A 1,153,433-nucleotide genomic window follows, 5' to 3' on the forward strand; every position below is an offset into this window, starting at 1 on the left:
GCTTGCTACTTCAGACCTGTAGTTTTCCTTTTCATCCACCCTCATGGTTCTATGGCTTCCGGTGTGCCCTTCTATCCTTGTCTGTGTTCTGACTACATGACTAGGCTGTGAATGTGGGGCTCTTGAGATACTATTTCTATGGATGTCTGTATGGACTGGTACACACAAGATGAGATTTTATCATATAGCTTGACTGCTGGAACCAGATTGCAGAAGAAGATTTATTTTCCAGCTGAATTCTTGTATTATGCACAGTTACAGTAAGTAAAAAAGACAATTCTGAACCAGAGCTGCATAAAGATGATGCTTAGCCAAAGTTGTCTGACATACACTGACATGGGAGGAAGAAGGGAGGGTTATTTACATCAGAGCTGGGGTACAGGGAGAGAGACAAGACAAACTTCTAAAACGCAAACTGATAACAAAGCAGTGACACATAAACAATACAATCACAATACAATACAGTATGATTTCCAGACAGGATTGTCGCGGTCCTTACTGTTCCATGTTCCTTGCATCCTGCTTCACTTATGCTCTGGGCCACTGTGTTATCCCTCACTGCAGCTTCATGAACTTACTATACCAGGTGAGAATAACACTGGGTATAGACATGTCAACTGCAGACAATAAATAACCAAATCCTCTTGCAGGGCCGGCGTCAGCACTCGGCATACCCGGGCAAATGCCGGGACCCTGGAGAGTCGGGGGGGCCCACTCTGCCCCGTCAGTTCTGCTGCCCCCGGGCCGGGCCCACTCGCCTTCAGTTCTGCTGCCCTCGGGCCGAGTTCCGGGGACTGCAGTCCTCGTCAGGAAACTGTAGCTGCCGTCCCTTTAAGGCACGCAGACCACAGCGGTCGCTGCATCCTCCTGGTTGAACTTCATCTGTGGGCGGAGCTACCGCTCGGCATCCTGCTTAGTCCCACAGATGAAGGAGGTGCAGTGCCATCCAGCGACCCCCAGCATAGCGCTTCTCCCCGTCGCTGTTTGGGCCCCATCTCCTTGACCGAGCAGTATGTGCTACACCCCCCGATCTGTTTGTGCCCTGTCTGCCCCCCGATTTATGGGCCCCGGTGAGCTGTATAGGCTTCTCCCCCGCCCCGAGATGTATGCCCTGACACCCCCCTCCCCCCCAAAGCCGCGTGTGTGGGCCCCGCAGAGCCGCGTGTGTGGGCCCCGCAGAGCCGCGTGTGTGGGCCCCGCAGAGCCGCGTGTGTGTGTATCTGTCTGTATGTATAGAGCAGTGTGTGTGTCTGTCTGTATGCAGCAGAGCAGTATGTGTATGTATGCAGCAGAGCAGTGTGTGTGTCTGCATGTATGTGTATCCAGCAGTGTGTGTGATTGTCTGTATGTATACAGCAGAGCAGTATGTGTCTGTATGTATGCAGCAGAGATGAGTGTGTATGTATATATGTGTATCCAGCAGAGCAGTGTGTGTGTGTCTGTCTGTATGTATACAGCAGAGCAGTATGTGTCTGTCTGTATGTATACAGCAGAGGAGTTTGTGTCTGTCTGTATGTATACAGCAGAGATGTGTGTGTATGTATGTATGCAGCAGAGCTGTGTGTGTCTGTATGCATGCAGCAGAGCTGTGTGTCTGTATGCATGCAGCAGAGCTGTGTGTGTCTGTCTGTATGTATGCAGCAGAGCTTTGTGTGTCTGTCTGTATGCAGCAGAGCTGTGTGTGTCTGAATGTATGCAGCAGTGCTGTGTGTATGTCTGTATGTATGCAGCAAAGCTTTGTGTGTCTGTCTGTATGTATGCAGCAGTGCTGTGTGTCTGTCTATGTATGCAGCAGTGCTGTGTGTGTCTGTCTGTATGCAGCAGAGCTGTGCGTGTCTGTCTGTATGTATGCAGCAGAGCTGTGTGTATCTATATGTATGCAGCATAGCTATGTGTGTCTGTCTATATGTATCCAGCAGAGCTGTGTGTGTCTGTATGCATGTATGATGTGTATCTATGTATGTCAGTGTATATGACTGTATAGATTTGTCTGTTTATATGTATTTTTGCGAGTTTGTCTTTAAATATGTATATGCATGTGTACGTATCTGTGTATGTGTGTGTCTGCGTGTGGATGGGGCCCACTGGGACTCTTCCGTCCGGGGCCCACAAAAACCTGGAGCTGGCCCTGTCCGCTTGCATGCACTCTAACCAGTGGTCCTTTGACGGCCTATTTAGACCCACCAACCACAATTCTATGCACATAGAATGATCATTAATACAATCGTTCTGTGCTCATAGAATAACATTCTTACCGTTGCTGTAACAAAAAAAGTGACACAGAGCCTCCTAGCGCAATAAACCCCATATGAGGTGAAGATATAGGTGGATTGGTAGGGGATATGCTCAACTTCATGGGTTGTGCAAATGCAGGAACAAACATGGTAAAGACTTGTTGACTTGTGGTATGTCAGCTGCTGCTCCTTCCTGAGTGATGATGGACAACCAACACTACAGGATACACTATAATATAGAAGAAAATACCGGACACGGGTGTGCCGCCCCAGCAGCAGTCGAACTGTTCGGATCCGGGGTTGCTGTGGATCGAGGGTCTATAGACCCGGGGGCTTGCGGCCACTTCAAATGTAAGGGGATATTTACAGGGGATGAATGTTCGTGACGCCACCTGCCGGTTGCGGTAAAAGGGAGTACCGCCGCTGCCGATGAGAATACCGGGGCAGATGGTGTGGGGCAGCCAGGTGTCAGTCCCTCCGCCGGTAGGGAAGGCCCTGGATAGTGGGGACTTGGTGAACGGGTAGCTTGCTTGACCTTGGGAAGCAGGGTGCAGGGGTTAGATTACTCACTGCGGTAGTCGTGGTGCTGGATCAGGTGTATTAAGCAGACACTCACACAGATGGTAAACCAGAGTCTCTAGGCACCGCAGTCTCTACGGGGGGAGCATGTCCAGGTCCCGCTCCCACCAGTGTCACTTGGTAAGTCCGTAGCCCTGCCTCCATGCACAAATTGTTTTACAGTTTTGGCCCCTTGGCTTGAAGCTTTCGAGGCCCCACTACCCGTGTGTATCGCAACTGTGCTCTTGGTGGCTGGCACTTAGGATTTCAGTAGGTTGTGTATTTTGGAGGACCCTATCCCCCGCGTTGTGCTGATGCCTCCAATCTCTGAGCTCTTGGGGAAAGTTCATAAAGAGACTATCCTCCACAGGTTAATTATCAGGTTGCTTGAAGCTACTCCCCGATCTAGGGTCCTGTACCCCTCCGTGCTCGGGACCGGTAAGGTGGCTGAGCTTTCTGGTGCCAACAATCTTCCTAGACTGCGTCTGTTACACTCCTGTCCAGTGTACCTAATACTGGTCCCCGACTCCTGTGGTCCCGGACCACCGTTTACAACCCAACCTGTCACCTCCCTGGGAGCTCACACTCCCCTGCTCCTCACTCTCTGAGGGCTAACTCTCGACTGTCCTCCTTCAGCTCCTCAGGAGCTACCACTCTACCACTGTTCTGACTCAGTCCCTCCCACCAGTCTGCCTGACCCCTAGATGGGTGGTCGTGCTCCAACTTGACCAACCCACTGGTGTGTCTCTTCAGCCCTTGTGTGAGGTGTGGTTGGGATTTGTAGTGCGGATGTCAGTGACACTGTTGATGGGAACCTGGAACCACAGGGGGTAGGCCCTGCACCCTGAAGTACAGGATGCAGTTCCCTGTAGCACCCTGATATAGTCAGGGGCGCTACACGGGCACTGATGATAATAATTGTCCAAGAAGAGAGAATGTAATGATGGTCCCTTTACTGGTAAGAGATAAAGGTTACACGGTTCAATACTAAGTTGTTTCTTCATCAGGCCAAATACAGCAAAAGTGCATATTAATTGTGGTATAAATAGTAAAAATGGCTCCAAATAGTCATGTTTTCTTAATCAGCATAACATAATTAGCCAATAAATACAATATGTACCATAGGGTGTGGAGCAAACAAATATTTAGGAGGAAATGGGTATTTGTCCAAGGGGATGAATTCATGTCTTGGACTAGAGCATGATGTGACAGTGGATGTCATCTGAATGCGGTCTGATATCTTCACGGAACCATTGACGATTTTGATCCGACCCTTGGAGCAAAATTGGATATGACTCCTTGAATTTCCGGGGACGTACATGTGAACAGCCCCATAGATTGTCACCGGTACTAGTGCTATCTGCAAAAACCATGTACCGTATAAGCATTGGTATATTAAAATCGGACAAGTGAATGAACCCTAAAACAAAGTTAGATATTTGTTTTTTTTGTTGATATTTTTCAGGTTTTGTTGCGATAGATACCTAAAGCATAACTGAGCTTCAGATACTTTTCAATGGTAATGTAATAAACCAAAATATCTAAACATCCGTCACCACATAGGTCTCCGATGTCTGGTGCAAGTCATTTTACAGAACTCTGAAAATCTAGATACGTATAGACTGGTTTAGAAACGTGTCCTCCTGCTGCGAGAGTCGTCATTCTAGGGCAACAGAATGTACATGTTCATCTGTTTCATAATATATTACTAAACCTCTCAACATGTAAATTTATTATTACCAACCTACTGCCAATATTTCCACATATTTTTCATACTCCCCTACTTTACATTTAATCAAACCCTCCTCTTTTCAGCCCTCTTTTTAATTATGACAGCAGTTGTATATTGATTACTAACAGCATAAATATTGCATGTAGCATTTATACATCTGGATAACGTTTCCTATAATTAGGCAGTAACCAGTTGCAGACAGGTTTTGAAAAATCCTACAAACGACTAATAAAGCAAAAAATAAAATAAATAAATGTATCGATCTAACTGCCAACCTAATCCTTACACCTAGCTCTAGCTATATTTGAACCCCTCCACATTATGTGAAATGTCAATGTTATCCTCAATACATTATATTACTTTATTCCTCCTCAATTTATACACTGTACCCCAAATTGATAAAGTGGTACCAGGTTTGTAGAAAATTCTGCAATTCCCAAAATAAACAAATAAATATCACATTTATGCAAAAAGTTAGACCTTTTTGTAGCATCTTTTCTACCACCTTTCAGCACTAAAGCTGTACACGGAAAAAATAGCTTTTATTCTTTTTGGGATTAGAGATGAGCAAGTCGATTCATAGTAAAGAAAATTATTTATGAATTTCCCAAAAATCTGGACACATAAAAATCCCAATTTTTCAGGATTAAAGCTGCATGAATCCAACAAAATGGCATCTTTTTGGGTGCAGCCTTCACCTGCCTTTCCCCCTCCTGGTCCTTCACTCAGTTCAGATCAGTCTTCGATTTGGATCTTCTGACTAGGACCTACATGGGGCGGGTGCGTCTCATTGATGTAACCCCCAAAGTGACCAAGTGAGGCCTTGCTGGTGCTGGAAGGTCTCAACTGAAGAACGTTTCAAAGTGAACCATGGATCGCATTGGGAGCTGCTGTGTGACGATAGGTGCAGGACAGATTTAGGACTGGTGATTATAATAATTTTTTAACCTCTTTAATCTCTTCCCAGATATTATACTTTGAGGTTCTGACAGACCTTCAGAACGTAATAAATGTCTTTTTGGGTCAGATTCAGTTAGGACCAAATTTTGTTGGAATGGAATCTGCAGACTCATTCAGGATTATCTGCCAGAAACAGATTTCTGGAGATTTTCTACTCTCTGTTTTGGTTGCATTGATAAATTTAGCAAGCCCAAAGAGCGTGGACATTTACCATGCCATCATAGGAATGCATATTCCTTATATGTGTTGCATTAGGGATATGCAACATGTGACTCCAAAGCTGTTGTGAAATTAAGGCTATGTTCATATGTTGCTTTTTTGGTGCTATTTTTTTCTACAGACAAAACCTGCCCTCATGTCTGTAAAGAAACTGCTTACAAAAAGCAGATTTTGCTGCGTTTTTTTGGTGCAGATTAATTAAATGTGTCATTTTTAGGGATGATCGAATATCACAAATATTCGGCAATATTCGCTTCGGGAATATTCGACGAATAGGTCGCCGCTATGCGAATATTCAATGCGCAATGTAAGTCTATGGGAAGCCCGAATAGTTGCTATTCGGCAACTATTCGGGTTTCTCTTAGGCTTACATTGCGCATCGACTATTTGCAAATAATCGAATAGCGGCGACCTATTCGTCGATTATGGGCGTAGCCGAAAATTTGAGGTATTTGATCATCCCTAGTCATTTTTCAACAGTACATGTTTAACAAAGTTAGTTTTATTCACTAAAAAAGCAGCAAATGTTTGTCAATGTTAAAAGGTGTCCTGTAGCATCCTACTCCACTCTCCTCTTAGCGTAAACGAGTACGCTCCGGTTGAGCATGCATGTATTTGGGGTAGTTCGGAGGAATAGATGACCATAAATATGCATGAAGGTAACAGCTTTGGTCTCAACTCTTACTACTATTCAGATCTGTACATTTGAGCCAACATGATAATGTCATAATGCAGATGTTCCTGCACCCCATAGAAGGAGTAACAATATAATACAGCATGACATTCTCAGTTCTAATGTTTTTAACTATTATTATCCCATGGTTTAACATCGGCTTTTCTGCCCTATTCCTGGTCACCGTTCATTGCTGCTCCTTCATTTACCTGGAGCTTGATTATTCTGCTTATCCTAAGGCAAAAGCTGCCATTTAAAGAAAGGAATCAATCCAGTGCAATCTAAGTATCAGAAAACTAAAATAATATTCTTATGTTGAGTGGAGAGACAACAGATTGCCTCACTATTTATTACTTAAAGGAGATTTAAAACCATTAGAATATATTCACTTTTGAAACCATGAATTTTTATTGTACTTGTGACGACCCTTACTCTATCAGGGTGTGACAGGGAACTGCACCCCTTTCTCTTGGTGCAGAACTCACTCTCCATGGTTCTGGGTTCCTACACGGTGGTATTGCTTCCATCAGCACTCAAATCCTAAACACACCTCACACCACACCCTGTCAGGCACACCAGTGGGTGGTCTAGCTGGAAAAGGGCCACCTGCCTAGGGGTCAGGCAGACTGGTGGGAGGGAGGAAGTCAGTTCAGTAGTAGCCCTCAGAGAGTGATGAGCTGAGGGAGTTGTAGCTCCCTATGTGACCTTGGTTGGGTCGCAGATGGTGGTCTGGGACCAGAGGAGTCGGAGACCCGGTCGCAGGGTATTGGAAAAGGGTGTACTGACTTAGTTTTGGAGAAAGGTCGGCACCGGAAACTCCAGTAACCGGACCGGTACCGAGCATGGCGGAGTACAGGACCCTAGATCAGGACGTAGCTTCACGCAACCTGATAATTCACCTGTGGAGGACAGTCTCTTTATGAACGTTCCCCAAGAGCTCAGAGATCGAAGGCACCAACACAACGAGGGGATAGGGCTTTCCAGCTTATGTGGCTTACAGAAATCCCAAGTGTCAGCCATCAAGAGCACAGCTCCACTATTTCAACATAGGGGGCGGGACCCTGACATCATCAGGCCTAAGGGTCACTTAGGAAAATCTACATAATTGTGCATGGAGCACTAAGCAGTACCAGTGGGGACGGATACCCGGACGAGCTCCCCCAAGTGGCAGCGGCACCCAGAGACTTGGTTTACTTCTGTGTCAGAGTCTGCTTAATGAATGTTCCACATCCACACAGCCTGAGTGAGTACACTGCACACCCTGCATCCTGCCTGTCCGCATAGCCTGCACAATGCTATCCGTCACTTACATCCAGAGTCCTGGGGTCTCCCCTACCCGTGGAGGGATCACCATCTGGCTGCCCCACTCCATCTCACCCGGGTACTCCCATCGGCAGCGGCGGTACTCCCCTTACCGCGAACCACGGGTGGCGTCACGAACTATCCCTTGTAAATAACCACCCTTTTACATTTGATGTGGCCGCAAGCCCCTGGGTCCGGAGACCCTCGAGCCACAGCAACCCCGGATCCGACCAGTTCGACTGCTGCAGGGGTGGCACATACTGGTTAGAGTACGTAGCTCTTTTACAGACCTACGTGTTTCCATGGTTACAAAGTACAAACAAGTTGGGTGTGTACTCTTATCCTGCAATCATTGGTGTGAGCAAAATACACTCCTTCTATGAACTCCAAATCAATAAGATTTGTGATCAATACAGCATACACGCTAATATGGTGTACTGGAGACTTCTGCTTTATTACATCATGTGACCAGTTTATATAGTATCCCAAACAAAGAAATAACTATGCACCAATAAGAGCCGCAGGGGTGTGTGTAGAAATGTGAAACTTCCCCGCCCATCAGTTTTAGCTGAGCCCTATGTCATCATTCAGTTATAAGACAAGATGGCTTTATAAGAACAAAACGGATTATATTCTCTTACATTGGTTTATTCGCCTCTCTCTGCCCTTCTTCATTATTTACTGAAAGTATAGAGGGAGGGGATAGACAGTACAGGACTATGAGATCTATTACACATTGGGTTTTTTCATAGATGCCAGACGTGCAGCTAGGAGTTCAGCTCAGGTGGTGAGGGAGAGGTCAAAACATGGGTTGCTAAACAGGTACCATGTTTTCAACTTCAGTGGTGCCCCCTAATTATGGGTATAGGGGAACCTCAGCTGATGACTACTCTGTTATGGAAAACAAATCACTACACAAAGACCGGCACTGATATTACCGCCATATGGTGACCATATAGTGGTAGATACCAGAAAGGTTACAGTAGAGTTACAGATAATGACTTACAGCTGACGTTCTTTCTGATGGAGTTAGTCACATTTTCTGTCTTTTTTATCTTGCTAAGACCAACACGACAGCTTCCTCCAGCCACAAATCGTTTGCAGTGATTACAACACAGACACATTTGACTTTTCACATTTCCAGACCATCTATCCCTAATCTGCACAAACTCCTCATCCTACTGATACCCCAATACATACTGTATGTGTTCCTGTTATTAGCTCTGCTGTGTGGCACAAACAGTGCTCCTCCTAGTGCCCCACATAATGCCACCACTGAGCCCTCACGATGCTGAAGTTGGTTTCTTATTCGTCCAGTTTCTTATTCGGGGCTGAAGTTGGTTTCTTATTCGGCAATTTAGTTTTTTCAGTTTTCTATGCATTTATCAACAAAAATAACACATCACAATAATAAAATACAATGCACAGGTGTGCCCTAATATAAATACACTCAAAACCAGCTGCGAAAATTATAAAACTGGCAAAAAAATGGGCATCAAAGTGGGCACCAAAGTATGTTAGTGAAAGGGTTTAATGGCTTTGGGCCACTGATCTAACACCACAATTGCATATTTAGTGATGCCCCTAATCAAACACAAGTGACTCCAGCCTGGCCCAAAGGGGTTCTGGGCATCAAAACTGGCATCAAAGTGGGCACACAGCCAATTTTCACAGATTTGAATAAGTAACTGGTATTTTTGAGGGGTTAAATGGCTCTGGGCCACTGATCTCACACCACATTTACATACCTAGTGATGCCACACATCAAATTCAGATCACTCCAGCCTGGCCCAAACAGGTTCTGGGCATCAGAACTGGCAGCAAAGTAGGCAAAACCCTAGTTTTCACAGATTTGAATAAGTAACTGGTGTTTTTGAGGGGTTAAATGGCTTTGGGCCACTGATCTCACACCACATTTACATACCTAGTGATGCCACACATCAAATTCAGATCACTCCAGCCTGGCCCAAACAGGTTCTGGGCATCAGAACTGGCATCAAAGTAGGCAAAACCCCAGTTTTCACAGATTTGAATAAGTAACTGGTGTTTTTGAGGGGTTAAATGGCTTTGGGCCACTGATCTCACACCACATTTACATACCTAGTGATGCCACACATCAAATTCAGATCACTCCAGCCTGGCCCAAACAGGTTCTGGGCATCAGAACTGGCAGCAAAGTAGGCAAAACCCTAGTTTTCACACATTTGAATAAGTAACTGGTGTTTTTGAGGGGTTAAATGGCTTTGGGCCACTGATCTCACACCACATTTACATACCTAGTGATGCCGCACATCAAATTCAGATCACTCCAACCTGGCCCAAACAGGTTCTGGGCATCAGAACTGGCATCAAAGTGAGCAAAACCCCAGTTTTCACAGAATTTAATAAGTAACTGGTGTTTTTGAGGGGTTAAATGGCTTTGGGCCACTGATCTCACACCACATTTACATACCTAGTGATGTCCCACATCAAATTAAGATCACTCCAGCCTGGCCCAAACAGGTTCTGGGCATCAGAACTGGCATCAAATTGGGCAAATGGCCAGTTTTCACAGATTTGAATAAGTAACTGGTGTTTTTGAGGGGTTAAATGGCTTTGGGCCACTGATCTCACACCACATTTACATACCTAGTGATGCCACACTTCAAATTAAGATCACTCCAGCCTGGCCCAAACAGGTTCTGGGCATCAGAACTGGCATCAAATTGGGCAAATGGCCAGTTTTCACAGATTTGAATAAGTAACTGGTGTTTTTGAGGGGTTAAATGGCTTTGGGCCACTAATCTCACACCACATTTACATACCATGTGATGCCACACATCAAACTCAGATCACTCCATTCTGGCCCAAACAGGTTCTGGGCATGAGAACTGGCATCAAATTGGGCAAAACCCCTGTTTGGGCCAGGCTGGCGTGATCTGAATTTGATGTGCGGCATCACTAGGTATGTAAGTGTCGTGTGAGATTCGTGGTCCAAAGCCATTTAACCCCTCAAAAACACCAGTTACTTATTCAAATCTGTGATAACTGGGATTTTGCCCACTTTGATGCCAGTTCTGATGCCCAGAACCTGTTTGGGCCAGGCTGGAGTGATCTGAATTTGATGTGTGGCATCACTAGGTATGTAAATGTGGTGTGAGATCAGTGGCCCAAAGCCATTTAACCCTTCAAAAACACCAGTTACTTATTCAAATCTGTGAAAATTGGCTGTGTGCCCACTTTGATGCCAGTTTTGATGCCCAGAACCCCTTTGGGCCAGGCTGGAGTCACTTGAGTTTGATTAGGGGTATCACTAGATATGCAATTGTGGTGTTAGATCAGTGGCCCAAAGCCATTTAACCCTTTCACTACCATACTTTGATGCCCATTTTTTTGCCAGTTTTATAATTTTCGCAGCTGGTTTTGAGTGTACTTATATTAGGGCACATCAGTGCATTGTATTTTATTATCGTGATGTGTTATTTTTGTTGATAAATGCATAAAAAAACTGAAAAAACTAAATTGCCCAATAAGAAACTGACGAATAAGAAACCAACTTCAGCATCGTTGAGCCCTCTACAAAGTAAAATGCCTCCTCTTTGCCCACTAGATCAGGGGTGCCTTTTTCTGCCGCCTCCGGGCAGATTCCCGATGGCCGCAGGGCTCGGGCAGACGCTCCTCTTGTCGGCTACCGGCACTTTAAATCTCTATATGCGTTGCAAGCATGGCCGGCCATAGCTTCGTGCGAGCTGTGCAGTCACACAGGGCCGGCCGGCAGACAGCACTGGGGGATTTCCCCCTGTTTCTGACTCCTGCACGCTCCCCTGTCAGATTGCAGTTAGAAGGAGAGTGATGGGGGAGGGGCCTGCACGGCACTGGGGAGGCTGCATAGTCCCATGTGCTCAGCCTCTCAGCCTCCCGTCCTGTGCACTCAGGGCTGTTCAGCTCTAGCACCGCAGAGGAGATGAGATAGAAGCCAGTGCTGATTAGCCACACATTAACCAGTCAGTGCCCAGCTGCTTTCTGCTGTGGTCCTTGAGCTCAGCTGCCGCATCCTGCATCTTACATGAAGAGCGAGCGTAAGTCAGGAACTTGTGCTGCCCCTTATCTTACAGGGGCAACTAAGCAGCAGGTACTTCTATCTGAGCTAAGTGTGATTATATGTAATATATACCACCATATATCTAATATATTAGTGACTTCAATGTTCAGTGTATGTATGCTGCATATGTCCAGTGTGTGAGTGCTGTATATGTGGTGTGAGGGCTGTATATGGGGTGTGAGTGCTGTATACAGGGTGTGAGTGCTGTATACAGGGCGTGAATGCTGTATACAGGGTGTGAGTGCTGTGTACAGGGAGTGAGTGCTGTATATCACGTCTGTGAGTGTTGTATATGGGGTATGAGTGCTGTGTACGGCATGTGTGAGTGCTGTGTACGGCATGTGTGAGTGCTGTGTACGGCATGCATGAGTGCTGAGTACAGTATACATGTGTACTGTATATGGCCAGTGTGTGTTGTGTGCGGTATATAATATGACCAGTGTGTCAAGGCTGTGTGCAGTTTATAGCCAGTGTGTCAATATTGTGTGCAGTATATGGCCAGTGTGTCAATTTTGTGTGCAGTATACTGCCAGTGTGTTGGGGCTGTGTGCTGTATACAGCTAGTGTGCCGGGGCTATGTGGTGTATATGACCAGTGTGTCGGGGCTGTGTGCGGTATACGGCTAGTGTGTCAGAGCTGTGTGCGGTATATGGCCATTGTGTCAGAGCTGTGTGCAGTATACGGCCAGTGTATCATGGGTGTGTGCGGTATACGGCCAGTGTGTCATGGTTGTGTGCGGTATACGGCCAGTGTGTCAGAGCTGTGTGCAGTATACAGCAATGTGTCAGAGCTGTGTGTGTATGTACAGCGTCTGCTTTCGTTCTGGCGCCAGTCCAGCGCTGTCGTTAACCACTGCTCAGGGCCCACGTGTGGTTGTGACATCACGGGAGCCCTGCATCCAATCACCACCAGCTCCTCTTTCCCTGCCTTTAGATCAAATGATTATGTGAGCAAGGATGGTTGACCCTAGGGAGATCAACATCCACCACTGCGGAGATACCATCACGTGTTTCTCAACGCAGTGATTCTAGAGCAATGCCCCCTGGGAAACATGTGATGGTGTCTCCGCAGGCCTTCTTGCTTTGGATCAAATGAGGTAGTCAAAAGGATGTTACGCTGCGGCTGACACTCACTTCCTGTTGATTGCTCAATTGGTCTAATGGCGAGGCACGAGGAAGTGGTGGTGATTGGATGCGGGGTTCCCGTAATGTCACGTGAGCCCCGAACTGAGGTTACAGACAGCGCTGGAACGGTGCCAGAACAGGAGGTGAGTACAGGGTTTTTTATTTTAACTGGTGGAAACAAGTGGAATCAGAAGGGGATGTCCTAGTAGTGGACAATCCCTTTAAAGCAAATACAGCTACACACTGAAATACTATACTAACACTGAAAATAAGAAATTTAGAACTGCATTAATGCCATAGAAACTAGGTTAAAAATGAGGTACATGCAACAGAATTTGGCCAATTTGTGATAAGCCCAACAGCCAGCAACATGGTGTTCCCCGTTGTTGGATCCTAACCTGGGCTAAAAGCATACAATTTGTAGGGCAGGTAGGACTTGTGGATTTAGATTGGACAGCCTTTTTAATGTAAACCTGAAATGTGGCAAGCAGATTACCTTTTCCACTGGTATAGCCTTATGGTATTAAACTAGTAACAGTGCTCAGCATAAATAAGTACACCCCTTATGAAAAGGAAGATTTTAATCAATCACTGAACACAACAATTTTGACAAGACAGAGTTTTATAGAACATTTTTTTAACCCATAACATGAAAGTAAAGTTAATAATATAACTTTCATTATAAAATCTTCCATTTTACTAGTTGATACATTAGTTGATACAAAAATGAATACAACCCACATCAAAAACATCTAGTATTTTTTATGATGTCCATGATTTTTAAGGGCAGCACCAAGTCTTCTATGCATGGAATAAACAAGATGGCGACATATTACAACATCTATCTTTTTCATTCTTCAAGAAAGACCTGTTTAGAGCCTGGATGCTGGATGGAGAGTGATGATCAACTTGTGTCTTCAGAATTCCCCATAAGTGTCTAATCGGGTTAATTTTAGGAACCATACTTGCCCACTAAATCACTTTCACACTGTTTTTCTTCAGAAATGAATCACTGCCCTTAGATGTGTGTTTTGGATCAATGTCATGTTGGAAAAATGCACATCTACCAAGCGCACAGAGTGATGGGAGCATCATTTTTGTTATAGAGCAGCATGTCTGTGAACTCATGATACTATCAATGAAGTGTAGCCCCCAAGACCAGCAGTATTCATGCAGACCCACCTAAGGACACTTCCATCATCATGTTTCACTGTACGCACCATGCATTATTATTTGTTCTTCTCACCTTTGCAACCTTTGGCAAATTGTAAATGGGCTTTTTTGTGCATGGGCTGTATTGTTTCACACCAAAACCCTTACCCCAGTTTGGCTTTCTATTTTTTAGCTAAATGCAGTGAACATTGCATGTCAGCTTTCTCCTCATCAGCAGACACTCCTGTTTAGATGTTAACTTCTGTGGTTTGCCTGGACGTCTCTGGGAGATGGTTCCAGTTCCATCTGTGTTCAATTTTTGTATCACATTTGCTACAGTATTATGACTGATAAGTAAAGCTTTGCTGATCTTCTTGTCACCTCTCCATCCTTGTGTAAAGAAGTTATTTTCTTTCTCAGGTCTTGTAACATTTCTCTTCCATGTGGTGCCATTGCTGACAGCATGAAATATGAAGGGGATTTCTTAAAGTAATGCCCTTTTATAGTCAACTGTCTACTAGGCATCTGTTTAATTAATAATTACACTTACCTGTGGTTAAATTCTTGTTAATTAAAATTGTGTAGTCTAAACTTTAGCTTTGCTCCTAAAGGCCACGTCTCACTAAGCAACATCGCTAGCAACATCGCTGCTGAGGCACGACTTTTGTGACGCAACAGCGATGATGCTAGCGAAGTTGCTGTGTGTGACATCCAGCAACAACCTGGCCCCTGCTGTGAGGTCGCCGGTTGTTGCTGAATGTCCTGGACCATTTTTTAGTTGTTGCTCTCCCGCTGTGAAGTGCACATCGCTGTGTGTGACAGCGAGACAGCAACAACTAAATGTGCAGGCAGCAGGAGCCGGCTTCTGCGGACGTTGGTAACCAATGTAAATATCGGGTAACCAAGAAGCTCTTTCCTTGGTTACCCGATATTTACCTTCGTTACCAGCGTCCGCTGCTCTCACGCTGTCAGTGCCGGCTCCAAAGTCCAAATAAATCACGTCATCTGTATTACCAATATCCAGATTTGCACTTACCCCGTCATAGAACGCCAACAGGTTGGTTAGACACGACTTATCTTTCATTAAGCCATGCTGTCTGTCAGTTATATATTATTTTCTCGAATATATTGTTGCATGTCATCTTTTATAATGCCCTCAAAAACTTTGCACACCACTGATGTCAGGCTTACTGGACGGTAGTTGCCTGGATCTACCCTCTTACCTTTATTAAATATCAGTACCACATCAGCAATCCTCCAATTCTGAGGCACCAACCCTGTTACAAGAGAGTCTAAGAAGATGAGATACAGCAGTCTATATACTATTACATTAGTATTTTCTTAAAAAACTATAATTGTACTTTGGGGATACACTGATCAATATGGGACTTGTGAAAGGGAATCAGGGAGTGGGAATGGTCCATGTGTTTGGGGGGATAAATTACTTGCCTTGCTCCAGGTACTGCCAAGCCACGCCATGACACTGAGCTTTGCTACTAGTCAATTGCCTCCCTTCCCTCCAGCCCTGACACTAATTAATAGGGAATGGGGGGGGGGGGGTGTTTCCCATGATTGACACTTTAGTGTGAACCAACTGCGAGCATTTCCAGAAATTAAGTTATCTTTCAATTAAAGTATTTTCCAATTTTCATACCACAAATAATACACTGATCACATAGACTTATATGTAATCATAATGTCCTCAGAGTATCTGTATAGACATTTGAGGTTAGACATTCATACAGTGCAATTCTCAAAGCAGTTTGCAAAAAACAATGAGTGTAATTCAAGTATTTTAAATATTATCTGAGACCCAAAGACCTTCTTGAACATGAGATAATCCTTCTCCTGTTTTATGGGGGTTATTTTTTCCACTGATTAATGATATCCACACAATGAGTGTAGATCTGAACTAGTATATACACATTATGTTAAAAAAAAATAAATTCTCAGCCTGGTCCTTCCAGCATATATTGCAAATCCTCGAGTAGGACAGAGTTAACAAGAGAAGGGGCCTCCTCCATGGCCTGGTGCAGAGATCCATAAAAACAAAAAGTTTATTCCTCCTTTCACCCTCCTTTTCCTCACCACTAGCTCCTAACAATGAGGTTTCCCTCCTCTCGCCCCTCCTTCTCTTCTCCCCATTATCATGTGTATTTGAAAAAAGATCAGTCACTCTTCTTCATTATAAACATGCGCGCACAAGGTTGAATCATTGTGGCAGTAAAGCAGTTAATTAATTGAGCAATGAAGAGTGCAATGCCCGCCAATCTTGGTCTGGTCATTCCAAGATTAATGTCCAATTGGATCACACAGTAGTGGACAACATTTTTTTTTTAACATTTTGCCTCTTTGGTCCCAACACTTGGTCACCTTTGTCCCTCCCACACTGATTGTGTGATCTTTGAGAACGACCAAACACATTGATGTTCCTTTCACTGCATTTTTTTATTAAATGGATCTTTATTAGATCTAGTTTTAAAGTTTTTGTTTGTTTTATTATACAGTGCTGGCCAAAAGTATTGGCACCCCTGCAATTCTGTCAGATAATACTCAGTTTCTTCTTGAAAATCATTGCAATCACAAATTCTTTGGTATTATTATCTTCATTTAATTTGTCTTCAATGGAAAAAAATAAAAAAAATTGTCAAAGCCAAATTGGATATAATTCCACACCAAACATAAAGGGGGTGGACAAAAGTATTGGCGCTGTTTGAAAAATCATGTGATGCTTCTCTAATTTGTGTAATTAACAGCACCTGTAACTTACCTGTGGCACCTAACAGGTGTTGGCAATAACTAAATCCCACTTGCAGCCAGTTGACATGGGTTAAAGTTGACTCAACCTCTGTCCTGTGTCGTTGTGTGTACCACATTGAGCATGGAGAAAAGAAAGAAGACCAAAGAACTGTCTGAGGACTTGAGAATCCAAATTGTGAGGAAGCATGAGCAATCTCAAGGCTACAAGTCCATCTCCAAAGACCTGAAAGTTCCTGTGTCTACGGTGCGCAGTGTCATCAAGAAGTTTAAAGCCCATGGCACTGTGGCTAACCTCCCTAGATGTGGAAGGAAAAGAAAAATTGACGAAAGATTTCAACGCAAGATTGTGCGGATGGTGGATAAAGAACCTCGACTAACATCCTAACAAGTTCAAGCTGCCCTGCAGTTCGAGGATACAACAGTGTCAACCCGTACTATCCGTCGGCGTCTGAATGACAAGGGACTGTATGGTAGGATAGCCAGGAAGACACCACTTCTTACCCCGAGACATAAAAAAGCCAGGCTGGAGTTTGCCAAAACTTACCTGAGAAAGCCTAAAACGTTTTGGAAGAATGTTCTCTGGTCAGATGAGACAAAAGTAGAGCTTTTTGGGAAAAGCCATCAACATAGAGTTTACAGGAAAAAAAAAGAGGCATTCAAAGAAAAGAACACGGTCCCTACAGTCAAACATGGCGGAGGTTCCCTGATGTTTTGGGGTTGCTTTGCTGCCTCTGGCACTGGACTACTTGACCGTGTGCATGGCATTATGAAGTCTAAAGACTACCAATAAATTTTGCAGCATAATGTAGGGCCCAGTGTGAGAAAGCTTGGTCTCCCTCAGAGGTCATGGGTCTTCCAGCAGAACAATGACCCAAAACACACTTCAAAAAGCACTAGAAAATGGTTTGAGAGAAAGCACTGGCGTCTACTAAAGTGGCCAGCAATGAGTCCAGACCTGAATCCCATAGAACACCTGTGGAGAGATCTCAAAATGGCAGTTTGGAGAAGGCACCCTTCAAATCTCAGGGACCTGGAGCAGTTTGCCAAAGAAGAATGGTCTAAAATTCGAGCGGAGCATTGTAAGAAACTCATTGATGGTTACCGGAAGCGTTTGTTCGCAGTTATTTTGGCTAAAGGTTATGCAACCAATTATTAGGCTAAGGGTGCCAATACTTTTGTCTGGCCCATTTTTGGAGTTTTGTTTGAAATGATCAATGATTTGATTTTTGTTTCAATCTCTTTTGTGTTTTTTCATTGCAAACAAAATAAATGAAGATAATAATACCAAAGAATTTGTGATTGCAATCTTTTTCAAGAAGAAACTAAGTATTATCTGACAGAATTGTAGGGGTGCCAATACTTTCACTGTGCGGCTAGTTCCACTTTCACTACAGTTATCATTTATAAGTATATAATATGGTCATATTCCCAATTGGGATTTCCACGTTTTTAAGGCATTGAGTACAATTTTTTATATAAAAAAAATAAATAAAAATGTAGCCATCTACATTGACTGAAACTGGATGTATCAGAAAACCAGTCAGAAACTATTTTAATTTTTTTTATGACATTGGTAAGAAGAGAGTGCTATCGAATGTAGTGTGCACCCCCCAAAAAAATGGAAAATGCTCTTCCACCCTCCCCTGGAAGAGTTCTGTTTATTGCTGGCTGTATCTGGATTTACAGGGCCGGCGTCACCACCCGGTGCACCCGGGCAAGTGGTGGGGCCCTAAACAAACAGGGGGGCCCACTCGCTGTCAGGGACACAGTCAGCGCTGTTTGCCCAATGGTGGCCCTAGTCCTTTATGATGTATGGTGCTCGCCGCCCAGATTACTGTCTCCTCCCGTGCGCTGTCTCTCTGCCAGTACTATGTGATGCGCGTAGTGTCCTGACTGCTCCTGGCTTATGAACACTAATAAGCCAGAAGCAGAGACCAGTGATGTCACCTGACACCTGCGGTCAGCAGCACTGATCTCCTGCATCACTGGGACACTGCGTCGCAGTAAGGATGTGGCGCTCATCACAAAGCGTAGGAGAGAAGAGACCACACAGGGGGAGAAGAGACTGCACAGGTGGAGGGGCCGCACAATGGGAAGAGAGAGCATGGGGGAGAGCCCACACAGGGGGAGAAGAGAGAGTGCACGGGTGGGAATGACAGCGCACAAGGGGGGATTATATTTACGGGAATTGTATTATTTATATTATATATATATATATATATATTGTGAGACTGTGACCGGGGTTATCTATGACGGCCGGTATGTCTCGCCCAGGTTGTGCTCACTCCATGATAGAAAGTAAATCCACTATAGGGTTAATGCTGTTTCCCTACAGGCTTAAGGAAGGGTTAAAAGGAAACAGGAACGAGGGCAGGTGTGCCGGGTGTGGGGGAAGTGACCAGAACTTCCTGAGCCCTCTGCTGGAGAGGCACATGTATTTTGTTATGGACTTTTTGTTTGGACATTAAACACCGTGTGCTGTGAACCTTGATGCCTGGATCCCGTGTCTTCTGCTGCGCAGCCGACCGCGCTACCTCACATATGGTGGAGAATCGGCGGGCATGACAGCCGGTGAGGTGTAGCATCCATCCCTGGTGACCCAGCTGCGCATGTCCTGGATTCGAGCGGCTATACTACAGCCCAAACCCGGCGACGCCATGGAGGACATACTAAAGCATTTGGCTCAGGCTAATGCACAGCAGCAACAGGCTAATGCACAGCAGCTACAAACCAATGCACACCTGCTCCAATCCTTGCAAGTGCAGGAAAAAAAACTCCAAGAACAGTTGGATCAGGCCAATGCATGTCAGCAGCAATCCTTGCAAGTGCAGGTCAAAATGCACCAAGAACAGATGGAGCAGGCCAATGCACGTCAGCAGCAATCCTTGCAAGTGCAGGACAAAAGGCACCAAGAACAGATGGAGCAGGCCAATGCACGTCAGCAGCAAGCCTTACAATTGCAGGAAAAAAGGCACCAAGAACAGATGGTTCTCCTGGCCAAGTCGATCCGTGCCGGACCGGCAGCAACAACCCCGGGACCGGGTGACGACGGCAGCGTCCGGAAAGCGGTGAGACAAGCGTTGCAAAAGATGACCCCGGGTGATGATGTGGAAGCGTTCCTGGCGGTGTTTGAGCGGGTGGCCGAGCGGGAAAAGCTGCCGACCCCGCAGTGGGCTGAGGTATTGTCGCCCTATCTGATGGGGGAACCCCAAAAAGCGTACCTGGACCTCGGTACCGAGGACGCCATTGACTATGTGACCCTGAAAGCCGAAATACTGGCTCGGTTGGGGGTGAATACCTATGTACGGGCTCAGCGGGTAAATCAGTGGTTCTATGAGGAAGCCAAACCCGTACGCTCCCAGGCCTATGACTTATTACATCTTGTAAAAAAGTGGTTGCAGCCTGACACTCTGAGCCCGGCGCAAATGGTGGAAAGGGTAGTAGTGGATCGTTTTGTGCGCACTTTACCCGTCACCGTTCAACGGTGGGTAGGACAGGGTGACCCGAGTACCCTGGACCAATTAGTGTCCCTGGTAGAGCGGCATGTGGCTACGCAGGACTTGATACGGGACACTGAGACTTTGCGTACCGCCCGTCGGTCCGGCCCCTCCAAGCCTAGGGCCAAGGACCCACCGCCGACACCGGTACAGGAGTCCGCTACCATCCTGGCTGAGGCCGCGCCCGCCGTTCCTGAGGTCCGGAAGGCCATGTACCCTAAACGACAACTTGTCAAGGGGGTTTCCTTCCCTATTAGATGTTGGCGGTGCCAGCGGGTGGGACATATGGAAGCCCAGTGTCCACTCACCACGGAGCCCATGGATTGTGGGGTTACCCGGCGGGGTTCAATGTATGCTCAGGTGGTGTGTACCGCTGACCTGGTCTCCCCAGAGACAGAGCCCCACTTGTGCCAAATACAGGTGAATGGATGTCCGGTTACAGGATTGTTGGATTCCGGAAGCTTAGTGACCCTTGTGCGATCCACCTTGAGAGCTAAAGTAAAGGCCACAGGACGCACTGTGGGGGTGGTTTGCATACATGGGGACCGCCACGACTATCCCACGGGGATTGTCACCATCACAGCACCTTGCGGTCAGGTGCAACATGAGGTGGGACTTCTTAACACTCTTCCTTATGACGTGATCCTAGGAAGGGATCTGCCCTATTTTTGGACTTTATGGAGGGGACCCCCTAAGTCCCCTCAGATATTGGTCGGTCCGGGACCTGAGCCCTACAATCCTGAATCCGGGACACCTGCCGTAGGGGTCACGATGATAGGGACAGAGTGTGAACCCGATAGGTCACCCCTAGAGGTATTGGCAGGAGAGGCTGAGACGGTCGAGCCCATCCCGGAGTTGGAGGCGTCCCCGGATACGTTTGGGACAGCCCAACTCCAGGACCCTACGTTAATACATGCCCGGAGTCGGGTGACAGTAGTTGACGGGGTGGCACAGCTGCCCAGTGCCCAGGTAAGGTACCCCCATTTCGCTCTTAAGCAGGATTTACTCTACCGGGTAGATGAAATACGGGGCGTAGGGGTAGAACAGTTGGTGGTGCCCCAGCCGCATCGCCGGCGGGTCCTCGACTTGGCTCATAAACACCTGATGAGTGGCCACCTAGGGGTCAAGAAAACGCAGGAGCGAATATTGCAAAGGTTCTATTGGCCCGGGGTCTTTGGGGAGGTAAAACGGTTCTGCGAAACCTGCCCGGAGTGTCAGCTTACTGCACCCCTGACCCATTTTCGCAGTCCGTTGGTACCGTTACCCATTATAGAAGTCCCTTTTGAACGGATAGGGATGGATCTGGTGGGGCCCCTCGTAAAGTCCGCTCGAGGGCACCAACACATCCTAGTGATCGTTGACTATGCCACCCGGTATCCCGAGGCGATACCTCTCAGACATACTGCAGCAAAGCTTATAGCTCGGGAGTTGTTTGCTGTGTTCTGCCGGGTGGGATTGCCCAAGGAGATCCTTACGGATCAGGGGACCCCATTCATGTCTAAAGTGACCAAAGAGCTATGCCGGCTACTCCAGATCAAGCAGTTGCGTACGTCTGTGTATCATCCGCAAACGGACGGTTTAGTCGAGCGTTTCAATAAAACCCTGAAAACCATGCTAAGAAGGGTGATTTCAAAAGACGGGAAAGACTGGGATATGATGCTTCCCTATTTGATGTTTGCCATACGAGAGGTGCCACAGGCATCCACGGGGTTTTCGCCTTTTGAATTGTTATACGGGCGACATCCCCGGGGATTGTTGGACCTGGCAAAGGAAACATGGGAACAAGAGCCCACCCCCCATAAAAGTGTGATTGAACACATTTTGGGTATGCAGAACCGCATAAGCGCGGTCATGCCAATTGTGAAGGAGCACTTACAGGAGGCTCAGGCCGCGCAAAGCGGCCGCTACAATAGACAAGCCACCGTGCGGACCTTTAAACCCGGGGATCGGGTGTTGGTATTGATCCCCACGGCGGAGAGCAAATTCCTGGCTCAGTGGCAAGGCCCCTACGAGATAAAGGAAAGAGTAGGGGTGGTTAACTATAAAGTATTGCAGCCCGGTAGGCGGAAACCTGAACAAATATACCATGTCAACCTATTAAAACCTTGGCAGGAACGGGAAAGCCTGATGGCTGTTTTTTCCCCACCTCCCTCCTCTTCGGGTCGTTCACATCCGGCTCCAGCGACCTCCGGAGAGGACGAACCGGAAGTAAGGATTGGAGAAGCCCTCACCAAGCAACAGAGGCGAGAGGCCAGACGGTTGGTTCAGCAGAACCCCGATGTCTTCTCCGAGCTGCCCGGTAGGACCAGTCTGATACGACATGATATTGTCACCGAGCCCCACCTGAAGGTACGCCTGAAGTCATACCGGGTGCCGGAGGCTCGACGACAAGCCATATCGGAGGAAGTAAAGACAATGTTACGCCTGGGGGTCATCGAAAAATCCCGGAGTGAATGGGCTAGTCCGATTGTCCTAATACCAAAACCCGATGGCTCCTTAAGGTTCTGCAATGACTTTAGGAGATTGAACGAAATATCCAAGTTCGATCTCTACCCCATGCCCCGGGTCGATGAGCTGATTGATAGGCTGGGACAGGCGCGATATTTTACCACGCTCGACCTGACCAAAGGGTACTGGCAGGTGCCACTAACGGAGTCCGCCAAGGAGAAAACAGCTTTTGTTACGCCGGAGGGTCTCTTCCACTATGTTGTCTTGCCTTTTGGGTTACATGGCGCTCCGGCCACGTTCCAGAGGTTGATGGACTTAGTGCTGGAACCCCACCAGGCGTATGCATCAGCGTACCTGGATGACATCATTATTTACAGCTCCGATTGGCAGACCCACTTGGAACAGGTACAAGCGGTGGTGGACGCGCTTCGAACAGCCGGATTGACAGCCAATCCCAAGAAATGTGCATTGGGACTCACGGAAGCCCGCTACTTGGGCTACGTGATAGGCCAAGGAGTGATTAAGCCCCAAATTAACAAGGTTGCGGCGATCCAGAAGTGGCCTAGACCCCTGACCACGAAGCAGGTTAGGGCCTTCCTGGGTATCGTGGGGTACTACAGGAGGTTTGTAAAGGATTTTGCGGGACTATCAGCCCCCTTGACGGACCTTCTCAAAGGCAAGAAGTCCGTCATGGTGCGGTGGACTCCGCAGGCCGAGGACTCCTTCCGGGCCCTGAAGGGGGTCCTGTGCGGACAGCCCGTTCTGGTCAACCCTGATTTCCGGAAGGAGTTCATAGTACAGACTGACGCCTCGGAGGTCGGCCTGGGGGCAGTGCTGTCTCAGGTGGTTCAGGGGGAGGAACACCCCGTCACCTTCTTGAGTAGGAAGCTCACCCCTCCCGAGCGGAATTATAGCGTAGTGGAGAAGGAGTGCCTGGCGATCAAGTGGGCCTTGGAGTCCCTACGCTATTACCTGCTGGGACGGCAGTTTCGCTTGGTGACGGATCACTCTCCACTGGTCTGGATGAGGTCCGCCAAGGAACGGAATGCCCGGGTTACCCGGTGGTTCCTTTCTCTGCAGAACTTCCGGTTTACGGTTGAACACCGGGCCGGTAGGTTGCAGGGCAACGCCGATGCCTTGTCCCGCGGCCCGTGCTTGATGGCTGGAGTTCAACCCCGCACGCTTGAACTGAGGGGGGGGGTATGTGAGACTGTGACCGGGGTTATCTATGACGGCCGGTATGTCTCGCCCAGGTTGTGCTCACTCCATGATAGAAAGTAAATCCACTATAGGGTTAATGCTGTTTCCCTACAGGCTTAAGGAAGGGTTAAAAGGAAACAGGAACGAGGGCAGGTGTGCCGGGTGTGGGGGAAGTGACCAGAACTTCCTGAGCCCTCTGCTGGAGAGGCACATGTATTTTGTTATGGACTTTTTGTTTGGACATTAAACACCGTGTGCTGTGAACCTTGATGCCTGGATCCCGTGTCTTCTGCTGCGCAGCCGACCGCGCTACCTCACAATATATATACACACACACACACATACATATATATATTATATATATACATATATATTATATATATATATATATATATATATATATATATACAGTCAGGGCCAGAAATATTTGGACAGTGACACAAGTTTTGTTATTTTTGCTGTTTACAAAAACATGTTCAGAAATACAATTATATATATAATATGGGCTGAAAGTGCACACTCCCAGCTGCAATATGAGAGTTTTCACATCCAAATCGGAGAAAGGGTTTAGGAATCATAGCTCTGTAATGCATTGCCTCCTCTTTTTCAAGGGACCAAAAGTAATTGGACAAGGGACTCTAAGGGCTGCAATTAACTCTGAAGGCGTCTCCCTCGTTAACCTGTAATCAATGAAGTAGTTAAAAGGTCTGGGGTTGATTACAGGTGTGTGGTTTTGCATTTGGAAGTTGTTGCTGTGACCAGACAACATGCGGTCTAAGGAACTCTCAATTGAGGTGAAGCAGAACATCCTGAGGCTGAAAAAACAGAAAAAATCCATCAGAGAGATAGCAGACATGCTTGGAGTAGCAAAATCAACAGTCGGGTACATTCTGAGAAAAAAGGAATTGACTGGCGAGCTTGGGAACTCAAAAAGGCCTGGGCGTCCACGGATGACAACAGTGGTGGATGATCGCCGCATACTTTCTTTGGTGAAGAAGAACCCGTTCACAACATCAACTGAAGTCCAGAACACTCTCAGTGAAGTAGGTGTATCTGTCTCTAAGTCAACAGTAAAGAGAAGACTCCATGAAAGTAAATACAAAGGGTTCACATCTAGATGCAAACCATTCATCAATTCCAAAAATAGACAGGCCAGAGTTAAATTTGCTGAAAAACACCTCATGAAGCCAGCTCAGTTCTGGAAAAGTATTCAATGGACAGATGAGACAAAGATCAACCTGTACCAGAATGATGGGAAGAAAAAAGTTTGGAGAAGAAAGGGAACGGCACATGATCCAAGGCACACCACATCCTCTGTAAAACATGGTGGAGGCAACGTGATGGCATGGGCATGCATGGCTTTCAATGGCACTGGGTCACTTGTGTTTATTGATGACATAACAGCAGACAAGAGTAGCCGGATGAATTCTGAAGTGTACCGGGATATACTTTCAGCCCAGATTCAGCCAAATGCCGCAAAGTTGATCGGACGGCGCTTCATAGTACAGATGGACAATGACCCCAAGCATACAGCCAAAGCTACCCAGGAGTTCATGAGTGCAAAAAAGTGGAACATTCTGCAATGGCCAAGTCAATCACCAGATCTTAACCCAATTGAGCATGCATTTCACTTGCTCAAATCCAGACTTAAGACGGAAAGACCCACAAACAAGCAAGACCTGAAGGCTGCGGCTGTAAAGGCCTGGCAAAGCATTAAGAAGGAGGAAACCCAGCGTTTGGTGATGTCCATGGGTTCCAGACTTAAGGCAGTGATTGCCTCCAAAGGATTCGCAACAAAATATTGAAAATAAAAATATTTTGTTTGGGTTTGGTTTATTTGTCCAATTACTTTTGACCTCCTAAAATGTGGAGTGTTTGTAAAGAAATGTGTACAATTCCTACAATTTCTATCAGATATTTTTGTTCAAACCTTCAAATTAAACGTTACAATCTGCACTTGAATTCTGTTGTAGAGGTTTCATTTCAAATCCAATGTGGTGGCATGCAGAGCCCAACTCGCGAAAATTGTGTCACTGTCCAAATATTTCTGGACCTAACTGTATATAGCCCTGCAACCTCTATATTCTAATAATGAATCGTGGTATGTGTTAGAGGAGCCCACTAGGACTCTTTCGCCCAGGGCCCACAGAAACCTGGGGCCGGCCCTGTGGACAGAGACCCGAACTTCCCAATCAGTTACTTCCTCTGGAGTTCAGGTCAAGTCCGGGTCTAGAACCAAACTTTATCTAAAGTCCGGTTGAACCTGCTGAACCAAATTTCAATGGGTCTGCTCATCTCTACTCACAATCTAAATTCCCTATCAGTATGTCATTGGAGTGTGGGAGGAAAGTGGAGTAAAGAGGTTTTCACATCTCCAAGATCCTATCCCAATATTTTGTGGGTGTAATAATCATAATATTAGCAAATACCTCCAATTAGAAATGTAGTATAGTTCTCCTGATATAGCCATGTATTTTACCTCATGTGCAGGGCATTGCAGCTAAGGTATTCCTCATTACAGCTAGTTAGTGGCTTATGGTCATAACCATAACCACCTAAGCTACTGCAATGCCCTGCACATGAGGTAAGTGATAGCTAATCAGGAGAACTATAATACATTTCTAAATTCAGGTATTTGCTAATATTATTATTATCATTCCACCTACTATATATTGGGATAGGATCTTGGGGATGGGAATACCCCTTTAAAGGAAACCAATGCAAATACAGGGAGCACATACAAACTCTATGTCAGTACGAAGTGGAACATCACAGGTCAATGATTATTTCCTATTATGTTTGGTGTTGTCCTGCCATTAATAGTGGAAACATGAACCACAACCAATAAATGAAATACTCCGAGTAGAGACAGCCCTTATGTGCCGCTTATATAGTCATGAGCGCCCTAAAACCTTGATGAAGGTTATCCGAATAGTTCAATCTGCAGGAGTTCATTTTAATGAGTGGACACACATAGTACAAGAGGCTTCTGATACGTGGTTTGTAACCACACAATATTTAAGGCACATTTTACAAATCTCACTGAGTGATCAGCATAACTGGGCTAATGTATTGCTCATTGGGGCATGACCAGCGAATTGCAAATGAGCTGATCCATGTAAAATTGCACTAAATGAGACTTGGTGTGCCAAGCTATTCTTCTGTGCTATTTAAATTGCTCCTTTTGTTCCTTCCACTGTTGTTCTTGGTTCACTTTTAGTCTGTGTTTATTTTTTTGTATTAAATAAGTCCCAAACTGTATGTTCCTATATAAAGAATGACTTTTGACAATATTTTGCACTATAGGTTAGTAAAGTTTAACTTTTAATTTAATTGAAAGCTGATTTTAATGCGCAATTTTTAAATGTAACCATTTGTCATAGTAGTTTCCTCATTTAGTTTTGCCTGTCGTGATATATCTAATTTAAAAGCACTAAGACGAATAGGTGCTGCCGGTATGATGCCATGTAAAGAAGCCTTTCACCCTCAAATCTGGTCATTCATGGTTATATTAGAGATGAGTAGATCGTTCCCTGTAGGATCAAGTTCTAGTTGAATTTCACAAAATTCATGGTTTCACACGAATTAGACAATTTTGAGATTTGATTCGCAAAACTGTTTTGCCCAGCACCATCTCACACACTGTTAAAGCATCAGAGAGTGGGCTGACATTATTTTGCATTGACATGTGGTCTTCCCCATTATGCTCTACAGCTATGATATCTTATGGATTACCAAATCTTATGCAATGGTGGTCAGTACCTAAACCATCAGAGATCTGCGGTTCCGGGCAGAGTTTGTATAGCAGAGTCGTTCTCCATCTCCAGTCACTGGGTAAGTCTCTCTTCTGCACAGTGTAAGTTCTTATGGTCAGCGGGATTCTTGCGCTCTCACCCTCTCTCCTATGCAGTGTAAGTTCTCATGCGCCGCAGAGTCCTCTCGCTTTTTTTCTTCTGTAGAGTGTAAGTTCATATGATCAGCTGGGTCCTCTCTCTCCTGTCAAGTGTAAGCGCTTATAATCTGCAGATTCCTCTCTAGCTTTCTCTTCTGTAGAGTGTAAGCTCTTATGGTCAGCAGGGTTCTCACTCTCTCCTGTAGAGTGTAAGCTCTTATGGTCAGCAGGGTTCTCGCTCTCTCCTGTAGAGTGTAAGCTCTTATGGTCAGCAGGGTTCTCGCTCTCTCCTGTAGAGTGTAAGCTCTTGTGGTCAGATGGATCCTCTCTCTCCTGTAGAGTGTAAGCTTTTATGGTCAGAGGGATCCTCTTTCTCCTGTAGAGTGTAAGCTCTGATGATCAGCAGGGTCTTCTCTCTTTCTTTCTTTGTAGAATGGAGTGCAAGCTCTTCTGATCCTTCCTATAAAAAAGGGATGTCAAGCTCAAATACACAAATGGCCAAAATTAAAAACTTGGACAAAGTCACAGGCCAACCAAGGCACGCCCTCCACATAGTCCTCCATGCAGAATAATGAGCTTCACATAGTCCTCCATACAGAATAATGGACCCCACATAGCCTTCCATATAGAATGGACCCCATATAGCCCCCTATACAGAATAATGGGCCTCACATGGTCCTTCATATAGAATAATGGGCCACACATAGCCCACCATACAGAAGTATGAGCCCCACATGGTCCGCCATACAAAATAATAGGCCCGCATAGTTAACCATACAGAATAATGGGCCCCACATAGCCCTCCATACCGAATAATGGGCCCCACATAGTCCTCCATACAGAATAATGAGCCCCACATAGTCCTCCATACAGAATAATGATCCCCACATAGTTCTCCATACAGAATAATGTGTCCCACGTAGTTCTCCATACAGAATAATGGGCCCCACATAATCGACCATACAGAATAATGAGCCCCACATAGTCCTCCATACAGAATAATGATCCCCACATAGTTCTCCATACAGAATAATGTGTCCCGCATAGTTCTCCATACAGAATAATGGGCCCCACATAGCCCTCCATAGAGTATTAGGGGCCCCACATTAAAAAGATAACAAATACTTCTCTTTATCCCGCTGCTCCAAGTTTTGGCATTGAGTGCTCTGAAGTTCTTCACTGCACAGGACAGTGGGCACAAAGTGGTGACGTCGCACCCTCTGGGCTGAGATGTCAGATGCAGAATGATGGGGGAGGTAGCAGACAGCTCTTCTTTTCCATCATCGCTTTCAACTGTGCCGGGATCCACACCCGGCATCGAGGGCCAAATAATGTCAGCCTGCAGGCCAGATTTGGCCCGCTGGTCAGAGTTTGACATATGTGCTATAGAGTGTATAGCAAGGACCACTCTCTCTTGTAGAGTGTAAGCTGTTATGGTCAGCAGTTTCCTCTCTCTCACTCTCCTCCCCAAGTGTATTTTCTGACCAATAAGCTCTCCAGAATTGAGATTTGTGTAAACTAATTGGCTGTGAATGAAATTTTGGGGGGAAAATTTGGCAAAGGCTATGAAATTGAATTTCATAAGATCTGCTCACCTCTAGTCAATATACAAGACAACGAATTGAACGTGCAAGTATTGAGCACTTTCATATATGAAAAGATTCTCATGATTATCCGTTCCTTCCATTCTCAGTTATACCATAAAATATCTGTACATGCATTATCTCTATAGGGAATGCCTAAAAAGAAAATAGCGACAATGTTCAATAAGTTCCAATACAGCATTTTATCACCAAAGAGATAGCCTGAAGACTTTATCACCTTTGGAATAGACTGGTCCTTCACCAACCACCTTTCTTGATAACTTTGCAGTCATCTGTTTTATCCAGAATATGTGAAGAAGGTGACACAAATGTGTGTTACTGTCATAAATGTCTTTATAATTACGCCACAAACAATAATCCAGCAATAATATGGACCCCTTCCCTTGTAAACCAACAGATTACACTTTTTATAGAACAAGCTACCTTATAGTTCTAGGGCATATTTTCTCCAAGTTTATTGTATATATCTAAAAATAATCTGATGATAGATCGTAGATCGAGAGACAGACAGGTGGGAGATTCATGGCAGGGTTCTTGCTGGCTGCACTATTGCATGCAAGCCTTACATCACAAAGCACAATGCCAAGTGTTAGGTGGAGTAGTGAAAACCCACCACCACTGAACCCTGGAGCAGTGGGAACCTGCTTTGTAGCATGATGAATTGCACTTCTTTATAAACAATCTGATTAAGCAATCTGGGTTTGACAAATGACAGGACAACATTTCCCGCTTGACCTCATTGTGGCCAACTGTAAATTTTGATGGAGGAGGCATAATTTTTGGGTTTATTTTTTCAAGGATTGGTCTAGGCCTCTTAGTTCCAGTGAAGGAAACTCATAATGCTGTAGCATGCCATAATTTTTGGACAATCGTAGCTTTCAGCTTTGTGGAAATAGTTTGGGGCAGGATCTTTTCTGTTCAAGGCCGCCAGTGCCCCAGTGCTCAAAGCAAAGTCCGAAAAGGCATAGTTGGATGGGTTTGGTGTGGACACCACTATTTTTGTAGATACCACTATTTTTATGAAATAGAATGGACATTATGAGACTGGCTCTCTCGTCCAACATTGATGTCCGACCTTACAAATGCTATTCTAGGTGAATGGGAAACCATTTCTACAGACATAATCCAAACTGTTTTAGAAAGCCTTCCTAGAAGAGAGGCAGCTGTTATAGCTGCAAAATGAGGGCAACCCCATACATATTAATGCCTATGAACTTAGAATGAGTGGTCATAAATACTCCTGTAAGTGTAATATATAGGTGCCTGAATACTTTGTCCATATGTGTACAAGCAGATGGTGAGACACAGATGCGTAACTACAATAGGTGCAGGGGTTGCATTCGCACCTGGACCCTTCAGCCTAGGAGGCTAAAAAGTCCCTTTGGTCTATATGATAAGACCAGTCCTATTAAAAACTTGCAATAACTGGGGGCCCCTATAGAGCTTTTGCATTGGGGCCCATAAGCTTCAAGATACGCCATTTTTTAGACAAACAATGGAATCCAGATGATGGATCAGCAATGGACAATCAAACAAAGTCTTAAAATGAAACTGAAAAAACGTCAAGGTAGGACAGGTCAAAATCTAAGCTTAAAAGTAGAGATGAGCAAACCTGTGGAAGATCGGTTCAGAGGGTTCAGCTGGACTTTTGATAAAGTTCAGTTTGGGACTTGGACTGGACCTGAACCCTAATGGAAGTCACTAATTGGGCAGTTCGGGTCTCTGCCCACATGGAGGCAGCCATAAACAGAGCACATGCAAGGGAGGGTGGGCAGGATTTTTCCATTTTTTTTGTTTGCTGCACACTCCATCCAATCATAATGTTGTTACCCCCAGTGTGAGCCGTTCAAACCCTGCAGGAAGCTCGCACTGGGCTGACGACCAAGCGTACCTGAAAACTGCGATGCTTGGTGAGTGGTTTGCACACGTAAAGCACCAGAACTACGAACCTGATCACTGTTTATTGTAAAGTTTGTGTTTGATACGAACACCGAACCTCTGGTTCTCTCATATCTACTTATGAGTCAAATGCAAAGAGCAGAGTTAATAAGAACAAGGAACAGTGACACAGTATCTGGCTGCATATAGGGGCAAGACTAGGAGGAATCTGGTAGAAGCAGCTCTGGATTGGACAGATTGGTAGGATACAATATACTATGGAAGAGCTGCCAGGCTACTTAAATGTCAGTGCCTTTTGTGCAAAAAATCTGGTTTGGCAGACATTGTGACCAGGCACGCTGTAAGTCTCTATACTGTGATTTATATCCCTCTTCCCTTCATCTTAATATGTCATTTTTCTATTTAAAAATCTGTGTTTGTATGTAAGTCTTTTCCTCCCTGCCTCCTTTGTCATTGCCTTGTAGCAACCAATCATTTTCATATTTCTTTCACGGTGCAAAGACATGACTGATAAATATATGTCCCTAATTGTACAGCAGGAAAAGGTGGCGGCTAATCACTACTCAGGTAGCATTACACTATCATGATGGAGCAAAGATGTCGGTCCTGGGACCTGCTGCGGGACCTGTATTCTGCTCACTCCAGGGAAGGCTTCATTCACTCATTTCAGAGATCATTTTCCTTCTTCAACTTTCCATCTTTAGTTTGAGTATCTTACACCACAAGTTGCAGCTTTAATGGCATTAGAAACAGGCAGACCTCCAACAGGCTAAAAAAGGCAGCTGCAACTTCCATCATGAAGAACACTACATTTTTGGAGAAAATTAAACAAAACAATAATTACATTCATGTACACATAATTGATTAGGCATCTTAAAAATGTGAAAGGTACAACTCATCCAGCACTCTGGATCCTAATCCAAGTACTCAATGCAATGAATCAGTCATGGGAAAATGAGGAAACTGTACCCTTTGGGATTTCTGCGCTATCCTCAGCTAACCCAGTAGTCCTTGCTATACCAGATACTGTGCCTGTCCAACCTGGCCATTCCTCCATCTTCAGCCAGCCTGCTCCTGTATCCACCCTTGCCCTGGGGGTCAGCTGCCACAGTCCCGGTCACTGCCCTGAGAGTGGCACCTGGCGTCTGCCTCACGGTGGGCGCTTACTCAAGCCCCTCCCACTAAAGAGTAAGCCCGAGGTCCTCCTGGGTTCCAGTGGTTCCATATGGCACTGTATATTGAGGATCTTTTATGACCATAATGAATCCAAGTCCCATAGTCATAGTATGGGTACCGTCACACTTTAGCGACGCAGCAGCGATCCCACCAGCGATCTGACCTGGTCAGGATCGCTGCTGCGTCGCTACATGGTCACTGGTGAGCTGTCAATCAGGCAGATCTCACCAGCGACCAGTGACCAGCCCCCAGCCAGCAGCGACGTGCAAGCGACGCTGCGCTTGCACGGACCCGGCGTCTGGAAGCTGCGGACACTGGTAACTAAGGTAAACATCGGGTATGGTTACCCGATGTTTACCTTAGTTTCCAGCGCACACCACTTAGCGTGTGCAGGGAGCAGGAGTCGGCACTGGCAGCGTGAGAGCTGCGGAGGCTGGTAACGAAGGTAAATATCGGGTAACCACCTTGGTTACCCGATGTTTACCTTGGTTACAGCTTACCGCAGGCTGTCAGACGCCGGCTCCTGCTCCCTGCACATTCAGGATTGTTGCTCTCTCGCTGTCACACACAGCGATGTGTGCTTATCAGCGGGAGAGCAACAATAAAAAAACGAACCAGGGCTGTGTGTAACGAGCAGCGATCTCACAGCAGGGGCCAGATCGCTGCTCAGTGTCACACACAGCGAGATCGCTAATGAGGTCACTGCTGCGTCACAAAAAACGTGACTCAGCAGCGATCTCAGCAGCGATCTCGCTGTGTGTGAAGTACCCCTAAGGCTGGTCAAATACATGAGATTACTTCTATGGTGTATAGTTACCTCTGTGATAGGAATGCATGCTTAATAGAGTGCATGTACTCTCTATAGAGATAGGTGACTATGCAGCTGCCAGACATCTCTGGCAACAACTTACAATATCTCCCCCTGAAGTTAAACTGCTTCCCCCTTACAAGGGTTGTACATTACTTGACTAACCCCTTTTAATGCTACATGTTTGCCCCATTAAAATAAAAAAGCTTACCTCCTGTGCTGGTGCTGGTCCAGTGGTGTTGGTACTTGGTTTCCTGGGGCTCACGTGAGGTTGTAAAGTTACACGAGCCCCATGCCCAATCAGCGCCAGCTTCTCTCTCCCCACAGGAAATGAGTGGCAACCGCAGCTCTCACTTCCTGTTGATCTTTTATATATCTGAAGGCAGGGAGAGAGAAGCCAGCTCTGATTGGGCATTGGGCTCCGAGAGAGCGAGTGCCAACACCGCTGGAACAGCACCGGTATGGGAGATGAGTAAAAGCTTGTTTATTTTATTGGGTGCAAACATTGGGAATGAGAAGGGGTTGTCCTAGTGATGGACAACCCCTTTAAGCAATAGAGAGTTGACTGCTCACAACAATATATTGAGTTTCGGCAATATTAATTAATGAATTTAATGTGTATCATCAATCTAAGTATTTATTGTTATACTGAACATAGGAGTCAAAAGATGAATTGTGATGGATTTTTTTTTTGGCTTGAATCTCAAGCTTTGATAGCTGAAGACCGGATAAGACTTAAGCCCTCATACACACTAGATTATTGATGGGTTCAATTGGCAGCCTAATGTGCATGGTAACCACAGACAGATGATTGTTGAGGAATTTAAAGGGAACCTGTCAGGTCCTGTATGCTCCTAGAACCAAGAGCGGTTCTGGGTGCAAATTTCTATTCCCTGCCTAGCAGTCCCAGCCCCAGCCTATTGTAGCATAGATAAAGGGATCTTTAGAAAATGTATTTCTAAAGATCCCTTATGATATGCTAATGAGGCCAGGGACTAGTCGCAATTGCGTTAGTTCCCTTGGCTAGTCGGCTCCCTTAGCATGTACTCATGCCTCTAGGGGCGTCCTAACATGCTAATGAATGTACAGAATCAGAGGCATAGTCACCTCACCTCTGGTCGCTCTCACCTCCCTGCTGTCACCATGGCCGAAGTTGGTTTTCATCTCAGTGCGTATGATCAGAAGTCCCTGGACTTCTGGTCATGCGCATTATGAAGTCAGGTGTATGCGTCCTGGCTTCAAACTGGTGTAGTGCGCATAACCAGAAGTCCAGAGACTTCTGATCATATGCACTGAGCCAAAAACCAGCTTTGGCCACGGTGATAGCAGAGAAGTGAGAGTGACCATGCCTCTGACCCTATGCATTCATTAGCAAGTTAGAACGCCCATAGGGGCCTGTTTATATGCCGAGGGGGCCGACTAGCCAAGGGAAGTAACACCTTTGTCACTAGTCCCTGGCCTCATTAGCATATCATAAAGAATCTTTAGAAACTTCTTTCGAGAGATCCCTTTATCTATGCTACAATTGGCTGGGACTGCTAGGCAGGGATTACCAATATGCACCTAGAACAGCTCTTGGTTCTGAGTGGATACAAGACCTGACAGGTTCCCTTTAAGGAACCATTATGTCCAATTTCATAACATCGGCTATATCATTGAGAACACAGAAGAACTCAGATGAGCCTGGGTGAGTTTGTATAGAGTGACCGCCATTGTTCATCCAACAGCCATCTGAAGTGTATGGGGGCTTTGGGTTTATAGAATCCTTACTTCTTTTTGACTCACTTCAATGGTAATTCATACCTGATGCAACACAGACTAGTCGTCATGTGCTGTAGGAGTGTGCTATTTGACAACTCCATAATAAAACCTGTTGGGTTTTCTGTCCTCAGCAACTTTTTCAGGCAGATACCACCCAGCTGAAAAAGCTCTCAATAAAATAAAAATAATGAACATGTGCACAGCGATGTCAAATCAACTTGCTGTGCATATATTCCATCTTTTTACCTTTTTAACCACTTCAGGCTTTGAAAGCCGTGTTGCTGCTGAAAGAGCTGACCTGACCATTCCTCAGGCGGGTTCTGCTTGGAAGCTGCGACTATTTTATATATAAAATAATAAAAAAAGTTGTTAAAAATAACTTCAAAGAAGATGCTTCAGGAAAAGCACTGTCAATGACTCCTAAAGCATCTTCTAATTCAAAAACTGTGCTCGTACGATGGCATCGAAAAAAATCGTGTGCACCTGCACTTACAGTCATAGCTGTTAGTGGTATTGAGTCACAGGCTTAACTTTGCCCTGATTTGCATTTTGCTATCAATAAAGTAGTAATAAGGTTGCCATGCTATGGCACTAATCATCTCAGTTTACATTAATAAAATGTTTATCAAGTTTGTCTTGATTACTGCAAACACTAAGCCAGACCCCTTCTATTCTGGATTACTACAATAGCTAACCCAAACCCCTTCTATTCTGGATTACTGCAATAGCTAAACCAGACCCCTTTTATTCTGGATAACTGCAATACCTAAGCCAGCTTGCTTCTGTTCTTGATTACTGCAATAGCTAAACCAGACCCTTCTATTATGGATTATTACAATAGCTAATCCAGCCTCCTTCTATTCTGGATTACTGCAATAGCTAAAGAAGACCACTTCTATTCTGGATTACTGCAATAGATCAGCCAGCCCCCTTCAATTCTGGATTATTGCAATAGCTAAACCAGCTTGCTTCTATTCTGGATTAATGCAAGAACTGAACCAGCCCCCTTCTATTCTGGATTACTGCAATAGCGAATCCAGCCCCCTTCTATTCTGGATTACTGCAATAGATCAGCCAGCACCCTTCAACTCTGGATTACTGCAATAGATCAGCCAGTCCCCGTCTATTCTGTATTACTGCAATAGTTAAGCCAGACCCCTTCTATTCTGTATTACTGTAATAGATCAGCCAGCCCCCTTCTATTTTGGATTACTGTAATAGCTAAGCCAAACCCCTTCTATTCTGGATTACTGCAATAGATCAGCCAGCCCCCTTCTATTCTGGATTACTGTAATAGCTAAGACAGACCCCCTCCTATTCTGGATTACTGCAATAGATGAGACAGACCCCTTCTATTCTGGATTCCTGCAATAGCTAAACAAGCCCTCTTCTATTCTGGATTCCTGCAATAGATGAGCCAGACCCCTTCTATTCTAAACTACTGCAATAGCTAAGCCAGCCCCCTTCTATTTTGGATAACTGCAATAGATCCGCCAGCCCCCTTCTATTTTGGATAACTGCAATAGATCCGCCAGTCCCCTTCTATTTTGGATAACTGTAATAGATCCGCCAGCCCCCTTCTATTTTGGATAACTGCAATAGATCCGCCAGCCCCCTTCTATTTTGGATAACTGCAATAGATCCGCCAGCCCCCTTCTATTTTGGATAACTGCAATAGATCCGCCAGCCCCCTTCTATTTTGGATTACTGTAATAGCTAAGCCAAACCCCTTCTATTCTGGATTACTGCAATAGATCAGCCAGCCCCCTTCTATTTTGGATTACTGCAATAGATCAGCTAGCCCCCTTCTATTCTGGATTACTGTAATAGCTAAAACAGACCCCCTCCTATTCTGGATTACTGCAATAGATGAGCCAGACCCCTTCTATTCTGGATTCCTGCAATAGCCAAACCAGCCCTCTTCTATTCTTGATTAGTACAATAGCTAAGCCAGACCCCTTCTCTGTTACAGCTGATGCACAGAAATCGCTGAAGATGGAGGCAATGTGGATAACTGCAATATGTTTGTAATATCGATAAGTCACTATATTCAGCAGTTCTAAATCTTTATTTTAAGTGGACAACTCCTTTAAGTATTTTTTGTTCAATATATTTAGTTAGAGAATCTTTTTAATGTGTTTCATACTGTTTAGTTTGTTTTATTAGCACTTGAGTAACACATAATAAGTAAAAAGGAAAATCCTCCATTAGACTTTACCCAGAGGGCTTTAAGTTTTTGGACTTTTCTCTTTATTACCATGCATCACGCATTGAGAATTTGCGATGGTTAATGGAGCTATTTTCTTGTTAATAGTATTTTCTTGTTCAATCTACAATAATTGTGTCTTCATCTTGTAAACTCCAGAGTCTAAGTTTGAAGTCAAGGGTGAGAATGGAGTATTGTTGATGGACTTGCGGAAAGTACAGGTACTTTTTAATGTAGAAATGACCTACAAATTGAAATTGTTGAACAAATTGCACTTCTGCCCAAATTGTGTGGTTTTAGTATCATTGCACCTTCAGTTTGCGGTTTGTGACTGGTTAAGAAAAGCAGGGCACTGTTTTTGTGACGACTTTGCAAGAACACACAGTACATGACTTTACAATCACTGGTTTAATGAGGCAGTAAAATTGAATACATGTAGACAGGACCTTGCACATTTAGCTCACAAATGGGTTTTTAGGCTTTGGAGAAATGTATGCACATTGTAAGCAGCTATATCATACCGTTCAATTGTCCAGATTTCCATAGGGCGCTCATAAATTCCATTAGGCAAAGAAGAGTTGACTTTTCCTGATAAAGGTGCGGAAGGTCAAGTCTGTGTGCTGATCCACGATAGGAGGGTTCATCTCAAATTAAAAATCATTTAATCTTATTTTAATCACATTTTTTTTATCAGGATAGGAAAATGAACATTAATATTAGTTTTAGTCGTTAGCATTCGGCTACTCAAAACTATTTGTCCTAAGCTTGTCGATCCACTTCTGCTACTTTAAGACCCTACACCTCGATCATTCTTGTTCATTTCTAGGACTCTAAGAAGCCTGTACTGTGATATCATGTATATGGTTTATTTTATATATATATATATATATATATATATATATATATATATATATATATATATATATATATATATATATATATAGTAGCTAAATATTGTATATTTCTATATTTGATGCATATTAGTCATCTATTCTGCATATGTGTGTTTAAATAGGACGCGTTCATTTTGTATACCATGGGCATTTTTGGAGATTACGTAAAAGCCCAATATAGATTTGAGGCAAAATACATGACCTTTTGATTGAAATTAGGTTCTGGTCATAAAAAATCCCTTAGGCTCTTACGAAGGGGATCAGCAGCTGAACCTGACCCCCCCCCCCTCCATGATTTGATCTGCAGATGTAAATAATAATTTATGGGAGCAACAAATATGGTGCAGTGCAGCCCCGGCCCCGGGCTGGAGCAGCTAAAGGGATGGGAATTAATAGAAAGCAGCACCAGGGGCCAGGAGCTATTAGCAGGCGCTATTCTTCACAGCTCCCATCAGGATTAATCATTGAGAGTTAATTTGAAGCTCAGACAAGTTGCTGTTAATTTAGTGCGGGGAGGACGGGATGGGGAGAGCCCAAACCCCCCGAGTCCCATTAATCAGCAGCCTCAGACGGCCCTGCCTTGATTACAATTTGCAAAAAAATTCATTAGCGCCTGGGCCAGTGACAATTTTTCTCTTTGCCTGTGATGTGACTCATTAGGCAGCCAAATGAAAGCTGTGATGATGGCTGCAATCAAACCCCTCCACTTGTTTATCTTCTCCCTGCCTCGCCAGTGCAGGATCAAGGCCCTCTCCAGCACCCACTCTTCTTACCCTGCCCCCTCTCCAGGCTAGCTCTCTCTATATCACCTACTTCCATAGACTGGCTTTTCCATAACTTCTCTCCTCGTAGCCCCAGCTCAGGCTGTTAGCACTTTTTACAGTACACAGTCAAACTAAAACCATCCTTTTCCACAGGTTACCCTCTGTAGAGTGAATTATTAGATACTTTCGTCCATCTCACTATTAGATGTTCAAGGTTACTCGCCCCTTTACCTAATAGTACTCACTTTTATATGGCATCTCTTGGTTAACTCTAATATACTTTAAAGAGTCTAGTACTGTTCATTAACTTTTATTTCTAAGCATAGGTCACAACTTGTAGGTCATTTCTGTGACAAACGTTGGTGAGTTATCCATTATTGTAAATTATTCTTCTTGTTTTGGCTTCATTTTGATTCGTTTGTTATATAGTTTTTCGTAATCTTATGGCTTTAGCCAAGTACTTGTGTTGCCTTCATTGATTCATTCATTCATTCATTCATTCATTCAAGGTGTATGACTCAAACCTGGGCTTGAATACGGGCCACTATATACAATATTAGAGAAAATATTCTAGATTTTACACAATTCTATATAAATGTCCATCGGACTAACTATAATGCCGATTTACAAGTTTTATGAAAATCATGCCATCATTTCCTACCTTGTTCTACAGTTCTATTCCGTGATTATATTGCATTTCTTTAGTATATTTGTTATATTGCTGTTGCCTCTTCCTTGCGGGAAAACCTGTATTTAAAAGATATGTTTCAATTATTTATACCCAATGATTTATACATTGGGATTTATGAAGCAAGTTCCATGTAAAACGAACAGTCAAAAAAGTACGGTACTATTTATATAGAATTCTTGTGTATTCTTACGAAATGTTGTTAACATTATCAAATATAATCCGGGTTGTTTTATTATAAGTTGCCTCTGTTCATTTTGCCATAGTTGGGTGTCTATTTGTTTGTAGGCTTAGTACTTACAACAATCTATATGACCTTGACGCATTACTTACGTAAGATTCCAATGTTGTCGCCACAATATATATAAGTGATTGGGTAATTTTGTCAAAACTATCGTTGATTAATCTAACACAATGGTAATTACCAAAAACATGGTATGTTACTGCTTTTTTTTTTTCTTTTCAATTGGAATAATCTTGTACTCAATAAAGTTGTACAACAGGTTGACCGTTTCAAATAAGTGAACTTTCCAGATGCCCGGGTTGCCTTGCGGAATCAAACTTGTTTGTTTATATATGGGAAATTGAAATTTTTCATATTAAATAAAGGACACATTTAGTATTTGCTTCTATTACATTAGAATTCCAGGCCCATTCCACGCAAAAGGGCATCTACTATTCTTGCCACAGTCTAATAACAAACACATAGTACAGTAATATCGCACATCAGATGTTGCTTTACTTACTGATCAAGGAGGTTTTTTTATGCAAAATCAATTTAAATAAAAAATAGGTATAGCCTAAAGCCATTTTTATATCTGTTATTTGTGGAAAACTTGTGTCTAGTCCAATTGAGAATGTTAGGCGATAACTGGTATGGGATATGTGAAATGTTATATTGATGGTCCTGATATGGCTTCCATACACATAAGTCTACAAATTTTAGCAGTGAGGATACATATATGTATATGGCAACATATGTGTCTTTGATTGGTAAAATCGTTAGGAGACCCAAAGTGTATACCACATGATAACTTCAATACTTTTTTTCCAAAACTTTGAAATTTAATAGGAAATTAAGTTTGCGATGTATAAAATGTAATATGATATACTTGGAGATACTTTACCATTTGTTGGAAGTTTGCGATATATAAAATGGAGCATGATATACTATGAGATACTTTACCATTTCTTGGAAACACTAACACATATTAAATAAAATAAAATAATAATATTAATAATAATAATGTATTTTCTAGGGTTTTCCAAATTGTTGATTACATACATTTCTACCAGCTATTTTTTTAATTGAAGTTGGGACACTTTCGTTTGTAAAACAATAAATAAATGTAATGAATTACATTTATATTATCCACACACACCAGAATAATCTAATACCTGATATCTATCTTGCACATTGTCTAAATTGTAGGTATTAGCTATAACAGAATTTCGAAAATTCGCCTTCGAACATTAGAACATCTACAAAATAGAGCTAAGGGCTATACATATAATAATAATTAATATTTTGACATTTATGGTAACCTATTATTGTAGCTGTATAAATCATTTGCTATATTGTGTACATACCTACACATGTACTTATCTAGTATCTAATTATATAGCATTGTGTGTATGATTTCCCATGTGAATAATACATATTTAGCACATAGTATAGTAAAATTGCACATCAGATATTGCTTTACTTACTGATCATAGAGATCTTTCTATCTAAAATCAATATGCATAAAAAATAGGTGTAACCTAAAGCCATTTTTATATAACTGGCAAATATATTTCTGGAAGACTTCTATCTACTCAAATTAAGCATGTTAGGCGAAAACTGGTATAGGATATGCGAAATATTATATTGATGGACTCGATATGGCTTACATAGACATAAGTCTATAAATGTTAGCAGTGAGGATATATATATATATATATATATATATATATATATATATATATATATATATATAGCAACATATGTGTTTTTGATTGGTAAAATCAGTAGGGGACCCAATATGTATACCACTGCTATTGATAACTTCAATATTTAACTGGTATGCGATATGTGAAATGTTATATTGATAGTATCGATATGGCTTACATATACATAAGCCCACACATTTTAGCATATATGTATATGGCAATATATATGTTTTAAATTGGTAAAATCTTTAGAAGACCCAATGTGTAATGCCAAAACTTTGTCATTTAATTAGAAATTAAGTTTTGTGATGTATGAAATGTAATAAGATACACTATGAAATTCTTTTACATTTCTTAGAAACACTAACACATATTAAATAAAATTAAATTAAAATATATAAAATAATAATAATAATAATAATAATGTATTTTCAAGGGATTTCCTTACAAATTGTTTGTTACATCCATTCTTAAAAATTACCAGCTATTTTCAATTGAAGTTGGGCCACTTTCGTTTGTAAACAAATAAATAAATAAATGTAATGAATCACATTTGTATTATTCGCAAGCACCAGAATAATTTAATACCTGAAATCTATCGTTAACATTGTCTAAATTTTAGGCATTAGCTATAACATAATTTCTAAAATTTGCCTTGGAACACTAGAACATCTACGAAATAGAGCTAAGGGCTGTACATATAGTAATTAATATTTTGACATTGATGGTAACCTATTATTATAGCTGTATAAATCATTTGCTGTAATGTGTACATACCTACACATGTACTTATCTAGTATCTAATTATATAGCATTGTGTGTATGATTTCCCATGTGAATAATTTATATTAAGTGGGTGTTAACAGCCTTGGTCCTCTCCATATTTCCAATCGTTGAGACTACATGTACTTGTTTTATACATGTATCGATGCATGTATTTGTACAAAGCGATTGTGTGGATATGATTTAATCCATAACTTCATAATTCACATGTCTGGAACAAACACCATATTTTTGGCGATACACTGATATATAAGTAAATATACACACACACACATATACATATATATATATATATATATATATATATATATATATATATATATATATATATATCTCCGCACACACACTCAAGCTTCTAAATTGTATAGATTTCTAGATTTGTATAATTTTGCTTCCATTCCTGGTATTTTAATTTTTTTAAATATTTTTTTTTAAATGAAACCCAATGAATGAAGGAATACCTGCAGAATTGGCATATGATGAGAAGAGAATCACCCTTACAACATATTAATAAAACAGAGTTGAATGTGTCCTGCCTTTATCTGCCATACAGCTGGTTTCCAGCACATCCAAGCACTGGCATGAAGTGACACAGAAGAGCTGACCCTTCCTGCTTCTTGCTGGGATCCCACCTCACTTTGTACGGTTGCCACAAATAACCTGATAGATCCCAGGCATCAACATCCAAAGAACCGCTCATGGTCTGATCTGCCAGTCACTTTGTGACAATTCTGAATCTGCCTCAGAATCGAAATCGTCTTCTCCCTGCCTTCTTCCAGCCACATAAACCGGATTCCTGGAAACTTGCCCTAATTGTGGTCCCACCACCCCCTACCCAGACACATTTAATACACAGATGATGACACATCCAACCTTCTGCAATTAAATAATCTCTGAGAAAAAAATGTACATTCATTTATTTCTTGTCCAACAGACCCCACATGTCCTTCTCTATTAAATCCCACACAGACCCCCACCCCCTCCACATCATCACACAGATCAGATTTGACAAAATGAGTCTCAGAGGGGATTAGCCAGGACCTATATGAAATGACCCCACATCTCCCAGACTGCATGGCCGGAGTGGGATTATTTATTAGTGACATTTTAGGATTCACAAGACTTTTTTTTTGTTGAAATTCATCATAACTTAAAGAGAAGTATGAGACACTGAATAAATTAATCACAACATAATCTGAAGCTCAAGGGAGCTAAACCAGAATGTCAGTTTATCCAAACAGGGACTCAAGTCCCTCTAAAAAACACAGGGGCCAGAGAAGTTTTGTCCCAAATGGCCTGGACTTGGCTAAATGTCCAAGATCAGGAAACCTGACCCAGTCATGAGGTCCACACAGTTCTCCTGCTCTCATCATAATAAATAGTGGTTGGCATGTCAGGATACAGTGAGTTATGGGAACCACCACCAACCTGCTGCAGTCTATGTTCTGTTGGTAGACTGGACCTCACAGTTCATGGTCTAGCCTGCTCCAGCTGCTGGTGTTGGCTTCTTATGGCGAACCTGCTGACATGAACTGGGATGGGTACCACGATTTTGGGGTTTCTGGAGGGCTCCCCAGTTTTGGAATTTGCATTCCCAGCCTTGACTCTCTTCCACTTGGCTCTGCGGTTCTGGAACCATATTTTCACTTGGACCTCGCTGAGTTTGAGGGCATGGGCGATCTGGGAGCGCTCAGTGAGGGACAGGTACTTCTTACAGTGGAACTCCTTCTCCAACTCCAGGAGTTGTTCGCTTGTGAAGGCCGTTCTTCTTCGTCTGTTCTTGCCGGTAGACGTGCTGTTACTGGAGGGGTTGGGATTTTGGGGACTTTCCTCAGGGGTGTCTTCTTCTTTGTGGGTCGTCTGGCAAGAAATGTTATCATCTGAACTGTAGTCCAGGTCACTGTCCATCAAGTAGGAGTCTTCCTTCCCTTTCACCTCCTCATCCTTTGCAGAGTCTTCCTTCCCCTGACCTCGGACAGCACCTGCTGAAAGTACATAAAGATCATATTACACATCTAAACAGCAACAATCACAGACTAACAGATCAAAACTTTTCTAGAATTAGCATTAACAATGATTCTATGTAACACACTATCTATCTATCTGTCTGCGGTATCTACCTAATAATGGTATCTATCTATCTATCTATCTATCTATCTATCTATCTATCTATCTATCTATCTAGCTATCATACTGCATTTATCTATCCATCTGTCTATTTATATGTCTATCTATATATCTATCTATGTTTCTATTTATTATATATTTGGAACATGTCCCATCTATCTATCTATCTATCTATCATCTTCATCAATTTAATGTCTATTTACTAATCTGTACATTTCACCTATTAATATACTATACCTATTGTGTGTATGTTGGTGTTTATAATGTCTATGTATATACTATCTATCTATCTTTACCATATTTGTTATGCAAATATGTATCCATTCATCTGGTTTACTGTTACACACATATAAACTCTACCAAGCTGTTAAATAACTGGTCCAGATTAGATCAGTGTCCCTATCCCTCTATCTATCTATCTATCTATCTATCTATCTATCTATTATTCTATCTATCTATTATTCTATCTATCTATCTATAATTAAACTAACAATAGTAGAGAAATCATGTAAGGGAAATAACAGATCGATCATGTTTCTTTCCGGCACGTTATTTCCATATTTCTCCTGCACTTTACTCCTGAGATCGTGGATTTCGTTCACGCTAATATTATCTGTATTTCACATAAGGATAGGAGTACAATAATTGCTCTTTGCGGCACGTTTTCTCCTGGACAAGACAGAACAAGGGATTCTTGTAGCAATCGATCTAATATCAGGGAATTACACTGATGTTTTGGGTAAATTAAGCCTATGGCAATTATTTGGTAAATGTTTATTGTGAATTATTGCTGTTTCAATTTCATTCACAATTCACTTTGATGAAAAAAGGTCTTAGGCAGTTCTTAATTAAACACAATCTAATTTTTTTGTTGTGAATTTTACCATCTAATATAATCACAGATGTAGCATTTTCCACTGATCTCTATTTAATAAATCATATTATAAATATTGTAGATTAATGTTCCCTTTCAAATTTCAAGTTGTTCCAGAGGTTCCATTGTTTGTTTTCAAAATTCAACCTTCAAATTAAATTTTGAGGAGTATTATTATGCAATTAACATGTATACATGATAGTAACAGTATAAACAGAAATTAATTAATTAAGACAATTGCTAATTATTCAATACGTATGTACCTGTCTGCATAAGATATATATACAAAATGGAATGTAAAACTTTCTGGCATTAGTCTATTGTGACATCCAAATATTTGACTCTAAATAACTGCTAAGACCTAGGGGTAGGCACTTACCTAAAGCGCTTTCTGAAGCGGTGAACGGCAGTAATGTCCCATCTTTGGTGACATAGGTTTTGCTAGTGTCTTCTCCGTCTGACTGGCTCCCATCATTTTTGTCGAATCCTCCTTGCAGATTTTGAGCTCCAAACTTCCTAGCTGCCTCTTGGTGCTGGGCCGAGGCGGAGAAACTGCCTGGCAAAGTTGCCATCAGTGTGGAAGTTAGGGCCATGCCCTGAGCTAGACTGGAACAGAATCCACTGGGCAGACTGGGTATCTGGTGATGAGGGTGGGTAGAGGGAAGAGTTGGCTGCAGACTGGCCTGGGATAGTGTTGGAGGTGGAGGGGGTGGTGGTGGCAGCACTACAGGCCTGTATGGCATGAACATTGGATATCCAGTATAGACAAAGTGCCCAGGACTGGGCTGTGGTGGGCTCCCTATCAATGAGTCTATACTGAAAGCTGTACTGCTGCCCAGGGGACGCTGCATCATCATGAGAGGAGGCTGGAAAGCTGCACTCATATAAGCTACTGGAAGTCAATCGAAGGCTAGAAAAGAACTGGTATATACCCTAAATAAAGGGCACAGATGTGATTTAGTGTCTTGGCAGAGATTAACTCAGCCTCTCATTGCTTCCAACAAAGAATCCTCAAAGTTCTAGTAGGAGCAGAGTCTTGGAGGACCCTACAGGAGGACACAGCTCCTAGGCTTTGGTCATCAGCTTAGGTTCTTGTCCTGTAGGACCCTATGGGAAGAAGGCTATTGTCATCAGTTAAGGTTCTTGTCCGGAAGGACCCTACAGGAGGCTATGATCATCAGCTCAGGTTCTTGTGTTGTACAGGTGACACTTCTTGATGCTATGTGGGTGAAGCCTCTTGTCTGTGACACCGGGTGCTTTCTATAGGTTTCCTCTCCTTGTGGTCTCTTCTTTTCCTTTTATTCAGTGCCCTTTCCTTGTATAACTCTGTTTTTTGCTCTCCCTTCTTTTAGGTGGAGTCTTCTCTTTGTCTTCTGATACTTCTATCCTCCTTAGGTCCGATGTTCTCCTCTTCTTGGATGTCAGGTGTATAGAGTTGAGTTCACAATGGTTCCCTGAGTGAATTGGATCCCCCTCCTCCTGTGGAGTCTTCTCTCTGTGTGTTGTGTGTAGAGATGATGTCCACCTCTGTATAATGGAGCCCCCTGGTCTTCAGGGTGTCAAATCTCTAGGTGACCTGTCTGCTGTGTAGTCTCCTCTCCCTCTCCGGTCTCAGCAGATACAAACTGTGCTCCTATTTTCCATTCACATTTTAGAACCTTCCCTTAGTCACATGTGCCTGTTCTTGAACTGTGATTTGCTGGCAGTGTCCCCAGACCTAACCCATCTCACACCCCTAACAGAGTGTCAGGATGAAGTGCAATCACAGATATGTCCCCGTGTGAGGGGCACAGCGCAGTCACCACAGCCCCATGTCCTATGTGTCCAGAGCAAGGAGAAACAATGTGTATCATATAGGAAATAAATCCAGCTGAACAGTCTGCTCCATTATGTGTGATGTGTGCATTGTACACTGGAGAATCTGCTTGGTATCCGTGAGTGAATGCTTTGTGCTTAGGTCTTCTCTTATTATAGATGATCATTCTATTTACTATATGTCATATTGATTTTATTTTACCTTGATCAGATAGAATCTATGTGATGCACTAATACGAGTAACAAAATATAATAATATCCGGTATTGATCACACTAGAATGTATGGAGGTGTGTGCTGCAAAGGAATCCCACATCGTGCACACATTTACTATCATCTATCTATCTATTTATCTATCTATCTAATTATATAACAATAAATTAATAAGAATAATTAAACTAACGATAGTAGGGAAATCCTTTAAAAAAATATAACAGATTGATCGTGTTTATTGCTGATACGTTATTTCCATATTTTTCTTGCACTTTACTCCTGAGATCGTGGATTTCGTTCACGCTAATATTATCTGTATTTCACATAAGTAGAGGAGTACAAATAATTGTTCTTTGCGGCACGTTTCATCCTGGACAACACAGAACAAGGGATTCTGTTTGTACCTCTGTAAATTAAGCCCATTGTAATTATTTGGTATTTGTTTATTGTGAATTATTGCTGTTAATTTCGTTAGCACTTCACTTTGTAAAAAAAAAAAAATAGTTTTTAGAAAGCTCTAAATTTAACATGATTTAATACTTTTTTATTGTGCATTTTATAATCTAATATAATCATAGATGTAGCATTTTTCCATTGATTTCTTTTTAATAAATATTGAAGATTAACATTCACATTCAAATTTCAAATCATCCAAGTGTTTCCATTGTTTTTTGTTCAAGGGTGTACGACTAGATTTTATTTCGATACAGGTAAGATTTGTTGTGCACACATTGTACATTTTGGATATTGATCTGTATATTGCTTTACTGTGACGGTGGGGAATCTAGTGTTACATATATCTATTTCTATATTATGATAGTTTCTTTGCTATGTGAACTATTTGTATTGTTGTATTTGTAGAGCATGATTGTATAACAAATCTTCTGTACTTATTATTATTTTTTTCTTAAACTGTTTATATTGACTTTTCATACATAACAGCAAGATAAATAACAATAATAGCACCATATACAGTATGATTTCCCCCCCTCCACCCCACCTCCAGTCTCTTCTGTGCTTATTATTAATGATCTACGTGCTGAATTATCCCTTATAGTATAAGAATGGACTTCATCTTCATTAGTCTCAAGCATAAAAGAACACACCTGTTCCGAGCGGATGGTAGGCGATTATATGTTAGTAGCTTATAGAACCTATTTTATTTAAAATATTATTGTTTCTATCTATTTATCAATCTATCTATCTCTCTATCTGTCTCCTATCTATCTATGTATCTATCTATGTATCTCCTATCTATCTGTCTATGTATGTATGTATGTATGTATGTATGTATGTATGTATGTATGTATATTTCTTATCTATCTATCATCTATCTATCTATCTATCTATCTATCTATCTATCCCTCTATCTATCTTTGTTTCTATCTATCTATCTATCTATCCCTCTATCTATCTATCTATCTATCTATCTATCTATCTATCTATCTTTGTTTCTATCTATCTATCCATCTATCTATCCACTGTATCTGTCTGTCTATTTATCTGTCCATCTATCTTTTATCTATTTCAGCATCACAACTGTATGTATGTCCACATGCATCCATGTATGTGTGTGTATGTATGTGTGTATATATATATCCATCTTTCAATCTATTATAAAATAGTATATAATGCAAGACTAAGATTTTTTTTTTTTTCCCTATAGTGACTAGATCCATTTTCCACTTTGTAATTTATTACTTTTTACCTTTTTATTTTCTGTACTATTATTTTTTCATTACATAAGGTAAAATAAGACAGGTGTCATGAGAGTTTTGTTTGTTATTGAACTGTTTGTAGATCTACTTGCAGTCTATGGAAGACCATAGATAATATAAGCTAAGAGAATGATGTGCTACATTCAGCTATTCTCCATACTGTGTCCAGTGTTGGGGATCCTGATAAATGGACGGTGCTCAGAAGAACAGACGTTATCACATGTAGCAGACGTTATCACATATTATCATGTGTGTCATCCTGGCTTCTGCTGTCAGAAGGTGATTGCCGCCTGTCACTCCAGCTGATGGCTTCTGTGTGCAGTGAGTGTATGGGGTATGTTTTTGTATAAGGGGCTCCCAGGGGTAGTTGAGTCTCCATTAGATAATTCAGTCCATTCCCAACTCATTACAAGCTGTCCTACTTTCCGCAGCCCAAGCCCCACAGATCAGCCCGACCACTCTGTGCTTTTGTCCCCACTCCATGTAAGGAGGACTGGGGCTGCAAGTCCCCTCCTTCTTCTATTTATTTACGGCTATTTATTCTGTTTCCTCGCTCGGTCCTACCATTGCCAAACGTTGGGGAAGTGTCCCGAGTGAGGTGGGGTGAGAGCCTCCCTCCCTTCTTCCTTGGGGATAACAAAGGGAGTTTGTGTCCTTTCCCCATCTGGACACAGCAATTTGCAACTTGCAAAACATGAAAGCTCCATCTTTTTGCTTGGGAGTATTCATCCTCCTTTATACAGGGCTGAAAGCCCCCAATAGACTTCTGGAGGAGAAGGGGGATCCATGTGATTGTGGCTTTGAAACTCTCCTGCAATTATGTAAAGTAACTATTGACTCTCCCGCAGGAATCAAAAGCCCCCCAGCCCTGTCCCCTTTCATTGCCTAACTCTCATGTTTGGCTTTTCAAAGCATCCCCAACACGGATTCTTTCTACAGGACAAAGGGGAGGACAAAACAGTCCCCAAACTTGTAAATTGGATGTCAAAAGACTAGGAACAATTTGAAGGCCAATAAATAATGAGCAGAATTGAGCAATAGGAGAGATCAAGTACTTGTAAATGACTCTCCACAGGATAAGTAACATTATAGAAACTGTGCATCACATAGAGGTTTGAGACCTTCATGGACACCCTAGACGTGCCAGGATCAGTTACCAACACTGCAACCACCTATTGATGGAGGATCCAATGTCATATCTTACGATGAAAAGTTGCGGTCAACTTCCCAGTATATGCATGAGTAAGACACATACTGAGTTTAATGCAACACTAAACCTTAGATACAAGGTTTGGAAAAAAGATCTGAAAATATCCTTTACACATAAGTCAATATTCTAGAAGTCACCAGAACTGGATGTTCTTGTAGGTATCAATATATTACTTTGTTTAGTTGCATTTTAGGATTTTCTGTTATTTTGGGGACATGCTGTTGTACTCCACTTGGAAAAATAGAACTGAAAAGTCCTAATTCTGAAGACTATGAGAGTGAGTGTTCTGCATGAAGTTTTCATTAGAATATTCTATATATTTTGTTTCTCTAGAGTGTTATTATTTGTTCTCTTGGTTGCCTACTGTTAACCCTCTACACCCCTAGAACCTGGACAATATCCGGTGGGCTATGAATAGACCGGCGATAAACTGCTTCTGTGACACAGCCCTGGGTTAATCGATATGTTCCGGGCTCAGCTTCCCATGTCACTTGTCCCAGTGCTAATAGCAGGGGTGGGAGCATGGTGAATAATTGAGCTAGAGATGCCCACCTTACTGTCTCTCTAAATAGATGGAGTGGGAGGGGGAACAGTCCAGCCCAGTCCTTTACTCTGAATAACAACCAGTGTGGACTAATATTATTATTCCTGGCACACTTGAAAACCAACTTCATCATTGATATAATATTAGTAACAAGATGTGGTACAAGAGTGAAGTTCCCTATGCAGCATTGGTCAATTCCTGTTTGACATTTCTTACGTGATTTATACAATTCTGTAATGATGCATTCTAAGGGTTAATACTCTTATAGCAGTTTTGTTGCAGAATTTTTTGTGACTATCCTATTTATCTAAATGGAGGTTGGAGAAATCCTTGAGGTTGCCTCCAGAAGAATCCCATCCAGAAGAATGTAACTCATTTTCAGAAATTCCCGATACAAATCTGCGGTGTGTGACACAAAGTTTTCAAGAAGATTTCAAAGTGGATTCCGCTCCAAAATCCACATGAAAAACAGCTTCAAATTCTTTTTGAATCCTATTTTTAAGTTTTTGTTGTAATTCTAAATGCTCAAAACAACATATGGAAAAACAACATGTGCTTATAGTGTATATAAACATGAATGTTTTCCCAATAAAACCACTAAAAAAATTCAGAGTAATTAAAGTGTTTCTAAGTGTAATTTTGTGTAGAATATTCTTCAAAATCCTTGTCAAAAAGTAACAAAGCCACTGTTTCCGAATGAGAAATTGTATTTTTACATTGGTCATATTAGGTTAAGACAAGTTTTTATTTGGATTGATTTGAATGCCATTTTGAACCACCGAAAATAATCCTTGTATATATATGTGTACAGTTATTCTGGAAATGCACCTTCCTAACTGTATAATAAAAAACCATTCTAATATACTTTGTTTTTCAAATACACATAATTTTCAGGAACTCTGCATGCTACTTGGGAATAGGACCATCCACGGTTTATAATATTTATTAATTTATATATCGCTATTGATTCCACAGCACTTTACATACATTGGCAACACTGTCCCGATTGGGGCTCACAATCTAAATTATCTATCTGTATGTTTTTGGAGCATGGGAGGAAACCAGAGACCCCGGAGGAAACCCATGCAAACAGTGGGAAAACATACAAACTTCTTGCAGATGTTGTCCTTGGTGGGATTTGAACCCAGGACCCCAGCGCTGCAAGACTGCAGTGCTAACCACTGAGCCACCGTATGGTTTGAATTTACATACTTAATACTTCTTACAGCTCAGCCTGGGTTTTCATATATGAGTTGTTATTGACCAGTTGATTTGTGCCAAAATTGGGTACAACTGATGACTAGTTGTGCACTTTGTATATTGATTGGTAGGTAGCATAGCTGGATCAAAAATTGCTGCATTCAACTGCTTTTTAGAACTTGTTTTAGGACACGTCCAGTGCAGCATGTCATGTGCCAGATGGCTGTGAACAACCCCATAGAAATCTATGGCTTTAGTTTCCTACCAGAGTTATAGTGAATCACTAACCGCCTGCATTAATGGAAAGCAATAATATAAGAACAGCCGCAGAACTCTTTAGTTGTAGTGAAGATTCATCTGTATTACAATGTTGAGGCTAAAGCCTCTGCACGGAGTGTCCACCATGCTGCATCTAACAGGCCGTGATTATGAGATGGGAGGACCAAAACGTTGGACATCCCCTGAACATGACATGCTGACAGATCAATAAACCATACTTTCTTTACTACAAGTAAGAAATGTCATCCCACCACTGAGCACCACCATCGGGAATGCTAACCAAAACATTTCTGCATAAATGGAAACCAGGCCTTAGGGGCACTTTGCACACTACGACATCGCAATCCGATGCTGCGATGCCGGGCGCTATAGTCCCCGCCCCCGTCGCAGCTGCGATACCATGGTGATAGCTGCCGTAGCGAACATTATCGCTACGGCAGCTTCACATGCACTCACCTTCCCTGCGACGTCGCTCTGACCGGCGAACCACCTCCTTCCTAAGGGGGCGGGTTGTGCGGCGTCACAGTGACGTCACACGGCAGGTGGCCAATAGAAGCGGAGGGGCGGAGATGAGCGGGACGTAAACATCCCGCCCACCTCTTTCCTTCCGCATAGCCGGCCGGGACGCAGGTTGGAGATGTTCCTCGCTCCTGCGGCTTCACACACAGCGATGTGTGCTGCCGCAGGAATGAGGAACAACATCGTAACATCGGTCTTTCCAAATTCATGGAAATGACCGACGCTACATCGATGATACGATTACGATGCTTTTGTGCTCGTTAATCGTATCAAAAATGGTTTATACACTACGATGTCGAGAGCGACGCCGGAAGTGCGTCACTTTCGATTTGACCCCACCGACATCGCACCTGCGATGTCGTAGTGTGCAAAGTGCCCCTTAGAGTTTGTTACATCTGTATCCAGTATAGACAATCTTAAGGCTGCTTTACATGCTTCCATTTCTCGTGCGATCGCATTTGCGATCGCACCCGCTCCCATCGTTTGTGCGATATGGGCAATTTGTTGCCCGTGTCGCACAAAGTTGTAAACCCCCGTCACACGTACTTACCTTCCAAACGACCTCGCTGTGGGCGGCGAACATCCTCTTCCTGAAGGGGGACGGACGTTCGGCGTCACAGCGACGTCACACACCGGCCGGCCAATAGTAGCGGAGGGGCGGAGATGAGCGGGACGTAAACATCCCGCCCACCTCCTTCCTTCCGCATTGCCAGTGGGACGCAGGTAAGCTGCAGTTCAGCGTTCCCGGGGTGTCACACGGAGCAATGTGTGCTGCCCCGAGAACGATGAACAACCGGCGCAGAGAAGGACGTGCGATTTTTAGAAAATGAGCGACGTGTCAACGAGCAATGATAACGTGAATATGTTTGCTCGTTAACAGACGCTTGTAGCTATCACACGCTACGATATGTCAAACGGCGCCGGATGTGCGTCACTTACGACGTGACCCCAACGACATATCGTTTGATATATCGTAGCGTGTAAAGCCCGCTTTACATTATCAAATTGCACAATCCTAGGGCATTGCTAGGGTCTTTGTCAATCAATCCATGCTGCCTAAACCTGAAATCAGAGCTTGGCTGAATGATTGCAGTCAGGTATGTTTTTTTTTCTGAAATGTAGTCACTTGCAAGGCTGTGGTTCAAGTTGACTGTGGTTTGGGCAGCATGAATCAACTAAGAGATTCCCTTTAAAACATCAGGTACACAAGCCCTAAGAGGTACTCTATATCTCCAAATAGGCCCCTGCCACATAAAAATCTACATATATATTACATAACACTGTGGTAACTATACCTAGAATATAATCTAAATACTGTTACAAAGAAAATACACTATAAAAATACTGTTATTACCAATAATACCACACCAGATACTAGTATCAAATAATACCGCCACTCCATGACTAGTATCACGACCACTACATATAAGTAATTTTACCATACTATACCATTTTGCTATTCAAAACACACCGTACAAAGATATCATGGGGTGTGAGGGGATAACAGGGGACTGGGGCTCCTAGACTGGCCCTCAGGCTAGGGGGCTTAGCTGTCTTTACTCCAAGAAATATGTCTAATGGTGACAATGTCTGGGCCGCCTTCATTTCCATGCTCATGGTCAGCCCTAACCTACTACCCCCTCTCCCCCACCCCAAGGGAGTTGCTGGGAGAGGAGTGGTTGAACCCACAGATATGGACAAACGGGAAGCCAAAACTATCACGCAGCACGCTCACAAAGTTATCAGACAACAAATGATAAGGAGAAAATAAAGAACAGAGAGGAAATAACCAGACGACAGGAGGAATTCCATGGCACACTGGAACACAACAGCACATGGAGCGGATCAGCACAAAGTTATAGTTGGCATGAGAAGACAGGTTCCTCCATCTTAAAAAACGGGCAGTAACTGTGATAGGTCTACCGCAACATGTGATTCAAAAGGTAACCAGCAGGCCAGCAGAAATTAACTCCTGTTAGTCTGATGACTAATGAGAACACAGCTGGTCGACGCCCAAGCCTGAGTTTGCAACTCGGAAGCATCAAAGAAAGCATAGTTTGGAGTATCAAAGTCTGAAGTCTAAACAGCGAGTTAAGAGCCAAACTCTATGTGGCAAAGACCAAAATTACCAATTATACAAATATCACTACAGAGACTGAATTGCAGAACCCAACTATTACTTAAAAAAAAACCAACATGCTATAAAGGTCACTAATATTACCACCATACAGTGACCATACAGAGGTAGATGTCAGTTCTGCAGACTACATAAGTGACTACAATTACAAGTGGCTCTATTAATTTACAATTGACATTCTTTCTGATTGGAGTGATCCCTTTTCCCATTGGGCCCTGACTGCCAGGAAGACTTCTTCCAGCCAAGACTGGTATCTGCAGAGTTTGCAACTTAGACACCTTTACATTTATACAACACTAAAGGCCCAGTCACACTAAACAACTTACCAGCGATCCCAACAACGATCAAACCTGATAGGGATCGCTGGTAAGTTGCTAGGAGGTTGCTGGTGAGAGGTCACACTGCGACGCTCCAGCGATCCCACCAGCAACCTGACCTGGCAGGGATCGCTGGAGCGTGGCTACACGAGTTGCTGGTGAGCTCACCAGCAACCAGTGACCAGCCCCCAGCAGGCAGCGCCGCGTGGAAGATGCTGCGCTTGGTAACTAAGGTAAATATCGGGTAACCAACCCGATATTTACCTTGGTTACCAGTGCACGCAGCTACACGTGCAAAGAGCAGGGAGCAGCGCACACTGCTTAGCGCTGGCTCCCTGCTCTCCTAGTTACAGCACACATCGGGTTAATTAACCTGATGTGTCCTGCAGCTACATGTGCACAGAGCAGGAGCCGGCACTGACAGTGAGAGCGGCGGAGGCTGGTAACAAAGGTAAATATCGGGTAACCAAGGACAGGGCTTCTTGGTTACCCGATGTTTACATTGGTTACCAGCCTCCGCAGAAGCTGGCTCCTGCTGCCTACACATTTAGTTGTTGCTGTCTCGCTGTCACACACAGCGATCTGTGCTTCACAGCAGGACAGCAACAACTAAAAAATGGCCCAGGACATTCAGCAACAACCAACGACCTCACAGCAGGGGCCAGGTTGTTGCTGGATGTCACACACAGCAACATCGCTAGCAACGTCACAAAAGTTGTTCGTTAGCAGCGATGTTGCTAGCGATGTTGCTTAGTGTGACGGGGCCTTAACACTGGCGTTATCTTTTCTCAGTCTACACAAACTCCCATCCAATTCTGTGCATGTCGCTGCCCCATTTCCTCTATCACTGTTTGGCACAATAATCCCACTACTTCCAAAACTGTGCTATTTCTGTGGTTATCCTACAAAAAGCATGCTACACAGATTGTGCCTCTGAAAACAATAATGCCATATGGATAATGCTCCAAGGAGTGTGCTATTACTCCCCACAGTAATAGTGGCCCTCCCAATTCGTCTAAACAGTGATAGTGCTCTCCTTTTCCACTGTGCTCCTGTGCTGACAGTTTGCTGGTATTACTGACTCTACGAAAGACCTCATAGCGCAGTTGTGATGCAGTTTAGATGAATCCAAAACTGAATGGAGCTGGATACACATTGGATTAGCATCAGTGGAAATCGCCAATACCAATATTCTAACATGTTTAGCGGCTCCTGACTGTCATCAGACAGGTGATGTCAGGGGACATAAGTATCCGGCATATGAAATTTTGATATCACCCGAGGAGTCTGGCAGGGGCTCTTTCGTAGAGAACAGAGGAGTAGAGATGAGTGATCCCAATCTTCAATGACCCCACCACCTTGCGGAGCTGCTGCCCCACCACCGTGCGGAGCTGCCGCCCCACTACCTTGCGGAGCTGCCTCCCCACCACCCTGCGGAGCCACCGCCCCACCACCGTGCGGAGCTGCCGGCCTACCTACACCCCACCAACTGTCTCCCCCCCAAAACCCTTTAGAATGTAAGCCCGCAAGAGCAGGGCCCTCTTCCCTCTGTACTAGTCTGTCTACTGTAACTTGTATATGTATTCTGTATGTAACCCCTTCTTATGTACAGCACCATGGAATCAATGGTGCTCTATAAATAATAATAATAATAATAATAATAATCCCGTGGAAGTTTGGTTCAGCCGGACTTTAGATAAAATTCGGTTTGGGACCCGGACTTGACTTGAACCCCAATGAAAGTCATTAATTGGGCAGTTTGTGTCTTGGCCCACATAAAGCCAACCATAAACAGATCACTTCCAGGGGACGGTGAGCGGGGTTTTCCCATTTCTTTTCTGTTTAGTGCACACTACATTCGATCACACTGTTGTTACCCCCAGTATGAGCCGTTCAAACACTGCAGGCGGCTCGCACTGGTGGGATGAGCAACGATTGTAACCGAGCACAGTGATGCTCGTGCGTGTGGTTTGCATACGCAAAGCAACCCAACTCCGAACTCTGTTTTTTTGTAAAGTCTGTTTGGTACAAACACTGAACCTCGGGTTCACTCATCTCTACACAGTAGCACTCAGATGAATGAGCGTTTTCTGTATGGAGGGGTTGGGGAGAGCGCTGTCAGCCAAATGACCATCCAAACCAGCGACTGACATCTATCTATTGTGTATAGGGTTCCTAAGTTGTTGGCCAATATTTACAGAAATGAAAGAGAACTGAAGTACCTGAATAAACTTTATAAAACTTTCAGGGTAGTATTGATTTTTCAGTGTATGCCTATCCAATTCTAAGACACTAATTTTGTCTCACACATTCTCTATATTCTCCCGATCATTACTCTGTGCAGACGTACGTTAGCATATGTTGCCATTAGTGAACTTTAGTTATGCAGTGCTAATTCACAGTCACAGCACACATTATGAATTCATGTTGTTGATATTACATTTATATGCAGTGTTACACAGATTAACGTAATATAAATTTCACATCATGTCACTCACAGGACACTGTAATCATCAGAGCCATCCAAATGTTTGTCTGCTTGTTTGTAATTGCAGGGAGCCCTGCCAAAGCTTATTGTTCCTGCACTGCTAGTGATAGTGTGGTCCTAAGCAGATAATCTCTTACAGTAGGAGGTCTGAGGTGAGAAGGTGAATATTTGATCCCTATCATTTGATCTGCCCCTAATTAGGCCTTCAAAGGCAAGAGAAAATAAACTGTCTTTATTTAGGGCAAGGGAGGAGGTTGGATTGTTAGGGAGATTGGAGATATGGAAATCCCAGCTACCTGTAGAGGGATACAGGGTGAAAGGGTGAACATGGGCAGTCTAATATGGGAGACATCCCTTTTTTTTTCTTTTTTTAAATATATGCTGCAGGCAACAATTAGGCAAATTGAGCTTTTCCCTTTAACTCATCAAAGTAAATGGTAAGTGTAAGATAAAGAAATTAGAGCTGGTGTCTGGGTGCCTAAAGTTGGCCATATACATTGGATGGTTATAGCAGCCCAGCAATGCTTTATAATGTGTTTGATCCTTTGTTCCAGAGGGATATAAGTGCTGGCACAGATGTCTGACTTTATCTCATCACCCTATTACTAATAAAAACTCATGCAGGCTTGTTTGATTACATTATGCAGCTATATGGATAAGGGAGGTGGAGAAGAGAACTTCTTGGCCACACACATTTGGATGATGAATTATACTGTATATAATATAATCAGTTTGAAGGAATTGTCCACTACTTGGAGAAAGCCTTCTCATTCCCCATATTTCGCCCCATAAAATAAAAACACATATACTCATCATCTCCCATGGTGGTGCTGTTCCAGAGGTGTCGGCACTCGCTCTCCTGGGGCTCAAGTGAGGTTGTGACGTGACGCGAGCCCTGCGCTCAATCACCACCGTCTTCCCTGTCCCTTCCTCTGGACATATGAATCATCATTAGGGAATGAGCGCCAGCCACAGCCATGACTTCTGTGACGCCCTGGCCTATCAGGTCGTCACAGGGTATTGTGCAATCTGCCCTTCAGCATAGTATCCACCCTCCTTGGTTATGGGTCCTGGTCCTTTGGTGTTGCTAACAGCTGAGCCAATCAAAACCCTAGGAACACTTTATACTGTACCCACCAGACACACCATTGGGGGGCCTGAAGGGAATAGGGCCGCCCACATGGGGGGTTGGTAGGGGAGAGTAAGAAAGTGAGAGGAGAAGTGTAGTGGTAGGAGAAGGAGGTGAAGTGACTCTCGTGAGGAGAGGTCACAGGTGGAGCAGTGCTTCTACGTGGCAGACGTTGGTCTGCGCCTGGTAGGAGCTGGAACCCCGGTCGCAGGGGATAGTGTCAGGGGGCATGGACTGCCGAGGAGGGCGGCCGCCGGCCTTGAGCTATCACCGGGCAGGGGCCAGGGCACAATGGGGTATGTGGACCCTAGGCCGGGAAGTAGCTTTATGCGTAATTTACCCGACAGGGGTGAAGACTTCAAGTGTCATCCCCAACCCGCTCCAAAATCAGGGTACTAGCGCACTGATGGGATAGGAATTTCCCAATACAGTCCAAAGAAATCCTACACGTGAGCCCTGAGAGCAAGCTCACTCCGTTAGCCATATGGGTGAGCGGGACCCGAAAAGCTTCAGACTTGAGGGTCCAAGGAAGAAAACACAGGTACCAAAGAAAGGGTCATAGACTAACCGCAACACCAAGGACACGGACCCAAGCATGCTCCCTCCCAGCTGCAGTGGTGCTCAGAACTCTGGTTTACAAGCTGTCGGTGTGGTTATTTCTGGACTGAGTGAGTACACTGAAAAACCCTTCTCTTACCCCCAACGGCACCCCTACATCACCCTCACCGGGCTCCCGGGGGAAAAAAATCCTACCCACGGAGGGGTTAAAACACCTTGCTGCCATACCACCCCCACCGGGCATCCCCAACAGCAGCGGTGGTACCCTATCTTACCACGCACCGTGGGTGGCGTCACGAACTTTCCTAATCCCGTGTATATACTCCCCCACTTCTTTTTAATTCGAGTGTCTGTGTAAACCCCCCGGGTCCGGAGACCCCTCGAGCCACCGCGGCTCCGGATCCGAGCGGCTCGGCTGCTGCTACGGGGGCGGTACAACTTCCACTTAATACATCAGATTGGTGACCATTATTTATAGCTGTGAATAAGAGTCACCAACCCAAAACATGTAACCTTATAGATCCTGATCTTTTTTAATTTATTTTGCATTCTTTCATTTCTTTTTTAAATTTATTCTAAAAGTTATGTTTTAAACTTTTCCTTTTTGTGCTGTAGTCTATCGGACCTCTTCATCCACATGATCATGTTTGTACAGGTCGTCAAACCAGTGAGTGGACTGGCAAAGTTCCTCAAAGGAGACTTTGAGCAGTTCTTTGTGTCAGGCCAGTATTTAGGAGGTCTAGTCTGAGGTTTGTAGTTGCTTTGTGGGTCTATATTCATTCAGGAGTCTGTATTCTAACAGTTTAATCTGTGGTCTACATTTTTACACATTTTTGCATATATATTTAAGTTTTATTTTAAGTTTTTTACATGTATTTAGTTAGGGGGTCCAGATTAAATTAGGGGTCTGGTCCAGGCTGTGAAATTGTTTAGGAAGCCTGTATTTATTTAGAGGATCTGGTATGGGGTCTATAATTATTTAGGGAATTTAGGCGTGAAGATAGTTTTGTGGTCTGCGTTTTGGTTCAGATCTGGGATCTACATTCATGCTTAGCTATGAATTAAAGGGAACCTGTCACCAGATTTTTCCCCTATGAGCTGCGGCCACCAGCAGTGAGCCCTTATATACAGCATTGTAGAATAATGTATTTAAGAGCCCATGTCGATCTGTATAATGTAAAAAACACCTTTATGATACTCACCTAGAGGGGGTTGTCCAGTCCAATGGGTGTCGCTGCTCTCAGTCCTGCACCTCCTCTATTTTCTGCCATCGCCGTCCTCCTGCCCAGCCCCATGTGCATGACGTATCCTACGTCATTTACACAGGGGCCGCCATTGCACTCCTACGAATGTGCAAGTTGATCGGCTGGCTGACCTTTCATCGTGCCTGCGCAGGAGCGCAATGGCGGCCTCTGTGTGAATGACGCAGAACGCGTCACGCACATGGAGCTGGGCAGGAGGATGACGATCCTAGAAGATGGAGGATGAGCCGGACTGAGAGCAGTGGCACCCGTCAGACCGGACCGCCCTCTAGGTTAGTATTATAAAGGTGCATTTTACATTATACAGTGTGGCCTGGGCTCTTCTATACAGTATTCTAGAATGCTGTATATAAGAGATCACTGGTGGTGGCCGCAGCTTATAGGGCAAAAACCTGGTGAAAGGTTCCCTTTAAGCATTTTATATCCTAGGGTAGAGGTCTCTGTTTATTTTGGGATCTGTTTTATTTGTGGGCTGTAGTTATTCAGGAGCCCATATCCTGGGGTTTGATATGAGGTATTTATTTATTCTAGTGTCTCTATTTATTGGCTCTGGGCATTGTATTACTTTTGAGGTATCTATTTGCCTAGCAACCTGTTCTGATATTTGTATTTACAATACGTGCACCAACCTATTGGGAAACACTTCAAAATAATTGAATTCAGGTTTTTCATTCAGTCCGATTACCATAGGTATATAAAATCCAGCCCCTGCCGTTACTAACATCTGTGAAAAAATGGCTCGCTCTCAAGAGCTCACAGAATTTGAGTGTGATGATGTACTAGGATGTCACTGTAAACAGGGGAACAGGGGGCGCTGTAGTCGTGGTCTGTGTCGTGTCTAAGGGGCCCTTTGCACACTACGGCATCGCAAGCCGATGCTGCGATGCCGAGTGCGATAGTCCCCACCCCCGTCGCAGCTGCGATATCATGGTGATAGCTGCCGTAGCGAACATTATCGCTACGGCAGCTTCACATGCACTCACTTGCCCTGCGATGTCGCTCTGGCCGGCGAACAGCCTCCTTCCTAAGGGGGCGGGTCGTGCGGCGTCATAGCGACGTCACACGGCAGGCGGCCAATAGAAGCGGAGGGGCGGAGATGAGCGGGACATAAACATCCCGCCCACCTCCTTCCTTCCGCATAGCCGGCCGGGACGCAGGTTGGAGATGTTCCTCGCTCCTGCGGCTTCACACACAGCGATGTGTGCTGCCGCAGGAACGAGGAACAACATCGTAACTTCGGTCTTTTCCAATTCATGGAAATGACCGACGCTACACCGATGATACGATTACGACGCTTTTGTGCTCGTTAATCGTATCAAAAATGCTTTACACACTACGATGTCGAGAGCGACGCCGGAAGTGCGTCACTTTCGATTTGACCCCACCGACATCGCACTTGCAATGTCATAGTGTGCAAAGAGCCCCTAAGTGCAGCCTCCTGGCCCTGCTACATGCAGGTTGTATGGCCAATGGACGTCTGGGGTTGGTACACTAAAGGCCCCTTTACACACTTAGACTTTCTAGCGATCCCACCAGCGATGTCGACCTGGCCGGGATCGCTGGAAAATCTCCAAAGGGTGCTTTACACGCTGCGACATCGCTAACGATATATCGTCGGGGTCACGTCGTTAGTGACGCACATCCGGCGCCGTTAGCGACATCGCAGCGTGTGACACCAAGGAGCGACGATCAACGATCGTAAAAACGTCAAAAATCGTTGATCATTGACACGTCACTCCTTTTCATTATATCGTTGCTGCTGCAGGTACGATGTTGTTCGTCATTCCTGCGGCGTCACACATCGCTATGTGTGACGCCGCTGGAACGACGAACATCTCCTTACTTGCGCCCTCCGGCAATGAGGAAGGAAGGAGGTGGGCGGCATGTTCCGGCCGCTCATCTCCTCCCCTCCTCTGCTATTGGGCGACCGCTTAGTGACGCCACAGTGACATCGCTATGACGCCGAACGCATCTCCCCCTTGAAGGAGGGATTGTTCGGCGGTCACAGCGACGTTGCTGAAAAGGTATGTGCGTGTGACGCTGCTGTAGCGATAATGTTCGCTACGGCAGCAATCAACAAATGTCGCACGAACGACGGGGGTGGGTGCTATCGCGCACGACATCGCTAGCTATCGCTGGTGATGTCGCAGCGTGTAAAGCACGCTTAACAGTCGCTGGTGAGTTGTCAAACAGGCAGATCTGGCCAACGACACAGCAGCGATACGGACCTGCAGAACGACCTCGCTGGAAAGGGAATGCTAGCACGCCTATTGGCTGTGTCGCTAATAATGTTGTTGTAACGGTGTCAAACACACCGATACATGCTGCGCAGTGGGAAACAAAGGACCAAAGAATGGTCCTGAACGACTTGTAGCGATCAGCGACCTCACAGCGGGGGCCAGGTCGCTGATGCGTGTCACACATTGCAATGTCGCTAGGGAGGTTGCTATTACGTCACAAAACCGGTGACGTTACACTGATATCGCTAGCGATGTTGCAGTGTGTAAAGGGGTCTTTACTTGCCAATGTATGTAAAGCGCTGTGGAATTAATAGCGCTATATAAATGAATAAAATTATAATTATTATTATTACTTGCCACTAGGGATACTTCGGTTACTTCTCTTGTCTCGGGTTAGATTCAAGCAAGGAGACGACAACAATCAGGGTTTCTTTTCTTAAACACAACTTTACTTGTTCTTCAGCAGGGTTTTCTCATACAGGAGATGTGTCACCCACCTGTAGCGGTCGCCTCAGGGACATCACTCCACCTTCGGGACGCCACAGGGGCTCCACTTGATTACCGCTGACAACAGGTATGTCGGGTTTATTTACATGGGAGTAGTGACACCACTAACGGTTTGCGGTCAGGGTGATGTGTGACCACCACTACAGGTTTAACGAGCGTCTGGGGCTGATGGAGTCTGCAGTCTGGTGGTGCTTCCTCCTGTGAGTGAGGCTGGTCCCAGGGGCTTGGGTGTCTGGAACAACAGGTCGCAGAATAACTCAGTCGCAGTCCAGAAAGTCTTTCAACTTGTTTACTCACTTTCAAGTGTTTTTGTGAGGTAACCCGGGTGATGCTGAGATAGACCAGGTGGAACCAGGTATCCGTCAGGCTGGTCTAAGGGTAACCGCTAACTTGTCTTCCTAGCACTTCTTGTTTCGGACAACCCCTGACTTAAAGTACTGTGGGATTCATCCAGGGAAGTCGCAACTGCCTTCTCTCCCCTTTCTGGCCCGTTTGCTGGCAGCGTGGACCAAGGAAGATGGCTCCAGGCTCGATCCTCCTTATGGGTCCCATCGTTGCTGCTGATGCTCGGACTCTGTTTTGGTTGGTGTGGGACTTGTGGTCCTCACCACCGGCAAGTTTAGCAGACCACTAAATGGATGTCTGGCTCTAGGGACCTGTTCCCCGTGCGTGCCTAGCCACCAGAGGTCTCTGTACATGACCAGCTGACTTCCTCAGCGTCTTTCTGTCCAACTACTGGTGACCGTTCTCCCCCGCTAATGGCTACTTCACGGGCAGGGTCTGATTAGCGTGTCCGCGCGCCTGCTCGCTCCTTCTCCCTGCACTCTCCGCTTCAGACTGGCTTGCTCCTCTCCTACTCCTTTTTCTGACTGCCACTACCACCTTAGCTTCCAGCCCCTCCCCAGCACCCCTAGCTGAGATGTGGAGGAACGCCCCCTCTTGGGTCTGCCCAAGGGTCCCCTCTAGTGTGTGGGAGACCTGGTTGCTATGTGTCTGTGCGTACAGACCCAATTTCAGCCTTTGGATTTTACCTGGAAGCACTGCCCCATCATGGGTGCAGTACTCTGTGGTGCCTGACCAGGTCAGGGGCGCCACAGGTACATTCACTTTAATTCCTTCCTCTCTACTTCTTCATTTCTCTATTCCTTTCTGTCTGTTCCTTTCTTTCTCTGTGCACTTCTGCACTATACTGAGTTTCTTCTGTACTCTAATGCTGTCTCTTCTCATGGCTGCATTCTCTCCCAGTAGACTGGTCCAACCCTGACCATTATCTAAGGTCCTAGCTCTGCTCTTTTTCATTTTCTGAGGATCCTGCGTACATCTATGTTTGCCAAGCAGGCCTGCCGACAATGGAACCTGCTCATAGGGGGACCGGTCCGACCCTGGCACAACTCACATCCTGCTCCTCAGGCAGCCATCTTCTTTTCCTTGTACTTTTTCCTGTCCCAGGCACTGAGTTCCCAAGCTCCTAACAGGGGCCAAACCTTTTCCTTAACCCGTGGTGCACTTGCTGTGAAATACGGCCGAGCTCACCCGGCTATTGCATTTTACCAGCCTATCCGTTTACTACCACTGTCTCAATATCTACTTGCTGAACCTGAATCTAACATTGCTAACACAGGTGGAGCAGGCCCCGGGGATGATGATGAGGGGAGTAGTGATGGCGTTTCAGAGTCAGTAGCTGCGGTTCTAGGTGTCTTTACTCACTCTTTGTGCTGTGCCGCTCGCCCGGATAGTACTGGTCATCCGCTGTGATGGGCTCCGTCGACCCCGGGCAAGTTAGAAGAAGTCACCTTTGTTTGAAAGAAGAAGAAAGTCCTTTTTCAGAGTTGCCCTTTCAGCCGTCAGGGACCTGGCTGAGCGCTCCGCTCCAAGCCGCAGGCTGCGTCCAGAGGAGAGAAGAAAGTGATGAAGGTGTCATGGTGTCCCGGGTAGACTGACTAGTGATTGTGTGTGTTTGCTCCTCTTCCACCCCAAGTGGAACCCACCCCCCAGCTAGTTGTCCTAGTGACCAGGGAATTCCCATGCTTCATGATGGCCAACCCCCTGCTACCCTAGCACAGCTCCCCAGAGAGAAGGCTCCTAAGCTATATGTAAAGTGTGAATGTGGAACACCAGTGATTAACCCCTTTTTACCTTGAGGCAAATACTGCAACTTAAATAAGCTGCAATACTATGTGGCAACTGAAGCCTCAGGGGCGCCATAGTGGCATAATGCTACGAGTTTAAAGGGAACCTGTCAGGTCAAAAAAGCATTATAACCTACAAGCAGGAGCATGTGTGAGCTAGTAACCCCTTCCTACCTATCCCTGTGTTGTAATAATGTGTAATATGAAAGTAATAAAATAATGTTTTATTACTTACATATTCCCTATGTAAATGAGCAGGTCTCTAGCCCCATGGGCGTTTGCATATTTTCCATGGTATCATGCTTCTGTGGTTGTGATACCATGGATTTGTGGCGCCCTGGACAAGCCAGTGGCCACAGAGAATAACACCAACACACCCCACACTCCCGGTCAGGCACACCTAAGTCAGACAAAACCCTTGTTGCCTTCCTCCAGGGGCTGATGTTCACACCAGGGGGTGGGCCAGGCGGTTGGCCCCGCCCACTGAGGAGTTCACAGTCCTGGAGGCAGGAAAAGCAGACAGTTCAGTTTTGGAGGTGAAAGTGGAAGGAGGGAAGTAGCAGTTGAGCAGACATAAAGTGGTCCGGGTGTGTGGCCCGGACGGATCAGCAAGGTTGGCAGACGGTGGTGTCCGTCTGCAGGAGTGGCCTATTGGAGCTTACCGTAAAGACCGTGGACGGGCGGTGGCCCGGCGGTACCGGACCGGTACGCAAAGAGAAGCCAGCACCATCCGGCAGGGGCTTACAGACCCCGGCAAGGCTAGGAGTCGCCGTGTATTTGCCAAATTCGTTAGCGAAGGGAACCTCCTGGGTTTCCCAGCAGCCAAGTCCCGACAGAAGGCAACAGTCCAACCGAGAGAGGGAAACACAGTCACCGCCAAGGCTAAAGTTCCCAGGGCCAGAGCCTGCGGGCAAAAGGGGCTCCTCCAGCCCATATCCAAGCTGGGGAGCGGGTTACCGGTGGGAACCCATTGGAACCGTTTACAGTACACAGGTGCAGGGAAAGGCAGTCACCATCAACCTGCCGGGAGAAACAACACCGCAGCCGTCTGTGGGACCCGTCCATCCAGCCGTGTGTTTTACCGAGAACTGTGTCCTCATCATTGGCTGAGTGAGTACCACCGTGCCGTGCGGCACAGCGCTGCCCCCGCGACCCTGCACCTCACCAGGCCCTGTAACCCGCCTGTCATCCATCCCTACCCCATCATCGGGCCCCGGGACAACCAACCCCCTACCCACAGAGGGGAGAACTAACAACAAAGCTGCTCCCTGTCACCGCTCCCGGGATTCCCGTCTAGAGCGGTGGTGTCACTAATATCACCACAACCGTGGGTGGCGTCACGGACAATAACCAAATCCCCACAATCAAATCCCCTTTTCACTCACGGGCGAGGAGCGCCGCTCGAGTCCCCGGGATCCGGCCCACCGCTCGAGCCACCACCGAGCAGCAGCAGCGGCCGGACCCGAGCAGTGGGAGAGTGCAGCGTCCCCTCCTCCGCCCGCGACAGATTTATATCAGCGACGTCATATCTGCTCCTTCAGAATCCCACGTGTGTGCATTTACCCTTCTCATCCTGGTATTTGCTTATCGGCTTCAGACGTGCACTGTGCATGCTCAAAAGACTCCTGCGGCTCCGGTCATGCGCAGCGCGCGTCTGAACCCAGCAAGTAAACACGAGGTTGAGAAGGTGGCGAGATTGGTAAGTGCGGACGTGCGGGATTCTGAAGGAGCAGACGTGTCGTCACTAATGTAAATCCATGGTATCACGCCCACAGGGGCATGATACCATGGAAAGCATGCAAACGCCCACAGGGCGATGCGACGCCCATGGGGCTAGAAACCTGCTCATTTAGATAGGGAATATGTAAGTAATAAAACATTATTTAATTACACATTATTACAACACAGGGATGGGTAGGAAGGGGTTACTAGGCCACACAGCTGATATCTGTACATAGTGTACCATATACAGTATCAGAGGTGGATCTAGGTTTTCCTGCCCATGGGGTAAGAGTTCAGTTTGGCGCCCCCTCCTATACACAGCTTATGCAGTTTGAGTAGTCGTCATGTGACCTCTCATGCCATTTTCTCACTTAGCCACGTGCCAATGAACTGCTGTTCATAATTCTCTCAATATTTAGTGAAATACTACAGCCCATAAAGAGATGCAGGAAGAGAACCTAATTGTGACTGGAAGTATGAAAATGACCTGCAAGTGGTCATGTGACCACTTCTGGAATTGGCAAGCAGAGCTGAATCCTTACATTGAGTATATTACAAGTTGTTAGGATTGGGCATGCTACGAAGCTTAATTTTATTAGTAAAGGGGTTGTCCAGGTCCACAAATGAAAATTTGTAGTTATTCTACATGACTGCAGACTTCTGAATTCTCACAACTTGCAGACTTCACGCTGTCATGATTTTCCCATGCCATGAGCAAGTCGTCACGGGACTGCAAGTTTGTGATTTGTCTACCTCCTTCAAATTAGACATGTGCAGCCTCATTCAATATAAGTGAATTGTGATTATACTTGTGGTTATATGCCCTCAAGCTCTCACTGCTGGCATTCGAGAGTTCTGACAGTGTGCACACTGAGGATTAAGACGTCTGCAGTCACAGAGACTTTCATCACATACTTGGACAACCCCTTTAATGCTACTAACATAAATACTAAAGTAGAAACCCTTGTGGCCATGTAATTTTACTAATTATGGATTGCTACATGTGCACAGGATCAAAACCAGTAAAAGGTATGTAAATACATCACCAGAACCACCAGCAGTACCAAAATATATCACTAGCACCCACATCAGTAAAGGAATATATCACCAGAACGACCAATAAATGACTACAGCACCAAGTTTACTACCAGGGCCGCCATCAGGGCATTACCACTATGACTGGTGTACCGGGCCTGGTGAAGAGAGGGGGCCTGGCCAGGTCCGGGGTAATTACTTAGCTTTATTTAGCCCCCGGCAGGGCATGCCCCTCCTCTTCACCAGGCCCTAGTCACAGCAGCAGCAGAGGGACCCTGCACTGTTGCTTCACTACCATACATGACTAATTTGCATCTGAAGGGGCGAAGCATGCAAATTAGCCATGTGTTGTAGTGGAGGCAGGGTCAGTGTAGCAGAGCAGGGCACCGGCGCATCATCGCTGGGCTGTGCAGCAGGGTGGTGAGGTTGTCACTCTGAGACCTCATTATATTCCTGTGTGTCACCCTGGGCAAGCCAGGGGACACAGGTCACACACCACCACACTCTACATCCCAGGTAGGAACACCAAAGCTAACCAAAAATCCTTGTTGCCTTCCTCCAGAGACTGATGATTCACACCAGGGGGTGGGCCAGGCGGTTGGCTCCGCCCACCGAGGAGTTCACAGTTCTGGAGGCGGGAGAAACCAGGCAGATTAGCCCAGGCAGGGCTTGAGAGCAGTCAGCTCAGGGACGAGCTTGAGTAAACAACTAAGAGGAGTTAAGGAAGTGAAAGTAGAAGTGAGGTGAAGTGGTAAAGGAGGAAAGCAAGAGTGGTGACAGAACAGAAAGAGCGTGCAAAAGCCTGAAGTAGTCCAGCTGTGTGCAGGACAGGTCAGCAAGGTCAGCAACGGCGGTGACTGTCTGGAGGGGGACCGTTTGGAAGTTCCTGGAAGGACCCCGTAGGCTGTGTGCCCGGCGGTCTGGAGCAGAGTTCCGAAGGACAGTCAGCACCAGGGCAGGGGCCTCTCGGACCCCGGCAAGGCTTGGAGTCGCCATAATTTGCCGAATCCGTCAGTGAAGGGGACGTAGATCCCCCAACAACCAAGTCCCGATTGAAGGCAACAGCCCAGCCAGTGTAAAAGAGACACCGCCACCGCCAAGGCACCAGTTTCTTAGGGCCAGCGCCTGCGGGCAAAGAGTAGAGCTCCCCCGGTCCAGCTTGAAGCCGGGGAGCGGGTTAGCGGTGGGGACCCATCGCAACCAACAAGTACACAAAGGTGCTAGGAAAAGGGACATCACCGTCACCTACCGGGAGAGCAAGTGCAGCCGTCCGTGGGACCGTCTTACCAGCCGTTTGGTTTACCGTAAAAACTGTGTCAACGTCTCAGGCTGAGTGAGTACCACAGTGCCGCAAGGCACAGCGCTGCCCCCGCGTCTCTGCGCCCACCAGGCCCTGCGCCTCCCAAACCATCACCGGGCCCCGGGATCACCAACCCCTACCCACGGAGGGGCAACACAATACCTGGCTGCTCCGCATCACCATCCCCGGGACCCCCGTATTGAGCAGCGGTGGTGAAATCACCACAACCGTGGGTGGCGTCACGGACAATAACCAATTCCCACACCCAACCAACCCCTTTCACTCATGGGCGAGGAGTGCCGCTCGAGAACCCCCGGGATCCGGCCTACAGCTCGAGCCACCACTGAGCAGCGGCCGCCGGACCCGACCAGAAGGGGGCGAGCGTAGTGTGCTGACACCCTCCTCCCCGCCCACGACAACTTGGCGTCACGAACAGGATCTTACCGCTCTGCCGTCTGGTAGAGGTGCGCCTTGTTACCGCCGGAGGTATCCGGCAGAAAAATTTCAGAAGCCGCCATCTTTGGCACGAAAAGTTCCCGCTCGAGCGTCTTCTCGAGTAGTAGAGGCGCGAAGGCCGAAACCCCGCCCCGAGAGAGGAGGGGCTGGAAAGAGCTAAGGGGGATGCGATGGCGGCTGGACGCATGTAGCTGTAGCTATAAAAGCAGGGACGCCAGGACTCTGCGAAGATACCGTTCCTGGAAGTAGAGAAGAAGCCACCATGTGGATGCCGTCCCGCGACACCGTAGCCCCCGCGCCTGGAACCGCGGCGTGGGTGGAAATCCGAACCGCGCAGCTCTACCAAAGGCTGCAGGTCAAGATGCAGCTCCTCATGGAGGAGTGGGAGGCCGACATGGCGGACGTAATAGCCACCGTGCGGAGACGCGAGGAGGAAGCGGAGAAAGGGAGGGTGAGTGACCCACGTCCCGATGCCCTTGAAGGGCCGGTCATCGCGGCTGTGGGGCCCGGTCCAAGCCCTCTCCCCCCGTTGCCTCCCTCGCCACCCGTCCCGGAGGCCGTGACCCCGCCACTAGGCCTGCTACCACCGCAACCGGTAGCAGTACCCAGCGTCCCCGCCCAGGCGGGCCGACCTGTAGCCGGAGCCCGCGGCACACCGGAGGTGTTACCGTGGAAGACTCCGAAAGGGAAACCGGAGGCATCCCCTGAGAAGTTCCCCGAGCCGGAGCCGATGACCCGCTCCGAGCCGAAGGCCCAGCAGCGGAAAGCCCCTATGCCCATCCCCCACACCTCGGCTGAGGTAGCGCCGGGTTGTTGTTGCAAGGCAGCGCCCAAGGCCAAGACACCGCGGGACATGCCGCCCAGAGTCCTGACAGTGGGCAACGTCCTGGATGTCCCGCGGGGCCCGACCCGTGCGCCGGCGCTGGCGGCAGCGCCGTATTGGGATAGGGAGCCGGTACCGCTGGGCCTGGAGATCGCCAAGAGGGAGCGGAAGAAGGCCGAGCTGGTGGCCCGAGCTATCCGGGAGAAAGAAAGTCTCCGCCAGGCCACGTTCCGTGTCCGGGGCCCGTTGTACGAGGGGCAGGTCAGGCGGTTTGATGTCCGCCGGGGCTACGGGTTCATATACGAGCCGGGCCTGGAGGCCGAGGTGTTTGTAGCCCGGCGGGATGTGAATGCCCACCTGCTGGAGGAGCATCCCGGCCGCAACCTAATGCCGGGGGACCTTGTTCGGTACACCCGACACTGCGGAGAGAGGGGGTGGTTTGCCCTGGATGTGAAGCTGCGGGGCAGCCAGGAGAGCAGAGTGAGTCCTGCACCCCCTCCCTCGGATGAAGCTGAAGGCCTGGAGTAGGGCAGCGGAGCACCGTTGTCCAGTCCCCGTTGGGACCACCATTTTGTTGTTTGTTTGAAAAGTTTGAAAAATGATAAGAAAATGATGACCGAGTACATTACCTGATTTACCGTGATTTGCTTTGTGATTTGCAACCGGCTGGAGCCGGCACCGTTGTCCCCGTGGGGACCGTTTAAAAAGTTTTGCATGAGGAACTGCTCATGGACAAGCCCGTGAACTTGCAGGGCACCACAAACGTTAAGTGGCTTGTAAATATGTTGTTTACCGTTACCGTTTTCCGCAATGCCGCTTCCGGAGAGGCAGGTTGGAGGGAGGGCCCTGAGCAGAGCAGGCTGGGGCCCAGCCACCAAAGGAACCGGTGGCTACCCTATGGAGGGAAGGACAGATCCCGCTCGGGTGACTTGTGCTGGACTGTGGGTCAAGGGGTGCTGCCTGGGCTTTAGGGGCAGCATCAGGGCCAGGTTGCTTGGGTGGAAGAGAGCGGAAACCGTAACCGTAAACCGTTATGCAACGTTTAAGAGATGTGCCTCCCGTCTTGGGAAGAGTTATTATTAAAAATGTAAATATGTTATTATTATGTTATCTTTTACAGAAAATAAAACCGGTGTTGGACGGCAGCCCGCGGACGGTCTGCATTTTGCTAAGGGGGAATGTGTCGCCCTGGGCAAGCCAGGGGACACAGGTCACACACCACCACACTCTACATCCCAGGTAGGAACACCAAAGTTAACCAAAAATCCTTGTTGCCTTCCTCCAGAGACTGATGATTCACACCAGGGGGTGGGCCAGGCGGTTGGCTCCGCCCACCGAGGAGTTCACAGTTCTGGAGGCGGGAGAAACCAGGCAGATTAGCCCAGGCAGGGCTTGAGAGCAGTCAGCTCAGGGACGAGCTTGAGTAAACAACTAAGAGGAGTTAAGGAAGGGAAAGTAGAAGTGAGGTGAAGTGGTAAAGGAGGAAAGCAAGAGTGGTGACAGAACAGAAAGAGCGTGCAAAAGCCTGAAGTAGTCCAGCTGTGTGCAGGACAGGTCAGCAAGGTCAGCAACGGCGGTGACTGTCTGGAGGGGGACCGTTTGGAAGTTCCTGGAAGGACCCCGTAGGCTGTGTGCCCGGCGGTCTGGAGCAGAGTTCCGAAGGACAGTCAGCACCAGGGCAGGGGCCTCTCGGACCCCGGCAAGGCTTGGAGTCGCCATAATTTGCCGAATCCGTCAGTGAAGGGGACGTAGATCCCCCAACAACCAAGTCCCGATTGAAGGCAACAGCCCAGCCAGTGTAAAAGAGACACCGCCACCGCCAAGGCACCAGTTTCTTAGGGCCAGCGCCTGCGGGCAAAGAGTAGAGCTCCCCCGGTCCAGCTTGAAGCCGGGGAGCGGGTTAGCGGTGGGGACCCATCGCAACCAACAAGTACACAAAGGTGCTAGGAAAAGGGACATCACCGTCACCTACCGGGAGAGCAAGTGCAGCCGTCCGTGGGACCGTCTTACCAGCCGTTTGGTTTACCGTAAAAACTGTGTCAACGTCTCAGGCTGAGTGAGTACCACAGTGCCGCAAGGCACAGCGCTGCCCCCGCGTCCCTGCGCCCACCAGGCCCTGCGCCTCCCAAACCATCACCGGGCCCCGGGATCACCAACCCCTACCCACGGAGGGGCAACACAATACCTGGCTGCTCCGCATCACCATCCCCGGGACCCCCGTATTGAGCAGCGGTGGTGAAATCACCACAACCGTGGGTGGCGTCACGGACAATAACCAATTCCCACACCCAACCAACCCCTTTCACTCACGGGCGAGGAGTGCCGCTCGAGAACCCCCGGGATCCGGCCTACAGCTCGAGCCACCACTGAGCAGCGGCCGCCGGACCCGAGCAGAAAGGGGCGAGCGTAGTGTGCTGACACCCTCCTCCCCGCCCGCGACACCTGCAACAGCGGCTAAGGTGGCGAGGATGCGGAAGCCAGCAGGTACAGGTAAGCGCTCTGAGCTAAAGACGATCGCCGGGGGGTGGTGGGGTGGCACGCCCGCTGATCGCAGCCTGCGGGGGCCAGCTCATCTCAGTCCGGGGCCTCCAGCTGAACACAGCACCCCAGCCCCTGCCTTGCTTCAGATTTTCATCTGGCTGAAATGCATCGCGGTTCTCTACTCAGAAAAGATGACGTGCGACATGGGAAGCGGGGAGGGTGAGTAAAATGTTTTTGTTTTCTTTTTGCAGCACACAAATATGCCAGGAGGCCCCCAGGATGGGACATATATACCAGGAGGAGGTCATATTCACCAGGAAGGGGCATAAATCAGGCTGGGAATATATATACCCACATGTGACAAGGAGAGGGATATATATATACCAGAAGGCCCCCAGGATGAGACATATATACCATGTGGAGGACACATTCACCAGGAAGGGTCACAAACCAGGCTGGGAACATATATACCCGCATGTGCCAAGGAGAGGGCTATATATACATATATATATATATATATATATACATATACATATACACACAGTACAGGCATGCCGCTGCAAGATGCTGTGGTAGGCATGCTGGTTCTGTATGCCTTCAATTTTGAATAAATCCCTAACAGTGTCACCAGCAAAGCACCCCCACACCAACACACCTCCTCCTCCATGCTTCACAGTGGGAACCAGCCATGTAGAGTCCATCCGTTCACCTTTTCTACAAAGACACGGTGGTTGGATCCAAAGATCTCAAATTTGGACTCATCAGACCAAAGCACAGATTTCCACTGGTCTAATGTCCATTCCTTGTGTTCTTTTGCCCAAACAAGTCTCTTCTGCTTGTTGCCTGTCCTTAGCAGTGGTTTCCTAGCAGCTATTTTACCATGAAGGCCTGCTGCACAAAATCTCCTCTTAATAGTTTTTCTAGAGATGAGGTGTGTCCAAACATTTGGTTAAATTAAAAAATTAAGAGACCACTGCAAAATTTTCAGTTTTTCTGATTTTCCTCTTTATATTTTCGAGTGAAATGTAAATTGTTCTTTTATTCTATAAACTACTGACAACATGTCTCCGAATTTCCAAGCAATTTATATATATTTATATATATAGATATATATATATATCTATATATATATATATATATATATATATATATATACATATATATATATATATATATACTGTATATTTATTCATTTATTTATTTATATATAAAGCTGAATATACAGTATGTATGTGTGTATGTTTGTGTAAGTCCACAGAAGGAACCTGTACCTTCGCATTTACAATCGCGAAATTTTACACAGTCACCTCATTTGGCTCATGGACCGTCACAGACTATGTTTTGAGTGGAAAATTTGACTCCGTGCTTTACAGTTATTCACCCAAAGGAAAACACTTACTTACTGTTTGGATGTGTGAAGTAATATATTGGCTGTTTTGACAGTAAAGGTGGCTTTACACGCTACGAGATCGCTAAAGCGATGTCGTTGGGGTCACGGAATTTGTGACGTACATCCGGCCGCTTTAGCGATGCCGTTGCATGTGACACCAATGAGCGATTTTGCATCTTCGCAAAAATGTTCAAAATCGCTCATTGGTGACATGGCCCCCTCTTCCCAAATATCATTGCTGCTGCAGTAACGATGTTGTTTGTCGTTCCTGCGGCAGCACACATCGCTATGTGTGACGCCGCTGGAACGACAAACATCTCCTTACCAGCATCCACCGGAAAAGGAGGAAGGAAGGAGGTGGGTGGCATGTTCCGGCCGCTCATCTCCGCCCCTCCTTTTCTATTGGGCGGCGGTTCAGTGACGCTGCTGTGATGTCGTTGTGACGCTGAATGAACCGCCCCCTTAGAAAGGAGGCGGTTCACCGGTCACAGCGACGTCGCTGCACAGGTATGTGCGTGTGAAGCTGCCGTAGCGATAATGTTCCCTACGGCAGCGATCACTACATATCGTTACAACGACGGGGGCGGGTGCTATCGCGCTCGACATCGCTAGCAATTGCTAGCGATGTCGCAGCGTGTAAAGCAGCCTTTAGCCTGGATATTTATCAGGTGGCCTATAGCAACCAATCCCAGCTCTGCTTCTATTTTGCTACAGGTCATTAATAGGAGCTCTGATTGGTTGCTATAGGCAACAATGGACATTATTAGGATAAGACAGGTTATGTATCAGTTAATATGATTTCGGTGGAGAGATGGCTAGAGAGAGACAGACAGACAGAGAGAGAGACAGACACAGAGAGAGAGATAGACAGAGAGAGACAGACACAGACAGAGAGCGAGAGATAGACACAGAGACAGACAGACACAGAGAGACATAGACACAGAGAGAGAGAAAGACAGACAGAGAGACAGACACAGGGAGAGAAAGAGAGACAGACACAGAGAGAGACAGAGAGACAGGAAGACAGAGACAGACAGAGACACAGAGAGAGAGAAAGACAGAGAGACAGAGAGAGACAGAGAGATAGACACAGAGAGAGAAAGACAGACAGAGAGACAGACACAGAGAGAGACAGAGAGATAGACACAGAGAGAGACAGGCAGAGACAGACAGAGAGAGACACAGAGAGAGAGAAAGACAGAGAGAGACAGAAAGATATTCACAGAGAGAGAAAGACAGACAGAGAGACAGACACAGGGAGAGAAAGAGAGACAGACACAGAGAGAGACAGAGAGACAGGCAGAGAGAGACAGACACAGAGAGACACAGAGAAAGACAGAGAGACAGAGAGAGCCAGAGAGATAGACACAGAGAGAGAAAGACAGACAGAGAGACAGACACAGAGAGAGACAGAGAGATAGACACAGAGAGAGAGAGACAGAGAGAAAGACAGAGAGAGACAGAGAGAGAGAGAGACAGAGAGAGAGATAGACACAGAGAGAGACAGAGAGACAGACACAGAGAGAGAAAGACAGACAGAGAGAGAGAGACAGAGAGAGAGACAGAGAGAGATAGACACAGAGAGAGAAAGACAGAGAGAGACAGAGAGACAGACACAGAGAGAGACAGAGAGACAGACACAGAGAGAGAAAGACAGACAGAGAGAGAGAGACAGAGAGAGAGACAGAGAGAGATAGACACAGAGAGAGAAAGACAGAGAGAGAGAGAGACACAGAGAGAGACAGAGAGACAGACAGAGAAAGACACAGAGAGAGAGATAGACACAGAGAGAGAAAGACAGACAGACACAGAGAGAGAGACAGAGAGAGACACAGAGAGAGAGAAAGATTGACAGAGAGACAGAGACAGACAGAGAGACGGACACAGAGAGAGACAGAGAGAGACACAGACAGCGAGAGACAGAACAATAAGGAGACAGAGAGGTAGAGAGAGAAACACACTTAGTTACTATTCCCGGCAACATCGGGCACTACAGCTAGCATATAAATAAAGGCAAACAACAGATATGTATTTGTTATTACACCTGATCTATACTTGTGCACTGGCATTAATGAAGTGTATTTGCTAACAACAGTGGCGAAAAGTGGTATTGCAAAAAATAAGATACGTTGACGTTGAAGGAACAGCATTTGATGAATCTCAGCTTTGTTTAATTTCCAATATATTACTGGAGCACCAGAGAGTTCTCCTTATATGTAAATGTGTTCTATAGAATCGAGCTACATAGGGCAAGGGGCATTTCTTGCTGTTGGGGCAAAGTTTAAAGTAGTTAAATGGTGGAATGTTTCCCCGCATACCGTCCCCATTTACTCTGTACATATGGGCAAACATATCAGTATTAGGTGACCTGTATGTGGCCCACTGTATTGAGATGCCCGTCACATGTTTCCTTCAATGTGTGCTGTGCATATATTTCACCCCGCTGACACTTTTGCTCACTAGCCTTCATGGGCTTCTTTGAAGCATCTTACAGGACTTAACAGATTGCTGCCATATTATACTCATGTCTGAACGCTGTTTATTCCATTAATCCCATTATACAATGCACATTTATTTAGCAGTTAAATAGGCCCGGCTTTTCTATCTCTCACATGGTTTGCGATTCCCATTTATTTTGGTAAGATAGGCAGTTATATTTCATTCTGCTCTGACGGTCAATCACCCGACTATCATTTGTCATAGTGCGTTCTGTCTGGAAGGTCTATTATACAGAAATGCATTAAAAGAGTCAGGTTAGTGACTGACAGTCTGAATGCTGCCAGGTCTTCTAGAAAAGGTTTGCTTTTCTGCTTTATTTCAGAGATAGGAGGCGATTATTGTTATAGATTTTAGAATAAGTCTTACAAGATGTATTTAATTGGCGGTTCCATGCTTTCACACCTGCTTACAACTCTTTAACGTTGGATGGAGTTTATCTCGCTGACATTGGGCTTGTAGTCTTTATTTTTGCCCAATCTTCCACCCCAGAAATAGTTCATCTTCAAAAAGGAATGTGTCAGAAAATGTTTAAATCTGATTTTTCTATTAAATTATATTGTTTTTATTTATTTTATTTAATCACAAGCTGTTGAAAACGTGAAAGCCTGCAATTTTTAACATTAGCCACTGGGACTATTATATTATTAACTAGCTATTGTACCCGGCGTTGCCTGGGATAGTAACTAAGTGTCTCTCTGTGTCTCTCCCACTCTCCCTCTCTCACATTCTCCCTCTCTCTCTGTCTGTCTCTCTCTCATTGCCTGTCTCTCTCTTTCTCTGTCTCTCTGTCTACCTGTCTCTGTCTCTCTCTCTGTCTCTCTGTCTCTTTCTCTGTCTCTCTCTATCTCTCTGCCTGTCTCTCTTTCTCTTTCTCTCTGTCTGTCTGTTTCTCTCCGTCTGCCTCTCTCTGTATGTCTCTCTGTCTCTGTCTGTTTTTCTACTTGTCTGCCTCTCTCTATCTCTTTATCTGTCTCTGTTTCTCTCTCTCTCTGTCTGTCTCTATCTCTTTGTCTGTCTCTCTGTTTTATCTGTCTCTCTATCCATCTCTCTCTGTCTCTCTTGCTCTTTCACTCTGTCTCTGTCTGTCTCTATCTGTCTGTTTCTGTCACTCCCTGTCTGCCTCTCTCTCTGTCTGTCTGTATTTCTCAATCTCTCTGTCTGCCTCTCTGTGTCTCTCTCTGTCTGTCTCTGTCTGTCTCTCTCTGTCTGTGTCTGCCTTTTCTGTCGTTCCCTGTCTGCCTCTCTCTCTGTCTGTCTGCCTCTCTCTGTCTGCCTCTCTGTGTCTCTCTCTGTCTGTTTCTGCCTGTTCTGTCATTTCCTGTCTGCCTCTCTCTCTGCCTGTCTTTCTCTATCTCTCTGCCTGCCTCTCTGTTTCTCTCTCTGTCTTTCTGTCTATCTCTCTGTTTTTCTCTCTATAATTCTTTCCACTAAAATCATATTACCTCACACATAAGCTACTTTATACTATGAATATCCTTTGTTCCTATAGCAACCAATCACAGCTCCTCTTAATGACCTGTAGCTCCCAGCTCCATTGAATTTAATATAAGCAAGTTTTTTGGAGAATAACTGTAAAGCGCGGGGTTAAATTTCCCCATCAAAACATAGTCTATGAAGTTCCCTGAGTCTAATGAGGCGGCTGTGCAAAATTTTGTGATTATAAATGAGATGGTGCAGATTTCTTTAGCAGACATAGACAGATACAGACATCTTTATATATTAGATTACGCTTGTTTATATAGCATAATCATATTCCACAGCACTTTACAGACATTATCACTGTCCTCATTGGGGCTCACAATCTAAATTGCCTATGTGAACCAATTTAAATTCAGTATGTCTTTGTGATGTGGATGGAAACCGGAAAACCCGGTAAACCCATGCAATCACAGGGAGAAAATACAAAATCCTTGTAGATGTTGTCATTGGTGGGATTAGAACCCAAGATCCCTGCACTTCCCTTACTTTACAAAAACTTTTCAGATGTTTCATTATCATCACAGACAAGGTTACAACGAAAAATGAAATGTAACACCTCTATATATAGTGGATAACACAGGATCTATCCTTCACAATTGGTAATGTCTCAGCTGACCCTGCTCCCCCAACCTTCACCGTGACATATGCACACACTCATTAGATGCTTTAATACAAAGATAGGGGCTGATTCTATCTATTGCTGCTAATGTACATGGAAATTACTTGAAACAACAGGAAGTATATGTATAAAATAGTGTGAAAATAGAATTTTTTTTCATTGCAAATCATGATATGAAAAAAAAAAAACAGATTACCCTAATTACCCATATTTTGAAAACATGCATGTAGCATTAAAACCTGATTTAAACAGTAGGTATGTAAAGCGCTGCAGAATATGTTAGCGCTATATAAAAATAAAGATTTATTTTATTTATTTTTTATATTAGGTCATTTCCCGATGACATATTTCCTTTACCTAAATACTCTAAATCTCTTGTTGTGGATACCTGAATTTTTAGAGGAATAAAAAAACATTCAGCGCCTTGGGAATTGAAGCAATTGTCAATGCAATACACTTTGGGTCATCTAACTAATTGAAGGTTGACAGTCTCTTATCAGATTCATTTGCATTCCAGCTAATGATAGCCTGTAATTGAGCAAAGAAAACAAAACAATGTTTACATATGACAGCAAATTAGAGCACACTGTCATCTCGGCATCCCTCTATAGGGGATCAGTGCAGAATATTATTATTTGCCTAATATTACAGACAGACAGACACACGCATGCACACACTCACACACACACACACACACACACACACACACACTCACACACACACACACACACACACACACACTCACACACACACACACACACACACACACACACTCACTCACTCACACACACTCACACACACACACACACACACACACACTCACACACACACACACACACACACACACACACACTCACACACACACACACACACACACACACACACACACACACACACTCACACACACACACACTCACACACACACACACTCACACACACTCACACACACACACACACACACACACACACACACTCACACACACTCACACACACTCACACACACACACACACACACACACTGACACTCACACACACACACACACACACACTCACACACACACACACACACACACACTCACACACACACACACTCACACACACACACACTCACACACACTCACACACACACACACACACACACACACACACGTTAGAGAATTAGAGGATGTTATTGTATGCTGTGATGATCTTTGGGAGTGATATATTTGTAGATTTCTTATCAGTAAGTCAAAGGATACTGCAGTCAGCCTCTCCACAGCCTGAATAACAGATACCAGAGAACAATAACTTGCATTCACCTGCACCAATAAACTCTGTGTAGTTTGATCCTGCAGTCATATAGCCATCCATCTGTACCCTACTTCTTGATAACCGACCAAATCCAAGGGTCATTTTACGTGTGCAGATACATTGTCCTTAATGATAAACAAGAATTTAGCCATATTAAATATAAACCCCATGGAAACACTCAGTAGTGGCCCATAGGGGAATGCCTACTCCGAGGAATATGCAAGACCGGAGGAATTGGAGAATGAGGCAACAGACATATGCAAAAATTATCATTTTATTCATTAAAATACATACAAATTGACATAAAGATTATATTGCATGGGTGGAGGAAGTCAACCCAGCAGTGAGACATAAAAGTAGGGGTAAGAAGAGAAAAGGGAGGGGGGAAAATGGTGGGGCAACCTGCCGACCAGGACCAACCAAGTTGTGGTTAAAGAATGTTATAGTGCCACCACTCACAAAATTGTCATGTGGTGAATTATGACAAGGAGAGCAGACCAGGCAGTATGATGGAATTCAAAAATAATCTGCAGAGTGCATGTACCTGTGTTAATGTATTCCCAAGGGACACGCCGCAGTCCTAGGGAGGTCAACTGGGTCGCCGCACGGAACCACAGGCGAGGATAACCAAAATGAGGTTGTGTCAACAACAATATATGTATATTAATAAATCCAAGCCTGGTGCACCGCGCTATCGACGCAGTATGGAGGGAACAAGGGCTCCTATAGTAAGAGTGCGGCAATGTGATACTGGGAGGACTGCAGAACCATGCACCTGTATATATGCATCATCAGTATACAAGGTGATGTAATTAATCCAAATGCCCATCAGGACTGGTCAACAAAAATGTGGCATATGTGCTGACAGCGTGAAGCTACAGGGAGCCGCAGAGCAGACAGTGAAGATCAATATAGGTAAGATCACTGTGCAGCAACCCGGAGCAGCACGCAGCCAGACAGTGCCTTTCCCATGGTGGAATAATGAAAATAAAAATACCTGTTGGTTGGTACTGGGGGCAGGGAAAACAGCCTCCTGACAGCTGTTTCGCAGCGTTGCTTTTTCGGAAGGAGGTAGGGATGTAAAGTGTATGCAAGACTTTATAGGAAATAAATAAGGTGTGTGGAATTAAACACTGATCGCGATCATGCGTCTGCGCATGCGCCGGCGTCCGAGTACGGAAAGCGAGGGAGAGCAAAAACACCGCTGTGTGTGGCGCACGCGCGGGGCCATGGGACGCGTCACCAAGGTACCCGCGCGTGCGCACCAACGGGCCCGCTCTCCGTCGCCACCCGCAGTCAGAACGCCGGAGGACGCGCGTGACCGCTCAAGGGTGAGTGACAGGAAGTGGATAATAATACAACACGTGACAATGTACATGAAAATACACATGAGAGACGAGCAGGGAGTTGCTGTACAAAGGACCACACGTTCAGCGAAGAGATTCATAAAAAACTTGTGTAATCAATAGATAATATGTACAAGACCTATAAGAATAGAAAAAAAGGGAGGATAAAAACAATTATTAAAATGATGTAAAGCATACAAAAAATAATAAGAGCCCCACAAGAACACCCCATATGACAAATAATATAATATCAGTAATATATGTATCAATAGCAAAACATTATTAGCATAGCGACCCGAAAGGAAGAGGAGGAGGGGACGCTATGCTAATAATGCTCGTCTCTCATCGTCGATAGCGCGGTGCACCAGGCTTGGATTTATTAATATACATATATTGTTGTTGACACAACCTCATTTTGGTTATCCTCGCCTGTGGTTCCGTGCGGCGACCCAGTTGACCTCCCTAGGACTGCGGCGTGTCCCTTGGGAATACATTAACACAGGTACATGCACTCTGCAGATTATTTTTGAATTCCATCATACTGCCTGGTCTGCTCTCCTTGTCATAATTCACCACATGACAATTTTGTGAGTGGTGGCACTATAACATTCTTTAACCACAACTTGGTTGGTCCTGGTCGGCAGGTTGCCCCACCATTTTCCCCCCTCCCTTTTCTCTTCTTACCCCTACTTTTATGTCTCACTGCTGGGTTGACTTCCTCCACCCATGCAATATAATCTTTATGTCAATTTGTATGTATTTTAATGAATAAAATGATAATTTTTGCATATGTCTGTTGCCTCATTCTCCAATTCCTCCGGTCTTGCATTGTCCTTAATGAGCCCCAATGATATAGTAAATTAATTGTAACGCCCTGGAAAACCAGGTAGATGTACACATAGGCCTCTGCATAACACCTATCCCACAAAGGGTTAAATTAGCCGACCTGAAACCCTAGTCACCCCCCCCCAGGGATGGACAGACACACAAGTGGGCGGGACCAGGCAGTTAGGAAACACCCACCTAGGGGTCTGGAGAGCCTGGGGCGGGAAAACAGTCAGTTGAGTTAACGTTTAAGTTCAAGTTGGAGTGGAGGTGCCAAGTTGACAGGTGCCAGGGTCGGAGCCTTGACACCTTGGCTAGTTGGCAGACGGTAGCCAGAGTCTGCAGGAGACGGAAAGACGGCTGTCAGGGATCCGAAGTGGACCAGAACAGGGTTGGAGCCCGCCGGTACCGACACCGGAGAACCAACCCGGAAACCGTGTGCACAGAGGGGGTACTTGGACCCTGATGCCAGGAACAGCATCGACGGCCTAGCTAATTAACCAATTGAGGGTAGGATTTTAGGTCCTGTCCCAACCTAAGTCCCGAAAAGTAGAGAACCACCCACCGAGAGGGATAGGGCAACCGCCAGGGCCTGTAGATCCCAAGGGTCAGCGTCAGACGGGCACCGATCCCAACCAAAGGACCGGGAGCGGACTCCCGTGTTTCAAACCGGGAAGTCCTACCTACAACACACTGAGTGCAGAGGGGAGAGACTTTGACTACCAGCCCGGGTGTAGGATCAGATACACCCATCTGCGGCAGCCGGTCACCATCACCTTGGTTTACCACAAGACTTGTGTGCTTTATTCGACCGTGAGTAACATCCCGGCCTGGACAGGTGCGCCGGCCGCTGCAATCAACATTCTCAGCATAGAGATACTGGGCTCCGGGACATCCATCCCTACCCACGGAGGGGTTAACATCCGTCCCCGGGAGCCCCGCATCGGCAGCGGTGGTGCTGCATCTCACCACACACCGTGGTGTGGTGATGGTGGCGTCACAGACATTTTACAACCAATCCCTTATAAATACGTCCCCCTTTATTGGGAGTGTCCGCGCGACCCCGGGTCCGGAGAACCCCTCGAGCCGTACCGTAGATCCGTATCCGAGCAGCACCGGCTGCTGGCACGGGGGCGGCACATAATCAGTGCACCATCATATTCCGTAGCGCTGTACAGAGATCATTATCATTACTCTCGCCATTGGGGCTCACAATAAAGGTCCCTATCAGTATGTCTTTATATTAGAATTAGAGGCAGTATGACTTCACGATCAGATCACAGAGCGTTTTTGGAGTCTGTGACCACGGATATGCATAGATTAGATAAGAACTGTAAATAAAAAACAGAAGTTTCATAAATTGGTTAAGTCGCAGTGTTGCAAATGTTACTTCATTAAGTGGAATTAAGGAACTTTTGGTAACAGACAAAAGTAAAAAAGAAACTTATATAACACAATATTCCATTTTTCTCTTTAGGGTGCACAGTATACTTTTTATTAAAGACCCAGTATTCTGTGATATGTTTGTGCTGAAGCTGTGCTAACCACTTAGAAGAGACCTGTCACAATTCATGCAGCCTGAACCATGAGCAGCATGAATCAAGGCCTGTTCCTTCCATTAAGGGCTTGTGCAGACGACCATAGATTCTCTCATTGGAGACAATCAGGTGAATTATGCAAATAATAGTCAGATCAAACTGTGATTTGAATTGGATTAGAGTGTCAGCATAGTTTGATCGGATTCTCGCTTCTTCATTCTTTCAGCTCACAGAAATCTGACTGTACAGTCCAATGGTTTCCCTAGACTCAGTAACTTGCATGGCCAACCATGATCTAACTCGGACATCCTGTGATATTTTCCTCAAACAAGATAGAGTTGTTAAAAATTCTCATTTCAAGATTATCTTGCCAATTACTTGGTGAACGAGAAATCATTGGTTGAAATGATCTTTTGTGCAGTATGAAAGATCAACTTTCTCGGCAGTGCATCGTCCTGTGTAAATAGCAGTCGTACTGCTGTAGGCCTCTTTCACATGTACGTGCCTCCGGTACGTGTCTGGTGCGTTTCCTCACATACCGGAGACACGTACGCATATAGACCTATGTTTTCAAATGGAGTTGGACACACGTATCTATTTACGCACGGAACGTGTGTTCATTCCGTACATATGTCGCGGGCAGGGAGGACGCTGCTGCGCTGCGCTCACTAACGCTCGGGTCCGGCGCTGCTGCGATGGCTGCTCGGTGGCTCGAGCGGTGGGCCGGATTTGGGGGCTCGAGCGGTGCTCCTCGCCCGTGAGTGAAAGGGGGTAGTTTGGTTTGGGGATTTGGTCCGTGACGCCACCCACGGGTTGTGGTGAGGTTGGACACCACCGCTGATGGTGACGGGGATCCCGGGAGCGATGGTAGGGAGCAGCTGGAATGTTGTTCCCCCCTCCGTGGGTACGGGGTTGGTGGTCCCGGGGCCCGGTGAGGTGATGGAGAGGCAGGGTTGGCAAGGTGCAGGGTCGCCTGGACTGCGCAGCGCGGTGCCGGACGGCACGGTTGTACTCCCTCAGCCACAAATGTACGCAAAGTCTCTGGTAAACCAAACGGCTGGATGGACGGGTCCCGCAGCCGGCTGCTGTGACTTCTCCCGGACGGTTGGTGGTGGCTGCCTTTCTCTGCACCTTTGTGTATGTTCGGTCCCGATGGATTCCCACCGGTAACCCGCTCCCCAGCGTGTATATGTGCCGGAGGAGCCCTTTTGCCCGCAGGCTCTGGCCCTTGGAACTCTAGCTGTGGCGGTAGCTAAATTTCCTTTTGCTGATCAGACGGTTGCCTTCAATCGGGTCTTGGCTGTTAGGAAACCCCTGGGGTTCTGGTCACTGACGGATTTGACCTCTAATGGCGACTGCAAGCCTGGTCGGGGTCCGTAGGCCCTGCCTGTGTGTGCTGGCTTCACTTCGCTCCCTGATTCGGTATCGGCGGGCCACCGCCCGTCCCCGGTCCTACGGTTCCACGTTGATCTGCCTCTCCTGCAGACGGCCACCACCGTCTGCCAACCTTGCTCTTGGTGCCCGGGCCACACACACGGACACGGTCAGTTTACTCCTCACTTCTCATTCCTCTCTCTTCCACTTCCTTAACTGTTCTTCACTGACTTCCTTTTCCCACCTCCGTGAACTCCTCAGTGGGTGGGGCCAACCGCCTGGCTCCACCCCACCTGGTGTGGACATCAGCCCCTGGAGGGAGGCAACAAGGATTTTGTGTCTGGCTGATGTGCCTGTCTCAGGGTGGGGGTGTGTGTTGCAGTACCTGTGACGGCCTGGCTAGTCCAGGGCGCCACACATACATGTATCCATGTGTTTCTCACGGCAACATGTCTGTTTTCTCTCCGGCATCACGGGTGTCACACGGAACGCAAACGGGTCACACGTAACACAAACGGACCACACGGATGTGTTCCGTGTGACACGCACCGGAGAAAAGACATGTGTCTGCGAAACCCCCCCCCCAAAACTTTACTCACCTTCTCCAGCCCTGCAGTCTCTGCCGCTGCTGTCACTTGCTGCCGACCGCCACTCATTATGCTAATTGAATATTCACTTCACTGTGGCCGGAAGCAGCAGCGGGGAGTCGGCAGGACCGGAGACTGAAGATCAGCACCACGGACAGCAAAGCCAGGGACAGGTGAGCAGAAAGTTCCCGTTCTCCGTGTGTTATCACGGATAACACACGGAGAACACATGTAGGCAATAAACACGAGTCACGGAGGGCAAAACGCACTTCTGACACGTCCGTGAAAAACGTGCATGGTTTTTCACGAATGTGTGAAAGAGGCCTAAAACAATTGCAGTCTGAGCACTAAGCAATATACAAGTGTATCTCAATAAATTAGAATATCATCAAAAAGTTAATTTATTTCAGTAATTGAATACAAAAGTGAAACACATACATTATATAGAGTCATTACACACAGAGGGATCTACTTCAAGTGTTTTTTTCTGTTAATGTTGATGATTATGGCTTGCAGCCAATGAAAACCCAAAAGTCATTATCTCGGAAAATTAGAATATTATGTAAGACTAACTGAAAAAATTATAATAAACTCAGAAATGTGGGCTTACTGAAAAGTCTGTACAGTAAATGCCTCAATACTTGGCCGGCGCTCCTTTTGCATGAATTACTGCATCATGCTGTGTGGCATGGAGGTGATCAGACTGTGACACTGCTGAGGTGTTATGGAAGCCCAGGTTGCTTTGATAGCAGCCTTCAGCTCATCTGCATTGTTGAGTCTGGTGTCTCTCATCTTTCTCTTGACAATACCCCATAGTGTTGTGAATGTCAGTTATGCTTTGGCTGCTGTGAGGCTCCCTCTTGTGGCCAGGAATGGTTTGGACAGAGACCAGGTGTGATGAGCAATGGGCGTTTCCATTGCTAACACTCTGCCTATTTAAACCCTGGTCTGCTGGCAGGCTATGCTGGATGTCAGTTGTTCTTTGTTCACCAGCCTGCTTCATCCTGCTCCAGACCACATCTACCCCAGATAAGTGCTTTATATGCGTTTCCCTTTTTGTATTGAATTACTGAAATAAATTAATTTTTTGATGATATTCTAATTTATTGAGATGCACTTGTATATACGCTCATGTGAGCAAGTCCTGATAGAAGACATGTCACCTTGTGATTAGAAAACTCTTCTGAAACAGGAGATATAATTCAATCAATACTTTGTTCAATGAATCCCATGATGTTGTAAATATTGTTTTGTAAATTAATCATATACGTGCATGTGTATTATTTGTCCATGTCACTGTAAGGTTGGTGTCACACATTTGTGAAAAAAAAATTGTTCTCATATCACAATACTGGATCAGGCTCCAGTCTCCTGATCTGAGATTGTAAGGCAGTTACCGTAGTTCAGGCCAGGAGACCCGGCGGTTGGACTGATTGTTCCAATGTGAGCACGGTCCATGTTTCACGGATATGTGAAACCAAGCAGATCATGGTCACCACATTTTATTTATTATTAGTGATGAGTGAGTACTAGGTTTGATACTCAAAACGAGTAGTTGGACGCTTGGACAAGTGTGACTCGTGTACCAAGTATAATGGAATTCAATGGGAAACTGGAGAATTTTTCCAGACCTTCCTGAAAAATGCTCGAGTTTCCCATTCCATTTTGGTGGGTACTTGAGTTGTGTCCGTCCGATCTGCTTGTTTTGAGTACCGAGCACCCGAGTATGTTAGTGCTGAGTCATCACTATTTATTATGCATTGCTTATACAGCACCAACATATCCCACAACGCTTTACAGACATCATCTTCACTGTTCCCACAATCTAAATTCCCTATCAGTATGTGTATGGAGTGCGGGAAGAAACCGGAGAACCCAGAGGAAACCCACACAAACACAAGGATAACACGGAGAACCCGGAGGAAACCCACACAAACACAAGGATAACATGGAGAACCCGGAGGAAACCCACGGAGAACCCGGAGGAAACCCACACAAACACAAGGAGAACATGGAGAACCCGGAGGAAACCCACGGAGAACCCGGAGGAAACCCACACAAACATAAGGAGAACACGGAGAACCTGGAGGAAACCCACACAAACACAAGGATAACATGGAGAACCCGGAGGAAACCCACACAAACACACGGAGAACCCAGAGGAAACCCACACAAACACAAGGAGAACACGAAGAACCCAGAGGAAACCCACACAAACACAAGGATAACATGGAGAACCCGGAGGAAACCCACACAAACACACGGAGAACCCGGAGGAAACCCACACAAACACAAGGAGAACACGGAGGAAACCCACGCAAACATGAGGAGAACATACAAACTCCTTGCATATGTTGTCATTGGTGGGATTTGGACCCAGGACTCCAGTGCTACAATGCAACAGTGCTCACCACTGAGCCACCGTGCTGCTCTTTATTGTTGAGATATGCTGCGCTACAAAACATTGTATCATATCACACAGAGTGTCTATGGCTCCATAATACAGAGCTACATCCTCTGCCATGTGTATAAAGCCTTGGGCCACTTTCACAAGCATAATAAAGGCCATAATGACGTATTTTGGGCGATCATGCCAACAGTTGTTCCAGGATTTGCACCAGTAGCATGCTCGGGTAAAATTGGCCAATTGGTGATGACAATATCTACCTAATGTCGATGGTCAATTTACTCCAGTTTGCAATATTTGGTAAATATTCCAGCTTTTAAAATAATAATCAATGAAACGTGGAATCCCTTGTTGACAGCTCTCCGCACATTGACCATCCTATTGTTCCCTAATATATGGTCTATATTTGAGCAGGAAATACACCACTCACAAACAAACAGAGACACAGCTGCCGCACCACAATTTCAACAGTAGGACAATGATAAAATAAATAGAATTTCTCCGTTAGTCAGGAAACCCCTCCTGTCACCGAAGCTCTCATGTCCTATTTACTGTTTACTTCAGTTACTAAGCCTGACATACTAATCCCCTATTAGAGGACTGGATAGGTTTGCAGGGGTCAAATGGTCATAGATAACTACCTGCAATTATCCTAACAGGACCTTCTTCACCTTCTGTCTCTGAGCAGTTTGTCTTGTTTGGCCACCAATTTTTACATTCTTGATTGTCCTCACCCAGCATCAATGGATCATGATTTATGAGTGCGTGATAGTCATTTACAGAAAGATGAAGACCTGCTCTTTTCAGATACTTGATGCTAATGAAAAGAATTAACTTTTCTAGACAAAAAAATATTTTAGACCTGAGTATAACATTAAACGCAGTTATATTTGTTAGCTCTTTGTACGCTTATCGCTCTCATTTAGAATTATGGAAACATCGTTTGTGAGGGTGAAAAAGAGGAGATTCTTCCATCCAGTTTAGACTAATTTCCTGCAATATTGACCTGGAGGAAAGCAGAAAAACTCCACGAAGCAGAAACCAAGTTTCTTTCATCTTAGGGGATGATAACACAGAATTATTTTTTTATGTGGATTTTGAAGTGGATCTGCTTTCAATCCACACAGATAAGCTCATTGTGATCATATCCTCAGGATACATCCACACATGATGTAATTGCAGCATTTTTGTTACGTACTTTATGTGACTTGTTTGGTGCCTAATTATGCAGAATTTTACATGTGTATATGTCCCCTATCCAGGCACTTCATGGTATATAGTACAGACCAAATGTTTGGACACACCTTCTCATTCAAAGAGTTTTCTTTATTTTCATGACTCTAAAAATTGTAGATTCACATTGAAGACATCAAAACTATGAATGAAAACATGTGGAATGAAATACTTAAAAAAGTATGAAACAACTGAAAATATGTCTTATATTCTAGGTTCTTCAAAGTAGCCACCTTTTGCTTTGATTACTGCTTTGCACACTCTCAGCATTCTCTTGATGAGCTTCAAGAGGTAGTCACCGGAAATGGTTTTCCAACAGTTTTGAAGGCGTTCCCAGAAATGCTTAGCACTTGTTGGCCCTTTTGCCTTCACTCTTCGGTCCAGCTTACCCCAAACCATCTCGATTGGGTTCAGGTCTGGTGACTGTGGAGGCCAGGTCATCTGGCGTAGCACTCCATCATTCTCCTTCTTAGTCAAATAGCCCTTACACAGCCTGGAGGTGTGTTTGGGGTCATTGTCCTGTTGAAAAATAAATAATGGTCCAACTAAACGCAAACGGAATAGCACGCCGCTACAAGATGCTGTGGTAGCCATACTGGTTTAGTATGCCTTCAATTTTGACTAAATCCCCAACAGTGTCACCAGCAAAGCACCCCCACACCATCACATCTCCTCCTTCATGCTTCATGGTGGGAACCAGCCATGTAGAATCCATCCGTTCACCTTTTCTACAAAGACACAGTGGTTGGATCCAAAGATCTCAAATTTGTACTCATCAGACCAAAGCACAGATTTCCACTGGTCTAATGTCCATTCCTTGTGTTCTTTAGCCCAAACAAGTCTCTTCTGCTTGTTGCCTGTCCTTAGCAGTGGTTTCCTAGCAGCTATTTTACCATGAAGGCCTGCTGCACAAAGTCTCGTCTTAATAGTTATTCTAGAGATGTGAAGGTGTGTCCAAACTTTTAGGCGGGCTTTGCACACTACGACATCGCAGGTCAAATTGAAAATGACGTACTTCCGGCATCGCATGCCACATCGTAGTGTGTAAAGGCTCGATGATACGATTAACGAGCGCAAAAGCGTCGTAATCGTATCATCGGTGCAGCGTCGGCGTAATCCATGATTACGCTGACGCGACGGTCCGATGTTATTCCTCGTTCCTGCGGCAGCACACATCGCTGTGTGTGAAGCCGCAGGAGCGAGGAACATCTCCTACCGGCATCACTGCGGCTTCCGTAGGATATGCGGAAGGAAGGAGGTGGGCGAGATGTTTACATCCCGCTCATCTCCGCCCCTCCGCTCCTATTGGCCGCCTGCCGTGTGACGTCGCAGTGACGCCATATGACCCGCCCCCTTAATAAGGAGGCGGGTCGCTGGCCAGAGCGACGGTCGCAGGACAGGTGAGTCCATGTGAAGCTGCCGTAGCGATAATGTTCGCTACGGCAGTTATCACAAGGATATCGCCGCTGCGACGGGGGCGGTGACTATCGCGCTCGGCATCGCAGCATCGGCCTGCGATGTTGCAGCGTGCAAAGTGCCCCTTAGTCTGTACTGTATATGACCCCTATCCTGGGCCCTTCATGGTATACAGTATATGTCCCCTTCCTAGGCCCCTTCCTGGCATATATGTCCTCCGTTCTGCAGCTGCTCTTTAACGCCATGTGGCATCCTCTTCTATAGTAGGCAAAGGGGTCCGCAGCTTACATCAGTGTGCACTCCATGGCACATGATGTCACTGCCATGTGATTCCAGTCATGGGCATGCTGATGTCAGCTGCTGGCTTCTGATTGGCTGGCTGTGTGTGTTGCATGCAGGGACCTGACAGGTGTCTGTTCTACACTACATTTGAGCTGAAGCACTTCCAGCAAAAGTAGGTGCTGCAGTAGGCAGGCCCCTCTGCAGCACAGGCCTGCTCATGGATACAATCTCTGTGACTACGGTCGTTATGCCACTGACTGTACAGTTGGTGAACATCATGGTGTCATTATCCTCCACTTGCAGGTGGAGCCAGAAGGTGCTACTTTGTGCCCTCTTGGCAAATGTTACAAAAATATATATCTGTATATATCTGAAGTTATAATGTACTTGATAGTGTCAGCCACTTACTATTTGTCACAAGTACGCTACTTAATAGTGCTATCCCATGAGTATTGATGCACTTCTATGTATGCCATGGGTTCATGGATAGACATCTCCTCAATACACTACCTAAGTTATTCGCACATGCGATACACTGACACAAACTATATCAAATTGTGTCAGTGCAGAAATTTGGGATTTGTAGTCAATAGTCCCTATGTCAAGTAAGACCTTGTATCACCTCCTACTGGTCAGTATTAGAACTGCGCCCTATATTTAAGAAGTGGGTTAAAGAAGAGTATCAGTATCTGTCACCAGTTGAAATGAATGTTTCTATATGATTGGCTTACTGTAAAAAATATTAAGCTCCTGTCCTTCTGGTATAAGGCTTCATCTGTCCTGCACAACATATGGCAACTGTGTCACATATATGGTGGGAGTGTGCCAAGATTGCTGCTTGTGGGCATCTCATTAATGGTTGTACAACTAGGTTTGTGACTCTCACATGAGACGGACATTGGATGTGCCGTCCTTTCCATGTTCTGAGATCCATTTTCCAACTGCTTTTTTTGTTCAAGTTGCTCGTCAGCTTGTGCAAAGACAATAGATGTCTATTGTGACCCCCCACAGTCAGTGAATGGCTGGAAATATTATTTTTTATTGTAAAAAGGGCAATTTATTTATTCTAAAAAGGGTGATTTTGTGTGTGTGTTTTTTTGTTTTTTTAAGTATTCATCTTTGTTTGCAAGAGGACTTGAATGTCTGGTTTAATGTATAGTATTGTACATAACAGTCAGTTATAATGCCCTATGCCCTATATAATTATAATGTCAGTTATAATGCCCTATAATGCTGCCTATGGCAACTCATCAGCAATCTGTGATCATGCCACAAAGGAGACAATGGGATGACAGAGGGAGCTTTCTACCTCTGCCAAACGTCTTAGGGGCACTTTGCACACTACAACATCGCAGGTGCGATGTCGGTGGGGTCAAATTGAAAGTGACGCACATCCGGCATCGCATGCGACATCGCAGTGTGTAAAGCCTAGATGATACGATTAACGAGCGCAAAAGCGTCGTAATCGTATCATCGGTACAGCGTCGGCGTAATTCATAATTACGCTGACGCAATGGTCCGATGTTGTTTCTCGCTCCTGCGGCAGCACACATCGCTGTGTGTGAAGCCGCAGGAGCGAGGAACATCTCCTACCAGCGTCACTGCGGCTTCCGTAGGATATGCGGAAGGAAGGAGGTGGGCAGGATGTTTACATCCTGCTCATCTCCGCCCCTCCGCTCCGATTGGCCGCCTGCCGTGTGACGTCACAGTGACGCCGCACGACCCGCCCCCTTAACAAGGATAACTTTCGCTACGCCAGCTATCACCACATATCGCTGCTGCGACGGGGGCGGGGACTATCGCACTCGGCATCGCAGCATCGGCCTGCGATGTCGTAGTGTGCAAAGCCCGCCTTAGAGTAGAGTAAGATGCTAAACAGCAGGCATTGCACATAGCTGCAATCCTGGACATTGTATGTAAGGGCGGCTTTGCACACTACGACATCGCAGGTGCAATGTCGGTGGGGTCAAATCGAAAGTGACGCACATCCGGCGTCACTTGCGATGTCGTAGTGTGTAAATCCTAGATGATACGATGAATGAGCGCAAAAGCGTCGTTATCGTATCATCGGTGCAGGCTCCGACATTTCCATAATGCCGGTGCCGCGACAGGTACGATGTAGATCCTTGTTCCTGCGGCAGCACACATCGCTGTGTGTGAAGCCGCAGGAACGAGGAACATCACCTTACCTGCCGCCGGCGGCTATACGGAAGGAAGGAGGTGGGCGGGATGTTTACATCCTGCTCATCTCCGCCCCTCCGCCGCTATTGGCCGCCTGCCGTGTGACGTCGCTGTGACGCCGCACGACCCGCCCCCTTAGGAAGGAGGCGGTTCGCTGGCCAGAGCGACGGTCGCAGGGCAGGTGAGTGCATGTGAAGCTGGCGTAACGATAATTATCGCTACGCCAGCTATCACAAGATATCGTACCTGGGACAGGGGCGGGGACTATCGCGTGCGACATCGCAGCATCGGCTTGCGATGTCACAACGTGCAAAGCCCGCCTAACTGTTAACCCACATTGCAGATCACAAGCAATTCAGGTTCCGGACTCACTCCTTCCCCATAACATACGTGTATGTCACCCTTGGCATTTTTAGTGTTTTTTACTACCTCCCAACGTGGAATTTCACAGGTTTTTTTTAGAGTTTGCACCATTTCATGTAAAGAACATGTCTACAACTATGAACATTTGTTTTTCTTTTTATTGTGAAGAAAACAACAAATAGGACAAAATAATTGATAACCTCAGGGTGCATAACTATTCAACCCCAATGAAATCAGTACTTTGTAGAGTCTCTTTTGTGGCAATTACAGCTGCTAGTTGCATTGGATAAGTGTCATGGTTGTTACAGCAAAGTATGGCGCACGATGCGACATACAACACAAGGCGTACTCCGGGGACACTTTAACAACAGGGGGCCCTAACGCTAGTGAGGGGGAAGATGGGACACCTTCTTCATTCACCTGCAGCTGTACCCTACATTCCTAGCTAGTCCCTATACAGGTTCCGCACCTGTCACCAAACGGGATACCTGACCTTGTAATAGCCCTGGCTAGTGAGCTGGCAGGTGAGTGACACTAGCGCCACTGCTGTATTACTAACACACCAGGAGAAGGAAAGACAAACGGGAAAAACAACAACAGACATCTGCAGTCAGCAACAGGACTGAAACCTACACAGTAACTTGCAGAGTGGGCTCCACCAGCTCCTTCCACCTCTAGGCCAAGCATCCAAATTAATGTGAATAATTGGTAACCTCTACTGGGAGCTGAGGGTATATATAAGGACTAGGAATGGTCCAAACCGGAAACATATGTGAAGGTTAAGAGAATGCTTGCTGGAAAGATAATGACATTAACCCTCTCCTCCCAAAAGGAAAGGGAATACATTTAATCTGCAGAGTCTCAAGCGCAAAAGAGACTGAGGCCCAGAATCTGTCACTAGTCTCTTACAATAGAGAGACGACCATGACAATAAATCTCTATGAGCATTCCATATCTTGCCCACAAATCCCCAAAGAATGATGCTGCCACCACCATGTTTCACTGTGGGGACGGTGTTGTTGGGGTGATGAGCTGTGTTGGTTTGGTGTAAGACTTAAGGGGGCTTTACACGCAGCGATATCGCTAGCAATATCTCTGGTGAAAGCCCCTGCCCCCGTCGTTTGTGCGTCACGGGCAAATCGTTGGCCGTGGCGCACAAAATCGTTAGGAGCCGTCACACGGGACTTACCTGCCTAGCAACATTGCTGTTGTCGGCGAACCGCCTCCTTTCTAAGGGGGCAGTTCATGCGGCATCACAGCGGCGTCACTAAGCGGCCGCCCAATAGAAGCGGAGGGGCGGAGATAAGGGGCCTTTAGGGTTTGCCTTGGTGTCCAAAAAGTTCAAAATTGATCTCATCTGATCACAGTACCTTCCTCAACACATTTGGCGAGACTCACACAAGTCTTTTGCAAAAGTCAAAAGGAGCCTTCAAATTTTTGCCTTTAAGTAAAGGCTTTTTTCTGAGAACTCTTCCATATAGGCCAGTTCTATGGAGTGTACGGTTTATTGTGGTTGTATGGACAGATACTCCAGTCTCTGCTTAGGAACTCTGCAGCTCCTACAGGGTTACCTTTGGCCTCTGTTCTGGTTCTTTGCCCTTGCCCATGCTGAGAGTTTTGGTGGACGGCTGTCTCTTGGCAGGTTTGTTGTGGTACCATGTTCTTTCCTTTAGATGATAATGGATTTGATGGTGCTTTGGGGATCATCAGAATTATGGATATTTTTTTTAGAACCCAACCCTAAAAAAACCTTTCTCTTCATTGATGTAAACATACACTTGGCTGATATAAATATGACATTTATGGAGAATTTGGAAGAAAAACCTGTCTTCTGTGTAGGTGTAAAGTAACTGAAGAAAAATTGATGAATCATGTGCAATAAATGTTCCAACCGTTAGATCTATATTGAGCAGTTTTTCACAAAAATATGCCAAACTTTTTAAAATAAAATGTTTAATTAGTTGCAATGATGGTCATTGCCATTTATATTTAGACCATCAGCAGTAACTAAAGGGTGCTTTACACGCTGCGACATCGCTAACCATATATCGTCGGGGTCACGGTGTTTGTGACTCACATCCAGTGTCATTAGCGACATCGCAGCGTGTGACACCTAGGAGCGACGATCAACGATCACAAAAGAGTTAAAAATCGTTGGTCTGTGACACGTCGTTCATTTACCAAAAATCGTTGTCTGGTCAGTAGCGAGGTTGTTCGTTGATCCTGTGGCACCACACATCGCTGTGTGTGACAACGCAGGACCGACGAACATCTCCTTACCTGCGTCCACCGGCAATGAGGAAGGAAGGAGGTTGGCGGCATGTTCCGGGCGCTCAACATCCGCCCCTCCTCTGCTATTGGGCGTCCGCGTAGTGACGCCGCAATGACACCGAACGCACCTCCCCCTTAAAGGACGGATTGTTTGGAGGTCACAGCGATGTTGCTGAGCAGGTATGTGCTTGTGACGCTGCCGTAGCGATAATGTTCGCTACGGCAGCGATCACCAAATATCACACGAACGACGGGGGCGGGTGCTATCGCGCTCAACATCGCTAGCTATCGCTAGTGATGTCGGAGCGTGTAAAGCACCCTTTAGACTCAAATCCAAGGGAAGCACATTTTCTGACATGATGCAATTTATTGGCCTACAACCTTAGTTTCCTATAAGATTGCCGTCTCCATACTCCAGCTGTGGCAATGTGCAGCCATGTGTGCACTCTTTTGTATGACTTGTGCAGCCTGTCAGCTGAAAGACTGCCTTCAATGTTAGCTGATAGGCAGAAATGGTCCAAGTTATATTTAATCGTTTCCGGAATTTATGAAACTATTGTAGATTTATTAATTTACGCACAACAAAATTGGGGAAATTTTCTAAAACACATTAGATGGAGTGATAGACAAAGAGGATTCCTGTTTAATTGATTGAATCTTGCTCAACTTATTACGTTCAGTATTCTTCTAAGTATATGTAGCTTTATAAACCTCCTTAGTATATAGTCATTAAACAACTTGTGAGAATCATTCAATATATAAATCTAAAAAATACAGCGTGGCAACGTTCCCAAACTGCGACAGAAAACGATAACTTAACTTTTATGAAACCTTTACACTGTGTGCAGAATTATTAGGTAAGTTGTATTTTAGAAGATTTTTTTTATTATTGATCAACAACTATGTTCTCAATCAATCAAAAAGACTCATAAATATCAAAGCTTAATATTTTTGGAGTGGGGTTTCTTTAGATTTGGCTATCTTAAGCCTGCTTTACACACTTCAATAGATCTTTCAATCCGTCGTCGGGGTCAAGTTGTAAGTGACGCACATCCTGCATCGTTCGTGACGTATTTGCGTGTGAAACCTACATGCGATCGATATTGAACGAAAATACGGTGATCGCATACACGTCGTTTATTCCTCATACATTGGACGTTTTGTTGTATGAACCTAGTGAATTGTAACGTGTGACATCCCTCATACGATTTTGATGTCTGAGGCTATGTGCGCAGGTGTGCGCTCTGCACCGCAGCTTAAAAAAGGTCCGCTTCAGAGCGCAGCTGAAAAGCTGCGTTCTGAAGCGCCTCACAATGTCTGTCATGCACTAATCTCTGTCAGTCCGTCACTATCTCTGTCCCTCTCTCTCTGTCCATGTCAGTCTATCCCTTTTACCCCCCCTCTCATACTCACCGATCCCCGATCCCCGGCGCTGCTCTGCACGGCGTTCACACTGCTCTGGCGGCTTTTACTGTTTTGAAAAAGCCGGCCGCCCATTAAACAATCTCGTATTCCCTGCTTACCCCGCCCACCGGCGCCTATGATTGGTTACAGTGAGACACGCCCCCCACGCTGAGTGACAGGTGTCACACTGCACCCAATCACAGCAGCCGGTGGGCGTGTCTATACTGTGTAGTGAAATAAATAATTAAATAATTAAAAAAAACGGCGTGCGGTCCCCCCCAATTTTAAAACCAGCCAGATAAAGCCATACGGCTGAAGGCTGGTATTCTCAGGATGGGGTGCTCCACGTTATGGGGAGCCCTCCACCCTAACAATATCAGCCAACAGCCGCCCAGAATTGCCGCATACATTATATGCGACAGTTCTGGGACAGTACCCGGCTCTTCCCGATTTACCCTGGTGCGTTGGCAAATCGGGGTAATAAGGAGTTATTGGCAGCCCATAGCTGCCAATAAGTCCTAGATTAATCATGTCAGGCGTCTATGAGACACCTTCCATGATTAATCTGTAAGTTACAGTAAAAAAACACACACACCCGAAAAAATCCTTTATTAGAAATAAAAAACACACACATTCCCTGGTTCACCACTTTAATCAGCCCCAAAAAGCCCTCCTTGTCCGGCGTACTCCAGGATGGTCCAGCGTCGCATCCAGCGCTGCTGCATGGAGGTGACCGGAGCTGCAGCAGACACAGCCGCTCCGGTCACCTCCACGCAGCTAATGAAGACAGCCGTGCGATCAGCTGATCTGTCACTGAGGTTACCCGCTGTCACTGGATCCAGCGGTCAGTTGCTTGATCTGTTTAAGATCAAAATTGCGTGCAGCAGCCACCACTACCTCCAGACACTGTTCCGAGAGGTGTACTGCTTTCCCTCCCTGTGGATCTTACATTTTATGAGGGACCACAGGTTCTCTATGGGGTTCAGATCAGATGAACAAGGGGGCAATGTCATTATTTTTTCATCTTTTAGAGCTTTACTGGCCAGCCACGCTGTGGAGTAGTTGGATGCATGTAATAGAGCATTGTCCTGCATGAAAATCATGTTTTTCTTGAACGATACCGACTTCTTCCTGTACCACTGCTTGAAGAAATAGTCTTCCAGAAACTGGCAGTAGGTCTGGGAGTTGAGCTTCAGTCCATCCTCAACCCGAAAAGGTCTCACAAGGTCTCTTTGATGATACCAGCCCATACCAGTACCCACCTCCACCTTGCTGGTGTCTGAGTCAGAGTGAAGCTCTCTGCCCTTTACTGATCCAGCCTCTGGCCCATCCATCTGGCTCATCAAGAGTCACTCTCATTTCATCAGTCCATAAAACCTTTGAAAAATCAGTCTTAAGATATTTCTTGACTCAGTCTTGACGGTTTATCTTATGTTTCTTGTTCAAAGGTGGTCGTTTTGCAGTCTTCCTTACTTTGGCCATGTCCCTGAGTATTGCACACCTTGTGCTTTTTGATACTCCAGTAACGTTGCAGCTCTGAAATATGGCCAAACTTGTGGCAAATGGCATCTTGGCAGCTTCACTCTTGCTTTTCCTCAATTCATGGGCATTTTTTTTGCGCCTTTTTTCCCAACACGCTTCTTGCGACCCTGTTGGCTATTTGCCATGAAATGCTTGATTGTTCAGTGATCACGCTTCAAAAGTTTGGCAATTTCAAGACTCCTGCATCCCTCTGTAAGACATGTCACAATTTTGGACTTTTCAGAGCCCGTCAAATCTCTCTTCTGACCCATTTTGCCAAAGGAAAGGAAGTTGCCTAATAATTAAGCACACCTTATATAGGGTGTTGATGTCATTACACCGCACCCCTCCTCATTACAGAGATGCACATCACCTGATTTACTTAATTGGTAGTTGGCTCTCAAGCCTAGACAGCTTGGAGTATTACAACATGTATAAAAAGTATCATGAGATCAAAATACTTATTTGCCTAATAATTCTGCACACAGTGTATATGGAGACAAGAGGCAATGTTTCTTACCAATGGAGGGTTCAGTAGAAAATACAATTGAGCATAAATTGATATGTAATGTTTGGCGTGATTGATGCTGATTTTGCCACATTCTTGACAAAAGAAGATGTTCATTTGTTAAGCAAGTTTAGTCTTCTGAAATTGGTGGATCACTTTGGCTCCAATTCATCATTTGCATTTTTTTTTAAGTGACTTTTCTTTTTTTGTCTTGAATTATTTGTTGTTGTTTTTGTACTAAATCCTTTACAATCACAGGAGGACGACGTTTGCACAAGATAGAGGAGGTGCCCGACTGAGAGCAGCACTATAAATATATAAAAAGACTGACACACACATCCAACAGGTGTGAACAGGTGCTAGCCGAAAACACAATATAATTACAAAACATAGACAGCTGCACACTAAAATGCTAACAATGGATAAGGGAACTCTGGTACTGCATTACTGCTATAGGAATATTTGAAAAAAGAGATATCTAGCTTATGTATTGGCCAATGCATGTGAGCTTTTGCAAATACATATGCTAAATATGTTTCAGTGGCTTTGTTTCAGTGAGCGAGCAGAAGCTGTGGGTGTGACCATAACCTCTGTCCCCTGATGACGCTTCATTTGAGTATCCCAGCATGCATTGGGATTCTCAAAGTAAGCATTATCAAAAAGGAAGTAGTGAAAAATATAGAACAACAGTTTTTGTAGTTAGGAAAGGATATAGAATTTTTAATGCCAGAAACTCTTGGAAAGTGTAAATGTCCCTAAAAGGCACTACATAAATAGAAGAAAAAGTGAGTACACCTGTCACATTTTTGTAAATATTTTATTATATCTTTTCATGGGAGCACACTGAAGATATGACACTTTGATATAATGTAAAGTAGTCAGTGTAAAGGCTGCTTTACACTCAGCGACATCGCTAGCGATGTCGCTCGTGAAAGGACCCGCCTCCGTCGTTTGTGTGTCACAGGCAAATCGCTGTCCGTGGCGCACAATATCACTAGGACGCGTAACACGTACTTACCTTCCTAGCGACGTCACTGTGGGCGGCAAACATCCTCTTTTTTAAGGGGGAGGTTTGTGCGCCGTCACAGCGACATCACACAGCCAATAGAAGCAGAGGGGCGGAGACCAGCTGCATTAACGACACGCCCACCTTGCTGCCGGAGGACGCAGGAACGCTGATGTTCGTCAATCCTGGAGTGTCACACGTAGCAATGTGTGCTGCCTCAGGAACGACAAACAACCTGCGTCCAGCAACAGCAATGATTTATTGAAAATGAACGACGTGTCAACGATCAATGATTAGGTGAGTATTTTTGATTGTTAACACTCGCTCATAGGTGTCACACGCAACGACATCGCTAACGACGCCGGATGTGCGTCACAAATTCCGTGACCCCGACGACATATCGTTAGAGATATCGTTGCGTGTAAAGCCCCCTTAAAGCTTGTATAACAGTGTAAATTTGCTGTGCCCTATCAATAACTCAACACACAGCCATTAATGTCCAAACCACTGGCAACAAAAGTGAGTACACACCTAAGTAAAAATGTCTAAATTGTAACCAATTAACTATTTTTCTTTCCCTGTGCCATGTAACTCATTAGTGTTTCTAGATGTCAGGTGTGAATAGGAACCATGTCCTGTGGTAAGATGAAACCACGATAAACCTATTTGGTTCAGATGATATCAAGCGTGTGTGGAGACAACAAGGTGAGGAGAACAAAGACAAGTTTGTCCTGCCTACAGTCAAGCATGGTGGTGGAAGTGTCATGGTTTGGGTTTGCAAGAGTGCTGCCAGCTGTGGGAAGCTACAGTGCATTGAGGAAACCATGAATGCCTACATGTACTGTGACATACTGAAGCAGAGCATGATCCTCTCCTTTCAGAAACTGAGTCATAGGGCAGTACTCCAGCATCATAACAACCCCAAACACACCTCCAAGATGACCACTGCCTTGCTAAAGAAACTGAGGGTAAAGATGCTGGATTGGCAAGCGTCTCCAGACCTAAACCCTATTGAGCATCTGTGACTGCAGACTTATGAATCCTCCCAGCGCACACATTGTGCGCGGCAAGGATTTGACAGTTTCTGAGCCGGGAACGGTGGTCAAGTGACCGCAATTGTGCGATATGCATGTTCCCATCTAGAACCCGACTACTGGGCATGGCATTGGTCAATACAAGTTTATGGAGAGGCCTAGTAGATGCGGCCGTCTAGTGAGTGAGGTCTTGCCCAATAGACTTATATTCTAGTTGGATTTTGGACGAGAACATGCATATCACATAATTGAGGTCATGTGACCGCCATTTCGGTTCAGAAACCGGCGAATGTTTGCCGTGCAGACTGTGCACTGGGATGATTCATAAGTCTGCAGTCACATAGTGTGAGACATAGAGTGACTGCAGACTTATCATTATAGACTGAACAACCCTTTTAAAGCTACTAAGAAGGGGCACATTTTTCCAGAAAACTTTTGAAATCAGAGCCTCACTTGGCTTTGGTATAGTGTAGTTTCGGCGACCCCCCTTTTCCATCTCTTTACATAACCCCCTTTCAGCCTAAACAACTATGAAATAACTACGGACACAAAGTTGGATGAAATGGCCACAGCAGCCTTTATTTATTATATATACAAAGAATAAACATTAATAGGGTCCTCGAAGCCCATAAATCTGGTGATTGACAAGTAACCCAATAAACATTACCTTCCCCCTAAACCACACTTACTCCCAGCCGCAACCACTATCTTGGGAGCAACAATGTAAAAAGGCGAGGGGGAAGGATTAAAATACCAAACATGGGACCCGACAATTCATTGCCGGGGGTTCCCCCAAAATCACCAGACCACCAACCCAAACCAGGAAATTAAAGGGATCCACATCTCCCTGGACCCCCAATACAATTTACACCAACAACTTCAAGGACCCATCCCAACTCCCAACTGCCACTATGACCCTGCTAACCATCAACAAGGGAGGGTGGGCAGGACAATCCCCAGGGAACCGCAGGCCAAAGAGGTCCTCCCCCTCAAAACTGCCCTATATATACACCCTAACGGTCCCCCTGGTACCACTCCTCCCCCCAACCAAAGTCATGCCGTCCTCCACCTACATTGGGGGTGGGGGTTCTGGCTGTATACTTTACCCTCAACCCACCTCCTCTGCCGCACTCTCCTCAGCAGGTTGCACACACTTGGGCGCCACTTCTCCACATCCTGGTTTCTATCCGGGTGAGTAGAAAATGAGTACTGCCTATTTATGTTCACTTTTGCGGTGATGTCTTCAGCTTGACTGCAGACCCTCATTACACCCCTATCACTCGGCACTAGCCGGCTCTGCAATCAGGTATCGCTTCACCACGCAGCACACTCTTATTCAGTCTTGCAGGTATTAGCTCCTTGGTGCCATTATGGACATGGACATCATACTCTCACGTCTCTGTACAGCTCAGGACAGCACACAGGAAACTCTCACTCATGGGACATTTTGGCACCCCCTTGTTTCTACCTAGCCCTGGAATGGTGCACCAGTTGGCAAATGCTACCTTTAATCACTTTGCTATGGTGTAGGCTTAACTACTACAGCCACACAGATTCTTCTCATCATTTGCGCCCGACCATCACCTGTCGAATATCCCTTCAGACATGTGCTAAAGCTAGCCTAATGCTGCTTCCTAACTCAGTTCATCATATGCAGCTCATACTGCTTTACCCACTGAACACCAGAACTCCAGTCACTCTAATGGGCACCGCTTCAGACCTAAAACTCTATCAGGCAGTCTTACCAGGTAGTTTTAAAGACACAATGGCCGGACATATACAGTTAGCATAAGTAACAGTTAAACAGTTAACTAAAATATTGTGATTGCATAAGTTTGGACACCCTGTTGTAATTGGGGATGTGGCTGTGTTTAGAATTAGCCAATCACACTTAATTTTATGATAAACAGCAGTCACTATACAGCTGCCAAAATTTGATGTGATTCTGATTCACATCATATAAAACTTAGCTGTTCTAGTAGAGGTTTCTTAGTTGCATTTTACAGCAGAAGCCATGGTCCATAAACAGCTTACAAGACAGCAAAGGGATCTCACTGCGGAAAGCTATCAGTCTGGAGAAGAGTGAAAGAATTTCCAAGGCATTATATATACCATGAAACACTTGATGAAGTAGCTTAAATATGGAACAACAGTGACATTACCTAGTGTTGGAAGTACCTTAAAATTTTATCAAGAAACAAGTGTCATACCATGCCTAATGAAGAGACCTGAGTAGTCTTGAAAGCTTGCAATTATTACCATCTTTTCAGTTAGCCATTAAAAGGTATCAACCACTGAGGACTTCAGTTCTTTTAAACTATTTTTTTTATCAAGAAACAATAAGATTGATCCTGAAGACAGCTAAGAGGCTACAGCAACATTAAAGGAGCTGCAGGAATTTCTGGAAAGTACTGGTTGTTTACTGCATGTAACAACAATCTCAAGAAGTCTTCACATGCCTGGCCTGTAGAATAGGGTAGCAAGATAGAAGCCTTTTATTCCAAAGAAAAACATCCAAGCTGAGCTATTTTTTTGCCAAAACCCACAATGTCTGCCAAAAACCTGTGGGAAAATTTGTTATGGATTGCTGAGATCGAGGTTGAACTTTTTTGGCCATGAGCCCATGATACTATCTTTGTTCTCTATTTTTCTTTTTCCAAATGAAAACAATTCAAATTATTTTTCAATTGTATTGTACAGGTTAGGATAAAATTAAATGGAATTTGTCAACAGGTTTTTGCTATGTAACAGCAGCATGATATAGGAACAAAGACCCTGATTCTAGCAATAGATCCCTTAGTTTATGATCGAATCACAGTTTTCTCTGCTAAAGATCTACCAGAGTTCAGTAGTTGAAGTGTATGTAACCCTGCCCATTCCACTGATTGCTGTGTAGTAACAGAAAGCTGCTAATGACTGCTGGATCGGGGTTGAACCAGACGGCATAAGGCCAGTTGTCCTGTAGTGATAATCTCCTTCTGATAAAACACTGATTGTGTTGAAACAGCAAAACGCAGCCCAGTAAGTGACACATCACTGTAATCTGGTTCTCTGCTCCTACATTATGCTGTTCTCAGATTACATAGCAAAAACCTGGTAACAGATTCTCTTTCATGGTAGAAAAAGTTCTGAAATGATTCTTCTTGATATGATTTTTTTTCCATGACAAAAACCTGGCATTTTTACAGAGGGTGTGTAGACTATCTGTATCTACTGTATATCTTCACACACTGTATACCTTACACAGTAGCATACATATTATATTCTGACATAACACAATAAAGGGTGGTCTCTCCGAAACAATAGTGCCAGTTTCAATTCAAGTTTGAACAGGGTGGTCCAAGTTGGCAAACTTTATGTGGTCAGTGCTTTACAACCCCCTTACAGCTACTGATGTTTGTAACAGACGTTTATAGATTAATTACAATGAATTATCACTGGAGAAGGACATCATGGTGTCATGGGTGTGTCAGGGGTGACAGACAGCCATGTGGTTTCTGTCAGTAGAAGGTCACAGCGTTTGGCTGCGCAGAATGCTCCTGATTTTCTATTGTTCCTGCTGTCAGTATTCATTGTAATAGGTATCTTTCCTGCTTAATTTTCATCTCTCCTCCTTTAGGACCCTGGGGAGCTCAACTTTTGTCCAGCTGCTGATTATCAGTATTCCCTTTGTGCTTAATTACTCCCATCTTCCCTGGACTTATGCTGGTGATATTAATCAGCTCATTCTAGCTCTGGTTGCAAGCAGGTGGCTTGCTCTCATCTGTAGTATCCTTCCTGAACTTCTGCCTGAGTCATCTGTGGATAAGTAGCTCATGCTTTTCCCCTGTGTGTCCTTCTTGTGTCTTCCTTTAACGTTTAGTGGGGTTGACAAAGAGCTCATCCCACCCATTGCCTATTTAGGGTCCAGCACTTGGGATAGTTAGGGTCAGGTATCCGGCTCGTCGCATAGGTGCGGAACCTATCTAGGGTGATGAGGGACCTCAGGGACCAAAGTTAGGTTTGGTCAGGGGTCACCATATCCCTCTTCCCTAGATACAGGGGTCCCCTTCCCTTCCCATTCGCTGCTCGCCTGTAACTTCCCCATACCTAGCGTGGCATATGGTCGGAAGAATAGAAGGAACAAGGTGATGAAGAAGAACAGCAACCTGATGGCTTAACACTATCAAGAAAACAGCGGAGAAGACCCTTTTGGACCTATCTAGGCTTGCGCAAGATTGATCTTCATATAGAGCGTTCATCCATCAAGTCACCATGGATTGAGACCGAGCTAGATGCAACTAATTAATATATGTTTATAATGGACTATATAATGTAATGCCATGCTATTATTTGCAGGATGATCTACAGTGCCTACAAATAGTCTTCAACCCCCTGCAGATTTAGCAGGTTTGATAAGATGCAAATAAGTTAGAGCCTGCAAACTTCAAACAAGAGCAGGATTTATTAACAGATGCATAAATCTTACAAACCAACAAGTTATGTTGCTCAGTTAAATTTTAATACATTTTCAACATAAAAGTATGGGTCAATTATTATTCAACCCCTAGGTTTAATATTTTGTGGAATAACCCTTGTTTGCAATTACAGCTAATAATCGTCTTTACTAAGACCTGATCAGGCCGGCACAGGTCTCTGGAGTTATCTTGGCCCACTCCTCCATGCAGATCTTCTCCAAGTTATCTAGGTTCTTTGGGTGTCTCATGTGGACTTTAATCTTGAGCTCCTTCCACAAGTTTTCTATTGGGTTAAGGTCAGGAGACTGACTAGGCCACTGCAACACCTTGATTTTTTCCCTCTTGAACCAGGCCTTGGTTTTCTTGGCTGTGTGCTTTGGGTCGTTGTCTTGTTGGAAGATGAAATGACGACCCATCTTAAGATCCTTGATGGAGGAGCGGAGGTTCTTGGCCAAAATCTCCAGGTAGGCCGTGCTATCCATCTTCCCATGGATGCGGACCAGATGGCCAGGCCCCTTGGCTGAGAAACAGCCCCACAGCATGATGCTGCCACCACCATGCTTGACTGTAGGGCTGGTATTCTTGGGGTCGTATGCAGTGCCATCCAGTCTCCAAACGTCACGTGTGTGGTTGGCACCAAAGATGTCGATCTTGGTCTCATCAGACCAGAGAACCTTGAACCAGTCTGTCTCAGAGTCCTCCAAGTGATCATGAGCAAACTGTAGACGAGCCTTTACATGACGCTTTGAAAGTAAAGGTACCTTACGGGCTCGTCTGGAACGGAGACCATTGCGGTGGAGTACGATACTTATGGTATTGACTGAAACCAATGTCCCCACTGCCATGAGATCTTCCCGGAGCTCCTTCCTTGTTGTCCTTGGGTTAGCCTTGACTCTTCGGACAAGCCTGGCCTCGGCACGGTTGGAAACTTTCAAAGGCTGTCCAGGCCGTGGAAGGCTAACAGTAGTTCCATAAGCCTTCCACTTCCGGATGATGCTCCCAACAGTGGAGACAGGTAGGCCCAACTCCTTGGAAAGGGTTTTGTACCCCTTGCCAGCCTTGTGACCCTCCACGATCTTGTCTCTGATGGCCTTGGAATGCTCCTTTGTCTTTCCCATGTTGACCAAGTATGAGTGCTGTTCACAAGTTTGGGGAGGGTCTTAATTAGTCAGAAAAGGCTGGAAAAAGAGATAATTAATCCAAACATGTGAAGCTCATTGTTCTTTGTGCCTGAAATACTTCTTAATACTTTAGGGGAACCAAACAGAATTCTTGTGGTTTGAGGGGTTGAATAATAAATGACCCTCTGAATAAACTTTTCACAATTTTAAAAAAAAAACAAAAAACAAACAAATAACATTCTTTTTTGCTGCAGTGCATTTCACACTTCCAGGCTGATCTACAGTCCAAATGTCACAATGCCAAGTTAATTCCGAATGTGTAAACCTGCTAAATCTGCAGGGGGTTAAATACTACTTGTAGGCACTGTATATATGAACTACAATTGCGTTTTCCTTAATATGGGGAAATCTTTTTGGCCCTATTGTTTCTAGTCATTATTTGCCCCATTCACAGCCACATGCATTGGACTAGCTTCTCCATAAGCATTGCATCTATATCAGCGTAATAACGTAGTGACAGACACTATCACAAATCCATATCAGTCCAGTGATAACGTAATGTAAGAATATTTATGGCTTGTAAATGTGACGTTGTATGATTTTATAGCAGCTAGCGCCACTAATATCGCCCGTATCCGGTGTCACTCCGTATGATTGCTTACACATCTGCATCACAATATGTCAATGTATTTATGCTTGTTTTACACAGTCACTTGCTATTGCCATAAAGTACTATGCCACCCCACGTCTGACAGTTTGTCATTGAGTAACAATGAGCCAGTGAGTATGGAAGTGTTCTGCAGCGTCTCTGCTTATCTACATGACAGTGTCTGCTTATGTCAATGTGTTCTTTTCTATGACCATTGAGGAAGGATTCTCCAGTCGTGCTGTATGTGTGTTACCCACCAATACCATCTGTAAATAATACACGAACTGCATGTGACTTGGTTTAAAATTGGCCACAGCAGCCTTTATTACCTATTATTTACATACTAACACAAGGGGGCGCCGTCCAACGGGCGACCCCAACAAATAACAATAGGTAACACAGTAACCAATGCAGTAAATATACAACCCTGAGTAGGCCCAGTCCAGGAACCACTTCTCACCCCAGTATCCCTGGCCGCAACACACCGACCCAGAGATGAGGTATTAATCACCTACGGATTAACCCTCCAACTTTGCAGAACCCCGTGCCTGCAACATCCCGGAACCTGGAGCCACCATACCAAGATGGTGTCTCTCTGTCCAGTTACCATTGCCTTCAACCGCCTCTGGACCAGACCTACCCCCCGCTGCTGTGACAAAGAAACAACCCAGACAAAATTCCCCTCGGTATTAAACACAAGGGAGGGTGGGCGGGGATCGTTCCATATCCGGAAGTCAAGAGAGAGGGGGTAAGTCAAAGTCCTTTACTTACACCCCTCAACTGTCCCACCTCTTCCTCCAGGGAACTCCTCCTACCCACCAATCCCTTTTATTCTGCCTTATAAACAAACCATTCCTGTTTCCATTAACCCCATCACTCCTTCCCTTCCCTCTAGTCATGTCGCCCCTCCACCCTATGGGTTCCATGGCTTTCTTGACCATTGAGGAAGGATTCTCCAGTCGTGCTGTATGTGTGTTACCCACCAATACCATCTGTAAATAATACACGAACTGCATGTGACTTGGTTTAAAATTGGCCACAGCAGCCTTTATTACCTATTATTTACATACTAACACAAGGGGGCGCCGTCCAACGGGCGACCCCAACAAATAACAATAGGTAACACAGTAACCAATGCAGTAAATATACAACCCTGAGTAGGCCCAGTCCAGGAACCACTTCTCACCCCAGTATCCCTGGCCGCAACACACCGACCCAGAGATGAGGTATTAATCACCTACGGATTAACCCTCCAACTTTGCAGAACCCCGTGCCTGCAACATCCCGGAACCTGGAGCCACCATACCAAGATGGTGTCTCTCTGTCCAGTTACCATTGCCTTCAACCGCCTCTGGACCAGACCTACCCCCCGCCACAGGACAGGGCACGTGACTCCTTACGTGGCCTGGACCCGCCACACACCAAAAGCTTGTACCACACCTCCACGCAATCCCAGCGTCCACAAACAGCACCAAGAACGTTAAGATGCACCCTCATCGCATCACCAAAACCACCAGTTCAGCGCCACCAACTTTAGGCGCCGCCCCCCAATAAAGGCTTGATTGATACTGCCTACCGCACAAGCCACACGCCATTCCAAACCGGTCACACTATCAAAAACTACCCCACGATTAAGCCCGGGTATGTCTTCCACAATGCAACAAACCAACAATTTTTTTTTTTTTTTTTTTTTTTTCTTTTAAAACATTCATAAATAACTTCTCGAGATACCTAATCGCTGCCTCCCACTCACTGGACCAGTACCATCGACCCGTCCAGACCCCACTGGCAAAATTTGGGCGAGCCTCAGACCGTCGAGGCCCCGAGAACCAACGAATGCCCAAATATCCAAATGAGGCACACCCTCACCACAAAACCCAGAGGTTATAAACCCACAGATAACACCAACCTGTTACGCCAACCCATTCCACTCCCAAAAGACTCAAACGCCCCCATTGGCCTTAACCCGATAACAACTGAGGCCAACGTAACACCGAAACAAGAGGACTCCCACCTCCCAATACTTCTCACCACCCCTTTTCTGAGCCCACCGAGGGGCCTCCGTGGAAGCCCAATCCAGAAGGAAGACGACCCGTAGTATTCCGGGCGCCCACCCCCGCCACCTGCAATCCAGTCTGCAGCGCTGCCACAAAATGGTACCTTAACAAACACGACACAATAATGATCCTGGGCGTCCTCACAACATAAATTCCGCACCCGGGACCGCGTATAACAACACCAACCTTCACCACCCGCCTAATCTGATTCGGTGAGCGACAAAGCCGGCGCTCAACCCACTGCACCACCTCGGACACATCCTCCAACATCCAACCTCCGCTCCTAACCGTAGATGGGCTGACCAACCCCACAATCTCAAAGCCTCCCAAAAGGCTAACACAAACCGTTTTGGACAAGGGAAACAAAACCTGCTCGTGCTCAGATGAACATAGCCACCACAAACCACTCACCAAACGCTGCCACAAAACAACGGAGACGGACCCTTGTATCCCGCTGCCTCACACCCTTACGACCAAACCCTTCAAGGCCTGCCGCGCACTAAGATCCTGCGAAAAAACATCTCTCCACATCTAATCCTCAACAAGACAGCCACAGCCGCCACCCTCTGCTCCACTGCTGACGCCGGCCTAGCAGCCTGAAAACCGTTAATCACCACTGCCAACGCCCCCACCAAATACTCCACCGGGCCTTCCTCACACATTGTCCCAAACAACGTTATCCGCGCCACCCACACTTCTGGATATCAGCCCCAAATAACCTCAGTCACTGGGCACCGAGCCGCTCCCCAACACAGCCACACCAGACTCCACAAGCCCTCAGGACACACCGTGCCCACCTCGTCTGTTACGCGGCCTCAACTCCCGAGACCTGCAGAACTGGAAGGAAACAAAGCAGCTGCTATTCCCTTGGCGAACCCCAGTACTGGTTGCGCCACGCATACCATTTTTTTTTTTTTTTTTTTTTTAAACGCATACAATTGCGAAACCAACTGTCGCAAGTATGCCACCCTTGGCCCCAGGATTAGCAAACCAACTATTAATCGAATTCTCCACCAACTGATAGTCAGAATGACAGCACACCTTCCTCTTGGAAAAACTGCCAACCTCCCCAACCCGACTACTACCACCGATTGGAAGCGCTACCCCACAATGCCCAACCAGAAAACCAACTGGACCCGCTGCATCCGAGTACCGCAGCTACGTTCCATCAGGCACCACCTTACCCAGCCACAATCCGCGGCCACTAAGTCGCCGTAAGAAAAAACCTCCTACACCATCAGATCGTCATTGATCTCCTTCGTGACCACACACAAATGATCCGATGGCTGCACCCTTGGCGCAGCCATCGCCAGCCGTCCAGCAGACACGCCCCCCAGCGGCGTAACTCTGCACCCGTGGTTCGACCGCCCCTGCAAAGACTGCACCGCCTGAAACCGCACCGTCTTAGCTGACCTAACTGCCTCTATCGCAGCCCATAGGACCACACCATTACCTTCGAATCCTACCTCTCTGACCATAACATCAAACTTTATCCCCCACAAACTGTATCACTGGCGTTGGACCCTCAGTCTTCGCCTGCGCCAACAGGCCCAAAAGAGTATCCACCACCATCTGCAATGAAACAAACAACCTCAACGAATCATCAACCCGCCAACCCGATGTAAAGAGAATCAACCTATAATGAATAAGAGGTGTAAGCTGGGACACACCACGCACAAACCACTCCACAAAGAAATAACCGCCCCCAACGGAACATAAAATGGGACAAAACCCATTAGCCCCCACTGATCAACATAATAATAACTCCCCTCCCCACCGCAGCACCAGAACTGCTAGCTAGCAGGGTGGACCAGTAACAACCTAAATGCCGCCTCCAAATCCACCTTTGCCATCAATGCTCCACGGCTCACCGCCTTTACCAAATCCCACCCTCTGTCCAACGACACATAATAAACCGCCGACAATTCTGGAGCCAAGCAGGCATACACCGATGACTCCTCCAGATAAGATACGTTTTGAACAAGCCGAAATATATACATCTATATACAGCTCATTTCCGGCACTACCCACCAACAGAGAAACCCAATCATGACAAGGAGGGCCCCGAATGGCCCACCCATCCTGCCCAAAGCCACGTCCTGACCCCTCTTTCCACTGACAACCACCAGGTGTCCCCTAGCCCAGCACAAACTTCCAATAAGGAGGCAAAGATCCACCAATATAAATAGAAAGACGCAGAATTACTATGTTCCTTACCACAACCCAACACGTATGCTTAAGACAACCGTCCGCGCCAAATCTGCACCACCCATCATTCTATTCCCCCCAAAAAACCCTCATCGACCGTGTCGCCGGGGTTCCACGCCCCGAACAGCCAACTACCCCCCAAAAGGGGGGGGCTGACTAGGAGCCGCCATCCACTGCAGCCATAAGGATGTGCCCGTATGCTCCTACCGCATACTGGCACGCAACACCTTCCCTTGCTGAAATTACACGGCGTACTGAAGCCAGACTAAACCGCCATATGACCTAAACAAGCCACCCCAAATGGATCCATATAACCGAACCATGCCGAACCAATTACCCAATTCCTTTTCCCGATACCCTTGCCAAAAACGCAAATGCCCGCAGCCACGTTGCAAATGTACGAGGGGTGAGCCTCCACCGGCGCTCCCCTCCCTCTACTTATCCTTCCTGGAATCACTTGGCTTAACCTAATCCAGGTGAAACTGTTCCAGGGGGAGCAGCGAAACTATTGCTACACGTTCCCCCATTCAAATCTTATCCCTCACATCCTCCAGCAAGTGAGCCCCCCCCAGCGGGCCTTTGAAGCACCCATAACTCTCACACTTGACCACTGTCAGCCCAATGCACCACCTCATCCCCCTCTTCGCTCCTCACCACTCACTCTGTCACAGCCCTTGCCGCCTCTGCCCGAAAATGCTCCCCTGCCGCCTCATGCGCCCTCACTCTGCCTGCCGCACCTGCGCCTACTAACCACCGATCCCGTCCATGCCGCCGGCGGTGCATGCGCACCCTCCACAACCGTATACACCACTGCAGTAAACCCCATACCTTGTCAAAACACAAACCCACTCGGCGCTGCCGTGTCCGCAGCCGCCCCCCCCCACCAACTGCGCCCCAACCCTGCCGAATCCACGGCCGTCTCACCCGACCGCGACCCGGCGTATCCTGGAATAAAAGTCACGCCATCCAGACGTCTGATTGTTCCGTCGCTGCTTCCTCCTCCTCCTCGCTGGAGCCGACCGCCTCTGGCTCATGTAATGCAGACGCCGCCGAAGCGCTGCCACCACCACGGCCGTCCTCCTGGTACGCCGCGTGGGCACCATCCTCCAAGCTCCATCTTCTGTCCCGCAGCGACAACCCCGGAAACCGTCCCGACCCACGGGCTGCCACCGCGGGCCTCATCTTCTGGCCCGACCCCCCCCTGCTGCCTGCAAGGACAGGGGGTACCTGTGGCCCGACCCGCTGCCAGCAGACTCCCATCCAGAGCCGCCAGCCTCCTGCCCACCTGGGCCCAGAAGGCATCCGTCCGCCGGGTCCTCGCCCCCCTGGGGGGGACCGCCGCTGCCGGGATCTGCACGCCTGCTCTGGGTGACCAGGCGGGGACCGCAGGGTCCCCGCCGTCACCCCCACGTACCGACGCCTCCCGGGCATCCGTCGCACCAGGCTCGCCTGCCCTGGTGCCGGACCCCTTGCTGGCTGCAGCCCCCCGGCCACCCCCCCCTCCACCCACGGGGGAAGGGGGGTAACGCTGGCCTCTGTCCTCGCCGGGCGCTCTCCTGGCCAGGAGCCGTCGCATCCAGCCCTCCTGGGCCCCATGAAAGCCTCTGTCCGCTGGGCCCTCCCCCTCCTGGGGGAGACCGCCGCGGCCGGGAGCTGCAACCTGATCTGGGTGACCAAGCAGAAACCGCAGGGCCCCTGCCGTCACCCCCACTCACCGACGCCTCCTGGGCACCCGTCGCCCCAGGCCCGCCTGCCCTGGTGCCGGACCCACCACTGGCTGCAGCTCCGCGGCCCCCCCCCACCGTCCGCGAGGGGTAAAGCTGGCCTCTGTCACCGCCGGGCGCTCTCCCCGTCCGGGAGCCGCCGCATCCAGCAATCCAGGCCGCGGCTCGGACCGGAAATAGGCCGCAGACAAGCCACGCCCCCCTCCCGGCTGCCGTGGCCCGGACGGAGATTCCTCCCGCGGCCGGAGCAGCAGCTGAGTACTGCCCTGCCCACGTCCTACCGCGGAGGGTCCCCGAAGGGGCTCTCACATCTCCTCCTCGCTCCCCCCGCACACGGCAAGTACCTGAGATATGAGGGAGGGGGGACGCCGCCCGCAGCTGACAGGGGAGCGAGGGGAAAGTGCCAACGGGTTAACCCCCAGCAGCCAAGGCGTGGGACCGCGCTGCCAGGGGCCCGTGCACTGCCATGATGAATCCGCTGGTCCCGGGTAGCAGCCACCCTGTCGCACGTCCGGATCGTTCCATATCCGGAAGTCTGGTGATGTGAGGGGCTGGGGAACCTCCATTATGACGTCCTTGTACAGATCTTTGTGTCCTTCTAAATACTCCCACTCCTCCATGGAGAAATAGAAGGTGACGTCCTGACACCTTATAGGAACCTCTCCAGTCAGATCGTTCCATATCCGGAAGTCAAGAGAGAGGGGGTAAGTCAAAGTCCTTTACTTACACCCCTCAACTGTCCCACCTCTTCCTCCAGGGAACTCCTCCTACCCACCAATCCCTTTTATTCTGCCTTATAAACAAACCATTCCTGTTTCCATTAACCCCATCACTCCTTCCCTTCCCTCTAGTCATGTCGCCCCTCCACCCTATGGGTTCCATGGCTTTCTGATCTGCCAGTCTGGATGTGTCACATGCAGATCCCTGTTATGACAGACTGTCAGTATCTGCCTGCATCTATGTATATGACAGTGGGTGTCTGTATCTGTAGGTCAGTGACAGTAGTCATTGTGTATGTAGCTGAAAGAGGTTGGTGTCTGTCTTTTTCACTTACAGCATTATCAAGCATATCTTTTGTTACCATGCCATAGAAGAACTCCATTGCCTTTCTTTTGTTATTGCATATATATTATTTTTGAAATGCGATGATTATAAAGCATGCAACAATATCAGTATAATCGTGGTCATTTGGAGCAAATCTCTCATCCTATCTTATTTACAATATATTTGCATTTATTCTATTTGTTGAATATTTTACAATATTATGAATTTGTGTAAATATTTACCCTTTTATGTTTGGGCAAAGATTACAATGCTACATAATATTTATTGTTGATACTAATAATAATAAACATTCTATTTATTGAATATGTTACAATATTATGAGTTCTTGTAAATATTTGCCCTTTTATTTTATTTTTTTTTGGGGGGGAATTACACTGCTACTTAATACTTATTGTAGATACTAATAATAAAATATTTGTTTAATATTTTACAATATTACGAGTTTATGTAAATATTTACCCTTTTATTTTATTTTGTTTGGGGGGGGGATTACACTGCTACTTAATACTTATTGTAGATACTAATAATAAAATATTTATTTGTTTAATATTTTACAATATTACGAGTTTATGCAAATATTTACCCTTTTATTTTATTTATTTATTTTATTTTTTTGGGGGGGAGATTACACTGCTACTTAATACTTATTGTAGATACTAATAATAATATATTTATTTGTTTAATATTTTACAATATTACAAGTTTATGTAAATATTTACCCTTTTTTTTTTTTTGGGGGGGGTGGAGATTACACTGCTACTTAATACTTACTGTAAATACTAATAATAAAATATTTATTTGTTTAATATTTTACAATATTATGAGTTTATGTAAATATTTATCCTTTTTTATTTTTTTTTGAGGGGGGAGGATTACACTGCTCCTTAATACTTATTATTGATACTAATAATAAAAGTTCTATTTGTTGAATATTTTATAATATTATGAGTTCTTCTAAATATTTACCCTTTTATTATTTTTTTTGGGGAGAGATTACAGTGCTACTTAATACTTATTGTTGATATTAATAGTAAAAGGTCTATTTGTTGAATATTTTACAATATTATGAATTTATGTAAAGATTTTCCCTTTTATTTTTTTTTTTTTTATTTTTTGGGGGGGATTACAGTGCTACTTAATATTTATTGTTGATACTAATAATAAAAGTTCTATTTGTTGAATATTTTACAATATTATGAGTTCTTTTAAATATTTACCCTTTTATTTATTTATTTATTTTGGGGGGGTGATTACAGTGCTACTTAATACTTATTATTGATTCTAATAATAAAAGTTTTATTTGTTAAATATTTTATAATATTATTAGTTCTTGTAAAAATGTACTCATTTATTTATATATATATATATATTTTTTTTTTTTGGCGGGGAGATTACACGGCTACTTAATACTTATTGTTGATACTAATAATAAACATTCTATTTGGTCAATATTATGATTTTTTTTGTAAATATTTATCCTTTTATTTTTTAGCGGTGGGGGAAAGATTACAGTGCTACTTAATATTTATTGTTGAAAATAATAATAAAAAATAATCATAATAAAAAAAATTAACACAGTGAAATATTTTACTGCCTACTGCATGTATGACTTGACCGTGAGTAGATTAGTTGAATGTTTTATCATTCGCCTCACAGTACTATACGCGTCCCTCTCTCCATAGGGAAGCTGACATATCATTTAAAAGGAGACTTTGGACCAACTAATGGGGCCATGCCGTTACAGAATGTCCTCTCTTTTTTTTTCGCAGCTCAGTCAGGTCACAGGGACAGAGTCTTATTACAGTCAGCGGTGCCCGTCCTGCAATTCAGACATTAAAGTGCAGTATTTTTCAATTAGAGCTGACGAATTCAATCAAAATTCCATAGATTAGGATGAAATGAGGCATGGGTCATTTACACGGGATTTAATTGCAGGGCTATTAGACAAATAGTATATCTGCCACTCTCACATGATCTATCATTTCAAACATCAATATCTGAGGCGCATCTAGCCTAATATCACCTCCCTCTGATCACCCCAGACCTCCCCCCTCCCAGCTCAGCTGTGCTGCTCTTTTGATGAGGACCGGATTCATTTAAACCAGTGGGTGTCAAAGATTAATGTGAGGTGGGGTGGGGTGTGTTTCTGAGTGTACAGCACTCGTTACTTGTTTTTCAGTGGTATTATGTATATTGCATTGTGTTATGGTAGGAGTAGATGGAAAGATAACCCCGGATCAGACAATATTCAGAATTTGTGCAATAATGCAAAGACCATGGTCCTCAAAGACTATCCTGCCAAACGTTGGAAAGGTCAACGCATACTTGGTCACTTTCACTGACTATATTGTTATGTTTCATCAATGTCAATTTTAATTCCAAATTTTTTAATTCCACCGCCCTACAGAAGAGCATGAATGTCTATCCAAACTGCACTAAAACACCCAAGATGCCCAACTTTGAGGCTATCCTTAAGGAGCAAGCATTAAGGGATAAATTGTCTCTCGACCAAGACACCCAACTTTGAGGCTATTCTTAAGTAACAAGCATTAATGGCTATATTGTTTCTCAACCAAGACACCGAACTTTGAGGTTATCCCTAAGGAACAAGCATTAAGGGTTAAATTGTCCCTTGACCAAGACGCCCAACTTTGAGGCTATGCCTAAGGAACAAGCATTAAGGGTTACATTGTCTCTCGACCAAGGCACCCAACTTTGAGGCTATCCCTAAGTAACAAGCATTATGGGCTAAGTTGTGTCTCGACCACGACGCCCAACTTTCAGGCTATCCCTAAGTAACAAGCATTAAGGGTTAAGTTGTCTCTTGACCAAAATGCCCAACTTTGAGGCTATCCATAAGTAACAACCATTAAGGGCTAAATTGTCTCTCGACCAAGATGCCCACCTTTAAGGCTATCCCTAAGTAACAACCATTAAGGGCTAAATTGTCTCTTGACCAAGACGACCAACTTTGAGGCTATCCTTAAGGAACAAGCATTAAAGGGTAAATTGTCTCTTGACCAAGATGCCCCAACTTTGAGGCTATCTCTAAGGAACAAGCATTAAGGAGTAAATTGTCCCTCGACCAAGATGCCCAACTTTGAAGCTATCCCAAAGAAACAAGCATTAAGGACTAAATTGTCTCTTGACCAAGACACCCAACTTTGAGGCTATCCCTAAGTAACAAGCATTAAGGGCTAAGTTGTCTTTTGACCAAGACACCCAACTTTGAGGCTATCCATAAGTAAAAACCATTAAGGGCTAAATTGTCTCTCGAACAAGACGCCCAACTTTGAGGCTATCCCTAAGTAACAAGCATTAAGGGCTATGTTGTCTCTTGACCAAGATGCCCAACTTTTAGGCTATCCCTAAGTAACAACCATTAAGGGCTAAATTGTCTCTTGTCCAAGACGACCAATTTTGAGGCTATCCTTAAGGAACAAGCATTAAGGGGTAAATTGTCTCTTGACCAAGACGCACAATTTTGAGGCTATCACTAAGGGACAAGCATTAAGGGGTAAATTGTCCCTCGACCAAGATGCCCAACTTTGAGGCTATCTCTAAAGAACAAGAATTAAGGGGTAAATTTTCTCTTGAGTATTTGATTATATCAAGAGCATCTCCTAATGAGAAGATAGAGACTATACAGATATGTATGTTGAGGGGGAGTCATATGTTTTGTGTTCAGGTAATAGGGGGGCTTATATCTATTTGTATTGTACTAGTCTGAGAGGTTTTCAATCTATTCCTATAATGACATATCTCAAATATCCTCCTATGGAGAGATTAAGAGACTTGGATTTAATGACAGTACACACGGAATAAGGGGTCCAGGATCTATAATGAGAAATTGAGGGGTCTTGTGTCTGCTCTTATACCTATAAGAAAGACGGGGGTGTCAGCTTTAATGTTCTGATAAAACAAACCACACATCATTTCCCCAAGCGAGGGTCTCTCTATTGTGGGTACAAAGTGTGAGTTTGAGACATTTCAGGGAGATTCATTATAGAGAAGGGGGGGTGGGGGCTCCATCCTCCCCAGTAACGTACTGGACGTGTTTTCATTGCTGCCTGTGCTGCCTCAGTAATTTAATTGGAAGTAAATGTGCAAGATAGTGGATGTCATTGAGGAGAGTCCATGCCTCACTTGCCAGGAATCTCATTGTGTTAACCAGGAACCCACTGTGCTCCTTTTAGAAGCTCTAATCACATTTTTATGTGGTTCTGTATTACCGGTTAATGGGTCTGCCCCCCACCCCCCCTCACCGCTCGCTGATACACAGTAATTGTTTCAAGACAATCACAAAAGGCAGATTGCATTGGGGGAAAAAAACAAGAAAAGAACAATTATTCTTTCTAAATGTTGTTCTAACTCTAAAACTTCATCAGTGAAACTAGAAGATGCATTCTTTAAAAGTGTGACTTCATGTATCTATATGTAATCTATTATCTCCTTATCTAATGTATATACATATATGTTTGAACCATTATATACACAGATGGAGATAGATAAATTAATATAGATATAAAACATATTTACATAAGCACAAAAAAAGCATACACACACATACATAAGCACATGCATACACACATACGCGCACACACACAGACACATAAAAGTGTGACTTCATGTATCTATATCTAATCTATTATCTCTTTATCTAATATATGTATACATATATATTTTATTAACGCATACACATGCATGCAATCACACATATGCACACATACATACACACACATACACATGCACACACATACCACATACATACATATATACATACACACATGCACATATATGCCATGCACATACACACACATAAACAAACATGCACACACACATACACTCATGCATACACACGCACACAAGCACACATACATGCAAACATACACACACATACACATACATTCACACACACACACACACACACACACACACATACACATACATATACACGCATACCACATACACACATATACATACACACATGCAGACACATACACACATGCCATGCACATACACACACAAAAACAAACATGCACACACACACATACACACACATACCACAAACACACACATAAATCCACATACACACATGCACACACATACACACATGCCATACACATACACACACACATAAACAAACATGCACATACACATACACACACGCACACATATACACATACCACACACACATATACACATACCACACACACACATGCACACATACCCACGCACACATATACATATCCACATACCACACACACACACACACTTACACATACATGCCCATATACACAAACACACGCACACATACACACAAACATACACACACGTATAATTTTCTCAGAAAATATCTGATGATATATGCAGATGCGGTCACATGTAATCTGTGATTGCGCTACTTACTGCATACACTACTGCACAACTGAAGTGCTGGAGCAGGGCTGGAAGTTTCAATCAATATCTAAAACTGATTTTTTTTTATGATTTAATCAAGTACAGGAGCCTGTGCAGAATATAACAGCTATTTAATTTCAGATAATTACAGTACACAGATTGTACACCAGGACTGGATAAATCACAATGATCAAATCAATAATGATCATCAGCCTATCAATACAGTGACTTCACAGCGCTTATGCTGAATGAGCATTAGCAGAGGCAGTATATATAGTATATATAGTATTGTGCACATATAGAACGCACACTGCCCCTCACTCATTATAACTAACACTTGCACTTTCATGGCAGGTGTAAGTGAATGGGACTCTTCTAATCTCACTCACAGAGAAAAAGTGGCTAAAATCCCCAAAAGCTTCATCTATCATGAACATTTTTTGTAAATGAGGGTTTCAGTGGATCTGGCTGCAAATTCTTCATGTATGTGGAGTCTGACTTTATACTGTCCGTGGTGCTGTCACCTGTCTTTTCAGAAAGCGAGAACAGCAGAGAAGTTTGCATTATGATCATCTCAGATCTCCATGTACCGTAGCTTCCCATTCTCCAATTTTTGTGACTTTTCAAAATGACACAAATCTGGATATCCTAAACTAAACGCATAATGGCTAACATAAAAAACAGACTTAAAAAAGGGTGCAAATGGAAAGATAGATATAGTGCAAGAAAACAAAAAACTCAACAGAAAAACAGGCAAAAATGCAATAATGAATCTGAACCTAGATGTTTGGCAACCAGAGATGGTAGAATTGATTTACCCGGTTCATAATTTGTAATAAGTCAGGCGCTGCTTATCTCTGGGAAAACAAAGGATAGGACATTAAAGATCCATTAGACATTAGATGGTTGGTAGATTCTATGAGAATCATCAGCATTTGCTTGCAAAAATCTAATTCCTAGGCTAGTTTTAATGTAATATATTTTTTTAGGTCACATTTGTAAAGAAAGCCATTAGATCCTATAGTGAGGGACAGTCATAGACTGCTGGGAGTTGTAGTCCTGCAATAACTGGGGAGCACATATTGGTGACGATTGCATTTAGTAGACACAGAAGTTTAAAAATATATCAAATGTATATGTGTGGATATTTATATGTGTGGATGCCTTTATATTCACTCACTTTATATCCATTTTTGGTATCGAGAGCTGTGAAGATTTTTTGTTAAAAGGAATCTGTCAGCAGTTTTTTGATACCTAATTTGTAAGCAGCATAATGTAGGCAAAGAGATTCTGAATCCAATGATGTATCACTTAGATTACTGGGTGCAGCCGTTATGACACAATCAGAAATCTTAGATTTAGTCATGTTACAGAGCTGAGAGTGCTGCCCCTGCCCATACCAGGATCTTTATAGAGAATGAGCATAGATAGTGAGGTGTCAGTCAGAGGAGGGGTGTCAGAGTGCTGTGCGTGAGCCATTGTAGTCCAAGCAATGAAAAGTCCTGCTGGTTAAACAAACAAAAATCAGACCTTGACAAGACAGACATTCCTAAATTCTATGTTTTAACCCTTGCAGCATGTTGTTTTCAGATTACATAGCAAAAACCTGCTGACAGATTCCCTTTAAAGTGTGTATAGCTGATTCAGATGCCCTATATAGCATTGCATACAGTCACAGCATAACATATGCACAGTGCCAGAAAAAGAGCAAATGTAAGATGTAAGTCTTTATGAAAATATAAAATCTTTGTATTTGTATAGGTGTTTACTGGAACTCATTTTTTATGTAATTATATGATATCCTCTTGAGTCTATCAAAGTATCACATTTTTCTGCTAATAAGGTAGACACTGAAAAAGTAAAAGCAAATAGAAGAGAAAAAAGACAATGGTTATATTTATTAAAGTAAATGCTCACCTTAGAATAGCAAAGGTAACTGGTAAATACCAGGGATAAATAACTAAATAATCTGTGCTGATATGTTTCCATCAGTGTTTTTTCTTCCCAGATACTAAACTCCACGTACCCAGCATGGCCATATATTTAAATGGAATATGTCAGCAGGTTTTTGTTACCTCATCTGAGTACAGCATAATGTAGGCAAAGAGACAATGAATCCAATAATGTATCACTTATTACTGGGTGACTACTGGGTGAAGCCATTCTGACACAATCATATTTTTTAGATTTAGTCATGTAGCAGAGCTGAGAGTCCTGTCCTGCCCACACCAGGCTCTCTATTCAGATTGTACATTGACAGTGAGGTGTCATTTAAAGGAGAAGGAGTGCTGGAATGCCCTGGGTGTGACTTTGTAGTCCTGCATTGATAAGGGTCCTGCTGCTTCAACAAACATAATAAATAAACAACAGGTTGGACTGTGATAAGACAGGAAGCCCTGAATTTTCTGTAATAACCCTTGCAGCATGCTGGCTTCAGCTTACATAGCAAAAACCTGCTAACAGGTTCCCTTTAAATCTATTATATTCTGGCTTCCTCTAACTACCACTAGAAGGTGCTGAAGAGCTTCTTGTATACTGTTTATAGATTGAACTGCTAGTTAAAATAACATGAAAAAGCTCCCCCTAGTGGTGACTAGGAAGTCAGAATTTGATCATCTAGTTATATGCAGAGCTATAGAACTTGGTATCCATGCACAAAGCTCCAGCTGCTAAAGCACATAATAATAATAATATTTATTCATTTATATAGCGCTATTGATTCCACAGCGCTTTACATACATTGTAAACACAGTCCCCATTGGGGCTCACAATCTAAATTCCGTATCAGTATGTCTTTGGAGTGTGAGAGGAAACCCACGCAAACACAGGGGGAACATACAAACTCCTTACAGATGTTGTCCTTGGTGGGATTTGAATCCAGGACCCCAGCGCTGCAAGACTGCAGTGCTAACCACTGAGCCACCGTGCCATATATTATCAAGTTAATCTACAAAAATGTGCTAATAAAATGCAAGCATTGCACTTATGGCTCATATCAGCAGAATATAAGGTATAGCTTGTAGTTTAGGTAGAAAAACATATTTATAAATTTACCTTATAACCTCCTGTTATTTGTATAGTGCTGACATCATGGTGGGAAGAAGAGAAGGAACAAGTGAAGTGTAAAACCAGCAATTTGATGGCTTAAAACAATCAAGACAACGGTGAAGACCCTGGTGGACCTATCTAGTCTGCATAAGATCGACCTTCCTACAAAGCGTTCATCCATCAAGTTACCATGGATTGAGATCGAGTTGAAGGACGTTAAAAAATAATAATAAAATAATAAGGACATATTCGGCAGCGCTGTACACACTGCTGTATAGGAATTACTCTGTGGAGGTGGAATTCTCAGTCCAGTTTTCCCTTTAGGCTTGTGTTCACATGCAGCGGTCATTCTGAGATTTTAAACCGCAGCTGCCCGTAAACTTTCAATTGCATCTTTGCACACTTAATCTTGCAAGAAACAGCCGTCACACCTGCAGGGCCGCACATGGCCACGCTGGTTTGCAGGTGAAACAGCTTTTTCCCTGCAAGACTGAGTGATTGTGCTAGGAAAAAGCAGTCAGACAGCAGCAGCAGAAGACTTCTGCTGTATAAAAGGAGACAGTTGCACTCTGTAGTGCTACGATATGTAGAAAAATGAATATGGGAATATAGATATGCATTAATGATATGAAAAACATGTAAACATTGAGATACTTAGCACAAAAAATGGCCAGTTTTATGTGAGCCCAACAGCCAGCGGCAAGGCAACCTATTTTTGTTGGGTCCCTGCCTACTCTAATGTCTCTCTTTGGGTTATAAAAACCTACAATTTATGGGTGGATAGGAACCTGAAAATGAAGAATTAAAATCACCTGAGGCTGAGGAGCAGAGTGCTCAATCAGAAGGTGTGACCCTGTATCTAAGAAAAAGACTGATGATACATCCTACCTTTCTAATGTGAATATGTGCAAACTGAACATGAAACATAGTAACAAAAAGCAGACAGTAGGCAGAGACCCAACAAAAAGAGGTCATCTTGCCGTTGGCTGTTGGGCTCACATAAAACTGGCCATTTTTGTGTGCTACATATCTCAATTTTTACATGTTTTTCATAGCAGTAATGCATGTCTATTTTTATACTCCTGAAAAATACTTAAAGGGTTAAATAATAAATTGGAAAGTACTTTGGGTAAGACTGCTTTCACACTTAGCAGACATGTTATGGCTTTAAACCGCAGAATCTAAGAAAAAGACTGATGACACTTCCTACCTTTCTAACGTGAACAGGTGCAAACTGAACATGAAACATAGTAACAAAAAGGAGACAGTAGGCAGGGACCCAACAAAAATAGATCGCCTTGCCGCTGGCTGTTGGGCTCACATAAAACTGGCCATTTTTGTGTGCTAAGTATCTCAATTTGTACATATTTTCCATAGCAGTATGCATGTCTATATTCCCATATTCATTGTTCCACATATCTTAGAACTATAGAGTACAACTGTCTCCATTTTATAACTCTGTATCATGGTCAGTTTGCACCTGTTGATGGCACATCCTATCTTTGTAATGTGAGTAGGTGCAAACTGAACATGAAACAACATAGTAACAAAAAGGACACAGTTGCACCCTGCAGTGCAAAGACATATGGAACAATGAATATGGGAATATAGACATGCATTACTGCTATGGAAAGCATGTAAAAATTGAGATACTTAGCACACAAAAATGGCCATTTTTATGTGAGCCCAACAGCCAGTGGCAAGGCAACTTCTTATTGTTGAATCCATGCCTACTGTCTCCATTTTGTTACTATGTTTCATGTTGCGTTTGCACCTGTTCACATTAGAAAGGTAGGCTGTGCCATTAGTCTTTTTCTTAGATTCTGCGGTTTAAACATGACCACTAAGTGTGAAAGCAGTCTTACCCAAAGAAATTTCCAATTTATTATTTAACCCTTTAAGTATTTTTCATGAGTATAAAAGGAAATCAATCCTAAGGATCTCTATGTGACAACACACACACTGTCTGTTCTGGCGTGAAAAGGCTTCTGCATTCTGAAAGGCTGTTATATAGATAAGACTATTAGACTTGGGATAGATAATGACCATTGCAGTTGCAGAATTGATGCACACCTGATTGTACATAGTTATATGGCGCTTCTTTGTCAAAGTAGTTTTTTAGCATTTATTTTAATAGGTTTAGATTATACTTTAAAAATAAGCACATTTATAAAACCCAAGCAATTAGATAACATTTAATTGGTCATTTTTGCACGGTTTTATTTTGTGAGCAGGCTCCAGATGTGAAATGGTTACTGTCCGTCGGAGAGTTTAGACTAGTGTAAAACAATTCATCCTGTGCAGAGCTAGAGAATTTGCTATATATAGCAGGGAGGTGAGGGGCCTCTAGGCTCTGGTTAATCAATATTTTAATTAGTACAATTCCTGTGTGTGATTAGAGCCTAAACAGGTCTCTATGGAGTTTCTGCTATGCATGCACTGCCACCTACTGGACAGTTTGGAAAAAACTGACCGCTTCATAAATGAGAGTTTTGGAGTTGAGATTCTCGGAGCATCATTATTGTAAGTAACAGGAATTACACAGGTGCTCTCTATGGCATATCCTCAAATCATGGTCTGTTAGGGTACTTGAGGAAGGGATTTAGGAAGCACTGATCTAGTTGGCCACATGTGGCGGCACTGTGCAAATTTTCTCTGCGGAACCTAGAGTTTATCCTCGGTGTTTAAATTAAAGCTCCATAGGACACTGCTACTTACTGTACGTAGATCGAGGTACCATGCAATGAGATTGCTAGCTTCAAGGGAAAATGTCGTGATTTTACAGAATGCATGGGGTCTAACAGATCCTTATGCAGATTTCATGTAGTCAAATGGGACATTTTGTCATCATAGGACACCTAGAATTGTGATCTGCATGTTTACATTTTCTGTATAGGTAATTTCTAAATTAGCAGCAGGACCTGTCTTCTAGTAATCGCTAAGGCTTCAACTAATTAAGTCTAAATAAGTATACCGTATTTTTCGTTTTATAAGACGCACTGGATTATAAGACGTACCCCAAATTTAGAGGAGGAAAATAGGAAAAAATAATTTTTAATGTTAAAATGAGGGTCTGTTTTACAATCCTAGTGTGTCTTAATCCTAATGCTCACCGGGGGAGCGGCGGTGGTGGAGCGGCTCAGGAAGGTCACAGGAGGCAGGGCAATGTAGCGGGCTCAAAGGAGGGGGTGTTGCGGCTCAGGAAGGTCGGCGATACTGAAGGATCGGGGGTGTAGTGGTGGGAGCATCCAGTTATCTCAGGTGGTCCCATAGACAGAGAAAAGAGGGATGGCGCCCAGGACCAATCACCATCATTCTAAAGGGCATTTCAAGCTTCATTCTTGGGATTGGTGGAGGTCTCAGTTGTTAGCCCCCAATGATCTGAAAGTTTTAAGCTATCTTGTAGATAGGTGAATAATATGCCAAATTGGAATTGACCGCTTAATTACTGTATTTTCTGTATTGTGAGACGCACTTTTTTTCACCCAAAACTGGGGGTAATATGGGGGTGCATTTTACAAAACGGATATGGTTTACCGGGGCGGCAGTGGAGGAGCGGGGTCATAGGAGACAGGGTCACAGGACACCGTTCGGGGGTTTTGTGGCGGGCGCCATTAATCTGTGGGCGGGCTGCGAGGGTGTCACAGGATGGGGTGTCTTGGCAGCAAGTGCATTGAGTTGACTACTGGCTCCATTGAATTGCCTGCGATTGATGCAATGAACTTCAAGAAAATGGCCATGAAGTCCTATCTGCGCACGCACCACCTCCATGGCCATTTTCTTGAAGTCTATCTCGTCAACCGCGTGTGATTCAATGAAGCCTGCAGTCAGCTCAATGCACCTGCCTCTGAGACACCCCGTCCTGTGACACCCCCACTGCCCGATTGCCCACAGATCAATGGCACCCGCCGCAACCGACACTCCTGAGCATGTCCTGTGACCCTGCCTCCTATGACGCCACCACCGTCGCACCGGTAAGCCATATCTGGGGGATTCAATGACGCCCACCAGTCCCAGCAATTAGCAATTAGCATGTTATCACTTGAAAAGTTGAAAGCTAATAATGTTAACAATGTTCCCAGGCCTAATATGGCTAGAGATGAGATTTTGACATTTTGCGACCTGTCCCATGTTGACAACATCATCATTAAACCTACTGACAAGGGTGATACTGTCATCATTATGTATACAGTGTCTTACATTGCCAAAATTTAAAGACAATTATCAAACACGGGCGGCTGTCTATCACCTACTTGACACCGATCCAAAATTTGTTTTTTTTAAACAGTTTAGAATTCTTGTTGATGAAACAAGAAAGGGTGAGGTTGTAGAAGAAGGCATTCATGAATATCTTTAGGTAGAAATACTTTCTACTCTTGTTCTATACACATTACCAAATATGCATACACTGACGAGAAAAAGGATAACAATGGTTTTAACTTTTGACTTTCAGGCTCCATATCTCACCATCCACTACAGCTTTGATGCTGAGACCACCCTCATTTTATAGACAATCATCTTGGCTATCTCATATATAAATTTGACTTGCAACTATTTAACATATGATTAGTTATGCAGATTCTTGTCATGTTGCTGCATTGTTACGATTTTGCTCCTGGTGGTGGAAAAATCTTTTTCTCCCTGTACACTGCAAATTACAGCCTGATTTCACATTCCCTAATAGCTCAGTGTTTTATTAAGAAGTTGATTCCCAAGTAAAAGATCACTGGTTTAAATCGAGGAGCAGCCATGAAGAAGATTTCCCAAGAAAAGAGAAACAGCATCATGCAACACGTCTATAGCGGTCTCTCGGCCAAGAAAATTGCCATACTGCATCATGTGATGCCATGACAGTTGGAAGAATACGAAAGTAAGTCTGTCTATCCATTCTAAAGCCAAGAGGTGGATGTCCAGGCAAAATATCGCAATCAACAAGTCGGGCTCATCACAAGTTCTGGTGAGACAAACACGGCAATGGAGGCTGCTTGTATCCTTCATAATAGTGAGTTCACAGACGTCCTTGCAAGCACCATGCAACACACATTATACAAATATGGAATGGTAGTCTGAAAAAAGCTAAAGAAGCCTTAACTTCTATATCGTTATAAGGCTCGAGTTTGCAAAAAGTACGAAATATGGACAGTAGAAGATTGGAAACAGGTGATTTGGAGTGATGAGACAAAAGTCAATAAACTAAGCTCTGATGGGTGGAAATGGGTCTATAAGAAACAAAGTAAAAAGGGGCTAACAGATTGAGAAATTGAAGGAACTGTCAAGTTTGGTGGAGAAAGCCTGATGATATTGGGGTCTTTCACAGCCAAAGGTATTGGATACTTGATCAGGATCGATGTTGGTCTCAATGTTGAGCTATATGAGTATCCTAAATTACTTTGTACATTCAAGTACTATGGGTATAAAAAGGACGACATAGTGTTCCAGTAGGAGAACGACCAGAAGCATACATCGAGATTGGCAAACAAATGGTTCAATGACAATGAAGTAGAGGTGCTAGATTGGTTTCCACAGTCCCCAGACTTCAGAGTTGAAGAAAAAGCTGTACACATACCCAAGTGAGTCGACCAGTATACACCAACATTGGGAACATGTAGAAGAGTCTTGGGATTGGATTTCGGTCTAAACATGCTTGAATCTGAGTATGGCCATAAGGAGTCAGGCAGTGTTGAAAGCAAAAGTTGATTTACAAAACTGTAACAGAATAATAAAAAAATAAAATTTAGATTTTTAGAAGCAAAACAGTGACAATGCAGTGACATGACAAAAATCTGCATAACTAATCATATGCTAAATAGTTGCAAATCATATTTAAGTATGAGATAGCCAAGATGATTGTCTATAAAATGAAGGTAGTCTCATGGTCGAAGCTGTAGTGGATGGTGAGATATGGAACCTGAAATTCAAAACTTTAAAACATTGTTACTCTTTTGATCATCGTCGTAAATCCCTACTGAATCCACCAGGACGTCCAATGGTATGATGCTTTGGTTCTATTTTTATCTACATAGATATTTTTGGGGGAACTGGATATTAAACCCCCCTTGTCATGGACACCTTTTGATCTTCTTGGAGACTTCTAACTTTTTATTTAAATTCGATGAGGCTAATCTTTCCACTAACACTGTATTAGTATTCTTTTATGTTATGTCTCTCTATTCATTAATTGATCATAATAGAAGCCTCACTGTGATTAGGAATAAAAGGATGCTTTCTACCTATAGGGATGAGACCATTGAATTGATCACTGAACTTTTGGAATTTATGTTTATTAAAAACTTAAATTACCTTTTAGTAGATAATTATTATGAACAATTATGAGGCTGCTATTGGCATCAATTTATTATTATTATTTATTATTATAGCGCCATTAATTCCATGGCGCTTTACAAGTGAAAAAGGGTATACATAAAAACTAGTACAACAATCATTAACATTAGAAAACAGACTGGTACAGGAGGAGAGAGGACCCTGCCCGCGAGGGCTCACAGTCTACAGGGAATGGGTGAGGGTATAACAGGTGAGGACAGAGCCGGTTGCGCAGTGGTGTACTGGACTGAGGGTTATTGTAGGTTGTAGGTTTGTTGGAAGAGGTGGGTCTTCAGGTTCCTCTTGAAGTTTTTCATGGTAGGAGAGAGTCTGATTTGCTGGGGTAGAGCGTTCCAGAGTATGGGGGACACACGGGAGAAATCTTGTATGCGATTGTGGGAAGAGGAGATAAGAGAGGAGTAGAGAAGGAGATCTTGTGAGGATCTGAGGTTGCGTGGCGGTAGGTACCGGGAAACTAGGTCACAGATGTAAGGAGGAGACAGGTTGTGGATGGCTTTGTAGGTCATGGTTAATGATTTGAACTGGAGTCTTTGGGCAATGGAAAGCCAGTAAAGGGATTGGAAGAGTGGTGAGGCTGGGCAATAGCGAGGGGAGAGGTGGTTTAAGCGGGCTGCAGAGTTTAGGATAGATTGGAAGGGAGGCCACAGAGCAGGAGGTTGCAGTAGTCGAGGCGGGAGATGAGGGCATGTACTAATGTTTTTGCTGATTCTTGGTTAAGGAAGGCACGGAGCCGTGAGCATCTGCTTATGCAAACCTAATGATTACAGACAAGCGGTAAAAGAGGAAAAAACATCAGGCACTCACCAGTTGTTGCTTGTGCAAGTTTTGTTGTTTTATTCGTGCAGGTTACAAGTGCATGGAGTGGAGGGGAGGGAGCGGACGCTACACACGTCCAAAGTCTTTGGACGTGTGTAGCGTCCGCTCCCTCCCCTCCACTCCATGCACTTGTAACCTGCACGAATAAAACAACAAAACTTGCACAAGCAACAACTGGTGAGTGCCTGATGTTTTTTCCTCTTTTACCGCTCTGATGTTCATATGTTTATTCACATCAATGGCACCGCAGAGCATGTGCACCTTTTTCGGCTCAGTATAGGATGTTCTGAAAGTTTTTTGGTGTTAAAAGGGGCAGTGCCCTGAACTTTTCTCCTTTTTCGTATGAATAACTAATGATTACAGACATAGCAGGTGATCTGATTTATATATCTCAACACTTTGTACATATATTGAGGTGGTGGCAGTATATAGATGACATCTTTCTCCTATTTGCAGGTAGAGAACAAGAATTATTTGATTTTCATGAGTTTTTGAATTCACTAGACCCAACCTAAAGTTTACCTTGGACAGTTCGGTTACCAGTATTCAGCTCTTGGATAATAAACTGAATAATACTACACTATATGCGAATCCCATTGATTAAAACAATCTACTCCATTAATATACTGTAGGAATCATCTTAGGAAAATGCTTTCTTCACTACCATACAGTGTCCTCTTTAAAGGCCCTTGACTCATGACTTAGGACAAGAAGCCAAACCAGAAATTCCATTTGCAAATCGTGTTTTTGGGGTGTTTGCTCCTCATTAGTGTAAAGTAAGAGATAAGGTATTGTTGGGTGAGAGGCTTTGACAAGGGATCTAAGGCTAGGTTCGCACGCTGCGTCTTTTTGACGCTGCGTTTTTGGCCGCTAAAAACGCACAAAAACGAACCTGCGTCGAAAAAACACATCAAAAAATGCATGCGTTTTTGCCGCGATTTGGTGCGGTTTTGGCTGCGCTTTGCTGCGTTTTTGATCTCTGCGTTTTCCTGCGTTTTTCAAATGCATTGCATGGGCGGAAAACGCAGAAAAACGCAGGAAAGAACTGACATGTCCATTTTTTTTTTAACTCAAAAACGCAGGTAAAAAAAACAGATGTGTGCGGACAGCAAAAATGAAAACTCATAGACTTTGCTGGGGAAGCAAAGTTCTGCAGTTTTGAGGCCAAAAACGCACCCGAAAAACGCGCAAAAACGCCGCGAAAAACGCACTGTGCGCACATAGCCTAAGGGGATAAAGTTTCAACTTGTGGATGTGATTTATAGGCCATGCAGTGCTAATCTGGGAGTTTTAATATGCAAATAGCCTCTTTGGAGACAAAGAAGACTGAAACTATAAGGCCTAAGCCACACGGCGAGAAAATCGGTGCGAGTGGAGTTCGATAAAACATCGCATTCCCCTCGGACCAAATCTAGACTTTGTGAGAGCGCACATGAGCGATTATTTTCTCAGCCCTAATTGGACCGAGAAAACAATCGCAGCATGCTGTGATTGTAAGGTGAGTCCCTTTTCTCTCGCACCCATTCAAGTGAATGGGGCGAGAGAAAAATCGCACTGCACTCGCGATACTCCGGTGTACCGTGCGTGCAGGGCGAGAATCACAATAGCCGGCTACGGAGGAGAGAGGGAGTGAAATCCCTCCCCCGTCCGCTCGCAGGGTCGGACCTCAGACGCAGGCACGCTCGCATGACACTCGGCTCCTGCTGTGCTGCCAGCATGAGCCGAGTCTCATGCGAGCATTGCAGCCCAGCCTAAGGCCTAAGCCACACGGCATGAAAATCGGTGCGAGTGGAGTGCGATAAAAAATCGCATTCCACTCGGACCAATATTACTCTATGTGTCAGCACACATGAGCGATTAATTTCTCAGCCCTAATCGGACCCAGAAAACAATCGCAGCATGCTGCGACTGTAATGCGATCCTGTTTTCTCTCGCACCTATTCAAGTCTATGGGCCGAGAGAAAAATCGCACTGCACTCGCGGTACACCAGTGTACCGCGAGTGCAGTGCGAGAATGGCAATAGCCGGCTACGGAGGAGAGATAAATCCCTCCCTCCCCTCCTCAGTGCCGGCCCGCCCCCGTAGCTGAGGTCCGCTCGCACAGTCCGACCTCAGTCGCAGGGACACTCGAATTACACTCGGCTCCGCTGTACTGCCAGCGTGAGCCGAGTGTCATGCGAGGGGATCGCAGTAATCCCCGTGTGGCCCCAGCCTTGTGCCAGCAATACTTAAAAGTCAATATTGACCCTTCAGAGTTTTTTGCCACTTCACTTAGGAAAAGAAAACAAACCAGAAGCTCCATTTGCAACATTCTGAAACATGTGTCTGCAAATGGTGTTTCTGGTTTGGCTTGTTATCCTAAGTGATCTGGCACAACCCTTTTTAGGGTCGATATTAACTTTCATAGTTGGAACTTTCATTATGTGGCACAAGCATTCCATGTCCTCTTCCGCTATGAAAAACTATTCACATATCTAAATTCCCAGAAGAATACTGTATTGTATATATACGTTTCTGCAGACGGACACCCGAACGTAGGTGGACTACATTCGGGTGTCTGTCTGCAGAAACGTATATGTGCACAAAATGGCACAAAACAGAGCACACGCTAACGCAGTGCGCTCCATAACAGTGAATGGCCCTGCCGGGCGCATGCGTCTGGAACACGCTTGGCAGAGTGGGGGAGGGGCGGTTCGGACGGATGCTCCGACGGGACCTGTGAGCGGAAGGTAAAACGTAATGTGAAAGGAGCCTAACAGTGTAAATTTGGTGTGGCCTCTAAATAACTCAAGACAGCCATTAATGTCTAAATCGCCAGCAACAAAAATGAGTACACCCCTAAGTGAAAATGGCCAAATTGTGTGCCCCAGTGTCATGTGACTCATTAGTATTACAAAGTCTCAGGTGTGAATGGGGAGCGGGTAGGTTACATTTGGTGTTATCCCTCACACACCCTCTCATACTGGTCGCTGGAAGTTCATCATGGCTCCACATGGCAAAGAATTCTCTGAGGATCTGAAAAAAAGGAATTGTTGCTCTACATAAAGATGCAAACCAACAAAAAATGGAGTGTAGGCCAAAACAAACTAAGCTTTATTAATCAAATACCTAAAATAATTTTAAAAGAGGAGACATACAAAAAAAAGTATTCAGCGGAAAAAGGCCCCATAAAAATGACTGGTTGAACACTAGGTCGAATAAAGAATGATAGTGAGTTGATAGCTTCTTCCAAGGGGGTGAAGTAACGTAAAACACGTGGTGCGGTGCTTCATTTCTATTAACCGCATTGATAAATATATATACTGTATCAATGCAAAATACCGTATGCATTTTTTTCTGTGAGAATACTTGACATTTTGTTGTCCAAATTTCCTCTGGATTTAATTGACCTGCTCCTATTCTATTGCACCTAAACTGTGCAATATATAAGGAACTTACAATGATACTGTTTCTAAGATTTACATTGAGACATCAAAGAGCTTGGCATGCTATTAAGAGGAGTCTGTCACCAGGTTTTTGCTTCCCCATTTGAGAGCAGCATAATATAGAGACAGAGACCCTGATTCCAGTGATGTGTCACTTACTGAGCTGTTTGTTGTCATTTTGATAAAATCAATGTTTTCTCTGTTGTAGATCTATCAGTTATACAGAGCTCAGGAATATGCTGGACTACCTGGCAGCACACCAAGTAGTCCTGTAATGATAATCTACTGCTGATCAAACAGTGATTTTATCAAAACTACACTAAGCAGCCCAATAAGTGACACATTGCTGAAATCAGGGTCTCTGTCTCTACATTATGCTGATCTCGATTAGGTGGCAAAAACCTGCTGACAGATTCCCTTTAAGATTATTTAAATTAAATGTATTGGTCATGCAAAACCTCAACTATTTACATGTTACATGTATTATCTATTTAGATATGTGGGGAAAAAAGGAGGAGATAATACAATGACAAGGTGAATTTTATTGTGCAAAAAATTGCAAAATCTGTTGCATAAAAAAGTCTAGATGTTTAAAGCACCACACGAGCATTTTCTTTTATTGCACCATCAGAGTGGTATCATTAATGCATGTTCCTGCCCCTAGAAATATACTCAATAATATTCGTCTTTTCCGACACAGCTCCGGTCCTGCTCCGTCATCTTGTGACCACAGCTCTTGAATGACCTCAATGACCAGAACATTGACAATATGTGAAGAAATACATTTCAAGGTTGTTGCACACACAGGATAGGCAACATCCAAGTCACTTTAGTGATTCAGAGCAGGCAGCCGCTCTGTTCCGTGGCGAGCAGAAGATAGTCTTTAATAACTGTAGGGACTGGTAGTAAAGGAATGAAAAGGTGACACTGACTACCAAAATGTTTGCGGAGTGAAAATCTGCACAAGTGCTGCAGGGATCGCACTCCTCCGGAGTCACCGAACAGTGTTGTGTAGAAGGAATGATGAGCCTAGAGGGGGAAAAAAAATAATATGGGACAGTCAAAAAGTAATGAGAGGCTCAAAGTGGTTATTCATATACCGAAACATGGCGATTTTACACATTGCGATGGAACCAGTTTTAATTTTCGCTAACAGATTGGGCACACAAAGAATAAAAGAGAAGAAAAAGAAAAAAAATGATGCTATAAAACTTGTTTTGTTTATTATATGTAAAGAGGCATGTGACTCGAAAATCCCGTCTAATGTTTCGGCCCTACAATGGGTCTTTTTGAAGGACATACAACCTATTTAATAGAAAAACATAAAACAAAAAATGGGAATTAAAAATTCACAGTCATGGGATATAATTTCCATTCATTTTTTGTTTTATGTTTTTCTATGAAATAGATTGTATGTCCTTGAAACAGACCCATTGTGGGGTCGAAACGTCAGACAGAACTTCCGAGTCACATGCCTGTGTACATATAATAAACAAAACAAGTTTTTGAGCATCATTTTTCCTTTTTCTTTTCTTTTATTCTTCATGTGCCGAAGCTTCTATTTGAATGTCTGTACTGTTTAGCTTCTGAGCATTGACCTTGCAAATAGTTGAGGTTTTAGGCTATGTGCCCACGCTGCGGATTTTGCGCGGATTTTGCCGCGGATTTGCCGCGGATTTCCCGAAAATCTGCAGCAGCGGCACTTCCAAGCCATTTCAATGGCATTTTGGAAATGCTGTGTCCATGCTGCGGATTTTTCCGCTGCGGATTTGCCGCGTATTTTGATCCGGAAAAATCTGCAGCATGTCAATTGTTTGGTGCAGATTTGGTGCGGATTTTTGGTTTTGAATGGGGAAAAAAAAAAAAAATCCGCATCAAAATCCGCGGCAAATCCGCGGTAAATCCGCGGCAAATCCGCGGCAAATCCGCGGGTGCAGATTTGCCGCGAAAGTCGCAGATTTTAAGGCAGAAAAATCCGCAGGTACATTCTACCGTGGACACATAGCCTAATTCTACTGTTGTAGTCTTAACAGATTGACCACAATGATATGGTATAATTTACAAGCATTTGATGGCATAGAGGGCTATGGCTCTGTTTATAGAGCCATAGGAGTCTGTGTACCACTATAAAGGCCCCTTGCATAAGCCTGGTGGGTACATGAGACCCAACCTGGGCACTTCAATCAACACACAAGAACTTAGTGAGAGAATGGCACTAACGGCATCAAAGGAGGTATTCAATCCAGTATTTCAAAGGGGTTATCCAATCCCCCACTGATCAATATTAGAACAATGGGGGACCAACCATCAGCACCTTCTCTGGTTATCAGTAGGAATGAGTGGGTAAAGTCTGGTAAAGTTTGGGGCTTGAACTTGAACACAAACTTTTTAAAAAAGTCTGTGTCCGCGCTCAGTGTTCAGGTGCTGTTCTTATCCTAATAAAGTTTTTTGAAAGGCTGCAGCGTAGCCAATCAACAAGCTTTATTGCTTTAGGAAGATGCTGGTACGCTGCTTTGAACAATAAAAAAGAAAAAATGAAGTGGGCTCCCACCTATTTTTGATAACCAGCCCAGGCAAAGCAGACAACTGCAGGCTGCAACCCTCAGCTGCCTACTTTACCTTTGCTGGTTTTCAAAAATAGAGGGGAACCCACTCCATTTCTTTGAAATTATTTAGTTAAATAATTTAAAAAAGTTTATTTGAATAGAGATTCCCCCACACTCCCTCATTCACCAATTTATTAGCAAAAGAAATCCTGGAAGTTCTGATGTAATCCAATGGTCTTACAACACCCATTGATTTCTTTAGAGCTTTGTTCTCAGAACGAGGCTTCATAGGTCTCTCCAGGTCAGTGGTAGTCATGGAATTTCTTATGAGTGTGAGAAATTCTGTACCTACCGTTGACCGGGAGTGACCTATGGAGCAGCATTCTGAGAATGTTTTCAGAACAAAGCTCCATGGAAATTGATGATAGTCATGGGACTTTACACCATTGGATTATGTCGGAACTTCCAGGATTTCTTTTGCTAATAAATTGGTGAACTTTTTTAAAATTATTTAAATGAATAATTTCAAAGAAATGGAGTGGGTTCCCCTCTATTTTTGATAGCCAACAAAGGTAAAAGAGGCAGCTGAGGGTTGCAGCCTTCAATTGTCTGCTTTGTCTGGGTTGGTTACCAAAAGTAGGTGGGAGCCCACTTCATTTTTTCTTTTGGTGAATGAGGGATTGTGGGGAAGTCTGTAATCCCCAATTGGATTACGTTGGAACTTCAAGGATTTTTTTAAATTAAAAGATTGGTGAATGAGGGAGTATGGGGAAGTGTTTACTCAAATAAAACTTTTTTTTTTCCTGTTTGTTTTTTAACTCTAGACTTGCTGAGGTTTGTAAAGGGGATGTCTGATAAATGCCTCTCCATTACTAACCCCTGGGCTTCATGCCAGCTGTCAATTCACAACTGAGATCAACCCTGATTGCCACCACACCAGGACAATTGGAAGAGCCAGGCAAAGTACCAATATTGGTTATTAGCTGTTTGAAGAAGTAGTTATGCTGCAACCTCTCCAATGTGTTTATTAGATTGCAGACTGGTTATTACTTTCTTGTTGTGTTTCAAAGCGGTGATGGAAGGTATTGCAGCGTTGTCCTATTCATTTCCCAGGAATTATGCTGTAATATCTTACATGGCCTTAAAAATATGGCACATGAAAGTATTGATGGGCCCGCAAGCTAATGTAGACACTCAAGAAGCTGCTGGAGACTAAACAGCTGATCAGAAGGGTGCCATAGTAAGACCCCACAAATCAAATATTGATGACATACTCTGAAGATAAACCATCAATTCTCGAAGGCTGCATAACCCCTTTAAGATTACATCCTGCTACAAATGGGATCAACAGTTTTACCAAATCATTCTGACCTGAAACACATTGTGTGGGATGTCTTGTCTCCATTTGCTGCAGACTTGAAGGTTTAGATATGAGTTGTAAAGCATTGCAATCACTTCAGGAAGAGCAGAACAGCAGCGCAGAACCTGCACAGATAACACATAGATATGTAACATACATATATTTGCTAGATTTTTGTATATTTGTTTAATTACTAAAAAAAAAATCAAGTTCCTTGGTAAACCAATAAAATTGCATGAAGTTTCTCATCAGCTATTTTTTTACACTAACTTTACTCAGAGGAGTCTCAACATCTGCATTCATAGGTCCCCTTCACAGATCCATGATTCCCCGTAGCACTGATGTCACACGGCCCGCACACTGATGTGATCTGTGTGATATCAGTGTGACACGTATCGAAGAAAACATGTGACTTTGAAATAAAATTATTTTCTAAACTCACCTTTCTCCAGTGCTTCTGTCTTCAGTGCTTCTGTCACTTGCTTCCAGGCCCGCTCATTATGCTCATGAATATTCACTGCACAGCGGACCCGTAAGCAGCAGCGGCAGAGACATCAACACTGGGGACGGCAGCGCAGGAGATATCAGCACCAGGGACTGCTGCACAGGAGATATCAGTGTGGCGCCCCTGACCTGGTCAGGCACCACTGAGTACTGCACCCATGCTGGGGGCAGTACAATACAGGTAACCCAGGAGGCTGACCTAGGTGTGACTACACAGGCGCATAGTAATCAGGTCTCACACATGTACCTTTGGGAGGACTCCTGAGAGCTTCCAGGAGGGGGCGTGGCCTCCATGTCCACTCAAGGGGTGCGGTAGAAAGCCTGGTTGCTAGATGGCGTAGGCAGGCACGAGTGGGAAAAGGAAGAAAAGAGGAGTGAGCTGAGTCAGTCAGTGATTGAGTGTCAAGGGAGGAGGCAGTTAGTGAGAGGACAGCGGAGAGAGCAGATGTGCAGGTCCCATGAGTGAGCCGGTTTAGTGTGCAGCTCAGGGAGAGCAGAAGCAGAGAAGCAGACCCTGGAGCTGTGGCAGTCTAACAACATCCGTGCAGTGACCACTGACGGGGGAGACCGGTCACCTGGTAGTGCCGCCCGAAATCCACCCAAAGCTAGAGAGAGCAACGGGGTGGCAAAGTAAGGGGACTGCCAGGGAGTAACCAGGCCCAAACGGGTAACAGGTCCCAGTGCAGAGATAGATCCACCTTTCTTCTGCCAAACCTGCCTGAGGGGGCACTTCAAACCCCCAAGACAACACCACAGAGTTCGCAGCCACGTAGCAGAGTGAGGGCCCATAGCTCACAGGAGGCAAGCAGCCGGAGTGACCTGGTCCAGGCTACAAGCCAGCAGGCCGAAACGAGGGGAGCAATAACTTCCCTGGGTGACCCCCGTAGGGACTGCAAGTCGGGGTTACCACAAACCACCAAAGGGCTAAGGAAGGCGAGTCAGTGGCCACCCTCATCAGTCAGCCGGAAGGACACCTGGTTCCAGCCTGGTTCATCCCAGCTACGCCCGGGTTACTCACCCTGCCATCAACAGTGAGTAAAACCCCTGAAAGACATTCTGCTTGTGTTGAGCTATTCTGCGACCTGTGGTCCCACACACCTACACAGGGCCCTGGGGCTTGCCTCACTCTCGGGAGGCCACTACAACTGACTGCACCCACCCACCATCAGCCCCAGGCACCCCTTAAACTGCAGTGGCGGTCCCCACTGACCGCAATACCAAGAGTGGCGTCACGAAAATCCTAAAAGAAGTTTCCCTACCTGTGACCAGACTGTTCCATCCACGTGGAGTCCCTGAAGGTAATGCACCGCTACACCGCACCTGTGGGGCTTCACATCTGGCGTCAGGAACAGGATAAGAACTAGACCTGCAAAGACAGGTGACCATGTGCCTGGGCAGTCCGCTTAAAAAGTTTGAAGCGCCGCCATATTGCCACCATGAAAAGCGCGCTGAAAAACAACAGAAGCCCGCGCTGGAAGAAGTAACCGCCCACGAAGAGGTGTGGCGAGGAGAGCAGAGAGAACCCCTGCAGCGTACTGACCTCGGGTGTGATGGAAGGAGCTCTGAACTTACCCGGAGGCGAAGTACAAGGCTGGTGGAAGAAAAAGGAGAAAGCAAAAGTCTGCTATTGAGAGAAAAGCTACAGGAAGAAGCAGAGGAGATGGCGTCTGAACGCAGAGACCCAGAGCCAGGCTCCGCTGCCTGGTGGTATCGGGAGCTTGCCCAGTTCTGCGACCGACTGGAGGCCAGGATCGTACGGTAGATCAGAGAGGGACACACGGAGCTTCTGGAGATGACTGCAGCGGTTCGGGCCTACGAGGAGGGAACCGCACGACGAGTGCCACACCGGGCGGCGACGACTCAGACCCCGATGATGCTACTGATGGGTGAGTCCTGTGTTGCCCCTGCCCGCTGGAGTGCCCCGACCCCCGCTGCCATGCTCGCGGTCCCTGGAGAGATGCCCGGCGCGGCGACGCTGAACCAGGCAGCAGCCACGCCAGGTGCGGCCCACCAAGCCCAGACCGCCGCAGCATCGATGCCCAGCCCGGCCCGTCCAGCTCAGGTCGCAGCAGCGATGCCCCGCTCAGCCAAGCAAGATCCCGCCGCAGCCGCGACGTCGATCTACGCCGCAGGAGCGACTCCAAACCAGGCCGCAGCCATGCCAGGTGCGGCCCGCCAAGAACCGGCTGTTGCAGCGATACGCTGCCCGGCCCGCCGAGAGTCAGTCACAGCAGCGACTCCAATCCAGGCCGCCGCCATGCTGGGCGCGGCCCGCCAAGACCAGGCCGCCGCCATGCTGGGCGCGGCCCGCCAAGAACAGACCGCCGCCATGCCAGGCACGGCCCGCCAAGACCAGGCCGCCGCTATACTGGGCGCGGCCCGCCAAGACCAGGCCGCCGCCATGCCAGGCGCGGCCCGCCAAGACAAGGCCGCACCGCTATCTACCCCAGCCTGTAAGGCCAGAGCAGACACCGCTCCCCAGTCTAAGGAACCGGGTCCCACGTCCCTGCCGGAAAGAGCAGGTCCAGAGTACCTGAAGTTCAAAGTGGACTTGGAGGCGCGGTTCCCCAAAAAGATGGTGGACCGCTATCTGCTCCCCTGGCGCTCACCCCGAGTGTCCTCAGTGATGTCTGCGGCAAAGAGTCCACCGCCCTGGCCTGCTGACAAAAATCCGTCCCCAGCGCTGCTGCCAGAGGAGTGCTCAGAAGAACTAAGGGGGAGGGGAAGCCAGGAAGCTGAGGAGCTGACCCAAGAGCCAGAGATGCTGCCGTATTCTCGCTGGGAGGAGAGCCCAACACCCTCAGAAGAAGAACCTCTAGCCATCACCATACCAAGTATGTACGTGACCTGAGAGCCTGCGGTAAAGAGGAGCCCCACAACTAGAGCCCAGCGCCGCGCCCGCGCAAAACTGGCCACAACGGAGGAATCCATGTAAGCAAAGCAAGAAAGTACAGCAAGTTACTGTTTTTGACCAGTTTGCAACGTTCACAAGTTTAAGCATGTGCCCACATGAACTTATGTGAGAAATTGCCACTTTGCATCAGGCTTTGTGCACTTTAATCTATGAACCTTAAGGCTATGAACTGGATACACACCGATCGCAAATGCAATCGCACGATTAATTGTAACGTGTAAAGCAGGCTTTAGTATGATATCTACGATAGAAACTGTCTTCTACAGGATCTTTAAGCTGGAACTGCTACAAATTCCAGCATGTGCACTTTATGTTATATTGATCTTTACAGACTCCTGGAATCATGTTAGTTCTTGTTTTATGAGAAAAGGGACACTAAGCTCAGTATTACATCACATCTCATGTTTTAACGATTAGTTGGGTCCTATACCCACATAGATGACATTTTCTGACATATATTATTGATTTGTTAGAAGATGATAATAATAGTAATACTATTAGTGATAATAATAACAATAACAACAACAATCCTCATTTATATAGCACCATCATATTTCACATCATGGTACAATTTAGTACAGATCTGTGTAAGCTATCATTATGAGGAACGGTATGGACTATGTTGCATTTTTGGGTATTGGGCACTAGGCTGTGAACCTTGGCAGCTATAGAGTTGTGTCGTTTTGTTAGTGATAAGACGGCCCAGGAATTATTTTTGCACTTTGATGTAAAGAGTAGAGATGGGAGAATAGTGAAATTTCCGGTTTGGATTACTACTATTCTAGTATTTGTCATGAATAATGAATCTAATGCAAGTCAATGGGAAACTGAGCATTTTTCTGGGAAATAATCATGAAAAATGCTCGGACTCCCGATTGACTTGTATTAGATTTGTTATTCATGAAAAATACTGGAATAGTACTTGGTATTCGGATAGCATAATCTGAAACCAAATATTTCACTATTCGCCCATCTCTAGTTAAGAGTTTGGCTGGTTATAAAGATCACTGGAGGACACAGACAGAAAAAGTGCAAAAACAATTTATGGGTCCTGTGTATCCCAAGAGCTCATCGAAATGTACAGTTCCTCCTGATTTGGAGGTAGAAATGGCCCGCTGTACTCTCGGAGTAGCCCTGGCGGCCGCACAGGCTGCACCAATGATATATCCACCCCTGATAAAGATAAAGCTGATTGTGGACACTTTTGAGCCTAATGCACTGTGCGGGAAAAAAAATAATTCATGCTTCAACCATCTATTCCAGAAAAAAGAAACCCCAAATGCTCATTAACCCATTAGTTTTAACAATCTATTTAATTATTTTTGTACCTTCCCAAAAGCCTCAGGACACACACTGCGGGCTCCATGGTTTAGTAGTGTGCGTACAGCAAGATGAGGTCTCTTGTCTTCATACAGCTCAGCGTTTTGTAATACACAGCTCAGTGGCAGGACTCCATTATAATCAGTAGCATTGACATCTGCATTATATTTAAAGAGCAATTCCACCACATGGTGCTCAGCTTTTCTGCAGGCGTGGTGTAGAGGTCGTCTTTCTTGCTGGTCTTGGGCTTCTGGGTCTGCTCCTTTCTCTAGGAGAAGACTACATATTTGCAGACAAATTTCCTTGTCATCACAATTTCCTCCACAAGCTGAAATCAGAGGAGTCTCACCATCAGCATTCTTAGCATCGATGTTTGCTCCATAGTGTAGGTACAACCCTACATGACCCAAGAGTCCTAAGCGTGCTGCAATGTGGAGTGGAGTATCCTGCATTACCTCCGTGGGTTGATTCACAAGGGCTCCATGCTGTAGAAGGACCTCAGCACATCTACGGAAAAATATGGTTAATGACAAATTGAACTTCTTGTGCTTCAAATGGTTGAAGGTCTGGTTGACAGAATTAGATAATTTGATAGAAGTAATGATCAATACACCTAAAGGACCATTAAAAATTAAATTAAAAGGAAATCTTCTCTCTGGTGCTATAGCAGCTAAAAAAAACACAATCACTGCTCTGTCTGGAAAAGAAGACTAGTAAAGCTACACTCCGATTATTGAAGGACTTAAAGGGATAGTTCACTACTCTGCAATAATGGCCACATCCCTTTAAAACTGGTAGGGAAGGCTTTTGTCAAATACCTTGTTCAGCCAATTCTGCCTCTGAGTGGTGCTATTGCGGTCCACTCATCCCCATGAAGTGACGCATCCCCGGGCACCGTAACCTCTGATATCCGGTGATGTCACGTCAAGTTCCAGTTGTCCTGACATCACCGCGGCCGTCCCCAGTCTTCCTGAGTGACTGGGCCGTGGGCAGCATTTCACCACTCGTCACAGCCCAATGTCACAGCGCAGCATCTCGCACATGCCCTCTCCTTCGATGCAGAGCACCATATGCAGGAGCGATGCTGGGCTGTGCTGAGCGTTGAAACTCCACCCATAGCCCAATCACTAAGGAAGACTGGGGCCAGCCGCGATGATGTCAGGTCAACTGGAAGTTGACATGACATCACCGGATCTCAGAGGACACTTCATGGGGATGAGCGGAGCACAATAGTGCCGCTCAGAGGCAAAATTGGCTGAACAAGGTATTTAGAAAAAGCCTTCCCTATCAGTTTTACATTTTACAGAGATGTGGCCATTATTGTAGAGTAGTGAACCATCCCCTTAAAGGAGTTATTCGATGAAAACAAGTTATCACCTATCCACAGGATATTTGGTAACTAACTGATCTGTTCTGTGGGGTCCAATCGTTTGCACCTGCAATGATCAGCAGAAAGGGAAACTTTTATTCCTGATTGGGCACTTTTAGCAGCAGGTTGGATACCCAACTGCCACTTTGTTCATTCTCTATGGGTATGGCAAAAAAAAAAAGAGAGCATTGCTCAGCAGCGACATGAAAATGAATGAAGTGGAGGTTGAACATGAGCACTGCTGAATAAAGGTTTCCCATTCTGCCGATTGGTGCAGTTCGTAATGGTTGTACTCCAGTTCCCAGTGGCTAGACCCCCACCTGTCAAAGAGACAAACCCTTCAATTGTTCCCTACCAGCCATTACTAAACCTAAATATAGAAGGTCAAAATTATGTGTTTGCATTCTGTATATTTTGTTCTCTTTAATTTCTAGGTTTTCTGTTATGATGTGACTGGAGGATAGTGAGGGACAGGGGGCTCCTATAGTGTCCCTCCCGCCAGGCTATCCTAGGCTATCCCTGAACTCTGGATTACCCTTGGAGTAGGAGAAGCAGGAGTCCCGTACCTTACTATTTTCCTAACCAGATCTAATCTGTTCCCCCCTTTCCCTCAGATTCCCACAGATTAAGACAGACAGGGGAAACCAAAACTCAGACCAGTATGGGTAAACTGTAGCTAGCATTAATGGAATAGTCCATCCAGCATATATAGGAGGGGAGTGAATGTGATTGGCTCCGCCATAGCATGTGATCAAAGAGACTAACAAGCAGCCAGCAGAGATTAACTCTTGCTAGCCTGCCTAGTTCTGTATAGGAAATTGAATAAAGATAGCTAAAGGGAGGGACTGGGTTCTCAGACAGAAAAAACTGCATACCAATCAAAAAGACTGCTGGAACATCATTGTATATATATATACACACATATATATAGCCACATATATATAGCCAGGTCCCTTGCTTCCCATACACAAGCAGGTTTAAACCGAACATAGAGGTAACTTTTGGTTAGGGACCCATACACACAAGCAGGTTTTAACCGCATATAGAGGTACCATTTGGTTAGGGACCCAATAAATAAGAGATTACCGTGAAGTGGTTTGGGGCAGTAATGAATTGATCAATACATTAGCTAAATATCTCTTTTTTTTCAAATAATCCTCAGCAGTTATGCAATGTCACATTTCAGTTTTTCAAATTTTTCATATGGCTAATTGTATTTTTCATTCCTTATGTATTATAAAGCAGTTATGCTTGTTCATATTTCTCTGAATTTGGTGTGCAGCTTTCACTTTATATAGATATATGTGCATATTTTGGCTAGCACCCTGTTCACATTTACAATGTCTTTTTGATTATTTTCTCACCAAAGACATCTGACAATAGAAAATATAGGGGCCTTGTACTGTTAAAGACTGATTGCATTAAAATACAAGTGCATCACAATAAATTAGAATATCCTCAAAAAGTTAATTTATTTCAGTAATTGAATACAAAAAGGGGAAAATATATATTATATAGAGTCACTACACACAAAGTGATCTATTTCAAGTGTTTATTTATGTTAATGATGATGATTATGGCTTACAGCCAATGAAAACCCAAAAGCTGTTACTCAGAAAATTAGACTAATTACCACAAAACACCTGCAAAGGCTTCCTAAGCATTTAGAATGGTGCCTTAGACTGGTTCAGTAGGTTACACAATCATGGGGAACACTTCTGACTTGACAGATGTCCAGAAGGCAGTCATTGACACACTCCACTCCACAGTCCATGAAAACCGAATATCATACTGATGTCATCAGAGTGTAGTCTGATTTTTTTATCACCAGCCCATAGACTTGAATGCTTGAGTGCCACTTGATTGTCAGAGGCATGTCGTGCATGCCGAAAACTTTTTTCCGTGGATCACTTGGTCCAAGGAAAAATTGGTAATGTGCATTGCCTCAATGAATAACAATTCTTCAAGTGCGATGTTATGAAGACAGAAGTGTATATATTACTCAAGGGAATAAATTAGAAGTGCAAAGGTATAAAGCTAAGGAAAACTTCTAAAATACAATACTTTATTATTAATAAGTTAAAAAAGGGGGAAACCCCAACATTTCAATAACAAAATTACAAAGTGCACAAATGAAAAAAGCAAAAAAGCACAGGAGGGGCCTGGCCCTTAGGTAGCCCTCGATCTCCCCCTACCTTGCTGCGGAGGTCGGCACCCTAAGGCCTACGCAGTTTAGCGCCCCCGCTCACCGAAGACTTTCCCTCCGGGCCCTAATCTGGCCCTGACGGTCCGGGAGGTGAAAATCTACTAGCGGAAAGAGTTTTTTCAAATTGAACCAACAATAGATTTAAAAGATGTAGATCAAATACACTATGACCAATATAATGAAACTGGAAACATAGTAGGGTACAATCACCCAATGAGGAATCACCCGTCAAAACCTGATGATTCCAACCAGAAACACCCAACGCGTTTCCCCTCATATATTTGAGGTTCTTCAGGGGTAAATACAGTAGTAGTTAGTTCAAAAGACATATAGATATACAAAATGCTGGTGGTCCCAAACAGCACTGCAAGTGAGTAGACCCCCACTACCCCCCACACACGGGTAACAAGTCCCAACAGAACTCCGTGTTACACTCAACACCCAAAATGGTCCCGGGACTAGGCTCCCACAGGGTAACCAGCTTCAGTCAGGGTGTCTTATACAATTAGGGGGCAGATCCCGTTTGTTCAAAATAGCGGGTATTGACTACTTATCTTAAACCGCAGTGCTCAGCGATAAAGGGACATGCTTCACCGGACTCCCTGGATGTGGCGTGAGTCAAAGCCCCCCTACATCAAGATATACGCTCCTTAGTTCACCATCCTCCCATCTAGAGGTGGCCAAAGTGTTTGCATGCAGAAAACAAGGGCAAGGAGGTCCTCCTTGCCCCTGTATTCTGCATGCAAACACTTTGTCCACCTCTAGATGGGAGGATGGTGAACTAAGGAGCGTATATCTTGATGTAGGGGGGCTTTGACTCACGCCACATCCAGGGAGTCCGGTGAAGCATGTCCCTTTATCGCTGAGCACTGCGGTTTAAGATAAGTAGTCAATACCCGCTATTTTGAACAAACGGGATCTGCCCCCTAATTGTATAAGACACCCTGACTGAAGCTGGTTACCCTGTGGGAGCCTAGTCCCGGGACCATTTTGGGTGTTGAGTGTAACACGGAGTTCTGTTGGGACTTGTTACCCGTGTGTGGGGGGTAGTGGGGGTCTACTCACTTGCAGTGCTGTTTGGGACCACCAGCATTTTGTATATCTATATGTCTTTTGAACTAACTACTACTGTATTTACCCCTGAAGAACCTCAAATATATGAGGGGAAACGCGTTGGGTGTTTCTGGTTGGAATCATCAGGTTTTGACGGGTGATTCCTCATTGGTTGATTGTACCCTACTATGTTTCCAGTTTCATTATATTGGTCATAGTGTATTTGATCTACATCTTTTAAATCTATTGTTTGTTCAATTTGAAAAAACTCTTTCCGCTAGTAGATTTTCACCTCCCGGACCGTCAGGGCCAGATTAGGGCCCGGAGGGAAAGTCTTCGGTGAGCGGGGGCGCCAAACTGCGTAGGCCTTAGGGTGCCGACCTCCGCAGCAAGGTAGGGGGAGATCGAGGGCTACCTAAGGGCCAGGCCCCTCCTGTGCTTTTTTGCTTTTTTCATTTGTGCACTTTGTAATTTTGTTATTGAAATGTTGGGGTTTCCCCCTTTTTTAACTTATTAATAATAAAGTATTGTATTTTAGAAGTTTTCCTTAGCTTGAAGACAGAAGTGTAGTTTGAAACTTAAGGGAACGTAATTTGAACTGTTCTTACCTTAAAGAGTTTTTCACTTTACAGAAGTGAAGTGGAGTAAGACCATCATCACTGCGGTGATTAGGCGTGGCTCCGTGTTCTAGCAGTAGTTGGACGCAAGTATCATGACCTCCCGCGCAGGCTTCATGCAGTGGAGAGCGCCCTCCAGGTGCAGCATTGGGATCTGCACGGCGATGCAGTAAATATCGGACACAGTCTGTATAACCATGGGAAGCGGTTATGCATAAGGGTGAGGTTAACTCTTGTGTATAATCCAGCGTCCACAATCCTGAGATAATTACAAAATGATGAAATGGGGATTGATCAATTGGTGTCACAAAAGTAAGCAAAATGGAGAATACTAATATTAAAGGGGTTTTTCACTTTCAAGAAAGTGCACTCCAAACATCGTAAAATACCCTGTTTCTCCTAAAATAAGATCTACCCCGAAAATAAGCGCTAGTGAGATTTTTTTTTTTTTTTTGGAGTATGCTTAAATTATAAGCTCTTCTCCAAAAATAAGCCCTAGTTGTGGTTCCATAAGGAAGTGTCCAAGCAGCTTAAAAGTTAAAGAATACAGCAGGACTCTTCATCAAAGAAAGCAGACCCCAAATGAAAGCACACACCACCAAAAGAAAGCAGAAAAAAATGACACACACCAGATTCCATACAATTACAGTTGGTAAGTGCTGATGGTGGATGGGCTCTCACATAGAGATCTTTCTCACTGTCAGGTCCCTCACCTTTCCATATACATTGCATTGCAGCTCTCACAAAAAGTTGGGTACCAGTATCACTCCTATACTGCTTCAAGTCACCAGGGGCAGCCAACCTCTGTAGAGCACAGGGGGACCTGACAGCGATGCAGATTTGTACATGAGAGCCAATTCACTTGCCAACTCTAAATGTTTGAGGTCTGGTAAGTGCAATTCTTTTAGGGGTTGTCTGCTTTATTTAGGGGGTAAACTTAGCAGTACATAGAGAATAATAAATTTAAGCAGGTAATGTAAACCTGTGTAAATATGGTGTGCACCCACCACTATAGGACTGGTTCTGCACCATGAGAATAGCAGATCAAATAAGAAAATGTGCATCTGAACCAGTAATAGGATTAACACAAAATGTTGATGTTCCAGAATGCAATATGATTATATTTGAATAAATGTTGATTTTTTTTGTTCAAAAATAAATGTGGATTGTTGTACATTGGAAAATATAAGACATCCCCTGAAAATAAGCCCTAGCGCATCTTTTGACACAAAAAATAATATAAGGTCTTGCCTTATTTTCGGAGAAATATGGTACCTAAAATAACAAGCACAGCAGGTCTCATTCATCCTTGGTCCAGCGCTGGCTCCCTGCTGATGCTGAAATTTTTAGGCAGTCTGTCACCCCCGAAATGGGATTTAAATTAGTTTTACAATCTTATAAAGGACTTAGTCCCTGTAAATCTCACACCTGCAGGGCAGATTTTCTTTTTTTTTTTTATTGTTTTGTTGGTTACTTTTTCTTGTCAAGAGGATTGGCTCCCACTGCTGTCTATAAGCGGTGGCGGAACACCAGTATTTTTCATCTCTAGGTTGTGGTTGTTCCATACAAACTGCAGACAGGGTAACGGATCCCTATCATAACATCCTCTTAACTGGCTACTGAAAAAAACCCCACAGTCACTTCACAAGTAAAGGCAGTCTGTCATTCCCGGAAAGTAACTTCATTTTTAGTTGGAGAGAAAACTGTTTTTACTTCATATGCCAATAAGGGCTCATCAGTGCACCCTGCTAAGGCCAAGTGATCAGTACACCATTCTGCACCCCTCATCCAAATGGGGTCGCGCACTTCTCCTTAGCTTGAATGACAGTGCTTACTGAGCACTGCTTGAAATTAATTCCTGGTCCTGCATGTAGACATTGACACTCCGGGAGCCGAATGCATAAACACAGTGTCAGAGTGGCCACCGTGTGGTCATGTGTGTAGCCAGTGGGCGCTGCAGATGTAGAGGAGGCAAAGGGACAAGTGACAAGCAGTATTCAATAACAGTACAGGAGGTGAGGGTGCAGAAACAAGGAAACAGATATATTATCGGACAGGAAATATATATATATACTAGAAGGTGGCCCGATTCTACGCATCGGGTATTCTAGAATCTACGTATTGTGTAGTTAATGTATGATTTCTGTTATATATATAGATGTTGTTGTGTGTAGTTACCAAGTGTTTGTGTAGGGCGCTGTACATGTTCTGGGTGTTGTCTGGGTGTGACGGGGGGTGAGAGCGGTGTTGTATGTGTGTTGCGTGTGTTGCGTTGTTTGTGGAGCGCTGTGTGTCTGTAGCGTTGTGTGTGTGTGTGTTGCGCGGTTTGTGTGTGTGTGGTGTGTTTTGGGGGGAGGTATGTTTTGTGCAATGTGTGTGTTGTGTGGTATGTGCGTATATTTGTGTGTGCCGCGGTGTTTGTGTGTTGGGTGTTGTGTGTGTGCAGCGTTGTCTGTGTGTGTGGGTGTCTGTGTAGGGCAGTTGTTTGTGGTTCCCAGTGTGTGTGTGGTGTGTTGTGCAGTGCGTGCGCGTGTGTGTGTGTGTGTGTGTGTTGGGGGGAGGTGTGCACTTCCCATCGTGCTCCATCTCCCATGCTGCGCACCCCCCATCGTGCTCCATCTCCCATGCTGCGCACCCCCCATCGTGCTCCATCTCCCATGCTGCGCACTCCCAAACGTGCTCCATCCGCCATGCTGCGCACTCCCAAACGTGCTCCATCCACCATGCTGCGCACTCCCAAACGTGCGCCATCCGCCATGCTGCGCACTCCCAAACGTGCTCCATCCGCCATACTCCGCACTCCCCATCGTGCTCCATCCCCCATGCAGCGCACTCCCCATCGTGCTCCATCCCCTATGCTGCGCACTCCCAAACGTGCTCCATCTCCCATGCTGCGCACTCCCAAACGTGCTCCATCCGCCATGCTGCGCACTCCCAAACGTGCTCCATCCGCCATGCTGCGCACTCCCAAACGTGCTCCATCCGCCATACTCCGCACTCCCAAACGTGCTCCATCCGCCATGCTGCGCACTCCCAAACGTGCTCCATCCGCCATGCTGCGCACTCCCAAACGTGCTCCATCCGCCATGCTGCGCACTCCCAAACGTGCTCCATCCGCCATGCTGCGCACTCCCAAATGTGGTCCATCCGCCATGCTGCGCACTCCCAAACGTGCTCCATCCGCCATGCTGCGCACTCCCAAACGTGCTCCATCCGGCATGCTGCGCACTCCCAAACGTGGTCCATCCGCCATGCTGCGCACTCCCAAACGTGCTCCATCCGCCATGCTGCGCACTCCCAAACGTGCTCCATCCGCCATGCAGCGCACTCCCAAACGTGCTCCATTCGCCATGCTGCGCACTCCCAAACGTGCTCCATCCCCCATGCTGCGCACCCCCCATCGTGCTCCATCCCCCATGCTGCACCAGCATCAGCCTCTCTGCCCGCAGCATCAGCCTCTCTCCTCCCAGCATCAGCCTCTCTACCCGCAGCATCAGCCTCTCTCCTCCCAGCATCAGCCTCTCTGTCCCCAGCATCAGCCTCTCTGTCCCCAGCATCAGCCTCTCTCCTACCAACATCAGCCTTTTCTGTCCCCAGCATCAGCCTCTCTCCTCCCAGCCTCCCTATCCCAGCCTTCCCCAGGATCAGCCTCTCTCCTCCCAGCCTCCTCCAGCACGCCGTGCTCCTCTGCCGACACTCACAGATCCGATCGCATACACTCACACACTCACGCACACCCGATCGCATACACTCACGCACACCCGATCGCATACACTCACACACACCCGATCGCATACACTCACACACACCCGATCGCATACCCTCACACACACCCGATCGCATACACTCACACACACCCACACACCCACACACACATTGATGATATTGCACATACGCGCTCCCACTCACAACATCCGGCGATACCACATGCTTCTTGCCATGTGATCCTCCGGCAGGTCCTGGAAGCTCACAGCACAGTATCGCCGCCGAGAAGCAAGCGATATCCCAGGATGTTGTGAGTGTGTGGATGCGATGTGATGTGTGTGTGAGGTGTGTGTGAGAGTGAGTGTGATCTGATGTGTGTGTGTGCTGTTATGTGTGTGCGTGTGTGTATGTTCCGCCGCTGCAGGACCTTGATGCGCTGGTAACTATGCTAGCATGGTATCCCGTCCCCCGCTCGAACGGGAGCCCACACCAGCATACGCCGGCCAGCCCCAGCAATGCGAGGGTATGTGTCGGCTGGTTTGGCGGCGTACGCTGATGTGGGCTCCCGGGGGTACAGTACTCACCTGTGAGTCGTGGCTCCGTGACCGTGTCGGTTCGGGGAATGCGTGGGGGGCGGGGCCAGAGCTAGCGTGCATTGTGTGAGGGGGCGGGCCGTGGCCGAGTTGCCAATGCCTGCAGGGTGCCGGGGCGAGAGGCCAATCTGTGGGGGGCGGAGCCTGGGTGAGCGGCCGGCCAATCTGTGTGGGGGCGCAGCCTGGGCGAGTGGCCAATCCGTGCGGGGGGGCGGGGCCATGGCGAGCCCAGCGGCCAATCAGCTTTGTGTCACCGTAAGGACTCAATTTTGGAGCAAGACAGACAGACAGAATAAGGCAATTATATATATATATATATATACAGTCATATGAAACAGTTTGGGCACCCCTATTAATGTTAACCTTTTTTCTTTATAACAATTTGGGTTTTTGCAACAGCTATTTCAGTTTCATATATCTAATAACGGATGGACTCAGTAATATTTCTGGATTGAAATGAGGTTTATTGTACTAACAGAAAATGTGCAATCCGCATTTAAACAAAATTTGACCGGTGCAAAAGTATGGGCACCCTTATCAATTTCTTGATTTGAACACTCCTAACTACTTTTTACTGACTTACTAAACCACTAAATTGGTTTTGTTATCTCATTGAGCTTTGAACTTCATAGGCAGGTGTATCCAATCATGAGAAAAAGGTTTTTAAGGTGGCCACTTGCAAGTTGTTCTCCTATTTGAATCTCCTACGAAGAGTGGCATCATGGGCCCCTCAAAACAACTCTCAAATGATCTGAAAACAAAGATTATTCAACATAGTTGTTCAGGGGAAGGATACAAAAAGTTGTCTCAGAGATTTAAAATGTCAGTTTCCACTGTGAGGAACATAGTAAGGAAATAGAAGAACACAGGTACAGTTCTTGTTAAGCCCAGAAGTGGCAGGCCAAGAAAAATATCAGAAAGGCAGAGAAGAAGAATGGTGAGAACAGTCAAGGACAATCCACAGACCACCTCCAAAGACCTGCAGCATCATCTTGCTGCAGATGGTGTCAATGTGCACCTTCTTTCTTTATAACAATTTGGGTTTTTGCAACAGCTATTTCAGTTTCATATATCTAATAACTGATGGACTCAGTAATATTTCTGGATTGAAATGAGGTTTATTGTACTAACAGAAAATGTGCAATCCGCATTTAAACAAAATTTGACCGGTGCAAAAGTATGGGCACCTCAACATAAAAGTGACATTAATATTTTGTAGATCCTCCTTTTGCAAAAATCACAGCCTCTAGTCACTTCCTGTAGCTTTTAATGAGTTCCTGGATCCTGGATGAAGGTATATTTGACCATTCCTGTTTACAAAACAATTCCAGTTCAGTTAAGTTTGATGGTCGCCGAGCATGGACAGCACGCTTCAAATCATCCCACAGATGTTTAATGCTATTCAGGTCTGGGGACTGGGATGGCTATTCCAGAACATTGTAATTGTTCCTCTGCATGAATGCCTGAGTAGATTTGGAGCTGTGTTTTGGATCATTGTCTTGCTGAAATATCCATCCCCTGCGTAACTTCAACTTCGTCACTGATTCTTGCACATTATTGTCAAGAATCTGCTGATACTGAGTTGAATCCATGCGACCCTCAACTTTAGGACTGCTTCTCACTTGCGAGTTTCTCGCAGTAGAGCAATGCGAAAAAATCTCGCATTGGAATCGGACACATGTTAGTGAATGATTCAGCTCTCATCTGCGATTTTTTTCTCAGTCCAAATCGGACTGAGAAAAAAATCGCAGCATGCTGCTTTTTTGCGAGTTTCTACTGCGAGTATCTCCAATGCAAGTCTATGGGAGCGTGTAAAAAATGAGATGTCACGGGACGGCACTCACACCATCCTAGTGTCATCCGATTTTCTAAATACATTTCTCGCATGTTTCCTAAAACACTGGAAACGAGTGATGTCTCACAATGTCTGTCAATCACTATTCTCTGTCAGTCGGTCTCTCCCTCTCGGTCTCTATTCTCTCTCTGTGTCGGTCACTATCTCTGTCCCTCTCTCACAGTCTGTCGGTCTATCCCTCTCCCCCCCTCTCTCATACTCACCGATCCCCGATCACCAGCGCGGCGCTGCACGGCGTTCACACTGCTCCGGTGGCTTCTCCTCTTTTGAAAAAGCCGGCCGCTCATTAAACAATCTCATATTCCCTGCTTTCCCTGCCCACCAGCGCCTATGATTGGTTGCAGTCAGACATGCCCCCACGCTGAGTGACAGCTGCTGTGCAGTAAAATAAATAAATAATTTAAAAAAATGGCGTGTGGTCCCCCCCAATTTTAATACCAGCCAGATAAAGCCATACAGCTGACGGCTGGTATTCTCAGGATGGGGAGCTCCACGTTATGGGGAGCCCCCCAGCCTAACAATATCAGTCAGCAGCCGCCCAGAATTGCCGCATACATTAGATGCGACAGTTCTGGGACTGTACCCGGCTCTTCCCGATTTGCCCTGGTGCGTTGGCAAGTCGGGGTAATAAGGAGTTAATGGCAGCCCATAGCTGCCACTAAATCCTAGATTAATGAGAATACCAGCCTTCAGCCGTATGGCTTTATCTGGCTGGTATTAAAATTGGGGGAGACCGCACGCCGTATTTTTTAATTATTTAATTATTTATTTCACTGCACAGTATAGACACGCCCACCGGCTGCTGTGATTGGTGGGTGCAGTGAGACACCTGTCACTCAGCGTGGGGGCATGTCTCCCTGAAACCAATCATAGGCGCCTGTGGGCGGGGAAAGCAGGGAATACGAGATTGTTTTAATGAGCGGCCGGCTTTTTCAAAATAGTAAAAGCCGCCGGAGCAGTGTGAATGCCGTGCAGCGCCGCGCTGGGGATCGGTGAGTATGAGAGAGGGCTGCTAACTTCAGTCACTCAGGGGATTAGCGGTCACCGGTGAGCCCTTCACAGGTGACCGCTAATCAGGATGCGACACAGACAGAGCCGCAGCATGACAATGAAGTCGGGTGAAGTTCACCCGAGTTCATTCTGATCGTGCGGCTCTGTCTGTGTCTGCAGTCATCTGCCATTCAGCTCTGCTACATGGCTGTCTTTGTCTGCTGTCAGCGGCCATGTAGCAGAGCTGAATGGCAGATGACATAGTAAAAAATACGCATTACACACGCTAGTAAAATCATTAATTTATTCAGAAAAAGCATCGCGCTTGCGTTGCACTCAGACCTAACGTGAACTAAAATCAGCCGAGTTTTTTTCAGCCCAGTCGGACCGATTTTACTCGCATAGATGTGTTTCCAGCCTTAACAAGATTCCCGCTGCCAGCATTGGCCACACAGCCCCAAAGCATGATGGAACCTCCACCAAATTTTACTGTGGGCAGCAAGTGTTTTTCTTGGAATGCCGTGTTTTTTTGCCTCCATGCATAACGCCTTTTTGTATGACCAAAGAACTCAATCTTTGTTTCATCAGTCCACAGGACCTTCTTCCAAAATGTAACTGGCTTGTCCAAATGTGCTTTTGCATACCTCAGGCAACTCTGTTTGTGGCGTGCTTGCAGAAACGGCTTCTTTCGCATCACTCTCCCATACAGCTTCTCCTTGTGCAAAGTGCACTGTATTGTTGACCGATGCACATTGACACCATCTGCAGCAAGATGATGCTGCAGGTCTTTGGAGGTGGTCTGTGGATTGTCCTTGACTGTTCTCACCATTCTTCTGCTCTGCCTTTCTGATATTTTTCTTGGCCTGCCACTTCTGGGCTTAACAAGAACTGTACCTGTGTTCTTCCATTTCCTTACTATGTTCCTCACAGTGGAAACTGACATTTTAAATCTCTGAGACAACTTTTTGTATCCTTCCCCTGAACAACTATGTTGAATAATCTTTGTTTTCAGATCATTTGAGAGTTGTTTTGAGGAGCCCATGATGCCACTCTTCATAGGAGATTCAAATAGGAAAACAACTTGCAAGTGGCCACCTTAAAAACCTTTTCTCATGATTGGATACACCTGCCTATGAAGTTCAAAGCTCAATGAGATAACAAAACCAATTTAGTGGTTTAGTAAGTCAGTAAAAAGTAGTTAGGAGTGTTCAAATCAAGAAATTGATAAGGGTGCCCATACTTTTGCACCGGTCCATCAGTTATTAGATATTTGAAACTGAAATAGCTGCTGCAAAAACCCAACGTTATAAAGAAAATAGTTTAACATTAATAGGGGTGCCCAAACTTTTTCATATGACTGTTTATATATATAAGTCAACGATGGAAAATGGTATGGCAGCAGCATGGTTGCTAAGTACTGCAGTTTCTAGTTGGGCCGCACAAACACTGCTTCCCCCCAGCTATTACAGGTATCAAAACAAGAAACTTTACCAAACTGTTTAGCTTACGGCTACACTACGATAAAAATCGAACAGGTCTCCGCTAGTTAGACGGCGCTCTAACTACTGAGGCCTACACTAGCCCCAATTGAGTGTGCACATCTAAAAAGAACTCACGGTACCATTTGTGCACGTCCACTCTTTGGGAGCTCGATGCTGTGATGCTTGCGTGGTTCATTGGTGTGCACTATTCTTTCAGGGCAGGGTGGAACTTCTCTTCCGCAGACCTGAGGTTTGTTGACTCTTCTGGATGTAGTCTCTTCTTGTCTTTGGGAACCCTGACCTCAGGAGCTTTCCACTCCAGTACTGACTCGACGGATACTAGGGCTCTGCCATGGTCAGGCTCGCAGTCTCTCTCTTATCCCGACACTGGGCTTCTCCCCAACTACCATCCTCTGAAAGTCTCTCACTGGTAGCGTCTTCTCTTTGTTTACTTAGGTAACTCGACTTTTCCTATTCTCGTCCTAAACTTTTCTCTCGCTCTTTCTCCTCCTCACACACTTTTTGGGGAGGTTTAATCCAACTACATAGTTCAAAGGGGAGCACCAACTCTTCCGACCAGTCCACAAAACACAAAACATAAGGGGAGCACTGTCTCTTAAAGTCATAGCATACTTATCCATGCGTAGGACTGACACCTCTACACAGACAGGAGAAAGGGAGACGATCATGCTTGCACTGACTTGGTCATATTTGTGTGTTTTGCTTTTGCAGTGACAGCTCGGATGTGCAGGGCTTGGGATTCAATTCAGGCAGCGCTCATTGAGCATTTTCAATCAATCTAATGGGAAGTGTGCGCCTTGCTGATTGGGCGAGGTGTTCAGAACAGTACACTGAGCCCTTGGCCGTGGGGTGCACTGCAGGCCCTCATTTGCATATGGAATAAAAACATTTTTTGTCCAACTAAAGCAGTGAATCAATTATGTAAGTACAAGTTTTAAAATGGCTAATTCTAATGTAGGACAGAATTAGTAGCCTAAATCACTTTTTGGGGAAGACAGTCTGCCTTAAATTGTGAAGTGACTGTTTTTTCTCATTAGCCAGTTTGGAAGATGCTATAGTAGAGATACGGTACCTGATTCTCAGACTATATAGATAGCAACCAGAACCTAGCACCAAAGTGCTGAATAGTACTAATGTTGTCAGAATGACTCTGGGATAGTGGGGAACTGGGGCCCCTAAACTGTCCCTCAAACTTGGGGGCCCTATGCTATCCTTATTATCAGGGATACCCCTAATGGTGGGGAAGTCTGAGTCTCCTTCCTGCCCCTGCTCCTGACCAGTTCTGATCTGCTTCTCCTCCCCCTAGGGAGCAAAGGGACAGGACTGTAATGAAAGTCACAGATATAGACAGACAAGGGAAAAAAAACAAACTCAGTCACACAGCGCGCACACACATAGGTAAAGAAAACAAAAAAATCAGGAGGAAACACAAGAGGAGGAAGGAAGCTACAAAACAACAGGGGAAAACTCCACAACCACACCAAGCAAATAGCTCAATTTTCACCAGAGAGTCTGGGACATCACACCTCACAGACCAATGTAACTATAGCTGGCATGGGTAGAAGATTTGATCAAGCATAAATAGAAGAGGAGCATATGTGATTGGCCTCCCCACCACATGTGATCAAAGGAACCTAACAAGCAGACTAGCAGAGATTAACTATTGCTAGCCTGTCTATGAATCAGCACACGCTCGAGTCTGCCTGTGTTGATACCAGACACCAGAGAAACCATTGGGCGGAGTGTCAGAATCTGCAATGCGAACAGAACCAGTCGGCGAAGCTTGTGCAAAATTCCATATGACAGCTCTTTGGCTGCTGCTTCTAGACAGCAGTGGGGCCTAGAACTCTTGACAACAACAAGTAAACAACAAATTCAAAAAGTGAAACTATCTAGAGAACAAAGCTAAATTTCAATTACGAGTACATTGCAAACTTACCCTTTTTTTACAAGTACTTTGCAATTTTACCCATCTAAAAATATGCAAAGACCCCTTATATAACATTCATATATACTATTCAAACGCAAACATTAAGCCATCCTACCTGCCAGGCCAAACCTTGCAGGGGTCTGTGCCTGATACCCCATTTCCTCCCCTCTGATATTTAGCACACAGTCTGCGTGCCTGGATCCCAGAAGTTGGACAAGGTTAAGGTTTCCAGTCTCTAAAGCTGCAAGGAAAATGTTCTCTGGGGCCGGATGCTGCTGATGGCCCATTTCAGATATAACCTGCAGCTTGTGCAGAACTCTGCTCCTCACGTCGTCCATCCCAAAACACCAGCACTGTATTGTCACAATCTGCTGAGTATTTATAGGGCTAGGTTTGTGTATGCGAGGCATGGGATAGATAAATCTAACAAAGTGCCCAGGTCACATGCAGACAACACAGAGCTACTTGTGATTATTTTATCGGCCTTGTGCCCAGACTCACATTCTTTGTCAGCTACATTATAAATATACATAAACATACACTACACACAAACAGCGGGCAGTGATGACAGACACATACAACATGATGTAGTTCAGGAAATATGCCTCATCTATCTCAGCTGCTCGGCATCAATGCAAAACCTACCTTGGTACTGCTACTAAAATGTTATTTTAATAATATTAATGCACAATACCACTATATGCTACAAAAGGATCTCAAAAGCATTGTGTGAAACGTTTAGGAATTGCAACAATTTTTATACAACTCCTCCTCATTTCAGGGTCTCAAAAGTAATTGGACAAATTAACTTTACCTTAAATAAAATGTTAATTGTTAATACTTTGTAAAGAATACTCTGCAGGTAATGACTGCCTGAAGTCTGGGCGCTATGGACGTCACCAAACGCAGTGTTTCATCCTTTGTGATGCTTTGTTGGCCTTTCCTGCAACTGACTTCATCAACCTTGCTGCATTTGGGTGAATGTGAGCAAAACGTATAGTCCTGTACACTTCAGAATTTATCCGGCTGCTTCTGTCTTCAGTCACATCATCAATAAACACTAATAACCCTGATCCTTTTGAAGCCATGAATGTCATCACATTACTTCCACCATGTGTTACAGTGGATGTGGTGTGCTTTGGATCATGAACCATTCCAAGCCTTCTCTATACTTTCTTCTTCCAATCAATCTGGTACTTAGTTTAATATGTCCAAACCCTGCTATTCCAGAACTGAACGTTTTTCATAGATGTTTTGGCAAAGTCTAATCTGGCATTTGTATTTTTAAAGCTGATTAATGGTTTGCATCTTGTGGTGAACCCTCTGTATTTGCTCTCATGAACTCTTCTTTTTATGGTAGACTTAGATACTGAGACATCTACTTTCAGGAGAGTGTTCTTCACTTGGGTGGACGTTGTGAAGGAGTTTTTCTTCACCATGGAAAGGATTCTGTGATCATCCACCACTGTTGTCTTCAATGGACTTCAAGTTTAAGTTCAAGGTCTTTTGAGTTCCCAAGCTCACCAATGTGCTCTTTTTATTCAGAATGTACCAAAATATTGATTTGGCCATTCCTAAAAGTTTTGCTATCTCTCTGATGGATTTTCTACTTTTTTCAGACTAATGATGGTCTGTTTCTCTGTCATTGAGAGTTGTTTTGGCCGCATGTTGTGTGTTAACAGCAACAGCTTCCAAATGCAAATAGCACACCTGGAATCAGCTCCAGACCTTTTACCTGATTTGTTGATCATAGCTTAATGAGGGAATAGCCTATGCAGCCCATTAAAGAGCTTTTGAGATAACTATCCAATTACTTTTGGTGCCTTGCAAATAAGTCAGCTAGATACTGTATGAAAGATCTGTTAATTCCAAAACCCTTACTCCAATTAGGATGTAAATACTGTCAAATTAAAGCTGAAAGTCTGCATTGTAAGCTCATATTGGATATATATAACTGCATCTTGAATATGTTTTGGTAAACAGGTAAAACTCCAAAAACCTTTGTCAGTGGCCAAATATTTCTGGACTTAACTGTACATTTTAGGAAAGATGTGCCTCTGTTTAAATTGTTTAAATGGACCTGGCAGATATTCTATTTCCTAATTTTCATGCCACGATATTCACAAAAGGCTCAAAGTAGAAAAGTTTTGACAATTTGTTGTCATCTATAGTTATTCACTCAGCTACTGTATCTCCTAGCAGTCCTATAGACACTGAATGGACAGGCAGTGACCACTTCTCCATTAAAAATCCTCCTGATGGGTGGTCAGGACCATGGTTCTAGTAATTGGTGAGGTTCTATGTCACCAAAACTGTAGTTTGATGGTAAATGATAGTTGTGGGACAAACCCAATACAAAAAGGAAAGGTTTTTAAATATAAAAGGAGTAGCTACAACATTTGAAATCTTTGACATGATTACATCTCACTAAGATAGGGATTGTCCACCTCTGGATACAATTTTTTCCTTAGGGTACTGTCTCACTTAACGACGTACCAGCGATTCTGACCACGATACTACCTGGTCAGGATCGCTGGTGCGTCGCTACATGGTCGCTGGTGAGCTGTCAATCAGGCACCAGCGACCAGCCACCAGCCACCAGCTACTCCTGTGACGATGCTGCGCTTGGTAACCAGGGTAACTAAGCAAAGCACTTTGCTTGGTTACCTGATACTTTCCCTGGGTACCAGCGTACACCGCTTAGCGCTGGCTCCCTGCACACGTAGCCAGGGTACACATCGGGTTACTAAGCAAAGCGCTTTGCTTAGTTACCCGATATTTACCCTGGCTACATGTGCAGGAAGCCAGCACTAAGCGGTATACGCTGGTAACCAGGGTATATATCGGGTAACCAAGCAAAACGCTTTGCTTAGTTACCCGATATTTACCCTGGTTACCAGCGTACGCTGCTTACACAGAGTTGGTGCTCGTAGGTCTCCCACCGTCAAACACGCCGATGTGTGCTGCCCTGCAGGAGTCCAACAAGCAAAAAATGAACCAGAACAGTGTGTACCGATCAGCGATTTCACAGCAGGGGCCAGGTCGCTGCTTAAGGCCCCTTTACACTAAACAACTTACCAGCGATCCCAACAACGATACAACCTGATAGGGATCGCTGGTAAGTTGCTAGGAGGTTGCTGGTGAGAGGTCACACAGTCAGACGCTCCAGCGATCCCACCAGCAACCTGACCTGGCAGGGATCGCTGGAGCATCGCTACAGGGGTTGCTGGTGAGCTGTCACCAGCAACCAGTGACCAGCCCCTAGCCAGCAGCGGCGCACTGAAGCGATGCTGCGCTTGGTAACTAAGGTAAATATCGGGTAACCAACCCGATATTTACCTTGGTTACCAGCGCACGCAGCTACACGTGCAGAGAGCAGGGAGCAGCGCACACTGCTTAACGCTGGCTCCCTGCTCTCCTAGCTACAGTACACATCGGGTTAATTACCCGATGTGTGCTGCAGCTACATGTGCACAGAGCAGGAGCCGCGCACACTGCTTAGCACTGGCTCCCTGCTCTCCTAGCTACAGTACACATCGGGTTAATTACCCGATGTGTGCTGTAGCTACACGTGCAGAGAGCAGGGAGCAGCGCACACTGCTTAGTGCTGGCTCCCTGCTCTCCTAGTTACAGCACACATCGGGTTAATTACCCGATGTGTACTCTGCTACATGTGCAAGGAGCAGGAGCCGGCACTGACAGTGAGAGCGGCGGAGGCTGGTAACGAAGGTAAATATCGGGTAACCAAGGACAGGGCTTCTTGGTTACCCGATGTTTACCGTGGTTATCAGTGTCCGCAGAAGCCGGCTCCTGCTGCCTGCACATTTAAGTCCCCTTTAACAACTGAGACTTTCTAGCGATCATGCTGCACAGCGGGAAACAAAGGACCAAAGAATGGTCCTGAACGATTTGTAGCGATCAGCAACTTCACAGCGGGGGCAGGTCGCTGATGCGTGTCACACACTGCAATGTCGCTGGGGAGGTCGCTATTACGTCACAAAACCGGTGACGTTACAGCGATGTCGTTTGCGATGTTGCAGTGTGTAAAGGGGCCTTTAGTGTCACACACAGTCAGATCGCTGATGAGGTCACTGGTACATCACAAAACCTGTGACTCAGCAGCGATCTCACTAGCGATCTCGCTATGTGAGAAGTACCCCTTCCTTATATGCAGTCAATTGGGGCTGAAAATCATTGGGGTTAGATTAACAGTTTGCCTTCTATAGCCGCTGTATTACACTTTTTATTGCTTGCTATAGAATCAGCTAATGGGGTTGTCCACATTATTTTTATTTTACCCTATGTTTAAGTACATTATTTTGTGTATACTTACTATTATATAAGTATTACAGTTTTTTTCTGGCACCTCTAAGAGCAGCTTTGCTCATAGACTGCACAGTTCTCATGTCCATACAGTGACTGCTGGAGGAGGCACAAGTGACTAGACCGGTCCGTCAGCCTCTTCCAATATAAAAACACTTCACATGTGAAAGCTACTTTCCTATTGGAGGAGGCTGATGGACAGGTCTGGTCACATGTTCCTCAATTAGCAGCCATTGTATGTAACACTCATCTGACGCTGATCCCTGCACTCCCTAATGTCCCTAGACGGGTCCTTCCCCCATGCACAGTCACATGCCAAGGACCTTGCTGGCCCTGATCTCACCCTGATTCGTGCCAATGAGACTCGCCAAAACAATAAAACAACACAAGGAATGTAAGACAAACAGAAGAAAGACACAACAAATAGTTTTCCACATCTACTCATGTAGGAAGCTTCTTAGCTGCAACAGTAGCAATACCTTCTCCAGAGCCAGGCTCCTTCAAAGTGGTCAGTTACAGAATGAGCTATAGCCAGCATAGGAGAGAGTAAGGAGTGAGTTTATATAAGAAAAACTTTTTTCCAGCACATACGGTGTATAAACTTCTTTTATTAGAAAAAGAGAGTGGTTATGATTAACAGTCGCACGCCTCGAAACGAGTAAATTGGTGTTTCTGGGGCCACTTTGCTGTTTTTTCAACTACCATCCGTGCGTGTTTTTTACTATATTTTTCTAATGAAAGCAGTTTATAATCCATATGCGCTGGAAAAAAGTTTTTCTTGGCTTGACTTGGACAGATGCCGTGCACTTGGAGGAACAGGTGAGCTGGATACCTTTTGAACTTTCTTGCATTAGTGAGTTTATATAGTAGAAGGACATGGTTGAACCTGAGGTTAAACAGCTACAATTCAATCTCAGCATGATAGAAAAGAGACTTTAACCCCTTCAGCACCAAATGGAATTAAATACGCTTCTACTCAGGATAAGCGATGAGTGGATTCTAAATCGGATCTGCGATCAACCAAATATCTGAGACCTTATCATCCCCGATTCCCCCGAGGTCTCAGCATAGGGCAACATACTCGTGACACTTTCATACAACTTCTAGCCATCTCATTGCTAAATCTGCTGCTCTGGCTATTACATCACTGGTCACCAGACAAAGTAAGTTTCAGCTCAACTGTATCAACCAATTAATAGCACGTACCGTGGCTCCTGCAGCTCCATCTCATCTCTTCTGCCTCGATAACCAGGGTATGATTTACAATCTCAAGACATTCTCTGAACAGCATGACGATCCCATCCAAATCACCCTCACAGAAGCAGCGTAGAATATGCCCATCGTCCCAGGAGTGGCTCCTAAACATTGTCTCTTCTCTGCGCACAGACTGCGACTCCTGATACCAGCTGAGCCCAGGACTGGATATGGCAGTCTAGGGTAACCTCCTCAGCTGGAGAGCTTTTGTATTTTAATCCATATAGGTTGTAATTTCTTTTTTTAACATCTAAGGCTAAGCATGATAAAGTAAGTGAGATGTAATGTATTAGAGGAAGGATTAACGCAATACATGGTGTCCTGAAATAATGGCAAATGGAAGGACGAGCCTAACAAAAATAGAAAACGCCAGTACAAAACGTAAGTGTCTCCTGACAATGGGACTGTATTCTGTGGTGCATAAATTGCTATCATACTTGAAATTATGTCATTTTTTAAAAATTATTAATAACAAATGTGGTGAATTTAATACATCAAATAATGGCAGAAGTTGTGCAAAGGAGACGTGGAGCAATTATCCACAGCATCCAGCTCTCATTTTTCAGAAGCTCTTTAGTTTATATCTTTATCTGTATTAATACATCTTCTTTACTCATTCTGGCTTGTTTTTGGAGCTTTAATGAGCATTGTCCAGCATCATTAGATTTTCTTTATTTTTTGTCAAAATGTAAATTTAATAAAACTTAGTTATGCACCGTAATTCTAAATACTACAAAACTGGGCCAATTTTGGACCCCCTGACTCGTGGTCCCCGAATCTCCACTTCTACTCTTAAGGCCCTGTCACACACAGAGATAAATCTGTGGCAGATCTGTGGTAGATCTGTGGTTGCAGTGAAATTGTGGACAATCAGTGCCAGGTTTGTGGCTGTGTACAAATGGAACAATATGTCCATGATTTCACTGCAACCACAGATCTGCCAAAGATTTATCTCTGTGTGTGACGGGGCCTTTAGGCTATGTTCGCACTTGCGTTGTTTTGCATCAGTCACAATTCGTCGCCTTGAGGAATAACGGTATCCTGCAAAATATTTTGCAGGAATCCGTTTTTTCCCCATAGACTTCTATCAGTGACAGATTGTGACTGATGGCTCTGTGTTGCATCCGCCGCCTAACGAACGTTTACTGACTGACCATCAGCAGCAACGCTGAACGTAACATTTTTTTGTGCAGCGGATCTTTTTTTACTGTGAGCATGCGCACAGTAAAAAACCATTATCCACTGTAAATGCAGTTCCAGCTGCCTGAACAATCAGCTGATCACTCGAGCACCGGCTTTTGTGAGCAATCAGCTGATCGCCTGGCGGCTGGCTTTTCTGAGTGCTGATTGCTCATAAAAGCTGGCCGCCGGGCGATCAGCTGATTGCCCGGGTGTCGGCTTTTGTGAGCAATCAGCTGATCATTCAGAAAAGCCTCCGGTGAAACTGTAAAAATAATAAAAAAAAAACAAAAACGGATCTTTGCTTTGCAGCATCAGTCACATCAGTTGTGCCACTATCTGCAACACCTCCGTTGCATCAGTCACACAAATGATTGTGACTGATGCAAAATTACAGAAATGTGAACATAGCCTTAAGGCCACTCTACACACAGCGACATCGCTAACGAGATATCGTTGGGGTCACTGAATTCGTGACGCACATCTGGCCTCGTTAGCGGCGGTGTTGCGTGTGAAACGCACAAATGACCGTTAACGATCAAAATTACTTACCTCATCGTTGATCGTTGACACGCCGTTCATTTACCAAATATCGTTGCTGTTGCAGGACGCAGGTTGTTCGTCGTTCCTGCGGCAGCACACATCGCTACGTGTGACACCGCAGGAACGAGGAACATCACCGTACCTGCGGCCGCCCGCAATGAGGAAAGAAAGAGGTGGGCGGGATGTTTGGCCCGCTCATCTCCACCCCTCCACTTCTATTGGGCGGCCGCTTAGTGACGTCACTGTCACGCTGAACGAACCGCCCCCTTAGAAAGGAGGCGGTTCGCCGGCCACAGCGTCATCGCAGGACAGGTAAGTATGTGTGACGGGTGTAAGCGATGTTGTGCGCCACGGGCAGCGATTTGCCTGCGATGCACAACCGACAGGGGCGGCTACGCTCGCTAGCGATATCGATAGCGGTATCGAAGCGTGTAAAGCACCCTTTAATCTGACAGACCTAATCAGAGGTAGATAGTTGCTATACAGAAATGTGTTGACACTTGTGACCCTTTCCTTTTACTTGTAACTAGAGATGAGCGATGTTCGAAACCAACCGTTTGCCAATTTCAAATTCGAGTGGTTTTGGGCGGTGCTCGAGTCATTCGACGAACTCGAACGATTTGCTTCATGTTCGACCGTTCGAGTTACCGTTCGATAACGGTTCGATCACCAAAAGCATAGCTAGTTACTAGCTAGCTTTTCACTGTAATACTGTCAGTCACTGTTACTAATGATATTATCAAAAGTAAGCATATAGTGTGCGGGGGGGACGGGTTTTAGATCAGTGCTGCTGAGTGCTGAAAGAATGGCGGCAGCCATTTTTTTTTCCCTAACCGCACGTACAGTGGGGCGGGCCAGGCTGTCAGCCAATCACAGACACACACACAGCAAAGTGGATTTTTGCCAAACAAGCAAGGGCATGTGTCATTGGCTGTGCATGTTACATGTCCTTGCCCTATAAGACCCGGCCATTTTCCCCATCGCCACCATTATCTCTCTGCTGCGGGTGTGTGACAGTGATCGCTCCCGCTGCTGCGTGCGCTATAGACTTATATAGGGCAATCTACACATCAGTTTAGGGATTAGGGACTACTTGTAATTTCAGCCCTTTTCAGAGCTACATTAGAGCAGTTCATAGCCATTTTTGCTAGGCAGGTCTGTGCCAGCGCTGTGCAAGAGTTTATCACAGCGTCTGTCTAAATCAGCTCAGGCAGTTCCTTGGGGTATAGTTTCATTGTCTGGGATAGTCAGTGAGGGTTCCTCTGCTGACAAGAAAGCTAGACCACCTCTGCATTCTACACCACCTCTCCATTTTTGCTACGCAATTTTAAGTGCAAAAAGTGCAGGCAGTTTTAGTGGCATAGTTTCATTGTCTGGGATAGTCAGTGAGGGTGTCTCTGCTGACAAGAAAGCTACACCACCTCTGCATTCTACACCACCTCTTCATTTCTGCTATGCAATTTTAAGTGCAACAAACAGTGTCCAATTTGTTCACAAACAAAATGAGTGGCAAAAGGACAGATGCTTGTGGAAAGGGGAACAGGCGTGTTGAAAAGGGAAAAAAAGTTTGTGTTCGTGGGATAAGTGGTAAAGCAACAGTAACATCTGCTGAAGAAAGGCCATCTTCCAGCAAAAGTAAGATGTCTACTACTTTCCGTGGACAATCTGATATGATTACTTTGTTACGGAAACAACCATTTCTACCAAAGGTAGATGATGCACAAAACAGCAGATGCTTGAATGGATATCAAGTGCTCCATCAAGTGGCCTCTCCTCCACCTCAACTTCAACATCCCAAAGACTCCAGTCCTCTGAGTTGTCACCCCAATTGCACTTGCTTTCTACCAGCTCTCAAGTCTCCACCTGCCCTGCAGAGTATGGGGTAACAGAGATGGTTGAGTCTGGGAATCAGAGGTCTGCTCCAAAGCTACTGTGAGTCCAGACAAGGAAATGATCTGCAGTGATGCCCAGAAGCTTTGTGAGTCAGATTGTGAGTCAGATTCAGGTCCAGATGAAGAAGGTTCTGAGCATAATGTAGACCCTCATTCCCAAACTGTAACTCCTCTTGGTGAAGACAATGATGAACATGCTGATGACGATAAAACTCAGATACCTGATTGGAATGACAACTTAACTATTCGGTCAGGGCAGGAAAAGGTTGGCTCTGAGGACAAGGGGAGTGCAAACACACAGGGTGATGATGAGATCCCACTTACTGTCAATCCACAGTCAGGCACTCGATGAGGTCAGCAGAGGTGGAGGAGGAGGATGCGACTGACGATGAGGTTAGCTTGCGCCTTCCTGGACACAGACGGAGTACTGGAAGCACGTCAACAACTGCATCCTCAGCCACAACTCTGCCTCTGAGCACAAGTTGGGGTGGCTCTGCAGGTCGCATGGGTTCTAAGCCTTGCCTAGCCTGGTCCTTTTTTGACATCACAAAGGATCTCCCAACTCATGTCATCTGTAAGATTTGTCGCCAATCTCTAAGTAGAGGCCAAACCTCACTAGTTTGACTACTTCGTCCATGAACCGTCACATGGATATGAAGCATAAGTCGCAGTGGGAAGCTCACTGTGCTACAATGCAGCCTAGTGGAGCGGGCCAACCACCGTCTGCCCCTTCAAGTGCATCCGCGCGCTCTTCATCCTCTATGACTGTGAGGATAGCAGTCACACATGATTTTCGACGCAGACCTTCCACCTCTTTAACCACCGCAACAGGCAGTGTGATTGGCAGGTCGTCAGTTGTTTTGGAAGTGGAAACAGCTGCTGGTGTTGAGCTCTCTCAGACATCGAGAGCACCACCTTTGGATGAAGGCAACATTATGTCTCCGCCTGCACTTTCCTCACAGACCAGCAGTTTTCCAGGGACACCCTACTCAACACTGTCTCAGCACAGCAGCCAGCCATCGGTCTTTCAGATGTGGACAACTAAAAGACCATTTCCTCCTAGCCATGACAAAGCTAAGAGGTTGACTTTCACCATCTGCAAGCTGTTGGCTACAGAAATGCTGCCTTTCCGCCTGGTGGACACAGAGGATTTTCGAGACCTTATGTCCGTCGCAGTGCCCCAGTACCAGATGCCCAGTCACCACTACTTCTCCAAGAATTGTGTGCCTGCGCTACACCAGCATGTCGCACACAACATCACGGCTTCCTTGAGAAACTCTGTGTGTGACAGGGTGCATTTCACCACAGATACTTGGACCAGTAAGCATGGACAGGGGCATTACATGTCGCTGACTGTGCACTGGGTAACTATGGTGAGAGATGGAGAAGGGTCTGCTGTACAAGTCTTGCCGTCCTCAAGAGTTGTGCGTCAATCCTCTGTATGTAGAAGTTCCTCAACTGCTTCTGCCTTTTCCACCTCGTCTAGGTCCTCCACCTCCGCCCAAAGCCTGTCTGGTCAGGCCACACGCGTTGTAACTGCGCACAAGGAATCCCGCACACCTCCTTACTATGCTGGCAGCAGAGCTCAACAGCATCAGGCGGTCTTTACGTTGAAATGTCTGGGAAATGTGAGTCACATAGCTGCCCAGTTGTGGTCAGCTCTGGAGACCGAGTTTCATCAATAGTTGTCTCCACTCAACCTACAGCCAGGGAAGGCCGTATGCGACAATGCTGCAAACCTGGGTGCGGCCCTTTGCCGGGGCAAGGTGACTCACGTGCCTTGTATGGCTCACGTGTTGAACCTTGTTGTCCAGCAATTTTTAACCCACTATCCCGGCCTAGATGGGCTTCTGCACAGGGCACGGTCACTATGTGCTCACTGCCGCCATTCACACGATGCAGCTGAACGACTTGCATCGCTCCAGAAGTCTTTCGGCCTGCCGGTTTACCACCTGAAATGCAATGTGTTGACACGCTAGAATTCGACTCTCCACATGTTGCAGCGACTATGGCAGCACCGCCGAGCTCTGGTGCAATACGTTATGACGTATAGCTTGGGCCAACGAGATCCAGAGGTGGGGAAGATCACGCTGCTGGAGTGGTCTCAGATCAAGGACCTATGCACCCTTCTGCACAGTTTCGATATGGCGACGAAGATGTTTAGCTCTGACAATGTCATTATCAGCATGACAATTCCAGTCATTTACATGCTGGAGTACACTCTAAACAGTATTCGGAGTCAGGTGGTGGGACAAGAGGAAGGGGAGGAAGTACAGGAGGAATCATATGCGGAAGGGATACCAAGATCTACAAGGTCCAGACGTTCAGCATCACCAAGGCGGCAGGCATGGGACGGTGGGGGAGAGGGATTAACAAGGGCGCATGGTAGCAGCCAAACTGTTGAGGAAGGTGCAGGAGCCCAGGAAGAAATGGAGCACGAACTGGCGATGGGCATGGAAGACTCAGCAGAGGAGGGAGACCTTGATCACATTTCTGTTGTTCGAGGTTGGGGGGAGAGGTCAGAGGAAGGAAGCATGATTCTCACCTCGCCGCCACCAACACAGCAAGGACTTGGTCCTCCTGGATGCGCAAGACACATGAGCGCCTTCTTGCTGCACTACCTACAACATGACCCTCGGATTGTCAGAATTAGAAATAATGCTGACAACTGGGTTGCCACACTCTTAGATCCCCGGTATAAGTCAAAATTTGGCAAAATAATTCCAGCCATAGAAAGGGACGCACGTATGCAGGAGTATCAGCAGAAGCTGTTACGCAATCTTAACTCGGCTTTTCCACTAAACACCAGTGGTGCACAGAGTGAATCTCACAGTTCTAACTTGCCAACCATGGGATTGTCGAGTCATCATCACTCAAACTGTACCAGCAACACCGTATCTGGTGGAAACAGCAATTTTATGGAATCGTTTCATGAATTTTTTAGACCATCCTTTGCAAGGCCACAAGACACAAGAAGTCCGACACATAGTCAACGCCTGGAGAGGATGATACAGTAGTATCTCCAAGTGAATATTGATGCCATGACTCTGCAACTGGAGCCTTGCTCATTTTGGGCTTACAACCTGGAAAAATGGCCTGAGCTTGCCACTTATGCCTTGGAGATCTTGCCGTGTCCCGCAGCCAGCGTTCTCTCACAATGTGGACAGGCTAACGTTCATCAAGATGAACAAGTCATGGATCCGCAAGGACTTTTCTACCCCTGTGTCATCCTTGCGAGAGTAAAGGCTTGTGGATTTTGATTGTGCTTCATGCAAATCAACATGTCAAGTTTGCAACTGGGGGAGAATTGATGCCACTTAAGTGGTGTCTGTGGCCCAATTTTTGGAAAAAAGGGAGACTCTGGTTTGAGTCCCCTTGCTATGTTTTAGATGATTGTTCATCAAGATGAACAAGTCATTGATCAGCAAGGACTTTTCTACCCCTGTGTCATCCTTGCGAGAGTAAAGGCTTGTGGATTTTGATTGTGCTTCATGCAAATCAACATGTCAAGTTTGCAACTGGGGGACAATTGATGCCACTTAAGTGGTGTCTGTGGCCCAATTTTTGGAAAAAAGGGAGACTCTGGTTGGAGTCCCCTTGCTATGTTTTAGATGATCGTTCATCAAGATGAACAAGTCATTGATCAGCAAGGACTTTTCTACCCCTGTGTCATCCTGGGGAGAGTAAAGGCTTGTGGATTTTGATTGTGCTTCAAGCAAATCAACATGTCAAGTTTGCAACTGGGGGACAATTGATGCCACTTAAGTGGTGTCTGTGGCCCAATTTTAGGAAATAATGGAGACTCTGGTTGGAGGCCACTTGCTGTGTTTTACATGATGTTAGAAGGGCATGACATGCCTCTATCTGTGTCTCCTCCTCCTTTTACTCGTCCAGCTCTTTTGTTTTCGCATGAGTATATGTACTTGTCACTTTTCCATGTGTTTGTGGTGTCTTGTCAGTTGTTTGTCACCTTTTGGACACCTTAGAAGGTGTTTTCTATGTGTTTGATGTGTTTGCCTGCCATTGTTTTCAATGGGGTTCGAAGGTGTTCGTCGAACATTTGTTGAACATTCGCCGAACACACCCGCCGTTCGACGAACCGAAACAAACTCAAACACTAGGGGGTGGCTCATCTCTACTTGTAACACATTACTTTTCCTTGTGACTGGCTGGTCTCTGTGTCTGTGTACAGTACCTCCTTGCAGTACATACAGTATCACAGCCCTTCTCATGGTCACCTCTTCTCCTAGCAGTGCCCTGCAGTTGATTTGCTTGGCAATGTCTGCACTTTTGCAGCCTACTCAGTCCTTATCATGACACATGAGAGAACCAGTCTAGGCATCTCTGGTGTGGCAGTTTTCTTCACACAAGGGACTACTGAATACTCTGGTGCGGCAATCCCTACAGTCATGAATAAACCTTAATGCTCGCTTCTGATATTTCAAATCCTCACCCTTATGATGGCAAATCTTCACTCTAGATTCACTATTCACTTACAGGAATAAGCATTTATGCTCTATTCTGTAGCTGCAATCCTTGCCCTCCCTTACACAGTAATAGCATTATACTCATGTAAGTGGGCTGACATTCTCATCCTGGGAAAGCCTACACCGGCAGGCAGCACAGGATGCATAGTTTCACATACTGCTTTTGTGACATTCTCTAAAGTGCTTGGACACCTACTCACCCTCACTTGCTAGCTATCTAAGGCCGCGATTACATCAGCGGTATTTTGCCGCAAAACTGGATACGTCACAAATGCGTTTCAGTTCCATTCATTTGCAATGGAATCGCGGCAAGATGCGGTCACACATGGTTGTGTATGACGCATGCAACCACATCTTGCCGCGATTCCATTGGATATTAATGTAAGTGAAACGCATTTGTGACGGATCTGGGTTTGCGGCAAAATATCACTGATGTGATTGCGGCCTTAGATACAGACCTTACTACTGTTTTCCCAGCTGTTTTCTTATATTTCCTCATGCCTCCTTCTCTGTGCGCATGTGTGACGCCCTGGGCAAGCCAGGGGTCACAGGTCACAGCACCACCACACACCCCACATTCCCTGCAGGAACACCAAGGTCAAAACACAAATCCTTGTTGCCTTCCTCCAGGGGCTGATGTCCACACCAGGGGGTGGGCCAGGCGGTTGGCTCCGCCCACCGAGGAGGTCACAGCCCTGGAGGCGGGAAAACCAGGCAGAAGAGAGAGGGAAGTGAAGGAGTAAAGAGTGAAGTGGTAGAGGAGCAAGAGAGAGGAGTAAAAGTGACAGAGAAAGTGACAGTTGAAAGCCTGAAGTTGGTCCGGGTGTGTGCCCCGGACTGAGAACAGCAAGGTTGGCAGACGGCGGTGACTGTCTGCAGAAGAGGCTGCTTGGAGGTTGCCGAAAGGACCGTGGACGGGTGGTGGCCCGGCAGTACCGGAGCGGTATACGAAGAGCAGTCAGCACCATTGGCAGGGGCCTTTCGGATCCCGGCAAGGCTAGGAGTCGCCATAATTTGCCAAATCCGTCAGTGAAGGGGACCTCTGGGTCTCCCAACAAACAAGTCCCGATTGAAGGCAACAGTCCGACCGTGAAGGGGAGACACCGCCACCGCCAGGGCACCAGTTTCCCAGGGCCAGCGCCTGCGGGCAAGAGAGGGGCTCCCCCGGCTCATATCCAAGCTGGGGAGCGGGTTACCGGTGGGAATCCATCGCTACCAAAGAACCGTACTTAGGTGCAGGGAAATGACCGTCACCGCTAACTGCAGGGAACATCAGCACCGTAGCCGTCCGAGGGACCCGTCCAACCAGCCGTTTGTTTACCGTGAACTGTGTCATCTTCCTTGGGCTGAGTGAGTACCTCCGTGCCGTGCGGCACAGCGCTACCCCTGCGTCCCTGCACCTCCACAGGCCCCATAACCCGCCTGTCCACCATCCTGACCCCCCCATCATCGGGCCCCGGGACTACCCAAAAATCCCCTACCCACGGAGGGGCAAATCAACATCTAGCTGCTCCATACCATCACTCCCGGGACCCCCAGACAGAGCAGCGGTGGTGTCCACACAATCACCACAGCCGTGGGTGGCGTCACGGACAATAAACAATCCCAAAAACCAATCCCTTTTCACTCACGGGCGAGGAGCGCCGCTCGAGTCCCCGGGATCCGGCCCATCGCTTGAGCCACCGAGCAGCAGCAGGCCGCAGCCGCAGCGGCAGCCGGACCCGAGCAGTGGGAGAGCGCAGCGTCCCCTCCTCCGCCCGCGACACATGTATCTGACTGGATAAAACAGTAATATTTTATGCACTTAGCACACTTCCACTCACTTATTGCCCACCCTATGCTGACCCAACTATGACTCACTCATGTCACCAGCAATTCAGTGCATTAAAGTGCACAAATCTCCAGGATTTTCCTATATAAACTAAAGGCAGTGCTATACTGGCACTATCATACTGATTCTATACATACCTTTAGTTGTGAGATCGGATGTATAGTTTTTGAAATACAGGTAAGTAAAGTTACAGAAATGTAATGTTTTGATGAGCAGCAGCTGCCAAATAGCTAGTATTTGGGTTGGGTTATGTTATCTATTCCTGCCCCTGTCTGCCTTCCTGGTCTCTGTAGATGCTAGTCTGTATGGGCTGCATTTCTAACACGCCCCTATCACATGACAGAAATGACTCATACCTGAAAGGAGCCCATACAGTCTAACATCTACAGACGCCAGGCAGCAGACAGGGGCGGGAATACAGTATATAGCAAAACCCAGACCAACATATTAGCTATTCGGCAGCTGCTGCCAATCAAAAAGCTGTAGATTACTGTAAATTTATTTGCCTATATTTCAGAAACTATACATCCAATCTGACAACTAGTGGCATGTTTAAAATCAGCATGATAGCGCCAGTATAGCACTGGCTTTAGTTTATATAGGAAAATCCTGGTGATTGGTTCCCTTTAATTCTTAAGGACAATCTGCTTCTAATGAGAGGCATGGAAGGCCTACCACTACTGAGTGAGTGACATCCTGCTCAGACATTATTGGACCTGGGAAAAAAAAGACACAGCTCTATTGAGTACAACCTAAAAAAAGATCGGGTGCAGCAGGTATAAAAAATGACAAATAATGTGCCATATAATGACATAGACATAACATTTGCAAGGCAACTTATGTAACCAGGTTGTATCTCCACAAAGGGGTCAACAATAACCCATAACAACTAGCAAAGAATATATCAATTTTAGGTACTCTATGATATAACAATTGGTTGTAGTTGGCCTTAATTTTTGCAAGAAGGTGATAGACAAAATTTTAACCTTCATGCAGTTTCTGATTCACTCTCAGTGTAGTGTAAGGAGTTGGACACGTTGTCACTTTTCCTCCTGAAGACACCAATCGTACAGTATTTATGTAATGCTTATATCTCTGTGATAGTTGCCTATTGTTAAAACATGTTTTATCCGTCTAGGCTGCAGGTCCTGTTAGACAGAACAGGGTTAACTGTAGGGCTAGCCCAGAGTGGGGAAGAATGTTAGGGACCAGTGATGGAGGCTTAAGTAGGACACCTGAACTGGAAAAGGCAGTTTAAATTGGACACCTGAAGTGAGTAGGACAGTTTTGCGTATGTGACAAGAATAAGGGAGCAAGTCTAGCAAGGAACCTTTAGTGGCAACAGAGTTCTACCATAAAGGCAAGTGGGTAATGCCTGCTAGAAAGAGACTTTTTAGAAGTGAGTCCAGTGTTGGCCAGTCATGGAGGACCTTAGGAAGGAAAAGGACTTGCCCGATTTAGGACATATGAAGAGGGTATCAGCTTTAGGAGCCGCCCTTGTAAGGGATCACGGTAAGTAGTCTAAGTACAGGGTTCAGAGCATAACACATTGACCCATGTAGCTCCGATTCTGGCAGATGGAGGTCAAACCTATCTGTTCTGCCTGTGTAACATTTCACCAAAGTAAAGTACCGTCTTCTGAAACCACTATGTATGTTCCTCCGTGTTGCGCAAAAGACAACTTCAAGTGTACTTACTGCTACCATTTGTATCTAAGCTTATTTTAAGGGGTACTTTACACGCTGCGACATCGCTAGCCGATGTTAGCGATGTCCAGCGCGATAGCACTCGCCCCCGTCGCACATGCGATATGTGGTGATTGCTCCCGTAGCGAACATTATCGCTAGGGCAGCTTTACACGCACATACCTGGTCGGCGATATCGCTGTGACTGCCGAACAATCCTTCCTTCAAGGGGGAGCTGCGTTCAGCGTCATAGTGATGTCACTGCGGCGTCACTAATCGGCCAGCCAATAGAAGCGGAGGGGTGGAGATGAGCGGGACATAACATCCCGCCCACCTTCTCCCTTCCGCATTGCCATCGGGACGCAGGTAAGGAGATGTTTGTCGCTCCTGCGGGTTTACACACAGCTATGTGTGGAGCTGCAGGAACGACAAACAACATCATACCTGCGGTCGAATTGACATTATGGAAATGAACAACGTTACATAGATCAGCGATATTGTACGCTTCTGTGCTCATTCATTGTTCCACCTAGGATTTACATGTTGCGATGTCGCTACCGGCGCCGGATGTGCGTTACTAACGACATGACGATATAGTGGTAGCGATGTTGCAACGTGTAAAGTACCCCTTAGTAAAGATAATTCTATACTAATTTGTCTGGCTTCCTCATCCTGGGAACAAAGGGGTCTGATGCTGTACAGAGAGCGACCAGCCTGAATATGAAGGTTTTCACAGCAGCCACAGTACCACCCCACACACACCTGTGACGCCCTGGGCAAGCCAGGGGTCACAGGTAATGACATCACCACACCCTACACCCCGGTTAGGTACACCTAAGCTAGACCTGAAACCCTTGTTGCCTTCCTCCAGGGGCTGATGTCCACACCAGGGGGTGGGCCAGGCGGTTTGGCTCCGCCCACTGAGGAGTTCACAGTCTTGGAGGCGGGAAAACCAGGCAGTGAAGTTAGTTAGAGTTAAGCTAAGGAAGTGGAAGGAGGGAAAGGAGTGAAGTGGGAGAGAGATAGAGTGAAGGAGGGAAAGATAGGAGTTGAGTGGTAGAGGAGCAAGTGGAAGGAGAAAAAATGACAGTTTGAGAGCCTGAAGCTAGTCCGGGTGTGTGCCCCGGACAGAGACAGCAAGGTTAGCAGACGGCGGTGACCGTCTGCAGTGGAGGCTGATCGGAGTTACCGTAAGGACCGCGGATGGGTGGTGGCCCGGCGGTACCGGACCGGTACACAAGGAGAAGCGAGCACCATTGGCAGGGGCCTTTCGGATCCCGGCAAGGCTAGGAGTCGCCGTGAATTTGCCAAATCCGTCAGTGAAGGGGACCTCCGGGTCTCCAAACAACTAAGTCCCGATTGAAGGCAACAGTCCAACCGTATAAGAGAGAGACACCGCCACCGCCAAGGCACCAGTTTCTCAGGGCCAGCGCCTGCGGGCAAAGAGGGGCTCCTCCGGCCCATATCCAAGTTGGGGAGCGGGTAACCGGTGGGAATCCATCGCTACCAACACTGAACTTAGGTGCAGGAAAAGAGACAGTCACCGTTAACTACCGGGGAAAAGCAACAGCAGCCATCCGTGGGAACCGTCTTTCCAGCCATGTGTTTTACCGAGAACTGTGTCACCATCTCAGGCTGAGTGAGTACCACCATGCCGTGAGGCACAGCGCTGCCCCCGCGACCCTGCACCTCACCAGGCCCTGCACCTGGCCTGTCATCCCTCATCCTCCACCCCATCACTGGGCCCCGGGACAACCAACCCCTACCCACGGAGGGGGAACTAACAACTCTGCTGCTGCCTGTCACCGCTCCCGGGATCCCCATACAGAGCAGCGGTGGTGTTACCAAAAATCACCACAACCGTGGGTGGCGTCACGGACAATAAATCCCCAAAACCAAACCCCTTTTCACTCACGGGCGAGGAGTGCCGCTCGAGTCCCCGGGATCCGGCCCATCGCTCGAGCCACCGAGCAGCAGCGGCCGCAGCAGCAGCGGCAGCCGGACCCGAGCAGCGGGAGAGCGCAGCGTCCCCTCCTCAGCCCGCGACACACCCAATTACCAGTATTCTATAATGTATTGGGGGGAGTGTTAATAAAGCATAATTCACCCATGGCTACTGCCCTGAGCCACATTAAATTAGCACAACATCCTATTTCTCATCTGTATCTTTGCAGCAATGCACTGCTGTCACTTCTCCAGCATTCTTGCAGCCTTCTCTACCACTAACGTGTATCAGTCCATCACACACACAGATATGTTTTCTACCATCTCTTTGTAAGAGGGTTGAAAATACAGTGACAAGCAAAAGGGTAACAATGTTTTGAACTGTTGACTTTCAAGTGCCATATCTCACTACATCTTTGAGCCTGAGACTGCCTTCATTTTATAGTCAATCATCTTGGCTATCTCATACATACATTTGACTTGCAACTCTTTAGCATATTATTAGTTATACAGATTCTTCTCATGTCACTTTATTGTTACTGTTTTGCTCCTAAAAATCTAAATTTTATGTATTATTATTTTGTTCGTATTTTGTAAATTCACCTTTGGTGTTCAACACTGACTGAATCCTTTTGGACTTGCTCTGTCTTGATCAGATTCAAGCATGTCTCGACAGAAATCTGAACCCAGGTCTCTTCTACACCTTCCCAGTGTTGGTGCATACTGTCTGACTCACTTGGGTAAGTATACAGCTTTTTCTTCAACTCTGCCCACAAGTGTTAAATTGAGGTCTGGGGATTGTGGAGACCAATCCAGCACCTCTACTTCATTGTCACTGACCCATTTCTTCACAAATCTCTACATATGCTTCGGGTTGTTGTCCTGCTGGGACACTGTCATCCTTTTCATACCCATAGTACTCGAGTATAGAAAGTAACTTGTCTTGTAGAATACTCACATATAGCTCAGCATAGAGACCTGCATCGATTCTGATCAAGTATCCAATGCCTTTGGCTGTGAAACACCGCCATTTCATCAGGTTTCCTTCAAATTCTTTATTCGATAGCCCCCTTTTCCCTTGTTTCTTCCAGACCCATTTGCACCCATCAGAGCCTAGTCTATTGACGTTTGTCTGATTGCTCCAAATCACTTTTTAGTACTTTTTTGCAAACTCGATCTGACGCTTCTTATGACCATATTGAAGTTGAGGCTTCTTCACTTTTATTCGGGCCACCATTTCAGACTTGTGTAACATGCGTCACACTGTGCTTGCATGGACGTCTGTGATCTAAATAATATGAATCATACTAGTCACCTCTATTGATGTGTTTGTTGCACCAGAACTGATAGATCTTGTGATGAGCCAACTTGTTGACTCGGATATTTTACCTGGACGTCGCCTCTTGGCCTTTGAGTGGATGATGAACTTCATTTCATATTCTTTCAACTGTTATAGCACTAGCAACATACAGTTTGGCAATCAATTTTCATGGCCTACAGACCACTATCAATAGGTTGGATGATGCTGTTTCTCTTTTCCTGGGAAATCTTCATGACTGCTCCTCAATTTGAACCTGTGACCTTTCGCTTGGGAATAAACCTAATAAAACACTGAGCTATTAAGGAATGTGAGAACAGATTGTAATTTGTAGTATACAGGAAGAAAAATATTTTTCAAACACATGGAGCAAAACAGTAACAATGCAGTGACATGACAAGAATCTGCATAACTAATCATATACTAAATAGCTGCAAGTCAAATTTATGTATGAGATAGCCAAGATGGTTGCCTATAAAATGAAGGTAGTCTTAGCCTCAAAGCTGTAGTGGATGGTGAGATGATGGCTTCCCCATATTAAAAATATCTAATGTGCATGCATGATGTGTATATATATGTGTATCAGTGTATATGACTGTGTATATATTTATGTCTATTTATATGTATTTTCTTGTCTTTAAATATGTATTGTATGTGTACCTGTATGTGTACATGTTTGTGTATGTCCGTGTCTCTTGTGCATTGGGTCCACTGAGACTATTTTGCCTGGGGCCCATGAAAACCTAGAGCCGGCCCTGCTATTCGCTCAGATTCTTCATGTAGAGCTTCACTGAAAATCACATAGTTACATAGATAATACTATTGACAAAACACAAATCTCTATCAAGTTCAACCGAGAGATGGGAAAGGGTAATAGGAAGGATTATATGTACAGCCACATATCACAAATGTAATGATAAGCATTAATATAACATTATAGTGCATACCTGACTGATGATGTCTGAGACCTAATTGGCGCTGGAATCTTCAGTGTCGAGGATGATGTGTGGCAGGCTACACTGAAAAAAAGAGGCTGTAGTGTGTGGCGAACTGGGCAGTGGGTGGCAAGGAAATTTTTATTGGATGCTGTTATTACACTTTGGGGCTTGGAGAGATCCGAGAGAACAAAGGAATATTTAATGGACTATTTGGATCTCATCCATCCACAATACATTATTCCAATATCCTTCTAGCTTGTCCAGGTCATCTTTATAAACACTAGACAAGCAGCAGCTAGTGTTGTTTAATGTTCTCCTGATGGACTCATGGAAAGTAACATTTTCTAATGTTAGAGAAGCCTTTAGTTGCTTAGAGGTTACCTTGAGTTCCTTTGTGATTTTAATAATGGACTTAAATTTCTTCTATTTGTATGCAATCAATCTGATTGACGATAGGTGGAGTCTAAACTTTTTAGAGATGGTTTTGTGCCATCATATACTTACACAAACATGTTGTAAAGATCAGACTTTGATAGATCAATGTTCTTTAAAAAAAACAGGTCACTAACTCACATCTGATTGTCATCCCAATGATTGAAAACATCACTCTCTAATTTCACCTTCAAATTCTGCTATTCCTAACTTTTTTACAAACTTCTGTCACTCAAACACAAATTAGAATCATTTTCCTATTTTTTTTTTTTTAAAGGTCTAATATTTTTAACTGTATTTTATTTTGTTTTATCTCATAGTTTAGGTCAAACTTATACAGAAATATGGAAAATTAGGAAGGGTTCACAAACTTTCAAGCACCACTGTATTTGACTTATCTTATTTGACTTTGTATAGTACAATATTTTATGCATTGTATATAGGTTAGTGCAAATTGCAAATGATTTTATTGTTTAGACATATAGTTTTCACTTTGTAGACTTGAATTTGTAAGTCTTCACATTGTTTAATATTACACAAGGAGCTACATAAACATGTATGAATGTAAATGACATATAATATTAATATTGCTGTAAAAAGTTGAGACTGATAAGTAATGCAGAGGCTGGCACACTATTATAATGGGTTTTGTACTATTACCAGGAATTGTATGATCCTTGTAATCAGTGGAAACAGTGAGCTCATGCCAGACTTTAACCAGATGCTGCAGTATACAGCCTGGGATAATAATAGCTCAGAAGTATCTTACTGTTAATCTATTTATAAAGCTATTCTTTAGCCAGAATACTGTACATATACTGATTAGCTTACACAAGTTCTACATTCTCACTGTTTAGCTTTCTACATTAAAGGGAACCTGTCACCATATTTGTCCCCTAGAAGTTGTGGCCACCACCAATGAGTTCTTATATGCAGTGTTCTAGAATACTGTATATACCGTATTTTTTGTTTTATAATAAGCTGAATTATAAGGCATACCACCAATTTAGAGAAAAAGGTAAAAAAAAGGGGTACGTCTTATAATCCGGTGCTGTGTTACTTGGGGGGGTTGCAGCGATGGAGCATGGGCAGTGGTGGAGTAGGGCGATGCTGCGGGTGGTGCGGCGCGTGTCCCAGATGCTCGGTGTGGGCGGTGGCACTGTGAGGCAAAGAAAACATCCAGAAACTGTCGGCGGTGTTGGCTTCAAAGAAATGGTGTCCGGAGCCGACATGTGTGCAGATTGAGTTCTATTATAGGCTCAAAGAGAAGTCGAGATCTCATCTGCACATGTGCCACCTCTTGGCGCCATTTTCCTTAAGTCCGCTGATGGGACATCAATGGGCAGGAGGCGGCACGTGCACAGATGAGATCTTGAGCCGAGAGCTCCATCTGCACAGGTGCTGACTCCGGGCGCCATTATTTGAAGCCCACACCGCTGACATCTTCAGGATGGCCCCTGCCTCACTGCCTTCTGCGAACACCAGTACATAGCAGCTACAGCACAGTGCACAGCCCGAGGCATTGTCCTTGCCTCCTGTGTCCTCCATTCTCCACTATCCCTCAGTAAGCTACATTCGGATTATAAGATACACCCCTCATTTTTCTCCCTAAGTTTTGGGAGGAAAAGTGTATCTTATAATCCGAAAAATACGGTAAGATCCCAGGCCGCTTTGTATAACATAAAAAAACACCTTTTATTATACTCACCTGTTGGGCAGTTGGGTCCGAAGAGCGTCGCTGGTCTCAGTTCACTGTCTCCTCTCTTCATTCCATCGCCGTCATCCACACAGAAGGCTCTTTGACCTTTCCCAGCGCCTGCGCTTTACAGTACATTGCTCTGTCCACAGCAGGGCAGAGAGGAGTGTGCGTGTGCAGGAGAGCAAGGGAAAACTCTGTGTAGATGATGTAGTACGCATCATCCACATGGAACAGGAAAGGAGGATGGCGATAGCAAGAAGAGAGGAGGTGCCGGAGCGAGACCAGCGACGCCCATCGGACCGGGCCGCTCTGCAGGGGAGTATAATAAAAGCTGTTTTTTACATTCTACAGAGTGGCCTGGGCTCTTATATACAGTATTCTAGAATACTGTATATAAGAGCTCACTGGTGGTGGCCGCAGCTTATAGGGGCCAAATCTGGGGACAGGTTTCCTTTAAAATTGTTTGTAAAACGGGTTGTCCCATGTTAACTAATCGCAGTAAGTTTATCTTACACCCTCCATGAGCAGCTGTGTTTTTAATAACGCTCATTCACGATTATGTTACAGTATAAATACTATGTTCCCATGGTAAGCGTTTAGTGAGTTTTTGATGTTGCAGATTTTCTGAACCATTTTTGTACCTACCAGGTGGATTAAACTATTGTTCGGAGTATAAGATGCACTTTTTCCCCAAATTTGGGAGGAAATGGGAGTGCGTCTTATAGTCCGAATGCACTTGAGTCACTGTGGTGGCGGTGGAGTGGAGCGGTGTCACAGGAGGCAGGAGACAGGTCATCGCTGCAGGAAGCAGACAGCTGCAGGAGCAGTGAATATTCATTTCCCTTTAAAGGGAAATTAATTTTCATTGCTCCCCACGATTATAATCTTGCCCATCTCTCTCCCCCAAGCTCAGTGTTAGTAAATGACTGAATTTTACTGTCACTGATGCTGGGTGGAATTATGGGCATGGGAAGCAGTGAATATTTATTTTACTTCAATGGGAAATGAATATAATAATAATAATAATAATTTTATTCATTTATATAGCGCTATTAATTCCATAGCACTTTACATACATTGGCATATATACTGGCAATATACACTGCTCCTACCATTGCCAGCCTTCAGAGCACTTGTGCCTGGGGGTTCATGAGAGTGACTTCATGCACTGCCCATCACTTATACGTTAAAGTCAGTTGCCGACATCAGAAGAGGATGTGTACCGCCCCGCGGGCTCGGCTGCGACCGCCGAGCCGCTCGGATCCATGCTTGTACGGTGAGTGGTGGCTCGAGCCTTTCACGGACCCGGGGGTCACGTCGCTCTGCAAGGGGGTTGGCGCTACACGCAGGAACTTGACAGGGAGTTCCACGGCCGGGGCCGCGGTGGTTTGGTATGTAAGTTTGTGACGCCACCCACGGGTTGTGGTGAATAGACGGACACCACCGCTGCCGTTAACTAGGCCTCCCGGGGACGGTGTTGCGCAGCTTGATGTCGACCCCTTCGTGGGTATGGAATGATGGTCCCGGGGGCCCGGGGGAGGTGCTGAGGCGGGGGAGCGGGTGCGTGCTGGGTGCTGATGCTGTGTTGCGCGGTGTGCGGCCCGAAGGCACTGGTGTACTCACTATGACACAATACGCTGGAGTCTCTGGTAAACCAAACGGGGTGATGAACGGGGCCCGCAGCCGGCTGCACCTTCTTCCAGAATAGGTTGGTGGTTTCCGCCTTTCTCCTGCACCTCCTTGTATGAATGTTTTGACTCCTATGCCTAAGCAACGGTAGTCCGCTCCCCGACTTGTATATGCCGTAGGAGCCCGTTTGCCCACAGACTCTGGCCCTTTGGGTCTCTATGCCTTGGCGATGGCTTTACCCTGTATGGTTGGGCTGTTGTCTTCTAACGGGTCTTGTGTGGGATAGGTCCTTAAGTCCAGTCCTCAATCAGTTGATTTGACTCGGCCCTATCGGTTCAGGGCTTTGTACTGGGTCTGTGTACCCCTCTTGGTGCTCCAGTTTCCAATCGGTTCCCTGGTTCGGTACCGACGGGCCACCGCCCGACCCCGGTCCCTACGGTTCCACCGGCTGTAATCCCAGCTCCTGCAGGCGGCCACCACCGTCTGCCTCCTTGCCAAAGGTGATTGGGCTCCGACACAGCCACCGGAGTAGACTGTTGGCAGGCCTGGACACCGGTCTGCCCTTGAACTTGACTTCTCTCTACTCTGCACTACAACTTGTGTCTCTGTTTTCCCGCCTCCAGGCCTGTGAACTCCTCGGTGGGCGGAGCCAACCACCTGGCTCCGTCCCCCTGGTGTGGACATCAAACCTGGAGGGTGGTGACAAGGGTTTCTAGGTTGGCTGCTGTCACCTACTCGGGAAGGGAGGGTGTGTGTGTGACTACGTGGGATGACCTGACTAGTCCAGGGCGTCACAGATGCAGGGCTTGGGGAGTGGAGGGAAAGTGAGTAGAAGTATTTATTTTTTTGTGTGTTCCGCATAATGGGTGGCATATGAGTGGCTGCTGATAAGTCTTTGGCTTTGCCCAGAAAGAAACGAGATATGATGATGAAACTTTAAATTTATTCCATTCCACATACTCTCCACTGATGTCAACATACTTCTTACATCGGTATTCCACGTTCTGTAAGCCTAGCAAAAAGAAGGATTTTAGTTGTGCCTCAAACCAGGCATCCGTAGCATCCGTAGCAGCCATGGTATCAGAAATGGTGTGAAATTTGGTACCCTTGATGTGTTTCCTCAAGTTTGGAAAAAGATGATAGTTGGAGGGAGCTAGATCTGGTGAATTAGCTGGGTGGTCAACCAGCTGGAAGCCCAGCTCTGCCAGTTTTGCTGTGGTCGCTTGTGCAGTGTGAGCGGAGGCATAGTCTTGCAGGAACAAGATTCCTTTGGACATCTTGCCGCGCCATTTGGCCTTCAGAGCTGCCTTCAATTGGTACAAAAGTTCAATATAATACCTTGCATTGATGGTGGAACCATTTTGAAGGTAGTCCACTAGCAGCACACCCTCCTTATCTCAGAACACAGGCGTCATCACCTTAGTGGCTGATTTTTGCACCCTGAACTTCTTTGGACGAGGAGAACCACTGTGCCTCTACTCTTTTGACTGCTCCTTGTGTCGCGCCCAGGGACATGGGGTACTTGGTTCCGGGCAGTGCGTGTCTTGGTAATGTCACTGGGGTGACCGTTGCCTGGTTCCGTGTCCTTGGCCCTTTTTATAATGTGTATTTATAGGGGATTAGAGTAATCTTCATACGTGATGCCACTTGCGGTGTTGCGGATATATATATGGAGCCGCCGCTGCAGAATGTCACTACTGGGGCTGGTGTTAATTGCAGCCTGGATGGCAGGCCCTCCGCAAGCAGGGCCAGTCCTCAGAGAATTGGTGATGTGACGGGCGTCTGAAGAAGGTAGTCCACACAGAGGGTTTAGTGCAACTGGTTTTTACTCACTGCTGGTTGATGGTAACAGGTTACCTAAGGTCGGATGGTTTCACCTCCAGGTCCCCTTTGTCCCAGTGCCAGTTTAGTACTCTGGCACCTTCTTCCCCTGCACCTGTCTCTGGTAAATGGGTCCCCGTGGCATAGAGCAACTGTCTGGTGGTTTGTCCACTTCTGTCTGCCTGACGGTAGCGTGAACCCTGTGGATTCCCTGTGAACCCTGTAGATTCACATTGAAGGCATCAAAACTATGAATTAACACATGTGGAATTAAATACTTAACAAAAAAGTGTGAAACAACTGACAATATGTCTTATATTCTAGGTTCTCTGGTCCTGTCCTCGGTTCTCCCTTTGCTACTGAGTCTTCGGATTCTTAGGGTCAGCGAGGTCCTTGATGGTCCCCTCGCTGTGCAGGTGTTAACAGGTTGGCTTGGAGCTCTTTCCTGTCCTAGGGTCCTGTACCCCGTCGGTGCGTAGTTCCGGGAGTACTCCACCGTACTCCACTGGCAACTACTCTCCTGGGTATTAGGTTGGGAACGCAGAACCATGGGGGGTTGAGTCCTGCACTAAGAGATAAAGAGCGTGCAGTACCCTGTGACGCTCTGACTAGTCCAGGGGCGTATGCTGTAGAGTATACCCGGCGTCTAAAAACAAAGACGATTGGGTGGAATAACTAATCATGATTAAAGCCAAAATGTAACCATTATGGTCCTGGTCAGCATTTCATAAAAAAACACAATTAAAACAAGCAGAGATGACAAAACACAAGTGCGCATGGTTGCCGCACACGGATGAGCATGTATCGCCCAGATAGCTTTACTGTGAAATTTGATTCCATACAATCGGCACCCCGCTAACAAACATCTTAATAACAAGGTATCCCAATAGTGCCATAAAAGCAATTGGAGAGGGGAGCCAAAATCACGAGAATTTAATCTGGTCAAATTTAATTCATCAAAGATCTTGAACGAATGTTTTGTGACATTGTCAATGGTGAGGTTATGCCCCTCAGGGGCCAACGTCCCCAATTTGAAGATCCAGTAGCTCTCTTTTTTTATTAAACTATTAAACCGATCGGGGTCAGTATCAGTTACCCTATCTATAACAATGAGTTTCATCAATTTAGGGTCTCTACCATGGAATTGCTATAATGTTTGGACAGGCTATGAAGCTGGTAGCCTGTCCGAATATTATGCCTATGTTTATTGAGTCGGGCGTGCATTGTCTGCACTGTGCGGCCCACATATTGAAGGCCGCACGTGTACTCTAATAGGTAGTTTACATACATGGATTGACAACTCAACTTATGGTTGATGGAGTAAGTCATGCCTGTTGTGTGGGAGGAAAAGGATTTTTCACCCTTAGTGATGACATCACAGCAGAGGCACTTCGGCACGCCGCAATTGGTAGCAGCCCAAACTGTCTCTGTCACGATTGCAATCGTCAGGGATAGTTTTAGCCCCTTCTTTATTGTAAATATTACTTCTTGTTATGTTGCTAGGGGCTAACATGTTACGTAAATGTCGCGGGCGGGGAGGGGGGCCGCTGTGCTCTCACCACCACGCTCGGGTCCGGCTCAGGTCTGCTTCGCTTGCTGCTCGGTGGCTCGAGCGGTGAGCCGGATCCAGGGACTCGAGCGGCACTCCTCGGCCGTGAGTGAAAAGGGGAATGGTTTTGGGGATTTATTGTCCGTGACGCCACCCACGGTTGTGGTGAGGTTGTGACACCACCGCTGCTCTGGACGGGGGATCCCGGGAGCGATGACGGGGAGCAGCTTGGATGTTGTTTCTCCCCTCCGTGGGTAGGGGGGTGGGGCCCGATAAGGGAGAGATGACAGGTGGGTTACGGGACCTGGGGAGGTGCAGGGTCGCGGGGGCAGCGCGGTGCCGCACGGCACAGGGGTACTCACTCAGCCAATGATGAATGCAAAGTCTCCGGTAAAACAAGCGGCTGGATGGATGGGTCCCCCAGACGGCTGCGGTGTTTTTCCTCCCGGTAGGTTGGCGGTGACTGCCTTTCCCTGCACCTGTGTTGTGTTCTCGGTTCCAATGGCTTCCCACCGGTAACCCGCTCCCCAACTTGGATGGATGCTGAGGGAGCCCCTTTTGCCCGCAGGCTCTGGCCCTGGGAACTGTAGCCTTGGCGGTGACTGTGTTTCCCTTCACGGTTTGAGCGGTTGCCTTCAATCGGGACTTGATTGCTGGGAAACCCCGGAGGTTCCCTTCGCTGACGGATTTGACCGGTTTTACGGCGACTCCAAGCCTGGTCGGGGTCCGTAAGCCCTGCCGAATGGTGCTGGCTTCTCTTTGCTCCCGGGTTTAGTACCGGTGGGCCACCGCCCAACCCCGGCCCTACGGTTCTGCGTCGATAGGCCTCTCCTGCAGACGGTCACCACCGTCTGCCAACCTTGCTGTATGTGCCCGGGCCACGTACCCGGACACGGTCAGTTTGCTCCTTTACCACTTCACTCCTCTCCTTTCACTTTCCCTCGCAGAACTCTCTGTCTCCTTTTCCCGCCTCCAAGAATGTGTACTCCTCGGCGGGCGGGGCCAACCGCCTGGCTCCACCCCCTGGTGTGGACATCAGCCCCTGGAGGGAGGCAACAAGGATTCCTGTCTGACTTCCATGTGCCTAGCCGGGGTGTGGGGTGTGTTGTTGCAGTATTTGTGACGTCCTGGCTTGTCCAGGGTGCCACATAAACATTTATTCTTTCTAAAGATGATCAGGGGTTTATCTGGTAAACTTTTCGAGAGTATGGGGTCACCTCTCAAAATGAACCAGAATTTGTTTAATAATTCTTGGATGACTTTCCTGGGGCGGCAAAATGTTTTTGCCTTGTATTTTGTCATCTCTGCTTGTTTTAATTGTGTTTTTTTATGAAATGCTGACTAGGACCTTAATGGTTAAATTTTGGGTTTAATCATGATTAGTTATACCACCCAATCGTCTTTGTTTTTTAGCTATATGTTACCCCCATAGTCTATTCCCCCAAACACCTGATGAAGACAGCAAAATAGCTATCGAAGCGCGTTGTCGCCATTAGAGCGTATTTTAGTTCAATAAAAAGTTTTTTATTTCAAAAAAACTTTTTTGTCATCCCTGATTCCTGCCTCCTAGCGCTCCTAATTTGATAATTAGGTTTATTAACAGATATCTCCAGCGGCATCCAGCGTTTTTTGGACTGGTTTTACGCCATATTCCGTGACCCGTAGCGTTCTCATTTTTCGGGATCTATGGCTCAGTGACAGCTTATTTTTTGCGTGTCAAGCTGACGTTTTTAACAGTACCATTCTTGCGCAGATGCTAAGTTTTGATCGCCTCTTATTGCATTTTGTGCAAAAAGTTGTGGCGACAAAAAAATGTCATTTTGGCGTTTGGAATTTTTTTGCCGCTACGCCGTATACTGATCAGATTAATTGATTTTATATTTTGATAGATCGGGCGTTTCTGAACACGACGATACCATATGTGTGTATATTTTTTATTTTTTTAACCCTTTAATTTTCAATGGGGCGAATGGGGGGTGATTTGAACTTTCAGGTTCTTTTGTTTTTTTTAAATTTTTGAAAACTTTTTTTTTTATTTTACTAGTCCCCCTAGGGGGCTATTGCGATCAGCAGTCCGATCGCTCTGCACTATCTGCTGATCACAGCTACATAGCTGTAAACAGATACGCTCACTTTCTTTTTCACTGGGCCGCGGGTACAGCGAAAGTGAAAGCAATTCATGTGTAGTACAGGAGTCATCACATGACCCTGTGCTACTATGACAACTACCGGAAGTCACGTGATCGCGTCACGTGACTTCCGGTATCGGGCGGTATGTAAAAGTTTACCGCGATCGCGCTTATAATGGCGCTGTCACAAATTGACAGCGCCATTTAAGGGGTAAAACGGCACGAGCAGATAACGATTCTGCTCGTGCCTAGCAGGCACACATCTCAGCTGTGAAAATCAGCTGAGATGTGCGCTGATCGCGGCATGCTGCCACCGGCAGACCGCGGGCAGTAACGTTATGACCGCTAGGACGTAATTTTACGGCCCGCGGTCGTTAAGGGGTTAATATCCCCCCAAGCTGCCACTCACATTAATATACACCCATGCTGCCAGTCTCAATAATATACCCTTCCCACACTGCCTCTGCACTACTCCTCAGATACACAACACACTGGGAGCGGATTTCTCCCGGGTTAATCAACACAAGAGAAACACAAAGTGCAGGAGGAAAGTGACACCGATCACCTGCCCGGGTGTGGGACCAGAGTATACCCGGCCGCGGCGGCCGGCCACCAACACCTTGGTTTACCAGGACTTGTGTGGTTTATTCAACCGTGAGTAACCAAACAACCCCCCGGTCTGACCGGGCGTGCCAGCCCCTGCAATCACCATCTCCGGCATAGAGACACTGGAGCCCTGGGCATCCATCCCTACCCACGGAGGGGTTAACATCCAGCTGCCATCCCATCACCCCAGGGTGTCCCATAACAGCAGCGGTGGTGCCATCCTTCACCACACACCGTGGGTGGCGTCACAGACTTTTAACAGTAAATCCCGTACAAATACGTCCCCTTTTTATTCAAAGTATTCGCGCGACCCCCGGGGCCGGTAGAGTCCCTCGAGTCACACTGCGGATCCGGATCCGAGCAGCACCGGCTGCTGGCATGGGGGCGGCACATATATGTATAGAAAGTTACCGTAATACATTTAGTAAGTAAATATAGATTATATACGAATAAATTTGAGTGCAAATGAAAAAGTTGTTCCAGCAATTGGAGGGTAGTAGGGAGCTAAATCGCCTCTTAATGGGAAGCTGTCAAAGTTCTGGTGGGACTTGTTATAGCTACCATTTGAGGATACATCTTAGAAAATGCAGAATTGGTTAAGATAACTTAAAAAAAAAAATAGTAGACTTGACTTAAAGAAAACCAACTAGTTACCTAATAACACCTGAAGAGGTATGGGTGCATCTGGCTCCTTCATCCAGTCATCGTTGGAGAGCTCGATGATGGCATCAACATGTTTGACTTGATTTTTTAGCAGATCAATAATGGCTTCTTCTTTCCCTTTAGCCACTAATAACTTAAGGCGACTAACAATTACTGATTGTGCTGAATGGTCTGGAGTACAAATTTGGGAGGGAGTTTTACTTCTCCTGGTCCTGGCAGACATTATGGATTCTCTATCAGTGATTTTTAGTAATAGGTAGTAAACTGATGTATGAGATTTGTGGTTGTCAGTCTGTGTAGAGGAGGCTATGTGTTTTCCGTTCTATTTGGTGTCATTGGCTCATGCTGGGTTTCTATAGATAGAACTAACCATGTGATTTATCAGTACTGAACTGTCCACAGCAAAGCAAAGCTGACTGCCGCAGCCAAAAACAATACATTGCCGTCTCCACTTTGCACGCAAATGTTTACTCCCATCTATATACCAAAGGGGGAAAAGGGAAAAAGAGAGAAGGCGTACCCGGGGTGCAGACTTTCCTCTCTACAGTATATGTGATATTCTGCCTCCACCTCCTCCTTCTGATCCTATCTTTCTTTCTCTTCCCCCTCTCTGGGGTCTTGTTGTCAAGACAGATTATTTCTTTTACAGTAAATAGAAAAGATCCAGCATCGCCAGGTTACATAAAAATTACATGTACTCAAAAAATTCTCTTTAAAAAGACACACATATTAAAAAGTCTTTTTATTGAGTTGCATGGATATTATGCGTTTCAGACCCAAGTTAGTCCTTAATAATCATAGGTAGCAGGACACAACAAAGCATATATACATATGTCGGAAATTTAGAGCAAACATAGAGAGTGGAGATCCACCAAGCTTTCAAAACCTCCCCCCAATTAAGGAACACCTATAAATTAAGTATAAGTGATAAATTAAATGTATGTAAATAATTAACTGAATGCAAAGCATAAACTGAAAATATACAAAAATAAACATTTTAAAAAAAAATGTTCATTAAATCGTTATGAAAAATGAAACTATTTGAAATGCGGGCATTGAAAGTGAGGATCCATAGCGCTTCCCTTGATAACAGTAGTTCTGTCCTGTCTCCCCCTGTCACGGTTGTCTCCCTTGGAGATTAGTGACAGGCAAAGCTTTGTAGTCTCTGATATACCATCTGAGACTATATACATTAAATGTGTTTTTTCCTTTTGGCATGCACGGGGTCAGTGTCAGTTGTCTTGCTACCAGCAAGCTCATTACCCCTGCTCAGGTGTTTCTGATGACAACCACTCACAAATTGGATAAATATCCTCTTCTCCCAGCAGAGGGTGCCAGTTATTCAGATTTCATTTTGGAGCTTGGTCTGGAGCGGGAAGGAGGTGTTTGCTGCTGCTGCTGCTGCTGCTGCTGCTGTTGTTGTCTTCTGTTGCTTGGTGTGGAACTAACCCTGTAGTTTAATTACATTCTCCTTACCCTATTTACCTCCTGGCAACCTTTTGTTATCCCCCCTGGTGTCTGCTTTTATGTGCGTGAGTTTTGTTGTCCCCCTGTCTATGTTGTTTGTTGGTGGGGTTTTGTTACTACTGTCCTGGCCGACCCTTGGGTGGAGGGTGTTACATTAGGGTCTTGACTGGTGGTAAATAGCGAATACACCACTCTGTCATGCAGAAAAAAAAGATTCGGATGGAGATCAAAGTGATTTTATTTTCAACGCGTTTCAGCAAAACCTCTCGCCTTCAACAGGAAAAAAAATCACATATATACAGCAATAGACATAGGAAGGATATACATACACACGAGTGATTTTTATCCTGATGAAGACGAGAGGTTTTGCTGAAACGTGTTGAAAATAAAAATCACTTTGATCTCCATCCGGATCTTTTTTCTGCATGGCAGCGTGGCGTAGGCCCCATTCACCACCAGCCTTTTACATCGTCCAGGGGTGCTGCAGCAGCGGGTTGATGCTTAACAAGTAGCTGTGGCTCACACAACTACCGCAGTTGAGCAGGTTATCTTTCCTTCATATCTCTCTTCAACACAGATAAGACCCTATTGCACTCCTGTTTCTTTCCAGATTAACGCCTCTCACATCAGGGTCTTGGACAGGATATAGGGACACGCCGGGGGCTCAGACCGCACTACCATCGAGTGTACCTCTGGGTTGAGGGTCAGCTCAGGGTGCTGACTAGTCTGAGGGCCAGCTTTGGGGTCCCTATCTAGTCACATCCCAGTCACCAGTGTGACACCCCCCCTGCAAGGCTTATTAACTTTTTCAATGCTAATGATCTTTATTAACTATAGGTCTCCACCATGTTGTTCCAAGAAATGCTTTGATAAACCGTATGTCGCTTTGTTCACATTTGTGCAGAAAGGAAATTTCAACAACAGATTCAGTTTGGTGATTTTCATTTGCACTGTTGTCCATGAAAAAATGCTTTTTAACAGTTAAAAGGCGCGTAAATTTATTACATCTTTAATTGTTTCAAATAAATTGACTTTGATAGTGGGAATGAATTTAGTGTCTTTACTATGTGCACATAATTGTGACATGAATCTAAAGCTGGGTTTACACACTGCAACATCGCAAACGACATCGCTGTAACGTCACCGGTTTTGTGACGTTACAGCGACCTCCCCAGCGACATTGCAGTGTGTGAAACCTATCAGCGACCTGGCCCCTGCTGTGAAGTTGTAATCGCTACAAATCGTTCAGGACCATTCCTAGGTCCTTTGTTTCCCGCTGTGCAGCATGCATCGCTAGAAAGTTTCAGTGTGTGAAAGACTTTGCAGCGACTTTGTTAGCAACTTCCCTTTCAAAAAGCTGCTTATCAACGTCCCCAACAACCAGCTAGGTCGCTCTGCAGGTCCAGATCGCTGTTGCGTTGTTGGCCAGGTTTGCCTGTTTGACAGCTCACCAGAGACTCAGCAGAGACTTAGGGAGGTCGCTGTTACGTCACAAAACCAGTGACGTTACAGCGATGTCCTTTGCGATGTTGCAGTGTGTAAACCCAGCTTAACTTTTGCAGAGAGATTTACAACTGCAACCTCAACATTAAAGGGGTGGTTCACTACTCTACAATAGTGGCCACATGCCTGTAAAACTGATAGGGAAGGCTTTTTCTAAATACCTAGTTCAGCCTATTCTGCCTCTGAGTGGTGCTATTGCGGTTCGCTCATCCCTGCTTTCTGCAGGCGGACATCCGGACATAGTCTGCTAAGTCCATGTTTCCACCTACAGAAAGTGTATATGACTGAAAAAGGTGCAAGACAGCACACGCTGATTCTGTCTGCTCCATTATAGTCAATGGCCCCGTCGGCGCATGCGTCTGAAACACGTTTTTCAGGGGTGTTCAGACTGAAGCTCAGATGGGACCACTGAACGTAGGATAAAACAAAATGTGAAAGCGGCCTAAGGAAATTTGACGTGTGAGATGACGTCACATGTATAAGGAATCCCTATCCATCTGCATGTTCAGCAGTATGTTAAATTTTGGCATCGGGGCATTGAAATATAGAACTGGGACCTTGATTGGTCTAAATACAAGTTGTTGGTTTTTATGTGCCCTTAACATTTAATGCCAAACTTGAAAGGTAATGGCATAGAACATCTGGCCTAGTTTGAGGCAATAGCAAATGTTATTTCTGTTCTGCAAATAAAAGGCCTAAACACGTCCTATACGGCCACCGGCCTATTTCCAGTTCTTCTTTCGGCCAGTTTATGAATGGCACATAAGGGATCTGATATGATATATCTGTCCTATGTTTCAGTTAGTTGTAGTATAGCCTTGGTCCAGGGTTCTTGAACTGATCACCTTTTCTCGGGGTCAAGAAGGATTTTTTTCCCTGTGGCACAAATTGGCTGAATGTGTCCAGGATTTTTGTCTTCTTCTGGATCAATGGCTTTAGATATAAGGAGAGACTGTATTCAATAAAGTGTTCAAAAATGAATGATCTGTCTCATTTCTTTATATTACATAACACGAGGTATTTGCATACATTAGTTCTCAATTTAAGCAGTTATAGCTGCTGCAATAAATCAAACCAAAATACAAGGGGTGTTAACTATGTCTGATGGATCGATGGCCATGTATGCACAAATGGTTCAGCTTCTTCTGTACCTTCAATAAGAGTAAATTGGACACCCGTGGCCACCTATTCTCTACCTGATTGGTTTGGTGTGTGTCCTAAATATGGGAACTTCCATTACTTAGACATTTATTTCATATTAGTAGATAGCCCGTCCCAGTCCTGTGACTGTAATATAAGATGTATCCACTTGAGGGCAGAGTTCTTGTCCCAAGACAACAATCACAATCTATACATGAATATCCATGTTCATGAATATTACTTAGCGGAATATGGAAATAATAGTTGTGATTCAAAGATGTCATGGGGGCACCATGACAGAGAGTGGTCTCCTCTATTTCAAGTGTCAGGAGGCACAACTTTACTTGTGAACATTCTTTTAGTCAGGCAAGTTAAATTAGCCTTCCCACTCTATGGCACCGGAACCCACTGGTCAATATGTTTTGCTGAGTATCCTGCACCCACAGGCAGTGATCCCTTATGAGGGCTGCTCATAGAGCCACATCACTCTTCCTTGTGTTCTCAGCTTGGCAGCTCCCTCACTTCACTGGCCCCCCACCTCTGGAATACACTGGACCCACTACATTCTTGGCTTCTTTCCCACAAGTCTCCTCCAGCTTGCCTACCAATGTGACCACTATCGCTCCAACACCAGGTTTTTGCCTTATAAGCTGTGGCCAGCACCAGTAAGCCCTTATATTCAGCATTCTAGAATATAAGTGCCCAGACCGCACTGTATAACGTAAACAAACCCTTTATTATCATCACCTAGGGAGTTGTTGGATCCAATGGGTGTCGCTGCTCTCGGGTCCTGCACCTCCTTCATCTTGTGTAGTCGCTGTCCTACTTCCCAGCCCCATGTGGATGAGGTGTCCTATGTCATCGATACAGAGGCCAACATAGCACTTTTGCGCATGCACACTTTAATCTGCCCTACTGAGGGCAGATCAAAATGTTGTAGTGCACATGCATGGGTGGTCTCTGACCTTTCCTCACGCTTGCACATTACTGTACTTCTTTCTGCCCTCTGCAGGGCAGATCAAGGTGCACATGCACAGGAGCACAATGGCAGCCTCTCTGTGGATGACGTAGGATGCGTCATGCACATGGGGGCTGGGCAGAAGGACGACAACTGCACAAGATAGAGGAGGTGCCGGACCTGAGAACAGCAACACCTACTGGACCCAACCACCCTGCAGGTGAGTATAATAAAGGTCTTTTGTACTTTTTACAGAGTGGCCTGGGCTCTTATATACAGTATTCTGGAATGCTGTATGTGACGCCCTGGCAAAACCAGTTAGTCACAAAAGAGTTAATCCTCCTTGTTACCACCTGAACCTACACTGGTACAATCCAACAGACACCCCTCCTAGAACAGTAGGAACGCCTATTCAGGGGATATGAAGTGTCTGGGGAGAAAACAAGCAGTTGGAAGTGGAGAGCAGAGCAGACAGGGGTTGGAGCTCCTGGGCTGCTGTGGAAACGTGCAGTGTGAGCCAACTTCTGGGAGCTGACGTGAGGAGTAAGCTCAGGGAACTGAAGTGGAAAGTGAGCTCTGGGACTTTGGAACAAGTTGCTGTAGGAAGGAACCCGAAGTGGACCGGGGCAGAGTAGTGGCCCGCTGGTATTGTGAGCGGGAATCCGTACTAGTACAGGGAAGTGGACTTCCCCCGTTCCAAGCAGAGGAGTTAAAGTGACTTTCAACTGTGTGCAGGAGAGAGGGCTCTGCTTCATTGTACTGGGTGTGGGATCTGAGCACCACCCACCAAAGGCCCACGGACACCGACAATTTCTGGTTTACCTTATGGGTTTGTGTGAAGTTACTGCGTCATCCTCAGAGTGAGTACACCAGTCCCCTCCGGTCCAATCCTGCAGGCGGCATTCCGCTGTGCTATCCCTGCCACCACCACAACTCCCAACTGGGCCCCGGGACTACACCTCCCCTACCCATAGAGGGGATCCCATCTTGCTGCCCCCTGCTCCATCAGCCCCGGGCGCCCCATCAACAGGCAGTGGAGGTGTCAACATCCCTCACCTCAACCCACGGGTGGCGTCCCCTCTAAATACCCCCTTTTCACTCGTGGGCGACAGACGGCTGCGCGAGCCACAGCCACCGCCCGGATCCAAGTGCCTCGAGCGGCCCCCCGGTTGTGATCTGTCCCCCGCCCATGACAAATTGGCATCACGAACAGGATTCTTACCCAATCCGTGACCTGGGTAACGTGCGCCTACTTTTGACCCGTTACAAAATTTTGGACTGCCGCCATCTTGCCCGACATCTTTGGCGCCAAAACAACAACGCCATCATCTTTTTCCCCGAAAAAGGCGTGAAGTCGAAGCCCCACCCCCTGGGAACGTGGGCGGAAACCTGTGACTCCCAAGACAGGAAGCGCAAAGGACAGTGGGTCCCGCGAGACAGCTGTCGAAAAACCAAGGGGGAGGAGAGGACAGAGCAGCATGTAACCAGAACTGTAAACTGCAGGGACGCCAGGACTCTGCAAAATTCCATTCCTGGACACAAGAGCGGCAAGATGTCACAGCAGGCCGCAAACCCGATGGGCCCCGGGACTACACCTCCCCTACCCGTGGAGGGGATCCCATCCTGCTGCCCCTCTGCTCCATCAGCCCTGGGCGCCCCATCAACAGGCAACGGCAGTGTCAACATCCCTCACCGCAACCCACGGGTGGCGTCAGACAACTCTCCTGTAAATACCCCCTTTTCACTCGTGGGTGACGGACGGCTGCGCGAACCCCGGATCCGGCTGCCACTTGAGCCACAGCCACAGCCCAGATCCGAGTGCCTCGAGCGGCCCCCCGGTTGTGATCTGTCCCCCGCCCGCGACACTGTACATAAGAGCTCACTGGTGGCGGCCGCAGCTCATAAGGGAAAAACCTGGTGACTGGTTCCCTTTAACGGTTTCTTGCTGCTTCTGTGCTATTTGTTTCACATCACACCAGCTTCACTAGAACAACTCCTTCCTTCACCAGTACTCTCAACACACTGACCCCTGAACCAGGAACTTCCTCTCCTCCTGACTCTAACGCTCCTCCCTCTCCCTCGCTGGGTAGGAGTTAACCCTCACATCCCTGAACACAGGATCCTGCAGCCCACAGAGAAATCTAACATAACAGGGAGACAGTGACCTCTTGTGGCTGAGGATTAAAACATGGTGTAATCACTCAGAACCATATAAGACTAATAAGACATGTACCAACATTTGTATTAAAACAATTGATGTCTTCAGGGGGCACACAACCATATTCTACCCTCTTACATGGCTACATGCACACTTACACTGGTTGAATCTGCTTTCCTTTCCAGTTAGCTGTGCAGACTTTCCTTTTTTTCCAGTGCTGCAAGGGTTAAGCAGTTCTTTTGATCTTCTTTGGCTTTCTGTCCTGAATTATTTCAGTTCTGATTTTTTCACTCCCCCCTGGGTGGGATTCAAATTTTTAACAACAGGTTATCTGTAAACCCCGCCCATTTGAAAACCACACCCATTCTGTAACCACACCCATTTTGTTAACCACACCCATTTTCACGCACTTTCCTCAACCAAAAAATACAAGTAATTTAAAGTAAAATCTCCTTCCCCTTCCTCTCCTGTCCAGCACCAGTTGTTCCCGTCACTGTCAGTCGTATTGTATTAAATGTTTTTTCTACAGTTTTTATAAATTATTACTAAAGGAGCCCTGCTAAAATTGGAATGGACAACCTTCCCCATACAGATCTCATCCCTTGTGGCTCCTTTCCCCCTACAGATCCCATCCCATTATGGCTTCTTTCCGTTTCAGATCCCATCCCATGTGGTCTCTTTCCCCATACAGATCCCATCCCATTATGGCCTCTTTCCCCTGCAGATCCCATCACATTATGGCCTCTTTCCCCCTACAGATCCCATCCCATTATGGCCTCTTTCCCCCTACAGATCCCATCCCATTATGGCCTCTTTCCCCCTACAGATCCCATCCCATTATGGCCTCTTTCCCCTGCAGATCCCATCCCATTATGGCCTCTTTCCCCAGCAGATCCCATCCCATTATGGCCTCTTCCCCTGCAGATCCCATCCCATTATGGCCCCTTTCCCCCTGCAGATCCCATCCCATTATGGCCCCTTTCCCCCTGCAGATACCATCCCATTATGGCCCCTTTCCCCCTGCAGATACCATCCTATTATGGCCTCTTTCCCCTGCAGATCTCATCCCATGTGCTCCTTTTCCCCTACAGATCCTGTCCCATTTGGCTCCTTTTCTCATATAGCTCCCATCTTATGTGGCCCCTCTCCTCATATAGCTCCCATCTTATGTGGCCCCTCTCCTCATATAGCTCCCATCTTATGTGGCCCCTCTCCCCATATAGCTCCCATCTTATGTGGCCTCTCCCCATAGAGCTGCCATCTTATGCTGCTCCTCTCCCTGCTCTCTGCCTCTTTGGCTCTATGAGCGCTTACCTGCTCCAAGCAGGTGTCTTCCTTCCTCCGCGGCACTCTGCACACTGACGCTGACAGACGGCAGGAGGAGGAGCTACCTCCCCACGCTGCCACGACCTCTCTGCAGCGTCAGCACGTCGCTGCATGCCGGGTCATGGTGCAGACAGGCTCCACTGAGGCTCCACTGAACCCGGAAGTGCAGCGGCGAGGTATGGGGATTCATTTGTGTTAGAGTCTAACTAACACAAATGAATATAGGGAACTGAATCGCCGGAGCTGTTTCTTGCCGGTTCGGGGAACCGGCTGCTATTTTAGCAACCGATTCTGACGAACCGGACAGAACCGGCTGAATCCCACCCCTGGCTATAAGTACCCATGTGTCAGCTTGGATAGTTGCGAGTGATAGCCTGCTATATCTTGGTCCTGGCTTTGAAGTGTGAACTAGTGACAAAGAAGTCGTTCAATGAGCCATATCTGGAGATTGCTGCTTGGTAATCTGTTTAGTGTCTTCCCATCCTTTTTTCCCCATCTTGTTTTGCTTCACTAATCATTTCCTTAACTCCTGCCTGTAGTCTGGTATGCATTGTACGATTGTGGTTTCTTTACCCTTGGTCTGTCTTTCCCTTTTTTGTCTTTATCCTAGAGTGGGACTAGTGTTTCTGCTACTCTGCTCACTAATCAGTGTTATGCTCAGAGAAAGACATGAATAAGAATGTGATCGCTGCACGAGGCGAAAGAACTCAAGTAAAAATGTCAGGGAGCTGAGGTTTGTTCAGGGAAAGTGTCAGGGGTTATCCATCCCAATTCTTCTCTAGTGGCAGTATATCTCTTCCTCTTGTCACGTCTCATGCCAAACAGCCCCTTGGTGGAGAGCATCAACCAGGAGCTTCCCCAAAATGGTACCTGGTGCCTATTGTCAGCTAAGTCCAGCCTCACCATCCGAGGCTCTGGTGAAGACTGCGTAGGCACTTAGTCATGTCCCTCCAGAGAAAGCCTGGGACATGACTAAGTTCAGCTACCTGTCTCCCCTCTCTACATTCCTCGCTCCCCTCCATTTTGTAGTGTGATAAAAGACATCAGCTAGTTTGAATACAAAAAATGCCCAGGAGAAAGCAGCTCTAACAGTTCTACTCAGAATATGGCGGCAACTACCATAGGATTTCTTGGCTGTCTGTGTAACCTCGCCTAGTTTCATCACAGAAAAGCAGGTGAGAAGAGGATCAAACATGGTCTTGAAGAAACGTTTGTTAAGCAGATCTCTCTGCCCATCTAATCTGACTCCTCTTTGATCTATGTCGTCTTCCACCATCTGTGAGTCAGCTGACCTCATTCAAAAGGAGTCTCAGCCCTTATACCATAAAGTCCTGATCTGTTGTGTGCCAACAACAGTTGCCACCGCTACCTCCACATTGTAATATACAGTAATTATGGCAGGAGCCTCTCTTTGCTGGTCTCGTACTGCGCACATCCCGCTCTACCGTACTCAACTTCCACCCTTGTGCTTGGTCAGCAGGATCCACTTGGCACAGGAACAGCTTACAGGAGCCGATAAGCTAGACCTCCATGTGCTTGCTAGCGCTCAAATCTAGCTGTACATTTCTTTAAAGAGCTTCATCATGTGTGTTGAATGTGTGATGCCCTGGGCAAGCCAGGGGTCACAGGTCACAACATCACATGCACCCCACATTCCCTGCAGGTACACCAAGGCTAATCCAAAATCCTGGTTGCCTTCCTCCAGGGGCTGATGTCCACACCAGGGGGTGGGCCAGGCGGTTGGCTCCGCCCACCGAGGAGTACACAGCCCTGGAGGCGGGAGAACCAGGCAGTTGAGCTCAGGCAGAGCTTGAGTGAGAAGCAAGAACAGTTAAGGAAGTGAAAGTAGAAGGAAGTGAAGTAGTAGTGGAGCTAAGGAGAAAAGCTGGTGACAGAAAAGTGAGAGTAGTAAAGCCTGAAGTCGGTCCGGGTGTGTGCCCCGGACTGTGACAGCAAGGTCAGCAGACGGCGGTGATAGTCTGCAGGGGGACTGCTTGGAGTTGCTGGAAGGACTGCGGACGGGTGGTGACCCGGCGGTACCGGAGCAGTATACGAAGAACAGTCAGCACCAGGGCAGGGGCCTTTCGGATCCCGGCAAGGCTAGGAGTCGCCATAATTTGCCAAATCCGTCAGTGAAGGGGACCTCTGTCTCCTAACAACCAAGTCCCGATTGAAGGCAACAGTCCGACCGTTAAGGGGAGACACCGCCACCGCCAAGGCACCAGTTTCCCAGGGCCAGCGCCTGCGGGCAAAGTAGGGCTCCTTCGGCCCAGATTGAAGCCGAGGAGTGGGTAACCGGTGGGAACCCTTCGCTACCAAAAGACTTTACATAGGTGCAGGGAAGAGACCGTCACCGCTAACTGCAGGGAACCGCAGCACCGTAACCGTCCGAGGGACCCGTTCAACCAGCCGTTTGTTTACCGAGAACTGTGTCGTGTTTACTGGCTGAGTGAGTACCTCCGTGCCGTGCGGCACAGCGCTGCCCCTGCGCCCCTGCACCTCCACAGGCCCCATACCCGCCTGTCCACCATTCCAACCCCATCACTGGGCCCCGGGAGCACCAAACCCCCTACCCACGGAGGGGCAAATCAACAACTGGCTGCTCCATACCATCACTCCCGGGCTCCCCAGACAGAGCAGCGGTGGTGTCCACTTAATCACCATAACCGTGGGTGGCGTCACGGACAATAAACTATCCCAAAACCCAATCCCCTTTCACTCACGGGCGAGGAGCGCCGCTCGAGTCCCCGGGATCCGGCCCATCGCTCGAGCCACCGAGCAGCAGCAGCAGCAGGCCGCAGCAGCCGCAGCGGCAGCCGGACCCGAGCAGTGGGAGAGCGCGGCGTCCCCTCCTCCGCCCGCGACAACTTGGCGTCACGAACAGGATCTTACCGCTCTGCCATTGGGTAGAGGTGCGCCTTGTGACCACCGGAGGTATCCGGCTGAAAAATTTCAGAAGTCACCATCTTTGGCGCGAAAAGTTCCCGCTCGAGCGTCTTCTCGAGTAGCAGAGGCGCGAAGGCCAAAACCCCGCCCAGATAGAGGAGGGGCCGGAAAGATGCTAAGGGGGACGAAATGGCGGCTGGACGCATGTAGCCGCGGTTATAAAAGCAGGGACGCCAGGACTCTGCAAACATCTTGTTCCTGGGAGAAGCCGCCAGCAGCATGTGGATGCCGTCCCGCAGCACCGTAGCCCCCGCGCCTGGAACTGCGGCGTGGGTGGAGATCCGGACCGCGCAGCTCTACCAAAGGCTGCAGGTCAAGATGCAGCTCCTCATGGAGGAGTGGGAGACCGACATGGCGGACGTTATAGCAACCGTGCGGAGATGCGAGGAGGAGGCGGAGGAAGGGAGGGTGAGTGACCCACGCCCCTATGTCCCCGAGGGACCGGCCGCTGCAGCTGAGGGACCCGGTCCAAGCCCTCTCCCCCCGCTGCCTCCCTCGCCACCCGTCTCGGAAGCCGTGACCCCGCCATTAGGCCCGCTACCACTGCAACCGGTAGCGATACCCAGCATGCCCGCCCAGGCGGACCGACCTGTAGCCGGAGCTCGCAGCCGACCGGAGGTGTTGCCCTAGAAAGCCCCGAAAGCCGAACCGGAAGCGCCCCCCGAGAAAGTCCCCGACCCGGAGCCGATGACCCGCTCCGTGCCGAAGGCCCAACTGCGGAAAGCCCCTGTGCCCATCCCCCACACCTCGGCTGAGGTTGCTCCGGGTTGCCGATGCAAGGCAGCGTCTAAGGCCACGTCACCGCAGGACCTGACGCCCAGAGTACCAGCGGTGGGCAATGTCAAACAGGTCTTGCGGGGCCCGACCCGTGCGCCGGAGATCGCAGCAGCGCCGTATTGGGACAGGGAGCCGGTACCGTTGGGTCCGGAGATCGGTGAGAGAGAGAGGAAGAAAGCGGAGCTGGTGGCCCGTGCAATCCGGGAAAAGGAGAACCTCCGTCAAGCAACGTTCCGTGTCCGGGGCCCGCTGTACGAAGGGCAGGTGAGGCGGTTTGATGTCCGCCGGGGCTATGGGTTCATCTATGAACCGGGCCTGGAGGCCGAAGTGTTTATAGCCCGGCGGGATGTGAATGCCCACCTGCCTGAGGAGCATCCCGGTCGTAACTTGATGCCGGGCGACATCGTGCAGTACACCCGGCACTGTGGGGAGAGGGGGTGGTTTGCGCTGGACGCTAAGGGGCAGCCAGGAGTCCCGTGTGAGCGCCGCGCCCCCTCCCTCAGGTGATGTTGAGGACTCGGAATAAGGGCAGCGGAGCACCGTTGCACCGTCCCCATTGGGACCAACAAGTGTGTTTGTTTGAAAGTTTGAAAAATGAAAAATGATTACCGAAAAGTCATCTGATTCTACCGTGATTGGAAACCGGCCGTTGCCGGCACCGTTGTCCCCGTGGGGACCGTTTGAAAAGTTATGCATGAGGAACTGCTCATGGACAAGCCTGTGAACTTGCAGGGCAACCACAAACGTTAAGTGGCTTGTAAATAAATTGAGTTACCGGTACCGTTTCCGCAATTACCGCCTCTGGAGAGGCAGGTTGGAGGGAGGGCCCACAGCAGAGCAGGCTGGGGCCCAGCCACCACAGGAACCGGTGGCTACCCTCTGGAGGGGAAAGACAGATCCCGCTCGGGTAACTGGTTCAGGACTGGGGTCAAGGGGTGCTGCCTGGATTTTAGGGGCAGCATCAGGGCCAGGTTACTTGGGTGGGAGAGAGCGGAGACCGTAACCGTTAACCATTTTAAAGTTTGCAACGTTTAAGAACTGAACCTCCCGCTGTGGGATGATGCCATAAATTGTATATATGTTACCGTTTTTTCTATTTTACAGAAAAACAAAAGGAAAATAAAACCGGTGTTGGACGGGCAGCCCGAGGACGGTCTGCGTTTTGCTAAGGGGGGATGTGACACCCTGGGCAAGCCAGGGGTCACAGGTCACAACATCACATGCACCCCACTTTCCCTGCAGGTACACCAAGGCTAACCCAAAATCCTTGTTGCCTTCCTCCAGGGGCTGATGTCCACACCAGGGGGTGGGCCAGGCGGTAGGCTCCGCCCACCGAGGAGTACACAGCCCTGGAGGCGGGAGAACCAGGCAGTTGAGCTCAGGCAGAGCTTGAGTGAGAAGCAAGAGCAGTTAAGGAAGTGAAAGTAGAAGGAAGTGAAGTAGTAGTGGAGCTAAGGAGAAAAGCTGAAGTGACAGAAAAGTGAGAGTAGTAAAGCCTGAAGTCGGTCCGGGTGTGTGCCCCGGACTGTGACAGCAAGGTCAGCAGACGGCGGTGATAGTCTGCAGGGGGACTGCTTGGAGCTTGCTGGAAGGACTGCGGACGGGTGGTGACCCGGCGGTACCGAAGCAGTATACGAAGAACAGTCAGCACCAGGGCAGGGGCCTTTCGGATCCCGGCAAGGCTAGGAGTCGCCATAATTTGCCAAATCCGTCAGTGAAGGGGACCTCTGTCTCCTAACAACCAAGTCCCGATTGAAGGCAACAGTCCGACCGTTAAGGGGAGACACCGCCACCGCCAAGGCACCAGTTTCCCAGGGCCAGCGCCTGCGGGCAAAGTAGGGCTCCTTCGGCCCAGATTGAAGCCGAGGAGTGGGTAACCGGTGGGAACCCATCGCTACCAAAAGACTTTACATAGGTGCAGGGAAGAGACCGTCACCGCTAACTGCAGGGAACCGCAACACCGTAACCGTCCGAGGGACCCGTCCAACCAGCCGTTTGTTTACCGAGAACTGTGTCGTGTTTACTGGCTGAGTGAGTACCTCCGTGCCGTGCGGCACAGCGCTGCCCCTGCACCTCCACAGGCCCCATTCCCGCCTGTCCACCATTCCAACCCCATCACTGGGCCCCGGGAGCACCAAAACCCCTACCCACGGAGGGGCAAATCAACAACTGGCTGCTCCATACCATCACTCCCGGGATCCCCACACAGAGCAGCGGTGGTGTCCACTTAATCACCACAACCGTGGGTGGCGTCACGGACAATAAACTATCCCAAAACCCAATCCCCTTTCACTCATGGGCGAGGAGCGACGCTCGAGTCCCCGGGATCCGGCCCATCGCTCGAGCCACCGAGCAGCAGCAGCAGCAGGCCGCAGCAGCTGCAGCGGCAGCCGGACCCGAGCAGTGGGAGAGCGCGGCGTCCCCTCCTCCGCCCGCGACAAATGCAGAAGGAACCGATGTGCTAAGAAGATCGTGAGCTCCACCGTCCTTGGTTTGGTTATCACTAGGGATGATCGAATACCTCAAATATTCGGCTTCGCGAATATTTGCCGAATAGATCGCCGCTATTCGACTATTCGCGAATATTCGAAGCGCAATGTAAGTCTACGGGAAACCCGAATAACAACTATTCGGAACTATTCGGGCTTCCCATAGACTTACATTGCGCATCGAATATTCGCATAGTGGCAACCTATTTGTTGGATATTCGGGAAGCTGAATATTTGCGTCACGGCAAATCGCTACTCGTGGCGCACAACATCGTTAACACCCATCACACATGCTTACCTGCCTAGCGATGTCGCTGTGGCCGGCGAACCGCCTCCTTTCTAAGGGGGCGGTTTGTTCGGCGTCACAGCGGCTCACTAAGCAGCCGCCCAATAGAAGCGGAGAGGTGGAGATGGGCGGGCCGAACATCTTGCCCATCTCCTTCCTTCCTCATTGCGGGCGGCCGCAAGTACGATGATGTTCCTCGTTCCTGCGGTGTCACACATAGCGATATGTGCTGCCGCAGGAACGACGAACAACCTGCGTCCTGCATCAGCAACGATAATATGGATTAGAACGACCTGTCAACAATCAATGATTAGGTGAGTAATTTTCATCGTTAACGGTCGTTCGTGCGTTTCACACGCAACGACGTCGCTAGCGAGGCCAGATGTGCGTCACAAATTCCGTGACCCCAACGACATCTCGTTAGCGATGTCGTTGCGTGTAAAGCCCGCTTAACTATTCTTGTTCAGATTATATGTAACGAATCCCAAAGTATTATTCCGGTATTTTTCACGAATAACGAACCAAATGCAAGTCATTGGGGAACCCGAGTATTTTTATTGCCGTTACAAATACTGGAATAGCATGTAAAGAAAAAAGCGGCGGAGGGCACTAATTTCCTGAACGGGATCACACCGGCACTATGAACATTGTTATCCTTTCGAATACTGGAATAGCACTTGGTATTCGGTAAGCATTTTCCAAACACAAATAGTTACTATTCGGCCATCTCTACATATTCTATGAATTACTCCTCCAGTCATACAAAAGAGGTGAGCAGATTGCAATGTTATCCTTTTGGTTGCTACCTTTTAACACATACTCCAGGATCATTGCCTCCTCAGCATGAAGTCCTCAAAGTTTTCATGTAGAGGATGAATTGCAGTGAAAGAACAAAGCTGTAATTTATCTAGCCTTGTTATCTAATTGGAAATGTGTGTAATTAGCCTTTCTCATCCTTCATTTTACATCTATCTATTGCTTGAGGTGTCCCTTTAACTTTACAAAGATAAGTATGTGATCTTTGAGGCTAGAAAGACTCAATATACAGTAGTGCTAGTGAATAGATCTGATATCACAAGTGAACTGTAATAATAGGAAAATATCATGCAACAGTCGGCCTGATGGATTTCAGAAAGTAAAAGTCTGTTCTTATTTCTGAGAATGAATACGGTTAATCTCTTGATTTCATTGCAATGTTTAAAGTATGTTGAGATAATTTATTAGAAATCATTGGAAGATAAGATTCACAGATTTACAGTGCAGGCACATTGGTGTAAATATATGGTCATTAACCATGGAGTTCATGGAAACTACTTCTTCTTCTTCCCTTTCTTTGCTCCTTTCTTCTTCCCTTTATCTTTCCCTTTCTCTTCCTCTGCCCCAGGCATCGCTTTGCTTCTCTTCTTTCCCAGTGGTGTCTTCGAGTACCAAGTCTGTTACAGGGTCAGACAAGAAAGTCCAGTTATTCCTTAGTTCTTTTAAAGATACTGGGTCATTATTAATATTTGACTAGAAGGGGGGATGACATACATTTTACATCATTTTCTAGTAACACTGAAACAAATGAACAAACCAATGTCTGTAATGTTAAACTGCGTCATGAAACAAAGTAACCACAAAGCCAAGTTAAATGGACTGTATCATCAGAGAACAATGGATCATTTTAAAGGAAATGTGACAGCAGTTTTTTTTTCTATGTAATCTGAGAGCAGCAAGATGTAGGGGCTGAGAACCGTATTCCAGTGATATTTCACATACTGGGCTGTGCGTTGCTGTTTCAATAAAATCAGTGTTTTACCAGAAGATTATCACTACAGGACTAAAGCGGGCTTTACACGATGCGATATCGGTACCGATATCGCTAGCGTAATACCCGACCCCATCGTTTGTGCGACACGGGCATATCACTACCCGTCACACATACTTACCTGCATAGCGACGTCGCTGTCACCGGCGTACCGCCTCCTTTCTAAGGGGTTCGTTTGGCATGACAGCAACGTCACTAAGCGGCCGCCCAATCAAAGCGGAGGGGCAGAGATGAGCGGGACGAACATCCCGCCCACCTCCTTCCTTCCTCATTCCTGGCGGGACTCAGGTAGGGTGAGGTTCCTCGTTCCTGCGGTGTCACATGGAGCGATGTGTGCTGCCGCAGGAACGACGAACTACATTGCCCAAATATCAGCAACGATAATTGGGAGGAGGGGGGCATGTCACCGATGAGCGATTTTGAACATTTTTGCGACGATTCAAAATCGCTCATAGGAGTCACACACAACGAGATCGCTACAGCGGCGGATGTGCGTCACAAATTCCGTGACCCCAACGACATCGCCGTAGCAAAATCGTAGCATGTAAAGCGGCCTTAAATGTCTTGCGCCTCCTATTCCAACCCACGCCCTAACCACTGAATAGCAACTTTTCATCAATGTACAGTGTACACAGAAACCTGTGTGGGCAGGGTTAAACAAGGCTCAGCATTCTGAGCACTGCTAGATCTGCAGCAGAGAAAATAGTGTTTGTATCAAAATAACATCATGCAGGCCAGCAAATAAACCATTGCTGAATTGGGGACTCAGCCCTTCCGTCATGATGCTCTCAGATTACATCGCAAAAATCTGGTGACAGGTTCCCTTTAGCAAGGTTTGTATATGTATATATGTTTTAATTCATATTTATTTATTTTTTTATCTATTTAAAGGGTTCCTAATATTCTCTAGATTTCACATTTATCACTAGGTATATTCAATAGGCTGACAAATTATTTTTTCTACAGCTCCATTGTTAACTTTACTGTGTAGACTGTGACAGGTTCAGCAGTAAACCTGTTTAATGATACAAAAGAGCTGCAGTCCATTATTTCCTGGAAACTGGATTATTGCTACTTTTCTGTGCATTAACTCACAGTCATTACAACAGCCATAAAGTTACACAAACTGCTGTACTGTGTATACTGACAATTAAGGAAATATTTGTGTTTCTCCAATATAGCTGCCACCTGAAAACTATATATATTTTGAAAAATCTGAAATTAAATAAATGAATCGTTTCATTTATTGAGCTATTTTACCCATCCTTTAAAGAGGACCAGCCACCAGTATTTTTCTATATAAACTAAAGCCAGTGCTATACTGGTGCTATCATACTGATTCTATACACACCTTTAGTTGTGAGATTGGATGTATACTTTCTGAAATACAGGCAAGTAAAGTTTGTGAAAAGTACTGTTATTTGATAGCAGTTACAGAATATGTAATAGGTGGGTTGTGTTTTTCTAGTTATTCCCGTTCCTGTCTGCCTGCCTGTCCTTCCTCCCCATCCTTCCTCCCTCCCTCCTCCCCCTGCCTCTATTATTTCAGGACAGGCAGGCAGATGCTATCAATCAAGTAACAGGGCATTTCACAAACTTTACTTGCCTATATTTCAAAAAGTATACATCCGATCTCACAACTAAAGGTATGTATAGAATCAGCATGATAGTGCCAGTATAGCACTGGCTTTAGGTTATATATGAAAATCCTGGTGGTTGGTCCTCTTTAACATCACCCTGCATAATCTGTAGCAGGATTTGGTGTCAAGTCTGTGATTTGAATGTTATCTGCCCTTGAGTCTAGTGACCAGAATTCATAATCTCATTTTGGGTTTTGTCTTTTTCATTACCAATACAGAAGCATTAAACTAAGGCTCACATGTACATGAGGCTAATGTTATCCAAATCCATCAATATCGGCAGGTTCAGCTAAATTTCCTCGACAGATCATATTAGGGCAAATAATGATGGTGCTGCCTGACTTTTCTGTCTTGTAGAGAACACAGAAGCTCCCTTGTATATAGAGGAGAGGTAGGAGCTGCCCAAACTATCGGCCAAAGCATGGTGTGGCTGACATCTATCTATTGTGTATGGGGCCCCTGGGGTACACTGACCTTAAAAGCCTCCTCCTCTTCTTTGTACACGGGCTCTTGCCTGGACAATGAACCCAGAAATTCTGTTGCTGCCAATGGTTTTTGAGAAAGCAACCTTATTCTTCTTTCATTGAGCACGGTGTCCACTGCTTGCACCATATGACCAGGGGTAAATCCATCTGTGATCTTAGCCAAAGCGCTGTAATTCAGAGATGTTGTGCTGTCTACTCGGAGAGAGATCAGTTGCTTCCAAAGAACTGGAGGGAATGCATATGACACAAATGATATGCTATAAAGCGTGTTCAGGGACTAACTGGGAGAATCATCATAAATATGTTTATATAGGATTGGTAAGGGTTAATTTAATACTTTATCACATTTTGTTTCATGGCTAAAGTCTAGATTTTGCAGCTTAGGCCCAAACAGACAGGACTGGCACAGGGGCAATAGAAATGTTGTAGCTTTTGGGCACTCAAGCAAACTGGGTGCACTAACTTATCTACTTAATAATCTGCTTTGCCCTTGATATCACCAGTTGTTGCCTGAGCATCATGAGGTTTATTTAAAATGAGACCCATAAGTGTAAATGCATAGGCCTCAATTAATATGTAACTCCTCCCCTGAGGACCCATCAAATAATGGATTATACTGTACATAGAGACCATATGATTTCTCGCCATTCCAAAATTAGTGATTCACTGCAATTAAGGTGTTCCAGTGTACCAGGATTCAATGTATGTAATAAGGCAAAACATCAAAGTTATTGGATGTAATTGGCAGCTCAGGGGCCCCGATCACTTGCTCATATGGGGCCCAACTAATTCTGTTGGTAGCCCTATGTGTAACCATAGCGTTCCATCTCACCTAGGCGTGCTGCATAGTCTGGCCGTGGCACCAGAACAATTTTCTTGTACACTTTGCTCAGAGGTTTCACTTCGGCATCAAATGGTCGCTGACTGGTTCCTACAACAAGGATTCTATCTTCTGATTTAATAGATTTTAGGAGTTTAGGGAGATCCTTTTTCAAACGTTTGGGATCTAACTGTTATTGACAAAAGACAAGGATGGCTGCGGTTAAACGATTAAAACATTTACGGTATTTTTATTTTATTTATTTTACTCACTTGTATACAGTATACACTTGTATACATTTTTGTAAATAATTTATTAGATCTTTTCATGGGACAACACTGAATATCTGAAACTTTGATACAATGTACAATATCAGTGTACAGCTTGTGTAAAGGGCGCTTTACATGCAGCAACATCGCTAGTTATGTCGCTGGTGAAAGCACCCGCCCCTGTCGGTTGTGCGTCACGGGCAAATAGCTGCCCGTGGCGCACAACATCACTTACACCCATCACACATACCTGCCTAGCGACGTCACTGTGGCCGGCAAACCGCCTCCTTTCTAAGGGGGTGGTTCGTTCGGTGTCACAGCGGCATCACTAAGCGGCCGCCCAATAGAAGCGGAGGGGCGGAGATAAGCGGGCCGAACATCCTGCCCACCTCCTTCCTTCCTCATTGCAAGCGGCCGCAGGTATGATGATGTTCTTCGTTCCTGCGGTGTCACACATAGCGATGTGTGCTGCCGCAGGAACGACAAACAACCTGCGTCCTGCAACAGCAACGATAATCGGGAAAGGAGCGATGTGTCAACGATCAACGATTAGGTAAGTAATTTTGATTGTTAACAGTCGTTCCTGCGTTTCACACGCAACGACATCGCTAACGAGGCCGGATGTGCATCACGAATTTTGTGACCCCAATGACATCTCGTTAGCGATGTCGCTGCATGTGAAGCCCGCTTAAGGCTATGTTCACACATGGCATCTTTTTTCTGAGTGCATCGTGAGTGCATCTTTTTCTTGTGGTCCCAGAAAATGCAGCTTGTTGCCCAAAAAACACATGACGTTTTTCCGCGTTTTTACCACGTTTTTGTTAACGCATTTTTTAAAGGTAATGATAGGATATACACATAGCAACAAAAAGAGGAAAATATCCTCCAAAAATTAAGTATTACTTACAGCAAGATGGGCTGCAGTGTGTACATCGTCCAGGCCAAAAAGTAATGCTCTACCAGGATACAGCTAAACCCCTACTAAAGTGGAAGCATCACAGGTGCAGGAGGAGCAAATCACACACACACCTCCATGGAATGGAGGGGGGAGATTGCTACATGATAAAACTGCACATAAGTGGCTTGCATAGAGCGCTGTTCACACATGCAGATAACACAGTCACAAACCCGCAGCCTATTAGGTGACGCCCATACTATTAGATCAGGCGGGCTGCCAAGCCGAACCCCACCTGTGTATCATGCACGGACAGACACTCTACAATGCAAGGCCCAACAGAAAGGGGCCTGACTGTATCCTGTACAAAATAATATGAGGTTTTTGTTGGTATTTATGGCCATAAAACGTAAGCCTACAACCCTCGTCACGGGACCTCATGCTTGTAGGTCCCTACACTAAATATAAACATAGCAACAAAAAGAGGAAAATATCCTCCAAAAATTAAGTATTACTTACAGCAAGATGGGCTGCAGTGTGTACATCGCCCTGGCCAAAAGCTAATGCTCTACCAGGATACAGCTGTCTGTCCGTGCATAATACACAGGTGGGGTATGGCTTGGCAGCCCGCCTGATCTAATAGGATGTGCGTCACCTAATAGGCTGCCGGTTTCTGACTGTGTTATCTGCATGTGTGAACAGGGCTCTATGCAAGCCACTAGTGTGCAGTTTTATCATCTAGCAATCTCCCCCCTCCATTCCATGGAGGTGTGTGTATGATTTTCTCCTCCTGCACCTGTGATGCTTCCACTTTAGTGGGGGTTTAGCTGTATTCTGGTAGAGTAATAGTTTTTGGCCTGGGCGATGTACACACTGCAGCCCATCTTACTGTAAGCAATGATAGGATAGGATAATTGATAGATAGATAGAATAGATAGAGAATAGATATAATAGATAGAGAATAGATAGATAATAGAAATAACATACAGAATAGATAAGAAAGAACAGATTGAATAGATAGAAAGAAATAACAAAATTGCTTAATAGAGGGGTAGCCAGCTGTTTTTTTTTTATTTTTTTTTGTTAAAAAAATGATGTAGGGTCCCCCCAATTTTTCATATCCAGCAGAGGAACAGCAGTAGCTGCAGGCTGGAACCCTCAGCTGTGTGCTGTATCTTGGCTGGTTATGAAAAAAATGATGTGGGTCCCCCCATTTTTCTAAAACCAGCCAAGGTGCAGGAGATGACTTGGGACTGATATTATTATGGTAATCCAAAAGAGAGAAAAAAATCCAGCACGCGTTTCGACAGCACGTCTTTGTCATGTAATGAGAACATGAGTAAGACGTGCTGTCGAAACGCGTAGTTTTGAGACGCTGTATTTTACTAAGCTGTATGTCTCCAGTATCTTTGAAAATTTTATACACCTCGGAGGATCATGCTGGATTTTTTCTCTCTTTTGGATTGCCATTATATTGGCTTCCGTGCACAGTCCAGGGAACGAGGAGGAAACATACAGCAGTTGGTGAGCTGAAAGTTCTTAATTTATTGAAGCTGATATTATTAGGGTGGGAAGGGCCATCATTATTTGGCTCTTTCCAGCCTAACAATAGCAGCCCAAAGCCGCCTCAGAAGTGGTGCATCCATTAGATGCGCCAATTCTGGCACTGGGCCTGGCTCGTCCCGTTACCCTGGTGCAGTGGCAATCGGGGTAATAAGGGGTTAATAACAGCCCACAGCTGCTACTAAGTCCTACTTTAGTGATGGCAGGTATCTATGAGACATGCTCCATCACTAATCTGTAAGTGAAATGAAGTAAACACAAACACCCAAAAAATCCTTTATTTTAAATAAAGGACAAAAAGCATCCTTTTTCTCACTTTTATTAACCCCCAAACACATCTCCAGGTCCAACGTAATCCACATGAGATCACATGAAGCTTCCAGCTCTGCTATATATCTGTAGCTCACAGCAAGCGCCATAGAACAAGACTGCCCGCTGTGAACTCCACGGAGCAACTGAAGTGAGCCACGCGATAAGCAGTGATGTAACTCAGGTTACCCACGGCTACAGATGGAGTCCTCCACCTGTGACAGCAAATCACCAGAGTGACTGAAGTGAGCTGCGCAATCAGCAGGATATTACTCAGGTGATTTGCTGTCACAGGTGGAGGCAGTGGCCATGCTGTAGCTAATTAGAGTGATGACACCGTTGAGTGCGCGGCTCACATGAGTTGCGACCTGAACTTCACAGCAGGCAATCATGTTCTATGGCACTCGCTGTGAGCTTTAGATATGTAGCAGTTCTGGAAGCGTCGTGGGACCATGTGTGGATTACGTTGGACCTGGAGGGTTGTGTTGGGGGTAATAAAGTGGCGAAAGAGGGTGCTTTTTTGTCTTTTATTCCAAATAAAGCATTATTTTGGTGTTTGTGTTTATTTTATTTCACTTACAGATTAGTGATGGGGGGGTGTTTCGGGTAGCAGCCTGCCATTACTAATCTAGGATTTAGTGGCAGCTATGGGCTGCCATTAACTCCTTATGACACCGATTGCTACTGCATCATGGCAATCTGGATGAGCCGGGTAAAGTCCCAGGACTGTCGCATCTAATCTATTCCGGGTGGCTGCTGGCTGATATTTTTAGGCTGGGGCACCCAATAATGTGGGTCCCCCCAGCCTGAGAATACCAGCCCTCAGCTGTGAGGCTTTATCTTGGTTGGGTATCAAAATTGGGGGCAACTGCGCGCCAGTTTTTTTTTAATTATTTATGTATATATTGCACTGTATGCTATAGACTCATTCACCAGCGGCTGTGATTGGTTGCAATCAAACAGCTTTCACTCAGCATGGGGTCACGTCTGACTGCAACCAATCACAGCCACCGGTGGGCAGGGGAAGCAGTGAATATTTAATGAAAGAAATGAGCAGCCTGAGAAGTGAATGACCGGCCATGGAAGCAGTGTGACAGCTGCGCCAGTGATTCGATAAGTATGAAGCACTTGCTGCTACCCCTTTGCACCAGATTCTGGTCCCTATTAACTTTATGGAAACTGGCATCCACCCAGATACCAGGGATCAATCCCCCATCGACCCTAAGTCAGCAGGGGATTGATCTGCCAGTCCTCCAAAATGCAGGGACAAAACGCAAAAAGAATTGACATTCTGCATCTTGGCTGTGTCTTCAAAAACGCAGCCAAGATGCAGCCAAAAAAAGATGCTCTGTGTGGACAGCAAAATAGAACTCTCATAGACTTTGCTGGGAGAAGGAAACGCATGCATTTAGGTGCATCTTTTTGACATCAAAAATGCACCAAAAACGCAGTAAAAGATGCAGCATGTGAATATACTGTAGCCTAAGGCTATGTGCCCACACTGCGGAAAATTTGCGGAATTTGCCGCGATTTTTTTCTGCTCAGGCGTGGGTTTAACCATGGTCTACACTTGCACTTGTATATATATGTCTATTTGATGTACGAAATTGAAAGATAAGAACACTACACATGTTCTTTTTTAATATTTATTAATAAAATATATTTTTATGAGAGTAGTTCTAGTGGTGGTACATGGCTCTTCATGGCAAAGAATTCTCTGAGCATCTGAAAATAAAGAACTGTTGCTCTACATAAAGATGACCTAGGCTAAAGGAAGAATGCCACCCCCCTGAGACTGAGCTGCGGCACGGTGGCCAAAACCATACAGTGGTTTAACAAGACAGGTTCCACTCAGAACAGGCCTCACCATGGCCAACCAAAGAAATTGAGTGCATGTGCTCAGCGTCATATCATATCCAGAGGTTGTCATTTCAAAATAGACATATGAGTACTGTCAACATTGCTGCAGAGGTTAAATGGGGAGGGGGGTGTCAGCCTGTCAGTGGTTAGACCATATGCTGCACACTGCATTAAATTGGTCTGCATGGTTATCGTTCCAGAAGGAAGCCTCTTCTAAAGATAATGCACAAGAAAGCCCACAAACAGTTTGCTGAAGACAAGCAGACTAAGGACATTTATTACTGGAACCATGTCCTGTGGTCTAATGACACCAAGATAAACTTATTTGGTTCAGATTGTGATAAGCTTGTGTGGCGGCAACAAGTGAGAAGTACAAATGTAGCTCCCCATGGGACCTGCAGGGCTACTCATCACCAGGCCAGTGGTGTTTGGGGTTGCTGTGAATGGCCTGACATCAAAGAGGGTGCAAGGTGACGTGTATTAAGGGATGGGGGTTTGCTTTTCAGCGCCACCCATGGTGCGTGGGCAGGGATTAGCCGCCGCTGCGAGATGTCGCTCTCTTCCGGGGCTGATGTTACCGCAGCTCAGATAGTCCAGCTCCCCACAGGTGGAGTGAGCTCCTGGGAGGACGGTGGTGATGGGGGAAAGTGCTGTTGGCGCCGAAGCACGAGTCGGCGGCTCCGGCAAATCAGAGTCTCACACAGGGGCTGCGGTTCCAGGTGTTTTACTCATAGTTCATGTGCTGCGCCCGCAGAGTACCGGTCATCGCTGTGATGGGCCCCAGCTGATCCCAGATGAATCAGAGGTGTTGTGAAGCGTGTGCGACCTCCATCCTTGCAACTTGTAGTGTGGATCCCCATGGTGTGAAGCTATTTGGGGACCCCAGTGTCCTTGGCTTTAGTTGCCCTCCCGTATGCAGACAGCGCAAAACTTGTTATGGACCTGACCGTGGCTCCTGTTTCTATATGCTGCTGGTGCCCCGGGACTTTTGGTGGTGGACAATGGGATGTGAAATCCCCCTTCCCTGCAAATTCTGGTAGTCCATCGTGAAGTATGTTCTACTCTAGGGCTTCTGCACCCTGTGTGGTGCCGGTCCCGAAGTGACAGTTGGAGCTCACCCGCCGGCTACCGTATGAACTTCTCTGTCTCACAGCTCCACCCGGTAGTCTTATGCTTCTCTCTCAGTCTGCCCGGCACCCGGTCGGTCCCTCTGAGAGGAGCCGTTCAGCATCCTCCCAGAGGCCTTGCTCTTCTCTGTCTCAAGCTGTTCTCTCTCCTGCTCCAAACTCTTCTGAGGTAAAACTGTTCTAAAGTGAAACTAAGTGTGTTCACTCACTTCCCAGGCAGCCCCCACCTTTTTGATGACTCACTAGTGCTGGGAAAATACCCGTTGCTATAGTGCCCACCTGTGTTGTGTAACTGCTGGATGGCTAGAAACCACCTAAGTGTATTGTGTAAGTGAAAACCAGTGGTTAACCTCTTCCTTACCTGGGATGAGCATTGCATCTTAAGTCAGATACAATACTCTGTGGCGACTGAAGCCTCAGGGGCGCCACTCAAATACAAGTGTGTCCTGCCTACAGTCAAGCATGGTGGTGGGAGTGCCATGGTTAGGGGCTGCATGAGTGCTTCAGGGCTGTGGGGAGCTACAGTTCATTGAGGGAACCATGTTACCAACATGTACTGTGACATCAGGGCTGTATTTTGCCTTCGTGCTGCCCTAGGCACTTTAAGTGGTCGCGCCCCTTAGTGACAACGTAACACTGAGTTTTCGCACACGACATCTGTTTAAGGCAGATCTACTCTGTAAAACACTTTAAAAAGTATCAATAAGAAACTAACCCCCCCTCCCCCCAATGGGAATCACCACAGGCACATCAAAACATAGCATGAGTATAAAATATTCCCACCACACCGTCCCCACTTATATACTGTGACTGTGACACTGCCCCTAATAAACACCACTCTGCCCTCCCTTATAAACTACTGTATATCCACCACACCTTCCTCGATTATGAAATATGATCTGTACATTGTGAGGAGGGAGCAGCATGATGTGAGGACAATGCCCCATGCATGCTGCCCCCTCCTCACAATGTCCCATGCATGCTGCCCCCTCCTCACAATGTCCCATGCATGCTGCCCCCTCCTCACAATGTCCCATGCATGCTGCCCCCTCCTCACAATGTCCCATGCATGCTGCCCCCTCCTCACAATGTAACATGCATGCTGCCCCCTCCTCACAATGTCCCATGCATGCTGCCCCCTCCTCACAATGTCCCATGCATGCTGCTCCCTCCTCACAATGTTCCATGCATGCTGCCCCCTCTTCACAATGTCCCATGCATGCTGCTCCCTCCTCACAATGTCCCATGCATACTGCCCCCTCCTCACAATGTCCCATGCATGCTGCCCCCTCCTCACAATGTCCCATGCATGCTGCTCCCTCCTCACAATGTCTCATGCATGCTGCTCCCGCCTCACAATGTCCCATGCATGCTGCCCCCTCCTCACAATGTCCCTTGCATGCTGCCCCCTCCTCACAATGTCCCATGCATGCTTCTCTCTCCTCACAATGTCCCATGCATGCTGCCCCCTCTTTACAATGTCCCATGCATGCTGCCCCCTCTTCACAATGTCCCATGCATGCTGCTCCCTCCTCACAATGTCCCATGCATGCTGCCTTCTCCTCACAATGTCCCATGCATGCTGCTCTCTCCTCACAATGTCCCACGCATGCTGCCCCCTCTTCACAATGTCCCATGCATGCTGCTCCCTCCTCACAATGTCCCATGCATGCTGCTCCCTCCTCACAATGTCTCATGCATGCTGCTCCCTCCTCACAATGTCTCATGTATGCTGCTCCCGCCTCACAATGTCCCATGCATGCTGCTCCCTCCTCACAGTGCCCCATGCATGCTGCCCCCTCCTCACAGTGTCCCATGCATGCTGCCCCCTCCTCACAGTGTCCCATGCATGCTGCCCCCTCCTCAGTGTCCCATGCATGCTGCCCCCTTCTCACAATGTCCCATGCATGCTGTCCCTCTCCATGAGCTCCTAATGCTGCCTTCCTCTTTTCCATAATGAGACCTTCATGTTGCCCCACTCATGCTAAGACCACCACACTAACGCTTATGCTGAGACCCCCCCACACACACTACCCCACTCTTGATATTGACTCCCCTACATTGCTCCACTCCATACTGATCCCACACATGCTGGCCCTTCTTCACAATGAGCTCCCAATGCTGCCCCCTCTTATTCTGTGTCCTTACACTCCCCCCACCCAATCGATTTTGTCATTGCACTATCCCTCATCCCTTGTCCTCTGTCTCTAGCATTAGCCCCTCTCTCCCACTCCCCCAGCATCAGCCTCTCTCCCCCAGCATCAGCCTCTATCTTCCCTCAGCATCAGCCTCTCTCCCCGTCTCAGCCTTTGCCTCCCCCCAGCCTCAGCCTCCCTCCAGCCTCCCTCCAGTCTCAGCCTCAGCCTCCCTCAAGTCTCAGCCTCAGCCTCCCTCCAGTCTCAGCCTCAGCCTCCCTACAGCCTCCCCCCAGTCTCGGCCTCAGTCTCCCTCCAGCCTCCCCCCAGTCTCAGCCTCCCTCCAGTCTCAGCTTCTGCCTCCCTCCAGCCTCCCCCCAGTCTCTGCCTCCCTCCAGCCTCCCCCCAGTCTCTGCCTCTGCCTCCCTCCAACCTCCCCCCAGTCTCAGCCTCTGCCTCTCTCCAGCCTCCCCCCAGTCTTAGCCTCTGCCTCCCTCCAGCCTCCCCCCAGTCTCTGCCTCTGCCTCCCTCCAGCCTCCCCCCAGTCTCTGCCTCCCTCCAGCCTCCCCCAGTCTCAGCCTCTGCCTCCCTCCAGCCTCCCCACAGTCTCAGCCTCTGCCTCCCTCCAGTCTCAGCCTCTGCCTCCCTCCAGCCTCTCTCCAGTCTCAGCCTCTGCCTCTGCCTCTCTCCAGTCTCAGCCTCTGCCTCCCTACAGCCTCCCCCCAGTCTCAGCCTCTGCCTCCCCCCAGTCTCAGCCTCTGCCTCCCTCCAGCCTCCCCCCAGTCTCAGCCTCTGCCTCCCTCCAGCCTCCCCCCAGTCTCAGCCTCTGCCTCCCTCCAGTCTCAGCCTCTGCCTCCCTCCAGCCTCCCCCCAGTCTCAGCCTCTGCCTCCCTCCAGCCTCCCCCCAGTCTCAGCCTCCCTCCAGTCTCAGCTTCAGCCTCCCTCCAGCCTCCCCCCAGTCTCAGCCTCCCTCCAGCCTCCCCTCAGTCCCAGCCTCTGCCTCCCTCCAGCCTCCCCCAAGTCTCAGCCTCTGCCTCCCTCCAGACTCCCCCCAGTCTCTGCCTCTGCCTCCCTCCAGCCTCCCCCCAGTCTCTGCCTCTGCCTCCCTCCAGCCTCCCCCCAGTCTCTGCCTCTGCCTCCTTCCAGCCTCCCCCCAGTCTCTGCCTCTTCCTCCCTCCAGCCTCCCCCCAGTCTCTGCCTCTGCCTCCCTCCAGCCTCCCCCCAGTCTCTGCCTCTGCCTCCCTCCAGCCTCCCCCCAGTCTCTGCCTCTGCCTCCCTCCAGCCTCCCCCCAGTCTCTGCCTCTGCCTCCCTCCAGCCTCCCCCCAGTCTCTGCCTCTGCCTCCCTCCAGCCTCCCCCCAGTCTCTGCCTCTGCCTCCCTCCAGCCTCCCCCCAGTCTCTGCCTCTGCCTCCCTCCAGCCTCCCCCCAGTCTCTGCCTCTGCCTCCCTCCAGCCTTCCCCCAGTCTCTGCCTCTGCCTTCCTCCAGCCTCCCCCAGTCTCTGCCTCTGCCTCCCTCCAGCCTCCCCCAGTCTCAGCCTCTGCCTCCCTCCAGCCTCCCCCCAGTCTCAGCCTCTGCCTCCCTCCAGCCTCCCCCCAGTCTCAGCCTCTGCCTCCCTCCAGACTCCCCCCAGTCTCTGCCTCTGCCTCCCTCCAGCCTCCCCCCAGTCTCTGCCTCTGCCTCCCTCCAGCCTCCCCCCAGTCTCTGCCTCTGCCTCCTTCCAGCCTCCCCCCAGTCTCTGCCTCTTCCTCCCTCCAGCCTCCCCCCAGTCTCTGCCTCTGCCTCCCTCCAGCCTCCCCCCAGTCTCTGCCTCTGCCTCCCTCCAGCCTCCCCCCAGTCTCTGCCTCTGCCTCCCTCCAGCCTCCCCCCAGTCTCTGCCTCTGCCTCCCTCCAGCCTCCCCCCAGTCTCTGCCTCTGCCTCCCTCCAGCCTCCCCCCAGTCTCTGCCTCTGCCTCCCTCCAGCCTCCCCCCAGTCTCTGCCTCTGCCTCCCTCCAGCCTCCCCCCCAGTCTCTGCCTCTGCCTCCCTCCAGCCTTCCCCCAGTCTCTGCCTCTGCCTTCCTCCAGCCTCCCCCAGTCTCTGCCTCTGCCTCCCTCCAGCCTCCCCCCAGTCTCAGCCTCTGCCTCCCTCCAGCCTCCCCCCAGTCTCTGCCTCTGCCTCCCTCCAGCCTCCCCCCAGTCTCTGCCTCTGCCTCCCTCCAGCCTCCCCCCAGTCTCTGCCTCTGCCTCCTTCCAGCCTCCCCCCAGTCTCTGCCTCTTCCTCCCTCCAGCCTCCCCCCAGTCTCTGCCTCTGCCTCCCTCCAGCCTCCCCCCAGTCTCTGCCTCTGCCTCCCTCCAGCCTCCCCCCAGTCTCTGCCTCTGCCTCCCTCCAGCCTCCCCCCAGTCTCTGCCTCTGCCTCCCTCCAGCCTCCCCCCAGTCTCTGCCTCTGCCTCCCTCCAGCCTCCCCCCAGTCTCTGCCTCTGCCTCCCTCCAGCCTCCCCCCAGTCTCTGCCTCTGCCTCCCTCCAGCCTCCCCCCCAGTCTCTGCCTCTGCCTCCCTCCAGCCTTCCCCCAGTCTCTGCCTCTGCCTTCCTCCAGCCTCCCCCAGTCTCTGCCTCTGCCTCCCTCCAGCCTCCCCCCAGTCTCAGCCTCTGCCTCCCTCCAGCCTCCCCCCAGTCTCAGCCTCTGCCTCCCTCCAGCCTCCCCCCAGTCTCAGCCTCTGCCTCCCTCCAGACTCCCCCCAGTCTCTGCCTCTGCCTCCCTCCAGCCTCCCCCCAGTCTCTGCCTCTGCCTCCCTCCAGCCTCCCCCCAGTCTCTGCCTCTGCCTCCTTCCAGCCTCCCCCCAGTCTCTGCCTCTTCCTCCCTCCAGCCTCCCCCCAGTCTCTGCCTCTGCCTCCCTCCAGCCTCCCCCCAGTCTCTGCCTCTGCCTCCCTCCAGCCTCCCCCCAGTCTCTGCCTCTGCCTCCCTCCAGCCTCCCCCCAGTCTCTGCCTCTGCCTCCCTCCAGCCTCCCCCCAGTCTCTGCCTCTGCCTCCCTCCAGCCTCCCCCCAGTCTCTGCCTCTGCCTCCCTCCAGCCTCCCCCCAGTCTCTGCCTCTGCCTCCCTCCAGCCTCCCCCCCAGTCTCTGCCTCTGCCTCCCTCCAGCCTTCCCCCAGTCTCTGCCTCTGCCTTCCTCCAGCCTCCCCCAGTCTCTGCCTCTGCCTCCCTCCAGCCTCCCCCCAGTCTCAGCCTCTGCCTCCCTCCAGCCTCCCCCCAGTCTCAGCCTCTGCCTCCCTCCAGCCTCCCCCCAGTCTCAGCCTCTGCCTCCCTCCAGCCTCCCCCCAGTCTCAGCCTCTGCCTCCCTCCAGCCTCCCCCCAGTCTCTGCCTCTGCCTCCCTCCAGCCTCCCCCCAGTCTCAGCCTCTGCCTCTCTCCAGCCTCCCCCCAGTCTCAGCCTCTGCCTCCCTCCAGCCTCCCCCCAGTCTCTGCCTCTGCCTCCCTCCAGCCTCCCCCCAGTCTCTGCCTCTGCCTCCCTCCAGCCTCCTCCCAGTCTCAGCCTCTGCCTCCCTCCAGTCTCCCCCCAGTCTCAGCCTCTGCCTCTCTCCAGTCTCAGCCTCTGCCTCCCTCCAGCCTCCCCCCAGTCTCAGCCTCTGCCTCCCTCCAGTCTCAGCCTCTGCCTCCCTCCAGCCTCCCCCCAGTCTCAGCCTCTGCCTCCCTCCAGCCTCCCCCCAGTCTCAGCCTCTGCCTCTCTCCAGTCTCAGCCTCTGCCTCCCTCCAGCCTCCCCCAGTCTCAGCCTCTGCCTCCCTCCAGTCTCAGCCTCTGCCTCCCTCCAGCCTCCCCCCAGTCTCAGCCTCTGCCTCCCTCCAGCCTCCCCCCAGTCTCAGCCTCTGCCTCCCTCCAGCCTCCCCCCAGTCTCAGCCTCTGCCTCCCTCCAGCCTCCCCCCAGTCTCAGCCTCTGCCTCCCTCCAGCCTACCCCCAGTCTCAGCCTCTGCCTCCCTCCAGTATCAGCCTTTGCCGCCTCCCCCCCCCCCCCGCATGCGCAGATCTCTGGTCTGCATTAGAGACACTCCCACGCTCCTTATGAATCCACTTACCTGCTCCAGTGCCCGCCACCATCTTCCTGTCTCACGTGAGTATCCTCTTCTGACACCAGCTTCCATCACGGCGTCATCCGCGGCGTCCTGCTGTGAGCTCTGCATGTGACGTCCACACAGCAGTGGACGCAGCACAGAGGAAGGAGCTGATTGGCGCGCGCCTGTGACCCCGGAAGTGCAGGCGCCGGCAGTTCCGGGGTCAATCAGCTCCCTGTGCTCGGCAGCCACAAAAAAAAAATGTAAAAAAAAAAAAAAAAAAAAAAAAAAAAAATTTTTTTTTTTTTTTTTTGCTGCCAGAAGGTGCCGCCCCTCACAATCTGCCGCCCTAGGCACCGGACCACGGGTGCCTAATGGTAAATACGGCCCTGTGTGACATACTGAAGCATAGCATGATATCACCTACCTTCAGGAACTGGGCCGCAGGGTAGTATTTCAACATGATAACGACCCCAAACACACCTCCAAGATGACCACTGCCTTGCTAAAGAGGTAAAGGTGCTGGACTGGCCAAACATGTCTCTAGACTTAAACTATATTGAGCATCTGTGGGGATCCTCAAAACAGAAGGTGAAGGAGCACAAAGTCCCTAATATCCACCAGCTCCGTGATGTCGTCATGGAGGATGGAAGACGATCCAGCGACTCTTGTAAGTGAACTCCATAACAAAGAGAGTGAAGGCTGTGCTTGAAAATAGTGGTGGGCAAACAAGATATTGACACTTTGGGCACAATTTAGCCATTTTCACTTGGGGGTGTACTCACTTTTGTTGCCAGCGGTTTAGACATCAATGGCTGTGTGTTGATGTGTTATGCAAACTGCACGCTGACTACTTTACATTGTATCAAAGGGTCATATCTTCAGTGTTGTCCAATAAAAGATATAATAAAATATTAGAAAAATGTGAAGCGTGTACTCACTTTTGTGACATAATGTTGATCTAGTAACACCACAGCGCTTTACAGACATGATCATACAAACTTCTTGGGATAGAACATAACCATATGCACTACATATACTAACATAGTTGTTATATATATATATATATATATATATATATACATACACACAGTATATATATATATATATATATATATATATATAGTGCCTTGCAAAAGTATTCGGCCCCCTTGAATTTTTCAACCTTTTCCCACATTTCAGGCTTCAAACATAAAGATAAAAATTTTAATGTTATGGTGAAGAATCAACAACAAGTGGGACACAATTGTGAAGCTGAACAAAATTTATTGCTTATTTTAAACTTTTGTAAAAAAGAATAAACTGAAAATTGGGGTGTGCAATATTATTCGGCCCCTTTACTTTCAGTGCAGCAAACTCACTCCAGAAGTTCATTGAGGATCTCTGAATGATCCAATATTGTCCGAAATGACAGATAATGATACATATAAGCCACCTGTGTATAATCTAGTCTCTGTATAAAAGCACCTGCTCTGTGATAGTCTCAGTGTTCTGTTTAAAGCACAGATAGCATCATGAAGACCAAGGAACACAACAGGCAGGTCCCGTGATACTGTTGTGAAGATGATTAAAGCCGGATTTGGTTACAAAAAGATTTCTTCAACTTTAAACATTCCAAGAAGCACTGTGCAAGCGATCATATTGAAATGGAAGGAGTATCATACCACTACAAATCTACCAAGACCTGACTGTCCATCCAAACTTTCATCTCAAACAAGGAGAAGGCTGATCAGAGATGCAGCCAAGAAGCCCATGACCACTCTGGATGGACTGCAGAGATCTACAGCTGAGGTGGGAGAGTCTGTCCATAGGACAACAATCAGTCGTACACTTCACAAATCTGGCCTTTATGGAAGAGTGGCAAGAAGAAAGCCATTTCTCGAAGATATCCATAAAAAGTGTTGTTTAAAGTTTGGCACAAGCCACCTGGGAGACACACCAAACATGTGGAAAAAGGTGCTCTGGTCAGATGAAACCAAAATCGAACTATTTGGGCACAATGCCAAACGATATGTTTGGCGTAAAAGCAACACAGCTCATCACCCTGAACACACCATCCCCACTGTCAAACATGGTAGTGGCAGCATCATGGTTTGGGCCTGCTTTTCTTCAGCAGGAACAGGGAAGATGGTTAAAATTGATGGGAAGATGGATGGAGCCAAATACAGGACCATTCTTGAAGAAAACCTGTTGGAGTCTGCAAAAGACCTGAGGACGGAGATTTGTCTTCCAACAAGACAATGATGCCAAACATAAAGCAAAATCTACAATGGAATGGTTCACAAATAAACGTATCCAGGTGTTGGAATGACAAAGTCAAAGTCCAGACCTGAATCCAATCGAAAACTGTGGAAAAAGCTGAAAACTGCTGTTCACAAACGCCCTCCATCCAACCTCACTCAGCTCGAGCTGTTTGCAAAGGAAGAATGGACAAGAATTTCAGTCTCTTGATGTGCAAAACTGATAGAGACATACCCCAAGCGACTTGCAGCTGTAATCGCAGCAAAAGGTGGCGCTACAAAGTATTAACTTAAAGGGGACAAATAATATTGCACGACCCAATTTTCATTTATTTATTTTTTATAAAAGTTTAAAATAAGCAATAAATTTAGATCAAGTTCACAATTTTGTCCCACTTGTTGATTCTTCACCATATTTTTTTTTTTTATCTGTATGTTTGAAGCCTGAAATGTGGGAAAAGGTTGAAAAATTTAAAGGGGCCGAATACTTTTGCAAGGCACTGTATTTATATATATATATATATATATATATATATATATAAAAGAAATAAAATAGATAAATCATAATGATACAGCATGTTTTCTAGTAGTAATGCTTTTATGGATCTCTTATTGGACTAGGATCATTTCTTACCATTTAATCATATAGGATGGAGGATGCAGGCGTGGTATAGTATTAATAATGGACACCAGGTGGCAGTAAATCAATGAAGCATAACCACTATAGTGAAAATGTACAGGACAAAGATGCTGTATTTCATTCTCTCTTCAAGTGCTGATAGTAGTGGTGTTAATTTATATCCCTGATTCTAGTATGTATAACAGTCCAGCATGAAAAAAAATAAAAGTCACTGGAACTTCATTAAAAATACTGAAATAAATGGAAATGACGTAACCCACGATGTTCAGTTTCTCATCAGTACATATCTATCGCAATGATTAATACTACATTTGCATTTAGTAAAGATCACTCACCTGTTTCTCTGTCTTCGGCACTTTCTTATAAAACATTTTCTCGGCATCTTCGATCCAGATGATTGACGGCTGCAGCTGACGGGCCACCTATAATGAATCCTTTCTTAGCATCTTATTCTAATGTTTGCATTTGCTGTAATTTTGGATTAGTCTGATTCATGCACTGGAAATAAATTCATATATTGCGGTCTCATATAAATAAACATATATATATATATCAATTCCTTTTTAAGTTTTCCCTTATGTAATTCCTTACTATCACCACTAGAGGATGTCCTTTTATCGCCACTACACAGATCCACGTGTCTTATTTCCAGCACCTGCACAGTGTGAATGCACATTATAGAATAACCTATATTTCCGACATATATATTAGTGCACCTAGCATTGCACAAATGTTGACATTATGCTTTAAAATTTATTGTCCATGATTTATAGTATTTTCTTAAGCTAATAGTTGTTCAACAATACACTTGTAAGTTCATATCCTGCAACATCATAGCAATAGTTCAGCAAGAAAAGTGTCCCCTTCCATTATGTTCAGTGTTGCTCCTTTGGAATAGCTGTAATAGATACATTACTTATAGGAAGTATTCAGCCACCTTGGACTTTTTCGTGTTTGCACAGCAGTGATAGATCACAATGAGTCTGATTAGATGTTTTTTTAAACACATCAGCCAATTAAGACCTGAGTTTCATGAATTTCAAGAGTTATTCTTTGCGATTTTTCCAAGAGTTTTGGTGGCTGTAAGTTGTTGAATATGTAATGTGCTTTTTTTGTATTATTTTTCATGTACTGTATAACACCTAAGGGACAGCATCAGAAATGATGCCCAAGCCACAGAAAACTGAAAGAAAAATGCATTATCAGGACTTGTTCACATGCTCTGTTTTTGCCCCTTTTTACTGCACAAAGTGAGATATCTGAAATCACATGCAGCTTACTTTTTCCTTGAAGAGTTTATACCTTTTTGAAGCTACTTGTCCATGATGAGCTTTTAGTGAATTTTTGATGTTGCACCATTTCTGCACCTATTATGTAAATTAGGTTATTTGCATTTATTTACATGTGTTTTTATTGTATTTTTGATGAGCAGCATCCTCTGGAAACAGTTTTGGGAGAGTTGATCTAGGAAGGAGAGCTTAGATTAGAGCAAGCATAGGCAGGGCTGACGTCAGCATCCAGCGCACCCGGCAAATGCCAGGGCCTTGGACAGATATGGGGCCCCACTCATCAGAGGTGGTGATCTATTTGGCGGCCCCAGGTCATGGCTGCCAGCCCTTTAAACCCGCACTTGCACACATAGTTCACTGCTGAATGCTACATGCACGTGCATTGAAGTTCATCTGTGGGCAGGCCTAGGGCGTGATGCACTATTGTCCCATAGATGAAGACAGGAGCCAGCGTCACCCACTGCTGTGTGTGCCCCCCAGTAATGTGTATGCCCCCCTGAGCTGTATGCTTCTCAGTCCCAAGTGCTCTATGCCCACCAGTAATGTGTATGCCCCCCAGAGCTGTATTTCTCCCAATGATGTATGCCCACCAATAATGTGAATGCCCCCCAGCACTGTATGCCCCCCCTAAGATGTATAACCTCCCACTGCTGGATGCCCAATACAATAACATGTATGCCCCCAGTGCTGTATGCCCCCCACCCCTGTAACATGTTTGCCCCCCAGTAACGTGTATACCCCGCAGAGATGTATGCCCTCCCACCCCAGTAACATGTATTTCCCCAGAGCTTTATGTCCCAACACCAGTAACATTTATGCCCCCAAGGCTGTATGCCCCCCAGTAATGTGCATCCCCGCAGTAATGTGTATGCCCCCCTTTTATTGTATATGCCCCCCCAGTGATTTCTATGCCCCCAGTGATGTCTATGCCTCCCCAGTAATGTGTATGCCCCCCAGTAATGTGGATAGCCCCAGCCTGCCCTGTGATGTTTATACAGCAGTTTCATTATGCACTGTGTGGCCTTGCCTGCGTGACGGCCACCAATCAGCGCGCCCTGCACAGTCACATGCCCTGGAGAAGCAGGAAGGGAGACAAGCCGGTTTCCCATATTGAGAATATCTCTAATGTGTCTGTGTGTGCATGTATGATGGGTATATCTATGTATGTCAGTGTATATGACTGTCTATAGATCTATGTCTGTTTATATGTATTTTTGTCATTTTTTCTTCAAATATGTATATGTACGTATGTCTGTTTGTGTACGTATCTGTGTAAGTGCGTGTCTGCGTATACATGGGACCCATGCAGACTGTTTCGCCTGTGGCTCACGAAAACCTGTAGCTGGCCCTATATATAAGCAGTGTTTACTTGCTATTGCAGTACATTGTATATCATACATCTGCACCCTTTTATGTGGCACTAAAGGGTTTTTATAACCTTGTTTAACCTAATCAGTAAATAAATCATTTTAAAAAAACAGCGTGGGTTTTTTGATAACTAGCCAAGGTAACGCAGACAACTGCAAGCTGATATTATCAATCTGGAAAGGCCCACGGTTATTTAGCTCTTCTCAGCCTAAATATCACATTAGATGTGACCAATTCTGATGCTTTGCCCAGCTCTTCCCCACTACCCTAGTAGGCTGATAATCAGTCTTGAAGTGACTTATAAAATAATGAAGTACTATGCTGTCTCTGCTATGCTCGGGGGCCCTATGCTAGCCATAATCTCAGGGATATGCCTAACGAATGGTGTCCTGGCCCTGCTCCTGATCGGACCAAGTCTGATTTCCCCCATCCCCCTCCCACCAGGGAAGGATGGGGCAGGAGTGTGATGTTAAAAACAGATGAAGACAGACAAGGGAACAACAAAACTCTGACACACTGCACACACACACACACACACACACACACACACACACACGCTATAGCTGGCATAGGTAACAGGATCCAACCAGTATATATAGGCAAGGAGCAGATGTGGTAGGCTCCCTCACAACAGGTGACCAAAGAGAGCAGTAACAGCAGTAAATTATAGCTATTAACAGGTTATGGGTAGTGACGACAACTTTCATCAGAGTCGCCAGCTGACCGCAGAGACCCAGCGGCCCTGATGAGTGTTGTCGTCAGTACCCAGCACCTATAACTAGCTGTACTTTACTGCTATTCACAGTCACTGGAGCTGAATTTGGACAACGTGGACTATGACAGAGTATCTTCGTTGGAACATTTTTGATAATAAACTGTTGATAGTGTCGCACCAGAGCAATCGCTAAGAGCTGGGCAATGAGCCAGAATAGGTGCATCTAATATGATGCCTCGATTCTGGGCTGGTATTTTTAGGCTGGTAAGGGGCCAAATAACCACTAACCTTACCAGCCTTATAATATCAGCCCCCAACTGTCTGCTTTACTTGGGCTGGTTTTCAAAAATATGGGGAACACCAAGTCATTTTTTTGACCTAGGAGTTACAGATGCATCCAGGCATCTCACCCATGCTGTTGCCATTTGAGTGCTGTTTCCATCTATTTCAGCAGTTTTCCTGCTTTCCCAGAACTCCTATTAGAGTCTCGCGGAAAACTGCTTGCGTTTCCCATTGACTTCCATTATACTCGTTACTTGAGTTGAGCCTGTCCGAGAGTCCGAACTGCTCGATTCGAGTACCAAGCACTAGAACATTTTAGTGCTCGCTCATCACTAGTAGAGATGTATTTATTAAGGTGCTTGCAACAGACCAAATAGTAATTGTTAATGTTGGGACGTTTGTGATCTACTCTGCTGGGATTTATCTATGTACTTCCTTCATTCCTTTCCTCCCTTGTGTTTCTTCTACTGGGCATTTTGCACAGAGTTGCGATCATTTTTTCACGACAACTCTTGTTATTATATCTACCAATGTACTCATGCCTTGGATAAGTGAAATATATAATGCCTGATTTGCTTCTTGGGTATTTTCTATATTGGCGTAATATCATGACTTGTATTGTGAAGATTTTGTGTTTCCTTGTCCATTCCTTTATTTCTTACATTGAACTAAGTGCTTTGCTTTTGACTGATTTATGTATATATTATTGTTGTAGTACTGATGAAGGTCCTCTTTGTCCAAAGTAGAGGAGAGGGAAGCCTGCACTGATTGGCTGCAGGAATTGCATGACATTACAATGTCACATGAGCCCCGGGAGGCTCCAGCACTGACGATACTTGAACATTGGTGAGTATAAGTGTTACTATTTTATGAGGGGGAAACATAGTAATTGAGAAGGGGTTGTCCGAGTAGTGGACAACCCCTTCAAGTTGCCATGTTCTCATCTTTTAGTGGATGGGATGAGACAAAGTGGATGGGATTTAATGAAACCTCATGCCCATTGTGCTTTTTTTATTTCTTTTTTTTACGCTGTGTAAACTTACCTATGGTGTGTATTTCAAATCTGCAACCTGACAATTTCTCTTGCAGGTACACTGAGTTTTATGCCTGGATTTTTCCCTAGAATTGCATTAAATGTGGAAAACTTGAATTTTTAGGGTAAGCACACACGGCAAGTAATACGGAGTGAGTGGAATGCGATAAATAAAACGTATTCCACTCAGACCAATGTTAATCTATGGGGCAGATCCCATGAGTGATTTTTTTCTCAGCCCTAATCGGACCGAGAAAACAATCGCAGCATGCTGTGGGTGCAATGAGATCCTGTATCACTCGCACCCATTCAAGTCTATGGGTACGAGAGAAACATAGCATTGCACTCGCATTACATTGGAGTGTAATGCAATTCTCGCATCAGCCAGCAACGGAGATAGAGAGATAAATCCCTCCCTCTCCTCCGCAGTGCTGGCCCTCCCCTCCGCAGCTGTGGTCTGATCGCAGGATCGGACCACAGTCGCATGACACTCGGCTCCCGCTTTGCTGCGAGCGTGAGCCGTGTGTCATGCGTGCACTCGCACTAATCCCCGTTTGGCCCCAGCCTTAGTGCCTTACTGCTGTAGAAATGCACCTAAAATGCTTGTGAAGCAGATGTGACTGTATCAATATAGTTTTGTCAAAGCCAAATACCAGGAAGTATAAAAAAAGCAGCTTTATTTAAAACATGGCACACCTAAAAGACAAAAACCTGCAAAGTCAAAAACGCATGTAAAATAACGCAAGTAAATTAATTTGCCTACTTGGTGCAGAAAATGTGCAACATTAAAAATTCAACCAAAAATACTCCTTGAAAATCAAATCTCAAACTGTTTAAATTTGCGAGATCCTGTGAATTTGAGGAAATTTGACTTGAAGTCGATCTGTAACAGATTAATCAGCTCTTCTCTAATTATATATCTTGTACATAGATAACTTCTTTGTAGTGCAGAACCCCCTTAAATTGAGGTGTGGATTCAGAAACTTGTAGGAAATCCAGCTTGTGTAGTATATAATAGACATACAAAGTTTTCAAAAATCTGCTATGGAATGTCAAAGTAAAACGCATGAATACTGTAATTGTGGGTTTAGTGTTTCTTGTAATTAAATTTCCTTCCCTGTACACATAAAGGCAGCATAATCAGATTTACCCCAAGGAATGGAGCAGCGATAAGCTGCTTTTTGTAATCATTGTAGCCAAGTGTATGAGACCAGTAACAATAGGTGACAGGTACATAATACAAGTCATACTGTGGATTTTTAAATTTTTAATTTTGTTTAAAATAGTTTTCAGTTTTACTCAGCATACATTTGACTAATAGAGAAGCTCGAAATGTTGAATATAAAGGATATTATAGGCTTCTAGCACAGTGTTGTGGAGGTTATCTAACTAAGGGACATTCAGAAGTCTGATTTTTCCACGCACGAGACAAATGGATATATTTTTTGGATCAAAGTTTGATCAGAGTTTGCTCAGAGTGTATCAGTTTTTCTCATTCGTAGAGAAAAAAAAAGAAAAATGTGTCCACACCTTCTCTTCTGTGACAGTCCGTGAAAATCATCCGAGTGCTGTACGATGTCATCCAATATTGGATATGAGCACAACCCAAATAGTATCCTCCTGTTCACTTGTAGCACCCCTGTTTTAACCACTTTCCAATTATGGTGCGCTCACCCCCCCTTTCCCCCAATATTGGATAAGTCTCCGTGATTTTCCGTGGACATCTCAGTCTGCGTAAATCACAGACGTGAATGGCCCCATATAATATCACAGGTGTATGAGTGCTATCCATGAAATCCACAGATAGTACATGTATGGAAAAATCGCATGTCTGAATGAGCCCTAAGAGTAAGGGTACCTTCACACTTAGCGATGCAGCAGCGATCCGACCAGCGATCTGACCTGGTCAGGATCGCTGCTGCATCGCTACATGGTCGCTAGTGAGCTGTCAAACAGGCAGATCTCACCAGCGACCAGTGAACAGCCCCCAGCCAGCAGCGACGTGCAAGCGACGCTGCGCTTGCACGGAGCCGCCGTCTGGAAGATGCGGAGACTGGTAACTAAGGTAAACATCGGGTATGGTTACCCGATGTTTACATTAGTTACCAGCGCACACCGCTTAGCTGTGTGTGCAGGGAGCAGGGAGCCGCGCACACTGAGCGCTGGCTCCTTGCTCTCCTAGCTACAGTACACATCGGGTTAATTAACCCGATGTGTAATGCAGCTACATGTGCAGAGAGCAGGGAGCCGCGCACACTGCTTAGCGCTGGCTCCTTGCTCTCCTAGCTGCTGTACACATCGGGTTAATTAACCCGATGTGTACAGCAGCTACATGTGCAGAGAGCCGGAGCCGGCAGCACAGGCAGCGTGAGAGCTGCAGAGGCTGGTAACTAAGGTAAATATCGGGTAACCACCTTGGTTACCCGATGTTTATCTTGGTTACAAGCTTACCTCAGCTGTCAGATGCCGGCTCCTGCTCCCTGCTCGCTTCATTTGTCGCTCTCTCGCTGTCACACACAGCGATCTGTGTGTCACAGCGGGAGAGCGCCTTTGAAGAAAACGAACCAGGGCTGTGTGTAACGAGCAGCGATCTCGCAGCAGGGGCCAGATCGCTGCTCATTGTCACACACAGCGAGATCGCTAATGAGGTCACTGCTGCGTCACAAAAAGCGTGACTCAGCAGCGATCTCGGCAGTGAGCTCGCTGTGTGTGAAGCACCCCTAAAAGACACCTAGAGCTTGTAATAATAAAAGGGACCTTTCATATTAGAGACTGATGGGTGCCAACTTAGGGACATTTCAGTCATTCTTAAAAAAAACTTGGGTGTTGAAAGATGCAGGGTTCTCTTTGTTAGGCCTCATTCACACATCCACGTCTCTGGTATGTGTGACGTCTGTTTTCACACGTCCTGGAGACACGGACTCACGTAGACACATTAAAATCAATGGGCTTGGTCACACATCCATGTTTTTACACAGGCCATATGTCCGTATGCAGAACACGAGTGTGCTCCACACGTCAACATGTCTGTTTTCTGCCGGCAGCACGGGTGTCACACATACCTGACACTAATGTGATCCGTGTGACATGTACTGGAGAAAACACAGGTGACATAAAAATAAAGAATTTTTATCCTTACCTGTCTCCGGCGCTGCTGTCTCTGCCTCTGCTGTTGCTTCTGGGTTCACTCATTATGCTCATGCATATTCACTGCACTCACCACGGACCTGGAAGTAACAGCAGCGCTGGAGCAAAGCTTAGGCAGGTAAGTATACAACTTTGTGCTGTCTGTGTACTATCCGGATGTCACATGGACAGCACAGGGACAGCACACTTAACACACACATGGACACGTGCACACATATACGCACCTTCATCACGGACCATACATTTAAATATTTGTGTTTTGCACGGATGTGGGAAGGATGCCTTAAGGGCGCTTTACACGCTACAATATATCTTACGATGTGTCGGCGGGGTCACGTCGTAAGTGACACACATCCAGCATCGTAAGGTACATTGTAGCATGTAACAGCTACATGCGATTGCGATTGAACGGTAAAACGTTCATCGCACGCACGTCGTTCAATTCCTAAATATTGAATGTGAGGTTGTTCATCGTACCCGGGGTAGCACACATCGCCGTGTGTGACACCCCGGGAATGATGAACAGATCTTACTTGCGTCCAGCGGCTCCCGGCCGGCAATGCGGAAGGAAGGAGGTGGGCGGGATGTTTACGTCCCGCTCATCTCCGCCCCTCCGCTTCTATTGGCCGGCTGCCACGTGACGTCGATGTGACGCCGAACGTCCCTCCCACTCCAGGAAGTGGATGTTCGCCGCCCACATCGAGGTCGTATGGACAGGGAAGTACGTGTGACGGGGGTTACTCGTTTGTGCGACACGTTCAACAAATTGAACGTGCCGCACATACGATGGGGGTGGGTATGATCGCATACGATATCGTATGCTGGATCGTATGGTGTAAAGCAGGCTTTAGGTAGTAGGCGAAGTACTGAATGCTGAAATTAATTTTAAGCCAGACAACCCCAGTTTAGAAAGCAGTGAAGGCTCCATTTATACATTCATGTTTTTCATGGACAGAACGCGCACCCATAATAGTCTTTGGTCATGTTCACTTCTCTGCTTTCTTTTTCCGGGCAACTGTACACATAAAAAAAACAGAGACATGTCTGCTTTTTATCCAATTTGTGAATCAAATACGCCCAATTCAAGTGCATGAGTCAGTGAATAAAAAGAGGAAAGAAACTAATCTCATCCATATGTTATTCAAATAATGTGCTTTTTTAATGTTTAATGTGTAGGAGAAGCATTTTTTCAGCATAAAAGAAAAACACGTGACACCCTGTTGGTTACACATGGACAAAATATGTATGAAATTTGGATCCGGTACACTGATGAAAAATCATTTTTTTTTTTAAAACACAAAAAAGAAACAAAAAATGGACCCCTGTATGAGACCTTACTGTACAGGAATGGCTGAGTAAGTTACTATACAGTAGATGGGGAGGTGGAAAGAGATGAATATTTTGTGAGTTTTTGATGTTTCAGATTTTCTGCAGCATTTGTGCACCTATTAACCTAAGTAAGGTCTCATGCGCACGTAACTGTGGAATATTCTGCAGCGATTTGACAGCACATGTGCGCTTCAAATAGTAATGGTTGCAGTTTTTTTGTAGAAAAAAGCCGATTTCATGCGCTCTGGCTGCTGCCCTCACCATAGACATAGTAGGAGCTGCAACCAGAACGCAGAAATAAATGGACATGCTCATTTTATCAGCGCACGGATTTGGGTCAAAATTTTAGCACCCAAATCGCTGCATTCATAAAAGCATGGTGCGCACGTATCATGCACAATCTTCATAGATTGTGCAGTGGACGCAGGACACATGCATCTACGCTGCAGTGCAATACGCAGCGTAAATACATGCAATTACGCAACATGCGCATGAGCCTTTAGGTTACTTGTGTTTTTTCATTGCTTCTTTGAGCTTGTTTTTTTTAACATACATTTTTAGTGCATTTCCACAGCAGAAATACACTAAAAACAGATACCGTATTTTTCGGACTATAAGACGCACCGGACTATAAGACGCACCCTGGTTTTAGAGGAGGAAAATAGGAAAATAAAACTTTAAGCAAAAAAATATGATCATGACACACTGTTATGGGACGAAGATCTGCTGCTGACACTGTTATGGGGGGTAATGTCCCCAAATTCTCTACTAAGGTACCCCATCCTGGTAATGATCTTCCTGCCTTGTGTATATGATCCTGCTCATATACCCCCATCCTGCTCATATACCCCCATCCTGCTCATATACCCCTATCCTGTTCATATACCCCCATCCTATTGATATACCCTCCATCCATCCTGCTCATATTCCCCCATCCTGCTCATATACCCCCATCCTGTTCATATACCCCCATCCTGTTCATATACCCCCATCCTGTTCATATACCCCCATCCTGCTCATATACTCCCATCCTGCTCATATACTCCCATCCTGTTCATATACCCCATCCTGTTCATATACCCCCATCCTGTTCATATACCCCCCATCCTGTTCATATACCCCCCATCTATCCTGCTCATATACTCCCATCCTGTTCATTTACCCCCATCCTGTTCATATACCCCCCATCCTGTTCATATACCCCCCATCCTGTTCATATACCCCCCATCCTGTTCATATACCCCCCATCCTGTTCATATACCCCCCATCCATCCTGCTCATATACTCCCATCCTGCTATATGCCCCCATCGTGCTCATATACCATCCTGGTATATGGCCTGTATCCTATAGCACAGAGAAAAAAAAACAAACGTTTATACTCACCTTTTCCTCACTCCCTGCAGCCGATCATCTTCCTCTCTGCACCACTGACCTGTGTGGAGCCGTTCCCCTGCAGCACGCGATGTCTTCCTGTCTGTGCCAGTCAGCTGATCAGCACAGATCAGCTGACCAGCACAGACAGGAAGACATCGCGTGCTGCAGGGGGACAGCTCCACACACGGGGACGGGTGAGTGTACTTATTCACTGCACCCCGCGCTGATGATGACGCGCGGGGAGCAGTGAATACAGCCGCACATGATCACTCCAGGCTGTTGTTGCCAGGGTTGATCATGTGGACCGGCTCTTTACTATGCGCGTGTCCCCGCTCGTCCTCCCGCCCACCTGTTAGCGCCGGCTTCTGCGCTGAGAGATGGGCGGGAGGATGGGCGTGCATATGTAATGAACGGGCCCACGTGGTCGGTCACAGCAGGCTGCTACAGCCTGCTCGTGCCCCCGATGACCCGCTCCACCGCAGCACCTCATTCCCTGCAGCCACAGTCAGACCATAAGACGCACCCCCAACTTTCCCCCAACATTTGGGGGAAAAAAAGTGCGTCTTATGGTCTGAAAAATACGGTAAGTGTTTTTACCTGTCCTGTGACGTTTCCTCATTTAGGGTATGCGCCCACACTGCAGATTTGGTGCAGAAATTTTCTTCATGAATTCTGTACCTTCTGGCAGAAAAATGCACCAAAAGACGCACCTAAAAACACATTAACATTTGGTGCGTTTTTGTGCCATGTGCTTTTTTTAATTAAGTCAATGGGTGGAAGGGCTAAAAAATGCTGGAAAAAATGCACCACCAATTGACATGGTGCAGAGTTTTTCTACAACAAAATCTGCAAGGAAAGAAAAAGCAACGTTTGTACAACATTATGGCTGTGTGCGCACGTTGCGTTTTTTCATGCGTTTCTGCAGCGTTTTCAACGGCAGCGTTTTAATGCAAAAATGCATGCGTTTTGATTTCTAGGCAACGTCTATGGGAAATAGGGCTTTCTTGTGCGCACGATGCTTTTAAAAACGCAGCGTTTTAGTTGCTTAAAATTTGTCAAAATCTCTGCGTTTGAAGAAGCAACATGTCAATTGTTTTTGCCATTTTGGCAGCGTTTTGCTCTCATTAAACTCAATGATAATGATCAAAACGCATCCTAAATCAAATTCATAGCGTTTTACATGCTTTTTTGACATTATAGTGAGGTCATGACGTCTCCTTTTTCACACACACACATATAGTCCGACTATAAAAAAAGTGAAAAACAATAATTTAACGTTATTTTATACATAAATATTAAATCACATTAATCTTTTTAGTAAAATTATATATTTTGTGTATGATTTAAAGCATGATATTTGTTTTAATTTCTTTCCATTTTTTCATAGTGTTTGAATTTTTAAACTTTATTTAGTAGTGTATTTGTATTGAAAATGCATCTGTCTTTAAGCACAGAAAATGCATGTAAAATGCGGCAAAAACGCAGGAAAAACGCATGCGTATTTCCTGCGTTTATGTGATCAAAACCAAATTTGACAATGACATTCTGCCAGAGGATGCGTTCATTTCTGCAAGGTACTGGACGCAATGTGCGCACATGGCCTAAAAAAAAATCTCATAAAGTTTGCTGGCTTCAGGATAAGCATGCAGATTTTGGTGCAGATTTGTAAAAAAAAAACCCCATAAAAAACTGCATAATAAAACTCACTGTGTGCAAATAACCTTAATGTAATTCTATGGGGAAAATCTGCAGATAAAACTCTGTACTCACAAGAGAAATTGACATGTTACAGGTTTCAAAAACACTTAAAAGGTCAATTTACACAGTGTAACATCGCTAGCGATATCGCTGTTCTGTCACCGGTTTTGTGACGTAATAGCGACCTCCCCAGCGACATTGCAGTGTGTGACACGCATCAGCGACCTGGCCCCCGCGGTGAGGTCGCTGATCGCTACAAATCTTTCAGGACCATTTTTTGGTCCTTTGTTTCCCGCTACGCAGCATGCATCGGTGTGTTTGACACCATTACAACGACATCGTTAGCAACTTTACAACCCAGCACGTAGGGGTGCTATAGCGTTCCCTTTCCCTTGTTGTCTGACAAGTCCCCAACGACCAGCGATGTCGTTCTGCAGGTCCGTATCGCTGCTGCGTCGTTGGCCAGATCTGCCTGTTTGACAGCTCACTAGCGACTTTCCAGCGATCCCGGCCAGGTCGGGATCGCTGGTGGGATCGCTAGAAAGTCTCAATGTGTAAAGGGGCCTTAAAAAAAGCACAGTGGATGTGGCCCCCTGGACAAGCCAGGGGCCACAGAGAACAACACCTACACACCCCACGCTCCCGGTCAGGCACACCAAAGTCAGACAAAAACCCTTGTTGCCTTCCTCCAGGGGCTGATGTTCACACCAGGGGGGTGGGCCAGGCGGTTGGCCCCACCCACCGAGGAGTTCACAGTCCTGGAGGCGGGAAAAGCAGACAGTTCAGTGAGGGAAGTGAAAGTGGAAGGAAGGAAAGTAGTAGTAGAGCAGACTGAAGCTGGTCCGGGTGTGTTGTCCGGACGGATCAGCAAGGTTGGCAGACGGTGGTGACCGTCTGCAAGAGTGGCCTATTGGAGCTAACCGTGGGGACCGTGGACGGGCGGTGGCCTGGCGGTACCGGACCGGTACGCAAAGAGAAGCCAGCACCATCCGGCAGGGGCTTACGGACCCCGGCAAGGCTAGGAGTCGCCGTGAATTTGCCAAATCCGTTAGCGAGGGGAGCCTCCTGGGTTTCCCAGCAGCAAAGTCCCGACAGAAGGCAACAGTCCAACCGAGAGAGGGAAACACAGTCACCGCCAAGGCTAAAGTTCCCAGGGCCAGAGCCTGCGGGCAAAAGGGGCTCCTTCAGCACCCATCCAAGCTGGGGAGCGGGTTACCGGTGGGAACCCATTGGAACTGTTACACTACATAGGTGCAGGGAAAGGCAGTCACCATCAACCTGCCGGGAGAAACAACACCGCAGCCGTCTGTGGGACCCGTCCATCCAGCCGTGTGTTTTACCAAGAACTGTGTCCTCATCATTGGCTGAGTGAGTACCACCGTGCCGTGCGGCACAGCGCTGCCCCCGCGACCCTGCACCTCGCCAGGCCCCGTAACCCGCCTGCCATCCATCCCTACCCCATCAACAGGCCCTGGGACAACCAACCCCCTACCCACGGAGGGAAGAACTAACATCCAGGCTGCTCCCTGTCATCGCTCCCGGGATCCCCGTCCAGAGCAGCGGTGGTGTCACCAATATCACCACAACCGTGGGTGGCATCACGGACAATAAATCCCCAAAACCAAACCCCTTTTCACTCACGGGCGAGGAGCGCCGCTCGAGTCCTCGGGATCCGGCCCACTGCTCGAGCCACCACCGAGCAGCAGCAGCAGCAGCCGGACCCGAGCAGTGGGAGAGCGCAGCGTCCCCTCCTCCGCCCGTGACAACTTGGCATCACGAACAGGATCCTACCGCTCTGCCGTCTGGTAGAGGTGCGCCTTGTTACCGCCGGAGGTGTCCGGCCGGAAAATTTGAGAAGCCGCCATCTTGGGTGCGAAGAATTCCCGCTCGAGCGTCTCCTCGAGTAGTGGAGGCGCGAAGGCCAAAACCCCGCCCCTGTAGAGGAGGAGCCGGAAAGAGACTAAGGGGGACTGATGGCGTCTGGCCGAATGTAGCCCGCGGCTATAAAAGCAGGGACGCCAGGACCCTGCGGCCATCTTGTTGCTGGTTCCTGGAAAAGGCCACCAGAAAGATGTTCATGCCAACCCGTAGCACCGTAGCCCCCGCACCTGGAACCGCGGCGTGGGTGGAGATCCGGACCGCGCAGCTCCAACAACGGCTGCAGGTCAAGATGCAGCTCCTCTTGGAGGAGTGGGAGGCCGACATGGTGGAGGTTGTAGTGACCGTGCGGAGACGTGAGGAAGAGGGAGCTTCGAAAGGGAGGGTGAGTGACCCACGCCCCTGTACCCCTAGTGGGTCGGTCATCGCGGCCGAGGGACCCGGTCCACGCCCGCTCGCCCTGCTACCTCCCCCGCTACCCGTACTGGCCGCCGCAGCCCCGCCACTAGGCCCGCTACCCCCGCAACCGGTAGCGGTACCCTGCATGTCCGCCAAGGCGAATCGACCTGTAGCCGGAGCCCGTGACCGACCGGAAGTGCTACCTTGGAAGGTGCAGAAGCCTGAGCCGGAGGCATCCCCCGAAAAACTTCCCGAGCCGGAGCCGACAGGCCGCTCCGTGCAGGAGGCCCGGCGGAAGAGGACCCCTGTGCCCATCCCCCACACCTCGGCTGAGGTTGCGCCGAGTTGCCGTTGCAAGGCAGCACCCCAGGCCAAGTCACCGCGGGACCTTCCACCCCGATCACCAGTGGTGGGTAGTGTCCAGAAGGTCTCGCGGGGCCCGACCCATGCGCCGGAGCTCGCAGCAGCTCCGTATTGGGACAGGGAACCGACACCGCTGGGCCCAGAGATTGCCGAGAGAGAGAGGAGGAAGGCGGAGTTTGTGGCCCGTACGATCCGGGAGAAAGAGAGCCTCCGTCAAGCGACCTTTCGTGTCCGGGGCCCCCTGTATGAAGGGCAGGTGAGGCGGTTTGATGTCCGCCGGGGCTATGGTTTCATCTATGAACCGGGCCTGGAGGCCGAAGTCTTTATAGCCTGGCGGGATGTTAATGCCCACCTGCCGGAGGAGCATCCCAGCCGCAATCTGATGCCCGGAGATTTGGTGCAGTATACCCGGCACTGTGGGGAGAGGGGGTGGTTCGCATTGGATACGAAGCTGAGGGGCAGCCAGGAGGCCCGAGTGTCCACCGCACCTCCTCCCCCAGCCGACTCAGAGGAATCAGAGTGATGGCAGCGGAGTCCCATTGCAATTGTCCCCCGTTGGGACCATATGTGTTATAAAGTACTGTTTAACTGTTTTGAAAGAATGATAAGTAAATGATTAACCGAAGATTTACCTGATTGACTAGCCGTGATTGAGACCGGTCGTTGCCGGCACCTTTGTCCCCGTGGGGACTGCTTACAAGTTTTGCATAAGGGACTCCTTATGGACAAGCCTGAGAACTAGCAAGGCAACCATGAACTTGTGGCTTGTAAATAATTATGCTTGTGGCTAAACCGTTACCGCCTACGGAGAGGCAGATTGGAGGAAGGGCCCGCAGTGGAGCAGGCTGGGGCCCAGCCACCACTGGAACTGGTGGCGATCCTCTGGGGGTTTCAGGGTTCCCCATGGACGTAAGTCCCCTGAAAAGGACAGAACACGCTCGGGTAACTTGTGCTGGACTGGGGTCAAGGGGTGCTGCCTGTTTGCTTAGGGGCAGCATCAGGGCCAGCTTACTTGGGTGGGAGAGAGCGGAAGCCAACATCGTTAGTAACGTTTAAGTAAGAGTACCTCCCGATGTGGGAAGATGTTATTATGCTTGTAATATGTTACCGTTTTATCTTTTCCAGTTTGTGAAAATAAAACCGGTGATGGACGGGCAGCCCGCAGACGGTCTGCATTTTACTAAGGGGGAATGTGGCACCCTGGACAAGCCAGGGACCAGAGAGAACAACACCTACACACCCCACACTCCCGGTCAGGCACACCAAAGTCAGACAAAAACCCTTGTTGCCTTCCTCCAGGGGCTGATGTTCACACCAGGGGGGTGGGCCAGGTGGTTGGCCCCGCTCACCGAGGAGTTCACAGTCCTGGAGGCGGGAAAAGCAGACAGTTCAGTGAGGGAAGTGAAAGTGGAAGGAAGGAAAGTAGTAGTAGAGCAGACTGAAGTTGGTCCGGTTGTGTGGCCCAGACGGATCAGCAAGGTTGGCAGACGGTGGTGACCGTCTGCAGGAGTAGCCTATTGGAGCTAACCATGGGGACCGTGGACGGGCGGTGGCTCGGCGGTACCGGACCGGTACGCAAAGAGAAGCCAGCACCATCCGACAGGGGCTTACGGACCCCGGCAAGGCTAGGAGTCGCCGTGAATTTGCCAAATCCGTTAGCGAGGGGAGCCTTCTGGGTTTCCCAGCAGCCAAGTCCCGACAGAAGGCAACAGTCCAACCGAGAGAGGGAAACACAGTCACCGCCAAGGCTAAAGTTCCCAGGGCCAGAGCCTGCGGGCAAAGGGGGCTCCTTCAGCACCCATCCAAGCTGGGGAGCGGGTTACTGGTGGGAATCCATTGGAACCGTTACACTACATAGGTGCAGGGAAAGGCAGTCACCATCAACCTGCCGGGAGAAACAACACCGCAGCTGTCTGTGGGACCCGTCCATCCAGCTGTGTGTTTTACCGAGAACTGTGTCCTCATCATTGGCTGAGTGAGTACCACCGTGCCGTGCGGCACAGCGCTGCCCCCGCGACCCTGCACCTCGCCAGGCCCCGTAACCCGCCTGCCATCCATCCCTACCCCATCAACGGGCCCCGGGACAACCAACCCCCTACCCACGGAGGGGAGAACTAACATCCAGGCTGCTCCCTGTCATCGCTCCCGGGATCCCCGTCCAGAGCAGCGGTGGTGTCACCAATATCACCACAACCGTGGGTGGCGTCACGGACAATAAATCCCCAAAACCAAACCCCTTTTCACTCACAGGCGAGGAGCGCCGCTCGAGTCCCCGGGATCCGGCCCACCACTCGAGCCACCACCGAGCAGCAGCAGCAGCAGCCGGACCCGAGCAGTGGGAGAGCGCAGCGTCCTCTCCTCCGCCCGCGACATGGACATGAGATTTCCATAAATCTCATGCACTTTGCTGGGACCGTAGGACCATGTTCACACGTTGAGTATTTTGTGAGTTTTTTATTTCAATATTTGGAAGCCAAAACCAGGAGTGGAACAATCAGAGCTAAAGTATAATAGACACACGGGCACCTCTTCTGTATTTATTACCCACTCCAAATTTTGTCTTAGAAATACTGAGGTAAAAACCTCATCGAATACTCAACATGTGCACGGGGCCTCAGGCAAAAATGCACAGTGTCAAAAACTCATCATGGGAACTTAACCTTATTTGCTCAGAAAGAGAATTCAAACATTCACGGTCTATAATAATATTGTTCATGCCACAAAAAAATGTTTCTATTATATTTTATGTCAGTGTCTTTATCTGTTATTCTTTAACGTCTGAGTTGTTAGGTGTTTCCCCACTGAAAAATGTGATATGTTGTATTTCACATGTTCACTATTTCCATTTTCTCCAAACTTTACTTTCTTCCTTTACGAACAGTGTGTGCACTTTTTACTTTTAGAAAAATATTGTTTTCTCTGCCACCAGCCATAAACCTGTGAAGTCACCATATCCCTGATTGCAGATCTTTGCTCCGAAATCCAGTTCCCTGCTGGCAGATTATAAGTCAGGAATAGTATTGCTGATGATGAAGAGCACAGCTGTTCTGGGTCTACGATTGGTCAATTAATTATCCAAAAATGTTAAAGTTGGCAAAACTCGGCCTTGGATAAATATCTCCCTCACACTCTGGAATCTTCCCTGAAATAACTTCACTATGTCACACCATCTTCCTCCTACTCATGAACATTACTGACTGTTTATGACACGCTGCTGATTGACAATAATCCTGTTGGATGATAATATATGAATGCAGGGGGCATAAAGGGCCCAACTGATTACATTGGAAAAAAAATAGGATAAATTGCAAAAGATTAGAGGGAACCTGTCACCAACTTTGTCCCCTATAAGCTGCAGCCACCACTACTGAGCTCTTATATATAAAGTATTCTGGAATACTGTATAAGAGCCCAGGCCACTGTGTAGAATGTAAAAAACACTTTTATAATACTCACCTTGTAGGTGCGGGCCGGGCCAATGGGTGTCGCTGTTCTCCGGTCTGGTGCCTCCTCTCTACGTCATGCACACTAGCGGCATTGAGGTCCTGCACTGTACTTTGATCTGTCCTGCTCAGGGCAGAGGTAAGTATTGTAGTGCGCATGTGCAGGCGGCCTGTAACCTTTCCTTGCCCTTGCGCATTATGGTACTTTGATCTGCTCTCAGCAGGGCAGATCAAAGTGCGCCTGCGCAGGACCACAATGTCAGCCTGTGTAGATGATGTACCGTAGATGCATCATCCACACTGGGCTGGGTAGAAGGAGGATGGAGATCTCAGCAGGGGGGAGGAGCCGGAACACAGAGAGGAGGCGTCAGACAGGGGAGCAGCGACACCCATCAGGCCGGACCATCCCCCTAGGTGAGTATTATAAAAGTGATTTTTACATTATACAGCACGATCTGGGCTCATATATACAGCATTCTGGAATACTACTCCTAATCAGCTTGTTATCGGTGCACAGGTCAAAAGCGTGGATCTCTGTTGGTTGGTGCTGTATTTGACCCTATGTCATAAGCAACTTATACATGAAAGGCACCATCACTTCTGAGCATTTTATAGAAGTTTTAAAACAACATCTGCTCTGTCCAGTCAACATCTATTTCAGAGAAGGCCTTGCATATTTCAGAAACACAATACTAAACCACACACTACAGCCATCAGAACAATATGGCTTCACAAAAGATTTCAGGTGATGAACCTGCCGCCTGCAGTCCAGACCTTTCACTAATAGAAAATATTTGACACATTATAAAACAAAAAATTTGGCAAAGATTCAAACTTTACATCAGATAAGAATTGGACACCACTTCTCCTCCAAAACTAGAGCAATTGGTCTCATTACTTCCCACACACATACTGTTGTAAGAAGAGAGGATGCTACACAATGGCAGACATGGACCTGTCCCAACTGTTTTGAGATGTGTTGCTTCCATCAATTTCTAAATCAATTCATTTTTTTCAAATGAAGTGGCTTAATGTCTAACTTTCAACTTCTGATTTGTGTTTTCTGATCTACTTTGAATAAAATATGGCTATAAGGGAACTCCAAATAACTGCATTGTTGTTGTCTGTACATTTTACACAGCCCCCCAACTTTTTGGGAATTGGCGTTTTAGTATGGTCACTTTTGTGGGACTTCCACCAATCACAAGAAAGAGGGTGCTGCCTTCTCCATTTCACTGATGAGATATTTACATCTTTGCTCTAGTGCTCGATTCAATGTCTATTGCACTGGTGGAGATAGCTAAGTAGAGCACTTACTTATCACTCTCAAGATATACAGTACATATTAGATATCTGACTGCCAAACTACTTTCCTAACTTTTCCGAATCCCCCAAACACAGGAACTCTCTACTTAGTTGAGTGTTCCATGGTTCTGTATGGCAAAGTCGCTGCAGGAATCTATTTGTCAATCTTCTACAAAAGGATCGAACCATTGAAATTCATAACTCCATTTTGTTTCCTGACATCATTTCATGGGAGGATGGAGTGTCCTACTTACATATTAGATGATTGGTCCATGCCACCGAAATCAGTTGGCTTGGCCAACTTTTCTCTAATGTGTATAGCGTAGGGGGCTTTAGTCCTACATTGAATACTCCTTTTCATTATTACCTTGTCTCTCTTCATTGCTATAAACTTCTAAAAAATGGCTGATAAGAAAGTTTCCTTTTTCACCAAAATATATTAAAACATTTCTTATATTATCTTGAACCCTTGATTCATGATTCATGCAAAATTGGTTAACGCTACAGTCACCAAACTCTGTTATTGCATCTTTTATGTGCAATACAACCGGTCTATCGTTGAGTACTTACTTTAAGCACCATATGTAGCATCATCTGCAGTCCACTTTTGCCTGGATATTTCCCAGAAATGTTAGATGGCGATAGGTTAAAAAGGTTTGCTCCAGTTTCATTGCAGATCGCATTCACCAACATCTTTTTGCCCACCCCAGCTGGTCCTGCCAGAAGAAGGGCTTTTATCAGTGGAGCCTTCTCATGGACGGATTCACATCCTATATAAATAAAATGAAAAGTTACAATGATTTCTTCATCTTCATCAACTCTTGTAAAATCACTATTTATATCTCCGAGAATCTTCATAGAATCCAAAATAGCAACTACATAATAAATGGTGGAATATTTGTCTTCACAAGTTCCAGGAGAGATGCAGTGGTGACCTACACAGGTGTATTGCTTCAATAAGGGGCTTTTTAGTTTATAATGTTGGATGGACAAACATTGTGCTAACATATCCATAACAGTTTAATGTGGTTAGAAGACTGCATACAGTAACCTGCCCTATTTCAATTATTTCCAATAGACAATATCAACCAGATTTGCAACAAACAGTCTTACGTTGTATAATGATGTCACAAGGTTACAGACCTGATAACTAAATCCTTATGGACATTTCAAACAATAATCTCCTAATATCTTGATTTCTACTAGACAATCACTAAACTCCAAGTAATAAGTTCTACACTGATGTGCAAAAGGGTAATAAGGGTTTTCACTTTCAGACTCCTTATAACACCGTGAAATTACCTAAATTTTATAGACAATCATCTTGGCTATCTCATACATAAATTTGACTTGTAACTATTTAGCATATGATTAGTTATGCAGATTGTCATGTCACTGTATTGTTATTGTTTTGCTCCTAAAAACCTAAATTTTATTTTTAATATATTGCTAGCATTTTGTAAATCCACCTTTTTGCTTTCATCACTGCCTGAATCCTTCTGGGCATGCTTTCAATCAGATTCAAGCATGTCTCGATCCAAATCTGATCCCAGGTCTCATATTCAATGCTGGTGCATATTGGTCAACTCACTTGGGTATGTATACAGCTTTTTCTTCAACTCTACCCACAAGCGTTGGATTGGGTTGAGGTCTGGAGACTTTGGGGCCAATCCAGCACCTGTACTTCATTGCCATTGAACCAATTCTTCACCAATCTCGATGTATGCTTCTGGTCGTTGTCCTGCTTGAACACTGTCGTCCTTTTCATACCCATAGTACTCGAGTGTACGAGGTATCTCATCTTGTAGGATACTCATATAGCTCAGTATTGAGACTACCATCAATCCTGGTTAAGTATCCAATACCTTTGTCTGTGAAACAACCTCATATCATCAGGCTTCATTCACTGACCTTGACAGTTTCTTCAATTTCTCGATTCATTAGCCCCCTTTAACCTTGCTTTTTCCAGACCCCATTTTATTAATCAGAGCTTATTCTATTGACTTTCATCTCATTGCTCCAAATCATCTGTTTCCAATCTTCTACTGTCCATTTTCGTACTTATTTGCAAACTCGAGCCGACGTTTCTTATGATGACATTTGAAGTTGAGACTTTTTCACCTTTGTTTAGGCCACCATTCCAGACTTGTGTAACATGTGTCGCACTGTGCTTACATGGATGTCTGTCATCTCACTATTATGAAGTAAAAAATTGTTTAAAAGAACTGAGAGTCCTCAGTGGTTGATACCTTTTAATGGCTAACTGAAAAGATGGTAATAATTGCAAGCTTTCGAGACTACTCAGGTCTCTTCATCACGCATGGTATAACACAAAATCTGAAGAGTCACATATTTATACACAACAGGACATAGAAAAGTGCAGTAAAAAAAAACAAAAAAAAAAACAAGTTATATGAAACAGAACTATCACTATGGCAGGGGGGCAAACTGTTGTGGCCATAAATTTTGCTGCAGTTCAGTGTGAAAGTTTTCTGAACTGCAGCAAAATTTATGGCCACAACAGTTTGCCCCCCTGCCATAGTGATAGTTCTGTTTCATATAACTTGTTTTTTTTTTTGTTTTTTTTTACTGCACTTTTCTATGTCCTGTTGTGTATAAATATGTGACTCTTCAGATTTTGTGTTATACCATGCCTGATGAAGAGACCTGAGTAGTCTCGAAAGCTTGCAATTATTACCATCTTTTCAGTTAGCCATTAAAAGGTATCAACCACTGAGGACTCTCAGTTCTTTTAAACAATTTTTTTTATCTCTACTGGCTAACACGGTACAAAGATATATTTTACTTGTATTATGAAGTAGACGAGCAGCCTCCACTGCTGTGTTAATCACGCCAGAACTTATAGACCTTGTGATGAGCCGACTTGTTGACTAGGATATCTCGTATTGAGGTCCACCTCTTGGCTTTCACTTGGGAATCAACCTAATAACACACTGAGCTATTAGGGAATGTGTGAACAAATTGTAGTTTGTACTATACAGGAAGAAAAATATTTTTTCCATCACCAGGAGGAAAACAGTAACAATGCAGTGAAATGACAAGAATCTGCATAACTAATCATATGCTACATAATTGCAAGTCAAATTTATGTATGAGATAGCCAAGATGATTGTCTATAAAATGAAGGTTATTTTCGAAGCTGTAGTGGATGGTGAAATATGGAGCTGAAAGTTAAAAGTTCAAAACATTGTTAACCTTTTGCTTGTGATTGTAGACCTGTTCTGATTAACAGTGCCCTCACTGAACCAGTGCTACATCTTTTAAGGCTGTGTTCATGCGTTGCAGCCGCGTTGCATTATTTACCTCAATATTCCAAAATTGCAAGAATAACATTATAGTTCTATCACATTGTGGCAAAAAAAAACCCTGCACAAATTACAATATTATGCAACTTTTAGACAGGACAGTTATTGAGGAGGAAGCTTATCCAAAGATCGTTCATTCTCGACTATCAGGCCAACTAAACTAGCTGGCAATTATCTCATGAACAAGCAAAACACTCATCTATCGGGTTTGATGATTTTTAAGCTTGCTAATAAATAATTGTTCTCGGCAACACATCATCTGCTGTGAATGGGACAATGATATTCTATCCACACAGAACAAGTGTGTTAGCGATTACTATGTGCACATTGAAGTGCAGTCCGTCAGTCTAAACAGGCTATTTAATGACCACCAAACAGCTATCCTGAAGTCTATCCATAGTCATTCAATGATCGTGGTGAATTGCGGTACTTAGCAAACAAGGTGATCAACTCCCACAATGTTCAGCCTTCATTTGCATTTGGCTTGTTATGTCTGATAATCATTAATGAGGCGTACCAAGCGGGAGTGGTACCAGTTCTCAGTATAGACCCTTTCATGATGAGCTTCTACAGTACATCACTATCTTCTGGTGACTCTATGACAAGATAGCTAAGGAACATCTGCCTCTAGTTATATAGAAACATCCTTGTTCTACAGCTGGAATCACATCATCAAGTCCTGCTCCATGAGAAAAGATAATATTCACCAAGATCTGACCTGCCCTTCACTATCCTCCCCACACGTCTTGCACCAAGAAGGGAGTGACTGAGAGCAGCCATGTGTTTGCCATGAGAGTCGATTCCCTCCCTACATGCTTATTCTGTGATTAAAACTTGGACCATTTTGTACAAAATAATTTAGCATTATTTGATCTTTTTTTTAATGCTGTTCCAATCAGATTAATTTTAAGCGCAACATGAGAAAATGCTATAGATCAGATAATCACATGCACTGGCAATGATGTTGGACAGTTAACGTTGACGACCTTTATTTCTGAATATATTTATTTTCTGGAGATATATAGCTATGTGTTAGAAAAAATATTCTAAAATGCATATGAAGTATATATATATATATATATATATATGTATATATATATATATATATATATATATATATATATATATAGCCCTGGCAGGAATTTTTGGCTTTTTTGGAGAGTGCCTTAAAATCAGCTCTAGTTAGGGATTAGATAGTTAGGGAGAATTGTAGGGGTTTGTATAATAAAGTGATTAGGGGGTAAGGATAGATAGAACATACATTTTAGGTGTTGGACCACCCCTTTTAGATAACAAGCCAAACCAGACACTGCATTGGCAACCATATATGTTTAGGGGTGTTTGCCAAATCAGACCTCCTGCTTTGCATTGATGAGACACAGAGAGAAAAGTCTCTGACAAGGTGTCCAAGGGATAACATTTCTCTTTTTGGACACTGCCAAGCTGGTAAGGAGAATTATAGGCATGTAGCAAGGCTTGTTAAAGGGCAATAGTTTAGGATTGCTACCCCCAATAGGAGGCACTAGAGTTCTATGCACAGTCTCTCTGAAGACAATGAATGGAGTGGCATAGATGTGCTGTTCTACATTATTCCACTTGTTCTGACGATCAGTGGGGATCTCAACAATGAGACCCATACTAATCTAACAATATCACTGGCCTACAAAATCGTACTTTTTTGTGTTAAATGCATGAAATAGGCTGTTTCTCATAGTAATTTGTCCCCTGATTCCGTATCTGCTTTCAAACGTTTTCTATTCGGTAAGGATTTTAAGTAACACACGGTTACATTTTACAGTACATTAGGTTTCTTTTAATTATTTAAAACATTTGTTCAGTTTTCTGGAATATTTATCTGCAGGTGCATCCCTTTTACTTCCCATCAGTAGACTACAAGCATTTTTGAGCTCCATTTCACATAACAGACTTCAAGTAGCGCAATGTCCTGATGGAATCACTCCCTGTGCTCATCACTGACGTTTCCACTGTTAATGGAGGAAAAATCTAAATGAGAGTCCAGGAAATGTATCTTGAGAGACATGTTGCATTCCAATTCATGAGCTCTCTATAGTTTGATGCTTTATGATTGCCAAGGAAGTTCACCACTACATTTTTTAACGACTCCTATGAGGGTGCCTCAGTCTCGCTTAGGTTTGTGTCAAAATCTGTGTCTTTCATAATTATCTTATTTTTAGCCCCATGAAAATTCCTTCCTTGATCTTGGCCTCACTGATTTGTGGAAACTTGTTTCTAAGGAATGCAAAACCATCACGATTCGTCGCCTTGATAAAGTTCTTCGTCAACCCATGTTTTATGTGGCGTGGTAGAAGGAAAACTTTTTCTGGAGATACCAAAGGCTGATGCAGGACTTTCTTCCGAAATTCAAACTGTTTCCTGGTGGCCTCTATTTTTTTTTTAAATGGTTTTGCGGTCTTCGCAGAGAAACGTTAAAACTTTGCTCCTGTTGCCTATGGCGGAAAGAACATATTTTGGTCCTCTGCTTCAGCAAGTGCCAGCCTTTGAGCCTTGAAGCCAAAAGCTCCACCTGACTTTGTGATAGGTTCAGATCACGAACAAAATTATTTAGATCAACCAGTTTGTGAGGCTCCCCAGACTCATGGCCTACAAAATCAGGATCTTCTCGATCAGCTTCAGGATCTTCTTCAGCTAAATCAGCATCTGAATCTTCTTCCGGATCCAAGGTACAAGATGTTGGGAGAGTGGGGACTGGCAGCTCTGAGCTAAGTGATACAGAAATAGCAATCTGTAGATTGGTCTCTTGGCTCCCTCATACCACCAAAACAACAAATGCCATGTGCCGTAGTTTACCATTGAGCCAACTTGTGAGAAGTGTAACACAAGATGAGCAACAAATAACGGAGGTCTAAAGTTTGCATTGATCTCCAATTTTGCACTGAAAATACAGGAAATAACTTTTCTTCACCAACAGTGTTATGCTTCTTCTCTGTGATTTCACAGTCACTTTGCCACAAATATAGCAAAATTGTTGGGGTGTTTTATACAACGACAGGACAGGCTTAACAGAACGTTCTACAGCACAAGAACAGCAACAGAAATAAAATTAAATTTATTATAATAAAAGTTTAAAGCAAAAGAAAACTTAGTGATAAAAAGACAATTGATATTCACAAAGCACAGTGATATAATGAAGCTTTTTGGTATGTAACCATTAAACCCCAAAGAGCGGAAATCTCTAAGATTAGTCAAACATGGAAAATACATGGAGCTTTATTTGTTGCCAAGGTGCGAAAACAAACCGACTTCATAAGAACTGTGCAATTAAAGCAATCCCAGCACCTAAAAGGTAAAGTATTTATGAAGAAGCTATGTAGGCTAAATTTATTAGATAAAATGCTTTAAGAACAATTAACAGAACTCATTTACCAAAATCTTTGTTGATCAATGATACTCTGTAGAGTGGACAGGTGATGATTTTTGAAGAATAGAATACCTCTTTAAAGGGAACCTGTCACCAGGTTTTACCCTTATGAGCTGCAGTCACCACCAGTGAGCCCTTATATAAAGTATTCCAGAATACTGTATATAAGAGCCCAGGCCACTCTGTATAATGTAAAAAGCACTTTCAAAATACTCACCTAGGGGGTTGGCCGGTCCGATGGGTGTCACTGCTCTCTGTTCAGCGCCTTCTCCATCTTGTGCGATCGCCGCTCTCCTTCCCAGCACCGTGTGGATAATGCGTCCTGCATCAGTCACACAGAGGCCTCCATTACAGTCCTGCACATGCGCACTTTCATCTGCCATGCTCAAGGCAGAGCAAAGTACTGTAATGCGCAAGCGTAAGAAAAGGTCAAAGAACGCCTGGACATGTGCACTACAATATTTTGATCTGCCCTGCACGGGGCTAGAGGATACGATCACTCAAGATTGAGGAGGCACCGGACCGAGAACAGCGACATCCATCGGACCGGACCGCCCCCCCTAGGTGAGTATTATAAAGGTGTATATATGTTATACAGAGTGGCCTGGGCACTTACGGTATGTACAGCATTCTGGCATACTGTATATAAGGGCTCACTGGTGGTGGCCACAACTCATAAGGGAAAAACCTGGTGACAATTTCCCTTTAATGTAGGTCTCAGGCTGATTAGGAGGAAGGAAAACATTGATTTTTTTGAACATTGAAGTTAAAATAGTTAAAACACTCTTCAAAGACTACACTCCTCCTAAGACCTGGCAAATAGTGTTGTTGCCAACCATTGTATTGTGCTTGCGCACATCTGCATAGAAATCTATTATTAAAAATATGGTACGATAAAACATCACTGAAGATTTATGAACACAAAGAGCACAACAGCTGAGAGTTTAGAAACTCCTGCTGCAGACTCCGAATGTTAAAACAATTACTCAGTATGGGAATAACAGTAAATACATTTCTAACATTATACCTTGTGGTATCCTACCTCCCGGGCTGGAATAATATTCTTGGTATATGATGTATGTTTTATAGTTCTTTGTACACATTGGGGAAAATGTATCAAGCTACATTTGCCAAAAAATAAAAACATCTTTCATGACTTGAAGCATATTTATTATGTGTTTTAGACACTTTCTGAAAAGGAGTGTGACTTAAGTGAGCGTTGCCTGATGTGCCACACCATGTGCTAAAAATTAGGCAAAGTTTTGAAGCAAATGTCTGGCAGAAAGTATGCCAACTAATATAGACTGTCCAATCTTAAAAAGGTTTTCCACTTCTAATGTGACTCTCTTTCATTTGTCCTAACCATTCCTAACTAACACTTTCCTAATATACTTCTGCTGCCTTCCCTGCTCTCATAAGCCAATCTTTCTGCGGCTCCTACTGTAAGTGCAGTGTGATGTTTCACTCGCAGCTATAGACTTGTATGGATGCGAGTGAACATGGATCGGATTCCACTCGCAGCATTCTCTGACTATTTTCTCAGTCCGATTAGGGCTGAGTAAAAAAACGCAGATGGGAATGCCCCCCATAGAATAACATTGGTCCGAGTGGAATGTGATTTTTTTATACCACTCTGCCCGTTTTACTCGCTGTGTGTCCTAGGCCTAACATCATAACTGTGTTTCATCAGATGTGAAATCACTGCTTTATTTAAGGCCTCTGCCACACTTCCGCAAAAAACACGTGCGTGTCTCACGTTCTGTTTTTCGGGTCCGTGTTCCGTTTTTTATGTCCGTTTCGCCGGTACGTGTCACATCCGTGTGATGGCGTATGCTCGCTGTGTGTGAGTGTGGAATGTCCGTGTATGTGTGAGATACGTATGTGTAATGTCCGTGTGCTGTCCGTTTGAAATGATCCGTGTGTGAGGCAAAATGTCGTTGCTACATACCTGCTGACAGCAGACACAGACAGAGTCGCGTGATGAGAATGAACTCGAATGAACTTCACCCGACTTCATTGTCATACCACGGCTCTGTCTGTGTGTGGCCTCCTGATTAGCGGACACCCATGAAGGACTCACCGGTGACCGCTAATCCCCTGAGTGACTGAAGTTAGCGGCGTGTTTAGCGCTGCCGTCACTCAAGCTACCCGCGGCTAGCTGGAGTCCTCCACCTGAGTCCGCAACTCACCTGTGACTTCATTGCAGATCGCGCAGCTCACTTCAGTCACTTGGGCGACTTGCTGTCTCAGTTGGAGGATTCAGCAGTGGCCGCGAGTAACCTGAGTGATACCATCGCTGATCGCGCGGCTCACCTCATTTGCTGCGTGGAGCTGACAGGGAGCGGTCATGGTCTGTGGCCGCTCCTGTCAGCTTCATGTAGCAAAGCTGAGAGCGTTGTGGGACCTCCGTGGATTACGCCGGACCTGGATGGGTATTTTGGGCTTAATAAATTGGTGAAAGAGGGTGTTTGTTTTTGTGTATTATTCCAAATAAAGGATTTTTTGGATGTGTGTGTTTATTTTCTTTAACTTACAGGTTAATCATGGAAGGTATCTCGGGGAGACGCCTGTCATGATTAACCCCTTATTATCTCGATTGCCACTGCACCAGGGCAATTCGGGATGAGCTGGGTATAGTCCCGGAACTGTTGCATCTAATGGATGCGGCAATTCTGGGCGGATGCTGGCTGATATTGTTAGGCTGGGTGGCTCCCCATAACGTGGAGCCCCCCCATCCTGAGAATACCAGCCTTCAGCCGTGTGGCTTTACCCTGGCTGGTATCAAAATTGGGGAAGACCGCACATCGTTTTTGTTTATTTATTTTACTGCATGATATAGACCCGCCCACCGGTGTCTGTGATTGGTTGCAGTGAGACAGCTGTCACTCAACATGGGGGCGTGTCTGACTACAACCAATCATAGGCGCCGAAGGGCGGGGAAAGGAGTGAATACGAGATGGAATAATGAGCGGCCAGCATTTTCAAAACCAGGAGAAGCCGCCAGAGGAGTGTGACAGCTGTGCAGCGCCGCGCCAGTGATCGGTGAGTATGAGAGAGGGGTTGAGAGGGGGGAGAGAGACCAGGAGTGAATTTAAATGATTTCGTTCGTTCTGCTGGACATGCTGAGCATGCGCAATAGAACGTTATGGAATCCGTCAGTGGATTCCGCCGCTTAGTGCATTGCGGCAGAATCCGCCCCCATAGACAATCATTAGACACCTTGGCGGATTCTAATGGAATCCAGCAAAGTGCGTCATTTTAACGACCCAAAAAACGCTACATGCAGCGTTCCCTCCGCCCGACGCTGCGTCAAAATAACGTCCAGCAGATGCAACGTATACAGTTAGGTCCAGAAATATTTGGACAGTGACACAAGTTTTGTTATTTTAGCTGTTTACAAAAACATGTTCAGAAATACAATTATATATATAATATGGGCTGAAAGTGCACACTCCCAGCTGCAATATGGGAGTTTTCACATCCAAATCGGAGAAAGGGTTTAGGAATCATAGCTCTGTAATGCATAGCCTCCTCTTTTTCAAGGGACCAAAAGTAATTGGACAAGGGACTCTAAGGGCTGCAATTAACTCTGAAGGCGTCTCCCTCGTTAACCTGTAATCAATGAAGTAGTTAAAAGGTCTGGGGTTGATTACAGGTGTGTGGTTTTGCATTTGGAAGCTGTTGCTGTGACCAGACAACATGCGGTCTAAGGAACTCTCAATTGAGGTGAAGCAGAACATCCTGAGGCTGAAAAAAAAGAAAAAATCCATCAGAGAGATAGCAGACATGCTTGGAGTAGCAAAATCAACAGTCGGGTACATGCTGAGAAAAAAGGAATTGACTGGTGAGCTTGGGAACTCAAAAAGGCCTGGGCGTCCACGGATGACAACAGTGGTGGATGATCGCCGCATACTTTCTTTGGTGAAGAAGAACCCGTTCACAACATCAACTGAAGTCCAGAACACTCTCAGTGAAGTAGGTGTATCTGTCTCTAAGTCAACAGTAAAGAGAAGACTCCATGAAAGTAAATACAAAGGGTTCACATCTGGATGCAAACCATTCATCAATTCCAAAAATAGACAGGCCAGAGTTAAATTTGCTGAAAAACACCTCATGAAGCCAGCTCAGTTCTGGAAAAGTATTCGATGGACAGATGAGACCAAGATCAACCTGTACCAGAATGATGGGAAGAAAAAAGTTTGGAGAAGAAAGGAAACGGCACATGATCCAAGGCACACCACATCCTCTGTAAAACATGGTGGAGGCAACGTGATGGCATGGGCATGCATGGCTTTCAATGGCACTGGGTCACTTGTGTTTATTGATGACATAACAGCAGACAAGATTAGCCGGATGAATTCTGAAGTGTACCGGGATATACTTTCAGCCCAGATTCAGCCAAATGCCGCCAAGTTGATCGGACGGCGCTTCATAGTACAGATGGACAATGACCCCAAGCATACAGCCAAAGCTACCCAGGAGTTCATGAGTGCAAAAAAGTGGAACCTTCTGCAATGGCCAAGTCAATCACCAGATCTTAACCCAATTGAGCATGCATTTCACTTGCTCAAATCCAGACTTAAGACGGAAAGACCCACAAACAAGCAAGACCTGAAAGCTGCGGCTATAAAGGCCTGGCAAAGCATTAAGAAGGAGGAAACCCAGCGTTTGGTGATGTCCATGGGTTCCAGACTTAAGGCAGTGATTGCCTCCAAAGGATTCGCAACAAAATATTGAAAATAAAAATATTTTGTTTGGGTTTGGTTTATTTGTCCAATTACTTTTGACCTCCTAAAATGTGGAGTGTTTGTAAAGAAATGTGTACAATTCCTACAATTTCTATCAGATATTTTTGTTCAAACCTTCAAATTAAACGTTACAATCTGCATTTGAATTCTGTTGTAGAGGTTTCATTTCAAATCCAATGTGGTGGCATGCAGAGCCCAACTCGCGAAAATTGTGTCACTGTCCAAATATTTCTGGACCTAACTGTACACTTGCGTTACGGTGCGTCGTCAATACAAGTCTATGGAAAATAGCGCAGTGCGTTAACAGACTGCGCAATTCTCCATAGCGGCACATTGCGCTGAACGCAAGTGTGAAAGCAGCCTAATACATCACAATGAATTTCAGATAGATATGATCAAGGGTGGACATAATTTAGCAGCTTGAAATCATGAACCCAAATACAGTTCTTGCACAATGGCCCTTTATTACTATGGTCTCCCCGTTCGGGCACACAGGTTGCACCAATGATATGTCCTAAGCATGGTTTTTGGGCCTATACTGTTCTGTACATAACATTCCAAACATACCAAAAAATGATTTTACTCATAAATTCACATGGAAGCAAAGAGGAAATAAAGTCATGGTATGTCACATTATGCAAGTTTTGTCCCCTGCAAGCTTTGCTTTTACTGCAGAATGCCATGCCTCATGTAGCAGCTATGGGTCAAATGTAACCTAATAAAGAACTGTAGTAGATCTGAATGTTTCTGCTTTTTAGTGCTTGTAAATTCTGCACAATGTTTTCCAAAGGATGTGTCTACATTGTGCAGCTTTGCATTTATAAATGCCTATTCCTATACCTACAGGAATATCTCCAGCCTCTAAAGGCTCGAGTTCGGTTCGGTTCATCGAACCGAGGCTGCGTTCGAGTTCGGCGAACCTTTCGACGAACCTCTCGAACCCCATTGAAAACAATGGGAGACAAACACAAACACATAAAAACACATTATAAATGTACACATACAGTTAATAAACATTGCCATATCACTTACAGGTCCCCGCGATGCGTCCTGCACTCTGTCTCCCGCCGCTTTTCCTTCCGATAATCGCTGCATCCTCCCGGTAACCAGCACTGATGAAAGGACATTCCGTGATGTCAAAAAAAGCATGTGACCAGTCATGTGTCTATTATCTCATTGGCTACAGACTGGTCACATGGTTATGACGTCATGCTAGGTCCTGTCATTGCACTCTCCGGTACGCGGTGATCGTTCCAGCATCTCCGTATACCGGCGAAATGCTCTGGCACATGGTCGACTCCCCGCTCTGCTTCCCAGTTCCGTTATTCACCGTCTGCCACAGCCGGTCAATAACGGAGATCACCGTTGCTATAGCAACCCGCCTGCCAGCGGTGACGTCACCGCTTACAGCCTGCAGCCTCTGCTCACTGACTGAGTGAATAGACTGGAGTGCACGAGGAGCAGCAGCGTCTTTCCTCCCATGCAGCGCTGTCTGATGTAGCAGAGCTGCATGGGTTGAAGGAGAAAGAAGACAGAAGGCCATGGATCGAGGAGGGATGAGAGGGATTAAAAAACATGGAGTCGCTAATGTGTCTGTGTATTTATTTCTATTAAAGTATTTTTTCTCTGTGTGGTGTCTTTTTTTAACCCTTTATTGGAGATTCTTAATGGCCGGGTCAAACTTGCCTGACATTAAGAATCTCTGACTTAATACTAGCTAGTAAAACAAAGCTAGTAATAACTCATTATTACCCAGCAAGCCACCCGTCACCAGGGCAGCTGGAAGAGTTGGATACAGCGCCAGATGATGACGCTTCTATGAAAGCGCCATTTTCTGGGGCGGCTGCGGACTGCAATTCGCAGCAGAGGGGCCCAGAAAGCTCGGGCTAACCTGTGCTGAAAATTCCAATCCCCAGCTGCCTAGTTGTACCTGGCTGGACATGAAATTTATGAAATAATTAAAAAAAGGGCTTCCCTATTTTTTTTTGTTCCCAGCCGAGTACAAATAGGCATCTGGGGGTTGGGGGCAGCCGTACCTGCCTGCTGTACCTGGCTAGCATACAAAAATATGGCGAAGCCCACGTGATTTTTTTGGTGGGCAAAAAACTCCTGCATACAGTCCTGGATGGAGTATGCTGAGCCTTGTAGTTCTGCAGCTGCTGTCTGCTCTCCTGCATACACTAGTGAATGGAGCATGCTGAGCCTTGTAGTTCTGCAGCTGCTGTCTGCTCTCCTTCATACAGACAGACAGCAGCTGCAGAACTACAAGGCTCAGCATAATCCATCCAGGACTGTATGCAGGAGTTTTTTGCCCCCCAAAAAAATTACGTGGGCTTCTCCATGTTTTTGTATGCTAGCCAGGTACAGCAGGCAGCTACGGGCTGCCACAACCCCCAGCTGCCTATTTGTACCCGGCTGGGAACCAAAAATATAGGGAAGCCGTTCTTTTTAATTATTTCATGAATTTCATGAAATAATTTAAAAAAAAAAAAATGACGTGGGCTTCGCCCAATTTTTGTGTCCAGCCAGGTACAACTAGGCAGCTGGGGATTGGAATCCGCAGCTCAGGGTGCCCAAGCTTTCTGGTCACCCTACTGCGAATTGCAGCCCGCAGCCGCCCCAGAAAATGGCGCTTTCATATAAGCGCCATCTTCTGGCACTGTATCCAACTCTTCCACCTGCCCTGGTGATGTGTGGCTCGCTGGGTAATAATGGGGTTAGGGCTAGCTGTATATTATCAACTGGCCCTAAGCCCGAAATTCATGGTGTCACGCCAATATTAGACATAGCCACCATGAATTTATAGTACAGATTAAAAAAAACACAACACACAGAAAAATATTATTATTAGAAATAAAACACAACACAATTAGTGACTCCATCTCTATTGAAATAAAGAACCACCCTCCGCAGTAATCCTGGGTCAAGGGTTCCGCGCCGTCAAATCCGGATCTAATATCATCTGATCAGTTTGCTGGAAGGCAAAGCAATCAGATGATGTGTCAGGTTCAAGGGCTTGAATCACATGACACAGCAGCTGATTGTATCAATGGCTTTTATACAATCAGATGATGCATCAGTGCAAAAACCCCCCAACAAACTACATACTTCTGTGCAGACTCCTGTCCGACAGCATCAGCTGATAGTTTAGCCGGCCGGGCGGTAAAAAGCCGGCCTCACCGCTCGACTTATAGTGTCAGCTGATTCCGTTAGGTGACCGCATCAGCTGATCATTGCCAGGTCTGAGAGAGAGAGAAAGAAGAGAGAAAGAAGAGAGAGAAAAGAGAGAGAGAAAAAAAGAGAGAGAAAAGAGAGAGAAAGGAGACAGAAAAGAGACAGAAAAGAGACAGAAAAGAGACAGAAAAGAGAGAGAAAAGAGAGAGAAAAGAGAAGGGAGGGAGAGAGAGAGAGAGAGAAGAGGAGAGAAGAGAGAGGGAGAGAGAGAAGAGAGAGAGAAGAGAGAGAGGAGAGAGAGAAAAGAGAGAGAAAGAAGAGAGAGAAAAGAGAGAGAAAAAAGAGAGAGAAAAGAGAGCGAAAAGAGACAGAAAAGAGACAGAAAAGAGAAGAGAGGGAGAGAGAGGGAAGAGGAGAGAAGAGAGAGGGAGAGAGAGACGAGAGACAGGAGAGAGGGAGACAAGAGAGAGGAGAGAGAGAAGAGAGAGAGGAGAGAGAGAAGAGAGAGGGGAGAGAAGGGGAGAGAAGAGGAGAGAAGAGGAGAGAGAGAAGAGAGGAGAGAGAGAGACTGACTGACTGAGACTGACTGACTTTACTGAGCCTGACTGACTGACTGGCTGAGACTGACTGACTGACTGAGACAGGCTGACTGAGACAGACTGACTAACTGACTGAGACTGACTGACTGAGACTGAATGACTGACTGACTGAGACTGACTGACTGACTGAGACTGACTGACTGAGACAGACTGACTGACTGACTGAAACTGACTGACTGACTGACTGAGACTGACTGACTGACTGACTGAAAGAAAGAGATAGAGCAATGCAGCCTCATTCCGTGAACTGCTCTGATTTATAGGTGTGGCTCACAGCTGATGTCCGGCTCCTCCCCTCAGTGCATAATTAAATTAAATTAGAATTATATATAAATAATTCTAATTTAAAATTAAAAATAAATTATATTTTTTACCGGGACGGCCGGGAGGGCTAGAACTCGTGAACTAATGCTTCTGAGTCGAGCGCTCAAACCATTTTGCTACTGGCTCTAATGAAAAAGATGGGCAGATTTGGTAATCTTGACTTCTGCATTGCAGACTGAAGTCTCAGATTACAGCGCGATTCTCTTCATGTGCTACGTGGAGAGGACACAGACGGTCCCTGTCATCTTCATGTAGCAGAGCTGACAGTGTTGTGTGGATTACTTCGGACCTGGATTGTTCTTTTGGGATTAATAAAAAGGTGAAAGAGGATTTTTTTTGTCTTTTATTCCAAATAAAGGATTTTTCGTTGTGTGTGCTTCTTTACTTTCACTTACAGTTTAACCATGGAAGGTGTCTCGGGGAGACGCCTGGCATGATTAAACTCATTATTACCCCGATTGCCATCGCACCAGGGCAATTCGGGATGAGCTGGGTGGAGTCTCGGGACTGTCGCATCTAATGGATGCGGCAATTCTGGGCGGCTGCTGGGTGATATTGTTAGGGTGGTGGGCTCCCCATAATGTGGTGCTCTCCATCCTGACAATACCAGCCTCCAGCTGTGCGGCTTTATCCTGGTTGGTATCAAATATGGGGGGAACCGCATTTTTTTTTTTTATTATTATTTATTTTACTGCACGATATAGACCCGCCCGCCGGCGGCTGTGATTGGTTGCAGTGAGACAGCTGTCACTCATCGTGGGGGTGTGTCTGACTGCAACCAATCATGGGCGCCGGTGGGCAGGTAAAGCACGGAATACCTGATTGAATAATGAAGCGGCATCCATTTTCTAAAGAGGAAAACACGCCTCAGATTTCTGACAGCCGTGCAGCGCCGGGCCCGTGATCGGTGACTAGGAAAGAGAGAGGGATTGTGTTGGGGACGCAGGACGCATGCAGATAGCAACATGTGCACATAGCCTTACTGTGAAAAGCCACGTTTTTGTTGATCGAACCGTTCTCGCACCTAACTCGAACTGTCGAGCTTTTAGCAAAAAGCTTGAGTTCGAGCTCGAACACGCCCCAAAATCACTCGAACATGAAATTGGCAAACCTCGAACATCGCTCATCTCTAATCTACATGACTTTATTTTATCTTTATCTTGTATGTACAGTATATGTTGTATTTATCTTTATGTGCTCTATGTTTAGTATTTTTTTATATACGGTATATAAGATGCAACCAGTAAACAAAACGTCGACTATCACCTCTAAGTCAAATAGTACACTTAAAGGGAATCTGTCACCAGGTTTTTGCTCCTTCATCTGAGAGCAGCATAATGTAGGGACAGAGACCCTGATTCCAGCGATGTATCACTTACTGAGCTGTTTGCTGTCAATTTGATAAAATCCCTGTTTTCTCTACAGCAGATCTAGCAGTTATACAAAGCTCATGAATATGCTGGACTACCTGCAGCACGCCAAGTAGTCTTTTAATGATAATCTCCTGATGATTAAACAGTGATTTTATCAAAACTACACTGAGCAGCCCAGTAAGTGGCACATCGCTGGAATCAGGATATCTGCCCTTACAGTATGCTGCTCTCAGGTTAGGTGGCAAAAACCTGGTGACAGATTCCCTTTAAAGACGTTATTCATTAATTTAACTCATTTCATTTTTTATTCATCGATTGTGCTATTATGTGCCACTAAATGCATCCATACTCTTATTATAGTAATATAAACCTTTTATCATGTAGGTAGCATCAATTGGTTTCTACAGCTGCAGCTCTGATGTTTATATCCATCACTTCTCCTTCCCTAGCTTACTGTGCTCTATCACTACAAGTTCAATCATGCATTGCAGTGGCCTGTGAGAGAGCATTTAGCACACCAATGCTAGCATATTAAGCAAGGCTGTGCCCATCTAGTATGATTCTGGCTGGGTGTATATAAATCACATACTCACACGTGACCACTGTTCCCATTCCTAACACCAGCGAATCCTCACAGCGCACAGTGTGTGCAATATGAAGATTGACAAGTCACAAAGAGTGACTGCAGACTTATGGATTTAGTCTGGACAACCCCTTTAAATCATTGATTAATTGTAACATTAATGTATCAATAAAAGAAATTGGCTTCTTCAGATTCATGGAATCTATAAAACAAGAATTATAGAAGATTCTAAATAATTAAACAATGCCTATTGGGTCTTAAATACCAAGGAATTAAGAAACAGTCTAGATTCAGAAATAAAAAAAAAATGTTCAAGTAATTTTCTGATTAAAGTAATGTAATGTGTTACAACTGTAGAAAAAAAAGACACTTAGGGCATGTCGGCACACTGCGTTCTTGATTTGACAAAAAAATGCACCCTCTGGTAGACTTGACAACTGTAAACACTGTGTTTGACAAAAAAATTGGTAAAAACGCAGGCGTTTTCGATGCATTTTTGATGCGTTTTTGTCAGTTAATTTTTTAAAGGAGAAATAATATATGATAGGATAGATTGATAGCTAGCTAGAATAGATAGAAGAAACACATAGAAAGAATACATAGAAAGAACATATAGAATAGATAATAAGAAAGAACATATAGAATCGATAGAAAGAAATAACAGAACAGCTTGATAGAGCAATAGCTATTTTTGAAATTTTTTTGGTAAAAAAAAGTACCTGGGGTCTCCCCTATTTTTCATATCCAGCACAAGAACAGCAGCTGCTGGTTGCAACCCTCAGCTGGTTATGAAAAATATAGGGGATCCCACACTTTTTTTATTTGATTTATTAAAAAAAAAATGACGGGTGGTCCCCCCATTTTTCTAAAACCAGCCAAGGTGCAGCAGACAACTGGGGGCTAATATTATTAGGATGGGAAGGCCCATTGTTATTTGGCCCTTTACAGACTAACAATAGCAACCCACAGCCGCCCCAGAAGTGGCGCATCCATAAGAGCCTTGGTAAAATCCCGGGACTGTAGCATCTAATGGATGCAGCAATTCCAGGCGGCTGCTGGCTGATATTTTTAGGCTGGGGAGCTTTCAATAACATGGGTCTCTCCAGTCTAAGAATACCATCCCTCAGCTATGAGGCTTTATCTTGGCTGGGTATCAAAATTGAGGGGGACCACATGCCATTTTTATTAAATTATTTATTGTACTGTACGATATAAGCCTACCCACCGGCGGCTGTGATTAGTTGCAATCTGTCAGCTGTCACTGAGCATGGGGTTGTGTCTGACTGCAACCAATCATAGGCACCGGTGGGCGAGGGAAGCAGTGAATATGAGATGAGCCTCATGAGCGAGTGAAGTGAATATGAGATGAGCCTAGTGAGCGGCCTGCACTTTCAAAAGCAGGAGATGACACGGGAACAGTGTGACAGCCGCGCCGGTGAGCGATGAGTATTAAGCGGACAGAGACAGAGAGCGAGTGAGAGAGAATGGAGAAAAGTTGGTGACCTGCATTTTTGTTGACAAAAATGCATCCAAAACGCAACCAAAAGGCAGTGCAAACACACAGCTAACATTTTGGTTGCGTTTTGACACACCTCATTCATTTCAATGGGTGGAAAATGTTCACAAAATGCAATGAAGAAGTGACATGCTGCTTTTTCTAGGCAACGATTTTGACAAATATTTGTCAAACAAAACGCTGCTGAAAAAAAAATCAACGTGCGCATGGAATTTCTGATTTATCATAGACTTTGCTGGGGAAGCAAAACGCATGCATTTTGTAAATGACACAGTGCAGTTTAAAACGCAACCAAAATGCAAGAAAAAAACACAACGTGCGCACATGGCCTTAGGGGCACTTTGCACACGACATCGCAGGGGCGATGTCGGTAGGGTCAAATCGAAAGTGACGCACATCCGGCGTCGCAGGCGATATCGTAGTGTGTAAAGTCTTTTTGATACGATTAACGAGTACAAAATCGTCGTAATCGTATCATCGATGTAGTGTCTGTCATTTCCATAATTTGGAAATGACCGATGTTACGATGTTGTTCCTCGTTCCTGCGGCAGCACACATCGCTGTGTGTGAAGCCGCAGGAGCGAGGAACATCTCCTACCTGCGGCTCACGCCAGCTATGCGGAAGGAAGGAGGTGGGCGGGATGTTTACTTCCCACTCATCTCCGCCCCTCCGCTTCTATTGGCCACCTGCCGTGTGACGTCATTATGACGCCGCACGACCCACCCCCTTAATAAGGAGGCGGGTGTGGCGCCCCTGACCTGGTCAGGCACCACTGAGTACTGCACCCATGCTGGGAACAGTACAATACAGGTAATCCAGAAGGCTGACCGGGGTGTGGAACACAGGCGCATAGTGATCAGGTCTCACACATGTACCCATGAGAGGACCCCTGGGGATCCCAGGAGGGGGAAAAGCCTTGACCTTCACTGGAATAGTGGAGGGGGCCAAAAGCCTCCATCTCCTCTCAAGGGGTGTGGTAAGAGAGTCTGGTTGCTAGGTGGCGTAGGCAAGAACAGGAGAGGAGGGGCAGTGAGTCAGTTAGAAGAGAACTCCATAGGGCTCAGTGAGGAGCAGACCTGTGGGGTTGATGCTGTCTAACAACGCCCGCGCAGTGGCTACTGACGGGGGAGAACGGTCAACTAGGAGTGCTACCTGAAAGCCAGCTTCAGCTAGAGAGAAAGCACGGAGTGGGAAGTAAGGAGACTGCTAGAGAGCACCAGGCCCAACCGGGCGGCAGATCCCGAAGCGAAGATAGATCTAGCTTTCTTCTGCTAAACCTGCTGGTGTGGGGCTCTCAAAGCCCACACCACAACACCACAAAAGCCGCAGCCACGTAACCGCAGTGAGGGCCCATAGGTCACAGGAGGCAAGCAGCTGGAGTGGCCTGGTCCGGGGAACAAGCAAACGGCAAACAAAAGGGGGAGAGAGGCTGCAGCATCTTCCCTGGGTGACCCCCATAGGGACTCAAAGTCGGGGTCACCCCAAACCACCAAGGGCTAAGGAAGGCGAGTCAGTAGTCACCCTCATAAAGTCAGCCTGAAGGATACCTGGTTCCCACCTGGTTCATCTCAGCTACGCCCGGGCTACTCACTCTGCCATCAAATGTGAGTAAAGCCCTTGAAAGACAGTTCTGCCTGTGTGAGTCATTCTGCGACTTGTGGTACTACAAACCTACACAGGGCCCTGGGGCTTGCCTCACTCTCAGGAGGCTACTACATCCGACTGCACCCACCATCAGCCCCAGGCGTCCCCTAACCTGCAGTGGCGGTCCCCACTGACCGCAATACTGAGAGTGGCGTCACGATCAAAACCGAAGATTCCCTACCTGTGACCAGCACCAGCTACGTGGAGTCCCTGAAGGTATGCACCGATACAACACCCGAGGGGCTTCACATCTGGCGTCACGAACAGGATAAGGACTAGACCTGTTCAGACAGGTGACCATGTGCCTGGGCGGTCCGCTTGAAAAATTGGAAGCGCCGCCATATTGCCACCATGAAAAGCGCGCTGAAAAACAACAGCAGCCCGCGCTGGAAGAAGTTACCGCCCACGAAGAGGCGTGGCTACCCAGAGATCCTCTGCAGAGTTCTGACCTTGCCAGCTATGAGAGTGGAAGCGTCCAGAGACGGCGGAAAGGAAAGGGAGCCACAAGCCTGCTGCTGGGAGAGGAGCTGCTGAAAGAGGCAGAGCAGAAACTGAACAGCTTGCTATCAGAGGCAACGGCGAGTCCACAGCTGGAGAGTCGTGCAGAAGAGGGCGCAGAGGAAATGGCGTCTGACCGCAGAAATCCAGAACCGGGCTCCGCTGCCTGGTGGTATCGGGAGCTGGCCCAGTTCTGCGACCGACTGGAGACCCGGGTTGTGGAGCAGATCCGGGAAGAACGAATGGAAATGCTGGAGATGACCGCGGCGGTTCGGGCCTATGAAAGGAGAGCCGCGCGCCGAGTGCCAGACAGGACGGCGATGACGCAGACCCCGATGCTGCCACCGGTGGGTGAGTCAAGTGATGCCCCGGCCAGCGCAAGTGCCCCGACCCCTGCTGCCACGCCCGCGGTCCCCGAAGAGGCGTCCGGTGCGGCGACGCTGAAGCAGGCTGCAGCCACGCCAGGTGCGGCCTTCCAAGCCCCAGCGGCCGCAGCGATGCCCTGCTCGGCCCACCAAGACCCGGTCCCTGCAGCAACGCCCAGTCCGGCCCGCAAAGAACCGGCTGCCACCGCGACCCTCATCCGTGTCGCAGGCGTAACGCTGACCCAGGCCGCCGCCCTGCTAGGCCCGGCCCGCCGAGACCCCACCGCCGTAGCAACGCTCGTCCGCGCCGCAAGTGAGGTGCTGAACCAGGCCGCAGCCACGCCAGGCGCGGCCCGCCAAGCCCCGGCCGCCGCAGCGATGCCCTGCTCGGCCCACCAAGACCCGGTCCCTGCAGCGACGCCCAGCCCAGCCTGCACCGATTCCATCGCGACAGCAATGCCAATCCAGGCCGCCGCCAAACAGGGCGCGGCCCGCCAAGACCAGGCCGCCGCCATACAGGGCGCGGCCCGCAAAGAGATTGCATCACCGTTTATCCCGGCCTGCAAGGCCAGAGCAGACACCGCTCCCCAGTCCAAAGAGGTCCCTGCTAGGAAGTCCCTGATAGGAGAGGACCCCGAATACTGGAAGCTGAAGGCTGACCTAGAGGCCCAGTTCCCACAAGAGATGGTGGATCGGTATCTGCTCCCTCCGCATACCCCCAAGGAGATTCAGGCAACCCCTGCAGCCGCGCCAGAGAGTCCACCGCCCAGACCAGCTGAAGAAAGCCCATCCCCAGCACTGCCACCAAAGGAGTGCCAAGAAGAACTAAGGGGGAGAGGAGGCCAGGAAGCTGAGGAGCTGACTCCGGAGCCACCAGCAGTGGATCTATACTCAGAGCCGGAGATGTTGCCCTATTCCCGTTGGGATGAGGAAGACCTGACACCGTCCGCTGACGAAGATCTGCCTAAAAGTCTCACCTGGGAGTTTGCAAGCTGTACCACGCAGAGTTCAGGCCGCAAGACAAGGCGTCGCAATAGAACAACGCTGTCCCCTGCACCACAGTCTCCAGAGCAGAGAGAAGTCACGGCCAGAGACCTACAGGAGAAAAGGTTACTGAGAAGGTCCAAAGCCCAGGTCAGAGGACCCCTTTGCAGAGGAGTAGTGGAGGATTTCAACTTGAAAAGCGGATACGGCTTTATTGTAGCCCCTGGTATCAAAGAAGGGATATTTGTCAACAGAAGAGATGTGAGCGCTCATCTGCCTAGAGGACACCCTGGCAGAAACCTAAAGATGGGGGATTCAGTACAATTCACTATGCATGAAGGCGAAAGAGGACTGTACGCGCTTGACGTAGCACTATGCACCAGCAAACCTTACAGCCACCCCATGCTACAAGAAAGAAAAGACAGAGATAAAGACACAGATGAAGATCAAGAAAGAAAAGACAAGGAACCTACAGATGAAACTACCACAGACGACGACAAAGAGCAAGAAAGCAACAGGTGCCGCAGCCCAACAGGCCCAAGCCCTGGTATGGAGGAGTAGAGAAAAGTAAAGTAAGAAGAGAAGTTACTGTTTTGACCAGTTTGAAAGTTTGTTTTGCAATGTTTAAGCATGTGCCCACAAAAACTATTGTGAGAAAACCATAAACCTTAAGGCTATGAACTGGCTATAGCCACAAACTCTCGCAGTGTAAATAGTTACACCAAAGGGCACCACCGCCACCAGAGTCAGCCTGTTTAGGGGCTTGGCTCGTCTGCAACCAGGAGGAGCCCGTCCGTATATAGGGCCTTGGCTCACCTGCAACCAGAGAGCACGCCTGTTTATGGGGCCTTGGCTCACCACCACAAAGAGGGTACCTGGTCAGCACCAACTGTGGAGGCCGCCTCTGCATCCTGCCAGAAGAGGCTGAAGGCGCGGATCCACCAGGCCAGGTATACCCTGAAACCACCAGCCCATGTAAGCCGCCTCTACATCCTGCCAGAAGTGGCTGAAGCCGCGGCCAACGTGAAAGGGTTTTGGGTGGGTTAACGGACTTGTGGGTGGAGGGTGGTGATGTATGGTACCTGGTGCTTTTAAAAATGTTTTACATGTTTTAATGTTTTATGCATTTTAAAATGTTGTCTTGCAGCCCGAGGACGTGCTGGTGATAACTAAGGGGGAATGTGGCGCCCCTGACCTGGTCAGGCACCACTGAGTACTGCACCCATGCTGGGAACAGTACAATACAGGTAATCCAGAAGGCTGACCGGGGTGTGGAACACAGGCGCATAGTGATCAGGTCTCACACATGTACCCATGAGAGGACCCCTGGGGATCCCAGGAGGGGGAAAAGCCTTGACCTTCACTGGAATAGTGGAGGGGGCCAAAAGCCTCCATCTCCTCTCAAGGGGTGTGGTAAGAGAGTCTGGTTGCTAGGTGGCGTAGGCAAGAACAGGAGAGGAGGGGCAGTGAGTCAGTTAGAAGAGAACTCCATAGGGCTCAGTGAGGAGCAGACCTGTGGGGTTGATGCTGTCTAACAACGCCCGCGCAGTGGCTACTGACGGGGGAGAACGGTCAACTAGGAGTGCTACCTGAAAGCCAGCTTCAGCTAGAGAGAAAGCACGGAGTGGGAAGTAAGGAGACTGCTAGAGAGCACCAGGCCCAACCGGGCGGCAGATCCCGAAGCGAAGATAGATCTAGCTTTCTTCTGCTAAACCTGCCGGTGTGGGGCTCTCAAAGCCCACACCACAACACCACAAAAGCCGCAGCCACGTAACCGCAGTGAGGGCCCATAGGTCACAGGAGGCAAGCAGCTGGAGTGGCCTGGTCCGGGGAACAAGCAAACGGCAAACAAAAGGGGGAGAGAGGCTGCAGCATCTTCCCTGGGTGACCCCCATAGGGACTCAAAGTCGGGGTCACCCCAAACCACCAAGGGCTAAGGAAGGCGAGTCAGTAGTCACCCTCATAAAGTCAGCCTGAAGGATACCTGGTTCCCACCTGGTTCATCTCAGCTACGCCCGGGCTACTCACTCTGCCATCAAATGTGAGTAAAGCCCTTGAAAGACAGTTCTGCCTGTGTGAGTCATTCTGCGACTTGTGGTACTACAAACCTACACAGGGCCCTGGGGCTTGCCTCACTCTCAGGAGGCTACTACATCCGACTGCACCCACCATCAGCCCCAGGCGTCCCCTAACCTGCAGTGGCGGTCCCCACTGACCGCAATACTGAGAGTGGCGTCACGATCAAAACCGAAGATTCCCTACCTGTGACCAGCACCAGCTACGTGGAGTCCCTGAAGGTATGCACCGATACAACACCCGAGGGGCTTCACACGGGTCGCCGGCCAGAGCAACGTCGCAGGGCAGGTGAGTGCATGTGAAGCTGCCGTAGCGATAATGTTCGCTACGCCAGCTATCACCATGATATCGCAGCTGCGACGGGTGCGGGGACCATCACGCTCAGCATCGCAAACATCAGCTTGCGATGTCGTAGTGTGCAAAGTGCCCCTTAGAGTGTCATGCTGTGATGTGACTGTGGGCTTCATATACTGTAGTCTGATCAGAATGTTAACTCAGAATCTTATGTTCAGTATTGGAAATTTTGCCTAGCTGCAAGACATCAGTGTATGATTTTTGGATGGGCAGTCCATGTTTATTTTTATACTTTTGTACCTAAAATATTGAAGCCTAAAATAGTATAAGAAACGTTCACTGAGGCCACAATTGCTCACCTAATGGTAAGACTCCATACAGGACGAGAAGCTGTTTGACATCGCTAAGAGATGGCATTGGTTCTATGTCAGCCTGGCGCAGAGTAGTGCCTAAATAACTATATTCACCTGGAAAAAATACAAATGCACGCAGTTATTAACACAGTATATGTCATAATAAATACAGCAAATACTCACTTTGTTTACTATTACAAAGCTCTAGATCCCACACCCTAGTCCTCAATGTTGATATACTGTACAATCCTCCACAGTTCCAGAAATAAAACCTTTGCAAATATCCGTCTTTCAATTTCGGAGCCCAGCAGATACTTCTTTTATCATTTGCTCCTCTAGCTGATAGATCTTGTTCTCATTGCTTTGCGCTAATAGGTGAAAGAAGGAGCAGGAGCATAGGCTAAAAGAGGGCAAAGGCCAGCGTTACTGGGAGGAGTAAGGAAACTTTTCATGTCAGTCACTGAAAAAGGAGTGCAGTATTTAAACAAGGCTTGGCTATAAGGGCACGCTCACACGAGTGTATGACTAGGATGAGTATAAGGCGAGAACATTTCGCAATGCACTTGGACCAATGTTATTCAATGAGGGAGAGCAGATGTTCAGCTTTTTTCTCATCCAGATTCTGGATGAGCGAAAAGTCGCAGCATGCTGCGATTGTCAGCGAGAGAGACGTGTCACTTGCACCCATACAAGTCTTTGGGTGCGAGTGAAACATCTGACTGCACTCGGATGATATCCAGTGTGATAATCACATCAGGTGAAAATGGAGGAGATGGGAGATTAATCCCGCCCTCTCCTCTGCAGCTGAGATCAGATCATATCATACACTGGGAGATGAGGGTCCTAGCATATTGCATCCGATGCAATCGCATCAGATGCCATACGATCATGTGAATCCAGCCTAAGGAAAATGTTACTATGTCTTGTTACCTGGACCTTGGGTAATACTCTTGTGATAAGACAGCAGTGCTATACACAGTTATGGCACAAGACGTTCTGATGGCTCCAACACTGCCCCTTACCAATAAAATCTGACAATGTCACAGGCTTTGGTTTGATGAGAAGACCTTCTGTGACGAGCTCCTCATACAAAGAGTCAATGGTCCTGTAGATAAAATGATACATTATACAATGGATGTGAATACTTATGATAGAGCATTCCAAGTGGAAAAAGAATAATAATAATACTTTTATTCATTTATATAGCGCTATTAATTCCACAGCGCTTTACATACATTGGCAACACAGCCCATTGGGGGTCATGATCTAGGGTCCCTATCTGTATGTCTTTGGAGTGTAGGAGGAAACCCACGCAAGCACAGGGAGAACATACAAACTCCTTGCAGATGATGTCCTTGGTGGGATTTGAACCAAGGACCCCAGCGCTGCAAGACTGCAGTTCTAACCACTGAGCCACCGTGCAGCCCTAAAGAATCTGCCGCTTATATAAAACATTCTTGATACCATATCAGGAGCTGACATTTTAGTTTAAAGCTGTTCTGTCACCAGGTTTAACAAAACAAACTGTATAATTTTAAATAGGTCCCCTACACCTGGTGAGTCTGGTGTACTTATTTTGAAAAAAAATGTTAACATTCCATATTAAATATTAAAATGTGTGTCACACGCGATTCGACAGATTTGTACATGTTGAGCTCTACATGCCTGGGGGTCTTATGTGATATTTTTTGTCTTAGGCTATGTGCGCACGTTGCGTCCAGTACCTTGAAGAAATGAACGCATCCTCTGGCAGAATTTGTCATTGTGAAATTTGTTTTTGACCACATAAACGCAAGAAATACGCATGCGTTTTTGCCGTGTTTTTGCTGCGTTTTACATGCTTTTTCAGTGCTTAAATTGAGATGCGTTTTCAATACAAATACACAACTAAATAAAGTTTGAACATTCAAACAGTAGGAAAAAAAGGAAAAAGAAATAAATAAAGACCTTTAAATCATACACTACAATGATAATTAACCGAAAATGATTAATGAAATTTAATAATTATGTTCAAAATAAAGTAATAGTATTGTTTGACTCATTTTTTTAAAGTTGGAATGGATGTGAGGGCAAATGGAAACCTCTTGACCTCACTATAATGCCAAAAACGCATGCTTTGATTTTGACAAAAAAAGCATGCGTTCTGCATCAAAAAAGCATGTAAAACGCTAGAAATTTCTTATAGGCTGCGTTTTGATAATTCTCATTGACTTCAATGTTACCAAAACACTGCCAAAACGCTCAAAACAATTGACATGTTGCTTCTTCAAACACAAGGATTTTGACAAATTTTTGTCATAAAAAACGCATCGTTTTTGGACGCAGAGTGCGCACACAATATGCCTATTTCCCATAGACTTTGCTTGGAAATCAAAATGCATGCATTTTTGCATTAAAACACTGCAGTTCAAAACGCTGCGGAAACGCATGAAAAAACGCAACGTACGCACATGGCCTTAAGGTAAAATATAATTAGCCACCTACCTGTCTGGTGTTAAGTCCTTTTCCTTCTTTTTCTTTCTCTTTCCACTTTTCTTTCCCTTTTTCTTTTTCTATAGTTAGACATAGGTAGTGTAAAGATAAAGGTATAACTTATGCATTTACACAATATTCATAAAGAATGCTGCCGTTTTAGCATTCTGTGCATAAAACTGTTTTTTTATAGCCATGATACGGCCAAAGTTTAGGATTCAGACAGTTTTACTGAACTAATCTTAGATCTCTAGAACCTTTGTAACTGCCATCAACAATATTGCATAGCAATTAAAGGGGTGGTTCACCCGTTTTCATTACTGGCCATGTTGAGAAACAAGGATTCTCTCATATAGCTTGTGTTGCCAATAGTGCCTGTGAGCAGCGCTATTGCGGTCCACTCACCCCCTTCGCATTACCCCCGGGCTCTGTGACCTCTGATGTCCGGTGATATCACGTCAACTGAGGTGGGCCACAGTCTTCCTGAGTGACTGGGCTGTGGGCGACGTTTCACCGCTCGTCACAGCCCAGCATTTCCCTGCCCCCTCCTCCTCCACTGCAGAGTGCACAAGCAGGAGTGATGCTGGTCTGTGACGAGTGGTGAATTGCCACCTACAGCCCAGTGACTAACAGAGACTGGGGCCGGCCGCGGTAATACCAGGTCAACAGGAAGTTGTTGTGACGTCACTGTTCATCAGAGGTCACGGAACCCAGGGGTCACGCGATGGGAATGAATAGACTGCAATAGTGCCGTTCACAGACACTATTGGCAACACAAGGTATTTGAGAGAAACATTGTTTCTCAACACAATGCTGATGTGGCCAGTAATGAAAATGGGCGAACCACCCCTTTAAAGTGCACCAATCACCAAGATTTTCCTATAACCTAAAGCCAGTGCTATACCAGAAGGGGCGGGGCCTCAGCTAACAGAAAAATGATGTTGCTTCCTGGTATCAGCTATGTTGGCTGAGGTCTCGCCCCTTCAGGTCACATGGGTATGACATCAGCACAGGTCCTTCTAGTCACTAAGTAAAACGATAAATAATAGAATTAGCATAAATAACAGGGGGGGGGGGAGGAGGACAGGCAGGGGGTAGAAAATCACTATGAATACCCACTCCAGTTATCAGCTGATCAGCAGCTGCTGCCACTCAAAATCTGCTCATTTTAAAAACTTTACTTGCTTTTGTTTCAAAACCTATACATCCTAGCACTGGCTTTAGGTTATATAGGAAACTCCTGATGATTGGTGTGCTTTAATTTAATCATATAAACTACAGGTGAAGCTCAACAGTTAAAATCAATCTGGACTGGTTAGCCGTTAGCTTTTGCTGATGGATTTTATTATAGTTTTATTTGTATAATCCTGCAGATTTGTGTTCTGGTATATAGACTGCTACCTATAACTTAATTTTTAGCCGCTGTCATCATTTTGTAATTATTTCTAATTTTCATCATATGAACTACTCAGGAAGAATCTGTCTTCAAAAGATTAAGACAAGCACTTACTAAAATTTTCAGTGACCATGGCAATGTGGATTTGTATACCAAGTAAACATAATCCTTATTAATCTACATTGTGCTCTGTGGAAGGCAATTAAACTTTTCTTTATACGTTTAATGATTCAAATGTCTCTGGTCCATAATCCTTTTACTTACCTTTCCTCCTTTCTTCCCTTTTTTCTTTTTGTTTTTATCTCTATCCACGGCCAGTTTCAAGTTTTGGAGTTCTTGTCTCATCAGTTCATCCACCTTAATAAAAAATGATTTAATTAATGTAATTTATTTTTTAATAATTTTCTTTCTTTTATCAATTGCAGAAATGTCAAACTGCAATCTGTTGCTATCTGTGGGATATAGATGTGTTCCTGTCATAGCAGTGGCGGACACAGACAGAAAAGTACACTGTACATGGGCCCTTTGCAGTTCAATAGGTCATCAAAATGCACAATTTCACCTACTTTAGAGGTTGAAATGGCCCCCCTCATCTCTTGGGCCACTTTGCAGCTGCAGAGGTTGCACCAATGATATCTCCGCCCCTGTATCATAGTGATTCCATAATGGGAAAGCTCAAGAGGGCTATCAGCAACAGACAAAAAGCCAGCTCACCTGTGCCTGGGCCTCCACTCTTTGGAGCATGGAAAACACCTTGTCCGAAGTGAACATTAATGGAAAAAGGGCTATGGTCATCTTAGGGCCATTCAAGAGGGCTATGGTCATCTTAGGAGAAGTTTGCCAAAATAAAATGTCGGATTAATGTGAGCCAAATCAGTCAATTTTGGTGGCTTCATCAGGCCAGTTACTGTTCATGGTGGTTTCCCAAGTCTCCTCTGAGAGCCAACCACAGCCGTTCCTTGGTCAGAACAGATGCTGAACTCAGCACACATGTGTATTGGTGTGTATGGAGGATTGTAAAAAATGACCCCTATCTACATTAGACTTAAGTATCAGGCAGCCTACAGTCTAATGTGTATGGGGGCCTTCTGACTTCCTGCCCAAAAAAGTATGTCGGCAAAATGAACATCCGGCCTGGTGGATTTCAATGGCCGATCCCTTTTTTTCTCCTAGAGATGCCACTGCAAGTGGAGTTTTCTCTCATGGAGAACACAGGAGCGACAGCCAAGCTGTGTGTTCCTCTGTACAGGGGAGTCAGGAGAGATAGCTCTCGGACAATTATTCGGCCTACAGCTATCCAAAGAATCTGAAGGCCTTTAGATGATACAACAGCCAAACCTGTATTCTAATCTCTTCTTCTACTTCCTTCCTCTTATCTTCTTTGATGAGCTCTGAATCGTGGGTCTGAAATAGATTCCAAGACTCTTTCCGATTTAGCCAAACACCTGCAAGTGAAGCAGACATTGAAAAGTGAAAAAAAAGGATAAAATGACCTCTGCGTTTTATCTATTATATGTGTTTGAGCTGCAATAAAACTTGGAAATCCCTGCCCTCTATTATCATCTGAATCAGATCCAAGATGTATAATGGAGGCCTGTACATCTGCTGGCTGTTGTACTTTTCACTTTTCATTAATAGCCTCACCTTCATAAGTGTCATTTGCAGACGATACGTCAGGAAGAAATTGGCTTGGCTTCATTTTCCAACCTGGCTCTTCCTCCTAATTGGATTAAGAATAAATGTAACATCGACAGTATAATATATACTCATGTATTACTTTGTTAGTTACTTGTGACCACAAATGAATCCACACAATAGTCATGTAGTATATGTATTTTTACTATGGCAGGTAAATCTCCTCTATTTAAGGGCTTTCTCCACTTTGGATATTCTTCTTTGTTTGAAGGCTTCTGTGACAATAACCGTGTTAGGCCCCTTTCATAAGTCCATGATTCCGATACGTGTGATGTCCAATTTCATACGTATCGGAGACTTGGACACATGCAGACCCGTTAATATAAATGGGTCTGCGCACACATCCGTGTTTTTTTGCGGACGTATAGCGCACACACGTGTCTGTGTGTTCCACATGGAGACAAGTCAGTTTTTTTCCGGTAGCACTAATGTCACACGGATTATACACTGATGCGATCCATGTGACATGTACTGGAGAAAACATGTTTTTGAAATAAAATAATTTTCTATACTCACCTGTCTCCAGCGCTGTTGTCTTCGACGCTGCTGTCACTTGCTTCTGGGCCTGCTCATTATGCTCATGAATATTAACAGCACCACGGACCCTGAAGTAGCAGCGCCAGAGACAGCAGCATCGGGGACAGGTGAGTAAAAAGTTCCTGAACACACGTGTGCCAAAGTGACGGTACACGGATGGCCATATGCACCTTCAATATGAACTGGGAAAACTTGCGCTTTTATCACGGACATGTGAAGGGGGCCTCACAGGGTGTCCTGCAGTTGGGACCACTAGCAAATTATTTTAATAATTGAGAAGTATCAAGGATTAGTGACAAGAATCAAGTCAATTTAGTGAGGCCACTCACGTCTAGTCGGAATGTTGCTGAGAGTATGTGCAACATATACTTGTGGTCACATGGCTGCCCAATCTCACCGCTGGTGAAAGTATTTACCCCCTTGGCATTTTTCGTGTTTTGCTACCTCACAACCTGGAATTTCACTGTTTTTTCTTTAGAGGGTTTGCATCAGATCATGTACAGATCATCCCTAAAACTGTGAACTGTTTTCTTTTTATTGTGCAGCAACAAATAAGAAAAAAATAACTTAAAACTTCAGTGTGCATAACTATTCACCCCTCTAAAGTCAGTACTTTGTAGAGCCTCCTTTTGTGGCAATTACATCTGTAAGTCACTTTGGGTAAATCTCTGAGCTTTCCACATCTTGCCACTGGAATTTTTGCCCATTCCTCAAGGAAAAACTGCTCCAGTTCCTTCAATTTAGATGGTGTGAGACTCATGTGGGATTAGTGGATGAGGGCAGGTATATCTCACCCCGGTATCGGTCCTATGTGACTTAGCCTGGCCAGGATCACCTGGCTACTAATGGATTAATGGGAGGTGAAGGACGGAGGTAAAAGGAATCTGGGAAGTTGGGGGAGGGTCTCCATCTGGGAACACAGTAAGCCTGTCTGTGTAGGAGACACTTGTGAGGAGCAGTGCCTGGTGTTTGTAAGGTTTAGCTGGAAGGGAGAAGCCCTCCAGTTGGTAGTTAGGATAACACCGTGTATAGTTAGTGCCGGACAGGCAAGGATTTATTTTGTTGGTGTTTTTTTTTCTTTTGTTTATGCTTCACTGCAATAAACCTGACCAAGCGTCAGTTACACCTTGAATTCGGCTGTCTGCCTGAGGTGAATACGTGCCCTTTGAACCCAGCAAAGGCGATCCCGGAGCGTGTTATCACATTGTGGTGGAGAACGCGGGCAGCACGTTACAGCGCATCATAATGGATGACGTGGTGAAAGCGCTGGTACAATCCGCAGCTGTGCAGCAGGAGGCTAATCGTTTGATGTCGGCACAGTTGAAGGAACTGGTGGAATCGACGGTTAGAGACCGCCAACTTTTGCAGCAGGTGGCGCAGCGTCTGGCGACCGTACCTGAGAGTAATGCGGAGGCTGACCAGAGGGTGATTCATGTGAGTCGGTGCTGGCAGAAATTAACCACAGAGGACGATGTGGAAGCTTACCTGACCACGTTTGAACGGACGGCGGAGCGGGAAAAGTGGCCAAAGGAGCGATGGGCCGACTTGCTTGCACCGTTCCTAGCAGGTGAGGCCCAAAAAGCCTACTTTGATCTTGAGCCTGAAGCAGCGCATGACTTTGATAAACTAAAAGCCGAGATCCTTGCTCGGCTGGGAGTGACGACGGCCGTGCGAGCACAGAGAGTTCATCAATGGACTTATCAGCCCGATAAACCACCGCGGTCACAGATGTTTGACCTCATTCACTTGACCAAGAAATGGCTACAGTCCGAGGTTTTGACGGCGCCAGAGATGGTACAAAGAATCGTTCTTGATAAATACCTAAGAGCTCTACCGCCATCTCTGAGAAAGTGGGTAAGCCATGGAAACCCCACGACAGCGGATCAGCTAGTGGATCTAGTGGAGCGTTATTCCTTGGCAGAAGGACTTATGGACGATGCTACACATCCTCGCTCTTCCCCTTCTCGACGAGGATCTGGTAAGACTGTTCCAGGGTCATGGGGAGGAGGAAAATATCCTAAGGCAGTGGAGGAGGAAAACAGGACTGCTGGCCCTGTGAGGGCTAAGGTGCCAAACTATGGTCTTAGCAAGGGGCCCGTGAGGTGTTTCCGCTGCCAGGAGGTGGGCCACATTGCTGCAAACTGTCCAGTAACTGCAGAACCGATGCAGTGCGATGTCACGGACTTTGAAAAACGCAGGGCTATGGTTGCACGGGTAGTGTGTGTTGCTGCATGTCAAGGCGATATGAGAAAACACCTGTGTGAAGTGTCCATTGATGGCAATACTGTTGTTGCACTATTAGACTCGGGAAGTGTGGTGACTCTGGTAAAAGCCAGTCTGGTAGCAGTCCCGATGGGACAGTCAGATAAATTTTCTGTGACATGTGTGCATGGAGACACCTGCTCGTACCTCACAACGGTCTCCTGCATTACTACGCCCTATGGGTCTGTGCATCATAAGGTGGGACTAGTACCAGCATTATTGCATGATATCATTTTGGGCAGGGATTTTCCCCACTTCTGGCAGTTGTGGGAGAACCAGTTAGTACCCCAGGGTAGCCGCACGGATGATCCTTCTCCCACACCTTGTGTGGGCCCGGAGCCACTAGAGGATGCCCCACAAGAGGGTTCAGAGGAGGAATCCGCTGAAAACAACCCCCAGTTCCCCTTTTCAGTTCTCGAGGGTGATTCCGATGAACCCGGGGCAGAGGCGGACACGGGTGGCTGTCCCCCTTCCTCTTGGCTGAATTCGGAAGTCCAGAAAGATGACTTCCAAAGTGAGCAAATGAGAGATCCTACCCTTTCTCAGGCTATAAAAAATGTTAAAATGATAAACGGGGTGCAGGTGGATGCAGGTACTAGGCTGTCTTACCCCTACATGGCACACGGACACATGATGGGGGGACACCTGGGGGTCCAGAAAACTACCGAAAGGATATTACACTGTTTTGTTTGGCCAGGCATGCATCACGATATTCGCACCTATTGCGAGTCTTGTCCCGACTGCCAAATCTCTGCGCCTAGGCCCCGTTTCTGTAGCCCCTTAGTACCTCTGCCTATCATCGAGATCCCATTTGAGAGAATTGGGATGGATTTAGTTGGACCCCTCCCCAAGTCTGCACGAGGACACCAGCACATCCTTGTCATCTTGGATTATGCCACTCGTTACCCCGAGGCCATCCCTTTGCGTAACACGGCCACCAAGACCATTGCCAAGGAGCTGGTGCATGTGTTTAGTCGGGTTGGTGTCCCAAAACAAATACTCACAGACCAAGGAACCCCCTTTATGTCTAAAGTAATGAAAGAACTCTGCAGGCTGTTACAAATAGCACAGTTACGCACCTCCGTGTATCACCCTCAAACGGACGGACTGGTCGAGCGGTTTAACAAAACTTTGAAACAGATGCTCCGTAAGGCGATAGACAAGGACGGGAAGAACTGGGACTACTTACTCCCGTATTTGCTTTTTGCCATCCGGGAGGTGCCCCAGTCTTCCACCGGGTTCTCTCCTTTCGAGCTTCTGTACGCCCGACGTCCCCGTGGACTGTTAGATGTCGCTAAAGAAACCTGGGAGGGACAGGTCACCCCGTTCAAAAGCGTAATAGACCATGTAACCCAAATGCAGGACCGTATTGCGGCTGTGATGCCCATCGTTAAAGAGCATATGATACATGCTCAAGGAGCACAGAAAAGGATTTATGATAGGGGGGCCAAGATCCGTACTTTTGCACCCGGAGATAGGGTGTTGATCCTGGTCCCCACGGCAGAAAGCAAATTTCTGGCAAAGTGGCAAGGCCCATTTGAAATTAAGGAACGGGTGGGTGAGGTAAACTACAAAGTGTACCAGGCTGGTAAAAGAAAGCCTGAACAGATTTATCACGTGAATCTGATAAAACCCTGGAAGGACCGTCCAGCTCTGTCAGCAGGTCTGGCCCTTCCGGTCTGCAAGCAGACCATACCGGAGGTAGGGACTGCGGAGACTCTGTCGGAGCGGCAAAAGACCGACGTCAAGCAGTTTGTAATCAACAATCACGAGTTTTTCTCGGAAAAGCCCGGGCAGACCACTCTCATTAAACATGACATCATAACAGAGCCTGGGGTAACAGTTCAGGTAAAGCCCTACCGAATACCGGAAGCTCGGCGAGAAGCTGTCTCCCGAGAAGTGAAGACCATGTTAGAGTTAGGTGTAATCGAGGAATCGCATAGCGCCTGGTCGAGTCCGATTGTGTTAATACCGACCAGACGGCTCCATTAGATTCTGCAATGACTTCAGGAGATTAAATGCAGTCTCCAAATTTGATGCATACCCTATGCCACGGGTCGATGAATTAATAGATCGGCTTGGAAAAGCCCGGTATATCACGACCCTAGACTTAACGAAGGGCTATTGGCAGATCCCGCTAACAGAGGCCGCTAAAGAGAAAACTGCGTTTTCTACACCGGAAGGTTTATACCAGTATGTGTATATGCCGTTTGGACTACATGGGGCACCGGCAACCTTTCAAAGGTTGATGGACCGAGTCCTGAGGCCCCATAGGCAGTATGCTTCTGCGTATTTGGATGACATAGTCATTTACAGCCTGGACTGGGAGACGCACCTCCAGAAACTAGAGGCCGTGATTGAGGACCTGCGGGAGGCGGGTCTAACAGCAAACCCCAAGAAATGTCATATCGGGCTGGAAGAAGCCCGGTATTTGGGATACGTAATTGGGAGGGGAATTGTTAAACCCCAGAATGACAAGATACAAGCCATTCAGAACTGGCCGCAACCAGTCAACAAGAAGCAGGTGAGAGCGTTTTTGGGAATAGCCGGCTACTACCGACGGTTCATTCCCAATTTTGCGGCTACCGCTGTTCCCCTGACGGACCTTACCAAAGGGAAAGACTCTGTCATGATCAAATGGACCTCGGCAGCCGAAGAAGCCTTCCATAACTTAAAACTAGCTCTTTGCTCTCAACCTGTGCTAATGACACCTGACTTCCGCAGCGAGTTCGTGGTCCAAACGGACGCTTCTGATGCCGGTATAGGGGCTGTATTGTCACAACTGCAGGACGGAGAGGAACATCCGGTCCTTTATCTTAGTCGGAAACTTAATAAGCATGAACGCAACTATGCCATAGTGGAAAAAGAATGCTTAGCCATTAAGTGGGCTCTAGAGTCCCTTAAATATTACTTGATTGGAAGGAAGTTCCGGATGATCACTGACCATGCCCCTCTCAAGTGGATGCACTTGAATAGGGAACGGAATGGCCGAGTGACCCGGTGGTTCCTTGCACTTCAGGCCTACCGTTTTACAGTGGAGCACCGCCCGGGGGTGCGGATGGGGAATGCTGACGCCCTGTCTCGTGTGCACTGTTTTGTGGGTGCTGTTGCTCAGCTGCAGTGGTCTGAGCAGAGGGGGGGGATATGTGAGACTCATGTGGGATTAGTGGATGAGGGCAGGTATATCTCACCCCGGTATCGGTCCTATGTGACTTAGCCTGGCCAGGATCACCTGGCTACTAATGGATTAATGGGAGGTGAAGGACGGAGGTAAAAGGAATCTGGGAAGTTGGGGGAGGGTCTCCATCTGGGAACACAGTAAGCCTGTCTGTGTAGGAGACACTTGTGAGGAGCAGTGCCTGGTGTTTGTAAGGTTTAGCTGGAAGGGAGAAGCCCTCCAGTTGGTAGTTAGGATAACACCGTGTATAGTTAGTGCCGGACAGGCAAGGATTTATTTTGTTGGTGTTTTTTTTTCTTTTGTTTATGCTTCACTGCAATAAACCTGACCAAGCGTCAGTTACACCTTGAATTCGGCTGTCTGCCTGAGGTGAATACGTGCCCTTTGAACCCAGCAAAGGCGATCCCGGAGCGTGTTATCACATTGGTTTTCGATGATGAACAGCAATCTTCAAGTCTGACCACAGATTCTCAGTTGGATTGGCTGGGCTTTGACTAGGCCACTTCAATACATTTACACATTTCCCCTAAAACCACTCGAGTGTTGCTTTAGCAGTAGCTTTGGGTCGTTGAAAAGTGAACCTTCGTATAGTTTTAAATCACTACCAGACTGAAACAGGTTTTACTCAAGAATATCCCTTTATTTCGCATGATCCATCTTTCCCTCAACTTGGACCATTTTCCCTGTCCCTTCTACCGAAAAAAATATCAACAGTATGATGCTTCCACGACCATATTTAACTGTGGGGATGGTGTTCTTGGGGTGATGAGCTGTGTTGGTTTGGTGCCTGACATAGCATTTACCTTTGTGGCCAAAAAGTTTAATTGTGGTCTCATCTGACCATAGCACCTTCCTCCATACTCTTCCTCAGTCTCCCAAATGTCTTTTGGCAAAATCCAAACAAGCCTTCCAATCTTTGGCGGTAAGTAAAAGCTGTTTTCTGGCCAGCTCTATGGAGTGTACAGATTATTGTGGTCATATGGACAAGCACTATAGCTTATGCAGCTCTTTCAGGGTTACCTTTGGTCTCTCTGCCTCACTGATTAATGCCCTCCTTGCCCAGGCTCAGAGTTTTGGTGGGCCTCTCTCTTGGCAGGTTTGTTGTGGTGTCATGTTCTTTCCATTTGATGATAATGGATTTGAAGGTGCTCCAGGGAATTTAAGGAGTACCATCAGTCAGAGCACCAAGAATTTGAAAGATCCCCCCCCGAAGACATCGACCAAGATGTTTTAGTAGATTTTAGGCTAGTATTTTATATGGATATTATTAATATCTCCTTGGTCTTCATGGTGTTGTTTGGTTACTGGTGCCTTTTGCTTAATGGTGTTGCAGCCTCTGTGGCCTTTTAGTAAGGGTGTGTATATACTGACAGACTACGGGACACTTAGATTGCACACAGGTGGACTTCCCTTCACTAGGTCTTTTCATCAGGCTCAGTATAAGGCTAGGATCACACACTGCGTTTTTGTGCGTTTTTTTGCGGCAAAAACTGCACAAAAACGCACCTGCGTCAAAAAAACGCGGCAAAAAACGCACGCATTTTGCCGCGATTTGGTGCGTTTTTTTGCTGCGTTTTGCTGCGTTTTTGCTCACTGCGTCTTTATGCCTTTTTTATCAGTGAACAAAAAAAAAAAGGTCTGATGTCATTTCCTTCTTCAATGTGTTCTTCATTCTCCACTAGTGTATGCAGAAGAGCAGACAGCTGCAGAACTACAAGGCTCAGCATGCTCCATCCAATAGTGTATGCAGGAGAGCAGACAGCAGCTGCAGAACTACAAGGCTCAGCATGCTCCATCCAGGACTGTATGCTTGAGGGAGAGTCAGGGGGAGCAGACCTACAAGGCTCAGCATCCTCCATCCAATAGTGTATGCAGGAGAGCAGACAGCAGCTGTCGAACTACAAGGCTCAGCATCCTCCTTCCAGGACTGTATGCAGGATTTCTTTGCCCCCCCCAAACAAAAAAAATGACGTGGGCTTCGCCATATTTTTGTATGCTAGCCGGGTACAGCCCCCAACCCCCAGCTGCCTATTTGTACCCGGCTGGGAACCAAAAATATAGGGAAGCCCTTTTTTGAATTTCATGAAATAATTAAAAAAAAAAATGACGTGAGCTTCGCCTAATTTTTGAGTCCAGCCGGGTACAACTAGGCAGCTGGGGATTGGAATCCACAGTGCAGGGTGCCCATGCTTTCTGGGCACCCCCGCTGTGAATTGCAGTCCCGCAGCCACCCCAGAAAATGGCGCTTTCATAGAGGCGCCATCTTCTGGCGCTGTATCCAACTCTTCCAGCTGCCCTGATGCCGGGTGGCTCGCTGGGTAATATTGGGGTTAGGGCTAGCTGTATAGCTGGCCCTAAGCCCGAAATTCATGGTGTCACGCCAATATTAGACATGGCCACCATGAATTTCTAGTAAAGATAAAAAAAAAACACAACACACAGAAAAATATTTTTATTAGAAATAAAACACAACACAATTAGTGACTCCATCTTTATTGAAATAAAGAACCCCCCTCCGCAGTAATCCTGGGTCAAGGGTCCCGCGCCGTCCAATCCGGATCCAATATCATCTGATCGGTTTGCTGGAAGGCAAAGCGATCAGATGATGTGTCAGGTTCTAGGGGCTGAAGTACATCACACATCAGCTGATTGTATAAAAGCCGTTTATACAATCAGATGATGCATCGGTGCAAAAAAAAAAAAAAATACTCACTTATGTGCTGATTACCGGCAGCTCCTGCAGCGGAGTCTGATCCCGTCCGATCGCTGCAGCAGCTGCCGGTAATCAGGGATGAAGTCTCCTGACGCATCCGCTGATAGGTGAAGCCGGCCGGCCGCTGGCGTCAGCCCGAGACTTACGATCACCTGATGCATCAGGTGACTGCATCAGGTGATCCATCGCCAGGTCCTGCATCTATCGTACTGCCCGGGGAGACTGCACACACCCGGAGCGGCGATACCGTGAGAGGAGCTGGGAGCGGGCATGGCACCGGGATGCTGCAGACAGGTGAGTATAACTTTTTTTTTTTTTTCTACTGTTCACTTTTGATTTTGCAGCCGCTTCCACCTCCCGCCCAGACATGACGCCACACGGCAGCATACACGCCCAGGACGGGAGGTGGAAGCGGCGGTGACGGTACCGGGAGGATTCACGCTTCTGTGTTTACTGACAGAAGGAATCCTCTTCCTGTACACGTCACTTTACTACCCACCTCCTGCGTTTATAGCTGCGTTTTTGGTCTTAGAAACGCACCAAAACGCACCAAAACGCAGCTATTTGCGTTTCTCATTGCGTCTTTCAACATCCCATTGCACTCAATGGATGAAAAGCGCAGTGAAAAACGCGGGAATAATTGACATGCTGCGTTTTTGTGGCACCACAAAAACGCAGCTGAATAAAAACGCTGTGTGCAGACAGCAAAAATGAAAACTCATAGACTTTGCTGGGGAAGCAAAGTCATGCAGTTTTCTGAGCAAAAACGCACCCGAAAACTGTGCAAAAACGCCGCGAAAAACGCACTGTGTGAACTTACCCTAATACAATCTGAAGAGTCACATATTTATACACAACAGGACATAGAATGGGGCAGTAAATAAGACAACTTATGTGAAGAAGAACTATCAGTATGGCAAGGGGACAAACTGTTGTGGCAGTAAATATTGCAGCCAAAAGGGGTGAATACATATGACATGACAAATTATATGTATTGTCTCCCATAAATTAAATTTTTGCCCATATTTTTCTCATTTCACTTCCCCAACTTAGATTATTTAGTGCTGATGCATCACATACAAATCAGATTGCAAGAATATTTAAACACAGGTTGTAATGTAACAAAATAGGTAAAGAGCCAAGGTGGTGAATACTTTCACAAGGCATTGTATACAGGGTGTTCACCCATATCCTGTCCACCGCCATTAACTTGAGAATGGCGGCAGCTATAGGCATAGAAGTGGTGTCTAGGTATAGTAAAGTATCCATGCACTGCGCAATGAAAGCACCTATAGCGCCACCTGGTGGAAAACAATGGCGTTAGCATTTTTATCTCAAAAACGGAACGAGATAGAGAAAAAAAGTGAATTACAAAGTTGTAGGGCATCATCAATTCAATACGAACCAACACCTTGCATACAGAAATGCTTTGCTTAGAACGTGTAAAACTCACAAGGCTGCGGACGTGAAGCGATACCTCATGGAGACCTTCCTAAAAGTCATTGGGTCTGGTGGCTGCATGGAGTGGCCTCCACGCTCACCTGACCTGACCCCAATGGACTTCTTTCTGTGAGGTCACATCAAACAGCAGCTGTATGCGACCCCTCTACCAACATTGCAGGACCTACGACGACGTATCACAGATGCTTATGCAAACGTGTCACCTACCACATTGCACAACGTGCAGCAAGATACAGTATGCTGTCTAGAGTCTAGATGTGCATTGCAGCTGATGGTGGCCACTTGGAGCATCAAAGTTAAATGAGCTCCATATGTGTGACCAGCATTCAATGTTTTGAGGGGGTCATGGGTTTCATATCATAGCATTTCTGTATACAAGGTGTCGATTCGTATTGAATTGATGATGCCCTACAATTTTTAATTCACTTTTTTTCTCTATCTCGTTCCGTTTTCGAGATAAAAATGCTAACTCCATTGTTTTCCACCAAGTGGTGCTGTAGGTGGTTTCATTGCGTAGCGCATGGCTACTTTACTATACCTAGACACCACTTCTATGCCTATAGCTGCTGCTGTTCTCAAGTTATTGGCGGTGGACAGGATATGGGTGGACACACTGTATATTGGACAGAAAATAAAACAGGGGAGATAAATGTAACTTAAGCAGTTTGTCCAATCTTCATTCTTCAGGAGCGCAATGATCCTGTGTCTCTCAGCTTCCTGTTTACGCTCCAGTTCTGGCCAACAGCATGGCCCAAGCAGAGGCAGATTGACATCGGCAGCAGAGACACTGAAGCTGGCTAGATCCAGCAATATATACCGAGTGTCAGAGAAGGGATTATATCAGCTCTATAGCGCAAAGTTTGCCCCTGGGTGACAGGCCACTGCTGACAGAGAGCAGAGGTGGCCGATATCCTAAACAATGACCTGATAACAATAGAATTAAAAATAGTTTTGTTCTTGAACACAAAGGAGACATTTAATAAAGGGCAAAGTTGTTTGTTTTTACAAGCTCTGCAATTTTATCCATTTTAAGAAGATGAGACAATCCTTTAAAATGTGTCAGACTAGAATGTAGTGAAGTCATTAGTATGGAATCACTGAGCAGGTTCATTATGAATGTTATTTCTATGGAGTCACATAGCAGTGATATGTCTAGTACTGGCTAAACACTAAACAATATCCTGATTTTTTTCTCCCGCATATTACTGATATAATGGAGAAAACATGTCTGATGGGGTGACAGGCCTAATTCTCTCAAGTCGATAAGTGGAAAGTAATAAGGGTTCATAAGTTCATGCTTAGAAAGCACGGATGATTGGAAAGATAGCTATCACGTGTGATTTTATAGATATATGGTTCATGTGCAGTTCTTCATACATTTAATTACGGCGCGGATTATTTTAGTGTGGCAGAGTTTTCAATTATCCATATGTGCACGGAATTATCTCATCAACTAAAGGTTAATAATCTGTTTTCAAAAAGGGAAAATAGCCGGTGATATCCTTCGTATTGTCTTAGTATTCTTTGTATTTATTAGTACAGAATAAAAGAAATTAATATATTTTATAATTTAATTTGTTTTAAAAAAATATATAACAATATATACAGTAAAATATAATATAATAAAAAAAAATTATGATGTAATTTAAACCAGGTTTTTTTTTTTGCTTTTATTTGAAAGCCGTATTCATGCCATGCCTACATTTCCATGTTTCCTTTATTACTCATTATTTATATAGCACCAATATTTTCCGCAGAGGTGTTATGCAATATATTCATTAAATCAGGAAAATCCTGATTCTTTTTAGGGTATGACCGCACTTTGCGTTTTTACCTGCGTTTCTGCAGCGTTTTGAGCTGCAGCGTTTTCATGCCAAAAGGCATGCTTTTCCAAAATAGTCTATGGAAAATGGTGATTTCTAGTCCGGACTTTGCGTTTTAAAACGCTGCGTTTAATTTGCATATTTTGTGGCAAAAACCATGCGTTCAAAGAAGCAGCATGTCAATTGTTTTTGCCATTTTGGGTGCGTTTTGCTAACATTGAAGTCAATGAGAAATGGCAAAAACCAAGAAACTTCAAAGTTCCTGCGTTTTACCTGCTTTTTAGGTGCAGAAAACGTGTTTTGGACTTCAAAAACGCATGCTTTTCTGACATTAAAATAATGGAATAATATGTCCCTTTACACACACACACACACACACACACACACATAGTCCGACAATTAAATTAATGAAAATTATGATTTTATTGCTATTTTAGCATTAAATATTATAAAACCGCTATAATTTCATGCAATATAACTTTTTTCTTTATTAATTCGCAAATTATAAATGTATTGGGTTTTTTTTCATTCTGTTTGACTGTGTAAACTTTATTTAGCAGTGTCTTGATGTTCAAAACGCATCTGTCAAAACGCAGGTGAAAAAGCATGTAAAAAGCGCTGAAAACGCATTTAAAACGCGGTAAATATGCATGCGTTTTAAGCGCTAAATTTCTGGAAAAAATAATAGCTATTTATATGGTGTTTAAATTTTATACTGCATACCTGGACTTTTAAGTGCAATTTGATCCCTTAGGCCATTCGAGGGCAGTCTGATTTTTTTTTAGAAACCCATAGACTTGAATGGGCTAGTGCCATCTGATTTTCATATGCAGTGTTTTTTGTGTATTTTGTTTTTACACACCGAATCAGTCAGTGCAAAATCATTCATATGCACTGCCTCTTTGAATAACATTGGTCCAAGCATGATCCGTTTTTTAATAGCACTCGGACCGAAAATACGATAGTGTGCACGAGCCTAAAGGGACACACTGTTAATCTTTGGTAAGACATTTATTAATATCACACCTTGACGTATTGCTCTATCCAGTCTTGGATGATTTGCTGTCACAGCGCAGTCAGATATCAGCTACTATATAAGTGCTGTAGTGAAGGTTTATGGAAATTGGGCAACAGACCAGCTTCCAATTTGTTTAATATTAAATAGCACTGTTGGAAAACACATTTATGTGTCAGGAAAGATTTGTGGCAACAAAGTCTCAATATTAATCCTTTAATAATCCCTGTCCTTCAAGGAGGATGCATGGAGCCGATTTTTTGTTATTTCTGGGGCCGGGGAAAGGGCGGATGGTGAGAAGACTACAGTTACACACTGATTAAATGCATATTTTCAGAGATTGCCATCAAATTGTAACCACATCTTTCCTCTCTGACCTATAGGGCGCACTTGGCTTTCTTGGAAATTTGGCGGCAATTCCCTCCACTCCCCTGAGCCCACAATCCCTCTGATGCCAGTTTGTGTCATTTAACAAAATACACAATCTTTGACTTTCTTCAATATTAAGCCAAGTGTCACTTTTGTTCAAGCACAATCTAATATATCACCACCTAAGGCATATTAGAAATATTATCTTTATGATATTAAAGTACAAAGGAAATTCATATTGTAGGAATGTCGGTATTATTTCAGATCTGTGTTATCATTTTCTCTCCATATTTTACAGAAAGATATTTCAGCACTGAAAGTTAGAAAAACACAGACAGCAGGGATCCCCAGCAGTTTAGATTCTTATTGGAATAAATTACAAGCTGGTCTCTTCAGTGGAAAGGTAAACAGGTAGTATTCTCCTTTTAGAGAATAAATACATGGACATTTACATAGAAAATATGATACATTCCAGGAGGGTGAAGCTGAGAAGGCTGGATTTCAATTTATTGATGGGTTTTGAGGACCTGTGCAAAACGCCTGTCTCCAACCATGGAGTGTGGAGAAACACCCCAAGACTACAAAGTCTAAGAGGTTTCGCAATAGAAGTATCATGAGTGTATGTTACTCGGGGGACATGCGGGGTCAATCTGATGTCAGAAGGTCGCTGGTAGGTTTACTACTGTTATTTGATAACATCTCCTTGCTTCTGGTGCTGTAAGGGTTAAGCATCCTTTCTTGCCTGGCTTCTGGCTGTAGCTTCCTATCTCAGGTGCGCCTCTTTGGGATCACTCCCCTTCCCTATTTATGTCATGTGATCTGATTACGTAATGCCTGTGATAGAAACTGAATCCCTCATTTGTATGTGGTTTACTTTGGAAGGAGTTTGCTCTGGAAGAAGTTAGTCTTGTTGTGTGCAGCTATGGTGTTTGCTGCACTGAAGTCGCTTGGAGTGTTTTTCTTTTGCATGTCTATTTTCCCTGTCTGTTTTTCTACCCTCATGTTTCTGTATTGTATTGGCGAGTCTAGTGATCTCATCAGCCTGCTCACTAGCTAGGGTGAATGTAGGGCTAGCTGAGGGCCTAAGGTATCTGGTTCAGAGACAGGTTGCAAGAACCAATATAGGAACACTAGGGAACTCAGGAATCAGCTTAAGGTGAGTTCAGGAGGCATCCCCTTACCCCTCTCCCTAGCGGCAGGGACCTTTGTTGTATCATGACCCTGGGTGTGGTTTCATCTTCTGGGGGTTTACCAGGTACCGGGTAAACCCTGCTAGTCACATGCATGACAAGAAGAAGTCTAGAGTAGAGGATCCCCTTTAGAAGGAGGTTTCCACCACTTTGATATTAGTTACTTTTCCTTAGGATAGGTCATCAATATCAGATCATTGGGAGTCCAACATCTGGTTGTGTTCTTCTCCACAAACTGTTTGTATTTGAGGTGGGAGAAAACTTTTATGATGTCCAGATGTGTTATCAGGCCACGTGGAAAAGGTTATCTGAATAGGACAATAGTTTGGCACTGAATTGGCACTGAATTGGCAGTTTCTGAATTGGCACTGTGCTGTAGTATCTAATATAACAGCCATAACCGCCTTGACAGTCACTGGACCACTATAATTGTTACTGCCCCAGGTCTATATTTATTTTGCATATCAGTATCTTTTGTTTTGTTTTTAAGTGGCCAAAATGTTGCTGGAGTGAAGAATCTAAAGATTCCCCATATGTTTCAGATAGTCAGCTATCTTTCCACACTCCCCGAGCATTTATCAGGGGAGAGGAAAAAAAAACATCTCTGTCTGCGGCTTATCAAAATAATCGGGAAATCAAATTCCAACTGCTGAATCCTTTTCTCCCCTGATATTGAAGGAAGGTGCTGGCCATGGACTGCAGCGGTACCGCAGTCATTCGCCAAGGAGACTCTGTGTGCATATGTGCCTTCGAGTGGGATGCATGAGACTTACTGGTTTCTTCAGGCTGGTGTCCATCAACCCACTGGCAGTTACCATCATAGACAGTCAGTAACACACGCAACATCAGAGTTCCCTTAGGAAATCAGAATTGTTCACTTTTATTCTTCATACCATTATGACAGAACACCTTCCATTCCTTCCTCTCCATGTGGGGTACTGCACCTCGACCTGTTCCCATCGCTAACTTGGATCTCATCCACAAGCTCTGTGGTCTGTGTCTCCTTGCCCCTAACTCTGTTCACCTTCGTCAGATTCTGGGCCTTGACAGCTCTCTAGATGGACAATTCTCTAAGCCCGATGGGGTGAGTAATAGGCTCCGGACCTCTCGAGGTTACTTCAGGGTTCCCTGACGGACCCTTGCACCAAGACCACGTCTTCTCACCCTTGAACCCTATTCTCTACTAGTACTCTCTTGAGCCTTCCCTCCTGTTCTTTTTTCCCCGTCTTCTGCCACTCCTGCCTTCCACTACCTTAACCCTATCTAACATCTAATCAAAAACTGACTTGCCACTAGACAGCAGACAGACAGTGTTGCTTTTACGCCTTAACATATTGTTTGGCATTGTGCCCAAAAAGTTTGATTTTGGTTTCATCTGACCAGAGCACCTTCTTCCACATGTTTGGTGTCTCCCAGGTGGCTTGTGGAAAACTTTAAATGACACTTTTTATGGATATCTTTGAGAAATGGCTTTCTCCTTGCCACCCTTCCATAAAGGCCAGATTTGTGCAGTGTACGACTGATTGTTGTCCTATGGACAGACTCTCCCACCTCAGCTGTAGATCTCTGCAGTTCATCCAGAGTGATCATGGGCCTCTTGGCTGCATCTCTGATCAGTCTTCTCTTTGTTTGAGATGAAAGTTTGGATGGACGGCCGGATCTTAGTAGATTTGCAGTGGTATGATACTCCTTCCATTTCAATATGATCGCTTGCACAATGCTCCTTGGGATGTTTAAAGTTTTGGAAATCTTTTTGTAACCAAATCCGGTTTTAGGCCCTGTGCGCACTTACCGGATTTTGCCGCGGATTTTCTGCGGATTTGCTCCATGTTTCGCTGCAGAAAATGTTCATAACATCTCTGCAGTGAATCACCAGCAAAACCTAAGGAAAAAAAAATTCCTGTGCGCACTAGGCGGATTTTGACAGCTGCATGTTTTGCTGCGGGATTCCCGCAGCAAAAACAATTGCATGTCAATTCTTTTCCGCACATTGCTGCGGGATTTCACTCCATTGACTCCAATGTAATCAAGAAATCCCGCAGGGAATAACGCAGGCAGCTAATTCTATGCGGTTCACTGCGGTTCACTGCGTTATTTCCTGCGGTATTTCGCGGTTTACCTCCGGTAATGTACATCGCTGCCTGCGGTTTTGCAGGGAAGTGATGTCATTACAGGAAGAGGAAGCGGAGCAGAGAGTAAACACACACAGATCACAGACACACACAGACATCACAGACATCACAGATATAGAACACAGACACAGACATATAGAACACACATAGAAAGCAAACGGAAATATAGAAAACAAAACACGTGGGCTCCGCTGTATATTTACCGTCCAGCCAAGGTAAGCACACAGCGGCGGCCCGGTATTCTCAGGCTGGGGAGGGAGAGGGGCAGGGTTAATGTCCCCCACCTCACTCCCACCTCCCGCAGCCGAGAATATCAGCCACAGCTGCCCCGGGACTGTCGCATGCATTATGCGGCAGTACCGGAGTGTCCCCAGCTCTTCCTGCTGCCGTGTAGCAGTGGCAGTCAGGGTAATACAAGGAGTTAATGGTGGCGGATCACCGCCATTAACTCCAGGCTTGATCATGGCAGCGTCTATGAGACAGCTGACATGATCAACCCGTAAGTAAAGTAAAAAAACACACAGAAAAATCCTTTATTTTAAATAAAACACAAATAAGCCTCGTTCACCCTTTTATTAACCCCTCCCGAAACAAAGCTCCGACGTAATCCACAGCTCCGGCGTCCTGCGATGCCGCGACTGACACAGACACTGCTGAATGCAGCCTCGCAGCGAGACAGCAGAGGTAACTCCAGGGCATTTCCCACGGCCGGTAATGTGAACACACTGCCGACCGTGAGAAATGCAGAGTGTGCTCACAGGGACTCTATCTATCCCTCTATCTATCCTTCTATCTATCCCTCTGTCTGTCTATCTATCTATTCTTCTATCTATTCTTCTGTCTATTTCTCTATCGCAGAATGAAATGACTTTTTTTTTTTTTTTTTACTCAATGTGCTTTATTGCATTGAATGCAATAAAGCACATACCAACCCGCACGTGGCAAAACCGCGAACAATACCGCGGTAAAACCGCAGCAAACCGCGGCAAACCGCATGCGGTTTTCAAGTGCAGTTTGCCGCGTTTTTTTACCGCGGATGCGGTAGTCTTTGAATACCTGCGGAATTTTCTTGAGAAAATTCCATTTTCCAGTGCGCACAGGGCCTTAAACTTCTCCACAACAGTATCACGGACCTGCCTGTTGTGTTCCTTTGTCTTCATGATGCTATCTGCGCTTTAAACAGAACACTGAGACTATCACAGAGCAGGTGCATTTATACAGAAACTTCATTACACACAGGTGTCTAATACTTATCATCATCAGTCATTTAGGACAACATTGGATCATTCAGAGATCCTCAATGAACTTTGGAGTGAGTCTGCTGCACTGAAAGTAAAGGGGATGAATAATATTGCATGCCCCACTTTTCAGTTATTTTTTTTTTTTAAAAAGTTTAAAATAAGCAATAAATTTTGTTCAACTTCACAATTGTGTCCCACTTGTTGTTGATTCTTCACCATAATATTAACATTTTTATCTTTATGTTTGAAATCTGAAATGTGGGTAAAGGTTGAAAAATTCAAGGGGGCCGAATACTTTTCCAAGGCACTGTACATCTTATAATATTCGACAGTCTATAAAACATACTACATGTCCTGTATATGGTGGGGCGTAACCCCCCTTCTACAATATCTTCTTGGAAAAATTAGGAAGCAGCCATATACATCAGATGGTCGTCCCGTCCCGCCGACAACTTTTATCTAAAATGTGTATGAGAAAACCTTAGTTTGCTTGCTTTAGATCCCTACAATATATAATGATATATAGTAGAGTAAAAAAACCTACAGTGCAGAGGAGAAACTAGAGCAGTGCTGAAAAGTTTAGCTTGGACCATATATTATATTTTGAGATTGCCAGCTGAAGTAACAAGGATGTCAAATTATTTAGAAAAAAAAATTTACTATAGCAAGAAATACCAAAAGAAATAATTATATTGAATGTTTGATGACGAATATTGACTTATTTAGCATTTTTCACTAATAACATAGCATGCCTTAGTTTTTATAAAAGCTCCGGCTGTAGAACATGGCTTTCGTTAGCCTGACACTAAACACTAATGCCACATGAATTTAGGCTTTAATGGAAATATGTGATATTTTTGACACATAACATATGGACTAGATTAGACTTTTGTTACTTGCTAATATATTTTGATAGTGTAATATAATGATCTTGTCCCCTATGGCACTGTTTCTAAAATTATTACCCTCACTGAATCCTTCTATGTGAACCATAGGAAGTTGTATAAGGACCACCTTATCCGTTCACATTTGAGCCTTCCATTGTGAAAAGGCAAAATCAAAATTAGTTTGGGAAATGGGGATAATAATAATAGTAGGCCTCTCTGAATTTAGTTTATGGAGTACATACACCTTCGGCACCCAGAATTGAAAGCTAGGAGGAAATTATTCATAATATGCCAGTAGTTCAGTTTTCTTCATTTGTTTTCATGAACTAAACTTGCATATAGCTGAATCAGACTTGTTAGCCTATGCCGATGCAACATAGGGAAACCGAGACTCTAAATAAGTAAGTCTTAATAGTTCCTAATCCAGAATGCGACAAGGTAATAAGGGTTAAAAGGAACCAAACGGCTGCTGTATTGTAGACTAATCATTTCAAACTTTCCTTAGCATGTATGTCGCCTTTATGAGTAACAGTGTTTGTTGCTTTTCTAGCTCCTGCATACCCAGCTTGTCACAATGAATAGTTCTGGATGTAGTCTTTAACTGCCCTATTGTCACGCTCCCCGGCTCCCCTGTCACGCTCTCCGGCTCCCCTGCCACGCTCCCCGGCTCCCCTGCCACGCTCCCCGGCTCCCCTGCCTCGCTCCCCGTCCTCTGCCAGGCGTCCCCCGCTCCACAGCCTCCATGCCCCATCACCTGCGGTCCCCAGGCAGCCCGGTCCCCGCTCCCGGCGCCCGTCGGCAACTCTGCTCCAGCCCGGCTCTCCTGCCTCCTGTTCACCGCTCCCTGCTCTGGCTTCTGGCACCCGGGCCTCGCGCATGCGCATTAGGGCGCGCGCGCGGTCATTGACCCTCTCTTAAAGGGCCAGTGTCCTCAAACAGGATATTGAAGAATCAGGTACAGGGTATATAGGGATATCCTTTCCAAGTGGGCGGGGCCTGTTCTTCGTGTTTTGCTAAGCTAGGAGTCAGGTCTCCTTGTGTCTTGTGGTATACTTACCTATCTCTCTCCTAGAGCCGCTCCTGCCTCGCCAACCGGTCCTGACGATACCCGAACCCCGAACGCTGACGGTCTGCCATCCCGTCAGTTCATACCATCTCCGATCCCTGTGGTGACCCGTCTTCTCGCTCCGTCGGTTCCGGACTCTGCCTGACGTCATCTCGGCCTCCGAACCTGAGCTCCGTCACCCGGACTACCTTCAGTGACTCCGTGGTCCCAGGGACTTCTACACTCCACACCTCTGAACGGACTGTCCTGCTACCCGTAGTGCTCCGGCTACCGGGCACCTTGCCTTCGGTGAGGTGTTCAGCCCAGTGGATCCACCTCCTGGGTCTGCCCGTCCACCTGGCCCTAACAGTAAGAACAGGCCATGGATCCCGCCGACGCACTAGCGACCCAGCTGGGCACCTTGCAGCAGGAACTCGTACGACAGCGCGAGACCCAGTCCCGCATGCTGGCCTTCATGTCCTCAGTGGATACCCGCCTGCACACGCTGCAAGCATCTGCCACGTCCCTGGCATCTCAGGTTACTACTGCACAGTCCACGGCCACGGTTCCCGTGGCGGCTACCTCGGAAGCTTCTAAACTCCGCTTGGCCTCTCCACCCCGATATGCCGGAGATCCCAAGACCTGCAGAGGATTCTTAAACCAGTGCTCCCTCCATTTCAAGCTGCTTCCGCACCTGTTTGCCTCCGACCAAGCCAAGGTGGCGTTTGTGATGTCCCATCTAGAGGGTGAGGCACTGGCCTGGATGAACCCCTTGTGGGAGAAGGAGGACCCTGTGACCACTAACATCCAGGACTTCCTGCAAGCGTTTAGAACCACCTTTGACGAACCCGGACGTGCCGCCGCATCCGCCTCATCACTCCTCAGGCTACGTCAGGGGACCATGACGGTGGGGCAGTATGCCATCCGCTTCCGCACTTTGGCCTCAGAATTGGGGTGGAACAATGAAGCCCTCACTGCCGCCTTCTGGGAAGGACTCTCCAGCCGTATTAAGGACGAGCTGGCAGGCCGCGATGTTCCTTCCACCCTGGATGCCCTGATCGCACTAGCCACCCGCGTGGACCTCAGATTCCAGGAATGATCCAAAGAGGTGTCCCGTGAGAGACGTCCGATACGGCATTCCTCTCCTCCGCAGAAGCCCGCCGTCCTTCAGTCAGCATCGTCTGGTGTCTCTGTCCACGAGCCCATGCAGATTGACCGTTTGCGGCAGTCCGAACAACGTCGAGCAGAATGGCTCGCCAAGGGCCTCTGCTTCTACTGCGGAGAGGGCACACACCTGCTACGTTCCTGTCCAGAGAGGCCGGGAAACTCCAAAGCCTAGGGTTGGTAGGAGAGGCCACCCTAGGTGCTGGGACTCTCTCAGACCCGGTTACGTGGACTGTTCAAGTAACAACGGGAGAGACGCGGTTCACGGCCGAGGCGTACCTCGATTCCGGGGCAGCAGGCAATTTCATCCAGCAGGCCACGGTGGACAAGTACCAGGTGCCTGTTACTCCACTCGACAAACCCCTCGTGATTGCCTCTGTGGATGGGAGACCCCTCTCTGACACCATCTCGTGGATCACCAAGCCGGTGGAACTACGTATCGGTGCCCTGCACACCAAGAACATCGCTCTCTACGTCCTCCCACACATGTCTCATCAAATCCTGCTGGGACTCCCCTGGTTACGGACACACGAACTGTCAGTCAGCTGGTGTACTGGTGAAATCACCCGATGGGGCTCCTCTTGCCACGAGAACTGTCTGAAGACTATACAGCCCATCCAACGACCTCCGGTTCCGGAGTCCCTACCGGGACTGCCCTCGGCCTATTGGTCCTTCGCGGACGTCTTTGATAAAAAGGAGTCAGAGGTACTGCCGCCACATCGTCCTTATGACTGTGCCATCGACCTACTCCCGGGAACTACACCACCTCGAGGACGGATATATCCTCTGTCTCCTGCTGAAACAAGGGCCATGTCTGCCTACATCATGGAGAACCTGGCAAGGGGATTCATTCGGAGATCCTCCTCTCCTGCTGGAGCAGGCTTCTTCTTCGTTAAGAAGAAAGAGGGCGACCTACGCCCATGCATTGACTACCGGGGATTGAACCAAATCACCGTGAAAAATAAATACCCCCTACCGCTCATCCCCGAATTGTTTGATCGGCTTAGAGGAGCTCGTGTGTTTACCAAGTTGGATCTTCGGGGTGCCTACAACCTGGTCCGCATCCGCTCTGGGGACGAATGGAAGACCGCATTCAATACTCGCGATGGGCACTATGAATACTGTGTGATGCCCTTCGGCCTGTGTAACGCACCAGCAGTCTTTCAGGAATTGGTGAACGACGTGTTCCGGGACCTTCTCTACGTCTGTGTGGTGGTGTATCTTGATGATATCCTGGTCTTCTCTCCGGACCCACAGAGAGAACGTGCAGCTGGTACTACAAAGACTGAGAGAGAATCGGCTGTACGCCAAGTACGAGAAGTGTGTCTTCGAGCAGTTTTCTCTTCCCTTCCTGGGTTACGTAATCTCCGATACCGGTCTGCAGATGGACCCGGAGAAGGTCTCTTCCATTCTCAACTGGCCCCCTCCTTCCGGACTGAAGGCAATCCAACGCTTTCTTGGATTCGCAAACTATTACCGTCAGTTCATCCCTCACTTCTCTGCCCTGACTGCACCTCTCTCCGCCTTGACCAAGAAGGGGGCTAATCCAAAGGACTGGTCACCTGCGGCCGACGCCGTGTTTGGCTCCCTGAAACAGGCATTTGCTTCTTCCCCTGTGCTCCACCGTCCTGAGTTAAACCGACAGTTCACCTTGGAGGTGGATGCCTCCTCCTCAGCACCGGAGCAGTGCTCATGCAGAAGTCCTCCTCCGGGAAGATGGTTACTTGCGGTTTCTACTCCAAGGGCTTCTCAGCGCCTGAACGCAACTACACTATCGGTGACCGAGAGCTATTAGCAGTCAAACTGGCTCTGGAGGAATGGCGCTACCTTCTGGAGGGAGCAGTGTACCCCGTGATCATTTACACGGACCACAAGAACCTGGAATACCTGCGGTCCGCTCAGCGACTGAACCCACGGCAAGCCAGGTGGTCCTTGTTCTTTGCCAGGTTCGATTTTCAGCTCCATTTTCGACCCGCGGACAAGAATGTGCGAGCAGATGCCTTGTCCGGGTCATTCATGCCCATGGAACAGGAGGAGGAGACATCCCAGCCCATCATCTGCCCAAGTAAAATCATTCCGGTGGCCCCTGTCACCCTGGCCCAGATACCGCCCGGGAAGACCTATGTCTCTGAGACTGACAGGCAAAAAGTGTTGCACTGGGGCCATGCCTTGAAAATAGCCGGCCATGCTGGTCAGAAGAAAACATGGAGTACAATTGTACGTCACTACTGGTGGCCATCCCTTCGCACGGACGTTGCTTCTTTTGTCTCAGCCTGCTCCTCTTGTGCCAGGAACAAGACGCCCAAACACCTGCCATATGGTCGTCTTCTGCCTCTGCCTATACCCTCCGTTCCGTGGCAACACATTGCAATGGACTTTATTACAGAGTTGCCCCTGTCCTCCGGACACACAGTCATATGGGTCGTGGTGGATCGGTTCTCCAAAATGGCTCATTTCGTCCCTATGGCTGGACTGCCCTCTGCCCAGGAACTCGCTGACGCCTAAATACAGCACATCTTCCGGTTGCATGGCTTTCCATCACACATTGTGTCCGACAGAGGAACTCAGTTTACCTCCCGCTTCTGGAGGGCCCTCTGCAAACATCTGGGAGTGGCTCTGGACTTTTCTTCAGCCTACCATCCTCAGTCGAATGGCCAAGTGGAACGAGTCAATCAGATCTTGACCTCCTCCTTACGTCACTACGTTAACGCCCATCACGACGACTGGTCCACGCTTCTTCCTTGGGCAGAATTCTCCCATAACCACCACGTCAGTGAGTCCTCCTCCAGCTCTCCCTTCCATGTCATTTACGGACTTCAGCCTTCCGTCCCTTTACCTGTATCCTCTTCCTCGGATGTCCCTGCTGCTGATGCTGTAGTCCGTGACTTTACAACAATTTGGGACTCTGTCAAGACGTCCCTTGGACGTGCTTCCCTGCGGATGAAGAGACACGCAGATAAGAGGCGTCTGGATCCTCCATGTTTCTCTCCAGGAGATCTGGTCTGGCTTGCTTCCAAGTACGTCCGATTGAAGCTACCATCATACAAGCTGGGTCCTCGCTACATCGGGCCGTTTAAAGTCCTCAGCAAAATAAATTAGGTCTCCTACAAGCTGCAGCTCCCGGCCACGATGAGAATACCCAACTCCTTCCACGTCTCCCTGCTCAAGCCGGTTGTCCTTGGTCCCTTCTCCGCTGCTGCCAGTTCTGCTCCTCCTCCTATTGCTGATGATGACATCTATGCGGTAAGGGATATCGTGGCCATGAAAACCGTACGGGGCCGACAGTTCTTCCTGGTGGACTGGGCAGGGTATGGTCCTGAGGATAGGTCCTGGGAACCCCGGGAGAATGTGGGTACTCCCCTGATACGTGCCTTCCTGTCCCGGTTGCGGGGAGGGGGGCGTGGGGGAGGGGGTACTGTCATGCTCCTCGGCTCCCCTGTCACGCTCTCCGGCTCCCCTGCCACGCTCCCCGGCTCCCCTGCCACGCTCCCCGGCTCCCCTGCCTCGCTCCCTGGCTCCTCTGCCAGGCGTCCCCCGCTCCACAGCCTCCATGTCCCATCACCTGCGGTCCCCAGGCAGCCCGGTCCCCGCTCCCGGCGCCCATCGGCAACTCTGCTCCAGCCCGGCTCTCCTGCCTCCTGTTCACCGCTCCCTGCTCTGGCTTCTGGCACCCGGGCCTCGCGCATGCGCATTAGGGCGCACGCGCGGTCATTGACCCTCTCTTAAAGGGCCAGTGTCCTCAAACAGGATATTGAAGAATCAGGTACAGGGTATATAGGGAGATCCTTTCCAAGTGGGCGGGGCCTGTTCTTCGTGTTTTGCTAAGCTAGGAGTCAGGTCTCCTTGTGTCTTGTGGTATACTTACCTATCTCTCTCCTAGAGCTGCTCCTGCCTCGCCAACCGGTCCTGACGATACCCGAACCCCGAACGGTGACGGTCTGCCATCCCGTCAGTTCATACCATCTCCGATCCCTGTGGTGACCCGTCTTCTCGCTCCGTCGGTTCCGGACTCTGCCTGACGTCATCTCGGCCTCCGAACCTGAGCTCCGTCACCCGGACTACCTTCAGTGACTCCGTGGTCCCAGGGACTTCTACACTCCACACCTCTGAACGGACTGTCCTGCTACCCGTAGTGCTCCGGCTACCGGGCACCTTGCCTTCGGTGAGGTGTTCAGCCCAGTGGATCCACCTCCTGGGTCTGCCCGTCCACCTGGCCCTAACACCTATGTGGTAGACACACATTCCAACAAGAACTGGTTTGCATGTTGGTGTCATGAGTGTGCCACAGCCTGCTGTGTTCTTGGGGGATCTGGGATCAGAAAGTCACAGCTTGTTGATTGATACTCTTTAGTGCCCACTTGTCATTTACCCTGAGTTGAAGAGTATTTAATTTGTTCCAGTAATGAAAGAGTTAAGGTTCATTTCTATCCAGCAATGATCTAAACGGTAGTTGTAATCTCAGCTGCTGCAGCCACTCCCTTGTGCTATAAGTATCTACTTCTCACTCCTTGCTATATTTGCTATAGCTCATACCTATGCTGTCCACTTGGAAAGAGCCAGTCTCTGGAGAAAGCTGAGGTGTTGCTTCAGTTGCAGCTGAGAAATTCTTGGTGGAGTGTTATTTGTTGAGTCTTTCCCCACCTGTTTGTCTTCCCTACCTTGCGTTGTCTTATTGCAGTAATGAGACTAGCGTCTCACTGGCCTTCACTAGTCAGGGTGAGTTCAGGGCCAGTGAGGGCCTAGGCAAATGATGGCGTATGGGGGAAAACCCCATTTGGGGATGTTAGGGATTACAATGTTCAGCCTCCGGTGAGTGTTAGGACGTGACCCCGCTCCCCTCTCCCTAGCACCAGGGTCTTCTGTTCTATTGTTGCTCTGGTGTTCTCCCTGTATTATGCTGTTCACCGGGTGTATTATCAGACCTGGCACAACAGGTGAAGTCACATTGTGACAGTTGCTTCCAAACTGTTTATTGAGATGGAGATATAGGTGTCCTTATGGGATGTTGTGACCTCATGGTCACTGGTTCTGTAAACTACAGGTGTAACTGTCCTAATGGCTCACAGTGTTTTCACTCTTTCTTCTTTAGAACCCCAAAGACAAAATTCAGGGATCTACAAGGACACTTGTGTTCACTATGCTTGTCCAATGCGAATGCTGCAATTAAAGGACAATGACCTGCTGGCTTACATTTACATTTATGGATAACTACAGTTCTCTTGTCAGGGACACCTGCATTTCTATACTTTTAAGCCAAATATGCAGCAGTTTGGGAACCAGAAATGTATCAATGTACAACAAGACAGATTTGTCAATCAGGATTTTGTAAATAGTGAGAGCCTTCCCATCTGTGAGCGCTCATTGTCATCTAACTTTTGTTGAAAAAATATATATATATTATGTACCTGCAGAACTATGTGCATAGAGTCTGTACAGAAACATTTGGTGTCCCTACACTTTCTATGCCACCGTGAAACCATACTGGAACCTAAGGCTATGTGCCCACGGGCGCTCGTACCTGCGGATGTATCCGCAGGTACGAGTACATGTTTCCCGCAGCTGCTTGCCGGCGTCCGCAGCTATTTTTAGCTGCTAGATTACAGCGGAATAGTTGCAGGAAACATGCAGACATTTATGCGGCTTACCTGCAGACGTCCCGGCCTCTATCTCCATAGCGGAGGGTCGGGACATCTGCAGGTAATTCCGCATGAATAATTGACATGCAATTATACCTGCGGATGCGGAAATCCGCAGCATGTTCGGCAGCCGCACTTTCCGCAGCGTGGACACAGCACTTCCCATGTCCGATAGGATAATATGGGGAGTGACTGTACATGCTAAAACCTGCGGATTTACCTGGAAAATCCAGAAAAGTTTTTCCGCGGCAAAATCCGCAGATGCAAGCTCCCGTGGGCACATAGCCTAACTGTCTCCGTAAGAAATAAAATATCTCCATAACATGGTACCCATTAGAATATGTACTACATTACAGAAAATATCTCACTAATATGGCATCAGTCCTACAGTATTATCCAATGAAGTCAACTCAGAGCTCTTATGGCTATGTGCCTGACTGAGACCTTAAAAATGTAACAGTCTGACAAGTATAATTCAGGACATATATATATAAATATATATATGTAGGTATAAGAAGCTTATATATCTATATATGAACTTTTTATATCCTAATAATAACACAGTTCTTGGACAGTATCATATATATATATATATATATATATATATAATTTTATTCATTTATATAGCGCCATTAATTCCACAGCACTTTACATACATTGGCAACACTGTCCCCATTGGGGCTCGCAATCTACAGTCCCTATCTGTATGTCTTTGGAGTGTGGGGGGAAACCGGAGAACCCGGAGGAAACCCACGCAAACACGGGGAGAACATACAAACTCCTTGCAGATAGTTTCCTTGGTTGGATTTGAACCCAGGACCCCAGCGCTGCAAGACTCCAGTGCTAACCACTGAGCCACCATGCCATGTATAATATATAATATATATATATAATACTGTACAAGAACTGTGTAATTATTAGGATATAAAAAGTTCATATATATATCTATCTATCTATATATGTGTGTGTGTGTGTGTGTGTGTGTGTGTGTGTGTGTGTGTGTGTGTGTGTATGTGTGTATATATATATATATATATATATATATATATATACAGAGAGAGAGAGAGAGAGAGAGAGAGGGTTAAAAAGAGTATGTCCTGAATTATACACAGTGTTATATATACCGTATAGATATATATATATATATATATATATATATATATATATACTGTCCAAGAACTGTGTTATTGTTGGGGTGTGAAAAAAAAGTTCATCAATTATTTTCTTATCAGTAACTTTGAATAAATCAGAATAAAAGATTATATTTATGATGGCTATCAACAAGAATAGCATGTAATACAATCTATTATCTGATAGTAGTGTTAAAAAAATATTTCAGCAGGTTTTTTCTACCTCATCTCAGAGCAGCATGATGTAGGCAAAGAGATCCTGAATCCCACCATGTATCACGTAGTTTACTGGCTGCAGCGGTTCTGAGACAATCACAGTATTTAAATATAGCATGTGGCAGAGCTGAGAAATGCACCCCCCCCACACTAAGCTTTCTCTGTACAATGTCTATAAACAGGTGTGTTAATGACAGTAGGGGTGAGCTAAAATAGCTACCCTCTACTTGACCCAGTCCAACAATGATAATCTCCTGAAGCTAAAACAAACATTACAGGTAAACAACTGCATGGACCTCGATAAGAGACGCATCACTGAAATCTGTGTTTTAACCCCTACAGCATGCTGTCTTCATATTGCGTAGCAAACACCTGCTGACAGAGTACTTTTATTACTTTTGGCCTGGTAAAGTGGAAATGGTAGTAGTAAAATATTTGTTATATATACTGTATTAGTATATATTACATCTTAGTCATTTAGTAATCATATAAGAAAAAAAACTAATGACACTATGACTTTTTACCTCCTCCTTGCCTTTGCCCTTTTTTCCTTTGGCCTTATCTTTTTCTTTTTTCCCTTTCTTTTTTTTCTCTTTTTTACCCTTTTCCTTCTTCTTTTTATCTTTGGCTTCTTCTTTAGCTGCTAGCTCCGCAGCAACCTAAAACAAAAGAAACATTAAGAGAAAGACAAAAAGTGGTCATTTTTATTTTGAATTGCAAGTTTTTAATGCTGCACCTCACACACTATTTATTCACGTCAGCACTTTTCCAAAAATGTCCCTTTTTGTTAGAATTTAAGAATCTTTTGATAAGAGTTATTGGAAGCATTATTCACTAATATGTACAGTGGTACTTGAAAGTTTTTCTACCCTTTAAAATTTTTAATATTTCTGCAGAAATTTGACCTAAAACTACATACAGTAATATTGTCACATACAGTAAAGGCCCAGTCACACACAACGACTTACCAGCGATCCCAAAAATGATACGACCTGATAGGGATCGCTGGTAAGTCGCTATGTGATCTCGTTATGTGTGACGGTACCTTAAGTCTTAAAAGTAGATAATGAGAATCAAATCAAACAAATCAGTCAATATTCCCGCAATAAAAAAAAATGACAAAATATAATAGTTTTAACTCATTAGTTGCATTTGGTCCTCTTTTTCTATTTTTAGGACTTGTGTGGAAATCTGTAGCAGTTTTTGGCCAAATTAATTCAGAAATATGGAAAATTTGGAAGAGTTCACAAACTTTCAATCACCACTGTATTTTAATATCTCAGTATCTCTGAAGTATTGATAAAAAGTCATGATTCCTAAGCAATGCACTACAGTCAGTCACTGGACCTCACTGTCCCTTAGTCGGGTGTGTTGGGTTTGGTTACGGTTGTTGTGTTGATGAGGAGAATATGACTGCCTTTTGTCCTCTTCTTCCTGTTTTATATGGCGGACTCTATGACAACTTAGATGAGAACAGGGCCTAAATCCATGCACTATGGATCATATACAGGTGCATCTCAATAAATTAGAATATCCTCAAAAAGTTAATTTATTTCAGCAATTCAATACAAAAAGGGAAACACATATATTATATAGAGTCAGTACAAACAGAGTGATCTATTTCAAGTGTTTATTTCAGTTAATGTTGATGGCTTACAGTCAATGAAAACCCAAAAGTCATTATCTCTGAAAATTAGAATAATTACCAAAAAACACCTGCAAAGGCTTCCTAAGCATTTAAAATGGTCCCTTAGTCTGGATCAGTAGGCTACACAATCACGGGGAAAACTGTTGACTTGACAGATGTCCAGAAGGCAGTCATTGACAGACTCCACAAGTAGGGTAAGCCACAAAAGGTCATTGCTAAAGACGCTGGCTGTTCAGAGTGCTGTATCCAAGCATATTAATGGAAAGTTGAGTAAAGGAAAAAAATGTGGTAGAAAAAGTGCACAAGCAACCGGGATAACCGCAGCCTTAATAGAATTGTTAAGAAAGGCCATTAAAAAATTTGGGGGAGATTCACAAGGAGTGGACTGCGGCTGGAGTCAGTGCTTCAAGAGCCACCACACACAGACGTATCCAGGACAGGGGCTTCAAGTGTCGCATTCCTGGTGTCAAGATAATCATGACCAATAGACAACCCCAGAAGGATCTTACCTGGGCCAAGGAGAAAAAGAACTGGACTGTTGCTCAGTGGTCTCTGTGGTCTCTGTATTGTTTTCAGATGAAAGTAAATTTTGCATTTTATTTGGAAATCGCGGTCCCAGAATCTGGAGGAAGAGTGAAGAGGCCACAATCCAAACTGCTTGAGGTCTAGTGTGAGGTTTCCATTGAAATAGGGGAATCACTGTGTCTGTGATGAAGATAGGAGTCACTGTGTCTGTGATGAAGATTGGAGAGTCACTGTGTCTGTGTTGAAGATAAGAGAGTAACTGTGTCTGTGATGAAGATAGGAGAGTCACTGCGTCTGTGATGAAAATAGGAGAGTCACTGTGCCTGTGATGAAGGGCGAAGGAGGACACATACAGTCATAGGAAAAAGTTTGGGCCCCCCTATTAATGTTAACCTTTTTTCTTTATAACAATTTGGGTTTTTGCAACAGCTATTTCAGTTTCATATATCTAATAACTGATGGACTGAGTAATATTTCTGGATTGAAATGAGGTTTATTGTACTAACAAAAAATGTGCAATCCGCATTTCAACAAAATTTGACCGGTGCAAAAGTATGGGCATCTCAACATAAAAGTGACATTAATATTTTGTAGATCCTCCTTTTGCAAAAATAACAGCCTCTAGTCGCTTCCGGTAGCTTGTAATGAGTTCCTGGATGAATGTATATTTGACTATTCCTGTTTACAAAACAATTCCAGTTCAGTTAAGTTTGATGGTCGCCGAGCATGGACAGCATGCTTCAAATTATCCCACAGATTTTCAATGATATTCAGGTCTGGGGACTGGGATGGCCATTCCAGAACATTGTAATTGTTCCTCTGCATGAATGCCTGAGTAGATTTGGAGCAGTGTTTTGGATCATTGTCTTACTGAAATATCCATCCCCTGCGTAACTTCAACTTCGTCACTGATTCTTGCACATTATTGTCAAGAATCTGCTGATACTGAGTTGAATCCATGCGACCCTCAACTTTAACAAGATTCCCGGTGCTGGCATTGGCCACACAGCCCCAAAGTATGATGGAACCTCCACCAAATTTTTCTGTGGGTAGCAAGTGCTTTTCTTGGAATGACGTATTTTTTTGCCTCTATGCATAACGCCTTTTTGTATGACCAAACAACTCAATCTTTGTTTCATCAGTCCACAGGACCTTCTTCCAAAATGTAACTGGCTTGTCCAAATGTGCTTTTGCATACCTCAGATGACTCTGTTTGTGGCGTGCTTGCAGAAACGGCTTCTTTCACATCACTCTCCCATACAGCTTCTCCTTGTGCAACGTGCGCTGTATTGTTGACTGATGCACATTCACACCATCTGCAGCAAGATGATGCTGCAGGTCTTTGGAGGTGGTCTGTGGTTTGTCCTTGACTGTTCTCACCATTCTTCTTCTCTGGCTTTCTGATATTTTTCTTGGCCTGCCACTTCTGGGCTTAACAAGAACTGTACCTGTGTTCTTCCATTTCCTTACTATGTTCCTCACAGTGGAAACTGACAGTTTAAATCTCTGAGACAATTTTTTGTATCCTTCCCCTGAACAACTATGTTGAATAATCTTTGTTTTCAGATCATTTTAGAGTTGTTTTGAGGAGCCCATGATGCCACTCTTCATAGGAGATTCAAATAGGAGAACAACTTGCAAGTGGCCACCTTAAAAACCTTTTCTCATGATTGGATACACCTGCCTATGAAGTTCAAAGCTCAATGAGGTTACAAAACCAATTTAGTGCTTTAGTAAGTCAGTAAAAAGTAGTTAGGAGTGTTCAAATCAAGAAATTGATAAGGGTGCCCATACTTTTGCACCGGTCAAATTTTGTTTAAATGCGGATTGCACATTTTCTGTTAGGCTACTTTCATACATCCGGTTTTTGCTCTGCGGCACAATACGGCGCTCTGCAGAAAAACCGCAACCGTTTTTTTTGCCACCGGTTGCGTTTTTTTTTTGCATAGACTTACATTAGTGCCGTATTGTGCCACATGGGCTTGCGTTCGGTCCGGTTTTTGCGGCATGCGGCAGATTTAGCCGATGCCGCGGCCGGATGGAACGTTGCCTGCAACGTTTTTTGCTCCGGCAAAAAAAACGCATCCGGCTGCTGCGGCGCATTTTTCAATGCATGCCTATGGACGCCAGATGCGGTGCGATGCGGAGTTTCTTCCACTGCGCATGCTCAGTAGCGTGCCGCAACCGGAAAAAAACGGACCGGCCGCATGTAAAAACTTATGCAAAGGATGCGGTGTTTTCGCCGCATCCGTTGCATAGGTTTCACAGCCGGATTGAGCCGCACTGCTCAAACCGGATGTGTGAAAGTAGCCTTAGTACAATAAACCTTATTTCAATCCAGAAATATTACTGAGTCCATCAGTTATTAGATATATGAAACTGAAATAGCTGTTGCAAAAACCCAAATTGTTATAAAGAAAAAAGGTTAACATTAATAGGGGTGCCCAAACTTTTTCATATGACTGTAGTTGACTGCTGCTGCTTTATTTATCAGCGTGGTTAAAGTGTTGCAGAAAATCAATCACACATATATGTCTTTTGGGAGCAATTGAAGGCTTTGGATTTGTGGTGAATCGATTCATTGCAAATCAATTTTCTTGGCAAAACACGGCAATTCTGATGAATTTGATCGTCAAAAGATTTGCTGGTAGCTAATCACTGCCCCCTGTGGTCTTATTCTGTATACTGCTGTAACCAGTGAGTGGCTGCAGCGTTCACATGTGATATGTAGGTTGTGATTACTGCAGCCAGGTAACCACCAGCATTGAGAAATGAGGACAAGGCTCTGGAACAGCAAGGATTTAATGAATGAGTATATATTTTTAGTAAATGTGTACTGGTGGCTGGGGCTGATTTTATTTTAGCAACTTGGAAAAGCTCTTGAAGCCAAAGACGTAATCCTTTAATAATCCTTATTACTTAATATAGTACATTACTACTGTATATTACTTATGTAATACAAGATTCAGTTTTATCCCCATCTTTGGCAGTTTAGTTCCTTGTGTCCAGATTTCCTGATTTGGAACAGAAATGCTGCAATTTTTTAGTCTCTGGCAGAAGGTAAAATTTTAGGTCTCCTCAGGCTGGATCCCATTCTTCTGTGCTGCCCCTATTACGTTCACATCCTCCAGACTGTCAAGAGACTATATTGACAGCAGGACACAGACAGGTTGTTATTAGCGTGCTGCTTAACATGGGTGTTTTGGAACATGATAGTCCTTTTTATTGGCCAAAAGAACGGACATATAACATCTGCCAGACTTGTAACAATTTATTTAATAAAGATATTGAAATCTGGAAAGAATCTGAATTTTCCTTGAAGGTTCTTGGCTTTATGTGAACAGACCCTGACATAGTAGCAAGATCTCAACTGGTCTTGGTAGGTATTCGGTGTCATGTGCTAACATTTAATACTTGTTATCGCTCCAGGGATCAAAGGCAGGAGCCAAAGTACAAAGCTTAGGCAGAAGCAAGGCACTAACATGCACAAGGGAGATTAGGATCCTATTCCACCAGGCTGCAGATCTAGGGACAGGGATAAAACTGGAAAAAAGGAATGGCTACAGCAGCCAGAGATGAAAATGTTACATTACGTCTGGCTTCATTTACAATCTTTTATTGTTCGGAGATAGAAAGTGACAGCTGACAGCCGGCATAAGGTAAAAGGCATCAGTCTCTTATGAACAGACTTTTGTCCCTGACCAGTGCCTCCTCCACCTTGAACTGATTCAACAATAGCTGACTTAGTGGCCAAGACACAATTACTTGACATATACCATCGGATGCCAGGATATTTAGTTGTGATACCTCTTCAGGAGTCTTCTGAGCAAAGATCGCCTTCGATCCACCGTCTTCTTCATCTGGGAAATCAGGGAATTTTCCGGTAGCATGCCTGTAATAATGGAATGTACATTTTTAGTACATGTACATTAACATTCCGGTTGTAATTAATTTTAATAACCTTATAGATAATTAACAATGTCTAGAAAGTACACCATATTCTCTTTTTTACGAAAACTAATACAGTAGTTCAAATCCGACTTTCATTGATCTTAGTCTATAGGTCACAGTATCCACAATGTAACTGGAAAATGTACAAACAGCTTCTGCTAAGTAATAAATATAGCTGTGATCTCCTCTTACACTAGATTTCAATATTTTACATCTATACTAATATTTTCCATTAAGATCTCTGCAAATAATTTTTTATAAACACATTCTGTTGTAAAGGTAAGTTCATACATTGCGAATTTACTGCAATCCGCAAGTATCCGCAGGGAAGTCTTCAACAGCAGATGTGCGCAATATCGTTCGAATCTGCCCGATTCGAGCAACATATATAATAGAAGTCTATGGGAAATTCAGGCATTTTTCCAGTAGACCCCACTAGAGGGCTGGGAAGGTCAGAAAAATGCATGAGGAAGATGCCTGGACGCATCTCTGACTCCCAGGTAGCTGCTGGGAAGTAAAAAATGAAATCATTTAAATAAAAAAAGCATGGGGGGACAACCAGCCAAGGTTACTTTTAGGCTGAAAAGGGCCAAGTTACCCTGGACCTTCACAGCCTGATAATACAAACTCCCAGCTGTCTACTTTACCTTGGTTGGTTATCAAAAATATAGGGTAACCAACACCAACACCATTTTTTTAATTTATATATAAATAAATAACATAAATAAATAAATAATTTTAAAAAACTGGTGTGGGATCCTGCTAATTTCTGATAACCAGCCAAGGTAAAGTAGACAGCTGAGGACTGGTATTATTATGCTGTGAAGGTCCATGGTAACTTGGCCCTTCTCAACCTGAAAATAGCAGCCCACAACCACCCCAGAATTTGAGCATTCATTAGATGCTCCAATTCTGGTGTTTTGCCCGGCTCTTCCCGATCAAGCCCAGTGGTTAGTAATGAATGAGGTTGGTGAATGAGGGATAGTGTGGAGGAGTCTGTATTCAAATAAACTATTTTTTCTGTGTGTGTATTTTTTTAACTTTACACTTACAGAGTTAGTAATGGGAGTGTGTGATAGACCCCTCTTCATTACTTTCATTACTAACCCCTGGGTTTGATGCCAGCTGACAAGTCACAGCTGACATCAACCCCAAAAAATATGATCCAGATTGCCACCACACCAGGGCATCCGGGAAGAGCCAGGCCGAAGTGCCAGAATTGGCGCATTTAATGTGAAGCACCAAATCTGGGGTGACTGCGGGCTGCTATTTTTAGGCTGTGAAGGGCCAAATAACCATGGAACTTTCCAGCCTGGCAATACCAGCCCGCTGCTGTCTCCTTTACCTTGGTTGGTTATTAAAATTGGGGGGAACCTACGCCGCTTTTAAAAATTATTTATTTATGAAAATAAACCAGGCTAAAAACAGCCTTTAGAGCCACCTGAAAAGCACTAAAGGGTTCAAGTGTAAAATCCTGCCTTTATGCCTGATCTAATCTAAGCTGTCCCTCCTACATAACCTCTCCCTGAATTGCAGTGTGCCAAGCATTACACCCACGGATCTCATATAAGGCCTGATGAACCGATATGGCAATGATAAAAGAAAAAGGTTTTGGTACCGTGTTAGCCAGTTGAAAAATGATTGATTGCCCTCAGTGAGAGAAACAAAATTAAAATTTTGTAGTTGTGATACCTTTTAATGGCTAACTAAGATAAAAATAAAAATATTTATATTTAAAAATTTTATTTTTATTTTAGTTAGCCATTAAAAGGTATCACAACTACAAAATTTTAATTTTGTTTCTCTCACTGAGAGCAATCAATCATGGCAATGATAGTAATGCCAGTAGCCAACATGGTTACGGCACTACTATGATTGGCAAGCAATCCCCATGGAAAATAGTTGCGAAACATGCGATGAAGGAACTCGAGCACAACGCTTGAGCACTTCATTTACTCGATCGAGAAGCAAGCGTGCTCAAGCACCCCGATGCTCAGTTGAGTATCAAGCAGTGCCAAGCATGCTCACTCATCACTCGTGACAACCAAGGGTTGAAAAATAGGGAGAGGTGCCTCTCTATTGAAAAAGAGGTTCTTCAGCAGCTGTAGCTTGTATTATGCTCTGTGTATATATATATTTTTTTTTTTGTGAGCGCATTCAGCATGTATTTCAGACGGTGCATACAGTTAGGTCCAGAAATATTTGGACAGTGACACAATTTTCGCGAGTTGGGCTCTGCATGCCACCACATTGGATTTGAAATGAAACCTCTACTACAGAATTCAAGTGCAGATTGTAACGTTTAATTTGAAGGTTTGAACAAAAATATCTGATAGAAATTGTAGGAATTGTACACATTTCTTTACAAACACTCCACATTTTAGGAGGTCAAAAGTAATTGGACAAATAAACCAAACAGAAACAAAATATTTTTATTTTCAATATTTTGTTGCGAATCCTTTGGAGGCAATCACTGCCTTAAGTCTGGAACCCATGGATATCACCAAACGCTGGGTTTCCTCCTTCTTAATGCTGTGCCAGGCCTTTACAGCCGCAGCCTTCAGGTCTTGCTTATTTGTGGGTCTTTCTGTCTTAAGTCTGGATTTGAGCAAGTGAAATGCATGCTCAATTGGGTTAAGATCTGGTGATTGACTTGGCCATTGCAGAATGTTCCACTTTTTTGCACTCATGAACTCCTGGGTAGCTTTGGCTGTATGCTTGGGGTCATTGTCCATCTGTACTATGAAGCGCCGTCCGATCAACTTTGCGGCATTTGGCTGAATCTGGGCTGAAAGTATATCCCGGTACACTTCAGAATTCATCCGGCTACTCTTGTCTGCTGTTATGTCATCAATAAACACAAGTGACCCAGTGCCATTGAAAGCCATGCATGCCCATGCCATCACGTTGCCTCCACCATGTTTTACAGAGGATGTGGTGTGCCTTGGATCATGTGCCATTCCCTTTCTTCTCCAAACTTTTTTCTTCCCATCATTCTGGTACAGGTTGATCTTGGTCTCATCTGTCCATAGAATACTTTTCCAGAACTGAGCTGGCTTCATGAGGTGTTTTTCAGCAAATTGAACTCTGGCCTGTCTATTTTTGGAATTGATGAATGGTTTGCATCTAGATGTGAACCCTTTGTATTTACTTTCATGGAGTCTTCTCTTTACTGTTGACTTAGAGACAGATACACCTACTTCACTGAGAGTGTTCTGGACTTCAGTTGATGTTGTGAACGGGTTCTTCTTCACCAAAGAAAGTATGCGGCGATCATCCACCACTGTTGTCATCCGTGGACGCCCAGGCCTTTTTGAGTTCCCAAGCTCACCAGTCAATTCCTTTTTTCTCAGAATGTACCCGACTGTTGATTTTGCTACTCCAAGCATGTCTGCTATCTCTCTGATGGATTTTTTCTTTTTTTTTCAGCCTCAGGATGTTCTGCTTCACCTCAATTGAGAGTTCCTTAGACCGCATGTTGTCTGGTCACAGCAACAGCTTCCAAATGCAAAACCACACACCTGTAATCAACCCCAGACCTTTTAACTACTTCATTGATTACAGGTTAACGAGGGAGACGCCTTCAGAGTTAATTGCAGCCCTTAGAGTCCCTTGTCCAATTACTTTTGGTCCCTTTAAAAAGAGGAGGCTATGCATTACAGAGCTATGATTCCTAAACCCTCTCTCCGATTTGGATGTGAAAACTCTCATATTGCAGCTGGGAGTGTGCACTTTCAGCCCATATTATATATATAATTGTATTTCTGAACATGTTTTTGTAAACAGCTAAAATAACAAAACTTGTGTCACTGTCCAAATATTTCTGTACCTAACTGTATGATATATATTCACTATGCCCCTATATGTAGAAATACTTCAGTGTCGTTTTGTCAGGTTTATTGGCATACCTTCTTTAACAGTAGCCTGCAATGCATTCTTACCCAGATGGATTCAGCTAAACATATATATTGCACGGTATAGCTCTTTTTGTAATGGTAATCAAAGTGATGAATACCTCTGATGGATGAAAAAAACGAACATGTACAGAACCCTATATAATTGTGTATGAGCTGCTGAAGAACAATCAATTAGATACCATTGGCTATTACACACCATGGGGTATTTCGTATTAGCCTATGTTTATACAAAGCAGTGATGTGCAGTACAACTAAAATGCATTTCACAATGAAATGTAATTTTTATGTTTATCTGTAAAGATGGTAAAAAGCCTGTGGTTTTCAAAGAATCAATCAATAGTGCACAGGAAGCTTCCATTACTCTTTTAAAAGAGGTCATGTATCAGCAGGGGTTGGTGCTAAAAGAAAGGCCTACTGTATCCTAATTAGAATTCCTAAAGAATATTAGAAGGATAAATGTACTCAGCTCTAATCTAAGCTGTCATCCCAGAAAAACCTGGTCTTAAAAGGAAACTGTCATCAGCTTTTTGCTACCTAATCTGAGAGCAGCATGATGTATAGACAGAGATCCTGATTCCAGAGATGTGTCACTCACTTGGCTGACTGCTGCAGTTTTCATAAATATACGGTGGTTCAGTGGTTATCACTGTAGCTTTTCAGCGCTGGGATCCTGCGTTCAAAGCCCACCAAAAACAACATCTGAAAGGAGTTTGTATCTTTTCCCTGTGTTTGTGTGGGTTTACTCCCACACCTTAAAGACATGCTGATAGGGAATCTACATTGTGAGCCCCAGTGTGGACAGTGATGATGTTGTCTGTGGAATATACAGTATATATATACACGTGTGTGTGTGTGTGTGTGTGTGTGTGTGTGTGTGTGTGTGTGTGTATATATATATATATATATATATATATATATATATTTATTTATTTTTTTTTAATAGGTAATAAAGACAAGTGAGATAAAAAAACAGTGTTTTATCACCAGGAGATTATCACTAGAAGACTAGTAAACCTGCTGCCATGTAGTCCTCCTTACTTACGAGCTGTATAACCCGTCACACTGTGATTTTACAGCTTTCTCCCTTTGTACAATGTACACATTTCTGCCAATGAGGGCTGGGGGCTGGGTTATACAGAGCTCAGCATTCAGAGAACTCCAGAATTTGTAGGAGAGAAAACAGTGATTTTACCAAAATGACAGCAAGCAGCCTAGTAAGTGATACATGGCTGGAATCAGGATTTCCAACCCTACATCATGCTGGTCTCAGATATTGTAGCAAAAAATGTAGTGACAGATTCCCTTTAAGGTGTTAGCTGGTGAAATACATCATGGTTCCAACTTACATAAGGATAACATTGCATAGAATGGCAATGATACAGTAAAAAAATTAATAACAACATGCATATACTTTTCAAATTGGTTGTTAAGGGTTGTACCATTATAAAATCATGACCATATTAATATTTATTATATGATTTTACAGGTAAAAAAAGTCTTAGCGCAAAAGTCCTCAGTCAATAACAAAGAATTTTAAAACCCCACTAGATTGCATGGCAGATGGACTGTCGTCAGCAGTGGGACCATATTTTGTGAACCTACTGATATGGAGGGAGGTTTTAACTGTAGATTGGGTATTCATTCATTATTATGTTTATGGAACGAATGAGCCCATAGCAAAAATCAGTAAATCATGAAAAAAGAAATGGTGGAAATTTGGTAAGTATCTTTTCCAGTAAATGTTTTTCCATTCTTTCTCATAATTTTTCATTTCTAACTTCTATATGATGCATTATTATTACTTTTTTAACTACTTAGATAAACTAATATTAACATCCCATTAACACCTTTTTGGAACACTACACACTACTAACCACTAGTTATAGTTATATCAATTAGAATGCATTTGTTTTGGGTAAAACATGAGTAATTTTTATTGAAAAGTCAAAAGTCACATTTATTAAACAGAATAGTTTCAGCTTTAACACACTGAATACATCACCCAATCAACACATTTCTAGGTGTATTTAATAGACATCACAAAGTAACACTTTTTCTTTTGTTTTTAGAAAGAAGTAGTTGTGTAGTCATATAGAAGAAAATGCCTACTCTGTGGCAAAGACAATGAGAGAAATGCTGCAAAAGCAGGGGTGTTATGATATCGGTCGCAGAGAATCCATGCTGCGGGGGGCCGCCGAGCCCAGTGCCGGCTTCAGCTGAATGTGCATCCCAGGTTGAGGGACATATATATCAGGATGAGGGACATATATACTAGGATGGGCCCAGGATGGGGGACATAAATACCAGGATAGAGAACATATATACCAATAATGGGGTACATATATATCAGGATAGGGGACATATGTACCAGGATGGGAGACATATATACCAGAATGGACCCAGGTTTGGGGACATATATTGCAAAATGGGACCAGGATGGGGGACATAAATACCAGGATAGAGAACATATATACCAGGATGGGGTACATATATACCAGGATAGGGGACATATGTACCAGGATGGGAGACATATATACCAGAATGGGCCCAGGATGGTGGATATAAATACCGGGCTAGAGAACATATACAGTACAGACCAAACGTTTGGACACACCTTCTCATTCAAAGAGTTTTCTTTATTTTCATGACTCTGAAAATTGTAGATTCACATTGAAGGCATCAAAACTATGAATTAACACATGTGGAATGAAATACCTAACAAAAAATGTGAAACAGCTGAAAATATGTCTTATATTCTAGGTTCTTCAAAGTAGCTGCCTTTTGCTTTGATTACTGCTTTGCACACTCTTGGCATTCACTTGATGAGCTTCAAGAGGTAGTCACCGGAAATGGTCTTTCAACAGTCTTGAAGGAGTTCCCAGACATGCTTAGCACTTGTTGTCCCTCTTGCCTTCACTCTGCGGTCCAGCCCACCCCAAACCATCTCGATTGGGTTCAGGTCTGGTGACTGTGGAGGCCAGGTCATTTGGCGTAGTACCCCATCACTCTCCTTATTAGTCAAATAACCCTTACAGAGCCTGGAGGTGTGTTTGGGTTCATTGTCCTGTTGAAAAATAAATGATGGTCCAACTAAACGCAAACCGGATGGAATAGCATGCCGCTGCAAGATGCTGTGGTAGCCATGCTGGTTCAGGATGCCTTCAATTGTGAATAAATCCCCAACAGTGTCAGCAGCAAAGCACCCCCACACCATCACACCTCCTCCTCCATGCTTCACGATGGGTACCAGCCATGTAGAGTCCATCTGTTCACATTTTCTGCGTCGCACAAAAACACGGTGGTTGGATCTAAAATCTGGACTCATCAGACCAAAGCACAGTTTCCACTAGTCTAATGTCCATTCCTTGTATTCTTTAGCCCAAACAAGTCTCTTCTGCTTGTTGGCTGTCCTTAGCAGTGGATACCTAGTAGCTCTTTTACCATGAAGGCCTGCTGCACAAAGTTTACTCTTAACAGTTGTTCTAGAGAAGTGTCTGCTGCTAGAACTCTGTGTAGCATTGACCTGGTCTCTAATCTGAGCTGCTGTTAATCAGCGATTTCTGAGGCTGGTGACTCGGATAAACTTATCCTCCGCAGCAGAGGTGACTCTTGGTCTTCCTTTCCTGGGGCGATCCTCATGTGAGCCAGTTTCTTTGTAGCGTTTGATGGTTTTTGCCACTGCACTTGGGGACACTTTCAAAGTTTTCCCAATTTTTCGGACTGACTGACCTTCATTTCTTAAAGTAATGATGGCCACACGTTTTTCTTTACTTAGCTGCTTTTTTCTTGCCATAATACAAATTTTAACAGTCTATTCAGTAGGTGTTACGGGGGCTGTCGGATAATAAGGGAATGGAAGGCTATCCGACAGTCAGGGTCCACCGTGCAGAGCTCTGCTGCAGAGTATGGCAGAGGATAGGGGAAACCTGTACCACCAAAGCGGTACGGACACTGTTGCGTCACAGTGTCACCAAGACCAATAGCGGCGTATACTGTTTAAGTCACAGCGACTACCTTATTAGAATAACATAGGAGTGGAAATGCAAAAGAGTGAGGAATACAACATAAAAGTGCATAGAAGTCTCACAGTCTGTGAGCGTGAAAGCACCTGTCTCAGTTAACAGTCACAGAGACTAGGTGTAGTGTGTGCAATATGGCACCTACCTATGTCCGCTCCACTTGTGGTACAAGGATACGGACAGCAGCAAGGCTGCTAGCTTGAAACTCCTGCCTATGACCGCTCCCCTAGTGTGCGAGGATACGGACTGCGGCAGGAGGCAGCGTAGTGGAGCGTTACCCTAGAAGGCAACGACCACCTAACCTACCTATGTCCGCTCCACTAAGGTGCGAGGACATGGACAACAGTACGGCTGAAAGGTACAGGAGCGCTACCCTACCGATAGCGCTCACCTCAGAGTAGAACCACAAGGCCCAGTCAGACGATGTGCAGCAAGCACCTGCCTATGTCCGCTCCACTAAGGTGTGAGGATACGGACCACAGCATAAGCTGCAAGGTACAAGAGTGTTACCCTACCGATAACGCTCATCTAGATAGAATAGGTGCCGCAAGGGACATGCACAGAGTGTCTACTCCTATGCAGGAACCAAGAGGACTGAGCGCCGGGCGGCGTGCGTCAGGGTCTTATATAGACTCTGTGCCTCATCCAAGATGGAGGACACCAGAGCTAATCCGCTGCCAGAATGACAGCAATGACGTCACGCTGGCCTATCACCGAGCAAAGCGTCACAAGCACATGACCTGCGACCAATCGGCATAGAAGGTGTCAGAGACATGTGACCTTGTGTCAGCGATGATGTCACCCGCACATGTGCAAAGGCTCCAAGATAGGACTTAGTCTCCAGCGCTTGCACATGTATAGTAGCAAGAAATCCGAACATAGTCTCCAGTGCTCGCACATGTGCAGTAGCAAGAAATCCGAACATAGTCTCCAGTGCCACAGCAACCGTAACAGTAGGACTATCAGCTGTGTATCAAACATACTTTTGCACAACACAACTGATGGTCCCAACCCCATTTTTAAGGCAAGAAATCCCACTTATTAAACCTGACAGTGCACACCTGTGAAGTGAAAACCATTTCCAGTGACTACCTCTTGAAGCTCATCAAGAGAATGCCAAGAGTATGCAAAGCAATAATCAAAGCAAAAGGTGGCTACTTTGAAGAACCTAGAATATAAGACATTTTCAGTTGTTTCACACTTTTTTGTTAAGTATTTCATTCCACATGTGTTAATTCATAGTTTTGATGTGCAGTAGCAAGAAATCCGAACATAGTCTCCAGTGCTCGCACATGTGCAGTAGCAAGAAATCCGAACATAGTCTCCAGTGCCACAGCAACCGTAACAGTACCTCCCCCTCAAGGCCCCCCTCCCGGCGGCGCAGGTAATCAGCAACTAAGTTGGGAGCATGGACAGCCTCCTCAGGCTCCCAAGAGCGATGTTCCGGGCCATAGTCCTCCCAATCTATCAAGAAGAATCTGCTGCCTCGAACCATCTTAGAACCAACTATGGCTCGTACCTCATAGCTAGAGCGAGAGGAATCAGAGGCAGGAGAGTGCACTTCACGAGCGTGAGGTAAAATAGCCGGCTTTAACAGTGAAACATGGAATTTGTCATGGATCCTAAGGTGGACGAGTAACTTCAATTGGTAGACTACAGGATTTACCTGTCGAAGAACCTCATAAGGACCCAGGAAGTGAGGAGCAAATTTGACAGAGCTCACTCTAAGTTTCACGTTTTTTGCAGAGAGCCACACAAAGTCCCCAGGAGAAAAGACAGGGGCCGGGCGACGAAACCGATCGGACACCGTCTTGATACGGTCCTTAGCTGCTTGGATCGACTCCTGAGTCCGATCCCAGACCTCTCTGGCATTAGTCGCCCAGTCGGCCACAAGAGGAGGAGGTGCAGCAGCGGGAAACGGTACCGGTACCCTAGGGTGTTGCCCATTGTTGAGTACGAACGGTGTCTGCCCAGTGGCCTCAGCCAGAGAATTGTTAAGGGCAAACTCTGCCCAGGGTAGGAGGGAGGACCAGTTATCGTGGTTCTCAGCAACAAAGTGTCGAAGGTATATAATCATGGATTGATTGGTACGCTCAACCAAATCATTGGTCTCCGGATGGTATGCCGAAGAGAGATTCAACTCAATTTGCAGAAGGCTACAAAGATCTCGCCAGAAACGGGAAGCAAATTGTGGACCTCTATCACAAATGATACGATCTGGCATCCCGTGAAGCCTAAAGACATGCTTGAGGAATAGTTTGGCTAGTACCCTGGAAGATGGGATTCTTGCTAACGGTACAAGATGAACCATCTGGGAGAAATGGTCCGTAATGACCCACACAAATCGATGTCCCTGTGAACACGGAAGATCACCCACAAAGTCCATGCCTACCACCTCCCATGGTCTATCTGGCACTGGCAAAAGATGCAAGAGCCCAGCCGATCTCTGCCGTAATGGACGGTTGCGAGCACATGAGTAGCAGGAACCGACATATCTTTTGACATGGCTGGCTAAGTGTGGCCACCAATACCACCTCTCGAGTAACTCTCGTGTCCGTCTAATACCAAAATGCCCACCCACCTTTGAGGTGTGGGCCCACGACAATATATCATTTTGTCGATTAGGCGGAACAAAGGTCTTGCCCGGTGGGATTTGGTCTAACGTTACAGGAGAGAGTGTGTGAAAAACCCTAGATGGAAGAATGAGACGAGGGTCTTCATTCTCTTCATGAGATGATTCCATAGAGCGAGAGAGTGCGTCGGCCTTATTATTCTTACTCCCGGTAAGATAATTAATGGAGAAGTTAAACCGAGAGAAAAACAAGGACCAACGAGCTTGCCGAGGATTCAAACGTTGTGCAGTTTGTAAATATGTCAGGTTCTTATGGTCTGTAAAGACTTGAAAGGGCTGCCTGGCTCCCTCGAGCAAGTGACGCCACTCTTCCAATGCTAATTTTAGGGCAAGTAGTTCCCTGTCACCAATAGTGTAGTTCCTCTCAGCAGGAGAGAACGTCTTTGCAAAGAAAAAACACGGTCTTTTTCTACCTGAGCTGTTCTTTTGATATAGAACTGCTCCAGCTCCTACAGAAGACGCGTCCACCTCCATGAGAAAGGGCTTATTCTCGTCAGGTCTTTGGAGGACAGGAGCAGATGAAAAGTGTTCTTTAACTGCCTTGAAAGCCTGGGATGTCTCAGTAGACCAGACCTTAGGATTGGCGCCCTTTTTAGTCCAAGCCACTAACGGAGCTACCAAGGTAGAAAAGTGTGGTATAAATTGCCGGTAATAATTTATGAATCCCAGGAAGCGTTGTACTGCTTTCAAGGAATGAGGTTCAGCCCATTCCATAACTGCAGAAAGCTTTGCAGGATCCATTGCCAATCCCTCATGAGAAATGATATAACCTAAGAATGGTAGAGAGGCTTGCTCAAATATACATTTCTCGAGTTTGGCAAACAGAGAGTGCTCCCTTAGACATGACAGAACCCTGATCACATCCAACCGATGTGTCTCCAGGTCGGGAGACAAAATTAGTATATCATCCAGGTATACCACCACCGATGATAACAGTAAATCCCTACACACGTCATTTACGAAGTCCTGGAACACTGCAGGTGCATTACACAGACCGAAAGGCATGATGAGGTATTCATAGTGACCGTCTCTGGTGTTAAAAGCGGTCTTCCATTCGTCACCCTCTCGAATTCGCACTAAGTTATAAGCACCTCGCAGATCCAATTTCGTAAATATCTTAGCTCCCCATAGTCTGTCAAAGAGTTCAGAAATTAGGGGCAAGGGGTATCTATTCTTTACAGTAATGGCGTTAAGACCCCTGTAGTCTATGCAGGGACGCAGATCACCCTCTTTTTTCCGCACAAAGAAAAAACCAGCCCCTGCAGGTGAGACAGACTTGCGGATGAAGCCCCTCTCCAGACTATCCTTTATATAGGCCGACATAGCCTCGGATTCTGGGATAGACAAGGGATAGACCCTGCCCTTTGGTGGAACAGAACCTGGCAGGAGGTCTATAGCACAGTCATAAGGCCTATGAGGTGGAAGAGTCTCAGCACCCTGCTTGGAAAACACATCAGCGAAATCCACATAGGGTGTAGGTAAGGGAGAGAGATCAGTTGATGCAACCGCAACGACCTTAGGTGGTAAGGGAAGACATCGAGACTGACATTTCGAACCCCAACTAATAATGCTGTCGGACTCCCAGTCAATTAGAGGAGCATGAGTCCGAAGCCATGGGAGACCCAGAAGTACGTTGTCTATACCCTCAGGCAAAACAAGAAAAGAAATCTCCTCTATGTGACCATGAGACAGGGAAAGGCGCAAGGGAACTGTCCTCAATGTAATGGAGTCAGAAAACATAGTCACATTAACAACCCGGATAGGAATAGGCGCCTCTAACATGATAGAGGGAATATTGTGTCTCTTAACAAATCCAGAGGACACAAAAGTCCCGTCAGCTCCGGAATCCACAAAAGCCATAATAGGCCATGTATTCTCAGAGAATGAGAGCTGACCTGGGACACTACACTTAGAGGGTGCAGAAGGCGTCTCTAGTAACCACCCTCTAATGGTTACTAGGCCTGGGAGTTTCCCTGATGGCTAGGACACTTGTTGGCATAGTGCCCAGCTTGACGACATATGTAACAGATAGGAGAGCCCGCCTTACGAGGTCGGGAAGTAGTATAACCCAACTCCATAGAAGATGTCTCAGATGCTGAGGAAGATGGAGAAGGAACCACAGCATCTGAACCAACTCGACGCTTGGGACGTGACAAGGTAACCTCGAGTCTACGTTCCTTATGGCATACATCGATCCTAGTTGCTACCGTAATTAAGTCCTCCAAAGAAGAAGGAATTTCCCGAATAGCAAGAGTATCTTTGACATAGCCTGCAAGACCCCTCCAGAAGATAGGTATTAACACCTTCCCAGGCCAGTCTAACTCTGCTACCAAGGTACGAAAAGCAATGGCATAAGAGCTGGTAGATAACGAACCTTGAGACAGATCTAGCAGTCTCAAAGCCGCATCATGGGTAACCTGCGGTCCCATGAACACCGCTTTAAGAGCATCAAGGAAGTCTTGATGTCTCTGAGTAACCAAATCAGAGCGCTCCCATAAGGGAGTAGCCCACTCTAAAGCCTGCTTTACACGGTACGACCGATTGTGCGATTTCACAATCGATCGTACCCGCCCCCGTCCTTTTTGCGTCACGGGCAAATCGCTGCCCGTGTCACACAAAGTTAGTAACCCCCGTCACACATACTTACCTCTCGTGCGACCTCGCTGTGGGCGGCGAACGTCCACTTCCTGGAGTGGGAGGGACGTTCGGCGTCACAGCGACGTCACACGGCCGCCGGCCAATAGAAGCGGAGGGACGGAGATGAGTGGGACGTAAACATCCCGCCCACCTCCTTCCTTCCACATAGAGCCGGTGGCGGCCGCGGGAGGCAGGTGAGCTGCTCATCGTTCCCGTGGTGTCACACGGAGCGGCGTGTGCTACCACGGAAACGATGGTCAACTAAATTAAACGATATTATGGAACCTAGCGAGCAGTACCCGACTCACGATTTGTGAGCGATACTGCGTCACTAGGAGGTGTCACACAGGCCGGCATCGCCAGCGATGCCGGATGTGCGTCACAAAATCCGTGACCCCGACGATCTATCGCACGATAGATTGTCTGGTGTAAAGCAGCCTTAAGGCTTTATCCTGAAGCAGGGATATAATAAAGCCTACTTTGGACCTCTCCGTAGAGAAGTGAGAGGAATTAACCTCAAGGTGAATCTGACACTGGCTTATGAACCCACGACAAAACCTGGCATCGCCAGAGTATCTGTTGGGTAGAGCAAGTCGTGGGTCATGTAGTGAAGACACCAAAGTTTGAGGTTTATCCTCTACAGTCTTGAGCCTTGCTTCAAGAACCTGTATATACTGATGTAATTGTTGATACTCTGCCATCTCTGCCAGACGCTTGGCTCAGTCCTAATGTTACGGGGGCTGTCGGATAATAAGGGAATGGAAGGCTATCCGACAGTCAGGGTCCACCGTGCAGAGCTCTGCTGCAGAGTATGGCAGAGGATAGGGGAAACCTGTACCACCAAAGCGGTACGGACACTGTTGCATCACAGTGTCACCAAGACCAATAGCGGCGTATACTGTTTAAGTCACAGCGACTACCTTATTAGAATAACATAGGAGTGGAAATGCAAAAGAGTGAGGAATACAACATAAAGTGCATAGAAGTCTCACAGTCTGTGAGCATGAAAGCACCTGTCTCAGTTAACAGTCACAGAGACTAGGTGTAGTGTGTGCAATATGGCACCTACCTATGTCCGCTCCACTTGTGGTACAAGGATACGGACAGCAGCAAGGCTGCTAGCTTGAAACTCCTGCCTATGACCGCTCCCCTAGTGTGCGAGGATACGGACTGCTGCAGGAGGCAGCGTAGTGGAGCGTTACCCTAGAAGGCAACGACCACCTAACCTACCCATGTCCGCTCCACTAAGGTGTGAGGACACGAACAACAGTACGGCTGAAAGGTACAGGAGCGCTACCCTACCGATAGCGCTCACCTCAGAGTAGAACCACAAGGCCCAGTCAGACCATGTGCAGCAAGCACCTGCCTATGTCCGCTCCACTAAGGTGTGAGGATACGGACCACCGCATAAGCTGCAAGGTACAAGAGCGTTACCCTACCGATAACGCTCACCTAGATAGAATAGGTGCCGCAAGGGACATGCACAGAGCGTCTACTCCTATGCAGGAACCAAGAGGACTGAGCACCGGGTGGCGTGCGTCAGGGTCTTATATAGACTCTGTGCGTCATCCAAGATGGAGGACACCAGAGCCAATCCGCTGCCAGAATGACAGCAATGACATCACGCTGGCCTATCACCAAGCAAAGCGTCACAAGCACATGACCTGCGACCAATCGGCATAGAAGGTGTCAGAGACATATGACCTTGTGTCAGCGATGATGTCACCCGCACATGTGCAATGGCTCCAAGATAGGACTTAGTCTCCAGCGCTTGCACATGTATAGTAGCAAGAAATCCGAACATAGTCTCCAGTGCTCGCACATGTGCAGTAGCAAGAAATCCGAACATAGTCTCCAGTGCCACAGCAACCGTAACAGTAGGACTATCAGCTGTGTATCAAACAGACTTTTGCACAACACAACTGATGGTCCCAACCCCATTTTTAAGGCAAGAAATCCCACTTATTAAACCTGACAGTGCACACCTGTGAAGTGAAAACTATTTCCAGTGACTACCTCTTGAAGCTCATCAAGAGAATGCCAAGAGTATGCAAAGCAATAATCAAAGCAAAAGGTGGCTACTTTGAAGAACCTAGAATATAAGACATTTTCAGTTGTTTCACACTTTTTTGTTAAGTATTTCATTCCACATGTGTTAATTCATAGTTTTGATGCCTTCAATGTGAATCTACAATTTTCAGTCATGAAAATAAAGAAAACTCTTTGAATGAGAAGGTGTGTCCAAACTTTTGGTCTGTACTGTATACCAGGATGGGGGGACATATATACCAGGTCCAAATCTTACACTGAGGTTAAGTCCTATTGGACTCTAATTACATCATTGTGCAAAAGTAATTGAATAGTTGCTCTGAGCAATCAATTCCTTTGCACCCTTAATTTTATGAGTTTCTGCACATGAAATGTAAAATATAATTGGTTGTTATGGACATTTTCTACAATTCTCACATGTCCAAATTTTGATAAAGGTCTCTCAATGTGTACTATTGTATTATTGTGCATTTTATTTTGTGACAATTCTGCTTACCGACCTTCCTGAACATTGAAACTGCAACACCAAGCAGGTAAAGTCGTTAAATTATAACAATGACAAGATCGATAAACATCTTAATTATATAAAAGTGATGAAAAATTGGAAACAAAATTTTCAAAACAACTTGATTTGCTCAGTATCAAGTATGAGCGCCATGTGCAGAAATCCCGGTACTTCCACGTCTTGGCTGCTATCAGTGAGGTTATTAATGGTTGTCTGAGGAATGTTCTGCTACATTTATTAAACAGAATAGATGCAGCTTTAAAACACTGAATACATCGCCCAATTAACACATTTCTAAGTGGATGTAAAATACTTCTCAAAGTAACAGTCTATTTTCTAGAAAGAAGTAGTTGTTTAGTCGTAAATAAGAAAATGCTTACTTTGTGGCAATAACAATGAGAGAAATGCTGCAAAAGTAGGGGTGTTATGATATTGGTCGCAGAGAGCCGATGCTAGATGAGGGGGGTCGCCGAGCTCAGCACCGACTTCAGCTGGATGTGCATCCCAGGATGAGGGACATATATACTAGGATGAGACCAGAATGGGGGACATATATACCAGGATGGGGGACATATATACCAGAATGGGTGAACTTATATACCAGGATGGTCCAAGGATGGTGGACATATATACCAGTGGGGGGGAGATATATATCATTAAAAGGCACAGGACAGGGGACATTTATAACAGGATGGGGGAAATGTATACCAGGATGGGCAAAGATTGGAGACATATATACCAGGAAGGGGCCCAGGATATGGGCTACATATTACAGGATGGGGGACATATATACTTGAAAGGGGTCCAGGGTGGGGGACATATATACCTGCAAGGGTCCCAGGATAGGGGACTTTAGTACGGCATGGGGAACATAACTACATAATGATGGGGGGGCAACACGTATGTCTGTATAGCATTTACAACGCTATAAGAGCCCTTACATCTGACCTACATGCAGGGATGGGGTGCAGGTTCAAATCTTGAACCGGAGCCTAAGGCCTATCGAGCCCTAGCTGCAGCACTGTTCAAAAGTAATGGAGTTGCTCTAAGCACTCAAATACTTTGCACCCTTAAAGTTATAAACTTCTGAATATGAAATGTAAAATATTGGTTGTTACGGACATTTCCTGCAATTCTGACATGTACAGATTTTGATAAAGGTCTCTCAATGTGAACTATTGTATCATTGTGCATTTCATTTTGGTTACCCATCTTCTTGAACATTGAAATTGCGGCACCAAGAAGGGAAAGTGATTGAATTATAGAAATCACAGGATTGACGGACATTTTAACTATATAAAAGTGATGAAAAAATGGAAACAAAATTTTCAAAACAACTCAATTTACTCAGTATAGAGTATGAGCGCCATATGCCGAAATCCCTGAAATTCCACTGGTTCGACATTTGATCCATTCTGTGCTGCAAATGGCATCAATGTGTACACAAACCATCAAGAGTAGTTTGCAGGACATTGGTCAATGAGCCAGATGGCCAGCCACAAGTGATTTATTGACCTCAAGCTATGGCTCTCAATAGCTATTATGATGCAAAGCAAGATGCTAATGGAGGCTTGAATGGCAGTCTATCGTCTTCAGCAATGACTCCCACTTTTGTCTAAGATGCAACTATAGCCACAGATTGGTCTGGAGACCACATGGGAAATGCCATGAAGAGGCCTTCATAAGGGAACGTCACAGCATGCCTACTCCTAATTATGGTGTTGGGTGGCATAATGTATGGTAGCTGCACTTTCCTTGTCTTCACTACAGGTATACTAACAGCTCAGCGTAACATTGATTTGGCCGTGAAATCAGTGATAAGACCATTTTCCCAAAGTGTCTCAGGACTAGTTTTTTTTAAAAAAAAATCAATATTAGGCTGCATGTTACTCCTGCTACAGTGAGCAGTTTGCGTGGCCTAATCATACTACCGTGGCCTTCAGTGTCTTTGGACATGTCTCCCAATTGGTTGGCAATAATAAAGGCAGCTGCCAGCAGCAGATGTTAATGATTTGCCTATGTGCATTTAGTGTACCGCCCCCATGCAAGCAGCCGGGCTCCGGCCCCGGGGGTCACACGGCTACTTGCTTAAAAGAAGGGGGAAATATGTACAGGGGGATTTTGGAAAGTTCGTGATGCCACCCACGGTGCGTGGTAATGTGAGGGGCCACCGCTGCCGTTGTGGAGCCCGGTGATGATGGTGTGGCAGCCTGATGTTTAACCTCTCCGTGGGTAGGGGGTTTGTGTCCCGGGGCCCGTTGATGGTTGGGATGGTGTTTGGGTGCCATGGGGGATAGGAACAGGGGTTTCCAATGTACTCACTCAGTCCCAGAATAACCACACCGACAGCTTGTAAACCAGAATTCTGAACACCACTGTGTAGCCTGTGGGGAGAACGCATGGATCCATGCCCTTGGTGTTGTTGTTGGTCTGTGGCCCTGTCCATGGCATCTTAGTCTTGATTGGACCCGTTGGTATGAAACTCTCTGGGTCCCGCTCACCCGTATGGCTAACGGAGTGAGCTTGCTCTTAGGGTTCATGCGTAGGATTTCTTTGGACTGTAGTGGGAAAGTCCTATCCCATTGGTGCGCTAGTACCCCGATTTTGGAGCGGGCTGGGGATGACACTTGAAGTCTTCACCCCCGTCTGGTAAATTACCGGAAGGCATGAAGCTACTTTCCGGCCTGGGGTCCACGTACCCCGTCGTGCCCTGGCCCCTGCCCGGTGATAGCTCAAGGCCGCCGGCCGCCCTCCTCGGCAGTCTGTACCCCTTGACACTGTCCCCTGCGACCGGGATTCCAGCTCCTACCAGGCCCAGACCAACATCTGCCACCTAGTACACAGGAGCTCTCCTCCGTGGCCTCTCCTCACGAGAGCCACTCCACTTCCTTCACTCTCGCCTCTCAGCTCTCAACTGTCACTGTCCTCACTTTCTCCTCACCAACCCCCCATGTGGGCGGCCCTATTCCCTTCAGGCCCCCCAATGGTGTGTCTGGTAGGTTCAAGTGGGAAGTGTTCCTAGGATTTTGATTGGCCAAGTTGTTAACAACACCAAAGGACCAGGATCCGTAACCAAGGAGTGTGGATACTGTGCAGAATGGCAGATTGCACAATACCCTGTGACGACCTGATAGGCCAGGGCGTCACATTAGCGTGGCAGAACATTTCCTAGACGACCATTAATAACTTCATTGATAGAAGCCAAGGTGTGTAAGTTCTTGGATTTCTACACACATTCGATACTGAATAAATCAAGATTCTTTAAAAATGTTTACTTTTTTTATTATTTGCATATCATTAACATGTCTATCTGTACGAGTGTTGCCCCTATGAATGGTTTAAGCACACTGTGACTTTAAGAGACGGTGCTCCCCTGCGTGCTGTGTTTTGTGGACTAGCTGGCACAGTCAGTGCTTCCCTCTGAACTGTGCAAGTGGACTGGCCTTGCCCAAAAAGGTCTACGGGAAGCAGAGAAAGAGTGGGAGAAAAGCTTAGGGTTAGAGCAAGACAAGTCAGGTCCTCTGTGAGAGTGAAAGAGAGGAGACACTGCCTGAGAAGTGTCTGGGAATGACGGTTTAGGAAGTGGCACGGTCACGGCTGCGAGAGAGACTGCTAGCTGGAACGCGAGAGAGCCATGGTGCCACCGAGAAAGTACTGGATGGAGAAGCTCCTGAGGTTGGCAATTCAGAACGGGACAAAAAGACATGATCCGGAGGACCCAAGATATCCATGGTCCTGGAAAGAGGAAGAAGAGTTCTCCCTGCCTTACAAGGAGAAGTGCACACCGATGAGCATCACAGCATCGAGATCCCGGGAGTTGACTTATTCCTCCTCAACAGTACCGTGAGTCTTTTACTGGTGTGCATAGCATAGGCCTAGCAGTCACAACGTAGGATCTGTAAGGCCCAAGTAGCAGAGGCCAGTTATCATTATTATCATTATTATTTATTTTTATAGTGACATTTATTTCATGGCGCTTTACATGTGAAAGGAGTATACATAATAGGGACAAGTACAATAATCATAAACAATACAAAACACAGACTGGTACAGGAGGAGAGAGGTCCCTGCCCGCGAGGGCTCACAGTCTACAAGGGATGGGTAAGGATACAGTAGGTGAGGGTAGGGCTGGTCGCGCGGCGCTGTATCAGACTGAGGGTTACGGCAGGTTGTAGGCTTGTCGGAAGAGGTGGATCTTCAGATTCCTTTTGAAGCTTGTCAAGGTAGGCGAGAGTCTGATATGTTATGGCAGGGCGTTCCAGAGTATGGGGGAGACATGCGAGAAATCTTGGATGCGATGGTGGAAAAAGGAGATGAGAGGGGAGTAGAGAAGGAGATCTTGTGACATCGAAGGTTACGTGCAGGTAAGTACCGGGAGACTAGGTCACAGATGTAGGGAGGAGACAGGTTGTGGATGGGTTTGTAGCTCATGGTTAGGGTTTTGAACTGGAACGGTTGGGCAATGGCAAGCCAGTGAAGGGATTGGCATAGAGGAAAGGTTGGAGGGGTAGCGGGGGGACAGTTAGGTTATTAGTGCAGTGTAGCTATGAGTATACTCTGCTTGCAAAGCTAACTGTTTTATATCTACTTGTAATAGCTGTGGTGAAGTGTTGTGGGATGGCCCAGCTAGAAACTGTAACTTTACCATTCCCACATTATATCCCCTGTTGACTTGCATATACATATATTTCCTGCCTGTTAATAAAACTGTTCCCTTGTTTCTGCAACCTCGTCTGGTGTTCCTTTATTGAACTCTGCACAGCGGTGGTCCCTCAGCCATCGCTTCATATCAATACCGTGATTTACATACCCCCATGGCTTTTCCTTCTTGATGTTGTAATTTCAATGTTGAGTAGTGTATATAGGGTGGTAGTTCCTTTATAGATCATTGCACACCAGATAGTTTTGCTACATATGGATGTAATAGTATAATAATCACAGTACTGTACATCCTGTATGTTGACTATGATAAAATGACTGACTTAAGGTGTCAGTGGAGAATCCTTCTGGGTGGTATAGTTAGGCTTCAGTAGGTCATTGAGAAAGGTGCAGATCTGACACCCAGGTCTCCTATGATGGATCTTTATGTTGTGACTGCTAAGCAGCTCCTGGCAGGGATCCTTTATTAATGGTGAGAATTGACCTAGCATGAGTATAAATGGAAAGAGAGGGCATGCAAGACCTTTTCTTCATTCACCGGCATCTCCTTACTAATAGCAGGGTCTGACATAACACGGCCTCCTGATCTGCTGCAGCCCATCTGCTTTGCGAGGAAAGCAAAAGCCAAAAGGACAAAGACAGAATCATTATTTATTGCCTGTCCTATCAACACCTTCTATATAGAGGCAACCTTAACATTCCTCTCCCACAGATCTCTTATCTACCGGGGCTTTCCTATATTGTGTTCTATTGATTTCACAACGACCCACAAGTACAGGTACACAAGCCACTGAATACCGGCAGACATTGTGAAATGCCGAAATGTGTACTTCTAGGTCAATGTGAAAGGATCATCAAATTTGGAACTGGAGAAAAAACAAGTTTTGCGCCGCGCTTGAAGACCACGACCATCAGTGTCAAACGAACAATTCTTTTATTTCATTCCTACGAATTTCGGAGACCCCAACTGCCTCCTTCTTCAGTTCCTTTCCCTGAAGAAGGAGGCAGTTGGGGTCTCCGAAACGCGTAGGAATGAAATAAAAGAATTGTTCGTTTGACACTGATGGTCGTGGTCTTCAAGCGCGGCGCAAAACCTGTTTTTCCTCTAGTTCCAAATTTGATGTTCCACTTGTACAACAGGGCTGCTGCTGGACCGCTTAGCCACTCACTTATGCCATTAAAGGAGTTGTGACTGGCATCACCCGATCAGGTGAGTGCACCACTTCTTTATTACTTTCACCCAGTAAATCGGGTAAGACCCTATTGCGCCTTTTCTCTCCTGATTTTAATGTGAAAGGATGGAAGACATCCAAACATGCTAAGGGACAAAATATTTCATATTATAGGTGAAAACCAAAAATATTCCCAAAAGTAAATGGCAAAAAGCTCTTCCTGATTACTTTATGGCGCAAAATATTCACGTCTAGTCTTTAATTTCTGATGTCTTTAATGTCCAATAATAGGGGGTCCACTATATAGAAGATGACTGGTGGCCTCTAATAACCTGATTACACAGATTGACCAAACTTAAGATACGCCCAGAACGATAATAAATCGATTTATATGCAAAGGCTGCCATTGTTCTTGGCAGCACATATCCTATTTACACAAGATGATGCCAAAAACAATTATTTTTTAAACAACCTTAAAGGGAATCTGTCACCAGGTTTTGCTCCCCCATCTGAGAGCAGAGTAATGTAGAGACAGAGACCCTGATTCCAGTAATGTGTCACTTACTGAGCTGTTTGCTGCCATTTTGATAAAATCAGTGTGTCACTCACGGAGTAGAATATGTCTGTATACAGTGTGTCCACCCATATCCTGTCCACCGCCATTAACTTGAGAACAGCGGCAGCTATAGGCATAGAAGTGGTGTCTAGGTATAGTAAAGAAGTTATGCGCTACGCAATGAAACCACCTATAGCGCCACCTGGTGAAAAACAACAGAGTTGGCATTTTTATCTCGAAAACGGAATGAGATAGAGAAAAAAAGTGAATTACAAAGTTGCAGGGCATCATCAATTCAATACGAATTCCCATCTTGCCCTACAACTTTGTAATTAATTTTTTTCTCTATCTCATTATGTTTTCGAAATAATAATGCTAACTCTGTTGTTTTCTATCAGGTGGCGCTATAGGTGGTTTCATTGTGTAGCGCATGGCTACTTTACTATACCTAGACACCACTTCTATGCTTATAGCTGCTGCCGTTCTCAAATTAATGGCAGTGGACAGGATATGGGTGAACACACTGTATAATGCATGATACGCGATCAGACCAACAGGTGTCTGATGCACTACCAAAAACACCACAAAAAGGGGTAAACACCGGGGTCACGATACAACGGAGGTTGCTGCCGCTAGGGAGAGGGTGAAGTGACACCTCCTGCACTCACCTCAAGCTGACTCCTGAGCTCCCTAGCGTCCCTACACAGGTTATAAAGGTTCTTTTAAGCTGTCGGCAAGCAGGATACCTGGGTCCCTCAGTTAGCCTAAACTCACCCTGTCTAGTGGGTAGGCCGACGAGTACACTAAACACGCCACTACACTAATAAACAAGGAGGGAAAGGAAAGACAGACCGGGGGAATAAACCGAAAGACACGAAGCACCAAACTTCACCGTAACAGATGGACTCAATAGTGGCAGGTGGATGAACACAGGAGAAAACCTCAGAAGAGCCTTCCACCAGGCTGGCCAAAGTAGAAATGATTCTAACAGCAGCAAGGACTGCTGGGAAGGCTCCAGTATTTAATCTAAATGGGCATGGGCCCAAAACAACAACAGCGGACCTGCACTGCTCTGAGCTACTGGCAACAGCACCTGAAATTATCTCATGAGATGCCAAAGGAAAGGAAACTTTGTTTAAATGAGGAATCTAGCTGGAGATGGAAGGCTCCAGTCCTAAGGCTATCACTAGTCTCAAACAGAGGGGAGACGACCGTGACAGAATGTTTTCGCTGCTGAAGATTTAGCAGTTATACAGAACTCATGAATATGCTGGACTACCTGGCAGCATGCCCAGTAGTCCTGTAATGATAATCTACTGCTGATTAAACTTTGATTTTATCAAAACTATACTAAGTAGCCAAATAAGTGACACATTGCTGGAATCAGAATCTCTGCCTCAAAGGCTGGAAACACATCTATGCGAGTAAAATCGGTCCGACTGGGCTGAAAAAAACTCGGCTGATTTTAGTTCACGTTAGGTCCGAGTGCAACGCAAGTGCGATGCTTTTTCTGAATAAATTAATGATTTTACTAGCGTGTGTAATGCGTGTGTAATGCGTATTTTTTACAATTGTCATCTGCCATTCAGCTCTGCTACATGGCCGCTGACAGCAGACACAAACAGCCATGTAGCAGAGCTGAATGGCAGATGATAGCAGACACAGACAGAGCCGCACGATCAGAATGAACTCGGGTGAACTTCACCCGACTTCATTGTCATGCTGCGGCTCTGTCTGTGTCGCGTCCTGATTAGCGGTCACCTGTGAAGGGCTCACCGGTGACCGCAAATCCCCTGAGTGACTGAAGTTAGCAGCCCTCTCTCATACTCACCGATCCCCGGCGCGGTGCTGCACGGCATTCACACTGCTGCGGCGGCTTCTACTATTTTGAAAAAGCCGGCCCCTCATTAAACAATCTCGTATTCCCTGCTTTCCCCGCCCACAGGCGCCTATGATTGGTTACAGTGAGACACGCCCCCACGCTGAGTGACAGCTGTCTCACTGCACCCAATCACAGCAGCCGGTGGGCAGGTCTATACTGTGCAGTGAAATAAATAATTAAATAATTAAAAAAAACGGCGTGCGGTCCCCCCAATTTTAAAACTAGCCAGATAAAGCCACACGGCTGAAGGCTGGTATTCTCAGAATGGGGAGCTCCACGTTATGGGGAGCCCCCAGCCTAACAATATCAGTCAGCAGCCGCCCAGAATTGCCGCATACATTAGATGCGACAGTTCTGGGACTGTACCCGGCTCTTCCTGATTTGCCCTGGTGCGTTGGCAAATCGGGGTAATAAGGAGTTAATGGCAGCCCATAGCTGCCAATAACTCCTAGATTAATCATGTCAGGCGTCTCCCCGAGATACCTTCCATGATTAATCGGTAAGTTACAGTAAATAAACACACAAACACACACACCTGAAAAAATCATTTATTAGAAATAAAAAACACTAACAAATTCCCTTGTTCACCAATTTAATAAGCCCCAAAAAGCCATCCATGTCCGGCGTAATCCAGGCTGGTCCAGCGTCGCTTCCAGCTCTGCTGCATGAAGGTGACCGGAGCAACAGAAGACACCGCCGCTCCTGTCACCTCCACGGAGGGCTTTTTGGGGCTTATTAAATTGGTGATGAGGGAATTTGTTAGTGTTTTTTATTTCTAATAAATGATTTTTTCAGGTGTGTGTGTTTATTTACTGTCACTTACAGATTAATCATGGAAGGTATCTCGGGGAGAAGCCTGACATGATTAATCTAGGATTTAGTGTCAGCTATGGGCTGCCATTAACTCCTTATTACCTCAATTTGCCAACGCACCAGGGCAAATCGGGAAGAGCCGGGTACAGTCCCAGAACTGTCGCATATAATGTATGCGGCAATTCTGGGTGGCTGCTGACTGATATTGTTAGGCTGGGGGGCTCCCCATAACGTGGGGCTCCCCATCCTGAGAATACCAGCCTGCAGCCGTATGGCTTTATCTGGCTGGTATTAAAATTGGAGGGACCGCACGCCGTTTTTTTAAATTATTTAATTATTTATTTCACTGCACAGTATAGACACGCCCACCGGCTGCTGTGATTGGGTGCAGTGAGACACCTGTCACTCACCGTGGGGGCGTGTCTCACTGCAACCAATCATAGGTGCCTGTGGGCGGGGAAAGCAGGGAATACGAGATTGTTTAATGAGCGGCCGGCTTTTTCAAAAAAGTAAAAGCTGCCGCAGCAGTGTGAATGCCGTGCAGTGCCGCACCGGGGATCGGGGAGTATGAGAGAGGAGGGGAAAATGACCGACAGACTGTGAGAGAGGGACAGAGATAGTGACGGACCGACAGAGAGAGAATAGAAACCGAGAGGGAGAGACCGACTGACAGAGAATAGTGATTGACACACATTGTGACACATCACTCGTTTCCAGTGTTTTAGGAAACATGCGAGAAATGTATTTAGAAAATCGGATGTCACTAGGATGGTGTGAGTGCCGTCCCGTGACATCCGATTATTTACACGCTCCCATAGACTTGCATTGGAGAAACTCGCAGTAGAAACTCGCAAAAAAGCAGCATGCTGCGATTTTTTTCTCAGTCCGATTTGGACTGAGAAAAAAATCGCAAATGCGAGCTGAATCATTCACTAACATGTGTCCGAGTGCAATGCGAGATTTTCTCGCATTGCTCTACTGCAAGAAACTCGCAAGTGAGAAGCAGCCCTAAGTTATATTGCTCTCTGATTAGGTGGCAAAAACCTGATGACAGATTCCCTTTAAAAAATCTTTTCACCCAATGTTTAGATAGACCAACAATGCTTACAATGCTCACATAACAATCAGAAATGGAACATCCTGTGGTCATTGGCTGCCATTGATCTCAGCAGCACATATTCTGTTTACATAGGACAATGTGCTGCCAAGAGAGATAATTTATTAAGTAAGCCTACAAGAATATTTCACGAGATGAATGAGATGATCATGTGTTTTGCAGGTAAACCGGACATCTGCTTCTGACAACAATGGCAGATTATATGTATAGTACGATTTGTTACTGATTTTTCTGTGAGCAGAAGCTGTGAGCCTGTCTAAATCTATTAAACGACCGCTCATTGGCTTCTATGTCAGTCTAACCAAGCCCTTAGTTAATCTCATTCTTCCCCAGTAATGTGCAAAGAAACAAACAGCCTTAGGTCTCTGTCGCACGTCTGTGAAAAACCACACACGTTTTGCACGGATGTGTAAAAGGTGCGCATGTGGGCCGTGGTTTCGGCACATGAGTGATCTCCGTGTGCTATCCATGATAATACATGGAGAACAGGAACTTTATGCTCACCTGTCCCTGGTGCTGCTGTCCGTGGTGCTGATGTATCAGCCCTGCTGACTCTCCGCTGGTGCTACTTCCGGTCCTCGGTGCAGTGAATATGCGATGAGCATAATGAGCAGGGGTCGGAAGCAAGTGACAGCAGCGGCAGAGACAGCAGTGCTGGAGAAGGGGAGTGTAGAAAACATTTTATTTCACAGAAATGTGGTTTAGAAAGGAGGCGGTTTGCAGGTCACAGCGCCGTCACCGGGCAGGTAAGTATGTGTGACGGGTCTGGGCGATGTTGTGCGGCACGGGCAGCGATTTCCGTACTTTATTATACTTAAAGGGAACCTGTCAGGTGCAATATGCACCCAGAACCATGAGCAGTTCTAGGTGCATATTGCTAATCACTGCCTAACCATCCCTGCATACACTAGCATAGATAAAGAGATTTCTAAAGATCTTTTATCATATCCTAATGAGCGCGGGGACTAGTCGCAAGGGCGTTAGTTCCCTTGGTTAGTTGGCCCCCTTAGCATGTTAGTACCCCCCTGTGCGCATGCTATCATACTAATAAATGTGCAGCGTCAGAGACATCGTCGCTCTCACCTCTGCTGCCACTGCCGGTTTTCAGCCAGCTCAGTGCACATGATCAGAAGTCCTGGATTTCCGATCATGCGTACTGTGAAGCCAGGTATACGAGTCCCGGCTTCAAACTGGTGTAGTGCGCATGACTGGACATCTGGGTGTAACGGGGGCAGGGGGCGCCTCAGGGGTTGTAGTCGGGTCCCCTCGCCTTGTGGGCCGCAGGCTGAACCCCGGCCCGGCCGTTACTTGCAAAACAGGTGTGTTGTTGGGGCAGAGTGTGGATGCATGGGGCCCATTCATGACAGCGTTCTTTCTGTGCTCTCCAGCTCCTTCTTCACTTTCAGGAAAGAGACAATTGCAGGCAGCAGATAAACCAAACACCGATTTATTAAACAAAGCTTCCATCTTTCTGTTTGCAGCAGGCTTACTTTAGTACGTTACAAGTTACAGGTCCTTTTCTACAAAAATGGTTTCCTTTTTCTCTACGGGCACTTTCCTTTGCCTGCAGGGGACATATGTTAACCCCCTAGTAGCTGCGCTCTAACCCGGATTTACTGTAGGGCAGATCCAGCACACACTACCGGCTCTGGATAAGTTCTCACCTCTCCACTTCTTTGTCAGGGCACTAACCTTCGCCTGCAGGGGCCACTTGTTATCCCCCTGATAGCTGCACTCCACTCTAGTACACACCACCGGCTCCGGACTAGTCCCAACTCTTCCACCGTTTCTCATGGGTTTCCTCTGCTTTCTAGCCAAGAGTACTCACTCAGGCTGACTGCCTCGTCTCACTCCCACACTCTGCCCCGTCACCTCAGACCGAGCTTGCTCGCCTCTCACATCTCACTGCACACTGGACTCTGCATTCAGAACCCTTCCTTCCCCACCTAGGCTCCCCTGTCCCTTCCTTCCCTGCCACTGTTACCAGGGGAACCACTCCTCTACACTGGCACCTAGTGGGGAAACAGTTTATGACAGGTAACATTTTACCATCAACATTTACAATTTGCCACCATACTACTGTGGCGTTTTCAGGGGGGAAAAACCGCTCCTTCACTACCAGGGGTCCGACTACCTCTTACATTCCTCCCCTCTTTAACCTCAGCCTCCTGGCGAGGTTCGTACCTGCAAAACAACACATGTAGGAAAACACAATACTTAAAACACACAGATTGGCACACAAGTTTGGTGCCCGGAGTCCCTCCAGGGAAGCTCCCGGTCTTAGTCGCACATCTGCCCGGAGGCCCTCCTCAGGCGCTCCCGGTCTTAGCTGACCTTCTGCCCGGAGGCTATTTCCAAGCGCTCCCGGTCTTTGGGTGGGCAGAAAACAACAGGACAAGATTCCTTCTTAACAGTCATGGAAGGAGTCCACGCACAGTTCTGCATTAAGCTCCTCCCGGGTTCAGTACTTTTAACGTTGCTTGAGCTGTAACATTCGCTGGCTCCTAACAGCAAACAGACGTCTCTTCTGGATGACCACCTCTTCACGCTGGGTGGTATGCACGCAGCCATTCGGCCCGCTGGGCCCTCACATGGTCGGAGAGGGACTGTCCAGGTAAGCGGGGTAGCCTACGAAACGGCTTATAACCCGGTGGCTCCGGTACTTCCTTCTCCGGTTCAGGCCCTTCAGCCTCCTGCGGGGGTGAGGGGGTAGCTGGACGGGACCGCAGTGGGCTGCAGACAACAACTACCGGGTGCGACACCATACTCTGATGTGTCACCAGTAATGCCGATGCTTCTCTTGGCTTGTCTCCAGCCGTAGGTTCGGCGGCCGCTTTTGGCGTGACCGTCGGGGTACTCTTCAGCCCACAGGCTTCAACGAGCGCTTGCTTATGCTGAGCGCGCCACGCTCTGTTCTCGTTCTCCATTCTGCTTGGTCCAGGTATTGGAGTTTGCTTCTTCTTCCACTGCCGGGGTTGCAATCGCGCCGGGGAAGGTGGAGGCGGTTCTCTTCCCGCTTCTGCCCATACTCCGCCCCCGGCCTCACCCACCAGGTCGGCACAGCGTTTGCGACGCCTCTTCTTTCTTGCGGCGCCGCCCACGTCTCTAGACCTCTGCAGTATCTCGGGGCAAGCACCTCCCCTCTTTGGGCGGTGCACTCCGGGCTTCTTCCTTACAGGCCAGCCCAGCGCTTTTCGTTTGGCGCCCACTTTTCGCGCCTTCACTGAATCCATGAGGACGGCCGCCATCTTGCCGCCATCTTGTGGCCTGTTCAGTACATCAGGCACCACTTGGTCTCTACTCGGGGTTTCTCTTCTGCAGGCTTGATCCTGCCGACTACGCCAAAATGTAACGGGGGCAGGGGGCGCCTCAGGGGGTGTAGTCGGGTCCCCTCGCCTTGTGGACCGCAGGCTGAACCCCGGCCCGGCCGTTACTTGCAAAACAGGTGTGTTGTTGGGGCAGAGTGTGGATGCATGGGGCCCATTCATGACAGCGTTCTTTCTGTGCTCTCCAGCTCCTTCTTCACTTTCAGGAAAGAGACAATTGCAGGCAGCAGATAAACCAAACACCGATTTATTAAACAAAGCTTCCATCTTTCTGTTTGCAGCAGGCTTACTTTAGTACGTTACAAGTTACAGGTCCTTTTCTACAAAAACGGTTTCCTTTTTCTCTACGGGCACTTTCCTTTGCCTGCAGGGGACATACGTTAACCCCCTAGTAGCTGCGCTCTAACCCGGATTTACTGTAGGGCAGATCCAGCACACACTACCGGCTCTGGATAAGTTCTCACCTCTCCACTTCTTTGTCAGGGCACTAACCTTCGCCTGCAGGGGCCACTTGTTATCCCCCTGATAGCTGAACTCCACTCTAGTACACAACACTGGCTCCGGACTAGTCCCAACTCTTCCACCGTTTCTCATGGGTTTCCTCTGCTTTCTAGCCAAGAGTACTCACTCAGGCTGACTGCCTCGTCTCACTCCCACACTCTGCCCCGTCACCTCAGACCGAGCTTGCTCGCCTCTCACATCTCGCTGCACACTGGACTCTGCATTCAGAACCCTTCCTTCCCCACCTAGGCTGCCCTGCCCCTTCCTTCCCTGCCACTGTTACCAGGGGAACCACTCCTCTACACTGGCACCTAGTGGGGAAACAGTTTATGACAGGTAACATTTTACCATCAACATTTACAATTTGCCACCATACTACTGTGGCGTTTTCAGGGGGGAAAAACCGCTCCTTCACTACCAGGGGTCCGACTACCCCTTACATGGGGACGTTCTGATCTTGTACACTGAGACAAAACCAACGGTGGCAGCAGAGGTGAATGCGACCATGCTTCTGACGCTGCACATTCATTTGCATGCTAGTACGCCCACAGGGACATGTTAACATGCTAAGGGGGCCAACTAGCCAAGGGAAGTAACACCCTTGCGACTAGTCCATTCACTCATTACCATATCATATGGGATCTCTAGAAATACTTTTTCTAAAGATCTCTTTATCTATGCTACTAGATACAGGGACAGTTAGTGTACCGTGACACTTTAGTTACGCTCCAGCGATTCCACCAGCGATCTGACCTGGTCAGGATCGCTGGTGCGTCGCTACATGGTCGCTGGTGAGCTGTCAATAAGGCAGATCTCACCAGCGACCAGTGATCAGCCCCCAGCCACCAGCGACGCGTGGAAGCGATGCTGCGCTTGGTAACTAAGGTAAATATCGGATAACCAAGTGCTTGGTTACCCGATATTTACCTTGGTTACCAGCGCACACCGCTTAGCGCTGGCTCCCTGCACTCCTAGCCAGAGTACACATCGGGTTAATAAGCAAACCGCTTTGCTTATTTACCCGATGTGTACTCTGGCTACGTGTGCAGGGAGCCGGCACTGGCAGCCTGAGAGCGGCGAACGCTAGTAACCAAGGTAAATATCAGGTAACCAAGCAAAGCACTTCGCTTGGTTATCCGATATTTACCTTGGTTACAGCTTACCGCAGCCTGCCAGAAGCCTGCTCCCTGCACATTCAGATTGTTGCTCTCTCGCTGTCACACACAGCGATGTGTGCTTCACAGTGGGAGAGCAATGTCCAAAAAATGAACCAGAACAGTATGTAACGAGCAGCGATTTCACAGCAGGGGCCAGATCACTGCTCAGTGTCACACACAGCGAGATCGCTAATGAGGTCACTGCTGCGTCACAAAAACTGTGACTCAGCAGCGATCTCGCTAGCGATCTTGCTGTGTGTGAAGCACCCCTTAGGAAGGGATTAACTATATGCACCAATAACTGCTCGTGGTTCTGGGTGCATATTGCCCTTGACAGGTTCACTTTAAGGCCTCTGCCACACTCACGTGAAATTCACGCACGTGCCGAGAGACACGTATTTTCCCTGCGTGTTGCGTGCAGGTAAGTACGTGTCTCTGGTACGTGCGTGACACGTGTGTTCTACGTGTGCTATCCGCGATAGCACACGTAGAATCAGTAATTATTATACTCAACTGGTCCTTCCTGATGTCCGCGCTGCTGTCTGTGGTGCTGATCCTCGGTCTCCAGCCCTCCCGTCTCCCCGCTGCTGCTGCTGCCAGGCAGTGAAGTGAATATTCTATGAGATTAATGAGCGGCGGTCGGCAGCAAGAGGCAGCAGCGGCAGAGACAGGAGGGCTGGAGAAGGTGAGTTAATGTTTTGTTTTTTTTTCAATGACATGTGTGTTTTCTCCGGCGCGTGTCACACGGGACCGCATCCACACTACACCCGTGTGGTGCGGGTGCGGGCCATGTGACACCCGTGCTGCCGGTGAAAAAACGGACATGTCAGCGCTTTCAAAAACGCACACACGTACAAACGCACACGGACACACGTTCCGTGTGGTTTTACGTGTGTGTGCCTGCTACAATAGGGTAGCATTGGTTAAAGTGTCTCCGTGCCGCCGGTACGTGTAAAAAATGACAAACACGTGCCGGAGGCACGGATGTGTGGCGCAGGCCTTAGACTGTGTGCACTTGCGTTATGGTAAAAAGCCACAATACTCAACCATGGACACCATTGGTGCCCATTGGACCATGTTGACTCATAATGGAATTTATTAGCTGGTGGTGTCCATTGTTTTGACTGCAACAATAACATATTTTTCCTGTCCGCTGTGTTGGAATCTGAGCCGGAGCCTCTGATGCAGATGTGAGCGGAGCCTAATGATTTCCTCGACTGTTGGTGGCTCACGTTCTGCCAAGTTTTAAAGTGTTGTCTGACATTTTCATAAATCAATAGTAGGCACCACGACTCACAGTTTATGTATGTCGTACAATTGACACTACTGATACATGAACCCTAATGGGATTAAAGACTCAGTCTAAATATTAGTCTTAACTATTTCTTGATCATTAGACAGACCAAGGAAAATGTTTAACGTGACATGGTTCCCATACACACAGCGTAATTGTCTCCCCATAGAGACTATTTTCTAATCACATCATCTTAGCTGTAATGTTTCACCGTCTCTGTCTTTGAGACCAGATACAAGACGTAGAACAATAGTAAGCATTATTCTTGCTAATTTCACATTCTCATTTTCTTACAATGTCGTCAGCAGGGACGCTGGGGTCACTCATTTTCTAAGTTGCTTACGAAGTGAATAGTGCAGCATTTGGTTATGTTTATGTAATTAAGATGGTAACATAAAACTAACATCTGTGATACAGATACATGGAAAGAGGTGGATGATTTGATTGTATATATCATTATATGAACTGTATCATTTACCAATTTCTAGGCATTGTAACAATTTGGCCTGATTTACAATGACACATATTAGGAATCACATAGATTTGGAGAAATGTCCTGAATGTTACAACCATAGGGGCAAAGGCTGTTTCAGAAAAATACATTTCTTTAAAGGGAATCTGTCAGCAAATTTTTGCTAACTCATTTGACAGCAGCAGCATGATGTAGACAAAGAGATCCTGAATCCAACTATGTATCACTTTAATTACTGGCTGCAGCCGTTCTGACACAATCAGAAGTTTTCAATTTAGCCATGTAGCAGAGCTGAGAGAGCTGATCCCACCCACACCAGACTCGCTATAGAGATTGTACGACTGCCGTGTGCATGACATTGTAGTCCGAGCAATAAGAAGTCCTGCTGTTTAAGCAAACATAGCACATAAAAAATTGGACCTTAACAAGACAGGCATCCCTGAAGTCTACAAACAAAAAGAATAATGTAATTACAGCTCACCTAGACCTATATGTATCCCTAATGGTGGATGGTGCCAGGCACATCAGGCCAGATCCTGGTTTAATAGCGATGAACAAGAGAAGTGGAAAAAGCCAGCAACCATCTGGGAAAAACTCTGAAGCTTTATTGTGAAAAATACATAAAAAACATACAGTGGATAAAAAGCTCAGTGTGAAGACTAGGGTCTACGTATTTCAGGCCTAACATAGAACTGGCCCTTAATCATGACTAAGGGCCAGTTCTATCTTAGGCATGAAACGCGTAGACCTTGTCTACATGCTGAGCTTTTTATCCACTGTATGATTTTTTATGGATTTTTCACAATAAAGCTTCAGAGTTTTTCCAAGATGGTTGCTGGCTTTTTCCACTTCTCTTGTTCATCCCTGAATTTCGTGTTTTATCCCTTGCAACATGTGGTCTTCAGATTACATAGCAAAAACTTGCTGACAGATTCCCTTTAAAGGGAAACTGTCAGATGCAATATGCACCCAAAACTACAAGCAGTTCTGGGTGAATATTTCTAATCCCTGCCTAACTGTCCCTGTATCTAGTAGCATAAATAAAGAGATCTTTAGAAAAAGTATTTCTAAACATCTTTTATGATATGCTAATGAGGCCAGTGACTAGTCGCAAGGCCATTAGTTCCTGTGCTTTGAAAAGCAGAGGTAGGTTATAAACAAAATAGCCCAAAATTTAAAAATCTCACTGAGCACTGTTCAATCCATCATCCAAAAATGGAAGCAGTATGGCACAATTGCTTACCTACCGTGAATACCCACTGCATTACCTGACTACCTTCTGTGGTGGCGTCTGTGATTGGTTGCCCATATTAGTTGTCTGGGTCAGAAAATGGAGTGTAAAAATAAATAAATAATTGGAAAAAATGGCATAGGGTCCCTAGTATTTTGATTCCTAATGCAGATAAAGTAGACATCTACAGGCTGTAGCCCCCAGCTAGGTAGGTTATCTTGGCTATAAATCAAAATACCATTTTTTGACCCATGTGGCTATTTTAAAATTATTTAAATAAATCATTAAAAAAAAATGGTCCCACCCAATTTTGATTCCCAGCCAAGAAAAAGCAGACAGTTGGACGCTGGTATTCTTAATCTGGGGAGGTCCATAGTTGTTGGGCCCCACCCAGCCTAAAAATAGCAGCCCGCAGCCACCCCGAATTTATAATCGATGTGACAATTCTGGGGCAATTATAGGCTGCTATTTTTAGGCTGGGGGTACCAAAAATTGGGGGTGGGGGAAGGCCATTTTTTAAATTATTTATTTAAGTAATTTAAAAAAGCCACATGGGACTTCCTGTTCCTGTCCTGGCTGAGGTGGAAGCTTAGAGGAGAATCTCCTGCCACCCCTCACAGAAACCGACTAAAAACAGACCCCCCGGACGAGCCACCAAACAGAGAGCAGCACAGGAGGTTACCTAAAGCAGACAGCTATGGAAAGGTACCTCCTGAGAAGTGCTGGGAGCGGTGAATCAGCCTGGAGAAGCTTTGATATGGACAGAGGAGAAGATAAGATAATGGCGCCGAGCCTGATGGGGGAGGAGCCTGAACGCATGGTGAGAGACACAGAAAAGCAAACACAGAGCTGGAAGGGGAGAGATAAGGGAGATATGAGTGAGGAGACAGGAGATAAGGAAGATATGAGCTAGGAGTCACAGGAGGACACAGCAGGAGAGAGGTGGATGCAGGGGACTGATGACTGTGGATCGCAATGGGAGGATGAAGGAGATATGGAGGCAGAGGGGAGAGAGGATGCAGACAAAGCAGGGCAGCTCAAAGACACAGCAGTGTTGGAGTATGAAACTGACAAACAGCACAGGGAGATTAATCCCACTCAGACTCACAGGAAGTCAAATGCAAGAATTCATAGTACCCCTTCCAAAGGAAACAAAAAGCAGCCTACTACACCAACATCACAAGCCTGCAAGCTATTGGGGGATGGAGGTGGTGGCCCAGTCCAGACAAAGAGAACTAAGAAAACAGCACCACCTGCAGGCCAAGACAAGTACACACAAAAGCTTAATGTGGACTATAAAAAACTGGCTGAAGAAGTGACATCACACTTGTCAAAAGAGGTTAAAGTGGCTATTGAGGCAGCCATACAAACATCATTAGCTAATATGCAAAAACAGATAAATGCCCATGCCTCTAGACTGGCAGAATCAGAGCAGAGAATATCTGACTCCGAGGAGACAATACTGGCTATGCAGGCACAAATAGCAGCTCTAGCAAAATCTAATGAATACTTGAAGGATAAAGCAGACGATTTGGAAAACAGATCGAGACGAAACAACCTACGTATAGTCGGGTTGCCAGAGTCTGTATCGATTGGACAGTTGGATAATATATGCGAGTTGGAGCTACCGCAGGCCCTGGGCATAAAGGCGAAATTCAGAGTTGAAAGAGCCCACAGAGTGGGTCCACTGAGACACCAGGAGGCGAATAAGGGAGAGGGCCAAAACTCAAACAAGAATACCCCGATAAGAGCCAGGCAGGTGATTGTCAAATACCTTGATTATAAGCATAAGGAGGAAATATTGAGGGCCTTTAGAGAACGAAAGCGTCCACTACAATATCAAGGCAACAGACTGCTAATTTTTGGGGATTATTCAGCGGAAGTATCCAGAAGGAGAAAAGAATTTACCAAAATTTGCTCATTTCTGTACAACAAAAAAGTAAAGTGCCAGCTATTATACCCTGCTACACTGAAAGTTAGAAACCCCAATGGCTCGTTTGTATACTACAAGGACTACAAAGAAGCAGAAAACATTCTCATGGCAGAGCTCGACAAGACTAGGTCAGAAAGGCAAGAAAAAGGAGCTAGTGGAGAAGGGAATAATAGAAGAAGATCCCCCACAAGCTCAGGAAGAGATGTGGGACGTTTTGGGGGACAAAAGCAAGTCGAGACCAGGGAGGAAAGGAGGCCAAGCCCGGGTCGACAGCATAATTCTCGCCTGGAACACAGGAACCAACCCTTGGAGAGAAACCATGATACCTGAACTGGAACTCGCTCATTGTTTTTCCTTTTTTTGCCTGTTTTTTTTTTTTTTTTTTTTCTCTCTTCCCAAACAGGGAGAGGCGTTGAGGAGGATGCATTACGGAGAGAGGGTTGGGGAGGTGAGAGGAGGAGGGGGAAGGGAGAAAAGAGAGGAAAACATCCCAAAGTCTGGGTCCTCTTCCCCCCCCCTCTCTTTTTTTTTTTTTTTTTTTTTTTTTTTTTTTGTTCTTCTCCTTTCTTTCTCCATCTTCTCTCCCCTTTGTCTTTTTTTTTTCTTTTTTTCTTTTTTTCTTTTTCTCCTTTGTCCAGGAACATCATCCAAATTCAAATGAAGTGGGCCTGTTCTGGGCGGACTGATGGCTACCTGGAGTCAGAGATAAGTAGGACTGGAGAATCTTGCTGAGGTTTTGACATACTGTGCTAATTTTTGCATAATTTTCAAAGGCTTATTCAAGTTAGTCCGGGGATAGAACATATATTTTTTGGGGGGTGATTAGGGAGCTACATATTTTGGCTAGGAATAGGGGAGCTCACCAACGTGGCGGGAAGCGCCGTGGATTTCTCGGAAGGGAAAATATGTTTTACAGTTACATGCTTTTTGTTGTATTTGTTATATTTGCAAGGTGGGGAAAGGGAGTGTCGATTTTGTGGTACCAACTGTGATTCTAGTGTCGAACATCTCGTCTTCCTTGATGCAGGGGCCCATAGGGGAGGGAGTAGTAAAAGCAGAATACACAGGTTAACATGATACAGATAACTACGTGGAATGTTAAAGGGCTGAGATCACCTAACAAACGAGCAATGATATTGAGACATCTGAAAAGACTAAAGACAGACATTGCCTTATTACAGGAAACCCACTTGGGGGGGGAGGACTTTTTCCGCATGAAGAAACATTGGGTGGGCACCGTTTACGGGGCAGCGGCACAAGGTAGAAAAGCGGGCACTATGATTCTAATAAATAAACAATTCAGTCATGAGGTAGTGGCACATGAGGCAGACGACCATGGAAGGTGGCAGCACTTAACAATCGTTAGTCCAGCGGGTAAACTCAGTATTTATAATGTCTATGGCCCAAATTCACAACAAATCACATTTCATGATGACATAAAGGCCACCATATTAGCAGATGGGGAGGCTAACATTATAGTGGGAGGCGATTTTAACACCGTCCCAGACTCAGCTGAAGATAGGAGGAGGGGCGAGGAGGGGACAGCTAATGTGGGCAGGAGTTTAGACAATAGGGATGTAACATTAGAAGACGTAGGACTGAAAGACATCTGGAGACTAACTCACCCACATGACAGAGAGTATACACACTTCTCTCACCCTCATGATAGCTGGTCACGTATTGATCAGTTCTGGATCTCGCAAGACTTACTGAGTGGAACGCAAGATTGTGTGACAGAGAATATGGTGATCTCTGATCATAGTCCGGTGAGATTGGGCATTAGAGAGAAATTCAGGAGAGGTACAGATATCATATGGAGATTCCCATCGTTCCTTCTCAGGCAAGATAATTTCCATAAGGTGCTACAGGAGTGGTGGGGAGAATTCGCAGAGGACAATAAGGAACATAGAGAGTCCCCAGTGATATTTTGGGAAACGGCAAAAGCGGTCCTAAGGGGCCGTCTGGTGGGGTACGCAGCCATGATCAAACGGAAAACCAATGAGAATTATAATTTCCATAGTGAAGCAGTACGGGTAGCATATACAAATTATGTGACAAATAGATCTCCCATGACAAAAGGCAGATGGTTGGAGGCAAAAGAGGGATTTGACGAATGGGCCAAAAAAAAGGAACAACTATTCTGGTCGCACAAGGAGGTTGACTTACATAGGTTTGGCAACAAGGCGGGAAGGATGTTGGCCAATCTGGCAAGGGGCAGCAGAAAGATGACAGTGATCTCTAAACTGAAAACAAAGGGGGGAGAGGTGACTACGGATCCTAAGGACATTAATAAACTGTTGGGAGATTACTATAGAAAACTATATGGGTCAGGGAATAACGACATGACTGATGAGGCAGAGTGGCTAAGACAAGCCCAAATGCCTAGCTTGACGGAGGAAGATTTGAGTGCCTTAAACGCAGATATCACAGTAGAGGAGGTGACGAGAACAATTGGGGAGCTTAACACCAACAAGGCACCGGGACCTGACGGTTTCAATAGTGAATTCTATAAGGCTCTGAAGGATCTGATCTCGCCGGATCTAACCTCAGTCTTTAATGCTTTCCTGGGAGGGGCGGAAATACCCAAAAATTCCAACATAGCATATATTAAATTACTCCCCAAGGGAACCAAGGACCTGGATGATCCCTCTAGTTATAGACCTATATCGCTCATAAATCAGGATTTAAAAATTATGTCCAAGATCATGGCTAATAGACTGGCCGAGATCTTACCTAGGATCATTACGAATCACCAGGTGGGGTTTATCAAGGGGAGAAATGCCGTTACCAATATCCGAAAGACAATTCTAGTGGTAGACGCGGTTAGACTGGGTCTCACTGAGGGAGGGGCTAGACCTGCCCTAGTTACACTTGACGCAGAAAAAGCGTTTGATAATGTAAATTGGGGGTGGTTAGACAGGGTAATGGAGGCCATAGGGATTGTAGGCAAGATGAGACTTTACATTAGAAACCTTTATGCCAACTCGGGAGCTAGGGTACACACTCCGGGCTTTCTATCAGACGTGTTCCCTTTGATGAAGGGAACAAGACAGGGCTGCCCATTATCTCCTCTTTTATTCAACCTGGCAATCGAGCCGTTGTCAAGAATACTACAGGGACAAAATAGCTTTAAAGGAATCAAGATAAGGGGTTCAGAAGTAAAGACAGCGCTTTTTGCTGATGACATCATACTTTATATGGGGGACCCCGGTGCGGATTTGCCACAGACTCTTGCCTTGATTGAAAAATTTGGCTCATTCTCCGGTTTCAAACTGAACAAAAAAAAATGCGAGATCATGTTCCTAAAGGGGCATCATGGGACAATGGGGGGACAAATAAGGGATGGCTGTCTATGTGGAATTCCTATAGCACAATCTTCAATTAAATACCTGGGAGTGCATATAGGAAGATCGGTGGAAACAATCTATAACTTGAATTATGGACCGCTAATCAGGAAAATTATAGTTCAATTAAAGGGATGGAAAGGTCTGCCACTTCCATTACTGGCAAGATGCCACCTGATAAAAATGATGAGCTTTCCTAGGCTGCTGTATCCCTTCCAGACAATCCCGCTATTGCTAAAACTAAAGGATGTGAATAAGCTCAACTCCGCGTATACAGAATTTCTGTGGAGGGGAAGGAAACCCAGAATAAAGCTGCGTACGCTGATGAAGTCAGCAGAGGAGGGAGGTCTAAACTTTCCAGATGTCCAAGGGTATAATCTTGTATGTATCATGAGGCATGTAATTGATTGGGTGAGAGGAACGAGTAGGCACTCAGATCATGCGATGGAAACTAAATATGCGTCACCGTGGGATCTGACGTCCATTCTGCACTCCCCACTATCCAGGGTTGAAGGGCACATAAGGAACTCAATTATATTCCGAGACACCATGCTAACATGGAAGTCGGTAAGGAAAAAACTGGGGCTCTCATGGAAAGTGTCCAAGTACTTGAACCCCTGGGCATTCCCAAATTTTCCCCTGGGACGAGAAAACAAGCTATTTACTAGATGGAAAGAGAGGGGAGTCAGGAGAATGATAGATGTTATGAATGTGGAGGACAGGAGGTGGATGACAGGTCGGGAAGTGTTGGATAAGTACAACCTTAATAGCTCACATGTCATCCAGTATGAACAATTGAAACATGGAATAATAGGAGACCTGGGTGTGGTTGGAAGAGAGCTGAACAGAAGTTCGATTGATGAGTTACTGGAATGTGATGTAACAAGTATAAATGTCTCTAAAATTTATCGATCGCTAAGGGCGGTGCTTATCTCACGGGAGGATAGTCGGACTTTAAAAGCGTGGGGGAAACAATTGGGAAGGGAAGAAGTGGTGGATGATATACTGAGAGGATGGGTACAAGTGCGGAAACATATTACAAATGAGAGATGGAGAGACACTCAATTCAGAATTCTACATAGGGCCATTATAGGTTTCAACATACCAGGTAGGGATAGGTGGTGTCCTAAGTGTCAAAAAGAAAAAACGGATATGCTGCATGGGCTATGGGAATGTGAGACAATCGCTAGGTTCTGGAACCAAGTCAGACTATTTGCCCAGTCAACATGGGGAATTTTCAGCAAACTAGACTTAATGGTGTGGATTTTCCACTCCTTTGAGGGAGGAGTAGGAGGAGGACCGAGCACGCAGGAAAAGAGGAAATACGCAATAATGCATGACATAGCCATGATAGCTAAGCGTTGCATCTTAAAACACTGGATTCAAAGGGAGGGCCCATCCATAAAGGAGGTTGTGGGCGAACTACACAACCTTCTGAAGTGGGAAAAACTAGAAGCGGAGAGGGATAAAGATGGGTTGACAGCCAAGTTTTTTGTGAGATGGAGACATTTTATTGAAAGCCAATTCACACAGGGAGAAATAATTAACCTGATGGCACCTTTTGTTCACTCGGAGTGGTATATCCTGAGCGATATCCAGGACAGCCTGGGTAAACTGAGAATCACCTAGGAGGGGGCTCTGGCGGGAGGGGGAGACGAGACGGTTGGGAATACCAAGACACGCTAGCAAAATTGAAATCATTCAGGGACGACACAGAGATTTAACGAATTGTATTGCATATGTTATATTATATTTCATTACCTATGTTTTGGTTTAATGTTACTGTATACTATCTTAAATCGAACAGCAACATGGAACTCCAAATTGGGGTATCACCCACCTCTATGTCACATTTTGTCAGACGAATGTTCTTCTTTTGCAATGATACTTGTCATGTTTTTACAAATTTGAAAAATCAATAAAAAACGTTTTGGAAAAAAAAAAAAAAAAAAAAAAAAAAAAAAAGCCACATGGAGTCCCTCATATTTTTGTGTCTGCATTATTTATTTGTCCATCTGTGCTGGGTATCAAAATACAGTTGCCCTTGGGCCATTTTTTCCAATTAATTATTTATTTTTTCACTCCCCTTCCTGACCCAGACAGCTAGTGTGAGGGCAACCAATCACAGACACCAGTACAGAGAGTGGGCGGGGAAGCAGGACTGCAACTAATCACAGACGCTGGCACTGAGGGTGGAGGGTGGGCAGGGGAAGCAGTGCATTTTCATGAGGGTTGATGAGCAGACCAGGAATTAGTGTGATAGAGAAACTGAGTAAGTAAATACTCCTGCTTTAATGACCTGAAGTCATTTTTTTTCACTGCACCTCCCAATCACAGTAATGCCAGTAGCAAATATGGCTTTGGCATTACTGTGATTGGCAAGCAATTCCACCATGAATAGTGGCTAAAAATCAGGCGGCAAACATGTGAGGGAGTGGACTCGAAACTCACGAGGCGAGGAGCAAAATATTCGACAAGTAACAGATATTGCGAATACCTTAATATTTCTGCCAGTAATGAATAGTGCCGAGTATATTCAGTCATCACTATATATGATCTTTTTAAGCTAAGAAATTGATAGCTGAAGCTTGTGGAGTGCTGGGCCTGGGAATATTATGGCTTATAACAGTCTTTGACAATCAGCTTAAATTAAGAGCCATATAGTATAACTCTTTAGGCTTTGATCATGGGGAACTAGTCTAGGAAAACTAAGCTTTCAACATCACAGTTCAGCAACCGCAATCACCAATCAGCATCAGAGAAGGTTATGGATTGAAATACAGAAATGGAAAAAATATATATATAATTTGTGCTCAAAGCCAGAACAAGTATAATTTGGGATCAGTGAGCCAATTTTTAATAGAATAGGCTTGTTCTGGTTAGATTACACATGAACATTTGCATCCACATAAGCGATGGCATAACTTGATGATCCTGAGACCTAATGTAAAATATGTAGCAGGGCATCATGTGCTATATTAATGCACTGGTGGCATTGACTTAGGTTATAAAAGGCTTTTTGGCTCTCCATAAGGTCCTAAGGATCCCGACCTTGGACGTATGGTTCGTCATGGCGATCATGTGTTGCGCAGGAGCTTTGCCTGTGCGCTTGCCGCCAAGAGCTCGGCTTACGTGACAGGTGAGACACACCTCTCACAGCCAAAAGCGGTGCCTGCTCCATCCCATGCTGCTTAACCCCTAAATGCCATGATCTATATCGATCGCAACATTTAGGAGGCTTGGAGAGGAAGAAAGTTCCTTTTCCAGTCCAATCGGCGCCCCGGCAACATTATCACGAGGGCCTGATTATTACTAAGACAACCAGCTACAGCAATCCTATTACACCATGTTGGGAGCATGTGTGACGCCCTGGACCCCAGGGGTCACAGGTAACAACACCCACCACATCACACACACCCCCATCCCTTGTGAGGACACACTCGTCACCCGAAAGGGAGACCTGATGCCTCCCTCAGGGCCAGTAGGGCACACCATGTGGGCGGAGTCAGGCGGAAAGGCACGCCCACCGAGGAGACTACTGTCCTGAGGCAGGAAATACAAACAGTTGAGTTGAGTTTTGAGAGCAGTAGGGAGTGGAGAGTGACAGGAGGGAGGAGAAGCTGTCAGGGACCCGGGTTGGAACCTGGGATCCCCATAACATCAGGCAGGCAGACGGTGGTGGCCGCCTGCAGGAGTGCTGGTATAGCGACCGGCGGAACCGTAGGGATCGGGTCAGGGTTGGAGCCCGCCGGACCGGAACCGGGGAGTCAACAGCTAATCGGAGCACCAGTAACCGGGTACTCAGACCCCGTCCTAGCTTAGAAGCCAATGAGTTTAGGCAAATTCACTGATTGCAGTCTGGACCTCACGGGTTCATCCTCACCCAAAGTCCCGAAAGAAGGCAACAGCCCACCGATACCGGGTGAGAGCCACTGCCAAGGGCCAAACATCCGATGGGCCAGCGCCTGCGGGCAACCGAGGGCTCTTCTGGCAGCTAAATGCCGGGGAGCGGGCTACCACTGCCCAGGCAGTGGAGCCAAAAATCAAAACAAGAGGTGCAAGGGAAAGGGGCCACCATCAGCCTCACAAGGGAAACAAGCAGCCGGCTGCGGGACCCGACCATACCCGAACTTTGGTTTACCAGTGACTCTGAGTGTGAATTAATAGTGAGTACACCAGTGCCATCCGACACTGCACCGCAGCATGGCACCTTGCACCCCGGCATCATCGCCCTTCCCACCGGGTCCCGGGACACACCGTCTCTACCCACGGAGGGGCTAACATCCAAGCTGCGCCTTCAACATCGATCCCGGGAGCCCCCTTCACTCCCGCCGCAGCGGTGGTGCATCCCGTCACCACGACCCGTGGGTAGCGTCATGACCTGTCCAACGAAAACGCGGCCCCCGGCTGCGAACCTTGTCCCACACCACCACCCCACTGCCTCCCCTTAACAGAGCGACGTGGCTCCCGGTCCGGAGGCACTCGAGCCACCGACAACCCGAGCCTGGACCTCGAGCGGCTCGGCCCGGAAAGGGAGCGGCTGAGCCCTCTCAGGGCGGCACACATGGTCTGAGAGGCTTCTGTCAATGCAGCCCTGGCAGATACTGTATAAAGCATTGCAATACATTATATCAGCAATCAGAGCAATGAAAGTTAAAGTCCCATAGAGAGACTAAGTAAAAAAAAAGTAAAAAAATTGTAATAATATTTTATTTTTAAATCTTAAAATGAAGCAAAAAAAAAAAAAAAAGGAAAAAAAATGAATTATGAATTATGTGAAAATAAAAAAATTCGGGCTAAAGCAATATTTTTGTGGGGAAGATGGGATTTTTTATTTTCACAGCTCAACGTTATAATATTCTGTGAAGCACCTGGGGCTTGAGGGTGCTCACCACACATTTAGTTAAATTCCTCGAGGGTTCTTGTTTCCAAAATGGGGTCATTTGTGGGGGGTTTACAGTGTTTAGGCAACTCAGGGGCTCTGCAAACGCAACATAATATCTTCTATTGATTCCAGACGATTTCACATTCCAAAAGTTAAATGGTGCTCTTACCCTTCTGAGTCCCAACCAACAGTTTTCTACTACATACGGGATATCGGCGTACTCAGAAGTAGAAATGAGCCAACCCATGGAAGTTTGCAAGTTCTGTTTGGCGGGTTCAGCTGGACTTGAGGCCTCCGACACATCCGTACCGCCGGTACGTGTTTGGTACGTTTTGCACGTACCGGCAGCACGGAGACATGTACACCAATGCTACCCTATGGTAGCAGACACACACACACACGTAAAGCAGAGGATGAAAGGAAAAAAAGTGGGCTCAGCACTGATATAAAAAATATATAACAAAACTTTTATTGAAACCCAGTTAAAACAAGGTCTGGGAACACGTTGTACAAAATAGGAAGCAGTACTACTTATGACTAAGGACACTTTTTGGTTTTAATCACAGCCTGTCCGAAACACGTAAAGTTTCACCTGCTTCCTATTTTGTACAACGTGTTCCCAGACCTTGTTTTAACTGGATTTCAATAAAAGTTTTTTTTATATAATTTTTATATCAGTGCTGAGCCCACTTTTTTTCCTTTCATCCTCTGCTAAACATACCGGTATGGACTGACCGGCAGGACTCGTGCACTCTGCAGGAAAGCATGGTTCTTGCTGGTAATTCACAGACATGTAAAACCACACGGAACGTGTGTCTGTGTCCGTTTGTACGTGTGTGCGTTTTCCAACACGCTGACATGTCCGTTTTTCTCCGGCAGCACGAGTGTCACACGGCCCGCACCCGTATCACACGGATGTAGTGTGGATGCGGTCCTGTGTGACACGCGCCGGAGAAAACTCACGTGTCAGAGAAAAAAATAAATCTTTACTCACCTTCTCCAGCCCTCCTGTCTCTGCCGCTGCTGTCACTTGCTGCCAACCGCTTCTCATTATGCTCATTTAATATTCACTTCACTGTGGCCGGAAGCAGCAGCAGCGGGGAGTCGGCAGGGCTGGAGACCGAAGATCAGTACCCTGGACAGCAGGAAGGACCACATGAGTATGCAAATTACCGGTTCTCCGTTTGTTATCGCGGATAGTACACGGAGAACACACTTGGCCCGCACGTACCGGAGACACGTACTTACCTACACGCAACACGTAGGGAAAATAAGTGTCTCGCGGCACATGCGTGATTTTCACATGAGTGTGGCAGAGGCCTTAGATAAAGTTTGGTTTGGGACCCAGACTTGACCTTATCCCCAATGGAAGTCACTAATTGGGCACATGCAGCCAGGCATAAACAGATCAATTCCAGGGGAGAGTGGACAGAGTTTGTCCATCTTTTTTTGTTTGGTGCAGACTACATCCGATCACGTTGTTGTTACCCCCAGTGTAAGCCATTCAAACGCCCCAAGCGACTTGCATTGGCCTGAGCACTGAGCGTACCTGAGCACAGCAATGCTCGCATGAGCGAAGTTCATACGTTAAACACCCGAACTCCGAACACAAACTCAGTTTTTTCATAAAAGTCTGAACAGTGAACCTCAGGTTTGCTCACCTCTATTTATTATTCCTTGTTTATATCCTGTAGTGCCATCGGCTCGCACTGGGGGTGACAACAGAATGATGAGATGTAGTGTGTAAAACAAAAAAATAAAAAAACCCTGTCCACCCTTCCTCAGAAGTGATCTGTTTATGGCTTGCTGCATGTGAGCGGAGACCCGGACTGCCCAATTAGTGACTTCTATTGGGGTTCAGGTCAAGTTCCCAAATTTAAAGTTGGGCTGACGCCGCTAAACCGAACTTCATCGAGTCCACTCAACTCTAATGATTATAATAAGGGTATGTGCCTGTGACGCCCTGGACTAGCCAGGTAGTCACAGGTAGGCCCTTACACAAACACCTTCCCCTAAAAAGGTACCAGCAGCTAACCTTAAAACCCTGAGTCACCCCTCTCAGGACTTGACGTTCACACCCGAGGGGCAGAGCCAGGCGGTTGGCCACGCCCACCGAGGAGTTCGGAGAGCCTGAGGCGGGAAAAACAGAGAGTTCAGTGACAGGAGTGGAGGAGAGTGGTAGCAAAGAGTAGACGTCTGTCAGGGATCTGGGTCGGAGCCCGGATACCCTGTGGCCAGGAGGCAGATGGTGGTGGCCGCCTGCAGGAGCTGGAATTACAGCCGGTGGAACCGTAAGGGACCGGGACCGGGTAGTGGCCCGCCGGTACCGAACCGGGGAACCAATTGGAAACCGGAGCACCAGGAGGGGTACTCAGACCCAGTACGAGGCCCAGAAGCCACTGGACCCAGTCGAATTCACTGATTGGGGTCTGGACTTTAGGTCCTTTCCCACCCAAGACCCGACTGAAGACAACTGCCCAAGCAAAGGGATAGAAAGCCACCGCCCAGGCATCGAGATCCCAAGGGCCAGCGTCTGCAGGCACACGGGCTCTGCCGGCATACACAAAGCTGGGGAGCGGACTACCGTTGCTCAGGTATAGGAGTCACCATTCTACTAAAAGCGAGTTACAGGAGAAAGGCGGAAACCACCAACCTGAAAAAAGGGGAAAAGTGCAGCCAGCTCCGGGCACCGTCCACCATCTTGTTTGGTTTACCAGAGACTCCAGTGTGTCTGTAATAGTGAGTACAACAGTGCCCTCGGGCCGCCCACCGCGCCGCACCGCACCGACACGCCAGCACGCATGCATCCCCCCGCCTCAGCACCTACCTCGAGCCCCTGGGACCATCACCCCCTACCCACAGAGGGGTCAACACCAAGCTGCGCAACACCGTCCCCGGGAGCCTAGTCAACGGCAGCGGTGGCGTCCATCCATTCACCACAACCCGTTGGTGGCGTCACGAACTTAACCCCCAAAAACAACTGCGACCTCGGTCGTGGACCTCCCCACCGAACACCACCCCTCACTTAGCGCCAGCATCCCTTCAGAGCGACGTGACCCCCTGGGTCCGGGAGGAGCTCGAGCCACCCATCGACGAGCCCGGATCCGAGCGGCTCGGCAGCCAGCCGAGCCTTGGGGCGGTACATGCCCATAATCAGTGTTCACAGTGATTTGGAGGCAGCTACGTCCCAAATGCTGCGATGTACAATACAAGCATAGTGGATGGGATTTCTAGAAATCACATGCCCACTGAGCGTGTACAGGCCTCAGCGAAAATTGAACTGTGGTGCGACTTTCCGAGCCACAAGCATGTCAGTTGTTTGCTGTGGAATCACAGGCATTCTCCACAGGGAAAACAGAAGAGAGACACCGCAACTGCCCGAGGCCGGATTGTGGGAATGAGCAGCTGCGGTCTCATGTGTAAGAGACTCGCGGCCACACAGGTCAGGACCCGCCGTGTCCAGGATGCAGCAGATCCTGATCGTGGGCACATACCCTACTACTACTACTAATAATAATAATAAAGTATGAATTTAAATGCCTAATTCTTTCTTTTTTGTTTGAAAGCTGCTGCTAGGTCTGTCTGACAGCAGCTTACTCCACTCTTCCCATATAAAACACATAAACACTTAGCCAAAATAATGTTTATGTGTATAGGAGCATTGGGAAGGATAGCTGTTGACCAGAGGTGTATGGGCACGTTTGGCAGCAGGACTTGGTTGTGACTGCTACCTCAGGACCCTTGTAGCCATGCCTTCAATAGACTGTTTGCACATTATATAAGGTAAGGACATTTCCTTGGACAAATCTAGCACAAAACCAGTAAACCCAACACATTGGATTAAATGTCCTTCCCTGAACTTTGTTTTAGTTCTACAGAAAGTAAACAATTTATTCATGTGCCGGTATGTTATTCAGCTACTTTACTGGCCATTCGGCAACCATCATATGTAGCTGTCATGAGAACAATAGAGCAGACACCACAGACTTAAGTGTCACACTCCCACACTCAAAATATACCTTGTTTTAAAGCGAGTGCTTCTTGTTGAATACTTGCCTTTTTTTGACAACCACTGAGCATGAAGGCAAGTACAGATCCTTAGCTGAGATTTCTTTTCACGCAGCACCTGTGGTATGTTACAGAGTGCAAAAGGGTAAAGATAACGGAGAAGGTGAAAAGAACAGATGGGTAGCACAATTTCCAAACAAGGACGGAAAAACTGTATCAAGTTAACTTACAACTTCTGTAAAGACTGTGGGCGCACAATGTACGAATGTAAGCAAGCGTGGCTTCAATGGCGACGCCACATAACCCTCATCTTTTAAGGCTGTTTTGAATTTTTTAGGTTTATCACAAATTGACATTGATTCTTATTATAATAGCAGCTACCACCCAGTGTCTTAGACTATGTTGCTTCTCCCAGATGATTAATCTGTACACTCCTTGTCATGATTCCTCTGTGCAGAGCATCTTGCCTTTGGAGATGCTCTGCTGCACTTTCCAGTGTTACTGAGCTAGCAGTGTGTTTGATAGCACAGGATTCCATGTTGGTGCTGATTACTCAGCTAGCAGTGTGTTTGATAGCACAGGATTCCATGTTGGTGCTGATTACTCAGCTAGCAGTGTGTTTGATAGCACAGGATTCCATGTTGGTGCTGATTACTCAGCTAGCAGTGTGTTTGATAGCACAGGATTCCATGTTGGTGCTGATTACTCAGCTAGCAGTGTGTTTGATAGCACAGGATTTCATGTTGGTGCTGATTATTCGGCTAGCAGTGTGTTTGATAGCACAGGATTTCATGTTGGTGCTGATTACTCAGGTGTTCAACCTGTCATGATTCCTCTGTGCAGAGCATCTTGCATTTGGAGATGTTCTGCTAATCATTCCTGTGTTACTAGCTAGCAGTGTGTTTGACATCACAGGATTCCATGTTGGTGCTGATTACTCAGGTGTCCCACCTTCCTAGTAATTGCTCAGGCTTCTTTACTGAGCATGCTCGCCCAGGGCATCGCCAGTTGCATTTTCTGGTTCTGCAGTTGTGCTGGTTGTTTGTGTCTCTGTTCTGATCTTTGTTCTGACCCCGGACCATTATTTGTCTCCTCTCTGCCCGCTTTCTGTTCTTGTCGTGACCTCCTGCCTGTTTGACCTCAAACAGTTACCTGACTACATCTCTGCTTTCTCCCTGAACTTATTATGTGCTCTCCTGGACTTTTGACCCTCGGATATTGACCTGACTACACCTCTGTTTTCTCCTTGTGCTTATACGTGTCCTCCTGTTAACAGACCCTGGCTTTCCTGACTATACTCCTGCCCACACTTCCTGTAAGTAGTGGCTGCATCACACTCCTGCAGTCTTCCAGATTGTCAGCATAAAAGAATCTCAATGTCTTCACGAAGCCACAAAGGTTTCCAATCACATTGCAAGGGTCATTTTGATGTTTTAGATTTATAATACTAGAAGTTGTTTTTTTTTTATTTTCAGAGTCAAAGGCAGAGCAAGTGAGAAAGGAGGAGGACTTCTGCTCAATAAACGTAATGGTTGGGGAATAACATGAGGATTAAGGCATATATTATAATCATGGTTCTCAGGAGGCTTCCACCCTACTGATTGCATTCAGGAAACTAAAGGCTCCTGATAGAGGCCCGCGTACCACCTCCCACTTGCACTAATGGTGACTTGATTTATGGGAGGTGGTGATTTCTACATCTCTGTCTTGCACCGAGATTTATCCCCTGTCTGGCTCGGAGGCCTGCCTTTCTTTTCTTAGGATTAAGAACCTGCTCCAGGGTAAATCAAGCATGAGAAGAGCGTGAGACATTGAAATACAGAAACACAGAATTTGATGGTAAATAAGAAGCTTTTGGCCCAATGGGGTTAAACAGATTCCACTTGTGTTGTATACTAATCTCCATAACGAACTGGAGCCAGAACACCCTTTCTGTGCCAGAAACACATAAAAAAAAGGTCGGAAAAAGGGAAAGATGCAGGTCTAAAACCATATAAACAGAATGTCAAGTCTTGTAGAGAGCCATGAGAAAACAACAGTTTATTAACAACAGAAGAAGTGAAAGTGGCACACAGGGAGGGCTGTGTTTTTTGAGTATAATTGAATTTTCCATGTTTCTGCCTTTCCACCAACCAAAGGGATTAACGTACTTGTTCCACTTCACATAATCCAGTGAAAACGCGATACATCGCACGCACTCACCCAGATAACCTTTTATTGTTGGGCTTTTCAATTAGAAGCAGAAAGCCGAAAAAAAAAGAACAAAATTCTCATATATGACAGGTGTGGCTATTTGCAAAATCGAAAACTTTTCTGAATAGGGCTGAAAAGGAAAACATCCTCTTGGATTAATGGGACTTCATGCCATGTCTGGGGGATTTCCTCCCTTCTGACCACAGCCTCATTTTTTACTTCACTCTTCATTAATCTCACACCTGTAGCAGGCGCTTTCTTGCCCTCCTGGAGCTCTGCGGAGGAGGGGCAGATCCATGGAGCTTAGTATCTAAATTATGCCAACACTCACCAGTCTACTGCATATTTGGTGCCAGGAGTAACAAACATGTCATCACTGATTTTTGCAGCCCTCAAAGACTAAATCCATGAGATCCAGCTGAAACCTGAACGCATTTCTTTAGCTGCCTCTCAGCTATATATTATAGGCTTATTATGGAATCTCACTGCTCCTGGTTTAAAATGCAACATGACACATTTGTCTGGTTTACATTTTTCTTGTTTGGATTATATAAGTACGAAAAAGCATTTTCTTTCTTTCTATATACAAATGCTTACAGTCTGAAAAATATAAAAACTTTGCAAATTAAAACAGGCAGATTTTACCATATGTGACCTAATTTTACATACATAGTTTTGGGAAAAGAAAAAACTGCCATACGTCTGCAAACCCAAGGGCTTGACGTTACACATTAATCTGCAGAAATGCAAATTCCCCCCCAAAAATCTACTAATATAAATGATTAGTATTAAAAGATTTCAGCTTCAATGACAACTTTCTCAGCTTCTACTTTCTTTTGAAATGTGATTTTGAAAACATTTGGATCACAATCATGCCACAAGAGATAGATATAATACAACGTTTGCAAAAAATCACAACTGCTATCCAATAATGGGGTGTAAATGTTAAAAGGGTGGTTCACTACTCAGCATAGTGGTCACACATCAGTGTAAATCTCAGAAAAAAGGCTTTTCTCAGATACCTTGTATAGTATATTCTGCCTCTGAGCGGCGCTATTGAGGTCCGGTCATCCCCACAAAGTGACCCCCGGGCTCCATGACCTCTGGGATCTAATGATGTCTCATCAACTTCCAGTTGACCCGACATCACCGAGGCCGGTCCCAGTTCCTCTGAGTGACTGTGCTGTGGGCGGAGTTTCACAGCCCAGCATCGCTCCTGCTTGCGGCACTCTGCAGCAAAGGAGAGAGCAAGATGCTGCGCTGTGACGAGCGGTGCAACTCTGTCCACAGCCCAGTCACTCAGGGAGACTGGGTCAGTCCTCGGTGATGTCGGGTGAACTGGAAGTTGATGTGACATCACCGGATCTCAGAGGTCGCGGAGCCCGGGGGTCACTTGATGGGTATGAGCGGACCTCGATAGCGCCACTCAGAGGCAGAATGTACTACACAAGGTATTGGAGAAAAGTCTTCTTTATGAGCTATTTACATTGATGTGTGGTCACTATGCTGAGTAGTGGACCATCGCTTTTATGCTACTTGTCCTAAATGTCTATATTAACTCCTAATAAATACTGATAACAGAAGTATACGTAGATCAAAAATTCTGGGCTCATTTGCCTGCCATGCAAAATTAGAACAAAAAGTTTTTTTAGCACATTCCAGTTTCTGTTTCCATTTGTTTTTCTAGCACTAAATGGACTTGGTTTCTCTTGGAGAGATATTTTGGTAACTATGAAAAAACAAAATAGTCGTCTCGCCCTGTTGTAGGAGAAACTCCACAGTGGAATCTGAAAGTGCCGTCAGAAGGGGTACATGGGAAAAATGGAGGAACTTCCAGCAAGCGAATCTTCTTAAAAACTCATCTTAATTCCAAATCCATGTTAAAAATTAAGACAAAACAACCGTAGGTTGTGTTACTAATTGCGGAATTTACTGGCCCTATTACAATGTCATGGCCTTCTTCTATAGAACATATACTTCTGTTGGTGCTGGTTTTGTGAACGCATATACATGTATCTCTCAGCTAATTATCAACCAGAATACAAAAATTTAGAGGGACTCTGTCAGTCTTTTGCGTTTTTTTTAGTTATTAATTTGGGCATACAGGTGGCATAAAGGTGATACTAGCCATACCTGTATGCCTTCTGGATGAGTGGTTGTTTTGGGAAAATCTTCTTTGATATTTTCTATCTTCCGGGCTATGGGATGTGCACAGCCCAGAAGATAAGTCAGCCTGCAGTCTTCATTATACACAATTTCACCACCCCTGTTCTTGAGAGTACCCGTGACGTCAGGTGCGCAGCCGGAAATCCCGCACCTGTCTATTCTGCTGTTGCCTCTCCCCTGCACTGTGAAGTAGCACTGACTCCCTGGCATCTGCACACAGCAAAATTACAGCCTATTAAAACAGAAAACCACAACAGTGCAAAGAAGATATGGCAGCAGAATGTGCAGGTGCAAGATTCCCATCTGCGCACCTGACGTCACAGGAACACTGAAGAGAAGGGGAGGAGGAATCCTGTATAATGAAGACTGGAGACAGGCTTATCTTCCTCAGCAGCACATGCCCCATAGCCTGGAAGATGGAAGCTATAAAAGAGGATTTTTGCAAAACAACCATCATCCAGGAGGCATACAGGTAAGGCTAATATCACCTTTATGCTACCATATTAATAACTAAAACATTTCAAAAGGGTGACAAATTCCCTTTAAGGCTAGCTGCCCTGCCAGTATTGACTAAGAAGTCACTAAAAGTAGGCTAACTCATTGGACCAAATCCAATGGACCTCACTGGAATATGGGCAGGCTGAACCCATTGTGTGAGTTGTTCAGCTGATGTTTACTGATTGGCTGTCATGGAGAAAAAGGAATGTCAACATGCGCGATCATTTATTTTTTCTTTCCAAAGTTGCAACCAAAGATGCAGTTTATTTTCCTCTCCCATTGAGAGCATATGCATTTTTGACCAAAATGATTATTCAATTTATTTGGGGAGTTGGGATGAATATGGCCACCTTTCCTAACATTGAGGCATTTATCTATCAACATGTTGGGGTTATAGTACCTAACACAAAGAATACATAGGGATACATAGTACAAAGATACATAGATACATAGAACAAAGAATACACAGAATAGCTTCCCAATTAAAAATAGAAATAAACCAATATGATGCTTTTACCTTCTAAATTGCTTGAGAAAAATGATAGTCATCAAGTATATTGGTAAGTTTTCAAAAATCTTTTTTATAGTTCCAAAATTATAAAACCGAGAAAACAATTAATAACAAACAAGATCCCACAATATCCTTACATCTCAGTAGCGTCATTCGTCAGTGATACTTAAACAAATACCTCAAGTATAGGAGGGTTATGGAGATGGGTTAAAAGGCTACAGGGATCTCAAAAGAGTAATCAGGACTTGGAAAATGTACAGATGTCACATCCATTACATCCAAATATTCACAACTGCTACAAATGAAACACTGATAAATGACCTTCAGGGCTATAGGTCCTCTGGTCATTTACTCATCCAACTTTCAATACTTCCAATTTATCCATATCCAAGGGACTATGAAAAACAAAAGAGCTCATGGGTTTCCGTCTGAACCCCATGTTGACTGCTCTAACTTGTTCATTAGTGTCAGCAAGCCTATAAATCTTTACGTACAGAAGCTCCATAAAGGTCCCCTTCCACCTACAAATCCAATGTCACCCAATAAAGAACATTGAGTCCAGATGTCTAGAATTCTTTAGTGACTTTTCTTTGGAACATAAGTGGGTCGTCACCTGTCACCCTTAAGAAATTGTAGTCACTCAGAGACTAAATTTTTATTCCCGTTGTGTATATCTTGAAAATAGGAATTTTAAAATGTGAAAGCTTGCATGTTTCAGCAATATCATTCTAACCAAAGGAGTTTTTGGAAAGATAAAATCATGCCAAGTACCTCTATTCTAAGGGGTTGAGGTGAACCACAAAAGTAAATTCTATCGAAAAAAGCAGTACACTTCCTATTTGGCCTTACTTCCAATACAGAAATTGCTCTGGGATTATATAAAACACAGTGTAAAAAGTAAAAATGAAATTATATAGCTCCCATTTGAGTGAGCTGAAGACCACTGACACTGGGAACGCAGCGAACGGCGTTTACAAAGTAGGAAGCATTCCAAACAAGTGGGGACTTGCTCCAGACAAAAATAACATCTAATATTACATCCTTCTGTCGTATAAACTGCTCCTGGATTTCCTCACACAATTTCCTTTAAATACAATGGACGTTCAATCCTCTGTCCTATTCCAGCTAACAGATACATAGAAATAAATGACGCCGAGCCAAACAATTGTGTCGCTAAAATCACACCGGCAGAGCTTATGGTGGGTGCCTAATCAAGTTACAGCTCGCCCGAATAAAGAATTTTGGACAAGTTTAAAATATCTTTCAACTTCATTTTTTTGAAGGAGAAAAGCCTTTTCAGAATGTGAGATTGCTTTATAGGGAATTCCAAAGGTCATTAATTAGTGAAGCGGCCTTCAAATGCAGTTACTGCCAATAGGGGAAGGATCTGTAATGTGAATATGTCTATCCCTGTACATGTCTAACAGTAGCTGTCTTGCTTTTTTTTTTTTTAACTGCTTAAGTGTTGGAGGAGCTTGGAGACACGTAAAAGGGCAACATATGGCTTTGGACAGAGGACTTGCTTAAAAGGAACCTGTCAGGTCTTGGATGCACCTAGAACCAGTTCTGGAAGCATATTGCTAATCCCTGCCTAACTGTCCCAGCCTATAGTAGCATAAATAAAGAGATCTTTAGAAAAAGTATTTCTAAAGCTCTTGATGATATGCTAATGAGGCCAGGCACTAGACGTAAGGGCGTTATTTCCCTTGGCTAGTTGGCCCCCTTAGCATGTAAGCACTCCCCTAAAGGTGTGCTAACATGCTAATGAATGCGCTGCATCAGAGGCATGGTCACTCTCACCTCTCTGCTATCACCGTGGCCGATGCTGGTTTTTGTCTCAGTGCGCATGATCAGGAGACCCCGGAGTTTTGGTCATGTGCACTAAACCAGTTTGAAGCTGAGATGCGTACACCTGGCTTCATAGTGTGCATGACTGGAAGTCCGGGGACATCTGATCATGCACATTGAGACAAAAACCAGTGTCGGCTGCAGTGACAGCAGAGAGGTGAGCGACCATGCCTCTGACACTTCATTAGCATGCCCACAGGGGCGAGTTTACATTCTAAGGGGGCCGACTAGCCAAGGGAAGTAACGCCCTTGCGACTAGTGCCTGCGCTCATTAGCATATCATAAAGAATCTTAACGGGAAGGTGTCGTCAAAAAAAAAATCAATAACTGAAAAAATGTGAAGTATTAATGTTTTAATGTTTTATTATTTGTTTTTAATTGAGCAAAATATATATAAAAAAATTAAACAGTTTGATATTTTCCACTGTTAAACACTAGGGGGAGCAGCTTCTGAAATCCTAAAGAAATCCTACTGTAGAAATAGCCTGGATTACAGCTGCAGTAAAGTGGGCAGAATCTGCTCTCCTGTGTATGATGTCACCTCCCCCTCCCAATCTGGGTGTTTCCAAAGGAACAGAGAATGAAATTTAGGATCACAGTGTGGAGCCATTTTGTTGGTGACCAGAAATGTCTAAAGTGTCACCAAGGACAGCAGGAGTATCACACAGGATAGAATTAGATACACAGCTCAGCAGACAGTACCACACAGAATAGGATTAGATACATAGCTCAGCAGACAGTATCACACAGGATACGATTAGATACACAGCTCTGCAGACAGTATCACACAGGATAGGATTAGATACAGCTCAGCAGACAGTATCACACAGGACAGGATTAGATACACAGCTCAGCAGACAATATCACACAGGATAGGATTAGATACAGCTCAGCAGACAGTATCACACAAGATAGGATAAGATACACAGCTCAGCAGACTATCACACACTTGATTTCATAATCTCTATTTTTAATACAAAAATAAAAAAACGCGGCACCCTACCTTTAAGAAATACTTTTTCTAAAGAGCTCTTTATCTATGCTACTATATGCTGGGACTGCTAGGCAGGGATTAGCAGTATGCACCCAGAACTGCTCTTGGTTCTGGGTGCATACAGGACGTGACAGGTTCCCTTTAAGTTATGTAATATTTATGTTACCGTTCAATTTGGAAACTTGTTCCATCCACTGAGAGGCATTATTTATCAATGAGACTATTTCTCCTGTAAAGATAGGACTAGCCTATACTAATAAACACATGGCTTGTCCATGACACATGAGGGATGCCTTGATGAGGATATCCTAGACATGCTTTAATTAACCTTAGTAACTGGGGCAGGACCAGACATTAATTAAACTTTGGGCTGATTGTCTCCACAGACATAAAGTACTTCATCTTGAGTTCCTCATGGTAAATATTCGTGTACGAGAACTGAGTAAACAGATTTGAGTGGCACGTCATTATATGGAGCAGGCCGGGTGTTCACGGTGCTCACTCATTAGAAGAGCAGGCTGTGTGCTAGCCTCACTCACTCATTAGTATTTTTCACTCCCCGGTTGGGACATGCATTATTCATTCATTAGCCCTTTCCGCTTATAGAAACATGTGAGGAATTCTGCCTCTTTTGTCCCATACTTCGTGTTTTCTTTTGCTTCAGTACCTATGTATAAAAGTCTCGGCTGACTTGTGAGGGTTCATAGAATTCACTTCAGGCACTACTCCTAAATCTCCCCTTTTCCGGGATTCTAGAAATACATTTAGACAGTCAGCAGCTGGGGCACGTAACACGCAACACAATGGGGAGTTGATGTTATGTTCAGGCCTTTGTGTTAGGTTTTATTTTGTCTTGTTAACTAGAATGCATAAAAAGTATGGTGGGGGGAAATGAATGGAGAAAATTACTGTAACAGCAAGTGATGTAAACCAGAATTCTTCAAATTAGATCTCTACTTCAAGATGCATACCTGACCCATATCCTGAAACTCCCAGCATCACCTCATTTACACCCACATCCTGGCAAACACATGTATGAAATCTGTTTGGTATCCCTATGTGTGTCTGGGGTTTCTTCTAATACTGTGTTGTCCTTCGACATATATTTTGGTTAATTATTCATTGAGTGTAAGCAGGAATCTGACAATGATCCCTACTTTTTGAGTAAATGACAGGACAGTGAACAATCTGTTAGAGCTACTTTGGAGAAATGAATGAATTAGGCTGAGTTCACAAGTCCTGTAATTATCTGATAGAATGGATCCTGCAGAGATCCATTAGCAAAATGATGTCTGCCAGATCCGTTTTTTTTTTTTAACATGGGAGTCAATGGAGAATAGATCCGTTAACGGATTGCTATTTCATTTCCATTTGAAGAAAAAGACTGATGGCAGATCCTATCTTTCTGATGTGAACAGGTGCAAACTGAATATGAAACATAGATTACAGGGTCACACCTTCTGATTGAGCCCTCCTGCTCTTCAGCCTTAGACGATTTTAATTCTCCATTTGCAGGTTCCTGTCCACCCATAAATTGTATTTTTTTAACCTAAAGAGAGGCATTAGTTTGATAGGTACCCAACAAAAATAAGGTCACCTTGCCGCTCGCTGTTGGGCTCACATATAATGTGGCCATTTTTGAGTGCTAAGTATCTCAATTTTTACATATTTTTCATAGCAGTAATGCATGTCTATATTCCTATATTCATTGTTCCACATATCTTAGCACTACAGAGTACAGCTGTCTCTGTTTTCTTACTATCATCCATTTAAAACAGATCCTGTAAGACAAAATGGATCCTTTACAAATGCAAGACTAACAGACGATTAAATAGCAATCCGTTAACGGATCTGCTCTCCATAGACTCCGATGTTAAAAAAAGACAGAAGATGGGAGACACATGGAACGATCTGTGCTGCTGTGGATAAACTAAAGGTCTAGTCTGTGACGTGGATGAAAAGGGGCTTTGTTTAAGTGTTTCAGAGGGAAACCCCACTCCTTCATCAGAACAGGCACTCAATTCAAATTAGGTGCCTGTTCTGATGAAGGAGTGGGGTTTCACTCCGATATGCGTAAATAAAGCCCCTTTTCATCCACGTCACAGACTGGACCTTTGGTTTATCCACAGCAGCACAGATCGTTCCACACTTTTCCCAGCTTCTATCTATTACCTCCAACCTTAGATATCGTGGATCTTGTGGCAGCTGTTTTTCGCTTCTAAACTGGTTGTGTGTCACACCACCACACAAGGTGAGCAGCCTGCTCTCTCTCTTGCCTTTTCTTTTATTGGCTAAGACCCTTTTGCATTGTTTCTCCACAGTATTGCTTCTTAAAAAAAATGGATGCAGAAGACATCAGATATTTAACAACGGAGAAAAAAGTTGTGTTTGCAGAACTTTATTTCCAACGGATCTCTGTAGGATCCATTCTAACAGATGATGCTGGACTTGTGAACTCAGCCTAAATCTGGACCCAAACCATGTAGGTCCAGAAACGTGAATATATTGTGACTGTGAAATCTGTCCTTCAATAGTTTTTGACCTCAGTTAAAAAGTAAAGCAGATCTAGCATTCACGCTCATACAGGCAATGCATACATGCAGGTACGTGTGCAAACATACTTCTCACACAGAATTGATAATTTGGGGACAGATTAAGACAAGCTTTAAGCTGGTGTCACACACAGCGACAACGACAACGACGTCGCTGCTACGTCACCATTTTCTGTGACGTTGCAGCGACGTCCCGTCGCTGTCGCTGTGTGTGACATCCAGCAACGACCTGGCCCCTGCTGTGAGGTCGCCAGTCGTTGCTGAATGTCCAGCTTCATTTTTTGGTCGTCACTCTCTCGCTGTGACACACACATCGCTGTGTGTGACAGCGAGAGAGCGACGAAATGAAGCGAGCAGGGAGCAGGAGCCGGCGTCTGGCAGCTGCGGTAAGCTGTAACCAGCGTAAACATCGGGTAACCAAGGGAAGACCTTTCCCTGGTTACCCGATATTTACCTTCGTTACCAGCCTCCGCTCTTGCTGCCAGTGCCAGCTCCTGCTCTGTGCACATGTGGCTGCAGTACACATCAGGTAATTAACCCGATGTATACTGTAGCAAGGAGAGCAAGGAGCCAGCGCTAAGCAGTGCGCTGCTCCCTGCTCTCTGCACTGTGACATGTAGCTGCAGCACACATCGGGTTAATTAACCCGATGTGTACTGTACCTAGGAGAGCAAGGAGCCAGCGCTAAGCGCGGCTCCCTGCTCTCTGCACATGTAGCGACGTTATGATCGCTGCTTCTGCTGTGTTTGACAGCTAAGCAGCGATCATAACAGCGACTTACAAGGTCGCTGTTACGTCACCGAAAATGGTGACGTAACAGCGACGTCGTTGTCGCTGTCGCTTAGTGTGAACCCAGCTTTAGGCCCAGTGCCCACGCTGTGTAGTTTTGACTCGTATTTTCAGAAATCTGCAGCAAAATATGCATGTCCATTGTGAAGCCAGCAAAGTCTATGAGAATTCAGAAGTGCAGTGCCCACGTTGCTTATTTTTCCCTTGTGTATTTGGTGCAGATTTGGTGCAGAAAAAAAGAAATCTGCACCAAATATGCAAGGGAAAAATACTCAACTTGGGCATAGCACTTCTGAATTCTCATAGACTTTGCTGGTGGACATGCATATTTTGGTGCAGATTTCTGAAAATCTACGTCAAAATCTGCTTGAAAATACATAGCGTGGGCACAGGGCCTTAGGGCCCCCGTGATAGCAGAACAAATGGTGGTCTGCTACCTTGTTATATTAGTGTCAGGGTCATGACTTCTGCGTCACCTCTGAAGTGTGGTAGTTCTAATTAATTATTACATTTAAATCCCTTTAAAGCCTGTTTGAGCTAGGCAATGCATGGGTTAACGCAAAGTTGGGAAAAGAGGGCTTTCACTTATTTTGTACTTAAAAGAATGTGGGACCACGTACCAATTAGGGAAGTGGTCCCTGACTGATGGTTAAAGGTTGTGGACCAGGTCACTCCCTTTTCTTCCCCTCCCTTGCTGGTCTGTGTGCTGGGACCAGGAGAGAGTTAATTTGGGATTTGGGCCAGCCCATGTTGTTTGGTCTTTGGGAGTGGCTATGGGGCCGAGTCTCTCCTACAAGCTTAAACCTAGTGTTGGTGGTGCAGCCAGTGCCCCTATTACCCTTTCCTGCTCTCATACACCCCCCATAGCGAAATGGTGCACCCCCATGCATTTTATAAGGCAGGGTCCCGGACAGCCCTGCCTCTTTTCCGATGTCGGCTGACTGAGCTCCACACCCTCCCTCCCCTCCCTGTTTATAACCCTGATTGTTTGTTAATGTGTTTTTTTCTTGTTTCAGTGATGATTTACAAGTCACAGCTGGTGGCTTGGAATTCAATGTTAGAGAAATAGACTAGTCCTCTGGGAGTCCGGAGGGACATACCGTTTCGGATTCCGGTGGTTAAAGAAATAAAACTTATTACACAGTTGATAATAATTCATGAAAAAAAGGGAAAAGAGATTAAAAAAGCTGTGGCCGACCCCGTCCAACAAAGATAACAGGTTTTGTGTGTGTGTTTATTGTGGTAATTCAAGGGAGGTTCTTCTAGTGGTATTTGAAGCAGCATATTCTTTTTTATTTTGCTTCTTAACTAAAGTTTAATTCTTGCAAATTCTCTATGTAAACTAGTGTGAGAAACCCACATTTCAAGATCCGAAACCCCAATATATCAATTTGGAAGACCAGCAGGTACCCAACTCAAAGCAATACTTCTAATTACGCAGAACACATCTGCTTTCCATCTAGGTTTGTTTAGCTATATTATACATTGTGTCGTATGGTTTTTGAAGCCATTAGGCCCAGGTGCTCACATATTTGTCTAAATGTTTAAACATTAGAAAACATATTTTATTAAACATTGTTTTTAAAACACCTTTACCATAAATGTGTGTGACACATCTGCTGATGTCCATAGAGTCACATGTGAGACGTGCTGCCGAGATACTGACATGGACGCTTATTTACGGCAGCACTACACACAGTTCCTTGCCTCATTTAGCTCCGATGAGGCTGTTCTTCACATACTTAGGGTGAATCCCGACTGTGCAGGAAAATACAGCTGTCCCTTTACCGAAAAGTAGAAAAAAATGTAGGGGCAAAATATTTTCCAATTGCACTGTTTGTTCTTGGCCATTATTAAGGGAGATTGTCTAACTTTTAACTGTTGCCCTTCTATATAGTCCTCACATTGTTATCTGCAGCAAATCACACAAAAGACACAAGTAGTGAAAAATTATAATTTTCTTATTAGTTTCAGTTGCTGGATATATTTTATATTCATACAAATGGTCATTGGGACGATCATTGCCCATGTGAGTGGGTCATTATTTATAATCACACTTTTGCTTCTAATTTTGTAAAATTCCACAATATAGTATAGTTTACACCACCTACATTTAGACCTGAAAATTAACAGGACCACTCAGGAAGGCCCTGAAACCCAAATGAATGCCCCCCCCCAAATTCCAACTTTTTGGCATTCATTTTCTAAACCCAACTCTATTGTGGCCCAGTTGGAGGGACTGTCCTGCCAAAATTTGGACTATTAGCAAGTATAAAAATGTTCTAGATTACTAGACATTATATTAAAGAGGTTGTCCACTACTGTTACATTTATAGCCAGTCCTTAGGATAGTGTCACCGGAGTGACAGGAATGGGGAGGTGACTGGATGAGGAACCCTACGCTGACCCTCAGGCTAAGTGTACCTTAGGCTTTCCCTTAACCCAGAGGTACACTTTAAAATAGCGAGGTCTGGGCCCCCAATGTCTCCCTGTCTATTGTCCTTGTCCCTGGTGGTAAGACCCCTCTCCACAACCCACCAGCCGGGGGAAGGGCAAGAACAGAAGTTGAAAATGTCACCGACAAACCTGAGACAAGGGTACAAACAAAATTCACTCATGGCCTAATACCAACAATAGGGAACAACAAAATGTGTACAGGGGGAAACAAAGAAAAGAGAAAGTACTGTAACAAAACAAGCTACCTTCACACGCACCAATGCAACAGACAGCAGCAAGAGTAGTAGCAGCAGCGGTAGTAGTAGCAGCAGAAGCAGCCTCAGCAAACACCTCTCACAGCTCCAGGCCTGGCTCCAGAATGAACTCAATAACCAGCACCCTCTACAGAGAGCAGAGGGCTTATATCCATGCCGGAAGTGATCAACTGCAGACAGCTGAGCAGAACTGAGAAGTCTACTGTTACAGCAGAAGAGGGAGTTAACCCCTCATGTGCTCAAAGGAAAAAAACACATTTAATATGCATGATCTAAGATGGTAAAGCAAGGCTGGCACTGAGCCTGTCCCTAGTCACTATTGTGACAGATAGGCCGGAGTCTGGCACTCGGCACCACCAGCAGTCAGCTGTTCTTGGTGCAAGCGGCAGCAGCAGGTGGCTGGAAAGGCTCATGTCCAGAGCTGCTCTGTCTTCTGATAGTGGACACGGCCAGGTACTGCACATCTACTTTCTATTGATTTGAATGGGAGGTGGATGTGCAGTACCCGGATGCGACCACTATCAGAAGACGGAACAGCTCCGGAAGTGGGCATTTCCGGCTGCCTGTTGCTGCTGCCGGCACTATCAGACATTGATGACCTATCGTAAGGATAGTAGTGGATAACCTCTTTAAAAGGAATTTTCCCGTATACTTTGATAACATAGCCCTTGGAATAAAAGAAGTTGTACATCAGCCTGTATCCCTCATTGCCCTATTCAGTTTTACACTATGAATAGTAATATAATATACAATATACAGAAGACAGAAGAAACAGCAATGTCTATTACATACATGAGGGTTGATGAATACCAAATGCCTATTTTAGAGAGTACAAACAGAGACTGGTAATAACAAATGAAGTATATTTCTGAATAATATAACAGCATACCTGCAACTTACAAGAACATGATATGCCCCCCACCAACCCCCAAGACCTGCGGATGGGGAGCAGTAAATCAGAATTGCATGTCTCAGGAATGCAGACCAAACAAAGATTAATGGAAAATGGGAAAAATATTTTCCGAAAACCTCCACCCAACAGCCACAAAAATTTAACCCACTCTCGTCTGGAATCGTAATATCAGATATGGTTGAATAAACATTTAAATAAGCGTTAATGGAATCAAGATGTTCGGCATTATAGGCAGGCATTTTACACCTTATCTGCATTAACATAGTTATTCATATATCCCCAGGTAGTGCTGTATATTCAGGAAAGAATTCTATATAAGCAAAAATAAAGTGAATAATACTATAAAAAAATATTCCATGTGAACTTCAAAATGAGCCAACGAGGAAAACAAGACAGAATAGTAATATAAAAAATGTGCATCAGTAATAAAAAGAAAAAAATGGTATTTATCTGCAGGCATAGTACTAATCTCCAAGCAAATACCATTGTAAATATATTCAGCTGTTTAAGTTTTTCTTTGGCTCCAGGGAAAAAAATGAAGATTTTTTTCCTTTTGCAGCCTCTGGGTTAAAGTCAAGTGGGCGGTGTCAGGAGCTATGAGTAGTCAGCGCTCAACACAGAGAACACGGTAATCACGCTGCCTGTGCTCAGAAGGAAGTAGAATTTAAGAATTTACTATTAGGTAAATTTTTACAATATTAATTTCTTATGACAGTTAAGAATCCCCAGCATAATTACAGTGTTCTATTATTTTACATGATATAAGAAGCTTTTTAGCATCAGAATAAAGAAAAACTAGATGCAGTGAACCTAATTTTAAATGGGAACTGTACTTTAAACAAACTTTTCGAAAATCAGTAGCAAAGGCAAATACGGTATAAGAAACTTTGTATTATAGCTTGTCGGAGAACTCTGCTACCTTCCCCAATTATCAGCCATCTTTTCTGCTCACTTGTCATCTACAAAAGAAACTGCCAACACAATGCGGAGTCATGTTACACAGGCAATTATACACTATGGATGGGGAGAGGGAGGAAGAATGAGGAGCAGAAAGAGGAAACAGGCAGAGGGAGACACATACAAATTGTGCAGAGCTTTCTATCAAGTCTTTTATGTCCACCCAGAGCAAAATCCTCAGCAAAACTGTTATGGTCTCTCTGTATTTTTACTAATGACAGGATCAGGATTAGAGTCTCTCATTGTCATCTGAGACTCTACATATTAAACGTGTTTTCTCTCTTTGGGTGTGGCAAGGGTTTATGTCAGTTTTCCTTGCAAGCAGCTTCTGACTCCTGGTCAGGTGTTTCCGGTTTGGGACCACTCCCAGTCCCTTTATATACCCTCTGCTTCCAGTAGAGGGTGTCGGTTATTTTCTCGTTCATTTGGATTCTGGGCCTGGAGGTGGAAGGAGCTGCTGAATCCCTTACTGTTGGATGTGGTGTAAGCTGCAGTACTGGTGCCGGACTCCAGCCTAGTTGTTGGAGTTAATCTGTTGTTGTTTCCCCCCTGTCTGTCTTACCTTCCCTTGATGTGTTTTAGTGCAGCAGTGGGACTAGTGATCCTTACCTTCCCACTCACTAGCCAGGGCTTACTGCAGGGTGTCTCAGGGCTCCAGGTTCCTGCTTGTCGACAGGTGAGGAACCTGTACAGGGACTGGGTAGGATTGCAGGGTACAGCGGCAGGTATGTGGAGGAGTTGTCCATCTTTCCTCTCACTAGCATCAGGGCCCACTGTTGTTAATGTGTCCCTTGTGTACCCCTTGTTTGTCTTTGTAAAACAAACTTTGTGTGTTTTACCTCACGCTGGACCTTCCCTAAGTCCTTGTGATGATATATACATTTTAGTACTGCAGTATAACTTACTTCAGATTTAATAATCTCTACTGTTTACACATGCTTATTGTGCATACGATGCACAGAGAACAATCTATTACATAGACTGGCATTGTTCTTGGCAGCACATGTCCTGTTTGTACACGACGATAATGTGCTACAGAGAATGATGATTTTTCTAAATCGGTTTAGAGACTATTTCATCCAATAAATAGTAGTCCTCTATAATCGTGTAGTGTAAATGCACCCTAAGTTTGTACTGTCTAAGAACGGTACAGTAATAATGCCCCAATGAGTTTATATACTACAGACTGAAAAGGTTTTCAAAGGTTTTTTTGGAGATATGTAATAGGGAATAAATTGAATAATATATGAATTTTAGATTCCAACAGTGTAAGATTTTGCAACAAAAAATCACCGTGTTAAAGGAAATCTGTCAGTAGTTTATTTGCTATGTAATCTGACAGCAGCATGATGAAAGGTCTGAGAGCCTGATTCCAGCAATGTGTCACATAGTTTACTGGGTACAGCAGGTATGATAGAATCACAGTTTACTCTACTGCAGATCTAGCAGTGCACTAAATGCTCATATCCCATATCACTGATTGGTAGGCTTCTGGGTACAATGTATATGAATGTGACCCGTCACCGGGCCAGTGGTTTGCAGAGGTTGTGGCCTGACCCGATTCCATGGCCCCGTGGTGCACAGTAAAAAGGGCAAGCAAGGATTGTTCCTGGAGAGGTAGTCACCGGTTACAGTGGTGACTGGGGTCCTGGCCTCCTCCGCTGCGGACCCTTCCTCCGACCTTCCCCCTCTAGGAGTGGAACGGATGATGTCAACTATGCCACCTGTGGTATGCGGCCAAGAATAAGGCCGCCGCTGCAGAGTACCTCACCGGGGAAGATGTTGGGGTGCAGCCTGGATGATATCGCTCCCCACAGGCGGAGCGGCCCCTGAGAGGGAGAACGGGTTACTTGGAATCGCCGGATTACAAGGCGACAAACAGAGTCAGAGTCATTGGGTTGCGGGTTTCAGATTTGTTTATTCACAGTTCTTTATGTCGCACCCAGGATTCTGTGCTTAAAGGCCGCTTTACACACTTCGATATCGTGACCGATATCGCTAGCATGCGTACCCGCCCCCATCGGTTGTGTGCATACCCGCCCCCATCGGTTGTGTGACACGGGCAAATCGCTGCCCGTGGCGCACAACATCGCGCGGACCCGTCACACTGCTTACCTGCCTACTGACGTCGATGTGACTGGTGAACCGCCTCTTTTCTAAGGCGTTCGTTCAGCGTCACAGCGATGTCACAGCAGCGTCACTGAACCGCTGCCCAATAGAAGCGGAGGTGCGGAGATGAGCGGGACGTAACATCCCGCCCACCTCCTTCCTTCCTCATTGCCGGCGGCCGCAGGTAAGGTGAGGTTCCTCGTTCCTGCGGTGTCACACATAGCGATGTGTGCTGCCGCAGGAGTGACAAACTACTTCGTACACCGATCAGCAGCGATATTTGAGAATGGACCCCCATGTCACCGATGAGCGATTTTGAATGTTTTTGCGACGATTCAAAATCGCTCATAGGTATCACATGCAAAGACATCGCAAAAGCGACCGGATGTGCGTCACAAATTCCGTGACCACAACGAGATCGCTCGGGCGATGTCGCAGCGTGTAAAGCCCGCTTTACTGCAATGACTCCGGTCGTTCCCAGGCAGGGCAGAGGTCAAAGTCTGGTATGGTAACCTGTGGGCTTTCTCCTTTCTGTGCGCTCGTGTGGTGGTCCCCTCCTGGTTTCTGGAGCTCTTGGGATCCACTACTCTGCCACCCAAAGCTGCGCTGTTTCCAAGGGGGCACCAAAATCCTCTCCCCTGTAACCCTCTTCTCCTCCATGCCGCAAGACTACCAGTCCCAGACTCTCAACTCCTTCCCGGCTAGCCACCTCTCCCATTCCAAGTCTCTGCCGGCTAATGGACCTGGAGCCTCCTAACTGGCAGCTCTCTCAGCTTAGGGGTCCTCAGCCATCCACTTGCCCGGTCTAAGGTAAGGAAAGGGTGTATGAACCGGTCTGGACCTGGTTGTTCCTCCGCTGAGCCTCCCTGAGAGAGAGCTCCCCCAGGGAGCTGGTCACTGCGTGTCCACTCTCACTTCTCTCCCAAGGTGTTCTGAGGTAAAATGAAACTAAACTATCTGTTTTGTAACTTCCTGCTGCTCATGCCTCCACCTGAGGAATTCCCTCTGTCTTTGTGTGAGGCACCTGCTGTCTGTGTTTGCAAGGCTGTGTGATGCAAAAAACAAAACTTACCAGACTTTAACCTCTTCCTGCCCAGGATGGAAGGTCATTATAAAATACTTAAAATACATAAAATACAATACCCTGTAGAGACCAGTCTCAGGGGCGCTACATGAACACTATTGACAGAGAGCTGGTAATTAGTGGTGGTGCATGGTTGGATCTGGAGACATAAAAACACCATGGTTTCTAGGGATAATCTACTTCTGATAAAAAACTGATTATTTTGAAACACAGCCTAGTAAGTGTAACATCTCTGGAATCAGGGTCTCAGCCCCTACATCATGCTGCTCTCCGATTACAAAAAAACCTGCTAAAAGATTCCCTATAAAGGCTGGATATGTGACTTTAACAAAAAAGGGCCTAAGCACTAACAGGCAGGTAGTTGCTACCTACCTGCCTGTTGTATCTAGTGCCGTTTTTCACCAGCACAGAGCGGTCACAGAAGGCTCCTGCCAGCGATACAGTTGCTTCATCAACAGAGCAGAGGCTTCTTCTCTGCTCTGCTCTGTAGATGAGGTGAGACAGCCGACTGCTTAACTGGGGAAGACAGATGCAATGGCATGATGTCAGCAGTAGAGATGAGCGAACCGGTCCCGGTTCGGCTCGAGGCCGGTTCGCCGAACGGGGGTCCCGTTCGAGTTCGGTTCGTCGAACGTTCGACGAACCGAACTAGAACCAATAGGCTATAATGGGAGGCAATCACAAACACATAAAAATGCATTATAAATGTACACAAACAGTTAATAAACATTGCCATAACACTTACCGGTCCTCGCGATCCCTTCTGCACTCTGTCTCCTGCCGCTATTCCATCCGATGATCGCTGAATCCTCCCGGTGACCTGCACTGCCAGCAGAGAAGCAGGACCTATCGTGACGTCAAAATAGCCATGTGACCAGTCACGTGGATATTATCTCATTGGCTACAGACTGGTCACATGACTATGACACGTCATGTAGGACCTGCGAGTGCATCTCTCCGGTACACGGTGCACATATGTGTATCGCCGTGTACCGGCGACATGCTCTAGCACACGGTCGACTCCCCGTTCTGTTAGGGACCGGCTGACACAGCCGGTCATTAACGGAGATCACCGTTGCCATAGCAACGCAGTTAGCGGTGACGTCACCGCTAACCGCGGCTCCGGGAGCACCGTTGCTATGGTAACGCGTCTGTCAGCGTTACCGCTAGCAGCCAGCAGTGATCACTCACGGAGTGAAGGCTGCACGCTGCTTCCCGATTGTAGTGAGCATTGTAGTTAGGATGGAGGTTCCCCAGCCCCAAGTGATGCCCCTCACTACAATCGTCACTACTACTACACTAGAAAGAAAGAAGACAGAAGAGCAGGATCGTGGAGGGCTGACAGGGGTAATAAAGATGGAGTCTCTAATGTGTCTGTGTATTTATTTCTATTAAAGTATTTTTTCTCTGTGTGGTGTCTTTTTTTAACCCTTTATTGGAGATTCTTAATGGCCGGGTCAAACGTGCCTGACATTAAGAATCTCTGGCTTAATACTGGCTGGTAAAACAAAGCCAGTATTAACTCATGATTACCCAACAAGCCACCCGGCTCCAGGGCTGTTGGAAGAGTTGGATACAGCGCCAGATGATGGCGCTTCTATGAGAGCGCCATTTTCTGGGACGGCTGCGGACTGAAATCCGCAGCAGAGGCGCCCACAAACCTCGGGCTAACCTGTGCTGCGGATTCCAATCCCCAGCTGCCTAGTTGTACCCGGCTGGACACAAAAATAGGGCGAAGCCCACGTCATTTGTTTTTTAATTATTTCATGAAATAAGTGAAATAATTAAAAAAAACGGGCTTCCCTATATTTTTGGTTCCCAGCCGGGTACAAATAGGCAACTGGGGGTTGGAGGCAGCCCGTGGCTGCCAGCTGTACCTGGCTAGCATACAAAAATATGGCGAAGCCCACGTCATTTTTTTGGTGGGCAAAAAACTTCTGCATACAGTCCTGGATGGAGTATGCTGAGCCTTGTAGTTCTGCAGCTGCTGTCTGCTCTTCTCCATACAGACAGACAGCAGCTGCAGAACTACAAGGCTCAGCATACTCCATCCAGGACTGTATGCAGAAGTTTTTTGCCCCCTGAAAAAATTATGTGGCTTCGCCATATTTTTGTATGCTAGCCAGGTACAGCAGGCAGGTACGGCTGCCCCCAACCCCCAGTTGCCTATTTGTACCCGGCTGGGAACCAAAAATAAAGGGAAGCCCTTTTTTTATTATTTCATGAATTTCATGAAATAATTAGAAAACAAATGACGTAGGCTTTGCCCCATTTTTGTGTCCAGCCAGGTACAACTAGGCAGCTGGGATTGGAATCCGCACCACCGGTTGGCCTGAGCTTTCTGGGCCCCACTGCTGCGAATTGCAGTCTGCAGCCACCTCAGAAAATGGCATTTTCATAGAAGCGCCATCTTCTGGCGCTGTATCCAACTCTTCCAGCACCTGCCTGCTATACCTGGCTAGCATACAAAAATATGGCGAAGCTCACGTCCTTTTTTTGTAGCTTTTTGGCAAAAAAAAAAAAAAATGCTTCCCTGGATTTTCCATTGCCAGTGAAGGTAACACCAAGCAGTGGGGGTTAGCAGCCAGTAGCTGCTTGGATTACCCTTAGCTAGCAATACAAAAAATGCAGTGGGAGCTAACATATATTTTTTTTAATTATTTATTTAAATAACTAAAAATAAAATGGGCTTCCCTGTATTTTGATTGCTGGACATCACAGTGCTGTAAAAATAAATCTTTAAAAAAATGACATAGCGCTCCGCGGTATTTTTGATTCTCAGCGCAGATAAAGCAGACAGCTATGGGTTGCCACCCCCATCTGCCTGCCGTTACCTTGGTTGGCAATCAAAATACAGGGAAGCCCATTAATTTTTTCTATTTAAAAAATAGTTAAAAAAAAAAAATTACGTTGGGTCCCCCCATTTTTGATAGCCAGCTAGGGTAAAGCAGACGGCTGTAGCCTGAAAACCACAGCTGGCAGCTTTACCGTGGTTGGGGATCCAATGTGGAGGTCCCCTCAGGCTCTTTTTTATAATTATTTTATAAATAATAATTACACAATAAAAGTAGGGGACCCCCCAAATTGGATCACCAGCCAAGGTAAAGCGGACAGCTGTGGTCTGGTATTCTCAGGGTGGGAAGGTCCATAGTTATTGGGCCTTCACAGCCTAAAAATAGCAGGCCGCAGGCACCCCAGACGTGGCGCATCCACTAGATGCGCCAATCCTGGCGCTTCACCCCAGCTCATCCCGTGCCCTGGTGCAGTGGCAAACGGGGTAATAAATCGGGTTGATACTAGCTGTAAAGTCACCTGAGATCAAGCCCAGCAGTTTGTGATGTCATGGCGTCTATTAGATACCCAACATCATAAACTGTCAGTACTAACAAAAACAAAAAATCGACAAAAGAAATTTATTTGAAAAAACAGTCCCCAAAACATTTCCTCTTTCACCAATTTATTGTAAGAAAAAAAATAAAGGGGTCCCACGACGACTCTGGACCGTCTAGAATATGGGGGGGAGACACTCATGGAACGTATCCCCCATTTTCTAGGAGTGCGGACCCTTCATGTGAGGAGTGTGGGTGCAATGAATCTGCACTCACTCTCCCCGGGTCCACAGCAGCAGAGTCCATGTCGTAATGGTTGCTACCAAAGCTGCAATGCCCTGCTCATGAGGTAAGGGCATGCCTAATCAGGAGAACTACTGTAGAGGAAGCTCTGCTCACTGGTATATAGGTGCTCAGAGGTAATAATAGATAAAATTAGTGAGTAACCTCGGCACTCTATATCTCCCAGACTAAGTCAGTAAGTCACAACGGATAGTAATGCAAAATCACTCTATATTGGTCCGTATTAAGAAAATTTTTTTTTCATAAGCATATATGTTTTTGTCCAAAACAAGTTACAAATGACGTTTCGGCCTGAGCCTTCGTCAGATTGGACTTATCTGCATGTAATCATGAAAAATGACAATAATCAGTATCACATAAGAGTGAGAGAACAATAACATAAACTCGAACAATGTAGAGGTACAATTGGGATGCAGCAAAAAAATTGCAACACAGCAAGAAATGAAACACATGATACAAATGTCATAATACAGTACAAGGACAATATAGTAATGACAAATATGGGGTCAGAGTAGGCTTAGACAGCTCTGGTACGAAAGAGATGTCAATCATAAAGTAACATGTGCAGTAGGTGTAGAGCTACACTATGCATGGCAGAGCTAATGGGTAGACCGACCATAGAAAAAGTAGAGAAAAAGTGGAGAAAAAGTGGAGAATAAGTGGAACATAAGAGGAGAAAAAGTGGAGAAAAAGTGGAGAAAAAAGTGGAGAAAAAGTGGAGAAAAAGTGGAGAAAAAGTGGAGAAAAAGTGGAGAAAAAGTGGAGATTAAGAGGAGAAAAAGTGGAGAAAAAAAGTGGAGAAAAAGTGGAGAAAAAGTGGAGCATAAGTGGAGAAAAAGTGGAGAAAAAGTGGAGAAAAAGTGGAGCATAAGAGGAGAAAAAGTGGAGAAAAAAGTGGAGAAAAAGTGGAGAAAAAGTGGAGCATAAGAGGAGAAAAAGTGGAGAAAAAGTGGAGAAAAAGTGGAGCATAAGAGGAGAAAAAGTGGAGAAAAAAGTGGAGAAAACGTGGAGAAAAAGTGGAGAAAAAGTGGAGCATAAGAGGAGAAAAAGTGGAGATTAAGAGGAGAAAAAGTGGAGAAAAAGTGGAGAAAAAGTGGAGAAAAAGTGGAGCATAAGAGGAGAAAAAGTGGAGAAAAAGTGGAGAAAAAGTGGAGAAAAAGTGGAGCATAAAAGGAGAAAAAGTGGAGAAAAAAGTGGAGAAAACGTGGAGAAAACGTGGAGAAAAAGTGGAGAAAAAGTGGAGAAAAAGTGGAGCATAAGAGGAGAAAAAGTGGAGAAAAAAGTGGAGAAAACGTGGAGAAAAAGTGGAGAAAAAAGTGGAGAAAAAGTGGAGCATAAGAGGAGAAAAAGTGGAGATTAAGAGGAGAAAAAGTGGAGCATAAGAGGAGAAAAAGTGGAGAAAAAGTGGAGAAAAAGTGGAGAATAAGTGGAGAATAAGAGGAGAAAAAGTGGAGAAAAAGTGGAGAAAAAGTGGAGATTAAGAGGAGAAAAAGTGGAGAAAAAGTGGAGAAAAAGTGGAGCATAAGAGGAGAAAAAGTGGAGAAAAAAGTGGAGAAAACGTGGAGAAAACGTGGAGAAAAAGTGGAGAAAAAGTGGAGAAAAAGTGGAGAAAAAGTGGAGAAAAAGTGGAGCATAAGAGGAGAAAAAGTGGAGAAAAAAGTGGAGAAAAAGTGGAGAAAAAGTGGAGCATAAGAGGAGAAAAAGTGGAGAAAAAGTGGAGAAAAAGTGGAGCATAAGAGGAGAAAAAGTGGAGAAAAAAGTGGAGAAAACGTGGAGAAAAAGTGGAGAAAAAGTGGAGCATAAGAGGAGAAAAAGTGGAGATTAAGAGGAGAAAAAGTGGAGAAAAAGTGGAGAAAAAGTGGAGAAAAAGTGGAGCATAAGAGGAGAAAAAGTGGAGAAAAAGTGGAGAAAAAGTGGAGAAAAAGTGGAGCATAAAAGGAGAAAAAGTGGAGAAAAAAGTGGAGAAAACGTGGAGAAAACGTGGAGAAAAAGTGGAGAAAAAGTGGAGAAAAAGTGGAGCATAAGAGGAGAAAAAGTGGAGAAAAAAGTGGAGAAAACGTGGAGAAAAAGTGGAGAAAAAAGTGGAGAAAAAGTGGAGCATAAGAGGAGAAAAAGTGGAGATTAAGAGGAGAAAAAGTGGAGCATAAGAGGAGAAAAAGTGGAGAAAAAGTGGAGAAAAAGTGGAGAATAAGAGGAGAAAAAGTGGAGAAAAAGTGGAGAAAAAGTGGAGATTAAGAGGAGAAAAAGTGGAGAAAAAGTGGAGAAAAAGTGGAGCATAAGAGGAGAAAAAGTGGAGAAAAAAGTGGAGAAAACGTGGAGAAAACGTGGAGAAAAAGTGGAGAAAAAGTGGAGAAAAAGTGGAGAAAAAGTGGAGCATAAGAGGAGAAAAAGTGGAGAAAAAAGTGGAGAAAACGTGGAGAAAAAGTGGAGAAAAAGTGGAGAAAAAGTGGAGCATAAGAGGAGAAAAAGTGGAGCATAAGAGGAGAAAAAGTGGAGAAAAAAGTGGAGAAAAAGTGGAGAAAAAGTGGAGCATAAGAGGAGAAAAAGTGGAGCATAAGAGGAGAAAAAGTGGAGCATAAGAGGAGAAAAAGTGGAGAAAAAAGTGGAGAAAACGTGGAGAAAAAGTGGAGAAAAAGTGGAGAAAAAGTGGAGCATAAGAGGAGAAAAAGTGGAGATTAAGAGGAGAAAAAGTGGAGAAAAAGTGGAGAAAAAGTGGAGAAAAAGTGGAGCATAAAAGGAGAAAAAGTGGAGAAAAAAGTGGAGAAAAAGTGGAGAAAAAGTGGAGAAAAAGTGGAGATTAAGAGGAGAAAAAGTGGAGCATAAGAGGAAAAAAAGTGGAGAAAAAGTGGAGAAAGTGGAGAAAAAAATGGAGAAAAAGTGGAGAAAAAGTGGAGAAAAAGTGGAGAATAAGAGGAGAAAAAGTGGAGAAAAAGTGGAGAAAAAGTGGAGAAAAAGTGGAGAATAAGAGGAGAAAAAGTGGAGAAAAAGTGGAGCATAAGAGGAGAAAAAGTGGAGAAAAAAGTGGAGAAAAAGTGGAGAAAAAGTGGAGCATAAGAGGAGAAAAAGTGGAGAAAAAAGTGGAGAAAACGTGGAGAAAAAGTGGAGAAAAAGTGGAGAAAAAGTGGAGCATAAGAGGAGAAAAAGTGGAGATTAAGAGGAGAAAAAGTGGAGAAAAAGTGGAGAAAAAGTGGAGAAAAAGTGGAGCATAAGAGGAGAAAAAGTGGAGAAAAAGTGGAGAATAAGAGGAGAAAAAGTGGAGAAAAAGTGGAGAAAAAGTGGAGAATAAGAGGAGAAAAAGTGGAGAATAAGTGGAGAAAAAAATGGAGAAAAAGTGGAGAAAAAGTGGAGAGAAAGTGGAGAAAAAAATGGAGAAAAAGTGGAACACCCTTTGGTACCTTTCATGTGGCACTAAGGGGTGCTTAGCTTTGTATTTAGCCAAAAAAATGAAAAAAAAATGACATAGGGTTCCCCCTAGTTTTGTAGCCAGCTAGGGTAAAGCAGACGGCTGCAGCCTGCAGACCACAGCTGGCAACCTCACCTTGGCTGGTAATCCAAAACTGAGGGCACCCCACGCTGTTATTTTAAATTAAATAAATAATTAAAAAAAAAACCACGTAGGGGTCCCCCAAAATTGGATCACCAGCCAAGGTAAAGCAGACAGCTGGGGCCTGATATTCTCAGACTAGGGAGGTCCATGGTTATTGGAATCTCCCCAGCCTAAAAATAGCAGGCCGCAGCCGCCCCAGAAGTGGCGCATCCATTAGATGCGCCAATCCTGGTGCTTCGCCCCAGCTCATCCCGCGCCCTGGTGCGGTGGCAAACGGGGTAATATTTGGGGTTAATACCAGATGTGTAATGTCACCTGGCATCAAGCCCTGGGGTTGGTGAGGTCAGGCGTCTATCAGATACCCGACATCACCAACCCAGTCAGTAATAAAAAAAAAAATAGACGACAAACACATTTTTATTTGAAAAAACACTCCCCAAAACATTCCCTCTTTAACCAATTTATTAGATTGAAAAACAAATCCAGGTCTGGTGTAATCCAAGGGGTTGCCATGACGATCCACACTGTCCCAGTCAATGAAGAGCAGGATGTTCCCCATTGGCTGGGAGAGCAGTGCAGTGACCTGAGCTAACATCAATGGGTCAGCCCAGGTCACTGCAGGGGGGTGACAAGTGCTGCTGTCAGCGAGGTACATTACCTGCGCTGATCTCCAGCACACTGACAGCCCCTGTCACTGAGGTCAATGACCGGCGCCTTCACATCAAGTATCGCGAGAGGTCCGTGACGTCACCGCCAGTGTCAGTCTCGGGTCGGAAGCGATAGGTGATGTGACAAGCGGCGGCCATGGAGGACAGTGACAGCGCTGAGGTCGGGATGGCGGGACTTCATCACCGCAGGTAAGCCGAGCGAGCGAGCGGGCGGGCGGGCGGGGGGAGGGGAGGGGAGGGGAGGGGGGGGGGGGGTGGATGTGTGTGTGTGTGTGTGTTTGTGTATGTATGTGTACATGCCGCGGGCAGGAGGGGGTGGAGCGAGCTGAGCGGGAAAGTGTGGGCTTCCTGCACGTAACTAAGATAAACATCGGGTTACTAACCAAAGCGCTTTGCTTGGATACCCGATGTTTATCTTGGTTACCAGCTTGTGGCAGGCTGCCAGCGATGGCTCCTGCACACTGTAGCTGTAAAAAGCCCTGCTTTTTGCTGCTAGAACCGTTCTCGAACATATCTAGAACTATCGAGCTTTTAGCAAAAAGCTCGAGTTCTAGTTCGATCTCGAACAGCCCAAAAATCACTCGAGCCTAGAACTGGAGAACCACGAACCACGAACCGCGCTCAACTCTAGTCAGCAGTCCTGCCCCCTCTACAGAGCGGAGCAGATGAGATGTAGCCACTTTGTTATCACAACGTCAGAGGAAGCAGCTGAATATTCGGTAGGTGCCGTCTGTGACCTCTGTGTTCTAGCAAAGAATGGCGCCGGGCACAACAGGCAGGTAAGTAGCAACTACCTGCATGTTATTGCTTAGGTACTTTTTTTTTCTAAGTCCCAGATTTTCCCTTTACCGATCAAGGGTGTCTTGTAGTCAATTTTCAAGGCAAAACAAACAATTTCCTATTATACTGTAATCTGAGACTATCTTCCATGTCTGTGGTATGTCAAGAGTTATTAAACAACATATGTTTTCTGCATATAATAAGATAATAATATGTCGATAAATATATAACAGCATACAGACCTTCAAATATCTCATTAATTTTGCTATATGAGCACAAAAGAGTATGAAGTAAACTATGTCAGATGGTTTATATAGGTAATTTTGGACAAAGAACCTATATGATGTCGCATGTGGCATCTGAGTTAAAAAGGTTATCTAGTTAAAAAAAAATATTCATCTATGTGATCAGGGATTCTCATCTCTTGGCCAGGGTAGAAGAAGGTTACAAAGAACGTTTCTTGGTCTGGAGGAGCTTTCTTGTTCTGCTTTAGGCTGGGATCACATGTCCTGTAGTCATCCGTTAGAGATCCGTTTGAAAAAAAAAACTTTTTTTGTCCGTTGTTAAATAACAGATGTCGACAGGATCCATTTTTAACATGTGAAGTCTATGTACAATGGATCCATTAATGGATTGCTGTTTAACCATCCGTTGTACTTGCATTTGCAACTGATCCATTGAAAAACTGATTTCTGCCAGATCCGTTTTTTAACATGGGAGTCTATGCACAATAGATCTGTTAACAGATTGCTATTTATTGTCCATTTGTAACAGATTAGTTAAAACAACTGAACCGTTAAACATGTAAGTACAACGGATGGCTAAATAGCAATCCGTTAATGGATCCATAGTCCATAGACTCTCTTATTAAAAAAAATGGATCCAGCAGAAATCAATTTCCCAGAGGATCTGTTCTAACGGATGACTACAGGACAAGAGAACTTAGCCTTAAGGCCCTGTTACACGCTACGATATATCTAATGATATGTCGTCGGGGTCACGAAATTTGTGACGCACAACCGGCATCGTTAGAGATGTCGTAGCGTGTGACACCACCGAACGACTGTGATCGAGCAAAACTACTCACCTTATCGTTGCTCGTTGACACGTCGTTCATTTTCATAATGTTGTTCCTCCTTCTGCGCGCTGGTTGTTCGTCGTTCCTGAGGCAGCACACATCGCTCCGTGTGACACCCCGGGAACGACGAACACAGCTTACCTGCATCCCGCCGGCAATGAGGAAGGAAGGAGGTGGGCGGGATGTTATGTCCCACTCATCTCCGCCCCTCCGCTTCTATTGGGCGGCCACTGTTTGACGTCACTGTGACGCCAAACGTCCAACCCCCTTCAGGAAGAGGATGTTCGCCGCCCACAGCGACGTCGCTAGGGTGGTAAGTTCGTGTGACGGGGGTTACCGACATTGTGCGCCACGGGCAACAAATTGCCCGTGACGCACAAACGACGGCGGCGGATGCAATCGCTCATGCGAACGCACAATATATCATCGCATGTGATGGGGCCTTTACACTGTGAGATCTTTGCAATACATAAATTCATCTGAGGAGGCGCTGCAGGAAGATTGAACACTTGCTGACAAGTTTCTCTCCAGATTACAATTAAACATAGCAGGGGACAATTTACAATCACCTCATTGTCAAAGCACCCTTCTCACTAGTATCAATTGTCCAAAGCGGTGAACACCCTTAAATTATTGACAGGTTTATATGGATTGTATATTGCATACTTTTTATTGCTCGACTAAATTAGTTCTTGTCATAGATGTTGAGAGCTAAATGCTTCTTCATAATTACTGTTGAATCTCAAGTGATTCAATCACCTGATGCAATAGGTCTACATGCTGTAATAATGATGAGATGCCCTCACATTAGCCGTGTTTTGATTACCTACTACTGTATGTCTAGAAGAGCGACTTATGACCTGGCCTTTCCTGAAAAGGGAACATTTTAAAATTGAGCTCCTTAGTGTTGGGAATAACAAATCACGTCAAAGGCAGTAATAAATTCACTTTTGCAACCTACCGTGGTGAGCACTGGATACTAACTGTGCTATGAAGGATGTCAAGAAAATGGTGATACCCATCATTATGGCATCTGCAATATCAAAACTCGTCTCCACCACTTGCCTACGATAAGTACCAAAGAGTTAACTGAACAAACTTACGGATATTTGGAAATATAATCTTTGATGTTTCTGTAGTTTTCTGACTTTGTTTAGTCTTTGGAAACTCAAAATTAGATCAAAATATTCTGTAATGAATATAAACTGGAGACTAATAAAAATGTGACAGCGTCCAGGGTCCTCAGCAAATCAGCAAACCAGAAAAACTACCAAGTACTGAGATTGTGAGGTCGAAAAATCATGTTTTATTAGTGTGCTGAAGGAATAAACTGTGAATAATCTTTGAAGAACCTCAAGGATGCTGTCACACATGACTTGATTGAGCCAAGTGGACTTGTGGGCTTGGTGGACTTTGCATCTAAGGGCTGCTTCTCACTTGCGAGTTTCTCGCAGTAGAGCAATGCGAGAAAATCTCGCATTGGAATCGGACACATGTTAGTGAATGATTCAGCTCTCATCTGCGATTTTTTTTCTCAGTCCAAATCGGACTGAGAAAAAAATCGCAGCATGCTGCTTTTTGCGAGTTTCTACTGCGAGTTTCTCCAATGCAAGTCTATGGGAGCGTGTAAATAATCGGATGTCACGGGACGGCACTCACACCATCCTAGTGACATCCGATTTTCTAAATACATTTCTCGCATGTTTCCTAAAACACTGGAAACGAGCGATGTCTCCCAATGTCTGTCAATCACTATTCTCTGTCAGTCGGTCTCTCCCTTTCGGTCTCTATTCTCTCTCTGTCGGTCCGTCACTATCTCTGTCCCTCTCTCACAGTCTGTCGGTCATTTTCCCCTCCTCTCTCATACTCACTGTTCCCCGATCTCCGACGCGGCGCTGCACGGCTTTCTCACTGCTGCGGCGGCTTTTACTATTTTGAAAAAGCCGGCCGCTCATTAAACAATCTCGTATTCCCTGCTTTCCCCGCCCACAGGCGCCTATGATTGGTTGCAGTGAGACACGCCCCCACGCTGAGTGAAAGGTGTCTCACTGCACCCAATCACAGCAGCCGGTGGGCGGGTCTATACTTTGCAGTGAAATAAATAAATAAATAATTTAGAAAAATGGCGTGCGGTCCCCCCCAATTTTAATACCAGCCAGATAAAGCCATACGGCTGAAGGCTGGTATTCTCAGGATGGGGAGCTCCACGTTATGGGGAGCCCCCCAGCCTAACAATATCAGCCAGCAGCCGCCCAGAATTGCCGCATACATTATATGCGACAGTTCTGGGACTGTACCCGGCTCTTCCCGATTTGCCCTGGTGCGTTGGCAAATTGGGGTAATAAGGAGTTAATGGCAGCCTATAGCTGCCACTAAATCCTAGATTAATCATGTCAGGCGTCTATGAGACACCCTCCATGATTAATCTGTAAGCTACAGTAAATAAACACACACACATGAAAAAATCCTTTATTAGAAATAAAAAACACAAACACATTCCCTCATTACCAATTTAATAAGCCCCAACACCGCCGCTCCGGTCACCTCCAAGCAGCAACTGAGGTGAGTAGCGCGATCGGCTGAGCTGTCACTGTTGGAGGATCCAGCGGTGGCCGCGATTAACCTCAGTGACAGCTCAGCTGATCGCGCTACTCACCTCAGTTGCTGCTTGGAGGTGACCGGAGCGGCAGTGTCTTCTGCAGCTCCTGTCACCTTCATGCTGGAAGCAACGCTGGAGGTCCGTGGAGTACGCCGGATATGGAGGGCTTTTTGGGGCTTATTAAATTGGTAATGAGGGAATGTGTTTGTGTCCCATAACGTGGAGCTCCCCATCCTGAGAATACCAGCCTTCAGCCGTATGGCTTTATCTGGCTGGTATTAAAATTGGGGGGGACCGCACGCCATTTTTTTAAATTATTTAATTATTTATTTCACTGCACAGTATAGACCCGCCCACCAGCTGCTGTGATTGGGTGCAGTGTGACACCTGTCACTCAGTGTGGGGGCGTGTCTCACTGCAACCAATCATAGGCGCCTGTGGGCGGGGAAAGCAGGGAATACGAGATTGTTTAATGAGCGGCCGGCTTTTTCAAAATAGTAAAAGCCGCCGGAGCAGTGTGAATGCCGTGCAGCGCGGCGCCGGGGATCGGTGAGTATGAGAGAGGGCTGCTAACTTCAGTCACTCGGGGGATTAGTGGTCACCGGTGAGCCCTTCACTGGTGACCGCTAATCAGGACGCGGCACAGACAGAGCCGCAGCATGACAATGAAGTCGGTTTAAGTTCACCCGAGTTCATTCTGATCGTGCGGCTCTGTCTGTGTCTGCTGTCATCTGCCATTCAGCTCTGCTACATGGCTGTCTGTGTCTGCTGTCAGCGGCCATGTAGCAGCGCTGAATGGCAGATGACATAGTAAAAAATATGCATTACACACGCATTACACACGCATTACACACGCTAGTAAAGTCATTAATTTATTCAGAAATAGCATCGCACTTGCGTTGCACTCGCACCTAACGTGAACTAAAATCAGCCGAGTTTTTTTCAGCCCAGTCGGACCGATTTTACTCGCATAGATGTGTTTCCAGCCTTAGTAGCATTCGCATGGAAGTTTGCTGGTGACAATTTTTTTTACTTTTTTTCTGTGAAATATGGCTTGGACTGTTTCATGTCTGTCCAATAAGTTTAGAATTTAGAAAATGTAAACAAAAAAAGAGACAATTTTCCAAAAACTTGGTTTTCTGATTTGTATTGTGAAGTATTTTAATACTCAGGAATACCTTGAGTCTTTCAAGCAGGAGATACTTCAGAAAACTCTGGAAATTTTTAAGATTCTTAATCTGAAGTGTCTTTTTGTGCAGTTTTTTCTTCCGGCCTGTTCCTGAGCATTTTTGCCATTGTTTTGGCTGCTGGTGGTGTTTTGAAGTGCTTTATTAAAGTATTTGTGTAGTGTTTTTTCATCTCCATTGAAAGCAAAAACGATGGCAACAAAGCTCTAAAAAAACTTCTGGTCTCCTTCCAGGGTGAATGATGTGCTTTCCTATTAACCTGAAAAGAAACAGGTTTACTAACCTGTAAAGAACAGAGTGTCTTCCAGGCGGAAAACACCAGAAGAATGGACGTCATTTCTTTCAACCTGAAGTTGTTAAAAGACATTCAAAAACCTGAACAGAAAGTTGTTTTCAGATAGAATTACATATGGTCATTCTTTTAAAAAAATTTTTTATAGGTTTTCAGGCGGTTTGTTTCCACAGTGGAATCCACCTGAAAAAAGCATCTTGTGCACATACCCTATGAATTCTTCATGGTTTTTTTTAAAAGGGGTATTCGCATCTCCAAGAGCCTATCCTAGTATGTAGTAGGTGTAATCGGTGTCAGATTGAGGCAGCAGGGGCCCACCAGTGACATTGATTGTGGTGGCCCACTAGTCAACTACATGCAAATATTATGTTCACAAATTTATCTCTGATTCTATATAATAATATACTGGGCAGTTTGTAGACTTAATGAGGAGATGCTTCCTTTGTCTGTACATAGTGAAACAAGTGTGTTGTGCCAAACTACTAATCTGCAAAGGGGCCCACCAGAGGATTCTCCTTTCCTCCTGTGGGCCAGTCCAAGATTGTGTGTAATAATCCTAATATTGGTAAAACCTCCAATTAGAAATGTAGTATACAGCAACAAAAGGGCAACAGTGTTTGCCTGACCAGGCCACATAATCAAATGCACTCACAGGATGCAGCAAAACCCCTTAATAAAGATGGAGGCAACAGGTGCAAAACACTGATAGAGCAACCACTCACACACTACCACCATGGAGGTGGTGATTGCTTAATATTAAAATTGAACACAATTGCCTTGTATAGGGCATCGTTTCACACATGTAGGTGCACAATGCGTGGCTTACAGCCTATTAGTGAGTGACACCCATACTATTAGATTAGGCGGGCTACCCAGCACTATATACGTAAGTGCACCACACAGGTACAGAAACCCCAGCTTACAAGGCCTACATTAATAGGCCTGGCTGTATCCTATATAAAGATATGATACATGCAAACAAACATATATATGAAGTATTAGTTAATATTTGGCCAAAATACACAAGCCCGCGACTCAAACGTCAAAGGTTCTTATGTCTGTGAGTCCCTACACTGATATAAAAGCTAAACCACACTGTGTTCTTACATGTGTGAACGGTGCCCTATACAAGCCATTTGTGTGCAATTTTAATACTAAGCAATCATCCCCCCCATGGATTGGTAGTGTGTGAGTGGCTGCTCTATCAGTTTTTTGCACCTGTTGCGTTTTTGTTGCTGTGAATTATTCTTCATCAATTTTTGGGGAAAATTTAATTCCTCTTTTTGTGGTTCAGCTTTTATAGAAATGTAGTATACTTCTGCTGATTCACTATGTCGCTTACCTCATGTGCAGGGCATTAGGTATCCATGGTTACAACCATGAGCAACTAACTCACTATTTGCAATACCCTGCACATCAGGTAGGCGACATAGTGAATCAGTAGAACTATACTACATCTATAATTTGAGGCATTTGCTAATATTATTATTCTTATTACACCTATTACATATTAGGATAGGATCATAGAAATGGGAATACATTTAAAGATCTATTACTAGTCATTGAATCACTATTTGTACATACTTGCCAACTGATGTTTTGGAAGTACAATGTTGTGAACTGGGCACAAAGAGGGAAGGGTTTATGCAATCTTTGTGCAAAATTGGGCATTTTAGGGGCTTTTCTGGGATGGAGAAACAAATTTGGCAATTTAAATGTTGGTAAGCATCGCTCCATTGTAATGGAGGTAGTGCATTTTTTTTACTTAGGCCACTTTCAGCTTTATATAATACAAGAATATTGCAGCATTAGTGTTACGGCTGCAACAACTGAACCTGTCATTCATCCGAACTAAATTCGGTGACTGTAGGTCTCCATATTGACCTAAGTTTGGCTCAGTTGAATCCGGGGAGGTTTGTGTGTTCTGGCTCTAATACCTAAACCCAGATGTCCCGAATACGTTACATCTCAGAGGGGTTAGCGTTAGCGTATCTATATAGTTTTTGGTAAATGTGGTACATTATTGGATCAGTGTGCCTGATTTGGTCTCGCTATTTTATTTTATCCTTACATAGCTTCTAAAATTATGTTTTATTGGCATAGGAGCATATAATTTTCATTTCAGGACATGAAGGGTTGATCGTGTCTGGATCCAGACAGAAAAGTCTTTTAAGATAAGAATCATTTGTGTATTTGGGCAATTATTTTACCAACTAAACACACCACAAACGGTATTCAGCAACTTCAAAAGTTTATAGGGTCCTGAATATGTATATAAGTGGTTTTGTCACAGTGTGTGGTCCTGAATATAGTGAGGACCTCTCAGAGGTTTTTCCATGTATAGCTTTTTCTCGGTTTGTTTTTTCTCTTTCATCACAAAAAAACACTTGATTGTAATCTGTGATTTCTGCATTGTGACATGTATAAGACATGTATAAGGATAAAAGCTTTTCTACTTTCTCGGCCGAGGACAGGGATGCTGAATACAGTTGCCACAAATATGATTTCAGCAGTCCTACTCCCCAGCCAGCGGAGTACTGACACGTATTATGGACATTTTTCTTTTTTCTAAATTGTGATTTACTTTAAAGGGTTATCCGATCCCCAAGATCCTATCCCAATATGTAGTAGGTGCAATAATAATATTAGCAAATACCTCCAATTAGAAATGTAGTATAGGTCTCCCGATTCACTATCTCACTTACCTCATGTTCAGGGCATTGCAGGACCTTAGGTATCCATGATTATGAACACGCATATAGTAACAGCTAGTTAGTGATTAGTTGCTGGTGGTCATAACCATAGATACCTAAGGTACTGCAATGCCCTGAACATGAGGTGAGCCTAATTTCTCCAATAATGGCTCTGCAGGGTGATTGGTGACTTACTGACACTTTTTCTTACAAATTATAGCTGATCACTTGGGTTCCCTACAGCAGAACATTTTATCACATTTCTCATACATAAGTGGATGCTCTAAGCTGAAGTTGGCTTGACACTGGCTAGACTAGGATGCTGAGTCTAAGGGCTCTCATCATTTTAATCCCATAGGAAGGTATAGGCTGCACCAGTCAAATTCGTATGTTGCGGTCTTAGAATACTCATGATTGGTGGTCTATACACTGTAGCAAAAAAACTGAACAAAAATCAGTAACATAGTCAGTGGATGTCAATAGAATAGAAGACAGAATGTAACAAGCCAGAAGATGAGATGGGACCACAGTGAAGAGTGGAATAAAAAGAACCAAGTAACAAAATCAGAGGTTGGGACATAACCCTAATCCAGGAATAAAGCCAGGGTCAAAGTCAAGGACAAGATCATCAGTTCGGAATATAGTCAAACAACAGCCATAGGCCTGAGTACATGACAGGGAATGACGTCATCTTCAGGCATTGATTGCCTTGGCGGCATGGTGTCACATCTCCACCAGAGCCTGCCCCTGCGATGTCTGCTTCTGTCACCAGTCACCGTCGTATTCACTCTGTAGGCGGTGCTGGTGATAGAGGAGAAGTCAGTGCCAATGATTCTGAAGAGTACAGGATCCTCCTATCCACTTAGGTTGGTGCGGCTGGGACCTGTAGTGTTTCTGTCTGACTGTGGATGTGTGTGTTTTCCAGCTAAAGTCATCAGCTCCCAGCTCCAGCCTATGGGAGGGCACTACACCCTTCTATAGCCTTCAGTCTGCTGCTGGACCCTGCCAGATATAGTTTTGTGCTACTTTCTTCTCTAGTTCAGTCTGTGCTTTGGTACCCTTTAATCACTGCGCCCAGTTTTGACCTAGGTCTCATTTTCTGACAATTCTCCTGTCTGCTGTTTTTGTATCTTGCTGGCATCCCAGTTTTTGACCTGGCTCTCTGCGTACTCCTTGGATCCTGTTTTGCCCATCTTTTCTACCTCCTGCCTGGCGACTATTCCCATCTCTGGACTGGAACCCTTCCATATGCAGCAACCTCCGTGACCCCATAGTGAATCCAGATCCCTGTATAGGGGTTAAAGAGTGTCAGGGTTTCTCGGGATTCTGCCCAGCTGGTGTCCTGTGTCTAGTCTGCCCAAGATAGCCATTTTGTGCCTGTAGCCTTAGACAATGTCACACATGATGCCTCCAAGAAGTATAGAAACATTCTGACTAGAGTAGAAGACAGGAGCTATGGCTGGAGTGTTGAAGGTATTCAGTTGCTGAGAAACTGGACTCTGTGTTCGGCAAGAGCTTAGGCCACCTGGTTTCTGGTGAGGAATAATGATCAACTTTTAGTGTCAAGCGTCCTTTCTCACAAGAAAATATTGTTTGAATTCAACAGCCCCTTTAAGTACATTCAGACATGAAAATTTGCCATAAATTCACATTTATCTAAAAACAAAAGCTTATAACAAAAAAACAGATGTAAATGATTAATATGGATAGTCATTTCTCTCTGTCATAAGATCCCGTATACCAGATTGGTAGTTACCTGCATTCTATGAACCATTGCCGAATCTGGTCTTGTAGAGTTTCCTTAATGTCTAATCCCTCTGTCTCTCGTATAGTGTCTTTTATCTGTACCAGGGCATGCTGGAAATCAGCTTCATACTGTTCTTGCAATCCAGACCGAAGAGATTCTGTTTTTTCAGATATCACTTGTGCCATACTTGTTTTGTTGAAGTGTGGAGGCGGAACCTGAAAATACAAAGGTGTAATAAATGTATTGAAATTTCTGATTATTTTGATGGATCACTATGGAATGTAAAATACTATAGCCTTGGTTCATCAAGAGTGACATTATGTATGCCAGTCTAGATGAAGAGTGTGTGGAGAAAGGTCAGCCAAGTTCATTAAAAGGCACGCACCACCATGCACCACCAAGAGATGTACTCTGAAGTACTGAAGTATATTTTTGTTGTCAACTTGAAAACTTTTTTGGCATAAATTATGATAGATTTGTCGACCGTCCTTGACTTTGCCTCCGATCAGTTAAGCTTCATTGGCAGAATTAGCTAAAAACACGAAAAGTCTCAACATTTTTGCACAATTACAAATTCTGCAAAAATGTTGCCTATATCAAGTAGTTTTATGTCAGAAAACTTGTAAAAGCAGTTTGATGAATTTGAGCCTATAAGCCTCATAGTCTAAAACAAAATGAACCCCAACTTTACAAAAAATCAGTGTTCGAGTTCAGTATTCTGGTATCACAGAGATGTCACAGCCGGCTGACAATCCAGTGGAAGCGAGTGTTAGAAAATCCCAGAGATTGGCAGCACGAGTTCTTATCTGACAGGTCCCTGTTTCTTCAGCAGCGGACTCTATGCCCTGGAAAACTGTCAGTTTTTCCTCTCAGTTGCCAGCCACTGACTTTCTTTATAAACCTCACCCTAGGGTGGTTTGGGTGCGGTTTATAGTTGTTCCTGGCTGTAATCTGCAGCGGTCATCTCCTCTTATTGTTCCAGAGTCTTCTGTGGTAGCTACTCCTAAGATAAGTGGTTGACTTTTACTATCTACCTGGGCTCAGGTGGTAGCATTGTGTTTCCCCTGTATTGCTCCCTTGTGTCTTCCTTTAGTGTTAGTGGTGTTGATGAAGAGCTCATACCTTCTATCACTACTTAGGGTTAATTTGCCAGGGTAAGAAAGGGTCCCAGTTATTCCAGCTCGGCGACAGGTGCGGAGCCTGTGTAGGGTCGGTGAGGGCAGTGAGGGTGAGCTGTAGGTTGTTGTCAGGGGTCACCACTTCCCTCTTTTCCTAGTGATAGGGTATTCCTTTCCCCTTTCCTTTGTATTGTACTTATATGGCTGGTATAGCTTTTATCCTCGGCCATGACATCTGGTGGATTATGTATGCTAACCACTCTATTGAGCATCGCTTTGCTCGGGAACGCTTGGTGCTGGGCCCAGTGTGAGCCTTTTGCAGTAAGTGGCTCTTACTGTGGGTAAAATCATTGTTATTAGCTTTAATGTGTCCAACAAAAAAAAAATGGAAAAACTTCACCCACCCACCTTTGGAAGTACTCTTGGCTGGCTGTAGGTGGGCGGAGACACACACTATCCAACCAGTGACTTCCAATGGGGTTTAGGTCAAGTCTGGGTCCCAAACAAAATTTTATCTACAGTAAAGTCCAACTGAACGCACTGAACCGAACTTCAATGGGTCTGCTCATCTGTAATCACCGGTTCATATATATAATTAGTTCTGTGAGTCTTCCTCAAATTAAACTTTGTAGATCAACACTACAGGTTGAACTTGATGGAGTTGAGTACATTTTATATACATTATTATGTATATATACAGTACAGACCAAAAGTTTGGACACACCTTCTCATCTCTAGAACAAATGTTAAGAGGAGACTTTGTGCAGCAGGCTTTCATGGTAAAATAGCTGCTAGGAAACTACTTCTACAGGCAGGCAACAAGCAGAAGAGACTTGTTTGAGCTAAAGAACACAAGGAATGGACATTAGACCAGTAGAAATCTGTGCTTTGGTCTGATGAGTCCAAATTTGAGATCTTTGGATCCAACCAGGTGAACGGATGGACTCTACATGGCTGGTTCCCACCGTGAAGCATGGAGGAGGAGATGTGATGGTGTGCGAGTGCTTTTCTGGTGACACTGTTGGGGATTTATTCAAAATTCAAGGCAAACAGAACCAGCATGCCTACCACAGCATCTTGCAGCGGATGCTATTCCATCCGGTTTACATTTAGTTGGACCATTATTTATTTTTCCACAGGACAATGACCCCAAACACACCTCCAGGCGGTGTAAGGGCTATTTGACTAAGAAAGAGAGTGATGGGGTGCTACGCCAGATAACCTGGTCTCCACAGTCACCAGACCTGAACCCAATCGAGATGGTTTGGGGTGAGCTGGACCACAGAGTGAAGGCAAAAGGGCCAACAAGTGCTAAGCATCTCTGGGAACTCCTTCAAGACTGTTGGAAAACCATTTCCGGTGACTACCTCTTGAAGCTCATCAAGAGAATGACAAGAGTGTGCAAAGCAGTAATCAAAGCAAGAGGTGGCTACTTTGAAGATCCTAGAATATAAGACATATTTTCAGTTGTTTCACACTTTTTAAGTATTTCATTCCACATGTTTTAATTCATAGTTTTGATGCCTTCAATGTGAATCTACAATTTTCAGAGTCCTGAAAATAAAGAAAACTCTTTGAATGAGAAGGTGTAGCCAAACTTTTGGTCTGTACTGTATATATATATAGTTTTTTAAGATATTATTAGGAAATTACCAAAATCAATTTTGTTACACTGATCAATTATACATAAAGTAACACTCAAGTCTAAATTAGTATGGAAAGATAAAATAGATTTTCTTCATGAATCTTACATATTAAATTAACTCAGCCTTAATACATCGATTTTCTTAAAGTGAAGTTCCATAGATGTTCAGTATATTTTATATTCCAGATGGCAATGCTCCTTCACTGGTGCACAATGACTTCCTGCAAGTGTTATATTGGACATTGCAGTTGCTATTACATATAAAACGTACAGCAAAATCACATATATTCTGTTCTAAATCTAAACTCTCAGAGCTTGTGACCTCCTGCCAAGTAACTCTGATACTGAGAACACTGTGTAATGTGTGTACAGCAATGAATACCAGAATGGCCGGTCGTGGAGGACTCCTACTTTCCAATAGCGGCAACAATGGGCAATTATGTGTTACGAGTCTGAGACAAAGCCGCGTATTGTGTGATTCTGAAAAGAGAATGAAATTGTGATCTTCAGCAATAGAGATCAGTGGAGTTTACAAACTTACTAAAATGGTCTCAAGGGTCAAATTTGAGTAAAGCTTTTGTAGATCTTTTCGGACAGTTATTGGCATTTATAAAAAACAATTTAGTGCAGCGAAAGTGGGACTGAGATAACAATTCAGAGAATGTGCAGAAGAAATGTCATAAGATGTTACATTTTGAAATAAACTCCAAAATTTAAGGGTCTAATTGTGTTTTTTAATTTCAATTTGTTATTTTGTTTTTACCTTGCTTATAATTGTTTCTCTGGCTTTATGCGATTTTCCAAAAGAAAATGCCAAACCTTAATATAAGGCCTAAGCCACACGGCGAGAAAATCGGTGCGAGTGGAGTGCGATAAAACATCGCATTCCACTCGGACCAATTCTAGCCTGTGTGTCAGCACACATGAGCGATTATTTTCTCAGCCCTAATCGGACCGAGAAAACAATCGCAGCATGCTGCGATTGTAATCCGAGACTCTTTCTCTCGCACCCATTCAAGTGAATGGGGCGAGAGAAAAATCGCACTGCACTCGCGGTACACCGGTGTACCGTGCGTGCAGAGCGAGAATGTCTATAGCCGGCTACACAGGCGAGAGGGAGAGAAATCCCTCCTGAGTGCCGGCCCGCCCCCTGCAGCTGAGGTCTGCTCGCACGAACGGACCTCAGTTGCAAGGACACAAGCATGAGACTCGGCTCTGCTGTACTGCCAGCACGAGCCGAGTCTCATGCAAGGGGATCGCAGTAGTCCCCGTGTGGCCCCAGCCTAATACTACACCCACATGTAAGACTCCAAACTATATGAAATTTATAAGAGGATAGCATATCTTTACGTGAGAATCTTTGCCATATCTCACACATAGTTAATAGTGCTAAGGGCATTGGCTTAATATGTGTGTTTCCACTACAGAAGGCATGACAGCTACTGTAGGTTGGGTCCATTTATAAATACATACCCCCATGAATCCTGGGTACTATTTAACCCCTTCAGCCCCCGGGCACTTTCCGTTTTTGCGTTTTTGTTTTTTGCTCCCCTGCTTCCGAGAGGTCTAACTTTTTTATTTTTCCATCAATCTTGCCATATGAGGGCTTGTTTTTTGCGTGACGAGTTGTACTTTTAAATGAAATCATGAGTTTTACCATATAGTGTACTGGAAAACGGCAAAAAAATTCCAAGTGCGGAAAAATTGCAAAAAAAGTGTGATTGTACAATAGTTTTTGGGATATTTTATTCACTGTGTTCACTATATGGTAAAACTGAGGTATCTATGTAATGCCTCATGTCAGTGCGAGTTTGTAGACACCAAACATGTATAGGTTTACTTGTATCTAAGGGGTTAAAAAAAATTCACAAGCTTGTCCAAAAAAAGTGGCGCACGTTTTGCGCCATTTTCCAAAACCCGTAGCGTTCTCATTTTTCGGGATCTGAGGCTCAGTGATGGCTTATTTTTTGCGTCTCGGCCTGACGTTTTTACCGGTACCATTTTTCGCACAGATGCTAAGTTTTGATCGCCTGTTATTGCATTTTGAGCAAAATTTGCGGCGACCAAAAAACGTAATTTTGGCATTTGGAATTTTTTTGGCGCTACGCCGTTTACTGATCAGATTCATTGATTTCATATTTTGATAGATCGGGCATTTCTGAACACGGCGATACCAAATATGTGTGTATTTTTTATTTTTTTAACCCTTTAATTTTCAATGGGGTAAAAGGGGGGTGATTTGAACTTTTAGGTTTTTTATTTTTTTTTTAATTTTTTAAAACTTTTATTTTTACTTTTTTTTTTATTTTACTAGTCCCCCTAGGGGGCTATAGCGATCAGCAATCCGATCGCACTGCACTATCTGCAGATCTCAGCTACAGAGCTGAGAACTGCAGATTTGCTGCTTTACTTTCAATGCCGGCTGTATTCCGGCATTGAGAGGAAGTGAGTCATGTTAGCTACAGGCATCATCACATGACCCTGTGTTACCATGGCAACCATCGAAAGTCATGTGATCATGTCACGTGACTTACGGTGGGGGCGGGGTAAGTGACTGTCATGGCAGCGCCCATATACATATCGCTGCCAGATTTTGGCAGAGAAATGTAAGGGGTTAATGGCCGCGGGTGGAAGCGATTCCACCCACGGCTAGCAGGCACACATGTCAGCTGTTGGTAACAGCTGATATGTGCGCGGATCGCCGCCGCCTGCTGGCGGCAGGGGGCGGGACTTACCGGCACACGATCCATGACGTACCCAGTACGTCATGAGTCGTTAAAGGGTTAATGAAGCTGCCAGTTGAGGACCTGTGAGGAGTCGATTTCTCAAACTAGAGACTCTAATGTACTTGTCTTGTTGCTCAGTTGTGCAGCGGAGCCTCCCACTTCTCTTTCTACTCTGGTTAGAGCCTGTTTGTGCTCTCCTCTGAAGGGAGTAGCACACACCGTTGTAGGAAAACATCAGTTTCTTAGCAATTTCTCGCATGGAATATCCTTCATTTCTAAGAACAAGAATAGATGAGTTTCACATGAAAGTTCTCTTTTTCTGGCCATTTTGATAGTTTAATGCAACCAACAAATATAATGCTCCAGATTCTCAACAAGCTCAAAGGAAGGTCAGTTTTATAGCTTTTCTTACCAGCAAAACTGTTTTTAGCTGTGCTAACATACTTGCACAAGGGTTTTCAAGGAATTTCTAAACATCCATTAGCCTTCTAACACAGTTAGTAAACACAATGTACCATTAGAACATTGGAGTGGTGATTGTTGGAAATGGGCCCCTATACACCTATATAGATATTGCATTCAAAACCAGACGTTTGAAGCTAGAATAGTCATTTACCTCATTAACAATGTATAGAGTGTATTTCTGTTTAATTTAATGTTAGCTTCATTGAAAAAAAATGTGCTTTCCTTTGAAAAATAAGGAAATATCTAAGTGACCCTAAACTTTTGAACTGTAGTATCTTTATTGCAAATCAAAATAAAAATTCTTGCAATTTGGCTTCTGGCCACTGGGGCTTTTTTTTTACCTCTAACTTCTCATTCTTTCAGGAAGTTCACATGTACATGAACAGCAATGAATACATTCTAACCCTAGCTTCAGTATTGAAGCATCTAATGAGCATGTGCAGTGTTCAGGTATGACATCTGTTGTGACTGGTGGATCCTGTGTTATCAGCTGTGTATAGGTGTCACCTGTCATTGTAATCCTGCCTCTGCTGATAAAGAATTGCTCCCTAAAAGGACAGGAAGTATGAGTATAAAAAACACAAGTGGATAGTGTGTATATTGAATGATTACTAATTTTGCTTTTGAATAAATCGTAATATAAAAAAAAAATTGTCAAAAATATTCTAAAAATACATGTAATAGAAAAACCTTATTTACCAACAGGTCGTATTCTTTCAAGAAGTTGTCCACTATTTCGCTCTTTCAACATGGAATGAATGTGAAGACTGCAACTGATTAGTGGCTGCTCACTGGCTGCCGCAGTCAAGTGATGTCCCGGTGGGGGACACAGGCACCAGTGTAGTAGGTGCAAGCTTATAGTGGTCAAAGGGGGTCCTTGTCTATGAGTAGGCCTCCCATAAGGACGGCATTACACGAACCGATTTATCGTGCGATCGCATGAGCGATCGCACCCGCCCCCGTCGTTTGTGCGTTACGGGCAATTCAGTGTGCGCAATGTGAGGATTCATAAGTCTGCAGTCACATAGATTGACACATAGAGTGACTGCAGACTTGTCGTTTTAGACAAGACAATCTCTTTAAGGTCTGCTGCTGCCTGTACCTTGCCACTGGGTGAGCATGTATCCCCATGTCTCATGTAATAATAGGGCTATACAATATAAAACTACAAAATTATCATTGAACATCATAGTAATTACAAGTTAAATGTTGGGACTAGCCCACCATGGGAGAGGTCAAGTGAAAGGGAAAATGATGGTTCATGACCACTGAGGAAGGATTCTCCGGTCGTGATGGTTAGTATACCCAACTTAACCTAATAAATAACACACCGACTGCATGCGACATGGTTAAACAAATTGGCCACAGCAGCCTTTATTACCTATTATTAACATTCTAACACAAGGGGGCGCCGTCCAACGGGCGACCCCAAACCAATAATAGGTAACACATAAATAATAACTGTACATGTAACCCCATGTAGGCCCGGTCCAGAAACCACTTCCTCCACCAATATCCCTGGCCGCAACACTCCGACCCAGAGATGAGGTATTAATCACCCCGTGGATTAATACCCCCCAAACCTTGCAGAACCCCGTGCCTGCAATTTACCGGAACCCGGAGACACCATACCAAGACAGTGCCTCTCAGTTCAGCCACCAATTCCTTACAACCGCCTCTGGACCAGACCTACCCCCGCTGCTGCGACAGAACATACGACTCTTTTTAACCTGTATTCCTTTTTTTTTTTTTTTTAAACTGCATCATTCCATTTTCTCATTTTGTTTTCATTTCTTTTTTTTTTTTTTTTTTTTTTTTAAAAACCAAAAACATAGCCAAAACGAACTCGCAAAACACAAGGGCGGGTGGGCGGGAATCCTTTGCTGTCCGGAGTCACAAGGAAGGTAAGACCCCTCCCCTATAGTTTATATACTAGCCCCCCCCCCGCCCTACAGTGACCCTATTCCACCAATCCCCTATAAGGGCCCATAATGCCCTTTAATTCACTTTATTAACCCCTCACTCCCTCCCTTCCCTCTGGTCATGTCGCCCCTCCCCCCTATGGGGTCCATGGCTTTCTTTCTAGAAGAGTCAGTGAAGACCTAGTGAGCAAAAGTGATGGATGTAAAGTCATGCGGTTGTGAAGGTCGTATACAGCGAGTGGTTTGTGGCAATGAAAGAGAAGGAGATGAAATGGAAGGCAAGATAGAGTGAACCTTAAAACACTGCAAGAGCCTCTCGCCGGGCCTTCTGCTCCGTGGTGTGTTTCCTTCCCTGCTGAGCCACAACATGTCCAAATGTTGTTGGTTGTTTACTTTAATTTTGCTTATCTTTTTTTGGTTTGCAGTTATCAGCTGTTTTCACTTGCTTAGTGTCCCTGTCCTATCACATCCCGTGAGGGGCTATTTATACTCTCCTGTTTTCAGTCTTCTTTGCTGGCTATATTATTTCTGTGTGTATTTCTGTTGTGGATTTCCAGCCTCACTGCTTGGGATTTTACCGGATAGACTAAGACCAGTGTTGCATTTGCTCTGTGTTTTCTCATTTGTCGTACTCACACATTTGCTTTGTTTGTTGTTAGGTTTTTAGGAGGTAACCATTGCTTGCATTTATTATTTTGCTCTTCCACTTGTGCACTTGTTTTATGTTTCCTTACTTTGTGTACATGTGAATCTTTGCATGCATGCCCATCTTGGTTTGTATTGCATAGTAACCTCCCCCTGGTTCCTCAGGAGGTATGTAAAACAACCAGGTGGCCTTTCAGGCAGACAACTGCAGGTTCTGGGTTTTTAGTTGTGCAGCCAGGGATATTCCTGTCTGTGCAGGAACCATTAGGGTACTGTGCAACTATACGTTCCCTGTCTTGGTTTGCAGTGCATAGTAACCTCCCTGCTGGTTCCTCAAGAGGTATGCAAAACAACTAGATGGCCTTTCAGGCAGACAGGTCCAGGTTGTGAATTTCTAGTTGTGCGGCTAGGGAATTCCAGTCTGTCCCGGAACCATTAGGGTACTGTGCAGCTATTCTTTTCCTGTCTTGGTTTGTAGTGCAAAGTAACCTCCCCGCTGGTTCCTCAGGAGGTATGCAAAAGAACCAGATAACCTTTCAGGTGGACAGGTTCAGGTTGTAGGTTTCTGGTTGTGCGGCTAGGGATATTTTAGTCTGTGCAGGAACCAGAAGAGTGCAGGTGTGGTAGCAGTGAGATAGGCTTTTCTTTTCCTTTACCTGTGCACTGTTCCACCCTTCTGTGGGCACTGTCATTAATTTGATGTGCAGAGAAGAGACGACAGGCAGAATGCCCAGGCGCAGAATTTCTAGCTGTGCACTTGATGCCACAGGGACACTAAGGCTGGTTTCCGACTTGTGAGTGCCTCGTGTGTAACTCCCGCGAGTCTTGCATTGCATCACCCGATAAGTCCTGACAGTCTCCGGACAATGTATAGGATAGAATCTGGCTCAGGTAGGTGCCTCCAAGAAAAAAGAGCAACTGTTTCGAGAGTAAACTCGGGCACACAAAAAAATCTCGCAAAAGCCTCCACGTGGTCTCATCCCCCGGCACAGCTACGATCCTTCCCCCCCACGGGAACCACCATTGCAATCCCCACCAGGTTTTCCTAGATGGATATGCCCACAGGGTCTTGATACCCTTTTATCCTCTAACTAAGTAAAACAAGTTCTACGTGTTCTTTGAAGTCATGTTACTATATAATACTGATCATCCTGATCTGCACCCAATGGGGCCACATACAGCAACATTCTAATGAGCATTGTGTCCAAAAAAGGCTTACTTTGTATACACTAGCAAAGGTAGATCCCTATTTTCAATTTCAACACATGTGAACATTTTGTTCACCATCCTAGTGTCCTACATACCCATTTTTGATCATTTATTTGATTAAGGCCTGATAGTGTGGCCGAAACGTCATAATATTATTTTTCATACCTTTGCGTGAATAAAAGCAGAATCAAAAATTATCGACATTTCTCTTTTTCGTGATTTTTATGTGTGCCCGAGTTTACTCTCGAAACTCTCCGGACATGAGCTTCTCAGCTACATAGAGATACATGCTACTGACCCGCTCCTGTCAGGAGAGTGTATGGCCGTGCCGGGTGATGCGATGCGAGACTCGCGTGAGTTATACGCGAGGCACTCCCAAGTGTGACTCTCGCCTAAGGAAGAGAAAGTGAGGGGAAATCTTGTGTAATGAAGACTGGAGGCAGTCTTATCTTCCAGGCAGTGCATGCCCCACAGCCAGCAAGAACAATGCTATAAAAGATGATTTTTTTTCTGCACAAGCCATCATCTAGGAGGCAATATACTGTACATATATGATTAATTACATCTGTATACAACCTCTATGCCCATAACTCAAAAACCACAAAACAGTGACAGATTCCCTTTAAGAAAAAAAGTCAAAATAATATACACATGACATATATTCAAATATTATACTTATTACAATTTAAGCAAAAATAAAGCTTATTTCAACATTAATATGACAAACACTTCAGTTGCTCTGTTAGTGTAAAGGCTTTTATTTCGCTTGAAACTTCTTTGTGTAAAGTCTTTGCCCCATGCTCCTATTCTGTTTCACCATTCAGGATCATGGGACTGTGCCAGAGACACCTGCTTGGCACGCACAATGTTTCATTGTCTGGGAGGAAAACTAATTAGCAGGCTGCAGTAGCAGGTTCATATCCCCTGGCCAGGAGTTAATTCCGACAGCCTCCTTGTGTTCCAAAGTTAGACAAGAGATCAGAAGTTATCCGATGCGCCCTTCCCATGATTCAGTTCCAAAGCCACGTGTTATTTGTTAGGATCCCACGTAACATTCATTGCCATTGCTTTGTCAGTGACTTCCTGACATGCAGCTGCTGAAGTGGCTGAAGGAAAATTATTGTGTTGCCCCCTCTTCCCTCCTGAACAGCAGCAGGGGAAAAAACACTAAATAACAAAACAAACAACCAGTGCACTGAAGAAAAAAACAACAACAAACCACTCAGAAATGAAAAGCGCAAAACCAAACAATGTGGAATGGTGGATGTTGAATCTCTAATTCTGTACAAATTCATATTATCTACAATGGAAAAAATATTGCTAGAAAATAATAATTTATTCAATTAAAAAAATATTTGGTTCTTTGGTGGGTACGGAATGGTGTTGTGTTGAGATGTGGCTAATGTACATTTTGTGATACTAAGGGGTGCTTTACACGCTGCGACATCGCTACCAATATATCGTCGGGGTCACGTCGTTAGTGACGCACATCCGGCGCCGGTAGCAACATCGCAGCGTGTAACACTAATGAGCGACGATCAGCGATCGCAAAATCGTTCCAAAATGGTGATCGTTGACCCGTCGTTCATTTCCTTAATAACGCTGTTGCTACCGGTACCATGTTGATCGTCATTCCTGCGGCATCACACATCGCTATGTGTGACACCGCGGGAGCGACGAACATCTCCTTACCTGCGTCCACCGGCAATGCGGAATCAAGGAGGTGGGCGGGATGTTACGTCCCGCTCATCTCCGCCCCTCTGCTTCTATTGGCCGGCCGCTTAGTGACGCCGCAGTGACATCGCTATAACACCGAACGCACCTCCCCCTTGAGGGAGGGATTGTTCGGCGGTCACAGCGACGTCGCTGACCAGGTATGTATGTATGACGCTGCCGTAGTGATAATGTTCGCTACCGCAGCGAGCACCAAATGTCACACAAGCGACGGGGGTGGGTACTATTGCACGCGACATCGCTAGCAATCGCTAGTGATGTCGCAGCGTGTAAAGCACCCTTAACTTTAGATTTGACTTAATGGGCCCAATGTCTTTTAGGGCAGTTTTCATTTAGTGGCGACAATCTTCCCATGTATGCCTCTTTCCCAAAAAAGTATTCTGTATTAAATATTTTTATTTTTAATAATTAAGACGGGGAAAGGGGGAGGTGGAATTTGATAGTATTTTATAGTTGAATATGATTGAATACAACGTAGATAACAAAAAACTTATATATCTTAAAGCTTCTATTAAGGGTTACGTATAAAATTATTATTATTATTATTATTTATTATTATAGCGCCATCAATTCCATGGCGCTTTACATGTGAAAGGGGTGTACATAATAGGGACAAGTACAATAATCATAAACAATACAAGACACAGACAGGTACAGGAGGAGAGAGGTCCCTGCCCGTGAGGGCTCACAGTCTACAAGGGATGGGTGAGGATACAGTAGGTTAGGGTAGAGCGGATTGTGCGGCGCTGTATCAGACTGAGGGTTACGGCAGGTTGTAGGCTTGTCGGAAGAGGTGGGTGGGATGGGAAGGATGAAGGGGAGGTTGGGCTATGGAAAGTCATGTAATTTAATTGGGGAAACAGGGACAGGAGGAAGGAAAATTAGGATGGAGGGTAAGGCTAAGACCGCACTTTGCGTTCTCCTACATGCAGTTCTAAACGCACGTTTTGGGCTTAATTGATTTGACCAAAGTTGCCTTTTTCAGAACTTTAGCGCTGAAAACGCATGCGTATTTACCGCGTTTTAGATGCGTTTTCAGCGCTTTTTACATGCTTTTCCCCTTGTGTTTTGACAGATGCGTTTTGAACATCAAGACACTGCTAAATAAAGATGAAATAGTCAAACAGACTGAAAAAAGAGAAAAAAATAAGAAACAGATATAATTTTTAAATTAACAATGAAATTTGTTAAATTTCTTGAAAATATAGCGGTTTAATAACATTTATTGCAAAAATAGCGATAAAAACATAATTTTCACTAATTTAATTGTCAGACTATGTGTGTGTGTGTAAAGGGACATATTATTCCATTATTTTAATGTGTGAAAAGCATGCGTTTTTGAAGTAAAAAATGCAGTGTTTCTGCACCTAAAAAGCAGGTAAAACACTGGAATTTTGATGTTTGCTGCTTTTTGATACTTCTCATTGACTTCAATGTTAGCAAAACGCTGCAGAAATGGCAAAAACAATTGACATGCTGCTTCCTTGAACGCATGGTTTTTGCCACAAATTATGCAAATTAAACACAGCGTTTAGAAACGCAAAGTGAGGTCAGAAAATCACCATTTACCATTGACTTTGCTGGAAAATCAAAACGCATGCCTTTTGGCGCTGAAAAAGGTGCAGTTCAAAACGGACCTAAAAAGCAGCTGAAACGCAGGTGGAAACGCAAAGTACGGTCATAGCCTTAGGGAGAACAAGGCTCAATCAATCATTAAATATAACTAAAACATATAAAAATTACAGGCTATCGAATAAATGATCTTATCTGTGACGACAAATTAAATGACCATATTTATTCATGAGTTGTAAGAAGATACCCCTACGTGATGTATATTATGATGCCCAAAAAAGTATTCTGACTTTAACAAAAGTAATAGAATGCTTATTAGATCAGGGAAAGCTTTATGTTTATGGTACTTTGGCATTAATTCATTTAGACTATGTGCACATTACGTAGATTTCACTGCAGAAACAACCTGAAAAACATAAAAAAACGCTCAAAAGAACAAACACAAGCAATTCTATGTCAAAATGACTTGCTGTTTATATATTCAGGCTTTTTAATGTCTTTTAACTAATTTAGGTTGTTAAAAATGACAAGTAGCTAAAAAAAGGTGACGTGTTTATTCTTCTGGAGTTTTCGACTCAGAAAACGCTCTGTACTTTACAGTGTAAGTCAATCTCAAAAGACGCCCCTGGTCGATGCCTGGACAATTTTATTGTGATTTGCTACTGGTTTTGCTTAAAGAAAAACACTTTCTTCAAAAATGACAGGAAAATTACAGCAAAAAAGACATCACAACAACCATGGGGAAACCCTCCCCCAAAAAATGACCGAAAAAATTGAACATATGATGCTTCAGAGGAAATAAAAAGCACCAATGTCTTAACTTTTTTTCTGCTTAACCCCTTTACGGCCAAGAATTTACCAGTACTTCCTTGGTCATGTCAGGGTAATCACCGCCGGCTGTGGATTTCCCTGCACATGTCTGCTGATTTGAACAGCAGACATGTGGGGCTATCAGGCTATCTGCGATCCACCCATGCCTGCTTACCACTTGGATCGCGCTGTCAAAATATGACAGTGCGATTTAAATGGCCGGGCGGAGAATGCGCTGCTCACTGCCTCCATCGGTGGCCCCATCACGCGATCACGAGGAGCTGATGGTTGCCATGGTAACAATGGGTCATATGATGGCCCCTTTCACTATCATGACATATTTCCTATTACAGCCTGCAGAGCGCCAGCTATAACAGGAACGCTGCATTTCTGTTGATCAGAGCTGTGCAGCTTTGAGCAACCGAAATACACAAGCAATCAGACGGTGGATCCATAAAGTCCCCTAGGAGGACTAGTAAAATAAATAAAAAATGTAAAAAAAAGTTTAAAAAAAAGAAAAAATAAAAAACCCCTAAAAGTTGAAATCAACCCCCATTCGCCCCATTGAAAATAAAACAGTTAAAAAATAAAAAATACAAACATATTTGGTATTGCCATGTTCAGAAATGCCCGTTCTATCAAAATCTAAAATCAATTAATCTGATCGGTACACGATGAGGCGAGAAAAAAAATCCAAATGCCAAAATTACACTTTTTAGTTGCTGCAAATTTTTTTTTAAATGCAGTTACAGGTGATCAAAATGTAGCTTCCGCACAAATGTGGTAAAATTAAAAACATCAGCTCAAGATGCAAAACATAAGCGTTCACTGAGCCCCAGATCTTGAAAAATGAGAACGCTGTGGGTCTCAGAAAATATCACAAAAATTCCATTTTTAGACATACTTCTGAATTTTTTTTACCCCCTTAGATAAAAGTAAAAGTATATATGTTTGGTATCAACAAACTCGTACCAAACCTCAAGCATCATATGGATACATCAGTTTTACTCTATAGTGAACACGGTGAATAAAATATCTCAAAAACTATTGTGCAATTGCACTTTGTTTGCAATTTCACTGAGTTTTTTCCTGTTCTCCAGTACTCTATGTGGTAAAACTCATGGATTCATTCAAAAGTACAACTAATCCCACAAAAACAAGCCCTTATATGGCAAGATTGAAGGAAAAATAAAAAAGTTACGGCTCTTGGAAGAAGGGAGTAAAAAACAAAAACGGAAAATGGCCTGGTGGTGAAGGGGTTACAATTTTTTGTGGATTTGCCTGAGTTTAAAAGAGGTTGTGTCCACATAGCCTTTGGTGTTTTATTACTTTTTTTAGGAGACATTTTTTTTTCAAGACTTTTTTCATAGTGTTTTTGCTGCTGTTTTGTGGCTTCAAATAACTAGGGATATGTGATACCCATTCCAAAAAGTGCATTTTTCTCACATTTTATTGTTTTATTTGTGTGTTTTTTACAGTTGTTTAAAAATTCTGAATGTTTTAGATATGTCATTATATTCTAGCTCTGTCTTGTATTGAGGATCTGATGACTTAACTAATGTTCGTAAACAAACAGTGCAGTGCGTTCATTTGGTCAATTATCAGCATTTAGAATGGGGCCTGAGAAGTTTTTGCCATAACACATCTGCAACAAGCCATCTTTGCAAAATATTGAGATTTATAACACAAAGTGCTTGGGTGAACAATTAAGCAATAAAAGTTACTTATTTTAATAGGTATTAATAAAAGTTACATTTTAACTATTAGCCACTTTTCTCTGCGATATGTCTGTACACTGTCTTAACCTTATATTTTCCTATGCAAAGCATAAAATTAAGTACCTAGTGACACGACTATTTATTATGGGGCACATTATTCATTCCTTTCTCTAATGGCCTTGAGTTATCCAACAAAAATAAGTATGAAATAGCGATATTTCTGTACACATTTATATACCATGCTTCCTGACATTAGCCACATTATCTCCACCAATTCTAAGCTTATTTTATTGTTATCTCTGCAATATTTTCCGAGTGAACTAAAAGAAGCCAAAACATAAAAAAACAATGTAGTCAGAAGTTTCTACATTCCTACTGCAAGCATCAACAATTACAGCCGATAACACACCCAGGTTTGGATATGACATAGTCAAGTTTTGTTTGTTTTTGGTAGAGTATAGCAACTGGATAGGGATATACCGTATGGATAATTTGATAATAGCTGGGTAACCCACCAATGGAAAAAATACGCCTAAAATATACCTTTTATTATGATAATTTAAAATTGTAAAGGAGACAAACAAACATATATAGCGCAACTGCGCCTAAAATTGTCACCAATTGTGATATCCTATAGCATTATCATTAGGAATATTCATTCACAGACGACAATAGGTAATCGGCAGTAGAGTGACCCTCATCAAATATTGTGTGATAGGGAGTAAAAGGAAACGATCTCACCCGTCTTCAGTTCATTAAGGGTGAATGTTCCTCAGCCGAAAAAAGTATACAGGCAAGCGGAGTTGCCACAACTCACTGAGATCCTATGGTTTCAACAGGTGTTCCACGGATCCACTCAGAAACAACTCCGATAGCATATCAAAGAAACTTTTTCTCTCTCAACGCGTTTCATTAGATCATCAGGAGATTTAGAAAAGGAATATAGTGTCTTTCAATGAAACCGGCATATCCGCCACAGGGTTCAGACACAAATCCGATGCCACATTATATGTCCTTCATAGGACCGGCACATCCGCCACTATATAAATCCAAAAGACATAGCATAAGTCTCCAAAATAAAACGACCGGACTCATATATGTCAAACGGCCTCAATTCGTGAAAACCAGATCCAAATTGTGTACTCACCAAGGTCCCGACACATGACATTTAATGGTACTGCGCCATCATGCCGAGCACCGGCATTATGTTTAAATAACAGAGCATTGCCGCTCTGAATCAGGCGTGTGACGTCACATCCGCCTCGCGGGTGCCCGCCCACTTCCTGCGGGTCACTCCGTGTTGAGACGCACGCAACCCAGGACGGAGTCCTGGAACGCAGGACACTCTGCGCATGCGCAAAAAACGGGCGCTGCATCTTAAGGTGCAGCAGGCGCGACAGCCTGCGGTCACCATCAAAGGGAATGTTGACAATAGCAAGCATTCCAGATAATCCTGCTCTGGGACATAGCTGCCCCAAGAGCAGTAAATCCAGGTTAGACATAGCTGTGCAATTATGGTAAAAAGGACAGTTTCAGACACAATTCATAAGTCATGGTACAGAGGAAGAGGAGGGGGAAGGATGGGGAAGGGGGGGTGGGGGGGGGAGGGGAGGGGAACGAAGGGATAATTTTGTATAAATAGAGGGAAGATCCGGTCAGGGACAAGAGGAAGACAACTGGACCCAAATGGATGGAGAGAAAAGACCCATCACCATATATACTGGCCCTATTTTATAGTCTTGCAACTGCCTATCATGTGGGGGTCGGCACCCTAGAAGAAACGGTGGATGGTGCCCCCACTCGGCCGTCGTAAAGCCCTACCAGATACTAACCCTATTGCTAGATTACACAAAGGGTGCATAAGATATCTCATTTAGGCCCAGGGGTCTCACTGTCCTGAGCCAGAAAATCCATCTCGTCTCCTGTTTTAGGATCAGATTGTCCCAGTCTCCCCCTCTTGTAGGTTGTAGTACCAGGTCAATCCCTTGAAAAGAGACGGAGTTGGGGTCACCATTATGTTTTTCAGTGATGTGCCTTGCCAATGGAGTGTCAGTTTTGTTACGGATGTCTCTTAGGTGTTCACCCACTCTACGTCTAAATTCTCTTTTGGTTTTTCCCACATATTCTTTCAGGCATGTGCATGTAGCTTTATAGATGACCCCCTTTGATCTACAGTTGATAAAGTGTTTGATAGTGTAGTCCTTGCCGGTCACACTAGAATGGAATTTTTTCCCTACTTTTATAGAACCACATGCTACGCAACCACTGCATCTATAGCAGCCTTTTATGTTACTTTGGATCCAGGAGGTATTTTTGGGGGCAAAGTGGCTGTGAACCAGCCTGTCACCTAATGAGCGCGCCTTTTTAAAGGTGATAGTGGGAAGGGATGTCAGTACAGGGGCAATGTCATTGTCCATCTCAAGTATTGACCAATGTTTGCTGAGGATTTTATGAAAATCCTCTGCGCCATTATTGTAGGTAGTTATGAAGCGTACCACATCTTCCTTTGGACTGTTTCGTGGGGCAGGATTCAACAGGGACGTCCTATTTCTCTCGTTTGCCTCACAAAAAGCTTGATCAATGACCCCTTCTGGGTACCCTCTCTGTTTGAGTCTAGTGTTCAAATCTGCCGCCTGTTCCAAGAAAAGGGGAGTCTCCGAGCAGTTCCTTTTGAGTCTCAGAAACTGACCCTTAGGAATCCCCCTTCTTTTGCTCTTGGGATGGCCACTCTCCCACCTCAAAAGAGAGTTTGTCGCTGTAGGTTTTCGGTACGTACTGGTCGTGATTTGACCACCTACACCTCTTTCAATCAACACATCAAGGAACGGGAGTCTATCTTTGTTCCATTCGAATGTGAACTTGAGGTCAAGTGCATTGATGTTAAGCATTTCAACCATATCCGTAAGTTCAGACTCATTACCCCTCCACAGTAAAAAAAACATCGTCTATAAAACGACACCAAAGAAGTATCTTATCAGTTGGGATGAGTGAGTCTTCTCCAAAAATAATAGTCTCCTCCCACCAACCCAGGGTCAGATTAGCGTACGACGGGGCACTGGGGCTCCCCATCGCTGTAACCCCTGAGCTGGTGGAAGAAGAGACCCCCAAAGGTGAAGGTGTTACATTTAAGACCAAAGTCCAGCAGTTCCATTACAAAGCGATTATGACCATCATACTGTCTACCCCTACTTCTGAGAAAATATTCAACTGCCCTCAGACCATCTTGATGTTTTATAGATGAGTAGAGTGCTTCGACATCGATACTCACAAGTAGAGTATCATCGTCCATCGCCACGCCCTCCAGTTTTTTTAAAAGGTCCGTGGTGTCACGCAAATATGACCCAAGAGCAGCACAAAAGGTCTCAACACCTTATCAACATAGATACCCACATTCTGGGTGATACTACCAATTCCAGAAACGATTGGTCTCCCACGTAGGGGATCAAGCCCCTTGTGAATTTTTGGGAGACAATAAAAAGTTGTAATAATTGGAGAGGTTGGTAGCAGAAACTCAAATTCGGATTTGTCTATGAGATTACTTTCCAGTGCCCTATCAAGAATTTCTCGTAATTGATGTATATAATTACGGGTGGGGTTGCCATTTAGTTTTTCATAGTTGTCTGTATCCTTTAGGATGTCTAAGCATAGGGTGTTGTACTTACATGTATCCATTAGCACGACGTTTCCCCCTTTGTCGGATTCCTTAATGACGATGTCGTCATCTTTTTCCAGTTCCATCAGGGAGTCCATTTCAGGTTTAGTAAGATTAAACTTCTTACTATGCTTACTCACGAGGGATTCAAGGTCCCTAGTTACTAGGTTACAAAAAATGTCATAGAATTAACATCATTGGTGATAGGTGGCATCTTTTTGCTTTTTAGTTTGAGGTCAGTAAACGGACCTTTTCCTTCAGAATTCGGGTCTAAGTCTGCCAGATTAAATAAAAATCTCACATCCTCAAGCATGTCCTCAGGTATCCCCATTTCTCTAGAAGTTTTTTTATTTTCAAGTGAAAAATGTTTTTTCCATTTTAACTTTCTAATAAATAGGTTCAAATCTTTGACCGCCTCAAACAAATTAAAGTCTGTAGTGGGTACGAACGAAAGTCCTTTACTAAGGACCGCCATTGCTGGGGCGGACAAAGCTTTATTAGACAAATTAATTATCTGATTTGTTCTGTTTGAAGGGTCAAGTTCGGAGGGGACTTTTTGCTCCGCAAATAGTGGCCCTGGTCTAAAAAATGTCCTGAGTTGTAGCCACCTCTATTCTGGTATCTCCCTCTACCTCTATTTTTGTTTTTACGGTTACGGCTACCACCCTCTGTATCTGAGGCCTCAGTATCTGTAGAAGTCCCTTCTGTATCACTCAATTTATTAAACCTATTTATTGGGAAAAAATATGCTTTATTATCACGGAAGTCTTGTTTATCTCTCACATAAAATTTATGCTTTTTTTCTTTTAGATGGTATTGATGCTTCTCGATAGTATTTTGTAAAGCCGTCTCTTTAGCCACAAATTCACTCTCGTTTACAAATTTTCTAGTAATCTCCGTTTGTTCTTTTAATTGGGTATCTAGAATAGCTAGGTTCTTTTTTTCCTCATCCAGTAACAATAGCATCAATTTTAGAGAGCATTCAGTTACTTCCTTTTGCCACTTAGTAGTAAGTTCTGAATTTTTATAACGAAAATTGGGGGTTAGAGATATTCTGAGGTTGCGAGGTACGATTTTTCTTTTAAATAACTTTCAAGAGATTGAATCTCCCACCAAGAAGTAATTCTATTTTTATACACCTTAGTCAGCTCCCTGAAGGCACCATTTAAAGATGGCGTATATTTCTTCTGTGTAAATGTTCCCTCCGAGAAAACCTCCTAGCCGGTGCTCGGCATGATGGCGCAGTACCATTAAATGTCATGTGTCAGGACCTTGGTGAGTACACAATTTGTATCTGGTTTTCCACGAATTGAGGCCGTTTGACATATATGAGGCCGGTGTCGTTTTATTTTGGAGACTTATGCTATGTCTTTTGGATTTATATAGTGGCGGATGTGCCGGTCCTATGAAGGACATATAATGTGGCATCGGATTTGTGTCTGAACCCTGTGGCGGATATGCCGGTTTCATTGAAAGACACTATATTCCTTTTCTAAATCTCCTGATGATCTAATGAAACGCGTTGAGAGAGAAAAAGTTTCTTTGATATGCTATCGGAGTTGTTTCTGAGTGGATCCGTGGAACACCTGTTGAAACCATAGGATCTCAGTGAGTTGTGGCAACTCCGCTTGCCTGTATACTTTTTTCGGCTGAGGAACATTCACCCTTAATGAACTGAAGACGGGTGAGATCGTTTCCTTTGTACTCCCTATCACACAATATTTGATGAGGGTCACTCTACTGCCGATTACCTATTGTCGTCTGTGAAAGAATATTCCTAATGATAATGCTATAGGATATCACAGTTGGTGACAATTTTAGGCGCAGTTGCGCTATATATGTTTGTTTGTCTCCTTTACAATTTTAAATTATCATAATAAAAGGTATATTTTAGGCGTATTTTTTCCATTGGTGGGTTACCCAGCTATTATCAAATTATCCATATGGTATATCCCTATCCAGTTGCTATACTCTACCTTTATATAGATATGGCTGGCTTCCTGGCCACAGGACTAGACACAAGTCTATGGGCCTCAGAGGCTAGGGAGGTTTTCTCGGAGGGAACATTTACACAGAAGAAATATACGCCATCTTTAAATGGTGCCTTCAGGGAGCTGACTAAGGTGTATAAAAATAGAATTACTTCTTTCAATCTCTTGAAAGTTATTTAAAAGAAAAAATCGTACCTCGCAACCTCAGAATATCTCTAACCCCCAATTTTCGTTATAAAAATTCAGAACTTACTACTAAGTGGCAAAAGGAAGTAACTGAATGCGCTCTAAAATTGATGCTATTGCTACTGGATGAGGAAAAAAAGAACCTAGCTATTCTAGATACCCAATTAAAAGAACAAACGGAGATTACTAGAAAATTTGTAAACGAGAGTGAATTTGTGGCTAAAGAGAAGGCTTTACAAAATACTATCGAGAAGCATCAATACCATCTAAAAGAAAAAAAGCATAAATTTTATGTGAGAGATAAACAAGACTTCCGTGATAATAAAGCATATTTTTTCCCAATAAATAGGTTTAATAAATTGAGTGATACAGAAGGGACTTCTACAGATACTGAGGCCTCAGATACAGAGGGTGGTAGCCGTAACCGTAAAAACAAAAATAGAGGTAGAGGGAGATACCAGAATAGAGGTGGCTACAACTCAGGACATTTTTTAGACCAGGGCCACTATTTGCGGAGCAAAAAGTCCCCTCCGAACTTGACCCTTCAAACAGAACAAATCAGATAATTAATTTGTCTAATAAAGCTTTGTCCGCCCCAGCAATGGCGGGTCCTTAGTAAAGGACTTTCGTTCGTACCCACTACAGACTTTAATTTGTTTGAGGCGGTCAAAGATTTGAACCTATTTATTAGAAAGTTAAAATGGAAAAAACATTTTTCACTTGAAAATAAAAAAACTTCTAGAGAAATGGGGATACCTGAGGACATGCTTGAGGATGTGAGATTTTTATTTAATCTGGCAGACTTAGACCCGAATTCTGAAGGAAAAGGTCCGTTTACTGACCTCAAACTAAAAAGCAAAAAGATGCCACCTATCACCAATGATGTTAATTCTATTGACATTTTTTGTAACCTAGTAACTAGGGACCTTGAATCCCTCGTGAGTAAGCATAGTAAGAAGTTTAATCTTACTAAACCTGAAATGGACTCCCTGATGGAACTGGAAAAAGATGACGACATCGTCATTAAGGAATCCGACAAAGGGGGAAACGTCGTGCTAATGGATACATGTAAGTATAAGACCCTATGCTTAAACATCCTAAAGGATACAGACAACTATGAAAAACTAAATGGCAACCCCACCCGTAATTATATACATCAATTACGAGAAATTCTTGATAGGGCACTGGAAAGTAATCTCATAGACAAATCCGAATTTGAGTTTCTGCTACCAACCTCTCCAATTATTCCAACTTTTTATTGTCTCCCAAAAATTCACAAGGGGCTTGATCCCCTACGTGGGAGACCAATCGTTTCTGGAATTGGTAGTATCACCCAGAATGTGGGTATCTATGTTGATAAGGTGTTGAGACCTTTTGTGCTGGCTCTTGGGTCATATTTGCGTGACACCACGGACCTTTTAAAAAAACTGGAGGGCGTGGCGATGGACGATGATACTCTACTTGTGAGTATCGATGTCGAAGCACTCTACTCATCTATAAAACATCAAGATGGTCTGAGGGCAGTTGAATATTTTCTCAGAAGTAGGGGTAGACAGTATGATGGTCATAATCGCTTTGTAATGGAACTGCTGGACTTTGGTCTTAAATGTAACACCTTCACCTTTGGGGGTCTCTTCTTCCACCAGCTCAGGGGTACAGCGATGGGGAGCCCCAGTGCCCCGTCGTACGCTAATCTGACCCTGGGTTGGTGGGAGGAGACTATTATTTTTGGAGAAGACTCACTCATCCCAACTGATAAGATACTTCTTTGGTGTCGTTTTATAGACGATGTTTTTTTACTGTGGAGGGGTAATGAGTCTGAACTTACGGATATGGTTGAAATGCTTAACATCAATGCACTTGACCTCAAGTTCACATTCGAATGGAACAAAGATAGACTCCCGTTCCTTGATGTGTTGATTAAAAGAGGTGTAGGTGGTCAAATCACGACCAGTACGTACCGAAAACCTACAGCGACAAACTCTCTTTTGAGGTGGGAGAGTGGCCATCCCAAGAGCCAAAAGAAGGGGATTCCTAAGGGTCAGTTTCTGAGACTCAAAAGGAACTGCTCGGAGACTCCCCTTTTCTTGGAACAGGCGGCAGATTTGAACACTAGACTCAAACAGAGAGGGTACCCAGAGGGGGTCATTGATCAAGCTTTTTGTGAGGCAAACGAGAGAAATAGGACGTCCCTGTTGAATCCTGCCCCACGAAACAGTCCAAAGGAAGATGTAGTACGCTTCATAACTACCTACAATAATGGCGCAGAGGATTTTCGTAAAATCCTCAGCAAACATTGGTCAATCCTTGAGATGGACAATGACATTGCCCCTGTACTGACATCCCTTCCCACTATCACCTTTAAAAAGGCGCGCTCATTAGGTGACAGGCTGGTTCACAGCCACTTTGCCCCCAAAAATACCTCCTGGATCCAAAGTAACATAAAAGGCTGCTATAGATGCAGTGGTTGCGTAGCATGTGGTTCTATAAAAGTAGGGAAAAAATTCCATTCTAGTGTGACCGGCAAGGACTACACTATCAAACACTTTATCAACTGTAGATCAAAGGGGGTTCATCTATAAAGCTACATGCACATGCCTGAAAGAATATGTGGGAAAAACCAAAAGAGAATTTAGACGTAGAGTGGGTGAACACCTAAGAGACATCCGTAACAAAACTGACACTCCATTGGCAAGGCACATCACTGAAAAACATAATGGTGACCCCAACTCCGTCTCTTTTCAAGGGATTGACCTGGTACTACAACCTACAAGAGGGGGAGACTGGGACAATCTGATCCTAAAACAGGAGACGAGATGGATTTTCTGGCTCAGGACAGTGAGACCCCTGAGCCTAAATGAGATACTATCTTATGCACCCTTTGTGTAATCTAGCAATAGGGTTAGTATCTGGTAGGGCTATACGACGGCCGAGTGGGGGCACCATCCACCGTTTCTTCTAGGGTGCCGACCCCCACATGATAGGCAGTTGCAAGACTATAAAATAGGGCCAGTATATATGGTGATGGGTCTTTTCTCTCCATCCATTTGGGTCCAGTTGTCTTCCTCTTGTCCCTGACCGGATCTTCCCTCTATTTATACAAAATTATCCCTCCGTTCCCCTCCCCTCCCCCCCCCAACCCCACCCCATCCTTCCCCCTCCTTTTCCTCTGTACCATGACTCATGAATTGTGTCTGAAACTGTCCTTTTTACCATAATTGCACAGCTATGTCTAACCTGGATTTACTGCTCTTGGGGCAGCTATGTCCCAGAGCAGGATTATCTGGAATGCTTGCTATTGTCAACATTCCCTTTGATGGTGACCGCAGGCTGTCGCGCCTGCTGCACCTTAAGATGCAGCGGCCGTTTTTTGCGCATGCGCAGAGTGTCCTGCGTTCCAGGACTCCGTCCTGGGTTGCGTGCGTCTCAACACGGAGTGACCCGCAGGAAGTGGGCGGGCACCCGCGAGGCGATGTGACGTCACACGCCTGATTCAGAGCGGCAATGCTCTGTTATTTAAACATAATGCCGGTGCTCGGCATGATGGCGCAGTACCATTAAATGTCATGTGTCGGGACCTTGGTGAGTACACAATTTGTATCTGGTTTTCACGAATTAAGGCCGTTTGACATATATGAGGCCGGTCGTTTTATTTTGGAGACTTATGCTATGTCTTTTGGATTTATATAGTGGCGGATGTGCCGGTCCTATGAAGGACATATAATGTGGCATCGGATTTGTGTCTGAACCCTGTGGCGGATATGCCGGTTTCATTGAAAGACACTATATTCCTTTTCTAAATCTCCTGATGATCTAATGAAACGCGTTGAGAGAGAAAAAGTTTCTTTGATATGCTATCGGAGTTGTTTCTGAGTGGATCCGTGGAACACCTGTTGAAACCATAGGATCTCAGTGAGTTGTGGCAACTCCGCTTGCCTGTATACTTTTTTCGGCTGAGGAACATTCACCCTTAATGAACTGAAGACGGGTGAGATAGTTTCCTTTTACTCCCTATCACACAATATTTGATGAGGGTCACTCTACTGCCGATTACCTATTGTCGTCTGTGAAAGAATATTCCTAATGATAATGCTATAGGATATCACAGTTGGTGACAATTTTAGGCGCAGTTGCGCTATATATGTTTGTTTGTCTCCTTTACAATTTTAAATTATCATAATAAAAGGTATATTTTAGGCGTATTTTTGTTTGTTTTTAGCACAGAATTTCCAGAAAGGTTAAGGATTATTAAAAGAACCATATGGAGATAATATAGTATTCAAGGGCAACAGCATCCAACTGCCAGTAAGTAATAATATAGAGAAATTGCGGAACTTACTATTATTTACTTTACGTCACCGGTACATCGATATGGAAAAATATGATCAAATAAGAGGAAAATATCAAAGGAAGTTTAACTGTTTTATTTTTTGGGCTTGAATCCAAATGAAATCCCATTGATATCACTTTGCAATGTTTGGAAAAGGAAATGAGTCTGAAAAGTACAGCGATAAAATGATAAAGCACTTATTGTTCTTATTGCGGTTTTGCAGCACTTTGAAATGAATTCTGATCAGTGTAATCTCGGTTTATAGTCTGAATGTTCATCTTAGACTCATGTGGGTTTCTTCACACAAAATAAGCTTGTTAAAATATTTTGGCACCAGAGTAACCATATAGCCTTATCAATTGGAAATGCAAACCAGGGGACTCCCATAGAGCTCTATATTTAGGATATAATTTTGCAGAGCAATAGCCCTACAAATGTAGGATTAGATAGGGGTCCCAGCATCCCACTCTTAGGCCTCCTTCACACATCAGTTATTTCAGTACACGGATAAGGACATACATATACCCATTAAAATTAATGGGTCTGCACACACATTAGTGTTTTCCCAAGGACCATGTGTCAATATGGACCACACATGTCTGTGTGCACCGCATGGCGACATGTCCATTTTTCTCCGGTAGCACGGGTGTCACACTGATGTGATCCGTGTGACAAGTACCAGAGAAAACACGTATCTTTGGAATAAAATTATTTTCTATACTCACCTGTCTCCAGTGCTGCTGTTTTTGACGCTGCTGTCACTTGCATCAGGGCCCGCTCATTATACTCATGAATATTCACTGCACCGCAAACCCAGAAGTAGCAGCACTGGAGAAAGCAGCATCGGGGACAGCAGCGTCGGGGACAGGTGTGTAAAAGTTCCTGCTCTCTGTGTGCTATCATGGATAGCACACAGAGAACACACGTGTGCCAAAATCACGGCACACAAAAGGCCATACGCACCTTCAATACGTCCGTGAAAAATTGATCTGTTTTCCACGGACATGAGAAAAAGGTCTTACCAGATAATAAGTTAGAAAATGATTGAGGTGGAAATGTAGTTTTTGTTAAACGTCATGTCAGGAGAGGCAATGAGTGTAGATGAAGTCCTCTGCATCCTTTGTGCTATGGGCCATTATAGATTCAGGGAAGATTTGAGTCTTATCCACCAAATGGTAGATCATAAAGGTAAATTCACACAAAGAAGATTTGTTCTAGACATTTCTGTAACTGAAGAAAGAACTTGATTTTGTTGTGAAATATTCACAATTTCCACAGTTAGGTCCAGAAATATTTGGATAGTAACACACGTTTTGACAAAACATATTCAAGATATATATATATATATATATATATATATATATATATCTCTACAGACTCTCAGCTTTAATTTGAGGGCATTCACAAGCTAATTGGAGTAAGGGTTTAGGAATTTCAGCTCTTTAATACGTCACTGTGTCTTTTTTGAGGGAACAAAAGTAATTGGACGTGTCATGCTCCCCGGGTCCCCTACCCTGCTCCCCGGCTCACCTGCCACGCTCCCCGGCTTCCCTGCTTCGCTCCCCGGCTCCTCTGTTGGGCGTCCCCCGCTCCACGGTCTCCAGCCCCCATCGCCTGCGGTCCCCAGGCGGTCCGGTCCCCGCTCCCGGCGCCCGGCGGCGGCTCTGCTCCAGGCCGGCTCCCCTGCTTCCTGTTCACCGCTTCCTGCCCTGGCTTCTGGCACCCGGGCCTCGCGCATGCGCATTAGGGCGCGCGCGCGGTCATTGACCCTCTCTTAAAGGGCCAGCGTCCAGTGACAGGATATTGAAAACACAGGTACAGGGTATGAAGGGGTTTAGTGTCCAAGTGGGCGGGGCCTGTTCTTCGTGTTTCCTAAGCTAGGAGTCAGGTCTCCTTGTCTCTGTGATATACTTACCTATCTCTCTTCTAGAGCCGCTCCTGCCTCGCCATCCGGTCCTGCCGATTCCCGAACCCCGAACGCTGACTATCTGCCATCCCGTCAGTCCGTACCATCTTTGATCCCTGTGGTGATCCATCCTCTCGCTCCATCGGTTCCGGACTCTGCCTGACAACATCTCGGCCTCCGAACCTGAGCTCCGTCACCCGGACTACCATCAGTGACTCCGTGGTCCCAGGGACTTCTGCATTCCACTCTTTTGCACGGACTGTCCTGCTACCTGTAGTGCTCCGGCTACCGGACTTCTTGCCTTCAGTAAGGTGTTCGGCCCAGTGGATCCACCTCCTGGGTCTGCCCGTCCACCTGGCCCTAACAGTAAGAACAGGCCATGGATCCCGCCGAAGCACTAGCGGCCTTGCAGGAGGAACTCACACGCCAGCGTGAGACCCAGACCCGCATGCTGAACTTTATGTCTTCTGTGGACGCCCGCCTGAACACGCTACAAGCGTCGGTCACATCTTCGGCATCTCGAGCTTCCACTGTACAATCCACGGCCCCAGCTCCCGTGGCAGCCTCCTAGGATGCTTCCAGACTTCGTTTGGCCTCACCACCCCGGTATGCCGGAGATCCCAAGACCTGCAGGGGATTCATAAACCAATGCTCCCTCCATTTCAAGCAGCTGCTGCATTTGTTTGCCTCCGACCAAGCCAAGGTCGCGTTCATGATGTCCCATCTAGAGGGTGAGGCACTGGCGTGGATGAACCCCTTGTGGGAGAAGGAGGATCCGGTGACCACCAACATCCAGGAGTTCCTGAAGGCATTTCGTGGCACCTTTGACGAGCCCGGACGCGCCTCCGCGTCTGCCTCATCTCTCCTCCGGCTACGTCAGGGGACTCTGACGGTGGGTCAATATGCCATCCGTTTTCGCACCTTGGCTTCGGAACTCGGGTGGAACAATGAGGCTCTAACCGCCGCCTTCTGGGAAGGTCTCTCGGGTCGAATTAAAGATGAGCTGGCTGGTCGTGACGTGCCGTCCACCCTGGATGCCCTGATTGCCCTAGCAACTCGAGTGGACATTCGCTTTCAGGAACGATCCAAAGAGGTGTCCCGTGAGAGACGTCCGATACGGCATTCCTCTCCTCCGCAGAAGCCCGCCGTACTTCAGTCAACGTCATCTGGTGTCTCCGTCCACGAGCCCATGCAGATCGACCGTTTGCGGCAGTCCGAACAACGCCGAGCAGAATGGCTCGCCAAGGGCCTCTGCTTCTACTGCGGAGAGGGTACACACCTTCTATGCTCCTGTCCAGAGAGGCCGGGAAACTCCAAAGCCTAGGGTTGGTAAGAGAGGCCACCCTAGGTGCTGGGACTCTCTCAGACCCGGTTACGTGGACTGTTCAAGTGACAATGGGAGAGACGCGGTTCACGGCCGAGGCGTACCTCGATTCCGGGGCAGCAGGCAATTTCATCCAGCAGGCCACGGTGGACAAGTACCAGGTGCCTGTTACTCCACTCGACAAACCCCTCGTGATTGCCTCTGTGGATGGGAGACCCCTCTCTGACACCATCTCGTGGATCACCAAGCCGGTGGAACTGCGTATCGGTGCCCTGCACACCGAGAACATCGCTCTCTATGTTCTCCCACACATGTCTCATCAAATCCTGCTGGGACTCCCCTGGTTACGGACATACGAACCGTCAGTCAGCTGGGGTACGGGTGAAATCACCCGATGGGGCTCCTCTTGCCACGAGAACTGTCTGAAGACCATACAACCCATCCGACGACCTCCGGTTCCAGAGTCCCTACCGGGACTGCCCTCGGCCTATTGGTCCTTCGCGGACGTCTTTGATAAAAAGGAATCAGAGGTACTTCCGCCACATCGTCCTTACGATTGTGCCATCGACCTGCTCCCGGGAACTACACCACCTCGAGGACGGATATATCCGCTGTCTCCTGCCGAAACAAGGGCCATGTCCACCTACATCACAGAGAACCTGGCAAGGGGATTCATTCGGAGATCCTCCTCTCCTGCTGGAGCAGGCTTCTTCTTCGTTAAGAAGAAAGAAGGCGACCTACGCCCATGCATAGACTACCGGGGATTGAACCAAATCACCGTGAAAAATAAATACCCCCTGCCGCTCATCCCCGAATTGTTTGATCGGCTTAGAGGAGCTCGTGTGTTTACCAAGTTGGATCTTCGGGGTGCCTACAACCTGGTCCGCATCCGCTCAGGGGACGAATGGAAGACCATGTTCAATACTCGCGATGGGCACTATGAATACTGTGTGATGCCCTTCGGCCTGTGTAACGCACCAGCAGTCTTTCAGGAATTGGTGAACGACGTGTTCCGGGACCTTCTCTACGTCTGTGTGGTGGTGTATCTTGATGACATCCTGGTGTTTTCTCCGGACCTCCAGACCCACAGAGAGAACGTGCAGCTGGTACTACAAAGACTGAGGGAGAATCGTCTGTACGCCAAGTACGAGAAGTGTGTCTTCGAGCAGTCTTCTCTTCCCTTCCTGGGTTACGTAATCTCCGATACCGGCCTGCAGATGGATCCGGAGAAGGTCTCTGCCATTCTCAACTGGCCCCCTCCTTCTGGACTGAAGGCAATCCAACGCTTTCTGGGATTCGCAAACTATTACCGTCAGTTCATCCCTCACTTCTCTGCTCTGACTGCACCTCTCTCCGCCTTGACCAAGAAGGGGGCTAATCCAAAGGACTGGTCACCTGCGGCCGACGCCGCGTTTGGCTCCCTGAAGCGGGCATTTGCTTCCTCCCCTGTGCTCCACCGTCCGGAGTTAAACCGACAGTTCACCTTGGAGGTGGATGCCTCCTCCTCGGGAGCCGGAGCAGTGCTCATGCAGAAGTCCTCCTCCGGGAAGATGGTTACTTGCGGTTTCTTCTCCAAGAGCTTCTCTGCGCCTGAACGCAACTACACCATCGGTGACCGAGAGCTATTGGCAGTCAAACTGGCTCTGGAGGAATGGCGCTACCTTCTGGAGGGAGCAGTGTACCCCGTGATCATTTATACGGACCACAAGAACCTGGAATACCTGCGGTCCGCTCAGCGACTGAACCCACGGCAGGCCAGGTGGTCCTTGTTCTTTGGCAGGTTCGATTTCCAGCTCCATTTCCGACCCGCGGACAAGAATGTACGCGCAGATGCCTTGTCCAGGTCATTCATGCCCATGGAGCAGGAGGAGGAGACATCCCAGCCCATCATCTGCCCTAGTAAAATCATTCCGGTGGCTCCTGTCACCCTGGCCCAGATACCGCCCGGGAAGACCTATGTCTCTGAGACCGACAGGCAAAAAGTGTTGCACTGGGGCCATGCCTCGAAAACAGCCGGCCATGCTGGTCAGAAGAGAACATGGAGTACAATTGTATGTCACTACTGGTGGCCATCCCTTCGCACAGACGTCGCTTCTTTTGTCTCAGCCTGCTCCTCTTGTGCCAGGAATAAGACGCCCAAACATCTGCCATATGGCCGTCTTCTGCCTCTGCCTATACCCTCTGTTCCGTGGCAACACATTGCAATGGACTTTATTACGGACTTACCCCTGTCCTCCGGACACACAGTCATATGGGTCGTGGTGGATCGGTTCTCCAAAATGGCTCATTTCATCCCTATGGCTGGACTGCCCTCAGCCCAGGAACTCGCTGACGCCTACATACAGCACATCTTCCAGTTGCATGGCTTTCCATCACATATTGTGTCCGACAGAGGAACTCAGTTTACCTCCCGCTTCTGGAGGGCTCTCTGCAAACATCTGGGAGTGACTCTGGACTTTTCTTCAGCCTACCATCCTCAGTCTAATGGCCAAGTGGAACGAGTCAATCAGATCTTGACCTCCTTCTTACGTCACTACATCAACGCCCATCACGACGACTGGTCCACGCTTCTTCCTTGGGCTGAATTCTCCCATAACCACCACGTCAGTGAGTACTCCTCCAGCTCTCCCTTCCATGTCGTTTACGGACTTCAGACTTCCGTCCCATTACCTGTATCCTCTTCCTTGGATGTCCCTGCTGCTGATGCTGTAGCACGTGACTTTGCAACAATTTGGAACTCTGTCAAGACGTCCCTTGGACGTGCTTCCCTTCGGATGAAGAGACACGCAGACAAGAGGCGTCTGGATCCCCCGTGTTTCTCTCCAGGAGATCTGGTCTGGCTTGCTTCCAAGTATGTCCGATTGAAGCTACCATCTTACAAGCTGGGTCCTCGCTACATCGGGCCGTTTAAAGTCCTCAGCAAAATAAATGAAGTCTCCTACAAGCTGCAGCTCCCGGCCACAATGAGGATACCCAACTCCTTCCACGTCTCCCTGCTCAAGCCGGTTGTCCTTGGTCCCTTCTCCGCTGCTGCCAGTTCGGCTCCTCCTCCTATTGCCGATGACGACATCTATGCGGTAAGGGATATCGTGGCCATGAAAACCGTACGGGGCCGGCAGTTCTTCTTGGTGGACTGGGCGGGGTATGGTCCTGAGGATAGGTCCTGGGAACCCCTGGAGAATGTGGGTACTCTTCTGATACGTGCCTTCCTATCCCAGTTGCGGGGAGGGGGGCGTGGGGGGGGTACTGTCACGCTCCCCGGGTCCCCTACCCTGCTCCCCGGCTCACCTGCCATGCTCCCTGGCTTCCCTGCTTCGCTCCCCGGCTCCTCTGTTGGGCGTCCCCCGTTCCACGGTCTCCAGCCCCCATCGCCTGCGGTCCCCAGGCGGTCCGGTCCCCGCTCCCGGCGCCCGTCGGCGGCTCTGCTCCAGGCCGGCTCCCCTGCTTCCTGTTCACCGCTTCCTGCCCTGGCTTCTGGCACCCGGGCCTCGCGCATGCGCATTAGGGCGCGCGCGCGGTCATTGACCCTCTCTTAAAGGGCCAGCGTCCACTGACAGGATATTGAAAACACAGGTACAGGGTATAAAGGGGTTTAGTGTCCAAGTGGGCGGGGCCTGTTCTTCGTGTTTCCTAAGCTAGGAGTCAGGTCTCCTTGTCTCTGTGATATACTTACCTATCTCTCTTCTAGAGCCGCTCCTGCCTCGCCATCCGGTCCTGCCGATTCCCGAACCCCGAACGCTGACTATCTGCCATCCCGTCAGTCCGTACCATCCTTGATCCCTGTGGTGATCCATCCTCTCGCTCCATCGGTTCCGGACTCTGCCTGACAACATCTCGGCCTCCGAACCTGAGCTCCGTCACCCGGACTACCATCAGTGACTCCGTGGTCCCAGGGACTTCTGCATTCCACTCTTTTTCACTGACTGTCCTGCTACCTGTAGTGCTCCGGCTACCGGACTCCTTGCCTTCAGTAAGGTGTTCGGCCCAGTGGATCCACCTCCTGGGTCTGCCCGTCCACCTGGCCCTAACAGGACGATTATCTCAAAATCTCTTTCATGGGTTGCATACAGTATTCCCTCATTGACATCAATTAAACAGATAAAATGTCTGGAGCTGATTCCAGGTGTGGCATGTGCATTTGGAAGCTGTTGCTGTGAATCTACAACATGTGGTCAAAGGAGCTCTTAATGGAAGAGAAACAGTCCATCATTGGGCTGGAAAAAAAGAAGAAATATATCAGAGATATAGCAGAAAAGTTAGAGATGGCAGTTTTGTACATTCTACAAATAAAGAAAGAACCACTGGTGAGTTTGGGAGCTCAAAAAGGCCTGGACCTCTATGGGAAGACAACAGTGGTGGATGATCGCAGAATCATAACATTCACCCAAGTGAAGAACACTCTCCAGAAAGTAGGAGGTTCAGAATCTAAGTCTATCATAAAGAGAAGACTTCATGAGAGAAAATGCAGAGAGTTCACTACAGGGTGCAAACCATTAATCAGAATTAAAAATAGAAAGACCAAATTAAACTTTGCCAAAAAAAATCTAAAGAAGCCTCCAGTTCTGGAAAAGTATTCTATGGACAGATGAAACTAAAATCAATTGGTATCAGAATGATGGGAAGAAGAAATATGTTGAAGGCACCTCCGGGTGGTGAATAGAGCTTGAGTAACGGAGGCTTGGGAAAAGCTTCCATGTACCAAAAGCTCTTCAGCCTCATTTGTAAATCATTTCAACTGCAGATTTATTGGTCTTGGTAATGGTGGAAGAGATTAGTTAGCTAAAGGAATGGACAGACTTGTCTTTGTAAGAGCTTTATTTGCATATCATATTTTGGGGACTGAAATCCTGCTGATGGATTCCCTATAAACAAGCTTTTGACAATTTCTAATACCAACTAGCAGCTAGGCTTTAGTTCAGGTATTATGTGGGGTAAAGTAATATGATGTAAATCAAAGTTGCTCAACTTTAAGGTATTTATATCCACAAACATACTGTAATATGCTCAAGTGATCAATGCAGGATATGTTCATTGTAGGGGACGTCTAGTTTAGAAAATGGATTTTCATATACATGATTAGGTAATCCATAGCGTAGAAGAGTGATGTTTTCAGGATTTCCATCTCTTGGCCAGAGTAGAGGGCAGTTAGAAGGGTTGGCCGAGAGGACCCGTCTTGTCCTGGATAATGCAGACCTACTTATTTGAATGGGCAATTAATCAGTCTCGACCACTGGTCCTGGATTCTGGTAACTCCACTCCCAGATTTAGCTGGTTACAGGAGATTTCCAATTCCCTTCTGTGGCAGTGATGTGAATGAAGAATCTGCTGTCTGGCTCAAAAATTATGTAATTCAACCCCCTTATCCATCATAACCGATGCACAGATCATGAAGTGGCTGGTTTAGGTATTGAAATGAGCTAGTTGGTCTGAGCTCATCATGCACATCACTGGGCAAGCACTAAAACATAAAGCTCTGTCCTGTGTAGAAACCAACACAATGGAAAGAAGATTTCGGGTGGCACTCACAGTATTTTGAGTACAGGTATATGGAATGCATCCCAGATGCAATAAAGAAAAAAATACTGGCACTGAAAGTACTTCAGGAATAAAGATTTATTGGATAAATCCATGCAGGCAAAATGCACTGTTACGCGTTTTGGCTTAAGTTGTGATTGAAAAAGGCTGCTTAAGCCGAAACGCGTAAGTGCATTTTGCCTGCATGGATTCATCCGATAAATCTTAACTCCTGAAAAAAATTGAGTGCTGGTATTTTTTTCTTTATTAGAACCCAACACAGAAATGGAGCTTTGAAACTCAGAAGTGTCACTGACAGAGGGAAATTGATAAAGCTTATATAACAAAAAACATACTACCAGTAGAACCACACTTTAAATTGTATGTTCAGTGGCAACTAAATGATGTTATTGCACCTCCTTCTATGTAATATGTATCTTACATCTGTTGGCTAATAATCATTAATCAGCTCTATGCACCATTGCTTCTCAGCTGCAGTTTCTTGAACAAATTGTCTCTTTAGGGAGAAAGGAGGCAAACTCTAGTGCCACCTTTTGGAAGTAGCAATCCTAAAAGTCAAAAGTGACCGTTTAACGAGCCATGTCATATGACTTTGGATTTATGCCAGATCAGGACCTCTAGTTACAGACATGGTGTTTCGGGATGATTGCCCCTCGTCAGTGCACAGTAGGAGATCTGATCTGGCTGTATGAGAAGCTATAATGAGGTCAAAGGGAAAAACTTTTCTTCTTGCGGAGACTGACTAACCAGTCTGGCTGACAGACTATCTTAAACAAGACTTAGTAGAGATATCTATCTATTAGGCACATGCATCTGCAGTCCACTCTTGCCCACCTCCTATCAGAAACAGTACAAAGCTGCTAGTGAGTATGGAGTCTAGGAGTGAACACTTATTGCCTAAATAAGGCCCACTTCACATGTGCATATAAAGCACGAATGTGAAAAATAAGTACCTGTGTCATTGTTATCCATCAGTGTGTCGTCTGTACAGCCTCTAGTGCCGGTGGGTGCAAGCAGGATAGCTGATGCAGACAGGTACGGCGGGTACGATAGATACTGACAAGTATGAGAAGGTGCGCACAGGGACAGGTAATGGCCACGGCACGGGTATAGGTAGTGGGTACGGGAAATATGGGACCTGAAAACTAGTTAGCTAGGCAGACATTAACTAACTGACCATGTTGCTCAGGCACCTCCCCTAGTGGGAGGATGCCTTAAGTACCTAGTGAATCTCAGTCATAGGCTGGGAAAAAATGTGCTGGCCTTTTAAGAGCAGAGAAGGTGCACATGCCATAGTTGTGCTCCCAGCATGCACAGACCCCGAGAGCAGGAGGCAAGCACGTGGAGGACTGCAGTAAGGTGGGGGAGGGCACAGTCTGGCTGTGACAGTGAGTATGTTGGCATCCCTGCAGCAGGGGAGAGGCTGGATTGTGCGGGGATGCTGGCATTACAATTTGTCATGAGTGTGTCACAGCCTGATGTAACTCGGGGGGGGGGGGAATCTGGGATCGGAAGGTTAGCAGATCCGCTTTAGTGCCCGCTTGTCGTTTACCGAGTTACAGTGCATTTAATTCCATATGCTACTAAAAGGGTTAAGGTTCATTTCTATCTTGTTGTGATCTAACAAGTAGTTGTAACCTCAGCTGCAGCCATTCCTTTTTGCTATGAACATCTGCTCCTCAATCCTCCTTTTGCTGACTATAGCTCAAGAAAATCTGCGCATGTGCCGATGCATCTCATAATCTTCACTGCAGTTTGTTAAATAAAATGGCACTGTAGATCGCTGTACACTCATGCGCGAACTCCGTTGCCATTTTAATGAAGACCAGAGTACTGTGGCAATGACCACGCGCCGCCAACAACAGCAATGGTGGCGTGGCACGATATTCAAATAAAGAAAAGCCAGAGGACGCAGGAGGAGGCGGAATTAAAGCGAGGACCTGACCCAAAAAGACCTGCCAATGTTGCACACATCAATCAAAGTGCAGTGCTTTTCTGCAACTATGATTAATGATATTTAATCAACCAAATTTCCGATCTTTCTACAACAGGTATGTCTGGATTCAGCATCCTAGTGCCAGTATGGCACTTCCTGCACCTCATATAGCAAAATACTGCTGGTTGGTCCTCTTTAAGCTAAAAACTATTGTCATGATCACTTGGTTGAATATGAATGGCAGCAAAAATTGGAAATGTAAATGATTTTACTAGTGATGGCGCATAGAGTGTGAATAGAGAAAAAATACTTTTTCTTTTCTCTGTATTAACACCTATTGCCAGAATATATTACAACACCATTCCATTATAGGAATCCCGTCCAAAAATACCTTGCACTTTTTCAAAAATGTTCCCTCTTTTGGAATCAATTTCTCTTCCAGTGGAATGGGTGATCATATTCCACTAGGTATCAGGGTGGTCCGACCATAACACAACACAGGTCTTCCAAGGGCTCACAGTTTGCTCATAGTGTGTGGTTTTCAATTTTAAACCAACGTGTGAAGTGCAATAGATTTGTGTTTCAATATATAGTGTGAAATAAGTTCATAGTCTAATGCTTCACCATTATGCCTTCCATTACTGAAAATGCTTAGTTACGACCCCATGTCGGTGGTTTGGGATTTTGGAGTTTGCCAGATAATTTGTGAGTTTTGAACCCTTTTTTTTCATAAGAACTAGTGACGGGGCTTCGCAATGAAAAACATATATCAAATTTTTTATCTTGAAACTATGCCATGTAAGACCCTAGAGAACTAAAGCTTGTAAAGTTTTCTCATGAACAAGTATTCGGCTTTCAGAAAGTTGCTAAGATGTTCCACACAAACCTCGCGAACTCAAAGGCGATCCTTCTAACTAGTTAGTAATGTTTAGCCAATGGTTTATGAAATGTGCAATGTTTTAGCTGGCTCAGACATTCTTCCGTCCATTCTGCCTCCTCTGCTTGGCCATTTTTCAATGTTTTCATCGGTATGTGTTGACTTAAGTGAAATACATTCAGATTGAAGACTGCATGATGTATGTTTTGTAACTAGATATGCCCCATCCTGTACATTTACCCCCTCACATTTAACACTTCCTATATATTATGAATCTTCATCATGAGAACGATGAATTTAGAACATCATATCGCTTCAGGCAATGTAATAAAAATGACCTTCTCTGTACGAATAAACTCTATTACACCAGAGCGGTAAATGGCCCATAATGTGCACATGGTATATATGCTATAAAATGAATGAAGCACGTCAAGGAGATTACCTAGCAATCATACACATAAAGGGAACCAAAATGGCTGCCAGGAGTAATATACGTTTATGGAAGTAACTCATCAAGACCGGGAAACATAGATTTATAGGTTCTTCAGATACCAGTCTGTCTTTATTTTATTACTCCTAAATTCCTTCCATATTGTTCCTGATCTATATAGATGAGGCTTGTTTAAATACAATCAGCCCCATAAAAAAAAACTGTGCGTTAGTATACACAGACTATCTATCAAGTGAAATGTACAGGTCTTGGAATGCGTTTATTTAAATGGCGAAAACCTGCTCATTATCATTTCAGCTCTTGGAGAACTGTTCTAAAGGCTTTTAATAACCGAAATTGTATACAAGGTTACCCCGTATGTGCTATCTCAACATGTCAGAGGTTAAAGAGAAAACGGCAATTATTGCACATATGGTACAAAGAGAAATATATGTAACGAGTGAGCAAATGTCAAGATTCCAAAAGATAATGAACATATGCAGATCCTTAATATAAGAAATGCCCTCCCTAAATACAGTAGCTGCTGATATAAATTGGAGTTTGCCCTGTGGTAAGGTAAATTAGTCGTCTTTGTAAGAAAAAATACTTTTATATATAACAACTCTATTGAAATATTTATAACCTGTGTCTTCTCATAGCAAGAAAAAGTTGCAATTGTATTAATATGGCTTATGGAGTATGCAATTTATTATACAGGGCTGACCAAGCTGTATCCAATTATCAGTTGCATATACCATGTTTCCCCAAAAATAAGACAGGGTCTTATATTATTTTTTACTCCAAAGAATGGGCTAGGGCTTATTTTCAGGGGATGTCTTATTTTTTCCATGAACAACAATCCCCATATATTCTTGATCAAAAAAATCAACTTTTCTTCAAATATAATCATATTGCATTCTGGAAAATCAACATAAGGCTATGTGCGCACGTGTGCGATTTGCACCGCACACAAAAGGTCTGCTTCAGAGCGCAGCTGAAAGCTCCGATCTGAAGCGCCTGGTGCCTGCAGAATTCGTGCGCTCTGCATGCTGCCTCTCCCTATAGACAGCATGCAAAGAGCACGAAAGAAGTGACATGTCACTTCTTAGAACGCACGCTTCGGGCAGCAGCCGAATCGCTGCGTTCTAATACTCCACGTGCGCACGTCTCATGCACAATCGTCATAGATTGTGCTGGGGACACAGGACGCATGCAGTTACGCTGCGGTGCAGAACGCAGCGTAACTGCATGCAATTACGCAACGTGCGCACATAGCCTAACTCTCCAACCCTCTGTGTAACACATGTGGCACAGTGGCTCAGTGGTTAGCACTGCCGTCTTGCAGCGCTGAGGTCTTGGGTTCAAATACCACAAAGGACACCATCTGCAAGGAGTTTGTATGTTCTCTCTGTGTTTGCATGGGTTTTCTCTGGTTTCCTCCCACACTCCAAAAACATACTGGTAGGGAACTTAGATTGTGAGCACAGTGTTGCCAATGGATGTAAAGCGCTGTGGAATTAATGGCACTATATAAATGAATAAATATTATCATTATCTATCTATCTATCTAATCCATCCATCCACACATACTGCACAAACCAGCCAGTCTCCTCTTCAGCTTTAGATTCCTGCAATGACCTTTGGTCATATGATGTGATGTCAGAAAGGTCTTGAAGCAGTGTTGTCATCATTATATAAACCCTGGTTCACCTAGAAGAATGGAGTCCTGTGAAATTTCCCAGTTTGCTCTCCCCGACCCCTAATGCCAGTTCTGCATACAAGCCAGTTTCCTGTTCAGTTTTTTTAGACTCCTGCAATTATGAGACCTTTGGCCACATGGTTGTGAATTCATGAAAGGTCCTTAAACAATCTCTTCCTCAGAATACAATTGCCGAGGTCCCTAAGAGAATGGGGCCCTGATAAATTGCAGTTTGTCTCCCCCTAATGCTGGCCCTTACTATAAATAGGGCTTATTTTTAGAGTAGGGATTATATTTCAAGCATACTGCAAAAATCCTGTAAAATAATGCTAGGGCTTATTTTCGGGGGTAGGTCTTATTTTCGTAGAAACAAGGTATTACTGTATTTACCATTTTTTTGATTGACTGCTATTTTGTTACAATCACAATGACTGATCAGCCAACTGAGACAAATGACATGGATTTGACATCTTTCAATGGTGACTTATAGTATTGAACAGTCAATTAGTGAAGATGATGGACATTGTAAAAATAAACAGGTGATCGGCACTCCACCCTCAATCTTCGGTGCTTGTGGAAAGACGTCTAGGAGAGAAGAAAAAGAACCCGGAACTCAAATATATTAAATCCATGTTGTTGCTTTATTCACCTCCTGAACGTTTCAGATCCATCCCGAATGTTAAACAGCTGTTGAAAGTTGTTGAAAGCTTGGGATGGAGCTGAAACGTTCAAGAGGTGAATAAAGCAACAACATGGATTTAATATATTTGAGTGCCGGGTTCTTTTCTTTTTCCATAGTAACATTGAACATCTGAATAACTCTGACAAGGGTTAAACTGAGATGGCTGGAAAACGTGGTCAGACTTTCTTGGTCTTATGGGGTTTTCCTTGTGTGTAGTGGTTAGTTCCTACAAGTGGCCCAATGAAGGACAACTGGTAATTGGGGCATGGGTGCCCAAGACTCAATGATGTATGTGAGGAGCAAAGGCTTCTCGATCTGTTCCTATCCCACAGAACAGCTACTGTAGCACAAATATCTATAAACGTTGTCAGCTACATCAAAATGGTGTCACAACTTGTTATGCATTACTTCAGACTGGTCAGACTCCACTTTCCTACCGGAAGCACCTACAATGGTACGTAAGCTTCAAAATGAGACCCTTGAGAAATGGAAACATAGTGTCCTGCATGTGCATCACTTATCTAGGGAAGAAATGGCACCAAGATCCAGAATGGAAAGAAGGAAAGTGGGGGTGGGGTGGGGTGGGAGTGGGATACGTTAAATAGTCATCCATTTTCTTCCATTTGCAATTGATCCCGTAAGAAAAACATTGATCTTTTTCAAATGAAAGAAAAATGGATGACTAATTAATGGATCTGTTTTCCATAGATTTCAGTGTTAAAAACTGATCCAGTTGAAATAAGTTCTGTCTGCACAACTTTTTTGGCAACGGATTGCTGCTGGAACCATTCTAAAGGTTGATTGCTGGACATTTGGACATATCCATAAGGTTAGGGTCAGACGGGCGTATAAATCGGATGAGTGTTATCCAATTTCTTTATTGGATAACACTTAGGGGCACTTTGCACACTGCGACATCGCAGGTGCGATGACGGTGGGGTCAAATTGAAAGTGACGCACATCCGGCATCGCATGCGACATCGCAGTGTGTAAAGCCTGGATGATACGATTAACGAGCGCAAAAGCGTCGTAATCGTATCATCGCTGCAGCGTCGGCGTAATCCATAATTACGCTGACGCAATGGTCCGATGTTGTTCCTCGCTCCTGCGGCAGCACACATCGCTCTGTATGAAGCCGCAGGAGCGAGGAACATCTCCTACCGGCGTCACTGCGGCTTCCGTAGGATATGCAGAAGGAAGGAGGTGGGCAGGATGTTTACATCCTGCTCATCTCCGCCCCTCCGCTCCGATTGGCCGCCTGCCGTGTGACGTCGCAGTGACGCCGCACGACCCGCCCCCTTAACAAGGAGGCGGGTCGCCGGCCACAGGGACGTCGCACGGCAGGTGAGTGCATGTGAAGCTGGCGTAGCGATAACTTTCGCTACGCCAGCTATCACCACATATTGCTGCTGCGACGGGGGCGGGGACTATCGCACTCGGCATCGCAGCATCGGCCTGCGATGTCGTAGTGTGCAAAGTGCCCCTTAGACCAATGTTATACTTAGGTCAATGTTTTTCAATGGGGCAGTGCTGATGAATCTTTTATTTCTCATACCAATTTGGCGTGAGAATAAGGGGTGCTTTACACGCTGCGACATCGCTAACGATTGCTAGCGTTGTCGAGCGTGATAGCAGCCGCCCCCGTCGCTCGTGCGACATTTGGTGCTCGCTGCCGTAGCGAACATTATCGCTACGGCAGCGTCACATGCACATACCTGGTCAGCGACGTCGCTGTGACCACCAAACAACCCTCCCTCAAGGGGGAGGTGCGTTCGGTGTCATAGCGACGTTACTTCGGCGTCACTAAGCGGCTGGCCAATAGAAGCGGAGGGGCGGAGATGAGCGGGACGTAACATCCCGCCCACCTCCTTCCTTCCGCATTGCCGGTGGACGCAGGTAAGGAGATGTTCCTCGCTCCCGCAGTGTCACACATAGCGATGTGTGATGCCACAGGAACGACGAACAACATCGTACCAGTGGCAGCAGCGATATTAACGAAATGAACGACGTGTCAACGATCACCGTTTTGGAACGATTTTGCGATCGTTGATCGTCGCTCATTGGTGTTACACGCTGCAATGTCGCTACCGGCGCCGAATGTGCGTCACTAACGACGTGACCCCGACGATATATCGGTAGCGATGTCGCAGCGTGTAAAGTACCCCTAAGAATCACAGCAAATTGCAGTTTGATGCCTAAATTAGATGCAACTCACCCATTCATTATATGGGTGCGAGAAAAAAATCGGATGCCAAAAGTATAGCATCCTATATTTATGGATGCATTACCATTCTGTAGGATAAGACACTGTCAATGCTCCTGTAAATGATTTAGGCTGCTGAGAACACAAAAAAGAATTACGGACAAAACATAGATGACAAGTGAGAAATAAATCATTCGACTTTTCTGGATGAAAATCGGATCAATTTTTGTACGCTCTTGTGACCCTAGACTGAAGTGTTGACTTATTCTCCAAATTCCCCAGATCTTATATGAGCCTCTATGGCAGTGTTCCTCAACTCCAGTCCTCAAGGCCCACCAACTGTGCATATTTTCAGGATTTCCTTAGCAATACACAAGTGGTGACATTATCACCTTTGCAAGTGATTAAATTAATAACCTGTGCAATACTAAGGAAATTCTGAAAACATGAAATGTTGGTGGGTCTTGAGGACTGGATTTGAGGAACACTTCTCTATGGGATGCCCTGAAAAATAAAGATCTATGGAGGCCCCATCCTGCGTCATACACTAAGGGGCACTTTGCACACTACGACATCGCAGGTGCGATGTCGGTGGGGTCAAATTGAAAGTGCCGGACATCCGGCGTCACAGGCGATATCGTAGTGTGTAAAGCCTTTTTGATACGATTAACGAGCGCAAAATCGTCGTAATCGTATCATCTTTGTAGTGTCGGTTATTTCCATAATTTGGAAAGGACCGATGTTATGATGTTGTTCCTCGTTCCAGCGGCATCACACATCGCTGTGTGTGAAGCCGCAGGAGCGAGGAACATCTCCTACCACGCCAGCTATGCGGAAGGAAGCAGGTGGGCGGGATGTTTACGTCCCGCTCATCTCCGCCCCTCCGTTTCTATTGGCCGCCTGCCGTGTGACGTCGCTATGACGCCGCACGACCCGCCCCCTTAATAAGGAGGCGGGTCACCGGCCAGAGCGACGTCGCAGGGCAGGTGAGTGCATGTGAAGCTGCCGTAGCGATAATGTTCGCTACGGCAGCTATCACTAGATATCGCACCTGCGACGGGGGCGGGGACTATCGCGCTCGGCATCGCAAGCATCGGCTTGCGATGTTGTAGTGTGCAAAGAGCCCCTTAGAGGACATAAAAGATCTGCTGCTATTGTCTTGGCTTCAGATATCACAGTACACTTTCAGATGCCTTGATAGGTCAGGGCTGTTTTGGTGGATCAAGAAAGACCTACATACATTGAGGCGGTTGGTTTGAATGTTATGACAGATCTGTGTATGTATCATCCCAAACATGTCCACCAAGTAAATTAATTTCACCTATAACTGACTAGATTTGTTCCGATGGTTCAAGTTCTGGCCATTTTTTCAGCAGAGCCATATAATTAACAAGTGTTATAGAAATGACACCTTTCATATATGGCCTCCAACATCAAATGAAAACTCCTGTGAAACTATAGTTTCATGTGTCTCTTGTAGGTTTGGAAAAATGATTAACTATCAGTCAGAATGTGTATAGCAAAAATCCATGAGGTACCAGATGACAAGTACTAAATATTCTTACCCGTCTGTTGTCACTACTATCTCTGTCCAAATTTCAGGATAATATAAGCCAATTGTCAACACTTCCTGAAGTGTGCTGTACTATAGTCTGCATAATGCCAATGACATGTACGCTGCTGCAATATAGCACAGTTCTAGCCGCTCCTGTGCCTTACATCCATACCTGTCATTTTTCAACATTCTGCTTGCAATTTTAAATGAGTTATAAAATGTAAAAAATAATAAATATTAATCATAAAGCCAAAAAGCATATTTTTTCTTCAATAAGAAATAAATGAACATTATACACCTGAAAATTGTATAGAATAACCAAGATTTGATAAAGTACCGTATTTTCTGGATTGTAAGATGCACTTTTTCCCCTCAAAACTGGGGATAAAATTGGGGTGCGTCTTATAAAACGGATGTGACTTACCTGGTCGGTGGTGGTGGAGAGGGGTCATAGGAGACAGGGTCGCAGGACGCGCTCGGGGGTGTCGCGGCGGGCACCATTGATCTGTGCGCGGGCAGCATTGATCTGCGGGCAGGCAGGCTGCGAGGGTGTCACTGGATGGGGTATCTCGGCAGCGGGTGCATGGAGCTGACTGCTGACTGCTTTGAATCGCCCACGGTTGAAACAATGAACTTCATGAAAATGACCGTGGAGGCGACACGTGTACAGATTGATGAAATGGACTTCAAGAAAATGGCCGTGGAGTCCTTTCTGTGCACACGCCATCTAAGCGGCCGTTTTCTTGAACTCCATCTCGTCAACCACGGGCGATTCAATAGAGCCTGCAGTCAGCTCAATGCACCTGCCGCCAAGACACCCCATCCTGTGACACCCTGCAGTCCGTCCATTCACAGATCAAAGGCGCCTGCTGCGACACCCCCGGTGTGTAGTGTGACCATGCCTCCTATGACCCTGCTCCACCATTGCCCCCCTGGTAAGCCATATCTGGGGGATTCAATGGCGCTCACCGTGACTGCAGGCCCGGGTGTGTATCGCCGACCCTCCTGAGCCGTAACACCACCTCCTCCGAGTCCGCAGCATTACCTACCCTACCTCCTGGGATCTTCCTGAGCCGCTCCAGCATCGCTGCACCCCCCTGGTGAGAATTAGGATGAAGAAGCTCTAGGATTATAATATTTTCCTTCTCTAAATTTGGGGTGCGTCTTATAAAACAAAAAATACGGTAGATATCTGAAGTCTGCTCCTAATTTACCTACCATACTACATAACAATGCATATGTAGCGCCCCTGCAGCTTCAGTCGCCACAGGGTACTGCACCTAACTTAAGGTGCAGTATTCATCTCGGGTAAGAAGGGGGTTAATCACCGATGTTTCCACATTTCCACCTTACATACAGGTTAGGTGCCTTCTCACTGGGGACTGGACTAGGGTAGGCTGGGGGTGGCCATCACGAAGCATGGGACTTTCCCGGTCACTAGGAACACCACCTGGGGGGTGAGCACCGCTTGGGGTAGAAGTAGGAGCAACCTGGACACAATCTTCAGTCAAGTCAGCACTACAATTCTGGCGAAACGACACCACTTTTTCTTTCTTTTTTCACAGGACCTGAGGCTTGGAGTGAGAATCTTAGCCCGGGTTCCTCACTTCAGAAGGGGCATCCCTTAAGAAATGACTCTTTCAAACACCGGTGGCTATCTCTAACTTATCTGGGATCGGCTGGAGCCCATCATGGCAGAGACCGGCACCTCACGGACAGTGAGTAAAGGCCTGAACCGCGACTACTGTGTCCGCCCCTTCATTGCCGTCGCCGTTGGCCCGCGCTTCAGCGCCAAGGGCCACTACTACCTCTATTATCCTCCCTGGTGCCTAGCTTCACCTGCTGGAAGCTGAACTATCTGTCACGCTCCCCGGGTCCTCGGCTCCCCTCCCCGGGTCCTCTGCCCCGCTCCCCGGGTCCTCAGCCCCGCTCCCCGGCTCACCTGCCACGCTCCCCGCTCTCCAGCCTCCGGTGCCCGTCCTTCCCAGGTTCCCTGGCCTCCGATCCCGGCGTCTGACGGCTTCCCAGGCCCTGGCCGGCTCCCCTGCGTCCTCCCCTCAGCTTCCTTTCCTGGCTTCTGGCACCCGGGCGGCGCGCATGCGCATTAGGGCGCGCGCGCGGTCACTGACCCTTTCTTAAAGGGCCAGCGTCCATTAACAGGAAATGAAGCTAAACAGGTACAGGGTATATAAGGGTTTATTGTCCAAGGGGGCGGGGCCTGATCTTCGTGTTTTCCAAGCTAGGAGTCAGGTCTCCTTGTGTCTCCTTGCCATACTCACGTATCTCTCTTCTAGAGCTGATCCTGCCTCGGCATCCGGTCCTGCTGAATCCCGAACCCCGCACGCTGTCCGTCTGCCATCTGACAGTCCGTACCATCTCGGATCCCTGCGGTGACCCGTCATCTCGCTCCAAAGGTTCCGGACCCCGCCTGACCTCATCTCGGCTTCCGAACCTGAGCTACGTCACCCGGACTACCATCTGTGACTCCGTGGTCCCAGGGACTTCTCCGTTACACTGACTTGCACGGACTGTTCTGCTGCCCATAGTGCTTCAGCTACCGGACTCCTTACCACCATCTTAGAGTTCGGACCAGTGGATCCACCTCCTGGGTCTGCCCGACCGCCTGGCCCTGACACTATCCTAGCTGCGTCACCACCTGCCCCAGAGGACAGCAACCGCAGCGGCAGCTAATTCCTGGCCGCATACCGCAGATGGCGTCATGAGACAATTCCCAACATCCTCACCCCATCATCCCATTCCTCCTTCCCTTTTATTGTACACCTCGGGGCCACAAAGACTGGCAGTGCCACCCGTGACATCCCGGATCTGACTTCACCGGCCCGGCGACGAGTACATTAAACCCCTGCCCCGTGGGGGCTACACATACAATTCTAAGAATGTACGGTAATATCTTTAAGAATCTCTTTTGCAGACATACTCTATCTTTAGACAAATATATCTGTAACATTTTATCTTCCTTTTATCATTTCTATCTACGCTGCTAATGTTCATAATGAATTACCACATTCATTAACGTCATCTATACTAATTATCCCAGCTAATCAATACAGTGTATTCATTTTAATTATTAAATATTTATAGATTTTACTCTCTGTATGATTGGTAACTTTAATTAGAATTCTATAATACACAAATTAGTTTTCTATCAACATTGGAAATTTATGTATTTTACACAAAATGTATGCTAATTGTATTTCATCATGTCTTTAATGAGATATTGTCCTTCAATAGATATGTACTTAATCCGGCAGCGCTCTTAAACAATGTACAAATAATACACTGTTGATCTTAGTCATAAAGTTGTTTTTCTTTTGAAAAAAATTGACTTTTATCATGAAAGTGTCTCCTCATTTGTAATGGAGCCCAATATGCAATATCGAAGGTGCAGATGACATTTCTTGTCACTCAGAGATTTCCACGAACTTCGCCAGCTGTCATGGTGGTGTCAGGCTCTGTTCACATTGCAGATTCTGACACTCCGCCCTATGGTTTCTTTGGTGTCTCTCATCAACACAGGCAGACCCAGGCGTTGACCTTCTGTCTGCTCAGTCATAGTCAGGCTAGCAAGAGTTAACCTTTGCTAACCTGCTTGTTAGACTCCTTTGATCACATGTTGTGAATAAGCCAATCACATCTGCTCCTGTCATATTTAAGCTAGATGTATTCTTCTACCCATGCCAGCTATAGGTTATACTGTGTTGGTCTATGTGTTTTGGTTTCCAAGACTATCTGGAAAGTCTTGCTTTTTGCCAGTAGTGGTTGTGGAGTTTACCTGTAATCTTGTTGTTTCCTCCCTGCTCTTGTTTTCCTCCTTATTTCTTGTTGTCTTATACCTCTGTGAGCACGTGCTTTGTGACAGAGTTTTGGTTTCCCCTGCTTGTCTATTTTTGTGGGTTTAATCTCACTCTTGTCCTCGTCACTCCTTGGGGAGAGGGTATCAGATCAGGGCTGCTCAGGAGCAGGGCCAGAAAGGAGACTCAGTCATTCTCACCTTTAAAGGTATCCCTGAGAGTAAGAATAGCATAGGGCCCCCTAGCCTGAGGTTCAGCTTAGGAGCAGTGGTTTCCTGCTATTCCCATAGTCAATGTGACATTTCTTCAAGGAAAAGGTAAGCTTTGCAGATTTCCATTCCTTCTCCATGTTATATCACAAATCATAGGTTAAAATTGATTTTTGCTAGGATCACCTAATTATCTAATATGAGAGTCTCCTTTAGAGGTCCCCAAAAGAACATGACTGATAGAAAAAGGACTGAGCATGTTAGAATTTACTATTCACGATCCTTTGTGGTAAACTGCTGCTGGGGAGGAGTCAACAATTTTTACCCTTCCTTTCAGAGAATACTTGACCAGTAGCTGTTTGGTAACAGGTTCAAGATGGCCATAGATATAAGATAGTTGACGTTAGATTCAAAATCTGCTAATAAATAGTGATGGGTGAATAGTAACCATTCGAGTTCAAATTATTCATAACGAAAACCAAAGTACTATTCTGGTATTCATCACAAGTAACGGACCTAATGCAAGTCATCGGGGAGCCTAAGCATTTTCCTGGGAAATCTTCACGAAAAATGCTCGGGTTCCCATTGACTTGCATTAGGTTTGTTATTTGTGATGAATACCAGAATAGTACTTTGGTTTTTGTTATGAATAATCTGAACCCGAATGGTTACTATTTGCTCATCACTACTAATAACCTAATATTAATAGTTAACTAATCGTATTGACAGCGGTTATCTATAGATATTACAAGACACTTGTTATAAGAGTTAACATTTAACCTTGAAGTTGCTTTCTTCTCAAGGAAATAAAGAATCCGTCAATTTAAGTACAAACCCTAGATACAAACGTAGTAAATACAAGAAGCTCATCATAGAGCACCCCCCTCAAGAAATCACTTATTACCAGGCGCTTAGCTGGTGGGGTGGGAAACCATTGCATGTGCCCCAGGTGCTAAGTGCTTGAGGAAGGGGACAAGTAAAATTCTGCATTTTATCCAATAAGGGAGGACATAATAGTTCCACTAAAGGCGGTATGTCCTGCATATTTAATTGTAAAACACATTTTCCATTCTTCTCGCACTGTAGTTTAGCAGAGGTCACTTCTATCACATAATAGGTAACAGAAATTGAACTAAAGTCAGTGATTGATTAAAGAATAACTCCAGAAAAAGTCTGAAAGGCTTCCTGGATGAAATGTTATGGCAAAACAAGGACAGCGCTGAGGAGCTGATGACAGCTTGTTTTTGTGGAATATGTTACAGCTATACATCAGAATATGATTTATCTCTTTCTGCCTGAGATTGTTTCCTTACATGTATTAAGTACAGTGCAGATCTGCAACTATCTGCATTTCATTTCTCCTGTATTAGAGACATCTGTGCTTGGACTTGTCTATTACATATGCATGTGCATTGATTTATCCCATATTGTGACCTGCTGATGACAGATGCTGATGTCTGATAAATATGTTAACAATATTTTAACACGCTTTACAAAGATTTACCCCCTCGATAGATTTCAGTCAATTCAGAATGTTAAGGGCGCTTTACATGCTACAATATATCTTACGATGTGTCGGCGGGGTCACGTCATAAGTGACGCACATCCGGCATCGTAAGGTACATTGTAGCGTGTGACAGCTACGTGCGATTGCGATTGAACGGTAAAACGTTCATCGCATGCACGTCATTCAATTCCTAAAAATTGCACGTCAGGTTGTTCAATGTTCCCGAGGTAGCACACATCGCAGTGTGTGACACCCCGGGAACCATGAACAGATCATACCTGCGTCCGGCCATGCGGAAGGAAGGAGGTGGGCGGGATGTTTACGTCCCGCTCATCTCCGCCCCTCCGCTTCTATAGGCCGGCTGCAGCGTGATGTCGATGTGACGCCGAACGTCCCTCCCACTCCAGGAAGTGGATCTTCGCCGCCCACATCGAGGTCGTATGGACGGGTTAGTACGTGTGACGGGGGGGTTACTCGTTTGTGCAACACGTTCAACAAATTGAACGTGCTGCACATACGATGGGGGCGGTTACGATCGCATACGATATCGTATGCTAAATCGTAACATGTAAAGCAGGCTTTACTCGCAGCAAACAGTGAGTCCAGGAATGATAATACTAATACATTACCTTTATAGGAAGCAGTAAGGTGGGCAGATATTTATTCTCCCAGAACCTATATGCCAAAAATGGTGGTGCTGTAATATTTATCTATCTATCTATCTATCTATCTATCTATCTGTCTCTGTCTGTCTATCTATCTCTCTATCTATTTAACAAAAATATAACCGCAACAGTTTTATTTTACTCCCATTTTTTAAGACTTTCTATGTACACAAAAGGCCTTTTTTTCTCTCAAATATTGTTCACATATTTGTCTACATCTGTCTTAGTGAGCACTTCTCCTTTGCCGAGAAAATCCAGCCACTTCATGGGTATGGCAAATCAAGATACTGACTAGACATTGCACAGGTGTGCCTTAGACTGGCCACAATAAAAGGCCACTGTAAAATGTGCAGTTTTATCACAGCACAATGCCACAGATGTTGCAAGATTTGAGAGAGTGTGCAGTTGGCGTGCTGACTTTCATTTATTTATCTTTCTATCTTTCTTTTTTGTTTCATGTACTTTCTATTAAAGGGAATCAGTATCAGCAGTATTTTACACCTCAAATTATTTATATGCACATGTCGCTCTATCAAATACAAGCCAAGCAATATCTTTATATGGCCAGAACAATCCTCCGTTACTGAAATTTTTTTTCTAATTAATATGCAAATGAGGCTGTAGATCTGAAGCCTCTGTCACTCCAGCTCTGTTCCCCGCCCAGCACCGTCTCTTCCAACTTGACTGACAGCAGCTTTGCTTAACATCACACAGCATAGAGCCTCATTTGCATATCAATAAAAAACCTGATTTCTCAGTAAAGGAGGATCAGATTGACCATGTAAACATATTGCTGAACTTGTATTTGAAAGAGATACAGACCAAACGTTTGGGAGACTTTGTGCAGCAGGCCTTCATAGTAAAATAGCTGCTAGGAAACCACTGCTAAGGACAGGCAACAAGCAGAAGAGACTTGTTTGGGCTAAAGAACACAACGAATGGACATTAGACCAGTGGAAATCTGTGCTTTGGTCTGATGAGTCCAAATTGGAGATGTTTGGATCCAACCACTGTGTCTTTGTAGAAAAGGTGAACGGATGGACTCTATATGGCTGGTTCCCACCGTGAAGCATGGAGGAGGAGGTGTGATGATGTGGGGGTGCTTTGCTGGTGACACTGTTGGGGATTTATTCAAAATTGAAGGCATACAGAACCAGCATGCCTACCACAGCATCTTGCATCGGCGTGCTATTCCATCCGGTTTGCGTTTAGTTGGACCATCATTTTTTTTTCAATAGGACAATGACCCCAAACACACCTCCAGGCTGTGTAAGGGCTATTTGACTAAGAAGGAGAGTGATGGGGTGCTACGCCAGATGACCTGGTCTCCACAGTCACCAAACCTGAACCCAATCGAGATGGTTTGGGGTGAGCTGGACCGCAGAGTGAAGGCAAAAAGGACAACAAGTGCTAAGCATGTCTGGGAACTCCTTCAAGACTGTTGGAAAACCATTTCCGGTGACTACCTCTTGAAGGTCATCAAGAGAATGCCAAGAGTGTGCAAAGCAGTAATCAAAGCAAAAGGTGGCTACTTTGAAGAACCTAGAATATAAGACATTTTTCCAGTTGTTTCCACACTTTTTTAAGTATTTTATTCCACATGTTTTAATTCATAGCTTTGATGCCTTCAATGTGAATCTACAGTTTTCAGAATCCTGAAAATAAAGAAAATTCTTTGAATAAGAAGGTGTGTCCAAACTTTTGGTCTGTACTGTATGTGATCTGAAAACAGCATGATGCAGAGACAGAGACCCTGATTGAAGAGATGTATCACTTAGGCCTGTTTCACACGTCAGTCATTCTGGTACGTATGTGCTAATTTTTATACGTCTGCACTTGTCTCTCTAAAAACTACATCCATATATAAGTAGTTTAAGGAGTGATGAAACCCTGCTGATAGATTCCTCCCAAATTATAACTCAACTTACCAAATGTTATAAGATGAATTTGCATTTACGGGATGCCTTTAAATTAACGCTTTTGATTGTAACCACTTCTAATATACAAGGTATACAGTGACAGGCAATCATTTTGGCACCCCTGGTCAAAATTAATGTTATTGTGAACATTTAAACAAGTTGAAGATTAAATGATCTCTAAAAGGCATAAAGTTAAAGATGACACATTTCCATTGTATTTTAGGCAAAAAAAAATATTTTCCTCTTTTACATTGTAAAAATTACAAAACGGAAAATGGGCTGATGCAAAACTTTGGACACACTTGGAGGTTTGTGTACTGAGATAACTTTAACCAAGGTTTCATATCTTTATTAGCCTGATAGGCTTATGGCTCGTTCACCATCATCGTTAGGAAAGGCCAGGTGATGCAAATTTCACAGCTTTATAAAAACCCAGTCTCCTCTAACCTTGTGCCAAAAAACATCCATGGGTTCTTCTAAGCAGCTGCCTAGCACTCTGAAAATGAAAATGTTGGAGGTCCTACAAAGCAGGAGAAGGCATTAAGAAGATAGCAAAGCATTTCAAGCATTTCATTTCCCTTTGCTCAGTTCAAAATGTAATTATGAAATAGCAGTTAAGAGAAACAGTGGAGGTCAAGATAAGGTCTGGAAGACCAAGCAATAATTGCGTAACAGTTGCTCGTAGGATTCTTAGAGCAGCAAATCAGAATCCCCGCTTGACTGCAAAACACCTTCAGGAAGATTTAGCAGACTCTAGAGTTGTGTAGATTGTTCTACTGTTCAGAGACACCATCACAAATATGGCCTTCATGGAAGCGTCATATGAAGAAAACCTCTCCTGCGTCTTCACTATAAAATTCAGCATCAGAAGTATGCAAAAGAACATCTAAACAAGCTTAATGTATTTTGGAAACAAGTCCTGTGGACCAATGAGAGTAAAATAGAACTCTTTGGCAACAATGATCAGAGGAATGTGTGGAGAAAAAAGGGACAGGATTCAGGAAAAAAAACATATAGCCAACCATTAAGCATTGTGGTGTATCAATCATGCTTCGGGGTTTTGTTGCAGCCAATGGCACAAGGAACATTTCACATTTAGAAGGCAAAATGAAATCAATGAAATTTCAATAATTTCTTGATGCAAACATAACACCATCCATAAAAAAGCTGAAGTTGAAAAGAGGATGTGTTCTACAAATGAATAATGATCATAAACCCATGTTAAAATCCACAATAGACAACCTCAAAAGGCACAAGCTGAAGTCTCCTGATCTGAACTTCATTAAATGTCTGTGGCTAGATCTCAAAATAGAAGTGCATGCAAGACGAGCCAGGAATCTCACAGAACTGGAAGACGTCTGTAAGGAAGAATGGATGAAAATCCTTCAAACAAGAACTGAAGAACTCTTCACTGGCTACAAAAAGTATTTACAAATGCTCAGCCTTATTTAAGAGAAATATACGCTTCCAGTTAAAGTACCCGGCAACGTTGATTATCAGACATCAGGATGGATCCTACAATTCTTTCTCAAGCCCAAAGGAGGCAGAGGCCTTTATTGAGCGGATCAGCAGTCCTCGTGACCTCAGGAATTCTCCAGGACAAGGGTGCAACGACTCACCGGACCAGAGAGTGACCAAAGGGAGCTCTGTGAAGCTCGCTACAGCTTCCCCGAAGGACCGGGGACAACAAAACAAGGAACTTAAGGGAACCTGAGAGAAATAGACAAATGTCGGATGTGTAAAGTTCAAGGTGGGACACCTGTTTTTGATTTAGGTTGGAGAAGCTGCAGTGGAAAAAGTTCAAGAAATCTGGGGAGGAGGAAAGGAAAATAAAGAGAACCTTTTTTTTTTTTCTTCTCTCTCTTTCTTTGTAGGTGGGACACTCCTTTATATTGGTTAAATGCTATACAAGTATAAGGTTGTCTGAGCTTGGAAAATGATCAGAAAAAAGTGAAGTCTGAGTATTATGGTATAGTTGGGGGGGGAGGGAGATGTTTGAAATGTTTGGGGATTTTGGATTCAAGTGAAGTAGCAAAGATTTTACACAGAGTTATTATTATTATTACTACTACTCTCGTTATTGCAAGTGAGCACTATGTTCAATTGTCTAATTGGTTGAATTTTTTTTTGGCAAGGGAGGGCAGCAAAAATATGGTAAACGAAAGGCGGGATTTCCATTTATTACATGTGCTTTATGAGAATAGTCACCTGGAATGTTAAGGGGTTACGTTCCCCCCAAAAAAGAATTAAGATATTACGCCACCTTAATCGCCTCAAACCGGACATTGCGCTCCTCCAGGAAACTCATCTGGAAGGTTCAGACATGCAGAGGATGGGGAAATTGTGGGTTGGAGGACTCTACGGGTCATCTTCAGTTAAAAGGAAAGCAGGGGCTATTACATTAGTCAGTAGGAGATTACAACATCAAGTCCTGGAAACATATGCGGACACGGAAGGTAGGGTACAGATGGTCTCAGTAGAGATCCCTGGAGGAATTTATAAAATCTTTAATATTTATTCCCCGAACGAAAACAACAAATCATTCTTTCAACGACTTGAGGCCAAAATTTTAGAACATGCCCATTTTAATCTAATAATTGGGGGGGATTTCAACTCGGTGGTATCTGTGCTAGAGGACAGGAAAAATGCTAAAGGCCCCCCAAATGTACCGCGTGGCCATGATAAAGTTATGCGTCCTCTGTTAAGTGCCACGGCCTTATGGGATGCTTGGAGACTATTGCACCCTCAGGATAGGGAATTTACGCACTATTCACATGCTAATAGCTCCTTGTCTCGCATTGACTACTTTCTTATTTCAGGGAACTTGGTACGTGCCTTCCACTCAGCTACTATCCAGGATTTGGTGATTTCTGATCATGCCCCGGTGGTGCTAGACCTAGCAAACATCTATCCCAGAGGAACGGACTATCTGTGGAGATATCCTTCCCTCCTTAAAGATAAAGAAGATTTTTCCTTGAAATTAAAGGAATGGTGGACGGAATTTATGGTACATAATGATCAACATAAAGACACACCTATGTTATTATGGGACATGGCGAAGGCAGTATTACGGGGCAGAGCGATAGCACATGTTTCCTATTTGAAGAAAAAGGCTCAACTTAAATTTACTGAAACCTCCCATAAATTGAGGGAAGCATATACTTCTTTTCAAAAGCATCCTGATAGGGACCATAGAGATAGATGGGTAATAGCCCAAAGGGCTTTTAATGGGTGGGCGGAAAAATGGGAACAAATGGCTAGGTCAATGCAAGAAGCTACATTACATCGCTTTGGAAATAAAGCAGGGAAAATACTGGCCAACTTAGCGAAAAATAGGATTATAACTCAAGGACCCATGCAAATAAAAAATCAAAAGTGGGAGATACACAAAAACCCTAAGACAATAATTGAGACTTTAGGCATGTATTATAGAAACCTTTATTCGTCGGAAAAGGGAGACAAATTTCCTGATAATAATCTTTTATCTAAAGTGACACTACCTCGACTCACAGAAGAGCATCGCACTTTTCTGAATGCCAAAATTACGGGGGAAGAAGTATTGGGGACAATCAACTCCATGCATAATTATAAAGCCCCTGGCCCTGACGGATTTACGGGAGAATTCTATAAAACAGTAAAGGAAGAGGTCTTACCTACATTACTAGAGCTGTATAATAGCATACTAGACGGTAATGCGTCTTTCCAAAATAATAACCGGGCATATATAAAATTGATCCCTAAACAGGGGAAGGACCCGAAGGATCCTGGTTCGTACAGGCCCATATCACTTATCAACCTAGATATGAAGATAATGTCAAAGATTATGGCAAACAGTCTAGCTATAATTCTTCCCCAACTGATTTCCCCAGCACAGGCCGGTTTCATTCAGAAAAGATCAGGGACACTAAATATTAGAAAAGTTCTTCTTGTCCTGGATAGGGTTAACCTTCGGCCTCTGAAAGGAGAATCTCCCGCTTTGCTTACAATAGATGCCGAGAAAGCCTTTGACAATATTGAGTGGTCATGGCTTTATAGAGTTCTAGATGAAATGCGTTTTTCGGGGTCATTTTATACCTACATTAGAGAAATTTACACAAATCCGAAGGCTCAAGTTTACATTCCAGGATATCTGTCAGCCCCATTTCCGTTACTGAAAGGAACCAGACAGGGTTGCCCCCTTTCCCCATTACTTTTTAATCTGGCTCTGGAACCATTGGTACGATTGTTATCTACACATAGCACCTTCCAGGGTATTTCTGTAAATAATAGACAAATTCAGTCAGCTTTTTTTGCGGATGACATTTTGCTTTTCCTTTTGAATCCAGCTCAGCAGGTCCCCAAGATTTTACAAATTTTGAGAGAGTTTGGAGCGTATTCAGGCTTCAAGATTAATGCGTCAAAGTGCGAGCTCCTATACCTGGGAGGGACAAATGTTCAAACATGGGAGCAGAACCCTTTTGAAGGAATTACAGTGGCTAAGTCATATATCACATACTTGGGAGTTAAAATAGGTAAGGTTCCGGCAACCCTCTATAGTCTAAACTATCCACCCCTTCTGAGCCAAATAGAGCAAGATCTTAAAAGATGGCACGACCTTCCATTGAACCTAATTGGTAGAGTCCACCTAATTAAGATGATGTCGATATCAAAATTAATGTATCATCTTCAAACACTTCCCCTGCTTCTCAAGCATAAAGATATTGTCCAGCTAAATAGAGCTTTTTCACACTTCATTTGGAGGGGGAAACTCCCTCGTATAGGGCTTAAGAAGCTGATAGCATCTAAGGTTCATGGAGGTCTGAGTTTACCGAACATTCGGGGTTACAATATAGCCTGTTTGACTAGATATATATTGGATTGGATTAAAGGCTCTAGGCATTATTCAGCGTTGGAGCTTGAGAGAGACTATGCACAACCTTGGGATCTGGTGGCATTGCTTCATACTAGGCAGGCTAATCTCCCAGTGAAAATCAAGCACTCTTCCTTATTTAAAGACACGATTGCAGCGTGGAAGGCGTTGAGGAAAAATTACAAACTTCCCCATAAAATATCCAAATACTTGCCTATATGGGGGAATCCAGAGTTTGTGCAGGGGACAAGCAATAAGCTGTTTGAAGAGTGGAAGGTGAGGGGTATAAGGACTGTTGCTCATCTCTTGCACACCTCAGAGCCTAGATGGTTGAGTAGAGACGAAATTATAGCGCAGTATGGCTTGGGGCCTAACCAAGTAATCCAATATGACCAAGTGAGATATAGTATTATGACTCAGTTGCATGATGTGACCTAGGAGGTAGTATTTAACTCTTTTGATTGTCTGGTAAAGAACTCAATAACTTCATCATCTATCTCTTTTCTTTATGGAGCCATGCGTGATCTATTAACAGGACAGCACCCGGAAGGTTTATTTAAATCTTGGGAAAAACAATTTGAGGACCCGTCTATGGGGGTAAAAATTAGGGGAGGGTGGAATGCTCTTCGTAAATCAATTTTAAATGAGAATTGGCGAGAAACCCAATTTAGAATTATGCACAAGGCAATTTATGGTTTTAATCTCCCTCCATCAGCAACAAAGCCAGACAGGCTTACATTTTGGCCTAAGTGTAAGAGTAGTGGAACTGATCTCCTTCACGGGTTGTGGTCCTGCCCCCATTTGAGTCCATTATGGTCACAGATCAAAAGTTGTATACAAAAGGTGTGGGGTCTTGAAGTTCGGCTCTCACCTGGGTTCGCTATTTTTCACCATTGGGAGGAGGGGAACGATACCAAAGGGAAGATGACTAACCCACCCAGACTTATACATGTGATACTTCTGGCAGCCAAGAGAGCGATACTAAAAAATTGGTTGGAGTCTAGGGTCCCCACGATTGAAGAGATCTTGGGTCAGCTCATGCATCTTCTTGAAATAGAAGGATTGGATGCAGAAAGGAGGGCGGATAGAATACGACAGCACTTTAACAAATGGAAGAAATTCATACTGGCCTATTGTAATCGGGAGGAGATAGTCAGAATTATGTCACTTTTCAAAGACACAGTCTGGTATCATACTGAAAAATTGAAGGATACATTGGATGGCTTGGAGGTGGGGGAGGAAAGGCTGAAAGCTGACTAAAAGGAGAGGGGAAAATAACCGATTTGAGTGAGACTTCTTTATTGTATGTCATTACCATGTTCACAAGGGTTCAATGGGGGGTATGATAAGAATGACGGGTTAAGGGGTCGCTGCTTTCCTTTGCTTTATCTTGCCATGTTACGGTTATTGATTTTAAAAACTGGTATGGAGTTTGGGATGATCAAACATGACAATGTAATGTTTTTGAATTGAATTTACAATGCTGAATTCGCTTATGCCAGTGTTATGCTATTGAAAAAGTTGAATAAAAATATAGTTGAAAAAAAAAAAAAAAGTATTTACAAGCTGTGATACTTCCCAAAGGGGGTGCTACTGGGTACTAACCATTAAGGGTACCTAAACTTTTGCATTGACCCATTTATCCACTTAAAAATGTAAAAGATGAAAATATATATATTTTATATAGATTTTTTTTGCCTAAAATGCAAGGCAATGTGTCATCTTTAACTTTATGCCTTTTAGCGATTATGTCGTCTTCAACTTGCCTAACTGTTCACAATAACAGTAATTTTGACCAGGGGTGCCCAAACTTTTGCATGCCACTGTATCAGCGAGAGCCCCACAACACAGAACTAATCTCTGTGAACTGTCATTTTACACATTCCTGCTTATTAGAATTCCTGCCTCCTGTGAAGAGAAAGACGCCAATGGAATATTTCTCATAATGAATGCTCTTAATATAATACTCAAAGCCACTTTATACTGGAACAACACTTAACATTTCCCACCAGTCTTAAGAAAACACATGCAGAAAATGTAACCAAAAACTTAAAAGGAAACTGAAAAATGTTTCCCTACATAAGATCAGCATATTAATGATACAAATAGATTCTATCAGACAAAATGGCACAACAAACAATGTGATAAATTCATCGATTATGCAATTCATGGCATAGCTGGAGTAGATACATGTCCAGTAATCATCCATTCGAATGGATCCTGTAGAGATCCGTTTGGAAAAAGGTTGTGCACACAACTTTTTTCGTCCATTGTTAAATAACTGATGTCAACATTGGCATCCATGGAGAACGGATCCCTTAACGGATGCTATTTAGCCATCCGTTGTACTTGCATTTGCAACCGATCTGTTGTTTTCTTACAGGATCCGTTACAAATGGAAGATAAATAGCCAAGCGTTAATGGATTCGTCCTCCAAAGACTCCCGGATCCGACAAAAATCAGTTTCTCAACCGATCTCTGCAGGATCCGTTCTAATGGATGAATACTTGCATAGTACTCGCAGGACATATGGAATACCAAATGGATTTCACTTGTCCAACTTTTTTGGATGAAAATCGGACTGATTTTATATATGCAGATATGAGAAAACCGTAGAGTAATAAAAGTGCTAAATATCCAATTTTTTGGGATGAAAAACCTCCCTAAAAAGGGTATAAAAGCGATCAAAACACCACCTGTAACCAAGAATGGCATCAATAAAATTGTCAGCTTGCAGTGCAAAAAGCAAGTCTGCAAACAGCTCAATTGACATAAAAATATATGATTTTTGGTTTATGGTTGGTCACAGAAGTCCAATACTTTTTTCTTTACAAATTTCTGATTTTTTTCCTCACTGAGGGGGATTGTCCACTACTAGGACAAAATCTTTTCTCATTCCTCATATTATCCCCAATTAAAATAACACAACTTATACTCATCTCCCATGCCGCCACCGTTCCAGCGGGTCTCGGTGTTCATGTAAGGTTGATGCATCATGTGAGCCCTGCATCCAATCACCATCGCCTTCTGTCTCTGTTTTTTTTTTATACAGTACAGACCAAAAGTTTGGACACACCTTCTCATCTCTAGAACAACTATTAAGAGGAGACCTTGTGCAGCAGGCCTTCATTGTAAAATAGCTGCTAGGAAACCACTTGTAACGCCTGCCTGGATCAACAGACTCAGATGGGATGTAATGGACAGGCTAGAGGGAAGCCACTCACCAAGCAGGACCCCCAGAACCCTGAAACCCTTTAACCCCTATACAGGGATTTGGAATTACACAGGGCCCTGGAGATCACTACCTGTGGAAGGCTACAGTCCAATTAGAGTAGTCGTCAGGCAGGGTCAAACCAGGAATAGCAGAACAGGGACAGAATCGGCAGGCAAGGACGTAATCAGAAAACGTAGCAGAGGTCAAATCCGGATCGGGCAGCGAGGTACAAAAAGAGCAGGCAGAAGGGTAGTCAGAAAACACGCAGAAGTCAGCACACAGGAATCACTAAACAGAATTGGGCGGACCAGGAGCCAGGAAATCAGAACTATTTCTGGCAGAGGTAAGAAGACAGGAGGGGAACTAAGAAGGGTGTGGTGTCTTCCCATTGGCTGTAGTTGAACACTGGCAACTTCAGCTGGAAGACATACGCCACCCACAGTCAGCCAGGGGTACTGCAGATCCCAAGATAACCCAGACCAGTGGATGATCGGAGCCTGCGCCCACCGGTGCCGCTGGCATCGACTCCTCTCCCATCACCAGCACCATCCATGGCAGGAACACGGCGTCGCCTGGCGATCGGAGCAGAAAACGCTGGAGCGAACTCCGGTGGTGACGTAACACCACTGCTAAGCACAGGCAACAAGCAGAGACTTGTTTGGGCTAAAGAACACAACGAATGGACATTAGACCAGTGGAAATCTGTGCTTTAGTCTCATAAGTCCAAATTTGAGATCTTTGGATCCAACCACTGTGTCTTTGTAGAAAAGGTGGACGGATGGACTCTACATGGCTGGTTCCCACCGTGAAGCATGGAGGAGGAGGTGTGATGGTGTGGGGGTGCTCTGCTGGTGACACTGTTGGGGATTTATTCAAAACTGAAGGCATACTGAACCAGCATGGCTACCACAGCATCTTGCAGCAGCATGCTATTACATCCGGTTTGCGATTAGCCGGACCATCATTTATTTTTCAACAGGACAATGACCCCAAGCACACCTCCAGGCTGTGTAAGGGATATTTGACTAAGAAGGAGAGTGATGGGGTGCTACGCCAGCTGACCTGGCCTCCACAGTCACCAGACCTGAACCCAAATGAGATGGTTTGGGGTGAGCTGGACTGCAGAGTGAAGGCAAAAGGGCGAACAAGTGCTAAGCATCTCTGGGAACTCCTTCAAGACTGCTGGAAGACCATTTCCGGTGACTACCTCTTGAAGCTCATCAAGAGAATGCCAAGAGTTTGCAAAGCAGTAATCAAAGCAAAAGGTGGCTACTTTGAAGAACCTAGAATATAAGACATATTTTCAGGTGTTTCACACTTTAAGTATTTCTTTCCACATGTTTTAATTAATAGTTTTGATGCCTTCAATGTGAATCTACAATTTTTAGTGTCATGAAAATAAAGAAAACTCTTTGAATGAGAAGGTGTGTCCAAACTTTTGGTCTGTACTGTATGTGATCTGAAAACAGCATGATGCAGAGACAGAGACCCTGATTGAAGAGATGTATCACTTAGGCCTGTTTCACACGTCAGTGATTTTGGTACGTATGTGCTAATTTTTATACGTACTAGAATCACTGACATACGCAGACCCATCATAATCAATGGGTCTGCGCACACATCAGGGATTTCTCACTGACCGTGTCTCTGTGTGGCGTACACGCGTGTCCATGATTGACGCACGGAGACATGTCCGTTTTTTTCTGGCATCACTGATGTCCCACGGACCACACTATGGTGGGATCCGTGAAACACGCACCAGAAAAACACGGACATTAAAAATAAAAAGCATTTTCAACTTGCCATCTCCAGCGATGCTGTGTTCGGCAGCTGCTCTCTGCTTCTTCCTGCCAGGCTCATTATGGCATGCATATTCATGAATGCAGCCAGAGCCGACCCGGAAGTAGCTGCAGAGGTGAGAGACAGTGGCAGCCGGATGCAGCAGAGCCAGAGACTTCAGCACCATGGACAGCAGGAGCAGGGACAGGTGAGTATACGTCCATGAGCAATCACGGAGTACGGATCACGTATCACGGATTGCACATAGACAACTCACGTGTGCCGTGATTCCTGGAGGGACATAGGCGTTTTTAACACGTCAGTGAAAAACGTCTGTATCTCTCACTGACGTGTGAAACAGACCTTACCTGGTTGTTTGGTGTAATTTATATAAAGTCACTGTTTCATCAGCAGGAGATTATCATTAGAGGACTACTTTGCCAGTCGCCCCTATTACTGATTGGAAAACTTGCTGCCTATGCACAGAGTACACAGAAAGCAGCCAATCAGTGGTGTGGGCGGAGTTATACAGAGTTCAGAATTCAGAGAATGTGATACCAATGTGATATGACTGAAGACTGAATGTGATTTAGATAGGGATCATAATCAAAAGATAGGAGTGATCCCAGATATTATTTGACCTATCAATAATTCAGTATCAAAGAGATATCCTCTGGATAACCAATTTCACTAGGATGACCAAAGAATACATGTCAAACAGATCTTAAGATAATGAGGAAGTAACATTTACAGTTCCACTTACCGGAAACTTGTGGTTGGCTTAAAGACAGGTGTAAGTGTGTCGCCCTGGGCAAGCCAGGGGACACGGGTCACAACACCACCACACCCCACACTCCAGGTAGGCACATCATGCTAACCAGAAATCCTTGTTGCCTTCCTCCAGGAGCTTGATGATGCACACCAGGGGGTGGGCCAGGCGGTTGGCTCCGCCCACCGAGGAGCTCACAACTCTGGAGGCAGGAAGAAACCAGGCAGATGAGCTCAGGAGACAGCTCAGGGAGGAGCAGGAGTGAAGTTGAGCTAAGCAGAGGAGTTAAGAAAGTGAAAGTAAGAAAGTAGTGAAGGAGGAAAGCAAGTGAAGTCACAGTAAAGAAAGAAAGCCTGAAGGGTCCAGCTTTGTGGAGGGCCAGATCAGCAAGGTCAGCGACGGCGGTGACTGTCTGGAGGGGGACCGTTTGGAGGTTCCTGGAAGGACCCCGTTGGCTGTGTGCCCGGTGGTCTGGAGCAGTGTTCCGAAGGACAGTCAGCACCAGGGCAGGGGCCTCTCGGACCCCGGCAAGGCTAGGAGTCGCCAAATTTGCCGAATCCGTCAGTGACGGGGACGCAGATCCCCCAACAACCAAGTCCCGATTGAAGGCAACAGCCCAACCCGTATTGGAGAGACACCGCCACCGCCACGGCACCAGTTTCTCAGGGCCAGCGCCTGCGGGCAAAGTGTAGAGCTCCTCCGGCCCAGATTGCAGTCGGGGAGCGGGTAACTGGAGGGAATCCACCGCTACCACAAGTCAAACATAGGTGCAAGGAAGAGGGACATCACCGTCACCTACCGGGAGTGCAGGTGCAGCCGTCTGTGGGACCGTCCTACCAGCCGTTTGGTTTACCGTACAAACTGTGTCCGTGTCTCAGGCTGAGTGAGTACCACAGTGCCGCAAGGCACAGTGCTGCCCCCGCGTCCCTGCGCCCATCAGGCCCCGCACCCACTTCTCCATCACCGGGCCCCGGGATCACCACCCCTACCCACGGAGGGGCAACACAACACCTGGCTGCTCCGCATCACCATCCCCGGGAGCCCCGTACAGAGCAGCGGTGGTGAAATCACCACAACCGTGAGTGGCGTCACGAACTATAACAATCCCTACACCCAACAAACACCCCCTTTCACTCACGGGCGAGGAGTGTCGTTCGAGAAACCCCGGGATCCGGCCCACGGCTCGAGCCACCACTGAGCAGCTGCCGGACCCGAGCAGAAGGGGTGAGCGCGGTGTGCTGACACCCTCCTCCCCGCCCGCGACAACTTGGCGTCACGAACAGGATCTTACCGCTCTGCCGTCAGGTAGAGGTGCGCCTTGTTACCGCCGGAGGTGTCCGGCAGAAAAATTTCAGAGGCCGCCATCTTTGGCGCGAAAGGTTCCCGCTCGAGCGTCTTCTCGAGCAGTAGAGGCGCGAAGGCCAAAACTCCGCCCCGAGAGAGGAGGGGCCGGAAAGAGCTAAGGGGGACGGAAACAAGATGTCTGCGCCCGACGGAGCCGCTGGAGGAGCGGTGGTCACAGCCGCAGCGGCACCCGCGGATGGGAATGGGCCTGCCCAGGTCCCGGCCGTACTGGCGGGAGGTGCCGCGGCCCCCGCGCTCGCTCAGGTCATGCCGTTTTCCTTGCCCTATGCGCCTGGAGCTGCCTGGCTACCGCGGTACGACGGGAAACCGGATGCCCTACAGGCCTTCCGGAAAAAGCTTAACCCGTTGCTAGAGCTGTACCCCCTGACAGATAAGCAACGTGCAGCGATAGTGCTAGGCCAGTTAACCGGTGCGGCGGAGCAGGAAGCGGAGACCTGGGCCGAGGGGGACCGGCTCTCTGTAGCCGCCATCTTCGAGAAGCTACAGACTGCCTTCGAGACCCGGACTGAAGCTGAGCTGAGGATGCAGTTTTACCAGTGCCGGCAACGAGCTGGGGATAGCATTCGGGACTATGCTCTACGTCTGCAGACCGCCCTCCGCACGCTGAAGCAGGTGAACTCTATTAATGAGGCGGATAGCAACAAGATGTTAGTGGAGCAATTTGCGCAGGGGATGAGGTCCCCTGAGGATCGTAAACAACTCCGGCTGTGGGCCCTGGAACACCCTGATGTGGACTTTGCTGTGTTAAAGGAGCGGGCTATCAAGGCACTACAGCCCCCAGCTGCTGAAGTTCTGGAACCCGTCCCGTGGCCCGTCGAGACAGCTCCCGTTGTGACGGCCCCAGCCAAACCAACCTCCTTAATACCTGCAGCCCCGAGCAGCACAGTAGAAAAACTGGCAGCCCAGGTCCGTCGCATGGACGGAGACCTTGCCAAAATCCTTGCTGCACTGCAACCTCTGACCATATCCCAGCCTCCAGCGCAGATACAGCTTGCTGACAGTCCCGAAGATGTTCCCTGGATGCAGCGGAGAAGCGCTAACAACCCGCGGAGCAGACCCCCAATCTGCTACAAGTGCCGTAAGCCGGGCCATTATTACCGACAGTGCCCGTTAAACGAGCAACCCCTGGGGCCCCGGGCCAATCCTCAGGAGTAGAACACCGTGGCCCCCCGGACTGGCGAGACCGATATGTCGGGGCCCGCCCTATCATCCCCGTGGCTGTGGACGGCATACCAGTGATGGCTCTCTTGGACACTGGATCACAGGTAACTACCATACCGTACACGTTGTATCGGCAGTATTGGGCCACAGACGAGTTGGCGCCTCCAGACAATAGTATAAATTTGATTGCCGCTAATGGACTTCCATTGACCCAGGTGGGGTATAAACAAGTGGCTATGACAGTGGGGCAAGCTGAACTGCAACACCAGGGTATGATTGTGATCATGAATGAACCCAGTGATCATAACCCGAAAATAGTGCTGGGAACCAATGTGATGGAACACTGCATGGTTGATGTGTTGAACCTATTGCAACAGCTAGCCGCCACAGCGGCGGGGAGCCGGCAGAGGGCTGTGCAGCGGGAGATCCGCGCCCTGATGTACCGCCAGCATGTAAGCTCAACCGGAGGGGAGATTGGTGGAGTGAGAGTGATGGATGTTGCTCCATTGACTGTGCCCCCTAGGAGTGAGATGATGATTTGGTGTAGGGCAGCAGTAGGGCCTCAGGGGCGTGACTACCCTGCGATGATGGAGTCCATGCCTTCCGAGCACTGGCCCACTGTAGTAGCCGCCCGAGGGCTGGTAGATGTGAAGAAAGGGAGAGTGCCCGTGAGAGTGTTGAACTGTGGGGAGGAAGAAGTCAGGCTCCCCCGGTATGCCACCATTGCCAAGCTGCTCACCCTGGACCCTCACACTATCCATGAAGCCAGGCCATCCACACTCCCACCTACCGTCAGCACTCCCCCACCCCAGGGGGACACAAAGGAGTGGCACCAACAGTTACATGTAGGTACTGATGATACCCCTACACATCACAAGGCAGGGGTATACAGGGTGGTGCAGGAGTACGAGCAGGTTTTCAGTAAGCACCCCCTAGACTTTGGGCAGATCAAGGGGGTCCAACACCACATTCCCACGGGTGAACATCCCCCTATCATAGAGAGGTATAGACCTATTCCCCCTGCACATACCAGTGTGCCAAAGATATGTTGAGGAATATGAAGGAGGCAGGGGTTATTCGGGACAGCTGTAGTCCCTGGGCCGCTCCGTTGGTACTGGTCAAGAAGAAGGATGGTACCATGCGGATGTGTGTGGACTACCGGAAAATCAACCAGATAACCCATAAAGATGCCTATCCATTACCTCGTATTGAAGAGTCTTTGGCTGCACTAAGAACTGCAAACTACTTCTCGACCCTTGACCTCACCAGCGGATACTGGCAAGTGGCCGTGGCCCCAGAGGACCGGGAGAAGACCGCCTTCACCACCCCGATGGGGCTCTGCGAATTCAATAGCATGCCGTTTGGGCTGTGCAATGCCCCCGGGACCTTCCAACGGTTGATGGAGTGCTGTCTGGGACATTTAAACTTCGAGACCGTCCTGCTGTATTTGGATGATGTGATTGTTTATTCCCAGACGTATGAAGCCCATCTGGAGCACCTGGCCGAGGTGTTCGCGTCCCTTGCCAAGTACGGGATGAAGTTGAAGCCCTCAAAATGCCACCTACTGAAACCCAGGGTGCAATATCTAGGGCATGTGGTGAGTGCGGATGGTGTCGCCCCCGACCCTGAGAAGATTACTGCCATCCAGAGCTGCCCGAGACCAACTACAGTGAGGGAAGTAAGGCAGTTTCTGGGTCTGGTAGGGTACTATCGGCGCTTTATAAAAGGGTACACGAAGATGGCTGCCCCCATGCAAGATCTCCTCGTGGGACAGACCAAAGGTGGTAGACCCACTGGAGCCCCACTGTCGTGGGAGGACAAGCATGAGGAGTCCTTTTGCCAGTTGAAGGCGGCCTTGACCGGAGAAGAGGTCCTGGCGTACCCTGACTATGGGCGCCCGTTTATCCTCCACACGGACGCCAGTAACGTAGGGCTAGGAGCGGTCCTATCCCAGGTCCAAGATGGAAAGGAGAAGGTGATTGCCTATGCTAGCCGAAAACTCCGGACGACCGAAAGGAACCCCGAGAATTATAGCTCCTTCAAGCTTGAGCTATTAGCGTTGGTATGGGCTATCACGGAGCGGTTCCGCCACTACCTGGCGGCAGCAACCTTCACTGCGTTTACGGACAACAATCCGCTGACCCACCTGAACACGGCCAAGTTGGGCGCGCTGGAGCAGCGGTGGGTAGCTCGGCTAGCGAACTATGATTTCACCATAAAGTACCGAGCTGGTCGTGTCAACATAAATGCTGATGCACTCTCCCGGATGCCCCATTTGTCAGAAGAGGGGTGCGAGGATGACGACCTCGAGGAGATCGAGTTGCCTGTGTTTCACCAGCCGCCTACTGAGAGGGTACAAGTATGCCAGCAGAGGGTAGATCTGGACCCGCGGCCCAGTCAAGAGTGGCAGGACGCCCAGGACCAAGCGCCGGCTGTCCGCCTTGTCAGGAATAGACCCTGGCGCTCCAGCCGAAGCCCAACGCTTGTGGAAAGAACGAAAACGGCTCTACCTACACCAAGGGAGGCTGTGCCGTGAGCTGATCAACCCAAAGACCCATGAGAAAATATGCCAGTTGATTGTTCCTCAAGCTGAGGTCGCTACTGTCCTGCGGGCATACCATGATGGTGCTGGCCACTTCGGGTGGAAAAAGCTGGAGATGCTGTTGAGGGAGTGGTTCTATTGGAGTGGGATGCGTGAATCGGTGGAAGCCTGGTGCCGAGAGTGCGGTCCTTGTACACTGAGGAGAAAGGACGAGACTAGCCAGAGGGCACCGTTACATCCCATCGTTACCCATCAGCCGCTGGAACTGGTCGCCCTGGACCATGTCAAGCTCACCCCTAGCCGAAGTGGGTACACCTACGCATTGACCATGGTAGACCACTACTCAAGATTTATGGTGGTAGTCCCCATTAAGGACCTAACTGGTCGAACCGCTGCTCGAGCGTTCCAGGCTTATTTCTGCCGACCCCATGGGTACCCCGAGAAGGTGCTAACTGACCAAGGCCCGGCTTTTGAAGCAGAGGTGTTTCACGAATTCTGCCAGTTGTACGGCTGCAAGAAGATCCGGACCACTCCGTACCACGCCCAAACCAACGACATGTGCGAGAAAATGAACCACTTGGTCCTGGGGCTCCTCAAGACGTTACCGCTGGAAGAACGGAACATGTGGCCGGAAAAGCTACCTGACTTGGTCGACGTGTACAATAATATCCCGTCCAGCTCGATGAAATGCACCCCAGCGTATTTGATGAGGGCTCGGCCTGGCCGCCTGCCGGTGGATCTGGAGATGGGGTTGGAAGCTCCGGAAGCACTCCCTTCAACGGCGGAGTGGGAAAGTCGGAGGAGGGCACAGTACCGGCAAATCCAGGAGTATGTGGAGAAAAACCTCAGTCGAAGTCGAGAGCAGCAAGAGCACCGGTTCAACCAGAAGGCGCCCGCAGGTCCTTTCCAGCCAGGAGATGTGGTGCTGAAACGAAAGAGAAAAACCCACAAGCTGGATGATCAGTGGGAGCAAGTCCCTTATGTCATACAACCCACAGAATGGGGAGATGGGAAAACCTAGCAGATCAGTCGTGACCAAGGGGGCACCCTAGCCACAGTTTCTCGGGACCATCTAAAAAAATGCCCCCCAGCGCTGAAGGCAGAGGCTGAAGTACCGGTTCCTCCACCAGTGGAGAAGGCAGCAGAGGTAATCCACACTGTAATGGGTGACTTCCCAGCAGACTGGCCTACACAGAACGGCGCGGTGATACTTCCAGTGATACTGTTCCCACAACCCGTGGATGAAGAAGTAGTGGAAGCGGTTAACCGTGAGCCAGAACCAGTGCCAGTGCCCAGGGATGAATCTGTACCCAGCCCCCCTGCACCTCCGCCTGCTCCACACTATAGCAGGGAGGAGGAACCAATTGTTCCCTCTACCCCACTGTCTAGCACCACTGACACCGGGCCCCGAAGGTCCACCCGTTCCAACCTAGGTAGACCCCCACTTAGGTACAGGGAGACCGTTCTATGAGTAAAAGGGGTCCGCAAATGTAAAAGAGTGTTGTTGTTGTTTGAAAGTTTGCAAAAGAATGATAAGGAAAATGAAAATGCCCGAAGTTTAACCTGATTTGCTTTTGTGATTGAACCGGCAGGAGCTGGCACCGTTGTCCCCGTGGGGACCGTTTAAAGTTTATTTGCATGGGAACTATCCATGGACAAGCCCGTGAACTTGCAGGGCACCACAAACGTTAAGTGGCTTGTAAATATGTTGGTTACCGTTACCGTTTCCGCAATACCGCCTCCGGAGAGGCAGGTTGGAGGGAGGGCCCTGAGCAGAGCAGGCCAGGGCCCAGCCACCAAAGGAACCGGTGGCCACCCTCTGGAGGGGAAGGACAGATCCCGCTCGGGTAACTTGTGCTGGACTGTGGGTCAAGGGGTGCTGCCTGGGTTTTAGGGGCAGCATCAGGGCCAGGTTGCTTGGGTGGGAGAGAGCGGAAACCGTGACCGTATACCGTTGTAACGTTAAAAGTAAATGTGCCTCCCGTCTTGGGAAGAGTTTTGATTAAAAATGTTATTCATGTTTTCTTAACCTTGTTACCCCCTTTTACAGAAAAATAAAACCGGTGTAGGACGGCAGCCCGCGGACGGTCTGCATTTTGCTAAGGGGGAATGTGTCGCCCTGGGCAAGCCAGGGGACACGGGTCACAACACCACCACACCCCACACTCCAGGTAGGCACATCATGCTAACCAGAAATCCTTGTTGCCTTCCTCCAGGAGCTTGATGATGCACACCAGGGGGTGGGCCAGGCGGTTGGCTCCGCCCACCGAGGAGCTCACAACTCTGGAGGCAGGAAGAAACCAGGCAGATGAGCTCAGGAGACAGCTCAGGGAGGAGCAGGAGTGAAGTTGAGCTAAGCAGAGGAGTTAAGAAAGTGAAAGTAAGAAAGTAGTGAAGGAGGAAAGCAAGTGAAGTCACAGTAAAGAAAGAAAGCCTGAAGGGTCCAGCTTTGTGGAGGGCCAGATCAGCAAGGTCAGCGACGGCGGTGACTGTCTGGAGGGGGACCATTTGGAGGTTCCTGGAAGGACCCCGTTGGCTGTGTGCCCGGTGGTCTGGAGCAGTGTTCCGAAGGACAGTCAGCACCAGGGCAGGGGCCTCGCGGACCCCGGCAAGGCTAGGAGTCGCCAAAGTTGCCGAATCCGTCAGTGACGGGGACGCAGATCCCCCAACAACCAAGTCCCGATTGAAGGCAACAGCCCAACCCGTATTGGAGAGACACCGCCACCGCCACGGCACCAGTTTCTCAGGGCCAGCGCCTGCGGGCAAAGTGTAGAGCTCCTCCGGCCCAGATTGCAGTCGGGGAGCGGGTAACTGGAGGGAATCCACCGCTACCACAAGTCAAACATAGGTGCAAGGAAGAGGGACATCACCGTCACCTACCGGGAGTGCAGGTGCAGCCGTCTGTGGGACCGTCCTACCAGCCGTTTGGTTTACCGTACAAACTGTGTCCGTGTCTCAGGCTGAGTGAGTACCACAGTGCCGCAAGGCACAGCGCTGCCCCCGCGTCCCTGCGCCCATCAGGCCCCGCACCCACTTCTCCATCACCGGGCCCCCGGATCACCACCCCTACCCACGGAGGGGCAACACAACACCTGGCTACTCCGCATCACCATCCCCGGGAGCCCCGTACAGAGCAGCGGTGGTGAAATCACCACAACCGTGGGTGGCGTCACGAACTATAACAATCCCTACACCCAACAAACACCCCCTTTCACTCACGGGCGAGGAGTGTCGCTCGAGAAACCCCGGGATCCGGCCCACGGCTCGAGCCACCACTGAGCAGCTGCCGGACCCGAGCAGAAGGGGTGAGCGCGGTGTGCTGACACCCTCCTCCCCGCCCGCGACATAAGGAAGCTTGCATATAAAATTTACGGCTCATTGCAATATTTCACTAAAACTATGGTCAACTGTGGTCGGTCAGTTGTCAACAGGCAGGATGTACAAGTAAATGTGCAGGAAGCTGCTGGTGCCCACAGCAGTTTGTGGTCAAGTTACATGAACATGACTCAGCTGTCACATGCTGGTGACCATTTAAACACAACCTACAAAGTTTTCCTATAAAAATACACCGGACTCGCTTAATGTTAGGGAAACCTTCCAGGACATCGAAGTGTACGCACTGCTCCTGTGATGCAAGATGCCATGTTGTTTCCTACTCATTAATCGAGTCCCTCCGATGAGAAGGATTGCTACAACTTACAGTAATGTTGATGCATATTTCTGTTATTGTATAAGATTCTATTATAAAGTAGTTCTAATGCCTATATGTACCATTGACTATTCATGTGCTATTAAAATAAATAGTATCTTGCTATAAAGAATCTTAGTATTCGTGCCTGATTAGGATATCAGTGAGCGCTTCGTAAGTACGGGCTTTCAGCCCCCTTTTTAGTAGAATTTAGCAAGACAGAGAACTGGTAGATCTGCAGAAAATAAAAGGTTTTTTTATTTAAAATTGCTGCACCCAGTACAGTAAGTGACACATCACTGAAATCAGGGTCTCTGTCTCTACATTATGCTGCTCTCAAATAAGGTAGTAAAAAACTGGTGACAGATTCCCTTTAAGTTGAATATTTACTGCATATTTATGTGCCCTAAACCATGACTTGACTGGCAGCAATATTTTTCAGACTCATACGTTTCTTTAGAATATTTGACTATGTGGTAGGGATAATATAGTATACTGAGGGAGGTCAGCACGGGCTCATTTATTATTTTGTCTACCGTTCAATCGCCCATGATTTAAAGTGTGATCTTATCATAACATGGCAGAAACAATGCTCTTCCCACCATTTACCATGAAGCACCAGCATTTACTCTGCCATTTCATTGCTTGTTAAAAGTAGTACTTTCAGGAATAATTGAGAGCCGGTGTGTAGATGTTATGGCTGAGGGTCTCTGTGTGCCTAGATGCTCAGTATGCAGGCGGTCACCCTGTCCCCCACCTACATTTAACCTTTGGCTGCCTTTATCTCTTTGTCTCTCCATCACACTATCGGTGCCAGACACTACTATTTGCATTTATTAAAACAGTCATGATCAATCCCAGAGCAATAAGTCACTTCATCTACCATATTTACTATAAGCCCTGATCTGTTGCTTTTGAGCAGGTCACTGAGTGTATAAAGGCTATATCATTGGACTTCAGATCAATGCTAACTGAAGAAATAAATTAAAGAAGGAAAAAAAGTGAAAACTATTGTGATAAAAATTTTATTTAAAAACAAAAATGTCTACAAATATTACATTTAAAAAGAATCTGTCTCCAAATGCTATTACCCAGCAGATATAAGGTTAATCTGCAAGTTGATATCATTATTCATGTCTTCTGGCCGGTTTACTGGGAGTGCGGCTACCAGGCAAAAATGAATTTCATATTTTCCGGCAGCTGCAGACTTTTAATCTTAGAGGCGCACAAAGTGGCTACAGTCATTGCTAAGAGCATTGTGAGCGGTGGTTTTAAGCGTGCCCTAGCACTTTGATTGACAGCTTGCTCTGTACAGCGAGCTGTCAATCAAGGTGGTGGAGCAAGTTTACAGCCTTTTCTTAGTGTGTACTAAGCAGAGGCTAAAACTGCTTTTTAATCACGCCCCTATGACTGAAAGCCGATTTTTTTTACAAGGGATAAGTTAATTTTCTCCCAGTAGCTGTGCCCTCAGTAAGGTAAGCGGACAACAGTGTAATGCTATTAAAGGGAACCTGTCACACGGAAAAATGCTATTAACCTCCAGATATGGGGTTAATCTGCAGGTCAATAGCATTTTGAACCTGCCCGGTGCCTACACATTAAACTCCATTGCCTAGAGGAAATTATCTTTATCCCTACTGGCAGCATTCCGCTATCAGTCATGGGGGCAGTGCCAGTGCAAGTTCAGTCATTGGTCTGTGTAAGGAGAGCAGCGGCTGTACCCACCCCCCGCACTGACTGATGGCCACTCCGCATTAGAGGAAGCTGTCAGTCAGTGGAGGGAACATGGCTACAGCCGCTACTCTCCATACACAGTGTGGTGACTGAACCCATGCTGGTGCCGCCCCTGTGACTGAGACCAGAACGCTGCCAGGAGGATTAAAGCTCATTTCCTCCCGACAACGAAGTTTAATCTGCAGGTAGCGGGCAGGTTCACAATGCTGTTAACTCCATATTTGCAAGTTAACAGCATTGCTCCACATGACAGGTTCCCTTTAACCTGCAGAATAACCCCATAAATGATAGTTATTAGAATTTAGGAACAGGAGAGGTTCCCTTTAAATAAAGTCAGCTACTGATCCAGCATTTGGTAATATGTTCAAAGGTCAGCAGGCACTTAGCTGGTGATGCAAACACCAGGAGGAAACTGATTTGTCTTCTCTACCTGGCCTTTGTATATCTGTAAAGCTAAGAAGCTAGTGGTATATAATATTCAAAACTGATTCTATGCCACAAGCAATGACATACAGAGCATGGGGTGGTAGCCATGGGTGAGGTACTCCTTTCTTATGCTCCAGCAAGTTACATGAAGGTAGGGATCGTGGCTGGATGTGTGGATTTTGTATAATGGGGCACTATGCTCCTATAGGCAGCATGCTACCAATGACTTCGGCTGGCCAGGATCAGATGTTAGCGAGTTCACTGAGAGAGACCACCAATCCAAAATAAACAGACATTTGCTAGACGGCTACTTGGTGGGAACTGTGTACAATAAATAGCGGTTGCGTAATTTAAAAAAAAATGTTTCCTTTAGAACATGGAGCATTTTGACACACAGTCTCTTTACTTCTTCAAGTTTACTTGTCTCTACCTAAACTAGTCACGGTTCCTACACTACACCACAGCTCCCTACCATGGTCCAGTGAGTGAAAGTCCTATTCTCCACCCGGGTTTCTGCATCCTCGCTTCCTCTTTAAAAGAACTAGTTTGCCAATATACCCAGTACTCAACTTCCCTACTTCTGACGCCTTGGAACTCCCACCCGGGGCACTCTTTTGGGCTCACGCTCCCTACTCTGTCCTAGCTCGTTACCTCTCTAAGTTATAAATTCGGGGCTGTACTGTTAGGTGTCCTGTTTCAGGAGCCGTTGCCGGTTGACTACTACATATTTCTGTTCGTTTTCTATCCTGTTTACACCGGATAATGCTATCTGCTGTCTTGGTCTCCACTCATGGGGCTCTGCTCACTAGTCAGACCTTTACTGTCCGCTTTTACTGCCTACTAGGTCCTATCTAACCTCCTGGCAGGAAATTGACTCTGTCCCTACACTATAGGTCCTCACACTCTGGAATAGTGCTAATGTACCGCCCCTGTAGCAGTCGGAGTGCTCAGATCCAGGGTTGCTGTGGCTGGAGGGTCTCCAGACCCGGGGGCTTGCGGCCACTCGAAAATAAAGCGGAATTATTTACAGGGGATAAGTGTTTGTGACGCCACTCGTGGTTCGCGGTAAGGGGAGTATCGCCGCTACCGATGGGAGTTCCCAGGGGAGATGGAGTGGGGCAGCCAGATGACGTTCCCTCCACGGGTAGGGGAGGCCCCGGGACTCTGGATGGTGGAGGTGTAGGGAAGCGTAGTGCAGGCTATGCGGCAGGAAGGACGCAGGGGAGAGCAGCGCACTCACTCAGGCCCATTAAGTAGACTCTGACACAGGAGTAAATCAAGTCTCTGGGTGCCGCTGCCACTCTGGGGAGCTCGTCCGGGAATCCATCCCCATTGGTATTGCTAGTGGTCTGGAGCCTGCCTCCATGCACTTATGTTTAGACATTTCTGAGTGACCCCTCGGCCTGAAGCTGTTGGGGTCCCGCTCCCTATAATTAAATAGAGGAGCTGTGCTCTCGATGGCTGATACTTGGGATTTCAGAGGGCCGCATAAGCTGGAAAGCCCTGTCCCCCTCATTGTGTTGGTGCCTTCGATCTCTGGGCTCTTGGGGAAAGTTCATAAAGAGACTATCCTCAACAGGTGAATTATCAGGTAGCGTGAAGCTACTCCCTGATCTAGGGTCCAGTATCCTGCTGTGCTCAGTACCGGTCCGGTTACTAAATTTTCCGGTGCCGATCATTCTCCAAAACTAAGTCTGGGCTCCCTTCTCCAATACCCTGCGACCGGGTCTCCGACTCCTCCGGTCCCAGACCACTGTCTGCGACCTAACCGAAGTCACCCAGGGAGCTCAAACTCCTTCAGCTCCTCAAGCTGTGAAAGCTACTACTCAACTGACTGTGTCCCTCCCACCAGTCTGCCTGACCCCTAGGCAGGTGGCCCTTTTCCAGCTAGACCACCCACTGGTGTGCCTGACAGGGTGTGGTGTGAGGTGTGGCTAGGATTTGAATGCTGATGGAAGCAATACCAATAGTTAGGATCCCAGAACCATGGAGGGTGAGTTCTGCACCATAAGAGAAAGGAGTACAGTTTCCTGTGACACCCTGATAAGGTCAGGGGCGTCACACCAACCTTAACCCTAAAATACAATTTATCTCTAATAACGCATGTCACAATGCACATTACACATCAATACTTGTGTATTCAAGGGGGAACATGGGCAGTATGAAATCTCCTTACAGTACTGCAACTCCAACCAGTTTGCTTCAATGAGTCTGAGCTGCAAATCAACTCAAACCCCCAAGGATAGATGTTTGGGGAAAACTCGAGGCACAGCACAGAGCCCCTCTCCATTTTATGTTATTTATCTGATGCCTAAAGTAGGGGGAAATCTAAAGTCAATACAGGCTGTCTTGGTAGACTGACTAGCTTCTTTTTAAACTTTTTAAATCAAAAATCATCTCCATTAGGCTGCTTTCACACTTGCGTTGTGAGGCATCCGTCACAGTGCGTTGTGTGATGCATGTGACGGATGCGTTGCAAATAGTGTGCTAATAAAGGTAATGGATTCCTGTGAAAGAACGTTTTGCGTTTTTTTTTTTATTTCAATGTTTCGCCGGGAAAGGAGATTTGCGGTCAGGAGGAGAGAGAGAGGTGACCGCAAAATCCCCTGAGTGACCGCAGTGAGCCGCGCTATCAGCGGTGCCGTCACTCAGGTGACCCGCGGCCACAGCTGAAGTCCTCCACCTGAGAGCGGTGGCCGCGGGTAACCTGAATGAGGGCCCAGCTGATCGCGCAGCTCACTTCACTTGCTGCTTGGAGCTGATAGAGAGCGGTCGTGTTCCACGGCCGCTCCTGTCAGCTTCATGTAGCAGAGCTGGACGCGTCGTGTGACATCGTGTGGATTACGCTGAACCTGGAGGGGTATTTGGGGAATAATAAAGTGGTGAAAGAGGTGGGGTTTTTGTCTTTTATTCCAAATAAAGGATTTTTTCGAGTATTTGTGTTGATTTACTTTCACTTACAGGTTAATCGGGGGGGGGGGGGGCGGGGAGGTTGTCTCATAGACGCCTAATACAAAATGCATACAACTGCACACAAAATGCCATCAATGTTTAAGGGAACTCTCGTACTGCATTACTGCTATATGAAGAAATGAGATTTTTAGTTTATGAATTGGCCAATGCATGTAAGCCCGGAAACCAACGGCAAGGTAAATCTCAATATTCCGGGTACCTAACTAAAATGCCACTATCTAAGTTAAAAACATCCGTGTCTGGGCAGCTAGACTAAAAAATCTAACTTGAAATGCCACTATCTGGACTAACCTCCATGTCTGGACAGCTAGGACTCCTGGTATAAAGATCATGAACGCAGCCTGGTTTATAGACTCACTACAAATATTTATGCATTTTGTATTTGCTATGTTTTTTCAGCTGGCACCTATACACACTTGTACGGTGCGGTACGATGTGCAGGTCAGTTTTTTTAAAATATTTGTAGTGAGTCTCTTTCTGACTGAGCACTGGCATGGAGGTTAGTCCAGATAGTGGCATTTCAAGTTAGATTTTTTAGTCTAGCTGCCAAGACACGGATGTTTGTAACCTAGATAGTGGCATTTTAGTTAGGGACCCGGAATATTGAGCTTTACCTTTCCGCTGGTTTCCGGGCTTACATGCATTGGCCAATTCATAAACTAAAAATCTAATTTTTTCATTTAGCAGTAATGCAGTACCAGAGTTCCCTTATACATTGATGGCATTTTGTGTGCAGCTGTATGCATTTTGTATTTGCTATGTTTTTTCAGCTGGCACCTATACACACTTGTAGGATGTGCGGGTCAGTTTTTTTAAATATTTGTAGTGAGTCTCATAGACGCCTGTCATGATCAACCTAGGACTTAGTGGCAGCTATGGGCTACTACCATTAACTCCTTATTACCCCGATTGCCACCGCACCAGGGCAATTCGGGATGAGCCGGGTAGAGTCCTGGGGCTGTCGCATCTAATGGATGTGGCAATTCTGGGCGGCTGCTGGCTGATATTTTTAGGCTGGGGGGCTCCCCATAACGTGGGGCTCCCCATCCTGAGAATACCAGCCTTCAGCCGTGTGGCATTATCTTGGCTGGTATGAAAATTGGGGGGGAACGCATGCTGGTTTTTTAAAATGATTTAGTTATTTATTGTACTGCACTACATAGACCTGCCCACCAGCAAAAGTGATTGGTTGCAGTGAGACAGCTGTCACTCAGCATGAGTGCGGGTCATACCAATCATAAGCACCGGTGGGCGGGGGAAGCAGGGAATACGAGATGGAATAATGAGTGGCTGGCATTTTCATAAGCAGGAGAAACCGCCAGAGCAGTGTGACAGCTGTGCAGCACCGCGCCCGTGATTGGTGAGAATGAGAGAGGGGGTGAGAGGGAGAGACCGACCGACAGAGAGAGATAGAGAGACCAGGAGTGATTTTAAACGATTTAAATTGTTTTGCTGGACATGCTGAACTTGCTCAGTAGAACGTGACGGAATCCGCCACCATAGACAATCATTAGACACTTTGGCGGATTCTAACGGAATCCGTGAAGGTGCGTTATTTTAGCGACCCTAAAAACACTACATGTAGCATTCCCTCTGCCCGACGCTGCGTCAAAATAACGACTCAGTGACGTCCAGCGGATTCAACGCAGACACTTGCGTTACAGTGCGTCATCAATACAAGTCTGTGGAGAATAGCGCAGTGCGTTAACGGACTGTGCTATTCTCCATAGCGGCGGATTGCGCTGAATGCAAGTGTGAAAGCAGCCTTAGACATCTCCTTTAAACTGTCTAGCACGGTGGCTCAGTGGTTAGCACTGCAGTCTTGCCGCACTGCCTCCAAGGACAATATCTGCAACATGTTTGTATGTTCTGTGATTTTCTCCCACACTCCAAAGACATACAGATAGGGAATTTAGATTGTGAGCCCCAATGGGGACAGTGTTGCTGTATGTAAAGTGCTGTGGAATTACTGGAGCTATATACCGTAAGTGAATAAATATTATTCTATTCCATGACATAGTCATCCCCCCCCTGCACCAGAGCTCAGTCTGTAGCAGAGATCCATAAAAAAGTTATTTTCTACCCATTGTTTTCTGCTTAGGTCATATGAGTTATGGCAAATGCTTTTCTAATTGCAGAACATAATTTGCATTTTAAAGATTTCTCTGAGCTCTAGCCCACAATATAATTTAATTTTGTTTACAGGGCTATTACTGCTTTTAATTAATTAAAGGGGTTGTCCAGGCTTTTCATGAAAGTCTGCAGTTACTCCATATTACTGCAGAATTGTGATGTCACGATTCCTCTGTGCAGAGCATCTCGCACAACTAGGAGATGCTCTGCTGTGTTTTCCTGGCCTGGCAGGTTGATTGACAGCGCTGGCTTCCATGCAGGTTCTGGGAGGTGCTGATTGCTCAGGTGTTTCATCTTCTGGGTAATTGTCTGGTTCTTTACTGAGCATGCTCTTCCACAACCTTGCCAGTCGTACTTTCTGGTTCTGTTGTTGTGCTGTTAGCCTGTGTTCCTGCACGTGTTTTGATCTTTGTGTCTTGACCCTGGACTGTTGTTTGACTCCTCTATTCCCTCTCCCTGTTCCTGTCATGACCTTTGGGCTTTTGACCTCAGACCATTATCTGACCACGTCTCAGTTTACTCCCTGAATCCATTCATGTTTTCCCAGCATTCTGACCCTTGGATCGTGACCTGACTATGTGTCGCACCCAGGAATATGGGGTACTCGGTTCCGGGCAGAGTCTCTATTGGGGATGTCACAGTGGTGGTCATTTCCCAGTTCCGTGCCCTGGGCCCTTTTTGTAATGGGGATATTTACAGGGGATTGTTGAATAATGTTTATACATGACGCCACTTGCGGTGTTGCGGCCAAATGTAGGGAGCCGCCGCTGCAGAATGTCTCTACTGGGGCTGGTGTATTGGCAGCAAGTATGGTAGTCCCTCCGCAAGTAGAGTTTTGCCCCAGCGGATGTATGGTGCAGTGGGCGTTGGAAGAAGAGAGTCCACACAGGTATTCAGTGCAACTGGTTTACTCACTTTTTTGAAATGGTAACTTGGGGCCCGAGGCCGGCTGGTTTCACCTCCAGGTTACCTTCATCCCAGTGCCAGTCTGGTTTCTCTGGTACCTTCTTCTCCTGCACCTGTGTTTGGTAAGTGGGTCCCCGTGGTATGGAACACTGGGGGTACCCGTTCTGTGGTTTGTCCACTTCTGTCCGCCTGACGGTAGCGTGAACCCTGTGGGGTTGGAGTCTCTGGTCCTGTCCCCGGTTCTCCCTTTGCTACTTCGGATTCGGATTCGGTAGGGTCAGCAAGGTCCTTGATGGTCCCCTTTGCTAGGCAAGTATTAACAGGTTGGCTTGAAGCTCTTTCCTGTCCTAGGGTCCTGTACCCCGTCGGTGCGTAGTTCTGGGAGTACTCCACCGTACTCCACCGGCAACCACTTCTCCTGGGTACCAGGTCACCGTTAACCCGAGTCAGGATGTCACTTTGCTTCCACTTTCACACTCCTACAGTCACTACTGTTCTGACTACTGACTTCCTGTGTTCTCTCTGTCCACAGTCTGCCCCTCCCACCTGGTCAACTAGTGGATTGGATTGGCTCCAGCTCTAGGTGACCATCCATTGGTCCCATCCTAGCTATGTACCATTGTATGGGGGATTGTTGAGGAAAACTTGGATTACCTGAGTTTTTGTTGTTACCGGCACTGGGGTTCTGGGTCCCTAAGGGGGTAGGCACTGCATCCTGGTAGGGATGCAGAACCTTGTAGCAGCCTGATGGCTTCAGGGGCGCTACGTATGCCTCTGTATACTTCCTGTGTCGATACGTATCCTCCTGTTACCAAACCCCAGCTTTCCTGACTAGCATCACATGTGAATCCTCAGATTATGTGCACCACTGTGAGTATTTTTCAATACTGCCGGCGAGACCGACTGGTCATGAGACTGCAAGTATGCGATATGTATATTCCCGATCCTATTCCAACTAGACATGCACACCCTCATTTAATACAGCTGAATTGGTTGTGCATGTCTGTTTGGAATGTGGCTGGGAGTATGCATATTGGATACCTACAGTCACATGACCAGTCGGTCTCGCCGGCAGTATTGAAAAATCCTAAGGCGGGCTTTGCACGTTGCGACATCGCCAGCCGATGCTGCGATGTCGCACGCGATAGTCCCCGCCCCCGTCGCAGGTACGATATCTTGTGATAGCTGGCGTAGCGAAAATTATCTTCACATGCACTCACCTGCCCTGCGACCGTCGCTCTGGCCGGCAACCTGCCTCCTTCCTAAGGGGGCGGGTCGTGCGGAGTCATAGTGATGTCACACGGCAGGCGGCCAATAGCGGCGGAGGGGCGGATATGAGCAGGATGTAAACATCCCGCCCACCTCCTTCCTTCCGTATAGCCGCCGGCGGCAGGTAAGGAGATGTGTGCTGCCGCAGGAACGAGGAACAGCATCGTACCGGTCGCGGCACCGGCATTATAAAAATGTCGGAGAATACACCGATGATAAGATAACGACGTTTTTGCACTCGTTCATCGTATCATCTAGGATTTACACACTATGATGTCAAAAGTGACGCCGGATGTGCGTCACTTTCAATTTGACCCCACCGACATCTGACCTGCGATGTTGCAACGTGCAAAGCCGCCCTAACAGTGCTGCACACAATCTGAGGATTCACATGTGATGCTAGCCAGGAAAGCTGGGGTTTGGTAACAGGAGGACACGTATCGACACATGTGGTCACACCTCTGGCACCAAAGAATCCTCACAGCAAGTGCTGCATGCTGGCACATAGAGTGACTGCAGACTCTCCTGATAAGCCTGGACAATCCCTGCAAATTTAGCAGATACGTGCAGGATCAGATATAAATGAAAACACTTCCACACCACAAGCCTATGTTGGGATGAAAACATCTGTACTGGACATAGACATGAATTTTATTAATATTTAAGAATCCTTCATTTCCACATACTCGGAAGAGGTTCACACATTTTTTATTCCCATTCATACTATATTAGATATGTCTTTCAGGTATGGGAACGTCTTGCTGTATTTGGGGCAGCAGGTTGCAAATAAACCTGCATGACGCAATCCTTGGGCTTTTTGTGGACAAATAGAGAAAGACTCTGGAGAGATATTCTTTAAAAGGAATGATAAAGTGACCAGGAAGGCAATTTGTAAAGAAAAATATTTGTGCACTGAAAGGAATTGGCCTGGTGCATTAAGTAAACGTATGTGGATGTGCCGTGCCATACATCATACCTCCCCACTGTCATGTGCAATAGCTGGCGTGATGGTGGCGGCGGCGGCGGGTGTGTGTGCTGATGCCGGGTGCATGTTAATGGACATTCTCCAAAGTGCAGGCCCAGTTCAATTCTTGCATCCTCAGGCTAATGACCCAGAACAGCTGCTCAATGTGCGTGCTGGGCGCCGGTAGAGAACATTAAACAGGGGAAGGCAGTTATGGAAGGACATATCAGCACAAGCAGTGGGGTGAGGGGAATGTCGGGGCGAGAGGGAGCCCATTAGCTGTGAAAGCCAAGCGATTAATGCACCCGCAGAGACTTCATTAATAAAGTAACTTCAGTAAAGATGAGCCATCGTTAAAACCTTCAGGGCTGTGTCATAATGGAGCAGTGTGTGGGACTAAAATAAGCAGCGGACGAAAATGGACCCGGAGTCAGTAAAAATATAATAAAGAAGGTTTATGAAAGATTCTATTATAAGACTAGCCTCATATTGACTCCAAAGTACACATTGCACGGCGGCCGCTCTTCAGAGAGCTTAGCTTTAAAAATATAAGGACTAAGCCAAAGTTATTAAGCTGCCGGGTCAGCTGGGCAGCAAATATGCCCCCTCACTGTGAAGGAGAGTGCGCGTCCCATAGCTATCACTGCAAACCATTCTCATTCATGGACAATGTATTCGTAGCATAGCACTGAGCCATATACTCGTATAACTATACAGAAGTAGGTTATGGAGATTCTGATCTGAAGGACTCGTGTAGGATCGGATGCTCCAAGGGAGCCTAAGGGGAAGTGGCATGGAAAAAAAATCTACGAACTGATGCTGCGTACGTTGATATTCCATATTTTATCATCCCCTTCTTGTCATCCTATAAATAATTACCAATCAGGAGTCCCCACTGATTAGCGCAGTCTTCTAGTTTATCAACAACAAGACTTCTTTAGGGCCTCAGCTAGAGATAATTTGACTGCAGCAGTTGTGTCCATCACCAACAAGATCTGCGTAATTAAGCCAAGTATACACAGAGCATACAATGTGGCATGGTGCCATATCATATAGAATTTACGCCTGTCAGTTCTGGAGGCTTATTTACATGAAATGTTTGCAGTGTATGTGTGTACACAATAATATCTAATATATAAAACTGAGTGTATGTGTGTATGTGTGTGTGTTTATGTGTGTGTGTGTGTGTGTGTGTATGTATGTGTGTGTGTATGTATGTCCACTAAAGGAATCTGCACCGTCGCATTAACAACCATAGAAATTTGCACAGTCGACTCATTTGACTCAGGGAACATCATAGACTATGTTTTGAGGGGAAAATTTCACCCCACGCTGTACAGTTATTCACCGAAAAACTTGCTTACATTAAAGTCAATGGAGCTGAGAGTTACAGGTGATTAATAGAAGCTGTGATTTGTTGCTATAGACAACGAGAGACATTCTTAGTATAAGAAGCTTATGTGTGAGGTAATATGATTTCTGTGGAGAGACAGAAAGAGAGAGAGACAGACAGACAGAGACAGGCAGGGAGAGACAGACAGAGTGATAGAGAGAGAAACAGACAGGGAGAGAGACAGAGGCAGACAGAGACAGACAGATAGAGACAGAGAGAGACGGATAGAGTGAGAGACAGAGATACACAGAGAGAGGGAGACAGAGAGAGACGGATAGAAAGAGAGACAGAGATAGACAGAGATAGGCAGAGAGAGACAGAGAGATAGAGAGACAGACAAAGAGAGGCAGACAGGGAAAGGGACAGAGAGAGATATAGAGAGAAACAAAGAAATGGAGACAGAGAGGTAGAGACAGAGAGACAGAGAGAGAGACAGAGAGAGAGACAGAGAGACACTTTCTTACTATCTCGGGCAACGCTGGAAACTACAGCTAGTATATAAACATACAAGGACGGTAATTTATTTGATGAAATATGCAATTGCTATCAAAAGTATCTGTTCTCCAAAAGTCCGAGGCAGTGGATTTGGAGTCAAACGTGACTTAATTAATTAATCCATTCATAAAAAAACCTCATTGCAACATTTCAGCCGAAAAGGTCATTGTCAAGCAAATAAACAAACAATAATAAATATCATTATATGCGCTGAAATCAAGGTGAAAAGTTTTGCATTGTTTCATTGACAAAATATGTCACATTCTTGAAATTATTAAATATAATATAAACATGCAAACGGGATATTCTTTATTAACACAGTGGAATAACTTTTTTTCCTTGGGATTTAAAGGGAACGTGCCAAGTTCCTCAAGACCCCCAAACTGCCATCAGTATCTGTCAGAGCCCTATTCTTGCATTTTAGTCAAGTGCTCAGTGTTCCAAAACTCTGCACACATGAGCAGCAAAAAAGATTTTTTATTACCGCTCATGATAATTAGCTAATTAGCCCCGACTTTTCTATATTTGAATTAGTCAGGAATCGTCTTGTGGGACAATATCTGTCACAGCACTATTCTTGCACTTTATTCAAGTGTTTGGTGATCCAAAACGCTGCTCATATGAGCAGCAAAAACACAAGATACGGTAATGGACAGGACTAGTTTGGTGGCTTGCTGAAAGCCCTTGATGCTGCCATATTGGTTCTCCAGGTATGCGGACAAAGGGATTTTTACTATATGGTTCAGTGGTGACATTATATATATATATATATATATATATATATCTATATACACACACACATATATATATATATATATATATATATATATATATATATATATATATATATATATATATACATACATACATACATATTGGTGTGAAAAAGTGCTTGCCCCTTCCTGATTTCTGATTTGCTATTCTTTTGCATATTTGTCACACTTAAACATTTCAGGTCACCAAATAAAGTTCAATATTAAACAAAGATAGCAGAATTAAACATATAAAGGGAAGTTTATAAATAAAGGTCTTTATTATTAAAAGAAAAAGAAATCCAAACCTACAGGGCATTGTGTGAAAAAATTATTCCACCCTCTCTTAACATAAACATAAAATTAAAAGTGGTTTATCACAACCTGATTACTGCCACACCTGTTCTGAATCAATAAATCACTTAAATAGGACCTGTCTGACAAAGTGAAGTAGACCAAAAGATCCTCCAAAAGCTAGACATCATGCAAAGATCCAAAGAATTTCAGGAACAAACAAAAAACAAAGTAATTGAGATCTGTCAGTCTTGAAAAGTTTATAAAGCTATTTCTAATGCTTTCAAATGCCAGAGAACCACATGAAAGCCATCATCCACAAATGGCGAAAACAGGACCAGTGGTGAACCTTTGCAAAAGTGGCTGGCTCACCAGCCCGTGCCCCGATGTCAGCATCATTATCCTATACCTCGAATATCAGCATCATTATCCTGTACCCCGAGTGTCGGCGTCATTATCCCATACCTTGAGTATCAGCATCATTATTCTGTACCCCGAGTGTCGGTGTCATTATCCCATACCGCAAGTGTCAGTATATGTGGAAAGGGGGGCCCAGGTCTAAACTTTGCACTGGGGCCCATCAAACTCTAGTTACGCCACTGATTCAAATCTCCCATTTAAAAAAAATTACAAAAAAACAGAATTGTGTGTTTTATCACCATATCACCCTGAAAAAAGTAACAAAACCAGACCAATGCGAGTAAGTACCCCAAATTGGTATCAATAGAATGATAAGCTCACTATATAAGAAAAGAAGCTGTTACACAGGTCCATCAATGGAAAAATAGAAATATTAGAGGTGTCAAAAAACAATAGATTTTTTTTTACAAAGTTCTGCAATTTTTGTAATCACTTAAAAAAATTGTATGTCGTTTTGATATCACCGTTATCATACTGACCTGGAGAATCATGTTTTAAGTTTGTATTTACTATATAATGAATGCTGGGAAAACCAAACCCAAAAAACAGTGGCAGATTTGCATTTTTTTTTTCAATATTTCATCCCACTTGGAATTTTTTTTTCTATTTCTCAGTACATTGTATGTTAAATGCATGGTGTCAATCAAAACATCAACTCATCTGGCAAAAAACATGACCTTGTACAGCTATTGCGACTGATGCATAAAAAAAATGATGGCTCTTGGAAAAAGTGGAGGGTGAAATGCAGACTTAAAAATTAAAATTGGGTGCGGAGGTGAGGGGTTGAAACTGAAAAGAAATATTAAAGGGAACCTGTCATCAGAAATTTAGCTTGAAACCTAAAAGATTCCCCCTCTGCAGCTCCTGGGCTGCATTCTAGCAATGTTCCTGTTGTTTATGTGCCCCCTTTCTGACCAAAATAAAGACTTTATAAAGTGGTACCTTTTTCTATTCAAATCTTGATAATAGTACACGGGGGCGGCTCTCGGGTGGCCGTTAGTCTGCCTCCCTGTCTCTCTAGGCCGTCCCCCATCGCTCCTTTCCATACTTCAGGACGGCGCCCACTGCACCCGAGGTGCCGTGCACACGAGGACTGCTGGTCACGTGTGTCGCAGGCACGAGATTATGGGCGGCGCTTTGATTGCATCGCAAGTGCCCGCCCATCATCTTGTGCCCGCCCTTTCCCCTCTGCCTCCAGCGTTCTGCGCAGAACGTTCCAACGTCGGGTCATCTGGCCAGCGCTTGCGCAGAACGCTGGAGGCAGAGGGGAGAGCGTGGCCACGAGATGATGGGCGGGCACTTGCGATGCAATCACAGCGCCGCCCATAACCTCGCAGGCACACGTCACCAGCAGTTCTCGCGTGCGCAGAACCTCGGGCGCAGTGGGCGGCATCCTGAAGTATGGAATGGAGCAATGGGGGACGGCCTAAAGCGACAGGAGGCAGACTAACGGCCACCAGAGAGCCCGCCCCCGTGTATCATTATCAAGATTTGAATACAAAAAGGTACCACTTTATAAAGTCTTTATTTTGGTCAGAAAGGGGGCACAAGAACAACAGGAACATTGCTAGAATGCAGCCCACGAGCTGCAGAGGGGGAAACTTTTAGGTTTAGAGCAAAATTTCTGATGACAGGTTCCCTTTAAAGAACAGATCTGAATAATAGGAGCCACGGAAAAGCTAGAAAGTAAAAAGCCACAACCATATTGGGGTTTTTTGCAACAAAAAGGAGCAAAGTTCCTGCACTATTGCTCTGATTATGCCCAGGATGGGTCTACGAGGTACAGGTCTAATTTCAGAATTCTCAGGAAACAGTAACATGTCTATATATTTTTGATACAAAATAGTTATACAAGCAGCTACAGTATATATACAGAGTTTAGAGACAATTTATATACTTCAGCACATTAAATGGTTTGTGAAATGAATAGTCAGCAAAGACTTTTTCTTGCTAACAAGACAAATATTACTTCCAATGAACTCCCTGGCAAGTCTAAGGAGACACAATGGAGCAGAGAATGCATAGCTTATGCCTCCAGTTTTCTCAAACAATAAGTGGGTTATTGGAGTGAATCTTGGCACACATCCCCCCGCGATATAGTGTATACGGAGGTTGTTAAGGTGTTCCTGTGCAGCAGACAGAAGACAATATTGCACCATGTGACATACCCAGCTATAGAACTCAATAATAATGGTCCTCATGGAGCTATATATTTCTGGAGTTCTATATTTAAAAAAAAAAACAAAAATGTAGAATTTCTATCTAGAAATTGCATTCTTGTAGCTGTTTTTTTTTTTTTACATGAACATGTGGGGTGCCTAGAAAACGTATCCGGGATATTAATGATTGTTTACATGTGTAATATAAATATTTATATTTCAAAAATGCATATAATGCACATTTATTCCAGAAAAAATGCATCTTCTGATCATTACATGACTTCTTTCCTGCATTTTTTACTTTTACCTTCTGTAGCTTTATTTGTAATATTCAGTTGCCTCTAAGGCCTCTTTTCCACATCCGTGCAAAACACACACGTTTTTCAAGGTCCGTGGCGTAGGTGCGCATGTGTGTTTACAGCGTGTGCTGTCAATGTGCTGTCCATGTGACATCCGCATAGCACACAGACAGCAAGAACTTCTATACTCACCCGTCCATGCTGCTGCTGTGTCCGGTGCTGCTGCTGCTTCTGTTCCGAGGTGCAGTGAATATGCAATGAGCATAATGAGCGGAGGTCGGAAGCAAGTGACAGCAGTGCTGGAGACATCAGCGGTGAAGACAGGTGAGTATAGAAAAGCATTTTACTTCACAGACACAGTGCTTTCTCCGGTTTGTGTTGCACTAATGTCATACGGATCACATCAGTGTGCAGTCTGTGCGGTCCGTGTGACACCTATGCTGCCAGAGAGAATCAGATATGTCTACGTGTGGAGCACACGGACACACGTATGCTCCACACTGATACATGGTTCCTGTGGAAACACGAACATGTGTGCAGACCCAGTGATTTTAATAGGTCTACGTGTGTCCGTGTCTCCGGTACGTGTGAAAACGGATGTCACACGTACCGGAGACACGGATGTGTGAAGGGGGCCTAAAGTAGTGTGTGGAGACCAGATTATATGATTTCTCACACATACTATGATGTTCCCCTACCTGTTTCTACCAGAAGGGCACTGTACAACAGTACTAAGCAGTATTGCAGTGAATCCAGCACTATGGTAAGATAAATCACCTAGGAAGAAGCAGCCTACCCTGTAGTGTCTCACTGCTCCTGCCTTTTTCCCCATTCTCCAGCTCTATTTCTCCTCCTCATCACCTCCCCTTTAGGGCTCCGCCACACATCCGTGAAACACGTGCGTGTTTGGTCCGTTTCCGTGTATACTGGAGACACGGCCAAACGTGCACCAATGTTACCATATCTCAGCGGTTACACTTGCGTTTTTGGTTATGTCCGTGAGTCCGTCTCCGTGATGCGTTTTGTGGCCCGTGTCTCACGCCAGCATGTCCGTTTTGTGCACGGAGAACGCATCCACGGACACCATTAAAATCAATGATTTGGTTCAAACAATTAATGAAACACGGATACGTGTTCTAATGGTGCGTGTGCGTGCTGCAGATTTTACAATTGTGAATGTAAAATCGGCCAGCAGGTGTAAGGTATAAGAATCGTGCAGCCGTCCTGCATTACTAGCTGGCTCGGCACATTGTGTGTATTTCCAAATGCACATGTCTAATTCCTTGTCAGTGCTTTAAGTGTGTCTAAAAATTTAAAGAAAATATGTCTCCCCGAGTTGATACCGAAAGAATCATCACTGCTGTCGAACGCCATCCTGTACTGTGGGACACCAGAATTGAAGGCTACAGGGATCGGCTAATAGTGGAGAGGGCATGGGAGGATGTTGCCCAAGAACTTTATCCTAACAATGGATGGGAGCGATGTTCTCCAGTTAAACGTGCTCGTTTTGGTAAGTTTTTTTTTTTTGGGTTATATTATCTATTGTCATGTAAATATTTTTTCATAAAATGATGTTATGTGTTTAATTTTAAAATTTGTATTATAAATTCTCTATTCTTAAAATATTTTTCAATCATACTCTATGTATATAGATACAAATTATAATGTCCCATAATAGTAGCATATTCAAATATACAGAACATATTGTTATTTTCACTTTTAAACATCCTTCACACAATTTGCCAATTTAATAATGTTTATGTCTAAATGTCCGATTATGACAAGTCTATATTTAATTGTGTTGTTTGTTATTTTTATCCAAAAAATAAAAAAAAGTGTAATGGTTTTTTTTTTTTGGATGAATTGTAACGATAGTTAATTTAATTATTATATTTATTACTCTACTAATTTGGTATATTTTATGTTAAAAATCTATGTGTAATCCTATTTTTCGTGGTTAAAATATGTACATATTTTACATCATTAGTGATATGTTTTATGTTATTGTCTTTAAAAATATAAATTAAATGTTACAAAAACAATATACCAAAAAAAAAAAAAAAAAAAGGGTTTTTTTTTTTCTCATCTATTTCTATAGTCGATACAGTTCGCAGACGATGGAGATCTGCAAGAGATCAATATCGGAGGGAGTTTAATCCCATTCCGTCTTCCTCATTGTCAACCCGAAAAAGGCGTTATGTTTATTTTAATAATCTGGATTTCTTGAGACCAATAATGGAGGTCACCCAGTACGTTGTCTTTCATCATTTTTATTAAATAATGATTTTAAAAATGTTATTATATAAAAAAAAAAAAAAAAAATTAAATTTACCATGCCAAATAATTTTATTCTAAATTATTTCACATAATTACAGGACAGATGACAATCTTGATGATTTAGATGAGCAATCTGCCACAATACAATCTGCATCTGCCACTTCTGAGGCTGAAGTTGAACCAGGTGTAGCCAATACCCAAGAAACTGACAGACCTGACAGTCATCAAAGTGAACATCAAACCAGTGACACAGGTGTGTTATCAACAGTACAAACTCAGCAAACTTCAACACAACCAACCATTCCAAGTCGATCTCAATCTCCTATAGCAACAAATGTCCCACGCTTTAATCCAATTACACTAAGGGGTCGAAGAATGAGAAGGGGGGATGATATGAGAGCTTTGCCTGAATTAATAGACACAAGAGTGATGAATATTATGAATAGTTTAATTCCTGAAACTGATTGTGAACGGTTTTGTAGATCATTGCCAACAAGTCTAGCCAAAATAGATTCTGAACATCAGGATAGGGTTAGGGCTGCTATAATTACCCTTATAGATGCCTGTCAAAAAAGACCATTTCCAAATAATGTTCTACTAACAATAGAGCAGTGGCGCACTAATTTCCATGACACTAGTAGTGATGTTGCAGTAACACAATCTATACCAATGTCTAACCAACCAACTTCAACTAATATCACTAGTCAGTTGTCAAATCCTACTTCTCGATCCTATGATATGCCAAACATATTGAATGTGCCACAACCTTCTCATATATCAATGTGGCCTGCCCAACATACAAACATGCCCTCAGCTAGTACATTACCATCAACAGTTAATGTTAACCCTACTTTCCCCACTCAAATACAGCAACTTAGTCAAGCTCAAATTAATCCGAGCATTTTTCAAAATATACCAAATATTAATCCAATATTAAATGTCAATCCATCTTTGTTCCATGCCCAAACTAGTGCACAAACACTATTAACGACCCCACACATGCAAAATCCTTACCCATACACTCCACAACAACAAAATCAGCCAAATATTATATATACTCAACCGATTGGGCAATCTGTGTATGCTCAAAACACACAGGTATTACCTTCTACCTCAGGTGCTGATGTGACAATATTGCCATGTACCAGTAGAACAATACCTACCACAAGTGTAACTCTAACATCTGCAGAAGCAGATTGTCACATAAGTGTGAGTCAAGAGTCGGGTAATAGTAATGATGCATTTTATGAATAATGGTTTTTTGTTTTTTTTTTGTTGTTTTTTTTTAAATTTTTTAATAAAATGTAATTTCATTGTGAGGTAATAACAATGAAGATTGAAAATATTATGTAATGTAATAAAATGTTGATTACATTCAATAATATATTACAAGCCAGATCTAATTTGGTTTGCATGTTTTTGTTTTGTTTTCAAATATTAATAAACCATAATATGTTGAATGTCTTTCATTATCAATAATGTTTGTTTGCTAAATATAGTGTTTTTACTTATGTTTTTTGTAAGATAACTTTACGCAATTAAAATAGTCTAAGTAGCTTCATAACAATGTTACAATATTATTTCACATTCTTTATGATGTAAAATAAAGACTGTTTTTTGAAAAATATCACTATGTTAATTTCTTTTTTTATTTTAATTTTTTTAAAAATTGTTAACTAGCTTGTATTTTTTAACAAATAATTTTACATATTATAAATAATAGGGTGATCATGTAAACATTATAAATATTACACATATATTCTAGGTAATTGTATTACCAACTAAATCACTACTTGGATAAATGTGGAACACGACGGGACAATATTATTATGTTCAAGTCGGCAAAATATGAAAAAAACATACTCACAACATGTGTTTCTTCAATAATAATCCATTTAGATTCCAAAAAACAAGGCAGGATGCATTGAGGATAGGTACAGGTCTGAGACGGCTACGCGCTTTGTCGCCCCCTAATGACATCATCAGTTTACATATGCCTGTGGGCGTGACTAAACTGTACAGCTAAATTAATTAATTATTTAAAAAAAAAAAAAACGTGTGTCCCCCCCACAATTTTGAAACCAGCCAGGGAAAGTAACACAGCAGAAGGCAGGTATTATCAGGATGGGGAGCCCCACGGTCTGGGGAGCCCCCCAGCCTAACAATATCGGCCCTCTGATGCCCAGAATAGCCTCATCAATGAGATGAGACTGCTCTGGCACTTTTCCCGGCTCTTCCCGATTTACCCTGGTGCGTTGGCAAATCGGGGTAATAAGGAGTTATTGGCAGCCCATAGCTGCCAATAAGTCCTAGATTAATCATGTCAGGCGTCTATGAGACACCCTCCATGATTAATCTGTAAATTACAGTAAATAAACACACACACCCGAAAAAATCCTTTATTAGAAATAAAAAACCCAAACACATTCCCTCCTTACCAATTTATTAACCCCGCAAAAGCCTCCATGTCCGGCGTAATCCACGGTCCTACAGCGTCGCGTCCACTTCTGCTGCATGCAGGTGACAGGAGCTGCAGAAGACACATCCGCTCCTGTCACCTCCACGCAGCTAATAAGGTGAGTATCGCGAACATCTGCTGTCACTGAGTTTACTCGCGGCCACCGCTGGATCCAGCGGTGGCCGCGAGTAAACTCAGTGACAGCAGCTGATCGCGCTAATCATCTCATTAGCTGCGTGGAGGTGACAGGAGCGGATGTGTCTTCTGCAGCTCCTGTCACCTGCATGCAGCAGAGGTGGACGCGACGCTGTAGGACCGTGGATTACGCCGGACATGGAGGCTTTTGCGGGGTTAATAAATTGGTAAGGAGGGAATGTGTTTGGGTTTTTTATTTCTAATAAAGGATTTTTTCGGGTGTGTGTTTATTTACTGTAATTTACAGATTAATCATGGAGGGTGTCTCATAGACGCCTGACATGATTAATCTAGGACTTATTGGCAGCTATGGGCTGCCAATAACTCCTTATTACCCCGATTTGCCAACGCACCAGGGTAAATCGGGAAGAGCCGGGTACAGCCCCAGAACTGTCGCATCTAATGTATGCGGCAATTCTGGGCGGCTGCTGACTGATATTGTTAGGGTGGGGGGCCCCCCATAACGTGGAGCACCCCATCCTGAGAATACCAGCCTTCAGCCGTATGGCTTTATCTGGCTGGTATTAAATTTGGGGGGGACCGCACGCCATTTTTTTTAATTATTTATTTATTTATTTTACTGCACAGTATAGACACGCCCACCGGCTGCTGTGATTGGGTGCAGTGTGACACCTGTCACTCAGCATGGTGGGCGTGTCTCACTGCAACCAATCACACCCGCCGGTGGGCGGGTAAAGCAGGGAATACGAGATTGATTAATGGGCGGCCGGCTTTTTCAAATTAGAAAAAGCCGCCGGACCAGTGTGAATGGCGTGCAGCGCCGGTGATCGGGGAACGGTGAGTATGAGAGAGGGGGGGAAACTTCAGTCACTCTGGGGATTAGTGGTCACCGGTGAATCCTTCACAGGTGACCGCTAATCAGTACACGGCACAAAGACAGAGCCGCGGCATGACAATGAAGTCGGGTGAAGTTCACCCGAGTTCATTCTCATCCCGCTACTCTGTCTTCCGACATGTAGTAACGACATTTTGCATCACACACGTACATTTCACACGTACAACACATACACATGTCAGTTATTTCACTCACGCACACACGGACATTCCACACGCACATACGGCTAGCATACGGGATACACACGCAGGCCACACATACCATAAAAACGGACATAAAAAACGGAAAACGGACCTGAAAAACGGCCCGTTTTAAACGGACGTGGTTTTCACGGATGTGTGGCGGAGCCCTTAAATAGCTTCCAATGTGCATTATACAGTGTGTCCACCCATATCCTGTCCTCCGCCATTAACTTGAGGACGGTGGCAGCTATAGGCATAGAAGTGGTGTCTAAGTATAGTAAAGTAGCCATGTGCTATGCAATGAAACCACCTATAGCGCCACCTGGTGTAAAACAACGGACTTAGCATTGTTATCTCAAAAACAGAACGAGATAGAGAAAAACAAAGTGAATTACAAAGTTGTAGGGCATCATCAATTCAATACGAATCGACACCTTGCATACAGAAATGCTATGATTAGAACGTGTAAAACTCACAAGGCTGCGGACGTGAAGCGATACCTCATGGAGACCTTCCTACAAGTCATTGGGTATGGTGGCTGTGGGGAGTGGCCTCCACACTCACCTGACCTGATCCCATTGGACTTCTTTCTCTGAGCTCACATCAAACAGCAGGTGTATGCGACCCCTCCACCAACATTGCAGGACCTACAATGACGTATCAAAGATGCTTGTGCAAACTGTCACCTACCATATTGCACAACGTGCAGCAAGATGCAGTATGCTGTCCAGAGTCCAGATGTGCATTGCAGCTGACGGTGGCCACTTTGAGCATCAAAGTTAAATGAGCGCCATATGCGTAACCAGCATTCAATGTTTTGGGGGGGGTCATGGGTTTCATATCATAGCATTTCTGTATGCAAGATGTCGATTCGTATTGAATTGATGATGCCGTACAATTTTTTAATTCACTTTTTTTCTCAATCTTGTTCCGTTTTCGAGATAAAAATGCTAACTCCGTTTCTTTCCACCAGGTGGCGCTATAGGTGGTTTCATTGAGTAGCGCATGGCTACTTTACTATACCTAGACACCACTTCTATGCCTATAGCTGCCACCGTTCTCAGGTTAATGGCGGTGGACAGGATATGGGTGGACTCGCTGTATGCTCTGATCCCTCAGTGATCATATTGTCTTGAGAATGATGGATTTTAGCTGTGATTATGAATGAATGATGAGTTCAGGAAGCAGATTGTTGGAGAAGAATTAGCACATAAATGATTAGAAGAAGCATATTTCTGTGATAAAGTATATTGCAAAGTTTCTTATATTCTCCTGTAATATTGATTTACGAAATTTTTGTTATAACGACAGTGACCATTTAAGCCTCATGTTCTATATAAACATATTGTACTGGATATTAACAATTAAAGGGGTTGTGTCTTTATGATAACAGATATTGATATGACATATTAGAACATATGGAAGTCCTAAACATGTCCTCCACATGATACCCAACCTAGTAATAACAGATTTCCTGACCAAATTGGTGCTTGTTTAGGGTATGTGCACATGTTAAGTACGGTATTTGGTTGCAGAAATTTCTGCACCATTTCTGCATCTCTTGGTAGAAAAATTGCAGCTCAAAAAAAGTACGTTTTTGCGGTTTTTTTGCCATGTTTTTGCATGCATTGTTCATTGCTTCCAATGGTGAAAAATGCAGGTAAAAATGCTGAAAAAATGAACATGCTGCAGACTATTTTCTGCATCAAATCTTCAAGAAAAAAATTCAACATGTGCGCTACACTTCAGAAGTCTCATTGATTTTGCTGGCATCAGGATTTTACAAAATGCATAAAAGAAAAAAAACACACTTTGTGCACAGCCTTAAGCCTCCTTCACATGTCCGTGCAGCAAAAAAATGAATATTTTTCACAGTCCATGGTATAGGTACATATGTCCATCCGTGTGTAAGTATGTGTTCCATGTTCTATCCGTGTGACATCCGGATAGCACACGGACAGCACGGAATTGTATACTTACCTGTCTCCGATGCTGCTTTCTCCGGCGCTGCTGTCACACTTGCTTCCGGTTCCGCAATCAGTGCAGTGAATATTCATAAGCATAATGAGTGGCCCCGGAAGCAAGTGTGACAGCAGCGCCAGAGACAGGTAAGCATAACAATACATTTATTTCTTAGTGACATGTGTTTTCTCCGGTACGTGTCACACTGATGTCACATGGATCACATCAGTGCGCGGTCCATGTGACATCTGCGCTGCCAGCAGAAAATGGACATGTTGCTGTGTGGTGCACATGGACACATGGTCCTTGTCAAAATATGAATGTGTGCGCAAGCCCATTGATTTTAATGAGTCTACGTGTGTCCGTGTCTCTGATACGTGTGAAATCGGACACCACATGTACCGGAGACACGGATGTGTGAAGGAGGCCTTAGTCTAGGTGCATACAGTGCATTTTTAGCATGTTTTTTATGCATTTTTGAGTGCAGTTTTGTGACAAAACTGCATGCAAATCCTTATGCCTATAAAGTCAATGAGAAACCTAAAGTTTTGTGCGCATCTTGCCGTTTTTCCCTTTGCAGATTTGTAGCAGAAAATAACTTGCAGCGTGTCAGTGTTTTTTCACCCCAAATGCATGAAAAAAAGCATGGAAAAAACGTACCAAAATGTGAGTTTTTTTCTGCCAGGAGATGCAGATTTGGTGCAGAAATTTCTGCAGCCAATTACTCAGCATACAGTTAGGTCCAGAAATATTTGGACAGTGACACAATTTTCGCGAGTTGGGCTCTGCATGCCACCACATTGGATTTGAAATGAAACCTCTAAAACAGAATTCAAGTGCAGATTGTAACGTTTAATTTGAAGGTTTGAACAAAAATATCTGATAGAAATTGTAGGAATTGTACACATTTCTTTACAAACACTCCACATTTTAGGAGGTCAAAAGTAATTGGACAAATAAACCAAACCCAAACAAAATATTTTTATTTTCAATATTTTGTTGCAAATCCTTTGGAGGCAATCACTGCCTTAAGTCTGGAACCCATGGACATCACCAAACGCTGGGTTTCCTCCTTCTTAATGCTTTGCCAGGCCTTTACAGCCGCAGCCTTCAGGTCTTGCTTGTTTGTGGGTCTTTCCGTCTTAAGTCTGGATTTGAGCAAGTGAAATGCATGCTCAATTGGGTTAAGATCTGGTGATTGACTTGGCCATTGCAGAAGGTTCCACTTTTTTGCACTCATGAACTCCTGGGTAGCTTTGGCTGTATGCTTGGGGTCATTGTCCATCTGTACTATGAAGCGCCGTCCGATCAACTTTGCGGCATTTGGCTGAATCTGGGCTGAAAGTATATCCCGGTACACTTCAGAATTCATCCGGCTACTCTTGTCTGCTGTTATGTCATCAATAAACACAAGTGACCCAGTGCCATTGAAAGCCATGCATGCCCATGCCATCACGTTGCCTCCACCATGTTTTACAGAGGATGTGGTGTGCCTTGGATCATGTGCCGTTCCCTTTCTTCTCCAAACTTTTTTCTTCCCATCATTCTGGCACAGGTTGATCTTTGTCTCATCTGTCCATAGAATACTTTTCCAGAACTGAGCTGGCTTCATGAGGTGTTTTTCAGCAAATTTAACTCTGGCCTGTCTATTTTTGGAATTGATGAATGGTTTGCATCTAGATGTGAACCCTTTGTATTTACTTTCATGGAGTCTTCTCTTGACTGTTGACTTAGAGACAGATACACCTACTTCACTGAGAGTGTTCTGGACTTCAGTTGATGTTGTGAACGGGTTCTTCTTCACCAAAGAAAGTATGCGGCGATCATCCACCACTGTTGTCATCCGTGGACGCCCAGTCCTTTTTGAGTTCCCAAGCCCACCAGTCAATTCCTTTTTTCTCAGAATGTACCCAACTGTTGATTTTGCTACTCCAAGCATGTCTGCTATCTCTCTGATAGATTTTTTCTTTTTTTTTCAGCCTCAGAATGTTCTGCTTCACCTCAATTGAGAGTTCCTTAGACCGCATGTTGTCTGGTCACAGCAACAGCTTCCAAATGCAAAACCACACACCTGTAATCAACCCCAGACCTTTTAACTACTTCATTGATTACAGGTTAACGAGGGAGACGCCTTCAGAGTTAATTGCAGCCCTTAGAGTCCCTTGTCCAATTACTTTTGGTCCCTTGAAAAAGAGGAGGCTATGCATTACAGAGCTATGATTCCTAAACCCTTTCTCCGATTTGGATGTGAAAACTCTCATATTGCAGCTGGGAGTGTGCACTTTCAGCCCATATTATATATATAATTGTATTTCTGAAGATGTTTTTGTAAACAGCTAACATAACAAAACTTGTGTCACTGTCCAAATATTTCTGGACCTAACTGTACGTACATAGTCTTAAAGTGTAATGGAATTCGTATAGAGGCACAATTATTGATCTGATTGCTTGGTCCCTAATCCCCATAAAGATTCCATATTATCTGCAGCACAATTCCTCTTTGGGCCTTTTTTAAGCGTCCATGAAAAATGGTTGTGTTTTGCCCAGCCGCGTTGAAGGTGCGTATGGCACATTCGTGTGCCGTGATTTTGGCACACGTGTGTTGTCCCCTGTGCTATCTATGTGACATCCAGATAGCACATGGACAGCATGAACTTCTATACTCACCTGTCCATCGTGCTGCTGCTTCCGGGTCCGAGATGCAATGAATATTCATGAGCATAATGAGCGGGCCTGGAAGCAAGTGACAGCAGCGGCAGAGACAGCAGTGCTGGAGACAGGAGAGTATAGAAAAGCATTTTATTTCAAAGACACGTGTTTTCTCTGGTTCATGTCACACTGATGCACATGGATCACATCAGTGTGTAGTCTATGTGATACCGTGCTGCTGGCAGAAAACGAACCTGTCTCCGTGCGGAACATACTGACAAGCGTGTGCGCCATACGGACACACTAATCTGTGCGCAGACCCATTGATTTAATTGGCCTACATATGACCATGTCTCCAGTACGTATGAAAATGGATGTCACACGTACCGGAATCATTGACATGCAAAGGGGTTCTTACCCAATCATTTTTAGGCCTGCTTAAAAAAAGCGATCAGCCGATAACGAGCTCATTTGTCAGATGATTGCTCCTATGTGTATATGGGGCAATAAAACGGAATACAGTGGAACCTTGGTTAACGAGAACAATCCGTGTTCTGGGAGTGTGCTTGTTAACCAAGTTACTCGTTCAGCAGAGCAAGATTTACCATAGGAATCATTGCAATGCAGACAATTCGTTCCACAACTTGTTAAATGTCTCATCCTGGTCCCCTATTCTGTCATTCCACACATGCACAAACTCACACAAACAAATACAAACACGCACAAACACACAAGCACGCACACACACGCACATATTATATGCTCACCTTACCTTCCGTTGCATCGCCGGTCTCCTGGGACTTGCTGTTCGCTAGTACGGGCTGTGTATCGGGTAACCATGATGATGAGGGAGGAACTTCCTCTGGCAGAGCGCTGACGTACAATGCAGGAGCCGCTTGATTTTGATTGGCCAGCGCGCTGCCTGCCGATACACAGTCTGGAGCGGCGAACTACAGGAGCCAGGAAGCCGGCGATGGAACGGAAGGTACACATATTATGCTCACCTCACCTTCCGTTCCATCGCCGGCCTCCTGGATCCTGTAGTTCGCCTCGAGGATTCCTCCCTCGTCGCGACGCACCGGCGAACTACAAGAACCATGAGGCCGGCGATGGAACGGAAGGTTAGGTGAGCATAATACTGTATGTGTGTGCATGCGTGTTTGTTTGTGTGTGTTTTGTGCGTGCTTGTGTGTGTTTGTGCGGACTGCAAGAGCGGGTCAGAGCGCGGTGGATGTACGGAACTGGAAGTGTGTGCGGTGAGTATTTTGCTCGTACAGCAAAGCTTTCTCATAAACCGAGTTACAAATTTACAGAAAGCTTTGCTTGTTAAGTGAAATTCTCATTAACAGGGTTACTCGTTAAGCGAGGTTCCACTGTACGCATTGCTCTTTCTCGTAATAATACATTTTGCTGCAGGGGATATGCCTGGCTGTATCTCTCCTTGGCGTTATGATTGCTGGGTGGTTATAAAGCAGAGATTGTAGCGATCAGGTGATCACTTGCTTCAATTTAGAAAGAGGTCATAGTGTTAAGACAACTCTAACAGCATTAAAAAAAATAGGCAAATATTTGTAATTTTTCGTCTTCTTTCCCAATCGCAGACTGCTTACCAGGCGATCAGATTTAATATCGAAACTCATCCGTTTTAAAAGAAGAAAATGTGAAGTTTTCAGCAGACTGTGAACTTGTGAAAGTTCAGCGCTCAGTGGTGACTTCATATGATTATACTGAGCGGCATATTTTTCTTCTCATTTTCTCACACTCCATAAACTGATGACAGAATAGCGGCTCTTTGTGATTTTTTTATGTAGGGGATTGAACTCTCTGGGAACTAAACAGTTAAGTGGACCCAGCAGTGTGGCTCTGCGTGTTATCTGTAAAAGTGCTGTAGTTTTGATATGTGGCTTTGGCTCTGCAGTGAGGGGAAAGTGGGTCATTAAACATAGCATTACCCTGTAAATCAAACTGTTCTGCCCCCACGCAAACACAGGCATAAATATTTATGCAAAGTGTCCATAACAGCTAATTTGTCAGGCAGATTGTGCCGATAGAAATAAAATGTATTCAGATTGGCTGCACAACTGCAAAGCAGCTCCCCGCGTGTGTACAAGGCCATTACACACCATAGTGCTGAGACTCTGTCATTCTACACTGTAAAGACTATGTATCACGCTATATTAATGCCACACAGTGAGTGCCTTTCTATTACATCCCGAGATGCTGCATTAAGTGCAACACATTAGTTTTCGGCATATGCTCATCATTTTTTTTTCCTTTTCGGTTTGTCACACATATCAGACAGTGAAAAATGATATTGAAAAACTCAGAGATACTAAAAAACCTATTAATAAAGAGTGTGTGTGCCAAAAGCAGCTCATTACAGAGACCCCCGCAGCCCGCCAGCAGAAGCACTCCTAGAAGCATAAGGGAATGGTCCTCTATATACTGTGCTATACTGCCCCATGTCCTCACAGGGATGAGCTAGAGGGCACAATTGCACAGCAGACGTCAAGGATCGTGCAATGGTTTAGTATCATTTCTGTAAATATATGACTTTTCAATCCATGCTGAGTGGACAGTCAGTTATTACTGTGCTATTTACCCACACTTTGGTGTTTTTGCTGTTGCACAGACTTTCTGTGTCTGCTCCTTCTCCCCTCTCACAGCATGCAATGTCACAATTACCAAAGGAAAGAAGCTGCAGATACGTATTATTTACTGGATCTCTGAAGATAGACGTTTATTAGATTTGCAGGAAATTGATTCTCCATTTTACAGTTTGTTTTTTTTATAAACTCACATGTTTTATTAAATTATCTATCCATCTACCGTATCTATCTATCTACCGTATCTATCTACCGTATCTATCTACCGTATCTATCTATCTACCGTATCTATCTATCTACCGTATCTATCTACCGTATCTATCTACCATATCTATCTATCTATCTACCGTATCTATCTATCTGTGTCACCCCCGCGTCAGCAGCCGGGCTGCTCGCATCCGGATCCGGTGGCTCGAGAGGGCTCCGAACCCATGGGTCGTACGGCTCCTCAAACCAAGGTGGGTTATGTACAGGGGATGGTGTGGAAAGTTTGTGACGCCACCCGTGGTGCGTGGTAAGTTGGAGTACCACCACTGCAATTGGTAGTACCCGGTGGCGATGGTGTGGGCAGTTAGGTGTTTAACCCTTCCATGGGTAGGGAGAATGCCCCGGGGACTCAGTGAAGGTGATGGGGGGGGGTGCCGTTGGGATGGTAAGGGTAACTTGCATACTCACTCAGTCCAATAACACTGACAACTGTAGTAATCCAAAGTTCTGGACACCGCTGCCGCTGTGCCCGTTGGTGATGCCTGTTGGCCTGTGACCTTTTCCCGTGGCACCTTGTCTTCTAGTTGGTCCCTTTAGTCTGAAACTAATCGGGTCCCGCTCCCCAGTGTGGCTAACTGGGTGAGCTTGCTCTCAGGGTTCATGCTTGGGATTTTCTGGACCGTGTAGTGGAAAGTCCCCTCGTTGCGCTAGTACCCCAATTTTGGAGCGGGTGAAGAACGGATCTTGAAGGCTCTGTCCTCGTCGGGTAAATTGTCAGGATGCTTGAAGCTACTCCTTGACCTAGGGTCCACGTAGCCCGTTGTGCCCTGGCCCCTGCCTGGTGATGACACAACGCCGCCGGCTGTCCTCCTCAAACAGTCCGTGCCCCTTGTCAAGATCCCCTACGACTGGGGTCCAGCTCTTACCAGGCCCAGACCAACGTCTGCCACCTAGTAGTTCATGGAGCCCAGCTCCTGACCTCTCCTCTTGAGAGTCACTGCTTCACTGATTTGTGACCTCTCCTCTTGAGAGGCACTGCTTAACTGCCTTGTGACCTCTCCTCTTGAGAGTCACTGCTTAACTGCCTGTCTCCTAACACTCCTGACCCCCCCTTAACCAACCCCATAAGTGGGAGATTCTATCCTATTCTCCTCAGGCCATCCACTGGTGTGTCTGGTGGGTGTGGTCCAGAGTGTTCCTAGGATTTTGATTAGCTGGTTTTGGCAACACCGAAGGTGGGGGACCCGTAACCAAGGAGGAAGTGGATATTGCACAGAAGGGCAGATTGCACAATAGCCTATGATGACCTGATAGGCCAGGGCGTCACATAGCTGTCTACCGTATCTATCTATCTATCTATCTATCTATCTATCTATCATTTATCTATCTATCTATCTATCTATTTATTGACCATATCTACCTATCTATCTGTTCTATCGACCGTATCCATCCATCCATCCATCCATCCATCCATCCATCTATCAAATAAAAAAGTAGGATTAGCACCAAGGTAAAATAGGTGCAGAGCTGCCCTGGCAAAAACCAAATCATTCAAATAAAGATTAAATGGAGGCAGCACATAGTGGCAGTGGCAACGATTCAGGTCACACTTCAGAGCCGAAAAGTTGCCACTGCCACGATGGGCTAATAAACCACCGTTTGTGTGCAGCCTCCATTTAATCTTTAGCCATTTATCTAGCAGCATCATGGTGTAAGGAGTGGCATTAGCCCACCTTATGAAATATGCACCTTATTCAAGGGCTCCTGTACAATGGGGGCAACACTATCAGTGGGGAGGAAATGACACCCCAGGAAGCAGGTGGGTGCATGATCCGCGCACTGCAACAGTCATGGGAGGGAGGCGCTACTGTACTGTGCAGAGAGCTGAGCGGAGGAGGTGATGGCTCCTAATGATGAGAGATGACAATGGCCAGCACACCACTTGCTCAGAGGAAGAAGGTAATTTTGGGTATGTAGGCTAAGCACAGCCATTGCTGGGGTCAGCATGCCCTGTGGTCCTAGCTATTTTGCCATAACTATTTCTTAGAATGGAGTAGGAGAAGGACCATTGCAAGTGGAGTGTACAGTAGAGGTCTAGCATGTAGGAGACAGGCAAAGAAGTAGTTTTCTGACGATCAATGGTCTGCAGAGGACTAACAACCTAAAAAAAAGGGGCCTGCGGGTAAAAGAGACGACCTGCTGAGGAGGTTAACCCGACACCTAGACAAAGAAGTATATACCAGGTCCTGCTTAGTCCTAGGAGAAAGGCTTGTGGACTGTGTTCGCACTATGACCATAGACCTTTAAACGGAATCTGTCACCAGGTGTTTGCTATCCCACCTGAGAGCAACATAATGTAGAGACAGAGACCCATCACGTATTGGAGTGTTTGCTGTCATTTTGATAAAATCACTGTTTTCTTTGCTGCAGAACTAGTAGATATTGGAATGTGTAGTTGTATACCCCGTCTACAGCACTGATTGGCAGCTTTCTGTCCATATACAGTGTACACAGAAAGCTATCAATCATTAGTGAGGGTGGGGTTATACAGAGCTGATGAATATGCTGGACTACCTGGTAGCATGCCAAGTAGTCCTGTAATGATAATCTACTGCTGATCAAACAGCAATTTTATCAAAACTACACTAAGCAGTGACACATCTGCCCCTACATTACGCTGCTCTCAGATTAGGTGGAAAAAATCTGGTGACAGATTCTCTTTAACAATGAAATGGCCTCCAAGAGCTGTTATGAAGAGAATCAAGGCAAACCCCGGCTTGTGAACCTAGGCCTCAAGAATTTAGTTGAGAACTATTCCTGCCATCCATTATGCACTTTATCTCAGCAGATCAGTGGATTACGGCATTGACAGCACATTTATTTCACGTTAGTGACACAGAACCATACTACAGAGGAAGATTAATTCTTCTATTACTCAAAAAAATCTAATCATAATAATAATAATATTGTGCTGTTTGGCTAATTGAAGAGATTAAAGGAGACTGCAGACTCTTATTTATGAGTCCACAATATTTAGGTTCTCATGTTAATTACTTCTCGTTCTTGGGGATCATTGCATACGGACACATTAGAATAAACTATATTTTCTGGGATCCGATCTATCAATAAATGACAAAAATCAAAACTATTTCATATTTTTACATTCTAACTATATAAATATATACCATGTTGCATTCAGATATTGTCCTTTGGCTAGGATCACATCTGTCGATTTGCCTGGAATGCTGTTCATGCGTCAAAGTGATAAAAACCACGACAGAAGAGCGATAGATCTGATAAGTCAATGAATTCTCTTGGTCTCCATAAGGCCATGTGCACACGTTGAGTATTAGGAGAGTTATTTATCTCAGTATTTGTAAGCCAAAACCAGGAGTGTGTGAAAAATGCAGAAGTGGTGCTCGTGTTTCTACCGTGTTTCCCCGAAAATAAGTCATTGTCTTATATTTTTTTTTGCCCCTAAAAATGTGCTAGAGCTTATTTTCAGGGCAGGGCTTATTCTCGGGGAAACACGGTTGGGGGTAAGTTTACACCCCCAAAACGCAGACCCTCCCTTCCCAGGAGAATCATACCAGACCGCAGACGTCTGCGTGGCTCCAAGGTCCTCCTGTGATCTTCGATGGGTGCTCCCATTAGGTATGCTCCACGCGGTCCTCCTCTGCTTCTGGACGACACTCACATACATCAGATTGCACAGACACACACACTCATACACACACATCAAGTCGCACACACACATCAGATTGCACACATACATCAGATCCCACATACTCATACACACACAACTGATCACACACAAATCAGATTGCACACACACACTCAAACACACATCAGATCGCACATCGACACATCAGATCGCACACACACATCAGATCGCACACATCAAATCGCACACATCAGATCGCACACATCAGATCGCACACATCAGATCGCACACACACATCAGATCACACACACACATCAGATCGCACACATCAAATTGCACACATCAGATCGCACACACACCAGATCGCACACACACCAGATCGCTCACACACATCAGATCGCACACACACATCAGATTGCGCACACACACACACATTCATACACACACACACATCAGATTGCACACACACATCAGCTCGCACACATCAGATCGCACACATACACTCATCATATCACACACACTCACTTCAGATCGCACACTTATTTCAGATTGCACACACAATCACACATCAGATTGCACACCCACACTCACCACACCCGGCAATACCGATTGCTTCCTGCTGGCACGGGAACCTGGGACGCATTGGGATGGAACGCAAGGATCTGCAGTGGAATGTATCAATGCGTTTTCCTTTGATTGTTCCACTAATGGTTTTGGCTGACAAAGACTAAAGGCCCTGTCACACAGAGATAAATCTTTGGCAGATCTGTGGTTGCAGTGAAATCATGGACATATTGTTCCATTTGTACACAGCCACAAACCTGGCACTGATTGTCCACAATTTCACTGCAACCACAGATCTGCCATAGATTTATCTCTGTGTGTGACGGGGCCTTAAGGCAAAAACTGACCAAATACTCAACGTGTGCACATGGCCTTAGGATCCATTGTATCACCCGACACTGCATTATATCTTCTAGTTTACTAAATATGACTGTCTGACACCTTATCAAATGCATATGTGACAAGCGGTAATGAGGAGGAGTTTATCAAGTTTCATAATAAAAGCCAGCTGGCGTCAGATGCAGGAAATGTAGTAAGAAGAGCAGACCTCATAATAAATCTGGTTAATTTCTGGGTTGCGTGTGCCAGAAAATGAAGTCTACACTAGCTATGGGTTTGGAGTAGATTTATCATATAATTTCAGCCCGTTTTTCTCCTACAATTTAGTAAATATGTCACAAAGCCTCAAGAAACATCAGGATGGTGCATAAGGTCAACAAAGATTGGGCAAATTCCCTTCTGACACATGGGGAATGGCGTAGATTTGATGAATTCATCCATTTTGCCTGTTTCCTTATAAAGCAAAGTAACACATGCATGGATAGTATAAAGAAGCCAGATATACTGGATGAGGAATGTTCCTAAGGTGTCACAGCCGTGCTTCATGGAACACAAAAGCTTCTTTTTTGCCAAAGACAACCACTAGGACAAGTAGTTAAAATATTTGTATACGGTGACATATTTCGGTTTAGTGCGATAAACACTTTAACGTTGCCCTGGAGAAGTGTGTCCTCTGGAAAACCTACCATGCCCAGGAAGATCATTTCCTCTTCTCTATGCTTCTTAGTTTTCTTCCTCTGAATATAGCCTCGCCAAACCTACGGTGTGAACGGAAAATCTGTAAGGATACGGCAGAAGTGGAAACTGTTTCCTGAGCTGCACATCAATTGGGGAAGTCAAAAAGCGTACAGGAAGGGAGTGTGGAGTGGAATGGGCAGCACATAACCTGGCCTCATGCTAGGACTCTGCACCTTTCACATTACTTACCCTAGAAAAAGTCAGAATATTACATATGGAAACATTATTACTGCTATGGGAACATTTTTTCCCTATTTAATCCTACTTTACAACCAGTTAAAAAACTTTTCTGTGTTTTAGTTACACTGAAAAATGTAAGACTATGAACACGATTGCATATTGTGTTTATACTATGTACTATGTGAACACCACTGCATATTGTTTTTAACTATGTACTAGGTGAAATAAAACATTTGTTCAAATTGTTTAACAATACAAATTGTTAACCATTTCTTATACAGGTTCCATATATTACAATATACTTTAAGCTGCTCAATTCTGTTTTAAAGGGAACAATCAGCAGGATTTTCATATATAAAGTAAAGCCAGTGTTATACTGGCACTAGGATGCTGAAGGTAAGCATAGCTTTTGTTCTGAGATTGAATGTTTTATTTCAGAAATACGTGCAAGTAAAGTTCCAGCAATGCACTGCTATGTGATTGACAGCTGCAACAGGAAGGGAATATGTGGGTCAGGTCTTGCTATCTATTCTCGCCCCTGTCTGCCTGCCTGGCCTTCCTCTTCCTGTCGCTGTCATAGTCATTAATTCCAGCGCATGCGAGTGTCATTTGTAAGTATTTCAGAAAACTCTTCAATCAGATGGCTTCAGAGCCGGCGCCTGGGCATAGCGCTATCTCCGGCTCCATCTTTGTGAACACTCTGTCTTCCTGCATCGGACTATCATATGCACTATGCGAGGTTGGCGCATGCACCCTCGCATCCTCTACTGTTGTGACCGTGGTCACAACAGAAGTGGAGACTGCCTTCAAAATCACCTCACCCAAAAGAACACGAGTCGCACAATATATACAAATGATACTGTGCATGCACCGGAATTAAAGTCTATGATGGCGACAGGGGGAGGAAGGCCAGGCAGACAGGAGCAGGTGTTGATAGCAATACCAGACCCACATATTCCCTTCCTGTTGCACCTGTCAATCAAATAGCAGTGCATTGCTGGAACTTTACCTGCACATATTTCTGAAATAAATCATCCAATCTCAGAACAAAAGTTATGCTTATGTCGCGGGCGGCGGGGCGCTGCGCTCACCATGCTCGGGTCCGGCACTGCTGCTGCTGCTGCTGCTCGGTGGCTCGAGTGGTGGGCCAGATCCGGGGACTCAAGCGGCGCTCCTCGCCCGTGAGTGAAAGGGGTGTTTTGTTGGTGTTTGGGGTGTCGGTTTGTGATGCCACCCACGGTGTGTGGTGAGGTTGGGGCACCACCGCTGCTCTGTACGGGGATCCCGGGAGCGGTGACAGGGAGCAGCTGGGATTTTTTCCTCCCCTCCGTGGGTAGGGGGGTTGTGGTACTCCTGGGGCACGGAGTGGTTGTCTGTTTGATGGATTGCGGGGCTTGGCCAGGTGCAGGGTCACGGGGCAGCGCAGTGCCAGACGGCATGGTGGTACTTACTCAGCCAGTAACGCACACGGAGTCTCTGGTAAAACAAACGGCTGGATGGACGAGTCCCACAGACGGCTGCGACGGTCACTCCCGGTAGGTTGGCGGTAACTGTCTCTCCCTGCACCGGTGTTATGTTCTCGGCCCCGATGGCTTCCCACCGGTAACCCGCTCCCCAGCGGTATGTTTGCCGGAGGAGCCCCTTTTGCCCGCAGGCGCTGGCCCTGGGAACTCTAGCTGTGGCGGTAGCTGTATTTCCCTTCACGGTTGAGCGGTTGCCTTCAGTCGGGTCTTTATTGCTGGGAAACCCCGGAGGTTCCCGTCGCTGACGCATTTGACCGGTTTAACGGTGACTCCAAGCCTGGTCGGGGTCCGTAGGCCCTGCCGAATGGTGCTGGCCTCTCTTCGCTCCCCGGTCCGGTACCAGCGGGCCACCGCCCATCCCCGGTCCTTACGGTTGTGCTTCAATCGACCTCGCCTGCAGACGGTCACCATCATCTGCCAACCTTGCTGTTTCTGTGCTCGGGCCACGTACCTGGACACGGTCAGACTGCTCCTTTACCACTTCACTCCTCCACTTTCCTAACTCAACTCTCCAACTCCACTGAACTCTTTTCCCGCCTCCAGGACTGTGAACTCCTTGGTGGGTGGGTCCAACCGCCTGGCTCCACCCCACCTGGTGTGGACATCAGCCCCTGGAGGGAGGCAACAAGGATTTTGTGTGTGCGGCTGATGTGGCTAACCGGGGTGTGGGGTGTGTTGTTGCAGTACCTGTGACGTCCTGGCTTTCCAGGGCGCCACACTTACATTCAGCATCCTAGCGCCAGTATAACACTGGCTTTACTTTATATATGAAAATCCTGCTGGTGGTCTAGTACCATGGGGTCAATGTGACCCCATGCAGATTGGTACCACTTCTTTTTCATGTGTATAGGCAGAAAAATCCAGCAATGTAGATACTAAAACATCCAAGACTTTATTTTTTCTTATTAAAAAACATTCCACAGGGAAAGAAAATTAGAAAACGTAAAATCGGAGACAATTTACCGACGCCATCTCATTTGTGTTTGGACGCGAATGAGATGGCGTTGGAAATTGTCTCCGGTTTTACGTTTTCTAATTTTGTTTCCCTGTGGAATGTTTTTTAATAAGAAAAAATAAAGTCTTGGATATTTTAGAATCTACATCACTGGATTTTTTCTGCCTATACAAGTGTACCCCCTGGTCTACTCCCCAGGATCCATGTGGAGACATTCTTTCTGGCTGAGGTGAGCTGATCAAATTTGGTATTTTTTACGTTAACTTCTTTTTCATGGTACCAGACGAGGATTAAACTCAATCCGGACATCCATGTAACTGTGGGTCCAGTCTTCCACCTCTCTCTTTCCTATTTACATTTTTATTTAGGCTCAAATCTGATCTGATTTGAGATACTTTTATATGATTTGAGCTTAGATAAATATTCAGAAGAAGAGAAAGATGGAGATTAACTCAACAGAGAGATGAGCTGTCCAGATTGAGCCTCAGAGAATTGATCCGCTATCACTTTAATGTAATACTTGCAAGCTGCAAAAGGAAAAAGAATTGCTATTGTACTTATTAAAATCAATTGTAGAAGTGTTTTTTTTTACTCACATAATACTTACAATGCCCTTAAAAATATGTAAATGTGTTCATGGACTTTAAAGATATTTTCAATGAAGCGTCACTATGACCATCTGTGATAGTTTACACTTCCATCCATTAAATAAATAAAGGCATACTTATTTAAATATAATGTGTTCCTGCTGTCCGCAACACCCAATTGATTAAATCTGAAATATACAGCCCCCCGTGCACATCCATCAGCAGATAAAACTGTTGTCCTACAGGGTCACGCATTTTACTCTTTTAAGTTCTGTTTATACCAGGATTGTCCAACCTTTTGGCATCTCTGGACCACATCAGAAGAAGAACAATTGTCTTGGGCCATACATAAATTAAATACATAAATTAACAAAAGCTGCTGAGCAAACAAAAAAAAGGTTTCTGCATCATTTTAGTACTTTCTGCCACCACAGATAAGCAAAACGGAAGATGTTAATCACTAATATAGAAATTGTAGACTAAAACACTACATTGATGCTGATGTATACATCACAAAGGATACACTGGGACTATGCTGTATGCATAACACAGGATGCACATAGACTGTAGCATATGCATCACACAGGAGACAGACTGGTGTAGACACATCACATAGGAGACACTGAGACTGTTGTATATGCATCACATAGAAGACACTGAAATTGCTGATATATACATTACATAGTAGACACTGAGACTGTTGTATACATATCACACAGGATACACAGAGACTGCTGTATATGCATTACATAGGAGACACAGACTTCTGTGTACACATTCCATAGGATACACAGATACTTCCGTATATACAGTACAGACCAAAAGTTTGGACACAACTTCTCATCTCTACAACAACTGTTAAGAGGAGACTTTGTGCAGCAGGCCTTCATGGTAAAATAGCTGCTAGGAAACCACTGCTAAAGACAGGCAATAAGCAGAAGAGACTTGTTTGGGCTAAAGAACACAAGGAATGGACATTAGACCAGTGGAAAGCTGGCTTTTGCATCCAACCATCGTGTCTTTGTAGAAAAGGTGAACGTATGGACTCTACATGGCTGGTTCCCACCATGAAGCATGGAGGAGGAGGTGTGACAGTGTGGGGGTGCTTTACTGGTGACACTATTGGGGATTTTTTCAAAATTTAAGGCATACTGAACCAGCATGGCTGCCACAGCATCTTGCAGCGTGCTATTCCATCTGGTTTGCGTTTAGTTGGACCATCATTTATTTTTCCACAGGACAATAACCCCAAACACACCTCCAGGCTGTGTAAGGGCTATTTGACTAAGAAGGAGAGTGATGGGGTGCTACGCCAGATGACCTGGTCTTCACAGTCACCAGACTTGAACCCAATCGAGATGGTTTGGGGTGAGCTGCACCGCAGAGTGAAGGAAAAAGGGCCAACAAGTGCTAAGCATCTCTGGGAACTTCTTCAAGATTGTTGGTAAACCATTTCCGGTGACTATCTCTGGAAGCTCGTCAAGAGAATGCCAAGAGTGTGCAAAGTAGTAATGAAAGCAAAAGGTGGCTTCTTTGAAGAACCTAGAATATAAGACATATTTTCAGCTGTTTCACACTTTAAGTATTTCATTCTACATGTTTTAATTCATAGTTTTGATGTCTTTAATGTGAATCTACAATTTTCAGAGTCCTGAAAATAAAGAAAACTCTTTGAATGAGAGGGTGTGTCCAAACTTTTCATCTATACTGTACATCACATAGAAGACCCTGAGATTGCTATTGCTGTATATACAATACATAGGAGACACTGAGACTGCTGTCTACACATTACATAGGATACACAGAGACTGCTGTATATACATCACATAATAGACACTGAGACTCCTGTATACACATCGCATAAGATACATAGAGACTGCTGTATACATCACATATGAGATGGTACAGAATGCTGCATGAATGAGCATAGCTTCTACACAAAAAGTAAAGGGTTAGAGGCTGAAAAACTATGCTAGCAAGCACTGCAGCCATAGGCTTATTAATCTCCGGTCAGACTCTTAAATTTGATACAAATGAAATAATTTAAACCATGCCATAGGCCTTGATGTAAGAAAATCAAAAACATGTGCTGCCATCTTGAATAGATACCCTAAATCATGGGTTCCACAGTAAATCCTCTGTTATTAAGTCTAAGTATCATGCAGCATTGTTAGGTACTAACCAAGAACCTAGTTTGAGAAGTAGTAGCATAGTAAATAGAAAAATACACATAAGACCACTTACCTTCTGGATACGCAGTGCAGCCAGGTCTGGATCCAAAATATTCTCCCCCTGAATTTTGGCCATCCTTTCTCTCTTCTCTTCTAGGTGGATCTCTTTCATGAATTTGGCCCTCAGCCTCCCCTGTCGAGCCCTCTCAGACACCTGGATCACTCGAACTGCCTCATCTAGTGACATTGGCTTCAATGGCTTTACCTGGCACGTGAGATGAAATGAGTAAAGTTAAGTAATAAAGAAAGATATTAGTATATAGTAAATACGATTAGGTCACTTTAATTACACATAAGCCTTCCATTTTTATACCTTGATTAAAATAATTAAAAAAAATGACAGTAGTATATTGGTAATATAGCAAAACATTCTAAATAAAATAACCTTAGATTCTAAAAAAACAATGAAATAAATGAATAAATAGTTAAAGAGGTGGAAACAAAATAAAGCATACATAAATATTTAAAAATGAAATCTCCAGCTATAAATATTTATTGTAAGAGGCTGCACAATGTACATTAACAGCGTAAGAAAAGGAAATAATAAAATGTTACAGCATTTTCCGAAGTGTTTGAGAGTCTCCCTGAGAATCCGATATATTTTATATTAGTTTCATAAATACGGATAATAAAATACATCCTTTCTATGACTTCATCCATTACAAGGATACTTTTTCATGTTTCTAGCTCGAGATCAGCGATTTCTCTATACAGATTACTATCCGCCCATGTGCATGGGTTTCTTCTGGGTATTCCAATTCCAACTGCACTTTAGAAAAATATACTCTCATTTATATATATTTATGTAATTTACTTTTTATGATATTGGCCCTATAGTGAGTGCGTTTCAAATAGGGAACTTTGATTAATTTCTGCTACAAGATTATTGAAAATCTACAATAACATGTTATATACATTAACCTGAAAAGATATTCATACTAACAAAAAGTAACAAGAATTTATGAAGTGTAAAGGAAATGATTTATGGTTTTCAAAATATTTAAACAGTATAAATTTGAAAATTATGAAGTGCATTTGTATTCAGCATTCTGAGTCAATACTTTGTAGGGTCACCTTTCCCTACAAATACTGCTGCAAGTCTTTTAGGGCATGTCTCTACCAGATTTTCCCATCTAGAGGCTGAAATTTGTGCCCCTACTTCTTTGCAAAATAGCTCTCGCTCAGAGAGATTGGATGAAGGCGTCTGTGAACAGCAAATTTATAGTCTTGTCACAGATTCCACAGGTCTGCAATATTTGGATTTCTAAAAAGTGTGTCATATTCAATGACTGATTCTTATACCCTTATTTAAAACAAAACACTTCTATTTTTAATCATCAAATATGTATTTTGCACAAAACACATTGGAAATTACATACAAGCGAGAGGAACAAGAAAAATCTTTATTGTAGCCAAAAATGTACACGATATTACACATAAAATGTATTCTGTAACTTTATTGGAAATTTGTAAATTAATTCTTGCACCTTTTCCACTTCTCTTGATCCCTTTTCTCTTATGGAAGGCTGTGGAACTTCTCTGTGCAGCATCCAGCAGTTGTCCCCCATAATGTTCACCTTGCATCTACCTTGGCATCGTCGTTCCATCTCCTTGATATCCTGATGAAATCTTTCTCCTTGCTCTTCACTAACAGTGTACGGCCCCCGTGCCAGCGGCCGAGCCGCTCGGATCCGGAGCTGCGGTGGCTCAAGGGTTCTCCGGACCCGGGGGTTCACGCAGACACTCGAATTCAAAAGAGAGGGGATAGGTATATACAGGGGATGTGTAAGTTCATGACGCCATCCACGGTGCATGGTAATGTAGGAGACCACCGCTGCTGTTGGGGAGCATGGTGATGATAGTGTAGCAGCAGGATGTTTAACCCCTCCGTGGGTAGGGGGTTTGTGCCCTGGGGCCCGTTGGGTGTTTGTGACTGGGGTGCCGTTGGGTAGAGGAAAAGGGGCTTTTCAGCGTACTCACTGAGTCCAAGAATAACTCCGACAGCTTGTAAACCAGAATTCTGAGCACCGCTGCAGCATGGAGGGAGCACGTGTGGATCCGTGCCCTTGGTGTTGCTGTTAGCCTGTGGCCTTTTCTGTCACACCTTCTCACTAGTTGGACCCTCAAGCTTGAAGCTTTTCGGGTCCCGCTCACCCGTATGGCTAACGGAGTGAGCTTGCTCTCAAGTTTCACGCGTAGGATTTCTTTGGACTGTATTTGGGAAAGTCCTATCCCATCGGGGCGCTAGTACCCCGATTTTGGAGCGGGTTGGGGATGAATCTTGAAGTCTTCACCCCCGTCTGGTAAATTACCGGGACGCGTGAAGCTACTTCTCGGCCTAGAGTACACGTACCCCGTCGTGCCCTGGCCCCTGCCCGGTGATGGCTCAAGGCCGCCGGCTGCCCTCCTCGGCAATCCGTGCCTCTTGACGCGATCCCCTGCGACCGGGGTTCCAGCTCCTACCAGGCCCAGACCAATGTCTGCCACCTAGTAAACTTCAGGAGCCCTGCCCTGGACCAGTGACCTCTCCCTCTCGGAGAGTCACTTTCCACCTCCTACTCCTTTCACTCCTGTTTCACTTTTCTGTCACTTTCTCACTTTCCCTTACCAACCCCCATGTGGGCGGCCCTATTCCCTTCAGGCCCCCCAATGGTGTGTCTGGTTGGTTCGGTGCAAAGTGTTCCTAGGATTTTGACTGGCTAAGCTGTTAGTGTCGCGGGCGGAGGAGGGGACGCTGCTCTCTCCCACTGCTCGGGTCCGGCTGCTGCTGCCGCTGCTCTGTTGTGGCTCGAGCGGTGGGCCGGATCCCGGGGACTCGAGCGGCGCTCCTCGCCCATGAGTGAAAAGGGTGGGGATTTGATTGTGGGGGATTTGAGTATTGTCCGTGACGCCACCCACATATTGGTGACACCACCGCTGCTCTGGACGGGGATCCCGGGAGCGGTGACAGGGAGCAGCTTTGTTGTTAGTTCTCTCCTCCGTGGGTAGGGGGTTGGTTGTCCCGGGTCCCGGTGATGGGGTAGGAGTGGATGGCAGGCGGGTTACGGGGCCTGGCGAGGTGCAGGGTCGCGGGGGCAGCGCTGTGCCGCACGGCACGGTGGTACTCACTCAGCCAATGATGAGGACACAGTTTCAATAAAACACACGGCTGGATGGACGGGTCCCACAGACGGCTGCGGTGTTGTTTCTCCCGGCAGGTTGATGGTGACTGCCTTTCCCTGCACCTATGTACGGTAAACGGTTCCAATGGGTTCCCACCGGTAACCCGCTCCCCAGCTTGGATATGGGCCGGAGGAGCCCCTTTTGCCCGCAGGCTCTGGCCCTGGGAACGGTAGCCTTGGCGGTGGCTGTGTTTTTCTCTCACTGTTGGACTGTTGCCTTCTGTCGGGACTTGGCTGCTGGGAAACCCAGGAGGTTCCCTTTGCTGATGGATTTGGCAAATTCACGGAGACTCCTAGCCTTGCCGGGGTCCGTAAGCCCCTGCCAGATGGTGCTGACTTCTCTTTGTGTACCGGTCCGGTACCGCTGGGCCACCGCTCGTCCACGGTCCTTACGGTAGACTCCGATAGGCCACTCCTGCAGACGGTCACCACCGTCTGCCAACCTTGCTGTACCACCCGGGCCACACACCTGGACGCTGTCAGTTAGTTGCTCCACTACCACTTTCCTTCCTTCCACTTTCACCTCCAAAACTCAACTCTTTACTTTTCCCGCCTCCAGGACTGTGAACTCCTCGGTGGGCGGGACCAACCACCTGGCCCACCCCCCTGGTGTGAACATCAGCCCCTGGAGGAAGGCAACAAGGGTTTTGTGTCTGACTTCGGTGTGCCTGACCGGGAGTGTGGGGTGTGTGGGTGTTGTTCTCTGTGGCCCCTGGCTTGTCCAGGGCGCCACATTAGCAACACCAATGGACCAGGATCCGTAACCAAGGAGGAGTGGATACTGTGCAGAAGGGCAGATTGCACAATACCCTGTGACGACCTGATAGGCCAGGGCGTCACAACAGCGCCAAGGTTTTCGGTAAAGTCGGCCAAATGGGAATGTAAAAAATGTAACTTCAAATTCATCAGACAAACCAAGGCTTTGAAACATTTCAGCATGTTCTCCACAATGGACTTAAATTTTGGATATTTGTTGTTGCCTAGAATTTTCTTTATGACTGCTCTAAAGGAATCCTAAAGGCCCAGTCACACTAAACAACTTACCAGCGATCCCAACAATGATACCACCTGATAGGGATCGCTGGTAAGTTGCTAGGAGGTCGCTGGTGAGATGTCACACTAAGCGACGCTCCAGCGATCCCACCAGCAACCTGACCTGGCAGGGATCGCTGGAGCGTCGTGGAAGAATGCTGCGCTTGGTAACTAAGGTAAATATCAGGTAACCAACCCGATATTTACCTTGGTTACCAGCGCACACCGCTTAGCGCTGGCTCCCTGCACACCTAGCCACAGTACACATCGGGTTAATTACCCGATGTGTACTCCAGCTACATGTGCATAAAGCAGGAGCCGCGCACACTGCTTAGCGCTGGCTCCCTGCTCTCCTAGCTACAGTACACATCGGGTTAATTACCCGATGTGTACTGCAGCTACATGTGCACAGAGCAGGAGCCGGCACTGACAGCTGAGAGCGGGGATGCTGGTAACGAAGGTAAATATTGGGTAACCAAGGTAAGGGCTTCTTGGTTACCCGATGTTTACCATGGTTACCAGCGTCCGCAGAAGCCGGCTCCTGCTGCCTGCACATTTAGTTGTTGCTCTGTCGCTGTCACACACAGCGATCTGTGCTTCACAGCGGGAGAGCAACAACTAAAAAATGGCCCAGGACATTCAGCAACAACCAACGACCTCACAGCAGGGGCCAGGTTGTTGCTGGATGTCACACACAGCAACATCGCTAGCAAGTTGTGCATCAGCAGCGATGTTGCTAGCGATGTTGCTTAGTGTGACGGTACCTTAAGCCCTTTTCTCAACAGCTTTCATTTTTGTTTCAAACTCGTCATCCGTCATAAGATTCCGAATTTCCAGGCCAACAACAATGCCTTCCCTCAGTTTTGCTTCACACAGTCAATGAAACTTGGTGCACAGGTACTTATAGGTCTCTCCTTCATTCAGTAGAGCATCCACAAACTGCTTTGTCAAAGCTTAATGTGCAGTGGAGGCAGGAGAACTAAAGTGGTATCGACAAAACTTTCTGAAACCATATTCTTGAGTTAAGGTTACAAAGATTTTCTCATTGGCCAACTTTTTTTTTACTCCAGTGATGAGTCCGATCCTGGCTGTCCCATTCACACAAAAAGCATGGTTACTTTATATATTCTCCTTGCTGCCCAAAGAGCAAAGAGAGAACTTTCTGATCACCACATTTTGACCATCCTTGATTCTCGTAGTTAATTTTCTTGAGGATTTTATTTTTATTTATTTATAAAGTCTGAATTCTCATAGTTTTCCTTCAAGTACACAGAATGCCCTACAGGCACTGAAGCATTCTCACTGCCATTGTACAGTAGCAGCTTTCAGACTTTTTTTGATGAATCAGTAAAGAGTCTCCACTCGCTCACATTATACTCAATGTTACGTTTTTCCATCAGCCCAGGAACATCACAGTAATACAATAGAGTACTGTCTTGAAAAAAATATGGAAGTAATTCTTTTTCTCTGCTTCTCTACCATGAACAACAGGTACCAAGAGCTAGCAGGTCCTTTTTGTTTAGTCTAGAGCCTAACATTTTTGCAGAATGTTTAGGAAGGTCCAAGTCCCTGGATAAATTACCTAATTTAAGCTGTGAAAAAAAGCTGTGGCTCATTAGGACTAGCATGAAAGTCTTCATCAGAACCCTGTACGCATTCGTTAATTTCTAACCAAACTAATTACACCAAATTCATCCACCAAATGTCATACAAAGGGCTAAAAGTATGGTGCAAGAAAAAGCCTATGCAGTCAGTGTTTGTGAAACAAATCTGTACCCGACAGAATTTTTTCGATATTTTTACTGATAAAAATCACCTCTTACTTTTCAAATAATTTTACCCTTGCAGACCTGTGTTCTCAATGGGACTTCGGTCTGGACTGTGACTGGGCCATTCACACATGAATATGCTTTGATCTAAACCATCCATTGTAGCTCTGGCAGTGTGTTTAGGGTCGTTTTCCTGCTGGAACGTGAACCTACGCCCCAGTCTCAAGTCTTATGCAGCCGGTTTTCCTCCCGGATTGCCCTGTATTCAGCTCCACCCATCTTCCCATCAATTATGACCAGCTTCCTTGTACCTCCAGAAAAAAAGCCTCACCACAGCTTGATGCTGCCACCACCATGTTTGACAGTGTTTTCAGGGTGATGTCCAGTGTTAGTTTTCCATCCCATATAGTGTTTTGCATTTAGCCCAAAGAGTTTTGATTTGGTCTCATCTGACCAGAGCACCATCTTTCCACATGCTCGCTGTGTCCCCTACATGGGTTTTTGCAAACTGCAAATGGGACATCTTATGGTTTGCTTTCAAAAATTGCTTTCTTTTTGCTACTCAATGTGTGGATTATTATTTGCCCTGTATACAAATTCTCCCACCTAACTGTGGATCACTGTAGCTTCTCCAAAGTGATCATGGCCCTCTTGGCTGCTTCTCTAATTAGTGCTCTCCTTGCTTGGGATGTTAGTTTAGGTAGTCAGCCATGTCTTGGTAGGTTTGCAGTTGTGCCGTACTGCTTCCATTTTTGGATGATGGATTAAAAATTTCTCTGGAAGATGTTCCTAGATTGGGCTATTTTTCTAACCTAACACTCTTTACTGTTCTCCACAACTTTATCCCTGACTTGTCTGGTGTGCTCCTTGGTTTGCATTATGTTGTTTGATCCCTCATGTTCTTAAACAAATCTCCGAGGCCTTCACAGAACAGCTGTAGTTTATGTGAGAATAAATTACACACAGGTGGACTCAATTTCAGGATTAGATGACTTTTATAGGGGTTTTTATTTACGTTTAAGGACTTAATATGAAAACATGTGGAAAGGCTCATGGGTTATAAATACTTTTTCAAGGCACTGTATAATACTTATGCTTTGATTTGTGGTTTTCTTTTGCATCCAGGAATTAGTGGATGCATGCATTTTGATGTACCATAATTCTGCTTGGCCATGCTGTCATATGTGTAAGTGACAGATTGGGTATAGGTGCTGATGATGACATCATCACTGTTACTTATATGCAGAGTTGGACTGAAGCACCAAGGGGCCATCAGTACCATTGATTCTTCACAAAAAAGGAAGAACCTGGGGCACTGCTCCAAAATACTGCTGCACTGATACCATACAAACGGTGTCTAGTTTGCTCCAGTAACCAGGCAAGCTTCCATGCCACTCCGGGGTACTCATTCAAAGAAGAGATATATCCAAGTAAATATATATAAGAAGAGATGAAGGCACTCACCGGTTCTTGCTGTGCAGGAATTTCTTTATTTACAAGTGGAGGTTACATACTTGGGCTAGCGGGGAGGGGGAGAACCAGCAGACACTTCAGACGACGGCCGTTTCGCACTTTCTCTCAGTGCTCCAGCAATGTGTCACTTACTGGACTGCTTAGTGTAGTTTTGATAAAATCACTGTTTAATTAACAGTAGATTATCATTACAGGACTACTTGGCTTGCTGTCAGGTAGTCCAGCATATTCATGAGCTCTGTGAACTTGCAGATTTGGCTTTCAGTACCATCTTTATGCTGATGACACACAGCTATACACCTCATCCCTGAGCTCACCCCCGCTGTACTACAGAACACAAGTGACTGCCTGACTGCAGTTTGCAATGTCATGTCTGCTCTCTATCTGAAACTTAACCTTTCCAAAACTGAACTTCTGCTTTTCCCTCCATCTCCCAACCTTCCTAAACCTGACATCTCCCTCTCTGTGTGTGGCACAACGATAAGTCCTAGGCCGCAAGCCCGCTGCCTGGGGGTTATACTTGACACTGATCTCTCCTTCACCTCCCACATACAATCTCTTGCCCGCACCTGCCGCTTGCACCTCAAGAACATCACTAGAATCCGCCCCTTTCTCACAATGGAAACGACAAAAACCCTCACCGTGGCCCTGATCCACTCTCGCCTTGACTACTGTAACTCTCTATTAATTGGTCTCCCCCTAACTAGACTCTCCCCTCTACAGTCCATCCTTAATGCAGCAGCCAGGGTCACCTATCTGGCCAACCGCTACTCGGATGCCTCTGCTCTGTGCCAGTCATTGCACTGGCTGCCCATATATCACAGGATCCAATTCAAACTGCTTGTTCTCACCCACAAAGCTCTCCACAGTGCAGCATCCTCCTACATCTCCACCCTCCTCTCTGTCTATCATCCCACCCATTCCCTACGCTCTGCAAATGACTTTCGACTAACATCCACACTAATTCGAACCTCCCACTCCCGAATCCAAGACTTCTTCCGAGCTGCACCAAACCTCTGGAACGCTCTACCCCAAGAAGTTAGGACAAATCACAACTTACTCAGCTTCAGACGCTCCCTAAAAACGCATCTTTTTAGGGCGGCCTATCACACTCCCTAGCCAAACTAATTTCACCTAATCCCTCTACAACTTCTCAGAACATAACCCCACGTCAAACTCCATGGCACCCAAATGCATCTCAAGGCTCTGGCCAACTGGTCCAGGAAGCCATTATCTATCCCCCATGAGCTGGCTGGATTGTCATTTTAAATAAACACTTGTACCTTGCCCCTCCCCCCATCTCATTGTAGATTGTAAGCTCTCACGAGCAGGGTTGCCATTTTTCCTTTTAAATATTGTATCCTCTATAATTGTTACTTGTTTGCATATGTTTATGTATATGATATGTATATGTTCCTCCTGAATTGTAAAGCGCTGCGAAATATGTTGGCGCTATAGAAATAAAGATTATTATTATTATTATTATTATTAACTGCTGGATCTACAGCAGAGAAAACATTGATTTTATCAAAATGAGTGCAAACAGCTCAATAAGTGACACATTGCTGGAATCAGGGTCTCTGTCTGTACATTATGTTGGTCTCAGATGGGAGAGTAAAAATATGATGACACATTCCCTATAAATGGACGATAAGATTCTGCCCTTGTTTGTACATATTGCATTAAGTGCATTGTGCTAACAAATGCTCTTGTAGGGTGGTAGGGAACCCACTCATGCACAAGGGCCCATCGGATAATTCACCAGTTCTCCTGTGGTCCAGTCAGAGCCTGACTATATGCCATTATGCAGGTAGCAGCTGAGAAGACCACGGCGGAGGAGTTCTTAGGCCCTGTGCGCACTTACCGGATTTTGCCGCGGATTTTCTGCGGATTTGCTGCATGTTTCGCTGCATGTTATGTTCATAACATCTCTGCAGTGAATCACCAGCAAAACCTATGGAAAAAAAAAATCCTGTGCGCACTGGGCGGATTTTGACAGCTGCATGTTTTGCTGCGGGATTCCCACAGCAAAAACAATTGCATGGCAATTCTTTTCCGCACGTCACTGCAGGATTTCACTCCATTGACTGCAATGTAATCGTGAAATCCCGCAGGGAATAACGCAGGCAGCAAATTCTGTGCGGTTCACTGCGTTTTCCTGCGTTATTCCCTGCGGTATTTCGCGGTTTACCTCCGGCAATGTACATCGCCTGTCTGCGGTTTGCAGGGAAGTGATGTCATTACAGGAAGAGGAAGCGGAGCAGAGAGTAAACACACACACAGATCACACAGACATCACAGACATAGAACACAATGGGGAGATAAGGTATGCACACCAGTGACTATGCAAGGGGAATACATGGAATAGCAGAAACTGCTGTGTGAATACTGACTTGAAAAATCCAATAGCTATATGTAAGAGTGAAAATGTGAAAAATGGAATCTGCATTACTGCCATGAACATATGAATCAAGAGAAATTTAGCTACGTAGTGTTGGGGCTCTATTGCATTGATCAATTCAATGTTCATGGCAGTAATGCAGATTCCATTTTTCACATTTTCACTCTTACATGCAGCTATTGGATTTTTCAAGTCAGTATTCACACAGCAGTTTCTGCTATTTCATGTATTCCCCTTCCATAGTCACTGGTGTGCATACCTTATCTCCCCATAGTGATGTTTTTTTAGGTTTTTGCACCCAGTTCAGACATAGAATGGAGTTCCAAACGTTATTCCTTATTTGTTAGTAGTTTTTCGTTTGTGAACCCTCCCCAACCACACCTATTGTCAATCCATATCATACGCATAAATAGCCTGGGTCTCAGCTTCCCATACACGGTAAGTTTTTTAACTGCATGAGAGGACACACACAAGCTAGGGACCCCAACGTAGAGAAATACTTTGGCGTAGTGTTGGGGCTCTATTGCATTGATCAATTCAGTAGCTAAATTTCTCTTGATTCATATGTTCATGGCAGTAATGCAGATTCCATTTTTCACATTTTCACTCTTACATGTAGTTATTGGATTTTTCAAGTCAGTATTCACACAGCAGTTTCTGCCATTACATGTATTCCCCTTACATAGTCACTGGTGTGCATACCTTATCTCCCCATAGTGATGTTTTTTTAGGTTTTTGCACCCAGTTCAGACTTAGAATGGAGTTCCAAACATTATTCCTTATTTGTTAGACATAGAACACAGACACAGACACATAGAACACACATAGAAAGCAAACGGAAATATAGAAAACAAAACACGTGGGCTCCGCTGTTTATTTACCTTCCAGCTGAGGTAAGCACACAGCGGCGGCCCGGTATTCTCAGGCTGGGGAGGGAGAGGGGCAGGGTTAATGTCCCCCGCCTCCCTCCCACCTCCCACAGCCGAGAATATCAGCCGCAGCTGCCCCGGGACTGTCGCATGCATTATGCGGCAGTACCGGAGTGTCCCCTGCTCTTCCTGCTGCCGTGATGCAGTGGCAGTCAGAGTAATACAAGGAGTTAATGGTGGTGGATCACCGACATTAACTCCAGGCTTGATCATGGCAGCGTCTATGAGACATCTGACATGATCAACCCGTAAGTAAAGTGAAAAAACACAGACACCGAAAAATCCTTTATTTTAAATAAAACACAAATAAGCCTCATTCACCTTTTTATTAACCCCTCCCGAAACAAAGCTCCGACGTAATCCACAGCTCCGGCGTAATCCACAGGCCCTGCGCTGCTTACATCCAGCCGCGACTGACTCACAGCACTGAATGCAGCCTCGCAGTGAGACAGCAGAGATAATTACCGGTCATTTCCCACGGCCGGTAATGTGAACTCACTACAGACTGTGAGAAATGCAGCGATCTGTCCTGTATCTATCCCTCTATCTATCTATCCATCCCTCTATCTATTCTTCTATCTGTCTCTTTATCTATCTATCTACTATCTAAGAAGGAAATTATTTTTTTTTTCAATGTGCTTTATTGCATTGAATGCAATAAAGCACATGTACCAACCTGCACGCGGCAAAACCGCGGCAATACCGCGAACAATACTGCGGTAAAACCGCGGCAAACCGCATGCGGTTTTCGGGTGCGGTTTGCCGCGTTTTTTTTTTACCGCGAGTGCGGTAATCTTTGAATACCTGCGGAATTTTCTTGAGAAAATTCCATTTTCCAGTGCGCACAGGGCCTTAGAGTCTAACATGATGGCTTACATCATTACCCCTTATACGGTACTGGACAGGTTAGCTAAGAACAGTTAGGAAGAACACAACCTAGTTTATTACCAGCTGCTTTAGAATGGTAATAGTTTATTAATTATAAGGTGCCATTATATAAATCAGAAAGAATTCTAGGATTTCTAGGCAGTTCTAGCAGCATCTAGCACAGACGCATTATCCATGAGTTTGTATGTTCTCCCTGTGTTTGCATGGGTTTCCTCCAGGTTAATACACATGGATAGGGAATTTAGATTGTGAGCCCAAATGGGGACAGAGATGATCACATCTGTAAAGTGTTGTGGAATTAATAGTGATACATAAGTGAGTAAAATTAATGAACGAATGTGTATGCTGCTGGAGCCGCCTTGTAATGACCAAACTTTGTGACACTTTTGGAGACCTAAATGAAGTGAAAGCTGCACACCAAATTCAGAGAAATATGAACGAGCATAACTGCTTTATAATACATAAGGAATGAAAAATACAATTAGCCATATGAAAAATTAAAAAAATTTAAAATGTGACATTGCAGAACTGCTGAGGATTATTTTGAAAAAAAAAGATATTTAGCTAATGTATTGATCAATTCATTACTGCCCCATAACCACTTCACGGTAATCTCTTATTTATGAGGTCCCTAACGTTTGGAGACCTAGACTCCCCCCCCCTTGACTCTATAAGTTGCAAGCGCTACTTTATAACTTTATGTGCTTCTCTTAGCTCTAAATTCGATGTCAAAGAATAATATATGTAAAAAGCTATTGTAGTGGCGGTTATGGAATGTTATAGATGATGACAAGTTCATATTGATGAGCTGCACACTCCTATCACTCGCAGCATTACTGTATATTGATGCGCTCGGTGCCTGCACATACCCACATGATACATTTCTATGTATGTTTCTGGGGAATTGAAATAATGTTGCGTTACTAATCCTTCCTGTTTTTATCTACTATCTTTCATCTCCTCCCAAAATAAAAGAGCTTAACTGTTTAAACAAACTGACACTAAATTATGTCTAGGAACCGAAAGATCAGGGATCAAACTGATATTTCCTGCGATGTGCCAGGGGAGTACTTGGTATGAGGTGTTCCTGATAGGACAGAGAGGATTAATGCGCCCCTGTTGTAGAGCTATCCGAATCTTCACAAGAAGGATCCCTGACCTGGAGAGTAGTCCTCCATAACACCTCTTAACCCCTTCACTGCCTGAGAAATTACAGTACCAACAACTTGTAAAGTGATTAGATGCCTGACATCGTCACCCCTTCTCTTCCTGCAGTGATTAGGTTCAGGAAATATGATAAATACGTGTAAGGCGTCCTCCCTATATTCCTTAATTAATTGGTCTCTAGAGTTCTTGGATGTCAAACTTTTAAGACCGGTTTTAATAACAGTGTTGGCCTAAAGAAGGAAATCCGCTCTATAAAGCTGGACTCGCATTTTGTGTTTTCGTAATGGTTTTGCCGCAGCTGAGTTTTTATTCTTTTCCCAAATAGCTTATGACAATATTTAGATTACGTTATAATTATATAACGGTATAATTATTTTTTCGGGAAATTAGAAAACACTTTTTTACATGTAGAACATTTAAAACAAAACATTTAAAGAATAAACAAAAACAGAAGAGATTTACTAAGTGACGTGACAAAATTCTAGTGCAAGTTTTACGTAATAAATAACGTGCTACAAGTTTATTGTGTGGCTTTATTTTTTCATTACATTGATGTCAACAGTTTTGGAAAGGGATATGACTAAGAAATATTGCAAAATGTGTCACATTTAATAAGGACATGCATCTGTGACGCCCCTGGACTATCAGGTCGTCACAGGGTACTGCACAAACTGCCCTTCCGTGCAGTGTTCCAAGTCCCTCATGGTTCTGGGTCCCTATCTTATGGTGTTGACTCCAACAGCAAATCAAATCCTAGATACACACTGCACCACACCCACCAGGCACACCAGTGGACGGCTTGAGTGGAATAGAGTCTCCCACCTGGGTGGTCAGGGAGGGGAGGTGAGTTGTGTAGTCAGTCTGTCAGTGAGTGGAGAGTCGGAAAGTAGCCCTCGAGCTGTGAGGAGCTCAGAGGAGGTTGGGAGTGGTGGCTCCCAAGAGAAGCTGTCTAGGTTGCAGACGGTGGTCTGGACCTAGAGGAGTCGGACTCCCGGTCGCAGGGGATTGTGGCTAGGTGCCTGGACCTGTCAAGGAGGACGGTGAACAGCCTGGCACTGTCACCAGTCCGGGACCGAAGGTACGGCGGGGTACACGGACCCTAGGTCGGGGAGAAGCTTCAGGCAATCCGACAATTCACCTGAGGAGAACGGAGCCTTCATGATCTGTTCCCACCTGCTCCAGAATCAGGGCACTAGCGCAACGAGGGGGATAGGGCCTTCCAAGCAAAACGGTCCAGAAAATCCTAAGCGTGAACCCTGAGAGCAGGCTCCCACACTTAGCCACAGTGGGGAGTGGGGCCCGGCAAGGTACAGACTACTGGGCCACCACGTTGAAGTTAAACTTCACGGATGACCAGGCAACACCATAGGGGACGGGACCCGGACGTGCTCCTCTCCAGCGGCAGCGATACCCCGAGATTTGGTTTACCCAGTTGTCAGCGTCTGCTTATTGACTGAGTACATGTTCATTCCCTGCTTCCAGCAGTCCTGCGCTCCCCTGCACCCCACCATCCAGAGTCCCGGGGCCTTTCCCTACCCGTGAAGGGTAACGCCATCTAGCTGCCCCATTCCATCACCCCGGGTACTCCCAATGGCAGCGGCGGTACTCCCAATTATCGCACATCACGGGTGGCATCACGAACTATACCAAATCCCCTGTAAATACTCCCTTCTTCATTCGAGTGTGGCCCTTAGCCCCCAGGTCCGGAAACCCTCGAGCCACGAATAAACACCCCCGGATCCGAGCGGTTCGGACCGCTGCAGGGGCGGCACACATCAATTTTGTTTAGGAAATGATTGGTGAATATGTATAGAAGCCATGAAAGGCATGAGGAGGAGTAATGTGTCTCTCATATTTTAATATTGTCATGTGATCATCGTGTGGGAATTACACAATGGCTGTCCACAGACTTCTACATCCTAAAAATGCCAGATTGACCGGTTGGATCTTTTTCAGTCATTGTGAGTTGAAACTAGACATATATGACATAGCATGAATGTGGCTACTCATTTGCTGCTTATTCAAAGTTAACTCTGTAAAATAAGATGGTCTCTTTGGTCCCAGATGTACATACCAAACCTTGTTTTGACTTAGTTCCTTGACATTCTCTAAATAATATAAATGTAATATGTTATTTCCGAATGTGTTTATTTACTGTGCTAAATGAATATGAGTTTATAATTTTGCTTGACTTTGAAACTAACAAATTGCCTCAACGTCTTCCTCCTTCCCTTTCTCCTCCCCCTTTATATTCCCTCCCCCCTTCCATTCCCACCTCCCCTCCAATACCCCTACCCCCGTCCACTTTTAGCCTACCCTTTCTTCCCTTCCTCTTCCCCTTTTTTGTTCTTTCAACATGTTTAAGAATGCATTTTAAATACTTCAATTACTCCCTCCCCTGTTATTGTAAACCCCTTAAAATTTAATAAAGTATACAAAGTTGACTGTGGATTTACATTTTGGTAGAGTATCTCCTTGCTCTTTTAATTTAGTCTGTATGTTAAAGCCCTCATACACATTACGATAAAGTTCAATTTTGGCAAGACTGGACAACCATCTGATGTGTATAGGGTCAGCCTGACTCTTTGCCAACAGAAGGTGTTGGGAGTAAGAAGATTTGGGCTGTTGGAATTTCGATGGCCATTCCTTTCATTTTCAGGGGAAAAAAGCCACTGCAAGAGGTGTCTATTAGTGGTTTTCTCCTCTGTCCTCATTGAGAACACAACGATTCTGGGCTAAGTGCATATGGGGGAGTCAGGACAGACATAACTTTCTGCCAAAAAATCCATTTTTTTATAATGACAAAAAAAGACAGCTGTACTCTGAAATGCTAAAGCATGCAAACCATGAATGTGAGTATATAGATATGCATTTCTGCTTAAGGAAATATAAGAAAAAAAATTGAGATATTTAGCATACAAAAATGGCCATTTCTATATCTGCCCAGTAGCCACGTCACGGCATATCTCATTTTTTGGGTTCTTACACCAAGCTAAAGCCTTTCTCTGGGCTTAAAAACCTGAATAGAAACCTGCTATAGAGAATAAAATCACCTGTGGCTAATGGTGGAGGGGTGCACAGTCAGAAGGCAAGACCCCATAATCTAGAAATAAAGACTGATAGCACTCTCATAACTGCAATGTGAACAGGTGCATAAATGAACATGACATATAATGACAAAAAAAAGACAGCTGCACTCTGAAATGCTGAAGCATGCAAACCATAAATGTAAGAATATATATATATATATATATATATATATATATATATATATATATGCATTACTGCGTAAAGAAATATAAGAGAAAAAATGAGATATTTAGCATACAAAAATGGCCATTTCTATATCTGTCCAGTAGCCTACGTCACAACATATCTCATTTTCTGGGTTCCTACACTGAGTTAAAGCCTTTCTCTGGGTTTAAAAATCTCCATGTGTATGAGCGAATAGGAACCTGCTGAAATGGACATTTTTATATGCCAAATATCTCAATTTTTTCTTAGATTTCCTTTAGCAGGTACATGTCTAAATTCTTACATTCCTGGTTTGCATGCTTTAGCATTTGAGTGTAACTGGTTTTTTTTTGGTCATTATATGTCATGTCCAGTTTTACACTTGTTCAGACTGCATGTTGGTAGTGCCGTGAGTCTTTTTGATTATGGGGTCATGCCTTCTGACTGTGCACCCCTCCCCCATTAGCCTCAAGTGATTTTATTCTCTATTAGCAGGTTCCTATTCGCTCATACACATGGAGGTTTTTAAACCCAGAGAGAGGCTTTAGCTCAGTGTAGGAGCCTAGTAAATGAGATATGCCGTGACTTGGCTACTGGACAGATCTAGAAATGGCCATTTTTGTATGCTAAATATCTCAATTTTTCTCATATTTCCTTTAGCAATAATGCATGTCTATATTCTTACATTTATGGTTTGCGTGCTTTAGGCTCTGTGCGCACACTGCATTTTTTGCCGCGGATTGGCTGCTGTTTTTGCTACAGAAAAGGTGCAGTTTTTGTTCATAACCTTTCTGCAGTCCTTCCCCAGCAAAATCTATGGGAAATCCAAAATGCTGTGCGCACACTGTTTTTTTTTCCTATAGGTTTTGCTGCAGAATTTCTGCAGCTTTTCTGCAGCAAAAAGAATGTGCATGTCACTTCTTTTCTGCAGGTACATGCGGTTTTTGCCATAGATGATGGTAAAAAAAACGCAGGGACCAACCCGTGGAAAAACCGTGGCAAAACAACGGCAAACCTCGGTAAAATTTCAGGTGCGTTTTTACCACGGGTTTTGCTGCTGGAGCAGAATTCTGCCAGAGGGTGCGGATTTTTCTTAAGAAAAAGTAATTTCCCAGTGCGCACAGGGCCTTAGCATTTCAGAGTGCAGCTGTCTTTTTGTCATTATACAGTATGTCATGTTCAGTTTTGCACCTGTTCGGACTTCATGTAAGGGAGTGTAGTCAGTCTTTTTGTCCATCATACGGATCCATAGATATGAGTCTTTATATGTAGTGCTAATTTTTAAGATCTTTACCAAAGTGGCATGGCTAACAGAAGTATATGGGGGCATGTTTTTAAGCTACTCTGCATTATTACCTTGAGAACACCACCCCCTTGGTAAAGAAAATAAAAGACATCATGAAACAAAAATGCTCATATCTCTGGAACCGTAAGGCAGATCTATTAAATCTGGAAAACTCAGGGAAGCAGCGGCAATAATATAACAGCCAAAACTGTCAATGAAAAATCCTCCAGGCTGTGTGGACTCCCAAACAATTTGACCATACAGGCTGTAATTATTTCCTGTACAATTTTTTATTATTTTTAACAAGAACAAACAACGTGTTTCGACAAACAAATGTCTTCCTCAGGTATATTTATTGTAGATAGGTACAATATACCTGAGGAAGTCATTTGTTTGTCGAAACGCGTTGTTTGTTCTTGTTAAAAATAATAAAAAATTGTACATGAAATAATTACAGCCTGTATGGTCAAATTGTTTGGGAGCGCACACAGCCTGGAGGATTTGTCATTGGTATTATTCCTAGGGTAACTCGGGCTGAGTTACATAATAGCCACCAGGAGTCTGCAGTATACCGTTTGGGAAGGAGAACTCTCCATTGAGTTCTGAGGTCCTAAAGGATCGATAAGCAAGTTAACAAGGCTTGCTAAAGGTGAGTGTATGAAAATATAACATTCACCTACGAATTATCTATACAGCTACATTTAGATCGGTGCGCTTTTTGTTTTGTTTTCTCTTTCTCTTTGGTGAACAGCCAAAACTGGACACTGGATTTGGTGACAGGTCCTCTTAAATAGTCTTATTGTACGATCCACTGTACAACTGCATGCCTATAGCACTTATTGTGCTGGCGGAAAACTATGTCTTACAGTATATATATATATATATATATATATATATATATATATATATATATATCCATACATATATATATATGTATATATATACTGTTAGATTGCTATATATAGCTATATTTGCTATATATTGATATATATTGATATATATTGCTATATAGATTATATATATAGATAGATATAGATTGCTATATATTGATATATACTGCTAGATTGATGCCCTTAACAATGAAAATATTACTTACACGTTTCTGTTAAAAAGGGAAGTATTTCGAAATTCCTTACTGTACTTGTGTGAAATAAAACACTCCATGCCGTTCTTACAATCAGGTCACAACCTTCCAGGGTTTTTGTGACCTCTCCATAAAGTTTAACATCTATTTTGGAGAACATCTCAGCCTGAACCACATCAACCTCCATATTCTGTGTTTTCAACTTTAAGCCTCTCTTGTTTATATATACGCCTAATGATTTATAGTGAGGATTGCACGGTTTTATGACATCCCCATTTGTAGGAGCTATTAGCTATGGATATTTACGGTTCATGGGGTGGAATGTTCTGGGGTATTGCTGTTATTGTTTGGCATTTTGTCTATATTTTGTTAATATAAACTACATCCTCCCGATCCAGATGACGGCAATTAATAGGGAATTTTAGATATGCACTTAACTGCGCCCATACCGCAGAATATATTCATAATGAATTTAATAAATAAATGTAAAAGCAGGGGTCACGACTCTGCTATTCTGCGGGTTAAAATAAAGAGTGCCTTTGTTCTTCTAACTGACTGTGAATGGAAACAGCCTAGAAAATATAAATCTTTCAAATGATTCTAGTTTTCTGACAGTGAAAAAGTAACTATAGTTAAGGGTGAAAGCATTACTGATGTCTCTAACATATGGATCTGAAATCACATGAAGTATCAAGAATGGTGGTCTTACCCATGGTAAGGAGAATGTGTTATGAGGAGTAAAGGCCGCTTTACACGCTACGATATCGCTAATGCGATGTCGTTGGGGGTCACGGAATTTGTGACGCACATCCGGATGCATTAGCGATGTCTTTGCGTGTGACACCTATGAGCGATTTTGAATCGTCGCAAAAACATTCAAAATCGCTCATCGGTGACATGGGGGTCCATTCTCAAATATCGTTACTGCAGCGTGTACGATGTAGTTCGTCGCTCCTGCGGCAGCACACATTGCTCCGTGTGACGCCGCAGGAACGAGGAATATCTCCTTACCTGCCGCTGCCCGCAATGCGGAAGGAAGAAGGTGGGCGGGATGTTACGTCCCGCTCATCTCCGCTCCTCTGCTTTGATTGGGTGGCCGCTTAGTGACGTCGCTGTGACGCCGCACGGACCGCCCCCTTAGAAAGGAGGCGGTTCGCCAGTCATAGCGACGTCGCAGAGCAGGTAAGTAGTGTGACGGGTCCAGGCGATGTTGTGCGCCACGGGCAGCGATTTGCCCGTGTCGCACAACCGATGGGGGCGGGTACCCACGCTAGCGATATTGGTACCGATATCGCAGCGTGTAAAGCGGCCTAACACTTAAGGCCTCCCATACATATTAGAATAATATCAACTGAATCTACTGATACCGTTGGATTCGGCCGACGGTCTATTGTGTATGGGGGCACTGGATGATTGATGGTCAAGGGAGACGTCTATTGTGCATATCCAATTTCAGACTGCCAATTGAATTGTTCTCACTGAGATATTTTACAGCCATTGCGTCAGTCAGTGGCTCTGTAGAGAAAACACAGGAACGCTGGACTGTGCGAGCACTCCTATATACAAGAGAATCGGCTGAGGTGGCTGATGACTGAATTATTGGCCAAAGCATAATTTAGCCAACAGCCATCTCCTGTACACTGACAAGCAAAAGGGTAACAATGTTTTGAATTTTTGACTTTCAGGCTCCATATCTCACCATCCATTACCCCTTCACGACCGGCCGATTTTTCGCTTTCCGTTTTTTTTTTTCGCCATTCTTTTTCTGAGAGACGTAACTTTTTTATTTTTCAGTCAATATGGTCATGTGAGGGCTCATTTTTTGCGAAACGAGGTGTACTTTTAAATGAAACCATCAGTTTTACCATATAGTGTACTGGAAAACGGCAAAAAAATTCCAAATGCAGAAAAATTGCAAAAAAAGTGCGATAGCACTATGGTTTTTGAGATATTTTATTCACTGTGTTCACTATATGGTAAAACTGATGTCTGGGTGTGATGCCTCAGGTCAGTGCGAGTTCGTAGACACCAAACATGTATAGGTTTACTTTTATATAAGGGGTTAAAAAAAATCGGAAGTTTGTCCGAAAAAAGTGGCGCACGTTTTACGCCATATTCCGTGACCCGTAGCGTTCTCATTTTTCGGGATCTATGGCTCAGTGACAGCTTATTTTTTGTGTCTCGAGCTGACGTTTTTAACGGTACCATTTTTGCGCAGATGCTACGTTTTGATCGCCTCTTATTGCATTTTGCGCAAAAGTTGTGGCGACAAAAAAACGTTGTTTTGGCGTTTGGAATTTTTTTGCCGCTACGCCGTATACTGACCAGATTAATTGATTTTATATTTTGATAGATCGGGCGTTTCTGAACGCGGCGATACCAAAAGTGTGTACATTTTTTATTTTTTTAACCCTTTACTTTTCAATGGGGCGAATGGGGGGGTGATTTGAACTTTTAGGTTTTTTTGTTTTTTTTTAATTTTTAAAAACTTTTTTTTTTATTTTACTAGTCCTCCTAGGGGGCTATTGCGATCAGCAATCCGATCGCTCTGCAGTATCTGCTGATCACAGCTACACAGCTGTAAACAGCAGATACACTCTCTTTCTTTTTCACTGTGCAGCGGGCACAGCGAAAGTGAAAGCAAGTCATGTGTAGTACAGGAGTCATCACATGACCCTGTGCTACCATGACAACTATCGGAAGTCACGTGATCGCATCACGTGACTTCCGGTATCGGGCGGTAAGTAAACGTTTACCGCGATCGCGCTTATAATGGCGCTGTCACGTATTGACAGCGCCATTTAAGGGGTTAATCGGCAAGAGCAGATAACGATTCTGCTCGTGCCTAGCAGGCACACATCTCAGCTGTGAAAATCAGCTGAGATGTGCGCCGATCGCGGCATGCTGCCGCCGGAGGACCGCGGGCAATAACATTATGACATTTAGGACGTAATTTTACTGCCCGCGGTCGTTAAGGGGTTAAAGCTTTGAACATGAGACTATCTTCATTTTATAGACAATCATTTTGGCTATCTCACACATAAATTTAATTTGCAACTATTCTGCATATAATTAGTTATGCAGATTTTTGTCATGTCACTGCATTGTTTACTGTTTTGCTCTTAAAAATCTACATTTTATTTTTATTATTTTGTTAGTATTTTGTAAATATTCTTTGTTTTTTTCCACTGCCTGAATCCTTCTGGGCATGTTCTCGATCAGATTTAAGCATATCTTGACCAAAATCTGATCCGAGGTCTCTTCATGTTTTCAATGTTGGTGCATGCTCGTCAACTCCCTTGGGTAAGTATACAGCTTTTTCTTCAACTCTACCCACAAGTGTTCTATTGGGTTGAGGTCTGGGGACTGTAGAGACCAATCCATCATCTCTACTTTGTCATTGAACCATTTCTTCTCCAATTTTGACATATGCTTTGGGTTATTGTCCTGCTGGAACACTATGTTGTCCTTTTCATTCCCATAGAACTCAAGTGTACGATGTAACTCGTCTTGTAGAAAACTCACATATAGGTCAGCATTAAGACCACCATTGATCTTGGTCACGTATCGAACACCTTTGGCTGTGAAATAACCCCATGTCATCAGGCTTCTTCCACTGATCTTGACAGTTAATTCAATTTCTTGATCACTGAGCCCCTTTTTCCCTTGTTTCGTCTAGACCCGTTAGCCCCCATCAGACTCTAGTTTATTGACGTTTATCTCATTGCTCCAAATCACCCATTTCCAATCTTCCACTGTCCACTTTTCGTACTTCTTTGCATACTAGAGGCGTTTCTTATGACGATATAGAAGTTGAGGCTTCTTCTCCTTTTTTAGGGCCACCATTTCAGAATTGTGTAGTGCGTGTTGCACGGTGCTTGCATGGATGTCTGTGATCACACTATTATGAAGAATAAAAGCCGCATCCACTGCCTTGTTTGTCGCTCCATAGAGCTGATAGACCTTGTGATGAGCCGACTTATTGACTCCCATAGTTTGCGTGGACATCCACCTCTTGGCTTTTGAATGGATGGACAGTAGTGATGAGCGAGTACCAAAAAGCTTGGGTGCTCGAGGTTCGGGGCGAGCATCCCAAGATACTCGTGTACTCGGCCCGAGCACCGAGCCCAATGTTATCCTATGGGAGACCCGAGTATTTTTATGAAATGACCCCCGGCAGCATGTAGAAATCCTAAAAATGTCACAAAAGTCTTAGAAGAGTGCTCAAATGACATGGCAACAGCATGGGGAAGACCCCTTGAAGCATTTATCACTCAAAGGTCACAGCTGTGAACAATTTTGTCCGAGTTTTACGCCATTTTTACGGACTCACCAGAAAACCTTCCAAAATGACACCAAAATGAATTTTCATGGCGGAAATGTTAAGGGCACATACCCAATAGTGAGATAGAGCTGGTGTATGTTACTTTTGAGATTACATGAAAGATTTTACGTGAAAACATTGTGTGGCACTCCGATGTCCAAAACACACGTTTTGTGCTTTTTACTAGCGATGTCGGTCATTTTTTTTTTCATTCTATCTCCCTCAGTCCGTCAGTCGGTCTCTCTCTGTCTTGTCTGTCCCCCTCTCACAGTCTGTCGGTCAGTCTCCCCCCTCTCTCATACTTACCGTTCCCCGATCACTGCCGCGGCGCTGCACAGTTGTTCACTAAACTCCGCCGGCTTTTCCTCTTTTGAAAAAGCCGGCCGCTCATTAAACAATCTCGTATTCCCTGCTTTCCTGCTTTTCGGCGCCTATGATTGGTTGCAGTGAGACACGCCCCCACGCTGAGTGACAGGTGTCTCACTGCACCCAATCACAGCAGCCGGTGGGCGTGTGTATACTGTGCAGTGAAATAAATAATTAAAGTCCACCCAATTTTAATACCAGCCAGATAAAGCCATACGGCTGAAGGCTGGTATTCTCAGGATGGGGAGCTCCACGTTATGGGGAGCCCCCCAGCCTAACAATATCAGTGGGGAGCCCCCCAGCCCAACAATATCAGTCAGCAGCCACCCAGAATTGCCGCATACATTATATGCGACAGTTCTGGGACTGTACCCGGCTCTTCCCGATTTGCCCTGGTGCGTTGGCAAATGGGGGCAATAAGGAGTTATTGACAGCGCATAGCTGCCACTAAATCCTAGATTAATCATGTCAGGCATCTCCCCGAGAAACCTTCCATGATTAATCTGTAAATTACAGTAAATAACCACACACACACACCTGAAAAAATCATTTATTAGAAATAAAAAACACAAACCAATTCCCTCGTAACCAATTTAATAAGCCCCAAAAAGCCCTCCATGCCCGGCGTAATCCACGGACCTCCAGCGTCGCTTCCAGCTCTGCTGCATGGAGGTGACCGGAGCTGCAGCAGACACCGCCGTTCCTGTCAGCTCCACGCAGCAAATGAGGTGAGTAGCGCGATCAGCTGAGCTGTAACTGAGGTTATCCACGGCCACCACTGGATACAGCGGTGGCCGTGAGTTACCTGACTGACAGCAGCTGATCGCGCTACTCACCTCATTTGCTGCGTGGAGGTGACAGGAGCGGCGGTGTCTGCTGCAGCTCCGATCACCTCCACGCAGCAAAGCTGGAAGAGACACTGGAGGTCCGTGGATTACGCTGGGCATGGAGGGCTTTTTGGAGCTTATTAAATTGGTTACGAGGGAATTGGTTTGTGTTTTTTATTTCTAATAAAGGATTTTTTCGTGTGTGTGTGTGTGTGTTTACTGTAATTTACAGATTAATCATGGAGGGTATCTCGTGGAGACGCCTGACATGATTAATCAAGGATTTAGTGGCAGCTATGGGCTGCCATTAACTCCTTATTACCCCGATTTGCCAACGCATCAGGGCAAATCGGGAAGAGCCGGGTACAGTCCCAGAACAGTCGCATATAAGGTATGTGGCCATTCTGGGCGGCTGCTGACTGATATTGTTGGGCTGGGGGGCTCCCCATAACGTGGAGCTCCCCATCCTGAGAATACCAGCCTTCAGCCGTATGGCTTTATCTGTTTATCTGGCTGGTATTAAAATTGCGGGGACCGCACGCCGGTTTCTTTAATTATTTATTTCACTGCACAGTATACACACGCCCACTGGCTGCTGTGATTGGGTGCAGTGAGACACCTGTCACTCAGAGTGGGGGCGTGTCTCACTGCAACCAATCATAGGCGCCTGTGCAGCTAATACGAGATGGCTGTGTGCAGAGCACAGCGCGCCCGCTGGTATAAAGGCTCGGTCACGCTGTGCGGGCCGGCCAATCACTACAAATCCACAACTAACAGGGCTGTGGCATTGCAGTGGTCTGCCAGCCAATCCCTGCATGAGGGCTGGCTCTCAAAAGAGCACCAACATGCAGGGATGAAGACCACGAGTACAGCACGAGTATAGCGAAATTACTCGGTACCCGCTGAGTAGCCCGAGTACAGTGATATTTGTGCGAGTACCGAGTAGTGACAAGTGTACTCGCTCATCACTAATGGACAGACTTCATTTCATATTCACCCATCATAGCACTCACATGATGAAGTTTGGCAATTATCATGGCCAAGAGACCGCTATCGGTGACCTGGATGATGCTGTTTCTCTTTTCTTGGGAAATCTTTTTCATGGCTGCTCCTTGATTCGAACCAGTGACCTTTTACTTTTGATTAAACCTTATAAAACACTGAGCTATTAGGGAATGTGAGAACAGGTTGTAATTTGTACTAAAAAGGAAGAAAAAGATTATCAAACACCAGGAACAAAATAGTAACAGTGTAGTAACATGACAAGAATTTGCATAAATAATTATATGCAAGTGAAGTTTATGTATGAGATAGCCAAGATGATTGTCTATAAAATGAAGATAGTGTCACATTTGAAGCTGTAGTGAATGTTGAGATATGGAGTCTGAAAGTCTAAAGTTCAAAACATTGTTACCCTTTTGCTCTTAACTGTATATGGCCAGCTTTCGGGTATGTAAGAAAGATTGTGATGATGACACAGGAAATACTACCATTATTTTTATCAGCACAATTATTCTGGAGGATGTTATGCTAAATTTTGATATACTGCAGATATAGTAAGTAAATAGATTCACCATCCCGACTGCTTTATCAGGTGCCATTACTAGAAATGGGAAGATTAGCTTGTGAATTTAGAGATTTAATTAGCTTAAAAGTGGCAAGACGATTTGCAGATCTACATTTCTGGCGAAAGAGACCTAAATTGAACCTAAAAGTTGTCAGACTGATTTTCTTGTCTGTATCAGTTGCTGTCACGTTAACATGATAATAACCTCTCATAAAAGCTTTGATTTGTTTCTACAGTACATTAGTATGTCTCAGTGGGTCACTTTGCTATGCCGACACATTCTTGAAATCCCATTGATGCATCAGGGTTGCCTGGAAAATCTACTTTTAAGACAAATGGTTTTATAGTGCAGAGGACAAACTAGAGTTTAGATACGCTAATGTTACCTTCACACTTAGCGATGCAGCAGCGATCCGACCAGCGATCTGACCTGGTCAGGATCGCTGCTGCATCGCTACATGGTCGCTGGTGAGCTGTCAAACAGGCAGATCTCACCAGCGACTACTGAACAGCCCCCAGCCAGCAGCGACGTGCAAGCGACGCTGCGCTTGCACGGAGCCGCCGACTGGAAGCTGCGGAGACTGGTAACTAAGGTAAACATCGGGTATGGTTACCCGATGTTTACATTAGTTACCAGCGCTGTGTGCAGAGAGCAGGGAGCCGCGCACACTGAGCGCTGGCTCCTTGCTCTCCTAGCTGCTGTACACATCGGGTTAATTAACCCGATGTGTAATGCAGCTACATGTGCAGAGAGCAAGGAGCCGCGCACACTGCTTAGCGCTGGCTCCTTGCTCTCCTAGCTGCTATACACATCGGGTTAATTAACCCGATGTGTAATGCAGCTACATGTGCAGAGAGCAGGGAGCCGCGCACACTGCTTAGCGCTGGCTCCTTGCTCTCCTAGCTGCTATACACATCGGGTTAATTACACCTTGGTTACCCGATGTTTATCTTGGTTACAAGCTTACCTCAGCTGTCAGATGCCGGCTCCTGCTCCCTGCTCGCTTCATTTGTCGCTCTCTCGCTGTCACACACAGCGATCTGTGTGTCACAGCGGGAGAGCGGCTTTGAAGAAAACGAACCAGGGCTGTGTGTAACGAGCAGCGATCTCGCAGCAGGGGCCAGATCGCTGCTCAGTGTCACACACAGCGAGATCGCTAATGAGGTCACTGCTGCGTCACAAAAAGCGTGACTCAGCAGCGATCTCGGCAGCGAGCTCGCTGTGTGTGAAGCACCCCTTAGTGTTTCTGTAACACCTTGTACCTGTAAATGCTAAATGGAAATCCCACGCACCTCTGTCATGTCTGCTTAATCCCATCGATAACTTTGAAGGATGGGTTAAACAGCCGGTACCTGGTGGTTGAAGGTAGCTAAATATAGGACTGACTTATCTTTGTAAAAGATTGGTTCTGACCTGGATAAAATCAAGTGTCATGACACCTACTATGTACTATAGATAGGAAACTGCTGATCCTTATGTCTGTGTTCCTTTAGTTTTAGGTCTCACCCTACTTGGAAATACAGGACATTGCAGAAGTATTACCGTAGTAATGCCAGTGCGGTGTTGTGGAATGAGGATTAATAGAATGTAATAATCCGAGGGGCACATTTACAGAGACAGATCACATTCAGAGGATATAACACTGATCTCTGTGGGAGCCGTATACTTACTGCTAAGGACTCAGTCCCATTATGTGTAATGAGACAAGCTTGACAGGTGTAATCCAGCTCTTTACACTAAATATGCCTATTCCCAAAAGGTGCCATAAAAGTAGTGACGCAACTAGAGTTCAATGGGCTCTGGTGCAAAATTTGGACCTGGCCCCCCATTCTTATGTTAGTCAGATGTAAGTATATTATGTATGCATACATTTAGAGTTCTAAATCCTATAAAGACATACGAGTTCCCCCCATTATGTAGTAATAATAATAATTTTATTTATTTATATAGCGCTATTAATTCCACAGCGCTTTACATACATTGGTCATACTGTCCACATTGGGGCTCACAATCTAGAGTCCCTATCTGTATGTCTTTGGAGGGTGGGAGGAAACCAGAGTACCCGGTGGAAACCCACGCAAACACGGGGAGAACATACAAACTCCTTGCAGATAGTGTCCTTGGTGGGATTTGAACCCAGGACCCTAGCACTGCAAGACTGCAGTGCTAACCACTGAGCCATCCTGTTATAATGTCCCCCATTCTGGGCTCCTTCCTGGTTAATATGTCCCCAATCTTGGTATATATTCCCCCCCATCATGGTATATATGTTCCCATACTAGTATATATGTCTCCATCTTGGTATATATTTCCCCATCCTAGTATATATTTTCCCCATTCTAGCCAACAACCTGGAGTATATAAAACCTCATCCTGGTAAGTATGTCCCCCATCCAATCCTAGCATACATGTCCCACCATCCTGGTAAGTATATCCCCCATCCTGGTATATATGATCCCATCCTAGTATATATGTTCCCATCCTGGTATATATGTTCCCATCCTGGTATATATGTCCCCATCTTGGTATATATGTCCTCCATCCTAGTATATATGTTCCCCATTCTATCCCACAACCTGGAGTATATATAACCTCATCCTGGTAAAAATGTCCCCCATCCTGGTATATATGTTCCCATCCTAGCATATATGTCACCATCCTGATATATATGTCTCCATACTGGGCCCCTCCTGGTATATACTTGCCCCCTCTGGGTATTTACTGTCCACCTACTGGTAAATACTGTGATTGCGATCGTCCCGCCTCTGCATTTAAGAGCTATCTTCAAGTTGGTTGTAAATATGCTAATCTTCTGCAAGCAGAATGGACCATCTGTATAAATCAGACTTTTAATTTTTGAACACTAACTAATTATTTTGAATTGCAATGAAGGATTAATATAGATTATATTATAATCTTTTGGACATATCTTATACACTTGGTCTTCAGGCAAGCTTACCACTTCTGTGTCTTTGGCTCCATTACGCTCCAATATCTGGGAAAGTATTCGTTCACGATCCTTCAGTACTTTCATTTTTTCCTTGGTGAAGTATTTTGGAATTGGAATTTCCAAACTCTCCTATAAAAAAAATGATGCATTGTTAAGCCTTAATATTTATTCACAATGTGGGACTAGTTAACTGTCCTCCCTGCAGGAACCGCACGATAAGCAGGAGAGTTCAGTGCGCTCACTACATCTCCGTTACTGAAGTACTCACCATAGGACAATGTAGCACTGGCATCTCTACAGAGACGCCGACTTATTCACCACCCCGGCCAGGTCGCGTTCTCCCCTGCACTCGTCTGGCCATGCATATGTGCTGCTTCCTCCTTCCCCTCCCAGACCCTGTATATGCCACACCTAAGATGCGCATGTGTGACGCCCTGGACTCCAGGGGTCACAGGTAATAACACCTACCACATACACACACACCCCCACCCCCTGTGAGGTCACACACACTCACCCGAAAGGGAGACCTGATGCCTCCCTCAGGGCCAGTAGAGCACACCAGGTGGGCGGAGTCAGGCGGAAAGACACGCCCACCGAGGAGACTACTGTCCTGAGGCAGGAAGTTCAACCAGATGAGTTTGTACAGTGACAGTGAGTGGTAGTGGAGCAGCTGTCAGGGACCCGGGTAGGAGCTTGGGACCCTTGAAACTTCTGGCAGGCAGGCGGTGGTGGCCACCTGCAGGAGTACCAGTACAGCAACCGGCGGAACCGTACGGACCAGGCCTGGGTGGGAGCCCGCCGGTCCTGAACTGGGGATTCAACCGTGTACCGGAGCACCAGAAACCGGGTACTCAGACCCCGTCCTAGCTTAGAAGCCACTGAGTATAGGCAAATTAACTGATTGCTGGCTGGACCGCACGGGTTCATCCACACCCAAAGTCCCGAAAGAAGGCAAAAGCCCACCGAGACCGGGTGAGCGCCACCGCCAAGGGCCAAACACCCGACGGGCCAGCGTCTGTGGGCAACCGAGGGCTCCTCTGGCAGCTCAACGCCAGGGAGTGGGCTACCACTGCCCAGGCAGGGGAGCCAAAACACAACTACCAGAGGTGTACGGGAAAGGGGCCACTATCAACCCCACAGGGGACATCAGCAGCCGGCCGTGGGGACCGACCACATCTGAACTTTGGTTTACCAGTGACTCTGAGTGTGAAATTAATCGTGAGTACACCAGTGCCATCCGGGCACGACACTACACCGCGGCACGGCACCCTGCACCCCGACAACAACATCAGCGCTTGCAGTCCCCTAAGCCGGGGCTCCGGGACACACCGCCCCTACCCACGGAGGGGCTGACATCTGAGCTGCGGCCGCAACACCAATCCCGGACGAGCCTGCCTTCACTCCAGCCGCAGCGGTGGTGCATCCCGTCACGACGACCCCTCGGTGGCGTCACGACCCGTAGGACGGCAACGCGGCCCTCCCCGGTTGCGCGCCTCGTCCCACACCACCACCAGCACCCCGTTACCTCTCCCCTCTAACAGAGCGACAAGGCCCCCGGTCCGGAGGTGCTCGTGCCACCGACAACTCGAGCCTGGACCTCGAGCAGCTCGGCCCGAGCAAGCGGAGGAAGCGGCCGGGCCCGTCTCAGGTCGGTACACATGCGCACCGGCCCTCCTCTTAAAGGGCTGGCATGCCATTTCCTGGAGATGCCTTTAAACCTATGGCTGAGAGGCACTGTGTATTTAAGGCACCCTCCCATTAGGGGAGGTGCTGGCACAATGCTTCTAGTTAGTCAGCCAGTCCCCAATCTGTTACCTAGCAAGTTGTCAGATCCTGAGCTTCTATCTCGTTATCCTTGTGTCTGTCTCCAGTTCTTGCCTTCCCATACCTGACTATCCCGGCCGTGCCCACCTTTGTCCGTATCCACCTGTCCAGCCTGCCTCAGTCACCCCACCTGTACCCGGCTATTCCTGAGTCTGTCTCCTGCCTTGGGGGTCAGCTGCCACAGTTCCGGTCACAGCCATGGGAGTGGTACATGACATCTGCCTCGCAGTGGGCGCTGAGTAAAGCCCCTCACACTATAGGGTAAGTCCAGGTTCCCCCTGTGTTCAAGTGATTCCACTAATCCCGCCCGCTGCCCCTACACTGGCCGTGAGCATTACTCACAGTATGATACTGTCTAAAGGTTTTAGGTACGTGTGGAAAAACTGCTGCAAAGTTAGAATACTTTCAAAAACAGAAGTGTCAATTATTTCTTATTATCACTTAACAAAATGAAAAGTGAATGAATAAAAGAGAACTCTAAAGGCCCCGTCACACACAGAGATAAATCTTTGGCAGATCTGTGGTTGCAGTGAAATCATGGACATATTGTTCCATTTGTACACAGCCACAAACCTGGCACTGATTGTCCACAATTTCACTGCAACCACAGATCTGCCACAAACTTATCTCTGTGTGTGACAGGGCCTTAGGTCAAATCAGCCTTTGGTGTTACTGCCCTTTACCTCCAAAACAGCATAAATTGTTCTAGGTACACTGTACTTGTACAAAGTCAGGAATTTTTTATGAATATAAAAAGTGTATGAGTAACCAAGTACAATATCCAAAAAAAGGATGCAGAACTTCTAAAAGGGTAGACTTTATGCCATCAGTTAAAAAGCATTACAAAATATGGAAACAGACAAAATGGAGGTCCACCATAATAATGGTTTACGCATTTCAAGGAAACAAGGAAAACCAATATCATGATTGGTCTCCCCTTTGTTTCCATTTTCGTAATGCTTTTAAACTTATAGAATAAAGTCTACCCTTTTAGAAATGCTGGATCCCTTCTTGAACTGTTGAACTGGAGCACTCAGGGGACAGGTGCGCCGCACATTTTTTGTATATCCCAGTAAACAATCATGCCAAATGGGTGATAATGATTTTCATTTTCAAACTTAGATTTAAACATAGTCATTAACTAAAACAGAAACAGCTGTGCAGAAGGCCTGAAACTGGGTGAGGAGCAGCCAAACTCTGCAACAAAGGTGAGGTTGTAGAAAAATGTTTTATGTCACAGGTCATTTACCATGGCCATATAGAAAATGTACTCCGGCACACTAAGGAATATCATGAAAAAGAGTCCAAAATGGTGCTCAAAAAAACTTTTTTATTAGAAATGAGTATTTTGTCCCGATGTTTCAACCCGTTAAGGGTTTTCTTCAAGGACTATGGTAGACGAAACTAAAGTTCTTAAGTAAGCACCAAGTCACGTTAGGTGAAGCAGATTTTTAATGTCCAAAATGGTACTAAGAGGACCAGTATTGGGTATTAGGACATCAGTTCGTGTGGGTAGAGAGAAAAAAAGGGCCACAACCGTTCTTGCGAGTGAAGCTAGTGTGTTAATTCCATAGCAGTCATAGGAAGACTAATCCTTGTAAGCAAAGCTAGTATGTGCCAGGGGTCCAAAGCCACGATTTAAGTTAGATTAAAGCCAATGTGGGTAGATAGTTCATACATGAATATGGGAGTAGGTCCTAAACAATTCCACAGGAATACTGGGGAAACTCACCACAGAATGTGGATCTCACGGGTGTTATGCTGTATCAGCCCCAGGTCAATACTTCAGTGATCCAATAGGATCATCAGATGGTGAGTGGAAGGATCGCCACGTGTGGGACGCCAGACCAGATCTGGCGTCCCACACGTGGCGATCCTTCCACACAGAGCCTTTGGCCAGCTCATATATAGAACATATATACAGTCAGCATAGGAAAGCAACCACTCCACTTATGGTGAACACACTTTGAACCTTGCAGACCTATCCCACAGCTGATGTAGCCTCACTTGCATTACACAGCTACCACTATATAAGCAAACACTCACCATCTGATTATCCTATTGGATCACAGAAGTATTGACCTGAGGCTGATACAGCATAACACCCGTGAGATCCACATTCTGTGGTGAGTTTCCCCAGTATTCCTGTGGAATTGTTTACGACCTACTCCCATATTCATGTATGAACTATCTACCCACATTGGCTTTAATCTAACTTAAATCGTGGCTTTGGACCCCTGGCACATACTAGCTTTGCTTACAAGGATTAGTCTTCCTATGACTCCTATGGAATTAACACACTAGCTTCACTCGCAAGAACGGCTGTGGCCCTTTTTTTCTCTCTACCCACACGAACTGATGTCCTAATACCCAATACTGGTCCTCTTAGTACCATTTTGGACATTAAAAATCTGCTTCACCTAACGTGACTTGGTGCTTACTTAAGAACTTTAGTTTCGTCTACCATAGTCCTTGAAGAAAACCCTTAACGGGTTGAAACGTCGGAACAAAATACTCATTTCTAATAAAAACGTTTTTTTGAGCACCGTTTTGGACTCTTTTTCATGATATTCCTTAGTGTGCCGGAGTACATTTTCTATATTACCTGTTTTTCTCCAGAGCACCTACACTAATTTAAGTGGTTGAGCCAGGTTTTACCCTTGATATATTTACCATGGCCAGTCTGATGACAGCAAAAAGACATAAGGTAGTTATACTGCATCAGCAAGGTGTTTCACAGGTAAAGAGTTAAAAGCAGATTGGTGTTTCAAGATGTGCTGGTGAAGCCCCGTTAAAGGGGTTGTCCACTACTTTTACATTGATGGACTATCCTTAGGATAGGTCATCAATATCTGATTGGCCAGGGTCCGACATGCCATACCCCCACCGATCAGCTGTTCCCGGTGACGGCAGCAGGCAGCTGGAAATGCTCAGTTCTGGTGCTGCTCCATCTTCTGAAAGCGGCCGCACACTGGTACTGCACTCCCATTCTAATTAATAGGGACCAGATGTGCAGTACCCGGCTGTAGCCGCTATCAGAAGGCGGAGCAGCGCCGGAACTGAGCATTTCTGGCTGCCTATTGCCGCCGCCGGTGCCGAGAACAACTGATCAGCGGGGGTGTGGCGTGTTGGACCTCGGCCAATGAGACATTAATTACCTATCCTAGGGTTATGCCATCAATATCAAAGTAGTGGACAACCTCTTTAAAGAAACACTAAGTAATGGGCAATAATGAAGATCATAAATGCAGTGGTTGGAAAGTAACTTAGTGCAACTGAGTAAAAGTACATCATGCATACTTTCCTTCAAGATCAGAAGATGTCCAGCTGTGTCATCAGCTCAGAACTGGCAGCAACTAGTGTTACCCAGCTACACCTATCTTGGAGAAGTGTGACCAGAAGTGGTCTTCATGGAAAAATTGCAGCCAAATAGTCATAACTTCATCATGGAAAAAAAGACAAAGCTGCTCGACTATGTACAAAACATAGGAACTCAATTGTAGAAAAATGGCAGGAGGTGCTCTGGACTGATGAATTAAACGTTGATTTATTGGGCTGCAACAGACTAGTCTACGCAGCATTTCAGAGCCAAACATAAGGCTGCTTTACACGCTACAAGATATCTAACGATGTGTCGGCGGGGTCACGTCGTAAGTGACGCACATCCGGCATCGTTAGTGGTGTTGTAGCGTGTGACAGCTACGTGCGACTGCGATTGAACGTAAAACCGTTCATCGCATACACGTCGTTCATTTCCTAAAAATTGCACGTTGGGTTGTTCAATGTTCCCGAGGCAGCACACATCGCAGTGTGTGACACCCCGGGAACGATGAACAGATCTTACCTGCGTCCCGCCGGCAATGCGCAAGGAAGGAGGTGGGTGGGATGTTTACGTCCCGCTCATCTCTGCCTCTCCGCTTCTATTGGCCGGCTGCCGTGTGACGTCGCTGTGACGCCGAACGTCCCTCCCACTCCAGGAAGTGGATGTTCGCCGCCCACAGCGAGGTCGTATGGAGGGGTAAGTATGTGTGACAGCTTTTAATTGATTGTGCGACACGGTCAACAGATTGAACGTGCCGCACATACGATGGGGGTGTGTCACATCACATACGATATCGTATGCTTAATTGAAAGGTGTAAAGCAGGCTATACATGATGAAATCTTACAACCAGTCTGATTCATGTCACTTTTGGATCAGGTAGCATATACCAGCTGTCAGGTTCATTGTAAAGGCAAAGTGTGGTCGCACCCGATTGATTTGATTTAGATTTAGCTTTTGCTTATACACTTTAAAAAACTGCTATGAATGTTTTCTTTTCCATTAAATCTGTGTTTATGTGCAAGTAGTTCTAGTGTGATATACTCACCTACTGCAGCTTTCTCGGGGATCCAGCACTGTTTGACTCCTTTTCTGAGTGACGTCACTGCATGTCAGACTAGTTGGCTCACTCTATGCTCTGTGCTTGACCTGGAAGATTCTTTTACGATGTAAGTCTATAGAGCCTCATTCTGACGCACCATAGACTTACATTGTAAAAGCCACTTCCAAATCAAGCAGAGACAGTGTGACCCGGAGGAATGCAGTGCGGTGACATCACTTAGAAGAGCAGAAGGTCGGTGCTGGATCCCGGAGAAAGCAGCTGTAGGTGAATATATTAATTCACTCACACTATACACCATACACATATACACACATTTTCTGAAAGAAATGTTTTTATGGGAGGGCTTCTTTAATTGATATAAATAATTAATACTTCTATTTTTTAAAGCATTCTTTGCCACATTTCTTCCACACATGTCTAAAACTTTTGCACAGTATTGTATTTGAGTATGACGGTGTCTGGTGCTGCAATTCAACTATTCAAGTCAATGGGGCTGTTCTCGAATGCTAGACACAATAGCACATGTATTAATGTATCTGAACTGCAGTAAAAGGCTGTGATAAGCCAATGATTTGCGTTGCTGCTCCCTCCTTCAGTCTATCACTATTCTAGTGATTGGGGCTCAATTCAATAATACATTGAGGAATATTTATCAAGCTAATGCGGGCGTCACACGAGATGATCTATCGTGCGATGCATCGTCGGGGTCACGGTTTTCGTGACGCACATCCGGCATCGTTCACGACGTCATCTCGTGTGACACCTCCGAGCGACGCAGAATCACTCACAAATCCTGAGTTGTGTACACGTCGCTTATTTTTAAAAAATTGTTTATTTTTCATGGCGCCTGTTGTTCATCGTACCCGGGGCAGCACACATCGCTACGTGTGACACCCCGGGAACGATGAACACAGCTTACCTGTGTCCCGCGGCACTCGCCGGTTATGCGGAAGGAAGGAGGTGGGCGGGATGTTTACGTCCCGCTCATCTCCGCCCCTCCGCTTCTATTGGCCGGCGTCTGTGTGACGTTGCTGTGACGCCGAACGTCCCTCCCCCTTCAGGAGGAAGAGGATGTTCGCCGCCCACAGCGAGGTCGCTCTGCAGGTAAGTACGTGTGACGGCGGTTTAACGACTTTGTGCGACACGGGAAGCGATTTGCCCGTGACGCACAAACGACGGGGGCAGGTACGATCGCTCGTGCGATCGCACGATAGATCGTACCGTGTGACACCCGCATAAGTCCTCCTTCAGATGTTCTTGAGTCACATACGGTACATGGTCTATCCAGATAGCACATATATTCATTATAGTCTATGTGGTTATTCACATGGCCATGTTTTTTTGTAAAATGAGTAGACTGTAAAAAATCACCGTGATCTGATTCACGGATCAAAATTATCCATACAAGTCTATTTTCATCACGGACTGCACGCAGATGGCATCAGCTGGTGTGCTGCCCATGCTTAACATTGAAATGTAGAGAAGAATCTTGGAAGTTTTATTCACTAATGGAAACAAAAAATCACTGATGAAAAACACTAGTGTTAAAAACTGACACTGTCCAAGGACTGACAAAACTTGAACTCAAGACAACGATGAACAATGGTCGAATGTTTTAACATAGGGAAAAAACTATGGACGTTTAAATGAGGCACTAATGACCCAAAATTTGGGAGTAATTTTAGCCATGATTTGTACTATATTTTTAATGTGTATTAGACACTTTCAGCACCTTGTCTGACAAGGAGGCATTGCTTGCTGAAAATGGTGCAATTTATTAGAAAAGGGCCATCACTTAAAAGGGTGTTTTCCACTAACAAAGTTGATTTTAATCAATGGATTGTGGAATAATAATAATTTCCAAAATTTGTTGTGTTTAAAAACAATATTTCTGTGCTGAGATAATTTTATATATGTGTCCCTGCTGTGTACTGTGTAATGGCCGTGTCTGACCGTACAGGGACATGGTCTGATCATACCACATCTCCTGGTTTGGAGAGGAAGCAAAAAAGTATAGACATTACAGCATGGGATAATATCTGATTCTCTGATTGTGAGGTAAAACATTTCGCTGCCTGTTTTTAAAAAATGTTTTACCTCAAAGAAAGAATAATTTGTGATCCCATGCTGTAATATCTTTATACTCTTTTGCCTCCTCCCCTGCTCAGGAGATGTGGTATGCTCAGACCATGTTTGAAGAAGAGAAAAATGAGCTGCTCCACTCCAGTGTGCATAAAAAACTTCGACTTTATTTTATGAAAAGGTGTGTATTAAAAAAGCAGCGGCAAAGCCGTGTGCAGGCTCCCAAGGACGACGGCTGTTTCGCACTGTCAAGTCTTTCCAGTCATTTTTCTCTTCTTCAAATGTGAATTTGCCTTGGATACGAGCTACCTTCGGAGTGTGCACCTCCTCAGATTCGGCGCTATACAATGGACTGGAGCCGCCTTTCTACTGCCACCGTAATCCTAAGGCCAGAGTCACACTTGCGAGTGCCTCGTGTGTAACTCGCGCGAGTCTCTCATTGAATCACTCGGCATGGACTCACACAGAACAGGAGTATCTCAGCTGCATAGACATACATGCAACCAACCCGCTCCTGTCAGGAGAGTGCGAGTCCTTGCCGGTTGATTCAATGAGAGACTCGCGCGAGTTACACGCGAGGCACTCGCACGTGTGACTCTGGCCTAAAGTTAACCCTAAGCTGTGCGAGATCTACCTTTGTTATTTGGTTTCTGTGATCAGACCATGTGCCTGTACAGTCAATAGTTTTAATATTGCTGGTGCCATTCCAACCGATGACTTGTAGTATAATAGAGATGGAAAAACGGGATATTGGCCCATCTACTTGTAAACAAAAACATGGACTTCTTTATTGTTAATTCATTAAAACTTTACTCATGTTGCCTCAGTATGTACATCTCTGACACGTTTATGGCATTAAAGGGAACCTGTCAGGTGTAATATGTACCCAGGACCACGAGCAGTTCTAGGTACATATTGCTAATCCCTGCCTAACTGTCCCTGTATCTAGTACCATATGTGGCGCCCCTGACCTGGTCAGGCACCACAGAGTACTGCACCCATGCTGGGACAGTGCTTCCAGGTAATTCCAAAAGGCCAGAATGAGGTGTGTACACACAGACACATAGCAACCAGGTGTCCCACACCTTAAGAGGGAACCCTTGGGTAGCCTCTGAAGAGATTAGCTTTCAATTCTCAGCAAGGGGTGCAGTGGAGGGGCTGGAAGCTAGGTTGCAGTGGCAGAAAGGAAGGAGGAAGAGCAAGCCAGTCTGGAGCAGTGTACAGAAGTTGCTGAAAGAAGCAGATGTACAGCCAAGCTAGTCAGACCCTGCAGGTGTGGTAGCTGTTAGCGGGGGAGTACAGTGACCAGAAAGTCAGTCTGAAAGACACCTGAAGAGAGGCAGTAGAGTACGGGGACTACTGGTGATTGGACACACACAGGGAACAGGTCCCTAGAGCCAGACATCCATTTACTAATCTGCTAAACCTGCCGGTGAGGGGACTAGAGGTTCCTCACCAAATATACAGAGTTTGAGCCTCAGCAGCAACAGGGGGACCCATAAGGAGATAGGGCCAGAAGCCATCTCACCCGGTCCACGCTGCCGGCAAATGGGCCAGAAAGGGGAGGAAAGGCAGTAGCGACTTCCCTGGATGAATCCCACGATACTGCAAGTAAGGGGTTATCCGAAACAAAAGGAGTGCTAGGAAGGTGAGTTAACGGCTACCCTCAATTCGGCCTGAAGGAGTTCCTGGTTCCACCTGGTACAATCTCAGCATCGCCCGGGTATCTCACCAACCACCTAAAAGTAAGTAAACAAGTTGCAAGACACTTTGGACTGAGACTGAGTTTTTCTGTGACCTGCTGTTCTACACACATACACCAGAGCCCCTGGGGCCAGCCTCACTCTCGGGAGGCCATACCACCCGACTGCAGATTCCATCAGCCCCAGACACTCGTTAAACTGCAGTGGCGGTCACCTATAACCCTGACCGCAAACCGACAGTGGCGTCACAACTCAGAAGTAAATAACCTGACATACCTGTTGCCAGCGTTAATCAAGTGGAGCCCCTGTGGCGTCCCAGAAGGTGGAGTGACGTCCCTGAGGTGACCGCTACAGGTGGGCGACACACATAGATAGAGAGCTCTTTAGAAAAAGTATTTCTAAAGATCTTTTACCATATGCTAAGCGAGTTTATGGCACACGTGTGTTCTCCATGTTCTCCATGTGTTATCCGTGATAACACATGGAGAACAGGAACTTTCTACTCACCTGTCCCTGGCATTGCTGTCCGTGGTGCTGATCTTCGGTCTCCGGTCCTGCCGACTCCCCGTTGATGCTGCTTCCGGCCACAGTGGAGTAAATATGCAATGAGCATAATGAGCGGGGGTCAGAAGCAAGTGACAGCAGCGGCAGAGACAGCAGTGCTGGAGAAGGTGAATATAGAATTTTTTTTTTTCACAGACACGTGTGTTTTCTCTGGTGCGTGTCACACGGATCCTATCCGTGCGGTCCATGTGACACGCGTGATGCCGGAGAAAAATGGACATGTCTACGTGTGGAGGACACGGACACACGTATGCTCCACATGTACACACGGTCCATGGCAAAACACGCACGTGTGCGCAGACCCATTGATTTTAATGGGTCTACGTGTGCCTGTGTCTCCGGCACGTGAGGAAATGGACCAAACACGTGCTGGAGACACGGACGTGTGAAGGGGGTCTTAGTTATAGAGATGTCATTACTATATTGGGTAGCCTATTTAAAGCACCACGCCAGCTTTTTTTTAATTTTACCACTGAAGTGGTCCTTTTAGGGTACGCTCACATGAGTGTCTAAAATGAACGCGTGCAATGTGAGAAAATCTCGCATTGCACTCTGACCAATGTTAGTCAATAAGGAAGAGCAGTTGGTCAGGTTTTCTTGCATCCAGATTTTGGAGGTGAGAAAAGTCGCAACATGCTGCGATTGTATCCTGAAAACATCCGAGACTCGCCAATACAAGTCAATGGGTGTGAGTAAAAAACAGACATCAAACGGACATCACACGGACCAACCTAGTGACGTCCGTTTTTATGGATGCAATTCTATCATTTAGGACAGAGCAGTGTAAATGGTCCGGTAAATGACTAATAGCTGCTGAGAAAAAAAACGAGTTGCACACGGATGACAAGCGAGAAAAAAATCGTCCTACTCTCCTGGACTAGAATGGGACCGTTTTTACATACAATCGTGTGAGTCCAGCCTACATCTAAGTCCCCTGCCCCCTGTTTTATACTCACCTGCTGGTTTCTTCATGTTTTATCCTGCCTGTCTTCTGCAGTTTGTGACCTGCTGGCTGCTCCTGTGCTTTATATAGCGATACGGAGGTCACTTTTCAATCCAACTCTAGAGGATAACTCATCTGGTACTGATCTAGTCATTTTTGGTGATCTAAACTACACCATGATGTTTAGGATTTTGTCACAGCTTGCAATGTTTGTGCGCATTTTAAGACCCCTTATATTCATCCATATTCGGTTCTGCAAACTTTGGTACTTCCTCACACACAGCGGACACACCTGTCAGTGGATGTTATCACTGATCTTCCCATGTCCGTTGGTAAGATTGCAATTCTGGTAGTGGTTGATAGGTTTAGCAAAATGGCTAATTTTACTGGTTTATCTGCTCTTCTGAGTGCTAAAAACGCTGGCGCAAATATTTCTCAATGAGCTTGTTAAACTGCATGCGCTTCCCTCTGATATTGTGACAGATCATGGAACCCAATTCATATCCGAGTTTTGGAAGGCATTCTGTGCTCGCCTAGGGATTCATCTTTCATTTTCGTCCGCCCTTCACCATCAGTCTAATGGGCAGACTGAACAGGTGAATCAAATACTTGAGACATATTTAAGGTGTTTTGTTTCTTATAATCAAGAGGATTGGGTCCTATACCTCTTGCAGAGTTTGCAGTAAATAACCGTTGTCACAAATCTACAGGCAAGTCCCTGTTTTTTGGGGCATATGGTTTTCATTTTCAATTTTGCATCCTCAATGGAAACTGCTCCTCGGGAGTTTCTTGGGAAGAGCAGTTCTCATCCATTTCTGCTGTGTGGCGAGGGGTTCTGAATAGTTTCAGGGTGATGGGTGCCAAATATAAAAGTATAGATGATTATAAGCGCTTGGCTGCTCTGGACTTGTGTGTTGATGATATAGTGTGGCTGTCTACCAAGAACATTAAAGCGGGCTTTACACGCTGCGACATCGCTAGCCGAAACTAGTGATGGCGAGCGTGATAGCACCCGCCCCTATCGTTATGCCGATATTTGGTGATCGCTGCTGCAGCGAACATTATCGCTACGGCAGCGTCACATGCAATTACCTGGTCGGTGGCGTCGCTGTGACTGCCGAACAATCCCTCCCTCAAGGGGGAGGGACGTTCGGCATCACAGCGACGTCACCGCGACGTCACTAAGCAGCCGGCCAATCAAAGCGGAGGGGCGGAGATGAGCGGGACGAACATCCCGCCCACCTCCTTCCTTCCTCATTGCTGGCGTGTGGCAGGTAAGGAGAAGTTCCTCGTTCCTGCGGCGTCACACGTAGCGATGTGTGCTGCCGCAGGGATGAGGATCAACTTCGCCCACGCGACAGCAGCGATATTGAGAATGGACCCCCATCTCAACGAGGAGCGATTTTGTTCGTTTTTGCAACAATCCAAAATCGCTCCTAGGAGTCATTAGGAGTCACACACAACGAGATCGCAACAGCGGCTGGATGTGCGTCACAAAATCCGTGACCCCAACGAGATCGCTGTAGCGATCTCGTAGCGTGTAAAGCCCGCTTAAGTTGCAGGTCCCTTCTTGGAAGTTTGGACACAGATTAATTGGGCTGTATAAGATAGTTACCATTATCAATCCGGTAGACTTTCGACTTGCATTACTGAGTTCGTGCAAAATTTATAATGTGTTTCATTGTTGTCACCTCAAAAAATATGTTGCTTCTTGGAACCAGCTCCGCTACGTCCTTCCCTGCTTGTTGTTGATGGAAATGTAGTATTTCAGATAGCCAAGACTATTGTTTTTTACTTAGTATGCCGGTCACTTCAATACTTGTTACATTGGAAGGGTTACGGTCCAGAGGAGAGAATGTGGTACTAGCATCTGTTGTCCATACCAACAGACAGGTCCAGTCTATTCATTCCTCACATCCTGACAGGCCTGGTCCTGAAGGTTCAGAATCCCTCTTAGGAGAGGGGTATTGTCCCGAGGGGACTATGACAGAGAATGATCCCTCCTATTTCTGCTGTCAGGAGATCACAGTGCAAGTGTCAGGCTGCCAGCAGGGGGAGCTGGAGTCCTGCAAGGAAAGACACTACACGGAGCTGAATGAGCAAGGAGGGGAACTCCCAGTGTGTGCTGATGCAGTGTCTGCAAGCATCAGCCGGACAGCTGAAGCTGTGGGGCATGCGGGGGATGGTCAGACGGGTCCGGGTCATACACACAGACACAGTATGGGCAGCAGCAGGAAGACCGGAGGAACTGGCAGAGGCAGAGTTGAGATCAGGCCGAGGTCAGAACCAGAGGAAACAACCGAGTGGGGAGGTAGGTGAGGGGGGAACAACCGGAGCTATTGTGGGAAGGAAGGAGGTGGGACAGAGGAACAGCAGAATGACTAGGGGACAGAACACAGACAGAGACTTAGGGCACAGATAGGGAACATATCAGGATCACACTTACAGGAACCAGCACTCACAGGTAAAGCAGCGCTAAGCTTATAGCCGACGCTGGTTCACCGGAGATGACAGTATTTAAAGCATCCCAGCTCCAGAAGTGAGGCCTGGGAGAAGGCTCCACCCCTAGCCATGGCAACAGGGAGAGGAAACCGTGACAGCAGGGCTTCATACACACTTGTTCAGTTTATTACTGTTGGCTGTGCAGATTCTTCTTTATCCAGCACTGCTAGGGCTAGGAAGTTCATCTGCTCTCCCAAAACTCTGAATGAAATCTAGAGCCAGCTGTTCTTCATTGCTAATTACCTCAGCTATAAAGACTTCTCTCCCAGCCCACGTATACGCTGGTGATAGTTTCTGCTTAGCTTGACTCTAGAGGGAACCTGTGAGCTGTGGACCATGAAGTCATTCAGAGAACATTTGCTGTGTGAAAGCTGCTGTGTTTTTCCCTTCCTTCTTCTCTTTTGCTTTTTGCCCCTCTGGTCTGTTCTTCATTACTTCCTCCGGTCATTTGGAGTGCTTTGTATGATTGCTGTTTATTTTACCCCTGTCTGTCTGTCCTCTAGGTGTTTTTAACCTAGAGTGGGACTACCGCACACTAGACAGGGCTGAGTAAAGGGAAAGATAGGGATAGGTACGTTATTGGAGACGGGATAAAAGAACCGTATAGGGACGTGTGGGAGAGCAGGGTTCAGCCTCAGGTGAGATTAGGAGGTGATACCAACAGCACAGTATATCACATGATTAGAGACGGATATCAAAAAACACACAGTAAAAAGTAGTTACCCCTTAAAAACACAGAAACAATCCTGGGACAGTGTGGTATTAGAGTTGGTACATTGTAGTGGTCAAAAAATGGATATATGCATACACCCCAAAATACATCAAGGGTAATTTCATAAGACCGACAGTCTAATAATCATAGAAAAGGTGTATGAATATATCCCAAGTACATCAGAAATAATCATGCAAAAAACTGACACTCCAGCAGGTATAAGTAAGTGCTGATGTTTGAATTACCACACCATGCAAATGCATACATATTATACATATGAAAAACCACCGCGGATTACATGAATCAGATCATACAATTCTGCAATTGAGTTTTAGTCATTACCCATGTAAAGGTTTTGCCAGCATTCAGGTCAATAAAAACCCCAAATACATGCCATGCCATCCTGTCACCCAGGAGGGGGGAGGGGGGAAAAATGACCAAAACCTGGTAAGCTGCTGGAGGCAGATTTAGGAGTTGTTAGAGACCACTACCTGTTGAATCACACTGCCCAGCACCTCTACGCGCGTTTCACACTCGCTTCGTCAGGAGGTGCTGTGACAGGGAGATGGTCATCTTTTTATGGCGCAGGACTCACCTGAGGCCCATCAGTGGCGCACAGTGTGCGGCGACGGCCATGCCGCCCACTCCAGCCGGCGTCCCGGAAGCTGCATTGCGCATGCGCGCTAATCGCTTCCCTCATTGGGCGCCGGCTGCAGGGGAGGGACAGACACCGACACCCAGAGCTTGCACGAGCATCAGCGAGCCCAGCGCCATCTTGGATGAGGGCAAAAGTATTGGCAACCAGCATAAATCAGGAAATCTCATACACATTTTGCTAGGATATTATTTTTGAGCAATAGCCATATTATAAATATAAGTTATCGCATAGAGGGTTGATAAGAATACATGATATCATAAACCCTGCTCTCATGCGTCTTTTGGTACATATTGACTTTCCTTGTTTAATCATGTTCTGTGTGGTACTCACTGTCTGAGTCTGACTTGAGCTGCCTCTTTGGGCTTATTGCTCTCTGTTTGATTTCTATGGTAATTTTTTAATTCTCTTTTTCCTTCTTTTGACTTTTTTATATACAGGGCTTGGTGAGAGCGAATTTTTGGAAGTCAGTTATGTGTGAAATGTACACCCTCTACATATATGATGGAATCATACTCTAGGATCTATGTGCATCAACTTGTACATTAAACGTTTGAGTGACGTAATATGATGGAATCATACACCAGGATTTATGTGCATCAACATGTATATTAAACGTTTGATCGATGTAATCTAATCTTAGCCTGTATGGAACGCATAGTGAGTTGTTGGGTTATGGATATGCAGCGTACGAGATGACCATAAAATAATCAATAATCTCTTTACTATAGATGGCCGAATAATGTCTTTTGGTATTTCTGTGTGCTGCGGTTTCCATAACTCTCAGATTATGATATCATGTATTCTTATCAACCCTCTATGCGATAACGTATATTTATAATATGGTTATTGCTCAAAAATAATATCCTAGCAAAATGTGTATGAGATTTCCTGATTTATGCTGGTTGCCAATACTTTTGCCCTCATCCAAGATGGCGCTGGGCTCGCTGATGCTCGTGCAAGCTCTGTGTGTCGGTGTATGTCCCTCCCCTGCAGCCGGCGCCCAATGAGGGAAGCGATTAGCGCGCATGCGCAATGCGGCTTCCGGGACGCCGGCTGGAGTTGGCGGCATGGCCGTCGCCGCCCACTGCGCGCCACTGATGGGCCTCAGGTGAGTCCTGCGCCATAAAAAGATGACCATCTCCCTGTCACAGCACCTCCTGACGAAGTGAGTGTGAAACGCGCGTAGAGGTGCTGGGCAGTGTGGTTCATCAGGTAGTGGTCTCTAACAACTCCTAAATCTGCCTCCAGCAGCTTACAGGTTTTGGTCATTCTTTTTCCCCCCTCCCCCCTCCTGGGTGATAGGATGGCATGGCATGTATTTGGGGTTTTTATTGACCTGAATGCTGGCAAAACCTTTACATGGGTAATGACTAAAACTCAATTGCAGAATTGTATGCTCTGATTCATGTAATCCGCGGTGGTTTTTCATATGTATAATATGTATGCATTTGCATGGTGTGGTAATTCAAACATCAGCACTTACTTATACCTGCTGGAGTGTCAGTTTTTTGCATGATTATTTCTGATGTACTTGGGATATATTCATACACCTTTTCTATGATTATTAGACTGTCGGTCTTATGAAATTACCCTTGATGTATTTTGGGGTGTATGCATATATCCATTTTTTGACCACTACAATGTACCAACTCTAATACCACACTGTCCCAGGATTGTTTCTGTGTTTTTAATGGGTAACTACTTTTTACTGTGTGTTTTTTGATATCCGTCTCTAATCATGTGATATACTGTGCTGTTGGTATCATGTTAATAAAATTTGTATACTTTTTGAAATTTTGTGTATTTTCTGTGATGCACTATGTGACTACGCAGGTCTAATGTAGGTTTATATACTTTGTTTGGTGGACATGCATATATAAATTATGGATCTCTATTTCCGCTTTTGGATTTATATTGAGATTAGGAGGTGACCCTGCTCTCATTTCCCTAGCACCAAGATCCACCATTGTAATGTGTATCCTATGTGTTGCGGCGCTCATCGGGGGTTTCCGTGCACCTAGCGGAACACCAGTAGTCCCTATGCGACATCAGTTTATGGTACATGGAAGTATGGGCCGTACCTAGAATGGAGGTTCATTTTAATTTGATATTCAGAAAATAAACTTTATTGTCTGTAAAGGAGGATATAAATCTAACATTAAACTCTTTGATATAGAGATAGTTGATGAAATCTGGTATGGCTGCCACAATGCCATTCCAGATGATAAGAATTTTGTTAATGTACAGGCCATACCAGAATGCATTAAGCCTCTATTATTAAGGGCTTGTTTAACACCGGAAAAGCATCAGAAGTGTGAACACCGAGATAACATGAGTAACGATCTAATGGATTAAACAATAAAGAAGTTCTTGTTTTTACATATAAGTTGTTGTCCCAATATCCATATTGTACATGTCTAAGCCAAATAATTGGTGACCTTCTTTAGTCAGGGATTTTTAACAGCATTTTGGATTAGATTTCATCAGTGTTTAGTCCATGCGTTTAGCATCAATGTTACATAAGTGTTTTCTTTGTCATGCCAAAAAAAAAATATCAAAGTTGAAAATGTTCTCTTACCCATTACAATGTTAATCACGGACAGCACACGGATTGCACACCGATGGCACAGAATCATAAACCCATAGCATTCTGTGACTCCGATCAGAATTGGACATGCCTCATTACATATGTGCGGACACATGGATTGCAAAAAATGGACATGTGAACATTTCAATAGACTGTAATGGATACATGTTATATTCATGAAAATCACACATACATGAAAAGTAGAAGTGTGAGTGAAGCCTTAAGGGTACTTTACATGCTGCGATATCGGTACCGATATCGCTAGCGAGCGTACCCGCCCCCGTCGGTTGTGTGCGACACGGGCAAATCGCTGCCCGTGGCGCACAACATCGCTAACACCCATCACATGGACTTACCTTCCCTGCGACGTCACTCTGGCCGGCGAACCGCCTCCTTTCTAAGGGGGCAGTTTGTGCGGCGTTACAGCGACGTCACACGGCAGCCGTCCAATAGCAGAGGAGGAGCGGAGCTGAGCGGCCGGAACATGCCGCCCACCTCCTTCCTTCCTCATTGCCGGTAGACGCAGGTAAGGAGATATTCGTCGTTCCTGCGGTGTCACACACAGCGATGTGTGATGCCGCAGGAAAGACGAACAACATCGTACCTGCAGCAGCAACGATATTTGGAAATGGAGCAACGTGTCAACGATCAACGATTTTTGTCGTTTTTGCGATCGTTGATCGTCGCTCCTTGGTGTCACACGCTGCAATGTCGCTAACGGCACCGGATGTGCGTCACTAACGACGTGACCCCGACGATATATCGTTAGCGATGTCGCAGCATGTAAAGCACCCTTTAGTCTATGAAAGCTTAAAATACAGCAGATAAAGCAAATGCATGAACCACTATAATAAATCATGTGCATTTTAAAACTGTCTAGTCTAAGCTTGCACAAAGAATTAGACAGCATTGATAGATGTGCCCCATTGTCTATATTAAAGGGGTTTAACTCCTTGTTAATGTATTTGTGCAGTGAGGGACAACAGGAGGCTCAGGAGTCACATTCCAGAATTGGGTGAGGATCCCAGTGATTAGACTAACCTTTGGTGATAAATGACTATTGCATGAAAACCCTTTAAGGATAGGCCATCGGTTTAGGATGCTGAAAAAGCATTTTTAATGATCAAGCTGCCTCAATATTTGCTGGTGTCAGTGCAAGCAGGGGCGGACATGTGATATGGAGACTCCAGGCCAGAATCCGACTAGACTGTTTCCAACGCAATCAATGTGTCACGTCTCCACCGGAATCCACTCCCGCAACTTCTGCTTCGGTCCCCAGGCACCGCTGTATTCCGGCCATGGGCAGTGCTGGTGATAGGGAAGGAGTCAGTACCAGTGGCTCTGGTGGGCACAGGCTCCATCCATCCACTAAGATGGGTTTCACTGACATCTGCAGTACCAATTGGTGACTATGGTGGCATGTGCCTTCCAACTGAAGTTCCCACCTTTCAGCCATAGCAAATGGGAAGACACCACAGCCTTCTTATTCCTCATCCAGTCTGCTGGTCGCCACCAGATATAGTCATGTAGTTTTATTGCTGTGGCCATGGTTAACACCCTGTCCTTGTTGTATTGATCCCCGTGTTTTGACCCCTGCCTGCTCTCTGACTACTCTCCTACCTGCCGTTTTTTGTACTTTGCTGCCATCTCCGGTTTGACCTTAGCCTGATTTCCTGACTATGCTGTTGCCTGCCGATTTTGCCTCCTTTTGTACCTCCTGGTTTTGACCCTACCTCATGACTGCTCTTCTCTGGATTGCAGCCTTCCATAGCCAGTAACCTCCTGAACCCTGTAGTAATTCAAGATCCCTTTTAATGGGTTACGGGGTACTTGGAATCCTGCTGAGTGGGCAGCTTGCCTCGATTGTCTGTCCGTGAGAGCCATCCTAAGTGTGATCCCAGGCAGACGTCACACAATGCAAGTGTATTGCACGATGCCGGAAATAGTGTAATTGGATTTTGGCCTTGAGTCTGCATATTGTATACTCGCAGCCACATGGTCACCATACCAGGCACCGACACCAGCGAATCCTAACAGCACACAGAGCACACACTGTAAGGATTAACAAGTCTGCACTCACTCTGTATGTTGTTTTAGATGGACAAACCCTTTATGTTCACTATTATACCCAGTGTGTCCACTACTAACACCAATGAGTCCATTATTATTACTCTGCAGCATTGTACCGTTGTTGCGTGGTTCTGTCGGTTCACTTATAGCTGCACCAAACCTTTCTAAAGCTGTTAAAAACATTACTACTGAGACACAGACATTGTTGGCATGAGATTATAACAATTTTTCCGACCCAGTCTGGAAAAACGTCAACCTCCATTCACTTTATGACTCCTCTGTGTGTATCCAGGTACGTTTTAATCCCCACACTTCACTGGGTCTGTTTTACAAATGCAATTGAAAATGTATTTAAAATCCAGAATCTTTACCATGTGCATTTTAAAAGAAAGCTATAGAGTACAGTGATATTAAGCTACATTTTGTTCTCCATGTGTTAATTCTTATCATAACATGAAAGGTCTCCTTTGAATAATGTAGCTGTGATGTAACATATGGCTCTCAATTCCAAGAACTAAAAGGGAATCTGTCAGCATATTTTTGTTATGTAATCTGAGAGTTCTTGTACAGACTAGTGGTCCCAGTTGCGCACTCCCTAAAGGCCCCTGCACTGACTGACACAACCTTAACTGGATGACTCACATGACCACTCGGACCTTTTACTTCCTAGGCGGCCATCAAGAGTTCCATATTCCTCTAAGAATCTGGGGGAAGGTGCAGAGTAAAATAAGGTAAACCAAAGTTATAATCTGTCAGATCACAAAGCACAAAACAAACAGGCTGTAGTTCCAAGCAGGGTCCCCTTCAGAAATATCACCAGCGGGAAATGGAAACTGACGGTTGATAGGGAAAACTAAATTACACAATAGGAAACACTTGTTGTCAGAAAGTCAATGAACACACAAAATGTCTACACAGAGACAAAGTGTTGGGAACCCAGACAGTGACTGAACCTCACCGTGGCTCAGCGGAGAGATAAACGGATCACAGCACAGGAGGCTGTCAGATCAAATCCGAGGTATGACTGTCACTTACTAGGCTGTGTGTTGTAACTTCAATACAGTCAGTGTTTTATCTGCAGGAGATTATCAATATAGGACTAGAGGCCCCATCACACACAATGAGATCGCTAACGAGATTGTTGCTGAGTCACAGTTTCTGTGACGCAGTAACGATCCCGTTAGTGATCTTGTTATGTGTGACACCTACCAGCGATCAGGCCCCTGTTGTGAGATCGCTAGTCGTTGACAAATGGTCCGGACCATATTCTTCAAAGGCGATGTCCTGCTGGGCAGAACACATCGCCGTGTTTGACACTGTGTGACAGGGTCCCAGTGACTACAGAGATCGTTATACAGGTCGCTCATCGTTACTGCGTCGTTGGTAAGGTCTGACTGTGTGACATCTCACCAGCAACCTCCCAGCAACTTACCAGCAATCCTTATCAGGTGGAATCGTTGTCGGGATCGCTGGTAAGTCGTTGTGTGTGACTGGGCCTTAGGTGTCATGTAAGCAATTGTTCTGTGTAACCCGACCCCTAGCACAGATTAGCAGCTTTCTGTCAAAGTACAGTATACTCAAAAAGATGCCAATCGGTGGATGGGAGGAGATTATATAGGGCTCACAATTCAGAGAACTGCTAGATCTGGAAAGAGAGAAAACAGTTAATGGATGAAAATGACATCAAGTAAACCAGTGAGTGACACATCGCTGGAATTAGGGTCTCTGTCCCTACATTGTGAAGCTCTCAGATTACACAGCGAAAAAAATGTCCTTTAAAAGTCTCTATATGTGACAAGCAGAGATCTTGAGGGAAAAAAATTGAAATACAAAGTCTAAGGCTATGTCCGCACGTTGCTTTTTACCTGCTTTTTTGCTGCTTTTTCAACTGCAGCGTTTAATGCCAAAATGGTTGTGTTCTGCTTTCCAAGCAAAGTCTATGGGAATTTGGGTTTCTTGTCCGCACTATGCAGTTCAAACTGCAGCCTTTTTGTTGCAGAACTTTGGTCAAAAACTCAGCTTTGCAGGGCAAAACCCAAATGGCAAAAACAATTGACATGTCAGTTGTTTTTGCCCTTTGGGTTTTGCACTGCAAAGCTGAGTTTTTGACCAAAGTTCTGCAACAAAAAGGCTGCAGTTTGAACTGCATAGTGCGGACAAGAAACCCAAATTCCCATAGACTTTGCTTGGAAAGCAGAACACAACCATTTTGGCATTAAACGCTGCAGTTGAAAAAGCAGCAAAAAAGCAGGTAAAAAGCAACGTGCGGACATCGCCTAAAGGACTACTCTGGTTTTAGTCACTTCTTAGAATACTTGCTCTAATACTGGAAACCAATAGTACTTCTCCACTTTCAGCCTTTGGATTATAGAGTAAAGAGTGGAGGATTCCAGCATGCACATCAATTCCTGGCATTACATTATTGTGGAGATCCAGCCATGCTATCGACCGGTAAAGATATGGATTCTGTTTAGTAAACAATGGGGAACTTCCAACTTTTAGTTGCATTTAAAGGGGTTTCCTAGAGTTCAAAGGTTTAAGGTCACTTAGCTATTTCCTTATTTTTGAAAAAAAGCACATTTTTTTCCAATGAAGCTAACATTAAATTAAAAAGAAATACACTCTATACATTGTTAATGTGGTAAATGACTATTCTAGCTTCAAACGTCTGGCTTTTAATGCAATATCTACATAGGTGTATAGAGGTCCATTTCCAACAACCACCACTCCAGTGTTCTAATGGTACATTGTCTTAGCTAACTGTGTTAGAAGGCTAATGGATGTTTAGAAATCCCTTAAAAACCCTTGTACAAATATGTTAGCAAAGCTAAAAACAGTTTTTCTGATTAGAGAAGCTATAAAACTGACCTTCCTTTGAGCTACTGTAATAAAATATAAACACAACACTTGTTTTTGCTCACATTTTTCATGAGCTGAACTCAAAGAGCTAAGACTTTTTCTATGTCCACAAAAGGCCATGCGTTTATATTTTTGTTTAATGTACCTTTAATTGGCAAATTATACATCTTTTGTCTACGGATGAAATAAAAGTAACACATCAAAATGACAACTGTCTTGTTACTGTACCAGAAACCTGTCTGTTAATAGAACAGTGTAACAAGACGGCAAATATTTGAATTGTATCGTGATTACCTATCTAGACAAAAAAAATGTGTGATTTAACAAATAAAGGTCTTTAAGAATCTACTTGTATTGACATTTCCTTCCTTTCTTTCTTCCTTCCTTCCTTTCTTCCTTCCCTTTCCTTCCCTTCCTTCCCCCTTCCCTTCCTTCTTTTCCTCCTTCCTTCCCTTCCCTTCCTTCCCTTCCCTTCCTTTCCTTTCCTTCTCTTTCCTTCCCCTTCCCTTCCTTCCTTCCTTTTCCTTTCCTTTCCTTCTCTTTCCTTCCCCTTCCCTTCCTTCCTTCCTTTTCCTTTCCTTTCCTTCCTTCCCCCTTCCCTTCCTTCTTTTCCTCCTTCCTTCCCTTCCCTTCCTTCCTTTCCTTTCCTTTCCTTCTCTTTCCTTCCCCTTCCCTTCCTTCCTTTCTTCTTTCCTTCCTTCCTTCCTTTTCCTTTCCTTTCCATTCCTTTCCTTTCCATTGCTTTCCTTTCCTTCCCTTCCCTTTCATTCCCTTCTCTTTCATTCCCCTTCATTCCCTTCTCTTTCCTTCCCCCTTCCCTTCCTTCCGTCCTTCCTGCCTTTCTCTTTAAAGCAAAAACAATGTTCAAATATTAATTATATTATGTGTATGGCCACATAAAGTTAGATACAAGTGTTGAAGCAAATTTTTAAATTTAAGTAATTGACTAAATCTGATGTTTTTAAGAAGCTTTGTGGACTCTGAAATAATAAGTAAAATAAGTAAGTTTAGCAGACTGGATATATAAAGCATTGATTAAGGAGAAGCATATTGGAAACACATGGAAAGGACAAGAAAATGTCAATCAGCATAACCTTTACATAGAAAAAGTTCAGCAGAGCTTCCGCTTCTATTATTGATTACTTTTAATTTATTGCAACATGTGTTTAGGCTTACTTAAAGGAGTTATCCGACATACACTCCAAAAAAAAATTGTAAGCTAATCTGTGCTGTATTGTCATATAAATCACCCCTACATTGTTATTTTTTGTTTTCTAACTTTTGTTCCTCTTGAATTCACCCTTTATTCTCTGCAGCTCTTGTTTACATTCTGCTCCAGCAAACATGACCACTTCCTGTATTCTTGGTTGCCAAACCTCAGTTAGAGCTGGCACCACCCAGCCTCAGTGTCCAGAAACGCCCCCTGCCCTCCCTCTGCACATTCAATGGCTGTCAGTATTCTGCCCAGCACCTGACCTCTCAGCATGTGACAGAGCAGAGATCCAGCTTCTCTCATCTGTGACACAGCAATCAGCTCACATCCCATCAACAATGGTAACAGAAAGAGTTGTTACATGTTCCTCACCCCTTATAGATAAATGAATTCTGGTACGTTTGTGCTTTTTTTTAAACGTACCAGAATCACTGACATACGCAGACCCATTATAATGAATGGGTCTGCTCACACATCAGTGATTTTTCACTGCAGGTGTCTCCGTGCGGCGTACCCGCGTGTGCGTGATTGCTGCACGGAGACATGTCCATTTTTTTCTGGCATCACTGATGTCTCATGGACCACGCAGTGGTGTGGTCTATGAAACACGTGCCAGAAAAAAACATGCTTTTAAAATAAAAAACATTTTAACTCACCCGGCGTCCAGCAATGTCCTCTGCAGCCCGTGCAGCTTGCTGCTTCTGAGCCGGCTCATTATTGTCGCGCATATTCATGATGCACGACACAGCCGACCCGGAAGCAGCTGCTGCGGGGGTCAGCGCCGGCCGGATGCTGCACCGCGGGAGCGATCAGCACCATGGAGAGCGGGAGCGGGAGCGGGCGCAGGTGAGTTGATTACTAAGTGCAATCACGGGCAGTAATCTGTAAGTGACAGTAAATAAACACATACACCAAGAAAAAAACTGTTTTTTGTAATTAAATACATCACCCTCATAAGCCTCTTGATTAGGCTACATTCACAGGACTGCCCCGTTTTTGCGGTCTGCAAAAAAATGGTCATGTTTTTTTCACGGATGCAACTGTGTGGCATCCGTTCCGTTCTGTATATGGTCCGTGTGTCATCTGCGTACCTTCCTATTTTTTTCATACTGCAAAAAACGGAAGCAGCTAGATAGAGGGATAGATAGAGACAGATAGCTAGAGGGATAAATAGAGGGATGGATGAATGAATCAAGGGATAGATAGAGGGATAGATAATAGATGAGAAAGACCAATATAATGTCCTACCCCCCCGCATATTCTAAGCTGGCACCCTTTAGTGACTTTCATGTGGCACTAAAGGGTGCTTAGCCTTGGTATTTAGCCAATAAATAAATAATTAAAAAAAAAAAACGATGTGAGGTCCCCCCATCTTTTCTAGCCAGCTAGGGTAAAGCAGACGGCTGCAGCCTGCAGACCACAGCTGGCAGCTTCACCTTGGCTGGTAATCCAAAACAGAGGGCACCCCACGCTATTTAAAATTAAATAAATAATTTAAAACAAAAAACGTGGGGTCCCCCCCAAATTGCATCACCAGCCAAGGTAAAGCGGACAGCTGTGGTCTGGTATTCTCAGACTAGGGAGGTCCACCGTTATTGGACACTCCCCAGCCTAAAAATAGCAGGCTACAGCTGCCCCAGAAGTGGCGCATCCATTGGATGTGCCAATTCTGGCGCTTTGCCCCAACTCATCCCGTTGCCCTGGTGCGTTGGCAAACGAGGTAATATATGGGGTTGATGCCAGATGTGTAATGTCACCTGGCATCAAGCCCTGGGGTTGGTGAGGTCAGGTGTCTATCAGATACCCGACATCACAAACCCAGTCAGTAAGAAATAAAAAATAGACAACAAACAAAGTTTTATTTGAAAAAACACTCCCCAAAACATTCCCTCTTTCAACAATTTATTGACAAGAACAATCCAATCCGGGTCCGGCGTAATCCAATAAGGGGGTCGCACGGCGATCCATACCATAGTCAATGAGACTCCCAGTCAATGAAGAACAAAATGTTCCCCATTGGCTGGGAGAGCCGTGCAGTGACCTGAGCTAACATCAATGGGTCAGCCCAGGTCACTGCAGGGGATGCCGAGTGCTGCCCTCAGGAGATTAGATGAGATCATTACCTGCAGTAACGATCTCCTGCTCTTCTGACGTCAGCGCTGTCACTGACTTCTATGCCCGCCGCGTTCTACGCAGTATCGCGAGAGCCCGTGACGTCACTGCTAGTGACAGTCTCGGGCCGCCCGCGAGACGGGCAGAGAAGGCAGTGACCGCGGTGACGTCAGGAGGCAGGAGATCGTCACAGCAGGTAATTATCTCATCTAATCTAACCTGCAGCTACATGTGCAGAGAGCAGGGAGCCGCGCACACTGAGCGCTGGCTCCCTGCTCTCCTAGCTACAGTACACATCGGGTTAATTAACCCGATGTGTACTGCAGCTACATGTCACAGTGCAGAGAGCAGGGAGCCGCGCACACTGCTTAGCGCTGGCTCCTTGCTCTCCTAGCTACAGTACACATCGGGTTAATTAACCCGATGTGTCCTGCAGCTACATGTGCAGACAGCAGGAGCCGGCGCTGGCAGCAAGAGCGGCGGAGGCTGGTAACGAAGGTAAATATCGGGTAACCACCTTGGTTACCCGATGTTTACCTTGGTTACAGCTTACCGCAGCTGCCAGACGCCGGCTCCTGCTCCCTGCTCGCTTCATTTCGTCACTCTCTCGCTGTCACACACAGCAATCTGTGCGTCACAGCGGGAGAGCGACGACCAAAAAATGAAGCTGGACATTCAGCAACGAGCGGCGACCTCACAGCAGGGGCCAGCTCGTTGCTGGATGTCACACACAGCGACAGCGATGAGACGTCGCTGCAACGTCACAGAAAATGGTGACGTAGTAGCGACGTCGTTGTCGCTGTGTGTGACACCACCTTTAGCAGTCAGTGTCCCGCTCCCTGCCAGCCCCGCGGCGTGAGAAGCTGCTGATACTGCGGACAGACACTGACATTGCAGTGCGGGCAGCTGCGGGGCTGGCAGGGAGCGGGACACAGACTGCACGTCATCCCCGCGGCTGCACGCACTGCAGGGTGAGAAGCAGCTTATACTGCAGAGGGGGGCAAACACTGACACGCTGCAGTGCGGTCATCCGCGGGGCTGGCGCGGGACACAGACTGATGCACACACACAGGTGACCCATGATGACACAGACAGCGCGCACGGGGTAGGGGGGGGGAGACAGTTCCCAGGGCGTCAGGCAGTACACATGATAAAGCGCTGGGGACGCAGCGCTGACAGTGTATCTGACAGCAAGTGTTCCTTGCCTTATTGAACTGGACACTGAATCGGCTGGAATTCAGGGCGCACGTAGCTGGGCACAGGAGGCGGGGGAGGGAGACTACGGAGTGTGTGGGAGGTTGTGGCCAGAGTACGGGGTGCAGGGGAATGTCTGGGAGGGTGCAGGGAACGGGGGCGGTGACTCCACGCACTGTACAGCCCAGCAGGGAAGCGACATGCTGTTCCAGATTTGCATGTCAACATGGCCCTGCCCATGTAGACATGAAATGACCGGAAGCAGCAAAATCGCGGCAGGAGCGGTCACATGACCACTCTGAGCCGGGGGAGAGGGGCTGACAGCAGGGCAGGTAAGTGGTCTCTATCTACTTACCTGCCCCAATGTAGCCCAATAGGGAAATAAAAAAAAAAGTCAAAAGAAGCCAGATAACCCCTTTAAGTAAACTTAGCTGAATGAGGTACGAAAGGCAAGATTTATGGTAATATACAGCAAATGTACAGTATACCACAAAAGTGAGTACACCCTCACATTTTTGTATTTTATCCTTTCATGGGACAACACTGAAGATCTGATACTTTCATACAATGTATAAAACAGGAGGAGAAAAGTATATGTTGTGCAAATATCTTTATTATCAAAAAGAGGGGGGGAAGGGGTTCTGGTGATACACATGTACAAAGTTAGAATTAAAAACATACAAGGAAAAGGACTGGGTATGGGCATGCAGCGCACACAATGTACAAAGTTACAGTCATGTGAATGTTTTGGGGTTGGGTACAGTCTTATCACACATCAGTAAAATTCAAGATTGAAAGGAAACAGGCAAAAGTATTGTACTTAAAGTGACTAGTGCACATAGATTAAATATATCTAAAGGGTAAATAGATATATAAATTGTCTGAATCCCAATCTATGTGCACTAGTCACTTAAAGTACAATACTTTTGCCTGTTTCCTTTCAATCTTGAATTTTACTGATGTGTGATAAGACTGTACCCAACCCCAAAACATTCACATGACTGTAACTTTGTACATTGTGTGCGCTGCATGCCCATACCCAGTCCTTTTCCTTGTATGTTTTTAATTCTAACTTTGTACATGTGTATCACCAGAACCCCTTCCCCCCCTCTTTTTGATAATAAAGATATTCACATGACTGTAACTTTGTACATTGTGTGTGTACCGCCCCGCGGGCTCGGCCGGCTGCCGAGCCGCACGGATCCGTGCTCATACGGTGGGTGGCTCGAGTTCCTCACGGACCCGGGGGTCACGTCACTCTGCAAGGGGATTGGCGCTACACGCAGGGACTTCGGTGGGGAGTTCCACGGCCGGGGCCGCAGTGGTTTGTAAGGGATATAAGTTCGTGTCGCCACCCACGGGTTGTGGTGAATGGATGGACACCACCGCTGCCGTTGACTAGGCCTCCCGGGGATGGTGTTGCGCAGCTTGGTGTTCACCCCTCTGTGGGTAGGGGAGTGATGGTCCCGGGGGCCCGAGGGAGGTGCTGAGGCGTGGGGAGGGGTGCGTGCTGGGTGCTGGTGCGGTGCGGTGCGCAGCCCGAAGGCACTGGTGTACTCACTATGACACAACACACTGGAGTCTCTGGTAAACCAAACGGGATGATGAACGGGGCCCGCAGCCGGCTGCAGCTTCTCCCTTAACAGGTTGGTGGTTTCCGCCTTTCTCCTGCACCTCTTTATGTGAATGTTTTGACTCCTGTGCCTAAGCAATGGTAGTCCGCTCCCCGGCTTGCTGGATGTTGGCAGAGCCCTGTTTGCCCGCAGACGCTGGCCCCTCGGGTCTCTATGCCTTGGCGGTGGCTTTACTCTAATGGTTGGGCTGTTGTCTTCAGTCGGGTCTTGTGTGGGAAAGGTCCTCAAGTCCAGTCCTCAATCAGTTGATTCGACTCAGCCCTGTGGATTCTGGGCTTCGTACTGGGTCTGAGTACACCTCCTGGTGCTCCGGTTTCCAATCGGTTCCCCGGTTCGGTACCGGCAGGCCACCGCCCGACCCTGGTCCCTACGGTTCCACCGGCTGTAATCCCAACTCCTGCAGGCGGCAACCACCGTCTGCCTCCTTGCCAGAGGTGACTGGGCTCCAACCCAGGCACCTGGTAGACTATGGCACGCCTGGTCACAGGTCTGCCCTTGAACTTGACTTCCCTCCTCCACTGTCAAACTACTCTCTACTCTCAAGAACTCCACTGCTTTTTGCCGCCTCCAGGCCTGTGAACTCCTTGGTGTGCGGAGCCAACCGCCTGGCTCCCCCCCCTAGTGTGGACATAAAACCTGGAGGGTGGTGACAAGGTTTTGAAGTTTGGCTGCTGTAACCTTTTCAGGGAGGGTGTGTGTGTGCATGGGACTACCTGGGGCGACCTGACTAGTCCAGGACGTCACATGTGCGCTGTATGCCCATGCCCAGTCCTTTTCCTTGTATGTTTTTAATTCTAACTTTGTATATGTGTATCAACAGAACCCCTTTTCCCCCCTCCTTTTGATAATAAAGATATTTGCACAACATATACTTCTCTACTCCTGTTTTATATACTTATTTGGAGTTTGTGATAGCGGCAATGATACCCAGGGGTGGTCCTTTGACCGCAAATATGGTTGTAATGGTGCCATGGAGATTGTGTTTTCTACTGTCATACAATGTACAGAAGTCAGTGTACAGCTTGTATAACAGTGTAAATTTGGTGTTTTCTCTAAATAACTCAACAAACAACCAATAATGTCTAAACCACTGACAACAAAAGTGAGTACACCCCTAAGTAATAATGGACAAATTGTGCCCAGTTAGCCATTTTCCCTCTGCAGTGTTATGTGACTCATTAATGTTCCAAGGTCTCAGATGTGAATGGGGGGGCAGGGGTGTTACTTTGGTGTTATCTCTCACACACTCTCTCATACTGGTAACTGGAAGTTCAACATGGCTCCTCATGGGGAATAATTCTCAGAGTATGTCTGTGATGTCGTCATGGAGAATGGAAGAAGATCCAGCAACCCCTGTGAAGCTCTAGTGACCTCCATGCCCAAGAGATTTAAGGCCGTGCTTGATAATAATGGTGGCCACACAAAATAGTGACACTTTGTGCACAATCTGGCTATTGTCACTGGGGGTGTACCCACGTTTGTTACCAGCGGTTTATACATTAATGGCCGTGTGTTGAGTTATTTAGAGGGCATCAAATTTACACTGTTATACAAGCTGTACACTGACACTGTACATTGTATCCAAGTGTCATATCTGCAGTGTTGTCCCATGAAAGGATATAATAAAATATTTTCAAAAATGTGAGGGGTGTACTCACTTTTGTGATATAATATACATTTTAGAAGACTGTTAGTGATTCTCTCTAGCAGATATCTACTCATAGTTATGTTTCCAGATATCTGGATTATTGAACAGTGGCTGTAAACTAAACAGATGTATAGCAATAAAGAAACCTGGTTATCGTCCAAAACTGTAAAATATAATGGTAAGACCACTTTCACCTCAGTCTGACCTCAATGACAGAGTGTCTTGGTAAATTAGAGCTTAGACCCTCTATCAGAGCCTCTCACACAGCCAAACTAGTCGTCCTGTTTATCACTGATGAGGGGAAAACATCCCAAAATACAAGTCTACGAATGGAGTTTCTGGTTTGGTTTTTAATGACTTTTAGAATCGATAGCTCCAAAAGTTTGCTCTAGAGTGTCTGTCCAATTCCTCTCCAAAAAGGCTATATTTGCATGGTTAATTTACTAATACTCACAGGTCCCAGCTTCAGATCTTGCAAAATGTCATCAAAGTACTGAAACTCTGATATTTCCAATTCCACAAGCTCATCCTTCAGTTCTAGTATCCGTCCCATCACTCCATCCAGAACCAGTCTGATCAACCTTCTTTTTTGTGGATGTGTGATCTGATCATATGCTAGTTCCAGATTGCGAAAGATCTGTAGGTATCGTATATACAGTGTCCCAAGCTGTTGGGCAATTGCCATGCGATCCTTCTCTGGTTTGGGAGGCACTTGTGGCATCTCCTGCAGGAGCAAATGTGTCAGATCTTGTTGAGCTTCCACCCACATCTTGTTGTAGAACCTATGAAGAAATGATATGAATATGATTATCCACTGATACACAGAACAGCTAAGCATAACTATAACTCTGAGAAATATAGGTTTTCTACAGGATTAGGGTGTGAGGCTATAAATGTATTCTTTTTTTCTTAGTATTCAATGAATTGGCTCAGAGATGTAGTTACATGCCTGGCAGGGTTTTTACTGGATACTGAGGGCATCAACAAGTCACTCTGACTTAGTATGGGCTAGGATATTGGACTTCTTTATATTTGGTGAAGGAATGCCCAGTTTCTACCTTGAACTGGTCAGTGGTTACTTATAAAACCTGGTGAGATTACAGAGGTTATCCAAGGAAGAGCTCTGTGTAAAACTTTGTATCTAGTTTCAGTAACAGATCATGCACCGCTCACCGGAGGAGATTGTATAGAGCAGGCACAACACTGGAGAGGGCGCGAGCCCAACATAGACAGCTTCAGCTCCAACCGGTGCTTCCTAGTCTCAGATTGCCGGAATTGGAAAGACTACATATGAAAATCAGAAAATTCCTGGCGCCACCTGTGGATGATCGATGTCCAATGTCAGGTAGATGAAGAGTTGTTATTGTACTTCGTGTTTTAGAGTTGATCCAACTCCTTCCTCAGATACATTGAGGATACATTGTATCTAAAGAAGGAGTTGTAGGAAAGCAATATTAAGAGGTTAAAATATAACTTAATCATAATGTCGATAAAAACCTAGATTAGGTAAAACAAGTAACACAAAGCCCCTTGGATCGCTGACAAACTCAGCCTCAAACACAATTTCCAGGGAGCCTATAGACATATAACAAAATTATCAGAAAAACACAACATACAAACAAAAATATTGAGTGTGATGATATCACTCGAAATTAGACAGTGGTCCAATATATGAGTGCAGAAAAAATTATCAAAAAAACTCAATATAATCAAACCATATAGTGCATAGTGGTCCTCAAAGAGGAATCCACAAGAATCAAGATTTTTAGAATGAGTTGTAAACGATCTCACCCATTCCTTGCAGCTTGGGGTATATCAGGGTTTCCTCCATGCGGGTCCTTCCAGCATCAGCTTTAATTTGACCCTACAACATCCCTAGGGAAACTGACTTCGCCTGTTACCCCAATAGCTTCCGCCCTAACAAGGGCAGATCACATCTAACCCTCTCTTAGTGCCCCTATAATGTTCCTGGCCCTCCTCCCGACGCGTTTCATCTCTTTAGAATAATCAGGGGACTCCGGTATCACATTAGAGGTAGAAGGAGTTGGATCAACTCTAAAACACATAATACAATAACAACTCTTCATCTACCTGACTTTGGAAAGCCATCATCCACGCATGTCTTTTCTGATTTCCATAAGTAATCCTATATAATAAAGGGAATGTATTATATTTAAAACCAAGTAGTGATACACATTCCTTTTTCTCAACTAATTTTATTTTCTGAATATATATATATATATATATATATATACACATATTGATTATTGGGGGTGACGTTTTGTTTGCTCAACTTTTCATATTTAAATATGTGTTATATAAATGGGATGTTTCTTTGATAAAGATTTATATATTTTTATATCGGGTGTGTTTTCTATATTTCTAAGTTTAACTTGTCTAAGCTTTCACTAACTGCAAGAGGTATGCTTTACAACAGGTACACTAATCATAGACATCAAAAGACAGGACCTGGCTCATTGATGTCTATAGATGAACTTTCGGAACTTACCATATGACATATGTATATGTCATTGTGCAAGTAGGAGGAGAAGGTGAGCTGTGACCATGACCTACTCTTGTTATCCATTGTATATAAAAGTCTCTAATGTCATTGTTGCATGGCTGTAATGATAATGAGATGACAACTAGAAAGTAATTTGTGCAGAATACTGAGTATGAGTCTGATATAACTAAAGTGAAAATTGCAAGAATTTTTAAATACGAAATAAATATATATATATATATATATATATATATATATATATATATATATATATATATATATATATAGTATACATATATAAAAATGAAACAAAAAGCACTGAACATGAAAGCTTGCATTAAATACCAGGATATTTTGATGACTTAAGGCCCTGTCACACACAGAGATAAATCTGTGGTAGATCTGTGGTAGATCTGTGGTAGATCTGTGGTAGATCTGTGGTAGATCTGTGGTAGATCTGTGGTAGATCTGTGGTAGATCTGTGGTTGCAGTGAAATTGTGGACAATCAGTGCCAGGTTTGTGGCTGTGTACAAATGGAACAATATGACCATGATTTCACTGCAACCACAGATCTGCCAAAGATTTATCTCTGTGTGTGACGGGGCCTTTAGTCTTAGTATCTTCAGATTCCATATAAATGCCATGCCAAGGCCTATTAAATCAAGCAGATGGATCAAACACCTGCCTTGGCTCTAGTGGGCTCACATCAAGGGTTAATAAAAACCAGCATAAAAGCCCATGCAATCTAGTATTTTGATTTATTTCAATTTTGGGCCAAAAAAATTGTAAACTGTAATCTGTACATGGTAGGCACCTTCTTCTCACAATACAGCCACTTATCCCAGATGGATGAATGTGGTTTTCTGTTTCTAAGTCTGGGTATAGAGAACAATAAAGTAATATTATGGCATTGTGCTATTGAGTTCACTTGGTGCACATGGCAGCTGCAAATCTCAGAACTCAATAGAGGGGGTGGATAGAAGGGTTAGAGGTGCCAGGCGTCCTGTGCTGAGGTGGGGCTAAAAACGCATATATGTAATGGGCTCTGGTGTCACCATGGTGCCCGCTTTGTTCACAGATAATAGTGAGGTTGGCACAAGTTCAGCTAAGAAGGTCTTTGGGCAGCTTTAATGTGCAGACTGCTTACCCTGCCAAATTCCTACTGTATTAGTGCTTTGAGCTTGAGCTTCACGTCTGTTTCACCTTAACACACCCTGGCAGATGTGGGCCCTTCATGAGCTGCTGGGTAAATCTTACCCATGTTGGCAAGGGAAAGAAGACAAGTCAGTGCTTCAAGGTTTACACCAGAGTTTAGAATTCTGAGAGTCACAGCTTCCCTTTTGCTTAATATTCAGTAAGAACTACAAATTTATTAAATCAATGGCGATAAAGTGTAGCGGAAGTGGAACTAATGTGTGAGAAGTCATATGCTCAAGTAAAGAAAACCATATGTAATCAGAAACCCTGCTTATAATTTTATCTTCTAATCAGAGTTGTAACGATTGTGGTCACAGGAATCACGACTGTGACCGGGCCCAGAGGGACGGGGGGCCTGCTGACCTCATTGCCTCCTTCAGCTGGATGTGCGTCCGGAAGGCACATATCCAGCTGAAATGCATTGCAGCACATAGACCAGTAGGATATGAATATTCACTGCTCTCTATTTGCATAATCCTGCCTACCTCTATGCACTGAAGTAGGTACAGAGAGGTGAGCAGGATTGTGCGTGTCGAGAGGAGTGAATATTCATGTTCTTTAATAGCAGCACACAGGATCGCCCAGCAGCCGGCTTTCTGCAGTGACTGGGAAGTCACGTGTGCCGCTATTAAAGAATATAGACATCCATTGCAGCTCCCCTCACCCATAAGCCCAGACATATTGAGCAGCAAATATGCCTACAGCTGACGGCAATGTTTGTGGGGATATATATAAAAAACAACAAAAAAGAGGAATTAAATCCTCCAAAAGCTAAGCAAATACTCACAGACTAATGGCAGGAGATGTAAACTGCCCAGGCCAAAAAACAAATGCACTGCCAGGATGCAGCAAGACCTCCAATAAATGGAGACATCACAGGTGCCAAAGGAGCTTGATGGTAAAATTGCACACTTGTGGCTTGCATAGGGCACTGTTCACACATGCAGGTTCACAGTATCTTGTAAGCAGCCCATTAGTTACGCACATCCCAATAGATGCAAGCGGGCTGGCCATATTACCTACCAATACCTCATATATTTATTTATTCTTTTGCACAGAACATTTTATACAGGATGCAGCCAGGCCTCTTTTTGTTAGGCCTTGCATACACCGATCCCCATATGTTGTCGCGGGCGGAGGAGGGGACGCTGCGCTCTCCCACTGCTCGGGTCCGGCCGCTGCTGCTGCGGCTGCGGCTGCTGCTGCTCGGTGGTGGCTCGAGCGGTGGGCCAGATCCCGGGGACTCGAGCGGCGCTCCTCGCCCGTGAGTGAAAAGGGTGGGGATTTGATTGTGGGGGATTTGAGTATTGTCCGTGACGCCACCCACGGTTGTGGTGATATTGGTAACACCACCGCTGCTCTAGACGGGGATCCCGGGAGCGGTGACAGAGAGCAGCTTTGTTGTTAGTTCTCCCCTCCGTGGGTAGGGGGTTGGTTGTCCCGGGGCCCGGTGATGGGGTAGGGATGGATGACAGGTGGGTTACGGGGCCTGGTGAGGTGCAGGGTCGCGGGGCAGCACTGTGCCGCACAGCACGGTGGTACTCACTCAGCCAATGATGAGGACACAGTTCTCGGTAAAACACACGGCTGGATGGATGGGTCCCACAGACGGCTGCGGTGTTGTTTCTCCTGGCAGGTTGATGGTGACTGCCTTTCCCTGCACTTATGTACGGTAAATGGTTCCAATGGGTTCCCACCGGTAACCCGCTCCCCAGCTTGGATATGGGCCAGAGGAGCCCCTTTTGCCTGCAGGCTCTGGCCCTGGGAATGGTAGCCTTGGCGGTGGCTGTGTTTCCCTCTCACGGTTGGACTGTTGCCTTCTGTCGGGACTTGGCTGCTGGGAAACCCAGGAGGTTCCCTTCGCTGACGGATTTGGCAAATTCACGGTGACTCCTAGCCTTGCCGGGGTCCGTAAGCCCCTGCCAGATGGTGCTGACTTCTCTTTGTGTACCGGTCCGGTACTGCCGGGCCACCGCCCGTCCACGGTCCTTACGGTAGACTCCGATAGGCCACTCCTGCAGACGGTCACCACCGTCTGCCAACCTTGCTGTACCGCCCGGGCCACACACCCGGACGCTGTCAGTTAGTTGCTCCACTACCACTTTCCTTCCTCTCTCTTTCACCTCCAAAACTAATCTGCACTCTTTTCCCGCCTCCAGGACTGTGAACTCCTCGGTGGGCGGGGCCAACCGCCTGGCCCACCCCCTGGTGTGGACATCAGCCCCTGGAGGAAGGCAACAAGGGTTTTGTGTCTGACTTCGATGTGCCTGACCGGGAGTGTGGGGTGTGTGGGTGTTGTTCTCTGTGGCCCCTGGCTTGTCCAGGGCGCCACAATGTCATGATGGGAACATATATACCAAGATTGGGCCATGATGGGGACATATATACCAGGAATAGGCCATATATACCAGGATATAGCCATGAAGGGGACATATACCAAGATAGGTACATGATGCGGACATATTTACCAAGATGGAGGACATATTTACCAGGATGTGGGAACTATTTACCAGGAAGTGTCCCAGAATGGAGGACATTAGTACAGGATAGGGGACATTACTACACATTAAAGGGGTAAGGAGAGGCAACTTGTATGTCTTATATAAGATTTAGGAAGCTACAGCGACAATGGCCCATACATTTAACCAACATGGGGGAGAGGGGAAAAGGCTCAAACTTTGCACAGGGGCCTACCAGACTGTAATTATGCTACTGCTTATACTATTATAATAATCAAGAAGTACAATTAAATTAAATTAGATCCTTAAAGTAACACTCATCACAATAAATCTATTAATCTCCTTTTTATTCTATTTTGTCTCAAATTTCAATTAAAATCAATAAAATTTAGAATTAAATATCTGAATCTTATGAACTCAGCCATTACTCCTCCTCCTCAGTGTCATGTGTACGTATTACAACTGGCTGCAGCAGAAGGATTTCCATTATACACTGTCTGTAGTAGAAGAAAACAATGTTAAGCTCCTCCCTATTGTCTAAAGATGTGGGTCAAAGGTGGAGCTGATGATCATCAGAGTAACCCCTGTGTTCTGAAGAGGATTTTTCTAAGACTGACTGCTTAAGGCTCATTTATAAAATACTGCACATTTCTTTTTGTGTAAGGTAAGTCTTCTTAACTTACGGTAAATATTTGAAAAATGTGAACATTTTTTTGAGTTCTGAATTCAAGTTCATTGCAAAATCTTGTGAACGAATAAGACTTAGGGCTTATCTACATCGAAAGGGCTATGTGCTTGGGCCCTGTATGGACCCATATGGGAATCATGAGTCCTTATTTCAAGTACATTGTATTCTGCATTCATGAAGCATCTTACCCTCCTCTAGACTAAGGATAAAAAGGCCCAAGAACTACAGTAATGACCTTTATATTTTTACAGGTACCAAATCATGGATTCATACAACCAAAACATTAACACATTTGACATGCAAGGTGAATTACATTGATTATTTTGTAACAATGGCACCTGTCAAGGGGTGAGTATTATAGACAGCATATGGAAAGTCAATTCTTGAAGTTGATGTGTTGAAATCAAGGAAACCTGGCAAGTATAAGGACCTGAGCAAGTCTGACAAGGCCACAACTGTAATGGCTGGAAGACTAGGCTTATGTCATCCTCAAAATGGCAGATCTTGTTGGGTGTCCTCAGTATATGATGTCTAGTATCTACCACAGTGCTCTAGAGAGAGACAATTGATGAAGGAGCAACAGATCCATGGGCAACCAAAACTCACTGACAAGCATGGTGAGTAAAAGCAAGCCAATATCTGCTGAAAAAAAAAACTGCTGAAAAAAATTAATGCTGGCCATGATGAGTCAGTCAAAATGCCCATGCTGATACTTGTCCGCTGCTGAAAGAACCTATAATGAGCATTAGAAATAGTCTTGACCATAAAGGATTGGAAGAAACAGTTCTGGTCTAATGAATTGTTTTCTTTTACATCATGTGCATGGCCGGTCCATAAAGTTATATGAAAAAGTTTGGGCACCCCATTAATGTTAACCTTTTTTCTTTATAACAATTTGGGTTTTTGCAACAGCTATTTCAGTTTCATATATCTAATAACTGATGGACTGAGTAATATTTCTGGATTGAAATGAGGTTTATTGTATTAACAGAAAATGTGCAATCCGCATTTGAATAAAATTTGACCTGTGCAAAAGTATGGGCACCCTTATCAATTTCTTGATTTGAACACTCCTAACTACTTTTTACTGACTTACTAAAGCACTAAATTTGGTTTTGTAACCTCATTGAGCTTTGAACTTCATAGGCAGGTGTATCCAATCATGAGAAAAGGTATTTAAGGTGGCCACTTGCAAGTTGTTCTCCTATTTAAATCTCCTATGAAGAGTGGCATCATGGGCTCCTCAAAACAACTCTCAAATGATCTGAAAACAAAGGTTATTCAACATAGTTGTTCAGGGGAAGGATACAAAAAGTTGTCTCAGAGATTTAAAGAGTCAGTTTCCACTGTGAGGAACATAGTAAGGAAATGGAAGAACACAGGTACAGTTCTTGTTAAGCCCAGAAGTGGCAGGCCAAGAAAAATATCAGAAAGGCAGAGAAGAAGACTGGTGAGAACAGTCAAGGACAATCCACAGACAACCTCCAAAGACCTGCAGCATCATCTTGCTGCAGATGGTGTCAATGTGCATCGGTCAACAATACAGCACATGTTGCACAAGGAGAGGTTGTATGGGAGAGTGATGTGAAAGAAGCCGTTCCAGCAAGCACGCCACAAACAGAGTCGCCTGAGGTATGCAAAAGCACATTTGGACAAGCCAGTTACATTTTGGAAGAAGGTCCTGTGGACTGATGAAACAAAGATTGAGTTGTTTGGTCATACAAAAAGGCGTTATGCATGGAGGCAAAAAAACACGGCATTCCAAGAAAAACACTTGCTACCCACAGTAAAATTTGGTGGAGGTTCATCATGCTTTGGGGCTGTGTGGCCAATGCCGGCACCGGGAATCTTGTTAAAGTTGAGGGTCGCATGGATTCAACTCAGTATCAGCAGATTCTTAACAATAATGTGCAAGAATCAGTGACGAAGTTGAAGTTACGTAGGGGATGGATATTTCATCAAGACAATGATCCAAAACACCGCTCCAAATCTACTCAGGCATTCTTGCAGAGGAACAATTGCAATGTTCTGGAATGGCCATCCCAGTCCCCAGACCTGAATATCATTGAAAATCTGTGGGATGATTTGAAGCGTGCTGTCCATGCTTGGCGACCATCAAACTTAACTGAACTGGAATTGTTTTGTAAATAGGTATGGTCAAATATACCTTCATCCAGGATCCAGGAACTCATTAAAAGCTACAGGAAGCGATTAGAGGCTGTGATTTTTGCAAAAGGAGGATCTACAAAATATTAATGTCACTTTTATATTGAGGTGCACATACTTTTGCATCGGTCAAATTTTGTTTAAATGCGGATTGCACATTTTCTGTTAGTACAATAAACCTCATTTCAATCCAGAAATATTACTCAGTCCATCAGTTATTAGCTATATGAAACTGAAATAGCTGTTGCAAAAACCCAAATTGTTATAAAGAAAAAAGGTTAACATTAATAGGGGTGCCCAAACTTTCTCATATGACTGTATGTGTTGCTTACCTGGGGAAAAAGATGACACCAGGATGTGTAGGAAGAAGTTGAACCGGCAGAAGCCGTGTGATGCACCGTTCAGTGGAGAAACCTTTGGTTGTGGGAAACATGTGGACTTTACTTTGACATGTGTCTCCTGTCTAAACATTGTTGCAGAACAAGTAAACCCCTTAATGGAAATTACATTTTCTAAGCTTAGAGGTCATGGGAATGATATTTTCTAATGGCATAATGTGTCTGCCACACTACAACAACTCATCAGGACCAATTTGAGGTGCAAAACATAAATTTCAAGATGTTGACTTGGCCTCCAAATTTCCTAGATCTCAATCCAATGGATCATTTGTGCCATGTGCTGAAAACAAAGACCCCATCTTAAAGGATCTGCTGCTAACTCAGTACCACATACCACCGGGCACCCTCAGAGGACTTCTGGAACCCATGCCTTAATGGGTCAGAGCTTTTTTAATGGCATTAGGACATAAATAATATTTCCCAGGTGGTTTTAATGTTAAGGCTGATAGGTGTGTAATTTGAATATGTATTACTGCAAGGTTCATGAAGCAGTAAGCATAAGAAGCAACATACTGTTTAGTGCTACAGACTTGGGTTGAATAAACCAACAATTTACTCTTCAGTGACTTATCAGAAGAAATAATGTGAGGAAGGGGTTTCAGTAATACTCATCTGTCTGTTCACTAGGAACACCAATGAGGCATAAGTGCGAAGTGCATTGATTCCCAGAAAAACGGAATGACTAAGTATCCTGTTTCCCAAAAAGTAAGACCTACCCCAGAAATAAGCCCTAGTAGGATTTTTTCAGGCTCTATAGAGAATGTTTAAAATATAAGCCCTATTTCAAAATAAGCCCTAGTTGCAATTGCATAAGGAAGTGTCCAAACTAAAAAAAGTTAACGAATACAGCAGGACTCTTCATCAAAGAAAGCAGATACCACCAAAGAAAGCAAACCTCCCCAAAAGAAAGCAGACCCCCCCTCCCCAAAAAACTATTGCACTCACCAGTACCCAAACACGGTTGACAAGTGCCGATGGTGGATGAGCTCTCACACAGAGATCTGCATCACTGTCACGTAGCCCTCTCTGTTACAGCTGCATTGCACTGCAGCTCTCACACACAGATCGGGTACCAGTATCATTCAATGAGAGTGATACTGCTTGCAGTCACCAGGAGGAGTCAACCGCTGTAGAATTCAGGGGGACCTGACAGCGATGCAGATTTATATGTGAGAGAATATTCACTTGCCAATTCTAATTGTTTAGGGTCTGGTAGGTGCAAATCTTTTGAGGGGTGTCTGCTTTCTTTGGGTAGCAAACTTAGCAGTACATAGAAAATAATAAATTTAAGCAGGTAATTTAAATCTTTGTAAATATGTTCTGTACCCACCACTATAGGACTGGTTCTGCACCATGAGAATAGCAGATCAGATAAGAAAATGTGCATCTGAACCAGTAATAGGATTAACACAAACATGTTGATGTTCCAGAATGTGATGACTGATTATATTAGAATAAATGTTGATTTTTTTTTTGTTCAAGAATAAATGTGGATTGTTGTTCATGGGGAAAATATAAGACATCCCCTGAAAATATGCCTTAGCTCGTCTTAAGGAGCAAAAAATAGTATTAAGGGTACTTTGCACGCTGCGATATCGGTACCGATATTGCTAGCGAGCGAACCCGCCCCCGTCCGTTGTGCGTCACGGGCAAATTGCTGCTCATGGCACACAACATCGCTAACACCCGTCACACGTACTTACCTTCCCTGCGACGTCGCTGTTGCCGGCTATCCGCCTCCTTTCTAAGCGACGTCACACGGCAGCCGTCCAATAGCAGAGGAGGGGAGGAGATGTGTGGCCAGAACATGCCGCCCACCTCCTTCCTTCCTCATTGCCGGTGGGCGGAGGTAAGGAGATGTTCGTCGTTCCTGCGGTGTCACACATAGCGATGTGTGCTGCCGCAGGAACGACGAACAACATCGCTACTTACCAGACAACGATTTTTGGTAAATGAGCGACCTCTCATATACCAACGATTTTTGTCTCTTTTGCGATCGTTTAAGGTCGTTCCTGCCTGTCACACGCTGCGACGTCGCTAATGACGCCGGTTGTGCGTCACAAATACTGTGACCCCGACGATATATCGTTAGCGATGTTGCAGCGTGTAAATAGCCCTTTAGACCCTGTCTTATTTTCTGGGAAACACGGTATCTGCTCAGTCTAAATAATTGCAGCTTCCACTGTTTTTGTAGGATAAAATTCAGAACATTTTCCATTTTTTTTCTCGTTATTCAATGCATTGCATCATTTGAGGTGTTGTACCGACACTTCCCGTTGTATTTTCAAACTTTCATATTATGCAACAACCGATTACTTTTTTTTACCCATCTATTGCCTGCAATGATGTTGCGGCAGCTGGACAGAGTCACAGTTACCTTTTTTATGAGCATAACTAAGTATTAGCAGACTGTGTATGATTTTTTTTTTCCATCTCTGATTTCTAACAGGGAAAAAAAAATAAAGGCACCGAGAAAAAAAACTGGCTTACAGAGAAGTAACAAAAAACCACAGGGTGGGGAGTAAAAAGCCTCAGATGTGGAATTCCCAGCCAGGCAGAGAATGCTCAGTGCAGCACATCCTCCTAATTCTTTTATGGATGCACCTGCTCTTATAAAGCCTTGTGATGTCCACAGTGATCTATACTATTCTGCCACTCCAGACTGTCATTGATCTGGTTATGGGGTGACAATCTAACCACTGATCGTTTCCATTAAAGATTTGTGGTTTCTATAGAAAACAATGTCTGGAAACGTTATATCACTAAATCTCTGTGAGAGAACACACCCTAAAAGACAAATACTTGGACAATTCGTTAATGTGACAAGAGAGAAGCAAAACTAAACTGGACAAGATCAAGCTGTTTTATTCCGTGAGCAAAGTAGCCCTGTATAGGACAACACAGTAAGCCAAGGACGTGTGGACGGAGTACAGTTTTGGTCCAGTTGTTGCATCTGGTATCAATGTCCCCATACCGCCAAACTTTTGATGAACAGAAAGAGGGACAAAACGCGCCGCAGCAAACTTTGACCATGCCCCTATCCACATCCAAAGTCACACCCATTTGGCAATGGAGGACATTCAACAGATGCCCTGGACTGTTCATTCATAGCAGCCAGAACTTTCACATCTAGATGTAGCTTCACTATATGACATGTTGCTTTTTTTGCCTGTTAAGCCCTCTTTAGAGATGAGCGAGCAGTAAAATGCTCGGGTGCTTGATGCTTGGATCGAGCATATTGAAATGCTTGGGTGCTCGACCCGCGCACCGAACCCAATGTTAGCCTATGGGAAACTCAAGCATTTTTCCAGCGACGCCCCCGGCGGTTTGAAAAAAGCCTAAAAATGTCACAAATGTATAACAACAGTGCTCAAATGACATGCGAGCAGCATGGGGAAGGCCCCTGTAAGCATTTCTGACTCCCAGGTCACTGCTGTGAGCAATGTTGTCTGAGTATTAGGGAGAGGAAGAATTCTGTGTTCCTCCTCCCGTGTGACATGCACTTTCGCTTAGTAGCGTATGTGCAGCAGCTTCTGTCCCCTGTACATTCACTGCTAAGCGAAATCAAAAGTGAACAGTGGAAAAAAAAATATCATATTCACCTCTCTGCAGACTCCCGGGACACGTTCGATCGCTCCAGGACCTGCTGGTGATCAGCTGATGCGGTCACCTGACGGCATCAGCTGACAGTTTAAGTACAATGGTGAGGCCGGCTTTTTACTGCCCAGCCAGTTTAAACGTTCAGCTGATGCTGTCAGGTGACCGCATCAGCTGATTATCAGCGGGTCCTGGAGCAATCAGACAAGAGTCTGCAGAGAGGTGATTATAGTTTTTTTTTTTCTACTGATGCATCAGCTGATTGTTTAAAAGCCGTTTATATAATCAGCTGATGTGTCATGTGATTCAGGTCTTTGAACCTGACACATCATCTGATCGCTTTGTCTTCCGGTAAACTGATCAGATGATATTGTATCCGGATTGGACATCATGGGACCCTTGACCCAGGACTACAGCGGAGGGGGGTTTCTTTAGTTCAATAAAGATGGAGTCACTAATTGTGTTGTGCTTTATTTCTAATAAAAATATTTTTCTCTGTCTTGTGTTTTTTTTTATCTTTACTAGATATTCATGGTGGCCATGTCTAATATTGTCATGACACCATGAATTTTGGGCCTAAGCTCAGCTGATAATACACAGCTGGTTTTAACCACATTATTACCCAGCGAGCCACCCGGCACCAGGGCTGCTGGTAGAGTTGGATACAGCACCAGAAGATGGCACTTCTATGAACATGTGATTTTCTGGGGCAGCTGCGGACTGCAATTCGCAGCAGGGGGGGCCAAAAAGCTTGGGCCAACCTGCACTGTGGATTCCAATCCCCAGCTGCCTAGTTGTACGTGGCTTGACATAAAAATTGAACGAAGCTCACATCGGGTTTTTTTTTATTATTTCTTGAAATTCATGAAATAATTAAAAAAACAATGGCTTCTCTATATTTTTGTTTCCCAGCTGGGTACAAATAGGCGGCTGGGGGTTGGGGGCAGCCCATAACTGCCTGCTGTACCTGGCTAGCATTCAAAAATATGGCAAAGCCCATGTCGATTTTTTACTTTATTTTTTTAAATGATTAAAGAATAAAAGAAAAACACTCAAACACATAACCCTAACTCAAGGGTTAGGGGTAAGAAAAAATGTGTGGGCTTTCGCTGCATTTTCTATTGCTAAGGAGCTACTGGCAACCCCCACTACTTGGTGTTAGCTTCACTGGCAATGGAAAATGCAGGGAAGCCCTTTTTTTAAGTTTTTTTTCCAAAAAAAACTAAAAAAAAAAATAAAAAAAATGAAGTGGGCTTCACCCTATTTTTGTTTGCTAGCCACGTACAGCAGGCAGGTACGGGCTAGCCCCAACCCCCAGCTGCCTATTTGTACCCAGCTGGGAACCAAAAATATAGGGAAGCCCTTTTTTTAATGATTTCATGAATTTCATGAAATAATTAAAAAAAAATGATGTGGGTTTGCCAAATTTTTGTGTTCAGCCAGGTACAACTAGGCAGCTGGGGATTGGAATCCGCAGCACAGGGTGGCCCAAGCTTTCTGGCCCCACCCGCTGCGAATTGCAGTCCGCAGCTGCCCCTGAAAATGGCGCTTTCACAGAAGCGCCATCTTCTGGTGTTGTATCCAACTCTTCCAGCGGCCCTGGTGCTGGTGGCACGTTAGGTAATGAGGTGTCAATACCAGCTTTATTTTACCAGCTGGTATTATGCCTGAGATTCTTAATGTCAGGTGAAGTTTGACCCGGCCATTAAGAATCTCCAATAAAGGGTTAAAAAAGACAACACACAGAGAAAAAATACTTTATTAGAAATAAATACACAGACACACTTAGGAACTCCATCTTTATTACTCCCTCTGACCCCTCCACGATCCTGGTCTTTTGTCTTCTTTCTTCTCCAACCCATGCAACTGTAATATATCATAAAACACAGGGGGAGGAAGAACACTGCTGCTGGCCGTGCTGTGTAAACACTCAATGAGTGAGCACAGACTGCGGTTTGGTAGGCGGTGACGTCACCGTTGCCACCATTGCCATAGTATCCAAACAAGCGGGTTACTATAGCAACCGTGATCTCCAATCGGCTGATTCGGGGCGCCGCTATTCAGCAGCTCCTGCATGTGCGTTGATGAGAGCTTCAGCATAAGCTCTAATGATCCCGGTCTTCGTCGTAATCTTGGTAATGATGATCCGTGTTGCAGTTTTGAGTGGTGTGAGTGACATGCCACCAAGGCTGGTTGAGGGACACTTGGAACCGGGCCGGCTCTGTTCTAGGAGATCACGGCAGCAGGCCCCGTCTCCGTGACCCTGGCGGTGTTCTTTAAATTAAATTGGGGAATGACGATTTGTGACGCCACCTGTGGTATTCGGCCTGTTATGTCCGACGCTGCTTAAACGGGACCGCTGGGGCAGATGGTGATGCAACTGAGATGGTACAGCTCCCCACAGGTGGAGCTGGGACACCAGGGCAACCATAGGCAGTTATTAGCCAATGAAGTGTTTGCACAGCACAGGGCTGGCGGCGCAGGCAATGAGTCCAGGACACAACGGGGTGCATTCACTCACAAGTTCTTTATTCAGTTGTCAGTTCCATATTATAATGTCCGGACAGTCAAATGCTGCCCTTGGAGTGCTGAGTCCTGCTGTGACGGGATCCAGCCAATCCCCAGGTAATTTGGAGGCACAAGACCGGTGTACCTTTCCGTGTCCCATTCCTGGTCATCTTCCTATGCTGGCTTCGCCCTCCTGCCCTGCCTTTCATACACAGTGCCCTGAACCCGTGTCTGCGGACCCTGTTTTCAGAGGCTCTTTTGCCTAATCCCCTGGCCCTTTGTGGTCACCTTTTCAGTGGATTTGCATGTGGTTGTGGCTTTGACACATGAAGTTACCTCCAATAGTCTAGGGGTCGGTCCCCTTTGCGGCCAAGTCCTGGTGCATCGGCTGTGGATGCAAGCCCACGGGTGGATCTCTCACTTCCAGTGGCTCTAGGACCCCTTCTTCCTTTCTTTCTTCAAGTCTTAGGACGAGCTCCTCTAGCTCCAGTCCCCAGGACCTCTCCCCTCCGCTTCCTACTTCGTTCTGCACTCCGTTCTAAGTGTCCACCCACTTATTAACCCCACCTCCAGACTGGCTCCGGGACTGTGCTCTACCTAAGGAGCAACTCGCCCTAAGCATGGCCTGATGGAGTTTAGCTATACTAAGCGTGTGTTTGTATTGTAATCTGTGTGCTCCTCCTCACCAGGGAATGGGGTATCACACCTCTAGCTGAGGTGCAGTACCTCTGTGGTGACTGGACTCTCAGGGGCGCCACATGAGTGTTCCCCTGTTGTGTGTTACCTCCTTCCCTTTTTCTTTGTTCCCGGTACACAAATTGTCTCTCCAGTGTGTTTTGAGTGCTGTGTGTGAGTTTCCGTAGTCCCTTGTCTGTTTCATTTTGTGTGGTTTTATCATTGTGTTTTCCGGCCCACCCCAAGGGTGGGGTGAGAGGGGGAGTAAGATCAGGGCTCAGACAGGAGTTAGGGTCACGCTGTGGGCTCAGACCTGGCTACCATCAAGCCTACCTGTCACGCTGTACAATAGCAGTACAGCGCAGTAATGTGGGACTGAGAGGATTCCTGAAACTATCTGAGAAGGTAGTTAGCTGGTAAACCACTAGGGGGCGTAAAAGTGGGGGAAACGTATGAGCAGGGAATTCCCTAGCAGAGGTAATACTAGTCAAGCCCACCAGATGGCAGTAGAATCATCAGAAAGCCGTGTCACAACATGAGGTCTTGTACGTACACAAGGGCAAAGTCTAAACGTAGTCAGAGGGAAGCAAATAGTCAGTAGCCGGGAAATCAGAGCCTAGAAGCAAGGGGGAGTGGGAAGACAAGAAAGAATAAAGGTAAACAGATAAGGAACGAACAGGGAGACAGCGGGAGAGACACTGATGGAAACAGACAACAGAGGAGGTTAACAGGTCAGGTGAACATGGAGGTCAGGAGGGGGCAGGGCAGACAACAGGTCACTCAAGAGCAGAACACAGCAGAGCCAGAAGTATCACTGGCGAAGTCCAAGAGAAACAGTGCCCTAATAAAGCAGCCTGACCTCCAGAACGAGGCAGAAAGGTTTAACCCCTAACGTGACTTGCATCAGAAGTGAAACTAAAAAAAAGGCTCAGCTCCAGCTGAGCCAGGAGTCAATCATGACACTACCTTTGAGATAAGGGACAGCACAGGGTCTCAAGTCTGAGGGCCAGCTTAGGACCCCTGTCCTGTCATTACATTCCCTGGGACAGTAATCTTAGCCAATCTAATTTGTAACACAGTAGTACAAAATAGTCACATAATATCTCGAAATATAATATGATCCCATTTCAGCACTTAGGACCCTGTTGTGGAGACACGGGGCTCAGTGGGTGCTCTCGTCCACTAAAACCCGCCACCTTTAGAAAGACAGCGTGGCTCAGGGCTCATCCCAACTGAACGCCGGCCTCCTTAACCGTGGGCGTGACACTACTCAGACAACACAGGGTGAGTGAACCACAATAATTAGACTTTATTGGATCCCCAAACAATAAACGGCACATAACCCATAACCAGCAAAACACACAAATGTAACAGGCAACAGAGTCTCACCCTTCCGCTGGCTCACCAGGGATTTAGAATGTCCATGCCTCAGAGCTTCCAGGGCTACTTACTCCAATCCAGCAGCACCCCGCTTGTGGCGGGCACCCACCGTGACTGGAATAACGCCAGATTTAGGAAGCTGTGTGAGGTCTGCAAAGTCTGTAACAGGTGACTGAACTGTCCCAACCTGAGTGTCCTCCTTAGGTAGTCCTGGTATGACGTTACAATCCTGGCAGCCGGAGTAGAAATCCCTAGGCTGTGGATAGGTCTCCAACCGGATCCGGAGTCCCTAGATTGAAGCCGTAAGATATCCTGATCCTCTAGTCAGCTCCAAAGAGCTTAGACTGGATCCATCAGCATCCATCAACCTTCATCAACCCTGGTGGCTTAAAGAAGTCCCTTTTATAGCCATAACCTTCCCTTAGGATACACTGCGTCCTCATCGATTGGTTGGACAAGATTGCTTCTCCCATTGGATGAATCTCCAGCTGCATGGATAATGTTCATTTAAATGATGTGCATAGAAAGACTCAGTATATCTACATGGAGTCGGCAAGTCACAGACTCAACAATGGCTACTAAGGTAATCACATTAGCAATACACAACTACAATACAATGGTTACTGGAAAAGTCTGGAGAACAATACATCTGGCTTTCAGTGGCCAACACAATTACATTGAGTCAACAAGAGTCTTGTAAAAACAATGAGGGACTTCTCCCCCATCTATAGACAATCTATCATGCTGTCTGGCTGGATTTTAAGAAACTTTAACCCATGAGAGTCCATGTCGTCACATTCCTCCCCCTTCTTAATATTAGCCAGACATGATAGGCTTCCGATCATCCTTCTCCTCTTAACGGCATTGTCCTTTTTAATGGTGAGGTCAGCAACAGAGGCTCACATCTAAACACCTCCCCCTGATTACCTCCCCCAAGTTGAGCAGCCATATTGTGGACAAGCACTAAGGTGGGGTCCATGAGTTGGGCCTGCACAAATCTCCCACTATCAATCCTCCCCCAGTCAATAGCCACAGTGTGGTTAGGCTTACTCACAGTTCTTGGCTCAGAAGTGGATGATGGAGACCGGGAATGCAAACCATCCCAGGAAAAGATGTTAGAAAGATCCACATCAGGGTCCTGCTTGGCTTGGAGGTGGGTGATGGCTGCTTCAAACTGACTGGATAGTCCTTGTCCTAGGTCATTCTCCAAAATGACTGGTGTGAGCAGGTAATCCACAAGCCCCACTTTTTCTTCCCTTTGAGTGGTATCCGAAACAGGCTTGGTGGGGCCATCTATGAACCCCTCTTCAACTTCCTCCTGGCTAGTGCCCGAAACAACAGGTGTGGGGAGGCTGTCCATAAACTCCATATGGACCTCTTCCTGGTCATACCCCAAACTAACTGGTGTGGGGACGGTGCCCATAAGCTCCACATCAGCCTTGCTCTGATTAGTCTCCACAATGACAGGTGTGGGGAGGCTGTTCACTAGTCTCACATCAACCTCTCCCTGGTCCTTTCCCAAAATAACTGGTGTGGGGACGGTGTCCATAAGCTCTACATCAGCCTTGATCTGGTCAGTCTCCCCAATGACAGGTATGGGGAGGCTGTTCACAATCCCCACATCGATCACTTCCTGGTTGGTCCCCAAAATACCAGGTGTGGGGAGGCTGTCCACAAGCTCCACCTCGACCTCTCCCTGGTCGGTCCTTAGGTCCAACTGTACACATGCCAGAGGAATGTCTGAGCGCTGGCCCTCAGCCTGGGAGATGGATAATTGGGAATCTGGTACAGGGTCTTCTGGGGAAACAATAACTGGGCTTACCAGGGTAATGGAGGAACCAGTGTCTCGTAGTCCCTGGCTCTTGACCGGCTGAGCTGGTAGATGGGCTCCAAGCATGCGGCCTCGGTTTTGGAGACAATCTCTATCTATATGTCCATGGCGCCCACATGTATAACAGCACCATAGATTGGGCGAGTCACGGGCCCTGTTTGTAGTCCTTTGTTTTGGCGCATCTTCTGCTGGGTAGCGGGACCATCCTTCTCGAGCGACTGGTGTTAGCAGTACTGCAGCTGGAATCCCATAAACATATTGCAGAACATAAGCCCTCTCTTCTCTTGAGGATCTAGGCCCCAATGCATCCAACAACACTGTGGCTTGGGCCATTTTGGACAAAGTTGATTCCCGATTGTCACTAGATCCATGATGTGGCACATAGTTTAAATCCTCTGGGTCAATATCAGCGGGATCTTCATCATCCTCTGCATCATTCTGGGCATCCCAACGGACTAATTTCTGGATCAAGTCCGACCGAGTCTCAGCGTTCCAGTAGATAATCTTTCGCCTCTGGCACAAATCCTGTATCATCCATTTACTGCAGCAGTCGTAACTCCTCTCTGGTCCTTGTCCCATGGCTGAGCCGGTGGGGTTGGACATGGCAGCGTCCGAAACGTGAATGCCTGCCCTATGGCCTGCTGGGTATGCTTATGTGCCTCCCTGGTTGTTGAGCCCTGGACGGTGTCCGAAAACACCAGTCCGCTGCAGCCCCCCTGGGTAAACCAGGCTGAGTAGTATCCCACTGCTGCCACCAATTGTGGAGACACGGGGCTCAGTGGGTGCTCTCGTCCACTAAAACCCGCCGCCTTTAGAAAGACAGCGTGGCTCAGGGCTCATCCCAACTGAACGCCGGCCTCCTTAACCGTGGGCGTAACACTACTCAGACAACACAGGGTGAGGGAACCACAATAATTAGACTTTATTGGATCCCCAAACAATAAACTGCACATAACCCATAACCAGCAAAACACACAAATGTAACAGGCAACAGAGTCTCACCCTTCCGCTGGCTCACCAGGGATTTAGAATGTCCATGCCTCAGAGCTTCCAGGGCTACTTACTCCAATCCAGCAGCACCCCACTTTTGGCGGGCACCCACCGTGACTGGAATAACGCCAGATTTAGGAAGCTGTGTGAGGTCTGCAAAGTCTGTAACAGGTGACTGAACTGTCCCAACCTGAGTGTCCTCCTTAGGTAGTCCTGGTATGACGTTACAATCCTGGCAGCCGGAGTAGAAATCCCTAGGCTGTGGATAGGTCTCCAACCGGATCCGGAGTCCCTAGATTGAAGCCGTAAGATATCCTGATCCTCTAGTCAGCTCCAAAGAGCTTAGACTGGATCCATCAGCATCCATCAACCTTCATCAACCCTGGTGGCTTAAAGAAGTCCCTTTTATAGCCATAACCTTCCCTTAGGATACACTGCGTCCTCATCGATTGGTTGGACAAGATTGCTTCTCCCATTGGATGAATCTCAAGCTGCATGGATAATGTTCATTTAAATGATGTGCATAGAAAGACTCAGTATATCTACATGGAGTCGGCAAGTCACAGACTCAACAATGGCTACTAAGGTAATCACATTAGCAATACACAACTACAATACAATGGTTACTGGAAAAGTCTGGAGAACAATACATCTGGCTTTCAGTGGCCAACACAATTACATTGAGTCAACAAGAGTCTTGTAAAAACAATGAGGGACTTCTCCCCCATCTATAGACAATCTATCATGCTGTCTGGCTGGATTTTAAGAAACTTTAACCCATGAGAGTCCATGTCGTCACATTCCTCCCCCTTCTTAATATTAGCCAGACATGATAGGCTTCCGATCATCCTTCTCCTCTTAACGGCATTGTCCTTTTTAATGGTGAGGTCAGCAACAGAGGCTCACATCTAAACACCTCCCCCTGATTACCTCCCCCAAGTTGAGCAGCCATATTGTGGACAAGCACTAAGGTGGGGTCCATGAGTTGGGCCTGCACAAATCTCCCACTATCAATCCTCCCCCAGTCAATAGCCACAGTGTGGTTAGGCTTACTCACAGTTCTTGGCTCAGAAGTGGATGATGGAGACCGGGAATGCAAACCATCCCAGGAAAAGATGTTAGAAAGATCCACATCAGGGTCCTGCTTGGCTTGGAGGTGGGTGATGGCTGCTTCAAACTGACTGGATAGTCCTTGTCCTAGGTCATTCTCCAAAATGACTGGTGTGAGCAGGTAATCCACAAGCCCCACTTTCTCTTCCCTTTGAGTCGTATCCGAAACAACAGGCTTGGTGGGGCCATCTATGAACCCCTCTTCAACTTCCTCCTGGCTAGTGCCCGAAACAACAGGTGTGGGGAGGCTGTCCATAAACTCCATATGGACCTCTTCCTGGTCATACCCCAAACTAACTTGTGTGGGGACGGTGCCCATAAGCTCCACATCAGCCTTGCTCTGATTAGTCTCCACAATGACAGGTGTGGGGAGGCTGTTCACTAGTCTCACATCAACCTCTCCCTGGTCCTTTCCCAAAATAACTGGTGTGGGGACGGTGTCCATAAGCTCTACATCAGCCTTGCTCTGGTCAGTCTCCCCAATGACAGGTATGGGGAGGCTGTTCACAATCCCCACATCGATCACTTCCTGGTTGGTCCCCAAAATACCAGGTGTGGGGAGGCTGTCCACAAGCTCCACCTCGACCTCTCCCTGGTCGGTCCTTAGGTCCAACTGTACACATGCCAGAGGAATGTCTGAGCGCTGGCCCTCAGCCTGGGAGATGGATAATTGGGAATCTGGTACAGGGTCTTCTGGGGAAACAATAACTGGGCTTACCAGGGTAATGGAGGAACCAGTGTCTCGTAGTCCCTGGCTCTTGACCGGCTGAGCTGGTAGATGGGCTCCAAGCATGCGGCCTCGGTTTTGGAGACAATCTCTATCTATATGTCCATGGCGCCCACATGTATAACAGCGCCATAGATTGGGCGAGTCACAGGCCCTGTTTGTAGTCCTTTGTTTTGGCGCATCTTCTGCTGGGTAGCGGGACCATCCTTCTCGAGCGACTGGTGTTAGCAGTACTGCAGCTGGAATCCCATAAACATATTGCAGAACATAAGCCCTCTCTTCTCTTGAGGATCTAGGCCCCAATGCATCCAACAACGCTGTGGCTTGGGCCATTTTGGACAAAGTTGATTCCCGATTGTCACTAGATCCATGATGTGGCACATAGTTTAAATTCTCTGGGTCAATATCAGCGGGATCTTCATCATCCTCTGCATCATTCTGGGCATCCCAACGGACTAATTTCTGGATCAAGTCCGACCGAGTCTCAGCGTTCCAGTAGATAATCTTTCGCCTCTGGCACAAATCCTGTATCATCCATTTACTGCAGCAGTCGTAACTCCTCTCTGGTCCTTGTCCCATGGCTGAGCCGGTGGGGTTGGACATGGCAGCGTCCGAAACCTGAATGCCTCCCCTATGGCCTGCTGGGTATGCTTATGTGCCTCCCTGGTTGTTGAGCCCTGGACGGTGTCCGAAAACACCAGTCCGCTGCAGCCCCCCTGGGTAAACCAGGCTGAGTAGTATCCCACTGCTGCCACCAATTGTGGAGACACGGGGCTCAGTGGGTGCTCTCGTCCACTAAAACCCGCCGCCTTTAGAAAGACAGCGTGGCTCAGGGCTCATCCCAACTGAACGCCGGCCTCCTTAACCGTGGGCGTAACACTACTCAGACAACACAGGGTGAGGGAACCACAATAATTAGACTTTATTGGATCCCCAAACAATAAACGGCACATAACCCATAACCAGCAAAACACACAAATGTAACAGGCAACAGAGTCTCACCCTTCCGCTGGCTCACCAGGGATTTAGAATGTCCATGCCTCAGAGCTTCCAGGGCTACTTACTCCAATCCAGCAGCACCCCACTTTTGGCGGGCACCCACCGTGACTGGAATAACGCCAGATTTAGGAAGCTGTGTGAGGTCTGCAAAGTCTGTAACAGGTGACTGAACTGTCCCAACCTGAGTGTCCTCCTTAGGTAGTCCTGGTATGACGTTACAATCCTGGCAGCCGGAGTAGAAATTCCTAGGCTGTGGATAGGTCTCCAACCGGATCCGGAGTCCCTAGATTGAAGCCGTAAGATATCCTGATCCTCTAGTCAGCTCCAAAGAGCTTAGACTGGATCCATCAGCATCCATCAACCTTCATCAACCCTGGTGGCTTAAAGAAGTCCCTTTTATAGCCATAACCTTCCCTTTGGATACACTGCGTCCTCATCGATTGGTTGGACAAGATTGCTTCTCCCATTGGATGAATCTCAAGCTGCATGGATAATGTTCATTTAAATGATGTGCATAGAAAGACTCAGTATATCTACATGGAGTCGGCAAGTCACAGACTCAACAATGGCTACTAAGGTAATCACATTAGCAATACACAACTACAATACAATGGTTACTGGAAAAGTCTGGAGAACAATACGTCTGGCTTTCAGTGGCCAACACAATTACATTGAGTCAACAAGAGTCTTGTAAAAACAATGAGGGACTTCTCCCCCATCTATAGACAATCTATCATGCTGTCTGGCTGGATTTTAAGAAACTTTAACCCATGAGAGTCCATGTCGTCACACCTGTATATTACCATTAGCTTTTTTATTTCTACACCATGCGTCCTCCTTCATGGCTCACCTTTGTGTCTTACCCTCTCCAATATTGTTCTCTATCAAACAAACCTATAAGTGTGTGTCTGCCTGCGTAACAAAAAGAGTAGAACAGAAATCTCAGGTCAGAAATGTAACTGCGGAGCGCTATGACTGTGTGTATAAGATACCTGAAATGGGAATGGTACAGAAAGTGAATATTAATTGTGACTGTTATATCTACTGACTGCTATGCAATTATAATATTAAGCCTGAAACATGTCCATTATCATTGAAGGCATCAGCATTTACAACACTGAAACGAGCCACAATCGAAGCAATGTGTATGTGAACAGAGCGAGTGTATATAGATCATATGTACTCATCGTTGGCCCCCTCCAGCAATAAAGGAATAATCAGCACCTCTGCATCGCTGCCTGTTATAACCCACAAAAAGGAGCTGTTTAACAGTGAGTGCCCTAACGATCCATAATTTATCCAGGTTAGACATAATACAAGGCTTATATCCAGGGAAGATTAGTCATAAATGCTTAATCTACTGATTCTTGCCTATTAAACAAATCTGGCGTATCGAGGAATGGCTGTGATATAATGAGGCAGAACGCTCCTGATCGCTACACACATTTCACCTTTAAAAATAACTCTGGCAAATCTCTCTCGGTCTCCGCTGAATTAATGGGTGCAGCATGCGTCCCGTGTTCAAATCTCCTCATTCTCGTGAAAGATGGGCTAAGAGGCGAGTCTTACGGAGACATAACCAGCGTGAAGGGCAATGAACTTATTAAAAGCCCCATTGAGGAGCCCGGCTGCAGCACATTAGATCCTCAAATGCCCAGAGAGTCTACTGGACGCTCTTGCTCTCCGGAACATAATGTTTTTAGATGGTCTGATAAAGTGGATCAGATGGTACGAGAAGTGCGAGTTTGTCAGTGTGACTCTATAAATCACACCTGCAACGCACACCAGTCTGGGAAATCTGCGCTTTCGGAGTGAATGCGCCCACCATTTGCAGTCATGTGAAAGGCAAAGCATTATAAATTATATGCTATTTTATTTCTTGACATGGATGTAACCAACCTGTTAAACTGATGTCTTGGATTTGATGCAGACTAGTCAAAGTGACATTTTAGCAATTTTACTCCCACGACAAGGCTCGCTGCCTGTAATTCCTGCTACTCTTATTCTAACTTAGTGCAAAGTATGATTCCAGTAGAAAAGCTGGAGCAGTGCCTGTCCTGCATAAGGATTGTTAGGTGTCTTCGCACAGGCAGTGATAGTTTTTGATTCAATTTTTACTACCGCGGGGGAAATAGGTGTTAAAAAACTACCTCCGCTCCAGAGCATGCTGCATTTAAAAAATAAACAAAAATTGAGAATGTTGAAATCCAACATGCCTAATTTCTTAGGGGGGATAAGATCCCTGATTCATCAAAGTGTTTTCAACACAATTCTGGTGTAAACACTTTGATAAGTCACAACATTTTTGCTCAAAAATGTTGTCATTTTTGCCATTTTTATGTGTTTCACCCAGCTCTGCCAAAAAGGTCAAACCTGGGGGTGGGAAGAGGCAAAATAGGGGCATAATGCCATAGCTCATCTCATTCCTTATTTGCTATGGTGTACCCTACTCCAGGAATCTTACTCCAGTCCCTGACTAGAATGAAATTTATAGAGAGGAACCTAGAGCACATAGCACTTATCAGATGTTGATTATAATGAAGGCAATCTGGGTGGAATGCTTGCAGGTGTTGGGGAGAGCAATAGTAGGAGTGGACCCAGTGGACCACAGAGGGGACCCAGGCTTATCCTGACGTGAGAGGGCTTTAACTAAGTGACTACCGGGGTAGATGCCAGGTGCGACTCCCAGGGCAGTGTCCGGGACAGTGGCAGCTGACCCCCAGGACAGGGAACACAGGATGGACACAGGTTCAGGCAGGTACAATCTCTAGTGCAGGCGGGTGCAGCAGGGATGACTGAGGCAGACAGAACAGCTGGAGCAGACAGGTAGAGTGAGCACAACAGGGTCAAACAGGTATGGGAAGGCAGAAACAGATACTGGGACCTGACAACTAGCTAGCATATGGATAAACTGACTAACTAAAGGCATTGCACAGCTACCTCCCCTAGTGGAAGGATACCTTAAGTACCTAGTGCCTCTCAGCCATAGGCTGAGAGGCACTTTTGGGAGATGGCGCAATAGCCCTTTAAGAGCAGGGCAGGCATACGCCCTAAGCACATTCCTGGGGAATCTGTGCGGCATACACAGGCCCCAGGAGGTGGAGGTAGCAGAGGAGCACATGGACGCCCATGGGAGTCCAGGAGAGGACACAATCCATCCGCGGCGGTGAGTGAGACGGCATTCCTGCTAGGGAGAGGCAGAGCAGTGTAGGGATGCCGGTGCTAAACTGGGCTACCACCTGAGGTCTGAAACTCGAAACTAGGGGGCCATGGACAGATTGCCTTCAATATAATGATCTGTGTGCTGCCATCTTTGGCACATATCTCTGGGCAGAGAGCTTTCCTGACGTTCCGCTGTCGGCAATACAGAGATGTAGCGGAGCTCCAGGTGAGCTCACATCCCCTTTTCTGCTATGTGTCGGCACCAAGATTATTCTCGTTGGTCTTGATGAATCTGGGCCAATAGTCACATCAGCAATGTTGGCATTATCGATGAGTGCTACCATGCTCGAGTGCTCAGTACTCGTATCGAGTAGTTTGATGCTAGGATGAGCGCAATTTGAGTATCCTAGTGTAATTAAAATCTTCAAGAAAAATCCTTGAGTTCTCCATTGACTTCCATTGTACATGAATCGTGGCCATCTGAGCATCCAACTGCTCATTACGAGTACAAAGCACCTGAGTATGGTAGTACGTGCTCATCACTAGTTCTGAGTACCAAGCACCTGAGCAAGGTAGTGCTCACTCATCACTAATTACGAGTACAGAACATCCAAGCATGGTAGTGCTCGCTCATCACTAGTTACAAGTACTGAGCACCCGAGCATGGTAGTGCCCGCTCATCACTAGTTACGAGTACCGAGCACCCGAGCATAGTAGTGCCTGCTCATCCCTAGTTACGAGTACTGAGCACCCGAGCATGGTAGTGCTCGCTCATCACTAGTTACGAGTACCGAGCACCCGAGCATAGTAGTGCCTGCTCATCCCTAGTTACGAGTACTGAGCACCCGAGCATGGTAGGGCTCACTCATCAGTAGTTACGAGTACTGAGCACCCGAGCATAGTAGTGCCCGCTTATCACTAGTTACGAGTACCGAGAACCTGAACATGGTAGTGCGCTCTCATCACTAGTTACGAGTACTGAGCACCTGAACATGGTAGTGCCCGCTCATCACTAGTTACGAGTACTGAGCACCCAAGCATCGTAGTGCCCACTCATCCCTAGTTACGAGTACTGAGCACCCGAGCATGGTAGTGCTCACCCATCACTAGTTATGAGTACTGAGCACCCAAGCATCGTAGTGCCCACTCATCACTAGTTACGAGTACCGAGCACCTGAACATGGTAGTGCGCTCTCATCACTAGTTACGAGTACTGAGCACCTGAACATGGTAGTGCCCACTCATCACTAGTTACGAGTACTGAGCACCCGAGCATGGTAGTGCTCGCTCATCACTAGTTACGAGTACCGAGCACCTGAGCAGGGTAGTGCTCGCTCATCACTAGTTACGAGTACCGAGCACCTGAGCATGGTAGTGCCCGCTCATCACTAGTTACGAGTACCAAGCACCCGAGCATGGTAGTGCTCGCTCATCACTAGTTACGAGTACCGAGCACCTGAGCATGGTAGTGCTTGCTCATCACTAGTTACGAGTACCGAGCACCTGAGCATGGTAGTGCTCGCTCATCACTAGTTACGAGTACCGAGCACCTGAGCATGGTAGTGCTCGCTCATCACTAGTTACGAGTACCAAGCACCCGAGCATGGTAGTGCTTGCTCATCACTAGTTACGAGTACCGAGCACCTGAGCATGGTAGTGCCCGCTCATCACTAGTTACGAGTACCAAGCACCCGAGCATGGTAGTGCTCGCTCATCACTAGTTACGAGTACCGAGCACCTGAGCATGGTAGTGCCCGCTAATCACTAGTTAACAACTGCATCATGTGTATACCCTAACGAATTTATGACTTGGCATCAGCTATTTTTTCCTCTTTTTACGAGTGCTGAAAAATTATTTAAAAAAAAAAAAAATCAGAGAGAAAAAATCCTGAAAATTACAACACTGTTTTTAACAGTTTGTTTTCTTATTGTTCATTATGCGATAAAATTTCCAGACAATATGATTCTTTAAAAGTTTATTCCCATCTCCAGGATCCTATCCTAATATGTAGTAGGTGTAATAATAATAATAATAATAATAATAATAATAATAATAATATAATATTAGCAAATACCTCCAATTAGAAATGTAGTATAGTTCTTCTGAATAATTGAAGAAGAAATCAAGTGGCACTCACCATATGTAAAAGTGATCCTTTATTGTATTCGCATTAAAAGTCCAGGCATGGCAGGGGAACTTAGTCACAGGCTGACCTGCACCTCTGATCCCTTGCCATGCCTGGACATTTAATCTAAATACAATAAATAGTGATGAGCGAGTACTAAAAAGCTCGGGTGCTCGAAGCTCGGGCCGAGCATCCCAAGATACTCGTGTACTCGGCCCGAGCAACGAGCCCAATGTTATCCTATGGGAGACCCGAGTATTTTTGTGAAATGACCCCCCGGCAGCATGTAGAAACCCTAAAAATGTCACAAAAGTCTCAGAAGAGTGCTCAAATGACATGGCAACAGCATGGGGAAGACCCCTTGAAGCATTTATCACTCAAAAGTCACAGCTGTGAACAATTTTGTCCGCGTTTTACGCCATTTTTACGGACTCACCAGAAAACCTTGCAAAATGACCCCAAAATGAATTTTCATGGCGGAAATGTTAAGGGCACATACACAATAGTGAGATAGAGCTGGTGTATGTTACTTTTTGAGATTAATACATGAAAGATTTTACATAAACATTGTGTGGCACTCCGATGTCCAAAACGCACGTTTTGTGCTTTTTACTAGTGATGTCGGTCATTTTTTTTTCATTCTATCTCCCGTCGGTCGGTCTCGCTCTGTCGGTCTCTCTCTGTCTTGTCTGTCCCCCTCTCACAGTCTGTCGGTCATTCTCCCCCCTCTCTCTTACTCACCGTTCCCCGATCACTGCTGCGGCACTGCACGGCATTCACACAGAAAGCCACGGACCCACTTGGGGGGAGGGGCGACATGACCAAGGGGGAGGTAGGGAGTGATGGGTTAATAGGGACAGTGGTATATGCCTAATATGGCTTTGGGGGATGGTTTTAGCCGGGGAGGAAGAGGAGGAGCAGGGAAAGGGTTAGCTGGGAGAGGAAGGAGTTACCTCCTCTTCTGTTTCCGGACGCCGAACGATCCCCGCCCACCCTCCCTTTGTGTTGTCATGTGGGAGATGTTTTTGGGTAGTTGGGATACCTTTTGTCACAGTAGCGGTGGGGGTAGGTCTGGTCCAGAGGTTTGGAAGTGATTGGTGGCTGGACCGGGAGTCATTGTCTTGGTATGGTGGCTCCCGGTTTCCGGGATGTGGCAGGCACGGGGTTCTGCCAAAGTGTGGGGGTCAATCCGTGGGTGATTGGCACCTCGTCTCTGGGTCGGTGTGTTGCGGCCGGGGACAGGGGGAGTAGTAGTAGTGGACTGGGCCTACCCCGGGGGGTATTGTAAATGTTATTGTCTATTGTTACCGTTATGTGGTTGTTTTGGGTCGCCCGTTGGACGGCGTCCCTAAGGTACTAGTCTGTAAAACAATAGGCAATAAAAAGGCTGCTGTGGCCATTTGAACCAAGTCGCATGCAGTCCGTGTGTTTAATTTTAGAGGATAAGGGGGTTTGGTTACACAGACATCATGACCGGAGAATCCTCCCTCAGCTGGTCATGCTCCTGCGGCTTTTCCTCTTTTGAAAAAGCCGGCCGCTCATTAATCAATCTCGTATTCCCTGCTTTCCTGCTTTTCGGCGCCTATGATTGGTTGCAGTGAGACACGCCCCCACTCTGAGTGACAGGTGTCACACTGCACCCAATCACAGCAGCCGGTGTGTGTGTGTATACTGTGCAGTGAAATAAATAATTAAATAATTAAAAAAAACGGCGTGCGGTCCCCCCCAATTTTAATACGAGCCAGATAAAGCCATACGGCTGAAGGCTGGTATTCTCAGGATGGGGAGCTCCACGTTATGGGGAGCCCCCCACCCTAACAATAACAGTCAGCAGCCGCCCAGAATTGCCGCATACATTATATGCGACAGTTCTGGGACTGTACCCGGCTCTTCCCGATTTACCCTGGTGCGTTGGCAAATCGGGGTAATAAGGAGTTATTGGCAGCCCATAGCTGCCAATAAGTCCTAGATTAATCATGTCAGGCGTCTCCCCGAGATTCCTTCCATGATTAATCTGTAAATTACAGTTAAAAAACACACACACCCGAAAAATCCTTTATTAGAAATAAAAAACAATAACAAAGTCCCTCATCACCAATTTATTACCCACAACAAAGCCCTCCATGTCCGGTGTAATCCACGGTCCTCCAGCGTCGCGTCCAGCTCTGCTGCATGCAGGTGACAGGAGCTGCAGAATACACCGCCGCTCCGGTCACCTCCACGCAGCTAATGAGGTGAGTATAGCGATCAGCTGCTGTCACTGAGGTTACCTGGATGCAGCGGTGGCCGCGGGTAACCTCAGTGACAGCAGCTGATCGCGCTACTCACCGCCGCTCCGGTCAGCTTCACACAGCAACTGAGGAGAGTATAGCGATCAGCTGCTGTCACTGAGGTTAATCGCGGCCACCGCTAGATCCAGTGGTGGCCGCGAGTTACCTGACTGACAGCAGCTGATCGCGCTTCTCACCTCAGTTGCTGTGTGAAGCTGACCGGAGCGGCGGTGAGTAGCGCGATCAGCTGCTGTCACTGAGGTTACCCGCGGCCACCGCTGCATCCAGGTAACCTCAGTGACAGCAGCTGATCGCTATACTCACCTCATTAGCTGCGTGGAGGTGACCGGAGCGGCGGTGTATTCTGCAGCTCCTGTCACCTGCATGCAGCAGAGCTGGACGCGACGCTGGAGGACCGTGGATTACACCGGACATGGAGGGCTTTGTTGTGGGTAATAAATTGGTGATGAGGGACTTTGTTATTGTTTTTTATTTCTAATAAAGGATTTTTTCGGGTGTGTGTGTGTTTATTTACTGTAATTGGGCTGCCAATAACTCCTTATTACCCCGATTTGCCAACGCACCAGGGTAAATCGGGAAGAGCCGGGTACAGTCCCAGAACCGTCGCATATAATGTATGCGGCAATTCCGGGCGGCTGCTGACTGATATTGTTAGGGTGGGGGGCTCCCCATAACGTGGAGCTCCCCATCCTGAGAATACCAGCCTTCAGCCGTATGGCTTTATCTGGCTGGTATTAAAATTGGGGGGACCGCACGCCGGTTTTTTTAATTATTTATTTATTTATTTTACTGCACAGTATAGACACGCCCACCGGCTGCTGTGATTGGGTGCAGTGAGACACCTGTCACTCAGCGTGGGGGCGTGTCTCACTGCAACCAATCATAGGCGCCTGTGGGCGTGGAAAGCAGGGAATATGAGATGGCTGTGTACAGAGCACAGCGCGCCGGCCGGTATAAAGGCTCGGTCACGCTGTGCAGGCCGGCCAATCACTGCAATTCCACAACTAACAGGGCTGTGGCATTGCAGTGGTCTGCCAGCCAATCCCTGCATGAGGGCTGGCTCTCAAAAGAGCGCCAACATGCAGAAATGAAGACCACGAGTAAAGCACGAGTATTGCAAAATTACTCGGTACCCGCCGAGTAGCCTGAGTACAGTGATACTCGTGCGAGTACCGAGTAGTAACAAGCATACTCGCTCATCACTAACAATAAAGTATCAATTTTACATATGGTGAGTGCCACTTGATTTCTTCTTCAATTATCTGGATATATCTACTACTTTGCTCACAAGTAGAGGACCACTTTTTTCTGTATTGTTGCCTAGGGTGATTACAGTCTGCATCATGCTAGTGCTGGGGTACTGCCGAATTTTTGTTCTGTTTATGAGACTCTTAAGTGTAATTGTTCTGATTCACTTTGTTGCTTACTTCATGTTCAGGATTTTGCAGAATCTAAAGGTACCTTCACACATAACGACTAACCTGCGATCCCGAAAACGATGCGACCTGATAAGGATCGCAGGTAAGTCGCTGGGAGGTCGCAGGTGAGATGTCACAAAGTCAGATCTTACCAGCGATGCAGGAACAATACAGGTCGCAGTAGCGACCTGTATAACGATCTCAGCAGTCACTGTGACCCTGTCACACAGTGTCACACACAGCGATGTGTCCTGCCCAGCAGGACATCGCCTTTGAAGAAAATGGCCTGGACCATTCTGCAATGACTAGCGATCTCACAGCAGGGGCCTGATCACTGGTAGGTGTCACACATAACGAGATCGCTAACGGGATCGCTACTGCGTCACCAAAACCGTGACTCAGCTGCGATCTCGCTAGCGATCTCGTTATGTGTGACGGTACCTTAAGGTATTCATGGTTACAACCACGCATATAGTCACAGTTTGCTACAGTAGTTAGTTAGTTGCTTGTGGTCATAACCATGGCTACCTAAGGTCCTGTAATGCCCTTGTGTCGCCAGGGGTTAAGGGGATACCCAGAACCGGGCCAAGGGGTTGCTTCTGGAAAGGGGGCCACGGTGTCGTGACCCGGTCTGTGCTCCCTGGTTCCACAATAAAAAGGGGGGTTGTGTTCGTGACGCCACCCGTGGAATGTGATCAGAGATGACCACCGCTGCTGCAGAACCTCCGGGGTGATGGAAGGCAGCTTGAGATGGGACGGCTCCCCACGGGTAGAGCCTTTTCCCCGGGGCAGTATGTTAGTCTATGGGGGGGAGTGCAGGACACGAGCACAATAAACAGGCAGACTCACGGTTTTGCAGTTTCTTTGTCTTTTACTGATGATGTTATTCAGCAGAGTACTGTCCACGGAGTCTGTGAGGGGTTCAGGGTTTCTCCCACCCAGCCGGGCCGTTTTGGCTTCCTTGCCTGCACTGTGTGTCTGTGGCCCTGCTGCTGCGTGAACTATGCAGCTGGCTCTGTGCTCCTCGGTACCGACCTGACAGGCAACTCGAGTCCTTCCTAGTATGTTCCTGAACTCTGCGTTTGTTGCTTGTGTCTGTGGTACAGGTGAAAGATCTGGAATCTTCACTTATCTGGTGGTAACTGTGCAGCATGTAACCTGCAGTCTCGGATCCAGCATCCGTTCTGTGTGCTCCACTGGGGATGAGCCCTGCAATGCTCTGTCTCCCAGGAATGTTCCTTTGTGTACGCTTTCTCCTTTCCTCAGACCCTCAGCTAGGCCTGGAATTGGTCAGTGGATCCTGAGGTGAGCTAAAGCCAGCTTCCAACCTCCAGAGATCCTGTCTCCTCAGTGCTCTGCACTGAACTTCCAAACTGAAACTACTTCTGACCATTTCCTCCCCCCCAGCAGAATGTACAGGGAAGCATCTTGGTCTCCCCCTTCTGGCCAGGAGGTCTTGGTGTTGTGTGTGGGGAGTTAACCCTTTGTGTTGTTACTGTGGCAACCCTGGGGTGCCACATTCCCCCTTAGTGAAGAACAGTACTCCGGGACTGTGAAACAAACAAACAAGTTATCACAACAATTATATATATACAGAGTCTCAAAAGGAAAAAAAATACAAAAACCTTAAATCTCAAAAAGAGTCCAAAATGTTCAAAAATATATAAGTGTTCATACAGTATAGTCTCTGTAGGTACTGGGCTTTTGGTCTTAACGTTGCAATTAAATAAACATTTCAATCAACAAACACTTCTTAAAGGTGTCTCTACTCTGGTCATAAGTGCAGTAGGCCTCACGGCCCTCGGGCCACCAACAATGTGATCAAGTTGTAACTCTCCGTGCTGCCACCTTACACCACTCTTCTCTCACCTTTTCTGTACACTAAACTGTTACGGTTTTTCATATAAACATTATAACATATGTACATTTTATATGCAATTCCACATTAGTCTTTATATCTTGCTGGTATCTGACCCTGAGTACTACGCTGTGACCTGCGTACTGCTGGTGTACTGGGTGTACTTAGCATAATGGTGTGGGTGGAAGTGTACCTATTTGGTGTTTCTGGTACTTGTGAGGATGGTGTACTGACTGTAGGACTGGCAAGCTCACTGGGACCAGGAATCTGTTCTTCCTCTACGGTTTCAACTTCCAGTTCTTCATGTCTTGGGACTTCTTGTGGTACAAGTTCTGATGCTGGTTCCACCACTTGAGGGAAGGCGATCATTGGGACTACTACTGCTCCATAGTAATTTGGCCATGTTTTTGGGAAATCTCCTAAGACTGTATGGAATACATCTTCTTCCTTCTTGACAGGTTGTACCTGTATGGGTAAGGTGACTTCTGGTGTCTTCAGGGTTTCAGGACACGGTTTGAGTTGATCTCTTGACACAACAGCTGATGTCCTTCCTTCATCCTTACTGATGAGACACACTTTGGGATTATCCATACTGGATGGTAAGACTGCATATGGGGTGGTTTCCCACTGATTATCCAATTTGTTTGTGCGCCGTTTCCTCTTGAGAACTTGGTCACCAGGTTGCAATGGGGTTGCTAGAGCATGCTGGTTGAAGGTTCTCTCCTGTCTTCCCCTAGCTTGTTGGAGACTTTTCTCTACGCACTCTTGTACTTGGCGATACTGCTGCTGACGTAGGGTATCCCAATTGGATTCTTGAACTTCCGCATCTGGCTTCAGAATTCCCATATCTAAATCAATTGGCAGTTTACCGGGCCTTGCACGCATAAGGTAAGCGGGGGTGCAGTTTGTAGAACTCACCGGGACATGATTGTACAAGTCCACCAAGTCTGGCAATTTCTCTGGCCATTGATTTCTTTCTGACTCTGGTAAGGTCTTCAACAGGTCAATCACAATATGGTTCATCTTCTCACATAAGCCATTTGTTTGGGGATGGTATGCTGTTGTGCGGATCTTTTTACAGCCATACATGTTGCAGAATTCTTGGAAGATCTGTGATTCGAAAGCTGGACCTTGATCTGCAAGGACTTGTTCTGGGTAACCATGGGGTCTGCAAAAGTACGTCTGGAATGCTTTAGCTGCTGTTCTAGCTGTAAGGTCTTTCACGGGTACCACCACTAAGAAGCGTGAGTAATGGTCCACGATGGTTAAGGCATAGACATAGCCGGACCGGCTTGGTGACAACTTGACGTGGTCTAATGCGACTAGCTCGAGTGGTTGCTTGGTTACTATGGACTGGAGTGGAGCTCTCTGGTTCTGTTGATCCTTTCTTCTGAGGTTGCACGGTCCGCATTTTCTACACCAATCTTCAATTGATTTTCTCATGCCAACCCAGTAGAATCTTTCTCTTAAGAGCACTTCCAACTTTTTCCAACCAAAATGACCAGCACCGTCGTGGTAAGCTTCCAGAACCATCTTGACGTCTCTCTTGGGCACGATGATCTGCCAGACCAACTCATGTGTTTTTGGATTGGTGTGCCTTCTACAGAGCTTCCCTTGGTACAGGAACAATTTACCTCTCTCTTTCCAGAGATGTTGTGTCTCAGCTGGGGCATTCTGATTAGGGTATGCACCTTGTTGTGTAAGCAGTTCTTTCACTAGCTTCACAGCTGGATCACTGTCTTGTGTGTCAGCCCATCCGTGGTGTGCTAATGGGTTGAGAGTTGCCTGCTGTTGTTTTTGGTAGACACTCGGTTGATACTGTCCAACCTTAGGACGGTGAAAGGCCGGCAGCTCAATTTCTTCCAGTCCCTCCGTTTCCTCTTCCACGTCCCCCGAGTGTGGCATCCGGGATAAGGCATCTGCATTCCCATTCTTGTGGCCTGCCCTGTACTTGATGACAAAGTTGTAGTTTGACAGTCGGGCTATCCATCGCTGTTCCAGCGCACCTAGTTTTGCAGAATCCAGGTGGGTCAACGGATTGTTGTCAGTAAAGATGGTAAATTCTGCAGCGGCCAGGTAGTGTTTGAAACGCTCTGTTACAGCCCAAACTACTGCCAGTAGTTCTAACTTGAAGGAGCTGTAATTCTCTGGGTTTCTTTCTGTAGGCCGGAGCTTCCTGCTTGCAAAGGCAATAACTTTCTCCTTGCCTTCCTGCTTTTGAGACAATACTGCTCCCAGTCCTACGTTGCTGGCATCCGTGTACAAAATGAAGGGTTGATGGTAATCTGGATATGCCAGGATCTCTTCTCCTGTCAGTGCCCACTTCAACTTCTTAAAGGACTCTTCTCTCTCATCACTCCACTGGAAAGGAGGATTTCGGGCTGCAGACTTCTTTGACTGTCCTACCAGGATGTCTTGTAGGGGAGCTGCTAGCTTCGTGAACCCTTTTATAAATCTTCTATAGTAGCCTACCAGTCCCAGGAATTGCCTCACCTCTTTCACGCTGGTGGGTCTCGGCCAATCTCTGATCACGGTAACTTTTTCAGGATCTGGTGCTACCCCTTCTGAGCTCACGACATGTCCCAGGTACTGTACCCTTGGCTTTAGAAGGTGACACTTGGATGGCTTGATTTTCATGCCGTATCCGGATAAGGCTTCAAACACTTCTGCCAGGTCTTGTAGATGCTGTTCATAGGTCTTGGAGTAGACTATGACGTCATCCAGGTACAGGAGGACAGTTTCAAAGTTCTTATGTCCTAGGCAGCACTCCATCAGTCGCTGGAAGGTTCCAGGTGCGTTGCAGAGTCCAAACGGCATACAATTGAACTCACAGAGGCCCATCGGCGTGGTGAACGCTGTCTTCTCCTTGTCAGCCTCTGCCACAGGAACTTGCCAATACCCACTAGTCAGATCTAGGGTGGAAAAGTAAGTAGCGGATTTTAATGCAGCCAATGACTCTTCTATCCTAGGTAATGGGTATGCATCCTTGTGTGTAATGCGGTTGATCCGTCTGTAGTCTACACACATCCTCATGGTCCCATCTTTTTTCTTAACTAGCACTAGTGGGGCTGCCCAGGGGCTACAACTGTCTCTTATTACCCCTGCTTCTTTCATTTCTTTGAGCATGTCTTTGGCGCATTGGTAGTGAGCCGGTGGTACTGGTCTATACCTCTCCTTTATGGGTGGATGGTTACCTGTGGGTATAGTGTGCTCTACCCCTTTGATCTGCCCAAAGTCTAATGGGTGTTTGCTGAATATTTGTTCATATTCTTTCACTACCCTGTATACTCCATGCTTTTGATGGGAGGGTGTAGAATCGGTGCCTACATGTAGCTTTTGGCACCAATCCTCCAGCTTTCCCTCTGAGCCATTGTCTTCCGCCTGATTTGACGGCTTCAAGGGCTCAACGGTGGTGATGGCGTTGTTATCAACCGTATATAGCTTAGCCATGGTAGCATACTTTGGTAGGGTGACCTCATCTTCCCCACAATTTAGAAGGCGTATTGGCACTCTTCCCCTGTGTACCTCAACTATTCCTCTGGCCGTCAGTACAGTGGGCCTACTGTCTGAGTACACGGGTTCTACCAGGGCCTGATAGTCTCGCCCTCTGATGCCTATTGCAGCTCTACACCAGACCAGCATTTCAGTTTTGGGAGGAATTACAATGGGTATTGGGTCACTTACCCTTGCACTGCCAATTTCACCTCCTGACATTTCTACCTGCTGCTTCAGCATCAAGGCTTTAATTTCCTTCTGCAGGAGTCTCTGTTGCCCAGGTTTGGCAGTCTCGACGATCTGCTGCAAGACAGTAATTACCTCTGCAAAACAATTTTCAATTACATTCATTCCTAGCAGCATAGTTGGTTCACGTTCTCGTCGGTCAACATCAACAATGATAATACCCTGATTCTGCAATTCTACTCTCCCAATCTTAATGGTCATTTCTCTGAAACCAACCTGTGGTACTAATTCACCATTGCTAGCCCATATATTCAATGCAACATTAGATGGACCACTGCTAACGTCTGAATCAGCCCAGTACCTCTTGTAAAGGACATGCGGAATTGATGATATTTGGGAACCAGTGTCCAGCAAGGCGTTGAGCGGAATGCCATCCAGCACGATGGGGATGACTGGACGTCCCCCCACATACTTGTCGTGCCAGGGTGAAGGACCTTGAGAGTTCATTCCTGAGGAGCGGCCCGCCTCCCCAGGGGATCCCCATTTAAAGCACATTCACGGGCAAAGTGACCTGGCTCATTGCAACGGCGGCAAATGGGCTGTCCATCCGGCTGGTAGCGGTCGCTGGGTTGTCCTCTCGTCGCTTGGTATCTCCTAGGCCTCATCCATGGGACATCCTCCTTGCTGGTCGCCAGCTCAATCTTGGGTGCAGACTTGAATCCACGCAGCTCCTGGACGATTCTAGCCATGGAAGCAACAGTGTCTGTAAGGGCTTCAAGCTTTTGATGTAGAGCCTCATTAGTGATCGACTCCAGGTGCTTAGCAGCAGCCGCTGACATGGCCGATGTCACCGGCACTACTGGCTGCTGGGGTGCCACTGTAAGGTGTTGAACAGAGTCTATATCCTGCGGCTCCTCCACCTGCTGGAGGCGGATGGCTCTATCCTTTAGCTGGGCAAATGTTAGTCCTGGATCCTGGATCACCATCATGCTCAGTTGTCCCCGGTGGGAAGGGGATGAGAGTCCATCCAGGAATTGGTCTATCAGCAGCTTATCTGCTCCAGGGGCTAAGGCAGGTTCTGCTAATTTAAGTGCTCTGAGCGCCTCCTGCAAGTTTAAGGCAAAGTCTCTTGCGCTCTCTCTAGGTTTTTGCTTGCATCCAAAGAACCTCATTTTAGCCCGGCTGCCAGCAGTGGATTCAAAAGCTGCTTTTAGTCCAGCTATTATATGCTCTACAGTGTCCTTTGCATCGTCCGGCCAGGATGTAGCCTCCCGCTGGGCATTGCCAGTTAACTGTCCCATAAGCATACCAACACGCTGGGCTTCTGTCAGGGGGTACATGCTGTAGTAGATTTTTAGCTTTCCGATAAAGTCATTAAGTGTGTTGGGCTCACCTGAGTACTGCGGCAGCCACACTGCACCCGGGGTGTACGGCATCAGGAACGGCATGATAGGTGCCGCTGCACCGCCGGGTACAACAGCGTCTCCCTGCTGCGACATCTTTGCGCCCCCTTAGTTAATTTCACCAGTCTTCTTGACAGCAAGCCTGGGACACTTTTCTGCGTTTTCGTTCGGGTCGCAGCACCGAGCGCACCTCCTCTGCAAGCGGTGGGCGGAGTCTTAGTTTAGGCGCACTGTTCTCCCGCGCGTAGCAGCTAATGGCGCGATTAAAGATGGCGCCTGGAAAATGTTACCAATGATGTTTTTGGATTTTTCCAGGTATCTTTGCAAAGTTTAAAGTCCGTTCTTTGTTGCAACAATTCACAGTGCAAGTCTTTTATGCGATGCAATAAGTCTTTACAGGCACACGTCACCCGGGTTGCAGCCGGGTCCAGTCCGCATCCTGTTCGTGACGCCAAAGTTGTGTCGCCAGGGGTTAAGGGGATACCCAGAACCGGGCCAAGGGGTTGCTTCTGGAAAGGGGGCCACGGTGTCGTGACCCGGTCTGTGCTCCCTGGTTCCACAATAAAAAGGGGGGTTGTGTTCGTGACGCCACCCGTGGAATGTGATCAGAGATGACCACCGCTGCTGCAGAACCTCCGGGGTGATGGAAGGCAGCTTGAGATGGGACGGCTCCCCACGGGTAGAGCCTTTTCCCCGGGGCAGTATGTTAGTCTATGGGGGGGGAGTGCAGGACACGAGCACAATAAACAGGCAGACTCACGGTTTTGCAGTTTCTTTGTCTTTTACTGATGATGTTATTCAGCAGAGTACTGTCCACGGAGTCTGTGAGGGGTTCAGGGTTTCTCCCACCCAGCCGGGCCGTTTTGGCTTCCTTGCCTGCACTGTGTGTCTGTGGCCCTGCTGCTGCGTGAACTATGCAGCTGGCTCTGTGCTCCTCGGTACCGACCTGACAGGCAACTCGAGTCCTTCCTAGTATGTTCCTGAACTCTGCGTTTGTTGCTTGTGTCTGTGGTACAGGTGAAAGATCTGGAATCTTCACTTATCTGGTGGTAACTGTGCAGCATGTAACCTGCAGTCTCGGATCCAGCATCCGTTCTGTGTGCTCCACTGGGGATGAGCCCTGCAATGCTCTGTCTCCCAGGAATGTTCCTTTGTGTACTCTTTCTCCTTTCCTCAGACCCTCCGCTAGGCCTGGAATTGGTCAGTGGATCCTGAGGTGAGCTAAAGCCAGCTTCCAACCTCCAGAGATCCTGTCTCCTCAGTGCTCTGCACTGAACTTCCAAACTGAAACTACTTCTGACCATTTCCTCCCCCCCAGCAGAATGTACAGGGAAGCATCTTGGTCTCCCCCTTCTGGCCAGGAGGTCTTGGTGTTGTGTGTGGGGAGTTAACCCTTTGTGTTGTTACTGTGGCAACCCTGGGGTGCCACACCCTGAACATGCGGTGACAGATGAATCAGGAGAACTATACTACTTATATAATTAGACGTATTTGCTAATATTATTACACCTACTACATATTGAGATAGGATCTTGGAGATGGGAATACCCCTTTAAGTCAATAACAAACTTGTATAGGTTTTTTTTTCATATACTTAACTAATACATTTCAGAACTAGGAAACAAAATGTTAGTTTGTGTTGCTATATTCTGAAATTCTAAACTTTTTGTTATTTTCCATTGAAGAAGCTGTGTGGGGGCTTGTTTATGTGTGAGGAGCTGATGTGTTTGTAGATAGTATTCTTTGTATGTTTATTACATTCATGACCATTGAGGAAGGATTCTCCAGTCGTGCTGTATGTGTGTTACCCACCAATACCATCTGTAAATAATACACGAACTGCATGTGACTTGGTTTAAAATTGGCCACAGCAGCCTTTATTACCTATTATTTACATACTAACACAAGGGGGCGCCGTCCAACCCCAACAAATAACAATAGGTAACACAGTAACCAATACAGTAAATATACAACCCTGAGTAGGCCCAGTCCAGGAACCACTTCTCACCCCAGTATCCCTGGCCGCAACACACCGACCCAGAGATGAGGTATTAATCACCTACGGATTAACCCCCCAACTTTGCAGAACCCCGTGCCTGCAACATCCCGGAACCTGGAGCCACCATACCAAGATGGTGTCTCTCTGTCCAGTTACCATTGCCTTCAACCGCCTCTGGACCAGACCTACCCCCCGCTGCTGTGACAAAGAAACAACCCAGACCAAATTCCCCTCAGCATTAAACACAAGGGAGGGTGGGCGGGGATCGTTCCATATCCGGAAGTCAAGAGAGAGGGGGTAAGTCAAAGTCCTTTACTTACACCCCTCAACTGTCCCACCTCTTCCTCCAGGGAACTCCTCCTACCCACCAATCCCTTTACTCTGCCTTATAAACAAACCATTCCTGTTTCCATTAACCCCATCACTCCTTCCCTTCCCTCTAGTCATGTCGCCCCTCCACCCTATGGGTTCCATGGCTTTCTTGACCATTGAGGAAGGATTCTCCAGTCGTGCTGTATGTGTGTTACCCACCAATACCATCTGTAAATAATACACGAACTGCATGTGACTTGGTTTAAAATTGGCCACAGCAGCCTTTATTACCTATTATTTACATACTAACACAAGGGGGCGCCGTCCAACGGGCGACCCCAACAAATAACAATAGGTAACACAGTAACCAATACAGTAAATATACAACCCTGAGTAGGCCCAGTCCAGGAACCACTTCTCACCCCAGTATCCCTGGCCGCAACACACCGACCCAGAGATGAGGTATTAATCACCTACGGATTAACCCCCCAACTTTGCAGAACCCCGTGCCTGCAACATCCCGGAACCTGGAGCCACCATACCAAGATGGTGTCTCTCTGTCCAGTTACCATTGCCTTCAACCGCCTCTGGACCAGACCTACCCCCCGCCACAGGACAGGGCACGTGACTCATTACGTGGCCTGGACCCGCCACACACCAAAAGCTTGTACCACACCTCCACGCAATCCCAGCGTCCACAAAACAGCACCAAGCACGTGAAGATGCACCCCCATCGCATCCCCAAAACCACCAGTTCAGCGCCACCAACTTTTGGCGCCGCCCCCCCAATAAGGCTCGATTGATACTGCCTATCGCACGAGCCACACGCCATTCCAACCTGGTCACACTATCAAAACTACCCCACGATTAAGCTCAGGTATGTCTTACACAATGCAACAACCAACTATTTTTTTTTTTTTTTAAAACATTCATAAATAACTTCTCGAGATACCAAATCGCTGCCTCCAATTTACTGGACCAGTACCATCGACCCGTCCAGACCCAACTGGCAACATTCAGGCGAGCCTCAGACCGTCGAGGCCCCGAGAACCAACGAATGCCCAAATATCCAAATGAGGCACACCCTCACCACAAAAACCCAGGGGTTATAAACCCACAGATAACACCAACCTGTTACGCCAACCCATTCCACTCCCAAAAGACTCAAATGCCCCCATTGCCTTAACCCGATAACAACTGAGGCCAAACGTAACACCGAAACAAGAGGACTCCCACCTCCCAATACTTCTCACAACCCCTTTTCTGAGCCCACCGAGGGGCCTCCGTGGCAGCCCAATCCAGAAGGAATACGACCCATAGTATTCCGGGCGCCCACCCCCGCCACCTGCAATCAAGTCTGCAGCACTGCCACAAAATGGTACCTTAACAAACGCGACACAATAATGAGCCTGGGCGCCCTCACAACATAATTCCGCACCCGGGACCGCGTATAACAACACCAACCTTCACCACCCGCCTAATCTAATTCGGTGAGCGACAAAGCCGGCGCTCAACCCACTGCACCACCTCGGACACATCCTCCAACATCCAACCTCCGCTCTTGACCGTAGATGGGCTGACCAACCCCACAATCTCAAAGCCCCCCAAAAGGCTAACACAAACAGTTTTGGACAAGGGAAACAAAAACCCGCTCGTGCTCAGATGAACATAGCCGCCACAAACCACTCACCAAACGCTGCCACAAAACAACGGAGACGGACCCTTGTATCCCGCTCCCTCACACCCTTACGACCAAACCCTTCAAGGCCTGCCGCGCCCTAAGATCCTGCGAAAACATCTCTCCACATCTAATCCTTAACAAGACAGCCACAGCCGCCGCCCCTGCTCCACTGCTGACGCCGGCCTAGCAGCCTGAAAACCGTTACTCACCACTGCCAACGCCACCATCAAATACTCCACCGGGCCTTCCTCACACATTGTCCCAAACGTTATCCGCGCCACCCATACTTCTGAATATCAGCCCCAAATAACCTCAGTCACTGGGCACCGAGCCGCTCCCCAACACAGCCACACCAGACTCCACAAGCCCTCCGGACACACCGTGCCCACCTCGTCTGCTACCCGGCCTCAACTCCCGAGACCTGCAGAACTGGAAGGAAACACAGCAGCTGCTATTCCCTTGGCGAACCCCAGTACTGGTTGCGCCACGCATAACATTTTTTTTTTTTTTTTTAAACACATCCAATTGAGAAACCAACTGTCGCAAGTACGCCACCCTTGGCCCCAGGATTAGCAAACCAACTATTAATCGAATTCTCCACCAACTGATAGCCAGAATGACAGCACACCTTCCTCTTGGAAAAAACTGCCAACCTCCACCACCCGACCACTACCACCGATTGGAAGCGCTACCCCACAATGCCCAACCAGAAAACAACTGGACCCGCTGCCTCCGAGTACCGCAGCTACGTTCCATCAGGTAGCACCTTACCCAGCCACAATCCGCGGCCACTAAATCGCCGTAAGAAAAAACCTCCTACACCATCAGATCATCATTGATCTCCCTCGTGACCACACACAAAGGATCCGATGGCTGCACCCTTGGCGCAGCCATCGCCAGCCGTCCAGCAGACACACACCCCAGCTGCGTAACTCTGCACCCGTGGTTCGACCGCCCCTGCAAAGACTGCACCGCCTGAAACCGCACCGTCTTAGCTGACCTAACTGCCTCTATCGCAGCCCATAGGACCACACCATTACCCACGAATCCTACCCCTCTGACCATAACATCAAACTTTATCCCCACAAACCGTATCACTGGCGTTGGACCCTCAGTCTTAGCCTGCGCCAACAGGCCCAAAAGAGTATCCACCACCATCTGTAATAAAACAATCAACCTCAACGAATCATCAACCCGCCAACCCGATGTAAAGAGAATCAACCTATAATGAATAAGAGGTGTAAGCTGGGACACACCACGCACAAACCACTCCACCAAGAAATAACCGCCTCCAAAGGAACATAAAATGGGACAACAACCCATTAGCACCCACCGATCAACATAATAATAACTCCCCTCCCCACCGCAGCACCAGAACTGCTAGCTAGCAGGGTGGACCAGTAACAACCTAAATGCCGCCTCCAAATTCGCCTTTGCCATCAATGCTCCCCGGCTCACCGCCTTTACCAAATCCCACCCTCTGTCAAACGACACATAATAAACCGCCGACAATTCTGGAGCCAACCAGGCATACACCGATGACTCCTCCAGATAAGATACGTTTTGAACAAGCCGAAATATATACATCTATATACGGCTCATTTCCGGCACTACCCCCCAACAGAGAAACCCAATCGTGACAAGGAGGGCCCCGAATGGCCCACCCATCCTGCCCAACACCACTTCCTGACCCCTCTTTCCACTGACAACCACCAGGTGTCCCCTAGCCCAGCGCAAACTTCCAATAAGGAGGCAAAGATCCACCAATATAAATAGAATGACGCAGAATTACTATGTTCCTTACCACAACCCAACACTTATGCTTAAGACAACCGTCCGCGCCAAATCTGCACCACCCATCCTTCTATTCCCCCCAAAAAACCCTCATCGTCCGTGTCGCCGGGGTTCCAAGCCCCGAACAGCCAACTACCCCCCAAAAAGGGGGGGGGGGGGCTGACTAGGAGCCGCCATCCACTGCAGCCATAAGGATGTGCCCGTATGATCCTACCGCATACTGGCACGCAACACCTTCCCTTGCTGAAATTACTCGGCGTACTGAAGCCAGACTAAACCGCCATATGACCTAACAAGCCACCCCAAATGGATCCATATAACCGAACCATGCCGAACCAATTACCCAATTCCTTCCCCCGATACCCTTGCCAAAAAACGCAAATGCCCGCAGCCACGTTGCAAATGTACGAGGGTGAGCCTCCACCGGCGCTCCCCTCCCTCTACTTATCCTTCCTGGAATCACTTGGCTTAACCTAATCCAGGTGAAACTGTTCCCGGGGGAGCAGCGAAACTATTGCTACACATTCCCCATTCAAATCTTATCCCTCACATCCTCCAGCAAGTGAGCCCCCCCAGCGGGCCTTTGAAGCACCCATACCTCTCACACTTGGCCACTGTCAGCCAGACGCACCACCTCATCCCCCTCTTCGTTCCTCACCACTCACTCTGTCACAGCCCTTGCCGCCTCTGCCCGAAAATGCTCCCCTGCCACCTCATGCGCCCTCACTCTGCCTGCCGCACCTGCGCCTACTAACCACCGATCCCGTCCATGCCGCCGGCGGTGCATGCGCACTCTCCACAACCGTATACACCACTTCAGTAAACCCCATACCTGGTCAAAACACCAACCCACTCGGCGCTGCCGTGTCCGCAGCCGCCCCCCCCCAGCCCTGCCAAATCCACGGCCGTCTCACCCGACCGCGACCCGGCATATCCTGGAATAAAAATCACGCCATCCGGACGTCTGATTCATCCGTCGCTGCTTCCTCCTCCTCCTCGCTGGAGCCGACCGCCTCTGGCTCATGTAATGCAGACGCCGCCGAAGCGCTGCCACCACCACGGCCGTCCTCCTGGTACGCCGCGTGGGCACCATCCTCCAAGCTCCATCTTCTGTCCCGCGGCGACAACCCCGGAAACCGTCCCGTCCTACGGGCTGCCACCACGGGCCTTATCTTCTGGCCTGACCCCCCCTTGCTACCTGCAAGGACAGGGGGTACCTGTGGCCCGACCCGCTGCCAGCAGACTCCCATCCAGAGCCGCCAGCCTCCTGCCCTCCTGGGCCCAGAAGGCATCCGTCCGCCGGGCCCTCCCCCCCTTGGGGGAGACCGCCGCTGCCGGGAGCTGCACGCCTGCTCTGGGTGACCAGGTGGGGACCGCAGGGCCCCCGCCGTCACCCCCACGTACCGACGCCTCCCGGGCATCCGTCGCACCATGCTCGCCTGCCCTGGTGCCGGACCCCTTGCTGGCTGCAGCCCCCCGGCCCCCCCCCCCCCTCCACCCGCGGGGGGGGGGGGGGGGGGGGGGTTGTAACGCTGGCCTCCATCCTCGCCGGGCGCTCTCCTGGCCAGGAGCCGCCGCATCCAGCCCTTCTGGGCCCCATGAAAGCCTCTGTCCGCTGGGCCCTCCCCCTCCTGGGGGAGACCGCCGCGGCCGGGAGCTGCAACCTGATCTGGGTGACCAAGCAGGAACTGCAGGGCCCCTGCCGTCACCCCCACTCACCGACGCTTCCTGGGCACCCGTCGCCCCAGGCCCGCCTGCCCTGGTGCCGGACCCACCAATGGCTGCAGCTCCGCGGCCCCCCCCGCCTTCCGCAAGGGGTAAAGCTGGCCTCTGTCACCGCCGGGCGCTCTCCCCGTCCGGGAGCCGCCGCATCCAGCAATCCAGGCCGCGGCTCGGACCGGAAGTAGGCCGCAGCCAAGCCACGCCCCCCTCCCGGCTGCCGCGGCCCGGACGGAGATTCCTCCCGCGGCCGGAGCAGCAGCTGAGTACTGCCCTGCCCACGTCCTACCGCGGAGGGTCCCCGAAGGGGCTCTCGCATCTCCTCCTCGCTCCCCCCGCACACGGCAAGTACCCGAGATATGAGGGAGGGGGGACGCCGCCCGCAGCTGACAGGGGAGCGAGGGGAAAGTGCCAACGGGTTAACCCCCAGCAGCCAAGACGTGGGACCGCGCTGCCAGGGGCCCGTGCACTGCCATGATGAATCCGCTGCTCCCGGGTAGCAGCCATCCTGTCGCACGTCCGGATCGTTCCATATCCGGAAGTCTGGTGATGTGAGGGGCTGGGGAACCTCCATCATGACGTCCTTGTACAGATCTTTGTGTCCTTCTAAATACTCCCACTCCTCCATGGAGAAATAGAAGGTGACGTCCTGACACCTTATAGGAACCTCTCCAGTCAGATCGTTCCATATCCGGAAGTCAAGAGAGAGGGGGTAAGTCAAAGTCCTTTACTTACACCCCTCAACTGTCCCACCTCTTCCTCCAGGGAACTCCTCCTACCCACCAATCCCTTTACTCTGCCTTATAAACAAACCATTCCTGTTTCCATTAACCCCATCACTCCTTCCCTTCCCTCTAGTCATGTCGCCCCTCCACCCTATGGGTTCCATGGCTTTCTTTGTGGGCGGTAGATTGACTGATAAACTGTTGGCTTTTCAATCATTTTCTCTTTACAGTATTTACTCATTGAGTAAATTAATTTTATATTCTCACAGATAAAACCTTAATCGACCTATTTAAATTTACTTTAATTCTTAATATTGTAACTTTTTAAAATTAACTTTAAAATTACTTTATTTTCCTTCTAAGGGTATGTGCGCACGTTGCTTTTTACCTGCTTTTTTGCTGCTTTTTCTTCTGCGCTGTTTAATGCCAAAATGGATGTGTTCTTCTATTCAAGCAAAGTCTATGGGAATTTGGGTTTCTTGTTCACACTATGTTGTTCAAAATGCTGCCTTTTTGAGGCAGAACTTTGGTCAAAAACTCAGCTTTTCAAAGAAGCAACATGTCAATTGTTTTTGCCATTTGGGTCTTGCACTGCAAAGCTGAGTTTTTGACCAAAGTTCTGCCACAAAAAGGCAGCATTTTGAACAACATAGTGTGAACAAGAAACCCAAATTCCCATAGACTTTGCTTGAATAGAAGAACACATCCATTTTGGCATTAAACAGCGCAGAAGAAAAAGCAGCAAAAAAGCAGGTAAAAAGCAGGTAAAAAGCAACGTGCGCACATACCCTAAGGGACTTCAACTTGCGATTAATTGATTGCTTGTTCTATGGGACTAGGACTGTATGTATATGGGTACATAGTGGTAGAGACAGTAAAGGCTAAGTTCACATTTCCGTTGTTTTGTATCAGTCACATGCATCGCTTGACGCATGTGACTGATGCGCTGTACAACGGATGACAAAGAACAGAATTTTTTGTCGGATTCCATTGTGTGCGGGGGGGCAGAGTTCAGGGGGGGAGCCGAGCGGGGCCGTGGCACTGAGGACGTCAGTGCCACAAGGACTGCAGGACAGGTGAGTGTGTATGTGTGTGTGTGTGAGTGTGTGAGTGTGTGTGTGTGTGTATACACATGCTGAATGCGGGAGGGGGCGGAGTCGAGCGGGGGGCGGGGCCGAGGATGTCAGTGGCAGTGCTGCGGTCTGCATGGCTGGGTACAGGTGAGTGTATGTGTGAGTGTGTGTGTGCGCACATGCGGAGTGCGGGAGGGGGCGGAGCCGAGCGGGGGGGCGGAGCCGAGCGGGGCCAGACGAGGGTGTCAGTGGCAGTGCTTGTCTGCATGGCTGGGGACAGGTGTGTGTGTGTGTGTTTGTGTGTGTGTACACACATGTGCGGAGTGCGGGAGGGGGCGGGGCCGAGCGGGGAAGTGTCGGCCTCCCTGCACACGTAACAAGACTAAATATCGGGTAACAGCAAAGCACCCGATGTTTACCTTGGTTACCCGATATTTACCTTGGTTACGGACGTACACCGCTTAGCGCTGGCTCCTTGCACCGTAACCAGGGTAAATATCGGGTAACCAACCAAAGCTGGTTATGTGTGCAGGGAGCCAGAGAGCATGCGCAGCGAAATCCGACGGATCGCACTGCTCAAAAAATGTTACATGCTGCGTTCCTCCCGCCCGGCGGTCAGTCGTTCCACGACTGATCAGTCGGGCGGAGGGTGCAACGCAGTATCATCGGTAACAATCCGCTGCTCATACTAGTCTATGGGAACAACGGAATCCGCTAAACGGATTCCGTTGTTTACAAGAGCAGCGGATTGTGACTGATACATTTTAGCGGAAATGTGAACTTAGCCAAACAAAGTCAATTGTAAATGATACATTCTCTAAATGGGATAAGGTCAGCAGTGGGGACCACAAGGATCAGCAGTGGGGACCACAAGGATCAGCAGTGGGGACCACAAGAATCTTATAAGAGTTTGCTCACATCTGCATATAAAAAATGTGTCGGATTTTCATCTAAAAAAGTTGGACGAATGAAATCCGTTTGGTATTCCATTTCCATGTCATGCGAGTGCTATCAGAGTGTGCGATTATTTTCTCGTCTAGCATCCGTATGACATATGTTTTTTTTCTCAGAAACTATTATTCTACAGTCATTTACAGGACCACTTAAAGTGTGGTAAATGCATCGGTGAAAAATGGACGGCATGCGGCAACGGACGGTACATGTGACATCCTTTTTTTTCACGCACCCATAGACTTGCATTGGCGAATCTCGGCCGTTTTGTGCAGCTATCCTCCACACGTGATTTTTTTCCTCAGTCCGAAAACAGATGATGAAAAAAAAAATCACAAATCAGCACTGACTTATTGATTAATATTTGTGAGTGCAATGCGATTTATTTATTGCATTGCACTTGGTGTTTTTATATGCAGATATGAGCGAATGGTTAGGACCAATTCTTTTTAATCTCTTTATTAAGCCCTTTACGACCGAGGACATATCAGTACATACTAAATCATGATGGGCAAATCACCGCCAGCTGCTGCGGTGAACTGGCAGCGATCCATGCACATGTCTGCTGATTTGAAGAGCAGGCGTGTGCCTCGCAGGCACAGGTGGATCCGCAATCCATAGGCCCCTGGGGGGACTAGAAAAATTAAAAATAAAAGTAAAAAATAAAAAGTTTAAAAAAATTAAAAAAAAATAAAAACTAAAAGTTGAAATCACCCCCCCCATTTGCTCCATTGAATATTAAACGGTTAAAAAAAATAAAAAAGTATACACACACTTGGTATCGCTGCATTCAGAAATGCCCAATCTATAAAAATATAAAATCAATTAATCTGATCAGTAAACGGTGTAGCGTCAAAAAAATTTGAAACGCCAAAATTACGTTTTTTGGTCATCACAAATTTTGCGCAAAATGCAACAACAGGCGAACAAAACATAGCATCTGCGCAAGAATGACACCATTAAAAACGCCAGCTCGAAACGCAAAAAATAAGCCATCACTGAGCCCCATTTCCTGAAAGATGAGAGCGCTACTTTTTTTGCCACTTTTTTTGGACAAAATTCAGATTTTTTTTTAACCCATTAGACAAAAGTAAACCTATACATGTTTGATATCTACGAACTCGTACTGACATGAGGCATCACACTGACATATCAGTTTTACCATATAGTGAACACGGTGAATAAAATACCCCAAAAAAACATTGTTTTGCAATTTTCCTGCACTTGGAATTTTTTGCCATTTTTCCAGTGCACTATATGGTAAAACTCAGTTTCTTTTAAAAACACAACTCATTCTGCAAGAAACAAGCCCTCATATGGCAAGATTTACAGAAAAATAAAAAAGTTACGGCTCTTGGAAGGGGAGCAAAAAACAAAAACGAAAAATCGCCTGGGGGTGAAGGGGTTAATGACCTTGTGCATGGGATAGATAGTAAAGTGTCAGTTTTTGCTGATGACACCAAACTATGTAGAATAAAAAAACTTAAGCTTGATAGCATAATATTACAAAACACATCTGGCTAAGATGTCTGCATGGGCAAACACATGACAGATACATTTTAATGTTGATAAACGTAGAGTAATGCCCTAGGACAGAGTAATCCTATAGCTGTGTATACATTAAATGGAAGTAAACTCGGGACTACAGAACAGGAGAAGGACTTGGGTATTCTGGTTACAAGTAAAATGAGCAGCAGCACTCAATGTCAGGCGGCAGCTGCTAAAGCAAACAAGATTTTAGGGTGTATGAAAAGAGAGATTAGCAAACCATTATTTTTTTTCCTCTCTTGCACCTCTTTTTTACTCCTCAGCTCTGTTAATTATGAGAGGTTGGAAAAGTTGGATTTGTTTAGCTTAGAAAAAAGAAGTTTCAGAGGAGATCTCATTTATATGTATAAATACATGTGTGGTCAATATAAAGGACTGGCACATGACTTATTTCTTCCAAGGACAATAATAATAATAAGGACCAGGGGGCACTCACTACAGGTGGAATTAAAGAGAGTCAAGCAGTTAAATAGGAAAGTGTTCTTTACAGTTAGGGCGGCGTCACACAGTATGATCTATCGTACAAGCGATCGCACAAGCGATCGTACCCGCCCCTGTCGTTTGTGCGTCACGGGCAATTAGTTGCCCGTGGCGCACAAAGTCGTTAACCCCCTGTCACATGTACTTACCTCACGGATGACGTCGCTGTGGGCGGCGAACATCCTCTTCCTGAAGGGGGAGGGACGTTCGGCGTCACAGCGACGTCACACAGTGGCCGGCCAATAGAAGCAGAGCGGCGGAGATGAGCGGGACGTAACATCCTGCCAACCTCCTTCCTTCCGCATTGCCGGTGGGACGCAGGTAAGCTGTGTTCGTCGTTCCAGGGGTGTCACACGGAGCGATGTGTGCTGCCATGGGAGCAACGAACAACCGGCGCACAGAAGGAGGGACGACTTTATGAAAATTAACGATGTGTCAACGAGCAACGATTAGGTGAGTATTTTTGCTCGTTCAGTGTCGTTCGGAGGTGTCACACGCTACGATATCTCTAACGATGCCGGATGTGCGTCACGGAATCTGTGACCCTGACGACATATTGCCCGATATATCGTAGCGTGTGACGCCGCCCTTAGAGCAGTCAGACTGTGGAATGACATACCGTAGTAGCAGACGCTATAACAGTATTTAATAAAAGTGCAGAATGCTTTTCTCTCAAAACAATGACAATTTCGGAGATAAATAATCTAGAGATAGAGAAAGTATAACTTATGGAGAAAGGTTGAACTTGAGTGGCCTAAGGCTATGTGCCCACGTTGCGTTGAGGTAGTTGCAGTTCTAAACGCACCCTTTGGCAGAAATGGTATTTGCCAAAGTTGCTTTTGACTGCAAAAACGCTATAAATACGCTTGTGTTTTTACCACGTTTTGGCCGCGTTTTTAATGCTTTTTCATTGCTTAAAGTCAGATGCGTTTTGATGACAAATACACTACTAAATAAAGTTTTAACATTCAAACACTATGAAAAAATGGAAAAAAAAATGATAACAAATATCAAGATTATAATCATATAATCAATAATCAATAATATAAACAAAATAGCTGATTTTATTAAAATGATAAATGTTTGTTAATATTTATGTATAAAATAACGTTAATTTAATGTTTTTCTTAATTTTAATTGTCGGACTATGTGTGTGTGTAAAGGGACATATCATGCCTTTAATATAATGTCAAAAACACTTGTTTTCTGCATCCAAAAAACATGTAAAACGGTAGGATTTTGATGTAGAATGTATTTTGCATCTTCTCATTGACTCTAATGTTATCAAAACGCAGCTCAAATGGCAAAAACACTTGACATGTTGCTTCTTTAAACGCTGAGTTTTTTCCCAAAAATATGCAAATTAAAAGCAGCGTTTTGAACAGCATGGTGTGCACAAGAAATACCTATTTCTCATAGACTTTGCTTGGAAATCAAAACGCATGCATTTTGGCATTAAAAGGCTGCAGTTGTTACCGCTGCGGAAACGCATGTAAAAATGGAACTTGGGCACATAGCCTGGGGTACCGTCACACTTTAGCGACGCTCCAGCGATCCCACCAGCGATCTGACCTGGTCAGGATCGCTGCTGCGTCGCTACATGGTCGCTGGTGAGCTGTCAATCAGGCAGATCTCACCAGCGACCAATGACCAGCCCCCAGCCCCCAGCGACGCGTGAAAGCGATGCTGTGCTTGGTAACTAAGGTAAATATCGGGTAACCAAGCGCTTGGTTACCCGATATCTACCTTGGTTACCAGCGCACACCGCTTAGCGCTGGCTCCCTGCACTCGTAGCCAGGGTACACATCGGGTTAATAAGCAAACCGCTTTGTTTATTTACCCGATGTGTACTCCGGCTACGTGTGCAGGGAGCCGGCACTGGCAGCCTGAGAGCGGCAGACGCTAGTAACCAAGGTAAATATCGGGTAACCAAGTGAAGCACTTCGCTTGGTTACCCAATATTTACCTTGGTTACAGCTTACCGCAGGCTGCCAGAAGCCGGCTCCCTGCTCCCTGCACATTCAGATTGTTGCTCTCTCGCTGTCAAATACAGCGATGTGTGCTTCACAGCGGGAGAGCAACGTCCAAAAAATGAACCAGCACTGTGTGTAACGAGCAGCAATCTCACAGCAGGGGCCAGATCGCTGCTCAGTGTCACACACAGCGAGATCGCTAATGAGGTCACTGGTGTGTCACAAAAACCGTGACTCAGCAGCGATCTCGCTAGTGATCTCGCTATGTGAGAAGTACCCCTAAGTCCTTTTTCAACCTATATAACTATGTAACTATGCATTGCAATAATACTTATTCCTATGAATGCAAGAATATATGAGTAACAGAATGGCGACAATGGGCACCATCATTTGGCCTTGGCTGCTATAGAAACCCATCGGCTCCACATAAGCACATCGGAAGGGAAATGCAATGGCCGCTGGAATTATTGTGCCATGCAATTGCACCACTTAATTGCAACATTAAATAGTTAAACAGCAGCAATCAGTGTACCGCCCCGGGCTCGGCTGCGACCAAGCCGCTCGGATCCAGGCTCGCTGGTGGCTGGCTCGAGCGTCTCCGGACCCGGGGGCCCTGTGGTCTCTTCGATCTGAAAGGGACTGGCGGTTCAGGGGACGTAGGTGTACGGCCGGAGCGGTATTTGAGCTCATGATGCCCCCCACGGGTTGTGGTGAAGGTGGACACCACCGCTGCTATTGCGGGACACCCGGGGGAGATGTTATGCAGCAAGTTGTTAACCCCTCCGTGGGCAGGGATGGTGGCCCCGGGACCCGTTGGGAGTTGTAGTTTGATTGGTCGGTGCAGGGAGGTGCGCGGCCGGAGGGCACTGTTGTACTCACGATTAGAAACACACACAAGTCTCTGGTAAACCAAGTTGATGGTGGTCTGTGCCCGCAGCCGGCTGCGTCTGGTCCCCACCCGGTTGGTGGTCTCTGCCTTTCTCCTGCACCGTGTAGTGTAGCTGTGGACTGCCTGCGCTTCAGTGACGGGAGTCCGCTCCCCGGCTTTGTGAATGTCGGGAGAGCCCTTTTGCCCGCAGACGCTGGCCCGTGGGATCTCTCTGGCTGTGCGGTGGCTTTCTACCCCCCTCATTGGGCTGTTGTCTTCAGTCGGGACTTTAGGTGGGAAAGGACCTATAGACCAGACCGCAATCAGTTAATTAACTCGGTCCAGTAGCTTCTGGACCTCGTTTCAGGGTCTGAGTACCCCCTTTTGTGCTCCGGTTTCCAATTCGGTTCCTCGGGTCGGTACCAGTGGGCCACTACCCTGTCCCGGTCCACCACGGTTCTATCGAGCCATCTTCCCGGCTCCTGCAGGCTGAGGCCACCACTTGCCTCCTAGCCAGAGGTACCAGGGCTCCTACCCTGGCACCTGTCAGTCTGTTAGGTCCTGAGACCTAAAAGAGGCGGAGACTGGGACAGACTGGTCCTTCAGAGGGAAACGAGGTGGATATTTAAACTTGAAACCCTTTCACCAAGGGGTCTAAATGAGCAATTGTTATTCAATAGTTTTATTTAGTTTCCGTGGTATTCTTTACTAAATAACTATCCCATATAATTCTCCAGCTCACCCCTATGGAGAGATCGGTGGCATTTGTAGTAATTAATTGATATAATGTCACCGTTAGTGTGATCCAATACACTTGCTAGCGTCATATTTACTAATTAGATTTCCATACCGGCTGGTAATGGATTCGATTAGAGCCATGAAGGAATCAACAAATGTGTAGATATATCATTGTCCCCTAGTTTATTAAATATCCTGAATAATTTTCCAATATCCTCCTGGGATATACCTCAATTCCTCTATATACCTCAATAAATCATCATATTCCTTCACCGGCCGGCCACATCGCCTCTCACGGTTTTTCCGATGGGAGGCGACTCCTATTGATAGTAAGAAATCCAACGTACATGAGGCCTCCAATGGGAAATAATGCTGCCCTAATGGAATGACCAGCCGTCCAATTACATGCTTTGTTTATGAAGCTGGTTCATCCCCTTTGTGTGCAGCATGTGGACGGCTGGGTTCCGCCCCCCCTCTTTAGTGACTGCATATACTTGTGTCGGGAGTGATCTGTCAGTTGGTATTGTTGGCATTGTCTCTGGGATGGCGATATGCGGTTCCATGGTCTGAACGCACGCCCCACAGCTTGCCAGGGGGACTTTGTTATGGGTGAAGGGAGGATTATCCTCCATTCGCTTTGTCTGTCCCTGGATTGGGGGCGTGTCTTCTCGCTGATGGAAGAGTGATGTGGCCTTAGGCCAATGGAGCTTTAACAGGGTGTGTATTACTGATGATGAGGGGAGGTACTTCCTTCCTGTTACGCGTTTCCGGGGGCGGTCCCTGAGTGGAATGCCTGTGGAATGCAAGCCTGGGGGACACAATGAGGAGATGCACTCCGGAGGGGGAGGAGAAGGAGGTCCTCCCTCTTAGTCATGTGCGCCCGCCTTTTGGAGACTTCCTCTAGGTGGGACGCCATTGTAGTGTATATCAGATGACATATCGAGGAGTCACACTATGGGATGGGGGGGAGGTGCTCCTCTCCTCCTATCATTACTGTCTTTTGACAGCCATGGGCGGTCCCAGGGTGAAACGCATGCCGAACAGCTCTGGATGCTGCTCTACACGTGTTGAAAACTAATGGGATTACACCAGTATCTACATGACGCTAATGGAATTAAACATCAGGTGAGTTATACCTCCTTATTGGAGGAGCCACATCAACGCTATGTTTAAAAGACCCCACCTTTTACGAGCCAGAGTCTTTTGACATCTGAGGCATGTGAGGGCTGGCAATAAGGACCTGGTTACACTTAATAATATGTCCCCTGAGGAGTCGATGTGGACGAAACGCGTCGGGACACCAACAGGGTCAGCTTAGGGGTCCAACCTTGCAATAGATGTGGACCGTCCTTGTTAGGACGGGAGTTTGGGGTAGCAGGTAACTTTGTTATTTTGTGGTCTCCTGATTGGATAGGGAGAGTGAATGCTGGTTCTGGCATACTGAACCCAGAAATCCGAAGGAGAGATTGCCTGCCACCCATTCTTGGAAGGAGTTGGTGAGACCATTCCTTTTATATGCCTTAACATATGTTTATTATTATGGTATCTGACCATTGTCAGTATCAGATGGTAATTGATAACATTTTTTGTTAGGTATATTAATTTTTTTATGCTTAGTTTTTTATCAAACTGGACTAACGTCCGTTGATTTGGCATAATCACTTTTTGTTTTGTTTATTATGTTGGTTTTGTTTATTTGTTTGACCTAGTGGCTTCCACCATGATTTTCTAAATGCGGTATGAATTGCCTATAGGCTATCTGGGCACGCATATGATGTATACATGGTGAGGGCTTGGTGAGCTGATAAAAATTGAATTAGAGGAACTGTGTTCTTCTTTTTAGAATATTCACAATAAAGGATTAATTTTAATGCTGTTATATACACTGTCAATTTGGGATTGCTGTATTACCTACTAACCTAGTTATGGCAGGGTTCTTATCCACGGGCCTAAATACTGATGAATGGTTGGCTGAAGCTAGAAATGTTTTTTCAGATAAAGAATTCACTCAGAAAAGATATATACCATCCTATGGGGCAGCCTTTAATGAACTAACCCAAGTTTATAGGGACCAGATTGTCTCTTGATGGGAGGTTCAATCCTTGGAGAGCTACATTAAGGCTGGGATAGTCCCAAGGGGTCTGAGGATCCAGCTTTCAGTTGGACCACGCTATAAGAGTACATCATTTGTTGCCAACTGGGAAAGAGAGGCCACCAATAGTTCCTTGAGACTTATGCAGATTATGTTGGAGGAAGAGAAGGCCACTCTTTCGCAGTTGAATAGTAAACTTCAAGAATCTATTGAGATTACTAAAAAATACTCTAGTGAACCAGACTTTACTAACAAGGAGAAAAAGTTACAGGATAGTCTGGAACGGTTCCAATACCATCTGAAAGAACGGAAGCATAAACAATATAGCAGGGACGTTCTAGACTTCAAGGATAACAGAGCTTACCAGGTTATTAATAACCAACCACCAGTAGATATCCCACCTATAGTACCTTCCTCTACTGATACTGAAACCTCGGACACCGAGGGATTCAAGAAGTCTAAGAAAAATAAAAATAGGGGTCGAGGAAGGGGAAGAGGAGGTTTTAGATCAGGAGAGAGATTGGATTATTCCCCTCCCCCTCATTCCTTTGAACCCCATTTTCTCAGGAACCGCCAATTTCACAGAGGCAAATGACATTAAACATAGAGGTTATCAACCTGTCCAAAAAGGCACTTAGTCCAGTTGAAATAGGCCTTCTCAAAAGAGGACTATCATTTGTACCGACATCGAACTTTGACCTGTTTGAGTCCATTAAAGATCTTAACCTCTTCCTTAGGAAGTTGAGGTGGAGAAAACATTTTCTCAAACAGGACGCCAGGGTTTGCCAGGATCTTGATATTCCGGCTGATCTTCTCCCAGACATTAGACTCCTAAGTAGTCTTGAGATAGAGAACCCTAATCTGGGGGGCCGGGGTCCTTTTACAAACCTCAAAAATAAAAGTTCTAAAAATCCACCAGTAATGTCGGATTTGTCGGCAATAGATATCTTTGAAGAATTGGTCACAAAAGAATTGAAGGACCTAGCTGTGACTGGTGCCTTTTCTAAATTTAATTTGGACAGGTTGGAGATACAGGCCTTGAAAGATCTGGAGAGTGACGACCACATTGTCATAAAGCCCTCGGATAAGGGTGGCAATGTGGTCGTCATGGATACAGATAAATATGTTGACCTCTGTGCTGGTTTGTTGAATGACCGTGACACTTATGAGGTGCTCTCAGGGAATCCAACCAGGATGTACATGGAGGAAGTAAGGACAATTCTTGATGAGGGATTGTCCATGGAAGTCATTGACAAGTCTGAGTATGACTTTCTATACCAGAAAAATCCGGTCATGGCAACCTTCTATTGCCTCCCAAAAGTGCACAAAGGGTTGGATCCCCTGAGGGGGAGACCGATTGTCTCTGGAATCAATAGCCTTACCCAGAATTGCGGCATTTACCTGGATCGTGTCCTGAGACCTTTTGTTTTGGCCCTACAATCTCATGTACAAGATACACCAGATCTTTTGCGCAAATTAGAGGGTATAACCATACAGACTAACACCACCTTGGGCAGTATTGATGTGGAGGCCCTCTATTCCTCCATCCCACATGACAAAGGGATGGAGGCAGTGAGATACTTCCTCTCGACTAGGGGGACTCAGTATCGACAGCATAATGAATTTGTCTTAAAACTTCCTTACTTTTGTCTGACCAGGAATGTATTTCTTTTTGACGGCCGTTTCTACCACCAGCTCAGGGGCACAGCGATGGGGAGCCCATGTGCCCCCTCGTATGCCAACTTGCTCCTGGGTTGGTGGGAGGAGACTATGATTTTTGTACAAGAAACGGAAGAGATAACACGTCACTTTGAAATATGGACCCGCTACATAGATGACATCCTGGTTGTCTGGAATGGACCCAGGGAAGATTTGTCTAAATATGTAGCGGGTCTGGACATGAATAACATCGGTCTGAAGTTTACCTCTGTGTTAGAGGAAGGGGGCACATTGCCCTTTCTTGACATATTGATTCATAGGGATGCTGAAGGGGGTCTCCACACATGTACTTATTATAAACCCACGGCATCAAACTCTCTGCTCCAGTGGGACAGTTGTCACCCTGAGCATTTGAAACGAGGGATCCCAAAGGGGCAATTCCTTTGAATTAGAAGGAATTGCTCCAAGGAGGGAGATTTCCGAGCCCAAGCTAAAGATCTGGGAGATAAATTTCGAGAGAGGGGATACCCCAAAACGATTATCAACAAAGCGCTAAAGGAGGCACGGGAGAGACCAAGACCGGAATTATTGATCACCAAAAAGAAGATAGATACTCAGGATGGATCAAATAGGTTCATTACCACCTTTGACAATGGCGCTAATGACGTACATCGTATCTTTAACAAACACTGGTCAAGTCTAAGGATGGACAAGGACTTGTGTCCAATTTTGTCTAAGCAACCCCAGATCACCTACAGGAAAGGTAAATCCCTGGCAGATCCCCTGGTCCACAGCCATTTTGTGCGAACAATTGAGGATAATTGGCTAGTTAAAGGTACCAAGGACATAAAGGGTTGTTTTAAGTGTTCAGGGTGCATTGCATGCCCGGTCATACAGGTCACTAAGACATTTAGGAGCAATGCGACCTCTAGGGAATATGCTATAAGACACTTTATCAACTGCCGCACACAGGGAGTCATTTATAAGATCGACTATGTGTGCGGCCTTGAATATGTTGGAAAAACCATCCGTGAATTTAGAAGGAGGATAGGTGAACATCTAGGCGACGTGGAACATCGGAGGGACACTGCTGTGGCCAGACACGTCATTGAAAAACATGGGGGTAACCCCCGGGTACTGAGATTCACGGGGATTGATAAGGTCCTGAGACCTAAAAGAGGCGGAGACTGGGACAGACTGGTCCTTCAGAGGGAAACGAGGTGGATATTTAAACTTGAAACCCTTTCACCAAGGGGTCTAAATGAGCCATTGTTATTCAATAGTTTTATTTAGTTTCCGTGGTATTCTTTGCTAAATAACTATCCCATATAATTCTCCAGCTCACCCCTATGGAGAGATCGGTGGCATTTGTAGTAATTAATTGATATAATGTCACCGTTAGTGTGATCCAATACACTTGCTAGCGTCATATTTACTAATTAGATTTCCATACCGGCTGGTAATGGATTCGATTAGAGCCATGAAGGAATCAACAAATGTGTAGATATATCATTGTCCCCTAGTTTATTAAATATCCTGAATAAATTTTCCAATATCCTCCTGGGATATACCTCAATTCCTCTATATACCTCAATAAATCATCATATTCCTTCACCGGCTGGCCACATCGCCTCTCACGGTTTTTCCGATGGGAGGCGACTCCTATTGATAGTAAGAATTCCAACGTACATGAGGCCTCCAATGGGAAATAATGCTGCCCTAATGGAATGACCAGCCGTCCAATTACATGCTTTGTTTATGAAGCTGGTTCATCCCCTTTGTGTGCAGCATGTGGACGGCTGGGTTCCGCCCCCCCTCTTTAGTGACTGCATATACTTGTGTCGGGAGTGATCTGTCAGTTGGTATTGTTGGCATTGTCTCTGGGATGGCGATATGCGGTTCCATGGTCTGAACGCACGCCCCACAGCTTGCCAGGGGGACTTTGTTGTGGGTGAAGGGAGGATTTTCCTCCGTTCGCTATGTCTGTCCCTGGATTGGGGGCGTGTCTTCTCGCTGATGGAAGAGTGATGTGGCCTTAGGCCAATGGAGCTTTAACAGGGTGTGTATTACTGATGATGAGGGGAGGTGCTTCCTTCCTGTTACGCGTTTCCGGGGGCGGTCCCTGAGTGGAACGCCTGTGGAACGCAAGCCTGGGGGATGCAATGAGGAGATGCACTCCGGAGGGGGAGGAGAAGGAGGTCCTCCCTCTTAGTCATGTGCGCCCGCCGTTTGGAGACTTCCTCTAGGTGGGACGCCATTGTAGTGTATATCAGATGACGTATCGAGGAGTCACACTATGGGATGGGGGGGAGGTGCTCCTCTCCTCCTATCATTATTGTCTTTTGACAGCCATGGGCGGTCCCAGGGTGAAACGCATGCCGAACAGCTCTGGATGCTGCTCTACACGTGTTGAAAACTAATGGGATTACACCAGTATCTACATGACGCTAATGGAATTAAACATCAGGTGAGTTATCCCTCCTGATTGGAGGAGCCACATCAACGCTATGTTTAAAAGACCCCACCTTTTACGAGCCAGACTCTTTTGACATCTGAGGCATGTGAGGGCTGGCAATAAGGACCTGGTTACACTTAATATGTCCCCTGAGGAGTTGATGTGGACGAAACGCGTCGGGACACCAACAGGGTCGGCTTAGGGGTCCAACCTTGCAATAGATGTGGACCGTCCTTGTTAGGACGGGAGTTTGGGGTAGCAGGTAACTTTGTTATTTTGTGGTCTCCTGATTGGATAGGGAGAGTGAATGCTGGTTCTGGCATACTGAACCCAGAAATCCGAAGGAGAGATTGCCTGCCACCCATTCTTGGAAGGAGTTGGTGAGACCATTCCTTTCATATGCCTTAACATATGTTTATTATTATGGTATCTGACCATTGTCAGTATCAGATGGTAATTGATAACATTTTTTGTTACGTATATTAATTTTTTTATGCTTAGTTTTTTATCAAACTGGACTAACGTCCGTTGATTTGGCATAATCACTTTTTGTTTTGTTTATTATGTTGGTTTTGTTTATTTGTTTGACCTAGTGGCCTCCACCATGATTTTCTAAATGCGGTATGAATTGCCTATAGGCTATCTGGGCACGCATATGATGTATACATGGTGAGGGCTTTGTGAGCTGATAAAAATTGAATTAGCGGAACTGTGTTCTTCTTTTTAGAATATTCACAATAAAGGATTAATTTTAATGCTGTTATATACACTGTCAATTTGGGATTGCTGTATTACCTGTCTGTTACAGGCCTGTCACACAGGCCTGTCCTCCTCACTGCACTCTCCAACTGAACTGCCAGATTAAACTGGACTGTTTTTCCTGCCTCACGCTCTCTGAACTCCTCGGTGGGCGTGCCAACTGCCTGGCTCCGCCCCCTGGTGTGTCCATCAAGCACTGAGAGAGGTGACTAGGGTTTAATGTGGTTGGCTGATGTTACCTTATTAGGTGACAGGTGTTGTGCGGGGGTCTATCTGTGACTACCTGGCTAGTCTAGAGCGTCACATCAGCACTAGCTCTGGTCGTTGCTGCTAAGAGTTGCTCACATAAGGGTATAACATGACTGAATACCATTCGATGTTTTTTCAGGTAGCCCTCCCTCCAGTGTTATACTGTGGGCAGTGCCAACCAGTAATATATTCTGCAACTGTCAGCATAAATCGGACGACGCACACATTCAAATCAATCCAAGTGCAGTTGGATATATGCTGGCACAGACAATGGAGAATATGAAGAAAATAAGTTCTCCATCTTCTCCTCAGCTGTGCTCTGATTCTTGCCTGCGAGACAATCAGATCACAGTGAATGACACTCTGCTCAAAGTCTGATGAGGGTGGGATTCCGAGTGTCATTTACATAATTGGCCCAGTTCTCTAACATGAGGGAATCTACAGCCATGTGTGCACGTTGCAGATTAGGTTCAGAAACATTCTGCTCCAAAAAACGCACCTTGGAGCAGAAAAACGCACCAAAACACGTGTGGTTTTTGGTACATTTTAATGTGTTTTTGGTGCTTTTATTGCCGTGCATTTTTTTGTGAAATTAATGCCTGGAATGGCTAAAAAAAACGCAGGAAAAAAACGCACCAACAATTGACATGCTGCAGATTTTTTCTGCATCCAAAACTGCAAGAAAAAAAGAAGCAGAATTCTCATCGACTTTGCTGGCATAATGATAAATATGCAGATTTGGGCAACAAACTGTACCAAATCTGCAACAAAAAATTCAGCGTGAGCACACATCCTTATAGTAGGATGCCGCCTGTATCCACACAGCTGGCAGCAGCCATGAATTGAGCACGTTCAGCTCCTGAGGTACACACCAGACACCCGCAAGTGACATAGGACATCCTTGTACACGCTATGCCAGGAGGGGGTGATATTTGTTTCCATTCATCACACTGTCTGGTGTCCATCCTCATTTGTATGGGTTTGTTCCCAGTCATTCACTGTGTTAATCGTTGTGCTGGACTGGAATTGACCTGGCTATGGATGCTGGACAGACTGCTCAGTTCTCAAGGCAACCATCTGTCATTTTATCTTGCATTTTTCCCGATGCCGATTGCTTTGCTGGAGCGTCTAATCACCTGGTAGACGTTCTTTCTGTTCTACAGATACTTCTAAATTGGATAGGATGCATGCAAGATGCCTGCCAGACATCTGAAGATTGTCCCACCTGCTGAACCGCATCTCCCTTAGGCTACTTTCACATTGCGTTTTGACCTCCCTTCAGTTGTGCCATCTGGGCTTCCATCCAAACCCCCACAAAACGGGTTTCGGACTCATGCGCCGATGGAGCCATTGACTATAATGGAGCAGATGGGTCACCGTGTGCTCTATTGTGCATCATTTTTGGGTGGACACCCAGACGTAGTAGACTTCGTCTGGGTCCGCCTCCAGAAAGTGAATACTCCCGAAAATGCTGCATGACAGAGCACACGGTGACTCCATCTGAACCATTATACTTAATGGCCCCTTCGGCGCATGCGTCCAATACCAGTTTTGTGGGGTGTTCGGACAGAAACCTTGACAGGACCACTTAACAGAGGCCACAAGGCAGTGTGAAAGCGGCAGGTTGTCAACATTTGGGAACAATTGTTATTGTATACAAACACGTAAAGTAAAAAAAATTGCCCCCACAGATGGAGAACCCCTTTAATGCCTGATGCAAAAATAAGAAGTGTTCTTATTTGTATGTAATATATAAGTAATTTAGGTCACTATTGTGGCGGTATAAAATCATAAACTTTGGAATAAAGCAATACGCGCTTTTAGCAGCCAACACAGAATTATCCAGTAATTATCTTCCCAGAATTGGCTCATCCACCATGTTGTAGATAGTCTAGTACCTGGTCGTCAGTGGTATAAACAGGGTCGGGTGCCTGGAGGCATGTTTAGTATATCGCAGCTCCTGTATTTTGGTGATTTCTTCAGCGAGTGCAAACAGCTGGTCATTGGTATATCTGGGGTCCATCTTTAATGGACTGAGGCCTACTTATTATATTCCAATCTAAAGTCTGGTTGCTGGGCAACTGCACTACATATACTGCCAAGCCCGGTGATGTGACTCCTATGCCGGATGCAGCTCCATAAGCCTCATGGGGTCTCCTGTGACCTATTCTGACCTATTGCAATATCGGTAAAGCATAAAAGCATGTGACGTCAGGTCAAATTATCCCCTATGATAAATAACTGGTGGTACAGTCTGAGTAACAAAATGGCAGGTGTCCAGGATATCTGTTTACAATTTAAAATGGCTGCTATAATAATAATAATAATAATAATAATAATAATAATGTGCTGCATAAAAATCACTGACAAATGGATTAGTAATATATTAAAACTATTTTTTTTATTAATAAATATAACAAATATAATCCACCATAGTAAGTGCACGTCATATTTACAATTAGGATACAACCACAGGGAGTATCTCTAGTGATACTAAATAGTAGGATTATGGGTCTGTCGAGTCCACAGGGTTATATAAACTTTATACGATTTTTGCCAATGTGATATGCTAAATAAGTTGTTAGTTAGGCAGGCCATAGTATGCTAAATAGGAGTAATCGTGATAGCACGTAAAGCACATGCGTCAAACTCAGGCCCGCGGGCCAAATAATACAATGTGAAGGACTATTTGGGGTCTGTAGTACCATATATAGGACTATGTGGGGTCAATTAAACTGTAAGGAGGGCTATGTGGCTCCCATTATTCTGTATGGAGGACTATATGGGGCCATTATTCTGAATGGATGGCTATGTGAAGGCCATTATTCTGTATGGAGGACTATGAGTGGCACATTATTCTGTATGGAGGGCTAAGTGGGGCCCATTATTCTGTATGGAGGACTATGTGGGGCCATGCTATATGGGGGGCTATGTGGGGTCCATTATTCTGTATGGAGGGCTATGTGGGGCCCATTATTCTGTATGGAGGGCTAAGTGGGGCCCATTATTCTGTATGGAGGGCTAAGTGGGGCCCATTATTCTGTATGGAGGACTATGTGGGGCCATGCTATATGGAGGGCTATGTGGGGTCCATTATTCTGTATGGAGGGCTATGTGGGGCCCATTATTCTGTATGGAGGGCTAAGTGGGGCCCATTATTCTGTATGGAGGACTATGTGGGGCCATGCTATATGGAGGGCTATGTAGGGTCCATTATTCTGTATGGAGGACTATGTGGGGCCCATTATTCTGTATGGAGGGCTAAGTGGGGCCCATTATTCTGTATGGAGGACTATGTGGGGCCATGCTATATGGAGGGCTATATGGGGTCCATTATTCTGTATGGAGGGCTATGTGGGGCCCATTATTCTGTATAGAGGGTTATATAGGGCCCATTATTCTATATTGAAAACTATGTGGGGCCATTCTATATGGAGGGCTATGTGGGGCTATTATTCTGTATGGAGGACTATGAATTGCACATTATTTTGTATGGAGGAGTATGTGGGGCATATTATTCTGTTTGGAGGACTATGAGTGATACATTATGGAGGGCTATATGGGGCCCATTATTCTGTGTGGAGTGCTATGTGAGGCCCATTATTCTGTTTGGAGGGCCATGTGGGGTCGATTATTCTGCATGGAGGCCTATGTGGGGCCCATTATTCTGTAGGGAGGACTATGTGGGACACATTATTCTGTATGGAGGGCTATGTGTGTTTGACGCCCTGGCAAAACTAGGTGGTCACAGAAGTTGTACAATATTCCACCCTCCTTGTCAGTCTAACAAAAAAACCCACACCCAGGTGCACAATACCAGCCAGTAAAGCCTAGTCACCCCCCCATGACAATAGGGACACACCAGGTGTGTCTAGGTGTGTCACTAGGCGCCCACCTAGGGCTCCTGAGGTGTCAGGGACAGGAACACAGGAGAACAGTTCTGACATTTGACAGTAGAGGAGTGTGAAGTGCAGTGGAGTCAGGGGTTGGAGCCCCTGGACTACCGGACTAGGTGGCAGACGGCAAGCCGGATCACAGGTGACGGAGATTCGGTTACGGGAGACCTAAAGTGGACCAGGGCAGGGTTGTAGCCCGACGGTACCGACAGCGGGAATCCGGTCCGGAGGCCGTGCACAGACTGGGTACCTGGACCCTAGGACGAGGAAGGTTGCAAGCCCCTTGTTAATTAACCAGCCGGGAACAAGGTTTCAGGCCTTGTTCTACAGAAGCCCAGAGAGCGAAACGGAAGCCCAACGCGGGGGATACGGTATCCGTCAGAACCCACAGAGATCCCAACGGTCAGATTTCACAGGCCACAGCTCCCAACATACACAGTATTGGGGGTGGTTTTCCCCATTCCAAGTGGAGTTGTCCCAGTGAAGACACAAACACTGAGTGCAGGAGAAAGGGACCCATGTTTGCTACACCCGGGTGTGGGACCCGAATACACCCGCTGAAGGCGACCAGTCACTGGAAATGTGGTTTACCACTGGACTTTGTGTGCAATTCTTTGGAACTGTGAGTACACCATCTTCCCCCGGTCCAACCCTGCATGTCCCTCTCTGCAACCACAGCTCCCGTTCAGCTGGGCCGCGGGACTACACCTCCCCTACCCGTGGAGGGGATTCCATCCTGCTGCCCCGCTCCATCAGCCCCGGGCGTCCCATCACCAGGCAGCGGCAGTGCTATCAACTCTCACCGCAACCCATGGGTGGCGTCACCAACAAATCAATCCCCTGTAAATACTCCCTTCCTACGGTTGTGAGGACGGACGGCCGTACGAGCCTGGGTCCGGCTACCACTCGAGCCGCAGTAACGAATCCGGATCCGAGCAGCCCCTGCAGTGGCCCGGCCCACATCCGCAACATGTGCACATTATTCTGTATGGAGGACGATGTGGGGTCCATTATTCTGTGTTCTGTATGGACGACTATGTGGTGCACATTATTCTGTAAGGAGGGCTATGTTGGCCACATTATTCTGTATGGAGGGCTGTGTGAGGCCGATTATTCTGTATGGAGGATTATGTGGGGCCCACGACTAGGTTGGCCCACAACTTTGTCCAAGTTTTTAATTTTGACCCTCCGTATATTTGAGTTTGACATGTTTGATAAGGTATTCTCCACTTCTATTAGGTGGAAAATTGTATCCACCAACAAATTGCTATATCCAGTAACCAGCTGTCTATTTGGGGAAATAACCAGATTTGGTGGTATATAAGAAAGAGATGAATAATTGCTCTCTAAATGGTGAACGATGGAAGAGTAGGTGCGAACGATTACCTGGTCCAATCCTGCAGATGGCTCGGGAACAAATGTAAACTCCTGAGTGTTGCTGGAGCTTCAGCAGTGCTTGCAGGTGTGAACAGGCAAATCCAAAGGTAAGCCAATAATAAGAGGAAAAAAGCTGTACCTGCCGTAAAATAACATCCAGACTTTAGACAGCAAGGACCCGTAGAAGGGCATTTGCGCGAAACGGCCATCGTCCTTTTGGGTTCCAGCGCCTGGCCCCGGACCTCCATGATTTTTATGCACCACTTTCAATAATGTCTGATTATTATGTTACGGCAGGCGCAGCTTTTTTCCTCCCTTTACTGGCTCTCTATATGGTGGTTGTATGATCATTTGTACTGCATTGTAAATTTATAACTGTTGCTAGATAGACCTGAACTTAGTACGGTGGAATTGGAAAATATCTTTAATATGTATGAATAAAAATTAATTTTTATATATTTTTAATCCACTTAGGTCAGTGATTTTGGTTTAATTTGTAGATTAGAAAACATCGGTCATTGTGTAAAGACAGTATGTATTTGTGGATGGACAGGCTGAACATACAAAAATCTGCAATAAGTTCTTATGAAATGTATATAGATATCTTATATTGCTGTATGTGGAAAAAGTCATAACAAAGGTACTGTAGAATACACAATTGTTAGAAGGCTACAAATAATACAAACAAAAACATTTTGATAGCCATACTTATATAACCAATATTTTCTATCAAAATGTTTTTGTTTGTATTATTTGTAGCCATTGTAAAACCCAAAATAGATCCATTTAAGCCCCACCTGCGAATGGTCCCCAAAACATCCAAAATTGCCCCCAAAATGCCCATTTTTAGGTAAAGCCTTAATAAATCTCAAACATTTTTTTTGTCCCAGGACACAACATTGTCATATTAGGTTTAAGGCTGTCACTCTTTAGTTCGTAATCATTCATATCTTAAGATATCCGCACACATGTGGGCAGAATCCAGCGACCTGTCAGCACAATTTGGGAATGTAAAGTAAATATATGACAATAATGGCACTTTAATGCATATTAAAATGATTCCTTTGCTGAAGAAATCCTTGTTGTCCTTATTCAGTAATCCCCTGTTGAAGCTATACGCACAAGTGTAGAGTGGCTGGATTCTGCACTTGGTCTTCTCCTGCTAGTCCAGGTATTCCCCACCCGCTTTCTTTTCTCCACTCTTCAAATGACAGGTCGCTGCTTTTTCAGAGAACTTCTGGTTGAACTTTCTTGCAGGCACCATCATTGTCGAGGGCGACACATGCGAGGTTGTTAGATGGGCAGTGAGGTTCTCCGGCATTTATGGCAGACATTGCCTTCAGGCTGCAGCGCAGCCCTGGGTTAGTGTTCTGCACCACAGCCGCTGATCTAATAAAGGAGAAGGGGTGCTGGGACTTGTAGTGCGGGACACACTCTTGCAGGCTGTAAGCCAGGACTCTCTCACTCTTCTTCTGCGCCACTTCCTGGCTTCCACCTGCAGCAGGCCACAGTGTCCCCACTCAGAAGCTGTATTATTTCCAACCAACGTTTCTTTACTATCAGACAGTTCAAAATGCTATACATCAATGTCGGGTACCGATCTTCAACGTTACAGGGGATACCAACTTCAGTATATATAATTCTTCGGACATCCGCTGCACCGCTTCTCTGTGTTGCCCTTAGAAACCTGAGCTACATTCAATTTACCGGCCAGCCACGGCCCTGGTACTTGGGCCTCCAAGCCCCTCATCCCCTCTCTCATCTTCATTTGTCGGGCAGAGTCATATAGTCAACACAGGGGTCCGTCTACCACCCACAGGGATAGCTATAAGCCGTGACGGGGGTCCCTGGGGATGGCTATCTTCTGTCCTGGACTCCTACTCCCGAGGAACCCACTTACCTTCAGCCTGGAGAGGGTGTTCTTTGGGTACATGCCACGGGGCAGCCACCATCCAGGGAGTCCGGAGTTCACTCTTTTGGGACGTGGTTCAGTCAGCCCACTTCTGACCAGGGCCCCACGTGTCCGGTGCTGAGATATGACCCTGAGGGTCTCAATTTCTTCTCCTAGAGGCTTCACCTCCCACCTCCCACAGGTGTGGTTTCTCTCTGCTACTCTGGGAGACTCTCCTGGGGGACTCTCCTTCCCTGTCTCGCCTTTTTTTCCCAGTGCTCCACCTCACTAACCCTTTCCTGCCTAGTAGCCCCAGTGAGGTGGCTGAGCACACCGTGGCCATCTTGTGGCCGTTTACCATAACACACATGTTTTACAGAATAAAATTACACCACACTATTGTATACAGCCAGTCTGCAGGTCTGGGTTGGGTTGAGCCCTGCACCCCTCTTACACAGTCACTTCTAGAAAATGTCATTGAGCAGAGAACTCAATATGGGCAATGACAGTGCCCATGTGATATTTCAGCCAGCATAAAAGAGTCAATGCAGAAACAGTGACCTTTAATTTAAAGACGTTCAGGTTTTTCAAGATTCTGGGACACTGAGATTTGGTGGGGGAACCAGTGGTATGGCCATTTCTCCAATGAAACCACAAGCTGTTAGTGTTCCTGGAATGAACATTACAGTGAATTGACTATCATACATTATGCAAGCGCACATCATAATCACAGGCGTAAGACCAGAGTGATGTTCCTTTATGAAGGCCTCTTCATGATATGTACCAAGTGGTCTCCAGACCAATCTCTAGCTATCAATGACTACAAGACAAAACTAAGATTCACTGATGAAGATGACATACCTCCATTCCATCTTCAATTGCCGTCATTGCCTTTGAGTGTGGTGTAGGCTTTCAATTGCAGTATAGAATGGATCACTATGCGTCATTCTTCTAATCTTACGATTCATCCATGCAGAGGTTCTCCTTTGTGCACTTCTTGCTTTCATTCCAGGTCGTCATTCTCACAACCACTGGAACATGCAACGTTGTAACATGATGATAAACTTATGCCTCTCAGTGCAAGGATTGTTTTGAAGCTCAGTCCATGATAAGTGGCAGTAATTGACAGGTCAACGAACAGGGAGCATTGCACAATCATCCCACAAGACGTAATCCAATTTTTGAGGTTTGATGTGGCTAAAAAACTTTGTTCTCCATCTGGATTTTATACGTCTTTCTGATGCCACAGAGTAGAGCTACAAGCTCAGAAATTGTATTATTTGCAGATCTTAGCGACACCTGCTATTTCCTAGATTTGCATAATCTTACACCTTATCCTTTGTGTTGCAATTTCAAAGATCAGGAATTGTAGCTGCTAGAGATGGGGAGACAGAAGGCGCAATAGGGTCTTACCCGGTATACCGTTAGGAATGAAAGTAGAGAGGCACACACACCTAATCGGGTTGTGCCAGTCACAACTCCTTGAAGCGCATGTGAGTTTCCGCGTGGTCCAAGCAGCAGCCCCGTAAATGACGCGGTAAATATAGATCACAGAGGAAAAACGGGTATATGCCACGCTAAAAACCACTGGTGCCAGAATGATGAAGAATTTCCTTTTTATTAGCAATCCAACGCGTTTCAGAGACAAAGACCGTCTCCTTCTTCAGGGTAGATTGATTTCTTTTTTCCCTGTAGAAGGAGACGGTCTTTGTCTCTGAAACGCGTTGGATTGCTTATAAAAAGGAAATTCTTCATCATTCTGGCACCAGTGGTTTTTTAGCGCGGCATATACCCGTTTTTCCTCTGTAATCTATATTTGCAATGATGAGGAATGAAATATAAATACAATATATTTATGCTATGAAGATTTATAGTATTGCTGTTGACTGCTGTTTTTAATTTACGTAAATGAGGCAAATTAATGCATCATAAAAATACTACATGCTCCGTTACTGCAGTCTTACATGATTCATAATCATTCTAATTGCTGCGCGGTTAGACAGATGATATGGAATTAAACAATTATTACATTTCCAAATATTGAACACTCCATTATTTAAATGTACAAAAAATGAAGGCTTTAACCCTTGTCTGATTTCTTTTGTAGTAGGTGTAGCACTCATATCCCCCTACCACTTCCCATTAGCTGAGTGCCAACATTGGTCCCCTTGGATGGGATTTTTGTACTCCTTTTGACCCCTAATGGTACGACTATTAGATGTGATAGTATGGATAAAGTAAACTTTTCCATAGTAAAGTGATAAGAACGAGCAGACTCATTCATGTTCAAAAGCAGGATAAAAATGGTCAAAATTACCCCCAAACTTAAGGAAAGTAATAAATAAAATAATAAAAAATAATAAAAAAAATTTAAAGGGAACCTGTCACCAGATTTGGGGCCTATAAGCTGCGGTCACCACCAGTGGGCTCTTACATACAGTATTCTAACATACTATATATAAGAGCCCAGGCCGCTGTGTAGAACATAAAGAACACTTTATAATAATCACTAGTGATGAGCGAGCATGCTTGTTACTACTCGGTACTCGCACGAGTATCACTGTACTCGGGCTACTCGGCGGGTACCGAGTAATTTTGCAATACTCGTGCTTTACTCGTGGTCTTCATTTCTGCATGTTGGCGCTCTTTTGAGAGCCAGCCCTCATGCAGGGATTGGCTGGCAGACCACTGCAATGCCACAGCCCTGTTAGTTGTGGAATTGCAGTGATTGGCCGGCCTGCACAGCGTGACCGAGCCTTTATACCGGCCGGCGCGCTGTGCTCTGTACACAGCCATCTCATATTCCCTGCTTTCCACGCCCACAGGCGCCTATGATTGGTTGCAGTGAGACACGCCCCCACGCTGAGTGACAGGTGTTACACTGCACCCAATCACAGCAGCCGGTGGGCGGGTCTATACTGTGCAGTAAAATAAATAAATAAATAATTAAAAAAAACGGCGTGCGGTCCCCCCAATTTTAATACCAGCCAGATAAAGCCATACAGCTGAAGGCTGGTATTTTCAGGATGGGGAGCTCCACGTTATGGGGAGCCCCCACCCTAACAATATCAGTCAGCAGCTGCCCAGAATTGCCGCATACATTATATGCGACAGTTCTGGGGCTGTACCCAGCTCTTCCCGATTTACCCTGGTGCGTTGGCAAATCGGGGTAATAAGGAGTTAATGGCAGCCCATAGCTGCCACTAAATCCTAGATTAATCATGTCAGGCGTCTCCCCGAGATTCCTTCAATGATTAATCTGTAAATTACAGTTAAAAAACACACACACCCGAAAAATCCTTTATTAGAAATAAAAAACACTAACAAAGTCCCTCATTACCAATTTATTAACCCCGACAAACCCTCCATGTCCGGCGTACTCCACGGACTCCGGCGTCGCGTCCAGCTCTGCTGCATGGAAGTGACAGGAGCTGCAGAAGACACCGCCGCTCCGGTCACCTCCACGCAGCTAATGAAGGGAATAGCGCGATCAGCTGCTGTCAGTCAGGTAACTCCCGGCCACCGCTGGATCCAGCGGTGGCCGCGATTAACCTCAGTGACAGCAGCTGATCGCTATACTCACCTCAGTTGGTGCATGGAGCTGACTGGAGCGGCGGTGAGTAGCGCGATCAGCTGAGCTGTCACTGAGGTTACCCGCGGCCACCGCTGCATCCACCGCTGGATCCAGGTAACCTCAGTGACAGCTCAGCTGATCGCTATACTCATCTCATTAGCTGCGTGGAGGTGACCGGAGCGGCGGTGTATTCTGCAGCTCCTGTCACTTCCATGCAGCAGAGCTGGACGCGACGCTGGAGGACTGTGGAGTACGCCGGACATGGAGGGTTTGTCGGGGTTAATAAATTGGTAATGAGGGACTTTGTTAGTGTTTTTTATTTCTAATAAAGGATTTTTCGGGTGTGTGTGTTTTTTAACTGTAATTTACAGATTAATCATGGAAGGAATCTCGGGGAGACCCCTGACATGATTAATCTAGGATTTAGTGGCAGCTATGGGCTGCCATTAACTCCTTATTACCCCGATTTGCCAACGCACTAGGGTAAATCGGGAAGAGCCGGGTACAGCCCCAGAACTGTCGCATCTAATGTATGCCGCAATTCTGGGCGGCTGCTGACTGATATTGTTAGGGTGGGGGGCTCCCCATAACGTGGAGCTCCCCATCCTGAGAATACCAGCCTTCAGCCGTATGGCTTTATCTGGCTGGTATTAAAATTGGGGGGGACCGCACGCCGTTTTTTTTAATTATTTAATTATTTATTTCACTGCACAGTATACACACACCGGCTGCTGTGATTGGGTGCAGTGAGACAGCTGTCACTCAGTGTGGGAGCGTGTCTCACTGCAACCAATCATAGGAGCCGAAAAGCAGGACAGCAGGGAATAGGAGATTGATTAATGAGCGGCCGGCTTTTTCAAAAGAGGAAAAGCCACCGGAGTTTGAACAGCTGTGCAGCGCCGCGGCAGTGATCGGGGAACGGTAAGTAAGAGAGAGGGGGGGGAACTGACCGACAGACTGTGAGAGGGGGACAGACAAGACAGAGAGAGACAGACCGACGGACTGAGGGAGATAGAATAAAAAAAAAAAAATGACCGACATCGCTAGTAAAAAGCCCAAAACGTGCGTTTTGGACATCGGAGTGCCACACAAGGTTTTCATGTAAAATCTTTCATGTATTAATCTCAAAAAGTAACATACACCAGCTCTATCTCACTATTGGGTATGTGCCCTTAACATTTCCGCCATGAAAATTCATTTTGGTGTCATTTTGGAAGGTTTTCTGGTGAGTCCGTAAAAATGGCGTAAAACTTGGACAAAATTGTTCACAGCTGTGACTTTTGAGTGATAAATGCTTCAAGGGGTCTTCCCCATGCTGATGCCATGTCATTTGAGCACTCTTCTGAGACTTTTGTGACATTTTTAGGGTTTCTACATGCTGCCGGGGGGTCATTTCACAAAAATACTCGGGTCTCCCATAGGATAACATTGGGCTCGTTGCTCGGGCCGAGTACACGAGTATCTTGGGAGGCTCGGCCCGAGCTTCGAGCACCCGAGCTTTTTAGTACTCGCTCATCACTAATAATCACCTAGGAGGTCACTCCGGTGCAGACTGGTCAAATGGGTAGCACCATTCTCCGGAACCGGCACCTCCTCTTTCAGCCTTCTTGGTCTTCCTTCTTCTGAAGCCGGCGTGCATGACGCATCCTACGTCATGCACACAGGCCTGTATTTAGGTCCTGCGCAGGTGCACTACAATACTTTGATTTGCCCAGAGCAGGGCAGATCAAAGTGCGCCTGCGCAGTACCTCAGTGCTGGCGAGTGTGAGAGCCTAACAGAATACCTAGATCATGTATCACGAAGGTACAGCAGCTATAACACTATTGCTGAGGGTTACAGACTTTTTTTTGGGGGGAAGGGGTGCTAAAAGAAGAGGGTACTGTAACACAACTGTCCCGATCCTGGGCTCTGCTCCCTTCATCCCAGTCTGCTAAACTGTCTTGTGCTCAACTCGAGCTTTGCAAGTAGCCCAGCAATCTTCCATGTAATTTTCTACTTAGTCCTATGTAAGGCTCACTTATGGTACTTTCACACTTGCGTTGTTTTCCTTCCTTCACAATCCGCCCTTTTGGAAAACAGCGGAATCCGTTAACGGATTCCGCTGTTTCCCATAGGCTTGTATGGATGACGGATTGTGCCAAAAGGACCTGCATTGCTTCCGCTGGGCGACGCTGTGTTGCTTCCGCCCAGCGGGAGGAACGCAGCATGTAACGTTTTTTTGAGCAGCGGAATCCTTAGGATTTCACTGCGCATGCTCTCTCTGGCTCCCTGCACCCGTAACCAAGATAAATATCGGGTAACCAAGCAAAGTGCTTTACCTGATATTTACCCTGGCCACGTGTGCAGGGAGCCCGACACTTCCCCGCTCGGCTCCGCCCCCTCCCGCACTCCACTCCGCATGTATATATGCACACACACACACATACACATACACACACACTTACCTGTCCTCAGCGCCATGGCCCCGCTCGGCTCCACCCACTCCGCACTCCGCCCCCTGCACACATTCTCGGCGGCGGAGCAATCAGCTGATCACCCGGCGCTGGGAGTGATCAGTTTACCCCTCGTGCTGGGAGCGATCAGCTGATCACCCGGCACTGGGAGCGATCAGCTGATCACCCGGCGGCTGGCTACTGGGAGCGATCAGCCTGTCACCCGGCGGCCGGCTACTGGGAGCGATCAGCTGATCACCCGGCGAACGGCTACTGGGAGCGATCAGCTGATCACCCGGCAGCCGGCTACTGGGAATGATCAGCTGATCACCCAGCGCTGGGAGTGATCAGTTTACACAATTACACTAGTTTAGGGATGTCAAACAAAAATTCATAAACCCTAATAAAACTTAACATTTAATAACTCGATATTTAAAAGATTAATCACCACATTACATGAATATGTGCACAGAGTTTATGAATTTAGGGTTTATGAATTTTTGAGTGATCAGTTTACCCCCCTCCGTGCTGGGAGCGATCAGCTGATCACCCGGCGCTGGGAGCGATCAGCTGATCACCCGGCGGCCGGCTACTGGGAGCAATCAGCTGATCGACCGGCTGCTGTGAGCGATCAGCTGATCGTTCACAATAGTCTGCCGCCGGTAAACTGTAAAAAAAAAAAAAAAAAATCAAAACGGATTCCGTTGTTTTGCAGCATCCGTTGCATCCATTGTGCCACTATATGCAACACATCCGTTGCATCCGTCACACAATGCAATGCAACGGATGCCGTTCAACGCAAGTATGAAACTAGCCTATGACATACATCTATGTTTTAGAATTTAGACTACAGTGTTGCTAGGACTTTTACCTTGTCAGTGCATGCTACTTGTCTGTGGTCACCAGGTCATCTCCTGCCTGTCTGTGGCTTCCATGGTTTTAAGACTTTCTAGTTACTCCAGAGTTTTGTGTGTTACCTGTTCCTGGTCTTCTAGAAGCTACATGTCCACCTGCAGCTGCCAGGATGTCTCCTGTCTGACTGAGGCTTCCTTGGTATTAAGGCTTTCTAGTTACTCCGGATTTTGTCTGCTACCTGTCTGTGGTCTCCAGGACGTCTCCTGGCTGCCTGTGGTTTGCAGTCCTTCAGCTACCTACCTTCTTGCGGTTTTCAGTAACACAAGTCAATGGGAAAAAAACGGATCCAGCGCTGTATCCGTTTTTTTCACATTTCGACGGATTGTGACAGATGGCAAAAAACTGTGTGAAAGAGGCCTTAATCACTTTACAACCTTGCGATTTTCTGGGTTTTTTTTCCTGTTTCCTCCCCTTCTTCCAAGAGCCATAAGTTTTTTAATTTTCCATCAATATAGCTGTATGAGGGCTTGTTTATTTGCGACTTTTGAATGACACCATTCATTCTGCCATGTATTGTACTGGAAAATGGGAAACAATCTCCAAGTGCGGTGAAATTGAAACAAAAGAGCAACTCAATGATTGTTTTTTCTGGGTTTTTTTATTTATAATGTTCACTATATGGTAAAACTGACCTGGCAGAATGATTCCCAAGGTCAGTATGAGTTTGTGGATACTAAACATGTATAGTTTTACGTTTATCTAAGTGGTGAAAAAAAATTCAGAAAAAAAAAATAATTGTGCTTTTGACGCAAAAAATGTATATAACACGTACGTGCCACACAGAGGTCTGAATGAGGCCTTATTTGGATTAGTTTGTTACAAGGGATTGTGGCACAGAGGAAGCAAAGACATACAGATAGGGAATTTAGATTGTGAACCCCAATGGGGACAGTGTTGCTGATGTGTGTAAAGCGCTATGAAATTAATAGCGCTATATAAGTGAATAATATTATTTACTAGCTGTAGTACCCGGCGTTGCCCGGGATAGTAACTGTCTCTCTGTCTCTCTCCCATTCTCTGTCTGTGTGTCGCTGTCTGTTTCTATCTCTCTGTCTGTCTTTGTATCAGTCTGTCTCCCTCTAGCTCTGTCTGTCTCTCTTTCCCGGTGTGTCTCTCTTTCCCGGTCTGTATCTTTCCCCATCTGTCTCTTTCCCAGGTCTGTCTCTTTCCCAGGTCTGTCTCTTTCCCAGGTCTGTCTCCCCATCTCTTTTACTGTCTGTCTTTGTCAATTTCTTTGTCTGTGTCTTTTACGGTCTGTCTCTTTCCCTCTCTGCCTGTCTCTATTTCTCTGTCTCTTTCCTTGTCTGTCTCTATTTCTCTGTCTCTTTACCCGTCTGTCTCTATCAAGGTCTGTCTCTTTCCCTGTCTGCCTGTTTGTCCCTGTGTGCCTGTATCTGTCCCTGTCTGCCTGTCCCTGTCTGTCTCTTTCCCCATCTGTCTCTTTCCAGGTCTGTCTCTATCTCTTTCCCTGTCTGTCTCTGTCTCTTTCCCTGTCTGTCTCTTTCTGTCTCTCTCTATCCGTCTCCTCATCGACATCATATTACCTCACACATAAGCTTCTTATACTGTGATTGTCCTTTGTTCCTATAACAACCAATCACAGCTCCTATTAATAACCTGTAGTTCTAGGCTCCATTCACTTTAATGGAGGCAGCTTTTTGGAGAGTAACTGTAAAGTGCGGGGTTAAATTTTCCTGTCAAAACATAGTCTACAACGCTCCCTGGGTCACATGGGGCGTCTGTGCAAAATTTTGTGATTGTAAATGAGATGTTGCGGATTCCTTTAGCGAACATACATACACATACATACACACATACATATATACATACATACACACATACATGCACTCAGCTTTATATATTAGCTATATTGTCAAACATCTACATCTTTTCTAAAACGTGAATAAGAGGGGTGCAAAGCATGAAAGATGTGCATTTTTAAATCAAATCAAGTCAAAATTCTGGATTATGTAGTTTAGTAAATCAACCTCATTATTTTCATTTTGATACAATGTTATATGATTATAATATAAATTTAAATATAGTTTTATTTTAGATGTGTATGCAAGTATTCCATTTATATGGCTATTATTATATTATGCAATAACCTGCTTGCAGACAACACCCACAAAATTTCCACAATATTGTCATTTTTTTGAAACCACAGACGTGTATGATGTCCGCCTCAGCCCTCACATATCACAGATTGCTGACACATTACAGAGAATGGGAATAGCCTGTACTTACGTGTGAGACATGACTCCTGCTGCACTGTGCGATCGCTTCCGGGTAAGGATCCAGCATCAGATAATGCTCACAAACAAGGGGGGTGTAAATATTCCCTAATCCCAGATGACGATCACATCTATTATATTTTTAAGAAAATGCTTATACTGCATGCATATTATCAGGAGAGCAATGCTGCCATGGTTGTCTGCGCTTTCTTCTGTTTATTTGGTTACCATGGAGATATGGGGAGAGGCAGTACAAGGCATCTCCATTTAAAAGAACGTTGCTTAGCAATGCTGAGGCTTCTTGTGTCAGTCACCAATACAGCTCTGTGTAACAGCATTAATTAGACATTGGCAGGTACACGAGACCCAGGAACAATCACTCCAGGAATGGCTGAAACCACAAGAATGCTTATTGATATTTGCAATTTCTCTTCACATTAGTTGTAATTTTCGATGACTTTGCATGGTACGGCTGTAGAGTTACCGCCATATAACACCATTGCCAGCATTCTAGAATGTTTCCTGCGACCAGTATTACCCCTGCTATGCATTCTGACAACCATAACTTGTTGCAACTTTGTTGTTATATAACTTTTGTAACTGTGTATCTTTGGCTCCTTTATGTTTGTTTGTTTGTTTGTTTGTTTTGGCTAGCCAGCAGTGGCGTAACTAGAGTTTGATGGGCCCCGGTGCAAAGTTTGGACCGGGGCCTCCCCACGTACACCTAAAAATAAAAATATACGGTAACTCTGGCACACTAGATATGAATATGAGATGTCCAGAAAAAGAATATGGGGAAACTTGCTTTTTTTAGTAATGCTTTAATGTGAAAAAGTTAACAAAGCAGATACAGTCCATTCAGTACAATGTTTCGGCCTTTCAAAAAGTTGGCCTTCATCAGGGAGAAATTATCTGTATGAATAAGGCAAAATTAGGGATATTCATATCTAGCAAAAAAATTGCAAAAGAGGACTGTAGACCTCTGGCCAAGATGTAATGAATAATCTGTATGAGAGCGATTGGTCAGGGATCCGTTTTGAGGCCTATGTGTGGAGACAAGAACCTAGGCAGAGACTGGTCACTCTAGATTAAGTTGAACCAGTAGAGTGTCATTGAGATGAGTAAAGACCGTTAATGAAGCATGGTATGTATCCCACTATATGTCAGGATGTAGGGGAGATTTCATGTATATCGTAATTCCAATGCAGTAAACGTTGTAATTATAGTGAGGTTCCTTTTCCAATCCTGTGTTGCAACCTGTGAGCAACTTTTCTCTTTCATCCACGTCCCCACGCCCAGGGAACTCAGATACAGTGCCATGGGTTGCAAACTTATTGATTATGTTGCATACTGTGGATTAAGGAACATCACGATTTCTGGAGATGGACTTGTCCCTAGTGATGGACGAACTTGAACTGTAAAGTTCGGGGTCCATACCGAACACATAGTGTTCGTGCACATGGTCCTGAACACGAGATTTCCTGGGAAACTCGTGTTACAGTTCGGGTCCAGTTCGGATCCAAGGGTTGTAAAAAAAAGCACATTAGTAAAAAACATTATGATTATACTTACCGTTCCCATGACATGTCCTGCAGACCCGCTCAGCCGCTGTCTCCCGTCCGCTTCTGCTTCCAGGTCCGATCATTAATATCCGGTGGTATTCACTGCACTGCAGCAGCGGTAAGTATAATGACAATGTTTATTATTAACTATATTTTTTATTTTACAGACCCCCCGTACCATCCTATAACTGTAAAGTCCAAGTTCGGGGTTCGGACGCAAGTTTGTATTATCTCAGAACCCAAACTCAAACTTTACAAAAACGTTCGGGCGAGGCTCCCGAACACGAATATCGGGATGTTTTCTCATCACTACTTGTTACCTTTAGATTGTGCAGAGCATGGGGATGGTGCGTGCTGAGGGAAAGATGTATAGCAGAGCATGGGGAAGGTGCGTGCTGAGGACAAGATGGATATCAGAACATCGGAAAGCCGGGTAGTGATAGAGGGATTTCAGATCATGGGAAACTTTGGTGCTGAGGGAAGGAGCCAAGTGTCAGCAACACTATCCTGTACCCAGAGTGTCGGTGTCATTATCCCGTACAACGAGTGCACGGACCGGCAGGAGGCTTCATTACATGTGCCTCACCATCACTCCAGCCCAGTATTTGTATTCCCTGAAGTTCCACTTGGAATTACCCTGTTCTCTCTAACCTTTTACTGATGGCTGAGATCTATTGCGTGATCATTTCCTGAAAAAGTGGACCCTCACTGCCACCCTAAACTTTAAGGTGGTGTCACACATAGCGACGACGACAACGCGTCGCTGCTAAGTCACCATTTTCTGTGACATAGCAGCGACGTCCCGTTGCTGTCGCTGTGTGTGACATACAGCAACGAGCCGGCCCCTGCTGTGAGGTCGCCGGTCGTTGCTGAATGTCCTGCTTCATTTTTTGGACGTTGCTCTCCCGCTGTGAAGCACACATCGCTGTGTGTGACAGCGAGAGAGCGACGAACTGAAGCGAGCAGGGAGCCGGCATCTGGCAGCTGCGGTAAGCTGTAACAATGGTAAACATCGGGTAACCAAGAAGCCCTTTCCTTGGTTACCCGATATTTACCTTAGTTACTAGCGTCCGCCGCTCTCACGCTGCCAGTGCCGGCTCCCTGCTCCCTGCATACGTATCTGGAGTACACATCGGGTAATTAACCCGATGTGTACTCTGGCTAGGAGTGCAGGGAACAGGGAGCCGGCACTGGCAGCGTGAGAGCGGCAAACGCTAGTAACTAAGGTAAATATCGGGTAACCAAGAGAAGTGCTTTCCTTGGTTACCCGATATTCACTTTAGTTATGCTTCCACGCGTCGCTGCTGGCTGGAGGCTGGTCGCTGGTGAGATCTGCCTGTTTGACAGCTCACCAGCGACCATGTAACGACGCAGCAGCGATCCTGATCGCTGGTCGTGATCGCTGCTGTGTCGCTATGTGTGACACCACCTTTACTGATGGCTGAGGTCTTTTGTGAGATCATTCCTTGAAAAAGAGGACCCCCACTGTCTCTACAATACCTGTTGGATTACATACGCCATTTCTGCACTATACCCTGCCAATACCTTGGTACAAAGCAGGAATCAAGTTCCAAAGAAATTCAAGTTGTCCTGCATCAGTGTCAATGCAAACTATCTGTCAACAACATATGCATTAAATGAAAAGCAAAGGCAGGAGACCAAGGGTGAACCCACTTCTGACAGAGACCTAAAAAAGCAAGACAGCAGGAAGTAGTCCGTAAGCCAAAATCCTTCTGAGATTGTGCACAGATAAGACCAAAATAGAGCTTTTTGGTAAAGCACTTCATTCTACTGTTTACCGAAAATGGCATGAGGCCTAAAAAAGAAAAGAACATAAAACTTACAATCAAATATAGGGGAGGTTTTAAGATGTTTAGGAATTGTTTCACGATCTCTGGCACCGGGTGCCTTGATTGTGCAAGAAATCATGAAATTTAAAGATTACCAAACGATTTTGGATCACAATGTAGTGCCCAGTGCAAAAAGCTAGGTTTGTGTCCTAGATCATAATTCTTCGTCAGCACAATGATATAAACATACTTCAAGAAGCCCCCAGAAATAGATGGAAACAAAGCGCCGGAGAGTTCTGAAGTGGCAGCAATGAGTCTGGATCTTAAAATTGCTGTTGGGAGAAGGCGCCTTCAAATATGAGAGACCTGGAACAATTTGCAAAAGAAGAGTCCAAAATTCCAGTTGAGAAGTGTTAAAGGGAACCTGTCAGCAGAAATTTCCCCTAAAACCTAACAGATTCCCCCTCTGCAGCTCCTGGGCTGCATTCTAGAAAGGTCCCTGTTAGTATTGTGGCCCCTTTCTGACCAAAAAAAAGAGTTTATAAAGAGGTACCTTTTTGGCTTCGGATTCTATAAATCAGACACGGGGGCGGGCAGCCTGATGGCCGTTATTCTGCCCCCTGGTCCTGTATGCCGCCCCCATCGCTGATTTCCATACTTTTAGACGCCGCCCACTGCTCCAGCCATCCCCGCGCATGCCCAGTGCCAGTCTCACGGGACTGAGCACTGTGACTGCTGGTGACGTGTGCGCAGGCAAGTGATTATGGGCGGGACTGTGACTGTTATCAGCAAGTACCCGCCCATAATCTCGTGAGCGCGCAAACCTCTCCAGCGTCACACTGTGCTCAGTGTAGATGCTAGACTGTATGGGCTGCTTCCAGGGATGACGTCCCTTTGTCACGTGATAGGGGCGTGTTCAAAATACTATCACGTGACAAAGGGATGTCATCCCTGGAAGCAGCCCATACAGTCTAGCATCTACACTGAGCACAGTGTGACGCTGGAGAGGTTTGCGCGCTCACGAGATTATGGGCGGGTACTTGCTGATAACAGTCACAGTCCCGCCCATAATCACTTGCCTGCGCACACGTCACCAGCAGTCACAGTGCTCAGTCCCGTGAGACTGGCACTGGGCATGCGCGGGGATGGCTGGAGCAGTGGGCGGCGTCCAAAAGTATGGAAATCAGCGATGGGTGCGGCATACAGGACCAGGGGGCAGAATAACGGCCATCAGGCTGCCCCCCCCGTGTCAGATTTATAGAATCCGAAGCCAAAAATGTACCTCTTTATAAACTCTTTTTTTTGGTCAGAAAGGGGCCACAATACTAACAGGGACCTTTCTAGAATGCAGCCCACGAGCTGCAGAGGGGGAATCTGTGAGGTTTTAGGGGAAATTTCTGCTGACAGGTTCCCTTTAAGTCCCCGTCACACATAGTGATAAATCTTTGGCAGATCTGTGGTTGCAGTGAAATCATGGTCATATTGTTCCATTTGTACACAGCCACAAACCTGGCACTGATTTCCACAATTTCACTGCAACCACAGATCTGCCACAGATTTATCTCTGTGTGTGACAGGATCTTAAGAAGCTTGCTGATGGTTATAGGAGGTGATTGATTTCAGTTATTTCTTGCAAAGGGTGTGCAACCAATTATTAAATTGAGGGTGCCAACAATTTTGTCCTGCCCATTTTTGGAGTTTTGTGTGAAATTATGTCAAATTGGCCTTTTTTCTTTGCTTTTTGTGTTGTTCCAATACACACAAAGGAAATAAACATTTGTATAACAAAACATGTGTAATTGCAATAATTTTCTGGGAGAAATACTTCATTTTCTGAAACAATTTTAAGGATGCCAACACTTTCACCCATGACTGTATATAGAAATAAATTTATTTATTTTAGTGTATATATAGTACTCCAAACAATAAGACTAAAGGGGGCTTTACACGCTGCGACATCGCTAATGCGGAGTCGTTGGGGTCACGGAATTAGTGACGCACATCCGGCCGCATTAGCGATGCCGTTGCGTGTGACACCGATAAGCGATTTTGCATCGTTGCAAAAACGTGCAAAATCGCTAATCGGCGACATGGGGGTCCATTCTTAAAAATCGTTACTAGAGTTGAGCGCGGTTCGTGGTTCGTGGTTCTCCAGTTCTAGGCTCGAGTGATTTTGGGGCATGTTCTAGATCGAACTAGAACTTGAGCTTTTTGCAAAAGCTCGATAGTTCTAGAAACGTTCGAGAACGGTTCTAGCAGCCAAAAAACAGCTAAATCTTAGCTTGGTTTCTGCTGTAATAGTGTAAGTCACTCTGTGAATCAAACTATTATCACATTTCAGTGTATAGTGTGCGTGAACAGCGCCTTCAGATCACTGCTGTTTCTATAATGGCGATCGCCATTTTTTTTTTTTTTTTCTTGTCTTCCTTCCCTAAGCGCGCGCGTCTTGTGGGGCTGGCCAGCATGTCAGCCAATCACAGACACACACACACCTAAGTGGACTTTGAGGCAGAGAAGCAACGGCATGTGTGATAGGATCTGCATGTCACATGTCCCTGCATTATAAAACCGGACATTTTCTTCACGATCGCCATTATCTGCCTTCTGCGTCTTTGGTGTCAGACATCACTGTCGCAGTTCCGTCCTTTGTCCTATCGCCGATACAGCTGTATGCGCTGCATACACAGCGTTAGACAGCTTAGGGAGAGCACATTCTAGCAGTCCTTTTAAGGGCTCCAACCGGCAGGGTCAGAGAGCCATAGGTGACAGGTCCTGCAAACAGCAACAGCGTCTGTGTAGCCCAGGTCAGGGATTTCCTCCCTGCATTTCACCATTAGGAGGGAATAGAAAGGCAGGCTTCCATTCCTCTACCCAGAGCACCACAATCCTGCCACTGTACCCTCTTGTCCTCTGCACACTCCAACTCATTCTAACTAAGCCATTATACTAGCAAACACTCAGTGTACCTAGTGGCATCCTATACATGGCTATTGGACTTTGCTATAGTCCCACTAGTGCAAAGACATTAGCAGAGCACATCTGCCTGCATTGCACACTCCAAGTTTTTTAAACTCAGCCATTATACTAGCAAACACACAGTGTACCTAGTGGCATCCTATACGTGGCTATTGGACTTTGCTATAGTCCCACTAGTGCCAAGACATTTGCAGAGCGCATCTGCCTGCGTTGCACACTCCAACTAATTATAACGAAGCCATTATACTAGCAAACACTCAGTGTACCTAGTGGCATCCTATACGTGGCTATTGGACTTTGCTATAGTCCCACTAGTGCCAAGACATTTGCAGAGCGCATCTGCCTGCGTTGCACACTACAACAAATTATAACGAAGCCATTATACTAGCAAACACTCAGTGTACCTAGTGGCATCCTATACGTGGCTATTGGACTTTGCTATAGTCCCACTAGTGCCAAGACATTTGCAGAGCGCATCTGCCTGCGTTGCACACTCCAACTAATTATAACGAAGCCATTATACTAGCACACACTCAGTGTACCTAGTGGCATCCTATACGTGGCTATTGGACTTTGCTATAGTCCCACTAGTGCCAAGACATTTGCAGAGCGCATCTGCCTGCGTTGCACACTCCAACTAATTATAACGAAGCCATTATACTAGCAAACACTCAGTGTACCTAGTGGCATCCTATACGTGGCTATTGGACTTTGCTATAGTCCCACTAGTGCCAAGACATTTGCAGAGCGCATCTGCCTGCGTTGCACACTACAACAAATTATAACGAAGCCATTATACTAGCAAACACTCAGTGTACCTAGTGGCATCCTATACGTGGCTATTGGACTTTGCTATAGTCCCACTAGTGCCAAGACATTTGCAGAGCGCATCTGCCTGCGTTGCACACTCCAACTAATTATAACGAAGCCATTATACTAGCACACACTCAGTGTACCTAGTGGCATCCTATACGTGGCTATTGGACTTTGCTATAGTCCCACTAGTGCCAAGACATTTGCAGAGCGCATCTGCCTGCGTTGCACACTCCAACTAATTATAACGAAGCCATTATACTAGCACACACTCAGTGTACCTAGTGGCATCCTATACGTGGCTATTGGACTTTGCTATAGTCCCACTAGGGCCAAGACATTTGCAGAGCACATCTGCCTGCATTGCACACTCCAAGTTTTTTAAACTAAGCAATTTTACTAGCAAACACTCAGTGTACCTAGTGGCATCCTATACGTGGCTATTGGACTTTGCTATAGTCCCACTAGTGCCAAGACATTAGCAGAGCACATCTGCCTGCATTGCACACTCCAACAAATTATAACGAAGCCATTATACTAGCACACACTCAGTGTACCTAGTGGCATCCTATACGTGGCTATTGGACTTTGCTATAGTCCCACTAGTGCCAAGACATTTGCAGAGCGCATCTGCCTGCGTTGCACACTACAACAAATTATAACGAAGCCATTATACTAGCAAACACTCAGTGTACCTAGTGGCATCCTATACGTGGCTATTGGACTTTGCTATAGTCCCACTAGTGCCAAGACATTTGCAGAGCGCATCTGCCTGCGTTGCACACTCCAACTAATTATAACGAAGCCATTATACTAGCACACACTCAGTGTACCTAGTGGCATCCTATACGTGGCTATTGGACTTTGCTATAGTCCCACTAGTGCCAAGACATTTGCAGAGCGCATCTGCCTGCGTTGCACACTACAACAAATTATAACGAAGCCATTATACTAGCAAACACTCAGTGTACCTAGTGGCATCCTATACGTGGCTATTGGACTTTGCTATAGTCCCACTAGTGCCAAGACATTTGCAGAGCGCATCTGCCTGCGTTGCACACTCCAACTAATTATAACGAAGCCATTATACTAGCACACACTCAGTGTACCTAGTGGCATCCTATACGTGGCTATTGGACTTTGCTATAGTCCCACTAGTGCCAAGACATTTGCAGAGCGCATCTGCCTGCGTTGCACACTCCAACTAATTATAACGAAGCCATTATACTAGCAAACACTCAGTGTACCTAGTGGCATCCTATACGTGGCTATTGGACTTTGCTATAGTCCCACTAGTGCCAAGACATTTGCAGAGCGCATCTGCCTGCGTTGCACACTACAACAAATTATAACGAAGCCATTATACTAGCAAACACTCAGTGTACCTAGTGGCATCCTATACGTGGCTATTGGACTTTGCTATAGTCCCACTAGTGCCAAGACATTTGCAGAGCGCATCTGCCTGCGTTGCACACTCCAACTAATTATAACGAAGCCATTATACTAGCACACACTCAGTGTACCTAGTGGCATCCTATACGTGGCTATTGGACTTTGCTATAGTCCCACTAGGGCCAAGACATTTGCAGAGCACATCTGCCTGCATTGCACACTCCAAGTTTTTTAAACTAAGCAATTTTACTAGCAAACACTCAGTGTACCTAGTGGCATCCTATACGTGGCTATTGGACTTTGCTATAGTCCCACTAGTGCAAAGACATTAGCAGAGCACATCTGCCTGCATTGCACACTCCAAGTTTTTTAAACTCAGCCATTATACTAGCAAACACACAGTGTACCTAGTGGCATCCTATACGTGGCTATTGGACTTTGCTATAGTCCCACTAGTGCCAAGACATTTGCAGAGCGCATCTGCCTGCGTTGCACACTCCAACTAATTATAACGAAGCCATTATACTAGCAAACACTCAGTGTACCTAGTGGCATCCTATACGTGGCTATTGGACTTTGCTATAGTCCCACTAGTGCCAAGACATTTGCAGAGCGCATCTGCCTGCGTTGCACACTCCAACTAATTATAACGAAGCCATTATACTAGCAAACACTCAGTGTACCTAGTGGCATCCTATACGTGGCTATTGGACTTTGCTATAGTCCCACTAGTGCCAAGACATTTGCAGAGCGCATCTGCCTGCGTTGCACACTACAACAAATTATAACGAAGCCATTATACTAGCAAACACTCAGTGTACCTAGTGGCATCCTATACGTGGCTATTGGACTTTGCTATAGTCCCACTAGTGCCAAGACATTTGCAGAGCGCATCTGCCTGCGTTGCACACTCCAACTAATTATAACGAAGCCATTATACTAGCACACACTCAGTGTACCTAGTGGCATCCTATACGTGGCTATTGGACTTTGCTATAGTCCCACTAGTGCCAAGACATTTGCAGAGCGCATCTGCCTGCGTTGCACACTCCAACTAATTATAACGAAGCCATTATACTAGCAAACACTCAGTGTACCTAGTGGCATCCTATACGTGGCTATTGGACTTTGCTATAGTCCCACTAGTGCCAAGACATTTGCAGAGCGCATCTGCCTGCGTTGCACACTACAACAAATTATAACTAAGCAATTTTACTAGCAAACACTCAGTGTACCTAGTGGCATCCTATACGTGGCTATTGGACTTTGCTATAGTCCAACTAGTGCAAAGACATTTGCAGAGCACATCTGCCTGCGTTGCACACTCCAACTAATTATAACGAAGCCATTATACTAGCACACACTCAGTGTACCTAGTGGCATCCTATACGTGGCTATTGGACTTTGCTATAGTCCCACTAGTGCCAAGACATTTGCAGAGCGCATCTGCCTGCGTTGCACACTCCAACTAATTATAACGAAGCCATTATACTAGCACACACTCAGTGTACCTAGTGGCATCCTATACGTGGCTATTGGACTTTGCTATAGTCCCACTAGGGCCAAGACATTTGCAGAGCACATCTGCCTGCATTGCACACTCCAAGTTTTTTAAACTAAGCAATTTTACTAGCAAACACTCAGTGTACCTAGTGGCATCCTATACGTGGCTATTGGACTTTGCTATAGTCCCACTAGTGCAAAGACATTAGCAGAGCACATCTGCCTGCATTGCACACTCCAAGTTTTTTAAACTCAGCCATTATACTAGCAAACACTCAGTGTACCTAGTGGCATCCTATACGTGGCTATTGGACTTTGCTATAGTCCCACTAGTGCCAAGACATTTGCAGAGCGCATCTGCCTGCGTTGCACACTCCAACAAATTATAACGAAGCCATTATACTAGCAAACACTCAGTGTACCTAGTGGCATCCTATACGTGGCTATTGGACTTTGCTATAGTCCCACTAGTGCCAAGACATTTGCAGAGCGCATCTGCCTGCGTTGCACACTCCAACTAATTATAACGAAGCCATTATACTAGCAAACACTCAGTGTACCTAGTGGCATCCTATACGTGGCTATTGGACTTTGCTATAGTCCCACTAGTGCCAAGACATTTGCAGAGCGCATCTGCCTGCGTTGCACACTCCAACTAATTATAACGAAGCCATTATACTAGCACACACTCAGTGTACCTAGTGGCATCCTATACGTGGCTATTGGACTTTGCTATAGTCCCACTAGTGCCAAGACATTTGCAGAGCGCATCTGCCTGCGTTGCACACTACAACAAATTATAACGAAGCCATTATACTAGCAAACACTCAGTGTACCTAGTGGCATCCTATACGTGGCTATTGGACTTTGCTATAGTCCCACTAGTGCCAAGACATTTGCAGAGCGCATCTGCCTGCGTTGCACACTCCAACTAATTATAACGAAGCCATTATACTAGCACACACTCAGTGTACCTAGTGGCATCCTATACGTGGCTATTGGACTTTGCTATAGTCCCACTAGGGCCAAGACATTTGCAGAGCACATCTGCCTGCATTGCACACTCCAAGTTTTTTAAACTAAGCAATTTTACTAGCAAACACTCAGTGTACCTAGTGGCATCCTATACGTGGCTATTGGACTTTGCTATAGTCCCACTAGTGCAAAGACATTAGCAGAGCACATCTGCCTGCATTGCACACTCCAAGTTTTTTAAACTCAGCCATTATACTAGCAAACACTCAGTGTACCTAGTGGCATCCTATACGTGGCTATTGGACTTTGCTATAGTCCCACTAGTGCCAAGACATTTGCAGAGCGCATCTGCCTGCGTTGCACACTCCAACTAATTATAACGAAGCCATTATACTAGCACACACTCAGTGTACCTAGTGGCATCCTATACGTGGCTATTGGACTTTGCTATAGTCCCACTAGTGCCAAGACATTTGCAGAGCGCATCTGCCTGCGTTGCACACTACAACAAATTATAACGAAGCCATTATACTAGCAAACACTCAGTGTACCTAGTGGCATCCTATACGTGGCTATTGGACTTTGCTATAGTCCCACTAGTGCCAAGACATTTGCAGAGCGCATCTGCCTGCGTTGCACACTCCAACTAATTATAACGAAGCCATTATACTAGCACACACTCAGTGTACCTAGTGGCATCCTATACGTGGCTATTGGACTTTGCTATAGTCCCACTAGTGCCAAGACATTTGCAGAGCGCATCTGCCTGCGTTGCACACTCCAACTAATTATAACGAAGCCATTATACTAGCAAACACTCAGTGTACCTAGTGGCATCCTATACGTGGCTATTGGACTTTGCTATAGTCCCACTAGTGCCAAGACATTTGCAGAGCGCATCTGCCTGCGTTGCACACTACAACAAATTATAACTAAGCAATTTTACTAGCAAACACTCAGTGTACCTAGTGGCATCCTATACGTGGCTATTGGACTTTGCTATAGTCCCACTAGTGCAAAGACATTTGCAGAGCACATCTGCCTGCGTTGCACACTCCAACTAATTATAACGAAGCCATTATACTAGCAAACACTCAGTGTACCTAGTGGCATCCTATACGTGGCTATTGGACTTTGCTATAGTCCCACTAGTGCCAAGACATTTGCAGCACGTCTGCCTGCGTTGCACACTCCAACGAATTATAACTAAGTTACATTGTCAGGGATATTTATTCTTTATTATTCTGCTGTTAATAAAGCTAGACCACCACTGCAATCTTCACCACCTCTCAATTTTTACTACCACATTTTCAGTCCACAATCTTGTCGCAATCAACATGAGTGGCAAAATGACAGATGCTGGTGGAAAGGGGAAGAGGCGTGGTGGAAAAGGCAAAAAATGTTTTGTCAGTGGGGAAGGTGGCAAAGCTCCATTATCATCTGCTGAAGATAGACCATCTACTAGCAAAAGTAAGATGTCTACTACTTATTGTGGACAATCCGATGTGCTCCCTTTTTTACGGACACGAACAAGAGGAACAAAGGTAGATGATGGGCAAAAAAGGAAAATGCTTGAATGGATCTCAAGTGGTCCAACAAGTGCCCTCTCAGCCACTTCAAGTACCGCATCCAAAAAACACCATTCCTCTGAGTTGTCATCCCAATCACACTTGATTTCTCCCAGCTCTGAAGTCTCCATCAGCCCTGCACAGTATGGTGGAACTGAGATGGCTGAGTCTGCAGAGCTGTTCAGTCACACTATAGCCTGGGAATCAGAGGTCTGCTCCCAAGCTACAGTGAGTACAGAACAGGAAATGGTCTGCAGTGATGCCCAGAACCTTTGTGACTCAGATTCAGGCCGTGAGGACCAAGTTTCTGAGCATAATGTTGACCCTTTGTCACAAACTGTAACACCTGTGGTTATAGACAATGAGGAACATACTGATGAAGATGAGACGCAGATACCCGATTGGGATGACAACTTAAATATTCGGTCAGGGCAAGAAGAGGCTCGGTCTGAGGGGGAGGGGAGTGCAAACACAACAATTGATGATGACGTTCTAGATCCCACCTACTGTCAACCCCCAGTCAGGCACTCGAGGAGGTCAACAGAGGCGGTGGAGGAGGATGCAACCGACGACGAAGTTACCTTGCTCCTTCCTGGACAGAGTCGGAGCACTGGTAGCACGTCTACAACTGCATCCTCAGCCACCACTCTGCCTATGAGCATTATTCGGGGTGGATCAACAGGTCGCATGGCCTCTAAGCCTTGCCTAGCCTGGGCCTTTTTTCACATCGAAAAAGATCGCCCAACTCATGTGATATGTAACATTTGTCATGATTCTGTTAGTAGAGGTCAAAACCTCAGCAGTTTGACAACTTCTTCCATGAATCGTCACATGAATAAATATCATAAGTCCCGGTGGGAAGCTCACCGTGCTGCAATGCCGGCTAGCGGAGCGAACCATCCACCGCCCGCCCCTTCCAGTGCATCCGCGCGCTCTTCATCTTCTAGGACTGTGGGGACAGCTGTCACACCTGTTTTTCCACGCAAAACTTCCACCACTGTAACCGCAACAGGCAGTTTGCTTGTAAGGTCGTCAGTTGGTTTGGAAGGGGAAACAAGTGAGTGTGTACAGCTCTCTCAGACATCGATAGCACCAACGTTGGATGAAGGCAACATCATGTCTCCGCCTGCACTTTCCTCACAAACCTGCATTTTTCCAGGGACACCCTACTCAACACCGTCTACACACAGCAGCCAGATCTCTGTCCCTCAGATGTGGTCAAATAAAAGGCCACTTCCTCCGACCCATGACAAAGCTAAGAGGTTGACTCTATCCCTCTGTAAGCTGTTGGCTACCGAAATGCTGCCTTTCCGCCTAGTGGACACACAGGATTTTAGAGACCTTATGTCTGTCGCTGTGCCCCAGTACCAGATGCCTAGTCGCCACTACTTCTCTAAGAAAGGTGTGCCCGCGCTACACCAGCATGTCGCACACAACATCACCGCTTCCTTGAGAAACTCTGTGTGTGAACGGGTGCATTTCACCACCGATACTTGGACCAGTAAGCATGGACAGGGACGTTACATGTCGCTGACTGGGCACTGGGTAACTATGGTGATAGATGGTGAAGGGTCTGCTGCACAAGTCTTGCCGTCCCCACGACTTGTGTGTCAATCCTCTGTCTGTCCAAGTTCCGCCACAGCTTCTGCATCCTCCACCTCATCTGGGTCCTCCACCTCCGCCCCAAGCCTGCCTGGTCAGGCCACCAGCGTTCTCACTGCGCAGAAGGAATCACGCACGCCTCATTACTATGCTGGCAGCCGAGCGCAACGGCATCAGGCGGTCTTTAGCTTGACATGTCTTGGTAATAAGAGTCACACAGCTGAGGAGTTGTGGTCAGCTCTGCGGTCCGAGTTTAATAAATGGTTGTCTCCACTCAACCTGCAGCCTGGTAAGGCCGTGTGCGACAATGCTGCAAACCTGGGTGCGGCCCTTCGCCTGGGCAAGGTGACACACGTACCTTGTATGGCTCACGTGTTGAACCTTGTCGTGCAGCAATATTTAACACACTATCCCGGCCTAGATGGCCTTCTGAACAGGGCACGAAAACTGTCTGCTCACTTCCGGCGTTCAAGCGCCGCAGCTGAGCGACTTGCATCGCTCCAGAAGTCTTTCGGCCTGCCGGTTCATCGCCTGAAATGCGATGTGGCGACACGCTGGAATTCAACTCTACACATGTTACAGCGACTGTGGCAGCACCGCAGAGCCCTGGTGCAATACGTCATGACGTATAGCCTGGGCCAACGAGATGCAGAGGTGGGGCAGATCACCCTGATGGAGTGGTCTCAGATCAAGGACCTATGCACCCTTCTGCACAGTTTCGACATGGCGACGAATATGTTTAGCTCTGACAATGCCATTATCAGCATGACGATTCCAGTCATTTACATGCTGGAGCACACGCTAAACACTATTCGGAGTCAGGGGGTGGGACAACATGAAGGGGAGGAACTACAGGAGGATTCATATGTGCAAGGGACAACAACATCACCAAGATCCAGACGTTCATCATCACCAACGCAGCAGGCATGGGACCATGGGGAACAGGGATCGACAAGGGCGCATAGTAGCAGGCGAAATGTTGAGCAAGGTGCAGGAGAACATGAAGAAATGGAGGACGAACTGTCCATGGACATGGAAGACTCAGCGGATGAGGGAGACCTTGGTCAAATTTCAGTTGAAAGAGGTTGGGGGGAGATGTCAGAGGAAGAAAGAACGGGTAGCACCTCTATGCCACAAACACAGCGTGGACTTGGTCCGCATGGCTGCGCAAGACACATGAGTGCCTTCTTGTTGCACTACCTCCAACATGACAGTCGTATTGTCAAAATTAGAAGTGATGATGACTACTGGATTGCCACACTATTAGATCCCCGGTACAAGTCCAAATTTTGTGACATAATTCCAGCCATAGAAAGGGACGCACGTATGCAGGAGTATCAGCAGAAGCTGTTACTCGATCTTAGCTCGGCTTTTCCACTAAACAACCGTGCAGGTGCAGGGAGGGAATCTCCCAGTTGTAACTTGACAAACATGGGACGGTCTCGTCATCTTCACCAGTCTACCCGTACCAGTAGGACCGTATCTGGTGCCGGTAACAGCAATTTTATGGAATCTTTTCATAATTTTTTTAGACCCTCTTTTGCAAGGCCACCAGAGACAACAAGTCTGACACATACTCAACGGCTGGAGAGGATGATACAGGAGTATCTCCAAATGAACATCGATGCCATGACTGTGCAACTGGAGCCTTGCTCCTTTTGGGCTTCAAACATAGAAAAATGGCCAGAGCTCTCCAGTTACGCCTTGGAGATTTTGTCGTGTCCAGCTGCCAGCGTTGTCTCTGAACGTGTATTCAGTGCTGCTGGGTGTGTGCTGACAGATAAGCGCACGCGTCTGTCCAGTGACAATGTGGACAGACTGACGTTCATCAAAATGAACAAGTCATGGATCCAGAAGGAATTTACTACCCCTGTGTCATCCTGGGGAGAGTAAATGCTTGTGGATTTGGAATGTGCTTGATGCAAATCAAAACATCCTGTTTGCAACTAGGGCCCAAGTGCTGCCACTGATGGGGTGGGTGTCTGTGTGGCCCAATTTTTGGAAAAAAGGGAGACTCCGCTTGGAGTAACCCTTGCTTGCTGTGTTTTTAAAAGAAGCCAAGATGAACAGAGCTGGGATCAGGAAAGACTTTGCTACCTACCCCGGTGTCATCCTGGGGACGGATAAGAATGGCGTATTTTTGAATGTGCTTGATGCAAATCTAGCTGTGAAGTGTACAACTGGGGCACAACTGCTGCCACTGAAGGGGTGGGTGTGTGTGGGCCCAATTTTTGGAAAAAAGGGAGACTCCGCTTGGAGTAACCCTTGCTTGCTGTGTTTTTAAAAGAAGCCAAGATGAACAGAGCTGGGATCAGGAAAGACTTTGCTACCTACCCCGGTGTCATCCTGGGGACGGATAAGAATGGCGTATTTTTGAATGTGCTTGATGCAAATCAAAACATCCTGTTTGCAACTAGGGCCCAAGTGCTGCCACTGATGGGGTGGGTGTCTGTGTGGCCCAATTTTTGGAAAAAAAGGGAGACTCCGCTTGGAGTCACCTTGCGGTGTTTTACATGATTTTAGAAGGGCGTGCCATGCCTATATCTGTGTGTCCTCCTCTTTTTCCTTGTCCAGCTGTTTTGTTTTCGCATGAGTATATGTCCTTGTCACTTTCCAATGTGTTTGAGTTGTTTGTCACCTTTAGGACACCTTTGAGGGTGTTTTCTAGGTGTTTTTCTGTGTTTGTGATTGCCTGCCATTGTTTCCTATGCAGTTCGAGTTCGGTTCGTCGAACGTTCGACGAACCGAACTCGAACGGGAGGTCCGTTCGGCGAACCAACCTCGAGCCGAACCGCGACCGGTTCGCTCATCTCTAATCGTTACTGCAGCAGTAATGAAGTTGTTCCTCGTTCCTGCGGCAGCACACATCGCTGCGTGTGACGCCGCAGGAACGAGGAAGCTCTCCTTACCTGCCTCCCGGCCGCTATGCAGAAGGAAGGAGGTGGGCGGGATGTTACGTCCCGCTCATCTCCGCCCCTCCGCTGCTATTGGGCGGCGGTTCAGTGACGCTTCAGTGACGTCGCTGTGACGCCGCACGGACCGCCCCCTTAGAAAGGAGGCGGTTCGCCGGTCACAGCGACGTCGCCGGACAGGTAAGTATGTGTGACGGCTCTGGGCGATGTTGTGCGGCACGGGCAGCAATTTGCCCGTGTCGCGCAACAGATGGGGGCGGGTACCCACACTAGCGATATCGGGACCGATATCGCAGTGTGTAAAGTAGCCTTAAGACAAAGATCAGGGTAACAATCATTCAACCCTCTTTCCTACCGAGCCCTGTTAATGCGGTACATACCTCATATGTGTACACTATACCATACATCTCTGGAGGGAGCAGATGGTGGGAAAAATGCCCATGAGCATGAAATAATCCTTTTGATTTTTAATTACATGACGGATATATTATTATTTTAATTCCATTGGGAAGAAGTACAGATGTAGGCAATATGAAAAGTTTGAGAGAATTTAATGAAGGCTTAAATTCATATGTGATTTTTAGAATTAAATTAGAATAATTTAAAGGGATTGTCCATTATTAGAAAAAGAGATCGGCTTTTGTGCTCTAGAAGGAGCCGCATGCTTGTACATGGTCTACTTCTTGTTCTGCAGCACAACCTTATTCAATGAGAGGCACTGAGCTGCAATACCAGGTACATCTGTATACCAGAAAAAAAAAGATCCTGTTTCTATTTCCAGTCAAACAAGTTCTTCAAAATATGGTTATCATGTCTGTTTGTTTATAAACAATCATAATGTCGCACCCAGGGAAGGGGGTACTCGGTCCAGGGCGGTAAAAAATGGGAATGTCACTCTGGTGGCCGTTGCCCAGTCCCATGCCCTAGGGCTTCTTTTCTAAAAGGGGGTATTTACAGAGGTGAATAGAGTTGATGTCATGTGATGCCACTTGCGGGTTGCGGTTAAGGATAGAGAACCGCCACTGCTAAATGTGGGTACTCCCAGAGCTGGTGGTGATTGCAGCAATGGTGTTAGGCCCTCCGCAGGTAGGGCCATGCCAGGGAGATGATGAGGAATAATAACGGAGACCACACCAGGTTGTCTTTAACAGTCTCTACTCACTTGGACCCAAGGGTTGCTGGTTCAGGTCCCTTGGAGTATCAGTGCCAAAGTAGTGACCCAGGTTGCTCTTTTCCCGGCACTCTCTGTTGGTTGGGTCCCCGTAGCGTGGAGCGTTTGTGGCCTGACTGTTCCTTTTGGGGTACAGTCTCCTTCTCCGTGCGGCGGGCAGTGTGGACGCTGTGGGGAGGTAAATGTCCGAACTCTGATCCTAGTTTACTGCTGATGCCCCAGGATTATTTGGTTCGGGGAAGTCCATGAAGGTGTCCTCACCGGGCAGGTATTTATCAAGCCGTGTAGAACTGGCGCCTGATCTAGGGCCCTGTGCCCCGTGCGTGCTCCAGTCCCAGCGGTATCTCCGGTACCCGACCTGGCGACCTCTCTCCTGTGCCCCCGGGTCACCGTTGCACAGACCCAGTTCAGGCACGTCCGCACACCTCTCCTGTGTGCCACACTTCTCTAGACTCTCTACTGACTGCTGACCCCTCTCACTAGGCTGGATAATCCCAGGGACTCGTTCCTTTCCATGGCAATCATCCCCTTACATGGTTAACCCTCTATGCTTGGTGTGGAGTGGAGAACTAGGATTTTGGTTGTGCTTTGGTGGTATCGGTGGCACTAATACTCCAGGTCCCAGGGGGTAGATCCTGCATCCCCAAGATGATGCAGTTTCTTGTAGTGCCCTGAGTGTCTCAGGGGTGCTACAATAACATCTATTATTTTTAGTCTCCCAGTTCTTATGATCTGGAAACCTCGACTACTAAAGTGATTCACACTTGGTGTGATTGGAAAAAAAAAAAGAAAACACAATAGTAAGCATTTGCTGATTAGAAGTAATTTACTTGAAATTATGTCGCGGGCGGGGAGGAGGGTGTCAGCACACTACGCTCACCCCTTCTGCTCGGGTCCGGCGGCTGCTGCTCAGTGGTGGCTCGAGCGGTGGGCCGGATCCCGGGGGTTTCTCGAGCGGCACTCCTCGCCCGTGAGTGAAAGGGGATTGTTTGTTGGGTGTGGGGATTGTTATAGTTCGTGACGCCACCCACGGTTGTGGTGATTGCACCACCGCTGCTCAGTGTGGGGGTCCCGGGGATGGTGATGCGGAGCAGCCAGGTGTTGTGTTGCCCCTCCGTGGGTAAGGGTTGGTGATCCCGGGGCCCGGTGATGAGATGTAAAGTGTAGGGCCTGGAGGGCGCAGGGACGCGGGGGCAGCGCTGTGCCTTGCGGCACTATGGTACTCACTCAGCCTGACACACGGACACAGTTTGTACGGTAAACCAACGGCTGGTAGGACGGTCCTACAGACGGCTGCACCTGCACTCCCGGTAGGTGACGGTGATGTCTCTCTTCCTTGCACCTGTGTTGACTGATGGTAGCGGTGGATTCCCTCCGGTTACCCGCTCCCCGACTGCAATCTGGGCCGGAGGAGCTCTACACTTTGCCCGCAGGCGCTGGCCCTGAGAAACTTGTGCCGTGGCGGTGTCTCTCCAATACGGGTTGGGCTGTTGCCTTCAATCGGGACTTGGTTGTTGGGGGATCTGCGTCCCCGTCACTGACGGATTTGGCAAATCTGGCGACTCCTAGCCTTGCCGGGGTCCGAGAGGCCCCTGCCCTGGTGCTGACTGTCCTTCAGAACACTGCTCCAGACCACCGGGCACACAGCCAACGGGGTCCTTCCAGGAACTTCCAAACGGTCCCCCTCCAGACAGTCACCGCCGTTGCTGACCTTGCTGTTCTGGCCCTCACAAAGCTGGACCCTTCAGGCTGTCTTTCTCTTCTGTCACTTTACTTGCTTTTCCTCCCTTACTACTTTCACTTTCACTTAACTCCTAAACTGAACTCTCCTCTTTACTCTTGCCCTGCCTGGGCTCGTCTCTCTCTTAGCTCCTCACTCCTGCTCCTCCCTGAGCTATCTGCCTGGTTACTTCCTGCCTCCAGAGCTGTGAGCTCCTTGGTGGGCGGAGCCAACCGCCTGGCCCACCCCCTGGTGTGCATCACAGACTCCTGGAGGAAGGCAACAAGGATTTGTGGTTAGCTGTGATGTGCCTACCTGGAGTGTGGGGTGTGGTGGTGTTGTGACCTGTGTCCCCTGGCTTGCCCAGGGCGACACATTCCCCCTTAGCAAAATGCAGACCGTCCGCGGGCTGCCGTCCTACACCGGTTTTATTTTTCTGTAAAAAGGGGATAACAGGGTTAAGCAAACATAAATACATTTTTAATCAAAACTCTTCCCAAGACGGGAGGCACATTTACTTAAACGTTGCAACGGTATACGGTCACGGTTTCCGCTCTCTCCCACCCAAGCAACCTGGCCCTGATGCTGCCCCTAAAACCCAGGCAGCACCCCTTGACCCACAGTCCAGCACAAGTTACCCGAGCGGGATCTGTCCTTGCCCTCCAGAGGGTGGCCACCGGTTCCTTTGGTGGCTGGGCCCTGGCCTGCTCTGCTCAGGGCCCTCCCTCCAACCTGCCTCTCCGGAGGCGGCATTGCGGAAACGGTAACGGTACCCAACATATTTACAAGCCACTTAACGTTTGTGGTGCCCTGCAAGTTCACGGGCTTGTCCATGGATAGTTCCCATGCCAATAAACTTAAACGGTCCCCACGGGGACAACGGTGCCGGCTCCAGCCGGTTGCAAATCACACGGTGAATCAGGTGAACTTCGGATCATTTTCACTTATCATTTACAGAACTTTCTAAACTTTTTCAAACAACACACAGCAACACTCTTTTACATTTGCGGACCCCTTTCACTCATAGAACGGTCTCCCGGTACCTAAGTGGGGGCCTACCTAAGTTAGAACGGGTGGACCTTCGGGGCCCGGTGTCAGTGGTGCTAGACAGTGGGGTAGAGGGAACGATCGGTTCCTCCTCCCTGCTATAGTGTGGAGCAGGTGGAGGTGCAGGGGGGCTGGGTACAGGTTCATCCCTGGGCACTGGCACTGGTTCTGGCTCACGGTTAACCGCTTCCACTACTTCTTCATCCACGGGTTGTGGGAACAGTATCACTGGAAGAATCACCGCGCCGTTCTGTGTAGGCCAGTCTGCTGGGAAGTCACCCATTACAGTGTGGATTACCTCTGCTGTCCTCTCCACTGGTGGAGGAACCGGTACTTCAGCCTCTGCCTTCAGCGCTGGGGGGCATTTCTTTAGATGGTCCCGGGAAACTGTGGCTAGGGTGCCCCCTTGGTCACGACTGATCTGGTAGGTCTTCCCATCTCCCCATTCTGTGGGCTGTATGACATAAGGGACTTGCTCCCACTGATCATCCAGCTTGTGGGTTTTTCTCTTCCGTTTCAACACCACATCTCCTGGCTGGAAAGGACCTGCAGGCGCCTTCTGGTTGAACCGGTGCTCTTGCTGCTCCCGACTTCGGCTGAGGTTTTTCTCCACATACTCCTGGATTTGCCGGTACTGTGCCCTCCTCCGACTTTCCCACTCTGCCGTTGAGGGGAGTGTTTCCGGGGCTTCCAACCCCATCTCCAGATCCACCGGCAGGCGGCCAGGCCGAGCTCTCATCAGATACGCTGGGGTGCACTTCGTCGAGCTGGACGGGATATTATTATACATGTCGACCAAGTCAGGTAGCTTTTCCGGCCACATGTTCCGTTCTTCCAGCGGTAGCGTCTTGAGGAGCCCCAGGACCAAGTGATTCATTTTCTCGCACATGCCGTTGGTTTGGGCGTGGTACGGAGTGGTCCGGATCTTCTTGCAGCCGTACAACTGGCAGAATTCGTGAAACACCTCTGCTTCAAAAGCCGGGCCTTGGTCAGTCAGCACCTTCTCGGGGTACCCATGGGGTCGGCAGAAATAAGCCTGGAACGCTCGAGCAGCGGTTCGACCAGTTAGGTCCCTAACGGGGACTACCACCATGAATCTTGAGTAGTGGTCTACCATGGTCAATGCGTAGGTGTACCCACTTCGGCTAGGGGTGAGCTTGACATGGTCCAGGGCGACCAACTCCAGCGGCTGATGGGTGACTATGGGATGTAACGGTGCCCTCTGGCTGGTCTCGTCCTTTCTCCTCAGTGTACAAGGACCACACTCTCGACACCAGGCTTCCACCGATTCACGCATCCCACTCCAATAGAACCGCTCCCTCAACAGCATCTCCAGCTTCTTCCACCCGAAGTGGCCAGCACCATCATGGTATGCCCGCAGGACAGTAGCGACCTCAGCTTGAGGAACGATCAACTGGCATATCTTCTCATGGGTCTTCGGGTTGATCAACTCACGGTACAGCCTCCCTTGGTGTAGGTAAAGCCGTTTCCGTTCTTTCCACAAGCGTTGACCTTGTTCCACCAGAGTCTTGACAAGGCGGACAGCCGGCGCTCGGTCCTGGACGTCCTGCCACTCTTGACTGGGCCGCGGGTCCAGATCCACCCTTTGCTGACAGACTTGTACCCTCTCAGTAGGCAGCTGGTGAAACGCAGGCAACTCGATCTCCTCGAGGTCGTCATCCTCGCACCCCTCTTCTGACAAATGGGGCATCCGGGAGAGTGCATCAGCATTTATGTTGACACGACCAGCTCGGTACTTTATGGTGAAATCATAGTTGGCTAGCCGGGCTACCCACCGCTGCTCCAGCGCGCCCAACTTGGCCGTGTTCAGGTGAGTCAGTGGGTTGTTGTCCGTAAACGCTGTGAATTTGGCTGCCGCCAAGTAGTGGCGGAACCGCTCCGTGATAGCCCACACCAACGCCAATAGCTCAAGCTTGAAGGAGCTATAGTTCTCAGGGTTCCTTTCGGTCGGCCGGAGTTTTCGGCTAGCGTAGGCAATCACCTTCTCCTTTCCATCCTGGACCTGGGATAGGACCGCTCCTAGCCCCACATTACTGGCGTCCGTGTGGAGGATGAACGGGCTCCCATAGTCAGGGTACGCCAGGACCTCTTCTCCGGTCAAGGCCGCCTTCAACTGGCAAAAGGACTCCTCATGCTTGTCCTCCCACGACAGTGGGGCCCCAATGGGTCTACCACCTTTGGTCTGTCCCACGAGGAGATCTTGCATGGGGGCAGCCATCTTCGTGTATCCCTTTATAAAGCGCCGATAGTACCCCACCAGACCCAGGAACTGCCTTACTTCCCTCAGTGTAGTTGGTCTCGGCCAGCTCTGGATGGCAGTAATCTTCTCAGGGTCGGGGGCGACACCATCCGCACTTACCACATGCCCTAGATACTGCACTCTGGGTTTCAGCAGGTGGCATTTTGAGGGCTTCAACTTCATCCCGTACTGAGCAAGGGACGCGAACACCTCGGCCAGGTGCTCCAGATGGGCTTCATACGTCTGGGAATAAACAATCACATCATCCAAATACAGCAGGACGGTCTCGAAGTTTAAATGTCCCAGACAGCACTCCATCAACCGTTGGAAGGTCCCAGGGGCATTGCACAGCCCAAACGGCATGCTATTGAATTCGCAGAGTCCCATCGGGGTGGTGAAGGCGGTCTTCTCCCGGTCCTCTGGGGCCACGGCCACTTGCCAGTAACCGCTGGTGAGGTCAAGGGTCGAGAAGTAGTTTGCAGTTCTCAGTGCAGCCAAAGACTCTTCAATACGAGGTAATGGATAGGCATCTTTATGGGTTATCTGGTTGATCTTCCGGTAGTCCACACACATCCGCATGGTACCATCCTTCTTCTTGACCAGTACCAACGGAGCGGCCCAGGGACTACAGCTGTCCCGAATAACCCCTGCCTCCTTCATATTCCTCAACATATCCTTGGCACACTGGTAATGTGCAGGGGGAATAGGTCTATACCTCTCTTTGATAGGGGGATGTTCACCTGTGGGAATGTGGTGTTGGACCCCCTTGATCCGCCCAAAGTCTAGGGGGTGCTTACTGAAAACCTGTTCGTACTCTTGCACCACCCTGTGTACCCCGGCCCTGTGATGTGTAGGGGTATCATCAGTGCCTACATGTAGCTGTTGGTGCCACTCCTTTGTGTCCCCCTGGGGTGGGGAAGTGCTGGGGTTAGGTGGGAGTGTGGATGGACTGGCTTCATGGATAGTGTGAGGGTCCAGGGTGAGCAGCTTGGCAATGGTGGCATACCGGGGGAGCCTGACTTCTTCCTCCCCACAATTCAACACTCTCACGGGCACTCTCCCTTTCTTCACATCTACCACCCCTCGGGCGGCCACTACAGTGGGCCAGTGTTCGGAGGGCATGGGCTCCATCATCGCAGGGTAGTCACGCCCCTGAGGCCCTACTGCTGCCCTACACCAGATCATCATCTCACTCCTAGGGGGCACAGTCAACGGAGCAACATCCATCACTCTCACTCCACCAATCTCCCCTCCTGTTGAGCTTACATGCTGGCGGTACATCAGGGCGCGGATCTCACGCTGCACAGCCCTCTGCCGGCTCCCCGCCGCTGTGGCGGCTAGCTGTTGCAATAGGTTCAACACATCAGCCATGCAGTGTTCCATCACATTGGTTCCCAGCACTATTTTCGGGTTATGATCACTGGGTTCATTCATGATCACAATCATACCCTGGTGTTGCAGTTCAGCTTGCCCCACTGTCATAGCCACTTGTTTATACCCCACCTGGGTCAATGGAAGTCCATTAGCGGCAATCAAATTTATACTATTGTCTGGAGGCGCCAGCTCGTCTGTGGCCCAATACTGCCGATACAACGTGTACGGTATGGTGGTTACCTGTGATCCAGTGTCCAAGAGAGCCATCACCGGTATGCCGTCCACAGCCACAGGGATGATAGGGCGGGCCCCGACATATCGGTCTCTCCAGTCCGGGGGGCCACGGTGTTCTACTCCTGAGGATTGGCCCCAGGGGTTGCTCGTTTAACGGGCACTGTCGGTAAATATGGCCCGGCTTACGGCACTTGTAGCAGATTGGGGGTCTGCTCCGCGGGTTGTTAGCGCTTCTCCGTTGCATCCAGGGAACATCTTCGGGACTGTCAGCAAGCTGTATCTGCGCTGGAGGCTGAGATCTGGTCAGAGGTTGTAGCGCAGCAAGGATCTTGGCAAGGTCTCCGTCCAGGCGACGGACCTGGGCTGCCAGTTCTTCCACGGTGCTGCTCGGGGCTGCAGGTATTAAGGAGGTTGGTTTGGCGGAGGCCGCCGCAACGGGAGCTGTCTCGATGGGCCACGGGACGGGTTCCAGGACTTCAGCAGCTGGGGGCTGTAGTGCCTTGATAGTCCGCTCCTTTAACACAGCAAAGTCCACATCAGGGTGTTCCAGGGCCCACAGCCGGAGTTGTTTACGATCCTCAGGGGACCTCATCCCCTGCGCAAATTGCTCCACTAACATCTTGTTGCTATCCGCCTCATTAATAGAGTTCACGCGCTTCAGCGTGCGGAGGGCGGTCTGCAGACGTAGAGCATAGTCCCGAATGCTATCCCCAGCTCGTTGCCGGCACTGGTAAAACTGCATCCTCAGCTCCGCTTCAGTCCGGGTCTCGAAGGCAGTCTGTAGCTTCTCGAAGATGGTGGCTACAGAGAGCCGGTCCCCCTCGGTCCAGGTCTCCGCTTCCTGCTCCGCCGCGCCGGTTAGCTGGCCTAGCACTATCGCTGCTCGTTGCTTATCGGTCAGGGGGTACAGCTCTAGCAACGGGTTAAGCTTTTTCCGGAAGGCCTGTAGGGCATCCGGTTTCCCGTCATACTGCGGTAGCCAGGCAGCTCCGGGCGCATAGGGCAAGGAAAACGGCATGACCGGAGCAAGCGCGGGGGCCGCGGCACCTCCCGCCGGTACGACCGGGACCTGGGCAGGCCCATTCCCATCCGCGGGTGCCGCTGCGGCTGCGACCACCGCTCCTCCAGCGGCTCCGTCGGGCGCAGACATCTTGTTTCCGTCCCCCTTAGCTCTTTCCGGCCCCTCCTCTCTCGGGGCGGGGTTTTGGCCTTCGCGCCTCTACTGCTCGAGAAGACGCTCGAGCGGGAACTTTTCGCGCCAAAGATGGCGGCTTCTGAAATTTTTCTGCCGGATGCCTCCGGCGGTAACAAGGCGCACCTCTACCTGACGGCAGAGCGGTAAGATCCTGTTCGTGACGCCAAGTTGTCGCGGGCGGGGAGGAGGGTGTCAGCACACTACGCTCACCCCTTCTGCTCGGGTCCGGCGGCTGCTGCTCAGTGGTGGCTCGAGCGGTGGGCCGGATCCCGGGGGTTTCTCGAGCGGCACTCCTCGCCCGTGAGTGAAAGGGGATTGTTTGTTGGGTGTGGGGATTGTTATAGTTTGTGACGCCACCCACGGTTGTGGTGATTGCACCACCGCTGCTCAGTGTGGGGGTCCCGGGGATGGTGATGCGGAGCAGCCAGGTGTTGTGTTGCCCCTCCATGGGTAGGGGTTGTTGATCCCGGGGCCCGGTGATGAGATGTAAAGTGTAGGGCCTGGAGGGCGCAGGGACGCGGGGGCAGCGCTGTGCCTTGCGGCACTATGGTACTCACTCAGCCTGACACACGGACACAGTTTGTACGGTAAACCAACGGCTGGTAGGACGGTCCCACAGACGGCTGCACCTGCACTCCCGGTAGGTGACGGTGATGTCTCTCTTCCTTGCACCTGTGTTGACTGATGGTAGCGGTGGATTCCCTCCGGTTACCCGCTCCCCGACTGCAATCTGGGCCGGAGGAGCTCTACACTTTGCCCGCAGGCGCTGGCCCTGAGAAACTTGTGCCGTGGCGGTGGCGGTGTCTCTCCAATACGGGTTGGGCTGTTGCCTTCAATCGGGACTTGGTTGTTGGGGGATCTGCGTCCCCGTCACTGACGGATTTGGCAAATCTGGCGACTCCTAGCCTTGCCGGGGTCCGAGAGGCCCCTGCCCTGGTGCTGACTGTCCTTCGGAACACTGCTCCAGACCACCGGGCACACAGCCAACGGGGTCCTTCCAGGAACTTCCAAACGGTCCCCCTCCAGACAGTCACCGCCGTTGCTGACCTTGCTGTTCTGGCCCTCACAAAGCTGGACCCTTCAGGCTGTCTTTCTCTTCTGTCACTTTACTTGCTTTTCCTCCCTTACTACTTTCACTTTCACTTAACTCCTAAACTGAACTCTCCTCTTTACTCTTGCCCTGCCTGGGCTCGTCTCTCTCTTAGCTCCTCACTCCTGCTCCTCCCTGAGCTATCTGCCTGGTTACTTCCTGCCTCCAGAGCTGTGAGCTCCTTGGTGGGCGGAGCCAACCGCCTGGCCCACCCCCTGGTGTGCTTCACAGACTCCTGGAGGAAGGCAACAAGGATTTGTGGTTAGCTGTGATGTGCCTACCTGGAGTGTGGGGTGTGGTGGTGTTGTGACCTGTGTCCCCTGGCTTGCCCAGGGCGACACAATTACATGAAATCCACAATGCATTACTGAAAAAAATATACCATATACAAGCCTTATATATGCGTATTTAACCCCTTCACAACTGGCCGATTTTGCGCTCTCCCTTTTTTTTTTCACCATTATTCTTCCGAGAGATGTAACATTTTTATTTTTCAGTTAATATAGTCATACAAGGGCTTATTTTTTGCCGAACAATCTGTACTTTTAAATGAAACCATGAGTTTTACCCTATATCGTACTGGAAAATGGCAAAAAAAATCCAAATGTGGAAAAGTTGCAAAAAAAGTGCGATTGCACTATTGTTTTTGAGATATTTTATTCACTGTGTTCCCTATGTGGTAAAACTAATGTGTCATTGTGATGCCTGAGGTTGGTGCGAGTTTGTAGACACAAAACATATATAGGTTTACTTTTATCTAAGGGGTTAAAAAATTCAGAAGTTTGTCTGAAAACAGTGGTGTACATTTTGCGCCATTTTCCGCGACCCGTAGCGTTCCTATTTTTTGGGATCTATGGCTCAGTGACAGCTTATTTTTTGTGTCTCGAGCTGATGATTTTAATAGCACCATTTTTGCGTAGATGCTATGTTGTGATCACCTGTTATTGTATTTAACGCAAAATTTGTGACGACTAAAAAATGTAATTTTGGCGTTTGGAATTTTTTTTCTGTTACGCCGTTTACCGATCAGATTATTTGATTTTATATTTTCATAGATCGGGCATTTCTGAACGCGGTGATACCAAATGTGTATAATATATTTTTTTTTATTTTTTTAACCCTTTAATTTTCAATGGGGCAAAAGGGGGGTGATTTGAACTTATAGATTTTTTTAATTTTTTTAAATTTTTTAAAACTTTTTTTTATTTTACTAGGTCTCCTAGGGATCGACTGCTATCACCGTTAATATGGCACTGTCACATCTTGACAGCACCATTTAAGGGGTTAAAAAGCACGGGCGGATAGTGATTCCACTTGTGCCTTGCAGACACACATGTCAGCTGTATATATTAGCTGACGTGCACGGATCCCCGCCTGCAGCCCGCAGCAGCAGGTGGGGATTAACACTATGACCGCTAGGATGTAACTTTACTGCCTGCGGTCATTAAGGGGTTAAAATTGTAAGCATCCACCCCCCCTCATGGATGAAGCGGAGACAGTGACCAGAGCCTTGACCCCTGATGACGCTTTGTTTGAGTATCCCAGCATGCACTGGGTATTTTCAAACAAAGTGTCATTGCAAAGGAAATAGGGGAAAAAAAAATAAAGCAGTTAGTGTAATGACGGGAAAGATAGTGAATTTTTAATTAAAGGATGTTAGAAAATAGATTTAAATTATAGCATTAAATGGCTAGGCATTTAGGATGAAAATTAATTTGTGTTTCAGACCACACCTTTTACTTGTTTGCACGTCTGTATTCCTAATGTACCACTCAGACAGGTTTTAGAAACAGTCTAATTTTGATATGTTTTGGGATGAAGTTTAATTAAACTCTGCCTTGGGTTTAAACAGTTGAGAAGTTGATAAGTTCAAGTAGCATTGGTGGCAAAAAGAAAGCTTTACCTGTTTCCTGCCCTTCCTCACTTGAACCTCAACTAAGCGTAGATGTAGCTTCTAAGGTAGGAGAACAGAACACAAGTTTGTTTATTACTTTTTTATATTACCAAAGTCTATGGTGACGTCTGTAATTTGAAGCTCCTGAGTCACATTGCAAAATATAAAGCAGCCCCCTCATGTACACGCAAACCTATCATGTGTGATTTATAATAAAAGCATCTGTTTGTAGCAGAGTGGCCTTTGGGTCCCCATAGGCACAGGAGTGACTTCTACCTCTGCACCCTTATTTAGCTATATTCTTAAAAACAATTTTTTTATTCATCAATCCCCACCTTTCTTATTATCCCATACTCTGGAATGCTCTGCCACAACACATCAGACTCTCGCCTACCTTGACAAGCTTCAAAAAGAACCTAAAGACCCACCTCTTCCGACAAGCCTACAACCTGCCGTAACCCTCAGTCTGATATAACACCGAACAACCAGTTCTACCCTCACCTACTGTATCCTCACCCATCCCTTGTAGACTGTAAGCCCTCGTGGGCAGGGTCCTCTATCCTCCTGTACCAGTCTGTGCCTTATATTGTTTATGATTATTGTACTTGTCCCTATTATGTATACCCCTTTCACATCTAAAGCGCCATGGAATTGATGGCGCTATATTAATAAATAATAATAATAATAATTATTCATGAATTTTATTCCTTTTTAATGGTATTCATTATTTTAGAGTCTAAAACCATGATTCATCAGTGTTTTTGTCACATATCGGGTGTAGAATACTTTGGAAAGCCTAGAAATGTTTGCACAATGCAAGGTATTTGAACATTGTTACGCCATTTTGGCCACCATCATCAAAATGGGCAGAGCTAGGGCAGGACGTGGGTGAGATGGGGTATGGGGATGCTGTGAAGCCCCGCATGTGCAGTGTCGGTGCATTACCTTCAGGGACTCCACTCGGCTGGATCTTGTCACTGGTAGGAGATCTTCTATTTGTCGTGACGCCACTCTCAGTATTGCGGTCAGTGGGGACCGCCACTGCAGGTTGAGGGACGCCTGGGGCTGATGGTGAGTGCAGTTAGTTGGAATAGCCTCCTGAGAGTGAGGCAAGCCCCAGGGCCCTGTGTAGATGTGTAGTACCACAAGGCGCAGAATAACTCCACACAAGCAGAATGTCTTTCAGGGGTTTTACTCACTTCAGATGGCAGGGTGAGTAACCCGGGCGTAGCTGGGATGAGCCAGGCTGGAACCAGGTATCCTTCAGGCTGACTTCTGATGGTGACTACCAACTCGCCTTCCTTAGCCCTTGGTGGTTTGGGGTAACCCCGACTTTTAGTCCCTATGGGGGTCACCCAGGGAAGTTGCTGAAGCCTCTCTCCCCTTCGTTTGCCGTTTGCTTGTTGCCTGGGCCAGATCACTCCAGCTGCTTGCCTCCTGTGAACTGTGGGCCCTAACTGTGGCTACGTGGCTGCGGCTTTTAGGTGTTGTGGTGTGGGCTTTGAGGGCCCCACACCGGCAGGTTTAGCAGGGAAAGGTGGATCTATCCCCGCTCCGGGATCTGCCGCCCGTTTGGGCCTGGTTCTCCCTAGCAGTCTCCTTACTTCCCACTCTGTGCTCTCTCTCTAGCTGGAGATGGGTTTCGGGTAGCCCTCCTAGGTGACCGTTCTCCCCCGTCGGTAGCCGCTGCGCGGACGCTGTCAGACTACAGCAGCCCACGGGGTCTGCTCCTTCTCTGAGCTCCCTGGACTCTGCACTGAACCGGCTCACATCTGGGACCTTCACTGCTGCTCCTGTCAGAGCTTCACTTTCCTGCTCCTCACTCCTCCACACTCTGCTGCAGACTGTTTACTCCTCCTTCTCTTTTCCCTTTTGTGCCTGCCTACGCCACCTAGCAACCAGACTCTCTTACCACACCCCTTGAGAGGAGATGGAGGCTTTTGGCCCCCTCCACTATTCCAGTGGAGGTGAAGGCTTTTCCCCCTCCTGGGATCCCCAGGGGTCCTCCCAAAGGTACATGTGTGAGACCTGATCACTATGCGCCTGTGTAGTCACACCTCGGTCAGCCTTCTGGATTACCTGTATTGTACTGTCCCCAGCATGGGTGCAGTACTCAGTGGTGCCTGACCAGGTCAGGGGCGCCACAATGCCTCCGCGTCCACTTCATGACAACCCATGATGGCGGTACCTTATGCCACAAATCTTAATCCAGTCAAAAACTGGAGTAATATTTGTGGAGAGGTTCACAGAGGAAAGTTTTGTGGCAAGGTGTACTCCACAAATTAGGCACCTCTGACTACACCACACCCCATCATCAAGACCAGTGAGAACATAAGCAGTTTTGATGAAGCAGAGCCCATGCACCCTTGGAAATAAAAAGCATCAGTGATTACCTATGTAAAGAGTCTATGCATATAGAGTTTATAGGCAAATGGCTGGTTCAGGTCAAGAATTCATGTCTTTGACCACGCCACTATAAAAATAAGCAAAAGATTTTGAACAATACTGAACTGTGCTACAAATGAGGGGGAAAAATTGACATACAATGTCACAACATCTCCGTGTAACGCTTGTCCCTGGAGATGATAAGGCGGCGAGCACAAGGAAAGCCACTGGATGACATGAAGGATCCAGGCTTACCCTTTAGTAAGAAGAGCTTGACTAAGCGCCCACTGCAAGGCAGATGCTAGGTGCCACTCCCAGGGCAGTGACTGGGACTGGCAGCTGACCCCCAGGGCAGAGGAGGACACAGGTGTGGACTGGCAAAGTCTAAAGTAGACAGGGACTGCTGGGACAGCTGAGGCAGGTGGACAGCCAGGGTGGACAGGCAGCATCTTTAGTGTAGACAGGGACCACTGGGACAGCTGAGGGAGATGACACGGCAGGAAGGACAGGCACTGGTATTACCGACAAGACTGGGAAACAGGAAAATGTACACTGGCACGGACACAGACAGTGGAAACGGGGACCTGACAAGTAGCTGGCTAGGGAACAAGCCAGTAACTAACTAATCACATTGTTCAGCTACCTGCCCTAGTGGGAGCCTGGCTTAAGTACCCAGTGTCTCTCAGTGATAAGTTGAGAGGCCCTACCAGGAAATGGTGTGCTGGCTCTTTAAGGGAAGAGTAGTTGTGCACATGTGCTCTCTAGGTGCATTCCCAGGTTACACTTGTGTGGCATGCACACACTCCGGAAGAAGGAAACAGAGAATGTACATGTGGGGGACCGTGGGGAAGGAAGTCAGCACAAGCAGGCCATGTCAGTAGGAACGCTGGTGCTAGACTGTCAGTGTCATGGACTGTAAATAAAGCAGAAGATGTCATGCACAACTATGCATGTCCAAAGAGGAGGAATAGGACAGATTTAGTCATTTGTGGATAGGTGACAAATTTTTCGAAAAATCCCTTTAAGTTACAGGTTTGTTCAGAAGTTGCAGCTGCACCCATCTAGAAATCCTGTATGAGCTGAGTAGATCCCTCAGAAATATATGCACATTTTAGGTGGGGGGCTTGTTATTGACTTTATACATCAGCTTCAAGTTACACCTCTGTTTTACTTTAGTTGGAAGTGAAATAGCTTTCAGCGTAATCATAAACTGTTGCTGTTACTACTGTAAAACTATAGTAATTTGTCTGTAGTTCTCATAAAATTCCCATTTACATTCTGGATTTCGTTACCTTTGTACAAGCAGCACACTTTTACTTTATAGTCATTAATTTACTTAATCACCACATTTCCAGTGTCGCATTTTACAAGCTATTAAATATCTTATATTACAAGCTATTATGAACATCTTATAAAGTGATGACATTTTTAAATGATTCAGGGGAGTATAAAAGCTAAAGTGGTAAGATTGCTTTACCAACGATACAATTTGGCGAGTGATCTTATTTTCTTCCCCAAGTTCACCTATTTCCACTTTCTATGGGCCCAATTCAATGCATAACGCCTGTTTTTTGGACTAATTATAATTTGTGTCCTTTTTCAAGTTTGTTTTATGTGTTCGCTTGTTTTTTTTTTTTTTATTTCCACCAAGGTCAGGGTGGTTGTTGTTTTCCAGATGTTTGGAGCCAATTCATCAATTTTTACTTTTTAGAAAGTCGTTACATTTTTGCCTAAATATCCGGTCCCATACTGTAATAATTTTTTGTACGCCTCAAGTTTTTGCACAAAATTTTGCAACATTTTAGAAGATTACGTGACTTTTTGCTACAAAAAGTCACAAAAAGGTTAAAAGCAAAATTACAGAGCATTTTTTGTTGTGAGAAAAATTTATGAACTATTTGTACCAATTTGGTACAAGACAAAAAAAAGTAAAGTGACTTAGCAAAAAACCTGAAATGATCAACCGGGCCTTATGAACAGTAGAATGGAGCACAGCTTATTCATGAGTATTTTCTGACCTGATAGTGTTTTTAGCTTACATCTGGTTGCATCAATCTAGTGTGCACCGAATGGGGGAGAAATAGTGGAGAACAGCGCAGATGAGGCTTCAGTAGTAAAGAGGTTGGCCATTACTTTTACATTAATCATAGAATCATAGAATAGTTGGAAGGGACCTCAAGGGCCATCGGGTCCAACCCCCTGCGAGTGCAGGTTTTCCTAAACCATCCCAGCTATATGTTTATCCAGTTTCCACTTGAAGATTTCCATTGATGGAGAGCTCACCACCTCCGGAATAGAATCACAGAATGAATAGTTTTAGGATAGGTCATAACTGTCTGAATGTCCGAGGTCCAACACTCGGCATCTCCACCAATCAGTTGTTCTTGGTCCTATTGTTTTGAATGGGAGGAGGATGTGCAGTACCTGGCCATGGCCTCTATCAGAAGACATAGCAGCTCCGGAACTGAGCATTTCTGGTTGCCTGCTGCTGTTGCTACCGCTTGCTTCGAAAATAGCTTTTTGGAGGCGGTGCAGGGTGTCGGACACCGGTTGATGACCTATCCTAAGAATAAACCTTTAAAGGTAAACAACCAGCAGGTTTTTAATATATAAAGTAAAGAAAGTGCTATACTGACACTAGGATGCTGAAGGTAAGCATAGCTTTTGTTCAGAGATTGAATGTTTTATTTCAGAAATATGTGCAAGTAAAGTTCCAGCAATGCACTTCTATTTGATTGACAGGTGCAACAGGAAGGGAATATGTGGCTTGGGTCTTGCTATCTATTCCTGCCCCTGTTTTTCTGTCTGAGACAAATTAATGCTTATGACGGTGACAGGGGAAGGAAGACCAGACAGGCAGACAGGAGCGGGAATAGATAGAGACCCAACCCACATATTACCTTCCTGTTGCACCTGTCAATCAAATAGCAGTGCATTGCTGGAACTTTACTTGCACATATTTCTGCAATAAAACATACAGTCTCAGAACACAATTTATGCTTACATTCAGTATCCTCGAGCCAGTATAGCATTGACTTTAATTTATATATGAAAACCTGCTGGTTGGTTCCCTTTAAAATAGTGTAAAAATAGTGGCCAACCTCTTTCATAAATCTCTCCCAGGAAATAATATAATTCTCGTGAAACTGCCATCACCTATGTCAGTAATGTAAAAATCTGTCTTCACTGAAGACAGATTTTTCCTAACAATTGAGGATTTTTAAAATGATCAGTCCTGGTAGAGAAAGAAGCAGATTTTCCTGATAAGATATTTTACAAAATGTCATATTACAATTTGTTCTAGTGATTTATGTAATAAAAGTTAAACGTCGGTTATTCTTTAAAAAAATAAAAATGAAAAATGCATATTATAAGCATTTGCTAAAAATAAAAGAAAACTATAGGAAAAATTAGTAGCTTCCAGAAACTCTAAAGCTAGAGGGGTATTTTTATAAAATTGAAATCTAAAATTAGTTTTAACAGGGTCCTCATGAATAGTTTGTAAAAAGGGAAAAAAAGAAAAAGAGCAGCTCAATTCACAGTGTAGATCCGCAGTCACGGTCAAGTTCATGAGTGGGGTCAGAGGAAACTGACCTTGTAGTCGGCTGTAGATTTCCAGCCACATTCACGAGTATGAAAGGAGTAGGTGTTTGTGTTTACGCACGACTCAAGAGCTGGCTTTGTTGTCTTATTATTTCCTAAAAATAACACAAATCGACTGTGAGAAAAAAAAGGAACAACTCGCGGTGTCAGGTGCCGGCGGCAGGATGTTTTTTAGGGGGAATTTTTCCTGTTTCTGGTAAACAGAAGGGAAGCTTTTGTGTGGCAGATGTAGGAAAGAAGAGGGGGGTGTTCTGCTTTTATTGTTTGAACACCTGCTCTGCTTCTGGCTCAAGAAAGGCAAAGTCCCATTGATAGGATTCAGACCTGAACGGGGAGGGAACCACGTTACTGGATAAAAACGCCAAATCTTAATTATTGTGTGATAACACAAGAGAAAAAAAAGACAATTACTCCCTCTCGAAGACCGTTTCCTGCAGGGTTCCTGTGCGTACAATATCCTAGCACAATACTTTACTCACATCCTCGGGCAAGGAATCCAGCTTTATTATTTACGAGATTTATAAAAAAAAAAGTGGATGTTATTAGAAAACAGACATCTTGGCGAACACGGAATCTGAAGCACACATGGTATAAATCCTCAACTAAATGTTTCCTTAGATACACAAGAGATACAATAAATATACAACATTATATAACAATGTTATAAGATAGGGAAGACTATCTTAACTTTTATCCTTGGATATATTCATTCCTTGTACCTTTTTTTTAATCTTCATCTTTCTAAAGAATTTTAAGTAGTATTGATGCGAAAAAGATATTAAACACCATTTCAGTTTTATTGCCAGAAGGGATCAGATATGAAGATTTAATTTCCGAAAGTCTGAAATTACGCACTTGTAAAACTCGTTTTATTACAAATTTCACCTCCATAGTGTTGCCAAGAATGTCTGTTTATTAAAAATCTGATTGAGGAATCAGCCCCGGGTTCCTGAATTAAGGCTGTTGCCAATAGCAAGCGCTTACTTTCTAGATGAAGGATGCCGGTCTCATACTAATACACACGGCAGACATTTTCCGCATTCCAGATTGTATTCTCCCACACTAATTTTGAAATATTCTGTTTTGACTTCATTGATGAATCTAAAATTAAGTAGAAGACATCTGTAGGCTCCATGTTTATTAGATTTGGGAGATGGAAATTATTTGTACTAAACGTCTGGAAAGTTTTGGAAACTAATAGAGTTTTAAACAGTGTATATATCATTTAACCAATATTTTGTAGCTTATAGGGCTCAGCCACATCTGCGTATAAAATGTGCGAGTGCAATGCGATAAAAAAAATCACATTGAACTCACACCAATGTTAAACAATAGAGTAACGCACATCTGCTAGATTTCCCTCTGCAAAATTCAGCGTGCAGGCCAAATCACAGTATGCAGCATGTGCCTGCGTGCCTCACCAATACAAGTCAATGGGTGTGAGAAAAACGTGCAGCACACGGACATGCAATTTTCACATGGAGTTTTACACACTGTGAAATGCTAGATATATACTGTATAAGTATATGATTGTATAGTTAGATAGATGGATAGATGACTGGGTAGATAATAGATAGATAGATGTTGTGATGGCCGAGGTGGTAAAGTCTCTTAAAGTCCGGTGCTGGTGTGCTTGGATGTAACAGCACGAAGGTGGTAACTTGGACTTGGGAGCATGGCTCAGACGTGGCAGCACAGAGATGGTGGCTCAGACGTGGCAGAATGGAGGTGGAATGGCTCAGACATGGCAGCACGGAGGTGGAGACTCAGGCTCCAAGACAAGACACAGATTACACCGTGTGCAGAATTATTAGACAAGTTGTATTTTAGAGGATTTTTTTTATTATTGATCAACAACTATGTTCTCAATCAACCCAAAAGACTCATAAATATCAAAGCTTAATATTTTTGGAAGTTGGAGTGTTTTTTTTTTGATTTGGCTATCTTAGGAGGATATCTGTTTTTGCAGATAACTATTACTGTGCAGAATTATTAGGCAACTTAATAAAAACCAAATATATTTCCATCTCACTTGTTTCTTTTCACCAGGTAAACCAATATAACTGCACAAAATTTAGAAATAAACATTTCTGACATGCGAAAACAAAACCCAAAAAAATTAGTGACCAATATAGCCACCTTTCTTTATGATGACACTCAACAGCCGACCATCCATAGAATCTGTCAGTTGCTTGATCTGTTTACGATCAACATTGCGTGCAGCAGCCACCACAGCCTCCAGACACTGTTCCGAGAGGTGTACTGTTTTCCCTCCCTGTAGATCTCACATTTTATGAGGGACCACTGGTTCTCTATGGGGTTCAGATCAGGTGAACAAGGGGGCCATGTCATTATTTTTTCTTTTAGACCTTTACTGGCCAGCCACGCTGTGGAGTAGTTGGATGCATGTGATAGAGCATTGTCCTGCATGAAAATCATGTGTTTCTTGAACGATACCAACTTCTTCCTGTACAACTGCTTGAAGAAGTTGTCTTCCAGAAACTGGCAGTAGGTCTGGGAGTTGAGCTTCACTCCATCCTCAACCCGAAAAGGTCCCACAAGTTCATCTTTGATGATACCAGCCCATACCAGTACCCCACCTCCACCTTGCTGGCGTCGGAGTCAGAGTGGAGCTCTTTGCCCTTTACTGATCTAGCCTCTGGCCCATCCATCTGGCCCATCAAGAGTCACTCTCATTTCATCAGACCATAAAACCTTTGAAAAATCAGTTTTAAGATATTTCTTGGCCCAGTCTTGACATTTTATCTTATGTTTCTTGTTCAAAGGTGGTTGGTTTTCAGCTTTCCTTACCTTGGCCATGTCACTGAGTATGGCACACCTTGTGCTTTTTGATACTCCAGTAACGTTGCAGCTTTGAAATATGGCCAGATTGGTGGCAAATGCCATCTTGGCAGCTTCATGCGTGATTTTCCTCATTTCATTGGCAGTTATTTTGTGCCTTTTTTTCCCAACACGCTTCTTGCGAACCTGTTGGCTATTTGCCATGAAACGCTTGATTGTTTGGTGATCATGCTTCAAAAGTTTGGCAATTTCAAGACTGCTGCATCCCTCTGCAAGACATCTCACAATTTTGGACTTTTCAGAGGCCGTCAAATCTCTGTTCTGACCCATTTTGCCAAAGGAAAGGAAGTTGATGTCATTACACCACACCCCTCCTCATTACAGAGATGCACATCACCTGATTTACTTAATTGGTAGTTGGCTCTCAAGCCTACACAGCTTGGAGTAGGACAACATGTCTAAAAAGTATCATGTGATCAAAATACTTATTTGACTAATAATTCTGCACACAGTGTAGACACATGGAACTGGAACAAGAACACAGCAGGCTGATTTATGCACAGTTAACATAATGGGACCTGAATTAGCAACAAGGTAAATAAAGGCAATGTTTCTCATGCTCTTCCCCTTAGGGGAGGCTGTCTTAAATACCTTTAGGATGATGGCTGACCTCAGGAACCAGTTCCGGGTAATGAGATGCCGGTCCTTTTAAGAAAGGAGGCCTGGCCGCAAGCGCACCCTATGGGTACTCAGAGAAGGCCTGCACATGGCCTGGAAGCAGGAGGAGGCTGCAGCAGACCCCGGGGCAGTTGAAGAGAACAGCAAGCCCGCCAAGGCCTTGGAGCAGAGGCATGTCAGGGTACCGCGCTGGGACTAGAACTGGGTGCTACAATAGATAGATTGTACCTTGCACACTTTAGTGCCTTTCATGTGGCATTAAAGGGGGTTTAGCCTTGTCACTAGCCCCAAAAGGGGTTTAGTCTTGTCCCTCGCGCCAAATTCAATTATTTCTCTTCTTCATAGGCTGGAACAGTGTGTCTATGGACGTTGTGGGACTTCCCTATGGATTACGACCTCAGACCTGGAATAAAGTTTTAAATGCTAATAAATTGGTGAATGAGGGTGTCTCTTTTTTTTTTAATATTTCTCTCTTTTTGTCTTTCAGGTTCACTTTGAAGGAATGTCGTGGGACCTCCTTGTGGATTACGGCAGACCAGAAAGGAGTTTTTGTCTAATAAATTGGTGAATGAGGGCTGATGTCAGGGGAGTTGATTATAAATAAAAAAATGTAGTTGTTATTTTATCATTTACAAATACTGGATTACTAATAGGGTGTCTGTTAGATGCCCAGCCATTACTAATGCAAGGACTTGATCCCAGCTGGAAATTCATTACACTGTTTGCCACCACACCAGGGTAATGGGATGAGACAATGTAAAGAGCCAGGAGTGGTGCATCTAATGGATGCGCCACTTTTGGGGCGACGGCTTGCTAGTGTAGAATGAGCGCCACATCAAGGTATGTAGGGGAGAGGCGTTTGATTCAACCACTACCCACGCCTCTCCCCTAAATACCTTGATGTGGCACTTATTCTGCCCTACTCTTGTAGTAAGCAGCCAGGTCTTCTATATTACTTCTTTTTCACACACAAGTGCTTCTGACAGTGTCCGTTTGACAAAGGTACTGAACTAAAATATCACATGATGTACACTATACAGTTTTTTCAAAATTACACCCTCACTTTACATTAATTTTGAGTGCCAAATTTCTTCTACTAGTATTAGTAAAGAGTTGGATTCTATTCGGCCATCTCCAGATACCAGGAGTTCTGTTCTTCCTCTTCTAGTAGACTCGGACAGAGTCAGGCTGTATCCTGCAGCTTCCTCCTCCCCTGTGGGCAACCCACAGAACTTATCTATTCCTTGCCTAAAGGGGGCTTTACACGTAACAACATCGCTAACGAGATGTCGTTGGAGTCACGGAATTCGTGACGCACATTCGGCCTCGTTAGCACTGTCGTTGCGTGTGAAACGCACGAACGACTGCTAATGATCAAAATTACTCACCTAATCGTTGATCGTTGACACGTCGTTCTAATCCCAAATATTGTTGCTGTTGCAAGACGCAGGTTGTTCGTTGTTCTTGCGGCAGCACACATTGCTATGTGTGGCACCGCAGGAACGAGGAACAACATCGTACCTGCGGCCGCCGGCAATGAGGTAGGAAGGAGGTGGGCGGGTTGTTACGGCCACTCATCTCCACCCCTCTGCTTCTATTGGGCAGCCGATTAGTGACACCGCTGTGATGACACACGAACCGCCCCCTTAGAAAGGAGGCGGTTCGCCGGCCACAGCAACATCGCTAGGAAGGTAAGTATGTGTGACAGGTGTTAGCGATGTTGTACGCCAGCGATTTGCCCGTGACGCACAACTGACGGGGGCGGGTTCTTTCACCAGCGACATCGTTAGCGATGTCGCTGTGTGTAAAGTGGCCTTAACTCTTCCAGTCACTAGCCAGAATCTATTCTTTCCCAGTTAACAGTACTTAACCCGACCACTAGCTGGCCACACTTATACTTTATGCATAAACACATTGCATACATAAACACAATTCACATTATTATGATTCAACAATGATCGAGGTCTTCAGGGCAGGGGCACACGGGCCTAGCCATCCTTTTATACCCTTAAAGAGGTTGTTTACCTTTAGGAGCATTTTTTTTACATAAATGCATGCATGTTGGGGTTAAAAATAATTTTTGCAATTGGGTTTAGCTAAAAATGTTGCCAGATTTACATTTTACTTTTATAGGTTTGTGGTGATAGATCAGCTGAGAGGAGCTGAGAAAAATATATAAAAGGGTTACATACTCTCCCTTTGGATAATCAGAATGAATTTACTGACAGATTCTTAGCTAACAAAAAGGAGACAGCTGCACTCTGCAGTGCTAAGATATGTGGAATAATGAATATGGGAATATAGACATGCATTACTGCTATGAAAAACATGCAAAAATTTAGATACTTTGTCCAGTTTTATGTGAGCCCAACAGCCAACGGCAAGGCATCCTCATTTTTGTCCCTATCAGACTAATACCTCTTTTTGGGTGAAAAAATCTACAACCTGTTGGGCCCACATAGAACTGGCCATTTTTGTGTGCTAATTATCTCAATTTTTACATTTTTTTTCATTGCAGTAATGCATGTCTATATTCCCATATTCATTTTTCCCCATATCTTAGCACTGCAGTGTGCATCTGTCACCATTTTGTTACTATGTCTCATGTTCAGTTTGCACCTGTTCACATTAGAAAAGTAGGATGTGCCATCATTCTTTTTCTTTGCCTTGGTTTTATGGAAATCCATGCTAATCAAAGGCTGCTTTTTACAGTCCCTGCAAAGTCTATGAGATTTCTGAAATCTCATGCACACACACAAACACGTCAGGATCTTTTTCATGACAGTTTTGTGAACCACCTCTGGTTTTGCTGCGTTATAAAAAGAATGAACATGCCAATTCTTTTCAGCGCTTTTGCCACAGTTTTTCAACCTAGTGACAGATGGACACTCAGATACCTTGGATCAGCGGGTCTAATTCTGTTAATAAAAAATACCAGACCAGAATTGATCCAGGGTATCTGGCCGGCACTTATGGTGGTGGGAATAGGGGAATTGGAGCAGGCACGCTACATTTACTGAATCCCCGGCGTGGCTGTATATTCCCGCGGCTCCTCCACTTCTCTGCTCATTCCATATTAACTGCTCTCATTTGTGATTCGTTGCAGTCAGACGCACCCCCAGCATCTGACTGCAACCAATCACAGACCTGGTCTGTGGGTCTAGTGTGGAGAAAATGAATGAGACGTTCATTCAGCGGTGATCTCACTCAGGCTATTTACGGTCACATTTATCGCCAGCTGTGACCGGAAATCACCTGAGTGAAGTCACCGCTGATCATGCAACTCATTCATTCCCTGGAGCTCACATCGGGCAGTTCAGTTCTGTGGCGCTTGCTGTGATTTTCAGATGTAGCAGAGCTGAATTGTCGTGGGACCTTGTGTGGATTACGTCAGACCTGCAGGGGTGATTATTGGGTTAATAAAGTGGTGAAAGAGGGTTTTTTTTGTAGTTTTTTTTCAAATAAAGGATTTTTTCGGTGTTTGTGTTTATTTATTTATTTTCACTTATTACAAATTGATGGGGGTGTCTTATAGACCCCTGCCATTACCAATCTAGAGCTTTAGTCGTAGCTATGAGCTGCAATTAGTCATACCTATGACCTGCGATTAACCCCTGATATTACCCCGATTGCCACCGCACCATGGCAATTCAGGAAGAGCCGGGCAAAGTGCTGGGATTGTCGCATCTAATGGATGTGACAATCCTGGGTGGCTGCAGGCTGATATTTTTAGGCTGGGTCTTTCCATCCTGAGAATATCAGCCCCCAGCTGTGGGCTTTATCTTGGCTGGGTATCAAAATTGGGGGGACCGCACGCTGTTTGTTTTTAAATTATTTATTTAAACAATTAAAAAACAGCATGGGGTCCCTCGTATTTTGATACACAGCCAAAATAAGCACACAGCTGGGGCTACAGCCTGTAGCCTTGGGCTTTAGCTGTGCCGGGTATCATAATATAGGGGGACCCTACGTAATTTTGTTTTATTTATTTTTTACTGTACGTCAGACCCGCAGACTCGGGGGGGGGAGCAGTAAATATGCATGAGGCTAATGAGCGGCACTGGAGATAGCAAGGGCCAAGGGGGCGATAATGGTTGAGCCTAGAACGTATGGGCTCCTTCCAGATTAGTGGGAGTGACCAGGTGTGAATGGCTTGGTTAGTGAGCTTGGCGATGTTTTCTCCCTTCCAATACAATCATGCTTCGCTCCCCTGCCTCCCATGTGATATGAGCCTGTTAAATGACGTCATACCTGGAAGGATCCCACACACTCTAGCATCTACTGGAGACTGATAGCGCGCTTGCTTTACTTTTTTTTTTTTCTACTTTTTTTTTTTTACTAGCCGAGTGCCGGATTCAGGTCAATCCCGGCACGGCCTAGCACTTGGATACTTTTGAACTCTTGCTTTTCTTGACATCACATAAAAAAATGCTGAAAACGCCACAAAAACTGCACCAAAACCGCAGATGACTCCCAGGAGATATTCTGTCACAAGATCAGGTTTTGGTCAGAAGAAAAACACTGCAAAATCGTCCTGTGTGAACATAGCCTAAAGGCTACTTTACACACTGCGATATCGGTCCCGATATCGCTAGTGTGGGTACCCGCCCCCATCTGTTGTGCGACACGGGCAAATCGCTGCCCGTGCCGCACAACATCGCCCAGAGCCGTCACACATACTTACCTGTCCGGCGACGTCGCTGTGACCGGCGAACCGCCTCCTTTCTAAGGGGGCGGTCCATGCGGCATCACAGCGACGTCACTGAAGCGTCACTGAACCGCCGCCCAATAGCAGTGGAGGGGCGGAGATGAGTGAGACGTAACATCCCGCCCACCTCCTTCCTTCCTCATAGCGGCCGGGAGGCAGGTAAGGGGAGCTTCCTCGTTCCTGGGGCGTCACACGCAGCGATGTGTGCTGCTGCAGGAACGAGGAACAACTTCGTTACTGCTGCAGTAACGATTTTTAAGAATGGACCCCCATGTCGCTGATTAGCGATTTTGCACGTTTTTGCAACGATGCAAAATCGCTTATCGGTGTCACACGCAACGGCATCGCTAATGCGGCCGGATGTGCGTCACAAATTCCGTGACCCCCAACGACTCCGCATTAGCGATGTCGCAGCGTGTAAAGCCCCCTTAAGGCCTAAGGCTATGTTCACACACTGCATCTTTTACTGCATTTTTGGTGCATTTTTGAGGTCACATAGATGCACCTAAATCAGGGGTGGGGAACCCTTTTACTGCCGGGGGCCATTTGGAGATTTCTGCCAACCTTCGGGGGCTGCACAAAATTATCAATGTGAAAATGAACCGGCTATATTTGGTCAAACAATTAACTCACCCTTACTATGGTGGCCGGAGCTGCTTCTCTTTTGTGCGACTGTGATGTTCGGTTATACTTATGTTGCTTCTCTCTTTTCCAGGTTTGTCACGGTCTGGAGCGCAGGCAACTCTTTGTGATAAGATTGGTAGACCATATACATCACACAACAAACACAAGTACTGGTGTATATAAATCACAGGAGACACATACATGTCTGAAGGGGCTGTTGGCATATACATCACATAAGAGATGCTGGGACTGCTGTATATACATCCCATAGGAGATGCTGGGACTGCTGTATATACATCACATAGGAGACGCTGGGACTGCTGTATGTACATCACATAGGAGACGCTGGGACTGCTGTATGTACATCACATAGGAGATGCTGGGACTGCTGTATATACTGTACATCACAGGAGACACCTACATCACTGGAGACACTGGGGACACATACATTACACGAGGGGCTGGGGACATGTATATGCCCCCAGCCCCTCCTGTGATGTATATGCTTTCAGCCCCTCCTATGAGGTATATGTGCCCAGCCCCACCTGTGAGGTATATGCACCAGCCCCTCCTGTGAGGTATATGTGCCCAGCCCCTCCTGTGAGGTATATGCACCCAGCCCCTCCTGTGAGGTATATGCACCCATCCCTTTCTGTGATGTATATACCCTCAGCCGCTCCTGTGATGTATATACCACAGCCTCTCCTGTGTTATGTATGGCCCCAGCATCTCCAGTGTGATGTATATGCCCCCAGCGTCTCCATTGTGATTTATATGCTCCATCCCCTCTTGAGATGTATATGTTCCTAGCATCTCCAATGTGATGTATATATCACAGGAGGGGTTGGGGCATACACATCACAGGAGATGCTGGGCTATATCCATGACAGGAGGGTCTGGGAGCATATACATGACAGGAGATGCTGGAGGCATATACATAAGAAGTGGGGCTGGCGAACAGACATTACTAGGTCACTGGGAGGCATAAGAATTACTGTGGGGCACAGATGGCACTGGGGGGGCACAGACATCACTAAGGCAGCACAGAGAGCACTAGGGGAGCATGGACATCACTAGGAGGGCACAGGCATCACTAGGGGGCCACAAGTATCACTAGGGGGCACAGGCATCACTAATGGGGGGGCACAGACATCACTAAGGGGGGCACACAGACATAACTGAGGGGGGGCACAGAGACATGATTGAGGGTGGGCACACAGACATGACTGAGGGGGGGCACACAGACCTCACTAAGGGGGGGCACAAACATCACTAGGAGGAGGCTGGAGAGGCTGCACACAGCACTGGGAGCTGCACACAGCAGTGGATGGTGCATGCTGCACTGGAGAAGGGGCGTGGAGTGGGCGGCACACAAGCGCCGGAGAGCGGGCAGCACACAAGCGCTGGAGAGCGGGCGGCACACAAGCGCCGAAGAGCGGGCGGCACACAAGCGCCGGAGATCGGGTGCCACACAAGCACTGGAGAGCGGGCGGCACAATGCTGGAGGCGGTGAAGGTGATGGGGGACGGAATCGCACAGCGATAAACCCGCCCACAAAGTGAGTGCTGAGCACTCTGGCACCTGCCACCGAGAGAGCTCATTGTTGCATGCAAGCAGCGCATGTGGAGAGTTAAAAGGCCGGCGACCGGTAATACTGCGGAGGCGGTCAAAGCACTGCCTCCCCCGGAAATCTGCCCGCGGGCCGCAATAAAGGTCATGGCGGGCCGCATGTGGCTCGCGGGCCGGAGGTTCCCCACCCCTGACCTAAATGCATGCATTTCCTTCCCCAGCAAAGTCTATGAGATTTCTATTTTGCTTTCCACACTTGGCATCTTTTTTTGGCTGCATCTTGGCTGCGTTTTTCAAGATGCAGCATGTCAATTCTCTTTGCATTTTGCCAGAGCTTTCTTCCAGTCAATAGATGTGACTTGAAAAATACATTGGGCAAAATGCGGTAAAAACGCATCAAAAAAGCATGCGTGTTTGCCGCGGGTGCGTTTTTTTGTGGCCAAAAACGCTGCATCTTTGTGGTTAAGAAAAGATCCAGTGTGTGGACATAGCCCTATAATATAAACTATTTCCTTGAGGAATTACATAATACAACGTACCCCCAGGAATATATTAAAATGCACACTGTGCCCTCATAAATTAAATAACTACAGTGTGACTAAGGAAATGAATATATTTACTGTGCACCTAGAAATCATATACATTGTGCTTCTAGAAATGACTTATAATATACATGGCGCCTGCATAAATTAGTTATAATATACACTTCATCCAAAGAAATGAAAAACCTTTCAGCAGACGTAGTGGCTATAACTGTATATAATATTTCAGGTGGCGCAGTGTATTATATCATTCATTTTTGGGGGGCACAGTGTTTAATATTATGCTCTGTGCTTACCGAAAGTATTTATAACATAGACTCTGCCCAAAGAAATGATTTATAATCTACCTTGTGCTCCTCAGGAAGTAATATAGTGTACAATGTGGCCCTAGGAGTGAATTATTACTTTGTCATGGTAAAGATAAGCATTTCCCCAGACCTGTCTACAGTCCCATGCTGTCCTCCATTGATGCCGTCTGGCCCAGCAAGTGCTCGATGCTCAAGTTTATTTGTGTGTAAGGACATGGACACCATTGATGCAGGGAGGACTGGTTTGTGGGTTCGTCTTCTGTACAGTTACCTGAACCCACTGCTATTAAGGAAAAAAATGATTTATAAAAAAATGATTTCCGTCTGTAGCAATCACCAAGGGTAAATTACTGTCCAATTCACCCCCCAAACCAGCAAAATTATGAGGTAGCAAACACTTCACCACTGTAGACACCTAGATCTTTCACGATTTTTGGCTTGCCTTCATCAGGATGACATTTTGTGCCTATACTGTATAGGGCTACATCAGAAACTTCAGTTGAGGGTATATGCAAGAAAATCCCTTTAAGGTTCTTTCCCCTGAAGGAAGGCTCAAACATCATGCCAATAGAGCATTATTTTGGCACCATTTTTACATGCTTAATCTATATCTATGTGTCAAAAATATCAATCATTAGCTTATTACTCCACTTAGAGCAATAATAATATTAATAATAATAATAATACAGATATGTACATTAAGGTATATATGAGTATACATGGACAACTTGAATCTTACCACCACTCTAATCTGCCTTTAAGAAGGGGTCTTAAAGGGAACCTGTTACCAGATTGTTCCCTATTAAACTAAAGGAATCACCTTCTGCAGCTCCTGGGCTGCATTCTATGGAGGTGCACCGTGGCCCTGACTCCCCTTCCAGACCCTAAAAATAACTTTATAAAACTTGGCCGTTACGTTAGGTATGCTAATTACCTGTGTTGGCCAGATGGGCGGGCTCATTTTTCTGCTCCTTTCCCCCCTCCTGCTTTGCCACCCCCCGTGCCAGCAGCTGAACTGCTCGGATCCGGATCCGCAGTGGCTCGAGGGGTGTCCGGACCCTGGGGTCGTGCGGCCACTCAAATGAAGGGGGTTATTTACAAGGGAGGTTATAGAGTTCGTGACGACACCCGTGGTATGTGGTAGTACCACCGCTTTAGTTGGGAGTACCCGGGGATGATGGAATAGGGCAGCCAGGTGTTGTAACCCTCCATGGGTAGGGGGGAATACCCCGGGGCTCAGTGATACTGGGAGAGTGCCGTTGGATGCAAAAAGGGGTCACTTGTGTACTCACTCAGTTCATTAAGCTGACACTGACAACTGGATAAACCAAAGTTCTGAGGGGAGCTTAGTTCGGGTCCCGTCCCCAATGGTGCTGCCTGGTGATCTGTGACCTGCCTCCTGGCACTAAGTTTACTTCTCTTTTGCTCCCGGTAGTATGAAACCTGCTGGGTCCCGCTCCCCACTATGGTGAAGTGTGGGAGCTTGCTCTCAGGGTTCACGCTTGGGATTTTCTGGATCGTTTTGAGTGGAAAGTCCTATCCCCATCGTTACGCTAGTACACCAATTTTGGAGCGGGTGGGAAGGGCTCTTGAAGACTCCGTTCTCCTCGGGTAAATTATCGGGTTGCCTGAAGCTACTCCCCGACCTAGAGCCCATGTACCCCGTCGTGCCTTGGTCCCAGCCTGGTGATGGTGCAAGGCCGCCAGCTGTCCTCCTCAACAGATCCGTGGCCCTTGCCACGATCCCCTGCGACTGGGGGTCCAGCTCCTCTAGGCCCAGACCACAGTCTGCCACCTAGATAGCTTCCTAGGAGCCCTGCTCCTGACCTCCTATCTCTTTCACTTCCAAAACACAACTCCTCACTGATACTCCTGACCTCCCCTCTCCAACCCCTCAGGTGGGCGACTCTTTTCCACTCAAGCCGTCCACTGGTGTGTTTGGTGGGTGTGGTGCAGAGTGTACCTAGGGTTTGATTACCTGATGTCGGCAACACCGTATGGTTAGGGACCCAAAACCAAGAAGGAGGTGGATACTGCATGGGAGGGCAGGTTGTGCAATGCCCTGTGACGACCTGATAGTCCAGGGGCGTCACACTGCTGCTGATCGCCGTCCTCCTTTCGTGATTGACAGGATGACGCCCTCTGTCATCCTCCTCGTCGCATTTTCAAATCTAGCGCCTGTGCAGTTAGGTCAGCTCGCACATATCGCGGACAGAGCAGAAAACAGCTGCCCTCGCTTGCGCCTGTGAGCTAAATGCGCAGGAGGGAGATTATGGTCGGGTACGAGCATGGCGCTGGTGAGGTCGGCGCTGTGCATGACCTCACCAGCGCCATGCTCGTACCCGCCCATAATCTCGCGCCTGCGCATTTAGCTCACCAGCGCTAGCGAGGGCAGCTATGTTTTCTGATCTGCCCGCGATATGGCAGAGCGAACTGCGCCTGCGCGAGCCAACCTAACTGCACAGGCGCGAGATTGAAAATGTGACGAGGAGGATGACGGAGGGTGTCATCCCGTCAATCAACAAAGGAGGACGGTATTCATATTACACAATATTACAACACAGGGATGGGTAGGAAAGGGTTCCTAGGCCACACATCACCTTGCTTCTAGGTCAGAACGCATATGGGACCTGACAGGTTCCTTTTAACCCTAAATTGGTACCATACACGATTTCAGACTATTACCATAAACAGAAAACAAAGGTTTTACGAGGCCTCGGTAACAGTCAGGGTCAAATATTTTGGACATGGAAAATAACACTGCAAAATGTCAGACTCCTCATATGAAGTTCATGGAGTTCTTCAGACATCAGCGACGTGCGTCATGTGACGTGTGTCATGTGACACTGACAATTCCACAGAAAGTAGCACTGTCCCTACAATAAATGACTAATGGCACAATGAGACACCTGATCCCTGCTTGTGAAATAGTCAGCGAGACCTCAAAAGAAAAAAGGAAATATAAAGATAATACAGAGTCAGCCGGTCTATGGGCTAAAGCAGTAATCGCTGGCATCACTATATTGGGTATCGGATTATTTCATAGGCATCAATACATTTGTCACAGTATCTCCAGGACAATGTGATTTGCAATAGCCAATTTATTTCAGGCCATCTTACAAAAAAAGAAACAAACAATCTCAAAGCATATTTTGTTTGTTGTTAATGCGTCACCAAATATATTCCATACGAACAGCTGTAATGTCTTGCTGCAATATGTTGACTGTTTGTTGCTGATCTTTCCCCGCGATTAAATTAAGTACATGTTTGCGCTCAGTTATTACTAATATTTTTGTTTTTGAAGCTCCCTCTAAATAATACATGCTCAATTTATATTACAAAGGGTTTACAAGGAGATCTAGAAGAATAGGGCTACAAGGACAGAACTTACACAGCTACCTAGGCTGCCGATATGTAGGAGGTGGTCGAGTCCTGCAGTGTAAAGTGTATGGTTATGTAGAGTGCAATGTGTTACTCTTATTGCTAAATGTGTATGTTGTTATGTTATGCTGCTAGCTGGGTGCAGGTTCCAGATACAGTAGAGTGGGACTGTTACCAAAGGTGCCACCTAGTGGTAGGGCTGAAATAGTGGCAGGATAGAAAGGGTTAAAGGGGTAGTGACAGATGCAGAAAGAGAACGGTTGGGAGGTCTCGAGAGGAGCCAGTCTAGAATAGGGTTTGAGTGTGAGAAGACGGGACCTTGGTGCTAGGGCCAGTCATAGAGCCCTAAGATAACTTCTAGAGGTCTGAAGCCTATTGCTCACCCCAGCGGGCTTAGAGAGTCGTCCAGTTAGAAAAGCCATTGGGGTCCAGAATCGGACAAAGGTGAGCGGAGACAGGGGGAAAAAGACACAGACCCCGGAGCTTGAGGAAGAGATCCAAGATAGTGGAGGGAGACAGGTCGAGAGCTAGTATCCCATACTTAGAGGAACGAAGGAAAGCCATCTCTGTCATAACAATGTGAATAAAGTGAATTTTCTAGTGTTACTACCATCTATGGCGAGGACCACCAGAGGGGTGACGGACACCGGCCCGAAGAAACCAGTAAGTGTCATGCACCCCACCTGAGGTCCCATCCACACACAGTGGCTCCATAGCAAAGGAGTGTGGGGCCCTGGACCAGCACCTTCCTTGGTTCTCCTAAGAAGACTCATTGTTGTACTAACTCAAAAGGCTGCTTCTACTCAATACTGAGCAAAGGGTCTGAATACTTATGACCATGTGATATTTCAGTTTTTCTTGTTTAACCCCTTAACGACCGCCGATACGCCTTTTAACGGCGACAAATTAGGGTACTTCTTCCGATCCGCCGCTTTTTAACGGCGGTCGGAAAAAAGGGTCTAGCGCCCCCCAGAGTCAGAAAATTTCCGGAGATTACGGTTCGGGCCGGTTTTTTCATTTAAAGGTACGGTGATTGCCGTTATTAACCGAATAACGGCAAGCATGTACCAGCAAAATGAAATGCAGGTTTTTAATGGTTTTTAATGGTTTCTCTCACATTTGACGTGATCTAACAGTCAAATGTGAGAGAACGGTCCTTGTCCGGTCCCTCTCGGTACCCCCCCCGGTACCTGGGTCTCGTTACCGAGTTCCCACGGCATTCCCCCGGCCCCCCTCCTTCTCGTGTCCGTGTAAAATGGCGGGCGCATGCGCAGTTTGACCGCTGAAGTCTGCCTCCTTCCACCTAGCAACGTCAGGAATTAATTTCATTGGTTCCTGACATTTGATCACTGTGTTAGACCCTATCACAGTGATCAAATACCCAAAATATTTTGGAAATGGCAGCATTTGGGTCTGCCTCCCTCTTCTCTCCCTTGTAGTTGATCTGGGAGAGAAGAGAGAGAGACTACATTTGCTGCTGTTTCTGTCAGAAAAAAACCCACCAATTTATATTATAAATCACTCATCCTCATCTCCAATATCCTCACCCAAAATATCCCCCCCCCAAATATCCTCATCACCTCCATCAGAATCCCCCTTTAGTTAGAATTTTTATTTTAGATTTTTTTTTTCTTAGATCAGTGTTAGGATCAGGGTTAGATCAGTGTTAGGATCAGGGTTAGATCAGGGTTAGGATCAGGGTTAGGATCAGGGTTAGGATCAGGGTTAGATCAGGGTTAAGATCAGGGTTAGGGTTAAAAAAAAAATCTAAATATTTTTTTTCAAAAAATAAAAAAAAAATAAAAAAAAAAAAAAATTTGTAGTATTTTTTTTTTTCTTTTTTTTGCTAGGCAGTGAAAAATACCGTAATGGCGCGGAGAACATTTACCGCCGAGCAGGCATACATGCTTCTTGCCTCCGGCAGTTCAGGCTCGGATACAGAGTTTGCCTCTGAAATCGAGCGATTTTCGGATGGTGACGACTCGGCTTCCTCCTCGGGATCCGACAGCCCGATGGTAGCGGAGTCGGTCGTCACTGCTGAAACGTCAGAGGCCGTTCCAAGTAGTGCCCTTCCCCGGCCACTATGGTATCCTGATCCGTCCTTCTCCCCTCAAATTCCTCCATTTGTAGCAACCCCCGGTATAAATGTAAATGTCACAAATTTTACCCCATTAGATTTTTTCCAAATTTATGTTACCCCAGAAGTCCTCCAATTATTTGTCCACCAAACCAATTTATATGCCCGTCAACATATATCCCAAAATCCTACCTCCATCCATTCCCGCTTCTGGATCCCCACAAATGTCCCCGAACTAAAAAAATTTTTGGGCATTACTTTTAACATGGGGTTAGTGAAAAAACCTACACTCCGCTCGTACTGGGCAATAAAAACAGTGCACAGCACCCCTGTGTTTGCAGCCATCATTACCCGATCCCGATATGAGACCCTTTTGCGATTCCTGCATTTTAACGATAATTCCCAAGCCCCCCAAAGAAATGACCCAAACTATGACCGACTTTATAAATTGAGACCCCTAATATCCCTTCTAAAAACTACCTTCCTAAATTCGTATACCCCTGACAAAAATGTTTCTATAGACGAGTCCCTTATGAGCTACAAGGGCCGTCTGTCTTTCCGCCAATTTATCCCCTCCAAGCGTGCCAAATATGGTATAAAATTATACAAAATGTGCGAAAGCACAACCGGTTACACGTGTACCTTTCTCATTTACGAGGCGAGGGATCGCCAAATCAACCCCCCAAACTGCCCCCAGGCAATTGGCATCCCAGGCAAAATTGTTTGGGAGCTAATGACCCCCTTCCTTGAGAAAGGCTATCACGTGTATACTATACCGATAATTACTACACCAGTGTCCCCCTTTCTAAATCCCTCCTCGCTGCAAACACAGGGGCCTGTGGAACAATCAGAAAAAACAGAGTTGGTCTACCGTCACAGTGGTGTCTAAATGTGTGGAGAAGGGTGCGTCCTCCTCACTGGCAAGTGACCATCTTCTTGCCATAAAATGGAGAGACCGCAAGGATGTTTTCATGCTGACCACATTGCATGCGGACACCACTGTGACGGTCAGGGACAGGGGCGCCACCAGTGACAAACAGAAGCCGCTCTGTGTCGCAGGCTACAATAAGTTCATGGGAGGTGTAGATCTGTCTGACCAGGTGCTTCAGCCTTATCTAGTGAAGCGGAAAACCAGGACCTGGTATAAAAAGGTAGCAATCTATCTCCTACAGGTTGCTACCTATAATAGCCTCATCCTCTATAAAAAATCTCAAGGACCGCTCTCTTTCCTCCAATACTAGGAGAAAATTATTGAGAGCCTCCTCTTTGACTCGGAGGCACAGGAGGAAGCCTTCGAGTCAGAGGATGTCCGGAGACTTTCCGAGCGTCATTTCATTCACCCCATCCCTTCCACTCCCACCCAAAGGTATCCCCAAAAAAGATGCCGTGTTTGTAGAAAGCACGGCACAAGGAGCGATTCCCGGTACTACTGCCCCATGTGCCCCTCCCAACCAGGCCTTTGCATCTCCCCCTGTTTTGAAACCTACCACACATCCCACAATTATTAATTGGCATAAATAAATTACACCAAACTGTGTGGTAGCAGCTTTTTTTTAATTTTGCAAATACTTTACTTTTATATTTCTGTTTAGTGGGCCCCAGTAATTTTTTTTTCTTGGACTAGTAATAAAGAGAAAATTTTCTGCAGTAAAACACATTTTACCCTATTTCACATTTAATTCCAGGACTTTATCATCACATACCAAACAATTATTCAGACAAAACCCAGTCCACATGCCCACGTCTTTAGACTCCAGAGTGTGGACCCCACTAATGTTCTTGAAAAGTCTCATCATTTGACAACTTTCCAGGACTTCATTACTCAAACATTTTTTTTACCAATTATTTTAGTTTGACTCATATTACCACTAGGTCTTGCTACACAAAACTTTTCTTTGCATTTATCTTAGTATTCTGGGCATGATCATTTTATTGGAGGATCCCCTAACAATGATGCTGTTCCGTATTCATACACTATGGGCTTTACTGCAGGGTTCTTGCCGAACCACCTGCATCGAACAATACTTTCAGAATTCTGTAACGAATTGGTCGTTTTGTGCACATAGCGGTTCCTACCTTGGCGGGCAGGAGCCTGTTATGGTGTACCATGTCGCTTGGCACATTTGTCCCTCATATAGGGATTGATGGAGCTAAGAAGACATTGTACGACCAGTTATTTGGAAGATAAAGCTGTCCTTCCGGCCCTGCTGGTGTTCTGTCATCTTTGGCACACTCAGGTTTGCCACATAGTGGCTGTCTACTCCTCCACATTTGAACATTTTGCCCTTCCGTCCAATAAAGTTTATTCTTTCTTCTACAACTGTTTTGTTAGCAAGACCAAGTCCAGTAAATGTGTTTTTAGGGGCATGCCGCCCTTTGTGAGTAATAATTCCTGGAAGGATTTTCTTGTTTGGTAGCACAATGTCTCTGTAAGCTTTGAATAGGTTCTGGGATTCCATCAGTTTTACCCTGAAGACCAAATGGTGCACCATCTATAATAGGCATCAGCTGCATAAAAAATGGTGTCAAACTACTCCCTACCTCTGTAAAGAAATACATTACAGGGTATAACTTACAAAGACATTTATGGGGTTTGTCTGTTGTTCTTGAAACCCAAAAGCTCTGCAAATTTGAGAATATATTCCAAATTCAGCCAAATTTCCTTTCCCAAATTCAAATATTGCTCCTTTCGTTCCAAGCTCTACCATTTGCCCGTACAGAGGTTTCTCGCCACATGTGGGGTATCGGCGTGCTCATAAGAAAGTGGGTAACAAAGTGTGAGCTCCAATTTTAGCAGCTACCTCTTGAAAAAGTGAGAAAATTGATGCTAAAGCAACATTTTTGCTAAAAAATTGAACATTTTCAATATGACAACCTAATGTTATCAAATTCTGTGAAGTACCTGTCAGTCTAAAATGCTCACTATACCCCTAGATAGAAGCCTTAAGGGGTCTAGTTTCCAAAATGGAGTCACTTGAGGGGGGTTTCTGCTGTTTAGGTACCTTAGGGGACCTGTAAATGCAACATGGTGCCTGCAATCTGTTTCTGCCAAATTTGCTTTCAAAAATTCAAATATTGCTCCTTTCGTTCCAAGCTCTACCATTTGCCCGTACAGAGGTTTCTCGCCACATGTGGGGTATCAGCGCGCTCATAAGAAAGTGGGTAACAAAGTGTGAGCTCCAATTTTTGGTGCTACCTCTTGAAAAAGTAAGAAAATTAGTGCTAAAGCCACATTTTTAGGTAAAATGTTATTTTTTTTTTTTCATTCCACATTACTTTAGTTCCTGTGAGGCACCTGAAGGGTTAATAAACTTCTTTGATGTGGTTTTGAGCACCTTGAGGGGTGCAGATTTTAGAATAGGGTTACTTTTGGGTATTTTCTGTCACCTAGGACTCTCAAAGTCACTTCAAATCTGATGTGGTCCCTAAAAAAATGGTTTTGTAAATTTTCTTGAAAAAATGGGAAATTGCTGATGAACTTTGACCCCTTATAACTTCCTAACCCCAAAAAATGTTGTTTCAAAAATTGTGATGATGTAAAGTAGACATGTGGGAAATGTTGTTTATTAACTATTTTGTGTGACATAACTCTCTGGTTTATGGGCATAAAAATTAAAAGTTTGAAAATTGCAAAATTTTAATTTTTTTTGTCAAATTTCATATTTTTTCACAAAAAAAAAAAAAAATATCATCCTAAATTTACCTCTAACATGAAGCCCAATATGTCACGAAAAAACAATCTCAGAATCACCGGGATCCATTGAAGCGTTCCAGAGTTATAGCCTTATAAAGGGACACTGGTCAAAATTACAAAAAATGGCCTGGGCATTAAGTACAAAACTGGCTTCGTCCTTAAGGGGTTAATAAATTTGCAAAAATTTGTACATTTCTGGGTTTTTTTCCTGTCAAGATGGGGTGCAGAGTGTACATTAATGAGGAAAAATTAACTTTTTTGAATTTACCAAATGGCTAAAATGAAACAAAGAATGAAAAATTTAAGGGGGTCTGAATACTTTCCATACCCACTGTACATAGCACAAACAGAAAGAGCAACCCAGGAGCGCAGCAGACTCATCCAGGTGGAACAATTGAGGCTGAAGAAGCAAACAGCAACATATGGTGGAGGGCAGGAACTATTTTTTGGTGGCCTTTCCTGAAGAAGTGAAGTTCACTTCGAAATGCATTGAATAAACCACCTTTTATTTTCAACTTTGCAATTACATTGGATTCCTTCACTGACAGTAGCGTAGGATTAACCACATTTTTATTCCTGTTTCCCCTGGATTTTGTAAATCTGGAACAGTAAAAGAGCAGAATCAATATCAGAATAAAACAGCAATATAGCAGAGGTATGAGTGAGTAACAGTGTGGAGGCAGATACAGGATCTAGGGCAGTCAAGAAGTCCTCATATTGGTGAGGATTCCAACTACCTGAACAGTCAGGCAGTGTTCAGAAACGGAGACAAGCCTATAATGCCTGAAAACGTGATCGCGCAGGTGCAGAAATAGCCAGGTGAGGCTGGAGGAAGTCAGACAGACCTGCACGGACGACTAGACAGCCTAGACAACACTTCCTCTTCCCTTCTCCGTAGATTTTAATAGGCAGCTGTAATCTGATACCTCAGTATGCTGGCAGTTCAATTTGTCTTTAGTAAGATGGCTTTTTGTTGTTTTTTTAGAGTGGATGATGAGTTCAGGAGGAATGATGAGAAGAAAAGTGGTTCATAGGTGGAAAAATGCTGCAGTAAGTGGGGAAAAGATATATTACAGACTGAGGACACGCTACGATATATCAGGCGATATGTCGTCGGGGTCACGGATTCTGTGACGCACATCCGGCATCGTTAGAGATATCGTAGAGTGTGACAGATACGAATGACTGTGAACGAGCAAAAATACTCACCTTATCGTTGCTCGTTGACACGTCATTCATTTTCATAAAGTCGTTCCTCCTGCGTGCCGGTTGTTCGTCGTTCCTGTGGTAGCACACATCGCTCCGTGTGACACCCCGGGAACGACGAACACATCTTACCTGCATCCCGCCGGCAATGCGGAAGGAAGGAGGTGGGCGGGATGTTACGTCCCGCTCATCTCTGTCCCTCCGCTTATATTGGGCGGCCGCTGTGTGACGTCACTGTGACGCCGAACGTCCCTCCCCCTTCAGGAAGAGGATGTTCGCCGCCAACAGCGAGGTTGTTCGGGAGGTAAGTACGTGTGACGGGGGTAAACGACTTTGTGCGCCACGAGCAACAAATTGCCCGTGACGCACAAACGACGGGGGCGGGTGCGATCGCTCATGCGATCACACGATATATCGTTTCGTGTGACGCCAGCCTCAGTCAAAGTTTGTTAGAACAAAAGTGATTTTTTAATAGGTACAGTGTAGGACGCAGTACCTTGAGAGTTGAGAGATCACGTTGAGTTTACCCAAGTCCTTTGTACAGTTATATAATAACGTGGGCCAAGTCACAAGCTTGGCTCAGCTACAACACCGTCCCTTGGTATGCCCTATATTGTAAATTAGTCTTAATTGATGTTGGGTGTACAGATGATGTAGTGTTATTCTATACTTAGATTGAGGCTTTCTTGAAAGATCTAAAACTTTAAAATATACAAAACTAGTGAAGGAGATATATTCCATATGTTCTTAATATAGGTTTAGACAGCAATGGTTTGATAACAGGATTGGAGGAGACATAATTTGCTCTACATTCTTCATTTTCCATTTCAAACATATATGATGAAGGTTTAGATGATCACCATGGGATTACTTCCTAAATACATATTTATCTCTTTATCTGTCCATGACCAGGACATATTTTCTTTAAGGGATTATCCTCCCCACTGCCTTCCCCTGTCTGTAACATTTCATCTGTTCCCCGCACGCTTTCTCATTGTGCTTCTCTCGATTCACCGTGGCAATTCTTCTTTCGCTACCAAACGTGACTTGCCTGTGATTTTTAGCAAGGTGAGTAAGGGTCAGCAAACACTCCTATGTATTACGGCACATGGTATGTTTTAGCCAAACATGAAATGTAGGTTTCCAGGGTTCGGTTGAGACCTCTTCTATTAACCCCTTAATGGTTCATCATGATATAGATCACAATCTCTCTGAAAGTTATTTGCCTGTTGAGTCGGCTGTAAATCAAGTCAATAATTTGGAGTTTGAGGAGAGGTCTACAGATTGAAGCCATTTTACTCTAAATAAAAAAATGGTATTTTGTTTTTATTACCTTTGGAAAGTTCACCCCTCTACATTCTTAGCAGGCACCCCCTCCACTTTAAACTTTCCTGACCTCTTAAATGGTAAGTAGTCCATCTTGAAAGACCCTAAGAGTCTCAGATAAAATAACATGGCAGATAAAAATCAGTTTAAGCCAGGTTAACAATTCCATGATATAATTTAGGAAAGTCAATGAATGAAATTATTGCTATAAGATCATCAGATGATTTTAATGTTGAAAAGAATGGGAACATTTTAGGAAACGTAAACATCATAGCTATGAAGATAACAAACCATGTGTTCCCCTTGAATTTATGAAGATCTGTTGCAGAAAATATGTTACGCTAGGTACGGGAAGTACAAAGCGAATGGCGAAAGGGAAGGGAAACCCTGTGTTTAGGGAAAGGGAAGATGGTGACCCCTGACCAAATCTACTGCTAGTGTCTGGGGTTCTTCACCACCCTAGATAGGTTCCGCACCTATGCGCTGAGCCGGATACCTGACCCTAGGTATCCCTAGTGCTGGACCCTAAATAGGGAACGGGTGGGATGAGCTCTTCGTCAGCCCCTCTAAACACTATAGAAGACACAAAGAGGACACACAGGGGGGAAATACATGAACTATTTATCCACAGATGACACTGGTTGGAGTTCAGCAAAGTTTTTAACGATACCACAGAGGAGTAGAAGCCACCTGCTTGCAACCAAGGCTTGAATGGACTGAAAAATATCACCAGCACCAGTCTGAGGAAGGAAGGGGTATTTAAGCACCAAGAAAATGCTGATGACCAGCAGCTAGGTGGAAGGCGAGCTCGTGCTGGGTCCAAAAGGGGTAGAGATGAATCCAGCAGGAAAGCTACCTTTACCAATGAATACTGACAGCAGGAACAATGGAAAGTCAGGTAGCATTCTGCGCAACCAAATGCTGTGACCTTCTATGGCCAGAAACCACAAGACTGTCTGTCACCTGTAAGTAAATAACCATGCACTCCACTTTGCTTATGGTTACCGCTCTGGACCCTACCATTGCACCCATTAGTAGTGTTAGATGTGCCATGTGCCTCTTCTATGTCTGTCACCTGTGACACACCTGTGACACCGAAATATGGATATGTGTTATGGAGATCTGCAATAAAAAAGCCTGTGGAAATCTAGGGACACATGCTGTATCTACATGTACTATATATAGACATACAGAGGTTTTTATCCATTGAAATACATGTAAAAACTTTCATATCCCAAGAACTATTATAGGAATAATATTAATAATAATAATAATAATAATAATAATAATAAAAAAAGCTTTATTTCTATAGCGCCAACATATTCCGCAGGCATGACATCTTTATTGCATTGGTGCCATAGAAATAAAATTAATTTTATTGGCTAGTTAGAAAAATTACAGTATATTTGCCAGCTTTTGGAGCACTGATGTACCATTGTCAGGCAAGTTTACAATGAATTGCTGAGACAAGAGCACAACATTTTAAAAGATGTTACAAGACATGTGTCCATGGTGTAGCTGTGGTGAGGCATCCTAAAGATAAGCCAGAGTAATAAAACTGAGGCTTTCGTTACAGATGGAAAGGAGAGGCAATGACTTAGAAGTTCAGAAATCTGGAGTCAGTCTGGTGGAGGTGTGAAGTGTGTCGATGTAGCGGGTCATAAATCGAGGAGTTAGGTTGAGTCCTTTTGTCAAAAATTTGAAAGTTCTTAGCTTTAATTCCCACATTTTTCTTTTTCTCTTTGTGGTTCCTAAGGTGACCTTTCAGTATTAATTTAAGGCAAAAAAATAAGAAAAAAAAATTTGGAGTGGGCCATGACGAAGACAAGGATGAGAAGGTGTAGAAAAGACACAACATTTATGAAAAGACAGCAACACATTTTAAAATCAATCAGATTTCTTGCTGAGGCTATCATACAAAGAAGCATACAAAGGAAAAGCTGTGATCCAAGGAAACTACATGTCCCACCCACCGGAGACATACAATAGAAATATGAATGTTTTGTAAACATAATGCAAATAAAAAAAATAAAATTATATATATATTATTACTATTATTTATTATTATAGCGCCATTTATTCCATGCTGCTTTACAAGTGAAAGCGGGTATACGTACAACAATCATTAACAGTACAAAACAGACTGGCATAGGAGGAGAGAGGACCCTGCCCGCGAGGGCTCACAGTCTACAGGGAATGGGTGATGGTACAATAGGTGAGAAGACAGAGCCGGTTGCGCAGTGGTGTACTGGACTGAGGGCTATTGTAGGCTGTAGGCTGGTTGGAAGAGGTGGGTCTTGAGGTTCCTCTTGAAACTTTCCACGGTAGGGGAGAGTCTGATATGCTGGGGTACAGCGTTCCAGAGTATGGGGGATGCATGGGAGAAATCTTGTACGCGATTGTGGGAAGAGGAGATAAGAGAGGAGCAGAGAAGGAGATCTTGTGAAGATCTGAGGTTGCGTGCAGGTAGGTACCGGGAGACTAGGTATTCTGTAGATGAAAAAAAGGAAATATTTTTTATATTCTTAATAAATCAGGGGTTGACTCCACCACACCCCCTCATCAACACCAGTGTGAAAATTGATGAAATGGGGGACACATATGTACAGACAATATGAGACATTACAGATGGAATTCAACAGACACCATGAGAAGTGAGGGCCCCACTCATTAAGTTTTCAATCTATGAGGAAATAGGGGAGGCACGAAAGGTAAATGTTAAAAAGTGCTTGTATTGTATGGTCCAGCCATCAATATAATAAACGGTATTCAAATAACGCTGCATGAACTGGTCACCAGTGCATGGAGGGTGTGTAAACAGATGCTACAAGGATTCAGATTTGGAAGAAAATGTTGTAAGGGCAAAACTGGAATAGTTAGATAACTGAGGTGAAGTGATAGGTCAGTCTATAGAAATGCATTTTAGGGCACGATTAAAACTGTGGGTATTGTGAGTAAAATTGTTCTTGGTAGTGTGTTCCAGAGAATTGGGGCAGCTCTCAAGAAGCCTTACACACCGGAGTGGGAGGTACGAATTATTGAGGATGTCAGTTTTGGGTTATTAGCGGGCACAGGTAGGATGATTGACAGAAATGAGGGAGGAGATGTAGGATGGTGCAGAACTGTAGAGGGCTTTGTGGGAGAGAGTGATAAGTTTATATTATACTCTGTAGCGGATGGGCAACCAGTGCAATGACTGACACAGAGTAGAGGCATCGAATTAAGCGGTTATAAGGGAATATCATCCTGGATGCTGCATTCAGAGATTGGAGAGGGGAACGTTTCGTAAAAACGAGACAAATTATCAGAGAGTTGCAATAGTCCAGACAAGAATGAGTAAGAGCAACATTAAGAGTTTTTGCAAAGTCAACGGTATCAAAAGGTTGAGTTATACAGATGTTTTTGAGGTGGAGGTGACATGAGTGATTGGATGTAAAGAGTAAGGGAGAGATCTGAGTCAAATATAACCCCAAGACAGTGGATGTGTATCTGAAGAGTAATGGTAATGAGTTGCCCACCACAGTGCTGCAGTGGTCACCTCTGGGACACTGCGGGGACTTCTCTTTAGGGACCCTTCTGGCAACAGGTAGGTCAGGTTGTTTACTTCTGAGTCGTGACGCCACTCTCGGGTTTTGCGGTCAGGGTGATGTGTGGCGCCCCTGACCTGGTCAGGCACCACTGAGTACTGCACCCATGCTGGGGACAGTACAATACAGGTAATCCAGAAGGCTGACCGAGGTGTGACTACACAGGCGCATAGTGATCAGGTCTCACACATGTACCTACGAGAGGACCCCTGGGGATCCCAGGAGGGGGAAAAGCCTTCACCTCCACTGGAATAGTGGAGGGGGCCAAAAGCCTCCATCTCCTCTCAAGGGGTGTGGTAAGAGAGTCTGGTTGCTAGGTGGCGTAGGCAGGCACAAAAGGGAAAAGAGAAGGAGGAGTAAAGAGTCTGCAGCAGAGTGTGGAGGAGTGAGGAGCAGGAAAGTGAAGCTCAGACAGGAGCAGCAGTGAAGGTCCCAGATGTGAGCCGGAGCAGTGTGGAGTCCAGGGAGCTCGAGTGAGGAGCAGATCCCGTGGGCTGCTGTAGTCTGACAGCGTCCGCGCAGTGGCTACCGACGGGGGAGAACGGTCAACTAGGAGTGCTACCCGAAATCCATCTTCAGCTAGAGAGAGAGCAACGGAGTGGGAAGTAAGGAGACTGCTAGAGAGTACCAGGCCCAAACGGGCGGCAGATCCCGAAGCGGAGATAGATCCAGCTTTCTTTTGCTAAACCTGCCGGTGTGGGGCTCTCAAAGCCCACGCCACAACACCACAAAAGCCGCAGCCACGTAGCCACAGTTAGGGCCCAGAGGTCACAGGAGGCAAGCAGCTGGAGTGGCCTGGTCCAGGCGACAAGCAAACGGCAAACGAAGGGGAGAGAGGCTGCAGCATCTTCCCTGGGTGACCCCCATAGGGACTCAAAGTCGGGGTTACCCCAAACCACCAAGGGCTAAGGAAGGCGAGTTAGTAGTCACCCTCACAAGTCAGCCTGAAGGACACTTGGTTCCCACTTGGTTCATCCCAGCTACGCCCGGGTTACTCACCCTGCCATCAACTGTGAGTAAAAACCCTGAAAGACATCCTGCCTGTGTTGAGTCATTCTGCGCCTTGTGGTACTACGCACCTACATCGGGCCCTGGGGCTTGCCTCACTCTCAGGAGGCTATTCCAACTAACTGCACATACCATCAGCCCCAGGCGACCCTCAACCTGCAGTGGCGGTCCCTACTGGCCGCAATACTGAGAGTGGCGTCACGACAAGAAGAAGATCTCCTACCTGTGACAAGATCCAGCCGAGTGGAGTCCCTGAAGGTAATGCACCGACACTACACCTGTGGGGCTTCACATCTGGCGTCACGAACAGGATAAGGACTAGACCTGTCCAGACAGGTGACCATGTGCCTGGGCGGTCCGCTTGAAAAATTGGAAGCGCCGCCATATTGCCACCATGAAAAGCGCGCTGAAAAACAACAGCAGCCCGCGCTGGAAGAAGTTACCGCCCACGAAGAGGTGTGGCTACCCAGAGATCCCCTGCAGAGTTCTGACCTCGCTTGTGAAGAGAGCGGAAGCGTCCAGAGACGTCGGGACAGAAAGGGAGCCAGAAGCCTGCTGCTGGGAGAGGAGCTGCTGAAAAAGGCAGAGCGGAAACTGAACAGCTTGCTACTAGAGGCAACGGCGAGTCCACTGCTGGGAAATCGTGCAGAAGAGGGCGCAGAAGAAATGGCGTCTGACCGCAGAAACCCAGAACCGGGCTCCGCTGCCTGGTGGTATCGGGAGCTGGCCCAGTTCTGCGACCGACTGGAGACCCGGGTCGTGGAGCAGATCAGAGAAGAACGCATGGAACTTCTGGAGATGGCTGCCGCGGTTCAGGCCTATGAGAGGGGAACCGCACGACGAGTGCCAGACCGGACGGCGACGACTCAGACCCCGATGCTGCCACCGATGGGTGAGTCCAGTGATGCCCCTGCCAGCGCGAGTGCCCCGACCCCTGCTGCCACGCCCGCGGTCCCTGAAGAGGCGCCCGGCGCGGCGACGCTGAGCCAGGCCGCAGCCACGCCAGGTGCGGCCCGCCAAGCCCAGGCCGCCGCAGCGATGCCCTGCTCGGCCCGCCAAGCCCCGGCCGCCGCAGCGATGCCCTGCTCGGCCCGCCAAGCCCCGGCCGCCGCAGCGATGCCCTGCTCGGCCCGCCAAGCCCCGGCCGCCGCAGCGATGCCCTGCTCGGCCCACCAAGACCCGGTCCCTGCAGCGACGTCCAGCCCAGCCTGCACAGATCCCATCGCAGCTGCGACGCCGATCCAGGCCGCCGCCATACAGGGCGCGGCCCGCCAAGACCAGGCCGCCGCCATACAGGGCGCGGCCCGCCAAGACCAGGCCGCCGCCATACAGGGCGCGGCCCGCCAAGACCAGGCCGCCGCCATGCCGAGCGCGGCCCGCCAAGACCAGGCCGCCGCCATACAGGGCGCGGCCCGCCAAGAGATTGCATCACCATTTACCCCGGCCTGCAAGGCCAGAGCAGACACCGCTCCCCAGCCTAAGGAAGTCCCTACTAGGAAATCCCTGATAGGTGAAGACTCCGCATACTGGCAGCTGAAGGCTGACCTGGAGGCTAAGTTCCCACAGGAGATGGTGGACCGATACATGCTCCCTCCGAACACCCCTAAGGCAACCCCTGCAGCAACCACGCTGAAGAGTCCACCGCCTGGGCCAGCTGAGGAACACTCATCCCTAGCGCTGCCACGACCAGAGTGCAGCGAAGAACTAAGGGGGAGAGGAGGGCAAGAAGCTGAGGAGTTGCCCCCGGAGCCAGCAGCAGTGCTAGTCCCAGAGCCGGAGATGCTGCCATATTCCCGCTGGGACGAGGAAGACCTGACACCTCCTGCTGAAGAAGAAGATCTGCCCCAAAGCCTCACCTGGGAGCTTGTAAGCTGCACCTCGCAGAATCCAACCCGCAAGATACAGCGCCGCAGTAGAACCCAGTCTTTCCCTGCACCGCCATCCCCAGAGCAGAGAGAAGTCACGGCCAGAGACCTACAAGAAAAACGGTTCCTGAGAAGGTCCAAAGCCCAGGTCAGAGGACCCCTTTGTAGAGGAGTAGTGGAGGACTTCAGCCTAAAGTCAGGATACGGGTTCATCGTTGCACCTGGTATCAAAGAAGGCATTTTTGTCAATAGGAGAGACGTCAGAGCTAATCTGCCCAGAGGACATCCTGGAAGGAACCTGCGTACAGGAGACTCCGTACAGTTTACCCTGCATCAAGGAGAAAGAGGCTGGTATGCCCTAGATGTAGTGCCATGTCCCAAAGAAGAAAGGAAAGACAGCCATAAAGAAAGAAAAGACCAAAGACCTAATGAAGAGACAACTACAGATGAGGAAAAAGGTCAAGAAAGCAACAGGTACCGCAGCCCTACAGGCCCAAGCCCTGGTGAAGAGGAATCCGCCTAAGTTTAAGTAAAGTACAGCAAGTTTTGACCAGTTTGGAAAGTTTGTTTTGCAACGTTTTAAAGTTCAAGAATGTGCCCACAAAAACTATTGTGAGAAATGAACCTTAAGGCTATGAACTGGCTATAGCCACAAACTCTCGCAGTGTAAATAGTTACACCAGAGGGCACCACCACCACCAGAGTCAGCCTGTTTAGGGGCTTGGCTCGTCTGCAACCAGGGAGCCCGTCCGTATATAGGGCCTTGGCTTACCTGCAACCAGAGAGCATGCCTGTTTATGGGGCCTGGCTCTCCACCACAAAGAGGGTACCTGGTCAGCACCAACTGTGGAGGCCGCCTCTACATCCTGCCAGAAGTGGCTGAAGTCGCGGCCAACGTGAAAGGGTTTTGGGTGGGTTAACGGACTTGTGAGTGGAGGGTGGTGATGTATGGTACCTGGTGCTTTTAAAAATGTTTTACCATGTTTTAATGTTTTATGCATTTTAAAATGTTGTCTTGCAGCCCGAGGACGTGCTGGTGATAACTAAGGGGGAATGTGGCGCCCCTGACCTGGTCAGGCACCACTGAGTACTGCACCCATGCTGGGGACAGTACAATACAGGTAATCCAGAAGGCTGACCGAGGTGTGACTACACAGGCGCATAGTGATCAGGTCTCACACATGTACCTACGAGAGGACCCCTGGGGATCCCAGGAGGGGGAAAAGCCTTCACCTCCACTGGAATAGTGGAGGGGGCCAAAAGCCTCCATCTCCTCTCAAGGGGTGTGGTAAGAGAGTCTGGTTGCTAGGTGGCGTAGGCAGGCACAAAAGGGAAAAGAGAAGGAGGAGTAAAGAGTCTGCAGCAGAGTGTGGAGGAGTGAGGAGCAGGAAAGTGAAGCTCAGACAGGAGCAGCAGTGAAGGTCCCAGATGTGAGCCGGAGCAGTGTAGAGTCCAGGGAGCTCGAGTGAGGAGCAGATCCCGTGGGCTGCTGTAGTCTGACAGCGTCCGCGCAGTGGCTACCGACGGGGGAGAACGGTCAACTAGGAGTGCTACCCGAAATCCATCTTCAGCTAGAGAGAGAGCAACGGAGTGGGAAGTAAGGAGACTGCTAGAGAGTACCAGGCCCAAACGGGCGGCAGATCCCGAAGCGGAGATAGATCCAGCTTTCTTTTGCTAAACCTGCCGGTGTGGGGCTCTCAAAGCCCACGCCACAACACCACAAAAGCCGCAGCCACGTAGCCACAGTTAGGGCCCAGAGGTCACAGGAGGCAAGCAGCTGGAGTGGCCTGGTCCAGGCGACAAGCAAACGGCAAACGAAGGGGAGAGAGGCTGCAGCATCTTCCCTGGGTGACCCCCATAGGGACTCAAAGTCGGGGTTACCCCAAACCACCAAGGGCTAAGGAAGGCGAGTTAGTAGTCACCCTCACAAGTCAGCCTGAAGGACACTTGGTTCCCACTTGGTTCATCCCAGCTACGCCCGGGTTACTCACCCTGCCATCAACTGTGAGTAAAAACCCTGAAAGACATCCTGCCTGTGTTGAGTCATTCTGCGCCTTGTGGTACTACGCACCTACATCGGGCCCTGGGGCTTGCCTCACTCTCAGGAGGCTATTCCAACTAACTGCACATACCATCAGCCCCAGGCGACCCTCAACCTGCAGTGGCGGTCCCTACTGGCCGCAATACTGAGAGTGGCGTCACGACAAGAAGAAGATCTCCTACCTGTGACAAGATCCAGCCGAGTGGAGTCCCTGAAGGTAATGCACCGACACTACACCTGTGGGGCTTCACAGATGGGTGTCTGCCACTGCAGTTTAACGAGCGTCTGGGGCTGATGGTGTCTTCAGTCTGGTGGTATAGCCTCCTGAGAGTGAGGCTGGCCCCAGGGGCTCGGGTGTAGGTGTGTAGAACAACAGGTTGCAGAAGAACTCAGTCTCAGTCCAAAGTGTCTTGAAACTGGTTTTTACTCACTTTCAAGTGCTTCAAGTGGTACGCAGGCGATGCTGAGATACACCAAATGAGAACCAGGTATCCTGCAGGCTGGTATAGGGGTGACTGCTAATTCACCTTCCTAGCACTTCTTGTTTCGGACAACCCCTGACTTAAAGTACCGTGGGATTCATCCAGGGAAGTCGCAGCTTCCTTTTCTCCCATTTCTGGCCTGTTTGCTGGCAGCGTGGACCAAGGTGGATAGCTCAGGCTCAATCCTCCTTATGGGCCCCCTCATTGCTGCTGATGCTCGGACTCTGTTTTGGTTGGTGTCGGACTTGTTGTCCACCCCACCGGCAGGTTTCGCAGACCACTAAATGGATGTCTGGCTCTAGGGACTTGTTCCCCATGCGTGCCTAGCCCTCCAGAAGTCTCCGTACATGACCAGCTGACTTCCTCAGCGTCTTTCTGTCCAACTTCTGGTGACCGTTCTCCCCCGCCAACAGCCACTACACTTGCAGGGTCTGACTAGCGTGTCCGCACTGCTGCGTCTCCACTTCAGACTCGGCTTGCTCCTCTCCTACTCCTTCTCTGATTGACCACCACTGCAGAACTAGTTTCCAGCCACTACAGCACCACGAGCTGAGATGTGGAGGCCACGCCCTCTCCTGGGTCTGCCCAGGGGTCCCCTCTAAGGTGTGTGTCTGTCCTGGTTACTATGTGTCTGTGCGTACACACCCTATTTAGCCTTTAGGATTACCTGTTTGCACTCACCCAGCATGGGTGCAGTACTCAATGGTTCCGTGACCAGGTCCGGGGCTCCAGAGTAGAACGCTACAGTAGAAAAATGGCAATATTGGGTTTATGAAGGATAGTAGAAGGAAGAAACATGAGAAGTTTAGTTTTTGACAGACTAAGTTTTAGATAGAGGGAGGACATGATGTTAGAGACAGCGGACAGACAATTGCTGGTATTTTGTAGTAATGCAAGGGTATTATCAGGAGCAGAAGTGTATAATTGGGTGTCATCAGCATAGGGATGGTATTTATTTATTTTTTTATTTTAGTCACTTATATAGTACTATGGTGCTGAAAAACGAATCTACTAAAGGTTTGTCAAAGACATAACAACTTCAATAAGATCCTATGGATGATGTCTTATTATTATTATTAATTATTTTATTCCATGGTGCTTTACAAGTGAACAATACAAGGCTGTGCTAGACCATGTAATGTGATAGCTCAAGCTGTAAGTTATTATGTGGACGCTCGAGTGGCAGCACCCGATGTGATGAGCCCGCTCTCTGGCTGCTCCAGTCTTCAGCAGTGGGTGACATTGCACCAGCAATTTTTTTTATGATCTCTACTAACGGAATCTGAAATTGTTTACATTTGGGGAGATCTCTGAATTTCAGGAAGGTGATACACAAAAGATTGATCCGCTCATCTCTAATGTGTAGCATTACTTTACAGAAGTGAGTGAACATGGCTGTCAACCAGCAATAATATGATCACTGCCACTTTAAAGGCTGCCTGTCATGAGGATTTTATAACTTAAACTAATTATGTATTATGTACACATTAATATACAGGAGATTTCCTGCTGATTAAATCATTATTTTGATTGTATTAAGGCCCCGTCACACTAAGCAACATCGCTAGCAACATCGCTGCTAACGAACAACTTTTGTGACGTTGCTAGCGATGTTGCTGTGTGTGACATCCAGCAACAACCCGGCCCCTGCTGTGAGGTCGTTGCTGAATGTCCTGGTGCTGGCTCTTTGTTGTTTCTTTGTTGAATTGGTCGGTGGTTGACCTCCACCTTGCTATGCACCCCAATTTGGGATGTATTCCATCTGTATAGATTTTGGCGTTTGGTGACTGTTCACATTGGGTCATCAGGCTTTGTCCACAGGCTATATATATACTTCATGCAGCATTTGCTTGGACCTGTCCCGCCCACAGCCATGACTCAGTCATGGGTACGGGACTGCAATAGACCAGGTGAGTGCTGCTGAGAGCAGTTCTGCTATTTATATGTGAGGCCGCATGGCACATTTTATAAAAATATTTTAGTGTAGGACTGCTTCAAATGAGATTTGCCGTGACGTGGCGAAGCAGCTCAAGAAATTGCAATTTTTTGCCAAAAATCTCAAAAAAAAAAAAAAAAAAAAATTGTTATAATGCAGTTTGGAATATTTGATGCCTTAGTGCACACTGGTGCTGGCTCTTTGTTGTTTCTTTGTTGAATTGGTCGGTGGTTGACCTCCACCTTGCTATGCACCCCAATTTGGGATGTATTCCATCTGTATAGATTTTGGCGTTTGGTGACTGTTCACATTGGGTCATCAGGCTTTGTCCACAGGCTATATATATACTTCATGCAGCATTTGCTTGGACCTGTCCCGCCCACAGCCATGACTCAGTCATGGGTACGGGACTGCAATAGACCAGGTGAGTGCTGCTGAGAGCAGTTCTGCTATTTATATGTGAGGCCGCATGGCACATTTTATAAAAATATTTTAGTGTAGGACTGCTTCAAATGAGATTTGCCGTGACGTGGCGAAGCAGCTCAAGAAATTGCAATTTTTTGCCAAAAATCTCAAAAAAAAAAAAAAAAAAAAAAAATTGTTATAATGCAGTTTGGAATATTTGATGCCTTAGTGCACACTGGTGCTGGCTCTTTGTTGTTTCTTTGTTGAATTGGTCGGTGGTTGACCTCCACCTTGCTATGCACCCCAATTTGGGATGTATTCCATCTGTATAGATTTTGGCGTTTGGTGACTGTTCACATTGGGTCATCAGGCTTTGTCCACAGGCTATATATATACTTCATGCAGCATTTGCTTGGACCTGTCCCGCCCACAGCCATGACTCAGTCATGGGTACGGGACTGCAATAGACCAGGTGAGTGCTGCTGAGAGCAGTTCTGCTATTTATATGTGAGGCCGCATGGCACATTTTATAAAAATATTTTAGTGTAGGACTGCTTCAAATGAGATTTGCCGTGACGTGGCGAAGCAGCTCAAGAAATTGCAATTTTTTGCCAAAAATCTCAAAAAAAAAAAAAAAAAAAAAAAAAATTGTTATAATGCAGTTTGGAATATTTGATGCCTTAGTGCACACTGGTGCTGGCTCTTTGTTGTTTCTTAATTATGTATTATGTACACATTAATATACAGGAGATTTCCTGCTGATTAAATCATTATTTTGATTGTATTAAGGCCCCGTCACACTAAGCAACATCGCTAGCAACATCGCTGCTAACGAACAACTTTTGTGACGTTGCTAGCGATGTTGCTGTGTGTGACATCCAGCAACAACCCGGCCCCTGCTGTGAGGTCGTTGCTGAATGTCCTGGGCCATTTTTTTAATTGTTGCTGTCCCGCTGTGAAGCACAGATCGCTGTGTGTGACAGCGAGACAGCAACAACTAAATGTGCAGGCAGCAGGAGCCGGCTTCTGCGGAGGCTGGTAACCAATGTAAACATCGGGTAACCAAGAAGCCCTGTCCTTGGTTACCCGATATTTACCTTCGATACCAGCCTCCTCCACTCTCACTGTCAGTGCCGGCTCCTGCTCTGTGCACATGTAGCTGCAGCACACATCGGGTTAATTAACCCGATGTGTGCTGTAACTAGGAGAGCAAGGAGCCAGCGCTAAGCATTGTGCGCTGCTCCCTGCTCTGTGCACATTTAGCTGCAGCACACATCGGGTTAATTAACCCGATGTGTGCTGTAACTAGGAGAGCAAGGAGCCAGCGCTCAGTGTGCGCTGCTCCCTGCTCTCTGCACGTGTAGCTCTGTGCGGTGGTAACCAAGGTAAATATCGGGTTGGTTACCCGATATTTACCTTAGTTACCAAGCGCAGCATCTTCCACGCTGCGCTGGGGGCTGGTCACTGGTTGCTGGTGAGCTCACCAGCAACTTGTGTAGCGACGCTCCAGCGATCCCTGCCAGGTCAGGTTGCTGGTGGGATCGCTGGAGCGTCGCAGTGTGACATCTCACCAGCAACCTCCTAGCAACTTACCAGCGATCCCTATCGTTGTTGGGATCGCTGGTAAGTTGCTTAGTGTGACTGGACCTTAACAAAAGTCAGCAGCACAGTTTGCAGTCACTGGTCCAATCCCACCGACGGCAGCAGCCAAGAAAGTCCTCTGAATGTACTGAATAAGTAAAAATGCAGGCATCACTTAAGACGTCAAAGTGAAAAATATGTGGAAATTTATTCCCTCAACATTTCAGCTTTTCAACTAAAGACTCCCTACTGAATCCCTTATAAACTACCAAGCTGAATCAAAAGATTCAGTTGAAATGTTGCCTTTAAATGGTTGCATAACATTCCATTTTTTTTCCACTTGGATCCCTTGAATGTTACCTTTAGGCTAGGTTCGCACACTGCGTCTTTTTGACGCTGCGTTTTTGTGCGTTTTTGGCCGCTAAAAACGCACCTGCGTCGAAAAAACGCGTCAAAAAACGCATGCGTTTTTACCGCGATTTGGTGCGTTTTGCTGCGTTTTTGATCTCTGCGTTTTGCTGCGTTTTTCCAATGCATTGCATGGGGGGAAAACGCAGAAAAACGCAGGAAAGAATTGACATGTCCATTTTTTTTTTCAAGCTCAAAAACGCAGCTTAAAAAACCAGTTGTGTGCGGACAGCAAAATTGAAAACTCATAGACTTTGCTGGGGAAGCAAAGTCATGCACTTTTGAGGCCAAAAACGCACCCGAAAAACGCGCAAAAACGCCGCGAAAAACGCACTGCGCGCACATTGCCTTATTCTGTTTTTCCTATACCTTGATTGCAGATATCCATTTTGTTGTTTTTGAGAAATCCAGCATTTAAATCATATGCAAATGAGCTGCAAGTGCTTCGGGGTATGACAATGCACTTGCAGCTCTACCACCCTTTCTCCCTATTCCCCACCCACCAACTGCATCCTGTGTCTGACTGACAGGTTACTCTTGTTTCACCTAACGTCATCAGTCTTTCACTTCTCCTTGTTCCAGCACTACTCGTCCCTCAGATGAGGGTGGCCCCTGCACAGATCGATCCACTGGATTTAGCAATGTTAGGTCGCTGATGGCATTTGCATGAGATCTCAGTTAGTGGAGGCAGGTAACTAAGACAAGACGCAGGAGGCAGGTGACGGGCCCGGAGGAGTGAGGATAGGAGAGCTGCAAGTGCACTGTACCACCTTGAAGCACTTATGGCTCATTTGCTTGAGATTACAACAATTACTTTTTCAGAAATGGCCAAACAGATTGCTACCATGAAGGCAAGGATGTAATTAGCATGATAGCACCTGTACAGACATGCCATTAGTTTAAGGTATAAGATGCTCATAACAGCTTCCTTTTAAAAGTGTTATGCGGGCGTCACATGGTACGATATATCGGGCGATATGTCGTCGGGGTCACGTCGATAATGATGCACATCCGGCATCGTCTGATATATCGTAGCGTGTGACAGCTACGTGCGACGGTGAACAAGCAGAAATACTCAACTTCTCGTTCATCGTTGACACGTCGCTCAGTTTCAAGAAATCGTGCGCGCCGGTTGTTCATCGTTCCCGAGGCAGCACACGTTGCTCCGTGTGACACCTCGGAAACGACTAACTCAGCTTACCTGCGTCCCGCCGGCAATGCGGAAAGAAGGAGGTGGGCGGGATGTTTACGTCCCGCTCATCTCCGCCCCTCCGCTTCTATTGGCCAGCTGCCGTGTGACGTCACTGTGACGCCGAACGTCCCTCCCCCTTCAGGAAGTGGATGTTCGCCGCCCACAGCGAGGTCGCCCGGGAGGTAAGTACGTGTGACAAGGGGTTAACGACTTTGTGCGCCACGGGCAACTAAATGCCCGTGGCGCACAAACGACGGGGGCGGGTACGATCGCTCGTGCAATCGTACGATAGATCGTCTCGTATGACGCCCGCATTAGGCAAGTAGTGATACTTCTGATACATTAAGGTTTAATTCCCACTATAAGTATTTGGTGAGTTTTTGAAATTGCAGATTTATGATATTTATGATATAACTTTCAATGGTTCAGTTGTGGAGAAAAAACGATTACCACATTTATGATACATTGTCAACCTATTATAGAAGCATAATCCTATGTCATACACATGTGTCGGCATTGAGGTCCTGTGCAGGCACACTACAATACTCTGATCTGCCCTGCTCAGTGTAGATCAAAGTGCGCCTGCGCAGGACATGTTAGAATGCTGTATATAAGAGCCCGGTGCGCAGCTTATAGGCCCTAAATCTGGTGACAGGTTCCCTTTAATGTGACAAAATGTTAACTCTTGGATTGATTCTGTTCCTTTGCTTCATGTGTTGTGTCCGATAGCAATCTTCAGATCTTGTGGTACTTCTTGTACTTGTGCTTTAAGGCCGGCATCACACTTGCGTTTGACTCGCACGAGTGCAATGTAAGAGAATCTCGCATTGCACTAGAACCAATGTTAATCAATAAGGCAGCTCCGATGTGCTATATCAGCCAACAGCCGCCCAGAATTGCCGCATACATTAGATGCGACAGTTCTGGGACTGTACCCGGCTCTTCCCGATTTACCCTGGTGCGTTGGCAAATCGGGGTAATAAGGAGTTATTGGCAGCCCATAGCTGCCAATAAGTCCTAGATTAATCATGTCAGGCGTCTATGAGACACCCTCCATGATTAATCTGTAAGTTACAGTAAATAAACACACACACCAGAAAAAAATCCTTTATTAGAAATAAAAACACACACATATACCCTGGTTCACCACTTTAATCAGCCCCAAAAAGCCCTCCTTGTCCGGCGTAATCCAGGATGATCCAGCGTCGCTTCCACCGCAGCTGCATGGAGGTGACCGGAGCCGCAGCAGACACAGCCGCTCCGGTCACCTCCACACAGCAAATGAAGACAGCCGTGCGATCAGCTGCTGTCACTGAGGTTACCCGCGGCCACCGGTGGATGCAGCGGTGGCCGCGGGTAACCTCAGTGACAGCAGCTGATCGCGCGGCTGTGTTCATTTGCTGTGTGGAGGTGACCGGAGCGGCTGTGTGTGCTGCAGCTCCGGTCACCTCCATGCAGCAGCGCTGGATGCGACGCTGGATCATCCTGGATTACGCCGGACAAGGAGGGCTTTTTGGGGCTGATTAAAGTGGTGAACCAGGGTATATGTGTGTGTTTTTATTTCTAATAAAGGATTTTTTTCTGGTGTGTGTGTTTATTTACTGTAACTTACAGATTAATCATGGAGGGTGTCTCATAGACGCCTGACATGATTAATCTAGGACTTATTGGCAGCTATGGGCTGCCAATAACTCCTTATTACCCCGATTTGCCAACGCACCAGGGTAAATCGGGAAGAGCCGGGTACAGTCCCAGAACTGTCGCATCTAATGTATGCGGCAATTCTGGGCGGCTGTTGGCTGATATTGTTAGGGTGGGGGGCTCCCCATAACGTGGAGCTCCCCATCCTGAGAATACCAGCCTTCAGCCGTATGGCTTTATCTGGCTGGTTTTAAAAATGGGGGGAACCGCACGCCGTTTTTTTTAATTATTTAATTATTTATTTCACTACACAGTATAGACACGCCCACCGGCTGCTGTGATTGGGTGCAGTGTGACACCTGTCACTCAGAGTGGGGGCGTGTCTCACTGTAACCAATCATAGGCGCTGGTGGGCGGGGAAAGCAGGGAATACGAAATTGTTTAATGGGCGGCCGGCTTTTTCAAAACAGTAAAAGCCGCCGGAGCAGTGTGAATGCCGTGCAGCGCCGGGGATCGGGGATTGGTGAGTATATGAGAGAGGGCTGCTAACTTCAGTTACTCAGGAGATTAGCGGTCACCGGTGAGTCTTCACTGGTGACCGCTAATCAGGACGCGACACAGACACAGCCGCAGCATCACAATGAAGTCGGGTGAAGTTCACCCGAGTTCATTCTGACAGTGCGGCTCTGTCTGTGTCTGCTGTCATCTGCCATTCAGCTCTGCTACATGGCTGTCTGTGTCTGCTGTTAGCGGCCATGTAGCAGAGCTGAATGGCAGATGACATAGTAAAAACGCATCCCACATTACACACGCTTGGCAAGTCAATAAATAAAAAAAAAAAAAGGTGCTCAATGCATACGTCACAGAACACATGATCTAAAGGATCGCACACAAAATTGACCAATTTAACATAGACTACTAACGCTCGTGTGACAGCAAATGAACGACCAACGTGAAATCTCATAGATCCCGTATGCAACCTGGGCGTGTCACATCGCAAATGCGATTGTACAACTAATTGCAACGTGTAAAGTGGGCTTTAGAGAGGGAGACACCGCCACCGCCAAGGCAACCGTTTCTCAGGGCCAGAGCCTGCGGGCAAAAGGGGCTCCTCCGGCCCATATCCAAGCTGGGGAGCGGGTTACCGGTGGGAACCCATTGGAACCGTTTACAGTACAAAGGTGCAGGGAAAGGCAGTCACCATCAACCTGCCGGGAGAAACAACACCGCAGCCATCTGTGGGACCCGTCCATCCAGCCGTGTGTTTTACCGAGAACTGTGTCCTCATCATTGGGCTGAGTGAGTACCACCGTGCCGTACGGCACAGCGCTGCCCTCGCGACCCTGCACCTCACCAGGCCCCGTAACCCGCCTGCCATCCATCCCTACGCCATCACCGGGCCCCGGGACAACCAACCCCCTACCCACGGAGGGGAGGACTAACAACAAAGCTGCTCCCTGTCACCGCTCCCGGGATCCCCGTCTAGAGCAGCGGTGGTGTCACCAATATCACCACAACCGTGGGTGGCGTCACGGACAATAAATCCCCACAATCAATCCCCTTTTCACTCACGGGCGAGGAGCGCCGCTCGAGTCCCCGGGATCCGGCCCACCGCTCGAGCCACCACCGAGCAGCAGCACCAGCAGCTGTACCCAAGCAGTGGGAGAGCGCAGCGTCCCCTCCTCCGCCCGCGACAATTGCATTGCACACGGATCAGCACTCGGACATAGCTCATCCTACTTAGAGGCATGAGAATCGGACTGACTTTTCAATCGCAAGTGTGACGCCAGCCTAACACAAAGAATCAGTGACGTATGAGCTGCTGACTCGCATAAAAACCAGCACCAATTACTAAAATTGAATGTAAATAACCATAGTAATGACATTTTGTGCATATACGTAGTTACTAAAGTAGATATAGCTTTTAATTGGTCTAGAACCATCCACACATACGTGCTAAATTCTGTCAAACAGCTGTACAAATTAAAAGAAAAAGATTTGGAGCAGTTGTATATTTTAGAACCTCTGTATTAGTGTGTGAATGGGAAATTCTGCGATTATTTACTTGTTTTGTTGCTCTCATTGTGCTTTGTTTTTGGAGTCATGAACCCAGGTCTTATGTTACAGATAGATTTATGATTTTCTTACTTCAGATGTCATGGATTTTTCTCATATGCAGAAAACTGCCCGATTTTTAGGCAGTGTGTCCATGCTGCGGTTTTTTTATATGATTTTTCATGCAGATTTTAATCAATCTGCAAGGGAAAACACATCCCAGCAAAGACTATGAGTATCCTGAAGTGCTGTGCACACGTTGCAGATTTTTTTTTCCTTGCAGATTCTGGTGCAGAAAAAATCTGCACTAAACAATTGACTTTTTTCCTATCAGAATGCAAAAAACCCGCATCGAAAAACCCGAACATTACTGTGGCACACGTATGTGAAAAATAGCAATCTGAATAAGGCCTATTTATTTATCTTGTTAAGGCGCCGTTCACACATTATTTTGTTGTACGCATCTTATCTGTTTCTTTCACGGATATTACACAAAAAAAGAATACCCTATACGGCTCATCATGTGTCCATTTTTTTATTGTGATTTTTGGTCCTGAAGAAGGAGAGTAATCTCTAAAAGACATAGACAAATAAAGATTGCAATTCCTATCCATTTGGTCTTGGATTTTCTTTACCGGCAGTGTGGTGTTTAACCCTTTCTTTGATCTGCACCTATCATGATCTTGATACTAAACATGGATGATAATCACATATACGACTTGTTGGGTCAGTGAACAAGTCAAATAGCACACTGATGGATCCTAATTGCATTCTAGTGCTTTCTGGTTTTCATTGACTGTTTTTGTTACTTTTTTGCTTTCCAGTATAGCGGATTATTATTTTTTAATATAGTGCCATTTATTCCATGGCACTTTACATGTGAAAAGGGTATACATAGTACAGATGAATATGTGGCGCCCTGGACAAGCCAGGGGCCACAGAGAAGAACACCAACACACCCCACACTCCCGGTCAGGCACACCAAAGTCAGACACAAAACCCTTGTTGCCTTCCTCCAGGGGCTGATGTCCACACCAGGGGGTGGGCCAGGCGGGTTGGTCTCGCCCACCGAGGAGTACACAGTCCTGGAGGCGGGAAAAACAGGCAGATGAGTTGAGGAGTGGAGAGAGATTAGAGTTGGAAGTGAAAGTGGAAGGAGTGAAGTGGCAGTTAAGCAGCCTGAAGTTGGTCCGGGTGTGTGGCCCGGACGGATCAGCAAGGTTGGCAGACGGTGGTGACCGTCTGCAGGAGTGGCCTATCAGAGTTTACCGTAAGGACCGTGGACGGGCGGTGGCCCGGCGGTACCGGACCGGTACGCAAAGAGAAGCCAGCACCATCCGGCAGGGGCTTACGGACCCCGGCAAGGCTAGGAGTCGCCGTGAATTTGCCAAATCCGTTAGCGAAGGGAACCTCCTGGGTTTCCCAGCAGCCAAGTCCCGACAGAAGGCAACCGTCCAACCGAGAGAGGGAAACACAGTCACCGCCAAGGCTAAAGTTCCCAGGGCCAGAGCCTGCGGGCAAAAGGGGATCCTCCGGCCCATATCCGAGCTGGGGAGCGGGTTACCGGTGGGAACCCATTGGAACCGTTTACAGTACACAGGTTCAGGGAAAGGCAGTCACCATCAACCTGCCGGGAGAAACAACACCGCAGCCATCTGTGGGACCCGTCCATCCAGCCGTGTGTTTTACCGAGAACTGTGTCCTAATCATTGGCTGAGTGAGTACCACCGTGCCGTGCGGCACAGCGCTGCCCCCGCGACCCTGCACCTCGCCAGGCCTTGTAACCCGCCTGCCATCCATCCCTACCCCATCACCGGGCCCCGGGACAACCAACCCCCCTACCCACGGAGGAAGAACTAACAACAAAGCTGCTCCTTGTTACCGCTCCCGGGATTCCCGTCTAGAGCAGCGGTGGTGTCACCAATATCACCACAACCGTGGGTGGCGTCACGGACAATCTCAAATCCCCACAATCAATCCCCACCCTTTTCACTCACGGGCGAGGAGCGCCGCTCGAGTCCCCGGGATCCGGCCCACTGCTCGAGCCACCACCGAGCAGTAGCGGCAGCCGCAGCAGCAGCGGCCGGACCTGAGCAGTGGGAGAGCGCAGCGTCCCCTCCTCCGCCCGCGACAAATACAATAATCATAAACAAAACAAGGCACAGACTGATGAAACTCTAATGCTAAAAACTGACACTAACCAAAAACTGATGAAAATCTGATCCAAAACTCTGATAACACTGGACAAAACAAAACAAATCATCAGCAAAGGTAATGTGTCTGTTTTATGGAGTTTGATGTGCTAATTCCAAAAATATGCTGAGTTTTGCTCTATCACATAAAGTTTCTGCGATAGAAGTATTTTTATTACATTATTTCTGCATTTTCAATGTATGCTGGGCCCCTCATGTGATATGCTCAAGTTGTTCAAATGGTCTTCGTGACTGTTGAATATGAGGAAAGTGGCTGTTCCATTTGCTGATCCCATGATTTGGAGAGAACCCAAAAATCATAGTGATAACTGATACTTTTGTTTTGTCAAACTGAAGGGCTTTTCTACAAAGAACAAATATAAGATTAATTACCCTGAACTTGAATCTGCGATTAGGCCAGTTCCACATGATGGTACCTTGCTAGTTCCTGTACCACCTTTCTGGATTGGATTAAAATGAAGTAGAATATGAAGACTATGGAGCTGAAGCTACTGGAGAAGACATGGAGACCTCAAGTCAAGATAAGTATGTACCTGATGGAGCAGCCAGAATGCTTTACTCAACATGAATTAAATTATCTCATCAGAGATCTTTCATTGTCAAAAGATAAAGCTAAACTTCTTGCATGTAGGTTGAAACAAAAGAATCTTCTACATGATGGTGTCAAAGTGTGTTATTACTGAAACAGAAGTAACACTTTAACACAATTTTTCCACAGTTGATGGACCAATGGTGTACTGTAACAATGTGAATGGTCTCTTTGAAGAACTGAATCAAGAGTATTTTGTTGCAGATTGGCGATTGTTTATTGACTTATCCCAGAAAAGTTTGAGAGCAGTGTTGCCTCACAATGGAAATCTGAAACCATCAATCCTTATTTCTCACTCGTGTCATCTAAAGGAAAGTTATGAAAATCTGTGAGTTGTTTTGGATGCTATACAATATAAGCATCATCAATGGAATATCTGTGGAGATTTAAAAGTTATTGGTCTGCTAATGGGAATGCAAGGAGATTTCACAAAATATTGTTGCTTCTTGTGTTCATGGGACAGTAGAAATACAGTAGAGCATTATGTTCATTGTGATTGAGGACAAAGAAACATCTATGCTCCAGGTAGAGACAATGTTCAGCATAATCCTTCAGTTGCTCCAACAAAAATCTTTCTTCTTCCACTACATATAAAGTTGGGATTGATTGAAAACTTTGTGAAAGCCAAAGACAAATTCACAAGGGTTCCAGTACATTTCACAGAAATTCTCCAGCATTTCACCAGCAAACCTGAAGGAAGGGGTATTTGTTGGTCCTCAGATCAGAAAGCTTATGAGAGATGATGTGTTTGAAGGAACTCTACATGATAAGTAATTGAGTAATTGAGAAGCTTCAAGTGGATCTGGGAAAACTTCTTAGGAAAAAATAAATGTCCAGAATGTGTTGAAGGTGTTGAGGAACTGCTAAATGCATACCAGTGTCTTGGATGTCGCATGACTCTGAAAATGGACTTTTTGCACTCACATTTAGATTTCGTCCCTCAAAATCCTGGGGATGTAAGCGTTGAACAAGGCGAGTGGTTTCAACAGGACGTAAAAGTAATGGAACACCACTACCAGCGTTTTTGGAGTGACGCAAATGTGACGACATGGACTCTCATGGGTTAAAGTTTCTTAAAATTCAGCCAGACAGGATGATAGATTGTTTATAGACGGGGGATAAGTCCCTCATTGTTTCTACAAGACTCTTGTTGACTCATGTAATTGTGTTGGCCACTGAAAGCCAGACGTATTGTTTCTCCAGACTCTTTCAGTAACCATTGTAACGTAGTTGTGTATTGCTAATGTGATTACCTTAGTAGCCATTGTCGAGTCTGTGACTTGCAGACTTCATGTAGATATCCTCAGTTTTTCTGTAGACTTCATTTGGATGAACATTTGTCCATGCAGCTTGAGATTCATCCAATGGGAGAGGCGATCTTGTCCAACCAATCGATGAGGACACAGTGTATCCAAGTGGAAGGCTGTGGCTATAAAAGGGATTTCTTTAAGCCACCCGGTTGTTGATGGATGTTGATGGATCCAGTCTAAGCTCTTCGGAGCTGACTAGAGGATCAGGATATCTTATGGCTTCAATCTAGGGACTCCGGTTCCGGTTGGAGACCATATCCACAGCCTAGGGATTTCGACTCCGGCTGCCAGGATTGTAACATCATACCAGGACTACCTAAGGAGGAAACCCAGGTTGGGACAATTTGGTCACCTGGTACAGACTTTGCAGACCTCAGACAGCTTCCTAAATCTGGCATTATTCCTTTCTCGGTGGGTGCCCGCCAAAAGCGGGGTGCTGCTGGATTGGAGTAAATAGCCCTGGAACCTCTGAGGCATGGACATTCTAAATTCCTGGTGAGCCAGTGGAAGGGTGAGACTCTGTTGCCTGTTACATTTGTGTTTTGCTGGTTATGTGTTATGTGCCGTTAATATTTTGGGGATCCAATAAAGTCTAATTATTGTGGTTCCCTCACCCTGTGTTGTCTGAGTAGTGTTACGCCCACGGTTAAGGAGGCCGTCGTTCAGTTGGGATGAGCCCTAAGCCACGCTGTCTTTCTAAAGTCGGCGGGTTTTTATGGACGAGAGCACCCACTGAGCCCCATGTCTCCACAGCAATGATGGCAGAATACTGTTGGATGTTATATAGGGACAACCCTGAAAAATCGCATCAACGACAGTCTAATGTGAAGCACTTTTAATTTCTGCTCATAATTTGGTTTCTATTTTGCATGTGAAATTATTGTAGTTGAATAAAAGCTGTTTTGTAAAGTGAAGCATTTTTTTCTGATTTGTAGCTTACTGTTTCTTAATAATAATTTCCTATACCTTATAATAATGCTGCTCCATAGAAACTATACGTGCTACAGAAAAACTATATTCATTTTTGAAATCAGGACAAAAAGATGATTCAGAAAAGTGCAAAGTCACCTGCGATGATTACAAAAAATATTTTTTTGTAGACCTGTGCAACAATCGCTCAGTTTTTCCATGTTTGCATTGAAAAAAGTCTATGTGGCGGTAGCTTAATTTGTAGACTGGTTACAGTTGGCAGAGAAGGTGTTAATTAAGGGACCAATGTGCTTTTTCCTTATACACAAGGTGCAGGCAGCATCTCCCATATCTTAAGCAGCTCCAGATGTGAGGCCTGTGGAGCCGTCTAGTGATTTATTCCCCATTTCAGAGGAGACTCCCTCTCTCACACGTTTCTTTCTTCATTCTCTTTTAACCCCATCAAGTTTTGTTTTTCTCCATTGACTCCTTTTCTCTTTTTCTCAAGGCTATCAACATTTTTTTGCTGATTGTTTTATCCACAAAGTGCCCGATGTGATTTAGTGCGACCTTTCAGGGCCCGAGTAATAATAATTTAAAATGCCTCATGAAAACAAATGAGATGGGTCAGCAATTAAGATTCCTGCTGTAATCATAAAAAGTGGACATCACTGGCTGGTTCATATCATAAAGCCATCTGTTCAGCAAATCCATGGCCGGGCTGAAGATTGAGTAACACAGGAAATGTTTAGTTTGGCCATTAACGTGGCTTTTGGGCCAACTGCGAAGCACTTATCTGCTTTTTACTAGATCTGTGTTGTCAGAACGTGACTCTGACCAGAACTTCAGCAGTCAGGATTCTCATAGTAATGGATGCGTTGTGCCATCACTTTAAACCATGCAAGACGTAGTGTTAAGCCGAGTGACCGGTATTGGCTGTGATATAACAGCGAGTACAGACAAATTATCACATATATCTTCTTAAAATAAAAATTTACTATAATCTCAATTTCAATACATTACATATCTCATCTTAAAGGGAACTTGTCACCAGGTTTTTCCCTTACCAGCGTCCACCAGTGAGCCCTTATATACAGTATCAAGAATTGTGTATATGAGAGCACAGGCCACTCTGTATAATGTAAAAAACACCTTTATAATACTCACCTGTGGGGCGGTCTGGTCCTATGGGCATCGCTGCTCTTGGTCCAGTGCCTACACTCTTCCTTCCATCATCATCCTCCTGCCCAGCCCCGTGTGCATGATGTGTCCTGTGTCATTCAAAAAGAGACCTCCATTGTGCTCCTGAACATATGCACAGTAAGTCATTTTTCTATAGACATGCATATTGAAGGAAGGTGTAGACATCGGGCCATGAGGGCTTCGCACGTTTTCCAGAGAGTGCCAGTGCTTGTAGACTGCTTCGGTCAGGGTGAAAGACACTTCTGTACTCTTTAGGGAAGCGTCCACCACCTCGCAACCGGTCGCTATGGTAGATGTAGTAGATAGACACAGGATACTGGAGAACTCTGGGCAAAATAACTGTAAATGGTTTATTACTTCGTCCGTCTTCATGACAGACATGGTAACACTTATACAGTTCTGCTGCCGCTATTTTCTGGGGTACTCAGTCTGTGCTATCCTGCTGACTGGGACCTAGTTCTCCATCTGCCAGAAATATGCTTCCAATTCCCCTATATTCTTCATTCCGCATGGTCCTCCCACTGCCTTGGATGGTTTCTAGTCACTCGACTTCCTTAGCTCCTTCCCAAGGCATCCTTCTAGTCCCTGGAATCTTCTAAGTCCGTCCTGAGGTGAGCCGTAGGCTTCAGACTCTTGGAGGATACCTCCAGGTTCCCCGATAGACTCAAGTTGCAGGGTCATGTTTTCACTCCAGGAACCCCACTGCAGAACTGCTGTCTCACAGGTCTGTCTCTACAGTGAACCCTCTGGCCACCAGTCACTCATCCCAGCTTTGTTCGTAGGGATTCGGGAACCTAGCTTCACTGCTACATCTACTCATTAACAAAATCTATCTACATAACATTCCTATGCTTTACCTTACTTCCTATAAATGACATCCTACTTAAGATTCTTAATGTTTGCATTACACTGTTAACACATTAATGGCACATAACAGGTCACACTTCACATTACCATATGCATAGTTATTACAGCACAATACACTTACAATTGACTTTACAGTCCCAGCTCTGCTACATGGAGGAACTGCATCCTCCCACAGCAGCACAGTCCACATAAAACACACTTGAGATAATACACATAAAACAGTAGAAAACTCAATAGGAGTGAGGGAAACACGACCACCTCCTACAATATCTTCATTGTTTTGAATTGGGTTTTTTTATAACGTTGTGTGCACATTGATGAAAAATGGATATGTCTCTTATTTTAACCTCTTGGCATGTTTACGGCTATGTGCCCACGCTGGGGAAAATGCGCGGATTTTGCCGCGGATTTCTCGCGGAAAAGTCGCGGATTTTCAAGAAATCTGCAGCACAGCTACTCCCCAGCCATTTCTATGGCATTTGGGAAATGCTGTGCCCACGCTGCGGATTTTTCCGCAGCGGAAATCGTGCGGATTTCGTGCGGAAAAATGTGCAGCATGTCAATTATTGTTGCGGATTTCTCCGAAGGGTCCCATATACTTACCTGCCTTGATAGAGACCCGAGTCACTTTCTCCGTCCGGTGTAGCGGCAGCGGCAGCAGCGCGGTGGATCCAGCCAGGTGCAGGAAGGAAGAGGTGGGCGGGGCCTGCACGAGCTCCGGTCATGTGACAGCCGGAGCTAGTTCAGGCCCGCCCACCTCCAGCACAGTGAACCAGACGCTGCCTGACAGTGACCTGGCCGCCGGAAAGCGAGGTGCTGCATGATGGAGGTAAGTATGAGCACCCCGATCACTGCAGCACTTGTTCTGCATTGAGGATGCAGTGCCGAAGCCATGGTACTGTATCCTCAATGCAGAATGTCTGCACCATATCCGCACGACATTCCGCTGTATATCCACAGCATTGAAACAGAGAAAGTTCTGTTGCGGATTTCTGGGAGCACCTGCGGAATGTCTTGCGGATATATCCGCAGGACAATGTCCCCGTGGGCACATAGCCTACAAACCTAAAGTGGTTAAAACAGATTCAAAAGCCTGAACATATGCAGAGCAAGTCATTTTTATGTAAAAAAAAGTTGCATATGTTCATTCTTTTGAACATAGGATGCTCATCAATCATAACCAAGCAACAACACTCAAAGGAAAGAAGAACACCACCATAGCTTAGAGAAGGTTTTGCAGTGTGTGAGATGTAATGATTGAGCCATGGTCTCCTAGTCTGACCTCCTGCATAAGTCAGAGGGGGAGAGGGGGCAAAACTGCTGAGTTTAGCTGTGCCACATTACAAACTCTTCTCTCCTGATTACTGAGTATGTCAGTATCACACTTATCTCGAGCAACTTGTACTCGCTTTGCAGTGAGATCAGGGCTATCATTCCATCTCACACAGGAGTAACCTCCCTGTTCTAGATTCCTCCTGTGTGAGACGGAATAAGATGGAAATTGCTCTGATTTTCATCCAGAAGAGTTGAACCAGTGAAATCCATTTGGTATCCCATATATCATGCGAGTGTTATTTGAGTGAGCAATTTTTTTTCTAGCCTAGCATCCGTATGACATGCGTTTTTTTCTCAGCAACTATTATTCTACAATAATTTACAAGACGATTTACAGTGTTACATGAATGGTAATGTATACATAAAAAATGGACGGAATACGGATGATCTGTGTGCCGTCTATTTTTTTCTCGCAACTGTGGCGCCCCAGGACCTGGTCGCCACAACAGCATTGCCCTCCCAGAAGGGTTAATGCTGAGCCTGGAGGTAATTGGGAGATCTATTGGCCAGTAAGTTAACACTCAACACAGTTCTCCCTCCGGCCAGCAGGGGGAGCTCTGAACCTGGAACTTCAGGGAGCATTCCTTAAGTCTGGCTGGAAGGAGGAAGTGGTAGTTAGTCTGGACACAGGAGTGAAAGAGTGCAGACGCAGAGTAGTGCTGCCTTGTAAACTGGGGCCTAGAGCTGGGATAGCTTGGCCCAGTGAAGCAAGGGGAGCAGAGAGGCACAGCAGAGACTCAGACATCGGAGTCTGTAGTTGCCAGGGCATAAAATCCATCCCTGGTAGCTGAATCCGGAGGGCAGGAGAGCTGCAAGCCCCCTGCCCCAGAAGCAATCTGAAGGTACAACTGCATCCCAAGGGCCTGGTGTGGGCTCCAGCAGAGAAGCACCAGAGAGGGCCTGCGCAGTCTACCACACAGAAAAGGGGACGAACAACAAGTCCCAGCAGCAAGAGGGCAATTGCGAACCCAAAGTGCAGTGTCCTAAAACAGCAGAGAAAGATTAAGGAGTAGGCCTCATACTCAACTGGCCAAAGATCACCCCAGGCACTTCCAGGCCGGCCGGATCATCTTTACCATCTGTGACGGTCTCCCTGGACTAAGTTTCTGCCGAGTAAAAGAGGAGAAGGTAAAGAGACTACTGTTTGTGCCTGTTTCTTTCATTGCTTGTCGGCCCTGCACCGTGTTAGTCACGCAGCACCATAGACTTCCACAAACACCAACTGTGCCCCGGGCATTGCTCCACCTGTGGGGAGCAGTACCACCATTGCTGCCATAACACTATCCCGGAGGCCTCATACCGCAGCGGCGGCTTAATAGCCGCATACCACAGGTGGCGTCACGAACACAAACATTAAAGTCATCAGCCACATATTCAACTGACACCCACCAGGGCCACGGAGCCGGGCCCAGCCACCACTGACTACCACCGGACTAGTCCGGCCCGGCACCGGGTGTCCCATAGCCCTGGGGTGGGCGAGTCAACTTTTGGCGTCACGAACAGGATTTCGTGCCCGGTCCCACCGGGTACTGTGCGCCTGAAGAATTGTGTAAAAGACTGTGTACTGGTTGTAAATTGCCGCCGCCATTAGCCGCGCCGAGCGCAGGAAGAAGGGGGGCGTGCCTGACAAAGAGCGCGAAGGGAGCGCGCCATCAGAGCAGAGCGCTGTTAACCCCGCGCGACCCGGAAGAAAATTTGAAAAGTGAACGGAGCCTGGTAAGGTTCACTAAGGGGGAGGAAGATGTCCGACTCCGAGGGAGAGCAGGTGGCTGCCATCGCCCAGGGCGCCGCAGCACCGGCCGAAGTAGCCCCAGTCGCCGTCGCCCCAGCCCCCACTGTAGTGCCGGTAATGCCGATCACCATGCCGTACATACCAGGAGCAGAATGGCTGCCGCAGTACTCCGGGGAGTCCCATACCTTGAGTGACTTCAGAGAAAGCCTGCACAGCTTGTTCCGGGTGTATCCTCTGACTGAGAGCCAGAAGGTGGGCATATTAATGGGACAGCTAGCCGGCGCAGCCCAGCGTGAAGCGAAGTCCTGGCCTGATACAGATAAAGGGACAGCAGCCCAGATACTGGCCAAGCTAAAGAGTACTTTTGACACCCGCACCGCAGCAGAGATAAAGATGAGATTCTTTGGGTGCAAGCAACGGGCCACAGACAGCCTAAGGGACTATGCCTTAAACTTGCAGGAGGCCCTGAAAGCAGTTAAACAGGTGGACCCAGAGAGTGTACGTGAAGAAGACAAACTCCTAACTGAGCAGTTCATAGAGGGGCTCCTGTCAGATGCCCACAGGACCCAGCTGCGTATCCTGGTCCTGCAGAACCCTGCTCTGGACTTTGCCAAGTTTAAGGACCAGGCCATCAGGGTACTGAGAGAATCTACACCGAATGACCCAGTACCCCTCCGGCCTCTTGCTATCACGTACCCCGGGGTGGTGCCTGCAACACGAGCCACTGCAGGGGCTGAGGCGCAGTCCCTGGATAAGGATCCCACTGCGGAGCTCAGACAGCAGTTCCAGGAGCTGACCAAGACTGTGGCTGCCCTTGCCAAGACCGTGCAGTCTCTACAAATGACCCCCTCGCCTGCAAAAATCGAGTTGGCCTCCAGCCCAGAAGACGTCCCATGGATGCGACAGAGGAGGATTCCGCCGACCCGAGGCAGAGACACAGACCGGTATGATTCAACAGGACAACCGATCTGCCGCCACTGCAACCAGGCGGGCCACATTGCACGACGCTGTCCTTTAAACGGGCTGAGCCTGGGGCCAGGAGCCAACCCCCAGGTGTGAGGAAGCCCGGCTCAAACCCCAGCCGCAGCAAGTATGTGGGAGGACGACCGGTCCTTCCCATTGTGCTGGATGGGATCCCTTTGAATGCCCTCCTGGATACGGGGTCCCAGGTAACAACCATCCCCCACAAACTGTACAAAAGATATTGGGCTGATTCAGACATTGACCATGGCCCAGATGATGATTTAACGATTGTGGCCAGTAATGGTCAGCCCTTACCTCAAATTGGGTACAAAGAAGTAACCATTAAAGTGGGGCGGGTGGAATTGCCATGTCAGGGGATGATAATTGTAGATATTGATCGCAAAGAATCTGACCCACTGCTAACCATTGGTACAAATGTGATAGAAAATTGTATTGCCGAAGTGATAATTTTGTTGCAACAGGCGTCTGAAACTGCCAGCTCCGGGCAGCAGCGTGCCCTACAGAGGGAGATCAGAGCCCTGATGAGGAGGCAGCAAGTAGAGCTAGCCGGAGGAGAAATTGGCAGTGTGAGGGTAAGTGACCCCCTCCCCATTGTAATACCCCCAAGAAGTGAAATGTTGATATGGTGTCGGGCAGCAATAGGCCTCAAGGGTCAGGATTACCATGCCTTGGTAGAACCAGTGTATTCAGACAGTAGGCCTGGAGTCCTGATAGCCAGAGGGGTAGCGGACGTCCGCAAGGGGAGAGTGCCCGTCCGTGTCCTGAATTGTGGGGAGGAGGAGGCCAAATTGCCCCGGTACGCCACTGTAGCAAAACTGTACACTGTCAGTAACAATACCATTAAAGCAGTGGAACCCTTGATCCCGTCCGACCAGGCGGAAGACAATGGCTCCAAGGGGCAGCCGGAAGACTGGTGCCAAAAATTACATGTAGGCACCGACTCCACCCCCTCGCACCAAAAGCATGGGGTTTACCGGGTGGTACAGGAGTACGAGCGGGTCTTCAGCAAACACCCCCTAGATTTTGGGCAGGTGAAAGGGGTTAAACATCAAATCCCCACGGGTGATCATCATCCCATTAAAGAGAGATACCGCCCTGTACCCCCCGCACAGTATCAGTGTGCCAAGGAAATGTTACGGGAAATGAAGGAGGCTGGGGTTATCAGAGATAGTTGTAGCCCCTGGGCAGCTCCACTAGTGCTCGTAAAGAAAAAAGATGGTACAATGAGAATGTGTGTAGATTACAGGCAAATTAACCGCATTACACATAAAGATGCTTATCCACTGCCCAGAATAGAGGAGTCACTAACAGCCTTAAAGTCAGCTAACTATTTCTCCACCTTGGATCTCACCAGTGGGTATTGGCAGGTTCCCGTGGCAGAGGCGGACAAGGAGAAGACTGCATTCACGACACCAATGGGCCTCTGTGAGTTCAATTGTATGCCATTCGGGCTCTGCAACGCCCCAGGGACATTCCAAAGGTTGATGGAGTGCTGCTTGGGCCACCACAACTTTGAAACCGTGCTGTTGTACCTGGATGACGTAATAGTCTACTCCAAGACTTATGAGGACCACCTGAAGCACTTAGCAGAAGTGTTTGAATCCTTGTCGAAATATGGCCTGAAGATCAAGCCGTCCAAATGTCACCTCTTGAAGCCAAAGGTACAGTACCTGGGTCATGTGGTCAGCGCAGAAGGTGTGGCACCTGATCCGGAGAAAGTCACTGTAATCAAGGACTGGCCAAGACCCACCACAGTGAAGGAGGTGCGGCAGTTCCTTGGACTGGTGGGCTACTACCGAAGGTTCATTGATGGTTTCACCAAGATAGCAGCGCCCCTTCAAGATCTCCTGGTGGGCCAGCCAAAGCAGGCTAAGAAGCAGAGCCCTCCATTTGAATGGAGCAGCCAACTGGAAACATCCTTTGTCCGGCTGAAAGGGGCTCTCACGGGAGAAGAAATTCTGGCCTACCCTGACTACAGCCAACCGTTTGTACTGTATACAGACGCCAGCAACGTGGGACTGGGAGCAGTTCTGTCCCAGGTACAGGGAGGCAGAGAGAGGGTGATAGCGTACGCCAGTAGGAAGCTTCGGCCCACAGAAAGGAATCCAGAAAACTACAGTTCCTTCAAGCTGGAGTTCCTCGCTATTGTTTGGGCAGTGACTGAACGCTTCAAGCACTATCTGGCATCGGCCAAGTTCACCATCTTCACGGACAACAATCCGTTGACACACCTGGCAACAGCCAAGTTAGGTGCGATGGAACAGCGATGGATGGCCCGGCTGTCTAACTTTGACTTTACCATCAAGTATCGGGCTGGCAAGAAGAATAACAATGCTGATGCGCTGTCCAGAATGCCTCACTTGCCCGAGTCTGGAGAAGACATGGATGAACTCGAAGAGATAGAGTTACCGGCTTTCCATCACCAAGGTGTGTCCCAGTGTGAGCATGCTGTGGGAGTGAAGCGCTCAAGCCAGCACGGGGTCTCGGTCAACCCCTTACTCCACCATAATTGGGAAGAAACACAGAACGGTGACCCGGCCGTGCGATTGGTCAAAGAGAAGCTAGCGCAAGCTGAGACCCATCTTGGCCCAGACGCTCCAGAGGAAGCCCAGCAGCTGTGGAAGGAGAGGGGACGACTGTTCACCTACCAAGGCAAGCTCTGCAAGAGATATGTCAACTATCGAACAAATGAACTTGTCTGGCAGATAGTGGTTCCGCAGAGAGATGCTCCAATGGTCCTAGCAGCGTATCATGATAACGCAGGACACTTCGGGTGGAAGAAGTTGGAGGCCCTACTCCGTGATCGGTTCTATTGGGTGCACATGAGGAAGATGATCGAGAAGTGGTGCCGAGACTGTGGCCCGTGTAACCTGAGGCGGAAAGACGATGCCAGCCAAAGGTCTCCCCTACAGCCAATTGTCACAAAGCAGCCCCTGGAGTTGGTGGCCCTGGACCACGTGAAGTTAACACCAAGCCGGTCAGGCTATGTGTACGCCCTCACCATTGTGGACCATTACTCTCGTTTCCTGGTAGTAGTGCCTGTGAAGGACCAGACAGCCAGGACAGCAGCTAGAGCGTTCCAGGCATCCTTCTGTCGACCTCACGGCTATCCGGAAAGGGTACTGACTGATCAGGGTCCTGCATTCGAGGCTGAAGTGTTCCAAGAGTTCTGTAACATGTACGGTTGTAAGAAAATCCGAACCACACCGTACCACCCCCAAACCAATGGACTGTGCGAGAAAATGAACCATGTGGTTATTGATATGCTGAAGACCCTACCGCTGGAGGAAAGGAACCAATGGCCAGAAAAGTTGCCAGATCTGGTAGACCTGTACAACCACATCCCAGTGAATTCGACCAACTGCAGCCCCGCTTACCTGATGCGAGCCAGACCAGGCAAGTTGCCTGTAGACTTTGAGATGGGGACTGTGTCGCCTGAGGCGGTTCAAGAAATAGAGGATTGGGATACAGAACGGCAGCAGCGATACCGTAAGGTCCAGGAGTGCGTAGAGAGGAGCCTGTCTCAAGCAAGAACGAGACAAGAACAGCATTACAATCAAACAGCCCCAGCAACTCCCTTAGCACCTGGAGAACAAGTCCTCAAGAAGAAGCGGAAGACGCATAAATTGGATGATCAGTGGGAAAACGAGCCCTACACCATTATCCCCTCCAACTTTGACAATAGTAAGGTATGCCTCATAAGCAAAGATGAAGGCAAGACCTATCAAGCGATTTCCCGAGACCGCCTGAAAGCGTGCCCTGAACGGTGCAGAATCCAAAGAGAAATGGAAGGAGTACAAGGAAGTCCCCAAAGTCAAGAGAAAGAAGGGGAGATGATTCAAACCATCCTTGGAAAGTTCCCCAAAACTTGGACCCGAATAAACAATGCCATAGTGGTACCAGTTTTGACGTTTCCGCAGTTGGTCGAGCCAGAAACAGAAAAGGTTCCGGATCCACCTAAAGAATCGTCCGCTCCAGCACGAGATGACACGCCAGCAGTGGAACAGGAGGATCAACCCCCTGTCAGTGGTGAACCTGTCATACCCTTGGCGACTCTTAGATCACAAAGGCAACCATCACGCTTACCTATGGGGGTTAGGCCCACCTGTAGTGCTGAGATAGAAGACGCACCACGTAGTCAGGGGCAAACACCAGAGCTACGTAGGTCCCAGCGCAGCACTCGGGGACAACCCCCTCTAAGGTATAGGGAGTCAACTGTATAAGGGAAAGAGTACTTATTAGGATGTAAATAGTTATGCAAAATGTCTGTCATGTTGTGTACAAAATGTTTTCTTTTTCTTTGATTGCGAAAATGGACAATTGGGCCACTGGACTATGGGTGGCCAACACCTAAATTGTTCATAGTTAGCACCAGTGTGCTCAACACCCCTGAAGAAAAACCCGTCCGGCGTGCATAGAGTGGGGTCATCAATGCTCTGACGCACGCCCAGAGCCTACGTTGGGGGTTTGAACGCGGCGGGTCCCCCATGGAGCAGTGTAATGGACACCCGGCAGGGAGCCACACTGGACTCTTATAGTAATGTTTAAGGTTGTAACGTTAAAGTAATTGCGCCTCCCATAATGGGATGAAATGTTCTAACATGTCATGTTTGTCTCTACAGTCCGGGAGTACTGAATTTAACTAAGGGGGAGTGTGGCGCCCCAGGACCTGGTCGCCACAACAGCATTGCCCTCCCAGAAGGGTTAATGCTGAGCCTGGAGGTAATTGGGAGATCTATTGGCCAGTAAGTTAACACTCAACACAGTTCTCCCTCCGGCCAGCAGGGGGAGCTCTGAACCTGGAACTTCAGGGAGCATTCCTTAAGTCTGGCTGGAAGGAGGAAGTGGTAGTTAGTCTGGACACAGGAGTGAAAGAGTGCAGACGCAGAGTAGTGCTGCCTTGTAAACTGGGGCCTAGAGCTGGGATAGCTTGGCCCAGTGAAGCAAGGGGAGCAGAGAGGCACAGCAGAGACTCAGACATCGGAGTCTGTAGTTGCCAGGGCATAAAATCCATCCCTGGTAGCTGAATCCGGAGGGCAGGAGAGCTGCAAGCCCCCTGCCCCAGAAGCAATCTGAAGGTACAACTGCATCCCAAGGGCCTGGTGTGGGCTCCAGCAGAGAAGCACCAGAGAGGGCCTGCGCAGTCTACCACACAGAAAAGGGGACGAACAACAAGTCCCAGCAGCAAGAGGGCAATTGCGAACCCAAAGTGCAGTGTCCTAAAACAGCAGAGAAAGATTAAGGAGTAGGCCTCATACTCAACTGGCCAAAGATCACCCCAGGCACTTCCAGGCCGGCCGGATCATCTTTACCATCTGTGACGGTCTCCCTGGACTAAGTTTCTGCCGAGTAAAAGAGGAGAAGGTAAAGAGACTACTGTTTGTGCCTGTTTCTTTCATTGCTTGTCGGCCCTGCACCGTGTTAGTCACGCAGCACCATAGACTTCCACAAACACCAACTGTGCCCCGGGCATTGCTCCACCTGTGGGGAGCAGTACCACCATTGCTGCCATAACACTATCCCGGAGGCCTCATACCGCAGCGGCGGCTTAATAGCCGCATACCACAGGTGGCGTCACGAACACAAACATTAAAGTCATCAGCCACATATTCAACTGACACCCACCAGGGCCACGGAGCCGGGCCCAGCCACCACTGACTACCACCGGACTAGTCCGGCCCGGCACCGGGTGTCCCATAGCCCTGGGGTGGGCGAGTCACAACCATAGACTTGCATTGGCAAATCTCATCCGATATACTCGGCCATAGTACCATGCTGCGATTGTTTCGTTATGCCAATTACAGCTGTGGAAAAATTTGCAGATCAGCACTGACTGATTGAGTAACATTGGTCCTAGTGCAATGAGATTTTTTTTCTCGCATTGCACTCGTTCATGTGAGCAGCTTTCATCTTCAGACAAGCAGTGTGGTGTAAGGGGCATTACATTGCAATGAGAGAACAGCTGATAGAAGGGTGCAATGAAATGGCTTTCAGTACCACCTATATGCTGATGACACTCAGATCTACCTGTCTGGTCCAGACGTCACCTCTCTGCTGTCCAGAATCCCGGACTGTCTATCAGCCATATCCTCCTTCTTCTCCTCTCGCTTGCTAAAACTCAATTTGGGCACAACTGAAATAATCATCTTTTCCGCACCTCACGAATCTCACCTACCTGATTTATTACAGTAAATACCACAGTACCCGAAGTCCACTTCCTTGGAGTAACTCTCGACTCTGACTTGCTCTTCATACTGCTTAGCCAATCTCTCACCACCTCCTGCTGTCTCCAACTCAAAAATATTTTCAGAATCCGCCCTTTCCTCGACTCCCAATCTACGAAAAAGCTAGTACATGCCCTCATAATCTCCCACCTTGATTACTGCAACATCTTCCTCAGTGGCCTCCATGCTAATTCTCTCGCACCTCTCCAGTCCATCCTTAGCTCTGCTTACCCAACTAATCCACCCCTCTTCTCGCTACTTCACCCCTTCTCCCCTATGCAAATCCCTTGATTGATTCACAATTCCCGAGCGTATCAAATTCAGACTGCTAACACTGACCTACAAAGCCGTATATAATCTGTCTCCTGCATATATCTCCGATCTAATCTCCCGCTATATTCCAACCTGTAATCTCGGGTCTCACAAGACCTCCTACTCTCCTCCACACCTATCCGTACCTCCTCCAACCGCCTCCAAGACTTCTCCCAAGTTCCCCTTCCTCTGGAATTCTGTGCCTCAACACGTTAGATTATCTGTTACATTTGCAAGCTTCAAATGGAACTCGAAAACTTATCTCTTCAAGAATGCCTACAGTCTCTGTCGGGGGCGGGTGGCTGGTTCCCCGTCGCGGGGGCTGCTCGGGGAGATCGCGCTCGGATCCGGTGCCTTCTCCTCGGTGGCTCGAGCGGGCCGGACCCGGGGCTCGAGCAGCGCTCCTCGCCCACGAGTGAAAAGAAGAGTTGGATTCTTGGGATATATATAGAGTTCGTGACGCCACCCACAGGTTGTGGTGATGGTGGGCACCACCGCTGCTGGTGACGGGTTCCCGGGAGCAATGGCGGGGGAGCAGCTAGGTGTTGACCCCTCCGTGGGTAGGGGCTATTGGTCCCAGGGCCCAGTAGGAGGGAGGGTTCCGTAGGATGGGTTTTGCAGGGTGCAGGGTGGCGGTGCAGTGCAGCGCGGTGCCGGATGGCACAGGTGTACTCACTCAGATGCAGATGGACAGAGTCTCTGGTAAACCAAACGGCTGGATGGATGGGGCCTGCAGCCGGCTGCAGTGTTCTCCCTGGATGGGTTGGTGGTGGCTGTCGTTTCCCTGCACCTGTGTTTTGTATCTTGACTCCAATGCCTGGCCAGCGGTAGTCCACTCCCTAACGTATACGTGCCAGAGGAGCCCGGTTGCCCGCAGACGCTGGCCCTGTGGATCTCTGGCCCTTGGCGGTGGCACTTATCCGGAATGGTTGGGCTGTTGCCTTCATTTGGGACTTGGGTGGGAATGAACTCCTGAGGTCCAGACCGCAATCAGCAAATTTGACTAAAGGTCGTCTTCAAGCCTAGTCGGGGTCTGAGTACCCTGCCTGGTGCTTGGCTCCAATCGGCTCCCCGGTTCGGTACCGGCGGGCCACCGTCCAACCCCAGTCCTACGGTTCCGCTGACTGTCACCAACTCCTGCAGACGGCCACCACCGTCTGCCTACCTTGCTGGAAGTGCCCGGGCTCCAACCCAGACACCAACAGTTTCACTCCTCACTCTCCACTGACCACAACTTGACTCTCTCTCTACTGTGTTTTTCCCGCCTCCAGGCCTGTGAACTCCTCTGTGGGCGGGGCCAACCGCCTGGCTCCGCCCCCACCTGGTGTGGACATCAACCCTGGTAGGTGGCAACAAGGATTTAATGTGTGACTGGTGTGACCTGTCCAGGGAAGGGGGGGTGTATGATGTTGTAACCTGTGACCCCTGGGGTCCAGGGCATCACATTCCCCCTTGGTTTAATGCAGACCGTCTGCGGGCTGCCCATCCACCACCGGTTTTATTTTTCTGTAAAGATATAAAAACAATGGGAACAAAACATGAAAACATTAAGCATTTTTTTCATTTCTTCTCTTACGGGAGGCACACTCTTAAACCGTTACAAACTGAAACAATTTTATTAACAACAGGGAATGGGTCCATGTCCTTCCGCTTTCCCCACCCAAGCAACCTAGACCTTGATGCTGCCCCTAAGAAATGGGCGGCACCTCTTTTCCCCAGTCCGGAAACAGGAACCTGGCCCACGCTACCCAAGCGGAAATGGGTACGGTGCTTCGCACCCGGCAGTCACTCAGGGGCCCCATGTCCAAGGGGACCCCTGACCCGTAGGATGGTCACCGGTCCTGGTGGTGACCGGACCCCAGCCTGCTCTGCTGCGGGTCATTCCTCCAACCAGGCTCTCCGGAGACTGGTAGTGGCGGGAATGGCAATTGGGGCAGCATATATACAAACACAATAGTTTTTGGGTGGCCTGCAAGTTCTCGGCCGTGTTCTTAGCGAGTGGGGACAACAGGGACAACATCAGTCCCAACGGGGACGGGCGCTTCAACAGCCTTTAGCTGCCACAAATAACTGTAGGTCCCAATGGGGACAGTACTTTTGCAACGGGAATCTGCTGCCTATTTCTGATCACCCTCTTCGTATTCCTCCTCCAGCTCCACATCTGGGCTGCACGGTGGGGGAGGGGTCCGGGAGCACTGCGGGCCTACTTGCCGTGCCCTTCTCTGTACATTCAGGGCAAACCAGCCCCTCTCTCCACAGTGGCGGGTGTAGGTGACCAACTCACCGGGGATTAGGTCATGGTCCGGGTGGCCCAAAGGTAGGTGGGGGTATACGTCTCGACGGGCCACAAAGACTTCCCTCTCCAAGCCGGGCTCATATAGGAATCCCCACTCCTTGTCTGGGTTAAAGCGCCGGACCTGGCCCTCGTACCTCGGGCCTTGCACAAGGAAGGTGGCACACCTCAGATTGTCTTTCTCCTTGATCGTGCGGGCCAGGACCTCGGCCTTCCTCTTCTCCCGAGCCTCGATTTCTCGACCCAACTGGCTCTGCTGCTGCTCCCAATAAGGGACGTCTGCCTGCCCCTCGGGCGCGCGGGTTGGGCCCAGCTGGAGTTCCCCCATGCCAACCACGATCGGCACCTTCTTTTGGGAACCCCGCTGTGTCGTGGCCTGAGACGCTGCTTTGCAGCAACAACCCTGTGCCGCCTCAGCCGAGGCCTGGGTTTGGGGAGCGGCCAGCTTTATCCGCTGGGCGGGCCTCTGGGTACCGGGCACCTCCGTCTTTGCTGGGAGGACTGCCGGGGCCTGGACTTCTTTGGGCGTGGTCACTTCTGGGAGTAGTGGGGCCTCCTCAGGAGCGGGCTTCTTCCGGGAACTCTCCCTTCACGGAAGCGGGACGGGAACGGGCCGTGCATACGGTCGCCCGCGGGCTGCTTCCACAGGCGGCTCCTTCAGGGCATTGGGGGCGGACTCCGCCGCCGGTGTTGGGGGCGGCGGACCAAGCGGGGGAGCAGCCGGGGCCGACACGGTGAGCGGAGGGGGTGACAGGAGGATCGGGGGCAGACCGGGTTCCTCAGCCGCAGCGGCCGGTCCCTCAAGCACATAGGGGCGTGGGTCGCTCACCCTCTCCTCCAAAACCATCCCCATCTCGCGCGCCCGCACGGCCACGCCGATCTCCCCCATCTCGGCCATCCACTGCTCCATTAGGTACTTCACCTGGACCTGCAGCCGGCAGCACATGAGGGTCATCTGGGCTTGCACCCACGCCGATGTTCCAGGCGCGGGCTCCGGGAATTCGGGCCTTCCGGATGGGGCAGACATGTTGCACGCATGGGTTCCAGGAACAAGACGGGATGCAGTGTCCTGGTGTCCCTGCTTCTTGTCCCCAGGACCACATGGTGCCAAATCTTTGCCCGCCCCCCTTGGTCTTTCTACAGCACTTCACCTTTTCGGGGGTGGGGCTTCACTTTTCGCGCCTTCACTGCTCGGGAAGACGACTCGAGCGGGAAATCTTCATGCCCAAAATGGCGGATCTTCAGATTTTTCAGCGGGACGCCGCTGTTGGGGATCACAAGGCGCACTTCTACCGGTAAGTACACTGGTTCAATCCTGTTCGTGACGCCAAGCTGTCGGGGGCGGGGGGCCGGTTCCCCGTCGCGGGGGCTGCTCGGGGAGATCGCGTTCAGATCCGGTGCCTTTCCCTCGGTGGCTCGAGCGGGCCAGACATGGGGCTTGAGCAGCGCTCCTCGCCCACGAGTAAAAAGGGGAGTTGGATTCTTGGGATATATATAGAGTTTGTGACGACACCCACGGGTTGTGGTGATGGTGGGCACCACCGCTGCTGGTGACGGGGTTCCCGGGAGCGATGGTGGGGGAGCAGCTAGGTGTTGACCCCTCCGTGGGTAGGGGCTGTTGGTCCCGGGGCCCGGTGGTAGGAGGGACGGTTCCATAGGATGGGTTTTGCAGGGTGCAGGGTGGCGGTGCAGTGCAGCATGGTGCCGGATGGCACAGGTGTACTCACTCAGACACAGATGGACAGTCTCTGGTAAACCAAACGGCTGGATGGACGGGGCCCGCAGCCGGCTGCAGTGTTTTCCCTGGATGGGTTGGTGGTGGCTGTCGTTTCCCTGCACCTATGTTTTGTATCTTGACTCCAATGCCTGGGCACAGGTAGTCCACTCCCCGACGTATACGTGCCGGAGGAGCCCGGTTGCCCGCAGACGCTGGCCCTGTGGATCTCTGGCCCTTGGCGGTGGCGCTTATCCAGAACAGTTGGGCTGTTGCCTTCACTCGGGACTTGGGTGGGAATGGACCCCTGAGGTCCAGACCGCAATCAGCAAATTTGACTAAAGGTCGTCTTCAAGCCTAGTCGGGGTCTGAGTACCCTGCCTGGTGCTTGGCTCCAATCGGCTCCCCGGTTCGGTACCGGCGGGCCACCGCCCAACCCCGGTCCTACGGTTCCGCTGACCATCACCAACTCCTGCAGACGGCCACCACCGTCTGCCTACCTTGCTAGAAGTGCCCGGGCTCCAACCCAGACACCAACAGTTTCACTCCTCACTCTCCACTGACCACAACTGGAGGGTGTCAACAAGGATTTAATGTGTGACTGGTGTGAAGTGTCCAGGGAAGGGGGGTGTATGATGTTGTAACCTGTGACCCCTGGGGTCCAGGGCGTCACATCTACAATCACCCTGCTGCCTCCTCAACATCGGACCTGCCGCAACCCCAAACCTACCATCTCCTCCCCATTATCCTAAAGAATGTTAGCCTGCAAGGGCAGGGTCCTCTCCTCACTGTATCAGTCTGTTTACTGTAACTTATATCTGTATTTAGTATGTAACTCCTTCTCATGTACAGCACCATGGTGTACTACAAGTAAATATTCATAATAATAATAATAACACTGGGGTATTAAAAAATTAGTGCATGAAAAATGTAAACTTTTTTTAGGTCATTTTTTTGTCGCTGATTCTACATCTGCCCTTATTTTTTCTTCTATTAGCTCTAGTTAATGAAATGTGATATACCCTATGTACAGTATATGCATACGACCACTCGAAAAACTAGGACTGCTGTTTACTAAACATTATTATTTTTGCCTTCTTTGCTATTAAAAGAAATTCATACATGTAGATATATTTTATTTGTGAAGAATTTACATCACAATATTAAACGTCCATAAAAAGTTATCATTGAGACATTGTTCATTTATTAATATACTTAGCAAAAGCGGCCCTTTAAAGATTTCTTGTGGTGAGTTGTGCCAGGGCAATCACTTTGAAAAGACAAGCAGTAATCCAACATCATGAGGTTATCCCAGTGTTGTCAGTATCTTTCTTCTACAGTTCTTAAAGGGAACCTGTCACCTACTCACCTGTGGGGTGATCCGATACGTTCCGGACTGCTCGGGTCCAGCGCCTCCTCTATCCTTGCGATCGCTGTCCTCCTTCTTGCTTCGTGTGGATGACACGTCCTACGTCATCCACAGAGTGCCCTCCATTGTGCTCCTACACACACGCACTTGCTGAGGGCAGAGCAAAGTACTGTAATGCGCAGGCGCGAGTGTTCTTTGAGCTTTCCCCACTCCTGTGCATTACATTACTTTGCTCTGCCTTCAGCATGGCAGAAAGAAGTGCGCGTGCGCTGGAGCGCAACGGAAGAGACTGTGTGGATGACATAGGACGCGTCATTCACATGAAGCAAGACAGAAATCACAAGGATAGAGGATGAGCTGGATCCGAAAGCTGCGATGCCAATCGGACCAGAACATATCAGACTGCCGCGTAGGTGAGTAAAGGCCCCTTTACACACTGAGACTTTCTAGCGATCCCTGGCCGGAATCGCTACAAAGTCTCTGGTGAGTCGCTGGTGCGCTGTCAAACAGGCAAACCTGGAAAATGACGCAACAGTGATCCAGACCTGCAGAACGACCTAGCTAGTCATTGGAGACGTTGTAAAGCAGCTTTTTGAAAGGGAAGTCGCTAACGAAGTCGCTGTAAAGTCCCCTTTACACACTGAGACTTTCTAGCGATTATGCTGCACAGCGGGAAACAAAGGACCAAAGAATGGTCCTGAGAGATGTGTAGTGATCATCAACCTCACAGCGGGGGCAGGTCGCTGATGCGTGTCACACACTGCAATGTCGCTGGGGAGGTCGCAATTACGTCATAAAAACTGTGACGTTACAGCGATGTCGTTTGCGATGTTGCAGTGTGTAAAGGGGCCTTTAGTGACAGGTTCCTTTTAAAGCTTGGTGGAGCCGTTTACCTTACTCTTCACTTTACAAAAGTTTTCTGGGAAATGATCCAAGTGTCTATGGCAATAATGCACTTTGATACTCATTGTACAGCCAAGGTGATAGAAACAAGATGGCATTCTTTCTACTAGTTCAGTGTAACTATCTACTTTAGATTTGCCAAGAAAATTTTGTACAATCACAGTGAAAAGATATCATGCATACTTTGTTAGAGGGGAACCATACTGTGTGAAACCGTCATGCCTTTTGTGGGTGCATCATAGTGTGTTTGAGCACATCATGCTGTGATGGGGGACTGTGGGGGCATCAAACTGTGTGGAGGGTGTTTTAAGGGCATAATGTGTGTGAGGGCACCATACTGTGTAGGGGGTTTTGGGGATATTATACTGTGTTTGGGTGTCATATTTTCTGGGAGGACTATGAGGGCATCATACTGTGTATGGTGGTTTGGAAGGGGACTTTGGGGTAATCATACTACGTGGAAGGCAGGTAAGGAATCATACTGGTAGGTGAGTTTTGTCCCTCTTTACCATCTTTCATAGCTCGGAGACACATATTCATGGGGATCACTGGGAGAGGACACACATAATCTACAAAGCTTCTTCATGCTGTGTTGTGCACTTTCTATCAAGCCATTATCCAAATAGGCAAGCAGTTTAATGTTCTGAAGACGATTGTGTCAACTGAAGGTCAGATCACTTACACCTATCTGGGTCAGTTAGGGCGCTGAGGTTTAAGCTGAAGAACTTTACAAAGATGGATTAAGTTGTGAAGAACACCCAAGATTATCCCTCAGGCCAATTAAGAAAAGAAGGAAGATTGTTAAATGACTTATATCCAACCTGTATAAACATAGTCAAAAGATAAAATCTGAGTTTCCTGTATCTGGCATTCTTCAACATGTCTCCCCATATCTACCCCTGACCTTGAACTGAGTATCTTAACCACTTATCTGCTGGACAAGACATACAAAAGAGGTAAATCATACTCAATATCCAGGTGCACAAACTGATGTCTAGAATTCACCATATTATAAATTGATCCTGCTGATCATTCAGCCAGAATGCCTATAGATCTTTCGTCTTAAAGGGAAGGTGTCGCATTTTTTTATTTTTGTATTAAAAATAGTGATTATGAAATCAAGTATTTCTAATACAAAATGAAAATCGCTGCTTATTTAGTTTTTATGTAATTCTTATTTTACTGGAGGCACTGGGGGCTGCCATGCTGGATTTGCCGTGTGTGTAACGACAGTAACTCCTTCCTTTAGGGCAGCCCCTGTGCATAGACTCTGATAGTCGGGCTCCGACCCCATGAAGTACGTTACAGTGGGCGTGTGCTGTGACCTGGACGCGCCCCCTGGGCTTTCCAGAACACAACAGAGGGAGGAGTTCAGCGCCATTGTTGTGGAGCTCACAGCGTGTGCTGTTTGCTCCACTTTACCCCTGTCACCTGCCGGGATGTGTGAGTACGGGCTGCCTCCCCTCCCCTCGTTACTGTCTCCGATGACATCCTATCCCTCCGTTCTCCCCAGCCCCTGCTCTGCCCCAGCTACTGACACCGCCCCTCCCCCCCGCCGTTACCGTCTCCAATGACACCCCCCTCCCTCCATTCTCCCAAGTCCCCACTCTGCCTGCTGCCGCAGCTCCCACAGCTCTGCCCGCCGCTGCTGTGTGTGTGTGTGTGTCACAAGGTCCCCATCAGGGGTGATTGTGAGTGTGTGTCGGCGCTTCCGATGCTGTGCAGTGAGCTTTGAGGACCTGCGAGAGGATCACATGGGAAGCATGTGATATCTCCGGAAATTGTGAGTGTGTGCGCGTGATTGTACAGGTATGTGCGATATCGTGAGTGTGTGTGAGTGTATGCGATCGGATGTGTGAGTGTATGCGATCGGATGTGTGAGTGTATGCGATCGGATGTGTAAAATGTTGGCCGGATGCAGGGGAGGATGGCATGCAGCACAGCTGCCTGGAGCGCCCACCAGAGGTCACAGGGAGGAATGATGTGAAAGGTGTGTGTGTGTGGCACAAGGTCCCCATCAGGGGTGATTGTGTGTATGTAGCACAAGGTCCCCATCAGGGGTGATTGTGTGTGTGTGTGTGTGTGTAGCACAAGGTCCCCATCAGGGGTGATTGTGTGTTTGTGGCACAAGATCCCCATCAGGTGTGATTGTGTATGTGTGTGTGTATGTGTAGCACAAGGTCCCCATCAGGGGTGATTGTGTGTGTGTGTGTGTGTGTGGCACAAGGTCCCCATCAGGGGTGATTTTGTGTGTGTGTGTGTGTAGCAAAAGGTCCCCATCAGGGGTGATTGTGTGTGTTCTGTCCCCACTTAAAGGCGATGGAAGGTGCGTAGTTGTGAGAGGTTGTGAGAATCTTACCTTCGTTTTTCCTATAGGTGGGGCAGACAGGACCAGAGCGCTCCAGAGTGAAACATGCACATGCTGAGATGAAACAATGGTGGTTTATTTTCTCCAAAGGTTAGGAAATGCAGAGTGCAGTAATCCAAGTACTTGGCATTGTAATTCTCCAGTGATGCTTGCCTCTGAAGCTACTACGTGGTCAAAAGACTTTGCGCCTAGTAGCTCCAATCCAATAAGGGATGTTGTTCTCACAAACTCTGGTTTGAAATGAACATACCAGGATGTGATGCAAGAGGGTCATCAGACACTCCCATGGGCTGGGCAAAAGAAACAGAGGAGCTGAAAGGTCTGACCAGTAGATGGCAGCAGAGACAAGCATGAAAAACATTAAATAACAGTGTTAACTAAAACAAATAGAAACAGCACACTCCTCGTCTGAAATTCCCTTTTTGATGATTTCACTATTAAGTCCATAATACAACCTGAAAGGAAAGGCATGTTAAATGCAAAAACAAGATCAATTGAGTCCAATCAAGGAGCATGGCTCAAAGTTCAGGTCCGGTAGCATTCATTCCGTAGGGACGCTCTCTATGGGCAACAGCAGAACAAGTTTGTGGATTGGCCTTGCAAAGGTCTTTGTCTCACCTTTCCTGATGACCTTTAGCTCCAACTTCCGAACATTGCCGTCCTGGCTAGGCAGTATCCTACAAATATTTCAAAAGACTGACCTGCACATCCTACAAGTGTGTACAGGTGCCAGCTGAAAAAACCTAGCAAATACAAAATGGATACAGCCGCACACTAAATGCCATCAATGTATAAGGGAACTCTGGTACTGCATTACTGCTATATGAAAAAATGAGATTTTTAGTTTATGAATTGGCCAATGCATGTAAGCCCGGAAACCAAACGGCAAGGTAAATCTCAATATTCCGGGTCCCTAACTAAAATGCTACTATATAGGTTAAAAACATCCTTGTCTGGGCAGCTAGACTAAAAATCTAACTTGAAATGCCACTATCTGGACTAACCTCCATGTCTGGGCAGCTAGGACTCCTGGTATAAGGATTGTGAATACAGCCTGGTTTATAGGACGGAGTGCTCAGTCAGAAAAAGACTCACTGCAAATATTTCAAAAGACTGACCTGCACATCCTACAAGTGTATACAGGTGCCAGCTGAAAAAACCTAGCAAATACAAAATGGATACAGCCGCACACTAAATGCCATCAATGTATAAGGGAACTCTGGTACTGCATTACTGCTATATGAAAAAATGAGATTTTTAGTTTATGAATTGGCCAATGCATGTAAGTCTTTTGAAATATTTGCAGTGAGTTTTTTTCTGACTGAGCACTCCGCCCTATAAACCAGGCTGTGTTCACAATCCTTATACCAGGAGTCCTAGCTGCCCAGACATGGAGGTTAGTCCAGATAGTGGCATTTCAAGTTAGATTTTAGTCTAGCTGCCCAGACAAGGATGTTTTTAACCTATATAGTGGCATTTTAGTTAGGGACCCGGAATATTGAGATTTACCTTGCCATTTGGTTTCCGGGCTTACATGCATTGGCCAATTCATAAACTAAAAATCCCATTTTTTCATATAGCAGTAATGCAGTACCAGAGTTCCCTTATACATTGATGGCATTTAGTGTGCGGCTGTATCCATTTTGTATTTGCTAGGTTTTTTCAGCTGGCACCTGTACACACTTGTAGGATGTGCAGGTCAGTCTTTTGAAATATTTGCAGTGAGTTTTTTTCTGACTGAGCACTCCGCCCTATAAACCAGGCTGTGTTCACAATCCTTATACCAGGAGTCCTAGCTGCCCAGACATGGAGGTTAGTCCAGATAGTGGCATTTCAAGTTAGATTTTTAGTCTAGCTGCCCAGACAAGGATGTTTTTAACCTATATAGTGGCATTTTAGTTAGGGACCCGGAATATTGAGATTTACCTTGCCGTTTGGTTTCCGGGCTTACATGCATTGGCCAATTCATAAACTAAAAATCTCATTTTTTCATATAGCAGTAATGCAGTACCAGAGTTCCCTTATACATTGATGGCATTTAGTGTGCGGCTGTATCCATTTTGTATTTGCTAGGCAGTATCCTAGTAATCAGTCCCATAGGCCAGTCAGTCCTTTCTGTGGTCTGGTCTTTCATGAGGACTAGGTCTCCTTCTTTGAGGTACGGCTTGGGATGTCGCCACTTCTTTCTTCCTTGAAGAATGGTGAGGTATTCCTTCCTCCATCGGTTCCAGAAGTAGTCAGCCAAGTATTGAACCCGTTTCCAGTGTTTTTGATAAGTATTCACGTCGGTGAACTCTCCGCTATGCATTACCGCGTTGTCAGTTTTTTGGGTAATAAGAATAGTAGGAGTCAATATGGTTGGTGTTTCTGGATCCATGGTCACCGGCACAAGGGGTCTTGAATTGATAATGGCTGAGACTTCAGCTAAAAGAGTGACTAGAGTCTCATGCGTGAGTCTTGAGGAATTGACGTCCATTAGCATGGAGTTCAAGATGTTGCGTGAAATCCCGATCATCCTCTCCCAGGAGCCTCCCATGTGAGAACTGTGAGGGGGATTGAAGATCCAGGTGCAACCTTTCTCTGCCAGCTGATCTTGGATAGATTTGGTGTCGATGTTCAGTTCTCTACATGCACCGACGAAGTTGCTTCCACGGTCAGACCTCAGCTGTTTCATTGGTCCTCTCATGGCAAGGAACCTTCTCAAGGCGTTGATTAGGCTGGAGGTATCCATGGACTCTAACACCTCAATGTGAATGGCTCGAACACTCATGCAGGTGAATAACACAGCCCACCGCTTGCTGTTTGCTTGGCCTCCGCGAGTTCTGCGTGTGGACACCATCCATGGTCCGAAAACGTCTAGGCCCACGTAGGTGAAAGGTGGCTCTGTAGAAAGTCTGTCTGTAGGCAAGTCAGCCATTTGCTGGTACAGTTGTTTTCCTCTCGGTTTACGACAATGCACGCAATTGTGTAGTATTTGTGCTACACGTCTCTTCATCCCAATAATCCAGAGGCCTGCAGACCGTAAAGCGCCCTCTGTAATTTGTCTGCCTTGGTGTTCAGTCTTTTCATGGTGGTGTCGGATCAGCAAGACTGTAACATGGTGTTTGTTGGGAATGATGAGAGGATTTTGTTCTGCAACTCCAAGATGAGCCTGATTTAAACGACCACCAACTCTCAGTAAGCCGAAACTGTCGATGACTGGGTTTAAATTGGCGAGAGGACTTCTTAATGGAATCTGCTGTTTGTTGTATAAACACTTCCATTCTATGGCGAATTCACTCTGTTGGAGGTGGCGTATTATGAGGGACTCGCTATGGGAGATGTCCTCAGCAGAAAGGGGTTTGTGGCAGACATGCCAGCGATGACAGTCTTTGTTTTTAAGGTCCGTATGATAGCATCTGGCGATGTGCACTAACCTAGTGACAGTCCTGACGAGCCTCATCCAGCTGGAGAAACGTTCAAAACGTTGGCAACCGAAGTTGGAATTTTTTTCTGCACTGGTGGCCAGGGTATTGACTTCAGCTCGGACATCTGGATCGTTGTCTGGATCTAGGATGCTGAAGGCTTCCTGGACACCCTCTTCTGACTGTCTCAGCAGGAACTCTGGACCTGTAAGCCAAGAAGAGTTAGCAAAATAACTTATAGACATAGGTCTAGTTGCGTGATCTGCTGGATTCAGTTCAGTTGGTACAGGTTCTGCTAGGTTGTTGCAGACTTCTTTGTCCATAAAGGCGACGCTGTGTTCTCTCATTTCAGGCTTGCTGTTCATGGAACGTTGAAGAGAGTTAAATCTGGTCTGAGCTTGATCTCAGTTGTTTGGGAGTCTTCCCCTGGTAGATCGGGAGGGTAATGGAGAGTGGTTGGTTTTGTCTTTAGAAAACTCACAGTCCATTAATCCGATGAATTCTCTGTCCTCTACTGATAAGGCTACTTTATCGTCGTCCTTGGTGGTGTGAAAGACTGATCTTTCCAAGTTGTCGATATGCAGAGAAGAAGCGATGTCAGGTAGCTGTATTGTGTCTGGAGACTTCTCTTTCACTCCATAGTGATGAGGACATGGCTTTAGGCAGGTTGTGCGCCCATCTCCATGCACGTAAGTCTTGAAGGAATCAATTTCTGATCGATCAACGCGCACATTTCCTATGACTACCCATCCCAAGTCCAGTCTCTGGGCGTATGGTGCATAGTCAGGCCCATTACACTGCTGTCGCACCTTGTGTACCCTTAGATTGTCTCTGCCGAGCAGGAGTAGAATCTCTGTGTTATTGTCCAGAGGTGGGATAACACTGGCGAGGTGTCTTAGGTGTGGTTGATGCAATGCAGCTTCTGGGGTAGGAATTTCATTCCTGTGGCTGGGTATTTGGTCACATTCAACGAGCGTTGGTAGAGGTATTTTAGTCTTCCCATTGATAGGAGAAGCAATGAATCCCTGGCTTTTCTGCCGCTAGTCTCTATGCGACCCGAGCAGGTGTTCAAGGTGTAGGGTTCTGATGGTCCATTAATTCCGAAGGCTTCAAAGAATTTGGTTCCTGCTAGGGACCGTTTGCTTTGGTCGTCTATGATGGTATACACCTTCATTGCCTTTTCTGGATGTCCCTCGGGATAAACCTTGATGAGGCATATTCGAGCACAACATTTCTGTGTTTGGCCCTCTCCACATACCTCTGATCATGAGCAGGAGATGGCTGTGGTGGTGTCAGTCTGATTCTTGGGCTCCCCGCCATGACTTCAAGTGGGAGTGGTGGTGACTGCAGCCGGTGTGTCTCTAGCTAGCTGGGTTGGGTGCATGGCTGAAACGTGTTTTTCACTATGACACTCCTCACACTTGACGATGGATTTACAGTCCTTGGCCATGTGCTCAAGTGATGCGCAGCATTTTAAACAGATCCCAAGCTCTGTGAGGACTTACTTGCGCTCCTGTAGGGTTTTGGATCTAAACCCTCTGCACTTGTTCAGTGAATGCGTTTTTTATGGATGGGACATTCTTGATTGAAAGACTTATCTCGTGATGAGATGGTGTTCTGTTTATCTGTGCGTGCTGCAGGTGATGGTAGCTCAGTCTTCCTGACACTCACAGTGTTCTTAATGTCTCTGCGTGTGTGTATGGCACCTTCATACCTTGATGATGATGTTGCGGCTGCCGAAGTGTTGAACTCTAGGAAGTCGAGGCTGGGGTCGTTCCTCATCTGGGCCTGCTCGTCGATGAACTTGCAGAACTGAATAAATGGGGGAAAGGTGACGTCATGCATTCTTTTGTACCTTGAGACTGACGTTGCCCATTTCTCCTGCAGACTGTATGGCAGCTTCACCACGATTGGGTTCACTCCATGGGCTGTATCCAGGTAGCACAGCCCAGACAGACGAGGATCTCTTTTGGCGAGCTCCAGCTCCATGAGCAGATCACTTAGGTCTTGAAGCTTGTGGACTTCTTTAAGGTTGATCTTTGGGATGTCCTGCAGTCTCTTGAATAGAGCTTTCTCTATTGCTTCTGCTCTGCCAAAGGTGCGTTCCAGTCTCTGCCATGCAGCAGCGAGACCTGCTTCTGCTTGTCCCACATAGACGGTTCTGAGGCTCTTGATACGGTTTGTAGAGCCTGGGCCCAACCACTTGATCAGGAGGTCGAGCTCCTGTTCTGCAGTGAAGTTGAGATTGGCGATGGCTGCCTTGAAAGTTGCTTTCCAGGCCCTGTAGCTCTCTGCACGATCATCAAATTTCGTGAGACTAGTGTTGATTAGCTCTCTGCTCACCATGAACCTGGCAAACTCAGAGATATCTGATTTCTTACCACTTGTTGCCATGATGACTCGTGATGCCCCTGGGGCGTATGGGCTGCCTGGCGTGAATGGATGAGATGTTTTCGGGTAAAATGACGTTGCTGCAGGGTTAAGCTGTGGTTTAGCCTCTGTAGATTCTGATGACCGCTGCTTGAGCTGTGGAAGTGGGTCAGGAAACACTTGGTTGCCATCTTGCCGTGGTGACTGTGTTTGAGAGGGCACCTCTTGGTGACTGTTATTAATTTGCTTGAGTGCTTTAGGTGGCACTGGCACTGGTAGAGGTAAGTTGGAGGTTTCGGTGTTGTCGGCTTGGACGGTACTGCAAACTGGGGTTGCTACAGGTAACTGATTCAGTACATAGTCTCTTGTGCGATCAACTGGATTGTCTGCTTCCAGTGGTGGCGAGTGAGCTGGATCAGGACCTTGGATCAATGCTTGCTCAAGTAGTCTCACTTTAGCTAGTGCAACTTCCTCTTCCATCTGTGACCGAAGAATCTTTATCCGAGCCTCCGCTTCTGCCCTTTTGGCTTCTGCTTTAGCAGTTTCTGCTTTTGCAAGGGCTTCTGCTTCTGCCCTTTTGGCTTCTGCTTCTGTCCTTTTGGCTTCTTCCTCTACTTCTCTTTCTGTGAAGGAACGTCTCACCTTGGATTCCTCTGCTCTTATGCGGGCCTCTAGTATCCTGTCGCTCAGGGCTGAGCTTCTTGAGGATGATGACCCAGATGACCGAGAGGAACGTCTAGATGAGGTTGATCGGTGTGATCTGGTTTCTTGCTGGTGAGAGATATGGTGTTCGGCCTTGTCTATGGCATCTTGCACCTTGGCATCTCTTTCCTTGTCTACCTCTTCTGCCTTGCTCAGGTCTGAAAGAGCTTCATCAATTTTAGAGTCTTTTAGAAAGGTAATGTACCTTGTTGACAGTCTCTTGTATCTTTCATGAGCTATGTTCAGCCGTTCCAGAGCGGCTTGTAAGCATGCGGCATCACCTGATGAGGATTCAAGTCTTGACATGTAATAGGTGACTCGTTCCCACTGTTCTTCCAGGTGTTCACATAGCTCATCTTTCATAGTGTGATAGTTTTCAGTGGCCTTTATCGTGGGTTTGGAAGAGCGCTTCGGTCGGACAACTTGGTCTGCTGAAAATTTGGGCTCTGCCTCCTGGGCTTCATAATGGACAGTATCAGGTTGTATTTCCTCTGTTCCAGCAGTGGGGAACTGTCCAAGGTCTTTTTCGGCCATTTTGATTTAAGGTGTACTGTCTCTTTAAGAAACTTGACTTTTGAATAGGGGTCCAAAAATCGTTGTGCAGCTCTGCAAGGACTCCCTGATGAGATTCCCAAGGTGTCTTTAGCAAAACTTGGGGTTCGCAGTCCAGCAATGTGCAGTAATGAGGTATAATGTACTGCAAGTCTATAGAAGGCGTATAGCAAGAGAGAAACAGCAGGTACATAAACTGTCCCTTTACAATGCAAGCAGAGATGACACAGGACGTGGCAGATGGGAGAGCTTCCCCTTAGGCTTGTCCAGGCATGCACTGTGCAGGCAGACAGTGCACAAAGCTTGTTGCTAGGCAGATTACAGGGGACGTTACAGGGTTCTTAGGGAAGTTTTTGCTTTGGGCTCTTAAGCAGTCTTCTGACTGTTCTGTCCCCACTTAAAGGCGATGGAAGGTGCGTAGTTGTGAGAGGTTGTGAGAATCTTACCTTCGTTTTTCCTATAGGTGGGGCAGACAGGACCAGAGCACTCCAGAGTGAAACATGCACATGCTGAGATGAAACAATGGTGGTTTATTTTCTCCAAAGGTTAGGACATGCAGAGTGCAGTAATCCAAGTACTTGGCATTGTAATTCTCCAGTGATGCTTGCCTCTGAAGCTACTACGTGGTCAGAAGACTTTGCTCCTAGTAGCTCCAATCCAATAAGGGATGTTGTTCTCACAAACTCTTGTTTGGAATGAACATACCAGGATGTGATGCAAGAGGGTCATCAGACACTCCCATGGGCTGGGCAAAAGAAACAGAGGAGCTGAAAGGTCTGACCAGTAGATGGCAGCAGAGACAAGCATGAAAAACATTAAATACCAGTGTTAACTAAAACAAATAGAAACAGCACAGTGTGTGTGTGTGGCACAAGGTCCCCATCAGGGTTGATTGTATGTTTGTGTAGCACAAGGTCTCCATCAGGGGTGACCTGCATGACATGCACCACTGCATGTGGGTATCTGTGTGTGTACCGGTGATACTGTCTGCAGGGTTGTGTATCTAATCCTCTCCTGTGTGATACTGTCTGTATGGCTGTGTATCTAATCCGGTCGTGTGATACTGTCTGCTGAGCTGTGTATCTAATCCTGTCGTGTGATACTGTCTGCTGAGCTGTGTATCTAATCCTATCGTGTGATACTGTCTGCAGGGCTGTGTATCTAATCCTCTTGGACAAGAAATCTGTGGAGAGAAAAGCGCATATAGGGTCTTACCCCAGTATATAAGGGGTGGGAGGAGGGTGAAACTACTCACCAGATGTCGTTGTGAGAGTCACAACAACTGTATTCGCATGTAGAATCTGATCCAAGGCTGCAGCCACCCAATTGGCAGATAACAGAGAGCAAAAGAGAAGGGTGTTTGATACTACGCCAAAGGATCACAGGAACAGATGTTTAGATTAATGCATTTTTATATCATCCAGGTCTACGCGTTTCCGGAGCCACTGCCCCCTTCCTCAGGACCGTCAGGAAAGACAAAACATCAAATCACTTTTATGTTGATTTGATGTTTTGTCTTTCCTGACGGTCCTGAGGAAGGGGGCAGTGGCTCCGGAAACGCGTAGACCTGGATGAAATAAAGATGCATTAATCTAAACATCTGTTCCTGTGATCCTTTGGCGCAGTATCAAACACCCTTCTCTTTTGCTCTCTGTTATCTAATCCTCTTGTGTGATACTGTCTGCTCAGTTATGTATCTAATCCTATCCTGTGTAATGTCTGCAAAGCTGTGTATCTAATCCTCTGCTGCGTGATATGGTCTGCACGGCTGTGTATCTAATCCTATCCTGTGTGATACTGTCTGCAGAGCCGTGTATCCAATCCTATCATGTCATACTGTCTGCTGAGCTGTGTATCTAATCATGTCCGGTGTGATACTGTCTGCTTAGCCGTGTATCAAATACTCCTGTGTGATACTATCTGCTGAGCCGTGTATCTAATCCTATCCCGTGATACTGTCTGCAGGGCTGTGTATCTAATCCTATCCTGTGTGATACTGTCTGCTGAGCTGTGTATCTAATCCTATCCTGTGTGATACTGTCTGTTGAGCTGTGTATTTAATCTTCTCCTGTGTGATACTGTCTGCACAGCTGTGTATGTAATCCTATCCTGTGTGATACTGTCTGCTGAGCTGTGTATCTAATCCTCTCCTGTGTGATACTGTCTGCACAGCTGTGTATCTAATCCTATCCTGTGTGATACTGTCTGCACAGCTGTGTATCTAATCCTATCCTGTGTGATACTGTCTGCTGAGCTGTGTATCCAATCCTATTGTGTCATACTGTCTGCTGAGCTGTGTATCTAATCCTATCCTGTGATACTGTCTTCTGATCTGTGTATCTAATCCTATCCTGTGTGATACTGTCTGCTGAGCCGTGTATCCAATCCCATCGCGTCATACTATCTGCTGAGCTGTGTATCTAATCCTATCCTGTGATACTGTCTGCACAGCTGTGTATCTAATCCTCTCCTGTGTGATACTGTCTGCACAGCTGTGTATCTAATCCTATCCTGTGATACTGTCTGCAGGGCTGTGTATCTAATCCTATCCTGTGTGATACTGTCTGCTGGGCTGTGTATCTAATCCTATCCTGTGTGATACTGTCTGCTGAGCTGTGTATCTACTCCTATCCTGTGTGATACTGTCTGCTGAGCTGTGTATTTAATCCTATCCTGTGTGATACTGTCTGCTGAGCTGTGTATCTACTCCTATCCTGTGTGATACTGTCTGCTGAGCTGTGTATTTAATCCTATCCTGTGTGATACTGTCTGCTGAGCTGTGTATCTACTCCTATCCTGTGTGATACTGTCTGCTGAGATGTGTATTTAATCCTATCCTGTGTGATACTGTCTGCAGAGCCGTGTATCTAATCCTATCCTGTGTGATACTCCTGCTGTCCTTGGTGACACTTTAGACATTTCTGGTCACCAGCAAAATGGCTGTGCATTGTGTCCTTAGGCTATGTGCGCACGCTGCGTTTTTTTGACTCTGCGTTTTTGTGCGTTTTTGGCCGCTAAAAATGCACAAAAACGCACCTGCGTCGAAAAAAACGCATCAAAAAACGCATGCGTTTCTACTGCGATTTGGTGCGTTTTTGGCTGCGTTTTGCTGCGGTTTTGATCTCTGCGTTTTGCTGCGTTTTTCCAATGCATTGCATGGGCGGGAAACGCACAAAAACGCAGGAAAGAATTGACATGTCCATTTTTTTTTTCAAGCTCAAAAACGCAGCTTTAGGCTATGTGCGCACAGTGCGTTTTTCGCGGCGTTTTTGCACGTTTTTCGGGTGCGTTTTTGGCCTTAAAACTACAGGACTTTGCTTCCCCCAGCAAAGTCTATGAGTTTTCATTTTTGCTGTCCGCACACATCTGTTTTTTTACCTGCGTTTTTGAGTTAAAAAAAAAAAATGGACATGTCAGTTCTTTCCTGCGTTTTTCTGCGTTTTCCCCTCATGCAATGCATTGGAAAAATGCAGCAAAACGCAGAGATCAAAAACGCAGCAAAACGCAGCCAAAAACGCACAAAAACGCAGCGTCAAAAAGACGCAGTGTGCGAACCTAGCCTAAAAAAACAGTTGTGTGCGGACAGCAAAAATGAAAACTCATAGACTTTGCTGGGGAAGCAAAGTCATGCAGTTTTGAGGCCAAAAACGCACCCGAAAAATGCGTAAAAACGCCGCGAAAAACGCACTGTGCGCACATAGCCTAACATGTCATTCTCTGTTATCTGTTGTAAACACTCAGATTAGGAGAGGGGAGGCGTGCCATCACACACTGGAGAGCAGACTCCGCCCACTTTACGGCAGGCTGTAATCTGAGCTTTTTGTACAGTGGAAATTCAGTAGGATTTCAGAAGCTGCTCCCCCTAGTGTTTAACAGTCTAAAATATCAAACTTTTTAATTTTTTTTTTATATTTTGCACAATTAAAAAAAAAATAATATTTAAACAAAACATTTAAACATTATTACTTTACATTTTTTTCAGTTATTATTATTATTATTTTTTTTTTGACGATACCTTCCCTTTAAGTATTACAATCCCTTCTTTATCATCTGCATTTTGTTAGTGTACATGTAGCCCCCCCCGAACCACTCAGGGCACTACTAGGTACTGCATCCTCACCAGGATGCAGGGTCTACCCCCAGGGACCTGGAACACCAGTGCCAGTGACACCTGCACACATCAAAATCCCAGTTCCCACTCCACACCAGGGGTAATTGGCTAGTCAGACACCAAAGGGATGGCCACCTAGAGGGCGGAGCCAGTCCAGGGGACTAGACAGCCTGGTGGGAGGGGACAAAGAGCAGTCAAGAGCAGTCAAAAGGAGTCTAGAGTAGAGAGTGAAGCAGAGAGACGTGCCTAGAGCTGGCTCGTGTAACGGTGACTCGGGGGCACAGGAGAGTGGTCGCCAGGGTAGGTGCACCCAAGTACCACTGTGACCAGAGCACCGACGGTGTACAGGGCCCAAGGTCAGGCATCAGCTTCACGCGGCCTTGCAATAACTTGCATAGTGAGGGGACCTTCACGGACCTCACTGATCCACAGATCCGAGGACATCAGCAGTAAAGGGAGGATCAGGGTTCAGGACACGGACCGGCCCTATAAGGTCCACACTGCCCGCCGTACGGACGAGGAGACTGCCAAAAAGGACAGTGGGGCCCCAAACCAGCTCCAAGCTACGGAGACCCAACCATACTGAGGGTGTCGGGGAAGAGCAACTGAGTCATCAACCTGGCACTGGAAATACAGGGACCTGAACTAGCCGTCCAAGAGCTCAACTGTGAGTAAAAATTGTTAACTTACAACCACGGTCTGACCTCCCTTTCTCGGCAAAAGTCTCCACCATACATCTCCCGGGACTCAGCCCTACCTGCGGATGGATTACCACCACAGCTGCCATTACCACCAGCCCCAGGGGTAACCAACTCAGCAGTGGCAGTTCCACCATCTTAACCGCAACCCGCAGGTGGCGTCACACCAATGACTTTAATCTCCCCTGTAAATACTCCCCTTTAAAAAGCGTCCCCAGTGTCACGGAACCGGGCAACGGTCAGCATTCACCCGTGACACAGCATCCCCGTGGATATACGGCCCGGGACCAAGTACCCCATAGCCTGAGCGACACATACACATGAGCAGGGTTTTGTACATAACTTCAGCAATATCAAAATAACACACCATACATATTGACTGATGACATTGTTAAAGGGAACCTGTCACCAGGTTTTTCCCTTATGAGCTGGGGCCACCACCAGTGAGTTCTTATATACAACATTCTAGAATACTGAATATAAAAAAAACCCTTTATAATACTCACCTAGGGGGTGGTCTGGTCCAATGGGTGTCGCTGGTCTCGGTCCGATGCCTCCTTAATCTTATGCTATCACCGTCCTCCTTCCTAGCCCCGTGTGGATGATGCATCCTGTGTCATTTACTCAGAGGCATCCATTGCGCTCCTGTGCATGAGCACTTTGATCTGCCCTGCTGAGGGCAAAGCAAAGCACTGTAGTTTGCATGCGAGGGCGGTCTTTGACCTTTCCTCGTGCCTGCACATTACAGTACTTTGCTCTGCCCTCAGCAGTGATGTAGCAGCTATCTCGTTATGTGTAACACCTACCAGCGATCAGGCCCCTGCTGTGAGATCGCTAGTCATTGCTGAATGGTTGGGACTATTTTCTTCAAAGGCGATGTCCTGCTGGGCAGGATGCATTGCTGTGTTTGACTCCTACCAATGACCTCCTAACACAGTCCCAACGCCCGCCGAGATCGTTATGCAGGTCGCTGATTGTTACTGCGTCGTTGGTAAGATCTGACTGTGTGACATCTCACCAGCGACCTCCCAGCAACTTACAAGCGATCCTTATCAGGTCACATCATTTTTGGGATCGCTGGTAAGTCATTAAATGTGATGGGGGCTTAAGGTTAAGCAAAACAGGCAAAGTGTAAATTCGCCTGTTCGTGCAGCTTTTCCGAGGATCCTACATGATACATCCTTCTAGAATGCTGTATATAAGCACCCAGGCCGCTCTGTGTAACGTAAAAACACTTACATAATACTCACCTAGGGGGCGGTCAGGCCCAATGGGTGTCGCTGCTCTTTGGTCCAGTGCCTCCTATCTGCTGCGATTGCCGTCCTCCTTCTTCACGGGCCCATGTGCAGGACACGTCTCTATCATCCACCAGGCCAGCATTGTGTTCCTGCGCAGGCGCATTTTGATCTTCACTCCTTTTTTGCACACGGGTCTTCAAAGAAGGAGGATGGCCATCGCAGCAGAGAGGAGGCATCGGACTGAAGAGCAGCGACACCCATCAGACTGGACCGCCCTCTAGGTGAGTATAATAAAAGTGTTTTTACGTTATACAGAGCGGCCTGGGCTCTTATATACCGTATTCTAGAATGCAGTACATAAGAGCTCACTGGTGGTGGCCGCAGCTTATAGGGGCCAAATCTGGTGGCAGGTTCATAAAAATGGATATATCAGGATTAGGTAGGTTAGCAGTGCAAGACAATAATTCAATTAATTCATGTAATCAGTTTTCAATGCAAGACAATGGAAGCGTCCTACAGTAGGAAAATAAGTTCAAAGATAGGTAAGATACAGTATATAGAATAGGAAATGATTTACTATGTCACAATCCTTTTTCTGAGGATGCACAAATATTGCATTAATTTTTTATATTGAGCGATATACGTGTTTGGTCAGATATAAAATTGGTGATCTATGCTACTTAAAGGGAACCAATCACCAGGATTTTCGTATATAACGTAAAGCCAGTGCTATACTGGCACTATCAGGCTGATTCTATACATACTTTTAGTGGTCAGCTCGGATGTACAGGTTTTGAAATCCAAGAAAGTAAAGTTTAAAAAATCATCAGCTTCTTGAGTGAGAGCAGCTGAGAATCAGATAATAAAGGGGAGGGGGGTGGATTCATAGTTATCCCCTCCCCGTTAGAATTAGCATAAGTATTATACAATCGATTTAATGTTTGACTTGCAGGACCTGTGGTGAGGTCATAGCCATGTGACCAGAAGTGGCGGGACCTCAGCCAACAAAGCTGATATCAGGAAGCAACATTTTTCTGTTGTCTGAGACCCCGCCACTTCTGGTCACATGGCTATGACCTCAACAAAGGCACTACAAGTCAAATATTAAATCAATTGTATAATATGCATGCTAATTGTAACAGGGGGAGTGGATAACTATGAATATCCCTCCTCTATTATCCGATTCTCAACTGAAGAAGCTGATAATTTGATAAACTTTACTTTCTTGGATTTCAAAACCTATACATCCGAGCTGACCACTAAGGGTATGAATATGATCAGCCTGATAGTGCTGATGATTGGTTCCCTTTAAGCCCCTCATACACATTAAACTAATGTAGGCTGAACCTATCGATAACGATGGATTTGGTTGGCAATCTAATATGTTTTGGAGCTATGGACAGATGATGAGGAGAGGATACAGTAAGGGTCCATCTTGTCTAATTTCAGACTACCGATCCTTTTTAATCTACTAGAAATAAGTCACCTCCACAGCATAGGAGTGATCAAACCAAACAAGCACTCCTCTGTATGGGAGTGATGGCAAAGATAGCGGCCGGCCAATTGATCGTTCAAACCATTATTTGGCTGATGATCATCTAATGTGTATGGGGGGGGGGGGGAGGATGGACTTGTATCTGTTTCTTGACATACATTGGATGTTCAAATAGTGATTAGCCTCCATAACCGGTGTGTACTGGCAAGTGCACTCTAATTGATTACCTCACATCACTGTTTTAACAGCTGGGCATACAGTGGTCATTTCAATCCAAACAGTCAATGAAGAGACCAAACTCTACCATGTATCAGACAACATTCTTAAGTTTAAACTCACGAGGGGCCAGAGAAACCTGTCAAGACTGGATGATGAAATTATTAACATACAGATATGGGCAGTATTTATTTGTTTTCAATATATGGCGCCATTAATTTCCACTGTGTTATACAGACATCATCACTGTCCCCACTGAGGCCCAAAATCTAGATTTCTATCAATTAATGATGGGTGAGCGTGCTCGAAACAGCTCGAAACTCGATCAAGCATTGGGGTGCTCAGGTACTCACGGCGGTTGGGTGGGTACTGCAGGTCCTCAAATGTTTTGTCCATGAAACAACAATCACAACGCACAGGCTTGCTTCACTGCATGATGTGAACAGGTGTAATGCTGGCGTCCCTGCGCTCCTCTGTCTCCCCACTGCAGGGATGCATCTTCACTCACTGCCACGGCTGTCTTTCTTCACGCTGCCCGGTGTCCCGGCGGTCCCCCATGTGGCTTCTTCCTGCTTCCTCCTCCCGGAGTGTGTGAGCATGTCACAGGTCCTACGGGAGTGCTCCTAGGGTGTGTGCATGTGCCGCTGCCCTTCCTTAAAAAGGCCAGGGTGCCACTCCTAGAAGTTCCTTTCAGCCTATCGCTGAGAAGCACTGGGTATTTAAGACACGCTCCCACTAGGGGAGGTACCTGTTCAACACCTTCTGTTTTCCTAGTCAGTTGTACTATGTCTAGTTAGTTGTCAGGTTACCTGCCTGTCCAGTCATGTCCTTCCCATACCTGGCGACCAGCCCATCTTGCATTGTTGGCACCTAGTTCCAGTCCTGTTTTTGCCTGTACCCGGTCCCAGTCCATCCTGCCCTGTTGGCACCTGGTTCCATTCCCGTGCTCCCTGTACCTGCTACCAGCCAGTCCTGCCTTGTTGGTAATATTGACTGTGTCTCTCCTGGCCGTGCCATCTGCCTTGCTAGTGACTCTGTCTGTCCATCCTGCCCTATTGGTGCTAGAGACTCTGCCTATCTGTCCTGACTCTGCCTGTCCATCTTGCCTGTGTTGTCTCTGTCCCAAGCTACCCTGGTGGTCCCCATCTACACTTGAAGTTTTGTCTGATCTGCTCTTGTGTCTGCCCCTGTACAGGGGGTCTGCTGCCACAGTCTCGGACTTTACCCTACGAAAAGGTAGGCCCAGGGTCTCCCTGTGTACTAGTCAGTCCACTTTAGCTCACCGCAATACCATCCCTAGCTGTGAGCGTTACAACAGGCACCCCAGGGAGAGCCATTTGCAGTCTCTGAATGGCTCTTATTGGGGGTTAAAACAACATTTTCAGATGTAGATTTGGAATGAGTGGTGAGCTTCTTCTCTTCTTCCTTGTTCGTTTTTGGATTTAGAGTGTGCAACACCCCCCCTCCTCCTCCGCTGGAAGTGCTTTGTTTCTGGCTGGCTGTATGTGGGCGAAGAGTCAAACTGCCCAATCATTGACTTCCATTATACTCGTTATTCGAGTTTAGCCCTTTCAGACCGTCTGACCTGCTCGGATTAAGTAATGAGCACTCGAGCATTTGAGTGCTCATCCATCACTACTATCAATATATATTTGCATTGTGGGAAGAGATCCACCCAAAGAACATACAAACTCCTTGCAGATGCTGTCCTTGGATTTGTATCAAGGACCCAGCGCTACAAAGCAACAGTGCGAACCACTGAGCCACCGTACTCCTCCAGTATGTGGTCTTCTATAGATGTTCTGCACCCAACCTTACTATAATGAACACAAATTAGAGACACACGGCTGTGTACTGTAATTTAATAGCATCTATGAAAATATTTTTCAGATTCATGTGATCATACCGTGTTTTTCTAAAAATAAGACACTGTCTTATACATTTTTTTTCCCTGAAAAAAATGCTAGGTCTTATTTTTGGGTAGGTCTTATTTTTGGAGATCATGGTTTTGAGTAAGTTTTCTTCCCCCACCCCAAAAAAAAGAAATAAAAAAAAAAAAGCAGACCTCCCCCTTCCCAGGAAGCTGATACTTACCAGACCCCAGACATCAGCGTGGCTCTCAGGACCCCCTGTGATCCTCGGCGGGTGCTCTCAGCAGGTATGCTGCATGCCGTCCTCCCCTGTTTATGACCAACAGACTCACACATCAGATCACACACACACACACACACACACACACACACACACACTCATTTGTGGCGCCCTGGACTAGCCAGGTCATCACAGGTACTACAACACACACCCCCACCCTGAGACAGGCACATCAGCCAGACACAAAATCCTTGTTGCCTCCTTCCAGTGGCTGATATCCACACCAGGTGGGGTGGAGCCAGGCGGTTGACCCCACCCACTGAGGAGTTCACAGTCCTGGAGGCAGGAGAAGGAAGTCAGTGGAGAACAGTTAGGGAAGTGGAAGAGAGAGGAGTGAGAAGTGAGGAGTAAACTGACCGTGTCCGGGTGTGTGGCCCGGGCACCAAGAGCAAGGTTGGAAGATGGTGTTGGCCGTTTGCAGGAGAGGCAGATCAACGCGGAACCGTAGGACCGGGAACAGGCGGTGGCCCGCCGGTACCAATCCGGGGAGCGAAGTGAAGCCAGCACACACAGGCAGGGCCTGCGGACCCCGACCAGGCTTGGAGTCGCCATTAGAGGTCACATCCGTCAGTGACCGGAACCCCAGGGGTTTCCTAACAGCCAAGACCCAATTGAAGGCAACCGTCCGACCAGCAAAAGGAAATACAGCTACCGCCACAGCTTGAGTTCCAAGGGCCAGAGCCTGCGGGAAAAAGGGCTCCTCCGGCACATATATACGCTGGGGAGCGGGTTACCGGTGGGAAGCCATCGGGACTGAACATACACAAAAGGTGCAGGGAAAGGCAGTTACCACCAACCGTCCGGGAGAAGCCACAGCAGCCGGCTGCGGGACCCATCCATCCAGCCGTTTGGTTTACCAGAGACTTTGCATACATTTGTGGCTGAGTGAGTACAACCGTGCCATCCGGCACCGCACTGCGCAGTCCAGGTGACCCTGCACCTTGTCAACCCTGCCTCCCCGTCACCTCACCGGGCCCCGGGACCACCAACCCCCTACCCACGGAGGGGGGGAACAACATCCCAGCTGCTCCCTACCATCGCTCCCGGGATCCCCGTCACCAGCAGCGGGGGTGTCCAACCTCACCACAACCCGTGGGTGGCGTCACGGACCAAATCCCCAAACCAAACTACCCCCTTTCACTCACGGGCAAGGAGCGCCGCTCGAGCCCCCGGATCCGGCCCACCGCTCGAGACACAGAGCAGCCATCGCAGCAGCGCCGGACCCGAGCATTAGCGAGCGCAGTGCAGCAGCGTCCTCCCCGCCCGCGACAACTTGGCGTCACGAAAAAGATCTTATCGTTCTGCCGGCTGGTAGAAGTGCCCCTTGTGCCCCGCCGGCGGTGTCTGGCCAAAAAATTTCAGAGTCCGCCATCTTGGGCACGAAGATTTTCCCGTTCGAGCGTCTTCTCGAGCAGTGGAGGCGCGAAAGCCGAAGCCCCGCCCCTTAAGAGGAGGTGCTGAGAAAAGACCAAGGGGTGACGGATGGCGTCCGGCCGCATGTAAGCCGAGGCCATAAAAGCAGGGACGCCAGGACTCTACCGCCATTTGGTTCCTGGAAGATACTGCTGCCAGCATGCACCGTCCGTCCGGTAACCCCGCAGTCCCCGAGCCCGTGCCCGGCACAGCAGCGTGGGTGGAGGCCCGGACCGTCCAAATGAGCAGCCGTTTGCAGGTGCAAGTGCAGCTCCTCCTGGAGGAGTGGGAGGCCGACATGGCGGATGTGGTGACGGCCATACGGAGACGCGAGGTGGAGGAAGACTTGGAGGAGCGGGTAAGTGACCCACGCCCCTGTGTCCCTAGAGGATCGGTCATTGTGGCTGAGGGGCCCGGTCTGCGCCCGCTCACCCTGCTGCCTCCCCCGCTGCCCGTGTTTGCTGCTGCCGCCCCGCCACTAGGCCTGCTACCCCTACAACCGGTAACGGAACCCTGCCTGTCCGCCCGAGCGGACCAGCCTGCAGGCGAGGACCGCAGACGACCAGCACCGCTTCCGGGGAAGCTCCCGAGGGCAGCGTCAGTCTGCGAAAACGTACCGGCGGCATCGGAAGTGACCGCACCCAGTACCGTTCTGGCTTCGGTGATCCGTTCCGTCCAGGAGGAGGAGGAGGCTCAGCAGAAGAGGACCCCTGTACCCATACCCCACGCCTCAGCCGAGGCTGCGCCGGGTCGTTGCTGTGAGGTAGCACCCCAGGCCATGACACCGCGGGACCTTCCACAGAGGATGTCAGTAGTGGGCAGTGTGAAGGAGATCCTTCGGGGCCCGACCCGCACGCAGGGGCAAGCAGACGCCCCTTACTGGGACAGGGAGCCGAGCCAGCTGGGCCGAGAAATTGCGGAGAGGGAGAAGCGGAAGGCTGAGCTGATAGCCCGCACGATTCAGGATGAGAACCTCCGCAGAGCGACCTTCCGGGTACGGGGCCTGATATACGAGGGTCAGGTGCGAAGATTTGACCCCCGCCGGGGGTATGGATTTATTTTCGAGCCAGGCCTGGAAGCCGAGGTGTTTGTGGCCCGTCGGGATGTCAATGCCCACCTACCAGAAGGCCACCCGGGCCGCAACTTGTTCCCAGGCGATTTAGTGACATACACGCGGCACTGTGGAGAGAGGGGCTGGTTTGCCCTTGATGCCAAGCTGAGAGGAGGCCACGAGGCCCAAGAACCAGCCCAGCCCCCTCCTCCGGCCTGCGATGTGGACTTGAAGTAAGGCAGCGGTCCCTCCGTTGCACCGTTGTACCCGTTGGGACCACCAGTACCGTTACCTATCAAGTAAATAAGTAAATGAATGAATCAACCGAGAAAATAACCTGATTGACACCGTGATTGACCCGGCCGTTGCCGGCAAGTTGTCCCCGCAGGGACCCTTTGTACCGTTGGCATGAGGAACTCTTCATGGACATGCCTGAGAACTTTTGGGCACCCACGAACTGGTGGGATTGTAAATAAGTTGGGGCATGTTTTCCATTGCCGCCTCCGGAGAGGCAGGTTTGGAGGATGGGCCTGGAGGAAAGTGATGGCCCAGGCCCGCCACTACCGCAACCGGTGGCGATCCTCCGGGGGTCAGGTGTCCCCCATGGACGTGGGGTCCCCTGAAGTGACAGCCGGGTGCGAGACACCGTACCCGTTCCCGCTCGGGCAGCCTGGATCTGGACTGGGGTCAAGAGGTGCTGCACACTTCTTAGGGGCAGCATCAGGGCTAGGTTGCTTGGGTGGGAGAGCGGAAGCCGTCCGTCCATTATTATTAAAAGTGTATATCTATGTGGTTTGTAACGTTTAAGTGACCTGCCTCCCGTAAGGGAAGATTTAAAATGCATAAACTGTTGATGTTTTATATTTTTGCAGTTAAAAAAAATAAATAAATAAAACCGGTGATGGACGGGCAGCCCGCAGATGGTCTGCATTTAACCAAGGGGGAATGTGGCTCCCTGGACTAGCCAGGTCGTCACAGGTACTACAACACACACCCCCACCCTGACACAGGCACATCAGCCAGACACCAAATCCTTGTTGCCTCCCTTCAGGGGATGATGTCCACACCAGGTGGGGTGGAGCCAGGCGGTTGGCCCCACCCACTGAGGAGTTCACAGTCCTGGAGGCGGGAGAAGGAAGTCAGTGGAGAATACGGTAGTTAGGGAAGTGGAAGAGAGAGGAGTGAGAAGTGAGGAGTAAACTGACCGTGTCCGGGTGTGTTGCCCGGGCACCAAGAGCAAGGTTGGCAGACGGTGGTGGCTGTCTGCAGGAGAGGCAAATCAACGCGGAACCGTAGGACCGGGGACGGGCGGTGGCCCGCCGGTACTGAACCGGGGAGCAAAGTGAAGCCAGCACACACAGGCAGGGCCTGCGGACCCCGACCAGGCTTGGAGTAGCCATTAGAGGTCAAATCCGTCAGTGACCGGAACCCCAGGGGTTTCCTAACAGCCAAGACCCGATTGAAGGCAACTGTCCGACCAGAAAAAGGAAATACAGCTACCGCCACAGCTAGAGTTCCAAGGGCCAGAGCCTGCGGGCAAAAGGGCTCCTCCGGCACATATATACGCTGGGGAGCGAGTTACCGGTGGGAAGCCATCGGGACTGAACATACACAAAGGTGCAGGGATAGGCAGCCACCACCAACCGTCCGGGAGAAGCCACAGCAGCCGGCTGCGGGACCCGTCCATCCAGCCGTTTGGTTTACCAGAGACTTTGCATACATTTGTGGCTGAGTGAGTACAACCGTGCCATCCGGCACCGCGCTGCGCAGTCCAGGCGACCCTGCACCTTGCCAACCCTACCTCCCCGTCACCTCACCGGGCCCCGGGACTACCAACCCCCTACCCTCGGAGGGGGGGAACAACATCCCAGCTGCTCCCTACCATCACTCCTGGGATCCCCGTCACCAGCAGTGGTGGTGTCCAACCTCACCTCAACCCGTGGGTGGCGTCACGGACCAAATCCCCAAACCAAACTACCCCCTTTCACTCACGGGCGAGGAACGCCGCTCGAGCCCACGGATCCGGCCCACCGCTCGAGCCACCAAGCAGCCATCGCAGCAGCGCCGGACCCGAGCATTAGCGAGCGCAGCGGCGTCCTCCCCGCCCGCGACACATTCACCACATCTGGCGATACCGATTGCTTCTAGCCAACAGGGGAAGATGGGATGCAGTGCAGTGGAACACGAGGGCCTGCAGTGGAACGCATTGATCCATTACACCGCAGGTCCTCTATGCGCTCCACCGCACTGCTTCCCAGGCATCTCTGCTAGCCAGAAGCAATCGGTATTGCTGGATATGGTGAGTGTGTGTGCGATTTGATGTGTGATTGTGTGTGATCAGATGTGTGGGTGTGCGATCCGTTGTTTGTGGGTGTGCAATCTGATGTGTGTGGGTGTACGTTCCACTGCAGGTCGTGGCGTTCGGTGTGTGGTGAGTATGATTGCGGCGTCTTCTCTCTTCTTTCTTCTCTATAATGAAATGTCCAGCAGTATTCTTTAACTTTTTTAGCTGCATGGACACTTCATTATTGAACCGGGACTAGGGCTTATTTTTGGGGTAGGACTTTTATTTAAGCCTTGCTCCGAAAAGGACGAAAATTCCTGCTAGGGCTTATTTTTGGGGGAGGGCTTATTTTTGGAAAAACACAGTACTTGGGAATTCATCTTACATATTTAGGAACTGGCTCATTAGCATTTCTTAAAGATCTGGTTCCTGCATGTGGACAAAAAAACCTATAATACAAACAACTAAACAGACATACATGGATTTAAGACATTTTGTATGTGAATATTCAAGAAAGGACTGAAGATAACATTAATATGAATCGTCATCTTTCATATTCCCAAAAATATACAGCTAGTAAGCCTGGTGAGAAAAAATTACGAAAAGGAAAAAGCCAAACTAATTACTACGGCCAGCTCTAATATGTAAAGCGCACATAAAATGGGGGAGATTTATCAAGCCAAATTCAGACACAATTTGCACCAAAAACCTGTTGTCACGCTAGGTATGGGAAAGTACCAAGCGCATGGCGAAAGGGAAGGGAAACCCTGTGTCTAGGGAAAGGGATAGATAGGTTCCGCACCTGTAACGGGGTGCCAGGGGCGCCTCTGGGCTTGTAGTCGTGGCCCCTTCCATCAGGCTTACCCCTGGCGTCGCCGTCACTGGGGGGACAGGAGGTGCCTTTGTGGGGCAGAGTGTGGTGGTGCGGGTGTTGTCCGGCGCACAAATACTCTTCAGGCATGGTTCAATGCAAATAACAAACATGTTTTATTCTTCGAAATTCTCCACACTTGGCAGTAACAAAACACAGTACTGTGGCGCTTCCTTTAGCTGAGGGAAAGCCTGCCCTAGCGTCCCCTCAAGTGGGTGACTTGCCTGACTACTCCTCTTCGCCCGGCTCCCACTTCTGGCTACCCACAGCCCGGACCCACACCGGACTGCTTCACCCTACGAGGTTCCGCCCGCTCCTTTTCTCTCCGGCTTCCCTGTTCTTCCAGCTCCCTTCTTTCTTTCTTTCTTTCTGCCCACTCAGCTCCACACTCTGCCCCTGGCTGTTTCTTCTCTCCCGTCCCGGACACAACTGCCTTCAGCACACACTTCCTTTCCCCCTAAGCTGCCGGCTCCTCCTCCCTCCTCTACAGTTTCTATGGGGACAGCATTAACCACTTCAGAGAAAACCTGTGCTTCCTTGTAAGGGGTCTGCCCACCCCTTACATACCTCCCCTCTTTAAGCCTAAGCCTCCCGGCAAGGCACAAATCTAAAATCACATTTTAAAACTAAACAAAGTCATTTTAATGAAACTGCGAACATGTTCACCTGAGGGCACCCGCAAGGGCACACCAGTCCAGCGCCCGGAGTTCCTCCTGGAAGCTCCCGGTCTTAGTGGAGTTTCTGCCCGGAGGCTTTTGCAGCACTCCCGGTCTTAGACGTTAGCTGGCAGGAACACAACTCGGCAAAAATCTTCTTAACGACGCGGAGGGAGCCCCTGGCTCAGTCCAGCATCAGGCTCTCTTCCGGGCTCAGCAACTTGAACGGTTACAAACAACACACCTTCTTCCGGCTCAAAACAACGCCGGTGTTGAACAAAAACAGGCCCGCCATCTTCCGGTCTTGAAAAGTCACTCCGGATGATATGCACGTTGCCATTCGGCTCGTTGGGCCTGCACGTACTCCGACAGGGACTGTCCGGGCAACCGGCGCAGCCTCCGGAAGGGCTCGTAGTTGGCGGGTTGCTCCAACGTCTCGGGTGGGAGAGTTCAGCTAGCACCGGTCTTTGCTGCGACCGCCGCCGGTATTGGCATTCCTCCCACTCGATTTCCTGTTGCCACTGTGCGGCCTCTTGTGTAGTGGGCCGCTCCGGTCCTCCTGGCACAGCCGGTAGGTTAAGGGTGGGTCCTTCCGCAGCCGCAGTCTGCTTCGGGCGTCCTCTGCCCAGGCTAGTCGCTACTAGTGCGGCTACCGCAGCTTGCTGTTTTCCTGGAGTCTCCATCTTGCTCGGAGTCAGCGTTTCTGGTAATGGCGTCGGGGTCAGTGGAGATGCTGGAGGAAGTGGAGGCGGGCTTACTTTTCCCGCTCTTGGGTATACTCTACCCCCAGTCTCACACATCAGGACGACCCCTACGCGGCGGTTCTTCTTTTTCTCTGGAACACTGCCCACTTCACATATCTTCCTTCGTGCCCTGGGACCGGCACCTCCCCTCTTTGGGCGGAGTACTCCGAACTTCTTTTTCAGCACCGGCCAGCCCCAGGCTCTTCTTTTGGCGCCAATTCTGCGCGCGCTTTCTGTGTCTTCACAGACAATGGCCATCTTGCCGCCATCTTGTGCCCGGTCCAACGCCTTAGGCACTTCTTCCTCTTCCCACCATGGGATCGGGACTCTTTTCCAATAATCTGGATCCAGTGTCCTCGGCATCACTTGATCTCCTTCTTCTTGGAGCGGGACCCCTTGCATATGATCCGGATCCTGCCGACTACGCCACATGTAACGGGGTGCCAGGGGCGCCTCTGGGCTTGTAGTCGTGGCCCCTTCCGTCAGGCTTACCCCTGGCGTCGCCGTCACTGGGGGGACAGGAGGTGCCTTTGTGGGGCAGAGTGTGGTGGTGCGGGTGTTGTCCGGCGCACAAATACTCTTCAGGCATGGTTCAATGCAAATAACAAACATGTTTTATTCTTCGCAATTCTCCACACTTGGCAGTAACAAAACACAGTACTGTGGCGCTTCCTTTAGCTGAGGGAAAGCCTGCCCTAGCGTCCCCTCAAGTGGGTGACTTGCCTGACTACTCCTCTTCGCCCGGCTCCCACTTCTGGCTACCCACAGCCCGGACCCACAACGGACTGCTTCACCCTACGAGGTTCCGCCCGCTCCTTTTCTCTCTGGCTTCCCTGTTCTTCCAGCTCCCTTCTTTCTTTCTTTCTTTCTGCCCACTCAGCTCCACACTCTGCCCCTGGCTGTTTCTTCTCTCCGGTTCCGGACACAACTGCCTTCAGCACACACTTCCTTTCCCCCTAAGCTGCCGGCTCCTCCTCCCTCCTCTACAGTTTCTATGGGGACAGCATTAACCACTTCAGAGAAAACCTGTGCTTCCTTGTAAGGGGTCTGTCCACCCCTTACACACCTATGCGTCAAGCTGGATACCTGACCCTAGGTATCCCTAATGCTGGGCCCTAAATAGGGAACTGATGGAATGAGTTCTTTGTAAACCCCACTAAGCAACTATACAAGACACAAGGGGGACACACGGGGAATAGCATGAACTACTTATCATTAGATGACTCTGGTAAGAGTTCAGCAGAGTTTTCAGCAACGGTACCACAGAGGAGTACAAGCCACCTGTATGCAGCCTAGGCTTGAAGCGGGAACTGAAATATATCACCAGTACCAGTCCAAAGGGAGGAAGGGGTATTTAAACACCAAGGGAATACTGATGATCAACAGCTCGGTGGAAGTCGAGCTCCTGCTGGGTTGAAAAAGGAGAGAGATGAATCCAGTAGGAAAACTATCTATACCAATGGATACTGACAGCAGGAACAATGGAAAGTCAGGGAGCATTCTGCGCAACCAAACGCTCTGACCTTTTATCGCCAGAAATCATATGACTGTCTGTCATACGTGACACACCTGTGACACTTGTCTTTTATTAATTGTATCATGTACTGTATATTGTGAGTTTATACTTTGTGCTTTTTGTCTGACAAGTGGGCATGTCATCGCAAGGGGGCATGGATGAGCAGAAAAAAAGCACAACATGCAACACCATGTGTCACAATTTTGGCGCACATTTCTAGCACATATGTACCGCCCCGCGCTCGGCTGCAGCCGAGCCGCTCGGATTCGGGCTCGTTGGTAGGTGGCTCCAGCGCCTCCGGACCCGGGGTCACTTCGCTCTGAAAGGGGGTACTGTCACTTTTGGTGGGGGTTAGGTAGGTACACGGCCGGAGCCGCGCTTGAGTTCGTGATGCCACCCACGGGTCGTGGTGAAGTTGGACACCACCGCTGCGATTACTGGGCACCCGGGGGAGATGGTGGTGCAGCAAGATGTTAACCCCTCTGTGGGTAGGGGATATGGCCCCGGGACCCATTGGGGATAGCTGGGCGATGCAGGGCGGTGCGCTGCCGGATGGCACTGTTGTACTCACAGTTATTGACACACACAAGTTTCTGGTAAACCAAGTTGGTGGTGGTTGGTGCCCGCAGCCGGCTGCGTCTGGTCCCCCACCCGCTTCAGTGGTCTTGGCCTTTCTCCTGCACCATGTTGTGTATCTGTAGACTGCCTGCGCTTCAGCGACGGCAGTCCGCTCCCCGGCTTTGTGAATGTCGGGAGAGCCCTTTTGCCCACAGACGCTGGCCCATGGGATCTCTCTGCCTGTGCGGTGGCTTTCTATCCCCCTCGGTGGGCTGTTGTCTTCAGTCGGGACTTGGGTGGGAAAGGACCTATAGTCCAGACCGCAATCAGTGAATTAACTCAGTTCAGTGGATTCTGGACCTCGTTTCAGGGTCTGAGTACACCCCTGTGTACTCTGGTTTCCGAGTCCTTTCCCCGGGTCGGTACCGGCGGGCCACTACCCTGTCCCGGTCCACCACGGTTCCACCGAACTATCTTCCCGACTCCTGCAGGCTAAGGCCACCGTTCGCCTCCTAGTCAAGGCCCCAGGGCTCCGACCCCGGCACCTGTCAGTCTGTTACAGGCCTGTCACACAGACCTGTCCTCCTCCACTGCTCAACACTCAAACTCATCTCCGACTAGACTATTTACTTACTTTTTCCTGCCTCAGGCCCTCTGAACTCCTCGGTGGGCGTGGCCAACTGCCTGGCTTCGCCCCCTTGTGTGTCCATCAAGCACGAGGAAGGTGACTAGGTTTTAATGGTTGGCTGATGACACCTTATTGGGGGACAGGTGTAGTGCGGGGGTCTGTGACTACCTGGCTAGTCCAGGGCATCACACAAAGTAAGCCAATTAATAGATTAATAGGTGTAGAAACATAGATGAGATAGTAAAAAATATGGTAGATTTATCACAGAGCATGAAACACTGTAATAATCTGGTGAATTTTAAGACTGTCCAGTCTAAGTTTGCGCTAAGAATTGATAAATTGGTCCCTATGTGTACTTATTACCCGCTACTATGAATTACTGTGATAAGTATTAATCATTGGCTATTATTATATGTCAGATGTTAGATCATTTCTTAAATTCAATATATAGTATACCTTTCCATATATTTCTTTTTAGCCTTTATTTAGTTAGAGAACTTGTGGCAAGAGGCATAACTATTGAAAGGTACATTTTAACAATTTGGGAGGGTTTCTCAAGACAAGTGTATATCTCATAATATATCAAGTTTTGCATGATGATACAACCAGCAATATACAGCAATGCAAAATAATCTTTCTTGAGCTAAAAAATAACAACAAATACCTATATAAATAACAACGAAAATAGACTTATCTCATACAATACAAAGACAACCCCTAAATACAAAGCAGCAAAAGGACAATTTTTTTCTATGCAAATTTTGATGCTCATAAGGACAGTTTTTCTATGCAAATTTTGAAAAATAAATGGAATTGATTTTAGACTTTTTTCTGAGTGTTATCTTTATTGGGGGTAGTGTGCCGGAGTTCTCCTTTTGTAAGAAGAAACTGGGACACAGTGCAGTGGAGAGCGAGGACCTGCAATGTAACGCATAGGAAGCCTTCAGTGGAACGCATCGATGCTTTCCACCTCTGGTCCTCCATGTGTTCCATAGCAGGTCCTTACACTCCACTGCACTGCGTCACACTGTGCGATCTGATGTGTGTGGCTGTGCATTCCACCGCAGATCCTTGATGCATTCCACTGCAGGTCCTCCTGTTTGGCGTCTGGTGAGTATGATTGCGGGGTCTTCTTTCTTCTCTCATTAGTGGGTCTCTGATTTCTATAATGAACCGTCCTGCAGTATTCTTTAACTTATTTAGCTGCATGAACACTTCATTATTGAACTGCTAGGGCTAATTTTCGGGATAGGGCTTATTTTTGGGGAAACATGGTATGTATTGTCGCTCCCCAAGGCAGCCGAGCTTCTCGGATCCGGGCGGTCCGTGGCTTGAGGGGTCCCGGACCCGGGGGCATCGACAAACAGTTTTAAAAATAAAAATAAAGTCCGACTATGCCACTCGCGGTTTGCGGCCAGGGATAGTAGGGCCGCCGCAGCGCTGCGCTCGCTAACGCTCGGGTCCGGCACTGCTGCTGCTGCTCGGTGGCTCGAGTGGTGGGCCGGATCCGGGGACTCGAGCGGCGCTCCTCGCCCGTGAGTGAAAAGGGGGTTGGTTTGTTTGGGGATTTAGTCCGTGACGCCACCCACGGGTTGTGGTGAAGATGGGCACCACCGCTGCTGGTGACGGGGATCCCAGGAGCAATGGTAGGGAGCAGCTGGGATGTTGTTTTCCCCCTCCGTGGTTAGGGGTTGGTGGTCCCGGGGCCCGGTGGTGTGACGGGGAGGCAGGGTCGGTGAGGTGCAGAGTTGCAGGGACAGCGCGGCGGTGCCGGATGGCACGGGTGTACTCACTCAGCAAAAGAGGCACAAAGTCTCCGGTAAACCAAACGGCTGGATGAACGGGTCCCGCAGCCGGCTGCAGTGCCTCTCCCCGGACAGGTGATGGCGGCTGTCTCTCCCTGCACCTTTGTGTACTGTGTTGACTCCAATGGCTTCCCAACGGTAGTCCGCTCCCCGGTGTATAGATACCGGAGGAGCCCGTTTTGCCCGCAGGCGCTGGCCCTTGGATTTCCAGCCGGTGGCGGTGGCAGTATATCCTTACGGTGTGAGCGGTTGCCTTCAATCGGGACTTGGTTGTTAGGGAACCCCGGGGGTTCCTGTCACATTCAGATTTGACTATTGACGGCGGCTCCAAACCTGGTCGGGGTCCGATGGCCCTGCCTGTGTGTGCTTAGCTTCACTCCGTTCCCCGGTCCGGTACCGGTGGGCCATCGCCCAGCCCCGGTCCTTACGGCTCCGCGGAGTTCCACCAACTCCTGCAGACGGCCACCACTGTCTGCCAACTTTGCTGTCAGTGCCTGGGCTCCGACCCAGACACACGCAGTTCGTGTCCTCTCACTTTAACCTCCTAAACTCATCTGCTCCTTTTCCCGCCTCCAGGCCTGTGAACTCCTCGGTGGGTGGGGCCAACCACCTGGCTCCGCCCCACCTGGTGTGGACATCAGACCCTGGAGGGAGGCAACAAGGGTTTTGTCTGACTAATGTAACTGTCTGGAGGGTGGGGGTGTGTGTTCTGTCTGTGGCTACCTGGCTAGTCCAGGGAGCCACAGTTCCCACTGGGGATGATGGGTAAGTGCAGCGTGGATGGTGGAGCCCTCCGCGAGCAGGGCTTTTCCCCAGGGGTAGGTGAAGAGTTAATGTGGAGGTGCGCAGCAATAAGTCAGTCCCGACAGGGAGTGCAGTTTGATTGTCTTTACTTACTGGCTTCACGCCCTGGGGACATACTGGATCCAGGTGCACTTTGGTGTATGTGGGTCCTCCCTGGCATGGAGCACTTGCTTATCACAAGCAACTGTCATCAACGATCTCAGTCATGTAAGAAATCTGTCTTCACTGACTACAGATTTTACCTGAGAATTTTGTTTTCGTCATATTTCCAAAAGTATTGAACGTAGGCAACCGTCCATTTCAGTAGCTTTCTAGGTTGGCCACTGCTCCCTCCTCAGTGCATTGTGAGATGTGGCGTTGACTAACAGTTCCACAGCAAGGTGCTTAAGGTTCCATGGACTGGTATTGGCATGACTAGATGAAGCTTAATTGCAGTTTAAAACCTTCAAAGATTTCATACTATGTCATAAAACCAAAGAACTGTGCTTTGTTTCTCTCATGACTACATGTTACACGTTCAGTTTGCACCTGTTCACATTAGAAAGGTTTGAATGTGCCATAAGTCTTTTTCTTAGATTACAAGGTCATACTTTCTGATTGAGCACTCCTGATCTTCAACCTTTTGCAATTTTAATTCTCTATTTGCAGGTTCCTGTCCACCCAAAAATTGGAGGTTTTGAGGGTTTTTTTAACTCAAAGGCAGGCAATAGAGTACAATAAGAGGTCACCTTGCTATTGGCTGTTGGGCTCACATAAAACTAGACATTTCTGAGTGCTAAATATCTCATTTCTACATGTTTTTTCATAGCCGGAATGCATGTCTATATTCCCATATTCATTGTTCCACATATCTTAGCACTACAGAGTGCAATTGTCTTCTTTTTGTTACTGTGTGTACATACGCATAGACATCAGCTTCAATCACCACCTTGAAAGGTGGAAATAGGCCGAATATGCTCTCATCACAAATAAACTGGATTCATAAATTACATGTTTGGTCTATTATTCCAAACTCCCAATATTCAAATGGTCCTAGGAGTATGGATCTGTGGTTGTCATATGTCATATGTGGTTGTCCTTACTTAGTTCGGCATATTAAAAAGTTCTACTTTTGATAATATTAGTATAGAAGATACAAGTAAAATATATCTTTGTACCGTGTTAGCCAGTAGAGATAAAAAAATTGTTTAAAAGAACAGAGAGTCCTCAGTGGTTGATACCTTTTAATGGCTAACTGAAAAGATGGTAATAATTGCAAGCTTTCGAGACTACTCAGGTCTCTTCATCAGGCATGGTATAACACAAAATCTGAAGAGTCACGTATTTATACACAACAGGACTTAGAATAGTGCAGTAAAAAAAAAAAAAAAAAAAAAAAAAAAAAAAGAACTATCTCTATGGCAGGGGGACAAGCTGTTCTAGCCATAAAACAGGACTTAGAATAGTGCAGTAAAAAAAAAAAAAAAAAAGAACAAGTTATATGAAACAGAACTATCTCTATGGCAGGGGGACACAGGACTTAGAATAGTGCAGTAAAAAAAAAAAAAAAAAAAAAGAACAAGTTATATGAAACAGAACTATCTCTATGGCAGGGGGACTAGGACTTAGAATAGTGCAGTAAAAAAAAAAAAAAAAAAAAAAAAAGAACAAGTTATATGAAACAGAACTATCTCTATGGCTAGAACAGCTTGTCCCCCTGCCATAGAGATAGTTCTGTTTCATATAACTTGTTCTTTTTTTTTTTTTTTTTTTTTTTTTTTTTTTTTTTTTTTTACTGCACTATTCTAAGTCCTGTTGTGTATAAATACGTGACTCTTCAGATTTTGTGTTATACCATGCCTGATGAAGAGACCTGAGTAGTCTCGAAAGCTTGCAATTATTACCATCTTTTCAGTTAGCCATTAAAAGGTATCAACCACTGAGGACTCTCTGTTCTTTTAAACAATTTTTTTAGTATAGAAGAGTAATCTTTTGAATTAAAACTTTCTCATTTCTCAATTGGGCCATATACAAGAATTGGAAAAGTTCTGATCAAAATCTTTTGAGATTGCAAGGCGTGAAAAGGGCAGCAGAGCAATGAATATCCCCTGATTAAAATGGATATCATTTAGGAGGTTGATGTTTCAATTCCAAATTAGAGCATTTAAAATAAATACTTTTTAGAATCCCTTGGTAGAATATAGAGTTGGATTAGCGTGGATTAGTCTGGATTCTATATACCCTTTTCTTGATTCTTGATGTCCACAAGGTGATGCTGGGGGCAGACAGCGTGGGACGAAATGCTCACATTCTTTCATAGCTCCCTTGGCATTTTGCAAACTCCCAGTGACAAGAGTACAAAGAAACAACGTGCAAACACAATAGCAAATGTGCACAAACACAGTCGGCTCAGCACAACTCTACACAACAGAGGCAGTTTCTGGATTTCTGTTTAACATTCCAGCACATATATCGGGGAATGCACAGCAATGAGCTTTCATCTTATTTTAGATGCATGAAGAACATAATTTATTTCTTCACCCTTGTTTCACGTTGAATTATTGAGATGTATTAAGATGTAAGGCTTAACGTCAAGACCCTCTCACCACCATGACCTTTCCCATCTGCCACAAAACGCTTCATAAATTTGATATTTCTGCAAACTTAGGAAAGGAAAACCTAAACACACAATAGAAAGATTTTGCATGATACGATGTCTAAGTACATTAACGTTTCTAAAATGTTTCTGCTCTAATGAAACTTCATGGTAATTAAGAAAGATTGTAAGAAGATTCTGCCATGATAGGAACTCATGGTAGTTGACTTCGTGACCCTGCTGATAATCTTATTCTTGCTTCACTTGGCCTTTAAGTCACCTTCATGTTCATTTGTAAGGAGGGACACATTCAAGTGCGGTAATAGAATAAATACTGCTGATCTAGCGAACTCCGCCACATCGCCTGCTGGACCTTCATGGTGTGGTGGACAACCGCTTTGAAGTGGCAGCCTGCTGTTACCAAAATTAAATGTGTTGTTTTATTATGATCGCAATGAAATGAATAAATGTATATAATTAACTGATGGATCATCTCCAGTATTCATTACAGAGGTGAGTAAGCTATGCTAACGGGTTACAATGGATCCATGGTCTTACCAGAGGTCTCAGGGTAAGGTCAGAGGTAGAAATCATTGATTTGGTATAGGAACAGCGGATTCCCTTCCAGAATCTTGTGGAGCGAATCTTCTGAGATTTGATTTCAGCACAACGCAGGGAAATTCAATTTGCTGAAATTTTTAATGTGAAACCAAAGTTCATTATTGTGCTCTGGGGTTTCTTCTGACCTCAAACCAGAATAAAAATAGGGTGTAAAAAAAAGAAAAACTTAATGGCTTGCCGCTCACCTGTCCTGTTCCTGACGCATCTCGCTGTCTGGGTCTTTGCTCCTTTTAGCCTCTTATCTCCTCTTTCCTACGGTCCTCGCCCTTGTCCTCAAGAATAAGTTTACACTTTGAAACATGTTGACTTAATAAACTACTTATAATATACTTACCTGACTTGTCTTCTTCACATCCATCGGCAGCGCGGATTTTAACCCCTCAATTCTGGTCTCCTAAATTTTACTATTGGAGGGGCTGCAGCAGCTGTGATATTAAGCAATTCTCTTTGGTTGTGGGCACACAACCCCTACCAGGGGAGCTCTCTCCCTTCAGGACTACTGGTATACAGTTAACACCCTATTGTGCTTGACTCTCCTTTAGTTCACTCCTTCCTATGGGGAAGACATGCTCTTCAGCCATCCACTGTGCACCGTCTTCTGGGGCGGTGTAAGACTTGGACATCACTCCACACACCACTGATTAAACAACACGTTGTGGGACAATGAGCAGTGAGGGGAGTATTTTTAATTTTATTTTGTTAACCCTTTTCTGGCCATGTATAATGGCTGGTCACCATTTTTCAGAATTTCAAAAATTTACAATTCATAATTTGAATCTTTGTAAAGTTTTATGTGAATTAAATAAGTGTCAAACAAATTTTCTTTATTCTACTTATGGCCAGTTGTAATTGTCACACAGTTTTGCAGGTGAATTAGCTGCACCCCTACAAAGTCATGCAGTTGCTTGTTAAACAATTGTCAAACAGCAGCGATTTATTATTTGCCTCTGCAGTTTCCAGATGCCACATCACAGCCACGACCTGGTTGCTCTGTCTGGTCTTAGGCCGGCTTTGCACACTACGACATCGCAGGTGCGATGTCGATGGGGTCAAATCGAAAGTGACGCACATCCGGCTTCATTTGCGATGTCGTAGTGTGTAAAACCTTTTTGATACGATGAACGAGTGCAAAAGCTTCGTTATCGTATCATCGGTGTAGGGTCCGACATTTCCACAATGCCGGTGCAGCGACAGGTACGATGTTGTTCCTCGTTCTTGCGGCAGCACACATCACTGTGTGTAAAGCCGCAGGAGCGAGGAACATCACCTTACCTGCGTCCCGACTGCTATGAGAAGGAAGGAGGTGGGCGGGATTTTTACATCCTGCTCATCTCCGCCCCTCCGTTGCTATTGGCCGCCTGCCGTGTGACGTCGCTGTGACGCCGCACGGCCCGCCCCCTTAGGAAGGAGGCGGTTCGCCAGCCAGAGCGACGTCGCAGGACAGGTGAGTGCATACGAAGCTGCCATAGCGATAATGTTCGCTACGGCAGCTATCACAAGATATCGCACATACGATAGGGGTGGGGACTATCACACTTGACATCGCAGCATTGGCATGAGATGTCGTAATGTGCAAAGCCGACCTTACGCTAACTGGGTCTAATGATTGATTATCTGATAATGTGCGGACAGCATGAACATCCGCTAGGATCAATATTTGTATTACAGTTATGAATTTTCAAGAAAATGTTCTGATCACAGGAAATGTCTAGAAATATAATGTTTACATGAATTTATGCAGAATAATAATATGTATGTATGGTACCAATGTACGTATGGTAAAAGTCTTATTGGTCCTTGTACTATCCTTGATCAGAATTATCTTCCCCGTTTTCCTCCAAAATTCAACATTTGCATAATTTTTGATTTAATTCCTTATTAACATTATAAGTTATGAAGTCTCCTATATTTTTAATATTTATTATTATTTCAGTCATAGCAGTTTTATAATAATAATAATAATTATTATTATTATTATTTGTATCTTATTTCTATAAAGCCAACATATTCTGCCACACTTTACAATTCAAATGGGACATATACTGACAATATCAGACATTACAGAATGACAACAATTCAAGAGTAGTGAGAGCCTGGCTCGCAAGCTTACAATCTATGATCAAAATTATATTTTTATTAAAAGTCTGCCTTCAATTAATCTTTGTAAGAATTAGGCTACAAAAATATGACGTTTTGCTTGAAAGGACAACTTAATTGGACCAAATTAAGTTAAATAAATTATCTGAAGCAAAGAAAATAACATTCCAGGGTTGTATTATTGGACATTGTTCTCTACAAACTAAACACGGTTGTACACAAAATTTTCTTAAGATGAGATATCTGTAGATAAACGTTATTCTTAAGGCCCCGTCACACTAAGCAACATCGCTAGCAACATCGCTGCTAACGAACAACTTTTGTGACGTTGCTAACGATGTTGCTGTGTGTGACATCCAGCAACAACCTGGCCCCTGCTGTGAGGTCGTTGGTTGTTGCTGAATGTCCTGGGCCATTTTTTAGTTGTTGCTCTCCCGCTGTGAAGCACAGATCGCTGTGTGTGACAGCGAGACAGCAACAACTAAATGTGCAGGCAGCAGGAGCCGGCTTCTGCGGAGGCTGGTAACCACAGTAAACATTGGGTAACCAAGAAGCCCTGTCCTTGGTTACCCGATATTTACCTTAGTTACCAGCCTCCGCCGCTCTCACTGTCAGTGCCGGCTCCTGCTCTGTGCACATGTAGCTGCAGGACACATCGGGTTAATTAACCCGATGTGTGCTGTAGCTAGGAGAGCAAGGAGCCAGCGCTAAGAATTGTGCGCTGCTCCCTGCTCTGTGCACATTTAGCTGCAGGACACATCGGGTAATTAACCCGATGTGTGCTGTAACTAGGAGAGCAGGGAGCCAGCGCTCAGTGTGCGCTGCTCCCTGCTCTCTGCACGTGTAGCTCCGTGCGCTGGTAACCAAGGTAAATATCGGGTTGGTTACCCGATATTTACCTTAGTTACCAAGCGCAGCATCTTCCACGCGGCGCTGGGGGCTGGTCACTGGTTGCTGGTGAGCTCACCAGCAACTCGTGTAGCGACGCTCCAGCGATCCCTGCCAGGTCAGGTTGCTGGTGGGATCGCTGGAGCGTCGCAGTGTGACATCTCACCAGCAACCTCCTAGCAACTTACCAGCGATCCGTATCGTTGTTGGGATCGCTGGTAAGTTGCTTAGTGTGACTGGACCTTTATTCTTAAAAATTCAGTGTGTTTATATGTGGCGCCCCTGACCTGGTCAGGCACCACAGAGTATTGCACCCATGCGGGAGCAATGCTTCCAGGTAATCTCCAAAGGCCAGGATGAGGTGCACACACAAACATATAGTGACCAGGCCTCCCACATTACCAGAGGGGACCCTTGGGTAGCCAGAAGGGGTTAACTTTCAATTCCCAGCTGGGGGTGTGTTCAGGGGCTGGTTGCTAGGAAGCAGGGCAGAGAGAGAGAGGAAGAGGGGAGTCTGGAGGAAGAAGTTGAAGTGTGTGGAAGGGAGCAGAGGAGCTCTCGTGTCAGACAGGTCCTGAGGAGTGCAGTAGCTGAAAGCGGGGGAGAAAGGAGTACCGTGGGTCGGCCTGAAAATCATCCAGAGAGAAGGGTGGCTGAGTACGGAGATCCCGGTATCCGAGCACACAAGGGGAACTAGGTCCCCAGTACAGGCAGCAGATCATCCAGAGCTGCTTAACCTACAGGTGGAGGGGGTACTTCATGCCCTCACCACGACTACACAGAGCTTGAGCCAAGCAGCAATCACCAGGCCCATAAGGGGACAGGGCCAGAAGCCATCCCACCAAGGCCACGCTGCCGGCAGACGAGCCAGAGAGAGGGGAGCAGGGTGGTAACAGCTTCCCTGGAGGGGTCCTACCACGCTTCAAGCAAAGGATCCTCCTAAAACAGAAAGAGTGCAAGGAAGGCGAGTGGACAGCTACCCTCAGAACGGCCTCCTGGAATTCCTGGTTCCACCTGGTTATCACAGTGTCGCCCGGGCATCTCACCGTGACCTCCAAACAGTGAGTAAACACGTTGAAAGACTTCTTGGACTGTGTTTGAGTCATTCTGCGACCTGTGGTCCCACACACATACACCGGGGCCTGGGGCTTGCCTCACTCTCAGGGGGCTAATATACTGACTGCACCCACCATCAGCCCCAGGCATCCCTTAATCTGCAGTGGCGGTCCCCGCTGACCGCAATACTGAGAGTGGCGTCACGACAATCCTAAAAGAAGGTTCCCTACCTGTGACCAGACTGTTCCATCCACGTGGAGTCCCTGAAGGTACTGCACCGACACATACTAGCGGGGCTTCACATATACACATGGTGACATGACTAGAAAAAGAACTTCTTGCTAATATGCTGGTACACATATAGACATTTGAACAGTTGCTATAATGTTCTTCCAGTTCACAGCCAATTGTTGGGGGTCCCCAAATGATCACCTTCTGATCGATCAGCTTATTATTAAGGAACCATTTTCTCAAAAAGGGATTGTCCGAAGTAGACAAATCCTTTCAAAAAGATTCTTCAAGAAAAAAAAAATCGTTAAGCAAAAGTATAGACATTTTGAATTATGTAATTTATTAATGTAGTTCTATTTGGTCCGGTGCCGTAATCCTCTGTAGCCACAATAGTACTGCGCTGCAATTTAGGTTTCGCGCTTGACACAGGACTGCATTTCCTATGTCCGTACATGACTTTTGCAGTGTATGAAAGAAACTGGTTGATTTCTAATTTTCACAGTTGAGCTGTACCCTTCTCTATTACATAACCAAATTGATTTATCTATGGGTCTAGACATAGAACGACTTGATCATGTAACTCTCATTGTTTCACTCTGTCCTTGTGTATACAGCATTTATATTATACATATATACGCACACACAAGGGGTAGTCAGGGAAGATACCCATCTAGGGCATCACCTCCTACCTCCAGAGAGGGTTGCACTTTGAGTGAAAAAAAAAGTGACATTGCTGAATACCTGCGGCTGCCCAGCTTCGGAATTCCCAACACTAATGGCTTGAATGTAAATCTTTAACTGTTGATACTAACTACCTCTCATCAGTACATGGTTTTTGTATAGTTCGCAGTCTGATCATTACAGATAACAACAACTCCCAGCATCTCCCTACCATTGTTAACGACTTATTGAAAGTTGTAGCTTTCTGGGATAAAAATGTATATAGGACTGACTTGACATTACAATTGATTGTTGTACTAAGCTTGATGATGTATTCATGTACTTAGGGTGGTTCTGGTGACATACACATGTACTGATGATGGTACTGTTGTATTTGTTTACTGACGACTGGCAAAGTAACACAGGATGATAAGCAGGATGCAGTTAAACCTACCCTATGGGATTGGACTACAAGTAAATAAAAGCACATCATATTTAAATGTACACTGTAAACTTAGATCTAGCAGAGGGAAGCTATGTTTTTGTGATGAGCTGATGGTCCAGCTACAGAAACTCTACAATAGACTTTTATGAGGTGCTTTAAATCCTAATGGGCAACACATCAGCCTTGAGCTATAGATTTAACCCATTGACCCAAGGCTAAGGAGAGCAAGTATTTAACATGTTATGAGCAGAAGAGAATCTCAAAACTTAAACAGTTCATTTTCAATAGTAACTCATAAAAATAATGAGCAATGAACAAGGAATAAGAAAAGAGAAGCTTATGGTATTTATAGGAGCAGATTTCTTCTGAAACTTCCGATAATAGCCGTCATAGACGATTTGTATTTGTAAAAATTCCTGAGTTTTCTGAGACAAATGATGCTTTGTAACATCATATAAACAAGCCAATGCCGCATTCTTTGGGGAATGACTTGAATAAGATAATTATTCTCAATTAACCCATGTGCATTTTAAAGGCAAATTGCAGGAAAAATACAAACATAAATTGTATTCTTTCAAATCCCACAAGTCAGTAAATCTGCCCCGAGTCCATTCATCAATTTTTTTTAGACGGTCTTCTGTTATTATTTCATAGGGTGGTTTTAAAAACAAATTTTCAGTGTTTGACTCTGAAAGTGCCCTGGGAAATAAAATACGTGTGGAAAAATGACCAAAGTTATAGTCCCACTTGTAATAGAATTACACAGGCTATTCCTGATAGCGTCAAACTAAAATATTAGATAACATTTATTAAAAATAGTGAAGAAACAAAAAAAAGATAAAAAAAAATCAGATAGATGTGTGTCACCCACCCACAGTGCAGGGCATTGTGTCCCTCCGGTCAGTGGATCAGCCAGCTCCACTAATCTGCTCATGTTCTCATCTCCTCTACTCACTATTTTTTTAGACGATCTTGTGTTATTATTTCATAGGGTGGTTTTAAAAACAAATTTTCAGTGTTTGACTCTGAAAGTGGCCTGGGAAATAAAATACGTGTGGAAAAATGAGTAAAGTTATAATCCCACTTGTAATATAATTACACAGGATATTCCTGATAGTTTCCAACAAAAATATTAGATAACACTTATTAATAGAGAAGAAACAAAAGAAAAAGATAAAAAAGTAAAATATACAGTAAATGTGTCACCCACACCAGTGCAGGGCATTGTGTCCCCTCCGGTCACTGGATCAGCCGGATCCACCAATCTGCTCACACACCCATCTCCTTCAATCACTATTTTTTTCACAAAGGTCCAGGGACCTAAAATTCCTTGTATCAACCTCATTATATGTCTTGATATTTTGTATATATTTAATAACATTCTAGATTAAATGTCGATAGTTGAAGGCTGTGGATGATTTACAAGAATTCTATGACTCTGTGGACTTCTCCATAAGCATCTTGATTTTACAGTGAGTGTCAGTGAATATCGTGTACTGTACAAATATATTAGTGTAGCACCCACATTAAAGTCCCCATGCTGTCTTGCTCCCCTCTCGCAGTGGGGACGTCAGCCTGCTCATTCATCAGTACCCATCCCATGCTGCCATCTGCTAGAGGCTGTGTTCTCATGGCAGAACTTCCTGCTCTACTCTAGGGGATTGTGCATGGCCACACCCCCTTTTTAAAGGGCCAGTGTACCCTTTACCCGTAAGTACCTTTAAGGCGAGCTGGGAGGCAGCAAGTATATAAGGTGTTTCCTCCCTCTACGAAGTGCCTGGGCAACGTGTCTAAAACATTGCTAGTTGTCAGGTCCCCAAGTACTGTGAAGCTGCCTCTGTTGTATTGTGCTACTACCGCTGCTGACAGTTGCTTGTATTCCAGTGTGATGCTGTCATACTACCTGCCTCTTTTGCTACAAGCTGCCACATAAGGCACAATGCCTGCTGCCACAAAGTATCATCACCAGCTGCTGCTGTCGCATCCATCATCCATTCATCCATCCATCCCAGAAGGAACCTCTACACCTGCTGCCACTGTTACCTACCACGTGTGACTGTCTCTCCCATTCCACTGGGGCCAGCCGTCACAGCACCAGTCTTCCCAAGTGACACCTGGACTCACACCTGCAGCATAAGAACCTCACCATTAGGTGCTCTGGAGAAGACCAGGTGTGGTTCATAGCCAAGCTCTTCTGGGTTTTCTGTGTGATGTGGCACAGTGGGTTTGCTAAAATCTCTGCTTGCTCGGCGAGCACAACAATTAGTTAAGGTGTTTTAGGTAAGATGATGTAGATTCTCTTGGAGGATAAACACCAACTTGGAAAATTTTTATACTTATATATAGTGATGAGCCACCACCCAAGTGTTCGGATTCGGTTCGTCGAACTTCAGGGGTGTTCATCGAACGTTCGACAAACGTTCGACGAACACTTTCGAACACCATTTAAAACAATGGCAGGCAAACACATACAAACACATAGAAAACACATAGAAAAGACCTTCTAAGGTGTCCAAAAGGTGACAAACGACTCAGAAGACACAACAAACACATGGAAAAGTGACAAGTACATATACTCATGCGAAAAGAAAAGAGCTGGACGAGTAAAAGGAGGAGGAGACACAGATATAGGCATGTCATGCCCTTCTATAATCATGTAAAACACAGCAAGAGGACTCCAACAAGAGTCTCCATTTTTTCCAAAAATTAAGTGGCATCAATTGTCCCACAGTTGCAAACAGAAAATGGTTATGTTCCTGAAGCACATTCAAAAATCCACAAGCCTTTAGTCTTCCCAGGATGACACAGGGGTAGAAAAGTCCTTGTGGATCCATGACCTGTTCATCTTGATGAACGTTAGTCTGTCCACATTGTCACTGGACAGATGCATGCGCTTATCTGTCAGCACACCACCAGCAGCACTGAACACACGTTCCGAGAGAACGCTGGCTGCGGGACACGACAAGGGCTCCAAGGCGTACGTGGCGAGCTCAGGCCATTTGTCCATATTGGAAGCCCAAAATGAGCAAGGCTCCAGTTGCACAGTCATGGCATCTATGTTCACTTGGAGATACTCCTGTGAGATTCACTCTGGGCACCACTGGTGTTTAGTGGAAAAGCCGATCTAAGATTGCGTAACAGCTTCTGCTGATACTCCTGCATACATGCGTCCCTTTGTATGGCAGAAATTATTTTGCCAAAATTTTGACTTGTACCGGGGATCTAAGAGTGTAGCAACCCAGTAATCAGCATTACTTCTAATTCTGACAATCCGAGGGTCATGCTGTAGGTAGGGCAGCAAGAAGGCGCTCATGTGTCTTGCGCATCCAGGAGGACCAAGTCCTTGCTGTGTTGTTGGTGGCGAGGTGAGAATCATGCTTCCTTCCTCTGCTCCCTCCCCCCAACCTCCCACAACAGAAATGTGTTCAAGGTTTCCCTCATCTGCTGAGTCTTCCATGCCCATCGCCAGTTTGTCCTCCATTTCTTCCTGGGCGCCTGCACTTTCCTCAACAGTTTGGCCGCTACCATGCGCCCTTGTTAATCCTTCTCCTCCACCGTCCCATGCCTGCCGCCTTGGTGCTGCTGACCGTCTGGACCTTGGAGATCTTGTTATCTTTTCCGCATATGACTCCTCCTCTACTTCCTCCCCTTGGTCTTGTCCCACCACCTGACTCCGAATACTGTTTAGAGTTTGCTCCAGCATGTAGATGACCGGAATAGTCATGCTGATAATGGCATCGTCAGCTCTAAACATCTTTGTTGCCATGTCAAAACTGTGCAGAAGGGTGCATAGGTCCTTGATCTGAGACCACTCGAGCAGCGTGATCTGCCCCACCTCTGGATCTCGTTGGCCCAGGCTATACGTCATAACATATTGCACCAGGGCTTGGCGGTGCTGCCACAGTTGCTGCAACATGTGCACAGTCGAATTCCTGCGTGTCGGCGCATCGCATTTCAGCCGGTGAACCGGCAGGCCTAAAGACTTCTGGAGCGATGCAAGTCGTTGAGCTGCGGGGTGTGAACGGCGGAAGTGAGCACATAGCGACCATTCCCTCTGCAGAAGCCCATGTAGGTCGGGATAGTGGGTTAAAAATTGCTGGATAACCAGGTTCAACATGTGAGCCATACAAGGCACGTGCGTCACATTGCCCCGGCGAAGGGCCGCACCCAGGTTTGCAGCATTGTCGCACACGGCCTTCCCTGGCTGCAGGTTGAGTGGAGACAACCATTGATGAAACTCGGTCTCCGGGGCTGACCACAACTCGTCAGCTGTGAGACTCACATTTCCCAGACATTTCAACGTAAAGACCGCCTGATGCCGTTGAGCTCTGCTGCCAGCATAGTAAGGAGGTGTGCAGGATTCCTTGTGCGCAGTTAAAATGCGGGTCGCCTTGCCAGACAGGCTTTGGGCGGAGGTGGAGGACCGAGATGAGGTTGAGGAGGCAGAAGCAGTGGAGGAACGTCTACATACAGAGGATTGACGCACAACTTGTGGGGACGGCAAGACTTGTGCAGCAGACCTTTCTCCATCTCTCACCATAGTTACCCAGTGCCCAGTCAGCGACATGTAACGCCCCTGTCCATGCTTACTGGTCTAAGTATCTGTGGTGAAATGTACCCTGTCACAGACAGCGTTTCTCAAGGAAGCGGTGATGTTGTGTGCAACATGCTGGTGTAGCGCAGGCACACCTTTCTTGGAGAAGTAGTGGCAACTGGGCATCTGGTACTGGGGCACTGCAACGGACATAAGTTCTTGAAAATCCACTGTGTCCACCAGGCAAAAGGCAGCATTTCTGTAGCCAACAGCTTGCAGATGCTGAAATTCAACCTCTTTGCTTTGTCATGGATAGGAGGAAATGGTCTTTTACTTGTCCACATCTGAGGGCCGAGGGCTGGCTGCTGTGTTTAGACGGCATTGAGTAGGGTGTCCCTGGAAAACTGCTGGTCTGTGAGGAAGGTGCAGGCAGAGACATAATGTTCCCTTCATCCAAAGGTGGTTCTCTCGATGTCTGAGAGAGCTCAACACACCAGCAGCTGTTTTCACTTCCAAAATAACTGATGACCTGCCAATCACACTGCCTGTTGCAGGTAAAGAGGTGGAAGGTCTGCATCCAAAAGCATGTGTGACTGCTGTCCCCACAGTCACAGAGGATGAAGAGCACGCGGATGCACTTGATGGGGCAGGCGGTGGTTGGCCCGCCCCGCTAGGCCGGATTGTAGCACAGTGAGCTTCCCACTGAGACCTATGCTTCATATCCATGTGACGGTTCATGGACGAAGTACTCAAACTAGTGAGGTTTTGGCCTCTACTTAGAGATTGGCGACAAATCTTACAGATGACATGAGTTGGGTGATCCTTTGCAATGTCAAAAAAGGCCCAGGCTAGGCAATGCTTAGAGCCCATGCGACCTGCAGAGCCACCCCGACTTCTGCTCAGAGGCAGAGTTGTGGCTGAGGATGCAGTTGTTGACATGCTTCAAGTACTCAGTCTCTGTCCAGGAAGGTGCAACCTAACCTCATCGTCAGTAGCATCTTCCTCCACCTCCTCTCCTGACCTCATCGACTGGCTGACTGTGGGTTGACAGTAAGTGGGATCTCCAACCTCATCATCACCCTGTGTGTTCTCACTCCCCTTGTCCTCAGAGCCAACCTCTTCCTGCCCTGATCTAATAGTAAAGTTGTTGTTACAATCAGGTATCTGAGTCTCATCGTCATCAGCATGTTCTTCATTGTCTACACCAAGAGGAGTTACCGTTTGGGAATGAGGGTCTACATTATGCTCAGATCCTTCTTCATCTGGGCCTGAATCTGACTCACAAAGCTTCTGGGCATCAGTGCAGATATTTTCCTTGTCTGGACTCACTGCAGCTTTGGAGAAGACCTCTGATTCCCAGGCTATAGTGTGACTGAACAGTTCTGCAGACTCAACCATCTCTGTTACCCCATACTCAGCAGGGTGGGTGGAGACTTGAGAGCTGGTAGGAAGCAAGTGTGATTGGGGTGACACGTCAGAAGACTGGAATATTTGGGATCTGGAAGTTGAGGTGGAGGAGAGGCCACTTGATGGAGCACTTGAGATCCATTCAAGCACCTGCTCTTTTTGTGCCCCACCTACATTTGGTAGCGATGGTCGTGTCCGTAAGAAAGGGATCATATCAGATTGTCCACGGAAAGAAGTATACATCATACTTTTGCTGGAAGATGGACTTTCTTCAGCAGATGTTACTGTTGCTTTACCATCTACTCCACGGACACAAACTTTTTTTCCCTTTCCAACACACCTGTTCCCCTTTCCACCAGTATCTGGCCTTTTGCCACTCATTTTGTATGTGAACAAATTGGTAACTCTGCAGTTGTTGGCAAAAAAAATTAGGATGGAAATCGAGCAGAGCTGAGTGGCTAAACACTGCTACTATACCCAAGGGATTGCCTGGGGTAGCTGCAGTAAAAGCTGGCTACTGGATAGACAGTAAAAAATTGGCTACTGGATAGATAGTATAAAATTGGCTACTGGATAGACAGTAAAAAATTGGCTACTGGATAGACAGGCGGTGTAGCTTTCTACACAGGAGTGCTACAACACTGACTACCAGTCACTGCTACTATGCCCAAGGGATTTCCTGGGGTAGCTGCAGTAAAAAATTAGCTCCTGGATAGACAGTAAAAAATTGGCTACTGGATAGACAGGCGGTGTAGCTTTCTACACAGGAGTGCTACAACACTGACTACCAGACACTGCTACTATGCCCAAGATATTTCCTGGGGTTGCTGCAGTAAACAATTGGCTACTGGATAGACAGGCAGTGTAGCTTTGCTCACAGCAGTGCTACAACACTGACTACCAGACACTGCTACTATGCCCAAGGGATTGCCTGGGGTAGCTGCAGTAAAAAATTGGCTACTGGATAGACAGGTGGTGTAGCTTTCTACACAGGAGTGCTACAACACTGACTTCCAGACACTGCTACTATGCCCAAGGGATTTCCTGGGGTAGCTGTAGTAAAAAATTGACTACTGGATAGACAGGCAGTGTAGCTTTATACACAGCAGTGCTACACTACCTGCAAAATGATTTCCTGAGCTAGATTTGGTCAGATGCTGTGAAAAACACTTGCACAGCGCTGTCACAGACCTACGTGGCAAAAATTGCTAGGAACTGCTCTAACCTAGCCCTCAAAAGGGCTGAAATTACAACTAGTCCCTACTCCCTAAAACAAATGATAAAGTGGCATACCCATTTAAAGACAATCGGTCAGTAGTATCAACCCTCCTAAGCCATCTATATGGGCATATAGGTCATAGGAAGCTGAATAAAATTATACCTTGACATTTGCGATTCAATATCTTAGTCAAGAGAAATCCAATTTTTCTTATATGTAGATGTAAATCTGTAGAAGACAATATTCTTTATGTTGTCGTTTTTGGCAGATGAATTGATTAAACAGAGAAATATCACAGATTAGAACACTCTCCCATAAGTGATGGCATAAAGACCATAAAGTGACAGGGGAGAAGCTCCCGGAGCCTTACCTACAGTCATATGAAAAAGTTTGGGCACCCCTATTAATGTTAACCTTTTTTCTTTATAACAATTTGGGTTTTTGCAACAGCTATTTCAGTTTCATATATCTAATAACTGATGGACTGAGTAATATTTCTGGATTGAAATGAGGTTTATTGTACTAACAGAAAATGTGCAAACCGCATTTAAGCAAAATTTGACCGGTGCAAAAGTATGGGCACCCTTATCAATTTCTTGATTTGAACACTCCTAACTACTTTTTACTGACTTACTAAAGCACTAAATTGGTTTTGTAACCTCATTGAGCATTGAACTTCATAGGCAGGTGTATCCAATCATGAGAAAAGGTATTTAAGGTGGCCACTTGCAAGTAGTTCTCTTATTTGAATCTCCTATGAAGAGTGGCATCATGGGCTCCTCGAAACAATTCTCAAATGATCTGAAAACAAAGATTATTCAACATAGTTGTTCAGGGGAAGGATACAAAAAGTTGTCTCAGAGATTTAAACTGTCAGTTTCCACTGTGAGGAACATAGTAAGGAAATGGAAGAACACAGGTACAGTTCTTGTTAAGACCAGAAGTGGCAGGCCAAGAAAAATATCAGAAAGGCAGAGAAGAAGAATGGTGAGAGCAGTCAAGGACAATCCACAGACCACCTCCAAAGACCTGCAGCATCATCTTGCTGCAGATAGTGTCAATGTGCATCGGTCAACAATATAGCACAAGTTGCACAAGGAGAAGCTGTATGGGAGAGTGATGCGAAAGAAGCCGTTTCTGCAAGAACGCCACAAACAGAGTCGCCTGAGGTATGCAAAAGCACATTTGGACAAGCCAGTTACATTTTGGAAGAAGTTCCTGTGGACTGATGAAACAAAGACTGAGTTGTTTGGTCATACAAAAAGGCGTTATGCATGGAGGCAAAAAAACATGGCATTCCAAGAAAAGCACTTGCTACCCACAGTAAAATTTGGCGGCGGTTCCATCATGCTTTGGGGTTGTGTGGCCAATGCCGGCACCGGGAATCTTGTTAAAGTTGAGGGTCGCATGGATTCAACTCAGTATCAGCAGATTCTTGACAATAATGTGCAAGAATCAGTGACGAAGTTGAAGTTACGCAGGGGATGGATATTTCAGCAAGACAATGATCCAAAACACCGCTCCAAATCTACTCAGGCATTCATGCAGAGGAACAATTACAATGTTCTGGAATGGCCATCCCAGTCCCCAGACCTGAATATCATTGAACATCTGTGGGATGATTTGAAGCGTGCTGTCCATGCCCAGCGACCATCAAACTTAACTGAACTGGAATAGTTTTGTAAACAGGAATGGTCAAATATACCTTCATCCAGGATCCAGGAACTCATTAAGACCCGCAACACACATCCGTTAAATTTGTACGCGTGCGGTACGTATTTGCACGTACCGGAGACACGTACACACGGAGACCCATGTTATTCTATGGTAGATGGCACACACACGTAAAATCACAAGGAACGTGTGTCCGTGTGGTAAGTACGTGTGTGCGCTTTTCTACACGGACAACATGTCCGTTTTTGGCCGGCAGCACGCAGGCACGGACCCGCTTTAGTCTATGGGTCCGTGCCTGCACGTACCGCACACGGAGTATGTTCGTGTTCAGCACGTTTCGTGCGTGTGCGTTTTTACACTAGCGATCTTATTTTTCATTTTTTTTAAATTAAATTCAGTATACTTACCTTTTTTTCTGCTGTTCTCAGTCATACTTACATTGGCGCTCGTTTTTTTTCTTCCCCTGGCTCATTCCGCTCCCCGATCACCAGCGCGGCGAGGAACAGCTGTGCAGAGAATACGCAGCAACAATTACTTTGAATATGCCGGCCGCTCATTAATCAATCTCGTATTCCCTGCTTTCCCCACCCACAGGCGCCTGTGATTGGTTGCAGTCAGACACGCCCCCCACGCTGAGTGACAGCTGTCTCACTGCACCCAATCACAGCAGCCGGTGGGCATGTCTATACTGTGCAGTAAAATAAATAAATAAATAATTAAAAAACCGGCATGCGGTCTCCCCCAATTTTAATACCAGCCAGATAAAGCCATACGGCTGCAGGCTGGTATTCTCAGGATGGCGAGCGCCACGTTATGGGGAGCCCCCCAGCCTAACAATATCAGTCAGCAGCCGCCCAGAATTGCCGCATACATTATATGCGACAGTTCTGGACTGTACCCGGCTCTTCCCGATTTGCCCTGGTGCGTTGGCAAATCGGGGTAATAAGGAGTTTTTGGCAGCCCATAGCTGCCAATAAGTCCTAGATTAATCATGTCTGGCGTCTCCCCGAGATACCTTCCATGATTAATCTGTAAATTACAGTAAATAAACACACACACCCGAACAATCCTTTACTAGAAAAAAAACCCACTAACAAATTGCCTTGTTCACCAATTTAATAAGCCCGAAAAAGCCCTCCATGTCCGGCGTAATCCAGGATGGTCCAGCGTCGCTTCCAGCTCTGGTGCATGAAGGTGACCGGAGCTGCAGAAGACACCGCCGCTCCTGTCAGCTCCACGCAGCTAATGAAGGGAATAGCGCGATCAGCTGAGCTGTCACTGAGGTTACTCGCGGCCAACGCTGAATACAGCTGATCGCGCTATTCCCTTCATTAGCTGCGTGGAGCTGTCAGGAGCGGCGGTGTCTTCTGCAGCTCCGGTCACCTTCATGCAGCAGAGCTGGATGCGACGCTGGACCATCCTGGAGTACGCCGGACATGGAGGGCTTTTTCGGGCTTATTAAATTGTTGATGATGAGGGAATTTGTTAGTGTTTTTTATTTCTAACAAATGATTTTTTCAGGTGTGTGTGTGTATATTTACTGTAATTTACAGATTAATCATGGAAGGTATCTTGGGGAGACGCCTGACATGATTAATCTAGGACTTATTGGCAGCTATGGGCTGCCAAAAACTCCTTATTACCCCGATTTGCCAATGCACCAGGGCAAATCGAGAAGAGCCGGGTACAGTCCCAGAACTGTCGCATATAATGTATGCGGCAATTCTGGGTGGCTGCTGACTTATATTGTTAGGCTGGGGGGCTCCCCATAACGTGGGGTTCCCCATCCTGAGAATACCAGCCTGCAGCCGTATGGCTTTATCTGGCTGGTATTAAAATTGGGGGGGACCGCACGCCGTTTTTTTAATTATTTATTTATTTATTTTACTGCACAGTATAGACACACCCACCGGCTGCTGTGATTGGGTGCAGTGAGACAGCTGTCACTCAGCGTGGGGGGCGTGTCTGACTGCAACCAATCACAGGCACCTGTGGGTGGGGAAAGCAGGGAATACGAGATTGATTAATGAGCGGCCGGCATATTCAAAGTAATTGTTGCCGCGTATTCTCTGCACAGCTGTTCCTCGCTGCGCTGGTGATCGGGGAGCGGTAAGTATGAGAGAGTGCTGCTCACTTCAGTCACTAGGGGGATTAGCGGTCACTGGTGAATCCTTCACAGGTGACCGCTAATCAGTACGCGGCACACAGACAGAGCCGCGGCATGACAATGAAGTCGGGTGAAGTCCACCCGAGTTCATTCTCATCGCGCAACTCTGTCTGCTGTCAGCCGACATGTATCAACGACATTGTGCAACACACAAACGGACATTCCACACGGACATTCCACGTACACATACACGGGCATTTTACACACAAACACGGACATTTTACACGTACACACGGCTCGCATACGCCATCACACGGATGCCATACGTACCGGAAAAACGCCCCAAAAAAACGGAACACGGACCCGAAAAACGGACCGTAAGACACGTACTTTTTTTTGCGGAAGTGTGTTTTAGGCCTCAAAGCTACAGGAAGCAACTACAGACTGTGATTTTTGCAAAAGGAGGATCTACAAAATATTAATGTCACTTTTATGTTGAGGTGCCCATACTTTTCAACCGGTCAAATTTTGTATAAATGCGGACTGTACATTTTCTGTTAGTACAATAAACCTCATTTCAATCCGGAAATATTACTCAGTCCATCAGTTATTAGATATATGAAACTGAAATAGCTGTTGCAAAAACCCAAATTGTTATAAAGAAAAAAGGTTAACATTAATAGGGGTGCCCAAACTTTTTCATATCACTGTATGTGTACAGGGCTAATTTGCCTTATCTCGGTCTCTAGCAGTCCAATAGAGCGTCATTAAGTGTGCCTCTTATAATGATGATTTGCATTATCCATTCCAAGTTTATTCTGCAAATCTGAGAATTAAAATAATAATCCTCATAACCATCTATAATGATATAGGTCTATGGATGCCCCAAAAGGGGGACAATCCATAGCCAGCACCTACTCCATAGCATCAATAGAAACAGGAGAACAGGAGTACTGTATAGTGCAAAATCTCACAAATGTTTATTAAGCAATGCAAATTACAAAAAACACACGAGGAAAAAAAAATGGCCATGATTAAAAATGACAATAAAAACGGCATGGAAAGGGAGAGTAACCCCTGAGTATGGGGACAACGATGGTATCAAAATGTACAGGCACCCATATGCCAAAGATGGATTGTTGGTATAGCACAATGTAACGGTTATGTGCAAAAACAATGTTTATCCAAATGCCCCAGACTGGAGAGGACAGAATACAACCTAAACGGCGTGTTAATCATAAAGCGTCAAAAAAAGTGCACACAGTGGCAGATAGGCATGTGAATCACACTGTCCAAAGGGTATATATCAGAACACATATGGTAAAGTGCTAAGTGCAAAAGAACTTTGTCCCAAATCAGGGGATCCCCCCATGAAAATGCCCCCAGAACATCCTACGTACCTTTCACCAGAAATAAATACCCATGTGGTTAGGGCTTCATCAGGGAAAAGAGGCGATTCCAGAAGCGTCCAAAACAGGTTTTTAAATTGCCCGCTCGTTCCTTTCTTCCAGGTGTACCGCCCCCACACGTGACGCGCGATGCGGCCAGACCCGCCCTATCGGTGACGTGAGCGCCGTCAGGCGAGGGAGCACACGAATGGGAACAGGGACGCGTCACCCATATCTCACGCATGCGCACCCGCCAGCGGTGACAGCGGTCGCGTCAGCGAGGAGGAAGGCCCAGTCCCACCACGCGTACAGGGGGAGGCACACAAGGAAGACAGGTAATCAAATTGAAAGTAACACTTTACAACATCACATGACAGCATAGGGCGGAGCTTAGTCTTGCGCCCCAAATAGATCATGAATTTCCACATAAAAAACATAGTAGTCGTCATATAAGGGGAATCCAAAGTCCAATGTGTAAATTAGCATAAGAAGTCCTCATGGAGCAGCAGGATGTCCTATGGTCCATAATAGTGGAGATGCACAACAAAGGGAATTCCACAGAAGGGATGGTCCCCTGCTCCATCATTTTTAAGTGATCAAAAATGTTCTTTGTAGAAGATCAAAAACACCGCCTGATTCTAAATGTGATGAAAAAATATATATATATAAAACTAACGGGGGCAAAGATGGTACATTTTGGACAGCCGGTTTAAAGGAGCTAACCATGCATATAGCGATTTATAGAAGATGACAAATTTTTTTTTAAAACTTAAAACTAGATATCATGTAATTAGAAACCGCACACTGATAGTGGTGAATGGAATCGGAAGGAGGAAGATTGAAAAAGACCCCTGTAAGAATGAGACAAAACTAATAACTTCATTAAGTCCTTTAGGGACAAGAGTGTCCAAGGTGCTAATCCAACGAGTCTCGCATTGAGAGAGCTTCTTCTTAATATTGCTAGAACCACAGCTGACTGTGTCGATCCCCAAATCTGGAGGAGTGTGGAATCACAGGCATGATGCCTCTTAAAATGGCAGGGGAGGGTTTTTAACAGAGTCCAATCCTCGACGACACGGCAGCCATGATGTCACGCACATGCTCCCTGACCCTAACGCGGAGCTCATGTGAGGTCAGCCTCATGTAGATCAAGGAGCATGGGCAAGGTGCAAAATACACTAAGTGCCACACAAGATGTATTTCTGGATGGTAAACGTTTTTTTTACCATCAGACGAGTGAAATGTCTTGCTGCGGACAATATTGCTGCATGCCATACAATGGCAGCACTTAAAAAGCATCCATGAGTTGGGCTACGAGTAGTAAAAGGGTTTCTGATATCTGGCACATAATGACTTCTCACCAATATGTCCTTGATGTTACGAGAACGTCTTGCAGTCATGAGTGGGGCGCCCATCAGGATCTTCGAGAGCACCGGATCCGATAAGAGAACCAGCCAGTGTCTACGGAGAATCTCCCTCATAGTCCCCCACTCATAGTTATACGTGCCAATGAACCTTGATTCGTTTTCAGTAGTATCTTTTTTAGGCCTGTATGTGAGAAGTTGTGCCCTTGAAGTTTTTTTGGCCCTAAAATAGCCCTTTTTGATCATTCTGCCACTGTAACCCCGCTCCTGGAAACGTTGCCCAAGATCGGCTGATTGAGTCTCAAATTTGTCATTGGATGAGCAGATCCGCCTCATTCTTAAGAACTGGCCAGTCGGGATGGCGCGAATGGTAGCTGGTGTATGGGCAGAAGAAGCATGCAGCAGTGCATTGACTGAGGTATCCTTACGGAAAACGTCCGTCTGTATGAGATGATCTGGTCCCACCTCAATTTTGATGTCAAGGAAGTCAATGCTACTGCTGCTATGTCTATATGTAAGTCTAATGTTAAAATTATTAACATTCAGATGCCCCATGAAATCCTCCAACTGCTCCGCCGTGCTCTGCCAAATAAACAAAATGTCATCAATATACCTTAGCCAGCACTGCACATCGGGGCATGCACCGACGCCTCCGTCGCCAAAGATGGAATGTTCCCAGAAACCCAGGAAAAGGTTGGCGTATGGAGGTGCACAGGCCGCACCGATCGCAGTGCCACGCCTCTGAAGGTAATATTGGTCCTTAAAAATAAAGAAATTATGCATGAGGGCAAAGCGGAGCAGTTCGAAGATTAATTCGCCCATCTCACCATCTCAACTGTACGTCCCCAAGAAGAAGCGGAACGCAGCCCATCCATCATCATGACTGATGCAAGTGTAGAGGCTCTCTACGTCGGCCGTGACAATCAACATATCCTCCTCAACAAAGATCCCGTCAATCCTATTGAGGACCTCCGTAGAGTCCTTGACATAGGAGGGGAGGGTTTCCACAAGAGTTTTAAGATAGTAGTCAATAAATTGACAAATGGGTTAGCACAACCCCTCCATGCCGGACACTATCGGACGCCCAGGTGGGTTGACAGGATCTTTGTGAATCTTGGGTAACAGATAAAATGTGGGTATCCTAGGGGTCTTATTAAAGAGCCCCTCATACATCTTCTGTGTAATGATACCTTTCTTGAGCACCGTCTCCAGGATGCGGGATAACTCACTGGAGAAAGAAGTAAAAGGGCTATGTGTCAACTTCGTGTATGTCCTGTTGTCTCTAAGTTGTCATATGGCCTCTTTCTCATATTTGTCTGAAGCCCAGACGACCACATTCCCCCCCTTATCAGCTGATTTAATAACGATATCCTTGTATCCCTGCAGTTCTTCCAAAGCACGTCTCTGTTTATAGGTATATTATCAAATTTTCTCTTTGTTGGGATCTTTTTAAAGTCTTTGACAATGAGACAAGTAAAAATGTCAATAGCTGGACACAAAGATAAGGGAGGAAATCTGGTCAATCTGCGCAACAGATGTCTAGGGAACGAACCTTGGCCGTCAGGATCCTGTTCAGGCAGTAGGTCTTCCAAAGCCTGTAGAGCCTCCTCCTCCAGGCGACTAGTTGTTTCCATAGGTTGTTTATGATATAGTCTCTTCAATATCAGCCTCCTTGCAAATACATTAATATCTTTTAAAGCTGAAAAAAAAGTAAAAAGAATTAGTGGGCGAGAAAGTGAGACCCAGAGAGAGGACCTCAATCTGGGCATCAGTGGAGACACGTTCAGATAAATTAATGATCTTGAGTTGGTTATCAACGTACTTATTAGATTTCTTCCATGGTTCTCTACGTCAGCCGTGACAATTAACATATCCTCTTCAACAAAGATCCCGTCAACCCTATTGAGGACCTCATCAGTGTCCTTGACATAGGAGGGGAATGTTTCCACAAGAGTTTTAAGATAGTGGTCAATAAATTGACAAATGGGTTCGCACAACCCCTCCATGCCGGACACTATCGGACACCCAGGTGGGTTGACAGGATCTTTGTGAATCTTGGGTAACAGATAAAATGTGGGTACACATGTACTGTATTTTGCCACTTGCCCATGCTCCTTGATCTACATGGGGCTGACCTCACGTGAGCTCCGCGTTAGGGTCAGGGAGCAAGTGCGTGACATCATGGCTGCCGTGTCGGTCGAGGATTGGTGTCTGTTAAAAACCCTCCCCCGCCATTTTAAGAGGCATCATGCCTGTGATTCCACACTCCTCCAGATTCGGGGGATCGACACAGTCAGCTGTGGTTCTAGAGGCGGCAATATTAAGAAGAAGCTCGCTCAATGCGAGACTCGTTGGATTAGCACCTTGGACACTCTTGTCCCCAAAGGACTTAATGAAGTCATTAGTTTTGTCTCATTCTTGTAGGGGTCTTTTTCAATCTTCCTCCTTCCGATTCCATTCACCACTATCAGTGTGCAATTTTAATTACTTGATATCTAGTTTTAATTTTTTAAAAAAACATTTGTCATCTTCTATATATCGCTTTTTTGCATAGTTAGCTCCTTTAAACCAGCTGTCCAAAATGTACCATCTTTGCCCCTATTAATTTTATATATATATTTTTTCATCACATTTAGAATCAGGCGGTGTTTTTGATCTTCTACAAAAAACATTTTTGATTGCTTGAAAATGATGGAGCTGGGGACCATCCCTTCTGTGGAATTCCCTTTGTTGTGCATCTCCACTATTATGGACCATAGGACATCCTACTGCTCCAATAGGACTTCTTATGCTAATTTGTACATTGGACTTTGGATTCCCCTTATATGACGACTACTATACTTTTTATGTGGAAATTCATCATCAATTTCGGGCGCAAGACTAAGCTCTGCCCTATGCTGTCATGTGATGTTGTTAAGTGTTACTTTCAATTTGATTACCTGTCTTCCTTGTGTGCCTCCCCCTGTACGCGTGGTGGCACTGGGCCTTCCTCATTGCTGACACGACCGCTGTCACCGCCGGCGGGTGCGCATGCGTGTGATATGGGTGACGCGTCCCTGTTCCCACTCGTGCGCTCCCTCGCCTGACGGCGCTTGCGTCACCGATAGAGCGTGTGTGGCCGCATTGCGCGTCACGTGTGGGGGCAGTATACCCGGAAGAAAGGAACAAGCGGGCAATTTAAAAACTTCTGTTTTGGACGCTTCTGGAATTGCCTCTTTTCCCTGATGAAGCCCTAACCACATGGGTATTTCTGGCGAAACGTACGTAGGATGGTCTGGGGGCATTTTCATGGGAGATCCCCTGATTTGAACAAAGTTCTTTTGCACTTAGTACTTTACCATATGTGTTCTGATATATATCCTTTGAACAGTGTGATTCACATGCCTATCTGCCACTGTGTGCAGTTTTTTTTACGCTTTATGATTAACACGCCGTTTAGGTTGTATACTGTCTGGGGTATTTGTATAAACATTGTTTTTGCACAAAAACGTTACATTGTGCTATACCAACAATCCATCTTTGGCATATGGGTGCCTGTACATTTTGATACCATCGTTGTCCCCATACTCAGGGGTTACTCTCCCTTTGCATGCTGTTTTTATTGTCATTTTTAATCATGGCTTTTTTTTTTCTCGTGTGTGTTTTTTGTAATTTGCATTGCTTAATAAACATTTGTGAGATTTTGCACTATATAGTACTCCCGTTCTCCTGTTTCTATTGATGCTATGGAGTAGGTGTTGGCTATGGATTTTGGGGCATCCATAGACCTATATCGTTATAGATGGTTATGAGGAATATTATTTTCATTGTTTTCTGTGTTTCTCACAGTCAGCCTCAAAACCAATATGGATTTTAGAGCCCGTGACCAAGCGTGGCTCAACAATTTTGATGACGCACTCAAGAATCAAGGTGGTCCAAGCACTGATAGTGGTGAAACTATTTCCAATGATTCCCTTATTTATAGATATAGGGAATTGCTTAAAAAAATTCTGAAATTATGTTGGAATAGAGCTTTGTTGGTCAAATACATTGACAAAGGTCTGGTTCCACGTGGTCTAAGGGTCCAGGTCTTCCCGTCCTTTGGAATAGAGGAGGACGAATTCAGGGACAAATGGGAAGACCCGGCCCAAACATGCTCTATAGGGTTTTTGACCCTTTTACGTGACCACAACACCAGATCACTTAAAAATATGGAATCTGAATTGGAGGGTTTGGAAAAGACCCTTGAGAAGAGTATTCCTGCTGGAAGCATTTCAAAATTGAATAGTGACATGGAACAGGAGTTGTCCAAGGTTGAAAAAGAAATGAAGGAGTATAAATTAAGAAAATTCAACAGAGACATCCTTGATTACTCCAACCACCGGGCCTATAAGTGGCGATTTAGACAGGACAGGGGCCGCTTCAAAGCTGTCAGGGATACCCCTTCAGAAAGTAGGTCTTCTTCATTGCAATCCCGTACATCTGGTAATGATTCCTCATCTGGGGCATCAGGCGGGACATGTGACTGGGAACAAAGTATTGGAGGAAGGGTTAAAACAAATCAGAATAGACAACAAGCACCATGGAAGAAATCTAATAAGTACGTTGATAACCAACTCAAGGTCATTAATTTATCTGAACGTGTCTCCACTGATTCCCAGATTGAGGTCCTCTCTCTGGGTCTCACCTTCTCGCCCACTAATTCTTTTTACTTTTTTTCCAGCTTTAAAAGATATTAATTTATTTGCAAGGAGGCTGATATTGAAGAGACTATATCATAAACAACCTATGGAAACAACTAGTCGCCTGGAGGAGGAGGCTCTACAGGCTTTGGAAGACCTACTGTCTGAACAGGATCCCGACAGCCAAGGTTCGTTCCCTAGACATCTGTTGCCCAGATCGACCAGATTTCCTCCCTTATCTTTGTGTCCAGCTATTGAAATTTTTACTTGTCTCATTGTCAAAGACTTTAAAAAGATCCCAACAAAGAGATAATTTGATAATATACCTATAAACAGAGACGTGCTTTGGAAGAACTGCAGGGATACAAGGATATCGTTATTAAATCAGCTGATAAGGGGGGGAATGTGGTCGTCTGGGCTTCAGACAAATATGAGAAAGAGGCCATATGATAACTTAGAGACAACGGGACATACACGAAGTTGACACATAGCCCTTTGACTTCTTTCTCCAGTCAGTTATCCCGAATCCTGGAGACGTCACTCAAGAAAGGCATCATTACACAGAAGATGTATGAGGGGCTCTTTAATAAGACCCCTAGGATACCCACATTTTATCTGTTACCCAAGATTCACAAAGATCCTGTCAACCCACCTGGGCATCCGATAGTGTCCGGCATGGAGGGGTTGTGCGAACCCATTTGTCAATTTCTTGACTACTGTCTTAAAACTCTTGTGGAAACCCTCCCCTCCTATGTCAAGGACTCTACGGAGGTCCTCAATAGGATTCACGGGATCTTTGTTGAGGAGGATATGTTGATTGTCATAGCCGACGTAAAGAGCCTCTACACTTGCATCAGTCATGATGATGGATTGGCTGCGGTCCGCTTCTTCTTGGGGACAGACAGTCGGGATGGCGAGATGGGCGAATTAATCCTTGAAGTGCTCCGCTTTGCCCTGACGCATAATTTCTTTATTTTTAAGGACCAATATTACCTTCAGAGGCGTGGCACTGTGATGGGCACGGCCTGTGCACCTTCATACGCCAACCTTTTCCTGGGTTTCTGGGAACATTCCATCTTTGGCAAGGGAGGCGTCAGTGCATGCACCCATGTGCAGTGCTGGTTAAGGTATATTGATGACATTTTATTTGGCAGAGCACGGCGGAGCAGTTGGAGGATTTCATGGGGCATCTGAATGTTAATCATTTTAACATTAGACTCACATATAGACATAGCAGCAGTAGCATTGACTTCCTTGACATCAAAATTGAGATGGGACCAGATCATCTCATACAGACGGACGTTTTCCGTAAGGACACCTCAGTCAATGCACTGATGCATGCCTCTTCTGCCCATACACCAGCTACCATTCGCGCCATCCCGACTGGCCAGTTCTTAAGAATGAGGCGGATCTGCTCATCCAATGACAAATTTGAGGCTCAATCGGCCGATCTTGGGCAACGTTTCCGGGAGCGGGGTTACAGTGGCAGAATGATCAAAAAGGGCTATTTTAGGGCCAAAAAAACTTTAAGGGCACAACTTCTCACATACAGGCCTAAAAAAAATTCTACTGACAATGAGCAAAGGTTCATTGGCACGTATAACCATGAGTGGGGGACCATGAGGGAGATTCTCCGTAGACACTGGACGGTTCTCTTATCGGATCCGGTGCTCTCGAAGATCCTGACGGACGCCCCACTCATGACTGCAAGACATTCTCGTAACATCAAGGACATATTGGTGAGAAGTCATTATGTGCCAGATATCAGAAACCCTTTTAATACTCGTAGCCCAACTCATGGATGATTTAAGTGCGGCCATTGTATGGCATGCAGCAATATTGTCCGCAGCAAGACTTTTCACACATCTGATGATAAAAAAAGTTTACCATCCAGAAATGCATCTCGTGTGTCACTACACATGTAGTGTATTTTGCACCTTGCCCATGCTCCTTGATCTACGTGGGGCTGACATCATGTGAGTTCCGCGTTAGGGTCAGGGAGCATGTGCGTGACATCATGGCTGCCGTGTCGGTCGAGGATTCGACTCTGTTAAAAACCATCCCCCACCATTTTAAGAGGCATCATGCCTTTGATTCCACACTCCTCCAGATTCGGGGGATCGACACAATCAGCTGTGGTTCTAGAGGCGGCAATATTAAGAAGAAGCTCGCTCAATGCGACACTCGTTGGATTAGCACCTTGGACACTCTTGTCCCCAAAGGACTTAATGAAGTCATTAGTTTTGTCTCATTCTTGTAGGGGTCTTTTTCAATCCTCCTCCTTCCGATTCCATTTCCATTCACCACTATCAGTGTGCGGTTTTTAATTACATGATATCTAGTTTTAATTTTTTTTTTAAAAATTGTCATCTTCTATATATCGCTATATGCATGGTTAACTCCTTTAAACCGGCTGTCCAAAATGTACCATCTTTGCCCCCCTTAATTTTATATATATATTTTTTTTTATCACATTTAGAATCAGGCGGTGTTTTTGATCTTCTACAAAGAACATTTTTGATCGCTTGAAAATGATGGAGCTGGGGACCATTCCTCCTGTGGAATTCCCTTTGTTGTGCATCTCCACTATTATGGACCATAGGACATCCTGCTGCTCCATGAGGACTTCTTATGCTAATTTGCACCTTGGACTTTGGATTCCCCTTATATGACGACTACTATGTTTTTTATGTGGAAATTCATGATCTATTTCGGGCGCAAGACTAAGCTCTGCCCTATGCTGTCATGCGATGTTGTTAAGCGTTACTTTCAATTTGATTACCTGTCTTCCTTGTGTGCCTCCCCCTGTACGCACAGTGGGACTGGGCCTTCCTCCTCGCTGACGCGACCGATGTCACCGCCGGCGGGTGTGCATGCGTTAAATACCGGTGACGCGTCCCTGTTCCCATTCGTGCGCTCCCTTGCCTGATGGCGCTCGCGTCACCGATGGGGCAGGTCTGGACACATCGCGCATCACGTGTGGGGGCGGTACACCCGGAAGAAAGGAACGAGCGGGCAATTTAAAAACTTCTGTTTTGGACGCCTCTAGAATCGCCTCTTTTCCCTGATGAAGCTCTAACCACATGGGTATTTATTTCTGGCGAAACGTACGTAGGATGTTCTGGGGGCATTTTCATGAGGGGATCCCCTGATTTGGGACAAAGTTCTTTTGCACTTAGCACTTTTCCATATGTGTTCTGATATATACCCTTTGGACAGTGTGATTCACATGCCTATCTGCCACTGTGTGCACTTTTTTTGACGCTTTATGATTAACATGCCGTTTAGGTTGTATACTGTCCTCTCCAGTCTGGGGCATTTGGATAAACATTGTTTTTGCACATAACCGTTACAATGTGCTATACCAACAATCCATCTTTGGCATATGGGTGCCTGTACATTTTGATTCCATCGTTGTCCTCATACTCAGGGGGTACTCTCCCTTTCCATGCTGTTTTTATTGTCATTTTTAATCATGGCCATTTTTTTTTCCTCGTGTGTTTTTTGTAATTTGCATTGCTTAATAAACATTTGTGAGATTTTGCACTATACAGTACTCCTGTTCTCCTGTTTCTAAATCTGAGAATTGAGCGACAGAAATCAGGAATTTTTTATGAATGCCCCAGGGATCACTGTGAAAATATTTGAAAAAAAATCTGTATGATCACTTACTTTTTAAAAGTATAATTGGAATAAAAACTTGTAAATATCCTGAAACTTTCTGATGAGAATTTTCTTTTGAAGGGAAAGGTTTTCATTTAATCAACCATTCCATGTTTACTGTTTGGATTGTTCAGCATTACAAGGATATTAAGTTATTCTTGGTGCTTTTGCATATTAGTTGCAAATTTTAACATTTGCTTCAATACATAATGGTTTATACAACATTTCCACCAAGTGTTAAAATGTGGAAGAATTGCACCTCTGTGCCTAAGGATTGGCCTAGGTCCTTTAGTTCCAGTGAAGGAAAATCTTAATTCTTCAACATACAAAATCAATTGGAGGATTGCAGCTTTCAACTTTATTGAAGCAGTTTGGGGAAGGCTTTATCTTTTTCCCATGACTATGCTCCAGTGAACAAACAAAGGTCCATAAAATCATGGTTGGGGGGAATTCGATGTGGAAGCACTTTACTGACCGCACAAAGCCCTGACCTCAACCCCATTCAACACCTTTGGTGTGAACTAGAATGGAGATTGTGAGACCCGGACCTCTCCAACATCCGCGTCTGACCTCACAAATGCTCTTCTGGGTGAATGGGCAAATATTTCTACAACATCTTTCAAAAAGTCTTCCAGAAAAGGGGAAGTTGTTATACGCGTAATGGCTAAGTGGAAACAAAGTCCATATTAATATGTTATACAGTACCATACAAAAAAGCTTGGACACCCCTGGTCAAAATTACTGTTATTGTGAACAGTTAAGCTAGTTGAAGGTGAAATGATCTCTAAAAGGCATAAAGTTAAAGATGACACATGTCCTTTGTATTTTATTCAAAAAACATTTTCATCTTTTAGATTTTTAAATTAACAAAAAAGGAAAATGGGCCGATGCAAACGTTTGGGCACCCTGCATGGTTAGTACCTAGTAGCACCCCCTTTAGCAGGTATCACAGCTTGTAAATGCTTTTTGTAGCCAGCCAAGGGTCTTTCAGTTTTTGTTTGAGGGATTTTCATCCATTCTTCCTTGCAGACGTCTTCCAGTTCTGTGAGATTCCTGGCTCGTCTTGCATGCACTGCTCTTTTTAGGTCTAGCCACAGATTTTCAATGATGTTCAGATCAGGGGACTGCGAGGGCCATTGTAAATCCTTTAGCTTGCACCTTTTAAGGTCTCCTATTGTGGATATTGACTTGTGTTTAGGATGAGTATCCATTTGTAGAAGTCACCCTCTTTTCAACTTCAGCTTTTTTACATATAATGTTATATTTGCATCAAGAATTTGTTGAAATTTCATTGAATCCATTCTTCCCTCTATCAGTGAAATGTTCCCTGTGCTATTGACTACAACACAACTCTAAAGCAGGCTTTACACACTACGACATCGCTCAAGTGATCTCGTTGGGGTCATGGAATTTGTGACGCACATCCGGTCGCTTTAGCGATGCCGTTGCGTGTGACACCTATGAGCGATTTTGCATCGTCGCAAAAACGTGCAAAATCGCTCATCGGTCCGCTCTCAAATATCGTTACTGCAGCAGTAACGAAGTTGTTCCTCGTTCCTGCGGCAGCACACATCGCTCCGTGTGACACCGCAGGAATGAGGAAGCTCTCCTTACCTGCCTCCCGGCCACAATGCGGAAAAAAGGAGGTGGGCGGGATGTTCATCCCGCTCATCTCCTCCCCTCCGCTTCCATTGGGCGGCGGTTTAGTGACGCTGCTGTTACGTCGCTGTGACGCTGAACGAACAACCCCCTTAGAAAGGAGGCGGTTCGCCGGTCACAGTGACGTCGCAGGGAAGGTAAGTCCATGTGACGGGTCCGGGCGATGTTGTGCGACACGGGCAGAGATTTGCCCGTGTCACACAACCGATGGGGGCGGGTACGCATGCTGGCGATATCGGTACCGATATCACAGTGTGTAAAGCGGCCTTTAGGCAGAATTTATCCACCACCCATACTTAATGGTTGGAGATATGTTCTTTTCCTGAAATTATGTGCCCTTTTATTTCCACAGATATAGGGGCATGTAAAAGTTTGGGCACCCCCTGGTCAAAAATTACTGTTATTGTGAACTCTTAAGCAAGTTGAAGATGAAATGATCTTCAAAAGGCATAAAGTTAAAGCTGAATCAACTGTTCACAATAACACTAATTTTGACCAGGGGAGCCCAAACTTTTGAATGCTTCTGTAATTGTAGAAAAAAAGACATGGATCACACATCCAAAAAGCATACGCTGATCTATTGTGGATAAGCAAAGATTAACAAAAATAAACATGACGTTCTTAAGGGTGTTTTACACGCTGCGATATTGTTAATGAATTAGCGAGGAACATCTCCTTACCTGCCTCCATCGCCAATGCGGAAGGAAGGAGGTGGGCGGCATGTTTACGTCCCGCTCATCTCTGCCCCTCCGCTTCTATTGGCCACCTGCCGTGTGACGTCGCTGTGAAGCCGCACGACCCGCCCCCTTAGGAAGGAGGCGAGTCGCCGGCCAGAGCGACGTTGCAGGGCAGGTAAGTCCATGTGACGGGGGTAAGCGAGGTTGTGCGACATTGGCAGCGATATGCCTGTCTCGCACAACCGATGGGGACGGGTACAATTGCTTGCGATCTCGCTAGCGAGAACGCAGCGTGTAAAGCCCGCTTTAGTTTAACATTCTGATCAAACTGTATGAAGTTACAGTGAACCTTTCAGTGGGTGTCTGATCTAAAAGGTGCGGTTCCGTTCACTGACCACCTCTAAAGTCACCAGGAGACAGAGTTAGCCAGTGCTACACAGTGCTGACACGACACTGGAAGGCAAAGTTCCCATAGCTCCATACCACATCATTCTATCTATCTATCTATCTATCTATCTATCTATCTATCTATCTATCTATCTATTTATCGATGTATGTATCTATCTATTCCTCTATCTATCTATCTATCTATCTATCTATCTATCTATCTGTCCATCCATCCATCCCTCTATCCATCTGTCTGTCTGTCTGTCTAATATGTTTGCATATGTGTCATGTCTATGTATTTCTGCACATATGTGTGCGTGATGCACGTGTATTTATCTGTGTGTACATCCAGTATTTACTTATATGCTCATATTATTTCAGCTCCATTACAAGTGTGAGAATGGCCGTTTGTGGTTAAGTCGCATGTGAACATTTAGGTGAATACTTTCATATACAGAAGCCATCTACTCTCTTTTTTTTATTGATGGCGTGTGTATGTGCATGTGTAGCGCCCCACGGGGCAGGTGTTTTAACCTCCTCGTAGCCGGGCCAGGGTGCAGATCCTCTGCGTCGTCACGGGGTGGCCTGGCTCGGTTTCATTGCCCCGAGGCGTACAGGAAGGAGGATTGCATGGTGGCATGGAGAATGGAGGTAGTAGTTGGAGGTTTAGGAAAGTCTTTTAAGGTGATCATGATGCCACTGTGGTATGAAGCCAGGGATGGGGGCCGCCGCTGCAAGGTCTCTCATGGGGGCAGATGTTAAGTGCAGCCGGGATGGTGCCGCTCCCCACAGGCAGAGCGGGATTAACTCGGGGAGGATTGCGGAGGACAGGGGTGGTGGTAGTCCCATTGGCGCCACAGCGCTGGGCGTCGGCGCAGGTTAAAGTAGAGGCAGAGGCAGGGGCTGCGATTCCAAGTCTTTTCACTCACAGGTTGTTCAAGTGCTGCCCCAGAGTACCGTCCTCTGCCACGATGGGCTCCAGGCAATCCCGGATCCGTCGGCAGTCACCGCCGGTGCCCGTGAAAGTCTGTTAGTGAAGTGTCCCTTGGTTGCTATCCGGAACCAAGGCCAAGCCTCCTGCCCCAAGCCACGGGCCCATGAAGAGAGAGAAACACTAACTCCAGTTGTCAGTGCTAGGTGTTATCCCAAGCTGTGCCCAGGAAGGTTCTGCTCTAAGTGTGATGGTTGTGCCTACTTCTACCCCATGTGGTGCCCGCCCCCAGTGGTTGTACTAGCGACTGGGGAAGTCCCATGCTTCGTAATGGTTGGCTCCCCTGTCTGCCCTAGTCCAACCCCCTGTGAGTAAGCAGCTGCTGTTGTAAGTGTGTGTTTTGTGAAGGCACTGGCAAGCAGGTTAACCCCCTCCTGACCTGGGATAGATATTACCCCTGAAAAGTAGTGTAATACCATGTGGCGCCTAAAGCCCAGAGGTGCCACACATGTAGTGTTAATGTATTTATATACTCACTTACTGCCGCTCTTCTACTCTTCCGAGTGACATCACCGCTCTCCAGTATCTCAGGTCACACTACATTCTGAGCCGGAAGTCTATTTTACAATGAATGTGACACGCCCGCCCCTGGGCCGAAGGACTCAGAACCGGGTCGGACTAGTCCGGGGACGTCAGCCGTGGCTGGGTCCAGTTCCGTGACCCTGGCGGTGTTTTTTGAAATGAATAAAGGGGTTTTAAGCAAAATAAAATAAAGAGTTTTTTGTGACTACGCCACTTGCGGTGTGCGGCCAGGTTATATGGAGTGATGCATCCTGGATGGTTAGAGCCCTCCGCAAGCAGGGACAGGCCTCAGCAGTGTATGATGGGGCTAGTAGTTGGGAACAGTCTATGTGAGTGCACGCTGTCAAGGAAACAGTAAACATCAATATTGTAGTTTAACTTGCCTTTCTTTACTTTGCTGTGGTGGTACTTGAACCCGCGGGTGCCGGTTGCAGGTGTACCCGCTCCCCTTGTTCTCCGTGCCAGCTGTGACCTGGGTTGGCTGTCCTCCATGTGTGATGCCCCTGGACTATCAGGTCGTCACTGGGTACTGCACAAGCTGCCCTTCCGTGCAGTATTCCGCCTCCCTCTTGGTTCTGGGTCCCTACTTAAGTGGTGTTGCCTCCAACAGCAAATCAAAGTCCTATAGACACCCTGCACCACACCCACCGGACACACCAGTGGATGGCTTGAGAGGAATAGAGTCACCCACCTGGGGGGTCAGGGAAGGGAGGTAAGGTGTGTAGAGAGTCGAGTAGAGTCAGTGAGTGGAGGAGGAAGTCGGGAGTGGGGTCTCCCGAAGTAACTGCCTAGTTGGCAGACGGTGGTCTGGGCCTAGAGGAGTTGGACCGCCGGTCGCAGGGGATTGTGGCAAGGTGCTCGGAGCCGTCGAGGAGAACGGCCGGCAGCCTGGCCCTATCACCGGTCCGGGACCGAAAGCACGACAGGGTACACGGACCCTAGGTCGGGGAGTAGCTTCAAGCAACCCGACAATTCACCTGAGGAGAATGGAGCCTTCACGATCCGTTCCCACCCGCTCCAGAATCAGGGCATTAGCGCAACTAGGGGATAGGACTTTCCAACCAAAAACGGTCCAGAAAATCCCAAGCGTGAGCCCTGAGAGCAAGCTCCTTTACTTAGCCATAGTAGGGAGCGGGGCCTGGCTAGCTCCAAGCTACCGGGCCATCAAGTTGAAGTCTAAACTAAGTGCCAGGAGGCAGGTCACGGACCACCAGGCAGCACCACTTGGGGACGGGATCCGGACGAGCTCCCCTCAGCCGCAGCGGTACCCAGAGACTTGGTTTAGAGAGTGACCTCTGAGTCTTCATACCCACAGCACAATCCTCCCTTCACCGAGTCCCGGGGCATCCCCTACCCGTGGAGGGTTTCAACGCCTTGCTGCCCCGTTCCATCATCCCCGGGTACTCTCAACAGCAGCGGTGGTACTCCTAATTACCACACACCACGGGTGGCGTCACAAACTTTAACTCCCCTGTAAAAACCCCCTTTTTCATTCAAGTGGCCGCACGATCCCTCGGGTCCAGAGACCCTTGAGCCACAGTGAACCCGAATCCGAGCAGCTCGGCTGCTTCCATGGGGGCAGTACACATGCACACTTGTTGAGGGGCTCCTGTGGCCTAGAACTACTTGGGAACCCCTCTGTTTCTGTCTTGGTCCTATTGCAGGCAGCCTGGACTATTTAAGGGGTTCAGTCCCCGGTCCCCTCTTTGCTGCTTGTGCTTCAGACTTTTTGGGTTAGCGATGTACCCTGGAGATCTTCTCGCCCGGCAGAGTTAACAGCTGACCATAAAGTGTCCCACAGTCCTAGGGTCTGCACCCCGCCTTGTGCTGAGTCTCATGAGCCTTGGTTCCGAACTTCCACAGGCCCTCCGTGGTACCTGGAGTCTGCTGCTTCCACAGGTAACCCATGGTGCCTGGAGTCCCGTTCCGTGCTCCACAGTTCTCACTCCTTTTACAGCACTCCGTTCTCACTGCAGGTCTTTTCAGTACTTTCCACTTTCTACTACGTCCGACCACTACTCCTCTCTTCCTCTCCTTCACTTCCTTCTCCTCAGACTTTTCTAACAACTCTTTCCACTTCCTCCTACCTTTTTCAACTGACCACTGGCCCCTTCCACTCGCTGGGTCTCTCCCTACAGGCTGGGTGGTACTATCCAATCAGTGCCGTCCCCTTTTACCTGTTACTAGGCAGTCTCCCAGTTTGGTGTTAATGCTGTGTGTGTGGCCTGAAGGTGCTGGTGTGTTTCCTCTGGCACGGATATTCCGGGGTTTGGGTTTCCACGGGTTACATTTGTGGCACCTGGTACCTCAGGGGTGCTACAAATGTTTATAGAGCCACTTTCTGAACCTCTTTCTGACGCTCCATAGATTTTGCTTTGCGAAAGTCACTTTCGTGTCCTACAGAGCGTAGTGTAACCCTTAGATACTGGAGTGCGGTAACGTCACTGAGAAGAGGAGCAGAACAGCTCTGGACACCGAAGAGAGAAGCAGTGAGTGAGGATATTGTCACACTTGCACACACACATACACACATTCCATCAATAGTAAAGTTAGCAGGAAGCTTCTTTTATTATGTCTATGGTGCAGCTGGTTTTGTTGTATTTCCTCTGTATCTCATTTGTATTCACCCCTGGTATAGAGCGCTGCTTAAAAGGAACCTGACAGCGGATACATGTTTCCAAAATGTTGTTGTGATTTGAAGGGGGGGGGGGGGCACCAGAAAGCCCCCTGCAGTCTGTGTCCGTCTTGCCCAGAGGCATAACATCACATCACAGCACCAAAACTAAGTGATAGGACCTGGAAAACATAACTTCAGCATTTTCTCAGTCTGTGAGTTCAGAAGAAAAATAGGTGGAACCCCTCCTGCTGTCTCCTGCTAATCAAAACACCTGGATCAAATCAGAGTAGTTCCGTTTTTGTAAATTTTTGCATAACCATAATAGATTAATGTATGATTTTTGGATGTGCAGTGCATGTATTTTTTTGTATCAACTCTATATTAATGATTACGGATACAGAAGGGGATATCATAAAAGCTCTTGTAAGTGTAATGTGGAGGGGGCACTATACTTCTGTCTATATAGTCTGTCTATGCACATAGTTCTAGTAGGCCACTTTATGGATTTCTCACCTACAATACGCAAACATTTACATTACTGTAAACCCCATTAGGCTATGTGCGCACTTTCCATTTCCACCTGCGTTTCAGGTGCTTTTTAGGTCCGTTTTGAACTGCAGCGTTTTCATGCCAAAAGGCATGCGTTTTGATTTTCCAGCAAAGTCTATGGAAAATGGGGATTTCTAGTCCGGACTTTGCGTTTCCAAACGCAGCGTTTAATTTGCATAATTTGTGGCAAACACCATGCGTTCAAAGAAGCAGCATGTCAATTGTTTTTGCCATTTCTGCAGCGTTTTGCTAACATTGAAGTCAATGAGAAGTAGCAAAAAGCAAGAAATATCAAAATTCCTGCGTTTTACCTGCTTTTTAGCTGCAGAAACGATGTGTTTTGGACAACATAAACGCATGCTTTTCTGACATCAAAATAATGGAATAACATGTCCCTTTACACACACACATAGTCCGACAATTAACCCCTTAACGACCGCGGGCCGTAAAATTACGTCCTAAATGACATAATCTTACTGCCCGCGGTCCTCCGGCGGCAGCATGCCGCGATCGGCACACATCTCAGCTGATTTTCACAGCTGAGATGTGTGCCTGCTAGGCACGAGCAGAATCGTTATCTGCTCGTGCCGATTAACCCCTTATAATGGCGCTGTCAATACATGACAGCGCCATTATAAGCGCAATCGCGGTAAAGTTTTACTTACCGCCGAAACCGGAAGTCACGTGACGCGATCACGTGACTCCCGATAGTTGCCATGGTAGTACAGGGTCATGTGATGACTCCTGTACTACACATGAATTGGTTTCACTTTCGCTGTGCCCGGAGCACAGCAAAAGAGAAAGACAGCGTATCTGCTGTTTACAGCCTTCCAGCTGTGATCAGCAGATACTGCAGAGCGATCGGAATGCTGATCGCAATAGCCCCCTAGGGGGACTAGTAAAATAAAAAAAAAAAGTAAAAAAATAAGTTTTAAAAAATTAAAAAAAAACAAAAAAACCTAAAAGTTCAAATCACCCCCCATTCGCCCCATTAAAAATTAAAGGGTTAAAAAAATAAAAAATATACACACATTTGGTATCGCCGCGTTCAGAAACGCCCGATCTATCAAAATATAAAATCAATTAATCTGATCAGTAAACGGCGTAGCGGCAAAAAAATTCCAAACGCCAAAACGACGTTTTTTTGTCGCCACAACTTTTGCGCAAAATGCAATAAGAGGCGATCAAAACGTAGCATCTGCGCAAAAATGGTACCGTTAAAAACGTCAGCTCGAGACGAAAAAAATAAGCCGTCATTGAGCCTAAGATCCCGAAAAATGAGAACGCTACGGGTCACGGAATATGGCGTAAAATGTGCGCCACTTTTTTCGGACAAACTTCCGATTTTTTTTTAACCCCTTATATAAAAGTAGACCTATACATGTTTGGTGTCTACGAACTCGCACTGACCTGAGGCATCACACCCACACATCAGTTTTACCATATAGTGAACACAGTGAATAAAATATCTCAAAAACCATAGTGCTATCGCACTTTTTTTGCAATTTTTCAGCATTTGGAATTTTTTTGCCATTTTCTAGTACATAATATGGTAAAACTGATGGTTTCATTTAAAAGTACAGCTCGTTCCGCAAAAAATGAGCCCTCACATGACCATATTGACTGAAAAATAAAAAAGTTACGTCTCTCAGAAAAAGAATGGCGAAAAAAAAAAACGGAAAGCGAAAAATCGGCCGGTCGTGAAAGGGTTAAAGAAAAATATTTAATTATTGATATTTTTGGCAAAAATAGTATAAAACCGCTATAATTTCAATAAATATAACTATTTTCGTTATGATTTAAATAATTATGTCTTTTCTTTTTTTTCCCCTTTTTTCATAGTGCTTGTATGTTAAAACTTTATTTTGTTGTGTCTTTGTGTCCAAAATGCATCTGACTTTAAGCAATGAAAAAGTAAGTAAAAAGCGCTAAAAACGCAACTAAAACGCGGTAAATATGCACGCGTATTTATCACGTTTTGATGGTCAAAAGCAACTTTGGCAAAAGCAATTTCTGCCAAAATATGCGTTTTGAATTGCAACTAGGATGACGCAAAGTGCGCACATAGCCTTAAAGAGGACCAACCACCATAATTTCAATATATGAGGTAAAGGCAGGGCCATACAGGTTGTAATATACTGAATCCTGGCGTACCTGTTGTAGAAAGATTAGATGCTTGATTGCTGAAATATCTTTAATCAAAGTTGCAGACATGCGCTGCACTTTGATTGACGGGTGTATCGGGGCGTTCCTCTGTGGGTTGGGTCCTCGCTGTAAAGTCCTCCTCTAGCGTCCTCTATGACATGTCCCCTGTTCTTTATTTGAATATCGCGCCGCCATTGCTGTTGTTGGCAACGTGTACACATTGCCACAGTAATTCTGTCTTCATTAAAATGGTGCCGTAGTCCACGCATGTGTGTACCACGATCTCCGGCACCATTTTATTGAAGACACTGCGATGAAGACTATGAAAGGCATCAGCACGTACGCAGATTATTTTTGTTTTTTTACTTTTTTTACATCTGTGCACGCGCCCATGCCGCTCATAGTCTTCAATAAAATGGTGACGGAGATCGCAATACTAGCATGCGTGGACTCCGGTGCCATTTTAAAGAAAACAGAATCACGGTGGCAATGCGCACGCGTGGCCAACAACAGCAGTTGCAGTGCGATATTCAAATAACGAAAAGGGGCAAGCCAGGAGGACGCCGGAGGAGGAATTTACAGCGAGGACCCGACCCACAAAGGCCCGCCCTCGATGCATCTGTCAATCAAAATGCAGTGCATTTCTGCAACTTTGATTAAAGATAATTCTGCAACCAAGCATGCGATCATTCTACAACAGGTATGCCTGGATTCAGCATCTTACTACCTGTATGACACTGCCTTTACTTCATATCACAAAATCCTAATGGTTGGCTCTCTTTAAATACGCTTGTGCTGATATGTTTATACTAGACATTTCTAGCAATGTATAGATTGCGGCTGATTCTGTGAAGTTTGGAAAGATTTTGCCATGGATGTGATCTTTGAGATTTGACACTATGCTGTAAACTGAGATTTTTTCCAAAGTTTTAAAGGACTCCGCAAACATAGACTCTTGTCTGCTTGCTTTACTAGTTGTCTGCCTGAATCGTCAGCGAGCATGTTAATAAATAGCACCTACTGCTAAAGAAACCATTCATTTACTGATATCTGTGATTGGAAAGTGCAATAATTGTGTCATAAACCTGATGGAGACAGGATACTCATATACAACATCGCTAGTGATTACAGAATCTATAGGGGATCCTGTAAATAATGCTGAAAGGGCTCTCACTGCCATCTCCCACTGAGGTCCAGCCAATAAAACTTCTTTGATTTCACGGAGTGGCGTCTACTGGCATTTCACAATACCTTTCCAGTAACTTAAGAGCCAGCAGACTGTCAGCCACTCTGTATGTATAATGTGACAAGACAGGCTCAAGGGGCCACCATGTCTAGGGCATATCTAGAACAGCGCTAGTATGTCTTGAGGTTCTCAACTTTCCATTTATAGACAAGGGACTCCATTTACGAGAACTCAATTTTTTTGTGCAAAGCATCATATTTACCGGGACTGCCAATATGGCTGACAGAAATTGTCACTTGTCAGGGAATGAGCTATAGTTGTGTATTTAAAGAAAAAAGTCCAGAAGCCATCTTAAAATTTCGAATTGTATTTTGAGACTCCCTTACTGTGCATGGTAGGATACTCACTATGGGGGAATGTTATCACTCACATCCTTTACCACATCATCATACAGTAGAAAGTGCATGAGGTTTGTATTACAAGAGCACAGGCGCAGGAGGTCAGGAATCAAACAGCATATGAGCAAGGGCTCAGGAAACAAGCATTATATGAACAGGGGCTCAGGAAACAAGCAGTATATGAGCAGGGGCTCAGGAAACAAGCATTATATGAGCGTGGGCTCAGAAAACAAGCAGTATATGAGCAGGGGCTCAGGAAACAAGCAGTATATTATTATTATTATTATTATTTATTTATAGAGCACCATTAATTCCATGGTGCTGTACATGAGAAGGGGGTTACATACAAAATACGTATACAAGTTACAGTAGACAGACTAGTACAGAGGGAAGAGGGCCCTACCCTTGCGGGCTTACATTCTATAGGATTATGGGGAGGAGACAATAGGTGGGGTGTAGGTCAGGCGGCAGCTCCGCACGGTGGTCGGGCGGCAGCTCCGCACGGTGGTCGGGCGGCAGCTCCGCACGGTGGTCGGGCGGCAGCTCCGCACGGTGGTCGGGCGGCAGCTCCGCACGGTGGTCGGGCGGCAGCTCCGCACGGTGGTCGGGCGGCAGCTCCGCACGGTGGTCGGGCGGCAGCTCCGCACGGTGGTCGGGCGGCAGCGAGTTCATTGTAGATTGTAGGCATTTCGGAACAGGTGCGTTTTCAGGTTCCGTTTGAAGTTTGCAAGGGTAGGGGATAGTCTGACGTGTTGAGGCAGCGAGTTCCAGGAGACTGGGGATGCTCGGGAGAAGTCTTGGAGTCGGTTGTGTGAGGAGCGAATGAGAGAGGAGGAGAGGAGGAGATCTTGGGAGGACCGGAGGTGACGTGTTGGAGTGTAGTGGGAGAGTAGTTCGGAGATGTACGGAGGGGAAAGATTATGCACAGCTTTGTAGGTCAGTGTTAGAAGTTTGAATTGGATACGGTGGAAGATTGGAAGCCAGTGGAGGGACATGCAGAGAGGAGAAGCGGGGTGGTATTGAGGAGAGAGGTGGATAAGTCGGGCAGCAGAGTTAAGGATGGACTGGAGAGGGGCAAGCGTGTTGGCAGGGAGGCCACAGAGGAGGATGTTACAGTAGTCGAGGCGGGAGATTATGAGGGCATGCACTAGCATTTTAGTTGATTGCAAATTGAGGAAAGGGCGGATTCTGGAAATATTTTTGAGTTGAAGACGGCAGGAGGTGGTGAGGGATTGGATGTGTGGTATGAAGGATAAGGCAGAGTCAAAGGTCACTCCGAGGCAGCGAACTTTGGGTACTGGCGAGAGCGTGGTGTTATTTATTGTAATAGATAGATTAGGTGGAGAGTGTAGGTGAGACGGAGGAAAGATGATTAGTTCAGTTTTGGCCACATTGAGCTTGGGAAGCGAGAGGAGAAGAAGGAGGATATAGCAGATAGACATTTCGGGATTTTGGACAGCAGAGATGTGGCATCTGGGCCAGAGAGGTAGATCTGGGTGTCGTCGGCATATAGGTGGTATTGGAAGCCATGGGACTTTATGAGTTGTCCCAGGCCAAATGTGTAGATAGAGAAAAGTAGGGGTCCTAGGACAGAGCCTTGAGGGACGCCAACAGAGAGATGGTGGGATGAAGAGGTTGTGTGGGAGTGGGAGACACTAAAAGTGCGATTTGAGAGGTATGAAGAGATCCAAGAGAGGGCAAGATCTCTGACACCAAGGGAAGAGAGGGTCTGTAATGAGCAGGGGCTCAGAAAACAAGCAGTATATGAGCAGGGGCTCAGGAAACAAGCAGTATATGAGCAGGGGCTCAGAAAACAAGCAGTATATGAGCAGGGGCTCAGGAAACAAGCAGTATATGAGCAGGGGCTCAGGAAACAAGCAGTATATGAGCAGGAGCTCAGGAAACAAACACCATGTGAGCAAGGGATCAAGGAACAAGCAGCAAATGTGCAAGGGCTCAGGAAAAAAGCAGTATGTGAGCAAGGTCTCAGAAAATAAGCAGCATATGAGCAGTGGCTCAGAAAATAAGTAGTATATGAGCAGGGGCTCAGAAAACAAGCAGTATATGAGCAGGGGCTCAGAAAATAAGTAGTATATGAGCAGGGGCTCAGAAAACAAGCAGTATATGAGCAGGGGCTCAGGAAACAAGCAGTATATGAGCAGGGGCTCAGAAAATAAGTAGTATATGAGCAGGGGCTCAGAAAACAAGCAGTATATGAGCAGGGGCTCAGGAAACAAGCAGTATATGAGCAGGGGCTCAGGAAACAAGCAGTATATGAGCAGGGGCTCAGGAAACAAGCAGTATATGAGCAGGAGCTCAGGAAACAAACACCATGTGAGCAAGGGATCAAGGAACAAGCAGCAAATGTGCAAGGGCTCAGGAAAAAAGCAGTATGTGAGCAAGGTCTCAGAAAATAAGCAGCATATGAGCAGTGGCTCAGACTGCTGAGACCCACACCCCACAAACAAGACTCTCCCATGTCCGATTAACCACTCCGAGACCAAATTAACCAAAATACAAACTTTATTAGGAGAGCTTTATCAAAATTAAACAACTTCTCATCTTTTATTGTGGATGGAGGTCAATCACAGCACAATTAACAATTATTAATCAATACTTTCAAACGAAACTTTGTGCCAGGCCGGACTTCCGGCGCACTTTAGCTTTCGTAATCGAACAACTGTTTGGCTCAAAACCGCTGTGACTTGAAAAGATTAACCAAAAGATAGGGAGGGAGGGTGGAACACCAGCGTCCGGATCTCACAAGGTGAGGAGAGACCGGAACCAGGAAGAGGGGGAATATTTATAGGGGAAAGAGTGGGATCATGGGAACATTCATAGTATCATAGTATCATAGTTTTTAAGGTTGAAGGGAGACTCTAAGTCCATCTAGTTCAACCCGTAGCCTAACATGTTGTGCCAGAGGAAGGCAAAAAAAACCCAGTGTGGCAAACAAGTTCCAATGGGGAAAAAATTTCCTTCCTTCGTCCACATCCGGCAATCAGACTAGTTCCCTGGATCAATACCCTGTCATAAAATCTAATATACATAACTGGTAATATTAAATTTTTCAAGAAAGGCATCCAGGCTCTGCTTAAATGTTAGTAGTGAATCACTCAATACAACATCATCATAGTATCATAGTATCATAGTTATCATAGTATCATAGTTTTAAGGTTGAAGGGAGACTCTAAGTCCATCTAGTTCAACCCGTAGCCTAACATGTTGATCCAGAGGAAGGCAAAAAACCCCAATGTGGCAAACAAGTTCCAATGGGGAAAAAATTTCCTTCCTGACTCCACATCCGGCAATCAGACTAGTTCCCTGGATCAATACCCTGTCATAAAATCTAATATACATAACTGGTTATATTAAATTTTTCAAGAAAGGCATCCAGGCTCTGCTTAAATGTTAGTAGTGAATCACTCATTACAACATCATGCGGCAGAGAATTCCATAGTCTCACTGCTCGTACAGTAAAGAATCCTCGTCTGTGATTATGATTAAACCTTCTTTCCTCAAGACGTAGCGGATGCCCCCGTGTTCCAGTCGCAGGCCTAGGTGTAAATAGATCTTTGGAAAGGTCTCTGTACTGTCCCCTCATATATTTATACATTGTGATTAGATCCCCCCTAAGCCTTCGTTTTTCCAAACTAAATAACCCCAAGTTTAATAACCTGTCTTGGTATTGCAGCCCACCCATTCCTCTAATAATCTTGGTCGCTCTTCTCTGCACCCTCTCCAGTTCAGCTATGTCCTTCTTATATATCGGTGACCAGAATTGTACACAGTATTCTACGTGCGGTCGCACTAGTGACTTGTACAGAGGTAGAACTATATTTTTTTCATGAACACTTATACCTCTTTTAATACATCCCATTATTTTATTAGCCCTGGCAGCAGCTGCCTGACACTGTCCACTAAAGTGAAGTTTACCATCCACCCATACACCCAAGTCTTTTTCTGTGTCTGTTTTACCCAGTGTTCTACAATTAAGTACATAATCATAAATGTTATTTCCTCTACCCAAGTGCATGACCTTACATTTATCTACATTAAACTTCAATTGCCACTTCTCAGCCCAATCCTCCAATTTACATAAATCTCCCTGTAATATAAAATTATCCTCCTCTGTATTGATTACCCTGCAGAGTTTAGTATCATCTGCAAATATTGAAATTCTACTCCGCATGCCCCCAACAAGGTCATTTATAAATATGTTGAAAAGAAGCGGGCCCAATACTGACCCCTGTGGTACCCCACTATGAACTGAGACCCAGTCCGAGTACGTACCATTAATAACCACCCTTTGTTTCCTATCACTGAGCCAGTTTTTAACCCAGTTACACATATTTTCCCCTATCCCCATTATTCTCATTTTATGTACCAACCTTTTGTGTGGCACCGTATCAAAAGCTTTTGAAAAGTCCATATACACAACATCCACTGCATTTCCCTGGTCCAGGCTTGAACTTACCTCTTCATAGAAGCTGATCAAATTAGTTTGACAGGATCGATCCCTCATAAACCCATGTTGATACTCTGTCATAAGGTTATTTTTCTTGAGATACTCCAGTATAGCATCTCTCAAGAAACCCTCAAGGATTTTACCAACCGTAGAGGTTAAACTTACCGGCCTATAATTTCCCGGCTCAGTTTTTGTCCCCTTTTTGAATATTGGCACCACATTTGCTATGCGCCAGTCCTGCGGTACCGACCCTGTTATTAAGGAATCTGAGAAGATTAAAAATAATGGTCTATCTATCACAGAACTCAATTCCTGTAGTACTCTGGGGTGTATGCCATCCGGGCCCGGAGATTTGTCAACCTTAGTGATTTCGAGGCGGCGGCGTACTTCCTGCTGGGTTAAGCAGGTAATATTCAAGGGTGAATTTATGGCATCACTGGTCATGTCATCTGCCATGGCATTTTCTTGTATAAAAACCGTAGAAAAAAAGTCATTCAGCAGGTTGGCTTTACCCTCATCCCCTTCCACCATTTCACCAAGACTATTTTTAAGGGGGCCAACACTATCGCTTTTCAGTTTTTTACTGTTTATGTAGTTAAAGAATATTTTAGGATTATTTTTACTTTCCCATTGGATAACACCCCTGGAAGGGGAGGAGGGAGAATCGGACATGAGAGGGAACTTAACCCCTTACTACCAGAGCACAGCAGTCAGGGTGCATTCAGTAAAACACTGACATGCCCTATATACTGCTGAGACCCACACCCCGCAAACAAGACCCTCCCATATCCGATTAACCACTTCGAGACCAAATTAACCAAAATACAAACTTTATTAGGAGAGCTTTATCAAAATTAAACAACTCTCATCTTTTATTGTGGATGGAGGTCGGTCACAGCACAATTAACCATTATTAATCAATACTTTCAAACGAAACTTTGTGCCAGGCCGGACTTCCGGCGCACTTTAGCTTTCGTAACCGAACAACTGTTTGGCTCAAAACCGCCACGGAGGAGCAGAGGCCCTAGACTGTGCTCCGACCCCCACCCATAAAGAACAAAGCCTGCTCAATACCATCTTGTGGCGGGAACCGAGGTCATTTCACCCGGCGGGAATGACGAGGACCACTGGAGTTAAGGCAGACCTGGCAATCTCCACAACTTCAGGTATAACTTGAGCCCATATGAGACCCCTGATGCCTCTCCAATTCACCTCGAAGCTACGAAAGCCAAATATAGGAGTGGCCCAGTAACCAAATTACAGACTTAGCCGCGCCTAAAAGGAAAAAACTGTTAGTGACACGTATACAATAAGGCAAACCTGTTTAAGTAATTGATGAAAGAAGCAATAATTCCGGACTAATACATTTCGCAAGACATGCAGAACACCACCGGCCTATGCATTGGGCAATCCCGCCCAAGCGGCCTCAGTAGCCACCCCTATCCAAAGGAGTGAGTACCAAACTCGCTGGCGGGCAGACCCAGAAACGTTAAACATTTACGAAAAAAAAAAACGCTAAGAATTGGAATCTCGTCAGAGGGGAACCGTCTTCATGGACTAGAATGAAGAGTTACCATGGCGCAAAGTGATGTAATTACGGATCAGTCGAACAGGGCACACTGGGCCAGGAATAGAAACAAAAATAACCAGCAGCCATTCCCGGTTTGATCAGTCTTAGATTGCCGAATTCTTATCCTTAAACCCCCATTACCCGATGTGATGTCATCGTGCCAAAGGCCCCCGTGGGTGCCTCTGGCAGGAGAAAGCAACTCACCAATGCGCAATGCGTCAAAAAGGCTATAGCAAAAGAAGCAGAGAAAAGAGCAGACTCGAAAGGAGGAGGACAAACGGCGGAGATGTGTCCGATGATACTAGGAAGAAGGCTAAAAGAAACCGGCCTTCTGCACTCCCTTCTAGGCTGCCCCCTGCCTTAACTGCTTGTTGGACTATAAAAAATTTAGTAATGTCCAGCCAACCTCGTAGTTTGAAATGGAAAGCAAGCCCCGACAGCTAGTACAGGTGATACAGGTACTGGCAGGTAACATCCAATCTGGCAGAATCAAATGTAGAAACCGTGTAATTTGTTGCGAAAAAACTAACCATTCCACCCATGTCTTACCGTAAGCCAGCCGGGGCCCCTGAAGACGTCACCAACGGCATCAGCTGCATTCCAACAGATCCCATATGCTGTGTGGGCACGATATTCCCTCTGTTTGGGCGCAAGGACAGAGCTGTCGGAAGTTCTGAAATTGAAAACGGGAAAGTGAGTCGGCGATAGTGTTGCACCTGCCAGGCACATAGCAAGCCCGGAACCAAATATTGAGCTCAAAACTTGAAGCACAAAAATTTAAGTAATTTTATAACTGGCAAAGAGGATGAAGTCAGGTGATTTATCGCGTGCACCACCCTTATGTTGTCAGTCCAGAATCAAATCCGTTTATTTCTGAAGGGCAGGCCCGAGATCGCGACCGCTGTCACAATGGGGAATAAATCGAGGAGAGTTAGATTGGACACGAGACCATTGGCGTGCCAAGATTGGGGTCAATGCTCAGCACACCACTTAACACCGGAAATAACACCAAAACCCAACGATCCAGATGCGTCGGAAAAGACTGATAGCTCTTCATTGGAGACAAAGTTATCCTAGAAACAAGTTTGCCTATTGTACCTGGATGGAAAATCGTTCCAAATGAACAAATCAGCCCATAGGCGGGATGTAATCCTGGTACGGAGATGGGGAAGCCAAACACCTTTTGTAGCCAGTGATAACCTCCGGGAAAAAACTCGACCCTTGGCATGACGAGACAGGCAATACTAGAAGGCCCAAGAAAGATTGCATCTGATGGAGGGTCACTCTACGGACCGAACAAAACCCCATGATCAGTGAGCGCAGCTTCAATACCTTGTCATCTGGGAGACGAAAAAAACATCGCGTTTGAATCTATCGCAATACCAAGAAAAGAAAGGACTGTTTTTTCCTTTGACAACGGGACACCGAATCTTGACATCAAGCTGCAAAACGTATGTAATAGAAAGTGGCAGTGAGTGGAATCTTGGGGGCCTACAAAAAGAAGTCATCAAGATAATGAGTAACGGATTGAGAACCGGATTCAACTTGTACAACCCATTCCAAAAAAGAACTAAATAGCGCAAAATAGGAACAAGGGATTGAGCATCCCATAGGAAGGCACGTATCGTAGTCATAAGAACCGTCTGCAAAGCATCCCAACAACTGGTAGCAATCAGGGTGGACCGGGAAGAGGCGAAAAGCCGACACAATATCTGACTTGGCCATCAGCACCCCCGGTCCCGCTTGCCGAACTAAACCCACAGCTTTGTCAAAAGAGACCTACGTGACTGACGTGTCCAATTCAAGTATACCATTGTTGACGGATGAACCTCTCGGGTGAGACAGGTGATGAATTAGACGGAATTTTCCTGTTTCCTTCTTAGGAATGACCCCAAACGGAGACACCCGAAAGTTGTAAAAAGGTATCACCTTAAAGGGTCCCTTAAACCTGCCTTTATCTAACTCGAGGTTTAGTTTATCAAGCAAAACCTCATGGAGTTCCGTCGCCGACTTTAGATTCCGGACAAAAACGGGTTGTCTGTTAAGGTTAAAAAGGGGGTAAAGAATCCATAAGTGAAGCCGAAGCGCAGCTGAGATGCCACCTCTTTATTGAGGTACCGATCAAGCCACAGCTCCGTCTCTGATACGCTCACTGGTGTCTCGATTTTCAGGTGAATTTGACGACTTTGTTGGCAATTTTGCCGAAGGGCGGGAGCCTTTTTGCTGCTGCATGGGGGCCTCCACAGGTAGAGCATTCAAGCTTATATCTGCAGAGACCAAAGAATCGGCAGTGCCGCTGGGTCTACACACGGCCACTGAACTGGAATCGGCAGAGCTGGCAGGGGCCGCGACATGAAAGGGGACTTTAGGAGTCATCATGAAGCGCAACCAGTAGTCCGTAGCTTTAACCCCCCCACCCTAAGTGTGGTTGATGGACCAGATGACACCTGAAATCTTCGTCATAACCCCACCACGCAGCCCGCCGTGCGCCTTGTACACGTTATATGGAGTCAACATATATAAAAAGCTCAGGACAACGATCAGGATGTTTCTGACCCATGCACACCCTAATTCGAAAAAAGGCTTGCAGCCAATTATTAATAGTTTTTGCAACCCTGTTTTTTTTTTGTTTTTTTTTTAAAAGACCGTTCAGCAGAACCCTCTCCTTCTCTACAGTAAATTGATCAGTGGAAACAAGCAACCAAATGTCTATATAATCATTTGCCCAAATTTTTTTTTTTTTTAAATTTATTACATTCTCTGGGTCAAGGTGAGAGCCTAAGGGTAGGGGGGGGGGTACCGCAAAAGAATGTATCCTTATGTATATCAGCCCTAGGAGGGGACTCGTATCTCTATTCAGGTTGGTTTCAGAGTAATAAAGGATTAACCAGAATTTTTAATTTTTTTTTACTCGGGGTATTTAAATGGGCTAACAGAGCTTTTAATGACATAGCTGTAGTATCGGCACCTCCTCAAGCCCCAGAATAATTGTACTCACCGACCGCTGGAGCATCCGTGGGATTCACCAATATATGTGGGGCCGCTACCGATCCGGCGGCATGTGGTTGAATCACATAGGGTTCGGCATCTCTCTGGCGGCATGATCTGCGACGAGAGTGCCTGCTGGATGTCCTGGAGTCGTCGGATGAATCAGCCGTGGTTGATGGCGAACGCCATCCTGATGACCGAGACCGACAGCTTCTGCGAGAGGATGTGGACCGTCGCTCAGAATAGGCAGAGCGGCGATCGCGATCCCTACTGGATCGCCTGCGTCTATATAGGCTACGGGAATGTGAGGAGTCAGAGGAGTCGGAGGCAGCGGAGCGGTGTCCGCGCCCAGGTGTCGCCTACCATGGGCCGTGCTTCCAGCACCCGCTGCATCGTGGACAGGGAGGACCCGGGGTAGGTTCTGCAGCTCCGGGGGCAAGGCCGACACTGTATGTGATGCGTGAGGCAAGGCTATCCCCTCTGGTGCCGCTGGGGGCAATGCCAGCACCTGCGGAGCAACAGGATGCAAAGCCATCCCAACAGTAGCTGCCGGAGGAGCAAGCGGCAAAGCCATCACCGCAGCTGCTGCAGGAGCCAGAGCCATCACTGTTGCCACCGCAGGGGGCAAAGTCATTCCCCCACTCATGTCCATGTGTTGAAGAGACAACTGGGGAGATAACATTGTAGTTGAGGGAGCAGCTGCCCCCACCCTGCCTGCTTCTCCATTAGTGCATTGTGGCAGGGGAGGTAAGAGAGTAGATGATGGCATACTACTAGCAGACTCCTCTGCTGAGGAGGATATGCAGCTATTATTTCCTCCAATGGCCGTGTGTGGGGGCGCTATTACAGGTGGAGTGTTGGGCTGAAGCAGCAAGGATGGGGTTAAGCCTTGCCTCTGGAGCGCAGGGATTTGATTTATTAATTACAGCGGCGCCGCTTTGCCTGTAGGAAAGGAGAGGCTTGCGGCCGGCGCGCGTGTTACTGTGGTCGGGCGTGTGGGCGTTACTGAGTAGGGGAACGTGCACGGCGCGCACGTGATTCATGCGCACGAGGGGCGCGCGCCCGCCCCGCGCGCGTGCGCAGTGTGTGACTCAGACGCTCCGGCGGGCGGCTTAGACAAGCAGGCCGCCTGCCGGCCGGAGTTTGCGTCTGAGCCTCAGGAGGAGGGGAACGCTGCTCACCTATAATAGCAGCAAGCCACGCGTCACCCTCCCTCCTGATCCTGTCCCTGACAGCCTTGTCCAGCATGTCAGCCATCTCTCACCGGGAACGACAGCAGCGTCCGGATCTCACAAGATGAGGAGAGACCGGAACCAGGAAGAGGGGGAATATTTATAGGGGAAAGAGTGGGATCATGGGAACATTCCCATTGGATAACACCCCTGGAAGGGGAGGAGGGAGAATCGAACATGAGAGGGAACTTAACCCCTTACTACCAGGGCACAGCAGTCAGGGTGCATTCAGTAAAACACTGACATGCCCTATAGGAAACAGGCAGCATATGTTTAGTGGCTCAGGAAACAAGCAACATATGAGCAGGGGCTCACAAAACTTTCAATGGTAGATGCAGAAGATCCTCATAAAAGATAAAGAAAAAAAACATGAAAAATTGATAAAAATAGGTAAACTTAAAGGGGTTATCCGGCTTATTTTGCTTTTTTTTATTATTTACACTATTGGGCTACATTGGGGCAGGTAAGTAGATAGAGACCACTTACCTGCCCTGCTGTCAGCCCCTCTCCCCCGGCTCAGAGCGGTCATGTGACTGCTCCTGCTGTGATTTTGCTACTTCCGGTCGTTTCATGTCTACATGGGCAGGGCCATGTTGACATGCAAATCTGCCACTGTATGTTGCCGCCCTGCTGGGCTGTACAGTGCGATGAGCCCCGCCCCCCTCCCTGTGCGCTGCTATCTCTGCACTGTATGTGCTGGACAAACACAGGGTTACCCTCTCTGTCTAGGACACCATGAGCGCTGTTTGCCCAACAGTGTCCTCAGCTCATTATGTTGTATGGTGCCCGGGCAACTGTGACCCCCCTCCCCCGTGCACTGTCTCTGATGACTGCAGCCTCCCATGCTCCTGGCTTCTGAATACAGTCAGAAGCAGGGATGTCACCTGACACCAGCGAACAACAGCACTGAGCTCTGTATGGGACACTGGAATCATCACAGCACGGAGAAGAGACAGCATGCTGCACGAGTGAGAAGGGAGAGCGAGCAGAGGGGGAGGGGGCAGAGAAGAGCATGCACGGCTGACAGAATGGGGGCTAGAGAAGAGATCATGGGTGACACAGCAGGGGGGCAGAAACGAGACTTCATGGGGGTGAGAGACAGGGGAGTGCTGGGGGCAGAGGAGACAGTGCAGTGGGAGAGAAGTGAGTGCATGAGGGGGATAATGTATATTATATAACTCTAGGTGTGGGTGTGTGTGTGTGTGTGTATGCGGTACACAGCCCGATGTGTGTGTATGCGGTGCACAGCCTGATGTGTGTGTGTGTGTATGCGGTGCACAGCCTGATGTGTGTGTGTATGCTGTGCACAGCCTGATGTGTGTATGTGTGTGTATGTATGTGTGTGTGTATGCGGTGCACAGCCTGATGTGTGTATGTGTGTGTGTATGCGGTACACAGCCTGATGTGTGTGTGTGTGGTACACAGCCTGATGTGTGTGTGTATGCGGTGCACAGCCTGATGTGTGTGTGTGTGTATGCGGTACACAGCCCGATGTGTGAGTGTGTATGTATGTGTGTGTGTATGCGGTGCACAGCCTGATGTGTGTGTGTGTGTATGCGGTGCACAGCCTGATGTGTGTGTGTATGCTGTGCACAGCCTGATGTGTGTATGTGTGTGTATGTATGTGTGTGTGTATGCGGTGCACAGCCTGATGTGTGTATGTGTGTGTGTATGCGGTACACAGCCTGATGTGTGTGTGTGTGGTACACAGCCTGATGTGTGTGTGTATGCGGTGCACAGCCTGATGTGTGTGTGTGTGTATGCGGTACACAGCCCGATGTGTGAGTGTGTATGTATGTGTGTGTGTATGCGGTGCACAGCCTGATGTGTGTGTGTGTGTATGCGGTGCACAGCCCGATGTGTGTGTGTGTGTATGTATGTGTGTGTGTATGCGGTGCACAGCCTGATGTGTGTATGTGTGTGTGTATGCGGTAAAAAGCCTGACGTGTGTGTTGTGGTACACAGCCTGATGTGTGTGTGTGTGTGTATGCGGTGCACAGCCTGATGTGTGTGTGTGTGCGGTGCACAGCCTGATGTGTGTGTGTGCGGTGCACAGCCTGATGTGTGTGTGCGGTGCACAGCCTGATGTGTTTGTGTGTGTGCGGTGCACAGCCTGATGTGTGTGTGTGCGGTGCACAGCCTGATGTGTGTGTGTGCGGTGCACAGCCTGATGTGTGTGTGTGCGGTGCACAGCCTGATGTGTGTGTGTGCGGTGCACAGCCTGATGTGTGTGTGTGTGTATGCGGTGCACAGCCTGATGTGTGTGTGTGTGTATGCGGTGCACAGCCTGATGTGTGTGTGTGTGTATGCGGTACACAGCCCGATGTGTGTGTGTGTATGTATGTGTGTGTGTATGCGGTGCACAGCCTGATGTGTGTATGTGTGTGTGTATGCGGTACACAGCCTGACGTGTGTGTGTGTGGTACACAGCCTGATGTGTGTGTGTGTGTGTATGCGGTGCACAGCCTGATGTGTGAGTGTGTGCGGTGCACAGCCTGATGTGTGTGTGTGCGGTGCACAGCCTGATGTGTGTGTGCGGTGCACAGCCTGATGTGTTTGTGTGTGTGCGGTGCACAGCCTGATGTGTGTGTGTGCGGTGCACAGCCTGATGTGTGTGTGTGCGGTGCACAGCCTGATGTGTGTGTGTGCGGTGCACAGCCTGATGTGTGTGTGTGCGGTGCACAGCCTGATGTGTGTGTGTGTGGTGCACAGCCTGATGTGTGTGTGTGCGGTGCACAGCCTGATGTGTGTGTGTGCGGTGCGCAGCCTGATGTGTGTGTGTGTGTGCGGTGCACAGCCTGATGTGTGTGTGTGCGGTGCACAGCCTGATGTGTGTGTGTGCGGTGCGCAGCCTGATGTGTGTGTGTGTGCGGTGCACAGCCTGATGTGTGTGTGTGCGGTGCACAGCCTGATATGTGTGTGTGTGCGGTGCACAGCCTGATGTGTGTGTGCGGTGCACAGCCTGATGTGTGTGTGTGTGCGGTGCACAGCCTGATGTGTGTGTGTGCGGTGCACAGCCTGATGTGTGTGTGTGTGCGGTGCACAGCCTGATGTGTGTGTGTGTGCGGTGCACAGCCTGATGTGTGTGTGTACGGTGCACAGCCTGATGTGTGTGTGTGCGGTGCACAGCCTGATGTGTGTGTGTGTGTGGGGTGCAGAGCTTGATGTGTGTGTGCGGTGCACAGCCTGATGTGTGTGTGTGCGGTGCACAGCCTGATGTGTGTGTGTGCGGTGCACAGCCTGATGTGTGTGTGTGTGTGGGGTGCAGAGCCTGATGTGTGTGTGCGGTGCACAGCCTGATGTGTGTGTGTGCGGTGCACAGCCTGATGTGTGTGTATGCAGTGCAGAGCCCGATGTGGTGTGGGGTGCAGAGCCCGATGTGGTGTGGGGTGCAGAGCCCGATGTGGTGTGTGGTGCAGAGCCCGATGTGGTGTGCGGTGCAGAGCCTGATGTGGTGTGTGGTGCAGAGCCCGATGTGGTATGCGGTGCAGAGCCCAATGTGGTGTGTGGTGCAGAGCCCGATGTGGTGTGTGGTGCAGAGCCCGATGTGGTGTGCGGTGCAGAGCCCGATGTGGTGTGGGGTGCAGAGCCCGATGTGGTGTGCGGTGCAGAGCCCGATGTGGTGTGGGGTGCAGAGCCCAATGTGGTGTGCGGTGCAGAGCCCGATGTGGTGTGCGGTGCAGAGCCCGATGTGGTGTGGGTTGCAGAGCCCGATGTGGTGTGGGGTGCAGAGCCCGATGTGGTGTGGGGTGCAGAGCCCGATGTGGTGTGGGGTGCAGAGCCTGATGTGGTGTGGGGTGCAGAGCCTGATGTGGTGTGGGGTGCAGAGCCTGATGTGGTGTGCGGTGCAGAGCCCGATGTGGTGTGCGGTGCAGAGCCCGATGTGGTGTGGGGTTCATAGCCCGATGTGGTGTGGGGTGCAGAGCCTGATGTGGTGTGCGGTGCAGAGCCTGATGTGGTGTGGGGTGCAGAGCCTGATGTGGTGTGCGGTGCAGAGCCTGATGTGGTGTGCGGTGCAGAGCCTGATGTGGTGTGCGGTGCAGAGCCATATGTGTGCGTGTGCGGTGCAGAGCCTGATGTGGGACTGTTATTTGCAATGCTGTAGTGATAACAGGTCAGTGCTGGGGCAGAATATACTGACAGGGAATGTGTGTGCAGGGGGCGGGCAGAGGGTGCGGCTGGACACTGGGGAGGGGCTGGACAGTGAGGCCGGGCGGTGCCAGCTGTGACTGGGAGGTTTTGCACAGGAAGTGGTCAGTTTGCTGGAGCTGAATGTAAACAAGAAGCTGCACAGAATAAAGGTATAATTCAAGACGAACAAAAGTTAGAAAACAAAAAATAACAATGTAGGGGTGTTTAATATGACAATACAGCACAGATTAGCTTAAACTCAAACATTTTTGTTATGTCGGACAACCCCTTTAAGATAGATTGTTCATAGGTAGGGATGAGTGGACCTGTGGATGTTGGGGTTCCGCGGGTTCAGTCGAACTGTAGTTAAAAGTTTGGTTCAGCATCTGAATTTGACCCCGGACACCAAATTCCATACAAGTCAAAGGGGACACGAACTTTGTTACTGTAAAATGACTGTAAAATGGTCATAGAAAGGGCTATGGGGCTACAAAAGGAAGCAAAAGAGGGTAAGAGCAGGACAATTGCCTTGCAAACAAGTGTGGATAGGAAAATGTCACCATAGTAATTGTGGCGCCCCTGACCTGGTCAGGCACCACTGAGTACTGCACCCATGCTAGGTGAGTACAAACAGGTAATCCCAAAGGCTGAATAGGGTGTGGACACACAGACACACTTTAACTGGGTCTTACACATGCCTTAGAGGGGACCCCTGGGAAGATCCAGGAGGGGGCGTGGCCTCCACATCCCGGCTAGTGGTGCAGTGGAGAAGCTGGAAAGAGTTGAGCAGTGGTAGTGAGTCAGAGAGAAGCAGTGGAGGAGGACTCACAAGCCGAGTCTGAAGCGGAGAGCGGGCACGCAGACACGCTAGTCAGACCCTGCAAGTGTAGTGGCTGTTTGCAGGGGAGTTCGGTTGCTACACAGTTAGCCTGAAAGACACCTCAGGAAGAAGCTGGGTGGTTGAGTACGGGGACTCCTGGTAGACCAGGCACGCAGGGGAAACAGGTTCCCAAAGTGGGCTCAAGTTTAACTACCTACTAAACCTGCCGGTGAGGGCACTCAAAGTGTCTCACCAAACAACACAGAGTCCGCAGCATCAGCAGCAACGAGGGGGCCCATAAGTGAGATAGGGCAAGAAGCCATCTTTACTTGGTCCACGCTGCCAGCAAACGGGCCAGAAAGGGGAGAAAAGGCAGATGCGACTTTCCTGGATGAATCCCATATACTTCAAGTCGGAGGTTCCGAAACAAGAAGTGCTAGGAGGGCAAGCTTGCAGTCACCTCTATTTCAGCCTGAAGAATACCTGCTTCTCTCTGGTCTGTCTCAGTATCGCCCGGATTACCTCACAGAAAACAACCAAAAGTGAGTAAAAACCGTGAAAGACATTCTGGACTGTGTGTGAGTTCTTCTGCGACCGGGGTACTACGCACATACACCCGAGCCCCTGGGGCCAGCCTCACTCTCGGGAGGCCATAACACCAAATTGCAGACACCATCAGCCCCAGATGATCATTAAACTGCAGTGGCGGTCACCCCTCATCCTGACCGCAAAACCGAGAGTGGTGTCACGAATCCAATGAAAGTGAACCTGACATACCTGTTGCCATAAGGGTTCCTACAGAGAAGTCCCCGCAGTGTCCCGCAGGCGACCGCTGCAGCGCTGTGGTGGGCGACTCATCATCATGGTTAAATAGAAAGTAAATGAGTGAAATAAAAGTTTTAAGAGTGCCAACACAACACAGCCTGTTTTTAGAGTCCCCCCACAGAACACACAGAACCACTTTAAAATAGCATAAAATTAAAAAAAAAACCCATAATCTTGAAACAGGAGGCGTAGAACCAAGTTGTGGAGGGGGTTGAGGAGGAAAAGGATGTGGCGATGTAGATGTAACAAGATGAGGAGAAGAAAGAGGACATCATTTTTTTTTTGTTTGTTTGTTTTTATTCGGGGAGGACCCAAACACTGTGAATGGCAACTGTAGTGGAGTATAACAATGGCTGTGTATAGTTCTTTAGTCAGCCAAAGGTACAGACAAGTCCTATAGGATCCACGCCTTGTTCATTTTAATGAATGTGAGCGCTTGCTGAGCGACAGGTGGATGTCTATGATCCCATCACCAGTGTTAAACACAAGTTCCAATAACACATTTGCTGCAGGGCAAACTAGCACCTCCAAGGGGTAAAGGGCAAGCTTAGGCCATGTGTCCAGTTTGGAGACCTAGGAGTTAAATGGGGCACTCCCATCACTCATTACGTGTAGATGTGACGCCCCTGAACTAGTCAGGGTGTCACAGGGTATTGGACTCCTTTATCTTTTGGTGCAGGACTCAACCCCCCATGGTTCTGGGATCCTAACATTTGGTATTGCTCCATCAGCATGCAAATCCTAGTTACACCTCCCACCACACCCTGTCAGGCACACCAGTGGGTGGTCTAGCTGGAACAGGGCCACCCGCCTAGGGGTCAGACAGACTGGTTGGAGGGGAGAGTGAGTTGAGCGGTAGCCTTCAAAATGTGAGGAGCCAGAGGGGGAGTTGGAGCTCCCTGGGAGACATTTGCTAGGTCGCAGACGGTGGTCTGGAACTAAAGGAGTCGGCGACCCGGTCGCAGGGTACTGGAGAAGGGTGCCAGGCTTAGTTTAGAGGAATGGTCGGCACCGGAGTACCTAGTAACCGAACTGATACCGAGCACAGCGGGGTACTGGACCCTAGATCAGGACTAGCTTCACGCAACCTGATAATTAACCTGTGGAGGACAGTCTCTTTATGAACTTTCCCCAAGAGCTCAGAGATTGAAGGCATCAACCCAACGAGGGAGATAGGGCTTTCCAGCTTATGCGGCCCACTGAAATCCCAAGTGTCAGCCATCAAGAGCACAGCTTCCCTACTTAATAGTGGGGAACGGGACCCCGACAGCTTCAAGCATAGGGGTCACTCAGAACATCTAAAATACAGTACTTGGAGGCAAGGTACAGATCACAAGCAATACCAAAGGGAGCGGACTCCTGGACGAGCTCCCCTGAAGTGGCAGCAGCACACAGAGACTTGGTTTACCTTTGTGTCAGAGTCTGCTTTGCGGTTGCATCACTATCAACACTGCCTGAGTGAGTACGCTGTCCTCTCCTGCTTTCAACATGTACCATGCTCCCCTACACCTCCCTCATCCAGAGACCCAGGACCTACCCTACCCGTGGAGGGAACGTCATCTGGCTACCCCACTCCATCTTCCCCGGGTACTCCCATCGGCAGCGCCGGTACTCCCTTGCCATACACCACAGGTGGCATCACAAACTCTTATCCCCTGTAAATACCCCTTTTCATTGGAAGTGGCCGTAAACACCCAGGTCCGGAGATCCTCGAGCAACAGCAGACCCCGGTTCCGAGCGGTTCGACCACTGCACAGGCGGCACACCTCAAATTACTTGGCATCACAAACAGGATCGGACTGGGCCCACTAACCTGGGTGACGTGCGCCTTGAAAATCCAAACTGCGGTGTCAAAATACCGTTCCCGCCATTTTCCGCCATCTTTGGCGCCAAAACGTCATCTTCCCGACCAATAGCTGAAGCTCCGCCCCTCGTCCTGAGAGCGTGGCCGGAACCGGAAGTTCCCAGTGTCCCTTGCGCAAGAGTAATGCTGACGAAAACCAAAGGGGCGTGACGGGATGTAGCAGTGGAAGTGGAGCAGGGACGCCAGGACTCTGCCCAAAAGGTTCCTGGACACCGTAGAGGCAAGATGGCGGCAGCAAGGGACTGGTCACCGGAGCACGCTGCTCCTGGGACCACGACCTAGATTGAACAAGAGACTGAGCAGCTCTACAGGAGGATGCAGACACAATTCCTCTACATCCTGGACCATTGGAGGGAAGAGATGAGGAGTATGGCTATGGCAGTGCGGGCCCGTGAGATGGAGGTCCCGTGCGTGGAGCGGGTAAGCAGCTACCCAGTTCCGGTTGACCCGGCCTACCCGGCTGCGAGATCCTGTCTGTCCCCGGCCATCGCAAGCACCCAGCCACCGCCACCCTCAGTGTTGAGCCACTACCCCCAACACCGACAGTGGAATCTCCAGTCCCAGTCTACAGAGCGCAGGCTACAACGTCTCCAGCCTCAACACTGGCCAGACCAGACCAGGCCGTGACCTAGCTAGTCCCAGCACCGGCCCGATTGGACCCGACCACATCACCGGGCCCGTACTTCGATACGAAGCACCAGGACTCTGCAATCCCGGCTGCGGACCAGTCGGTTTCTGTACCCACTACAGCGGAGGCGAAGCCTGAGGAGGTTCCGGCTCCACTGCCGCGCGGCATCCCGGTGGCTGCCGGGGCCACAGGAGTTCATTTGCAGCAAGTCTCCGTAGAGGGAGAGGAACCCGACATCAGTGCTCATGATTGGGAAAGGCATTGGCGACAGCTGATGCAGCTGCATGCGGAAATTCTCGCTCGAGAAAAGCGTAGGAAGAGAATCGCCGCCCGTGCTGGCAGAGAAAGGGGGCATACAAGCGAGGGTGCTGCTTGGGTTCGAGGCCCGCAGTACCATGGCCCGGTGCAGCGTTTCACCATAGGGGGAAAGTTGGTTCGGCCATCCCAGGTTGTCTCCTGCAATAATTGTAGCGGAATCCGGCTACCCTATGTATAAAGATAAGGTTTAAGTTTCTATGCTGCTAATGTTGATGTGAAATGTTGAAAATGTGATTGATTGCAAATGTTTGAAAAATAATATCAATTACCCGAGTACCTCACCTAATTTACAGTTTGCACCAAGTGCAAGGACCCTGTTTTATTTTGCTGTTAATTAATATACTATGGCTGCGGTACTGGTAGCAGCCAGCACGAACTTGTGCTATTGTATATAGTTGTGCCTCGTGCGCCTACCAGAGTCGTCTTCTACACCTCCAAGACTTCAATGCAGTCACAAGGAATCGGGGGATACAGGTTGTTTGGGTGGCGGGTTGAAGGGAGAGGGACAATGGGAATGGACTGTTGCTGGAAGGAGCTGCAGGAGAGTAGGCTGATTGAGCCACCGACTACCGCTACAACCGGTAGCGTTCCCATGGTTTCTCATAAAAAATGAACTCTGAGAGTTTGTTATGCAACGTTTAAGGGATGTGCCTCCCCTGTGTGGGATGAGAAATTATTACATTAAAGATGTTATTTTTCATTTTCTTTCAAGTAAAACAAAATAAACCTCTGGGTGTCCTGTAGCTCGGGGACGAGCTACAGTTAGCCAAGGAGGAATGTGACGCCCCTGAACTAGTCAGGGTGTCACAGGGTATTGCACTCCTTTATCTTTTGGTGCTGGACTCAACCCCCCCATGGTTCTGGGATCTTAACTTTTGGTATTGCTCCATCAGCATGCAAATCCTAGTAACACCTCACACCACACCCTGTCAGGCACACCAGTGGGTGGTCTAGCTGGAACAGGGCCACCCGCCTAGGGGTCAGACAGACTGGTGGAAGGGGAGAGTGAGTTGAGTGGTAGCCCTCAGAGAGTGAGGAGCTAGAGGGGAAGTTGGAGCTCCCTGGGAGACATTAGCTAGGTCGCAGACGGTGGTCTGGGACTGAAGGAGTCGGAGACCCGGTCACAGGGTACTGGAGAAGGGTGCCAGGCTTAGTTCAGAGGAATGGTCGGCACCGGAGTACCTAGTAACCGAACCGATACCGAGCATGGCGGGTACTGGACCTTAAATCAGGGAGTAGCTTCATGCAACCTGATAATTAACCTGTGGAGGACAGCCTCCTTATGAACATTCCCCAAGAGGTCAGAGATTGAAGGCATCAACACAACGAGGTGGATAGAGCTTTCCAGCTTATGCGGCCTACTGAAATCCCAAGTGTCAGCCATCGAGAGCACAGCCTCCCTACTTAATAGTGGGGAGCGGGACCTCGACAGCTTCAAGCATAGGGGTCACTCAGAACATCTAAAATACAGTGCTTGGAGGCAAGGTATAGATCACTAGCAATGCCAAAGGGAGCGGACTTCAGGACGAGCTCCCCTGAAGTGGCAGTGGCACACAGAGACTTGGTTTACCTTTGTGTCAGAGTCTGCTTTACGGTTGCATCACTATCAACACTGCCTGAGTGAGTACGCTGTCCTCCCCTGCTTCCAACCTGCACCACGCTCCCCTACACCTCCTTCATCCAGAGACCCGGGGCCTACCCTACCCGTGGAGGGAACGTCATGTGGCTGCCCCACTCCATCTTCCCCGGGTACTCCCATCGGCAGCGGCGGTACTCCCTTGCCGCACACCACGGGTGGCGTCACAAACTCTTATCCCCTGTAAATACCCCTTTTCATTAGAAGTGGCCGTAAGCCCCCGGGTCCGGAGACCCTTGAGCCACAGCAGATCCCGGATCCGAGCGATTCGACTGCTGCAGCGGCGGCACATAGACACATACTTTTCCACCTTGTTGTTGAAACACTGCCTCCTACTAATATGGACCTGTTTCTATATCCTCTGTATCCTCCCAGTCACGTTCCAGAGATGCCCGTGAGCTGCTTTTGGTGCCACCCTGCTGTGAACACGGTTCCTCCTCCTCCAAAACTCTCTCCTGGCTGGACAGTTGTGTTCCTGGCCGCTATTGGTAGAGTGTGGATGATTGGTCTGATAATTGTGTGAATGGTCCCTGTTCCTCCTCCTCTTGCTCCTGTGCCATGACATCATCCATCATACCCTGAAGCATTTATTTTCAAGGAGGCATGTAAGTGGGATAGTAACGCTGATGATTGAGTCATCAACGCTGGCCATGTTCGTGAAGTACTGAAAGCAGCGCAAAAAGGCACACATGTCCTGCATGGAGGTCCTCTCATTGGCTATGAAGCAGTGAGAGCGACTCACCGGTGTGTGCTGCAGCTGAAACTCCACTATCAATGCTACTGCTCGCAAAGTCTCTCTAGCAAATGCAAGGAGAATTTCCACCTCATGGGTATGTAGGAGGGTGTAGGGCTCGGCCCACCCCAGACCTGCAGACTAGCTGGGACCTGTAGTTCTACCGTTTGTATTGTGTATTGCTGTGTAATTTTATTGCTTGCCTACCAGTTGGCCATGGTGTGCTTGGCCGTTTACCTGGTCCTGTGGGATAGGAAAGGGTTAGTTGGGTGGAGCAAGATACACAAAAGGCAGGAACTGTGTGCTAAAGGCAGGAAAGTCCCGGTAGGAGAGAAAGACACCACACCTGTGGGAGGTGTGGAGAGGAGCCCCCAAGTAGAGTAAATTCTAGACCGGTGGAACGTGGAATCCTGAAACTGAAGGATTGTGTCTAACCACGTCCCCTGCCGTGGGTTTAGTCCAGCTGGTCGTGAAGGCGACCTTTCCCTTGCCGCAGGTACCAGAAGAACCCTCCTGGTCAGTTGTGCCCTCTGAAGTAGGGTAGGTCTGGTCCTGGCCAGAAGCAGTAGCTTGGGGAAGAAGACGCTGTGGACCCTTTCAGGCATATTGCAAGTCCCTGTGGGTGGGATGATGGGATCCAGGAGCTGGAATGATCCGAACTCTCTGTGTGTGTGACGCTGACCAGGGGGTTTGAGGGGCCTAGTGGAGCCTGAAAGTACCCAGGTGCCAGGGAAGCCGCAGGCCGCAAATATATATATATATATATATATATATATATATATATATATATATATATATACACGAGGGGCAATCCAAAAGTAATTATAATCAATAATAAACACAATGAATATATTAAAAAAAATAAATTATGTTTCTACATAGTCTCCTAACAAGTCTATACATTTAGTCCATCTCTTTTCTACACTTAGAATTCCCTTTGAAAAAATTTCTTGATCTTGACCCAGAAAAAAATCCCCAACAGCGGTTATCACGTTGCTATTGTCGTCACATTTCTTGCCCCGGAGGTGTTCCTTGAGGTGAGGAAAGCGAAAGAAGTCACTGGGGGCTAGATCTGGCGAATAGGGTGGGTGTTCCACCAGTTCAAAGCCCGCTTCTTGAATTGTTGCCATGGCAACTGCAGCTTTGTGAGCCAGCGCGTTATCTTGGTGAAACAGCACTCCAGCCCGCAGTTTGCTGCGCCTTTTCTCCTTGATAGCCTCCCGCAATCTTCTTATTTGTTCTGCGTAGTAGGAGCCCGTAATAGTGGCTCCCTTCTCCAAATAGTCCACCATAATAATTCCTTCAGCGTCCCAAAAAACGGACACCCTAACCTTCCCTGCTGAGCTTGACACTTTGAATTTCTTCGGCGTCGGTTCGTTTCCAAGTCATCGATTGTTGTTTCGTTTCGGGATCAAAGTGGTGGATCCAGGTCTCGTCCATGGTCAAAAAACATGACAAAAAATTCTCCTTGTTTGCTTGGAACTTTTCGAGATTTGCTATTGAAATGTCAACTCGTTTCTTCTTTTGCTCGTTGGTTAAAATTTTTGGCACCGAACGCGCGGAGACCTTTCTCATATGCAATTCTTTTGCAAGGATTCTTTGAATACTGCCATATGAGATCTCTGTGACCTCAGCTACATGCCTGATAGTCACTCTTCGATCTGCCAATACAACTTCTTCAACTTTTTTCACGTTTTCTTCATTGAGGGACGTGGATGGGTGTCCTTCACGATGTTCATCTTCCGTCGATGTTCTTCCCAGCTTAAATTCCTTGGCCCAGCGTGCAACTGTGGAATATGGAGGAGAAGAGTCCCCCAATGTTTCCACCAAGTCGCTGTGTATGTCTTTGGTAGTCATTTTTTTCAAGCAGAGGTATTTGATGACAGCTCTGAGCTTGTTTTTTTCCATTTTGATGTTCACTCCTCGCCGCAGCTCTAATACACCGTGTGCAGAATTATTAGGCAAGTTGTATTTGAGAGGATTTTTTTTTATTATGGATCAACAACTATGGTCTCAATTAACCCAAAAGACTCATAAATATCAAAGCTTAATATTTTTGGAAGTTGGAGTAGGTTTTTTTATATTTGGCTATCTTAGGAGGATATCTGTTTGTGCAGGTAACTATTACTGTGCAGAATTATTAGGCAACTTAATAAAAACCAAATATGTTTCCATCTCACTTGTTTATTTTCACCAGGTAAACCAATATAACTGCACAAAATTTAAAAATAAACATTTTTGACATGCAAAAACAAAACCCCCAAAACATTAGTGACCAATATAGCCACCTTTCTTTATGATGACACTCAACAACCTACCATCCATAGATTCTGTCAGTTGCTTGATCTGTTTACGATCAACATTGTGTGCAGCAGCCACCACAGCCTCCCAGACAGTGTTCCGAGAGGTGTACTGTTTTCCCTACCTGTAGATCTCACATTTTATGAGGGACCACAGGTTCTCTATGGGGTTCAGATCAGGTGAACAAGGGGGCCATGTCAATATTTTTTCCTCTTTTAGACCTTTACTGGCCAGCCACGCTGTGGAGTAGTTGGATGCATGTGATGGAGCATTGTCCTGCATGAAAATCATGTTTTCTTGAACGATACTGACTTCTTCCTGTACCACTGCTTGAAGAAGTTGTCTTCCAGAAACTGGCAGTAGGTCTGGGAGTTGAGCTTCACTCCATCCTCAACCCGAAAAGGTCCCACAAGTTCATGTTTGATGATACCAGTGTAGTGGCCCGGTCCAGATTGTGTCTGTTTCTTTAAGTACATTCTCTTATATGTAATATCATGTTATATGTTATAAGTAAAGCATTTCTCATTTGTTATGTTCTAGCACCATCTACTGGTGAAAACTGTAAGAATCTGAAGTGTGCATTGGGTGTTATCCTCTTGGTCACATGGCTCAATAGGTGGAGCTATTCTCCAGCCTCTGTCTGGAAAGAACTGGAAAGTTCTGGTTCTGGCTGAGTCTCCTCTGAGGGGAGACATTATGTGGAGTTTCTCTTTACCACAAGACTCCTACTAGGCCGAGTCCTAGAATTTCATCATTTCCTGACTTTTACAGCCAATATGCTGAAGGCTTCCTATCCTGAATCCTCACGGGTCAGATATACATTGTGCATCTCTTCAGACAGCAGGGCATACTTATATGCAAGACCCTACTGTATGCAGATTGGGGAAGTTTGAGGGTCTTCCGCCCCACTGCAATATTAGTGGCTTTCATGCCATTGTCAACGCACCAGCCGTCCGGTCCCTGTAGCGCGCTGGGCAACTATCTACATTTGCTTATGTGACGCTCTGGACTAGTCAGGTCGTCCCAGGTAGTCACACACAACACCACACCCCCTCCCGATTAGGTGACATCAGTCAAACTAAAAACCTTGTCACCACCCTCCAGGTTTGATGTCCACAACAGGAAGGCGGAGTCAGGCGGTTGGCTCCGCCCACCGAGGAGTTCACAGGCCTGGAGGCGGGAAAACACAGACACAAGTTCAAGTTGACAGTGCAGAGTAGTTTTGATAGTGGAGGAGAGAGGTTGAGTCCAAGGGCAGACCTACGCCCAGGCCTGCCATAGACTACTCCGGTGGCTGGGTCAGAGCCCAGTCACCTTTGACAAGGAGGCAGACGGTGGTGGCCGCCTGCAGGAGCTGGGATTACAGCCGGTGGAACCGTAGGGACCAGGGTCGGGCGGTGGCCCGCCGGTACCGAACCGGGGAACCGATTGGAAACCGGAGCACCAGGAGGGGTACTCAGACCCAGACGAAGCCCCGAACCAACAGGGCTGAGTCAAATCAACTGATTGCGGACTGGACTTTAGGACCTATCCCACACAAGACCCGTTAGAAGACAACAGCCTAGCCATACAGGGTAATGCCACCGCCAAGGCATAGAGACCCAAAGGGCCAGCGTCTGCGGGCAAACGGGCTCCTACGGCATATACAAGTCGGGGAGCGGGCTACCGGTGTCTAGGCATAGGAGTCAAACATTTACACACAGAGGTGCAGGAGAAAGGCGGAAACCACCAACCTATACCGGGAGAAGCTGCAGCCGACTGCTGGCCCCGTTCATCACTCCATTTGGTTTACCAGAGACTCGAGTGTATTGTGTCAGAGTGAGTACACCAGTGCCTTCGGGCCGCGCCGCACTGCACCAGCGTCCAACACGCATCACCCGCTTTCCCGCCTCAGCACCTCCCTCGGGCCCCCAGGATCATTGCTCCCCTACCCACGGGGAGGTCAACACCAAGCTGCGCAACACCGTACCCGGGAGGCCTAGTTAACGGCAGTGGTGGTGTCCATCCATTCACCACAACCCTTGGGTGGCGTCACGAACTTACAATCCAAACCAAACAACCGCGGCCCCGGCCGTGGAACTCCTTACCCAAGTCCCCACGTGTAACGCTAACTCCCTTGCAGAGCGACGTGACCCCCGGGTCCGTGAGAGGCTCGAGCCACCACCCGCAGTACGAGCACGGATCCGAGTGGCTCGGCGGTCGCAGCCGAGCCCGTGGGGCAGTACACTTACATGTACTGCACGTGTCTGAACTAGTGACATTAGTGAAATTAACCCCAATGAAATTAACCCCAGGACTCCAGGTCTGTACAATCTTATTATATTTTCCCTCTAAGCTCAAGAGACTCTGAACCTGCTTTTTTTTCCCAAACATTTTTATTGATTTTTCAAATTTTATAAAAACCATAACAAAATGAGTATGATTACAAAGGAATGACAATCAATTGACAGAGTATGATATAGAAGAAGAAAAAGAGGGGTACAACCCCCTCTTGCTAGTCCAGATTATTCTTCTATGAAAAATGACATATAATGAAACCGAACTAGAAAGTCAAAATAAACCACATGTAATATAGTCCCTTAAACCCCTGTGTCATTTTTTAGTAATTCCAAAATCAATGCTGTGTCTTAATACTTCCTTGACGTCTCGCCTCCTCCTTCCTCTCGAGCCCCCACTAAGTGATCCTCAGGTTGCCCAAGCTATCCTGGATTTCATTCAGGAGATACCACTCCGTGTGTATGAAAGGTGTCACCAAGTTATTTATTTCTCCCCGTGTGAAGTGGTGTTCAATAAAATTTTTCCATCTCCCAAAGAACGCGGCTGTCTTTTGATCCTTATCCCTTTCCGCTTCCAATTTTTCCAACTTCAAAAGAGTATGCAATTCCCCAATAACCTCCTTTGTAGATGGACCCTCCCTCTGTATCCAGTGTCTTAAGATACAACTTTTAGTGAACCTGCTTTTAAAGGCATACCAGTATTAAATCTGAAGCAAATCGTGCTCTTAAAGCTACAGAACCTTAATTACACTTCAGCATTCAACACCAAGCTGTATTTGCCGTGGCCTACCCACAAAAGACTGTGAAACATACTGTATATTCCGTGTTGTTTTCCTTTGTTCCTGCTGTATTAAAGCAACTGTTATCCCCAAGACCGTGTCTGTGGACTGTCCATCAGCTGTGGATACTGTGTGGGGGTGGATAGCAGGGAACATCAGGGCCTTGTAGACCACCCAGGGAACACGGCCCCTGTACCCTTGTGCCAGAACAGCAACTGTGACATATAGAACATTTGAGGTCCTCTGTCCCTGGGCCCTTACACCAGCCCATACCAGGACCCCACCTCCACCTTGCTTGCGTCCAGTCCATAAAACCTTTGAAAAATCAGTTTTAAGATATTTTTTGGCCCAGTCTTGACATTTTATCTTATGTTTCTTGTTCAAAGGTGGTCATTTTTCAGCCTTCCTTACCTTGGCCATGTCCCTGAGTATGGCACACCTTGTGCTTTTTGATAGTCCAGTAACGTTGCAGCTCTGAAATATGGCCAAACTGGTGGCAAATGGCATTTTGGCAGCTTCACGCTTAATTTTCCTCAATTCATGGGCAGTTATGTTACGCCTTTTTTGCCCAACACACTTCTTGCGATCCTGTTGGCTATTTGCCATGAAATACTTGATCGTTCAGTGATCACGCTTCAAATGTTTGGCAATTTCAAGACTGCTGTATCCCTCTGCAAGACATCTCACAATTTTGGACTTTTCAGAGCCCGTCAAATCTCTCTTCTGACTCATTTTGCCAAAGGAAAGGAAGTTGCCTAATAATTAAGCACCCCTTATATAGGGTGTTGATGTAATTACACCACACCACTCCTGATTACAGAGATGCACATCACCTGATTTACTTAATTGGTAGTTGGCTCTCAGCCTATACAGCTTGGAGTAGGACAACAAGTATAAAAAGTATCATGTGATCAAAATACTCATTTGCCTAATAATTCTGCACACAGTGTATAATCTAGGTAATGTTTTCAGGAACCTCTGCACTACCAAATTTAGCACATGCCACAGGTAAGTTATATGTGTCAAATCAACTAGACCCAGAGCTGTTATGTTACTGGACACCACCAGGCCGGGCTTGAGGTTCAGTGCACCAACCTCTCATTGGTCTGTTGATTGATTTTTGTCCAAAACTCCAATGTTGTGTGGGTCCCCCCCCCCAAGAAAATGAGTTTAAAAACAACCTGCTGTTGTCTCCCCCTGGCTGTGCTGAAGATGGTTGTGCAAGTGTTAGGCTGCTTTCACACTTGTGTTCAGCGCAATCCGCCGCTATGGAGAATAGCGCAGTCCGTTAATGCACTGCGCTATTCTCCATAGACTTGTATTGACAACGCACCGTAACGCAAGAGTCTGCGTTGCATCCGCTGGACGACGCTGCGTCGTTATTTTGACGCAGCGTCGGGCAGAGGGAACGCTGCATGTAGCATTTTTGGGTTGTTAAAATAACGCACTTTGACGGATTCCGTTAAAATCCACCAAGGTGTCTAATGATTGTCTATGGGGGCGGATTCCGCCTCAATGCAATAAGCGGCGGAATCCACTGACGGATTCCATCACGTTCTACTGCGCATGATCAGCATGTCCAGCAGAACGATCTAAATCATTTAAAATCACTCCTGGTCTCTCACCCCCTCTGTCATACTCACCGATCACCAGCTCGGCGCCTATGATTGGTTGCAATCAGACACGCCCCCACGCTGAGTGACAGCTGTCTCACTGCAACCAATCACAGCCGCCGGTGGGCGGGTCTATATCGTGCAATACAATAAAAAATAAATGATTAAAAAAAATGACGTGCGGTCCCCCCCAATTTTGATACCAGCCAAGGTAAAGCCACACGGGTGAAGGCTGGTATTCTCAGGATGGGGAGCCCCACATTATGGGGAACCCCCCCCAGCCTAAAAATATCAGTCAGCAGCCCCCCGGAATTGCCGCATCTATTATATGCGACAGTCCCGGGACTCTACCCGGCTCATCCCAAATTGCCCTGTTGCGGTGGCAATCGAGGTAATAAGGAGTTAATGTCAGCCCATAGCTGCCATTAAGTCCTAGGTTAATCATGGCAGTCGTCTATGAGACACATTCCATGAGTAACCTGTAAGTGAAAGTAAATAAACACATACACCTGAAAAAATACTTTATGTTGAATAAAAGACAAAAAAGCACCCTCTTTCACCACTTTATTCAGATCCCCAAATACCCCTCCAGGTCTGACGTAATCCACCCGAGGTCCCACGATGCATCCATCTCTGCTACATGAAGCTGACAGGAGCGGCAGCAGAACACCGCCGCTCGCTGTGAGCTCCATGCAGAAACTGAAAGAAGTTGCGCTGTCAGCAGGAACATCACTGAGGTAATGCCTTTGTGTGTGCGGTGATGATGGGTGCGGTAGTGCCTGTGTGTGCGGTGATGATGGGTGCGGTAGTGCCTGCGTGTGCGGTGATGTTGGGTGCAGTATTGCCGGTGTGTGCAGGGATGATGGGGGCGGTAGTGCCGGGGTGTGTGCGGTTATGATAGGTGCAGTAGTGCCGGTGTGTGCGGGGATGATGGGGGCAGTAGTGCCAGGGTGTGTGCGTTGATGATGGGTGTGGTAGTGCCTGTGTGTGCGGTGATGATGGGGTTGTAGTGCAGGGGTGTGTGCGGTGATGATGGGTGCAGTAGTGCTGGGGTGTGTGTGGTGATGATGGGTGCAGTAGTGCCGGGATGTGTGTGATGATGATGAGTGCGGTAGTGCCTGGGTGTGCGGTGATGATGATGAGTGCGGTAGTGCCTGCGTGTGCGGTGATGATGGGGTCTCTCTCTCTCTCGTGGCTAGAAAACGTAACGCAACGCATTATTTCCCAGGAATCTGTTGCCTTTATTATCACACTATTTGCAAGGCATCCGTCACATGCGTCACACAACGCAATGCAACAGATGCTGCACAACGCAAGTGTGAAAGTGCCCTTACACTGACTGGATGAGGAGGAGGTGGAGAAAGTGGAGTAGGAGGAGGAGGCAACATGGACAGAGAAATGTCCAGCAATCCTCAGTGGTGGTAGGACATGCGCCAAAACACTTTCCGCCTCAGGCCCAGCCACCACTGCATTTACCCAGTGAGTAGTTGAGGAGATATAACGCCCCTGCCCATGCTTACTGGTCCACGTATCGGTGGTTATGTGGACCTTGGCGCTGAAGACATTGCGGAGTGCACACCTGATTTTGTCCGCAACTCATGTGCAGCAGATATGGCAAGCCTGGAAAAGCAGTAGTGGCTGGGAACCACGTCACCGCCATAAGTTTTTTTAAAAGTGTCCGTCTCCACAGATAATAACAACAAGAATGTTAACACATACAGTACCTCCAATTAGAAATATAGTATAGTTCTTCTAATATAGCCATGTCTCTTACCTCATGCACAGGTATGGCAGTAGTTTAGGTATTTATGGTTATGACTAGAGATGAGCGAACCAGCTGTGGTTCGGCTCGAGTTCGGTTCGTCAAACGGAGGTCTCGTCCGAGTTCAGTTCGGCGAACGTTCGACGAACCGAACTCGAACCAATAGGAAATAATGGGAGGCAATCACAAACACATAAAAACGCATTTTAAATGTACACATACAGTTAATAAACATTGCCATAACACTTACCGGTCCCCGAGATCCCTCCTGCAGTCTGTCTCTTGCCGCTATTCCATCCGATGATCGCTGAATCCTCCCGGTAACCAGCACTGCCAGCAGTGATGCAGGACCTATCGTGACGTCAAAATAGCCATGTGACCAGTCACGTGGCTATTATCTCATTGGCTACAGACTGGTCACATGACTATGACACGTCATGTAGGACCTGTCATTGCACTCACCGGTACATGGTGCACATTTGTGTATCGCCGTGTACCGGCGACATGCTCTAGCACACGGTCGACTCCCCGTCCGTTAGGGACCGGCTGACACAGCCAGTCATTAACAGAGATCACCGTTGCCATAGCAACGCAGTTAGCGGTGACGTCACCGCTAACCGCGCCTCCGGGAATCACATGATCGGAGCCCTGTTGCTATGGTAACACGTCTGTCAGCGTTACTGCTGTTACCGCTAGCAGCACTGATCTCTCACAGAGTGAAGGCTGCACGCTGCTTCTCTCCGTGAAGGCTGCACGGGAAGCAGCGTCTTCCCCCATGCAGCAGTGATGTAGCAGAGCTGCATTTGTTGAACGAGAAAGACAGAAGACCATGGATCGTGGAGGGCTGACAGGGGGTAAAAAAGATGGAGTCTCTAATGTGTCTGTGTATTTATTTCTATTAAAGTATTTTTTCTCTGTGTGGTGTTTTTTTTAACCCTTTATTGGAGATTCTTAATGGCCGGGTCAAACGTGCCTGACATTAAGAATCTCTGGCTTAATACTGGCTAGTTGGGCTGTTGGAAGAGTTGGATACAGCGCCAGATGATGGCGCTTCTATGAGAGCGCCATTTTCTGGGGCGGCTGCGGACTGAAATTCGCAGCAGAGGCGCCCAGAAACCTCGGGCTAACCTGTGCTGCGGATTCCAATCCCCAGCTGCCTAGTTGTACCTGGCTGGACACAAAAATGGGGCGAAGCCCACGTCATTTGTTTTTTAATTATTTCATGAAATAAGTGAAATAATTAAAAAAAACGGGCTTCCCTATATTTTTGGTTCCCAGCCAGGTACAAATAGGCAACTGGGGGTTGGAGGCAGCCCGTGGCTGCCTGCTGTACCTGGCTAGCATACAAAAATATGGCGAAGCCCACGTCATTTTTTTGGTGGGCAAAAAACGTCTGCATACAGTCCTGGATGGAGTATGCTGAGCCTTGTAGTTCTGCAGCTGCTGTCTGCTCTTCTCCATACAGACAGACAGCAGCTGCAGAACTACAAGGCTCAGCATACTCCATCCAGGACTGTATGCAGAAGTTTTTTGCCCCCTGAAAAAATTATGTGGGCTTCGCCATATTTTTGTATGCTAGCCAGGTACAGTAGGCAGGTACGGCTGCCCCCAACCCCCAGTTGCCTATTTGTACCCGGCTGGGAACCAAAAATAAAGGGAAGCCCTTTTTTTATTATTTCATGAATTTCATGAAATAATTAGAAAACAAATGACGTAGGCTTCGCCCCATTTTTGTGTCCAGCCAGGTACAACTAGGCAGCTGGGGATTGGAATCCGCAGCACAGGTTGGCCTGAGCTTTCTGGGCCCCACTTCTGCGAATTGCAGTCTGCAGCCGCCTCAGAAAATGGCACTTTCATAGAAGCGCCATCTTCTGGCGCTGTATCCAACTCTTCCAGCACCTGCCTGCTATACCTGGCTAGCATACAAAAATATGGCGAAGCTCACGTCCTTTTTTTGTAGTTTTTTGGCAAAAACAATAAAAAATGCTTCCCTGGATTTTCCATTGCCAGTGAAGGTAACACCAAGCAGTGGGGGTTAGCAGCCAGTAGCTGCTTGGATTACCCTTAGCTAGCAATACAAAAAATGCAGCGGGAGCCCATATATATTTTTTTTAATTATTTATTTAAATAACTAAAAACAAAATGCGCTTCCCTGTATTTTGATTGCTGGACATCACAGTGCTGTAAAAATAAATCTTTAAAAAAAATGACGTAGCGCTCCGCGGTATTTTTGATTCTCAGCGCAGATAAAGCAGACAGCTATGGGTTGCCACCCCCATCTGCCTGCCGTTACCTTGGTTGGCAATCAAAATACAGGGAAGCCCATTAATTTTTTCTATTTAAAAAATAGTTAAAAAAAAATGACGTTGGGTCCCCCCATTTTTGATAGCCAGCTAGGGTAAAGCAGACGGCTGTACCCTGAAAACCACAGCTGGCAGCTTTTCCGTGGTTGGGGATCCAATGTGGAGGTCCCCCTAGGCTCTTTTTTTATAATTATTTTATAAATATTAATAATTACACAAAAAAGTAGGGTCCCCCCCAAATTGGATCACCAGCCAAGGTAAAGCGGACAGCTGTGGTCTGGTGTTCTCAGGGTGGGAAGGTCCATAGTTATTGGGCCTTCACAGCCTAAAAATAGCAGGCCGCAGGCACCCCAGACGTGGCGCATCCACTAGATGCGCCAATCCTGGCGCTTCACCCCAGCTCATCCCATGCCCTGTTTCAGTGGCAAACGGGGTAATAAATCGGGTTGATACTAGCTGTAAAGTCACCTGAGATCAAGCCCAGCAGTTTGTGATGTCATGGCGTCTATTAGATACCCAACATCATAAACTGTCAGTACTAACAAAAAAAAAATCGACAAAAGAAATTTATTTGAAAAAACAGTCCCCAAAACATTTCCTCTTTCACCAATTTATTGTAAGAAAAAAAATAAAGGGGTCCCACGACGACTCTGGACCATCTAGAATATGGGGGGGAGACACTCAGGGAACGTATCCCCCATTTTCTAGGAGTGCGGACCCTTCATGTGAGGAGTGTGGGTGCAATGAATCTGCACTCACTCTCCCCGGGTCCACAGCAGCAGAGTCCATGTCGTAATGGTTGCTATCAAAGCTGCAATGCCCTGCTCATGAGGTAAGGGCATGCCTAATCAGGAGAACTATTCTACATTTCCAAATATTGGTATTTGCTGATATTATTGCTATTCCACCTACTATATATTGGGGATAGGATCTTGGAGATGGAATACCCCTTTAAGTCCAGTTATCCAGCTGAATGAATACTTAACAACAGAGCTCGCTATTTAGATGTGTTTTCTTGTGGCGTATAACGGACTCTCATGTTTGGTAGTCATTCAGCAGGGAAACTATAAAAGCAAATCCCTCCATTTGGAAATGTAGTATATAGCTCTCCTGATCAATTATGTTCCTTACCTCATGAGCAGGGCATTGCAGTAATAATAATAATTTATTCATTTATATAGCGTTATTAATTCCATAGCGCTGTAGAGATTTATCATGTTTGTTCATGCCAGATGGGAGATAAATAATTTTTTACCGGCGCTGTCATTTACTGTAACGTGATCATCGGTGTACGGTGTATACCGGTGATCCCGTGAGCGGGGAACGGAAAAACCGTCCTGAATCATGATCTCCAGGGTCTCAGCTAGCCCTGAAACCCCGGAGATTTTCTGACGCTGGGGGGGCGCTATTCATTTATTTCTGCCTGCTGTTTATAAACGGCAGACCAGAATAAGGCTACATTCACACAACCGATCCATTTTTGTGGTCTGCAAAAAACAGTCCTTTTTTTTGACGGGTGCATCCGTGTGGCATCCGTTTCCGTTCCATAGATGGTCCGTATGTCATCTGTTTGTCATCCGTGTTCCTTCCGTTTTTTTTGTGTACTGCAAAAAAACTGAAGGAGGGAAAATACATAAATTTACCCAGGATCCATAGCTTCATCCTACATGAGGCGGTCACATGTTCACTCCAGTGCCATTTTCTACTGCTTTTCACAGCGTAGAGCGCTCTGGTGATTTTCTTTTGCTTGTACACTTCATATCAGTCTTTTCTGTCATTATAATGGCAGAAAGACACATAATGTCCCACTCTCCTGCATTTTGTAATTTTGCACCCTTTGGTGCCTTTCATGTGGCACTAAGGGGTGCTTAGCTTTGTATTTAGCCAAAAAAATGAAAAAAAAAAAATGACGTAGGGTTCCCCCTATTTTTGTAGCCAGCTAGGGTAAAGCAGACGGCTGCAGCCTGCACACCACAGCTGGCAGCCTCACCTTGGCTGGTAATCCAAAACTGAGGGCACCCCAAGTGTTATTTTAAATTAAATAAATAATTTAAAAAAAAAACCACGTAGGGGTCCCCCCAAAATTGGATCACCAGCCAAGGTAAAGCAGACAGCTGGGGTCTGATATTCTCAGACTAGGGAGGTCCATGGTTATTGGACTCTCCCCAGCCTAAAAATAGCAGGCCGCAGCCGCCCCAGAAGTGGCGCATCCATTAGATGCGCCAATCCTGGTGCTTCGCCCCAGCTCATCCCGTGCCCTGGTGCGGTGGCAAACGGGGTAATATATGGGGTTAATACCAGATGTGTAATGTCACCTGGCATCAAGCCCTGGGGTTGGTGAGGTCAGGCGTCTATCAGATACTCGACATCACCAACCCAGTCAGTAATAAAAAAAAAATAGACGACAAACACATTTTCATTTGAAAGAACACTCCCCAATACATTCCCTCTTTAACCAATTTATTAGAAAGAAAAACAAATCCAGGTCTGCTGTAATCCAAGGGGTTGCCATGACGATCCACACTGTCCCAGTCAATGAAGAGCAGGATGTTCCCCATTGGCTGGGAGAGCAGTGCAGTGACCTGAGCTAACATCAATGGGTCAGCCCAGGTCACTGCAGGGGATGACAAGTGCTGCTGTCAGCGAAGTACATTACCTGCGCTGATCTCCTGCACTGCTGACAGCACCTGTCACTGAGTTCAATGACCGCCGCCTTCACAGCCAAGTATCGCGAGAGGCCCGTGACGTCACCGTTAGTCAGTCTCGGGTCAGAAGCGAGAGAAAGTGATGTGACAAGCGGCGGCCATGGAGGACAGTGACAGCGCTGAGGTCGGGACTTCATCACCGCAGGTAAGCCGAGCGGGACCATGTGTGCAGAGTGCCAGGTGGGCGGAGCCTAGCGGGGCAATGTGTGCTGAGTGCCAGGTGGGCGGAGCATACCGGGACCATGTGTGCAGAGTGACAGGTGGGCGAAGCCTAGCGGGGTAATGTGTGCAGAGTGTCAGGTGGGTGGAGCCTAGCGGGACGATGTGTGCAGAGTGCCAGGTGGGCGGAGCCTAGCGGGACCATGTGTGCAGAGTGCCAGGTGGGCGGAGCCTAGCGGGGTAATGTGTGCAGAGTGCCAGGTGGGCGGAGCCTAGCGGGACCATCTGTGCAGAGTGACAGGTGGGCGGAGCCTAGCGGGACCATGTGTGCAGAGTGTCAGGTGGGAGGAGCCTAGCGGGACCATGTGTGCAGAGTGCCAGGTGGCCGGAGCCTAGCGGGGTAATGTGTGCAGAGTGACAGGTGGGCGTAGCCTAGCAGGACAATGTGTGCAGAGTGCCAGGTGGGCGGAGCCTAGCGGGACCATGTGTGCAGAGTGCCAGGTGGGCGGAGCCTAGCGGGACCATTTGTGCAGAGTGACAGGTGGGTGGAGCCTAGCGGGGTAATGTGTGCAGAGTGACAGGTGGGCGGAGCCTAGTGGGGTAATGTGTGCAGAGTGTCAGGTGGGTGGAGCCTAGCGGGACCATGTGTGCAGAGTGACAGGTGGGCGGAGCCTAGCGGGACCATGTGTGCAGAGTGCCAGGTGGGCGGAGCCTAGCGGGGTAATGTGTGCAGAGTGACAGGTGGGCGGAGCCTAGTGGGGTAATGTGTGCAGAGTGACAGGTGGGCGGAGCCTAGCGGGACCATGTGTGCAGAGTGCCAGGTGGGCGGAGCCTAGCGGGGTAATGTGTGCAGAGTGCCAGGTGGGCGGAGCCTAGCGGGGTAATGTGTGCAGAGTGACAGGTGGGCGGAGCCTAGCGGGACCATGTGTGCAGAGTGCCAGGTGGGTGGAGCCTAGCGGGACCATGTGTGCAGAGTGTCAGGTGGGTGGAGCCTAGCGGGGTAATGTGTGCAGAGTGACAGGTGGGCGGAGCCTAGCGGGGCAATGTGTGCAGAGTGTCAGGTGGGTGGAGCCTAGCGGGACCATGTGTGCAGAGTGACAGGTGGGCGGAGCCTAACGGGGTAATGTGTGCAGAGTGACAGGTGGGCAGAGCCTAGCGGGGCAATGTGTGCAGAGTGCCAGGTGGGTGGAGCCTAGCGGGACCATGTGTGCAGAGTGACAGGTGGGCGGAGCCTAGCGGGACAATGTGTGCAGAGTGCCAGGTGGGCGGAGCCTAGCGGGACTATATGTGCAGAGTGACAGGTGGGCGGAGCCTAGCGGGACCATGTGTGCAGAGTGCCAGGTGGGCGGAGCCTAGCGGGACCATGTGTGAGTGTGTGTGTGTGTGTGTGTACATGCCGCGTGCAGGAGGGGGCGGAGTGAGCTGAGCGGAGAAGTGTGGGCTTCCTGCACGTAACTAGGATAAATATCGGGTTACTAACCTAAGCGCTTTGCTTGGATACCCGATGTTTATCTTGGTTACCAGCTTCTGGCAGGCTGCCAGCGATGGCTCCTGCACACTGTAGCTGTAAAAAGCCCTGCTTTTTGCTGCTAGAACCGTTCTCGAACGTAACTAGAACTATCGAGCTTTAGCAAAAAGCTCGAGTTCTAGTTCGATCTAGAACAGCCCCCAAAATCACTCGAACCGCGAACTGGAGAACTGCGAACCGCGCACCGCACTCAACTCTAGTTATGACCAATAAGGAACTAACTGTCCCTATATGTACAGCCATAACTTTGAAAACCTAAGTTACTGTAATGCGCTGTACATGAGGTAAGTGACATAGTTTTTCAGACAAACTATACTAGATTTCTAATAAGAGGTTCTTTTGCAGTTATATGAGGTCTTAGGCTACAAAGGGCCCATATATTTTTCCTGCACAGGGGTCTGTGTCCGCCAGTGGTAACACCCATATGTCAATTTGTTAAAAAATGGAACAGTGCAACACAGGATTATGAAAAAAAGCTCTAGAATTGTTATTTTAGGCAAATAATTACTACCGCATGCATAGTGTGGACAGGTCCTCTTTAATGAGCGCTATACATCTGTTCTAAACTACGCAAACAAATGCTGCTGTGTTTTTAAAGGGGGGAGAGAAGTAAGTAAATTATCACCCCAGGAAAGCAAAGGGAGTAGACATTGGAACATTCTCCTGCCCGATATCATCTAAGAAAGTTGAGCGGTACCCATACAAATTAAAGGGTTAACGTGCTAGCATGTTCCAGGCATCTTGATGGTGCTGCACCAACAGCTGTAATCAAGGCCTTGCCTGTAATCACATCCACTCTGCCTTTGTTGACATCCTGCTCAGCTTGAGAATCAAGAACATCAATCAAGAAACAGTAGGTGTGAATAATGCAAAGGCGCTTATTACCGACGTGAATGTTCACTGCCTGCAGCACCTCTGGCCAGAGGAGCATGATACAGTGATGATAGAAGATCTTCTGTTGTTTTTCACAAGGGCATGTACAAGTATAAAAAGGGATTTCTACCCAATATACCATCAAGAACTAAAATAAATGGACATATCCATAAGATATGCTATGAGTGTGCAATAAATGCAGGTCCTGCATTTGGGACCTGCATCTATCTCCAAAATGAGGGGGAATCCTTTGTTCTGATAGGTTCCCTGGCATTAGTGACACATGTGCGTCTTTCTTAAAGGGGTTTTCCAATCTAAATTCATAAGTCTGAGTCACTCTATGTGTCTGCAGACTTTATGAATCCTTACTATCTTGCACACCGTGCGCTATGAGAATTCACCAGTTTTGTGATAGGAGAGAAAAAGGCGCAATAGGGTCTTACCCGGTTTACAGGGTGAAACAAGAAAAAGGCAATGCACTCACCTGGCAGGGTTGTGCCAGTCACAACCCCTTTGCAGACGTGGATGAGCGCTTAGGTGGTTCAGCAGCGGCCCCGTTACAGAGCAAAATTTCAGCGTAAAAAAAATGGGGAAAACGGGTTTTATGCCGCGCTAAGAGACCACAAGCATAAATATAATAATTTGTTCTTTTATTTAGGTAATTCCAACGCGTTTTGGAGACTCATCTGCCTCCTTCCTCAGGGAAAAGAATCACAGGGATTCTTTTCCCTGAGGAAGGAGGCAGATGAGTCTCTGAAACGCGTTGGAATGACCTAAATAAAAGAACAAATTATTATATTTATGCTTGTGGTCTCTTAGCGCGGCATAAAACCCGTTTTCCCCAGTTTTTTTACGCTGAAAATTCACCAGTTTTAGCAGAGCCAGGAATGGTGGTAACATGGCCATTAGTATGCCATATGTATACACCCAACCACATTCTTACTAGAAAGGTGCTGCCTCTTTCAATGCAAGACAATTGAACAAAGTCAAGCCCTGCTAGTTGGAATGTGGCCAGGTGTCTGCAAGTTTTAATGTGGCCGGGTGTATGCATATTACATACTCATAGCCATTTGACCACCGTTCCCGACTGTGCTGAAACCAGCGAATCCTCACAGCATATGTGACGCCCTGGGCAAGCCAGGGGTCACAGGTCATCACACCACCACACCCTACATCCCAGTTAGGAACACCAAAGCTACCAAAATCCTTGTTGCCTTCCTCCAGGGGCTGGTGTTCACACCAGGGGGTGGTCCAGGCGGGTGGCTCCGCCCACCGAGGAGTTCACAGCTCTGGAGGCGGGAAGAACCAGGCAGTTGAAGTCTAGCTGAGGGCTAGAGTGGAGTCTAGTTAGGGGAGTGAAGGAGTAAACAACAGAGTCTAAGTGAAGTGAAAGTGAAGTAGTAGTGGAGCAAAGAAGAAAAGAGTAAAAGTGAGAGTAGGAAGGCCTGAAGTCGGTCCGGCTAAGTGCAGGACAGTGTCAGCAAGGTCAGCAACAGCGGTGATCGTCTGGAGGGGGACTGCCCGGAGGTTGCTGGAAGGACCGCGGACGGGTAGTGGCCCGGCGGTCTGGAGCAGTATATGAAGGACAGTCAGCACAAAGGCAGGGGCCTCTCGGATCCCGGCAAAGCTAGGAGTCGCCATAATTTGCCAAATCCGTCAGTGAAGGGGACGTCTGTCTCCAAACAACCAAGTCCCGACTGAAGACAAAAGTCCAACCATTAAGGGGGAACACCGCCACCGCCAGGGCACCAGTTCCTCGGGGCCAGCGTCTGCGGGCAAAGTAGGGCTCCTCCGGCCCATATCCAAGCCGGGGAGCGGGTTACCGGTGGGAACCCATCGCTACCAACATAGAAACACTAGGTGCAGGTCAAAGGGACATCACCGTTACCTACTGGGAAAGCAAGTGCAGCCGTCCGTGGGAACCGTCTTTCCAGCCGTGTGGTTTACCGAAAAACTGTGTCAACGTCTCAGGCTGAGTGAGTACCACAGTGCCGCAAGGCACAGCGCTGCCCCCGCGTCCCTGCGCCCACCAGCCCTGCATCTTCCACACCATCACTGTGCCCCGGGATCACCAACCCCTACCCACGGAGGGGCAACACAACAACTGGCTGCTCCGCATCACCACTCCCGGGATCCCCATATTGAGCAGCGGTGGTGCTACAAATCACCACAACTGTGGGTGGCGTCACGGACAATAGACTATATCCCAAAACCCAATCCCCTTTCACTCACGGGCGAGGAGCGCCGCTCGAGAACCCCCGGGATCCGGCCCACCGCTCGAGCCACCACTGAGCAGCAGCAGCCGGACCCGAGCAGAGGGGTGAGCGAGGTGCCGGCACCCTCCTCCCCACCCGCGACAACTTGGCATCACGAACAGGATCTTACCGCTCTGCCGTTGGGTAGAGGTGCGCCTTGTGACCGCCGGAGGTATCCGGCTGAAAATTTCCAGAAGTCGCCATCTTTGGCGCGAAAAGTTCCCGCTCGAGCGTCTTCTCGAGTAGCAGAGACGCCAAGGCCAAAACTCCGCCCCAATAGAGGAGTGGCCGGAAAGAAGCTAAGGGGGACGGAAACAAGATGTCTGCGCCCGACGGAGCCGCTGGAGGAGCGGTGGTTACAGCCGCAGTGGCACCCGCGGATGGGAATGGGCCTGCCCAGGTCCCGGCCGCAATGGCGGGAGGTGCCGCGGCCCCCGCGCTCGCTCAGGTCATGCCGTTCTCCTTGCCCTATGCGCCCGGAGCTGCCTGGCTACCGCAGTATGACGGGAAACCGGATGCCTTACAGGCCTTCCGGAAAAAGCTTAACCCGTTGCTAGAGCTGTACCCCCTGACTGATAAGCAACGTGCAGCGATAGTGCTAGGCCAGTTAACCGGTGCGGCCGAGCTTTGAGAAGCTACAGACTGCCTTCGAGACCCGGACTGAAGCTGAGCTGAGGATGCAGTTTTACCAGTGCCGGCAACGGGCTGTTGATAGCATTCGGGACTATGCTTTACGTCTGCAAACCGCCCTCCGCACGCTGAAGCGGGTGAATCCTATTAATGAGGCGGATAGCAACAAGATGTTAGTAGAGCAATTTGCGCAGGGGATGAGGTTCCCTGAGGATCGTAAACAACTCCGGCTGTGGGCCCTGGAACACCTTGATGTGGACTTTGGTGTGTAAAGGAACGGGCCATTAAAGCACTACAGCCCCCAGCCTCAGAAGCCCTGGAGCCAGCCCCGTGGCCCATCGAGACAGCTCCCGTGGTGGTGGCCCCTGCTCTACCAACCTCTCCAACACCTGCAGCCCCAAGCAGCACTATGGAGGAACTGGCAGCCCAGGTCCGTCGCATGGACGGAGACCTCGCCAAGATTCTTGCTGCACTCCAACCGTTGACCAGATCTCAGCCTTCAGCACCGATACAGCTTGCCGACAGCCCTGAAGATGTCCCTTGGATGCAGCGGAGAAGTAATAACAACCCGCGGAGCAGGCCTCCCATCTGCTACAAGTGCCGTAAGCCTGGGCATTACATCCGAGAGTGCCCGTTAAACGAGCAACCCCTGGGGCCCCGGGCCAACCCTCAGGAGTAGAACCCCGTGGCCCCTCGGACTGGCGGGACCGGTATATTGGGGCCCGACCCATTATTCCCGTGGTTGTGGACGGCATACCGGTGATGGCTCTCTTGGACACTGGATCCCAGGTAACTACCATACCATATACGTTGTACCAGCGGTATTGGGGGATAGACGAGCTGGCACCCCCAGATACTAGTATAACGCTAATTGCTGCCAATGGACTCCCATTGACCCAAGTGGGGTATAAACAGGTGGCTATGACGGTAGGGCAAGCTGAACTGCAACACCAGGGTATGATTGTGATCATGAATGAACCCAGTGATCATAACCCGAAGATAGTGCTAGGAACCAATGTGATGGAGCACTGTATGGGTGATGTGTTGGCCCTACTGCAGCAGCTGGCTGCCACGGCGGCGGGGAGCCGACAGAGGGCTGTGCAGCGAGAGATCCGAGCCTTGATGTACCGCCAGCATGTAAACTCAACAGGAGGAGAGATTGGTGGAGTGAGAGTGATGGATGTGGCCCCGTTGCTTGTGCCCCCTAGGAGTGAGATGATGATTTGGTGTAGAGCAGCGGTAGGGCCTCAGGGGCGTGACTACCCTGCCATGATGGAGCCCATACCCTCTGAGCACTGGTCCACGGTAATGGCCGCCCGATGGGTGGTAGACGTGAAGAAGGGGAGAGTGCCCGTGAGGGTGCTGAACTGTGGGGAGGAAGAAGTCAGGCTTCCCGGTATGCCACCATTGCCAAGCTACTCACCCTAGATCCCCACACCATCCACGAAGCCAGTCCCTCAGTCTCACCACCTACTACCAGCACTTCCCCGCTGCAAGGGGAGGTAAATGAGTGGCACCAACAGCTACACGTGGGCACTGATGATACCCCTACACATCACAAAGCAGGGGTATACAGGGTGGTGCGGGAGTACGAACAGGTTTTCAGCAAACACCCACTAGACTTTGGGCAGATCAAGGGGGTTCAACACCATATACCCACCGGGGAACACCCCCCTATCAAAGAGAGGTACAGGGCTATTCCCCCTGCACATTATCAGTGTGCCAAAAATATGTTGAGGAATATGAAGGAGGCAAGGGTTATTCGGGACAGCTGTAGTCCCTGGGCCGCTCCGTTTGTACTGGTCAAGAAGAAGGATGGTACCATGCGGATGTGTGTGGACTACCGGAAGATTAATCAGATAACCCATAAAGATGCCTATCCACTGCCCCGGATTGAAGAGTCTTTGGCCACGCTGAGAACTGCAAATTACTTCTCTACCCTTGACCTCACCAGTGGGTACTGGCAAGTGGCCGTGGCCCCGGAAGATCGGGAGAAAACCGCCTTCACCACCCCGATGGGGCTCTGTGAATTTAATAGTATGCCGTTCGGGCTGTGCAATGCCCCAGGAACCTTCCAACGGCTGATGGAGTGCTGTCTGGGACACCTAAACTTCGAGACCGTCCTATTGTACTTGGATGATGTGATTGTTTACTCCCAGACGTATGAAGCCCATCTGGAGCACCTGGCCGAAGTGTTTGCGTCCCTTGCCAAATACGGGATGAAGTTGAAGCCCTCTAAGTGCCACCTGCTGAAACCCAGAGTGCAGTACCTGGGGCACGTGGTGAGTGCAGAAGGTGTTGCCCCTGACCCTGAGAAGATCACTGCCATCCAGGGCTGGCCAAGACCAACCACCGTGAGGGAAGTAAGGCAGTTTCTGGGTCTGGTGGGGTACTACCGGCGCTTTATCAAAGGGTACACGAAGATGGCTGCTCCCATGCAAGATCTCCTCGTGGGACAGACCAAAGGTGGTAGACCCATCGGAGCCCCACTGGTGTGGGAAGAAAAGCATGAGGAATCCTTCTGCCAGCTGAAAGCAGCCTTGACCGGAGAAGAGGTCCTGGCATATCCCGACTATGGCTGCCCGTTCATCCTCTACACAGACAACAGCAATGTGGGGCTAAGAGCAGTCCTGTCCCAGGCCCAGGATGGGAAAGAGAAAGTGATTGCTTATGCTAGCCGGAAGCTTCGGCCAACTGAAAGGAATCCGGAGAACTACAGCTCCTTCAAGCTCGAGCTTCTGGCATTGGTATGGGCTATCACAGAGAGATTCCGTCACTACTTGGCCGCAGCCAAATTCACAGCTTTCACGGACAACAATCCATTGACTCACCTGGATACGGCCAAGTTGGGCACGTTGGAGCAGCGGTGAGTTGTCCGGTTAGCCAACTATGACTTCACCATCAAGTACCGTGCTGGTCGTGTCAACATTAATACTGATGCACTCTCCCGAATGCCCCATTTGTCAGAAGAAGGGTGCGAGGATGATGACCTCGAGGAGATCGAGTTGCCTGCATTTCACCAGCCCTCAACCGAGAGGATACAGGTACACCAACAACGGGTGGACTTGGACCCACGGCCCAGTCAAGAGTGGCAGGAAGCTCAAAACCAGGCGCCGGCTGTCCGCCTCGTCAAGACCCTGGTGGAACAAGGTGCTGTTGGGATAGACCCTGCCGCCCCGGCTGAAGCCCAGCGCTTGTGGAAAGAACGGAAGCGGCTGTATCTACACCAAGGGAAGCTGTACCGTGAGCTGATCAACCCGAAGACTCATGAGAAAATCTGCCAGTTGGTTATTCCCCAAGCTGATGTGGCTACTGTTTTACGGGCATACCATGATGGTGCTGGGCACTTCGGGTGGAAAAAGCTGGAGATGCTGTTGAGAGAGCGGTTCTACTGGAGTGGGATGCGGGAGTCGGTAGAAGCCTGGTGCCGGGAGTGTGGCCCTTGCACGCTGAGGAGGAAGGACGAGACCAGCCAGAGGGCACCCCTGCACCCAATCATCACACATCAGCCGCTGGAACTGGTCGCCCTAGACCATGTCAAGCTCACCCCCAGCTGAAGTGGGTACGCCTACGCATTGACCATCGTAGACCACTATTCAAGATTCATGGTGGTTGTCCCCGTCAAGGACCTAACTGGTCGAACTGCTGCTCGAACGTTCCAGGCTTATTTCTGCCGCCCACATGGATATCCAGAAAAAGTGCTTACTGACCAAGGCCCGCCTTTTGAAGCGGAGGTGTTCCACGAGTTTTGCCAGTTGTATGGCTGTAAGAAAATCCGGACCACCCCTTATCATGCCCAGACCAACGGCATGTGTGAGAAGATGAACCACTTGGTCCTGGGACTCCTCAAGACGTTACCGCTGGAAGAGCGGAACCTGTGGCCGGAGAAGCTACCCGACTTGGTCGATATGTATAACAATATCCCGTCCAGCTCTACAAAGTGCACCCCAGCATACCTAATGAGGGCTCGTCCCGGCCGCCTGCCGGTGGACCTGGAAATAGGGTTGGAGTCCCCGGAAGCACTCCCTTCGACAGTTGAATGGGAAACTCGGCGGAGAGCACAATACCGGCAGATTCAGGAGTATGTGGAGAAGAACCTAAGTCGAAGTCGAGAACAGCAAGAGCAGCGATTCAACCAGAAAGCGTCTGCGGGCCCTTTCCAGCCAGGAGATGTGGTGTTAAAGCGGAAGAGGAAGACCCACAAGCTGGATGATCAATGGGAACCAACCCCATACGTCATACAACCCACAGGGTGGGAAGATGGGAAGGCCTACCGGATCAGTCGTGACCAAGGGGGCACTTTGGCCACGGTTTCCCGGGACCATCTGAAAAGGTGCCCACCAGCATTGAGGGCAACGGCTGACGTACCAGTTCCTCCACCAGCAGAGAATGCAAAAGAGGTGATCCACACTGTGATGGGTGACTTCCCAGCAGACTGGCCTACACAGAACGGCTCGGTGATTCTTCCAGTGATACTGTTCCCACAACCTGTGGATGAAGAAGTGGTGGAAGCGGTCGACCATGAGCCAGAACCAGTGCCAGTGCCCAGGGATGAACCTGTACCCAGCTCCCCTATGCCTCCGCCTGCCCCACACAATAGAAGGGAGGAGGAACCGGTTGTTCCCTCTGCCCCACTCCATAGCCCCATTGACACCGGACCCCGAAGGTCCACCCGTCCCAACCTAGGTAGACCCCCACTTAGGTACAGGGAGACTGTCCTTTAAAAAGGGGGGTCAGGAAGTCTGTGTGCGTTCATGTTTAAAAAAAAGTTTGAAAGTTTTGAAAATGATAGGCAAAATAATAACCGAAGTTTAACCTGATTGATTGAGTGATTGAACCGGCCGGAGCCGGCACCGTTGTCCCCGAGGGGACCGTTCAAAAGTTAGCATGGGAACTATCTATGGACAAGCCCGTGAACTTGCAGGGCAACCACAAACGTTAGTGGCTTGTAAATATGTTGTTTTACCGTACCGTTTTCCGCATTGCCGCCTCCGGAGAGGCAGGTTGGAGGGAGGGCCCTCAGCAGAGCAGGCTGGGGCCCAGCCACCACAGGAACCGGTGGCTACCCTCTGAAGGGGAAGGACAGATCCCGCTCGGGTAACTTGTGCTGGACTTGGGTCAAGGGGTGCTGCCTGGGCTTTAGGGGCAGCATCAGGGCCAGGTTGCTTGGGTGGGAGAGAGCGGAAACCGTACCCGTCAAACCGTTTAGTAACGTTTAAGAAATGTGCCTCCCGTTGTGGGATGATGTTATGATTTATATGTTTACTTTTTATACCTTACAGAAAATAAAACCGGTGTTGAACGGGCAGCCCGCAGACGGTCTGCATTTTGCTAAGGGGGAATGTGACGCCCTGGGCAAGCCAGGGGTCACAGGTCATCACACCACCACACCCTACATCCCAGTTAGGAACACCAAAGCTACCAAAATCCTTGTTGCCTTCCTCCAGGGGCTGGTGTTCACACCAGGGGGTGGGCCAGGCGGTGGCTCCGCCCACCGAGGAGTTCACAGCTCTGGAGGCGGGAAGAACCAGGCAGTTGAAGTCTAGCTGAGGGCTAGAGTGGAGTCTAGTTAGGGGAGTGAAGGAGTAAACAACAGAGTCTAAGTGAAGTGAAAGTGAAGTAGTAGTGGAGCAAAGAAGAAAAGAGTAAAAGTGAGAGTAGGAAGGCCTGAAGTCGGTCCGGCTAAGTGCAGGACAGTGTCAGCAAGGTCAGCAACAGCGGTGATCGTCTGGAGGGGGACTGCCCGGAGGTTGCTGGAAGGACCGCGGACGGGTAGTGGCCCGGCGGTCTGGAGCAGTATACGAAGGACAGTCAGCACAAAGGCAGGGGCCTCTCGGATCCCGGCAAGGCTAGGAGTCGCCATAATTTGCCAAATCCGTCAGTGAAGGGGACGTCTGTCTCCAAACAACCAAGTCCCGACTGAAGACAAAAGTCCAACCATTAAGGGGGAACACCGCCACCGCCAGGGCACCAGTTCCTCGGGGCCAGCGTCTGCGGGCAAAGTAGGGCTCCTCCGGCCCATATCCAAGCCGGGGAGCGGGTTACCGGTGGGAACCCATCGCTACCAACATAGAAACACTAGGTGCAGGTCAAAGGGACATCACCGTTACCTACTGGGAAAGCAAGTGCAGCCGTCCGTGGGAACCGTCTTTCCAGCCGTGTGGTTTACCGAAAAACTGTGTCAACGTCTCAGGCTGAGTGAGTACCACAGTGCCGCAAGGCACAGCGCTGCCCCCGCGTCCCTGCGCTCACCAGCCCTGCATCTTCCACACCATCACTGGGCCCCGGGATCACCAACCCCTACCCACGGAGGGGCAACACAACAACTGGCTGCTCCGCATCACCACTCCCGGGATCCCCATATTGAGCAGCGGTGGTGCTACAAATCACCACAACTGTGGGTGGCGTCACGGACAATAGACTATATCCCAAAACCCAATCCCCTTTCACTCACGGGCGAGGAGCGCCGCTCGAGAACCCCCGGGATCCGGCCCACCGCTCGAGCCACCACTGAGCAGCAGCAGCCGGACCCGAGCAGAGGGGTGAGCGAGGTGCCGGCACCCTCCTCCCCACCCGCGACAACTTGGCGTCACGAACAGGATCTTACCGCTCTGCCGTTGGGTAGAGGTGCGCCTTGTGACCGCCGGAGGTATCCGGCTGAAAATTTCCAGAAGTCGCCATCTTTGGCGCGAAAAGTTCCCGCTCGAGCGTCTTCTCGAGTAGCAGAGACGCCAAGGCCAAAACTCCGCCCCAATAGAGGAGTGGCCGGAAAGAAGCTTAGGGGGACGGAAACAAGATGTCTGCGCCCGACGGAGCCGCTGGAGGAGAGGTGGTCGCAGCCGCAGTGGCACCCGCGGATGGGAATGGGCCTGCCCAGGTCCCGGCCGCAATGGCGGGAGGTGCCGCGGCCCCCATGCTCGCTCAGGTCATGCCGTTCTCCTTGCCCTATGGGCCCGGAGCTGCCTGGCTACCGCAGTATGACGGGAAACCGGATGCCTTACAGGCCTTCCGGAAAAAGCTTAACCCATTGCTAGAGCTGTACCCCCTGACTGATAAGCAACGTGCAGCGATAGTGCTAGGCCAGTTAACCGGTGCGGCCGAGCTTTGAGAAGCTACAGACTGCCTTCGAGACCCGGACTGAAGCTGAGCTGAGGATGCAGTTTTACCAGTGCCGGCAACGGGCTGTTGATAGCATTCGGGACTATGCTTTAGGTCTGCAAACCACCCTCCGCACGCTGAAGCGGGTGAATCCTATTAATGAGGCAGATAGCAACAAGATGTTAGTAGAGCAATTTGCGCAGGGGATGAGGTCCCCTGAGGATCGTAAACAACTCCGGCTGTGGGCCCTGGAACACCCTGATGTGGACTTTGCTGTGTTAAAGGAACGGGCCATTAAAGCACTACAGCCCCCAGCCTCAGAAGCCCTGGAGCCAGCCCCGTGGCCCATCGAGACAGCTCCCGTGGTGGTGGCCCCTGCTCTACCAACCTCTCCAACACCTGCAGCCCCAAGCAGCACTATGGAGGAACTGGCAGCCCAGGTCCGTCGCATGGACGGAGACCTCGCCAAGATTCTTGCTGCACTCCAACCGTTGACCAGATCTCAGCCTTCAGCACCGATACAGCTTGCCGACAGCCCTGAAGATGTCCCTTGGATGCAGCGGAGAAGTAATAACAACCCGCGGAGCAGGCCTCCCATCTGCTACAAGTGCTGTAAGCCTGGGCATTACATCCGAGAGTGCCCGTTAAACGAGCAACCCCTGGGGCCCCGGGCCAACCCTCAGGAGTAGAACCCCGTGACCCCTCGGACTGGCGGGACCGGTATATTGGGGCCCGACCCATTATTCCCGTGGTTGTGGACGGCATACCGGTGATGGCTCTCTTGGACACTGGATCCCAGGTAACTACCATACCATATACGTTGTACCAGCGGTATTGGGGGATAGACGAGCTGGCACCCCCAGATACTAGTATAACGCTAATTGCTGCCAATGGACTCCCATTGACCCAAGTGGGGTATAAACAGGTGGCTATGACGGTAGGGCAAGCTGAACTGCAACACCAGGGTATGATTGTGATCATGAATGAACCCAGTGATCATAACCCGAAGATAGTGCTAGGAACCAATGTGATGGAGCACTGTATGGGTGATGTGTTGGCCCTACTGCAGCAGCTGGCTGCCACGGCGGCGGGGAGCAGACAGAGGGCTGTGCAGCGAGAGATCCGAGCCTTGATGTACCGCCAGCATGTAAACTCAACAGGAGGAGAGATTGGTGGAGTGAGAGTGATGGATGTGGCCCCGTTGCTTGTGCCCCCTAGGAGTGAGATGATGATTTGGTGTAGAGCAGCGGTAGGGCCTCAGGGGCGTGACTACCCTGCCATGATGGAGCCCATACCCTCTGAGCACTGGTCCACGGTAATGGCCGCCCGAGGGGTGGTAGACGTGAAGAAGGGGAGAGTGCCCGTGAGGGTGCTGAACTGTGGGGAGGAAGAAGTCAGGCTTCCCCGGTATGCCACCATTGCCAAGCTACTCACCCTAGATCCCCACACCATCCACGAAGCCAGTCCCTCAGTCTCACCACCTACTACCAGCACTTCCCCGCTGCAAGGGGAGGTAAATGAGTGGCACCAACAGCTACACGTGGGCACTGATGATACCCCTACACATCACAAAGCAGGGGTATACAGGGTGGTGCGGGAGTACGAACAGGTTTTCAGCAAACACCCACTAGACTTTGGGCAGATCAAGGGGGTTCAACACCATATACCCACCGGGGAACACCCCCCTATCAAAGAGAGGTACAGGGCTATTCCCCCTGCACATTATCAATGTGCCAAAAATATGTTGAGGAATATGAAGGAGGCAAGGGTTATTCGGGACAGCTGTAGTCCCTGGGCCGCTCCGTTTGTACTGGTCAAGAAGAAGGATGGTACCATGCGGATGTGTGTGGACTACCGGAAGATTAATCAGATAACCCATAAAGATGCCTATCCACTGCCCCGGATTGAAGAGTCTTTGGCCATGCTGAGAACTGCAAATTACTTCTCTACCCTTGACCTCACCAGTGGGTACTGGCAAGTGGCCGTGGCCCCGGAAGATCGGGAGAAAACCGCCTTCACCACCCCGATGGGGCTCTGTGAATTTAATAGTATGCCGTTCGGGCTGTGCAATGCCCCAGGAACCTTCCAACGGCTGATGGAGTGCTGTCTGGGACACCTAAACTTCGAGACCGTCCTATTGTACTTGGATGATGTGATTGTTTACTCCCAGACGTATGAAGCCCATCTGGAGCACCTGGCCGAAGTGTTTGCGTCCCTTGCCAAATACGGGATGAAGTTGAAGCCCTCTAAGTGCCACCTGCTGAAACCCAGAGTGCAGTACCTGGGGCACGTGGTGAGTGCAGAAGGTGTTGCCCCTGACCCTGAGAAGATCACTGCCATCCAGGGCTGGCCAAGACCAACCACCGTGAGGGAAGTAAGGCAGTTTCTGGGTCTGGTGGGGTACTACCGGCGCTTTATCAAAGGGTACACGAAGATGGCTGCTCCCATGCAAGATCTCCTCGTGGGACAGACCAAAGGTGGTAGACCCATCGGAGCCCCACTGGTGTGGGAAGAAAAGCATGAGGAATCCTTCTGCCAGCTGAAAGCAGCCTTGACCGAGAAGAGGTCCTGGCGTATCCCGACTATGGCTGCCCGTTCATCCTCTACACAGACGCCAGCAATGTGGGGCTAGGAGCAGTCCTGTCCCAGGTCCAGGATGGGAAAGAGAAAGTGATTGCTTATGCTAGCCGGAAGCTTCGGCCAACTGAAAGGAATCCGGAGAACTACAGCTCCTTCAAGCTCGAGCTTCTGGCATTGGTATGGGCTATCACAGAGAGATTCCGTCACTACTTGGCCACAGCCAAATTCACCACTTTCACGGACAACAATCCATTGACTCACCTGGATACGGCCAAGTTGGGCGCGTTGGAGCAGCGGTGGGTTGTCCGGCTAGCCAACTATGACTTCACCATCAAGTACCGTGCTGGTCGTGTCAACATTAATGCTGATGCACTCTCCCGATTGCCCCATTTGTCAGAAGAAGGGTGCGAGGATGATGACCTTGAGGAGATCGAGTTGCCTGCATTTCACCAGCCCTCAACCGAGAGGATACAGGTACACCAACAACGGGTGGACTTGGACCCACGGCCCAGTCAAGAGTGGCAGGAAGCTCAAAACCAGGCGCCGGCTGTCCGCCTCGTCAAGACCCTGGTGGAACAAGGTGCTGTTGGGATAGACCCTGCCGCCACGGCTGAAGCCCAGCGCTTGTGGAAAGAACGGAAGCGGCTGTATCTACACCAAGGGAAGCTGTACCGTGAGCTGATCAACCCGAAGACTCATGAGAAAATCTGCCAGTTGGTTATTCCCCAAGCTGATGTGGCTACTGTTTTACGGGCATACCATGATGGTGCTGGGCACTTCGGGTGGAAAAAGCTGGAGATGCTGTTGAGAGAGCGATTCTACTGGAGTGGGATGCGGGAGTCGGTAGAAGCCTGGTGCCGGGAGTGTGGCCCTTGCACGCTGAGGAGGAAGGACGAGACCAGCCAGAGGGCACCCCTGCACCCAATCATCACACATCAGCCGCTGGAACTGGTCGCCCTAGACCATGTCAAGCTCACCCCCAGCCGAAGTGGGTACGCCTACGCATTGACCATCGTAGACCACTATTCAAGATTCATGGTGGTTGTCCCCGTCAAGGACCTAACTGGTCGAACTGCTGCTCGAGCGTTCCAGGCTTATTTCTGCCGCCCACATGGATATCCAGAAAAAGTGCTTACTGACCAAGGCCCGGCTTTTGAAGTGGAGGTGTTCCACGAGTTTTGCCAGTTGTACGGCTGTAAGAAAATCCGGACCACCCCTTACCATGCCCAGACCAACGGCATGTGTGAGAAGATGAACCACTTGGTCCTGGGACTCCTCAAGACGTTACCGCTGGAAGAGCGGAACCTGTGGCCGGAGAAGCTACCCGACTTGGTCGATATGTATAACAATATCCCGTCCAGCTCTACAAAGTGCACCCCAGCATACCTAATGAGGGCTCGTCCCGGCCGCCTGCCGGTGGACCTGGAAATAGGGTTGGAGTCCCCGGAAGCACTCCCTTCGACAGCTGAATGGGAAACTCGGCGGAGAGCACAATACCGGCAGATTCAGGAGTATGTGGAGAAGAACCTAAGTCGAAGTCGAGAACAGCAAGAGCAGCGATTCAACCAGAAAGCGTCTGCGGGCCCTTTCCAGCCAGGAGATGTGGTGTTAAAGCGGAAGAGGAAGACCCACAAGCTGGATGATCACTGGGAACCAACCCCATACATCATACAACTCACAGGGTGGGAAGATGGGAAGGCCTACCGGATCAGTCGTGACCAAGGGGGCACTTTGGCCACGGTTTCCCGGGACCATCTGAAAAGGTGCCCACCAGCATTGAGGGCAACGGCTGACGTACCAGTTCCTCCACCAGCAGAGAAGGCAAAAGAGGTGATCCACACTGTGATGGGTGACTTCCCAGCAGACTGGCCTACACAGAACGGCTCGGTGATTCTTCCAGTGATACTGTTCCCACAACCTGTGGATGAAGAAGTGGTGGAAGCGGTCGACCGTGAGCCAGAACCAGTGCCAGTGCCCAGGGATGAACCTGTACCCAGCTCCCCTATGCCTCCGCCTGCCCCACACAATAGAAGGGAGGAGGAACCGGTTGTTCCCTCTGCCCCACTCCATAGCCCCATTGACACCGGACCCCGAAGGTCCACCCGTCCCAACCTAGGTAGACCCCCACTTAGGTACAGGGAGACTGTCCTTTAAAAAGGGGGGTCAGGAAGTCTGTGTGCGTTCATGTTTAAAAAAAAGTTTGAAAGTTTTGAAAATGATAGGCAAAATAATAACCGAAATTTAACCTGATTGATTGAGTGATTGAACCGGCCGGAGCCGGCACCGTTGTCCCCGAGGCGACCGTTCAAAAGTTAGCATGGGAACTATCTATGGACAAGCCCGTGAACTTGCAGGGCAACCACAAACGTTAGTGGCTTGTAAATATGTTGTTTTACCGTACCGTTTTCCGCATTGCCGCCTCCGGAGAGGCAGGTTGGAGGGAGGGCCCTCAGCAGAGCAGGCTGGGGCCCAGCCACCACAGGAACCGGTGGCTACCCTCTGAAGGGGAAGGACAGATCCCGCTCGGGTAACTTGTGCTGGACTTGGGTCAAGGGATGCTGCCTGGGCTTTAGGGGCAGCATCAGGGCCAGGTTGCTTGGGTGGGAGAGAGCGGAAACCGTACCCGTCAAACCGTTTAGTAACGTTTAAGAAATGTGCCTCCCGTTGTGGGATGATGTTATGATTTATATGTTTACTTTTTATACCTTACAGAAAATAAAACCGGTGTTGAACGGGCAGCCCGCGGACGGTCTGCATTTTGCTAAGGGGGAATGTGACGCCCTGGGCAAGCCAGGGGTCACAGGTCATCACACCACCACACCCTACATCCCAGTTAGGAACACCAAAGCTACCAAAATCCTTGTTGCCTTCCTCCAGGGGCTGGTGTTCACACCAGGGGGTGGGCCAGGCGGGTGGCTCCGCCCACCGAGGAGTTCACAGCTCTGGAGGCGGGAAGAACCAGGCAGTTGAAGTCTAGCTGAGGGCTAGAGTGGAGTCTAGTTAGGGGAGTGAAGGAGTAAACAACAGAGTCTAAGTGAAGTGAAAGTGAAGTAGTAGTGGAGCAAAGAAGAAAAGAGTAAAAGTGAGAGTAGGAAGGCCTGAAGTCGGTCCGGCTAAGTGCAGGACAGTGTCAGCAAGGTCAGCAACAGCGGTGATCGTCTGGAGGGGGACTGCCCGGAGGTTGCTGGAAGGACCGCGGACGGGTAGTGGCCCGGCGGTCTGGAGCAGTATACGAAGGACAGTCAGCACAAAGGCAGGGGCCTCTCGGATCCCGGCAAGGCTAGGAGTCGCCATAATTTGCCAAATCCGTCAGTGAAGGGGACGTCTGTCTCCAAACAACCAAGTCCCGACTGAAGACAAAAGTCCAACCATTAAGGGGGAACACCGCCACCGCCAGGGCACCAGTTCCTCGGGGCCAGCGTCTGCGGGCAAAGTAGGGCTCCTCCGGCCCATATCCAAGCCGGGGAGCGGGTTACCGGTGGGAACCCATCGCTACCAACATAGAAACACTAGGTGCAGGTCAAAGGGACATCACCGTTACCTACTGGGAAAGCAAGTGCAGCCGTCCGTGGGAACCGTCTTTCCAGCCGTGTGGTTTACCGAAAAACTGTCAACGTCTCAGGCTGAGTGAGTACCACAGTGCCGCAAGGCACAGCGCTGCCCCCGCGTCCCTGCGCCCACCAGCCCTGCATCTTCCACACCATCACTGGGCCCCGGGATCACCAACCCCTACCCACGGAGGGGCAACACAACAACTGGCTGCTCCGCATCACCACTCCCGGGATCCCCATATTGAGCAGCGGTGGTGCTACAAATCACCACAACCGTGGGTGGCGTCACGGACAATAGACTATATCCCAAAACCCAATCCCCTTTCACTAACGGGCGAGGAGCGCCGCTCGAGAACCCCCGGGATCCGGCCCACCGCTCGAGCCACCACTGAGCAGCAGCATCCGGACCCGAGCAGAGGGGTGAGCGAGGTGCCGGCACCCTCCTCCCCACCCGCGACACATACAGTGCGTACAATGTGAGGTTTCATAAGGCTATGTTCACACAGGGCTTTTTTGGTAAGTTTTTTTCCTGACCAAAACCTGATCTTGGGCAGGAAATCTCCTTTGAATCATATGCATTTTTTGGTGGTTTTTTGGGTGCATTTTTCATGCGTTTTTCAGTGGCGTTTTTTGTTGTGGATTTGCTGCTTTTTTTCTCCAAAATAGGCTGTATCAATGAAAAACGCAGCAAATCTTTAGCAAAGAATTGACATGCTGATTCTTTAAAAACCTGACCAAAAACGCAAGTATTTGCCAAAACAGTCAGGAACAAACCTGGTGTGTGTGTGTGATTTCAGAAATCTCATAGACTTTGCTGGGACTGTAAAAATCAACTTTTTATTAGCATGGATTTGCATAAAACCAAGGCAAATCTGCAGCTAACAAACGCAGCAAAAACTTACCAAAAAAGCCCTGTGTGAACATAGCCTTAGGCGGGGTTTGCACGTTGCGACATCGCAAGCTGATGCTGTGATGTCGCACGCGATAGTCCCCGCCCCCGTCGCAGGTACAATATCTTGTGAAAGCTGGCGTAGTGAAAATTATCGCTACGCCGGCTTCACATGCACTCACCTGCCCTGCGACCGTCGCTCTGGCCGGCGACCCGCCTCCTTATTAAGGGGGCGGGTCGTGCGGCGTCACTGCGACGTCACACGGCAGGCGGCCAATAGGAGCGGAGGGGCGGAGATGAGCAGGATGTAAACATCCCGCCCACCTCCTTCCTTCCGCATAATCTATGGAAGCCGCGGTGACGCCGGTAGGAGATGTTCCTCGCTCCTGCGACTTCACACACAGCGATGTGTGCTGCCGCAGGAGCAAGGAACAACATCGGACCGTCGCGTCAGCGTAATTATGGATTACGCCGACGCTGCACCGCTGATGCGATTACGACGCTTTTGCGCTCGATAATCGTATCATCTAGGCTTTACACACTGTGATGTCGCATGCGATGCCGGATGTGTGTCACTTTCAATTGGACCCCACCGACATCGCACCTGCGATGTCGTAGTGTGCAAAGCTCGCCTTAAGGCTACTTTACACACTGCGATATCGGTCCCGATATCGCTAGTGTGGGTACCCGCCCCCATCTGTTGCGCGACACGGGCAAATCGCTGCCCATGCCGCACAACATCGCCCAGAGCCGTCACACATACATACCTGTCCGGCGACGTCGCTGTGACGGGCGAACCGCCTCCTTTCTAAGGGGGCGGTCCGTGCGGCGTAGCAGCGACGTCACTGAACCGCCGCCCAATAGCAGCGGAGGGGCGGAGCTGAGCGGGACGGAACATCCCGCCCACCTCCTTCCTTCTGCATAGCGGCCGGGAGGCAGGTAAGGGGAGCTTCCTCGTTCCTGCGGCGTCACACGCAGCGATGTGTGCTGCCGCAGGAACGAGGAACAACCTCGTTACTGCTGCAGTAACGAGATTTGAGAATGGACCCCCATGTCGCCGATTAGCGATTTTGCACGTTTTTGCACACGCAACGGCATCGCTAATGCGGCCGGATATGCGTCACGAATTCCGTGACCCCAACGACTCCGCATTAGCGATGTCGCAGCGTGTAAAGCCCCCTTTAGTCTGCAGTCAACCCCTTTAATTTACTGCTATTGCAATTACAAATACAGCCAAGCACATTATGGCATAAATGTTGTTTTTGAGAAAATTCCTTTAAATAGTGAAAAGTCTGGACAGGTACCCTTTAAAAAAAATCTACTGAATTCAGTAAATGTGGCCGGGAAATTGAATCTACTTCACTAGAACATCACATCTAGCAAGAAGCTACATGTACATGTGTGATTATAGTAATTATGTGTCTGAGGTCATACATTACCTTTGAAGAGTATTTTAGGGAATATCTCAAACAAGAATTTCCTACTATAAAGGTAATTAGAAAAAAAAAATGTCTGTTTTAGCCCTGGCTATCAATTTGTAAAATAAAAAAGGCCATGACACTCAGTAAATTGGCCAAGGCCCCTTAATGACAATCCAGGAAATCAATGTAGCTTTTTTGTTGTCTATGGGTAAAGACATTTAAAATACAATACGCGAAAAACGCACTGTGCGCACATAGCCTAACCCTAAACTCTGTCCGGGGATTCCCTGGGAAGGTCGGACTTCATGTCCTGCAGCTGCCGCAGCCTGACTCTGTGCCATAGTGTCATCCTCCTGCACAGAGGTCAAGAACTTTTCTTTGACTGTGTCATTGTGCTGAATGAAGTGCAACCTAAATACCCTCTGTCCTCATTTGTGTCCTGCAGCTCTTGAAGATAAAACACCATCATAGTCTACACATTGAGCCTCTTGATTTCATTGTTTGCTATCTGCTCTCGGCTACAATGTTATGTCAAGACACAAACTTTCGGTCATCATTCCTTTCTGAAGTCTTAAAGACTTATTTCTTTACTAAGAATTGCAAATGCTTTACTGAATAATATTTATTCATATATACACAGTCATATGAAAAAGTTTGGGCCCCCCTATTAATGTTAACCTTTTTTCTTTATAACAATTTGGGTTTTTGCAGCAGCTATTTCAGTTTCATATATCTAATAACTGATGGACTCAGTAATATTTCTGGATTGAAATGAGGTTTACATTAACAGGGGTGCCCAAACTTCTTCATATGACTGTAGCGCTATTAGTTCCTCAGCGCTTTACATACATTAGCAACACTATCCCCATTGGGGCTCACAATCTAAATTTCCTATCTGTATGTCTTTGGTGTGTGGGAGGAAACCAGAGTACCCGGAGGAAACCCACGCAAACACGGGAAGAACATACAAACTCCTTGCAGATGTTGTCCTTGGTGGGATTTGAACCCAGAACCCCAGCGCTGCAAGGCTGCAGTGCTAACCACTGAGCCACCATGCTCAAGAAATCAATTTGACAATTAGTGGAAAGGCTTTTGGATTACTGATCCCGGCCCAAGCCCTGTGTACGGCCAGCGTAACCCTTAGGAACCCCATACACAAAACATAGCTGTTGAACGATTGAGCTGCCAGTTGTTTGGCCGGCAACTACCACTTTTATCTCCTCCATACACCGGGACGCTTACTCGGTCTAGCAACTACCTGCCGGTTCTACCCAGAATCAGCTCAGAGCTTAGAGTGGACATCAGGGGCAAAACGATCGCAGTTCCAGAGGTCGCAACTGGACAGAGGATTCAGGGGGCCTGCCGACCCTAGGGCCTGCTTCAGCTGGATGTGCGTCAAAGGGCACACAGCCAGCTGAAATACATTGCAGCACAGAGAACGCTGGGCCCCTGCATGGCGATACACACTTCCGGCCAAACAGTGGCCAGTAGTTGACATTGGCATCTACGTGACTGAGGGCAGCGCATAACAGTAATGTCATGCGTGCTATAACATGGATGTCGATGTCAGCTGCCAGTTACTGTGCACTGGCTACAGTGGAAGATGGTGAATAGAATTTTTTTCCTTGCGTTAGAGACAGAATGGAGATATGTATACCTGGAAGAGGACATATTTCCCAGGATGGGTACATATATACCAGGAAGGACCAAGGAATGGGATATATATAGCAGGATGGGGACAAATATACCAAGAAGGGGCCCAGGATAATGCTATGTATACCAGGATGGGGACATACATACCAGGATATGGTCTAGGATGGGGGACATATACTAGGATGGGGGACACATACTGGGATAGGGGACATATTTACCAGGATGGGGGACATATTTACCACCAAGGAGCCCAGGAGGGGGCACTTTAAATTGGGGAAAGCAACTCGTATTATAGGATTTACTACAAGGGCCCATACATCTGACCAATATGTGGGGTTGGTCCATTTCCAAATTTTGCATCGGGGCACACTGAACTCTAGTTATGCCACTGGTCATCACTTCTACCTGTGATTCTGCTGCTTCACGTCAACAGAACAGCTCTTTCTGGCTCCTTTGTTAAAGAAGCATGAATGTGTGCCGCCCCCGTGCCGGCAGCCTGCCGCTCCTCGGGTCCGGGCCTTCCGGTGGGTGGCTCGAGGGTCTCCGGACCCGGGGGATCCCGAGGACACTCAGAATGAAATGGGTTGGGGGGATGTTGGATGTAGGACGTAGATGTACGGGCTGGGCCGTACTAGGTTTGTGACGCCACCCACGGTATGTGGTGAGTTTGGACACCCCCGCTGCAGTTACGGGGCACCCAGGGGAGATGTTGTGCAGCAAGTTGTTAACCCCTTCGTGGGCAGGGATGGTGACCCCGGGACCCGTTGGGTGCTTTGTTGGTGCAGGGAGATGGGCGGCCGCAGGGTACTGGTGTACTCACTATTGAAGCAAACACACGAGTCTCTGGTAAACCAAGGTGATGGTGGTCGGTGCCCGCAGATGCTAACCCATGGGATCTCTGAGCCCTTGCGGTGGCCTTTTATCCCCCTCGTTGGGCTGTTGTCTTCTAATAGGGACTTTGGGTGGGACAGGATCTCTAGTCCTGGCCTCAATCGGTTAATTAGCTGGTTCCAGACACTTCTGGTCCCGGCTTCAGGGTCCAAGTACCCCCTCTGTACTCCAGTTTCCGAGTCGGTTCCCTGGGTCGGTACCGGCGGGCCACTACCCTGTCCTGGTCCACCTCGGTTCCACCGAGCCGTTTTTCCGGCTCCTGCAGACGGAGACCGCCGTCTGCCTCCTAGCCAATGGCACCAGGGCTCCTACCCTGGCGCCGTTCAATTTGGGGTATTCGCCTCTGCTGGAGCTGAACACAGCTCCAGCCCACACTCCTCTCCAACTTGAACTCTAACTGAATCTGACTGAACTGATCACTTTACTTTCCCGCCCTCGGGCTGTCTAGACTCCTTGGTGGGCGTCTTCCAACCGCCTGGTTCCGCCCCCTGGTGTGTCTACGCAGCCCTGAGGGGAATGACTAAGGTTTTAAGGTTGGCTGATGTTGTGGCGCCCCTGAGGCTTCCGTTGCCACAAGACATTGCACCCCATCCAGCGGTGTGATGCCCCATTCTGGGTGAGGAAATGAGTGAACGCCGGTCCCCTGGTAAATCTACACAGCACCCATTGTTAGGTACATACTGGGACCAGGGACAGTGGCAGTAACCCTCCCATGCTGCATGCTGGGAGGGGCCGTAAGACCCATCCCTGCTCCTATAGGGTACAGCTTAGCAACTGGGGAGGTGGGAGGAGCCAGCAGAGAGCAGTTAGAGAAAGGAAGGTCAAGTTAGTTTCAGTTTACCTCAGAGAGTGAGAGAGTGAGGAGACAGCATGTAGCTGTTAAAGAGAAAGGAGCTCTGTGAGCTCAGAGTGTCCGCACAGAGAAAGCAACAGAAGTCTGAGAGAGAGTGCGGAAGGAGGAGGAGGTCTGCAGGAGGCAGGCAAGGAGGAGAGAAGGAAAGGCAGCTCTAGTCAGGCAGGAGCTAAGAAGAAGAAAGAGACGCTTCCTGGTGAAGATCCTGGGACTCAGAGGGTCCAGGTGACACCAAGCAGAGAAAAGAAGGGATTCCAGGGCCACGGATAGCTGTAGAGCTGTGGTGGCCTGTTCCACAGGAACATCGGTGGAGGGATCAAGCTGCAACAGGGGACGGTCCCTAGAAACCGGAGGAGTGCAAAATCATCTCCAAACAGTAAAAACCGAGGCCCAGGGAAAGTTGTAAACTCCCCGGGCCACAGCCCACCACAGAACCTCTAGAAAGGGGACAATCATCCGACAGGTGACCCCCCCAGCCTGGAGGCTGTAGTGGAAGCCGAGCAGGTTCATCCTAAAAGAGCTAGGCTTAGGAAGACAGCTGAAGACAGAGACACCTTAGAGAGAAGGGTACCGGTTTTTACTCCAGGAATCACCCAGAAACGGCGGAGGTCCCTGACAGTGGGTTCCAGTCGTCTGAGGGCACCAGTGAGCTCCTACCAGGACGTGTGAGTAAAGAACTTGAAACTGCACCCTTGGTGTTGCCTCTGTTATTCCGTCTGCATAGACTTCCACTTCACCATAGACTCTCACGAGCACCAACAGTGTCCCCGGGGCACCGCTCCACCTGTGGGGAGCAGTACCACCATTGCTATCATATCATCACCCCGGAGGCCTTACACAGCAGCGGCGGCTTAATAGCCGCATACCACAGGTGGCGTCACGAACACAAACTTTATTTACTCCCAAGTCATCAGCCATATTTAAACTGACACCCACCAGGGCCACGGAGCCGGGCCCCGCCACCAATTACTACCTCTGGACTAGTCCAGCCCGGCACCGGGTGTCCCATAGCCCTGGGGTGGGCGAGTCAATGTCACCTGTGAGGAAAAGGTGTAGTGCAGAGGCCTATTTGTGACTACTTGGCCTGGCCAGGGCGTCACAAATGCCCATATCATGCTGATTGACAGCCGACTCCCAGCAGTTAGGCAGCAGGAAGCTAGCTGATGATCAGCATGATGTCACAGAATAGCCGGCAGGAGCAGTCAGTGACCACTCTGTGCCAGTGGAGGTCTGCACCAGGCAGAACAAACAGGTAATTAGCAACCATCTACCTATTAGTGTTTAGCCCCATAATCAAAAAATAAAATAATCCCAGAAACTTCTAAAACATTACCTATATATTTATCTTCAAGCATATTCAGACATTGACGACATTCACCAACTAGCCAATGTATAATGTATGGCATCTCTAAACACTGTCAACTGTACGCTCATTTGACAGAAAGTTATGTCTTCAATTTCCTCGATACATACTCTTGCTTAGGTGACCCCATTGGGGGACGACAATAGTCTCTGTGAAAGTAGCTTACACGTAGAAAGGATCTAGTATGACTGAAAGCCAGCACCTACTGGGAGGAATAAAGTTAATTTTCTTACATGCACCACACTGCAGTAAAGCAGCCCTGCACCTTCACTGCAGATTAACCCTATATCTGCAGATTAATAGTGTTATCTGATGAGACAGATTCGTTTTAAAGGAAATGGCAGATAATTGACTGCTATCTATATTAGAAAAAAACAAGTACTCAGGCTGGTGCAATTAGTTTCTGGCATTTGCATCTTCCTGCTGTCTTTGTTTTCTTAAACTGTTCAAATATATATAATAGCTGCAACTTTTTTCTATTTACTATGATGTTTGCTGGACATACATGGCTCTTGAGTAAAGTTGACCAGCCATGGGATGAGCCTCACACATACTTTATAGGTATGTGAGCAATCCTGTGGACTACCAAGACATTGATTGAGAGTGAGTGTTTTACCAGTTACAAATATGATATCACAGAAGTATGACCAGTGGCGTAACTTAAAGCTAATGGGCCCTGATACAAAAGCTCCAATAGGGCTATTAAAAATCTGCAATTGTGGGCAGACAGGCTCCTGGCTATATAGGATCATGAATAGAGTCTGGTAATAGGGAGGGGTTTTGGGTTCTCAGTCAGAAGAAACTGGATTATCTGTATTATAGTCAAGTATTTTTAAGCTAGCACCTGATTCACACACATAATAGAGAAAGAAGGATAAATCCAGCGAGCCCAAGTTATTGATGAATAAAAATTATTTTCTTTATTTCAAAAGTAGATAAAAATATCAGATAGCAGCAAGTTACAATTGATTCAGGCGGAGATGAAAAAATTACTGCTGTAAATGCACGTCAAGACGCGTTTCGGCTATGCCTTTATAATTTCCATTTCTAAATCAAGTGCTGGCAAGAACTCCTGCCACTTAATCCGATGTAGAGCTTCTCTGTGGAATAGCAGCATATACACTGGAGTGTTTTTTGGTAAGCTGGCTTCTTCTTTTTTTTTTTTTTTTAGTTTTTTTCTAATTCACACACATAGGTGTTCCAGTCAGTCTTTTTTCTGATTAGTATACAGTTTCTTCTGATTGAGAACCCAGGACCCCACCCTATTTCCAGACTCTATTCATGATCCTATATAGCCAGGAGTGTTATGATCCGGAACCATGGAAGACCATATCATAAACCATTGGTAAAAGGTGACAAGAGCATTGGCAACTAATCTGGCCGCCATCCCCTTACTAACCATCAACACTAGAAGTAGCCAAGAGGTGAACTAACATCCTTTGCACCGCGAACCCAGCCGGAGAACCTATCCTAAAGGAAGGAAAGATGAATAACTCTCTGCCTCAGAAAATAGATAAAGAATAGCAAACCCCCCGGTGATATAGGAAAACACAATACACAGATAGATGATAGCATTAGTAAAAGGTGAGGCCCTACTGACTAAATAGGACAGGATAGGAAAGGGACTGATGGTGGCCAAAGAAAAACCCCACAAAAATCCAAAAACCCGATAGTACAAAAAGTCCTCAGATCACTAGATCTGAACTCCGTCCTATACCAGGCACTCTAGTCATACCAATGAACAGAAAGCAGGAACCATTACAAATTCAAGAAGCAACAAACACATGGACTAATAGGAGCAATACTCCAAATATAGCTGCAGGGAGCTTCCCAGCTAAGCAACTGAGAGGGAAGATCCCTGCATGCAAATAAACTGACAATATCCACAACAAATGACAAACTCAGCTAAGAGCAAAAAGAACAAAACAACAAATAAAGAGCCAAGCACTTATCTGGGGTAGATGTGGTCTGGAGCAGGATGAAGCAGGCTGGTGAACAAGGAACAACTGACATCCGGCATAGCCTGCTATCAGATCAGGGTTAAAATAGGCAGAGAGTTAGCAATGGAAACGCCCATTGCACAACACACCTGGTCTCTGTCCAAACCATTCCTGGCCACAAGAGGGAGCCCCTCACAGCAACAAAAGCATAACTGACATTCACAACACAGGAGCCTGTCTGCCCACAATTGCAGATTTTTAATAGCATATAGAGAGGCACTAAGGTTAGTTTCCTGAAAAATTAGAGATTACCTTGTCGTTGGTTCTCGGGCTCATTTACATTGATCAATACATTTGCTAAACATCTCTACTATTTTCAAATATTCATAGCAGTTTTGCAATACCATTTTTCGTGTTTATATTTTTATAGTGGTTAGTGTGCAGCTTATTATCTGTATTATAGTTATGTATTTTTAAGCTAGCACCTAGTTCACACACACAGGTGTTCCAGTCAGTCTTTTTTCTGATTAATCAGACATTGATGACCTATCCTAAGGATGGGCCATCAATGTAAAAGTAGTGGACAACCTCTAATAGTATTGGTCTTTTCATAAATGACAAAAGGACTTTTGGGCCCCATAGGCTTTAGGGCCCGGGTGCAATTACAACCTGTGCCCAGAATATGGCTGGTATGTGACTGAATATACATTAATTCAGGTTCAGTAAAATGTTGCAACTTTATAAGATATCACTGAGATAAAGTTAATTTTCACCTTTTTCTTGAACCCTAATGGCCATTCTAAGCTGATTATGTCTCTGCGCTAATGAGATGATCTGATAAGCTTATATAATAAGGAACTTTAGAGAAATTCTCTGCTAAGAAGACAATTTGGAAGAACATTTTGCACTTGCACATGCTGGCCCTCGGCTGCTGATTGCAGTCTTAATGACATAATCATTCCCAAATCACCCACAAATCCTTCCACAAAATGTCTTCTGTTAAACTAAAAAGGATAATGTAAAAAAAAAAAAAACCTTTTACTGATGTGGTCCCTGGAGCTATCTTATCAGATGGTAACCCGAATACTGCCATGCCTTATTGAATTATCATCATTTGTGACTTTTCAACAACTTGTTACAGCCCAGTTCCAGATCATGTTCTCCGGCCGGCTTGTGTATTACCCCTGGGGATAAGCGTAGCTTTAACAGTTTGTACAGCCTAAGATCAGAACATAAGGGATCTTTGTAAAGGATACAGACACAGAAAACAAACCACCAGTGTCAGATTAAATTAACACCGCTAAGGTGCTCTGCAGAGCCGGCCATGCCACTATGGCAATCCCGCAGACCTGTCGTAATGGGCTCACATTTGTTTATATGTCAGCGCTGCTAGAACTCTGTAAAATTCAAGTTGGTGTGAGGAAGGAAAATTACTATACCAAGGAAACTTTCGCCCAAAGTGCTTTCAGTCAACGTGTAACGCAATACTGTGCCAAACTCTATAAAGAAGCAGGTCTATTCCCCCAAAGTGACGCTTGGTGTAATACGGCTGGACATTATTTGACACGCAGCTCTTTCCTAAATATAAGAAAATATTTTGCATCAATAAAATTCACACACATATCTCTGCTCTTTGTCGTTTTGGAATGACAGTTCCTAATTCGAAAAAGGACAAATGTTCGTATCGACCAATGAAGAAAGAGGCAAAACTCATATTATAGAACACGACAAGCCATAAGGATGGAAAGTAAAGGTTTCGGTAATTGTTCACCTCTGTCAGGAAAATTATAGGGTAGATTTGTATTCCCCCTTTGTAGGTAAAGAGAGAACAAGCTTCATTGTAAGAGAATACTTAGTTATTGTCGCGTTTTGAAAATGGCTTTATTGTGGAATTGTTCTTCTCTTCTTTTTCTTGTAAACACCATTTACATGTTGTATATGGTCTATTGTGTAGATATTTTATTATGTGATGATTTTTAACTCTTGAGTAGACATGAGTGAACTCAAGATTCGGTGTTCAGACTAAACACAAACTTTACCAAAAAAACCCCAGAGTTTGGGTGCTTTACGTATGAACACCACTCACGCGAGCATCGCGGTGCTCGGGTACGCCTGGTGCACTGCTCAGCCCAGTGCGAGCTGCTTGCAGTTTTTGAACGGCTCGCACTGGGGGTAACAACAGCGTGATTGGATGTAGTGTACACCAAACAAAAAAAATGGAAAAACCCTGGCCTTCTGCACTTGGAAGTGATCTGTTTATGGCTGTCTGCATTTGGGTGGAGACCCGAACTGCCCAATTAGTGGCTTCCTTTGGTGTTAAGCCCGGGTCCCAAACTGAACTTTATCTAAAGTTCAACTGTACCGTCAAACCTTCCACGGGTTCGGTCATCTCTACTCTTGGTTCCTTGGTTGAAGAATTCAGTAGTACTGCCATGTCCTGCCACCATGATGACCAACATAATGTTTGGTTTCTCAACCGTCAGTTAACAAGAGAAGGTGCCAGCTTTCGTGTGGGCGGAGGAAGAACCTCAAACCAACATGGATGTGTGCTTTTTTGGCCACAATGCTGATAATAGAGACAGAAATGATACAGGGCAGTGGTTTGGCACCAAGGGAGCAAAGTGGGGATGTTATTTGTGTGATCGTAAGCTTGTGGCTAGGCTGTGTGGACTGTTAACCCTAGGGATTGTCCATCAATGGAGTGTCACTGAGCTGGAGGACAAAATGGGCTTATTCATAAGGTAAGTATCTAATCTAATTCAGTATTTAGTATTTAATCTAATAGTATAAGTATCTAATCTAATTCAGGAGATACTAGGGGTGCTGAGGTAAGAAGAGGCTGCTTACACTTCTGTCCACTATGTCTATCTGATCTAACACTGGAGACACCAGCGATGCTGAGGTAAGAAGAGGCTGACCACACTGCTGTCCATCTTGTCTATTTAATCTAATACTGGAGAAAGCAGAGGTGCTGAGGTAAGAAGAGACTGTCCACACAGCTGTCATCCCTGTCTATTTTATCCACTACTTGAATATTAGGGGTGCTGAGGTAAGAAGAGGCTACTCACACTGTTGTACACCCTGTCTATTTGATCTAATAGTGGAGATACTAGGGGTGCTGAGGTAATTTTAGACAACACCTGTTGGAGTAAGGATAACTCTAGAAAAAACACACTGAGAAAAATTTAAAAATAGATTTTTATTGAAAAATTATTAAAAACATTTAATATAAAAATAATGTATAGTGGTTCTTTAAAAAGGAGGGACACAGTAACAGTCTATAATTAATAAAATAAATAAATATACAGGCACAGGTGTCAAAACATAGGAAAATAGATAATTAAATAAATAAATAGCTTTCAAAATTATTGGTGCTAAAAATGTATATGGTCAAAAAAAACCTATCAGTCTGATCAATGGAATGGCAATCCTTCCAAGTGCTAACACATGGACTTAAAGTCCTAAAGTGCATGAACTGTTGCAAAGGATCGATTATCCCAATCAGTGTGATAATAATAATGCATGATAAAGATCCATAAAGGTAAAGTGAGCAATAACAATTAGGTGCTCCTGCGCTTGTAAAATTGTATTACCTGTTGTGGTGTGCTGTATCGTCCCTCCACCCCGACGTGTGTTTCAATTAGCTTTCTTCAGGGGACGTATGAGGTAAGAAGAGTTTGTTCACACTGCTATCCACCATATCTGTTTGATCTATTATTTGAGATACCAGGGGTGCTGAGGTAACAAGAGACTGCCCAAACTGTGGTCAACCCTGTCTATTTGCTCTAATACTGGAGATACTATGGGGTGTGAGGTAAGAAGAGGCTACTCACACTGCTGTCCACCATGTATGTTTGATCTATTATTTCAGAAACCAAGGATGCTGAGGTAAGACAAAACTGCCCAACTCCTGTCAACCCTGTTTATTTGATCTTATAATGGAGAGACCAGGAGTGCTGAGATTAGAAGAGGCTGTTCACACTGCTGTTCACCCTGTCTATTTGATCTAATACTGGAGAGACCCGGGTTGCTGAGGTAGGTAGAGACTGTTCACACTGTTGTCCATTCTTTCTTTGTGAATAACAGTAAATGATATTGGCTATCTTCAGGTGATAGGAGGGAACTTCCTATTGCACTCGTGCTAACTTTGTAGGACAGGTTTCAGTCAGTGCATCAAACTTGCCACAATTTTAATTCTACAATAATTACAAAACTAGACAAAAGCTTTTTAATTTGCTTATTAAAACACATAGGATTTTATTCATAATGATGTTTAGTTAGTCCTTTTTCCTGTTCGTGGAACACCATTTTTAGATGTTTTAAACCACTTTAGCATTAAGAGCCATTAACACAGTAAAAATATAGAAAATGAGAAATCACAATCCTTTTTGTTATGCAAAAATACTGGTGTAGGAAGAAAATATTGTCAATGTGTCAAAGATATATCAGGAATTGCCTGAAGTCATAGATAAATTGAGGATAAAAATAAAACATTGCCATCAGCTAAAAAAAAAAATACTAAGTATTCCCTCTGGAAGTTCCAGGAAATTGAACAAAAAGTAGAGCAAATCCTCCTTTCATGTCAATGTAAGAAATCTATATAACATTACAGACCAACAGGGTCATGAAAATAAATGAGATGCACATGTGATACTGGCTTATCAGCTATCAGAGATGGAAATCGAAATGGCGCATGCCCGATCTAAATAATAAAAACACAAAAATAAAATTTAAATTTTCCTTACACAATTTAAACTGAACATGCCTATGGTGTCACAGAGCTTACAGAGAAAGCAGGGGACAGGAGCTGCTAAACTGGCCCTCAGGCTAGGGGAACCTAGCTATCCCTTATCTTAGAGTTACCTGAAGGTGAGGATATCTGAGCCGCCACCCAGGCCCTACTCCTGAGCAGCCCAGATCTTACACCCACTTCCCCAACCTCAGGGCAGGGTTGGGGCAGGAGTGTGATAAAGCCTACAGAAATAGACAAACAAGAGAAACCAAAACTATCACAGCACGGTCACATAAAGGTATAAGACAATAAGAGCATAGGAGGAAAATAAGAGCAGGGAGGAAATAAGACAACAGGTTTCTCCAGTACTGAGACACGACAGCACATAGACATGACCATAAGACTATAGTCGGCGTTGGGTGGAAGCTCCCCTCCCACCTAAGTATGAGAGGAGCAGATGTGATAGACTTCCTACAACGTGTGATCCCAGAAGTAAACAAGCAGGCTAGCAGAGGTTAACTCTTGCTAGCCTGACTAAAAATAAGTACACAGCTCTCGACGCCCAAGCCTGCCTGTGAAGCTCAGAAACACTGGAGAAACAATCTAGTGGAGCGTCAGAATCTGTAATGTGAGCAGAGTCAGATGCCGGCCTGACAGCCGGCAAATTTACTGCAAAAACTTTGTGTGATATATGGATTGTATGTATAATTGCATACCAGCAGTGAATAAACCAGGTACATTAAGAACTATATCAGCTGTAAATAAATCATATGCATAACTATGTACCAGCAGTGAGTAAACTGCATAAATAAATATATACTTTCAGTGAATTAACAGCATATGTAAATATATATCAGTAGTAAATTACAACACCAAAAAGGAAGTATCAAGAAACTCTCGAAATCATAGTGTTTCTGCAGTGTACATATGTATACATGCCCATAGACATACACGGCTTTTCTACATGCCCATAGACATACACGGCTCTGCTACATGACCATAGACATACACGACTCTGCTACATGCCCATAGACATAGACGGTTCTGCTACATGACCATAGGCATAGACGGATCTGTTACATGCCCACAGACACAGATGGCTCTGCTTTATGCCCACAGACAAATGGCTCTGCTACATGCATATAGACATACACAACTCTGCTACATGTCCATGGACGTACACAGCTCTGCTACATGCCCATAGACATATACAGCTTTGCTACATGAATATATAGACACACACAGCCCTACAACAGGCATATTTACTTACACGAACACTATACATTACCACATCTTGCAGTTTATATAGAGAGCAGGAATGCAGCCACTGAGATCTGCATGGAGACAGCAGCAGTTGAGCAGCTACAGGACCTTCCATTCACTTTTCCAGTCATATGATCAGGCACTTGATTAGTCACATGAAAGGTCCTGAAATTCCTAGTGCAATCTGTATGTCTTTGGAGTGCGGGAGGTAACCAGAGGAAACCCACGCAAACATGGGGAGAACATTCAAACTCCTTGCAGATGTTGTCCTTGGTGGGATTCGAACCCAGGACCACAGCGCTGCAAGACTGCAGTGCTAACCACTGAGCCACCATGCTGCCCTGATAAGAGACAAGCTAAGCAATCCAATACAGTTGTCTGCAGATGAAGATCTTTTCCTTTTGGAGAAAACTCTGGTTTGGCAAAATATTCTACGTAGTCATGTTCTATGATTCATTAAAGGGATAGAAATTGACTTCTAGTTTAGTAACCACCAATAGGTGGCACTAGAGAGCCAGTTTTCTCCTTCCTGAAAGAGAGACAGTAGTTCTTTCTACAGTGAAATGTTTGCGGTCAGTGCATCGAGCTTTTTTTTGTCACAAAACTAGTGTATTAACTGTGCATTAATTTTACAACCATTCATATTTTTATGCCAGTTACAATTTTTGAAAAGTGGGTGCATCTGTGTTGAAGGGTTGTGGTCTCATGCAACCTAAAAGAATCACTAAAATTAATGCAATAAAAGTGGAGTCAATTATAGCAGATTTATACTAAAGTCCATTACTGGAGTACAAATTTCTGAGCATAGCCCATGGAAGCTGAGAGTATTGTGAAATATATTAATAGCCGTGCACCTCTTAAGGGGTTATACCTAGTGATGGGCGAGCACTAAAATGCTCGAGTGCTCGTTACTCAAGTGGAGCAGGTCAGACAGTGTTTCTGTGTCGGCTCCCATCATTCACTGAAGGGAGCCATTTTTTGTATTCTTGTTTCATGTACGACACATCTGAGCACCCGCGATACTCGGATGAACACTCTGACTGCTTCATCGAGCATTGAGCACTGATGAGCATGCTCACTCATCATTAGTTATACTCCATATCACAATGTACTTCATATATTTATATATATACTGTACACAGTATATACACACACAAATATATGTATTAGTTTGTGCCAATATGATTTCTTTTTAAATCTATCCCCATTTTGTGCTATCACCCACAAAGAATGCTCCTCCAGGCTCTATTTACCTATCAGTTCCCATTGGAACCGTCAGGTAGTTCCACTGCTCCTGGTCATGCGCAGTGAAGTCTGTCCCTGACAGCATAGTAGTGCTCTGCCTCCACCTCTAAGGCCTCTTTCACACATCCGTGAAAATCACGCACGTTTTTCACGGGCGTGTCAAAGGTGCGTATTGCCCTCGGTGAGCCGTGTGTATGGCACACGTGTGTTCTCCGTGTGTTATCCATGATAACACACGGAGAACAGGAACTTTCTACTCACCTGTCCCTGGCTTCCGCTGTCCGTGGTGCTGATCTTCCGTCTCTGGTCCTGCCGACTCCCCGCTGCTGCTGCTTCCAGCCGCAGTGAAGTGAATATGCAATGAGCATAATGAGCGGGGGTCGGAAGCAAGTGACAGCAGCGGCAGAGACAGCAGGGCTGGAGTAGGTGAGTAAAGTTTTGGGTTTTTTTTCTCGCAGACACGTGTTTTCTCCGGTGCGTGTCACACGGAACACATCCGTGTGGTCCGTTTGCATTCTGTGTGACATCCGTGATGCCGGAGAAAAAAGGACATGTCTACGTGTGAAGCACACGGGCACACGTATGCTCCACACGTACACACGGTCCATGGAAGAATCCGCACGTGAGTGCAGACCCATTGATTTTAATGGGCCTACGTGTGTCCGTGTCTCCGGTACGTGAGGAAATGGACCAAACACGTACCGGAGACACGGAAGTGTGAAAGAGGCCTCACAAAGTATATTCTAACTTTGGAATACACTATTTGGCCCCTATTCATTAAGGTTAGCGATATTCACGCCGGTCTTGTTGAGGAGGTGTGGTGGAGTTGTCGCGGGCGGGGAGGAGGGTGTCAGCACACTACGCTCACCCCTTCTGCTCGGGTCCGGCGGCTGCTGCTCAGTGGTGGCTCGAGCGGTGGGCCGGATCCCGGGGGTTTCTCGAGCGGCACTCCTCGCCCGTGAGTGAAAGGGGGTTGGTTGGGTGTGGGGATTGTTTATTGTCCGTGACGCCACCCACGGTTGTGGTGATTTCACCACCGCTGCTCTATATGGGGATCCCGGGGATGGTGATGCGGAGCAGCCAGGTGTTGTGTTGCCCCTCCGTGGGTAGGGGTTGATGATCCCGGGGCCCGGTGATGGCTTGGGAGGTGCAGGGCCTGGTGGGTGCAGGGACGCGGGGGCAGCGCTGTGCCTTGCGGCACTGTGGTACTCACTCAGCCTGAGACGTTGACACAGTTTTTACGGTAAACCAAACGGCTGGTAAGACGGTCCCACGGACGGCTGCACTTGCTCTCCCGGTAGGTGACGGTGATGTCCCTTTTCCTAGCACCTTGGTGTACTTGTTGGTTGCGATGGGTCCCCACCGGTAACCCGCTCCCCGGCTTCAAGCTGGACCGGGGGAGCTCTACTCTTTGCCCGCAGGCGCTGGCCCTAAGAAACTGGTGCCTTGGCGGTGGCGGTGTCTCTCTTACACTGGCTGGGCTGTTGCCTTCAATCGGGACTTGGTTGTTGGGGGATCTACGTCCCCTTCACTGACGGATTCGGCAAATTGTGGCGACTCCAAGCCTTGCCGGGGTCCGAGAGGCCCCTGCCCTGGTGCTGACTGTCCTTCGGAACACTGCTCCAGACCACCGGGCACACAGCCTACGGGGTCCTTCCAGGAACTTCCAAACGGTCCCCCTTCAGACAGTCACCGCCGTTGCTGACCTTGCTGACCTGCCCTGCACTCAGCTGGACTCTTCAGGCTTTGCACACTCTTTCTGTTCTGTCACCACTCCTGCTTTCCTCCTTTACTACTTTTCTTCCTTCACTTTCACTTAGCTGTTTACTTTAGCCCTGTCTGGGCTACTCCTCCACTCCTTCCACTTCCTCCTCCCTGACTAGACTCTGTTCTTTACTCAAGCTCGTCCCTGAGCTGACTGCCTGGTACTTCCCGCCTCCAGAGCTGTGAACTCCTCGGTGGGCGGAGCCAACCGCCTGGCCCACCCCCTGGTGTGAATCATCAGTTTCTGGAGGAAGGCAACAAGGATTTTTGGCTAGCTTAGATGTTCCTACCTGGGATGTAGGGTGTGGTGGTGTGTGACCTGTGTCCCCTGGCTTGCCCAGGGCGACACATTCCCCCTTAGCAAAATGCAGACCGTCCGCGGGCTGCCGTCCAACACCGGTTTTATTTTTCTGCAAAAGATAACATGGTAAAATAACATATGTACATTTTTAATAACTCTTCCCAAAAAGGGAGGCACATTTCTTTAACGTTGCATAACGGTTTACGGGTACGGTTTCCGCTCTCTCCCACCCAAGCAACCTGGCCCTGATGCTGCCCCTAAAGCCCAGGCAGCACCCCTTGACCCACAGTCCAGCACACGGTACCCGAGCGGGATCTGTCCTTCCCTCCAGAGGATAGCCACCGGTTCCTTTGGTGGCTGGGCCCCAGCCTGCTCCGCTGAGGGCCCTCCCTCCAACCTGCCTCTCCGGAGGCGGCATTGCGGAAACGGTAACGGCAAACAACATATTTACAAGCCACTAAACGTTTGTGGGTGCCCTGCAAGTTCACGGGCTTGTCCATGGATAGTTCCCATGCAAAACTTTTTAAACGGTCCCCACGGGGACAACGGTGCCGGCTCCAGCCGGTTCAATCACAAAGCAAATCAGGTTAAACTTCGGTATCATCATTTTCTTATCATTCTTTCAAACTTTTTCAAACTTTTCAACAACAAAGTGGTGGTCCCAACGGGGACGGTGCAACGGGCATCCGCTGCCCTACTCCAGGCCTTCAGGCTCCAGTGCTCCTTCCAAGGGAGGGGGCGCGGCGCTCACTCGGGACTCTTGGCTGCCCCTTAGTTTAGCGTCCAGCGCGAACCACCCCCGCTCCCCACAGTGCCGGGTGTACTGAACGATATCTCCCGGCATCAGATTGCGGCCGGGATGCTCTTCAGCCAGGTGGGCATTCACATCCCGCCGGGCTACAAATACCTCGGCCTCCAGGCCCGGCTCGTAAATGAACCCGTAGCCCCGGCGGACATCAAACCGCCTCACCTGCCCCACGTACAACGGACCCCGGACACGGAACGTGGCCTGTCGGAGATTCTCTTTTTTTCTTTGATAGCTCGGGCCACCAGCTCGGCCTTCTTCCGCTCCCTCTCGGCGATCTCCAGGCCCAGTGGTACCGACTCCCTATCCCAATACGGCGCTGCCGCCAGCGCCGGCGCTCGGGTCGGACCCCGCGGGACATCCTGGACGTTGCCCACTGTCAGGAATCTGGGCGGCATGTCCCGCGGTGTCTTGGCCTTGGGCGCTGCCTTGCAACAACAACCTGGCGCTACCTCAGCCGAGGTGTGGAGGATGGGCATAGGGGCTTTCCGCTGCTGGGCCTTCGGCTCGGAGCGGGTCATCGGCTCCGGCTCGGGGGATTTTTCAGGGGACGCCTCCGGTTCAACTTTCGGAATCTTCCACGGTAACACCTCCGGTGTGCCGCGGGCTCCGGCTACAGGTCGGCCCGCCTGGGCGGGGACGCTGGGTACTGCTACCGGTTGCGGTGGTAGCAGGCCTAGTGGCGGGGTCACGGCCTCCGGGACAGGTGGCGAGGGAGGCAACGGGGGGGGAGGGCTTGGACCGGGCCCCACAGCCGCGATGACCGGCCCTTCAAGGGCATCGGGACGTGGGTCACTCACCCTCCCTTTCTCCGCTTCCTCCTCGCGTCTCCGCACGGTGGCTATAATGTCCGCCATGTCGGCCTCCCACTCCTCCATGAGGAGCTGCATCCTGACCTGCAGCCTTTGGTAGAGCTGCGCGGTTCGGATCTCCACCCACGCCGCGGTTCCAGGCGCGGGGGCTACGGTGTCGCGGGACGGCATCCACATGATGGCTTCTTCTTTACTTCCAGGAACGGTATGTTTGCAGAGTCCTGGCGTCCCTGCTTTTATAGCTGCAGCTACATGTGTCCAGCCGCCATCGCGTCCCCCTTAGCTCTTTCCGGCCCCTCCTCTCTCGGGGCGGGGTTTTGGCCTTCGCGCCTCTACTACTCGAGAAGACGCTCGAGCGGGAACTTTTCGCGCCAAAGATGGCGGCTTCTGAAATTTTTCTGCCGGATATCTCCGGCGGTAACAAGGCGCACCTCTACCAAACGGCAGAGCGGTAAGATCCTGTTCGTGACGCCAAGTTGTGGCGGGCGGGGAGGAGGGTGTCAGCACACTACGCTCACCCCTTCTGCTCGGGTCCGGCGGCTGCTGCTCAGTGGTGGCTCGAGCGGTGGGCCGGATCCCGGGGGTTTCTCGAGCGGCACTCCTCGCCCGTGAGTGAAAGGGGGTTGGTTGGGTGTGGGGATTGTTTATTGTCCGTGACGCCACCCACGGTTGTGGTGATTTCACCACCGCTGCTCTATATGGGGATCCCGGGGATGGTGATGCGGAGCAGCCAGGTGTTGTGTTGCCCCTCCGTGGGTAGGGGTTGATGATCCCGGGGCCCGGTGATGGCTTGGGAGGTGCAGGGCCTGATGGGCGCAGGGACGCGGGGGCAGCGCTGTGCCTTGCGGCACTGTGGTACTCACTCAGCCTGAGACGTTGACACAGTTTTTACGGTAAACCAAACGGCTGGTAAGACGGTCCCACGGACGGCTGCACTTGCTCTCCCGGTAGGTGACGGTGATGTCCCTTTTCCTAGTACCTTGGTGTACTTGTTGGTTGCGATGGGTCCCCACCGGTAACCCGCTCCCCGGCTTCAAGCTGGACCGCGGGAGCTCTACTCTTTGCCCGCAGGTGCTGGCCCTAAGAAACTGGTGCCTTGGCAGTGGCGGTGTCTCTCTTACACTGGCTGGGCTGTTGCCTTCAATCGGGACTTGGTTGTTGGGGGATCTACGTCCCCTTCACTGACGGATTCGGCAAATTGTGGCGACTCCAAGCCTTGCCGGGGTCCGAGAGGCCCCTGCCCTGGTGCTGACTGTCCTTCGGAACACTGCTCCAGACCACCAGGCACACAGCCTACGGGGTCCTTCCAGGAACTTCCAAACGGTCCCCCTTCAGACAGTCACCGCCGTTGCTGATTTTGCTGACCTGCCCTGCACTCAGCTGGACTCTTCAGGCTTTGCACACTCTTTCTGTTCTGTCACCACTCCTGCTTTCCTCCTTTACTACTTTTCTTCCTTCACTTTCACTTAGCTGTTTACGTTAGCCCTGTCTGGGCTACTCCTCCACTCCTTCCACTTCCTCCTCCCTGACTAGACTCTGTTCTTTACTCAAGCTCGTCCCTGAGCTGACTGCCTGGTACTTCCCGCCTCCAGAGCTGTGAACTCCTCGGTGGGCGGAGCCAACCGCCTGGCCCACCCCCTGGTGTGAATCATCACTCTCTGGAGGAAGGCAACAAGGATTTTTGGTTAGCTTAGATGTTCCTACCTGGGATGTAGGGTGTGGTGGTGTGTGACCTGTGTCCCCTGGCTTGCCCAGGGCGACACAGAGTCATACACTCCTTTTTCATTAGGAGGCATACACAAATGTCTGACAAGTGGCATGCACCTCCATGTGCGCCATATCACAAATCTTACCAGAGTAAGATTAGTGGCACAAGGAATGCCACAATTTATCAAGAATTAGATAATCTGTAACCTACCACTTCAGTCTCACTCCGGCTCCACCCAGTTTGGTGGAGCAGGGAGTACCGTAAATGGTATGAAAATGTGCCGCCCCTGCAGCAGTCGAACTGATCGTATCTGGGGTTGCTGTGGCTTGAGAGTCTCCGGAGCCCGGGGCTTAATGCCACTTCAAATGTAAAGGGGGGGTTATTTACAAAGGATAGTTCGTGACGACACTCAGGGTTCGTGGTAAGGGGAGTACCGCCGCTGCCGATAGGAGTACCTGGGGGAGATGGAGTGGGGCAGCCAGATGGTGATCCCGCCACGGGTAGGGGAGACCCCAGGACTCTGGAAGATAGGTGGATGATAGTGTTGTGCAGGCTATGCGGGCAGGCAGGACGCAGGGGGAGCAGTGTACTCACTCAGACTGTGTGGATGTGGCGCAGTCATTAAGCAGACTTTGGCACAGAAGTAAACCAAGTCTCTGGGTGCCGCTGCAACTCGGGGGAGCTCGTCCGGGAGTCCGACCCCACTGGTACTGCTTAGTGGTCCAGAGCCTGCCTCCATGCACAATTGTAGAAGTTATTAAGTGACCCTTCAGCCTGAAGCTGTCAGGGTCCCGCTCCCTATGTTGAAATAGTGGAGCTGTGCTCTCGATGGCTGACATAAATAGGTTACGCACCTATGCGCTGATCTGAAAACCTGACAATAAGCTTTCCCTGATCTGGGCCATAGGTAGTGTGAGGATGGGATGAGCTCTTAGTCAACTCCACTAGGTGCCAAAGGACACACAGGGATAACAAACGAGGGAAAACAACAAACAACTTATCTCTAGTTGTCTCAGAGAGAGGAGCTGCAACCACCACCAAGATTCTCCAGATGTATGCAAGCTGACTGCTTGCACTGAAGACTTGATAAAGTCATATGAAATATTGCCAGCACCGAGTAATAGGAAGTGAAGGTATATAAAAACACAAGGGAACTACTGATGAACAACAGCTGACAGACTCAGGAACTCTGCAGGGTCCTAAAGAGAAAGAAATGAAAACCAAGTAAAAAGAATAGAAGGTCAGGGAGCAATTGCGCAGCCAACTCCTGTGACCTTCTATAGCCACACCACAGGACTGTTTGTCACCTTCTACATTGTGTTTTTACATTATCATTGTTGGTTTTAGTAGAGCTCAATTTTCTTTTACTCCTTAACAATGGAGCTTATAATTGAACGGCCGTTCAGAGTTAAGCTGTGTTTATTGACTTCTGCCAACGGATGAAATTGCAAATGCTCCTCTGCTGATGTATATGACAAATGATTATTTTTTTCCATATGCATCAAAAGAGCAGAGTTTGCAATTTCTCATCTCTGAATTGTCAGCAAGAGGCAAGAAACACAGTTCATCTCTGTATTTCCTAGCTATTAGAAGCTCTATTGTGGAGGTCTGCATGAAAATTGTAGTTCAAGAGAAAGCAGATAATGTTAAGCCTCACTGATGTAGGTAGCAAAAGATAAAATCAGTCAGGCAGGGTACAATACAGTAGAAGAGAGTGCACAGATTCATAAGATAAATTTTACACTTAGATTAGCTGGAGGATAAATATCAGAGAGCTAGTCAGGAGCACAGAGGAAAGGAGAAGGGGCCTGCAGCACTAAGGAGAAGCAAATGCTGCTGGGAAATTTCATTTTAGCAGTGTATGAATAGGACCACTCCAAAGACACACTGATAAAGGATTTCGGATTGTGAGCACCCGTGGGGAAAGTCATGATAACATTTGTAAAGTACTGCAGAATATGTTTGCGCGATATAAACAATGCATAATAAAAAAATAATACATTTGATTGCCTCTTCAGCTATGTGGATCCACAGAGGGGTAAATAGAGATGAAAAAAGACACAAGGGAAACTTTTTGCTGGGCTTAGTTTGTATGTTAACAATAAATATGCATTTACTGTGCTTTGTGAAAAATAATGGCATTGTGGGAATAACCATTTAATGAATTTGGCGCATCTTACTTTAGGGGATGCTGGCTGAAGACTGATGCATAAAATGCCAGTCTTGATAAATCCCCCTCTTAATTTCTACTCACAAACTGTAACATTAGTGCTAGTGTGTGTTGACTCGTCCTATTTTTCTAGGACAGTTAGCTATTATGTCAAGAAATAAAATCTTACACCAGTTCTCTAAATTGGGAAGGAGCAGAAAGTGGGAAAGCCAGACATTGTATTGCTTATTGCTAATTGGATTCTCAGCTGGAGCAGCAGACATTTTGTTTGGGACTATTACTGAAAATGGTGCGCATCAGGACTACTTTATAGTTTTCTAATATCTCAGACAACACCAGCCATAGATGTCCTATGGGATTTACTCCGCTGAATTAATTATGCACAAAGACAGCTATCAAGAGCAAGTGTTATTGTGCATATGCTGGCAAGCAACACCATTTCCCATGGGGATTGCTCATGATGAAGTCTGTGATATGTTAGCAATGCGTAGTGTTCCTAGTGCAATTTCCATTCAAGTAAATGAAGGATAATAGACTATTCTTGTGAATACTATATATACTGTTTACATAGTAGCCACAGTCAACAGTATACTCTCCTTCAAGAAGCAAAGGGAAACACAGCAACTTTGGAGTGTCATAAGAATAGGAATATCTAGTTCTACCAGTTTCTATTACCTTATTTTTTTAACTAGAAGATGCACTTTTTAACAAGAAAAACTGATGCTAAAAAGTGTGCGTGTGCGTCTTATAGGAAGACAAAGCTTCCTGTGATGTAGGAGACCACTAGCACCTTGTCCTCCGCGATCACAGAGAGCTGCCCTCTCTCCTTCTGCTCTGCAATGCTCTATGTAATTAACAGGAGAAGTAGTTACAAGGATCTGAAAGAAGGCTGCACCAGCTGAGCTGCTACAGGACCTTCTAACGGTTTAACTTTACGACCTTTTTCAGATCATGTGATCAGTCACATATTCTGAAGGGTCCTAATGTTGACTATGTAGAAGGTCTCTCAGCTGGTCAGCGCATGCAGCCTCCACTCAAATCCCAATTAGGAATTGCACAATGTAGTAATGTAGTGTGTGTGTGTGTGTGTGTGTATTTATGTGTTTTACTTTAACTGAAAGATGTGGTAAAGTGTGTGTGCATATGTGCACATACAGTTAGGTCCAGAAATATTTGGACAGTGACACAATTTTCGCGAGTTGGGCTCTGCATGCCACCACATTGGATTTGAAATGAAACCTCTACAACAGAATTCAAGTGCAGATTGTAACGTTTAATTTGAAGGTTTGAACAAAAATATCTGATAGAAATTGTAGGAATTGTACACATTTCTTTACAAACACTCCACATTTTAGGAGGTCAAAAGTAATTGGACAAATAAACCAAACCCAAACAAAATATTTTTATTTTCAATATTTTGTTGCGAATCCTTTGGAGGCAATCACTGCCTTAAGTCTGGAACCCATGGACATCACCAAACGCTGGGTTTCCTCCTTCTTAATGCTTTGCCAGGCCTTTACAGCCGCAGCCTTCAGGTCTTGCTTGTTTGTGGGTCTTTCCGTCTTAAGTCTGGATTTGAGCAAGTGAAATGCATGCTCAATTGGGTTAAGATCTGGTGATTGACTTGGCCATTGCAGAATGTTCCACTTTTTTGCACTCATGAACTCCTGGGTAGCTTTGGCTGTATGCTTGGGGTTATTGTCCATCTGTACTATGAAGCGCCGTCCGATCAACTTTGCGGCATTTGGCTGAATCTGGGCTGAAAGTATATCCTGGTACACTTCAGAATTCATCCGGCTACTCTTGTCTGCTGTTATGTCATCAATAAACACAAGTGACCCAGTGCCATTGAAAGCCATGCATGCCAATGCCATCACGTTGCCTCCACCATGTTTTACAGAGGATGTGGTGTGCCTTGCATCATGTGCCCTTCCCTTTCTTCTCCATACTTTTTTCTTCCCATCATTCTGGTACAGGTTGATCTTTGTCTCATCTGTCCATAGAATACTTTTCCAGAACTGAGCTGGCTTCATGAGGTGTTTTTCAGCAAATTTAACTCTGGCCTGTCTATTTTTGGAATTGATGAATGGTTTGCATCTAGATGTGAACCCTTTGTATTTACTTTCATGGAGTCTTCTCTTTACTGTTGACTTAGAGACAGATACACCTACTTCACTGAGAGTGTTCTGGACTTCAGTTGATGTTGTGAACGGGTTCTTCTTCACCAAAGAAAGTATGCGGCGATCATCCACCACTGATGTCATCCGTGGACGCCCAGGCCTTTTTGAGTTCCCAAGCTCACCAGTCAATTCCTTTTTTCTCAGAATGTACCCGACTGTTGATTTTGCTACTCCAAGCATGTCTGCTATCTCTCTGATGGATTTTTTATTTTTTTTCAGCCTCAGGATGTTCTGCTTCACCTCAATTGAGAGTTCCTTAGACCGCATGTTGTCTGGTCACAGCAACAGCTTCCAAATGCAAAACCACACACTTGTAATCAACCCCAGACCTTTTAACTACTTCATTGATTACAGGTTAACGAGGGAGACGCCTTCAGAGTTAATTGCAGCCCTTAGAGTCCCTTGTCCAATTACTTTTGGTCCCTTGAAAAAGAGGAGGCTATGCATTACAGAGCTATGATTCCTAAACCCTTTCTCCGATTTGGATGTGAAAACTCTCATATTGCAGCTGGGAGTGTGCACTTTCAGCCCATATTATATATATAATTGTATTTCTGAACATGTTTTTGTAAACAGCTAAAATAACAAAACTTGTGTCACTGTCCAAATATTTCTGGACCTAACTGTAGCAGAGCTGAACGTGTCTATATGAGCATTTAGCAGAGCTGTATCTGTGTCTATATATGCATGTAGTAGAGGTGTGTATATATGTGCATGTAGTTTGCATGCAGTTGACACACAGACTTTTACACAAACTTTACCGACTGTCATGATGGCACTGAAATCTGTTCAGATTGCAGATTCTGACTCTCCACCCATTGGTTTTTCTGGTGTCTGGGATCAACACAGGCAGACTCGGGCTTCAGCCTGCTGTGAGCTGATTCACAGTCAAGCTAGCAGGACTTAATCTCTGCTAGTCTGCTTGCTTCTTTAATCAGTTGTTGTGGAGAGAACTATCACATCTTCTCCCCTCCAATTTGTTCTGTTGGAATCCTTCTACCCATGCCAGCTATGGTTTATTCCATGCTGGTCTGTGAGGTGTAATGTCCCAGACGCTCTCTAGTGAAAGTTGTTTAGTAGTGCTTTTTCCTTGGTGCAGTTGTAGAGTGTACTGATGTTGTTTTGTACTTCCTTCCTGCTCTTGTTTTCCTCCTCAATCTCTTATTCTCTTATCCTCGGTGTGCACTGTTTGAAAAAGTTTAGTTTCTACCCTTGTCTGTCTTTTTCTGTGGTTTCAACACACTCCTGTCCCATTCCACCCTGGAGAAGGGGGGGGGGATTAGGTCAGGACTGGTCTGGAGCAGGGCCAGGAGCCAGGAAGGAGATTCAGACCTCCCCACCATTAGGGATATCCCTGAGAATACTGATAGCATAGGGCCCCTTAGCTTGAGGAACAGCTTAGGAGCCCCGGTTTCATGCTATCCCACAGTCATTATGACAGTAGCAAAGCTATATGTGGCTATATGTGCATGGTCCAGAGCTGTATGTGTGTCTATATGAGCATGTAGCAGAGCTGTGTGCCTATATGTTTCATGAGCCTATGTTAACCCCAGCTCATATAAATCTCACACACACACGTGTTTGATTCCCACAGCGTTGCTTGGCCTCTGTAGCCGGGTGTTTGCTTTCCGGCTTCACAAGCGCATTACGCATGATCTGAAGTCTCTGAACATGCGCAGTGCACTTTTCAAACCGGGAAGCAAACACCCGGCTACAGAGGACAAGCAACACTGTGGGAATCAAACGCGTGTGTGTGTGTGAGATTTATATGAGCTGGGGTTAAAATAGGCTCATGACTTTTTGGCCATAATGACCATAGTTACAAAAAAGGAGAAGCTTTAAAGCCTAAGAACACCGTCCCAACTGTGAAACACGGGTGTGGCAGCATCATGATGTGGGGTTGCTTTGTTGCAGGAGGTACTGGTGCACTTCACAAAATCGATAGCAACATGAAAAAAGAAGATTACGTGGCAATACTGAAGCAAAATCTCAAGACATCAGCCAAGAACATAAAGCTTGGGCGGAAATGGATCTTCCAAATGGACAATAAACCAAACCGTACTATCAAACTGGTTTCAAAGTGGCTTAAGGATAACAAAGTCAATGTTTTGGAGTGGCCATCACAAAACCCCGATCTAAATCCTATTGAAAATGTATGGGAAAAGCTGAAAAGGTCGGTGCGAGCAAGGTGACCTACAAACATGGCTCAGTTACATCAGTTCTGTCAGGAGGAAAAGGTCCAAATTTCTACCAATTATAGTGAGAAGCTTGTGGAAGGATATCCAAAATATTTGACCCAAGTCATACAGTTTTAGGACAATGGTAGAAAATACTCATGAAATGTATGTAAACTTTTGACTTTGCAGGAAGTAATAAAAAAGCCTTAAAACATTCTCTCTCTCATTCTGGAATTTGGCAAATATAAATAATTTTGATTCCTAATTGACTTAAAACGGGAAACATTTAATCTGATTTCATGTCAGAGATAGTGAGAAAAACATGCAGATGTGACTTTATAGATAGTGTATGTAAACTTCTGGTTTCTACTGTACATATAGCAGCCTAGAATGCTGTATATAAGGGCTCACTGGTGGCGGCCACAGTTTATAGGGAACAAATCTGGTGACAGGTTCCCTTTTAAATGTATTTTTCCATCTTTAGGAGGTGAGTAAAAAGCTATGATCTGGAACCCCAAGTGCAAAGTCAGAAATGAGTAAGATTTTGAAATGGCCAACACTTGTGTAAGGAATCAGTCCGAGGAAATAGTATCTGAACATAACCCCAATGAGATACTATATGGATGATTAAAAACAGTGAACAAACCTATAGATGATTTCCCCCTGTACTAAAGATTAATTATATCAAGGAGAAATAATAACTTGTCTTCTATAGTAATATGACTGCACCAACTTAACAGAAATACTCCATGAATAGTTCAGCCATCTGGTATTTGGACCACAGAGGTTCAGCAAAAGGGCTCAGCTTAGAACTGACATGAAGTCACTAAATATTAATAAAACTTTTTCATACTTTCAGGATGATGCTAGTAATTCTTACCTAAAAAATTCTCAGCACAAACCTTGCAGTCAGAAGAGATAGACGGAATTCATTAATCTACAATATGAACTTACAGGTGGTGCTGGAATGGTACGAAGACATATGAAAACTATTAGGATCAATAAGACCAACATTTGACTCTGTAAATGAGGGATACATATGTTACTAAATGGACCATAACTTTTCGTTAGACCCTTTCAGAATGTGCTGAATATTAGGATATGCACATAAACAAAATTGGATTTAACCCCTCACAATTGGAATTCATACTGTATATGTTTCATATTAAGTGACCTTTTACCTAGGCAGATTTCTGTCCAAAATGAGCTCCTAGTGATGGTCTATCATTTAAAGGTTTTTTTTTAACATAGACAGATACAAAATCTATAGAGGCAAGTAAAAACCCTGGAAAAAAAGGCAAAAAAACCCCATTTTATCTTATGTAAACAGTTTTTATCATGATATGGGAATCACATACGTATACACGTATACACATACGGTATATACAGCAAAAGTAGAAGAAAAAAAATTGGCACTTCAAGCTTTTCAGATTATTAAAACCAAAAAATCCACCATAGTAGTGAATAAAAACATGCTGCAATCTGACACATTTCTTGTGTTGCCCCCCTTAGATGCCCTTACTCATAATGTAGTTTGTCAAAAGTAAGCTAGGAGACTGGGATTCCTGCGCTGACCCTTCTTCCAGAAGTAGGCTTGATGGTAGCCAAGTCTGGACCCCCAGCGTGTCCCTGTCTTCTCTCCAAGCCCTGACCTAATTCCCCCATACTTCTAACCCCAGGGGGCAGGACACACTCAAAGAACCCACCTCTTTCCAAAACACAAGGATAGGGGGTTGAACAGAAACTCACTCAGACTGCAAACAAGCACAAAGGGCAGACAATAAAGGCACAGGGGGAATAAGGTACACCAAGGGACACTACCACAACACACAAGCAGCAGATTGCAAGTCTCCAAAGAGGATCACCAAAGACACCATATAATTGGAAGAGCATAAGCAGATGCTATTTTTGGCGACCTCTTAACAATCCTCCCAGCCTAAAATAGGCAGAGACCAGCTATGGAAGGTAATCATTAACCGGACTCTCAGAAGAGTTGTACACTGCTTCAAACAGGATTAACTCCTGCACGATTGGGAGCAGTGGAAACAACTCAGCCGACGCTCGGCAGAGCTGAGCAAGTTAAGGGAAACCAGGTTGCCTGTCGGACTCTGTAATGTGAACAGGGTCCAACGTGGTTGCTGTAATCCGCAAGTGTAGATCCGAACAGCGCACAACTGTACACATATTTATTAATTTGTGCCAATATAGCTTACATATAAATCTGCCTTGTTGATCACATATAACCACCAAAGGATGCCCCTCTGGGCTCCATTTACCCTCCAGTTGCCATTGGATCCATCCTGCTGTAGTTCCACTGCTCTTGGTTGATGATGCTGGCTTCCTTCCAGCATAGCTCTGCTCTGCCTCCACCTCTGACATTGTGTATATTCTCCTGTACACAACTTCTCCAGCCTGATTTAAGCTTCTGAGATCTACATCAGTATAGCTGTGTGTTTTACATCGTTTCCTGGGTTTAGCAGAGCTTAATTCTTTTGCATTCTTCCACAACTGAGCTTGTAATGGAAAGGCAGTAGAGAGATGAGCTGTTTTTATTGTCTGCTGCAAATAGATTAGTAATGTTAAACTGGAAATTCTGCTCTGTTGATGCATATGGCAGAGGATTACTGCTTCGTTAGCTGTTTTACAGCAAAGCACAACTGTCCTGCTCTCTTCTACAAAAGAGCTTGTAATACTGGTCCTCAGCAGAGCTGACACAAGTGGCACTGAACTGTTTTTGATGCCTGGAGCAGACAGCTCAGTGTTATAGAAATGCAAATTCCACTCTGTTGATATGTATGGCTATGGCAATGGATCATCTTTTGCTATATAATATGTTGGTGCTATATGAAAACGCTCATACAATAATTTGTATAAAAGAAAACTAAGTACTGTTGTAGAAGGCAAAGTAGGACCTTTAATATTTTTTTATTGGTTGAAAATCTCTTTGTATGTCTACTGTTACTTCGTCGAATTCATGTATGTGTGCAGAGTCTAGTAAAATTAATTAACATGCAAGAATACTTGGCTGGAGGCAGAATGCCAACTGCCATCAAAGAAGCTCTACCTGATATCGTTTGCTCAAAGAAGTTGTATCTAGTGATGGGTGACCCTGGACTCTAATAGTCCGGATCTGTGAAGCTAACCTACTACCTGTGCACCGTTCTCTGGGAACTCTGGTTAACTCTCCGAATCTGGCCTCCTGGGTAATTAAACAAAAAAAAAGGAAAAAGAAAAAAATAAGAATGAAGCAAGCGTGTTATACTTACCAGTCTCCGTGCAGCTGTAAAACTATTTCCGGGACTGCTCATTAAACTCATACATATTCACTGCTTCCGCCACCCACCGGCAGTCCCTTCATCTGTGATTGGTTGCAGTCAGACCATGCCCTCATTCTGTGTGACTGCGTGTCTGCTGCAATCGCACATGCTTTGTGTGTCCGTATAGTGGTGTAAAGATAAATAAAAAAAGTTGGCATAGGGTCCCCTATATTATGATACCCAGCATAGATAAAGCATACGGCTACAGGCTACATGAGTTTATCTTGGCTGTGTATCAAAATTAGAGGGACCCCTTGCAACTTTATTTTTAAACTATTTAAATAAATAATTTTAAAAATACAGAGAGAAGTCCCCCCCTCAATTTTGATACCCAGTAATGATAAAGCCGACAGCTGGGGATTGGTTTTCTCAGGCTGCAGAGGCCCATGGATATTGGGCTCCCCCAGCGTAAAAATAGCAGCCTGCAGTCGCCCGGAATTCTCACATCCATTAGCTGCAACAATGTCGACACTTTACCTGGCTCTTCCCGATTGCCCTAGTGCGGTGGCAATTGCGGTAATATCAGGAGTTAATGACAGCTCACACCTGCCACTAAGCCCTATATTAGTAATGAGAGGCGTCTGGGACCTCCATTACTAATCTGTAAGTGAATATAAAACACAAACACAAAAAAATGCTTTATTTGAAATAAAATACAAAAAAAAAAAAATTGTGCAAGGAGTTTGAGTGTTCTGCCCAAGTTTCCTTCCACACTCAAAGACAAACTAGAAATGGAAATGAACGTAAATTTACTTATTTTATAAGTAAAATAAATAATAGGGCTCCCATTTTAGCGCATAGTGCTTGAATCGTAGTTCCATATGCTTTTGATTTCACACATGGGAATTCTATTATATTTTCTGCTAGATATGGATTAAAAAAAATCATGGCATACTCCATTGGATCACAGGTGTATGCAGAAGAAAGGTTTCATAATGATCTTTATTTGCAGGATTTATTGCTTTTGCTTTACGATGCCTTATGATTTATAGATCATTCAAAATAAAAAAAAATGTGTTTTCTATAAAAGTTTTCTATTTTTGCAGAGTATCTTTATAGTAATATGATTATTTTGATAGCATTCCCTCATGAACTATATGCCTAATGTGTTTCAGTAAATTTACCCCATCTGTCTAGGTAAAAGTCATCCCTTATTTGTACTTCTGTGACTGGAGGGAAACTCATTACACTGTCCTTTAAAGGAGTTGTCCACTGCTAGGATAACCTTTTCTGATTCCACATGGTAAAATAATAAAGCCTATACTCACATCCCGTACCGATGTCCTACCAGCGATGTTCGAGTTTGCGGTGTCGGGGCTCACATGTGGTTGTGACGTCATGTGAGCCCTGCGTCCAATCAGCACTGATTTTTTTCTCGCCTTCGGACCAAACGAGCAATCAACAGGAAGTGAGCGGAACCTCAGTGCTCACTTCCTGATGATTACCGTAATTTTTGTTTCATAAGACGCATCGGATTACAAGACGCACCTAAAATTTAGAGGGAAAAAAAGGGGGGGTCCGACTTACAATCCGGTGACATATTACCGTGAGCAGGTGGCAGAGCGAGGTCGCAAGAGGCAGAGGCGGTGGTGGAGTAGGGCGATAGTGTGGTGCAGTGTGGCGGGTGTCTCAGATGCTCACTGAGGGCGCAGTGAGACAGGCAACTTCCAGAAACTGTCAGCGGTGCGGGCTTCAAAGAAATGGAGCCTGGAGTTGCGTAGATAGAGTTCTTGTCTCAAGATCTCACACCACCTCCAGGCACCATCTTCCTAACGTCCGCTGCTGGGAGATCAATGGGCTGGAGGCGGTGCGTCTGCAGATGAGATCTTGAGCCAAGATCTGCCCATGTGCCGACTCTCGGCGCCAGTATTTGAAATCTGCACCACCGACAACATTTTCAGGATGGCGCCCGTAGCCTCAGCACAACGTCCATGGCTCGAAGCCAGAGCACAGCTCCCACAGCCCCAGTACAGTGCTCGCGGCCCCAGCACAGTGCCCGCAGCATTGCTCCTGCGACCCCTCTTCACCATCTCTGGTAAGCAACGTTCGGATAACAAGATGCATCCCTCATTTTCCTCCCAAATTTTTGGGAGGAAAAATGTGTCTTATAATCCGAAAAATACGGTAACTTGTTTGGTCCAAAGGCGGAGAAAAGGGAGTTGGAGCTGATTGGACATGGGGCTCGTGTGATGTCACAATCCCACATGAGCACCGTCACCGCAGGCTCAGACACCTCTAGTAGAGCACTAGCACGGGAAGTGTGTATACCTTTAATATGTTACCGTGGGACATCAGAACGGGTTATCCTAGTAGTGGACAACCCGTGGAATGGCGGCGATACGGGAGGTGAGAATAGGCTTTAATTTTTTACCACGAGGAAACATGGGGAATCAGAAGGGGTTGTCTTAGTAGTGGACAACCTCTTTAACACTAGAAGTCCCAGAAATTTCGAGCTCCCCCCTGAAGTCCCGAAAGAGGGTCAAATGACCCTTAGTCCAAACTGAATAGAACTAACTAGAAACTAAATGGCTAAACTGAATGGAAAACCACAATCTCCTGTGGTGCGACAGTAATGGCCTTAATTACAGAACAAAAGATGGTGATTATAGGATGATAGCTAAAATCCTTCAGGTCATTCGACCCGTCTCTGGGTTCCAAAGGTAGAAATGTTAAATGACCCCTCTCTGGGACTTCTAGTGTTAAAGATCACTAATTGGCTCCGGACTACTAAAGTTTGCCCAACAGCGGCACACATTGATTTGTGTCCTGTTTTACATTAGATCACTAAATATAACCATTCACAAAATCAGTTCAAAGAGTCATGAATGTTTTCATTTTTGTTTGCCAAAGACCAAAAACTAAATTTCATTGAGACCAGAAATATTTAGTCATGAGTGCGGACAACAGAAATACGAGACTGTTGTGAACTTACACATTATACACCTGAGATTTCGCTCTGCGGTGACAGGAACGGCCACATAACAGATTAGCTGCCCAACCTGAACTTTGTAGAGAAAAAGAAAAATATTACCCTGATGAGGAGCAAAAGATCTGAAAATAGATCCCTCAGGTGATGGAGTTTATTTTTATAGGAAGCACATTTCATAACAAAACAAGTGTGATAGCAACAATTATTTCCTAGTTACTAAAAAAGGCACGATCACAAGGAGAGAGCCTATACACCGGGCAGCATGGTGGCTCAGTGGTTAGCACTGCAGTCTTGCAGCGCTGGGGTCCTGGGTTCAAATCCCACCAAGGACATCATCTGCAAGGAGTTTGTATGTTCTCCCCATGTTTGCGTAGGTTTCCTCCGGGTACTCCGGTTTCCTCCCACACGCCAAAGACATAGGAACTCTAGATTGTGAGCCCCAATGGGGACAGTGTTGTAAATGTATGTGAAGCACTGTGGAATTAATAGCGCTATATAAATGAATACAATTATTATTATAAACTCCTACTTGTCGGATCTTATTTTTGCTTTTTTCTTTTAAGACTCTTAAATTAAGAGTCATAATTTTTTCTATTTCTTTGTCGATAGCCATATAAGAAGACTAATCGTAGCTAACACTCCTAAGGGAGTAAAATGGTGGAAAAAATGCAATCCCGCCATCATTTTTTGTTTTTTGCTTTTACTGCATTCACTGTGCATTTAATATTGCAAGTCCGTATAATTTCGGTAATACTAAATTTATACAGGTTTTTTTAATTTCCTTTAAAAAAAAATCCAAAATATTAAAAGGGATATGATTTAAACTTTTTTTTTAATTTGTTTTACATTTTTTTTATTTGCCGTATTACACTTTTATAGTGTAATAGCCAGGGCTGTGGAGTCGGTAAGCCAAACCTTCGACTCCGACTCCGACTCCTCAAATTCTCTTGCACCGACTCCGACTCCGGCTCCGACTCCGACTCCGACTCCGACTCCTACATATATTGCTTAGTTAGGTGAAAAATTTATTGTAGTACATGAATATGTGTATGTGAACATCAGACATTTAATAATTTTTATGATACGATAATCAAGATATTTGGATAGAACATAAAATATATTTATTGGAATACAACTTTAGAACACAAAAAACTGTAATAAATTGTAAATATGTAATACACTATGTAATATACAGTAGATTACATATATATCTTGTGTGTGTATATACACTGTGTGTATATATATATATATATATATATTACATATTTACAATTTATTAGTTTTTTGTGTTCTAAAGTTGTATTCCAATAAATATTTTATGTTCTATCCAAATATCTTGATTATTGTATCATAAAAACAATTAAATGTCTGATGTTTACATTGTACTACAATAAATTTTTCACTTAAATATAAGCATTATACTAAATGTTATTATTTAGTAAAATATTCAGCACATTCTGCATTGCACTCCTGTCCCCAATTTATTATATATTTTAGGAGTCGGAGTCGGTGCATTTTATACCGACTCCGACTCCGACTCCACCAAAATGAGCTCCGACTCCGACTCCGACTCCACGACTCCGACTCCGACTCCACAGCCCTGGTAATAGCGACTAACATGCTCATAATCACATACTATAATGGTTGTACATTGTAAATTTACCAATCTTCTACAAAGTCCAGCCTGTCATAACAGCGATGGTATTCACTTCTGCACCCTGGGAACTGGATCGCTAGAGGGCCAATGGGCACTGCAATTGCTCTTCCATGCATTGGACTGCTTAAATGCCATTGTCACTGATTGTGGTATTTTAGTAGTGAAACAGAGATGTGTATGTAGACTTTCCAGTCATCAAAGGGAATCTGTCACCAGGTTTTTTCCACTTAATCTGAGTGCAGCATAATGTAGGGGCACAGATCCTGATTCCAGCGATGTGTCACTTACTGGCTACTTAGTGTAGTTTTGATAAAATCACTGTTTCATACAGAAATGCTATGATTAGAACGTGTAAAACTCACAAGTCTGCGGACGTGAAGTGATACCTCATGGAGACCTTCCTACAAGTCATTGGGTATGGTGGCTGTGTGGAGTGGCCTCCACGCTCACCTGACCTGATCCCATTGGACTTCTTTCTGTGAGGTCACATCAAATAGCAGGTGTATGCGACCCCTCCACCAACATTGCAGGACCTACGACGATGTATCACAGATGCTTGTGCAAACGTGTCACTTACCATATTGCACAACGTGCAGCAAGATGCAGTATGCTGTCCAGAGTCCAGATGTGCATTGCAGCTGACGGTGGCCACTTTGAGCATCAAACTTAAATGAGTGCCATAAGCGTGACCAGCATTCAATGTTTTGGGGGGGGTCATGGGTTTCATATCATAGCATTTCAGTATGCAAGGTGTCGATTCGTATTGAGTTGATGATGCCCTACAATTTTGTAATTCACTTTTTTTCTCTATCTCGTTCCGTTTTCGAGATAAAAATGCTAACTCGGTTGTTTTCCACCTGGTGGCGCTATAGGTGGTTTCATTGCGTAGCGCATGGCTACTTTACTATACCTAGACACCACTTCTATGCCTATAGCTGCCGCCGTTCTCAAGTTAATAGCAGTGGACAGGATATGGGTGGACACACTGTATAAGAGCTCACTGGTGGTGGCCGCAGCTTATACTCGACAAATTTGGTCAATAAAAAAAAAAGTAAGATTTCTCGAGTACGCCACTTGCGGTGTGCGGTCAGGTTATTTGGGCCACCGCTGCAGGGTCCTGCTGGGGCTGATGGAGTGGTGCAGCTTTAGATGTTTGAGTCCTCCGCAAGCAGGGAGAGGCCCCAGCAGTGAATGATGGGGATAGTAATGGGGAACTGTCGTGTGAGTGCACAGGGCGATAATAAACAGTCCACACCAGTACTGCAGTTTCAACTTGCCTTGCCTTTACTTCTAGTACTGGGACCCGTTGGTGCCGGTTTCAGGTGTTCCCACTCCCCTTGTTCTCCATACCAGCTGTGACCTGAGTTGGCTGTCCTCAGTGTACACTTGTTGTGGTTGGACTCCCGTGGCCTGGAGCTACTTGGGAGTCCCTTCTCTTCAGTCTGGGTCCTAATGCAGGCAGCCTGGACTATTTAAGGGGTTCAGTCCCCGGTCCCCTCTTCGCTGCTTGTGCTTCAGACTTTTTGGGTTGGCGATGGACCCTCGATATCTTCTCATGTGGCAGAGTTAACAGCTCAACATAAAGTTTCCCACTGTCCTAGGGTCTGCACCTCGCCTTGTGTTGAGTCCTGTGAGCCTTGGTTCCAAACTTCTACAGATGTCCTGTGGTTCCTGGAGTCTTACACTTCCACAGGTAACCCACGATGCCTGGAGTCCTGGTTCCGTACTCCAGAGCCCCTCACTCCTTTTACAGCAATCCGGTGTTGCTTCAGGTCTTTTCTGTACTTTTCGCTCTTTTCTCCTCACAACTCCTCTACTACTTCCTTCACTTCATCACTCCAAACTCAACTACTTCTCCTTTGAACTGCTCTCTACTTCCTCCCGCCAACTTCCCAACTCACTACTGGCCCCTCTCCCTCGCTGGGTCTCTCCCTACACATTGGGTGGCTACTTTCCAATCAGTGCCCTTCCTTTTACCTGTTGCTAGACAGTCTCCCAGTCTGGTGTTGGGGTTGTGTATGTGGCCTGAGGGTGCTGGTGTACTAGCCGGCACGGATATTCCGGGGTTTGGGTTTCCACTGGTTACATTTGTGGCACCTTGTACCACAGGTGTGCTACAGTGGCCACAGCTTATAGTAGCCTAATCTGGTCACAGGCCCCCTTTAGTATCCTGGGTAATGTATCAGAAATCACATTTAGACCCTCTTACCACAAACACAATTACTTATATTTGAAAGGGCATATTGCTCAAAAATGTACACAGGTAGAGGCTCATCCTGTCGAAAATGTGGTATGGAGAGGTTTCTCATCATTTTACCATAGGAACCAAAGATACAAGTATTGGAATGATGGATTTATTGTATCCACTGGAATAAAAAAGTGATACTGAAATTGTTAATTCTACACTAGAAAGGTAATTATGTAAAAAAATGTATGAATAAAACAATCAACAATGGAAGGATGGATAGCAAATGTAAAAAATGTTTTATCAAAAGATCAATCAAATATATAAAGGTAAAAGAAAGATTATGAAATAATGTGGGAGCTTTGGTTGTTAATAAACTTTACATTGATTGTGAAATAGAGGGGGTATGAGGAAGAGAAAGGGGAGTCATTTTTTGTTTTAGTTGTCTCCATTTTTAATTCTATAACTTATTTTAGTATTTCTTTATCTTAATGTGAACCAGTCAGGTGCAATATGCACCCAAAACCACAAGCCGTTCTGGGTGCATATTGCTAATCCCTGCCTAACTGTCCCTGTATACACTAGCATAGATAAAGAGATCTTTAGCTAAAGTATTTCTAAAGATCTTTTATCATATACTAATGAAGCTAGCAACTAGTCCCCTTGGCGTTAGTTCCTTGCTAATCATTAGCATGTTAGTACACCACTATGGGCCCCTGTGGGCGTGCTAATATGCTAATGAATGCGCAGCATCACAGGATGATCTCACTCACCTCTCCGCCGCCTGACGCTGGATTTCGGCTCAGTACACATGACCCCGGAGTTTGGGTCATGCGCACTGCTTCAATTTCAAGCTAGGACGCGTACACCCGGCTTCATAGTGCACATGACCGAATCGCTGGGTCATGCGCACTGAGCCGAAATCCAGCGTTGGATGCGATGGCGGCAGAGAAGGGAGTGCGATCATCTTGTGATGCTGCATATTCATTAGCATGTTAGCATTCTCACAGGGGCCCACAGGGGTGTACTAACATGTTAATGGGGGTTGACTAGCAAGGGAACTAACGCCCTTGGGACTAGTCACTAGCTTCATTACGGTAAAAGATCTTTAGAAATACTTTTTCTAAAGATCTCTTTATCTATGCTACTAGATACAGGGATGGTTAGGCAGGGATTGGGAATATGCACCCAGAACTGCTCGTGGTTCTGGGTACAGATTGGACCTTTAATACTCTAGAGCAGTGGTTCCCAAACTCCAGTCCTCATGGCCCCCAACAAGTCATGTATTCAGGATTTCCTTATTATTGAAAAGGTGATGAAATCGTTATCAAGGCATCACCTGTGCTATATTAAGGAAATCCGGAAAACATGACCTGTTGGCGGTCGTGAGGACTGGAGTTTGAGAAACACTGCTCTAGAGGGATAGGGAGGAAGTTTTTTAACCCCTTCACGACCTTGGACGGATCTATCCGTCCAGGATCGTGTCCCGTTAAGCCCCGCCCCCTGCCGCGGGAAGGCGGCGTGGATCGGCACACATATCAGCTGTTTTCAACAGCTGACATGTGTGCCTGCTAGCCGCGGGTGGAATCGCTTCCACCCGCGGCCATTAACCCCTTATATCTTGCTGCCAAAGTCTGGCAGCAAGATTTAAATGCGCGCGGCCATGTTTTTTACTTACCGCCGCCCCCACCGGAAGTCACGTGTGTTATCACGTGACTATCGGTGGTTGCCATCGTAGCACAGGGTCATGTGATGACGCCTGCTGCTATGATGTTTCACTTTCGTTTTCCCTCGGCCGAGACCAGAGGGAAAACCAAAGTGACTGAATCTGCTGTGTTACAGCTGTATTGCTGTGATCAGCAGATATATAATAGCGATCGGATTGCTGATCGCTATAGCCCCCTAGGGGGACTAGTAAAATAAAAAAAAAAAAGTAAAAAAGTTTTAAAAAATAAAAAAAAAACAAAAAAACCTAAAAGTTCAAATCACCCCCCTTTCCCCCATTGAAAATTAAAGGGTTAAAAAATAAATAAATATACACATATTTGGTATCGCCGCGTTCAGAAATGCCCGATCTATCAAAATATAAAATCAATTAATCTGATTGGTAAACGGCGTAGTGGCAAAAAAATTCCAAACGCCAAAATTACGTTTTTTGGTCGCCGCAAGTTTTACGCAAAATGCAATAACAGACAAAGCGTAGCATCTGCACAAAAATGGTACCATTATAAACGTCAGCTCGAGACGCAAAAAATAAGCCATCACTGAGCCATAGATCAGAAAAATAAGAACGCTACGTGTTTTGGAAAATGGCGCAAAACGTGCGCCACTTTTATTGGACAAACTTGTGATTTTTTTTTAACCCCTTAGATACAAGTAAACCTATACATGTTTGGTGTCTAAAAACTCGCACCGACCTGAGGCATTACATAGATACATTAGTTTTATCATATAGTGAACACGGTGAATAAAACATCCCAAAAACTATTGTGCGATTACACTTTTTTTTGCAGTTTTTCCACACTTGGAATTTTTTTGCTGTTTTCCAGTACACTATATGGTAAAACGTATGGTTTCTTTTAAAAGTACAACTCGTCCCGCAAAAAACAAGCCCTCATATGGCAAGATTGACGGAATAATAAAAAAGTTACGGCTCTCGGAAGAAAAGGAGCAAAAAACAAAAACGCAAAAACGGAAAGTGCCCGGGGGCTGAAGGGGTTAAGAGTGATTTTGTTTATATTCTTAACATTTTATTCTGTGTGTTTGTATTAAAAAACAACAAAACAATAAAAAGAGAAATGAAAGAAGTGTTTCTATTAACTTTTTAATTGATCAAATGTGTATACGTGCATGTAATGTAGCCTGAGTGTATTATTATACTCACCTATTGCCACGCGCTCTCCAGTGTCCAGTGCCGATCTTCTCTGTTTATCAGTGACGTCAACACAAATGAGACCTGCCGGCTCCTTCTATACTATGTATGTGAGTTGGAAGTCCCTTTTACAATGAAAGTCTATGGGACCTCATTCTGATGCTTTATAGACTTATATTGTAAAAGTCACAGAGTGGTGACATCATGCAGATGAGGAGACCAGCGCTGTATACCAGAGAGCAGCAGTAGGCGAGTACATTAATACACTCACACTACATTACATACATGTACACACACACACTTAAATCAATAAACAAGTTAGTGAGAGTGCTTCTTTAAATAAAAAAAAAGGGCTAGGGTCACGAGTGTATATTCTCTCTTTCGATTATGCAAAATACACTTATCAAGCTCTGACAGAGTCCTCTGCTCCCTCGTTTATCAGCTGCAGATGAGATGGCACGACTAATAATTCCACCCGAGCATGACCCTGGAATTGTTGACTCCGGTCTTCTTCACATCTCCTCCCTCCATTCCCAATCTTATCTAAAATTACTACACAGACACCGAATATCTTTGGATAATTCTGGCCATAGCAGCCATTTATTAACAAAATTACATAACCAATAAAATTGCAATATGGTAAGGTCCTTGAAGCTACAAACCCTGGTGATTCCTATAAACCGAACCATAAAACCCACTTGCTCCCAGCCGTTACCCACACTGGCTCAGGCGCACCAGACTGTAAGGGTTAATCCTTTGTTAACCCCAACACACCCACAGGGGCCCCGACATCCCCGTCGGGATTCCCCTCAAAAATCACCAGGTGACCAGCCATTCTGCCAATGAGGGGATCCATACCCGTATGGATTCCCCGAACAATTTTAAACCAACTTCAAGGACCCACCAATAAAACGCCACAACGAAGGCACCTTGATGACCTTCAAGTGCCTGAGACCCCCCTCAACCGCAGGGCCCTTTCAATACCTCCCTGCAGGCCGAGGGCCCATAAATCAATCCCCACCGCATTTAAGTGCACCCCGTCAGCCAACCAGAATTCCTCTTCCGTCCTTTCCGACTCAACATGCCGGATAAAAACACCCCCATTCCGACTAACAAACTTCGAAATCACCCTATTAACCTTTGCCCGCGCCTTGTTCAGCCTATCAACAGACCGCGCTTTCCGCCAACTCCTTCTCGCCACCATCTCTGACCAAACCAACGTAATCCCTGGGAAGGACACCCATAGCCGTAACAAGTCGTGCTTGATGTCTTTTATCAAGATTCTAAAAGGCCGTTCCCCTAAATCATTCCCCCCAACGTGCAAAACCAAAACTTCAGGAGGCCTGTCTAATCGGGCATGTCTATGCACCTCTTGTAACACTCTGCTCCACCCTAACCCCCGAGCCCCGAGCCATCGTACGAGAGCCACGTCCCTGGCGAAGCCTAACTGTCTCCCGTTCCTTCTCGCATCCGCTCGCCGGGCTCCCCAATACACGTAAGAATGGCCAAGGATCCAGACCAGCGAGGGGGAGGGAAGGGGTGCTTCTGCAATACAAAATGCACAAACAAACAACACCATTTTAGTGCCTTATACCCTAAAATCGAAACACAAAACACGCAGGCTGCCCCCCCCCCCTTTACTGTAAGGCTCCCTACTTAGTTCCCGACCACTGCCTGGGGGCGGACGTACAACTTAAAACGCCCCGACTTCCACCTATCAATCTGCTTAACCGTGTCTTCAGACAAACCGCACATAGAGGCCTCTGTTGCCGCCCCTATGCGAAAGGAATGTGATCCGAAAGACTTAGGATCTAATCCCAACGACTTCAAACACGCCCTGAAAACACTCACAAATTGGTATCGCAATAAAAAAGACCCATCGTCATGACATAACAGGGGGCCGTCCCCCTTTTGACGAATCTGTTCGAAATTCTCAAAACACTTCAACGGGCACATATCCGATCCCCTAACCACTCCCAAACAGACTCGCCTGCCTGCCCCTCGTTGATCAGTTTTAGATTTTCTTATCCAAAATTCGATTCCCCTGTCCACAGCCATAATGTCACCACGACTCAAACCCCCGGGGGACACCTTACTGGGGGATACCAATTCCCCAACCCGCAGGGCTCCAAAAAACGCCAAGGAAAACGCTAACCTAAACAAACGTTCCTCAAACGGAGACGTACAAACCTGCCCCAACACCCCGCCCAGCCACTCCAATAAGCCGAATGACACCGGTCGTCTACTATCCCGTAGCTTTCGTCCTCTGCGAAAACCCTTCAACGCCTGGACAACCAAAAAACTCTTAGTTAAATCCCGTGAACCTCGCAACCGGAAACCAAATGCTAACCCTGCCATAAACCGATTTACCTTCGCAACAGACCACCCTGAAACCGCCGCCTCCCCCAACTTTTCCAACAATATTCCCAACTGATCCTCCTCAGAAAAATCCCCACTCTGCAACCATTGCTCCCAAAGCACCCATGCTGCCTGATACGCTGTCCATGTGTTACCCGACAAGGAAGCCCGAATTAGCGGCCCCGCTGCCCGAAGACCACGTTCCAAAGCTGTGCCGGGCACTCCAAGCCGCTGGACTCTGCCTCTGGTGCGCAAACCCGGAACCGATCCCACTGGAAACGAGAGAGGGAATCAGCTATTAGGTTCTGAACGCCTGGCACATGAGCCGCCGTAACACACGCGTTGATTTGCAAACAAACCAACACCAACTCCCGTAACACCCGAACAACCGGAGGAGAGGACGCCGAAAACTGATTAATCGCCAGCACCACCCCCATATTGTCACAGTTAAAACGGATCTTCTTGTTTGCCAACTGGTCTCTCCAAAGATGCATTGCCACCATTATTGGAAAAATTTCCAATAGCGCCACATTTTTTGTCAAGCCATCAGCCGTCCAGTTGTCCGGCCACCGACCGACACACCACTGACCCTGGAAGAAAGCTCCAAAACCCGAGCTGCCCGCCGCATCCGTGAACAACTCCAAGTCAAAATTGTCCACTACGTCCTCCATTAGCAGGGAACGACCGTTGTAGTACTCCAAAAACTGTCCCCAAACTGCTAAGTCCGCTTTGTTTTCTGCCGATAACCGAACGTAATGGTGCGGAGCAAGCACCCCCGCCGTGGCCCTGGCAAGTTGTCGCGAAAAAATCCGGCCCATTGGCATCACCCGACAAGCAAAGTTAAGTTTTCCCAGTAGGGACTGAACCTCCCTTAATTGCAACTTCTTCACCCGCCGTGCCCTTGCCACCTCGGCCTTTAGCGCAGCCACCTTGTCCTCGGGAAGCCGGACTTCCCAGGCCACTGAATCGATCACAATACCCAGAAAACTTAAGCTGGTAGTTGGCCCCACAGTTTTTTCAGGTGCCAAAGGCACCCCAAAGCGGTCCGCAACCCACTCCACAGTTGCCAAAATCCCGGCACACTGTGCCGAATCGGCAGGACCTACACACAAGAAGTCATCGAGGTAATGTACCAATGCCGACAAGCCCGAAACGTCCCGAACAACCCACTCCAAAAAGGAACTAAACGTTTCGAAAAATGCGCATGAGATTGAGCACCCCATGGGCAGACAGCGATCTACAAAATAAGCCCCCTCCCAAAAACAACCCAACAACCGGACGCAATCTGAGTGCACTGGCAAGAGCCGAAAAGCTGATTCAATATCTGTCTTAGCCATAAGTGCCCCCTTTCCACATTTTTTTACCCACCTTATGGCCTCATCAAATGACGTATATACCACCGAACACAGTTCAGCCGGTATCCCGTCATTTACCAACCTACCTCTTGGGTAAGACAGATGATGAATCAGCCGGAATTTCCCTGGCTCCTTTTTTGGCACCACCCCCAACGGCGAGACCACCAGATCGGGAAAAGGAGGGGCCTGGAACGGCCCCGCCATCCTCCCCAAAGCCACTTCCTTGCCTAATTTCTCCGCCACGACCGCCGAATGCTGGTAAGCAGACAAAAGGTTCCTCGTTGCCCCCGGGACAACAAAATCGGGTGCCGGAATTCTGAAACCCTCCCCAAATCCCAACCGCAAAACTTCAGCTTTATCCTTATTAGGGTACCTATTTAGGTACGGAAGCATCGCGGCTAAGCTCACCGGCGTCAGACCCTTGGGTATGAGTAGTGCCGGGCTTGGATTTGCCTTTCTTAAAGCACTTTGCCGCTCCATGTGAGGTCCCATTACAATGGGTACAGAGGTGCTTGAAACGGCAGGTGGCCCCGAACTTGCATTGTCCCTCATTGAACTGCCAACACACGCCGGGCTTTTGCGATCCCCCCTGACCCTGTTGACTACCGGCACCCTGCGTTCCAGACTGGCCGGCCGACCCGGCCCCGCCCTGAAAGGGCTGGCCATACCTAGACGGCGCCATAACCCGCAACCACAACCCGATATCTTTTTGGTCCCATCTAATAGAAGGCCGAACGGCCTTCCGCTGACGAAACTGTTCGTCATACCTAAGCCAAGTCTGTCCCCCATACACCCTGTAAGCCTCACCAATAGAGTCCATATAGCAAAACAAATGCAAACAATTCTCCGGCGCCTTCTCGCCAATCACGCTCGCCAAAATTGCAAAGGCTTGTAACTAATTATTAAACGTCTGAGGGATCAAGCGCCATCGCCGCTTCTCCTCATCTTCTTTCTTGCTATCATCCTTTTTTCCTTTGTCCAAATTAAATTTTGCCAACGGTAGGAGGGAGAAGATCTCGACGTATTCATCTTTCCAGATCTTCTCCCTCACCTCTTTCTTAAGATGGGAACCCAAGGGGCCCTCAAAACAGACGTAAACCTCGCCACGCGCCCGATCATCTAAATGAATCCTGTCCTCCTTATTCTTTTCCGTCTGAACCGACACTGACACCGGGGAAGAAATACCTGCAACCGGCGTTTCACTAATGCCCAGGACAGGTGGATTAATCCAAGCCCCCACTGGCCCTGAGTGTTCCCGTGCCCCCCCAATCCGCTCCAGCAACGTACGCACACAACCTATAAGCTCTCCCAGCTCCCCCCTTCCCGACGCATATCCTCCACCCCCCGTGGGTACCCCCTGACTAAACCCTGGGTGACCTACATCCCCCCTTGCGTTCTGGTCCTGACAATACTGGCAGACAAACAAGACATAGAGGCATACTCACCGGGCTGCACGAGGGTAGAGGCCCCGCCAGCCGGACCTCCGGACTCCCGACGTCCCTCCGGCTGCTCTGTAGACTCCCGGCTCCCGTCATCCGCTTCACCGCCGTTGGCCCCTGCTGCTGCAGGGCCGGAAGATCCCTCCAGTCCCTGATCCTGTAGCTGATGTCCGCCCCCCCAGCCGGCTGCAACAGGGGGCTGTCTGCGTTCGTCCAAATCCTGCCGTCGCAGCTCCCCCATGCCACTCCATGGGGCCCCCCCTCCGTTCAGGGCCTCTGCTGATGAGGGCCCTGCACGCCAGGCCCGGTGCACCACCGATCCCAGCCGTCTTGCTCCGCCCCCTCCGCTGGGGCCCGCCCCCTCATCCGTCCTTCGCTGCAGACAGGGCTCAGGGCGCTCGGCAGGCACATCACCAGAGCGCCCCGCCGCAGCTCCAACATCCCTCGCTGATACAGTGGGAGCAGGCCCTGCCCCCAACTCCAGCAGAGGCCTGCTCACCGCCGCTGGACCCAGCCGCACTTTGGAATTCCTCCCAGACCGGGGCCTGCTGGACTTTTTTGCATGTGGCGCCCGGCCTGGAGGGTCCCCGGAGGGGCTTCTGGGGCGACGCTGGGCCCGGGGAGTCAGCTCAGGGGATAACCGCTCCGGCGGTCTGGACTTACGGAGGTGCCGCTCACGTGGGGGGGAAGCCCCCTCCGCCTCCAGACTCCCTCCGATGATTCCCTGCACAGACGCCTGCAGCCAACCTGGAGGACGGTCGCCTGCCGCCGCTCTCAGCCGCTCCAGGATTTCTTCAACAGACTCCATTGCCGCAGGTAAGATGGATGCGACTCTTCCTTCAGCCAGGGGAGCGGGAAAGTACCGCTCCTCCCCTTTGGCTATCCAATCCCTTCAAAAACGGGCTCTCTCCCCCTCCCCACCCATGACACCCTGACCTCCCCACCAATCAGGGGTCATGCCGGCCTCCGCAAATGCCCCGGGGGGGGGAGGGGGGGGGGCAATGCTCCGTCCTCTCTATAGTCCTGGTTTCTCACGTGGCAACTTGAGAGAAATTAGATTAAAGTTGATGAAATTGGATGATTTCAACCAAAACAAATAATTGTTGGGTGAAATATAACAATGACGATTATTTTATTACAGCGATGACACCAATCGGACCAGTGTGAGTTTTTTTCCCACTGCTGCTGTTAAACCGGGATATTTGGCTGGGAACATTTTACAGGTTGGAAGCGTCATCGGAGCGCCTCCATCCATCATATAATCTGCAGGATAAACCATGAACACTGAGGTCTCAAATACTGAGATGCAAATACAAAAAGTAAATTGGAAACTTGTGTACTTCATTATTAGACAAAGCAAAACCTGTGTGTTTTGGCACTAATGAAGAATTCTACTGAGGGGGAGCATAATACTGTGGACACCATACTGTGTGGGGAGCATCATACTGTAGACACCATACTGTGTGGGAAAGCATAAGGCTATGTGCCCACGGGAGCTTGTTTGTGCGGATTTTGCCGCGGAAAACCTGCGGATTTTTCTGGATTTTCCAGATAAATCCGCAGGTTTTAGCGTGTACAGTCACTCCCCATGTTATCCTATGGAACATGGGGAGTGCTGTGTCCACGCTGCGGAAAGTGCAGCTGCCGACCACGCTGCGGATGTAGGCATCTGCATGTATAATTGCATGTCAATTATTCATGCGGAATTACCTGCAGATGTCCCGACCCTCCGCTATGGAGATAAGAGGCCGGGACGTCCGCAGGTAAGCCGCATGAATGTCCGCATGTTTCCCGCAGCTATTCCACTGTAATCTAGCAGCTAAAAATAGCTGCGGACGCCGGCGGGCAGCTGCAGGAAACATGCGCTCGTACCTGCGGATACATCCGCAGGTACGAGCGCCCGTGGGCACATAGCCTAATTGTCAAGCTGCCACCAAAGGTAGACGGAGCTATGCAGCAGAAGACACTACACGGAGCAACAAAAACCAGGAAGTAGATACACAGTGTGTGCTTATACACTGCCTCACAGCACAGCTGGGGAGCAGAGCTGCTGGGTGTGCGAGGAATGGTCAGACAGGCCGGGTCAAGGACAGTACGGGCAGAAGGAGGACCGGAGGAAAGAGCAGAAGCGGAGTTCAGGTCAGGCCGAGGTCAGTACCAGAGAAAGCAACCTAGTGGGAAGGTAGGAGAGGGGACAGAGGAATGAGGGGACGACTAGGGGACAGAACACAGACAAGCGCAGGCGCAGACAGATCAGGATAACACTTACAGGACCAGCAATCACAGGCAAAGTAGCGCTAAGCTTATAGCTGGCGCTGGTTCACTGGAGATGTCAGTTTTTAAAGCATCCAAGCTCCGGGAGTGAGGCCCGGGAGAAGACTCCGCCCCCTAGCCATGTGGACGGGGAGGCGGAACCATGACAATAATACTGTGGACACCATAATGTGTGGGGGAGCATAATACTGTGGACACCATAATGTGTGGGGGAGCATAATACTGTGGACACCATAATGTGTGGGGGAGCATAATACTGTGGACACCATAATGTTGGGGGAGCATAATACCGTGGACACCATACTGTGTGGTACATCATACTACTGGGGGCATCATAGTGTGTGGGAGGCATCATACCGTGGACACCGTACTGTGTGGAACATTATACTACTGGGGGCATGATACTGTGGACATCAGTGTGTAGGGGGCATCATACTGTGGACACCATGCTACAGTGGGTACAGAAAGTATTCAGACCCCTTTAATTTTTCACTCTGTTTCATTGCAGCCATTTGGTAAATTCAAAAAAGGTTTTTTTTCTCATTAATGTACACTCTGTATCCCATCTTCACAGAAAAAAACTGAAAAGTAGACCTTTTTTGCAAATTTATTAAACAAGAAAATCTGAAATATCACACAGTCATAAGTATTCATACCCTTTGCTCAGACACTCATTTAGGTCACATGCTGTCCATTTCCTTGTAAGGGTAAGTTCACACAGTGCGTTTTTCGCGGCGTTTTTGCGCAGTTTTCGGGTGCGTTTTTGCTCAGAAAACTGCATGACTTTGCTTCCCCAGCAAAGACTATGAGTTTTCATTTTTGCTGTCTGCACACAGCGTTTTTTTTCAGCTGCGTTTTTGTGGTGCCACAAAAACGCAGCATGTCAATTATTCCCGCGTTTTTCACTGCGCTTTTCATCCATTGAGTGCAATGGGATGTTGAAAGACGCAATGAGAAACGCAAATTGTTATTATAGCTGCGTTTTGGTGTGTTTTGGTGCGTTTCTAAGACCAAAAACGCAGCTATAAACGCAGGAGGTGGGTAGTAAAGTGACGTGTACAGGAAGAGGATTCCTTCTGTCAGTAAACACAGAAGCGTGAATCCTCCCGGTACCGTCACCGCCGCTTCCACCTCCCGTCCTGTGCATGTATGCTGCCGTGCGGCGCCATGTCTGGGCGGGGGGTGGAAGCGGCTGCAGAGACAAAAGTGACCAGTGGAAAAAAAAATGTCATACTCACCTATCTGCAGGGTCCCGGTGCCATGCCCGCTCCCAGCTCCTGTCCCGGTACCGCTGCTGCGCTGTGTGCAGTCTCCCCGGGTACGTATGCCTGCAGGATGCAGGACCTGGCGATGGATCACCTGATGCAGTCACGTGACGCATCAGCTGATCGTAAGTCTCGGGGTGACGCGGGCGCCCGGCCGGTTTAACCTATCAGCGGATGCGTCAGGAGACTTCATCCCTGATTATCGGCAGCTCCTGCAGCGATCGGACAGGATCAGACTCCTCCAATCGCTGCAGGAGCTGCCGGTAATCAGCACATAAGTGAGTATATTTTTTTTTTTTGCACCGATGCATCTGCTGATTGTATAAACGGCTTTTATACAATCAGCCGATGTGTGATGTGATTCACATCCTGGAACCTGACACATCATCTGATCGCTTTGCCTTCCAGCAAACCGATCAGATGATATTGGATCCTGATTGGACGGCGCGGGACCCTTGACCCAGGATTACTGCGGAGGGGGGTTCTTTATTTCAATAAAGATGGAGTCACTAATTGTGTTGTGTTTTATTTATAATAAAAATATTTTTCTGTGTGTTGTGTTTTTTCTATCTTTACTAGAAATTCATGGTGGCCATGCCTAATATTGGCGTGACACCATGAATTTCGGGCTTAGGGCCAGCTGATAATATACAGCTAGCCCTAACCCCATTGTTACCCAGCGAGCCACCCGGCATCAGGGCAGCTGGAAGAGTTGGATACAGCGCCAGAAGATGGCGCTTCTATGAAAGCGCCATTTTCTGGGGTGGCTGCGGACTGCAATTCGCAGCGGGGGTGCCCAGAAAGCATGCGCTAAAAAACGCACAGAAACGCAGCGTCAAAAAAACGCAGTGTGTGAACCTAGCCTAATCCTCCTTGAGATGCTTCTACTACTTCATCCAGCTGTGTTTACTTAAACTGATAGGACTTGATTTGGAAAGGCAAACACCTGTCTCTATAAAAGTAAGTTCACACAGTGCGTTTTTCGCGGCGTTTTTGCGCAGTTTTCGGGTGCGTTTTTGCTCAGAAAACTGCATGACTTTGCTTCCCCAGCAAAGTCTATGAGTTTTCATTTTTGCTGTCTGCACACAGCGTTTTTTTTCAGCTGCGTTTTTGTGGTGCCACAAAAACGCAGCATGTCAATTATTCCCGCGTTTTTCACTGCGCTTTTCATCCATTGAGTGCAATGGGATGTTGAAAGACGCAATGAGAAACGCAAATAGGTGCGTTTTGGTGCATTTTAGTGCGTTTCTAAGACCAAAAATGCAGCTATAAACGCAGGAGGTGGATAGTAAAGTGACATGTACAGGAAGAGGATTCCTTCTGTCAGTAAACACAGAAGCATGAATCCTCCCGGTACCGTCACCGCCGCTTCCACCTCCAGTCCTGTGCATGTATGCTGCTGTGCAGCGCCATGTTCGGGCGGGAGGTGGAAGCGGCTGCGAAATCAAAAGTGAACAGTAGAAAAAAAAAAGTCATACTCACCTGTCTGCAGACTCCCGGTGCCATGCCCGCTCCCACCTCCTCCTCTCGGTACCGCCGCTCCGGGTGTGTGCAGTCTCCCCGGGTACGTATGCCTGCAGGATGCAGGACCTGGCGATGGATCACCTGATGCAGTCACCTGACGCGTCAGCTGATCGTAAGTCTCGGGCTGATGCCAGCGCCTGGCCGGTTTAACCTATCAGCGGATGCGTCAGGAGACTTCATTCCTGATTACCGGCAGCTCCTGCAGCGATCGGACGGGATCAGACTCGCTCTAGGAGCTGCCGGTAATCAGCACATAAGTGAGTATATATATTTTTTTTTTGTGTTGTGTTTTATTTCTAATAAAAATATTTTTCTGTGTGTCGTGGTTTTTTTATCTTTACTAGAAATTCATGGTGGCCATGTCTAATATTGGCGTGACACCATGAATTTTGGGCTTAGGGCCAGCTGATAATATACAGCTAGCCCTAACCCCATTATTACCCAGTGAGCCACCCGGCATCAGGGCAGCTGGAAGAGTTGGATACAGCGCCAGAAGATGGCGCTTCTATGAAAGCGCCATTTTCTGGGGTGGCTGCGGACTGCAATTCGCAGTGGGGGTGCCCAGAAAGCATGGGCACCCTGCACTGTGGATTCCAATCCCCAGTTGCCTAGTTGTACCCGGCTGGACACAAAAATTAAGCGAAGCTCACGTCAATTTTTTTTTTTTTTTTATTTCATGAAATTCATGAAATAATTAAAAAAAAAAGGGCTTCTCTATATGTTTGGTTCCCAGCCAGGTACAAATAGGCAGCTGGGGATTGGGAGGAGCCCTTACCTGCCTGCTGTACCCGGCTAGCATACAAAAAAATGGCGAAGCCCACGTCATTTTTTTTGTTTGGGGGGGGACAAAGAAATCCTGCATACAGTCCTGGAAGGAGGATGCTGAGCCTTGTAGTTTGACAGCTGCTGTCTGCTCTCCTGCATACACTATTGGATGAAGGATGCTGAGCCTTATAGTTCGACAGCTGCTGTCTGCTCTCCTGCATACACTATTGGATGGAGGATGCTGAGCCTTGTAGGTCTGCTCCCCCTGACTCTCCCTCCACCATACAGTCCTGGATGGAGCATGCTGAGCCTTGTAGTTCTGCAGCTGCTGTCTGCTCTCCTGCATACACTATTGGATGGAGTATGCTGAGCCTTGTAGTTCTGCAGCTGTCTGCTCTCCTGCATATGTGGCGCCCCTGACCTGGTCAGGCACCACTGAGTACTGCACCCATGCTGAGGACAGTACAATACAGGTAATCCAGAAGGCTGACCGAGGTGTGACTACACAGGCGCATAGTGATCAGGCCTCACACATTTACCTTTGAGAGGACCCCTGGGGATCCCAGGAGGGGGCGAAGCCTCCATCTCCACCCGAGGGGTGGAAGGGGCGAAGCCTCCATCTCCACTCGAGGGGTGTGGTAGAGAGCCTGGTTGCTAGGTGGCGTAGGCAGGCACAAAAGGGAAAAGAGGAAGGAGGAGGAGAAGAGCAGTCTGAAGCAGAGTGTGGAGGAGTGAGGAGCATGGAAGAGGAGCTCAGACAGGAGCAGCAGGCAGGTCCCACGAGTGAGCCAGTTTAGTGTGCAGCTCAGGAAGAGCAGAAGCAGACCCTGGAGCTGTTACAGTCTAACAGCGTCCGCGCAGTGACTACCGACGGGGGAGAACGGTCACCTGGTAGTGCTGCCCGAACACCACACACAGCTGGAGAGAGAGCAGTGTAGTGGAAAGTAAGGAGACTGTCAGGGAGTACCAGGCCCAAACGGGCGGCAGATCCCGATGCGGGGATAGATCCACCTTTCCTTGCTAAACCTGCCGGTGTGGGGCCCTTAAAGCCCACGCCACAACACCACAAAAGCCGCAGCCACGTAGCCACAGTTAGGGCCCATAGTTCACAGGAGGCAAGCAGCTGGAGTGATCTGGTCCAGGCGACAAGCAAACGGCAAACAAACGAGGGGAGCAGTTACTTCCCTGGGTGACCCCCATAGGGACTAAAAGTCGGGGTTACCACAAACCACAGAAGGGCTAAGGAAGGCGAGTCGGTAGCCACCCTCATCAGTCAGCCTGAAGGACACCTGGTTCCAGCCTGGTTCATCCCAGCTACGCCCGGGTTACTCACCCTGCCATCAACAGTGAGTAAAACCCCTGAAAGACATTCTGCTTGTGTGGAGTTATTCTGCGCCTTGTGGTTCTACACACCTACACAGGGCCCTGGGGCTTGCCTCACTCTCAGGAGGCTATTACAACTGGCTGCACCCACCATCAGCCCCAGGCATCCCTTAACCTGCAGTGGCGGTCCCCACTGACCGCAATTCTGAGAGTGGCGTCACGACAATCCTAAAAGAAGATCTCCTACCTGTGACAAGATCCAGCTGCGTGGAGTCCCTGAAGGTAATGCACCGACACAATACTTGCGGGGCTTCACATCTGGCGTCACGAACAGGATAAGGACTAGACCTGTCCAGACAGGTGACCATGTGCCTGGGCGGTCCGCTTGGAAAATTGGAAGCGCCGCCATATTGCCACCATGAAAAGCGCGCTGAAAAACAACAGCAGCCCGCGCTGGGAGAAGTTACCGCCCACGAAGAGGTGTGGCTACCCAGAGATCCCCTGCAGAGTCCTGACCTCGCGAGTGATGAGAGCGGAGGCGTTCAGAGACGTCGGGACAGAAAGGGAGCCAGAAGCCTGCTGTTAAAAGAAGGAGACGCAGAGGAAATGGCGTCTGGATGCAGAGACCCAGAGCCAGGCTCCGCTGCCTGGTGGTATCAAGAGCTTGCCCAGTTCTGCGACCAACTGGAGGCCAGGGTTATACGGCAGATCAGCGAGGGACGCACGGAGCTTCTGGAGATGGCTGCAGCGGTTCGGGCCTACGAGAGAAGAACCGCACGACGAGTGCCAGACCGAGCGGCGATGACTCAGACCCCGATGATGCTACCGATGGGTGAGTCCTGTGTTGCCACTGCCAGCGCGAGTGCCCCGACCCCTGTTTCCACGCCCGCGGTCCCTGATGAGATGCCCGGCGCGGCGACGCTGAACCAGGCCGCAGCCACGCCAGGTGCGGCCCGCCAAGCCCAGGCCGCCGCAGCGATGCCCTGCCCGGCCCGCAAAGATCCGGCTGCCACCGCAACCCTCCTCCACGCCGCAGGTGCGACGCTGACCCAGGCCGCCGCCATGCTAGGCCCGGCCCGCCAAGACCCCACCGCAGCAGCGACGCTCGTCCGCGCCGCAAGTGAGGTGCTGAACCAGGCCGCAGCCACGTCAGGTGAGGCCCGCCAAGCCCAGATCGCTGCAGCGACGCCCAGTCCAGCCTGCACAGATCCCATCGCAGCTGCGACGCCAATTCAGGCCGCCGCAGCGATGCCCTGCCCGGCCCGCCAAGAACCGGCCGCAGTAGCGATGCCCGCTAAGACTCCAGCTGCGACCCTGATTGAGACTGCGACAGCGACGCTGATCCAGGCCGCCGCCATGTCAGGCGCGGCCCGTCAAGACCAGGCCGCCGCCATGCAGGGCGCGGCCCGCCAAGACAAGACTGTACCACTGTTTACCCCGGCCTGCAAGGCCAGAGCAGACACCGCTCCCCAGTCTAAGGAAGTCCCTGCTAGGAAGTCCCTGCTGGGGGAGGACCCCGAATACTGGAAGCTGAAGGCTGACCTAGAGGCCCAGTTCCCACAGGAGATGGTGGACCGGTATCTGCTCCCTCCGCACACCCCCAGGAAGATTCCGGCAATATCCACGCCAAAAAGTCCACTGCCCTGGCCGGCTGATGAACACCCATCCCCAGCGCTGCCACAACAGGAGTGCTCAGAAGAACTAAGGGGGAGAGGAGGACAGAAGGCTGAGGAGCTGACCCCGGAGCCATCAGCAGGGGATCCATGCCCAGAGCCAGAGATGTTGCCATATTCCCGCTGGGATGAAGAGAGCCCGACACCCTCCGCTGAGGAAGATTTGTCCAGCAACCTCACCTGGGAGCCTGCCAGCAGTGAAGCAGCCACCCAGCAGAATCAAGCCCGCAAAACACGGCGCCGCAGTAGAACCAAGTTTTCCCCTGCACCGCAGTCTCCAGAGCAGAAAGACGAAGTCATGGCCAGAGACTTGGAAGAGAAACGGTTCCTGAGAAGGGCCAAATCCCAGGTTAGAGGTCCACTTTGTCGTGGTGTAGTAGAGGATTTCAGTTTGAAGAGTGGATATGGTTTCATAGTAGCCCCTGGTATAAAAGAAGGCATATTTGTGAATAGAAGGGATGTTAGAGCCCATTTGCCCAGAGGACATCCGGGAAGGAACTTACAGATGGGAGATACAGTGGAATTCACAATGCATCAGGGAGAAAGAGGATGGTATGCACTTGACGTTACGCCATGTACCAGAGATTCCTATAGCAACCCAGTTGTCTCCATACCACAAGAAAAAGAAACAGATACAGAAGAAGAAAGGAAAGATAAAGGACCCACTGATGAGACTACCTCCGATGATGAGAGAAATGAAGAAAACAACAGGTGCCGCAGCCCTACAGGCCCAAGCCCTGGTAAGGAGGAATCTGCATAAAGTAAAGAAAGAAGTACAGCAAGTTAAAGTTTTGAAAAGTTTGCAACGTTAATCTTCAAGAAATGTGCCCACATAAACTAGTGTGAGAAACCCATGAACCTTAAGGCTATGAACTGGCTATAGCCACAAACTCTCGCAGTGTAAATAGTTACCCCAGAGGTACCACCACCAGAGCCAGCCTGTTTAGGGGCTTGGCTCACCTGCAACCAGGGAGCACGTCCGTTTATGGGGCCTTGGCTCGCCTGCAACCAGGGAGCATGCCTGTTTATGGGGCCTGGCTCTCCACCACAAAGAGGGTACCTGGTCAGCACCAACTGTGGAGGCCGCCTCTACATCCTGCCAGAAGAGGCTGAAGGCGCGGCTCCACCAGGCCAGGTATACCCTGAAACCACCAGACCATGAAAGCCGCCTCTACATCCTGCCAGAAGTGGCTGAAGGCGCGGCCAACGTGAGAGGGTTTTGGGTGGGTTAACGGACTTGTGGGTGGAGGGTGGTGATGTATGGTACCTGGTGGTTTTAAAATGTTTTACCATGTTTTAATGTTTTATGCATTTTAAAATGTTGTCTTGCAGCCCGAGGACGTGCTGGTGATAACTAAGGGGGAATGTGGCGCCCCTGACCTGGTCAGGCACCACTGAGTACTGCACCCATGCTGAGGACAGTACAATACAGGTAATCCAGAAGGCTGACCGAGGTGTGACTACACAGGCGCATAGTGATCAGGCCTCACACATTTACCTTTGAGAGGACCCCTGAGGATCCCAGGAGGGGGCGAAGCCTCCATCTCCACCCGAGGGGTGGAAGGGGCGAAGCCTCCATCTCCACTCGAGGGGTGTGGTAGAGAGCCTGGTTGCTAGGTGGCGTAGGCAGGCACAAAAGGGAAAAGAGGAAGGAGGAGGAGAAGAGCAGTCTGAAGCAGAGTGTGGAGGAGTGAGGAGCATGGAAGAGGAGCTCAGACAGGAGCAGCAGGCAGGTCCCACGAGTGAGCCAGTTTAGTGTGCAGCTCAGGAAGAGCAGAAGCAGACCCTGGAGCTGTTACAGTCTAACAGCGTCCGCGCAGTGACTACCGACGGGGGAGAACGGTCACCTGGTAGTGCTGCCCGAACACCACACACAGCTGGAGAGAGAGCAGTGTAGTGGAAAGTAAGGAGACTGTCAGGGAGTACCAGGCCCAAACGGGCGGCAGATCCCGATGCGGGGATAGATCCACCTTTCCTTGCTAAACCTGCCGGTGTGGGGCCCTTAAAGCCCACGCCACAACACCACAAAAGCCGCAGCCACGTAGCCACAGTTAGGGCCCATAGTTCACAGGAGGCAAGCAGCTGGAGTGATCTGGTCCAGGCGACAAGCAAACGGCAAACAAACGAGGGGAGCAGTTACTTCCCTGGGTGACCCCCATAGGGACTAAAAGTCGGGGTTACCACAAACCACAGAAGGGCTAAGGAAGGCGAGTCGGTAGCCACCCTCATCAGTCAGCCTGAAGGACACCTGGTTCCAGCCTGGTTCATCCCAGCTACGCCCGGGTTACTCACCCTGCCATCAACAGTGAGTAAAACCCCTGAAAGACATTCTGCTTGTGTGGAGTTATTCTGCGCCTTGTGGTTCTACACACCTACACAGGGCCCTGGGGCTTGCCTCACTCTCAGGAGGCTATTACAACTGGCTGCACCCACCATCAGCCCCAGGCATCCCTTAACCTGCAGTGGCGGTCCCCACTGACCGCAATTCTGAGAGTGGCGTCACGACAATCCTAAAAGAAGATCTCCTACCTGTGACAAGATCCAGCTGCGTGGAGTCCCTGAAGGTAATGCACCGACACATCACTGGTGGGGCTTCACACATACACTAGTGGAGAATGAAGAACATATTGAAGAAGGAAATGACATCAGACCTTTTTTTTTGTTCACTGATAAAAAACGCATAAAGACGCAGTGAGCAAAAATGCAGCAAAACGCAGCAAAAACGCACCAAAACGCGTGCGTTTTTGGCCGCGTTTTTTGACGCGGGTGCGTTTGTGCGTTTTTTGCCGCAAAAAAAACGCACAAAAACGCAGCATCAAAAAAACGCAGTATGTGAACCTAGCCTAAGACCTCACAGCTCACAGTGCATGTCAGACCAAATGAGAATCATAAGGTCAAAGGAACTGCCCAAAGAGCTCAGAGACAGAATTGTGGCAAGGCACAGATCTGGCCAAGGTTACAAAAGAATTCCTGCAGTATTCAAGGTTCTTAAGAGCACAGTGGCCTCCATAATCCTTAAATGGAAGACATTTGGGACCACCAGAACTCTTCCTAGACCTGTCCGTCCAGCTAAACTGAGCAATCGTGGGAGAAGAGCCTTGGTGAGAGAGGTAAAGAAGAACCCCAAGATCACTGTGGCTGAGCTCCAGAGATGCAGTAGGGAGATGGGAGAAAGTTCCACAAAGTCAACTATCACGGCAGTCCTCCACGAGTCAGGCCTGTATGGCAGAATGGGCCGACGGAAGCCTCTCCTCAGTGCAAGACATATGAAAGCCCACAAAGAGTTTGCAAAAAAAACACATGAAGGACTCCCAGACTTTGAGAAATAAGATTCTCTGGTTTGATGAGACCAGGATTGAACTTTTTGGTGATAATTCTAAGAGGTATGTGTGGATAAAACCAGGTACTGGTCATCACCTGCCCAATACAATCCCAACAGTGAAACATGGTGGTGGCAGCATCATGCTGTGGGCGTGTTTTTCAGCTGCAGGGACAGGGTGACTGGTTGCAATTGAAGGAAGATGAATGCGGCCAAGTACAGAGATATTCTGGAAGAAAATCTCTGCCAGGGTGCTCTGGACCTTATACTTGGTTATTTATACCTTATACCGAAGATTCGCCTTCCAACAAGACAATGACCCTAAACACACAACTAAAATAACAAAGGAGTGACTTGAGACCAACTCTGTGACCATTCATGACCGGCCCAGCCAGAGCCCTGACCTAAATCCAATTGAGCATCTCTGGAAAGACCTGAAAATGGCTGTCCACCAACGTTCGCCATCCAACCTGACGGAACTGGAGAGAATCTACAAGAAATGGCAGAGGATCCCCAAATCCAGGTGTGAAAAACTTGTGGCATCATTCCGAAGACGACTCATGGCTGCACTAGCTCAAAAGGAGGGTGCTTCTACTCAATACTGAGCAAAGGGGCTGAATACTTATGACCATGTGATATTTCAATTTTTGTTGTTTAATAAATTTGCAAAAATGTCTACATTTGTTTTTTGTTCTATCAAGACGGTGCAGAGTACATTAATGAGAAAAAAAATGAAGATTTTTGAATTTACCAAATGGCTACAATGAAACAAAGCGTGATAAATTTAAAGGGGTCTGAATACTTTCCGTACTCACTGTATGTGGGGAGCATCATATTATCAGGGGCATCATACTGTGGACACCATACTGTTTGGGGACATCATACTACTGGGGGCATCATAATGTGTGGGAGGCATCATACTGGACACCATACTGTGTGGGGGCATTATACTTTGTAGGGGCATCATATTGGGGACACCATACTGTGTGGGGGAGCATCATACGGTGGACACCATACTGTGTGGGGGAGCATCATACGGTGGACACCATACTGTGTGGGGGAGCATCATACGGTGGACACCATACTGTGTGGGGGAGCATCATACGGTGGACACCATACTATCAATAATAGAAAAAGAAAATAAACCAGCTCACCCTTTAGGAGATTCCTTTAGCCAGAACGGTGCACAGAATTATTTGTAGTTAGACCTCCCTACAGAAAGGTTCAGGAAAAAGAAGGTATCCAGCATCCAGTTCCGATTAATATTAAAAATTATATTTTATTCAAAAATCATAAAAAAATTACATAGTTCCTAGTTTATAAAAAAACGCATCATAGCAGTGTCTGTTTGAAGACGCGTTTCGGACGAATAGGTCCTTAGTCTGAAGCTTCAGACTAAGGACCTATTCGTCCGAAACGAGTCTTCAAACAGACACTGCTATGATGCTTTTTTTTATAAACAAGGAACTATGGAATTATTTTAATGATTTTTTAATAAAATATAATTTTTAATATTAATCGGAACTGGATGCTGGATACCTTCTTTTTCCTATGGACACCATACTGTGTGGGGGGCATTATACTGTGGGGGGGGGGCATAATATTTAGGGGCCTCATACTGTATAAGGGAACATCAAAGAAGAATCATTCCGTGTGGGAACACTATAGTAGAGTAGAGTGCGGAGGATCCCAGACGTTGCAAAGGACAAAAGGTTAATCCAGGCGACAAGTTTAAAAAAAACCTTCCAATTTATCACAACACATCTGAGTTTTGTTTTGTTTTTTTTTTATAGCTGTGTAGATGGGAACAGTAGAAGCCTCACTATGGACACTCTCAGGGGGTCCACAGAATTACTGGGCGATGTTAGGAGTATTTTCCGCTGAGCACCGCGATGCGTCCCTCTTTTTCAGATCTTTCGATGCTGGAAGGTGCGGGTATATATAGTATCACTGACTACTGAAATTGACAAAGAAGTAAGAAATATCAAATATCCACCGCGTAGACAAGAGGGGAGCGAGCGGTGACCGGTCTGGGGTAGATTGCATACACTGCTACATTTACATGTCAATATTAATAACCAAAATCAATGCAAGTAAAGAGAGAAGTCAGAAGATGGGATTAGTAAACCAGGAAAAGCTGGAGGAGGACTCGGAGTCTGGAGGATGTAAATGGGAAAGATGCCCTGGAAAGCTTGAGGGAACATCCGGGAAAGGCAGCACTGGTCGGGGACTCTGGAAAGTTGGGTGGTGCACCTGAGAGCGGTTGTTTCATCAGAGGACTGAAAAGCTGGATAAAGATGCATGAGCGGAGAACTCTGTGAGATGTGTGATGGGACTGGGAAAGTTGAGGAAAGCTGCTTTCGTAGAGGTGGTGGTTAATCGCAAAGCCGGGCAGTATATGGGGGGGGGGGGGATACTGATATCTGACCGCACGTCATTGAGTAGTTTACTATTGATGAACAAAAACCAAGACAAAAAATTCCCTAAAACTACTGAGCCCTGTACATTCAGGGACTGTCCCGTCCCGTCCTCTCCTGGCTCGCTGTGTAGTCCTGCGCTGTGAACTTCCTCCACTCCCTACAACTGTCTCATTACATTCACTGGTATAGAACATTTACATATCAAAGGCCAGAACAGCCTCAGTTACAGGAAAGCATGTTACACAAGGTCAATGTGAGTTTATTGTAAATGACAGAAGTTGGGAAAGTTGGGTGGTGAACCAGGAAAAGCTGAATCAGCAGAGGACTAAGGAAAGCTGGGGAAACCTAGGAAAGATTGCTGCAAAGAACTTGGGAAGCTGTGTGGTGGCCCTGGGAAATCTGGGGAGGAACTTGAGAAAATCAGGTAGTTGGACCTAGGAAAGCTGCCTAGACTCAAGAAAGCAGGGAAATGCTGCACAGGCCAAGGAATCACAAAAGTTGGGTGGTGTATCTGCGAGAGGTGGCTTCAGTGGAGGACTCAGGAAAGCTGAGTGGTTCATCTGGTAAAGGTTGTATGAGCAGAGGCATTGGGAAAGCTGGGTAGTGGACCTGAGAAAGCTGGGAGACATTGCATCAAATTATGACTATGGAAAGTTGGGAGAGATGGCTTCTGAGAAGAACTAGGGAAGGGCTGGGTGCTTTACCTGGGAAAGGTTGCATCAGCAGAGGAATTGGGAAAGCTGGGAGAGGTTGCATCAGTGTAGGACTCAGGAAAGTGGGGTGGTGGACCTGGGAAAGGTGGCTTCAATAGAAGACTAAGGAAAGCTGGGTGGTGGTGGACCTGGTAAAGCTGGGAGGTGGCTTTAGCAGTAGATTCAGAAAAACTGGGTGGTTCACCTCTGGAAAGCTCGCTTGAGCAGAAGACTAGGGAAAGCTGGCTTCAGTGGAGGACTTGGGAAGGGCTGCATTAGTGGAGGACTCCGGAAAGCTGGGTGGTGGACCTGGGAAAGCTACCGTAGGAGAGGTAGCTTCAACAGAGGACTTGAGAAAATTGGGTGGTTCACCTGTGAAAACTGGGAGAGGTGGCTTCAGCAGAAAACTAGGAAACGTTAGCTTCAGCGGGGGACTTGGCTGGGTGGTTCAGCTGGGAAAGGTTGCATCAGTGAAGGACTCAGGAAAGCTGGGTAGTGGACCTGGGAAAGCTGCACAGAGTAAAAAAAAAAGAAAACAAACAAACAACTGGTTTATGTACCTTGGACTGCTGGGGAAGTCTGCAGAGACTGAGGACTCTGAAGGTTAGGTGTTATTTTAGGAAAGCTGGGAGAGGCTGCTTCTGCGGAGGACTCAAGAAAGCTGGGGAGGAGGATCTGGAGAAGTCTACATCAGAAAGAACTCAGGAAGCCTAAAATACCTGAGGAGCTGGAGAAGGCTGCACCTGCTGAGGAGAGGAGTACTGCACCAGGGAGAAGGCGCTTCACAGGAGGAGGCTGGAGGAACGGAGGAGATAAAGGCTGGGATCTGACCTGGATAATGGAACGGTAGAGAAACAGAAAAAAAAACCCCTAAAACTTCTTATCCTACAGAGTAAATGCAGCTTATTCCGGGGCTGCCCCCGTGTCTGTGCAGCTCTGATCACCGTCACTGCCCCCGTGACCCTCCCGCGGACTGTCCCCAGTGACGTGCTCTGTGCCAGCCTCTGCCCGACCTCCCCCGGAGCGCCCCCTGGCGGCGCGCTGCCCTGATCTTATATAAAGAGGTGGAACAAGCGGCGAACTCCAAGTATTCAGAGAAGTGCGAGCAGCAGTGTGCGCCCTCCAGACCAGGAGCAGGGTAAGCAAACGGGGCTACTCCCAGCACCAGGCAGAGCTCTGCCATGCAGCATGGACAGGGAGCACCACTTTATTTATTTATTTATTTTTAATTACTATATATTTTTTTTATAAAGATAATTTATGGTGGAAGACAGGATTCATTATCACCTGGATGAGGCGCAGACTTTCTTGTAGTAACGTGTCCTTTAAAGCTGCCAATAATAATAATAATAATTAATAATAATAATAAATAATAATATAATATTATATTCTGTTTCTTCAGTGCTGCTCCACGTGTTCTCATTTGTTTTCTGTATTTCCCACTTGTCACTTCCCACAGTCATCCACAAGTATATAGAAGTGTGTGTCATCCAGTGTGATACAAAGATACATTCACATGCTGAAGATTTATTTATTTATTTACTGCTTAGTTATTTTGATTGCCTTTACACCTGCCATATACATTTGTACCTATAAATTGTAGGATATTCCTTTTTATTGATAAATCTCTGCCCATGTCTGATGTCTGGATTGTGCTGACGTCTGCACTGTGTGTCCTGACCCGTGGGATCTCCGGTCACCCAGTGGCCATTTGTTGGCCATTGTGAGCCCCGCTTTGGTCAGTGAAGCGCCTTTTTACCTTTGTAGTCTCAGCTTGAACTTTGGAATCCTTTTAGTAAATTGAATAAATATAAGAGGATAAAAATAGAGACAAATCAGACCTATGTATCCTCTGTCTGTGCATATCCTTTATAACAGAAACTCAATGACACAAACTTTTGCAACTCCTTATTAATTTGAGCTCTTTTCACACTTTGTTGAGGTGTAAATTGGTTTTACATTAACAGTAATGATTACATTCAATGTATTTTTTTTTATTTTCTGACATGTGACATTGCGCCTGATCATGGTTCCTATACAGAATCCTTGTAGATGCTGTCACTTTATTGATTGGTCACTTTGTGGTCCTAGCTTCTTCTGGTACCTTATAGAGCTCTGCTTTCTTCCTGCCCAGAAGATTGTGGTGCTCCTTAATTACCTGATTCATTTAGATGTGCATTATAGGGAGGGATGTGATAGAATATGGTTTTTTTTTATTATTATTATTTAATAAAATTATTATTAGTTTTTTTTTTGTTTTTTTTTTTTCCTCTATTGCCATAGCAAATATCTGGAAATGTATGTAGAAAATAACTTATGCAGACCCTTCCAAAACTTTAAACATTTACTAACAAAGTTGTAAAACATCTCATAAAGAATTGCAAAGTTACTAAAGAGTTGCCGTTTTATTGATAGTTTTGATTGACATTTTTCATTGCTGAGATCACCTGTCCTGTACTCCTCTATTAGAACATATCCCTTGGAAAAAAAAGTTCTGCAAACACAACTTTTTTTTTTTGTCCGTTATCAAATAATAGATTTCGTCCGGATCAGTTTTTTTTCTTTTTTCTTTTTTTACTTTTTTTTACATTGGAGTCTATGGAGGACAGATTTGTCAACTGATTGGTATTTAACCATCCATTTTTCTTGCATCTTTTTTTTTTCTTATAGGATCCATTTCAAATGGACGTTAAATAACAATCTGTTAACGGATCCGTTTTCTATGGACTCAAATATTAAAAAAACAAACAAAAAAACCCCGGATGAGGCAGAAATCAGTTATTTTAACAGACAAAAAAGTGGTATTTGCAAAACATTTTGCCAATGGATCCATTCTAACATTACAGGATAAGTGAACTCCTCCTATGATGCTCTGCAATAAAAAATGTCACTAATCAATAAAACCTCAACTTTTTCATAACTTTGCAATTCTGTATGTTGTAATAGATGAGTACTGAACATGTGAACTCAGCCTTAAACATTGCCCCCTTTGTGTTCCAATACTTGGATCAACTGTTGTCTAAGTCCAGGACTTAGCGTAAAAGTCACAGTATACACTGTTGTGTGATAGTTACAAGCAAATATTAACGGGTTAGTTCTAACTTGTTTGGGTTTAACCCTTCTAAACCATTTACTTGTGGTATTGGATATGTTGGCAAGGAAAGGTTTAAAGGTAAAAATAGTAAGTCCATTGTGAGTGTTCCTATAATCATTTGAACAGGTAACGTAGTGAATGAAGGAGTTACATAGGTTGAAAAAAAGACCTAGGTCAATCTAGTACAACCTTCCTCCACCAATTAAACATTTTGTCATTTATAACAATGATGTTGTGTGTACTGAGGAAATCATCCAGCCCTTTTTTTAAAAGCTGTTATAGTATCTCTCTTGTGGTAGTGCATTCCACAGTCTCACTGCTCTAACTGTAAAGAACCCTTTCCTATTTAGCTGCAGGAATCACTTTTCTTCCACTCGCAGTGACTGCCCCCTGGTCCTTAGTATTGTATTTGGAAGAAATAAGTCATGTGCTAGTCCTTTATATTGACCACATATGTATTAAGGCTATGTGTCCACGGGAGAATGTAGCTGCGGATTTTTCTGCATCAAAATCCGCAGCTTTCCCTCAAAATCCGCACCTTTTCAAAGGTGTGGATTTGCCGCAGATTTACCGCGGAATTGCCGCGGATTTTTTTTCCCCCAATTTTAAAGCAAAAATCCGGATGAAAATCCGCAACAATAATTGACATGTTGCAGATTTTTCCGGATCAAAATCCGCACGAAATCTGCAGCGTGGGCACAGCATTTCCAAAATGCCATAGAAATGGCTGGGAAGTGCCTGAGCTGCAGATTTTTGGGAAATCCGCGGCTTTTCCGCGAGAAATCCGTGGCAAAATCCGCGCATTTTCCGCAGCGTGGGCACATAGCCTTATACATATAAATGAGATCTCCTCTGAGACGTCTTTTTTCTAAGCTAAACATATCTAACTTTTTCATCCTCTCATCATATGGGAGGCCTTCCATTCCTTGTAGTAGTCTCATTAGCCGCCTTTGAACTGACCCTAAAGGGAAAAGAGTGAATCTATTGTCTGAGCTCCTAAACATTTGCACAGGTAATGGAGGGAGGGAGGGATGTGCTCCTGTCACACCGCACAGCATGTATCTCTGCCATTTAATTCCTCAATGAAACGTGTGTGTTTGACTTGGAATATAGTGCAGGGCTCTTTTAGCAAAGGTGCTGACAAGACAACCTGCAAGTGATTTGGCAAGTGGGAAGATTTACATTGCTTTGGGATTACTAACAAGTCTGGAATCATCTATATTCTGCACAGCACCAGATACTGATCTGGCTTTGATGTGAATTTTCCAGATAGAGCCAATTAGATGACCTGACATAACCAGAAAGATTAGGATAAAATATTAAGAGAATGATGCGAAGTGCAGGAACAGCTCATCCTGTCCTATAACAAAAGTATCAATTGTTGCCAAAGATCTGTGAGTTCCCAGCACCATGAGAATTATCTTGGGTCATATTTTCATTGCATTGGGAAGAAAATGAGAAAATATGGGTCATAAAACAGAGTATTGTCTGATATAAAGGGTGTGTAAGGTGTTGGGGGCACTGTACCCTGCGTCACTCACCTGTCACGGGGACGACCACTGTCATATGATGTCTGGAATATGGTAGATTGGACACTTTTGAGCACACACCCTATTATTGGTTTTACCATTCATCCAGGCCATGAAGGACAAAAGGTATAAGATTGATCACAGAACCATAATTAATTGCACGTTTTTAAATAAAATGAATAAAATGTTAAATTAGTAGGACAGGACCATGAATCTTCCAAGTATCAGCCCCGCAGTTCTGCTACTAAGCTTCTTGGAGTGTATGATCCTGAAGTCCTCTAGAATCTTCAGGTCATCCTGACAAGACCAATTTCTAACTTCAGAGAGCACGAAGAATTATGAGAAAGGAGATGGAGTTTGTCTTTTAAATTCTGAAATAAAATAACAGGAAAGAGGAATGTGAAAGGGGAGAGGCAGGAATCTAAGCTGATGAAAAAGGGAAAGAAATGAGAGGGAGTGAGAGAGGGAGACAGCAGGGGACAGGCACAGAATAGCTGCTGGCCTTCTATGAGGTGCATGGAATAAAGAGCTCTCCAGGGTGCCTTATTACCCCAGTTTCGGGGAGGATCGTTTCTAAAGGGCATTTTCTGACATTTTCAGAAGCAGCCAGCTCTGTGGAAGTGAGATTAACAGAGATTGGAACTGAGTCAGGGAAATGTGGAACATTATCAGGGAAGTAATTTAGTTACTATTTCATTGTGTCTTTTTGTGTAAACAAACGGAATGTCATTTATATATTTTTTTTTCTCATGTTCATGTCGGTTGAGATACCTAATGTTGCAGATAGATGTAAGATTTTCCATAGTTCTGTCTCCCATTACACAATCACTGGTAACAATTCTTCCCATTGTATCCTACATGGACATTCCCACTTTTTAAAGTTTGTCCTCGGGAATTTATGTTGCAAAGCAACAAGTGCAAAAAATGAAATTGCCGATTACCTCCTGACAAAATGGATATGGTAGGTGCTGATTGCTGTGCGTGCATTTCAGTAAAGTGTGTGTGTGTATATGTGTGTATATGTGTGTGTATATATATATATATATATATATATATATATATATATATATATATATAATCTCTATCTATCTAATATATAAAGCTCAGTGTATATATGTCCGCTAAAGGATTTTGCACAGACTCCCCATATGACCCAGGGAACGTCATAGACTATGTTATGATGGGAAAATGTAACCCCCGCGCTTTAGTTACTCTCCAAAATCCTGCCTCCGTTAAACTGAATGGAGGTGGAAGCTACAGGCTATTAGCAACTGTCAGTGGTTGCTATAGGAACAAAATAAACTGTTAGTAGAAGACGCTTATGTGTGAGGTAATAAGATGTCGGTGGTGAGACAATAGAGAGAGACAGAAAAAGACAGACAGACAGAGACAGACGGGCACAAACTGATACAAATACAGACAGAGAGATAGAAACAGACAGACAGAGACATAGACACAGACAAAGAAAGACAGAGACTGGGAGAGAGACAGCTACTATCCCGGGCACTACAGCTAGTGTGTGTGATATATAATAATGCTTAAATATACTTATCCTATTATACTTATTCGCTTATATAGTGCCATTAATTCTACGGCTCTTTAAATATATCAGCAAGGTCCCAATCACTGTGTCTTTGGAAACCCACACAAACATTGGGAGAACATACAAACTCCTTGCAAATGTGGGATTTGAACCCAGGACCCCAGCGCTGTAATACTGCATTGCTAACCACTGAGCCACAGTGCCGCCCAAAGTAAAAAACATTGATCTATTTGATGTTCACACACATCGAGCTCGGTGCCAGTGCATTAGTTTCGACATGTATCATAGTCTTTTCACACCTTGTTGGACATTAGACGTTCTCTAAACAGGGTACTTTTAAAATAATCAGATCAATATCACAGACTTTGATGACTGCTCTCCTGGGAACCTGCTCTTTCCTGACATACATCCAACTTTGAACTTGTTGACACCTGGTTGCTAAGAATACACTGCTTAACGACAAGTATTTGCACTGGTGATATTAAGCGTCACGTTCCTATCCACTGATCTGCCCCAGTTCATCCTGGCCTCCAGCTCATGCCCCATGCACATTATAGCGTAGGCAGATTTGGCCATATATCTTGTGTGTGCGGAGGCCTTCTGATTCTGTGCTGACACTTTAAGTGGAAAAGACTAAACAGGCACATTGAAATTCCATATGAAATTATTTTAGTTTAAGGGTGGAAACACATCTATGCGAGTAAAATCGGTCCGACTGGGCTGAAAAAAACTCGGCTGATTTTAGTTCACGTTAGGTGCGAGTGCAACGCAAGTGCGATGCTATTTCTGAATAAATTAATGATTTTACTAGCGTGTGTAATGCGTGTGTAATGCGTATTTTTTACTATGTCATCTGCCATTCAGCGCTGCTACATGGCCGCTGACAGCAGACAGACAGCCATATAGCAGAGCTGAATGGCAGATGACAGCAGACACAGACAGAGCCGCACAATCAGCATGAACTCGAGTAAACTTAACCCGACTTCATTGTCATGCTGCGGCTCTGTCTGTGCCGCGTCCTGATTAGCGGTCACCAGTGAAGGGCTCACCGGTGACCACTAATCCCCCGAGTGACTGAAGTTAGCAGCCCTCTCTCATACTCACCGATCCCCGGCGCCGCGCTGCACGGCGTTCACACTGCTCCGGCGGCTTTTACTATTTTGAAAAAGCCGGCCGCTCATTAAACAATCTCGTATTCCCTGCTTTCCCCGCCCACAGGTGCCTATGATTGGTTGCAGTGAGACACGCCCCCACGCTGAGTGACAGGTGTCTCACTGCACCCAATCACAGCAGCCGGTGGGCGGGTCTATACTGTGCAGTGAAATAAATAAATAAATAATTAAAAAAAAATGGCGTGCGGTCCCCCCCAATTTTAATACCAGCCAGATAAAGCCATACGGCTGAAGGCTGGTATTCTCAGGATGGGGAGCTCCACGTTATGGGGAGCCCCCCAGCCTAACAATATCAGCCAGCAGCTGCCCAAAATTGCCGCATACATTATATGCGACAGTTCTTGGACTGTACCCGGCTCTTCCCGATTTGCCCTGGTGCGTTGGCAAATCGGGGTTATAAGGAGTTAATGGCAGCCCATAGCTGCCACTAAATCCTAGATAAATCATGTCAGGCGTCTATGAGACACCCTCCATGATTAATCTGTAAATTACAGTAAATAAACACACACACATGAAAAAATCCTTTATTAGAAATAAAAACATTCCCTCATTTCCAATTTAATAAGCCCCAAAAAGCCCTCCATATCCGGCGTACTCCACGGATCTCCAGCGTCGCTTCCAGCATGAAGGTGACAGGAGCTGCAGAAGACACCGCCGCTCCGGTCACCTCCAAGCAGCAACTGAGGTGAGTAGTGCGATCAGTTGAGCTGTCACTGAAGTTAATCGCGGCCACCGCTGGATCCTCCAACAGTGACAGTGGGTAACCTCAGTGACAGCTCAGCTGATCGCGCTACTCACCTCAGTTGCTGCTTGGAGGTGACCGGAGCCGCGGTGTCTTCTGCAGCTCCTGTCACCTTCATGCTGGAAGCGACGCTGGAGGTCCGTGGAGTACGCCGGATATGGAGGGCTTTTTGGGGCTTATTAAATTGGTAATGAGGGAATGTGTTTGTGTTTTTTATTTCTAATAAAGGATTTTTTCATGTGTGTGTGTGTGTGTGTGTGTGTGTGTTTATTTACTGTAATTTACAGATTAATCATGGAGGGTGTCTCATAGACGTCTGACATGATTAATCTAGGATTTAGTGGCAGCTATGGGCTGCCATTAACTCCTTATTACCCCGATTTGCCAACGCACCAGGGCAAATCGGGAAGAGCCGGGTACAGTCCCAGAACTGTCGCATATAATGTATGCGGCAATTCTGGGCGGCTGCTGGCTGATATTGTTAGGCTGGGGGGCTCCCCATAACGTGGAGCTCCCCATCCTGAGAATACCAGCCTTCAGCCGTATGGCTTTGTGACGCCCTGGCACAGCCAGGTTGTCACAGAAAGAGTTAATCCTCCTTGGTAATCTGATCCCACACCGATGCAGCAAGACAAACCACATCCCCCAGGGTAGGAGAAAAGCAGAGCAGAGGGGAGGGGCTGGAGCAGAGTGTTTGGAGAGGAGACAGAAGTGGAGCCTGGAGCTGTAGCTCCCAGGCTGAAAGCAAAGCGTGCTCCGAGAGGGCCAGGACAGGCTGTAGTGAGGAAGGGGCCAGAGGTAGCCGGAGCAGGGCGGTGGCCCCTCGGTACCTGGGTGACCCGGATCACTACAGGGGAGTGGACTCCCCGTTCCCGGCTGAGGAGAAAGAGGAAGAGAGTGGAGAGAAACGCACCTGGCTGCAGGGAAAGAACAACAAGGGCTGCTGCACCGTGTGTGGGACACTAACACCCCCGTACCGAAGGCTGCGGATACCGGCAATTCCTAGTTTATCAGTGACTCCGTGTGACTTACTTGTGAGTACACCCGTGCCCTCGGGCACTGCACTGCAGCACTGCGCCCTGCTCCCTGCTTACCCCATCACCGGGCCCCGGGACAACCAACCCCCTACCCACGGAGGGGAGAACTAACATCTAGCTGCTCCATACCATCACTCCCGGGATCCCCGTCCAGAGCAGCGGTGGTGTCCCAATCACCACAACCGTGGGTGGCGTCACGGACAATATAAATCTCCCTTACCAAATCCCTTTATACTGTGGAGCCTGGGATCACAGACCGGGTCACGCCACCGTGATACCCACAGAAGTGACCTCGTGGCCCGGATCTGAGTACCCCTGGTCCCCGGGCGACACAGCTTTATCTGGCTGGTATTAAAATTGGGGGGGACCGCACGCCATTTTTTTTAATTATTTATTTATTTATTTCACTGCACAGTATAGACCCGCCCACCGGCTGCTGTGATTGGGTGCAGTGAGACACCTGTCACTCAGCGTGGGGGCGTGTCTCACTGCAACCAATCATAGGCGCCTGTGGGCGGGGAAAGCCGGGAATACGAGATTGTTTAATGAGCGGCCGGCTTTTTCAAAATAGTAAAAGCCGCCGCAGCAGTGAGAATGCCGTGCAGCGCCGCGCCGGAGAGGAGGGGAAAATGACCGACAGACTGTGAGAGAGGGACAGAGATAGTTACGGACCGACAGAGAGAGAATAGAGACCGAGAGGGAGAGACCGACTGACAGAGAATAGTGACTGACAGAGAATAGTGATTGACAGACATTGGGAGACATCGCTCGTTTCCAGTGTTTTAGGAAACATGCGAGAAATGTATTTAGAAAATCGGATGTCACTAGGATGGTGTGAGTGCCGTCCCGTGACATCCGATTTTTTACACGCTCCCATAGACTTGCATTGGAGAAACTCGCAGTAGAAACTCGCAAAAAAGCAGCATGCTGCGATTTTTTTCTCAGTCCGATTCCAATGCGAGATTTTCTCGCATTGCTCTACTGCGAGAAACTCGCAAGTGAGAAGCAGGATAGCTGCTGCAGGAGGGGAAATGGATTAAAGCCTTAAGGGTGCTTTACACACTGCGACATCGCTAGCGATCTCGTTAGCGATGTGACACGCCAGATTGCAGATAAGATTTGCCGAGATCGCACATAGGTCAGTTTTTTAGCGCCGGTCACATGTGCAATCTCGGCAAATCGTATGTGCGATCTGGCGTGTTACATCGCTAATGAGATCGCTAGCAATGTCACAGCGTGTAAAGCACCCTTTACCGTTCTTGCTGCTGCATCCTAAAACCAAAAAATCCTTTCTCAGGGTTACAGCTATTCTGTTCCCTATTAATACAGTAAACTTTGCAGGCCTATATCATCCACCTAATATAAAATGCACAAGGCATGCAATAAGAGATGAGGAAGTGGATGTGCTGCTGATAGCACACTCAGAGACTGAGGCCGTGGATCAGGTGAAACTGCACCTTCTTCAGGATCACAAGCATGCTCATCCATGAGTCCTATCTTCCATGAGTCCCTCCTTATAATTTTTAGCAGCATTTGCACACAGTGCAAAGGCTTTACCAATCTAGGAGTCCCACTCCTTAATAATGGGGAAAAAATATATATTCTGAGGCCCTCCTCTACGTGTCTTCCAGGTTGTATTGCAGCCCCTCCTAATTTTTGGCAGCCTTTGCACATAGTACATAAACAGAATGTGTATGAGCGCTGGCAGACACCATGTGGAAAATCAGTATATGGGCCCTTTTAGTCCAGTAATTCATCAAAATGCACAAATCCACCTGCTTTGGAGGTAGAAAGGAGCCACATTACCTCCTGGGCCCCTTGTGACTGTACAGATTGCCCCAATGATATGTCCACCCCTGTGTATGAGGTCCTCCATAATGTGTAATACAGGGTGTATTGCAGTTCTTCTTCCTTCTAATGTTTGCCAGGGAGTGGAGGAGGCAACTTTTTTTTATTTTTATTTTGCTTTATACAAAAGTCATTATACAGTTTTTCCTTAAAATCCATTATATTTTAGTTTTGTCAGTCCATAAAAATGGACTAATACTTTGACAACATTGTTCCCAGCAGACCTTGGAGTCCGAGATGCATCCAGGTGTCTTCCCCCATGCTCTTCTCATTCCATTTGAGGGCAGTTTCCATCAATTACAGTGAATATCTATTTTTTTTTCCTGCCCTCACCCCCTCCACCAGCCCTCCATTTAGGGTCATCCAGAAAAAGCTAAAGCTTCCCATTGACTTCCATTTATACTCGTTAGGCTATGTGCCCATGTGTGCGTATTGCATGCAGTTACACTGCCTTCTGCACCGCAGCGTAACTGCATGCGTCCTGCTGCACATTCATTAGCATGCTAGCACACCCACAGGGGTGTGATTACATGCTAAGGGGGACAACTAGCCAAGGGAACTAACGCCCAGGTGACTAGTCCATGGCCTCCTTAGCATACAATAAAGAATCTTTAGAAATACTTTTTTTAAAGATCTCTTTATCTATGCTACTATAGACAGGGACAGTTAGGCAGGGATTAGCAATATGCACCTAGAACTGCTCGTGGCTCTGGGTGCATACAGGGCCTCACAGGTTCCCTTTAATAATGGTCTGAAGAAAAAGCTTGGCAGAAGAACATAAACTAAACTTGTTTTTTTTTTCTTATTCCTACTAAATTTGGGCAAATAATAACCTCTTTAGTAGTGAGTGTTCCAATCTCCGATGTGAACAAGCGGCTTAATATTTATGACCACTAACATGAAAATGAGAAATTTTTAACCTTCATATTATTACTCCAAAATGCAAGCTCCTGAACAACAAGACCTTTTTAAAAATGGTATTATGGTTTACAGAGTCTCACATGACAGTTGAGGGAGGCATTAGTATGGTTTAGCCATATTCTTGACTCTTGTATTAAAGCATGTCACATTTTGTTTTTCAATTAAAGGGCAACTCAAATTGGGATATGTATTTTTATATTTGGGAGGCACGGTCGATGGCCAGCTTATAGAGTGGGATCTTGGAACTAGAGAGGAGTGACCCGATATTCAGTTTTCTGGCCAAGCACCGACTTGAGTTTGGATGCTTTATGTATGCTGACCACTCACGCGAGCATCACGAGCATCGCTGTGCTTGGTGCGAGCCGCTTGCAGTGTTTGAATGGCTCACACTGGGGGTAACAGCGTGATCAGTAGTGTGCAATCAAAGAAAGTGGGAAAAATCCCACCACCCACTCGCCCCCGGAAGTGATCTGTTTATGGCTGGCTGCATATGGACATAGACTTGAACTGCCAATTAGTGACTTCCATTGGGGTTCAGGTCAAGTTCAAACCAGTGGAGGTACGATTCGGCTGCAGCCTCCAAACTGAACTTCCATGGGTTCACTCTTCTCTACTCAGGACCGACCTGGACCCTCAGTAACAATCACTCAATAGATCCCTGAAAAGTCAGTGTTTCAGTGGATAGAACTGCTCAGAGCTTCATATCTCTACTTTCTCTCCTCTCTGCAGAGCTGAGCAGTTTTTGGGGATTCATTGATCGATTGTTGGGCTCACTGGACCCGGGACCCCTCCTATCTGTTACTCTTGAATCAATCTCAGTGCCCTAATCTACTATTCTTATCCAGGTGACTTTTACCAATTCTGCACTATGGCCTTGATGTATACAAGAGGAGAACATACCCCCTGCTTATGCACAAAGAAATTAAAAACCAACTCTCCCAAATTAGTCCGTATTCCCTACTGTGATAAATCCCCAAGATCCATTGTGCTTCTCAGGAAGACTGTAATCTGACAATACACTAACCTTCACTTAATCTAATTTGGGTAAACCTGTTTATCTGGGCCTCTTTTGAAGGTAAATTACACAATTTGATCATACCTACCTGTTTTTCTCAGATCAGATTTCTATTGTCCCGAAGCCAATCATAATCTTGACCTCATTGTCCTGAAGCATGGAGAGTTAAGTTACAAGAGAAGCTGGAAACCCACCTGACCTCAAATCCTTATTGTCAACGCGGGCACATGTTACAAGGAGATTGACATGGAGTAATGGTGTTTACCATTGGTTTGTATGCAGATGTCTTCTTCCTAACAATTAAGAGTAGGGACCTGGCACATACACCCACTCCATAGATCAGTTATTCTGTCATTTTGATGTTGAAATGGTCAAAATCCATTTTAAACAGAGCGACCAGTTAGTGTTTACAAATCGGCGGTCATTTGATTGCCTGTTTACACATGTAGACAAAAAAAAGACTCAGAGCATAACTTGGTATACGCGAAATAGGAGCATGTTCACACTGAAAGGAATTATCCCATGAAAAATATTTGGTATCCACAGGATAGGCAAGAAATATAAGATTGTCCCACTGGTGGGACCATTGCAATCTCCAGAATCCAGAGCCCCATGTTCTTGAAAAGTTCTAGGAAAGTCTGACTGCCGGCTTCACCTAACCGTACTGACCCTAACACGAAAAGCCCACCTTTTCCAATTTCTTAACTTAAAATAAGACACACAGACTGCGTGATGTGGCGCCCCTGACTTGGTCAGGCACCACTGAATACTGCACCCATGCTGGGGCAGTGCTTCCAGGTAATTCCGAAGTCTGGCATAGGGTGTGTACGCACAGACCCATAGCAACCAGGTCTCCCACACCTTGAGAGGGGACCCTTGGGCAGACCCAAGAGGGGGCTTGCCTCCATATCTCATCAAGGGGTGTAGGGGAGGGGCTGGGAGCTAAGGTTGCAGTGGCTGTCAGGAAAGTAGGAGGAGAGCCAGTCTGATAGCAGTGAGTGTGGTTGCTAAGGGACGCAGGCGCGCGGACACGCTAGTCAGACCCTGCACGTGAAGTAGCCGTTAGCGGGGGAGTACGGTTACCAATAGGTCAGTCAGAAAGACGCTGAGGGAGTCAGTCGGTCGAGTACGGGGACTCCTGGTGACTAGGCATGCACACGAGGTACAGGTCCCTAGAGTAGACGTCCATTTATTGAACTGCTAAACCTGCCGGTGAGGGGAACTACAAGGCCCTCACCAACCATCCAGTGTCCGAGCCTCAGCAGCAACGACGGGGCCCATAAGGAGGATCGAGCCTGGAGCCATCTTCCTTGGTCCACGCTGCCGGCAAACGGGCCAAAAAGGGGAGATAAGGCAGCAGCGACTTCCCTGGATGAATCCCACGGTACTTCAAGTCAGGAGTTATCCGAAACAAGAAGTGCTAGGAAGGCGAGTTAACGGTTACCCTTAGACCGGCCTAAAGGATACCTGGTTTCTCCTGGTTTAATCTCAGCATCGCCCGGGTACCTGAGACTGACTTATTCTGGGACCTGTTGTTCTACCCACCTAAGCCCCTGGGGCCAGCCTCACTCACGGGAGGCCACACCATCCGACTACAGACTCAATCAGCCCCAGACGCTCGTTAAACCTGCAGTGGCGGTCACCCATAACCCTGACCGCAAACCGTGAGTGGCGTCACGACTCCTTTACATATACAAAACCCACATACCTGTTGCCAGAAATAACCAAGTGAAGACCCTGTGGCGTCCCTGAGGTGGCTGCTGCAGGTGGGCGACACACGTGACATTGGATGTAAAATGCGACAGCAGCCCCATCTATTATCACCAAAATAATCAATAACATTTTATCTATAAACATAGTAATAATTCCATAAAACATATGACTCGCCCACCCCAGGGCTATGGGACACCCGGTGCCGGGCCTGACTAGTCCGGGGGACGTCAGTGGTGGCTGGGCCCGGCTCCGTGGCCCTGGTGGGTGTCAGTAGAATATGTGGCTGACGACTTTAAGTTTGTGTTCGTGGCGCCACCTGTGGTATGCGGCTATTAAGCCGCCGCTGCTGTGTAAGGCCTCCGGGGTGATGAAGTGGCAGCAATGGTGATACTGCTCCCCACAGGTGGAGCGGTACCCCGGGACACAGTTGGTGCTTGTGGAAGTCTATGGTGTTGTGTGACTAACACGGTGCAGGGCCGACAAGCAATGAAAGAACCAGGCACAAACAGTAGTCTCTTTACCTTCTCCTCTTTTACTCTGCAGAAGTTTTAGTCCAGGGAGACCGTCACAGATGGTAAAGATGGTCCGGCCGGCCTGGAAGTGCCTGGGGTGATCTTTGGCCAGTTGAGTATGAGGCCTACTCCCTATCTTCCTCTGCTGTTTTAGGACACTGCACTTTGAGTTCGCAATTGCCCTCTTGCTGCTGGGACTGGTTGTTCGTCCCTGTTTCTGTGTGGTAGACTGCGCAGGCCCTCTCTGGTGCTTCTCTGCTGGAGTCCACACCGGGCCCTTAGAATGCAGCTGTACCTTCAGATTGCTTCTGGGCCAGGGGGCTTGCAGCTCTCCTGCCCTCCGGATTCAGCTACCAGGGATGGATTTTATGCCCTGGCAACCACAGACTCCGATGTCCGAGTCTCTGCTGTGCCTCTCTGCACCTCTTGCTTCACTGGGCCAAGCTATCCCAGCTCTGGGGCCCAGTTCTACAAGGCAGCACTACTCTGCATCTGTCCTCCTTCACTCCTGTCTACAGACTAACCACTACTTCCTCCCTCCAGCCAGACTTAAGGAATGCTCCCTGAAGTTCCAGGTTCAGAGCTCCCCCTGCTGGCCGGAGGGAGAACTGTGTTGGGTGTTAACTTACTGGCCAATAGATCTCCCAATTACCTCCAGGCTCAGCATTAACCCTTTGGGAGGGCAATGCTGTTGTGGCGACCAGGTCCTGGGGCGCCACACATATCCCCCCTCCTTTGCTGCTGGTTAAGTGAAGAGTCCCATTGTACATGATTGCAACACCATCTCCACCACGTGCCCTCAGCCGCACCACAGCGACTTGAGGATACCCAGCTGAGTGTTGCCCAACCACTGTCCCGCTGTGACCCAGCACAGCAGGGACCCACCTTAAACAACCATACCATTGCACCACCAGGGGTAACCCATTCCTGCACTGGGTTCCCCCCGCTTTTTGTGCCATCCACCGACTTCAAATACCCCCCTCCTTTCCTCCGACTGCTGCGACAAGGTAATCCTCTTCTTCTCTGCATGTCAATCTCCAGAAGTCCACGAAATAGGGCGGGACGATTCTGGACCTCGGCCAGGTAGCAACTGACCATCCCATTCCATCCCATAACCCAGCCCTATATACTCCCCTATAATGACCAATTACAAGACCCCACAGCCCCTATAACTCCACCTCCTACTTCTTCCCGCACTAAATGCCCTACACCTTAAACCCCTTGCTATCCCTCGGGCCTAGCATTCCTCCTCAGTCATTTTGCCCTCCCTTGAGCCCCTTCCGGGCAGGCAGTCCTGGCTTTTTCTCATTGCACTATGCAGCTCAATTAAGCATTTATGGGGCCCATTGAAAAATGACAATTGGCTGTTGTGCGGTGAGGAGGAGCAGAGCTCGGGATACTAGTTCTAGGGACTTTTTTTCTTGCAACAAAACCTAGCCCTCATTTAATCAGGTTGATCACAGCACTTTTTCTTCAAATCTTGCAAATCTGTTGACTTATTTATAAATCGTTGAAGAACTCATGGCACATCATGTCAACTCTTGCAGATTTTACTCTGTAAAGGCCGCCATAGACTGGAATCATCTGAAGCCATCAATATCAATGGAATTGTCCAATTATCTAATGTAAATATGTTCCTCCTGAGTGTCCATAGTAGGTGATGTCAGAGGGGAAATAAAGATTGAATGGCCAGCATTGTTCCCAATGGAATAATTTGATGCCAGAAGCATGTGCCAGTGGCTCTATCATAGAAAACAGGAGCACTCAACCGAGCTGGGCATCTCTGTGTAAGGTGGAGTCGAGCGAGATGGCTGTCAGCCGGACAATTGTTCAGCTGACCTCTACTTAATGTGTATGGGGGTCTAAAAGCTGAAACCGCGCTGGAACGTTAGAGTATAGGTTTTATTTTACCTGGGGGAAACATGGAATCAGAAGGGGATGTCCTAGTAGTGGAGAACCTATTAATTAAATTCCACTTGAATAAATCTGCCCATCTCTATTCTCTACAGTGTGTAATGCTCCCTGATTTGTGAGCGATTATCCTCGCGGACAGCTGCTTCCATTGTATGTCAATGTAATATATGTGACTGCACCTGGATGTATACAGGGAGGCTTGTCATATAATTACTGAGAGAATATTTTCAGGAACTGAAACATCCACATTCTTGTAACCGGCATCCTGTTATATAATAATAGGTCGTCATAGCTGAGAGAAGACACAGTTGTGTTTTTAGGAGTCGCTGAAAGCCTCATTGTAGAGAGAGAAGATGGGGCTGAGAAAACAAAGCGTTGAAGAATCGCACCGAGCTGGTGGCAGCTTCTCGGCCTCGGGGTGCACAGATAGGAAGGGCCCCTGCCGGTCAGGGCGCAGGAGAAGCTGAGAGGTTTGCCACCATCACCTTTTGTAATGATTTATCAGCAGGCAGCATGGCAGGTAAGAGACTTTGAAGAGAAGTGTTAAAATCTGTCCTTTGCTTTTAACCTTTCTAAACTCTCCTCCCAATCCCATATGTTGTGTTTTGCCTGAAGAGATGTAAAGGTATAAACCATTAACTGGGAAAACACGGCAGTATATATCTTCTGGCAATTAGTAACAGTAATACAGACCATTGTTAATTGATTATCATGGAAGTTTCTTACAGTTTCTGAAAAAACTGATGGCATTTTCTTTAATCACTTAAAGCCCGATTCATTAAATTCTTTACACCAGAATTCTGTGACTAATTTGTAACTTTGATTATTTTTACTCCAGTCCTCACCAGCTTTGCCAAAGTGGGCCGAGGTGTGGCCAAGCTTCTCTGACAACCCTATCAGATTTTATGACATTACTGGACTAAATTAGGCCAGAAATGTTGGAGAAACATAATAAATTAGGCCAGAAATGTACTGGAAAAACAGAAGCTCATGGCAGTTGTAATGTACCTAATTTATGACCTCGCGTGTGTCTTGGTGTATGAGACATATCTTACTCCAGCGAGCCCTTTCGTTAATAATGGCTTGCAGAACGTCAGTCCTAATAAGTCGGATCCTATATCAATTGCCCCTGGAAGCGCAGGTCCAGCATTGGAGGGGGAAGTATTGGGAAATTGCCCAGGGCCTCCACCCCCCATAACAATCCCCAGCAATTACAAGCAGAAACTGCACTGATGATTCAAGTTCTGCATTATCCATGCAGTTTTCAATGTTGAAAGTGAAGCGGGGCCTTAGGTAATGTACCGCCCCCGTGTCAGCGGAACTGCTCGGATCCGGATCCGAGGTGGCTCGAGGGGTCTCTGGCACACATCCCTGTTTTCTCGTGTGTCCGTGTGCTGCCCACGCGTGTCTGTGTTCAGCACAGAGACCAGTCCGTTTTTCTCCGGAAGCACTGATGTCACACGAACCATATACTGATGTGATCCGTGTGGCATCAGTCTGACACGTACTGGAAAAAAAAAATGTCTTTGAAATTAAATTATTTTCTATTCTCACCTGTCTCTCGCGCTGCTGTCACTTCTGGGCCTGCTCATTATGCTCATGAATATTCACTACACCGCAGACCCGGAAGCAGCAGCGTCGGACACTTCAGCACCAGGGACAGCAGTGACTGGGACTGGTGAGTAAAAAGTAACTGCTCTGTGTGCTATCGTGAATAACACACTGTGAACACTAGTGTGCCAAAATCACGGCACACGGAGGGCCATACATACCTTCAACACAGTCCATGCAAAACGTCAGTGTTTTTTCACGGTTGTGTGAAGGGGGCCGAAGGGCCGCTTTACACGCTACGACATCGCTAAAGCGATGTCGTTGGGGTCACGGAATTTGTGACGCACATACGGCTGCGTTCGCGATGTCATTGCGTGTGACACCTATGAGCGATTTTGAATCATTGCAAAAACGTTCAAAATCGCTAATCGGTGACATGGGGGTCTATTCCCAATTATCGTTGCAGCTGCAGGTACGATGTTGTTTGTCGTTCCTGTGGCAGCGCACATTGCTATGTGTGACACCGCAGGAACGAGGAACCTGACCTTACCTGCGTCCGCCGGCAATGAGGAAGGAAGGAGGTGGACGGGATGTTACGTCCCGCTCATCTCCGCCCCTCCGCTTCTATTGGCCGGCCGCTTAGTGACATCGTGGTGACGCCGAACGCACCTCCCCTACTTATATGCAAGAAAAATATACTGAAATGTGGACGGCCCCATGAAGTACAATGGATCTATGTTCGATCTGTGAAAACTATAAAAAAGCCTTAAGGCCTAATTCTGGAAGCATTTTTTACCTTAATTTCTGCAATGTACAAGTCCATTTTTTTTATAGAAGCTCATAGATTTGTGACCTGACCTCTGTGGGATTGTAGTGGAAGCAACATTTTTTTTTTTTTGAGTTCAGCCAAGGTGACTAATTGCCATTTAGAATGGAAATTTTAATTTTCTAGAGCGCCGTTTAGGATTTTCCACTGATCCGCCCTCTACAGTAGATTTATATGTAATGAAAACCTTTACATTCCTCTAGTTTCATGATGAAACCACATGTGAAACATATGTGAACAAGTAGCGGGTTCAGAAGAAAGATGCTGAATTATAGAGGTCGTCCTAATGGTTTTCTGTATGTTCCCTGTCATTTCTCGGTATTTTGAGTAGCTTGTTGTGCATCTGGCTGACAAGTAATGGGTTAATTAGTAATGGTCCACAACTGGGGCTTCATATAATTTAACTGTACATTCCGTATATACGCCTTCACATAAAACTGATCCTGATGAGTATGGATCTGCTGCTTTAGGTGCGTCATACACCATTTTGTTGACTTGCATTTTTTTTTTTGTTTTATCGAAAAAAAATTTGTTTTAGAAACACCACCTGAGTCTGTGCACATTTTTAAGGACCTTCGTTTTTTTTTTTTTTTTTTACAAAAAGTGGTTTGGAGCTGACGTGCAGATGAGCTATAATAATTATTATAATTTTTATTTATATAGCCCCAAACATTTTCCCAGCACTTTACAATTCAGAGGGGACATGTACAGACAATATGAGACATTACAGAATGACACAATTCAGATACCAGGAGGAGTGAGGGCCCTGCTCGTAAGCTCACAGTCTATGAGGAAATAGGGGAGGCACAAAAAGTATAAATTGGGGGGTGGGAGAGCTGTCGATAGATTAGGCCATGAGTGTGAGATCACTGGGGGTCTGACACCCTGCCCAATCATGAATCATCTTAAAAAGGGCTCTGACTGCAGCCAGAACTTAGCGAGGTACAGCAGTGAATGAGAGAGTGCAGTACCCGACAGTAACCACTAAGCATTGGGTGGCGCTGCTGTGCTGAGCAGTTTTTCAGTTGATCGGTTGGAGTGTCTGATGACTTATCTCCAACGCTCATGTCGCCGGCAGGGAGGACGCCATCGCTGCTGCGCGCTCGCTAACGCTCGGGTCCAGCGCTGCTGCGGCTGCTCGGTGGCTCGAGCGGTGGGCCGGATCCGGGGACTCGAGCGGCGCTCCTCGCCTGTGAGTGAAAAGGGTGGTTGGTTTGGGGGATTTAGTCCGTGACGCCACCCACGGGTTGTGGTGAAGATGGGCACCACCGCTGTTGGTGACGGGGATCCCGGGAGCGATGGTGGGGAGCAGCTGGGATGTTGTTTTCCCCCTCCGTTGGTAGGGGTCGGTGGTCCTGGGGCCCGGTGGTGTGACGGGGAGGCAGGGATGGTGAGGTGCAGGGCTGCAGGGTGCCGGATGGCACGGGTGTACTCACTCAGTAAGAGATGCACAAAGTCCTCGGTAAACCAAACTGCTGGATGGACGGGTCCCGCAGCCAACTGCAGTGTCTCTCCCCGGACAGGTGATGGCGGCTGTCTTTCCCTGCACCTTTTGTGTACTTGTTTGACTACGATGGATCCCCAACTGTAGTCCGCTCCCTGGTGTATGGATGCCGGAGGAGCCCGTTTGCCCGCAGGCGCTGGCCCTTGGGTCTCTAGCCTTAGGCGGTAGCTGCATACCCTCACGGTTTGGGCGGTTGCCTTCTAACGGGTCTTTGGCTGTTAGGAAACCCCTGGGGTTCCGGTCACACTCGGATTTGACGATTGTCAGCGGCTCCAAGCCTGGTCGGGGTCCGATGGCCCTGCCTGTGTGTGCTGGCTTCACTTCGCTCCCCGGTCGGTCCTACGGTTCCGCGTCGATTCACCACTCCTGCAGACAGCCACCACCATCTGCCAACCTTGTTGTCAGTGCCTGGGCCACAAACCCAGACACCCAAGTGTTTACTCCTCACACTTCAAACTCCAAACTCGATCTGTCACTTTTCCCGCCTCCAGGCCTGTGAACTCCTCGGTGGGTGGGGCCAACCGCTTGACTCCGCCCCACCTGGTGTGGACATTAGACCCTGGAGGGAGGCAACAAGGGTTTTGTGTTTGGCTAATGTTACTGTCTGGTGGGGGTGGGGGTGTTTGTGTGTTACCTGTGACGACCTGGCTAGTCCAGGGCGCCACACTCATATTGATTGCTTATTCTATTTTTTTTTTCTTTTTGTACCAGTGTCCAAAGTCCTGTTAATAAAGATGCGGCGGCGCAATGTGGCAACTACTACAGCTGCAGCAGCAGTGCACAATCAGGGTGGGTGCCCCGGTGCCCCACAGCACCCATGCTGCAAGGCCAAGTCCCCATGACTCTAGGTCACACCACCCCACAGGGACAAAATCATAGCAACAATGGCCGACGCTCCACACCAAGACCTAGTGAAAAAAAAACCAAAACTCTTGACAACTGAATTAGGACTAAAAGGTACTTTACACGCTGCGACATCGCTAGCGATCTCGTTAGCGACGTAACACGCCAGATCGTGCCGAGATCGCAAGTGCGATCTCGCTACAGCATGTAACCTATGTGCGACCTCGGCAGATCGCATGTGCAATCTGGCGTGTTACATCGTTAACGAGATCGCTAGCGATGACGCAGCGTGTAAAGCACCCTTTACTAAGGTATTTTTTTTTCTCATATAGGTGGAAACTGAAAGTGGCAGAAAGAAAACCTAACACGTGCTGCGTTTTTAAAGTCGCGTAAAAAAAATCTGTGTTCCCTGTGGCTCATAACTTGTATCCAATGACGTCCAGCCAATATTTACTTACAGCATTTTTTGACCCCCAAAAAGAATAGTGAAGAAAAAATAAACGTGTGTGTGTGTATATGTGCATATATATAATATATTTACGTGTGTGTGTGTGTGTAATATATATATTTATATATATGTAATATAATTACACACACGCACACACATACATATATACACATTAAAATATATATATATATATATATATATATATATATATATATATATATATATATATATATATATATATATATATATATATATATATATATATATATATATATTATACATTTTTTTTTTTTTTTTTTTAGAAACTGTTTGTAGGCACATATGAGGTGTTTCAAACCATTTAACCTTTCATTTATTCAATCTTCACTACAAAGCTTTTTAATTAGAGGGATCCCTTTCATAGTATTGAGCCTAATGGACAATTGTGTGTATGTGTACACAGAGGTGATGTCTCTTAACCTGTCACTATTAAGGGTCCATATCCCCTTTAATGTCCTAATCCAATGGGCACACAGGACAGAGGGTATCACTGATGGAAATTGGCAGAGATTGTTAGAGATAACCTCACAGACAGTGGCCAGATATCAGCTCTCCTGATCCTAGATCACCATCATGAACTCCAAAATGTCCAATGATCAGCACAAAGTTTCCATTGCAGTGATTAAGGACCAGAAACGCGTTGCCGGTTATTTTTTTTTTTTTTCTTCCCTTTCATGCTCTGTACCATACTGGATGCTTTTAGTCATTCAAAGAAATTGGATTTTACAACTTTCCATGGAAACTTTATGCTGGTCACATTACCCTTTTTCCCTATATAAACTTACAGGTTTGCCTATTTCTACGCTGGAAATCACTATGGGGTTAATAATAAGGAAAAAAAAAATTTAGAGGAGTTTAATATTTATCAATGTCAAAATAATATTAATGCTTCGTTATGTATATTTTTATTGTCCAATGTCTATACTTTTTGTTACAAAATCCCCTTAAATAAGAGTTTTGCTGCTTGGAGATGGGATACCCCTTTAAGTGTGGGTTCAATAGCCTATCCCAAAATGTAGTAGGCATAAGAATAATATTGGAAAATGCTTCCAGTTAAAAATGTAGTATAGTTCACCTGACATAGACACTTCTATTACCTCATGGGCAGGGCATTGCAGCTTAGGATTCCATGGTTACAACCACGAGCAATGAAATAACGGTCACTATCTGTGGACCTAACTTGAGATGTGCGAACCAGAGGTTAATTATTCGGTGTTTGTACTGAAAACAGATGTTACAAAAAAAAAAAACTGAGTTCGGGTGCTTTATGTGTACAAACCACTTGCGAGAGCATATCTGTGCTCGGGTGCACTTGGTGCTCAGAACAGTGCGAGCCGCTTGCAGTGTTTTTACAACTTGTATTGGGGGTAATAGCATGATTAGATGTAGTAGTGTGCACCAAAAAAAAACAGGGGGGGGGCCCCACTCCCGGAAGTGATCTGTTTATGGCTGGCTGCATGCGGGCAGAGACCCAAACTGCCCAGTTAGTGACTTCCATTGGGGTTCAGGTAAAGTCCGGGTCCCAAACCAAACGTTATCTAAAGTCCAGCTGAACCCACCGAACCGAACTTCAACAGGTCCACTCATCTCTAGATCTAAGCACGACATCCTAAGCTGCAATGCCCTGCACATGAGGTAAGAGACATGGCTATATCAGGAGAACTATACTACATTTCTAATTGGACGTATTTGCTAATATTATTATTATTATTATTATTATTATTATTATTATTAATAATAATATTATTACACCTACTACATATTGGGATAGGATCTTGTAAATGGGAATAATTCTTTAACTGTTTGGTGACATGTGGCAGTAACTTTTTATAGCTGTCAGTGTCATAACCTACGAGTGACGGATCATCACTTGCACATCTTTTTACAGTTAACTCCTTCATAGCTGGATGTAGTCTATACTCCCCAGTCCTCGCACTGGCTGGCTTTGCCCTACATGTTTCTATTAGGGGAGGCGCATGAGCTTATGCACATGTGGTTAAGGGTCACTTAGTCATCAAAGGGCACGTGTAAAAAGAAAAGCAGATCTGGGGTCATTTAGGGTATGTGCGCACGTTGCTTTTTACCTGCTTTTTACCTGCTTTTTTGCTGCTTTTTCTTCTGCGCTGTTTAATGCCAAAATGGATGTGTTCTTCTATTCAAGCAAAGTCTATGGGAATTTGGGTTTCTTGTTCACACTATGTTGTTCAAAATGCTGCCTTTTTGTGGCAGAACTTTGGTCAAAAACTCAGCTTTTCAAAGAAGCAACATGTCAATTGTTTTTGCCATTTGGGTTTTCCACTGCAAAGCTGAGTTTTTGACCAAAGTTCTGCCACAAAAAGGCAGCATTTTGAACAACATAGTGTGAACAAGAAACCCAAATTCCCATAGACTTTGCTTGAATAGAAGAACACATCCATTTTGGCATTAAACAGCGCAGAAGAAAAAGCAGCAAAAAAGCAGATAAAAAGCAGGTAAAAAGCAACGTGCGCACATACCCTTAAGACGGATTTCCTGTCGCTTGTATAAGAGGAATGTTTTTTTCAAGTTGTGAAGTCTTCAGAATGAGAGGATTTATTATTATTATTATTACTATTATTATTATTATGGCATGATTAGGAACTGTACTCAAGATATTATCAAACACTTTTTTTTTCTATTTTATTTTTTGGGTGGTTCAGGATTGACCTATAGATGATCCGTAGGAAAGGCCATCAGAATGTGATGTGGGGGTCGGAAACCCATCTCAACCACAAAGCATCTGAAAACTGCTCCACCAGGACCTATAACTAAGCGATGTGTTCACACCGACGGATAAAATGATCCATTTATTCTAGGGGGGCAGTACTGGAAGAAGTTGGAGAACTCATTTGCGCAGTTATGTTCATACTTTATTCAACTTTTGCAGCTTTGACTTCTGCAACTAAAACCATTACTGTTGGCAGAAAAAAAGTTGCATACAAAACTTTTTTTTTTTTTTTTTTTTTTTTTAATCTTTTGTTGCATTTTTTAGGGCAGGTTACATGCGATTTGTCTACAGCACACAGTTTTATTCACCACAAATATTATTCAGAATTTTTTTTCACTTCCTCATTGCTTCCAATTGCTAAAAGAAAGATTCTGTCACCAGGTTTTTGCCACTAATCTGAGAGCAGCATAACTTAGACCGACATCCTGATTCCAGCGATGTGTCATTTACTGGGCTGCTTAGTGTAGTTTTGATCAATTCAGTGATTAATCAGCAGGAGATTATCATTACAGGACTACTTGGAGTGTTGCAGGTAGTACAGCCTATTCCTGGTCTCTGTTTAAGGCTGGACTCACATGAGCATATGGCAGCCTATGCGAGAGTGAAGTAACGCCCTTGGGACTAGTCCCCGCGCTCATTAGCATAAGATATAAGATCTTTAAAAATACTTTTTCTAAAGATCTCTTTATCTCTGCTAGTGTATACAGGGACTGTTAGGCAGGGATTAGCAATATGTACCCAGAACTTATCCTGGCTCTGAGTGCACATTGCACCTGACAGGTTCCCTTTAACTGGTAGGGCAGCCAGGATAAAGCAGAGCTGAACCTGTTGGGCAGCTAGGACCCAGCAGCTCTGCAGGCAGGAGACCATGTGATCGGTAAGCTAATAGAAGCATTGGCAGATGCTAACTCTGCATATTACTGGCCAGTACAGACTGCAGGAGAGGGAAACAAGTGTTGGTTGCACTTTCTCCGCAGTTTCCTGATTTCCCATGTGTCTCCAGCAGTGAGAAGCAAACACACGGGGAGTCAGAGAAAACAGCTGGAGAGAAGCGCACAGGCTCCGGGGCAGGGGATGTCGGCTCTGGTGCGGGTGGGGGGCGGCTCCAGGGCTGGGGGGGTGAGTGATACCTTAGCAGCAGCAGTCACAGGAGTTTCATGTAGCGCGCTCAGCTCTGTAATGGATAGAAGGGAGAAACAGCGAGGCGGGGCTACAGTGGGTGGGCGGAGCCACAGGACACAGCTCCCGCTCGGGACTTGGGAGCAAAGGCTCCTAAGCGGGAGAGTCCCGCTGACTTCGGGACGGTTGGGGAAGTATGATGTAACTTTGCAAACTGCAGTCAAGAACTTGTGATGTTCAGGTTGCACATTAGCCTACTGTGAAATGCCACAAAGGTAAAACTGCGGCAATAAAGCCTAATGTGAACAAGGACAAAAAAATGAATTTGCAGTTACTTACCGTACTTGCATACTCTGGCTCACAAAGTTTGAGCAGCACTTTTTCATGTAACCGATCGGTGCGGATTATTTTTCTAGCTGGTTTTATTTAGCTGGAACAACCGTAAGATCCTGGCAAGGAAAGGAGGTGAAGAATATCTGTTTTACACATTTGTCGTCTTCTTTGATCTCCATAGCTATCCTGTATAACGTGTCTGATGACCACTGTATTGCTCAATGTGTGCAATGATTTTCCTGTGTCTGGATATCCGGCTTCCTACCTATTATGCCTTTTGGCAAGAAGTTGATACATTATTGTGGGGGGTTCAGGGGGGAATTCTCATGATGGGAATTTTTGCATGTGGTTGAGTTTCCATGATTTGTCACATCTATCAGTGTCTCACAATTGTTGATAAATTTGGCAAAGCTTTATCACACTTCTGATTTCCCATTTTTTACTCCACCCTTTAGGGTACCTTCACACTTAGCGATGCAGCAGCGATCCGACCAGCGATCTGACCTGGTCAGGATCGCTGCTGCATCGCTACATGGTCGCTGGTGAGCTGTCAAACAGGCAGATCTCACCAGCGACCAGTGAACAGCCCCCAGCCAGCAGCGACGTGCAAGCGACGTTGCGCTTGCACGGAGCCGCCGTCTGGAAGCTGCGGAGACTGGTAACTAAGGTAAACATCGGGTATGGTTACCCGATGTTTACGTTAGTTACCAGCGCACAGCTGTGTGTGCAGGGAGCAGGGAGCCGCGCACACTGAGCGCTGGCTCCTTGCTCTCCTACCATAGCTACAGTACACATCGGGTTAATTAACCCGATGTGTAATGCAGCTACATGTGCAGAGAGCAGGGAGCCGCGCACACTGCTTAGCGCTGGCTCCTTGCTCTCCTAGCTGCTGTACACATCGGGTTAATTAACCCGATGTGTACAGCAGCTACATGTGCAGAGAGCCGGAGCCGGCAGCACAGGCAGCGTGAGAGCTGTGGAGGCTGGTAACTAAGGTAAATATCGGGTAACCACCTTGGTTACCCGATGTTTATCTTGGATACAGCTTACCTCAGCTGTCAGACGCCGGCTCCTGCTCCCTGCTCGCTTCATTTGTCGCTCTCTTGCTGTCACACACAGCGATCTGTGTGTCACAGCAGGAGAGCGGCTTTGAAGAAAACGAACCAGGGCTGTGTGTAACGAGCAGCGATCTCGCAGCAGGGGCCAGATCGCTGCTCATTGTCACACACAGCGAGATCGCTAATGAGGTCACTGCTGCGTCACAAAAACCGTGACTCAGCAGCGATCTCGGCAGCGAGCTCGCTGTGTGTGAAGCACCCCTTAGAGTAATGAGTTAAGACTTTTTTTTTTTTTTTACGTTGCAATTCATAAATCTTCCTTACACCTTATTTGCATTTTTTGCCAAACTTACAGTACACCTATTTCTAAAAGTGGTGGGAGAGGTGTAAAATAGCAAAAAGTTACACATTTCCCTCCAAATATAGCGCGTACATTTTCTGCTACTTTGAACCTATTTCATCATTTGCTTTTTTGTCATTTTTTTTGCCTTGCTTTTTTTTTTCTCTTGGTTTGGTGGATTCTATTCTACAATCCTCAAAATGGCACATGATTGATTATTTTTTGGGAAATTTTAGGATGCTTTTTTCCTGCTCTAATGACTGTTTTGTGCCAATTATTTAAAAGGAAGGATGACAGCGTCCCACCAGGTGACATTCAGTCCATATTTATTCCATCAGATGTAGAAAAACAGCAACGTTTCAACCGATTTGGTCTTAGGCTATGTGCGCACACTGCGGATTTACCACGGATTTTGCCGCGGATTTGCTGAAGAAAATGTGTCTAACATTGCTTCCCCAGCAAATCCTTTGGGTTTAAAAAAAAAAAAAAAAAAAAAAAATGCTGTGCGCACACTGCGTTTTTATATACCTGCGGATTTAGCTGCGGAATTTCCGCTGCGGAATTAATGAGCATGTCCCTTCTTTTCAGTTTTTGCCATAGATAATGGTAATAATCCGCAGAGACCAACTTGTGGCAAATCTGCAAAAAAAACGCTCCAAAACACAACAAACCGCAGCAAAACCGCATGCTAATTTTGTTGTTTTTTTTTTTTTTTTTACCGTGGGTGCGGGATTCTTTCATCCGTTTTTTTTCTTAAGAAATAGTCACTTTCTAGTGCACACATGGCCTAAATCAGCATTTATTAAGACCAAACCGGTCGAAACGTTGCCATTTTTCTACATCTGATGGAATAAATATGGACTGAATTTCATCCGCTGGGACGCTGTCATCCATCCTTTTTTGCTATGTTTACATCAAGTAATCGCTGGATTATGGACTGCTGATTGTGTTTTTTGTTGCACACGCAGCCTACTTTTTGACCAAGGTGCTGTGGACTTTGTTTTTTTTATTATTTAAAAGGAATCTGTCAGCGGATTTTTGCTGCCTAATCTGAGAGCAGCATAATGTAGGCAGAGACTCTGAATCCAAGGATTTATTACTTAGATTACTGGCTACAGCCATTCTGATACAATCTGAATTTTTAGCTTTAGTCATATAGCAGAGTCCAGAGAGCTGTCTGCACCCACACCAGCCTCTCTATAGAGATTGTACATAGACAGTGAAGTGCCAAGCAGAGGAGGGGATGTACCAAACTGGTGTGCACATGCCAGCTAGTCCTAGCAATGATAATCACCAAGTGATAAAGCCTTTAGTGTAAGTAAACAATGGTGCACTCATTCATACATTCATTGTATTTTCCTTCCTGATCATTTATGTCTAAATAATGAAGCCACATAATCAGTAAATTCCTGAAATAGTGTAAATGCAGCCCCAGATTTTACCATAGTTCGCATCATTCATGACCATTCAGCATCATCTATGTAACTTAATACCATTTTGACTTCTGAGCATATTTTGCCTCCATCGTTGTCATCTAAACAGAATTATTGGCGTTTATATTGTGAAGTAATGCAAAAAAAAAATCTATTTTGTATTTCGCTGACATTCTGCCATTGCCTCTGTGATTTCCTGCCATTTTTGTGTTTCTGTTTTGTTAAGCCTTTGTAGGTTTTGAGTGTCTGGGACTTAATGCTGTTGTCAGAAACCTGTCATGTCAGTTGTTAGAGACTGGGCTTTCAAGGATTATAGGAATTGTAAGAAAATGGGCTGGTAAATCTGACTTGTGTAAACTTCCCCTCCAGCTGCAATTTTTCTTTTTTTTAGCTGCCTGCTGCCGAAGCATGATGGGTCTTGTAGTGACAATGGGCAGAAGTAACCTTATTATCTCAGTACATTTTTCATAAATTAATAAATCCTAGTTTTATATGCTTTTAGGAGTTTCTCCTTTTTAATCTTTGTCCAGTATAATAACATGATTTTACTGTCCAGCTCTAACCATGTTGTCTTTTTCTGACAGGTTATATTTCCCAACATCTGCACAAATGAGTGCTGCCGACTTTGTGGTTGCGATGGATTACATGGACAGCATCAATGGCAGCGATCTCAACATCAGCTGTTCTTCTGGAGACTGCATCACCCTGGAGTCCGTGTCGTGCCCCAATACACTGAACAAGAGTGCCCTGCTGTACACTCTAGCCATTGTCCACATCTTTATCTTTGTTGTAGGACTTTTGGCCAACTCTGTAGTCATTTGGCTCAATCTCCAGTCGAAGACTACCGGCTACGAAACTCACCTGTACATCTTCAATTTAGCAGTGGCTGACCTCTGTGTACTCCTGACCCTGCCTGTATGGATTGTTTCATTAGTACAGCATAACCAATGGCCAATGGGTGAGATGACCTGCAAGGTGACCCACCTGATCTTCTCCATCAATCTCTACAGCAGCATCTTCTTTCTAGCATGTATGAGCGTTGATCGCTATTTGTCTGTGTCCCTACGTGGAACCATTAGTAAACACAGGAGACAGATTATACGCCGGCTGGTTTGTGTACTCGTCTGGCTAGTTGCCTTTGGTGTCTCACTTCCAGACACCTACTATTTAAAAACTGTGTCCTCTCCTGTTACTAATGAGACTTTTTGCCGCTCTATGTACCCAGAGCATACATACAAAGAGTGGCTACTGGGAATGGAAATCCTAAACATTTTACTGGGTTTTATCGTCCCATTTGCAATCATTGCAGTCTTCTATTGCCTCCTGGCATGGTCTTTGTCATCCTCCTCATCTTCTTCATTATCATCCTCATCTTCCTCAGCTGTAGACCAAGAAAGAAGAATCAGTGGAAGGCTCATCGTTTCTTATGTAGTAGTATTTATGATGTGTTGGTTGCCCTACCATATCTTGGTGCTATTGGACGTGTTTTATTTCCTACACCTTTTGCCCTTCAGCTGCTTACTAGACAATTTTCTATATGCTGGCCTTAATATCACCCAATGCTACTCGCTTCTTCACTGTTGCATCAACCCGGTCTTGTACAGTCTTATTCACCGAAACTACCGCTATGAGATCATGAAAGCCTTCATATTTCGTTACTCTTCGAAAACTGGTCTTACAAAACTCATTGACTCCTCGAAGGTTTCAGAAGCAGAATACTCAGCTGTAGAGCAAACTCCAAAATGAGACCTACAAGAGATTGAGCGATGTGTTTCAATCAGACTTTAAGTGTCTGGGACCAAACTCATTCACATTCCTGCCGATGTGGGCAGATGAGAGAAGAGTCTTCAGGCCACAAGTACAGCTTAATTAATAAAGCTGGCATCTCATCAAGCTACACTTCCATCACCGAGAGAGCACAAGCAAACGAAGACTGTGCAGCAATAATAGCTGTGACCAGGGATTTCCCTGCTCGTCTCCAAACATCTGCCACCGAACTGTACTCTGAATACGGTTATAAATGGCACTAAAGAGCACTGACATTTGGTCCTGTCTCACCTAATTTTGTATTAGAAAAGGCACTGCATGTTAATCACTTAATAGCCATAAAATGGTGTACCCTCCTACCCACTCCCCTCCTGTGTCTACGAGGCACAGCACTCCTATAGAAAGTAGACTCTAAGCCAAATATTTCCTAGCTGGCAACTTCCCAACAATGAGGTAACTTATACCCATGGGGTAAACCCAGTCTATTAATATTATGTCAGCCACCGCCTTTGTACATATGTAATATAAAACATCTTTTGTAAAGCATATATATATTTTTCTATAGCTTATTGTATTTAAAAGCCATTTTATCTGGCAGTTCTTTGTATTTGAAATTCAAATAGACCTTATATATATATTCATATATGTTATCTATATTTTTGAAGTGTATGATAATTGACTTTTGCCAATTTTTACTGTATTTTATATCTCTTTGGTGGTTTTGCTAATACACAAAAAAGCTCTTTTTAACCATTAAAGCTTTGTACAAACAGTAGCCATTGTATCTGTGTGAATTCTGGTGTCTTGTGAGAGTTTAAAATAGAATTGGCCTCCGTAGGACAACTTGTTCTGCTAGCCAATGGGCAACGGTTCAAATGGTCATGTAGTGGAAGAGACAAATGAGATCCCTTATGGAGAATGGTTAGTAGGAAGATGCCCAGAGTGGCGATAAAAGGAGTGTACTGATGAGATGTAGGAAGATTGAGAACTGCAAATAAATCCAAGGCTTAAACGGAGAAAAAAAGGCATGGCTTCCTCATTGTGCCCAGGACGAGGGGCATTTATCACATTCTAACAAATCACCTTTTATTGAATAATGCAGATCCCGACTCTCGGCATAGAATCAACTATACTTGTCATGATGCTTTGCCAAACCGAAACTTTGTGCTTTCTGAGATTCTATCATTTTCTGAGCTTGCTTATCCCACTTGGAGACATCACGAGTAATAAAAGTGGCCGGTACTTTACTGTAAATGTGATGTGAAGCAATAGTGGCATGGCTCACTCGCCTAAAATCAGCCTGGCTAGGTCAATTTAGAAGGCAAAGTGGTTATCTCAACCAGAAAACAGATATATAGGACATAAGTTGTGTCTCCAAACAAATTTTATTGAGCAGAATTTAGCAGAAATTCCCCTTTTCCCAAAGGGTGCACTTACCAATCTTTAACAACTTTGACAATTGTGCCCTTTGGACAGTTGAGAATTTTGGGTAAAGTGAACGGGTCAGGTGCCATGTATACCCAGGAGCACGAGCAGGGAAAAAGTGTTTTTTATTTTTATTATATTTTTTATTTTTATTTTTACAGGTCCCTGTATCTAGTACCATAGTTAGAGATGTTTAAAAAATGTATTTCTAAAGATCCTTTATGATATGCTAATGAGGCCAGGGACAAGTCGCAAGGACGTTAGTTCCTGCACTCATTCCAACCTCTTGGCATGTTAGCACACCCACAGGGGCGTGCCAACATGCTATGCAATGCAGCATTACCAGTGGTGACGTGCATACTTGTATCTGCGCTGATTAGCATATCATAAAGGATCTTTAGAAATACTTTTTCTAAAGATCTCTTTATCTATGCTAGTGTATACATGGACGGTTAGGCAGAGATTAGAAATATGCACCCAGAACTGCTCGTGGTTCTGGGTGCATATTGCACCTGACAGGTTTCCTTTAAAGGGAACCAATCCCCAGGATTTTCGTATATAACCTAAAGCCAGTGCTATACTGGCACTATCAGGCTGATTCGCTACATACCTTTTAGTGGGCAGCTCGGATGTTTAGGTTTTGAAATCAAAAAAAGTAAAAAGTTTATAAAATTAGCTGCTTGTTGAGTGGCAATTGCAATGGAGCACATAATATATTCATAGTTATGCTAATTCTAACAGAGGGAGGGGATAACTATGAATATATTATCTGCTCCAGTGCAACTGTCACTCAACAAGCAGCTAATTTTATAAACTTTACTTTTTTGGATTTCAAAATCTAAACATCCGAGCTGCCCACTAATGGTATGTGAGAGAGGGGAGCCAGCACAATCTGAAAATGGCATGCATCATATAAAAAGTGCAAATTCACAGATTTATTCCAACTGTACTGTAATATAAATGAGATTTTTAGCAAATAATTGATCAATTCTTTAAGCCACCCCTGCCAACGTCACGGCAAATCTCAATAGGGGGGTCCTACACTATATTCTGTATTTCATGTGCCATGCGGCCTCCTAGATAAAGTTAAAAGCAGAACCATAATAGAGCACACATACCTGTAACCTGTATATATAACCGCTTCTATGTTGCAAAAAAGGCACTTGTGGATAGAGACCAGCCCAGGTCCCAGCATGTGGAGCAAGCCCTACACATACCAGGACTATGTCAGAACTGATCCTCCCAGTGCCAGACAGCAACCATTGATAAAGGCGGACCAGATCCAAGTATGGTGCATAATTAGCAATGCCTGTGGAAAGGGTGAGGCAACTGAATGTGAACAGCTACCAACAGGAGGAATATATTGCAAACTAAGATCAGGCGTGCATAGCATGGTGGTGACCAGCCACCAGACATTTGTAGCAGAACTACAACCTAACAGAGAGAGAGGGGAGCCAGCACGATCTGAAAATGGCATGCATCATATAAAAAGTGCAAATTCACAGATTTATTCCAACTGTACTGTAATATAATGCTTTTAACTTTATCTAGGAGGCCGCATGGCACATGAAATACAGAATATAGAGTAGGACCCCCCTATTGAGATTTGCCGTGACGTTGGCAGGGGGGGCTCAAAGAATTGATCAATTATTTGCTAAAAATCTCATTTTTTTTTATTATAGTACAGTTGGAATAAATCTGTGAATTTTCACTTTTTATATGATGCATGCCAATTTCAGATCGTGCTGGCTCCTTTTTCTCCACTAATGGTATGTATAGAATCAGCCTGATAGTGCCAGTATAGCACTGGCTTTAGGTTGTATACGAAAATCCTGGTGATTGGTTCCCTTTCAATGTTAGCCATATCACCATATTTACATTATATATGAAAACAATAATGTGACTTTTCTCCAGTAAAATATGATTTACCGAATGTATAGGTGATAAATGCTAGATTAGTGTGACTTCTGGGTCCCCTACAGTTGTTAAAATGGGGCATCAACTGTTTTTGTAACCCCCCTGTAGAATTTTACGAGGAGGATGCACATGCTTGACCTCTGCTATAATTGGTAGGGGTTGGCACCCCACTGGTCTTGTATTTATCACCCCTCCGTTGACGTTATAGACCAGAATACCAGTGTCCTATGGTCTGAAAATCCAGTACACTGCAAAATTTATATATGACATTTATCAATTTATCTGTAGTTTATCGCATATTATTTACATTTTTTTTGCCACTCGCCCATTGCGGAACACTTTGTTCTGAATACTAATGTGTTTATTTTAATTGCGATTTTGTTTTATTGACTTTTTTTTTTTTTGTTTAACTATTGAATTGGCATCTTTTAATAGAGATTTATTCTATGAGATTTCATTGCCCCAGGTGGGATTATATTTAATCCTCTCTAATTGTGGAAAGCACGAAAAAATCTTCCAGGAGAGACAGGAATATATGACGCTATGCCCCTGACAGCACAGATTGTGTACACATAATACATGTACACAAGTTCACACTAAGCCCTGAGAAAACAGACCCTGCCTGTAATGTCTGCTCTCCTTGTGACCCCGGAGCACCTTGCTCATTATTGGACTTGTTGGAACAAGGCCCCTTACTCAGCCTTACAATCCTACCCCCGACCGCTAATGAATTCCAGACAGAGGGAGACAGGGTGAAGGGTGCGGGATCAAACACCTCACCCCGAGGCGATGCGCAGGGTGACATTCATCCTGATAGGCATGTTGATTGGGCAAGTCACAAAGTCACAAAGTCAGGTACGGAGACTAAGGGTATGTGCGCACGTTGCTTTTTACCTGCTTTTTACCTGCTTTTTTGCTGCTTTTTCTTCTGCGCTGTTTAATGCCAAAATGGATGTGTTCTGCTTTTCAAGCAAAGTCTATGGGAATTTGGGTTTCTTGTTCACACTATGTTGTTCAAAATGCTGCCTTTTTGTGGCAGAACTTTGGTCAAAAACTCAGCTTTGCAGTGCAAAACCCAAATGGCAAAAACAATTGACATGTTGCTTCTTTGAAAAGCTGAGTTTTTGACCAAAGTTCTGCCACAAAAAGGCAGCATTTTGAACAACATAGTGTGAACAAGAAACCCAAATTCCCATAGACTTTGCTTGAATAGAAGAACACATCCATTTTGGCATTAAACAGCGCAGTAGAAAAAGCAGCAAAAAAGCAGGTAAAAAGCAGGTAAAAAGCAACGTGCGCACATACCCTGACACGGTGACACAAATGGAAAGTAAAGCAAGAAAAAAAAAGTATAAACCGTTCATTGTGATTGAGATGTGCTAAGATGATAATTGCAATACTTGATAAGTTATTACATAGATGTAATAAGAGCCTCAGGATGTTTGTAATGCACATTATCTAAGTCATATACGCTAGAGCGATCGCCACCTTCAGAGGGAACCTATCATCTCCATACAATGACTACAAAACAATCAGCAGAGGATAAACGGTAAAAGAGGTTGTTCACTAATTTTACATTGATGGTCTATCATTAGAATAGGTCATCAATGTCTGATCAGCCAGGTTCCGACACCCCGCACCCCCCCAATCAGCTGTTCCCAGTGCCGGCAGCAGCACCAGGCAGTCGGAAATGCTCAGTTCCGGAGCTGCTCCGTCTTCTGATAATGGCTGCGGTTGAGTTCTGCACATTCACCTCCTATTAATTTGAATGGGAGGCAGATGTGCAGTACTTGGCCGCGGCCACTTTCAGAAGACTGAGCAGCTCCGAAACTGAGCATTTCCTGCTGAACAGCTGATCGTCGAGGGTGCCGGCTGCTGGCCACGGCCAATCAGACATTGATGACGTACCCTAAGGATAGGACATTAAAGTAGTGGACAACCCCTTTAGGCTATGTTTACACTAGAAAAATGATTTTTCTTAAGAAATTTCGAGAGTGAAGGATTAGCGCACCTGCGTTAAACACACCAATAACGCAGGTGTGTTTTTGGTGCATTTTTTTTCAGGTTGGTCCCTGCATTTTTTTTTAATGCTTTTACAGCAATAAAGCATGTTGAAAAAGAAAATAAATAAAGATGGATTGATGGATGGATAGAGAAAGAGATGGGATAGATAAAAGATAGATAGATAATAGAGGGATAGATATTCCAGCTTTATTTATGATGTTTGTGTTTCCCCCCAACCCCCACACACACTGCAGTTCTCACGGCCGGTAATGTTTTCCCACCACCGACCATGAGAAATGACCTGGAGTTAACTGCAGCATCGCTCAGGGAGCTGCATTGTGCACTCGCTCACAGACGCCATGGGACATCGCTGTGGATTACGTCGGAGCTGTCTTCGGGGGGGTTTAATAAAGTGGAGAAAGAGGGGCTTTTTGTCCTTTATTCCAAATAAAGGATTTTTCGGTGTGTGTGAGTGTTTCTTTACTTTCACTTACACATTAGTGACGGTGTGTCATAGACACTGCCATTACTAATCTTGAACTTAGCGGCAGCTATTGGTCACCGTTAACTCCACATTACCCTGATTGCCACCGCATCACGGCAACAGGAGGAGCCAGGGACACGCCGGGACTGTCGCATAATGGTGTGTGCCACCCCCATGCCAGCAGCCGATTGCTGTTAGGATCCAGGTCTTCAGCGGGTGGTGGCTTGAGGGTCTCCGGACCCGGGGGTCTCGTGGACACGCCGAATACTATGGGGGACGTAGATGTACAGGGTAGGCCATAATTGGTTCGTGATGCCACCCACTGTGTGTGGTGGGACACTACCGCTGCTGGTACGGGGCACCCGGGGGAGATGTTGTGCAGCAAGTTGTTAACCCCTCCGTGGGCAGGCATGGTGGCCCCGGTTGGCGTGTGCAGGGGAGATGACAACCGCAGGGGGGTGCTGATGTACTCACGATTAGTAACACACACAAGTCTCTGGTAAACCAAGGTGGTTTTGGCCAGTGCCGCGGCCGGTTGCGTTCGGTCCCTGGCCCTGGTTAACTGGGCCCCGCACCCAGAAAGTAGCGTTTCGCAGGTTGTCCTTTTCGTTATAGGTGCGGGACAAGACTTCTGCTTTCCACTTCTTCCTAGCGGCGTTTTCCTTTCCCAGCTGCCTCCGCTGCCTCTCCCACAGTACGGAGCTTCTATAGGCTGCTCCGGGTCAACTTGTGCGGGGGATGGACCCAGCCGGAGTCCCTCCGTGCCGGCCACGACCGACACCTTCTGCAATGGGGGACCCCGCTGTGACGTGGCCTGCTCTGCCGCTTGGCAGCTCAGCCGAGGCCGGGTACCTGGGAGCAGTCAGCGTGACCTGTGGAACTGGCTTCCGGTCTGCCTCCGCCGTGGCCGGGCCGACTGCCGGGGCTGTTGTCGTCTTAGGCGTGGCTCCTCCCGGGACCAGGATCGCTGTCGGGTCTTCGGCCGGACGGGACACCTTTCGGGTGCTGAACTTGCGTGGAGCCGGTGTTGGTGCCGGGGCGGTGACGGGCTTGCTGCCGGCGGCTTCCTCTGACTGGTCCTCACGGGCCGACGGGACGGACACTGTTGCCGGTGTTGGTGGCAGCGAACAGAGTGGGGCATCAGCAGCAGGTGCGGGCGGTGAGGGAGGCAGCGTGGCGGGCAGGGGTAGGCCGTGTCACTCAGCCTGGTCGGTCAGTCCCTCAGGGACATAGGGGCGTGGGTCGCTTACCCGCTCCTCCAAGGTTTCCTCCACTTCACGAGCCCGCACAGCTGCAGCCAGCTCCGCCATCTCGGCCGTCCATCGCTCCATGATATAGCGCGCCTGTGCTTTGATTCGGCGGCACATACATTCCGTCTGGGCTTCTACCCAGGCCGCTGTTCTGGGCACGGGCTCCTGCACTCCGGACTTGCCAGACGGGTCGGCCATGTTGCTCTGCTGGTGTCCAGGAACAAGAAGGGTGGCAGGGGCCTGAAGTCCCTGCCCTTTATCTGCTCGGTCACATGCTGCAGAATCTTCACCCGCCCCCCCCCTTGGTCTTCTACTGGCACTTCTCTTTTAGGCCTGGAAGTTTTGTTTTGTGACTTCCGGCCTCACTTTCCGGCCGCGTTCCCAGGGGGCGGGGCTTTGGCTTTCGCGCCCTTTCTGCGGGGAAGAAGACGCTGGGCTCTAGTTTTTCGCGCCAAAATGGCGACTTCTGAAAATTTGACAACGGATCACAGCTGACTGTCTAATACAAGGCGCACTTCCATAAGGTAAGTGGATGGGTAAGTATCCTGTTCGTGACTCCAAGTTTCGGGGTGTGCCACCCCCGTGCCAGCAGCCGGTCGCTGCTCAGATCCGGGCCCTCAGGGGTGGTAGCTCGAGGGTCTCCGGACCCGGGGGTCTCGCGGACACGCCGAATAAAATGGGGGACGTAGATGTACGGCCTAGGCCGTAATTGGTTCGTGACGCCACCCACTGTGTGTGGTGAGGTGGGACACTACCGCTGCTGTTACGGGGCACCCGGGGAGATGATGTGCAGCAAGTTGTTAACCCCTCCGTGGGCTGGGATGGTGGCCCCGGGACCCGGTTGGCATGTGTAGGGGAGATGACGACCGCAGGGGGTGCTGATGTACTCACAATTAGTAACACACACAAGTCTCTGGTAAATCAAGGTGGTGGTGGCCGGTGCCGCGGCCGGTTGCGTTCGGGATCCCCCACCCGGCTGGTGGTCTCTATCCTTTTCCTGCACTGTTTTTAAGCAGAAATGACTTTCCAGTGTGAAACGTAGGAGTACGCTCCCGGCTGGATGTGGCCTAAGGAGCCATGCCCGCAGACGCTGACCCGTGGTATCTATGGGCCTTGGCGGTGACCTCTTATCCCTAATCGGTGGGCTGTTGTCTTCTATGAGGGACTTTGGGTAGAACAGGACCTCTAGTCTTGGCCTCAATCGGTTAATTAACCAGTTCCAGTAGGTTCTGGTGCTGGCTTCAGGGTCAGAGTACCCCCCTTTGTGCACGGTTTCCGGTCGGGTTCCCGGTGTCGGTACTGGCAGGCTACAACCCTGTCCCGGTCCACCTCGGTTCTGCCGAGCTGTCTTCCGGTCTCCTGCTGACTGAGACCACCGTCTGCCTCCTAGCCAGTGGCATCAGGACTCCTACCCTGGTACCTGTCAGTCAGCTTCAGGCCTGACACACAGACCTGACCTCCACTCTCCACCACTCTGAACTGATCTGCAAACTGATCTGCCTGCTTTTTCCCGCCCCGGGCTGTCTAAACCCCTGGGTGAGCATGTTCCAACTGCCTGGTCACACCCACTGGTGTGTCTATCTGTTCCTGAGGGGGGTGACTATGGTTTACTGGTCGGCTGTGTGTTTCCTTGTGAGGGAAGGTGTTATGCAGGGGCCTATTTGTGACTACCTGGTTTTGCCAGGGCGTCACAGATGCGACAGTCCCGGGGCAGCTGCGGGCTGATATTCTAGGCTGCGGGAGTGAGGGCATTAACCATGGCCCTCGCCCTCCCAGCCTGAGAATACCGGGCCGCTGCTGTGTGCTTACCTGGCTGGAAGGTAAAAATACGGTGGATCACACGCTTTTTTTTTCTCTCCTTCCTCTTCCTCTCCTAGTGACATCACTTCCCTGCAAAATGCAGGGCAGGGATGTACACTATGTCATGAAAACCGCGAAATAACGCGGGAATAACGCAGGAATAACGCACATCACTTGCTACCTGTGTTATTCCTGCGCTATTTCATGATTACATTACGGTCAATGGAGTGAAATAACGCAGTTAGCTAGAGAAAAGAAGTGACATGCTCATTCTTTTTCTTAAGAAAATCTACTGAAAGAATTTTCTTAAGAAAAAAGCGCAGTGTGGGCACAGCTATTTTTTTTGCCAAAGGTTTGGCTGGGGAATGTCTGCAGAAAGGTTACAAGAATTTCTCAAAAAAGTTCTGCAGCAAAAACGCGGGTAAAAAACGCAGTGTGTGAACATAGCCTTAATGTTATCTTTGGGATCAGTCAGTTTTGTGACCGCAGACTGATAATAAGACACAATATCACAATGCTTGCTTTTGCTTTGTAAACTACAGGACATTATATAGGTCTATAAGGCTGTAGGTACACATCAATATAAGGGCTTGTGCGACGTTGCGTAATTGCATGTGTCGCGGGCGGGGAGGAGGGTGTCAGCACACCGCGCTCACCCCTTCTGCTCGGGTCCGGCAGCTGCTCCTGGTGGCTCGAGCTGTGGGCCGGATCCCGGGGTTTCTCGAGCGACACTCCTCGCCCGTGAGTGAAAGGGGGTGTTTGTTGGGTGTGGGAATTGTTATAGTTCGTGACGCCACCCACGGTTGTGGTGATTGCACCACCGCTGCTCAGTATGGGGGTCCCGGGGATGGTGATGCGGAGCAGCCAGGTGTTGTGTTGCCCCTCCGTGGGTAGGGGTTGGTGATCCCGGGGCCCGGTGATGAGATGTGAAGTGTAGGGCCTGGAGGGTGCAGGGACGCGGGGGCAGCGCTGTGCCTTGCGGCACTATGGTACTCACTCAGCCTGACACACGGACACAGTTTGTACGGTAAACCAACGGCTGGTAGGACGGTCCCACAGACGGCTGCACCTGCACTCCCGGTATGTGACGGTGATGTCTCTCTTCCTTGCACCTGTGTTGACTGATGGTAGCGGTGGATTCCCTCCGGTTACCCGCTCCCCGACTGCAATCTGGGCCGGAGGAGCTCTACACTTTGCCCGCAGGCGCTGGCCCTGAGAAACTTGTGCCGTGGCGGTGGCGGTGTCTCTCCAATACGGGTTGGGCTGTTGCCTTCAATCGGGACTTGGTTGTTGGGGGATCTGCGTCCCCGTCACTGACGGATTTGGCAAATCTGGCGACTCCTAGCCTTGCCGGGGTCCGAGAGGCCCCTGCCCTGGTGCTGACTGTCCTTCGGAACACTGCTCCAGACCACCGGGCACACAGCCAACGGGGTCCTTCCAGGAACTTCCAAACGGTCCCCCTCCAGACAGTCACCGCCGTTGCTGACCTTGCTGTTCTGGCCCTCACAAAGCTGGACCCTTCAGGCTGTCTTTCTCTTCTGTTACTTTACTTGCTTTTTCCTCCTTTTCTACTTTCCTTCCTTAACTCCTCCACTTCCTCCTCCTGGACTCCTCTCTCAAGCTCTCCCTGAGCTCTTCTCTGTTGTTTACTCTTGCCCTGCCTGGGCTAATCTGCCTGGTTACTTCCTGCCTCCAGAGTTGTGAGCTCCTCGGTGGGCGGAGCCAACCGCCTGGCCCACCCCCTGGTGTGCATCATCAGACTTCTGGAGGAAGGCAACAAGGATTTGTGGTTAGCTGTGATGTGCCTACCTGGAGTGTGGGGTGTGGTGGTGTTGTGACCCGTGTCCCCTGGCTTGCCCAGGGCGACACATTCCCCCTTAGCAAAATGCAGACCGTCCGCGGGCTGCCGTCCTACACCGGTTTTATTTTTCTGTAAAAAGGGGATAACAGGGTTAGAAAACATGCATAACATTTTTAATAAAAACTCTTCCCAAAACGGGAGGCACATTTACTTAAACGTTGCAACGGTATACGGTCACGGTTTCCGCTCTCTCCCACCCAAGCAACCTGGCCCTGATGCTGCCCCTAAAGCCCAGGCAGCACCCCTTGACCCACAGTCCAGCACAAGTTACCCGAGCGGGATCTGTCCTTCCCTCCAACCTGCCTCTCCGGAGGCGGCAGTGCGGAAACGGTAACGGTACCCAACATATTTACAAGCCACTTAACGTTTGTGGTGCCCTGAAAGTTCACGGGCTTGTCCATGGATAGTTCCCATGCCAATAAACTTTAAACGGTCCCCACGGGGACAACGGTGCCGGCTCCTGCCGGTTGCTAATCACACGGTGAATCAGGTGAACTTCGGATCATTTTCACTTATCATTTACAGAACTTTTTCAAACAACACACAACAGCAACTTCAGTGATGGTCCCAACGGGGACGGTGCTGCGGGCATCCATTGCCCTACTCCGGTCTTTCAAGCGCTGGGGCTGCTGGCAAGGGGTAGAGGTCTGCGCTCGCTCGGGCCTCCGGGCCCCTCCTGAGGTTAACGTCCAGCGCAAACCACCCTCGCTCCCCAAAGTGCCGGGTATAGTGCACAATATCTCCCGGCATCAGGTTACGGCCGGGATGTTCTTCGGGCAGGTGAGCATGCACATCCCGCCGGGCTACAAACACCTCGGCCTCCAGGCCTGGCTCGTAGATGAACCCGTAGCCCCGGCGGACATCAAACCGCCTCACCTGTCCCTCGTGCAGCGGTCCCCGGTCACGGAATGTCGCTTGCCGGAGATTCTCCTTCTCCCGGATCGCTCTGGCCACCAGCTCGGCCTTCTTCCTTTCCCTTTTGGCGATCTCCAGGCCCAGCGGTACCGGCTCCCTATCCCAGTACGGCGCTGCTGCCAGCGCCGGCGCACGGGTTGAGCCCCGCGGGACATCCAGCACGTTACCCACTGTCAGGAAAGTGGGCAGCGTATCCCGCGGTGTCATGGCCTTGGGCGCTGCCTTGCAGCAGCAACCCGGCGCTACCTCAGCCGAGGTGTGGGGGATGGGCATAGGGGCTTTCCGCTGCCGGGCCTTCGGCTCGGAACGGGTCTTCGGCTCCAGCTCGGGGAGTTTCTCAGGGGATGCCTCCGGTTCGGTCTTCGGAGTCTTCCACGGCAACACCGCTGACTGGCTGCGGGCTCCGGCTACAGGTTGGCCCGCTTGGGCGGGGACGCTGGGTACTGCTACCGGTTGCGGTGGTAGCAGGCCTAGTGGCGGGGTCACGGCCTCCGGGACGGGTGGCGAGGGAGGCAGCGAAGGGAGAGGGCTTGGACCGGGCCCCACAGCCGCGATGACCGGCCCCTCAAGGGCATCGGGACGTGGGTCACTCACCCTCCCTTTCTCCGCTTCCTCCTCGCGTCTCCGCACGGTGGCTACAACGTCCGCCATGTCAGCCTCCCACTCCTCCATGAGGAGCTGCATCTTCACCTGCAGCCGTTGGTAGAGCTGCGCGGTCCGGATCTCCACCCACGCCGCGGTTCCAGGCGCGGGGGGTACGGTGTCGCGGGACGGCATCCACATGACGGCTGGTTCGTTTGCTTCAAGGAACGGGATGTTTGCAGAGTCCTGGCGTCCCTGCTTTTATAGCCGCAGCTACATGCGTTCAGCCGCCATCGCGTCCCCCTTAGCTCTTTTCGGCCCCTCCTCTCTCGGGGCGGGGTTTTGGCCTTCGCGCCTCTACTGCTCGAGAAGACGCTCGAGCGGGAACTTTTCGCACCAAAGATGGCGGCTTCTGAAATTTTTCTGCCGGATGCCTCCGGCGGTAACAAGGCGCACCTCTACCTGACGGCAGAGCGGTAAGATCCTGTTTGTGACGCCAAGTTGTCGCGGGCGGGGAGGAGGGTGTCAGCACACCGCGCTCACCCCTTCTGCTCGGGTCCGGCAGCTGCTCCTGGTGGCTCGAGCTGTGGGCCGGATCCCGGGGTTTCTCGAGCGACACTCCTCACCCGTGAGTGAAAGGGGGTGTTTGTTGGGTGTGGGAATTGTTATAGTTCGTGACGCCACCCACGGTTGTGGTGATTGCACCACCGCTGCTCAGTATGGGGGTCCCGGGGATGGTGATGCGGAGCAGCCAGGTGTTGTGTTGCCCCTCCGTGGGTAGGGGTTGGTGATCCCGGGGCCCGGTGATGAGATGTGAAGTGTAGGGCCTGGAGGGCGCAGGGACGCGGGGGCAGCGCTGTGCCTTGCGGCACTATGGTACTCACTCAGCCTGACACACGGACACAGTTTGTACGGTAAACCAACGGCTGGTAGGACGGTCCCACAAACGGCTGCACCTGCACTCCCGGTAGGTGACGGTGATGTCTCTCTTCCTTGCACCTGTGTTGACTGATGGTAGCGGTGGATTCCCTCCGGTTACCCGCTCCCTGACTGCAATCTGGGCCGGAGGAGCTCTACACTTTGCCCGCAGGCGCTGGCCCTGAGAAACTTGTGCCGTGGCGGTGGCGGTGTCTCTCCAATACGGGTTGGGCTGTTGCCTTCAATCGGGACTTGGTTGTTGGGGGATCTGCGTCCCCGTCACTGACGGATTTGGCAAATCTGGCGACTCCTAGCCTTGCCGGGGTCCGAGAGGCCCCTGCCCTGGTGCTGACTGTCCTTCGGAACACTGCTCCAGACCACCGGGCACACAGCCAACGGGGTCCTTCCAGGAACTTCCAAACGGTCCCCCTCCAGACAGTCACCGCCGTTGCTGACCTTGCTGTTCTGGCCCTCACAAAGCTGGACCCTTCAGGCTGTCTTTCTCTTCTGTTACTTTACTTGCTTTTTCCTCCTTTTCTACTTTCCTTCCTTAACTCCTCCACTTCCTCCTCCTGGACTCCTCTCTCAAGCTCTCCCTGAGCTCTTCTCTGTTGTTTACTCTTGCCCTGCCTGGGCTAATCTGCCTGGTTACTTCCTGCCTCCAGAGTTGTGAGCTCCTCGGTGGGCGGAGCCAACCGCCTGGCCCACCCCCTGGTGTGCATCATCAGACTTCTGGAGGAAGGCAACAAGGATTTGTGGTTAGCTGTGATGTGCCTACCTGGAGTGTGGGGTGTGGTGGTGTTGTGACCCGTGTCCCCTGGCTTGCCCAGGGCGACACACATGCATTTACGCTGTGTATTGCACTGCAGCATAAATGCATGCGTCCTGCATCCCCAGCACAATCTATGAAGATTGTGCATGATACGTGCGCACAATGCTTTTTTGATCGCAGCGATTTGGATGTCAAAATTTTGATCCAAATCCATGCATTCATAAAATGAGCATGTCAATTAATTTGTGCGCTTTGGATGCAGCTCCCACTCTGTCTATGGTGGGGACAGCATCCCGAGCGCATGAATTCGGCATTTATTCTGCTGAAACACTGCATTCATTACGCAGTGTTTCTGCAGCGATTTGAAGCGCACATGTGACGCCCTGGCAAAGCCAGGTTGTCACAGAAAGAGTTAATCCTCCTTGGTAATCTGATCTCACACCGGTGCAGCAAGACAAACCACATCCCCCAGGGTAAGAGAAAAGCAGAGCAGAGGGGAGGGGCTGGAGCAGAGTGTTTGGAGAGGCAGACAGAAGAGGAGTCTGGAGTTGTAGCTCCCAGGCTGATGGTGAAGCGTGCACCGAGAGGGCCGGGACAGGCTGTGAGTGAGGAAGGGGCCAGAGGTAGCCGGGCAGGGTAGTGGCCCCCCGGTACCTGGGTGACCCGGATCACTGCAGGGGAGTGTATTCCCCGTTCCCGGCTGAGGAGAAGGAGGAAGAGAGTGGAGAGAAAGGCACCTGGCTGCAGGGAAAGAGCAACAGGAGCTGCTGCACCGTGTGTGGGACACTAACACCCCGTACCGAAGGCTGCGGACACCGGAAATTCCTAGTTACCAGTGACTCTGTGTGAAATACTTGTGAGTACGCCCGTGCCCTCAGGCACCGCACCGCAGCACTGCGCCCTGCTCCCTGCTTTTCCCCGAACGGGCCCTGGGACCAACTGCCCCTACCCACGGAGGGGTTAACATCTAAGCTGCATCCCAACACCGTTCCCGGGAGTCCCGCACCTTCATCACAGCGGTGGTGTCCACAATCACCACAACCGTGGGTGGCGTCACGGACAATCTCCCTTAACAAACCCCCTTTTACTGTGGAGCCTGGGATCACAGACCGGGTCACGCTACCGTGATACCCACAGAAGTGACCTCGTGGCCCGGATCTGAGTAACCCCTGGTCCCCGGGCGACACACACATGTGCTGTCAAATCGCTGCAGAAAATTCAGCAGTTACGTGCGAACATAGCCTAAAACAAATCAGTCCTATTCTCATCCATTATAGTGGGATGTGTTTTTTTTTTTTTTTTTCTTTCTCACTTCTCATCATTTTGCAATCTATATTTTTACTGATCAGCTATTAATCATTTACAGGGCCATTTACAGTTTCATTTGTCACAGAATTGCAATGTATCTGTAGAAATCGGATAGTACACTGTTGCTCTATCCTGGATCCAATTTTTTTTCACCATACAACCGTAGACTTGAATGAGTCTCATTTGATTTCAGAGTGAAATAGCAGCATTATAGGATTTTTTTTTTTCTCACGGTGAATCTGTATGAAGAAAAAAAAAAAAAGCACTACGTCATCAAATAACATTGGATTCAGTGCAATACTTTTTTTTTTTTTTTATCTGTTTGCACTAGTTTAATCAGCCATCAAGTGCCTTTAACAGTCGCTGGTGAAACTGACATTTAACACACACCAGCCGGAGGACACATCATTCCTTCTGCTGATTAGTAAACGTCATAAGGAGAAAAAAAAATGCCAGAACTACCATTATATGGTCGCCGCAACATTGCAATGAAATACAATAAGAGGCGATCATAACCTTGAATCTACTCCAAAATGATAAGGTCAGCTCAGGGCACAAAAAATAATCACTCATTTAGCCCCAAATCATGAAAAATTACAATGTTCAGTGTCTCAGAAATTGGTGACACAAGCAGAAAAAATGTTTATTTACAAATTGCGTATATGTTTTTCACCACTTAAATAAAAAAAATAAAAAACTATACATGTTCAGTATCTATGTTCTTGTACTGACCTAGCTAATCATATTGCCAGGTCTGTTTTATAACACAGTGAACATGGTAAATAAAAAAAAAAAATTGTGTAATTGTACTTTTTTTTTTTTTTGTGATTGAATATGTGGCGCCCTGGACAAGCCAGGTCGTCACAGGTACTGCAGCAACACACCCCACACCCCGGTTAGGAACACCAAAGTCAGACACAAATCCTTGTTGCCTCCCTCCAGGGGCTAATGTCCACACTAGGTGGGGAGGAGCAAGGCGGTTGGCTCCTCCCACCGAGGAGTTTACAGTCCTGGAGGCGGGAAAAGGGTTCAGTTCAGTCCAGTTGAGGAGTTGAGTGTGTAGAGAGTGAGTCAGGGAAGTGGTAGTGGAGGAACTGACTGGCCGTGTCCGGGTACGTGGCCCGGGCACAGAAACCGCAAGGTTGGCAGACGGTGGTGGGTCTGCAGGAGAGGCCGATTGACGCACAACCGTAAGGACCGGGGACGGGCGGTGGCCCGCCGGTACCGGATCGGGGAGCGTAGAGAAGCCAGCACCATCCGGCAGGGCCTACGGACCCCGACCAGGCTAGGATTCGCCGTTAAACTGGTCAAATCCGTCAGCGATGGGAACCTCCGGGGTTTCCCAGCAATGAAGACCCGACTGAAGGCAACCGCTCAACTGTGAGGGGAAATACAGCTACCGCCACAGCTAGAGTTCCCAGGGCCAGCGCCTGCGGGCAAAAGGGGCTCCTCCGGCAAACATACCGCTGGGGAGCGGGTTACCGGTGGGAAGCCATCGGGGCCGAGAACATAACACCAGTGCAGGGAGAGACAGTTATCGCCAACCTACCGGGAGTGACCGTCGCAGCCATCTGTGGGACTCGTCCATCCAGCCGTTTGTTTTACCAGAGACTCCGTGTGCGTTACTGGCTGAGTAAGTACCACCGTGCCGTCTGGCACTGCGCTGCCCCGCGACCCCGCACCTGGCCAAGCCCCGCAATCCATCAAACAGACAACAACTCCGGGCCCCGGGACTACCAAAATCTCCCTACCCACGGAGGGGAGGAAACATCCCAGCTGCTCCCTGTCACCGCTCCCGGGATCCCCGTACAGAGCAGCAGTGGTGCCCCAACCTCACCACACACCGTGGGTGGCGTCACAAACCGACATCCCAAACACCAACAAAACACCCCTTTCACTCACGGGCGAGGAGCGCCGCTCGAGTCCCCGGATCCGACCCACTCGAGCTCGAGCCACCGAGCAGCCGTAGCATCGGCGCCGGACCCGAGCGTGGTGAGCGCAGCTCCCCGCCGCCCGCGACAAATACATTGATTTTTTTTTCCCATTTTCCAGTGCACTATATGCTAAAATGAATGGTGTCATTGAAAAGTAGAAATTATCCCACAAAAAACAAGCCCTTATACTGCTATGTTGAGTAGAAAAATGGAAACTCGCCCTGGAGGTAAAGGGGTTGAAGTACCACTTCCCCACCAGAGAGGTGTTGCTCTATGTTCCCTGCCCCCTAGTAATATATTACCAGCCGCCGTCTTCTGCACTTCCCAGTGCTACTCCGGTCCAGTGCCGTCATCTTCTGACCACAGCTCCTGACTGACTAGAAACAAGTCACTGCTAACTGTTGCAAGCTCTGAAAATGAGAGCATCTATTTGTTTGGTTTTTTTAGACTTAAGGGTGCTTTATCACGAGACGATCTATCGTGAGATAGATCGTCGGGGTCACGGTTTTTGTGATGCACATCCGGCATCGCTTGCGACGTCGGGCTGTGTGACACCTCCGAGCGACGCAGTATCGCTCACAAATTGTGAGTCGTGTACTCGTCGCTCGGTTTCATAATCTCGTTTAATTAAAATGGCGCCGGTTGCTCATTGTTCCCGGGGCAGCACACGCCGCTCCGTGTGACACCCCGGGAATGATGAACAGCAGCTTACCTCCGTCCCGCGGCACCCACCGGCTATGAGGAAAGAAGGAGGTGGGTGGGATGTTTACGTCCCGCTCATCTCCGCCCCTCCGCTTCTATTGGCCGGCGGCTGTGTGACGTCGCTGTGACGCCGAACGTCCCTCCCCCTTCAGGAAGAGGATGTTTGCCGCCCACAGCGACGTCGCAGAGCAGGTAAGTGCGTGTGACGGGGGCTAACGACTTTGTGCGCCACGGGCAACTAATTGCCCGTGACGCACAAATGACGGGGGTGGGTATGATCGATCGTGAAATTGCATGATAGATCGTACCGTGTAAAGCAGGCTTTAGGCTGGGGCCACATGGGGCACTACTGCGATGCTCGCATGACACTCGGCTCGCGCTGGCAGCACAGCAGGAGCCGAGTGTCGTGCTAGTATCCCTGCGACTGCGGTCCGACTGTGCGAGTGGAGCTCAGCTGCGGGGGGGGTGGCCCGGCTCTCAGGAGGGGAAGGCCAGTGCTGCGGAGGGTCAGGCAGGTACGGAGGAGAGGAGGGAGGGATTTCTCTCCCTCTCTCCTCCGTAGCCGGCTATTGCGATTCTCGCTCTGCACGCTCAGTACACTGGTGTGCTGCGAGTGCAGTGCGATTTTTCTCTCGCCCCATTCACTTGAATGTGTGCGAGAGAAATGAGTCTCGCATTACAATCGCAGCATGCTGCGATTGTTTTCTCGGTCCGATTAGGACTGAGAAAATAATCGCTCGTGCGCTGACACACAGGCTAGAATTGGTCCGAGTGGAATCCGATGTTTTATCGCACTCCACTTGCACCGATTTTCTCGCCGTGTGGCTTAGCCCTAATACTGATAAGTGACCTCCAGTCTGCCCAGCAACAACTGGAGCAATCCGACTAGTACCAACTAGCAGAAGACAACCAGAGCAGTGCTGAGAACAGAAGTACATGGCAGCTGGTAAGTATTTTTACGATAGCTAGGGAGCATACTGACCAATGCAATTACTGGGAAGATCCACTTAGCCAACATGTGGAAGAGTGCTTGTGGCCAGAGACGCTACATTTTCCTGACAGGACACTGGGTGAATTTTGTGGAGGACTGAAACAAGTCTGACCCTGGGATGGCACACGTGCTACCGACATCAAGAATTACAAGTCCTAGTTCCATCAGGGTTTCCTCCACCTCCTACTCCAGTTCTTGCATCACCTCCTCATCCTCCATCTCTGAATTGTTGTCCTCATCAATCGCTTACAAATGCCAGCTTACCGACTGGTTTGCAATCTGCCCACACTCTGGAACACATGTTAAGGCTTATGAGCAACAGTGGGCCACAGTTGATACTAGCTTCAACGTTCCTGTTATTCCAGTCAGCCTCTGCACAAAACTTTGAGGAATCAACCAAGATGGTGAGCAGTGAGCACCGATGATCCCATAATCAGAGTAACCATCCCGCATCAGTGTCTACTCAAATGTTCATGTGGCACCCCTAACCTGGTAAGGCACCACTGAGTACTGCACCCATGCTGGGGGCAGTACAACACAGGTAATCCAGAAGGCTGACCGGGGTGTGGTTACACAGGCGCATATGTCGCGGGCGGAGGAGGGGACGCTGCGCTCTCCCACTGCTCGGGTCCGGCTGCCGCTGCTGCTGTGGCCTGCTGCTGCTCGGTGGCTCGAGCGATGGGCCGGATCCCGGGGACTTGAGCGGCGCTCCTCGCCCGTGAGTGAAAGGGGATTGGTTTTTGGGATTGTTTATTGTCTGTGACGCCACCCACGGTTGTGGTGATTGTGTGGACACCACCGCTGCTCTATATGGGGATCCCGGGAGCGGTGACAGGGAGCAGCAAAGTTGTTGGTTCTCCCCTCCGTGGGTAGGGGGTGGTCGTCCCGGGGCCCAGTGATGAGTTGGGGGATGAGGGATGGCGGGCCGGTGCAGGGCTTGGTGGGGTGCAGGGACGCGGGGGCAGCGCTGTGCCTCACGGCACTGTGGTACTCACTCAGCCTGAGACGGGGACACAGTTCTCGGTAAAACACACGGCTGGAAAGACGGTTCCCACGGACGGCTGCTGTTGCTTTTCCCCGGTAGTTGACGGTGACGGCCCCTTTTCCTGCACCTAAGTCTATGTTGGTAGCGATGGGTTCCCACCGGTAACCCGCTCCCCGGCTTGGATATGTGCCGGAGGAGCCCCTGTTTGCCCGCAGGCGCTGGCCCTGAGAAATTGGTGCCTTGGCGGTGGCGGTGTCTCTCTCTAACAGTTGGACTGTTGCCTTCAATTGGGACTTGGTTGTTGGGAGACCCAGAGGTCCCCTTCACTGACGGATTTGGCAAATTCACGGCGACTCCTAGCCTTGCCGGGATCCGAAAGGCCCCTGCCAATGGTGCTCGCTTCTCTTCGTATACTGTTCCGGTACCGCCGGGCCACCACCCGTCCACGGTCCTTTCGGCAACCTCCAAGCAGCCTCTCCTGCAGATGGTCACCGCCGTCTGCTGACCTTGCTGTCTCAGTCCGGGGCACACACCTGGACCAACTTCAGGCTTCCTCAACTGTCACTTTCTTTTCCACCTTTACTCCTCTCTCTTGCTCCTCTACCACTTCACTTCTAAACTCATCTTCAGCTCTCACTAATCTGCCTGGTTTTCCCGCCTCCAGGGCTGTGAACTCCTCGGTGGGCGGAGCCAACCGCCTGGCCCACCCCCTGGTGTGGACATCAGCCCCTGGAGGAAGGCAACAAGGATTTTTGTGTAGCTTTGGTGTACCTATCCGGGGTGTAGGGTGTGGTGGTGTCATGACCTGTGACCCCTGGCTTGCCCAGGGCGTCACACATAGTAACCAGGTCTCCCACATTGACCTTTGAAGGGACCCCTGGGAAATCCAGGAGGGGGCGTGGCCTCCACCTCCACTCAAGGGGTGTGGTAGAGAGTCTGGTTGCTAAGTTGCAGAGGCAGGCACAGAGGGGAGGGAGTAGTGAGCCAGTCAGTCAGTGAAGCTCAGGGAAAGCAGTTGCAAGGAGAAAACCTGGAGGCTGTCACTAGTCAGACACCGCAGGTGCAGTGGTTGCTGGCAGGGGAGAATGGTCACCTGGTAGTGCTGCCCGAAATCCACCTAGCCGGAGTGCAGAGAGGTGGCTGAGTACGAGGACTGCCAGGCGAGGACCAGGCCCGCACGGGGTTACAGGTCCCCAGAGCAGGGGCCCATTCAGTTGGCCTGCTCAACCTGCAAGTGAGGGTACTTCATACCCTCCACCAAAACACCACAGAGTCCGCACGTAGCAATGAGAGGGTCCGTGGATCACAAGAGGCAAGCAGCCGGAGTGACCTGGTCCAGGCTACAAGCAAACGGGACGAAAAAGGGGAGAACAGGCAGAAGCAACTTCCCTGGGTGACCCTGTAGGACTACAAGTCTGGGTCACCACAAAAACACGAGGGTTAGGAAGGCGAGTCAGCAGCCACCCCCTAAGTCAGCCTGAAGGAGCCTGGTTCCCCTCTTGGAACATCACAGCATCGCCCGGGTTACTCACCCCTGCCACCTGAAGTGAGTAAAAACCCTGAAAGACATCCCTGCTGTGCGTGTGAGTTCTTCTGCGACCTGTGGTACCATACACCTGCACCGGGCCCTGGGGTCAGCCTCACTCTCAGGAGGCCACCACATCTAACTGCACCCACCATCAGCCCCAGGTGTCCCCTAATCTGCAGTGGCGGTCACCCTGACCGCAATACCGAGAGTGGGGTCACGAATCCTATAGAAGTCAACCTACCTGTGACCAGAAGGACCCAGGATGCGCCATCCCTGAAGACCCTGAGACGACCTGAATATAACGAGGCCACGGGGCGGCACACTCGCTGCTCACAATTAAAGAGGAATCTTTGAGTGCAGACCAGGTAGAGATGGAGGAAGAAAGTACACGGGGGTGATACTATAGCAGTGCCAGAGAAGCACAGTTGTCGCGGGCGGAGAGGAGGGTGTCAGCACACCACGCTCACCCCCTTCTGCTCGGGTCCGGCGGCCGCTGCTCAGTGGTGGCTCGAGCTGTAGGCCGGATCCCGGGGGTTTCTCGAGCGGCACTCCTCGCCCGTGAGTGAAAGGGGGGTTGTTGGGTGTGGGGATGATTATTGTCCGTGACGCCACCCACGGTTGTTGTGATTTCACCACCACTGCTCTATACGGGGCTCCCGGGGATGGTGATACGGAGCAGCCAGGTGTTGTGTTGCCCCTCCGTGGGTAGGGGTTGGTGATCCCGGGGCCCGGTGATGGAGGTGGAGGTGCAGGGCCTGGTGGGCGCAGGGACGCGGGGGCAGCGCTGTGCCTTGCGGCACTGTGGTATTCACTCAGCCTGAGACGTGACACAGTTTTTACGGTAACCAAACGGCTGGATAGACGGTCCCACGGACGGCTGCACTTGCTCTCCCAGTAGGTGACGGTGATGTCCCTTTTCCTTGCACCTTGGTGTACTTGTTGGTTGCGATGGGTCCCCACCGGTAACCCGCTCCCCGGCTTCAAGCTGGACCGGGGGAGCTCTACTCTTTGCCCGCAGGCGCTGGCCCTAAGAAACGGGTGCCTTGGCGGTGGCGGTGTCTCTTCTATACTGGCTGGGCTGTTGCCTTCAATCGGGACTTAGTTGTTGGGGGATCTACGTCCCCTTCACTGACGGATTCGGCAAATTGTGGCGACTCCAAGCCTTGCCGGGGTCCGAGAGGCCCCTGCCCTGGTGCTGACTGTCCTTGGGAACACTGCTCCAGACCGCCGGGCACACAGCCAACGGGGTCCTTCCAGGAACTTCCAAACGGTCCCCCTCCAGACAGTCACCGCCGTTGCTGACCTTGCTGACCTGGCCCTACACAAAGCTGGACCCTTCAGGCTTTCCTTCTTTCTTGTCACCTCACTTGCTTTCCTCCTTTACCACTCTCCTACTTCCACTACTTTCACTTAGTTGTTTACTCAAGCTCGTCCCTGAGCTGACTCCTCTCTAGCCCTTAGCTAGACTTCAACTGCCTGGTTTTCCCGCCTCCAGAGCTGTGTCCTCCTTGGTGGGCGGAGCCAACCGCCTGGCCGACCCCCTGGTGTGAATCATCAGCCTCTGGAGGAAGGCAACAAGGATTTTCGGTTAGCTGTGGTGTTCCTAGCTGGGATGTAGGGTGTGGTGGTGTGTGACCTGTGTCCCCTGGCTTGCCCAGGGCGACACACAGTCAATCAGGGCTCAAATACGGCACAGTAGATGAGTAGGCAGAAAACAAAATACCATCTTTATTGATGGAAAGAAGGTATTTTGCTGGAGAACATAATCTATAGTCTGCATATTGGTAACAGCAGTAACAGTTATACCAACTGTTAGCTGAGATGTGCTCACCAACGGCGTTCCAGCACAAAGATCAGAGTTGGCATTGTCTCTTCAAGTAACAGAGCAATTTAATCCTTTGTAGGGGCTGACCCCTACAATGCTACCCAGCTCAGCTACATCTCATCTTCTCAGCCCGGATTGGGTGATAATGAGGAGTACTAACATGAGATGGTTCCCTGTCCTACAGAGGGTACTAGCAACACTAGTTTCTCGTCTGTTCTGCATGGATGGATGAGATGGAGAGTGGACAGGGAAGTGTCTTATGGGAGTTTGGTACACATGACAGACTTTATGTCCTACTCCGTTTCCCATGACTCTCGTCTTGAACAATTGGTGAAAAAAATTCCCATCCCAACGCTGGCAACAAAGGTCATAGTTCTTTGGACAATCAAAGATTAGAGAGGAGGGAGACAGACAGCAGGACCAATAGAGGCAGGTGAACACTATCAAAGATCTGGGGCAGTTTCATTAGACCCTCCGAGTACCCAGGCCCTGATGAGTGGAGTACTCTGGCAAGGTGGGAAAAGATTATAAAGATGGTGAAGCAGTACCGTACCATCATCCTCTGTGATTCCTCTGTGCCATACAACTATTTGGTGTCCAAGCTGGAGACATGGCATGAACTTCCCTGTATGCCATGGAGGTGCTGGCCTCATCTGCTGCTAGAGCTTTGTCTGTGCCAGGTTTTAGTGCCGCAGTAAGCATAATGATAGGCGCATCCACCTATCAACTGCAAATGCTGACAGGCTGACTCTTATCAAAATTAATAAAGCGTGGATTAGCCCAGAATTCTCAACCCCACCGAATGACAGCAGCCGGACCTAAAGTCAATTGCAATGTTCCATTTATTGTGGTGTAATCCCATGCACAGCTTCCCACCGAAACAAGGGTATATAGTCCTTGTTTTCTTCTTTTTTGTGTCTTCCTCCACCAGATTAACAGGGTCATAATGGCACACTTGCTATTAACCCCTTCAGCCCCGGGGCACTTTCCGTTTTTGCGTTTTTGTTTTCTGCTCCCCTTCTTCCTAGAGCCGTAACTTTTTTATTTTTCCATCAATATTGCCATATGAGGGCTTGTTTTTTGCGGGACAAGTTGTACTTTTAAATGCAATCATAAGTTTTACCATATGGTGTACTGAAAAATAGAAAAAAATTCCAAGTGTGGAAAAACTGCAAAAAAAGTGTGATCGCACAATAGTTTTTGGGATGTTTTATTCACGGTGTTCACTATATGGTAAAACTGATGTGTGGATCTGATGCCTAAGGTCGGTGCAAGTTAGTAGACACCAAACATGTATAGGTTTACTTGTATCTAAGGGGTTAAAAAAAATTCACAAGCTTGTCCAATAAAAGTGGCGTACGTTTTGCGCCATTTTCTGAAACCCATAGAGTTCTCATTTTTTGGGATCTATGGCTCAGTGACGGTTTATTTTTTGTGTCTCGACTTTTCTAATGGTACTATTTTTGCGCAGATGCTACGTTTTGATCGCCTGTTATTGCATTTTGCGAAAACTTGCGGCGACCAAAAAAAGTAATTTTGGGTTTGGAATTTTTTTGCCACTACGCCGTTTACCAATCAGATTAATTGATTTTATATTTTGATAGATCGGGCATTTCTGCAGGCGGCGATACCAAATATGTGTATATTTATTTTTCAATGGGGGGAAAGGGGGGTGATTTGAACTTTTTTTTTTATTTTACTAGTCCCCCTAGGGGGCTATAGCGATCAGCAATCCGATCGCTCTTATCTATCTGCTGATCACAGCTATACAGCTGTAAACAGCAGATACTGCTCCGGGCCGAGGGAAAACGAAAGTGAAACATCATAGCTGCAGGCGTCATTACATGACCCTGTGCTATGATGGCAACCACTGAAAGTCACGTGATCACTCACGTGACTTCCGGTGGGGGCGGCGGTAAGTGAAAATCTTCACTGCGCGTATATACATCTCGCTGCCAGACTTTGTCAGCGAGATGTAAGGGGTTAATGTTACGGGTGGAATGCGATTCCACTCGTAACATACAGGCACACATGTCAGCTGTTGAAAACAGCTGATATGTGTGCCGATCAACTCCGTCTGCACGCGGCAGGGGGCGGGGCTTAACGGGACACACTCCATGACGGATATATCCGTCCATGGTCGTGAAGGGGTTAAGTTTTCCAGGGTGTGTATGAAACCCATATACATAATTTTTAGAAGTCTACCTCAAGTAATCTTTTACATACGTATATATATGTATACCCCCCCTCCCCCAGAAATAAATGTTTTTCAGTGTAGGAGTCCCTCTCCTTCCAAATGGTAAAAAAAATGTTTCCTGAGGCCCTCTTCTAAGTCTCTTACAGGGTGTATTAGAGTTCCTTCTTCTAATTTTTGGCAGCCCTTACACTTATGCATAGGCTTTATAAGTAGGCTTTATTATTGTGGGGCTACCTCCTGGAGAAGAGATCGTTTACGATGATAGGCATATAGGCAGAGCTTTTTCCCTTACAGTCTTGGCTGCTGCAACCTAAAACTGAAACACCTTTTCCAAACTACTTGTATTAAATTCTATTCCATTGTAATACTGCATACTTAATTTAATATGTACAACGCGTGCAGTAAGGGGCGAGGAACTGGGCATGCTGCTGATGGCACATGCAGTGGTCAAGGTCTTGGGGCAGGAGAAACTGTGCGAGCAGTGTGAGCACAACAAACACTATCATCCACGAGAGCTAGATTTCTGTCCCACTTTGCAGCGGGCAAGACACACCACTCTTGAAAGCCGAACAGGGCAAACAGGTTGTCAGTTGGATGGTAGATAATACTGTGACAATCTGGGCCCCGAACGTCTTGGGGCACACGTCTGGCAGCGGGATCAAGGCACACACGAGCACTTTGTCACAAACAATCTCAGTGATTTATTCACATGCTCATAAACCACGCAGTGTAATGGGCCACAGCCACTCTCCCGCAGGACAACGTCTCACTGTCTGTTTAAACTGCCGATTGTTCATACAGTTCATTCTCTGGCATCAGCCAGTAAAGTCCCCCCTTTCTGGGGTGTTACCTGCCAGTAGGTTTACAGGCTGTCAGTCTGCCTCCATCCAGTCCAGGGAGACTCTCACACTGGGCTCACCATCCCGGCCCTTGTACACGTTCCAATTCCTCAAAGCCTCAGTGGATTCTGCAGCTCCCTGACATTTCTCTGTTTTTTAATATAGGTTTTTTATTTTCATATTTATTATTTTTATTTTTATTTTTATTGATTTTGTGTCTTACTATATTCTTTTTCTCCCTCACAGTTTTTCATCATGATGTATTTTTTATGTAACTTCTGACCATAACCAGGATAAGAGTGTATTCCATGTCTCGGCGGATCTAGAATCTACTCTCAAGAAATTTTATTGGTCTATGCTTTTGTTTAAGTGTATTTGTGCTTTATTATTTTTTATGCCGTGTTTTTCTTAAAGATTTTTTACAGCAATCATGTTTCACTTATTCACACATCACATTATTTTGAGTACACATACTCTTTCCTTTCCCCCCCCCCCCCCTCCCTCCTCCCTTCCCTCCCCCCCCCTCCCCTCCCCCCCTTCTCCTACGCACTTGTAAAGTGATTTTTTCATACATTATTGTTATCTTTTTTAATTTCACATTTATTCCTGTATCACATTTCACATGGTACATACTAAGTGTATACTATGCATGGGCGTAGTTTTATATGCTTATACACTGATGATATTGTTGACACTTTATATACATATTTTTTTCACACATATACTTTCTCATGCACTTCCACTCACTTTATACAATACTATTTTAATTTTTCACATCAGGTTTCACGTCTTCATGCATGTATCATTCTTATTTTGGGGTTGATACACATATTCATGTCTACATTATGTCTGCTTGTATATATATTTATGTATGCATGTATTGTATTTATATGTATGTGTCTTATTGGATATATATGCTTGTACATACTGGAACACATATATGTATGTATATCTTTTTAATATACATGCCTTTTTATAAAAATAAGGTTTTTTTATATATAAAACACGGATTATACGTAATTAATATGCACATGCACTTTATCTATTGCGTGGACCAGTTTCTGAATATATATTTTTCTGGTAAATAAGTTTTGTTTATGTCATACTCTATGTTCTGATTTACCCAGGTCTAGTGCGCATGCGCGGTCTCCGGACAGCTCCCACGCTGTGGGCGTATCTGTATCATCCGGGCTCCGTGCTCGCCCCTCTGACGCCGCTGCCTCACGTGACTATTCATCACGTGAGGCGGTGACTCATAGTGGAGCGACTTCGGTTGCTGTGTAATGATGACGCGCTTCCGCCGCCTGAGAGCTGCATCGATCTGCACCGCGCATGCGCCGCCACACTGACCGGGATTGCGATTGGTTAGTCCTATATATAAATACATCTACCCTGCCGGTATGTCGCCACGCCCCCCCTCCCTGACGAAGGCTGACGCTGAAACGCGCGTCGGATGGGACCTGGCGCCATTACCTGCTGTGAGTATGTGTGCTTATTGTTCTACAACTGTTTGCCACTGATATGATGCCTTTTGTACTCTGTTAACTTGGGATTGTACCTGGGTGTATCCTCTGTGTTTGCCTGGCGTCCCATATACTTTCTTACAAGGCTCTTCTATGGTTCTCTTTTACTGCACGCTTTTTTGCTCCCAGCTGTTTTGGTATGCCTATCATGTGTATCCTCTCTGCTATTATACTCCATTTTGTTCATTTTTACCCATTTTTGATAAATAAAGTAATTTTTTACATGAAATCTTGCTATCTGATCTTCTTGTGAATTGGTTGCCTGTATTGATACAGATCAGAGTATCCATCCTTATGTATGGAAAATTGGGTGGTGGTACTTTTTCCTTATGTTTGGAGACTACCTTATTATATATAATCCCCAGTTCATTCATACTATACCTAGGCTGATTTTTGGTGTTCTTATACTTAATTTAATATGTACAACGCGTGCAGTAAGGGGCGAGGAACTGGGCATGCTGCTGATGGCACATGCAGTGGTCAAGGTCTTGGGGCAGGAGAAACTGTGCGAGCAGTGTGAGCACAACAAACACTATCATCCACGAGAGCTAGATTTCTGTCCCACTTTGCAGCGGGCAAGACACACCACTCTTGAAAGCCGAACAGGGCAAACAGGTTGTCAGTTGGATGGTAGATAATACTGTGACAATCTGGGCCCCGAACGTCTTGGGGCACACGTCTGGCAGCGGGATCAAGGCACACACGAGCACTTTGTCACAAACAATCTCAGTGATTTATTCACATGCTCATAAACCACGCAGTGTAATGGGCCACAGCCACTCTCCCGCAGGACAACGTCTCACTGTCTGTTTAAACTGCCGATTGTTCATACAGTTCATTCTCTGGCATCAGCCAGTAAAGTCCCCCCTTTCTGGGGTGTTACCTGCCAGTAGGTTTACAGGCTGTCAGTCTGCCTCCATCCAGTCCAGGGAGACTCTCACACTGGGCTCACCATCCCGGCCCTTGTACACGTTCCAATTCCTCAAAGCCTCAGTGGATTCTGCAGCTCCCTGACATTTCAGAGCCCTCACTAGCTCTGTATGCACAGGATCTCCTGCACATGTGCTCCAACCAAGATGGCTCCAACCAGCACACAGAGATCATGTGCCAAACGACAACTCCATTAAATCCCCTGAGACATTGGTGACGCACATCCGGCCGCATTAGCGATGCCGTTGCGTGTGACACCGATGAGCGATTTTGCATCGTTGCAAAAACGTGCAAAATCGCTCATCGGAGACATGGGGGTCCATTCTCAAAAATCGTTACTGCAGCAGTAACGAGGTTGTTCCTCGTTCCTGCGGCAGCACACATCGCTCCGTGTGACACCGCAGGAACGAGGAAGCTCTCCTTACCTGCCTCCCAGCCGCTATGCGGTAGGAAGGAGGTGGGCGGGATGTTACGTCCCGCTCAGCTCCGCCCCTCCGCTGCTATTGGGCGGCCGCTCAGTGACGTCGCTGTGACGCCACACGGACCGCCCCCTTAGAAAGAAGGTGGTTCGCCGGTCACAGCGACGTCGCCGGGCAGGTAAATATGTGTGACGGGTCTGGGCGATGTTGTGCGGCACGGGCAGAGATTTGCCCGTGTCGCACAACAGATGGGGGTGGGTACCCACACTAGCGATATCGGGACCGATATCGCAGTGTGTAAAGCCCGCTTTAGAGGGCTTAGACCCTTCAGAGTCTGTGCCATAGCCTAATGTATAAGTAGGTCTTCTATGATCTAGGCTCCTTCCCCTACAGGACCTACTTCCCTTGCCAGTCAAGGCAACACGTTCATCAGGTGAACCACCCTTCTTCTCTGGGCCCTGGCCCGAAAGCGGTCGCAACCTCACACTAACTTGACAAAGTTTCTCTGCAATCTTCTGTCTTTCAAGATCCATTTGCTTTAGTTCTTCCAGGTATCCCAGGTGGTATTCTAGGAGAACTCGTACGTTTTCAACACACTCCTTTGTTCCTACCATGACACATGGAACCATACCAACTTCACAGGGTAACTTGGCTTTATGCTGAACCTCAAGTCTTAAGGCTGCTTTACACGGTACGACCGATTGTGCGATTTCACAATCGATCGTACCCGCCCCCGTCCTTTTTGCGTCACGGGCAAATCGCTGCCCGTGACGCACAAAGTTAGTAACCCCCGTAACACATACTTACCTCTCGTGCGACCTCGCTGTGGGCGGCGAACGTCCACTTCCTGCAGTGGGAGGGACGTTCGGCGTCACAGCGACGTCACACGGCCGCCGGCCAATAGAAGCAGAGGGGCGGAGATGAGCAGGACGTAAACATCCCGCCCACCTCCTTCCTTCCACATAGAGCCGGCGGCGGCCGCGGGAGGCAGGTGAACTATTCATCGTTCCCGTGGTGTCACACGGAGCGGCGTGTGCTACCACGGAAACGATGGTCAACTAAATTAAACGATATTATGGAACCTAGCGAGCAGTACCCGACTCACGATTTGTGAGCGATACTGCGTCGCTAGGAGGTGTCACACAGGCCGGCATCGCCACGTATGCCGGATGTGCGTCACAAAAGACGTGACCCCCGACGATCTATCGCACGATAGATTGTCTGGTGTAAAGCAGCCTTTACTCTCGTCACACCGGACGTATCAACCATCTCCTGCATGACTCTTCCATTTTTGCCAATCAGTTTCTTGACAAGTTCTCTGGGCACTTGTGTGACCTCTTCCACAAAGTCCAACAGCTTTCGAGCTGTTTTCACTGCTTCTTCAGTTTTCCCATAGATTTGGAATGTTCCACTGTGTTCTTCTAATTCAACAGCTGTAATACCTGGAACTTTCCTCGCTTGCTGAATGTTACTTCTCAGCGCTCTTAATGCGAGCCCAATTAATGATTTCTTCACCACCACAACTTCCTGAAATTCTGCAGTGAGCTGCTTCATACACTCCAAGCGTCTGGTGTCTTCTTCCATCTGTGCCGAGATGAGCCATTTCGTGCTTCCACCAGGCTTCCTCCAGTGCACTTGACAGTTCGTTCAATTTCTCGATCTGTTAGCCTTTTCTCTCCTTGTTTTTCCAGACCCATTTGTACCCATCAGAGCCTTTTGACTGATATTTTGCCTGGACGTCCACCTCTTGGCTTTTGAATTGATGGACAGACGTTATTTCGTATACTTCTAACTGTCATGGCACAAACATGATGCAGTTTAACAATTTTCTTTGCCGGGAGACCACTATCGATCAGCTAGATGATGCTGTTTCTTTCTCTTTTCTTATAAAATCTCCTTCATGACTGTTTGATTTGAACCAGTGACCTTTCACTTAGGAATCAACCTAAAAAAACACTAAGCTGTCAGGGAATGTGAGAACAGTTTGTAATTTGTGGTATACAGGAAGACAAAAAATTCCACTACCAGGAGCAAAACAGTAACAGTGCAGGGACATGACAAGTATCTGCATAACTAATCATATGCTAAATAGCTTCAAGTCAAATTTATGTATAAGATAGCCAAGATAAAGGTCTACAAAATGAAGGTAATCTCACGCACAAAGCTGTAGAGGATGGTGAGATATGGAGCCTGAAAGTCAAAAGTTCAAAACATTGCTAACCTTTTGCTCGTCTGTGTATTTTCTCAACTAGCAATTTTAAATGGCCAATTTTTTGTTCCTCCGATGTAACAAATGACTCCCAAACAAATTAGGGTTTTTAGGGAGGATCAAAGGACACTGTCCTGGACTGATCCTTCATTCTCAAAATTCTCAACTTTCAGGTACAGTATGTGTTCAGTGAAGACAGATTGCTACATTACTGTGATAGGAGATGGCAGTTGTTTTTTTTATAAGATTCTATACGGAAGGAAGGAGCTTGGGTTCTAGCCCCTCCCTTCTCCTCTGTCTCTTGTGAAATAAACCTTATGAGCACCAACTGTCATCTACAGTATAGTGTTCAAAATAATAGCAGTCCAATATGACTAACTTCACTATTTTTGGTATAAATTGTATTACCACATGTCAAATAATTTACCAGTTGGTGCAGTAGATTATTAGATTCATGATCTGCAGGTTTTTGAGTCTATGTATTTGAATAATTAATTGAAAGGGGATGTTTAAAATAATAGCCGTGTGAGTGTGGTCAGTCATTCTGTGAAGAAACCAATGTGAATCAGGTGGCTCTTATTTAAGAGTGAAACCAGCACAGGTTGTACATGCATTTCTCCTTGAAAGCCTGAGACATATGGGTCGTTCAAGACATTATTTAGAAGAACAGCATACTTTGATTGAAAAGTTGATTGGAGAGAATAAAATTTATAAAGAAGTGCAGACAATAATCGTCTGTTCAACTAAAATGATCTCCAATGCTTTAAAATCGAAAGCAAAAACAGAGAGACGTGCAAGAAAACGGAAGACGACCATTCAAATGGATGGAAGAATATCCAGAATGGCAAAGGCTCAGCCAATGATCAGCTCCAGGATGATCAAAGACGTGTCAAATTACTGTGACAGAAGACACCTGTGTGAAGCGAATTTATTAGTAAGAAGTCTCTACAAAGTCCCACTGTTAAAGGGAACCTGTTATCAGATTTGGCGACTATAAGCTGCGGCAACCACCAGTGGGCTCTTATATACAGTATTCTAGCATGCTGTATATAAGAGCCCAGGCTGTTGTGTAGAACGTAAAAATTACTTTATAAAACCTAACAGTCGGTCTGGTGCAGATGGGTGTCTCCGTTCTCCGGTACCGACGCCTCCTCTTTTGGCCATCTTTGTCCTCCTTCTGAAGCCTGGGTGCATGACGCGTCCTACGTCATGCACACAGGCTGACATTGCGGTCCTGTGCATGCGTATTTTGATCTGTCCTGAGAAAAGAAGATCAAAGTATTTTAGTGCGCCTTATGAAGATAAGAGCGAAACGTACGCAGGAGCGCGAGGGGGTGACACAAAGCACAGTCTGAGATCAGTAAGCATTGTTTTATCTATTTAAACCTTTTTACCCTTGCATAATTTTATTAACTAAACTTGTATCTAACTATCTGGTGGATAGGGGGTAGGATTTAGTAGCACTAGGCATGTTTTTAGGTTCACACTACTGCTGAATGTATTGGTGTTCGATTAGAGTACATTTTTGATGAAGCACTAAGCACTTTTACCTGTTTTATGTGTTGGTAGATAATATTGAGCGGTCATATTTATTTTTATTTAATTATTTGTCACAATTATATTATTATAAGAATTTTGTTTTTTTATAAAGTTTACATCCTTGCACTTTTTTTTATATGGTAATAATAATTTAATAATTTTTGTAATTAATTTATACTCTAATTTTGTCTGTCTGATTAATATATATGGCACAGTGGCACCTTTTATTTTGCAGACTATACTTAATATTTTTTCACTTGAATAAAATAAAAAATATTTTTTTCTAACACTATATTTATCACAGTTTATTTTAATTTTGTAGAGTAGTGGTTATTTAGTAATTTTTATTGCTATAGTACTGCAACACTTTAAATAGATATAATATAATATTTTCACAGAAAGTGTTATTGTTCTGATGCTCTGACCGTGGACGTTGTACTATCCCCTTATTTTTGAATTTTAGCACCGGCTATATATAATTTTATGATATTTGTTTTAAATATATGTTTTTATAAAATTGAAATATAAATTAAGATATATTTATTGGGCATAATACTTGGTTTTGTTTGTTCTTGAGCAACCTTTTGCATTGTGATTTTAGTTGTAGTGAGTTTTATTGCCCAAAAAGGTCACTTTTAGTATTATCTATAGAGAACTTTTGGATTTGTATCTCAGTAATGTACAAATCTGTCTTCAATGAGTTGAGAATTGGAAATTTTCAAAATAAATGATCAGTCTTAGTGGAGAACAATACAATAGGATAAAGAGTTGTCCACAAGTCACAATGTATATAGGAATGATGAAAGCAAAACTGCTATGGGAATACTAGACTAAAAAATACAATGAACTATATGAAAAAGTGAAAAAACATAAAAAATGGAATATGCATAACTGCTATGAATAATAGGAATTTAAGAGATGTTTAGCCATTGTATTTATCAATGCAAAAGAGCTCCAAAACCAACGCCAAGGTAATCTCTATTTTTGGGGTCCCTAGCCTATATGTAACCTCACCTGCAGTTAAAAAACTTGCTCTGTATGGGAAGCAAAGGACCAAGCTATATATGTGAAGTGAAACAAATGGCTGTGGGTAGGGCAGGGTTCTCAGACAAAATATTTCTCTGATAAGAACGTGTACATTACAAAGTTTCCTATTTTAATGTGTAGTATTGATTTATAACATAAATTAAAGGACAATGTCAAGGGGAGTGTGTGGCAGATGTCCAGGGAACACAGGGTAACCTAAGCAGACCCTAATCCCAGGGCCCTTGAGCTCACCCTCAGACCTGGAAACACCATTGAAGGTATTGAGGTCCGGGCCCCCGACCTGGCCCTGACTCCTGTCCTGGTCCTGATGACAAAGTTCCCACCACCCAGGGGACTGACCGGAATGGAGATCCCAAAAACCCCACAAACACAGAACAACAGACAGGGGTAAATAAACTCATGCACACCTAAAACTACACAATTGAACAACCGGAGGTGTACGGGTTGGGATAACAAGGGAAAGGAGGAAAAAACAAAAACAGACTACAAACAACAAACCACAGCAGACAGCAACAGCACATCCTCTCTGCTCCAGGTTATCTCCAAAATGAATTGAATAACCAGCAGAGGGCTTAAATCCAGGCCGGAAGTGATTAACAGCAGACAGCTGAGCAAGTGTGCTGCAACACCAGAGAAGGAGTTAACCCCTCATGTGTCCAAAGGAAAAAAACAATGTTTAAATGTGCATGGTCTCCGATGAAGTAAAGCTAGCCCTCAGTCGGTTCCTCGTCACAAAACGCACAGTGACAATTGTGACAGACAGTTACTATTTAAGACCATGAATAAGTGTGATGACGGGTCACATGGTGCTCAGGACGGACTGGTACAAGCTGCTTAAAGGAGCAAATTGAGGAAATCATCATCCCTACTATTTGCATTCTGTGTATTCCAAATGGGCAATGCTTTGAAAGTTTTTTTTTTTTCTGGGAATGCTACTGTAATTAAAATAAGCAATAATTTTATAAATACAATGGCATCCAAAGAAATGAAAGAGAAGAAATAATATCCAAAGCTAAACAGAGGAATACATAACAATATCATTGAGTTCATACTGATAAGTGCAAATTCTGAACATACCATCATTCATCTGGCCGTTGCTTCTGCTCTAATACTCCAGGTTTTGAAAGCATGTCTGATATAAAGAAGTACATGTGGCTTGTAAGAATTAACAAATCATAAATCCCGGGTATTTTTCTTTGTTGTTTTAGTGGTTGGTTAATGATGATAAATGGGGCTTGGATTGTAAGAAAAACAAAGCAGCTTGCAGTGATCAATTTCAGAAATTATTTTTGCTAAGTAAAAAAAAATAAATCTGACAATCATAGAAAAACTACAAGGCGCAGCTTGAGGAAATATTAAACATCATTTTTTTAAATGATAATTTGATTTGTGTTTTCAATGAACAACGGGAAACTAAAAATAATAATAATAATTTGCACCAAGCTTATCAACAGGAACTGATATAAAGTGCCCACATTAAATTAGTGATAAAGTAATTGAGTATCATTGAATACTAAGAATGCAATATTTTTTGCCAATTAGAATAAAATAAATATTGTTTGTGAGAAACTATTCAATCTAATATTTATTTACTTTTGTAGAAATTTAGAAGATTCACATTTCATCTTTGGTATCCAATCTGTATCACCAGGTTCATCCTGTGTGAATCAGCGCCGGAATGTGAGATGTCAACCCGATATGTCTAAAGTGGGCTTTACACGCTACAATATATCTTACGATGTGTCGGCGGGGTCACATCGTAAGTGACGCACATCCGGCATCGTAAATTATATTGTATCGTGTGACAGCTACGTGCGATTGCGATTGAACAATAAAACGTTCATCGCATGCACGTCGTTCAGTTGCTAAAAATTGAACGTGAGGTTGTTCAATGTTCCCGAGGTAGCACACATCGCGGTGTGTGACACCCCGGGAACGATGAACAGATCTTACCTGCGTCCCGCAGCTCCAGCCAGCAATGCAGAAGGAAGGAGGTGGGCGGGATGTTTACGTCCCGCTTATCTCCGCCCCTCTGCTTCTATTGGCCGGCTTCACTCTAAAATAGTTTAAGTGAAATCTTAGCATGAAGACCTGTCCTGAGAGATCTGATGGGTCCAATGATGTCCCCTGCTGGCCTTGCTAAAGCTCGGACCAGGTGATTGACAGGTTTCTCAAATGTATATATTTAGGGAGAGACCTGTCAATCAAATGAAGCATGGCAGAGAGAAGCCGGGGGCGGCACCAGACTAGTCAGGTCAAAGGGCTTTCCAAACTATACTTTCTTTGAAACGCTGTGAGGTCTCAGAGTAAAGGCCGCTTTACACGCTACGACATCGCTTGAGCGATCTCGTTGGGGTCACGGAATTTGTGACGCACATCCGGCCGCTTTAGCGATGTCGTTGCATGTAACACCTATGAGCGATTTTGCATCGTCGCAAAAATGTCCAAAATCGCTAATCAGTGACATGCCCCCCTATTCCCAATTATCGTTGCTGCTGCGTGTACGATGTAGTTTGTCGTTCCTGCGGCAGCACACATTGCTATGTGTGACACCGCAGGAACGAGGAACCTCACCTTACCTGCCGCCGCCGGCAATGCTTCTATTGGGAGGCCGCTTAGTGACGACGCTGTGATGCCGAACGAACCGCCCCCTTAGAAAGGAGGCGGTTCACCAGTCACAGCGAGGTCGCTAGGCAGGTAAGTAGTGTGACGGGTCTGAGCGATGTTGTGTGCCACGGGCAGCGATTTGCCCGTGTCGCACAACCAATGGGGGAATGTACGCACGCTAGCGATATCGGTAACAATATCGCAGCATGTAAAACGGGCTTATGGCTAAATACATACATCCATATGAGTCTAATGTTTTATTTTTTTTAATCAGGTATCTTTTTGGAATTCTAGTTTCTTCTGTTTTTTTTCTTTCTATTCTTTTTTTAATGAAGCAAGCAACTTTTTTTTTATCCAATGAATCTTAAAGGCATATCATTTGGCCCCACAGACAAATTAGACTGTTGACCGATGTGGCCGTAGTGAACATTATCGCTACGGCAGCTTCACATGCACTCACCTTCCCTGCAGGCGGCCAATAGAAGTGGAGGGGCGGAGATGAGCGGGACGTAAACATCCCGCCCACCTTCTTCCTTCCGCATAGCCGACGTGAGCTGCAGGACGCAGGTAGGAGATGTTCCTCGCTCCTGCGGCTTCATACACAGCGATGTGTGCTGCCGCAGGAACGAGGAACAACATCGTAACATCGGTATTTCCCAATTCATGGAAATGACCGAGGCTACACCGATGATACGATTACGATGCTTTTGTGCTCGTTAATCGTATCATAAAGGATTTACACACTACGATATCGAATGCGACGCCGGATGTGCGTCACTTTCAATTTGACCCCACCAACATCACACCTGCGATGTCGTAGTGTGCAAAGTGCCCCTTAGTATCGGTCATCAATCGACACCCACGACTTCCAGAAATCAGCTGCTCCCGATGCCGGCAATGGCTGGGTCGGTGTGCTCAGATGCAGAGCACAACAGCATTGCTCCATCAACTCTATAGTGGCCGCAGTGTGGGGTCATGCGAATAGGGGCATATGTCTAGTAGACTTGAGCGATGCTCGAGTCGAATGGTTTGCCAATTTCAAATTCGAGTGATTTTGGGCAGCATTCGAGTCGTTCAACGGACTCGAACGATTTGCTTAAAGCTCAGCAGTTCGAGTTACCGTTCGAGAACGGTTCAATCACCAAAAGCGTGGGCTTTTCACAGTAAGTATGTGCGCACGTTGCGTATCTGCATGCGTCCTGCGTCCCCAGCACAATCCCTCTCTCTTTCCTACTCACCGATCACGGGCGCGAGGCTGCACGGCTGTCACAAAGCTCCGACGGCTTTTCCTCTTTTGAAAATGGCTGCCGCTTCATTATTCAATCAAGCATTCCCTGCTTTCCCTGCCCACCGCCATGATTGGTTGCAGTCAGACACGCCCCCATGATGAGTGACAGCTGTCTCACTGCAACTAATCACAGCCACCGGCAGGCGGGTCTAAATCGTGCAGTAAAATAAATAAATTAAAAAAAATGCGGTTCCCCCCAATTTTGATACCAGCCAGGATAAATCCACATGCCTGGAGGCTGGTATTGTCAGGATGGGGAGCGCCACGTTATGGGCAGCCCACCACCCTAACAATATCACCCAGCAGCCGCCCAGAATTGCCGCATCCATTAGATGTGTGTCACCCTGGAAAATCAGGTAGCCACACAATAGGCCCCCGCATAACACCATCCCTCACCTAGGTCACATACGGCTGACCTGAAACCCTACTCACCCCCATCAGGGCAAGACAGGCACACCAGTGGGCGGGACCAGGCAGTTAGGAAACCCCCACCTAGGGGTCTAGACAGCCCAGGGTGGGAAACAAAATGGAGTGAAAGTCTGTTGTTCAAGTTGAGTGGAGCGTGGGCTGGAGCTAGGTGTAGCTCCAGAAGAGGAGAGAGTTTCAGTTGAACGGTACCAGGGTCGGAGCCCTGGTGCCTTGGCTAGGTGGCAGACGGTGGTCTCCATCAGCAGGAGACGGGAAAACGGCTCGGCAGAACCGAGGTGGGACCGGGACAGGGTTGGAGCCCGCCGGTACCTACAGCGGGGACCTGACTGGAAACCGTGCACAGAGGGGGTACTCGAACCCTGAAGCCAGGACCGGAACCAACGGCCTAGCTAATCAACCGATTGAGGGCAGGATTAAAGGGCCTGTCCCAACCAAAGTCCTAAAAGCAGACAACCACCGACAGAGAGGGCTAGGGCAACCGCCAGGGCCCATAGATCCCACGGGTCAGCGGGCACGGCTCCTCAGGCACAAAAAAAGCCGGGAGCAGACTCCGTGTTCCATACCGGGAAGTCTAAACACAAACACAGCCAGTGCAGAGGAAAGATGCGGTGACCACCAGCCCGGGTGGGGGACCAGAGTACAACCGGCTGCGGCGGCCGGCCACCAGCACCTTGGTTTACCAAAGGACTCGTGTGATTCATTTTCTCGTGAGTAACCCAACATCCACCAGTCCATCCGGCGCGCAAGCCCCAACCATCACCATAACCTGCACAGAGACACTGTGCCCCGGGGCAACCATCCCTACCCACGGAGGGGTTAACATCCGGCTGCCATTACATCTCCCCCGGGATGTCCTGCAACGGCAGAAGGTGGTGTCCTACTTCATCACACACCGTGGGTGGCGTCACGGACAATCTCCCTTTCTAAACAAACCCCCCCTTTTCACTTGTGGGCGGCGGACCGCTGCTCGAGCCCGAGTCCAGCTCCCGCTCGAGCCACAACAAAGCCACCAGACCTAAGCGTCCCCGAGCAGCCCCCCTTAGCTGCAGTCTAGCCCCGCCCGGAACAGATGCGACAGTCCTGGGACTCTACCGAGCTCATCTCGAATTGCCCTGGTGCGGTGGCAATCTGGGTAATAAGGAGTTAATCATGGCAGGCGTCTCCCCGAGACACCTTCCATGATTAACCTATAAGTGAAAGTAAATAAACACACACAATGAAAAATCCTTTGTTTAGAATAAAAGACAAAAAAACACCCTCTTTCACCATTTTATTAAAATCCCCAAATACCCCTCCAGGTCCGACGTAATCTACAGAGGTCAGGCGACGCATCCAGCTCTGCTACATGAAGCTGACAAGAGCGGCAGTAGAACACGAGCGCTCTGCGTCAGATCCACGGAGCAATGCAGTGAAGCCGCTCTGTCAGCGGAACCTTCACCCAGCTAATGCCTGCGTGTGCGGTGATGATGGGGGTTGTAGTACCTGCGTGTGTGGTGATGATGGGGTTTGTAGTGCCTGCGTGTGTGCGGTGATGAGTGCAGTACTGCCGGTGTTTCCTGCCCATTCGCCCATCCATCCGCCCATCCATCCATCCGCCCATCCATCCATCCATCCATCCATTCATCCGCCCATCCATCCATCCGTCCGCCCATCCGTCCGCCCATCCGTCCGCCCATCCATCCGTCCGCCCATCCATCCATCCGTCCGCCCATCCATCCATCCGCCCATCCAGTCCATGTGAAAAGAGACGGAAGGCACTCACCAAATATGCGGTAAAAAAAAGCTGTTTTATTCGACCATCAGGTCAGGGGGAAAGGCGTGGACTTTCATTGGAATGAGCACCGTGGCCAGAATGCAAGGAAATTTACAAGCCATATAATGCGTGTATAAACCTGAAATAGAAAGATTGAGCGGTTAGTTAGCTGAATGGTGCCAGTGTTTCCTCCTTTCACCATCCATCCATCCTTGCAGCTGAACAATCTGCTTCTAGATTCTCTACTGCAGTATAGAGGTCAAGATTACCAAATCTTCCTATGCATTTCATGAGAGGCAGTGGCTCAATGGATAGAGCTCCCGCCTAAGGAAAGTTAGTTCACGCGTTTGAGTCCCGGGCGTCCCAGTAAAGAATTTAATTTATTTTTAATTTTAAATTATAATTATTATTTATTTATAATTATAATTTAATTTACTTATGCACTGAGGGAAGGAGCCGGACATCAGCTGTGAGCCGTGGGACACACCTCTAAAATCGGAGCAGTTCACAGAATGAGGCTGCATTGCTCTCTCCTCTCTCTCTTCGCTCTCTTCTCTCTCTCCCTCTCTCTTTCTCTCGCTCTCTTTCTCTCTCTTTCTCTCTCTCTTTCCCTCCCTCTCTCTTTTCTCTCTCTCTTTCCCTCTCTTTTTCTCTCTCTCTTTCTCTCTCTCTCTTTTTCTCTCTTTCTCTCTCTCTCGTTTTCTCTCTTTTTCACTCTCTTTTTCTCAGTCTCTCTTTTTCTCTTTTTCCCTCTCTCTCTCTCCTCTCTTCTCTCACCTCTCTATCTCCTCTCTCTTCTCTCTCTCTTCTCTCCTCTTCTCTCTCTCTTCTCTCTCCTCTCTCTTCTCTCTCTCTCCCTCTATCTCTATTCTCTCTCTTTTTTCTCTATCTTTTCTCTCTCTTTTCTCTCTCTCAGACCTGGCAATGATCAGCTGATGCGGTCACCTGACGGAATCAGCTGACACTATAAGTCGAGCGGTGAGGCCGGCATTTTACCGCCCGGCCGGCTAAACTATCAGCTGCTGCTGTTGAACAGGAGTCTTCACAGAAGTGTGTAGTTTTTTGGGGGTTTTTTTGCACTGATGCATCAGCTGATTGTATAATAGCTGTTTATACAATCAGCTGCTGTGTCATGTGATTCAGGCTCTTGAACCTGACACATCATCTGATCGCTTTGCCTTCCAGCAAACCGATCAAATGATATTGAATCCGGATTTGACGGCGTGGGACCCTTGACCCAGGATTACTGCGGAGGGGGGTTCTTTATTTCAATAAAGATGGAGTCACTAATTGTGTTTTGTTTTATTTCTAATAAAAATATTTTTCTGTGTGTTGTGTTTTTTTTTATCTGTACTAGAAATTCATGGTGACCATGTCTAATATTGGCGTGACACCATGAATTTCGGGCTTAGGGCCAGTTGATAATATACAGCTAGCCCTAACCCCATTATTACCCAGTGAGCCACCTGTCACCAGGGCAGCTGGAAGAGTTGGATACAGCGCCAGAAGATGGCGCTTCTATGAAAACGCCATTTTCTGGGGCGACTGTGGACTGCAATTCTCAGCAGGGGTGCCCAGAAAGCTTGGGCACCCTGAGCTGCGGATTCCAATCCCCAGCTGCCTAGTTGTACCTGGCTGGACACAAAAATTGGGCGAAGCCCACGTCATTTTTTTTTAATTATTTCATGAAATAATTAAAAAAAAAGGGCTTCCCTATATTTTTGGTTCCCACCCGGGTACAAATAGGCAGCTGCACATCAGCTGCAGAACAACAAGACTAAGCATACTCCATCCAGGACTGTATGCAGGAGTTGTTTGCCCCCCCAAAAAATTATGTGGGCTTCGCCATATTTTTGTATGCTAGCCAGGTACAGCAGGCACCTACGAGCTGCCCCCAACCCCCAGCTGCCTATTTGTACCCAGCTGGGAACCAAAAATATAGGGAAGCCCTTTTTATTTTAATTATTTCACGAATTTTATGAAATAATTAAAAAAAAAATGACGTGGGCTTCACCCAATTTTTGTGTCCAGCCAGGTACAACTAGGTAGCTGGGGATTGGAATCCGCAGAACAGGTTGGCCCGAACTTTCTGGGCCCCTCTGCTGCGAATTGCAGTCTGCAGCCGCCCCAGAAAATGGCGCTTTCATAGAAGCGCCATCATCTGGCGCTGTATCCAACTCTTTCAGCAGCCCTGAAGCCAGGTGGCTTGCTGGGTAATAAGGGTTAATACTAGCTTTGTTTTACTAGCTAGTATTAAGCCAGAGATTCTTAATGTCAGTCAAGTTTGCCCCAGCCATTAAGAATCTCCAATAAAGGGTTAAAAAAAGACACCACACAGAGAAAAAATACTTTAATAGAAATAAATACACAGACACACTTAGAAACTCCATGTTTATTATTCCCTCTCAACCCTCCACGATCATGGTCTTCTGTCTTCTTTCTCCTTCAACCCATGCAGCTCTGCTACATCAGACAGCACTGTATGGGAGGAAGACGCTGCTGCTCCCGTGCAGTCTAATCACTCAGTGAGTGAGCAGAGGCTGCGGGTTGTAAGCTTTGACGTCACCGCTGCCACCGTTGCTATAGTAACCGGCTGTGGCATCCAGTCCTTGCATGTGGGGCTGACTCTGTAAAGAGCGCTGACATGCAGGGACGGGGAGTCGATCATGTGCCCAAGCATCTCGCTGGTACACGGAGATGCTCAAAGGAGCACTGCGTACCGGAGAGATGCACTGACAGGACCTAGCATAACGTCTAGCCATGTGACCAGTCTGTAGCCAATGAGATAATAGACACATGACTGGTCACATGCTATTACGACATCACGGAAGGTCCTATCATCAGTGCTGGTTACCGGGAGGGCGCAGCGATGATCGTAAGGAAAAGCGGCGGGAGACAGAGTGCAGGACGCGTCGCGGGGACCTGTAAGTGTAATGGCAATGTTTATTAACTATATGTGTACATGTATAATGTGTTAGTATGTGTTTTTGTTTGCATGCCATTGTTTTCAAAGGGGTTCGAAGGTGTTCGTCGAACGTCGGCCGAACTAAGCCGCCGTTCGATGAACCGAACTCAAATTCTAGGGGGTGGCTCAACACTAATGTCTAGTACCCAACCACATCAGTCAACAGTCTAATTTCTCTGTGGGCCCAAATGATTTTGGGGTTTGGAAAAAGATCTGCCTTGTTGAATTTCAGATGCCAATCCTTTTGTTCTATGGGAGATATATTATACAAGAGCACTCTGCTGAGAGTTTCTGTACAAGGGGGAATCAGCAGAGATAGCTGTTTGCTGCCCTGTCATTGCATTTCTGTACAAGGGGGAATCTACAGATATACATGTTGGCTGACCAGTCATTTGGTTGACAGCTACATCTAATGTGATCGGAGGCCTTTACCTACTGGTTCTAGTGTGACGCCCTGGCAAAACCAGGTAGTCACAGAAGTGTACCTTACTCCGTCCTTGGTTTACCAACACAAATCCCACACCCAGGTACAACACACAGCCATTAAAGCCTAGCCACCCCCTCATGGCAATAGGGACACACCAGTGGGCAGGACCAGGCGGATGGGAGCACCCACCTAGGGGTCCTGAGGTGTCAGGGGAGGGAACCAGTTAGTTGAAGAGAGAGTCAAGTTCTGACAGTTGACAGTGGAGGAGTGTGGAAGTGCAGTGGAGTCAGGGGTTGGGGCCTCTGGACTACCAGACTAGGTGGCAGACAGCAAGCAGGACCACAGGCGACAGAGATCCGCTCGCAGGAGACCTAAAGTGGACCGGAGCAGGGTTGTAGCCCATCGGTGCCAACAGCGGGAATCTGGTCTGAAGGCCATGCACAGTCGGGGTACCTGGACCCTAGGATGAGGAAGGTTTCAAGCCTCCTCGTTAATTAACCAGCCGTGAACATGGTTTCAGGCCTTGTTCCACAGAAGCCCAGAGAGCGAAACGGCAGCCCAACGCGAGGGATAGGGTGTCCGTCAGAACCCACAGAAATTCCAAGGGTCAGATTTCGCAGGCCACAGCTCCCAACATACACAGTACCGGGAGTGGACTTCCCCATTCCAAATGGATTTGTCCCAGTGAAGCCACAAACATTAAGTGCAGGAGGAAGGGACCCCTGTTTGCTACACCCGGGTGTGGGACCTAAATACACCCGCCGGAAGCAACCGGTCACTGGCAATTTGGTTTACCACTGGACTTGTGTGCGATTCTTTGAACTGTTAGTACACCATTAAGCCCCGGTCCAACCCAGCACGTCTCCTCCAGCAGCCATTGCTCCCATGTACCTGGGCCCCGGGACTACACCTACCCTACCCGTGGAGGGGATTCCATCCTGCTGCCCCGCTCCATCAGCCCCGGGCGCCCCCTCACCAGGCAGCGGTGGTGCTACCAACTTTCACCGCAACCCATGGTTGGCATCACTGGCAAAACCATCCCCTGTAAATACTCCCTTCCTACGGTTGTGAGGGCGGACAGCCGTGCGAGCCCGGGGGTGGCCACCACCCGAGCCGCAGTAACGAACCCGGATCTGAGTGGCCCCTGCAGCGGCCCAGCTCCCATCCGCAACACTAGCATTCTGTTCATGCAGTGAGATCAGGATGAAAGATACAAACCTTTTCTTGTTTAAATTCTAAATTTGTGTAAACATGGAAAAACAACAACCAATAGAATTTACAGTTAGGTCCAGAAATATTTGGACAGTGACACAATTTTCGCGAGTTGGGCTCTGCATGCCACCACATTGGATTTGAAATGAAATCTCTACAACAGAATTCAAGTGCAGATTGTAACGTTTAATTTGAAGGTTTGAACAAAAATATCTGATAGAAATTGTAGGAATTGTACACATTTCTTTACAAACACTCCACATTTTAGGAGGTCAAAAGTAATTGGACAAATAAACCAAATCCAAAAAAAATATTTTTATTTTCAATATTTTGTTGCAAATCCTTTGGAGGCAATCACTGCCTTAAGTCTGGAACCCATGGACATCACCAAACGCTGGGTTTCCTCCTTCTTAATGCTTTGCCAGGCCTTTACAGCCGCAGCCTTCAGGTCTTGCTTGTTTGTGGGTCTTTTCATCTTAAGTCTGGATTTGAGCAAGTAAAATACATGCTCAATTGGGTTAAGATCTGGTGATTGACTTGGCCATTGCAGAATGTTCCACTTTTTTGCACTCATGAACTCCTGGGTAGCTTTGGCTGTATGCTTGGGGTCATTGTCCATCTGTACTATGAAGCGCCGTCCGATCAACTTTGCGGCATTTGGCTGAATCTGGGCTGAAAGTATATCCCGGTACACTTCAGAATTCATCCGGCTACTCTTGTCTGCTGTTATGTCATCAATAAGCACAAGTGACCCAGTGCCATTGAAAGCCATGCATGCCCATGCCATCACGTTGCCTCCCCCATGTTTTACAGAGGATGTGGTGTGCCTTGGATCATGTGCCGTTCCCTTTCTTCTCCAAACTTTTTTCTACCCATCATTCTGGTACAGGTTGATCTTTGTCTCATCTGTCCTTAGAATACTTTTCCAGAACTGAGCTGGCTTCATGAGGTGTTTTTCAGCAAATTTAACTCTGGCCTGTCTATTTTTGGAATTGATGAATGGTTTGCATCTAGATGTGAATCCGTGGACGCCCAGGCCTTTTTGAGTTCCCAAGCTCACCAGTCAATTCCTTTTTTCTCAGAATGTACCCGACTGTTGATTTTGCTACTCCAAGCATGTCTGCTATCTCTCTGATGGATTTTTTCTTTTTTTTCAGTCTCAGGATGTTCTGCTTCACCTCAATTGAGAGTTCCTTAGACCGCATGTTGTCTGGTCACAGCAACAGCTTCCAAATGCAAAACCATACACCTGTAATCAACCCCAGACCTTTGAACTACTTCATTGATTACAGGTTAACGAGGGAGATGCCTTCAGAGTTAATTGCAGCCCTTAGAGTCCCTTGTCCAATTACGTTTGGTCCCTTGAAAAAGAGGAGGCTATGCATTACAGAGCTATGATTCCTAAACCCTTTCTCCGATTTGGATGTGAAAACTCTCATATTGCAGCTGGGAGTGTGCACTTTCAGCCCATATTATATATATAATTGTATTTCTGAACATGTTTTTGTAAACAGCTAAAATAACAAAACTTGTGTCACTGTCCAAATATTTCTGGACCTAACTGTACATTCTGTGTGTAAAATATACAGAGGTGAGCATCAGTAGGCAATGTTCTGTAACTGCTAGATATGAAGTTCGGAAAAGCCCATCATTGGGTGTTACTCTAAGAATAGGGTCACACAGCTATATTCTCTCTAGTCTGAGAAAATGCGCCCTATTATGCAAATCAAACGCTTATCAGACTTGGATCAGAGTTGGATCCAATTTTCTCGGATGTCAAGAAAATCTATGTTTCACCCCAGAATACATCAGGGTGCCACAGTGTACTGCATCCTTACCCAGGGTGCAGGGCCCACTCCCCATGGTTCCAAGTGTCCAAGAAGCCGATGTCACTCCATCTGCACCACAAAACCCAATCCCCTCACAGCAGTCACTGCCAGACACCAGGTGGGTGGACAAACTGGAAATGGGCCGGTCACTGGGGAACTGAGCGGACTGTGAGAGAGGGACAGAGAGGAGGGAAGTAGGCTCCAAAAAGAGAGGAGCTGGGAGAGTGAGCGCCTGGGGAGCTAGGGACACTGGTTGGGTCGCAAGCGGTGATCCGGGTCCGGAGGAGTCGGGGACTGGTAGCAGAGACATTGGACGAGGGTGTGACGGACATAGTCTTGGAGGACTGTGAGTACCAGAAGGCCCAAAAGAACTGACCGGTACCAAGCACGACGGGGTACAGGACCCTAGGTTAGGAGCCGATTCAGCATCCTCACAATTCACCTCTAAGGAAGAGGACCTCCAAGGACTTCCATATGAGCTCAGAGGTTGAGGGCATCAGCACAACGAGGGGACAGGGGTGTATCCAGACACAGTAACCCACTAAAGTCCCGCGTGCCAGCCCTCAAAAGCACAGTTACACTACAAATATATAAATGAAGTGAGAACCGGTTTAAATGCCGCGCTAAAAACCACAGACATTGTAGATAAAAAGATTTCCTTTTATTATACAGTTCTACACGTTTCTGAGACATCTCCGTCTCCTTCCTCAGGAAAAAGAAATCATATTACAACACATGGCTGACAGAACCTATATATAGGAGAACAAGTAGCCACGTACGCATTCAGAAAGTGAACAGCCCATATGACTCAGACCCGATGACTCAGCGCCACATGGAGAAAATAAAAAAACACACAGTGAATCATCAGGAACAACCAGGAGAAATTTCACCGTATAAAATACAAAAGAACATGATTATTATCAAAAAGGAAGAGTGGAAAATGAATAAATCAATAAATGAATGGTAAAATCATGTTATTTAATAGAAAAAAAATTAAATGAAACGGGGGGGGGGGGAGTGAAAGGCACATTGCAGATGGTGTGCGAACTCAGGAAGTATAGGTAATAACACTAGTGTCAAGACCCCTACACTAAACAGGGATTCAGTAACCACAAATTAATACTTAGGTGCAAGTGAACAAGAAGAAATATAGATCAATACAAGATAAATGCAAAAGATAGTGAAATTAAATTAAATAGGGGGTGTCTGTTGCTGAAAGGAATTACATATTTCATATGTGTGATTACACATATAAAAATTTGTATATGAAAGGGCCCGAAAAAATCAGTGAAAAAAATATATAACTAAATAATGCCATTGGTGATGGGGAATTGATGAGTTTTTAATAAACATTATATTACCGCAGGAAAACACACTCCACTACGGAGCGGTTTCATAGAAAGGGTAAAAGACTGCTAGAGCGCATGCGCGAGGAAGGTGACAGAAGTTCAAGTAAGCCAGAAGGTAATGAAAGTTCACAACCGTGGGAACCAAATTCAGTGCGCCTGCGTTAAGCAAGCAGGGAGAAGGAGCGGTTGAAAGGGAAAAGACTGCTAGGGTGCGTGTGTAAGAAACGTGATAGGAGTTCAAGAAGACAGGTGATAGTGAAAGTTCACAACCATGGGAACCAAACTCCCACGGTTGTTAAGCAAGCAAGGAGAAGAAATTGCTTTATTACAGTGACGAGAAATGTGAGCAATAGAAAGAAACAAAGCATACTATAACGTGCAAATGTTACGGTTATTCACAAGCAATTTCTTCTCCCTGCTTGCGTAACGCAGGCGCACTGAATTTGGTTCCCACGGTTGTGAACTTTCATTATCTTCTGGCTTCTTGAACTTCTGTCACCTTCCTCACGCATGCACTCTAGCAATCTTTTACCATTTCTATGAAACCGCTCCGTAGTGGAGTGTGTTTTCCTGCGGTAATATAATGTTTATTAAAAACTCAGCAATTCCCCATCACCAATGTCATTATTTAGTTATATTATATATTTTTTTCACTGATTTTTTCGGGCCCTTTCATATCCAAATTTTCATACGTGTAATCACACATATGAAATATGTAATTACTTTCAGCAACAGACACCCCCTATTTAATTTAATTTCACTATCTTTTGCATTCACCTTGTATTGATCTATATTTCTTCTTGTTCACTTGCACCTGAGTATTAATTCATGGTTACTGAATCCCTGTTTAGTGTAGGGGTCTCGACACTAGTGTTAGTACCTATACTTTCTGAGTTCGTGCAACGTGCCTTTCAACCCCTCCCCCCCCCCGTTTCAATTAATTTTTTTCTATTAAATAACACGCAGAAAATTGTTTTCATGATTTTGCCATTCATTTATTGATTTATTCATTTTCCACTCTTCCTTTTTGATAATAATCATGTTCTTTTGTATTTTATATGGAGAAATTTCTCCTGGTTGTTCCTGATGATTCACTGTGTGTTTTTTTATTTTCTCCATGTGGCGCTGAGTCATCGGCTCTGAGTCATATGGGCTGTTTACTTTCTGAATGCATACGTGGCTACTTGTTCTCCTATATATAGGTTCTGTCAGCCATGTGTTGTAATATGATTTCGTTTTCCTGAGGAAGGAGATGGAGATGTCTCTGAAACGCGTAGAACTGTAAAATAAAAGGAAATCTTTTTATCTACAGCATCTGTGGTTTTTAGCGCGGCATTTAAACTGGTTCTCACTTCATTTATATATTAGAAACTTTTCTCCGGTGCCGCTGCTAAACCACCTGACACTCACAAGCTATCATAAGGGGTTGTGACTGGCACAACCTCACCAGGTGAGTGTATCTCTTTCTTGCTCTTCTACCCTCATACCGGGTAAGACCCTATTGCGCTTTTTCCCCTCCTACAGTTACACTACAAATAGTGAGCAGGGCCCCCAACAGCTTCAAGCCACGGGGACCACCAACGGACCATAAATTGTGCACGGAGGCAGGCTGGTGGGACTGGGTACTTGGAAGGACTCCTGCCAATGACAGCTGTACACAAAGACTTTGGTTTACCTACAGTGTTTGTGTGTCTCCTTTCTAAACCTCATCCAGCACCACGACTACCCACAGTGCGTACCCTGGTCCCCTGCACCCTGTCCTCCCAAAGCACCAACACCCTGAGTCCAGGGCCTTACCTACCTGCAGAGGGACTGACACCTTGCTGCCCAACACCATCTGCCCTGGTACTCCTTCCAGCAGCGGTGGTACTCCCATTACCGCAACCCACAGGTGGCGTCACGAACTAATCCCCTGTAAATACCCCCATTTCGCAGATCAAAGTGTCCGCCAAGCCAGGTCTGGGCCCCTCGAGCCACCACGATCCCGGATCCGAGCAGCCTGACCAACACTGAGGCAGTACAATGTACATTTCTCCATCTTCTCCATTCTGTTAGTGTAAATCAGACTGCACTCTAATGTCATCTGAGTGTGGTCCCAATTTTTCACGAATCCAATGACTTGCTTGGCTGAGTATGATCCGAATTATGGAGACAAATCGTACATGCTGCGATTTATTTCTAGAACAGACTCGGGCCAAGGAAAAAAATCTAACATGTTCACGGCACCATAGAATAACACTGGTCCGAGTGTTTTGTTGGATTGCACTCAGACTGAAAATATGGCAGTCTGCACGAACCCTAAGAGCAAAGATTTTAACCACCTGTTAGACAAAGATAGATAGTAATCTTCATGTAAAATTCATACCAGAATCATTGTTCCCAAGATATTTGCTGATATGAGCTATTTAATTAGCACATTTATTGATGCACTCCAGTATTAACTGAACTGCAAATTGGTGAGAGGGGAGTTCTTAGTCTGACGTTCAAGGCAACTTTTATGTCTTTGTTTCTACAAACCTAAACCTGACTCTTTTCTTCAGATATTTGGAGTATTAACATCTGCTTCTATAATAGCTATAAAATACTGAGCTATAATAAATCCCTTTCTAAAAGTGCATCTTGACTGTAGAGTGTCTTTCTGACGGTTGTAGAATATAAAGGGGTAAGAGAAAAAAAAGAAAACTATCTACTGCACAACTTCAATCGTCACCCTCTTGGCTCTGCCTAATGGGCCCTCATGAAGTAGCACTTGGAATATTTATTTCCAGGCCTGGTAATGAGAGTAGTGTGTTCACCATGGCTGCAGGGAATCAGTCATTACGGGAGAAGGAGAAGGTGTCCAACTACCTTGTGGGCAGAAGTGGGAGTATGAGGACTCCTGCGGAGAAGATTTAATTATGACATGCATAAACTGTTACAAAAAACAGGAACGCAGGATGAGAAAGCAAGAATAAACTATGGATGTGCAAACTATAAGAAAACAGCATTTACTAAATTATAACATGGATATGGATTAATAGATGAGGATGAATCTGCTTCCATAGGCAGAGTGGAGCCTGCACCTTTAAACTAGGATCTTTCACTTTAAAGGGAATTTGTCACTAGGATCAAGTCTCCTAATATGCCTATATGGGCATGTAGATTATAGAATGGTGAGTAATCTCTGTCTTCTCAGTATACAACAAGATAAGTGGCGACAATTTACTTGCGACCTCAGAGGTTTCCCTACTGTCGATTCTACCTGGATTGATCAAAGCGCAGAAATCGAACCTACTCCGCTTCTGCCTTGCAGCAGCATGAATTCTGATACCTAGGCATTGGAGATCCCCGGGAGTTCCGAGTATGGCAGACTGGTTCACAGAGATGACTAACATTTGTAAAATGGAAGATCTGACCGCAGAATTAAATGGCTCAATGGAAAAATGTGTTCGAGTTTGGGGCCCTTGGATGTTCTTCTTGGACTCCCCCTCCTTCAGGTCTTTATTGGAGACTGTGACATAAATTATCCCCCCCTCTTGCTCAATGGGAGAGGAGGGACAAAAGCAAATTCTAGCCCGGACCCTTTGTCTGCTCCCCCATGCGAGTGCTGGAACGAGCATTGCACAATCTCTCTTCGGAAAACCCTGATCCTTTTCTTTTCCCTCTTTCTTTACTATCTCCCTCTCTTTTCTTCTCGTTCTTTCCTCTTTAGATAGCCACCTCTTTATCTCTCTCTCTAGGCTCCTTGCCCTATCTCTTCTTCTGGCTTCTTTTAGAGCACTCAAAACAATAAAGCCACAGTCGATTTTTCCTGTTCCTGCGGAGACCTATTACCTTCTCAGGGAATTATTCACTATATATGGTCTCATTAACTTTGTATTTGGTTTTTGGATGTAACCATATAATTGATTTAAGGTATTATCAGTTGATTATTCATACTGTTATTTATCTTCTGTATTCTCATGAAAAGCTTTAATAAAAAAAGATTAAACATAAAATGGTGAGTAAAATTATAAATTAACATCTGCGATCCAATGTCTTATTCCAGAGAAATCCACATTATTGTTAATATGTAAATAAGCTGTTAAGATCTATGGGCGGGACATAAATCTCCCCGAGATTCTGCCTCCAGAGCTTATTATAAATTAAAGGGGCATTATTAGTGTGCATGTACTGTAGATCAGGAGAGCAGACTGTCAGTCATTACATGTCTCACACTTGTAACGCTGACAAGGAAACTAGAGAATGATCTCCAGCACTTCAAAAAAGGTTAAAAATATTTATTGAGGTTCTATTAAAAAAGATCCATCGATCATGAAAACAGTGAGGGGGGACACATTAAGAGAAAGTTGGGATTTCTCTTAATGTGTCCCCCCTCACTGTTTTCATGATCGATGGATCTTTTTTAATAGAACCTCAATAAATATTTTTAACCTTTTTTGAAGTGCTGGAGATCATTCTCTAGTTTCCTTGTCTGTGTTCTGCCTGAGGCCAGGGCAGCTCCGTGCACCAACACCGATCCTGACCTGGACTTTAGGAAGGGTGAGCTGAACTACTTTTTCTATTTTCTGACACTTGTAACGCTCTCTTAAAATAATCTCTGGAGGCAGATTCTCGGGGATATCCATGTCCAGCCTATAGATCTTAACAGCTCATTTACATATAAGAAAAAATAGATTTCTCTGGAATAATATTGGATCATAAATATTAAGGTATCATTATATTTTACTTTGTATGACCTGCATGTCCATTTAGATAGTTTGGGAGGGCTGAGCCTACTGACAAATGCCCTTTTACACCATATTACTCTCACTCTATCTATTACTATCACTCATCGTGGGGGCATGTCTGACTGCAACCAATCATAGACGCGGGGAAAGCAGGGAATACGAGATGGATTCATGAGCAGCCGGCTTTTTCAAAAGAGGAGAAGCCGCCGGAGCAGTGTGAACGCCGTGCAGCGCCGCGCCGTTGATCAGGGATCGGTGAGTATGAGAGAGGGGGCGAGAGGGATAGACCGACATGGACAGAGAGAGAGATATAGACAGAAAGAGAGACCGACCGACAGACCGACCGACTGACAGAGAGAGAATAGAGACCGAGAGGGAGAGACCGACTGACAGAGATAGAGATTGACCGACATTGTGAGACCTCACTCATTTCCTGTGCTTTCTGAAACATGCGATAAATGTATTTAGAAAAACGCATGTCACTAGGATGGTGTGAGTGCCGTCCGTGTGACATCCGTTTATTTACCCACTCCCATAGACTTGCATTGGAGAGACTCGCGCGAGAAACTCACCAAAACGCAGCATGCTGCGATTTTTTTCTCAGTCCGATTTGGACTGAGAAAAAAATAGCAGATGGGAGCTGCCTCATTGATTAACATTGGTCCGAGTGCAATGCGAGAATTTCTCGCATTGCACTCGTGCAAGATAATCGCAAGTGAGAAGCCGGCCTTACCAGCAGGCTAGCAGAAATTAACTCCTTGTAGTCAGATCACTAATGAGCAAACAGCTGGTCGACGCCCGAGCCTGTGTGTGTAACTCAGGAGCACCAGAGAAGGCATAGTGAGGAGTGTCAGAATCTGTTATCTTAACATTGTCTGATGTCACCATAATACTCGGCGAGTTTAGAGCCAAACACCATGTGACACTTCTGTTCAGATATTATGCCACTGTGGTTGCCTTACGGCTTTTGAGAGTAAAAGACCCCCTTGCACAGGTTGGCTTCATGTCATAGATGGTTGCACACAAGCAGACTTCCTACATACAGCTATTGCAGAAGGTGACCAGTCAGAGGGTTGTACACACAAGTACTGAACCTACCGTACTCTTTATGGGTATCTGTGGGGACATGGCGCTGGACCAGGAAGGATACTTTTTATTTTTTTTATGGCAATCATTCCATGCTGCACAAAGATAAGACATTTCATTTGTATTCCTGAAGGTGGATTGTTAGTGGTAGGAATGATAGTTAAGTGACTTATTATCACAAAACCAAATATGAATAGGGCTATCTCGGGGTAATGAAGCTCAGACTCAGTTTGTTTGACGATTGCACTCTTGAAATTGCCGAAGCATTTGTTTTCAGTTTATGATAAAAGAATTTCCATTTATTGATAGCGGTATTCGTGCTAGATTTGGCTTGGATGGCATTACTATTATTACTTTTTTCTCATTGTGAAGTTATTGAATCTTTTATTATTATTTGAGAAACAAAGCAAAGCAATTATATTATTCACATCATACATGTAACTTACAGTAGGCAATTTAAACAAAACATCTGTGTTTTGGGTTTGTTTAGATTATATTTTTGTTGGGATGAAGGTTAATGTTCAGACCATGTTTATCCGATACACAGTAGATACAGACAGACATAGAAAAATTACTGCAGCCTCAAAGGCTGGCCATATATGTTAAAGTGTGCTTAAACCCCAAGCTGTAGACGTAGAGACAGATTGGAGAAGAAATTGGGTATACACCGCGCTATCACCATGGAATCCGATGTTAATTTCATTCTTTTATTCTTTATACAGGTCGACACGTTTCAGAGACATCTGTCTCCTTAATCAGGACTGTTCCTTTGATGTCCTGATGAAGGAGACAGATGTCTCTGAAACGTGTCGACCCGACCTGTATAAAGAATAAAGGAATTAAATTAACATCATATTCTGTAGTGATAGCGCGGTGTATACCCGATTTCTTTTGCAATTTTTTCTCTAGATAGAAGGGCTGACAGTAGTGGCGTAAGAGCTTTGTAAAGTTGCAATTTTTGGGGGCAACGTGTATTTGCACACAATCTTTGCACCTTTTGGAGTTTTCACTCAGCTTTATAACAATTCCTCCTAAATGGCTGGAGCTGGGAGAAACTATGCAGGAACGGGTGAGGCTACAATCCTCAATTCATCCAAACTGCTGGCGTTTTCTATGCCAGAATTCCTACTCCAGTTCCTGACTGGAACAGCATTTATGGTGCAGTGCATGGAAGACCATGCCACTTACTAGAGGCACCGAATTAATTAATTAGCATGCACCTCTTAATGAATCAGGGTCCATTTACGGTGTACTTTATAAAGAATGGAGTAGTGCCCTAAAGTACATGGTGACTGATTGCCCCGAAGTGTAGTGAGAAGCTGGCAAAATCAAGTCCAGGAAAGTAAGTAGGCTGATGTGATCAAGTGGGATAGTTATCACCTCAGTGGGGCTTTGGAAAAAAGTCAAGTTTTTCAGAGTGATCCCACCAACTGAGTAAAGGGAAGCTTCATGTGTAGGCTGGAGTTGATCTGTGTGCAGTTACCACTGGTATTACTGCCATTATGGTTGCTGTTACACGGCTACTCCAATTTAAGCTGGGTGGTTCACAAGGCCATATACACATGTTGAGTATTTGCTAAATTTTTTACCTCAGGATTTGTAAGCCAAAACCATGAGTGGATAAAACGTGCAAAAGTGGTGCCCTTTTTTCTATTATACTTCTCCTCTGATTGTTCCACTCTTGAGTTTGACTTACAAATACTGAGGTACAAAACTCACCAAATGCTCAATGTGTGCACGTGGGCTAAGAAGCAGGAGACAGCTTTATTAAGCCACGTGCACATGTTGAGTATCTGGTGACTTTTTTTATCGCAATATTTGTAGCTAAAGTCAAGACTGGAACAGTTAGAGGAAAAGTATGATAACAACATGGGCACCATTTCTGTATTTTGTTACCCACCCCTGGTTTTGGCTTACAAATCCTGAGGTAAAAAAACCACCAAATACTCAATTTGAGCACATGGCCTTAAAGGGAACCAATCACCAGGATTTTCGTATATAACCTAAAGCCAGTGCTATACTGGCACTATCAGGCAGATTCTCTACATACCTGTAGTGGTCAGCTCGGATGTTTAGGTTTTCAAATCCAAGAAAGTAAACTTTAAAAAATCGTCGGCTTCTTGAATGGCAGTTGCAACAGAGCAGATAATTTCTGGGTGGGTATTCATATGGATTCCCACCCCCCCTGCCTGTTGTTCCTCCCTCTCTCTGTTCTCTATGCTAATGTTACTATTCATCTTTTTCGTCACTAAGATGGCGTCGGAGTTGGCACTTGCGCATAGTGTCGCGGGCGGCGGGGCGCCGCTGCTGCACTTGCTAACGCTCGGGTCTGGCGCTGCTGCAGCTGCTCAGTGGCTCAAGCGGTGGGCCGGATCCGGGGACTCGAGTGGCGCTTCTCGCCCGTGAGTGAAAAGGGTGGTTAGTTTGGGGGATATAGTCCGTGACGCTGTAACGGGGAGCCAGGGGTGCCACCGGCCTTGTAGTCATGGCCCTTGCTGACAGGCTTACCCCTGGTTCCACCGTCACTTTGGGGACAAGAGAGGTCTTGGTGGGGCAGAGTGTGGTGGTGCAGGTGTTGTCCGGCGCACAAATACTCTTCAGGCATGGTTCAATGCAAATAACAAACATGTTTTATTCTTCGCAAGTCTTCACACGTGACAGTAACACACACAGTGCTGTGGCGCTTTCTTTAGCTGAGGGAAAGCCTGCCCTAGTGTTCCCTCAAGTGGGTGACTTGCCTGACTACTTCTCTTCGCCCGGCTCCCACTTCTGGCTACCCACAGCCCGGACCCACACCGGACTGCTTCACCCTACGAGGTTCCGCCCGCTCCTGTCCTCTCCGGCTTCCCTGCACTTCAGCTGCCACACTCTGCCCCTGGCTGTTCCTTCTTCTTTCCTGTCCCAGAGACAACTGCCTGTCTTACACACTTTCTTCCCTCCTAAACTGCCGGCTCCTCCTTCCCAATGTGGTGACAGCCGTCCCACCCAGCCACTAGGGGGTACCCTTAACTCAACATACATACAATATAAGACATTTTTATTAATAACGTTTCCGGGTTAACTAGGCTTCTTTGTGGGGGGTCTGCCCACCCCTTACACACCTCCCCTCTTTAAGCCTGAGCCTCCCGGCAAGGCTCCAATCTAAAATTACAACTTTTAAAACCACACAAAACATGTTCAATCAACTGCGAACCTGTCCAGCGCCCGGAGGCTTAGCAGCGCTCCCGGTCTTTGGTGTGCCCGGAGGCTTGGCAGCGCTCCCGGACTTTGGTGGTCAACGCAGGAACACGGAAACTTCTCTCTCAATGACGCGGAGGAGCCCCTGGCTCAGTCCAGCAAGCAGGCTCTCTCCGGAATCAGCAACTTGAACATAAAACTTTCTCCGGCTTAAACACGCCGGCTTCAAACAAAACAGGCCCGCCATCTTCCGGTCTTGATGCTCATTCCGGGTGGTAGGCCCATTGCCACTCAGCTCTCTGAGCTTGGATATATTCTGAGAGGGACTGCCCGGGTAATCGACGCAGCCGCCGGAAAGGCTCCTGACTGATGAGCTGCTCCGCGGTTTCAGCCCCCGGCTTGGGCTCCTCAGCCTCTGACGGAGGTGACGGGGTCGCTGCGCGGGACGGTGGCGGGCTGCCCATAACAATCATCGGGTGAGTAGTAATGTTCTGGTTAATCGCCAGTACCGGCGAGGTTCCCTTCTCCGGGTCGGTACTTGGCCCGGGCATGACTGCCGGAGCCACAGCTAAGGTATGTCGAGGACGGGAGGCTTCAGCCAGCGCCGGTCTTCGTTGCGCTTGTCGCCGGGCCTGGTGCTCTTCCCATTCTACCTCCTGCTGCCATTGGGCAGCCTCCTGTTCGGTGGGCGCACGATGCACCCCCACCGCAAACAAGCCCCGGCAGCCCACTTCCCTCAGAAATCGTACCTTTTCCCCTGGGTACAGGGTATGCAGCCGCTGCGGGAGGCCTTCTGTATCCAGGTTGACGCGATTGTAAAAATAATCGTCGCCGGTTTCTCCATCTCGGATAAAGCCATATCCCTCTCTCTGATTGAATTTGACGACCACTCCGGTGGTATACTGGCCCTCAAACTCTTCGCCGCGGGGACCCGCCATGATCTCCCGGGCGACGGTTTCAGCGAGCAGCCGCTCTTGCACTGGGTCCGGCTCAGGTGACGGGGATCTTCGGGTCGGTAGGGGGGTCGGCAGCACCGGATCCCAGTAGAAACCCCAGTCGTCTCTCTCCAATTTCCGAGCGTATACTTCCGCCGGAGCCCGAGTTTGACTAGGTGTTTCAGACCCCACCGCGGCTGGCGGGGGTCCCTCTGGGCAGGGATATGGGGCTCCCAGCATCCGGCTCCCCGACGGTAGTTGGGCGGCGTAGGTCGCCCGGACCTCTGTTGTGGTCGCACCGGTCTCCGCATCCCACGTCGTGAGCCAAGTCACCCTTGTGGCTCGTCCCGGTCTTTCGGGTACAGCCGGCAAGTAGGCAGGGAATCCCTCCGCGGACACCATCTGCTTCTGACGGCTCTCGTCCAGATTCTCCATTTTTTCTTCAGCGCAAGTCCTCAGTAAGGGCGTCAGGGTCAGTGGCGAGACTAGAGGAAGTGGAGGCGGGCTCACTTTTCCCGCTCTTGAGGATGCTCCACCCTTAAGGCCACTTTACACACAGAGAGAAATCTGCGGCAGATCTGTGGTTGCAGTGAAATTGTGGACAATCAGTGCCAGGTTTGTGGCTGTGTACAAATGGAACAATATGTCCATGATTTCACTGCAACCACAGATCTGCCAAAGATTTATCTGTGTGTGTAAAGTGGCCCTTAGTCTCACACCACAGATCGACCCCTCCGCGGCGGCACTTCTTTCTTCTTACAACACCGCCCACTGTACATGTCTTTGTTCGTGCCCTGGGACCGGCACCTCCCCTCTTTGGGCGGAGTACTCCGAACTTCTTTTTCGGCACCGGCCAGCCCCAGGCTCTTCTTTTGGCGCCAATTTTTCGCGCGCTTTCTGTTTCTTCACAGACGACGGCCACCTTGCCGCCATCTTGTGCCCGGTCCAACGCCTCGGACACTGTTTCTTCTTCCCACCATGGGACTGGAAATCTTCGCTGAAAGTCCGGATCAGGGGCCCTTGGCACCACTTGGTCTCCATCTTCTTGGTTCGGGTCCCCTTGCATATGATCCGGATCCTGCCGACTACGCCACATGTAACGGGGAGCCAGGGGTGCCTCCGGCCTTGTAGTCGTGGCCCTTGCTGACAGGCTTACCCCTGGTTCCACCGTCACTTTGGGGACAAGAGAGGTCTTGGTGGGGCAGAGTGTGGTGGTGCAGGTGTTGTCCGGCGCACAAATACTCTTCAGGCATGGTTCAATGCAAATAACAAACATGTTTTATTCTTCGCAAGTCTTCACACGTGACAGTAACACACACAGTGCTGTGGCGCTTTCTTTAGCTGAGGGAAAGCCTGCCCTAGCGTTCCCTCAAGTGGGTGACTTGCCTGACTACTTCTCTTCGCCCGGCTCCCACTTCTGGCTACCCACAGCCCGGACCCACACCGGACTGCTTCACCCTACGAGGTTCCGCCCGCTCCTGTCCTCTCCGGCTTCCCTGCACTTCAGCTGCCACACTCTGCCCCTGGCTGTTCCTTCTTCTTTCCTGTCCCAGAGACAACTGCCTGTCTTACACACTTTCTTCCCTCCTAAACTGCCGGCTCCTCCTTCCCAATGTGGTGACAGCCGTCCCACCCAGCCACTAGGGGGTACCCTTAACTCAACATACATACAATATAAGACATTTTTATTAATAACGTTTCCGGGTTAACTAGGCTTCTTTGTGAGGGGTCTGCCCACCCCTTACAACGCCACCCACGGGTTGTGGTGAAGATGGGCACCACCGCTGCTGGTGACGGGGATCCCGGGAGCGATGGTAGGGAGCAGCTGGGATGTTGTTTTCCCCCTCCGTGGGTAGGGGTCGGTGGTCCCGGGGCCCGGTGGTGTGACAGGGAGGCAGGGTTGGTGAGGTGCAGAGTTGCAGGGGCAGCGCGGCGCGGTGCCGGATGGGACGGGTGTACTCACTCAGCAAGAGATGCACAAAGTCTCCGGTAAACCAAACGGCTGGATGGACGGGTCCCGCAGCCGGCTGCTGTGTCTCTCCCCGGACAGGTGATGGCGGCTGTCTTTCCCTGCACCTTTGTGTTCTGTTTTGATTACGATGGATCCCCAACGGTAGCCCGCTCCCCGGTGTATGGATGCCGGAGAAGCCTGTTTGCCCGCAGGCGCTGGCCCTTGGGTCTCTAGCCTTAGGCGGTAGCTGTATACCCTCACGGTGCAGACGGTTGCCTTCTAACAGGTCTTTGGCTGTTAGGAAACCCCTGGGGTTCCTGTCACACTCGGATTTGACTGTTGACGGCGACTCCAAGCCTAGTCGGGGTCCGATGGCCCTGCCTGTGTGTGCTGGCTTCACTTCGCTCCCCGGTCAGTACCGGCGGACCACCGCCCGACCCCGGTCCTACGGTTCCACGTCGATTCACCACTCCTGCAGACGGCCACCATCGTCTGCCAACCTTGTTGTCAGTGCCTGGGCCACAAACCCAGACACTCTCCACTTCACTCCTCTCACTTCAACCTCCTCCACTGAACTCTAACTTCTCACTGACACTTTTCCCGCCTCCAGGCCTGTGAACTCCTCGGTGGGTGGGGCCAACCGCTTGGCTCCGCCCCACCTGGTGTGGACATCAGACCCTGGAGGGAGGCAACAAGGGTTTTGTGTTTGGCTAATGTTACTGTCTAGTGGGGGTTGGGGTCTGTGTGTGTTACCTGTGACGAGCTGGCTAGTCCAGGGTACCACAATAGCGCTTATCTCCGGCACCATCTTTATGAAGATCCTGGTGTCCTGCGGCTGCACGATGTCCTGGTGTCCTGCGGCTGCACGGTGTCCTGGGGCGGCACAGGGTCCTGTGGTGGCCCGGTGTACTCTTCTGCAGCTAATCACTACGATCAGCTGTTCTCCAGTCATGTTGTGACCGCACGCGCTCCCGCAGTCACAACGAGAGCTGAAGAAGCAAGGACGCATGCACCGCCCTCTCAGCTGCAAGACTAGGATAACAGGGGGTAACACGATTTTCACAAAGATGCCGCCGGAGATAAGCTCCATGCGCAGGCACCAACTCCGACGCCATCTTAGTGATGAAAAAGATAAATAGTATCATTTGCATAGAGAACAGAGAGAGGAAAGAACAACAGGCAGGGGGGCGGGAATCCATATGAATACCAACCCAGATATTATCTGCTCCGTTGCAATTGTCACTCAAGAAGCTGACGATTTTTTAAAGTTTACTTTCTTGGATTTGAAAACCTAAACATCCGATGCTCTCATTGCACTGTATAGTATAGAGAATATGTGAAGAACACAATGGCTACTTGTAGCTGTAGGTAGGCAAAACTTCAAACTACACCTTTAGAAGACACTTTTGTAATGGTGCTATACAGACTCCAATTGTGAACCCAATTAGTTACAGTATGTGTGTGAAATATCAGGACATCATGGTCAAGTGTGTCCATCTTTAGGGTAATATCACATTGGCTTTTAAATAGATTATTAGAAAATTAGTATACACTGAGTGCCTGTTGTAAATGGTGGTGCAGTTGTTTAACACTAGAACTACTGGACTCGTTACACCTATACAGAAATACATGATGCAAAGTAGTCAAAATGACTACCTCAGTAGTTATAGTGTTAAAACTCACAGTGAGCAGCCAGTTTCCATTTATTGTCTAATAATAATTCATTTGAAGGCATCTACAACTTTCATGATGGAGTTGCACCGTGCCCATGTCTCAAGTACATGGTGGGACCTCTACATGGGAGCCTAGCCTTTAGGACTAATTATTGCCAATGCTATTGTGCCACCCCCGTGCCAGCAGTCGGGCTGCTCGGATCCGGATCCGCGGTGGCTCGAGGGGTCTCTGCACCCAGGGGTCGTGTGGCCACTCAAATGAAGAGGGTATTTACAGGGGATTGTGTTAGAGTTCGTGACGCCACCCGTGGTATGTGGTAATTGGAGTACCACCGCTGCAGTTGGGAGCACCCGGGGCGATGGAATGGGGCAGCCAGGTGTTAGAACCCTCCACGGGTAGGAGGGATGCTCCAGGACTCGGTGATGGTGATTGGGGAGTGCCGTGGGGAGCGAAGGGGGTCACTTGTGTACTCACCCAGTCCATTAAGCTGACACCGACAACTGGATAAACCAAAGTTCTGTATACCACTGCCGCTGAGGGGAGCTAGTTCGGGTCCCGTCCCCAATGGTGCTGCCTGGTGATCCATGACCTGCCTCCTGGCACTAAACTTACTTCTCTGTTGGTCCCGGTAGTATGGAACTTGCCGAGTCCTGCTCCCCACTATGGCTAAGAGTGGGAACTTGCTCTCAGGGTTCACGCTTGGGATTTTCTGGACCGTTTGAGTGGAAAGTCCTATCCCCCTCGTTGCGCTAGTAACCCGATTTTGTAGCTGGTGGAGAGCAGATCTTGAAGGCTCTGTTCTTGTCGGGTAAATTGTCAGGTTGCCTGAAGCTACTCCCTGACCTAGGGTCCACGTACTCCGTTGTGCCCTGGTCCCAGCCCGGTGATGGTGCAAGGCCACCGGCTGTCCTCCTGGACAGTACCATGCAAATTGCCATGATCCCCTGCAACCGGGGATCGGGGGATCCCCTGCGTCCAGCTCCTCAAGGCCCAGACCACTGTCTGCCACTTAGATAGCTTCCTAGGAACCCGGCTCCTGACCTCTTCTCTCTTTCACCTCTCAAGCTCAACTCCCTTTCTCCTGACATTCCTGACCTCCCCTAACCAACCCCGCAAGTGGGCGACTCTATTCCACTCAGGCCATCCACTGGTGTGTCTGGTGGGTGTGGTGCAGAGTGTACCTAGGATTTTGATTAGCTGATGTAGGCAACACCATGTAGTGGGGGACCCATAACCAAGAAGTATGTGGATATTGCACGGGAGGGCAGATTATGCAATACCCTGTGACGACCTGATAGTCCTGGGGCATCACACTATCCACCATATTAACCAAATTTCACTGCATGAGAAAATAAACATGCCTTTAGTGCGAAAAGAGCAACTTTTTGGGGTTAACAAGTACAAAGATTATACAAGGGATGTACAGATAGCATGCCTAAATGGAAAATATCACAGTCCTTCAACCAGGGATAAGGGAAGTGGGCATTGGGGTCATAGCAACATTGTGCCTTGGTGTAAAATAAGTCGAAGTATAGGGCTCTGGCAGAAGTCATAGACGTCTTTATCACATGGGATATTGCAAATTATTTTGTCTGGTGCATCTGTACTATAAATCAGGGACAGAAATACCATTGGTGCAACCTGGTGCCCAAGAGGTTCGGGGGCCCATTTCTACCTTCGAAGTAGGTCCAATTTTGCATTTTTATGAACCATTGGGCTGCAAAGGGCCCATATACTTTTTTTTTTGCCTGTGTCTGTGTCTGCCAGGGTAATGGTATGGGATTGGAGAAAACAAGATACATGTAGTACATCGCAATCTACAAGTTTCTTCTATTAGCTAATGCATACAGAATAACCAAGCAGCATGCAAGTCCTAACACACACGACCTACTTGCCTTTTACGTGATTTCATCTCTGTTGTTATAAGCTTTTGTTTGTTTGGTTATCCCAGGGCGCAGATCACAATGATACCTTGTCCTCTATAAATAAAGGATAACAATAATATACTATCAATCACTAACAATAATACACTAACCACATTTGCCATAATGCTCCATTGTGCCAGGTCATATGTTGTTATTATTATGCAGGAGACCCTTTACGTGCCGGTGGGTCCATATTCATGTCATTTTAGGTGAACTGTTCTCTGAACAGAGTAGAAAAAATTAAGGTGAAGACTCTATGGACTTTATTCTTAATTTCTTTTGAGTAACTTCTCGGAAAACAGCCAAGAACCAAATGGTCTAATTACTATAGATGCAAGATAGGAATGAGTGAACTGGGTGGGAGGCAGCCAGGGGCGCTATATATATGTATGTGTGTGTTTTCCAGTGCACCCCAGAATAGTGAAGTAGAAAAAGAGACCATTGTTTAACAGAACAGAACATTTGAAACCTATTACCCCGGAGAAATGCTTAATGTTTACGACTGGAGCATGAGGAAAATGTCTCACCACGATGAGTCTGGGAACAGAGATACAAAGATTTGTTTATATACATTGCACTTAGGTGCAAAGTTTTACCTGAACCTCAGTAACCAGTGATTAATTTTAATGCAAGTCAAATTATGAGAGTTTGTGTTAGATTCATTGTCGACAAAGTCAGCAAGAATTTAGAACCATTTTGCTACATCTAGACATCCTAAGATATTTTAAGATGCCAGAAACATGGAGCTATACAGGGTTGGACTGGAGCCCACAGGAGGAATTAACTGTAGGTACCCACTCTACAGCTATATCAAATACCTGTAAGACATTATCCCCATTAGAGTGAAGCATTGTCAGTAAAATACAGGTGACTCTTGCACGTCTACTGTGCGCACACCGGTTATGTTAGTTTGCATTAAAGGTGTTCTTTAATAATAATGATGATGATGATGCGTTGTCTATTGATCCGCCTTGTGGACAGATGAGACCAAGAGAGAGATTTTTGGTAAAGCACATCAAGCACATCATTCTACTGTTTACGGAAAATAGAATGAGGCCTAAAAAGAAAAGAACACAGTACCTACAGTCAAATATGGTGGAGGCTCAAAGATGTTTTGTGATCGTTTTGGTGCCTCTGGCAATAGGTGCCATGACTGTGTGAAAGGCACAATGAAATCTGAAGATCACCAAAGGAGTTTGGGTGGCAATGTAGTACCAGTGTCAGAAAGCTGGGTTTGCATCCTAGGTCATGGGTCTCCCAGCAGGACACGGACTCCATACATACTTCAAGAAGCACCCAGAAATCGATGGAAAGCACTGGAGAGTTCTGAAGTGGCAGCAATGAGTCTTGATCTAAACTCCAGTGAACACCAGTTGGGAAATCTATCTTAAAATTACTGTTGGGAGAAGGCGCCTTCAAATATGAGAGACTTGGAGCAGTTTGGAAAAGAAGAGTGGTCCAAAATTCCAGTTGAGAGGTGGAAGAATCTTGTTGATGGTTATAGGAAGCGATTAATTACAGTTATTTATTCCAAAGGGTGTACAACCAAATATTAGGATGGGGGTGCCAACAATTTTGTCCAATCCATTTTGAAGTTTTGTGTAAAATTATGTTCAATTTGCCTTTTCTTCTCAGTTTTTTTGTGTTGCTCCAATACACACAAAGGAAATAAATGTGTATATAACAAAACGTGTAATTGCAAAAAATTTCTGGGAGAAAAACGGCATTTTCTGGAACAAGTTCAAGAATGAAAACACTTTTGCCCATGACTGTATATTTTCAATCAATATATAAAAACATATAAACATTTCCCTAATAAAATAATTGAGTTTTTATCTTGTATAAAGTTGATAAAAATTGAATGTTATTGTTCTCCATTTATATCTGTTTATAAGAGAAAATGGTTGCAACTACAATGAGCGCTATTACAATTACCATAGGTATAGCCAACAAGCTGAAGAGTTAAGGGGGCTTTACACGCTACGACATCGCTAATGCGAACTCGTTGGGGTCACGGAATTGGTGACGCACATCCGGCCGCATTAGCGATGCCGTTGCGTGTGACACCGATGAGCGATTTTGCATCGTTGCAAAAACGTGCAAAATCGCTCATCGGTGACATGGGGGTCCATTCTCAAAAATCGTTACTGCAGCAGTAACGAGGTTGTTCCTCGTTCCTGCGGCAGCACACATCACTCCGTGTGACACCACAGGAACGAGGAAGCTCTCCTTACCTGCCTCCCGGCTGCTATGCGGAGGGAAGGAGGTGGGCGGGATGTTACGTCCCTCTCAGCTCCGCCCCCCCACTGCTATTAGTTGCTGTGATGCCGCACGGACCGCCCCCTTAGAAAGGAGGCGGTTCACCGGTCACAGCGACGTCGCTAGGAAGGTAAGTATGTGTGACGGGTCTAGGCGATGTTGTGCGCCACGGGCATCGATTTGCCCTGTGTCGCGCAACAGATGGGGGCGGGTACCCACACTAGCGATATCGGGACCAATATCGCAGTGTGTAAAGCTCGCTTTAATCTTTCTGTCCTATATCCCTGCATAACTTGTAAAATTTACTTCTCATATATAAGAGAGAGCAATGTGTCAGTACCCACAGATTTTGTAAGTTTGCCCACTGACAAAGACATGAACAGTCTATAATTTTAAGGGTAGGTTAATTTTAACAGTGAGAGATGGAATATCCAAAATAAAATCCAGAAAATCACGTTGTATAAATTATATAAATTTATTTGGATTTTGCAGAGAGAAATAAGTATTTGATCCCTTACCAACCATTAAAAGTTCTGGCTCCTACAAACACTTAGATGCTCCTAATCAACTTGTTACCTGCATTAAAGACAACTGTCTTAAATTGTCACCTGCATAAAAGCCTCCTGTCCACAGACTCAATTAATCAGTCAGACTCTAACCTCTACAACATGGGCAAAACCAAAAAGCTTTCTAAGGATGTCACAGACAAGATCAGAGACCTGCACAAGGCTGGAATCGGCTACAAAACCATAAGTAGGACGTTGGGTGAGAAGAAGACAACTGTTGGTACAATGGTAAGAAATTGGAAGAAATACAAAATGTGTGTCAATCGACATCAATCCGGGGCTCCATGCAAAATCTCACCTTGTGGGGTATCCAGGATCATGAGGAAGGTGAGATAAGCCTAAAACTACACGGGGGGAACTTGTTAATGATCTCAAAGCAGCTGGGACCTCTGTCACCAAGAAAACCAGGTAGCACATTACGCCGTAATGGCTTAAAATCCTGCAGTGCCCGCAAAGTCCCACTGCTCATGAAGGCACATGTGCAGGCCCCTCTAAAGTTTGCCAGTGAACACCTGGATGATTCTGAGAGTGATTGGGAGAAGGTGCTGTGGTAAGATGAGACAAAAATTGAGCTCTTTGGCCTTATCTCAACTCACCGTTTTTGCAGGAAGAGAAGTGCTGCCTATGACCCAAAGAACACTTTCCCCATTGTCAATCATGGAGGTGGAAACATTATGTTTTGGGGGTGTTTCTCTGCTAAGGGCACAGGACTACTTCACCGCATCAATGGATGGAGCCATGTACCGTAAAATCCTGAGTGACAACCTCCTTCCCTTCTCCAGGACTTAAAAATGGGTGATGGCTGGGTCTTCCAGCATGACAATGACCCAAAACATACAGCCAAGGCAACAAAGGAGAGGCTCAAAAAGAAACACATTAAGGACAAGGAGTGGCCTAGCCAGTCTCCAGACCTTAATCCCATAGAAAACGTATGGAGGGAGCTGAAGCTTCGAGTTGTCAAGCAACAGTCTCAAAATCTTAATGATTTAGAGATGATCTGTAATGAGGAGTAGAACAAAATTCCTCCTGACATGTGCGCAAATCTCATTATCATCTACAAAAAACATCTGACTGCTGTGCTTTCCAACAAGGGTTTTGCCAGCAAAAGTCTTGTTTGCCAGAGGGATCAAATACTTATTTCTCTCAGCAAAATGGAAATAAATTTATATAATTTATACAATGGGATTTTCGGGATTTTATTTTGGATATTCTATCTCTCACTGTTAAAATTAACCTAGCCTTAAAAGTACAGACTGTTCATGTCTTTGTCAGTGGTCAAACTTACAAAATTAGCAAGGGATCAAATAATTATTTCCTTCACTGTACTATACCCTATATTACATTACTACATATCACAGACTACAGTACACAGGCGAACATCACATTACAAGACATTACAAATCACAAAAGATGCAAGGCATTATTCACATTACACTACACAACTGTCAGGACTGTAGCTTGACTCTGATGGAGTTCAGTCAGGTGGTAAGGATCTGTTCTGTTGTGCCTCATTCCGCTTTATTATGGTGTGGAGACCTCCGGAACGCTACCAGTAATAGTTCCTGTTCTGCAACGTGCACAACTGGTTCTTGTGAGTTAGCACTGATCCATCCCGCTACCCAGCTTACCTTTCCCTGACCTCCGTTTCCGTTGTACTGTTTGTCTGCCTTGTCTCCCAGACCCCGGTCCCATTCTGTATCTCGGTCCCCTCCCCCTCTTTTGTACTTACTTGCTCTCCTAACCTCTGACCTTGGTAACGTTTCCTGACCATGGCTCTGCTTCCCGTTTTTGGCTTTTGACGTGGCCTCCTGGCTCCTGACCCTCGTACTTCCACCTGTTTACGGCTTGCTCACTCCCTTTTTCCCTTGTTCAGATGTGACTTTCAGGTTAAGAAACTTAGGCTTGATGACTACCCTTTCACTGGTGCGTGTGCCCCCTTGTGGGCTTTAGTCTAACTGATCTTTGGAGTTCTATCTTCTGTGCCCCCTGGTGGAAGCCTGACAACAACAGTACAATACAGTACAATAGTGTGTCTTCAGGGACAGGAACCCAACAGCAGTAGTCCACCACTTTTACATTATGACGTTCTCCACTAGAAGCAGTGAACTTCTTTGCAATAAGGTGTGTAATGGAATATTGCAGAATTATTTTGTTTGTTTGGTTGCCATGTAATACATCTGATACTGCTCAACATACTGTTCTGCATGTCTTCTTATGAACATTTGAGGTACAGTACGTCACCATTGAAGGCTAAAGCAGCTGGTGTTTTATTTTTTGGGAATGTCCCGAGATGTAACCACGTGGTAACTGTAAATCGAATGATGCAATAATTGAGGATAGAATCTACACTAAAATTTAAAGTGAAAACAACAAATAGAAGTGCTGCCGGCAGTTGGTTGCGGAAGCAATATGTGGCTTATTCTCTCCGATTCTAGAAATGATGTTTATTGCTGTATAATTACACTAAGCAGATCTTTCAGCACACACTTCCCTCCAAGTTATTATATAGGGGCCTCTGTCTCTCATTTCCCTAAACCCTGACACTTGCCTGGAGGCTAATGCATCTCTCAGTTACTCAGTAACTCACAGATAAATGGACTTCCCTACAAGAAGCCGGAGTGGAGCTCATTTTCTGTGGTAATAAGAAGCACATGTAGAGCTGCTATCTGCTCCACCACACCTACCATCGCCTTCCTTGTTCCACCTTTGCTTGGGCTTTACTGCTCTCATTGGAATCAGCCCTCTCTTTAACACATAGAGGGCAAGTAATTCAAGACCAAGGTTGAAGTTATATCACTGAGTTTCCTCAATGCTTCCCCAATAGAGTCTCTTAAAGTACAGTAATTTGTTTATAAAGCAGTGAAAATAAGTAATGTCCTAATATATTGGGAATGTGACTCGGCCCTCCTAAGAATACAGTTATTTACTAGACAGCTAATGGAATAGTTTGCGGCTGGTTATCATTTCCCTCTTTGCTTATGGTAAAAGCGAAGAATTTTGCATGCATAAGATTATGGAAACTATAATTTGATCCCAGCTCATGTAACATTACTAAAGAGAGACCGATAGATGAAAGTGTTGCACCATATCTGCAAGAAAAGCTGATTTTAAGTTGACCAGCATGGCATTGTTACAGCCTGAACAAATTATTTAGGCAAAATATATGCCATGTCTGCGCCACCAAAATTCCACAATGCTTGTGTCTACATGCCCATAGACGTTAATGGCCAAATGTATTTTTTAAAGCGTGTCCTGTAGATGGCAAGAACGGTTTGGGCTCCTGCAGCCCCAGATATATTGAAAATGTAAGATGTGTTATATATTTGATAGAACTTTCACAATTAACTTCTCATGATAGGGCCCCAGAAATGTTATAGGTAGCCTTCATTAATTGGATATGATATAGGCAAGGATGACAGCGTCCCAATGGGTGAAATTCATTCCAAGTTTATTCCATCAGATGTAGAAAATAACAGTAACTTTTCGACCTGTTGTTCTTTGTCAAGCTGTTATTTTCTACGTCTGATGGAATAAACTTGGATTGAATTGCACCCATTGGGACGCTGTCATCCTTGCCTATGGTATGTCTGCATCAAGTGATCCCTTGATTATGGACGTGCGTCCCTGATCTGCTGAATGTGTTGCTATACACAGGCAGTCTTTTTGACCTAGGTGCTGTGGACTTTGTGTTTCTGTAATTGGATATTTTGTCAGATCCCCCAAAATATCTGTCACACAGTGACTACTGGGGTTCCACCAAGGATAAGGGAACCCCCAGCAAGCTCTGCAAGAAACAGGGTACACCAGAAACACAATACAAAAGTGGGCCATGGAGCTAGGAAGAAGGGAGCGGGGTCACCTCCTGCCCTCACCTGAGACTGTTTCCTGCACTCCCTAACGTCTCTCTATGGGTTCTTTCACCCGTCGTCAATCATGTGCCTAGGCCCTCGTTTTCCCTGAACTCACCCAGGCTAGTGAATAGGCTGGCAAGAGCGCTAGTCTCATCACTGCAATAATCAAACACAAGGGTAGGAAGACAGACAGTGGGGAAAAAGACACAAGAGGAAAACACTCCAAGCAGCTACAATGCCGGTAACATCACAGCTGCAATTGTCACAAAACTTTAGCTTCTTCCAGAGACTGGCTCCTTCTAAAGGGGACAGCTTAGATATGAGAATCTATAACCAACATCAGATTTTAAGACACGTGACTATTTATAGTGCTGGGAAGTGGTCACAATTCAAAGAGCTGCACCTGAGATTAAGGCTCTAAAGGATAGCCAAATGGGAAGAAGTCCTTAACCCTACAGCATCAAAGGAAAGATTATACATTTATACATAAGATGCAGATCTGCATACAATAAGTCATTGTGTCCTTCTTGTCCCAGACTCGCTAAAGATTCCCCCCCAGAGCGGAGCACACCCATGACAATATCAAAGAATATAAAATATGCCAGGCCATGAAACTGACACCTGGGATTCTTCAGTTTGGAAAAACTAAAGGCTGCTTTACACCAGACAATCTATCGTGCGATAGATCGTCGGGGTCACGGTTTTTGTGACGCACATCCGGCATCGCTGGCGATGCCGGCCTGTGTGACACCTCCTAGCGACACAGTATCACTCACAAATCGTGAGTCGTGTACTGCTCGCTAGGTTCCATAATATCATTTAATTTAGTTGTTCATCGTTTCCGGGGTAGCACACGTCGCTCCGTGTGACACCCAGGGAACGATGAACAGCATCTCACCTGCGTCACGCGGCCGCCTCCGGCTATGTGAAGGAAGGAGGTGGGCGGGATGTTTACGTCCCGCTCATCTCCGCCCCTCCGCTTCCATTGGCCGGCGGCCGTGTGACGTCGCTGTGACGCCAAATGTCCCTCCCACTCCAGGAAGTGGACGTTCGCCGCCCACAGCGAGGTCGCACGAGAGGTAAGTATGTGTGACGGGGGTTACTGACTTTGTGCGACACGGGCAGCGATTTGCCCGTGATGCAAAAAGGACGGGGGCGGGTACGATTGATTGTGAAATCGCACAATCGGTCGTACCATGTAAAGCAGCCTTAAGTCTTATCGAATTTATTACAATGCATGAATATATGAAGGGATAGTACAGAGATTTTGTAATCATCTTTTTACACATAGGCCTGGAACGATGACAAGGCGGCATCCACTACAACTAGAGGAAAGAAGATTCTTTACTGTATGAGCAGTGTGATTCTGAAACTTTCTGCCACGTGATTCTGTAATGGTTGATTCAATGAAAATGTTCAAGAAGGAAATAGATGCCTTTCTCCTAGCATATATCATTACACTATATAGGCACTAGATTCTGTGATTGGACGTTGATCCAGGGAACTAGTCTGCTTGTCAAATGTAGAGTCAGGAAATAATTTTTCCCCTAATATGGGGTAATTAATTATCATCCGGCTCATGGGGTTTCCATCCTTTTTTGGATCAAATTGTTGGGCTATCGGTTGAACTTGATGGACTTGTGCTTTCTTTCAACCTTAAAACGACAGAATATTTTCTGTATTTTCTGGTATTTTTCTGTGTTTTATGCTCTGCCTACACTGGTTTTCTTGGTAAAAGTGACTATACAAGTAATGGTCGGAATGCTGCAAATAATCGAAATTACCGTATTTTTCACTTTATAAGATGCAGCCCACATTTAAAGGAAAAAATGGTAAAAAAAAAGGGGAGTCCATCTTATAATCTCCTGGTGCCTTACCAGGGGGGGGGATGTCACAGGAGGCAGGGGCAGTGATGAAGTAGGTGCTACAGGCGGTGGGATAGGTGTCCCAGATGCTCTGTTGGCGCTGTGGGCTTCAAAGAAATGGCACCTGGAGTCAGCGGGTGCGCAGATTGAGCTATCGGCTCAATGACAAGCTGAGACCTCATCTGCGCACATGCCACCTCTGGGTGCCATTTTCCTTAAGTCCACTGCTGGGAGATCAATGGGACGGAAATCGGCACATGCGCAAATGAGATCTTGAGCCAAGAGCGCCATCTTCGCGCCGACTCCGGGCACCATTATTTGAAGCCCACACCGCCAACAGAGCATCCGGGACACCTGCCACATTGCCTGCCAAATCGCCTTTCTCCACACAGACAGTACAGCTCCTGCAGCCCCAGCACAGTGCCCGCAGCCAGCACACCCTTCACAGCCGACACAGCACCCATTCTCCATCTCCTTGTAAGGTACAATTGGATTATAAGACACACCCCTCACTTTCCTCCCAAATTTTTGGGAGGAAAAGTGTGTCTTATAATCCAAAAAATATAGTAATTTAATACTGTATCATTTGTATGTATGATCGGACCATCAAATTAGAGACTTATAGCAGCAAATGATTGGCTTAATTGGACAGTCGTGCCAATTCAGTTGACAAACACCAGCTGTTGACATACAACCATAATGAAGGGCCACCGCATCATGCATTTCATTTAACTTCCAAACAATGGTTAGCCAGAATTCATCTTTATATGTTGGCAGCTTCGGCCCCATAGAAATGAATAGGATTCACCCATCAGCATGTTTCTTTAATATAAAATAAAAATGCTGGAGTTGTCAAACTATCTTTAATTGCATCATGATTTATTATGAACACCAATAAAATCTCGTTTAACCTGTATGAAAATATTTATATATAATCGATAGGTAACTGAAGTGGAGAGAGCTTTTTGTTGGACATATTATTTTATGATTCGTAAAGTTAAAAAGAAGGAAATAAAAATGGTTTCCTGCTGCTGACCACTATACCACCAGTCTGCCAGATGCTAAATTACATACTGCCCCATTTGCACGTGGCAGAAGGGTTAACCTACATTGTCTAGACGTTATTCAGATTATGGGGATAATTCAATTCCAGTGGCTTTATGTTTATTGCTTTTTATATCCTCCAATGTCTTAACTATACTTTTCATCTTTTTTCCTTTGCCCCGTTTTATGGCTTGGCAGCTGTTTCCAGGAAATAAAGCCCATCATTTATTTGTAATAGGTAGAAGCCGGTTCTGTACAGGAGCTGTCAGTAACCTCATTGGAACCAGCTGAACGGATGTATTTTGCAGTCGATGAAATGTTACTGGTTTTGAGCCATCATCTAAGGGTTTGTGGAGCCAAGTTCTAAATGGGGATCAAAGTGAACCAACGTAAACTTCAGTCACCATCTCAGGTATCTCATGGAAGAAAACCTGGAGGTGCGCTATATCTGTGACAAATCCTAGTTCTCTGTACGTGATAAGTATTTTTGCAGAGCTGCCATAGATCAACAGGCACAACTCAATTTTATCTCACACCATTTACACCTCCGCTAATCATAAAACCTCCCTTTGTGGCTTGTCAAATGTCTCACAACAGCAAATAAATGACTATGCACATACCTAGAACTTACACGAAGGTATGTGATGAGATTCACACATTTTAGTCTACAATAGGAGCTATTCTTTCTCTATACGTAACTGTTCTCTATTTCAGGAATTATAACAGAATATGCTGGAATAGATTACATCATGAAGAGATGTGACAATAACCAAATAATCATATACAGTGGAACCTCACTTAACGAGTAACCCAGTTAACGAGAATTTCGCTATGGCCTGAAACACACATCCGTTAAAACCACGTCCGTGTAAAACGGGCCGTTTTTCGGGTCCGTTTTCCGTTTTTTAGGTCCGTTTTTATGGTATGTGTGGCCTGCGTGTGTATCCTGTATGCTAGCCGTATGTGCGTGTGGAATGTCCGTGTGTGCGTAAGTGAAATAACTGACATGTGTGTGTGTTGCCCGTGTGAAATGTTCTGTGTGTGTGTGTGTGATGCACAATGTCGTTGATACATGTCGGCTGACAGCAGACAGAGTTGCGCGATGAGAATGAACTCGGGTGAACTTCACCCGAGTTCATTGTCATGCCGCGGCTCTGTCTGTGTGCCGCGTACTGATTAGCGGTCACCCGTGAAGGACTCACCGGTGACCGCTAATCCCCTGAGTGACTGAATTGAGCAGCCCTCTCTCATACTCACCGTTCCCCGATCTCCGGCGCGGCGCTGCACGGCTGTTATAAAAACTCCGGCGGCTTTTACTATTTTGAAAAAGCCGGCCGCTCATTAATCAATCTCGTATTCCCTGCTTTCCCCGCCCACAGGCGCCTGTGATTGGTTGCAGTCACACACGCCCACCACACTGAGTGACAGCTGTGTCACTGCACCCAATCACAGCAGCCGGTGGGCGTGTCTATACTGTGCAGTAAAATAAATAAATAAATAATTTAAAAAAACGGCGTGCGGTCCCCCCCGCTATTTTAATACCAGCCAGATAAAGCCATACGGCTGCAGGCTGGTATTCTCAGGAAGGGGAGCCCCACGTTATGGGGAGCCCCCCAGCCTAACAATATCAGCCAGCAGACGCCCAGAATTGCCGCATACATTATATGCGACAGTTCTGGGACTGTACCCGGCTCTTCCCGATTTGCCCTGGTGCGTTGGCAATCGGGGTAATAAGGAGTTAATGGCAGCCCCTAGCTGCCACTAAATCCTAGATTAATCATGTCAGGCGTCTCCCCGAGATACCTTCCATGATTAATCTGTAAGTTACAGTTAAAAAACAGACACACCCGAAAAATCCTTTATTAGAAATAAAAAACACTAACAAATTCCCTCATTACCAATTTATTAACCCCAACAAAGCCCTCCATGTCCGGCGTAATCCACGGACCTCCAGCGTCGCATCAAGCTCTGCTGTATGAAGGTGACAGGAGCAGCAGAATACACCGCCGCTCCGGTCAGCTCCACGCAGCAAATGAGGTGAGTAGCGCGATCAGCTGAGCTGTTAGTTAGGTAACGTGAAAGTTACGTGAAAAGAGGAAAAGCTGCCGGAGTTCAGAGAACAGCCGTGCAGCGCCGCGTCGGAGATCGGGGTACGGTAAGTATGAGAGAGGGGGGGAACTGACCGATAGACAGCGAGAGGGACAGATAAGACAGAGAGACTGACCGACAGACATAGAGAGAGACCGACCGACCGACGGACTGAGGGAGAGAACGAAACAGAAAAAGAAAAAAGACCGACATCACATGAAAAAAGCAAAAAACATACAGGGAGCAAACAGAGATGCGTCCGTGTCACTCAGACGTGCGCACAGACCCATTGACTTTCATTGGGTCCGTGCTGCGTGTTGCGTGCTGAAAACGGACATGCTTCTGTGCAAAACGGAGACACAAACGTAGCACACACACGGACCCACGGACCTTAATGAAAAACGCACATGTGTCCTCAAACATTAAAAAACATTGGTGCACGTTTGGCCGTGTCTCCGGTATATACAGAAACGGACCAAACACGCACGTGTTTCACGGATGTGTGTTTCAGGCCTTAACAAGCAAAGCTTTCTGTAAATTTGTAACTCGGTTTACGAGAAAGCTTTGCTGTATGAGCAAAATACTCACCGCACACACTTCCGGTTCCATACATCCACCACGCTCAGACCCGCCCTTGCAGTCCACACAAACACACACAAACAAACACGCACGCATGTACACACATGCAGTATTATGCTCACCTTACCTTCCGTTCCATCGCCGACCTCATGGTTCTTGTAGTTTGCCAGTACATTGCGACGAGGGAGGATTTCTCGCGGCACACTACAAGACCCAGGAGGCCGGCGATGGAACGGAAGGTAAGGTGAGCATAATATGTGTACCTTCAGTTCCATCGCCGGCCTCCTGGGTCTTGTAGTTCGCAGCGCCAATGTGTTTTGGCAAACATTAGCTGCTACTCAAAGGCAGCGCGCTGACCAATCAGAGGCAAGCGGCTCCTGCCTTTGACGTCAGGGCTCTGGGTGCGGAAGTTCCTCCCTCGTCGTGATGGTTACCCGATACACAGCCCGTACTAGAGAACAGCAAGTCCCAGAAGACCGGTGATGGAATGGAAGGTAAGGTGAGCATAATATGTGCGTGTGCTTGTGTGTGTGTGAGTTTGTGTGTGTGTTTGTGTGAGTTTGTACGTGTTTGTGTGTGTTTGTGCATGTTTAGAATGGCACAATAGGGGACCAGGATGGGACATTTAACAAGTTGTGGAATGAATTGTCTGCATTGCAATGATTTCCTATGGGAAATCTTGCTTTGCTGAACGAGTAACTTGGTTAACAAGCACACTCCCAGAACGGATTGTTCTCGTTAACCAAGATTCCACTGTACGTAGAATTGGGTGATAATTGTGTCGCGGGCGGAGGAGGGGATGCTGCGCTCTCCCACTGCTCGGGTCCGGCTGCTACTGCGGCTGCTCGGTGGCTCGAGTGATGGGCCGGATCCCGGGGACTCGAGCGGCGCTCCTCGCCCGTGAGTGAAAAGGGGTGGTTTGGTTTTAGGGATATTGTCCGTGACGCCACCCACGGTTGTGGTGATTTTGTGGACACCACCGCTGCTCTGGACGGGGATCCCGGGAGCGGTGACAGGGAGCAGCTTTGGTTGTTAATTCTCCCCTCTGTGGGTAGGGGGGTTGGTTGTCCCGGGGCCCGGTGATGGGGTAGGGATTGATGACAGGCGGGTTGCGGGGCCTGATGAGGTGCAGGGTCGCAGGGGCAGCGCTGTGCCGCACGGCACGGAGGTACTCACTCAGCCCAATGATGATGACACAGTTCACGGAAAACAAGCAGCTGGATGGACGGGTCCCTCGGATGGCTGCGGTGTTGTTGCTCCTGGCAGGTTAGCGGTGACTGTCTTTTCCCTGCACCTACGCTGTCTGTACGTTTTCGATGGGTTCTCACCGGTAACCCGCTCCCCGACTTGGATGTGAGCCGGGGGAGCCCCTTTTGCCCGCAGGCGCTGGCCCTGAGAAACGGTTGCCTTGGCGGTGGCGGTGTCTCTCTCACTAGGTTGGACTGTTGCCTACTGTTGGGACTTGACTGTTTGGAAACCCAGGAGGTCCCCTTCACTAACGGATCTGGCAAATTCACGGCGACTCCTAGCCTTGCCGGGGTCCGAAAAGCCACTGCCAATGGTGCTGGCTTCTCTTTGCGTACCTGTCCGGTACCGCCGGGCCACCACCCGTCCACGGTCCTTACGGTAGACTCCAATCGGCCACTCCTGCAGACGGTCACCACCGTCTGCCAACCTTGCTGATCTGTCCGGGCCACACACCCGGACCGACTTCAGGCTCTTTAGCTGTCACTTTTCTCTTTCCACTTTCACTGCTCCAATGGCTCTCTTTCCTTTCCAAACTCTATCTGCCTGGTTTTCCCGCCTCCAGAACTGTGAACTCCTCGGTGAACTCCAACCGCCTGGCCCACCCCCTGGTGTGATCATCAGCCCCTGGAGGAGAGCAACAAGGGTTTTGTCTGACCTTGATGTGCCTGCTGGGAGTGTGGGGTGTTGTGGTGTTGTTCTCTGTGGCCCCTGGCTTGTCCAGGGCGACACAATTGCACAAAGAAAGAAAACTGATTCGTAAATAACAAGTTTGTTTCTAACCAGCAAATAAAGAACAATCTGCAGAAAAATGCTGCAAATTAAGAATGCTTTTAAGAATAGAAGTGTTAATATTTTTTTTTTTTACCAATTAACAAAATGCAAAGTGAATGAACATATGAGAAATCTAAATCAGATCAATACTTGGTGTGACCACTCTTTGCCTTCAAAACAGCATAAGTTCTCCTAGGTCACTTGTACAGTTGTTGAAGGACTCTGCAGGGAGGTTCTTCCAAACATCTTGGAAAACTGACCACAAATCTTCTGTGCATGTAGGTATGCAATAATCCTGCTCTCTCTTCATGTAATTGCAGACTCAAGGAATTTGAGATCAGGGCTCTGTGGGTGCCGGATTATCACTTCCAGGATTGCTTGTTCTTCTTTAAACGGAACCAACCACCAGGATTTTGCTATATAAAGTAAACGCAGTGCCATACTAGCAATAGAATGCTGAATCCAGGCGTACCGTTTGATGAAAGATCGGATGCTTGATTGTTGAAATATATGTAATCAAAGTTCCAGAAATGCACTGCAGCTTTGATTGATGTGTGCATCAGGGGCGGGCCTTTGTGGGTTCAGTTCCCACTGTAAATTCGTCCTTCTGTGTCCTCTATGGCGTGCCCCTTTTCTTTATTTGAATATCGCGCCGCCAATAGCGCATTGCCACAGTAGTGATGTCGTCATTAAAATTCTACTATAGTCCACGCATGTGCGTACCGCGATCTCCGGCACCATTTTATTGAAGACACTGCAGAGATGTATAAAAATCATTGCACGCGTCAATGCCGCTCATAGTCTTCTCCACAGTGTCTTCAATAAAATGGCTCCGTGGATCACGATTTGAACATGGCACCATTTTAATGAAGACATTTTCACTGAAGCAATGCGCATGCGCCACCAACAGCAGGAATGACGGCGCAGCGTGGAATTTAAATAAAGAAAAGGGGGTATGCCATAGAGGATGCAGGAGCAGGAATAAACTCCAAGCACCCAACCCAGAAAGGCCCACTCCCATTGCACACGTAAATCAAAGGTGCAGTGCATATCTCGAACTTTGATTTAAGCTGGTGTCACACATAACGACGACGACAACGACGTCGCTGCTACGTCACCATTTTCTGTGACGTTGCAGCGACGTCCCGTCGCTGTCGCTGTGTGTGACATCCAGCAACGACCTGGCCCCTGCTGTGAGGTCGCCGGTCGTTGCTGAATGTCCAGCTTCATTTTTTGGTCGTCACTCTCCCGCTGTGACACACACATCGCTGTGTGTGACAGCGAGAGAGCGATGAAATGAAGTGATCAGGAGCCGGCACTGGCAGCTGCGGTAAGCTGTAACCAGCGTAAACATCGGGTAACCAAGGGAAGACCTTTCCCTGGTTACCCGATGTTTACGCTGGTTACCAGCCTCCGCTCTTGCTGCCAGTGCCGGCTCCTGCACTGTGACATGTGGCTGCAGTATGCATCGGGTAATTAACCCGATGTATACTGTAGCAAGGAGAGCAAGGAGCCAGCGCTAAGCAGTGCGCGCGGCTCCTTGCTCTCTGCACTGTGACATGTAGCTGCAGCACACATCGGGTTAATTAACCCGATGTGTACTGTACCTAGGAGAGCAAGGAGCCAGCGCTAAGCGCGGCTCCCTGCTCTCCGCACATGTAGCACAGCGACGTTATGATCGCTGCTTCTGCTGTGTTTGACAGCTAAGCAGCGATCATAACAGCGACTTACAAGGTCGCTGTTACGTCAGCGAAAATGGTGACGTAACAGCGACGTCGTTGTCGCTGTCGCTTAGTGTGACACCAGCTTAAGGATATTTCAGCAATCTAGCATCCGATCTGTCAACAAAAGGTATGTCTGGATTCAGTATCCTAGTACCAGTTTGGTACTGCCTTTACTTTTTATCGCAAAATTCTGGTGGTTTGTTCCCTTTAAGCTGAAAATGTATTTTAAAGACATTGGCTTTTATGCTTGGGGTCATAGACCTTCTGCAGAGTAAATGGCACTGTATGATGGATAAGTACCTGCCTACATCTGTAAAATACTGTATCTGTGGTGAGTAAATAGGAATATTGGCACTATAGAAATAAAAATTATATTTCTGATTGAAGGCAAAAACAAAATGTGAGCCGAGCCTTAGATGTTCTGCCAATTATATTAGAGCCTATGATGTCACTGCAGAAAACGTTCACCTGAAGTTACCTGTCTCAGCTATGTCATTACTACTTGAATTGGCTTGGACATGCCTAGACATGAGATGGAAGAATTCAAAAGCACAAATTACCTACAAATAAAGCAAATAAAAACATTTATGCAAGATTAACTCATAAATTGTGATGTTAATGTAACAAGCTGTCAGAAAGTCAATCATTGTTTAACCCAAAATATCCAATTTGCATTACGATAAATGGGTAAAAGATCCATTAAGTCAAAACAGATGCCCATAAGAATAACAGGGAAGCAATCATTGTTTATTAGAGAATGCTTATGGAAATGAACAAGTCCCAGCCCTAGATTTGGTGATACCAGGGCATGCACTGTGATCAATCAGGATATCAGCTCATACATGAAATCTATGCAATTAGGGCTGGATTTACATTTGTGAAGCCTCAATGTTCGGCACTTTAGGGCATGCTCTTCATTTTAGAAGCATTGTTTGGTTTCCAGTAGAAGAATTCTATGAACGTTTCCAGTAATGGTAACCCTTATCAGGAGCAACAGAAGTAGCCACTTAAGGTCCAGTCACACTAAGCAACTTACCAGCGATCCCAACAACGATAGGGATCGCTGGTAAGTTGCTAGGAGGTTGCTGGTGAGATGTCACACTGCGACGCTCCAGTGATCCCACCAGCAACCTGACCTGGCAGGGATCGCTGGAGCGTCGCTACACGAGTTGCTGGTGAGCTCACCAGCAACCAGTGACCAGACCTCAGTGCCGCGTGGAAGATGCTGCGCTAAGGTAAATATCGGGTAACCAACCCGATATTTACCTTGGTTACCAGCGCACGGAGCTACAAGTGCAGAGAGCAGGGAGCAGCGCACACTAAGCGCTGACTCCCTGCTCTCCTAGTTACAGCACACATCGGGTTAATTACCCGATGTGTGCTGCAGCTAAATGTGCACAGAGCAGGGAGCAGCGCACACTGCTTAGCGCTGGCTCCTTGCTCTCCTAGCTACAGCACACATCGGGTTAATTAACCCGATGTGTCCTGCAGCTACATGTGCACAGAGCAGGAGCCGGCACTGACAGTGAGAGCGGCGGAGGCTGGTAACAAAGGTAAATATCGGGTAACCAAGGACAGGGCTTCTTGGTTACCCGATGTTTACTGTGGTTACCAGCCTCCGCAGAAGCCGGCTCCTGCTGCCTGCACATTTAGTTGTTGCTCTCTCGCTGTCACACACAGCGATGTGCGCTTCACAGCGGGAGAGCAACAACTAAAAAATGGCCCACGACATTCAGCAACAACCAACGACCTCACAGCAGGGGCCGGGTTGTTGCTGGATGTCACACACAGCGACATCGCTAGCAACGTCACAAAAGTTGTTCGTTAGCAGCGATGTTGCTAGCGATGTTGCTTAGTGTGACGGGGCCTTTAAACTATAATCTCCCTCAAACTCCGCAGCAGCCCTTTCCCTTCCAATGGTAGCAAGAACGTTGCCGTTTAGTGTCTTCCCATTAATGGCCAGATCAAGGCCATGTCATTCGTACAGTCATCAAAATTACACATAAAAGTAAATTTGTGTTAAAAGGTCTTACTTTTGTATGTCATTTTAGCACACATTTGACAAGTTAATATTTGGGTACCTTTTTTTTAGCAAACCCTTCTGCAGCTGTTATGCCACATATTTATAGACTGTGAGCCCTCGTGGGCAGGGTCCTCTCTCCTCCTGTACTTGTCTGTGTCTTATATTGTTTATGATTCTTGTACTTGTCCCCATTATATATACCCCTTTTCCCATGTAAAGTGCCATGGAATAAATGGCGCTATAATAATAATAATAATACCTAGTGGTCTCGACAACACACAATTTGATTTGAAAAAGCTAACTCAAAACATGTAATCTATGGGACTCCCCTCAGTCCTCAGGATAGTCTTGAATTGGTGGCAGGGTGCAGAAAGAAAATGTATAGTTACTAAGATGAGAACGGAATAGTATCAAAGCCACAGTCATAGTCCAGATAAGGTCAGAATCTGGAGAAGAAATTAGCGACCAAACCATAGATGGGGTAAAAATAAAGATAAGGTCAGAACCTGAGTCAAAGGAAATGGAGAAACTATTAAAGAGCCAGTAGTTCCAGCTTGAATGGGCCTGTAATGTCACTGTGCCATTGCAGCACAGGTTGGAACATCACATTGATAATGGTGTGTGTCACCGAAGGAATGGGCCGGCCCTGGGCCATGCGGGCGCCACTTTACTTCATCAAAGAGCCTCCATGGGCGGACATGGCTTTGAGAACAAGGTGGATGACACTTACTCGCTGCTTCTGGCTGGTGTTCATCACCGCTGCTGCCAGTCGTCAATGTCGTCGGATAGTAAGACACGCAACACCAGAGTTCACTTGGTCAACCAGTTTTTGTTTAAATGTATTCTTCACACCATTATGGCAGACATGGCCTATTCTTCGTTCTGTCCCCAGCTATCTCTTACCTTGTCTTCAATACTCCTGGGTCTGCGCCTTCTATAGTGCACACCTTCGCCCGCTTCTGGGCCCCGACGGCTTTTCTATCCAGACAAGTCTCTAAGCCCGCCGGGTTTTGCCGTAGGCTCTGGACCTCCACGGGATACCTTGGGGGTTACCTGACTGGCCCTAGCACCGAGGCCACGTCTTCTCACTTTGAATCCCCTTCTTCCACTGATTTCCTCTGGAGCTCCCTCTCCTAACCCTACCCCCTGCCATCTGTCACTCCTCCCTTTTACTACTTTAACCCTATCTTATCTAACATCTCTTATAAAACTCGCTTCACTGCTGGCTAACCAAACCACTAGATAGCAGCATATAGTAACCAGATAGACAGTCCTAACTCTGCTATATTTGAACACATACATGAATAATATTCATCTGTAGATAGTAAATACATCAGGCATAGCAAAGTTCTATCATACGTGCATCATCTACCTATTACATCACATTAGGCCTAGTCAGCGCCCCTGGATATGCACGTTAGTGATGATGGGCGTAGTGATGGCACAGCACTCAAGCACTCAGTGTCGTCAGAGGCCTTGTTGAGTCAGAAGTCCTCACCCAAAGAAGATGTGCTTGACTCGGAGGATGGGAGTGAGGTCAAAGGAAGAGGTGCAGAGGACCAAATGAGATCAGTCTTTATTTTTTTAACCTTTTGACAGTCCTCTATACTTCAGCAAATATTGGCAGTAGCTGGCCACCATATAGCTCAATTTCAATGGACAAAATTTAGCTACATTGAGAAAAGTCACAAATTATTAATTAGGCTAAAACATCTTGATAGGAAAACCACACTCATAATGGCTACAAAGGGGATTAGAAGGGAGGGTTGCATGATTAGAATGAATGCCAGGCCCTAGTTTAATTCTAGTGTTAATATGGGATAGAGTGAGAGGAGGTAGATTATATGGTGATAACCAAGGTGGGGCCTGTTACATGATGGTGTTTGGAGTATTGCTTTTAGTGATAGTATGGGAAAGTGTGAGGTGAGAAGGACTAGATAATAGGGCATTGGCCAAGGTGGTGCCTTTTATATGATGTTGTTTTGAGATTGCTTTTACTGTTAACATGGGACAGAGTAAGTGGCAAAATGGAGTAGGTTATAGGGTGGTGCCCAAGGTGGAGCCTTACCTGATTGGTGCTTGGGTCAGGGTATGTAGGACACAGGGTGAAGCTGGGGGGTTAGTTCATTAGTGGATCAGTTGTCCCACCCTCCCTCCATATTTACAGTAGGATCCATGGGGGGGTATTGTTACTCTGTGTTTGACGTGTTATATCATTGTCATGGCTGCAGGCGGGAGTGGGTCTCTTGAAAGCCAAGGGTGGTGTTTAAGTAGGCGGGTTGTGGAATCATTTAGTAGGTTCACCTCTCCCCTCATCTCCTTCTATGTAAATGGTTGGTAACATTTGGGGAGTCCCTACTGAGCTGAGATCTCAAAGGGACAATTTTATGGTAGGTGCCATCCAGCAGGAGAGCCCCCGAATCGGTGCTATATGGTTGGGGCAAAGACGCGTAGCGAATGGTGCCGGGTTTATTATGGTTTTGGCTTTCATTGATTTGCTCTTCCTCATGATTATTTTATTATGTTATTATGTTTGTTCTGATTTCAATAAAAGGCTGCTGTGGCCAAATTTTTCCAACAAAGTAAATAGATTGTGAGAGTCATTTCTTGGGTGGGTAACTGTGGGGGTGGCAAATTAAGGCAAAATGTCAGACATTCCATAGTCATGGATAAGATGCAAATAAAAATGTCACTATTAGAACAAGTTTTGCTCTGGAAAAAAGGCACAAAAATGATGATGAGCTGGGGCCTACATTTTCATTGTTATTTCATTTAGATTGATAGAAGCCCTTTTACCCCTATAGTAATTCCATCCTATATACAAGTCACAATACAGAGCCAGATCCAAACTGCAGACACATGTTTCAATTTTATTAGATCTCATCAACATGAGATATGGATTCTGGCTCTTCGCTAAAATTCCACAGACGGAGCTGGTTCAGGGTGCAATAAAATAACAGAGCGAAGAGGTATTATTATCAGATAACATATTGTGCGTATATTAGGGGATGTACTTACAGTACGTTTGATGTTTGTATGGGATCTCTATAAATTAGCAATTTAATTTTACCCTTTACTTGCCTCATCATTTTAGAAAAGAACAGACAAACTAGATGGTGGATAAGGAGTTCTTAAAGAGGAAAAAATAATAAAACATCTCATTTTGACATTCCTTATTGAATTGTGTTACCTTGAGACTCCATTGATATTTATATCAAAGCCAATAGGTGTCAAATGCAATTACATGCCTATGCTTGAGCATTCTGACAAAGTATATGGCAGGATTCTTTCTAACCTATACATCTGATGGAAACCGCCAACAAAATGTGAAGAGGTCTTCGCTTTTGGTTATTCCTTTGTTTTAACAATGTACATCTTCATTTGTGGTTATTCCTTTGGTTTGCCAATTTTAATCTTAGTTTTTGGTTATTCCTTTGTTTGACAATGTTAATCTTCGTTTTTGGTTATTCCTTTGTTTTGACGATTTTCATATTTGTTCTTTTGGTTATTCCTTTGTTTTAACAATGTACATCTTCATTTGTGGTTATTCCTTTGGTTTGCCAATTTTAATCTTAGTTTTTGGTTATTCCTTTGTTTGACAATGTTCATCTTCGTTTTTGGTTATTCCTTTGTTTTGACAATTTTCATCTTTGTTTTTGGTTATTCCTTTGTTTTGACAATGTTCATTTTGTTTTTGGTTATTCCTTTGTTTTGACAATGTTAATCTTCGTTTTTGGGTATTCCTTTGTTTTGACAATGTTCATCTTTGTTTTTTTGGTTATTCCTTTGTTTGACAATGTTCATCTTTGCTTTTAGTTATTCCTTGTTTTGACAATGTTCAAATGGTGTTTGGAAGAATGTATCTTTCCCTCTGGCTGTAGAACATCGGACGCCCTAAATTGAAAGCATCCCTTTGTATAACTGATAGCAATGGTAACCAAGACAAGCTCATGAGGCTTTTATACTGGAAAGCTAAGACATTTTAACTCCCAAATATTGTCAGATCGTTTAATAGTAAGGAATTTCTATCAATTCCATGTAATTTTCAGGGCAGCTTCTCTCTCTCTTACCATTAGGAAGGACAATTTAGTGATCCCAGACCTGAGTATATAAAAGGATACAGCTGCCTTTTTACAAAACATAAAATCTATAGTTTGCTACAGGAAATTGCACACACTCTTAAACTGGCTTCTCTGGTGTGTCATAATGTTAAAATGGAAAACAGGTTTGCGGACCGAAGACCTTCAGTAATATGGAGGACAGAGCAGACATAATGCCCTATAATAAAGTGCCACCGAATTACTCCCTGAAACAGCGAATGCTTTTTTAAAAATTAACATGGTCAAGTATACGGAACCGGATGATAGTCCTATGGACCATTATATTTATCCCAAAATTGTCCTTTGAATTTAATTGAAAAAGAAGTTTAAGTGAAAAGCAAAATATCAGCATAAAACTTCAGAAAATAACACATATAACTACACATATGCAAATATGTTCGATTGGTAATTGAATTCTACTTGAATACAAAAAAAATCCATATTCATCAAAATGAGGATTTTTTTGTAATTCACATTTTGCTAAACCAGGAAAAGCCAACAAAAGGTTATTTACCAATATAATGAAAAAAAATACTTTGGGAGCGGTTGAAGGCAGACAAGGGTACACATTGTGACATCATGACATTGCGATCTTAAGCGCACTTTCGCAGAACCATTCCAGGTCTCATCGTTGCTTGTCATCAATAGATCCAGGAATTCAGCGCTCGCAGAAGTGATCAGAAGATGTGACCAGGACCAGACGGGTGACTGTGAGGAGCAGAGGGGCCTGAGAAGTGAGCAGTAAGGTGAGAATATGTATTTTATTTATTTTTTACATCTTATATTTATTATGCTGAAGGGTCTTGAGGGTACCCAGAGCAAAAGAAGTGACATTCAATTTGTAGAGAATCAAGAGAAAATTTGTGTGAACAGGCACATTCCAATTTTGTCTGATCCGCTCATCTATACTGTATATGTACACACGTGGTCAAAATTGGTGGCAACAATTTTGACCACATATGTAAATCCACAATCCAAATAACTTACATCAGTGCCCATAATTTGCTATGCAATAACTCACATTAAATTAGCGTTAGTCACAGTCCTTTAGGGCTTTTAATTTTGATTGTGTCCAGTGCAGTACCTTTTAGTGCCAAGTAATTAATTGAGTCTACAAGTAACATTGTCATACAATTCCGAATAACACGGAAAAGTGTTACTTAATTAAAAGTGCAAAGTGTGAAAGTGTGGAAACAGTTGTGCACACTCCAGGTGTCCAGGTCATCAGTGCCAGTAAAACATCTTCATCAAAGATTGGAAATACACCTTACTAGAGATGAGCGAACCGGTCGTGGTTCGGCTCGAGTTCGGTTCGTCGAACGGAGGTCCCGTTCGAGTTCGGTTCATCGAACGTTCGACGAACCAAACTCGAACCTATAGGATATAATGGGAGGCAATCACAAACACATAAAAATGCATGATAAATGTACACAAACAGTTAATAAACATTGCCATAACACTTACTGGTCCCCGCGATCCCTCCTGCACTCTGTCTCCTGCCGCTATTCCATCCGATGATCGCTGAATCCTCCCGGTGACCAGCACTGCCAGCAGTGATGCAGGACCTATCGTGACGTCAAAATAGCCATGTGACCAGTCACGTGGCTATTATCTCATTGGCTACAGACTGGTCACTTGACTATGACGCGTCATGTAGGACCTGCGAGTGCATTTCTCCGGTACACAGTGCACATTTGTGTATCGCCGTTTACCGGCGACATGCTCTAGCACACGGTCGACTCCCCGTTCCGTTAGGGACCGGCTGACACAGCCAGTTATTAACGGAGATCACCGTTGCCATAGCAACGCAGTTAGCGGTGATGTCACCGCTAACCGCGGCTCCGGGAGCACCGTTGCTATGGTAACGCGTCTGTCAGCCTGCAGTCAAGTTCAGGCAGCAATTTCAGCGTTCCAAGTGCCTTTAAATGAATTAGAAGGAACTGCACTTCAGGATTGTAGTGAGGATGAGGTAAACTCCTATTGGAACACTTGATGAGCTGGGGCACCTCATCCTCACTACAATCCTGAAGTGCAGTTTCTTCAAATTCATTTAAAGGCACTTGGAACGCTGAAATTGCTGCTTATAATTTAAGCCTCTATTAAAAACCTTTTTGCTTATGGATTGAAAAAAACTCTCCAGGTATCTGAAAAATCATATTGCAGTGATAGTTTCAATTGGCATTAAATATCATATGCCTTGAAGCATCACTTAATATACTATACTAGATTTAATAATTGCTCTACTACCGGCCGGGGTACTGCAACCAGACACCTGGTATCTGTTTGCTGCACTATCAATTACTTATTCTTTATTTTTACTTTTATTTTTATTTCTACCATATGTGGTTTATTCTTCTTTCTTTTTCCTTGTTATTTTGTGTGAATTGTTTTGAATAAATTTGTGGCTAAAAAAAGGATAGCAATAAAAAGTATAAAATATTAATAAAAAAAACCTCTTATCAGCGCTGGTTTATTGGGGATTTTTATTTTAAAAAATCTCAATTAAAATTCAGTCCTGGATGGAGTATGCTGAGCCTTGTAGTTCTGCAGCTGCTGTCTGCTCTTCTCCATACAGACAGACAGCAGCTGCAGAACTACAAGGCTCAGCATACTCCATCCAGGACTGTATGCAGAAGTTTTTTGCCCCCTGAAAAAATTATGTGGGCTTCGCCATATTTTTGTATGCTAGCCAGGTACAGCAGGCAGGTACGGCTGCCACCAACCCCCAGTTGCCTATTTGTACCCGGCTGGGAACCAAAAATAAAGGGAAGCCCTTTTTTTATTATTTCATGAATTTCATGAAATAATTAGATAACAAATGACGTAGGCTTCGCCCCATTTTTGTGTCCAGCCAGGTACAACTAGGCAGCTGGGGATTGGAATCCGCAGCACAGGTTGGCCTGAGCTTTCTGGGCCCCATTGCTGCGAATTGCAGTCTGCAGCCGCCTCAGAAAATGGCACTTTCATAGAAGCGCCATCTTCTGGCGCTGTATCCAACTCTTCCAGCACCTGCCTGCTATACCTGGCTAGCATACAAAAATATGGCGAAGCTCACGTCCTTTTTTTGTAGTTTTTTGGCAAAAAAAATAAAAAATGCTTCCCTGGATTTTCCATTGCCAGTGAAGGTAACACCAAGCAGTGGGGGTTAGCAGCCAGTAGCTGCTTGGATTACCCTTAGCTAGCAATACAAAAAATGCAGCGGGAGCCCATATATATTTTTTTTAATTATTTATTTAAATAACTAAAAACAAAATGGGCTTCCCTGTATTTTGATTGCTGGACATCACAGTGCTGTAAAAATAAATCTTTAAAAAAAATGACGTAGCGCTCCGCGGTATTTTTGATTCTCAGCGCAGATAAAGCAGAGAGCTATGGGTTGCCACCCCCAACTGCCTGCCGTTACCTTGGTTGGCAATCAAAATACAGGGAAGCCCATTAATTTTTTCTATTTAAAAAATAGTTAAAAAAAAAATGACGTTGGGTCCCCCCATTTTTGATAGCCAGCTAGGGTAAAGCAGACAGCTGTAGCCTGAAAACCACAGCTGGCAGCTTTACCGTGGTTGGGGATCCAATGTGGAGGTCCCCTCAGGCTCTTTTTTTATAATTATTTTATAAATATTAATAATTACACAAAAAAAGTAGGGTCCCCCCAAATTGGATCACCAGCCAAGGTAAAGCGGACAGCTGTGGTCTGGTATTCTCAGGGTGGGAAGGTCCTTAGTTATTGGGCCTTCACAGCCTAAAAATAGCAGGCCGCAGGCACCCCAGACGTGGCGCATCCACTACATGCGCCAATCCTGGCGCTTCACCCCAGCTCATCCCGTGCCCTGGTGCAGTGGCAAACGGGGTAATAAATCGGGTTGATACTAGCTGTAAAGTCACCTGACATCAAGCCCAGCAGTTTGTGATGTCATGGCGTCTGTTAGATACCCAACATCATAAACTGTCAGTACTAACAAAAAAAAATCGACAAAAGAAATTTATTTGAAAAAACAGTCCCCAAAACATTTCCTCTTTCACCAATTTCTTGTAAGAAAAAAAATAAAGGGGTCCCACGACGACTCTGGACCATCTAGAATATGGGGGGGGGGAGACACTCAGGGAACGTATCCCCCATTTTCTAGGAGTGCAGACCCTTCATGTGAGGAGTGTGGGTGCAATGAATCTGCACTCACTCTCCCCGGGTCCACAGCAGCAGAGTCCATGTCGTAATGGTTGCTACCAAAGCTGCAATGCCCTGCTCATGAGGTAAGGGCATGCCTAATCAGGAGAACTACTGTAGAGGAAGCTCTGCTCACTGGTATATAGGTGCTCAGAGGTAATAATAGATAAAATTAGTGAGTAACCTCGGCACTCTAAATCTCCCAGACTAAGTCAGTAAGTCCCAATGGATAGTAATGCAAAATCACTCTTTATTGGTACGTATTAAGAACATTTTTTTTTCATAAGCATATATGTTTTTGTCCAAAACAAGTTACAAATGACGTTTCGGCCTGAGCCTTCGTCAGATTGGACTTATCTGCATGTAATCATGAAAAATGACAATAATCAGTATCACATAAGAGTGAGAGAACAATAACATAAACTCGAACAATGTAGAGGTACAATTGGGATGCAGAAAAAAAATTGCAACACAGCAAGAAATGAAACACATGATACAAATGTCATAATACAGTACAAGGACAATATAGTAATGACAAATATGGGGTCAGAGTAGGCTTAGACAGCTCTGGTACGAAAGAGATGTCAATCATAAAGTAACATGTGCAGTAGGTGTAGAGCTACAGTATGTATGGCAGAGCTAATGGGTAGACTGACCATAGAAAAAGAACGGAGAAAAAGTGGAGAAAAAGTGGAGAAAAAGTGGAGCATAAGAGGAGAAAAAGTGGAGAAAAAAGTGGAGAAAAAGTGGAGAAAAAGTGGAGAAAAAGTGGAGAAAAAGTGGAGCATAAGAGGAGAAAAAGTGGAGAAAAAAGTGGAGAAAAAGTGGAGAAAAAGTGGAGCATAAGAGGAGAAAAAGTGGAGAAAAAGTGGAGAAAAAAGTGGAGAAAAAGTGGAGAAAAAGTGGAGAAAAAGTGGAGAAAAAGTGGAGCATAAGAGGAGAAAAAGTGGAGAAAAAGTGGAGCATAAGAGGAGAAAAAGTGGAGAAAAAGTGGAGAAAAAAGTGGAGAAAAAAGTGGAGAAAAAAGTGGAGAAAAAGTGGAGCATAAGAGGAGAAAAAGTGGAGAAAAAAGTGGAGAAAAAGTGGAGAAAAAGTGGAGAAAAAGTGGAGAAAAAAGTGGAGAAAAAAGTGGAGAAAAAGTGGAGAAAAAGTGGAGCATAAGAGGAGAAAAAGTGGAGAAAAAGTGGAGAAAAAGTGGAGAAAAAGTGGAGCATAAGAGGAGAAAAAGTGGAGAAAAAGTGGAGCATAAGAGGAGAAAAAGTGGAGAAAAAGTGGAGCATAAGAGGAGAAAAAGTGGAGATTAAGAGGAGAAAAAGTGGAGAAAAAGTGGAGCATAAGAGGAGAAAAAGTGGAGAAAAAGTGGAGCATAAGAGGAGAAAAAGTGGAGAAAAAGTGGAGAAAAAAGTGGAGAAAAAAGTGGAGAAAAAAGTGGAGAAAAAGTGGAGCATAAGAGGAGAAAAAGTGGAGAAAAAGTGGAGAAAAATTGGAGCATAAGAGGAGAAAAAGTGGAGAAAAAAGTGGAGAAAAAGTGGAGAAAAAGTGGAGAAAAAGTGGAGCATAAGAGGAGAAAAAGTGGAGATTAAGAGGAGAAAAAGTGGAGAAAAAGTGGAGCATAAGAGGAGAAAAAGTGGAGAAAAAGTGGAGAAAAAGTGGAGAAAAAGTGGAGAAAAAGTGGAGCATAAGAGGAGAAAAAGTGGAGATTAAGAGGAGAAAAAGTGGAGAAAAAGTGGAGCATAAGAGGAGAAAAAGTGGAGAAAAAGTGGAGAAAAAGTGGAGCATAAGAGGAGAAAAAGTGGAGAAAAAAGTGGAGAAAAAGTGGAGCATAAGAGGAGAAAAAGTGGAGCATAAGAGGAGAAAAAGTGGAGATTAAGAGGAGAAAAAGTGGAGAAAAAGTGGAGAAAAAGTGGAGAAAAAGTGGAGCATAAGAGGAGAAAAAGTGGAGAAAAAGTGGAGAAAAAGTGGAGAAAAAGTGGAGAAAAAGTGGAGCATAAGAGGAGAAAAAGTGGAGATTAAGAGGAGAAAAAGTGGAGAAAAAGTGGAGCATAAGAGGAGAAAAAGTGGAGAAAAAGTGGAGAAAAAGTGGAGCATAAGAGGAGAAAAAGTGGAGAAAAAAGTGGAGAAAAAGTGGAGCATAAGAGGAGAAAAAGTGGAGCATAAGAGGAGAAAAAGTGGAGATTAAGAGGAGAAAAAGTGGAGAAAAAGTGGAGAAAAAGTGGAGAAAAAGTGGAGCATAAGAGGAGAAAAAGTGGAGAAAAAGTGGAGAAAAAGTGGAGCATAAGAGGAGAAAAAGTGGAGATTAAGAGGAGAAAAAGTGGAGAAAAAGTGGAGCATAAGAGGAGAAAAAGTGGAGAAAAAGTGGAGCATAAGAGGAGAAAAAGTGGAGAAAAAAGTGGAGAAAAAGTGGAGAAAAAGTGGAGCATAAGAGGAGAAAAAGTGGAGAAAAAGTGGAGAAAAAGTGGAGAAAAAGTGGAGAAAAAGTGGAGCATAAGAGGAGAAAAAGTGGAGAAAAAAGTGGAGAAAAAGTGGAGAAAAAGTGGAGCATAAGAGGAGAAAAAGTGGAGATTAAGAGGAGAAAAAGTGGAGAAAAAGTGCAGCATAAGAGGAGAAAAAGTGGAGAAAAAGTGGAGCATAAGAGGAGAAAAAGTGGAGAAAAAGTGGAGAAAAAGTGGAGAAAAAAATGGAGAAAAAGTGGAGAAAAAGTGGAGCATAAGAGGAGAAAAAGTGGAGAAAAAAGTGGAGAAAAAGTGGAGAAAAAGTGGAGCATAAGAGGAGAAAAAGTGGAGAAAAAAGTGGAGAAAAAGTGGAGAAAAAGTGGAGCATAAGAGGAGAAAAAGTGGAGAAAAAGTGGAGCATAAGAGGAGAAAAAGTGGAGAAAAAGTGGAGAAAAAGTGGAGAAAAAGTGGAGAAAAAAATGGAGAAAAAGTGGAGAAAAAGTGGAGAATAAGAGGAGAAAAAGTGGAGAATAAGAGGAGAAAAAGTGGAGAAAAAGTGGAGAATAAGAGGAGAAAAAGTGGAGAATAAGTGGAGAAAAAAATGGAGAAAAAGTGGAGAAAAAAATGGAGAAAAAGTGGAACACCCTTTGGTGCCTTTCATGTGGCACTAAGGGGTGCTTAGCTTTGTATTTAGCCAAAAAAATGAAAAAAAAATGACGTAGGGTTCCCCCTAGTTTTGTAGCCAGCTAGGGTAAAGCAGACGGCTGCAGCCTGCAGACCACAGCTGGCAACCTCACCTTGGCTGGTAATCCAAAACTGAGGGCACCCCACGCTGTTATTTTAAATTAAATAAATAATTAAAAAAAAAAACACGTAGGGGTCCCCCAAAATTGGATCACCAGCCAAGGTAAAGCAGACAGCTGGGGCCTGATATTCTCAGACTAGGGAGGTCCATGGTTATTGGAATCTCCCCAGCCTAAAAATAGCAGGCCGCAGCCGCCCCAGAAGTGGCGCATCCATTAGATGCGCCAATCCTGGTGCTTCACCCCAGCTCATCCCGCGCCCTGGTGCGGTGGCAAACGGGGTAATATATGGGGTTAATACCAGATGTGTAATGTCACCTGGCATCAAGCCCTGGGGTTGGTGAGGTCAGGCGTCTATCAGATACCCGACATCACCAACCCAGTCAGTAATAAAAAAAAATAGACGACAAACACATTTTTATTTGAAAAAACACTCCCCAAAACATTCCCTCTTTAACCAATTTATTAGAATGAAAAACAAATCCAGGTCTGGTGTAATCCAAGGGGTTGCCATGACGATCCACACTGTCCCAGTCAATGAAGAGCAGAATGTTCCCCATTGGCTGGGAGAGCAATGCAGTGACCTGAGCTAACATCAATGGGTCAGCCCAGGTCACTGCAGGGGATGACAAGTGCTGCTGTCAGCGAGGTACATTACCTGCGCTGATCTCCAGCACTGCCGACAGCCCCTGTCACTGAGGTCAATGACCGGCGCCTTCACATCAAGTATCGCGAGAGGTCCGTGACGTCTCGGGTGGGAAGCGAGAGGTGATGTGACAAGCGGCGGCCATGGAGGACAGTGACAGCGCTGAGGTCTGGATGGCGGGACTTCATCACCACAGGTAAGCCGAGCGGGGGGGGGGAGGGGGGGTGCGTGTGTGAGAGTGTGTGTGTGTATATGTATGTATACATGCTGCGGGCAGGAGGGGGCGGAGCGAGCTGAGCGGGAAGTGTGGGCTTCCTGCACGTAACTAAGATAAACATCGGGTTACTAACCAAGCGCTTTGCTTGGATACCCGATGTTTATCTTGGTTACCAGCTTGTGGCAGGCTGCCAGCGATGGCTCCTGCACACTGTAGCTGTGGGGGGGGGTGTGCGTGAGTGAGAGTGTGTGTGTGTGTGGATATGTATGTATACATGCCGCGGGCAGGAGGGGGCGGAGTGAGCTGAGCGGGGAAGTGTGGGCTTCCTGCACGTAACTAAGATAAACATCGGGTTACTAACCAAGCGCTTTGCTTGGATACCCGATGTTTATCTTGGTTACCAGCTTGTGGCAGGCTGCCAGCGATGGCTCCTGCACACTGTAGCTGTAAAAAGCCCTGCTTTTTGCTGCTAGAACCGTTCTCGAACGTTTCTAGAACTATCGAGCTTTTAGCAAAAAGCTCGAGTTCTAGTTCGATCTCGAACAGCCCAAAAATCACTCGAGCCTAGAACTGGAGAACCACGAACCGCGAACCGCGCTCAACTCTACTAACCACTCTCGGATCAATTTGCATCAAGGGTGGTTGTAAGCATGCTTCGCTGCCACAGGACCTTCCTGGAACCAGATTCTGGAGCTAATTCCTCCCTTGCTAGGCCTGGCCAGGCCTTTTATATTTTGCAATTGTGACACACCTGTCACAAGACCCAGCGTCTCCTCCAAACTCTTCTATGAAGGAAACATACACTTTTCTGTTTAGTTCTTGTTGCTGGCATTATCTTCTGCTCTTATTACTTTCAGCCAACAGATGGCAATGCTTCCCTGTAGACACTAATAGAGAGGTTAGCTGAATGTATCTTCTTCTTAACCAACTTCCTTTAAGCACATACCCCTAAAACCAGCTCTGTAAAATCTGGATTATTCTATTTTTCTCTCCTTCCTACTCGATATAACACACAGTATGGTCCAGCTGATGACTATATTACTGTCAGACAAGCTGCAGAGTAACTAGTAGCTATTCACTGGCACAAAGAGAGAGGGATCTTCCTCAGGCACTACCCAAGAGGATCTAACTGCACTGTAACCTCTCACGCATTTGCTCTCCAGGCTGCTTGTTCCCTCAACCCCAGCTACCACACAGGCTGACAATGCAGTCAGCCAATGACATATCAGCCAGCACAGAATATTCCCAGTCCCTCCTCCACGATTAAACATTATCATCCTTAGATAAGTAAAGATTACTGTGCTAGCTTACTTACCATCTCCTCAATGACACATGCATTAACAAAGTAACCATACTGTCTTCAAGGCTTGCTCAGGCACAAGATCCTTCTCAGCTTCACAGACGCCGCAGTCATGGATCTCATGTTCACCATCTCCACAGCTTCTTATTTTTTGCGGCTCTCCATAGTGGGACAAAGTTGCTTATACAGCTGATACGATCCTGACCTATCAATTGCGCAGACACTCTGTACTTAGGTCTTCCTGCACACACGGATCATCCGCAGTTTCCAGATTGGTGCCAAACCTTGTTATGATATATTACCATACTCAGTCTATAGCTAGCACCAGGCTCCTCCTGGGTCACAGTAGTCCTCTGCAGCTCTCTATATATATTTATATATATATATATATATATATATATATATATATATATATATATTTGCCCAGTAGGACTCTACAAGAACTGCCATCCTGCTTCACAAACACGTGTGCATTGTAGTTCGTTAAACGATATCAGAAAAGGGAATTCTAATGTACTTGGCTAGCTGGTCTAGTTAAGGTGATGATACCACAAGGGGGAAGAAGTACTCTGGCAGGATGTAGTTCTTCTAAGTGTAGTTAGGCATAAGCCCACTAGAAGTCACTAGCATCAACGAAAGGATGTAATAGAATGGTCGATCAAGCCGAAGGTCAGTGCCGGGAAGTCACGTAGGTGCAGAGGGGTAAGCGGAACCGGAGTCTAGTGAGAGCCGAGGGTCGGAAAGTTAGGAGGTATCGTGAGGAGCCAGAGGGGAGCAGAGCCTTGGTCAGATAGCAAGTCGGGGTCAGAAACCGAGAGGACAAGTAAGTATAGAGGAGGCAGTGGAGATGGGATAACAAAGAAGAGAGTGGGTTAGCAGACAGGATCAGAACACACTCACAGGAACCAGAAGTGCACACTGCAGTGCAGGAACTATCACTGGCAGCGTACTGAGGAAAAGAGTTCCAAGATAAGGCAGCGCGACCCCCGTAACGAGGCACGACAGAATAGACTTCTCCCTTTGACCTAACCCCAGAGAATGCAGACAGCACAAGCAGAGTCATACGTGAATCATGACAGTTAATCTGTAAACCTCTCACTAACCAGTTCTGGTCCATATGTCTGCATTTTTTGGTAAGATCCTTCTGCATTACAAGAAAAGAAAATAAGTAAATTAATGTATTGTATAAATTAATATTATACACAACACCCAATTGCTTTGTGCTGCTTCTTGACTTCCATAACAAGGTCAATTGAGTCCTAAAAGACTAGAATCAAAAGAACAGAAATGTAACAAACTAAAGTGGATAAGTATAAATATTTAGAAGCCATGAAGTCATAGAGAACAAGTTATTTACTTGTGTACAGTGATTCAAGTGTGTAAGGATTTATAGCTTCCTCTAACATTTATATATACATTGTCTACTCTCGAGTATATATAAAAGACCGTATCCCTCAGCGTGAGAAATGTGTCCTTAATACCAGCCACCGTCTTAAGCCTGGTCCCGTCTGCTTCCCTTTACTACTTTATTTAAAATGTTAAGACTTCGCCCCTGTCTGAAACGTTGTGAATCATAAAATGGGTAATAAAATAGAAGGCAAGAACACAATGACGCTTTAGAGCAGCCTGTGAAGTAATACATGAAAATGCAGAGCAGTCGGTGCCAGACAGGACAATCAAGCAACAATTAAAGGTGATACTATGCTAAAAATCCTTTAACTTTAATAGAATCAGTATACGGTGTTTTGTTCATATGCTGTTAGGAGGAATCTATTACATTAATCTATTATTTTTGCGTCCTTCTTGGAAGTTTTTCTTGGTGGCTTGAAAAAGAAAGACATTGCTGAAAAGCGGTTGTTGGATCACTGACACTCTTTAGTAAATAGGTCTTTTTCTTGGGACGTATCCAAAAGCTTATTATGTAGTAAGGTCCCTTTCACCCTGCGTTTTATCCTCTGTTGAGTACTGCCATCAGGACTTATGTCCGAACCCCCCGCAAAACATGATTTGGACGTATGCACCAGCCAAACAGGATTTGGAAGTATGCACCGACAAGGCTATTCACTATAACAGTGCAGGCAGAGTAACCATGTGCTCTGTAGTGCGCCATTTTTTGTCATATACATTTACTGGAGGTGGACACCCAGGAGTAGTAGACTGCGTGTGGGTGTATGCCTCCCATAGGCGTATATGCCCAATAATGGTGCACAATAGAGCAAACGATGATTCCTTTTTTCCATTTTGGTCAATACCCCATCGGTGCATATGTCCAAAACCCGTCTTGAAAGGTGTTCAGACGTAAGCTCTGACTGGACCACTGAATGTGGGGAAGAACACAGTGTGAAAGGGCCTGTAACACGGAGGTTTTTACAAACATCTCCGACTCTCATGGCAGACTCGGGATCTGTTCAGGCTACAGATTCTGACACTCTGCCTGATACCTTCTCTGATGTCTGTGATCAGCACAGCCAGACTTGGGTGTCAACCAACAAAATGGTAGTTCATAGGAAGGCTAGGAAGAGGTCTGCTTGTTAGTCTCCTTTAGTCACATGTTTTGGGGAAGTAAATCACATCTTCTTCCTTCCTATATATGCTGTCTACATCCATCCTTCTATTCTATGCCATCTATAGCTTATCTAAGCTGGTCTGGTGAGGTATTGTGATCCAGTCTATCTGGTGGTTGTAGTACTTGTTTCTGTTTGCGGTTGTGGAGTTAAAACTTGTTGTCTTTTGTTGCTACCTTCTTGAACTTGCTTTTCTCTTGAGTCTTTCATTGTTAGTTCTTGTGAGTTTCAGTGTTTCAGAGTTTTGGTTTTTCCCTGTCTGTCTTTATCTGTGCTTCCCTCTCACTCCTGTCCCTTCCTTCCCTGGTAGGAGGGAGGAATCAGATTAGATTTGGTCAGAAGCATAGCCAGGCACGAGATTCAGGCATCTCCACCATTAGGACGTTAGGGATAACATAGATTCCTCTAGCTTGAGGGACAGCATAAGAGCCCCTGTCCCTCACTATCCTACAGTCACATTGTGACAGGTTGCTAAGCCATGAAGGCCCAGGTCAGATTTATAGCTATGTAATATATGGAGATCCTATATCTACCAGACCTGTACTGCTTGTCTCTCGATCTGCAGACTCTAATCTATAAACTCCATATTCCCCAATAGCAAACATTGAGGTCTGATTACGCAGCCTAATTATTGCCATGAGTTTTTAAATTTGAATCAATTATAACCACAGGTGGCCAATGACAATGAAAAAAAGATCAAGAGAAAAATATATTTTGCTATTGATCTTAATTACTTTCGCGGCCTTAAAGTTTTTTATTGAGTGACATCGACATTTGCAACAATCAAACCCATTGCCCTTTTTTATTGCTGAATATAAAGAACGTCTCATGTAAAGGCTCCTTAAGATTCAGTAATATGCATGTGTGACAAAGTATGACAGGATATTTATAGGCAAAAAGAAGGCAGCAGTGGCCTGGTTGTTGCTTTTTTGCAGCGTTTTTTGATGCATTTTTAAGTGTAGATTTGTTACAAAATCTGAAGGGTTACCTGATGTTAATGTAGCCCCCATTAGACCCTCAGGGCACTACAGGGAACTGCATCCTCTTGGGGATGCAGGACCTACACCCTGGGACCTGGAGTATTAGTGCTGATACCACCAAAGCACAACCAAAATCCTAGTTCTCCACTCCACACTGGGCATAGAGGGTTAACCATGTAAGGGGATGGTCGTCATGGAAAGGAAGAGTCCCTGGGATTAACCAGCCTGATGGGAGGGGTCAGCAGTCAGTAGAGAGTCTCGGAGTGTGTGGCACACAGGAGAGGTGTGCGGACATGCCGGAGCTGGGTCCGTGCAGCGGTGACCTGGCACAGGAGAGAGGTCGCCAGGTCGAGTACCGGAGATACTGCTGGGACCATAGCACACACAGGGCCCAGGACTCTACATCAGGCGCCAGTTCTACACGGCTTGATAAAGACCTGCCCGGTGAGGGCACCTTCACGGACTTCACTGAACCAAATAATTCGGGGGCATCAGCAGTAAACTAGGATCGGGGTTCGGACACTTACCTCCCCACAGGGTCTGCACTGCCTGCCGTAAGGAGAAGGAGACTGTATCCCAAAAGGGACAGTCGGGCCCCAAACGCTCCCCACTATGGAGACCCAACCAACAGAGAGTGCTGGGGACAGAGCAACCTGGGTCACTACATTGGCACTGATATTCCAAGGGACCTGAAACAGCAACTCCTGGGTCCAAGTGAGTAGAGACTATTAAAGACAACCTGGTGTGGTCTCTGTTATTATCCCTCATCATCTCCCAGGCACGGCCCTACCTGCGGAGGGCCTAACATCATTGCTGCAAACACCACCAGCTCTAGGAGTACCCACATTTAGCAGCGGCAGTTCTCTATCCTTAACCGCAACCCGCAGGTGGCGTCACATGACATTAACTCTATTCACACCTGTGAATATCCCCATTTACAAAAAGGGGCCCAGGGCATGGGACCGGGCAACGGCCACCAGAGTGACATTCCCATTTGTTACCGCCTGGGACCGAGTACCCCCGTCCCTGGGCGCTACAACGGCAAAGGGCATGTCAATTCTATCAACATTTTTGCTGCAGACGTCACCCATTCTAATGAATGAGAAAAATCTGTACCAAAAAAGGTACGGCAAAAATGCACAGAAAACGCGGCAAACATTTCTGCACCAAACCCTGATACGTGTGCACATACCCTTACATGAAGGTGCAGATACAGAAAATCAGTACAATTTAGGTTCTGCTTGACAAAGCAGCCATACTGTGTCATTCTTTAAGCATTTCCTCACTCTCTGGCGAATGATCTCTGGTGTTTTCGATGAAATGTTGTTATTGATTATCAATCATACTTCCCGACAAGCAGTGATCTGTTGTAGCTAAAACAACATTTGCATAATATAATGTTGAAAGAATAATCAAAAATTTCGTGTAAAACACCTTAAATTGTAATATTAATCAAAAAATACCTCAAAAAGGAATAGGTGTCTCTTTTTCACATTTAAAAATAATTTTTTATTCAGGAATTTTAGTTAAAATTACATCAAATACATATTTATAAATACTAATAAAAGGACTGGATCAAATGCCCATAATACAGCAGCGGTTAAACCATAAATTACAACCTTTTAATTATTAAACTGACCAGTATGTAATGTAATTTTGATGTTATTCAAAAAATATATATTGGGATATATTGCGGCATACCTAACAACCCTGACCATCTCCAAGGTATTTTGTATTTAGCAATATTTATTGCGGTCTATTGGCACTTGCTTCATAATGGTTTTTTACTTAAATGCCTCTCATTTCCACAATTGTTTGGTGTTTTCTATAATGAAAAAGCACTTTGCACTTTATGCTTTATTTTTTGAATAACATCAAAATTACATTACATACTGGTCAGTTTAATAATTAAAAGGTTGTAATTTATGGTTTAACCGCTGCTGTATTATGGGCATTTGATCCAGTCCTTTTATTAGTATTTATAAATATGTATTTGATATAATTTTAACTAAAATTCCTGAATAAAAAAATATTTTTAAATGTGAAAAAGAGACACCTATTCCTTTTTGAGGTATTTTTTGATTAATATAATATAATGTTGATCCGCATTTGACCTCCCAATATAGAGAATTGTATCAATATGTTAATTGATCTATTGCTCATGTTTCAAAAATATAAAAATCAATTTTGTTACTTTGTATAAAAGTATCCCTCAGGTATTCATGACTGACACGTCTGATTACCAGATACTCCCATAAGCCACTATGTACCAGCGGAGAGCCCTGTATATTTCACGGGTTTATAGTAACACTAGCTGTATTTATAATCTCTCTCCGTTATAGTATATGGAAAAGACTACTTGTTTTGACAAGTTTACAATTTATTTAAATAAAAATGTGATAAATGTTCTCTTGAAGACTGCAGCTCCAGACTCCAGACACGGCGCTGTAACAAACCATAAAAGGGGGGTTTGAAGGTAAATTCACACGTAATGGCCCCAGCATAGTTTTGCAGGTAAAATTTGCTAAAATACAGGAATTCAGCTATACCTTTATTCCACCTTGGCCACGCTGGACCTGCTACACATTATTCATCATAAGGCTATGTCCACACTTTGCGTCGAGGTAGTTGCAGTTCTAAACGCATCCTCTGGCAGAAATTGCTTTTGCCAAAGTTGCTTTTGACCACAAAATCGCGGTAAATACGCATGCGTTTTTACCGCGTTTTAGCACTTTTTACATGCTTTTCCATTGCGTTTAGACAGATGCGTTTTCAACATAAAGACAGTGCTAAAAAAAGATTAAACACAATGAAAAAAGGGAAAAAAAGGAACACATATAATTATTTAAATCATATTGAAAATAGTTATGTTTCATATAATTATAGCGGTTTTATACTATTTATCGCTAAATAGCAATAAATTTATATTTTTCATTAATTTAATTGTCGGACTATGTGTGTGTGTAAAGGGACATATCAAATCTTTATTTTGATGTCAGAAAAGCATGCGTTTATGTAGTCCAAAACGCATCCTTTCTGCAGCCAAAAAGCATGTTAAACGCTGGAATTTTCATGTTGCTTGCTTTTTACAACTTTTCATTGAGTTCAATGTTAGCAAAACGCAGCCCAAATGGCAAAAACAATTGACATGCTGCTTCTTTGAACTCAGAGTTTTTGCCCAAAATTATGCAAATTAAACGCAGCGTTTGAAAACGCAAAGTGCGGACAGGAAATCCCCATTTCCCATAGACTTTGCTGGAAAATCAAAACGCATACATTTTGGCATGAAAACGCTGCAGTTCAAAACGCTGCAGAAAAGCAGATGAAATGCAGGTGAAAACGCAGAGTGCGGACACAGCCGTAGACCTCTTGCTACTTCTTCATCTTTCCAAACAAGCCTACTTCCCCACACAAGTATCAAATAATCCAAAACGACAGTAATGCTTTTTATTCTTTCATTAGTCGCAAAGTGCACCATGCTCCTATCACCTACTGTATTACACTGATGATCCAGCCACTTACAGGGAACCTGTCACCAGGTTTTTCCTTATGAGCTGCGGCCACCACCAGTGAGCCCTTATACAGCATTCCACAATACTATATTTGAGAACCCAGGCCGCTCTGTATAATGTAAAAAGCACCTTTATAATACTCACCCAGGGAGCAGTCTGGTCCAATGGGTGTCAATGCTTTCGGTCCATCGCCTCCTCTATTTTGTGAGATTGCTGTCCTTCTGCCCAGCTCCGTGTGCATTACTTGCCGTACATCATCTACACAGAGGTCTCCATCGAGCTCCTGAGCACGCACACTTTGATCTCCCCGACTGAAGGAAGATCAAAGTATTGTAGTGCGCATGCGCAGGCGGTCTTTGACCTTTTCTGGCGCTTACTCATTACAGTACTTTGCTCTGACCTCAGCAGGGCAGATCAAAGTGCGCATGCGCAAGAGCACAATGACGGCTCCTCTGTGAATGACCCAGGATGCGTCATGTGCACAGAGCTGGGCAAAAGGACGGCGATCGCAAGAAGAAAGGAGGCTCTGACACCCATCAGACAGGACTGCCCCCCTAGGTGAGTATCATATAGGTGTTTTTTATGTTATACAGAGCGGCCTGGGCTCTTGTATTCTAGAACACTGTATATAAGAGCTCATTAGTGGTGGCCACAGCTTAAAGGGGCCAAATCTGGTGTCAGGTTCCCTTTAATATAAAGAGTAAATGAACAATATATATTAACAATATACGATATAAAATTACCTCCAAAAGCTCTTATAGCATGGATCCCCTAATCTGCCACTCTGCATACACTTCATTTTCTGCTTTTGAACAAGTCACTGAAGAAGTTACCACACTTCTGTCTTCTTATCACTGTACTACCTGCTACAGTGCCCTCCAGTCCCTATTCATGGTCGTTACTACCCACTTTACAAACATTTTCCCTATCTCTTTTTTCAGTTAACTTTTGGTCCTATTTCAACAATGCTATCATAACCATACAACGCCCCCAGAGCTTGGGGTACACGGTGCCCGGTTCCGGACTCTAGTGGGTTGATCCGAAAATAAAAAGGGGAAAAAAATAAAAAGGGGGATTGTAGAGTGACTATGCCACTTGCGGTATGCGGCCAGATTTGGGGGCCACCTCTGCAGAGTTCTGCTGGGGCTGATGGAATGTGCAGCTCTGATGACTTGGGCCCTCCGCAAGTAGGGCCAGGTCACAGCAGGTGATGATGGTGGTAGTAGTGTTTGGAGCTGGCGTTGCGGTGCAGTGTGCCGGCAAAGATTCAGTCCACACAAGTGCTGCGGTTGATGTCACTTTACTCACGGTAAAAGGCGCAGGCGCCCGGTACTGTCTTCTACCAAGGTGGACTCCAGGGAATCCATTCTTCTCAGACTCCCGTGCCGGTACCGTGTGAGATTAACCCTTTTTGCACCTTCAGTTTCACCAACGGTTAACAGACAAAACCTGGGCTGAGCTCCAGTTACCAGCCCCAGGCTACACAAAGGTACTCAAACAGCTTCGGCTCCTGCCAGCTCTGGGGCTGCCGCGCCACCAAACCAACTGGCCTCTCCAGACCCTCACTGCTCTTTTGTCCTCTGCTTCTCTCTGGCTGCTCCTCTGGTCCACCCAACACTGGTGGCCAGGCTGGACCCCAGTCCTCACATCGCCCAGACTGCGGGTCCCACAGAACTCTCCCTTCAATCTCTTGATCCTTTCACACCTCACTTCAGACTCGACTCTTTCCTGTCACAGACTTAACTGAACTCACTTCCTGCCAGCTCCCATCTACCACACCACTGTCCCATCCACCTGCTGGGTCTCCCCCGTACAGACTAGATGCCCCATTTAACCAATGAGTGCCCATCCCTGTCATCTGTTGCTAGGCAGTCTCCCAGCCTGGTGTTGGGGTGTAGGAGTGTACCAGATGGTGCTGGTGCGTTGTAGTGGCTTTTACCGACACAGGAGTCCTTAGACTTCAGGATGGGTATCATACCTCCAGGAGATGCATTACCCTGTGGCAACCTGGTGTTTCAGGGGCGCCACAACCACATACCTGAAAAGAAACATCCACTAAGCAGAACTGCGCTGCTAACTACAGACCTGTCTCTAACTTGCCCTTCAACTCTAAACCCCTGAAACGCTTGGACCACTCTTGTCTAAGCAGCTGTTTTTCAGAAAACTCTCTTCATGACCTATTAGAATCTGGTTCCCATTTTTTACATCCTGCTAAGGCCCTGTGCGCACTTGCCGGTTTTTGCTGCGGATTTCCTGCGGATTTGCTGCATGTTTCGCTGCAGAAAATGTTCATAACATCTCTGCAGTGATTCACCAGCAAATCCTATGGAAAAAAAAATGCTGTGCGCACTATGCAGATTTTGACAGTTGCATGTTTTTCTGCAAAAACAACTGCATATCACTTCTTTTCCACAGGTCCCTGCGGTTTCGAGGGCTGGCAGATCAATCACCCTCTGACTTTGGATCGGCGGAGGATTGATCCCCGGTATTTGGCCAGATGCTGCTACCCATTTAAAGTTTATGGGGAACAGAATCTGGCCCAAAGGGGTAGGAGCAAGCGCTTCATACTTACTGATGACTGGGCGGCTGTCACACTGCTCCCACAGCGGCTCTTTCATCTTCCAGAGCCGCTCATTATTCCATCTCATATTCACTCCTTCCCTGCTCACCGGTGGCTGTGATTGGTTGCAGACAGACACACCCCCACGCTGAGTGACAGCTGTCTCAGTGCAACCAATCATAGCCGCCGGTGGGCGGGTCTATAGCATACAGTACAATAAATAAATAATTTTAAAAAAATGGCGTGCGGTCCCTCCCAATTTTGATAACCAGCCAGGATAAAGCCTCACAGCTGGGGGCTGGTATTCTCAGGATGGGGAGCCCCACAGTCTAAAAATATCAGCCAGCAGCCGCCCCCGGAATTACCGCATCCATTAGATGCGACAGTCCTGGACTTTTTCTGGCTCTTCCCGTTGCCATGATGCGATGGCAATCAGGGTAATGAAGGAGTTAATGGCAGCAGCCCAGAGCTGCCACTAAGTCCTAGTTTAGTGATGGCAGGCGTCTATATGACACCCCCTCATCACTAAACTGTAAGTGAAAGTAAATAAGCACAAACGCCCCAAAAATCCTTTATTTGAAATAAAAGACAAAAAGTCCTCTCTTTCACCACTTTATTAATCCCTAATAACAGCCCTCCAGGTCCGACGTAATCCACAAGATGTCCCACAACGCTTCCAGCTCTGCTACACCTGGCACTCACAGTGAGCGCCATAGACCATGTCTGCTCACTGTGAGGGTCAGGACGCCAGTGAAGTGAGCCGCCGGGGTTAACAGTGACTTCACTGATGTGCTTTGCAGTGACAGGTGGAGGACTACAGGTGGAGGACTCTCGCTGTCACTGCACATCAGCTGACTGAAGTCACCCCTGATCTTATACTCACCTTCTCCTGCGAGGCTGCCTCCGGACACTGCTCTCCTGCTTCCAGGTCGGCTCATGCATATGCAGTTATGCAGTGCACAGCTGACCCGCAAACAGCAGAGCGCCGGAGGCAGCTGAGCGGGACAAAAGCATGGCCCGGAGACTTCAGCACCACGGACAGCAGGAGCGGGGAGAACTGTGAAATCCCGCAGGGAACAACCTGCGGCAATTCCGCACCAAATCCGCAACAATACGCAACATACCGCATGCGGATTTCGGTGCGGATTTTTTGCGTTTTTTTCCCGCAGGTGCGGAAATCTTCAAGAGCCTGCAGAATTTTCTTAAGAAAATTCCATTTTCTAGTGCGCACAGGGCCTTAAAGAGGTTTTCCCACGAACAACGTTAATTTTAATCAATAGACCTTGGAATAATAATAATTTCTAGTGATGAGCGAGTACTAAAAAGCTCGGGTGCTCGAAGCTCGGGCCGAGCCTCCCAAGATACTCGTGTACTCGGCCCGAGCAACGAGCCCAATGTTATCCTATGGGAGACCCGAGTATTTTTGTGAAATGACCCCCCGGCAGCATGTAGAAACCCTAAAAATGTCACAAAAGTCTCAGAAGAGTGCTCAAATGACATGGCAACAGCATGGGGAAGACCCCTTGAAGCATTTATCACTCAAAAGTCACAGCTGTGAACAATTTTGTCCGTGTTTCACGCCATTTTTACGGACTCACCAGAAAACCTTCCAAAATGACCCCAAAATGATTTTTCATGGCAGAAATGTTAAGGGCACATACCCAATAGTGAGATAGAGCTGGTGTATGTTACTTTTTGAGATTAATACATGAAAGATTTTACGTGAAAACATTGTGTGGCACTCCGATGTCCCTGAGAAGAGACGTACATGAAGGCCTCTTGAGTCTAATGTGCCCATTTTGAGGAAGTGAGTCTTTGTAGTATTTTCCTTTGCCAGGGCAGTCCAAAATTGTGAGGTTCACCAATGCCCCTGCATACAGACGTGCATGAGGGCCTGTAAACCTGAAGTGCCCATTGTAAGGAAGTGGGTCTATTGTAGTATAGCCCTTAGGCAGGGCAGCCAAAAATTGGGAGGCTCCACGTTGTCCCTGGATAGAGACGTGCATGAGGGCCTCAAAACATTAAGTGTCCATTGTCAGGAAGTGGGTGTATTATATAGTATAGCCCTTAGGCAGGGCAGCCAAAAATTGGGAGGCTCCACGTTGTCCCTGGATAGAGACGTGCATGATGGCCTGTAAACCTGAAGTGCCCATTGTAAGGAAGTGGGTCTATTTTAGTATAGCCCTTTGCCAGGGCAGCCAAAAATTGGGAGGCTCCACGTTGTCCCTGGATAGAGACGTGCATGATGGCCTGTAAACCTGAAGTGCCCATTGTAAGGAAGTGGGTCTATTGTAGTATAGCCCTTTGCCAGGGCAGCCAAAAATTGGGAGGCTCCACGTTGTCCCTGGATAGAGACGTGCATGATGGCCTGTAAACCTGAAGTGCCCATTGTAAGGAAGTGGGTCTATTTTAGTATAGCCCTTAGGCAGGGCAGCCAAAAATTGGGAGGCTCCACGTTGTCCCTGGATAGAGACGTGCATGAGGGCCTCAAAACATTAAGTGTCCATTGTCAGGAAGTGGGTGTATTATATAGTATAGCCCTTAGGCAGGGCAGCCAAAAATTGGGAGGCTCCACATTGTCCCTGGATAGAGACGTGCATGATGGCCTGTAAACCTGAAGTGCCCATTGTAAGGAAGTGGGTCTATTGTAGTATAGCCCTTTGCCAGGGCAGCCAAAAATTGGGAGGCTCCACGTTGTCCCTGGATAGAGACGTGCATGATGGCCTGTAAACCTGAAGTGCCCATTGTAAGGAAGTGGGTCTATTTTAGTATAGCCCTTTGCCAGGGCAGCCAAAAATTGGGAGGCTCCACGTTGTCCCTGGATAGAGACGTGCATGATCGCCTGTAAACCTGAAGTGCCCATTGTAAGGAAGTGGGTCTATTGTAGTATAGCCCTTAGGCAGGGCAGCCAAAAATTGGGAGGCTCCACGTTGTCCCTGGATAGAGACGTGCATGAGGGCCTCAAAACATTAAGTGTCCATTGTCAGGAAGTGGGTCTATTGTAGTATAGCCCTTAGGCAGGGCAGCCAAAAATTGGGAGGCTCCACGTTGTCCCTGGATAGAGACGTGCATGATGGCCTGTAAACCTGAAGTGCCCATTGTAAGGAAGTGGGTCTATTTTAGTATAGCCCTTTGCCAGGGCAGCCAAAAATTGGGAGGCTCCACGTTGTCCCTGGATAGAGACGTGCATGATGGCCTGTAAACCTGAAGTGCCCATTGTAAGGAAGTGGGTCTATTGTAGTATAGCCCTTTGCCAGGGCAGCCAAAAATTGGGAGGCTCCACGTTGTCCCTGGATAGAGACGTGCATGATGGCCTGTAAACCTGAAGTGCCCATTGTAAGGAAGTGGGTCTATTTTAGTATAGCCCTTTGCCAGGGCAGCCAAAAATTGGGAGGCTCCACGTTGTCCCTGGATAGAGACGTGCATGATGGCCTGTAAACCTGAAGTGCCCATTGTAAGGAAGTGGGTCTATTGTAGTATAGCCCTTAGGCAGGGCAGCCAAAAATTGGGAGGCTCCACGTTGTCCCTGGATAGAGACGTGCATGAGGGCCTCAAAACATTAAGTGTCCATTGTCAGGAAGTGGGTGTATTATAGTATAGCCCTTAGGCAGGGCAGCCAAAAATTGGGAGGCTCCACATTGTCCCTGGGTAGAGACGTGCATGAGGTCCTCAAAACATTAAGTGTCCATTGTCAGGAAGTGGGTGTATTATAGTATAGCCCTTAGGCAGTGCAGCCAAAAATTGTGAGGCTCCACGTTGTCCCTGGGTAGAGACGTGCATGAGGGCCTCAAAACATTGTTCCCATTGCAAAGGAGCAGGTCTCCTGTCGTTGTAATGTCCATTCTGCAAAGAATGGGCGAAAAAATTTACCACTGGGGGTATACCTGAAACAAAGGCCTAAGTATTGCAATTTGTAACGGTCATCATCATGGTGGCGCATGAGGAGAAGGAGGAGCAGTCCAGCGATTATCCAAAGTCCAGAAGTGTGTACCCATGGGTGAGTGGAGGTACATGGCAAACTTTAAATTCCGCTCTCATTTGCTGGTGGTGTGGTGAAGTCTGGCCCAATCCAACCCTTGTTCATCTTGATCAGAGTCAGCCTGTCAGCATTTTCAGTTGACAGGCGGGTGCGTTTATCTGTAATGATTCCACCTGCGGCACTAAAAACACGCTCTGACAAAACGCTAGGAGCAGGGCAGGCCAGGACTTCCAAGGCGTAGAGAGCCAATTCATGCCACGTGTCCAGCTTGGATACCCATTAATTGTAAGGCACAGAGGAATGTCGGAGTACAGTTGTTCGATCTGCAAGGTACTCCTTCAGCATCTGGGCAAACTTAGGATTTCTTGTAGCACTACCCCGCACCTCAGGGGCTGTGGTACGTGAGGGGCTGAGAAAACTGTCCCACATCTTAAAGACTGTTCCCCTACCTCTGGCGGATTGGACTTGTGCCTCTCTCGGCTGTACGCCTCGGTTGTCCACTGATTCCTGACCTATGCCGCTAGCGTTTTGTGAGGGGAATGCTTTGCCTACTTCCGTGACTATGGCCTTCCGGAACTGCTGCATTTTGGTTGACCTCTCCTCCACGGGAATAAGAGACAAAAAGTTCTCCTTGTAGCGTGGGTCTAACAGTGTTACCAACCAGTAATGATTGTCGGCCAAGATGTTCTTAACGCGAGGGTCACGAGACAGGCAGCTTACCATAAAGTCAGCCATGTGCGCCAGACTCTTAACAGCCAGGACTTCAGTAGCCTGACCAACAAGATGACTGAACATGCTGTCCTCCTCCTCCTCCTCCTCCTCCTCATCTACCCTGTCCTCTGGCCAGCCACGCTGAACCGAGGATATGACTGGTGTGCATGTCATATCCTCAATTTGGCCGGAGAGTTGCTCCATGTCTTCATCCTCCTCCTCGTCATAGTCCTCCACTGCATGTTGTGATGAGACGAGGCTGGGCTGTGTGTTATCACCCACACCCACTACTGTTTCTTGCTGCAACTCATCGCGCTCCGCCTGCAATGCATCATGTTTGTTTTTCAGCAGAGACCGTTTTAGAAGGCAGAGTAGCAGTATGGTGACGCTAATAATGGCGTCATCACCACTCACCATCTTGGTGGAGTCCTCAAAGTTTTGGAGGATGGTACATAGGTCTGACATCCATCTCCACTCCTCAGGTGTTATGTGTGGAGTTTGACCCATTTCCCGACGGCTTAGGTGATGCAGGTACTCAACAACTGCCCTCTTCTGCTCACATATCCTGACCAACATGTGCAGAGTTGAATTCCAACGCGTGGGGACATCACACACCAGTCTGTGAGCCGGAAGATGCAAACGGCGCTGAAAGCCGGCAAGGCCGGCTGAAGCAGTAGGTGACTTTCGAAAATGTGCAGACAGGCGGCGAACTTTTACCAGCAGATCAGACAGCTCTGGGTATGACTTTAGAAACCGCTGAACCACGAGGTTGAGCACATGGGCCACGCATGGAACATGTGTCAGCTGGCCTCGCCTCAAAGCCGCCACCAGGTTCCGGCCATTGTCACACACGACCTTTCCTGGCTTTAGGTTCAGAGGTGTGAGCCAGTGATCTGCCTGCTGTTTCAGAGCTGTCCACAGCTCTTCTGCATTGTGGGGTTTGTCACCTATGCAGATTAGCTTCAGCACAGCCTGTTGCCGCTTCGCCGAGGCAGTGCTGCAGTGCTTCCAGCTTGTGACTGGTGTGGAGGGTACAGTGGATGAGGATGCGCAGGAGGAGCAGGAGGCTGAAGAGCATGACATTCCGGAGCTGTAGAGTGTGGGTGAAACACTGACTGAGGTAGGGCCTGCAAACCTTGGTGTGGGAAGGACGTGTTCCGTCCCTCGCTCAGACTGGGTCCCAGCTTCCACAATATTTACCCAGTGTGCCGTCAACGAGATGTAGCGGCCTTGCCCACAAGCACTTGTCCACGTGTCTGTGGTTAGGTGGACCTTGGGTGAAACAGCGTTGTTCAGGGCACGTGTGATGTTTTGTGACACGTGGTTATGCAACGCGGGGACGGCACACCGGGAGAAATAGTGGCGGCTGGGGACCGAGTAACGTGGGACAGCTGCCGCCATCAGGTCACGGAATGCTTCTGTCTCCACCAGCCTAAAAGGCAACATTTCCAGCGCAAGCAGTCGCGAAATGTTAGCATTTAGAACTGTGGCATGTGGGGTGTTGGCAGTGTATTTGCGCCTGCGTTCAAAGGTTTGCTGAATGGATAACTGAACGCTGCGCTGGGACAAGGACGTGCTTGATGATGGTGTTCTTTCTGCGTAGGCAACTGCAGGTGCAGGAGTGGAGGAGGCTTGTTCGCAGGCAGCATGGACAGGGGATTGGCTCGCATGCACAACCAGCGAAGACGTAGCAGTGACATCAGCAAGCACTGCTCCTCGACTCTGTTGTACTTCCCACAAAGTCGGGTGCTTGGCTGACATGTGCCTGATCATGCTGGTGGTGGTCAGGCTGCTAGTTTTGGTACCCCTGCTGATGCTGGCACGGCAGGTGTTGCAAATGGCCTTTTTTGAATCATCTGGATCCAACTTAAAAAACTGCCAGACTCGGGAAGACCTAACATTTGTACAGGCACCTTGTGTCGTCGTGTTGTTCCGGGGAACGGTTGCCTGACTTCTGCCTGGGGCCACCACCCTGCTTCTTACTGCCTGTTGTGATGCTACGCCTCCCTCCCCCTGTGCACTGCTGTCCTCGCTCTGCATATCCTCCTGCCAGGTTGGGTCAGTTACTGGATCATCCACCACGTCGTCTTCCTCTTCCGCACCCTGCTCCTCCTCCTGACTTGCTGACAATTGTGTCTCATCATCGTCCACCACTTGTTGAGACACGTTGCCAACTTCGTGAGAACGTGGCTGCTCAAATATTTGGCCATCTGTACAGACGATCTCCTCATGACCCACTTCAATATGAGCTGGCGAGAGGCCAGAATGTGTGAATGGAAACGTGAACAGCTCTTCCGAGTGTCCAAGTGTGGGATCATTAATGTCCGAGGAGGACGTGTACTCAGCCTGGTGGTAGGAAGGAGGATCAGGTTCAGAAATGTGCGGTGCAGTATCACGGCTACTGACACTTGACCGTGTGGAAGACAGAGTGTTTGTGGTGGTGCCAATCTGACTGGAAGAATTATCTGCTATCCAACTAACAACCTGTTGACACTGGTCTTGGTTCAAGAGCGGTGTACTGCTGCGGTCCCCAAGAATTTGGGACAGGACGTGCGAGCGACTAGATGTGGCCCTTTGTTGTGGCGAAATTAGAGCTTGCCCACGACCTCGGCCTCTGCCTGCACCACCATCACGTCCACTTCCTTGTTCCTTGCCAATGCCCTTGCGCATTTTGCAATGCTGTGCACTGCTGACGTGTATATTCACTACTTGTGCGTTATATCAAAGTTTCTGGAAATTGCACACAAGTGCACCTGTACGCTGCCACCAACAGGCACACACGTGCGGTTTTAAAAACCAAGCACGGACGCAATAAGAACCTAACAGGTTTTTTTGGGGAGCGACAATTACAGACAAGTCAGACACTATCTGGACTGTTTTACACTGTGTACAACTGCCCCAGATATGATGAAGGCTGGTATACGGTCACCACTACCCTGCCTGCCTGCCTGCCTGTATACTGGTACAATAGTCCTGACAAGGACTCTTTTGGTCACTAGCCTGTATTCAGACCTGGCTATACCCTGACTGTATATAGCAACAATAGTCCTGAGAAGGACTCTGCTACTGTACTCCGACCTGGCTATATCCTGCCTGCCTGTATACAACTAGAATAGTCCTGAGAAGGACTTTTGGTCACACTGTTTGCAGCCCTGCAACTGAAAAAGCTATAAAGGGCCGCAAAGCTTTCCCTGAATCAGCGACACTCTCCCTGCACTGACTGTCTGGATAGCTGTGAGCAGAGCACAGCGCGCCGGCCGATATAAAGGCTCGGTCACGCTGTGCAGGCCGGCCAATCACTGCAATTCCACAACTAACAGGGCTGTGGCATTGCAGTGGTCTGCCAGCCAATCCCTGCATGAGGGCTGGCTCTCAAAAGAGCGCCAACATGCAGAAATGAAGACCACGAGTACAGCACGAGTATCGCGAGATTACTCGGTCTCCGCCGAGCAGCCCGAGTACAGCGATACTCGTGCGAGTACCGAGTAGTTACAAGCATGCTCGCTCATCACTAATAATTTCCACAATTAGATGTGTTTAAAACAAGGTTCCTGTGCTGTGATAATCTTATATACTGTATGTGTTCCTGCTCTGTACTATGTAATGGCCGTGCCTGACCATACAGGGACAAGGTTTAATCATACCACATCTCCTGAGCAGGGGATTCATACATTCATGGTTTGCATGCTTTAGCACTTCAGAATTCAATCGTCTTTTTTTGTCAATTTATACTGCACAAAGTCTTGTAAAATCTGCAGGCAATTAAAATGTAAAATACATGCCATAAAATATTATGATCATTATTATATCACTACCAGTAGAATTCATTGCTATACTGTTTTTACTATTAACTTTTATTTTCATGTTGACTCTTTTATCCTCCTGGAGTCTTCATTTACATAGAGCAGTGTGATGCAATTTGGTGAACTTTTTGCTTTTAAACAAAAATAGACCCTTAAAGGGAATCTTTCACCAAATTATTGCCATCTAATCCTACAGAAGCATAATGTAGAGATCCTGATTCCAGTGATGTATCACTTACTGGGCTTGTTACTGTAGTTTTTGTAAAATCATCAGGTGTTTTATCAGCAGGAAGTTATCATTAGAGGACTAGAAAACCTCCTCTATAGTCATTCCAGAGATATATCACCTGCTGAGCTGCTTGCTGCAGTTTTCATAAAATCACTGTTTTATCTGCTGCAGATCTACCAGTTCTCTGAATGCTGAGCTCTGTATAACTCTCCCATAACAGCAAAATCTGACAACAGATAGATAATGCCCAATAGTCCAATTTAAACAAGATAATAGCAGGGACTAAAACTTAACTTTTAATTATCAATAAAATGCCAATATTACATAATGATGCAGTAAAATTGCCAAATGGCTACAAATTAAAGTGATCTCACCCAGATGTTCTCCAGGGGTAAGAGGACACACCGATCCAAAGTTGATCACAGGCGGTGAAGAGTCGGGGCAAAGCGTTGGGAGATAAAATATAAAACCCTGTCGTGCCCCGTGAATGTACTTCCGCCCTGACAAGGGCAGCGCCCAAGTGAGCTGTCTGCCCCGCAACCATACAACAAAAGAAAGCGTTCTCCCGACGCATTTCCCTCTAAGTAACAAGAGTTCCTCAGGGGAGAATAGAGAAAATCAATTAATCAACCTGCAATGGCAGGGACCAAGGGACTAATCAACCTGCAGTGGCAGGGATCAGAGAGGTGAAAAAACTATGTGTCCAGATACAGGGTGGTGCATGGACACTGAAGCCTAAAGCCACTTTATACCCATTTGTTAAAAATAAATTACCTTCAGCTGTGCATGGCAATTGCCCTGCACGATCCTCCATTAGTGCTCACATTGTCGGCGTCCGACGTCACTTCCGGTCACGTGACTACCAGACTTCCGCGCTCCAGTCTGGAGCGCATAAGAAGCGATTGGATGAGGAAGACATCAACAAGTGAGGTCATATCCGGTTTACCGGACCTCACAGTTGCATGTCACCAAACCTTCCCCATCCAATCGTCCTGCAGCAGGGGTATGTCGTCGCGTGTCATGTGACGTTCCCTGTTAATGCCCGATGCTCACCGCCCACACACCACAAAACAGTCAGAGTATGTGAGCGCACCAGTAACTTCCGGTTTCGCCAATAGACGATCATAATATATACAGTATACTGGTTATCGGCTTATGGAGCAAGAGAAAGGAGGCTAAGAGGAACCACCCTATAAATAAAGGGGGGTTTTTTTATAAACATATCTGGTTTTATAAAGGAGAGGGGACTTAGATGAAAGTAGACTGTCTGCACAATTTGTAGTCAATCTTAGATATAGAGATGCACCAAATACAGGCAAAAACAATCCCCAAAGTAGCTGATAGGTAATATAAGGTAGTGAACCTAAGATCAGTAATCCAAAATACATACTGCAAAGAAAGAGGGGGGAGGGAAAGAAGGGAAGACTAAATATCATTCCCATATCGGACCATGTTGAAACTAAGGATTCCAAAGACAACAAAGGTCCAGTACCATTCCCCACTTGGGTCTCAATTAACCTTATAATAAAGTGGAGGCCAAGCAGAGGGGCTCAATTAAGAAATTGGTCAATGGTCAAGACTACCATTCAAACAAGACAAAACACATCAATTGGCTACTACAGAAACAAGAATTAGATGAAACACCCATAATTAATCTGGTCATTGAGGCCATCTGGATAACAAGTCTTAAGGCGAAAGATCATCCTCGCCTCTTTTTGTAATAAAACGCGATCGAGGTTACCACCTCTGGGGGATGGTTTCACCTTCAAAATGCCCATAAAGAGAATGGCCTCCCTGTTCTGACTGTGACGTAAATTCATGTGCCGTGCAATGGGGGTATCCCGATCGTTTCTAATGTCCCCCATGTGCTCACCTATCCGTCTACGGAACTCGCGTGTCGTTTTACCAACATACTGTATACCGCAATGACAGGTAGCAAGGTACACCACGCCTTCTGTTTTACAATTCATAAATTCTCTGATATCCAAGGATTCACCTGTGGATGTACTGGTGTATCTTTTGCCCGTCTTGATATTTTTACAGGCAACACATGAGCCACATTTAAAGCAACCATGTGGCTTGTTGGGGATCCATGTAGTTCCCTCACCGGGCGGCACAAAATGGCTATGGGTCAATCGATCACCCAACGACCGATTTTTTCGAAAAGTGATGCTTGGCTGTGATTTAATATGATCAGCAATGTCCCTATCCATACCAAGGATCCCCCAATGTTGATCCAAAATCTGTCTGATGGCAGAGACACCCTTGGTGTAGGTCGTGATGAGTCTTACTACACCCACCTTGTCATCACATTTCCGTTGCGGAGTCAATAATTTAGTCCGGTCCTGGTTCAGTGAATATTTAAAGGCCTGTTTTAGGATGCGATCCGGGTAACCCTTGTTCAAAAAACGAGACCTAAGGTCAGCAGCCTTTGCCACAAATTCGCCCCGATCAGAGCAATTCCTTCTCAAGCGGAGGTATTGTCCCTTAGGGATACCCCGCTTGAGGGGTAGAGGATGGTCACCATTTTTTGAACAAGGGTAACCCGGATCGCATCCTAAAACAGGCCTTTAAATATTCACTGAACCAGGAACGGACTAAATTATTGACTCTGCAACGGAAATGTGATGACAAGGTGGGTGTGGTAAGACTCATCACGACCTACACCAAGGGTGTCTCTGCCATCAGACAGATTTTGGATCAACATTGGGGGATCCTTGGTATGGATAGGGACATTGCTGATCATATTAAATCACAGCCAAGCATCACTTTTCAAAAAAATCGGTCGTTGGGTGATCGATTGACCCATAGCCATTTTGTGCCGCCCGGTGAGGGAACTACATGGATCCCAACTAGCCACATGGTTGCTTTAAATGTGGCTCATGTGTTGCCTGTAAAAATTTCAAGACGGGCAAAAGATACACCAGTACATCCACAGGTGAATCCCTTGGATATCAGAGAATTTATGAATTGTAAAACAAAAGGCGTGGTGTACCTTGCTACCTGTCATTGCGGTATACAGTATGTTGGTTAAACGACACGCGAGTTCCGTAGACGGATAGGTGAGCACATGGGGGACATTAGAACGATCGGGATACCCCCATTGCACGGCACATGAATTTACGTCACAGTCAGAACAGGGAGGCCATTCTCTTTATGGGCATTTTGAAGGTGAAACCATCCCCAGAGGTGGTAACCTCGATCGCGTTTTTATTACAAAAAGAGGCGAGGATGATCTTTCGCCTTAAGACTTGTTATCCAGATGGCCTCAATGACCAGATTAATTATGGGTGTTTCATCTAATTCTTGTTTCTGTAGTAGCCAATTGATGTGTTTTGTCTTGTTTGATGGTAGTCTTGACCATTGACCAATTTCTTATTGAGCCCTCTGCTTGGCCTCCACTTTATTATAAGGTTAATTGAGACCCAAGTGGGGAATGGTACTGGACCTTTGTTGTCTTTGGAATCCTTAGTTTCAACATGGTCCGATATGGGAATGATATTTAGTCTTCCCTTCTTTCCCTCCCCCCTCTTTCTTTGCAGTATGTATTTTGGATTACTGATCTTAGGTTCACTACCTTATATTACCTATCAGCTACTTTGGGATTGTTTTTGCCTGTATTTGGGTGCATCTCTATATCTAAGATTGACTACAAATTGTGCAGACAGTCTACTTTCATCTAAGTCCCCTCTCCTTTATAAAACCCGATATGTTTATAAAAAAAACCCCCTTTATTTATAGGGTGGTTCCTCTTAGCCTCCTTCTCTTGCTCCATAAGCCGATAACCAGTATACTGTATATATTATGATAATCGTCTATTGGCGAAACCGGAAGTTACTGGTGCGCTCACATACTCTGACTGTTTTGTGGTGTGCTGGCGGTGAGCATCGGGCATTAACAGGGAACGTCACATGACACGCGACGACATGCCCCTGCTGCAGGATGATTGGATGGGGAAGGTTTTGGTGACATGCAACTGTGAGGTCCGGTAAACCGGATATGACCTCACTTGTTGATGTCTTCCTCATCCAATCGCTTCTTATGCGCTCCAGACTGGAGCGCGGAAGTCTGGTAGTCACGTGACCGGAAGTGACGTCGGACGCCGACAATGTGAGCACTAATGGAGGATCTGTGCAGGGCAATTTCCATGCACAGCTGAAGGTAATTTATTTTTAACAAATGGGTATAAAGTGGCTTTAGGCTTCAGTGTCCATGCACCACCCTGTATCTGGACACATAGTTTTTTCACCTCTCTGATCCCTGCCATCTGCAGGTTGATTAGTCCCTTGGTCCCTGCCATTGCAGGTTGATCAATTGATTTTCTCTATTCTCCCCTGAGGAACTCTTGTTACTTAGAGGGAAACGCGTCGGGAGAACGCTTTCTTTTGTTGTATGGTTGCGGGGCAGACAGCTCACTTGGGCGCTGCCCTTGTCAGGGCGGAAGTACATTCACGGGGGCACGACAGGGTTTTATATTTTATCTCCCAACGCTTTGCCCCGACTCTTCACCGCCTGTGATCAACTTTGGATCGTTGTGTCCTCTTACCCTGGAGAACATCTGGGTGAGATCATTTTAATTTGTAGCCATTTGGCAATTTTACTGCATCATTATGTAATATTGACATTTATTGATAATTAAAAGTTAAGTTTTAGTCCCTGCTATAACTCTCCATAACCCTGATTGGCAACTTTCTGTGTACACTGTGAATTGGCAGATCTCTGCCAATCAGTGGTATGGGCGGGGTTATATAGAGCTCAGCATTCAGAGAACTGGTAGATCTGCAGTGAATAAAACATTGATTTTATGAAAACTGCAGCAAGTAGCACAGCAACTGATACTTCTTTGAAATCATGATCTGTCTCCACATTATGCTTATGTAGCAGAAACCTGGTGACAAATTCCCTTTAACCGGTTAACGACCGCGGTGAGTAATATTATGTCCTAACGGTTCATAGTGTTACTGCCCGCGGTCTGCTGCCGGCAGCTTGCCGCGATCGGCGCACATCTCAGCTGATTTTCACAGCTGAGATGTGTGCCTGCCAGGCATGAGCAGAATCGTTATCTGCTCGTGCCGTTTAACCCCTTAAATGGCGCTGTCAATATTTGACAGCGCCATTATAACGGCATCGGCGATAAACATTTACTCACCGGCCAATACCGGAAGTCACGTGACGTCATCACGTGACTTTCGATGGTTGTCATGGTAGCACAGGGTCATGTGATGACTTCTGTAGCTCACATGAATTACTTTCGGTTTCACCCGGCCCGGAGCTGGGTGAGGCAGAAAATGACCATATCTGCTGTTTACAGCTGTATAGCTGTGATCAGCAGATATGGCAGAGCGATCGGATTGCTGATCCATATAGCCCTGTAGGTGGACTAGTGAAATAAAAAAAAAGTTAAAAGAAAGTTTTAAAAAATTAAAATAAAATAAAAAAACCTAAAAGTTCAAATCATCCCCCTTTCGCCCCATTGAAAATTAAAGGGTTAAAAAAATAAAAAATATACACACATTTGGTATCGCCGCATTCAGAAACGCCTAATCTATCAAAATATAAAATCAATTAATCTGATCAATAAACAGCGTAGTGGCAAAAAATTCCAAACGCCAAAATTACGTTTTTTGGTCAACACAAATTTTGTGCAAAATGCAATAACAGGCGATCAAAATGTAGCATCTGCGCAAAAATAATATAGTTAAAAACAGCAGCCTGAGATGCAAAAAATAAGCCATCACTGAGCAATAGATCCCAATAAATGAGAACGCTACGGGTCACGGAATATGGCATAAAACGTGCGCCCCTTTTTCGGCCAAACTTCTGATTTTTTTTAACCCCTTATATAAAAGTAAACCTATACATGTTTGGTGTCTACGAACTCGCACTGACCTGAGGCATCACACCCACACATCAGTTTTACCATATAGTGAACACAGTGAATAAAATATCTCAAATTAATAGTGTTATCTCACTTTTTTTGCAATTTGTCAGCACTTGGAATTTTTTTGCAGTTTTCCAGTACACTATATGGTACAACTTATGGCTTCATTTAAAAGTACAGCTCATTCCACAAAAAATGGGCTCTCACATGACCATATTGACTGAAAAATAAAAAAGTTACGTCTCTCGGAAGAAGAATGGCGAAAAAAAACGTAAAGCAAAAAAATCGGCCGGTCATGAAGGGGTAAAGGGCTTAATATCAATAATAATTAAAATTGCAAAATGCTTGTAAAAACAAGTACCAGTAAGTTTGCAATTTTAATTTAATTAAATAATTCAATTTTCAAGAAAATGTATTGTTTTATGCTTATTGTGTAGATGACCGGTCACCTCTACAATATAGCAGCATGGCAGAGCATGCTCAGTACTTACAAGTTCATTTTAATTGAGCTTTTAAGCATTGATCTGTAACTGGACAGATTGCTGGAGTGCACAATCCGGCGAGTTTTCGTGTCCCTTTGCTCCATAGATGCTGCTTTAGTGAAAGAGGTTGCGGGCTCCAGACCCACGAGCACGCTCTCCTTCACCAAGGAGGCTCTGGGTGCAGAGTGGACTTCCGGCGGGGTGCATGGCACTTACTTGCTGCTTCAGGACGGTGTCTTTCACCCCTGCTGCCAGTTGCCGATGTAGGCGAGTATTAAACACGCAACACCAAAGTTCATTTAGCCAAAAAGATTTGTTTTCTTTTATTCTTCACACCGTTATGACAGACATGGGCTTCTTGTCTCTTTCTGTGGGGTACTACTCTTGGTGCTGTCTCCCGCTATCTCGGACCTGGTCCTCAATACTCCAGGGTCTGTGCTTTCTTCCCCCTAATACCAAACACCTTGGTCCACTTCTGAGCCCCGATGGCCTCTCTAGGTGGACGACTCTCTAAGCCCGCCGGAGTGAGCTGTAGGCTCCGGATCTCCAGAGGTCACCTCGGGGATCTCTGACTGGCCCATGCACCGAGGCCACATCTTCTCACATTGAACCCACTTCTCCCCTCTCCTAGTCATCCACCCTGTCATCTGACATGCCTCCCTTTTCTACTTTAACCCTTGCTAATCTAATATGTCTTCTAAAACTGCTTTACCATCACTAAACCTGATCTCTAGATGACAGCATTTGGCAACCTGATAGACATTCCTACCTCTGCTACATCCAGAATCTACTCTTCTCTAAAACACTTAAATATCAAAATATACAGTAGATTTATATTTTTCAACAGTATACACATAAAACATATTTACATCATGAGACATTGTTCACCTATTACAGTGAGCATAGTGCGGAGCAGGGGTGCAACTAGACCGGGTCTGAGCGGTCAATGCTGGTTCAAACTGTAAATCTTTCGGAGCGCACCGACTCTGCCAAGCAGGAAGTCGTAAGACAGGAGTGTGGTGTACTCCCCAAGATGGAATTTTAGAACAGCCCTTTAACAGAGAAAAATAATAAAGGAAAAAAAATATTATAATCTGTCCTGCATATAGAAGGTATCAACCTCCCAAGCAGGATCAGATTAACAGTTCAGATTGCTTTTTTGGAAGCAGAAAATATTTTGAAGTCTCATTTTGATCATATCACAGATCCGAGTGCAGTTGTTACAAAACATAAGCAGGTTTTTATTATATTCTGCAGATATAACTCTCACGCCATAAATCTAACATTCCCTGCCTCTGCTCGGCACATATTTCGTGAGTTGTTTTCATTTTTTGCATTCATTTTTCTTCTCCAATGAGAAAAAGTTGTTAAACAGTTTCCAACAAACTGTACTGGGGCAGCCGAAAGTACTAGGATGGCTGATTTTATATACAGTGCCTACAAGTAGTATTCAACCCCCTGCAGATTTAGCAGGTTTGATAAGATGCAAATAAGTTAGAGCCTGCAAACTTCAAACAAGAGCAGGATTTATTAACAGATGCATAAATCTTACAAACCAACAAGTTATGTTGCTCAGTTAAATTTTAATAAATTTTCAACATAAAAGTGTGGGTCAATTATTATTCAACCCCTAGGTTTAATATTTTGTGGAATAACCCTTGTTTGCAATTACAGCTAATAATCGTCTTTTATAAGACCTGATAAGGCCGGCACAGGTCTCTGGAGTTATCTTGGCCCACTCCTCCATGCAGATCTTCTCCAAGTTATCTAGGTTCTTTGGGTGTCTCATGTGGACTTTAATCTTGAGCTCCTTCCACAAGTTTTCAATTGGATTAAGGTCAGGAAACTGACTAGGCCACTGCAACACCTTGATTTTTTCCCTCTTGAACCAGGCCTTGGTTTTCTTGGCTGTGTGCTTTGGGTCGTTGTCTTGTTGGAAGATGAAATGACGACCCATCTTAAGATCCTTGATGGAGGAGCGGAGGTTCTTGGTCAAAATCTCCAGGTAGGCCGTGCTATCCATCTTCCCATGGATGCGGACCAGATGGCCAGGCCCCTTGGCTGAGAAACAGCCCCACAGCGTGATGCTGCCACCACCATGCTTGACTGTAGGGATGGTATTCTTGGGGTCGTATGCAGTGCCATCCAGTCTCCAAACGTCACGTGTGTGGTTGGCACCAAAGATCTCGATCTTGGTCTAATCAGACCAGAGAACCTTGAACCAGTCTGTCTCAGAGTCCTCCAAGTGATCATGAGCAAACTGTAGACGAGCCTTGACATGACGCTTTGAAAGTAAAGGTACTTTACAGGCTCGTCTGGAACCGAGACCATTGCGGTGGAGTACGTTACTTATGGTATTGACTGAAACCAATGTCCCCACTGCCATGAGATCTTCCCGGAGCTCCTTCCTTGTTGTCCTTGGGTTAGCCTTGACTCTTCGGACAAGCCTGGCCTCGGCACGGGTGGAAACTTTCAAAGGCTGTCCAGGCCGTGGAAGGCTAACAGTAGTTCCATAAGCCTTCCACTTCCGGATGATGCTCCCAACAGTGGAGACAGGTAGGCCCAACTCATTGGAAAGGGTTTTGTACCCCTTGCCAGCCTTGTGACCCTCCACGATCTTGTCTCTGATGGCCTTGGAATGCTCCTTTGTCTTTCCCATGTTGACCAAGTTTGAGTGCTGTTCACAAGTTTGGGGAGGGTTTTAATTAGTCAGAAAAGGCTGGAAACAGAGATAATTAATCCAAACATGTGAAGCTCATTGTTCTTTGTGCCTGAAATACTTCTTAATACTTTAGGGGACCCAAACAGAATTATTGTGGTTTGAGGGGTTGAATAATAAATGACCCTCTGAATAAACTTTTCACAATTTAAAAAAAAAATAAAAAAAGAAATAACATTCTTTTTTGTTGCAGTGCATTTCACACTTCCAGGCTGATCTACAGTCCAAATGTCACAATGCCAAGTTAATTCCGAATGTGTAAACCTGCTAAATCTGCAGGGGGTTGAATACTACTTGTAGGCACTGTGTATATATATATATATATATATATATATATATATATATATATATATATTCATATTCATTCAGCACCCATCTGTGAGGGCTGTCAGCAGGGATTTATGAGCTCAAATTAAAAAGATTTGACATTATTTGATTAATTATTTAATAAAATTGTTAATTAATGGTGGTAATTAGGGTAGTAAATAATACCTACACCGTAAGGTTATGCTAGAGTCTACTAATCTTCCATAAATCACACATAGGTGTAGTGAGGGCTCATTTATTTAATCCGACAGGCATTTGTATAGGAATTTACGGCAATGACTGGAGGCATCGTCAGTAGTAAATATAACTTGTAATTCGCAATCAACAACCATATCTGAATGAATGTCAGTACTAATAAGTCAGCCAGTCAAAACATGTGTACATTCACATATAGAAACTTGAAAACTAATGTAAAAATTAAATGTTTTAATTTTTTTTTAAATTTAAAGAACATTCAGAATGTGTTGGGTGGGGAACCTCCGGACCCTTTCTGCGGCCCTTAAAAACCCCATGTCCACTGTAAGCAGCACACTCAGCATTCACTATTGAACGCTGCATGCACATACATTGAAGTATTAGGCTGCTTTCACACTACGTTTTTTTAACATCCGTCATTAACGTTTTTTTAACGCAAAAACGGATCCAGTGCAAATGCGTTTTCATTTCAATGCATTTGCAATGGACTCGCGTCAACATGCGATCACATGCGTTTGCATGCGTTATAGTGAGGATCCAGCGACTTGCAGTTTTTTAACTTATTTCAAAAACGCTACTTGTAGCGTTTTTGAGCTGCGTCCAACTTCTGCAAATTGCTGGATCCTGACTAAACAGCATGCAAACGCATGTGAACGCTGGCATGCTGATAGACAGGATCCTGCTTGCTCTACTGAGCATGCACAGAAACCAGCCTCGGGTGATCAGTCCCTCTCTCCCCCTCTCTCCACCTCCCTCCCTCTCTCCCCCTCTGTCCCTCTCTCTCCCCCCTCCCTCTCTCCCCCTCCCTCTCTCCCTTCCTAACTCTCTCTCTACCTCCCTGCCTCCCCCTCCCTCTCTCTCCACTCTCCCCTGCCTGAGAGCGGAGGACGCTCGTAACCAAGGTAAACATCGGGTAACCGCGGTCTTAGTTAGGCTGCTTTAACACTACGTGTTTTTAACATGCGTCCTGAACGGTTTTTTAATGCAGAAACGGATCCAGTGCAAATGCGTTTTCATTTCAATGCATTTGCAATGGACTCGCGTTAACATGCGTTCACCTGCGTTTGCGTGCGTTATAGTGAGGATCCAGCGACTTGCAGTTTTTTAACATCTTTCAAAAACGCTACTTGTAGCGTTTTTGAGCTGCGTCCAACTTCTGCAAATTGCTGGATCCTGACTAAACAGCACGCAAACGCATGTGAACGCTGGCGTGCTGATAGGCAGGATCCTGCTTGCTCTACTGAGCATGCACAGAAGCCAGCCCCGTGATCAGTCTATCTCTCTCCTCCCTCTGTCTCTCTCCTCCCTCTCCCTCTCTCCCACTACCTCTCTCCCCCTCCCTCTCCCCCACTTGAGAGCTGCGGACACTCGTAACCAAGGTAAACATCGGGTAACCACTTATCTTAGTTACCCGATGTTTACGTTGGTTACGTGTGCAGGGAGCCCGGCTCCTAGCAGCTGCAGACGCTTGTAACCAAAGTAAATATCGGGTATCCAAGCAAGTATACCCGATGTTTACCTTGGTTACGAGCCTCGCAGCTGTCACATGCCGGCTCCCAGTCTGGCACGTTTAGTTCCCATCACTCCCGATCACATGACTCCAATGCCCGCCCCTAAACATCCAGTGACAGGATCCTGCAAAGTAACACATGCGTTTGCATGCGTTTTTTGCTGTAAAAGCAGGATCCGCTTTTGCAGCAAAAAAACGTTCAGGACGCATGTTAAAAAGACGTAGTGTGAAAGCAGCCTTACCCGATGTTTATGTTGGTTACCTGTGCAGGGAGCCGGATCCTAGCAGCTGCAGACGCTCGTAACCAATGTAAATATCGCGTATCCAAGCAAGTTACCCGATGTTTACCTTGGTTACGAGCCTCCACAGCTGTTAGATGCCGGCTCCCAGTCTGTCACGTTCAATTCCCCTCACTCCCGATCACATGACTCCAATGCCCGCCCATAAACTTAAAGTGACAGGATCCTGCAAAATAACACATGCGTTTGCATACATTTTTTTGCTGTAAAAGCAGGATCCGCTTTTGCAGCAAAAAAATGTTCATGACGCATGCTAAAAAAACGTAGTGTGAAAGCAGCCTTACTTCCTCACACTGGCCAGTGCCAGCATGCAGACATGCTTTGTGGATGGGGTTACCACACAATGCACTACTATGGCACAGAAAAGGATCATATAAGAAAAATGCGCTCAAGACATAAATAAATAAAAAGGAATTATTTTTTATTTATGTAATTATTAAAACATGGGTGGACATGATAACAATTGTGGAAACGGAGAGAACTAAAACCACCCAAAGGCAAGTAAATATGACAACAGGTAAATAAAATTGCCCAAATCAAAATAATGACATAAAAAAAAATAATAACACCACTAAAGATGGAAAATATCATATATAATACATAGAACCTCAAAATGTATTTAATTAAATCTCAATTGAGTGTGAAGAAATGGGATAACTATGTAAAAAATTATATATAATAATGGGTTGTACTGGTATACAAAAAACAACCAGTGGAAAGATGTGTAAGTGTGCAGCATGTATGAAAATTGCCTGGTAGTGGATAACAGAGGATTGGAAAAAGACTACATGTCAAATTACTTTTCTCCTGGGGTCTTTTAATGTGTTCCAGCAGCTATATATTATTTATTTATACTAGGTTTCTACCTCTGTTATCCACTACCAGGCAATTTTCATACATTCTGCACACTTCCACATCTTTCCCCTGGTTGATTTGTTCACCCGTACAACTCATTGGTTATCCCATTCCCTAACGATGTGTCGGTGGGGTCACGTCGTAAGTGACACACATCCGGCATCGTTAGTGGTGTTGTAGCGTGTGACAGCTACGTGCGACTGCGATTGAACGTAAAACCGTTCATCGCATACACGTCATTCATTTCCTAAAAATTGCACGTCGGGTTGTTCAATGTTCCCGAGACAGCACAGATCGCAGTGTGTGACACCCCGGGAACGATGAACAGATATTACCTGCGTCCCGCCCGCTATGCGGAAGGAAGGAGGTGGGTGGGATGTTTGCGTCCCCCTCATCTCCACCCCTCCGTTTCTATTGGCCGGCTGCCGTGTGACGTCAGTGTGATGCCGAACGTCCCTCCCACTCCAGGAAGTGGATGTTCGCCGCCCACATCGAGGTCGTATGGAGGGGTAAGTACGTGTGACAGCTTTTAATCGATTGTGCGACACGGTCAACAAATTGAACGTGCCACACATACGATGGGCGCGTGTCACATCGCATACGATATCGTATGTGTGTCGACCAGGGGTACTCAGATCCGGGCCACAAAGTCACTTCTGTGGGTATCACGGTGGCGTGACACGGTCTGTGATCCCAGGCTCCACAGTATAAAGGGATTTGGTAAGGGAGATTTATATTGTCCGTGACGCCACCCACGGTTGTGGTGATTGGGACACCACCGCTGCTCTGGACGAGGATCCCGGGAGTGGTGATATGGAGCAGCTAGATGTTAGTTCTCCCCTCCGTGGGTAGGGGGTTGGTTGTCCCGGAGCCCGGTGATGGGGTAAGCAGGGAGCAGGGCGCAGTGCTGCAGTGCGGTGCCCGAGGGCACGGGTGTACTCACAAGTAAGTGACACGGAGTCACTGGTAAACTAGGAATTGCTGGTGTCTGCAGCCTTCGGTACGGGGGGTGTTAGTGTCTCACACACGGTGCAGCAGCCCTTGTTGTTCTTTCCCTGCAGCCAGGTGCCTTTCTCTCCTCTCTCTTCCTCTTTCTCCTCAGCCGGGAACGGGGAATCCACTCCCCTGTAGTGATCCGGGTACCCAGGTACCGAGGGGCCACCGCCCTGCTCCGGCTACCTCTGGCCCCTTCCTCACTACGGCCTGTCCCGGCACTCTCGGAGCACGCTTTGCTTTTAGCCTGGGAGCTACAGCTCCAGGCTCCACTTCTGTCTCCTTCTCCAACACTCTGCTCCAGCCCCTCCCCTCTGCTCTCCTTTTCTCTTACCCTGGGGGAGGTGGTTTGTCTTGCTGCACCAGTGTGAGATCAGATTACCAAGGAGGATTAACTCTTTCTGTGACAACCTGGCTGTGCCAGGGCGTCACACACCCCCTTGGTAAAACACGGCCCGTCCTCGGGCCGTCTAGGCACCAACATTTATTAAAACTGGAAAAAGGAAAAAATAAACACATTACAATCATACATCTTCCCACATCGGGAGGTACGTTTTCTAAAACTTTAAACCGTTCTGCCACCCCACACCTGCGGAGCAGATGGCCTCCTTCTGAACTTGAGGGCGTTCAACAGGGGTGACAGTCCATAAAACAGTCAACTTTTTAACTTGTGGGTAGCCGTCCATGCTCCACTACCACTGCCGCTGCCGCCACTCCCAGTACGGGGCACGGGTTCCGTGCTCTGCCTCCTGCTCAGAAGCCAGGCCCACTTGGACGCCCTCGGCGTCGGCTACAACCGGCGTCGCTAACTGCCGAGGGCTCCATCTCTCACTGGCCTGCTCCTCCTCCCTGCAGGTGCACTCCGGCTGCTCCACAGCCGTGACGGGGTACCTGGGAGCGGCTGGCGCCACATCTGGGGCAGACTTCCAATCGGGTGCCACCTCCGTTGCGGCCGGGCGGGGCTGCCGGAGCCGTCGTCATCTCCGTCGCGGCCGGGCGGACTGCCGGAGCCGGGTAAGATGTCATCGGGGTTGCGGCTACTACTTGTCCAGGAACGGAATTAGGCAAAGTCCTGGCGTCCCTGCCTTTACAGTCCCGGTCACATGAACTGCAGTTCCTTCCTACTGCTCCCCCTTGGTACTCGGGAGCAGTCCTTCTAGCAACTTTTAAAGTTTCTCTTTCGCTTCCGGTCCTCCGGAGCTTCACTTCCGCCCGCGTTCTCAGGGGGCAGAGCCTCTTTTTTGCGCCCACCGCTTGGGGAAGAAGGCGCTGGGCGGGAGATTTTCGCGCCCAAAATGGCGGCAAAGATGGCGACTTTCAAAAATTTTGCAGCGGATCACCGCTGACAGTCCACAACAAGGCGCACTTCCTCCAGGTAACTGGATGGGTTCGATCCTGTTCGTGACGCCAAATGTGTCGCCCGGGGACCAGGGGTACTCAGATCCGGGCCACAAAGTCACTTCTGTGGGTATCACGGTGGCGTGACCCGGTCTGTGATCCCAGGCTCCACAGTATAAAGGGATTTGGTAAGGGAGATTTATATTGTCCGTGACGCCACCCACGGTTGTGGTGATTGGGACACCACCGCTGCTCTGGACGAGGATCCCGGGAGTGGTGATATGGAGCAGCTAGATGTTAGTTCTCCCCTCCGTGGGTAGGGGGTTGGTTGTCCCGGGGCCCGGTGATGGGGTAAGCAGGGAGCAGGGCGCAGTGCTGCAGTGCGGTGCCCGAGGGCACGGGTGTACTCACAAGTAAGTCACACGGAGTCACTGGTAAACTAGGAATTGCTGGTGTCCGCAGCCTTCGGTACGGGGGGTGTTAGTGTCTCACACACGGTGCAGCAGCCCTTGTTGTTCTTTCCCTGCAGCCAGGTGCCTTTCTCTCCTCTCTCTTCCTCTTTCTCCTCAGCCGGGAACGGGGAATCCACTCCCCTGTAGTGATCCGGGTACCCAGGTACCGAGGGGCCACCGCCCTGCTCCGGCTACCTCTGGCCCCTTCCTCACTACGGCCTGTCCTGGCACTCTCGGAGCACGCTTTGCTTTTAGCCTGGGAGCTACAGCTCCAGGCTCCACTTCTGTCTCCTTCTCCAACACTCTGCTCCAGCCCCTCCCCTCTGCTCTCCTTTTCTCTTACCCTGGGGGAGGTGGTTTGTCTTGCTGCACCAGTGTGAGATCAGATTACCAAGGAGGATTAACTCTTTCTGTGACAACCTGGCTGTGCCAGGGCATCACATATGCTTAATTGAAAGATGTAAAGCAGGCTTAAGGCAATGTTTAGCCTCCAAGGAGTGAGGAGATAGCCACACCACATGAGGCCTGTGTGATGATGCCTGTTCGTGAATTTTTTTGCATTTGAATAACACTTAACTCTACCTCTCTTCTATCCAAAATGTAACAGCGTATATGGGATCAATCCTCCTTTTCTCCTTCTTCTTTCTATAATGAATTACAGAGAAATCTGAATTTATCATCCTTTCCCAATCTCATTCAACTTTCTCCACCACGGGACCTGTCAATCACAGTCAATGACGCTACATTTTACCAGCCTAAAATGTCTGTAGCCTGGAAGAATTCACCCTTTTATAGTGTACCGCCCCGGGGCTCGGCCGGCTGCCGAGCCACTCGGGTCCGTGCTCGTCGGTGGGTGGCTCGAGCTCCTCCTGGACCCGGGGGGGTCACGTCGCTCTGAAGGGATGCTGGCGCTACGTGAGGGGTGGTGTTCGGTGGGGTGGTCCACGGCCGAGGCCGCGGTTGTTTTGGGGGTTAAGTTCGTGACGCCACCCACGGGTTGTGATGAATTTATGGACAGCACCGCTGCCATTGACTAGGCTCCCGGGGACGGTGTTGCGCAGCTTGGTGTTGACCCCTCCGTGGGTAGGGGGTGATGGTCCCGGGGCCCGAGGGTGCTGTGGAGGGGAAGAGGATGTGTGTTGGCATGTTGGTGCGGTGCAGACACACTGGAGTCTCTGGTAAACCAAACAAGATGGTGGACGGTGCCCGCAGCCAGCTGCGCTTCTCCCCTTTTTCAGGTTGGTGGTTTCCGCCTTTCTCCTGCACCTCACTTTTAGTAGAATGGTGACTCCTATGCCTGAGTAACAGTAGTCCGCTCCCCGGCTTTGTGTGTGCCGGCAGAGCCCGTTTGCCTGCAGACGCTGGCCCGTGGGATCTCGATGCCTGTGTCGCGGGCGGGTGCCGGCACCTCGCTCACCCCTCTGCTCGGGTCCGGCTGCTGCTGCTCAGTGGTGGCTCGAGCGGTGGGCCGGATCCCGGGGGTTTTCGAGCGGCGCTCCTCGCCCGTGAGTGAAAGGGGATTGGGTTTTGGGATATAGTCTATTGTCCGTGACGCCACCCACGGTTGTGGTGATTTGTAGCACCACCGCTGCTCAATATGGGGATCCCGGGAGTGGTGATGCGGAGCAGCCGGTTGTTGTGTTGCCCCTCCGTGGGTAGGGGTTGGTAATCCCGGGGCCCAGGGATGGTGTGGAAGGTGCAGGGCCTGGTGGGCACAGGGACGCGCGGGCAGCGCTGTGCCTTGCGGCACTGTGGTACTCACTCAGCCTGAGACGTTGACACAGTTTTACGGTAAACCACACGGCTGGAAAGACGGTTCCCACGGACGGCTGCACTTGCTCTCCCAGTAGGTAACGATGATGTCCCTCTGACCTGCACCTAGTGTTTCTGTGTTGGTAGCGATGGGTTCCCACCGGTAACCCGCTCCCCGGCTTGGATATGGGCCGGAGGAGCCCTGCTTTGCCCGCAGACGCTGGCCCCGAGGAACTGGTGCCCTGGCGGTGGCGGTGTTCCTCCTTAATGGTTGGACTTTTGCCTTCAGTCGGGACTTGGTTGTTGGGGGATCGACGTCCCCTTCACTGATGGATTTGGCAAATTATGGCGACTCCTAGCCTTGCCGGGGTCCGAGAGGCCCCTGCCCTGGTGCTGACTGTCCTTCGTATACTGCTCCAGACCGCCGGGCCACTACCCGTCCGCGGTCCTTCCAGCAACCTCCGAGCAGTCCCCCTCCAGACGATCACCGCTGTTGCTGACCTTGCTGACACTGTCCTGCACTTAGCTGGACCAACTTCAGGTCTTTCTACGCTCACTTTTACTCCTTTCTTCTTTGCTCCACTACCACTTCACTTTCACTTAGCTCCTCTACCACTTCCTTCTACTTCCACTCACTTTTCTTAACTGCTTGGTTCTTCCCGCCTCCAGGGCTGTGAACTCCTCGGTGGGCGGAGCCAACCGCCTGGCCCACCCCCTGGTGTGAACATCAGCCCCTGGAGGAAGGCAACAAGGATTTTAGTAGCTTTGGTGTTCCTAACTGGGATGTAGGGTGTGGTGGTGTGATGACCTGTGACCCCTGGCTTGCCCAGGGCGTCACATTCCCCCTTAGCAAAATGCAGACCGTCCGCGGGCTGCCCGTCCAACACCGGTTTTATTTTCTGTAAAAGTATAAAAGTTAACGGTAACATATATATCATGACATCATCCCACAACGGGAGGCACATTTCTTAAACGTTACTAAACGGTTTTACGGGTACGGTTTCCGCTCTCTCCCATCCAAGCAACCTGGCCCTGATGCTGCCCCTAAAGCCCAGGCAGCACCCCTTGACCCAAGTCCAGCACCAGTTACCCGAGCGGGATCTGTCCTTCCCCTCCAAAGGGTAGCCACCGGTTCCTGTGGTGGCTGGGCCCCAGCCTGCTCTGCTGAGGGCCCTCCCTCCAACCTGCCTCTCCGGAGGCGGCAACTGTGGAAACGGTAACGGTAAAACAACTTATTTACAAGCCACTTAACGTTTGTGGTTGCCCTGCAAGTTCACGGGCTTGTCCATGGATAGTTCCCATGCTAACTTTTTAAACGGTCCCCACGGGGACAACGGTGCCGGCTCCGGCCAGTTCAATCACTGTTAATCAGGTGAAGTACACGGTAATCATCATTTTTGCTTATCATCACTTTAAACTTTCAAACACTTTTAAACATGAACTCACACAGACTTCCTGACCCCCCTCTTTAAAGGACAGTCTCCCTGTACCTAAGTGGGGGTCTACCTAGGTTGGGACGGGTGGACCTTCGGGGTCCGGTGTCAGTGGGGCTATGCAGTGGGGCAGAGGGAACAACCGGTTCCTCTTCCCTTCTGTCGTGTGGGGCAGGCGGAGGCATAGGGGAGCTGGGTACAGGTTCATCCCTGGGCACTGGCACTGGTTCTGGCTCACGGTCGACCGCTTCCACCACTTCTTCATCCACAGGTTGTGGGAACAGTATCACTGGAAGAATCACCGCGCCGTTCTGTGTAGGCCAGTCTGCTAGGAAGTCACCCATCACAGTGTGGATCACCTCTTTTTCCTTCTCTGCTGGTGGAGGAACTGGTTCGTCTGCTGTTGCCCTCAATGCTGGTGGGCACCTTTTCAGATGGTCCCGGGAAACCGTGGCCAAAGTGCCCCCTTGGTCACGACTGATCTGGTAGGCCTTCCCATCTTCCCACCCTGTGGGTTGTATGACGTATGGGATTGGTTCCCATTGATCATCCAGCTTGTGGGTCTTCCTCTTCCGCTTTAACACCACATCTCCTGGCTAGAAAAGGGCCCGCAGACGCTTTCTGGTTGAATCGCTGCTCTTGCTGTTCTCGACTTCGACTTAGGTTCTTCTCCACATATTCCTGAATCTGCCGGTATTGTGCTCTCCGCCGAGTTTCCCATTCAGCTGTCGAAGGGAGTGCTTCCAGGGACTCCAACCCTATTTCCAGGTCCACCGGCAGGTGGCCGGGATGAGCCCTCATTAGGTATGCTGGGGTGCACTTTGTCGAGCTGGACGGGATATTGTTGTACATATCGACCAAGTCGGGTAGCTTCTCCGGCCACAGGTTCCGCTCTTCCAGCGGTAACGTCTTGAGGAGTCCCAGGACCAAGTGGTTCATCTTCTCACACATGCCGTTGGTCTGGGCATGGTAAGGGGTGGTCCGGATCTTCTTACAGCCGTACAACTGGCAAAACTCGTGGAACACCTCCGCTTCAAAAGCCGGGCCTTGGTCAGTAAGCACTTTTTCTGCATATCAATGTGGGCGGCAGAAATAAGCCTGGAACGCTCGAGCAGCAGTTCTGCCAGTTAGATCCTTGACGGGGACAACCACCATGAATCTTGAATAGTGGTCTACGATGGTCAATGCGTAGGCGTACCCACTTCGGCTGGGGGTGAGCTTGACATGGTCTAGGGCGACCAGTTCCAGCGGCTGATGTGTGATGATTGGGTGCAGGGGTGCCCTCTGGCTGGTCTCGTCCTTCCTCCTCAGCGTGCAAGGGCCACACTCCCGGCACCAGGCTTCTACCAACTCCCGCATCCCACTCCAGTAGAACCGCTCTCTCAACAGCATCTCCAGCTTTTTCCACCCGAAGTGCCCGGCACCATCATGGTATGCCCGCAAAACAGTAGCCACATCAGCTTGGGGAATAACCAACTGGCAGATTTTCTCATGAGTCTTCGGGTTGATCAGCTCACGGTACAGCTTCCCTTGATGTAGATACAGCCGCTTCCGTTCTTTCCACAAGCGCTGCTTGCTGCTTGCTGGGGCGGCAGGGTCTATCCCAACAGCACCTTGTTCCACCAGGGTCTTGATGAGGCGGACAGCCGGCGCCTGATTTTGAGCTTCCTGCCACTCTTGACTGGGCCGTGGGTCCAAGTCCACCCGTTGTTGGTGTACCTGTATCCTCTCGGTTGAGGGCCGGTGAAATGCAGGCAACTCGATCTCCTCGAGGTCATCATCCTCGCACCCTTCTTCTGACAAATGGGGCATTCGGGAGAGTGCATCAGCATTAATGTTGACACGACCAGCACGGTACTTGATGGTGAAGTCATAGTTGGCTAGCCGGGCCACCCACCGCTGCTCCAACGCGCCCAACTTGGCCGTATCCAGGTGAGTCAACGGATTGTTGTCCGTGAAAGCGGTGAATTTTGCTGTGGCCAAGTAGTGACGTAACCTCTCCGTGATAGCCCATACTGTTAGGGCCAGGTGGACGGGCAGACCCAGGAGGTGGATCCACTGGGCCGAACTCCTTGATGATGGTAAGGGGTCTGGTAGCTGGAGCACTACAAGTAGCAGAACAGTCCGTGCACAAATGGAGAAGTCCCTGGGACCACGGAGTCACTGACGGTAGTCTGGGTGACGGAGCTCAGGTTCGGAAGCCGAGATGATGTCAGGCGGAGTCCGGAACCTTTGGAGCGAGATGACGGGTCACCGCAGGGATCAGAGATGGTATGGACTGTCAGGATGGCAGATGGACAGCGTTCAAGTCTCGGGATTCGGCAGGGCCGGATGGCAAGGCAGGATCGGCTCTAGAAGAGAGAGAGGTGAGTATCTCACAAGAACACCAGGAGACCTGACTCCTAGCTTGAGAAACACGAAGATCAGGCCCCGCCCACTTGGACATTGAACCCCTTTATACCCTGTACCTGTGTGCTTCATTTCCTGTTAATGGACGCTGGCCCTTTAAGAAAGGGTCAGTGACCGCGCGCGCCCTAATGCGCATGCGCGCGGCCCGGGTGCCAGAAGCCAGAGCAGGAAGCTGAGAGGAGGAAGCAGCAGCGCAGGACTGGGGCTGAGAAGCCGACGGGCGCCGGGAGCGGGGACCAGGACACCTGGGAAGCGCAGGCAATGGACGCTGGAGAGCGGGGAGCGGCGGAGACCGGACCGAAGCACCGGGGAGCGAGGCAGGGGAGCCGGGGAGCGTGACAGGTGAGCCGGAGAGCAGCGCAGGGGACCCGGGGAGCGTGACAGTACCCCCCCCCACGCCCCCCTCCCCGCAACCGGGACAGGAAGGCACGGATCAGAGGAGTACCCACATTCTCCCGGGGCTCCCAGGACCTATCCTCAGGACCATACCCTGCCCAGTCCACCAGGAAGAACTGTCGACCCCGTACGGTTTTCATGGCCACGATATCTCTTACCGCATAGATGTCATCATCGGCAATAGGAGGAGGGGCCGAACTGGCAGCAGCGGAGAAGGGACCAAGGACAACCGGCTTGAGCAAGGAGACGTGGAAGGAGTTGGGTATCCTCATCATGGCCGGGAGCTGTAGCTTGTAGGAGACCTCATTGATCTTGTTGAGGACTTTAAAAGGCCCGATGTAGCGAGGACCCAGCTTGTAGGATGGTATCTTCAATCGGACGTACTTGGAAGCAAGCCAGACTAGATCTCCAGGAGAGAAACATGGAGGGTCCAGTCGTCTCTTGTCTGCGTGTTTCTTCATCCGCAGGGAAGCACGCCCAAGGGACGCCTTGACAGAGTCCCAAATGGTTGCAAAGTCACGGGCTACAGCATCAGCAGCAGGGACGTCCGAAGAAGGGGACACAGGCAATGGGACGGAGGGCTGAAGTCCGTAAACGACATGGAAGGGAGAGCTGGAGGAGGACTCACTGATGTGGTGGTTATGGGAGAATTCAGCCCAAGGAAGAAGCGTGGACCAGTCGTCGTGATGAGCGTTGACATAGTGACGTAAGAAGGAGGTCAAGATTTGATTGACCCTTTCCACTTGGCCATTAGACTGAGGATGGTAGGCAGAAGAAAAGTCCAGAGTCACTCCCAGATGTTTGCAGAGAGCCCTCCAGAAGCGGGAGGTGAACTGAGTTCCTCTGTCGGACACGATGTGTGATGGAAAGCCATGCAAGCGGAAGATGTGATGTATATAGGCGTCCGCGAGTTCCTGAGCAGAGGGCAGTCCAGCCATAGGGACGAAATGAGCCATTTTGGAGAACCGATCCACCACGACCCATATGACAGTGTGTCCGGAGGACAATGGCAAGTCCGTAATGAAGTCCATCGCTATGTGTTGCCACGGAACTGAGGGTATAGGCAGAGGCAGAAGACGGCCATATGGCAGGTGTTTGGGCGTCTTGTTCCTGGCACAAGAGGAGCAGGCAGAGACAAAAGCAGCGACGTCCGTGCGAAGGGATGGCCACCAGTAGTGACGTACAATCGTACTCCATGTTCTCTTCTGACCAGCATGACCGGCTGTTTTCGAGGCATGGCCCCAGTGTAACACTTTTTGCCTGTCGGTCTCAGAGACATAGGTCTTCCCGGGCGGTATCTGGGCCAGGGTGACAGGGGCCACCGGAATGATTTTACTAGGACAGATGATGGGTTGGGATGTCTCCTCCTCCTGCTCCATGGGCAAGAATGACCTGGACAAGGCATCAGCGCGTACATTCTTGTCCGCAGGTCGGAAATGGAGCTGGAAATCGAACCTGGCAAAGAATAAGGACCACCTGGCTTGCCGTGGGTTCAGTCGCTGAGCGGACCGCAGGTATTCCAGGTTCTTGTGGTCCGTGTAAATGATAACGGGGTACACTGCTCCTTCCAGAAGGTAGCGCCATTCCTCCAGAGCTAGTTTGACTGCCAATAGCTCTCGGTCACTGATGGTGTAGTTGCGTTCAGGCGCTGAGAAGCTCTTGGAGAAGAAACCGCAAGTCACCATCTTCCCGGAGGAGGACTTCTGCATGAGCACTGCTCCGGCTCCCGAGGAGGAGGCATCCACCTCCAAGGTGAACTGTCGGTTTAACTCCGGACGGTGGAGTACAGGAGAGGAGGCAAATGCCCGCTTCAGAGAGCCAAACGCGGCGTCGGCCGCAGGTGACCAGTCCTTTGGATTAGCCTCCTTCTTGGTCAAGGCGGAGAGAGGAGCAGTCAGAGGAGAGAAGTGAGGGATGAACTGGTGGTAGTAGTTGGCGAATCCCAGGAAGCGTTGGATTGCCTTCAGTCCAGTAGGAGGAGGCCAGTTGAGAATGAAGGAGACCTTCTTTGGATCCATCTGCAGTTCGGTATCGGAGATGATGTAACCCAGGAAGGGGAGAGAAGACTGCTCAAAGACACACTTCTCGTACTTGGCGTACAGACGATTCTCTCTCAGTCTTTGTAGAACCAGCTGTACGTTTTCTCTGTGGGTTTGGAGGTCCGGAGAGAAGACAAGGATATCATCCAGATACACTACCACACAGACGTAGAGAAGGTCCCGGAAAACGTCGTTCACCAGTTCTTGAAAGACGGCTGGTGCGTTACACAGGCCGAAGGGCATCACGCAGTATTCATAGTGCCCATCGCGAGTATTGAACGCGGTCTTCCATTCGTCCCCAGAGCAGATGCGGACCAGATTGTAGGCACCCCGAAGATCCAGCTTGGTGAACACACGAGCTCCTCTAAGCCGGTCAAACAATTCGGGGATGAGCGGCAGAGGGTACTTGTTTTTTTACGGTGATTTGATTCAATCCCCGGTAGTCTATACATGGGCATAAGTCGCCCTCTTTCTTCTTGACGAAGAAGAAGCCTGCTCCAGCAGGAGAGGAGGATCTCCGAATGAATCCCCTTGCCAGGCTCTCTGTGATGTAAGTAGACATGGCCTTTGTTTCGGCTGGAGACAATGGATATATCCGTCCTCGAGGTGGTGTTGTTCCTGGGAGCAGGTCAATGGCACAATCGTAAGGACGATGTGGCGGAAGTACCTCAGATTCTTTTTTATCAAAGACGTCTGCGAAGGACCAATAGGCCGAGGGCAGTCCCGGTAGGTTCTCTGGAACCGGAGGTCGTCGGATGGGTTGTATGGTCTTCAGACACTTCTCATGGCACGAAGAGCCCCATCGGGTGATTTCGCCAGTGCCCCAGCTGACTGATGGTTCGTGTGTCCGTAACCAGGGAAGTCCCAGCAGGATTTGATGGGACATGTGTGGGAGGACGTAGAGAGCGATGTTCTCGGTGTGCAGGGCACCGATACGCAGTTCGACCGGCCTGGTAATCCAGGAGATGGTGTCAGAAAGGGGTCTCCCATCCACATAGGCAATCACTAGGGGCTTGTCGAGTGGAGTGACAGGCACCTGGTACTTGTCCACCGTGGCCTGCTGGATGAAATTACCTGCTGCCCCGGAATCGAGGTACGCCTCAGCCGTGAACCGCGTCTCTCCCGTTGTCACTTGCACAGTCCACGTAACCGGGTCTGAGAGAGTCCCAGCACCTAGGGTGGCCTATCCTACCAACCCTAGGCTTTGGAGTTTCCTGGCCTCTCTGGACAGGAGCGTAGCAGGTGTGTGCCCTCTCCGCAGTAGAAGCAGAGGCCCTTGGCGAGCCGCTCTGCTCGACGTTGTTCAGATTGCCGCACACGGTCGATCTGCATGGGCTCGTGGATGGAGGCACCAGATGCTGTTGACGGAAGTACGGCGGGCTTCTGCGGAGGAGAGGAATGCCGTACCGGACGTCTCTCACGGGACACCTCTTTGGATCGCTCCTGAAAGCGAATGTCCACTCGAGTCGCTAGGGTAATCAGGGCATCCAGGGTGGTCGGTACGTCACGACCCGCCAGCTCATCTTTGATTCGACCCGAGAGTCCTTCCCAGTGAGCAGCGGTTAGGGCCTCGTTGTTCCACCCGAGTTCCGAAGCCAAGGTGCGGAAACGGATTGCGTATTGACCCACCGTCAGAGTCCCCTGACGTAACGGGAGAAGAGAGGAAGCAGACGCGGAAGCGCGTCCGGGCTCGTCAAAGGTGCCACGGAATGCCTGCAGGAACTCCTGGATGTTCGTGGTCACAGGATCCCCCTTCTCCCACAAGGGGTTCATCCACGCCAGTGCCTCACCCTCTAGATGGGACATGATGAAGGCGACCTTGGCTTGGTCGGAGGCAAACAAATGCGGCAGCTGCGTGAAATGGAGAGAGCATTGGTTTATGAATCCCCTGCAGGTCTTGGGGTCTCCGGCGTACCGGGGTGGTGAAGCCAAACGAAGTCTGGAAGCGTCCGAAGAAGTCGCCACGGGAGCTGGAGCCGTGGATTGTCTAGTGGAAGCCCGGGATGTTGCAGACGTAACTGACGCTTGTAGTGTGTTCAGGCGGGCGTCCACAGAAGACATGAATTGCAGCATGCGGGTCTGAGTCTCACGCTGACGTGTGAGTTCCTCCTGTACGGCTGCTAGTGCTTCAGCGGGATCCATGGCCTGATCTTACTGTTAGGGCCAGGTGGACGGGCAGACCCAGGAGGTGGATCCACTGGGCCGAACTCCTTGATGATGGTAAGGGGTCCGGTAGCTGGAGCACTACAAGTAGCAGAACAGTCCGTGCACAAATGGAGAAGTCCCTCGGACCACGGAGTCACTGACGGCAGTCCGGGTGACGGAGCTCAGGTTCGGAAGCCGAGATGATGTCAGGCGGAGTCCGGAACCTTTGGAGCGAGATGACGGGTCACCGCAGGGATCAGAGATGGTATGGACTGTCAGGATGGCAGATGGACAGCGTTCGGGTCTCGGGATTCGGCAGGGCCGGATGGCGAGGCAGGATCGGCTCTAGAAGAGAGAGAGGTGAGTATCTCACAAGAACACCAGGAGACCTGACTCCTAGCTTGAGAAACACGAAGATCAGGCCCCGCCCACTTGGACATTGAACCCCTTTATACCCTGTACCTGTGTGCTTCATTTCCTGTTAATGGACGCTGGCCCTTTAAGAAAGGGTCAGTGACCGCGCGCGCGCCCTAATGCGCATGCGCGCGGCCCGGGTGCCAGAAGCCAGAGCAGGAAGCTGAGAGGAGGAAGCAGCAGCGCAGGACTGGGGCTGAGAAGCCGACGGGCGCCGGGAGCGGGGACCAGGACGCCTGGGAAGCGCAGGCAATGGATGCTGGAGAGCGGGGAGCGGCGGAGACCGGACCGAAGCACCGGGGAGCGAGGCAGGGGAGCCGGAGAGCAGCGCAGGGGACCCGGGGAGCGTGACACATACCAATGCCAGAAGCTAGAGCTTGAAGGAGCTGTAATTCTCCGGATTCCTTTCAGTTGGCCGAAGCTTCCGGCTAGCATAAGCAATCACTTTCTCTTTCCCATCCTGGACCTGGGACAGGACTGCTCCTAGCCCCACATTGCTGGCGTCTGTGTAGAGGATGAACGGGCAGCCATAGTCGGGATACGCCAGGACCTCTTCTCCGGTCAAGGCCGCTTTCAGCTGGCAGAAGGATTCCTCATGCTTTTCTTCCCACACCAGTGGGGCTCCGATGGGTCTACCACCTTTGGTCTGTCCCACGAGGAGATCTTGCATGGGGGCAGCCATCTTCGTGTACCCTTTAATAAAGCGCCGGTAGTACCCCACCAGACCCAGAAACTGCCTTACTTCCCTCACGGTGGTTGGTCTTGGCCAGCCCTGGATGGCAGTGATCTTCTCAGGGTCAGGGGCAAGACCTTCTGCACTCACCACGTGCCCCAGGTACTGCACTCTGGGTTTCAGCAGGTGGCACTTAGAGGGCTTCAACTTCATCCCGTATTTGGCAAGGGACGCAAACACTTCGGCCAGGTGCTCCAGATGGGCTTTATACGTCTGGGAGTAAACAATCACATCATCCAAGTACAATAGGACGGTCTCGAAGTTTAGGTGTCCCAGACAGCACTCCATCAGCCGTTGGAAGGTTCCTGGGGCATTGCACAGCCCGAACGGCATACTATTAAATTCACAGAGCCCCATCGGGGTGGTGAAGGCGGTTTTCTCCCGATCTTCCGGGGCCACGGCCACTTGCCAGTACCCACTGGTGAGGTCAAGGGTAGAGAAGTAATTTGCAGTTCTCAGCGCGGCCAAAGACTCTTCAATCCGGGGCAGTGGGTAGGCATCTTCATGGGTTATCTGATTAATCTTCCGGTAGTCCACACACATCCGCATGGTACCATCCTTCTTCTTGACCAGTACCAACAGAGCGGCCCAGGGACTACAAATGTCCCGAATAACCCCTGCCTCCTTCATATTCCTCAACATATCTTTGGCACACTGATAATGTGCAGGGGGAATAGGCCTGTACCTCTCTTTGATAGGGGGGTGTTCCCCGGTGGGGATATGGTGTTGAACCCCCTTGATCTGCCCGAAGTCTAGTGGGTGTTTGCTGAAAACCTGTTCGTACTCCCGCACCACCCTGTATACCCCTGCTTTGTGATGTGTAGGGGTATCGTCAGTGCCCACGTGTAGCTGTTGGTGCCACTCATTTACCTCCCCTTGCAGCGGGGAAGTGCTGGTAGTAGGTGGGGGGACGGAGGGACTGGCTTCATGGATGGTGTGGGGATCTAGGGTGAGGAGCTTGGCAATGGTGGCATACCGGGGAAGCCTGACTTCTTCCTCCCCACAGTTCAACACCCTCACGGGCACTCTCCCCTTCTTCACGTCTACCACCCCTCGGGCGGCCATTACCGTGGGCCAGTGCTCAGAGGGTATGGGCTCCATCATGGCAGGGTAGTCACGCCCCTGAGGCCCCTGAGGCCCTACCGCTGCTCTACACCAGATCATCATCTCACTCCTAGGGGGCACAAGCAACGGGGCCACATCCATCACTCTCACTCCACCAATCTCTCCTCCTGTTGAGTTTACATGCTGGCGGTACATCAAGGCTCGGATCTCTCGCTGCACAGCTCTCTGTCGGCTCCCCGCTGCTGTGGCGGCCAGCTGCTGCAGTAGGGCTAACACATCACCCATACAGTGCTCCATCACATTGGTTCCTAACACTATCTTCGGGTTATGATCACTGGGTTCATTCATGATCACAACCATACCCTGGTGTTGCAGTTCAGCTTGCCCTACCGTCATAGCCACCTGTTTATACCCCACTTGGGTCAATGGGAGTCCATTGGCAGCAATTAGCGTTATACTAGTATCTGGGTGTGCCAGCTCGTCTATCCCCCAATACCGCTGGTACAACGTATAAGGTATGGTAGTTACCTGGGATCCAGTGTCCAAGAGAGCCATCACCGGTATGCCGTCCACAGCCACGGGAATGATGGGTCGGGCCCCGATATACCGGTCCCGCCAGTCCGGGGGGCCATGGGGTTCTACTCCTGAGGGTTGGCCCGGGGCCCCAGGGGTTGCTCGTTTAACGGGCACTCTCGGATGTAATGCCCAGGCTTACGGCACTTGTAGCAGATGGGAGGCCTTCCCCGCGGGTTGCTATTACTTCTCCGCTGCATCCAGGGGACATCTTCAGGGCTGTCGGCAAGCTGTATCGGTGCTGAAGGCTGAGATCTGGTCAACGGTTGGAGTGCAGCAAGAATCTTGGCGAGGTCTCCGTCCATGCGACGGACCTGGGCTGCCAGTTCCTCCATAGTGCTGCTTGGGGCTGCAGGTGTTGGAGAGGTTGGTAGGGCAGGGGCCACCACCACGGGAGCTGTCTCGATGGGCCACGGGGCTGGCTCCAGGGCTTCTGAGGCTGGGGGCTGTAGTGCTTTAATGGCCCGTTCCTTTAACACAGCAAAGTCCACATCAGGGTGTTCCAGGGCCCACAGCCGGAGTTGTTTACGATCTTCAGGGGACCTCATCCCCTGCGCAAATTGCTCTACTAACATCTTGTTGCTATCCGCTTCATTAATAGGGTTCACCCGCTTCAGCGTGTGGAGGGCGGTTTGCAGACGTAAAGCATAGTCCCGAATGCTATCCACAGCCCGTTGCCGACACTGGTAAAACTGCATCCTCAGCTCAGCTTCAGTTCGGGTCTCAAAGGCAGTCTGTAGCTTCTCAAAGATGGTGGCTACAGAGAGCCGGTCCCCCTCGGCCCAGGTCTCCGCTTCCTGCTCAGCCGCACCAGTTAACTGGCCTAACACTATCGCTGCACGTTGCTTATCAGTCAGGGGGTACAGTTCTAGCAACGGGTTAAGCTTTTTCCGGAAGGCCTGTAAGGCATCCGGTTTCCCGTCATACTGCGGTAGCCAGGCAGCTCCGGGCGCATAGGGCAAGGAGAACGGCATGACCTGAGCAAGCGCGGGGGCCGCGGCACCTCCCACCAGTGCGGCCGGGACCTGGGCAGGCCCATTCCCATCCGCGGGTGCCACTGCGGCTGCGACCAACGCTCCTCCAGCGGCTCCGTCGGGCGCAGACATCTTGCTTCCGTCCCCCTTAGCTTCTTTCCGGCCCCTCCTTTATTGGGGCGGAGTTTTGGCCTTCGCGCCTCTGCTACTCGAGAAGACACTCGAGCGGGAACTTTTTGCGCCAAAGATGGCGACTTCTGGAAATTTTCAGCCGGATACCTCCGGCGGTTACAAGGCGCACCTCTACCCAACGGCAGAGCGGTAAGATCCTGTTCAGGTTGGTGGTTTCCGCCTTTCTCCTGCACCTCACTTTTAGTAGAATGGTGACTCCTATGCCTGAGTAACAGTAGTCCGCTCCCCGGCTTTGTGTGTGCCGGCAGAGCCCGTTTGCCTGCAGACGCTGGCCCGTGGGATCTCGATGCCTGTGTCGCGGGCGGGTGCCGGCACCTCGCTCACCCCTCTGCTCGGGTTCGGCTGCTGCTCCTCAGTGGTGGCTCGAGCGGTGGGCCGGATCCTGGGGGTTTTCGAGCGGCGCTCCTCGCCCGTGAGTGAAAGGGGATTGGGTTTTGGGATATAGTCTATTGTCCATGACGCCACCCACGGTTGTGGTGATTTGTAGCACCACCGCTGCTCAATATGGGGATCCCGGGAGTGGTGATGCGGAGCAGCCGGTTGTTGTGTTGCCCCTCCATGGGTAGGGGTTGGTGATCCCGGGGCCCAGGGATGGTGTGGAAGGTGCAGGGCCTGTTGGGCGCAGGGCCGCGGGGGCAGCGCTGTGCCTTGCGGCACTGTGGTACTCACTCAGCCTGAGACGTTGACACAGTTTTATGGTAAACCACACGGCTGGAAAGACGGTTCCCACAGACGGCTGCACTTGCTCTCCCAGTAGGTAACGATGATGTCCATCTGACCTGCACCTAGTGTTTCTGTGTTGGTAGCGATGGGTTCCCACCGGTAACCCGCTCCCCGGCTTGGATATGGGCCGGAGGAGCCCTGCTTTGCCCGCAGACGCTGGCCCCGAGGAACTGGTGCCCTGGCGGTGGCGGTGTTCCTCCTTAATGGTTGGACTTTTGCCTTCAGTCGGGACTTGGTTGTTGGGGGATCGACGTCCCCTTCACTGACGGATTTGGCAAATTATGGCGACTCCTAGCCTTGCCGGGGTCCGAGAGGCCCCTGCCCTGGTGCTGACTGTCCTTCGTATACTGCTCCAGACCGCCGGGCCACTACCCGTCCGCGGTCCTTCCAGCAACCTCCGAGCAGTCCACCTCCAGACGATCACCGCTGTTGCTGACCTTGCTGACACTGTCCTGCACTTACCCGGACCAACTTCAGGTCTTTCTACGCTCACTTTTACTCCTTTCTTCTTTCCTCCACTACCACTTCACTTTCACTTAGCTCCTCTACCACTTCCTTCTACTTCCACTCACTTTTCTTAACTGCTTGGTTCTTCCCGCCTCCAGGGCTGTGAACTCCAGGGCTGGAGCCAACCGCCTGGCCCACCCCCTGGTGTGAACATCAGCCCCTGGAGGAAGGCAACAAGGATTTTAGTAGCTTTGGTGTTCCTAACTGGGATGTAGGGTGTGGTGGTGTGATGACCTGTGACCTCTGGCTTGCCCAGGGCGTCACACCTGGGCAGTGGCTTTCTATCCCTCTGGTTGGACTGTTGTTTTCAGTCGGGTCTTGGGTGGGAAAGGACCTAAAATCCAGACCCCAATCAGTGAATTTGACTCGGTCCAGTGGCTTCTGGGCCTCGTACTGGGTCTGAGCACCCCTTCTGGTGCTCCAGTTTCCAATCGGTTCCCCGGTTCGGTACCAGCAGGCCACTACCCGGTCCCGGTCCCTTTCGGTTCCACCGGCTGTAATCCCAGCTCCTGCAGGCGGCCACCACCATCTGCCTCCTGGCCACAGGGTACCCGGGCTCCGACCCAGATCCCTGACAGACGTCTACACTTTGCTACCACTCTCCTTCACTCCTGTTACTAAACTCCTCTGTTTTTCCCGCCTCAGGCTTTCCGAACTCTCCGGGGGGCGTGGCCAACTGCCTGCCCCCGCCCCCCGGGCCCGGGTGTGAACGTCAAGTCCTGAGAGGGGTGATTCAGGGTTTTAAGGTTGGCTGCTGGTACCTTTTTAGGGGAAGATGTTTGTTTAAGGGCCTACCTGTGACTACCTGGCTAGTCCAGGGCTTCACAATAGCACATTCAAGCCATTACCACTTCCAACTGGTGGTGGAGTCCAACTAAATGCATTTGACTTCCTTTAATGTACCCTAAACTCTGTGTCATTGGGTGACAGGGGATAACAGAGGACCGGGGCTCCTAAACTGGCCCTCAGGCTAGGGGGGCCTTAGCTGTCCCTGATCCCAGAGATACGTCTGATGGTGATGTCTCGGTCACCTTCCTAGCCCTGCTCCTGACCAGCCCTGATCTAGTACCCCCTCCCTCCCTATCCCAGGAGGAAAGGCTCAGGATAGGAGCTGTAAACACCAACAGTGATAGAGTGTTGGTTTCCTTGTTTGTCTATCATACAGCATACTAACACAGAGTCATCAGAGAACAAGTGATAAGGAGGAAAACTAAAGGCCCCGTCACACTAAGCAACATCGCTAGCAACATCGCTAGCAACATCGCTGCTAACGAACAACTTTTGTGATGTAACAGCGATGTTGCTAGTGATGTTGCTGTGTGTGACATCCAGCAACAACCTGGCCCCTGCTGTGAGGTCGTTGGTTGTTGCTGAATGTCCTGGGCCATTTTTTAGTTGTTGCTCTCCTGCTGTGAAGCACAGATCCCTGTGTGTGACAGCGAGAGAGCAACAACTAAATGTGCAGGCAGCAGGAGCCGGCTTCTGCGGACGCTGGTAACCACGGTAAACAGCGGGTAACCAAGAAGCCCTGTCCTTGGTTACCCGATATTTACCTTTGTTACCAGCCTCCTCCGCTCTCACTGTCAGTGCCAGCTCCTGCTTCTTGCACGTGTAGCAGAGTACACATCGGGTAATTAACCCGATGTGTGCTGTAGCTAGGAGAGCAGGGAGCCAGCGCTAAGCAGTGCGTGCTGCTCCCTTGCTCTGTGCACATGTAGCTGCAGCACACATCAGGTAATTAACCCGATGTGTGCTGTAACTAGGAGAGCAGGGAGCCAGCGCTAAGCGGTGTGCGCTGCTCCCTGCTCTCTGCACGTGTAGCTGCATGCGCTGGTAACCAAGGTAAATATCGGGTTGGTTAACCGATATTTACCTTAGTTACCAAGCGCAGCATCTTCCACGCGGCGCTGCTGGCTGGGGGCTGGTCACTGGTTGGTGGTGAGCTCACCAGCAACTCGTGTAGCCACGCTCCAGCGATCCCTGCCAGGTCAGGTTACTGGTGGGATCGCTGGAGCGTCGCAGTGTGACTTCTCACCAGCAACCTCCTAGCAACTTACCAGCGATCCCTATCAGGTTGGATCGTTGTTGGGATCGCTGGTAAGTTGTTTAGTGTGAGTGGGCCTTAAAACAGGGAGGAAATAACTGGGCGACAGGAGGAATTCCACAGCACACCAAGCAATACGCAGTAAACCACCAGACTGGAAAACTACAGTACACGGACTGGTTTAGCAGGAAGGTATAGATGGCACAGGAAGATAAATTCCTCTTTCTTAAAAGGCGGGAGTACCTGTGATAGGTTTCCCACAACATGTGATCCAAAAGGTAACTGTCCTGGCTAGCTGAAAATAACTCCTGCTAGTCCAATCAATAATGAGCACACAGTTGGTCAACCAAACTTACGACAAGCTCAGCGCCTGTGTTGTAGGCAGGGGCACAGACCATGACAGGGGGGCCGCTCGAGACGCTCGGATCCGGGATTGTGGCTGTGGCTCAAGTGGCAGCCGGACCCGGGCTCGTGCAGCAGCCCGTCACCCACAACTGAATAAGGGGGCTATTTACAGGGAAGACTTTGTCAGTGACGCCACCCGTGGGTTGCGGTGATGGTTGGTGGCACCGCCGCTGCCTTGGTATGTGGCGCCCGGGGCTGATGGAGTAGAGCAGCAGGATGGTATCCCTTCCACGGGTAGGGGAGGTGTAGTCCCGGGGCCCAGGGGTAGGTGGCGTAACGTGTTGGGACGCAGTCTGCAGGGCTGGACTGGACTGGATGATACCGGTGTACTCACTATTTGAATAAAGTCACACAGAGTCCAGATAGTAAACCAAGTGCCGGATACGGTAGCCTTCGGATGGGTGTGCTCGGGTCCCGCACACCGGTAGACAGGACAGGGGCCCTTCCTACTGCACTTCTGTGTTGTTGTCTTGTGTGTTGACTAGTCCGCAGGATAAGTCCACTCCCGGTGTCTTTGCTGTGGGAGCTGTGCCTGCGAGATTTAACCTTTGGGATTTTAGCAGGCACAGGCAGATGCTCTATCCCCCACGTTGGGCTTCCGTCTCTCTCTATCTGGGCTGCTGGTGGGACAAGACTTGGAATCTTGTCACCTGCTGGCTAATTGGAAAGGTGCTTGAAGCTGCCCTCGCCCTAGGGTCCAGGCACCCCGACTGTGCAAGGCTTCCGGACCGGATTCCCGCTATCCTCACCGGCGGGCTACAACCCTGCCCCGGTCCACTTAAGGTTTCCCGCAACCAGATTTCCATCGCCTATGGCCCTGCTCTGCCGTCTGCTACCTAGTCAGCTCAGGTAGTATGGTAGTCCGGGCGCTACAACCCCCGACTACCACTTCACTCCTCTCACTTCCACTCTCTCTCTAACTGATGTGTTCCCTCCCCTTGACACCTCAGAACCCCTAGGTGGGCGTCACCATCTGCCTGGCCCCACCCACTGGTGTTTCCCTATTGTCCTTGGGAGGGTGACTAGGCTTTTGTGGCTGGTGTATGTACTTGTGTGGGGCCGTGTTGGAAGGCCAAAGGGAGGGGAATCCTGCATCAGGAAGATGGGTGCAGTCTTCTGAGACATCCTGATTTTGTCAGGGCGTCACACCTGCGTATTGTTGCTATTAATGTCTATGATGAGTATTTCTCATAGATGTTTGTAGAGAATAGATGAGTATTTTTATTACTATTTTTTATCATACACAAATGGGAATGATTGCTAAATTTTTTTGTGTCTTTGCTGTGGTTGCATTCATTAGAAGAAATAAAGGCAGTATGGTGTGTCATTGATTAGTATTGCTGCTTTGCAGCGCCAGGGATCTGTGCTCAAAATGAACTAACGACAACATCTGCAAGGAGTTTGCAAGTTGTCCCTCTGTTTGCGGGGGGGTGGGGGGGGGGGGTTCTCTGGGTTCTTCACTTCCTCCCACACTTCAAAGACATACTGATAGGGAATAGAGATTTTGTGCCCTTAATGGGGACAGTGATAATTATGTAAATTGCTGTAAAATATGTCCAGTCCTTTATATTGACCACACATATATGTATGCATATAAAAGAGTTCTCTTCTGAGATATCTTTTAAGCAAAACAAATCCAAGTTTTTCAACCTTTTATCATATGGAAGGCCTTCCATTCCTTGCAATAATCTAGTTGCTTTCCTTTGAACTGATTCTTTATTCTGAATGTCCTTTATAAAATGTGGAGCCCAAAACTGGATCCCATAATCTAGAAGTGATTTATAGAGGGGTAACAATACATTAGGCTCACAGGATCTAATCTCTCTTTTTATACACCCTAAAATCTTGTTTGCTTTTGCAGCTACTGCTTGACATTGAGGTTATGTAGATTTTTTTTCCTACAGTGTTTTACATACATCACTATTGAAAGCTTCGGTTTCACTTTTGCATATAGCCTCTGCATATGATATGACACCCATATATCCCACTATTAGTGTTTAGACCTTTCTTAGAGTCCATACAATATGAAGAAATGCAGCGCATTGTACTGTACAATGATAGTGTAAGATAGATAACCTCAGGGAGTTTACAGTCCAAGTTAGTGTCACAGTTATGGTCTGCACCCATGTCGGCGCCGTCTTTTGCTCAGAGGAATGACTGATCCTGACCTGCCTTACTAATGAAGGTAATTTCTTTGCCTTGTCATCTGAACTATTCATTCTGTCTCTTTGTGTTACATGAACAGCCTGTTTCTCTTTACTGTCAAAAATAGTGACAGATGTACCGTACTTCATAATTACTGTTGTAAATGCTACGTATACGCCAGTGAACATCACAACTCAAGTATTAGTAAGACGGCCTTGGACTTGAATACACATTGGATTATACAAAAAAAATATTTATTGGCACAGTTTCCCATGGAATCTGTTACCAGGACATATGTGGCACCCTGGACAAGCCAGGGGCCACAGAGAACAACACCAACACACCCCACACTCCCAGCAGGCACACCAAGGTCAGACACAAAACCCTTGTTGCCTTTCTCCAGGGGCTGATGTCCACACCAGGGGGTGGAGCCAGGCGGTTGGTCTCCGCCCACCGAGGAGTTCACAGTCCTGGAGGCGGGAAAACCAGGTAGATTAGGTTTGGAAGTGAAAGTGGAAAGTAGTAAGAGAGCAGCCTGAAGTTGGTCCGGGTGTGTGGCCCGGACGGATCAGCAAGGTTGGCAGACGGTGGTGACCGTCTGCAGGAGTGGCCGATTGGAGTCTACCGTAAGGACCGTGGACGGGCGGTGGCCCGGCGGTACCGGACCGGTGCGTGAAGAGAAGCCAGCCCCATCTGGCAGGGGTTTACGGACCCCGGCAAGGCTAGGAGTCGCCGTGAATTTGCCGAATTCGTTAGTGAAGGGAACCTCCTGGGTTTCCCAACAGCCAAGTCCCAACAGAAGGCAACAGTCCAACCAAGTGAGGGAGACACCGCCACCGCCAAGGCAACTGTTTCTCAGGGCCAGAGCCTGCGGGCAAAAGGGGCTCCTCTGGCCCATATCCAAGCTGGGGAGCGGGTTACCGGTGGGAACCCATTGGAACCATCTACCGTACATAGGTGCAGGGAAAGGCAGTCACCATCAACCTGCCGGGAGAAAACAACACCACAGCAGTCTGTGTGACCCGTCCATCCAGCCGTGTGTTTTACCGAGAACTGTGTCCTCATCATTGGCTGAGTGAGTACCACCGTGCCGTGTGGCACAGCGCTGCCCCCGCGACCCTGCACCTCACCAGGCTCCGTAGCCCGCCTGCCATCCATCCCTACCCCATCACCGGGCCCCGGGACAACCAACCCCCTACCCACGGAGGGGAGAACTAACAACAAAGCTGCTCCCTGTCACCGCTCCCGGGATCCCCATCCAGAGCAGCGGTGGTGTCACCAATATCACCACAACTGTGGGTGGCGTCACGGACAATAATCAAAACCCCCACGATCAAAATCCCCTTTTCACTCACGGGCGAGGAACGCCGCTCGAGTCCCCGGGATCCGGCCCACCGCTCGAGCCACCACCGAGCAGCAGCGCCAGCAGCAGCCGGACCCGAGCAGTGGGAGAGCGCAGTGTCCCCTCCTCCGCCCGCGACACATACACCTTAAATATTGGAGAAAACAGCTGAAAGTAAAGTAAGCCAAAAGTTTATTAACCGCAGCCTGTTTTCACCTTCCTGACCAGTGTCCATTTATGGATTCAACAGATCCTGGGGATTATGAGAATGTTTTTCGTGACATATTGTACCTCATGATAGTGGAAAATTTAAGACAATATTTTTTGCGTTTATTTGTGAAAATATCAGAAATATTTTGAAAATGTTCAAACTTTACATTTTTATGCCCTTAAACCAGAGAGTTTTGTCAATATATTGATTCCTAGTATCTTACAAGATTCCCCTATCTAATCTACATATTTAACATAGAAGAGCTTTTACAAATGTGCAGGTAATGCCTGTAATGTTTGCGACTTTGCAAGCAATAAAACAATTCATTTTTACTGCTATGGAAAAACATGTTAAAATTGAGATACTTAGCACACAAAAAATGGACAGTGTTATGTGAGCCCAACAGCTAACGGCAAGGTGACCTCTTATTGTTGGGTCCCTATCAAACTAATGAATCTCTTTTTTTTAACCCAAACGTCCAATTTATGAGTGGACAGGAACCTCCAAGTGGAGAATTAAAATAGCCTAAGGGGTACTTTGCACGCTGCGACATCGCTAGCCGATGATAGTGATGCCGAGCGCAATAGTACCCGCCCCCGTCGCACATGCGATATCTTGTGATAGCTGCCATACCGAATATTATCGCTACGGCAGCTTCACACGCACTTACCTGCCCTGCGACGTCGCTCTGGCCGGCGACCCGCCTCATTCCTAAGGGGGCGGGTTGTACAGCGTCACAGCGACGTCACACGGCAGGCGGCCAAAAGAAGCGGAGGGGCGGAGATGAGCGGGATGTAAACATCCCGCCCACCTCCTTCCTTCCGCATAGCCGGTGGAGGCAGGTAGGAGATGTTCCTCGCTCCTGCGGCTTCACACACATCGATGTGTGCTGCCGCAGGAACAAGGAACAACATCGTATCTTCCATTGGTGCGACATTATGGAAATGTCCGACACTGCACAAATCACCGATTTTCGACGCTTTTGCGATCGTTTATCGGTGCATCTAGGCTTTACACGTTGCAACGTCGTTATTGGTGCCGGATGTGCATCACTTTTGATTTGACCCCGACGATATCGCAGTAGCGATGTCGCAACGTGCAAAGTACCCCTAAGGCTGAAGAGCAGGAGTGGTCAATCAGAAGGCATGACCTTGTAAACTAAGAAAAAGATTGATGGCATATCCTACCTTTCTAATGTGAACTGGTGCAAACTGAAAGTGAAACATAGTAACAAAAAGGAGACAGCTGCACTCTGTATTGCTAAGATACAATATATGAAACAATGAATATAGGAATATAGACATGCATTACTGCTATGAAAAACATAAAAATTGAGATACTTAGCACACAAAAATGTCCAGTTTTATGTAAGTCCAACAACCAATGGCAAAGTGATCTCTTTTTGTTGAGTCCCTATCAAACTAATGCCTCTCTTTGGGTTAAACAAACCTAGAATTTATCGAAAGAGTGTAACTGTCTTCTTTTTGTTACTAAGTGTCATGTTCAGTTTGCAATTGTTCACATGAGAAAGGTAGGATGTGCCATTAGTCTTTTTCTTACAATTCATTTTTTTGTCATCACAAGGGAGGAGCTGCACAATTGATGATTTCATGCATACAATACTCATCATGTTATTTACTGTAGTGAGTGCAATCTGAAATATGTGGGCTGCACCATAAGAAAATTGAATAGGTGCATTGCTTAACATATTTCAAGTATAAAAAGCAAAAATAGTTCATACTCTGGAGAGATAAAACACTTTGTCAATACACATAACAGGGTGATCAAACTTTTTAAGATTTTATGGGATAGCGAGAATCAGGTATCCCAGAAGAGGAAGTGATCAGCATAAGCGCGTCATTACAATGGAAGCCTTGTGGATCCTTACCTTAAGCACTAAGTTTCTGCAAGGCATGAACCTTAAAAAATGACCTTCTATATAATTATTAAACTTATCAGCAACATGTGTACTAAATGTTTCTACTTACGACATGGTTTTGATTCTTACCGATATATGTGTCCTTTTTGTTACACTGTTTTTGGTATGTTTCTTAGTACATCCTGGTCTACAATTTGCCCACATCACTGAATGGGTACAATATTACTTTAAATACAGCAATCATTGTATGTATTTAGCGATACTATGATTAATGGAACAAAATCCACTGAAACTCGTCAGTGGATGGATTAAATAAAGTCATTAGTTTTTTATTTTTCTGCCAACAGTCATGTGAGGGCTTGTTTTTTGTGCGATGAAGTTTTTATTGGTACCATTTTGGGCCACATAATATTTTTTGATCACTTTTTATCAGGCAGAATGAAGAAAAAACAGCAATTCAGGAATTGTTTTTGTTTTTTACAGCGTTCACCGTGTCATAAAAATGATAAGACAGCTTTATTCTTTGGTTCAGCACTAGAGATGGATGAACCTGCAGATATTCGGGATCGGAAAGTCCATCCAGATTTAAAAAAAAAAACAAAAAAAAAAAAACAGTTCTAGACCGGACTTAATCCAGGACATCTGCCCGGACTCTGATCCCCATGTACTGTATGTCTATGGGGACCTGAATATTGTGCATTAAAATGGTGGTAGAAGGGGCTAGGGGGATTAGAGCATTATACTTACCAAGTCTCCCATGTGGCTATACCAATACTTTTGAGACCGCTCATTAGCTTCATACATATTCACTGCTTCCCCCTCACATCGACAGTCCTGACATCTGTGATCGGTTGCAGTCAGACCGCGCCCCCACCCTGTGTGACAGCATGTGTTATTGCTTGGAAACACATGCTGTCTACATCTCTATAGTGGAATAAAAATAAGTAAATAAAAAAATTGTCTTAGGTTCCCCCCATATTGTGATACCCAGCACAGATAAAGCATATGGCTACAGGCTGCAGCCCCCATCCGTGCGCTTATCTTGCCTGTGTATCAAAATAAGAGGGACCATATGTGGCTTTTAAAAAAATATTTAAATAAATAATTTTAAGAACCAGCGTGTAGTCCTTCCCAACTTTGATACCCAGCCATGATAAAGCCAACAGCCGGGGTCTGGTATTTGCAACCTGGATAGGCCCATGGTCCCTCTAGAAGAATTGAGCCTGCGATTATCTGATTGCTTATAGTTTTATGGACAAAAGTATCTGAAGATATCCAAAATACAGGACAAAATGGCGCTTGCACTGTATACCGAACCCATATCTGCACTCAGATATTATAAGATTTATCATAAGACATTCTAGGATGTTCCTGTGTTTTAAAGATGAGTCTGCTCATTAGAGAATTATGAAATATATATATATAGACATATATATATATATATATTAATTTCCTCACTGCAGTTTGACCAATAGTGAAAGAATATGCAGCCTTCGATTGCATCCAAGAAACTTGGTAAAAGTATTTCAAATTCCTCAATAAACTGAGTCTATTTCCTGCTCTGATCATGACAACCCGATTTAATCACTGTATGGTTAGTTATTGTATGCATACATATATCAGACTCATAATTTGGAATATGTGCAATTAGGGTGGTGTATGCAGAATTAATGTGCGCAACTAAATCAATAGTATTGGAGAACATAGTATATGACACAGTCTTTTATGCAGTCTGGCCAAGGCTGGCCTTCACAGAAGCGCATTGGGAGTTGATACACAGGGCACTTCTGGGGTGGTGGTCAAGTAGGGTCCAAAACCATCTGAAGTAGATGTAGAAACTTGGCACTCAAGATAAATGTGAATAGTGGTCTTTAGTTGAGAAGAACTTGTAGGACCAGCACAAGCACAGACGTTTCGGTCAAAGACCTTCATCATTGTGCATGCAGGGGGTCCTCAGAAGGTATAGTGTGATGCCCTGGACTAGCCAGGTAGTCACAGGTAGGCCCTTGCACAAACACCTCCCCCCCGTAATAAGGTGACAGCAGCCAACCTACAAAAACCTTGTCACCTCCCTCCGGGTTTGATGTTCACACCAGGGGGCGGAGCAAGGCGGTTGGCTCCGGCCACCAAGGAGTTCACAGGCCCGGAGGCGGGAAAAACAGACTTCAGCTCCCGGTGGGGAGCAGAGTGAGTGGAGTCTGAACAGTGAAGTAGAGTTCAAGTTGAGACCAGTGTCCAGGTCTGCCATAGTCTACACCAGGTGTCTGGGTTGGAGCCCAGTCACCTCTGGCAGAGGCAGAGTTCGGAGAGCCTGAGGCGAGAAAAACAGAGGAGTTTAGTGACAGGAGTGAAGGAGAGTGTTAGCAAAGTGTAGACGTCTGTCAGGGATTTGGATCGGAGCCCGAATACTATGTGGCCAGGAGGCAGACGGTGGTGGCCGCCTGCAGGAGCTGGGATTACAGCCGGTGGAACCGTAAGGATCGGGGATGGGTGGTGGCCTGCCGGTACCGAACCGGGGAACCGATTGGAAACCGGAGCACTAAGAGGGGTACTCAGACCTAGTACGAGACCTAGAAACAACTTGGCCGAGTCAAATCAACTGATTGAGGACTGGACTTTAGGCCCTTTCCCACCTAAGACCTGACTGAAGACAACAGCCCAACCATAGGGGTAGAAAGCCACCGTCCAGGCATCGAAACCCGACGGGCCAGCGTCTGCGGGCAAAAGGGCTCTAAAGGCACACACCAGGCTGGGGAGCGGACTACCGTTACTCAGGCATAGGAGTCATCATTTCTACAAAAGTGAGGTGCAGGAGAAAGGCGGAAACCACCAACCTACAAAGGGGAAAAGCGCAGCCGGCTGCGGGCACCGTCCACCATCTTGTTTGGTTTACCAGAGACTCCAGCGTGTTTGTAATAGTGAGTACAACAGTGGTTTCGGGCCACGCATCGCGCCGCACCGCACCGACACGCCAGCACGCATCCAATCCCCCGCCTCAGCATCTCCCTCGGGCCCCCACGACCATCATCCCCCTACCCACGGAGGGGTCAACACCAAGCTGGGCAACACCGTCCCCGGGAGCCTAGTCAACGGCAGCGGTGGTGTCCATCCATTCACCATAACCCGTGGGTGGCGTCACAAACTCAAATCCCCTTCAAACAACCGCGGCTCTGGCCGTGGCCCTCCCCACCGAAGTCCCTACGTGCAACACCAACCCCCCTTTCAGAGCGACGTGACCCCCGGGTCCGTGAGGAGCTCGAGCCACCCACCGACGAGCACGGATCCGAGCAGCTCGGCAGCCAGCCGAGCCCCGGGGCGGTACAATAGCAACTTGGCAACTGGCATAGTCAGGTATGATGCGGTGGCCACCGCTGTCTATGTCGCAATGCTTGTGCTGGTCCTACAAGTTCTTCTCAATAAAAGACCACTATTCACATTTATCTTGAGTGCCGAGTGTCTTCAGCCAGTATGTTATATGTTGAGAATGGGTTAAAAAAAATCCTATAGGAAAGTAGATTTCCTAAATGTGATTTTAAAGGATTTTAAGGTTAAAAGACTCTAATGGTAAAACAGAAGGCAAAAAGATCACTTTTCTAATTCCCAAGGTCGTGAAAAGTTAGCAAGTCACCCTTGCCATATACTATAGTTTACCAGTGATCCAGTCAGGGGTAAATCCATTGCTCTGGGGACTGGCAGGAGCAGAGAGGGGTAAATGCTTTACTTTTGGTCTAGGCCTCTACCAAACTGCTCCTGTCACAAGTGGCTCTATATTGACTCTTCTTTTATGTCTCTGTACACCGCTCACTAACTCAGGCCATAGATGTGCTATTTTCTAAACCTACTGTTTGTTTTCTGTCGGCTTATGTAGAGTTATCAAATCAAAACCTTCATGGATCTTTTGAATCCAGTTTGCAAAATAATTTCTTATTACAATTTGGCCTTGTGAAATAGTACACTAAATGCATTGATGTACGTTTGCTGATCTGATCTGGACGTTCTCTACAGATATAAAGGAACCTAATGAAAGTGGTGTCAAGATTAGAAAAATAATCTTCTAAAAGTACTAAATGTGATTCAAGTATTTGCAGTCACATAAAGCAGTCCCATTATTTGTGCTCAGTCCTTAGTGAAGGACATGGAATGTGTCCTCTTAAGTAGGAAGCTGCCGTTGATCTGTCTGGGTGGTCTTACATGCACACTGCTGATACCCCAGTGCTCAGAGGCTTATGCCAGAGAATTCAGGACTGTATTGTAAGATGTGCTTGTAAGGAGTGAGGTGCTGATTAGGGGGCCTGTGGGGCAGACAAGGACACATGCCGGAGTGCTGTTAGCCCCCCTATACTAATACTGGATGTCTTCAAGACATGAGGAATGAGGACTTTTTTGAGTATTACCTTAAGCTGAAGAGTAATTTCCAAAATCAGAATGTGGCCATAGTATTTTGTACACATACTGTATATTTATTAACTTGTGCCAATACAATTCAGTTTTAAATCCACCCCAATTTGCACATATCACCCCCAAAAGATGCTCCTTCAGGCTATGTTTAGCCTTAAAACAACCTCTACTAAAATAATATGTATTGCAAAGTATGCACAGTACCAACATTCCAAGCTGTACTATTGAAAAATGAGATATTTGGCAAAAAATTGCAATTTTCCGAGCTACCCCGCCACGTCACGTCAAATCTCTTTGGGGCAGTCCTACACTAAAATATTTTTATTTAAAATGTGCCATGCGGCCTCACATATGCAAAAATAGAACTGCACAGAACGTACCTGGTGCTTTCAGTCCAGTCTCCATGACTGATTCATGGTTGTGGGCGGGACAGGCCCAAGCACATGCTGCTTGGAATAAATAGCCAGAGGGCTGGATGGCAATGTGTGAACAGCCACCAACCGCCAAAAATCAGGACAGATGGAAAAATAAAATTGAGGTGCACTGCAAGATGGGGACCAACCAAAAACCTATATAACAATGAAAAACAACAAGAAAACAATCTCTACTCAAAATAATTTGTATTGCAAAGTGTGCACAGTACCAATATTCCAAGTTGTACTATTGAAAAATGAGATTTTTGGCAAAAAATTGCAATTTTTTGAGCTACCCCGCCACGTCACGGCAAATATCTTTGGGGCAGTCCTACACTAAAATATTTTTATTTAAAGTGTGCCATGCGGCCTCACATATGCAAAAATAGAACTGCTCAGCATGTACCTATTTATCCTTAAGATGCCATTGAAACCATCCTACAGTAATTCTGGTGCTCCTCAATGATTATGTACAGTGCAGTGTCTCTCAGCTGGCTTCCTCTCATCATAGCTCTGCACAGGGACATGTCTGGAACTGAGTTGCTTCTATGAGTGATGATTATAGGAATGGGAAAAGCCTTCCTCATTACAATGCAGAGCACATACCGCTTATGTGCTGCTAATTCTGAAGATTAATTCACTGCAGGATTGGGCTGTACATAGAGGGACTAAAAAGATAGATATACTTCTGAATGGAGATGTATGCTGAAAGGAGTGATATACTGCAGAATGGGGCTGTATACAGAGTGGCTGGGTGGAGTGATATACTGCACGATGGGTCTATATATACAGTGGCTGATAGAAGTAATATACCGCTCAATGGGGCTGTATATAGTAAGGTTGAGTTAACTAATATACTGCAGGATGGGGCTATGTAAAGATTGACTTAAAAGAGTGATATACTGCAGGATGGGGCTGTTTAAAAAGAGGTTGAAATGAAAGATATACTGCAGGATGGACTGTGTATAGAGGTGGATGAAATCTATGATATACTGCAGTATGGGGCTCTATATACACGGCTAAGAGGTGAGATATACTACAGGATAGGGCTGTGTATAAAGGGGTTGAGACAAATGATATACAGTGGAACCTTTGTTAACGAGAACAATCCGTTCTGGGAGTGTACTTGTTAACCAAGTTACTCGTTCAGCAAAGCAAGATTTCCCATAGGAAATCATTACAATGCAGACAATTCGTTCCACAACTTGTTAAATGTCCCATCCTGGTCCCCTATTCTGTCATTCCACACATGCACAAACACACACAAACATGTACAAACACACACAAACTCACACAAACACACACAAAGACACACAAGCACGCACGCACACGCACATATTATGCTCACCTTACCTTCTGTTCCCTCGCCGGTCTCCTGGGACTTGCTATTCGCTAGTACGGGCTGTGTATCTGGTTACCATCTTGACGAGGGAGGAACTTCCGCACCCAGAGCACTGACGTCAAAGGCAGGAGCCGCTTGCCTCTGATTGGTCAGCGTGCTGCCTTTGAGTAGCGTTGACAGAGGAAGTTCCTGCTTCGTCGCGATGCCTGCCGATACACAGCCTGGAGCGGCGAACTACAGGACCCAGGAGGCTGGCGTTGGAACGGAAGGTACACATATTATCCTCACCTTCTGTTCCATCGCCGGCCTCCTGGATCTTGTAGTTCACCGCGAGGATTCCTCCCTCGTCGCGATGTGCCGGCAAGCTACAAGAACCATGAGGCCGGCGATGGAACGGAAGGTAAGGTGAGCATAATACTGTATGTTTGTGCATGCGTGTTTGTTTGCGTTTTGTGCATGCTTGTGTGTGTGGACTGCAAGAGCGGGTTAGAGCGCGGTGGTTGTACGGAACCGGAAGTGTGTGTGGTGAGGATTTTGCTAGTACAGCAAAGCTTTCTCATAAACCGAGTTACAAATTTACAGAAAGCTTTGCTTGTTAACCGAAATGCTCGTTAACTGGGTTACTCATTAAGCGAGGTTCCACTGTACTACAGGATGGGGCTCTATATAGGGAACTAAGAGGAGTGCTATATTTCACGATGGGGCTGTGTGTAGGGAACTGAGAAGAGTGATATACAGCAGAATAGGTTATATGTGGCTGGGTGTTGAACGGCGTTTGTTCAGAATAAAAAAGTAGCATTTGCAGTTTCATATCACTGATCTATCAGCAGCAGGCAACAGACACGGCTCAGCTTTGCACTGCCTAGTTCTTGCAAGCTCTATTGTGGAAGAGTGCAAGACAGTTGAGCTCTGAGAGAAATTATCTGACAATAATGCAAAAGTACACTGCAGCTATATTGATGTAGATGGCAAAAGATAAAATCGGTCAGGCATGGGTCAGGGGTAGAGAGGGTACAAAATCGGTCAGGGGTAGAGAGGGTACAAAAGCTTAAGGTGACCTTTCACTTCAATGAGCTTGATGATAACAGAGAGATAGGTCAGCTGGAAGCACACTAGAGGTGAAAGAGTCTGCAGTACTAAGGCCTCTGCCACACTCACGTTTAAAAAACGTACGTGTGATGTAGTCCGTTTTTTGTGTCCGTGTTCCGTATTTTGTGTCCGTTTTTCCCCTCCGTGTAGTGTCTGTATGCATATCGTGTGTCATACGTGTGTACGTGTGTGCGTTTTCCTGTGCGTGAAATACGTCAGTGTATGTTCCGTGAGCAGTCCGTATTTTGTGCGTGTTTAACATGTTTCACACATTGAGATAATGGTGATTATTTGGAATTAAATGACACATAGGTGTATGGGATTAGGACATAAATATAAGTTACCTATAAACTGTTTTCTGCTTGTATTCTGCCTTGGAGCACCTATGTGTTGTGACAATTTTTTGGCAATGCCATTATCCACGGAGGCCTTGGTTTTTTTATGTGGGATTATATCTCGTCGTTTTGGCGTTAGACGGCACATGTTGCAATATGAAAATTTAAGAAGAAACAGATTGTGGGTGCATCCACTAATCATGATGCGGCCTATGCATGGTCATTTCCATACGTTATTTTTTGAGTTACGGAATTTCCCTGATAAGTTTTTTTCATACTGCCATTTGAGTGTGGAGAGTTTTGATTACCTACTAAATATTTTACGACCTCATTTGCAACACCAGGACACTTGGATGCGGCTTTCCATTTCCCCAGAGGAGAGATTTATGGTGACTCTGAGATATAATTTATTTTTGGTTTTTTTTAAATGTGTTAGGTTTCACATTTAAATGTGTAATTGAGATTTCATGATATAATCTCTCTTTAGCCTAAAATTTTTTTTGTTTTTTTTTGTTTGCCTTTCTTAAAACAACATATTGATACTTTAAAATCATTGTTTGTGTTTTTTTCATAGATTCTTGGCGACTGGTCAATCTTTTAGTGCGTTACATTTTGATTTTTTGTTGGGGAGATCAACCATTGCCGTTATAGTACGTCACACATGCGACATGATATGGCAACATTTAAAAGAACAAATGATGCCTCAGCCAAACAGACAAGATTGGTTGAAAATATCTAAGGGCTTCAAGGACTCTGTGGACTTTCCTAACTGCAGAGGAGCTTTGGATGGCAAGCATTTCAGAGTTAAAAAACCACCAAACTCTGGTTCACGTTATTTCAATTTTCATAAGTTTTTTTTGGTTGTTATTTTGGCATTGGTTGACACAGAATACCGTTTTATTTATGCTGACATTGGGGCCTATGGTAGTGCCTCAGATGCCCGTATTTTCCGTTCATCAAGATTAGCCCAACGGCTGCAAGAAAATTCATTATTGATCCCCCCACCAGTTGCCCTACCTGGTACATCTGGACCGTTGGCACCATATGTCATGGTAGCAGATGCCGGATTTGCATTATCCAAACATGTTATGCGACCATATCCAAGGAGATCAATTGATGACAGGAAACAGTACTTTAATTATCGGCTAACTAAAGCAAGACGTTATGTGGAGTGTGCATTTGGTATATTATCTAACAAATGGCGCATTTATCAGACAACTATTCAGTTGCAGCCAAACTCTGTCAAATCTGTCATCAAGGCTACCATAGTGCTTCACAATTTCTGTCGGATACATGAAGGAGGACCTTATGTTGATGATGAATTTCAGATAAACCATGTTGTTAATCCAACAGGTGAACCTATGTCTCATAATTCGGTGACATCTGGTTTACAAATTAGAAATTTATTTACTGATTACTTTAATTGTTTTGATGCTAATAATAATAATAATGTTTGTTAATTTTATCATGGCAATTTTGGATTGGCAATGTAGTCATTTTCACCTAGACGAAAATGTTTACTTTGTGTAAAAAATCCAAGAGCTTAAAGATTAATTGTATTAAAGTTAAAATCCGTTAATCACCAACTTACATTTCTGTTAACAACATGGATTTCTGAATGTTGTATGTATGTTTGTAATTTTATGTAATAGTATCATGACTTTTTTTTTTTTTTTTTTTTTTTTAACATTACTAAATCAATAATGTTAATCGTTTATGCAAAGAATGCAATATTATATATACATTAAAAAAAGAAACAGAAAATTTTTTTTGAAAACTTTTTTTATTAATAATATGCCTATTATTGAAAAAAGTAATGTTGTTATTTTTTAAAAAAAAAAAAAAGGATTCTTGCTACTCTTCATGAATCTTTAACAAAATAATAATATTGTTTCTTTGTAATAAAATTGTTCATATACTTTACATAAAATAGTACACTTCCAATCATTTTTGCATTTATAATTATGTTGAAAAATTTGCGACCTGAAATAATTATGTTGGTCTCATGTTGGACATTTAAATAGACATAATAATTGTAAACTTTGGTTTGAGAATATAAGAAATCATCTAACCATCAAATCTGTTTGTTACAAATGTGTTCCTACAAAATTAAACATATACATGTCAAACAACATATATGTCAACCGGCACAAAATATAAACACACATGCCTTTTTTTTGTTGTGTAAAGACTCTGTCTTTAAAAATTTTTGTAAAAACAAATGTTTGGTTTTTTTTCCCATTCATCTTTTTTTTATGATAAATGTAAAGATTATCAAATATGTGTATCATAAGTCTACAAGATCTTCTAGGGAAGTAACCTGAGTGTTGCTGAGTATGTTGTTTTGGGTTGCCTCAGAAATAGTATTTTCAGGAATGGAAGCAGTTGTTTGCTGAACAACATTCCGATTACTAACTACAGTAGTGTGTGGAACAGTCTGTTGCATGCTTGTTTGGCCCAACACATTGCCTGTTGTTGAGTACACCTGTGGGTCTACATGGGTAAGTGGGTATTGTGTGTGTGTATGTTGTTGACCTTGAGGATAGTTGACTGATGTTTGTAAGTGTGGTGTAGGTAACATAGTTGAGATTGGATAATGAGGCATCATGAATGATTGTGGGTATGTTGAACCAGGAAACAAGTTAGGTAAAGCCCCAATATTTGTGGGTTGTGTAAAGTAACTAGTACTTGGAGTTGGTTGTAAATTCATATAGTTTATGGGTTGCTGTGAAGTTGCACTTTGTACAGTGCTTAAGGCGCCAGGATTGGTTGAAACATACCCTTGTCTAATTGGTGTTGGGAATACCGTACTTGAAGCAATAGAAGGTTGAGCAGATTGTTGTAATACTGGATTAGTGACAAGTACTGTTGGCATTGTTGTTTGTGTAGAAATGGTATTTTGATTGTCTGTTGTGTTTGTGACTGTATGTTGTTGCATAATGGTCCGCCAATTTTCTATGGCTTCATAAACTCTCACTGGTTCCTGTTCTGCCTGACTAGCTGAAAGGAGTGTCAGCATAGCAGCACGTACACGTTCCTGCCTATCGGATGCAATTTCGGTTAAGCTAGTAGATAAAGACCGACAAAAACGCTCGGCATCTGTTGCTGGAATTAAAGTGTTCATTATGTGAATAATGCGTGTGTCAATAATTTCCGGTAAGGATCTCATTTCCTCAGGTCTGCGGACTCTTCTTGCACGGAGAGGTTGTGGTGCAAAACGTGGAAGTACATTTGTTTGTGTTGATTGGGTTGCTGGTGTGGTGGTTTGTTGTGTTGATGAGCCTTGGGTGTTGGTTTGGGCACTCTCTGTTCCACCCTCATGTAACTCAGTTGCTGCTGCTGCATCATGTTGAATCTCTTGATTTTCACTGTCTTCTCTGCCGGGTTCTTGTTCTGATGCTGAGGTGGCTGTAGCAGAGGGACCAGCTGTTGGTTGTTCATCAGAATCGTCTAGATTATCCTCCGTTCTATATTTTTTTGTTTAAAATTAGATAAAAGATTACAATCATTAAAATTATATTTTACAAATTATCTTTTTCAAATAAAGAAAAAAAAAAGTTACATTTTAAAAAAAAATTATAAAAATTTTTAATTTTTTTAAAAAAAATAAAAACTTACTGTGTTACTTCTAAGATGGGTGCTAGGAAGCTTATTTGTTCATAATAAACATATCTGCGTTTGCGGCCTTGGCTGGATGAGGATGGTATAGGGTTGTACTCCCTTCGGTACTGATCACGTGCCGAACGCCAACGCCTTTTTACCAAGTCAACTGTTGATTTAAAAAAATTATGACAATTGCAACATTCTGCATAATTTTGCACACATTAATGATAATAAATTTGTATAAATTTAATATAAAAAAAAACAAAAAAAAAAAAATGACTAATACATTATAGGAAAATACATTATTGAAGATATTAGTCACTAAAAAACATTTACAAACATTCACAAATACCAATATAATATTTCTCTTCTCTTCAATTATATTGGAAGTAATTGTGATCTAGCTTTTAAAAAGGTTGCTATTTTTTGCCAATATTTACCAATATTATGTTAAAAATTTAGATCTTAAAATTTAAATGTTTTTTAAAAATTACAAAAAAAAATCCATAATTTAGAAAACATGATTAGAAATTGGGATCCAAAAATTTTACTAATAAAACATGGAATTCAAATTCACATGACATTTTTATCTGTTGATTAATTAACTTCATGAAGAATTCTAAATAATATTACAAATTAAATTTTAGTTTTAATTTTTGTAATTTTGCAAAGTTATGGAAATTTTTTTAAAATTTAACATTAACAAAATAAATAGATTATTACATATGACAATTCTTCACAAAGTTAAATAAAAACAAAATTAAGACTACAATAACAAAACCTTCACAGTTTTAAAAAAAAAAAAAATATATAACATACAAAAGCAAAGCAAAAACAATTATACAACACTTACCATATTTAGCACGCTTTGAAGGCGAACATCTATGCCATGCATTATTGGGGTACACTTCCTCAGCAACTTGAAGCCAATGGCGGTCAATTGTCAGTCTGTCATGGTAACCATCAACACGTGTATCCCATAATGGTGTGTGAGACTCCACAGCTGCTATCAGTTTCTCTGTGTCCACCCGTGGAGCCATTATTATATTTGGAAGCAGAAATTGTGGTCAAAAACGTTCTTTAACTACACAGAACAACAACTGCTTGCTTGCTCACTCTTTCTGCAAATGCAAAGTAAGTTTTGAGCAAAAAAAATATGTTAGCTACGCCACCTGCAAGTATTTAAAATTGTAACAACCTTGATTTTTCAAACACGGACACGGACCGCACGGATAGCATACGGAGGCCATCCGTATCACGTACGTGCAAACACGGACCCATAGGATTTAATGGATCCGTGAGGACGTTATGCCGGAGGAAAACGAACATGTCAGCGCTTTTTCTGCACGGTCATACGTAGGCACGGAACGGACACACGCTCCGTGCCAAAACACTGACGTGAGGCTATTTACATTAAAAGGACTGTGTCAACATAAGCACGTGTCTCCGGTATGTGTAAAAAATGACAAACACGTACCGGCGGCACGGATGTGTGTTGCAGGCCTAAGGAGAAGCAGGGTGCTGCTGGTGAAACACTTTTTAATAGGTAAGAATAGGACTTGCTATTAAGCTATGTGAAGCTGGATACACAGAGTAGCAGACAGATGAAAAAGACACAAAAGAACAAGATAAATACTTTATGTTGGTCTTTGTGTGTATATTAAGAATAAGTATGAATTTACTGTGCTGTGTGAAAAATAATGTATTTGTGGGAATAACCACTTAAAAATGACAATATTATGCTGCAATATAGTTATTTAAATCTTTATCGACATTTGAAGATAACACTGTGGAAGCTATATAACCGGTATATGTAGAGTGCATATATTATATGTACAGTATTATATTTATATATACAGTATATTCATTCACCGGGGATTTTCCGTGTTTCATTTTCGTTTTTTTTCTTCCCTCTTTCCAAGAGACATAACTTTTAAATTTTTCCGTCAATATTGCCATATGAGGGCTTGTTGTTTGCGGGATGAGTTGTAATTTTGAATAAAACCTTTAGTTTTACCATGTAGTGTACTGAAAAATGGGAAAACAATTCCAAGAGAGGTGAAATTGCAAACAAAGTGCAATTGAACGATTGTTTTGAGGACCTTTATTCATCCTATTCACTATATGATAAAGCTAGCATGTCAGTATGATGCCTCAGGATGGTACGAGTTCATAGATACAAAACATGTATACTTTTACTTTTATCTAAAGCGGGCTTTACACGCTACGATATCATTAATGAATTATCGTCGGGGTCACGGTGTTTGTGACGCACATCCGGCGTCATTAACGATATCGCAGTGTGTGACACTTATTATGAGCGACCTTAAACGATCGCAAAAGCGGACAAAATCGTTTCCATGGAGAGGTTGTCCTGATGTTCTTCCTTGTTCCTGCGGCACCACACATCGCTGTGTGTGACACCGCAGGAGCGACGAACATCTCCTTACCTGCCTCCACCGGCAATGCGGATGGAAGAAGGTGGGCGGGATGTTATGTCCCGCTCATCTCCGCCCCTCCGCTTCTATTGGCCGCCTGCCGTGTAACGTCGCTGTGACGCCGCACGAATCACCCCCTTAGAAAGAAGGCGGTTCGCCGGCCAGAGAGACGTCGCAGGGCAGGTAAGTGCGTGTGACGGGGTTAAGCAAGGTTGTGCGGCACGGGTAGTGATTTGCCCGTGTTGCACAATTGACGGGGGCGGGTACGATCACTTGCGATCTCGCTAGTGAGATCGCAGCGTGTAAAGCCTGCTTAAGGAGTTAAACAAAATTCAGAAGTTTGTCCAAAAAAGAAGTGCGCATTTGTCACCATTTTCCGAGCCCCTTAACATTCTCATTTTTTGGGATCTGGGGCTCAGTGATGGCTTATTTTTTGCGTCTTGAGCTGGCATATTTAACTATAGCACTTTTGTGCAGATGATACATTTTGATTGCCTGTTATTGCATTTTAAAAAAAATGTTGTGGCAACCAAAAAAACGTAATTTTGGCATTTGGAATTTTTTTCTCACCACACCACGTACCTGTCGGATTAATTGATTTTATATTTTGATAGATCGGGCATTTCTGAACACAGCAATTGTTTTATTTTTAATGGAGCGAAAGAAGAGTGAGTTAAACTTTTATTTTTTATTTTTTTTGTAACTTTTATATTTATTTTACTTGTCCCCCTAGGGGACTTTATCACTGTACAGTCTATTCGCCTCCTCATTTCTGCTGATCAGAGCAGCATCGCTCTGATCAGCAGAAATGTAGCATTCCTGTGAGTGCCGGCACAAATAACAATTCCTTGGAAAATCAGCAGGTTGTGCTCTTTTACCTGCTTTTCCCTTGTGTTGTCATGGCCATGTACATCTGCCTCGTTCCTGGATGTCTTGGCAACGCATCCTTCAGCCTTGCCTCTCCCAAACCACACCTTCATGTGTCTGGTAGGGGTGAATAGTTGCAACGTTGGACACCGGTGACAAACTTACAGTTTAAACGCCACTGATGTGAGCGCCACTTCATCCCCACTACCTCTGCTATTGATGAATGCACCAGGTTTCTTGCCCTAAAACTACCCCCTGCGCGATGAAGCCAATTGCGAAATGCACAATGGGGTGTTCTCTGCTCCATTCTTTTCCAGGTCATTTCCCTCAATTTATTATCACCTTTTGGCACTTGGGAACTTTCAGGTATTTTCTCTCTTCATGGGATTGATTGTTAAACAGTTTGCATATGCACTTTCAACAACTTGGTTTCTCTTTTGTCTAACTTCTGCTATTATTTACTATTTGACATATTAGTTATACAGTCATGGCCGAAAGTGTTGGCACCCTTAAAATTGTTCTAGAAAATGAAGTATTTCTCCAAGAAAATTAGTGCAATTACACGTTTTGCCATACACATGTAAATTTCCTTTGCGTGTATTGGAACAATGCAAACAAATGTAGAAAAAAAGCAAATTAAACATAAAATTCACACAAAAGTCCAAAAATGGGCCAGACAACATTGTTGCTACCTTTCCATAATTGTTGGTAAACATCTTTATTACAAGCATGTGATGCTCGTTCAAATTCACCTATGGCAAGTAACAGGTGTGGGCAATATAAAAATCACCAAAGAGAAAAATTGCATGAAAAATACCCTGACTATAAATGAATAAATTGCAAGTGCTTAATAACAGGGTACTTAGTGTATACATTTTTGCAAAAAGGTAAAAAGCTGTCTCACCTCGTCACGGCGTACCCACCTGAGACAGTCCCTAACCTACTGAAGTTAAAACCATTATCAATACCTGACTTGTGTCATGTCAAAACTCCAATATGAATGTTGGCAAGTGGTCAGCTGTGTCCCAGATTAAATACACAGCAAAGTGAGACGCAATTAGCTGTTCAGTCTCAGTATTAGGATGGCTGCGCCCCCAACTTGCACAGTAAAGTAAGATAACATACAAAAAACACCAAAAACCTGAGCTGAAACAATGTTCAGTAAACATGCAACATTAAGCATGTGAATTGCAGCCTTAAGACTAGAAAATACCCGGACTATAAATTAATAAATTGCAAGTGCTTAATAACAGGGTACTTAGTGTATACATTTTTGCAAAAAGATAAAAAGCTGTGTATTTAATCTGGGACCCAGCTGACCACTTGCCACCATTCATATTGGAGTTTTGACATGACACAAGTCAGGTATTGATAATGTTTTTAACTTCAGTAGGTTAGGGACTGTCTCAGATGGGTACACCGTGACGAGGTGAGACAGCTTTTTACCTTTTTGCAAAAATGTATACACTAAGTACCCTGTTATTAAGCACTTGCAATTTATTCATTTATAGTCAGGGTATTTTTCATGCAATTTTTCGCTTTGGTTTTTTTCTAGTCTTAAGGCTGCAATTCACATGCTTAATGTTGCCTGTTTTTCTGAACATTGTTTCAGCTCAGGTTTTTGGTGTTTTTAATATAAAAATCACACCTGAAACCAGATAGAAAGGGAAGTAGTTGGCTGAATTTTTGCATTGTTTGTCTGTGTGTGCCACACTAAGAATGGAGAACAGAAAGAGGAGAAGAGAACTGTTTGAGGACTTGAGAATCAAAATTGTTGAAAAATATCAACAATTTCAAGATTACAAGTCCATCTCCAGAGATCTTGATGTTCCTTTGTCTACAGTGCGCAACATAATCAAGAAGTTTTCAACCCATAGTATGGTAGCTAATCTCCCTGGACGTGTAGGGTAGAGAAAAATTGATGAAAGGTTGTAACGCAGTATAGTCCGGATGGTGGACAAGCAACCCCAATCAACTTCCCAAGAAATTCAAGCTGTCCTGCAGACTCAAGTACATCAGTGTCAGCGCATACTAAATATCAACAATTGGATGACATTAAATGGAATGGCAGGATACCCTGGAGGACTCCACTGCTGACACAGACATAAAAACGCTAGACTGTAGTTTTCCAAACTGTATGTGATTAGGCCAAAATCCTTTTGGGAAAGTGTCTTGTGGACAGATAAGACCAAATAAGAGGTATTTGGTAAAGCACATAATTCTAATGTTTACCGAAAATGAAAGGAGGCCTACAAAGAAAACAACACATTACCTACAGTCCAATATGGTGGAGGCTCAAAGATGTTTTGGCATTGTTTTGCTGCCTCTGGCACTGGGTGCCTTGAGACATAATGTAATCTGAAGGTTACCAAAGGGTTTTGGGTTGCAATGTAGTGCCCAGTGTTAGAAAGCTGGGTTTGTGTCCCAGGTCATGGGTCTTTCAGCAGGACAATGACCCCAAACATAATTCAAGAAGCATGCAGAAATGGATGGAAACAAAGCGCCGGAGAGTTCTGAAGTGGCAGCAATAAGTCTGGATCTAAATCCCATAGAATACCTCTGGAGAGACCTTAAAATTCCTGTTGGAAGAAGACACCTTCAAATATGAGAGACCTGGAGCAGTTTGAAAAAGAAGAGTGGTCCAAAATTCTAGTTGAGAAGTGTAAGAAGCTTGATGATGGTTATAGAAAGTGATTGATTGCTTTTATTTATTTGAAAGGGAGTGTGACCAAATATGAAGGTGAGGGTGCCAACAATTTTGTCTCGCCCATTTTGGGGGTTTTGTGTGTAAATACGTCCAATTTGCCTTTTTTTCCTCATTTGTTTTGTGTTGTTCTGATATACACAAAGGAAATCACCATGTGTATAACAACATGAGTAATACCAATAAGTTTCTGGGAGATTTCAAGGTTGCCAACACTTTTGTCCATGACTATGTATATTTGTATATTTTTTCATTTACATCCCTTGATGTGCTAATTTTGACCAGTTGGTGTTTTTATATGTCACTTGACATTTTGTACTCTACCTATTAATTCACTTGGATCAATTGTTAGATCTATATTTAAGCTGGACTCCTGCTATTTATTTGTCTCTATAGTTTAGATCTTATACTTTGGTTTATTTATTTAATTCTAATTATGTAATAAATACCTGGTTCTATGAATTTTTGATCTTTCTAGTTGCTTATTTTGGCATTATCATTATTGGATATTTCTGCTGAATTGTGTCTGTGGATTCGGTCTCTCTATTTTCGTTTTTCTTAATCATATTTTTTCTTATGCTTGTCATTTATTCGATAGAGACATACTTTTATATATATATGGTCACTATACTCACATTATTGCAGGGTTTTGTGTTACAGCAGTGAAGATTGATGTGTGAGAGAAAAAGAATAATGTCATGTATAAATTTTTTAGGGCAAGTGAGGCTTTAGGCTGAACACATGTGCTGCCCTTGTGCCAGCAGCCTGCCGGTGCTTGGGTCCGGACCTTCCGGTGGGTGGCTCGAGGGTCTCCGGACCCAAGGGATCCCGCGGACACTCCGAATGAAAAGGGTCGGGGGGTGGTGGATGTATATGTATGGGCTGGGCCGTAGTAGGTTCGTGACGCCACCCATGGTATGTGGTGATATTGAACACCACCGCTGCAGTTACGGGGCACCCAGGGGAGATGTTGTGCAGCAAGTTGTTAACCCTTCCGTGGGCAGGGATGGTGGCCCCAGGACCCGTTGGGGTTGGTGGTGCAGGGAGATGGGCGACCGCAGGGTGCTGGTGTACTCACTATTAAGAAAACACACGAGTCTCTGGTAAACCAAGGTGATGGTGGTCGGTGCCCGCAGCCGACTTCGTTCTGGTTCCCCCACCCGGCTGGTGGTCTCTGTCTTTCTCCTGCACCTTTTTTAGAATGATGGACTGCCTGTGCTTGCAACTTCAGGAGTCCGCTCCCGGCTGGATGTGGCCTAAGGAGCTCCTGCCCGCAGACGCTGGCCCGTGGGATCTCTGAGCCCTGGCAGTGGCTGTTATCCCCCTCGGTGGGCTATTGCCTTCAATCAGGACTTTGGGTGGGATAGGACCTCTAGTCCTGGCCACAGTCAGTTAATTAACCAGTTCCAGTCGCTTCTGGACTTAGCTTCAGGGTCTGAGTACCCCCCTTTGTGCTCTGGTTTCTACGTGGGTTCCCCGGGTCAGTACCGGAGGGCTACAACCCTCTCCCGGTCCACCTCGGTTCCACCGAGCCGTCTTCCCGGCTCCTGCAGACGGAGACCGCCGTCTGCCTCCTAGCCAAAGGCACCAGGGCTCCTACCTTGGTACCTGTCAGTTTTCCTTCAGGCCTCAGACACAGGCCTGACCTCCACTCTCCTTGAACTCTACAACTCAACTAACTTTTCCCCGCCCCGGGCTGTCTAAAACTTCTAGGTGGGCGTCTTCCCACCGCCTGGTTCCGCCCCCCTGGTGTGTCTATCAAGCCCTAAGGGGGTGACTAGGGTTTTAAGGTTGGCTGATGTCACCTGTGAGGGACGGGTGTTGTGTGGGTCCCTATTTGTGACTACCTTGCCCGGCCAGGGCATCACACAAACACGGCGAGAAAAATGGAGCGAGTGGAATGTGATAAAAAAAAAATCACATTCCACACGGACCCATGTTACTCTAAGGGGGCTAATCGGACCGAGAACACAGTTGCAGCATACTGCGGGTGGAATCCGATTTGTTTTCACTCGCACCCATACAAGTCTACAGGTGCAAGAGAAACATCACATTGCATTTGCATTATACTGGTGTAATGCGAATGCAGTGCGAGAATCGCATCAGCTGGCAATGGAGGAGATGGGGAGATTACTCCCTCCCTCTCCTCCGCAGCGCTCGCTCTGTCCTCTGCAACTTTAATTACAGATTTTTCAGCAATCAAGCATCACATCTTTCTATAATATGTGAGCAAGGATGGTTGACCTTAGGGAGATCAACATCCACCACTGCGGAGACACCATCACGTGTTTCTCAACGCAGTGATTCTAGAGCAATGCCCCCTGGGAAATATTCAAAGCAAGAAGGCCTGCGGAGACACCATCACATGTTTCTCAACGCTGGCAGGAAACTAGCCAGGTCTTTCACCGGGAAGGAACAACCACGGGAAGGGCAGTCTCCAGTCAAGGAGACCACCTATGCCAAACATGGTATCCATCCACAGGCAGCCGTTTCGGGGTATTTGCCCCTCATCAGTGTGGAGTAGGAATCTGGCTAGTGGAACATTGCCTAGTAAAAGACTATGTGAGCAAGGATGGTTGACCTTAGGGAGATCAACATCCACCACTGCGGAGACACCATCACGTGTTTCTCAACGCAGTGATTCTAGAGCAATGCCCCCTGGGAAATATTCAAAGCAAGAAGGCCTGCGGAGACACCATCACATGTTTCTCAACGCTGGCAGGAAACTAGCCAGGTCTTTCACCGGGAAGGAACAACCACGGGAAGGGCAGTCTCCAGTCAAGGAGACCACCTATGCCAAACATGGTATCCATCCACAGACAGCCGTTTCGGGGTATTTGCCCCTCATCAGTGGTGGATGTTGATCTCCCTAAGGTCAACCATCCTTGCTCACATAGTCTTTTACTAGGCAATGTCCCACTAGCCAGATTCCTACTCCACACTGATGAGGGGCAAATACCCCGAAACGGCTGTCTGTGGATGGATACCATGTTTGGCATAGGTGGTCTCCTTGACTGGAGACTGCCCTTCCCGTGGTTGTTCCTTCCCGGTGAAAGACCTGGCTAGTTTCCTGCCAGCGTTGAGAAACATGTGATGGTGTCTCCGCAGGCCTTCTTGCTTTGAATCTTTCTATAATAGGTATGCCTGGATTTCGCATCCCAGCGCCAGTATGGCACTGCCTTTACTTCATATAGCAAAATCCTGGTGGTAAGTTCCCTTTAAGTGGGTAAACGTGGAGTTGCTCTTTATAGTGACTCCCTCTGCCTTGTCTCATTGAATGGCGTTTTGAATAAGTGATCGAGACCTGCTAATTCTTTATATTGGTCCAAACTGACAGAAAACCTAATAAGAAAGTTATTTAAATTTCTATGTAAGAAAATCATATTTTTTATTTTTTTTTTCTGAAATGGAATAATTTGATTAATGTATATGTGTGTGGAGGGATTTTTGTGACGCTTCCGATATTATGTATTTACAGTATATAGTATTTCAGATTTTCTATGCCGTTTCTAATGCTATTATCCAGCAAATTCATACCTTGCTTTATATGGGAATTTCCAATAGACCTGAGAGTACCTAAAATAACTGAAAAGACAGCCTCGCTCAGGGCTAAAATAGCACATTGTAATCTTCTGAGAATCCCACAGATAACCAAGCATAAGCATGAGATTTAACAGCACTCCCTGGGGAAATGGATGGACAGATGGATGAGAAGAGAGAGTGCAGCTATTAAAAGATATTTTAAAGTGGTAGCTCCTAGGCACATGCCAAAGCATCGGCTTCATTTGGGCAAATATGAGAAAGAAATCAGTGATCAGAGAGAAACTGGGTAGGTGTAGAAAGAGAGGGATAAAAGAGAAAAAGTAGGTCTGATGGTAAAACCAATATTCACTAGTGATGAGTGAGCGTGCTAGGCACTCCTCAGTACTCAGTGGAGTATCGGGGGGTCAGGCATGTTCGGTCCTCAATCGGGTGCTCAAACTAAATGCTTAAGTCCCCGTTTTGTCACCTGCCCTGCCAAAGCCCCCGGCCACCATAGTCCGAATCATCTGCAGGCAGCAAACATTGTCCGGTGTTCCGGTCACCAAGGAGCGGCGAGCGGCCGGGAGTGAAGCCACTTGGCCATACACCGGACTCCCGTGGAGGAGTTAACCTCAAACTAACCCCTATACAGGGGTTGTCATCCGCAGCCCCAGGGGGCCTAAATGCACGGCAACCACGACCAGTGGAGTCTGCTGAGATGGACATTAGAGTCTCTGAAGTCCGATGCGGATTAGCTCAGATGTGGAACAAAGGTGGAAACTCTGACGTGGTGGCACAGAGGAGATGACTCAGACAATATCAGCATGGAGGTGATGACTCAGACTTGGAGGCACAGAGTTGGTGGTAGCAAACAGGCTCTAGGAAGAGACACAGGTTAGCAGGTGTAAGTAACTGGTACTAGAACACGACACAGAGAACTAGACAAAGTAGTGGGTATGGGACCTGAGAACTAGCAATGCACTATGGATAAGCAACGTTGCTCAGGCATCTCCCCTAAGAAGAGAATGTCTTAAATTACTTACAGGGAGATTGCTGACCTCAGAGGTCACTTCCGGGTAACAGGACACTTGCCCTCTAAGAAAGTCATCCATTGACTCCTATTGTGCTCGGTACTCTAGTAGAATATTTCCGAGCATCCAACATGCTCGTTTCAAGTACTGAGCACCAGAGCAATTTTGTGCTCACTCATCACTAATACTCGCCAGTACCTGTATACCTGGATGTGAGCATTTGAATATATATTACCCCTTATAGTTGGATATAGTTAATAAATACATAGTTCTTTGTTTATACATTAAATTAGAATATAGAAAGTAGAATATATTATAGCTGGAATAGCTTTGGGAGGAGAATGTCCTGGGAAACCAGTGACCTATCATCAGCATGGGGTATGATACTGGAATTTGTAAATGACAAGCTTTCATTCCCACCTGTTTGTCTACAACCTTATAGCTGCTACACCCCTGCCTAGTGCTTTAGTTAAAAAAAACAGTGACAAATCTAAAAAGATCGTTCTCGGTAAGATAAGAAATTGTAGTAGGCAATTGACAAGCATTACGATTATTGTGTGCATGGACTAGTCTTAATGCATCATTCAGACATCAGTGATTTTTTCTCGTATACAGAAATTGGTCAATTTTCATCAGTGTTTGGTCAATATGACAGTTTCTACGATCTCTGTTTCATCAGGGATTTTCTTGTATGCAAAAAAAAAAAACTTGCAAAGCTTCTCCTGCCCATTGCAGTGTTAAAAATGGCGAGTACAAAAATGGCGTCTTTGTGCTGTCCATGATTTTCACAAACATATCATCTTGCATTGGTGAATTTAGATTTGTGACTTAGATCAAAATCAGACACATTTCTTTGATGTTTTTCTCAGATACTTGATGTTCAAATAATCATGAACATGTAAGGCTGAGTTCACGTCTTGTAATCATCTGCTCCAACGGATCCAGCAGAGAGACGTCTGCCGGATCCGTTTTTTAGCAGTGGAGTCTATAGAGAATGGATCTGTTAATGGATTGCTATTTATCTTCCATTTGAAACGGATCCTAAAATAAATAAATGGATTCTTTAGGCTACTTTCACACATCCGGTTTGAGCCCTGCGGCTCAATCCGGCTGTGAAAACTATGCAACGGATGCGGCGAAAACACCGCATCCTTTGCATAAGTTTTTACATGCGGCCCGTCCGTTTTTTTTCCGGTTGCGGCATGCTACTGAGCATGCGCAGTGGGAAAAACCGCATGCGGCGACCGGATGCGGTTTTTTCCGCATCGCGCCGCATCCGGCCTCCATAGGTATGCATTGAAAAATGCTCCGCAGCGGCCGGATGCGGCGCGATGCGGTGTTTTTTGCCGGAGCAAAAATTGTTGCAGGGAACGTTCGATCCGGCCGCCGCATCGGCTAAATCTGCCGCATGCGGTAAAAACCGGACCGAACGCAAGCCCCTGCGGCACAATACGGCACTAATGTAAGTATATGCAAAAAAAAACGCAACCGGCGTTACAAAACCCGGTTGCGTTTTTTCTGCAGAACGCCGTATTGTGCCGCAGAGCAAAAATCCGGATGTGTGAAAGCACCCTTAGGCTATGTGCGCACTGGGAAATGAAATTTCCTTGCGTAAATTCCGCAGGCTCTCAAAGATGTTATCACCTGCGGAAAAAATCCGCACCAAATTCCGCACCAAAATCCGCATGCGGATTGTCGCGTTTTGTTGCGGATTTGGTGCGGAATTGGTGCGGATTTGGTGCGGTTTTTCCGCAAGCTGTTCCCTGCGTGATTTTTACATTAGATTAGGGAAAACCCGCAGCTACCTGCGGAAAAGTGACATGCACTTGTTTTTGCTGCGGGATTTCCGCAGCAAAACATGCAGCTGTCAAATTCTGCCTAGTGCGCACAGGATTTTTTTTCTCCATAGGATTTGCTGGTGATTCACTGCAGAGATGTTATGAACATTTTCTGCAGCGAAACAAGCAGCAAATCCGCGGAAAATCCGCGGCAAAATCCGGTAAGTGCGCACATAGCCTTACAAATGCAAGAACGAATGACTAAGTAGCAATCCATTAACAAATCAGTTCTCCATAGACTCTAATGTTGAAAAAAAAAAGGATCTGACAGACATCAGTTATCTAACAAGGACAAAACGTTGTGTTTGCTGAACTTTTTTTCCAATGGATCTCTGCTGGATCTGATGTAACAGATGGTTACAGGACACGTGAACTCAGCTTTAAACATGAACAGCAATAATGGCTACGTTGTTCTATTGGTAAAAACTCTAAAATAGCTCATGCTTTTTTATATCACCAAAAAAGCATTTTAGCACCTGAAGCTAAAGCAAGGAAAGAGAAATAGAAAAGAAACTGTAGTGTACCACGGGGCCTTAGGGTACTCGTCACCGGGCCAGTGGTTCCTTGGGGTAGCTGTGACTGGCCTGACCCGGTTCCGTGACCCTGTCGGCTACATGAAAAAACAAAAAAAAAACAGCAAACGGACAAGTGTCCAATACAGATGGGGATAGAAGGAGGGTGACAGGCCCCTGGGAAGCATGTCACCGGTTGCAGCGGTGACTGGGGGCTTGGCCTCCTCCGCTGCCGACCCTTCCTGTGACTAGTCCTCTCCCAGAGGCGGTACTGGATGGGGAATGGGGATGCTTTGCAGCGCCACCTACGGTATGCAGCCAGGAACTAACCGCCGCTGCACAGTCTCTCTCCGGGGCAGGTGTTATGTGCAGCCGGGATGGTATTGCTCCCCACGGGCGGAGCGGGGTACCCCAAGAGATTAGTGAGAATGGGGGTGGCAGTCCACGGGAGCGCCGGAGTACAGGGCGGCGGCAGTTACTCACAGAGTCACCAGGTGCGGGTTCCAGTCACTTTATTTAATGGCTCAGGTAGTATCGCACCCCAGGTGCTGGTCCTCGCCATCAGAGACTCCGGTCGCTTCCCAGGCAGGTCAAAGGCTGGATCCAGTTTTGTAATCTGTGGCCTTTCTCCTACATGCACAACTCTGTACTCTCCCCCGATCCTGGCCCGTACAGGCCGGCAGCCTGGGCCTCTCTTGGGTCGGACCTCTGTCCCATCTCCCCAGGCTCCCTCTCTGCTGCCGTGCTGCGGCCACCCGAACTGGGGCTCTGTACCTCTCCTGTGCTCAGTCCCGTGCTGTGGCGACTGATCCCCTTTTAGTCCATGATTACAAGTGCCGGGTCCTGTCTCTCTAGGTGTTACTGGCCCCAGCTTGGTTATACTGTCTGTTCGGTGTTACATCCAGACTGTCTGTTCTGCCTCCCTGAAGGCCTGACAGCCTCCCTTCAGAGAGCTACACACCGTGCGTCTGCTCTGTCTCGTGTCCAAGCTTGTTCTGCCTGGCTAAAAGTGACACTGCAATGTTCTCTACCCCTAACTGCTCATGCCCCCACTTTTGCAAGGTGCTATGGCAACCACTCTTGACCTAATTAGTGGAGGCCACCTGACGTCTGCAAGGAAGTGTGTGTGTAGAAGGGGGAGCAGCTGCTGAAATCCTGCTGTAGAACTAGCTCACATTACAACTGCAGTAAAAGTGGGTGGAATCTGCTCTCCTGTGTGTGATGTCACCTCCACCTCCCAATCTGTGTGTTTCCAAAAGGATAAGGGAGATGAAGTTTAGGATCACAGTGCGGATGTCAGGAATGCCCTGGTTACCTACTCTCTGGTTACCCTGCCCTTAACCTTGCCCTCAGCCAAGATGGTGGAGCATGCTTCCAATAAGCTCCTCCCTCGCCACCTGTTTGTCTTAAGTGTCCAGCCTGGTTCAACACTCATTGCTTGAGTATTGTGTAAAGCTCCTACTCTCTCCGGGGCAGGTGTTATGTGCAGCCAGGATGGTACCAGATTGCACTCACTTTTATTGGTTGTAATGTGAGCTAGTTCTACAGCGGGATTTCAGCAGCTACTCCTCCTAGTGTTTAAGAGAGGAAAATGTAAAATTTTTAATTTTTCTTTTATATTTTTCTCAATTAAAAACAAATAATATTATTTAAACAAAACATTAAAACATTAATACTTTATATTTTTTCAGTTACTGAAAAACATTTTTTTTACGACTTCTTCCCTTTAAATTTGTTTCAATGTGAAAAGGTTCATTGTTATACTTGATGATAAGGAAAACGTTACTCAATCGTAGAGATTTTTTTTTAATAATTATCAAGATTCGTCTGTAACTTTGTCCAAGATTTTAATTTCAGCCCACTTTGTATTTGAGTTTAACATCCCTAGTGTAGAGGGTAATGGTTTTGTAGCGCCCCTGAGACTGGTCGCTACAGGGTATACCATTATATCCTTCCCGAGCAAAACGTATAAAAAATAAGGAGCGCTGAGTGTAATACCAACAGATCAGTGAGGTATATCAGGAAATGTACACGCACCTGAAAAGGTTGTGACAATCACAACCACTAATACGAATGAGATAATGGCGTCTGCTGCAGCCCCACGTGGATGTGCATACAAAATGGAAAGGATAGGGAGTTAATGCCGCGCATCAGCCGAAATGAAGATGTAGCATGTTGATGATATTAACTTTCTTTTATTCCATAGGTCTACGCGTTTCGAGGTGAAACCTCTTCCTCAGGACCAGCTTTATGTTGATGTTTCTGGTCCTGAGGAAGAGGTTTCACCTCGAAACGCGTAGACCTATGGAATAAAAGAAAGAGTTAATATCATCAACATGCTACATCTTCATTTCGGCTGATGCGCGGCATTAACCCCCTATCCTCTCCATTTTGTATCCTTCCCGAGCAGGAAGATGTTAATCTGGTTAGTTTACACACCCCTCACATCACCATACTGCAGGGAGAAGCAGTCACTAGGAAAGGGTTAACAATGTTTCTACACACACACTTCCTGGCAGACACTATGTGGCCTCCACTAATTAGGTCAAGAGTGTATTGTTAGCTTTGATGAGATATGGTTTTCTCTGCTGTTCACTACAAAACACACATTTGCATACACACCCTTACTGGGGCTGTTCTCTTGAGATAAAACCAAAGCTTGAGTGAGAGCTCTAGAAGGAGATAGGGGAGGAGCTCAGTTCTGAGGTAAATTCAGTCTGAGTTGGAGTAGCAGCCAGGGTGAATGTGTGAGATGAATTGAGGAATGTAATATGGAGACGATCCTTTCCTGAGGTGACTGATAAAGCTTCTGAAGGGGCCAACTACACTTGACAGGGTATCAGTCCCTAGGTCACCAGTACATTCAAGGTGAGTGGCAAACTGACAGACTGCAGTGCTATTGTCGCGGGCGGAGAGGACGCGCTCGCCACGCTCGGGTCCGGGGCTTCTGCTGCTGCTGCTCGGAGCCTCGAGCGGTGGGCCGGACCCGGGGACTCGAGCAGCGCTCCTCGCCCACGAGTGAAAAGGGGGTGGTTTGTTTTGGGAAATAGTTTGTGACGCTACCCACGGGTCGTGGTGATAATGGGCACCACCGCTGCTTGTGACGGGGATCCCGGGAGCGATGGTAGGGAGCAGCTAGGATGTTGTCCGCTCCGTGGGTAGGGGTTGGTGATCCCGGGGCCTGGTGGTGAATGGATTGGAGGGCTGCTGGGCGCAGTGCTGCGGTGCGGTGCCTGATGGTACTATTGTACTCACAAGTAAACCACACAGAGTCACTGGTAAACTAGGAACTGACGGAGTCCACAGCCTTCGGTGCGGAGGGTGTTTGGGGTCCCACACGCAGTACAGCAGGATCCTGTTCTTGTTTTGCAGCCAGACGCTTCTTTCTCCTTCCTCAGTCGGGAACAGGGAGCCCACTCCCCCTGCAGTGATCCGGGTCGCCCCTTGATGCCGGCGGGCCACTACCCTGCCCCGGCCACCTCTGGCCCCTTCCTCACACTTCCCTTCCTTATAGCAGCCAGGAACTATCCTCCCTGGTCTGCTCTCTTCACACTCCAAACTCACTCTGCTCCAGCCCCTCCCCTCCTGCTCTGTTTAGCTCTTACACTAGGGGTGTGTGTCTGTCCTGCTGCACTGGTATGGGATCAGATTACCAAGGAGGAGAATGGCCTGCACATTGCTGGATTTATGCAGGCTCTGTGACACCCTGGTTTTGCCAGGGCGTCACACACCCCCTTGGTAAAACACAGCTTGTCCTCGGGCTGTCCGGGCACCGACATTTATTGAACGGGAAAAAGAAAAATTAAACATTACAAACATGCATCTTCCCACATCGGGAGGTACGTTTGCTCAAACTTTAACCCCTTCACGACTTTGGACGGATCTATCTGTCCAGGATCGTGTCCCGTTAAGCCCCGCCCCCTGCTGCGGGCAGGCAGCGTGGATCGGCACACATATCAGCTGCTTTCAACAGCTGCCATGTGTGCCTGCTAGCCGCAGGTGGAATCGCTTCCACCCGCGGCCATTAACCCCTTAAATCTTGCTGTCAAAGTCTGGCAGCAAGATCTAAATGCGCGCGGCCATGTTTTTTACTTACCGCCGCCCCCACCGGAAGTCACGTGTGTTATCACGTGACTATCGGTGGTTGCCATCATAGCACAGGGTCATGTGATGACGCCTGCAGCGATGATGTTTCACTTTCATTTTCCCTCGGCCGAGAGCAGAGGGAAAATCAAAGTGACTGAATCTGCTGTTTACAGCTGTATTGCTGTGATCAGCAGATAGATAATAGCAATCGGATTGCTGATCGCTATAGCCCCCTAGGGGGACTAGTAAAATAAAAAAAAAAGTAAAAAAAAGTTTTAAAAAATAAAAAAAAACAAAAAACCTAAAAGTTCAAATCACCCCCCTTTCCCCCTATTGAAAATTAAAGGGTTAAAAAATAAATAAATATACACATATTTGGTATCGCCGCGTTCAGACATGCCCGATCTATCAAAATATAAAATCAATTAATCTGATTGGTAAACGGCGTAGTGGCAAAAAAATTCCATACGCCAAAATTACGTTTTTTGGTTGCCGCAAGTTTTACGCAAAATGCAATAACAGGCGATCAAAACGAAGCATCTGCGCAAAAATGGTACCATTATAAACGTCAGCTCGAGACGCAAAAAATAAGCCATCACTGAGCTATAGATCCCAAAAAATAAGAACACTACGTGTTTCAGAAAATGGCGCAAAACGTGCGCCACTTTTATTGGACAAACTTGTGAATTTTTTAGATACAAGTAAACCTATACATGTTTGGTGTCTACAAACTCGCACCAACCTGAGGCATCACATAGATACATCAGTTTTATCATATAGTGAACACGGTGAATAAAACATCCCAAAAACTATTGTGCAATCACACTTTTTTTGCAGTTTTTCCACACTTGGAATTTTTGTGCTGCTTTCCAGTACAATATATGGTAAAACCTATGGTTTCATTTAAAAGTACAACTCGTCCCACAAAAAACAAGCCCTCATATGGCAAGATTGACGGAATAATAAAAAAGTTACGGCTCACGGAAGAAAAAAGAAGCAAAAAACAAAAACGCAAACACGGAAAGTGCCCGGGGGCTGAAGGGGTTAAACTGTTCTGCCACCCCCACCTGCGGTGTAGACGGCCCCCTCCGGAACTTGAGGACATTCAGCAGGGGTGACAGTCCATAAAACAGTCAACTTTTTAACTTGCGGGTAGCCGTCCATGTTCTGCTACCGTCGCTGCTGCCACCACTCCCAGTACGGGGCACGGATCCCGTGCTCTGCCTCCTGCTCAGGAGCCAGGCCCACTCGGCTACAACCGGCCTCGCTAACTGCCGAGGGCCCCATCGCTCAGTGGCCTGCTCCTCCTCCCTGCAGGTGCACTCCGGCTGCTCCACAGCCAGGACGGGGTACCTGGGAGCGGCTGGCGCCGCATCTGGGGCGGACTTCTGGTCGGGTGTCGCCTCTGCTGTGGTCGGGCGGACTGCCGGAGCTGACGTCATCACTGTTGCGGCCGGGCGGACTGCTGGAGCCGGGTGAGATGTCATCGGGGTTGCGGCTACTGCTTCCAGGAACCGGATGTGTAGCAGAGTCCTGGCGTCCCTGCACTTTATACCTTCGGTTACATCAGGTACACCTGCACCCGCCCCCCCTTGGTTCTTTCTAGCACTTCCCTCTTCTGGGGGCGGGGCTTCACTTTCGCGCTTTCCCTGCTCGGGGAAGATGCTCGAGCGGGAAATCTTCGCGCCAAAGATGGCGGAACTTCAAATTTTTCGGCCGCCGGCGGGGACTGCAAGGCGCACTTCTACCTGTAGGTAGATTGGTTCTATCCTGTTCATGACGCCAAGTTGTCGAGGGTGGAGGAGACGCGCTTGCCACGCTCGGGTCCGGGGCTTCTGCTTCTGCTGCTCGGTGGCTCGAGCTGTGGGCCGGACCCGGAGACTCGAGCAGCGCTCCTCGCCCACGAGTGAAAAGGGGGTGGTTTGTTTTGCGAAATAGTTTGTGACGCCACCCACGGGTCATGGTGATAATGCGCACCCCCGCTGCTGGTGACGGGGATCCCGGGAGCGATGGTAGGGAGCAGCTAGGATGTTGTCCCCGCCGTGGGTAGGGGTTGGTGATCCCGGGGCCCGGTGGTAAATGGATTGGAGGGCTGCTGGGCGCAGTGCTGCGGTGCGGTGCCTGATGGTACTATTCAACTCACAAGTAAACCACACAGAGTCACTGCTAAACTAGAAACTGCCGGAGTCCACAGCCTTCGGTGCGGAGGGTGTTTGGGGTCCCACACGCAGTATAGCAGGATCCTGTTCTTGTTTTGCAGCCAGACGCTTCTTTCTCCTTCCTCAGTCGGGAACGGGGAACCCACTTCCCCTGCAGTGATCCGGGTCGCCCCTTGATGCCGGCGGGCCACTACCCTGCCCCGGCCACCTCGGGCCCATTCCTCACACTTCCCTTCCTTATAGCAGCCAGGAGCTATCCTCTCCTGGTCTGCTCTCTTCACACTCCAAACTCACTCTGCTCCAGCCCCTCCCCTCCTGCTCTGTTTAGCTCTTACACTGGGGGGGTGTCTGTCCTGCTGCACTGGTGTGGGATCAGGTTACCAAGGAGGAGAATGGCCTGCACATTGCTGGATTTATGCAGGCTCTGTGACACCCTGGTTTTGCCAGGGCGTCACACTATTACACTTTTTATAAGGAGCAGTACATTTCCTGGGAGCATAGTGGCACGTTTGAGTAAGGAAACTTCTAGAAGAAATAGTGAGTTTTCCTTTAGGATTAGTCACCTGCTTGCCAGAATGGATAAAAAAATCCAAATTGTTCTTGTCGTGAAATCACAGGATACCAAGATACCTACTCCCAGGTAGGGAAATAGCAGAGGAAGAGTACATTATCGCCATACAGCAGAGAAGCCAACTCTCATCAGGGCAGGAAGAACCACCATTATTGTATGCTGTGAGAAACGTTCTGCAGAGCTCCAGTATAAGGCTGGACTCACACGAGCGTATGGCATCCGATGCGAGAGCATCGGATGCGATATGCTAATGTCACCCGGCTCAGGCTCTGCTGCGAGCGTGAGCCGAGTGTCATGCGACTGTAACCCGATCTTGCGATCGGGTCACAGCTGTGAAGCTGAGTGCGGGCGCAGCGGAGGAGAGGGAGGAGTTAATTCTCCCATCTCCTCCACTGTCAGCCTGTGCGTATATCGCACTGCACTGGGATAACATCCGAGTGCAGTCCGATGTATCTCTCGCATCCATTCACTTGAATGGGTGCGAGGGATACGGCTCTCGCAGACAATCGCAGCATGCTGCCGCTTTTCTCGCATCCAGAATCTGGATGCGAGAAAAGCTGACCAACAGCTCAACCTCATTGCCTGACATTGGTCAGAGTGCAATGCGAGAATTTCTCGCATTGCACTCGTCCGATTTTCACGCTCGTGTGAGCGTACCCTAAAGGTGAAAGCTCCCTGGCCTGTATCTGGCTGAATTATTCCCAGCTGCGCCATCCTTGCCTCAACATCCCCAGGAACCAGCCCTAGTTGGGGGGATGAGAGGACAACTCTTCAGCACTGCGCATCACCACCTAACTCCTGGGGCCCTCCAGCAGTGCCCGTTCACACCAAAGCCGAACATCCCAACTGACGTCACAAACTCTTTATATGTTTATTTATTTTATTTTATTTTTCTCTTCCCCTTTTTAATATTATTTTTAAACCCCTATTAGAAAAGCCTGTTGCTCGCTCCCAGTACAGCCACATCGGCACTCGGACCCACCACCGTGACATCAGAGGTTTTCCTGGGGCGGCACAGACATACAGTATTAAAACATTACATAAGATCTTGAATTGAGGGCCTTTTCTTGAGCTGCAGTGTGGGTCTGCTGAAGTAGACGTTTAATAAATCTACTGCTCAAAGCACATAATACAGAGAGTGTTTGTATATAGATCGATGAAAATGCGCCTTATATTACCGTTTGCCAGAAAAAATATAGTGTGAGTGAGGATGTGGGTTTAGGTAACCTGTGACCACCAGTTGCCAAACTACAAATGAAGGATAAATACAGTAGATATTTGTATATTGAGACGATTTTTAGCATTTAAACATAGACATCTTTATATGTAATGGAAAGTATTCCAAATTAGATCTTAGATAAAGCTTCCACATAAATAAAACAGATGGCCAAGATTGCTGGCATGCTTGTGATTGGACGATATAGCTGAGCGAGGGATAAACACAAAGCATCTGAAAACCACATCTGATGTGGGCACTGAGTGACCTGGGAGACAGACGACGCACTTATAACATGCGAGACGAAATAATCAGGGCTGCCAAAATAAATACAGGGAAACTGCAGTCAATGTGCAGCGTATATACAGTATCTGCAAAGCAGTGTGTGGTATACAGTCATGAACAATGTTGGCTCGATAAATGGTTAAATGTCCAGATGCTTCAATCCCTTTGAAAGCTATGGCTTCTGACAGACATGGAAACTGTATTCGTAAATACAGTGTGCAATTTAAAAAAAAAACAAGGAGAAAAATTGTAGGAAACATACCCTGACTATAAATAAATAAATTGCAAGTGCTTAATAACAGGGTACTTAGTATATACATTTTTGCAAAAAGGTAAAAAGCTGTCTCACCTCGTCACGGTGTACCCATCTGAGACAGTCCCTAACCTACTGAAGTTAAAAACATTATCAATACCTGACTTGTGTCATGTCAAACGCCAATATGAATGGTAACAAGTGGTCAGCTGTGTCCCAGATTAAATACACAGCAAAAAGGGAGAAGCAGGTAATTGTTCAGCCTCAGTATTAGGAGGGCTGCGCCCCCAACTTGCATTAAAGCAAGATAACAGACAAAAAACACCAAAAAACTGAGCTGTAACAAAGGTTCAATAAACATGCAACATTACAAGCATGTGAATTGCAGCCTCAAGACTAGAAAAAAAACAAGGAGAAAAATTGTAGGAAAAATACCCTGACTATAAATAAATAAATTGCAAGTGCTTAATAACAGGGTACTTAGTATATACATTTTTGCAAAAAGGTAAGAAGCTCTCTCACCTCGTCACGGTGTACCCATCTGAGACAGTCCCTAACCTACTAAAGTTAAAAACATATTCTGAGGGATAAACACAAAGCATCTGAAAACCACATCTGATGTGGGCACTGAGTGACCTGGGAGACAGACGACGCGCTTATAACATGCGAGACGAAATAATCAGGGCTGCCAAAATAAATACAGGGAAACTGCAGTCAATGTGCAGTGTATATATGTGGCGCCCCTGACCTGGTCAGGCACCACTGAGTACTGCACCCATGCTGGGGACAGTACAAAACAGGTAATCCAGAAGGCTGACCGAGGTGTGACTACACAGGCGCATAGTGATCAGGTCTCACACATTTACCTTTGAGAGGACCCCTGGGGATCCCAGGAGGGGGCGAAGCCTCCATCTCCACTCGAGGGGTGTGGTAGAGAGCCTGGTTGCTAGGTGACGTAGGCAAGAACAGGAGAGGAGGGAAGAGTGAGCCGAAGACAGTTGAGTGGTGAAGTTCAGGGAGGGCAGAAGCAGACCCTGTAGCTCTACACAATTCTGACAACGTACGCGCAGTGACTACCGACGGGGGAGAACGGTCACCTGGGAGTGCTGCCCGAAATCCACCCACGACTAAAGAGAGAGCAACGGAGTGGAGAGTAAGGAGACTGTCAGGGAGATACCAGGCCCAAACGGGTAACAGGTCCCAGTGCAGGGATAGATCCACCTGTCCTTTGCCAAACCTGCATGAGGGGGCACTTTACACCCCCAAGACAACACCACAGAGTCCGCAGCCACGTAGCCAAAGTGAGGGCCCATAGCTCACAGGAGGCAAGCAGCCGGAGTGACCTGGTCCAGGCTACAAGCAAACGGGCCAAAAAGAAGGGGAGAGAGGCACCAGCAACTTCCCTGGGCGACCCCAGCAGGGCTTCAAGCAGGGGTTACCCCAAAACACAACGGGCTAAGGAAGGCGAGTTGGTAGCCACCCTCACCAGTCAGCCTGAAGGACACCTGGTTCCAGCCTGGTTCATCCCAGCTACGCCCGGGTTACTCACCCTGCCACGATCAGTGAGTAAAACCCCTGAAAGACATCCTGCTTGTGCGTGTGAGTCATTCTGCGACTTGTAGTTCCACACACCTACACGGGACCCTGGGGCATGCCTCACTCTCAGGAGGCTATTACAACTGACTGCACCTACTATCAGCCCCAGGCACCCCTAACCTGCAGTGGCGGTCTCCACTGACCGCAATTCTGAGAGTGGCGTCACGACAATCAAAATAGAGGATTTCCTACCTGTGACAAGATCCAGCCGCGTGGAGTCCCTGAAGGTAATGCACCGCTGCACCGACACCGAACCTCGGGGCCCCACACATCCAGTATCTGCAAAGCAGTGTGTGGTATACAGTCATGAAGTCAGTGTTGGCTCGATAAATGGTTAAATGTCCAGATGCTTCAATCCCTTTGAAAGCTATGGCTTCTGACAGACATGGACACTGTATTCGTAAATACAGTGTACAATATGCATAACATTGTCATGCAACTGCGATGTAGAGGGGGTAGAGTCCCTACGCTGTTTTATGCTATACACTGACAATCAAAAGGGTAACAATGTTTTGAACTTTTGACTTTCAGGCTCCATATCTCACCATCCACTACAGCTTTGAGCATGAGACTAACTTCATTTTATAGACAGCCATCTTGGCTATGTCATACATAAATTTGACTTACAACTATACGTTCTAGATGTAGCACAGATGTGGCTGTTTGTCAGCGGGTGCTACTTAGCTAGCAGTTGGGTTTGGGCAGTGGTAGATTAGCTATTAGATAGGACAGAGTTAAGTCGAGGTAGAGGAGAAGTGACAAATGGCATGTGGGTTGGTTAGTAGTGTGGGCCTTGTGGGCTGCAATTTCTGACTATCGTTCAAGTAAAAGAAGATGTGTCTAAGCTGTCAGGGCCAGTAAGGGAACCCTGAGCTAGCGTCGACATGTCCGGACCTACGGCTCACCTTGGCGGGCTTAGAGATCAGAGAAGCCATTAGGGTCCAGAAGCTGACGAAGGTATAAGGAAAGGGGTGAACAGAGACACAGACCTGGCAGCTTGAGGATGAGTTCCAAGATAGCGGGGGACAGTTTGAGAGCGAGTATCCTATAAACAGTAGAATCAGAACCATAAGGAGTGAGGCCATGTCTGACATAATAGTGTGAAGAATAAACTGAACAAGTTTTCTTGCCAAGTGAACCCTGGTGTTGTGTGGGTTACTATTTTGTCTACAATGAGGACCAGCAGCAGGGTGATGGACACCTGCCTCAAGAAGCCAGTAAATGTCGAGCACCACACCCGAAGTCATATCTGGACACGGAGTCTCCTTGGCAAAGGAGCGCAGTGCCCCTGTGGGCTGGCATCTGTGGCCTTCTTCAGCTACCAGACAAACATGTCAATAAAATAGAAATGGATTAATAAAAAGTTGGGAACAAGCTTTATGTTAGCTGCTACCATTTCTTGCTTACAAACTGCGTAACTTTTGAAATGTCAATCGTGTGCTTCAAAAACTGTGTGCAACCCGAACCTAAAAGATTTCTCTGCCTACAGAATGCAGACTGCTGCTGCAAAAAAAGACAAAAACTGGATGGCCTCAATAAATGTCTAAAGAATGCATTACACATGATCTGCCCTAAATCTCCGCTAAAAACGTGAGCGCTCATGCCAGTGTGAAGAGAGACCCAGCTCATTCAAACGTCCGTTTTTCATGCACGAGTCCTATCTGTGCTTTTCACGGATAAAACTCATATCTAGTAAAGTCTATGGGGTCAGTCACATGTCCAATCTTTCTTGCAGACCGAATGGTCAGCAAAAAATCACGACACATGTCTAATTGATCAAAGTGTTAAATAAAAGGTGTCTATGCAAGTCTATGGGCGGCTTTGCACGTTGCGACATTGCACGTGCGATGTCGATGGGGTCAAATCGAAAGTGACGCACATCCGGCGTCGCAGTCGATATCGCAACGTGCAAATCCTTTTTGATACGATGAACGAGCGCAAAAGCGTCGTTATCGTATCATCACTGCAGCCTCCGACATTTCCATAATGCCGGTGCAGCGACAGGTGCGATGTTGTTCCTCGCTCCTGCGGCAGCACACATCGCTGTGTGTAAAGCCGCAGGAGCGAGGAACTTCACCTTACCTGCCGCCGGCTGCAATGAGAAGGACGGAGGTGGGCGGGATGTTTACATCCTGCTCATCTCCGCCCCTCCACTTCAATTGGCCGCCTGCCGTGTGACATCGCTGTGACACCGCACGACCCGCCCCCTTAGGAAGGAGGCGGGTCGCCGGCCAGAGGGACGTCGCACGGCAGGTATGTGCGTGTGAAACTGCCGTAGCGATAATAATCGCTACGGCAGCTTTCACTAGATATTGCACGTGCGACGGGGGCGGGACTATCGCTGCAGCATCGGTAACACATTGTTACCAATGTCGCAGCGTGCAAAGCCCGCCTATGGGTCTGTGAAAGATTCGGACAGTACTCAGATGCCATCTGTGTGCAGTTTCTTATTTTATAGATTGCTAGAGAGGAGACGGTAAACAAACCTTTTTTTTCTCATCTGAGAAAAACTGATGAAACTCAGACCAAACTTAGATGAGACTCACTAATGAAACTGAACAAAATCACTGA

The 1,153,433-nt window shown here is 46.6% G+C and overlaps 4 protein-coding genes across 7 annotated transcripts; 1 reads left to right on the forward strand and 3 right to left on the reverse strand.

The window, feature by feature from the left end:
• Positions 1-43,240: 43,240 nt before the first annotated feature.
• On the reverse strand, positions 43,241-46,958 carry GBX2 (gastrulation brain homeobox 2). 2 transcript variants are annotated; one of them, XM_075318934.1, is made up of 2 exons: positions 45,727-46,958; positions 43,241-44,328 (listed from the first exon to the last, which is right to left on the reverse strand). In XM_075318934.1, the coding sequence occupies exons 1-2, from the start codon at positions 46,229-46,231 to the stop codon at positions 43,817-43,819; spliced, it is 1,017 nt and encodes a 338-aa protein (XP_075175049.1). In that variant the 5' UTR covers positions 46,232-46,958; the 3' UTR covers positions 43,241-43,816. The 2 variants fall into 2 exon arrangements, with proteins under 2 accessions (XP_075175049.1, XP_075175048.1); XM_075318933.1 differs by having other exon boundaries at positions 43,241-44,331.
• An 87,494-nt stretch (positions 46,959-134,452) lies between these two features.
• Positions 134,453-190,998, reverse strand: ASB18 (ankyrin repeat and SOCS box containing 18). The gene is made up of 5 exons (XM_075318935.1): positions 190,691-190,998; positions 148,194-148,461; positions 142,966-143,464; positions 138,231-138,344; positions 134,453-135,342 (listed from the first exon to the last, which is right to left on the reverse strand). The coding sequence occupies exons 1-5, from the start codon at positions 190,920-190,922 to the stop codon at positions 135,151-135,153; spliced, it is 1,305 nt and encodes a 434-aa protein (XP_075175050.1). The 5' UTR covers positions 190,923-190,998; the 3' UTR covers positions 134,453-135,150.
• A 15,954-nt stretch (positions 190,999-206,952) lies between these two features.
• DRC11 (dynein regulatory complex subunit 11) lies at positions 206,953-645,450 on the reverse strand. 2 transcript variants are annotated; one of them, XM_075317481.1, is made up of 19 exons: positions 645,249-645,450; positions 567,127-567,454; positions 535,994-536,113; positions 507,540-507,731; positions 501,999-502,070; positions 395,797-396,002; positions 309,987-310,071; positions 304,531-304,665; positions 275,957-276,032; positions 275,651-275,757; positions 274,577-274,669; positions 272,929-272,996; positions 271,467-271,549; positions 270,451-270,558; positions 245,757-245,956; positions 225,898-225,984; positions 210,514-210,691; positions 209,671-209,906; positions 206,953-207,182 (listed from the first exon to the last, which is right to left on the reverse strand). In XM_075317481.1, exons 1-19 carry the CDS (start codon positions 645,257-645,259, stop codon positions 207,060-207,062), a joined length of 2,508 nt encoding a protein of 835 aa, XP_075173596.1. In that variant the 5' UTR covers positions 645,260-645,450; the 3' UTR covers positions 206,953-207,059. The 2 variants fall into 2 exon arrangements, with proteins under 2 accessions (XP_075173596.1, XP_075173595.1); XM_075317480.1 differs by lacking the exon at positions 645,249-645,450 and adding an exon at positions 630,814-631,104.
• A 289,144-nt stretch (positions 645,451-934,594) lies between these two features.
• Positions 934,595-965,672, forward strand: ACKR3 (atypical chemokine receptor 3). Of its 2 annotated transcripts, none has more exons than XM_075318936.1 (2): positions 934,595-934,735; positions 963,754-965,672. In XM_075318936.1, exons 1-2 carry the CDS (start codon positions 934,728-934,730, stop codon positions 964,913-964,915), a joined length of 1,170 nt encoding a protein of 389 aa, XP_075175051.1. In that variant the 5' UTR covers positions 934,595-934,727; the 3' UTR covers positions 964,916-965,672. The 2 variants fall into 2 exon arrangements, with proteins under 2 accessions (XP_075175051.1, XP_075175052.1); XM_075318937.1 differs by lacking the exon at positions 934,595-934,735 and adding an exon at positions 934,763-935,027.
• The last annotated feature ends 187,761 nt before the right edge of the window (positions 965,673-1,153,433 follow it).

The sequence above is a fragment of the Anomaloglossus baeobatrachus genome, chromosome 7 (assembly GCF_048569485.1).
Source record: "Anomaloglossus baeobatrachus isolate aAnoBae1 chromosome 7, aAnoBae1.hap1, whole genome shotgun sequence".
NCBI lineage: Eukaryota > Metazoa > Chordata > Amphibia > Anura > Aromobatidae > Anomaloglossus > Anomaloglossus baeobatrachus.

Coding starts and splice junctions, on each gene's coding strand:
- GBX2 (XM_075318933.1), bottom strand. CDS start 46,231: ATGAGTGCAGCTTTCCAGCCTCCTCTCATGATGATGCAGCGTCCCCTG. Junction 44,332..45,726: donor CGCTTCAGAAAGCGCTTTAG/GTAAGTGCCTAC, acceptor ATGTACTTTCAG/CAGGTGCTGTCCGAGGTCAG.
- ASB18 (XM_075318935.1), bottom strand. CDS start 190,922: ATGTCTGCCAGGACCAGGAGAAGTAAAACTCCCTCCCAAATTTGTACT. Junction 143,465..148,193: donor AAAGTGAAAAACTCTTTAAG/GTAAGAACAGTT, acceptor ATTTTTCCGTAG/ATGTGCTGAGGTCCTTCTAC. Junction 138,345..142,965: donor GTCCTGAGGCTTTTGGGAAG/GTACAAAAATAA, acceptor TTATCTGTGCAG/GTTCTGCGCTGCTGTTCTGC.
- DRC11 (XM_075317480.1), bottom strand. CDS start 630,938: ATGGACCCCAGATATACCAATGACCAGCTGTTTGCACTCGCTGAAGAA. Junction 507,732..535,993: donor GAGCCAAAGACACAGAAGTG/GTAAGCTTGCCT, acceptor CTCACGTGCCAG/GTAAAGCCATTGAAGCCAAT. Junction 310,072..395,796: donor CAATGGTTCATAGAATGCAG/GTAACTACCAAT, acceptor CCATTATTACAG/GCATGCTACCGGAAAATTCC.